This window comes from Macaca mulatta, chromosome 2 (assembly GCF_049350105.2).
Source record: "Macaca mulatta isolate MMU2019108-1 chromosome 2, T2T-MMU8v2.0, whole genome shotgun sequence".
Taxonomy (NCBI): Eukaryota; Metazoa; Chordata; class Mammalia; order Primates; family Cercopithecidae; genus Macaca; species Macaca mulatta.
Genome location: NC_133407.1, coordinates 201656533 through 202809965, shown reverse-complemented (window position 1 = coordinate 202809965; position 1153433 = coordinate 201656533). Strand labels below are relative to the sequence as shown.

Here is a 1153433-nt window from a genome sequence, read left to right as displayed (position 1 = left end):
GCACATTTCACAAGGCCATACTGAATAAATTTAACGGTAGGTTTTGTTTTCTGTTGTTCCCAGCAAATAATTGACACCCCTTTAATTAAGTTTAGCTTCATTGACTAGCAAGGTGCATTATGTTTCCTTTACAAGACATTTTACCTGATTTCAGGGTCAACAATGTCATATAGATATTAGACAGGGTTTGTTTTTACATGTTTATTGATTCTACATGATGTTGTTGTTTTGTTTCATTTTGTTTTCCAAGATTCATTTTATTGAAGGTGGCAGAATTATCCTAATGTCATTGGCTCTTGTCATTGAAAAGAGAAGAGCTCTATACAATTTTAGTTTTTTCTAATAATCGTATTATATAATCAGTTTGGTTCCACTATCTATACGTTAATTTTGTTTCCCAGTGCAGGCTGGTAAAGATATATTTTATTATGCTGAATTGTTGCAACTCAACACAAACCATTTATAAGAGTAAACAATTATCACTGAAATGAGAACAATTTAGTGGTCTTGCATGATTAGTGTCCTACATAAATTCTTTATGACACCGAACTGAAAGATGATGTTATGAATGTATAATGGGAAGTTAACAGAATATGTCACCTTTTGATTTGTTTCTGAGGAGACAGGCCTTGCAATCAGTGATTTTCCAATGGCCAGAAACCTATAAAACTACCATATTTGTTCCTTGTAAATTAAAATTTAGAAGCCACAATGATGTATGTTGTTAGACCAGCTGGGAGAAAAATGCCTGGAAAAGGAAATTGCTTTATATATTTTTTCTGATAAATTTCAGCTCTATGTGTGTGTGTGGAATTTTATTTTTCTATTTCATGTCATCATTACTTTGGAAAGTTTAACAGCAAAATTTATAAACTTTCTCTTTTGTTATTGTTTACATTTTGGAGAAAAAAAGGCTTGAAAAAATGGTATAATGCATGTAATCCTCACAAAAGCCAGACTGATAAAAATACGTAAGAGTTAAATAATTATACAAATGTCTGTTTTCTTAAATGGGACCAAAGAATAGACTATAAAATCTATCATTAATATTTTTAAAAAATCAGACATGCAAGGGATCTTATGGATTATCTTAATTTTTATCTGAAGATGAGGCCATTGAAATTTTTCAAGTACAAGAAATACTTTAAGATGATACAGTCCATTAGTGGCAATGTCAGGAGTAGTATCTGAGCATATTTAATTCCATTTCATATTGCAAACTTTCTAATTTATTCTTTTCCATATGCTGCTCCTCAGTGACCCAAACCAGGCCTTCTTCACATTATTTGGCTTGATTAACTCATTAAATCAACACAAGTTTGTGAATGCCTACTATATGCCAGATACTACCTTTCTAGGCATTAAGAGAAAATAAATAAGCAAACGAGATTAAAAAAAAAATACGCGCCAACATTTATATTCAAGAATTTGGGGAGGAGATTTTATTTAAAAATAAGGAAAACATATAGCACATTACATAATGATAAATGTTATGTTATGTAGAAAATAAAGCAGAAAAGAGAATACCAGGTGAGTATTAGTTTTAGATAAGATGGTCAGGAAAGGATTCATAAAAACTTTTACCAAAGACAGACAGCACGAGAGCCACAGAGCTATCTTGTGGAAAATCATGTCAGACAAAAGGAATGGCAAGTCTTCTAGTGCTAAGGCCAGAGTGTGCCTGTTAGATTTGGGGAATACCCTGTCTAGCCGTAAGGAAGAAGCAGGAAAGAGGGTAGAGGTGAAATGGGGGTGTAGGGTGCAGAATGTGAAAGCCTCATAGCTCACCATAAGGACCTTAGCTCTTACTTTGAATAATAATATGAAATTTTATTTCTTCATTCTTAACTCATACAACACATATTTAGTGACTGTCTACTGAGTGCAGGCCCTGATTGTTCAAATCATTGGAAATAGGTTAGCAAACTCAAGGCCTCATTTTTACTGCAAAATTAAAGAGAAAGTTTTGAGCAGAGGAGTGACGTAACATTCCTACCTTTAGTGGGGGCCCTGTGCCTGAGGTTCAGCATGAGATGTATAGAGAGGCAAGAGCTGGTGGAGGCCACATTTACGAACAATTACAATAACCCAGGAAAGATGACAGTGGCTTGGACAAGGTGGGTAGAACTGAAGGTAGTAGCAAGCGGTTAGATAATGAATATTTTGAATATATATAATAGACCCTCCTGATGATTAAATGTGGTGTCGGAGAGAAACAGGGATCAAGGATGTCTCCAAGTGGTTTGCCTGAACAACTGGGAGGAATTAGTTGACAACTGAGTTGAACAAGCTGCAGGAAGAGATTAGATAGGAAAGATAGAGAGTTCAGAACTGGACTTGTTACATGTAAGACACCTATTGGACATCCAACTGGAAAAATCAAGCAGATAGTTGGACTTATAAATTCTGGAGTTCAAGAGACAGATTAGGCTGCATATGTAGATTTCTCATTAGCATATAGATGGTATTTAAATCTATGAGATCAGATGTGATCACCAAGGGAAGGAGGAGAGAAAACATAAGAGTTCCTAGGACTGAAGCCTAGGGTACTTCTACTTGTACAGATTACAGAAATGAGAAGAAACAACTGGAGATACTGAGATGCAGCAGTTAGAGGCAGAGGCACAACAAAAAGTGCAGTATCCTGAAAGCTAAATGGAAAAAGTTTTTCAAGGAAAGGTCCACAGTCTCTTATTCCCAACAGGCCAAGTAGGAAGAGGTGGGAGAATTAACAGTGAATTTACAGCATGAAGGTCATTGGTGACCTTGATAAGAACAGTTTCTGTAGTGTGGTGGTGGGAAAAACCGTGTCTGAAATGGATTCAAGAGAGAATGAGAAAGGTAAAATTGTTGACAGCTCTTTTGAAAGAAAGCATGTCATTGCCCTGAATGTATTCCAGGTAGGATTGGAGTATTTGGGTCCCCTGCCTGCTGCTGTGGTTAAGTGAGAGGCAATGACGGTATTCCTCTTCTCAACTTCTCTTTCTAAAAAAAAGATAACAATAATAATGATGCCAATAATAATAATGTACACAGATCTAAACTCCACTGAGAGAGGTCTGCACTGTGACATATAATGAAATAAAAATGAGATGGCTTTTGTTTCTAAAATGTGTGAATTATTGTGGAAATGTGTATTCAATGAGATGATGTTTGTTATTCTTATTTATAATTAAAATTATTTTCTTTTCTATACAATTAGTCAACTTCCCATTAATACTACTAATGGAAAGAAAAAGCTTGATCTTGATAATTTAAGATATCAATGGGTTTCTAGAGTAAAGCATGTTGTCTGTCTTTCAGTTAAATCCATCAGTTCAAATCTTATTCCCCTTCTCCCTCTTCTATTTTCCCCTGCAGCATCTTAACACAGGGAAGACTTACTTAATACCATGGTGCTAAGATATGTGGAGGTGGCTTATTTCCATAATTTTCAGATTATTGCTAGTATCCACTATTGGTGTAACTGGTCCATGATCCCTGCTTTTGTCTTTCTGTGTCATATCTGCTCACTTCCTCTCTCCTCTCCTGGTCCGAGGATCTTCTGTTCTGTGTCCTTTTAGCACTTTGGCAGACACTCTATCATCTAGGTTTCCCACATGCCACCTTCTGGCCACAGATAAACTGGAAACACCATTCCAGGGCCCTCTTTATGCCTCAAGAGGCCTGCACCTGTGTATCTACCTTACTTTGGTCATCATGACTACCGCTTATCCAGAGTGCACACAGGGCTACGTGTCAGTGCCGATGGCAATTCTATAAAGATGTAGGATTTCTTACGAAGTAATTTTCCCCTGGACTCCCAGCTGGAAAAAAGAACAGAAGCTACACATAATTTTGGATTCTCCTGATTTGTCTCATTTTAAGTTCTCACTCAGACTTCCCTGCCTTGATGTAGGCCTTGGAATTGGAAGACATTGACTTTATTACCAGGCAGACAGGCAGCAGCCCAATCCCAGCAGTGTTCCTCTGAACTGCTCCTGCATCTCCAGCTCAGAGTAGAAAACTATTTTCTCTCTCTTGTGTGATGACAACATCCTACATCATGCCATACCTTCTTCCCTAGTTCTCTATCATAATTTATTCTTTGGTTGACCTCTGTACAGACGGAACATCCGAAAACCCCCTTTCGTCTCAGTAACTTAGCTCCTTCTTCCCTAGTTCTCTGTCATAATTTATTCTTTGGTTGACCTCTGTAGAGATTGAATGTCCAGAACCCCCTCTTGTCTCAGTACGTCTTGCAAGTGAAAGTGATCCTCAGATTGGAAACATGCAAAGCCCTATTTTAATCAATTAAGCTCACTTTGACTTCTTTTCTTCTATGCTCCTTCCACCCTGCCTCCAATGAAATGTATGCACAAACTTTAGAAGGTTGAGAGTTTGGGAAAATTAAAACTTGGGGGAATAAAATACACGGCAGATACTATTTCAAAAAAGATTATCCTGCAACATCAGTAAAGACAGTAACAAGACTGGTTTCTGGTGTTATTGTAAAATACCCTCAACTTCCCTGTTGGCCTTCATTTCCCTTTGTGAGTGCTGCCAGCCTCCTCTGTCAGAAAAGTCTCTACTTCCCACGCTTGTGTCCCCAACATATATGCTCTACTCCTTCACTGCAGAAGCTCATAACTTCAGTTATGCTAAGATATAAAAATTACTGATGCATAACGTTTGGCCTCTCAATAGATTTTGAGGTTTTTGAAACAACGTCATAAAAATTCTACTCAAAATAAAGTGGGACATATATTTTTTTTTGTCCGACCTCAGAGAAAAAGAATGAAGGTATATATCAAGAACTTCCTAAGTTGAGACATTATAAAAGTAATGAAAGAATCTACTGTGAATGAATTAAAGTTCACTTTAATGAAAACTATTATTTTCACCATTAATTCATTGAACCAAATGCATATACACCATGGTACAGATATTTTAGCATGAGCTTCTAATAACAGCATACTTCACTTTCTTTAACTAAGAAGCTGGTGACAAGCCTTTACTCTGGTTTGAACTTCTCTTCTTTTCGGTTCAATGATATCTTTTGATATCCCCTGCCTTCTAATCTCATTCAAAGCCAAATTCTTCAGAGGATATAAATATTTAAATTATTACGTCTTCTCCAATATATTTTTTAATTGACTAACTTATGATTTTATTTTTAAATATGACAAAACTTACATCATGAAAAAGGTAAAACAACTGCCCCATAGCCTTTCTGATCTTCTCCCTCTCTTTCCATTTTTGTTTTATTTGTACAGTTTCCTTGTTTTGGTTCCCTAAGCACATGTTTATTCTTTCCTCTTGGTGATTCAACAGTAATCCAGTGAAGTTTTTGTATAGTATATCAAGGCTTCTGGTGCTATTTGTTGAAAAAGCAACACTATTTTCTTAATTTTTGAATATGCCTTGAGTTTAGTTTTAAGAATAAACATTAAACCTACCATTTACTGAATGTATTTTACGCACCAGGACTATGCAGAACGTTTTACCCTCATATTTAATTCTTCCCCAACTCCCAAAACAGGTTTGTCATAATACCCATTTTGCAGATGAGAAAATGAAGATTAAATAAGTACTCTGCCCAAAGTGACATGTCTGATAAGAGTTTGGGCAGAAGTTAAACCCGTTTCTTTTCAACACTAGAACCTGCGCTCTTAGTAAATAGAAGGTACACCGTTTCCTCTTACGCCCTGCCTCTCCTGGCCTCACTTAATCAGGACATGACTTTGTCTACAAGAGTGTCCTATTCCACAACCTTCCTCCTCCCAACTAGACCTTTCATTCTGTTCTCCTTTTCTTCTCTGCAGTAAGCTTCTCCATGTGATAGCTGAATGCTGAATTCATAATCTCCACTTCTGGTGAAAAGAGTGACAATTTGATTTCTGAATTAGTGAAAAACTGAAAGCATAAAACTCTGACCTTTCCGGAGTAGTTATGACTGATTTCCCTGGCAGCCTGAGAAACATCCAGTCTCTAACTTCACATGCCTTTGGAGGATGTTCTAGTCATCTGACCGTTGTCATCAGAGTGTCATCAAGTCCTTTCTTTCAAATGTTATGGTTGTACATGTTTTAAACTGTCCTTTCATATGATCAAAATAATAAGAATTTGTCATTAAATGTTCAGTAATATGTTAACTTTTCAAGAATGATATAGGCAGTTTGCCTTATAAGTATAATGTACAATTTTGACCTTGCCACTTTATATTCTCTGTCAGCGGTGACAGGTGATTTTCCTCACCTCAAGTTAGGCAACTGTTCTAGCAACTTGCAGTGATTTTTGTGACATGACTGACATGTGAAAAGTGATATATCCCTTTCATTAAAAGATGCATGTTCTAAGCAAGGAAGCCCCTGTGCTCCCATAAAACCATAGCAAAAAAGAAAACACTTCTACATTGATAATTCTGAGAAAGAAAGCCTAGAAAGCCCATTCTCATGCTATCCCGATAAACATCATTATAAACTTTGAGAAGAGTAGGGTCATGTCTTATATCAGTTCCTCAAAATAATGATTAAGTTGAAGCGCTTTTTAAAATACAACATATATTTGATAAACTAAGAAGCTATTGAAAATTTTGATACTAGAAAGAAAGAAAGAAAATAATCCATCCTATTTATCTGGATGATATTTAGTTACTTTCATCTTGTTTTATATTAACTAATGTTTTGAAGAAATATTCAAAATCTCCTAAAAGAGGATTTCATCAGAGGGGAGGCTATTAAATAATGAATTTCCAGGCTTTTAGAATTTATGCATGCCTTTAAATAAAACAACTTTTTCGAGTCATAAATCTCTTTAGCCCATGTGTATGCCACAGCATTTAGGCATGGGTCTAGAGAAATGCCAGCGTGTTGGGATGTGAGGATTAAACACAATGCCTGTCAGACACTGAGTTCAAAAGGGTGTTTTGTTTTTCTTCTTTTTTATTTCTGTGAGGACAACTTCCCCGCTCAGCATATCTGCGCCATTTGGAATAATAGGAGTGTTTTAAAATAGGACTCAAATTAATTATTTGTTGTTCTTAAAAAGTACTTTTCTTTTGGGAAACTGCACAGTTATTTAAACCCGGGAGGAAAACGTGCTCATGTGAAGGCACACATCATATGAGTGTTTTATTTTAAACCGGAAAGATTATAAAAATAGAATATATCCTCCAGACATAAGCATAATGGAAACAAAGCATGGAAAAGGGAAAGTCAAGCTTGTCACATGAGTCCGTACAGAAGACCACCTAAACAGGCTTTGTGTAGCAACAAGGCTGTTTGTTCACTTGGGTGCAAGTCCGAACAGAGCGTCAGCAAAGGGAGATAGGAGAGGGGCAGCTGTAGAGAGGTGGGTGGGCCATGGAAAGTTACAGGTAAAGGTGGTTATCTGTTGTCAGCAGGTGGGGGTCACATGGTGGAGAGATCATGAGACTCGTCATCCTGGAGAAGGATATCACAGGGTCCACTGATCAGTTAGGACAGGGCGGGAACAGTCCTCGTGGTGGAGCGTCATAAGGTGGATATTGAGTGGGGTCTGATGGGAAAGAACATTTTCTTCAGACGCTGACTGATTTGGGAAAGGTCTGGTAGAGATAAAGGTACATGAACCCATACTATGTCCTCTTTTGTCGGTTAAGTCATCACCTAAAAGTTTTGGACAAGTTTGGGTTAATCAGTTAAGGCAGGAACTGGGGTTTCACTTTTGTTGTGTGTTTCTTTTTTTTTTTTTTTTTTTTTTTTTGGCTGCTCCAGATTTCTTGGCTCCTGCAGGCCATCTGGACGTATATGTGCAGGTCACAGGGGTTATAATGGATGACTGGCTCAGAGGCCTGACAAAACTCACACACACACACGCACCCCATATTCATACACATGTGGGCAAGTATATGTGTGCAGAAAATGAAAAAATAAAGATTCTGTTTTAACTACATACAAACTCAAAGAAGAACAAGTTCCCTCTATTTATTTTTCCCTCTCCCTTCTGTTTTCTATGTAGGCAATTCCCAGTGTCCAGCAGGATTATAACTTCTACAAAGAAGTTGTCTTTAAAATTTTTGATCCAGACTTATCTTTTTCTTTTCTGAATTAACATTAACCACCTGTGTCACTGAGTTAGGATATTAATCATATACATCTTGAGAGCAGGCATGTGTTTACATCACGTACCATCGTTTACCTGCTGTTGCTATCTTCTAAAGTAGTACGTGCATAAAACTTCTCACCCCTGGGAGTATCAGCTCCTTGGTGTGAAAACCAATATATATTTTTTTCTTTTTCAAATTTATTTTAGAATTGGGTACATGTGCAGGATTGCTACAGAGGTAAATTGTGTGAAGCTGAGATTTGATGTATAAATAAACCCATCACCGTGTTATTGAGCATAGTACCCAATAGGTAGTTTTTCAGACCTTGCCTCCATCCCTCTCTTCCCTCTCTAGTGATCCAGAGTATCTTTTTCCCCATATTTCTTTATGTCCATGTGTACCCAGTGTTTAATTCCCAGTTATAAGTGACGTCATGCAGTATTTGGAAAACCAATCATTTTACATTTTAATATTGGTAATATATCTAGTGGAATGCTAGTGTGCTGTCCTATTTACAATAGCGAAGACTTGGAACCAACCCAAATGCTCAACAATGATAGACTGGATAAGAAAATGGGGCACACATACACCATGGAATACTATGCAGCCATAAAAAAGAATGAGGGACATGGATGAAGCTGGAAACCATCATCCTCAGCAAACTAACACAGGAACAGAAAGTCAAACACTGCATGTTCTCAATAAGTGGGAGCTGAACAATGAGAACATGTGGACACAGGGAGAGGAACATCACACACTGGGGCCTGTCGGAGGTGGGAGGAAAGGGGAGGGAGAGCATTAGGACAAATAGCTAATGCATGTGAGGCTTAAAACCTAGATGAGAGGTTGATGGGTGCAGCAAACCACCATGGCACATGTGTACATATGTAACAAACCAGCACGTTCAGCACATGTATCCCAAAACTTTAAGTAAAATTAAAAAAAAAAAAAAAAAGAATGCTAATGTGCTGCCACTAAAGATTCTGCATTGTGTTTCATTCATGGATAGTAGGCCACAAAATTCAAGAATGAACAAATCAAATGGCATCTTCACATATTTTCTCCTTGAGATAAAAATGTTTGAGTTGTATTATCCATCCTGTTTAAGTAGCAAAGTATAAAGCTTAAATATTTAAACCATTGGAAAAATCTACAATAACTCGGTTTTGTTCCATCTTCAAAAATGTGAAATAAAGGCATTCTACTAGAAATAGTCTGTGGAAAAAAAAAAAAGTCTAAATATAAAGACAGACTAGTAGGTCAGACAGAAACAGGATTTGCCTATTCCCATTCTTCTTTATTGAGGCTTTTCTCCTTTCTAATGTCAGAAAGCTGAAAGCGTTAAAATTTAACCAACAAAAATGTCCTGACAGAGTTTCCGTAGTCGAGCCAATGATCCAGAAGATGATAAGAGAATACTGCTTTTCCGGGTGAGAAAAGAGGACACTTGGTCTAATATATTCATGCAAATGTCCAACTCTAATGAAATGCATTACGAAAACTTGAGTATACCTGGGGAGATCTGTACCCAGTTTTTGGATCCTACTGGAGAGCAGCTAACTTTGCATTTTAGCCAAGATTGTTAACACAGCTATTTCCATTTTAAAGGACACTTTAAGAATGCAGCATAACCTTTAAGGGTACTTACTTGCCTAAAAAGGCATTCCTGTAACACAGAGTTGAGTATGCATGAGGAACCAAAAAAAAAAAAAAAAAAAGGTTTGTTGGAAGAGACAAAACTCCAGTGAAATGTCAGGGACCTGAAAGGAGGAGAAGAATATGAATTGGAAAAGGCCAAGGGAAATGGCTTGCAGACGTAGTGACTACAAGGGATAAATAATGAGAGCTTTGGTAACTGGAGTGAAATTGTGCTTTGTAAATGTGTGAGAAATGGAATTAGATGGATTGGACAGTGCTGGATTAAATAGAGAAGTTTGAACTTAATGCAATAGGTAGAAGAGAATCATGTTATTTTTGTGAACCTAGTAGTGGTGTGGTCTGACGGACGGACACTATTACCTCCCTTTGCTCATTGAAAAATATTCAACTATTTTTTGCTGCTAACTGCTTCCATTGCAGAAATACTAGGACATACAAATAAGCAAAACTGACAAAACTAAAAACCCCATATACTTACTATCCAGAGACTGAACAAGTGTTAACTTTCAGAATACAAGCTTCATACATAAAACTTCTGGTCAAGTAGACATGAAGTTGGAAGCTCAAAGGCAGTCCATGCAGTGAACACTATTCTTCCCCTGTCATTTGCCTTATTCTCTTTGAATTTGAAATTCACAAACAAAGGACCATTGGCTCTGACATAAGAAAGAGAAAAAAAGAAAAGTTTGTTATTAATATTTTTAATTTGACTTTTATTTATTTTTATTTTTATTTATTTATTTTTTTTGACAAAGAGTCTCGCTCTGTCACCCAGGCTGGAGTGCAGTGGTGAGGTCTTAGCTCACCACAACCTCTGTCTCCCAGGTTCAAGTGATTCTCCTACCTCAGCCTCCTGAGTATCTGGGATTACAGGCACGCACCACCACGCCTGACTAAATTTTGTATTTTTAGTAGAAACGGGATTTCGCCACATTGGCCCAGCTGGTCTTGACCTCCTGACCTCAAGTGATCTGCTCGCCTCGGCCTCCCAAAATGCTGGGATTACAGGCATGAGCCACTGCACGAAGCCAATTCGACTTTTCGTTTCGTTTAAATAATTATCAATTAAATGTTAGTCCTCCTCCTGGCACTTGTAATAATTGATCGCTTGATATTCCTTCAACATATAATTATGGAGTAACTACTTCTTATTAGGCTTAATAAACAAAACAGCCTCTCTTCAAAGAGGTTAACATCTAATACTCTTTACATTGGTTTCTCTTTGGTATCTTTGTCAAACGTGTGGAAATTTATGACACAGCTATGCTTTATCCGGCTCAGATTAAAATGACAAACATTTTCAAATCTTGATTACCATGCCAGTTTTATTCTCAGTATCAAATTTCTCACATACTTAAGATGCATTAATTTTTTTTAGTCACTGAAGAGGTGTTTATTTCTTCATTGTTATTTCATCTGTGTGTGCCATCTGCTAGTCCGTACCAGTCAGGTCCTGTTATAGGGGCCAGGGATGTAAAGACAAGTGAGAACTGGCATAGGAGAGCCCACAGCCTTCAGATGCAAAGAAAGAAGAGTAAATTGGGTGTCTTGTCAGACCCCACGGATGACGTGGCGCACGAAGGGAGGAGGTGCTTCCCTGGAGGAGGTCATTTCAGACCTGGTGTAAGCAGTTGGGAAGGTATTAAGAGGCTGACATAGTTTGGACTGGAAACTAGGCGTTCTACCTCTTTTTTTATGTTACCTCGGTTTTGCTTTTCATTTTGTCTGTCACACCGTTCCTACCTTGTTCATTTTCACAACTTTGTTCAAAACAGCCTCCAGGCTTCTTGAGCCATTTAACATAAATATATATTTAATATAATATTATTAAATAATAATTTAAGACAGTATATATTAACACCATCTCAGGGGATTACTTTGCCACCTCCTTCTTAAGAAAATAAAGACTACCAGACATGAAGTTTCTTGATTTCTTTCATCTCAGCATTTACCTTCACCAAATGCTTCTTTCCTTCTTGCCTCCTCACTACCACTAAATTGTCCACTTAAGTGCCATATTTCATCTCCATCATCTTCTCAAAGACTTCAGTGATCCTTTTTTTTTCTCTCTTGTAGTTTAGACTCTTTTCCTCTACCCTCATTTTCTTTTTGATCTACAATCATGTCAAGTCTACAAACATGTTTAGGTGCCTTCTATATTTTTTTAAAAAGTGAAGTAAATTTGTCATTGACTGCTGGGCCAAAGATCCGGAATGTCTTATAGGGTCCAGTGATGCAGGAATGTATAATAGTGATCAGCACTTATTTCTAGTGATATATAGGAATATGGTGAGCCTTTCTGTGCTGGTTTTCCTTTCTCTCACCCCACCCCATTCTACAGTATTCCTCTGAGCTCCAACCCGTAAAGATAGTAAGTCCAGGCCTTGGCTTCCCTTGCCTGGCAGATTGGTCACTTTACATCAGGTATTGAGGTTGGTCATAGGAAAGCTGTATCTACTCATTGTATCTTTCTATCTTAGTTATGGATATTTTTGCACTGCTGTTTACTGACTGAGTAGAAATTCTAAGGAAAAGTAACCTAAGGCTAAGTTCACGTCTTCATTTTCTCTTATTGTAAGCCTGGACAAACTTTCATGGACTAGATCTGTTCACCTTCTTTCTATGTCTCTTCAAGATGCTTCCTCTCTCTCTCCTTTCCTTTCACTTCACAAGATCTTGAAAGGAATGGTCCACACTTACTGCACCCACTTACTCAACTTCTCTTTACTCCTCTGTCCGATAATATCTTCCTCTTCCCCAACCACTCTACTGATAATGTACTTGCCAAGATGTTTAAAGACTTTCATATTGCCAAATTAAATGCCATTTTCAGTTCTAACTATACTTGACTTCCTTACAGCATTTAGTGCTGTTGACATCTATTCCTTTCCTAGAATCAGTTTATCTCAATATTCCTATGACATTCTCATTCTCCTGTGCTGTCTTCTCTTTTTGTCCTTCCCTCTGAAACCGTGGTGTTTCTCAGGACTTCATGTTTGTTCTGATTAACTTCTTACTTCATGTTCTAATTGAATGGTATTATCCATATTTTCCACAGCTGATAAATCACAAATCAAAATCTGCGTTCTGAATTTTCTTAGTAGTATTGTATTTTTAACTCTGTACTAGATACACTCATCTAATTGTTCACAGTGACTGTTATGGACTGAACGGTATTCTCCCCAAATTTATATGTAGAAGTGTTAACCCACAATGTGACTGTATTTGAAGATATTCCCGTTAAAGGAGCAATTAAGGTTAAGTGAGGTCATAGGATGGGACTCTAATCCAATAAGCCTGGTGTCCTTATAAGAAAGGAAGAGACACCCAGGAACAACATAGACAGAGAAAAGTCCATGTAAGGACACAGCAGGAAGCTATTGAGCCTCACCATTCATCCCAAACAAACAAAAATCAGAAACCTTAGAATCATCTCTTTTCCTTGTTCCTGCATCTCACAGAAAGGAAGATGTAGCAGTTTGGTAAAGAGTACGGGCTCAGCGACAAACAGCCTGTATTTCAATTTTAGGATTGCCGTTTGCTAGCTCTATAACTGTGGCAAATTATTTCACCTTCATATCTCATCTGTGACCACGGTTTTGATGAAAATGTCTATTTCATAGGGTTGTTAGGAAGAATAGAATGCTTCTATTCTCAAAGAGTATGCGTTTACTAATGTTAACTTTTATAATCACCAGCATCATTGTTAAATATTGCCACATCTTCTCAGTTACAGCTGCAATGTCTTTAAATCCAGACCATCTTTTTTTTGAAATCCCTGTTGTCACTCCCAAGCACTCCTCACAACTCACCTCGGGTATCCCTCAGATCTCTTCTTTCTAGCCGCTTCTTCCTATAAAATATTTTATGCTCCTCAGTCGATCTTCAGGGGGAAAATATGCTAGAATAATCCTTGGTGAAAAATCTGAATACACGCTCTCCATTTTCTTCTAACACTCCTCCTACTGCGTATGAGGGAAAAATCCACATTTCTTAACATATTAGACACTATTTAAAAAAATCTCATTCCCACAGTAGCCTTTCACCCATCTATAGATGCAATTCCACTTTGCCAAAACTGAGCTCATCTTGTTGAGAATATGCTCAGTTTCTTCATGTCCTAAAGAGTCAGTAGCTGTTTACCAACATCCTTCCTACTTTTCTTCCCCTGGAAAATTATAATTCATCCTTCAAAATTCTCTTAAATAAGTTCTTACTAACAGATGTTTATAAGACCCTAATGTCTATGATATTTAAAGATTACTTTCACCCCATGTTGATCCATCTATATTTAATCTTTCAAGAATGAAAATATAGATGTATTTTGAAAGTCAAAAATAATTAACATGGTCATTTATTTATATTAAAATAAACCTATTTTGACTAGAGTTTTATAGTATCATCTAAGTTTAATGTGTTGTTTAAAAATTTCCTCCAGCCATTTCTCTTTTTGGCTTTTAAAATTCAAGTGTATTCCATTTTTCTGCATATATCCCTACATTTATACAGACCAAATTATGCTTTTATGTAGTTTTAAAATACCCATATTCGTAGACTAGTTCTGTCCACATAGTTGTTGACTTTAGTAAGCTGTGAAGAAGGACACAGACTGTGGAGTCAAACTTCCTAGATTCAAATTTCAGGTTGACCACTTAACAGTGGGGTCACTACAGGCAAATAATTCAATTTCCTGTGCCTCTGTTTCCTCAGTAGTAACCTCACAATGTCATGATGCCCATTAAATTAGTCAAAGGATGTAAAACTCTTAGAAGAGTGATTGATAAATAGTAGTAACTCAATAACCATGGGGTACTTAGTTTAAAAGCCTTTACTGCTCCCCTTTTGTTGACTCAAGCAGTTTCTTCTTTTCTAGTTCAGACTCCTATCCACAATTGCACAAGTCCATGAACAAGCGATTCCCTCCATCTTATCCCACACATTGAGTAGATGTTGATGTCCAGGGGCTAAACTTACACAGAAGATACAATCAAACAAACTGGATTTTTGTTTACTCCACACTATGGCAAATAATAACATTGATTGAACTTATCCATCTGCTATTTCTATTCAATATTGCCATCAGAAGAGTACATGGCAGAGAGACCCAAGTTAAGTGGATACTTCGATTTTTCTCTAGGGTCCTAGGCCTCGTAAAATCATTAAGCAATACGAGCACAGTTTATATTCCGAAATGCATGTGATTCATTGAGAAGTAAAGTGAAATTAAGGGTCTATTTTTATCTATGTAGGACAATCAAGTCCTGAATTAGATGTAATTATAGAAATTCTTAACACTGCGTACCTACTGTCGGTTAAGTCATCACCTAAAAGTTTTGAACAGAAGAGTTTTTCATGTTTCTGTCAAAGTGATATATATTTCCCTTTGAATATGTGGAAGTTTTCTTAAGATAAGGCTTTTAAGTAATTACTGGTGATACTGAGATGATTCTCCTTGAGCCTTAAGAATTATGGACTCTGTCTTCAATAGCCCTCCTGTTAATGATTCTAACATTGTTAATTTTTTATGTTCTAATCATGTTCAGTTACAGTCTTAACTTTGATTCTCATGAAATATGTTCCTAAAAAATATCTTTCTATCATCATAAACTGAAATTCATAATGGAAAATTATTTCAATTATCCAAGGTTATGCTGATCTTTTTCTTGGGCATATTTTGTATTTTCTTAATTTATCTTATACTTTGTCAAAAAGTACGGTTTTATTCTAAATTTTTTTCTTTCAAATTAATGCTGAATTCTATCTACTAACATATTAATAGTAATATCTGTGCGTATACTTAATTAGTTGTCTTCCAGCTTAAATATTTTATATAAAGGCAATATTCAATTTATTATGAAAGCAGTATCTTCCCATGTTCTGAAAGGGATTTAAGGTGACTTAAAATGATTATACTAGAGGGGAGTATGTTTGTTGTTACTTTTTGTTCCTGACTTTTCACAAGAATTAAGTGACAATGGCTAAGTTTCCATTCACGGTTTTATTATAAAGATAATAACATTGTGGCCTAATTGGGTATATATAGAAGTTCTATGGTAAAATCATTCCAAATTCTCAAGTAGGCATATTTTTAAAGAGTGGTCCATCTGCAAAGCTATAAACAGTAGAAATCCAAAATATTTCTCTCTTCCATCAGAAATCTACAGTTATTGGATATTAATTAGCATTTGGCAAATTTAACTACCTATAATTCTACAAATGGCATTGAAAGAAAAATACTTGTATTGTTTCCTGTCACAAAGCAAATCAAATTCTTCACTGTTCACTAATTATTTTTAGCAATTTCACCTGTGTAGAAGGTAAAAGGGCTGCCCAAAGATGCCGATGTCTTAATCCTTAGAACCTGTGAATATATTAGATTGCATGGCAAAGAGAAATTAAGATTATAAATGGAACTAAGGTTGCTAATCAGCTGACCTTAAATTAGGGAGAGTAGCTTGAGTTGTCCAGGTGATCCTGATGTAATCACAGTGATCCTTAGGGAAGAAGAGGAAGAAGGGAGCCAGAGAAATGGCAATGTGACGAAGATTACATCTGTTGTTGCTAGCTTTGAAAATAGACTCCAGAATTGTAAGATAACACATTTGTGTTGTTTTAAGCTCCTCAATTTATGGTAATTTATTACAGTAGCCATAGGAAATTAATATGCTACCCACCTCTACATGACCACTATCTTTAGTGTTTCACAGTAAATTATTTTTTGTTTCTACTACAAGGAAGTCTAACACTGGAATTTTTGGGTTTTTTTTTGAAGTTTAACACTTGATTTTTACTCTACACAAAATTTCACATTGCTGTCTTGATGACTTTGCTGTATTGACCTAATCCAAATTCAAACTACGGAAAAGGTAAGGTTTCTACCCCAAGAGCTTGTCCCTTGGGCCAAGCGATGCTTAGATTCACAGTTTTGAAAATTAGCTACCCCATATTTAAGCAATCCAGTTTAGGAGCAAAACTTAATTACTTAATTACTCTAGAGAGTCTTCAAAGTTCAATGCGCAAAAGCAGTTAGGCTAATTTCCAGAAATCAAAAATGTTCCCTTTTCATTTATTTGATACAGTCCAACTAGTATAACTTGATTTCTGATTTCATATTTTATTAAAGTACACCGAAACTGTATTAAAAATAAAGATTATTTTAATAGCAAATTCCATAATTTACTTTTACTAAAATTAAATGGTCTTCCTTTTTCACATTTTGCAAAGTCTGACAGCATATTTATTTTTTCCTTATGTATATGCTTTCAAATAAACCTTGTTCAATTTAAAGCACTGTTTTAATTCACTGGTGCCATGATAAAACATGTGACTTTTCCCTAAAACCTGTGTATTTTCATTTGTATAACACCAAATGTTTTACAAAACACAGCTTTTTTAAACTAATTGATTTATGTCTGGGTGGGTAAAGTTGATTTTTATGTTCTGCTGATGATAGAAAATATCTGTGGAAAAAAGAAAGCATTAAACTCATACTGAAATTTCAAGTTATAGAAGTAAAATTATTATTATATTGTGTTTTTAAACTGAAGATTATTCAACACATTCCTCTACTTGAACTATGCTGGGTTATAGAAGGTCAATAATCAATAAAGTAGCTGCTTATCTGTGATACTTCTAATTACCTCTATGCTAGCACTGAGGCTGTGGTTTTACCAATGCATATTTTAAAAATTTGCTAACAGGATCTTGTTATCACCCTAATTTTTGGTGTGGAGTTTTATTAGAAAATCACGTTACTCATCTGACTGCCGCAACAACAGCATTATCTCTAGGGTACTGTTTTTTATATCAAGGTTAATTTAAAGTGATTAGCATAAGCCCTCCAGATGTTGCTATGGGGATAAGAACTGCACATCTTCTATGATGGACATCATATGATTGCTGTTACAGTCCTGGTGAGATTGGATTATTTGTTTTAATGTCATGTGAAACAAGTCACATGATAAAGATCAGTATCTTTTTAATAGCATGCCATATTCCTAAATCAATCACCTTTTCACTGCTACAGAATGGTGCATATATAAAACTCACGACTTTATTATTGGCTAAGGTAAATTCATCATGATGTTTGGATGTTCAGAATATTTCTTTTAATTGGCATTGATTCTTCTGCCTCTCAGGAGGAAAGACACAGTGGTTAAAAGGAGAGTGCCTATTCACATTCAATTCACTCAACAAACAGTCACTGAGAGCTTACTATGGGTCTGGCATTTTCCGTATGCTGACAACAAAATGAAATTTTGTATAAATATTTGCTTTGCTTTGTTTTTCCCAGTTGAATTTGGACACACATAAATTCCAGCCCTGGAAATAGTGTAAAATGTGAGGATTGCGAGGCAGAGCTCAGGGGTTGGAATACAGAACCCACTGGCACCCTGTCTTTGAGAATGGGTAAGAGAGGGACACCACTGAAGAACAGATATGACACATGAGAATCCCACATGGTCACAAACAGGAGTGGTGAAGAGTGGGCATTCTGAGAGAAGAGACTGAGAAATAAATATTGAAGTCTTGAGAAATAAATATGGAAAGAAATTCCATCACTTACCACTTTTATTTCTGGGAACTGGAGGGAGGATTTTTTTTTTTAATTGAGGGGAGAAGTCAAGGAGAAAGCAGTAAAGCTGAAGAGTAAATGGGAGAAGTAACAGTTATTTCTCCACCATAGCCAAGATTTTTGTGTCTACTAACATCAAGAAATAGAAGTCAGGTGACAGAGGGACACTAATGACAATGGAAAGATGAACAAAGTCTTTAAACAAGAGAGCATTCAATTACCAGAAAAGTGTATGACTGTGGAAAGAGTTCGTAAACACTGCCCCACTCCACCTCCACCATGGATTATAGTGAAGATTGAGTAGTCAAATCCACAGTTTGTGCAATTCAGTTTCCTAATGCCCGGAGACACTAGTAACAATTTAGGGTTGTATCTAATTATTATTGTAGAGATAGAGTATCACACTAATAAGTTTTCAAAATTCTCTAAAAAAGTGTTAAGATGTTTATGACACTGATCACAAATATATCTCACAATATTTGGGGTTGGGGTGTGATAAGAAATTTTTTATGGGAATTTGATAATTAGAACATTCATAATGCTGAATTATCTCTAAACACCATTTTTTTTTATTTTTAAATTTTAAAAATTGTCATGAAAGGCAAATTTTCTCCAACTCAAATTTCATATAAATATACTGAGTTCTTGCAACATGAATATGAACTCTTTTCCCCAAAGTCTTTTATCAGAATCCCCATCATTTCCTGTAATTTGGCCCCAAAGAGCAGATCACAGTGGCTGTGGTGTAAAACGTTACCTCCTCTTTAGATAAAATTATTAGGAAAGTGTTGCAATTGCCTCTACTGAGATTTTTCCTGAGTCAGTGCCCAGTGTGACAGCAGGGAGGAAACCATTAACTTTCCTCTGAGAAGATTCTGTTTGATGATAGAATTTTTAAATTAAAGTACTTAGTGATTGTAATCAAGTTGATATTTCAATGTAACAAGTAGAGCAGAAAATATGCCTGTACCTGAGAATATTCCATCAATATACACTTTCCGATAGTTTATCCTATTTCCTGGTCGTCAACCTTGGCAAGTGACCATCAATAACGTAGGGAAGCATCTTAGGGATAGCGGATTCACTTTCTCCAGAAGCAGCCGATTTCATTTGTGAAAAGATTCATCTGTTAGAAAATTCCTCCTTAGGTTTGATTGGGGTTTGCCACCTTAAAACTTTCACTGGCTAGTCCAAGTTGTGGTCTGTTTATATGGAAGTTTTCACATATCTGAGAACTTGGCCAAATCCTGCCATCATCTCAAGCTTCCTATGTGTAAAAGTAAACTCATTCCTCTTACTGTAAAGATGATTTGCCCTTTCTTCTTTCTCTCTTTTTATAGTGTTGGAGTGTTCTCTCTTGTCAGGCAGCTGACAATCTAACTGAATTTTTTCAGCGTTAAATATAAGTAATAAGCGTATGACTGTTACTACAAGGTTCTTCATGTAGCCTCAGTGGATTGTTTTGTTGTTGCTTTTTGTTGTTTTACATTTTTTATATTTCACCATGTGTCTTCACCACAGTAATTGACAGGTGCTTATCATCTGTCTCCTTCATAAAATCACCACTTCTAGCTAACTTGTAAAATCACCACTTCTTGCTAACTCGTATTCCTGTGTCACATGTTTAATGTACATAATATTTTAAGAATTCATCCATGGTGTAGGGAAAAAGAAAAGCAAAAATATGTGATAATACCTTCTAAATATTTCCAGTTATCATGTGATCAATAAAAGTACAGTCAGCCCTCTGTATCCATAAGTTCCACATCCATGAATTCAACCAATATTTCATAGAAAATATATTTTTTAATTGTGATGGAAGCAGCTGCTTGTCTGAAGTGGCCACTGCAAAGACACCAGCTGTAGCTGGGAAGGCGTGGCTGGGATTGTGTGCTCTGCAGGACCAGGAGGGTCCAGGAAGGGGCAGGAGCTCTGACCCCTTCCAAGTTGGTGGGGTGGGAGCCCCTCACTCCCAGGCACAGCGGTAGCCGCCCAGCCACAGCTCCAGACCCAGGCATCTCTGCGCTCTCGGGGGCCTGGGAAGTTCCTGCCCCCACAGGCTCAGAAGTGCCTGCTCCCAATCTCTGGCCTCTGCCCGCACCCAGTGCTAGCTGGTGTGGAGTGAGGTTGTGGCCAAGCTCGGGCACTGGCACGACCTGGCTGGGTATGTGCACACTCGGGATGGCACTGACATGCCACCCTCTGCTGCCTCGGCCTTCTTCAGACTTTGGTCACTGATGAGCATGGGCGGGAGCCTAGGGGGAGCTGAGGGCAGCTTAGTGCAGGCCTGCAGGCAACCCCCAGCATGAACAGCCTGGCTGCTGTGGATGGCATGTTGACGGCAGGAGGCAGACAGGTTCCTGGGTGGAAAGGGGTGGGTTCCTAGTGAAACTCCACTTTCTAGCCAGGGACAGCTCGAAGCCTCGGGGGTGAGCTGCCAGATCCAGGTGGAGTTGGTGGCCCAGAGGGAGAACTTATGGTGCTTTTTCCAGTCCCACCCATGGCCAACCATGGATGCACCAATCAGCATGCACCTCTCCCTTCCGAGCCCATAAAAACCCCAGACCCAGCCAGACTCACACAGAAGTTGGGACTACCAGCTGCAGGAAGGAGCTGCCCATTTTGAGTCTCCTCAACTCGTCAGGACAACCTGCCTGATGGAACAGAAGGGAGCCACCCACTACAGGTCTCCTCTCCTCTGAGAGCTGAACACCCATCAGGACAACCTGCTTGATGGAACAGAAGGAGCCACCCACTACAGGTGTCCTCTCCTCTGAGAGCTGAACACCCATCAGGACAACCTGCTTGTGGAAAGGACCCACCCACTTCAGGTCACCTGAGAGTTGTTCTCTTGCTCAATGAAGTTCCTTTCCATCTTGCTCACCCTCCAGTTGTCCACGTACCTCATTCATCCTGGACACAGGACAAGAACTCAGGACCCACCTAATGGCAGGACTGAAAAAGCTGTAACACAAACGGGGCTGAAACACATCCCTGACCCTGCTCACCACGTTGTGGGCAATAAGAAGGATAAAATGAGGAGCTGTGGCCCTTCAGGGAGTCCAGACCTAGAGGATCCCTGAACCAGGGCTGTGACACTCTCTTTGGGGCTTTGCAGTTCCTGGCATCTCTAAACTTACAGGCACCACTGTGTTCCCCTTGTCCCGATGTGGGTGCCCACAGCGGAAGCTGCCTGTGGTGCATCTGATCCAACTGCATTCTTGCATGAAGCCAGTACCTGTGCCGGCACCTGGAGCTGCCCGCTGTGCCACAGCAGCCAGTATGCCTGGCTGTGCGCAGCGTCAGACCCCGTGCTTGCTCACCCACACATCCCTCACTGCTCCACGAATGGCTCGTCCTTGGCGAGTGTTGGATCTGGGCTGGTAGTGTGAGCCAAGTGCAGCCTGCAGGGCTGAGTGGGTGGAATGAGCCCAGCAGGTGCAAGCAATACTCGAGCAGAAGGTGCTGCCAGCCACAGAAGTTTCTGGCTGGCATGGCAAAACCCCACGGATCCTGTGACAATTGCATCTTTTTCTTACCAGTATTTCTTAAACAACAGTATAACAACTATTTACATAGCATTTCCATTGTATTAGATATTATAAGTAACCTGGAGATTATTTAAAGTATACAGGAGGATACACATAGTTTATATGCAAAATACTAGACCATTTTATATCAGCAACTTAAGCATCCCAGAATTTTAGTATCTGCCAGGGGCCCTGGAACCAATCCCCCACAGACACTGAGGGACAACCATAACTGATGAAGAGAAATCCAGATTCAAAGACACTTAGCTAGAATTCACTAGGTAAAACATTTATTCTGGCCCTTAAACTAGCACTATGATACACCTGGAGTAATTAACATAGGAGTATTCATCTGAGAAGAAGTAACCAGCCTCTCTCCTTTACATATTATTAATCCACAACTTTCTTTTTCACATAATTAATATGCCAGCTTTCTTTTCATATAATTAATCCACAACTAGTTGTGAAATGACCCCTTTCTGCTTCATGTCATGATATTCAAAAAACAATAAACCTTTCACAGACTGAGGAAGGGAAAGCATTTGAACAAACAATTATAATGCAGTGTGGAAACTATGGCAAAGTCTATTGTGAACCCATGTAGAATGTATAATCTATATTTTAGTGGACCCCAGAGAAGATGACATCTCAGTTTAACCTGAAGGATGAGACAGAGCATGGACCTTTCCAAGCACTGAAAGTAGTTCCACTGGATTCCATTTAGTTGGTTACATAACTAAGAGTTTTAGTAATGGGAGCATGAGGGATTAGTTTGGAAACAGATCATGACAGGTCTTGTAAAATACATTAAATAACTGAACTTTATTTTAAGAGCAATAGGAGGCCATCAAAGGCTATTAGTAAGAGAAAACTTGATTTGAGAAAGATCATTCCAGACGCCCTGAATAGCAAGTTTGGTGAATGGATGAGTAGGCGAGTGGTGGGGTAGATGGCTGATGAATTCAACAGGAGAGATAGGATGTGAAAATGAGCAAGAAGGACATGGTGTCAACTCCAGATCTTGAGAGAAAGCTGAGATTAAAATATAGATTTGGGTCATCAACATGTAAACATATATGAAGGACTGGGATTGGAAACAATCTTTCAGGCATTGTAATTAGAGTGAGAAAAGGGTCAAAACTGCATTGAGAAGGAGCAACATTTTATGGATGGGCAGAGGAAGACAAGGAAGGAGCAGACAGTGTGGCAGAAGAGATATCTAATAGTGCGGAATCAGGGAAGCTAAGAGAAGATGACTGTCAAGGAGACGATAAATCAGTGTCACATGCTATCCTGATTTTAATAACAATTTTAAACAAATTAGTAGTTTTAATGACCAGAAGGTCATTGTGAACTTAGAGTTTCAGTGGAGTGTTATGATCTGAGCAAGATATTTCTGACTAAAGAAACACTAGATATTAGGCTCTACTTTTTACTAATTAGTGGTCTGATATTATCCAGGATTCTTGAAACCTTAAATTTTGTTACACTTTTGTGAAATGAAAATGTTAAAATCACTCATCAGTATGGATCCTGAAACATTTAAAATTATCAAAACAAATCTGTGATCTTCAGATTTATTTGTACAGAATTAGTCTGTACATTTCTTTCTTTAAGAGCTTTCTGTTTCAATGTAAATGTGAGGGTATTTATCATGTTCATAATGATAGATTAGATGGGGGTGTTATAGTAAATCTCTCTGAACTTTTTGAACACAGTAGAAGTTCTATTTTCTGCTCATAAGCAATGAAATTCTGTATCAGCCCACCATATATGAAAATGCTTGCTAATTCTCATTATTATCATGGGTGTGGAAAACAGGCAGTGGAGTAGCAGAGGCAATTAAGCCTTCATTCTCCGTGCAAGAACTTGGGTATATTTAGCAAAACTTGAAATATGCATACCAGGAGACCCAGAAAATTTACTGTAAAGAATTAGAAAAACATGAACACTCACATTTTATTTTAGCATGGTTTATAATCACACACACGAAAATGAAATTACCCTAGATATCCACACAGAGAGGCTAGCTAAACAATTTTTGGTAGATTCATATGACAACATATTTTATAACTTGTTTAAAAGACTGAGTTACATCTATGCACATAATGTGGAGAGATATTCGAAGAAACAGGGAACTTGCCAAAGACCCTGAACAGTCTTTTCTTAAGAAAAATAAATTCTATACACATATCACAGCACATGTCAGGGGAGCACGTAACAGTAACTGTCCAGGGGTAGATATGAGGACATGAAGTGCAGTAGGAACTTTTTCTTTTTGGGTTTTTTATTTTTTTTTTGGTTGTTTACCCTTTTTTCTTTAACATGAATATATGTTATTTTGCAATAACAGAAATAAAGACAGAAACAAAAGATATGTATTTCCTAACATATGCTTTTACTTAAACACTTTAATAATGTCTTCCCACTCCCTGCTCCATGTCCCACTTTGTTGCCCTACATTGCAGTTGTGTGTCTGAAGGCAAACAGTCCTGTGTAAACTGCTTAGATTGTTTTCTCATCTCCCTTTGCTGTACTGTGTGCCCCACTTTTCTTAAGCTCCATCATCCAGTGTTCACCTGAAATAGGATCGACAACCATGTAGGGAAACTTCTTTTATGTAATGATAGACTTTGAGTATTTAATTGATTGAATTTTATTTTAAAAGGAGCAGGGCCTGATGTTACGGACATCTTCTTATAAAAAGGCACGTTTCTCAGCCGCTGCTCCGAATGGTTCAGCTGCTTTCACAAGTTACAATCCTATAGTGGGAGAATCAGGGGAAAATCACATTACCGAAAAAGGCATGTGTCTGGCACGTTCCCAAGGCACGAGTATTTATGGCATGATGAACTGTGAATTTGATGTTGATGCTTGCACAACACACGCATGTGGTTAAAATCTAATTTTGTCACCAGCAAAAAAAGAACTATATTTAAAAGTGTAAAATGGTTGTTTTATAGAAAATCTTTACCCCAAATGAAAAATAAATAAATTAAGGTCAGTACTATTAATTCTCTGTGAAATGGAGTAAGCTCAGTCGAAGTGATACAGAAATCCCCAGTCTATCCTATGCAAACAATTTTCAGGAGAGGAAAACAGGATAGGATAACAATTGCCTGGAACTTTCCCAGAGCATTTTTTAATAATAATGTCCAGGGATCATAAATTATCCAAAGTAAGAACATGGAAAAGATTTATGAAGAGGTACCCAGGAGCATGTCAAAAAGAAAAGGAGGAGGAGGAGGAGGAGGAGGAGGAGGAGGAGGAGGAGGAGGAGAAAAAACAGATCCCTCTCATCTTGAGTTGAAAATGGTCAGAAACAAGAACACAACATATGAAGTATGCTTAATGCCAATTGGGATAAAACCTCAAGTACTTTGTAGAGGGGTAACATGAGAAGATTAAAATGTATTAAGATGGCTCTTTAAGTTTCCCGTGACTTAAGTTGAAATATGGAGTTCTCTAAGGTTTACATTGCCTTTTTTAAACCTAAGATACTAATAATTTTCTAAACGTAAGTACTATATCAATTTGATAAAAATAATGAGTAATTAGTTAAGATGTTCTCAAACAAAGGGTAGTTTAATGCCCAAAAGAAAAACTCCGTCCAGACGTTGTGTCTCACTCCTATAATCCCAGCACTTTGGGAGGCTGAGGCAGGAGGATCACCTGAGGTCAGGAGTATGAGACCAGCCTGGCCAACATGGTGAAACCTCCTCTCTACTGAAAACAAAAAATACAAAAAAATGTAGCCAGCTCTGGTGGTGGGCATCTGTAATCTCAGCTCCTTGACAGGCTGAGGCAGGAGAATGACTTGATCACTGGAACTCAGAGGCGGAGGTTGCAGTGAGCCACCATCATGCCATTGCACTCCAGCCTGTGCAACAAAGCCAGATTCCATCTCCAAAAAATAAAACATAAAAAGAAAGGAAGAAAGTGAGAAAGAAAGAAAGAAAAAAGAAAAACTCCATAGGTTGTAGTCCTCAGAAGATATCAGTATATCCTATTAAGAATTTGCACTAAATTTCTAAGCTATATATATGTATTAATGAAGAAATCCAATCTTCCATATGTTTTCTACCATAGGCATGAAGACAGTGGAGGGAAGGAAAATATGTTTCCTAGTAGCTCTGAAGCCTCAGAAGGGAAAGGGGGTGATGTATTTTACAAAGACAATAATACCCAATCAAAGTAAAAAAAATACTAAATATGTTGCTCTGCATAAATGGGTGGAGGCTGTACTTTTAAGGGAGGAAAGGCAAAATATATGTGATTTGGTTTTATAGATTCAGTGAATATATCAGTATTGTGACAATTGATACATATGCATATTATAAGTGTCAGTAAAAAGAATGGGTGGTATTTGATTTGAAGTTTAATTATGTAAGTAAACATTTCTAATTGGATTTTTTGTGAATTTCTTCATTTCTATGCTTGATATTATTATCTCATGTGACAAAAATATGTGTTCGTGTTTTCAAAAGCCTTAGTTCTCAAAAGAAATTAATTCAGACAGTGACGTTGGTACTTGTAGAATATGTGTGTATATTATCGATCTATATTATAATGGAATGTGTTATTGAACCAATAATGGAATGTGTTATTGAACCAATTCAAGTTATTATGCATTTTTAAGATTTTTATCAAAGCAAATAATAACACGTAAAAAATAAGTCGTACAACAGCCAGACCTAAGAGACCCAATGCACCTCCCAGGAAAATCCACTTTTTCACCTTTTCGATATTTGTTCTCTCATAGTCATCTCCATCATTCTAAAGAATAAGCTATGCGTTTATTACTTAGTTTATCACATTTAGACTACTTTTTGGACTAAAGATGAACATTTAGCTTATTTACAATTATGCATATTATTTGCCACCCAGTTTTAGATAGTTACCTTAATACCTTTAGCTTTTTCACTATTTGATAGCTTTAAATAATACACCAGTGACGCTAAATTTGCTTCCTCTTAAATTTTAGCTGTGTGTCTGAAACTGCTCACTCTATAAGATGTTGCTATTAGCATTCTATCATTCCACATATCTCACAATTTCTCCCCCTCTTTCCTACTTTTGTAGTATATTCTTGTTTTTATATTGTCAAGGTTGATAATATTTTATGGTTTACCGTGGACATAATTAAGCTTTCAGTGTTTGACCTAAAGATTGCATCCAAAAATTGAAATCTACCAAAAATCCTCTAGGGAGTTATAAGCAATTGAATGTTATATTTGCAGAGCAAATTAATATGGTAAGGTTTTGTTTCATTCTCGATGAGCTCAATACCATAATCTCCATACCACTCAAAGGATCCTAACATAAAGATCAAATGAATTATCTTTCCTATATACCATTAGTTAGTTAAATTGTGCCTCAGTTGGTTTAGCTGTTATCTGGAAACTGATGTCCTTGGGAGAGATTTTATTTGTAAATTTATAAAGGGTACTTTTTTTTTCTACTTTAAGAAGTTTATCTCTACTTTTGCTTCTAAACAGGTTATGTTCCAATTAAATGAAATTCGTGGAATTCCTTTGATTCGTTTCTTGTAGTACACTGACTTCTTGTTCTAATTTGAATTGATAGTATTCTAGACTTAGAACTCAGTTACCCTTCTGTCACTTGAAAAATCTTTTTTTACTGAGTTCCTGGCTTCGTTCTACAATTTTATATCCTGTGCCTTCCTCATTCTTACTTTTCAGCTTCATTTGCTGGAATTACTCTTAAAAAAACTACTTGTTTACCTGGGTTAAATATAACAATGGAGCTTCTATGTTTCAAAATAGTTATGTGGATAATGGGGAGTCATTCAACTATTTTGAACCAATTTCTGTTAGAGTTGATCACAATTACTACAAAAACACCAAAAAGTGAAGCAGCATGTCCTGTATTGTTGTTTAAGATAATATATTCAAGACAAACCCAGCTAGGAATATCAACTCCATTGTGATAGTTGCCTTTCAGGCTAAAATTGATCAATGATAAACTCTTTGGCAAGTGGAATTCGTATTCTCATGTGAACTGAAAATGATAAATAGTTAATAGCTTTCCCAGGGTCTTCTCTTCTGACACTTTCCAATGATTTCATCACAGTTTCAGAATAAAAGAACATAATTTATTCCAAAAGGCACGAAAATATTCAAGTACTATTCAGATAATTTTCTTAAGTTCGAAAAAATATATTTGGCCTGTGCTATGAGAGAGAAAATGTCATTATGAAGTTATAAGCTATTCAAGCTATGGCAATCCCAATTTTAAAATATTTTATAATGGTATAATCGCATGCTGAACTATCAAGATAATGAAGCCTCTACCTTTAAAACAGTTTCTCACAAGTACGTGAGTCTTTTTTCCGTCTTCTGAAAAATGTACATTTACACAAAATAACCAAAGTTATATTTATAATCTTGAATTTATACTTTGATTTTCCTCAGGGATTTTTTAGATGTTGTACGGAATGGGTTGCATGTTTCCCAACTGTACTAGGGCTGATGCAAACAAGTGTTTCACTAGTTTAGACAAACAATAACTCTAAGATGACTGAAGACATATTAAAACACTTGAAACATTGAACAATCATTAGTGTTACATAGATATAGGTGTACTGGTTAATAGAATAAATCAGTTTGTTTGAAAGAAACAACCTCTGGAGACATTTCTGCCAATAATGTTAAGAGTCTGCTTAAACATTTAACAGAGATGCGCTCACTTCAACAAACATTTATTTTGGTATTCGGCATCTCTGATATCCCAGACTCTAGACTGTTAGCAAAACATATAAAATGTACAAACCTAGGTCTCTATTTTTAAAGACCACATATCCAGGGTGACATCCAGAATCCTCATTTCTCTACACAGCACACAAAACAGATGGTATTTACATACAGGGCAATTCTATAGACATATGCAATTCTAAACTCTTCCTCTCCTCCCACCCATTAATACAAGGCACAGGCACATAAAGATACCAGACATTTTTGCTCCGTTTTGCTCCCTGGTGTGTGAATTTTTGTACGTCAATAAACAATGGTCACATTGTGATAGGGATAACAATAAATCTATGAATCTCTTGCAATGATGCAATATATTAGGGGAAGATAGATTTGGGTTCAATATAGGGAATATTCTTATGACTGAGACTTTATAAAAATGAATTATCTTTTGTTCAGACATGATTTAGATCGTGCATTGCAACACAGTGGTGCACGGTGATCAACTGGCATGGGTGTACTGGGGGGAAAATTTCAACCAATATTTGAAAACTTGTTTTAACCAATCAACCAGTTGGTTTCAAAAACTGATACGGTTGGCTTTTCACAAATAATTTATAAACTTTTTGAAGATGAGTCAACATTTGGCTGTAAGAGCGCTTACTTCTTACTATACTCTTCCCAAGTCTTTGGCCAAAAGCAGTGGGATGCTGGTAAGGGAAGGATGAGCAATGTAAGTAGATACTATAGTATTTCCTCCTATTCGAGGCCCAGTGACATGGGGCACCAGTGCATCTTTGGCTCCTGAGATTTGCTTCTAAGAAGAAACATAAACTAGTGGAACAGGTGATAAAATATGGATAAGCAACTACGGCTTTACTACTTACACTGTCCTGACATTTTAATGCAGTACTTTTTATATATAATTTTAAACTTCATTGTCTCTTTATTTTCATGGCACAAATTCTTCCCCAAGTCATCTCCAGACTTGTATTGCTATTACCATGAGGAATGCTCTCATTGCAAGAGCGCCTGGGAATGGACTCTGTGCAGTTTCCCAAAACTCTAATTCTGCACTTTAAAATCCTTAGAGCAATGCAGTGCAGCCCATAGTTTGGCTTGGTTTCTTTTTACTTCTTTATAAGAACTACATAACCCTTTCTGTATATATTAATTTGCTTCTCTTTTACTTTTATCCAAGTTAAAATAGATATCTTTCCTACATGTTTCTCTGAATTTCCCATCTGCTTGATATTGTCCCCCCAATACACCCACGCCATGTGATCACGATGCACCACTGTGTGGCAATGCATGATCTAAATTACTACGTCTGGACACAAGATAATTTATTTTTATAAAGTAGCAGTCGTAAGAATATTCCTTATATGCAACACAAATCTGTCTTCCACAAATATGTTGCATCAGACCCAGTTTTAAAGTCTCAGGTGATACATGTTTACATGATTAGGCTTCAACTACAATTTGAAAAGGAGCTATCATAGATGATCTTAATTCTGTTTCTAAATTCCACAAAACCATGTTTTGAGGCATTAAATGGGATGTAAGCAGCTCAGCACAATGTCTGACACAACAGAAGTCCCCAGTAATAGCAGCTAATTATTATCATGATCATTAGTATTTATTATTGTCATCATCACCATCATCACTGCTGATATGACTACTAGTACTAGGACTCTGATTACATCTGATTTCACAAAAAGAAAAGAAAGAAAAGAAAAGAAAAGAAAAGAAAAGGAAAGAAAAGAAAAGAAAAAGCAAAGAAAAGAAAGAAAAGAAAAGAAAAGAAAACTCACACTATTGACTCCCAGTAAGTTTATAGTCAGGAGGAACCCTTTTTCCCCCACATATGTAACTGCTTTATTCTAAGGCTTTTCTTCAAATAAAAATGCCTTCCATCGCAGTCAGCTTATTAACATTTTATTTTAAAAATCTATCAAACCAATTTTGTCCCATGCACCAAACCAACTGATTGACTGACCCTAAATGGAATTACTTATTTGACATTATGGGGGTATCATGAGGGTATCATGAGCTTGACTATCTCATTTTATCCCTCCTTTATATATAAGAAGTAAGATATAGATATAGATATATATAGATATGAATATATCTGTGTGTGTATATTTATACAAGCGCAACAGTCAAGCTATAATGGTGATAGTCAAGCTCTCTCTCTATATAGACACACACAAATATATTCACCATTATAGCTCACTGTTTCCATGGAATATCCTGAAAAAAATATGTACATATGATGTCCACATAGGCAGCATGTTCTAACCTTAACTAGATAATGTATATTCTTAAAAAGATTATTTTTAGCATGTCTGCACATCACTAACAAAAATAATTGGTTCAATCCTAAAGTAAGTTAATGTATTCAATGAGAAATTAAATTTACTTAAAGAAAGGACGAGGGGAGGAAGCAGTCAAACTTATTCAGCTTGCCTTAGAAACATAAAATTAGAGAATACTAACAATGCAGATAATATTTTTCCTTAAGCTGTTATCATCTCAAGTTTATATAACTTTTAGGAAATATGTCATATCAACAAACATTAAGCAAACCCCTTTCTTTTCTGCCTTAATAGGATCAACCAGAACTGAAAATGCTGCAACTTTCTTGCCATAAATAACTCATTGTGTTAAGTGCCTATTATATGCAAAACAAGTAATATTTAAAGAAATATATCTGATGAGTTGGCATCAAAAGGCAAAGATAGACTAAGGAAGCATTTGTGTGCTGAGCAAGTGGTAGACACAGGAAGTACTCAGGCTCAGAGGATAAAAGCATTCTGGTGTGACTGAGATAAGGCAAACATTCAGTGAGTAAGCAAAACATGATTTACATTCAAAATTTCCTGCCTACTCTTTAACTGTTATTTTTATTACTCTTTGATGCAGTCCTTTTTATCCAAGAAAGACGCTTGTTCTTACACTCCCTCTCATAATGACATAAGTCTTTTCTCCATGCTATTCATCCACTTGAATATCTGCATAAGCCAGTCCTCACTTGCCTTCATTCTGCCAGACCTTCTTCATAATTCAGGACAACACGCATCCTTTTCAGGAAACTTCATATGGAAGTCTGCTGGCACTTTCCTCTTGTACCTCAGGGAGAAGACAACATCTGCCCCTGTCATTTACTTCTCAGTTTACTGGTGTGCCTTGTTCACCTCTCGAGCCTATGGTGTGCCTTATTCATCTCTGGAGCATCTGGCTCTCTGGGAATCTAGTCCCGGAGCAAAGCCTCTGACCAGCCTGTTTTGGTAAAGGCAGCCGGACACATTTCCAGCTCTGGATTCACCACTCCTTGGCTCTGCTTGGATGAGATATTTAACGTCTCTGAGACATAGTTTCTCCATCTATAAAATGAGCATAATTTAATCATTATTGTAGGATTCCCAGAAAAATTAAAATAACAGGCACAAAGTACTTCCTGTAATACCTGGATTGTAGCAGATAGTAACAGCCAAAAGTACTATGATGAGAATGAATGAACACACTCTCAGATGTTAGTCATATATATATTAGGACCATTTTTGTTTTTCAAACTTCCTACTGATATATGTATCTTAGAAGATCTTTCTCTCTCCCTCTCTCTGTCTCTCTCTCTCTCTCAGCCTTTTACATTCTCTTCATTGTGTCTGTTATCAAGATAAGCATAGTGTAGACTCTCTTTGGTCAGCTCCTTCTTCATTCCCAGCGGTCCCTTTTCATTCAAATGCTCTTCTACTCTTACAAAACCACCACTGGAGAATGAAAGTTGCCATCCGCCAATGATTCTAATTAAATGGATTTCTTTTGTCTTACAGACTATAGTTTCTGCCATTCATTTTATCCAGTATATTACAACCGAAATAACATTTTGTCATGTCTTTCTTTATACTATTCATTAAGAATGAGGTCTGTGACTAAAATATATTCTTCTAATTTCACCTTTATTCTTTTTCTGTGATGACATACAATACAAACTGTCAATTCAATGAATATATATTGTTAATGGAAAACCTAATTTGCCCTGTGAGCAGCTTTCTCGTGTGCTCTCTCCCTTCCTTCCTTCCTTCCTTCCTTCCTTCCTTCCTTCCTTCCTTCCTTCCTTCCTTCCTTCCTCCCTTCCTTCCTTCCTCCCTTCCTTCTTCCCTTCCTTCCTTCCTTCCTTCCTCCCTCCTTCCCTTCCTTCCTTCCTCCCTCCTTCCCTTCCTTCCTTCCTTCCTCCCTCCCTTCTTCCCTTCCTTCCTTCCTTCCTCCCTCCTTCCCTTCCTTCCTTCCTCCCTCCTTCCCTTCCTTCCTTCCTCCCTCCTTCCCTTCCTTCCTTCCTTCCTTCCTTCCTCCCTCCCTTCCTTCCTCTCTCCCTCCTTCCCTTCCCTTCCTTCCTTCCTTCCTTCCTTCCTTCTTTCCTTCCTCTCTCTCTCTCTCTCTCTCTCTCTCTTTCCTTCTTTCTTTCTTCTCCCTTCCTCATCTATCTGTTTACTTTTCTGTTCAGATTTGAGCCAACGGTTTCTTGGGCAGATGATGTTGAGGGAAGGAGTGATAAAAAGTTGGGATGATCTCTGAAAGTTTGCCTATCCTTTCTCAAACTGAAGGATTTTTTTATGATGCTGTTCTGAATACCTTGAAAAATTGGGGAAGATGCAATGAGTCAATTAACAAATTGTCTTAATTTCTCTACTAAATCTACAAAATGGACATTTAGGCTTTGTCATCACGCGCTCTGCACATCATTTCTTATTTAAGTGTGGTTTTAATAGAGTAAATCTGTTTTAATAGAGCCGATTAATATATTAATGGATTGTATGAAGGCAGTAACTATGATAATTTTGAGAGGACTAACTTACCACTCCTTTTCCATGTTAAGCAACTCAAAACACCTGTTTCATTGCTGCTTGTTGAGAATCTTTTAAATGTTTCTCTTAATTTGTTCATAAGGACTAGCTTTTTAAAATCATTATTATTCTTGTCCCTTTATGAAAAGTGCTTATTGAATGCTAAATTATATTATGATGGGTTAACTTTGATATGGGAAAATAATTAGTTTGAATTCCCAGACCTTTGTTATTTGCTTCTTACTCATCAATTGTTTATCTGATATTATAGATGTTGATAGTAAAAGAAGTTTGTCATGTGCCTGCATCAATTACCATAGTACTCAAATATGTTGACTGCAGATTAACTTAAACATTTGAACACAGCTAATGTCCCTAAGAGACAGTATTATCAATTTTTCCACATGACATAATATATGTTATCATAATAAGAAAGTAAATGTTCAGTGTCTACACAATTACTTTACCTTAAGCAATTTTTTAAAACTTAAGTTTAAAAAATAATAATAAACAGTATTAGTGTAGTTACAGATTTTGAAGTCCAGGTCATAAACAAGCAGTTCTTTGTTTTTAAAATTCAAATAAGATCTAAAAGTACGCTCTTGCCTGAAATCCCAGCCCTTTGAGAGGCCGAGGTGGGTGGATCACTTCAGGTCAGGAGTTCGAGACCAGCCTGGCCAAAGTGGTGAAACCCCATCTCTACTAAAAATACAAAAATTAACCAGGCGTGGTGGCAGGTGTCTGTAATCCCAGCTACTTGGGAGGCTGAGGCACAAGAATCGCGTGAACCTGGGAGGCGGAGGTTGCAGTGAGCTGAGATAGTGCCTATGCACTCCAGTCTGGGCGACAGAGCGAGACTCCATCTCAAAAAATAAAATAAAATGAATAGAAGTGTGCTAGCATCTGAATATTATGCTCCTTACAGTTTCCAAAAAATTTTTTTTAACTTAGAAAAACTGGTGTTTAGTTTGTATTGAAGAAGTATCTTAAATGCTTTTATGAGCCTAAGAGAAATCATATACACTAATAAATAAAGAGCCTCTTATTTGCCAAGTGCAGTTGGGACCCACTTACACGTATTTGATTAGAGTAATTCACTGGCCCTCTCTTAGTCTGCAATGGCCCTGTTGTAACATGGGATAATTTAACAAGGAAGACAAGCACAAGTCCATCAAAAGAAGTTTGCCCTCACATTTTTATTCAAATTGTATTACGTGATCCACATGTCAGAGCGCAAGGAGTTAACGGCTCAGATTTGGAGCACAGGTTAATCTTTTCAGGCTCTGTGATGCCGTGACCTTTTCAAGTGTAGCAAAATGGAAACTTCCTGGCCTGAAACGACTAATTCATCTTCCAAGTACACACAGGTGGGGACAGGCCAGGTTTAGATTTCATAGTTCACATTTTTCTAGTGAAAGTTGTCGTTTTTACTGTGACTCTATGTAAACCAAATCAAGAATAAATTATAAAACAGTTAAAAATGCAGGAAATTGATAAGCTGTTTATCTTCACCAGGTAAATTTACTGGTTTAAGGATGTTCTTGTCTTTTTCTCTCTTTTAAAATGGTAATACACGCCTTGTGTGGTATTTTGTCTTTTACTCAGACGTTTAATATTTGCTTTATAACATCCTTTATATTCACTTTGTAAAAAGTGTCATATATGTAGAATGACCATATAGTATACCTGATTGGGAGATTTTGAAGATGAAAAAGGAGGGAGGCTGGTATAAAAAAGTTTTCAGACCATGGTGTAAATCATGACCGTCCCAGGCAAGCTAAGACACCTCCTTCCCCTTTTCTTATAACAAGCAGCCATCTGCAGCTAAAGTGATCTTGGAATGGCTCAGATGGGTAAAGGTAGCTCTACCCTTTACTACCGTCTATTTATCTCCTTCATTCTAATGAGATTTCAATGCCTTAAGCTGTCTCAGAGGACTACAGATAAAAAATCCACAGTGATTCCTAATCTATTAACATATATTCAACTCATTTAATTTGATTTCTTTATTGCTTTTCTATTTTTTGGAATAATTTTACCTCAATAGAAATAGCATAATGTGAAAATATTTCACATTACTCAAAACTCTGTGTCTAGTCACTGACATACGACAGCCACAGAATGTTGAACAGTTTCATAAACATTTATCCACAGTGAGGATAGTAACTCTAAAATTCCACAATTCTTGGATTCCAGTTTTATGGCATCAAGTTTAGTAAAAGTGTCTGCGGTACCTATCTGCACTGTAGTTAAAGCACAAAATGTTTCCATTTTTCTTCCTTCTGGTGGTCACAAACAAAATGAAACTCGTGGATTTGCATTTAAAATTTTCATGCATTGTAAATTTAAAATGAGATACAACCACCATCTCATCTCCTGGGCCTTTACCTATAATTACAATTTATATCTGAGCTGGTTAAGGGTTGACCACCCTGTGTAATGTAACTCACTCAATGAAAGGAGGAAGTTGTTACTTTCATTTTCACTTACTTGTTTCTGATACATAGATAATGAAAGATGTTCCATGGGATGGATAACTACTGCTGGCCCATATTTAGGTGTCCTTTACAGTCTCCAGAAGTTGTTAGTCAAATACACTGGCACAGGAGAGCTCACTGTAATCTCAGGTCACAGTGAAATGAACGGCCATGTCAGCTTCCATAGCACACTCGTCCTCGCAGCCAGCGTGTGTTGCCTGGTACTCTGCCATTACCGCCTGGCACTGATCACTGAGCTCCTTGGAACTTCGGGAGAAATCAAAATCTCTTCTCCAGAACACATGGCTTCCTGTGTTCACCAGAGCCTTATCGCCTACGTGTAGACTGTGTGTGAAGGCAGGCTCAAGAGTACTTTCAGAACAGCAGATACTGTGGAGGGTTGGGTACCAAGGGACCTTCTAAAGCAGCGTGCCAAAGAGGTCTGACATGCTACAGTTTGCTCGAGAATATTCTTAATCATGTCTGCAGGGAATACCTGTTATTTGCTCAATGTTGAAGTTGAATAAACAGAGGGTTTCTAAAATTGGAATCACCTGGGCTATAAAGAGAGTCCATGTAGAGAGGCAGCGGGAGGCACACCCCAGAGGCCTTATGGTATTCCTAGTACATCATTCAGTTTCACACCAGGGAATTCCTCAGGCTTCTCTGTCCCTCAGGCCTGAAATACTGTCTGGAATCCCTACTTTCTGTTTTCTATTGCTCAAAACACTGTATCTTGAGAAACTCTCAAGTCAGCCTAATCAGAAGTAGAAATCCAATAAAGAATCTAGATTAGTTTGTAAAATGCATATGCTCTTCGCTAAGAGTAATTCTAGCATAAAATAAAAGATGTGCTACAGCAAAAGAGTAACACAAATGGCTTTACTTGTAACAAGTCCTTTTAGTCATTAATGTTTACAACTTACAGCCTAATAGCATTCCAAAAATCATTGCCATAGAGTGAGGGACAGAAAGATGGAGAGGAAGAGAAGTGGGAAGAAAGAAGAAAGGAAAAAGAGAGGAAGAAAGACAGAGACAAATAAGTAAAAGGAAAGGAAGAAAAGAGAAGAAATCTGCATAACTTCAGTATCCTCATCAGACGAAACAACAGCCCAACACTGCAGGCATCTCTCAAAATATTTCACTGTGGCACACTGAGATTCCGCCACAGGAACTAAGTCTCAGAGGCAGTAAAACTCAGCCACCTTAAAATAAATTTATTAAACCATTTATATATTTATCCATGGGAAAGAAAAAGTCTAAATCAGCTACCTTTAGGAGAATATATTAAACTAATTAGTTTTAACACCAGCACAGCAGGGAAAACCAAAATAAAGCTGTGATGAGCAAATAAGCAAACCCCACAGTGGGGAAAGAAGACGCGCGACAAGGAAAAGACAAAAGCAGTCTATCATTTTAAAAAAGAAGAGAAGTAGCAATAACCTTGCAAGAAACTGCCAATCTTATATTTCCTGAAAATTGCACGATTGTGTATTCAGGAGAAAATATTTATTCAACATGTTGGTTTATTTACAAGCATTCTATTTTGTGTTTGTGATTTTTGACATCATATTCATACATTTCGTGTAATAGGCCATTCTTTTCGATGCCGTTTCATACCCTGCTAATGCTACATGTATCTTATTTTGGAAATGTAAATATCTTGGCTACTTGTGTAATATCTTAGGTATCATTATGAAAGTAGCTCAACATTTTTTCCCCCTTTACTTAGTAATTGAAACTCTAAATTTCAGGATTGCATTCAGAGCTGACACTGAAAATATCCAGGAAGGAAATGGTTTCTTACTGCTACACAGGAAAAAAAGAAAATGTTCACATTAGGCTATATTTATGCTATACCAAACACTGACATAGATAGATAGATAGATAGATAGATAGCTAGATAGATAGATAGATAGATAGATAGTTATTTTTTTTCCCCCAGACAGGGTCTTGCTCTGTCGCCCAGGGCACATACCACCATGCTCAGCTAATGTTTGTATTTTTAGTAGAGACGGGATTTCACCATGTTGCCCAGGATGGTCTCAAACTCCTGGACTCAAGTGATCCACCAGCCTCAGCCTACCAAAGTGTTGGGATTGCAGGCATGAGCCACTGCACGCTGCCTACATAAATATAAAAACACTTGAACAATAGAGGTGCCTGCATAGTATTCAAATACTAGTACAATTTCTTGCTAAAATCTGAACTGGTCACTTTCACCGACATCTATTTTTATTTTCGCTGGTATTCTTATGTGTCATTTTCAGGAATAAGAAATAATCCACATTGCTTTTCTTAAAGAAGGTTTTTATTTCATTAAGAGAAATTCTGGTAGTATTTGTGTCATCTCACCTATTACAGTCATCATTAGAGCAAAATCAAGAGTGTTTTAAAAATCTGTGAGACACATTGTACCTTATTTATTCATTCATCAGCCCCTTTTCGAAATTTAATCTGAATCATTTTCTCTTTGATTTGTCACCTCTCATCTAATAGATTTTACTGTATTTTACAATATACAGACCCATAGCATTCTATGTTCTACTAAATGATGTAAATATACTTTAGAATTGATAGGCAAAATCTGCAACTAAATCTGCAACTAAATAAATGTCACAAAAAACTAGTCCCTATGAGTAACAAGAATTCAAAGTGCTTCCACATAATGCTGTTTTAATATTTAGATAATTTAGATATCCATTATCCAATCACTTGACATAGATGAAATCTTTGTATGTACTATGGGCCTTTAGATGGGTTATCGCATGGATCTTCTCTGCACGATAGACACCCATTTGTATTTTCTAACATCATAAATTCAACATGATCGTGAAGACTGAAGACAGTTTGGAGACAGGTGCAAAGCCACAATCCCCATCTAAAACTGTTGGGCCAACGGTGTTTCAGTTCAGAAGTTTTCTGGGTCTAGAACGATAATGGGATGCATAGACTAGATGTTACCGAACATCCATGTGGGCATCTGGACAAGCACCAGGTAATAAAGAAAAGTTCCTGTTCAGCAAAATAATGAGTGTTTATAGAAATATAAAATATAATTACACATCTTCATATCAATTGAGATAAAGGCTTGCTGCTGACTTAGTTTGAGTCAGACCAGGTTTTGCCACAAAGAGAATTATATGGGAAAAACATACCAGATTTCAGAGGCTTTAGGACTGTGGAATTATAAACAATGATTTATGCACATATACTGGTTTTAATATACGGAGGTAAAAGGGAGGTGTTTGTTGATACTTGTGACGCAGTAATATTTTAAGAAAATGGACCTCTGTTAAGTTGTAGAATCCTCAGAATGGGCCTCGTGATATATGAGTCACTATATGTAGGTAACATACTCACCTCAAAAGCAGAGCCATCCTTGAGAACCCAGCTCCATTCCCAAGTCCTTTCCACCCACACGATGGCCACCCCGTTCTGCTGAGGACACTTTCACTTGGTCGCATTTCTCTTATGCTTGTTAGAGGACCCAGAACAGCACTGGGATTCCAATAAGCAGCCGGGCGCGGTGGCTCACACCTGTAATCCCAGCACTTTGAGAGGCCGAGGCCGGAAGATTGCTTGAACTCAGGAGTTCAAGACCAGCCTGGGCAACACAGCGAGACGTCGTCGCTATTAAAATTAAAAATAATTATAATAATTAGTTGGGCACAGTGGTGCATGCCTGTAGTCCTAGCTACTTAGGAGGCTGAGGTGGAGGATTGCTTGAGCCCAGGAGATCGAGGCTGCAGTGAGCTCGATCGTGTCTCTGCACTCAAGCCTGGGCAACAAAGCGAAACCCTGTCCCCAAAAATAAAAAATAAAGATTCTAATAAGCACTCAGTAAATATCAACTGTTGGTCAACTACCTACAGCCATTGGGTAGTTCTGGACTCCAACGGAGCTATTGCTTTTTTCCAGTCCAGTTTTGACTAGATCCACAGGGTAAGTAAGCCAGGTTTAGAACAATAAGGTTTATGGTGACTTAATAATCTGTTTTCACAAACTGCTAATGTACCTGTGGCATACATAAAACAGAGAGGATAAATCATAGAAATAACTTTGTCTAGACACATTTAAGTAAATTTATACATAAACTTATTGGGATATAAAAAATAACCCTTGTACATCTAGAGCACTTTAAAATAACTCAATTATCAAATAGCAAAACTGAGCAAAACATATTAACCATATAAAGAACTTTTAAAAGCACACAAGCTTTTAAAATAAAATCAATGTGTTGACTTAAAACAAAACTTTTTAAGGAATTTTTACTTAGAATTCCTATTTGCTAAGCTTTTTTTAGAGCTCCCTCTACTGTTCAAACATGAATATGCTCACTGACATTTACTAAGGAAGGTCATCTGGTTTAGAAACAGAGACTGCTAAAGATTCACATTAATAACCTGTGCAAGAATAGTCAAAAATGTGAATTTTCCGCTCTTTTTACTTGAAGTCGTCTATCTGGTTTTATAGCCCTTCTCCTCAAATAAGAAAGTAAATATCTCTGTTGTACACTTTATGGATGCATAAATGTTGTTTTCAGAATTCTGCCTCTCTCCCCACTTAACCAGTAAATCTCTGCTACTTTTCTTACCATTTCATGTATGACAAAACTGTATCATACAGAATATAAGAAAAAATGTTCTAAAACTTACGTAATGGAGATTAAAGAAGTCTTAAAATGTCATGTGCTTCATGACTCCAGAAGATGAGAGGTCATATCTGCACAGGTGATACAAAATTATATGAGGTCTTTTTATCTCCAGCATGTATAAAGACTTACAGCTCCTGTGTGAGTTAAATAAATGTTAAATATTATGCAGTATTATTGAAAAGAAACCAGGAAATACAAATACAGCATTAAATTCACAAAAGAAAACATTCTCAAAGCCGTATTTGTATGTGTAGGTCATGTTAGTGGTTAGGAGATAAGATTCTAGCAGAATACATGTAGTGAGTGGTAATGTTTCATTTTATTGTGACAATGTGTACATTTCAGATTGTTCTTTGTTTAAAATAATATACAGAATTTTTCCAACTGTGATTAAATCACAAGCAATAAAATATAGGAAGCCATAAAATATCTTTTCAATAAAATTACCAGAGTAACTATGAGACCTAGAGGTTTTTATGCCAAGCTACTGAGAAACAAAACAGTAGTTAACTTCATGAGATAGAATTATCAAGGTGTAAAACTCCAATTAAGATAATGGTAGACTTTATTCATTTAATAAATCAAGAGACAAAGAACAATATAGTTCATAGGAGTTAGGTAACAACCTACAGTAGTTACATATTTCTCTGATGAGTCCCAAACTCATGTTTAACATTACATAATTAATTAGCCAGGAAGTACTAAGCCTGTTTAAGTCAAATTATATTATTAGTTTGTAGAAATAGAAGGTAATTTCTAGCTGATTTCTCCATTTTATGTACAGGGGAAAAAAAGTCACATTTTAGAAGGCTGATTTTTTAAAAGCATCTTCTGTATTGCATGGCATATTTAAGATGTACAGAAATGAAAATAATGGAAGTAAATTACTAAAGACAGACCATTATAAAAGTGTTGAATTTTGAGGTGAGAGGATCACTTGAGCCCAAGAGCTCAGGTTCAGCCTGGATATCACTGATGTATTCTAAAGATTTTGGAAAGCCTAGCTATGCAACTATATCCTCTAAAATGTAGTCATGTAAATGTTATAACACCTTAAGAATTGATATTACACCTGAAGTATCTGATAGAAATGCTTTCTATAAATACTATGTGGCACTTACTATGTGTCAAAGACTGCCATAAACACTGTAAGTACAATTTTTTTGAATCCTTTTAACAGGGCAGGACTATCACTAACCCCATTGTAGAGATAACAAAACTGAAGCACAGACAGGTTTTTAGAAATCTGAGATCCTGAGCAGCTAGTAACTAGGGAAGCCGGTATTTAAACCTGTGCATCTAGCTTCAGACTCGGTATCTTTGCACCATCGTCATCATCTCTCTCGAGTCGTGCCTGGCGAAGGGTGGTTGGATTTTTCTTCCTTTTTTGTTTTCGTCTTTGTTTTTTAATGAAATCGTGGGGTTGGAACTGGATCAGTCTGAACCACGAAGTGAGTCCTGGCGCTCACTGGAGGAAGCTAAGAATTGTATTCTCCATCACCGACATTTTAGTCAAAATGCCATTTACTTGAACAGTGTGCTCAGACAATGCATAAACAGGTTAATCTGATTTCTAAAAGCCTTAAGGAGTCCTTACTTCCCACCTATAGATATTCTTATGTCAAAATGAATACGTCAAAAAGTATGTAAGTCTCTGAGAATGATTGTGAAACTTGGGGCATACGTGTAGATATACGTCTTTCAGGAGGACTCCATCACTTTATTCTGAGTCACAGACTGATGGATGCTCAAAAACGTTAAACACGAGGCAAATTCATCTCCATCCACACTTACCTATTTCCATAGATTCTGTCCATCACGGTCTCGGGACACACTGGACTGGGTTGTTCCATAAACATGCTGTGCAATCGTGGAATGCTATGTCCCCAGCTCCTGTCCCAGGACTTTTGCTATTGACACCATAAACTTCTCTTCCTTCTTTTGCTTTTTGAGGTATTAGCCTCTTCATGTGTGTAGTAGGAATCCAGACAAAAAAATGTTGGTTTTTGTTGGGCTCATTTTGTAAGGATTGAATTAATTTTAATTAGTTTAGCACTTCCACGTTGCCTGGGACAGGTTCAGTGTCAACTCGCCCTTGCTTTTGTGTAGTGAAAAGGCTATGGATTTGAGGTCAAATAGATCTCGATTAGGATTGCAGTTCTTTTTTGTATCAGCCATGTGATTTGGGCAATTTCGCTGGTATCTCTAAGACTCAGTTTCCTCTACAAAAACTGGGATTGATAATAGCTACTTAACAGTGTGGTTTTAATAAATCAATTTTAAAATTATCTGAAAGTGCCCCTTTGAAGTTCAATCAGAGCATTATCAAACTAACCCACTTAAGAGTCAGCTGGTGCTCTAAGGAATTGCAACTTTGTTTGATTTACTATTTACTATCGATTAGAACCATACTGTAAAGTTTCACGTTAATTTTGTGAAGATTGACAAATAACAAATGTTTTCTGTCCCGCAGAAAAAATAGTTTTCAATTTTTTTTTTTTTTTTTTTTTTTTGCTTGTAGGATGTCAACCAATCTTATATCTAATTTTGTAACATGATTCCAGAGTTTTATTTTTCTCCACTGACTCTATATTAGGCAGCCTATTATTTTTTTTGAACCAACACTATCATCCTGCTAGTTCCCTTAACAATTTGTAGTTTTAAAATCTTTGATGAGGGCTCATCATATCTACTTCTAACTTTGCACAGTTTCATAGGAGCAGTGGGTACATGCAGAAGAAGCATTTGGCTGCCTCATTCCATGGGCAGTTTTTGGAATGATCCACCACGTAGGGAAACTCTGGCTCTCTTCACTGCATGAAATGTTCTTTAGTAATGCTTCCTCCTATTATCCCAACCATCCTCTTTGGCCTAGTTTAAATGCTTTCTCCTTCAGGAAGTCTTACTAATTCCACAAATCAGAAGTGACTGCCCTCTGAGTTCCCATAGCATTTTCTTTGTCATTGAAATTAATCATGGTTATTTGTGTGTGTGTCTTAATTCCCCTGATGAACTAGAGTGTATTTGAGAGCAGAGATGTTATCTCGTTCATCATTTAATACACACTATTTTCTGTCCTGTGCTTTTCCTTAGCATACATAGAATAATAAATGTCTGTTTATTAGAATTAAGCATGAAAAACTATGAAATAAATCAATTAAACTCTGATTAAAAAGTCAAAATAATTCAGTTTTGTGTGAATGACTATAACAAAATCAGGTAAATAATCACCAGTATATATAGAAAGTAGAAAAGTACAGAGGTATTTCATTAGATAACCACATATATTTATAAAGCTCTCATTATTTATAGTTAAAATAATTAGAAAAATATCATAAAATGTAAATCCATTCTGGAGATCATTCTCTTTATGTATCATACAACTTTGAATCACATAAAAACTTTCAATGATGTTAGTGGGAGTAGGTTTCTATACCTAAAACAGTATTCCCTTTATAGCTTTAAGTTTTAGAAAAATATAAAGAAAACCTTTTAATATTGATTGCCAAGAACAAATTTATCACCACTGACAGTGTAATATGTGGTAAATCACATCTCTTATGCACATGAGTTTTTCTGCCTGTAAAATGAGAGCATACCCCCTTCCTATCATAGAGAAACATTATGAATGTGAGCTAGGCTAAATCTCCTTGAGCTTCAAGGAGAATGAATTATATACACCTGTGTAATAGAACAGGGCTTCGCAAACTTTAATGTGTATACACGTCACTGGGGAATCTTGTTACTGTGCAGATTCTGATTTAATATCTCTAGATGGAGCCTAAGATTCTGTGTGATATCATAAGCTCCCAGGTGCTGCCATTGCTGCTGGTCCACGGACTGTCATTGGAGGAACAAAATTAGAAAACCTATTTAAAAACTGTCCTTCCTCTTTGAATGTTCATTTCCTTCTATCTAGCCTTTCAAAATTTGCCCTTATCATTCTATAAACTTGTTAAAAAAGTGAAAAGACATTTTTCTATTTCTTGGTCAGTGAAACTGAGAGAAAACAGAAAAATGTTTGTTTCAGATATTAGCCCCCTTCCTGATTTTGGAAAGCATCCTAAAAAAATAAGTATTTTTTAAGAGATAGGGTTTTGCTAAGTTACACAGGCTGGACTTGAATTCCTGAGCTCAAGAAATCCTTCTGCCTCAAAAACTCAACATTTTTACAATACCTTGATACTTCCCATTCTTTCCATTTCTGTACGGTTTTAATATGCAGTGCAATATGGAAGATCATTTAAAAATGGAAAAATTTTGGAGGTAAACTCTAATATTTTCTTCTCACCTAATACTATAAAATATGTCTTTATATTACTAATATTTATAGTTAGTATATAATGTTTCATGAGAACCCAAAATTATGTACAGAATTTTCATAATATTAAAACAACTGTAATTTCATGGTACACTATAATCACCATGCTAATTATACAGTTTTTGAAAATGTTCAAACTGGTTAGCAAGGAATTATAAAATGGCATTTTACTTGTCATGGGAAAATATTTTTGCCTCTTTGAAGGTAGAAGCATGAGACAATAAATTTGAGAGACCTTCCCCCTTTTGGGCCAAAAAATACAAGCTGTTCTCTATAGAAAGACAAGCAATTCATTCTTTATCTTTGTTTCCAAAGGTTAAAGAAATATTTCTTTTCTGTTCATACCTATAACTTGTCCAAACCAAATGCTAATATGCTAGGGGCAGTTCTTTTAAAATTCATATTTTAACCTGCAAAATGTCAATCATATAACAATCTCCACAATAAGCCCCTCAGTAAAAGAGCTAAATAAATTTGATTTATTTGAGTTTTTAGATTTGTGGGGAGAGAGAGAGAGAGAGAGAGAGGATTTTAATGACTACCTCTCATTTTGCCTAGAATATGCTATCATTTTTTTAGAGTAAGGTGCTCTCAAGTTATTAGTGCAAGGAGTAGAAGATTTTATAATACATTAAAGTAAATTTAAAACTTGGAAGAATTTCAGCATAAAGTGGATTTTTCATAAACATATATTTAGGGAATCTGATTGGAATTTCACCATTGAGAAGATTCCGTAAGTGTGTTAATCATACAGTCATTCTAATTCCATCTGTGGCGTATGTTTAATTAACTGAAGGAATTATTATATTGTAAAAGCACCTGCCATGAGAAGCATCATGGTTCATGTTAACTTTTATTGAATCACTTACCAAACACAAATACAACGTGCCAGTAGTAATGTAATAACATGCAGTGGGCACATCATATACTGATATGAGCCCTTCTGAGGAGCAACGGACTGCAAAAGTGTCAGCATGCCTCACTTCACTCAGGTGCCTCTTTACGTGGAGGACTGACTGATGGATGATATAATACTCTCACTACCGGCAATTCTTGAATGCAAGAGTCTTGAGACTGTGACCCTATATAAGCTTTAAATCCAATCAGTGTGTTCTGTTTTAATCTAATTTTCTAGCTCTGCAAAGCGTTCCATGTTGTCAGTAGGCCACATATCACTGGTGTACTCTTGGTATAATCACAAATCAGGTGGCCTACATTTTGCTGAGGTTTAAAGAGCTTCCAAAAGCAGATTGAGAACATACGTTTATTTTTTAAATCTCATTTTTTAAAAAAGTATTCATAACACTTTACCTTTTATGTTTTGTTTCTCTATTATTTTTACAGTTTAAATCATTTTCAAATTCATTCATTAGTTTAGTGTTTATATTTAAATTGACTATGTACTTACTCTATACTATAGACTATGCTAAGATACTAGTTACATAATGAGGAGTAAGATGGACACTAGATCATGTTATCAGCTGGCTCACAATCCAGGGGTTCTTACAGACAAACAATGAGGCAAATACAACAGGGTGCCATAAAAAGCAGGAACTCGGAACTGGAGGGTGCTATTGAACCAGGACCCTTGGAAGAAGGCTGGTGTTAGAGGCTTTTCGGAAAGAGAGGCTTCTCAGTGGTAACTTGAATAGAATAATCAGGCTTAGCTAGAGGAGGAGACAGCAATGGGCACGAATGGTCATTCTGAGCAGAGGAAGCACAGGTGTAGTGAAGCACAAGCAAGGAAGACAGAGTTTCCAAGGAGAGAGGACCCCGGTGAGACGCAAGGCAGTAAGCAGTTAGAACTATCCTAGAAGCAATCGGGACACATAGAAGGAAGCTTTAGATATGACAGATGATCAGGTTTGAGTTTTAGTTTATTTAGTTTATTATCAACTCACTGGTCGCACGATGGAGGATAACTTGACAGAAGGTCTATAACCACACGGGGGATGATCTGGTGGCTTGGCCGAAGCTATAATCCGTAATCAAAAATAGACAAAACCGACCCAGGGCAAAGTTAGAATTTCCCAAATCCATTTATTTATTTTCTAGACCGTTTTCTTTTCTCTCTAGATGCATTTTCCCTCCCAGTGAAAACATTTCCCATTTTTCACCTACCCAAAGTTTCCTGATGCCTTTCCCATTATAAGCAAATTCCGCTATCTCACTATCTCCCACTCTCTGTCCTTCCACCCACCGCTCTTCCTCTCCCTCCCTCCTTCCCCTTTTTACACACTTACATGTGAGTGTGTGCACACACACACAGAGAGATCCAAGCACACAGTATTAGAGTCTGATAAATCATTTGCACTTACCAAATTTGACATCTTCATGTTAAAATTTTAACTCCACTCTGCCTTTGGGTTTTAATATTCATCTTTGAAACCGTGGATGAAATCCTCTTAGACAGCTGCAGCGTTAGCAGGATATCCACTTCGGGTCCTGGAATTAGCCCTAGAATGAGACATGGTATTTTTTTTTTACCGACTTTTATCTTGGTTCACAGGGGTATCTAGAATAGCCAATTAGATGACATTAGTCCTATTTGATTCGATCTAAATTTCTAATTTAGAAAAAATACCTAGGTAGGTCTATAGTTAAAATATTTAGGAGGGATTAGAGATCGAAGTCCTAAATTAAGTTTTGAAATAGCTTGTATGGTCTCTGGCAAGACACTCTTGCTTTATCTATAAAGATGTTAGATGGGAGAGACGGTTTTACAGAAGAAAAAGGGAACACTGAGTTTGTCTCTGATTAATAAGCTTTCTCTTATTCTCTGTCTCTTCCAAAAATGAAACCGAATTTTGAGAATTTGTCCATTCTGCCACCGGGTTTTAACATTCGTTCATATTAAGGCGGGACTTTTGGAAGCAGGAGAAACTCCTTTCTTAATGATGTTCAAGCACATCTGGCAGTCTTTGGTTGACTGCAGTGGGGCAAGTGAACAATTTGAGAACATTTAAAAAGAGGAAAGATTGTTCAATGTTCCATTTCCTGGAAGAAATGGGGATAAGTGGGCTGCGGTTCTATGATCAAACAATTATAATGGTCCTTACCAGGGAAGGGGCTGCCTTGGCAGGCAGTTTCTCACAGAAAAGTGGTCTAGTAATTTGTTCTTATTTCCTGTAGAAAATATTTTATTTTTTAGGTCTGATCTAGTTCCTTAATATTTCTAGTTTGTTGCTCATTTCTTTGAATCTGCCAAATATTCCTTCTTTCTTCACTTTTATTTCCCATGATTGAATATTATCATTTTTTGAATGGCTACTTTCCAAATTTCCATTGACTGTTTATTGCAAGTTCTTTCTATTATCCCTTTCTGTACTTCATTATTATCTGAATGATAACATCATAGCATATGGAGGAAAGGAAATTAAAATATCAAGAATCTCTGAATCCTTGTCTTTAGAATTTAGACAATAGCTGATTATGCTGGTCACATGTCCGTCTATTCTAATACTTTCAAAGAATCTACTTTTTGGGAATCTAATCTTCAATATAAATTCTGAGTTAGAATTTTTGGGATCATGTTACACATATAGAAAATGAGAGTATTGGCCGGGCGCGGTGGCTCATGCCTGTAATCCCAGCACTTTGGGAGGCTGAGGCGGGCAGATCACCTGAGGTCAGGAGTTCGAGACCAGCCTGGCCAACGTGGTGAAACCCCATCTCTACTAAAAATACAAAAATTAGACTGGTTTGATGGTGGGTGCCTGTAATCCCAGCTATTTGGGAGGCTAAGGCAGGAGAATCACTTGAATCTGGGAGGCGGAGGTTGCAGTGAGCCGAGATCGCGCCACTGCACTCCATCCTGGGCAACAGGAGTGAAACTCTGTCTCAAAAAAAAAAAAAAAAAAGAAAGAAAGAAAGAAAAGAAAAAAGAAAATGAGAGTATTATTTTTATTCTCTGTAATCTAACAATTCTTTGATAATTATTCTTCAGTAATTATTCAGACTAAATCAGGAATTGGCACTTCCACATTTCTAGGGACACTACACCTTGTAAATTGTAAGTGGTTTGCCTTGGAAGAAAGGATGAAAGGAGAGGAAAAGGGAAGAAGAGGAAAGAGGAAATAAAACATGACTTCTTTGTATTTATCTCAGGAAGACTAAAAGCAGTCTGTTAATATTCTTTATAACAGAAACATTGGGGCAGATCTCTCCTGGCAGGATTTTTTTTTTTTTTTTTTTTTTTTTTTTTTGGAGTCTTCACACACAATCAGAGCAGAGCATAATTATTAGAGAACAAATCTCTTGTACATAACACACCTTGATATGTTACTACATGGTATCTTTTTTAAATATAAAAACTACATATCTCATTTTTTAGGGAATAAAGTAATGCCTTGGGGAAGATTGCCCCAAAAATCTATCAGCAAATAAAAAAGATGCTTTTCTTTTTTTTATTTTCTTTATGCTCCATACCCATCTCCATAATGAATTGGGAGACAGAATTATTTTGTGGTTCTGTAAGCAATGACCTTACACAGCTTTACCTCGGAAACGAATAAACTTTGCTGACATGGGACAAATTCTCAAAATTGTACTCTATTTTTGTACATGTTATTGTTTACACCATCCTAGCAGAAACCGTCCAAATCAAAGAGCCAAGCATACTGTCTTTAATTAACGTTGCTGAGTTGTTAGCAAATCCAAAAGCACTTTATACATGCTTCAATGACACCTGAAATGTAGCCAATGACACCACAACATGAGTAAGTGCTTGTATTTAATCAAATTAGAAGCACTTTAACACTTTCTATTTTTTTATTTTATTTTTAAATTTTTTTCTTATACTTTAAATTCTAGGGTACATGTGCACAATGTGCAGGTTTGTTACATATGTATACATGTTCCATGTTGGTGTGCTGCACCCATTAACTTGTCATTTATATTAGGTATATCTCCTAATGCTATCCCTCCCCCCTCTCCCCATCCCACGACAGGCCCCAGTGTGTGACGTTCCCCTTCCTGTGTCCATTGTTAATTCCCACGTATGAGTGAGAACATACAGTGGTTAGTTTTCTGTTCTTGTGATAGTTTGCTGAGAATGATGGTTTCCAGCTGCATCTATGTCCCTACAAAGGACATGAACTCATCCTTTTTTATGGCTGCATAGTATTCCATGGTGGATATGTGCCACATTTTCTTAATCCAGTCTGTTGTTGATGGACATTTGGGTTGGTTCCAAGTCTTTGCTATTGTGAATAGTGTAGTAACAAACATATGTGTGCGTGTGTCTTTATAGCAGCATGATCTATAATCCTTTGGGTATATACTCAGTAATGGGATGGCTGGGTCAAATGGTATTTCTAGTTCTAGATCCTTGAGGAATCACCACACTGTCTTCCACAATGGTTGAACTAGTTTACAGTCCCACCAACAGTGTAAAAGTGTTCCTATTTCTTCACATCCTCTCCAGCACCTGTTGTTTCCTGACTTTTTAATGATTGCCATTCTAACTGGTGTGAGATGGTATCTCATTGTGGTTTTGATTTGCATTTCTCTGATGGCCAGTGATGACGAGCATTTTTTTCATGTGTCTGTTGGCTGCATAAATGTCGTCTTTTGAGAAGTGTCTGTTCATATCCTTCGCCCAATTTTTGATGGGGTTGTTTTTTTTTTTCTTGTAAATTTGTCTGAGTTCTTTGTAGATTCTGGGTATTAGCCCTTTGTCAGATGAGTAGATTGCAAAAATTTTCTCCCATTCTGTAGGTTGCCTGTTCACTCTGATGGTAGTTTCTCTTGCTGTGCAGAAGCTCTTTAGTTTAATTAGATCCCATTTGTCAATTTTGGCTTTTGTTGCCGTTGCTTTTGGTGTTTTAGACATGAAGTCCTTGCTTATGCCTATGTCCTGAATGGTATTGCCTAGGTTTTCTTCTAGGGTTTTTATGTTTTAGGTCTAACATTTAAGTCTCTAATCCATCTTGAATTAATTTTCAAATAAGTTGTAAGGAAGGGATCCAGTTTCAGCTTTCTACATATGGCTAGCCAGTTTTCCCAGCACCGTTTATCAAATAGGGAATCCTTTCCCCGTTTCTTGTTTTTGTCAGGTTTGTCAAAGATCACATGGTTGTAGATGTGTGGTGTTATTTCTGAGGTCTCTGTTCTGTTCCATTGGTCTATATCTCTTTCTAGGGGAAATGGGGAAGACATTTGAATTGAGGATTTCGATTTCTCTGTATTTCGATTTAGAAGTAAAAAGCACTAGTATTTATTTGGGTAATCTTAAACCTTATCATAATCTCTATATAAAGGATTACGCCATTATTAATATCTGAAGAATCATTGACAAATGGTGAGATAAGAAATAAGTCCTGTCTCATTAAGACACTTCAAAAGCCAACAAAGAACAGGTCTTTTGTCTAATAATGTCCAGTCCCTCCACAGATATTTTACGCTGCTTTTCTCCTGCCTTCCTTCCCATGCACTTCAACTGTTGTTTCCATTCTGTTTTAACTTTCAAATTTCCTTCTTTACTCCTCTAATACAAAACTAGTGTTTTTCCAATTAATAAGAGCAGAGAAAAGAGTCCAGTTGTTTAAAAACTGACTGTCATTTACCGGCTTGGGAACTTAGACAGGTTCACCTGTCTGTGCCCCAATTTCTTTGTCTGTAAAACTAAACCAGTAATAAAAATATTGTAGGGTCACCATGAGTGTTAAAGAAATCTTCATGGGTGAACATCTGGGCCAATGCCTGGCACACTTGAACATTAGCTGTTGTCATTTTTATTACTATTGACTCCTTCTCAATCAGCATTCAAATATGTGCTGAAGTATATATCATTAGATTAAACCATAGTTCCACGTTACTCTCGTGTCTTGGGTCTCTACTCATTTTCTCAGTCAAGCTTCCCAATAAAATTGTCCACACAGGCTGGCTTCACCTCTCACCCCCAATTCATTTCTTCATATCCTCCAACTCTCTCCCTGCTCCCAAGGCTACTCTACTGAAACTGTTCTTTTTAGTTCATTTGTAACCTTTTGCTGTCATGCCAATTGACTCTTCAATCATCATCCCTCTTGATCTCTCAGCAGCTTTTCACATAGTTGGTGTTCTGTCTCTTGGCCTCCACAGAGCCTCATTCTTGCTCCCACCTGCTACTTCTCCATCTCCCTTGTCTTCCTTGATGGTTCTTTATTCCCTTTTCATAGTGTTGTCTTACCCCAGCAATCTCACGAGTCCCATCACTTCAGCTATCCACCATAGCAGATGACATGGCTTTTTTCTCTTCTTTCAAGCTACAGGCCACTATATTCAACAGCCTCCATGGCATCTGTAACTAGACACCTAAAGGAATTTCATACTTAATATTTAAGCCTAAACTAGTAATCCTTTCCCCCAAACCTACAATCTCTCCAGCCTTCTTCATTTTATGAAATGGCCACTTCATACACAGAGCGGCTGAAAACAACTTCACCCTTTTACTACTCTTGCCCATGCAAAATCCACCGTGCTAGTCAGGTGATTTTCTCTATAATACATCTCTTGAAAAATCATACCAAGTCTCTCTAGCACTATTCTTCCCATCTTACTTCGATCATTTTGGATTTCTTCCTGGACCACTAACTTTGCTCCCTATATTCTCTTTTATATTCTGCTACTAACTCCCTCTGATCCTTCCTCCACAAACAGCCATCTTTTAAAAATAGAAATTGGATCATATTACCATCCTGTGCAAAATCCTTTCATTGGCTTCTTGCTGGAACCGTAATAAATAAAAGATAGCATCTTTACTACAGAATTTTCTGTCCCGAGTCAAATTCGTGTATTTCTAGTACACTTTTTGAATTCATTCTATTTTATTTTTTTTTGCATCTTATGATTTATTTTACAGTTTGGAGCTATGTTTATTTATGCTTTTATTTTTTATTTACTCTTTCTCTTCTTAAACTGTAAGTACCATGAAGTCACAGAATGTTATTTACTAAATCTGTAATGCTACTGGTTCAATAAATATTTATCAAGGAAATGAGTAAATGATTGACGGAAACTTCCACAACTAATTCTACAGAAAAAAAAAAAAAAAAAAAAAAACCACATATCAACTATGCTATACTGCAAATATTACCTGAGAAAGAGTGAGATTTTATCTTAATTATTTCAAAAATCTTAACTTAATCTCTTGGTTCATATGTTTGAGGGGAAATTTCATGTGTAATGTGTTTACCTGTTAAGACCAGATGGAGGTCAGCTGGAGCCATATGCATTAAATTTGGAAGCTGACAAAATAGGGCATGAGTTTTTATTGCCCCTTTCAAAAAAGGTATGACTTTGGTTGAGTTAAAAAAAAAAAAGAAAAGAAAAAAGAAAAAAAGAAAGAAAAAACAAAAAACTTTGAGTCTGTTCTCTCAGATAGAAAATACCACCTGCCTTAATCAGCCAGTATGAAGATGAAATTATTTATGGCCTAAACATGTCAGTCGACATTCAAATACCAACCTGATTCCCCTTTTCAGACACAGTCTGTTCCCTGGCAGCAAGTACTTTGATTTAGCTGTCATCCTCACACTCTTTGCTAGAGGCCACCTAAAGAGGTCCCCAACACAAGGAAGAGAGTAACAGAGCAGCTGGTGGCTTGAGTATCCACTCATTTCTGCCTGTACTCTGCTCCAGATTTAGGATATTAGTAGGAAACTTCTCTTGGGGGCTGTTATATCATTTTTGTTGTATTTGAGTTTGGTTTTTGAGCATTGAGTATATGTTTATTTGAGTTTTCTTATCAAAGTCATTATTCATTATTATATTGTTAATTTGATTAATTTTTTATTTGCTAGAGCCCGGTCCCTCTTTCTTAGATTCTCTCCCCCAATCGCTAACCCCAACTCCTGGTTGTTTTTTTTTTTCTTGGTCTGACAGTATCTTCAGTTCTCCGTTGATTTTTGCCACTTGATCTTATGGCCTACTACGTGATCATACCATTTAACCAAATGGCTAAGCTTCGTTAGCTAAGGTAATTCATTTTAAATATCTTACTCTACTTTGCGAAGACACTGCTGTAAAAACATGATATTCAGGACCTCAGCAGTAAGAAAAAATTTGGGAGAAAATTAAATTATTTTTCCCTCCTATTGGCCAACAACCACCCTTTTAACCCCCAAGAGTAAATATGTCATTATCCGAAAAATAAAGGCCCTTTATTTTAAAATACCAAGAGTTGTTCAACGTTTTAAATCTAGGTCCAGTTTGAAAAACAAGAATTAATGTACCACCAATTTGTTTGATAATGTGTTTCTAGATACTGCTTGTCTATAACAAAGATGATAAGAAGTGACCTTTTTTTCCATAGCAGTAACCACAAATGCTTAAAAGTTCTGAAAGATAAAAAAAATTGGAGACCTTGTGCTAGTTTTATATTTCTGGAAGTTCAATAGATAAAGCATCATGAATCCTTTTCTGAGACTAGAACAGTATCAACAGCAGAACAGTAGTTCTGATGATCTAGTTCAAAAGCCGAGAAGTCATTTGCCTGATGATTGTGGTTGATTAGATAAAGCTTTCAAAACATGTAGGTCATAAGAAAAATAACAAATGAGGCACTTGACAATGTTGTGTTTGGAGGTACTGCTCTCGGGTCCTCACGGGGCTCAGAAATTTACAGTATAATATAAATGCATAAGGTAGCAAAAACAAACATATATAAGGAAATACAGATTTGAGTGCTGATTTGTATAGTATAAGTTTGTATTTAAGTGAAGTAAAAGCTTGTGATAGGTAGAGCTTAGCAAAGATTGTCTTACCCAGGATACTTTTAATTTTTTTTTTTTTTTTTTTTTGAGACGGAGTCTGGCTCTGTCGCCCGGGCTGGAGTGCAGTGGCCGGATCTCAGCTCACTGCAAGCTCCGCCCCCCGGGTTCCCGCCATTCTCCTGCCTCAGCCTCCCGAGGAGCTGGGACCACAGGCGCCGCCACCTCGCCCGGCTCATTTTTGTATTTTTAGTAGAGACGGGGTTTCACCGTGTTCGCCAGGATGGTCTCCATCTCCTGACCTCGTGATCCGCCCGTCTCGGCCTCCCAAAGTGCTGGGATTACAGGCTTCAGCCACCGCGCCCGGCCTACTTTTAATTTTTTAAGAGTATAAGAAATGGTTTGGTGAAAAGTCAAAGGGGAGAAGGAGCACACATTATGGCATGCAAAATGGATATTCAGAAAAAGAGGAAGGAAGGTTTAGCGAAATACAGAAGTAGCCTGAATGAAGGAGGGAATTACCAGAGCACCCTGACCAACATGGCGAGACTTTGTCTCTAAAAATAGTAAAAAATTCAGCTAGGTGTGGTAGCACATGCCTGTGATCCCAGCTACTCGGGAGACTGAGGTTGGAGGATTGCTTGAGCCCAGGAGGCCAAAGCTGCACTGAGCTATGATCATGACACTGCACTCTAGTCTGAGTGACAGAGCAGATCCTGACTCAAAAAATTAGTCATGGGAGCCATGGCGGTAATGGAGAAGAAAAGATCCTGTTCAGGCAGGCTAAATACAACTAACTCATCGTTTTAAATTTAAGGAGTTGAATCTTAATTCATGCACAATACAAAGTCATTATAGACACTTCATCAGATTAACTGAAAGAGGAGAAAGAAAAGATTGGTTTAAAATAGATTAACTTTACAAAGTTTCATGGTATTTGCAATAATTTTCAAGATGTATCAGGACATTTGTCTCTAATTTTATCATGAATTTGTGTCTAAGTCACATTAAAATTTTTACAGTGATTGAGGCATGAGATGAGTATGGCCTGAAGTAGGCTGGTGGAACTGAATTGAGTCACTGTGAAGAAGACACAAAACTTGGTGATTGATGGGACATGAAGAGGGTCAAAAGTGACTCCCAGGCTTCTGCCCAAAGTGAAAAGGAAAATGGTGATGCCATTGACCTGTCCTGAAAACTAATTAGTCTGATTTTATTCTTAACATTAAATTAAGTCAGTTGGAGTTCCTTAAAGAGAGAAATTATTGGTATCATAAATCCAAAACTGCTCATCTCCTTTAAAAATGATTATTCTTTAGTTACTCCATAAGACTGACCCTTCAAATCAGGCATCAGATTTTGTGGTTGATTTATAGTAATGACATTTAAATGCCAGATGTTTAGTCTGCTAGTAATATTTATGAAAGGATGTATATTCAGGAATAGAAAACTCTACTAGGTTGCACAGGAGAATTCAGTTTTTCAAAAATACTGTTTCTCTTTGTGAAACAGAAAATTGTCATGCAATGTATTTTTTAATTGAAATAGTCATAACTGTACACATGCATTATGATGTTACTTGTAGTAAATTTTAAAAATCTTTCTCCCTCAAATAAAGTGTAAACAAATCTAAAACAAATAGAAAAATTAAAGAAAAGCAAATATACCAGAACAGTTTACTGGAGTTAATTTGATTCAGTTAAGTGTATAAAAATAAATTTAAGACAATTCCTTTCAAGTTATATGTGAGATATTTCAATTCGTATATTTATGGTTTTCTGCTTGCAATCATAGTGGTGGTGGTCATTATGGTTAGAGTCACATTTAAAGGAGCAGCAATGGTGGTAGATGGATTAGCTGGGAGACAGTGTGTTCAGAATCTCAGTAAGCCACTTCAGCTAACACAAATGTTGACTAGCAACTTTTCCTAACGTGAACCTATTGTGAGATTTGGTAGCCTGTGCATTGCTCTAATATGACAGCTCTATTTTTATTTACTTTTTTGCTACATAGAACAAGTAGTTCCTAAAATGTCAAAAAGAGTCACAACCAACTACTATAAAATGTTTCCTTGGTGTTTGTTTCAAAAAAAAAAAAAAAGGCAAAAAAGAAAAAACAAACAAAGAAAAACACCTGACTTGCCTGCTGGAGTACGGAACCGAGCTTCAGGCCAAAACCAAGTTTTGGTCCCCAGAGTGCCAGGAAGCAAAACATGAATACCTTATGCAGTGTTCCGTTGTAAATATCACATGGATTTGAGACTCCCCTGAGGATAGAGGCTGTAAAGTTTTAACTATGTGTTTCCAGAGTTTGTCTCAGCATCTGACTCATGAGTGGTGCTTAATAAATATTCGGTGGAATAAATGAATTAGCAAATGAGAACAGCGCTTAGTTGCAGTAGAACAGGAAGAAAAAAAAAATGTTGAGATGAAATTCTTCCCCATAGCTCTGATATATGACATAAATAGACACATTCACACACACTCAGGCAAACACTTTCTGGAACATTCTGCATTGCTGTTCTTAGAATTTAAATACCAAATACAGTGACTCCTTCTTGGGTGTCAAACTACCTGACTTCTCACAGAATTTTAACATGTTAACTCTTCATTTTCTTGGACTCTCTCTTTTTGGATTTTCCGCAACTGAATTCTTTGCCAGTTTTCCTTCCTCTCAATACTTTCTCTGCTCTTCACTGTCTCTTCTATAACCGCTCCCCAAATGTTGATTTCCTCAGTATTTTCTACTGAGTCTATTTGCCCCATCTTTCTGTGTTTCTACCCAGTATATTTATTTATTGTCATGGTTTCAATTCCTGCTATGTGCAAAATCAATGCCTTTAGCCCTAAATCTACTATAACCCATATGCCTTTATTTCTAACTGAACAGTGGGTCTGAATTCTATTCCAAACCTAATTTCAGATATATTTGACTGAGTCATGCTTTTTCTCTATTATCATCACAATCCAATTATGAATTCAGCTAAAATCTTAGGGGTTATTTTTAAGTGGTTTCCTGTTTTGTCTTCTTTATGTAAAAACCACCTGAACCCTTTTCTTCATCTGGGATAGCTCTTGAATTTCCCAAGGCCACCTTCTTCAAACTCTCCTCCTTGCTTCCATTTCAGCAGCCTTTCGATGCACCTGTTTACTCAAACCTTTGCCTACCCTGGCTTCCTCTCACTCTAATCTTTACTGTCCGTCACTCCCAGAAAACACATCATATCACCCCCTTCCATAAAATCTTCAGAGGATACACTTTTGTGAGCAGGAAATAGTACCAATGTAACATTGCATATAAGATGCCTTTTAATCTCACTGCAATCTATTTTGCTAAAAAATCTTCTGCCAATCCTGTTATGAGTTGAATTGTTCTCCCCTTCCCTCCAAAATCATACATTGAAGTCTCAACTCCTAGTACTTCAGAATGTGACCTCACTGGTAGACAGGATCTTTACAGAGTCAATTTCATTAAAATGAGGTTATTACGCTGGGTCCCTGATCCAGTATGACTAGTGTCCTTATATAAGTGGGAACCTTGGACATAGAAACACTCATAAAGGGAAGAAAATGTGAAAAGACAAGGGGAAAACACAGCCATCCCCAGCCAAAAAAAGGAGGCTTGGAGAAGATCCTTCCCTCACAGCCCTCAGAAGGGACCAACCCAGCTGACATCTTGATCTGGAACTTGTAGCCTCCAGAACTGGGAGACAGTAAATATCTCACAGCCGTGGAGTCTGTGGGACTTTGTTATGGCAGTCCTTGAAAACCAAGATAACTCCCAATGTTACCACTGCCGTACACATAGGTACATAGTATCCACCACCTGGCTTTAATAATAATGTGCTCTGTGTGTAGGAGCGACTTTCTCCTCTACCATTTGCATGGCACCTCAGGGGAAATCCAAGCTCTCTTCCTGCAGTATTTATCCTCACGATCCTCAGAGCCTTGTGTTAAATTCACTGGTAAACATACCTCACGTTGTATCATATGAATAAAAATACTTCATCATAAGGCCTTTTTCTCATTCAACAGCAGTTCATTCATCACCTTGTGAGAGCCCTTTCAGAACCTGCCAACTAGCAAAGAAAACAATAACAACAAAACAATAATGAAAATAATAGCGCTCGCTAACTATCACGTAGTGCCTATTATGTGCCGGGCAGGGTTCCAAGCACAGAGAGCACCACTGGCCTTGCTGTCTTTCTTTTCATGGATTTAGGCAATTTTTCCTCTGAGTAATGATGAAAAAATCATAAAACTGGAAATTAAGGGACTTTATTTCACTATGATGTGTTTATTCCCTTTTTTGAAAAAAAAATTAATACAATTATATACTTCAGGCATTTTGTAAATTTTGATTATAGATTTCAATGCCACATTAACCTGAAAAATATTGATTTCATTCATGTTGGCTCACTAAAAATTTTCCTAGACAGTTCATCACAATGTGAGGTTTTCTTCTAATCCTGTGGTTCTCAAACTTAAGCCAGAAACAGAATCACCTAGAGTGGTTGTTAAAGCACCGATTTCTGCGTCTCACCCCAGAGTTCTGATGCAATAGGTCTGGGGTGGGGTTGAATTTGTATTTCTGGAAAGATCCCAAATGATGACTAGGCTGCTGATTTAGGACCCACATTTTGAGAACAACTGATATAATCCATGATATTCAACTAAAAATCCTCATACCTAACAAAATTAACCAAAACATGTTGTTATTAACAAGGAGAGGGAAGACAAGCGGGTATATGACTGATTAAAAATAATCAACTAGTTGGTACCTTTGGAAAAACCACGTGGGTAATTTGTTAGTGGTGATGTCCACATGAGTTTATTTTTATTCCAAGTGTGTTTGGTAGAATTTGTCATCAGTTGGGAAAATGCCTATGTCTGTATGTATATGAGTATACAGTACATTATATACATGTATATATCACAAAATAAATTCGCAAAAGCAATCTGATCGTAAATTTGAGGCTCTAATGGAGAATTCTTTTTTATCATTATTATTATGGAGAAAAAGCATACTTACATTAAGTTGTACTCCGTTAACAGAGGCATATGATTTTCTCAAAATTTTGTTACTCTCTGAGGCTCCCCCTAGTGTCCTTAACAGGATATGGACGTAATATAGATAAACTTGGATTTTACACATTCAATAGTGAATTAGAGGTATATTGAAAGGAGCATAGTGCCGCTTTAAAACAGTCTTTACAAAACACCAGTATTTTTTTTAAGTTTTCAGGATAATAACAAAATGAGGGTGGTGCTTAGATTTAAAATTAATCATCTGCTGCAAAAGTGCACAGCTGAAGAATCATAACTATGTTTATAGCAATAGGTACATTTAAATGGTCATTGAGAAGTTTTCATGTAGGTTGTATTTTACAGATGATGTGTTTGAGCCATAATTAGACATTTAATTTACAAGACTATTTTCAAGTGCTTCAATATTTAAACAGATATGACACCTCATGCTGGAATTATCTTTCAAGAATTAGATCCATACATTTGTGGGTGGGTTTTCAGAAATTAGTTCTAGTTCTCAGTCTTTAAGTGTCTTCTATCTAGACCAGTGTCATCCAATAGAAATGTAACGTAACACACATATATAACCTGAAATAGTTTTGTAGCCATATTTAAAATGAGTTCAAAAAAATTAATAAAATAATTTACTTAACTTAGTATTTTGAAAGTTTTCAAATTATGATATGAATTTCACACTTATAGCACTTCTTAATCTGCCATTCCTCAATTCAAGTGCCCAGTGATGACATGTGGCTAGTAGCTACTATATTGGACAGCACAGTATTAGATCATGTGAGTTATTATTTCCTCTTGGGTGTTGGATTGAAAGAAAAATTGCAAGCACTTGTCATGGACTATGAGGTTTTACTTTAAGCTAAAGTACACTAATTTAAAAAGGAGTACTGTTCACAGATGCAAAGACATGATCCCAGGTTGTAGTGACTTTGCCACACTGATAGTGTCTCGAGAGAGCAGCCAGGAAAATCAACTCAGAAGCTGATGCTCAGATGGTCAGGGAACATGCAAATTGACAAACCTCACCTTGTGACTTCAAAAGTCTTTGAGTTTGCTTTATACCTTTGTAGAGCTAGAAATATGCTTCTTTTTAAATTGTTGAGCCCAGACACATGATACAATTGCTCCTTCATGTGCCGCCAAACAAAGAAGGGTGGTAGATAGCCTTCTGTCTGCTTTTCTTGTTATTATGCCCATTGCCTTTCTAAAATGGCTTTCCTTGAGCCCTAACACCCATTTCAAAATAACTATGTGAAACCATATTCTTTATTTCTTTATGCTTTTATTGCTTTTTCTCCACTTAATGTGATCTTCATGAGATTAGGGGCTTTTCCTTTTCCTTTCCTATTTACTGGTGTATCGATAATACCTGTGCTCCCACACGGTAGGTACCTGTATTAGTCCGTTCTCATGCTCCTATAAAGAACTGCCTAAGACTAGGTAATTTATAAAGAAAAGAGGCTTAATTGGCTCACAGTTCCACGGGGGAGGGAAGGCCTCAGGAAACTTACAATTGTGGGGGAGGGGGAAGCAAATGCACCTTCCTCACATGGCAGCAGGATGGAGAAGAATGAGTGCCCAGTGAAGGGGGAAGTCCCTTATAAAACCATCAGACTCCTGAGAACTAACTCACTATCACCAGAACAGAAGGAGGGAAACCACCCCCAGGATTCAATTCTCTCCACCTGGTCCCTCCCACAACACGTGGGGATTATGGGAACCACAATTCAAGATGAGATTTGGGTGGGGACACAGCCAAACTATATTAGTGCCCAAATGAATAAATGAATTAACTTTTTAAAAACCTGAATGAGTTCTTTCTACATCAGAAAATATTTTTCTCTAAGTCATGCCTTTAAAACACAGTCTTTATTTTACACTGTCTTTACTCATTCTCCCTTTCTATCTTTCTTCAGCCAATGTGTGGTGGACAGACTGTAGGGCACACACTCTGTGCTCTGTGTATGATCATCCCTTCTCTACCCACTTCTCCTGGGCAATTCCACCTAATTCATTTTTTAGCCAGCTTAGTTACTGAATGGAGATGCCTGACTTTATTTACTTCACAGAGTTGTTGGAATGATTACTTATTGTATGTTATATTTATAAAATTAACAGGGTGAGTGTGTTTAAAATCGTGCATGAATATGGGGTAAAGAAGACTTTTCATCCTTTAAAGATCACCCATCTGGAAGATCAAACCCATATCCAGATTACATTGTCTTTCTCTTCTCAAGATCCTATTAACTTTCAATCTATGTCACTCATTTGGAAACTTCACTGTAGATGAGTTTATAGCAGTATGTGACTGTGTCATGTATTGTTATCATTACCAACCTGGCAGAAAATCCCTGATGGACGTAATTCAAAGACAGGATGAAGAGAAGAATCTATTAAATTCCCACTGAATGGATTTGTTTCTGCATTTAAAATAGCCCTCTAGCTTGTTCAGTGTGATTCAGAATTTTAATGTTCACATTAGTATACTTGTTAAAGACTTCTAGAGGATGGATTAAGCAATAATAATTTTCATAGCTGATTATATATTTATTTAAAAATTTAAAATATGTATACAGCATCTCTGTTGAAAAGCATTTCAAAAAGAATATAATAATTAACAAGAAATTGCTTAATCTGGATCATTCTGATGATATTCCTTAAGAAGCATATATTGGAAAATGTTACAAATAGTGTTATTTAATATAAACATGTCTTATGTAGAGGCCTTTAACATGATAGATACATATCACATCAAGTACCTGTATAAAGTGAGACATATAACTTACTTTTGAGTTGAAGATATTCTTTGACATTTTGTAAGTATTAATTTAATTGCCTAAAATTGCTAATAGCATATGTTTAATGTCCCCTAATTTGAAAGCCAATTTTATTTTATCCAAGTGAATATATAGTATCTTAGAATATAAAAGCTAATTGTTGTCTTTGTGATCATTTAGTTTCAAATATATCAGCATAAACCGAATAAAACTGACAGACGTTGGAGTTTCAAGTTACCCGAACACAGTTTCTAATATTTAGGGAAATAAATGTTCTCAAAACAGTAACATACTCTCTTGTGAACAGGTAGTTCAAGACTAGTTTGGAAATCTTGATTTGAACACCTTGTAAACACTAATAATGTATTGCACATTTGAAATTTGCTAAGACAGTGGATCTTAGGTAGTCTCAACACAAAGGTAACTATGTAAGGTAATGGACATGTTAAATAATTTATCCATGGAAATCTTTCACAATATATATGCATATCAAGACATCGCTCTGTATACCTTCAATATATACAAAGTTTATCTGGTCAATTATGCCTATATGAAGCTGAAAAAGTGAAAAATATAAGAAATAGACACTTGTTCTAAATACTTTGGAGCATTGTGGTGCACAAGTAGAGACACACATAGCAATCTATTATAAACAATGTTCTCTAAACACTCCTCAGATGCGAAAAGAGCCTGATATTAAAATGAAAGCTTTCATCATTTAGCTAGGTATTTAGGGCTATACTACAATGTTACCTAATTTTTGAGCCATTTTTTTCTCAACTGTTTAGTTACAATAATCTTCAAAAATATTGTATTCATGTGATGCTCTTCAATATTAAATCCAAATCTATGTTAAATCCAAAAGCCAACCAGCAAAACCTGACCACCCAGAACTATAGTCCAAAAACTGAATCATATGATTTCATACCAATCACAATGACAACCCACATCTACAAGTTGCTTTAAAAATGTAGTTATGATATATTTAAAACTAAATTTAATTTGGCTGATGAATTTCTGATCCTCCACCCTTAGGCACACAGCAGGATCTCAGGAGAGTAACAATCAAATGTATGTTCTGGATAATGAAAAAAATATGTAGGCTTAAACTAATATTATACACTTATGTGTTCTAAAATACTATGGATATTTAAAAGAACTGAATAAAAGTATATGTAATAGACTCTCACGTATTTTATATATATGGCAACTTTTAGCCAGTTTGTGCCACTAAGCTTAATAGAAATAACCAAAATTTTAAAGAGTATATTTTTACTCAAACTTTAGATAAAAGTCAAAAACAAAGTTGTCAGACAAATGTATGCTAATATTATTTTAACAAGTAATTTAACTCTGTCTCCCAACCATACTGATGCAAAATCCTGAATCCTTAACACTCTTTGTTGATATTAAATGCTGACATCTAGTATAGGTGCAGATTTTGACAAGACTAATAATACTATTTATACGTATAATTATTTAAATTACCCATACTGCCTCAGTTTAATTGTGTTCATGAAATTGGCATGCATAATTTATGACATCAATGCTGTCAACCATCAATCTACATTTTAGACAGCAACACATCAACTGACTGACAAAGTAAAATGTTTGAGTTGATTTAGAAGAGAACCTCAATTTTTGAAGGTGGAAGTTTGTAGCATGTTATATACCCAAGGGATATACATTTTTGGTGTTGTTTGTAAGAATCGTCTCAAGACATTTTCAGAAAGATCACAAATACAAGATTAGTTTTTAGATAATAATCTAAGGAAAAAAACCCATAGATAAGGAGTGTGTATATATATATATATATATGTTGGTCATTCACTACTTTAGAAGTTTTGTGTAGTTTATTGACACTTTCTCAAAACAATATTTTTAAATACGTAAAATAAATCATCTTCAGGCACAAATTATACTTAAATATAGCTTATTAAATTATTACTAAGTGCTTAAGTATGTGCTATTATGTACCTGCATTTTATTATCAACTGCAGTGGTGGCTGAATAACTAACAAAATTTCAAAATGATAATGATAAATGATATGTCACATATATGCAAAAATTTTAATATATAGTCAATCTTTAAGTAACACGGGGTTTGGGGTTGCCTACTCCCCACTTCTGTGTAGTTAAAAAATCCATGTATGACTTTTGACTCCCCCAAAACTTAACTACTAATAGCCTACTGATGACTGGAAGTCTGACTGATAATATAAACAGTGAATTAGCACAGATTTTGTATGGTAAATGTGTTATATATTGGATTCTTACAATAAGGTAAGCTAGAGAAAAGAAATTGTTATTAAGAAAATCATAAGAAAGAGAAAATATATTTACTATTCATTAAGGGGAAGTGGATCATCATAAAGGACTTCATCCTCCCTTGAGTAGGCTGAGGAGGAGGAGAAAAGGAAGGATTGGTCTTGCTGTCTCAACAGAGGCAGGTGAAAATCCAAGCATACACCGGCCTATGTAGTTCAAACATGCATTGTTTAAGTGTAGACTGTATTAAAAAAGATCAGTGATGTCTAAGCCATAGATACTTCTAATATTTCTGTAGTTTGTTGTCTATTTTTATAGAAGTTAGTGGAAATAAAGATAAATATTTTCCCTGTTCAGTAATACAAACCTCCCGAATTCTACCTTCAAAATCCTCAGGTGTTATAAACTCAGGTTACAAACTCCCGCCAATAGCAAACCTTGTATTTTGTCTTTATTTTCTTTGAGAACCAAGCTATGAATTTATTTATTTCAGAAATAAGAAGCAAATCATTGTGCATTTTGTCAGCATATACCACGTAAAATAATTGGGGACATTTTCTCTGACTAAACATTGCAGAAAAATGTTTATGAACTGTATATTTCAATGTGATTTTTCTTTTAATTTTATTTTTACTGTTTTAGTGATACACATTGGGGCTCTCTGTGTGAAAGTGCTCTGGAAATTGAAACTGTTTTGGAATTCATGACATTAATCAAAATGCCAGGCCATGTAATATGAGGATTTAGCTATTCAAATCCTACTACACAGAGCTTGGTTCACTGTGATATTGGGGCTATTTTTCATTTATACATGGAGAATAACAGTAATGAGTTAAGAGCTTAGGAAATGTGTAAATACTTTTTACGGAAAGATGTCACATTTTTAGAAACTATTTTCAAACTAAATGAGAAAATTTCTGTAAAAAAAAAAAAGCTGAGCTAAAACTGTGAAAGTACCTGTATACTTTAAATAACTTTCCTATTGTTACTTCTCCTAGATTAAATTAAAATGTGCTATGCAAGATGGAAGAGAAAATACGTCCTCCAGACACTGAATGTGATTTTACATGTACCAGTTTGGGGTTGTTTTCCCTGCACAGATAATTTATACTTTTTACCCAGTTCCCCTGGGGCTCAAGAGAGCACATTTCTAAAGAAAGCAACTTTGATCTGACCAAGACCTGCTCTTGCTAACAAACTAACCTAGACAGATGCTCAAAAACAATGTCAAAATACATTAAAATATTTCATTCATACATATTTGCTACGCTGTTCATACTGAAGATTTGTTAAAGGCAGTCTTAACATGATTTTAGAGACCAAATGTAATTCTCAGATAATAACTCTGAGCTATCAAGATGAACATTACATCAAATATGTTATCAAAATACCAACATATATTCCTCCAGCCATGCAAACCTTCTATATTAGTTTCTTGTCACTGGGTAACAAATTACTACCAAATTAGTGGCTTAAAATAGCACCCAATTAGAATCTCACAACTATGTAGGCCAGAAGTCCTAGTGTAAATTTATGGGACTTTCTATTCCAAGTTTCTACTCGGAGTGTTCAAACCATCAGACATTTATTCTGAATACTCTGGGGAAGAATTCACTTCCAAAATCATGCAGGTAATTTCCAGAACTCATTCCTGTGGGTCTAGGGCTGAGATCGTATTATCTTCATGGTCCTTAGCCAGGACAAAAAAAGATGTTGACATTCTTACTAATTCCCTCAATAAATATTTATTCAATAGTGCCTTATGATAGTCATTATGCCTAGCACTGTAAATGCAGTAACAAACACAGACCAGGCACTGTTTGAAAAAGCCTAGCTTACAGATACATCATAATCACAAATAATTATAAGTAATAAACTAAACTAACAAAGCAGCTGACCATATTTCAACATATTTTTATTGTGAAACTACCATGTACCACTCACTGTGCATCATGCTGAATACACACATGAATAATACAGTTCCTAAATTGCTAGCAGATAGAACTGTGGCTGTTTTCCAGCAGCTCATCACCAAAGTGAACAATATCCTTTATTTTGTGTGTGTGACATTAAGAACACTCTAATCCCAGCTTTCTTTCTAGAGTTGTTGGGTTTAATTACTGCTAGATCATCAAGATTGGCTAATGACCTGGAGAAAGATGTAGAAATATTCCAAGCATACCTAAAAAATGAGACCATCAGTTCAGATCTGAGAGCACTTCTGAAATAGCTGCATTTAAGCTGCCAGAATCTTGATGGCATCTGCAAGAAATTGGAAGATGATTCTTACATACTAAATAATCTGATCAGATAACTGAATGTACGGTTAATCACTTTAAAATGAATGAGCAGAGCATGCAAATTAGTATGGCAAGAGCTAATGATCAACACACTAGCTTATTAATGGTTTTCAGAAATTAAGTGTTTTCATCATGATTTTTCAGAATTAAAACACTTATTTAGATATTTTGATGAATGAATGTACTTTATCATCTGCTATTTTTTCAGAAACACTAGTAAAAATGTAGATAATGTTTAGAGAAGTAAACATGAATTAGGAACTTCAAAGCAGAGTTGAGTTCCTCTCTTCTTTAATTGTTCTTGTATTTATAGCAGCTTCATGTTTATTTTTTATATTTTTGAAGATATTTTACTAGATACTTTATATTTGGAAGCAGGTATATAGCGGCAGCTATTATAATTTTTTAAATGTATAAAATAAGAGAAATAGATCTCAGTGATGAAACTTCTTCACCTTTCATTAAAAACATAATTATTTGGAAAGAAAAGTATGGAAAGAGCTGGAATAATATAAATATTGTTGTAAAGTAACATATTATCATAAAAGAAAGTATGTTGTAAACATTTTATCAGAAATCTTACAGTAAAGCAGTTGAATAGTTTAATTTTATTGAATCCTTTAAGTTTAGAGTAGCTGGAATATCTAACATCCATTGCAATATACATGAGAACATTGAGTTCTGGTTTCTGGGAAGAATGAGCCAATATAATAACAGGCTGTTTTCTAAAGTTGCAGAGCTAGTTGAGAGCAGGATCAGATCAAAATTTGGTTTCTCTCTATTCCTAACCTAACCTCATGCTTTGTTTTCAGTCTCATAAAAATATGAATTTGAGACAAATCACAGCAAATGCTTTAGGACTGGTGGTGCAATTACAACACATCATTTAGATTTAAGTTATCATCGTCTGGGTTATCAAAAGGAAGAAGAAAGAAGAAAGAAGGGAAGAAACTAATACTGATGAAGTAACCAATAGGTGCTTGGCCCTGTTCTTAAGTCTCTATAAACTGCATTGGAATTACTCTCATATTTAATATAATTCCTAAAGATCCTTATCCAAAATACTATTATCCATCATTCCCCTGTTCACTTTCTATTTCCTTACTTTTATTTTTGTTACTTTGTCTATCTGGGTGATTTTTTTCTAACATGCCTCCATTAGAATGTAAATTCCATGAAGGAAGAATGGTGTTTGGTATAGAGTTGGAGCTAAATAAGTGAGTGCATAAATGTATTTTATTTAATTGCCAAATAAATGATTTTCCCAAATTTACTTTGAGGTCAATATTGTAAACTTGTTTTTACAACCGAAAAACCAGAGAACTGAGTTATTTGTGTGGCATTACAGCTAAAAAGTGACCAACCTATTTTTCAATGGAAAAATAATACAGAATACTGGCAATAATAAAGCTGTGGACTAAATTTGTTCCCTGCAAAACTAACGTATTGAAGCCCCAAATCCCCATTATTACGGTATTTGGATGTGGAGCCTTGGGAGGTAATTAAGTCATGGGGGTGGAGCCCTCATGAATGAGATTAGTGCCCTGATAAGATGAGACTGGAGAAAAATGAGGATACAATGAGAAAACAGCCCTTTTGCAAACCAGAAAGAGTGTCCATACCAGATACTGGATTTATGGGCACATTGATCTTGGAATACCCAGCTTCTAGAACTCACCAATTTTTGTTGTTTAAGTCATAATATCTGTGGTATTCTGTTATAGCAACCCAAACAGACTAAGACAGAATGCAGCTTATGTGGAGAAAATCAGTAAATATATTTCTATAAATATATATATATATATACACACAGAACACATTCTGGGGGACAATAAAAACTAGGAAAGCATTTAGAATGTGATGTATGCATATAAAATAGAAATTATATATTATGTATTTTATTACATGTTATTTTGTGTAAGTATAACATTTTCACAAAAAAATATTTGAGTTTTGTGATTTATAAAATGATAGATTCCATTTCTAGATTTACATTCATACTTGTGTGACACTAAGAATGATAAAAAACAGACTGTTCAAGGACAACATGCAAAAAAAAGCATAAAATTATATTTTGTTAATAAAAGTTCCCCCAAATGAATAAAGCATGAACATGATCTGTAAAAAATTACAGATTATATATGAATGATATGCATATTAAGTGAAATCAAATTCATGTAGTGCACAGAAAGGCCAAGGCCACTGATGTATGGTTCCCTGAAAAATTTTTTCTGCCTTCTTATGAACATAAGAATTCCAAACAGGAATCAAAGTAGAATGATTTTGCAGGTCTGGGACATTATTAGCATAAAAGAACCCAAAGAAACACAGCACACAGATAGTTTTGTAAACCACATCCTCCGAGTTTGGACAATCCACTTGAAATTCGGTCAGTCAGTACCAATCACGTCTTCAAACACCCCTGAGCCACATAATCTATTTATCTCTGAATATTTAACACATCAAACCACACCGGCACTGTGTTCTGTAATTATTAACATTCTGGCTCGTGGTGGAACAGACACAAAGCTTGCCTTCAGAGCGAAAACATAAGATCCGGCAATTTATGTTTATTTCTTGAAAGAAAGCCCTGTTGTAAGGAGTGTTCATAGAGAGAAGGCAACTATAAACCTGAGAATAAGTACCAAAAAGCTTCTTGCATTTATTTTGAATTGCTGTCTTTCAGAAGTGTTGAGTTTTGGCCGGGCGCGGTGGCTCACGCCTGTAATCCCAGCACTGTGGGAGGCCGAGACAGGCGGATCACTAGGTCAGGAGATCGAGACCATCCTGGCGAACACGGTGAAACCCCGTCTCTACTAAAAATACAAAAATGAGCCGGGCGTGGTGGCGGCGCCTGTGGTCCCAGCTCCTCGGGAGGCTGAGGCAGGAGAATGGCGGGAACCCGGGGGCGGAGCTTGCAGGGAGCCAAGATGGCGCCGCTCACTCCAGCCTGGGCGACAGAGCCAGACTCCGTCTCAAAAAAAAAAAAAAAAAAAAAAGAATTATTGAGTTTTAATTTCTTTATGGGGTGTCCCATGATCAATAACCTCAGGGAAACATATATTGAAATGGGACAATGCTTACAGTATTATTGTGTCAATACAACCAATGGCACCGGTATCACCATAAGTGATAAGAGAGATAATATGTTAAATAATATAGACTATGAAGAGCAGCACATGTAGAAATTAGGAAAGACACTTGAGAATCCAGTGAGATGTGCTTTGAGCAGTGAAAAGAACGGAAGACCGGCAGCAGATAGAACCCTCTCTGACATTTACCAGCTAGAGAAGTGTGGGATGAATCTGAACCCTCTGAGCCCTAGTTCCCTCATTTGTTAAATGTAGGTGACAATCACAAGCTAAGAAAACACAGATAGCCTTCAAAACAAATTTTTGCCTCACTCCCATTGGCACTTGACTGAAGTATTAGGCCATCAACAGCAGGTAGTCAGAATATCACATTCTGCCTTTAATTGCAGAGTTTTGGTGTCTCTTAGCCCTCCTGGATTAAGTGCTCTACTTTCATAAAAGAGATACAATCTGCCAACCCATTCACCCTGATGGCCCATTAAAGGTGGTATAGGAGACACTGATTTTAACAGCTATCATTATAATGCCAAATACTGTATAACAGCAAATCTCTGTTTGTGGCTTGATAGACATGTCATTTAAAAAATAATTGTTCTAAACAAAAATATAACAAAAGTGTTTAAAGCACTCTGTCAACTTGGTAGTGATGTTATCTATACTGTCATATCAGTGAGATAAAAATATTTATACTAAAACTTATATCAAATCATCTTAGCCCAACAATTGATGCTGAAGTAATTGGACATCCACAGTAAAATTTTTTAAAAATAAATCCAACATAAAACTCTATCTTTTATAAACAGTGAGTCAAATGTCAAATGGGTAAGAATTTAAATGAAAACTGTAAAACTATTAAATTTTTAGGAAAAATAAATTGTAATAATCTGGCATTAGGCAAAGGGTTCTTTAAAATTGAAACAAAAAGAACAATTCATAAAAGAAAACATTAATAAATGGACCACATCAAAATTTAAACTTTTATTCTGTAAAAACCATGTGAAGAGGAGAAAAGAAAAGCCAAAGGTTGAGAGAAAATATTTGCAAACACATATCTGACAAAGGACTAATATTGATGGTATACAAAAAAAACCTCTTAAAACTCAATAGTAAAACAAACTAAAAAACAAAAAATGGGCAAAAAGTATGAGCAGACATTTCATGGAAGAGGATACATAAATGAAAAATAAGTAACCACAATGAGGTATCACTACACACCTATCATAACAGCTAAAATAAAAAACAGATAACGCTAAATGTTCTTGTGGACATAGAGAAACTGAATCACACACATATTGCGGTTGAGAATGTAAAAATGCTACATTTTCTGATCCCTCCCTCCTCCCACCCTCCCCGCTTAAGTAGGCCCCAGTGTCTGTTGTTCCCTTCCTTGTGTTCATGTGTTTTCATCATTTAGCTCCCACTTATAAGTGAGAATGTGTGGTATTTGGTTTTCACTTCCTGCATTAGTTTGTTGAGGATTATGGACTCCATCTCCATCCATGTCCCTGCTAAGGACATGAGCTTGTTCTTTATTATGACTTCATAGTATTCTATGGTATATATGTACCACATTTTTTAATCTCAGAAAGATAAAAAGCATCAATTGTTGGGCTAAGATGATTTGATATAAGTTTTAGTATAAATATTTTTATCACACTGATATGACAGTATAGATAACATCACTACCAAGTTGACAGAGGGCTTTAAACACTTTTGTTATATTTTTACAATAACTTGCACATGAATATTTACAGCTTTTTTCATAATAACCCCAAACTAGAAACAGCTTTGATGTTTTTCAGTGGGTGAATGATGGAACAACGGCTGTCCATACCTACCGAGAAATACTATTAAGCCATAAAAAGGAACAGATTATTGATAGATGCAATAACTTGAATGAATATTCCGGAAATTATATTGAGTGAAGAAAAAAAAAAGCCAAGCCCAAAAGGTTACATACTGCAAAATTCCATTTATATAACATTCTAAATGACAAATTTTTAGAAATGGAGAACAGAATAGTGGTTGCCAGTGCTTAGGGATGGGAATGGAGGGAAGAGGAAAGTGGTTTTTTTGTTTGTTTTGTTTTGTTTTTAATAAAAGGAGAATTCAAGAGACTTTTGGGGAACTGGAACTATATAATGTGGTAGTGAATATGCATGTGATAAAATTCTGTAGAACTAAATACACACACATGCACACACGAATTAATGCAAGTAAAATGGGAAATCCTAATCAGATGGATGAATTGTATTAATGTCAATATTCTGGTTGTGATTTTGTACTATGGTTTTATAAAATGTTACCACTGAGGGAATGGGCAAAGGGGTACACATCAGCTCTCTGTATTAGTTCTTAAAAGTCCTTATGAATCTATAATTATCTCAGTAAAAATTTCAATTAAGTGTGTCAATCACTTGACAATATTTTTTAAAGTAAATGGTGAAGCTTTGTTTGTTTGTATTGATAGGCTGTTTATATAAAATTGAAGGGACTCAAACATATCCAGATGGGGAAAAAGCTGAGGGGTGAAAAAAATATAAATTATCATATCTAAAATAATATGGCAATGTAAGAATACAGGGATTAATTTTCAATTCTTAAAGCTATTTTCGTCAGTTAGTACTCCATCTTTGTGATGAAGCAACAGTTAGTAAGAAAGTATGTAATAACCTTGTTTGGAACACAGCACATAGAAAAACATATCTATTTCCATTATTCTATAATCGAATGTCATTGAACACTTCAAAGACAGCAGAAAGTAACTTCATCTTTAATTACTTTCTACATGTAAGGCCTACCCATTTCATGTATATAAATTAAAACAAAAATTAAAAAAAAAAAAAAAACTTTTGTTTTAGGTTCAGGGTTACATGTGCAGGTTTGTGATAGAGGTAAACTCATGTCACAGGGCATTGGTGTACAGATTATTTCATTACCCATGTACTAAGCCTAGTACCCAATGGATATTTGTTTCTGATTCTCTCCCTCTTCCCACCCTGCCCTGTTAAGTAGGCCCCAGTAGTAACACAAAGTTCCTCCCTTTGTGTTCGTGTGTTCTCATCATTTAGCTCCCACTGAAAAGTGAAAACATGCAGTATTTGGTTTTCTGTTTCTGTATCAGTTTGCTAAGGATAATGGCCTCTAGCTCCATTCATGTCCCTGCAAAGGACATAATCTTGTTCTTTTTTATGGCTGCATAGTATTCCATAGTACATATGTACCACATTTTCTTTTATGTTGATTCCATGTCTTTGTTATTGTGAATAGTCTTGCAATGAACATATGCATATATGTGGCTTTATGATAGAATGACTTACATTCCTTTGGGTATATACCCAATAATGGTATTTCTGGTTCAAATGTTATTTCTATCTTTAGGTTTTTGAGGAATCACCACACCATCTTCCTCAATGGTTGAACCAATTTACACTCCCACCAACAGTGTATAAGCATTCCTTTTGCTTTACAAACTCTCCAGCATCTGTTATTTTTTTTATTTATTTATTTTTTTTTTTTTACTTTTCAGTAATAGCCATTCTGACTGGTGTGAGATGGTATCTCATTTTGGTTTTGATTTGTGTTTCTCTAGTGATCAGTGATGTTGAGCTTTTTTTCATATGCTTTTGGCCACAAGTATGTCTTCTTTTGAAAAGTGTCTGTTAATCTTCTTTGCCCACTTTTTAATTTTTTTTGTTTTTATCTTGCAAATTTAAGTTCCTTATAGATGCTAAATATTAGACCTTTGTCATATGCATAGTTCTCAAATGGTTTCTCCCATTCTGTAGATTTTCTGTTTATTCTGTTGATAGTTTCCTTTGCTCTGCAGACGAACTTTCGTTTAATTAGATTCAATTTGTTGATTTTTGCTTTTGTTGCAATTGCTTTTGGCATCTTCATCATGAAATATTTGCCCATTCCTATGTCCAGAATGGTATTGCCTAGGTTGTCTTCCAGAGGATTTATGGTTTTGCGTTTTACATTTAAGAATTTAACCTATCTTGAATTAATTTTTATATATGGTGTAAGGAAGGGGCCCCATTTCAATCTTCTGCATATGGCTAGCCAGTTATCCCAGCACCATTTACTAAACTGGGAGTCCTTTCCCCAGTGCTTGAATAACAGATTTTTTTAAACCTTCCACATTAAGAATTTGAAAATGATTTACCAAAATATTGTAAGTCTCTGTATTAGTTCATTTTCATGCTGCTGATAAAGACATGCAGGAGACTGGGTAACTTATGGAAAAAAGAGGTTTAATTTGACTCATAGTTCTATGTGGCTCAGAAGGCCTCAAAATCATGGCAGAAGGTGAAAGGCCCGTCTTGCGTCACAGCAGGCAAGAGAGAGAATAAGAACCAATTGAAGTGGGTTTCCCCTATTCAAACCATCGGATCCTGTGAGACTCATTCACTATCATGAGAACAGCACAGGAAAGATCCACCCCCAAAATTCAATCACTTCCCACTGGATTCCTCCCACGACATGTGGGAATTGTGGGAGTTACAATTCAAGATGAAATTTGGGTGGGGACACAGCCAAACCATATCATTCAGACCCTGGTCCCTTCCTAATCTCATGTCCTCACATTTCAAAACCAATCATGCCTTCCCACCAGTCCCCCAAAGCCTTAACTCGTTTCAGCATTAACTCAAAAATCCACAGTCCAAAGTCTCATCTGAAACAAGGCAAGTTCCTTCTACCTATGAGCCTGTAAAATCAAAAGCAAGTTAGTTACTTCCTAGATACAATGGAGTTATAGGCATTGGATAAATACAGCCATTGCAAATGGGAGACATTGGCTACAACAAACGAGCTACAGGCCCCATGCAAGTTTGAAATCCAGCAGGGCAGTCAAACCTTAAAGCTCCATAATGATCTCCTTTGACTCCATGTCTCATATCCAGGTCATGCTGATGCAAGAGGTGGGTTCCCATGGTCTGGGGCAGCTTTGCCCCTGTGACTTTGCGGGGTATAGCCCCAATCCTGGCTGCTTTCACAGGCTGGTGTTGAGTGCCTTCAGCTTTATAGGTGCATGGTGCAAGCTCTAAGTGAATCCACCATTCTGGGGTCTGGAGGACAATGGTCCTCTTCTCACAGGTCCATTAAGTGGTGCCCTAGTAGGGACCCTGTGTGGGGGTCCAACCCCATGTTTCCCTTCAGTACTACCCTAGCAGAGGTTCTCCATGAGGGTTCCACCCTTGCAGCAAACTTCTGCCTGGGCATCCAGGCATTTCCATACAATTTTTGAAATCTAGGTGGAGGTTCCCAAACCTCAATTCTTGACTTCTGTGCACCTGCAGGCTCAACACCACATGGAAGCTTCCAAGGCTTGGGGTTTCCACCCACTAAATCAACAGCCCGAGCTGTACCTTGATCCCTTTTAGTCACAGTTGGAGTGGCTGGGACACACAGCAACAAGTCCCTAGACTGCACACAGCATGGGAACCCCAGGCCTGGCCAAGGAAACTATTTTCTCCTAGGCCTCCAAGCCTGTGATGGGAGGGGTTGCTGTGAAGACCTCTGCCATGCACTGGAGACATTTTCCCCATCTTCCTGGGGATTCACATTCCCATTCCGCTCCTCATTACTTAAGAAAATTTCTGCAGCCAGCATGAATTTCCCCTTAGAAAATGGGTTTTTCTTTTCTATCACATTGCCAGGGTACAAATTTTCTGAACTTTTATGTTCTGCTTCCCTTATAAATCTGAATGCCTTTAAAGCACCCAAGTCATCTGTTGAATGCTTTGCTGCTTAGAAATTTCTTCCACCAGTACCCTAAATCATCTCTCTCAATTTCAAAGTTCCACAGATCTCTGGGTCAGGGGCAAAATACCACCAGTCTCTTTGATAAAACATAACAAGAGTCACCTTTGCTCCAGTTTCCAGCAGGTTCCTCATCTCCATCTGAGACTACTTCAGCCTGGACTTTATTGTTCATATCACTATCAGGCTTTTGGCCAAAGCCATTCAACAAGTCTCTAGGAAGTTCCAAGCCTTCACACATTTTTCTGTTTTCTTCTGAGACCTCCAAGTCTCTAGGAACTTTCAAACTTTCCTACATTTTCCTGTCTTCTTCTAAGCCCTCCAAACTGTTCCAACCTCTGCCTGTTACCCAGTTCCAAAGTCGCTTCCACATTTTTGGGTGTCTTTTCGGCAGCACCACACTCTACTGGTACCAATTTAGTGTATTAGTTCGTTTTCATGCTGCTGATAAAGACATACCCAAGACTGGGTAATTTATAAAAGAAGAGGTTTAATTCAACTCACAGTTCCACGTGGTGGAGGAGGCCTCACAATCATGGTGGAAGGTGAAAGGCCCATCTTACATCACAGCAGGCAAGAGAGAGAATGCAAATCAAGTGACATGGGTTCCCCTTATCAAACCATCAAATCTCATGAGACTCATTCACTTTCATGAGAAAGGCACAGGAAAGACACATCCCCATAATCACCTCCCACTGGGTTCCTCCCATGACACCTGGGAGTTACAATTCAAGACGAGATTTGGGTGGGGATAAAGCCGAACCATATCGGGCTCATTGTATAATCTCTATTGTTTTCCAAAATGAGAACATTTGTCTGGTATTACATTAAAGAGACATTTTCCTCATACTTCTAATCTTCTATTTCATCTCTAATGTGCTCTCAAAGTACTTTAAATACTTCCAAGGTAAATACTTCGCAAATTGTCTGAAAATCATTCTGTGTTAAAAAATATAAGAGTAGAGGCCGGACGCGGTGACTCAGGCCTGTAATCCCAGCACTTTCGGAGGCCAAGGCGGGCGGATCACGAGGTCAGGAGATGGAGACCAACCTGGCTAACATGGTGAAACCCCGTCTCCACAAAAACTACAAAAAAATTAGCCAGGCGTGGTGGCGGCGCCTGTGGTCCCAGCTCCTCGGGAGGCTGAGGCAGGAGAATGGCGGGAACCCCGGGGGCGGAGCTTGCAGTGAGCCAGGATGGCCCTGCTCACTCCAGCCTGGGCCACAGAGCCAGACTCCATCTCAAAAAATATATATATATATAAAATATATTATATAGAATATGTTTATTATATATAATATATTATATATCTACTCACATATATAATGATATATAATATATATTATATATATTATATATATGAATAGAAATATAGACATTCCTTCTTTTTGATTCGAATATTCGCCCAATTCTTAAAGAATTAGAAATACAATTAAGCAAAAAAAAAATAGACCAATAAATCCCTATTAAATTTCCAAAATAAGAATTACATTGAACTCGATGTTTTTACTCTTATGAATGAAAAGATGGGGTTTCTAAAAAAAAGATTGCTTGAAGTTTTTTTTCCAAAATAAAACACTAGAAGTGTGTTTATATACCTTGGCTATGGGTGCTGCATATACATGCTCTTGGTCTGGCTTTTTGAATGAATTCAGTTATTCCATCTGGAATGCTATAAGCTTCATAACATGTGTGCTTCTCTACTTGTCTAGAATTCCATGTCTAGAAAGGAATAAGAGTCCCTGTCAGTAACACTCTGGTATAAGTGGTCACTGGGACACTTAGCAATCAGTTTGTTTTTATTTTTCTAAACGTGAATTTGCTTGATAGTTTCCTGTCAAAATTAAATATACATATAAATTAAAGGGGCATATGCAGCATGTCTTACAAATTGCACTGAAAGTCTTAGTGCAGGTAATAATTAACAGTTGTTTACAGAAAGAAAAAAGAATTTAAACTGGTCTTAGATATCAATGATAGTCTGTCAGCAGTAAAATAAAATTGATTGTGTAAAAGCCATGGCTTAATGCTACATTGATTCTATAAGTAGATACTAAGTTCTGTGGGTTATCTTATCTACTTGAATACCTTACTATATCCTAATGGTGACATTACTAAATAAACAGTTCATTGCTGTGAATGTTAAACAGCATGAACAAGATAGGGCAGATAGAAATTGCTGTGTGTCTACAGCACAAATAAAGAACATTTTAAATAATCCCAGAGATATGTAGTTTTTGGACGTAAGAAGCAGTATGTAGATAATTGTGTATTCGAAGTAACATAACTCAGCTAGTAACTCTTTTTATTAAATATTATCCTTTAATGTTCAATTAATAAATCATAACCTTAAGACAGCCGAGTGGTGAGCTTCTGTGTGAATATCTTTAGATATCAGTTCTTCTCAGAATAAGACATCATAAATTTAATTTTATATGAAAATCACCTTTTTTACCTCATTTCTTAACTAGAGTAAAACAGCAATACTCAATGAAATTTTTATTTTGCAAATTTAGTAGATGTGACCCTATTGGCCTAACTTATTTTGCTTAATTATATTTTCTAATTTAATTTATGTGGAACATTTTAATAGAAATATTTAATAATTAAATCTGGACCAACCTACTCTAGTTAATTGCTATTGTAGTTATGCTACTCAAATGCCAGGAAGTTTTCATACTTTGCATGGGAGTATGTCGTATAGAAATGTTGATTTTGTGTGTGTATTTTACCACAGAGAGTTTGCAATTAGTACAACAATGTATAGTTAGAGATTTCACCTGCTTGCCAAGAAGGTAGACAGTTACATTTTGGAAAGCCTTGACCAAGAAGCTCAACTTTATCTCTAGAAAAAGTATAAGTAATCACATAGACAGCTTTTACATTTATACAGCAAAGGCTGAACAGGAGGCGCCAGCACAGGTTAAGGAAAAGCAAACTATGTCAAACTGAAAGGCTATGTCAACTTGCCAAGGCTGGAAAATCAGTGTAATTTCATGTATATGTTAGTGCATTTGAACTGCTGCAAGACGTTCTACAAATTACACTGCAAGCTTACAAAATCTTGGAAAAATATAAACTGTTTAAAAACTGTTGGAAAAATATAAACTGATTAAAATGTTTTTATGCATTTATAACTTGTTGAATGATTATGCTAAACATTTCCATTAGTGGAGATAGTCTTTCTAAAATAGTTATATACCAAGGTATAAAATTGCTTTATTTTTATCCTCTTCAGTATTTTTATTAAAATTTCAGATAAGACATTAAAGACATAGATCAAATATGTAGATGAAGTCAAACTCTTAGAGCACAACTCTCAAATCAAAGTTGGAATTTAAACCCAGGTTTACATGTTTTTATAGCTTCTCCAACTGTATTTTTTAAAAAAAAGGTAATTGGAATCACCCATCAAAATCAAGATGAAATTGAGCTAGAAAACATTTAAACAAGTTCATGTAAGTGTCAAAAACTAACAATTGTTCATGTGAAAAACCCTAGAATTTCTAGTTACATAAAAGTTGTACATGGTCTAACAGTGTAATCTGGATGTTCTAATAGGCAGAATTTTTCCATAGGAGAGTTGGGTAGGCAGATCAGAGTATCATACACAAAGGGAAGGACTGGAGTAATAAATTGCTTAGAGGAGGGAACTGGGGATAATAGATTTGTAAATCACAGAAACAGCTGAGGAAATTAGGGATATTTAACATGGGGAATTAAAGAATAACTAGCATATCTGCTAGTTATGCTCAAGTATTTAAGGACTATCATATTTATGTATAGATAGATTTTTCTCCCCCCTTGTTTGATAGGTGCAGCCTGGGAGAAAATACATTTTGGAAGACTTACTTTACTTCACTACAGAGAACCTTACTTAATTAGGACTGTCCGGCAGTAGAATGGAGGTTTTGTATAAGTAACATCATTGTCTTTCAAGGATGCAGTAGACAGGATCCTGTTATTTGGAGGAAAGCCAGGCTAGATATCTTCTAAGATTCTTTACAACACAACCATTTAACCACTAGGATGTATTGTATACATGCTCTATAAATTTTGTGCCTTGTGGTAAATTGTAGATTTTCTGGAAAAGAAGGAAGGCCATTCTACTGGAGAAATAAAAGTGTTTCTTAATTTAAACAAAAAAATGAGGGTAATCATTTTTCCTCTGGCTTAGCACAAACTGCTTCTTTGCACTGTATTACCTAATTTTGCCATAAATCTGTGGAACTACCAATCCCCTGCCTCAGTGTAGATTGTAGATTGGTTTTCAGAAACTAGAATCCAAACAGTGAACACACTGTAATATCATCACAAACACTATGATCAAACCAGAACAAAACACTCCAAAGATTAATGGAGGACCATTTTTATGGTGTATATTTTCTCCATGATATTTGCTGTAAAACATCCAAAATTCCACTGAAAGTCTCTAAGCCCTGTGGAATAGAAATAGATTGATATCATCTTCAGCCTCTTGATAAAAGAAGGGCAACCTAAATGTAATTATTATTTTATAAGTCTCTAGAGAACAGAGAGATGTGTCTCAAATGGCACATTATCTAAAATAAAGTCAGAAATACCTTGGGGAAAGCAATAGTGGTTCCTTTTACTATTACAGTAATATTAACTTACTCTGTTGGGTTTTTTTGTCTTCAGCTCTGTGTCTTAATGTTTTTCTTTCTTTACTTGTGTGTGTGTATGTGTGTGTGTATATATATATATATATACACACACACACATATACATATTTTAGTTTGTAAAAGAAAAAAATAGAGACAGACAAAGGGGAAACCAGAGGATTAATGCTTAATTTCTGATTTCATAATAATATCTCCTACTTTGAGGAGAGGTCCTATTCTGTTATACTGAACTATTTTATATATTATAAAATAAATTTATATTTATTTTCAATAAGAATCATTAGAATGTGTATTTTGACTTCTTATATATGCTCAATATAAATATATTTTTCATGATTTTACATATGAAGCTAAATATGGAATGAATATTTCATCATTTCAGTATGATTACAAATAAAGTAAACCAATGATAATTTAGAATTTGCTACAAGTTTATGCTCCATTTTATTTTTAAAAATATTTTAAAGACGGGATCTTGTTATGCTGCCCAGCCTGGAGTGCCATGGCTATTCACACATGTGATCATAATGCACTGTGGACCTGAACTCCTGGACATGAGCAATCCTCTTGCCTCAGCCTTCTGAGTAGCTGGGGCTACAGGCAAACACCACCATGCCAAGTTTCCATTTTATTTTTAATAGAACCTCTTTATTGATATTTTACATTCAAAAGAAATATTTCTTGGACATTTTTCTCAATATTTTGATTAGTGTGCTGTGGCAAATACCTTGTCTTACAAAGTTAAAAACAGTATTTTATGCTAAAATAGTTACTTGTTTATAAAGTTTTATTCTATAATTGTACTAAAATAGTAATATTTAGTACTAGTATTTGAAATTGAAATATACTTTCATAGATGTGCATTATTGCTTCAAAGGAGGCATAACTCACTAAAAATTCTAATTTACATTTTGCACATTCAGTAAATGACTGGATATTCTATGTGACTTTAAGTTCTATCTCCTACATTAGAAAAAAATTCTTGTGTTCTTTTTTTTTTTTTTTTTTTTTTGGAGATGGAGTCTCGCTCTGTGGCCCAGGCTGGAGTGAGCGGCGCCATCTTGGTTCACTGCAAGCTCCGCTCCCTGGGTTCCCGCCATTCTCCTGCCTCAGCCTCCCGAGGAGCTGGGACCACAGGCGCCGCCACCACGCCCGGCTCATTTTTGTATTTTTAGTAGAGACCGGGTTTCACCGTGTTAGCCAGGATGGTCTGGATCTCCTGACCTCGTGATCCGCCGGCCTCAGCCTCCCAAAGTGCTGGGATTACAGGCGTGAGCCACCGCGCCCGGCTGAAAATTCTTGTTTTTGACATTCACTGAACTTATTTGCTAGAATTGGTAAAAGACATCACCTATCAACCCAGAAAATATTTGAAGTCATCTTGACATCTCCTTCTCTCTCATCATGTAGAAAACATTTTTGAGGAACCAATACTGATGCTATCCACTCAAAAATCTTTCAAACCCATTCTCTTCTTTCCACCCACACTGTATAGCTAAGACCTGACCTTCAACACTTCTTGCTAAGATTATAAACCTATCTTCCTAACTGGTTTTCTTGCTTCCAGGTATTTCTACTCCATCAAATTGCTTATGGATTCATAGAGCTGTTAACATGTTTTTCTTTACAGAGAAAAAAAAAACCAAACCAACAAAAAAATTATCTGCTTACAAATCCTCCATAAAGTTTTACAATCTTATGGATAAAATTTAAACTTTGTAATATGTTATTAAATCCATTTCATAAGCCAATTTCTGTGTACTTCCTCAACCTCTTGTTCTGTCAGTTTGCCATACAGATGTTATATGCCCAGCATATAAAGCTGCCATTGGTATCATCCTCTCTCACCCTTCTTGGGCAGTGATGCTTTGAAGTGCATCTTCTTGAAGTGCCATCCCATTCTGTCAGCCTTAGTATACCTTCAGTGGGGAGAGAAGGATGGGATTGTGGAGGAACGAGTCTTGGCAAAGACCTTCAAATTGAACGTGGAAGGAAGGACAAATTTAAAACAAGGTATGGAGGTATGTCATCTCTTTAGCCTCATGTTTTTCCATACACTCTTGCCCCATTTTTTGCTCACCCACTCCTAAGCCGCTTACATCCGAACCAATGGTTCTCAACTAGGATGGTTTGGACAATCACTTTGTTGATTGTTTCCTTTGCTGTGCAGAAGATTTTTAACTTGATGTGATCCCATTCATCTATTTTTGCTTTGCTTTCCTGTACTTGTGGGACATTATTCAAGAAATCTTTGCCCAGACCAACGTCCTGGAGAGTTTTCCCAATGTTTTCTTTAGAATTTTTAGAGTTTGAGATCTTAAACTCAAGTCTTTAATTTTGATTTTATTTTCCTATATAGTGAGACATAGGGTCTTATTTCTTCTGTATATGGATATCCAGTTTTTCCAGCACCTTTTTTTTTTTTTTAATTTTGATATTATTTGGGATACAGGTAGTTTTTAGTGATTAGTGCACCCATCAACTGAGCAGTGTACACTGTATCCAATATGTAGTCTTTTTTCCCTCACCTCCTCCCAATCTTCCCCAGAGTCTCCAAGTCCACTGTATCATTCTTATGACTTGCATTCTCATAGCTTAGCTCTCCCTTATAAGTGAGAACATACAATAATTGATTTTTTGTTTCTTAACTATAAGTAATGCTACTTCACTTAGAAAAATGGCCTCCAGTTCCATCCAAGTTTACAGCACCATTTACTGAAGAGACTGTTCTTTCTCCAGTGTGTGTTCTTGGCGCCTTTGTTGAAAACAAGTTCACCGTAGGTGTGTGGACTTGTTTCTGGGTTTTCTATTCTGTTTCATTTGTCTATATGTCTGTTTTTATACTAGTTCCATGCTGTTTTGGTTACTATACCTTTGTAGTATAATTTGAAGTTAGATAGTGTGATTACTCCAGTTTTGTTATTTTACTCAGGACAGGTTTGGCTATTCTTGGTCTTTTGTGGTTTCATATAAATTACAGGATTGTTTTTCCTTTCAGTTAATTTCATCAATGTTTCATAGTTTTCATTGTAGAGTTCTTTCACTTACTTTATTAATTTAATTCATAGGTATTTAATTTTATTTGCCATTATTATAAATGGAATTGCTCTGATTTTTTTTTTTTTTTCAGATTGCTCACTATTGGCATATAGACATGCCACTGATTTTTTAAGTTGATTTTGTATCCTGCAACTTTACTGAATTTGTTTATTAGTTTGGATAGGTTTTTGGTGGACTCTTTGAGTTTTTCCCATTATAAGATCCTATCATCTGAAAACAAATATAGTTTGACTTTTGCCTTTACAATTTGGATGCCCTTTATTTCTTTGTCTTCACTGATTTCTGTAGCTAGGACTTCCAATACTAGGTTGAATAACAGTGTTGAAAATGGACATGCTTGTCTTTTTCCAGATCTTGAAGAAAAGTTTTAATTTATTTCTCATTCAGTATGATACTAGCTGTGGGTCCGTCACATGTGGTTTTTATTGTGTTGATGTATGCTCCTTCTATACTCAGATTTTTTAGGGTTTTGAAATTAGGGCTTAGAGATGTTGGATTTTATATAATGCTTTTCAGCATCAATTGAAATGATTCTGGGTTTTTGTCCTTCATTCTGTTTATATGACATATCCATATCACATTGATTGACTTGTGTATGTTGAGCCATCCTTGCATCCCAGGAATAAATCCTGCTTGGTCTTGATGATTTTTTTTTAACGTGTTGTTAAATTCGGTTTAATAGTATTTGATTGAGGATTTTTGCATCGATGTTCATCGGGAATATTGGTCTATAGTTTTACTGATGTGTTTTTGTCTGGTTTTGGTATCAAGATAACACTAGCCTTGAACTGGTGATGCTGCAGGATTCCCTGCAGTTGCTGCCACCTCTGCCCAGGCCTCACTCGGGGCCCCCCCGGTTCACTCAACCGGGCAGGCCTCACTTGGCTCACGTCTCCCACCCAGATCCTGCAGCCTCAGTAGCTCCGCGCTCAGCCCACAGCTGGACCAGCCCGGGGCCTGCAGCTTCCACCTTGAGCGCCAGCGTCTGGTTGAGGGGAAGGCAGTGGCACCCTAAATCCCGGAGATGCCAGCAACTGTGGGGCACCAAGGGGTGTTATAGCTCTTGCTCGGAGAGTCCCAAGGTCTGAGCCCGCAAGAGATGCTGCATCTCTTCACTCCCACAGTTTGGCCCTTTCTCCTGCAGTCCGGTGAGCAGGAGCATCTCACAGCTCTTTTCATTCTCACTGCGTGCCACTTGGCAGGTTCCCAGTTAGTGTCCCAAGACCAAGAGGAATAAGGTGCATGGACACTGGAGAGTGAATAAGGCAGACAGTAATTTTCTTGAGTGACAGAAGGAAAGCTCTCAGCTGTGAGAAGGGACCCAAGGGTGGGTAGCCGATCCTGTGGCTGAGTCTGGGGTTATTCTGGGCTTAGGATGGGGGGAGTCTGTGCTGACTGGTTCATGGGTGGGCATGGAAAAACCACCGTTCGATTGGTTAAAAGGCATCATCCACAAGGAACCAGTCAAGAGGGAGAGGGTAGGATGGGGTTACAAGTTGTCACGTGGATTGTGCACTCCATCCAGAACTGGCAGGTCAGTTTTCAGGCTTTAAACTGTCTTTTGCTTGAAGGTCAGATTTTACCGAGGACCCATCCCTGTCTGCCTAGGAATTTGTCTGTCTCCTGTCCCTATCAGTAATACTGGCCTCATACATACTGAATAGCTTTAGTATGATTTGTATTTTTTTCTTGAAATGTTTGGTAAAATTTAGCAGGGAAACCATTGGGTCCTGGACTTTTCTTTGCTGGCAGGTTTTTTATTATAGCTTCAATCTCATTACTTGTTACTGGTCTGTTCAGGTTTTGGATTTCTTTGTAGTTCAATTTAGGTAGGATGTATGTGTCCACGGACTTACCCATTTCTTCCAGGTTTTCTGATTTATTGGCATATAGCTGCTCATAGCAGCCTCCAAAGACCCTTTGAATTTCTGTAGTGTCAGTTGTAATGGAACTACGTTTTTTGAGGTGTTTATAGCTATAAACTTTCTCTTGGTACTACTTTTGCATATCCCATAGTTGTTGGTATATTGTGTTTCCATTTTCACTTGCTTCAAAAAATTTTCTAATTTCATTCTTCATTTCTTATTGGCCCATTGGTCATTCAGAAGCATTGTTTAATTTCCATATTTGTGTAGTTTACAAAGTTTCTCTAATCACTGATTTCTAGTTTTATTCCATTGTGGTCAAAGAAGATACTTGATATGTATGATTTCAATAGTTTTGAATTTTGTAAGACATGTTTTGTGGCCTATCAAGCAATCTATCCTTGAGAATGTTCTCTGTGCTGAAGAGAAGAATGTGTATTCTGTAGCTGTTGGATGAAATGTTCTGTAAATATCCATCGGGTCCATTTGGGCCATAGTGCAGATTAAATCTGATGCTTCTTTGTTGATTTTCTATCTGGATAATCTGTCGAATGCTGAGAGTGGGGTGTTGAAGTCTCCAGCTATTACTGTATTGGATTCTATCACTCTCTTTAGCTGTAATATTATTGGCTTTACAACATTCTCAGCTAACACAGGAGCAGAAAACCAAACACCGCATGTTCTCACTCATAAGTAGGAGTTGAACAGTGAGAACACATGAACATGGGGAGGGGAACATCACACACTGGGCCCTGTTGGGGGTGGGAGACAAGGGGAGGGAGAGCATTAGGACAAATACCCAACGCATGCAGGGCTTAAAACCTGGATGACAGGTTGACAGGTGCAGCAAACCACCATGGCACATGCATACCTATGTAACAAGCCGGCATGTTCTGCACATGTATCCCAGAACTTAAAGTAAAAATTTAAAAAAATAATAATAATAATACTGGCTTTATATATCTGGATGCTTCTGTGTTGGATGAATATATATTCACAACTGTTATATCCTCTTGCCTAATTGACCTCTTTATCATTATATAATGATCTCCTTTGTCTCTTTTTGTAGTTTTTGTTTTGAAATCTTTTTTTTTTCTGAAATAACTATAGCTACTTCTGCTCTTTTTTGATTTCCATTCATATGGAATACCTTTTGCTATCCCTTTATTTTCAGTCTATATGTGTCTTTATAGGTGAAGTGCATATCTTGTAGGCAAGAGATGATTCAATCTTGTTCTTTTGTTCACTTTGTTTTCCTTTTTGTTTTAATTCATTCAGCCACTCTGTGTCTTTTGAGTCTAGAATTTAGTCCATAGATATTCATTATTGATAAATAAGGACTTACTCCTGACATTTTTTATTGGTTTACTGGTTATTTTGTGGTGTTCTCTGTCTTCTTGTTATCATTCCTGTCTTCCTTTCAGTGAAGATGATTTTCTCTGTTGGTATGTTTTATTTTCTTGCTTTTTATTTTTTGTGTGTCCGCTGTTATATGTTTTTTGAGTTAAGATTACTATGCATGCAAATGCTTTTTGTGTGTCTAAATCTCTCTCTCTCTCTTATTTCTCTCTCTCAATGTTTATTTAGCTAAATACTAGTAATTCTGATTATCTCAGTTTAAATAAAACTCTTATAAGGAAGCCTATTCTGATCCTTTTCTGTCGGCATTAAATGTCTTTTGTAATGCACACCGATAGCCCATAGCACACTCCTCCTCTTTTAGTTACATATATTATCCATATTCATTTAATTGTAAATACCTGTTTTCATAGCCAGAGAGCAAGTTCCCCAAGTGCAGAGAGAAGATGGTAAATGCTCGTCGTTATCGCACATGCCTAGAGTACTGCCTGTCTCCCAGTTAGAGTACAATATGTATTTGTGGAAAGGAGAGGGGCATGAGTTAAAGATAAAGTTGTCTCCCAGTTAGAGTACAATATGTATTTGTGGAAAGGAGAGGGGCATGAGTTAAAGATAAAGTTGTCTCCCAGATAAAGTACAATATGTATTTGTAGAAAGGAGAGGGGCATGAGTTAAAGATAAAGTGACTAATTTATGCCACCTATCAATCAAGTTCATCTCTTTAAAGGATTTTCTTAGCTTAAGTAGTAGATGTGCTTTATGCAAATTGAAAGGTGAAAATAAGCATCTTAAATCTCACTTTCAGCCATTAGTTACATTAAGAACTTGGATTCATGTCTGTACTAAAAATACATCTAATTGATTTTTTTTTTTTTGGAAAAAAGACAGGATAATATGGGTTTATTGGTTTATTTCCAGTACCCTTATACATTTTTTTCCTGGGTGTATGCATGTGTATGCAGGCATGCAATGACTAAGCATATAGAATTGTTTGTGAAATTCTGGCCATTTCTCTAATACTGAATTTATTTCACCTTATACTAAGGTGTGGGCAGATGATCATAGATTGTCTTAAAGACACCACAACAAATTCTTCTTACTATAATGTAGAGGCAAAGACAAACTCAGAAGCATGAACTATGCATATCAGCCTGAGTTCAAGAAGCTTACATATAACCAATACATTTTTAAATCATAAGTGATAAAATTATAAGCTTTCTCTCCCTTCATGTCATAATAGATCTAAATCCCTGTATCTCAGACTACCCACCTTGTCCTAAAAAATGTGAGCAGTAGAAATAATATCAAATCGAGCACTGGAAAGGCCTTTTCACATGATTTAGGATGCTAATGAAAGTGTTTTTAGATAAGAAACAAAATGAGAGAACTTGTTAGTACCTCTCATAATACTTGTTATCATTAACATTTACTCATACCAGCTCTTGGCTTGCACTACATAGAAGCAAACCATTGTTCCCTGTGAGAGATAGATATTTTTTTAATTTTTATGAAACACAGGCACAGAAATCAAATTATCATGTTTGCCCACTCTTTCTGCACTGGAAGTTAGGCATATTTATTAGCTATAACACAGCATTTCAAGCTGGCATTTGGATCATTTCAATAACTAATGTTTGTTTTATCAACAATGGTTTAATTTGACATGCTGCATAATGCATGTGCAATAACAGTGCCATGTTTGATGGATAAATGCCTAGGGAAAAAAATTCAAATTGGCTAATAAATAAAATTGAATTTCAAGACTCCATTTATTTTAAGGAAACTTGTCATGGGTTATTAACTGTACTAAATAATGGCTTGTTTATGTTGGTGCATAAATAATTTGAAACAAATCGGGGTGACATAGGAACTATCATACTTCACTTACTGGTAAATGTAAGTGAAGACGAGATTCCTTCACTCCTAATTACCAGAGCTGGTATTTTTCAGAAATGATTTCTACTTGTTGACAAGATTATGACCAAAACTTACCCAAGCTTTCATACTTTTAATATAAATCTATTATTTCGACATTCAGAATTTCTACCAATAGGGAATTAAACTGAAATTCTGACTCTAGATCAATGGTGTTTTGATCTCACTACATACTAAAATTAAGTGGGACAGTTTAATATGTTAGTATATGCTGATGTTTTGGTTCTCATTCTGGAGATTCTAAATCAATTGGTGTAGATGGTTTATTTATTGCTGTTCTTTTTTATTATTTTGTTTTTGAAAGTCAGTTGTATTGTTTGCTTGACTTTTTAACCCACAAGCAATTATAAATAGAAAGCCAGGATTGAGAATTTCTGCTCTAACACAGTGTTCTGGTCACTACTGCACATTAATTCATGAAATTCACTTGGGTCATTGAGATCAAATTGTTTAATAATAATCATCATCCCCTTCAATAAAGAGTTTTCTGAGCAAGCCTTTTTAGTACTATGCAGTTCTGGTTCTAAGGGGATTACCAAGATAGTATTTGTTCTAAAGAAGTTTATATCTAGAAACACAAGTGATACTATTGAAAGAAAAATAAGGTAATTGCCCCAAGTGAAATGCAAACAGTTTATGACAGCGTATCTAGACATAAGGAAGGGCCAAAAAATAATTTTTGGAGTATGTGGAATTCAATCCGCCTCTCCAATAAATATGATTACATACTTTAACCTTGTTAATGCCTTTATACTTCATAATCTCTCCACAATTCAGTTAAGCAAACCAAGTATTTTTACTTTATTAATAATAAAAACAATAATCCTATGTGTGCATTCTGGTTTGCAGTGTGCAAACAGGTTTAGGTATGTCATCACTTTTGAGCCTCACAACATATGGGTATGCAATTCAGTATTCCTATTTTGGGATGAGGAGTCAGAGGCTCAGAATGTACATGGATTATCCAATTTACAAAGCCGGCAAGTGCCAGAGTTGAGTATAAGATGAATTCTCCTGAGTCCTACATAGTTCAGACCTTTTTTTGCATCCCGATTGAAAGTTGAGAAGTTGCTGAGCTTGGGCTAGATTCCAGGTCTCTTAAACTGAATTCTCTCTTAGGATATGCTCTGCCACACAAACACTGAATGTTACATATTTCCAGGAACTATAGCTCAATGCCTTTTCCGAAAAATAACTTTTCAAAAGGTAATTGGAAATTGATACTCTGGTGTATTTTTTAAAGCACAATACTAGCAAATTCACTACCTTACTGCTTTTATCCAAATCTAACTTTCCTTATTTCTTTGTATAAACTGTGAAATCATACTTAATACCTAGATCTTGGAAAATTTTAAAACCTGAGTTAATGTAGAAACTATAAAAGCTCAAGAGAGAGAGAAGTCATCGAGTGTTAGCTTTTGATATCTGCTTTCTGATAGTTCAGTTCTGTCCAACGGGCAGGAATACCTTGTGTGATTTATCAGGGGCCACGTGTGGTTGCTCTGTAGCTCTTCCTTCTGTGGCCTCCATGATGCGTTGTTAGCATTTTTTTCTGAGATTTCCACTCAGATTTCCACTCCCCAGTTTTTTCCACTCAGATTTCCAGTCTCCAGTTTTTTCCACTCAGATTTCTACTCTCTAGTTTTTTTTTTCACTCAGATTTCCACTCTCCAGTTCAAAGATTTCCTAGAAGGACTCCCAGAACTCAGAAAAGCTGTTATACTGAGAGTTATGGTTTATTTCTGCTAAAAGATGGAGGTTAGAAAGCAAAGGCAACTAATTAGAGTGGAGTTGAGAGCTTCCTGTTGTCCTCTCCCAGAGGAGTCATGTGAACTGTGCTTACTCCTCCAAACAAAGATATGTAATAATATGTAAGATGTATTACCAGCCAAGGAAGCTCTTCTAAGCCTTGAATTTAGAGAGGATTTTGTTTGTTTTAGAGACAGGCTCTTGCTATGTTGCCTAGCCTTGAGTGCAGTGAATAGTGGCTCTTCACAGGCACAATCATAGTGCACTACAGCTCAAAGTCCTGCGCCCAAGTGATACTCCTGCCTTAGCCTCTCTAGTAGCTGAGACTACAAGCATTTGCTACTGTGTCTAAGTCTAGAGTTCTTACTGTGGGTCAGTCACATAGGCATGGATGGCCTAGGTCACTGACCTTAGCTACTCAGTCTGCGGTCTCCAACCCTATTCCCAAGAATCAAACCTACACACTGTGGCCCAGGGCATTGTATATACATATATCCAATATTTAATCTTCAGATATAGTCACTATAAGTCACGTTGTTAGGATGAACTAACTAGCATGGTCCAAAGCCCCAGGTATGAAAAGATACTCTTATCAAGCAGGATATTCTAAGAGCTTAGAGATCATCTCCTCACAACCTGAAAAGGGCCCATTCTTTCTTTGAATGTGCAGGGTTTGACTAACCCAGTCTAGTAAGTTAACCCTTTACCATATATATATAATGATTATGACTTGTGATTTGTCTTGAACGGGGAGCCCCTGGATTAAAGTTTACTTTCCATTTGCGACTCATTGTTTTATGGTATGAAACTTTATAATCTAAACAAAGAACCTTCCTGAAGGTAAGGATTACATCTGTTTGGGTTTTGTATTTTTCTATAGATTGGTTTCATTGTTGTTACTGTTACAATGATATTAAGAGAGAGTTCAGTGTATCTCATATGATATCTTTAATCTTCATTTATTTTTCATTCAATAATTAGTAGAATTTGGCAATGGAAAAGGATAACTGTGAAGACAGTTACTTCATGGACCAGTTGAGGAAGTTAGCTTTTTTGGTGTGTTCAGCCCTTCTTCTATTCCATTTGGTGAATGATTAAAGACCCCTAGACCACCTGTATCAGTCTGTTTTCACGCTGCTATGAAGAAATACCCAAGACTGTGCAATTTATGAAGAAAAGAGATTTAACTGATTGACAGTTCTGCATGACTGGGGAAGCCTCAGGAAATTTTTAGTCATGGAGGAAGGCAGTTCACAGGGAGGCAGGAGAGAGAATGAGAGCTTAGCAAAGGAGAAAATGCCCCTTATAAAACCACCATCCCACGATTAAATTGCCCCTCACTGGGTCACTCCCACAACATGTGGGAATTATGGGAGCTACAATTCAAGATGAGATTTGGGTGGGGGCACAGCCACACCATATCACCACCTAACTTGCAAGAAGTGTGGCAAAATGACCCTCAAAGACAACTTCAAAGGCTTCCTAGAAGGATGATTATACTTTGTCTCCGATCATAGTAAGGACTCACAAACCAGTGTCAGGCAGGACTAGCTTCTTTCGACCCTGTTTGACTTCCATTCAGCGTGACCTAGCAATACTAATATCTGTCTCTGGAATTTTTTGGAAGAATTAGTGAGGTCATAAATGTAAAAGTATTACCCCATGCGTGGCATATTGTAAATGCTCATTACATAGCAACTGCTATTATTTTTACCATTACTATTGATTATAATAAAACCTAGTAACTTATAGGTAGTTTTCACAAATACTGTTTTATTAATTGAAGTATTATGATACTTTTCCACACAAAGGAAATTAACACTAAAAAATTCAGGACATAGGAACTTGGAGAGAGAGATATATATATATTTATATTTGTATACATATAATCTCATACATATATCAATTATATATATATTATTATTTCATCTCTCCTTATGCTATAATATATAAGCAGCTGCTGACATTTTTGACATCTTTGAACACTTTAGTCTGTGACTCTTCAAACTACCTGATAATTCCTTGAACATAATGCTCCAAAGGGGGAAAGATAGTGTTTAGCTTTCCCATATGTGTATTATTTTAAAATATTAGAGCATTTCTCTTGTGTATTAGTTCCTGGCACCAAATATACCTAATACACAAATGTATAATATTACATTTGATCAAAATTGACAGATCCTGATAAAAGTAAATACATGGATGCTTTCACTAGATAGATTTTCCAGTGTAAATAATGTTTCAAAATAGCATTCACTTTTAATTTTACTATGTTACTATATTATTTGAATAGATTGATAGGAGAGCCTATAAGGAAAACTAGTGTGTTCACCCCCAGGAGTAATTCCGCACAGTGATTCCCTTAACATCTGTTCCACTAAAAAGAAATCATTTTTAAGCGCCACTTGGAGAGCAAGTAATCTTAAACCTCTGAGCCTTTAAGTTAAAAGAGAGAGTGAGAGAAAAAGGAAAGAAAAAAAAATAGTCCCTAGTCTTCCAAATTATCTCTGTGTCTCCTAATGAATTGCCATGGGGCAATTTCTTTTCTTATGGTATGGTGAATTTTAAAAAAGATATCGAGTTTATGTTTCTTCTTCATTTTATTCACATTCTGTTCTCCAGTTTGATAGAGCCACTATTTGAGGTCATTCATGAGCACTACAATATTTGGAGTATTCTTCTCCATAGAGTAAGGACATTAAAGTTATTGTCTAACTTCAGCGTATTATCATTACAAAGTAGCACACACCATTAGAGACAGACTCAGTGAAGGACATTATCATTATGTATTAGCACACATCATTAGACAGGAGTTTCAACTGCAGAACTTACTGAGGAGGATAGATTCGTAACATCACAGCCCTCCTGGGTAATATAACTCAAAATTGTTAAATCATTCAGCTGAGGTGAGCTTGGAACCCATGATTGGCACCTAACATCACTTTGAGCTTTCAGTGGCTATTTACTTTGTAAGAAACGGTTCTTTTTCCTGATTTGGAAGAAAGTCTTAAGGAAGCACCCAAGGAATTTTATCTTAATTCAATCCAGGTAAAACTCATTGCAAATAAAATAATAATAAAAATAATTATAATAATTAACATTGATGCTTGGCTTAAGGCTTGGAAATATAACACATATGTCCAGATGAGGAAATTGAACATTTAAATATTTTTGAACATAAGAATATAACCAAAAGGTAGAGGGAAGTATAAATGTTGCTCAGTGAACTTATCTAAATGAAACAAAAGAAATAACACCATGTTCTCTTTTAAAATCTTAGCATTAAGTAATGTCAAAGTGATGTTTCTTTGTCCCACCAAATGTCAAGGTTATTTGTATATGATATGACTAAATGCCATTTCTCCATGAGGATTTTCTTAATATGCTGTTTATTCTCATGAAACATTAATGTACTCTATGAATATTTGCCTATGAAAAGGAAAAGCTACAAATTTTACAGTTCTCAGATGAAGATAAATCTTGAATGAGTTTAACTTGCATCATTTGCATTTTCTATGGATAACGAAAAATCATTTGTAAATAAAAGGTTTATCATGGAGCAAAAAAAATGGTATATTTGAGGATGTAACTTTAATCTAAACCACATTCTAGGAGTTAGTAGTTGTTGCGTTTTGCATGACTGAGAATATTTTAGCTGCTAATTCAGCAAAGAAGTATAAAATTAAGGGTAAATCTGATAAAATGCATCAATTAATTACCCAAAACTAATTTTTAATGTGTTTAATATTTATTTTAAAACTGCTCAGCCACCAATAGATATAAAGTTATGAAATAAAACAAATAGTTTATATGTATATATTTGTATAGATATTTCTATACATTATGACCAGTGGCAAAAATTTATAGGTTCTTAAGTAGCTTGTAAATACTAAAGCTTAGGGACCAGTTCCAATTCTATATTATACGGAGAAAATAACAAAACACTGGTCTTGTTTTGCTACTAACAGTCAAAATAAAATATTCTCTAATTATTAGAGTAGTATGCATGTGCTACCGAGGCAATTGCTAACTCTAAATGGTTTTACATTTTGTTTTTAATTTTAGATGTATAAAGAAATATCCCAATCATTAGAAACATCATGTATAAGAATGAACAGGAGAAAGCCACTTATATGCTCGGCTGACTTTGTTGCAATTTTCAGCCCTTGAAAGTTCACTGAGAGGGGAAGGGGACATACAAAAGGTTTTAATACTCATTTCACCAGAAGTAAACCCCCTAAACACATACACATACCTTTTTTAGTTTATGTGTTTTTTTTTTTTAGGCAAGGAGATCATTTCAGCTGACCTTTTATTCTTTGTTAAATGGTTATATGTGTTACAGATTTGTATGGCATGTCATTTTATTGCTTTACTTATAGTACCTTGTGCGATTTTACTGTTTGTAAATAAGTATTGCTGTGTGTACAGGTATCCTTTTCAGCAGATAGAAGATTCTTACACGCTTTGGTCTGTTCAGATCTCAGAAGACTATACATTCAGTGCATAATTGCATTCTGCTTTGCATTATGTGCTGAAAATGGTTTTACCCAAATCTCTGCAGATACCACATCTTAAAAGGCTGGTAAAACCAAGAATGGTGCATAGCTCTGATGATTCCAAGTCCTTTGAACATCTTTACGACCTATTAAGAACTAATAGATATTGAATTCAAATCCTAACTTCACCATCTCCCAAGTGTGAAAACTTGGACAAATTCTTAACTTTTCTGAGCCCTAAGTTCCTCATCTGTAAATGAAAATAAAATAGCACCCAGTTCGTGTTACTGTGAGGTTTAAATGAGTTAATATTTGTAAACCACTTAGAAAATAGTTCCTGAAAAACAGGTACCATGTAAGTACTTGTTACTGCTATTAGTTTTAACTCAAGGAGAGATTTTAAAAATAAAATTATTTTAAATCTAGTTTATGAAATTCAACTGTACATAAAGACAGACTCCACGGTACGGCAGTAATGCATAATAAAATGCCAAACAAAAATGCTAATTATGATGAAATGCTTGTCAAATGATTAACTCTACAAATATCCCAGTGACACCATTGTAAGCTGTGTGGTTCATACATGCTTTCTTGTTTGGGTTTCACCTTTCCCACTCCTTGTTTATTATACCACTTATTCAAAACCATCCCTTAGTCTCCTTAAGACCCTATACTGACCTTGTATCCTTCTTTGTGAATAATATCTATTCTTGAGGCTCATGTGTGTGATCCCAACACTTTGGGAGGCTGAGGCAGGAGGATTGATTGGGCTCCAGAGTTTGCAACTAGCATGGACAACATAGTGAGACCTCATATTCACTTGAAAAAAAAAAAAAAACCATAGCCAGGTGTAGTGGCACACACCTGTAGTCTCAGCTACTTGGGAGGCTAAGGTGGGAGGATTGCTTGAGCCCAGGAGTTCAAGGATAGCGTGAGCCATGATCATGCCACTGACCTCCAGCTGAGAAAAAGAGCAAGACTCTGTCTCAAAAATGAAAAACTCATTCTATTTTATTGTTCTATTTAACAATCCCATCCCCTATCACCCATCACTTTATCTACAACAGGAGTCATTCAAAAAACTCAAAAGCCAGATAGTTCAAAATGCAAGATTCTTCATTGTCTGGTCCAAGTCTGTCTTTCCAGTTTCAATCCCCATCATTTCCTTAATGCCCCCTCTGCCCCAGTCATTGACCACCAGGATCTCCCCACATGTGCTGTTCTCTTTTCAAACCTCTGAGAACTTGCACATATTGTTTCTTTGCCTACAATCTCTCTCTTATCCACTTGTCAAGCTCCTATGTATACTTTATTACTTGGCTTACACTGTGATTTCTATTCCCAAAAGAGTGCCAAGAAACTACATATGTTCCAGGCACCTGTCGATAAAGAAAATCCTACCACTGAATCCAAGTCAGGCGCTGAGGTCCTGATATCCAGTGACAGGCTTCTCTGATGTGAGAGCCTTCCTCCACTGTGTATTTCTGCCATGCTCCACAGATCTTGCAATCTTACCCTTTCTCTCTCACTCCTCTGGTACTATCTGCTCTCTTCACTCAAGAATCAGTGAAGCATCAATGTATGTACTGTCTGAAATCCTCCAGGCATAAAAGTGAGCTGCGGCTTTTTCTACTGTGCCCCTGTACACTTGCAACTAATAATGAAACTTTAGGCTTAAATACTTTTTCAATATGTACATTGACTAGAGCATTCTTACACACATTTGGAGTGTACTGAGGGACACAAAATGCTAGAGAAACACTACAGAAACAACTTTTTTCCAGGTAGGTAAGAACAGAAGAGAGATCGTGCCAATGTGCTCGGGTTTATTTTTGTCTGCTGAGGCGTTGGTGCACTAAATGGGTTTCTGAGGTTTAATGAGTCTCATTGGTTCTAATTAGAGTAACCTTGGTAGAAATAGATATTATTACTCTGAAAATCATGGCTAAATTGCTGTTAAATAATTTGCATTCTATTACATGCTTTATGTGCTAATACAGACAGAAGCATCCAGATCCAAGTCCTTAAGTATGTACTAATGCATACCAGCAATTTTAGCCTCATGTAATAAGGATTTAAAACGTGTCTGACACATTGTATCCAATCTACACTCTAAAGTATCTTTCCAAGTAATTAGATATGTCATGCACTGCAGCCTTAAACAGGCACAATTTTGTCTATACTTCCAGAACCTAGATTATTCTGAAATCTTTAACAATATAAGGTTAGATACCATTTGCACTGAGTACCCACTAGATGCCAACTCCTTTAAAGTGCATTTTTACTTTCATTATCTCAACTTTGTAATGTAGGCATCATTATTCCCATTTTACAGAAGATAAAATTGAAGCAAAGTCAAGTTTAGGGGATTTTCAAGGTTGTATAGTACAAGTGGGTGACAAAATTTTTGCTCTTTCAATGATAATGAGGCCTCTGACATTTTCCTTTCTCATAAGACTACAATTAGTGTAGCTTATATATTTTATCAGTCAACAACTATCTTTTGAGCATTTGTACACCCCGGACTGTGTAACGGACTGTTGGTTTTATACAGAATAATAAGAATACTCTTTCCTTTCTCCATTAAAAAAAAAAAGGTGATTATATTCTCACTTGAAAAAGATTATGAATACTTGAATATAATTGTGTAAGAATTAACTGCTAATGTATTAATTTCAACCATTACACTATTTTATAAGTTTTTATTTCACATGCCATAAATTGTAACAAAGAATTTACGATATAGGAATTTCTTACATTTACCACACATTTTTAAATTTAGTCTTAGGGTCAAGAACAGAAAGCGACTAGTAAGTGGCAGCTTGTTTTCTCAACTTAGTCCCTTCCAGGTCAAACTTACGTTTGGGTGAATCTGATTGGTAGCCTCAAGTCACAAGACTATGTTAGGTTCTCTCTTTTATATTAATTCGTAATTCTTGAAATTTCCCACCAAGAAATGGTATTTCTCATTGCCCAGAAAGCATCACAAATGTACCTTAGAATGTCTTTATAGAGGCCGGGTGCGGTGGCTCAGCCTGTAATCCCAGCACTTTGGGAGGCCGAGCTGGTCAGATCACAAGGTCAGGAGATCGAGACCATCCTTAACACGGTGAAACCCCATCTCTACTAAAAATACAAAAACGAGCCGGGCGAGGTGGCGGCGCCTGTGGTCCCAGCTCCTCAGGAGGCTGAGGCAGGAGAATGGCGGGAACCCGGGGGGCGGAGCTTGCAGGGAGCCAAGATGGCGCCGCTCACTCCAGCCTGGGCCACAGAGCCAGACTCCGTCTCAAAAAAAAAAAAAAACAAAAAAAATGCAGGCCACGTGCAGTGGCTCACGCCTGTAATCCCAGCACTTTGGGAGGCCGAGGCAGGTGGATCACAAGGTCAAGAAATCTAGAGTATTCTGGCCAACATGGTGAAACCGCGTCTCTACTAAAAATACAAAAATTACCTCGGCGTGGTGGCGGCGCCTGTGGTCCCAGCTCCTCGGGAGGCTGAGGCAGGAGAATGGCGGGAACCCGGGGGGCGGAGCTTGCAGGGAGCCAAGATGGCACCGCTCACCCCCCTGGGCGACAGAGCGAGCCTCCCTCTCAGAAAAGAAAAATGTCTTTATAGAAAACTACGACATCTGAAAAATGAATTTTGAAAAATACTTCTCTACTAGTCCAGCCACCAAGATGAATAACTAAATAGTAAGCATTATAAATTGTAATATTTGGGGGTTTAGCCATGCAATTCTAAATCATCTCTAATGCTATAGCTTCTAATCACAAGTTTCCATTTATCTTTTCCCATCATAAGCCATTTAATGCAGTTGCCGTAATCCATCTCCTTGCTTCATTTTTTCTAGTAAAATAACAGAACTTAGATCTATCAATTTTATATACCAATTTGTCCCCATGATGCCAAAAAGCTGGATGTAAAATACTGATTAATAAAATTCCCTTTTGGCCGGGCGCGGTGGCTCAAGCCTGTAATCCCAGCACTTTGGGAGGCCGAGACGGGCGGATCACGAGGTCAGGAGATCGAGACCATCCTGGCTAACACGGTGAAACCCCGTCTCTACTAAAAAATACAAAAAAACTAGCCGGGCGAGGTGGCGGGCGCCTGTAGTCCCAGCTACTCGGGAGGCTGAGGCAGGAGAATGGTCTAAACCCGGGAGGCGGAGCTTGCAGTGAGCTGAGATCCGGCCACTGCACCCCAGCCTGGGCGACAGAGCGAGACTCTGTCTCAAAAAAATAAAATAAAATAAAATAAAATAAAATAAAATAAAATTCCCTTTTATATAGCGGAATTTAATCTTTATCCAAAGAAATCATAAAGCTCTCAAGCCAGCTTGTGTGTGGAAACCACGGCTATTTTCATTTTCTACTTATCATGTTTATATTAGCTTCCTTTTAAGAAACCTGTATTGTAAAACATATAACTAAAGACTACATGAAATGTATTCAACAACTTACTCAATATTGTGTGAGTTTCTATTCTAGGCACCAGAGTTACTGCAGTAAACAACACAGCCAGATGTCACTTTTTGTGGAGCTTACATGTACTATGGGGGCCAAAAATTAAGCAAATAATCAACGAAAATGCATTTTGAATCAGATGGTATTAAGTGCAGCAGGAAAAAAAAATGTCAAGAAGTTTGGAAAATGCAGGGAGAGGGAGAAGCTTTAAGTAGGATGGTTAGAGAAGGCTAAAAAAAAAAAGAAGTAAAGGAGGAAGTTACATGGATCTATGAGAAAAAGTTGTTCCTGGCAGAGCAAAAGCTCCAAAACTTCAATATGCTTGACATGTTTGAGGGACAGCAAGGAAATCAGTACAGCTGGCAAATAAATAAAAGGCATTATTAGCAGGAAGTGCGATGTTGTGGGGAAAAAGGGAGTTGGATCATACAGGACTTTGTAAGTCAATATAAAACCTTTGGTTCTTACTCAGGGAAATGGGAATCCACTGGAAGATTTTGAACAGATAAAAATGTGATTTTTTTTTTCCCCACAAGGATTCTATTGCCTTTGGTGTGTTAAAAAGAGTGAGGGGGAAGGGCAAAGGTCAAAGTAGGCAACTGACCCAGTGAAATGATCCAGGTGAAAGTTAGATTATTGCATAACCCAGGGTGGGAGTAGCAAAGATAGTGAGAAGTACTTAGCATCATCTTGTATTTTCAGATTGTGTCAACATAGTTTGGATGATAAATCTAATAGATTCAGAAGCAGAAGACTTTAAGAATAAGATAATTCCAAAGTTTTTGTTTTAGCAACTGAAAGAATGGGGTCACCATTTATTGAAATGGAAAACACATAAAACAGTTTTGAGGGAGAAGATCAGGAGTCAGTGTTTTAGATGTTAAGATCAATGTTCCCACTATGTGAACATGTAAGTAGAAAGTTGTATATATAAATCTGGACTTCTGGGGAGTGGTCCGTGGTAGAGATATAAACTGGGAAGTTTCCAGTATAGCAAACATATCTAGAGGCTGAGCCTGGAGAAGACAATACGTAGAAAGGACACATAGCAAAACAGAGATGAGTTCAGGTTGATGGAAAATAAAGTAGGGCCTGCCCAAATGAGATTGCTGAGAAGGGATCAAAAAAGTACCAACAAAATGAGGAGAGATAAGGAAGTATTTTGTGGAAGGAGTCCAATGTTGCTGCTAAGTCCATGACATGATACATAGCATGTATAGTTTAAATAATAACAGTGATAACAACAATAAAGCCAACATCTCTATCCATTATCAGCTTAGGAAACAGTGTATTCTCTTTCTTAACTTATTGTCACTTAGATTCTTTTTATTTTATTTATTTATTTATTTATTTATTTATTTATTTATTTATTTTTGAGACGGAGTCTTGCTGTGTCGCCCAGGCTGGAGTGCAGTGGTGCGATCTCGGCTCACTGCAACCTCCACCTCCCGAGTTCACACCATTCTCTTGCCTCAGCCTCCCGAGTAGCTGGGACTACAGGCACCTGCCACCATGCCCGGCTAATTTTTTGTATTTTTAGTAGAGACGGAGTTTCACCATGTTAGCCAGGATGGTCTTGATCTCCTGACCTAGTGATCTGCCGACCTCCACCTCCCAAAGTGCTGGGATTACAGGCGTGGGCCTCCACGCCCAGCCCTGTCATTTAGATGCTTAAGGGACAATCTAATATGCCTCTATTCAAGGAGATGAAAAAGCTAGAATAACTTGTAGAGGTAGTGGATATATTTCTTGATGTGAGAGTTACCCATTATATCAATGCAAAATATTTCTCATATTTTCCAAGTTTAACATGCATAGATAAGCACAATTTGGTTGTTACTTCCTTCACCTTACTTAGTTTGCATTCTTCTTTCGAATTAATGGACTCTCTTACAGGGCTTAATTTTACTCTCTCTACACTGTAACCTAACCCTCCTACATTGGAGCTTCAGTCATTGAAGTATGAAATTTTCATTTGAGCTTTGTAGTTCACCTCAAAGAGCAAATCTAAATGGATTGTATCTAAGAGTTCCAGAGAGAGCCAGAGCATCCCACATATTCATGCTGTAAGGGATAAAGATAACTGTTTAGCTGTGCCCCCAGATAGGCATATTATTCATGTATGGAAGCAACTGGCTTTAGCATGCAGCTGATGGCTGCTAAGGAATGTCTCACATCGACTGTCATATCCCAGCAGTGCAAATTTACAAGAAGATGAAACAACTCTCTAATCCCTTAAACTGTTAATACGTAGTTAAGAATCCTTGTCCATAACTAATAAAATTTACATGTACTAAGCTTCAATTTCTTTGAAAGTCTGTTTTATTTGATTTTTCAGAAAGTGATAAGGAAAATATTAAAGTGTAACAGACACTGAGAGGATGTGTTTGGAAGGGAAGAGGAATGTAACAGGAGTTCAATGTATAAATGAAGTTCATCTTCAGAATGCTCACTTGTTTGCCTGTATTAATTATTTCTGCAGTGGGAGTGTAGCAAATGATGTTTCTGAACGTGAAATTAATGCTTGTGTGGTTTAAGGGAATTTTTTTCTTGTTTAATATTCTTTTCCTATATATGTGAATTTTGACCATAATCCTAAAACTAAGTCTAGAAACAAATGAATACCCAAAAATGGCAGGAATAGTTGATGACTATAAATTAGTTACTTTGAATATATTATAACAAGAGTAGTTTTAAGTCCTTCGGCTAAGGAAAAAAGGTACTATATATTAGGTGACTTAAGTCATAAAAAAGTAAAGCTTTTGGTTTGAGTTATCAAGCCAAAATGATTTCTAAGCTTCAAATGGATCTAAGCAGAATAAATGTGCCTCCTACGTGATTTTATTCTCTAGAGATATCGTTTGTCCTTTTTCAGTTCCCACTTAATATTTGTCAACTGCTAAGATAAAAACAACGTGTGTTTTTTTCTTTTCTTTTCTTTCTTTTCTTTTCTTTTCTTTTTTTTTTTTAATTGAGACAGTATCTCACTCTGCCACACAGGCTGGAGTGCAGTGGCACAATTGCAGCTTACCGCAACCCCAAACTCCTGGACTCTAGTGGCCCTCACACCACAGCCTCCAGTGGTTCTAGGACTACAGTCACACGTTATCCACTAATTTCTAGTTTTTTTTTTTTTAATAGGTGGGGTCTTGCTATGTTGTCCAGGCTTGTCCTGAGCTCCAGGCCTCAAAGAATCACCTTGAGCTCCCAAAGTGCTGAGATTAAAGGTGTGAAAATTCAAATTTCAAAAAGCAAATCCAGTCTTACCTACTATCTCATTTCATGCCTCTCTGAAAAGGAAACTTTTTTTCCTCACTGGTCTAAAAACTTGTATCTAATTTTGTCTGATACGCTTCTCTTTAAACAACTGTGAAAATCTAGTCAAAAATGATTATTTTCTTTCAGATGAAATGTATTTATTTTGTGACTCACATCTATCAATTCTGCTAGTTTTCTTTGTGCTGTTGTTTGTCTGTTTCAGTTTTCCAATTTGTAATCTCACAGAATTTCCTATAGAAATAAAAGAAGGCAATATATAGTTAAGAGTTTTTGAAATGTAGTCAATTATGAATCTAACAAACATGATGTAAGTTTTCCAAGTAGAAGTCTATATTCTAGAAGTTGTACATTGGTACCCATCATTCCAAGTATGTCGAAGGTATACAAAGTCAACATAATATAGAGTCACTTCTGTAGAACTGGTGACGTTGCAATTGTAGCAGTTGCATTGACTATACCATCTCTCACCCAGATTCCCTTGAAACCAACATCACACATTTGGAAAAGAGCTGAAACTGAGAGAAAGTAGCTAGATTCTCAAACCTAGTGTATCTGGTTGTGCTCAATGACACGAATGGTTCAAAAAAAATCACTTGGATGTAAGGAGGGTGAGAGTAAATCCACTCAAAATCCACACTGTTTTTGTTCAAAGCAACCAAAACATAGTAACAGTTTTCTTTATTATGTACAACTATTTTTTTTCCAATTGCATTAGTCAGGGTTCTCTAGAGGGTCAGAAGTAATAGATAGATGTATACATAAAGGAGAGTTTCTTAAGGAGTGTTGATTCACATGATCACAAGATGAGGTCCCACAACAGGCCCTCTGCAAGCTGAGGAGTAAAGAAGCCAGTGCAAGACCCAAAGCTGAAGAGCTTGGAGTCCAATATTTGTGGGCAGGTGGCATCCTGCGTGGGAGAAAGATGCAGGCCAAAAGACTAAACCAATCTAGTCTTCCCATGTTCTTCACCTGCTTTTACTCTGGCCACGCTGGCAGTTGATTAGATGATGCTCACCTAGATTGAGGGTGCGTCTGCCTTTCCCCTCTACTGATTCAAATGTTAATCCCCTTTAACAACATCCTCACAGACACACCCAGAAACAATCATTTGCACCCTTCTATCCGATCAAATTGACACTCAATATTAACCATCACACCAGTCTTTAGTAAATTTTGGATAGGTACATCTTTAGAGAATAAATGTATTATCATCAAACTTGCTTATAGTAATATAATCTAAGTGAAAACAGCACATTGCTATCTATGCAAGTACATCTTCAACACCCCTTTCCAAACAACTTACCATACTTTTCTGAAAATTCTGGGGGTTGCCAGTGCCATGATAACATGCCTGCTGTGCCTTCATTTTGTGTTTTCCTCATCTTTCTCCATCTCTTTTGACAGATATAATCAGGTGAGTAGCTGTTTTTTGCTGCTGCCTCCCCACTTGGCTGACTTCGCTTTGCATTCTTCTTCTAGTACAGCAGCTCCTCAAATAATGTCATTTTGTTGTAATGTTGATGGGAGAAAATATTGACTACTGGCATGTTCTCCCTATGTCTGCGTGGGTTTCCTTCCACATCACAAAGATGTGCATGTTAGGCTGACTGGCGTATCTACTTTGTTCAGGTCTGCGTGAGTGTGGGTGTACCTGAGCATGCCCTGCAGTGGGGTGGTGTCCTGTCCAGGGTTGGTTCCTGCCCTGAGCTTATGCACCGAGATGGCTTTGGCCACTCAGGAACTTGAACTGGAATAAGCGAGTAAATAATTGTGCTACTTGTATTTGTTAATCTCTCTTAAACATATATATAGCTCACATTCATTTCAATGTTTAATATTAGACATGTTTTGGTCTTTATTTAGAAGTTTGTGAAATTTATGTGATCAGAAGTATGCTGCATGAACTTAACTCCTGTTTATATCAATTACCATATGGTAAAAATTGGTTTCCTTATACATTGTTTCACTTAAGGTAGAAATTTCTAAGAACCTGTGGATGATGTTAGGTGAAAACTTACTGTATCATGTAGAGATTTTAAGCTAAACCATCTGAGTGGTGAATGGAGAAATTGACAAAAATTAAAAAGTTTGAGGTGCTGGTTAAAAATGACTCCAGGTATGTAAGATCAATATCTTTTAAAAAATAAATGTTTTTTTAAACACAGATAATCTGAAGATAGAATATCTGCAGCTAAATCTACCTCTCTGTTATGTATTTCTTAAACCGTGGTTATCCTAAAACTGAATCCTAAAATTAAATTCAATAACTTTGTACATCGAGAGATGCAGAGAAGGGACAAATGGGAAACTTACAAATCTAGAACACATTTCTCTTCGATGTCTAAATTCACATACTAAATTTAAAGTCCAAAAGTAACCATCCGGAGTGTATGTGTGTTGGGGTGAAGGTATGAGATTTTAGCTGTATCTTTCAGCAAAGAGTTAGTGGTATCTATTATGACTTTAATATCTAAACTTCTTTTATTTCCAGAATTATTGGAAAAGAAGGTAAAATAATAAATATAATTGAGAAAAATGCAGGCGATAGTACATTTTATGATAGTTAAGGGAAATATTAAATCTAATTTTAATTTTATTCAATGGAAAAACACTAATATTAAAATGAATGTCTTTCGGAAGCCAAGTTATAGAACAGTAGTTTATGTAACAATGCTCAGTGTAGGTTAGAAACAATCTTGCTATATTTTAGGAAACAAAATCTTGTCATCTTTTGTTGGCATTAAAATGCAGGAGCCTCTGGTAAAGATTCCCTTGCTTGGACAATAATGAAAAGGTTCCCATTCTCTAGTTTATGGGTAGAAAAAAAAGTAAGTATTTTGCAGCCCAAGGGCATAGGGCATGGCACAATAAGCACACAGCATTTGAGATGGATCAAAGAGGGTATTATTCAAGTTCTGAATCTGGGGATAAAAAGAAAAAGAAAAGCAGAAAATATGCCTCCATTGTAAACATAAGATCATAAGCCGGGATCCTTATGAAATCAGGACTGGTTTGGAAAGGCAGATTTTAAAAAGAAAATGGAAAAATCCTTTCGCATAGATTTAGAGCATGGTCAGGGTGTCAGATGTCTCTTCTCAATGGCAACTGGCTATAGGGCATTGAAAAAACCACAATTATTGCTAAACCTGGCTTCTTGGTCAGTTAATTAGCAATCCTACCTCCCTAGTCCAAAGAGGAGGAGTAAATAAGTAACTTTAAGTATTGGCAGATGACCACTTTATGTTCTTTCTACTTCTGCGCTTGTGTTTGCTGTGTAAAGATGATGAGAAATAACTGTTAGCCAACCAGCCAGCCAAGAAAGAAAGAATGTTCATTCTCTCTACACTACCAAGGAGGTTTAGATTACAATAATAAGGCATTACTTGAGCAAATACCAACTTATATCATTATCTGGAAAGAGTTTAGCAAGCTACTGAATAAAAATCTGTTTCTTCATGTATTCAGTCATTCATTTATTTGACACATCCTAATAGTGAGTTGATGTGAGACTCTGATATTGTACCCCCTTTCTCTGCACGAGGAGTTGAAATCATTCAGCAGGCTTAGCAAAGAAACGTAAAGTAGGACTATGAGTTATAAACATGAATTGTCACTAGCTTGCAAGGTAACATTGGAGAAGTCACTTAATTTCAGTAGAATCCTATAATGTCCTCATCTGTAAGTGAGACTAGGCGTAAGTTTTCATTGAGCACTTGGCAAATAGACCTTGGGAAGGAAATGATAGATTCAGTTCCTTTGTCACAGCTGAGCTGTCACACATCCTTGCTTGCTTCTGTGCATTAGCCTGTTTAAGTACATCAAGGAAGTGCCTCAAGCCTTACCTGTTAATGCATTTATCTGGCATTAGGGGCTACCTGAGTGTAATGAATGGTGTCTAAAGAAGGCCGCCTCATTGTGAGATAAGGTAGAGCACAATTCTTACCAAATGTCATAGAATTAAAGTCATAACGTTTGTAAAACAATAGGAAATCGTTAAAGAAATGAAAATTAGAAGCTGGAAATGATAAACCAAGAAAAGATTCATACCATCACATTAAGAATATCGTTATCAATACGGGATCTAGATCATTTGAGTCATTTTAACTTACATAGTATGCTAACTAGACATAAAATCACAAGGGTACATTTCTCAGTTAACGAATTTCAAAAACATAAGTAATTATGTACGAACAAGTCATCCAATACATCCTATACATTTGGATGTCTAATGTTTTGTAAGGAAAACATAACCAACACATGTGAATGACCCATCTCCTCATATGTTATGCTAAATCACTAGAGGAGCCATTGCTGTCACAATAACAATACAATGAAAAATGTGTTAATCAAATATCTAGTTAAATAGATTGTGGAAAATACATTTTTTATTCAGCTTGCTGAAAGGACAAAGAAAATTGCATTATAGCATTGCGCCTTTCAGATGAATATTACTTGTTTAGCCCACAGGGAAAGATGCCACAACATGTTTACAGGATTATTGTAATTCTAATTAAACCCATACTTCCAAAGTAAGAATTGCAATGGGAATATAGCTTGAAATTAGTAAGAGGAGAATTTTTAAATGTGTCAATACCAGGGACTTCTTTTAATAGTATTTATTGTATCAAAATGTAAAAGAAAGATGATCTTTAAAACAGCTGTTTTGAGCTCTAAGAATCACAGCAATAAAAACAAATATTTTCTTATTTATTTATTACCCTCCCCCTGCACATGAAATCAGCCAAGCAAGTACTTGAGAGCCATAACGGGTAGCTGCAGAAGATCTCCCGTTTTTTATGAATTTATTGTGAGTTAAGGCCAAAAGAGACACTTTTAGTTTGGGGTAAAAAGTGGAGGGGAAATGAGTGGAAAATGAATGAAAGCAAAATGTCTGTTGGAAAGATCTCATCCACATTCTCATCATTCACAAAAAGAAAAAGACGCGAAGGAGAAAGAAGATGAGAAAAGTCAGCACTCCTAGAGTTTTGAAAGAGTCTTTGTTGGAAACACCAACCAAATAAGCAAACTCTGACCTGGGAACGCGACCTAGTTGAATTCACTAGACCCGAGAAATGGTTTTCCAAAGCACTTTCTCCCTATCTTCCATGAAATGTAAGGAAATAGTCTAGGCCAGGCATGTCCTAAATGCTTGATGTGAATTAATCTGCACAACAATTCTATGAGTTAGATACAATTGTTATCCCCACTTTACAGATGAGGAATTAAGGTAGGGAATGCTTACATAATTTAATCAAGAACAACCAGCTAATAAGTAGCAGAGCTGGGATTTGCACTGGGTGCCCACAGCCTCAGCTTTTATCTAGTATGCTACACTGATCCCCCAGCAAGCATTACTGACTGAGAGTCAACTCATAACTGCTTGCCTACAATTGATGCATTTGTGTGCAACATTGACCTTGCAAAATCATTTTTAAATGCGTCATTAATTTAAAAGATAATGTAATGGAAAGAATACTGTATTCATTTGCTAACACCACAATTTTGCTAATCACAAAATACCACAGATTGGATGGCTTAAACAACAGAAATTTATTTTCTCACAGTTCTGCAAGCTAGAGGAACAAGAAATCAAGGTTGAATTTCTTTCACAGCTTTTCTCCTTGGCTTGCAGATAGCTGCCTTCTCATTGTGTCCTCACGTGGTCTTTCTTCTGAGCTCCTGCATCCCTAGTTTCAATTTTGTGGGTCTAAATTTCCTCTGCTTAAAAGGACGTCAGGCCAGGCACAGTGGCTCATGCCTGTAATCCCAGCACTCTGGGAAGCCGAGGCAGGCAGATCACTTGAGGTCAGGAGTTCCAGACCATCCTGGCCAACATGGTAAAACCCTGTCTCTACTAAAAATACAAAAATTAGCCAGGTGTGGTGGCATGTTCCTGTAATCCCAGCTACTCAGAAGACTGAGGCAGGAGAATCGCTTGAACCTAGGAGGCAGGGGTTGCAGTGAGCTGAGATCCTGCCACTGCACTCCAGCCTGGGCAACAAAGCAAGACTTGGTCTCAAAAATAAAAAAAGGACATCAGTCAGATTGAATTAGGGCCCACTCTAATGGCCTCAATTTTGATTAATCACGTCTTCATAGGCTCTGTCTCCAAATACAGTCACATTTAGAAGTGCTAGGAGTTAGAGCTTCAACAAAAGAATTTGCAAGGCACACACTTCATCCAATAACATAGGAGTCCCCAACCCAGAGCACCAGACCAGTACCAGTAAGTGGCCTGTTAGAACCTGGCCACGCAGCAGGTGAGCAGCAGGCCCACAAGCGTTACTCCAGAGCTCTGCCCCCTGTCAGATCGGTGGCGGCATTAGATTCTCAGAGGAGTGTGAACCCTATTGTGAACTGCACATGCAAGGGATCTAGGTTGCGCGCTCCTTAAAAGAATATAACGTCTGATGGTCGGATGATCTGAGGTGGAACAGTTCCATCCTGAAACCATCTGCTCCAAACCCACTGTGGAAAAACTGTCTTCCATGAAACCAGTCCCTTGCGCCAAAATGTTGGGGATCGCTGCTATAACAAATAATAATATCAGTGTTGTTATTGGAGTTCTTATCCGGGTTTTGCTGCTGTGTGATTTAGACTGAGTCATTTCCTTTCTTTCGAAGGGCACCTGCTCCCTAACACTGATGCTGTCTGGCTCTTGACTGAGTTTATATCTTCAGCTTCCCTAATTCTGTGAATCATGCTGTCATCTTCGTGTGTACATACACATAGATAAGGCTTTTTTGCCTAAGGTAGCTAGAGATTTTGTTGCATAAAACTCACAACTTCTAATTAGAACGCTGACTTTTGTTCATAGCTTTGCTGGGCTTTTGATATACTCTGGTTTATCCAGTCTGTAAAATGGAGTAAATAATGCTTATGTCATAGCAATGCCGGGAGAACTGAATGAGATATTGTATGTGAATGGCTGGGTGCAATGTTTGAAAAGAGGGAGGTACTTTGCAAATGTCCATTTTCTGTTTCTCACTCCCCAGCTCTTCCAGCTTTCATGCGTACTCTTTCATTGCCTTTGAACTTCCCCTCTATTTCAGCATTTATCTCACGTACTCTTGGCCAAGCATCATAAAAGCTACTTTCCATCTTCTCTATGATAGAGATTTTCAAAACTTCCGATGCGAGTGCAGACATTTCTTCACGAGCTCAAAAACAAGGGGATTCATGATTCAACTTGGCTTTCAAAAATGTTCAAATTTTAGAATTTAACAGAATTGTTTGTTGTATTCAACATTTTCCTGGAACACTGACTTTGGCTTAGAAAACTTCTTCAGAACTGAGCAGGAGAGGCAAGGCTCTGGGGCTGCTCTGGACCACACAAAGTTGGACAATTAGCAGAGCATTAGCCCAGCCTATTAGCCTGACTGCTGACAACCAATGACAACTGTGAGCTTTATGTTTTTATGTTGATGATTTATGTTGATTCAGGTTACATTTGAGACTTAATTATCTACTTAATCATTTGGACATATTTCATAAAATAATAGTCACATGATACTATTTTATCATAAAAAATAATGATTATACATAATTTTATGTATTTATTTCCATCACTTATCCTCATTCTCTCCTACTAAAAGTTAAAAATATTGCATAAATCCCAAAGGAGTAATGACATTGAGACAAGAAAAATTTATGGGTGTTATTTCCAGATATAGAGGAGGCAATGTAGGTTGAATCTCTTTGGCTTAAAAGCAAGTGATAAGAATCTGTTGCTTATGTCATGTGCTGGTGAGTAATATTGGCATCTGCCTGTCATCTTTAGTCTGTAAACTACCTTTAGATGAAGTTGCAGTTAGTGATAATTGGACAATGTTAATTATCCAAGCCCCAAGCCCCCCAAATTAAAGGACGTTGATTCAAGAGAAGCTCACGGAACCATAGCTGAGGCAGTTTTTCAAGAAAGGTGGTTTCCAGCGTCACTCAGAGCAGCATCATCATGAATTGTGAGTGCCCAGTGCTGACTCCCAGCAATGGTCCAAATTTACCGGATTCCAGAAACCCAGATTCAAAGACACACAGGGTGCAAGTCTTTGGAAGCAACACTTAGGCAGAATTTGGAGCAAAACTCTAGATAAGGCTCTTATCCAAGTTAGAACGGATTCCTATAGGCGGCTTGTCCAAAGCCATAGTAGGACCCGACCACGGCTCCCAGGCCGTTAGAGGTGACTTCAGAGTGGTGCTCATAGTGCGTCGTTTATAGATCGCAGGAACTGTAACAAAGGCAAGAGACTCAGGTTGCTTCTAGGTAGGGTGACAATAGATGATTTAAGACCTTCAGAAGTCCCAGAAAGCAGTAGTATTGATATCAGCCAGGGTGAGGGGAAGGAAGACAAAGTGGGTAGAACAGAGTGATGGCAGGCCAACCATGGCGGGAAACTGTGGTGGTGAATTCAAGGAGAGTGAGCCCTGGTGATTTCCAGGGGAGCTTTGGGACTGAGTGAGCAGCAGGGAATGGATAGGATGCCTTCTCAAGAGTGTGAAATAAATGGGGAGCCTTAGGGCGTACATGGTTAGTTTAACATCTCCAGCCCAACTTTGGAGCCAGTCAGGAGGACGATACAGCAGTGTTCACAATGTTCACAACAGCAGCAGTGGCCCACGGAGGAGCCCTGTGTGTCTACAACCTAACAGGCAACCAGCAGGAGAGTCTTCAGCAAGAGACAGGCCCTGGAGATTTTGAGGTTCACCAGGAGCTTCAAATTTGAGCTGACCTGGACTTCGGAAGGAGGCTAGATGGAAACTTAGGTACTTATATTTTCTGAAGACGGGACCCTTTCAAAGACTTCAAAGACCTGCATTTCTTTCTTTATAGAGTTCTAGAAATAAAACAATGAAAAAAAAATACTTGGGGGAAAACACCTACTTATCCCCCACCAAGGGACTGGGACAGGAGGGGTTGTGTGTACGTATGGCAGGGGAGCCAACTGAGTGTGGAGGCTGGTTTTTTACATTAAATTTCACAATTTCAGTATCGTTTTTCCCACATGCATGATTTTTAATTTGAAAAAATAACACTGCCCTTCCAGGCACATACACTGTTTTATATAACTCAGTGAAAGGTGAGCTTTTGAAATACTAGAGAAAAGCCATTAAGTAATAGAAGATATTTGGTTATTATAGAAACTATATTATGCGATAGCAAGTTTTCAAAAAGCTTTTTATATTATACCATCAGACTAATCTAGGAAAGTCTAACCTTTTGTCCTCATAAAAGCAGTGCTGCCAAAATTCATATAAGACACGATTTGTGATGCAGCAGGTGTACATAGAACCTAAAATAACAGGGTTTCTTGAAATACTATTGAGTCTCTGGATAGTATTATGGAGATATGCATATTAATTGTAAAAAATTTAAGTCAGATGAATAGAACTGACTTAATTTGCATTTTCTTATAGTATTAAGTGGCATAAAATCATAAGGTTCCTTTTTGTTTAAAAAATTGCCATTTTTTAAGTGTTTGGAAGCATGAAGATACTGTCATGTACTTGATCCAGTCTTAAATTTTCAACTTTGTTCAAATGAATCCTACCTAAATAACCATCTGACATTTTTATCCAGTTCTAGGAAGCCCTCACATGAATGCATTTGAATGCTTTTGTGACTGTGTGAAATGAATCACTGATGATTCATGAGACAGTCCTATCATTAGCCTTGATAAGATGGTAATTTGATTATCTGATAGTCCTGTTGCTCATTCCATTTTTTGAACATGAATATTTAAAATATTGGAAGGGCAAAATAATTCCAAAGAAAGAATTGGTCAATAATTCAAAATAATACATTACTCACAATTCCTGTTAACTCTAGCTCCAGAATATCAAATTAGGCTTTTTAAAAAAAAATTTTAACATGGAAAAGTCACAAAAATATTTGTTGAATAAAAATATTTAAATTAGATTTGTGTCAATTTTATCTTCAACTATCAGCTCAGGTACATGAATTTAGAATGTTTATTTTTTTGAAAATTTTAAATTATTTGGTAAAAGTGGTTTCAGTCTATGTTTCCAGAAACAGCATAGCATGTTTAGAATCATCCATAATCGGTATAATGTTGCTATTTTTTAAAACTTCAAAATCATAACGATGAAGTTCTGTAGCTTATCAGTAGCCTTTTCTGTCCACTATCATCTGTCAACAGGTATTAGGCTGGTCTTTACTCTGAGTACGTTAAGAAAATAATAGAATGAATTATGATTGGTTCAGATCATTTCTGTATTTCAGCTTTTGGATATGGCAAACATACTGGTTTCTTTTCTTTAGACTTGAAAGTAGACGATAATTCACAGTTTTCGCGCTCACAGTCACGACCTGCTTGCCAAGCACCGGGGCGAGATCCGGGATGTGCTGCCTCAGGTCCCTCCGTTTCTTTGCCTTCATTTTGAAGCGTTTGGCACTTCTGTTCCCAAGACTCCAACCACACAGATACTCTGCTTGAACTGGCACAAAGCCCGAAGCTCTAGTTTATCTCACACTGCTTGTCAAACAAAGGTGTTCCACTGTAAATAAAAGTAGTGTGTATGTGTCTATACATGTGTGTATGTATACATGTGTATATGTGTCTATACGTGTGTGTGTATCCATGTGTGTATGTGTCTATCCATGTGTGTATGTATACATATGTATATGTGTCTATACATGTGTGTATGTATACATGTGTATATGTGTCTAAAGGTGTGTGTGTATCCATGTGTATATGTGTCTATACATGTGTGTATGTATACATGTGTACATGTGTCTGTACACGTGTGTGTATCCATATGTGTATGTGTCTATACATGTGTGTATGTATACATGTGTGTATGTGTCTATACATGTGTGTATCCATGTGTATATGTATCTGTGTGTGTGTATCCATGTGTATATGTATCTATATGTGTGTGTATCCATGTGTATATGTATCTATATGTGTGTGTGTATCCATGTGTATATGTATCTATACCTGTGTGTATCCATATGTATATGTATCTATACATGTATACATACATATTTACATATATGGACGTGAATATGTATATGTGTGTTTATATGTAATATACACAGGTATATATGTATGTGTGTATGTGTATCTATATGACATGTATATATGTGTGTATGTGTATGTATATGTACGTATATATACCTGTATGTTTGTATGTGTATGTATGTAAATGTATATACACATATATACATACATACACAAATACATATATAAACATATATGTGTATATATAGGTGTACTTACACACACACACACACCCAGACTGAGAAAACAAATTAGTACTATGAAATGAGGAGCAGTTTCTCATCAAATAGTTATTGTTCACAAAATGTCTATACCGTCATTTCTACTTTCCCTCACACACCTTTAAAAAGGACATACTATTTGTTCAATTTTAAGGAGGAAACAAGGTTCAAGAAGAATCGTGCAGAGGTGGGTGGAGGGAGAGAATGAGTAGTGAAGACATGATTCCTCTCACATGAATTCACCAGTACAGGATGCCGTTCTGCTGACACTCGAACAGAAACCACAGGGCGAAGGGTAACTTTGTCCACTAGCACACCACATAAATTGTACCAAAGGGAAAATTTCCCCACACATTTAAAAGCTTCTAGTAGGTCAGTTTGTAAGAAAAATAACACCAACTAACGCCTAATATAGTGAAGAGCTAATGTAACTTTGAATAAGTGTTTGTTGACTGGATACTATAAAGCTAAAGACTAAAATAACTATGCATAAATGCTGTACTCTAGAAAGAAAATCTACTTTTTACGGGGTTATCATTTAGCAAGTCTGTAGCTACTTTATGTTTAGCATTTTTTAACTGCATTGTACTTTCTGTAGCTAGACTTGAACAAATAAGTGACTACATACTATATGATGAGAGTCATATTTTTCGCTCAGAGATGTTACATACAAAAGGAAAAGGAGACAACTAGGATGAACTTTGTGGTGCTGGATTAGAATCAGAGCTATCAGTTTAATTTTTAATACGTAAACAGATAGACATCAAAATAAGTATCAGGGCCGGGTACGCAGTGGCTCACGCCTGTAATTCCAGCACTTTGGGAGGCCGAGGGGAGCGGATTGCCTGAGGTTAGGAGTTCGAGATCAGCCTGACCGACATAGTGAAACCTCGTCTCTACTAAAATTACAAAAATTAGCCAGGCGTGGTGGCAGCGCCTGTAATCCCAGCTACTCGGGAGGCTGAGGCAGGAGAATTGCTGGAACCCGGGAGGCGGAAGTTGCAGTGAGCCAGGACAGGGCCTTGACACTCCATTCAGCTTGGGCAACAAGAGCAAAACTCCGTCAAATAAATAAATAAATAAATAAATAAATAAATAAATAAATAAATATCAATGTGTGTGTGTGTGTGTGTGTGTGGCCGGTGGATGTGTTGGCTGAGAGAACACAAAAGCAACTAGACCCAGTAGCAGTGAACATACCCAATACCCAGATCTTGGTGTCTACACACTATTCTTTAATAAAAGGAACCAGGGCTTCTTGGAGAAGTGGTTAATTCTAGAGTTAGAGCTGGCAAATAGAGTAAGCCGGAAACATAATGGCAGAAATAAGGACGCTCTCAAAAAAGAATCAAGATAAGTTAAAAGGACAGAAGAGCCAACCTAGAGGAGTGCACAATGGCCAAAGCCAAGATCAGGTGAATGGCAAAATAAATACTACTACTGGACTATGCCCATAGAATAAAATATCCATGAGTCTAACGTAAACTAAAAACTGAATAAATATGTAAAGGCAGAATAACTAACTCTTCCTTATAAAAATGTTCTAATCAATAAATATAGAAGAACTGAAGAAAATTCAAAATCACCATTGGACAGAAACCACAGTAACTATTCCAGGCAAAATACACTGATCAATGATAAAATCAGTAGCCTACAGTCTGAAGAGAAACAGGATACAGGCATAGTTTTGACATACCACTGCAAGATAAGTATCCATTACAAGGTGAATAATATTAGCATTACAGGGATGAAATCTAGCAGGCATCAGCTTAGCCATATAATCAAGATTAAGATCGCCAGTTAAGCTTGAAATAGCAATCTCATGTACCCTTTGATATGACGCATACAGAACGACAAAATATTATCAACAATACACAAACTCAATATAATCATCAGAAAATATCATGTAAACCCAATGTAAGATAAAACCAAATTAATATTTCATCCTTGGAATAACTGACCACCTTTTTTCAAAAGTACATAGATCATGAAGGACAAGAAAGGACTGAGGAATTGTCTTAAGTTGGAGGGAGACTGAAGAGGCACAAGAACAGAAGCAATATACAATCCTGAATTCGTTCCTGGAATAGAAAAGAGACGTTTGGGAAAAAACAAAAACTGGTGAACTTCTAATAAAGCCTGTAGCTTACACAGAAGTGATATGGTAATTTTAACTTCTTGGTTTAGATAATTGTACTATGGTATGTATGTTTTTATGTATTTATTTAAAAGAGACAGGGTCCTCTCTATCACCCAGGCTGCAGTTCAGTGGCAAGATTATACCTCACTGCAGCTTTAAACTCCTGGACTTAGTTAGGCCATCCTCCCACTTCAGCCTCCTGAGCAGCCAGGACTATAGGCATGTACCACCATGCCTGGCTAATATTTTATTTTATTTTGTTTTATTTTATTATTTTATTTTATTTTATTTTATTATTTTATGAGATGAGGTCATCCAGGCTGGTCTGGAACTCTTGGGCTCAAGTTATCTTCCTGCCTCAGCCTCCCAAAGTGTTGGGAATACAGGCATGAGCCACTGCACTAGCCTGGTTAGTTAACGTTTTTAAAAGCTGACATAGGGTTAGGTGAATTCCACGTACTATTTTTGCCATTTTTCTATAAGTTTAAAATTATTTCCAAACTAAACATTAAAACAAATTGTTTTAGTCCTATGACAACACATAGTATCACTCCCTTTTGCCAGAGGAGAAAACTGAAAAATGGAGAGGTTAATACACTTGCCCAAGATTGCCAAGTTAGAACATTCCAGAGCCAGACAGTCTGGCTTCAGAGCTCAAGATCTTGACCACTGTGATTTGATGTGGTCTGAGGCTCAGCTAATTCAGAAATAGTTATACTTGCTCTTTTTTTTTTTTTTTTTTTTTTTTTGAGACAGAGACTCGCTCTGTGGCCCAGGCTGGAGCGCAGTGGCGCAATCTCAGCTCACTGCAACCTCTGCCTCCGGGGTTCAAGCCATTCTCCTGCCTCAGCCTCCTGAGTACCTGGGATTACAGGCATGTGCCACCACGCCCGGCTAATTTTGTATTTTTAGTAGAGACGGGGTTTCTGCTTGTCGGTCAGCCCGGTCTCGAACTCCCGACCTCAGGTGATCCGCCCGCCTCAGCCCCCAAAGTGCTGGGGTTACAGGCGTGAGCCACCGCGCCCGGCCCATACTTGCTCTCAATTCTGTTTTGACATGCTGGGTACTACAACATTACATAAAACATAACCATGAAAAAGAAGTGAATATTTTACAATCTTCAATGATATGTGATACAAGAAAACTTCATTCTCCTGCAGCGATTGTCCACCAAACACGTAAAACCATGAAATATTAAGTGAGATCTTACAAAATAACTGAATGAAAGTATTTGCATTCAAAAATGAAAATGCGTCCATAAGACTTTCATGCTTCATTACTAAAAAAATCATTAATAATAAAATATATAATGACAGACAGTTACTAATGCAATAAAGTTGCTAAAATGAGATGGAAAATTGCTAATAATGTATTTTATTACATTCAAAGAAGGCTTCAGGTGGCTGTGGTCTGGCTCTGAATTTGTTATAGATAATTAGTAGCTTAGGTCTCTCTGTATTAAAAGAGGTCCTTTTTATCATCGAAAATTGTTTTTAAAACTGGTAATTCTTTAGAGGAATGCAAGAAACTTAAAGCCTTCCCTCATATATAATCAGCAATCAGAAATAACTTAGTAAAATATATGTAATTGTTTTCTTCTGTTCAATGTATGTAATTATAAGGTTAAGTAGATTGTGTATAGCAATTCAGCCAAAAGACGCAATCTCTTAAAAATTAAAAACTAGATAAGTGTGAATTATGTGAATATACATTATGATAGTTAAAAAGTATGATTGAGATTTAAGTTAAATGAGAGAAGAATATCTCTGAGATTACAGTTTTTTAAACTAGAAATGCTGTTTTTGATGAAGATATGACATCCAAACAAGTAAAATTAGTGCTGATTAGACAGCATATATTTAATAAGTACATACTCTCCTGCAATAAATGCAATAAAACCTAAGACTGTTGAATATGTTAAAATATAAAAGCTTCATCTTACTTAATGTACATTGAAGTCAAATTAGGAAAAAGGAAGATATGCAAAAATATGTTTGTGTTATTATTTTGTGCTTTGTTATAGCTTAATACATACTTTATGTCTACCCGTTTCTGCTCTTAAAATATACTGTAGGAAAATGCTATCTGGATATTCTTTAAGCACTTTCCTGAAAAGGACTTGTAACAGAAGCCTTTCCATTTAATGGTTAAAAAAAAAGTAAATAGAATTTATGTCTGTCCTGGGCCCAATTAAACTTCCATTCAAACTTGTCCTGACTGGAAAATAAATTGCCTATGGATTCTCAACAAGGGGTTTGCACGCTTGGAGAAAAAAAAGAGTACATCTGTGGAGAACTATGATTTATGAAAGTATTGATTTCTTTGTTAAATAATGAATTAGATGTCCTACCACAATATTATTTATCAAACTTTTTTGTCATATAATTAAATTGTCACATAATGGATTGTACCCATATAGATTCATTAAATATTAAAAACTACATGTGACACTACTCACCTTATCTTTGGCTAACAACACATTTCCTCTACTCTTTTCTATTAAGGTCAATAAGGGCAGGCACGATCTTCACTATCAATGCTTATAGCCCTTGCTTACCAAGGCTGCAGTAGCCCTGAGCACATTCCCTCAGTTGCTGCAGGAAAACCCTGCAACGACTGAAACTATCCACATTTCAAAAGTAAGTGGCATTAAAAAAACGTTCATCCAATTCAAGACAACTCAACAAACCAGCATAAGGGGAAAAAAAACCTATAAACAAACAAAAATATGCTTAGACATATTAAAATTAGATTTGCATTTGACCAGTCTCACCCATGTCAGTCACTCCTGATTTTTCCCTGGAACCTCTGCCACAGCTCTGTCTTGCGCTGGGCCCTCTGGGTTCTTTTTTCAGTGTACCTCACCCTCCATATATTATAACTACAGCCACTCACAAAGCATCACCAGCTACATAAATATATTTCTGCCTTCTCCTGATCATGAATTCATATTCCCACTTGCACTGACCTTCCCGTAGGACTAACATGAAGTCTTCACCATAATTAACACTTTTGGTGGCCACATAATCCATCTTCACTCCCTCCCACCCTACAGATGTAATAGGTGCTTGTTTCTCTGCATTTGACATTCAAGTGCTGACATTGTTTTGGAACTGAATTCCTTGATCCCATTAACCACATCCACAGCTGTATAGGGTAGTTTTGTGTGGACTGGGAGATGCTGAGGCAGTTAATAATAATAAAAGCTTACATTAATTGTATGCTTACTATATGTCAGGCATTATGCTAAACTTTTTACATGCATTATCTTACTCAATCATTATGACAACCCTATGAAATGGGCACTCAGAATTTTCTTGTTCCATTTATGAGCAAACCGAAGATTAAAGAGGATTAGTCATATTTTAAGGGCACAATGCCAGGAAATTACAGCAAGAAATCAAAAATCAAATATGTCTGTTTTGGGAATCAATGTGTACAGGCTCTGTGCTCCATTGCTTCTCCATGAATAGGTGAAAAGAAAAACCAAGGACCACACGTAATTCTTATTCTGCAATCTTTGTAATGGGTTGGTAATTTATTTTAAAATCCAATAATTCTGTGGTCATGAATTATCTCTGCTGCTATTTTAAGATCTAAAATGCTTCTTTTTTTTTATTAAAGAATGAGGGGATTTCAAAAAGATTGTACTTCCCATAGTGCTTCTTTGGAGAATCCTATTCTAACCTTTTTTATTTCGGATGAATGGGAAACAGAAATAAAAATGTTTATCTCCGTAGGCTGTAGAATATATGAACTTAAGTGTCTTAGGCCCAGCTGAACTCGTTCTACCTAAAGAGCAGTACTTTTTTTCAGAGAACTGAGAGGATATCTAAAATCAGCAAAGCATTTTGGGAAGTTAAACATGAGTGAAACTCCGTCCTTCCCTTTCAGAATTTTTCCACTCTATATGAATATAAGTGTTACAAGGAAAGTAATATAGTGAACTCTTAGTCTAGACACAGAGAGAATAAGAGAGGGAGAAGGGAGGGAGAGGACTGTTATCTGAGGATTTCAGGACAGGCTTCATGGAAGAAGTAGTTTTAGAGAATCAGAAAAAGATGTTGACGAATGAGACCAACTAAAGGCATTCAAAAAATTTTTGGAGTAAATGAATGGGTAAAAGAATGAGAAAATTTGACTTCATAGATAAGGAAAGAGAAATTCAGGAGAGAAAAGAATTTAAAGTCAGAAACAAACAAACAAAAAGGCTTACAATTACTTTCAGCAATTACTACAGTATTTATTTTTTATTCCTTCCGGCATTTATTCACAAGTCATGTATTGTGTACAAGAAGCTGTCCATTGTATAGAGAAGAAAAGCAAAAAAAGACACTGTGTCCTGTTTGTGTTTACAGTGGTTTGATTTGAAGAGCATTCAAGGTTTAGGTATAAAAAAGGTGAATTGGGCTTGGGTTAGAGAGTCTGAAATGCTGGGTTAAGGGTTTGAGACTTGATTCCTAAGGTAATTGAGATTCTTTCACAACTTTAAGAAGAAGAATGAGATGATCAATTTAGAGGCAATTGGTGCTAAGTTTTATGTCAGGTTAAAGAGGAGTTATGAGACCAGGGTTTTCGTGGCTATGAAGATACCCTTGTAGTCCTGGGAAAGCCTGAGTTGCTGAGCTAGGAAGAAAGAGGCCAAGTGGAGAGAATTTCTTGTCTGTGGAAGAGTGACGGGAAAGCAAGCCAGTGCTGATGCAGAAAGAAGATGATGAAAAGAAGGTTAGAGTTTGCTTGTAGAAGTTTCAGATTTTCTGAGGATATGGAATAGATGGCCATTGGTTGGTATAGCTTGAGGCTAAAGCACAGTTGTGAAGTCTAACAATCCAGATAAGAATCTCAACACTTTCCACTTACAAGCTCCAGACCATAGAGCTACTTAATTTCTGTAAACCTTGTTCTCTCATTCATGAAATGTCAGTAATAAATATTATCAACCTCTTGGTAACAGTGCAAAGATTAAATATGAACATGCAATTAAAGTATTTAGCACAATTCCTAACACGGAGTAAATGCTGAAAAAATACTGAAAGTTTCCATGATATATATGTAGACACAGCAATAAGAGTTAAGTTGCTTTGTTGACTTCTTTACCTCCGCCAAGAAGCCACTCTGAAAGTTGTGGATGAGCCATAATGATGGTTTGTCTAAGTCAGGGTCCAAACAGGATGCAATAATCACAGCAATTATTTCAACAGAGAGATTTGAATATTTAAAAAACTGTTAACTAGATAGAGTTGTTGACTAGGTAACTGAAAAGACGTGATAGTACTCAGTTACTACAGAACTGGCAATTCAGTAAGTCATCACCACCCCCGTGGCTGGAGGAACAAAGGGAAGAGGCTGGCGTTATTAAGACTTAGAAGCCTGGAAACGTTAGAACTCAGACCTCAGAAAAGGGCACACGCTTGGCTAGGACTAGAGACTCTGACCTTGGAAAAGGGGAGGCCCCATGAGGCAGAGAACTCAGAGGAGGCGGCATTGTCTTGTTCTGGTGTTTCTTAGGTCAGAGTAGGGGTCCCGTGGAGTGGGACCCAGATCTCTGCGGTGGGTGAGCTACAAGTCCGGGCTCGTGTCTCTGAGCGGGGCTAAGACGTAGCTAGCGCTGCAAGTGCAGGGGGAAAACGCAACCTGGGTCCACTGCTGCTCCAACAAGACATCTCCGTGGCTCAAATGACGACGTTCCCAAGAATCCTAAAGACAAAGCCCTTCCTCCTCTGGCCTTTCCGTCGCCCTCTAGTGCCCCCTATCGGCAGAGCCTAAGAGACGGCGGAGGACAAAGCAGAAGTGGGGCCAGCCCAGCTGCAGTTCAAAGGTCACGAAGCCGGATATGGAAAGGGATGCCTGGGCTGAGAAACAATGGCTTATCAACTGCACAAAAGTAAAAGAAAAAAAAAAAATTGAAAATGGTTAAAATCTTTTAAAAATCCCAAACCCTACCTTCTCAACTAAACCCAGGAGTTAGGATGAATTCTAATTCATCAAAAATGGTGAAGCTGTGTATGATTGTGGACTTAATGGCTGTAATTTCTTTATTATTAATGCACTGGCAAGCGGACAGGATTTTGGTAATCAAGGGTGTCGGAGGTGAAGAGAATCGCCTGTCTGGGGAGGACATGAGGCCGACTGAAAAGGGAAGATACAGTAATTGTCAGAGAAAAAAAAAATGGGGGAAAGAAGATCTAGGTAAAAGTTAGTTGAAATATTTTTTCTGTGGGCTGTAAAGTAAATGTAGGGGAAAAACAAAACTCGAATGAGATTTCCAAACACAGCCTTGGGTTATAGCAAGGCCAGCCATAAAACATACGGTTAAAGTAGGGTTAGAAATATTAAAAACCTATCTAAATTTTTTTTAGTTCTCATATTATTTTTTAATTCTCATATTCTTGTTTTCAAATTCTCATATTATTGTGATAGCATGTTTTTGGGATATTAGTATACATTGTTGCTTATTTCTGTAACACATAGTAATGTATTAAAATAAATGACCCATTCTACTAAAAATAGTGGAAAACAAAATAAACATGCAATTCAAATTAGATGAGGAAAATTTTCAACCATTTGAAGCATTAAAAATAAATCTTTTGATGCTGTGAAAAAATAGAAATTTTCCTATGAGTCTATAAGCATATAAAAACTTTAAATATTTGAAGATGTTAAAAAGTAGGTATATTGAATACTTAAAATTGAATGACATGTAGAAAATTATTTTAAAGTTAAGAAGCCCAAAGAAAAACAAAAACAAAATGCAATGCATAATCTTTGATTCAATCTTGGATCAAAGAACATTGAAGGCTACTACAATGATTATTTAGGGGGGCCTGGAATGTAGGCTGTGTATTCAATAATAGCATTATATCGATTCTAAATATTCTGAGTATGAAAATTGTATTGTGATTATATAAGAAAATGCTGCCATATTTAGGGTTAACTGACCTGATGTTTTCAACATACTATTGAAAGTTTCAGAGAATAAGTAAATCATAAATAAATATATATATATGAGGTCAGATATTAATGATTGATGAAGGGTGTATGAGTATCCATTGTACTATTCTTGCAATTTCACTTTGGGTTTGAAATGTTTCAAAATTTAAAAATTAAAGAATAAACATCTTATAATAAGAGTAGTTGACGGCTTTTTTAAAAAACTGAAGTGCAACAATTCTCATTATAATTTAATTTGTTTATAAAATTCAAATGTTACGACATTAAAAAAATTTTTGTTTGTAAAATTAAAGTTTATATTCTCACAAATCTCATCTTAGTCACAAAATAAGGATGTTGGTGTACAAATATTGTATGCTGCCTGTAACTCAGATATTTTGTCATCATATGTGAGTTTAATGATGCAGTGCATTAGGAAATGGAATCTCTTTCAGATTTTGACTTGATTTCAGGTCCAGGATAGTAGGAAGGTGATGGGAATGATTAGTATTCTCAGAGGTATTTTTTTTTTAATCAGAAAATAACTTTGGAAGCAGAAAAATGTGGCTCAATTTCTACAAAACATTTTGGGGGAGCTTTGTTTCTTGGTTTTGTTTTCTTACAACTCAAACAATTCTCGTGTTTTAAATTGTTCTATTATATCATGAATTAGCCATGTTCAGAAACTATGTTTCTTTGGGCCAGTAGAGCACTATGCTATCCTACAGATTAGTACTTCACACACTGCTATTCCAGTGATTTCAGAATAAACTTAAGCTATTTAATCACCAAGAGAATTATGCTGTGGAAGAATACAGCTCTAGACATAACACTAGAGATTGTGTTGATTTAGGTGTTGTTGTTGTTTTTTAAAGAATCTCAGTGTCAATATTTCACATTCCTAAAGCAATTAACTGGTTTATAACTCAATTTAAAACTCACTCAATCTTTTCTAAAAGAATAAGTTAAAAATTGATTAGGTTTAAAAGGAGGTGAGAATTTTATCCAATAATCTTCACTGGTCATTGAAAAAAAAATTTTATATGGAGAGATGTTTAGAAATACAAGTTTAAAATAAAAGTTAGTTGAGAAATACTATTGTGTTGACTAATATTGAATCAATGAGCTATGCTTGAAAACTGTTTTTGAAACATTTACATTTAAAACAACAGTTGGATGTGAATAGGTATCAGGGTTAGAAGTCACATTTGTTCTATAGAAGAAAAAAGTGAAAAAGAAGAGAAAAGGCGCAACTCTTATAAAACCATATTAACTAACTTTAAAAATCCATTAATAGTAATATTATAGCATTGATGAGTAATTGAAACTACTTGTCAGAACATATATTGTTATTATTACCTTTTGGGAAGTTATTTAAATCATGAATATTCCTCTGAAGGAATGAAAAGTCTTTTAGGGAGCTCTCTTATATTTAACATGCCAACAAACATATTACCCACCATATTTCAACCTTCTTACCCATTCATTCCTTTCCAACATGACCTTATTCCCAGAGAAAGAAACATATTCAAGAAGAAGTTGAGGTAAAACTGAAACTAAAACAAAATAAACAAGCTAGGAATAAGGAGAAAAAAGGAACACGAAAGATAAAAAACTGACGCCAAAAAAACTCACTAAAAATAAGTGTTGGGTACACGGTATACTAATACAATGACAACCACCTGTTTGTCCCTCACCTTGTTTAAAGGTAGAACATTGCATCACCTTGGGGGGAGACAGACAGAGTGCCTTCCTTCTTTCCTTTCCCTTTTCTCAGAGCTAATTACTAGGCTATTTTCTGTGTAGCATTCTCTGGCTTTGCTTTATAGTTTTACCAAATAACTTTCTTAATTCTGAGTGCTAACCAGGAAGTTTGTTCCTTCTTTCTCTTTTTTTCATTGTTTTATTTTCTCTTTCTTTCTTTTCTGTTGTGAGGGAAAATGTTGCTATTCTTAGTGAAGTGATTCTAAGCTCTGTTTGCTTATAATTAACAGGTTGAAGTTCTTGACAGTTTTGCAACATGAAGGTACAAGCAGGTAGCAGTTATTTCCAAGCCATTGCATTTGGCTCACATAAATTCTATTTTTACCACAAACATTCGAAGCATGGGGCTGAGTGTGGTGGCTTCAAACTGTGTCGAAGCAGAATTCTGGAATAGAAATAATCCCTGAAATGCAAGCATTTTTCAAGCCCTAAAGATGCTCAGATACCACATAGGAAATAGCATAGCATGATCAACTGAAATACTATTGTTCAGGGAGTACTGAGATTATTTTGAATTTCAAGAAAATACAGGAAAGGATTAAACTTAAAGACGTTAATAGTAGCTAAAGTGTCGTCGAAACATGCACATTAACTTGATCATAAATTTAGCTGTTAAAAGACCTTGGTTAAACAAAGTTAATTTGTGGTCGTCTGTATATTTCCACCATTACAAAGTCTAAATCAATTTTATTAGTCAGAAGCCTTACTTTACTTGCAAAGAGTGAAAAACCGACCTCAAATGGCTTAAGTGGTCAAGGAAGAGGAGGGGTTGAAGTTTCCCATAATTGCCAGTTGAAAAGTATGATAATTTTCAGGCATGTATGCATTCAGGCACTCCAAACCTCAGGGGTCTGTCTCTGTCCATCTCTCAACTCAACTTCTCTGTCATATTTAGGGAGAATTCTTCCTCATGGTGGCCCGGATGGCTCCCAGAAGTTCCAGGGTTCTATCTCTAAGCGTCCGAAGGACAAGAGCTCTACTTTCTTGATAATTTTGTAAAAGGTCACGAAAAAGATCTCCCCGGGGGTTACACCCACCTTGAACCATTGTAGTCCCTGCGAGGTATTCCAAGCTTGGCCAGACCAGGCTCATGCCCTCCTCCTAGGAGACTGCAAATCTCACAAGTGCAAGGACTCTGTCTTGTATGTTTTTGTGAACTCAAAGTGTAGCATACATAAAAGTCACTTAATGTATATTTGCTGAGTGAATTGTCTTAATTTCGTTATCTTAATTTATACATGCATTAAATGAGAGAGATGACTAGCAGCTCAATGTATATGTAAGGGTGGCCCTCCAGCCCTACTGATGCACTATTATTGCTTATATTTGACATTAAAAAAAAAAAGAAGAAGAAGAAGAAAAATTGAAAAATTATGGGGAGAAAGTGAAAAATTACTTGAATAATAAAATGTGAAAACTAGTTACATTTTTAAAAATATGCCTTTAAAAATTATTTTATTCCTTCCATCTCCCCCTTTTAAAGGACTTGCCTTTCTGTCTGTGTGGCTTCTAGCTACGCTTGGACCTCATAGAAGTGTGTTGGTCCTTGTTCTTAGCTCTCAGCTTTTGCCCCCTCTTGCTCGAAAGTGTACCTCACTCTCTCAAACTATTGTTTGATCTCAAACAAGCACCTCCCCTTCCTTGCTAGGTACCTGCTTTTCTGGAGGAGATGGTTCTGCTACCTTTGTCTTACCAAATGGAGGATGCCGCTCCCTGCAGGATATCTTACAGAGCAGCAGCAAGAAAATTAACTGCAGCAGTGAAAAAATATGACTCTAAATGGGACTTCAAAGCAGCTTAATTTCCAACAAATTAGCCATTAGTGAAAGACTATGCTCTCATTAGGAGACCAAAGGCTAACTCAGAATTACTAGTCAGCCACGATTTTATCTTCCTCTGACCAATTTCAATCACTTCTATCAGAGATAGTAGCTGTACCCACAAATGAGGTGGATAATTAAAATTACAGTATGTACCATTATCTGAGGATTATTATGCACTAGGCATCTTGCTGGGTACTTTATGTGCATTGTTGAATTTCTGTGACAAGATGGTTAGTTGGTATTAACGATTCTACTTTATAGATGCAAAAGCTGTATTAGGATGTTGCACAACTTACTTGAGCTCACTCATTTTATAAGGGAAAAGCCGAGATTTGAATCCAGCCCTCTGGACACCACATCCTATCCTCTTTACCTTTGTGCTATACTATGTACCTTAAATTCAGATCCGTTGTTCATCTTGATCACATTTTTAATATTTGATACATACAAAAGAATATATTTCATGCGATTTAGCAGTTTTAGATATATATGACTAAATTTATATCTTTATAAGTCTTTATACTTCATGACTTTTTTTGCTTTTTGTATCCCAACTTTTGTGCAAACATTGAAACAGAGTAATGAAATCTCAGATAATCAGCTGTGTCAGCATCCTGGAAAATACAGCTGAAAGTCATGGTTTTGGTAGGAAAAAAACAAAGGAGCCCTAGGCATAAAGTTCTACTAGAAAATTCAATGATACTTGAAAAATAAAAAATAGTACCATTAGAAAAACAATGAAGGGTTATGGCTTTTTTAAAAATTCTAGCATTCTAGCATTGTGATTTCTATTCTTCAATATTTTTCTACATATGGGAGCTATAAGTAGTAGTTTTTTAACTATCATGTTGACTAAAATATATTCAAGATATTTGCCATTTATTACAAATTTTCTGAGGTTCCTTGAGAGAGTTAATTTCAGTATTCAACAGCCCTATAATGATACCATCTTGCTTTTTTGTTTGTTTTGTTTTATTTTACATATACCAAATTACACCAAACTTACTAACACACACATCCTACCCTCTTCCCTTAGGTCAACATCATTGTAGAAATATTGCTTCTCTGTCTTATGTATCAATTAATTCATTCATATAACCCATATTTTTCTTTTTTCAGTAATATGGTCATAGAAATTCTTACATGCTTATAATTAGATAGTAAACTTATATTCTCATTGCAAAGGTGAAGTAACTACCTTATTTTACTTTTGATATTTGTCTGCTGAATTTTCTAAAGCATACTGTTTATATGTATAATAAAACATATATAATATATATATGAACAGTACACATATATTCATGAGAATGATGCAAGTTTTGAAATGTCTAGTGAATTTTGCCATCTATTGTTTCTCAAATTATTAAAGACAAAGCCAAAGTAATGATTTACTATTTCAAATATTGTATTTCCTAAAATGAAATGGAGAGAAATGCTGATTCTTATATCTTACTCTACTGCTTTTTTTCTATTATACACACAGAGTTCATCAGTGAAACTGCAGGTTTTATAATTAAATATAAAAATTGAGGTGTTCACACAGATATGCTAATAACTCCATTAAACTTCTCCCTTTATATGTAAATTCGAGCCCAGATGTTGCATCATTTGCAAATCTTGCAATTAAAGCATTTTATAACTTCAGTTATGCAAAGTGGCGGCAGACTGGAAAATGGGTAAAATTGCTTGGCTAGGACATTACCATGGCAACACATTGACCTCCATTCAATTAGTTACCACTGAAGATTCAGCTATTAATTATAGTGGTCAAAAGTGGATATCATCTGGATCTCCTCTTACCTTTTTAATATGGACGTTTTTCACTCACCATAAGTCTTTGACGTTTACAGGCAAGGCTCCCAAACTGAAGTGTGAAAAGTGATACTGCTTAAGTACTGAGGGAAGTGAGGGTCAGGAAGGAAATCCCATTTATCAGCCATATTCAGGATAGTTCTTCAACTTTCTGTAATCTAAGCACTCTGTCGTGCAGGCTTCAAAGCGAATATTCATTACTGCTCATATTCCTCATTGAACCCCTTGAGTTATGTGTGTCAGCAATTACCTCTCACTTTAGAAAGCCATCATTAATTAGGGCCACAACCATCACCATGGGGCTTCTGAAATAGATAGATGCCCCATTTTAGGTTGAGTTTTATATTTTCCAGCAAAAAAGTTATTATTTTCTTGGCAGAGTATAAAAGAATTGTTGGCAGTTAATTACAGAGGTACTTTATAAATGATGAAAAAAATCTTTTGCATTTTTATTGCACACTTGAAGATAAGAATCTTGTATTCAGTGAAGGTAAAACATACTGTTATTATGGAACATGTTTTAATCAGTGCATCTGTAGTCCAAAATAATAAATGCTCTCAGACACACGAAAGCATGGTCACCAGACACCATAATCCATCAACACTATGCAGATCATGGCTTCTTCCTTCAACAGAGATTAACTGACCACCTACTATGTATGAGGCACCATTCAGTATGCTGGAGTTATAGGGATGTTCAAGGGTGACAAAGATCCCTGCTCACTTGGAAGGAGATAGAAAAACAATCAAATGAAAAGAAAATTAGATCATAAGAAGTGCTATGCCAAGAATTAAAACAAAGCTAGAGAATTACCAGATATCTATTTTGGGTAGTGTTAGCTCTAGTGCTAGTAGTGTAGATGAAAATAAGTAAACAAATTCAGAAAAATTTTACTGGATTATAATTTATATATATGTACACATACACATACATATATGTGTGTATATACATATGTGTGTGTACATATATATATATAAATTTAAAGTTCAAATAAAAAATAAAGATACCTTAATATTCACTTGATTTCACAACAGGCCCATGCATGAGAATGTTGGTCCTTTCTAATAAAGAAATTTCTTTGGTTAAAGTTGAAAAAGCGAGGTTACAATTTTTTAAATTTTGTGAGTCGTATGGCTGTGAACATTCCTGATGCATATGTGCAAGAATTTCTCCTATTAATATTTGCAGGGGTAGAATTGCTGATTTTTATCATAATAGTCAAAATTCTATGAAGAGCAAACTGAAGAGATAAATTCTCATCTGTTCTACCATAAAATATTATATAGCATTGAAAATGCATGAATTATGGCTAAACACAAACGAGATATAATATTAATACAAAGTTTAATGAAAAATAAGAACCTATAAAATTACATGCTAATATTCATAAAAACAAATTTTTAAAAAACAACTATTTGAAATATCCAAAAGGGTGTTTGTGTGTATGGATTTTTTCCATATATATATGTGGATTTCTTTTTTCCTTCAGGAAAAGGAATGACGGGGTAACATTCGAGATATTAGTTATCTTTGTTGGAGGAAGGAAGCAAAGGCATGGGTACGTGGGTGCAGAAAGAGAGCACAGAGGCTCATTTAAGTTCCTAGTTTTTGAGTTAGGATATGGATTCACTGTTATTCATTATATTATTAAAAATTAATGAAAAAAGAGAGAAAGAAGAAAAGAAAGAGAAAAAAGAGAGGGGCAGGTAGGCAGGCAGACAAGCAGGAAAGGGAGGAAGGAAGAAAGGGAGGGGGGGAAGGAGGAAGGCAGGCAGGCAGGCAGAAAGGAAGGAGGAGAGGTGAAGGGCGTCCAATCATCCCAAATGATTGGAATGCATCATAAACTAGAGATTATGACTGATCTAATGTATTTCAACACAAAGCTCTTAAAAATAAAAATACGTTTTTGTTGTATGACATTATATATGTACAACAGACTTATTTTAATAACAGAATAATTTCCTATAAATGTTTGGTTTAATGGTGGCATGTTATTGTTGCTTTGGATATTATAGATTCTGATGCAACTGTTTTAAATCATATTGATTTAATTATTAAATGACTCTTTCAATTCTTAACTCCATTTTAAATGTACTAAGCCAAAGCAGCCAAGAGCAAACGATAAAATCTAGAAAAACGTAAATAAGAAGTTGATCGTGATGGAGTTTTCCGAAGAAAGTCTTGTGACTGAAAGCTTGCTGCTTTGTGACCTCAGTGGCACATCCTGATGGTGGCCAAAACTTCACAGCAGCTGTCAGTAACTGAAAGTTCATTGTTTACGTTTCAATGTCCAAGTTAGTTAAAATTGGCGTGAAAATGGTTGATATTTTGTGTTCCCATCAAAACACTATTACATCCTTTGTTCCCTGTAATGCAATCAGTACCATTGGCGTTTACACTGCTAAATAACAATAATCATCTCATGAAAACACTACACATAGCACTATTAATCTTTTCTCTCAACAAGCACATTACCTGCACTTCTTTTGAAGGCATTGCTTGTAAAGATGAGTTAAAACTGGCCAGAAAAGAAAGCCGTGTCTCCAAAATTGACAAGTAGAAGCATGGGTAGGAGAAAATGACTGCTCGGAATCGAAAGAGCTGCCTACTCTATAGGCACTTGTAAGGCTCATTACCTTTTTTTTTTTTTTTTACATTTTTAGAGACCTCAAGAAACTGACTAAAACTACATCCTTAGTTATTTTTCCCACTGCAAACTTCAGACCTCTGAGACCTTATGGCAGCCTTGACCTTGCAGTCACTGTTCTTTCGCCTCAGGGCATTAGAAAATCAGTAAAGTCTGTAGTGGGAAGGATTATCATCTAAACCCCTTTTTACTTCATCATTTTAACCCATTGCTTGACTCTCATTTTATGCAAAATTAAAAGTTAGCAGCATTATGATTGCAACCCTGGGTCTTTAACTGGCTCTCTACATTGGAGAGGTACAATTCAAATGCTAATCAAGTCTGTAAGCATCTTGCTTGATTTTCCTTTTTCTCTTTAGATTTCTTATCTTGGATTCCTCTTTTTTTTTTCCTATACTTTTCTGCTGGCCACTTCTTTATGTCTTTCTTTTTGATTTTTTTCATAATTTTAAAAATACATTAAAAAAAAATTGGCCAGGTGTAGTCCTAACACTTTGGGAGGCCAAGACAGGATAATCACCCGAGCCCAAGAGTTTCAGACCAGCCTGGGAAACATGATGAAACCCTGCCTCTACCCACAAAATATGTATATATAAACATTAGCTGAGCATGGTGGCACGCACCTGAGTCCTAACTACTCCAGAAGCTGAGGTTGGAGGATCACTTGAGCCCAGGAGGTGGAGGCTGTGCTGAGCCATTATCATGCCACAGCACTCCAGCTTGGTGACAGAGTGAGATCCTGTCTGAATAAATAAATACATAATACATAAATAAATAAAATATGTTAAAATAATAAAAACTGTATTTTAAACTTATATATTATAGAATTACTTTAAAAAGTGCACATTTTCTATAATTCCAATACCCAGACATAGTTACTATTATCTCTTTTTTTGGCATGTGTTCTTCTAAATGCTTTTTTCTGTGTAAGTATTAACAGGTTACATTAGTCTTACATAAAATATGATTATACTTTTATTTCTTATGTTGAAACTTGCTTTTTTAAATTATACTTTAAGTTCTGGGATACGTGTGCAGAAGGTGCAGGTTTGTCACATACGTATACACGTGCCATGGTGGTTTGCTGCACCCATCAGCCAGTCATTTACATTAGGTATTTCTCTCAACGCTATCCCTTCCCTCGCCCCTCACCCCACGACAGGCCCCAGCATGTGATGTTCCCCTCCCTGTGTCCATGTGATCTCATTCTTCAACTCCCACTTAGGAGTGAGAACATGCGGTGTTTGGTTTTTCGTCCCTGTGGTAGTCTGCTGAGAATGATGGTTTCCAGCTCCATCCATGTCCCTGCAAAGGACACAAACTCATCCTTTTTATGGCTGCATAGTATTCCATGGTGTATATGTGCCACATTTTCTTTATCCAGTCTGTCATTGATGGGCGTTTGGGTGGGTTCCATGTCTTTGCTATTGTGAACAGTGCTGCAGTTGCCTTTTTAACTTAACGGTGTTTCTTGAGTCATATCTTTTCATGCTAGACTGTTTTATACAAACGTGTCTCATTCATTTAGCTGAATACTGCTCCATTGGATAGCTGTTAAGTTTCTTTTATTTAAGTTACCCTTTATTAATAGTTATTATGCTTTCATAAAGAGAGATACAATGATGGTATGAATTTCCTTAAGATACATTTCTACAGTGAGGCCTTCGTTCATAGGATATGTTTTTTAAAAACTTAGATTGAGGAGCCAGTTCAGGTTATTTTGGACATACCGATGTTTCAGCTCCCTTAGAAACATTTAAGGGAGGCATTAAATATAGGCTTGCACTTGAATATTCAATTCTGAAGTGCAGAGAAATAACCTAGGTTTGAGCTATACATTTCAGATAATCCATGCCATGATTTATTGTAATGCTATTATATTATATTATTATATTATTACTATTTGTCTTTGATGTCCAGGGGTTGGGGTAAGGTGAGGAATGTGTGTGACAAATGTGTGTGCATATTTATACATATACATATATAATGTTATAAATATATACATACATTATGTATACAATTCCTATGTAATATAAATAACATAGACATTCCATTACAGAGCTCCACATCTGTATTTATCCATCTACATGTAATATGACCTACAGTGGTCTATTGCTCTGTAAACTGTTGGCCTGTGAGAATTGGCTCACCCTGTACTGCAATCTCTCTCAGCTAATGGGCTGCGCCTTCTCCTTCTTCCATTTCCTGTGTGTCCTGGTACCCATAATGGCTCTCCAAGACAAAACCTAATAGATAGTTTAAAAGGAAGCTTACAACTTAGATCATAAATGCAAGTTTAAGAAAAAATAGAAAATTAATATTTTAAAGAATGGGCTGAAGAAACAAAGCTTGCTGTGATTAACAGAAGCACTTTGCCATTAAGGAGGCAAAGCAAATAAATAAATAAACAAATTTGCCACCACTGAGGGTTATTCAACAGTTGTATGAATGAGAGCTGGGAAGCACCACGGCCAGGGTATGTCCTGTCTTAGATGATTTGAAGGCGATGGAGGAGCCATTGTCGATATTCAGTGCTAAGAAAACTTTCCCCATAATAATGCTTTAAAGACCTTTTAGAAAACTGAGTAGCAAATAGTCCCCTTTCCAGACCTGCCTTGGTGAATTGAAGATTTAGGTGTCTTCCGGTATGGACTGGTAGACAAATGCTGGTTGGAGAAATTTGTTACTGGCCATTCATAAAATGAATACATAAATTGAGCATAATCATTCGTAAGAAAGGTTTATAGCCATTAGACAGAGTAATTTTATGCTTGTGAAATCAATAATAATTTTAAAATGTGCATTTTGTCTTTGGATTCACAATTTTGTTTTCTAGCAGTGTGTTTTCAGTGCACTTTACTGCATGTGAGTAAAATAACATCTGCAGGAGATTAGAAATGTTAAATATGGAATTAATGCATTTTCCACAGATAGTTTGAGAGGCACTGGAGATGACCCAGATGAAGAGTACAGTAGCTACAGTGAATTGAAAGATTAGTATAAAATCTAAAGTTCCCAAGTGAACACTTGGATTTCTCCAGACTGAAGACCACTAATCAGGCTCACTCTTCATCCTTGTATGTATGAAAGGATGTTACTGGTTATGTAACTGAGGAATGGGCTACGCCACGTCTACAGCCCCAGTGCTTTTCAAGGGCATGGTTATAATTGCTGCACCAAATAAAAGCACTAATTAGATGATTTAAAGCAAGACCTATAGAAGCTGTTATCCATTCAAATGTATTGTCAACACATCATTTTTATTTAGGTCTTTCTGGGGATCATGTAGAAATCGTTTCTAGGTTGTAGTTCATTCTAGAACATTGAGAGCTTAGTTGTTGCATTCTCCCTGAATAATACCAAGAGCCAACATTTTATGAGCTAATGATTTGGTGAATTTATTTATGTTAATCAAAGTTATTTTGACATTTCGACACTCAAAAAGAATCTACAGCTATTGAATGTTTGTGGACTTATTCACTTTACTTAGTTTTTTTCATTAACTAAAGTTCTCTCTACTGTACATAGTCTATATATCTATAGGTAGATAAATGAGGATATATTTTTTTCTTAAAATATTAAAATATGAAGAGGGTAATGGAGAATTTTACAAGATATTAGATACAGAATATTTCTCAATTAAAGTAATGAAAAATGAATAAATAGCCAGAGAAGCAACCACTTTTAAGTGAGTAGCTAGACTTTTTTAAACCATAAAAACCACATTATCCATATTATCCATTTTATTTACATGTTAATTGAATCTGTTTGGTCAGTGTCAAGTGACTAAGATCAACATCTCTAAAGACGTTTTATGCAGTTCCTGGAATTTCCTGGCTCTAAGTAGGCCAAACCAGAAAGGTCAAACAAGAAATTCTAAGTGACCAAACGCTCTAAAGTAGGAAAATGCAGGAATGAGTAGGCCACAATCATGAGACTGCGGAAAACAGAGTGTATGTGGTTGTAAACCTAAAGGTATCTGAGGTAAGTCTCTTGAGTTTAGAGGTTATTCTGTCAGGGTTAAGGACATACCCATGGCACAACCTCAGGAGGTCCTGAGAATGTGTACCCAAGATGGTCAGGTCACAGCTTGACTTCATACGTTTTACAGGGGCAGAGATGACAGCCAGACATCAATCAACACAGGTAAGGTATACATTGGTCAGTCTGGAAAGGTGGGATAGTGTGAGGGGGTTGGGAATCCAGGTCATAGGTGGACTCAAATATTTCCAAACTGGCAATTGGTTGAAAGAGTTGTTTTGTCCGAAGAGTTGAAGTCAGCAGAAAGAAATGCTGAGGGTTAGGATGAGGGGGATTGTGGACGCCAAGGTTCTTGTTACGCAGATGAAGCCTCCAGGCAGCTTCCGAGACAATAAATGCTAAAGGTCTTCTTATCGCCTTAAAAGGTGCTAGACTTTCCTGAAAAGACCTAATAAGGGAAGGAGTTGTCTACAGAATGTAAATTTTCCTCACAAGAAACAGCTTCGCAGGGTCATTTAAAAACATGTCAAAAAATATATTTTGGTGTAAAATACTTCAGTTTCTTTCAGGGCCTGTTATCTGTCATGTGATGCTATACTACAGTCAGCTTGGAATTTGGTATCTTGTTGCTACAAAGAGTCTGTTTTGTTAGTCTTAAGATGTTCATTTTAATGTTAACGCTGGTCAGTTACGCCTGAATTCCAAAGAGAGAAGGGTATAATCAGACATATTCAATGCCCCACTTCCCATCATGGCCTGAACTAGTTTTTAAGTTAACTTTGGAGGCTCTAGGCCAAAAGAAGGGGTCCATTCAGTTGGTTGGAGGTGGGGGCCTTGGAATTTTATTTTTTGTTTTCCATGTTCATGACATGACATTTGGAAAGCTCTATTCTGAGGCCAGAGTGGTTCTTCTGAGTCAACTGACCGTGTTACCGTAGGGCAACTTATTCTTTAAAAAAATTTTTTTTTCATTGTTGTGGGTACATAGTAGGTGTATATATTTATGGGGTACATAGGATACTTTGATACATGATTACTTTTTTTCTTCCCTTATTTTCCTCTAGTAAACCTTTATTAAACATCTAATTCTGGAGGCACTATGGATTCAAAAATAGCTAAGATATGTTTCTCACTCCTGAGGAACTCCGATTTTTTTTTTTAAGAGAATCAAAATAACCATTACAATCAAAGTGGAAGAATAGGGTAGTACTAATGGGAGTCAGGTGAGGAGCACCTACCTCAATTTCATAAGTTGCAGAATTTTTTTCAGTGAATGTAATATCTCATCTAGACTTAAGGTACATATTAGCAACATGGAAGGGTCAGGAGACAGAAGGAAGTGCACTGGATAGAAGGAGAGCTGTATCAGGAGCAGGGGACAGTCTGAGCAGAGTCGAGGAGTCCGGAAGGAAAACAGCAGGTACACTGTATTTAGCTGAATGGTGACATGTGAGGCAAGGAGTAAACTGATATGAGCACAGACAGGTCAGTGAGAAAGGACATGGAGTGTCCTTTACCTGATGCTGAAGAAATTGAACTCAGGTCTACAGATGAACTGGGAAATGCAGAAAAATCTGAGATGGATGAGTCAGGGTCAGACTTGGATTTTACATATAGCATCCTAACACCCACGGAGATTTTAGAGGAAGTAGGTCACAGAAAGTATAAAATAATGAAGATTTGAATCAAGAAAGTGTATCAGTGGCAAAGTGGAAAAGACCTTCTTGAGAAATATTAGGAAGAGATAAAATATTCTGGACGTGAGAGGTAAAGGAAAAGAAGAGATCAGGGATGTCTCCAAGTTTTTCTCTTGGGCAACCGGTTGAGTATTGGTTCCAACAGACAGGAGACATTCAGTTAGAGAAATCAGTTTAGGGTTGAAGAAGATGAGTTCATATTTAGGCAGGCTAAGTTTGTAGACCCTGTGTAATATCCACATGAACTGTGTGGCTCAGGAAAGATCTCTGGGCTGCAGAATACATTTTGCTGTTCTTATTGAAGAGGGAGCAGTAAAAGACAGAGAGGAGTGTGTATCACAGTCCTCAGCAGGTCTTTCCAGAGATTGTTTAGTGCTTCAATAGTCTTTCCTTCCCAGTTTTATTCTAACCAACAAATGTCTGTTGTGCTCCTGCCTTCACCTGGAGTAGCTAGGAATAATGACAGACAAGTGACTGATCATAACATATGGCTGAATAAAGATAGGAACAAATCTCCAGGGATGCAGAGAGAAATTAGTCATTCATTACGATGCTAATTGGAAGAAAGAATGAGGCCAGACTCCAAGTAGAAGTGAAATTTGAGCTGAGACTTGATGAATAGTTAGGACCTAATTGTGTAGAGAAAAGACGTTGCAGTTTGAGTAAAGAGGTAAGAGGTAGTCTAATCCCAGCTACTTGGGAGGCTGAGGCAGGAGATTCACTTGAACCCGGGAGGCGGAGGTTGCAGTGAGTCGAGATTGTGCCATTGCACTTCTGCCTGGACAACAAGTGAAACTCCATATGTCAGGGAAAAAAAAAAAAAAGGAAAAGGCATTTAGCTGGGACAGGCCTGGAACGGACAATTGTTGATGTAATAGTGAGCATGTGGAGAAAGAGAGAAAAAGGGTATAAAAAGGGAGAGTTGGGCAAATGATGGAGAAAGCATTTTAGTTCCAGGCAAAAGGGACCAGATTTTAGTTTAGAGGCTATTTCCCTATGGGGAAGTTTGTCAACACCGAGGACACAGCTAGAATTATGCTTTGTGGAAATTACACTGGAAACATTGTGTAAAAGGGGTTAAAAGGGATTGATAAAGATCACAGAAGCTGTTATGTCTATTCTAATTGTCTAATTAGAGAAGAGATTAAGGTCTGATGTTGGGTAGTGACCAGTGGAGATGGAATGGAGAGTAAAGGTGGGAGACTTGTTGAAAGAAGCTGTTGTAAGGGCTTAGACTAATTCAAGGTGAGGGAAGGAAAACTGAAGATTACTAGCATTGATACCAGGAAGAATCATGTGCCTACTTACTAACGGAGCTTGACAAAAGAGGAAATATCATTTAGAAGGAAGTATACCAAAATTACATTTAAACACAGTGAATTTGAAAATCTAAAGGGACATACATAGGAAACATCCAGAGGGCTTTGGAATTTGAGTATGGAGCTTGGAACAGAGGTTTAAAGTAGAGATAAATATGCACAACTTACACCTTTGTTATGTGTTTGGAAAACCCTTCAGGTCATTCAAAGAATTTTAAAAAGCTATGTGGGTTTCTACTGTAACCTCCACTGAAATAAAACTTTCTTAAGGGTGAAGAATGAGTCTTATTTTTCTTTAAACGTACCATTCTCATCTTCTCATGCATTGCTGGGTGCTGGACATCAGTAAACTCGATAAATATTTAGGTAGTTGAGTTGAATAGAATAAAGTGAAATATAATTAAAAGTGGTCAAAGCAAAATATTGAGGAAATTAAGTCATAACGTTTAAGGGACAATTGAAGAAGTCAGAGCTGATATTGGAGTGAAGTGGAGTCAGTCAAGGAGAACCAGGAAACAGTACTGGAAGGAATGGTGGTCAACAGTCAAACGCTACAGAGATGAATTGCGTGAGGACCAGTAAGAGGCAATGTGTGAGATTTGTGGTTGAGTTTGTCACAGGTGACATTTGATAGCACCATTTTTTTTTCCAATATTTTGAGATCCACCGAAGCTAGATCATGGCTGAGGAATGTTTGGAAGTTATATATAAACTACTCTCTTTTTCCCCTCAATGTTTTCCTTTTCTATTCTTAGCTTCCTGATTCTTCCTCTTCAGATTCTACATTCATACCTCTGTTTCTTCTTGTAGTCTCTGGCCTGCCTAAGTTGTAAGTCCTGATAACATCCAACTAACAAAAAATATTTCATATCTATTATTGGAATCCTCACACAGCGAAGGAGATATTATCATTCCATTTGAATAATTAATATTTCAAATGAAATTTAAATAAGTTAAATAACTTGCCCAAGTTTATATGGCCAGAAATTGAGTTAATATATGAATCATATCTGATGTCAAATGTTGCACCCACAGCTTCTGATATCTGTTTCCCTCTTGGCAATGCACTAAGCTAAAATTCCAAAGTCCTAGACCACAAGCACCTCCTAGATCCGTCCTCACTATACCCAGATTTCAACAGCACAGATGTTTAAGGCCAATGATGGAACAATACCAGTAAATACATTCTGCATACAAGATTTTCAAGGTTTAATGTTAGGAATTCTTAAATTCATATACAGCCCCTCCTAAGGAAGTGGCTCGCTTCCTTTGGTTCTTGACACTATCAATGACCAAGACTCTGAACTTAAAACATAAAATTATTCTTTTTCATATTATATCAGTTTATCATTTTAAACTCATCCTTATCCCTTTCCAAACTTTCCAAAACACTTAATATAGTGCTTTATAAATCTAACTACATTTCATTTATTAAAAACACTGTGTGATTGTATGTGTATGTATATATATAACATATATATATGCCTCTAAATATGTTCTCTATGTTAACAAACTGTCCATTTTGTTTCCCTTTCCTACAGCTGTAAATATAGCTATTGTAGATGTTTTTCAAACTGCTAAGAAATGAATAACTATTATGATTGCTACTCTACAAACCAGGATGTATAATATAAGTTGAAGCTCTCTGGGATAATTTTTCTTGTGCTTAGCATATAACAGCTACGATTTTTCAGTATACCAACTTACTTATTTCTTTAATTAGATTGTGAGCCGAAGTTCTCAATGATGACCAACGGTTAAGCAGGCAGTTTAACCATGTTAGGAGACATCAGTCCATCGTGACCCAGATGCTCTGCCTGATGACACTTATTTCAAGTATAACTTGCAAAACATTATCAGCATGACATAGTTTCATTTTTAATTTATATTGAACAGTAAAACAGTGAATTTGGGTTATCTGAGCAGATCGATGGTGTTTTTAAAATGCAGCTGGAGGTCTTGCTTTCAAGTCAAATGGAAACACCAACAACAGAATATTGTTAACTGATTCTGACCGTATATTTCTCAGGACTCAGTCTATAGGAAAGTGAAAAAAAAAATCCAGTCAAACAGATTATTTCACATCTAATATCTCATCCCACCATCAAAACCATCCTGGCTTTTAGGCTTATTTCAATTATTTTTCACTGAAAAAAAATGTAATCAAACCAGTTTATGTCCGATTTACATTATTATCAGCACATAAGCACCCTTTGGAAAATTAATTCTGTTATTGATTACATTTATTTTTAAATCTTGTTGATGTGTTAAAAAAATAACTAATAAAGATTTAGAAAACAGTTATCCTCAACAGTGACAGCATTTCATCAGGAGTTTACTGATTTCTTCTCTGATAATATTTCTATGACATATATATATTCTATGACATATATATATGACATATATAACATTTCAGAATGCATTTAACTCAGAGGAACAGGCTCATATTCCTTTGCATATGTTGGACAGGGGATCATTCACAAGATGTTTTATGGTGACAACCTACTTGTATTAAGAAACTGGCAAAGATGGTGAAAAATGTGTTTCTTAATAGCATAAAAACATCCCAGGGGAGTAGTTACAGGTTTGGGCAGTTCGATTTTAGAATCACACGAAGAAGACAGTTGTACCTCAGAGTGACTTTTGGGGCTGGTTATTGACAGATAACTGTGGAAACCCTAAGAGCTGATGGCAACCTGCCAATCTACTTAGAACACAATTTAACTAAAATATTTCATGCACCCAATATAAACAGGATTCCCAAATGCAGTCACCTGTCTTTTCCTGTTGTTGTGAAAGCAGCTATTGAAAGCAAAATGCAAATCAAATGACGTTTGCAAAAAATGTAGAGGCGGTTTAGGCTTTTTTGTTGGTTTCTGCACTCTTGCTTTCTATTCCTTTGCTTACTACCTATAAGCAGTAGTACTCAGAAAGACCACTATGTTATTTAGTAACAGACCTCAAACCAAAATTTAAAATAAGCAGGTTAATGATCAAATCAGAAAAAACAAAGTTAATTTGATAGATTGTAACTGAACATTAATGATTTGTGTATTGTAGAGAGATCAGGCACAAACTTTTTTGGTAAATATTGTTGTTCTTATTGTTTAGGGGTATTTTGAGCAGTGATCAGACTTTTTGGCTCATAAGTGCTCTAAACAATTTTAAACTATGTATTCCCCGTTCTTTGATATGTCAAAGAACTTTTTATTATATAATAAAAGATAGAAAATGTTACATAAAAATGAGATTACATAAATAAGATTACATAAAAATGACTATAATTATAACAAATATTCTACAGCATGATTTAATAAAAATAGGTTCTTATGCACTACTGAATAAAGCACAGCAAGTCTGAAAAAAACTATGTACAATTTTTATCCATAGATTTTGTTCAATGTATCTCAAAAACTTATAAGCCCGTGAAGCATTTTATTTAAATTTTAAAAAATGAGTTATCAGGAACTCTACTGCTGTGGCTGTTATGAATTTGAAAAATCCTCATAGAGACCAAAATCTTCTCCTTCTTTGCTCAGAACCAAACAATATTATTAGGCCATGTGGAAATTACAAACTCGGGCTGGAGTGCAGTGGCGCCATCATGGCTCACTGCAGCCTCCACCTCCTGGACTCAGGTGATCCTCCCACCTCAGCTTCTGGAGTAGCAGGGACTATGGGAATGTGCTACCATGCCCAGCTGTTAAACAAAAGAGAAAGAAAAAGTTGGAGGGTGAGAGAGAGAGAGAGAGAGAGAGAGAGAGAGAGAGACTGTCTATATTACTAAGGCTTGTCTCAAACTCCTGGGCTTAGGTGATCCCACCTCGGCCTCCCAAAGTGCTGGAAGTACAGGCTACACCCGACCCTTAAATACCATTAGAGGCCAGTCAGGTATCACGTCGGTGAAGTCCCAGGTGGAAGGGGGCTTGCTCAGTAAAACTTGTTAGATCTGGATAATTTATGTCCTACCCAAAGACATCTAACTTAAAAATCAAAAACCAAGACCCAGAGGTGGGCCAAGCAAAACTGCTGTACAACTTGGATTTAAGTAACTCCTTTAGTCACACCCAAAGTTTGAAATATGATTAATTTGATTTACCAAGGAGAATCTGCTAGGAAGACAGGGCATACATTTCAGAATTTTCCCACAATTAGGATGTGTTTTGCCTATTAAAACAAATTAAATTCAGACTAGGTTGGGGCTTCCAAACTCACAGAAAAAAAAAAATCAGTTAGCATCTAATATTGTATAATATAATATAAATAATATAAATCAGTTAATAATATAAATCAGTTAGCATCTAATATTGTAATAATGAGTAATAATGAGACTTGTTTGGTCACTGTCAAAACAGTGTCCATGTGAAGAGACCACAAAACAGGCTTTGTGTGAGCAATAAAGCTTTTTACTCACCTGGGTGCAGGTGGGCTGAGTCTGAAAAGAGAGTCAGCAAAGGGAGATGGGGTGGGGCCGTTTTATAGGATTTGGGTAGGTAAAGGAAAATTACAGTCAAAGGGGGGTTGTTCTCTGGCGGGCAGGGGTGGGGGTCACAAGGTGCTCAGAGGGGGAGCTTTTTGAGCCAGGATGAGCCAGGAAAAGGAATTTCACGAGGTAATGTCATCAGTTAAGGCAGGAACAGACCATTTTCACTTCTTTTGTGGTGGAATGTCACCAGTTAAGGCAGGAACCGGCCATCTGGATGTGTAGGTGTGTGCAGGTCACAGGGGATATGATGGCTAAGCTTTGGCTCAGAAGCCTGACATTCCTGTCTTTTTATATTAATAAGAAAAATAAAAGAAAATAGTGTTGAAGTGTTGGGGCGGCTAAAATTTTTGGGGGGTGGTATGGAGAGATAATGGGCGATGATTCTCAGTGCTGCTTCAAGCGGGATTGGGGCGGCGTGGGAACCTAGAGTGGGAGAGATTAAGCTGAAGGAAGATTTTGTGGTAAGAGGCGATATTGTGGGGTTGTTAGGAGGAGCATTTATCTTATAGAATTATTGGTGATGGCCTGGATGTGGTTTTGTATGAATCGAAAAACTAAATGGAAGACACAAGGTCCGAATAAGAGAAGGAGAAAAAAACAGGTAATAAAGGACTAAGAACTGGGAGGACCTAGGACATCCCATTAGAGAGAGCCTAAGGTAGTTCAGCGTAATTACTTGCTTGGCTGTTGAGTTTTTAGGCTCTAAGTTTTTGGGGTGCAGTTCAAGGTGGGCTGGTGTCTGGAATGAGACTGGGACCTAATAAAAAGGAGTGTCCACTGACGGGGGCTGGAACCTGCAGCATTCTGAGGACAGGCCTGAATTCTGAGAAGGGAAAGTGGTAAAAGTATTTTCTTGTCCTTTTTCAGCTGGTGACTGAGCTTGGTGAGGTGTGTTTTTGAACGACCACTAGTCCGTTCTACTTTTCCTGAAGATTGAGGATGGTAAAGGATATAAAGGTTTCACTGAATACTAAGAGCCTGAAAAACTGCTTGGGTGATTGACTAATAAAGGCCGGTCTGCTATTGGACTGTATAGAGGTGGGAGGGTCAAACCGAGGAACTGTCTGACAGAAGGGGAGAAATGACCACGGTGGTCTTCTCAGACCTGTGGGAAAGGCCTCTACCCATCCAGTGAAAGTGTCTACCTAGACCAAGAGGTATTTTAGTTTCCTGACTCGGGGCATGTGAGTAAAGTCAATTTGCCAGTCCTGGGTGGGAGTTAAACCTTGAGCTTGATGTGTAGGGAAGGGAGGGGGCCTGAGAAATTCCTAAGGAGTAGTAGAATAGCAGATGGAACACTGAGAAGTGATTTCCTTGAGGATAGATTTCCACGATGGAAAGGAAATGAGAAGTTCTAAGAGACGGGCTAGCGGCTTGTAACCTAGAGGGAAGAGGTTATGAAATGACGACAGAATAGAATGGGCCTGTGAGGCTGGAAGGAGATATTTTCCTTGGTTTAAGAACCAATTGCCTTGTGTGGGAAGGGATTGACAGGTGGAAGTTTCAGTGGGGGAGTAGGTGGAAGTGGCCGATGTGAAGGAGAAAAACTGACCGTGAGGGACAGAAGTTGGAACTCTAGAGGCTTTTTTAGCCACCCTATCAGCGTAACCATTGTCCTGAGCGCTGGGATCTGATTTGATGGCCCTTGCAGTGAACGACTCCAGCTTCCTTTGGAAGTAAAGCAGCTTTGAGAAGTGTTTTTATTAAAGAGGCAATTAATGTTGGAGGACCCTTGCGTAGTGAGGAAATCTCTTTCAGCCCATATAACAGCACGGTGGTGAAGAATATAGAAAGAATATTTAGAGTCAGTATAAATATTGACACATAGTCCTTTTGCAAGAGTCAGGACCTGAGTTAAGGCAACTAGTTCTGCTTGCAGAAAGGTCATGGAGGGCGGCAGAATGGTAGCCTCAGTGATAGATGTGGAAGATACTATTGCATAGCCTGCCTTTGCTGGTGAGTGGCGATCAGGCCTGGTGGAACTGCCATCAATAAACTAAATGTGATCAGGGTGAGGAACAGGGAAGAAGGAAATATGGGGAAATGCGGTGAATGTCAGGTGGATCAGAGAGACGCAGTCATGAGGGTCAGGTGTGGTATCTGGAATAACGTGGGAGGCCGGATTGAAGTCCGGGCCAGGAACAATGGTAATTGTGGGAGACTCAACAAAGAGTGAGTACAGCTGATGGAGTCTGGGAGCAGAAAGTATATGCGTCAGGTGGGAGGAAAAAATAGATTTTGGAAGTTATGAGAACTGTAGAGAGTGAGTTGAGCATAGTTTGTGATTTTGAGGGCCTCTAAAAGTATTAGGGTGGCAGCAGCCTCTGCACACATACATGAGGGCTAGTAGGCTAAAACAGTACAGTCAAGTTGTTTGGATAAAAAGGCTCCAGGGTGTGGTCCCGGCTCTTGTGTAAGAATTCCCACCGCAATAACCATGCCTAGGAAGGAAAGGAGTTGTTGTTTTGTAGAAGCAATTGGGGTTTGGGAGATTAGCTGGACATGATCACCAGGGAGAGCACGTGTGTTTTAATGAGAATTATGCCGAGATAGGTAACAGATGAGGAAGAAATTCGGGCTTGACTGAAGTAATGGGGGCTGTCCGTGAAGCCTTGTGGCCGTACAGCCCAGGTAATTTGCTGAGCCTGATGGGTGTCAGGGTCAGTCCAAGTGAAAGGGACGAGAGGCTGGGATGAAGGGTGCAAAGGAATAGTAAAGAAAGTATGGTTGAGATCCACAACAGAATAATGGGTTGTGAAGGGAGGTATTGAGGATAGGAGAGTATATGGGTTTGGCACTACAGGGTGGATAGACAATTTGGTTGATAAGGCACAGATCCTGAACTAACGTATAAGCCTTGTCTGGTTTTAGGACAGGTAAAATGGGGGAATTGTAAGGGGAGTTTACAGGCTTTAAAAGGCCATGCTGGCCGGGCGCGGTGGCTCAAGCCTGTAATCCCAGCACTTTGGGAGGCCGAGGCGGGTGGATCACGAGGTCAGGAGATCCAGACCATCCTGGCTAACACGGTGAAACCCCGTCTCTACTAAAAATACAAAAAACTAGCCGGGCGTGGTGGCGGCGCCTGTGGTCCCAGCTCCTCGGGAGGCTGAGGCGGGAGAATGGCGGGAACCCGGGGGGCGGAGCTTGCAGTGAGCCGAGGTCGCGCCACTCACTCCAGACTGGGAGACACAGCGAGACTCCGTCTCAAAAAAATAAAATAAAATAAAATAAAAGGCCATGCTGTAGCAGGTGAGTGATAACAAGCTTTAATCCTTTTAACGTGTGCTGTGGGATGGGCTATTGGCGTTGAGCGGGGTAAGGGTGACTAGGTTTTAATGAGATAGTAAGGGATGAATGATCAGTCACCAAGGAGGGAGTAGAGGTGTCCCATACTTGTGGGTTAAGGTGGGGAGATACAAGGGGAGGATGGGAAGGAGGCTTCGAACTGGGGAAAAGGCAGCAATGAGGTGCGGCTGTAGCCTAGGAATAGTCAGGGAAGCAGATAATTTAGTTAAAATGTCTCGGCCTAATAGGGGAACTGGGCAGGTGGGGATAACTAAAAAGGAGTGCTTAAAAGAGTATTGTCTAAGTTGGTACCAGAGTTGTGGAGTTTTAAGAGGTTTAGAAGCCTGGTCGTCAATAACCACAACAGTTATGTAGGCAGGGAAACCAGGCCCTTGAAAAGAAGGTAATGTGGAGTGGGCAGCCTCCATGTTGATTAAGAAGGGGACGGACTTACCTTCCATTGTGAGCGTTATCTAAAGCATCTGCGATGGTCTGTAGGCTTCCGAGGCAATCAGGCAGTGTCAGTCTTCAGCTGCTAAGCCCAGAAGGTCTGGAAAGGAGTCCGTCAGAGCCGTGGGCGAGAGTTCCAGGGGCTGTGGAAGTGGCTGCCAGGCGAGTTTTCAGTGGGGTCTTGCACAGATGGGACACGGCTTAGGAGGAACCCTGGGCTGCGGACATTCCTTGGCCCAGTGGTCAGATTTCCGGCACTTGTAGCAAACTCCTGGGGGAGATGGTCCTGGAGGAACGCCTGGCTGCTGTGGTTCAGGTATTTGAAAGTTCTTGTGCGCTGGAGATGTGGCTGGAGTTTCTCTCACAGTGGAGGCAAGGAATTGCGACTCGGAAATGCACTGCTACTTGGCTGCCTCTACTTTATTATTGTACACCTTGAAGGTGGGTTAATTAAGTCCTGTTGTGGGGTTTGAGGGCTGGAATTTAATTTTGGGGGTTTTATTTAATGTCGGGAGTGGATTGGGTAATAAAATGTATATGAGAATAAGATGGCCTTTTGAACTTTTAGGGTCTAGGACTGTAAAGCGTCTCAGGGTTGCTGCTAAATGAGCCATGAACTGGGCTGGGTTTTTTATATTTGATGAAAAAGAGCCTAAACGCTAACTGATTTGGGAGAGGCCCGATAAAGAAAAAGGAGCATTAACCTTGACTATGTCTTTAATTCTAGTCACCTTTTTAAGAGGAAATTGCGGGGCAGGTGGGGGAGGGCTAGTCGTGGAATGAAAGTGTAAGCCGGACTGGGTGTGAGGAGGGGAGGTGATAAAAGGATTATAGGGTTGGGGAGCAGAGGCTGAGGAAAAATTGGGACGTAGCTCAGCCTGGTGAGGATGGGAGAGGTCAGATGGGTCTGTAGAAAAGGAAGATTAGAAAGACTCAGCGACACTTGGGGTTGGGGCTGAGGGGACAGGAGGGAGGGAAAGAAGGAAGATTTGGGACGAGTTGCATTTGGAACAGAGACTAGGGAGGGACCGATGTGTAAAAGAATGCCTGGACGTCAGGCCCCTCAGACCATTTGCCCATTTTACAACAAGAATTATTTAGATCTTGTAGGATGGAAAAATCGAAAATGCCATTTTCTGGCTATTTGGAACTACTGTCGAGTTTGTATTGGGGTCAAGCGGCATTGTAGAAGGAAATAGGGCATTTAGGTTTTAGGTCAGGTGTGAGTTGAAGAGGCTTTAAGTTCTTGAGAACACAGGCTAAGGGAGGAGGAGGAGGAATGGAGGGTGGAAGGTTGCCCATAGCGAAGGAGGCAAGCCCAGAGAAAAGAGAGAGAGATGGAGAGAAGGGTTGAGGGGTGCTTGCCCCCCAGAAAAGTGGGAAAGGGGTCGGGATGCAGAGATAAGGGGTCGGGGAGTTCTTGTCCCCCAGAAAAGCAGAGAGAAGGGGTCGGGGGGGTTCTTGCCCCACAGAAAAGCAGAGAGAAGGGGTTGGGGGGTTCTTGCCCCCCCAGAAAAGCAGAGAAGGGGTTGGGGGGGTTCTTGCCCTCCCCCCCCAGAAAAGCGATACTTGCCACTAAGGGTGAAGGACCAAGACAGGCGTCCCTGCAGCGTGGTCAGACACCTCTGAAACGTGGGTGACTAATCAGGCAGGCATCCCCACATGATTAAACACCAAGGGAAGACTGTCTTCCCGAGTCCGTGACCGGTGCCGGAGTTTTGGGTCCACGGATGAAACACGTCTCCTTTGTCTCTACCAGAAAAGTAAAGGAACTGAAATTAAGAGAACGGAGAGATTGAAGTGTGGCGCCAAGATTGAAAGGAGAAAGAGGCTGAGGGATAGTGAGAGAGGTTGGAGAAGAGAGTGAAAACAGGCCGCTTACCGGATTTAAAAGTGGTGAGATGTTCCTTGGGCTGGTCGGTCTGAGGTCATAGGTGGATCTTTCTCACGGAGCAAAGAGCAGGAGGACAGGGGATTGACCTCCCAAGGGAGGTCCTCCGAGCCGAGTCACGGCACCCAAATGTCATGCACGTCTGTGTGAAGAGACCACCAGACAGGCTTTGTGTGAGCAATAAAGCTTTTTAATCACCTGGGTGCAGGTGGGCTGAGTCTGAAAAGAGAGTCAGTGAAGGGAGATAGGGGTGGGGCCGTTTTATAGCATTTGGGTAGGTAAAGGAAAATTACAGTCAAAGGGGGCTGTTCTCTGGTGGGCAGGGGTGGGGGGTCACAAGGTGCTCAGTGGGGGAGCTTTTGAGCCAGGATGAGCCAAGGAAAGGAATTTCACAAGGTAATGTCATCAGTTAAGGCAGGAACTGGCCATTTTCACTTCTTTTGCGGTGGAATGTCATCAGTTAAGGCAGGGACCAGCCGTCTGGATGTGTAGGTGTGTGCAGGTCACGGGGATATGATGGCTAAGCTTTGGCTCAGAGTCCTGAGAGTCATTTATAGTTTATTTCTGAGGAATTGAAAGTGTAATTTGAGAAATAGGAAAATAGAAAAGTTGACTGCAGTGGTTGGGGTGGTTTCATATTTCTTTGGAGGAAGAGGATGGCTAAGAGGGCAACTGGAAAATCTGCCATGAAAAATAGAACGTGAGGCATTTTATGAGGCAAACTTGACATGAGATGCCTTTTTTGTAGGACAGCGAGAGAGGGGCATACTTCTCTCAAGAAGATATTGTACTCTTAAGTTCAGGATTCCAGATCATGATGTTTAAACATAGGAAAACAGGCTCCTCTGACCCTAAGGAATGGGAAGTACTCTTTGCATCCCATATTATTGTCCTTTCTGTGTCTGAAGGGAATCCCACTCAGTCCTATCAAAACTGCTAAGAAATGGGGTGAAAACTGATGAAAAGAGAAGCCATTGCAGATGTTTCAGGGAAAATAAAATGCTTCTCGTAACACTGCTTCTACACAAATACATCTATGAAATATTTTTATGGGGAAAATAATTCCGTAAAAAAGGTAAAAACATATTTCTTTCCCTTAGCTTTGTAAAATAGTCTCCATTTTGGCAAAGAGACCATACAACAGAAGTCCTAGGTTAGGGTAATCTGTGTTTGGAGGCTAAGAAAAAGGGAATATGAAAGGAATGTGCAACCAGGAAGCCAGTGTAAAGGTTCTATGAGCCATGAGTACGGCCGGTTTTATTCTACTGCTATCTCACCTGCTCTGCCACACTGCCTGCCCCCTTGCTTTATAAGAGAAGCAATAAAAAGATAGATACGGAAGTAAAATGTTAGCATATTCTTTGGTTTCAGTAAACTGATGGGCCTCCACAGCCGGGGACCATGGTTCTCTCTGGGACAGAGATAGAAACAGTGTGGTGCATGCTAAATGCTGTTACATCTTAACTACTGTTAAGAGCTGAATTACCATTACTATTGCTGCTGGCAATATTTATTAATTTAATTAAAACTTTGTTTTCATCAATACATTAACCACTCAAGTTTTCTTCTCAGCACACATTTTTTTTATTATATCCTGTGGATTCTAATTTGAAGCCGAGCCTTTAATTAAGGGAGACTTACTTTCTTATACTACTCAATATATAATAATAATTTGTCAAATGTGCTTCTTACAATCATATTTTTCCTGTGATAAGGCATATACTAATTTGTATTGATGCAATTAAAGCTGAATATAATAACTGTCTTATATGACAAAATATTGAAGCTACATGGTTTATGAATTTTATATTCAATAACTCTCATTTGTTTGCATTTATGCAAAATACCTCGTATAATTTTTAGATAGATATAGAAACCTTAGGAAATGGTTATAAATTCTTTATAAAACTTGCATGCAAGTTAGTTTTAATTAATCTTTTCCTTTAAGGGTTCTATGTATCTTAGTTTTTATAAATAATATAAATTTATCTGGTTTTAATAAGTTTTATTTAAGAAAGAATGACATAAATCTTGTAGTTTTTTTTTTTTTAATAGTAGTTTCTGTCAGGTGTGTTTCTAGGCTAGTTTTGCCAGAAAAAGGTCAAACTATTTGGCCTCCATCATCCCATGGGTTTGTAAAGAATGAGGGATCACATAGCCTCGGTATGGCTGCCAGAAATGTCACCTTTATTTAATAGACTACATAAAAGTCAGTCAGCAAGCGTCAAAGCAGGGATTTTAACCTGAAGTCATCTGGCTGTATGCACTGTGCTTTCTACCCTCTGGTCAAATCTGCATTCTTAATTCATGCTGATACATCACCTGCTGTAAGCGTGAAAGGGTGACTCTGTCTTGCCCACCATTGTGTCACTAGAGCCTTCCGTGGTGTCACAATGAATAAATCTATTTTATAATAGAGAGTGCATGTATTTATAGTATTTAGAAAAATGGTTGTTTTACCCTTATATTAATTATAAACTATTAATTATAACATACATTTGTTATTAATATCATCCTACAACTACTGTATTCAGCCTCTAGAGATGATTTTATTATTATTTTTATGCTATTATTGTTTTTAAAAATTGGTCATTTTGTATACTTGACTTATGAACCCTTAAAATGAATGATTTATTTTAGATGAACTTACTTTAAAAAAAAAAAAAAAAAGTAAGAGCCAAGCAGTGGTAAGAGCTCTATCCCACATGCCACGAATAACGCACAGGACGTGTATCCTTCTCATCCTCGGACAGTTTACCATCCTGCTGGGGCAATTAGCAACAAATAAATGAAAACTTAACAGTACTTTAAAACAAAATGTCATAAGGCATTATGTGCTAACTGACATGTCTTTTCTGAGTAGTCACATAAAGCAGAAATAACTAATGGATAGATCTAATTGCGGTAAAATTTACCTAAGGTTACTCTATTACAAAGGTAACCTGAAAAATAAATGGAAGACATTATCTTAGACATATATTCACTTTGGGCTTTTTTTCCCCCTCTTGCCATGCAGGACATCTAAATAGCAGGTACTGTACTCGTGTATTTGGAGAATAATGCTGGCCTTCTCCCCTGTAGAGTGTAAAACCTAAACTGAAACTTACCTCTTTTTTAATACCGATGCATTAACCAAAATACATCCTGATTTGAAAAGCTATTAATTCTTGAGTGCGTTTTAACATTTACATTGTCATTTGAACAGCATGGCTCACACAATACTTCTCAGGAAATATAATTTCGAAGCATAAGTGTGAAAATTCTAGTCATTCTCATAGGTTGCTATTTTTTAATTTTAAAATCACATATAAAGTTTCCTTGCTTAGCAACAAAACATTGAGATATGGAGAAGAGATTCTAAAGTAATGCTAACAGTCATACAAGATTTATAAGAATATTAAAACATAAGTATATAAATATTTCATTTAGAAAATAGATATTTTTGAAAAAATAAAATAATCTGTAATCAGTACATAAACTTTTGTGTAGATATTTAAAAGCCTACCCATACATATTTGTATTTTAAAAATAATTTAAATTACTGCTATAATTTAAATAGCAGAGTAAATGCTATACTATTTTTTAATCTGGAAGCCTTAATTTAAGAACACTTCAGAAGTCTATTATGGTTTATTCAGAAACTGAGTTTACACAGTATTTTTTATGTAGCATGTACTGAAAGCAAGTAAATAAATTATGGTTTCTGCCCTGATGGAGTTCACAAAGATTTTATATAATTTGTGATTAAGATGGCCTATGAATAAGTGACCCTAAAAACATCAACAAAAAAAAGTTTGTTTTTATTTTTTTCAAATAAGTATCCACATGTAGAAATCTTAGTGCGGGCAAGCCAGCTGCTAGCTTTCTGTTTTGCCGTCACTACGTGGTGAACTTCTGTGTGGGCTAAGATAATTTCAGAACCCACATTTACACGTCAAGCAGAAAAACGAAGAGCAAGGACAAAGGGTGGATGCCAGCCGTATTTTAAGAAAGAGTCCCCAGAACTGCCACATAAAACTTCTATTTATGAACTTGGCCAGAACTTCATGTCCTAGTGACACTTAGCTACAAGTCATACTAGACAATATCTTTATTTTGGAAGAAAGTGTGCCCATTTGAATGAAAACAAAGTTCTATTTACTTTGGAAGAAACGGAAAACAGATTTTAAGGGATCTTACCATAGACAAGTAAACAAAAATACTAATAATACAATATGAAAAGCCCTATAATGTTGTACATATAAAGTATATGAGAAACATAAGTAAAAATAATCGAGTGTTTGTACATTTGAGGGAGGAAGACAGCATACAACATCAATAAATTTTATACCTAGATGCTGTAGGTTAGAGGTATGTAGGTGGAATTACTGAGTCAGGTGCAATGACCATCTTTGACTTTTCATACGTTTTGTTCTTCAGTCATCAAAAGAGTATGCCCATCTCCATGGCCATGAACAGTAAGCAGGTTATGCTAATTTCTTTACAACTTCACAGACATAGGGCGTTATATTTGATTGTTTAAAGCCAGCTACTTTTATGTGTAAAATGAAAAGTATTGCAAATTTATTGATACACATATCTTTGATTTTCAGCAGTTTTAAGCTTTTCTAACTTATTATATTTTCTTTTTTTTTTTTTTTTGAAAGGGAGTCTCGCTCCGTGGCCCAGGCCGGAGTGAGCGGCGCCATCTTGGCTCCCGCAAGCTCCGCCCCCGGGTTCCCGCCATTCTCCTGCCTCAGCCTCCCGAGGAGCTGGGACCACAGGCGCCGCCACCGCGCCCGGCTGGTTTTTGTATTTTTAGTAGAGACGGGGTTTCACCGTGTTAGCCAGGATGGTCTCGATCTCCTGACCTCGTGATCCGCCCGCCTCAGCCTCCCAAAGTGCTGGGATTACAGGCGTGAGCCACCGCGCCCGGCCTATATTTTCATTTAATGTTAATATTTATTATATTTGCCATGTGAGAATTTTAACATTATCTTGGATTCCAGTGTCTGTGCTCTTATTACTACACATGTGTCTGAAGTGACAAAAATGATAGTAAAAGTCTATGAAGCAGTAATGGTGGGGAAAAAATAGCAACTAATGCTTTCCGCGTTTTCCTAAATCCACTTCTCCTGGTAAACTCTTCCGCGCTTTCTCAAGGCCATTTACTAAAACAGTCATGCTTTAGTAACACTAAAACAGTAAACAGTTCATCTCCAGTATTCCCTTCTTTTATTAGTTAACCTCTATAGAAGATGGTTACAGTCCTCATCTCACCAATGAAGGTTTTCTTCAAGCTCTGCAATGACAAAGTCTTACGGACTCTGCTTATACCAGGGATTCTCATACTTCCCTGGGCATCGAAACCACAGAGAGCTGGCCTAGCCCCACCCTCAGAGTTTCCCGCGGGGTGGTGGTGGGATGGGGGCACTGAGAGTTCGCATTTTTAACTGGTTAGCAATACCCTAACAAGTTCATTTTCACGGAGTCTTGTGGGCATTTTACTGGCAAGCAAAGGCAGGTACAGAATTTAAATACGCTTCTATGCTTCAAGTTTCAGAGCCATTCATATGTTGTAAAATGTTGAAAACAATGTCTGATTCATAGCAAAGAGAAATCAAGAAATGTTAACTTTTAAAAATGCTCAAAACAGTTATCTGTCAGCCATCACTGGCCTCATTTTCAGATTTAAAAAAGTTCAGATTGTGGAGAAGAAGGCTTTTCTTTCATCATTATAAGTTTCTAGGACCAATAGGATCACTTTTTTTTAGCAACGTGAAAATGAAAATAGCCCCAAAATTCAAAGATTTGTTTATGCAAGTCAAGAATAAATAATAAGCTTCACACAATAATTTATTATAAGTAATTCCTTTGGTTTAATTTTTTCATTGGTAACGCATTCCCGTAATCACCAGAAAATCAATATAACCTATTTATTAGACTTATAGTCTTATAATGTGATCTATGTAATAGAACAGAATGGATGGATTGAAAATGTTTTAAATCTAATATAGAAAATTAGCTTGTTTTAGTGCTGTCTTTCATACATTCAGAATTGGAACTCCCCCACTGAACGTGGCTTTGAATATTAAATTGTTATTCATTTTATATATTCCAGCCAATCAGAAATTTCAATCAGAGATAACTCTTAAGTAATACTTAGTATTTTCTAGATATCTGCATTCCAACTGATACTCTGTAAACAAAAGGGGAAGGAGGGAGCTGGAGGGATACATCCAAAACTAAAGCCATTCCATTATCTTTCAAAAATCAAAATGAAATATTAAAATCCCAATACACAAAATATAGAGATATTTTGCCTTTCTTAAAATTGCAGAGCAACTCGTGAGATACTGATAATCTTGGAAGGGCACTGAACATGGCAGCATCCCCCAGGGGGAAAATGTGTAGTGCTGGGCACCAGGTCACGGCCAGAGCTCCCCATCCCGGTACCAAGCAGGCACCTCCCAAGTCTTCATCACTGGCTGTCATCCTTTATCTAAGGGGACCCAGCTGGACCCTGAGTTCCGATTGACAGCAGTCACTCAAGTCCTTTGGGATTTTACAAAGACAAAAAGTGAGAAAATTCTAATAGAGACTATGTTTTCTACCCTAGTCCACCTCCTAGTGTGTACACACACACGCACACACAGAAACCTGTAGAAAATGCAAATTAAATAGTATAAACAAACAGTGCTTCTCAAACTTGAATGTGTTTAAAAACCAGATTCTGACTTGGTCACACTGAGGTGGACCTGAGATTCTGTCTGCGTTTCCAACATGCTTCCAGGGGCTTCTTCAAGGTGGGCAACCACATAGTCGCCAGCAAGGCCTTCACACTTAGGCTTCGTCTTTGAGAAAGTGTGGCTATTTCTTTTAAATCAAACTCCACTATGTGGCGAAGTTTAAATTTCTGGTATACAATGAGTAGGGGAAAAAAACAAAAAAACAAAAAAAAAACTTCCGTATTGTTTAAAGCAAAGCATAGTAGCTCCTTTGGAGAGTGTCATAAAATATTGATTGTGTTTAATTTATGGAGAATGGAAGTAGGAGAGGGCTGAAAAGCAGACCATAGCCATAGACTGTTCTTCAGACTATAAGGGCACAGCATTGACTGTCTTTAGTAAACATCTCCGAATTAGTGGCGTGTCTCTCTGACTACAAAGTTCCAACATGCCTCTGCAAATGTCCCTGAGTTTCCTCCAGGGGACAACTTTCCTGAAGGATATGAGGAATTAGTAAAACCCCTTCCACTGGATCTTGCAAGGACGAGCTGAAAAAACAGTCTCTAAAACAAGCTGTCCTCCTTGCCATATTCCCAAGTAGAAATCAGAGAGTACTTGAAGCAATTTACATACTGCAGAACAAATCTTACTTTTTTCTGTAGTTTTTGCTCCCTTCGAGAACAATGATTTTCTTCCCGGGGGGGGAAAACAAAAAGAAAACACGTTTACAAACGCATATGGCATTTTATATATAACCATCAGGGAAGGGTTCATGAATGCTTTGAAGTCCAGCTCTCACAAGGACCTGCAAATTAACCCTACCTTACAATCCTCTATACATGAAGCCTACCTAGATTAGGGCTTAGAACTGACAGACTTTAACAGGACTTTTTATAGTGTGCCCTACAGGACTATGGATCAACCCCAGGGTTTATTTAGACCATATTCAACAAAAATTCTGAGAACAAAGGTTTTAAAAGATACAATATAGCTTTAAGGAAAAAAGACCTCCTTCTCTTCTAAGTCTCAGAATTTAAACACATTAAGAGGATTTTTTTTTCTTAATATTCCAAATGTACAAAAGTCTTGGGGGAGACATAAATTCATGTTTGTTTCTGCATTTATTGAAGGCAATTTTCCATGAGGCTGGTTGAAAGAGTTATGAGACCATGGGCGTATAGCTTTAAAGTATACTAAGATTTGTTTTTAGTTGTTTCAAAATTAATTATTTAAAATGTACCCTTGCCATTAAGTGGATACAGTAAATTTATTGACACATTATTATAATCAGAACATATGCTATGTTAAGTTTTTGAAAAGGGAAATTTAGAAAGCAGACGGGTAGGTTGTAATTACATTATTGAATAAAAAATAAAACAAGTGATATGGTTTGGCCATGTCCCCACCCAAAATCTCATCTTGAATTGTAATCCAAATTATAATCCCCACGTGTTGCTGGAGGGACCTCTTGGGAGGTGATTAGAGTATGGAGGCGGTTTCCCCACGCTGTTCTCGTGATAGTGATTTCTCATGAGGGCTGACGGTTCTACAAGGGGTTTTCCCCTGTTCACTTTGCACTTCTCCTTCCTGGCACTTTGCACTTCTCCTTCCTGGCACTTTGCACTTCTCCTTCCTTGCTTCACCGTCTGCTATGATTGTAAGTTTTCTGAGGCCCCCCTAGCCCTGCAGAATTGTGAGTCAATTAAACCTCTTTCCTTTACAAATTACCTCTTCTTGGGCAGTTCTTTATAGCAGCGTGAAAACGGACTAATACAACAAGGTATAAACAAAGTATATCTCGGCAGGTAAGATAGGATTATGGGTATGTGTGTGTATGTGATTTCCTTTTTGCGTGCACACGTTTGTTTTTCTAAAACGAACTGAAGCAGCCTCACAATCTTCAGATTTCAGCCTTCTCTTCAATACCCAAGTAGCAACAGCCTGATTTCCTTCCATGCCCCAAGTGTTCTGCTGGCCGTGGATATTTCTCTGAGGAAACACAAATGGAAACATGCTTGTACACTCAAAAGACTGCTAACATGTTGCATAAACACATTTCGGTTGTAGGGCTTTTTTTTTTTTTCTTTCCACCTCAGGTAACACCTGTTCCCCGTCCACTTCAAACTTCTTCGGTTCCTTTTTTTTTTATCATTTGAGGTTTCTTCTTTAGGTTCATGCCCATCACCTGAGGAAGGTACCACTCCACAGAGCCCCCTCCAGGCTTCCACACAATACAGATTAGTTTTAATGTATCATTTAATAAAACTCTAATGTTCTGAAATAGCAGAAAGACATTATAATGTTGAAAAGGAAATTTAAAACTGGTACTATATTCGAGTGCTACTAAAGTTACTAGGCATTTCTTTTTTCTTTCTAGGGTTTATCTTTCCAGTGCTTTTATAGGAGATATCACAACCTTCCTTAATGGAAGTATCACTAAGTACCCAAACAATGTACCCAGGGGAAATCTAGACTTCTCATCTTCTCTTGGATTCAGAAGAAGAAAAAGGAGGTAGGAGTTGGAGAAGGAGGAGGAGAACAAGAAGAGGGAGGAACGAGAGAAATCAGAGAAAAGGATGAGGAGGGGAAGCAGCAGCAAACAACTCCATTACACTTAGTCTAGGGCAGCGGCCCCAACCCAGGTGCACAAGAGAGGTTAAAATTACTGACCTACTCTAACCAAATAATTACATGTTCCCAGATGAGGCCTTAGACACAGGCATTCCTCTAAAACGTCCCACATGATTCTAAAGTGTTGCCAAGGCCCAAAACCATGGGTCTAGGTTCTGCCTCCAATTCAAGAAAAGAATCTGCAGAGAAACAATCATGTTTCCTCAGATCACTCTGCCCTCAGCAGTCACAGAAAGAGCAGTTCCAGGAGGCACATGACCCAGAGTGGGAGGTGGCAGAAAATCCATCACTTCCTTATAAAGTAATAGCTAGGGGTCACAATATTTTGCCTGCTCTGATTCTATATAGTACTTTTATACTAAGAAAGAAAAAAAAAGATTTTTTAATTTAAAATATATAGAAGCTTAAATTGTGTGAAACAATTTTGTGGTCACGCAATTATAAGTGACTATGAAACATATCCCATACAATAATCATATAAGACACTACTGCTAGCTTCTAGCATAGTCCCAGGGTTATGTCTCTGCTGACTTGCCTATGAATATTATATGTTCATGACTTTTATGACTAACCTATAGGGTCTATTTTCTCTCACAGAGAAAGAAAATATGCTTTTTTTTTTTTTTTTCTTTTGAGACGGAGTCTCATTTTCGCCCAGGCTGGAGTGCAGTGGCACAATCTCGGCTCTTCACGAGTTCAAGCAATTCTCCTGTCACAGCCTCCCGGGTAGTTGGGACTACAGGCACGTGCCACCACGCCCGGCTAATTTTTGTATTTTTAGTAGAGACAGGGTTTTACCATATCGGTCAGACTAGTCTCGAACTCCTGACCTCAGGTGATACACCCACCTCGGCCTCCCAAAATTTTGGGATTACAGGTGTGAGCCACCGCGCCTGGCTTTTTTTTTTTTTTTTTTTTTTTATTCAAAGTCTTGCTCTTGTCACCCAGGTTGGAGTGCAGTGGCACAATCTCAGCTCACTGCAAGCTCTGCCTCCTGGGTTCAAGTTATTCTCCTGGAGTAGCTGGGATTACAGGCACACACCACCACGCCTGGATAATTTTTGTACTTTTAGTAGAGACGGGGTTTCTCCACATTGGCCAGGCTGATCTCGAACTACTGACTTCAGGTGATCCGACTGCCTCGGCCTCCCAAGATACTGGAATTACAGACCTGAGCCAACACACCTGGCTGAAAATATACTTTTAATCGTAGAGTTTTTTCTTCTTCATGTATTCGTAGTCTATATAAATGTCAGATATCTGGTCTAGTTTATTCTGAGTTCTTTTTATAATGAACTTGGTGTTAACGGATTGGGATTTGAGCTGGTCCAAGGTAAGCTATTGTAGATAGAGTAGGGGCTTGGCAGATGGGGCACTGTGGAGATAACACTGATGGTCAGGTTCCGAAGTTCTGCATTAGCATTAACGTAATACAAGACAAGCAGGCTCTTAATGAACTCAGAGGTACTTGTCTTTTACGTTAAAACTTTTATTTATAGGATGTTATGATTTTTGTTTTTAAGATTATTCTTCATTTGGAAAATAGTTTGTGCATATGTAGATGAACAGATGAATATTTTAAGTATTGAACTTTTAGTGGATGTCATCAGTGCGGCGCTTAATTAAAAGAGGGGCTCTGGAGACAAGCACTTAGGTGGAAACTTTCTCAGCCACTAATATTGGTATGAAATTGAACAAGTGCTCAAGTTCTCTGTGCATTAGTTAGTTTCGTTAACCATAAAACAGGGATAATAAGAGACACGAAATGGAATAATTTATGAGTTTTAATGGGATTATTCATGAGAGCCCTTAAAACATACATATAGGATGTCCTCATTACTTATTTACTTGTATCACAAGTATGATTATTGTTGTCATATTTAGGCTAGCTCTAGTCACATGTCATGGAATTTATCATAACACCTCTACTCATTCAGTTACATGTACTCAATTTGACAGATGGGACAAATATGGCAACGGCCACCAGTGTTGTAAATGGTGATTCAGAACTGGAACAGAGCTTTTTGTGACTTCAAAAATTTTGGCTTTTCCTCTACATAATACTTTTAGCTTAATTTAATCTTTGTTTTCTTAAATAACACCCTGATTTTTGAATCATTTGAATGTTTCCATTTTGTTTCTAGGAACTGTTGTTGGTCAATTAACTTAAGAAATAAACACTCAAATTACCTGTGGCAGATAAAACCTTGCTAACATTTTATAGGTATTTATTTTATCTTATAAGATCTTATCTATTAATTAATGTTTATATTTTGTGTTTAGGAGTCAACTCTCCTTTAAAAAATTTCTAATCTGAGTTACACTGAACTATTTTTTTGTACTAAAATTGTAAGTTGCAGAGAAAGTTGTATGTTTACATATGTTTCTATGTAGTCATATAAATGTAAAACTATATAGGCATGCTTTATGCTGCCTGCTAAGTAATTCAGTGCTAAAATCTGTAAACCTAAATTTGGAACCTAAATTTGTAAGAAAATAGCTTTCTTTCTATGGAAACTTACCTTCCTCAGCTTGCTATTTGGATACTTTATTCTAGAAGCTGTTAACAAAAATAACACTGTTAGTCCACTTGGGGGGGTAGGAGTCATTGAAATCAAGTTAGAGATTTTGCTACGTTAGGTAGCATATAATTATGTAGTGAAATTCTTTGTGTCTTTTTATTCTAGCTTTTGCCTTGCAAAATTAGCTCTTCCACATAAGAAAGTTGCAGTAATTATTTTCTTAAAAATCTCTGAATGTGTACTAATCCGGGGATAGTTATCTTTATTCCTTCTTTGGCTTATTACAGATTTAAATTAAGCTGAGATTTCTTTACTGTTATTTTTCCAGAGCCACTGGGATTAGAGATGATGGATTTTGTGGTGCTCTGAGGGTAGTTAAGCTCTTGTCAACATAAGTATAAAATTATTGCTGTGTGCAGTTGGTATATTGCTGTGTGCAGGTAATTAAAGCTAAACATTGTGCAAAGAAAGATGACTAGAAATCTTAAATTCACAAAGAAATGTAACTTTGACAACTAAAACCTCAAATTCTTTACGTTAAACAAATCTATTAGACTTGAAATTTTATAGGAAACTTGGTGATACTTTCAATATCAACAAAAATGCTGACATTTATTTAGTTGTATAAAATGTATAACCCTTACCTCCTACACCCCAAGCACTGCCTGAATATTTTAGAACATTTTTTGTTCGTTTGCTTGTTTTCCTTTTAGTATTGAATGCTCTATATACTTCCTGACATGGATATATTAAAAAAAAAAGAACAAAACCAGATTTAATATGTTACCTCTTTCCTTTCTTTTCTTCTTAAACTGTCCATTTAAAATGTATTTATTTTTTAACTCCTAACATTGCTGATTTCATAATTTTAGAGTGATTAGGAATGTAGGTGTAGACAAATGCAGGAGAAGGTAGGTTGATGCCAAAAGCTAGCATGTTTGGTATCAACAGGTAATTTGGGTTGTTCCTAGCTTCTCCTTTCCATATTCCCACATAAAATAGCCTCAATATTTTGTGTGATAGGTTTTTTTCTATTCACCCCTTCAGTTTTAAAATTCTAAGGAGAAGATTAGGAATATTGTTGTTAAATATCACAAATTTTAAAAAATTATGATTACCTTATCACCATTCAGTACAGTAGAACTTATATTTTATTTTTATTTTTATTTTATATTTTTGAGACAGAGTCTCACTCTTATCACCCAGGCTAGAGTGCAGAGTGGCACAGTCTTGGCTAACTACAGCCTCTGCTTCCCTGGGTTCAAGTGATTGTCAGGCCTCAGCCTCCCAAGTAGCTGAGACCACAGGGACGAGCCACCACGCCCAGCTAAGTTTTCTACTTTTAGTAGCGACAGGGTTTCACCATGTTGCCCAGGCTGGTCTCGAACTCATGACCTCATGTGATCTGCCCACCTCAGCCTCCCAAAGTGCTGGGATTACAGGCATGAGCCACCACGCCCAGCAGATTTTATATTTTAAGTAAACAGTTCTATTATTATCTAAAACTCTGCCAGTGAGTATATGAATACCAGCAAAGACAATTAATCTAAAATCGAACTTTAATAAGAGGTTTCTATGATGTTGGAGCACAATGCAATGAAATGATTAGAGAAAGAGAACCCAGCACTATAAAGTTTCAAGTCTGTTGGTTGAGTACATGTGAGGGGAAAGCATAATCTGACCATGTTGATGAATTAAGAGAAGAGAAAAAGAGGCATGGAAATAATAATTTCTGTAGGCTTACCATACAGCAGCTAGTGCATTCTAAGCACTTTGCTTTCAACCACTTCAATCCTTTCAACAACCTTATGAAGTTCATAGTGTTATTATTTTACTCATTTTACAGATTTTTAAAAAATGAGGCTCAGAGAAGTTTCCAAACTTACCCAAAGTTAGTTAGCAAGTGATTGAGTCTGGCTTATAAGCTTATTTTGGGTGAGGTGATCAATGGAAGCGTTTTCCTCCAGAGTAAACATTTAAACTGCGACCTAAAGATGAAAGGGAACTAGCCACGTGAAGGGGTGTGGTGTGGAACAGCACCCAGGAGAGAATGACTTGTGCGAAGATCCTGGAGCGGACAAGAAAGTATGGAGATCTGAATATCAGAAAGAGAGTCAGTGTGGCTGGACAGGCATGAGCTTGTGAGTGAGAGAGGTATTAGGCTGGTGCAGAATAATTGCAGGTGAGATTTTGGCCATACTTTCAATGGCAAAAACAGCAATTACTGTTGCACCAACCTAATTCAGGAGATGTTAGAGAGATAGGCAAGGGCTAGATTATTGGAAATCTTGTATTCCATGGAAAATACCCTGGATTTCATTTGAAATATGGTCAGAAGCCATCAGACTAGGAGTCAACTGACTTGCCTGGCATGTAAAGAATACATTTACTAGAGATCATGTGTGTGCCTGCATTAGTGAAGATGGGAAGGCGATTTAGGAGACTACTGTTGTGTTCCAGATGTGAAGTAAGAGCCAGTAACAAAGAAAAAGGACACATTCAGGAAATATTTGTGTAGGTGGTATTCATGTGAGTTGCAGATGAATTTGAACTAGGGATGGCAGGGGGTGGAGGTGGGGAAGAGGAAAGCAAAAGGGAGAAATCAAGAATGACAATTTTGAACCCTGATATCAACTATGGACTCAGGGATTATGACTCACCAATGTAGCTGAATCTGTGCAGCGAATGGACCTCTCGGGTGCAGGATGTCAGTAGTGGAGGAGTCTGACATACTGGTGTGGAAGAAAATCGGTAGAAAGTCTATCCTTTCCACTAATTTTGCTGTGACCTTAAAACTGTTCTAAAAATAGTCAATTAAAAATTTCTCTTTTTTTGAGACGGAGTCTTGCTCTGTCGACCAGGCTGGAGTGCAGTAGCGCGATCTTGGCTCACTGTGACCTTCACCTCCCGGGTTCAAGCAATTCTCTGCCTCAGCCTCCTGAGTAGCTGGGATTACAGGCACCCACCACCATGCCCAGCTAATATTTGCATTTTTAGTAGAGACAGGGTCTCACCATCTTGGCCAGGCTGGTCTTGAACTCCTGACCTCACGATCCACCTGCCTCGACCTCCAAAGGTGCTGGGATTGAAGGTGTGAGCCACGGTGCCAGGCCCAAAAATTTCTTTAAAGTTGAAAAAGAATGACATACGTCAGCTTGAGTATCTTGCCAAAGGTGCTACCATTTGCTGAAATGTGGAAGGCTGAAGAGCTGTAACAGTAAAAGTCAAGCACTCCATTATTAACATGTTAGGTTGAAGATATCTGCAGGACATTCAGGAGTACATGTCAGCTAAGCAATTGTATAAGAGAACTGGCGCTCAGAAGAAAAGGTTAGATTGAGGGTCTACATTTGAGAACTGTTAGTATAAAAAAGAGATTTAAATGATACTTGATGAGATTAGCAAGACAGAACAATCAGAGAATCGGGGAAGGATCAGATGCGAGCCTTGCAGAACCCCTACATCATTAGATAAATGATCTAAACAAATATTTCATAAGAAATAGGTTAGGTCTCATGTATTTTACAAGGAAAAGGAGCAACAGAGTAATTGTGGCATCCAGAAGCATTTTTACGAATTTTAAACCAGAAAACATGATTACCAAGGACAATGATATTAAGGTAAAATAATATTTCTGTAATTTAATTACTTTGAAAATAACCTAAGACACTTACTGAGAAATTGAAACCAACCCATACTTGGTCAAAAACCATTTCAGTTTAATATTACGAATGACTGCTTGTTGTTTATAGCTTGCTGATTTTTTTAATAGATGGTAATCTGTTTAAAATTCCAGTTGCTTCGGTATAATATGATCCAGTGCAATATAGATTTGGATGATAAAATTCTTTTTATAATAACCCCCCCTAGGAAAAAAAAAAAAACCTGGTAAACACATGCATGTGTCATCTGTTGTCTATCAAGCATTAGGTTACAAGCTGTTTCTTCACATTCATTACCTTGTGGTTCTCCAGTTGATTACGAAAGTTTCATTTATATCTTCTATAATCTCATGTAACTAGGATTTCTGAGACATATTTGAAATAGCTTTTAAGCTCCTATATGCATTTGTTTAGACTTGAAATAAGAAAAAAATATTCAATTTAAGTGAACATTTCTAATGGTTGTGAAAGCCTTTTCACAAACTATCCCAGGATTTTATTTATTTCTTTAGCTACTTTGACTAAACGGAGAAGTTATAAAACAACAACCAAAAAAGGGCAATGCTGAATCGAGTTTTATTCTCGTTTGAAATTTAAATTGAAGTTTAAAACTTCTAATATCTAAATTTAAAAAAAGAAATAAAAGGTTTATATTTTTTTCTTTTTAAAAATAAATAAATTTTATTACATTTCACTTGTTTCAAGCAGTTAGATTCTAAAAAGACTTTGCAAATTTGGATTCCCTTTCAAGAGGCTGTTTGTAACTGAGATGCCAACTGGCGATGATTGAGAAGGGAGGTATACTCGGACATCATTAGATCTGGCTACAGAAAGAGAAGAGGCGTGTAGAGTTAGGAGAAGGAAACATGAGTCTATTGATTAAAAAAACAAACAAGCAACAAACAAACAAAACACCCATCATGTCATGGAATTTCATGCTGCGAAAGTGTCCAAACACCTTCTTCCTTTCTTCTCTCTTTTCTTTTGCTTCTCTGCATCTCCTCAATTGGAAGCTATATGGCCTCACTGGGTTCCAGAAAAGCTATAAGGTGAAAAAAGTGCCTGCAAGGACTTTTGACAAGAAAATAGTTTGAGTGTCTAACGCTGTGAGGGATCTATAGAAGAGATTTGTGAAATTCCATGTATATGGTGAGTTAATTCTATTTAAATCCCACAGGGAAAGAGTGGAGGATAGTAAAAGGAGAAAAAGGGCAATACTAAATTGATTTTAGTAATTAGTAAATTTTAGTGCCAAGAATAATTTGTCCATTACTTAATTCCTTATTTTCTTTGCAATTTGCTTTATTTCTATATTAATTTTACATTATAGTAAGAGTTTACATCAATGCATAAAAATTCTGTCATAAAGCATAGAACTGTATTCTACTTCCAAGAATATCATTGACTAAATCTGTACATACTTTATTGTACAACTGTGTACAAATAAAATAAAAACATGTTTTCTTAAAGCTGTGCCCTCACACTGGCAAAACGGATGGCGTCTATTTAAAAGAATTTTATCTTTCTGAGCTTTTGTCACTTTTAATCAGTGTTACATAAAGTTATCTTTCTTTATTCTTAGCCACGGTTTCAGGTGAAGAAAATTATTTGTATGTGTATTTATTTTAAATGGCACTTGATTAGAAGAGAATTAAAAACCCCAGGCAAAATTTTTGTATAGCATGTGAAATAAATTGTAACATTTGCACTACAAATGCAAAGTCTTTCCACCACCCAAGGAAAGGACAAAAAAAGTTTCCCCACCCCAGAAGGAAAAGTCTCTACATTGGACATTTTTTCAATAAAACTTGCACAGAACAATCAAAAGAGTTAATTGGTATAATCATAACTAGTTCTTGAAATCATAGACCACCCAGCCCTTTGTCCAGCCACCAAACTACTCACAGGTTGTTGTGGGTTGTGTGTGTGTCTGTGTGTGTTTTTTTTTTTTTTGCCAGTAATTTCAGCTTAATGAGTACCAAAAAGTATCTGGGACAAAGAAAGACAGTTGAGGTTTTGAAGCACAATGGGGACTCAAGAAAAAGAAACTGCTATGGGATGTCCTGTTCTTTAATTTTGACATTGCGCTTCAAATTATCATAAGATCATATTTTAAAGGTTTAAAGGTTAAACTGTTTTTATTAAATCACCAGAGTTTTAAATTATTGAAAAATTTCTTTCCGATAAAATCGTAGAAATGGTCAAAATATGAAAAGTAAGAACAAACATATTAATGATTCATATTTCTCGTTTTCAAATGGAGTTTCAACTCGTTGTTGACTTCTGATCACTTAATTATATTTTCCCCTTCTGCAGTTTTATTTTATGAATTCTGGGTTTTTCCCATTCTTTAAAAACACTTTCTAATTAAAGTTCTGGTACCCATTTTTGACCACAAAATTTGGGTAAATAAAATTTATTTAAAAAAATACCAAAGTAGACACTTTAAAATTTGGGTAAATAAAACTAGTCCTTTTTTAAAAAACAAAGTCACTTGAGTTTATCTTCAAAATAGAAGGTTCATACTAAGTTGGAACTTGTAACTGCAGCCTGAATGTTTTCTTTGCAATTAATCCTTAGACAAAGCAAATGAATATTAATGTGCATTGACAATGAATAATAATGGAGATATTGTTTTATTTAAATGATTTAGATACACATGACTCTTAATTAATTCATCTTCAAGTTTTGGCAGAGCGAATGCGACCTTTCTTGGCTTTGCTTAACTTTGAAAGGTGGAAACCGTGGCCTTGACGGAGTAAGCAGAAGGTTAATGAGAAACTGGGGCTCCAGTGAGTCATCCTCTTCGCTTCTCCCTGAAGCCTGTGTTTTCCTTTCCTTATCTCTCAAAGCATGTGATAGCGATCCAAGTGGAGGGGAAGGGGCCGTCTTTTGATCTTCAGTTTAGTGGAAAGACACAGTCATAAGCTATTTGCCATAATCAAAGGTTTTCTGGTTGAATCAGTCAGTGCAGAGAGGAAAAGGAGTTAGGTGCTTACAATGACTTTAAACCCCATTACTAGTGTGTACTTTTCCCATAAAATAATTTTTGATTGTGACATTTAGAGAACCCAAGTTTCGGTGTTAGTCTTCGAATTTCTAGTCTGTTCTATACATAAAGAAAAGTAATCTTTCTTGCCAAATCAATTTATTCAGATGAATTACTTAAAAGGAATCCATAAAAGAGTAAAATGTAACAGCTAAATTCTCCTACACCAAAAGTCCTAATATTCTCCCTGAATTCTCATACACCAACACTCCTAATATTCTCCCTGAATTCTCCTACACCAACACTCCTAATATTCTCCCTGAATTTTCATACACCAACACTCCTAATATTCTCCCTGAATTCTCCTACACCAACACTCCTAATATTCTCCCTGAATTCTCCTACACCAACACTCCTAATATTCTCCCTGAATTCTCCTACACCAACACTCCTAATATTCTCCCTGAATTCTCACACACCAACACTCCTAATATTCTCCTGCCCATGGGTCCTGCTGAGAATCTTCTATAAGCCATAGATTCTCTCCTTCCAAACAGCAAATAAATATACCAGATTTTTAAAATAGTTTGAGAGTCTATGTAATCCCCATAAAGTCCATGAGAAGACTTGCAAAACCCCAGTTGTTCTCGAAATCATGTTAGTATTTGAATACTAACTAAAAGAGAAACAGAAACATTCCCAGGCCAAAAAATATTTTACAGCCAGATACACTGGCTCATGCCTATAATTCCAGCTACTTGGGAGGCTGAGACAGGAGGATGGCTTGACTTTTGGGGTTCAAGACCAGCCTTGGCAAACAAGGCAAGAGACCCCCATCTCAGAAAAAGAAAAAAAAAAGTATTTTACAATAAATACTGTAATATAAAAGCTATAGCTATGTCATATCAACCAGTTTTTTCAGGAATCAGATAAACTCCCCAAGTGATCCTTCAGCAGAACACTGTCATCATTAATAAGTGCATACAAATGTGTAACTTCCAGTAGTATATTTTCCATTAAGTTTGGACTCAACTTTGTCTTTCAACTGGGTATCCCTAAGATCTATAGCTTAGTATAACAGTCCTGTTCCCAAAATTTTAGGGATAGCCTAAAACCGACCTGACAAGCATCCTAGTTATTCATATTAATCTGAAACCTTTTTTGTTTCCCTTTTAGTTTTGAATTCTTTGTAGATATAACTAAAGAGCAACTTCAGTATAAACAAATTCACAGTTTGTGAAATTTTTAGTCATAGATTTTACATGAAAATTTCACTTCCTAAAATATAATACAATCCTTGAAAAGAGAATATAAAATATTGCTTCTTATGAAGACAGTGAGAAATGTTTAACTTAATAAGCCAGAATGTTAGGAGTGGCTATTGCTGGAATAGGATAGCTTCCTCCTGCCAGGGGCCCTGTGCTTTCCTTTACCTTCCCTTTTCTGACATTCGTTGCATTCTAATACCTGACCCATTTCTGTTTTTCCCATTAGACTACATATTTCATGAGAAACACTGTGTTATTCTGTATTCAAAGCTTCCTGCTACATACTAGGCACTTTAATATGTCTTAAATTTATGCATATTGGGTTTGTCTCTTGTTTTCTATGTATCCTTTGACTTCTAAAATTTTCATGTATCTATTATTTATCATACATTTATTCATTTATAAGTTTAAATGTTGCAATACCTATTTACCGGTAAGTAAATTTACCTGTAACTATTTACCTTGCAGGTAAATAGGTATTGCAACATTTAAACTGTGCAATATTTCAGAGCCTGTATTATTGATCATAGCACAGAGATCAATAATACAGGCTCTGAAGCCAGGCTAACTGGGGTCAAATTCCTACTAGCCATGTGACATTGGACAAATACTTTAGTTTCTCTGTGCCTACATTTTCTCATATGTAAAATGGACAAAACATCATGTGAGAATTAAATGAGGTAATATATATAGAGAGAATATAGAGGAATATCTGGTACATAGTTCATATACAATAAACTTCATTATTTTCATTTGGCAGCCTCAGCATTAAAATAAGTATGAACATTCCCAGGGCCTTAAAGATGACAGTCACGTTATCAAAAAGAAAGATTTAAAAAAATACCAAAGTAGACACTTTAAAAAAAAACAACTCGAGAAACAAACAGGCTCAGGAAAACAGTCCTGTAGGCTTCAATAGCCCCTGGAGACATCATTATGTAACAGAACAGAACAACAATGTGTTCAGAATAAAACTGAGCCATTAAGAACACATTGAATTTTATTCATGGTGATCAGCTTCAAAAAGCAGGAAATGGTTAACACAAGTTTTGGCAACACAACCAACCTTTTTTATTTTTTCAAATTAGGGATTAGAAAAAAAGTTTTATTTTCTGAAAAAAATTACCATGAAATACCAAAAATGTCAAATCAATACCAGATAAATGAAGTGTCTCCATATTCTGTAGCCAGTATTAAGGGCAAAGGAGAGCCACATGTTCTTTAAACACTAAATCTCCTTAAATACCACAATTTTCAAAAGGGCATATTTAACTATGGGTTTGTAGATACTGGCTTATGCCACTTTGTATGAAGAAATTTTTAAATCTCTACTGAAAATATGAAATGTTAAAATGTTAAAATTATATTTTTCTCCTTATTAGCTTTTAAATACTTCAAAAATAAATTATAGGAGAATCACATCAATGACTGAAGATTGAATAGCTACACTGAAAAGTATTAATCATACTAAGGGAACATATTATGCAATATTTTATGGTGTATCTGCACTTTCACATTTATTATGCTGGTTGGCAAATCATCTATCATAGCATTTATTAAGGAAAAGGCAAGGCATGCGTCAGAAAACCACAAAATGATCATTGTGATAATTGTTCAGTTGTGTTCAATTATTGGTGATAATTTATTATGAATACAAACATGGTTAGGTGATTTTTTAAGATAGGGGTTTGATAAGTTACACAAGCTATGCAAAGTAGTTCAGATTTAAATCAGGAGATGATAAGAAATTAATAGACTATTTTTTAAAAAAGCAAATTGTGATGCTTCGTGTTTCAGAAAGTTCTGGATTATTTTCTCACCGAGAAAATTTAAACATTAACTATTTAGTCACTAAACATTAAAGTATGAAATAACTAAGCACTAGTGACAAAAAGGAAGGTAATGAAAGTCTTTTGTTGTGGGCTAGGGAGAGAAATTTTAGTGGCGTGTGTGTATGTGTGTGTGTGTAAGAAACCAAGAACAGCGCAATCCTAGTCCTTTGAAGTTATTTGTTAAATATTTATGAAAATAAAGCTGTCATTATTTTCCTATGAATGAGCTGTTTCACTCCTTGTAATCATCTTTCTCATTGATTATTTAACACTCCACAGCTTTATACCCAATTTGCAATTGTAACTCATTTCATATTCTCTCTCTTCAATCTCTCCCTCTCTTGGTCTCATCTTTCTTCTCCTTTTTTTAAAAACATGGTGTAAAAAAATGGGTCTATCTATGAACGATGTCTTTTTTGCCTGTTACTTGAGCATATAATCTCATAGGCATAGAAAAAACCACATCATTGCTTACCTTGGTTTTAAGTTGATAAGATATGCAATGATGTATTTCTAAAACAAGTTTTTAAAAAATTAAATGATTGAAAAATAATACATAATGTTAAATGTGTATACTTATTTCTAAAAGATTATTAAAATTGATTGTAATTGCTGTCTCATTAATAATTATACAGCTTTGAATTGCTATCTTCTAGTATCTTACTGACAAATTCAATTATGTTTCAGAAATATATAACATACTGTGTTTCATGTTTATTCATGCATTTTTAATATATTTTTTGATTCATTTACTAAACATTTACTTATTGCTTATTCTGTAACTGGCACTGGGCTAGCAAAGTTAATGAATCTTGTACTAGTGAAGCTTAATATTTATCAGAGAAATCACACAATTAAACAGACAATTACAACACAATGCATGGAGCACCAAGTAATTAAAATATAGCTCAGACTTCTCCAGTCCACTTTATTAACTCATTTGTAGGTTTTTTTTCCATCATCTCAACATTTATCTTTTCTTTGTGTTGGGAAAATTACAATAATTCTTTTCTAGCTACTTTGAAATATACAAGAAATTATGGTTCATAATAATTTCCTGTCTCCTACTTCTTCACACAAAGTTTTCCATCTCTCCCATCCCCCAAAAAAGAAAATGTAGGAAACCCAACTTAACGACTAGAAACCTTAATAAATAATGCTCATCTCCATCGCAGTGCTCCTTGGAGAAGAGCATGAGAGAGATTACGTAGACATCATACAGAAAGCTCTCCAGTAGCTCTCTATGGGTATTTCTCCATTTCTACACATTTTCCTCCTCCTAGCAGGTATTAAAATTCTCTTTTCCTCTTTCCTATCCAGTCTCCCCTCTCTCTGTGCGTAATCAGCTCTGTCTACCAAATTCTTTGTCCAATTTCTGACCTTTCTTTACCCTTTGCTTACATTTCCCAACATGTAACATAACCTTCCCTCGGCAATGTCGTCCTCCTTCCGTTTTACTCCCTCCTCCCTGAGGATTAACCTGGTCATCGAAATCAGTCACGCCCAAAATAAGTGAAATATAAGGTACCACAAGAATACATCGCAGGGCGCCTACATTTACCTAGACATTGAAAGACACCAAGAGAATACGTAGGAGTTGTCCCCAATCAGAATGTCTGGCCACAAGGAGGGTATGGAGACATTTTCTAATCAGAGGAAGCATCGTACAGAAATAACAGGGAAAGAGACTCGAATTGCCTGTGGACCGAGACTGCTAAGCAGACGCTCAGTCACGGAGTGTCTCTGGAGCCGTATGAAGGAGCTGGTCCTTGCTGTGACCTGAGTGTGTCCACCCATGTTTGTTTTAGAAACTTGATCACCAATGTTACCGTATTACGACAGGGGGCCTGGAAGAGGGGAATGAGTCATGAAAGCAGAGCCCTCATGGTTGGGATTAGCAGCCCCTTATAAAAGGGGTTGGGAAAGCAGCTTTACCCCTTTCATCATCTTGGAGGATACAATATCAAGGCAACATCTTGGAATCAGAGATCAGGCTTCACCAGACCCCAAACCTGCCTCCACATTGATCTTGAACTTCCCAGCCCCAGAACTGTATGAAATAAATTTCTGTTATTTATAAAATATCCAGTCTTAAGTATTTTATTACAGAAACACAGACTAAGACAGTCATCATATTTATATTTTGATATTTATTTATTATTGAATGAATTTTTATATTCCCTTCTAGATGAAAAGAGCCATACAGCAGAGCCCATGTCTGGCTTCTCGCTATTGTATCCCTAGTACCTTACTGGTTCCTGGAACCTAGAAGATATCGCTAGATATTATTTTACCAAATGGTGAATTAATAAGTGTATCTGCGAAGACAGGAAATTTATCCAATGTTGAGATTTTTCCAGGTAGGCATGTGCTATGCGTGTTCCTTCTAAAACACATGTTGAAATTTAATTGACACTGTAACAATGTTAACAGGTGGGTCCTCTGGAGCCTGGCATGCTGGCATGGGCCTGTAGTCGTAACTTTTCAAGAGGCTAAGTTGGGAGGATCACTTGAGCCCAGGAGTTTGAGACCAGACTGGACAACATAGCAAAGAGTTGTGTCAAAAAAAAAAAAAAAAAAAAAACAATAATTAACAAAAACTTTTAAGTGAGACTCTTAACAGGTGATTAGATCATAAGGCGTCTGCCCTCATGAATGGATTCATATCATTATCTTGGGAGAGGGTAAGTTATCAAGGGAATGGGCTCCTAATAAATAAGTTTGGCCCAATCTTTCCATCTGTTTCGTAAGCTCTCATGTGCCCTTCCACCATGTTACATCACAGCAAGAAGGCCCTCACAAGATGCAGTCCCACAATCTTGGACTTGCCAGCCTCCAGAACCATAAGCCAAATTAACTTCTACTGTTTATAATTTACCCAGGCTGTGCAATCTTGTTTTAGCAGCAGAAAATGGAGTAAGACAGTGTGAGATTAGGAAACGGGGGTTGTGATGAAGTAATTAATCATGAACTTTACATTGGAAAGGGATCAAAAATAGCTGGAGGCTAAAAAATGTTAAGTGGGCAAAAGGACTTGGAGCTATTAATGAGCTGGAAGAAATGATGATTGGGAATGGAAGTGACAGGGCTCGAGGAAAGAGGCTTTGATGAGAGAATGAATGTGAAAATAATAATTCAGATGTGAAGTAGTTCTGGATAATGTTGATGAAATCCAGGGCATGGACATAGGAGAGGATGGCCTAAAGTGAATGTTTTTGGAGATCAATGAACAGAGAGAACAGAGTGACTTGCAGGCTGAGAGCAGGATCTAGAGTGGAGGAGGCTGTGAGTCTCATACCAAAGAGGTGCCTCCATGGAAATGATAAGGCAACGAGAGGGAAGCATAGCAGAAAAATATGTGGAATAAGAAGGAAGCTGACCAACTTCCAAATCCGAGGTGTGTGAATTCTAGTGATGAACAATCACGAGTGGAGAAGATTTCAGAGAACTGATCACTTCAGAGAAGAGCCAAGTTACATTTTAGCCAAGAATAGGGTGAGGAACTTCAGAGAAGTAGTTGTGTGTGTAGGAGTTCGTTTAACCTTGTCCCAGGAGAAATAATTTGAAAGTTGGGAGAGATGAAGGAGGAGGAATTGGGAGAAGAATGGAGATGTAGGAGAATAGAGGAAAAGAAGGACTAGATGACTTTGGCACTCGCCAAAAATAACAAGGTTGGAGGAATTAGCTGACCGCTCCCATGATGACCAGGGCAGAGGGGCAGCAGGTGCTTTGGGTCATTCAGAATATGCTGCCGTGCTCCGGCCGCAGACATTCCCAAGGAAATTCTTTGGATTAGTATATGAGAAGTCTCTGGTCCCTTCACAAGGAAACAAATGTGGTTACAGTGGATTAACCCCAAAACTTAAAACCCAAGTATGAAACTTCCCCAGTGCTGGTTACAGGCCTAGTGCGTTTGTGCCAAGCATGGTGGGCAGAACCGCTGACTCCCAAGGCTTAGTCTGTAAATCCCAAAGACAGGATATGAGCAATTCAGCTTCTAAAGAGCATGTGTTCTATTCGTCACGAGCACCATTTCTAGCATTCGAGGCAGTTTTTTGGAACAATGAGATTTACAATATGTAAGGTCTGCTGAGATGATCCATTGACTGACTTTCAGGCATAAACTTACCTGTCAGGCGGACGTGACATCTCAGTAAGTTTGGCAATACCCTTTTCTTCTTACATTCAAGATGTTTGGGAAGCCACATTTTCCAAGGCAAAGCTTTAAAAATTTTCCCAAAGCTCTAAATTTTGAGTATAAACAGTGAATATTTCTAGAATGCATAATCCAAGTCACTTTGGGGAGTATTTATATATTTTTGTATGCATAATTCTCTTTGATAGAGAAATGTATTATTCAGGGCTCTCTGGAGAAACAGAATACGCTCATAAACACAGTATATAACCCTCTCTCTCTCTCTCTCTCTATATATATATATATAGTGTGTATCTATATATAGTGTGTATAGTGGACATACACACATCCCTATATATGTATGTGTATGTACACTATATGCACACTATATATATGTACATACACACTATATATATGTATTGTATGTATATATATACACACTGTATGTATTGTGTGTATATATACATACAATACATATATACACACTATATATATATGTATTGTGTATATATACATCCACATATAGATGGAATTCTTTGTGGAAACTTATTGTGGAAATTGGCTCACATCATGATTATGGAGGCTGAGAAGTCACACGATAGGCTATCTGCGAACTGGAGGACCAGGGAAGCCAGTGACATAGCTCAGTCCAGGTCTGAAGGCCTGAGAACAAGAGGAGTTGATCGTGTTTCTCTCAGTCTCTCAGCCTGAGGCCGAAGGCTTGAGAAACTTGGGGCCACTGGTGCAAGTTACACAGTCTGAAGGTCAAAGAACCTGTAGTTCTGGATGTCCAAGGGCAGGAGAAGATGAGTGTCCCAGCTCCAAAAGAGAGAAGTTATCTTGCCTTTTAAAATCTATCCAGGCCTTCAATCAATTGGGTGGTGCCCACCCCCATTGGATGAGGTTCCATCTTCCTTCCTTAGTTCATCGATTCAAGTGTCAGTCTCTTCTGGAAGCATCCTCACAGACACACTTAAAAATAATGCTTTACCAGCTGTCTGGCTAACACCGAAAACTAACCATCACAAGGAGGATTATGGAGAGCTCTCCACTTGCCTACATTTTCATAACCTAATGCCGTTTGTCTGGATATAAAACTTTCCAAAACATTTGGAGAGAAAGGCTTGCAGTGACAGCATGCAGTGGCTGGGCCTACTGCCTCACTCACATCAATCGTGCGCTGCTGCCTTCTTGCTATGCTTGCATACTACTGAACGTTAACATGATAAATTAAATGGGCGTTTTTCTTTATTCCAAATCAGTGCCAGAGATCAAAAAGCTGCTAAAAGTCCTTTCCACAAGAACGCCTCTCAGAAAATGATGAGTTATAGTTATTCTCGCCAAGAGATGCCTTCTGTTGTACTCTATCACTTCCTATGATCCAATAGCTTGAAACCGTGCCAAGCTAATTAGCTAGTTCAGTGACTGTTATATTAGGAGCCCAAATAAGCCAAAAGAGGTCATCCTCTTACTACTCAAGTGCAGCTTTATTAGTTTTCTCACCAATCAGAAAGCCACACACAGTCTTTCGACTAAACCCAATCTAATAGTTTCATGTAGACACTTCATCATGTTTTTTGTTTTTCAAGAACTGTTGCCATTTGTTTAAGTTAGGCACTTCATGGGAAAGTGTTCCTATCCTGTAAAAAAAAAAATATATCTTTTAACTATTTAATTTTGAAATGTACTTTTATCAACTCAGTAAACATAAATAAACGTCTAATATATGCAAAGTATATGGTGCTATGGGAAATAACCATTTTAGAAGCAGAGGAAATTATGTTTTCCTCCTTTCTTAATATGAGCATTGACGGTGTTACCCTTTCATAATTAGTGTTATGATTCCTTAGTTTTATCTTCTTTTATTAAAACTTATTTTTCACTTTGGGAGGCCAAGGCGGGCGGATCACCCAAGGTCAGGAGTTCAAGACCAGCCTGGCCAACATGGTGAAACCCCATTTCTACTAAAAATACAAAAGTTAGCCAGGCGTGGTGGCACATGCTTCTACTCCCAGCTGCTTGGGAGGCTGAGGCAGGAGAATCGCTTGAACCCGGGAAGTGGAGATTGCAGTGAGCCGAGATAGTGCCATGGCACTCCAGCCTGGGCGATGGAGTGAGGCTCCGTCTCCAAAAACAAACAAACAAAAACAAAAAACTTATTTTTTTAAATATGAGCAAGTCAAACATCATAGCAAGATCCTTAGCCCCGAGTTTTTGTTTTGGCACAGATAATAAACCCCTGAACCTCTGCAATAATGTTATTCATCACTTTGGAGATCCCAGGGTTTTGGCATCACTGGGAAGATGATGTACGGAGATCAGTGATGTTCAGCCCAGAGTTGAGAGAACCAGAGACTCAACTATTTTTCTATGCCTGTCAGGCAGATCTGTCAAATAAACACACTAAAATTGTTTGTTTCTTAGTAGGCCATCTTCATAAGTAACTATAACTACCTTTTAAATTCTCAGGCTTGTTTTTTTTAAGTTGAAAAATATTTTCACTCCCTCTTAAATGGGTGTACAGTTAATATTTACTGATAAAGAAGCTTTATAATGAGAAAAGGCTACTATAACAATGCCTTTGAAATAGTTTTTGTTTTATTATTAGTTTGTATTATTAATTCATTTTATATGACATGTTATAGCTACATATTAGTTGTCCTGTAAATATACTGATGGCAAACACTTGTGGTACTATTTACTATGTACCAAGTCCTATTCCAAAAACGTTAGATGTTTTAACTCATTTAGCTCTCATAACCATTCAGAGGGAGGTACCACTCATTCTCCCGTTTTGTAGACAAGGGAACAGAGGCTCAGAGAGGTTGTATAACTTGGGCAAGTCACATGGCTAGGAGACAGGATTAGAACCCAGGTAGTCTGGCTTCCATCCATACACCTAATCACTATAATACACTGCCTCTTAAATAAGATGTGGATATCGAGGCAGTAGTGCACATTTTATTTGATGATTTTTTAAAATGCCTTCATGCTTTCCATGAACTTACAACTTCTCGCTGCTTAGGTGCTCCACAGCCCAGTTTGGGAACTATACTTACATAATTTACTAAAGGGCGAACTGTAGTTTTTAAAATTTCTTCTCCCTGGTGGTCTCTCATCAAAGTGTTCTTGGCCAGTTTCAAACATATCTAATTCTGGTCCAGTTCCTGCCTCACAACTCAGCTATTAATGACTCGAGGCAGGAAAGCCGTAACGAGTCTAGCCTCCCCGAAATTGTCATGGAGACATTTTATCTAGATTCTTCCTTATTATACGAATTGTTAAATGGTAGTCAAGAGGCAGTATTGCCGCCTTTTCCTTTGTTTATCCCAGTTACCCCTAGACACTTTTTAAAAATAAATACAATTTTAAATGGATCTCTATTTTTTTTTTTTTTTTTGGCAGTTGCAAGATTTAATAGAGTGAAAACAGAGCTCCCATCCAAAGGGAGGGGACCCAAAGGGGGTGCCTTTGCTGGCTCGAATGCCTGGGTTTGCATCCCAATCATTTAATGAACCATTAGAAATCATTAAATCATCCGTTAATCCATTAACGGATTCATCGTAGCTACCCACCTTCTAGGAAAACTTAGATAAAAGCAAGCTTTTATATTCTATTTTTTCTTAGTTGAACTTGTCACTCTGTATTTCTCCTACGATAGGAAGTGACAGAATAACTTCGTGTTTGTGCATCTCGAGGGTACAGAGCTATGATATGGGTCTTCCAATTAAAGCAACGTTGCCTATTGCAGTTTACACCTATTGATATGTTAGCAGCTAATTCGAAAGCTTAGCTTGCCGATTTCCACTTTGCACTACAATTTGAATTGTCACAAGGGAGAAGGCACAATTCTTACTGCCTTTCTTCTGTTTTATGTTTTTCTACAGGGCTGCTACTCATAGTATATTTGGTTGTGTTAAATAATTTTCTCTGTTTGCATCTGGAAATCTCATTCTGCTTTTTCTTTTGTACAACAGTGGTGCTGGATGGGATATCGAGATAAAGTATTTTTACGTATACTTCGAGATATAGCTGGAATGTCATGAAGTCTATAAAGGGCTACATATTTATCAGACAGAATAAGTACAATGTAAGTCCACATTTGCCCATATGAATGTCACTGACACATTGTATTGCTCACATTGTCATAGCCAGATCTATCAAATGTGTTCAGATTCCTCAGAGAGCAGTATAACCGTAGAAGAGTACTATTATCATTTACTTTCATCGAACTATGTGGGCTCGCGAAGACTGTTTTTTCTTTAATGTATTTTTTTCTGATACTTATTCATTTAATCAAAACTATATGTGATCTATTTGTCCAGGTGTGGTCAAATGCTGAATAAAACATGTTTGAAACCCTCAAAAAATTTACATTATATTTGGGCACAGTGGCTGCCACCTGTAATTCCAGCACGTTGAGAGTCCAAGGCAGGAGAGCCGCTTGAGTCCAGGAATGCGAGAGCAGCCTGGGAAACATGGCAAAACCCTTTCTCTACAGAAATAAAAAAGAATTAGCCGGGCACGGTGCTGCATGCCTGTGGTCCCATCAACTCAGGAGGTGGAGGTGGGACAATCACTTGAGCCTGCGACGTCCAGCTGCAGTGAACCACACTTGTAACTCTGCACTCCAGCCTGGGCGACAGAGCGAAACCCCGTCTCAAAAACGAGCAAAAATTTACATTCCAGTGGAAAATGAAAATACTAAACAATTAAATGTATTAAATTGACCTGTATAAAATTGGTAAAATTCCACTCTAATTTGCCTAGAAAATGTCGTTTTCTATGATTCAGTCTGATATTGTGAGCCAAAATGAAACAACCATCACGATAGAAATACAAACCATCTCAAAAGAGCAAAGGAAAAAAAAATGAGGGAACCGTGAAAGTCTACAGAGAGCAGGTGGCATTTGAATAGTGTCTTAAAACATTTGGAAGAATGGGATACAGAATGGCTGTAGGAGCTCTTCTATTTTATTCACTGGTTGGGCTTTTTCCACCTGTACCGTGTTAGCCTGCGGTTTGGCACTGCAATATGCAGTCAGTTCTCTGAGCACGCCGGTGAGAATGGAGGCTGGAAAGCCCTGAAGCACTCCTGGGCGATGGGCTGAAAATAAAAATAAGCATTGCCCATTGACACAGTGTTTTATCGACAGGTTCCCTGGCAAAGTGTTAATGACTTACTGTGGCTCTGTTCAGAGGGATGATAAAAAGCAGAGTGAGGATAGTGACAGTGGTGTGTTGGTAAATGTTTAATAGCTGGTCTCTGGAAGGCGGTGGGGGAGCCCTCATTGTAGCTTTTGACAATTTTCAGGACCGATTTCAAGCTGCCAACCTGAGGGCTTGGGAGGCAGTGCTGGAGAGAGATGTGCACATTCAGCCCTCTGGAGCCCAGCCAGCGTGGGCAGACTCCAGCACACTGGAATAATAGGAGTGTTTCCTCAAAACAAAGTAACCATCGGAACCCTGGTCAGAAGTGGTGTGTTCAAGTGCTCTGTGTCATTACATTTGTATTAGAAACCTGGTCAGATTTATAACACTCTCAAGATCTATCTGGAACACTTGTGTGGAGACCACTCCAAATTATTTTTAACGGTGATAGAAAACTATCTTCCAGTATGCTACAGATTTTACATCCCCCTCCCACCAGAAATACAATGGGGAAGGGGCAGGTTATCAACCAGTGCATTTTAAAAAGAAATTGTTTATATTTTGTACTTGTAATAAAAATATAATTTACTCTAGGTTTTCATAATTATTTTGATGCCCAGTGCTTATCCATTTTAGAAAGTAAAGGTTATTTTTTAAAAGTATGTACCATTTTTCTCTTTTGTAAAAATTAAAGAAATAAGGTCCTTATGGACCTCTTTCTGATTTCTTACTTGATGCAAATGACAGAAATTTAAATACAAATATAATTGTAATTTAAATTCTCTAGGCGTTTATTTTCTAGTCTGTCAATGTAGCCACACTGAAAAGTATAAGGACTTCAGCAATTGTCAGTATCAGAGGTCAGCTTAACCTCAGAATATAGTGAGATCTTTTCAGACCTCTAAGCAAGAGCCACGGTACTTCTTTTGTCTGGCTACTGATCAGATCTGCTGTTTATCCAGGTCTTGTTGAATAAACAAAATTTGCATGAGAGGCTTTCGCCATCTGAAAAAAGTGCTTTATACTTCAGTTATCTTTTCTAGCGACTTAGTTTAAGGGAAGGGAATTTTCCCCACCATATCAGACTTCTCCAGGCAGGCCTTCATCTCATTAAGACTTTTTTCTCTTTTATTTGGACTTTCTGATATCCAGATTCCTTTTGGTCCCTATCAACACAGATGTGTGTGTCTGTACAAAAGATCCCCATATTGCTATGAAATCTCCCTCTAACCCATGCCTTTGTTTTAAATTGCTACCCAGACTCGGAGGCAATGTAATCTGAATAACATAGTTTTCTTCTGTGGCCCCATCTGCTCCATCTGCAAATGTTTAAATACACTTCCAGGTTTCTTTTAAACGCACATATCCTTTGACACAATGCACGACATTTTATAGCCCTGAACCACTGATGCCTTTTAAAAGCGAGTCTGTGCAAGGTTATGTTTATCATTTCCTAATGTGCTGCCTGTTCTCTGTAACTGTGCAGCTAACACTGACCTTCCTCCCCCTGTTTCCTCTTTAATTGTTTTATATCTAACTCTATGCTTGAAGATGTGCTGAGAGCTGCCATGGGTTTCTCTGTAACACTGTGGCTATTGCTGCTAAACCACTGTCTCCTGTTGAGGCACAGAGCATGCTCAATGCAACTTCTGGCCTCACGTTCCTTTTGGGTAAATCATACCTGTGGCGAATAAGAGAAAGAAAAATAGCAAAAAAAAAAAAAAAAAAAAAAAAAAAAAAAAAAAAAAAAAAAACCTGGGCCTCGGGCACTGCCTTGTTCTCAGGCTGGGTGCCCTATCAAGGTTTTCAACAACAAAACCTGTTCTTGGCAAATGGATGCCGCAATCCTCACACTCCTCCCCAACATCACTGTTCTTTGCCCAAGGTTTGTCCTCCCTCCTCTTCTTCTTCTTTCTGTCAGTTTACTTTTGTCCATTGTGCAATTGTCCTCTTCTTTAGCATCGTTTTCCTGGTTTTAATTGACAACTGTGACTCTATTCATCATTTTATAGTCTTACTTTATATTACTCAACTATACTTCCCAGAGCCCTCTTCTCAGAGCGACATTTCATAACTCCTCTTTCCCCCCTTTCTTCCTTCTCCCTTACTCTGACCACAAATGTTTTTCTTTTGTTTAAACTTCATGAAAATCACCCGCTGAAAAACTTTCCAGAGACACCAGTCTTTAACTCTGTACCCATCTGTTTTTTCTTCTAACACCAGGAGGCCTTTCTGAAGGCAAAGCTGGGCTCCAACAGTCTTGATGAGCTCCTTTTGAAAATATGACTGTATGCAGGGTGTCACTCATTTAGACTCTCATCTTTGCCTCATATCCACATTGGAAACTGCTTCCTTCGAAGACATTCTCGACCATCTTCTTCAATGAAGTGTGCCTTTGGAAACTGCCATGTAGTGAAGCCGCAAATCTATGTTCATAGCCCTTCTAATAGTTCAAAAGGAAACTCTCTCTCCTTAAGGAGGACTTTAAAAATAATTTTTTTTTTTGTTCGTAGAGTCCAATCTTGTCTCTGCCCAGTCAGTCTCACAATGTTAGACTGTGTTGTGTCTGTAATGATACATTTTCATTCATTCATTTCATTTCATTCATTTATTCATTATTTGCTCATTAAATGCCACTGTGTTGGACATTTCCATTTTAAAGAAGATTTAGTCATGATTCCTCTTAATGACTGTACACCAGCAATTATCATGCAGTGTATTAAAGCTGTGTTATAAGTTGCTAATGGGACCCGTAAGACAGATACCCAGTAGCCAGCTGGAAAAGCATGTGATCTAATTCAATGCGTGGCGTATTTAGGTCTTCCATGCACCAAAGAATAAAAAAGGCCCGCTTTGTGCAAAAGGAATACCATCGGAATGGCTAAAAATCATATTAATATGCTGATGCTTGCAAAGTTCTTTAGGTTTGCGATATTTGTTGAATAGATGAAGGAAACCTATTATTTTAATTGTTCCATTTAGTTTAAGAGCATAATCAAAAGTAATTTTGTCCTCTGCCTCATCCTGAGTATGCAACAAGCATTTGATTCTAGTATATGTCAGTATGTGAGTGGCTTTTCAAAGTTAAGTATATGAAATATTACAGTCAGATGTGTGTTTTGACTCCAGGTAAAAGGAGTCAAATGCAATTTAATTTGATTATTAGCATTGTGCTTTAGATGATTGGATGCTGCTTGATCAGAAGAGAGGAATTAAGTTGATTTGACAGCCCTCCAATTTTGCTTTTACTGTTATTGATTCATTGAATCCAGTCTCTTCTGTTCAAGGCTTGCTCTTGAAAAAGGCAATGATGGGCACATGTAGTCTAATCACATTTCATTGTCCATTTTCTGTGTGTAATGATAAATTTCACTACCCAAATCAATTCTGGCCCAATTTCCTTTAATAGAGTACAACCTAAAGAAGGCTGTTAGATTAAAAGCAATTTATTTTATAAGATATATTATTATAAAAGGAGAAAATGAATTACAGGCATTTTCTTTATAATTTTGGTTTAGATTTTATTTGAGGTATACCACCAATATATAATTACCTTGAGTAGTGTGTAGCAGCCTAAGAAAAAAAAAACAAAGGTCACTTTTATGTTTAAAGAAGTTGTTCAGAGAACTATATGTATTTAGAAATTCCACTCTTCGTTTTTTCAGACTTAAACAGGCTCAGAGTCATATGAACCAGAGTATGAAATGAAACTTTTTCTACACCAATATCTATATATTTTGTCAATTTATCATACACGTTGCTCCCTAAAATTTCACTAGCAAATAAATGAATATTTTTTCCAGAGTATATGACCATGTATTATATTTTATATATTTAAATGGAACTTATAATTAGCTCTTTAATTGTTTTATATCTTTATCCCTTTCCATTACCAAATTAGAAACATAATTGCTTACCAAAATGCACAGTGAATTGTTTTAGAGGGTTACTATTGTGCATGTTCCCAGAAGCCAGTTATGTTTGTAGGATGTGGAGGTTGTGATGAACTGAACCTAGACTGATGTATGCAATTAAAATCTTTCTAACCTATGTATCAAGAGAATTGTTTAAGCATTGAAGAGTTAATACTGGGAAATGAGTTTCATTTAATGCACGTAATTCCAGTGCTGTGAAAACACAGGGGGAAAAAAATCAATTGAGGTTCATATACAAAACAACAACCACAACAACACACACATTCAGAGAAGTTATTTATTTTGTTCTGATGTGTGTGTGTGTGAGACAGACAGAGACAGAGAGAAATAGAGTGAAAAAGAATTAGAAATGATTGAATCAAAGTGATTTATAAACCCTGAATCCAGCGTCTGATGTGTTGTGATGATAGATACTGAATCAGGATCAAAGTTTTGTCAAAAACAAAATGAATGTTATATAATAATAACAAAGATTTGAATCTATTCTAAGACGAGTTAGATGAAGAGTCAAGGGAAGCAATAAAGGGAGAAAGAGAAAGAAAAAGTGAGAAATGGGAGGAAGGAGGTAAAAAGAAAAGTCAGACTCCAAGAACTGCTAGATTAGAGAAGGTAGGATGAAAGTTTACATACCTGAGCCTCAGCATGTTACTACTATTGACGTGCTGATTAGCTAATTCAGTTCTTTACAGCTTTTACTTTTAAACCTTACTTTACTTCTAGAAAATACACTTAATCTTTTAGGCAGTTAACAGAGCACAGAGATGTTGAAGGTCATATGAAAATCAGCAGAAGGGTCAAACCTAGTCAGAAGTTCTCCTCAACCATATCTGCCCTCCAAATAATAGATAATGGACCACTACAGTGTTTGTGTTAAAATTCCTACAGTACATATCCAGACAAATTCAGTAAGACAAATACAGGTAGTTGTTGCTTTACATGGCAGTGCAATACTAAAAAAAGACCATGAAAGTTGAAATTGTGCAAAGAGATCTTAATAATCAATGGAGAAAATTCTGACTGCTCTATGACCTTTAAGGACCTTGGTCAAAACATTGCAATTTCTTACACTCTCTGTTATAAATGAAGAAGGATTTTTTAAAAAGCACTAAACACCAATATTTACTTAGTACCCTATCATTTATTTTGTTTTGTTTTGTTTTGTTTCTTATGCTTTAAGTTCTGGGACACCTGTGTAGAACGTGCAGGTTTGTTAGGTAGGTATATACGTGCCATGGTGGTTTGCTGCACCCATCAACCCAACATTGACATTAGGTATTTCTTCTAATGCTATCCCTCCCCTAGCCCCCCACCCTCGACAGGCCCTAGTGTGTGATGTTCCCCTCCCTGTGTCCATGTGTTCTCATTGTTCAGTTCCCACTTAGGAGTGAGAACATGCGGTGTTTGGTTTTCTGCTCCTGTGTTAGTTTACTGAGAATGTTGGTTTCCAGCTTCATCCATGTCTCTGAGAAGGACATGAACTCATTCTTTTTTATGGCTGCATAGTATTCCATGGTGTATATTTGCCACGTTTTCTTTATCTAGTCTATCATTGATGGGCGTTTGGATTGGTTCCAAGTCTCTGCTATTGTGAATAGTGCTGCAATAAACATACGTGTGCATGTGTCTTTATAGTAGAATGATTTATAATCCTTTGGCTATAAACTCAGTAATGGGATTGTTGGGTCAAATGGTATTTCTGGCTAGAAACGTTGAGAATTAAAATGTCATTGCTTATAAGAAAATTAATCAACAGTAGTTCAAATATTACTTCCTCTTTTTTTCTTTTTGTTATAGTTTATGATATGGAATGGGCATCTTTTCTATGTCGTTGTACATCATTATCCTCTTTTCTGAGTTTGGATCCACTTCTAACAGCTTATTCTTTTGTAAAGAAATGTCTCTGAGTTTTCCTGTGATGTCAAGTTTCGTAGCATCATTTCTTCCGGGACATCTTCTTCATTTGTGTCACAACCTCTTCCCTCATTTGTGTCAACAAGTTCGTTTTCACAAAGTTCCTCTGGATGTGTATCTAGAGTCTCTGAAAAGTGGGAGTGTGAACGTTCACACAGCAATTGCTTCCAAAACTCCATCTATGTTTAATATGAATTTCACTTCCAACATCATCACTTTTTGTTTCTTTACTGCATTTTGACTTTTGTTGATCAATTTCTTCTATCAATTATCCATTTGTGCAAAATGGCACGTGGCTTATCACTGGGCGACAAGGTGTCAACATAAATACCCAACTGCTGTCTATGTGTGGACTGAACGATGGATGTACAGTAACCAATCACCATAAATACCCGACTGCTGTCTCTGTATGAACTGAATGATGGATGTACAGTAACCAATCACAGACAGGCTTTGAAAGGGGTAACACGATGAATCATAGATCAATGTATCGGGACACAATAGTTACAGTAGAAAGTACCATATATCATGAGGCCTTCCTTTACTTCCTTTCCGTGCTTGGGTCCTAGGGATAAGGAACCCGCTACTGCAGATTGGACTCTGCACACTTAAAACTAGAATTGTGAAGGAGATAGCATGAGGTTTTCTTGAATCTTTTCAGACGGTCAGTTACACTGAGCACACATGCTTATTCTTGTGGAAAGGTGCCAAAAATTAAGGTCACAGCTGGCAGGGCTCTCTAGAAGACTCGAGACAGCAACTAGTTCAGCACAACCTTCCTATCCTGGCATAAAGCCTTATAATGAGGGTGCTGTTTTATTAATTAATTTATTTATTTATTTTGCATCTAAAAAGAGGAATGGTTCTCTTCGAAGGTCAGTAAATCAGTGCTCTGACCAGGGACCTGTGAACTTTCTCTGGGTAAAGTTAGAAAGTAAATATTTTAGCTATTTGTACAACAAATAGCCTCTACGGCAGCTGTTCAACTCTGCGCTCGCCGTGCAAACTCTGCCCTCGCCGTGCAAACTCTGCCCTCGCCGTGCAAAGCAGCCACAGACAATAAGTAAGCGAATACAATTTTAGTTACGCAAATATGGGAGACTGGATATGGTCTCCCCACCTCTGATTTCACTCATTATCTCTGTGTATGTTCTACTTTTAGCTCTGTGGTAAATGCCTTATAATTCTTCATATTGAAAAACAGGTGTCCCAGTTGCCTGAGTAATACAATATATCCCAGTTGCCTATAGTAATACAATGCACAGTAATACAATGTAGTTGATACAATTAACATTTTATAAACCCTAGTAGTCTATCATTAACAAGATTTTTAAAGGACAAAAATCATATACACAGTGCTAAATACATAAAGGGGTATGCATTTTTTTTTTTTCCTTTTTGTGGAGAACGGGGTCTCGCTGTATTACACAGGCAGGTCTCGAACTCCTGGGCTCAAGCTATCCTCCCGCCTCTGCCTCCCTGAGAACTGGGATTACAGGCGTGAGCCACCGCGCCCGGCCAGGGGTATGCGTGTCTTTAAAATCACTTTATTCTCTGATAGAGAGGATACATTCAAGAAAGAAGAGTGCATAAGCAGTATCCAATGATGCAACACTGTCCAGAAGATGACAAGTAAAAAAAGCCACTGGATTTGGCAATTAGGGAGTGATTGAGGACCTTCAAGAAAGCAGTTTCAATAGCATCACTGGGGCAGAAACTAAAATGCAAAATATTTAGGGCTGATAATAGTTCTTCTCATAAGAACCACAGGTTAATTTTAAATGCATTCAACCGAAAGATTATCTTTACTTAAACACACTTCCAGAATCACTTTAAAATACTTTAAATAAATGTATCACTAAAGTAGGTCTGCTTTCAGCATGCTTTCTTTCTCTATGTGCACAAAGTTATTGGTGAAATTTCCTATGCCACAGTCGAATGTAAAGCTGTGACCTGTGATCTCAAAATGACTTCCTGACAGTAATGATTAGAATGGCGGGTGATCAGCACAAATTTACTGAAATCTGTCTGTAGTAAAGTCAATGATTCTTTTTCCCAAAGAGAGAATCCAGTTATATATTTTTTTTAAAGAGACTTTCATTAACATTTTCTTAATCTATTTCATTTTCTAGTCACAGTGTAAACATATGTTAAACTTTTATAGTCATCCATAGAAGAAAGTGATAATAGTATTCACGTTTAATTATTTTGTCATAACAATTGGCATTTTAACTTGGAGTTTTAAAAAAGCACCTCAATAGAATAGAAAATAGTTACAAACTTTGATTTATACTGTGAAGAAACGTAAAATAGGATTTTCAACTTGAATATGGGAATATAAAAAATTATAAAGAAACATTAAAACATTGTTCATATTTTTATCTCGCTTGTAGTTCCTTTGTTCCAGTGAATACTTGCATTTTAAAAGTATTTGGTGGTGTTGAAGCCAATTTGATTACCTCATCTGGAAGGTACAGGCTTCCCATTTCTGCCACCCAAAATTCAAACGTGAAAATGTATCCTATTCTGACTTTTGAGGTGGGATAGGAATTATTATTTCTCCGTCTCTCTCTGCTCCTCCTGATCCCTCCCCCAGCCTCCTAACTCTCCATTTTAGCTCAATACTATAGAACGTCACATGGCTGATGGATTCCTGTTTTCTGAGTCTTCTAAAAAAAATTAGTATAAATTTAATATAAACTTCAGTTATAAACAAAGTGAATATAAACTTTGCCTTTCTGTGGGAAAAGAAATAATAGACTATAAAGATATATGATGGCAATTTTATTCTTATTTGGAAACATTGTAGAATATTTCCAAGATATTAAATTACACCTAAATATTTGTTATTTGTGTCCTTTTATTCTTTAATGATTAAGTGTTTGCAGCATATTGGAAATGTGAAAGTAACTTGTGACTCAAAAAGAAATAGATGACAGCTTCTACTATCTTTTAACACACATTTAAAGGGTGACGATTTTTTTCTAAAACATGGTAAACCAATGTGATAAGTTAATTATTAGAGGTAGGAACAGGTGTCTATGGGAGAATAGAGGATGAGGCCTAAATTTGTTCAGACAACTTTACAAATTTCTAAAGTGCCTTTGTGTGTATGTATATGCATATATATATTTATTCTAATGTGTGTATATGTTTGTATATATACATATATATTTTTTGTGTATTATATATAGTGTATGTATATGTATACATAGATTATATATTAATTTTAACTCCATTCAAAGCTATTTCTTTGCTCTAAAGCCATAAGACCATTACTCTTGCAGGATCCAACTTTTCCCCTCTGATTCCCTGGCATGCCACCAGTACCTAAAGAAACACCGCAGTAATCTACAAAAATAATATCCACTGTTTCCCTATTGCTAACAGACTAAAATGTTTGTACCTGAAAATAATACCTGATTCTTTTGGCCATTACTGGTTAAGTCCACTCTCTTCAGCTTGCCAAAGACAAGTGATGCTTTACATTACAACCAATTAATATTCTAAGATGCTTAGAAATGGACAAACCACTTGTTGCCTGTTTTGGTTGTTTCTGAATAGTTACTACCTGTGTGGAAAAATTCAAAGTGCTAAACAACAGTATCACTTCATGGCCTGGAACCACATGGAGCATGCCACAAGTTCCCAAGGGCGGTGACCCCTCACTCTACCAACAGGCACTACGAGAGATCTTCACACTCTACAGACCTCGGCTACTAACACTAAATACTAAGACCCATGGGATTTTCATCTTCTGTATTCATGCCTAGTACTTTGGTAAGATCCACACCAGACACACATACACACACACACATTAGAATATCTATCTATCTATCTATCTATCTATCTATCTATCTATCTATCTATCTATCTATCTATCATCTATCTATCTGTATTAACTTAAAAGCAAAGCTGAGGTTTCTGTATCAAGACAATTTCTCCAGACCACCTACCTCCAATCTGAGTCAGAGTGATGATGGCCAATTGGCTAAGCCTGTGTGTAGAAAGAGATTTGTATGCCACAGGAAAAGAACTCCAAAATTATGAATCTTGAAGTGTACATGGGAGCTGCTCTACAGCTGCCATCATCCCCGTTGAGAGGAAAAGAGAAGCTTTGTCTCTCAAATGTATCACAATTTGGAAATGTAAACTGGAATTTGGAATGTATGTGAATGTCTACAAGGTTCATTCCCCTTTGAAGCCAAAACACATAGCTCTGGGGAGATAGATCTTTATATCTCTGAAATTGCTACCTATTCAATTATGCTTTAACTTTCCAAGCATATCCTTTAACCCACTTTCCAGTTTTCTTTGCCTGGAATACCCTAGCATAGGGAAATATGAAAACATTTTCTCTATACTTTTACATGATTGAGGAAATGCTTTCTTGTAGGGATGACATTTGAGCCCAGAAGTTTGGATACCTGTGAATTTACCAAACAAAATGTAAACCTATTCCTGGCAGAGGAAACAGAAGCAGAATGATTTGGCAGTAGGAGAGAACATGGCAGAATTCACTTCAAGTGTTTAATAGCTGTTATTTCTGGGAAATGGAATGTGAGGATGAAGTGGAAGTTTAAGGATATCTTTTCAATTTTACTCTACTTGAGTTATCTGGATTATTTGCATAATAAACTTCAAGTAAAAACAGCAACAAAAACTACACAAAAAACAGTACACTGTCATCCAGGACACATATGTCACTGCATCAGGTATTAACTGCAGATGTAGCAGAAAAACAAAAAGCCAATTATAGATCATGAGAATTTATATGCCTTGCCCAGCAATTTGGACTATTCTGTGGGTAGAGATATCTCCCGAAAGTTTTCCAGAAAGGGAGTAATAGCGTTCAAATTTTAGAACCATTGCTGTGGCAGAACCAGAATGAATGGACGAAGATGAGGGGATTGGGAGCAAGGGGAGACATTTAGAGTTTCAGTGCCAGACTGACATCTTCAAACAAGAGTAGCAGGAATAGAGGGAAGGGAAGCACCCGAGAGAGATTAGGCAGAGCAAAGCAGCAGGCAGAGCTCACCGAGTGCTGGGACACGCGCACCGCTGGGAAGTGGGAGTCAGGAGAACTCCTTGGTGTCTCTTTTGGACAATTGGGTAGATGACGGTGCCATTTACTCAGAAGGTGAATACAGATATTTTGTTTTTGGTTTTGACTTGGAGAAGACAATGGATTTATTTTTCGTATCCTAAATCTGAGCTCTCCATGAAATGTCTTGATGAAGATATCCAATAGTACCATGAAAAGGTGGGCATTAACAAGTCATTAAAAATTAGATCTGCATCCTCCAAGGGAGACTCTAGAGAAGAAGAGGGAATAAATAGACATAAAAACACAGCCACCCGTCACACAGCATTTAAGATCTGAAGTTTTGTGGCTGTTGGCGTTGGTTTGGCAGCTCAGCAACGTCAGATTTCGTATCGCGATGATTTTTTGGGCTATGCCTTCGTACTTCTGCCACCTCGCTATTCTTGCAGATATCACAGCCACTTTCACTGCAGGAAGAAAGGGTAGGGATTTGTATCGGCCTTGTCTGTCTCCTTTCATCAGGAAAGCAAAAGCTGCTTCAGAATCTCCAGAAGATTTTCACTCATATCTTACCGGCCGGAACTGTGTCACATGTCAGCACATACCTGGGAATGGAGCTGGAAAAGCAAGGATTACCTGGACACATTATTGTGTGAACATAGTAAGGATTACGATGGCATAAGAAAGGGGTGAATGGTTGCTTAGTAGCAACTTCAGTGGCTGCACATGAGATTTTAAGCAGGAAAGTGAGTTCAGCAGTTGTATGCCATAGGGTTCACTATATCATCTGGATTTTCCAGAGCCAGGGTAATTGGTTTTCAGATTAAAATTAGTTTTCAGATTATCTCTTTAAAATAAAGTATATTTGCAAAAGTAAAATTATTAAATATTAAAAAATGTCAGTACTGAAAGAGACCTGCTATTAGAGGCCACACTGTCTCCTGCAATGTGGGACTGCCTCTCAGTTAGCCAACGAGAAGTAAACCCAGACCACTTCCTTCTGCCAACAGCTCTTCTGAGGACATGGGACAGCGAAGGCTGCAGATCTCAACACAACTTTAGAGGTAGGATTTTGAGGATAAGGAAAACAAAGAAAGAAAGGGGAAGGAGTGAGGGAGAGAGACACGTGGAGAGAGAGGACTCAGGAAAGTGGCTGAGGCCTGCCCCTCTTCCAAACACTTGTCCTATTCTTTTTTTTTTTTTTGATATGGAGTCTCACTCTGTCATGCCCAGGCTGGAGTGCAATGGCGCGATCTCAGCTCATTGCAACCTCTGCCTCCCTGTTTCAAGCAATTTTCCTGCCTCAGCCTCCTGAGTAGCTGGGACTACAGGCACATGCCACCTCGCCCGGCTAATTTTTGTATTTTTAGTAGAGATGGGGTCTCACCATGTTGGCCAGGATGGTCTCGATCTTTTGACCTTGTGATCCTCATGCCTTGGTCTCCCAAAGTGCTGGGATTACAGGTGTGAGCCACCGTGCCCGGCAAGTTCTATGCTTATATTCAGAAAAAGGCCAGACTCAGCTAAGTAAAAAATAAGAAGATATTATTTAAACTAGTAATATTTTGGGCCAATTTCCAAGTTAATTACTATCTGACCCTACTGAACACTGCCTTTTGGATTTGATTATAGAATGCCATGGAGTTATGGAGACAGAAGTCAGAATACAGCAGGTTGAGAAGTAACTCGTCAAGGTAGGGAACTGAGACTATTCTTTCTGGTCTGGGCTTGGTGGGAAAAGAAAGGTAGACAGAGAATAATAAGCTATTGAAGGATTACTTTTTTGTTTGTTTCTTTTCAAAATGTGAGCAACTTGATTGTATTTACAGACTTAGGGGAGCTTAGAGAAGTCGGTTAAAGATCTAACAGAAAAGATGCAATTAAAAGAGAAGAGAGCTGAACCCATCCTCAGACAGGATGATGCGATAGAAAATGAGAAAAACCAGACAAAATAAAGTAGTTCACTAGATGCTAGCACTTTTAGTTCATTTATCTGTCATTTATCAATAATCTTTTACATTCTGTTTCCTGATATTGGGCTTTCAAAATTACAGAAAATACAACGGTATTGGCCGAACCATACCAACTACGTTCGTTGTATTTCACAATTATGTGTCATTTAGAATTCCTGTCTTTAGGTGTATAACAAAAGAAAAGGTGATTAGGCTCACTAGCTGGAAATAGAAATTTTAAAATAATGAAATACCATCCACACATCTACATGAAGCACCTGTCAAATGGCAGGCACTGTGCAAGAACACCGAGCGTCCAACAGAGAGGGGAAGCCTCCTAAGTCGACCGTCCAGAACGGTGCACACTCAGGCAGCCACAGGGTGCTGGGCAAGAGTCAGTTTTCATCATGCACCATGCTGCGTCTCACTTACCTATCACAAAACCACTCTTTCTGGAATCTTCTTCTGCTTCACTCTTTGACCCCTTAGAAACTCCTACTGATTTTAACAGATTCAGTTTAAATGTCGCTTCTTCCTGGGGGCCACATTTTCTGAGTGCAAGCAATGCCAAGACCTTCCTCTTTTCTCCAGTTGAGTGCCTTGTTCGTGTCTCTCACACGGCATAATTCATTTGTCCTGATTATCCGTTAAGGTCTATGTTACCTCCGAGTAATGGCAGCTTCCAGCGTATAGGAATTTTCCTCAATTTACTTTTATAATAAGGGCTTACCAAACTTCTTGGGAAAAAAAGTAGGCCTGCATTAATACTGACTGATTGGCTATAAGAGTGAATAAAAAACTTCTGTTTTTGCCTCTCATACCCTGACAAATCTAACACATTTTAAAATTAGATTTATATATTAGTTCTTAAAAGATTTATTTGTGCCCTTGCGGAAGGCAAATCAATAGATAGAATCCTTACTTGAGCTAGATCAAGTGGGTCCTTGTGATTTCTCCGTGCTCTTTTACCAGGTGTGTTTTAGTGAAGAAAATTTATTTTATGTTTATCTTCTATAGTATTATGGCCTAGGACCTGATCCTGTATTTAAATAATGACCTCAATAGCTCTGCTTTTAGGCCCTGCGTGGTGGCTCACACCTGTAATCCCAGCACTTTCGGAGGCCAGGGTGGGCGGATCACCTGAGGTCAGGAATTCGAAACCAGCCTGGCCACCATGGTGAAAGCCCATCTCTACTAAAAAATACACAAATTAGCTGGGCGTGGTGGCATGTGCCTGTAATCCCAGGTACTTGGGAGGCTGAGTCCAGAGAATCGCTTGAACCCGGGAGGCAGAGGTTGCAGTGAGCTGAGATCATGCCACTGCACTCCAGCCTGGGCGGCACAGTGAGACTCTGTCTCAAATAATAATAATAATAATAATTTTAAAAATTTTAATTAAAAAAGCTCTGTTTAAATGAAGATATACATTTATAGGAGCAGCTGTAAAATCATTTTCACCAGCAAACTCTTTCTTTGTTCCTTTCTTTTCCAATTTTCTCTTCATTTCTTATATTAGAATGATTTTAGTAACCCTTTCCAATTTTTAAAGTAACTTTTTAAAATTAAACTTCTGTAATGGCAACTGTTTAAAAGAAATGAAAATTGAATTCTTATTCACAACATGTTTCTAAAACTTATTTTCTGAGTTTCAGAAGGAGTAAGGACATATCCAAAGCTCTGATATCTAAAATAATAAAACCAAATAAACTGTTCAATAAAGACACTCAATAAGTTAATTGTCTTTTAAAAACTGACGTTTTTCCAAAATTGCCTGATTTGGAGCTACTTTCTAACATCACATTTGTAAACATCGTATAGGATGAGTGCTCCAGATAACAGGTTTAGGAAAAGTGTTTTATCGCAATGCGAGAAGAAAATCTTCCAGGCAATTTTGGCTTCTTAGTTGAGAATTTCAAAATCTTTATGCCATTTTAAACTTGTTTATTTTAATGTTGCTTTGGATAATCAGATAAATTATTTAATTATGCTTCTTTGAATTAAGTCAAATAATTTCTTTCTAGTTTTAATCAGTGATTCCCATACAATGATTCCTTTATGCATTGTAAAAGGTTTTTGTTATCCTAAGATTTTTTCTCAGTTGCTTAAGCTGTGTCTTCCCCCACTGATGAATTTTCTATGTTCATATTAATAAAATATTTCCAAGGAACTGTATTGGATGTGGTTTAATATTCAAATGAGTGCCAAATGTGGTTTGGTCAGAAATGAATAATTCATGTCTAAAAACTTACTTTTGACCGACTAGCTCTCTCGGGATTAAGTACAGTGAGTATTAAACACAGTCTTTAGAAAAGCTGTTAAGTTTTTCTTGCATTAACTTGTTTGAACAAGAAAATTACCTCTTTACTTGTTTCTACTTCCAATCCCTTGGTAGGATTCAGTTAGGCATCTTTATTCCGCACTAACAACATGCTTTTAAGGGTACTTCTATTTTTAAGTAGGTTACTAAGTTCTCAGTCATAACTGTGAAGTACAGAGGAATTTCCATTCCATTGTAAGCCGTTATTACTGGCAGGTAACACACATGAAGAAAAAAACATGCTGGACTGCATTTAATTGGATGAAATCAGGGTAGTTTCTTAAGTAATAGGTTTAGAACTCTGCATTTTAAAAGTGAAAAAAAAATGGACTTCAGAAAATTATAGAAAACCGCATTCGAAAAAAACTGTACAGAAAACCGTAGTCAGTATGTTCAGAAATAGGGTGGCCTGCTTACAGGAATGAAGTCTTTTCATGCTTGTAGGTTTATGTTTGTTTTGTTTGATGGCATGAAACAATGATCTTGTGTAGAAATCTTCCGTATACTCCAAAATTAGGAGGAAGATTTTCCCATGTGCTGCGTATACCTTTTCCTTTCTAACAACTCGAAATAGCCTTGAATAGAAGCAGCTCCCTCCAGAAGTGAGCTGCTGGTGTCCACGGAGGGAACGAGCTGAGGTCTTTGCTCCAAGAGTTCATTTTTCTAAGGGTGTGAAAAAGTAGAAATTACCGCTCAGGCACGGAAGGATGGGTTCTGTGTTTAAAAGTATTATTATTTACAATTGGTTTGAACCCACTGAACAACAAGGAAGCTTTTGATAATAGCCAGGACTAAAGAGGAAGTTTAAACAAATTTCATTTTGACAAAGGAAATTGTGAGATCGACACATAGCAAAAGGAGTCAATCAGAAAATACATTTGTGGAGAATGTTGTGTATCCAGCTATGCTTCCCTTTCACAAGACAGAAATCTGAACAGAACGTAGCATGACAGTGCTAGATGGTGACCGGGGACCCCTGTAACTCAGAATTTGGAGAGCAGGCTTTGCTGCACTCAGCACGTTTCAGTTTTATGAAATTAACACCAGACTTAAGTAGGATAAAGATATGCATTAAAATAGTACACAAATCTATTGCCAATAGCACTGACTCTGGGAACTTTTAAATAAATAATTCCATTACAACAAATCAGTATCTGATATGAAATATAGAGACGGTTCTGCCAAAGAGTCTATTCACTGTTCAAGACAGTCTGTTTTTCTTTTTAGTGGCTACCAAGTGTGTATTGAGTAAAGAAACAAGAGGAGTAACTTCTCATCCTGTAAACCTAAATTTGCAACAGGTGACCCCAAGCTCATAAACATTATTTCTTTAATTTTGATACCAGCCTAGAAACATTTTAAGCTTTTGATCTATTCATTGTAAATTACGGGATACAATGCCACTTTGTATTTGCACAATGATTAGGGATAAAATAGGTTTTCCAAACTATAATTAGACACAAAGAGGTCTTTTTCCTCTTCCATCTAATAACTAATTAGAGCCCCAGACACATATTAATAAGTGTTCCCACAGGATCTTATTTTAATCTCTGGCAAACAACTTGCTCAAATTCTAAGGAAAAAAGTTAGTGATCTGCCAGATATTAATAGTTCATGTTATGCTTTTGCTACAAAGACCACCACCACCACCAACAGAACAAAGCAAAAACCCTGTATGACTATCATTAAAATACACATTCAACAAAGATGGACTCAGTTGGATACTTCAGCGTTGTGGGACAGAGAAAAATGAAAATCTTAAAGACGGGCCTTTTTCAGGTGCAGTCTAGCTCAGTAGTATAGACAGTATAGTACTTAACAGTTCTCAAAGCATTTCCTTTGGTTCCTATTGTATCACTTAAACCTACTAGCATTTGAACAAGAATCTTGGTCCATGGTCTGTAATGTGACGCGACGTGCGATTGCTAAATGTGTGTCATGTGGAACGCATCAGATGTTGTGTTGTGCATTGCAATAAACTACCAAAGGTCAGAGCCATGAGAACCAAAGAACCCAAAATCTGTAATTATTGGCATTTGTGGTAATTGTTCTAAGAACATTTACCCATTTTAATCCAATTTTCTTTCTGTATGGTGCTGAATGAAGAGGGTAATACTCACAGAGGCTTTCAAGCCACAGCCACTCTTTTATTCTCTCTTATAGGACAATAGAAACCAGATCTATGGCTTATCTCTATTATAAATCTTATTCAACATACAACAAAGGGGATATATATATTCACAATGCATTTTTATTAACTTGTGTCTTTAAAAGAGATTTCAGATTGGCTTTGGCTGCAAAATAATTATGTTGATTTTGATTGGAAGCTTTGTTCTGAGTTTATCAAAATGATTTTCGTATAGAGAGCTACTTTGTAAATAATACTAAACTGGCCAAATTTGTCAGACTTAAGTTATGAATTTTTTGGTATTACTTTATTCAGTTTTAACATAGTTTTGCATATGAGAGATGACCATAAATATATGCAGTTGATTTATTTTATTGGCATCTGTGTATTGTCAAAGTAGATATGTTAATGATGCGTTCATTCAGGCAACTTTCCATAGATACTGTTTTGGAGTCTCTATGAAATTGCCTTTAAAGCTACTTAAATAAATAAAACTGGCATCATTACTTGAGTGAACATTTGAGCTTAACCCCCCAAAAGAAGAAAAAACGTATCTCTTACGTTTACTCCCCCATCTTTTCCTTATTTTTTTTCTTTATTCTTCACAGGCAATAGATGTGGTTCTAAACACTATTTGGCTGTTAAAAAATCGCCACCCTTAGATATTCCACTCTGAGGTTATTTAAAAGAATATGCTGCAGATACTGAAGAAAATGGCCATTTAGATGAGTCTAGGTCGTCATAGATCTCAGGGAACAGATAGATGAGTCTAGATCGTCATAGATCTCAGAGAACAGATAGGACCTAACGTGCTAGAGCAGGGAAGAAAACGGATGGATGGAGAAATTCTCTCTCACGTACACTTCAGATCAGCAAATTGGCTGTTTACCTAGCAGCTTGAGCCTTCTCTATAGACCACTAATGATCATTAAAATGAAACAGCTGAGCTACCGTGTGAGTCTGTTTTCATTTCTGACTTCTGTGACTGAGCTCAGATGTGGTGTGGGCTTACATCTGCCCGTAGGCTGTCTTTGAGTGGCTCCATGGGATGGCCACTGGCAAGCTCTGCCCCACATTAACTGACTATAACAAATCCTTTTGAATAACTAACATCCTCCTGTTGTAAGTCATGTCTACTCTCATGAAAATACACTAACATCCCATCGTAGTTTATTGCAAGGCTGTTAGAGTGAAATAACTGCCACGTTTCTCTTAGTATTCATCCGTTTTCTGTGCACACTTTGGCTTAGAAAGTGGGTTTGAAGCACAACCATGTTGATGTGAAGGTGATATCTGGCATCGGTTTTGTAGCCGCGGAGAAGACTGGTTGGCAGATTGTTGCTGTATAATTACTCTGTTTTCATTCCTAACTGTATAAGTCTTTTACAAAGAATCTATTCATCATTTCTTCATGAAAGGTAGCTTGAAGAAAAGGCCCACTATGGCTGGGCGCGGTGGATCACATCTGTAATCCCAGCACTTTGGGAGGCCAAGGTGGGTGGATCACAAGGTCAGGAGTTCAAGACCAGCCTGGCCAACATGGTGAAACCCCATCTCTACTAAAAATACAAAAATTAGCTGGGCATGGTCGTGGGTACCTGTAATCCCAGCTACTCGGGGGGCTGAGGCAGAGAATTGCTTGAACCAGGGAGGTGGAGGTTGCAGTGAGCCGCGAGTGTGGCACTGCACTCCAGCCTGGGCGATAGAGTGAGTGAGACCCTGTCTCCAAAAAAAAAAAAAAAAAAAAAAAAAAAAAAAAAAAAAAAATCCCCACTATCAACCTAACAGAGTTGTGGAGAGTGTAAACATGAGTATTATGTATTTGCACCGTGGAGTATCAGCTGAGTTTGGTGCTTTAGGTAGGCGATCAACCGGAATATATCAGTTTTATTTTTGAAAAGGAAATATGAATAAAAGGTAAGAGTTTTGATATTCTTCTGTAAACCTATGAACTCACTCTAACATCGGTTTTAAAAAAGAATCTCTACAATTTGCAATCAAAGGAATCAAAAGCAAAGCCTCCTGATGTAAAGAGCCTTACTGGCTGTGTAAGATTTTCTTGGCCATAACCAAGATGTGCAGGTAACACAGAGGAGCACAAAACTATTTTTAAATCTCCCACCACAATGATTTCAAAATGGAAACTCATTACATATTATTTACTATTAAAAATTTCTTGCAGCTCCTATATGTATTTATTTCTGACCACTAATACTTAAATTTCAACTAAGTATCCCATTCATCAGATAAGATGCTTGTAATTCTGGCCTATTCATTTTGCCAGCATTGCATAACCTGCCCAAACTGGATGGTAGTCCATCATTCCCTAAAGAAGTGAGTGGATAAAGGATGTGTGTAAGTGTCTACCATAGCCAGGATGATCTCTGTAACAACCCACAACAGGTCTCTGCTAAAGGATTTTTGTGACATCCGTCTAATTGTCACAGAAGCACAGATGCAAGCTTAAGAGTCCTGTGAGAACAGCTATTGCTGCTATCCAGTTTAGCACCAGAAAACAGAGCAGATCGTGTAATGCTAGCACAAAATAATAAACCAGGATTCCTATCATTCCCACCGATGAATTTTACATTTAACATTATCTTCAACTTAAATCTAAGTAGTTAGGATAATCCAGAGTTTCATCAAATTCTGTTTCCATTGCCACTGCTATTTTGACACATCCTCAAAATAACTGTCTTCATCCTTTCTTAGTTGAAAGATAGACAGTGTTTTTCTCAGTTTTCATCTTGGAACAATTTACTAAAAGAAAACCTATGATGAGTGAGCTTAAAACTCTTAGCAACTTAGGCCTGAATGTCATTAAACTAAGAAAGCCTCTCTGTGATTGTAAATAGTCACAGGCATTCGTGATGTAGGTCTGAAGAGCTCTAATCTATTACAAAAACTTGCCCTCAGAGGCTTTGATTTGTGAGCAATGCTATTTTACGGGGAGAGGTATTGAGCCTTTACATTTACTGTTAGAGAAACGTAGGTTGAAATAATGTACCTGCAGTACAAAGGTCACATATTAAGGACTTTATTCACTTGAAAATTGAAAACCACTACCTAGAACATTTTACTTTTATTGAAAACATTTTACTGGCTGTTTCTGTGGACATGTGTCCTTTCAAATGACACAAAATACAGTATTCAACTCAATACAGACACATTCAACAAAGCACGAGCAAATTTTTCAAGCTTTGGTTCTTTTGGCTGTATTATGTTACCCATCATTCCTTTAACTTTTTAAAAATAAAACCACTTATGGCTTCCCTACATGTAGCACCAAGAAATTCTACTATGGCCTTATTTTGTTAATTTCAGAGATAGAAAATTGAAGTAAGTTTATTTTTATATAGGTTGCTAAGGTTTTGTTCGACCTAAATTATGTGTACATACAACAGAAACTGTGTACCTTACACATAACAGAAAGTACTAATTCACTGCTGACATAGATAAACTGACAGAAGAAGCCATTTATTTGAATGTGTAGCTTTGGTCACTTTTTCAGTTATGTAGACAGCATAACAATATTTATGTTGCCACACACAAACGAGAATTTTAAAGTGTTAGTTAAATAGAGTGTCTGCTTTTTTTTTTTTTTTTTTTTAAGACAGTCTGGCTTTGTCACCCAGGCTGGAGTGCAGTGGTACAATCATCTTGCCACTGCTTCGAACTCCTGGGCCCAAGTGATACCCCTCCCTGTCTCAGCCTCTTGTGTAGCTAAGACCACATGCACACGCTACCATACCCTCTAATCTTTTACTTTTTTTTCTTTTGTTAGAAGCAAGGTACTACTGTGTTGCCCAGGCCGCTCTTGAATTCCTGGGCTCAACTGATCCTCCTCTGTCAGCTTCCCAAAGTACTGGGATTAATGGTGTGAGCCGCTGTGCCTGACCCATATCTATTTTAATTTTAACTCATTTATTTATACAAATTTTAACTGACTTGATTGTATATTCTCCATTTCTAAAAATTTTTTATTTCATGCGAATTGATAATCACATATTATATTAATTTAATTTTAATTTAGAGAAAGGTTTTCACTCTCACCCAGGATGGTGTGCAGTGGGCACAATCACAGCTCACTGCTTCAATTCCTGGACTCAAGCGGTCCGCCTGCCTCATCCTCCTGAGTAGCTAGCACTACAGGCTCACACCACCACGCTGGCTGACACCTATATAATTTAAAGTAGAAAATCCACCTGAAATGTTTATCATGAATTCATTCTGAATTTTGTTGTTAACAATTTTTTGTAAGAAATTTCCAATAAGGTCGGGTGCAGTGGCTCACACTTGTAATCCTAGCACTTTGGGAGGCTGAGGCGGGTGGATCACCTGAGGTCAGGAGTTTGAGACCAGCCTGGCCAGCATGGTGAAACCCCGTCTCTACTAAAAATACAGAAATTAGCCGGGTGTGGTGGTGAGCACCTGTAATCCTGGCGACTCAGGAGGCTGAGGCACAAGAATGGCTTGAACCTGGGAGGCAGAAGTTGCAGTGAGCCAAGATTGTGCCACTGCACTGCAGCCTGGGTGACAGAGTGAGACTTTGTCTCAAAAAAAGAAAAGAAAAGAAAAAAAGAAACTTCCAATAAAATATGAGTATTTCTATAGAAAAATATGTGTTTGAAAATCACTTAGCTTCTTAACTGAGAACTTATCAAATATGGGGCTACATAAGAAAGTGGGACACTATTATGGACTAAATATTTGGGTCCTCCCAAATATTCTTAACGTTGAAATTCTAACACCCAGTGTGATGGAATCAGAAGATGGGCCTTTGATAGGAGATTCGGTAATAAGAGCAGATCCCTCATCAATGTTATTGGTGCCCTTTTAAAAGAGACTTCAAAGAGCTCCCTCGCTCCTTCAGCCATGTGAGGATACAGCAAGAAGAGGGTTGTCCATGAACCAGGAAGAAGGCCCTCAGCAGACACTAAATTTGCTCGCATCTTGATCTTGAATTTTCCAGCCTCCTGAAATGTGAGAAAAAGAAAAAACTCAATAGTGTACAAGCCACCCAGTCTGTGATATTGTATTAGAACAGCCTAAATGAACTGAGACATGACACTAAATTGGTTTTGTGGGTTGGTAGCATTAATACAAAGAAATAATGTTTGCCATTCATTGGATATCCATGTAGAAAAAGTCTGGAAGCCTTCATCCTCAGGAATATGAGAAATCTGGACTTTCAGAGGCATTTACTCTCTGAAAGGAACAACAACAGAAAAAACAGTAAAAAAAAAAAAAAAAAAAAAGATGGAGATAATTCTTACTCGGTATAGATGTACATACTTCCCAAGTTTGCCCTAGGCAGAAACAAAGCAAGGCAGCCTACTTACTTTTAACTTTTGTTTGTTAAAGAAGCTATAGACTAGGGTATTATAAAATTAAAATTCATATTTAGAGTCAAATTAGTCATCCAGGTAAAAGAATGAGGCTAAAAATAATTTTGCTTTCCAATTAAAATCAAGATTTAGGAGACTAGTGATTTGCGAACTCTCTTTTGCAAAGCCTGCCACTGAAATTAGGAAAGGTTAAAAGTATTTGAATTTATAATTCTAGTCATCAATAGCATTTTATTTGTCAACTAGATTTCTTAGCACAACAATCAAATTCTGATAATATGGCAATTAGTTACTAATTTATGTTTGTCCACCATGACACACAAAAATATCCCAAGTAGCGTATCAAAAAACTTTTTTAAAGCGCATGTATATGATTTGACAAAACCCAAGATTTTTCAAAATCTGGCATAAATTCTTAAACAGTTTGAGTTCCTCAAGGTGAGTCAAGGGGCTTGTTTACAATTAGCCAGGAGAGCTTACAGCTTCCATTTACCTGTGGTACAAATTATCACCTTTAATAAAAAATCTGGAATCTCAAGTTTATTGATGGATATCAAAAATCTACAATCTCTCAAGTATTTCAAAGGTAAAATTAAAAAGTTTTTACAAAGTTTCCTAACTTCTACATAAAACAGTTTTCTTAACTTTTGAATTATTCATATTTTATACATTACCTGGGCTTCTGTGATAAGAGAAATAAACACATTTTAATATGCTTTTCATCTGTTCCTTCCTATTAATTATAAAGTAGCATATTTCTGATGAGTCTTTGGCTCTTCCATTTCATTTCCTTCATAATATAATAGACGGAACTGTCATTGTGATACATTTGTAGTCAGAAATAGTTTTCAATTTATTAAGTTCCTTAACTATACTACATTCCTCTCTGAATCTGATTACTTCCTGCATTATTTACTCATTTATTTCATCTTCTTTTGACCAACCTGATTCTGTTGTGTGGCTTTTCATCTTTCATCTTCAAAGCTCGATTCTGGATCATATGTGACTGTCTAAAGTTAGTTGCTGGTATAAACTTCAAATGCAAAACTTTGGTTTAAAAAATTCCAGCTGAGGTTTATCATCCCTAAAAATGTACAGCTGTTTCTACCACACTATTGTTTTTATTGTCATGATCATAAGACTGAATGGAGAAGCAGGCTGTTTTCATTTCAATCATGGTAACAATGCAGGAAAATTAGGCTTTGATCTTTGGGAAGAAGATTTGGGACACCCAGTGCGTTACAATTGGCTTTAGAGATTTATTTTACAAGAAACTTGCATGTATGTATCAGAATGTGTTTCATATTCATTGCCAAGGGGTAGAGTTGAGGTAGGAAGTCATTCTGCTGTCAGCCATGAAGAAATCAGGTTTAAGGGATTTGAAAAGACTTAGGTGGCACTTGTATGACTGAATGAAATAGGTTTCCAGGTTACTGGTAATACCGCTGGAAATGTTTCCTAAAAACTGAAGGCAGGAAAGAGTGAACCAACTGTAAATTGGCACAGAGGGAATGAAGTAGGAGGAAATACTGTTGGGGGCCTTGTCATAGGGTTGACCACAGGTTTATCCTGGAGGGAGATCGTAGATGGAAAACTTTGTGTGTTTGCGTGTGTGTGCGTGTGTGTGTGTGTGTTTTGAGACGGAGTCTGGCTCTGTGGCCCAGGCTGGAGTGGGCGGCGCCATCTTGGCTCCCTGCAAGCTCCGCCCCCGGGTTCCCGCCATTCTCCTGCCTCAGCCTCCGGAGGAGCTGGGACCACAGGCGCCGCCACCACTCTCAGCTAATTTTTTGTATTTTTAGTAGAGACGGGGTTTCACCGTGTTAGCCAGGATGGTCTCGATCTCCTGACCTCGGGATCCGCCCACCTCGGCCTCCCAAAGTGCTGGGATCACAGGCCTGAGCCACCGGCCCGGCCAAAACTTTGTATTTTTTAAACAGCTTGATTGCAAGACAATTTCCCCATCATAAAGTCCACCAGCTTAAAGTATACAATGTATTGGGTTCTAGCACATTTACAGAATTATGCAACCATCATCGTCACCTAATTTTAGAATAGATCACCTAATGACACCTGGTGTTTATTAGCACTCACTGCCCGTTCTCTCTCCCTGCACCCTCCGCCGGCCCCGCGTCAGTCACTCATCTACGTTCTGCCGCCGCAGATGTGTCTATTCTGGACATTTTGTGTAAGTGGAAGCACACCATGTGTGATCTTTTGTGAATGGCTTCTTTCACTTGGAATATTTTTGAGGTTTATCCATATTGTAGCATGTATCAGTATTCATTGCTTTTTGTTACTGAATAGTGTTTCATTATATGACTATAAGCATTTCGGTTATCAATTTATCAGTTAATGGGCGTTGGATTGCTTCCAACTTTTGTCTACGATTAATAATGCTGTTATGAACATCAGACAAAATGCTTTTCAAATTTAAGGTAAATTTTTTGTTTATGTACATAATTTCTTGCAATTGAAATATGGAAAATAAAACTATAGATATGTTTTGTCAGAAAATAACACTGCTTCTAATTTTATACACTAAAATTGGAATATGATTACTTTTAAAGGTGAAAATATATAAATGTGTGTGTCAGTACATTAATCCTTGTGTTAAACAATTTTTCTATTTGAATGGAAAAGAGAAATTAACATTTTAGTTATCAGAATTATTCTTTTAAAAGTATGTATTACAATAACACATTCGTATCACAGCATTTTTGAAATAAAATATGCTATTAAGGTAAGTTTCTATCAACTGATTAAATGCCAAGTTCATATGTAAATAAGAAATAAATATTTTTAAAATGTATTGGGTTCCTTTTACATACATAGAAAATGTGGGAGGTAAAATATAAGTAATGCACCATCTTTGGGGGAGAAAAATTCATAAACATAAGTGACAGGACTATTTGTTCTCTTTAACTTTGGCTCTTCCTTGAAGACAATAATGTTCTGGGAAGGTCCTTGTGTAGAGGCAACACAGTTTCCTTATACTCTCCTCACCCAGGGGTGGAACTGGCATTCTCCCAGCCTCCTATTATCAGTCTAGGCCCCGCCCACCTACATTCTCACGCATCTGCATTCTCATGCCAAATTCTTTTTCTCCTTTTTGTCCATGTCTTCCAATGCTGGTAAGCCCCACAGCTACTTATTCTACTGTTTACTGACTGATTTCCCCATTCATCTCCATTCATTAAAGACTTTGATGACTGGTTGACACACTTTTTTATCTAAAGTCTTGCTTTCCTACTGCTATCGACAACGTTTATACAGATTATAATTCTAACCTTCTATAGCAGTTTCTCTAAGTGTGAGTTGTCTACTACCTGTATCCGAATCATCTGGGTTAAGGGGGCAAATTCATGAATACCGTACCAGACGTCTTATATCAGAATTCCTAAAAGTAAAATCAGCAAGTTCTGCATTTTCCACAAGCTCTCAAAACTATGTTTCAACACATTAAAGTTTGAGAATGGCTGTCTAGATTCTCTTGCTGATTGTACTCAGCAATCACATTCAGCATCTACACTGTCTAGTCACCCACTCCCATGCAAACACTGTGGTCAATTATTCTACCTCTGACATAATGAATTCCACTCTTGGCACATAAACTTTTATCTTTTAATTCCTATTAACTATATTCTCAGCTTTTGCCCTTAAATGTTCTAGCATTCTCCTGTCTTCATTTGCTTCTCCATCCAGCCCAAATCCCAATATCCAACACCGCAGTAGCTCCTCATCAGTACTCTAGATTTCCTTAAACCAAGATCATGCCGCTGCACTACAGCAGGGGCAACAGAGTGAAACTCTGTCGCAAAAAAAGCTTAAAAGCTCACTCATATTTTCAATTAAATATTCTCAGCAAACCACAATCTTATGTTAATCCAACTACCGTCTTGACTGCTATATCCAGCCGTCTCAGAACAGCTGGGAAATATTTCCACAAGTCTTCAGATTACTGACATTAACATATTTGTTACTCTCCATCTACACCATTTAATACACTGCTTGCCAGCTAGTCAGCTCTCTGCTCTATTCTCCCCAACAGCTAATTCGAAAATTCATGATGCCAAGAATTCCATTTCCCCAGCACTGTTTTCTTTCAGCAGATGATCTTGCTTCCTGTTTCATACCTGCAGACCCCGATATCCATTTGTTTACCGGATACAGCCTCTTGAATTTCCAGCAGCCACTTAAAATTAACTATCTCCATAGTAGGCTGAGTAATGGCCCCAAAGATATCAGATCCTAATCTCTGCAACCTGTAAATGTTACCTTAGATGGAAAAATGGTCTTTGCAGATGTGATTAGGTTAAGGATTTTGAGATAGGGAGATTATCTTTTATCATCCAGGTGGCCCTAAATTCAATCTTGAGTGTCCTTACGAGAGAGGCAGGGGAGGATTCCATAGGCACAGAAAAGAAGTCAATGTGAGCACAGAGGCAGAGGTTGGAGTGGTTTGGCTGTGAGTCAGGGAATTCCAGCAGCCGTCAGAAGCTGTAATAGAAGTGGCAAAAGCAACATGTTTTTCCCTAGAGTCTCTGCAGGGAGCACATCCCTGCTGGCAACGAGGTCAGCTCAGTACTACGCATTTCACACTCTGCCCTCCATAACTGTGAGAGAATACTTTTGTTGTTTTAAACCACCACGTTTGTGGTAATTTATTATAGCACCCAGAAGGAACTAAGGTAATGTCCAAGAATTTTTTTTTTTTCAAATTTTCTATTCTTTTTTAAGTAACAGGCACAAACTTCTCTAAACATTTTTAAATTTTCATCCCTAATATCTAACATGTCAAGTTCTGCTGATTCTATTTAATAAATCTCTCTCTCTAAATTATTCCTTCTTGTACAGACCCACTGCCATTGTCCTTGCACAAATGGCTTTTGATCTAGCCGTCTAGAATAGGCTCTGTGGCAAACTGACCTAAGTTCTTGTTATTTCAGAAATTATTACGTTCTTTTTGCAAATACTGGTGGCTTTCAGTGACTAGGGTTAGGAAGTGATTATCCTTGTCTCTAAAAATTTTCTCTGGTTTGCTATAGTGAAACATATGCTAGATCAAAATCTCCTATATGTACAGATGCTTATTAGTAACCAATAGCAAAGTTTCATTTCATACATGTTCCTGAAACTCAGCAGGCTTCTGTTTTTTTTCTGTAGGAACTCTATGGGAACCAGTCCTTGAGCCAATGTAGTGATATTTTGGCCTTTGGAGCAGCCAAAGTTCTAGTTGGATCAAAGACAGGTATTCTCTGTTAGGTGGGGAATGCAGGCCTCAATGGAATTCTACGCTGAGGGCACAACTGTGAAGGTAGCAAGCTCTTAACTATTCTTTTCCCCTGTGGTTTTCATAGAGGAGCAATGAGCCTTCGGAATATTTCTAGCTAAACAAATACTTGGAGTGTTCCCCATTTCTCCCATGAATATTAATGTCTAACATCCTTTAACTAAGCTAATTAGTGAAACTTCTGCTATAGATTAGGTCATATGCGAATTACCTATAAAGCTCTCTCTTAGATGTATGTTCCAGGCCGGGTCCCTTCAAATACTAAGAAATCATCCTTAGAGCATCCATGAAAGCTAACATCGCACACGCATACATCAATCTGTTTTTTCTTAGTTAATTAAAGTAAATTACTTCAGAGAAAATGTGCACAGACTCACTTCTCTTTGCTTTTTCTGTCTCTCCCTGCATATCCATTCCTATACTGTTTCCAGGCTGATCTTTTACAGAGTACCTGTCACTCATCTTCGAAGGCTCTCATACCTCCAGGGCGTGTGCTGATCTCTGTCTACCTGTTCAGTCTCTTTTTGTTCTCCGTATACTCCATTTTTTCAGAAATAGTTAATTATTAGCAGTTCTCAAAAAAAATTAGGCTTTTTTTTTTTTAGGTATATTATTAATACTTTGCCCTCCCCCAACTTTCTTACTGCAATTTTTTTCATTCTTTAGATTTGTGTTCAAAATATTGATCCTCTATGAAGTTGTCATGTTTTTCTGTGTCCCTTGGGCTCACCTTTCTCTTTGTCTTCATTTTTCTGAGTTTACAGCCTTATAATTTACTGATACTATTTTTCATGTCGAGTGAGATCTCTCCACCCCCACCAACTCTGTAAGATCCCAAGTGTGGTTCCTGCATCTGCTTCGTATCCAGGAGCCTCACTCCTACCATTTTTCTGAAAATTGACCTATTTCTTTCCTGAAATAATCCTTTCCTAAAGTTAACTCTCATGATGTCAGATGTTATTACAACTTGTATTTTCCCAAGCCTTGTTTATTTGTGCCTAATTAGTTCTTCATAAATATCTGATAAATATATAAAAGTGAAGGAATGAATTCCAGAGGCAGAGAACACTTTTTGTTCATTCAGAGGAAAAAGCGATCTCTTACAGCTACAAAACAGAGGCTTTTACAACTCTTAGGCCCTTTGTTTTCAGGAGTAGAAAAAGGGGTTCCTATGTGTTATTACAACGTGAATTATTTATGACCGACACATGTAAAACTGGAACTGATGTTCCCAATGATTGAGTCATTACATTCTTTGAGCATTTCTTTGGTCTGTGCTAATTCTTAATCCTGAAGTAATATCAAAATTGAATATTGATTTTCTTGACTGTTGCATATGTCATATTTTCACTGTCTCAAAAAATATAAAATGCCAGTATTTGTCACATAGAAAAAGCTGAGGAACCCCTCTTTCTCTTTTCATGATGTTGTAGCTGCTGGACTCTAAGAATAAAGTTATTGAAGTCAGAAGATCTGGGTTCCGGTCTTGAGGACACCACTTAGTTCTAAAATGATCTTAAGTAAGGAAATATAACAAACACAAAATGAGGAAAATAGAAAGGAAGACAGAAGCATCACAATGGAAATATTTAAACAGCACTGATTCCTGATTTGTAGCCCTACTTGCTGCCCTAAATTCATTTTATTCATTTTGATTTGGCCAATTTCTTTTGAGCAATGTGCTTTTATTTTCATTCATTCAACAAATATTGAGCCCTACTATGTATTAGACTCCAGTGTGCTACATCATAAAAAAGAATGAAATTCTGGTATTTCCAACAAGGTGGAGGGACCTGGAAGTCACTATGATATGTGAAATAAGCTGGGCACAGAAGGACAAATAACACATGTTCTCACTTCTATGCAGAAGCTAAAAGAGTTAATCTCAGGGAGGCAGAGAGTAGAAAGAAGCGGGCAGGACATGGATAGTAAAGAGAAAGTGGTTCATGGGCACAAATATACAGTTAGATAAAAGGAAAAAGTTCTAGTGTTTGACAGCATGGTAGGGTGACTATAGTTAACAACAATGTATGGTATATTTCAAAATGGCTGGAAGAGATGACCGAAATGTCCTAACACAAAGAAATGACAAATGCTTGAGGTGGTGGGTAACCTAAGTACCCTGATTTGATCGTTATCCATTGTATGCATGTATCAAAATATCACATATACTCCATAGATATGTACAAATATTTTGTATTAATATTTATAAATGAAAAAACATCAAAAAATGAAGGACAACCTACTACTGAAGACAGACATTACAACAAATATTCCTGATTGTTGGCATGTGCTCTTGCTATTAAAGATATAAAATGTCATCATACAGGTCTTTGCTATACCACAGACAAACAATTTTAGATACATATTCTTTCTGTGTGTGTGCCCCTTTGTTTTCCCCTACCAGTATAATTATTGGGTTGTGTTGTTGCACTAAAATTAGCATTCATCAAGTCATTTCATGTTTTGAAAAATAAGCAAGAGTTTAGTTCATGGTTAATTTAAAAACTGTGAAATAAGTTTATTATATTTTTTGAAAGTTGACCTATTTCTTTTTCCTAAACAATCTTTTTCTAAAGTTAACTCTTATAATATCAGATGTTATTGCAAATTGTATTTTGCCAAGCCTTGCTTATTTGTTTTAAAACATTAGTAAATCATTAAATTGCTATCTTTGTGTGTGAAAGCGCGTCTATTTTATTCAATCCCGTCAGTTCTATAAAGCAGTTTTCACTGAGAACCATGATGCTAAAAATTCATATATTTCAGTTACGTCCCCCTAGAGGCCAGTAATTATTGGAAAAACAGTTAACTGGTTTTATAGTCAACCATTGTCTAGAAGTTCATCCCTGCAACCTACAGTCCAGTCATCCTGGATTGCAGCTTACAATGTGAATACAAAGTAGAAATGGTAATTCAACAGTAGAATATGCTTATACAAAAATGTATTATTTACTGGTAAAAATGTGCCAGAAAGCATCTTGCTAAAAACATTTCCCCATTTATTTTTTAAAAAGTCATTTCAGTTTATAGAGTACCAGTAGTAAATGTATTGACCATGAGTTTTTTTTTTTTTTTCCCCTCTTCATTTATTCCTTTCTTCTCCTCCTCCTTCTCTGTTTCTGTCTCTGCCTATCTCTATTTTTGTTCTTTTTTGGTACTTAAAACATCTTATACTCACAGTAAATGTAGACTTCACTAGTGATTCAGTGATTATTTCTGTCCCAGTCATCAGCTTCAACCCTGATATACTAAAATCATAACATCCCTGTCAGAGATTTGCTTATTACTTTGTTCATTATCCAGAGTCATTTTCAGTTCCAATGTAACAGATTGAGCTCTATAGATGAATTGTGACTATAATACCAGAGTAACTGTCTTTTTAAACACAAATATGTAAAACAATTACCAAGATTTCCTAATTGTTTTCAAATGGAGCCAAATTCTAGGATAATAAAAATCATGCTCTGAAAACAATGTGAGAATACTCCCACCCCTTTTGCAATAATTCACCACCCTAATAGTTATAGATTATTAAAACAAGATCATTTTGCAAACCTGTGGCAGCTGAGGTTTAATATACCCATATTTTTATGACTCTCATAAGAATAAGCTATGACAAAATAAAACAATGAAAGGAATTAGAAGGTTTGGTATGCTTTAAGGCTTATTTTCAGTGACTGTATTTATATTTAAGCATTCTGAATATTCCATTTTTTCCTGCTGAGTACACATGTATTTCTTTTCTCTTCTTCTTCTTCTTTTTTTTTTTTTTCTTTTTCTTTTTGAGACAAAGTCTCATTCTGTTGCCCAGGTTGGAGCACAATGGTGCAATCTCGGCTCACTGCAGCCTCTGCGTCCCATGTTCAAGCCTCAGCCTCCTGAGTAGCTGGGATTACAGCCACGTGCCACCATGCCCGGCTAATTTTGTTTTTTGAGTAGAGACGAGGTTTCACCATGTTGGCCAGACTGGTCTGGAACTCCTGACCTCAGGTGATCCACTTGCTTCAGCTTCCCAAAGTGTTGGGATTACAGGCGTGAGCTACTGCTCCCAGCCTACACATGTATTTCTAAGACACTTCCATCAGTATAGTCTTGAGAGGTTGATAGCCTGGCATCTGATTTACTTTCTTAGTTTAGGAATATAAAACAAATATTTGAAAAGCATCAACTTTTGTCTTCACCATCTTTTAGTATTATCCTTTCTGATCACTCCCGTGTCAGCATCCTCTATTGTTTACTGTCCTTCACTCTCACACCTCCTATTTCACCTCCTATTCCCTACATGCTTTTCCATGCCCAGGAGACACACCACATTGTGCTCCTCAGTGATCCCTTAACTTTCATTAAAATAGCAAAGGAAATCTAAGATAATTCAAATTGTTTTATGAAAATATTTGTATGTCTATTTTAACCAATATGACAACATTATAATTCATATTTAGATTTTTCCATTTTAAATTGCCTTTATTTTTATGATTACTACACATTTTGGGTTCAGTGTTTCGTTTGACGAAAGATTTCCTGAATTCATAAATGCCAAGGGAAAGATGCTGGGTACCACAGAACTTCTCACTACTGTTGTAGGATTTTAAGAACTCCTGGGAAGCTGTTATGCATTTTTCCGGCAAATCCTATGAGCGTATCATTGTGACCATATCCTGCTTTTCGACTTCAAATTCTCAAATCTGGGACACAGAATGATTTTTTTTTCAAGTTCTTTCTCAATGGTAACTTAAAGGAATACAGTGTCAGTTAATATTACTCCTTTCTGTTGCCTGGCATTGAATGATCAGGTTGAAATAACTTTCCTATTGGACAGGATGGTGACTCTGTTACTATATTTGGATCCTGCTTTTTATGAGGCTTATAAATGCAGGAACATAGAAAGAACTCTGCAATTAAGTTTCACCTCTCTATTAACAAATCAAAGAGCTTGAACCAGACACCACGTTCTGGTACTCATACAATTCTCTCTAACACTTTGTGAACACAATTGCAAAGAGAGAAGAACAGATGATGTCTTAGGAATTCATGGGAACTCTATTTTGTGAAGAGAAGATGGGGTTATGTAAAAACTTCAGGGAAATATCGAACATGCCTGAAGTGTGAGACAAATTCATTAATGTGTTTAACAGATATTATTGATTATCTACTGTGAGCCAATATTGCAACAGAAATGAGGAAATGCAACAAATTTCCATGCAGCCAGGCATGATTTTTCATCTTTCAGAGCCCAGACTGCCAGTTATATCACCCAGGAATCTTGTGATTTTAAATGCCATAATGAAATTATGTGTCATTAGTAGAAACTGGAAGGAACAGTTTACTGTGACTTTGAAAATCAGAGAAAACTCTAACAAGAAAGTGACCCCCCAAAATCATTTTGGGAGTATGTGTAGTAGTTTTACAAGTAAAGAAGAGTGTTTGGTAGGAAAAAAAAAAAGAGTATGGGGAAGTTGTAGAAGACTGAAGGAGACTGGTGTGTATGTTGATGTGGCTGAAGTTGAAGCTGGAAAGATAAATTGAAGTACATTTTGAAATCTTCATATGACTTCATATGATGATGAGAACTTGGGATTTTATCCTGAAGCTTCTAGGGGAATTATTGGAGGTGTAACTAGGGGAGAACGGAGGTTAATTTTAGAAAGATAACTGTTCCTGATGGCAGGTGGTAGGGTAGCAGGCAGCGTGTGGGAAATGGGAACTGAGACTGACCAATAGGCTGGGAAATTTATCAATTCTTGATGAGCCTGCTCTCCTCCAGTTGATTTTTAAAATTTTTCAGTATAGCCACCCAGTTTTATTAAAATCTTTTGGCCCCTGAATAATGCTTGCTGCACAAAGGCACTTATTATTTGATGGTAGACAGAAGAGAGAAAGGAACACAAGCATTAATAAGTGATGACGCAGTCTGTGTGTGTAATGATGAGGACTGCCATGAAATGATTGTCATGGGATGGTCAGAAAACAGAGATTGGTAAAGGACTGGCAACATAATTTAGCAAATGGATTTTACTTCTGTACGTATGGCCAATAAATATCTTTTGCTTTTGTTCTAATATGCACTGGAGAATGTGAGCTTTATGATGAGTCCAATGCACTAAGCTGATTGTGCATAGCAGATCTTAATAGTTGTGTATTCTTCCTTATGGTGCTGAATGGCTCACTTCTGAGCATGCTGATGACATTGCAGTTAACGGGGTGGGAGGTGTTTCTCAGGTAACTAGAGGCATATTTTGACTCTATCTTCTAAGTTATACTTTCTGAAGAAATGCACAGAAAAGCAATTCTATGAGAAGAAGAGAGATTCGCTGGCTTGGGGGTGATCAGATACAAATCATCCATTTGAACATGAAGAAAATGTTCTGTGAATATTGGTTCTTCAGGCTATGTCCATGCCCAGAAAGAAGAAAAATAGAAAAATTCAAGTTTCCCTAGGTATCAACAGACTGTGTGTACAAACAAGGGAGGTTGCGTCAACTGAACAAATTCGAAAGTGCTAGTTCACACAGTTACCATTTCCCTACTGTCTCTCAGGGATATTCCTGTGAAACCCTAGAAATATATTGTACATGCTGTATGTCAAGTATTAGAAAACAAAATTGAGAAAGGACATTGTTCCCAGGCCAACTCACTAAAAGATTAATTCATTTATTTTGCTAAATGTACCAACTTATTGTTAGCAATGACGTCTACATCTTATATCGCACTGTTTGCCAAGCATGTTAGAGCAGTTTACATAAACTAAATCATTTTATCTTCACACTATTTTTATCACCATTTTGCAGATGAGGAAATAGAAGTTCAAAAAGATTAAATTAAAAGGCCCAAGCCCCTCAGCTAACAGGTAATTCCTGTTACAGTCTTTAAAATCTGTTCTCAGGAATTATCAATATCAGTAAATGAAAAAATAATGTTCCATGTGGGTATTTTTTTGGTTTATACTCATTTATGTTTGTCCACCATCTTAGTCAATTCAGGCTTCTATAAACAATTACCAATGGCTGGATGGCTTAAACAACATATATTATTTCTTATAGTTCTAGAGGCTGGGAAGTCCAAGATCAAGGTACTGGCAGAGCCAGTGTCTGCTGAGGACCTGTTTCATGGTTTGTAACTAGGCAACTTTTTGTTATATCTCTATGTGAAGGAAACCAGAAGAGCATCTGTCATTGTATCTTCACATGTAGGAGAGCACAGAGGGCATCTTTCCCACGTCTCTGCTGATGAGGGAACTAATCCCATTCATGAGGGCCCCATCCTCATAAGCTAACCAAAGCTCCATCTCCTGATACCATCAGATTTGGGGTTTGTATTTCAACATACAAACTTGGGGGGGGGATACAAATGTTTAGCCTATAATGCCCACATTTTAGAACCTTTAGAATTCTTCTACTAATTTATCAAGATGTATGTTAATATTTGGAAAAACATTATGTCCTCTGTAACAAAAATAAAATTTTTCTATTAAATAAGGTGGCCATATAATTCATCTTCCAAGTTGAAACACATTTGAGAGTAAAAGCGGACAGTATTAATGATTGCCCAATGACAAGGGGTATAAACTGAGATCCTACCAGGGAAACTGGGATGTGTGGTCTGCATATTATTAAACTGTTTACAGCTTTTGGTTAGTACTTTTACACATCATTATCACAGCTTTTAAATGCATAAACCCACAGCTCATAAATTTGGTAATTGTTTTTTTGGAAAGCTGATTCTTTGGAGAAACTACTTTCAGCAAATTTATTTTTCTTCTATGTTTTCTCCTAGCTCTTCACCTGAGCCAAGGTTAGACCTCCTTGGCTCAGGTCTAGTTCACAGTGCCCAGCTGGAAACCGTCCTCAAGTGGTTTTCCCGAAATACACGTTTCCAGCATGAACAATTCAGGAAAAGTTGTGCTACTTTGTCCCTCCTTTTCCCAGACTCTTCAATAACTACAATTGCCATTAACTAGGGACTAGCATTTGGCGGTTTTAAAAAGACACCGTAAAACTGCTGAATACAGAGCCACCTAAACTAAGATCAGCACCCCCAAAACTGTGAAAGTGCTTAGACCTTAACACAAGGTTTAAAATAAACTCTTGATTGGATTCATCTACTCCATTTTCTCTCTTCAATAAATAAGATGAATTTCAAGCAGCCAAAGCTATTTGACCTAAGTAGTAATGCAAATACAAATTCCTTGCTAGAATGCTTATGCATTGCTGGTAGGAATGTAAACTAGTTCCACCACTGTAGGAAGCAGTTTGGAGATTTCTAGAAGAACTTACAAGGGAGCTACCATTCCACTCAGCAATCCCATTACTATTAAGTATGTATACAAAGGAAAATAAACTCTTCTACCAAAAAGATATATGCATTCATATGTTCATCATAGTGCTATTCACAATAGCAAAGACACGGAATCAACCTAGGTGCTCATCAACAGCGGAATGGATTAAAAAGAATATGGTACGCGTGCCCCATGGAATACCACCAAGCCATACAAAAGAATGAAATCGTGTCCTTTGCAGAAACATGCATAGGTGCAGCCGTAGGCCATAATCTGAAGCAAATAAACTCAGAAATGGAAAATCAAATACTGCATGTTCTTACTTGTAAGTGGGAGCTAAACATTGTGTACTCATAGACATAAAAGATAGGAACAGTGGTCACTGAGGACTACTCAGAGGTGGAGGAAGTCAGAGGGGCATGGGTTAAAAATCTATTGGGGGCCAGGCACAGTGTCTCATGCCTGTAATCTCAGCACTTTGGGAGGCCGAGGCAGGCGGATCACTTGAATCCAGGAGTTCCTGACCAGCCTGGGCAACATGGTGAAACTGAAACCCAGTCTCTACTAAAAATACAAAAATTATCTGGCCACAGCCATAGTGGTGCAATGCCTGTAGTCCCAGCTACTAGGGAGGCTGAAGTGGGGGGATTGCTTGAGTCCAGGAGGCAGAGTGCAGCCCAGGGTGACGGAGGGAGATTCTGTCTCAAAAAAAAAAAAGGAAAGGGAAAATAAAAAAGAAAAACTACCTTTGAGTACTATGCTCACTCTCTTGGTGACAGGAACTGTACCCCAAACCTCAGCATCATTGCAATATACCCACGTAACAGACCTGTGCATACCCCTAATTTATCTTATAAATAAAAATAACTTTTTAAATTCTAAAATAAAAGTTGAAACTATTTTTTAAAATAATCCCCACAAACGTGTCAGTAGACACTGAATATTAAGTGGATACAATTTAGTATTGCCCTAGTTTGTGTGATTTGGGGGCATTTTCACAGCGGCAATGCTGAATGCTGTCAGTATTAAGGGAAACTGACATGTTAAGTGACTTCTTCAAGGAGACAAATTCACACACAAAAAACTGATTATCCATCAATCAGTTGCTTTTTTCACCAATAAATGTTTTGTTTGAAATGTGCTTTGGAGGATAAAAGTACACAGACTTTTAGAATTTCTGGAAGAGGATCTGTGGTAGGTAACATTTATAAATAGAAGTATAAATTTAAATGAAACCTGTCTCACCTTTTAATATAAACTGGACTTTGAAAACTCTTTTGAGGACATTACCCTTTAGACTCATTACCTAGAGGTATGATCTAATCTATTTCATTTTGAACCTGAAGGACATAATTTGTGTACTGAATCCATGAAAATTTTGGATAAAGCCTAACGTAAAATCATCACTACTTACTACTGTTCTCAGTAAGAGTTTAAAACTTACTGCTTAACCAAAGTACTTTTCTATATTGTCGACAGTAAATGGTCATCTAAAATATGTGAGGCAGAAAAGAATGGTAATATTTCATTGTTACAGCATACTCTATCCTGCTTTTATGTGCATTCCCTAGATGTGCATATATGAACTCTCTCTTAGGGGCAGGCTCTGAATAGTTATTGAGAATGGCAGAGAATTGAGCTTAGTATAGGTTTAAAAATGTGTTGTCAGAATCACATGTTTTTACATGCAATAATTATAACCATAGCTTCCAGATTAGAAACTAATATAGTGGTTTTTTCTCTTTGAAATATAATTCACTATTTCTAGATAAAACTTATGTATGAAGTTTTATAAAGTGTTATTCATGTTTGCATTATTTTATAGTAAGATATTTCTGTTATTTTTATCATGTAGAATAGGGTTTATTACACTGGCCTTTTCATTATTCACAAGTTTTTGTTTTTGTTTTTGTTTTTTTCTGGTATTTTCTGTTGTGGTGTTTGCTATAAACATTTCTCCATGCTCAAAATAATTGTTTCCTGATATTCGTTTGGAAATTATTTTCTGAGGATTGGAATCCAACAATAGGAAACAAACAATATGCAAACAAATAATTCAAAATTTTAAAGGGCAGATGAGATTCTTGGCCAGCTACAAAAGGCCTATTGAAGCTTTTGTAAATGCTGTAATAACCTAAAATGCTCATAAATATCGATAGTAGCAGACCTGAATCCAAGCTACCCCGAGCTCTGTTTTTCCTTAGCTGTATGCAATTCTATCTTGCAATAAATCTTTGTGTCTATGAGTTTCTCATTTCTCAGCATATGGATGGAGGGAAGAAGGGGAAACAACAACTTCAGCCGTACCTACTCTAGGGAAGTTGTTTAGTGAAGGGTTGGCAGTCAGGTAAACCATCCTGCAAAAGTCAAAACAGTCTATTTGACATTTAGTTCAAGATTTAAGCAGATCACTAACTAAGGCAATAATCCTGTGATAAAAATGTTATTTAAGAAATGCAGACTGGGAACAGTGTCTCACACCTGTAATCCCAGCACTTTGGGAGTCACAGGCAGGCGGATCACTTGGGCCCAGGAGTTCAAGACCAGCCTGGGCAACACGGGGAGACCCCACCTCTACCTAAAAATACAAAAATTAGCTGGGTGGGGTGGCATATGCCTGTAGTCCTAGCTACCTGGGAGGCTGGGGTGGGAGGATCACTTCAGCCCAGGAGGTCGAGGCTGCAGTGAATTAGCTCTGATCGCAACACTGCACTCCACCCTGGGTGACAGAGGGAGACCCTGACTCAAAAAAAAAAAAAAATAAAAAAAATAAAAAATAAAGAGAAGAAAGGCCTTTAACAAATATTTATTGCTTGCCTACTCTGGGACAAGCCACTTTTCTACACATAATAAAATAATGAAAAACAAGCTAGGTAAGGCCAGAGACTCATTAGGCTTATGTTCTGGGGCAGCCACATAGACAATAAATACATATTTAAAACAGTGGAATGTTGTTGAAAAGTTAAGATAGTTCACGGCTTCTCAACCTCAGCACTATTGACCTTTTGGGCCAAATAGTATTTTGTTGTGGGAAACTTTTCTGAGCACTGTAAGATATTGACTGGATTCCTGGCCTCAGTTTACTAGATGTCAGTTGTAGCACATCCCAAGTTTTGACAACCAAAAATGTCTCCAGACATTGCCACTTGTCCCTTGGAGGAGGGATACAAACGCCAATGAGTAAAGAGATGCCAATTCTGCCCCCAGTGAGAACCACTGAGCTACATGAAGAGAGAACACTGCTCTTCAAACATGGTAAGATGGAAGTCATTGATGACTTTGATAAACACAGTTTAAATTGGAGTGCTGAGAATATATGTTAGAATGATATGGCTGAGTGAAGGAGAAGCAAAGAAATGTAGAGAAGTGTTTTCTGTGAAGGGAAAGAAATAGTGCAAAATCTCATGAAAGATGTGGCACATGAAATGAGGCTTGTTTTATTATTTCTGTTTTCTCTTGATTCTTCTTTTCTTTTTAAAAATGATACTACTACAAAGTAGTTGGGTGAAATGTGATAGGGCAGGAAAAGTTGGTGTGGAATAGGGAGAATAAATGAACTAACTCAGCCTGCAGAAATGTAGTTGGGTGTGATTCAGACGTTAAGTGGTAGCGTTGACATTTGGTTAGACACTTCTTGCATTGTAACAGATCACACAGAAATGGTGGGTACAGATTCAGGTCAAAGTGTAGTTTGGTTGATGTATTTTCTTATTGAGATGGGTAGCAAGAGCATCACCTGGTAAAAGACAGGGTGGATTGTGAAATTAATAAAAGTAGAGTTTTACTTTCATGACTTGACTTAGAGTTTACTGTAAAAATATAAAGAGGTAGGATCCAGAAATTCCTTATGAAACCCTCTGACACAGATCTTGAAAGAATGGTTTAAATAAAGCATCCTCCTAATTCTAAGTTTTATTGCTATGGCATAATACACTTTATGTAGAACTAAATAAAATTCCAATGTTTAAGTTTTTTTCTAAAAATTTATTAGTTGTGCACTTGTAGCACATAAAAATATTATGGGTCTTCCATTTCAAAACTAAGAAAAATGGCATTTTTTATATATCTTTTTGCCTATGTAACACTGTATCCCAAACAATAGCAGTACCATAAGGAAAACTGTTTTTAAGGAACAACTTTATCATTAAATCAATATAGCCTCTGACTTGAAGTCAATTTGCTTAGAGTTGTATATGGCTTTATTGATTTGAATCATAAAAGATACAAAGGAGGATACACTTGTACAAGTTCAATAAGAAAAAAGGAGAAAAATGTCTTGTGAAAACCTCAGATGGTAACTCAGTGTGTTGATGAGTACAGAAATTTTAGAACAAAGTAGATTGTTTCCTTTTCTATCACAAACCTGGAAGAAATCTGTAGTCTGTCTGTTATGTTGTGTTTTACTGTCTTCTGACCTAGATATTCTGTGTGGAATGTATTGAGATGTATACTCTTGGCTCATTCTCTAGAAAGTAGTAAGTCACACCCCAGAGACCGGAACATAAATTGAGGAAATGTTCACTTTGACCTTTATTTTAAAAGCTTGACCAATGTGTTGAATTCTCCTGCCCAGATTCATCTTTAGTAGGTTTATTTTCTGACCTGGAAGAGTGAAGCATATTTACATGCATAAAAAGCTTTGACTTTGATGACTAATGGATGTTAATTACTATGACAGTGACATTTTATATCTTGCCTATATTTCTAGGTTACCTTTTATAGGAAAATCTTTTGAGAACTAAATTACCAGAGCTTTTAGAAAAACTAAAATATATTGCTTTCTAAAAATACAAAATTATTGCTAACATAAAGCTTACTATACATGATATGAGATTCCAAGATTTTTTCTTACATTTCTGTGAAATTTTCTTGTTTCACATTAATAATTCTGAAATTTTAAAAGCTAAGTAAATAGCTACATGGACAAAAATAGTTATTCTGTTTTGGGTGTTTATAAAATATTTGTTTAATAATTTACTTGCTTTATCTTATCCTGGTTATTTTAAGAAAGTACAGCCTTTTGAACTAGGAAACAGTTTTGAAAGATCAATGGCTTACTTCAGATAGTATTTTATAAAAGCAATGATGTTTACTATAATCCTTTCTAGCTGGTTCTCCTTAGTCTGTTATTCCCTGTAGGACATTTCTAATCTCATTGCTTTGGTGAGGACTTGGTTTATAGGCTAACACATTTACAGAAGCATCTGAAACATACTTAGGTCTTCACCGAAAATACCGTTGTTTATCCGTTTCCTGCTGTGTTTAGCTCAAATCCAGAGAAAAATTTCCAATTTTAAAAAATATAAAAAATTAAAATAAATTCAACATGTTCAGCTTGATGGTTAACTAATTAACAATAAATGAAAAGTAACTAGTGGAGCATCCAAAGTTTTAAATTTCATGTGCTCAGATTTTAAATATTTGTGTGCCTAATCGTTACTAAAGTAGCCAGATAAACCTTAAAAGTCTTTTAACATAAGTGAAGATGCCCTTGCCTGGAAATGTGGCTGATATTTACTACAGGTGAAAGAGTAGTTTGGTTGATGTATTTTCTTATTGAAGTGGATTGCAAGGTTAACACCTTGAAAAAGATGGTTGGTTGAGGAGGTAATAAAAACAGACTTTCACTTACATGACTTTACTTTGAGTTTATTGTATTAAAAATGAAAAGAATCCAGAAATTCTTTGTCAAGCTGAAGAATAATTATATTTTTACTTATTTATAAGAATATAAACTTTTTTCTATTTTTTCTTTAATTTTTTTATCCATAGCATGACTTCATAGTCATCAAAGATTAAATAACTGTATAATAAAAAGTAATTTCTGAAAAAAATATTTGTAATTTAAGAATTCTGGGCTATAATGGCATTGAGTTTCTCTTATTTATTTTTTTCTGAATGTCCAAGTTTTATTCTTTAGGGCACTGAGAGGTAAATGGCCTTCTTTTTATGCCCTAATATAGTATTATGAGGCCTATATAAGTTATGTCTGTAGTTATCTGAGTGGTGGATGATATATCAGGATTTGACATCATCCCACATAAGTGGTAGAGTTTTATTTTGATTCTATTCTCAGATCAGTCACCAGCTAATATATGAGTAAACAATTTCATTATATACGAAGATTTAAATACCTTCATAAGAGTAGATATAGGCTTATCTACTTAGATTTCCTGACAATGATCAATTAATGCTAAAATATATCAACAGAGATGCTACGTACAAAGATAAAGATATTCTACATATTTTACCTAAAGAAGACATTTTGCAGAACTCCCTATACCCTTAATTTTTTGGTATTTCTAAACAATGAAAGGCTAGACAATGCTTAAATCCCTGTCAGATATAAATCCTGCATTCTTTTTTGTTTTTGAGACGGAGTCTGGCTCTGTGGCCCAGGCTGGAGTGGGTGGCGCCATCTTGGCTCTCTGCAAGCTCCGCCCCCCGGGTTCCCGCCATTCTCCTGCATCAGCCTCCCGAGGAGCTGGGACCACAGGCGCCCACGACGCCCGGCTCATTTTTTTTTTTTTTTTTTTTTTTGTATTTTTTTAGTAGAGACAGAGTTTCACCGTGTTAGCCAAGATGGTCTCGATCTCCTGACCTCGTGATCCGCCTGCCTCGGCCCCCCAAAGTGCTGGGACTACAGGCCTGAGCCACGGCGCCCGGCAAATCTTGCGTTCTTATAATTTAGGCAAATACATGTTTGGTAGATAAAAGTGTCCTTTTCCCTTTGGATAAAAGGGTCATTTTTTATCTACTCCACTTGAAAATCCAGAGCCAGGAAAGTTGCCAGCATCCACACAATGGAAAAATAGCACTGAAAGGGAGATGTGAAGAAATACACTCAGAGCATTTTTCATATTCCATTTCATTCATAAAAGAGGTAAGGGCGTATTTCACCTCCTCGCCCCAAATGAAGATTTTTTTTTTTTTTAATGTGAACCTCTGTAGTACAATTTTAAGACTAATTTTTCACATAAGCCTTTGGAAATAGGTTAACTTTTTACAAGAACATCATGTCACATTAGTGTTATCTTGGTTTTAGTGTTATTCTATATATATATTTTTTGGCTAAATGACTTAAAACCAGCATTTTAAAATTTGCTTTGGTTCACAAAAAATATGGTTAGGAACATACACACACACCCACACACACACACACTCACACATACCAAAATCCTCATTCGTTGCTTAATGAAAAATTAACTGCTTAATTTAACCCTGTGATGGGACCCACGGGATAGATACTAATTAAACAAAATCATCTCTATGGCCAACAGTGTTATGATGAAACATTAGCAAATTACTATATACTTTCAATTGGCATGGTCTCTTAGAAAAGTCCTCCTGTTTTAGGTGAATATTTTCAGACAGGCTCTCTGACATCACAATATGGCGGCCTCCAGCAACTGAGGCACCATATCCCAGGTTATGAACAAGGCCGAAAGTATATTTTCCCTCAACCTTAGAATACAAGTCTTGGGCTTCACTGTGACTGGATGACTTAAGTCAAGTGCCAGTCTCTCAACCATTCACTTTGGCTAGGGGTAGGGATTTTGCTAATTGGTTTGACCCAAATGGGGACTTGAGCCCTGATAAGCCCAACCCTGGAACATAAAGACTCCCTAAGGTAATGGAGGCCTAGTGAAAATAATGGAATAAAAACTTAATGAAATCAAGGCCAAGTTATCTATGTTCACTATTTTGGTGATGGGTTCGCTAAAAGCTCAAACCTCAGCATGGCCTAATATTCCCAGTAACAAACCTGTATATGTACATCCTGAATCTGACATTTTTTTTAAAAAGGCACCATTACTCATAGATGGGAGAATCAACTGAATTGCTAAAATCTGAACAACTACAGCCATATTTTTAAGAGTTATCCAGTAACAAAAGAAATTATGTTTCTACTTTCTGCAGAGAATCATGTAAACATAAAATCAATAATGTAATGAAAAAATATATGAGGTGGTAAATAGAGAAGAATTGAGTTATATATTTAAATAAATATTACTTTCATTTCTCAGACTTTCATTCTTTCTCATTCTTCATTTTTTTCTCTTATACGATGCAAATTTAGCATTCATATTGCATGGAACATAACAGAAGCTCAATAAATTATAAATTATTTAACATAATTAATTAAAATGAGGGAGAAGGAAAACCAGGAGGCAAACCTGAGAAGGAAAAGAAAGAAAGAATGTTAAGAGGAAGATCTTAGTCAATGTTGTCAAAACTCTCGACAGTTCTAATGGAATGGGGACTGAAGAAAGATTACAGGGTTTTGTAATTAGGAAAATACTAATGACTCAAGCAGGGGAAATGGAAAGGAAATGTGTTGAACAACCACATGAACAAGTGTGTGTACACTTACAGATGACTTCACATACAACAATATGAAAACAACATCAGCAGATTAGGGAGGAAGACCTCATACCAGAGTACCACTAGTTTAGGAGTAAATGAAGTTAGGACATGAGAGTTCATTAGTTTTCTAGAGCTGCCATAACAAAGTATTACAGACTGGATGACTGTAACAATAGGATTTTATTTTTTTCATAGCTTTGGAGGCTGAAAGTTCAAGACCAAGGTATCAGCAGGGTAGGTTTCTTCTCCTCCTGTTACTTCTTTTTCCCCTTCTCCTCCTCCTCCTCCTTTTTCTTCTTCTTCTCTTTCTTCCTTCCCTCCTCCCTCCTCCTCCTCCTCCTCCTCCTCCTCCTCCTCCTCCTCCTCCTCCTCCTCCTCCTCCTCCTCCTCCTCCTCCTCCTCCTCCTCCTCCTCCTCCTTCTTCTTCTTCTTCTTCTTCTTCTTCTTCTTCTTCTTCTTCTTCTTCTTCTTCCTCTTCTTCTTCTTCTTCTTCTTCTTCCTCTTCTTCTTCTTTCTTTTCTTCTTCTTCCTCTTCCTCTTTCTTTTCTTCTGTCTCCCCTTCCTCCTCTCCTTCTTCTTCCTCTCCTTCTCCTTCTCCTCCTACTACTTCTTCTCTTTCTTCTTTTTCTTTTTGAGATAGGATCTCCTTATGCTACCCAGGCTGTAGTACAGTGGCACAAGCATAGCTCACTACAGTCTCCATCTCCTGGGCCCCTTATCCTCCCACCTCAGCCTCCTGGGTAGCTGGGACCACAGGCATGCACCACCATGACCGGCTAATTTTTTCAGTTTTTAGTAACAATGTGTTCTCGCTGTGTTGCCCAGGCTGGTCTCAAATTCCTGGACTCAAGCAATCCTTCCACCTCAGCAGCCTAAAGTGCTGGGATTACAGGGTTTATCCACCACACCTGGCAAGAATCGACCACTTTTGAGGCCTCCTTGGCTTGTAGATAGCCATCTTCTCCCAGTGTCTTCACAGGATCTTGAGTTTTAGCATAAACTTTTAAAAAATCTACTAAAAACTCAAATTTAAATAAATATTTTAAAAGGAAATAATTGGCTGTCCTCTTTTAAAAGTATAATATTTCAGCTTCAAAAGAATTTGTGCTATGAACAAAATGCATATGTTCCCTCTGTCCTAATCAAGTATTCAACTTTAAACATGATTTATTGTATACTTAATTTTAGCTTTTCCTGCCAGAAGACAAAGGATTCAGATCAATTACCTTTTCTAATTCTACAAATGTTCTGTAACATGGTCCCTTGCCTTTCAAATTACATTAAAAATAAAAAGTGCACATGACTTTTAAAAGATTTATCGTTCCTTAAGTATATTTGAGGATTAATCTTTTTGCTATTAATTTTATTTATTAACAAGTTAAAGTAAAGCTGCATTTTGAGGGGAAATAGGCATCTACTATACCAATATACCTCTATATCTATCTATTTATCTCTATCAACTGATTGATGGATCGATAGATCAATGTAGATATTTAAAAAGTGTAAAATAGTTACTGAAAACTTGAGTTACTATATTTCTTTCTCTATCTCCGGTTTCAGTGACTAATTTTACTCCAGGTTCTTTGATTGCAACACCTGGTGTGATTTTCAGTTCTGTAACTCTTTAGCTATTATATATGAGCTGTAAAAGGCACATTGCAATAAGATGAAAGACTAGAATTTCATTCTAGATAATCCTAGAATGATATGGTTTTGAATCATTTCAGTTTTTTCCTCCCAGGTTGAAGGTGAGAAAACCATTTGTCTGTGTCCTTTTCCTTCTGAGCTGTTAGAAAATAATTTCGCAATAAAAATCCAAGTGATCCCACCCAGTTCCACTTAGAATCTTGTCTCTGTTCCTGATTGTGACCCTTTTGTGTGTGCTGGAGCAACTTGATAAAGTGTATCATTTTACACTTCTATGATAATTCTTTATATGTCGGAGGACAGCTATCAAATTTTCTTTGAATCTCCTCCGTATTTTCTGCAGACTTCCTCACTATCTCTGAGTAACTCTCTTCTAAAAATACTCAAAATACTTTTTTTAAAAAATTATTTTTATTTTAAGTTCCTGGGTACATATGCAGGATGTTCAGGTTTGTTACACAGGTAAATGTGTGTCATGGTGGTTTGCTGCACAGAACAAACCATCACCTAGGTATTAAGCCCAGCATGCATTAGCTATTTTTCCTAATGCCCTCCCTCCCACCACTCCCTCCTCTGACAAGCCCCAGTGTGTGTTGTTCCTCTCCCTGTGTCCGTATGATCTTATTGTTCAGCTCCCACTAATGAGAACATGCAGCATTTGATTTTCTGATCCTGTGTTAGTTTGCTGAGGATAATGGCTTACAAGTCCATCCATGTCCCTGCAAATGACATGATCTTGTTCCTTTTATGGCTGCATAGTATTCCATGGTGTATATGTACCACATTTTCTTTATCCAGTCTGTCATTGATGGGCATTTGGGTTGATTTCATGTCTTTGCTATTGTGAATAGTGCTGCAATGAACATATGCATGCATGTATCTTTGTAATAAAAAAAATACTCAAATACATTATGTCAAGTCCTTCTTAAAATTTCTGGTTGTTTTTATTTAGAAATATATGTAAAAGCAAACAACATCTGTTTTGTTTAGTTGAACAACAAAGTGATTTGCAGAGCAGTGTAAGCAAAATTTCGTATGCTAACCATTGATGATTAAGGAAATTTATAACAATTTTCTTGTAAGTCTATTTTTTCTTAACATTGTTTAAGTGTAAAGGTATTTTTACTGACATATATACTTATCTACCATATAATTTTAACTGTATATTTTTAGCTTTATTTCTAAATAAACTGTATTTTTCATTTTAGAAATAAAATGAAAATATCTGACCAAAGAAAAAGGAGGAAATTAGCGTTAATATCATGACTTAGAGAAACTGATTTTGCACCTTGTCATGAATATGTGAATATGTGAATGAAACTGTATTTGAATGGCAGTTGAGTCTATTCAAAAATTAAAATATAGTTAAGAATTTTAAATTTAAAAATCACAGATTTTATTTCTTTTTTTAAATGATTGAGCTCTGCTGTTACAATTTTACTATTAATGAGCTAAAACATGACTAAATCCTAGTAAATTTTTAAGTGTTACAGAAAATATACATTTGGTCCTTGTCAGTATTCTGTATAAAAGATTTGTCTGTATGTATTTAAAAAAATAGTTGAATTCAAATAATTGGAATACTCAAACATATTTATATCTAGTTTTAATAAATTAAGCATGTGTTCTTCCTCTGAAATTAGTTTATGGGTTTAAATTTAACCAGTGTAAATTTCATTTACTATTTGAATTTTGGGGGGAAGAATGAAAAACATTCTATAGATTTAGGGATTTGGTTTGGAAACTCCATACCATATGATAACAGAAGAGAGTTAATGAACATAGTAAGATGAGCTAAACTCATCTACACAGGTTGCTAAGGGGACTAGTCCAAAAACATCTTGATTCTCCTATTCATGCCATTCATTATTTTTCAAACCAGGCTGTATCTTTCAATCCACATAAATTTAAGGTGGCAGCATTTTTACTATACATTGTTGTTAGTAAATTAACAGAAGGTTCTATCATTGAAGGTGAGGATATTGGGTTTTGTCCCCCTCTTCCTTTTAGTGGTTGATTGCTAATATGTATTAAATTATTATTTGTATAAAAATAAATCAAAATAATAGAGAAAAGTAATGATTAATATTATATGTTTGATGTTGATACAGTTATTACTAAGCCTAAAACTAAGATAAAAATCACAAAAAATGAATTGATTTGCCTTATATATAAAAATGCATATTGAAAGGTTAAAAACAACTGGTACTGTATATGTATGTATAATTCATAAAATATGCCTCATGTATAAAAAGTTTTAAGGGTTGATCAATAAAAATGTAAATGAAACATTAAAACATGGAACAACAACATAACATATTTGGATTAACGTAATTATTAATATGGAAGTGATTTAATTTAAATAGGACTTAAAAACAAAACAAGTATGTACATTTTTCACTTATCTAATTGGTGTTGTATTTTTAAGTAAATCACCCAGCACTAATAAGGTCATGAGAAATAATGCTGGTAGGGTCATAAACTGTTACAACATTTTAAAAGTATCATAAACATGAGAAGTGTTTAAATTGTACATATTCTTTAACCCAGCTATTCAAATTTTATAAATTTGTTTTAAGGAGACAATCACATGTATGCAAATATAAAACTATTAGGATATGCATTACATCGTGATTTATAATATTAAAAAGAAAAATTAAAGTTCAACCATATTATGGCTAAATGTATTTTGACTTATCTTTCTCACAATAAAATATTTATGATATGTTAAAAATAATGCTATAATGGTAGAATATTTAATGGCAAATATATTGGACTGTATTGCTAAATGAAAAGACAAGACGTAAAATGTATAGTATGATATATTTTTTGTAAAAATTATATAGAGAGAGATTCAAATACTGAAATACTATGCTAATAAATGTAATCTTTCAATGCTTAGATTATATATCATTCTATTTTTATTTTCTGAATAATCAAAAATTATGCATTATTTTTGTAATAATTTCTTTAGAAAGAAATAATTTTTCCAAATATATATGTATACCACTACAATACAATTGTACCATAAAGTCATCTCAACTCACAGTTTACTCAGATGAGACTCAAGGTAAGCATTCTTAAACTGTAGTTTGCATCCTGCTACAGGACATGAAATTATTATTTTTTTATTGGTAGATAAAATAGGAGAAAATAATTAAAAGATATGAGAGAGCTTTCCTTGCTGTTCCTGTTCTCACCTGCTCATGATCTAGGGAGTGAGTTAGCTACACCATATAAAGTTCTTATTTGAGTAGAATTTATCAAGAAAGAAGACAGAGGTGGGCCTTCCAGGAAGAAGCTACAATTTGAGCAAAGGCATGGAGTTCAAAATTTAAAAATGATAATGAAAGAATATATTTTATATCAATGGGTATACAAGTATCAATGGCAGGGCATAGGTCAAAATATGTGCCATGGAAAGATGTTTGTATTTTCTACTATGGACAATGATGTAGCATCAAAAATGTGTACTGAGACCGTGGGTGATTGGCAGTCTCTTGATAAGGGATAGGTAGGGTCAGGTTTAAGATGGCACGTCCCTGGGGACATGGCCAAGACAGTCCCTTGTGATACAGTTTTTCTCTAGATTAGTCTGGAAGTGTTTAAGGTTGAGAGGTGTTAGGTAAGGACTAAGGTTAAAGCAGTCTCAGTATTCATCCTTAAAGAATTAGAATCACATTACAGAAAATGTGATCCCCAAAGAGACCAGTCCCATAAGATCTTCACAGGTTTGCTGTGTTTCCTTTGGAGGTTCCGTGTTACTGAAGTGTTTGAGGAAAAGTGGCTTAGAGAAAATTAAACATGTTTCTTTATTAAAGGATGCATTAAAGAGTTGAATATGCTAATTTGCACTCTGGATCTTTAAGGGAATATGGTATGCAGCATTAAAAAAACCTTCTAAGGCTTTAGGGACATTTTCGTATTTTTGTTTCTAAGTAGCATATGATAGGATTGTGATTACACAGAACATCTTTTGCAAAATGCTTAGAATGCGAAAATTAGAAAATTCAATATTGCTCAATGAAGAATTCATACTAGGACCCAATAAAACAAATATATTAATGTTTGTCATTTGGATGTCAATTCAAAAGAGTTAAGTAAGACATTTCTGATATTTTTAAAGGTATATGTAGCACATACGTACACACAAATCATTTCAGTTGTTCCTTAAATGTCTTGTCAAAGACTTAAATAGACAGAGAAGCACTGTGCTGAAGTTAGGTGTAAAGCCATTTGGGAAGACATGTCAGAAAAAGAGAAGAAAATATAAGCACATAATTATTTCCATTTATTTTAAATTATTTTGTTATTATTCATCAATTACCTCCAAGAAAATGGCGATTGGAGCAAGAAAAAATAAAGTTCTAAAATATTTTAAATCAATTTTTGTTGATTTCCTCATTTCATTTATAGAGCCATAATTTTAAACTTATATAATGTTTTATTATTTTTAATATGCCTCTATTATACAGTTAGAAAATAATGATTCAATAATGTATGAATCCAATGAAGTTATACTTTTATTTCAGACTACAAATATACATCCACAATATGCTTCCTCAGTTTTTCTTTGTCAACAGACGAATTTTGTCAAAGGCTGATTTTGGCAAAATCTCTCTGTCAAGTGGAAGATTGAGCGTTTTCTGAAACAATTTCTTCAAAGGAAACAAAAAATGAGATTTAAGTATTTGATACTTCACATGCGATTTATAGCAAATATGGCAGGTCACATGCTGAAAAAGAGTTAAAAAAGAGACCATTGCTGTTTAAAAAGACATAGCTCTCCAATATTTTCTGTTCTCATATTTTAACTTTTTTCATTAAAATTTCCCCTGTCTCAATTATATGACAGTAACCAGTAGGGGCTGCTCTTAGCATTACAGGTTAAGTAATTTCCCTGGAGTTGACATTTTCAGTCCTACCTCTCAATATAACTGAAACAAATTAGCTTGATGAACATTTTATGGCAAAACTGTTGCCCTTTTCTTTGTCCAGTTAAATATTATTTTTAATTCCTTGCCTTTATGCTTTGTTTTTAAGCATCCAATATATAAAACCTATATAAATCAGTGAAAATAATACTACCTCCTAGTAATCTTTGTAAAAATTTTTATTGGTATAGATATAATAAAGGAAAGACAAATTAGAGACTATTCAAAAGATAAACTGCATGTCTAATAGAAATAGCAGGATGGAGAAAGAAAATCTACTTTCATTACTAGTTGTTATTTCAAACAGGAGCTGGCTTTCCTTTTGGGCAGTTCAGAATAATATACTAAGTAAAAATTAAAAAAAAAAAAAAGAAAATATTTTCTCTTTAGGCCATTAGAGAAATTAGAATATAAGACTGGTTCTGTCAAATAGCTTTTGAGGGTGTACTTCGAAAGACACGAACTGTTCTGCGTATTAGTATCTGGACAGAAGTGGCGTTATCTGTCAAAGGTTAACGGCAGCATATACATTATAGCTGCAACACTGAAGTGGTGGGACAGCATCACCCCTTCATAATTCCCAAATTGCACTGTGATTTCCCCAGTTTTGCTGCTCCTCTGTGTTTTATTTATGTTCTAGTGTGCCTGGAGAAGCTCCAAAGAGTTGAATAAATCACCTGCCTTATGATGTTTAAGTATTATAACTAAGAAAGTCTGATTACTTGTGATAATACTGCTTCTTTTATTATTTCCAATTAAGAAATATACTGCTAGCCAGATATTATTAGGACTATCCAAGTGCTTGAATCATGTTTTGGATAAGACATCCCTCTCAATAACTTGTGCATAGACACCTCAAGGTCATTGCTAATAACATATTTGAGATAGCTGAATTTGAGACTCATTATTAATTAGGAAGTTTGGTACTTTGTCATTACACATAGGGATTTAAGTATCAGCTTGTGGCACTATTGTGTGACAGGAGGGTTGGAAAATTCCAAATTAATTTAGGAATTTTAAAATCTAACGAAGAAAATATCAGGCCTAAATGTATTCAGTGTGAATTCTATACAACTAGTCACCTTTAAGTGAAAAAAGACACTACCTATTTAGGTATTCACATTAGATACATTTTGTCTTTAATAATCTACCTATACATTATAAACTTTTTCTCTACTCTTGTTAAATTCATCCATGCGGTAACTAAATAAGTTCTGTAATTAGTCCTCAATTTTGTTTATTAGAAATAATTTATTCATCTTTTTCTTTTGTACTCAGATTATTGATTAAATGAATTTTCCTATGAAATAAATTCTAATGCATATTAAAATCTATTTATTTTGGTGTGCAGTGTATATTCTGTCATTCACTGAACATTTACCAAACAGTTTTCATGAGACAAGTACTTTCCAGATTCTAGATGTGCTAGTTCAAATTAACTCATTCCATATCTTTGGATTATCAGATCTTGTAGTATCATAAAAACAATAAGTGCTAAGAGACATCGACCCCAGAGTAAGGAGGAGTAATCACGGTAACTGGGGGAGTTATAGCATAAATTAATTTCCAAACTGTATCCTGGGAAAGGTCATATATGAAGATTTTTGCTAGCAAGTTTAGGAGGAAGAAAGAGATACTTAAAGTGTAAAGTAGGGTTTTAAAACTAGCTAACCTTCAAGGCAATCCACCTGTTCCTGTCTTGATTCCACTCTCATCTCAACTTCTATAGTCCAAAGATTTTTGTTCTCATGGTGACACCTCCAACAAACTCAACTTCCTTGTTGTAATGGACAATATCTTTTTTCAATTTTGTACATAAAGCATTTGTAATAATAATTGCTGTAAAGTTGTCCTCAATCGGTAAATAATTAGTGAATTTGATTTTTGTTTTGTCCATGGGTTAATATTTGTACTTTATCTCTAAATTGTGTTTAGGAAATAGTTTTTCCTCTTTGAATTTGCCTTAGTTGGGTCTGCAGTCTCAAAGCTTGTAATATAAAAACTCCCTAATCCAACCATTGTATCCCTTCCTTTAGACACATGATCACCATCAGGAGATACTCCCCTGCTCACCTAATGGTATGAGAAGTAAAAAAGCTATTAAAAACCCTTGAGAATTTCTATAATTTTTAATACTCTATGTGTGATATCAATTTTTAATTAGCTTTGAGTATGTGGCAATTTTAATTCTTGTAATAATGTAATATTCACCTAGTAGTCTTAGGCTTTATATTATAAAAATATAAGTTGGATTTTCATGGTCTGTTGGCCAAGTTCAAGAAAAAACTCTTGACACAATCAAATATGTTACAGGGTTATTTTTACTCTTCGAATATGTTTCTGCCTACAAAATGTAAAGATTCCCAATTACCAATATGAGAAATAAGAGAAATCATGGAAAATAATTATAAACTTAATAAACCATTGTAGAATATTTACAAAACATTTTTACAGGAAATGAAATGTAGTAATGGATTGTTTTATAGTTTGGTCCTTTTCTGAAATTGGGAATTTTAAAAAGTGACCTAGAATAAAGTATGTCTATTCTTGTAACTCCAAACATTCCATTGCAGTGAGATTAACATGAATTTGGGGTGAAAAAGTAGTATATACTTTCAAATGACCAATGAAAATACAGTTTACCTTTCAATAGTCTTATGATTATGTTATGTAAAGAGATTTGGAAAATCAAAAGAAAAATATGCAGTAGACGTAGTTATTACAATTTCCAAATAGCTTCCATGAACCAGATGATCCATCAGAGTTAACATGGTTCTTTACTTTTAATTATCTATTTTTCTTAGTGTATTTTCTAACTGGATAGTGGCTGGGAATACTGCACCTAAGACCACATGCTATGTCAATCTGTTCCCAGGAGGCTTTAAAACCCGTTTTGATTGTAAGCAAGTCTGTCTACAGGAAGATATGGCCTGCCTTCCAGAGCCATAGGGCTTTGTGGAAGGAAGTAGGGATTCTTATGAAGTTCTTTAAATTGCAACAGCAGCATGTTATTTATAAACATCAAACACATTCAGATATGGAGGAAGACTGTGAAGGAATTATTATTATTATTATTATTTTTTTTTTGAGACAGAGTCTGGCTCTGTGGCCCAGGCTGGAGTGGGCGGCGCCATCTTGGCTCCCTGCAAGCTCCGCCCCCGGGTTCCCGCCATTCTCCTGCCTCAGCCTCCCGAGGAGCTGGGACCACAGGCGCCGCCACCGCGCCCGGCTAGTTTTTTTTTTTTTGTATTTTTAGTAGAGACGGGGTTTCACCGTGTTAGCCAGGATGGTCTCCATCTCCTGACCTCGTGATCCGCCCGTCTCGGCCTCCCAAAGTGCTGGGATTACAGGCGTGAGCCACCGCGCCCGGCCGGAATTATTATTGATAAATAAATAAGAGAGAGCTGGGCACATAAGCTGTTTGGCCCAATCCCATTGATGTCCAAAGGCCTAGGAGATTACAGTTGCTAACCCTTGGTTGCAATTCTTTATATATTTATAGCACTTTGGATTTTGCAGTCTGTTTAAGGTATTTATTTACCCGATTTTATGCATACACCAGCTTAGTAAGCAAGATAGATATTAATAGTTGTCTCAATTTTGCAGAGAAGAAAATGGAGATAGAGGTTACATATAATTTGGGTTTACATAAGAAGTAAATAGAACAGTCAGTCAGGACTACATTTCAGGTCTTACAGTTCTAATCTTAGTGTCCTTGGCCTCTTGGTCTGTAAAAGGCAATTACATGATGCCCAGAGGTACTGAACTTTTAGGCTGTACATCCAAACTAAAGAGAGGAACGCCTTAGGTGGAACAAAAAGAAGAGTATATGTCACTTAAGATCTTTCGTTGTGCTATGCCTCTTCCATGTTTGAGTTACAGGGGTTTTGTGTGGTCACTAAGGAAAGAAAGCAAGGGGAGGAGTTGATGCTTGAGAGGCGGGGTTGGTGGCCCTGACCTGACTTGGACTTCTGAGAAATACCACAATGTTAGGAATAATCAATTTTGATCTTACGACTGCAGCATCCCTAATAGATGAAGAGTGATTTGTTATTTTTTAAAGTCTATGTTGTTTCAAACCAGCTAGAACATTGCTTTGTTAATCAAATAAACTGTTACTTGTTTCTGAAACAGTGGGGGAGGGAAAATATAAACATAATAACTGATAATGTCATAATTACACAAATGAGTTTTTAATACTCCTCCAGAGAGACTGAGCCTTCTAAACCATAGAGAGAGTTCACTCAGAAGAGGTGAGGAGGAGGAAATTAGGTCTAAAACTTGAGTCACCAGCATCCCTAGGGAAATTTTCATCTCTTTAGTAAGGATTCAGGAACAATATTTTTCCTAAAAGGCACAATTTGTAAAAGTAAACAATAAGGTGACTTTAAGGGAGAACCAGAGCCTCTAGTAAAGTTCTGGGAGACCACAGTGTCTCCAGCATTTTGCATAATGTGTGGCACAGGTTAAATGTTCAATGGTTAATTATTAAAATCAAAATATATACTCTAATATTTCATTAAAGGCAGTTTAGCAGAGACAACTTAAGGCATAACTCGACACAAAAGCAAAAAAAAAATTAATTATCTGTTTAGAAACATCTAAAACGCATTGACAAGGAAAATGGAAAATAGGTAATAGAAAAAATACTACCCATTCCTGCAGCACTTTTTACATTTAATACCTTCCTTTGAAAGTCATTATCCCTCCTGCTGAACGAAGACTACTGGGAAAAGATCGGAAAGACTGGACGAGCCTCCTGCCTGCACTAAAACAGGAATTTTCTTCAGAGCCAAGGAAGCCGACCAGGAGGGTGAGGGATCTGGCTCCATGGAGCTTCATGCACAGGGTGTGAGGTCTGAAAAGTGTATTCTCAGGGTTTGTCCCTAACTACCTTCTCTCTCATTGATCTTTACAACTCTCTTCAAATAAGTGCCCTTGAAATCTCTAGTGCTTTAAAAGATCGGGCAATGTTTCTTCTGCTCCTTCGGAAATTTCCCAAGGAGCTGAACTTTTACCACCTGTTTTTTGAGGATTGCACCAACCCATCACCTTCTCATCAGCTGTAATGGTTATCCCACCTCTCTGTTGGGAAAATGAAACTTCTGTGATCAAAGCTGATATACAGACATATGGTTGATAGGAATCTTCACACAATAGACCATCATGTCTGCTGCTGGCAGATATTATTGTCCATTGGTGTTTATTTTCAACGTTAAAGAAATAAAGATCACACCAAGGAATTATAGTGGGAATGGCTTTGGTTGTATAAATACATGGTCTTTGTTTCTAATAAAAGAGAATGGTATGTATATGTATGAATGATAGATGTATACAACACTGCCCACCTCACATACATGGAATTTTGTCCTGAATTTTGCTGTGTGTCTGAAGGACAGTGTAGACATTGTTTTAAAATAGATGTCACGTCAACATAGTTTGGGATCTTTTGAGCTATCCTTTAAGGCAATTATTGACTAAACATATCGTAGCATGAAAATATATTTACTTTTTCCAATCTCCACCATGTTAGAACTGGAGCGAAACTTAAATGAAAAGTCAAATTTTCTCATCTTGCAAATAAAGAAAGTGAGGCACAGGTAGGTTGAGTGCTGAGGCCAAAGCTAATATAAAGAAAAATTATAACTGGAAGTCATCTTTAATTTCTAGTCTTATGCTTTTTCCTTCCACCCAGACCCGGTGCCTAAAATCGAATCAAGTGTACAACTCTTAGGTTTGGCTGCATAATTTAACTGTCAGAATTTAAACAATACAAACTCCAAATATTGTTTGACAACAATTTCAGTGTGTTCTTCCTTATAACACTACATCTCTTAAACCATTAATTATTATAATGATGCAGATTTTTTTAGGGTACCTAAACATTTTGGGGGTGAGAGACTTAAACATACATTAATATATATAGAAGGCTGGCGATATGACACAATGTCTAGCACATAGTTGGAACGCCGTAAAAGTGAGTCAAGTAAATACATTCTTTAACTTGATACAGAAACATGGAAAGGATCAAGTATTTGACCAAACATAAAAGGTAACTGGAATTTCAGGAATGTTTCTCTCCTGGGATTAAGAGTTTCTATAGGATGTTTTGTATTTGAGCTTGTATGTGTTACAAAATATCAGGGGGTATTAGAAAGTGACTAACTTGCCTAGGGGTTAAGAAACCTGGGTTCTAGTTGATCTTCTTGTGACTAGCCATGAAACTTCTGTTATTTGCTGTAACTTCCTAAGTTGTAAAATAAGACATTTGGAACCAGTAGGTTCCCAGGTGCTTTTCACAGCAGTGACCCCATGATTCACTTGACTTAGGCCCTCGTATTAGTTTACTCAGGCTGTCATAACCAAGTATCTCATTGTGGATTCAGAATTCTGGGACTCAGAATTTTCATCCATAAAATTGAACCAGAATGTCTCTTAAGGTCGTTCCAACTCTAACAAAAGGATGGAAGGAAATTGATGAATATGATTTCAAGGAAGTGGTGGGTGAAGCAAAAGAGCGGAGAAGTCACAAGGGAATAGAGACTAGAGGTAGCTGTCGTGGTGCTCATACCCAGCTATCAGTTCTCTCAAAGGTTTGGTGTAGGTAATATGATTCTAACAATAAAACATTATTGAAATCTGTAAGTTTCAGATGGACCTTTTAAAAATGTTTTAAACATTTACGAGAATACTAAAATACTAGACTCTTTCCAAATTACTGAAAATAGTATCATCTCTTTTTCCTATTGTAAAATAGTTTCTGAGGCAAATTTTAGACTCTGATTTTTTTAATGGGCACACCATGGCTGAAAATAAATATCTGGTTTTAAAAGAAAATGTGTTTTTAAAAATGAGTATAGCAAAATGGCAAGAACACTCCTGTAGCAAACCTCCTGAGTTTCCCGCTTCAAGAAGAGGCTGGTAGAAAACAGGTGTCACTAATCACCATGCAGTCTGGGATCTCCAGCTGGAGGTAGACATCCCCAACCAGCTGTTTTCTCCTCTGATTAAAAATTCCTTCATATTAAACTACTAACCTTTTGCTCTTATACACACACACATTTTATATTTTCTGTGCGCACGTTGCGGGGGCTTGGGGAAATGAATGGATTAGCAGTATCTTACCTCTGAGTCGGTAAGTTAATTAAAGAGTGTGTATATAAAATGGAATAATGAATTATTTAGCTGATAACAAACATGATATAAAATTCCATTTATTGAATAGTCAGTTCAATTTTATTAGTTTTAGAGTTATATAAATTATTTTTAACAGAATGCAAAAAATATTTCATATTTGCAGATTTATTTTTAATATGGTACATTCATTGTTCTGCAACCTTGTATCTTTTTTTATACTTTGTGGAATGTTTTAAGTATGTGATTGAAGAATGATGCAGTTTGATTAAGAAGGAAATTATGCAGCTTCTACATCAGGAACACATGAAAGCCTGCATGATCCCTGTGTTTTACCTCTTCTTTCTTTTCCAGCCTGGCACTGTCTCTAACCCTTTTAACAATGTGTCCTTTTTCAAAGGTAATTAATTACACCAGATCACTCTTAACTAGGGATCAATTTGGTAAATACAAATAGCAGTAGACAAACCCTTATTTGCATGCCTCTTCAAAAGGGAACAGTTGTATAAGCTATATACAATTACCTTGAAATCAAACCTTAGAGAAAAAAATAAGCCTTTCTGAGCAAGAGGATTCAGATTAGGCTCAGCTCTGTTTCTCTCATTTCTCCTTTCAATTTGATGAGCATTTATAACTCCTTGCATGCAGGATGACCATACATTCCAGTTTGCCTACAGGAGTCCCAGTTTAAGCGAGCTGCCTTGCCATCCTGTTGTGTGATTTTTCTTTTTCAGCCTCACAAGTGTCCTGGCTTGGAAAATATATTATATGGTTCTTTACCATATGGCATATAACCATTCCACAAATTGATTATCCCAGATAAGTGTAAAATAAGAATTTTTTTTGCCATTACTTGCCAATTTAATTATTATATACAGTCTTTTTTCTCTGATCTAGACTTTTGGTGTTATTTCTTCTTACCTAAACGAGTAATACTCTTGAGACTGGCAGAAAGGCAAAGTCCTGTGGTCTTCTGAAAATGCAAATGTTATTTGGTTAAAGTTGTGACTTTGTAAAATGCAATAAATAGTCAACATGTCTTGCTAGAACATCGAATTTAGAATATTGACTGGCTGAGTTTTGACCTTGAGAATATTTAACTTTTTAAGGCTCCATTTTCTTTTCTATAATGTGAGGATAAAAAGGTTTTTTGAAAATGTGTAAGAATTGAGGTATTGTATTTCAGGTACCCAGGTCAGTGTGTGATAGACAGCCAGTATAGAAAATATGCTAGTGATCATAAACATTTTTTATCTAATAAGATCATGAGACATTTATGGGAATCAATAGAGAAAAACAGTATCTTTTTCATTTTCAGAAGACATTCTCCAAACCAAGTAGAGTTCAACCTAAGTTGAACTTCATAATATGGAGGAGTCCTTCTTTGATTCTGAGGATAGTATTCATTCAGGCATTTAAAAATATGGATTTTTAAAGCATTTAGACAATTAGAACTAATGATGGAACAGAAATTCTAAAACCTCTTTTAAAGCTATTTTATGCAATTGCCTTTGTTTATGATGAATTTGAACAATTTTAGGATGAACAACATGTTGCAAGAATAATATTATACAGTGACTTAAAAATAAAGATTTTTGATTTGTCAACTAACAAATTTATGTAAAAAATACGATACAATGCACCTTTGTATAAATCAAATATTTATCCAATAAAATGAAGCAATAACATGTTCTTTAATTATTTCTGTTCTTTTCCACAATGAGAATCCACCTTTTTTTTTTTTTTTAAATCATGAGCGAACTGTTTTTGAGAAGCAAGTAACACTGAAAATATACTCAGTATTTACATGGACGATCAAAACTAACTGCAAACAACCATCTTTTGGTTGGATTATAAATTGTATCCTAATTTTGGAATTAAAAATGAGGTTCATGACAGAGGAACATTTTCTCAGTTTTTAATCAAAATATACACTTCACGTTCTTACCTATGATTCGAAAAAGTTGTTTATTCTTGGAACTTGAACATTCATAACAGCCTCTTATTGATGCTTATTATTTTAAAGAACACACTTGATTACAGAGGCTATACAGTGCTTAAATGGGCAAGTGTGTCGCACTGAGGAAAAGGAGCTGCAGAACATGGTTGCTGGTTCCCTGGGTTACCTATATTATGTTATGTTCATTTCTATTTCAATGATGACAAAGTGGAACATTTCCCCAACCCATTTCGTTCGTATTGTAAGGAGCATTGTTCATGATGCCTGCTTGAAATCCTTTGTGTTACAATTTACAATATAAATTGGCAAATTAAGCTAATAAAATTCAGTTTAATTAAAAGTTAATTCAAAAGTTAGTAGGCATTTCCATAGCAGCTAACTATCTTAGTCTTTGTTAAACAAAGGCAATAGCATGTAAAAATTATTTTCCTTAGAAGACAATTGAAAATACTATCTTTAATGCATGAACATTCTTAACATCAATCATGCACTAAAAGGTTTTGTCAGACCTGTTGATTTCAAGAGTTATTACAAAGTAGACAAGTTGAAAGCATTTGTCTAATGATGCCAACTACCCATTCCACCTACTTCTCCGGAATGTTGTGAGGCTCAAAGTGAAATAATGTATGCAAAATTAAATGATAAAGTGATATATGTAAAGTTTATTTACTCAATTAACATTGATATTGAATGGCTACCATGTGCCAGCCAATATCTCAGGCACTTAGTAGCCGACTACAACTACTTCTAGCTGTCCATTATTTATTTCAACTCTTCATATCAGATAAATATCTATATTTATATCTATTCACCTATCTATATTTCAGACTGAATTGTTAACATTAATTACTTATTCAATTCTCATTTTTAAAAATATTTTCCATCTTTTTTTTTTTTTAACACATTTCTTCCTCTTCAAGACTTGACTTATGTTCTTTCAATTAATTCATAAAAACCAACACAAAAGTCTCTACTACAGCTTTGAAAGCTAATCAGAACCTCATTGTGCATTCACACTTTGCTGATCTTAGTGGTCACAGGGATCACCGGGGTATCTGGCTACATTGTGGAATCTTATTCAGTGGGACCACAGATTCTGATTTTAGTGGTCATAGGGATCACCGGGGGATCTGGCTAAACTGTGGAATCTTATTCAGTGGGACCCCAGATTCTGATTAGTGGTCACAGGGATCACCGGGGGATCTGGCTAAACTGTGGAATCTTATTCAGTGGGACCCCAGATTCTGTATTTCTAACAAGCTCCAAACTGCTGCCATTGCTACTGCTTTGCCAACACAGTTTGAACTGCAAGGCTCTGTTGTATTGAGCCTGTGGATCAGAGCCGCGTTTGCTCTTGTTATATTATCGTCCTCCATCCCATTTATTTTTGACAGACAGTCTTCTTATAAATAATTAAATTCTTGAGATATAAACAAAATCCTGCATATTTATTCCAACTTTAACGTATCCCTTGGCTGGGAAATTTTAACAGCAAAGATTCTTCATTTTATACTTTATCTAGAAAACTCTCACATTAATTAGCCAACTCACATACAGTAAAATCAGAAGACCAGTTGATGCAAGTTTTGTGTGTTTTGTCCTTTGAGAATTAGAATGTAGAATCTAGTCTCCCTGTTGCTTTCTCTGTCTTGATTACTGTATGTAAATGCAAATACTGAATGACTGAAACATAACCCAGAACACGTCATGACTAAGTTAAATTAAGTCAACACCTGATTTCAATCCAATTTCATTTATGTTTCATGTAAGCATTGTATTGAGCATCCATAGTTTGTTTGAACATGCTTCCTTTCTGCTCCATATTCTATGGTAACTTTATGCAGTTTTGACTACTTTAAAATATTTTAATTATACTGTATTTATTGTTTGAAAATATTTGCACAGATTTTTTTGTAATACTAATGTTTACTTTCCAATTGTTTCATGAGTTACAGTATTAATATTAAATGATCATTTATACAAACTCTTGACCATGATTAAAACATCATTCGATTGCCTGACTTAATCTTCCAGGCTCATCTTTTACTACCACTTATATATCTTAGGCTATAGCTTTATCAAGTTTGATTCAGTATTTTTGTTCATGTTTCCTGCCTTCTCAAATGCTTTCAGAATGACATTGTCTTCTGTAAGGGAGAGGTCTGGCCCCCTGTCTATCAGAACTCCCTCCCAGATGGCTCTCTAACCTTGAACTTTTCCAACCACCTCTTTAACCTCCTATGCAGTAAAGTCTTTCCGCAGCCCACCCTATACATACTTCTGTTACAGCACACTTAGCAATACTATTTCCAACTCCATGCTTATATATTTTGCCTTTCTTGATAGACTTGCCGGCAAGTTTTTATTTTCTTTTTTAAATTTTCATATTTATAGATTTATGGGATACAAAAATGCAGATTTATCACATGCATATATTGTGCGGTGGTGAAGCCTGGGCTGTTACTGCACCCTTCACCCCAATAGTGAACATGGTGCCCAAAAGGCAATTTTTCAACCCTCATCCCTCCTCACCCCTCCCACCCTCTGCAGTCTCTAATGTCTATTGTTCTACTCTGTATGTCCATGTGTATGTCCATTTTCTTTAACAGTCGTAATCTCAGTATCTTGATTCAGGGTTTTCATACATCAGTGCTCAATTAAATTTTGTTGAATTTTTTTATTAAATAATAGGCAACTAAATTTTAAATATGAAATACATCTTTTTAATTTTTAAGTCAATTATAATTCCAGCATGAGAACCACATACCTGGCTGTCAAGGAAAACATGGGAAAACCTTTTAAGTTTCTTAGTAGAAGGGTCAGAATTTAGTGGGGTACCCCAGACTGAACCCAGAGTGTCGTGGTTTTTGAAGAGTTGCAAATTCTTTGATACTTCTACCATTGAGATGTGGGGTTTCTGTCTCCTCCCATTGAATCTGGGCAGGATCGTGAGTGCTTTGACCAATAAAGGATGATGGAAATGATGCTGAATGACTTCCAATGCTACTTCATAAAAGGTCCCATAGCTACCACCTGGTTCTCTTGGCACAGTCACTCTGGAGGAAGCCACATACAATGAGACCTTCCTGTTGGAGAGGCCATCTGTAAGTGCTCCACTTGAGAGCCCAGCTGAGCTCCCAGCCAAGAGCCAGTGTGCGCTGCCTGCCAGGTTAGAAAATCTTTGTGGATGTCCAGTTCAGCTAAAATTTCAGTTGGGTGCAGCCAGCATCAGCTGATGTCTGATTACTAGTGCGTGAGACATTCCAGATGCAAACTATTTAGCCGAGTTCTGCCCCGACTCCTGACCTACAAAATGGGAAGCAAAATAAAAGGATTGTTTTGAGGCACCCACTTTTGGAGTAATTTATTACATATCAGTCGTAACTGGAATCAACCCAGAGTCAGGATTAGGACTCAGATCCTAACTGTAGTTGCATGCTTCTAGGAAACCTACTCTTCCTTTTTAGATCTCAATTAATCATTTGGTAATTATTAACAGTAATAACTTACATTTTCAAAATACTTCTATCTACCTAGTCACATTTCTAAATTCACAAATAGAATAGCTGTCATTGTTATTGTGCCTGAAACCATGGTCTGAAGTCTCAGAATTAGGCTTCCACAACAGAAGTACTTGAACCCAAGACTTACTATGTATTCTGTGTAAGTCAACGAAACCTCCAACCTAAAAATCTGCATACACCCCTAAATCTGACCCACTTCACCTACAATGAGAATTATCTATTAAATTGATGATCTCTAAAATCTGATCTGGCTCTTTGATTTCCAGACCATATAATCCTTTGATAATGATAATTCCTTTCCATTTCAATCTATGGATGTAAAGGAGGAAGTAATAATGTAAACAAGGCCAGCTAGCAGCTTTTAAAAATGGAGTGTTGCTATAAAGTGTGAATAAGCAAATGGCAGAAAGGAAAGTTAAGCAATGACTTGCTTGATAAATGAAAAGACAAGCAATTATTCAGATGGGAACATCATATAAAATATGTGAGCAAGAGAAAGCAGTAACATTTTTCTGAATTGTTATTTTTATAATGAGAACCATAATGCTTAACACACATTTGCGTACTGTGGACAATGTGCCATCCCAAACCCCTGAGTTGTGAGGATTTTACTGGTACTCTCAATGGATCTTTTCCTTAACAACGAAGTGGGGGGTGGAGTGCTAATTTCTAAATAGACGAAGCTCTTATTGGCATAAATGGATAATGGAACAATAGCTAACGATTTACCATAAATCACTGTTAATATTTGCCATTGCTGTCTGGTGGGTAATTGAATACTCTGAGGACAGATATAGGACTATGGAACTGTAGACTGTGTATCTTGACTCCAATATTGACTTGCTGAATGACAATAGAAAAGCAAGTTAGCTTACACGGGTTGAGAAATGGAAGGATTTCTACAAGGTGAAAGAATAATTCACTTTACATTGTTTATAAAGTTTATAAGGAGATTAATACATTAATACATAGACAAAAAAGAAATACCCAAAAATGATAAATATAGGAAAACAGATTAACTGAATCTCACGCAGAAGTGCTTAAAAACACCTAAAATAGTTGCATCACTAGATTGCTTTCAGCTAACTTGTCTCCTTTGTATTAACCGTTCTCAATCAGCAGCTATGACAAAAGCCTTTTGGTATGTGATTGAAGTTCAGAATATACATGCACTAAGCATGCTATTTTCAATTATTGTCTAAGAATGGATGACTTTTACAATTTATTGCCTTTGTTGTTTAAAAGAACTAAAATATTTCACTTTTACATAAATATTTATAAAAGTTTGTAGATGAGAGGGGTTAGCCTGTCAGGGTTCATAAAATAATTAATAAGCAATTAATTTGTCTACTTATATCTCTTCTTGTTCCAAGAATGATTTAAAGGAGGCATCATGTACATTGTAATTTACAATATATGAATGGCATAAATAAGTAAAATATTGAACATTGTATTTAAGAAAATAGAAATGGAAAAAATTTTTCTTTCAATGATAAAGAATAAATATATTCTGTATCTTTTTCTCTTCCATGTACTACTTTGGACCATTTAGCCCAGAACAACCTCCATAAAGAAAAGTGCATACAAAAGTTGATTTTCAAGAGGATTTTTGTAGAGTGTAACACTGTACTCTTTTTTATTAAATTTTTTTTGCTTTATTTTTTAATTAATGTATCATATTGGCATATTGTATAGTGAGTACAGGATAAACACATTGCTTAGATATTTTAGCTCCCATTTCAATATGTGTATGAATCCATTTATATATGCAGAAAGCCATTGACATGCTCATATCATCAAAAACATAAATTTTAATTCTAAATCACGATTTTGTGGACATTAACTTTTGATGAATGTGGGATCTACTTTTTTGAAGTTTCATTGAAAATAAGGGAAAAGGAACAGCATTTTTTGGTAGTAAGTAAAGAATCATCTACTTAATTGACACATTACTATAATGTTACACTTGTCTTTAGCCAATTGGCACTGATACAATAGGCATTGATAACTTCTTATATAAACCCAGAAAGTCCTTTACAAAATATCAGTGTATGTTCTATGATAAAATATAAAAGAACATATTAATCAAATGTTTGAGAAGGTTTATGTGGTTTTTTAACTGTGGTAATTTAACCTTAGTCATTTAATACACCAATCTTCACTGTGACCCCTCAGAGTTCCTCAAACTTGTTTTACACAGTGCACACTTTTTTACAGACCTTTATGAGGTCAGTTTTCTGCTGAACACAATTTAGAATAATTTGCTCCAGGCCGCACTTTCTGATGTAAATAATCTCATCCTTCCATCCTGTTACTGACAAATGAATCCCATCACCTTTTCTCAAAGACTCCAGAGTTTTGCCATCTTGATTTCCTCTCATGATATATAATCAAGTTGAAACGAATTTTTAATCACTTCTTTGTTCTAGAAGTATTTATGAGATGAAAAGTAACCTGAAATTTTAGCATGTTTTGTTGGTAATTGGCAGAGAAACATATCAGAAAACTATATGCTGTATAGTAGATTGTAAAAATCACTTTCCATTTGAGATGAAAAGTGTTTTAAATAAAGAATAAACATTTAATATAATCAAAATGTAATATAACGCATAAGTATAATATGTAAAACCTTAGTTTAAATTAACAATTATCTTAAATTTTAGGGTAGTTAACAGAATCATATAATTCTAGGTAGTTTTAAAGTGTAATAACAGTTCATTGCCATTTTTAAAAAGGATTTCTTTGAAATGATTTCAGTGCACAGCAAAGCACAGATATACATAATTATTTTTTCATTGGCTAAACAAATCTATATATCTTGGTCAGATGAAGAAAGTTGTCTATTTAATGTCCCTTTATATACTTGAAGATTGTTGAACAAAAGTACAATCTTTTTTTATTATTATTATACTTTAAGTTCTAGGGTACAGGTGCACAACGTGCAGGTTTGTGCATCCTTTGTAGGGACATGGATGCAGCTGGAAACCATCATTCTCAGCAAACTATCACAAGAACAGAAAAGTACAACCTTTTTAATTTAAATCTTAAGCTTATTCCTTTTTAAAATTTCTGTGGATTAAATGGGAAAATACCAACAAAAACACACATAGATTAGAAACACATAATAGATTTTTTTCCCCAACGAAATACGATTTTTCATCCTCGGCCCTGTAGACTGCTACACGGCGACACGCAGCAACCATAAACGTTTCCTTGACTGGTCCAGTTGTTCTTTGTTTGGCAGATGCTCAAAGTATAGTAAGATCTGGCTACACTTGTTAAAATGTAAATGAAAAATGAATCTATATAGAACAACAGTTGTTAGTATTTAATACACATTCAGATTATTTGGGAATCTTGTTAAAATTCAGATTTGATTAAGTAGATCTAGAGTGGGGTCAGAGAGTCTGTATTTGTAAATCCCAGATGATGATGATGATGATGATGATGATGATACTCCAATGACCATGCTTTGGGTAGTGACAACAGGTCGGCTGTACAACTCAGGGCTCTATCAGTGATCTGCATTGACCTATTCTGTAAATATTATGTAGATTGTTTATTTGTAAATCACAATTCAGAGCAAAGGCCAAAATAACTATTGTCATAAGACAAAATATGAAACAAAAAGACAACGGTCATTTTATTTTAGTCAGCAATCATGTATGGTTATGCTTGTAATCTACTTTGAAATTTGCTTTGTATTCTTCAACATGTGGACTTCACAACGAGCCGTCCATCTAAAATTACTTCATTGTCTCTTGCCATGTAGTCCAGGCTCTGCTAAAATTCACCCCTGATGTTTCACTGTACAGACAGGGAAGTAAATTATTCTCCCCTACTGTCTATTGCAGGTACATGTTCTTTCATTCAAAGTTGTCTGCCTTTAAAACAGGCCTGCTTGATAACTTCTTCTCGCTCATCTCTTCCACGGTTTGGTTCAGTGTCCGGATACCCGTCATTGTGTTCTGTATTCCTGCAGTCTCTCTTAAATGACTATTTTCCGCTCTTGAATAATTACTGGAAGCTTCCAAGAAAAAATATTACCATTGCCAACATATATTTTTCACTTAGTGTCAACTATGTTTATCTATTCACAATTAATTTTAATACAATATTATTATCCAAGTATAGCAGGGCCTTTTTTAATGACCATCGTGTAATGTTTTAATTCACTGCTTCTGACTGAACATTATTCTGAAAAATAAATGTCAGGCATAATTTGATAACAAAATATTTGCAGATTTTGTGAAGTTGGTGGTTTTAAGTAGATATAACATTTGATTGGCTTAGGATTGTAAACTATGGTTAAATTATAACTCCACTTGTCTAGCTGTGCTCATAGTCTCTCTTCTCTGTCCTTTTTTCATCATAGTTTCTCACTGAAAATACTCACTTATTAAATAAACTGATGGAAAATACAACCACTCATCATAGTGGTGCCCTTTTTTTCTAGATGATCATAATTAATCAATTACAAATTTATGAGAGAGAAACACCTGGCACACTTCCATAAACAAATAGATTTCCTGTGGTTTTAAGAACAGCGGAGGGTATTTCAAAGGGTCAGGGTGATCTGTGAGTAAAGCTCTTTTCACAGTTTGACTTCCCCCACATGCCTGTTTCTCATAAATATGCACCTTACACCCAACATACATGTATGTAATTACTTATCAGCAAGCGCATGTTGCGAAGGCTACAGAGAAACAAGGAACGTAAAGGAGAGAGAGAAGAATTGAACTTAAAAACATATGCGTATTGAAAACATTGTCTTTTTAAAAATATATTTCTCAAAGGACCATAAGTCTAAACCAAAGAACATGAAAAGTGGAAGTTTTATGAGTAACAAAGATACAGCTCAGTGCCTCCAACTGAGGTGATTTTATCCTACAAGTTAGTGGCGGCCATCAGTGTTGGATCCAAGGCACTGATGAAGCAGGATGCTCCGATCCTTCCTTCAGCTGCTCTTCCAGACCTACTTTCTCACCTTTGACTACACTTTTGTGGAAGAATCTACCGGTATGTCTTCGCATTTGAGAGGGAAATATACTAAATTTATGATACTGAGATGTTTTCTAACTTTGCATATCTATATATTTTTACCTCACCTTCATTAAATGCAGTTTTCTTTTAAAAGCCAGGGTTCGTGACAGTTGCTACCCAATATTCAAAAGACTGTGCCGTTAAGTACGGTGGCTACTACCCGTATGTACAACTTGAGATGTGCTATTAGTTTGAAACATAACCAGATTTTCAGGACTGAGGACACAAAAAAAGAGTATAAAACATGCCACCGATGATTTTCTTACATTGATTACGTGCTGAAATGGTATTCTGACTACATTGGGATTACGCAAGACCTATTGTTAAAATTAATTTCACTTGTTCTTTTTTGTCCTTTTAAATACGGCTACTGGCAAACTTAAAATTACATCTGTGACTCACGTGATACCTATTTTGAACAGCACTACTATAAGGGTTTGATTTTTCTTCCTATGTTTTAAATTCTGTAATGAATAATATTATTTTCTCATTTTGATGTCTTTATTCCTAATCAGTCAGAATCTTAAAACAACTCCTCAAAAATCTGACCTAAAAAAACGGAAAAGAATGGTCTTTTGCCCCAAACCATATGTTTAAGTCAAACTTAAAGCTAATGTCTGTTCTTTTAAAGTATTTGAGTATCATAAACTGTTAAATTTAAGTAATTGAGTTTTCATGACTGGTGTTACACAGTAATCAATAATATTATGCAAAATAAAAATACGATTTTTATAAATATTTTAAAATTTGCTTTTAGTTTAAAACTCAGGGGAAAATACTATAAAAATCTAGACTAATGAGGAAACATCTACTGTTTTTGAAAGTTAAGGAATTTAACTACGTATTTCATAGCTTATGCATTTTCAATGGTTGATAAAATGCTTGGCATAACATACTGAGTACCAATTTTTACTTTCTCTTAAATTTTTTTAATGCTAATTTTAAAATTACAGTATGGAAATGTTGAAGGTACAAATATTATTGTTGCTACCAACATAATAATGCACGTACTAATCAAAATAGCATTCAGGTTTTTTCCAACATTATTTAGTAAACAACAGGAATCAGAACCTGGTAAGTCTGTGCTGAGTCTTTTCAGGGCTGTTGAGTGTTTGGGACGGGAAAAGAGCCCTACAGCACGTGGGCTTTGTTCGTAAAACAGTCCTGGTCATTTACAAAATACAGGACATCTAATTAATTAAATGTGAAGTTTGGATACTGCAAGGGACACACACTAAAAAAAAAAAAAGTCCTGGTCTATGATTTTAGATTATATTTTTAGTCCATGATTTCAGATTATATTTTTAAGGGTTTCTTGTATTTAACTTACAATATTGTTCTCCAGAATCATAGTGGTATCTCGGAGGTACTTTGCAGAAAAACAGGGTGCTTTCTCAATATTTTTTTAAAAATTAGTCACTAAATAATCATGAACAGTAAGAAGAAAAAATATATATATACAAATTTATATGTATATATATGCATCTATGTGTATTCATATGCACACACACACACATATATATATCTTTTAAAAACACCTACTAGGTAAAATTTTCCATGATTATTGCTCTTCTTTCCCTACCCCTGACATTATACCTTGGGTTTTTTATTCTTTTTTTTTTTTTAATTTGAAAATCCATGTCAAGAAATGGAACTGGATTTTTCTATACATTTGAATTTTTATTCAGATTTATTTTAAGTTTACTTTGTTATTACTGGATCCATTGAGCTAGCAAAGCAGTGAAGTGAGCATACGTGGCCACTGCACTGCAATTTACTGCCTTTTAAGGGGTGCTGTAATCATCATGTCATGGTCATTTGCCAGAGTGGACTATTACTAAATCATGTGGATGATTCGTACCAGCTCCAGAGGATTCAATCGTTTTTCATTTTCATTAGTGGGAATCTATGTCCTTCACAATCAATGATTTATATTTAAGTCAACAACTGAAACAAAGAAATTTGAATTAGAGCAGTAATGGAATGAGGGTGAAATTTTTCTGTGTGCACCTTCTGTTTCATCATAGTGTGTTAAAATCTTTGGCATAGATGGAAATTCTAAAGTACTATGATGACAGTCTTCAATTCTGATAAAAAGCATTATAAATAGTATAACCAATGGAAAGTTAAAGGCAAAACGAGATTTCAAAGAAAACACAAATGGTAAGAAGTCACACATGTACTTGAGAGGCGTGCATTGTTTCCATGTAAAGAGAAGTGCAATCTAATGAATGAATTGTCATAGTCAAAGCCTCTTAATCAATAATAAAATGCAGCATTTAGTCACAACAGGATTAAATCTGTCATGAAGATTTCTTTTGTTGTAAGGTGACTATTTTTTTCTTTAAAAAGTTTAAAGTCATATTAATGAACGGATATATTTATTCTGCTTTTTTTCATGAGAAATTGAATTGTGACTTCATGAAGGATTTTTTTTTTCTTGAAAACTTCTAAGACTGGTCAGTCATATTCGACAGATATGTTTTATTCTTTCCTCACATACATTAGCCTTGCTTTGTGCCTAATGACAAGAATTCCATATATATGTGTGTGTGTGTGTGTGTGTGTGTGTGTGTGTGTGTGTGTGTGTATACACCCTTTACCTTCCTTTCTGCCTGGGTCTTTACTGCTTCTTCTTTAACATATGTCATTCTTGAGTCATTATTTGGATCTCATTATTTGTGAAGAGCTTCAAAATTAAGGGTCTTAGTTTTTTACAATATTAATTTTTTTTTTTTTTTACTTTTGCAGCATAGTAAAACATCTGTGAAATAAACTTCAGTACATTCTCAAAGAGAGAGACTAATATATCTAATAAAACATACCTTACCAGAGGAAGTGAGAAAGAATCTTATATTCCTATATCATATATAGTTACATTTTTAGACCACTGAGATCAAATTTGGACCCTCTGATTAGATAGAGATATCTTACGAGCAATCAAAAAAAGAATGAGAAAAATCCTTGCATAATGGCCCTGGGAAGAATACAAAGAAACTGGATTTATCTTTTCTCTAAAAAAGTCAGTGGTGGGGACCATAATAACATGAGCCATAAATTACCATTTGAGGAACTGGAGCTGTGAAATTTGCTCCACTGGATATTTGTTATGGAAAGTATGGACAAATATTGACTTTTTTCCTAGACTGGTACAAACATGCTCCTTTTAAGAAGCAAGTGGATGATGATGTTGTTATTTCTGTGGGGCTTCAAGTCCTTGAATAATTGAGCAAGCAGTAAATATGTTCAGATGCTAAACCATAAACACAATTAAGATTCTCTCTTCTTTGAAATGAATGTACCTTCATCCAATGAGTATGTTAAATGAATTATACTGTAATTCTGGAATTCATGAGTTGATTGTGTATTTCTAATGTATTTTATGAATCATTAAAAATACCAAGCTAACTCTGAAACTCTAATTTGCAAGATATGATTCTCTGGTCCTGGCATAACAACAAATTTATTATATTTTCTGCATTTACATGCAAAAATGATTTTATAATCATAGAATATCAGACTTGGGGGAAGATCCCATCTGGTAACTTTCTTCTTATTTGATTGAAAGAAAGGTCATCTTTATAGAAATAATTTTGTAACTTAGTCTAATTCATAGTAAATCTTAGTTTAAATCTTTCTATTTTCTGGTGACTCATGTTGTTAAAAGGAAAAACCTGATGGAAAGCATGATTTGTATTAATTCCCTTAAATTAGTGAATGTTGCTCCTCAAACAGGCAAGCTATAAAACTGCCAGAGATCTTCAGTTGGTGAGGATAAGGGCAAGAAGGTGGAAGATCAAGACTAGAGACAAATAGGAAGCACCCTCTATCTAGTTTATGGGCTGTAATTATTGTCATTTGAAAGAAATCTATGTTTTTAAAAGGCAGTATTTTCTGTGGCTGTTTGAATTTTTTATTTTTTGCCTTCAATTAGAAATGGGAGAAGCTTGGAACTTAGAATATCCTCTTCTTTTTTCCTGAGAGGTAGTAATTGTAAACATTGTTTCATCTATTATGGGTCAAAGACTTTAAAAATAGTGGAAAATAGTTTGGATGCAAAGCTGGCACGAAGGCTCAAAATACACAAGAGAATGTGATTCATCCGAAGGAGTTTTGGGATTAATTGGATGTGCTTTGGTCTAGCTACATGATCGAGATTAAATTTATAAACAAATGCAATTGATATAAAAATGTATACAGTAAAGCTACAAAATGACCAAATAGTTTCTAAAAACTTATTTTTCTAAAATGAAGGACATATTTAAGTCTTATTATTTCTATTAGATTAAAAAATATATTTATCCATCTCTTTATATAGCTACACACGTAGTCCTAGTGGATACCTCACTGCTTAACCCCTGCCTACAGGAAAGTAGAAACGGTTTCATGGTTTTGACAGGTCTATTGTTCCGCATCTTCAAGTTATATAATTACCTGCTTATAAAGTCTGCAAGAAAGAAAAATTATTTATTTTAAAACTCTTCAAAAGTATTTCCTCTTAATTTGTATTATACAACATATAAATTATGAATAAACATTGAAGCTTTGAATTTTGAAGAAAATATTAGGTATTAAGTTTATTTGTAAGATATTTACATGATTGACAAAAAATTACTGGACAAAAATAAACTTTAGTTGAAATCTAAAAATTACTTTTGTCTACTTCATTCTTTTCCTGCTAAATCATGGAAACTTGCTGCCCTTAGCAATGAATAACTTGATTTTATCACAGTTGCACAAAAAGTACTAAATACAAAACTTATTAATGTCATAAGTTCGTTTCTTTAGAATCAATTCAATTTAATTCTATCCATAGCATTAACATCTCTTCAGAAGGAAATATCAATGAAAATTATTGATCTTTTGACAAAATCTATGTCATGGAGTACATGTTATTTAATTGTTCACTCTTATTAAATAAGCCTTCAAATTGTATTATGTAGCTTAGGAATTTAAACCTAAGTGATATCTAAAATCGGAATAAAATTTTTAGTTATTATTATAACATATGAAGTGGGAAGAAAGTATGTAGCACCTAAACACCAAAAAACAAGAATATAGTGTGTATTGCCTATTTATGAATTTAAAAGGATGCAATATCCATGTCTGTAAACCTACTCTTCCCTACTATCACAGCCCACAATATCACTGTCTTTTCTGTACTTTTGACCTCAGTTTCTGTATCATTCATGTAATTCAATTTAATACTTATCTAAACCCCTAGGTAACTTCTTTCTCTATTCAGAAGAGCATTATTATGCCTTAAAAGAACACACATTTGGAGATTCTAACCAAAGCAATGGACCATCTCCTCAGAGGTAAACATGCACATTAGCACACACACAGTCAACATTTTGAACTCTACAGAGTTAAAAACTATCTTAGTAACTTTTCATCATTAAAGCCATAATAATTCAAATAATACCTGATGCTGATAACTGATTGATTTTTTAAAATTCAATGGTGGTAAAAACATATGTGTGAAGCATTTGTTTGATGTTTTTGTTTTTTAAATTTCTTAAATGAGAACTAAAATTTATGTATTAGTGGTAAAAATTGTGTTTAGCTCATATAAATATTGTTTTGATCATTAAGCCAACTAAAAGGAAGATGGGTACACATCACAAAAATTTAAAGTAGACAAAGGAAATATTCTTGATACCCACTAGAAAAAGTCCTGGGTACGTCACGCCCTTTAAGGGCAGATGCAGATGCAGATATGCCATTACACTTTTTCATAGCTCAGTCCCCACGTGGATAAATGATCCATTGCTCCCCACAGTGATGATGATGCTTTCCACACAGCGAATACACAGTAAATATTATTTACTAACCAGAAGACACCATACAATGAATTATTAGTAGGTGGCATCTTTAATGGAGCACATGTAGCAGAGATGCACAACTCAAAGAGGCTAATACTAAATTTGGCTACTCCCAACATTTCCAGTGACCCTAGTTAAACTTTCATTTTCAATGGCAAATTTTAATAGTATCATAAAATTATAATATGAGGGGCAGATTCCTAATGCCTTTTGCCAGTTGCCTTTTCCCTGTGGATTTAAATATCTTGTTGATAGATTGCAAGGTAACAATTTTGCAGTTAACTCATGTTGGGAGTATCTTGTTAAAAGTGAGTAACGTATTCAGTGGTAGAGATCCACACTAGCATTCCTTTGGTTCTGCAATATAATCCTTAATGTGAAATGAAGTTTGATTGTTTTAACTACAAAACATAAAGGAACCTGCACTACATCAAGACCTTTAATGGAAACTAATGGAATTTTTGGCATAAAATAGTAGAATTAATTAGATCCAGCACTGCACACTGTTTAACTGCTAGCCTGCCATTGTACACTGATTTGAAGTCATACATACTTAACAAAAGACACGGGTTGATTGCACAAAGGAGTTGAACACTCTTTTCACATTTGCTGTGTAAGTTATTATCCACTGTGAAAAGATTATTGACTTTTTTAAAGGAGATATTATGGAGAGAAATGATTGCTACCAGGATGACTGGTAGAATTATGTATGAGATAAGTAATAACTCTAATTTCTCATCTGCTGAATAAATGGCTTTAATTTAAAAATACTAGTTAGTGCATATGAGATTTCTGCTGAATTGAGCAGAATTATCAACGCTGGCTTTGAAATGTAATGGACACTGAGAGCGAAGCCTAAAACAAAACCTTTTTTCTATTCCTTTGCGTTTCAATAGTTATTTGTCCTACATTGTTAGTGATGTTCCTTATATCTTATTACTTCCTAAAGTTTGATCTAAAACTTGCATGTGCTTTACTCTGGATTTATACTAATAGGCTATAGAAAACACCTGTGCCTCTGGTTCTTGTATAAGAAATTGATCATACTTATTGAGAGTTGATGACAGTTCAGTTAGTCTGGAGAAAAGATCAATTACATCTAGGTAATACTCAGTTAAAAGCCTAAAGGCTTCTTGTGTATTTTTTCTATAATATATTCTTCCCATTATTGTGGTTTTCTGTAACTGAGTACCTCAACTTTGCCTCATCATTATAAATATCTGAAAAGCTTGTTATAAAATAAGTTTCCACAGGCCATCTAATGGAGAATCACAATTCTAGGATGTGTGCATGTATTTCCCTACATATACCTACCTCCCTTGTACCCAGGCAGGCTTAAGACATGCAATGAGTTCTGGCCAATGGACCATGAGGAGAGGTGGTGTGTAGTGTCAGGATGTGACCATTAAGAAAGAAGTGGTAAGCCTCCCCTCCTTCATTCTTCTCTTGTTCTGTTGTAGAGACATTGGAGGCCATATGTCCCTGATTGTATGTGTATCAGATGGAGAAAAAGGGTCACTTCACATAAATGTGGTGGTCATTAATGCTATTACAATGTATAAATATTACAATGTATAGGCAATCTCTCTTTGTGCGTTCTGATATGCAGATTTCAGTTACCATGGTTTAATTCAATAAATAGCATAAGTCCTCCAATATCACAGTTCAATTCCCTTCACCATTTTCTGTGAGTAATTGCATAAAGAATGAACTCAGTGCTAGCTCTTTGATCCACAAATCAGTAATTAAATAATACATGTGCATCATGATCAGTGACCAGTTACTTCTACAAAAGCCTATCAAATTGTCACTGCATACATATTATTTAGTCCTCACACAATCAGCAACAGCATCACATGTGTTCGTGTTAACTCCTTATCTCCCAGTGGTAATCTGTGGCATTTGCAAAAATAGATAATCAGTAGAAAGAATTGGCCAACAAAAGATGAAAGTGCAGTAAATAAATGAAAACAGATAACACTGGAAGTGATCAATTAAATATAAATAGATGTACAGAAGAAATAATCTACTCCCATAATGTTGACACTGCTGCCATTCCGGAGACCCCAGATATGCAGCTAGACGACTTAGTAAAGGTGAACTTATCAACATAAATTAGGAAACTGTTGTGACAAAAAGGATGAAGATGTCCCAGAGGAAGTGCTGTGGCAAAATACTTGATATTAAAGAAATTCTCAGAGCTATTTCACGACATTGACAACATCAAGGATATAATGTTGGGAGCTGATCCAAACTTAGAAAGGACTGTGACAATTCACCAAGGCATGGCAAAGATGCTGGCTCCACGTCCTCAGTGATATGATAAGAAAACAAGCACTATTCAAACTAATCAAGTTCTTTTGTTTTTTTTCAGAGAAATTCACCTCTTCAAATCTCAATGTTTCTAATATTTTAAATTACAGGTTTTTAAATGAAAATCATTTTATATTTCATTTTACATCTATAGCCAACAATAAAAGAATGTTTAATGTTTTGACTAAAATTTGTTAAGGTCACAGAGATATAATTTTTTCTATTGATATTAAGATTGCTTTTCACGGTTTCAATTTGCAGTCATTTTTACATCCCTTACCTTAACATGCAAAATGAAGACTGCTTGTATTTGGTCAAGAATGGTTTGTTAACTGAATGAATAAATGGTAAAGTATCTGGTAGATAATTTTGATGGTAGTATCTTTGTGTACTTCTCAAATCATGTTATAGTCACCATCTACTCCAAGTTGAAGTTAGCATTTTATAAAAGATAAACATGACTCCACTTAACATTTGCCACTTTGTAATAGTTCTGTTCTAGTTATAAGGTCCTCCTTTCATGTCCTCATGGTTATCATGTATCTTGTCACCTCATGTTCTTCCCTATGTTTTTCTCTATCTCTCTCCACCTGCTTAATTCCTCCTTACCTTCAGATTTCAACTGAGGTCTCTTCCTCAATGAGCCTTCTGGATGTTTCTATGTCAACCCTCTCTTTTACAGCTCATACAGAATTTATTTATCTTTCGTTTACAACAGTTACTACAGTTACCATTTTTCACTTAGTAATTATTTTACTAATTTCTGTCTTAGCCACTCTAGGTTTCTTCATGGCAAGTTTCACGTCAAGTGCAAAGCACATGCTCACTAACCTCTTGTTAATTTTGGAAAGTGAATGAATATGGAGGCAATGTTGCCTTCTTTTCAAAATATTTTGGTTTTCTTTATTCTAAGTAACTGGTAATTCTAAGTAATGTACTTTTAGCTTGCAAAGGAATCTTATGAGTCACATTGTCCAAATATCTGAATTATTTCTATCCAATTAATGATTTTTTTTTTGGTTAGAACTGAGGAGTGCTTGTTTCTAATCAATATTTTTCTTATTAGCTTTTCTAATGGCTGAATTTAGATTATTGACTTCTAATTAAATATAGGGACACTTGAGGGGTATAAAATATTTCTATTTTATAGAAATATTTTAGAATAGAAATATTTTATACCCCAAAATATTTTATATTTCTATTTTATATGGAAATAGAAAATAGAAAAGTACCAAGAAAAATGCAGAAAGCACACAGAAAAGAGGTTGCACATAGAAAAGGCAAGAGATTAGTAATTATTTCTCTTAATTCTCAATATATTTGAAATTTTGCAAATTTCTTATTCATCCTTTAGACAGAAATTTTAACACATTTGAAATTTCACACATTTCTTATAACATTCATCCTTTAGAAAGAAATTTTCCCAATTTACTTTGGTAGAAAATAATATTTTGAGAGTTTAACTAATTTGTTCAGGGCTAGTAAGTGATTTATAAAGGATTTGAACTCAGGACTGTCTGACTTCATAATCTCTACCTCTCATCCAGGCTGAATCCTAAGAAAAGACACCAAAATGTTCAGTTTTATTCTGTGGTACCATGGAGGCACCATTTACTGAAGAGACTATCCTTTCCCCACTGTATATTCTCGTCAAAAATTAGCTGACCGTATATGCATGGCTTTATTTCTGGAATTTCTATTCTGTTCCATTGTTCTATGTATGTTTCTATGCCAGTACTATACTGTTTTAATTACTATAGCTTTGTAGTATTATTTGAAATCAGAAAGTGTAATGTTTTCAGCTTTGTTCTTTTTTTCCAAGATTGCTTTGGTTATTCAGGGTCTTTCCATAGGAATTATAGGATGGTTTTAATATTTCTGAGAAAAAAGTGCTATTATAATTTTTAAAGGCATTGCTTTGAATTTATAAATCACTAGGTATTATGAACATTTCAACAATATTAGTTCTTCCAATTCACAAATAAGAAATATTTTCCTATGTATTTGTGTCTTCTTCCATTTCTTTCATCAGTGTTTTATAGTTTTTCAAGAATAGCTCTCTTCTCTTACCTCCTTGGTTAAATGTATTCCTAAGTATATTATAAATGGGAATGTTTTCTTATTTGTTTTTTAGACAGTTTGTTGTCAGTGTATAAAAATGCAACTGAAACTGTATGTTGGGTTTGTATTCCAAAACTTTACAAAATTTATTAATTCTCATTTATTTTTTATGTAGTCTTTAGGGTTTTCTATATATACGATCAAGTTATATGCAAAAAGAGACAATTCTACTTCTTTCTTTCAAACTTGAATGTCTTTATTGTCTTCCCTTGACTAATTGCTCTGGCTAGAACTTCCAGTACTATGTTGTTTAGAAATGACAAGAGTGGGCATTCTTATCTTGTACATAATGTTAGAGAAATAGCTTCCCACTTTTTGACTTTTATTATGTTGTATTTACATTTTATCTTTATTATGTTGTACATATCTTCTATAACTAATATGTCAAGAGTTTTAATCATAAAAATGTGTTGAATTTTACCAAATGCTTTGTCTTCATTGGGATGATCATATGATTTTTATAATTTATTCTCTTCATGTAGTATATAACATTTATTGATTTGTATATGTTAAATTATCCTTATATTTCAAAGATAAATCCTACGTGATCATAGTGAATGATTCTTTTAATGTGCTGTTGAATTTGCTTTGCTAAGATTTGGTTAAGGATTTTTGCATCTGTGTACTTTTCTTCTAATGTTCTCCTGTGACTTTGGTATCAGGGTAATTCTGGCCTTATAAAATGAGTTTATAAATGTTTCTTCCTCTTCAAGTTTTTGGAAAGAGTTTGAGAAGAAATGGCATTAATTCTTTAATGTTTAGTAGCATTCATCCATGAAGCCATCTGATCATGGCTTGTTGTTGCTGTTGGGAGGTTTTTGATTACTGATTCAATCTACTTATATGTTATTGCTCTGTTCAGATTTTTTATATTATCATGATTAAGTCTTAGTAGATTGTAAGTTTTTAGGAATTAATTTCCCTTTTGATTTCTTCTTTAACCCATTGGTTGTTCAGAAGTATGTTGCTTAATTTTCACATATTTGTGAATTATCTGATTTTCTTCCTAGTATTGATTTCTAGTTTCATACCGTTATGGTAGAAAAGATATTGATATTTTAATCTTTCTAAATCAGTTAAGACTTCCTTTGTGACCTATCATCTGATCTACTCTGGAGAATTCTGTGTGAACATTCTATGTGGTAAATGTGTTTCCTACTGCTGTTTGGTTAAAAAAAACTTTTATATATGTCTATTAGGTGTATTTGATTTTTAGTGTTGTTTAAGTCTGTTTCCTTATTGATTTTGTTTCTAGATAATCCGTCCTTGTTAAAAGTGGTATATTGAAATCCCCTACTATTATTTTATTGCTATTTCCCTATTCAGTTCAGATAATATTTACTTTATATATCATGATGCTCCAATATTGAGTGCACATATATTTATAATGGTAATGTCCATTCGATACACTCATGACTTTGTTCTTTTGCAATAACTTTCTTTGTCTCATTTTACAGTTTTTGACTTAAAATCTACTTCATCTCATATATATATAAAACCAACTCTGCTCTGTTTCGGTTACAACTTGTGTAGAATATATTTTTTCATCCATTTACTTTTAGATGATATATGCTATGAAAGCTAGTGAGTCTTTTGTAGATCTTGGGTTTTTTTTTTTTTTATCATTTAGTCACTCTATATGTTTTGATTGAAAGATTTCATCCATTTGCATTTGAAGTAATTAGTAATTATTGATAGTTAAAGACTTACTCTTGCCATTTTGTTAGTTTTGGGGTTTTTCTTTTTTATGGTTTTGTGGTGGCTTTTATTCTCCCTCTCTTGCTGTCCTTCTTGGTGACTTGATAAAATTTTTACTTGTATGTTTTGATTTATTTTTATCTTTTATTTATCTAATACATGTTTTACCTTTGTGATTTCCATGAGACATAAAAACTTGATAGTTAAAACAATCTATTCAGCCTGATAACAACTTAATTTTTGTTACATATTGAAACTCTATATTTTCATTCCTGAACATACATTTTATGATATTGATGTAACAATTTACAGCTTTTTATATGGTGTGTGCATTACATAATTGCTGTAGCCATAACTATATTGAATACTTTTGCCTTTTCACTTTTAAGCTAGAGTTAAAATTAATTTGTGCAACATCATCACACTACTAGAGTATTCAGACTTTGACTATATTTTTCCCTTACCCATCATATGTTTTTATGTTGCTAATTAGCAACTCCTCATTTCATTTTTTGAAAATCAGGTCTAACAGTGATGAAATCTCACAATATTTGTTTGTCTGGAAATGTCCGTATCATGCTTTCATTTCTGAAGAATAGCCTTGCCAAGTATAGTATTTTTGTTTGTTTTTTTTTTTTTTTTCCCAGCACTTTCATTATGTCATCCAACATTCTCCTGCTCTGTAAGATTTGTGTTGAGAAATCCACTGATAGTCTTATGAAGATTCCCTTATATGTGATGAATTGCCTTTCTCTGGCTGCTTTCAAAATTCTCTTTGATTTTTGACAATGTTATTAGAATGTGTCTCGTTAAAAGCCTCTATGTTCAACATATTGGGGTTATTTGTGCTTCAACAATCTGGATGTTCATTTCAATATCTAGATTTGGGGTGCTTTCTGTCATTATTTCTTAAAATAAGTTTTCTGGTCCTTTGTCTTTCTCTGCTTCTTCTGGAACTTTTATAACTTGTACATTCGTTCACTTGATGGTGTTTCATACATATCATCAGACTTCTTTACTCTTTTTCATTCTTTTATCTTTTTATTCCACTAATTGGTCATTTCAAATTATCTGTCTTCGAGTTCACTGACTCTTTTTTCTACATAATTAAATATGCTGTTGTAGCTCTCTTTTGAAGTTTTCAGTCTGAACATTGTATTCTTCAGCTGAGCTTCTTTCAGATCATTATTTCAAATTTGTTTTCAGGAAATTCATAGATCTCCATTTCAGTGAGCTCAGTCACTGGAGCTTTATTTTATTTTATGACAATATTATATTACCTTGATTGCTCATGTTCCTTGAATCCTTGCATTACCTTCTTCACATTTAAAAAACAATTGCCTTCTCTAGTTGTTACTGACTGGCTAGAGGAGAGAAAGACTTTCAACAGTTAACCTGGCTAGAGAGATTCTGGAGGGCTTGTAGATCTTTACCATAAATACATCTGCTCCACTTCTCTTGTTTCTTCTTGCGGAGGATGTCTTGGGATTGTGTGTCTTCTTTTGATCCTGCAAAGCCAGGCTTGGTGCTGAGACCCTCTCATTTATTTTCCCTAGGACAGTGCCCTAATGAGTTTAGGCTTGCATGCCTTCTCCCAGTACAGCAGAGTTAAGCTGGTTGCTGAGATCCACACCTGTTATTAAGATCCACTCGATGTCCAAGAGAGCTCGTATGTGTCATCTAGGGAGATATATTGAGTACCATGCACGGAGATGCATAGGGTGCCAGCCACAGGATAGTATATGGGATGCTCGGGGCATTCCTTGATAGGTTAGGGAGGTACACAAAAGAGTCATCCTGCAGGTTCGTGGGAAGACTTCTATATGTAGTCCTCAAACCGGTTAGCAGGAATTGTGGCCAGCTGTTGAGATTCATGCTCTAGTTTCTGTTACTTTCTGACCTTTCTGTTCCTAGTTGTTACCAGATGATACAGCCATGTTGATTCCCTCCATGTCCTGGGTTGGGCAAGACAAACATGGGCCTTCTAGGTATTTCACTTTTTCCTCACTTTCCTCTGAATGAGAAATCTCTGTGACGCTGCTTATCTTACCTTCCTCAGTGTGTCCACTCTTGAATTTTTTGGACCACCAAATGCTGAAATCACTCAGTTGTACTTTGGGACCTCTTTAAAGTATTCTTATTTGTGGTTTGTTTCTATGGGGAAATGAGAGCTGGAACTTCCTATTTTGCCATTTTGCTGATGTCATTCCCACTTATCTTTTTTTCTTTATCCTCTCTATCCTTGGTGATATGGGCTTTAATACGTTGTAAAACTCTCGATTACTAAGATTACAGATCTTCCATTACTAAGATTAAAGTACTTCCATTACTTTCATCTCAACAGGAAACTTAAAGAAAGACAATTTTGAGTTTGGCATGGTATGGTATAACAAGTGTACTGTATTTTAATGGTTTGTATTCTGGGAGTTATCAGGACCTGAAAATCAATCAGCTGAAGCATTCATTGAACTCTTATAGGACTCTCTTGTTAAGGTGCTAGGAAAGCTTGGCCCAAGTCCATCTGAAAGCAGGTCTTCCTAAAGTATAGTGGTATACTAATAGCTCATCTAATAATATGTATTCACAGTGTAAGTATATTTTATTTATCACATCATATGTTTGGTGATTTTGTTGTAGTGCTATGGCAATGGACAGTTGGTGGCTTTTCTTTTTTAAAGAAAATTAATTTTAAATCAATATTTATTTCCTATTGCATATTGTTCTAGAAGTTTAAAGAACTTAGACCAAGAGTCACCTGAGAGAGAAAGAATGATGTTTTCATGGTCTGTTTATATATGACACTATCCATATTCATAATTTTCACTCCTCCGCCTTGTCACTGCCAGAAATGTCCAAGAGTGTCAACTAAGCCAGCCCTATTGACCTAGTTGCTTCATGTCAGCAAAAGTTAAATACAGATGTGTCACACTTTATCTAAAAAGATTGTTGGTCTTAATATTCAAATTAATTTGGATCTGCTACAATTGTTTCACAAATACTTAATATTTGTTCTAAGTTTTTACATTTATCAGAGTCAAGTACAGTGAGGATGTAGAGAACGGGAAAGCCATCCAATTGAAGGTCAAATCAGTAAGTCCTAATCAAGTTCTTGATATAATATTTACCTTTTTAACCTTGTGCATGTATATCAATATATATCGGAGTTGGAAAACCCAGATATCAAATGGATATAAGCTACTCTATTTATTTATAATTTTCTAGAGAACAAAATTTTCAAGGTTTTAATCGCCTGTATTCTCATACCTAATGTACATTTTCACAGTTTGTATTTCTGATCCCTTTAAACATAATGACTGAGAAATATTCTACCTTTATTTGATATAGGAGAATACTGAATTGTCTGATTAATAAACTTTTAAATGAGACCTGTATTAGTCTGTTCTCACACTGCTATAAAGATGTACCTGAGACTCGGTAATTTACATAGAAAAACGGAGGTTAATTAGCTTATGGTTCTGTGGGCTGTACAGGTCTGCTTCCGCATAGGTCTCAGGAAACTTACAGTGATGGCAGAAGGTGAAGGGGAAGCAAGCACATCTTACGAGGCAATAGCAGGAGAAAGAGAGAGAAGGGGGAGGTGCTGCACATTTTAAACAACGAGATCTTGTGAGAACTCTATCATGAGACAGCATTAGGGGGATGGTGCTAAACAACTGGAAACCACTCCCATGATTCAATTACCTCCCACCAGGCTCCACCTCCAACACTGCGGATTACAATAAAACATGAGATTTTGGTTGGGACACAGAACTAAACCGTATCAATGCCTTAGGTGAATGAGTAAGCAAATTTCTTTTGTCAAGGGCTGGATTGTAAAGATGTAGGTTTCGTGAGCTATAGGGTCTCTGTCACAAGTACTCCACTCTTTCGTTGTAGCAACAAAAGAGCTATATAAACTATGTAAATAATGAGATGTAGCAATATGCATTAGTCCATTCTCACACTGCTATAAAGAGCTACCTGATAAATTTCTAAAGAAAATAGGTTTAATTGACTCCTAGTTCACAGGCTACACAGGATGCATGGCTGGGGAGGCCAGGAAATTTACAATCATGGCAGAAGATCGAATGAGAAACAAGCACACCTTCATATGGTGGCAGGAGAGAGAGAGAGCTAAGAGGGAAGTGCTACATATAAAATTTTACTTATGGACACTAAAATCTGAATTTTTATAATTTTCACATGTCACAACATGTGAAATTTGAATTTTTTACGGTCATTAAATGTAAACACACCACACACACACACAGACATACACCCACACACACACGAGTTTGTTAGCTTGTGGCCCAAAGACAAATGGCTGACTAGATTTGGTCCATGGGTCATAGTTGTTCCTACCTTAGTATTCTTACTTATTTTCACTAGAGGGTAAGTTTTAAATTTGTTTCTGAAGCTACCAAAAATCTTATGCAGAAGGAGATACCACATAACCTACAAACGCTAAAGGGAATGTGACTTTCTGCAATATAATTGTAAAATTATCTTTTGTTATCTATAAGTTCTCTATATGTATTTTATTCAATATATATTCAAAAATAACAAATGACATACACATTTCACTCTCTTGGAAGTGACCAAGTTGTTAGCTCATCTATCAGCCATTAGTGATCAAGCTAGAGATTTGGCTAATATGTAAAATAAATATATTTTAAAAGGCCAAAATGTCAACAATTATCAAGGTATTTGGATCTATAGCAAGTACTAGGTTATAAGAACAATTAGTATATATTTTTTGTTTCTGCTGTTAGCAAAGTATTTTTACACATTATACATATCTTATTTGCTTTTACAACAACCCATCATGATATTAGTATTACCTATATACAGCAGAAACAGTACCTAAGCACACAGGCAGCAGCTCTCAATTGCAATAAAAATAAATCTAATGTTGAGAACAACTTAGAACAAACTTGAGTCCAAATAGAAGACAGAATTAAACGAACAAGACTCTTTTTGTCTTATCAACCTTCCCAGCATATTTCCAAAAGATTCCAAATCTATTGTTAATAGAGCAGAAGGGAAGGAATAAAAAAAGAGAAGTGTTGGGGAGAAAGGAGATCCTATTTGTTGAGTGCCTAGAATACACCAGGCAAATAATAATAATAATAAATAGACTTTGGACAAAATGTGTGAGAAGAGGAAACAATATTTTTAGCAGTCTAACTCTGCTTGACACAGCACATACTCTCCACTCTGCCTTCCTACCTTAAATGGTATTAAGTGCCATCTGTGCCTTACCTTCTTTGCCCTTACTATGCCAACTATAGTGTTTATGGTTCTTTTTATCTCTCTAAACTAAACTATTGTAACTATTAACCAAGTAAGAAAAACTGGGCCTCACAGAGGTTAATGTGTCTAAGTTTATAATCTAATAAAAAGAATCAAGGACAGGACTTGGACCACATCAGACTCAACTGTCTTTTAATGTAGATATTGCCTAATTTGTATGACTTTTATGATAAGAAATTAGACTGTGAAATTACTTTTTAGCAGATTGACAGGAAAGTTATTACTTTAAATTATATCCATTTCAGGCATGGCTTTATAATAACCATAGAAATGATATGGAATATCTATACAGTAGAAATTTATTATTATTCTTTATCTGAGCCTCTTAAAGAGAAGAATATCTATCATTGTGGATTCAAAGATGTCCACTAATATTTCCGTACTCGGGCCTTTGATATAGCACAGTTCAGTAAGTCTTTTTTCCTCTAGCAAGCTAGGGGATACTAAGAGAAAGTTTAACAGCGATAATCAAAAGAAACTGGGGGTTGAACACTGATCCTATTATAGCAAATGATTAGTTCAGGTGGACCTTTCTTGATGTCCAGTGACTGCTGGTAATCCTGAAATAATCAGGCAGCTGCTATATAGCAAGAAAATGTCAAGTCGAACACCTGGGTGTTAAACATTTATACATGCTTGTAGGCCACTTTTGATCTATCTGCCCAACATGCCAAATGTCAGTGGCTTCACATAGGTTAGGAGGAAGTCACCTCATTAGAACATAGCTAGAGTTTGCTTAGAGTCAAAAGGCACAAATAGCACCGTATCCTTTAGACGGAGGGTGGTTATTTTCCTGTGCACTGAACTTGCTAGTATTTTTGAGTAGCTCAGGTCCTCTATTGTCTATGTGTCTATAAACTACTCTCTTCTCTTTACAAAAGAACATAGCAATGGCTTGGTTTTTCCAAGCAGAACAATACAAATTACCGTTTAATGGCCTAGGATGCCATTATACGAAAGAGCAGCCTGCACTGGCAACTCCAAATTACACTTGGAGCTCTTCAAGCAGTTAATGACTGGTGGCTACACACTGTATACAGGGATAATCAGCAGCAGATAAGATGGCATCCTGGCTCTCAGGATGTTGTGCAGACAGAAGTATGTTGTCTGATTGCCTTCCTTAACCTTCAATTTAGTTCTGTTTCCCTTCCTATTGTACTGCAGATGCAGTAATTAGTTTGCAAAGAGCTTGGGGAAAATGGACTCACAAGCCAACTCATTTTCTTTTTTCAAAGAAGCTGCCCAAGTTCATAAACTGTAGTGAGAGCCTTACTCAAATCAATGTAGAGTTTATAAGTGAAAAAGGACAAAGAGCATAACACAAATTGAAACTGGATTTTTCCATCCAATTTAGAGGACAGCAAATTTGATTTAAGAAATACAATGTTAAGAAAAAGGAACGTCCTGTATTAAGTCAAGGGCTCACACACAAAAAGTAGCAAGTCCATGGGGAACCTTTTGATTCTACCATAGCTCCCGACATCATACATCTCTCCCAGTTCTATAATTTGGAAAGTGATTTTTAGAACACAGTCTATTTAGAATACAGTCTTAATTTGGCCACATAAAAACCATTTATCTCTATATTTTACATGATTATCATAAATAATGTGAAATTATTTTAAAGTTTAAACTATGATTGAATTTTTATTTTGGCAAGTAGTTATAAATTTTGGTTAAGAAAATAATTGTTGTACATGTTTGACTGGAATCAAGATGGGTCTTATACCACGGAATCAAACTTTCTACCCAGTCTGAAGATTAATTTATTCAATCAAAATTAAAGGTAGCTCCTAAAGAGACAGTTTCCTCTCCATCTCCTCAGTAACCTGGGGACATTCTTGGTAACTCGGATTTCCGAGTGTGGTAGAAACTTTTAGCCAAACTTGAGCTTTTAGGACAATTATAGGAACTTGCCACCAAGCCAAAGGAATTGATGGAGTTGCAGAGTACGTTTTCAGAAGCCTTAATGGTTCAGAACAATACAGTTTCAAACGTGACTGCAACGGCATTGCCCTTACAGTAGTGCTAATTGAACTACAGATGCTTCTCCACCTACAATGGATTTACAATCTGATAAACTCATTGTTAAGTTGAAAATATCATAAATCAAAAATGTATTTAATACACCTAACCTGCCGAACAGTGTAGCCTAACCTACTGAAACATGCTCAGAGCATCGTGTTACCTTACAGGCGGGCAAAATTATCTAACACAAAGCTTAGTTTTCAATAAAGTGTCTACTGTATTGCATGTCCCAAATTACACATATATCACTATTTTAAAAGAAAATAACAACATAGTAAACAGTCACTCAAATAATAGAAAGCAAAACCAAAAAATGTTTATTACTAAATTGGAGCTATGTCTTAACTATACCTTTAAAATAAATGAAGATATATGACATTGGTTAAAAGTACGGGCCCTTGTGACAAATAGATCTGGGTTCTTTTCAGCCCTGTCACTTATTACTTGTGTGATCTTAGACAAATTATATAAATTTCTTTATTTTCTTCTTTAGTTAAATGGGAATGATAATAGTAGCTTCTATGTAACAAAGTTGTTTTAGGATTACTTGAGATGAAGCAGGTAAAAGACAAAGAAAAGGTTCAGCAAATGTTCTCTTCTGTTGCCATCATCATAGTCTTCAAAAATCATTAAAATTATCTGAAGAACATAAGAGGAAAAGGCTGCATTTTCACTAGTGTGATGAAGAAAATCTTCCCAGAAGTGTACTTTGCAGAATAGTTTGAATGACTTGGAACGTCAGTTACAAGAAGGAATAAGTATAAGTAGAAAAGAACGTGGAAAAAGTTGAGGAGAACTCAAAATAAATAGATGGACAGATAAGCTGTCTTGACTTTACATGTGGTAGTGAGCCTCCAAGATGGCCCACAATTATCCCTGCCTCTTGCTATCCCCAGCCTTGTGTAATACTCTCTCATGTTGTACCAAAGGTAGTCTGTGTGATCAATAGGCTGTGGCAGAAGAGATGGGTTATCACTTCTGAAACTGGGTTTTATAAGATATTTCTGCTTTCATGTCTCTCTTTCTCTCTTTCTCTCTCTTTTCTCTCTCTCTCTCTTTTTCTCTTTTCTCTGTTTCTCACCCACCCACACACACACACATACACACACTCTCACACCAACTAAAGTCTCCTACCAATAGCCACAGGGGTGCTCTAATTAGGCTTCAGAGGCTGTAGCACTGGTTCTACAGCTTCATTGCTATCTCATGAGAGACGCTTAGCTGAACCACCCAACTAAGCTGCCCCCAAATTCCAGATCTTCAGAAAGTGAGATAATATCTGCTTTAAGCCATTAAATTTGGGGTGCAATCAGTTCTCTATAGCCATGGATTCTGCATCCATGATTCAACCAGCCATGGATTGGTTGAATAGTCACACACACACACACACACACACACACACACACGATACAGCAATAAAAAATAGTACAAACTTTAAAAATACAGTATAACAGCTATTTACATAACCTTTTACATTTTGTTAATTATCATAAGTAATCTAGAGGTAATTTAAAGTATATAGGAGGATGTGCAAAGGTTATATGCAATTACTTTGGCATTTGCCAACATTTTGGCTGTCACATTACCTATTTCATTGTGTCTAAAATATAATTCAAGCATTTGGAACTAGGAGACAATGTTGGTTTATTTAAAGACAAAAAGAAAAAACACTCTGGTAATGAGTAAGTTTTTCAACCAAAAAATGTTTTTAAGTTGTAGGATATGAATAGCTGAATTAGAGCTTGGTTCTAAAATGTGGCTCAATGATAAAATTAATTTAAATGCACAGCACTCTCATGTCATAAAGTTTTTGAAAGTGTTAAGAGTTCGTAACATAGACATATTTGAGAATGTATACTTAACTGTTTAAATTTTCTTATATTATATTGAATATTTCTATTTTGGGGACTTGAGCATCCCCAAATTTTGGTATCCTCGGGGGTCCTTGAACCAATCCCCTGCAGATACCAAGGGACAACTCTAATTTGTTTTGTGGGAGTAGAGGGTAGATAACTAATACTTTACAAGCTGTTATTTTAAAGTGAAAATAGATCTTCAGCACCTATTTTCCTTTATCACCTCCATTATCATTTTCTGGGGGTTCCTTTTAATTATAAATAAAGGTAATTCTACTTCTTAAGAATAGAAAAAAAATCAGGAATATTACATATAAAGTTTGAAAAAATTTTTTTTTGGAAAGTAGCTGTCACATTACCTATATCATTATGTCTAAAATACAATTCAAGCATTTGGAACAAGGAGACAATATTGGTTTACTTAAAGACAAAAAACAAACAAAAACAAAAAAATCCTCTGGTAAGAAATAAGTTTTTCAACGAAAACTTTTTTTTTTTAAGTTGTAGGATATGAATAGCTGAATTAGAGCTAGGTTCTAAAATGAGGCTCAATAATAAAATTAATTTAAATGCACAGCACTCTCATATGTCAAAGTTTTTGAAAGTGTTAAGAGTTTACAACATACATATATTTGAGAATGTATACTTAACTGTTTAAATTTTCTTAAATTATACTCTATTGAATATTTCTATTTTCACAGCAATATTTCAGACTTTTAAATGTATAAAGGTAATATAATAAGTATAAAAATAGAAACAAAAATGCAGTTCCATCTTTCTAGTTCTCTAATTTCAGATGTTTTTGTATTTGTATCACAAATTTTCCCATATATAGAAAAATCACACTTCTGTAAGCCTGTATTTATAATATCGACACTAGTTTTTTAAATTAAAAAAAGTTAGGATATAAGTAGCCCATAGAAGGCAATTTTTAAAACTCTTTGAAAATATGAACTTAACAAATATCTATTATTAATATTTTGTTCATTATCCTAGAAGCCTCTTTATTATCTCACCCTGATCATTTATAAGTGGGAATACAACATGCCAAAACCTAAGATCCACATTGCTAACAGGGAGAACCCGAACAGCATTAGCTTTGGTCACACGGTCACTCTCTAGGTACCAGGTTTGTTGAAGAGGAAATGGAAAACAATTGAGAACATCTTGATACAATTCTTACCATGACTTCAGAGAGAGTAGAATGAGCTGATCTCAAGTGAAAGGATTCCAGGAAGTGGAAAACGTAGTGGGTACCAAACACAGGAAGCATTCTGCAGGAGTAAAACCATAATAGGGGATTCTTAATGAGTGCTCCTTTCTACCACATCACTCTCCTTTTTCCGTATCACCTATTTTGACTCCGTTCCCTCACCTCTTATTCTCTCCAATCTGCCTTTTACTCTTACAAATTCACAGAAACATTCCAAGAAAGATGTAGTGTTCTAATTCTGTCCAGAGATTTTATTATACTGTAACATTTTGGTTTCAAATCTTTATCCTATTTGATTTTTTTGAAGAGTTTGAGATCATTATCCATCTATTTTTTGCCTTCTTGAAAGTCTTTTTATTGACTTCCAGGATGTTCCTCGCTTCTGGTTCCACCTTTCCCTGGAACAGGACTCCTCTTTTGGTTCTAATGCCTTGAATCTTGAAATCTTTTAATGATGTTTAAACAGTGAAAAGTTTCAAATAAAATTTTTTATTAAAATTTGAAACGTGCAGAATTCATACCAGTACAGCTTGAAAACTTGAATAAATGAGGAAAAAATTATGGAAACAATTTGAAGAACTTTAATGGGAACATATTTTGCCTTATATATTTACATTCTGGAAATTTTCAATGTCACATTTAACATTAATAACTGATCCTAAATAAGCTATTCAGGGTAGGTTAAAGTCATATTTTTTAAACTAAAGTTTATTCTAAATATAGACACACTGGCATTTATCCCTTGTTAATGATCTTCCAGCTAACCTAACAAGTGGAAATAATAAAGGTTATTAAACATTCATAGGATTCCTAATTTCAATAAGTTCTATAAATATACTATACATGAAGGTAATATATCAAGGGTTTTGAAATTTGGGATAAAGCTGTATAGGTTATTTTCATTAAAATGGTTTTCTGTATCTGAACAATCTATGTTATTCATTTCTCTATATCATGTTCTGATTGTGTTTTAAGTCATTTTTTGTTCTTACAGCCATCGAATTCATTAAAATTTATTACAGCTTTATTAAATACAGGTAGCAATATAAAATATACCCAGACTAAATCATTTGTGACAGTTCTGGTGTCGATCTATTTAAAATAAGGTAATGCCCTTGTGCCTCGTGCTAACTTAGTAGACCTTCATGAAAGTACTTTCACAAGCGTTTCTATTCTGTCTAATTAATCAATGTTGATAAACCTCATCATTTTTTCTAAGACACAATTTTCTTATTTGTAAAATGGAAGTAATGACTACCTCACATAATTGTTTGTATTTTTTTAGTAGTCTGATACAAATATGCAGGCATACCTCAGAGATATTGCAGGTTCAGGTCCAGACCACCACTAGAAGCAAGTTGCAATAAAGCAAATGACAATAATTTGTTGCTTTCTCAGTGTGTATAAAATTTACGTTATACTATACTGTAGACAATTAAGTATGCAATACCATTATATCTAAAAATGTTAATACCTTAATAAAAATAATTTGTAGCTGAAAAATGCTAATTATCATACGAGACTTCAGCAAGTCATAGTCTTTTCACTGGTTGAAGGTCTTTCCTTGAAATTGATGGCTGCTGACATCAGGGTAGTGGTTGAAGGTTAAGGGAGCTGTGGCAATTTCTTAATATTAGGCCCAGTGAAGCTTGCTGCATCAATTGACTCTTCCTTTCACAAAATAATTTTCTGTAGCATGCAATGCTGATTAATAATAGCATTTTACCCACTGTAGAACTTCTTTCAGAATTAGTTAAGACTCAAACCCTGCCACTATTTTATCAACTAATTTTATGTAGTATTCTAAATCCTTTATCATTTTAACAGTGTTCACAGCATCTTCACCAGAAGTAGATGCCATCTCAAGAACACTCTCTTTGCTCATCCATAAGAAACAACTTCTCATTCATTAAAATTATGTAATGAGATTGCAGCACTTCAGTCACATTTTCAGGCACCACTTCCAACTCTAGTTCTCTTGCTATTTCCATGATATATGCAGTTACTTCCTCCACTGCAGTCTTAAACCTCTCAAACTCATCCATAAGGATTGGAATCAACTTTTTTCAACCTCACATTAATGTTGGTATTTTGACTTCCACTCATGAGTCACAAATATTCTTAAGGGCATCTAGAAAGTTGAATCCTTTTCAGAAGCTTTTCAATGTACTTTGTCCAGATACATCATTAAAATCACCATCTATGGCAGTTGTAGACTTACTGAATGTATTTCTTAAATGATAATACTTCCAAGTTATACTACACTTTGATCCATGGGTTGCAGAATGGGTATTGTGTTGACAGGCATGAAAACAGCATTAATTTTTTTATAAATCTCCATCAGAACTCTTGGGTGACTAGGTGTACTATCAATGAGCAACAAGGTTTTGAAAGGAATCTTCTTTCTGAGCAGTAGGTCTCAACAGTGAGCTTAAAATATTCAGTAAACTATGCTGTTTGTAGAGCACAGGCAGAGCAGATTTAGCATAATTCTCAAGAGCCCTAGGATTTTCAAAATTGTCAGTGAGCATTGGCTTCAATTTCAAATCACCAGGGCATCAGCTGCTAACAAGAGAGTCAACCTGTCCATCGAAGCCAGGTATTAACTTCTTTCTAGCTATGAGAGTCTTAGATGGTATCTTCTTCCAGTAGAAGGCTACCTAATCTACACTGAAAAATATGTTGTTTAGCATAACCACTTTCATCAATTATCTTTGTCAGATCTGAAATCAAAACATCTACAACATACATACAAAAATATAAAGCAAGAAATTAAAGTATACCACCAGAGAAAATCACTGTCACAGGAAGGAAAAAAAGGAAGGAAGAAAAGAAGGAAGAAAGAAAAAAGACCCAAAGGAAGGAAGGAAGGAAGGAGCCACAAAAACAATCAGAAAACTAATAAAATGACAATAGTAAGTTATTACTTATCAATAAAAACATTAACTATAAATGGACTACAATATCCAATCAAAAGACACACAGTGGCTGAATGGTTAAAAAACAAGACCCAACAATCTGTTGCCTATAAAAACACACTTTACCTGTAGAGACAAATCTAGACTCTAAATAAAGAGATGGAAAAAGATATTCCATGCAAATGAAAACCAAAGAAGAGCAGATATGTCTACGCTTGTATCATACAAAATAGATTTCAAGGTAAAAACTATAAAAGGAATCAAGCAAAGTCATTATATAATTATAAGGGGATAAATTCAGGAAGAGGATATAACAAGTGTAAATATATATGCATCCAACACTGGAGCACCCAGATATATAAAGCAAATATCTTCAGAGCTGAAGAGAGAGATAGATGTCAATACAATAATAGCTGGAGACTTCAGCATTCTACTTTCAGAACTGGATGATGACAGATCATCCAGCTACAAATTCAACACAGAAACATTGGATCTAACCTGCACTATAGATCAAATGGACCTAATAGATGTGTACAGAACACTTCATCCAATGGCTGCAAAATATACATTCTTCTCCTCAGCACATGGATCATTCTCAAGAACAGATCTTATGTTAGGCCACAAAACAAGTCTTACAAAATCAGAAAAACATGATATCAAATCAAGATTCTTCTCTGATCACAATGGAATAAAATTGGAAATCAATAACATGAAGAAACTACAAATATGTGGAAATTAAACAATATCCTCTTGAATGACTAGTGGGTCAATGAAGAAATTAAGAAAAAAATTTAAAAATTTCCTGACACAAATGAAATGGAAACATAACATACCAAAACCTATGGCATACAGCAAAAGCAGTACTAAGAGGAAAATTTAGAGCAATAAGCACCTACACAAAAAAGTAGAAAACCTTCAAATAAACAACCTAACATCTAAAGGAACTAGAAAAGCAAGAGCAAATCATACCCAAATACTAGAAGAAAAGAAAAAAAAAAAAAAAAAGATCAGAGTAGAAAAAAATAAAAACAAAAAACACAATATGAAGCAAAACAAAAAAAAAAGTGACTTTTGAAAAGACAAAAGCAACAAGCTTTTAGCTAGACTAAATAAGAAAAAAAGAAAGAAGACTCAAAAAAATAGAAATCAGAGATGAAAAGGGAGACATTAAAATTGATAATTCAGAAATTAAAAGGATCATTAGAGACTACTATGAGAAACTATATGGCAAAAAATAAATAAATAAAACCTAAAAGAAATGGATAAATTCCTAGACACATACAATCTACCAAGATTCAACCATGAAGAAATGTAAAACCAAAACCTGAATCAACCAATAACAAATAACAATCAAAGCCATAATAAAAAGTCTCCCAGCAAAGAAAACTCAGGACTCTATGGTTTAAATGTTGAATTCTACCAAGTATTTAAATAAGTATTAACACCAATCCTACCCAAACTATTCCAAAAAGTAGAATAGCAGGAAATTTTTCCAAATTCATTATACAAGGTCAATATTACCTTGATACCAAAAACAAAGACACGAAAGAGAGAGAGAGAGAGAGAGAGAGAGAGAGAGAAAGAAAGAAAGAAAGAAAGAAAGAAAGAAAGAAAGAAAGAGAAAGAAAGAAAGAAAGGAAAGAGAGAAAGAAAGAAAGAGAAACAAAGGAAAAGAAGAAGGAAGGGAAGGGAGGGGAGGGGAGGGGAAGGGAAGGGGAGGGAAGGAAGGAAGGAAGGGGGGAGGGAGGGAGGGAGGGAGGAAGGAAGGAAAGAAAATAAATTAAAGACCAATATTTATGTTGAGCATTTATGCAAAAATCCTCAACAAAATACAGCAAACTGAATTCAACAACACACTAAAAAGATCATTCAGCATGATCAATAGGGATTCATCCCAGTGGTGCAAGGATAGTTCAACATTTGCAAGTCAGTCAATGTAATACATCATTTGAACTGAATGAAGAGCAAAAACCATATGATCCTTTCAATTGATGCTGAAAAAGCTTTGATAAAATTTAGTATCTCTTCATGATAAAAGCCCTCAAAAAACTGGATATAAGGCTAGACGCCATGACTCATGCCTGTAATCCCAACACTTTGGGATAAAAAGGTGGGTGATCACATGAGCCCAGGAGTTTTCCAACAGCCTGGGCAGCATGGCAAACCCTGCCTCTATTTGAAAAATACAAAAAGTAGCTAGGCATGTTGGTGCACATCTGCAGTCCCAGCTGCTCAGCAGGCTGAGGTGGGAGAATTGCTTGAAACTGGGAAGTTGAGACTTCAGGGAGTCATGATCATGCCACTACACTCCAGCCTGGGTGACAGAGTGACACCTTGTCTAAACAACAACAACAACAAAACTAAACTTTGGGAGGCTGAGGCGGGTAGATCACAAGGTCAGGAGATGGAGACCATCCTGACTAACACGGTGAAACCCCGTCTCTATGAAAAATACAAAAAATTAGCTGGGCACCGTGGCGGGCACCTGTAGTCCCAGCTACTAGGGAGGCTGAGGCAGGAGAATGGCATGAACCCAGGAGGCGGAGCTTGCAGTGAGCCAAAATCGCGCCACTGCACTCCAGCCTGGGCGACAGAGCAAGACTTCACCTAAAAAAAAAATAAAAGCAAAAAACAAACAAACAAAAAATATATACTACAGACTCATAGCTGATATCCTACTGAATGGGAAAAAACTGAAAGCCTTTCCTCTAAGAACTTGAACAAGGCAAGGATGCCTACTCTCACCACTGTTATTCAAATAGTACTGCACGTTCTAGCTAAAGCAATTCAACGAGGGAAAGAAAATGCATCCAAACTGCAAAGGAAAATGTCTAATTATCTTTGTTTGCAGTTGATATGTTCTTATATTTGAAAAAACCTGAAGACTTCACAAAAAGTATTAGAACTGACAAAAAAAAAAAGGTAAAGTGGCAGGATACAAAATTAACATACAAAAATCAGTAACATTTTTATATGTTGACAGGGAATAATCTGAAAAAGAAATCAAGAAAGTAATCCCATTTACAATAGCTACAAAGAAAACAAAATACCTAGGAATAAAGCCAAAGAAATAAAAGATCTCTACAATGAAAAGTATAAAATATTGAGGCAAGAAATAGAAATGTTCACAAAAATGAAAGGATTTTCCATAACCATAGATTGGAAAAATCAATATTGTTAAAATGTTCATACTACCAAAACTATCTACAGATTCAATACAATCTTTATCAAAATACCAAAATGCCAATCTTTACATTCTTCACAGAAACAGAAATAACAATCCCAAAATGTACATGAAACCATAAAGGACCCAGAATAGCCAAAGCTGTCTTGAGCAAAAAGAACAAAACTGGAGAAATCACATTACTTGACTTCAAATTATACTACAGAGCTATAGTAACCAAACCTGCATGGTACCAGCATAAAAACAGACACAAAGACCAATGAAACAGAATAGAGATCCCAGAAATAAATCCATACATCTAAAGTGAACTCATTTTTGACAAAAGTGTCAAGAACATACATTGGAGAAAGGACAGTTTATGCAATAAATGGTGCTGGAAATGTAGATATCCATACGCAGAAGAATGAACCTAGATGTCCATCTCTTGCCATATACAAAAATCTAATCAAAATGAATTAAAGATTTAAATTTAAATCTCAAACTGTAAAACTACTAAAGGGAAACATTAGGAAAACTCTTCAGGACAATGGCCTAGGCAAAGATTTCTTGAGCAATACCCCACAAGCTCAGACAATGAAGGCAAAAATGGACAAATGGGATCACATCAAGTTAAATATCTTCTGCACAACAAAGGAAACAATAAACAAAGTGAATAGACAACCCAGAGAATGGGAGAAAATATCTGGAAACTATCCATCTGACAAGGAATTAATAACTAGAATATATAAGGAGCTCAAACAACTCTAGAGAAAAAAAATATCTAATAATCTGATTGAAAAATGGGCAAAGGATCTGAATAGTCAGTTCTCAAAAGAAGACATACAAATGGCAAACACATGTAGAAAAAGGTGCTCAACATTATTGATCATCAGAGAAATGCAAATTAAAACTACAGTGAGCTACCATCTCGCCCCAGCTAAAAAGGCTTATATCCAAAAGACAGGCAATAACGAATGCTGGTGGGGATGTGGAGAAAGGGTAGCTCTCATACACTCTTGTCAGGCATGTAAATTAGTATAGCCACGGTGGAGAACAGTATGGGGGTTCCTCAAATATTTAAAAATAGAACTACTATGTGATCCATAATCCCACTGCTAGGTATACACCCCGCAAAAAGGAAATCAGTATATTGAAGAGATATCTGAACTCCCATATTTATTGTAGCACTATTCATAATAGCCACAATTTGGAATAAACCGAAGTGTACATCAACAGACAAATGAGTAAAAGAAAACATGGTACATATACACAATGGAGTGCTATTCAGCCATCAAATGGACTGAGATTTGCAACAACATGTATAAAAATGGAGGACATTATTAAGTGAAATAAACCAGGCACAGAAAGACAAACTTTGCATGTTCTCACTCATAACTGTGGGAGCTAAAAATAAAAACAACTGAACTCATGCAGATAGAGAGTAGTATGATGGTTACCACAGGCTGGGAAGGGTAGTGTGGGGGTGGGAAAGAAATGAAGATGGTCAGTGGGTAAAAGCATATAGTTATATACAAAGAATAAGATCTGGTATTTGATAGCACAACAGGATGACTACAGTCAGTAATAATTTGTTGTATACTTTAGAATAACTGAAGGAGTACAATTGGATTATTCAAAACACAAGTAAATAATAAATGTTTGAGGTGATGGATGCCCCAGTTACCCTGATGTGATTATTAAACATTGTATGCCTGTATGCAGATATCTCAGGTACTCCATGAATATGTATATATGCTATGTATCCATAAAGTTTTTTTAAAGGAAAGAATATTGTGGCAGATCTTTTATCGAGACCAGCAAAACTTTCTCTGTATCAGCAATGATGCTGTTTCGCTTTCTTATCACTTGCGTGTTCACTGGAGTAGCACTTTTAATTTCCTTCAAGAACTTTCCCTTTGCATTCACAACTTTGCCGCTTGGTGCAAGAGATTTAGCTTTCAGCCTGTGTCACTGTTGGCGTGCCTTCTTGTAAAGTGAGCAAATGTGACTCTTTTTTTCACTTGAACCTTTAGAGTCCTTTGTAGGGTTATTAGTTAATTTATTTCAATATTGTTTTGTCTCAGGAAATAGGGAGATCTGAGGAGAGAGAAAAAAAGTACAACAGTAACATCAAAGACCACTGCTCACCAGCTCACCATAATAAACCAATACTAATAAACCTTTCAATATTGTGGGAATTATCAAAATGTGACGGAAAGGTACAAAGTGAGCACAAGCTGTTGGAACAATGGCACTGACAGGCTGGCTCCATGCAGGGCTGCCACTAACCATCAATTTATACAAAAAGCGCAATATCTGCAGAGTGCAACCAAGCGAAGCACAATAAAATGAGATGTTCCTGTGTTATAGGAAATGATTATTCTGAATAAATGGTACGTTGTCTTGAAAATCTATTAGTTTAATTTACCATTCACAGTACCTGGCCTTGCAGCATATTGGAGATAACCGGATCCTTAAAACCACTGTAAGATACCACCCTTCAGAGGCCGGGCGCGGTGGCTCAGGCCTGTAATCCCAGCACTTTGGGAGGCCGAGGCGGGCGGATCCCGAGGTCAGGAGATCGAGACCATCCTGGCTAACACGGTGAAACCCCGTCTCTACTAAAAACACAAAAAACTAGCCGGGCGTGGTGGCGGCACCTGTGGTCCCAGCTACTCGGGAGGCTGAGGCAGGAGAATGGCGGGAACCCGGGGGGCGGAGCTTGCAGGGAGCCAAGATGGCGCCGCTCACTCCAGCCTGGGCCACAGAGCGAGAGTCTGTCTCAGAAAAAAAAAAAAAGAAGAAATACCACCTTCAGAATAGTTTCTTTTGACTTCAAAATAATTGGGTTTGGCATGAGACAAATAACTTTAGTAATAACGCAGACACTGTTTATCTTACTTTAGCTTAATAAATATTTAGCCATATGCAACATGAGTGAAGCCCAAGGACAAATGATATTTGTGGCCAGTAGAGAAGCAGAACTCAAAGTCTATGGTTTATGGAAGGCTATCTAGATAGTTGTTTTCTTTATTGTCTGTGGAGAATAAACTTCAAGATCATGGATAAATACTTACAATTTAGAGATTTTTGATCTCATTACATTAATAGAAAAGAGGGCACAGAGTGTTTCGCTAAAAACAATTTTGATAAGACCTTGACAGACACAACTGACTCAATAGTAAATATTAGTCATATTTGTATAATTTGTCTCCTACTTCATAAGAGAGACCCATGGTAAAATGGAGTTGTTCATTATTCTGCTTATTTTTGAGGAATTCAGAGGAGGCCATTAGGTTTAATTTAATAATGAACTTGAACATACTTTCTGGAGCAAAGGAGATTTCTCCGGATAGCAAAATATTCCTTTTCTCTTTCATTCTGCCTCACCTAAAAAGGAGGAGGAGGAGGAGAAGAAGGAGGATACAGAAGAGGGAAGGAAGGAAGGAAGGAAGGAAGGAAGGAAGGAAGGAAGGAAGGGAGGGAGGGAGGGAGGGAGGGAGGAAGGAAGGGAGGGAGGAAAGGAGGGAGGGAGGAAAGGAGGGAGGGAGGGAGGGAGGGAGGGAGGGAGAAAGAAAGGAAAGTAGGAAAAGAGAAAAGGAGAGAGGGAAGAAGAAAACACGCACAGACATACACACATACAAACTTATCTTTCTATACTTTTCTCGAACTGTTTTATCAGTTTTATTCAGGATTACTCACTTGTTAATTTTTTGCATGTTTTCAAATAAATTATATATGTATGCAGGACCGTATCTTGTATTTATTGGTCTTTATACACTTGCCTCAAGTTGGACAACTAAAACAAATTTATTTAAGTGCTTTTAACAAAGTTCAGGAAGTTAGGATGTCTAGAGGAAATGCGACAAACAGAGAAGGTGGAATCACTTCTAGCTCAGTCATATAAGAGTATGATTCTTATTTTTGACGAATGACACATTAAAGGGAGCTAAGACAAGAAGCTATGGGAAAAATGATGTGTTCAGTTAAAATGCAGATTTTCTGTTCACACTTACATGGGTAGGCAAGCAGAGTGATGAACTAATATTTATGAGCTGCATTCGAGGCTTACGGAAATTTCATAGTCACTTTATTTATTCAGCAAATATTTACTGAGTTCCTATCTTGTGTGGGTGTAGAAGTGATCAAGAGTGATGGTCACATTCTCTTAGGGAGAGAATAAAAGTAAACAAATGAGAGAATGGTGAATGTCAAGGGGTTTGCTGGCTAAAAAGAGAGGACAACACAGCAGTGGGCCAGTGGGTTACCAGATAGGGAAGGGAACCTTCTCTGAGAGATAGTTTGAGCTTAGACAAGAATCTCAGAAGAGATCCATCTATGTGAAACCATGAAGGAAGGAATGTATTTTTGGTAGGGAGAATTACAAGTACGAAACCTTTAGGCAGAATTGAACATGGTACAGCTAGAAGGAGTGTGATTCCTATCAGTCGGTTTTCTAGCAACGATAGACATGCAAACTGAGAAACAATGTCATAAATAAGAGGATCTTTATACTAATAGTAGTAATGGGTAATAATTAGTGTGGACTTACTTTGTGCCACTGAGTCAAACTTTCTGCATAGACTGTATTCAAAGACAACAGTAGTATGATATTAAAGTTAAGGTTTTGAGAGCAGACAGCCCTTAACCCTGTTTCTTGCCAATTATTAGCTTCGCAAACACTAATAGATTTCCTAATATGTCTTCATCTTTTCTTCCCCTTGTTTAGACTGAGTATAATAATAGTGCCAACCTCCTATGACTGTTCTGAGAAACAAATAATAGCAGTTAACATTTATTGAATACTAACTATGGGCCAGTACGTTAACATGAATTCACTTAACCTGCCAGGTTAGTAAAGCTCATTAGGCCAGGGTCAGAACATATGCTCTTCATAATAAGCACACTATAAAGTATTACCTGAATTCTTTCTACGTGTTCATAAGTAAAGTAGTATAACGAAAAACTTTGCAGCATTATAAGACTAGATTTATTTCCATTAAAATCAATGATGTTAAATGTTGCATTATGATGCCCACCTTTTATGTGATAATCCCAAAATATCATGAGCATTTTGAGTGTCAGAAATGTGTTTTAAACATTTTCAATACTCCATATCATAGTGTCTAAAGCATAGTAGGCTCAGGGTAAATGTTTGTTAAATGAATAAGTAAACGTTAGAGTTTCTGTGGATAGAGTATTTAATTTTAACTGACTCCTTTTTCCTTTTCTTTTCTTGACTCTGTCAATATAAGCGCCTTTCCTTTGCACTTTCATTTTTGCTTTTTCTGCTCTACTTCACTTTAGATTATTTTTTCCAAGTACAAGTTCCACTTAATACTTCTACAACTGGGAACATCTCCTTTTCTTTTAAAGCTTTGGGTTTTACTCCTTCCCTTGAGTGCTTTCTTTCTATCATTTTGAATATAACCTGCCACCAAAACATCTTGAAAAGGAAACTAGGCATCTTTTATTTTGAGCATTGTTTTTATTTTGGTTTTTTGTTCTAAAAATATATGTTCTCCCCATATATATATATATATATATACACACACACACGTAGAAATATATATATTTCAACAAATGTATTTCATGGCTTTTGAGAAATTCATTTTATCCAATTTTAGTAGTAACATAGATCAGAAAAGCGATATAAAACTCTATTTTTTTGTTCATGAGCCTCTTAATTCTATTTGAATACTGTGTGTGTGTGTGTGTGTGTGTGTGTGTGTGTGAGAATTTAAGTGTATTCCAACCTACTGGCATTTATATATCAATAAGCAACCTTCACATCTTACAGATTGAACCTAAAAATTGGGCCTCATAGGTCAAACTTGGATCCTGCACATCTCCAAACAGCCGTCGGTGTCTTAAAGTCCCCCTCTGTATTTATTTCCTTTTGACAGACCAGAGAAAGAGCCCCGGTCCCTCCCTTGATGTGAAATCAATTTCCTTCTCTGTATTGAGGCTTGTTTCTCTTGTACTAAGATTACATCTAGTCTTCTTCCTCTAGTTGTCTGTGTTCTTAATGCATTACACGGTTCTGCTTGAAGGTCTGCTTTCCCTATATCTGGGTGATTTTAATTAGTCTTTTGAAGTTTCTTTTGAAATTCTTTTCTTTCCCTTTTGATTACGTACTGTCTACAATTCCCCTTATCTCAGCCTTTATGTTAAATTCTTTTCTATGTTATTGTTTCTTCTGGAAATTTAACTTCAGTTATCAGGGTGTTGGTCTGTTTATTTTCTGTGTGTGTGTGTGTGTGTGTTACTACACATATATATACACATACACACAAATACATTTTTCTCTTTTTGAAATTATTGTCCTGCTTCCTCTTGCACACCCAGTGGAACAGAAATACGTCCTGATTACTGCACTATGACTCAAAATGTCTAGATTGGTAAATAAATGTTCTCTGAACACTGAGATAGATTCTATGACAATGAAGCCTACAAAAGAAATATTTTAGCAAACTCATTCTGGTCAAGTTTTTAAGGAAGGTACATTGAAGTTTGTCTTAAGTGTTTGCCAAAAAAACATGAATAAAAAGGAAACATTTTGGAAATGGTCACATCAAAAGCAACTGCATCTTCTGAAATAAAGCACTTCAACTTCTCAGAGGTGCAATCCAAAATGATTGGCACACTCATTATTTAAAACTATGCAATAGAATTCCCAACAGCATTTAATGAGGAGGAGCTTCGGTCTACATTAGAGAAATCCGCAGTAGGTACCACCTCTACTACTGGAATAATAAGCTTTTGTTTTTCACTTACTTCTCTAAGTTGCACTATATAAATACAGATATATATATACACATATCAGAGCATTCTCCCTATTTCCCATGATTAACTTCTGCAAATGATGAGAACATGGATCACTTCGTTTGTAGTCTTCTTATCATATTTGTTACTCAAATTACGAGCTGCACAGTCTCACTTGGAATTGAATCTTGACTTGTGATTTGTGGACAAATTCTCATGATGGATTAATGAGAAATTAGATTTAAAAAATTATGATCAATATAGGATTGATTCTATATTGATTGATTCTATGTTGATGTAGAATCAACACTACATTTCTCTGCAACAAAAGTTGGGGAAGAAGACTTAAAATTCTGCTTACAATGGAAATAGACTTATTTATTTTAATTATTGCAATTTTAAAGGGTTAGTCTTATATATGGTATGTGTGAAATAGTTTTATATGCTGTCATTCAGAAAAAATTGTAGAATAATACATATGAATTCTATCAAATGGTTGTTTATGAAATTATTTCTTTTTCAATATGTCAGTAATGGAATACTTTATAACAACCTGAACCTGCAGATTTTGCTTGAAAATGCAGTTCAGGACCCTGCAACAAATTAGTTTCCAGCTTCAGCATTTTCAGTTCCTACTGTGTTCACCCCTGAAATTAACCTATACAAATATCCCTTTATAAATACTTATTTTCTATTTATGGCAGTTTTTAAGAACTCTTCATTTATTGGCAGACCAAGATGGAGAAGACCTCCTGCAGACATGTTCATTGTTAAGAACACCTGCTAGTGGATTTTATTAGCTACCCACTTCAAAACTTGTTAACTCATTAAAAATTAAATATTGCCTCATCATCTTTTAGGTTCTAACTATTTTAAACTCTGACATCAATTTATTAGAGAAGTAAACTGAGTTCTTTGTGTGTTTATAGTCTTTTGAATAACATTACCATGAAGAATGTTAATATCAGGTTGTATACTGTCAGTCCTCTTGTAAAGGAGTATGCATAATGTTTTTAAAGTCTCTGATATGGTTTAGAATAGTACAGTGAAAGGGCATCAGTTATATTATTCTAAAGAGATATTGACTGCTTTAAACAATATAATATATGAAAAATATTTAAATAAGTAAGCAGATAAATTATGATGAGGTTCTCATCACTGAAAACACTATTCCATAATTATTCATGCACAAAAACCTAGGACAATTAGTGCCTAAAGGATTTATTATTATTTTACAGGTCATCAAGTTACTTGACAAAAAAATATGTAGGCAGTTAAGCTACCAAAGTCAAAATATTGAAAGCTACTGTCCATAGAAAATCAATACAATGTTAAGAGAAAATATATTTGAAAGTATAATCTGAATTATAATAAAGACAGTGTATTTGAAGGAGACTTCAAAGGATATATTGAATATATAATGTTACTTAGAGTTATTGTACAAAAGTAAAATATCCAAGTTTTTTTTTCTATCCAAGGATATTTGTTGTGTTACTTAAGCTGCACTGGACTTACTCCAACAATGCACTTCAAATAACACAGGACCCCTGTCCTTAACTAAATTGAAGATATAAATTGAACAATAAGTTAACATATGAGATTGGATATAACTTTATAGGTTCAATAGTAAGTAAGTGATACTAACAAGGGCTATGAGTTTATTCAGCAAATATCTTTGAAGCACCTCCTCCCTCCTCCGTCCCAGGTATTATTCTAGGTGTTAGGAACACATTAGCGAATTAAACAAATATTTTTGTCTTCATGGACCTTACAAAGGAGAAGACAAAAAATAAGCAATGTAAATATAGAAAAGGTAAAATATATGGTATATTATTAGAGCAGGTCTTACTGACATTGTAGTAGAAAGAGATTACTGGGCTTTACAGAATTATCAGAATGATTAAAAAATGGATTGAATCATTCTAATAAGAATGGTTAAGAATGTCTAAGGGGCACAATGGAAAGTGGCTCACATGTGGGTGTTAGAATCATACCTGCAGAGAGCAGTAAATCGATGACTGTGATGAGAGACGTTTCTATTAGGAAAGAGCAAGTGATGAGATTGGATATGGAAGTTAAAGCACAAATAGCCAAGTATAGTCATTATATTTTCAGTGATTGGGAAATGAAAAAAATTCATGCAACATGTGTGCTAGGAAAACAAATATGGAAATGATGGTACCGGAAGGCAACTCTGTATTGGAAATACAGCACTAATCTTATCACAAACTCCAGGCAGGATCTTGGCTCTCCCAGTTATCACCTCCTGAGAGTAGACAGTCTACGCATCAGAATTACAGAATTGCTTGTTGAAAGTAAAATACTCATAATGAATTAACAAATAATGGAATATTTTATTAGTTTCCCATGGTACTTAATAAATTATCTATACTTAGTGGTTTAAAACAATATTCATTTATCATTGGACAGTTTCTGTGGGTCAGTAATCCAAGCAAGACATAGCTGGCCTTCTGCTCAGGATTTCACTAGGCTGAAATTTTATCAGAGACTTGACTTGGGAAAAGTCTTCTTCAAGCTCCCTCAGGTTGTTGGCAGAATTCATAGTATTATGGTTATAGGACTGAGATCATCCTCTTTCTGGCTGTTGGCTAGTGGATGGGGTCTCTGTTTTTAGAGGCTGCCTGACTTCCACTGTTAGGTGGTGCTCCCCAGTCTTCTCACACTGTGGCAGCTTGCTTCTTCAAACCAGTGAGGGAGAAAAGCCTCTCGCCTCTGTCTACAAAGACAGAGTCTTCTATAAAAAAGCACATTCAAAGATGTGATTATGACCTTTTAAATTTCCCTTGATTGGATCAAATCACCAGTTCCCCCTGGATGCAAGAGGAAGAGACAGCACAAAGGTGCAACTTTAGGAGTCAGAAAATATTGGTATCACCTTGGGGACTCCCCACCATGAATGGGAAACTGAGTTTGTTGGTCACTCTTAGAAAAGACACCTTCTAACCTTATTTGTGGCTCATTTTAATGATTGTATTTTTGCTTATCATATTTCTGATTTTTTAAAAAAATTAAAGGAGGCATTCTTTTTAAATTACCTTACATCATTTTTAGAACAGAGGGAGGGAGAGAGGAAAACATTTTAAACAAGGGAACTTTTTCAATTATGGAAAGATGAGAAAATTAGTGGCAGGATACAAAATTGACACTAGAGAACAGGACACTTTTTGATATGTCAGAGAGAAGGTAAAAAAAACCTAGAATATGGAAAATACAATGGAAATAGGAAGAAAAGGTTTTATTTGAGAGATATTATTATGCAAAAATCAAAATAAAATATGAATTGCCAATTTATTTTGACTGGTAAGATTTAGAGTTCAAAATATAGGGAAATATAATGAGTTCTTGAGCCTAGGACATTAGAAGAATGGGGATATATATCACAGAAACAGGAAAGTCATGAAGGAAAAAAAAAAAAAAGTATGGAGAAAATGACCAGTGTTAATCGTCAAATCACACCATATTGGAGAGTAGAGAAATGTACAAAGTTCCTGCAAATATCCATGTCTTAAAAACAAGGCAACCAATGTCTGAAGCAATTCAGCAACACGGAGGAAGGTCACACAATCAGTCAGAGGCACACCCAGTACCCCAACCCAAACTTTTTGATTATTTGTAGCATCAAATGACTTTTTTTTTGGACCACAGTTACTTTTCAATATTGAAGTCTGGGTGAAAGGAGAATGTCTGATAGACATAAGTAATAAAGATATACAGATAAAATAGATGACATTTGGGAAGGTAGCTGCACTTGAGGAAAAGATTTAGGTGTCATTTGGATAGAAATAAAGCATTTATCAGATTCGATCTCTAAGAGAAGAGTAAAGAGAGGAAGGCACCAGCTAGGAGATAAACTTAGGCAGCATTCACATTTTGGAGGCAGGAGGAAAAAGGAACAGCTACTACACATACAATTTAAAGGAATTCAAGACTATTGAATATTATAATTTTGCTGAGTATTTAGCATGAAGGTTTTAGAAACAATATTTTATGCAATGCTACCCAAGAAATGGTGAAAAACTAACCTGAAAACAAAAAATTACATAATTTAGCTTTTAAAATTCCATTTGTAAGTGTAGTAAGAGACTAGCATTTGAAATTAAGAAAGGTATGAAGAAATAAAGCATTACTATTTGGAGAAGACAGATAATTCCTTCTAAGACTAAACTATTTAGTGACAGTATGTGAGATGAAGATAATTTGGTTGTTTATTAATAAGATGCAAGTTACTTGCCTAATGAACCATTTTAATCAGTGATCTATCAGTTAATCAGTGTTAATCAGCGTTTCATTACTAAATAAGGACTTCATGATGAGCTGGACAAACTCATAGTGTTGCATGACTAAGAAGCAGACATCAATGTTTTTCATAATGATTTTTATTATTGGGGTCTATAATATTCAAAGTTTTGGAAAAGACTGTCTTTAGGTTAGCAGAATACGGTGGCTTCATGAGAGAAGTCCAGCATTTGTGGTTGGGTGATTTTGAGATGCAGAGTCCTTGGTGAATGTGCAGCTCTTCCAAGAACAAGGACCTGGAGAAAATGTCGGTATTGTTAACTCTAAGTGAAAACACATAGTCTCAGATAAATTATTATTTCATGTTTGTTCATTTTTCATTTTCTTACCAGTAAAATAATATTGCTTTTGTCGTACCCTAAAAGGATGAAATTCTAGAATGTTGAGATAAAATCAAACAGGTCTTGGGAAGCAGTTGTTCAACTTTTCTCTTTGCTCATCAGATGATGTCTGTAACATTAGATTTGGTTTTAAATGTCGTGTTTTAAGTGTTGTGGACTCTACATCTCATCCAGACTCCTGGTGACCAACTCACCCATAACTACCAGTTTTGGTGAATCATCACCCTGTGGGCATTTTTAGCTCTAGGCCTTGTGTCCTCTGAGCTAGAAAACCAAAGCTCAATTTTTGTCACATCAGTAAAGGATTGGGAGACAGATTGTGCTGTAATTTCAAGACTTCATGCCAATATCTCATCTCCAGACTGCTTGTCTGGCTTTTTGCTTAATTACCTTTCTTTCCTTTTCCTTCCTTCCTTCCCTCCCTCCCTCCCTCCCTCCCTCCCTCCCTCCCTCCCTCCCTCCTTCCTTCCTTCCTTCCTTCCTTCCTTCCTTCCTTCCTTCCTTCCTTCCTTCCTTCCTTCCTTTCTGTTTCTCTTTCTTCTTTGTGCAATCTTGGCTCACTGTAACCTCCGCCTCCCGGGTTCAAGCAATTCTCCTGCCTTAGCCTCCCGAGTAGCTGGGACTATAGGCACGCGCCACCACGCCTAGTTAATTTTTGTATTTTTAGTACAGATGGGGTTTCACCATGTTGGCCAGCCAGGATGGTCTCGATCTCTGGACCTCAAGATCCACCTGCCTCAGCCTCCCAAAGTGCTAGGATTACAGGTATGAGCCACCGTGCCCAGTCTCATTTTTTTTGGTAAGGGAGCTGGATACAATTCCAAGTGATGTCCTTCCTAAACAGCTAAATTTATTTTATGTTAAATGATTTGTAGCATTGTTTCTTATATTGAAACAAATTGATATAGTACAGGCTAAAAATTTTAAAAATTATACAAATTTTAAAGATAAAAACTATCTGAAAAAAAATAACATGCTTGAAGTAGGCCATTTCATGCTCAAAGACCATGAGTATTTGAGCATGGCAGCCCTTAGTTATCCGAGAGATTTCTCAATCTGGAAAGGATTTTCGGGGGATTTGAGTGAAACAGAAGTTTCTGCCTTAATTTAAAAAAAGGAAACTTGAACGACAAAACACAGTAACAGAAAAGAATTGGACATCGATGGTATTCTTCTGCCTTTCTGGATGGCAATCAATTATTTATTTATTTTTTTATCTTTCGCTCAGAAAATATTCAATTGCACAGAGAAACAAAAAATACTAGTTATCAAATAAAAATACTTATAATTAAAATAACACAGTAGAGCTTTCTAAAATGTACTCATAAAGTATTAATAGATAGCCTGTCAACACTTTTTAAACATAAGAAATGCAACTGTGAACGATGTAGAACAAAATTAGTAACAGAAGAAACTTTCTCACAAGTGTTATTAATGGCATGATCAGAAATCCAATTAAATGTAATCTGTTTCCTACAATAAAAGTGTCCTGGCACAGAAATATAATTTTATTTATTTATTTATTTATTTTAGCAAATCTCATCCAGGACACGAATCAAAAAGACACTTGCTTAGGAGATTCCTCAAATAGCTAAATAAATAAATACATCTTATTGTTTGTACTGGCACACATACTGAGCAAGCTTTAGAACTTGGAAGAATATTAAAACAATTTCTATCAGAAATTCGAGTGAACATAACACACAGACTCTTTTAAGTACAGTCACAGCTCATTAAGAAAATTCTGCCTGCAGCACCTCTCTCCAAGTGTATTTACATATGCAAGACTAAAATAATTATATTTTAAGACATTTTCCATGTTTAAATGACATTACTTTTTTGAAACTTTAAGCTTCATTGATCTTTAGCCAAAGAACCCACAAAGTACTACAAATTCACTAATCTGTAGCTAATATAAACCTGAGACTTGGAACATTTTTATGAAGTTTTGGATTAGTTCCTTTCATCATCAGATAATTTTGTCTATAATTGTTTTCCCCATCACTTTTGTCAAAATTTACTTAAAACTTTGTTTTAAAACACTGTTTTGTAGAAACAAGAATAATTTTCTCTCTTGTTAAAATATGCTGCCTTTATGCTTTAAGAAAGCTTAAAAATGATAAGTGACAAATGATGTAGTCTCTAATTTATGCTTCTTGAGTGATAGGGGGTAACTATTCCCAAATTTATGAAATTCTGTGATATGCAAAAACACGTAAATATTCTAAATGATTCCTTACTCTACGTTAGAATAAAATAGCACAGCATCTATCTCTATTGTGTTCTATCTGGTAACTCGCAGGAGAAACTCACCTTGAAACATACATATATGGATTTTTTTCAGTCTCCCCATTTTTGGCATTTTCTGTGTTGGAAATAATTGAAGATGAAAAGGAGAAATGCTTTAAGTTCTTGATGAGAAAGCTATTTGTACTGGTTTTTAAACAGCGAACTGCAGCGTAAACATGTTTAAAAGATAAGTGAGAAACTGAGATTATTAATATAATATAAAGCTTTAATAATATAGCAATCTTTTCAATAAGTAACTTTTAAATGATCACATAATAGAAACTTGATCAAAGTATAAGAAAGCCATTCCAAAAGGAATACATATGCCTGAGAAACAAAAATAATATTCAATCTCATTATAATCTGAACATGCAAACATAAAATGACATCATAGTTTTCAAAACTAGATGGGCAAATTAAAAACAAAGTCTCCGTCTGGTTAGTGTGTAAGATAATGAGCGTTCCCAAGCAATGCTGATGAGAGTGAAAACACATTTAAATAAAAATACTCCGACGGTTTTGACTGTGGGCACTGCGAAGGCTAGATGGATGTGGTCATGGAGTAACTTAGGAATATTCTAGTTTTGTGTCCAGAGATGGTGCAGAGAAAGTATGGCAGAGGTAAGTGGATGAGGTTTAACTGAAACTAGGAGTTACAACTATCCCTTTTCTCTTTTCCACATCTTTTTTGTCTCCACTTTCCAAAAGGAACATAAACCTTAGCAGCTATCACTGTAAAGCATGCCAATCTATTCCATTTATTGGAAACATCAATATCTGTGATGAGTTAAAATGAACCCCTATGGCTAATAGGAAGCATCTAAATGTGGTTTGTGCAAAATTCTATTAGTTAAATTAGTCAGAACCATACAATACATAAAAGGATCAGTTTTTTTTTTTTTTTGTCATTCATCAATGAAATATTTATCACGCAAAACCTACAGTCAACATGCCTTGATATATTTTAGAAAAAAAACCCTATTGAGACATAAGTCTGTAAACCGTGTCATGTAAGAAATATAAAGAAGAAACTTTAAACAATTCATTCGGTAGCTGTCTTCACAATACATTTATTTTACATTGTGCCAAAAAGAATAAGTAGAAATAAAATGCAAGGATAATTTCTGGAAAACATATAAGTACCTTGTAATAAAGGAATTCACTATTTTCTCCTCCAGGCCAGCATGTATAGGGGGTGGGAAGGGAATTTATTTACAAAGAATCTACTAGTACCGAGGATTCCGATAAGAAACCAGCAATTCGTGCATCCAAGGAGCTTATAGTCAGGCTTTCTCTTCAGTTATGAAGTTGAAACATGAATTGTTAGTAGAGTGGCTCTGAAATTAGAAGTTGTGGGCAGAAAATAAAAAAGGGCTACATGTTAAATTCTGCCCATGTAATAGCCAAGCACCGATCCTATTGCCTGAGAATAAATGAGAAGAATTTTGGTGCCGAAAAAATTTAGTATCTAAATTTTTGTAAAGGATCTAGCTGGAATTCTTAATATGAAATGTGTTAACAGACAACAAAGAATAAGACAACAAATATCAAATTTTCTCTGGTAGGAAAGCAGATAACTTGAAAATCATCGTCACATCTCTGTGGAATTTCGGTAAGTTATGGTACAGAGTCTTTGAGTCCAATCAGCTGAGCTATTTTCAACTTAAATGTGCACAAATACGTAAATGTTTGAAAACCTTCTCCCAGGCAATAGCAAGAAACACTGTCCAGAAACACTGAAAAAGAAAATGTTAACAAAATCAACACCAAGAAACAACTTTGATTAAAAATGTTGTACCCAACTTAGGAGGGTTGTGTTTTGTATCAGTTCCTAAAATTAGTCACATAATACCACGTTCTTCTTTTTATCTTCTTTTTTTTTTTTTCTTTTTCTATTTTAGACGGAATCATTCTTTAAGGGCTAGAGAAAATGGCCTATCTTCTGGGTAGTTAAATTACATGTCAAACATTTCAGAGCTTAGAAAGCAGCTAATGAGAGTGTAATATTAAAACGTCAAACATGCACACACCATTTTCTTCCTCTTCCTGCCTCTGAAACCCTCTGGTAACAACTGTAATAATCTGTTTAGGCTTCGGTCCATTGTTCCCTTTCCTCACTCATATTTAGTAATTACTTTCTCCTCAAGGCTGCACTTTTCTAGAGAAAAGTAAATTTCCAAAGCAGTGTTCAGTTTTGAATTAAATTCTGCTTATATGACAGCAAAGACACATTAGGGGAGTGAATTCGACAGCTTGTAGCTTTTCTCATTTATTTCCAGCTCCACAAAGTGCCTTACAAAATATTCATGTATATTTTTCTGTGTTGAAGAAGGTTTTTTCTTAGAAAACTTTCTGACTGACTGCCTGCCTGTGGGTAACAGCAGAGAAAAAATTTAAATTGCGTGATATGTGTTATCCTCTTTGCTACTCAAACCGGGAATGAGAAGGGAAAGGAAAAGATTTGGGTGAGCAAGTGCTGAGTAATTGAAAACGAGGTCTCTAATGTAGTGACAAGATGTTAATGTTGGAAGGCCACATGTGGATTGGAAATGTTATTATCCGTGACACTTGGAAGAAGAATGCAATATGAAGTAATGTGTTTATAAAAACACATTCTTTCCAACTCTAGTTAATGTTCAAAGCGAATATACATGACAAGTTGTTAGTGCCATGCAGTATTCAATAGAACGAGTACAGAATTATCAACAAGAAATGCTCCACGAATAAGTATAATCATCAAGAGAGCCAAAGTGCGTGATTCAGAGTGTAGCAGTGGCCATAATTGCTTTGCTATTGTGTTTAAGTGCAAGGTCATTCTAACATATGAGATAGTTATGATATTAGTAACGCTTTTGATGTGATGTTTGTCACGCTCAAGTATGTGTGGCTTGCTCTAATGTCAACCATTAGCCTATTAAAAATAATTCAGAGCACTGTCTTCCACAATCATTGTGGGAGACAGTCTGGCGATTCATCAAGGATATAGAACTAGAAATACCATTTGACCCAGCAATCCCATTACTGGGTATATACCCAAAGGACTATAAATCATGCTGCCATAAAGACGCATGCACATGTATGTTTTTTGCGATACTATTCACAATAGCAAAGGCTTGGAACCAACCCAAATGCCCATCAATGTTAGACTGGATAAAGAAAATGTGGCACATATACACCATGGAATACTATGCTGCCATAAAAAAGAATGAGTTCTAGATATTAGCCCTTTGTCAGATGAGTAGATTGCAAAAATTTTCTCCCATTCTGTAGGTTGCCTGTTCACTCTGATGGTAGTTTCTTTTGCTGTGCAGAAGCTCTTTAGTTTAATGAGATCCCATTTGTCAATTTTGGCTTTTGCTGCCGTTGCTTTTGGTGTTTTAGACATGAAGTCTTTGCCCATGCCTATGTCCTGAATGGTACTACCTAGGTTTTCCTCTAGGATTTTTATGGTATTAGGTCTAACATTTAAGTCTCTAATCCATCTTGAATTAATTTTTGTATAAGGAGTAAGGAAAGGATCCAGTTTCAGCTTTCTACTTATGGCTAGGCAATTTTCCCAACACCATTTATTAAATAGGGAATCCTTTCCCCATTTCTTGTTTCTCTCAGGTTTGTCAAAGATCAGATGGCTGTAGATGTGTGGTATTATTTCTGAGGACTCTGTTCTGTTCCATTGGTCTATATCTCTGTTTTGGTACCAGTACCATGCTGTTTTGGTTACTGTAGCCTTGTAGTATAGTTTGAAGTCAGGTAGCGTGATGCCTCCGCTTTGTTCTTTTGACTTAGGATTGTCTTGGAGATGCGGGCTCTTTTTTGGTTCCATATGAACTTTAAACCTACAAAGAACTCAAACAAATTTACAAGAAAAAAACAAACAACCCCATCAAAAAGTGGGCAAAGGATATGAACAGACATTTCTCAAAAGAAGACATTCATACAGCCAACAGACACATGAAAAAATGCTCATCATCACTGGCCATCAGAGAAATGCAAATCAAAACCACAATGAGATACCATCTCACACCAGTTAGAATGGCGATCATTAAAAAGTCAGGAAACAACAGGTGCTGGAGAGGATGTGGAGAAATAGGAACACTTTTACACTGTTGGTGGGATTGTAAACTAGTTCAACCATTATGGAAAACAGTATGGCGATTCCTCAAGGATCTAGAACTAGATGTACCATACGACCCAGCCATCCCATTACTGGGTATATACCCAAAGGATTATAAATTATGCTGCTATAAAGACACATGCACACGTATGTTTATTGCAGCACTATTCACAATAGCAAAGACTTGGAATCAACCCAAATGTCCATCAGTGACAGATTGGATTAAGAAAATGTGGCACATATACACCATGGAATACTATGCAGCCATCAAAAAGGATGAGTTTGTGTCCTTTGTAGGGACATGGATGCAGCTGGAAACCATCATTCTTAGCAAACTATCACAAGAACAGAAAACCAAACACCGCATGTTCTCACTCATAGGTGGGAACTGGACAATGAGATCACTTGGACTCAGGAAGGGGAACATCACACACAGGGGCCTATCATGGGGAGGGGGGAGGGGGGAGGGATTGCATTGGGAGTTATACCTGATGTAAATGACGAGTTGATGGGTGCAGCACACCAACATGGCACAAGTATACATATGTAACAAACCTGCACGTTATGCACATGTACCCTACAACTTAAAGTATAATAATAATAAATAAATTTAAAAAAAAAAAAAAAAAGAATGAGTTCATGTCATTTGCAGGGACATGGATGAAGCTGGAAACCATCATTCTCAGCAAACTAATCCAGGAACAGAAAACCAAACACCACATGTTCTCACTCATAAGTGGGAGTTGAACAATAGGAACATATGGACACAGGGAGGGGAACATCACACACCGGGGCCTGTGGGGGGCTTTTGGGGGAAGGGGAGGGATAGCACTAGTAGAAATACCTAATGTAGGGTTGATGGGTGCAGCAAACTGCCATGGCACATATATACCTATGTAGCAAACCTGCACGTTCTGCGCATGTGTCCCATAACTTAAAGTATAATAAAAATTAACACAATAATAATTTGGAGCTATTTCCAACACTTGGAGTCTCTGTGCACATAAACAAAGAGTGGGATGCGATATTATCCATTTATTAAGCTGGTAAGTATTATTTGTGGTGTTGTAGTGTGTACTATAAAGTTAGGTATTTTTGTGTTTCTCAGAGCATCATTGGAATAATTGTATTTTTCATGGTAAAACAGAGCTATGACTGCAAACCAGAGGAAGACAGTTGGTAAAAAGTGATAATGAAACATGGTCCAATATTGATTATTTTAAAAATGTTTTGATTTCAATAGGTTTTTGGAGAAGAGGTGGTGTTTGGTTACATGAATAAGTTCTTTGGTGGTGATTTCTGAGATTTTGGTGCACCTATCACCCAAACAGTGTACACTGTACCCAGTGTGTAGTCTCCTATCCCTCAATCCTCTTACACCCTTGCCCCTGAGTCCCCAAAGTCCATTGTATTATCCTTATGCCTTTTCATCCTCACAGTTTAGCTCCCATTTATGAGTGAGAACATACAATATTTGGTTTTCTATTCCTGAATTGCCTCACTTAGAATAATGGTCTCTAATTCCATCCAGGTTGCTGCAGATGCCATTATTTCATTCCTTTTTTTTTTTTGGCTGAGCAGTATTTCATGGTACAGATATACCACAATTTCTTTATTCACTCGTTAATTGATGGGCATTTCAGGTGGCTCCATGGCTTTGCAATTGCGAATTATGCTGCTATAAACATGTGTGCAAGTATCCTTTTTGTAGCATGGCTTATTTTCCTCTGGGTAGATACCCAGTAGTGGGATTGTTGGATCAAGTGGTAGTTCTATTTTTAGTTATTTAAGGAATATCCACACTGTTTTCCATAGTGGTTGTACTAGTTTACATTTCTACCAGCGGTGTAAAAGTGTTTGCTTTTTACCACATCCACGCCAACATCTATGAGTTTTTTATTATGGCCATTCTTGCGGGAGTAAGGTGGTATCACATTGTGGTTTTGATTTGAATTTCTCTGATCATTAGTGATGTTGAGCATTTTTTCATATCTTTGTTGGTCATTTGCATATCTTGTTTTGAGAATTGTCTATTCCTGTCCTTATCCCACTTTTTGATGGGATTGTTTTATTTTCTTGATGTTTTGTTTGTTTGTTTGTTTGTTTTCTGTAGATTCTGGATAATTAGTCCTTTGTTGGATGTATCGACTGTGAAGATTTTTCTCTGACTGTGTGTTGTCTTTTTACTCTGCTGGTTGTTTCTGTTGCTGTGCAGAAGCTTTTTAGTTTAATTAAGTCCCATTTATTTATCTTTGTCTTTGTTGCATTTGCTTTTGAATTCTTGGTCATGAAGTCTTTGCCTAAGTCAGTATTTAAAAGGGTTTTTCTGATGTTGTCTTCTAAAATTTGTGTGGTTTTAGATCTTAGATTTAAATTCTGAGAATCTAGTTTCATTCTTCTACATGTGGCTGCCAATTATCCCAGCACTGTTTGTTGAATAGGGTGTCCTTTCCCCACTTCGTGTCTGTGTTTGCTTTGTTACAGATCAGTTGACTGTAAGTTTTTGGGTTGATTTCTGGGTTCTCTACTACATTCCATTGGCCCATGTGCTATTTTTATATCACTACCATGCTGTTTTGGTAACTATGGCCTTATAGTATGGTTTGAAGTCTGATAATGTGGTTCCTCCAGATTTGTTCTTTTTGCTTAGTCTTGCTTTGGCCATGTGGGCTCTGTTTTGTTTCAATGTGAATTGACTCTTCAAACTGTCTATCTTAGATTTTCTAAGATTTTTCTTAGATTTTCTCCCTCAGAACCCAGGATAATATGTGAAGACTTTCATTGATCTTAGGTATCTATTCATTCTTTTAACAAATATTTTTGACTTCCTGTTATGGGAAGGATACTGGAGATTTAGGGCACAATTAGATAAACACAGCCCAATACATAAACAAGTAAGAATGAATTACACAAAGTGGAGAGTGTTAGGAGCACGTAACAAGACACCTAACCTAATCATGGGTCAGAGAGGACGTCCCTGTCCAAACGATATTTAACTTGAGATCTGAAGAATGAGAAGAGTTAGCAAAGGGAAGAGGGGAGGGGGGTGTTAGGTAAATTAGGCCATGAACAAATCTGTTGTCTCCTTAGATACCTTCTAGACAAATATTGCCTCTCCAATCCCTTGTTAAGCTAAACCTTCTTATAAGCTACTGGGCTTTGTCTGAAAATTAGGCTGCTTGACTCTAAGGGGTAGCAGGACTCTGAGTGCTGTCCTCTAAAGGGGAATCGGAGGCTCTGGACACTTCCTTCCTTGTCTGAAGACACTGAAACATCTCTAAAAAGTGTAACTTAAGGAAGGAAATAGAGAGCATGGCGGTGATCTCTGGGTCAATTAGAAAGCAACAAACATGGCAGGCATTTGTTGTTGGAGAGAGCCTTGTATGTTGGGATTGTTGGGATTCTTTTTAAACCGCTAGGCTGGTCGATCAACCTCCGTAGTAGAGAAAATATTAATGTATATTAATTAACTGACCATTGGTTTTATGAAGCATCCCATTTACAAAAACAGTCAAAGGAAATAATTCAATATGCTTTGGGAAAAGAGATAGTTTATAGCATTCAGAACAAGATCAAACAAACAAGATCTGCTGTTGTAATGCAGCTGCAACTGGGACCTGTGTCGTGTGAGTCTATGTTGGGAGAATGAGGATAAATACTGGTTTGGGTTCAATAGAAGTTTTAAACAAGTCAATCTCTATTCTGTCTGTCTGATGACTCTATTTTTCTGTGTGTTCTAATCAAAGACATAATTCACTTTCACTCAAACAAAATGCTCCACCAAGTAAATCATGAGTGACAGCCTGACTTGAGTTCAATCCTGGTTCAATATTGCCCTGCTAACATGTCAGTTATTGAAAAGGGCCTGTTAATCGATTTGTTTCATGTACACATTTTGATTCACAGTGATTTGAAGCATCACAATTTCAAATACAATTATATTCTGTCTAAATCACCACCTCTGGCCTTCTCAGTCACCCACCCTTTCTTTCATTGCCATGCAGATGAACACGCATGTTTCTTACCATAAAGGAGGATACAATTTATAAAATTCTTCCTGGCATAACATTAGTTTCAATAGGAAATAACTTTCTACTTGAAGCAATATGAAAATTTTTTTTAAATATAGAGGAGTCCACTACATATACAGTGGTGAAAACCACTTTTGTTCTCCTATAAATTGCATTAGGTAATTTTAATATAACACCTAGTCTCACCTTGTTAAGATTTTATTTAATTTATAGCCATCCTGGTAGGGCCAATAAAGAGGAATGATAATGTTGTTGTATTTCAGTTTTCCTTTAAACATCAAAAAATGGAAAATTTTAGCCATGGCCGAAAAAATTACACAAAAGGATAGTAATGCTTTGTCTTGAATGAGTTTATATCAGGAAATTCCAGTGGGTAATAGATAAAATTCCCTGCACTAATGTACTTTTAAGTGGGTTTTTTGAAGTGGATTGAAGTACGAGACTCTGGAAATATGCAGTTATTGTTTACAGTATGTGGTAATGTATAGATGATTCTGTATCTGCCTCATTAGGAATCATTGCCACCAATAGTACTGTTGGAAATTATGCCATAATCATTCCAACTATTTAACAGTGTTGTTTTTAAATTTAGATTGTTTTTGACAATACACAGAGAATTTTCCAAGTTTTAAAAGCTGTAACAGAATATGTTGATGAAAATATATAAAGAGTAAATGATGTTTGACTTTAAAAAATCAACACTTGGAAGCTGGTGAAAATTTTAAGTTGAGCTCACGGAAATCAAACTGAAAGCATTCAATTGTTTATCTGAAGGTGTAATTGTGTTAACATATTCTATCATAATTTTTAACATTCAGGAAATAATCTCCTGTGTATTGTCAAAACAATCCAAAAAATAAACACTACCATATAATTAAACATAATGTGATTTCTATGTGCTAGTATTATTTTGTTTTGTTCTTGCATGTGGGACAGAATATATACACCTAGAATAAAAGTGACAGTGTGGTTTTAATGATTTAGTTAAGCACATGCCTTTTATCATTTCATCAAGCCTATGGATTTTATATTTCCTTTACATAGCTCAACAATGCAAATATTGGGTTTACAGATAAGAATTCAATTAGCATTTCAAAGAGGTCAAATTAATTCCCTCTCCGATGGTTGCTGTTATTTCAGGCTACAAAGTAAAACTCAATTCTGTAACAGAACAATTTTTCAAATCATACCTATAAATTTATTCAGAGAGAAACAGCATTGGCCCTTTTTAACTGAATAGTTTTTTAACTAAAATCTTGAATCTCTTTTTATATTTCAATTTTCTTTAAAAGATTGCTATGAGGGACTTTAAAGTTAATATTTGTGTACTTGGGACCTTGCCTGGCATATAACAAATGCCCCATAAACATAATAATAAATAATAAAATACAAAAATTAAAATGAGGCATTCTTTTCTTAGTATTGCTTGCATGATTCCAAAAATTATCACAAAATATCAGTAGCATCTCCAGGCAGAGGGACAATAGACATGTTCTGCTGTGAGTGCCATCAATAAAAACAGTAAAAAACTGACTATAAATTGGTCTGCTTTTTAACTATCACTGCTTTTCAATTATGACTTTTTAACAATGTCACTGGTAAAACAGTAGAGTCAACCTCTTCAACAGCCCTGTCTCCTCTGGTATGCCATTGCAAAAAGTACTAATAAAAAGATCAATATTTGTTTAATTCTTAAGTAATGAACCTCTAGTTTTATGTTTCCAATTTAGACATCCAATGCACTTATAAATAAATATTTGGTGGTTTGTATGAGATAAATACCAAAAAATCATTTTCCAGGCATATTTAAAGTCTTTGTGACTAGCATCAGAGTGCTATTTACCAATAAATTAGAATTAAAAACTCAAGATTAATTGAATTCCCACTGGGTGTTCTTTTGTAAAATAATATTTATTACTTATTTAATGTCTGCCTTTTCCATTAGACTGTAAGATCCATGAAGACAGGGCAATGCCTCCTTCATTTATTGATAAATTCCTGGTCCCTGGCACACAGTGCATATTGAGTACATTTTTCTTGAATGTCATGGTTAATTACTGATAAAGGTTAACCAAATTATTCCATAAATATAGACCTGCAATAAGCATAAACTTTAATTTTATTAATATGACAATGAAAGAACTTATGAGTTTCATTTTTAGTTTATATGCTATTGCCATATAGAATGTAAAATATAAATTAATCATAATAATATGTAACATTTGTTGAGAAGTTACTATTTCTAAACGATGTTCTATGTACTTTAAATGTCTAAATTCATTTACTCTTCATACTTATTATTCCCAACTTACAGAAAATAATTGAAAATAATTATCATGATGAATGGTCATTTTCATTGATGAGACTTTACAAATAATATAACAGGAGAACAGGACCACGTGTTATGCCAGGTACAAAGTGTGATAGATCACAGATTTAAAAAGAAAGTGAGAAGTGTGGCCACAAAGGGGAAAAGAAGGGCCCTTACACATTTTTGTGGATCCCTAAAGAAGTGAAGAAAGTTTCCGGTTCTTTTTACTTTTATTCTTCTGTACTTTTTTTATTTCTATATAATTCTTTTCTTTCCTCTAGTTTTCCTCCAAAGTGCAATGGTATCATTTCTCAGAACAAATACAGGAAAAACGAGGTATTTTTCTTCTTATCACTCTGCACTGATCCTATGAAACTATGAGAAATGGTGATTATAAGGAAAATTACAAACTACAAAACCTTGGGCAAGTTACCGATTTTCTCTGTGCCTGTCTTACCATTCCTTATCTGTAAACTGGGTAGAAAAATAAATGTATTATAAATATACCTTCATCCTTTGCAAATTATTATACTTAATGATGCTTAAATTTTCTCATCTTTGCTTAGTGGCAGCCTCTTCTGTTTGATTTCTTTTGACACCTAGCTAGTAATATTTGATGGATTCCTTGCTTTCTGATATGACAACAAGATCAAGCCTCATTTTCTAAATTTATTGACCCACACAATGAATCAACCATTTTTCCAAGGACACATGGTTCCTTTTCATGGGGAGAAGAATTCAAAACATCAAACTTTAAAAATATTTTCTTTGTTTAGGGAACCTCGTTAGAAAGTTACAAAGTTGCCTTATTTTCAAAGATTTTATAATTTGTTTCATACTATTCAAATTAAATACAAAGGATAAAATTATACAATAAATGCCTATCTAGGTGTTCAAGACACGAGGGATTTCACTCAGAAATTGATATTTGGCCTGTGCTCTGTTCAGAAAATAATTGCACTCATGGTTTACAAAGGTAGAGATTGTTTCAATCAGGCCTGTCAACAAAAGAATTATGAGTGAGATGAGCTCGCTCTCAAAGCATGGGAGGTATTAAAAATGGAAGCAATAGAAAGAGTAAAAACATTCCAGGCATAGAGAATAGCAAAGCCCAAGACCATGTTTTAAAGATTAAAAATAAATTTATTTAATTGGACAGACATTTGGATATGACACCAATGGAGTAGAAGGGGAGATAACAGAATAATATTTTAACATACATGAGCAGTTATAAGAGGATAATAACATCTAGGTTGGATGGAGGCATAAGAAAAAAGAATAACAGTGATTTTCCCTGATTAGCCGTTGTTTTAGGGTAAAACTAAGCTGTAATAATAAAGACACACAAAATGGCAGTAGCTTAAAACTGTAAAAGTTTGCTTATAAAACAGGTCTGAGGTGAGCAATCCCGGTTTGTATGACAGCTTTGTTCCTAGCAGTCCTTCAGGGTCCATGTTCCTTTCATGTTGCTGTGCCACCATCCTTTAGGGCAACATTGTCTCCTGCATGGTCAAAGCTGGGTCACCCCAGATCTGGGTTCCAGCCAGAAGGAGGAAGGGGATGTGTTGCAGGCACACACCTCTCAAGTTCCAGATCTGGGTTCCAGCCAGAAGGAGGAAGGGGATGTGTTGCAGGCACACACCTCTCAAGTCCCAGATCTGGGTTCCAGCCAGAAGGAGGAAGGGGAAGTGTTGGAGGCACACACCTCTCAAGTTCCAGAGAACGATGTGGCATGTGTCACTTCTATTTCTACTCCACTGGTAAGAATTGTTCTTGTGGCCTTACATAACTACAGGGGAGGCAGGTATAGACTAGCCAGGCACAGGCCTGGCTACAGTTCTGTTACTATCTCGAACTCCTGACCTCAAGTGATCCACCCACCTCAGCCTTCCAGAGTGCTGGGATTGCAGGTGGGAGACACAGTGCCTGGCCTCAATTCTGTTACTATCAAAGAGTAAAGAGGCAGATTTTAGTGAAGACTTAATAACTTCTGCCACACGAGTTTCTTTTCTTTCACATCTTCCTATTTCATGTGCTTTCATGCTTTTCTAAATGTTATTACTTTCAGCTACCCCTTATCTTTCTTTCATTTAAAATGTCTCATTACCTCTCCTATCTTGAACATTTTAACTGAGTTTATCAGTCAGAATCCAGTCAGGAGACAGAAGCCACACAAGTTGTTTGAATGTGGAAAGTTTAATATAATTATTAACTACTAACTAGATATTACATACTAAGGGGTAAAGAGAATTCCAAAGAATTCAGGAGTAGCAGGTGCCGAGACCAGCTCGGTCGGGGAGACCCTAACCCAGCGGTGCTAGAGGAATTAAAGACACACACACAGAAATATAGAGGTGTGAAGTGGGAAATCAGGGGTCTCACAGCCTTCAGAGCTGAGAGCCCCAAACAGAGATTTACCCACATATTTATTGACAGCAAGCCAGTCATTGGCACTGTTTCTAAAGATATTAAATTAACTAAAAATATCCCTTATGGGAAACGAAGGGATGGGCTGAATTACAGGAATAGGTTGGGCTAGTTAACTGCAGCAGGAGCCTGTTCTTAAGGCACAGATCGCTCACGCTATTGTTTGTGGCTTAAGAATGCCTTTAAGCGGTTTTCCTCTCTGGGCGGGCCAGGTGTTCCTTGGCCTCATTCCCTTAAACCCAGAACCTTCCAGCTTGGGCGTTAGGGCCATCATGGACATGTCACAGTGCTGCAGAGATTTTGTTTATGGCCAGTCTTGGAGCCAGTTTATGGCCAGATTTTGGGGGGCTTGCTCTCAACACGTCTCCCTTCTCTGATTTGCAAAATCGATAAGAGCAAGGGCAGCTTTGTCACGGTGAGCTGCTTCTCGCAGGAGTCGGTCCGCATCTGCAGACTATACAAAGACAGACAACACAGATTAAAAGCACCATCATCATTGAAGTCACAGAGCTTCCAAGTGTTTTTATCCATTGTAATGGGTTACTCGCTGCTAATTTGTCTGCAGCTCCTTTAAGCTCTCCAGTTCCTGGCATTAAGGTCAGGTGTGTCTGGGATGCTTTAAATATTTGTTCTTTTAATTTTTCTGTATCCAGAAACAAGTTTGTAGAGTGTCCTTCTAGATGCTTTTTTATTTTTTTTCCAAATTTTGATCTTACTAAGAGCATTTAATAGTTTCCACAAATCCTTATGTTCAGCTCCTAGAGCGGGCCATATCATTTGAGGTTGAGGTGCCACTATACCACCATGGCTCCCGATAATAGGATCTTTTGCCATACTTCTTATTATATCTACCATCTAACCATTTTGCTCAGATCAGCTGAACATAGTGTGACTATGTCACGCAGACTGAGAGGTGCAATTCAAGCTAAACATCCCCTTTGGGGACCAATTAATGATGCCATAGGACTCATTGTGCAGCACCTCTGCCTGTTCTGCAAAGCAATCTTCCTAAACAAGTACGTTCATTTCTTCTAACTGGATCCAATCCTGTTTACAAACAGTTTTTTGAGGGTGGTATGCTTCAATTATAGGAGCAGATTTATTATGGTAAATACTGAGATCAGAAAGCATGTGTGACTGTGTCATAGAGTGATTGCATCCAGGCATTATTACCAGCCCTTGTTGAAGGAATACTCATGGCAGTGGTGATACCTGCTATCATAGCTACCACCAAATTATTCATTGTGACTAGTTGTCCCGCTTTCCTCAGGTTTTCTTCCACCATCTGTGACAGCTTTTTGATCTGTCTCCAGGTGGGTGGCTGTGTTTGATGGGTGTTGCTTGTGACAGTTGGGGTCCTCCTCAGCGTCAGTCTCGACATGGCTGCAACTGGGGGGTCCTTGGGATCCTCCTGGAATCTTCCTCGGCATCTGGCTCACGATAAGGTTTCAGGTGTCTTGATGGTATCCAAATTGGCTGCTGATTTTGACCTGGAAAAATACAAGCATAACCTCTACTGCAAGTTATTATTTTACCTGTTTCCCAACTTTTTGTTATTGGATCTCACCCCCACATCAGTTGTTCTGTTTCTGTCTTTGCAGCTGGTTTCTGTAGATGCTGTTCAGCTGCTGATAACATCTGGCCTTAGGGCAGGCTCAAAACATTGAAAGTTAATAATGCTAGGTTCAGTTGTGTCTGTGGGGTTCCATATTCTCTATTTTTCCCTTTCTGCTTTTGCAACTGCTGGTTTAGGGAGAGATTCATTTATTCCACATAGGGAAAAATATAGCTAGAGCTTGGCTAGTATAGCCTGGGCATTATCTGTTTTAAAAGAAGCTGGAATGCCCATCACCGCGAGACACTGCTTAACACAGACAGAAGGCTCTCCTGATTGGCATGTAGCCCAAAGTGAGAAAAGGTGTCCACACATACATGTACACAAGCTAGTCTCCCAAACGAGGAAACATGTGTGACATCCATTTGCCAAAGAGAGTTAAGTTCCAGTCCTCGAGGATTAACTTCTCCTGTAAAAGATGAGGAATGCACCATTTGACAAGTTGGACATCGCTGGGTAATAGCTTTAGCTTTTTTCCAGGTAATGCTGTATCTGCGTTTGAGACCAGAGGCATTCACATCGGTTAAATTGTGAAAATGTCTAGCATTAGATATTGCAGTAGCAAGTAGGTGATCAGCCATTTCATTCCCTTCAGTCAAAGGTCCTGGAAGAGTTGTATGAGCCTTAATGTGAGTGATGTAAAAGGGTGCATTCTACTCCTCACTGCTGTTTGCAATTGGGTAAATAAAGTCATCAGTTGTTCATCTGTATGAAATTGTAACTGAGAATTTTCAATTAACTGTGTGGAGTGAACCACGTATGAAGAATCAGAAATCACATTAATAGGCATATCAAAAGCAGTCAATACCTCAATTACAGCTACAAGTTCCGCTTTTTGAGCTGAGGTATAGGGTGTCTGAAAAACTTTGCTTTTTGAGGTAGAATAAGAATCTTTACCATTACTAGACCCATCTGTAAAAACATTCTCAGCACCTTCAATTGGTTTAAATTTAGTTATTTTAGGGAGAATCCAATTGGTTGATTTCAAAAACGGAAACAGCTTCGTTTTAGGAAAATGAGTATCGAGAATACCCACAAAGTCAGCTAAATGGGTTTGCCAAGTATGACTATTTATAAAAGCTTGCTGTATTTGTGCCTTCGTGAGAGGGACGATATTTTTTCCAGGATCATATCCATGTAATTTAACAATCCGAGTTCTCCCAATCCCTATCATAGTAGCGATTTGATCTAAATAAGGAGTTAAAGTCCATGAATTAGTATGTGGAAGAAAAAGCCACTCTACTAAGTCCTGTTCTTGGACAATAACACCAGTAGGTGAATGCTGAGTTGAAAAAATTAGCAAATCTAGATTCTTCTCTGGATCTATTCTATTTATTTGAGCTTTATGGACTTGCTTCTCAATTCGTTGTAACTCTTCCTCGGCCTCCTCTCTTAATTGCCAAGGGCTAGTGCGACTAGGATTTCCTCTAAGGATAGAAAACAGATTACTCATGGCATAGGTAGGAATGCCTAGAGCAGGTCGTATCCAATTATGTCCCCTCATAATTTTGAAAATCATTTAATGTTTTTAGTTGATCCCTATGTATGGTTACTTTCTGTGGCACAATGGTAGTGTCATTTACTAAGGTCCCTAAGTAGGAGTAAAGAGGAGTAGTCTGAATTTTGTCAGGAGCTATAATTAAACCAGCAGGAGAAATTGAATTTTGCAAGTGATCATATATTTTTCCAGTGGGGGAAGCACAAGGTATATCATCCATATAGTGAATAATGTAACACTGTGAACATTTTTTACGAGTTGGTTCAATTGCTTGCCCCACATATGTTTGGCACATATTTGGACTATCTAACATGCCCTGTGGCAACAGTTTCCAATGATAATGCTTAGCAGGCTGCAGGTTGTTTACTGCAGGAAATGTAAATTGTAAATGCAAACTGTTCACAGTCTTGCTCAGCTAAGGGGATAGTAAAAAAACAGTCTTTTAAATCTATGACTATTAAAGGCCAATTTTTTGGAATTAGAGCAGGAGAAGGCAATCCTGGCTGCAATGCTCCCATGGGTTGTATAACTGAATTGAATTAGTTAACATTCTGATTTTTTCATTTACCTGATTTAACATTTACCTGATTTTTTTCTTAATTATGAAAACTGGAGAATTCCAAGGAGAAAATGTTGGAGCTATGTGTCCATTTTCTAATTGATCAGCAACTAATTTCTCTAAAGCCTCCAGTTTTACTTTACTTAGCGGCCATTGTTCTATCCAAATTGGCTTATCTGGTAACCATTTTAAAGGTATAGGTTCTGGAGGTTTAACAATGGCACCATCAAAAATTATTTCCTAATCTTTGGTGGGAACTTTGTTTTTCCGCTTGAAGCGGTTCTTTCAAACCTTGAAATTTTTTTTCTAGTCCCATACCAGGGACATACCCCATTTCATGCATCATATGTTGACTTTGAGGGTGATATAATTCTGCTGGAATTAGAACTTGTGCTCCCCGTTGTTGTAATAAATGTCTTCCCCATAAAGGTATAGGTACAGAAGTTATAATTGGTTGAATGGTCCCAGGTCGTCCATGGGACCCTTCACAATGCAAAATATACCTACTCTGATATACTTCAGGGGCTTGACCAACTCCAGCTATGTTAAATTGAGCCGGTTGAATTGGCCACGTGGACGGCCAGTGCAATAGAGAAATGACTGAAATGTCCGCTCCTGTATCTACCAAACCTTTAAATTTCTTTCCTTGAATAGTTATTTCACAGGTAGGACGTTTATCAGTAATTTGACTTACCCGATAAGCTACTTTGCCTTGTTTATTTGTGCTTCCAAATCCTCCCCTTCATTGAATTTCACTTTTTCCCATTCCCACATAAGGCACAATCAGGAGCTGTGCTATGTGCTCTCCTGGCTCTGCCTTCCAGGGAACAGAAGTAGATATAACAGTTCGAATTTCCCCATTGTAATCTGAATCAATGACTCCTGTATGTATTTGTACTCCTTTTAAATTTAAACTAGAACTTCCTAAAAGTAATCCTCTTGTCCCTGCTGGCAAGGGTCCACAGACTCCTGTTGGGACCTTTTGTGGGGGTTCCCCAGGCAGAAGGCTGACAGCTTTTGTGTAGCATAAATCTACTGTGGCACCACCGGCTGTGGCGGGGGACAGACATTGTACAGGGGTGAGGGAACGGCCTGAGCTGGAAATGTCTCGGTTTAGAATGGGACCCGGGATGGACCCCTCATTGCATTTCCTCAAATTGAGTTCCCATCTTTATCAAACTTAGAGTGACACTGATTAGTGCAATGTTTTACTTTTTTACATTTTGGACATATTTCAGGCTCAACGGTTTTCTTTTTTCCCCTATCTGGCGGCCTGACTTGCTGATTTTTTCTACGTTCTTTTTTAGTATGAAGAGCTTGTTTAAATTCTTTGAGTAATTTAAAAGGAAAAGTCTCAAATGTGGCTGCAATATTTCCCTGTCAATCTGGGGGGTGTATTCTAACAGGGAACTGCCAAGCCTCTAAATCACCCTCTTGTCTAGCTTGCTGAATTCCTGCCTGAATAGAACTAAGAGCCGTCACTCAAGGCGGGGCTCTGGGGCACCGGCTTTTCGCCCAGTGTCCTCCGGAAAAGAAAGATCTGGAGGATCTTTTTCTTCAAAATAATGAGGGCTCCTGATGTCCCCTAGTAATTTTGAAAGTCATTTAATATTTTTAGTTGATCCCTACGTATGGTTATTTTCTGTGGCACAATGGTAGTGTCATTTACTAAGGTCCCTAAGTAGGAGTAAGGAGTAGTAGTCTGAATTTTGTCAGGAGCTATAATTAAACCAGCATGAGAAATTGAATTTTGCGAGTGATCGTAACATTGGAGTCATATTTCTCCAGCTGTGCAATAAGCACAGCTCCTGATCGTGCCCTATGTGGGAATGGGAAAAAGGGTAGAGGGTAGAGATGAAACTCTCCTTCCTTTACCGCTTTAGCTTTAACTGGTAAATAAACCTGCTCTGTAACCTCTTCTGTTACTTCGCTATACTCTTGTTCCTCCTCATTATCAGTGTGAAAAAGTTCCAAGGTGAAAGGAACCAGACCCCACACCTGTCCCACTGTTACCCTGATGCTTCCGAGCTCCCCTTACTCACCACAGGGATTGCTTTAAGAGTACTCGGGTGTCCTCCAGCTAGTTTTCCATTCCAACCGTCACTCCGGGGACCCTCCGACCTGGATTTGAGCCCCCACAATGGACATCACTTGCCGAGACCAGCTCGGTTGGGGAGACCCTAACCCAGCGGTGCTAGAGGAATTAAAGACGGGCCAGGTGTTCCTTGCCTTCATTCCCCTAAACCCACAACCTTCCAGCGCGGGCATTAGGGCCATTATGAACATGTCACAGTGTTGCAGAGATTTTGTTTATGGCCAGTCTTGGGGCCAGTTTATGGCCAGATTTTGGGGGGCTTGCTCCCACCAAGCAGGTATAGAGAGCAGTTACTTCCTAGGTTGAGACACAGTCCCCAAGGAAGGAACCAACTTGGAAAAATTCCCACTTGCTGCCTCCTGCCCTATCCCCCATCACTGAGATTCAGACTTTGCTGGAGAGGCTGTAGCTGTGGCCTCCGGATGGTGTAGTTTGCTGAGATGATGCAGGGCAGTGCTCCCAAGCATGAAGTCACCTGCTGGTCCCAATAAAACCTACTGGGAAATTTCCAGCTTAGCAGCTCACGAAACTTACTAGGAAGCTTCTCTACTTCTCAGGGAGTGCTGGTAAACTTGTGGTAAGGTGAGTACAACTCAGCGTCTCCTCTCCAATGGCAGTCAGTCATGCCCTAGGAGTAATAATTATAAATCACACCAGAACCTGGAAAAGAATACCTTCCTCCTCTAATGCCCTGCCGCCATACCCTCTGCCAACAAAGTGTAACAATCTGCCAGCTGGCAAAGGAGATGTGTTTATGGGTCCAGCTTCAGTGTCATTAAGCAGGACAAGCAAGAGTGGATTTGAGGCTGAAAGGCAATAAATTGATGACTGGCTTGCTGGACATGTTGTGAAATATTTCTGTAATGTGCTTGCTGTTTTATCACAATAAGTTTCCTCATTTTAAAACTGAATGAGATGAAAAAAATATATAGTTTTTTCCCAATATAAATAAAAACTCCAAAAAATAATGTTGCTTTTAATTAATGGATAATATTCAATGTGCAAACTTTCCTTCATATTTTCCCTAAATTTTTAATAATCCTCAGCAAATTCCTCATCCTTACATAAAGTAACTACAAAGAAAAATGGTGTCAATTGGTTTTAAACAGACTCCAGTAACAGGAGTTTACCCTTTCATCATCTTAGCAAAAAAATGTGAAGATGCATTTTTTCCCCTATTTTCACACAAGGCAGTGTCTGTTTCGTAGGACTGCTTGTGACCATCTCCTCAATGACCCTGTCGTTACCAGTGTGAGTAGTGAGAGTACGAAAACCAAAGCTGTAGATGTGTTCCTGGAGCCATCTGGCTCCTTTGGAAGGTAATTTACTGACCTAAAAATACTCACATGCATATGGACGTCCCCCTCCCTTAACGTAACATATTCCTAAAACTGTTAACATTCGTTCCGTTGAGTTTACAAAAAAAGCATTTCTCTTGTGCATACTGTGCTTTTGTTAATATTCATATGTGGTATCTGAGAAAAAAAAGCAACTCACACATCTTAGGGAGCAGGAAAATCTGCTGATGAGATTTTTTTTTTTTTTTTTTCAAATCCAAAGTATTCTTTTAGGCACATTCAATCAGTGAGTTTGTGTTTTTTGTTTGTTTGTTTGTTTTTAAAGTGGCTGTAATAGTGTCACATTTTGAATTAGTAATTTAGAGTTTGATTCTAAACTAATTTTTGTATGCAGAGTTCTGAAAGGTAGATTTCCAATAGGCTGTGATCATCTTTGAAGTTTTGGCTGAGCGTAAACCTGTCAGCATTGGACATTTGAAATCTTCAAGCATGAGCATTGTAATTGCCATGTAGATAGGATAATCTAAGGCACACGCTAGGGCCTCATCCATCGTCATTCTGCTGTTTGGTTGGATACGAAGAAAGACGGTTTAAGGTTGTAGGTGCAATGCTGTCCATTGCTGCAGAGATGTGGTTGTAGGACTCATATCATCTCAGAATTACCCTCCATTAGTCAGTGGATGAGTTTATTTATTATTACATCGTAACACTTTTATGCTATGAAATGCTAATGGCAAGTGCGCAGGTAATGCCCATGCATACCAGCTGAAGGGTCATCAGGTAATGGTGAGCTTGGGAGGTACGGCCCCGTAACAAGTGCATGCTACATAAGGCTAGAGGTATGCAGGGCCTCCCATCCTGAGTGTTCGAGTATAAGCTGATTCCTGAATCTTAAGGCTAATGATATATGACACATTAAATACCTAGCACATCCCTGTATTCCAAAAATATGTTAGTTCTATAACAGTAAAATTGGTTTTAAAAGAAAACTATTGATTTTGTGCTCTTCTCCATAATTTTACCTGACTTATTCATACCCTAAATTATAAAAATGAGGCTTTTTTACATTTTTAGCTTGTCAAAGTGTTTTCAAATAGCCCAGAAGTAAGAGCAAAGTAGAGAAACAGCTGTCCCTTGTTATTTTGTTTCCTGAATACAAATAGTCTTAAATTGCTGTAAATGGAAAGGCTGGAATGAATTCAAACAGACTTTGTTTAAATACACTCAGGCTGATGTTTGTGTGTTGGGACATTTGGAGGAGGGCAGCACTAGAAAATACCACACATTAACTTGTCGCACGTGACGATATATGGTTATGGCTTCCCTTTTGTTTGTTAGGTAGAGTTGCATTGGTATCGTTCAGAAATTTTGTGGCAGTAAATCACAAGATTTGGACTAAGATAGCTGAACAGCACCATTAAATCCTGAGGCATTTAGTGTAATTTTCAGTCTGATGACTCTTCGGAAAACAAAAGCTCTTTTGGACTTAATGTAATTAACTGAGTTCAGGCAGATGTTTCAGATTTTTACACTACATCAAGAAAGAAATGAATGAATATATCTAATCTTTTCACTTTCCTTCTGACTTCTGAACACTTACTATTTGAAAAGTTAGTAATGGCCAGAAGTAGGTGATTTGTTTGTTTTCTCTCCATAACCCATTAGGTTTAAGATAATCTCGATTCTCAAGATGTTCTTAAATAGAGTTGTATCCAATAGCTTTATTAAATATTTGAGATGCTAAAAATTGTCTAACAAATGTCTTCCTTCTCGGGGGAAACAGCAGTACAGACAGATTAAGAAAGCTGACAACATTACAGGGTTCAAGTTTAATGACAGAGTCATAAATAAGTTCCTGGTCTTCAGACTTGCAGTTTGGTGTTTTTATCATAAAACCATTTTCACAATTCAGTTCAGGGATTTTCTCCAGCTAGTGTACAACTTCCTCCAAATTTCATTATTGCAATATTACATAATATTTCAGATTATTTTCCTGTTTGACTCACCCACAAACTCATTGCCCAGCACTTAGTGTAGGAGCTTGGGAAAAAAAAAAAAGTCATTATGTTCTGCCTTTTGAAGTTAAAACGGCTGTGATTTTACTACCTCACAGATTACTTTAAGATTGTAAAGTTACATAACCAATGAAGCAGAAAGGAAGTCAAAGACTGGGGACCATTAAGAAATCAGACTTATTTATTGAAGAAAATAATAATAAACTGTGAGTTAAGGGTCATAACATAAAGAGTTGTAAACAGAAGATAAGAATCCATTTTTCTTTATCCCCACTACCGATCTGGACGGGAAAATAAAATAAAATTATGTCATTAGACATGGTCACAGACTGTATTTAAGGCAACACCCTGCCTGCAAACTGGCGGACCTGAGTTCACGTCTTGGCCTTGCTTTGTGCCTTTGGATAAATTTGTGAAACTTTGTGAGTCACAGTTTCTATTTCACTGTGTGGTTATGAGGATTAAATTATATAAAGTCTCTACCTAGTACAAGAGTGGCATGTGGTAGGTGTTCAATAAATAATTCCTTTATAAACTTTATCTATATTTTAAGTATATATTAATTAAATTTTAATCAGTTAATTGATTTAATAATATTTAATTCACATTACTCGCCCAACTAAACACACCCACCCTTAAACAAATATATGTATTATATGTATAATTATTTTTTCACTTACTCTTAGCACAGACTTAATGCTCATTGTACAGTGTGGAAAGAGAATGAATACTCTGTAAAATTTATCAGAGCACCAAAATTATTAGAGCATAAGCCTAAGGTATACATTAGTGAAAGTTACCAGCCACACTTGAAAGTTCATTTATGAAGTCTTAGAGTCACTGTCCCATTATCAGGTAATAATTTTCTAGGCTCTTTTAAGCAATATAAAATATTCACTATCATCGTAAAAATCCATGTTCTGGGGACATCTTTTTTTCATGTAACTGACATAAAATATATCTAAGCATACCTGGTCCCTTGATATTTTTCTTACCCTTTGTGCCCTGTGTTGAGTCTGATCTTTCTTTGTAGGGTCCAAAACTTTCCAATCAACCTCACATAGCCATCTGTGTCAAAAGACAGACGTTTTTGTACCTCTTTTCACAGATAGAAAAAAAAAAAAAAAAGATCTTTCCCTTTGAAAACTATCTTTTCCTTTTGAGAACTCACACTCTTTGCACACCTCCTTCTTGCCTTCTGGTCTACATCCATGATTCTTTCCTTAAACTGCCCTTTACAGCTCAGCGTCTTCCCTCTCTCTTTCCTCTAAGACCACATCTGAGTAGTTCCTTTCCAATTAAAGACGCACCTTGAACTCCGCCTCCCCTAAGTCACCTGCTTTTTCTTCTTCAACCCCCCAAACTCACATAATCTATGCTCACAGTTTCTTCTTCCTCACCTTTAGTTGGCAACCTAATCTAATCTGCTTTTACCTCAACCTAGTCTTAAAAATGTCCTGTCAAAATGCTGTTAATTGCTAAGCCCAGTCATATCTTTTCATGTTTCATGTTAGTTGATCTCCTAGCAGCGTTGGATAACCTCTCTTTCTTCTTTCTAGAAAATCCTCCCAATGTAGATGACAGGTTGATGGGTGCAGCAAACCACCATGGCACGTGTATACCTATGTAACAAACCTGCACATTCCGCATATGTACCCCAGAACTGAAAGTGTAATTAAAACAAACAAACAAACAAACAAACAGAAAATACCCCCTTGCATTACACTTCCAGTATGTTTTCCTCATTCTTCTTCCTTATCTAACTCCATTCTAGGTTTCTTCTCAGACTCTTCTCCCACCATCATCCCTTAAATACTATCTCTTCTTTTCTTTTCTTTTCTTTTCTTTTCTTTTCTTTTCTTTTCTTTTCTTTTTTTCTTGAGACAGAGTTTCACTCTCGTTGCCCAGGCTGGAGTGCAATAGCACTATCTTGGCTCACTGCAACCTCTGCCTCCCAGATTCAAGCGATTCTCCTGCCTCAACCTCCCAAGTAGCTGGGATTACAGGCATGCACCACCATGCCCAGCTAATTTTGTATTTTTTGGTAGAGATGGGGTTCTGCCATGTTGGCCAGGTTGGTTTCGAATCTCTGACCTCAGGTGATCCACCTGCCTCAGCCTCCCCAAGTGCTGGAATTACAGGGGTGAGCCACCGTGCCCAGCCTAGATGCGATGCTTTTTAAGGCACCATCTTCAGCTGTCTTCTGTCTGTCTAAACTCTGTTTCGAAACAACCTCCAATCATTCTCATCTTCATGTGTATTGAGGAATTCTAACAGATAATCTTTTCTCCTGTTCCGGCCTGTCTCCTGAAATCCCAGCCTAGATTTTACAATGGTTTCCAGAACACTTACAACTCAACTGTCCCCTCATGCATGCTCTTCTTTCCTTATTGGCCTTGATTATTAGAAAAAAGTATCTGTGTGTTCAGAACCTCAGCCATTGGAACAGACTTTTCTCCTCATTCCACAATGGCTGGCCTCCAGGTACTGTGGTATTACCTTAGAAATGTCTGCTACCCGTGTTTTCTGTACTCCATTTTAACAGATATTGTTAAATATTCCTTTGCGTAAAGTTTTCCACTTTCTAGTTTTTCTTTTTGCTTTCCAGTACAGCTCATAATTTCAACAAAATACTCTTTGCAATGCATATATCTAATATCATCCCCTACTCAAAAACATTTGACTCTTAACTGTTTGCATAAAAAAAGATATTATTTTTAGTGTTTTCCACAATCAGGATTTTATCAAATGTCACATCCTCCAGGTAGTTCAAGTACTTTGAAGAATTTTCTCTCCTCTATGACTTTCCCCATGTTGTTTTATTTCTCCATGTATATATTCTACTTATACTTCAAAAACACTAATCAGAAGTCACCTAGGGGCTGGGCATGGTGGCTCACGCTTGTAATCCCAGCACCTCGGGAGGCTGAGGCAGGAGAATCGCTTGAGACCCAGAGTTTGAGACGACCCTAGAGAACAAAGCAAGACCTCATTTCTAAAAAAACCTTTCTTTTAATTAGCAGGGTATGGTGGTATGTGCCTATAGTCCCAGCGAATCAGGAGGCTAAAGTGGGAGGAAAGTTCGAGCCCAGAAGGTGTAGGCTCTAGAGCTGTGTTCATGCCGCTGCACTCCAGCCTGGCTGCACAGTGAGACCCTGTTGTTAAAAAAAAAATTAATTAATAATAATAACAAATCTACTTGGCACATCACAATTAGAATGACAGCCATTATCTTACATTTGTTCTTTTTCTCAGCATTTATCACAGTTTGCCTAGTTCTTCTTCAATGGATTTTTGAGTCCAAGTACCACATACTCTATGCAAAATAACAGCCAGAGATACATTGTACATCTAGAAGCATCCTGAGTCAAAAATATCCTGATGAGTTAATACGAGTTTTTGGGATTTTTGTTTTGTTTTGTTTTTCTAATCATAAGCTTTCTCTCCTTCTATTTAGGTATGTAATAAAATGAGTATTTTCAAATCAAAAATATGCAATTTTGTAATATGGTAAGTCCCATTATCTACTTAAAGAACCTTGAAAACACATTTACTGATTTGGTAAATCTCAAAGGCAGCCTTAGCACATAAACAATATGAATTATTGTGAAAAATCTGCTAGCCTATCTAAAGATGGGAATTTGTATAGGGTTATATTTTGAGGCATAAAATTACTTAAAGTGTGTCTTCTACAGAGAGAAACAAATGAGGCCATATTTTTCAGTTCCATTAAAATGATCTATAATAATAAATGTATCAGCTTTTCCTAATGACTCAACTCGTTATAGGAGACTAGTGCAGTCATTTGTGACTGGTTTCATATTTATACATTTGTATTATCTATTTTCTATCTTTTAATGTCTTCTCATAGTATTTTTCTAAAATAGCAAAACTAAGACAAACTATTGTTAGGATGCTTTGAGTTGTATACTTAATAGAAATCCCAACATAAATTATTTTAAACATTGTAGGATATTCATTAGATCACATACCTAAAAACACAGAGATTCTTATTGGTACAATTAGCTGAACTTTGTGCTGAGTGGGTCAACCTGGAACCAGCTTTGTGGCTGGGAAAACTATGTCCTGACTGGCTTAGGCTAGGCACACTGGAATTTACCAGAATAGAAAAGAGTCTTTACTTCTTTCATCCAGTTAAAGCAGTTTATGAAATTTAGGGGGAAGGGCAAAATCAATCCCTTCCAAATTACATGATTGCTGTAAGTAGGGCAGGGTAAAATGGATAAAATGAATGTTGGGAAGACAAGTACAATAACTACCAATAAGATTAATTAATAACTTTGACTTCATTTAATGCTTTCACTCTGAAATTTTCTACATAAGAATGTGAAGAAATTTAACACAAATCAATGAATTAATTAAACTGCTTCCATGTTATATCCAAAGAAAGTAAAAACTTATTGAACTAATTTTCAATTTTATGCGTCTCTAAATAAGCATAGAATTTCAGAACTGTTGGATATTATGCCAGACTATTTCCTGCTCTCTGTTAAAATCAATATGAAATTATAGCACACTTATGAATTGCAAAGATTACAGAATTTATATAAGCCTTGGTCTTTGCCCTCAAGAAATTAACAACTTTGGTTGTGGAGACACATACCAACCAAACACATAAAACAATTGAGGAATGACAACATTTAATGCATCATAAACTGCAATCGAGGATAGAATCATGATATAAGATAAACGCTCCCTCGAGAAGGGGAACTTTCATTGTTGACCAGAGTTAATGGAGGTAGCCTTCTAGAAACAGGTGGGCATTGGGATGACCTCTGAAGGGTGGTATAATTTCGATAAGTAGAAAAAGATAGGAAATACATTCAAGGTCAAGAAAACAAGACAAGCAAGTACAAATAGTTTTAGAAGGCACGTACTGGTTGCATGCAAGGAGCTCTGAGAGCTGGGGAGAAGTAAGTGACAAAGAACAGGGAAGATGGCCTCTTTGCAGAAATAAGTTGTTGTTCAGGACTGATGTTACAGAGCATTTTATAGTTAAGTTAGGATCAAATTATACCTAAAATTCCAGCATGTGGGCATGTTTTAGAAGTATATAAATTGAGCATGCTTTATCAGAGGGAAAACGTGATCAAAGCAGTAGTCTTTTTAAAACTAATCTGTCTGAGACTCATACAAGTCCAGGCACAGTGAAAACAAAGAGATAGGTTAAGGTTCAATTTTAGGGGGAAAAATTGCATATATATATATATATATATATATATATATATAACATCCAGTGTGATAGGAAAGAGTGAATACAAGAGCCTTGACCAAAATCAGTTTCGAGGTCAAGAAGTGCAAATATGGGATTAGGATCTTTTAACTCTTACAAAATTTGGGACTTTGAACAAGTAATTTTACCTCTTGAGATTTCAGTTCCCTCATTTATAAAATAAAGGAGGGGGTTTCAAATGTCCCTTAGGCCTGGATATATAGTCTGCAGACAGTAAAGACTGTCAAAATTGTTTTACTCGTTTTCAGGTTTTTCTTAGTTTGAAACATGTGGCAAACATTGGTGGCATCACGTGTAGCTCCCAAAATTGACTAGTATGTAGCAATATATGATTACCACAAGGTGTCAGATATTTCAGCAAAAGTGTAGCATTTTGAGAGAGATAAAAGTTGGTGGGATAGGATGCTCTCTCTGAGAATTTTCAAGAAATAAATTATTTAGAAGACAAAATGATATGAGGAAACAGAGTGAAGTCAATAATTTTCACTTAGATCTTGATTGGAGTTGTAAGAATACTTCTGAGAGAGATATTCACTAAACTTAGACATGCTGGTGGGAATGTATCAAATATGAACTAACGTAGAATGTTGTTATCTGTATCCCACAAGTGTGCCTAAATACTGTCTCTCAAACATTCTTTTTATGTCCTCTTTTTCTCACTTTCCCGTCCTGTTCTATCCTCTCGTACCTTCCCCTCTCATCTCTTTCATCTTCCTTCCTCCCTTTAAACTTGCAAGTGCACACACAGACACAGTCATTCTCAAGTACACATAAAAGTTTCAAATCCACTTCTTTCAATCAGTTAAAATTAATTGAAATGCTTACTATGTTTTTGCACTGGGTGATTTGAGTTTTGGAAGATAATGACATCCCTCAGACTTTTTTCCTTCCTTCCTCCCTCCCTCCCTCTCTCCCTTCCTTCTTTCCTTCCTTCCTTCCTTCTTTCCTTCTTCCCTCCCTCCCTCCCTCCCTCCCTCCCTCCCTTCCTTCCTTCCCTCCCTCCCTCCCTCCCTCCCTCCCTCCCTCCTTCCTTCCTTCCTTCCTTCCTTCCTTCCTTCCTTCCTTCCTTCCTTCCTTCCTTCCTTCTTAAGACAAGGTCTTACTGTGTCACCCAAGCTGGAGTACAGTGGGACAATCATAGCTCCTGGGCTCAAGGGATCCTCCTGCCTCAGCTTCCCAAGTAGCTGGAACTACGGGTACACACTACCATGCCCTGCTAATTGCTTATTAATTTACTTATTTATTTTTGAGATGGGGCACTCTGTTGCTCAGGCTGGAGTGCAGGGGCACCATCTTGGATCACTGGCTCACTGCAACCTCCTCCTCCTAGATTTAAGCAATTCTCATGCCTCAGCCTCACAAGTAGCTGACATTACAGGCACATACCACCGTGCCTGGCTAAGGCTAATTTTTATATTTTTTGTAGAGACGGGCTTCAACATGTTGGCCAGGCTGGTCTCAAACTCTTGACCTCAAGTGATCTGCCTACCTCCCAAAGTACTGGAATTACAGGCATGAGCCATTGCATCTGGCCTAATTTTTAAATTTTTTTGTAGAAACATTGTCTTGCTCGTTGATCGGGCTGGTCTCTAACCCCTGGCCTCAAATGATTCTCCAGCACGTCTATATAGATATAGACATGTAATCATTTCATTGGCCAAAGCATTCCATTCTTTAAATTCTTGAGGCAACCCAATTGTTAAACATATATAACATATTGTTTACAGCATTTACAGTTCTGTTTACAGAGTTCTTGTGGACCAAAGAGTGGAAAATAACTTTAAACATCTGTTAGAAAAATTCAGCTAAGTCTATGCTTTCATGATTTTACACAAGCAAAAGGAATTATATCTTATAAATATTAAGAAAAATTTTTAAACAATTGTGAACATAGAATGAAAACTTTTTAGGATAAATACTCAACAAGCATATTATTAAGTTGATCACAAAAAAATGTCACATTCCCTTGCTAGTAAACTGTCCATATAATATATCTCTTCTGATCTTTAAAACTGACTCAGAACAATAAATATTGGTAATTTTTATCATGAAAAATCTAAGACTTGAAAAGTTGCTTTTTAATATGGAAATATTGGTAACCCTTAGAAGTTTTTAAAGTTACATTTTACATGACACATACAGTGTGTTATTTTTTAAATAAAGGGTAAACTTTGTGAATATATATGCACACATATGTGCAAACACAATAATACATTATAAATCATAGGCAAAGACTAATAGATATATACATACACAATCACAAACAATTTTTAATTGTTACAAAGGGATCTTTGATATGTATGTTAAGGTTGATAAGAACCACTTTGAGTCTTAATTGTACTTTCTCCAGGTACCAAATAATTTGCATTTTACATATTAGTTTTCATTTATTCTAACCTATATTCAGTTCAGGGTTTTTCACATTATCAGTATTTTGTCAAGTGCATTGACATAGTTTTCTAACATGGATCTCCAACTTTGTGGTTCCTACTTTTATTCATTTAAACTGGTTTCTGAAAATTCATGGTTCCTAGAGAATAAATTACGTTTCATCTGGATTTTGCATTCTAAAAGCCAAGACCATATATAAAGCACATATGAGATTTAACTTTTCAACTGTGAGTTCTTTTGAAACAGCATGATTAGACACTTTGGATTCTTGAATTTGGTACCAATGGGACTAAGCCGCTGAGAGCCGCTGAGAGATTTGGAACTAGGTCTGCCCCATCTGATAGATGGGTTGTAAGAACAATCTCTGTTGTATACTATATTTTAATGATACCATATGAGGATTTGTTTTAAATTATGACTTCTATTTGATTACTGTTTATTTGAATAGAGGCTTAGTCATTCAGAATATTTTTTACAAACTAATTTGAAGCTGTTATTAATATATTATTATAAGCATATGAATGAACTATGGAGCTGTGCTTTAGTTCTACCTGGTCTACTACTTGATGATTACTACTTCCTTAATGTAGGACGTTCCTATCAATTGAAAAAATATTTGTGGAATTTTCCCACATGTCAGATATTAAATTTATTCACAATGACTTGTTCAATTAAAAACAAATAAAATCACCACCTATTTTTTTAACATGCTTAATTTTATTTCTGAGTGAACTCTTCTTAACTATTTTGATCATTACTTTTACAGTATGTGTTAATGTTTTTTTTTTTTTAGATTCTTGAATTTTAAAAAAAGACTTTGGAGGGCAGGGAAAATATGGAATTTGTTTTCAGTAGCTTCATTTTTTAAAGCTCTTTGCTTCTATATTCCATATGCACTTTTACTTGATCCACATACTTTCTAATTTCCTTTAGAGAGTACAAATACTTTCTAATTTCTCTTTTGATTTTTATTTGACCTATAGGTTTTTTAGAAGTATCTTATTTAATTTTCAAATATTTGGGGATGTTCCGGATATCTTTCTTTCATTGGTTTTTATTTTAATGCCATTATTGTCAGAAAAAATATTTAGTAAGTCCTCTATTTTAAATTTACTTAGATTTGCTTTATAACCCAGAATACGTTCTATTGCGATAAACATTCCTTATACACTTGGATTCTTCTGCTGTTGAACGGAGTGTTCTGCAAATATCAGTTAGGTCAATTTGGTTGATGATGTTACTTGCATCTTATATATCCTTATGGATTTTCTGTCAATATGCTCTATCAGTTACTGTTTATAAGGAGTGTTAAAATACCTGACTAAAATTGTGAAATTACATATTATATTATATATTATGTTATATGAGAAAATGTCCTTTACCCATGTCATGAATTACCAAGTTAATATCATCATCTACATATATTTGGTTTGGATAGTGCACTTTTATTACAGCGTTTTCCTATAGATTCCCATGCTTTCATTTACAGTTGAAGCAATTTGATAGAACCAAGGGCAAGTGAATTTAAGAAGGTGGACCCTATTTTAACACTAAATATTTCGATTGATAGCACAAACACTTTAGTTTTATAAAATATTTAAAGCATTACATAATACACATACTAAAAACCATCCACTAATATGCTAACTGGCTTCAAATTAATCATTAAGGAATTTATACGAAAATGCAGCAATAAGAATCAACTACCTAAATAGATATTTAATTCATGTAAATTAAAATATTTATATGGAAAGCATTGAGGTTTTTAAAATACTTCCTATCCCTTGAAGGGTTAAACCATTTAACATGGTGTTCTAATCATTTTACATAGTTTTTTTTTTTTTTTTTTTACCTTTTTATGTTTAAAAAAAACCCAAACATATAGAAAGTTTGCAGTAGTGCAATTAGCTCACATACAACCTTCTCTTGGATTCACAGTGTGACATTTTACTATGTTTGTTTTGGCATCCTCTATTTATATATATTATTAATATAATTGTGGTGGTGTTGACTCATTTGTTGCTTGCAAAGAGCAAATCTTCCCTACTCTAAATAATTCAAGTTTTATCTCTTAAGAACAAGTACAATCTTGTTCATAACCACAGTATAGTTATGAAATTCAGGATATGTAATATTTGTGCCATACTATCTAACATACAGTTCATATCTACATTTTGCTAATTGTCCTGATAATACCTCTTATGTCATTTGTTTTCATTTATGATCCACTGGAAGATAAAATTGAATTTAGTTGTCTTTTTTCTTAGTGTTGTTTAATTTGGAGCATTTTCCCAACCTTTATGAGAAATCTTCTTAAAGCTAAAGAGGCAATACTCTTTCATCTAATGAAATGTTTCATTATGCTAGACAATAGTCAAGAAATATCCTAGCAGCCATGAAGAAGAGTGATCTCGTGTCTTTTACGGGAACATGGATGGAGCCGGCGGCTATTATCCCGCCAAACTAACAAGGAACAGAAAACCGAATACCACATGTTCTCACTTCTAAGTGGAAGCTAAATGATGAGAACTTAGGAACATAAAGAAGAAAACAACAGACACTGGGGTTTACTTAAGAGTGGACGGTGGGAGGAGGGAAAGGAGCAGAAAAGGTAACTATTGGGTATTGGCCTTAATTCCTGGGTGATGGAATAATCTGTATAACAAACCCCCAGATATGAGTTTACCTGTGTAACAAACCTTCACATGTACCCCAGAACCTAAAATAAAGGCTTTAAAAAAAGAAATATTTTAGCAGAAATTCACTTTTTGGGTTTGGCACGAAAATGCCACATATTTTTTTCAAATTACAAACAAGTCTAGCACTGAGGTAGTCTGAAAAGGAAAAGTTCTAGTAGGGGTCATTTAGAGTATTTGACCTTGAATCTGCCCTCATGTCTTATGAGCAGTTGGTCCTTTCAACTCTCAAAATTACATCAAGTGGCCACATAAACTAAGCTATTACGTAGTTATTGGACCTAGCAACATTAAATCGCTGTATTTTTTAAAAATTGTCTTTGCTTATCTCCATTCATAAATTACAAATGACCTTATGGCATTATGTTATTCACCGTGAGGGCTCTGAAAGCAGAATTCTTATTTTCAACTCCTACTCTACCCTTGGGGAATACTGAATAGGCTCTTCAAACTCATTAATTTCAGTTTCTTCATCGGTAAAATATGGTGGATAAACATGGTATCTTCCAAGAGGAATGCTGGGAGAATTCAATGAGTACATGACCTCCAATCCACATGACATTTGTAGACAATGACTCCCACTTTGTATTAGCTATTATCTGTTTATAAAACCACTGAACTGAAGTCATTTTTTAAAGATTTGAACATTCTGCTTTACTATGATAAAAAGTCACCACTTACACAATCTAGATGTTCTTTAAAATAAAGCCCTTCACATTTACAAAGGCAAATGATATCATTAAAATTTAGAAATGGCAGAGCAAACAAAAGTAGTAACTCAAATTATTACTTTCTAGAATAGAAAAAGAATAAAACGCCAAAGCAATAATTTTCCAAAAGCAAGAAGGAATTGAATCTTGAGCCACAAAATGCAAATTAAATGATAAAGATATTTTATGGGACAATAATAATCACTGTTGACATTCAGTGAAATAAAAGCCTTGGACACAGATACGATAGAGTTTAAAGTCTAGTTGGTGAAATAAGGCAAGTAGGAAAAGATAACTAACAAGTTATTGAGTTCATGAGGCTGAGGAACCTTATTTCACTTAACGTAGTATCCTCTGGTTCCATCCATGTTGTCCTTCATTCTGTTGATGTGATGTATCACGTTGATTGATTTGCATATGTTGAACCATCCTTGCATCCCAGACATGAATCCCATTCAATCATGATAAATGATCTTGTTAGTGTATTGTTGAATTCAGTATGCTAGTATTTTGTTGAGGATTATTGTATAAATGCTTATCAGAGATATTGGCCTGTAGTTTTCTTCTTGTTTTGACATGTTTTGTCTGGTTATAGTATCAGGGTGATACTGGCATTGTATAATGAGTTCAGGAAAATTATTTCCTCTTCTATTTTTCAAAATAGTTTGATTAGGATTTGTATTAGCTCTTCTTTAAATGTTTGGTAGAATTTAGTGGTGAAGCCAATCGGTCTTGTGCTTTTCTTTGCTGGAAGATATTTCATTATGGCTTTGATCTCATTACCTGTTATTGGTCTATTCAGGTTTTTTATTTCTTCATGGATCAATCTGGGTAGATTATATGTATCTTGGACTTCATCCATTTCTTTTTAGATTTTCCAATTTATTGGCATATAGTTGCTCACAGGTGCCTCTACTGATCCTTTAAATTCCTGCTGTGTTGGTTGTAAAGTCCTCTATTTCATCTCTGATTTTATTTGAGTCTTCTCTCTTTTTTCTTATTTTATTTAGTTTGCCTAAAGGTTGGTCAATTTTGTTTATTTTTTCAAATTTTGTTTATCTTTTCAAAACCCATTTTTTTGTGTTGTTTATCTTTTGTATTTTTTTATTTCAATTTAATTTATTTCTGCTCTGATCTGTTTTATTTCTTTTTTTCTGATTTTGGGTTTTGTTGCTCTTGCTTTTCTAGATCTTTAAGATACATCATTAGAAAGGAGCTGATATTCTATAGGCAATTGTTCTCATCAAAAATTATGAAGTAAGAATATGTTATCATGCAGTTTCTCAATTGAAAATAACCAAAATTCTTTGATTAAACTTTTGCTAAAATGAACAACAGAAAATATTGTAATTTTAGCCAAAGCTCAAAGAATCAATGGGAAGTCAGGAGAAAAAAAAATACAGGATTTGGGGTGGAAATTGTGGGACAACACTCATAGTAAAACTGCTCTAGCTGGGACCCTCCCTTTGTTTGAAAACCCTCCAACTAAGAAAACAACCTCCAACTATTTCCTTCTGTTTTTATGATGCTCCAAGATTCTAGGTCTCTGAGGGGAACATCTGATGGTCCAACTATAAGCCAGATGTCCCCTTCCTATCTCTATCTGAGTGGTTAGTAGAAGGTTCTGATCTCTCCTGCTATTGTACTATCGTAGATTTCCACCGTCGAAAGACTAAACACAAGGAAGCAGAGATAATTCTCCAAACAGAAATAGGAATGTGGCTAAGAAAAGAGGTCTCCAACATGCTAAAAACAATAATTTAGATAACTAAAATCTTGTAGCACTATGCAAGCGCCATTGGATTAGAAAGATCCCAGATAGAAACAGTTATAGCCTTGTAGCAGCCCAGATATGTGGTGCTAACATTATGGACTTAAGGGTATATGTGGCCACAGAATCACTAACAGCTTCTGACTTCCATACATAGATTTCTAGCTCTCCACGTTCAACTGAACAGAATTCCTCTGTATTTGTCAGTGTCCTTAATATTTGGTCTTTATAATTTATAGATGCCAATACCACAAACATAAAGGGGGAAGAAAGATAGAAAATGTAGAATACTCAGTTGTAGAAGAAACGTGTGGTAAACTGGCCAATGTTGAGTAGTTTGTTTGGATGAGGGCTGGCAAATTGCCCCCCCCCTTTTTTTGTTCCTGTGGAAGAACTTTAGCAATCCCGAAATCCTTATTCCTTTTACTGTACATGTTATAAATCTAATTTCATTAGTTTTAAAACTGCTAATAAAACATAAATGGTTAACTTTATTAAGGCACTGCTATTACTAGCATAGAACAGAGAGGACCACTGGTGTTTTGTTCATGCCACCTAATTCAACAAATATGAGAAAAGAGAGGAAGATTTATTAGCCAGTTCTAAATCCTCAAGCAGGAAGGACGTCTTTTCTACATAAATCTAAAAATATTCTCTTAAAGAGAATAAAAGCACTATTTAGTGCAAGTTTGCGTCTGGCAGCTAGCGGAAGCAGAGGTTGGCCATTTGCTGCAGCTGATGCCGATCAGACTCCAAGCGCAGCGTGTACCAGCTGAAGTCTGTCAACAGGGAGCCCAGCATAAGGGCAACCTGATAGTCAAAACAGGATAAAACCACAGTCTAAACAAGATGACATGAGCATTTGTGCAATTAACAGCATCAGCAAGAGGAAAGTTGTGTTTGGAACGTTCCGCTAGAAATCCATAAAAGGCAGGATGCTTATTTTACCACAATCACGTTATATGTGGCTAAATAGAACCAATGACACGATGGAAAACACTGCAAAGACAATAGAGAAGGATCAAGGGAAAGCTGATGACAAAGTCGTAAGACTGAAAACATTATTACGGCTGTTGCTGTTGTAAGCAGAGCACACCCCAAATCCAATATGCGCTTACATTCTCATTCATGACTGCAGTCAGGGTATTGGCTGCCAACTTTGAGCCAGGCATTGTGCTGACTTTTCAATAATTATTATTTGGTTGAATTTTTAAAACAAGTGTTCCTGGTCCATGTTGTTAGTCCTATGTTACAGATGACAAAGACACTGGGAACAGTTTTGAGTGCCACTGTAGTGGAAAGACCAGGAACTGTGATTTTAGACAAAGCTAAACTGGACTACCTGTTCTGCTGCTTATAAACCCTAGAGACTTTAGGTAAACAACATACATTTCCTGGATTTGATTGTTCTTATATGAAGTATAAGTTTCAGACATGTATGATTTAATGCGATTAGTTGTTGCTTTTCACACAATGCTTGACATGAAGTAGGTATTTTATAAATGCTAGAACCAATATTGTTATGCTATTATGAGTTAAATTGTGAAAGGTGGTTTATAAAAATTTTTTTATTTATGTAATTTTCACAGCAGCTCAGATTATTAAGAGTACTAATATTTTAATATAGAAATTTTAGGTTACTAACCAGGGGCAGACACAATGCTGAGGACTTTCCATACATTATGGAATTCATTATTATATTCATTTCATTATCCCAGCTTGACATGAATGAGTTATTATTCCTGCTTTTCTATTCAAGAAGCAGAGGCTCATGGCAGTTTTGATCACACAAGTAGTAATTTTATTACAAGGCTTCTCATTTTCAAATCTAATGATCATGCCACTGTTTCAATCTTTTCACTGATTTTAAAATAACAAGAACAAATATCATTGTTTGGTAATAATCTACAAAGCAAATGGTGAGTCAGTCTTTATCCCATTTCCACTTGAGCTTTATACAAGTACCTTATAACTGTGTTTATTTTTAAATGCTGTCAGTCACAGCATTGGCTCACAATTTTGTCCTGAATGATATTTTGTTATATAATTTATATTATTACTTAATATAATATAAATATATTATTTTGTTATATAATTTATATTATTTCTTAATATAATATAAATATATTATAACATATTTATTTGCTAAATGTAATATCATAACACATGAAAATAAATAAATATATGTGTGTGTGTGTATATATATATATTTTATATATATATATATCTCTCTCTCTCTCTGATGCTGATCAAAATCTGCTTCCGGAAGAAGATTTGAGAGGGATCATATGACTCAAAATAAAATATTAGTGCATCTATATAGTGCATTCCATTGTTGGTATAGTAAATATTTTATGAGTATTAATGAGAAATTTAAAGAATTACTATCTGTTGACAGGAATACAGGGCGCTGGCCTGTGTGGCCGGTGCCATTTTCCTGAGCTCAGTTTTCCTTGGCTACTTATAGAAGACATAACCATAAATCCTGCTACATTACATTATCTTCTTACTGAGTTATTTAGATTTGCATGAGTTTTACCTCAAAACTTTACTAGTACTTTCAAGATTTGGTGGAATATCCCTTCTCAGTGTCTTCTAGGACCTTGTTGCTACTCAGAGAGGGAGAATGGATATCACCTGATGACTGAACGGAAATGCGGAATCTGGGGTCGCTTACCGGAACTGCAGAATTCAATTCTGCATTTTTACAAGATCCCCAGGGGGTTTGTCTGTACATTATGTTTTGTAACTGTTATTCTAAAAACTACCAGGTTTAAACCTATGATTTTGCTGGACACAACTCTCACGTCTCATGAAGATAAAAGAAGATTTAGGTTACCCTGATCTTCTTGTAGCAAGAGGAGCTAAATTGCAAGCAGAAAAGTTTAAAAAGCTGATATCCTTTTAGGTGCAGAAAATAAGGTGAGATTTTTAAATTGTATCATTATTAAATATTTGAGTTCTAAATTTAATGTGTTTAGATTATTTTAGTGAACTAAGTGATGTACATCTCCCTAGAAGCATTCTGGTTCTTTGTTGCTAAGGGACGTTGGCATCGGTTTCTTTTATGATTGTTTGTTTCCCCAACACTTACATATTTGAATAAATAGCATGTTTATTTGGGGTTAAAATGCTTCATGCAGCATCATTTGCAATTGAGTAAATATGAGTTTGTTTGGATGCAACGGCCACAAATAATAGACTAGTCTATTGGAAATAAAATATGGTTTTCCAATCTTCCTGAACAGATTTCACATTACCAAGCAATCTCAATATAAATTCTCCTGGATCAGTGAGAATTTCGTGCCAGCAAATTAGAATATATAGAAAGATCTATGTATGTAGTAAGCCACATATGCAAATTAAACTACTTCATCAGGAGAAATGGTTTCTCACTTCAAGGCTGTAGGTTTCAGATCCTGGAGCAGTGAGTGAAAACCATGAATAGTATTTCAAGAAAAACGCTTAAATTATCTATTGTAACATTGTGTACTTGAGCCTCTACATTTACTTCAGTGATTGTTCTCTCCAAGCCTCACTTATACACTGGCCCCATCAAAGCTTAATTCCATAAATGTTGTGTTCAAAATCCAATTTAAGGGTTCTCTTTAAATATATTTTATAATTTCAAAGTTGTGTGTGTCCAGGAGAGCAGAAGTAGCCATAGATTTATATAGGATTCTATTTTGCTACGATAGCAGTCAATCTGGAGGTTTGCCTTTTCTGTTCCTCCTTGTACCTAAGACTGAAGGAAGAATAAAAACCTAGGTCTTTATAAAATTGCAGAATAAAGATGCACTTACTGCATTTGAAAAATCAACAAAGTAGTAGTGACTTCAGATGAGTAAAAACGAAGAATGAGGGCTGTTGTATAGCAAATTTTAAAATAATTTTAAAAAGAATCTACTAAGCCAGGAAGGTCCTCTGAGAGATTTTTTTAGATAATACTCTAAACTATATTTAGCCTGGGCCTTTTCTGCATATTCTGTCTGATCAAAATGCAATTGTAGTCATCATTTTGAAATGTAAAAGAATCAAAGATTTTACAACCTACTAGAATCTAATAACCTTGGCCTTAAACAAAAGTTACATCTCCAAATACCGTGGTTAAAAAGGATAACTTTTAGAAAGCAATTTTTAAATACTTCCCATTTGTATTTTAGAAATTGTCTCATCAATTTTTGGTTAAGAAATAAAAAAAATTCAGATGCAATTTAATATCTTCTAATAGAGAATGTTATCTAAGACGTTTAAATTGTCAATCCTTCACAAATTCTGAAAGGAGAATAAAATACCTGTAATTTGAGAGACTGTTCTTACCTTTCTAAAAAATATTTTCAACAACCATCATTAGTATAGTGATCTAAAATTCACTATATATTTTCATATAAACAATCCCAGTTATTTGTATTTAATCGAACTGGGGATCTCTATCTTTCCAATGTGACAGAGATATAGGAGGACTTATCCCAAGATCTCGATGTTGCAAAGCATGCAACGTGTATTCAGTTTCAGGTCTCCCGTTCCAAATCTTGGTCTCCACCACCATACTGTCCTCTCCTAATTCAAGTTACTACGTCTCTTGCTCCCTTTAAGCCTGCCAGTATGTTGTGTATCCATAATTGATTTTTTCACCTCTTTCTCTGCAGTGCTTTATACTTTCTTCAACCGTGCTTAAGCATAGACAACATTTCTCTACTTTCATACTTTCTTTTTTAAAAAATCAACACGGTAACCTTCATTTATCCCTCTTGAATTTCATCATCATTCTGACAGCTTGTGAAAGTTCCTAAGGTTATGTTAGATTCTCATTCTTTTCCTCTGAAGTTCTGGAGATGTCATTCTCCGCAACTTATCTGCAAAATTAATGATCATGTTCCCAATTCAATCATCAAAGTCACTGATTAAAATGCTCAACAATGGGTCTGGAACCAATCGCTGTGGAACATTACTTATGTCACCTGAACTTGGCAATGGCCCATCAAATACAACTCATTCAATAATACTGTAGCTCTGTGCTTTAACCTAATGGCAGCTGAAACAAGACAATGTATCCCAACTTATTGATGACAGTTGGCATGCGGTACAGAACCCAAACCTTTATGAAATAAAACTGTATTGGACATATTACTTTTTCCTTGATTTGTCATTTCTGTCATTCTATCATAGATGCAATTGATCATAAAGGATGTATATTCCTTATTGGTAATTAACAAAGTAGTTATTCCTCTGTACTGGTAATTAACAGAGTAGTTATTAATCTTCTCTGCACATAAACTGTCTTGAAAGAAATGCTTTACATAGATTATTTGTAGCTTGTTGCAATGAATATGAAATTTGGCCCAAATTTTACTTTGCAAGTATCTCTACCATTTGTACTAATTGAATTAAATTCATAATGTGCATATGACAAACACGTCAACATATTTAAGAAACCTAAAAACCTGAAAGATGAATAGATTTTTTGTTTTCTTACTTTTGTATCTCTGAATTACTATTTGAAGAATCAATACTTCGAATTACTATCAATGCGGATTGGTACATTGTTATTCTAATTACTCAATAACATTGTCTGGGCTAGAAGTAGTTTTTAGAAGACTTTTCTTCTTTCATTTTAACCTATTTACTGGCTCTTCAGAGATTAAATAAGCTAAAATAACCTACATGCTTACACTCACAAACTACTTATGGTTTCTTATTTTTTTTCCAATCATTTTAACTGAGAGGTTAAAAGTTGTATACATTTTCACTTATCAGCAAAGCAGCCGACTAAGGTAGTCAATCTATATTATACTCTCAGTGATCATCATAGGCTGCTTTATGGCCAATACTGATCTGCTTCTATAATTCAGTTCAGAGTCTGGCTAACCTTGTGATTCACATCTTTCCTGGAACTTAATTAGATAATTGAACAACAATCAACTTATTCACTCTCAGTGGCCCCTCAAGAAGGAAATGTCAATAATAATTCTCCTTTACAGAAGCAAATTTAGGCTTGATTTAAAACCATTGGTCTACTTTGTTAAACGTGTGAAACACCCAGTGCCTACTTGGTTATTTTGCTACTGTCCAAGAGTTTTTTTTTTTTTTTTCTTTTCTCATGTATCAACCTTTTGATTAGAAGGTGAGGTGACATAGAACATACACTGTTCCTGTTAGGTTTTCAGAAGTGGGAAAAAAGTGAACATTTTAAAAAATCAATTTAAACACTATTCATCATGGTTTGAAGGGCATGACACAGTGCTGATCTTAGACCAGCTTTGAGGATGGGTTTATCAGGCCAGCTGGAAATAGTTTACCTTGTCTCTAGGTTATTTTTCTCATGTTGCTCCTTATGGAACTACACGTTATCAGCACCCAGGAATTATGAAGCTAAGTGAAATGTACAAGAGATTAATGGATAAATCAGAGTGGCAGACTATTGAGAGAAAACTGGTAAGAACACCACATATTGTATTTGGAGATTGATCCTTTTCTCTGTAGAAAAATCATGCTTACAATAAAAAAATTTTGTAAGAAACCTACTAGTGAACATAAAGAAGGAAGCCAGAAATTTAGATAATCTAAAAAGTCGTTGTCAGCTAGGAGAGCTATAGACCGTTCCCAGTGCACCTGGATAACCTCGACTTGGCATTGCTGAAAGGTGGCATTCTCTTTTCTCAGTATATTTTTCTTGCTATCTTCTTTTGATGACTTCTTTTAAGAAAAGATAATAAAATTATCTGTCCAGCTTGTGAAAAGCTTTTTCTAATACATGGTAAAATTATGGTGTAATAATAAAATTTTTTATTTCTTAGCAAGAATTTTAATTTATTCTGACATTATATCCTTTTTGGGTTTTTTTCTTATTGTTTCAGTATTAAATATTTCTTTACTAATGGCATTAAGAAGAGATGACAAGATATATTTATAAGTATTTTGTTGATAAAATAAAAATTAAAAACCTTTGGGTGATCCTGGAATTAAAGAAAAAAATGTTTAATTGCAGTACAAATCTCAGTCTGGAAACTATCAGGTTATGTCATTACTTTCTCATGCTGTAGAACCAGTCATCGTGTAGGAAAAAACACCTCATCTATCTCTTTAATCCCTTTTTGTTCTAAGAACAATTGATTCATCTGATTCATCTTTTTTGTTCCAGAAACGATTGAGTCACCTAATTTTGACATATTGCATAGGTGAAGTACTTCTCCAAATAAATCTTATGTTGAATTGATTACTTATGAGTTCTGGGATGCCTCATAGCCTTGGCTATTCAGTGGTATACTGGCAAAAGATATTGCTAAATATCTAACATCAGGTAGGGGGTTGGCCAACTTGACTTGTAGCATTGTATCATGATTTTTTGATTTCAATACTCCTAGTATGATGGACTTAAGCCACCAGCACTGTCTCTTCCCTTAGTTAGCAAGAGATGTGCACATGCGGCCAAGCAAGCAGAGCTGATACGAGTTTCAGAAACCCACGGCTACCTCTGGATCTCTCTCTATAGGTTTATCTTAGTCTGTTTCAGCTGCTCTAACAAAATACCATCAAATGGACAGTTTATAAATAACATAAAATACTGCTCACAGCTCTGGAGGCTGGATAAGATCAAGATGTGGCAGACCCTGTGTCTTGTGAGGACCCATGTCCTGATGTCACCTTCTTGCTGTGTCTTCACATGGGGAGAGAGAGAAGGCGGGTCTCCAAGGCCTTTTTATATGGGCACTGATCCCATTTATGAGGGCTCCACTCTCACGGTCTGTTCATTCCCCAAAGGTCGTACCGCCCTAATAGGCTAACATTGGTGGTTAAAGTTCAACATACGAATGTTGGGGGAGACACAAATATTCGGTCCAGAGCACAATTATAGTTTTTATTAGAAGCGTGCTATGTACTTAAGAAAAATTCACGTTTGGTAACAAGGGATTAATAAGGGACTTAAAAGATTGAAAAGAATTCAATACAAATAAAATAAACAAAAGTTATAAAAAGTTTTTTAATTGTTACATCAAATAACATTTTTGCCCAAGTTTCACCCCATCTGTTTCCTAACTGACTCTGAACTGAGCGCAGTAGAATTTTGACAAAGATATTTACTGTTTTACTATGTTCTAGTGAGTAAAATTATAATACAACGTAGATAGTGAATATGCTCTGCAGACACGAATTTCCCAGCAGGAACGTAACTTGGAAACCTGTTCTAGAGTTAAGGAAAAAGCTTTTCTTGGGCATCACGTCTAATACACTTAGTGAATATTCAGTAAATATATTGTGGATTGTGAAAGCGTGTATCTTAGAATCTCATATTTGGAAAAAGTTTGGGAGAGAAATGTTATAGTTTCCTTTGCAGAGCTACGTGTTATCCTAAACTCTGACTCCCTTTCATGACCCCATTTGAACTGCATGCTTCAGAGCACTACTAATTTTGCAGCTAACTTTAAGTACATAGATGCCTAAGAGAAACAAAAGTCTTTAGACTCCTATCCTCAGATTTCAAAACCAAAAATGATTCCAACATAAGCTGTCACCCAAATTATAAATACTAACACATTAAATTATAAATGTTAATTTTAAAATATTGTAATATATACATCATTTTTAAAGAATACTTGTAAAAATCTATTTCTGCTTTGACATGGCATAATTATGGTAACAAACAGTTCATCAGCATAATATTATAGTGAGAGTGATGAATTAATGTATGAACATTATTAGAAGCAGGTAGAGGACACTCTGTTTATTGGTAAGAGTTGTAGGAATAGTATAATACAAAAATATTATGTTTTTCCTTAGTCTGCCATCTTGACAAGATTATGGCAATAATTTAGAAATCACTTATTGTGTGCTAGCTCCTAGGATACAAGAATATATAAAGCTATTTCTAGGCCAGGTGTTGTGGCTCATGCCTGTAATCCCAGCACTTTGGGAGGCCAAGGTGGATGGATCACTTGAGGTCAGGAGTTCAAGACTATCCTGGCCAACATGGTGAAATCCCATCTCTACTAAAAATACAAAAATTAGCCAGATGTGGTGGCACAGGCCTGTAGTTCCAGCTACTCAGGAGGCTGAGGCAGGAGAATCACTTGAACCTGAGAGACAGAGGTTGCAGTGAGTCAATATCATGCCACGGCACTCCAGCCTGGTAACAGAAAAAAAAGTTTTCTCTATCTTCGCAAGTTCTTAGTGCATTAAGATTTTATGACTAAAAAAAATTAAAATAGCTACACTTAATCTTCTCTCTTAGATTATGTAACTTTCTTCCATTATGTATATTCAATAAAACAAATATTAATTAAGCGATGACTATAGCTTAACCCTGTGCTGAGTACTTAGAACAGAAGCGAGGGATGCTGCATCAGTATCCTGTGACCTTACCTCGTCCTTGGCCTCTGCTGACTCTTCTGCCAGGGAGCTTTGACTGACGGAAGCGGATAAATAAATACTCCAGCTCTCTCACTTGAAATGTTCTCCCAGTCTTCCGAACTGAGGTATCTCTGAAGTATGCATTTGAAACTGTATCTAAGAATTTTCCTCACGGGAATAAATTCTAGCGCCCACAGTACTGGGCTCAGTGACTCTCTTTATTGCTCCCTAGTCTTTCCTGTATAATTCTCCTACCAATGATCTCCACACTTCCCAAATATACCAACCGTATTTGAACCCTGGCCTCAGGATCTGCTTTCAAGCAGTGACAAACCAAGGCACTAGAATAGGCTTTTAATTTCAAGAAGAGAATAGCAAGCAGAAATCAGGGGAAAAGTCTTGAGAACTGCCCATTAAATTTTAGGATATTATGGCAAAAGTACTTTCCTGCAAATCAAGGCACCTAAGCTCTGGTCCTTCTTTCTTTACAAAGTGTCTCTGCAAAAGAACACTTGTTTTCCCTGAACAGTTTCTTATTTGTAAAACAAGAGATTCATCTCCAGAGTCCCTTCCAAAGCTAACTTAATAATTCTAAGGTTATAAATGCCTAGAACATTTGCTTCCATAAGTGAATTGTAATAATTTCCAAAATGAAAGTTTGGGTATAGTAGATATTTCTTAAGAACCTGAGAATTTTTTTGCATGTAACTCATTAATTTATTCCAGAAAATTGGCTAAATATCTGGTCTGCATACAGCACTGTAGATCTACCTTGTCCAATAGGTAGCCAACTAGCCCCACGTAGCTAATTTGAATTTTAATCAATTAAAATCAAATAAAGTTAAAAATGCAATTGTTTAACCTCACTGCCACATTTCAAGTGCTCCATAACCACATGTATCTAATGGCTGTATTGGATAGAACAATCAGAACATATTCCCATCATTGCAGAAAACGCTATAGGATAGCACTGCTCTGGATGATGTTAAATACTAAATCAGACAACTTGCCTTTAAGAGACAACACCTAAATATTTCAGTAGAATATTAACATGTGCTTGAATATAGTTAATATTAAGTGAGTATTTCAACAGTATGCATTAAAGTCATTGAGATGTAAATTTTCAGTGAAGACTTCCTGGTCGATAGGGAATCTGAGGGTTAGAAGAATAGACTGTTACAGGCATCATAAGACAGGAATAGAGGCGGGTCAGGGTAGATAGGGAATCTGAGGGTTAGAAGAATAGGCTGTTACAGGCATCATAAGACAGGAATAGAGGCGGGTCAGGGAAGTTGTTTGCAGAACATTAATTAGACTTAATAGAAGGAGAGAAGAAAATCTACAGAGTAAAAGCATAAAAAAGACAGTCACCCATGGTTTACAGAATCCCTTAGAAAACCTGAGTTATGATCTCCAGCTATTACAATCAAATGAGTCGGTAAAATCATTATTGATAATGAGCAAGGACCCCCTTTGTCCCTGCAGCGCGACACACTGAGAAACCTTGTTTAATTGTCAGTGGCCTTCTTCCCTTTGAAAACTGGAGAAAAGCATTTTTGTGAATGTTCTGCCATCCAGCATACTTGTTACAGATTATTCTTCCGCATCATACCTTCTGAGTGTGGACTTCAGAGCTTTGCATATTTGCTTCTATGAATTAAAGGGAGAGTATGTTTGTTCCCCAGATATTAAATAAAGTACTGAATCGAAGACCCTGAGTAATTTAAACCCTAATTCCTGACCTCTTCATAGCAGAGGCTCTGCAGCGACTTCCATCTACCAAGGATCTCAGCATGTTCTAGCTGTGTAGTAATTCTGTTGATTTGCCTGAGAGTAATTCTGTTGATTTGCCTGAGATCATGATGTCACCTCAAGGGTAATGGACGCTTGAGGGTTGTTTGAATATTTAATTTGTCAGAAGAGGTCAGAGGAAAGAGATGCTATGCTACTTTTCAAGTATTTTACGAGAGAAAATTAGAAGCTCAAACAAGCCCTTAAAAATAACTGATGGAAAGTTCCAAATATAATACCCCCAATCTGAAATAACGGCAATATTGTGTTAAGAGTAACATATTTATGGGGTGATTAAATATATTTCATTATTTTGTAGTTATTACAAAACTTACATTTGTAAATACATCTTTCATGCATTCTGCCTATTTGCTTGGCAGTTGGTGGTACATTCACTATTATTTTAAAACAGCGTCACGATAGTTGTAAATATAATACTAAAAAGTCTATATCTGCATACATAAAAGCATTATCAGGTGTGCCTTAGGAAAATATACATAATTGCTTTTAAACAACTTAGTTAATAAGGGATTGTGTACATTCAAAAAGATAATATGTTAGTGACTACGCTTTAAGAGGATACTGTTCACGTTGGATTGGATGTATATTGTGATTTACATTTTAAAATAGTATCAGACCTCCTCATCTGAAAGTAGCATCAAGTAATTTTTTTATAAAGCACATACGTTCCATATTGTTACTATTTAACTCTTGGACTATAATAGACGTTTCTTCATATTTCGTTTCTTATTTCCCCATAGCTAAGTTTTCTTTTGAAATTTCCGGTAATGATGAAAATGCTGCCATGATACAAACTAAGAACTAGTTGGTAAGATTGCCGCTTGGGACTCTGAAGGTATTACTTTTCTGAGAGTTACTCAGCCTTATAAAGTAATCGCAAAGTTCAATCTAACACTTGGATTTATTTTTAAAATCTTGTTCTAAGTAATGACTGGAGTATTTCTGCGTACATGGTTTGAGGTGGAGAATGAGCAATACTTAGTTTCTACATTTGTCATTATGTGCTACCATAAAGGAACCATGGCTGGGATCCATGGATAGCCTTAGAGTGTGTGATAAGTAAGTTTCCTAAATTTATTGCCAATTTGTAGGTGTTTGCATGTATGCACTTTCGGGTGGAGATAACCTGCTATGTTTATCAAATACAAAAAGTGTGGCATTGGCCTGCAATTTTAAAATACAGATGAAGTGTAGGCAATTTGATAAAACCTCCAAATAATCAAAGACCACCAGAAGAACAGTCTCTAACTGTGTCTAGTGCCTCAACATTTCAATCTTTAAATATTGTCATTTGTTCTCTCTCTGTATAAACTCAGATTTTCATAATGTGGAATGCCTTTGGAACTGAATTATTTGTGATTAAAATTTTATTTTTTGTGTTTATTATCTGGTAGCTTCACATGATACAATACCTATAAAAATGCAAAACAATTTAGAAAAAAGAGTGTGCTGTGTTTTCACCCCAGGACCCTAACAGAAGAAATCATTGCTTTGAGTCTCTTTGCATTCTTCTGGAAAAATACATAGATAAATGGACAGCCAAAAGCATAAACTTTCTCTCTCTCTCTCTCTCTCTCTCTCTCTCTCTCTCGCTCTGTCTGCCTCTCTCTCTCTCTCATATCAAAATTATAGCATGTTATACCTAAAATTTTGTGCCTTGCTTTTTAAATTTAAAAATATACCTTAAAAATCAGCCCTCATAAGTACATTTAGAAATACTTCATTCTTTTAACATCTACAAGTAGTCCAGTGTATGGATGAACCATGATTTATATAACCTGTCCCCTATTAATAGAAATTTAAATTGCTTTCAGTAATGTGTTGTTATAAAGTATGATGCAATGAATACATTGCGTACACATTGCAAGGTGAACTTGAATAGATTCGATTCCAAAAGTGGAATTACTGGTTTAAATGGTACCAGCATATTTAATATCCATAGATGTTAGCAAATTATCTTGCACAGACAACAGCAATTTACACTTCCACCAACAATGAATGAATGTGATTGTGCAAACTTTTGAGAACTCAGCATTTACTTTGGTTTTTCAATAAAACCCAGTGGGTTGGGGATATATTCGATGAATCTTTTAGTTTAACTTGTTAGAATATTTGAGAAACAGTAACTTATGACTTCTTGTTTCAGATTTCTGAAAATTTCTTCAAATGCCTCATTTTGTAGAAAATGCGATACCAAATATTTAGTTAAAATATTTTGGTTGCTGAGTATAATGACAGCTCAAATTTTTATTGGCCTAACAGTTCTATTACTATATTGATCAATTAGTTAGCATAGAAATGTTTATTGTTAAATATATATTTATTTAAATCACAAACTAAAAGAGAAAAAAAGTTTCTACACCTACTTAAAAGAATAGTTAAAAGATAATAATCATTGTTGGAGCCTAGAAGGTAAGCCAAAAAATATCTGAACCAAAAGAACCAAATTGTGTATGAGAGAATAATCAAATATTCAATGAGTAGTTTTATTGCTTCTGTGAGTCCTTTCCTTGTCTATAAATAAAATTGCTGAACTTCTCCAGGAAATTTTATGTTTTTGTAGCATTCCAACCCTGGTAGTAATCAGGAGGCACTAAAAATGCTCGTGAAAACCGTATTCCACAAATTAAGTAAAATTCACACATGGCTAAATAACTAACCTAACAGCCTAGGCAAGCATTTTATATGGTTTCCCATTACTAAGCCTTCAAAACAAACTGATTGAAGTAGTTTGTTATCATCCATTTAAATTATAACCTCAAATTTAATCAAAATCTTTTCTTTAGGGCAAAATAGTCCACTGTGTGTGGATGTTTCTGTAATTGATGTTCAAGGAGTAGGGCAGACATTTTACATATCACCTAGACTGTTAATGAATATCTTTACACATGGCTTTGCCACAACAAGGTGACGGATGTTTGATGTCTGTCCTCCATAAACTATAGGAGGGGGTGCTGCTAGTGGATACTGAGTTCAAATTTCAGACCTTTGCAATCTGCGTGTATAAAACAAATGTTTTCACAATATATAAGAAATAGTTATCTTTTGATAAGATTGCATAATTTCAAGATCAGCACCCATCTGGTGTATAGATTTTTTTCTTTTAGCTTATGTTAATGGCTTTATTTGGCAACTTAATGTTTTCCTTTTTCCTTCTAACAGCAGGTGAAAGAATTCATAAATCTGCCATGAACATTTGCCAATGAATATTCATATCTGAGATGTCTGATTGCAGCAGTTTGACATTTTTATTTAATTTCCATCAAGAATAAGAAATGCTTTGTTTCTTAATTCATAATGCATTCTAATTGGTTTCTGCACATTATACCACTGCTTAAGTTATTGTAATTGTCAGTATCAAACAACTAATTTATAAAATAAGAATATTCGGTAAGAGCCAGAAAAAAAATATGACTAAGAATTAATCTCACAAACTCATTGAAAACAGTATATCTTTGTTTTTATTGCACAATTTGTGAAAGGCATTGCCCACACTGAGCATTTCCATTCCCTATGCCGAATATATGGAACTGGCTCTATGGTATGTGCTGGTATCCCCTGTTGGATGAGCTAATCAGGTCTCTGTTGGCTGTTGGCACAGAAACCCCATGAGCAGATAACATAAGCTTGATGGGATATATTTTCAGCATATCATGGTTATATGAACAAGAAGATATAATTGGTTCAACTGGAGTCAACACAGGCTTAGTGCAATTTTAGTGAATATTTGAGACTGTCAAAAGTCAAAGGAGTCACAGCAGCAGAAATAATTTTGCATAAATTACAACCTGCCTTTAGATCGATCCTTTACCACCTCCTTCTTTGTTAAATAAATGTTATTGTGTATATTTACATATGTATACAGCATGATGTTTTAAGACACATATATGGTAAAATGATCACTACAGTGGAACAAATGGACATACCCATCATCTCACACAGTTACCCATTCCCTCCAGTCCTGCCTGGGGCAAGAGCAGCTATAATCTACTCATTTAGCAAAAATTCCCAATGCAATACATTATTATTCACTATAGTCTTCAGGTCGTACATTTGGTCTTTGGCCTTCTTCATCTACGCTGCCCCTACACTTTCTTCAATTACGTATATGTAAGAATCTTCCAGAAAGCTTACAAAAATACAGATTCCTGGGCAGCATCCCCAGAGGACCTCATTCCATGTATCGGGGTTGGGGCCCAATAATTTTCATTTCCAACAAGTTCTCAGGTGATGATGATGGTGCTTTACCACACTATATTTAGGTAATGTATAATATATACATAGGCTTGTGTAATATATACAAAAATCTAGATAAAGATACAGCTCAGCAAATCATAAACAAGCCTGTATTGGCAGACGGATTGCAAGAATTATACTGTGGGGAGAGGCTGGGGTTTAGAACAACATATGCATTTAATAATCCAACACAGCAAGTACTTTCTCTAATTCTAGTTCTAAATATTGTGCTTGCATATGGCATGTATTATATGCAAGGAGTTAAAACCTAAACATGAATGTATGTTTTTTAATCCTCTTATGAAAAAGAATCTGCATTCCCCAGTTCCTTTTTGTAATTGAAATGCTAAGTGTAATGTAACAGTAAATTAATGCATTTCTGTTTTTAATTACCTATAAATAACATACTGAAGAAAAATATCTAACAGATTAGAAGACAAAATTGTGGAAATTAGAGGACACTTTCCTAGCCTATTATTGAACTCAACGCATTTACTTTTAGTCACAATTTGTGACATACCGATTTGTGTGTTTTTTCAAAGTGGGCACACACTTTCTTCACTGCCCAAAACAATTTTGACGGCCCGTTGGGTTTCAGCACTGACCGTGAACACGTTTTTGCTGTGATGGTGATGGTGGTGGTTCTTTTTAAGAAGTCAAAGCTTCCTAACTTGTTTTCTCTGCTTTACACGCATCCCCTTCCAAGCATATTCAACTGTGCTGCCAGGCATCTTTCTAAGACACTAATATGATCGTGCAACTCATTATCTTAATTAAAATATTTTAACAGCTTCTCGCGGCTTTGAGCATAAAACGAGCATTTCTTAGCCTTCCTCTCAAGGTCATAATTTGACCCCAGACTACCTCTTTAGCTTTATAGCTGGGCCTTTTACTCCAGCTGTAAAAAACAAGTTAGGGTTCCTTGAAAATGCCATGCATTCTCAAGTTCCTGATTCCCTCGTCCTAAAATATCTTTATTCCTATCTTCCCCAGTTAATTCGTTTTTACCCTTCAAGACTCTCCTCATTCTTGCACTTCTCTTGGAAAATTTTCCTTGTGGCTCCCATTCCCTAGATCCCCATATACCTCTGGTACACTTCTAGCATAGCACTCGCTAATGCTGTTCACTGCCTCCCGGTAAGTTGCAAGATCCCCAGGACAGGACGGGAGGACGGGCCATTATTATTTATGTTTATCACAGTGCCAACATATAACAGACACTCAGTAAATAGCTTTTTGTTTTGTTTTGTTTTTTGTTTTTTGAGGTAGAGTCTTGCTCCGTCACCCAGGCTGGAGTGATCTTGGCTCACTGCAACCTCCACCTCCCAGGTTCAAGCAATGCTCGTGCCTCAGCCTCCCAAGTAGCTGGGACTACGAGGCACCTGCCACCACACCTGTCTAATTTTTTGTATTTTTAGTAGAACCAGAATTTATTCCTGTTGCCCAGGATGATCTCAAACTCCTGAGCTCAGGCGATCTGCCCACCTCGGCTTCTCAAAGGGCTAGGATTACAAGCGTGAGCCACCACACCCGGTCAGTAAATAGCTTTTAAACAATTAATTTACTAACCATGTCATGAGTAATAAGAAGTAAGACTCGATATCTAAAGCCAAATAGTAAAGGGCCTGCCCAGTCAGACAGAGAAGTTTGATTTTTCACCTGTTAATAGAGAACTGTTGTGGTGTTTTGAATGTGAAAATGACACAATGCAAACATTTAGGAAATGATTTAGGAAACCCAAGACAATGTATTGAAGCTGTCAGCACTACAGGTCAGGTGCAGGGTAAGGAAGACCCACATTTGTGTGGAACCAATGTTGGCAGAGCAGTGAGAGAGATGCTGAACCCAGGGTTTGATGATTACAAAATATCTGTCCTGGAAGATAAAAACCAGGATGGCAGTGATGTTGGACATAGAGTGATGCGAAGTAGAGATGTTTGTTACACGGAAGATGGCAGGATTCTTTTTTTGATTGTTCAGATAGAGGAAAATGGAAAGTAAAGAAAATCTGTAAGTATTTAAATATAAGAGTCCACCCTGTAAATGAGGTTCTGGGATCCAAATTTTGAATATGGGCATCACTTGCATAAACATGAGAGCTGATTTCATGAGTGCTGAACATCCATTTTGTCAGAGGGAGAGCAAAAGGAGAAGTCAAGGGTGAAAGTGACAGAGAATAAAAAGGAAATGATATGCTGTCAAAAATAGACATGACTGTCAAGAGAGGAATAGTCAATTTTATCAATGCAAGGACTGTTCAAATTTTTCATATATTTGATGCAATTATTTTTAGTCACAAATTTTACATATTCTGAAATTTTAGACACATGTGAAAGTAAAATGTCTTTGTGAACAGCTCACACAGGATGGCTTGGAGATGGGGGTGCTAAAGGTTTTCTATGGTTCTGCTCCGGGCTTACTTGCAGGTAACCCAGTCCGTTTGGAGCATGAGCACCAGGGCCCCCTGATGGTTCTAGCCCAGTCCGTTTGGAGCATGAGCACCAGGGCCCCCTGATGGTTCTAGCCCAGTCCGTTTGGAGCATGAGCACCAGGGCCCCCTGATGGTTCTAGCCCAGTCCGTTTGGAGCATGAGCACCAGGGCCCCCTGATGGTTCTAGCCCAGTCCGTTTGGAGCATGAGCACCAGGGCCCCCTGATGGTTCTAGCCCAGTCCGTTTGGAGCATGAGCACCAGGGCCCCCTGATGGTTCTAGCCCAGTCCGTTTGGAGCATGAGCACCAGGGCCCCCTGATGGTTCTAGCCCAGTCCGTTTGGAGCATGAGCACCAGGGCCCCCTGATGGTTCTAGCCCAGTCCGTTTGGAGCATGAGCACCAGGGCCCCCTGATGGTTCTAGCCCAGTCCGTTTGGAGCATGAGCACCAGGGCCCCCTGATGGTTCTAGCCCAGTCCGTTTGGAGCATGAGCACCAGGGCCCCCTGATGGTTCTAGGCTCTCCAGAACTCAACTTCTTCCCCACGTCTCTGTCTCCTCCCCTTCCCTAATACCTCTGGCTTTCCCTTTCTGTTGTTGCGTCTTCCTTCCTGCCTCTCCCATGACATTACATCTCTCAGCACAGCCCCACCATGGGGGACCCTGAGGATGTGGTGAGACCACATGGGGAAAGCAGAAAGGTTCCCATAACTGGACTGAAACTTCCTCAGCCACAACCTCCTGCAGCTCCTTTTCCCACCCAGCTGGTGGTGGCCACACCTCTTCTTGCTGTTCTGCTGGCTGGTATATGGTAGTTAACCATTCTCTCTCTGGCAGAGTCATGTTCCTCTAGGCCACTTCCTTTGCTCTTGATGCTGTCTTGCTGTTTAAAATTAAAGATGACTCATTGGAACACGAAGGGAACCAGATGTGACATCTGTGGCAGGTCCACCTCTCAGCGCCACTGAGATATTTAGACCCGAGTGTTGTTCATCACTTCTTGTTGCTGGCATTATCTTCAATTGCACATGATATTTGATGATTTCCACAATAATTACCTATCTTTGTGTAATCATTTGTATTATAAAATGGTTTCATGTACATCATTTCGTTCAATTCTTAAACAAGTCATTGATCTAAGGACAATTATTCTCATTTTGCGAAGGAGGTGACAGGGTGGCTGAGTGATTTATCCAAAAGGATGTTGGGTAGATGTGGCAGAGCTGACCAGCGCCTGATGCTATTCCCGCTATACCCCCGACGGCTTTCCGTTTATTCATGTTTCCTCTAGTAATGATAAATTCGTGGAGCATATTCTTTCCTCAATGGCCTTTTTATTTCAACTTTTGACCAGAAAAAAATGTTTTAGTAGGGCATTTTACAAATAAGAAAATTGAGATATCAAAATTCTAAAACAGATGAGTTCCCTCAGCTAATTTGTAACAGAGCTAATAGTAGAAGCCAGGCTTCGTGATAATTATCTCCAAACTATTTTTAAACCAGATGTTCTCCTTTGGGTTCTTTTCGTTTGTTTGTTTTTAATTGTTTGAGTCTCAGAAAATACTTGAGTGCATTGTTTTCAGGTTTTCTTTATTTTGCACTAACTTCTACTAAAATGTAAGGACATTTACCATCCTCTGCTTCAGGCTAATCCTGCCACATGACCTATCCTTGTCATTGTCTGCCAACCTTCCTTGCAACCTAACCCATGTGTTTTCCATTTTCCTCCTACATTTTGTAACAGTCCATCTACTGACCTCTTTACTACATAGAATCAAACTTAAGTCTCCAGGATTTAACAACAAACAAAAACTCATTTGTCCCTGGATGCTTCTCGTAATCTCTTGCCTTTTCTTCACGGATAAACAATGTGCCTTTTCTCACCATTTTTGATTCTCCCTTCACTTTTAAAAAACTGCACTTATTGTGTGTGTGTGTAGGTGTGTGTGTGCGTGTGTGTAGGTGTGTGTGTGCGTGTGTGTAGGTGTGTGTGTGCGTGTGTGTAGGTGTGTGTAGGTGTGTATAGGTGTGTGTGTAGGGGTGCGTGTGTAGGTGTGTGTGTAGGGGTGCGTGTGTAGGTGTGTGTGTAGGTGTGCGTGTGTAGGTGTGTGTGTAGGTGTGTGTGTAGGTGTGTGTGTAGGTGTGCGTGTGTAGGTGTGTGTGTAGGGGTGTGTGTAGGGGTGTGTGTAGGTGTGCATGTGTGTGTAGGGGTGTGTGTGTAGCTGTGTGTATGTGTAGGTGTGTGTGTAGGTGTGCGTGTGTAGGTGTGTGTGTAGGGGTGTGTGTAGGGGTGCATGTGTGTGTGTAGGGGTGTGTGTGTAGCTGTGTGTATGTGTAGGTGTGTGTGTAGGTGTGCGTGTGTAGGTGTGTGTGTAGGGATGTGTGTGTAGGTGTGTGTGTAGGGGTGTGTGTAGGGGTGTGTGTGTAGGTGTGCATGTGTGTGTAGGGGTGTGTGTGTAGCTGTGTGTATGTGTAGGTGTGTGTGTAGGTGTGCGTGTGTAGGTGTGTGTGTAGGGATGTGTGTGTAGGTGTGTGTGTAGGGTGTGTACGTGTTTGTGTAGGTGTGTGTGTAGGGGTGTGTGTGTGTGTAGGTGTGTGTGTAGGGATGTGTGTGTACGTGTGCGTGTGTGTAGGGGTGTGTGTGTAGGTGTGTGTGTGTAGGGATGTGTGTGTAGGTGTGTGTGTGTGTAGGGTGTGTGTAGGTGTGTGTGTGTAGGTGTGTGTGTGTGTAGGGTGTGTGTGTAGGTGTGTGTGTGTAGGGTGTGTGTGTAGGGTGTGTGTGTGTAGGGTGTGTGTAGGTGTGTGTGTGTAGGTGTGTGTGTGTGTGTAGGGTGTGTGTAGGTGTATGTGTAGGTGTATGTGTGTGTGTAGGGTGTGTGTGTGTAGGTGTGTGTGTGTGTAGGGTGTGTGTGTAGGTGTGTGTGTGTAGGGTGTGTGTGTAGGGTGTGTGTGTGTAGGGTGTGTGTAGGTGTGTGTGTGTGTGTAGGTGTGTGTGTGTGTAGGGTGTGTGTGTGTAGGGTGTGTGTGTGTAGGTGTGTGTGTGTGTAGGGTGTGTGTGTAGGTGTGTGTGTGTAGGGTGTGTGTGTAGGGTGTGTGTGTGTAGGGTGTGTGTAGGTGTGTGTGTGTAGGGTGTGTGTGTGTAGGGTGTGTGTGTGTGTAGGGTTGTGTGTGTGTAGGTGTGTGTTTGATGAAAGGAAAGCATGAGCTTTCTCTTCAGCCTGTTCAGACCATCCTTATCAAACTTTAGCCCATTCCACTAAGACGACTCTCAGCAAGCTCACCGGTGACCTCCAAAATTTCAATCCAGTCAATTCCATCAAGCCCTCTTCCCATAACATCTCTGCAACCTCAGTAATAGCCAATAACGCCACCACTTTGAAATTCTGTCCCTTTCTCTAACATGACACTATTCTGAGTTTCTTCAAAAGCCTTGAACTCCTCCATTTATCTTGAGGAAGTTGAGTATAAGAGGGAAGGGCAAGGGCACGGGAACTCATGTTGGGCAAATTGTTTAACTTCTGTGCCTATTTCCTTTAAAATGAAAACAATAGCGGTGCCTACCTGGTAAGTCCTAAGTTACTAAGTCTAAGGTATTATCTTACTGGGTTGTTTTGAGGATTAGAGGTGTAAACATATACAAAGCACTTATGACAATGCCTAACACATAGCAATTCTTAGTAAATTATTCTAATGCTACTATTTTTGCTGCTGCAACCACTGCTATTACTCCTGTTCCTCCCACTCCTCCTCTCTTCTTTTACCCACAATCTGGAAATGGGTGCTTCCTAGAGTTCTGTTCTTTGCTCTTATCTCCTCTGAGTTCCCTCCAGGCCATCACGTCTACTGTCAAGTTTTCAAATCACCACATATATTTTTATATTTCTCAAATCTTCATTTCCAACCCCTCACTTGAATTCTAGAGTGGTATATATAACCACCTACTGAACAACTCTTCTTTGACATCAGGCTGGTGTCCTAAAGTCAAAGTTTATGAATCTAACATCAATAGCTTTCCTCAAAACATGATTTTTAATTCATGTCTTATTAAGGTTGGCGACTTCCCATTCAGTAATCATCCAAGACGGTAGCCACAGCCTGCTTTTCCCGGCTTTTATTTTTAATTGACTGCTGTGTCGTAAGAAGGATGTTTTGCTGCAAGTGACAGACACCGCAAGTCAAATGGCTTAACACGATCGTTTATTTTATTTTATATATTCTCAGAGGCTCTTGCAGTCCTCTGCTCTTCTTTTCTGAAATGGAGCCCTCAAGAACAAAGAGAACGCCAATCATCTCTTCTGTAAGTTCTGGTAGTAGTTCAAAAGTTCAAAGGAACAGTGGAAGGAAAGAAAGAAGGAAGGAAAGATGGAAGGGAGGGAGAGACATGCCCTCTCTCTTCAAGGTAGAAAGGACTCCCTAAAGCTTCTACACAATATACTTTCTCTTACTTCTTATTACCCAGAAAGTACTTACATGGTTACATGTAACTGCAGTGAAGGCTGGAAAATAACTTCATTCTGGATGACTTTATCCTTATCTATAAATTGTAGGTGGAGAAAAGATTTTCCTTACCCCTGTGAGGGTTCCTGGCTAGGTCTACAAGGCCAACTAACAGACACATTAACATGAGAAAAGCTCTCAGATTTTCAAAAGCATGGTTTATGTCACACAGGAGCTTTCTTAAGGAAATAAGAATCCAAAGAAAGGGTTAAATTTGTGAGATTTTATGCGAGGTTTAATGAAGAAGTAGGCAGTCTTGAAGAAATAGGACTGGACAAAGGGGATATGATCTAATGATAATAAACTGAAGGACACCTGCCAAAGCCTGTGTGTTCAGATTCTACTCTGTGTCCCGGTGTCTTCAGAGGTAAGGAGGTTCCTTTTCTTCAAGTATAGGAGGCGCTTCTCAAAGGAAGGTCTTACGACTTGCCTCCAGGGAGAGGGTTGGGGAATGTGAGACTGACCTTCTTTTTCTGCTTTTTTCTCAAATGCCAAGATGTCATATTTTGGGGTAGTATGTCCTGAACCCTTTCAAAATCAATATAGATAAAAACAATGATATTTTAGGGGATTTAATTAGTGGTCTCTAGTGTCTATTATCTGGTCAATTACAGATTTAACAACTTCACATCTCTTTTCTCTCTCCATTGCCTTTACAACTGCCTGAGTTTAATGTATCATCATCCCAGAAAGCAAATGCAAAGAAATTTGGTCTCAGCATTGCTGATAAAGTCAGCTTTCCAGACACACACTTAATCATTAACTTATCAGCTAAAAATCCTTCCTTAAATCTTTCATGCTGTAACTTCTACATTTCTTGTTATAAAAGGCAAAAATTGCCATCTGCAATACAGAGTGAACCTCCTTACATAACCTTACCTCCCAAGAGTCTGTGACTTGTCTTCCAGCCACACGAAATTCTTTGCAATTTCTGGAAGTTGTTGATTTATTTGTTCCTGTGTGTTTGTACATGCTGTGTCTGCGTAAAATATTATCTCACTCCATAAATCTGTTGAGTATCTACATGTCCTTCAATATTCAGATAAGATGGTACTCTCCTGTTAAGTTGTTGTTTGTTGATTTTTAAAAAATCAGATTGTTGGGAAGTCAAGGCTACAGTGAGATGTGATTACATCACTGCACTCCAGCCTGGATGACAGAGTGAGACCCTGTCTCAAAAAAAAAAAAAAAAAACCAAAAAACCAAAATCAGTTCTATTGCACCTTCCTACTCTCCTAGAACATTGTAACTTATATACATAATCGATTCTAGTGCAGTATTTATTTTGTTGTCTTGTAAGTAAAATTTGATTTATCTGTCTTCTCTCTTAGACTGTGAATTCCATGGGAATGTGTGGGGCATCTGTTTATCTTAGTACTGATATGCCAAAATAGTAGATTCTCAATAAATGTTTACTGAATTGCTTGCCATATGAAATTAAATATATAACATGTATATTAATTATTATGAGAATGCATAACTATAAAGACAATAACTACTCCCTACCAGTTACTGCCTCAAGCAATAAAAATGAGAAAATTTATCTCAATCTAAATTTAAAGCATGTAATTTAAACTTTTTCCTAAATGATTGCCTTTTGTTGAAGCTTAATACAGATTTTTGTTCTTTAAATAAAAGACAATCCTGATGAGACAAAAGGAATTCCACTGTCATGAAATATAAACTTTTCTAATAAATACAGGGTGTAGCATTTCCAGGTGAGTGAGCATTTCCTAGGAGCTCCGTGTAGTTCTCTGGTAGAGTAATCGACTACATATCGTTCTACTGAACTGAACAAGGTCCTTCTCCAGAACTGGTTCTCTCATTTCATAGGATCTGGGCCACAGATTTTAAAAATCACAAATGATTAATATATATCTGGGAACTTGATCACTCACAGTGTATTTTTATTTGATGGTTCTCCTGTGAGTTTACAAATCTATTGTTTTTACACGATTGAGAATATTTTGCTTGGTTTATATTTTCAGTAAAGTATTTCTCACTATATGCAAGAAAGTAGATTGAATAATTTCTCACTTCAATTCATCTTGCTCTGGAATATTAGTTAAGCTACCAATCTTCCTTCGCTTTATCTTGATGAATAGAAAAATTATTCCACTGACATCACAGAACTAATCATGAGAATCCCATCGTTTCTGCATTTCATATCCCATGTTCGTTTTTTTCTCATCCATTATGTCTCTAGGGTAGAATTGCCAGAAACTCAAGTTGACATCATAGCATTTCTTACTCCCAGCATGTGCCTTTATTTTGACATTCATCAAAAATTCTGTCACCATATGTCTGTAGGTACATAAAGGTCTTTAGGTATGAGCATCAATTTGCCATAAATAAAGAAAAAGCAGTTTAGCTATCCCATGATAGCAATTTATGTTTAAATTAGACATCTGCAGGCATAAAAATAATGTTTTGTTGTCTAACAATTAGATTATCAGAAGGTATGTATATATGGGCATATAAACAACTAAAATCAATAATGATCTCAACTTTAGACAAACTATTTTCCATCTAAGTTGTAAAAGCTCCCTAAGAATAGATTTGAACTAAAATAATCTAAAATGGCTAATGACAAAATGTGGGACTAGTCATTGCAGTTTTTTGAAGGTCAAGGCAAATTTTAATAATGCACAATATAATACTTGCCTAACAGATTTAGCATAGCTAAATTGAAAGCTCTGTCAGCATGGCAGAAAATCGGAATTTAAATTATTGAGCAATGACACTGTCATTAAACATGTCCAGCCTCAAGTTCATTTTCCCTAGAGACATCTCACAGAACATTCTAGTTCTATGCTGTGTATTTCTTTTCTTTCTAAAAAAAAAGCCAAAAATCTATGCGACCATGTAATCCACACCATTGCTTCTCAAATTATCATTGGTGAAGCATTATGTTTTTGTTTGTTATTTCACTTTTCATTTGCATTCTGTTGTGGCCCGGTACTTTTGTAAAATACAAAAAGAATGAATTACTAGAAAAATAAAATGAAAAGACCAAGTTACACAGATTTAAATGACCAATTCTTAACATCATTATTAGATTCAAGTGCATCAAATAACTGTCCTATCGCTATCAAGGCTTGCTGTCAAGTTCTGTATTTAATGCTCTGCACACTGGTAACAAGCAGTTTGTGGACTAGCACTGGTCCACGGACCACACTTTGAGTAGTACTGCTTTACATCATCACTAGTGCAGAAGACATTCGGGTGTATCCACACTGTGAGTCACGCTAATATGTTCTACCACAGTCTAGATTGACTTAGAAGTATGGATCACCAAGTTCATAACCAGATTTGTTACACTGACCTCACCATTTATTCCAGATTACCAAATGAAGGTCATTGATATAAATGTCACCAATATTTGTCAGCCTGATCCATTGTAGTGAAACACAATTTTGTTTAATTACAGGTATTGAATGAAATTTTCAAAGCTGTAAGGAATATCCTGCTCTGCCCACCAAAATTATCTTAAAAGGAGCTGATAAAATCAATTTCTTGTACAAATGCTATATTACATTTTGAATTAAGAGGCATTTTATTCCTGAAGGTAGAATTTTAGGATCAATTATAGCTACCTTGTGTTTTAGTAGGTACTTCAGCATGATTATATTAATTTAGACATAAAAATCGAGCTACTTCTGCAGGAGTTTAAGTATGAGAGAGCTTTTCAATAGGCTCCTTATTTTAAGCCTTACCAACCAAATTACAGTGTAATTGCTTTTATTTGATCTTTTCCTATCTAAAAACTGCCTTGAGGGTGCATGTTTCAGTCCATTTAATTTTATCAAAGAAAGAGAAGTTCATGAGTTTTTTCAAAGAACTTCCAAAGTGGGAAAGAATATTCTATGTATTTTTACAACTCCGTATGGACAAGTAACTTAAACTGCTTTAACAAAAAAGGAAAAAAAAGAACAGAATATGTACCTGTCCAATAAAATTATTTAACTTCATATTTTTAAGGTAAACATAATCTTTGGAAGAACGCTATTTGTGTTTGCCATGGTTCTGTTATTATCAATCACATAAAATGTTTACATTAATCCTTCATCTACTTGTTAAAATGTTATTTTGTATTTATTTTTCCTCTAGGTTTATTTCATCATCATCATTATTTTAAAATATTTTTATTGAGAAACTTTAACTGTATACCAAATAGTTGGTTTTGTTAATTTACATTAAACTAAAATTAATCCATTTGGGAACTAATAATGATAAATTCAGCACTCTCCAAGACTCCAGACCTTGAGGAATACTCATGACTGTCTCTTTGTGAGTTAATCTGTCTCATCTGTATTACTTCTATACACTTAATTCTCAAAAAGTTTGAAATCCCAAATCAGCATACCAACTCTTTTTCTATAAAACTGGTAGTTTATTTTATTATTTTCTTTTTAGCAAACAAGAAACAAATGAAAAACGAGGATGACTGTTGATACATAATCAGGTTGAATAAGAGAAGAGTAGGATAATTTGCATAATCCACACTCGCTGTAAGTAGAAACACCTGCACATCTCAACCGCTACCTCCCAGTCCCCTGGGATTTTCTCAAGGGCCTCATCTTACTCATTTAATGAACTATATGTTAATTGTTCAGCCATTTCTAGTGACAGAGTGAAGCCACTAAGTGACTTAGAACACACAGTGAACCATCTTACAACCTAACAGTAGCTACATTTTCACTCAAAAGCATGACCACAACTTATTTTTAAGCGAGGAAAAGGGGATGACATTGGTTCATTTCAACAGACATTTATTAAGTGTTTACATGCTGGGAGAGTATTAACACTAGCCTAGATTACTGTTATTTTTTAAGACAGGAGGAAATAACATATAATGGACTATCGGCTTGAACTTTGTTCTCCAGGAAGTCTTGTTCAGTGAAAAACTTGTCATTTGGGCTGTCATAAAGCATTCATTTATTATTTTAGTAAGGGATATAGGTTAATGGGCACTTATACATTTTATGCCAGTCTCAGTCTAGGGCTATTGAGGAATGTACACTCAGGGATCATTTTCAAGATGAAACCATTTTATAAAATGTTTATGTATGTTGTAGGATGTAGTGCTTTAATTTTACTTGTTTTGCCTTTTTTTTTTTTTTTTTTAATTCCCAGAGTTTGGATTTAAGAAAAACATAGTCCATAGAAATGTAAACCTTAAAAGGCCACTATTACTAAAGCTCAATTTGGGGACACTTTTCTTTAACACTGCTCAACACGAGAGAAATGCAACCACGATGAACTTGCCCAGATTCTTTTAATAGAAAATGTTGGCATCAATTTCCAATGGAATGCATTTGCAGTGTCATTCTTGCACTTAAACTGTTTCAAATTAGAAAGATTTTTCTAAAAATAAAAGAAATATTTCTTTGGGACAAAGCGCTCGTTGATTCTCTCCTCGAAAACCATTGCATTTTGTTGGAGAAATTGAGCTCATTGCATGAGCCTTGGGAAAGGGAAAGGGAAAAGTGCTTTCAATAAGAGAGAACATGGTTTTCTTTGTGGAGTTTTCGATGTGGCAGCAGGGTTACCAGTAATACTTGAGGCAAATGATCAAAATATCAGGTATGCATTTCATGCCAAGGATTGTTTGTTACACCCTCCCAAGATGAATGCTTTCTCATGGCACCAAGGACTTAGTATTATTGGATCCCCTTCCCTCCCCTGGAGATACAAAATAATTTTCTTCATCGTAAATCATCAGACAACATTCATTTGGCTCCATTTTAGGAGTATCTTTTGCATATGATAGTACACATTTTTATAGGCAATGGGCATCTATTTTCAGGCATAGTAAATACATACATATTTCAATTTTGTAAGTTACAATTCATTTCCTTTACCCAACCTGGATATTTCTCAGCAACCTCCCTAATTTCTGATTTTTTGTTTTCTTCCAAAAAGACCTATAGTTCTTCTTGAATTTCAGGTGACAAACATATAATCTATCTACCCAGTGACTATGCTCTTTTAAATAATTTTTTTTCTTTCTCTCAAATTCCACTTCTTTCTTTTCATAGTGTATTTGTGTTGATTCATTGCTCCTGAATGAACAAGAATTGACCACAAATTCTCTCTTTGGGGATAGAGCTCTCACTATCAAAACACACTTGTTACATTCATTAATACATTAAAATTTAGACAAATACTTATTTTTAGACAATAAATCACAACGTTCTATATTTAAAATAATACAAATTGCATGGGTAATGCAATCTTATCAAACTGGATCTAAGTTACCGCTGTTGCTAGAATAACTAAGTCGAATATATGTATCTCAGCTAAAAATCTCAATAAGGAATATGAGTATCACATTATGTTTTACAACAATAAGTGGATTAACAATAACAAAAGAGGAATGAAGGGAAAGTATCCAGTCTTTAAATGTCATATTGTGCTTATGAAACATCTAAAATCACTCAATTATTTTTAAACATAGAGTTAATAGGAACTCAAAAAAAAAAAAGCATATATCAGATGAATAACATGTATTGTGCTAATGTGTATTTTTTCTCTTTGATGTATCACCAAATAATATTAGGAGCAGTTATCTGTATCGGTAATATTATGATTGCATGAACATTTTAAACTGCAACCAGAATACCTTTGTTCAGAATAGATAACTAGATATGCCTCCCCCACCAAAAAAGGAGTCAAGAAAATGAGATAATAACACTTATTAAACATCATTCTGTGCATGTTTTTTTTTCTATTCCTAGGTGCTCCACATTTCTTAACTCATTTAATCCTCACCAAACCCTAAGAACTAGACACAATTATGCTTTTTCTATAAATGAAGAAACTGAGGCACAGATTGCTCAGGGACCTTGCTGAAGGTGACATAAGTTGTAGAATTTAGGATTTGAAACTAAGTAGTCCTAACAATTGGGTACACTACCTCTCAGTGCGGATGTAGATCTGCAAACTTGCATTGCTAAGAACTTAACATATTTTTGCAACAAATGGGCATGTATATTTGTTGAATATTGTATGTGCCTAGTAGAAATTGATTTTTTTATTTATTTATTTTATTTATTTATTTTTTTGAGACGGAGTCTCGCTCTGTGGCCCAGGCCAGAGTGAGCGGCGCCATCTTGGCTCACTGCAAGCTCCGCCCCCCGGGTTCCCGCCATTCTCCTGCCTCAGCCTCCCGAGGAGCTGGGACCACAGGCGCCGCCTCCACGCCTGGCTAGTTTTTGTGTTTTTAGTAGAGACGGGGTTTCACCGTGTTAGCCAGGATGGTCTCGATCTCTTGACCTAATGATCCGCCTGCCTCGGCCTCCCAAAGTGCTGGGGTTACAGGCCTGAGCCACCACGCCTGGCTGATCTTTTTTTAGTATTGGAAATTTCTCACCATTGAAATTGGGAATATCAAGATTTTAAAATCCTTGAACATAATGTATTCCATTTCCTGCATTTATATTGAAAAACGTAGAGTCTCTTCATAATCAAAATTGCCACTTGTTTGGTCTATTTATGTCTTTAGACCATACACTGAGAGCAAAGACATGCAGTAAGGTTTTGGAGAATTGTTTCAGTTTGGATGGTTCGAGTTCAGAGGGGTCCTTTAACAATTTTTATTCTCATCCTCCCACTCAGTCTTCATGCCCAATGCCAAATAGTTATGACACACCTAAGACTTCCTCCCAATTAACTTATCATACTCTCAAAGGAATAAAATACCCCAAATCACATAATCCACCCAATTTCCTAGGACCTGTTGCATTAGAGTGAAACTGGAGAAACTGACCAGCTGGAGAGACATGGTATAAAGGCTTCCAACATCCCTAAGCAGTATGGATTTCCACTAGAATTTGCAAATTTTTGCAACTTTGGCAGTGCTGTGAGTCGAACAGATGTTTGAGTTGTAATACTCCCAGAGACAAACTACTATGTGGCTTGTGCAAATAAATGATTGACCTCTTTGGCTATATCTCCAAGAAACTTGCAGTTATTTACAAACCTGGCTTTCATCAGAATCACTTGGGGGCATTATTTAAAATCATAAATTCACACTCCAGCTCTAGAGCCTACTACAGTAAATATTATATGGGCCTCTGGAATCTCTACTTTTATAAGTTTCCCCAATTTTTTCTGTTTAGCCAACATACAGACTATTATACAAAAACATGTGTTCAGATGATCTTCCAGTTTTGTAGTAAGCCCATTTCCATGAGATGTGTGAGGATTATCTCTGGCTATGGATCCAGAGGATCGCTCTGCTAGATTTCAGTTTCTCACTAGACTATGAACACCTAGAGAACATGTTCATGCAAATGGTTACCCAGAGTCCAGGAGAGAGCATGACATTTGGGAAAAATTTAATAAATCTTCAGCTTCGTTGTGATCCAGTTTCCTTCCCCTACATCTATTCATATTCTCCAATTACCTACCTTTCTGATTGAAGTTCCTTTTTATTTTCTTTTTTGGTGAAGTGGTAAATTTATGTTGGCAAGTAAACAACGAAACATTAAAAAAAACTCTGCCAATTGCTTCCTTGCCTACCCACATTGAGAAACAACTTTGGTTTATAAAATATATTTAATTAGTTTTCATTTTATTAAGAGTGGGAATTATGAAATGATCTCAGGGAATTTTGCTAGAGTAGAAACAAAATACATAGACATTTTTATATAACAGATTTACACCATCAAGCCATTTAGCTCTCTGCCAATAGAGACAACCAACAACAATGATGGCATGAAACTTACTCAATAGTTCTTGGACTTGAAATGATATATAACTTAGTGACTATATTTTGGTTTTGTATCATGCAGTGATTTGCTCTTGTCAGGCGCAAGGAATGTTTTCTTAAATGATTTCATCATCACTTGCTATTTCAAATTCCCTAAATAACCATATATTTTAGTTTTTAACACCTCTGCACTTTGTGAAGATTTGTCTAAGTGAATCCAGAAGTTTGTCTTTGAAAAATACCTCCTTAGCTAAACTTCCAATCAACCACTGAGTCACTTAAGGACATTATTAGTAGAATTTATAAAGATAAAACACATTTTTTCAGGGAAATTAACTAAATTGATTGGAGCCATGACACATGTCTATGATTGTTACCTATTATCTGGAGATTTGTGACTGTGAATGGCAGTCAGCTTGTTTCATGGAGACCCACTGGCTGGCTAGCTTGACAACAGCAGATCTGAAAGAGTCTTGTAGTCACCAGCTCTTGCTTACATTCGAGCTAGGCTGACCATGGATGTAATTAGCCTTGAATGGCTGTGGCTGCAGATGGCCGTAGGGATGCAAACCTGGCGGAAATAATGACAAGGCTGCAACTCAGCAGTAAGTCTTCGTATTCTTTTAAATCTTCTTTCGTTATTCTTTTTTCATGAAAGCTCTAAACTTGGAAAATTATAACACCTGGAGATTTGTCATAAATGTCACTGAAATGTTAATCAAGGCACCCACCAAGGATAACAACTTTGGATTTTATTTTATTCTACAAAGATGATCTCTCTTAAATTTTAGGCACACCCCAAAATAGTTATTATCCATTGAACAATAAACTGTGCCCAATGAAAGTATTCCTGTGAATTTCTTTTTCTGATTTATCTTGATGACCAGAAGCCAAAGTATTCTTGGTAGAAACACTAAAAATATGACTAAAATAAATGTTTGTATCATGACCTGAAAAGTTAATTATTAAACCAAATCAGTCTTGCTTTAGAAAAATATCAAAAATACAGAAAACATAATGAAACCACAAATTACCCATAACCCTAACACTCAGAAATGTTTTTTGTTGTTTCTTTGTAATTATATTTTTATACATTTAAAATCTTTTTTTCCATATTAGGCTTTGGAAGTTGAGGAGCTCTATATATTAGAAAGAGATATATAAAGTGCTCAAGAAATATATTATTTAAATTCTCATAATTTCAGATATTTTATTGCATTCCAAAAAGAGTATAGAATTGTAGACTTCTTTGTTAGCCTGTGAAACTTAAAATCAATAAAGCCACAAACTGTATAAGCTTTGGTGAGAAAGAAACTCTGTGGCATCAAGATAACTTTTTCTGTTTTCTATAAATTTTAAATATGAATGAAGTGCATTTTTAACATGATTCGTCTAAGGTTTTGAATTACATATATTTCTGCTTCTGTAAAATAGATATATTTATTATTAAGACTTTCTACATCCTTTATTTTGTTGCTTTCTTTGGCATCTGCCAAGTATTTTATATTTATGTAAACCAGAGTCATCAATGTGGCTAGTGAGGAAAAAAAAATCACATTATTTCAAAGTGAGCAGTAGCAACATGAAGATCTTAAATGTACTTAGATACCGGCAATTTTAAAAATGTTACTTAAAAGTGGCGTCCTGTTCAAAAAATTCAGATGATATATTGATATTTTAAATATATTTTACAAAAATACAAAACAAGTCTTATAATTCTAACTCTTACCTGACTAAAAAATAGCCAGGAACTTCTTATTCTTCAGAAGAATAATGTTAAACCAAGATTACTTTTAGTGCACATTAAACATTACAAAGGTTAATAAATGTCACATTACAATGGATCTGTCAATATTTAAGCCTCTTCTAAGGCAAAGTTCATGTGCTCTAGGGCAAGGGAAAAAGCTTCATAAATATTTTAATTATTTCAGAACCGGAAAAAAGGGTGCATTGAAAGACTTGTAAACCATAATAATTATTTTATTTTTAAATATAGCATCCAGAATCCACACACATTCCTAAGAACATTCAGCATTTGAGAAACTCCTTCTACTATCAGCAAACAAAATATTTTGTTTAAATTTACAACATCTTATATAAAACATTCTTTAAATTATGGAATGAAATAAATAATTTGCTTTCCAGAAACTTGTGGCATTTCTCACTTACACAGATGGGTCTTGTACTGCCAGTTGCATTTCTTAAGGAAATTAGTGGTGGTGGTGGTAGTAGTAGCAGCAGCAGCAGCAGTAGTAGTAGTAGCAGTAGTAGTAGTAGTAGTAGTAGTAGTAGTAGTAGTAGTAGTAGTGTAGTATGAAATGAGGGTCTTACTATTTTGCCCAGGATGGTCTCAAACTCCAGGGCTCAAAGGATTCTCTTGCTTCAGCCTCCCAAGTAGCTGGGATTACAGGCCCTCTCTACCCTGCCCAGCAAACAATAGTAGCATCAACACAACTTTGCACTGAAAGCTCTCATGAAATTTGCTCATTTGACAGAAGAGCAGCTGATGCTTGATGCTTAGAAAAGAGGTTCTCTTTCTGTTCCTTATTACCTATAGCCAGAGGCATAGTGTGTATTCTGAAGTTTACCACCCAGAAAGACAAGGCCTTGGTGTCCTCCGAGTTTGATTATTGACCCTTGTGGCCTTGAAATAGAAAATGGCACTAGCCAAGATAAGTAGAATGGAGAAAGAACCAAACAGAAGCATAACAGAAGTAGGCTAAAGAATGTAAATTTCCTCCAGTTCCCCAAGTTAAGAGGGAGCAGGTTAGTGGGCCAGCCACAGTTGATTGACGAAAGAGATAAGTCACCCTGGGAATTTGAGGAAAGGAATTTAAGTGCCATTAGGTTAAACAAAGGCTTTAGCTTAAACACTTTATGTAAAAGTTGGTTGTTTGTTTTCAGACCAATAAAAAAAAAAAAAAAAAGTAGCTTTGACTTCCAAGATCCATTAACTTTGTTTTTGTCAGCCCATACTTCATCTCACCCATTAAGAATCTTCCAAAGTCAAACAGGGGACAAGTTTTTCATCTTCAAGCTGCCTCAGGTTTCTTGACTCTTTTTCCCTTTCAATTCATTATCCATTATTGCCCAAAAATTTCCCTGAGAAAATCTCAGGGTGCTCTTGTTTTCTTCTTAACCTACAGAAGAGATTCCAGGGGTTGAGCTGACATGGTTTTGTTTTAAATTACAAAGTGTCAAAATGACAGGATACTTAGATTCTGATTCTCCAGCCAGCAGAGGGGCCGTGATGCCTGCACTTCTACCACAGCTCGGCACAGAAGTTCGTATCAAAGACTCAAGGGTGAGGAGGAAATGATTGTCAGTCGAAAGAGCATTTTAAACGTACCTATAGTTCCTTAAATTAAGCAACTAAAATTAAATTCAAATATAGAAGATGAAATGAAAAGCCTTAAAGGGGCATGGAATTAGTAAAGAAAATTTGAGACATGATCATTTAATTTCTTCACAGTTGATGCAAAAAGAGGGTGCCTGACCCAGACAGGCCAAGTGACTTCCTCAGGTGACACAGTTAATCAGTGACAGAGCCTAGACAGGAACGCAGACCACCTGACCCAGTGGGAACACATGGTTGAGATATGACATATGTAACAGAATTCATTCTGTCTGTGATTTTATGGTTCAATGTTTTAACATGAGAACCTTTTCCTTGCCATTATGGTTTGCAGGTGTCCCCTCCAAAACTGATGTGTTGAATGAAACTAATGGCCAAAAGAGGTGGGGCCTTGAAGAAGTGATGAGGCCATGATGGCTCCTCCCTCATAAATGGGATTAAGGCCCTTATAAAAGAGGCTTGGGCCGGGCGCGGTGGCTCAGCCTGTAATCCCAGCACTTTGGGAGGCCGAGGCGGGTAGATCACGAGGTCAGGAGATCGAGACCATCCCGGCTAACACGCTGAAACCCCGTCTCTACTAAAAACACAAAAAATGAGCCGGGCGAGGTGGCGGCGCCTGTGGTCCCAGCTCCTCGGGAGGCTGAGGCAGGAGAATGGCGGGAACCCGGGGGCAGAGCTTGCAGGGAGCCAAGATGGCGCCGCTCACTCCAGCCTGGGCCACAGAGCCAGACTCCGTCTCAAAAAAAAAAAAAAAAAAAAAAAAATGCAGGCCGGGTGCAGTGGCTCACGCCTGTAATCCCAGCACTTTGGGAGCCCGAGGCAGCTGGATCACAAGGTCAAGAAATCTAGAGTATTCTGGCCAACATGGTGAAACCCCGTCTCTACTAAAAATACAAAAATTACCTCAGCGTGGTGGCAGCACCTGTGGTCCCAGCTCCTCGGGAGGCTGAGGCAGGAGAATGGCGGGAACCCGGGGGGCGGAGCTTGCAGGGAGCCAAGATGGCGCCGCTCACTCCAGCCTGGGCCACGGAGCCAGACTCCGTCTCAAAAAATAAAAAAAAAAAAGAGGCTTCATGCAGTGTTCAACCCTCTTCACCCCTTCCATCCCTTCTGCCACGTGAGGATATAGCATTCCCCACTTCAGGAGGATGCAGCAACTGGGCACCAGTCTTGGAGACAGCAGCGCTCACCAGAAAACCAAATGTGCCAGTGCCTTGATCTTGGGCTTCCCAGCCCCAGAACTGTGAGAAATACGTTTCTGTTCTTTGTCAATTACCAGTCTGAGGTGTTTTGCTATAGCAGCACAAAGGGACTAAGACAATTGCTGTGCATAGTGTATTAGATTCCTATGGCTGCTATAACAAATTGTCACCAACTTAGTGTTTTAAGACAATATAATTTATCATCTGAGAGTTCTGGAGGTCAGAAGTACCAAATGGGCTTTATGGTGTCAACAAAGTGGCATTCCTCTTGGAGATCCTGAGGGGATCTATAACTTGCCTTTTCCAGCCTCCAGAGGTCACCTGCTTCCTTTGGCTGATGGCCACTTTACTCTGACCTCTATCATACTTCCTTTTTGGATGCAGACCCTTTTGCCTCCATCTTTTTTTTTTTTTTTTTGATACAGAGTCTCACTCTGTTAACTGGACTGGAATGCAGTGGTGCCATCTCTGCTCAGTGCAACCTCCGCTTCCCAGATTCAAGTGATTCTCCACCTCCACCTCCCAAGTAGCTGGGATTACAGGCGCGTGCTACCACATCTGGCTAATTTTTATCTTTTTAGTAGAGATGGGTTACCACCATGTTGACCAGGCTGGTCTTGAACTCCTGACCTTAGGTGATCTGCCTGCTTTGGCCTCCTAAAGTGCCAGAATTACAGGCGTCAGCTACCACACCTAGCCTTGCCTCCTTATAAAGACCCTATGATTACACTGGGCCCACAAGAAATTACAGCATAATCCCCCCATCTCAAGATTTTTAACTTAATCATATATGCAAAGTCCTTTTGTCATGCCAAGGTGACATAGTCACAACCGTGGGGGATTAGGCTACGGACATCTTTTGGGTACCATTATTGTGTACACTATACCTAGTATTGAACCAAACACCAAACTGGACGTAAGAAGCGTGAATTTGAGAAGAATCTCTTTCTCCATGGTTTTGCTGTTCAAGTATTAACTTATCACAGGAAAGCATTTTGACCATGTTATTGCAGACACTAAGAGTAATGGAAGTTTTATGAAAATATGCTCAGTTACCAAGTGTACCTGTTCCAATTATTAGACACATAAGAGGTCATATATAACTCTTCTTTGTAGTTGCTTTGACTTATATAAAGAGTATCTTAAGGGTGGGCATGGTGGCTCATGCCTGTAATCCCAGCACTTCATGAGGCTGAGGCAGACAGATCACCTGAGGTCATCAGTTTAAAACCAGCCTGGCTAACATGATAAAACCCGGTCTCTACTAAAAATACAAAAATTAGCCAGGCATGGTGGTGCATACCTTTAATCCCAACTACTTGGGAGGCTGAGGCAGGAGAATCACTTGAACCTGGGAGGCAGAGGCTGCAGTGAGCCGAGATCATGCCACTGCACTCCAGCCTGGACAACAGAATGAGACTCTGCCTCAAAAAAAAAAAAAAAGAAAAAAAAAAGAGTATCTTAAAGGCTTATTGTGAGAATTTATATAGAAATACAAGGTTTATATACTATTGCAATAACTAATGCACAAGTGTTTAACAAAATAAGACCCTATCCAGAATAATTGCATGCAAGAAGAAAAATTCACAAAAATTTGCTATTTCACTGCAATTAGAAAGTGTTAGTACTTTCATTAAGAACTATTGTTCTGCCATAATCAAAGTACAGAGATTTGCTTTCTGATATTCTAGAATGATAATGAATTCCTGGAGGATACTATCATTTTTAAGACACTCAAATTTAGAAAAAATATATATACATACACATATATATTTTACAAGTCCTAGGTAAAAGGATATTTTACATTTTCCATAAGAGTAAAGAAAAAAAATTTTCCAAGATTAAAAGTACACAAATGCTTCGTACATGAACATGTCATATAAAATAGTATCATTTTATTAATGTTTGAAAGTTAAGGCTTCTAACAGCAGTAACACTAAAGAAATGTCATTATAACATTTCTCTGCACGGACCAGTTTTTAATATTAGCTTAAGGTTTTTCCTAGAAGTACTCTGGTTCTGGTCAAAAGATGATGATCTTAATCATACGCAAACAGTACACACCTAAGTGTGTTTTCTTTCAGAATATGATGCTGTTAGGCCAAAATCCAAGCCTAATTAATTTAGTATTCTGTGCTCTAAGGTTGCGGAATTTTTGGAATACTGAGCTGCCAAAGGAGGATAAAAACAAATGTTTTAGAACTATGAGTTTAGGGGAGGGAGGTTTATGAGAAACATGATAAATAGAAACCCAGTAGTTGATACACAAGTCTTAAGGGGCTTTTTACTTCTAGTATGTAGTAAATGATGACATGTTTGTTTTGGTTTTGACCACTCTGTTCTACTTTGTATCTTTGAAAGTTCTATGGCACATAGTAGATAGTCTATATATATGACCTGCTATCGTATAAATAACCTGCTGTCTGAGTTGGCTCCAGCTGCCATAGCAGATTACCATAGACTGGGTGGCTTAAACAGCAATGTGTTTGCTCACAGTGCTGGAGGCTGGAAGCTCAACATCAGGGTGCCAGAATGGTTGAGTTGTGGTTAGGGCTCTCTGGCTTGCACACAGTTACCTTCCTGCTGTTTGTTCACTTGGCCTTCCCAAGTGCAGAGAGAGAGAGGAAGAAGAAAAAGGAAAGGAGGAAAGGAGAGGGCAAGGGGGGGAAGAAGGGAGAGAAGGAAGGAGACATGGAGATTTCATCTTTCTCTCTTCCTCTTCTTATAGGGCCACCAGACCTATCGGATTAGGGCCTCACCCATATGACCTTCCAACCTTTAATTACCTTCTAAAAGCCCTATCTCCACATGCGGTGGTATTAGGGGTTAGAACTTGAACGTATGAATTTGGTGTCGGAGTACAATTCAGTCCATAGCATTCCACCCTATGATGCACTGAGCAATTTGAGTTAAAAAAAAGTTTCCTTAATGCATGACGTCTTCAAAAAAAACCTTATAAAAAATGGATAGAGAAGTGAGTGGAAGAAATGTTTTAGCTCTGGCTGATCATCGTTAACGTATTTTTAATACTTGGGGTGTCTTTTTGGAAAGACTCCTAAGCAGCTGATGTTAAATGAAATAAAGATGCCCAAAAAAACGACACAGGGACCTTTATCTGTTCTTCCTTCCTTATCAATACTTCTTTCACTAACATTTATTATTTTGGTTCTAATAGAATGTAACTGCCTTAAAATAAAAAGAATTCAGAATTCTTTTGAACATTTCCCACATAAATAAGTATAAAATAAATGAACTATGATCTCATCATTGTTTTATATTCAAAAACATCCAGAACATTGCCACAGTGTCACACTGGATAAGAAACTCTGACCTAAGACCAACATGAAAATTGTGTGCCCAGATTACCAAGTACATCTGTGCCAACTAGCCCTGTTTTCTTTTCTTGTTTGTTCAATAGGGAGAACACGGTTTTTATGGTTGGAGGAAGAAGTAGCCTAGTTGTTCATTCAGCACAGCAATGGTGTTTATTCCGACACCCAGAGACACCTTACACATTAGAGCTGTAAGCGAAACAAGGCTAGTGGCTTACAAGATAACCATCAAAAATCCTAAACAGCATTTTCATAATGCAAAACAAACAGGGTTAATATTCATTTTAATCTCTTGATGATCTGTTTCATGCTCCACTTTCCTTCTCAGGTATTGACAGAAAGAAATAATACGGCTAAAGTTTCTAATATTAAAAAAGAAAAATAATTAACATATTCAACTTGACTAATAGAAATATGTAGAGGGAATGATTTAATAATGTTCTTAAATTTGAAGTTAATTCATTTTAAATGTAAATTTCAAGCAGAGAAACCCAGATGATTTATTCAGCAAAAAGATCCATCAGGTGATTTTCCTAATTCTACTTTTATGTCAACTTTCATTGCTGTACTGAGTTTTCATGTCATATTTAATTGACCCTTTTGTATTGAAAGCACAGTCAAAGGAAATGTGAAGGGGAGAAGAGAAAAATCATGTATTCACTTTCAGATAAGTATGTTCAGCAGTTCTCAAACTTTAATGTGCATTTGGATCACCTGAGAAACTGGTTAATGTAGATTTTCCAGCTCAGGGTGTGGGGGGTGTGTCGAAGAATCCGCATTTCTAACAAGCTCCTGGAAGAGGTACATGAATTATCATCTCCATTATCAAGGTGCTAGAGAATAGGTGATGGTGGGAAAAACCTAAGCAATCCCAAGAAATGAGCTCTCTTCCTCTGAAAACATAATATGAAGAAGAAAATTCGATTCAAATTTACACATCAATCTACCAACATAACTATAAAGTAAAACTGCCAACAAGCAGAATACATCTGAAGAGGCCTCTGTGGTTATTTCAAGTCCAGAAGATCAAAGCAAACACACACCATCAAGAAGCTAGGGATACAGTCATAGAGCAAATCTGCTATAGGTTGTATCCAGAGTCCTTAGTCATGATGACTGTATGATAATAATCCTGAACTAATATATATTGTGCCAGTACTGTCTACAATGTTTATTCGTAGTCAGCTTGGATTATAGTTATCTGAAATGAAAACCATTGTGTTCCAAACTGTTTATTATCTGTCCTGATGAACAAAAGATGATAAGAAGGTAAAAGCAAAAATATATTGGGAATGTAAGAAGACGTCTTTCATATTTGACTGAGTAAATTTTGCTGTAGGATATAAATGCATTGGGTTTCTGATGCAAATTATTCATTATAAGACGAAGAAAAATAATAGAAGTAGTTCTCAGAGTCATGATTTAGGGCTTGGGTTTTACATGTTTTCCAAGGGCCTTTATGATTATACATAATTCATGAATCCTTATTTCTGTAATGTTTGAAATGTTTCCCCTCGAAGTGTTTTTTAATGATTAGGTCACATGGCCAGAACAGTCCTTTAATGTCCTTTAATGTCTCCCTTTTTCCCGGTTTATCATTTTTCCATTTTGCCTAGGAATACATTAGCCTTTGCTACATACCCTCAAAACATCTACTTTCATAATCAGCTTGGAACTGAAAATGAACAGTGGGACCTAATTGAATATTATGTGTTTAAGATGGCTAAACCAGAAAAAATTTTGAAACAAGAAATGCATATACATACATTTAAAATAAAGATTAAAAGATGATCAGCACCAATAAAGAAATGTATGCCGGCTGAACACATTTCAGTGTGTAGGCAAAAGTATTTATTGAATATAAAAAAGCATGCTGTCCTGAAATGGTGTAAATGTTTCTATATGAAGACCAAAGTGGTTTCACACTTTAAATATAAAACATTTTCATGTATAACTAGTTCATTAGACATGTTAGTATGATTTTTAACTTAAAAATTTGAATTTTTTGGAGGCCTTTTTAAAACTTCCAGGAATGTAGACATGATTTTAATGGTGGTGGTCTTTGTGTTGCCTGTAGCAAAACACAACTTATGTTCTCATATGTGATCCCTAACAGCCCCAAATGGTGTAATAGTCATTTGATAAATGGAGTAAAACATTCATTCTTGATTACACTAGTGGAAGATATTTATGAGTACGGTGAATTTAAAAGAATATGCCACAGAGCAAACTGATAGGCATTGTAAGCATTCTTAAAAGTTTGGACTTTGTGATACTTTATTAACACAGACTATTTTAAGATAGGAATTTGGAATGAATCTTATTTTGTTTATTATTCAGCCTTTTCTCTCCTGGGAGAGTTTTCCTATATTAATTGCTTCTGTGCTCAGATGCTTCTAATTATTAACCTGCAGGTGTCTCTAATCACTGTTTCTTCCAGCCGAGTTTTGTTCGAGGGCCATTAGCTGTGATGCTTAATTACAATACACTGTACCTAGTTTTGGGTACTGTTTGATCTTTCAGATAGCTTCCCAGACCCAGAAAATAGTCACCGGCAATCATTTTCTACAATTAACCACAGTGCCCTGTATCTCTTTCTCTATTATTAAATTGGATCAGAGTGTGGAGAATTAAACAAGAGCTAATCCTTAAAACTCAAGACACTAATCTCTGACACATCTAATGATACTTGTTCTCTAGGATATTAAAATCAAAGAATGTAAATGTATTTCTATGTCTTAGAGTCTGAAATCTAAAGTATATATAAAGATGTTTAGAGTGACTGAATTTGAAAGTGTGCAGGGCCCTTAGAAATACACTGTTTCTTGCATTTTAAACTTAGAAAAAGTATGGCTGCAATAGACTTAACCTAAATGAGACTTTTGTTTTTCTGGACTTCATCTGCTACATTGCATTGTTGGACTACTCACTTTCTAATGCCATTTTCAAACATTTAAAAAATACAAACTCTTGGAATAATTAGAATAATATCAACATAAGGACATATTTCTGCTGCAAATTTATTCTTGGAATACAAAATATGTCTTTTAGAATAAATTACATGTTGCATAAGAATCAACATGCAAATAAAGAAGTTCATAGGTCAACAGTTTTCTCCTACTCAAAATGCTTATTTAGATCTCTGAATATGTCTTTTGACCCAGACGTGGCATCTAAATGGGGCCCTGTGATTATGGCCTTGATATGGCAGAATGTGCAGAGGCCAGGCCTGATGCTGGGATCAAACCTCATTCCGTCTGGCGGCTTCCAGGCCTGCCCTTGTAATTATTGTTTGGCTGAACTCAGCAGGATCACCAGGGTATTCGTTGGGTGGTAGATTGGTTTTGTGTGTGTATGTCTGGGTGATATTTGTTTCGTTTTGTTTTGATTTGGCGGTTGTAGGTTTGGGTTAGTTGTTGCTGTGGTTGTTAGTTAAAATCCATGTTTCAACATGTGAAATCCAATGTTTCCACAGTACAGATTCTCGCAGAGGTGAAACAAGTATCTGGCAATCTCTTAGTGTCACATTCAAAATCAGAATTATTTCACGTGTCCCACAGCTGAGTTTATCTTTCTCGGTTTCACCTATTAACATTAAGTTCACATTTAGCACATTTGAACGTGTAATGTCATCACTCCTCTCTCAGGAGTAAGCCACTCCCCCATCCCAGCCGTATATTACAAATACTGTCAGGGTATCAAAATAGCTTTTTAAAACGCTTTTTTTTTTAAGTAAAAATAGCATTCGTGTCTTTAGCACTTTCAGCGTGTATTACCTGTATTTCTTAGCATACTAAACAAAAAATACCCCCAAGTAACAAAAAATAAAATTAGCAAAACATACAGTTATAATGTAAATTTACAGTAAGGTTATGTGATTTAAAAATCTATCAAAATCTTACTGGGAAAATGTTACTTATATTTATTTTTCACATTTATTATTGTATTTGTTCATTGTTAAATTTTTCTTACCATCCACGAAATTTATTCTTGTACATTTGTACTAGGAAACTAAAATTTTATTATACTGGAAACTCAACTCTTGCATAGAAGCTTTAAGCTACTCCATCTCTGAATGATAATTTTGAAGGTGAATAACTCTTAAACATGACATTTCAAATGGGTTTGGATTCACAGTCTCCATAATTTGTTTCCATTATCAGTTTGTTTTGTGTATGTTAGCATCACTTGTATCTGTAAAAGGATGTTAACCTGGAGTTCTGCCTACAGGAAGGAGAATGGCCTCTTTTGCTTACATGATCCCAAACAAAAATACCATCATCACCCATGAGATAACCTATTTTAGAGTTGCTCTGATTTTATAAAGCATTTATCTGACATGTTATAACTATTTATCAGGAAATTTAATTACTAAAAAATCCCCACATGTATTATGCACTCTATGTACATACACATAAGATATAAATGGCTGAACTAAAATCCTCCTTGGAAAATTCTTGTATATTCTTTTGAAAGTCCACAACATAAAAGTCTACTTTAAGAGCCTGAAAAAGTAGACTTTTACATCATAAGCATGTAAAAAAATCTTTAAATCTCATTGAAACATATTCTTAATTATTTAACACTCCTATCATGTTCAAATGTTGTGATTAATAGAAATGATCCTAAACTTTGTAGTCATTAGCAAAGCCCTATAATATGCTAAAAAAAACAATCTACAGACTTGTTATCTGGGTTCTTTATTCTAATCTTTCTGAATAATGAGGTGACTTCGGTATATTAATGATGTCATTTTCTGGTTTTTCTCCTCAACAGAAGCATATGATGGAAACCATTTATCTCAAACCAATTTAGTATCACACTGTGGAAGACAGCAAATGGAGGAAGTCTTGTACTGTGATTTATTTCATGCTGTATGATCTAAGGTTGCTAACTATTCATTTACTTTATCTGGTGTCCGATACAAGACTGCCTAATTAAATTTTGGTATCTAAGGCATAGCTACTGTCAATGCAATGGTTTCCTAAAATTGGTAAAACGATTAACTGCAGAATTTGTGCTGGAACTTGTTGTTCAACAATATTATCTTTCAATATATCATGACAGAGTTTTGCTTAAGAGAGTCTTCAATTTAATTATTCAAGTTGAAGCTATATTCATGCTATGGTGTGATGCAGTGAACAGAATTCAATTCTAGAAGTAGACTCCAGCTGGTTTCAATAACCATTTATATTTTGTTCTTTGTTATATATAGCATATTCATAATAATTAATAAACATGTATCAGTCCTCTGGATGAGCACACTAGGGGGTGTAATGATCTCGTCTTGCTTAGAATAAGCATAAGTATTATTACGAATCATCTAAGTAGCATATCTTCATTTGCTTTTTTGATAGATGAAAAGCATCTTAATAAGAATTAAGTTTAAATTTGGCATAATTCTGTTTTATAATGTCACAGTTACAAATACAAAATAAGTAGAAATCATCCTTATTTTCAGTTAATGAAATTTAATGGAATAGCATATATTTTGAGAAGATCATATAAATTGTTAATATTTTATGTGGAAGTATGCATAAGAATTGTCATTTCTGTCCAAACCTTTATTAAAGATCTATTATTCTCTAAGGTGCACCACACATCAGAGATACAAAGATAAATAAGAGACAGTCCCTGTTCTCATAAAACTCACTTTCTAGTTGGGGAAATGGTACTGTAGAGAAGCAAATGCATTACTGTTACGGCTGCAGAGAAACCTTGCACAGAGGCCAGCTGGTATGTCACATCGGAATTCACCAGGCAAACGTCCCCTAGGACTCTAACCACCTTTGGCTCAGTTCTCAGCTTTGCAATCTAGCAACAGAGTTGTTAGCAACTAAAAGATCAAATCAAGGAAACAAATTTTTATTTAGTAAATTACTAGAAGCCTAGAGCTGTTTCAATATTTTATGTTACTTTTCCTAATACTTTCCTATTAGATTATATTTTAATCTTTTTAATTAAATTTTATTAATTTTGATGTTAATGCATTGGAATTTTTAATTCTGATGTTAATGCTTGTCTAAGAGGAGACAATATTATATCCAAATAGGAGAGAGCTGTGAGGGATGCCGCACTTTCACATCTCCCCAAATAGAAATGATAAATATAAATCTCCTGCCAGTAACTTAAAGAGGGTGAAATGAAGACACAGAGAAGAGATGGTTAATCTTTTTGAGAAGGTCTGGGTCAGGAAAGTTGAATCACATACCTGATTCGACTCAATTAAATAAACAATGGATGCAAATCAGCTGAAAAGGTCAAAAGCAAAAATGATAGAAGGGAAGTCTGAATGATTTAAGGCTTTCTTGAGACTTGAGCCACGAGAAAAATACTGACTAGCCAATACCTACAGGATTTTATGTAGGTTTATATAAGCAAGCCATATATATGTAACAGTGTTCCAAGATGGTGATTATTTTCGAGGGTAATTTTACTGTCCTCAAGTTTTTCCTTACAAAGTGACTAGAAGCATAAATTTGAATAAAATTCAATTATGCAATACAGTATAATCTTTATAGAGAAAAGTTGACTTTTGAATTAAACTTTGAGGATATGTGCAATTTTGTCCGATGCAAAATGCAAAAGCCACGTCAGGTTGACAGAAATCATGTTTATCAAACAAACATCAAAAGGATTGATCTGGTTTTATAAGATTTCAAATATCAAGCTGTACAAAAATAGGCTGTTATACATTTCATCATAACTTATTAATGATAGAATTAAGTGAGCCCATGATTCCTACTCAAACTATTCCAGGAGGTTGTATTAGCTAAAAATGTTCACACACATGTACATACATTGCCCATAAATAACCCATCACAAAAGTAGAGTTCAAATGAGAGCATGAATGCAAACCACCCTTGAGTGCTAAAATCAGAAAAGGCAAAATGAAGTGGTTGGTACTTAGGAACTAGATCAGATACCTCTTAGTGCTGTCTAAGAACCTCTCAGCAGGATCTCTCCCTGGGGCCCTTGAATGCTTATCTCATTCCAGATCTGGCAAGCACTGATTTTGAATGATTACGTCTTTCTTCATGCTCACATGGCACATTTTTCCTGCCTCCTTCATGTTTTCCTCTTGTTCCTGAGACAAGAGGTGCAATTGGGACACATCAGGGCTGCCTTATGTGCAACCTGAAAGTGAGTATTGGTCAGGTGAGGAGCGGGGGAGGGCAGGTTCATGGCCTATGAAGCAAACCTGTCACAATGGAAATGGGAAATGACCGATGAATTATTTTTTTTATTTTTTATTTATTTATTTATTTATTTATTTATTTTTGAGACGGAGTCTGGCTCTGTGGCCCAGGCTGGAGTGAGCGGCGCCATCTTGGCTCCCTGCAAGCTCCGCCCCCCGGGTTCCCGCCATTCTCCTGCCTCAGCCTCCCGAGGAGCTGGGACCACAGGCGCCGCCACCACGCCCGGCTAGTTCTTTGTATTTTTAGTAGAGACGGGGTTTCACCGGGTTAGCCAGGATGGTCTCCATCTCTTGACCTCGTGATCCGCCCGCCTCGGCCTCCCAAAGTGCTGGGATTACAGGCCTGAGCCACCGCGCCCGGCTGAATTATTTTTTCCTTCCCCCAAGATAGACTGAGATACGGTAGTTCGTGCCGCCTTTTGAAGACGCTAACGTTGTGCTTGATGCAGAGCTGGCAGTTTGGTAATGCACCTCCATGGTTTTGCTCTCCCTCTGTCTCTTTACTCTGGTTCTGACTTCCTTGGGAGAGCACCTCCTAATAAAGAATTAGCACATAACCTGTTTCTTGAGATTCTACACCTTTTATAGCTAGGAGAATAACCAATTCCAAAACAAAAAAAAAAGTGATAGACCCTTTGGATTACAGATAACTTCGTTAAAGCTTTGCAAAAGCAAGGACACACAGTTCTTCAAAACTGTTTCTGTGGAGATTTAAGGAGTAAATGTGTGCAGACTTCAGCCTTTTAACTTAAAAAAAAAACAAACAAAAACGCTTTCTGGTTGCAAACACAATAAAGATCAGTAAGCCCAGCTTCTGAGTTACGGTTCGTGGTCTGGAACCTGGAGCCAAGTCCTCTGACTGCTTCAGAAGGAGGGAATGTCGGTTTTCCTTCTTTGCACGTCCGGCAGATGCTGTTTACGGACGGGTGGAAGATCAGCAAAACTTTCTCAGGGAAAGCATAATGTAATTAAAACTTGAAAAGCGAATAGCAGTTGGCAAGGGAAAGGGAAGTGAGGAATTTGGGAGTAATACTAACAGGATGACTAGAAATCAGGAGGGCACAGTTACATTCACAGAACTGCATTCAGTATGGTCAGGTCCTAAAGTGATGGGTGAGGGTGTGGTGAGCGATGAGACTAGAGAGGAAGGAGAAGACTAAGTCTGAGCTGTTTGATATGGTGGCCACTAGCCACATGTGGCAACTTAAATGTCAGTCCACTATAATTAAACATTTCAATCTTTGGGCACATTAGCCACATTCAAAGTGCTCAGTAGCCCCATGTGGCTAGTAGCCACTACCTTGGACACAGCAGAAACATCATAGAAAGTTTTCATTGGGCATAACTTAGATAGGTTTCTAAAGGTGTTCTAAGGTTTTCTTATGCAACAACCACTTATATTTATTGACAGATTTAAAGCAGTGTGTTTCTTTCAAAAGTATCAGTTTAAAAGGAAAGATAGGCCTTTTTGTGTTTTATTTTATTTTGTTATTTGCGTTTTGATTACTAGTGAGATTGCTCTGCCTTCGCTTCAGGAAGCATTTTTTTTTTTTTTTTTTTGGAATGACGTGATGAGAAAAGCGCTGAACTAGATTCTAGTCCCAAAATTAGCCATGTCATTTTAGGCAAATCACCTGATTTTATTGATTCTCTGTTTTCTCAACTGTTAAGGGCATTAAACTCCTGTGCCCACTTGTTCTAACTCCTAGGTAGTAAATAATGTAAAATAAATAATAAAATAAAGCAAAAACAAAGGGAAAGAGGTTAAATCCTTTTTCAGAGGATCATTAACTGAGTTGTAAGGTGCAGTGGCGGGTGCATAAAGGAGGTTGTGTGCTGGCTGACAAGGGGTTGTAATGTGGGTAAGGGCAGGAGCGGGCTGGTCTTTACCCACTGCCATCCCTATCCTCTTATTAAATAGAGATTCCTGGTATTGCTGTTATGAAAAATGTCCTGCTAAATGCAGTTCTCTCAAAAATATTTTCTGAGATTCTCTGACAACCAAATCTGGATCCCAGCTCCAATATTCACCTGCAATTACATTATAGGTGAAATCAAGTGTGCACTTGCTATGGTATACATTTATTTTTCAAACCTCAGGAAGCCATACTGAGCACTAATCTCAGGCCAAGAGTCTTCTTATATCCCCACTCTTGATTTTTGTACTCATAAGGTTGTATCCAGAGAGAGGTTTGAGGAATAATTTATTACCTGAGGATTAAAGCGAACCCTGAGCTTGGGAGTCCTAATATGTAACCATCTCTAAACTTCTGCAACTGTAGATTTTTAATCATCTAATTTTAGGGAATTCAAAATATTTTTCTGACTTTACCTACATTCAAATTAAGTTAGAATAACACTGATAATGGATAGTACAATCCAAACAGAAATATTTTAAATGAATCTAGTTAAGTATTGAGCCAGGCACAGTGGCTCACACCTGTAATCCCAGCACTTTGGGAGGCTGGGATGGGTGGATGACTTGAGGCTGGGAGTTGGTGACCAGCCTGGCTAATGTGGTGAAACCCCATCTCCACCAAAAATATCAAAATTAGCCAGGTTTAGTGGTACACGCCTGTAATCACAGCTACTCAGGAGGCTGAGGCATGAGAATTGCTGGAACCTGGAATACAGAGGCTGCAGTGAGCCGAAATCATGCCACTGCACTCCAGCCTGGGTGACAGAACCAGACTGTGCTCCAAACAAACAAACAAAAATCTAGTTACGTATTGATGGTGAACACCAGCAGGCCCAGGCTTACTACTTATTTTTCCAACTTGCTTAATATAAATAAGAATCGATTTATTCTTGCCCATATTGTACCCATAATGGGCATGAAAATCAAATAAAATAAATATGAATAGGAATTAAAGTTTTATAACAATTTCAATCACATCAGTATGTGTACTCCATCAGAATTACCACTGAGGCAATATATAGGAAGAATTGTGTTATCTAGGTTGTGTTTACATATGACATCCTAGTCTTTACCATTGATGAATCACCATCTATACATCACTCTTTAAAAATGCCTCGGATTATCTCAGGCCACTGGAAGACTTTCGGCTCCAAGTTTTAATCAGTACTAGCAAGAGTTAAGGAAGCTGATTTATTGGCTCCGTTTCTAGTGTGAATGTTCACGCGTAGGTAATGTTTAAATCCTCTAATCTCTGTGCGACCTCTCTGGGTTGTGTTTCCTCCAGAAAATATTATCTGGTAAGGAATAATGACCTTTAACACTAAAGCCAATTTTTCCTGGAGCTTGTAATCTCTCTCAAAAGCTGACAGATTGTTTGGTCAGAATGTTGGGCAAGTTCTTCATCATTTTTATTCATTCTTCACATGATGGACACACCGCAGTGGCTCCTGTGTTGGAGCCAGGCCTACACAACTTCCTGTGAGCTTCTCCAAATGGTAGCTGTGCTGCCAGGTCTTGCCTGATGGCAGTTGTTGAGAATCGGATTCATATTTACAGTGACAGAGAGAAACCCTTCACCTCGCCAAACGGATCACTGAGATGAGACTGACTCCCTGGCTTCGTGTAGGCACAAAGGCTGGTTTCTAAGTCTTGGCGTTTTATTCTCAAAGTAGCTCATAAAAAAGAGATTCAAAGTATAGGCATTATTTTTACAAGAATATTATCAGGGGAATCCCCACCCCTGATATTCAACGTGGGTTCTTTTCTATTTCCCTAAGTGTCTTGGCTGGTCTGAGAAATAAAGGGAAAGAGCACAAGAAATTTTAAAGCTGGGTGTCCGGGGGAGACATCACACGTCGGCAGGATCCGTGATGCTCCCTGAGCTGTAAAACCAGCAAGTTTTTATTAGCGATTTTCAAAAGGGGAAGGAGTGCAGGAATAGGGTGTGGGTCACAGAGATCACAGGCTTCACAAGGTAATAAAATATCACAAAGCCAGTGGAGGCAGGGCGAGATCACAGGACCACAGGACAGGGCAAAATTAAAATTGGTAATGAGTTTTGGGCACGCATTGTCATTGATTGATAACACCTTATCAGGAGACAGGGTTTGAGAATAGACAACCGGTCTGACCGAAATTTATTAGGCAGGAATTTCCTCATCCTAGTAAGCCTGGGAGCACTACAGGAGACCAGGGCTTATTTCATCCCTTTGGCTTCAACCTTAAAAGGCGGTCACCTTAAGGGGCCGGCTATAGACCTACCCTCAGGGCGCATTCTCTTTCTCAGGGATGTTCCTTGCTGAGAAAAAAAGAATTCAGCGATATTTCTCCTATTTGCTTTTGAAAGAAGAGAAATATGGCTCTTTTCCCTCTGGCTCACTGGCAATCAGAGTCCAAGGCCGTCTCCCTTGTCCCCTGAATATTGCTGTTATCCTGTTCCTTTGTCAAGGTGTCCAGTTTTCATATTGTTCAAACACACATGCTCTACAAACAATTTGTGCAGTTAACGCAATCATCACAGGGTCCTAAGGTGGCTACATCCGCCTCAGTTTACGAAGATGACGGGATTAAGAGATGAAAGTAAGGACAGGTATGGGAAATCACAAGGGAATTGACTGGGGAAGTGATAAGTGTCCATGAAATCTTCACAATTTATGTTCAGAGATTGCAGTAAAGACAGGTGTAAGAAATTACAAAAGTATTAATTTGGGGAACTAATAAATGTCCATGAAATCTTCACAATTTATGTTCTTCTGCTGTGGCTTCAGACGGTCCCTCCGTTTGGGGTCCCTGACTTCCCGCAACAAATATTTGTAACTTGTTAAGGTATAAAATCTTGTAAGAAATGGGTGTCAAGAAATGTCTGAAGAAAATTTACCTGGGATATTAGCAAAATCACAGATTAGAGATGATTCCTGTTTTAGGAATTAAGGGAAATAAAATGATAAAATAACCAAAAGAACACGCTGATAAACATGGTAAAGACTTTTAATATTTAAAGTTAGTATTTCAACACATGCAAATAAATTCAATAGCTCCATTTAATAGTGATAACATTGTAATATTAATACGGTCATGTAACAAATATTTACTGAATATATACTGTGTGCCCGGCAGTGTTCCAGGTTCTGCAAAAAAAGATGGAAGAAAACCATTAAAATCGCCTGTGTGGATTACACTTTGCTAGGGAGGATAGTAACAGATGTTTATGTAAAATATAATAGCTATTACATAGTGATAATTTTATAAGATAATGGGAATAGAGAGTGCTTGGGGAAAGACTGGTTGGGTTGTATTTGTTTTTTGTTTTTTTCCTCAATTTTAGAGTGGTCAGGAAGATTCTCTAGAAAAAGATGACATTTAAGCAAAGGGATGAAAGAGGTGACATATTATAACAAGCTTAGTGCAGAGTTCTCAGAGTGGAGGAAATGGGCTATGCAAGGGGCCTGAGAGAGAAGTGAGAGAAGTGAGAGCAATGTAGAGAAGGGAAGCAACTTTGAACCAAGTAGTAAAGGGCCGTTTGTGCCATTGTAAGCACTTTGCTTTTACTCTGCATGTAATGAGAAGTCGTTTCAGGATTCTGAGCCAGACACTATCATCATCTGTTTGGTATTTTCACACATCATTCTGGTTTGGAACAGACTTTGGACTGGAAATATGATGGTGGGTTATGGAGCTATTATCAAGTGCCAGGCATTAAACTAAGAAATTTACATATCATATGCCATTTAATTCTAACAGTACGATAAATGTAGATATTATGATTAGCCTTCATTTACTGAGAATAGGAAATTGAGGCTAAGAAGAATGAAATCAACAAACATCTTTAGTAAATTACACAGTGAAGATTAGAGCCCAGTTCATCTGTTTCAAGCATCTGCATCATTCACGAGTATACTTCATTACCTAAGACCAGGTGAAAACCACCACTAAGCATAAGTCGTTTCAAAGTGGCAATATCAAGAGTGTTCTCCCTCTACCCCAAATATCTCTTCTCAATAGCTGTCTGTCCCAGAATAGCCATAGCCATTTCCAATTTTCTTAGGATGACTTCTTGTGTGTGTGTGTGTGTGTGTGTGTGCGCGTGTGTGTGTGTGCAGTATTAGTAGATTAGATAGGTAAATAGATATTGCTATGGTTAATTAAATAATTTTTCTACCATATTTTATCTATCACATATTACTTTTTCTATATTGAGTTTGTAACTTTGCCACTTACTGGATACTCCAACTAGTAACAATACTTTAATACATTTTTATTAAATATTTTGTGTTATCTTAGCAGACACTGTCTTTAAATAATGACAATTTTGTGGCTGCCTTTCTACTGTTTGCTGCTCTTATTTCTTCTTCTTGCCTGTCGCTCTGAATATGTTGGTGGTAGTAGGTATCCTTATCTCATTTCTCACCTTAGTGGTAATTTTTCTAATATATCACCATTAAGAATGATGTTTGTTGAAGGTTTCTGGTATATGTTATTTGTGAAATCAAGACAAATATTTCTTTTCTGAGCTTGCTAAGCAATTTTAAAGTTAGGATTGGGTTTTGAATGTTGTCAAATGCTTTTTCAGCTTCAAAATCTCATGATTTATTGTTTTGCTTTTTGTTCATTAATATAATTGATGGGATTTAATATATGTAGTTCTTAATATCTAACTATCTTTATATTTCTCATGATTGATTTTTAAATATTTCTATATTTTACTTACCAGTATTTTGTTTAGAAGTTTGCAAATATGCTCATAATTTAGATTGAACAATAGTTTTTTCTTTGTGCTAATATTATCCAGTTTGGATATTAAGAATATGCTATTTTATAGAACAAATTGGATGAATTTCTATATTTTTCTAGGCTGTTGAACAATTTAAATAACTTACATTTTTTTTATATTTATTTATTTATTTATTTATTTATTTATTTATTTATTTTTTGAGAAGGAGTCTCTCTTTGTCACCCAGGCTGGAGTGCAGTGGCACGATCTCGGCTCACTGCAAGCTCTGCCTCCCGGGTTCACACCATTCTCCTGTCTCAGCCTCCCAAGTAGCTGGGACTACAGGTGCCCACCACCAGACCCTGCTAATTTTTTTGTATTTTTAGTAGAGAAGGAGTTTCACTGTGTTAGCCAGGATGGTCTCGATCTCCTGACCTCGTGATCCGCCCACCTTGGCCTCCCAAAGTGCTGGGATTACAGGCGTGAGCCACCTCACCTGGCCAATAACTTTAAAATTATTATTTTTGATTTTTAATAAAAATCTATGCAAAACCATCAGATCCTAATATCTCTTAGGAGATTTACGATTACTTTTCCAGCATTGTTTATGGTCATGGATCTATTGGTTTTTCCATCTTTTCCTGAGTTGATGTGGACATTGAAATTCGAGTATTATGACAGGTGTGGTGTTGGAGGGAAAGAGAGAGTGTTCAAGCGAGCTCCAGTTGACAATATTTCAAGACACAAAAGGGAACGACAGAAAGTCCAATGGATAACAAAAACAAGAACTGTAAGTAGGTGATTGAATCTAATGGTCTAAGCTTCAGATAACTAACATGAATTTAAGGAGGATGGAGAAATAATTGTTTGGATCTTCCTGAAAAGGAGGAGACCGTCTAAATTGCCTTGAGCTCAAGGAAGACAGTTATAGGAGAAAAAATTTTCTCCACCTAAGAGGGTATCAGTGGAAGTAGTAGCCTAAATAGAAATAGCAATTTTAGTTTTGTGACATTTAGAGAAGAAAGTAACTACCCTGGAGAATTTTGGTGTAAAGCGGTGCGAGTTCCAGAAAGTGCAGAGGAAGGGCCTGGGGGTCAGAAGAGGTGGCAGATTAGACCAATTGAGCAAATGTGCACACAGTGGTGAAAACCTCTGTGTAGGAGGTGACCTGGGAGTTCAACTTCTCGTGGGAATAGAGGTGACAGGAATATGGGACGTTGATGGGATTAGACCTAAAGGATTTTCAGGAAAACGGTGGCAATAACACTGCAAATACTGGCATATTTTTTAAAGAATGGGACGATAAGAAGTGTCTTGCAGGAGCATGCAGAATTCTGTTTCCCTCACTGGTTCCGTCTCCCAGGGACTGTATGGAGGTCACACAAGGGAGGTGTGCCAATTGCACACAGAACTGCCTAGGCAGCTTCGCCAGGAACGTTTATGACTCTGTCTTAAATCTCTGATTTTGATATCCACAAATAGGATAGCATCATAGTGTTGGACTCTTTGACACCAGTTTCGACCTCTCATCTACTCAGCCCATAGCCATTACCATAATCTCAAAATCAAGCGTTCCACTCTTAGACATTATTTCCCACCTTCAGCCCATCCAGTGCCCAGATGCCAACAACAATTCCAACTCTTTTGGATTTCCAATTTATGGAAACTTCCCCGCTATTTTCAGGTCTCTTTTTGCCTGACTGATTTCCCTGGTCCAACATAATGATCACTCCCTCAAATATAACCTCCTGTACTTTGTCCTGTCTCTCTCATCTTCGCTACATATCTACCAAAAATACAACTCTGGTTAAATTTTTCGTCTATTCTTCACCTGATAGTTGGAGAAAATCCCACTACCAAACTTCCTTGATTCTTCTTAGATTCATAACCAGTGATCTCCAATAGAAACAGGAACTCTTTCACTTCTCTAGCCAATTCACTTTCTCTCTTCCCAAGATGAATATTTCACACCTTCTCTATCCTCCTGTAACCTGTAAGATTTCCTTTCCAGTTCTTTCTCCAAGTTGATTATTTTGCTTGTTAATTCATTGCGGACATACAAGCAACCAAGCACAGTTCTCATCGGTTCGACATCTCTCCAGCCTACCTTCTTCTCTACTTGCTGATGTGTCCAACCTCCTGCCTCAAAAGATAAACAGCTATTCTGTTTTTTGCCTAAAACCATCTCCTCCAATTGGAACCCTGGATTCCATTCCATAGCCTAGAATAATTGCTACCTTTATCAATTAATGAAAAATGTTGGCTGTCTCTTCAAAATATATGATAAGCATTATCCTGTGAGTTATTTTTGCAATGTTATCATCATCTCTTCCCCTTTGGGCCACACACACACACACACACACACACACGCATTCAAATTCAGAACTATTCAATAAGATGACAGCAAGAATGAGGGATAAAACAAGAAAAAAAACAAATTTAGAACTTTTCAAGTGAACACACACACACGCACACGCAGTACATTGTAAGAAAAATGCAGAACCGGACCAGCTGAATTCACTTAACTCATTTTTAGATCATTAGGGAAGAGCTGGATGGCTAGGAATAAGCTTGGTGATGAAAAAGATGACTGCTTCAAAATCAAAATAATGTCCAATTGAACACAGTGATTATTTCCTTCTGAAATAATTTCAATTAGTTCATTTTTATTTTCTCTTTTTTATTGATCTGTAACATATTACATAGATATGGGTTACATGTGATATTTTCATGCATAAAATGTGTAATGATCAAGTCTGGGTGTTTAAGGTATCCATGAATTTGAATATCTATAATTTTTATGTGTTAGGAACAATTCAAGTCCTCTCTTCTAATTACTTTGAAATACACGATACATTATTGTTGAGTATAATTACTCTGCTGTGGAATGATGGAACTTATAGCTTTTATCTAACACTATGTTTATACCCATTAACCTCCCATTCTTTATACCCTCCTCCCACCGACCCACCCTTCTCAGCCTCTAGCATCCATCATTCTGCTCTTTACCTGTATAAGATCATCTTTTTAGCTCCCACATATGAGTGAGAACATATGATATTTGTCTTTTATTTTTATAAACAAGAAGTGAATAATTATCCCTGATATAAGAAGCCTGTAAATTGATAACTGATTTTGCCTAACTTATATGGAAAAGTTTGCTCTCTCAACAGTAGAGATTAATAAAGAATTCCCTTGAGTAGCGATACACTGTTTTGAAGTCTTGGTCTGTACTTTGTTATTTAGATAGTACTGCTCATTATCTGTGGGAGGGAAAAAAATCTTTTTTCCTGCTTCAGTAAACCTATTACCACTACTTGCATTCCAACTTGTTATTTCAATGCATTTTGGATTCCATTAGGTTTTTTGCATATGATTTTGTATATATTTTGGCATTTTAAAATGTCATCCCTGTGGATCAAAATATGATAACTGAATTGTCAATCATGTTGGTATTGCTGTAGATCAGATTATTGTTGCCTTCTAAAACAGATATGACCTGTTTAAGTCTTAGAAGTCTTTGATTTAGTATGTTTTACTCTCTTAAATTGTTATGTCAAAATATGTAAGAATGACATTGTGTTGATACATTTTTGTAGGTAAAACAATTTCTAATTGTGATTATGTAATTTTCTTTCCATTAAGGCATGAAGCACAGTGTCTTTGAAAAACAACCTGCTGAGTGCGCTTTGCCTGTCATTGGTAGTATTGTCATATCAAAACGATATCTGACAATGAAGTATTTTATGACCTGTGCTGAAGCAGTCAGTAAGTTATCATAGTTCTCATTTCAGTAGTTGTAGGCATCTCAATTGCTTCCTAAGTAAAAGTTTTTCCGGCCAATTTTAATCTTGCTCAGAAACATGAAAATGTATTTCCTGTGTATATGATGGACAAAGTTCCTGGAGAAAACATGTTTACTCACTTTTTTTCTGAATCATGTGATGGTTTTGACTTAATTCCACTGTATTAACTCAAAGAAATCCAATTTTTCAATTCAACCAGAAACAAATGGAATTGTACTTGTATGGAAAAACCAAGATTATTTTCTTTTAAGTAACATAGTTTGGGTTTTTTCCTTTCAGAAAATATATTAGAGAATTGTCTCTATTAACTCTTTTAACATTGTGCATGTCAGTAATAATTAAAACCTTAAAATCAAAAAGTAAATTTTTAACTTCGAATTGAGATATTCCAGACTGGAAGGATTAGTTTCTCCTCTTTTTCTTTCTCTGTTTCCTTCTTTTCATCCTCTTTTATCTTCCTCTTCTTTCTGACATTCTCTTGTTGAAGTATCGGGGTGATCAGTTTTCTCTAATGTATTTACTCTAAATCATTTAGCTTTAAAAGGAAAGCATATAAATGTATCAAACAACTCCCTCCGGCAAAATGAGTGTGTACTGACTGGTAGTATGCAAAATACCTACTGACATTTTCCCTACTTGAAATACGCTGTATCCAAATCATTATAAATTTTTAAATAAATAAAATTTGTGATAGTTCACACAGAGGCCAGAACATTGTATGTTTGCTGTCATAAATAAATATTATATTTATAATTATTAAAATTAAATTATATATTCATTATTCTTTATCATAGCATATTTGTAGCACAGTGCTTTATAATTTCTTTAGTGATTATTGTGTGAAGTCTATATGATTAGAACCACGTACCATTCATATAAGAATAGTGTTTTAAAAATAGCTTTGTAAACAGTAGTAGACACCTTCAGAAAAGGAAATCTCACTTTCCTTTGGACTCGTAACTAGCAAAGCTAAGTTCTTGGAGGTGTGCAATATTTAAGTTCTTGGAGGTGTGCAATATTTAAGTTCTTGGAGGTGTGCAATGTTTAAGTTCTTGGAGGTGTGCAATATTTAAGTTCTTGGAGGTGTGCAATGTTTAAGTTCTTGGAGGTGTGCAATATTTAAGTTCTTGGAGGTGTGCAATGTTTAAGTAAGTTCTTGGAGGTGTGCAATATTTAAGTTCTTGGAGGTGTGCAATGTTTAAGTTCTTGGAGGTATGCAATGTTTAAGTTATTGGAGGTGTGCAATATTTAAGTTCTTGGAGGTGTGCAATGTTTAAATTCTTGGAGGTGTGCAATATTTAAGTTCTTGGAGGTGTGCAATGTTTAAGTTCTTGGAGGTGTGCAATATTTAAGTTCTTGGAGGTGTGCAATATTTAAGTTCTTGGAGGTGTGCAATGTTTAAGTAAGTTCTTGGAGGTATGCAATGTTTAAGTAAGTTCTTGGAGGTGTGCAATGTTTAAGTAAGTTCTTGGAGGTGTGCAATATTTAAGTTCTTGGAGGTGTGCAATGTTTAAGTTCTTGGAGGTGTGCAATATTTAAGTTCTTGGAGGTGTGCAATATTTAAGTTCTTGGAGGTGTGCAATGTTGAACTGAAACAGCTAAAATAACTGGGAACGTGATGATAAGACAGAAAAGCTTTCCTGTTCCTTGTAGGAAGGGTTTTCATTCACTCTAATTAGGTGATTCTTTTCTAATTTAGAATAAGACATTTTTTAGGAAATTTCCTTTTGGCAGCTCTAATTCTCCCAAGATTGTCCTTTGTATTTCTCACGCTGGCAGAACTGCACTGCTTGCGTATTTGATCTTTTCCCTTGGAAAGTAATAGGACCCTTCCCTTTCGCTCCCTGGACAGCCTGACTTGCCTTCTAATCCATCACAAGTGCATGTGAGAGGCCTCTGGAGTCCTGACCCAGCCCGGGAGCTCAGTGCTTTGCTTGCAGTGTTCCTGCCAATTTGGCATATTTGAGAGTTCAGTGTCTCCTTCGCCTCTGGCAGAAAGAAAAGCCCACTCCTGACCTTTCACCTACGTATGAGCCTATTATTATCTATTATTCGTGTACATATTATATATACTATCAATATCTGAGAATGAGAGCAAACAGTTCTATTTAGAGAATTCTAATATGTCTTTTAATGTTAACTCAGTTCTTAGGCATAAGGAATTAAACCACTGTAACTACCTGCAAAACTGAACACATTATCTTTTCATTCAAAATAGTAAAAGTAGCCTCAGTCTTTGAGCTCTTCATTTGATGATCTTGACTTTTTTAACTTTAGAACTTTTTCTTTATTGGAGTTGTGAGGATGTCTTGACTGATTAAATCCTGCATTTAATGCAAAGAATATACAAATATTAGCAAGACAAATAATAATAAATTGGGATATATTTTATTTCAAATAAATGCTGTTGGGTGAATATGTGATACAGATGATCATGCACCTTCACATATTTAAATGCTATTATCCTCAATTCTTAAATCAGAATGTCTGGTTCAGTTAATAAAGTTAGTATTAGAATCTTACCACGTACAAGAGCTAAAATTAAAATGCTAAAATTATGACCTTATGTAACTCACTTGATATAATTTTCTTAGTCTGACAATATTGGTGACTGGGAGTTTATCATATCCTCACTAGATAAGAACTATTGCCATTACAATTTTTCTAATAATTGAGCCCATTGATTTTGATAATGAATACTTGAGGACAGTTAGGAGAATTTTTAAACTTTTAGGAAATTTCTCAGTACTTTAAAAATAGCATTTTTAAGCCCCAAATTTCAAAATATGCAGGAATTAAATCTTGCCACTCTCTCTGTGAATACTGTATCACTGATGGGAGGCAGTGGAGAGCTAATTCACATTTAGGGCTTATTCCACTGTGTGGACAGTTGTCAGCACTGTATGTGGTAACTAAGCACTCTACCTCTAGAGTCCTTTCAAATATTTTACTCATAGAAGGGTCTAAGAATACGGACCAAGGGTCCAATATAGGAGCACTGAGTTTGCCTATTGTACATAAAACTATGTCAAGCAGTTTTCATTTTCACTTCACATTTATGATGGATCTATCAGTAGTTGAAACAGGATTGAAATTTAGATTCGCATTTAAAATGCTAATTATATTCTTGTGGAACTGCATAACAACATCAGGAAACAGCTGCTTTCACCAAAAAATGCTGGCTTTAACTTATATTAAAGAGAGTTTCAGCAGTTTTGTAAAACTTTGGAACACCCAAGTGCATTTTGGGGATAATTTTTATGAGGCCTGGAAATTCTATCCATGAAAATGTGTAAGACACAGGAGGCTCATCTTGAAAAAGGCAAAACAGAGGGTAAGATATTGACATCAATACCAAACACATTGAAAAATCACATTTTGCTCTGATGCAGATGTTCATATAAAGTGCAGACACCATAAGTCAACCTACATGACATGATTCTAAAGTGACAAGCACTAGGAGAAAAAAAGTACCTCAGTTAAAACTAGAGGGTCCTAAAGATCGAATTGGCCTCATCAATGTACATCTTTCCTTTAGTGAATGTATGTTCTGTTTACTTTATTAAAACTGAAATTTATCCAGGACAGAGTGGCCCCCAATTTTTTTTTGAAATTTTTTAGAGCTGGGTATCAAATATGCAGTTTATATGTTATTGAGTAAATTGATGAATAATTACATGGAAACTTTCCTTCATTTGGCTGTCCAATGTATATATCCAATATTGATAGCATGTTGTTATATATTTATGTACAGTTAATTGAACAATTAATGATCAACAACAAAATCTATTCATAACTGATTTGTTGTTTGTACAATTTTCCAGTGTAGTTGTTATACCTTTGTTGTTAGTTTACCTGGTTTTCTAAAGTATATTTTCATGTCAACACATTCCTGATGGTAAGATTGCTACTTGGTCACTAAGGGGTCTGAGTGGAAATGTGAGCATCGTTTCTCATAAGGGACGTTCTCCTCCATGGAACTGACAATAGCAGATGTTACATCTTGATGATTCCTTTGGTGTACTTTATTATTTAATTGAAATTATTAAATTTCATCAGATAAAACACTTCCATAAAGGTTTATTTTATGTATTAAAGGCTTTATTTATAAAGTGCTATTTTACATTTTGAATTGCCTTTATAATCGTAGTACAGATTTAACACAATTCAATAGCATAAGACATCCCAAAATTAAGACGAACAGTGGCAACAGGTGTGATTCAATAAATCCATCTAAAATGAGGATTAATTTATCATTTTAAAAGACTTATTCCTAAGATGACACATATAATTTATAAATAATATGTATAAGTAGCAAAAACTTTAATACACATACACATGAAATCTAATTCATAATATCTACATCTAATTGTGGTGTTTGTAAAGCACATTTTTAATAACAAGGGGCTACATGCTAAGATCCTGTCTTTGGTATTCATAATCTCACATCGTAATTTCACAAATGACCATGAACAATTCTCAATGTGAAGTTCAGACAAAAAATTATGAGTCAACCAACCCCCATAAATTCATTTTTAAGAGGAATTTTACTTCGTCTTCATCGGTTCAGTGATTCTCCTTACATTTGTTTGAGAACAGCAAGCTTTCCTTCAGCAGTATGGTGGTGTGAAGAATCATTATTACATTAACTAAATTGTTTCTGTATATTCAGGGTCATCTCAAGTTCTTAAATAATATAAATATTTGTTAAAAATATATGTCTCATTATATGCAGCATGGAAAGAAAAAGAGTACTTCTATCTGGTATTTATTCTATTTCCATTACGTGCAAACACTTCAGATCAGGGACTGTGGACATTCAAGAACACAGTCCCTTCCTTTATGTGACAGTGAAGAAGGATGGGTCTCATAAACATCCTAACACATAAAGGAAGGGTAATTGAACACCCATTCCATGTGTTTCCAAAATCACCGGCACCGGATGTAGAATGTACACAACAATTCTTCTACTTTCTCCAAATGGAAAATCTCTTTTTTTATAGCCAATCTTGTATAGTACTATAAATAAAACCAGATTTATTTTTCAAGGGAATAGGGGGAAGTTTTGATAGAGCTCTTGATCAGGGATTTAAAATCCTGTTCAAAATTTTTTTTCAACTGTTATCTACGAGAACAAAAATAATTAGGGTGCTTAAAAAATTAAAAATCCATTTCCTATGTCAAATATATTCAAGTTCATGTATGTGGCGATGGTTATTAAGTAAATGAACGAAAGAGCAGAGTATAACAATATAACAGAGGTAAAAAATATCTTTGGATTTAAATATGCCTCTTGCTTAGGGTCTGAAAGTTCTCTCTTAGATGGACTTATGTCTTGTCTTCCAAACACTTGAACATGATTTTACTTTGTAGCACTAACATTTTCAAGTTATGCTTTTTATTCAATTTCTTCAATAGCCATTTTCTTTTCATAGAAAGGACAATGCTTTAATTTATAAAGATATGGTCTTGTCATCTACTTAACAAGGATATGTGCTATTTTTCATTTATTAATCAAACATTTATTGACTACCTCTTGAGTGTCTGACATTATTTAAGGTGAACAACTTGGAGAAAGCCCTGCCCTCATCAAGGTTTCATTCTCTTCGCTCCTGTGAGGTGTGATTAATTTCATGGGTCTTGTACCTTTCTTTCAAGTCACAGAACCAAAATCATTGAGAATCAGATGAGTCTTAACCATATGTTATGATGCTCATAAGTATATGTTTTGTCCTCATTCGTATATATTTTTTAACCATAGGGAATTCCTTGAGCGCAATATTAAAGGGGAGTAATGTTTTTATCACCTGCTGTATTAGTCGGTTTTCACACTGCTGATCAAGACATACCTGAGACTGGACAATTTACAAACTACTGATGTTTATTAAACTTACAATTCCACATGGCTGGGGAGGCCTCACAATCATGGTGGAAGGCAAGGAGGAGCAAGTCACATTTTAAGTGGATGGCAGCAGGCAAAGAGAGAGCTTGTGCAGGGCAACTCCTGTTTTTAAAACCAGCAGATTTCATGAGCCTCGTTCACTATTACAAGAACGGCACGGGAAAGATGCGCCCCCATCATTCAATCATCTCCCACCAGGTCCCTCCCAGAACATGTGGGAATTGTGGGAACTACAAGATGAGATTTGGGTGGGGACATAGAGCCAAACCATATCACCCTCTGGCACAGAGTGGAGGTGGCCTCTCTCCCAAAGCTTGCCTTAAGTGAGACTCTAAGCTCAGGTTGGTTGGAGAAGACTTTTCCTTGACACTTCACTAGAAAGTTTATCATTTCAGATGGTGTCATGATGTGATAAGTTGCCCGATGAGGAAGTTGGGCCAAATCAACAAAAGTATTTTCGGTGTGAATAAATCCTGGATTGTCATGCTTTTCTCAAGACTCTAGAAGATTATTTTCCCCATAGCCCTTGAAAAGGATAAGAAACAATGTTGGTTATTGGAAAACTGCCCTAAGGAAAGCAGCCTGCCAGTTAAGGCTGGAATTCGGGACCAATGCTGCCAGACTGTATCTAAAAACATTAAAACACATTACAAGAGAAGCTGCTGTTGATTATTAAGAAATAAACATTCCTGTGGTTCATTTGAAGGCAAATCTGTAAGAGTCAGCAGAGGATTCATGTGACCACATCTGAAGCCTGGAATTTCCAAGTTCCTGTACGCAATGAGAAACTGAGTGCCACAGCAATGCAGATGAAGAAAAGATGGTGTTGAACTGTTTCCTTTCCATCTGGTGTTTTACAGCAACTCTGCTCACAGTTACTCTTAAAGGAAAATAGAACGAAGAAAAATAAATTCACAATCTTGTGTTGTTTCGGCTGAATAATCTAAGCCAAATTATTGCTTGGGAATAAATTAAATATTGTATAACACGGAGTCCAAACATAAACAAAAGACATTGGAGGGAGATCTCTCACTTAATGAGACCCGAGCTAATTTAATTTGCCCACGAACAGCAGCATAACTATACCAGTGCCAAGTGTGAAGGTTAGTGTGGATCCTGTCATTTTCCCCTGACTAACCTGTATCAAATTGCAACACTCCCAGTATTCTCTGTCACTTTTCCTAATTTATTTTATCTATAGAATATACGCCCACATAAAATATTACATATTTAACTTTTAATTTTTATTTTTCCCCTCTGGCATTGGAATATAAGCTTTCAGGCAAGAATTTTGAAATATTTTATACCCTTTTCAATCCCTGGCTCATAATGGGCACTCGACATATATCTATTAAAGAAATAGAAAAATAATTTTCTTTCTTTAAAGATGATGCAGAAGGCCAAGCACGGTGTCTCATGCCTGTAGTCCCAGCACTTTGGGAAGGTCGGGAGTTCGAGACCAGCCTGGCCAACATGGTGTAATCCCATCTCTACTGAAAATACAAAATTAGTTGGGCATGGTGGCTTATGCCTGTAATCCCAGCTACTTGGAAGGCTGAGGCAGGAGAATTGCTTGAAACTGGGAGGCAGAGGTTGCAGTGAGCCGAGATCGCACCATTGTACTCCAGCCTGGGCAACAAGAGTGAAATTTCATATCAAAAAATAAAAATACAGAAGTAGATAATATATAATATAAAATATTTATTCCAAATACATTCTGGGTATTGAAAGACACTTTTAAGTCAAGAAGAAGTTTGTTAATTAATTCATCTTTTTGTCTTTTTACCCAGATGCTTAAGAACAATGAATATTTTCTTGTTGAAGCACTTTTTGATCCAATTAAATTTCTTAAAAACCACATTCATATATGCAACTAACATATATGCATACATTTGATCAAAGATAAGATTTTAGTACAGATTTTTATTTTTCTTCTTATTTAATTTGGTTCAGTCCTAATTTTTTTTCTTCCTGCTCCTTCCTACCTCCCGCAATACACACCTGAGGATACCCATGTTGAAAACCCAATATGTGTCCTTCCATATTTTTTCCTGCATTCATGAATCCTCTTTTTTAAACATGTTTTATATAATTTTTTACTGTTTTGTAAAAATGAATAAATATTAAGTAGACTTTTGGTATGTTGTTTTTCTCACTCAACAATAACATGAACATTTATTTTGATCTAGATTAAATTCACTCTTATTTAAAAGCTACATGATACTATATACAATGGAGGTACCATAACATTATTGCTGGACATTTCTTTATACCTACTTTTTACTTCAATACCCATAATGTAATAAATGGCTTTGTTTGCATTATTCAGCATTTTATACTAGTGGTCTTATTTTTAGCATATATAAAAGCTATAACACTGCATTATCTGTTCATATGCACTACTCTATTTATTTGGCAATGCTATGTAAGTTTATTAGTTGTTTTGATATCTGGTAAGAGTGCACTCTTACTATTCTACTTTTTATTAACTTTTCAAGCTATATTAGGCATTTTATGCAAATTTTAAGATAATTTCATAAAATTCTAGAAAATATCAGGCGTACTTTAATGTGATTTTAATTAAATTTGTACATTTATTTTGAAAATTATCTCAAAACATACTTTGCTTTTCAATTGTCTGGACCTTTTAATAATTTCAAATAAGATTCGACAGTATTCTTTAGCTAGATTCTACAACCTGTTAGATTAATTCCATAGCTTTTAACATTTTCCCTGTTGCAAATTTTATTTTTCATTGCTTATTGCTAGAGTAACGCTACTGATTGTCTTGTATTCACATTTTACTTGACCACTACCAAATTCTGATTAATTGTAGATTTTTATAAAAGTTGATTTGGTATTGTAAGCACGTAATCATATCCTAAGAAGACTGGTTTATATTGTCCTTTCTGTTGCTGTTTTAAAAATATCTTATTTCATTAATAACACCAAAACTATGTTATATAATCATCATTATCATCATCATAGGCATTCTCATTGAGCTCTTGTTTTAATTGATATGTTTTTAGTGTTTCATTACTTGGATAATATTTTCTGTTGAGTTTTGATAGATTTTATCTTATTTATATAGATTTTCACTATTCTTGCTTTACAAAATATATTTATTAACAACAGCAGTTCAATTTTATATGATTTTCTTAACATGTTTTAATATTATAGTACAGTTTTCGTATTGATTAATATAATGCCTTATGGAGAAAAAATGCCTGATATTGAACTAACTTTGCATTCTCAGAATAAACCCTGAGTGGTTTTACTATTTTATATTTTAAATTTTTTCATCTTTATCAAAAGCAATGTTTCTCTTAACCTGTTTTTAGTACCATCTTGATCACATTATAAGTTATATTGGTTTGACAAAATTATTAAGAGCCTTTTTTTTCTGCCTATATCCTTCTTCGATCCTGAAATGCCCCAACTTTACCCCTCTATTACACAGTTTTCCACTCTCTCTTCAGTGGCTGTATTCTGCTGGAAGTCAATTGTACTTGACAATTGTCTCTCTGACCGTCAATTGCATAGGTTTGTTTTCATTGATGATTCAGTGAAACTCGGGTATGGTTTTTGGAGTATCTTTCAGTGGTCCTGCAATTGAAGGAAATAAAGTTGTTCTCCATCCCCCACACCATCCCAATATTGGTAGTTTATAAATAAGGAGACTTTTCACTCCTTCCTCTCACAAACTCCTCCCCTTCAATCTCCTAGATTTGCCAATCTCCAAGGGCAAATAGGCATAGCCCAATTCAGTTCATTCTTTACTTTGAGGGAACGAGGGAAACCAAATCATTTACATGGGATTGCTATTGATTATTCTTGTGGAACAATAGGCATAGAATTCCCCAATAGCCATTTGCTTCTTCTTTTCATTTCTGCCCTTGTTCTCCCATTACTTTCTCTCCTTCAAATATTTTTCTAGAAACTGAAACATGGTCTGAATTTACATGCATCCTGTTGCTCAATGCAGCCACTTGACATAAGAGGCAAAAGGGCTTGTATTTGGGAAGAAAAGAAAAAGATAAAGAAATCTGTATTCATTTTATGTGGCCAGAGTTTTCTCCACTATTTCACTTCGGACAGTCTCTGTTACCTTCACAAAAAAAGTACATGTAAAACTTAAGGCTAATTTTTTTTTTGTTAATCATCTCATCAAATTTATCAATCTCCCCCTAAATACATAATAATTTATATGGAGAAAAAGCACGTACTTTTGATTATTCATTTTAACTATCTTTAAGGATTTATTTGTAAATAATTTGCTGAAAAACAAAGAGCTGTGTTTACTGTACCCTTAATGATGTATGCCTATTTCTGCTAGGGTAATAGCAGAAATAGCTACCACAGACATGATTTAATCATGAAATTGCTCTTCATACAGAAACTACAACATGTGTGTTTATAGAAAAGGCTGTTCTTCAGATTGTCTTTCAGTACATTTTCTGATGGTAATGTTGCCAAATATAGCAACTACATTTATTGCTAAGCTGACAAAACCTACTGAACCAAATATAATTGAAGATTTTACTTTCATAATAATATACTAGGGCTTAATATCTATTTAAAGGAATGATTATTTAAAAGAACACATGCTTTTATTTCAGATGCAGTACCAGTTTCATCTCTCTTCAGTGAGAGAAGTAAGCAATTCCACTTCTTTCTTACCGCCCCCACCTGCTGGCAAATGAGACTGACAGTGCTCCATCCCCCGGCTCAGAGGGTCTGGGATTTCGGAACTGGCTCCTGTAGCCCAGTTAATCTAAGGAGATATCTTAGTTTGGTCCTGAATCCCAACTCTGCCTAATATTCTGTCTGCGTTTTCTCCACAAATGTGAGTCTTTCCCAAGCAAAGAACATCATGTGTTTTGTATTCTCAAAGCATAAGGCTCTTATTTGCCTCTCTGATACCACCAACTTTTATTTCTGATTCACATTTTTCTTGCCCACGACTAAGTCTGGTAGAGGTACCCTTTAATACTTCTTCTTTTCTCCAAACTGCATAGTTGTTTGACAGTTATGAAAGTACTATTCTATAAGTAATGAAAAGTAAAGTTTTTTGTTTGTTTGTTTGTTTTTAAAAAACATACAGGCTACCTCCAAACTTTTTCCTTCTTTCTGGTTTTTAAACATGAGTATTACTGGAAGAATGACTACGTTTCAGAGTTTCACTTGATTTCAAGCTCTCTTAAATATTACTCGGAAGGATATGGGTTAGAAAATGAGTGGGAATATACGGAGAGATTGATGTTTTATCCCAGCCACTATTTAGGAGATAACTGAGGAAGAGTCACCATTTGCCTCTCTGCTCTTTAGTTCCTCTACCACAGGTCCTATTTGTCAGAAAGGGGAGGCATTATCATTGGGATGAAATTAAGATGGTGAAAAACAAAAGGACAAGGCAGTCATATAGAGGGGTACACAAGAGAAAGAAAGTTGGAAACTATCAAGGGAGACTCACATAGAGTTACGATCTGACGTATGATCACAAATCTGAAGGGTTATGATCTGACCGTTGAGAATTTATATTTTTTTAACATTTACATTTTCAAGTATCAGAATTTCTCGAGGATACTATGGTTTGTTCCCATTAGTCCAAATAATAAAATCTCATCTTATTTGAAAAACACAGAAGAGCTAACGACAAGCTGGATGTGACCCAAACCCACATTTCAGACCTCTCCTTCAGTCCCTTCTCACTGTCCTGGCCTTTCTGGGGATTACCTAATTTCAAACAATATCCCTTATCCTTTCCACCAGGGTACTGCCATTGCTGAAAAATCATAACTCATATGTAAAAACCCAGGATATACTGAGAATCTTTCGTTGTAGTTTTTCTCAACATAAATTACTATGACTGTCCTACATGTTTCTTATTTCTGCTCTTCATTCAGCCATCATTTATGAGTGCAGAGTTACCAGAATATTATCCTTTCAAGACTTTGATGTAAATATTTGTCAGAATCAGTGCAGTAAAATCTGTTACCCATGTTTCCCAAATTTAGTTCCTGGAGTTAACTCAACTTTTCATCTCTTAATAGCTTTATTTTTCTCATCAGGGGATAGTTTTGAAGACAAGTTTAAGAACTGATAGCTCTCAATAAAATCTTTCATTTGTTTTTCTTCTGCATGGCTTGCGTTTGTTACAGCAGCCATACAGAAAATGAAATGCTTCTCTCCAATTTGGCAAGTCTATGGACAATTGATTATTGTGGTCCACAGGTAATTATCAAAAGACTTTATAAAATCTACTAATAATTCTAATGCCAAAAACTGACATTTATAATTCCCTTTGACCTTGAAATATATAGAAAATTATTACTTAACACCAGAAATAAACTTTTTCTTTTAATAATATATTTGTACAAAAGTATATAATTTGATGTAAGTATTTATGTATGTTTTATAACCAAGTACATATAAGTTATATTACCTATATATAAATTCAATGCAATATATGTAGATGTTGGTCATATTACATATATTTCACATAAAGAACTTTAATAAAATATGATATTAGGGCAACAATGATTTGCAAATAATTTCTTGATTCATTAGGTTATTTAGCTACACAGACACACTGTACATAGCTGACAATTTATTGGGTTTGTCTGATAATAATAATTATTATTTAGTAAAGGGTACTTGGCACATAGTACGTAATATATATACGTATAGATGCTGATTCATTTGATCTGAAGAATAACACTATAATTGATGCTGCTGTTGTTACCCTGTTTACACAAGATGAAACTATGGCACAGAGAAGTTAAATAACCTGCTCAGGACACAGAAAGTAAATGGCATTGTTGGAATTAGACCTTAGGCAGTCTGAACTCCAAAATCTGTTTTCTTAACCACGCTGCTACACAGTCTCTATTATTATAATGTCTTAAATGTCCACACCTTTTCTCCACTATGTTATAGATTTTAGTTTACCCTTTTTCATCTCTATATTGGTATCGCTCAGTTTGACCACAAGTATATTAAATGACTCATTTTGAATTCATGTTTGGTTAAGATCCATTTATACTTCAGAATAAATTTAGACTTTATGAAAAAGGTTATTCGGTTACTCGTCTATAGGAGAGAGCCAACAGGTTTTCTTCCTCCTGCTAGAATGCAAGCTTCAAAGAGGACAGCGTTTGTTCTATTTGTTTGTTTGTCTGTTTTGTTAATTACTCTATCCCCAAGTGTCTATAATATTACCTGCATCATAGTTGAATACACGGATGGATGGATGGATGGATGGATGAGCAAGTGAAGGCAGAGGGTGGCAGAGAAGAAAGAAAAAGAACCTGGGTCCCCAGAAAAGTCATTTAGGCATTACAGCAACCACGTTACTCCCTCCTTTTTGGGTTCCTTGTTATGTGAAATAATCAATGTCCTTATTTTTTTTAACATGCTAATTTTTAAGTTAATTGGATGCCTTTCCTACATGAAGACGATAGTCTCCCTCAGTAAAGCAAACATTTCAGATTATTACAGTAGAATGAGATTGGATTGCTGTATTTTTTATTTCTCTCATCTTTTGTTCCACCTCTTTCTTTCTCTCTCTTCTTGTATCCAATAGCAGATATATTTAACCAAGCTTGTTGGAGTAACAGATACAGTCTGCCCATGGATAAACAGTAGGGACAAAATAAAACTTCTTTATTTCCCTAAGATTAATTTAGTAGTTTGATAATATTTTGAGGGGGTGCCCACTGTGTGTTGGGGAGTCTATTAGATCCTCAAGCTGGTATGAGAAGCAGAAATGTATATAATTCCTACTGTAATGGAGAAATCTAATGGGAAACAATCATTAATAAAAGGCTAAAGGAAATGACCCTCATGGATATTCATGGCCTTTCTGCTGTGTGTGAGTGTGTGTGAGTGTGTGTGTGTGTGTGTGTGTGTGTGTGTTTGAGACGGAGTCTTGCTCTGTGGCCCAGGTTGGAGTGCACTGGCATGATCTCAGGTCACTATAACCTCCACCTCCCGGGTTCAAGCAATTCTCCTGCCTCAGGCTCCAGAGTAGCTGGGATTACAGGCACCCACCACTATGCCTGGCTAATTTTTCTATTTTTAGTAGAAACGGGTTTTCACCATGGTGGCCAGGCTGGTCTCAAACTCCTGACCTCAAGTGATCTGCCCACATCGGCCTCCCAAAGTGCTGGGATTACAGGCGGCATGAGCCATCACACCCAGACTGCCTCTCTGTTTTAATACCATGTTACAAATAAGTCAAAAGTCAAAGAAAAATTGTCAACCACCAAATTAAGGGGGGAAAAAAAAAACTATGCAAACATTTATTTGTAAAATTAATTCCTTTCTGTCCTTTGGATGAAGTTTAGTATTTATGGAAAAGAATCAGCACTAGAAATTTAATATGTTGCTGCAACTTGGCAGCACAAACATTTTGGTACTGTTCCAACTTAATTCTTGACTAAAATAAAATGTAGTTCACCTACAAAGCAGCGTTCTCAGCACAGACCCAGATATAGCAGTCATTGATGTGACACCATCTAGTAGGAAAAAAACTAGGTGACTGGTTTGACTAACTGTCAGAGTAGAAAGATTCTCAACACGACAGTCCTACCAAGTTTGTCAACACAACTTCACACTGTCTTTTCTTGCAGCCCTTACACTCAAAACTTCACATCAAGCGATTTACTTAGATAATCCTTTTATAAACAACTGCTACTCAGGAGGCACAGAGAAATCACTACCAGAGGTGAAAGGCTACTTTCGGAAATAAAGACCAGAAAAATCACAAACACAAGTGAAACCTATAACTAAGAAAGTTTTTACTTAGGAGCATTGGTTATTCTACTCTTTCATATATACTTACATATGAGAAGCCCGTTTACTAGGCGGGTTGATTAGAATCACATCTTTCAAAGTAGCCAGTGTTGAAATGAAGGATTTGGTATATAATATGAAGATAATTGAATCATTCCTTCAGTTGGATAAAACTAAAATAATGTGCAACCTTTTTCATTCTTAAAGCAATTTGTAGTTTAGGTGCAGTGGTTCATGCTTGTAATTCCAGCACTTTGGGAGACTGAGCGGGGAGAATTGCTTAAGGCCAGGGGTTAGAGACCAGCCCGGGTAATCATTTCTACAAAAAATATATACATATTTTAAAATTAGCTGGGCTTAGTGTCACATACAGCTTGTTGTCCCAACTATTCTGGAGGCTAAGGCAGGAGGATTGCTTTGAGCCCAGGGTTTGAGGTTGCAGTGAGCTGTGATCAAATCACGGTACTCCAGCCTGAGTGACAGGTCTACTTTGACTGAAAAACTTTTGAGACATTGACCTTGTATAGTGATTGATTCAAACAGATAGAAATAAACCAAAATAGGATTGTCACTCATTAAAACACACACTTGCCTCTGCATGTGCTCTCGAAGACACACACAGTGTCAACAATATGCTAGGACGAGAGAAAAAAGGTCAATAGAATTTAACCTCAACTGACACAGAGGAGGGGGTTCTGAGGGGATAAAAGATGACATAATGGGTACAGTGTTCACTGTTCATGTGGTGAGTCCCCTGAAATCTCAGAACTCACCACTATAGAACTCATTCATGTAACCAAAAACCCCCACCAGAAATTGAAACAAAGAAAAAATAGTTTTTTTCAAAAAGAATTTAACCTCAGTTACACCTCCTCTCATTTCAGTGTCTGAAACTATTCAGTAATTCTTTGTGGGTTGTTTTTTAAATTGACATTTTAACTTAGATCTTCTAAAACCCTTTCAATACTTGTGTCTTATTCAACATTAGAGTCTCATAATTCTAGGTTGTTAAACTCAAAAGTTAAGACACATTTTATTTCATGTAAAACTTTCAGTTAATCTTTTCAAGAGACTAGCAGCCATGATTTGAGGGGAAAAATCTATTTTTACATTTCTTCTCCTTGTCATAAAATATACTTGGGAGACAGAACAACGTGAAGAAAGAAGTGCTGGACTTGGAATTAGAAAATAAGGGTTCCAGATTTCCTTCTCAAGAGCTTTGTAAATTTAAACAAATTTCTTAACATCTTTGAGATTTCATTTTTTCCCACTATTTTTGTGAAGATCTAAAATCATCATGGAATCATGTTTAGAATGACATAAAACTGGCATGTAACTACTGCTACTATTACTGGTGAAATATAGGTAGGCCTAGGTCAAAGTGGTTAGTACAAGATTTCCTCATTTTAGCCACTTATTGGCTTTCCTAGAGAAGCATTATTTCAGTGCCCTACTGAAGGTGTTTTGTTTGGGACGCTGTTCAAAAAATCTTTGGAATTTATTAAGTCATTAACTACTACAAAAACTTTTACTGCATATAAAAAAAAGAATACATCTTCAACAACTTGTAGAAGAGTCTTTTGATTTTGATAAACGTGAGGCCATTCAAATTCTTCGTTTTTTTATACGCTTATGAAATGATGAGAAAGCAGTACAAATTTGGTTTGAATGGGCTATGGAAAGGGGCACTTTTAGAAATCATATACACTGTCACTGTGTAAATAATGTTTACACTAAGTGAATATATATGATGAAGCATTAATCATTAAAATATTTTTCATGTATTTATATCATGTATTTATTTCAAAAAGAGATTTTGGGGGATAAGTCCTTTTTTTGTTTCATTTGAATACATTAAGTACTCTACTTAAATACTCTCCACAAAATTGTACCCTAAATGATTCTGAGAAAATACATAATTTTAATAGTGTATGTGTTGGCGTGCATTTGGAAAGGTTCTATAATCTACCATCTGCACTTCTGAGATAAACAAGTAGAGGAATTCATTTAGTAACTAAGCAGGAACTTATTTTAAGAAATGAAAAAGTGTGGTACTTGGTGGCAATTTCATTTTCAGGATGAAAAACAGTTGTGGCACACAACAGACTCCTTTCCAAGGAAATGAAAATGACTGTCAACAAGTAGTATTGTATTTGTCGCTAAGCACAAGTCTTATTGATCTGACACAACCTTTCCTTTTTATCTCATAATGATTTATTTGAGTTTCTGTGGAATCTAATGCCAGTTTGTACTTGCAAGGAAAATTGGAAAACCTTTTCCCCTTAAAATCAGGGGGAAAACATGGCAGTGCCTTTCAAATTTAAACCAGAATACAAGGAAGTTACTGTTGGGTGTATTCAAGGAATAAGAAATGGGTTAGAACTGAGCCAGGCAAACCTAGTAATGATCAAGTGATGAAGAAACGATTATCAAGGCTACAAAAAATAGGCTAGATGAGGACAACTTTGATGTACCCAATCATGTCACTTAATAAAGTGTGTCAGCAGTTCCTATAATTAGAAAAGCACCTTGGCTAAAAATTACATTTCTCCCACGTCCTCAAATACATGCTATTACTATCTCCAAATTTGAAAGACTTTTTAAATTCTCAAAATTCATAAATTATTTAAATACAAATTATTTTTGATTGGCAATGTATAAAAGGTAGAGATCAAAAAGTTCTATAAGATTTCCAAAATGGCAACATAACAACAACAAAACACAACATTCAGCTGGGAGTGGTGGCACGTGCCTGTAATCCCAGCACTTTGGGAGGCCTAGGCAGGCAAATATGATGTGAGCCCAGGAGGTCAAGGCTGCAGTGAGCTGTAATCATATCACTGCACTCCAGAAGGGTAACAGAGCTGGACCCCATCTCAAAAAAACTAAGAATTAAAATATTTCAATTAATCCCCACTAGGATTTTTTAAGTAGAGGTAAAGTTTATCACGTAAATTTTCAGATATTAAAACCAAAGACCAATTCTAAAAACCTAATAAATAAGATATTGAACACTAGACATAGGATCCAATTTTCTTATGCTGATTCAGTCTAGTTTTGTGATCCTGAGCAAATTAATTCTCTGTATTTCTTCTCTGTAATAGGAAATACTGAATTAGATGCTCCCCAAAATCCCTTAAATTACTAGGGAGTTCATGAAATAGCAGCTCCTATTGTCAAATCACAAATGAAAATTTTTTAGTTCTAGTGATACAATAAGGCTTTATGTTCAGAAATAAGATACAAATAGATTTTTTTTAAATTATATTGATTTTCTTTCTTAATTAATGCTTCTCTTTCTTGTATTTTTTTGCAATAATAAAGATCACAGGGATAGCCCAGCATAAATTGTTTAAGAATAACCATCAAGGATCATAAGTTGTTTAAAAGGCTAAAATTTCATTTGGTAAATAAAATATTTTACAACCCTATCAACTTTATCAGTATGCAATAATCAGTAGCCAATTAATTTCTTAGATGTTCTTACAATTTTTAATCGATAACAGCTAATTGCTCTGTTTTCCAATTAATGGCTCTCCAATGAATGACCTAAATAAAACTTCAGAAAGAAAGAGGAGTGAACATTATCATACCAGAAACAATTTCATAATTGTTTCAAAAGAGAATAATTTATAGATAAAATTTCCGTTTCCCTAAACTTGATGTTAATTAGGCAGTGTGTATTCAACTTTAGGCAAAGAAAACTTAAACAAAAAGTATTTGGTTTTTGTCTGAACTGGGAGAAGGGAACTATTAATGATGAATTACTATGTTCACTTTTTACTCTGATATTTGAAATAAAGAAGTACAATGATACAATCCAGAACCTAGTAAGCTAAGATTACATTCTTTGTACAGAGGGAGTTCAAAAAAAAAAAAAAGTCTTACATGTCCAAAGAGCACACAGATAACTTCTGAGTAACTCAAGCATAAACAGGAAAGAAATTTGATAGCAAACCTTGGTGGAGGTCCAGATTGAGTCTAATTACTGCCACTCCTTGTGAAAAATTTTGAATTAATAAGGTGGGAGGACAAAGGAAAAGACGAAGCATGATGAGCCTTCCGACTTTAAAATCTGAAACCTTGACCCTCTTTCAAAATGTGCCCCTCCCCATAAAACTGCCCGAGTTGATAGATGAATGAGCATTTCAAGGGGTGGGAGAGGTCCGTAGGAGATGGTTCTCTGGTTATTTCACCTGTGTTGAAGACCATCATTATGGAAGGAGTCATGCTCTCCCCACTTGTGAAAGCCTGCAAGGCATTCTAAGGGCAGAGCATTCAATGACTCCCTGGTGCTAATTTAAATGAAAAATTATCTGGATCTGTTATTTAGTATCAACCAGTTACATAGTTCTACCTGTATTATGTGTGTTTATTTTTGTGAGAATATTTATTTAATGTTATTTCTATGTATCATTCTTACTACAATAAAATTGAGAAAGTTGTGATTCTACATCTAAGGGCAATTTTTTTGTATTACAAATCGAGTTAAAACCTAAGATTTTTCTTAAGATAAATTAAATCTGGTGAATAAATAAATTAATGCATTGTAGATGTCTGACAGTTTATTCTGTCTAAAAAACACATGGCAGTTACTACAGTTCAGCCACTTTTGGGCGACTACAAGACCATTCCAACTTCTTTTTAGTGAATAATACTCCTGTAGGTTAGTAAATGTGAATAATACTACTTTGGATTAGTAAATGTAAAACAAATTGGAATTCAGTTGGGTTAGCAATGCACTTTTGCAAATTAAAATAATAGCTTAAAAAGGAGATTTTATACCAAAGCATTTTGTATTGGGAGTTACTAACAATTACTTTTAAATGTGTATATTCATGGGAATTTTAAAAATGTATCCTCAGTTGCATGGAGAGGGCATTTATTCCTCACAGATTAAACACATTGCACATATCTACCAAGGTTATCAGCATTACATAGATTTCCCTGCTAAGTGCCTTTTGAATTTACCACCAAAAGTAAAAGCCCTTTCAAGTTCACTAAACTTTTAGAATTAAAATACAATCTCAGAATTTCCCTGCTCAAATATGCATTAGAGAGTAGCAGAGAAAGAGGAAATGTTAGTCTCATTTTTGTAATAGCATGTATTTTGCACGTTGTTTCTTTTTTTTAATTTCATGAATAACTGCTACCTAGATCTACTACTACATCACAAGTGTTGACTTTTCTGAAGAGCCACTGGAAAAATAATTCTTGGATCTTGTTGCCAAGAAAATCTGTGTCATTTCTCAGTAGCTTATAAGCTTCTAACTTAATTTTTGGTCAATTGCTGGGAGGCTGAGTGCAGTTATTGGGACAACTTTATACAACATTGGAGTGCCTTGTCATATACATATCAACACACAGATGTTACTTTTGACTACACCAAGATGAAGGAAAATAGAGACAATATTGTTTGCATTTTAGTGAACTTCTTCAATTTGGTTATAAAACAAGCTAACAGGAGCACATGTTGGAGGAAGGGAAAACAGAGTAAGAATTTCGAAAGATGAAAACCAGGACAGGGTGTTCTAAGAAGTCAAGAACAGCATCCATTCTTACTGACAAGAATGTGTTTTGTACACATTGTGTTTTACCATTGCCACATTGAGGTGACTATAAAGGAAGAATGAAACCTAATTCACCTTAAATGTCAATATAATTTTTTCAGAGAAACTTCCTCTGCCCCTCTTTAAAATACCAATTTGTAGTTTAAATACCAATTTGTTAGTGTGACACCTTCTTCTTTGTAACATTTTCATCACATTCATCACAGTTTGCTGCCTTATTTTTGTTTATTTCTTGTTCTTCTCCCCTGCCAGACTGTAAGCTCCATGACAGCTGGGAATATGGCTGTTTTATTTACCACTCTATTCCCAGTGCTTAGCCATGTCTAGCAAATAATTCACTGTGAAATATGTGTGTCAAATACATGAATGATGTGTCTTCTGTGGACTAAGAAACCCACCATAAAAGGATAAAATATGAAATGACTTTAGCCTTAGTACTGTTACGAACAAGAGCTTAAAGAGTGAAAAGCTGGCCAGGTGCAATGGCTCACACCTGTAATCCCAGCACTTTGGGAGGCCAAGGCGGGTGGATCACCTGAGGTCAGGAGTTCGAGACCAGCCTGGCCAACATGGTGAAACCCCATCTCCACTAAAATTATAAAAATTAGCTGGGTGTGCTGGGTGTGGTGGTGAGTACCTGTAACCCCAGCTACTCGGGAGGCTAAGGCAGGAGACTCACTTGAACCTAGGAGGTGGAGGTTGCAGTGAGCCAAGATCACGTCACTGCACTCCAGCCTGGATAACAGAGTAAAACTCTCTCTCAAAAACAAGAGTGAAAAGCATGACTTTCATGAGGCAGCTCTGTGACTTCCATATCCTTTCTTGCTTAGAGTAAGGATCCTGTCTAAGTAAGTTTGGGCTGCTACAACAGAAATATCATAACCCAGGAGGCCTAAATAGTAAGCATTTATTACTCACAGTCCTGGACCAAGCAACCAGCAAATCCAGTGTGTGGTGAGGGCCCACTTCCTGGTTTGCAGTCAGCTTTCTTCTTGCTGTATCCTCCTATAGTGCAGAACGGAGACAGGAGGCAAGCTCTCTTTTTTTTTTTTTTTTTTTTTTTTTTGAGACGGAGTCTTGCTCTGTAGCCCAGGCGGGAGTGCAGTGGCCGGATCTCAGCTCACTGCAAGCTCTGCCTCCCGGGTTCCCGCCATTCTCCTGCCTCAGCCTCCCGAGTAGCTGGGACTGCAGGCGCCGCCACCTCGCCCGGCTAGTTTTTTGTATTTTTTTAGTAGAGACGGGGTTTCACCGTGTTAGCCAGGATGGTCTCGATCTCCTGACCTCGTGATTCGCCCGCCTCGGCCTCCCAAAGTGCTGGGATTACAGGCGTGAGCCACCGCGCCCGGCCAGGAGGCAAGCTCTCACGCCTCTTTATGTTCATACTGATTCCCAGCCACACGGGCTCCGCCCCCATGACCTAATCACCTCCCAAAGGCCTCACCTCCTGATACCATCACATGGAGGGTGAGGGTTTCAACATATAAACCTGCGGGCTGGGGGACACAGTCCAAACCAGAGACATCAGGTTACAAAATGTTGCAGAAGATAGCTCTTCTTAATAAAGATGGGGTTGCTATAATATGCTGCTCTTTTACTTGACATTTGGACATGAACTACATGAATATCTGTACTTGAATGAGATTTATTTACGCAGCCATCATTAACATTGGTTACGAAAGCCTGAGTGAAGAAAATGAAATTGCTAGAAAACGCAAATAAAAGAGACTTTATAGACAGATATATACTTTTTTTGGAGACAGGGTCTTGCTCTCTCCCCAAGGTTGGAGTGTAGTGGTGCCATCTCGGCTCACTGCAGCCTTGTCCTCCCAGGCTCAAGCAATCCTCCCACTTCAGCCTCCCAAACAGTTGCGACTACAGGCCCATGGCACCATGCCCCACTAATTTTTTTATTTTTATTTTTCATAGAGACACGGTCATATTTTGTTACTGAAATCTTCTGAGCTGAAGCCATCCTCCCACCTAGGCCTCCCAAAGTGCTGGGATTCCAGACGAGAGCCACCACACTGGGCCTGATTTTATTCTAAAATACATATGAGATAGTATCAAGATTGATGTTTATATATGAATTACTGCAATTAATAAAAAGAGTAAAATCATCTAACGCCATAACATTTCCTCCTAAAGTTATTCAAAAAGAAAAAGAATAAATCCAAAGAAATTACTTAAATTCAAAAAGAGTGTGAGAACAAGAGCCCGAGCCTCCCTCACTGTTATCATGGGACACTACGCACAGTTGCGTTTTTTTGTTTTTTTGTTTTTTTTGCCCCATTTTTAGGGGTTTATAACATGCACAACACGTCCATTTGAGGAAACTTCTAGTTGAATTTCTACTTGAATTTTCTAGTTGAAACTTCTAGTTGAATTTTCTAATCAATTGTCAGCCCAACTTCTCCCTGAAAAAACACACTGACCAAAAAAGCAGACAGACGTAGCTTAAAAAGGAGACTTTAAATGTTAGTGTCTCTTAAAGGCAGGCATTGATAATGATAAGCGACAAACCAAGGCTGGGCCCATGGACAGGGTGGTATCTGTACTCGGGGGGCAGAACGCTGCTGCTTGGCACCAGTGCAGTAATGACTCTACTTCATTTTTATGTTCAACGTATGGTAATCAAGCCTCCCATTAAAGTAAAGAAGGAAGTCTGGTAGTCTGTTGCTTATTATGCACTAGGATCATTGCTATGTGCTTTTTCAGTAAGAGTGGTTTCTTTCCGGTCTAGAATTATACTTTTCCAAGGAAACTCTTACCTTGAGAGGATTCAGAAATTGCAATACCTGCAGGCAACACTTAACATGGACATACAAAAAAACGAGGTTCTTCCTGACAAGAAAAAAGATTGATAAGTGTATGCTGAGAAAATCATGAAAACATTAGGAAACCCAAGAAAACTATTCAGTGGAATCAGCGCTATGCAAATGAATATCAACATTTGCATATTTCCTTTTCCTGCTTCACGCATTAAGAGGCCCCAGGTGGTGCTGAAAGAAGGGCGCAGTTTGTTTTTGGATTCTGTAACAATCTGCGTCTTTTGCTCATTCACCAGCTGTGTCAAATATGGCCAAAAATGGTTGGTAGGACCTTCTCATTGAGGGAAAATAAAAGTTCTTTTTAAAACCTGGCATCTGACGTTCATATATGTGATTGGATAATATCTGGTGAGCTAAAAAAAAATAAAATAAAATAACCGTGGCTAAGATCTTAAGCTCAGAGTCTTATTCTTAAAAAAAACATGATTTCTTAACTCTCTGGAAAATGTGAGCAGGTGTAAAGACAGTTATATAACCAAGGAGAGCCAGAGCATGAGGAAAAGAGAGAAAAGATCAGATGAAGTAAATAGAACTTATATTTTCTAGATATTAAGAAGAACAGAAATAAAAAATCCCTATTAACCTATTTATTTTAGTTAAGAAAATTAAACATACAAGGCAGCGATACGAGATGGGTACATAATATGTTGGACCCCATGCAAAATGAAAGCATGGATCCCCTCGTTCCAAAAGCAGGAAAGAAAAAGTACAGTTAAAAGTAATAAAATATGAACTATATTGGTTTAAGATATTTGATAGGGTTTGGCTGTATGTCTCCACTCAAATCTTTGAATTCTACTAATCCCCATGTGTCAAGTGTGGGACCAGGTAGAGGTCATCAGATCACAGGGGTGGTTTCTCCCATGCAGTCCTCGTGATAGTGAGTGAGTTCTCACGAGATCCTATGATTTTATAAGCCTCTGGCATTTCCCGTTTGCACTTATTCTCTCTCCTGTGGCCCTGTGAAGAGGGGCCTTCTGCCATGATTGTAAGTTTCCTGAGGCCTCCCTAGCTCTGCAGAACTGAGTCAATTAAACCTCTTTTCTCTATAAATTACCAAGTCGCAGGTATTTCTTCATAGCAGTGTGAGAACAGACTAATACAATATTTTATTGTGTATATAATATAATAGGGGTTACACTTCAGTAGTAAACTGTCAACTTGCAAAAAATATTTTAGTGTCATCATTTTATATAATATAGTAATGCTTTGTTGATATGATTTCTTGATTGATGATGAGATTTTTTGGGTTCATTTGCCTATGCATTTATTTATTAAATCATTAAATGTATACTTTCAACACTTCATCTTCAGTCAGCACAATTGAGAGTGAGCAAGTGGTATTTCCAGTTCTAAATCTTTGAATGTCTTCCACAATGGTTGAACTAATTTACATTCCCACCAATAGAGTAAAAGCATTCCTATTTCTCCACAACCTCGCCAGCACTGGTTGTTTCTTGACTTTTTAATAATCACCATTCTGACTGGCATGAGGTGGTATCTCATTGTGGTTTTGATTTGCATTTCTCTAATGATCAGTGATGTTGAGCTTTTTTACATATGCTTGTGTTGGCCACACATATGTCTTTTTTTTTTTAGAAGGGTCTATTTATATCCTTTATCCACTTTTAATGGGCTATTTGTTTCTTGTAAATTTACTTGAGTTCTTTGTAAATTCCGGATATTAGACCTTTGTCAGATGGCATAATGCCTAGGTAATGGGTTGATAGGTACAGCAAACCACCATGGCACACATTTACCTATGTAACAAACCTGCACATTCTGCACATGTACCCTGGAACTTGAAAAAATTAAATAAATAAATAAATAAATAGAAACTGATGTCAGTCACTCCTGGCAAATGTTTGATAGCAAACAATTTTTGGTAGTTTTCCATTTAAGAGTATCATTCTTATGATACAATTGTTCTGAAACTTTTAAGAACATTTATAGGCCATGGCAATGTTAAGATAAATTTCTGATAAATTATTTCAAAATATAAGGGTTAGCACACATAGAGCTGAACATCCTTATAGGCAAATTTTTCTAGAAAGATTTATCTCTTCATATAAACCAATTTCATGTTAGTCTAAATTTAATTTTGTATGTGAATGTAACTAATACTATCTTCATGTTTCCTATGACATTTCCTGTAACTTGTGGGACGTTATACAAGAAAACAATCATGACTTCATGATTGGTATATAATTCAAAGCACTTGTTCAGGCATTCTATCATGTATTTTTAATTGTAAGGAAAAACAATATTAAAATTGTCTTCTTGCTTAATGATTGATTCATCTAAAATAATATTCTTTTTTATTGACACATAGACCTTTACATTTAATTTTTACTTTTAAACCTGTGGCTACTTGCTTTGCAAACTTGCAGCAGTGATCAAAACCAGAAATCCTAAACTCTTTGAATACTTTTGATAACTCCCTGATATGCTTTATTGTAGTATCATGTGTAACCTTTTATTTTGTAATAATTTACTGACAAAGCTTACTGCTTGAGCAATTACCTTTTCAAAATATTGATTTAAGCAGAATAAAAAGCTTCCCACTTACCTATTTACTTCACTCAAGGAAATCAGATGTAATAGATTTTTATCAAGGATGGCAAAATAATTTGGAAAGCCTAGTGCAAAATAAAAATATAGTGTCCCTTGTTTAAAAAGCAGAAAAAAATGTGCAATAATCCAAATTCAGTAAATCAAGGTAACTTTTGCCAATAAATGTATCACTTGGCTTTCCGTTATTTTGTTTTTTCTGTGACTTAATATTTTCTTTTTTCCTTTTTTTTTTTTTTTTGAGAGGAGAAAACCAACTTAACCTAAAGTCTCAATATTGAAAGAGAAAATAAATGATACAATATTAATTAGAAAGTGACAAAAAGGAATAAAAACTTACTTTTATTAGCTTATTCATAAAACAGTCTCTAAAGCAGACAGTTGGGGCAACAATAAATTTGCTGCCATCATTTATGTTAAATTTCAACTAGAAGGAAAATGTGGGTTAACTATTTGACACTTAGGGGTCCTCAGAAACAGCGAAGTTTTTATTGTATACACAAGTGGAGGCACAAAAGTTCACCTTTTCCTGGTCTCAATTTGAAATGTTAGTTTTTGGTTTCTTCTATGAAGCAGAAAATCCTAAGTTCATGATATACAGTAACCTACAAAGCTATTAATTTGGTGCTGTGTATATTGCACCAAGCTAATGCTTTTTAAACTTGAATTAGTATCTTAAGTACATAATCTTTCAAAGTTGTATCTTGCTTAAAAACATTATATATGAAAGCAACATGCCCTTTGGCACTAATGTGAATTCAGTTTGTGAAGTTTACATATTGCATATGGTCAACATCAGTGTCAATTAATTGAACTGCTTAGGTTCAAACCTTTGACAAGAAGATGCAAAGTGATACAAAATATATTTTCAAGCCAATACTTAAGCTTTGATTACAAAAGTCAGACAAATTTAAATAGAATGAGTTTTTTTTTTTTTAACTCACAACTTATAATGAAAGCAAAAACACAGCAATGGTTTTCATAAAGCCTCATTAAAAACTGTGATTCTTGGCAAGCATGTCTATTACGACGCTAAACTATAAAATCTATATGTTCAGAGGGCAAACAGTATTCTCTTTGTTGAGCCAGAGAACGGAGGTTGGGGGGAAACTATTTCAAGCTACAGTAATAAATTTTTAGTGAGTCTTTTCAAGTATCTTGCCAAAACATCAGACAGGTTTAGGAGAATGCTTGGCTGCAAATTGACCCATAGTAAATTGATTGATGTCATCACTTGAATGTATGCCTTCTATCATCAGTGATTTAGGATGGATTACAGTTTGATATGTGTTGTCCCCATCAGTAATTTCTCTTGTGAATTTTGTTTAATTATACAAAGTAAATGGAAATAAAGGTAAATGGGAAATTCCATTATAAGGTACCTAATTTTTGGCCAGGCATGGTGGCTCACACCTGTAATCCCAGAACTTTGGGAGGAAGAGGTGGGCGGATCGCTTGAGGTCAGGAGTTCAATACTAGCCCGGCCAACATGGTGAAATCCCATCTCCACTAAAAATACAAAAATTAGCTGGGTGTGGTGACGCACACTTGTAATCCCAGCTACTCGGGAGGTTGAGGCAGGAGAATCGCTTGAACCTGGGAGGCAGAGGTTGCAGTGTGCTGGGACTGTGCCATTGCACTCCAGCCTGGGCGACAGGGCAAGTCTCTGTACCTAATTTTTTGCTAGGTCCAACCGGAAATATTTGCAATGCTATTTTTAAAAGCATAGAGTGTGTGGCACCATTCTTGGCACTTGAGATACTTCAGTGAACAAAGGCAGACCGCAAATGAATCTTGAGATAGTCATATTTCTGCCATAGTTCTAAAATATGAGGGTTTTAACAGAATTTTTAGACTCATATCTCACTTTCTAGGATTATGTGAGCTTGCATAATTATCCAGCATTTTTGTCTTAAAATGCATTGAGATGTGAAAATATCAGAAGAATCATAACATCTCATGATTTTTTATAAAGCAGAATGGAATAAGGTGTGAGATGCCTTTCTATGAACAGATAAAAGTACAAATAGTATTGAGTCACAAAAAAAACTGTCAATCATTTCTGAATGCCTAATGTACAAGTTATGATGATGGTACCTGGGACGTACAAAGGAGAATGAGACATAGTTCTGAAGTCAGGTAATTCAAAATCTACCCTTCAGCCAACCAAGGCTTTGAGAACATGAGGAGGAAATAATGGTGGCGTTAGGTAGCGTCCTGATATAACCAGTAAAACTGAAGCCCAGTCCAAAGCATTTCACAGAAAGAGCTTCCCAGTTTTGTTCCTTAAGCAGAAGGGTGAAGAGGTGGCATAATTTTGAAATGGGAACCTCCGTACTTCTGAAGGAAGGACAGTGTACCAGGAAGGCCTCTCTCAGAAGGAAAAGCAAAGACCCATTTTATCGACCGAGGCTGCTTGGAATAGGAAAGTATCCAGTTGTCTCAGCATCTCACAGAGGTTGGGAGGCGAAAGCTGTAAATCACTCCTCATCACTTCTCCCAGTCGCTGGACTGGCTCTGGGCCAGGAGCCTTCCAGAGTCCCAAGACTCATTGTAAAGGCCTCACGCTCCCCACAGAGCTTCTGGTGCCCTTAGAAGCCAGGTACGGTTCAAGTCTGTGTATTGGGGTGTTGTTATTTCATTTAGTCACTGATACAGGCTGTCCAACTTTCCTGACACGGTTCAAAAGTAACATGGTTTCAATCTTCTCAGGATCAGGAATTCATTTTTTTATCCCCTGTCAAGAGAACTCAGTGAAATACAGTTTTGTTTCCCGAAGAACACAGCAACAGTGGGGACGTTAACATTTATTTCTGTTTCAAGCTGTCACACAGTTGCTTCTGGCATGAAGGGCAGAGTATATGGGCTCCTGCCTTGTGGTGTCCCCAGGATTTACATCTTCGTCCAGGTATAAAGAAGTTGCTATGGCAGAGACAAAGCTTAACTTACTCAAACTATCACAAATATGAATCATCGCTGGAGGCTCAAGAACAGCTCCCACCATCCTGCTTCTGAACACCATTATCATCCTTTCCGAAAAGAGAGGACAACGTTCCCTCATAATGTTCTGCTTCGGAAAGCTGATCTCTTTCTGTGTTTTAAATTTCACTATGATTTGCTCTAGAAGGATGTACATGTATGTAAACAGACATTTATTAAAACTATGAGTATAGTGTAGCTAAAATGGCAGGTGGGTGTGAATGTGTGCATGATTGTTATTTAGCAAAATAGAGTCTCTATTTCATCAAATAGCTGCATCGAAACTCAGTGAACTGAAGGATATGACCATACCAAGAAAAGGAAAATGCTAATGACTCTAGCCCCTTTTTGGTTTTCAATCAGAATTCTTCTGGCTCATTGGCCAAGCTCATTGGCCAGGAATAAGAGAAAAGAGCAAGTAACTACTGGTAATGGTTCTGTTCTGCAAAGCATCATTGGTGAATCAGAAAGATTAATTGCAGAAACACTGTGTCCTGTCTACAACTGTGCTGACAGCCTGAAACTGAGCAGTTGTGCTACTGAATCACACTGAAAGTGTTTCTGGCAGCTTAGCCTTTCTTTCTGTGCTTCTTCCAAGTTCAGATCTAAAAGATGAATGAAAAAATACTGTAGCAGGAACTAAATAATGTGAACATGAGTGTGTGTTACCTGGAAGTGGTCCATTTCTTCTTAACTCATGGTTCAGAAACTAAACATGAGGTAAATTGGAATCCACAGAATATCAAATATCATAACTGTATTTGTGAAACCATTTATTATCATCTCTCACATTTTATCACTTTTTTCCACTTCTCCATAAATAAAGTATTGAAGAATTTGAGCAAAATATGTAGACCATCAAGTTATAATTTCATCTAAACAGGTTTTTATCACATCAACTACAATAGACCTATATCTATTCTTGTCCCATAATTGTTTACCTTGTTTTATTATATAATTATTTATGTACTGGTATGATCTGAATGTTTCTTCGAATTTTATCGTTTAATATCCTAACTTCCAGTGGGATGGTGTTGGGAGGCTGGGCCTCTGGAAGCTGGTGAGCACACAGGAGCAGCGTTCTCATGAATGAGATTATTATTTTTATTTTTATTTATTTTTATAAATGCTCTTAGAGGCCCAAGAAAGCTGCTTTCCCTCTTTAACTCTGTGAGGACACAGCAAGAAGTTACCGTCTGTGAACCAGGAAGCAGATCCTTCACAGGCAATGAATCTGCCAGTGCCTCGATCTTAGGCTTCCCATCCCTGGAACTGTGAAAATAAACATTTATTGTCTGTAAAGCTACCTACATTACGGCATTTTGTTTTAGCAGCCGGAACAGACTAAGACATGCTCCTATGTTTTTACTATATTTCCGGCTACCTAAGCCAGAAGCCATATTCAATTTTTTTTTTGGATCTCCCAATGCATACATATCACAGTGCTTTGCAAAAACTCACTGAATCAGAGGCAGGCATTTGTGTAGTTCTACTCATGGATTTTGGATTAAGAATGCCATAAATTGGAATTCCAGAGTCACCACCTGATTGGTATGTCCCTTCTGACACTTGAACTCTCAGAATTTTCATGTTTTTAAATCTGTGAAATGATAACTCATATTTCAGAATTATTAAAATGATAAAGTGAGTTGACATACGTGAAATGTAAAATATAGTGACTCACATTTTTAAAAATCTGGTTTGCTGTTCTAAACCTCAATAAAATAAATATTTGTTGGATAGATAAATAAATAAATGAAGATCTATGAAGACTTACAGGTTCTGATTTGTTTTTGGGATACTTCATATATTTGCCTAGTAATGGCCTGTTGTAGATATTAAGTCTTTGGAAAATATTTTTCCAAAATTTACATTTGAACTCAAGTTAAATTACAAATATTTTTTGAAGCCAGTTTTACTAAAATATCGAGATATTAGCTGTCTTCCGTATCAAAATTTTAATTATACCAAAATATTAAAATTAGCTCACAAGTATTTCTAGAATAAAAAATACTTAAACAACATAGCAGAAGTATCTATAATTGACTAAAAAGGGTAGAATATTGTTTTGATATTTGCAATGCACTTTTCGTATTCACATATGCTCTTAAGTGCACGATGCATAGACGGGAACACAGATGGGGTCAGGGGAACCGGGAGTGCTGCTTACACCATAACAAGTCCGACCCCAGAAAACCAGCCACTGAGGAAAGAGAGCTACAAATTCCAACAATCTGGTGACTGAAACAGCTGTCATCTGACCATAGTAGGTTCATTCACTTACTCAGAAAATATTGACTGAGCGCCTACTATGTTCCAGACACTCACATGGATCAGCCAGTTCAGAAAGAGCCTATAATCCTCTGGACAAAGAAAAGATTAAATTGTGCTTCCAAGATGAGTCAGTGGAATGATGACAGGGACAGGGCTGTCTTGTGATTGTCTGTAAAACTGCCATGCTGCCAACTGGTTCTGAGGCAGAATCTATCTTTTGATTTCCATCTCAGTCTAATATGATGACTTTAACTCGTATCTGGGAATTTTGGGGTTTTCTTATTTGATGCAAACTTCTTTGCCCTCCTTAGAGTCCTAAAGTTGCTGACTTGCAGAGCCTGCCTCACTGTATCTAAATGATATGGAACTCAGAGCCAATATGCCGCATTTCTTGCACTCCTGTTTTGAAATTCCTTTGGTTGTACTAAAATTTTATCTTTTTGTTAAGCATGGAGGTATTTCAGCAAATAATTTTACATAAAAGGGTGATGGCATTTTAATGGTTTACAAAGAATCAGAGAAAACCAATTCCGGGAACTAATTATAGAAATGTCTCTTTCAGGGTCTTTCACTGGAAGGAAGGTGCCATACCTGAGTTATCTGTGAATCCCTTTAGTTCTTTTAGAGATTTTTATCTTTGCATTGATTGTGCTTCAGAAAAGTCATCAGGAAAATGTATTGGAATTTTTCGTGCAAGTATATTTTCTCCTGTGGCCTCACTGTATGTTTTATAAAGTTTGTTTTCTCTTACATCCATGAGCAATTCACTTCACTAATGTGATTGTCCATTTGACAAATTTACCAGATTGACTGACTGATTGACAACACTAGGTAGTAAGTAGGGACACAGAGAATCTAGGTAGGTTCTTAAAGAGAAGGGGCTAAATCCTCTAATTCAAATTTTAAAAAGTTTGATTAGTTTAAAATTGTCAGTAGTGTGAATGAAGCCGCAGATCTACAGAGAGAGCTAAGTAACTGATAAGTAATCTTATCCCAAATAATCAATTGTTGAGGACAATCTAGTTCAAAAAAACATTATTGTAACCTATTTGCTAACTCAGCTCATTTAAAAACTGAAGAAGAGGAATCTCTTTTTTGTTTTTGTTTTTTTTTTCTTCAAGCATTCAAAGCCTAGCAGCAAATAATGGTGGAAAAAAATTGTTTGTTACCCTAAATTTACTCTTACAAAATTTCCTGTTGCCAGCCCCACCTTAGACTAAATCTCTGTGGAACACATGAGATTATTGAGAATGCAGCAGTATTTCAGAGGGAATTGCTGAGCTTTGGGCTGTTATTTATAATTTTTTTCTTGTTCCACTCATATGATATAGAACAGTGATTTGCACCTAACAGATGGTCAACTAATTTTCATTGGATTCAAATGAATAGAACTGTAAGTATCCACAGAACTAACATCATGAAATACATTCCCATAATGTTTGTTGAATAAAAAATTACCACCCCCACCACCAGAAAAAAAGCAAAAGGATAAGAAATCCTTGGCCCAAACCCTTGCCCAAATGTTTGGGGATTCTTCCAAACTTCTACGGACATTTTAAGAAAATTTCCACACAACAAAAGCTCTGTAGTTGTCCTCCAATTTTTCACTATTCCAAAGAGCATAGCAATGGAAACCCTTATACATAAATCCTTGACATTTCTGATTATTTCTTAATACTAGAATTGGGGTTACTAGAACAAAGTCTATAAATATTTTTTAAGGTTCTTGCAACATATTGTCAAGGAAAGAAATACCATTTTATATCAACAATGCATAAGAATTATTTTCATTGAAACCTTTTCATCTTGGCCAAGAAATAAAGTCTAGCTTATATTTTTAAATATATGCTTCTTTAAAAAATACAGGAAAATGTAGAAGCAAATATATCAAAAATTTACAATGGTTATTAGGTTGTGAAATTAAATGAACTTTGTATTTTCTATCTTTGAGTCCTCAATGGCAACAAACTCACTATAGTGAGTGCATGGTCATTCAGTAACATGAATAACAAAATTAAAAGGAAAAATGTTGTGAGTGATGGTGAGAAAGATGAAGTGGTTATGGAGGGAAAGGATGGCATATATAAAAAGTTTGTTCCCTTTGAAGTTAAAAAAATAGAATGAAAAGAAAAAATTATATTTTACCCAAGAGCATTTCATATTTTCACAGTGGTAGGCAGAATGGCCCCTAAGATTTTCATGTTCTAATCCTCAGAGTCTGTAAGTCAGGCTACATGGCAAAGAGCAACTAAGGTTACAAATAAAATTAAAGTTAGTTGCTTATCAACTGACTTTAAAATAAAAGTAGGAGGCCGGGCGCGGTGGCTCAGGCCTGTAATCCCGGCACTTTGGGAGGCCGAGACGGGCGGATCACGAGGTCAGGAGATGGAGACCATCCCGGCTAACACGGTGAAACCCCGTCTCTACTAAAAATACAAAAAACCAGCCGGGCGTGGTGGCGGCGCCTGTGGTCCCAGCTCCTCGGGAGGCTGAGGCAGGAGAATGGCGGGAACCCGGGGGGCGGAGCTTGCAGGGAGCCAAGATGGCGCCGCTCACTCCAGCCTGGGCCACAGAGCCAGACTCCATCTCAAAAAAAATAAATAAATAAAAATAAAAATAAATAAAAGTAGGAGAGGGAAACAGAATACAGAAAGGGAGATGACAATGGAAAAAGACTGGTCAGAGATAGGTAACATCGTTGGCTTTGAAGACAGACAGAGCCGTGAGCCACAAAATGCGAGTGGACTCTAGAAGTCAGAACCAGCGAGGGAACAGATTCCCCCCAGAGCTTCCAGAAAGGAAACAGCCCTACCTACCCATACCTTGATTTTAGCATGGTACTATCTGTGTCAGGCTTCGGAGCTGCAGAGCTGGATTATGTATATGCATATGGATATGTATACACACACACACACACAATTGTGTTGTCTGTAAGCTACTAAGTTTATGGGTTTTTTTTTTTTGCAGAAGTAAAACTAACACACTCAAATAACAGCCTTCCAATTCCTGCCCAAAGCATTTTAATATTATCAGATGTTCTCATTCAAGATTCTCAGCCAATGTCTATGGGTGATTTCTCTGCCCATTTATTCAGTTCCTCCCATATGGTCCGACTCCATCCTTTTAAATTTCACGGGGTCTCAACAATTCGACCAACTCACACTTGCTCACTAGGCTTCCGAGAAAGCTCCTGGTTTTCTTCCTCTCCCTCAACCACTTCTTCACAGTTTTGTTTGTCTCTCCTCAACTCCACGAATTCTCCAGGAGAGCCCTGAGACTTTCTGTCTTTTCATTGTTTCTCATCACCCTGCTTAACTCATCTCATCTAATGGTTTTAAATATAATTTATATCCTGATGAATCTCCAATCTCTGGCCAGACATCTTTCTCATTCTTCCCCTCAACTGCCCACGGCTTGTTCAATACTCACAGATGCAGACATCTCCAACAGAAAACACCCCAACCTGGGCCGGGCACGGTGGCTCACACTTGTAATCCCAGCACTTTGGGAGGCCAAGGCAGGTGGATCACCCGAGGTCAGGAGTTCGAGACCAGCCTGGCCAACATGGTAAAACCCCATCTGTACTAAAAATACAAAAATTAGCCAGGTGTGGTGGCGCCTATAGTCCCAGCTACTCGGGAGGCTGAAGGAAAATACCCAAAACAGAGCTACTGAGTTCCGACTCGTCCCCCATCTCAGTACGGAGAAGCCCTATCCTTCTGGTTGCTCAGGTCAGAAATCTTGGAGACATTTTCTACTCCTCTTTGTCTTATGCCCAATACCTGTTCTGTCCACAAATCCTTTGACGCTATCTTCAAAGTATATCCAGACTGCAACACTTCTCACAACACTCACTACTATCAACCTTATTTAAGCCACAGTTATCTCTCTCCTGGGTCATTGTAATAGATTTCCAGTTGTTCTCCTTGCTTCCACTGTCGCCCCCACCCTCCTCAAAACAGCAGACAAAATGACCCGTTCAAAACGTAAGGCAGAACACGAAGCACTGCTCAGAAGACTCCAGTGTCTGTGGACCTCCGAGAAAAAGCTAAGGCCCGTTTGGTGGTTTCCATTCACCTTACCTTTCTGACTTTATCTTTTACTGTTCTTCTCTCACGCCCTCTACACTGGCTATTTACTATTCTTTATACGTGTCACACTTGCTTTCATCTTCTTGTGTATTACTTTGTCAAATACTCCTTTTTTTCTTTGAGACAGACTCTTGCTCTGTCACCCAGGCTGTAGTGCAGTGTCATGATCTTGGCTCACTACAATCTCTTCCTTTTAGGTTCAAGCTATTCTCGTGACACAGCCTCCCCTGGTAGTGGGACTACAGGCACGTGCCACCATGCCGGACTGATTTTTGTATTTTTAGTATAAACGCTATGTTGGCCAGGCTGGTCTCGAACTCCTGACCTCAAGTGATCTGCCCACCTCAGCCTCCCAAAGTGCTAGGATTACAGGAGTGAACCACCATGTGCGGCCTACTTTGTCAAACACCCTTCACCACTCTGTGCACAGCTTCTCCCTCCACTCCCTCAGACCTATCCTCAAATGTCACCAGTGAAGTCTTACCTGACTGTGCTGTATAAAATGACCACTGTCCCCCAAACCTTTCCTATGCATTTTCCCTACTTATTTTTTTTAATCACTGTCTAATCCTATTCAGTTTGCTTAATTCTCAAGCTTATAGTCTGCATTAGGCAGGGTTCTCCTGAGAAACAGAACCAAGAGTATATAGAGAGATATATACAAATAGATTTATTATGGAAGGTGGGTTTACGTGATCCAGGAGGCTAAGAAACCCCACAGTCTGCCTCCTGCAAGCTGGAGAAATGGGAAAGCTGGTAACACAGTTCCAGTCAAATTCCGAAGGTCTGAGAATCAGGAAGTCCAGTGTCAGAGGCAAGAGAAAATGCTGGCCCTGCCGAATCAGACAGCAAATTCACCTTTCTGTCACCTTTTTGTTATGTTCAGGCCCTCAGTGGATTGGAAAGTTCCCACCCACACTGGTAAGAGCAATCTTCTTTACTCAGTCTTCCAACTCCAACGTTAATCTCTTCCAGAAACACTCTCACAGCCACATCCGAAAACAGCATTTACAAACTTCTGGGCATCCCTTAGCCCAGTCAAGCTAATGTATTCAAGGAAGCATTGCATAGTCTTTTTTTTTCCTGCTAGAATGAAAGCTCTGTGAGTGTTGGGAATTTCATCTCTCTTTTCACTGCTGTATCATGAATGAATGAATCAGAGCAAAGGCAAGGACTGTATAAAGGAACAAAGAGAAGGAAAGCTTTCTGTTACTATGTTAAAATACTGGCACATTTCTAGTTTTGCCATCAGTACTTGGGCCTTTGTTTTGTTTAAAGTGAAAATTATGAAAAAAAATTAAAAGTCATTGATAATTATTAGGATAAAAGGTTTTCTTAAAAAAATCTTTAACTTTAAGCCAATTAAATAAGCAGAACCAAATCAATTTGTATTTTTATACTTAGAAATATATGCCACATTGTTAGTTTACCACAATTCAGAAAGCAAAGCAGTGAAAGCTCTCCGTTCTTATTAGATTTCCAGTCAACACACATTTTCTGTAGGTCAAGCCTATGCCTCTTTTCCACCCAAGAAAACACAGACTTTTCATTCATTTATGATCTTACATATTTAATTATTTATGCTACCTTTTTAAACTATTATACCACTATGACTGTGTGCTTTATAAGACACACGTACACACACACACGCACACACATACACACACACACACACAAAAACACACATGCACACACACACACACACGCACACACACATACACGCACACACATACACACACATACACACACATACACACACAAATACACAAACACACGCACACACACACATATACACACGCACACACATACACACACACGCACACACATACACACACATATACATACATACACACATACACACACACACACAAACGTATATATGAGCATTTAGTGTTAAGCTTACTCTTTTATCAAGGTCATCAGCAATACTTTTAAGTATCTCTGTCAGTCTAGTATTATATTTACAGGGATGTTATACAGTTTATTTTTATTATTTTTTTAAAATTTGAGACAGAGTCTCACTATGTCACTCAGGCTGCAGTGCAGTGGCGCGATCTCAGCTCACTGCAAACTTTGCCTCCCGGATTCAAGCGATTCTCCTGCCTCAGCCCCCGGGAAGCTGGGATTACAGGTGCCTGTCACCACGCCCGGCTAATTTTTGTATTTTTCGTAGAGCTGGGGTTTCACCATGTTGGGCAGGCTGGTCTCGACCTCCTGACCTCAGGTAATCTACCTTCCTCGGCCTCCCAAAGTGCTGGGATTACAGGCGTGAGCCACCGCGCCCGGTCAAATATTTTAAAGTTCATAGATACACCCAAGGCTCCCTTGAGAAACGTCCTCCAAAGACGGTGGTTTAATGGCGGTAATGATTCTAAATATCAAGCCATTTTTTCACCTTTTCTTAGGACTTCTAAGCATAGACTACCAAAAAAATGGCAAATAAAAAGTGAGAAGTCTAGTAGCATTCTTGCTTTGAATGAGTATTCTACTAGAAAACATGAAAAAGAATATGAAATTTTTACAATAAGTGAAAAATAAAAGTCGGAAAACTATTTTATTCATTTATTTATATATGGTTTAATAACAATCTCAGCCTCTTCAAACTAATTTAAAAAAGAACATTTATTCCATATCATGAGAAAATTGTGCAAAATAAATATAAATAACATCATATTACCACAAAAAGGAAATGATACTATCTTTCCTGATTGAACGCATATGTTTAGAAACACACACGCACGTGTCACAGATCTAGGCTGCAGCTGTAATCCTCAGTGGTTTATGTAATGCCTCCTCTTTTCATATGCCATGACTAGTTTTCCCTTTTCTTTCGGACTCCAAAGAATCTTCTGGCCAGAAAAAAGACCCCTTACTCCTGACTGTGGCACAAAAGTACATCCAGGTAAAACATCAGTGCAAAAGAAGCAAGACCTTTATTTAAATCATGATGTTATTTTTGCTTAAGAGAACCACCTACATAAAAATCTCTACATTTTAAAAGTCAGTACTTATATATTGTATTACGAGGAAGACATGGGAAAAAATACCCTTTCACGTGTTCACTACCAACATGAAATTCAGACCTAAGCATAGTCCTGAAAGCAGCTTTCCAAGGTCTTCGAGTTCTGAATATTATCTACTCTCAGAGTTCACAGAAAATGGGCGCTCCGATATAATGAACCCCCACCCCCGCCCCCCTCCGAGAAGTCTATTATCCTTGTTGTTCAAGCCTGGATTGAGAGATCCTGAGCAGACATATTTTGTAATTGTTTCAAGGAACACTTTGCTTGTTAGGATGAGGATATTCTTTTTAAATTTCTGGAATGGAAACCAGGTTTGAGGAAGTGGACAGGAAGTGAAACATAAAATAAAATTTATGCAAATAAAAAACTTTAAATACTCAAGAAAGATTTTGTAGTATTAGCGTAACCAGCAAGTATGTTATAATCCTTTCCCAAGTCTCATTGGTTTTTTTCATATTCCATATACAATATTGCCAAAAATATGTTAATCTAAAATGGAGCATATTTAGTTCCACTGAACTCATTTTCTGTAATTTACTACCGTAGTGATTATACTAGTTATCCTACCATGCCAGATACAGAATTGTGTTCCTCTAAGTGAACTATATCTAACGACTTCAGCAAATTTTGGGAACTCGCTTATTTGTCTTTTGGGAAACAATCTAGTAGGGAAATTTTTAAAACTTCATGACATTATCTATGTAATTTGCTGATGTCAGTTGTTCTAATGATGACTATTGGTGTCAAAACTGAAAATGACACATACCATTCAAAACAAAATATTGTTTTTAACTGTAATTTTTAATCACTCGAATTTATTGATGGATGTTTGTGATCTTGGCCTCATTTTCATTAAATTTCAGAAGTCTGCATTACAGCTATGATTTCACAATTGGCTAAAAAGCCTTTCCTCCTCTAAGTTTGGATTGTTGGACTCATACATTATGTATATATTTTAATGAACCACATAGCCAAGGGATGACACTTTAAATTGATGAGGGTTATATATTCATATGTAGAACAAATTAGTTTAGGGACAAATGAAGAATAGATGTGCAGTTGAGCTAACATGAACCGTTACAATTATAGTGATTATTATAACTGCACTCTAATACTTTCCAGACATCAGCTATCATTATATGTGTCTCTATCATAAAGACACAATTCTGTCTCTTCTAAAAATATTTCATTATAGGAATATTGTTTACATAAAACTAGTTTAGATGCTGCCAGTATTTCCATGTTGAACCACTGTTTTTAGGAATTTAATATTCAGTAGCATAAAATTTGCTTTAAGGCATATCTAGGATTGCAGTTCAGCTCTTTAAAAGCGTTTGCTGTACTGTGTTCTAGAAGCTCTGTTTTGAGAAAGACGACTGGACATGTGACGGCTTCACTGATAGCTGACACAAATTGCTTTCTCATTGCCTTGCTGCCATATTCCTGGCAAGTGACTTGTGTGTGACATGAGATCGAAAATAGAAAAAAAAAAAGATTAAACCACTTTTTAGCTACAAAACAAATTTTTATAAGCCTTTAAGGCTTCAAATCAGAAAATGTTTCTTTCAAAATGTGATGATTATCTCTTACCTTTTATGAAATGTTGATTCCAACATACTTTACAGATTTTTGTGGAATGTATGATTTACTTAAATAAAAATAATAGCTACAAGAATAAAATGTTAATTGGTGTCCTATTGACAAAGGACTCAATTAAAAATAAAAAAAACAACAACTTTGGCCGGGCGCGGTGGCTCACACCTATAATCCCAGCACTTTGTGAGGCCGAGACGGCCGGATCACAAGGTCAAGAGATCCAGACCATCCTGGGCAACATTGTGAAACCTCCTACCAAAAATACAAAAATTAGCTGGACATGGTGGTGCACGCCAACAGTCCCAGCTACTCGGGAGGCTAGGGCAGGAGAATCACTTGAACCCGGGAGGCGGAGCTTGCAGTGAGCTGAGATACCTTCACTGCACTCCACCCTGGGCGACTGAGCGAGACTCCGTCTCAAAAACAAAAACAAAGAAAACCTTCATTTTAGAAGTAACAGGATTGCTAAGTATTACTTCACTAGTTAGCTTTTCCAAAATGCCAAAATCTATAGGAATTATCAGCATAGTCAATTTTTCACAAACAAAATAAAAATTTAAGCCCTTTGGGCTCTTAATGTGACTTTTAAACTGTTTTTACTTTATTTTGAAATAATTTCAGACTTCCCAATTTTTGTTTTGAGACAATCTCACTCCTGTTGCCCAGGCTGGAGTTCAGTGGTCTGATAACTGCTTACTGCAGCCTCCACTCCCAGGCTCAGGTGATCCTCCCACCTCAGCCTCCGGAGGAACTAGGACTGTAGCCACACACCACCACACCCGGTTAATGTTTTGTAATTTTAGTAGAGACAGTGTTTCTCCATGTTGCCCAGGCTGGTCTCAAACTCCTGGACACAAGCTATCCACCCACCTCTGCCTCCCTAATTGCTGGGATTAATGACATGAGCCACCACACCTAGCCTAGACTTACAAAATTTTTTCCAAAAGAAAATAGTACCCACAGCTTTCGTATTGCCCTTTGCCCACTCTCCCTTAACGTTTACCTAATTACTTACGATTACAATGTCACAATACTGTTAACAAACCTACAGACCTAATTTAAGTTTTGTCAATCGTCCTGCTAATACATGCTTTCTAGTCCAGAATCCATCCAGTGTCTATTGCATTTAGATCTCACGTCTTCTAATCTAGGACAGTTCCTCAGTCTTTCTTTGTCTTTCAGGACCTAGTTGCTTTTGGAGAACTGATGGTGTTTGTTCATTCAGGCTACTATCACAGAATACAATAGACTGGGTAGTTGTGTATGTAAACAACAAACATTTATTTCTCACAGTTCTAGAGGCTGAGAAGTCCAAGACCAATGTGCCAGCAGATTGGGTGTCTGGTGACTACCACTTTCGGATTCTTAGACGGTGCCTTCTGGCTGTGTGCTGACGTAGTGAAAGTGTAAAACAGCTCTCTGAGGCCTTTTATAAGGGCACTGACCCCACTTCAGGGATCGCAGGTGGCCATATTTTGGCTGTGTCTTCACCTGGTAGAAAAGGGAGACGGAGCTCCCTCGCGCCTTTTTTCATGTGAGCACTGATCCCATTCATGAAGGCTCTCTGCTCTCAAGACCTGTCACCGCACAAAGGTCCTACTTCCAAATACCATCCCACTGGGGATTAGGCTTCAACACAAGAATTTAGGTGGGGAGGGGACACCAACATAAATGGTGTTGGCCAATCATTTTGTTGAGTATTTCTCAATCTGAATCGGTCTGAAATTTTCTCATGAAGACACTGAGGTAACGTATTATTAGCAAGAATACCACAAAAGTGATTTTGTGTCCTTCTTATCGTATACTATTAAGATACATATTATGTTCATATGGAAAGAAAGAAAAAAGTAGAAACTATAGACATAAAAAACGTTAAGTAGCTTTATGTCTTCATTTAAAAAAAATAGACGTATTTGCCAGGACAGAGATCAAAGCTTGGGATTCATAGATAGATATGTAGTAGCTTTCCAATAATGTGAAGATCTATATCCAAAAAGGTAATTTTTCATATGTCTCCTCTAATCATGGTTTATTTATTATATATAAAATATCCAGAATGCCTCCAATTACATGCAAACTTTGAAAGATGTTAATTCCAAGTGAAACTGAAAATAATTTTAAATGTGTAAGGATTTTGTATGTAGCAACTTCAAGACAGGAAATGAAAATGTAACAGTGGACAGTGTTGCTCCTCCAAGTCAGGGAAGGTGTGACCTGTGGGATTTATGAGGTATTAAAAGAAAGGAGTGATAAATTAATTCTTTGTGGGAGCCAACACATTACAATTACCACCAACCATGTTAACATTAGTAGGTTTTCTTTATAAATACACATGTCTATTATGTATACATGTTTCCAGTTATGTAATTTGGATCATTCTTATAACATTGGTTGAGAAAATGGTTGTAAGAATTCATTTTATTCACAACAGCAGTGGATATTTTTAGACTACAGAGTAATTGCATTTAGAGTCTTTAACTCAATTTTACTTCATTACATTCTGCCTTTAACCTTAGTTCCTTTTTTTTAAATTGAAACACCTAGTTAAATATATACACTCTTATGAAGACATTTGTTTCTGAACTGGTGGTGGGAAACAATCCAAGAAAATTACTTAAGATGCCACAGAGTATTAAAGTGAAGACTAGCATCTAAATTAACTAGCACATTTGACGTAGTGTTCATTGACTCTACAAACTGGTACTCGTTACAGACCTGCCCCTCCTTATCCTCCACCTGCTCACATCAATTCAGTCTCCATTTTCTTTTTTTTTTTTTTTTTTTTTGTTGAGACAGAGTCTTGCTTTGTTGCCCAGCCTGGAGTGCAGTGGCCGGATCTCAGCTCACTGCAAGCTCCGCCCCCCGGGTTCCCGCCATTCTCCTGCCTCAGCCTCCCGAGGAGCTGGGACCACAGGCGCCGCCACCTCGCCCAGCTAGGTTTTTGTATTTTTAGTAGAGACGGGGTTTCACCGTGTTAGCCGGGATGGTCTCCATCTCCTGACCTCGTGATCCGCCCGTCTCGGCCTCCCAAAGTGCTGGGATTACAGGCTTGAGCCACCGCGCCCGGCCCTCAGTCTCCATTTTCTTGCTTGTACTTAGTAAACACCAAAAGTAAAGGTGGCTAGAGATGAGCTACTTTTGTCACATTTGATCTTTGTAACGAAGTAAAACTTAGTGGCATCTAAAATATATGGCTGTCCATAGAAGGGCTAGGTAATTTTACCATTATATAATGATAAATATCTGATTCAAATGTCTACCTTACATGTGCCAGATCTGTGGCACACTATGCTACCTTTCAAATGTTATGAGAAAAGCTTTACAAAATCGAGAAAATAACTTCAGGGTTTTTTTTTTTAATCTGACGCCATAAAAATTTACTGGAATAATATCAAGATACATCCTTCTAGTTATTTACCCATGTATTTTTATCACGGGTACAATTGGAGTCTATTATAATTTTGTGTTTTGTTATTTGTTTTCACTTAAGTATATTCTTTTTCTTATGTAGTTTATTACTCTGATTAGAAAAACAAGGCATGCATTTTAAAATAAAAAAAGTCAATAAAATAAAATAGTAATCTATAATCACATCTACCAAACAAAACTACCTTTGCATGTGTGACATTGGGTCAGTGCAAAAATAATTGTGATTTTTGGCTATTTGCACTAATTTACATCAAACTGAATATAAAACTGTACATTTTAACCCCAGCATTTTTAGACTTTGTTTCAATCAATGCATATCCGTGCAATAAATTTGGAATATTCAACTTTGTGAATGTGATAGTATTTATTTATACTGAATTCAGTTCTTCAAAGTTATGCATAAAACTGGATGGCCATCATTATACATACAGTGTTACCGTACCCTTACCTACCCATACATTACCTACCCATACATATTGGGAAATATTCACTTAGAACCGTATCTTGTTCTGTTTGGAATATTAACAAATCCAAACTAGGATTCAAGTAAAATATCAGCATGGTACTAGGTGCAGTTAGTGTAAGAATACAGGAAATATTGTGGAACTCATAGGTGGGAATTATGGATGGACCTCACAGAACAAGCACCTGGCAGTGATCAATAAAACATTTCTTTCTATAAGGCTGCATTCTTTGGGAGGCCGAGGTGGGCGGATCATGAGGTCAAGAGATCAAGCCGCCGTGGTGAAACCTGTCTCTACTAAAATTACAAAATGTAGCTGGGTGAGGTGGTGCCACCTGCAGTCCCAGCTACTCGGGAGGCTGAGGCAGGAGAATCGCTTGAACCCGGGAGGCAGAGGTTGCGGTGAGCCGAGACTGTGCCACGGCACTCCAGCCTGGAGACAGAGCAAGATTCTGTCCCCCCAACACCAAAAGGCTGAGTATTGTCCCTCATCTCTGTATGTCTCTACTCCTATACCGGCCTCCTTCCCTCTTTATCTGATTCCTCTACTTGTTACTTTAGAGTAGAGCCCTACAAAAACCACCAACCTACATTCCGCTTCCCTCTGGTGATCTGCTCTCTCTCTCTCTCTCTCTCTCTGAGCTTTTCCAATTCTCGAAATTGGTAGAAGGCCAGCTCATATGAGTAAGACCACATGTATCACAGGTGGCTAGCCAGCTCCTCCTCTGGCTCTTGTTCAGAAAGGTTGGATCTATGTTGCTCAATTAATGGTCATCTCTGCACAAAAAAGCAGCCCCAGCCAGACGTGGTGGCTCATGTGAGCCTGTAATCCCGGCACTTTGAGAGGCCGAGGCGGGTGGATCACCTGAGGTCAGGAGTTTGAGACCAGTCTGACTAACATGGTGAAACCCCATCTCTACTAAAAACAATACAAAAAATTAGCCAGGCATGGTGGTGTGTGCCTGTAATCCCAGCTACTCAGGAGGCTGAGGCAGGAGAATCGCTTGAACCCGGGAGGTGGAGGTTGCAGTTAGCCGAGATCATGCCATTGCACTCCAGCCTGGGCAACATGAGGGAAACTCAGTCTACAAAAAAAAAAAAAAAAAAAGGTTGCCCCACCCTGTTTTTCTGGTCTCTCTGAATAGAAAGCAACGTACAGAACAGATTCAGCCAACAGAGAGGTGGGTAAGGCAGAAAATAGAAAGATAGTATCTGTTATAGAATTGCTATAATGATTTACAGCTGCGTCACTCTGAGTTAGATATGTTATAATAAAAATGAAGAAGAGAAAGGAATTGCTCCATACTTCGCATTAATAAGGTTTCAAAATATGTTTACTTTTCCACTCACTTTTCTTGAGGTTATTTAGCTATTTCTTGATAAATCTTCATGGTAACATATGTGAAAGCAGGCAGGTTTATTCTGTGATTTGGTAGAATGAATTATCAAAATTCTGATTTTTAACATTGGTAAAACTTCTGATGAGTGAAACATTCTGACAAATGAAGAATTAATACCAGTGATGAGGTATAAGACTTCCTTCTTGTGAAATTTTCTTTTTCCCTCCAAAATGTAAAGGCCTGTGAACAAAAAGCAGAGGTTTAAATTCCCTCTTTGGAGCCGGGCGCAGTGGCTCACACTTGTAATCCCAGCACTTTGGGAGGCTGAGGCGGGCAGATCACCTGAGGCCAGGAGTTTGAAACCAGCCTGGCCAACATGGTGAAACCTCGTATCTACTAAGAAATGCACAAAAAGTTAGCCAGGCGTGGTGATGCATGCCTGTAATCTCAGCTTCTTGGGAAGCTGAGGCAAGAGAACTGCTTGAACTGGGGAGACGGAGGTTGCAGTGAGCTGAGATCGTGCTACTGCACTCACCACGGAGCGAGACTCCATCTAAAAAAGTAAACAAGTAAATAAACAAAGAAATAAATAAATACATCCCCATTCTCTTACCTTTATGCGTAACAAGTTGAACCACAGCTAGTTCCGCAGTCCCCTGAATCTGTTACCAGAACTGTCTTTTGAACTTGTGTAAATTTCTGGATTGGTTTCTGTCTCAGTATTTAATTTGGAGGAAGAAAGATGGCAGAGGAGGGACAAAGCAACAGGATATTTTTAAGCTGCCAAATGTTCGAACTATAGACTTTTAAGTGTTTTTGATTTAGCACAATGTAGGACTGAATGGATTTTATCATGCGGATCTCATTGTTATTCTCAAATATTTTTACACTAGGGCCAACAATGAATTGGCCAATAGCTACTTTTGTTCTCGATAAAACAAAAAATCCATTTATCTGCCTGTTTCATTGAAATTACTGGATGTTTTACCAAAAGTGCTTTTTAAAATTGTATTCATTTAAAAATACCCTTTCCTTGTCTTTCACACTGACTCTAATTCATCCCCAGATTACTACAATAGGCATCCATTGGCAGAGTTCCATCATCTCTGATTTGAAAGAAGATTGAATACCCTCAGTAACATTCCTGCAAAATAACTGATCTCACTAACTCAGTTCGGCTTCCTTTCGTACACTCTCCTTTCCAATGGCTTTATTGCACAATGTATATATTCATCAAAACATCCTATTGTATCCCATAAGTATGTACAATTATTATGTGCCAATAATAAATTTAAAACGAAATTCATCTGCGGGCTGATGATACCCAAGTTTTCGTGTTCACCTAAACCTTTTCTGAATTTCAAGTCTGTATATCCAACTGCTTGCTTGACTTTAGCATTTGAATTTTTCAAAGGCACCTCCAATGTAATGTATTTAAATTGAAATCTTGATACTCCTGCCAAATATTTTCCATCTTTAACCTTTAGTCTGTTACTTCTCAGCAAACGATAACTTCACCCATTCTTTCCCCCAAAGTCTAAAGCTTAGGAGTTATCTTCAAAACACCCCTCACCACCATCACTAAATCCTGTCAATTCACCCTCCAAATTATGTTTCAAATGACTGCATTTTTCTTGACCGATTCTGTCATCTCCTGATTTCAAGACGACCTTCTCTTTCACTGGAATTACTCCTGTAGCTGTTTACTTGGCCTCCTTGCTTCTGCGCTTGTCCACTTTTACTATTGTATTTTCACAACCAATACAGGGGGAATTTTAAATATAAATTTGTTCGTTCATCCCTGCATTTTAAATCATTTCAAATGTTTTGTTATTATTATATATTAAATGTTTAGAGTGTACACCACTATAATACAAATTCTTCACCTAGACTCACATGGCCCTTCACCCTCAGACCCCTGCCTGCCTCCCTAGAACAATATTTTGCAACTTTCTCCCCAACTCTCAAGGCTTCAGCTACACTGGGCTCTTTTGAAGTCTTCGTTCTGCCAGATTATTTTAAAACCGAGTCATCATGCATGTGGATGCATGACGTACAGTTATTATGTACCAATCTCCATAGGCTCCATCTCTTACGCAGCTAACTTTTGAATTGTGTTATAGTCTGTATAATCGATACGGTAATGCCTTATACCCGTAACTTTCCCCTTCAAAACACTTATCTCTTTGGGATGATTGTGTCTCCGACCCTCACTTGTCTGCAGTTTTTAGAAGAATGTTGCTAGAGGACCAGACCTTAGTCACCGCTGTAGTTACTGGAACATAATCTAAGGACTGATGCATAATAATTTTCTAGTAAATTTATTTTGACTGACCAGAGAAACTTAAAAATACATGTTGTTAAGTAATAAGATTGTATCTGATTAAGAAAGTTTTATTATTTTAGCCTATAAACCACAAGTGATTAGTAAATAAGTATTAAATGAATGATACTTAAAATTATATAAAAGAAACAGTGTGACTTACCTATAATAAACGTTAAAGTCTTCCAGAAAGATCCTGCTACCTGTTTTATTTCCAAAAGTTACAGCAAGTGTTGTGATATGAAATTCACACATGTGAAGAATTATTTAGATTATTATATAGAAAATTTATAGTTATTTAGAAATGGGAGATTTAAACTGTTCAGTAGTTTGCACTTTAAACTTAGTCCTGTTGAAACTCATTGATTTGTTTTCCTTTTCGTCTTTCAATCCAGCAGCTCCAAGTTTGACATTTTTATCACCCCAGTGGAAGGCCTGGTTTTCATTCGCAAAGCACACCTCACTTTTACAAGTGAAACATCCTGGACTAAGTAGAACATGCAAATCTGACAACCAGGCTCCTGTATTGTTCTGACTCCATATTTCCATAAACCTGGTTTTCTCTCAGAATACATTGTGTTGTGTAAATAAAGCTTGTCTGCTGAGCTTGCTTAAAATTTTTTGCATGGGAAGCACCACTGATGTTTGACGTGTTGGCCTCACTTATCAACATGCTGATGACAGCTCTCGTGGAAAAGCAGAAGCTCATGTATGCCTGGGGATGCTTTTCCACAGTCTTAGGTTGGCTACACACACTTATATCCTTGACTCTAGAGAAAAGGCAGAACAGAAACCCCTCACTGTAGCTTAGAGAAGTGCTGGCCTCAGGAAGACCAGAAGTCTAACTTTAATTCTAATTCCAACTACTATTGCCTCTTTGACATTGAATACTTCCCTTATTTCTCCATTTCAGTTTCCTTGACTGTGAAATATGGCGTTGGTCTGGGTGGACTCAGATCTCTTTCAAGTCTCACTTTCTATTACTCTCATTTTCCATCTCCTAACTGAAAACAACAATAATATATTGGATGCTATGTTATACTTTATTAACTTATGTTGAGCACCAAACTGTGGCTAGAGGTCATACTCCTGTTCATTTAGACTTGTAAGATTAATGCCTTTATCATTATTATTTTTAACTTATCAAAAATATTGTGTAGAGAAATAGACTTTAGAACAATGTTTCTCCTTCAGTATTCACCTAATGTCATGTGAGTACTTCAGCTAAGTATGGAGAGGTAGGAAATCTTTTAATATGTTCATCACAAAATAAGTTCTCAAATTAATTTTTGCATTTCTTCAGTGGGTTGACTTTGAGTTGGTCCTTTCTAGGAAATCAGTATCATTGCTTGTTGAAAGAGCTACCTCAGAGGACTGGCATTTGTGCTGAGGAATTCCCTTCCATGAGCCTCTGACCCCTTTTATCTTGAGTTGTTACATACCACTCCTTGCTATCTGTTAGTAGCTGTGTTCGCAGACCTGGCTAGAAAAATTAAAAAGAAACAAAACTCTTCGTGTTTATTATTAAAGTTGTCATTCATCTGTAATTGTTCTTCTGGTATTTCAACCTGCCTTTAATGATCCTAAACTTCCCAGAGGAAAGTTTTGAATTAGATCTTTAAAGAAGGCAGAAAAACACATGTTTCTGTAAAACATATTGGAAAGAATCACTTAATACGATAGCGTCTTTGTAAATGAAGTTACCAAACTAGAAAATAGTGACTATATTTTATAAGTGGATTTTGCACAACAAATTTTGTTAACCAAAACATGTATTCACAGTTAAGTATGGTACTATCACCAGAGGGAAAAACAGAAAAGCTGCTGTTTGTATCAGCATTTTTTTTTCTACTGGTTCCTTGAAAAGTTAAAATTGTTTAACCAATATTTAGGTTACTTTTCTTTCTTTCGCCATTACAATACACTTTGTCTTACTGTGTGCCAAATATTGTTTGCTGATAGGTATACTGTGTCATTTAATCTTCAAAGGAACCTGGAGAACAGGAAAGTATAGCCTCTACTTTACAAACAAGGACGAAACTGAAGCTATGGTAATGTGGCTAATAAATTACACAATGATTCAAGCTGGGCTTATTTATCTAATTCAAAGTTGTTAATTTTTCTCTTTAAAATGTAGCTTGGACTAATTAAAGAGAAACTTTGGTTAATTTATAGCAAGTTAAAATAGTTATGTTTAAACACTTAGTCTTAAAGTTTCAATACATCAACAATTTAACTGTTAAATACTTTTTCCAATTAAAAGGTCTGTTTATGTTAAACTTCTGATTGCATTATTGTGAATAATAACTCCTACAATGAGTCACTGAAAAAAAAATACTTTTTAAAATACTATGTATACATACTACAGTCCTATACTCACAAGTTATCCCAACTTTTTCAAGTCCAAATAAAAAAGATTACACTTAAAACAAAATTAAATAGTACATTGTATTTGTTTTAATCAACAAAGACAAATATTTGGTATTTTAAAAATAAACTGTTCTCAAACCTTTCCCTCCACACTCCCAAGAATAAATATAAAACAATTTTCTTGGCTTTACAAAAAAAAAATTAAATTGCAGTTTTATAAATCCACAGATATTGTAATTTCAAGTTAAATCCTGGAAAATTGTAGCCATCAATTGAAAACATGTTATAAGACACTGAAAAAGGAAAGGGAAAGTATAAAATTTAGTTACATAGTTGTTTTTGTTATTTTCTTCCCTACATTGCTTTCAAAACCAGCTAATGGTCTTAATGTTTTTGAATGGCCATGCATAAAGTTTAGATATTTATGTAAAAGGAGAGATTATTTTCTAATGGTTGACTATGTAGAGCAAATTCCTGAAATCAGAATTGTCAAAATTGGAACAACTGATATGCGCATTGTAAGGTAAGATGGACAGATTAAAGATGGCCACATACTCTTTAACCTTCCTGCCAGCAGGTCCTAAGGCCCCTCCCCTTGAATCTGAGAGGTGCTGTGATGACTTCTAACAGCAGACTGTGGTAGAAGAGATGACAGAAGTGGCAGAAGTGCCAGTTTAGGGTCCTAGGTCTTAAGAAAACCAAAGTATTTTGCACATAATAAGCATTTAATGAATGTTAATTATTAATTTCATTATTGATGTCGCTCTCACTATAACATGAAAAAAAAGAAACAAACATCCAACTTGCCAGCTTTCTAATTCTTCTTAGGAAGTCAGGGTTGGAGCCTAGGACATTCCACTGAAATTTAGGGCATTTGTTAGGCTATGAATACATGCTTGGAGTGATTGAGTTTCTTCGTTCAGTGGATTTATAGTTTTTATCAAATTTTGAAAAATTATAGCCAGTTTTCTTTGCATATGCTTTCTTCCCCACCCTAAACACACCTCTTTTTTTGAGAAGCTTTAATGACCGGTGTATCAGGGTGTATCAGTCCGTTTGAAGTTGTGCCACCGCTCACTGATACAATTAGTCATTTAATACTCTTTCCTTCTGTGTTGCATTTTGAATAAATTTTAATTGCCATGTCCTCAAGGTCACTAATCATTTTTCAGCAATTTCTTATTGGCCATTATTGCCATCTCACACATTAGACGTTTTTCCTCTAGAAGTTCAATTTGATCTTCTTGTTTATATCTGTCATGTCTATATTGAGCATCTTCTATCTTTCCTCTGGCTTTTGAACATATTGAATATAGTTATTATAACTGCTTTAGTATCTTCATATCCTAAGTCTATTATCTGTATTATTTCTGGGTTGCTTTTGATTGGTCGATTTTTTGGAACTCATTATGGACTGTATTTTTCTGCTTTTGTTGCATGCCTTGTAATAGATTATTGAATACGCCAAATTTTACCTTTTTTAGCTGCAGGATATTTTTGTATTCCTCTAAGTATTCTTGAGCTGTGTTCTGAGAAACGGTTCCTTAGAAATAACTTGATACTTTTTGGTCCTGCTTTTAAACTTTGTTCGTCAGAACTAGAACACTGTTTAATGTACGGCAACTTTTTGCCTGAGTAAAACAAAATTCTTCTGAGTGGTCTTCAGAAGATGCCTTGAATTTTGAGGTTTTACACACTGACCGGCCACATCAATAGCTATTCCCAGTCTTGTCTGATCTCCAAAGAGTATTTTTCCTTTAATCCATTTAGGTGGTTCTTTGTCCAGTGGTGGGGATTTTCTCACACACGTATACTGATTACCACTCAGTTGATTACTTGAAAAAGACCCTCTGCAGAGCTCCCAGATTCTTTCTCTGTTTTTTTGTTGTTGTTTGTTGTTGTTTTGTTTTGTTTTTTTGAGATGGAGTCTTGCTCTGTCACCCAGGCTGGAGTGCAGTGATGCCACCTCGGCTCACTACAACCTCCGCCTCCCGGGTTCAAGCGATTCTCTGGCATCCGGAGTAGCTGGGATTACAGGAGCCCACCACTGTGTCCGGCTAATTTTTGTATTTTTAGTAGGGATGAGGTTTCCCCATGTTGGCCAGGCTGGTCTCAAACTCCTAACCTCAGGTGATCTGCCCACCTCGACCTCCGAAAATGTTGGGATTACAGGCGTGAGCCACCGCACCCAGCCTGGAATACATTCCTGAGAACGTTTTTCACTAACCTCCCCAAACTCCTGGCTCAATTTCCTCAATTTATGGAGAGTTGAATTAATTATGCGTTGCACCCGAATTACACTCGCTGTTTTGTAAGCTGCAGATTCTCTCCAGGCTGTAAACTGGGAACAAACAAAGGGCTAATTTGGTTTTATTTTTTTCCCATGTCCCAGGAACTTTTGTCTTTCTTTCCCTGATGTCCAATGTCTTGAAAATCATTGTGTATATTTAGTCTACTGTTTTAATTGTTGCGGGTGGGGGAGAATATCTAGTCACTGTTACTCCACCTTGGCCTGAGACGGAATTCGAAAATGTATTCTTATCACTCAAAATCACATATGATAAATATTTCCATATCTTTTGCATGTACATTCATGTACTTAACTCCTTTTCCACAAATTTGGGAAAAATGAGGTTTACATGAGAATAATAGCCCCAGAAATAGTATCTATGAAAAATAAATATAATGTATTTAACCCATCTATTTAGTACATTAATTCTTTCTGTAAGAACACATTCAAACTAAATAAGATACCTCTAGAGACCAGAATATTATTTTTTCTGAAAGAATCCCATTCTTGTTTAGAACAGTCTTGTTGGAACAAAGGTTTTCCTTTACATTGCAGCAAAATCTGTCCTTCATTGTTCCTTGATTTACCATCAAGTGAAATTTAGAATAAAATATAAATGTTTCAGTACATGTCATCATTTCAAATATTTAAGAGAGATTTTTTCCTCCAAAGCATTTTTTCTTAGTTAGCAATTTCAAATTCCTGCAATCAGACATATGACTAGTTTTTTTGTTCTATCACCATTCTCATCTAAACATATTACTGTTACTTCAAGTTCTGATACGATTTTGTTGTTATTGCTGCTGTTGTTCTATTGATATGTTTAACCTCCCAAGATTAGAAATTACTGTTTGTTTCATATTCAATATTGGCTTTTATTTTCCCACGTTTTTCCATTTCTGCGCTCACCATTACTTACTGCATCTCAGAATCTGAATAGGATACTTTTCCTTTGTTTTTGAAGTATTTTCTTTAGAATTTCTTTCAGTGAGAGTCTAAGGATGGTTAACTCTCTCAGCTTTAGGTTATCTGAAAACCCCTTTATTCATCCCACATCCTGGAATGATAATTTAGGCATAGAAAATTTTAAGTAGACTTCTAGCTTTATTATTCATGTTGAAAAGTAAAGAAAATAAAATTTTCACTCTTGGCAGAAAAGCTATCTTTTCTCTCTTGCAATTATGATGCTCTGCAGTTTGACTTTGATGTCTTTAGGTATGAATTTGTTTTTAGTTTTCTTGTTTGACATTCATTTTGTTTCCTGAATCCAAAGTCATTACTTTTATCAATTAAATTTTTCTAATACTATCTTCCTTCTTCTTCACTATTTTTCCTAGTATTATAATAAAATATATGCTGAACCATTTTCCCTTCTTTTATTTTAACCATTCATATTTTAATATAGTTTATTATCTTTCTGTGCTACATGGTGAGTAATTCTTTTAAATCTTCTAAATTATGACTTTTCTTTTTAGTTGTAGTTAATCTGATGTTCCACCCTCCATTGAGGCTATAATTATATTTTAAATTTTGTTTTGTTTCATTTTGTTTTGAGATGGCGTATCATCCTGTCACCCAGGCTGGAGTGCAGTGGTACGATCTTGGCTCCCTGCAACTTCTGCCTCCCAGGTTCAAGCGATTCTCCTGCGTCAGCCTCCCACGTAGTTGGGATTACAGGTGCCTGCCACCACACCCAGCTAATATATATATACAGTATTTTTAGTAGAGATGGGATTTCACCGTGTTGTCCAAGCTGGTCTTGAACTCCTGACCTCAGGTGATCCACCTGGCTCAGCCTCCCAAAGTTCTGGGATTACGGTCATGAGCCACCGTGCCCGGCCATAATTTAAAGTTTCATGTCTATATCTTTTCTATGTTTTGAGGCGATATTTCCCTACTTAATTTTTTCTTCTTGTATTCCCCTAAATATTATAAATGTGCTTAGTTTATAATAAAAGTCACATAATTCCAATATCTGAAGTCTTGAAGGGCTAACTCTGCTTTGTGTTGTATGTAGCTCTCCCACTGCCTTTATGTTGTGTGTAGCTCTTACACTACCTTTTGTTTCTCTCCTGTGTTTCTCAATTTTGTTTTAAATTTGTCAGAATCCTGCAAGGCCTAGGAATGAGTTTTTCCAGAATATTCATTTTCTTCTAGCTCCACCCAGTCCCCAACCCATGCTAACAATGTCAACAACTTTAGATTTATTTATCGTCTTGACTTATCCTGACTGAAGCAGGGAAGGTAAATTTGAACTCTAAACTGCATAGAGGATAGGAGTGTAACTATAAAATCTCAAATAGCCTTTTTTAAAAATGTGCAGAGTTTAGGCCAAGTCTGACAGGCTTCTCACCTATTTCCCGCTGTTCTTAGGTGGGCTCTGCTTCTGTCGCACTTTTTTACTAAGGGTCCTGATTTTAATGGAACCCGCTTGTTTACCTCATGGTATTTAAGATCTGCCCCTTGCTCCCAAGATGTTTGTTAAAACAGGACACAAGCCAGGCACAGTGGCGCAGCCTGTGCTCCCAGCTATTTGGGATGCTGAGGAGGGAGTATCATTGCTTGAGCACAGACCCAGGAGTTCAAGTCCAGCCTGGGCAACATTCAAGAGATGTATTTAATCTATTTAATACTTAATTCTTTCTGTAAGAACATATACAGGCAGTCGTTCAACCTACCTAAGATACATCTCATAAACCATTTCATTATGATTAGCTGAACCTGTTCTCTCTCTGCATAAAATTAGAGTGAGACATGCATTTTCAGCCTTCCTCTTTGTGTGATGAGGTCTCCAACGTCCCTCAGAATGTTTTGGTGAGCATCTTTTCTGTATCCTGGGATGCACTTCACAGAGGCTAGAGAATTGAATGAATTAATACTGATAGGTGGTCTCTTTAACATTTCCTAACACTGGGAGGATTAACATTTTTTATCAATATTTGTTCTACAGTGTTCAGTTTAAAGAGTGTGATATTTGTCACAGGTAAAGAAAATAGTAATCAGGGAATTCTTCATCCTTTCCAAAAGTAGAATCCTTTGCCTCCTACTCAAAAAGTTTCTTCTTTCTCTCACAGAATACGATTAATCTTTATGTTACTTTGTCATTTTGTAAGCCTCAGTTCGGATGGAGTGACACATTTATACATCAAACTCTCATTTTCTAGGACAGTCATTCTTATTCTGAAGCCATTTGTGATAACATTATTATTTATTTCCAGTCAATTATATATTTTATAAAATATGGTAAGGTAAATTATTAGAAAATAATGGCAAGCTGGGAAATCACAGCCATTTCAATTGCCACGAAGGTTCCTAAACAGTCTCAGTTCCTGTGCTCATTATGGCACCAGTTCATGGATCACACTTGGAGTAAAAACGGCAGGATATGCAGCTGTCTGACTACATCCTCCCTGCTGATAACCAGCTCTGGAGTATGCTTTCTTTGCATTGCCACTTTTTGCTTGTTTGCTTTGAGACAGGTTCTCACTCTGTTGCCCAGGCTGGAGTGCAGTTGTGCAGTCACAGTTCACTGCTGCCTGGATCGCACAGGCTCAAGTGATCCTCCTACCTCAGTCTCCCGAGCACCTGGGACTACCGGTGCACACCACCACACCGGGCTTAATTTCTGTATTTTTTGTAGAGAAATGGTTTTGCCATGTTTCCCAGGCTGGTCTGGAACTCCTGGGGTCAAGCAATTCTCCCTCCTTGGCCTCCTAAAGTGCTGGAATTATAGGCATGAGCCCCTGCCCCTGGCCCTCATTGTCACTTTCTTAAGAATATGTCTTTACTTTGAATATAGATTCATTTTGTCACTTCTTTCATAATATGACTTTCACCAAGGTAATGAAGGTCTAGAGAATTTATTGGCTTTGTAAGTATTCAGAAATCTCAAGCCACTGTTAACACTGTGCTTGGCCTCCATTCTCTATTGTGATCTGCAGCCTATTTCTCTCCCCATTTTAAGAACTAGTGTTTACTCCTAAAACTTGTGTTCTCTTTCCAACACATTTGTCCTCTCTTTTCTATGAGTGAGCAAACACTCTGGTTATAACATCTTCTATCTAACGGATCCCTGTTTCTTTTAAAAAGCTTGCACAGCTCAGTCATCCCATTCCAATATTTAGCTTCATTCAACACTATCTTGATGTATTTGAAATTATATTTACTTCCCTATATTATATACACCACCCTGTGGTAAAGGTCAGTGTAACAAAAGTGAACTCAAAGTTATGGTGTATGTGTGTGTTTGTTTATAGATTTCCATAGAGTTGAAAGATAAAAAAAGAAATACATTTTTAACTTCTTTCTCAACTTTTTAAAGTGTTTTTTATTTTTCATATTCTCATGCTTGCTTTCCCCCTTTGAAGAGCAAGCATGTAATACGTGTGTTGTATTCTTTTTTCTTCCTTAATCAATGTTTTTCTTGATAAAGACAGGTATCCTCTTAAAAAACATGTTCTACCTCGCCATGAGATTTGAGCTACTCCTAGACTGATACATAGCATGCTCCAAAAATTCTCCCCCCTCTTACCATTCACAAAGCCAACTGCTATATTTTCAGAGCCTTTTCTTGTTTCTAACATCCCAACAGTACATATACAGCCATTGATACTATGAAACTCCCGAGGTCTCCAATTATCTTACCATGTTTTCAGGGAGAGCCCTTCCCCAGCTTTGTGTTTCAAGATGTAAAATGTACTTTTTATCACACACAGTCCGTGACTACATACCTTTAGTCAATTTTATCCTGTGGTTTATTTTGCAAGCAATGGGTCCTTTTGAATCAGCGTCAGTCAGTAGCATGTGAGACTGATGACTTTCAGCCTCCCATCCCATAATAGATATATTCTCTGGAAACACAGCCTGTGTTCTGACCGTGTCTGCTGGTATTTTTTAAATCATCTGGTATATTAGATGGTTGCCAATGGACAAAAATAATTTCTGAATTAGGGTGTGGCAAAGCAACTCCTGCATTGTAAGCTATTTTTATATACAATGTGTGCAATAAACTTTTGCACAGTCATGCAATTATCATATATTGCACATATTTTCATCTATCTAGTTAGTATATCTGTATGTATATATATATTTATGTATGAAATATTCAGCAGTTATATTTTTAATACTAGATAATGATACAATTTGTACACTATGTTTGTTTTTCTCCCTCCAGCATGTTCAGCAGGGAGAATTTTAATTGAACTGAATTTTCAGATTCTATTTTAATCGTACACACGTCAATTTTTGTATTTAATGACTAAAATTTACACACATTACATAAACCTATGCCAAGTGGTAGTTCGTAATTCTGGCATTTTCATGTAGTCAAACATCAGAGAATTTTGACAGTTTTCATCACAAAGCCTTTAGAAAACTTTTCCATCCTGTACCATTCTGACAAAAATCGTGACAATGTACTAATGCTGATATTTTAACAATTTCTAGATAGAAAATTAATGCTAATGTTGTCCAGTCTTTTGAAAGTTGATTTTGATTTAGAATCTCCTCATCTTTGAAAAAAAGCCATCTTACTAGTTTGTGAGGTTGACTTTGCTAACCTCAGTGTCTGCTGCTAGTGAACACCACCCATCTTGAAGGTCGCCCACACAAAGAAAACTTCTGGTAAGTGTGCATTTTAGTTTAAAATAAAAAAGACATGGTACTTGAAATTAGGAAAGCCTTATGTAATCTATTCGATTACAATAGGTGACACATGCATATGAAGAGCTTAGTCTGTTTAGTGATATCAGGAAAAGGGCAGAGTATGCCAGTACTATCAAAGTATACTTAGGAGTCTTTAGGGAGGAACAGCACTTGAGGGCATTGAACCCAAACTTAATTTTATCCTGAAAGATCAGACCTACAAATCTGCAAATCTATTCTGTATACTCGAGGACCCCAACGTGTTGCTGATACTCATGTAATTCAGCATACTTCCAATCCAAGCTAGAATTCCCCGATAGAATGTTGACTTTTACTTTGGAGATCATCTTTGGCAGCAGGATGATCCTTTCAGTCTATATTTCTGGTTAAGCAAGTAGAAGATATACCAAGCATCACTTTGTATTATGTTTGGCAGGGAATACCATTAGCTGTGAAGAAAGACAGTCCTTAGAAGCAAGCGCGCGCACACACACGCCCTTCTCTCACAACTTAATCTAAAGGTTCACTTTAAAGACCATATGTTCCTTTTTAAATGTGTGTGTGTGTGTGTGTGTGTCTGTGTGTGCCCGCACAGGTGCATGTGGCACCGTTTTACTTTTGAAGGCTGGCAGCCTCTGTTCCACCAGAGTAAGTCTCTACTCAAATGTTATTTTGCTAGAGGGAATTTTAAAATCCTGTATAGCTGTAGCCTTAACCTTGACTGTCTTTCATTCTCAAATATCTATGCAGTTACATGTGCTGAGTGACTTACAACGAAATGAGAGAATATTCAGTGACTTGACATTTACAAGTCCCAGATGATTCGTTTATTTATTCACCAGAGTAAATATTTAGGCAGCAGAATTAAATTGGAAAATGTTTATCAAGTTTCTTTCTTTCGATATATAAAACATAAACCCAGAGGCCTAAGCATGGGGAAGTGTACCTAGCAATGTACCCTACAGAAAAGGGCACATTTCGATGTCCCAGTAGGTTTTCTTTACCCACTAGTTTGTTTTGAAAACTTCTGCCAATACTTTAGGATAGAGTTATTGAAATAACACCTAATAAACCATAACTTACATGTAACTACACTTTATTCATCATTTTATGTAATCTTACAAGGCAAGCAGTTCTCTGAATATATTTTCTCACTCTATTTCAGTCCAAGGATCTAGTCTAGCGGCCTCACCTGAATGGCATATATTTCTCTCGTTGCTTCTAACACTATGTCTGTCTATGTTTGCACACTTGGGAACCGATTAGTTCAAAAACTCTCTGACCGTAACCTGAAGAGAAACTTTAAAATGATGTCTCAGCATAGAAGCATGATGAAAATAAACACAGGCATGTTACTCTTGCTTATAACAACATTATATGAATAAGCTAACTAAAGAATGCCATCTAAAAAAATAAAGTTTCCCATGGTTTTCAGAATGATTGTATTGTCATGAAAAAAGAACAAAAAGTATGCAAATGACCTTTAAAATCCAAGAAGGTGGTGCTATCACATCATCATGATGAATAAAATCATTACAAACTTAGCCTTGGCAACAAAGTCAGAAAGTAAATAATCAAAATTTCCATGTACACATAAAAATTATATACAGAACATCCTTTTAATCCTTTTAAGCGCACAACACAATAGAATGAATTCCATTCACAGTGTTGCTCAAGCACCACCAATGTATCCAAATGTTTCCTTCACCCCACATTTCATAATGGGCAGAAATTTCACCCATTAGGTAGTGACTCCCTTCCTCCACCAGCTGAACCCTCTGCTAACCTCTAATCTACCTTCTGTCTTTAGGAATTTGACTATTCTAGATATTTCATATAAGTGGAATCATACAATAGTTGCCATTTTGTGTCTGGATTGTTTCACTTAGAATAATGTTTTCAAGATTTATCCATATCATAGCATGCATCAGAACTTCATCTCTTTACTTGGCAGAATAATATTCGATTCTAGGCAAACACCCCATGTAGTTTATCCACTCCTGGCTTGAGTTGTTTCTGCCTGTTGGCTACTGTGAATAATGCTGCAAGAAATGTGCGTACAAATACCTGCTCGAGTCCCTCTTTTCAGGTCTTTTGGGTGTTTATCTAGGAGTGGAATGACTGGGTCATCTAATAATTCTATGTTGACCTTTTGGAAGGGAACCACTAAATTGTTCTCCACAGGAACTAAACCATTTTACATTCTCACGGGGGTTCCAGGGTTTCCACATCCTGGCCAAAAGCTGTCATTTTCTGTGTTCTTTACTATAGCCATCATAATAGCTGTGAAGTGTTACGCATTGTGGTTTTGATTTGCCTTTCCCTGATCATTAATGATATTAAACATTTTTTTATATTCTTACTGGCCAACATTCAGGAATATTCGATACACTAAAATATGACAATTATTTTCTGATGCCCTTATGTAACTGCAGTAAGAAATTTTTTAAGTCAGCCTGAAATATTAGAATACAAACAGATTTAGAAAATACACTAACTTCGCAAAAATTAGCCAGGCATGGTTGTAGGTGCCTATAATCCCAGTTCAGGAGGCTGAAGCAGGAGAATCCCTTGAACCCGGGAGACAGAGGCAGGGTTGCAGTGAGACTCCGTCTCAAAAAAACAAAACAAAACAAAACAAAAAAACAAAAAGAAAAGGAAAGAAAGAAACTAACTTCCATCTTAAATACATTTTAAAATGTTTCTTACTCAGTGGAATGTGGCCTTAACCTACAAATGATATACATTTCCACCAAGAATTTTGGATACATCCTTGAACAACAACAAAAAACTCCCTTCTCAACATTGTCTCCACTTTATGCCCTCCAGACTTAAATGTTCAGTAACAGTGATAATCATGAAAATCACAGAAATTTTATTTGTGAACTGCTTCTTCCCTCCAGATATTAATACACTCCTTGAGATCAAAAGTAATTGTAGGCATTAAATATGCATTAGATATTTATTTTACTACTGAGATTTAAATTGCCTTTACATTAAAATATGTTAATAAGTTAATCTGTTGCATCAGTGTTGCACAAATATTGGTATTTTCCCTGAGGAACCTTACAAATCCGTGGGATTACAGTTAGAAGGAAGGACATGGCAGTGAGAGAGAGATGAAGACAGATGTGCACCTGCTATGCTCTAGGCCACTGGTTCCCAAACTTGCCTCATAAATATCGTGTAGAACATTTGTTAAAAATACAAATCCCAGGGCCCAGCCTCAGAACCACTAAATCAACATCCTAGAGGAACACCAACACGTTTGCATTTTTAGCAAGCACAGCAGAAGATTCTTATGATTCGTTTGGGAGACTGAGGAAGGTTATGAGGTGCTTGTCTAAACTAAGCTAATAACTAACATGCATATAATTCCTATGTCACTGATTTGAAAACCAAGGCTCTGAAAGATTATTGTGCCATGAAAAATAGATTCTTGGCCTTTGTTTCAAATCTTACGTTTAGGCACGTCTGTGTTTAATACCTAAGTTCAAATACACCGTTTCCTTGTAAAATGTAGATATTACTGTGAAGTATTAAAATATTTGTCTGTTGCTGTGTTCTTTTCATTTGTTTCTAGTACTAAAATAATAATTTATTTCCACTAGATAAATGGCTGAATCGTTTATCTGTACTGTGGTTTTGATTTGTTTATTATATCTCATTTGCTTCCAATAGTCTCTTGTTCAACGAAGAAAAGTCAATTTAATTCTGTTACATATTCTTTTTCTGTGACTGTCACTGCCTGTTTTGCCACAGTTCTATGAACATTATGTTTCCAATTTTAAAGGTAATTAAACAGTAGAGTACACATTTTACTAGGACTTGGAATATTTCCTTAGTATTCAGATTGACACTATCTTAATAGTTTTCTCAACGACTTCACACTCAGTAGTATTAATAGCTAATGTATGCAGATATCTACCGTCTGTGATAGAATCAATTATTTTGGTTACAAAAGTAATACAATTAGGCCGGGTGCGGTGGCTCAAGCCTGTAATCCCAGCACTTTGGGAGGCCGAGGAGGGCAGATTATGAGGTCAGGAGATGGAGACCATCCTGACCAACATAGTGAAATCCCGTCTCTACTAAAAATACAAAAATTAGCCTGGTGTGGTGGCACGTGCCTGTAATCCCAGCTATTCAGGAGGCTGAGGCAGGAGAATTGCTTGAACTCGGGAGGCGGAGGTTGCAGTGAGCTGAGACTGCACCACTGCACTCCAGCCTGGGTGACAGAACAAGACTCCATCTCAAAAAAAAAAAAAAAAAAAAAAAAAAAGTGATAAAATTTAACTTTAGATGAATTTGAAATGAGCCCGAGGATGCTGTGTTCGTGACCACAGACGAGATGGACGTGGGGACTCTGCGTGGAAGTTCTCTGAGGGGTACTGAAACCCAAATGAAAGAGTTGCTTCCTCTTTTAATTTCTCCTCCCTTTCTACTTTCTGTCTTCCTTCCTGTGAACCTTCCTTCAAATGTCTAATTATGGGTGAAATGTGGCTCTTTCAAATATGAAAAGACAAAAGAATAACTATTACTTTCTCTACTTCTAAAGTGAAATAAATATTCCAGACTCAGAGCTGCCTTGTCTCAGTGCTGCGACCTTTGCAAGCTCAGGTCTGGAGAGTCACTTCACTTAATTCACCTGCTCAGCATTCTCAGCCTTCTCATCTGCTCAGAGGTGGCCCGAGAATTACGGTCTGTTTTCTAAGCATTTACCTCCCCATATTTAAACAAATCTAAATTTCCAGAGGGGAAAAAATGAAATCAAAACAAAACAGCCCCTGTTCAGAACACAGTGTGTGATTTTTATCTGTCTGCTCTTCCTCTCCTCAGCTCATGCTTAGGCATCAAATTGCACTGAAGGTACACATTTAAAATCCCCATTGCGATGAGGTGGCTTTGCTGCAGTAACTCGCTCTGCAGTGCTTTTGCACTAGTCTCCTGTCACTAGCTTGTGCACTTACTTTGCTTGTGAAGTCCCAACAGTCTCAGAGTTTTAAGATGTGCATATTTTACTACAACTTTCTGAAGTTGCATTTTATCACAACCTTTCCAGGAGGCAATTGCCACTCTCTGGCTTATGCACTGAGAATGCTTTTTAAAGCTATGTATTCCATTTAGATCCAGTTAGCATTATAACACAGTGGTCAGGTTGTGCCCACATGGTCACTTGATGAAGTTTAAATATAAAGTCAATGCAAGAGGCAAACAAAACAAAACAAAACAAAACATCCTTTTTGTCCATCATGTATTCACATGTGTTTTCCAGAAATAGCTGTGGAGAAGATGCTTCCATTTTTGCTACCTTTTCAATTATTGACATAATTGACATGCTCCCTTTCTTTAATACAAATTTCTCCCCACCACTTCTCCTAAGTCAGATTTTACAGTTATCTCCATAGCAACATTCACAGCTAATAGGAAGATACATCTTCTGAATGGCGGGCAATACAACGTTAACTGTTAGAACGCAACATTTTTCATGTTGGAAACATCTGGAATTCGCAGCCAGCCAAGATGTATAAAAATATCTGTGGCTCCTTAATGGTCACCCAAGGCTGAGCTTGCTTGCTTTATTAGAATTCATTTACAAACAACTCTTAGGAACCAGCTATGTAGCATAATAAAACTAAGCGTTATTTCAGCATCAAAAAAAAAAAAACACAGAGTTTAATTTACAAGTGAAGTTGCTTATAACGGTTCAAATCGTCCTTTGTGGAAAGAGTTTATGGTAGATTTGGGCCATATTACCAACCTATTACTAGTGCACTAATACCTCTATTTACTGGCTGATTATATCCTCTGGCAAAATTCGGAACTGTCTACTACTTTGGCGCAAACTAATCAGTTTTCAAAATTAGTTATTGATCTCAGACCCAGTGTAGAGGACCAATTTAGTGGCTGGTTCATTGAGTACTGAAGTAGCACCATTTGTGAGAGTAGCAGAGGAATCAGAGCAAATAAGTGTTCAAAGACACTCCTCAAAGGTGGTTTTCTATTGCAGGGAATTTACAAATACACGTTTTCAAGCATGCTAAGTCTCCCTCATTACAGATTAATGACACGAGTACATCCCAGCCGGTCACATGAACTTACGCTTTTTTTGTATATACATTTGTTACTCATATCCTAGATTTAACTAAGCAGTAAGTTGGAAATCATAAAGAACCTTAAGGAAAATATGTCCCTCTGTTTCTTCAAACTCAATTCTTCATTTGAGTTTATTTGAAGTTGACTAAAGGGAGTTGTTAGCTTGTAAGAATAAAGTCATTATTCACTCTTTCGCAGATGACAAAATATGACAGAAAAAGTAAACCAGAAATTGAATTCAAAATACTCTGGTGCCTAAATTTCACTTCACATTTCTCATAATTTATCCATCTTTTTTTTTTATCTTACTGATTTTTATACATTTTTCTTGAAAATAATGTCTTAATGGCTTGTGTTCTATGTGTGGTTTCAAAAACTGTCAGGAAGAATTGAGATTTGACATATTTTCTGAGTATCTCAGAAAAACAAAATTAAACATGAAAATTAGTCAAAAATTGTTTTTGACATTTCTCATCAATTTGACACTCTTAGGGAAAAGAAACCTTAGAGATTAAAATGCAAAATCCTCACACAAAGCCCCAAATAAGATTTGCATAGATTTAGCTATAGTTATTTTTAAACATAAACCCCACATAGGCATGATAAGAATTGACAACCACATAGTGACCAGAGCTCAATATTCAGAAGAAAGTCAGAAGTGCTATAACTAAAATATCTTTTTATATTTCTTATTGCTATGGTTTGTTGATTATTTTCTAATGATCTTCTCTTTCAACAGTGCACTGGTTATTTTTTTTCCTTCTCTCAGGCCCTTTAAAAATGTATGTGCATATATCTGTATCTGTATATAAAGCATGTAAATTAACCTTCAATAATTACTTTAATTTAAAATGTAATTAAAATGTCCACATTATGTTTCATTTCTAAAGTCTCTAGTTCCAAAAGGCAAGATTATTGTAAGTAAGAAAAGAAAAAAAAGACATTTTTATATATACTTGGAGGTGAAACCTCACAGCAAACTGAAGTCAACCTTATTTAATGTTCTTGTGAATTTAGAATGTGTGAAAAGCCCTCTAAGGTGTAAAAGTGACACACACTCCATTGGTTTATGCATAGTCACACAGTTCCATAACGTAAGAAATTTACTTATTTTCTTTATAATTCTATTTAATGCCCCCAAATAAACCACTGTAACATTATTTGCTCTGTAAAAATATGAAATAATAGCATAATTGTGGGAGCAAGGAAAGGTAACAAAGAATACGGTATTAAATATAGACTTATTCAGACCTCCATATTACTAAAATCAAAACTCCTCCTACATGATAAAATGTAAATCACTTAACAAACAAATAGTGGTTTCTCTGAGATAGCCATTTGTGTATCCAGTGGTATTTTGCATGTCAACTCTTTTATATAAGCACAGTTAATAAGTGTCGGAACATTCAGTACAATTTCAATTTGGGCCAAAGTTGGGGCTCATTTTCAATCAGATAATTTGATAATTTTTGAAGGGAAGTAGTTTTTTAACCATGCAAACCATCAGAACCTGCCATAGATTTGTTGAAAGACAGACCCTGCTCAATCAGAATGTCCATGGATGGTTCAGACCATTTACATTTGTTATGCTAATGTGCCACAGAGGAAAAAAATACTCGCTTAGATTTCTTAGCACCTCAAAGGAAAATGTAAAAAAAAAAAAAAAAAAAAAAAAAATTCCAATATGTAATAGGTAAAATGTTATGCCCATCACAATTTTTCATTGTTTTCAGAGAGGGTTCACAGAACTGTTTGTCACACCTACTACTTTTCATGGATCTAAGATATCACTATCTAAGCCTGTCAACCATAAACTTACAAATTAACAAAGCATGATCATGTGTTTCTCCCCACATTAACCTAGAAGATCAATATTATAATTGTTCCCAGTTTGTTTCAGAGTGGTTGAGTGGAAGTGAACACACAGTGGAAAGAACATGAGCTATAGATCACACAGACCTGAGTTTGAATCCAGCTTCACCACATTCTAGTTACATGGCTTGGGTTATTACACTTTCAGAGCCTCAGGTTTCTCATGTAAAAAAAAAACAAAACAAATGATTCCCTCCTGCTAAGCTTAAGATGTATGTAACTCAAGTTTCCACAGTCCTCACAAGGCAATCAGTACAAATATAAAATTAATTTTATGTAACCTACAGGTCCTTTTTTAAATTGGTATTAATGAAATTCAGTTCATGCTATATTTTTCTGAGTTGTATAGATGTGACATTTCAGCGATTAATTCTTTGTCAACACAACTCGATTTAAAATGTGAAATGCACCTGGTGAGATGGCTCACACCTGTGATCCCAACACTCAGGAGGCCAAGGCAAGCAGACCACTTGAGGCCAGGATTTCAAGGCTAGAGTCCTCAACATAGCAATACCTTCACTCTACAAAAACCTTTAAAAGATTGCCAGGCACGATGGCTCACACCTGTAATCTCAGCACTTTGGGAGTCAAAGGCGGGTGAATTACCTGAGGTCAGGAGTTCAAGACCAGACTAGCCAACATGCCAAAACCCAGTCTCTACTAGAAATACAAAAATTAGCTAGGTGTGGTGGCAGGTACTTGTAATCCAAGCTACTTGGGAGACTGAGGCAGGAGAATCGCTTGAACCCAGGAGGTGGAGGTTGCAGTGAGCTGAGATCATACCATTGCACTCCAGCCTGGGCAACAAAGTGAGATTCCAAAAAAACAAAACAAAACAACAACAACAACAACAACACAAAATGCCAGGCACGGTGGCCCATGCCTGTAATCCCAGCACTTTGGAAGGCCGAGGAGGGCAGATCACCTGAGGTCAGGAGTTTGAGACCAGCCTGACCAACATGGAGAAAGCTCGTTTCTACTACAAATACAAAATTAGCTGGGCGTGGTGGCACATGCCTGTAATCCCAGTTACTTGCAAGGCTGAGGCAGGAGAATCACTTGAACCTGGGAGGAGGAGGTTGCGTTGAGCCAAGATTGTGCCATTGCACTCCAACCTGGGCAACAAAAGTGAAACTCAGTCTCAAAAAAAAGCTAGCTAGGAATGGTGACATGCACTTGTGGTACCAATTATTCAGGAGACTGAGGCAGGAGGATCACTCGAGGCCAAGAGTTCGAGATTGCAGTGACTATGATCATGCCACTGCATCCCAGCCTGGGTGACAGAGCAAGACCTTGTCTTAAAAATCAATCAATCAATAATTTTTTAAAGTAAAATGCATTCTCTAGTCCTATTGCTGTCCACAGTCTCTGACTTCTGCTTGGTTCAATCCATTCTACTTTGTTTAGTCTCCTCAACAAGTGTGTCATTAAAGTTAAAAATGAGTTTTTAAAATGATTTACTTTTTAATCTAGTAGGAATTATTGTTACACACCTAGTTCCTAGTGTCGTGTCTAACAGAGTAACTCTAAATAAAGAAAGGGAATAAAAGGAGGGAAAAATTGGTTTAAAACATTAAACTCTGGAAATTGGGGTTAAAACACAATGTTCTGGTCCCTTTAATACAGATTATTTCTGTGTATTATCTAAAATGTATATTCTCAGCTAAGTGATCGTCAATTATGTAATTATATGACCATGGTAATTAGGATCAATTCTCTTCATTTATATATTTTGTCTTCAAAATATTTCGCTTTAATCACTTTCAAATTTCTAACTAGCCATTTTAAAGAGTTCTGACAGAAAATAAATACAGAAATAATTTTAAATGAAAATCCTAGAAAGCATGCAGAACTGCAATTGTGCACTTTAAAGTGATACTTACACCATGTGGGGAAATGGGCACTAATAAAGTTCCATGATTTTACAGAGTGATTCTAAAGAAAGAAGTAAAGTTTTATGCAACATATGCTTCTTCTCTAGAACTGTTTCCATTCAGATATTTCACAGAAAATTTGGTAAATTCTGTCATTTGACTTTTTATCTCTGTTCCCATATTAGCACTGTGTAAACTTTTATAGTCAGTAAAGCAGTGATTTTATAACAAAAGACAGTGATAAAATTGTCCAAGTAGCTTTTCTTCTACCTATATTTGTTTACCTTTGTTTATCCAAGTAGCCCATGTAAGGGAAGCCTGTAAACCAAAAAGACCTAAATTATTAGAGTGCTACAAAATTTACAAAGATATATGTAGATTTTAAACTAAAGTTGAATGGTAAACTAAAGTTTTGAGCTGAAAGTCTATGAGGAACTGCAAAAAAAGAAAAGAAAAGAAAGCCAAAAGGGGTTTAGTATCTGTCCCAGTTGTTTTTTTCTGTTCCTGTCTCCAGGACCAAATGAACTCAAGGCTAATTACAGAGACAAAAGACTGGTCACTTCTCTCAGAGTGAAAAGAAAAGAACAGAAAATGTGATTTAAAGCTCAACTCTAAGCATGAATAACAGATTAGAGAATGTGCCGTAGAGGAACTCATTAAACAGTGAAGTATGCCATTTTGGAAGGTTCTGAATATTCTTTGAAAATTTTGAGAATCCAAGTTTTTTTCTCATATGTGTGATTATTAAGGGGAAAAATGTGGATAGTACTGGGGTTGGAATCACATTGGTTTTAATTCATATTAAGGTTTAAAGGATGAGTCTAATTACTTGATCACCTTTTGGATATCATTTAGCTCTTACTATACTCCTTTTGTTTTTGTTTTGTTTTGTTTTTTGAGAAGGAGTTTTACTCTTGTTGCCTAAGCTAGAGTGCAATGGCGTGATCTCAGCACACTGCAACCTCCGCCTCCCGGTTCCAGTGATTTTCCTGCCTCAGCCTCCAGAGTAGCTGGGATTACAGGCGCACACCACCACACCTGGCTAATTTTTTGTATTTTTCAGTAGAGACGGGGCTTCACCATGTTGGCCAGGCTGACCTCAGGTGATCCTGACCTCAGGTGATCCGCCCTCCTCAGCCTCCAATATGCTCCTAGTATATCATTTGCATTGCCTAGGTTGTTAGCGAAGTAAAATAATAAAGTCTGATTCAACAACTGATATAGGTCATTCTGTCTCTTCGATTTGTTATTCCTGACTTTACATTCCTAGTATTTATTCTACACTATAATAGCACAGGTTCTAGTATTCCCAAAGGTTTTTGGTGCTCTAGGCAGAGCTACACTGGTTACCACCTAAAGTCATGAGCAGCAAGTGGTCCAGACTTACTACTTTTAGTAATTCATAGTCTGTATAATAAACTAGAAATCAACTAGTTATTAGCTTGCCTCTTACATGACTGAAAAACATTTTCATGAACAATTTTGTAATTAACTAGCATAAGGATGCCACATCTAAACACTTTTGTTTATTCAACTGGATTTTAAACTCCTTTTTTTTTGGTATCTTCAAAAGTGCTTCTCTTGCTGAACACAACTCAAGTGTTACAAGTAGATGTAAGAGTAGGTGGACATCTATCTTCCATGTGTCAGCAAAGGCTTGAGCTGACAATGTCCTTAGATAAGAATGGTAGAAGAGAAAGGGAAAGGTGAATCTGCTGCTAATTAGGCTAAAGCCACTCATCTTCTGCATGATAGCTGGAGGTCTCCCTCAGACTCACTGCCAGGCAAACCCAGATATCACAACTTGGATATCAATGCTGTGGACAGAGAGGAGCTGTGCTTTGGCCAGCTGACCTCTGGAACTGAAATAGGAATGTGGATGTGTAAAGCTACACTCAGGAAATTGGTAGTCTCCACCTTTCTGACTCTTCCTGCCTTAGCATGTTAGTCGGTTCCATAAATATCTGCAAATGCTTCAGCTCTTATTCCCCAATTGATGCATACATAGCTGCCCCTGACTAAACAGCAGAACCAGTTCCCTACTGAAGGGAAATTGCATGTACCTATACGTGTGCCAGACCAAAGACTGGAGCATTGGAAGGGGGATATGCTTCAGAATTCAAATCTTTGTTTCTACACTTAATACATATGCAATGTTAGGCAAGTAAATTAACTTCTCTGTATTCTCATTCTCATATAACTATAAAAGGTAAAAAAAAAAAATCTTCAGTAAATTGTTATAAGGATTAGAGATGTCTGTAGAGAAACTTCCACAATGGTACTATTCAAAAGGTATTTGCTATACCATTATTTATTGTGTTTGTGTATATACATATATTTCTTTAATATTAATATTATTTTTGTGGACGCCAGGAAAGAACCACCCATATCTATAAGTTTTCTATGTTTGATTTATATTTTTATGATTTTTAGCTATGCATATTTTCTATTTGACTCATAAAAAGGACTTAAAGTGCAGACACTGATGGTTTATTCACACAAAGCTATAAATGATACATATATAATATTTATTGAGCCCCTAACATATTTCAGGCACTGTGCTCAGAGATTTACCTGTGTTATTTCAATTTTTCCACTTTACTATGAGAAACCGAGTCATAATGTAGGTAAATACAATTACCCAAAATCATAAGCTAGTAAATGGCAGAGCCAGAGTTTAATATCAAGTATGTTTCAAATCTCTCTACTATAATGGCTCTCCCTCTGTGTAATATTGGAGTCTTAATCATCAGAGTAAAGATGCAGAGAAATGAGGATATGAACAAATGTATAACTGATTAATGGGATGATAGAAGGGGAGGAGACTGTGCTTTCATAATAAGAGCATAGTCACATGAGAGTGGGGTCAAGTCCTAAGTTTTCTCCTGCCAGCTGTATGACTTCAAGCTAGTTCTGCCACCTCCCTGCAATCACTGGTATCCTCACCTATGAAATGAAGCTAATAATAGAACTTGCCTCTTGGGATGCTTGTGAGGATAAAACAGGATAAAATGCCTGCTATACCATAAGCATTCAAATAATATTCAGTGTGTTTACAATGGGTTCAGGAAGAGGAGGTTAATATATAGTAGAAAGATGTCACTTACATCTTACCGTTCTGCTTGAGACATCTCGTTAACAAGGCTCTGCTGGAAGTGCAGGGTACCCACAGCAGCCAACATTCTTTAATACGGCCAGCAATGAGGAAATGTTACATTAAATCTGCAATTTATTAAGCTTCTATCACAGGCCAGAGAGTTTGCTGCACATATTGTATACAGTCCCTCAAATCTCACATCAAACTTGTCAGGTGCTACTCATCAACCCATTTTACAGAAGCATATACACATGAATGGAAAGGTAAGGTAGCACATCCAGAATTACACATGTACAATTAGTACACTGGCACACCTGATGTTGAGTACTTTGAAGATTGTCTAACTCTAAAATGTGCCTTTTTTTTTTACTTTGGGACAGAATCTCACTCTGTCACCCAGTTGGTTCACTACAACCTCCATCCTCCAAATTCAAGGCTTCCAAGTAGCTGGGATTACAGACGTGCGCCACCACGCCCAGCTGGTTTTTGTATTTTTAGTAGAGATGGAGTTTCCATCATGTTGCCCAGGCTGGTCTCAAACTCCTGGTCTCAAATGATCTGCCTGCCTCCACCTCCCAAAGTGCTAGGATTACAGGCATGAGCCACCGCACCTGGCCAGCTCTTTTTTTCTCTTTTTAAAAAACAAAAAACAATATTATGCTCTGTCACCCAGGCTGGAGTGCAGTGGCAAGACAATAGCTCACTGCAGCCTTGAACTTCTTTTCTTTTTTTTTTTTTTTTTTTTTTTTTTTTTTTTTGAGACGGAGTCTCGCTCTGTCCCCAGGCTGGAGTGCAGTGGCCGGATCTCAGCTCACTGGAAACTCCGCCTCCCGGGTTTAGGCCATTCTCCTGCCTCAGCCTCCCGAATAGCTGGGACTACAGGCGCCCGCCACCTCGCCCGGCTAATTTTTTGTATTTTTTAGTAGAGACGGGGTTTCACCGTGTTAGCCAGGATGGTCTCGATCTCCTGACCTCGTGATCCACCCATCTCAGCCTCCCAAAGTGCTAGGATTACAGGCTTGAGCCACCGCGCCCGGCCGCCTTGAACTTCTAAACTCAAGTGATCCTCCCATCTCAGCCTCCTGAATAGCTGGGACTACAGGCACTCACCATCACACTCAGCTAATTTTTTTGTATTTTTTTTAATTTTGGTTTTGGAGATGGAGGGTCTTTCTATGTTGCCCAGGTTACTCTTGCACTCCTGGCCTCAAGTGATTCTCCTGCCTCAGCAACCAAAAGTGTTAGGTTTATAGGCCTGAGCCTCACCTAGCCTAAAATGCACATTTTTTACGATACTTTCTTCCCTCTTGCTAAGATTGCTTATTTCCATTTTAGACACTGGATCTCAAGAGTCTTACATTGTTGGTGAGGTTAGGGATATGGCCAAGGTTCTTCCATTTCTTGACTTTGGAAGGCTTACATTTTGTGTGTTTTTGTTTTGTTTGCTTGTGTGTGTGTGTGTATATATATATATATATATTTTTTTTTTTTTTTGATATTTGGGGTGAATGAGAAGGTGCCCAAGAGAACCTGAATATCTAAGTTTCTCATTGCACTCAAACACCAAATATAAATTAGGAAATATTTCCAGATCCAAAAATAATTGAGAGGGAATCTATCCATTGGAAATTAATACAAGATAAATCTCTCTAGAACGTATATGAGGCATATTGTTTTATAGATTAGTCTTGCAGCTATATCTTATGTTTATGAAATTTCTAATATCACTTTATGTAACTGTGTCCCAGAAACCATCTACAACTTTTTAATTTAATCTTAACATATATTAATATGTAGTTAATATATGTAACATATATTAGAATTGTGTGGAGCTCTCATAATGATCTAATCAATCTAATAAAAAAATCTAATCTCCTTTTAGGAAATTTACATTAATACAACATGCATATAATCAATAGTTACGTTATTGTTTATCTTATTTTGTAAGTCTTGTAAATATATGAAATTCAAATAAAATAGCAATTATTCTAGTTAAATGCCAATGATTAAGTCAATGGTTTAAACTTTATATGTTTCCTAGGTGTCCCACAATTTGTTATTTCTTGTTCTACTAGCTTCTGTGAAGGTTAAATCTTGAATATTTTAATTTTTAAATTTGAGGCTGGTAGGCTATTATATGCATGTTTTCATCAGGTTTGTATTGTTTGCCAGAAAACCATCATAAATATTATAATTTCATCAATGATTGATGGATATTTTCAGCTAAATATGTGACGTTCTCTGTTGTTATGTAGGTTATACTTTTTTCAACAGAGTTTACATTTTGGGATGTTCCTTCAGACATTTACGTTTTTCAAGAGTTGATATTTCCAATTTAATCACTTTTTAAAAGTTAATTTAGTGACAGCTCCATAACCAGATAATTAGTCTTCATTTTAGTCTACCCAGCATGAATAGCTTTTCATTACTTTATGTTTCCATCTAGGTAATGTGCGTCTTGATACTACTGCACATGGAAACATACATTTATTAATAAAGACTTGGAGTAAGTGAAATACATTTCCTTAACTGTTTGTAAGTTGCAGCTATCAACTGCTTCAATGAGCTTTGAAAATAAGTGAAAGTAGCAGAATTCAATAGAGTGGCTAGAAAATTTCACCTTACCTATTGCAGATTTTAGAATCAATACAGTAAATGTGTTAATATAAAAAAATCTTAAAAGATTCCTTATGGAAAATAATGAAGCTTTAAAATTTACTGACTAATTGAAATACCAGGCCCCTTTTGTGTGACTATGGCTTCTCTCATTATACTAAATCAGAAATTGAACTGGACTGCAAGGCACAGAGAACGTCTTTGAGAGACTGATCTTTGTTGCAAGAGACTCTTTAAGCTGCATTATATTGTTCCTAAGCCTAATTTTATTATTTCTAGGGAATCTGATGTCCTCTGTCGCTAAGTACCAAAAAGCCACAAAACCCAAGAAACAGTGCATTTGCTGAATCATATATCAAACTGAGAAGAGATTTGTGAAAAATAATTCTTTTGAAGAATATATTCAGCCTCAATTGTATATCCTCGGCTGGCCACATGCTGGTTTTCTCTCTTGATTTCTACCCCTTTAACTTTCCCTTTATGTCTTCCTCCCAGTTTTAAAAAGAGCATTCCAGCCTCTGATAATGACTTACAAGCTTTATTATAAATTATTGGCGCTTTGGAGGTATAACAAAGAGGACGATTTTTCTTAAGCTGTGATAAAACCAATCATATCAGAAGAGCTCTGGGTGTGTTTGTGTGTATGTGCGTCTATGTTCACTAGTTCTAGAATGTTTATAAAGCAGACAAGTTTTCTTTGAAAATTGTTATATTATTAATTTTTAAGAATGTAATTGCAGTAAGTGGCATCAGAGTACCTTGCAAATCTCTGCAAAGGGACAAGATAAAGCCACCATGGTTCAAAAGTTCAGAACGCAAAGCTTCAAAGTGTGAGCTGGGAAGAAAGGAAATTCCTCTGGGATCACTATCATTTTCTTACATTCCCACCAATGCTTTGCTGGTTTGTTCTGAAGAACCATTCTCACAGACCCCTCATTACAATTTCTGCTGTGACTGGCCACAGTTACTTGAAACTTGTGTTAAAAGACAAGCTATTTATCCACATTGTCATTTTGCTTTTCTGTGGCCAGGGGATTAATCGTTTCTCAAGGGCCTACCTCTACCATTTCCTTTACTTTCGGGAAAGGAGATTTTAAGTAAATACCACTGTATAACCACAGCTTATTCTTCAAATAGAAATGTAATATATCATTTAAAGAAAGAAAATTACCGGGAGATAATTTTAGCCAGAATTCACTTATTTAGTGCATATTTGAGAGGTGACCTCACTTCATGGCCAAATCAAGTCTAAAAGTACCCTTCTGAATACATGAAAAACTAATGTCTTCATACAAGTGAGCCTTGTGGGCTGGCTGGGTGACAAGCATTTGTTGCCTTCCATTTTCACCAGCTGAATTCTACAAGCTGGAGAAGGGCTAAATGGAAAGTGACAGAAGTATCTTTCCAGGAAACAAAATTGGTTAGGATACATGAGGACTGATGCCTGGTTCAGGCAAGAATCAACGGAATGAATTCCGTATTAGCATTTTAAATGGCTCAGGTAAAATGATAAATAAGCCAATAGCATCTCACCAAAATATACGCATGTAAAAATGAATATTTAGGGCCAGATAATTTTCAAAGAATGAATTCATTATATATTAACACTCACGTAATTGCTTTAGAGTGATTTAATTTTTTAATTAGTTTCTTCTATTAGCTGCATAAAGTCACTTATGTCATCCTGTTACTATTCATGGTAAATTTATGAAATACATGTTATTTTCATCTTATGAGCAAGAAAAATTGAGTTGGATAAGAACTAAGGAGCTTTGATTAATATTACATATTTTGTTTATGTTCCAGAATTCAAGTTCATATCTGTCTTATTCTTCATCCATACTTTTCCCATTACACTATGAAGTTCTTCCTTTGACATCCATAAATTAATGTATATTCACTTATTTGTATATAATCACATATAGCAATAAACTATGCTAGAAAAATTGCATTTGAGAAATATGTTATAAAGAATGACAAAAGCCCATTTTTATTCCAAACATAATATACTATAATTAATTGCCCACCATTTTCTCTGGGATATCCCTACCTCTAAAACTATAACTGAAATGTGTTACTTCCATTAATACAGAGAGATGATTGTAATAGGAATACAAATTCTTCTACATAATAAAAATAAACTAAACATTTGTATTTTTTCTAAATATATAGAATTTGCCAAGGGTTCAACTGCCTAACACCTGTATAAACTACTTATATACCCAGATTTATTATCAATTTGTGTATGGATGGATTAATGTATGTTAGATTGTATATGTCAGATGATGCATTAAAACATGAAGAATAAACATATGTATTTGGCAGAAATAGACATCTCCACTGTTTCTATAAAAAAAAATAAATAGAAAGGCTACACATGTAAACATACTAATTTGTCTTTAGTTGTCAAAAGAGTATTTCATCAAGTGTGTGTTGATTGCTTTAGACTTATGGGCACAACAGTTCAGAGAGCTCAAATGAAAACCATAACATTTACATTTTTGCATGTGCTTTACAATTCAAAAGAATGCTATTAATATCTTAAAGGCAAATTACTGAGCAAAACTAAGAGATGCTGGATTCAGTTAAGAACCTATTAACTTGATTCAACTCAACAAATGGTTCTATACTAGACCCTTGGCTAAGTCAGGAAGTGTGTGGCAAAGGGAATCCCATGGCAGGCAGTGCAGAGGTGAGCAGGATCTAACCTGGAGATAATTTAAATTAAATTTAATTAAATCACAAGGATAGTTAATCTGTTCTCATAATATCCTTACCAAATTTTATTTTGATATCATATCTAACTGGAAGCTCTGGCAAATTCACTGTTTTGCATCTGGTACTTAAGTTTCTCAAATAACCATATTAAAGATGCTATTTTTCTTTTTTCAGTCTTTAGCTCAAGTCCTTTGAGAATTACATCTAACATCTTAACAAATTCTTTAAAGGAAATTGTAGGAACTCTCTTTTTTACTCAATGAGCTGTAAAACAAAAACATGATGAGCTTCCAGAGTCCCTTAAAAAAAAAAAAAAATCATATCTGCTTGATGAGATTCTACTCCTGAAAAGGATTTTGTGTTTGGAACTGGGCCACATTTCCCTACCTGCCATTCAAAAAGAATGTTTATTTGGATTGATTTCCTTTTGGGGAATTTGTTGTTAGTTGAAAATATATATTTTTTTTAATTTCTTCAATAACCTGGAAAGTACTTTGGTTTGTTATTTCCTACTGACTCCTATCTAAGTTTTTTTGAATGCGGAGAAAGGTGTTGATTATATTTTATTGCTAGTAAGAAGCATGGCTAGGCTGGTGCTCTTTGTACCCATTGGTGAACATATGTGCATTTATTTATATACATAAATGCACATAAATGCATATATTATATACATAAATACAAGTGATGGCTTTTTCACATTAAGGATGAATCTGGTTATGTGTGGTAGCTCAGACTTGTAATCCCAGTGCTTTTGGGAAGCCAAGGTGGAGGATTGCTCGAACCTAGGTGCTTGAGACAAACCTGAGGAACATAGCAACAGTCTGTCTTTACAAAAAATAAAACAAAATTAACCAGGCCTACTGGTGCACACCTGTAGTCCCAGCTACTCTGGAGGCTGAGGTAGGAGGAACGCTTTAGCCTGGGAGGTAAAGGATACAATGAGCTATGATCCTGCCATTGCACTCCAGTCTGGGCAACAGAGTGAGATCATGTCTCAAATAAATAAATAAATAAATTAATTAATTAAAATTAAAATACAAAAAGGATGAATCACTTAGAAAATAGCATTATCAACTGCTAACAGGTCCATAGTTTTGTTTTTGTTTTACACTTTTTCTTTTCTGAAGATTTTGTAAAGAGCTATTAAGTGTGAGTATATATCAAAGCTGTGTTTGTATTTCACAAGTTAACAGCACAAATATCCAGCTAAAGAACCTTGGCCTGTGGACCTGAGGGGTCTTTGTAAACAGAGGCCCCTGCAGGAAGATAAGCTGAGACCCAAATTCAGCTGCTTCAAAGACTAACATTTGCATCTCCTCAAGCTTTGGCTTCCTTTCCTCCTTTATTTTTTATTTTTATTTTATTGTGAGACGCAGTCTCGCTTTGTCGACCAGGCTGGAGTGAGCGGCGCCATCTTGGCTTCCTGCAAGCTCCGCCCCCCGGGTTCCCGCCATTCTCCTGCCTCCGCCTCCCGAGGAGCTGGGACCACAGGCGCCGCCACCACGCCCGGCTAGTTCTTTGTATTTTTAGTAGAGACGGGGTTTCACCGTGTTAGCCAGGATGGTCTCCATCTCCTGACCTCGTGATCCACCCGTCTCGGCCTCCGAAAGTGCTGGGATTACAGGCTTGAGCCACTGCGCCCGGCTAGTTTTTTGTATTTTTAGTAGAGACGGGGTTTCGCCGTGTTAGCCAGGATGGTCTCGATCTTCTGACCTCGTGATCCACCCGCCTCGGCCTCCCAAAGTGCTGGGATTACAGGCGTGAGCCACCGCGCCCGGCCTCCTCCTTTATTTATATTTAATTTGTGCCTAGTCTTTGCCCAGACCTGGTGGCAAACCCTTAGGCCAAGTTCTAGCAACTCAATGGGCAACATGCTTCAGTAGTCCACTGAAAATTATCACTTTACCTATTTCTTATTTCAGGTTATTATATATAAAATTTTTGCCTTACATCTTACCCTGAGAGAGTATAAGAAGTATAAGAAAATGCTTTGATAAAGGAAATCATTATAAAGTTCAAGTTATAACATTATATTAATAAGAATACCATAGAAAGAATAATTATAATATTCATATCATTATTATTGTTAAATGAAATGAATAATATAATCAACCACTACTGTAATGGAAAGAAAAATCCAACATCTTATACCTTATTATCAATAGCATTGTCTTCATGTATGAAGGGCACCATATTTCAGCATGTCATAGATAATTAACACCTTATCTACTAACTACACACACAAGAGACATGGCATGACTTTTTCTGAACATTAGATTTCTAATTTCAGTGTAATAATGAACATTTACTAAGCTCTGACTATGTATGAGATCTTGTGCTAGGGAAGAAAATGATAATAATAGATGAATTAGACATTTTTGCCACCCCATTCCATCCCAAAGGGCTCACAGTCTAGTTCAAACACAATAGACAATATCACCTTGTAATGGGGCTTTGACTGCATTTGATAAGCTGCATCTCTGAGTAGATGGGGACACGGGTGGGGATGGGTGATAAACTCAAGAAAAAAGAGTATGCCAAAATGATGAAGTTACAATGAGTTATGGCAGTGCAAGAGGTTTTGAGTCTCTCTTGACTGAGTAACATTTTTTCCTTTTTAATTTTGGTGGTTCTGTTAACAAATCACAGGATTTACATTTCTAGAAGAGTCTTGCAAACAGATTAGTCTTTTCTCATTCATATAGCAAAAAAAATTATCTTTTATTTGAAGGACAACAAATTATGACAATCTTGAAAATAGGAAAATTCTAATAAAGCACCTTGATAAACATTACATCTGAAAACATAAAAATTCTAATAAACAGCCTTGATACATAGTACATTTGCATGCAAATATTCTGAAGCTATTTTGTTAGCCTTTTAATCCCCCCTTTTTTATTATTTTTCTTTTCTTTTTAAAACTTGATACTCTATTATTTAGACAAAGAAAAAATGTTTGGTGAATAGCTGGCCAGAAACCGTCATAATCTCAGTAAGTCCCATAAATTAAGTAATTGAATCTTCACAAAATATGCATTATTTCTCATCTGAGTTTACAGATGAGGAAAGCAACTTGGCCAAGGTCAGTTACCTAGCAAGGTGATTACCTAGCTTGAAGGACCGCAACCCAAGTGTTCTGGTTACTATGTTCATGTTTCGCTAAGGCTTTGTAATTTATGTACTTATGTATTCTTTTCTGACACAGCCTCTTACAGTGTTTAAGGAACCTCTCTGATATTGCATTTGCTTTTGCTGACCTTCATCGTAGACTTAAGTGTCTAAATACCTACAAAATTTGTTGCTTGAAATGTGCCTTTTTACTTAGTCTTTGGAACCATCTATTCTTAGAAATGTTTTTGGCCTCTCTTCCCCAGCGATTGGTAGCCCTTAGAGGGCTTTGTGGGATAGTAATGGTTTATTTCAGTTGGCTAAATCATACCATTCAAAAGTAGTAAACAGCTTAAAGGCAGCTAAGACATGACCTCATTTTCCCGTCTTTCATAATAGCCCGTCCTCACTCTGTACAAGGATTCCTTTTGAATTAAAAAAATATATATATGATGATAATAATACACTCTATGAAATAATAAGAAGATACTAGGAATGCAGACATGCTTTAATATGAATTTGTATCTTATGTTACATGTAAATACGTGTAAAAAACAGTAATATTTATAACATGGAAAATACATTGTGCTTTAGTTGATGTCATTGCTTATTGTGTATTTGTGTTCTTGGATCTTTGAAACAATTCTCAAGTGATCCTCCTACATAGAAGGCTTCAGACCACATCTTAGAAATGAGTGCTGGGTGCGGTGGCTCACATCTGTAATCCCAGCACTTTCGGAGGCCGAGGCGGGCAGATTACCTGAGGTCAGGAGTTCGAGACCAGCCTGGCCAACATGGCAAATCCCCATCTCTGCGAAAAAATACAAAAATTAGCCAGGCATGGTGGGAGGCGCCTGTAATCCCAGCTACTTGGAAGGCTGAGGCAGGAGAATTGCTTGAACCCAGGAGGTGAAGGTTGCAGTGAGCCGAGATTGCACCATTGCACTCCAGCCCGGGCGACAGAGCGAGACTGCATCTTAAGTAATTTAGATCACTGTTACTTGATCCCTTTTTAGCATCTTTGTGTCCATTTAACATTCCAAAAAATGTCAACGGTGATTTTAAAGTTGCTTCTTCTGTTTTCCCCAAGCTTTCTTTTCCTAATTAACTTTTGAAGGAAACTATAATTCTTCCTCTGAGAAACATGTGTCTTCTAATTTTTATTATTTTAAAATTCTGTCCTTTAATTTTAACCACAGTCAATTTATGACTATAACTGTCAAAACACAAATCTTTTTTGACATCCCAGCACAGATTTTAATTGCCAGTGTTCTTAGCATTTAAAAAAAAGTTTCCAAACTTTGTTTCTCCAAAACTCTTCTTACAGACATGCTGTAAATTATATACATATATTGATTATTCATATGAAGGCACGATTTAGCCTGAAGGCATGACACAGATATAACCAGATCTCAAATATGCAAGATTAATGACCATGGAATAGACATTCCTAAAGTGGGCAGATAATTGGACGTACAGAGTCTCATCTGCCACTGAATTTAAACTCAAAATAAAGTCAATGTTGTCCAATGTCCCCTGTTTTGTTGGTGTTTTGGTTAGAGAATAAAAACTGGCAATATGTCGTAAATATCTGAACTGAAAACTCACTTCAGAGAATCTGAAAGATAGAGGTAGAAACTAAAAAATGAAACTAGGCAATTTTACAGATAACATTCAGAACAGATGCTGTTTTCCAGGTAAATGAAACATGGAACAATATGGAACTAGAGGATTATCTACATTATTTTGGACACAATACCCCATAGTTAGGTCATTGTTATTTTACAACTCTATGAAATAACCTTTTCAAACTGAATAACATTTTCACGTAAGCCCACAGATGCTCATTGTCATCAACATAATTTTTATTTGCTTTAATCACTTAAATGGGAAATGTGAAGTTGTTTTCAAACCATATTTGAATGGCACCACAATGACCAGCATTTTCTGTTTAATCTTTAGGTTGCATTTTTAGTATGTCCACTGAAAACATTACAGAAGGGCTGGTAAGTAGCCTCATGTGCGACTGCACTGGTGACATTTTATAACAATTAGTAATCTTGTCTACACAAGGAAGCCCTCCAGCCCAAAGCAGGACACATAATGGTTCTCTTTATATTGATTTCCATTGAGTCACATTGTGCTTTACTACCTTGCAAACTGTTTAAATGAATGATTAGTCTGAAAACATAGTTAATGTTTTAGAATAGTTAAGACATGAAAACAAACCAAACACATTCTTCTTATTTTGCATTGTAAATCTCATTGCTAAGAGGAATTTTGTATCAGGCAATGCGAACTATATGGTCATCTTGAAACCAGGTGAAAAGTGATTACTGACTTCATACGATATTGCTGAAAACCAAAGCCTAACAAATTATTAAACCTGAATTTAAATTCTGTGTTCACTTTAATCATATATGATTCACATTCACATCAGCATTTGCTGTTGAGAAATACAATGTCTTTTCTAGACTTTGGTTTATATTTTGATGCTTTCATTTACTATTCACGTTGGAAATGACATCCTATGTAAATGCTTTCGTGCAAATTTGAAATTGAAGCTAGGTACCAGAAAGGAAAGCAAGAAGTACATGAATTAATAAAAGTTAAACTATCCCAGTTAATCTCCTACAAAGAAGCCCTGTGTGGCTCAATAATGTTGGCAGCTCATGGTATAAACGTGATGTTTCCTCACCAGTTTCAAGTAACTGCCCATTATGAATTGCATTATAACAAACATTTCAAGTGAAAGCTTTACAGGGAGGAACGTGATTCAATATGTAACAGTGAACACTTGCTGTGATTTCTGAAAATCCTAATGGAACCGGTGAGAGGGTGAACGGTCAGCAGTTTTTGAAACATCTTTAAAAAGTTATAAATAAATTGGGGGCAAGTAGGTTTTTCCATTATAGGTGCATGGAAATTGAAAAATACTTTTATTTATGTAAAACAATACTAACCTGGATGCCGGTGCAAAGAAAAGCTTTGTAAGGGATTATAAGGTACAGAATAACTTAGCTGAGTATTTAGAAATTTGAAATGGGGCCGGGCGGGGTGGCTCACGCCTGTAATCCCAGCACTGTGGGAGGCCGAGGCGGGCGGATCACGAGGTCAGGAGATGGAGACCATCCTGGCTAACACGGTGAAACCCCGTCTCTACTAAAAATACAAAAAACGAGCCGGGCGAGGTGGCGGCGCCTGTGGTCCCAGCTCCTCGGGAGGCTGAGGCAGGAGAATGGCGGGAACCCGGGGGGCGGAGCTTGCAGGGAGCCAAGATGGCGCCGCTCACTCCAGCCTGGGCCACAGAGCCAGACTCCGTCTCAAGAAAAAAAAAAAAAAGAAAAGAAATTTGAAACGGTACTCACTTGGAGAAAGCTTTGGTTCACTGCAGAAGTCAAGCAACCAACCTTATGAATTTTGATTCAGTATTATACTTCTAATAAGAGGTAAGCTATAACATTACTATATTTCAGCAAAAACGTTGGACAATACTCCTGCATTGCTGAGAACTGCAGTTACATGGAGCTGTATCTGCCGTGCTTTGTTTTGATGTGACGCATTTGATAGTCACACAGAACTAGGATCTAATTTAGTATTTTCGTGAAGATACTGTCTTGGGAAAGATGGGAAAATAAATTGTTTAATTTCAGATAATAGTAATATCTCCTCATGAGAGAATGAGTATCTGTACAATAATGAATCAGTTTAACATGGACCTATTTATACTTTGAAGTAATCCTTACAGATTCTTAGCTGATATTCTAAAATGCATGAATTTCTGTGCATTCATGCAAAACTCAAGATTCCAAACTCAGCATTCTTCTGTTTGCATATGACCTTACAAGTTAGCATTATATATGTCCCTGACAATATTCTTGGTGATTCCTATAGTTATTTTATAAACTATGTTAAAAATTAAGGACACTTAGTAAAGCAATTGAAAATGCAAAGCTGAATAAAGCAGAGAACCTACTTCAAGGTGCTGAGAGTACATGTTCAAGGTTGTGATTTACACTTATATTTCACATGGTAGGCCTATTTATCTCAAGCAACAACTAATTGAAATATATTAAAGGTCACTTTATGCATCAGTCTTATAGTCTCAGAATGAAAATATTCATATTATTGAAAATAAAGCACTCTTTTCTGTATTTTCCTGTTGAAATACATATTGCCTCCTTTATTTATGCAGAAGAAAGAATATCAAGACTGCTCTTAATGACCTGAGATGTTTAGGAATATATTTGAGTGTCTTATATCAATGAATAAATGCAGTGGATTCTTCTAAATAGCTCAGTTCAGCTCTCTTTTGCCAGATGAGAGCTATATTGCTCAGAAAATCAAAATGAATAACCAGAAAAATCAATATTTTTTGGACTTCAAAATGAAAGCAGTATTATAGAGGACATTCTCCAGGCTCTGAAAAACCAAGTTGTCTATGTCTCAGAGAAATAAAATAGGTAACAGATACTTAACTCAGTTTTGAGAAGAGAAATTGCAACCTTATAATAAATAGTGGAAATAAAGTATGGGTTCACCCTGCTGCTGTTCCACACACAAATACACTAAATGCACATATATGAATAAAATTGCCCAAGCAAAGGCACAGAAGATATTTCAGACTTATGAGGGCTCCGTTTGCCTGGTTTCTTGTTTTAGTTTATTTATTTATTTATTTATTTATTTATTTATTTAGTTTGGTGTAAGTATGAGTACAAGTACAGTTTTAGAGTTTTGTTTTATTTTGTTTATTTTAAAAAACCTCTGTTTTGTTTTTTATTAAAACAAACAAACAAACAAAAAACAACTCTGTTCTTTGCCCTGTTTTGCCCTGTTGCTGAGGCTGGAGTGCAATGGCACAATCACTGCTCACTGCAGCCTGAACATCTTGAGCTCAAATGATCCCCCCGCCTCAGCTTCCCAAGCAGCTGGGACTAAAGGTGTGCAGCACCACACCTGGATATTTTTTGTGTTTTTTTGTTGAAGTGGGGTTTCGTCATGTTGCCCAGGTTGGTCTGGAACTCCTGGGCTCCAGTGATCTTCCTGCCTCAGCCTCTCAAAGTGCTGGAATTACAGGTGTGAGCCACCACATTTGGCCCAAGTGTAGTTTTTTTTTTTTCTTAAATATATTGTATAGTGGTGAAGTCTGGGCTTTTAGTGTAACCATCATGGGAATAATGTACATTGTACCTGTTAAGTAATTTCTCATCCCTCGGCTCCCTTCCACCCTCCCACTCTTCCAGTCTCCAATGTCTATTATTTCACATTGTATGTCCATGTGTCCATTTAGCTCCCACCTATAAGTGAGTACATGTAGTATTTGACATTTTGTTTCTGAGTTGTTTTACCTAAAATAATGGCCTCCAGTTCCATTCATGTTGCTTCAAAAGACATGATTTCATTTTTCTTTATTGCTGAATAGTATTCGTGTGTGTGTGTTTGTGTGTGTGTGTGCAGGTGTATGTTTGATATAATGATTTTTTTTCCTTTGGGTAGATACCCAGTAGTGGGGTAGTGGGATTACTGGATTAAATGATAGTTAGTTTTTGTGCAGAGAAAAGTAACTTCCTCCAATTACTTTTCTTACACACCCACACACACACACACTTATTTTAAGATCTTAGTTTCCCTATGCATTTTGTATTTACTCCATGTTTTCTTTTATTCAGTGTAAACTCACTGTGTAACAATTTGAGAAGATTCCTGGAAACAAAGTCTGGGAATTTTATAAAGTCCAGAACTAAAGAGGACTTTCTGTTCCAAGACCTGATATAGAGACTTGGTTTTTTTTAAAAAAAAAAAAAGGCCTTGCTGGGCCGGGCGCGGTGGCTCAAGCCTGTAATCCCAGCACTTTGGGAGGCCGAGACGGGCGGATCACAAGGTCAGGAGATCGAGACCACAGTGAAACCCCGTCTCTACTAAAAATACAAAAAATGAGCCGGGCGCGGTGGCGGCGCCTGTGGTCCCAGCTACTCGGGAGGCTGAGGCAGGAGAATGGCGGGAACCCGGGGGGCGGAGCTTGCAGGGAGCCAAGATGGCGCCGCTCACTCCAGCCTGGGCAACAGCGTGAGACTCCGTCTCAAAAAAAAAAAAAAAAAAAAAAAAAAAAAAAAAAAGCCTTGCTGAATTGTCTGCTGAGCTTATAAAGGAAGAAATATTTTGCAGTATTTGGTGATGATACTAGAAGCATGCACATCGGGTCCCATACTCCAGGAAATAACTTACTTTGATTCATGAGAAGGTGGTGAAGCTTAGTAAAAATGGCACATGAAACTCTGCAAATGGAGGACTATCTTACTCCATTGGCCATTCTTGGCTGCTTTTGGTTTATTAAAGTTGCTGTGTGTAATGTGAAGGCGAAGTTTGTCGCAAAACATTTCCTTGGCCATTGGTGGTTAAACCACGATGGGCCTGAGTAGTCAAAAGGTAGAAATAGCACTGCCCGTACTCTAGCTATGTGGGCTCCCTAAATCTTTAGAAATCGTTCAAGATGGTGACGTAGGAAGCACCAGCTACTGTATGGCATCAGGGCTGTACCAGACAGAGGGCAGCTGGAAGACGAACTGTTCCATCTTCCCATTTAATTTGCTAGACCAGACTGTGGCCCCAGGTATAGTGAAATAAATTACGCTAGGAAATTCTGAATAGCATACCACAGATTATATAAATGGCGTAACATCGATAACAAAATTAGTTTTAATGTAAGTAAAATAAAGTATCTTTTCTCCTAATATGTTGACAACTTGAACTATGCATTTTGGAAAGTGGGTTTAACTTTATCATTAAAGTACTTCCTTGGTAATCTTTTCTTGCTTTTTTTTTTTGGTAACAGCTTTTGTTGAGATATAATTCACATGCCAAAAAACTTACCTACTAACGTGTATACAAATCAATGTTTTTAAAATTATATTTGCTATGCAAAATTTACTACAATCGTAGACCATTTTTATTGTATCAAGAAAGCCCTTCACCTCCATCCCTAATCCTCTCTCCCTCCCCAGCCTTAGGGAACTGATAATCTACATTTTCTACATATAAATGTGCCTTTTCTGGACATTTTATGTAAATCAATTCATATAATATGTTGTCCTTTGTCACTGGATTCATTCACTTAGCATAATGTTTTCAAGAATCATGCATTCTGGTGCATGTATCAGTACTTTATTCCTTTTCATTGCCTAATAATGTTCCATTGTAGGGAAATAACATGTTTTGTTTGTCTATGCACCAATTGATGGACATGTAGGTTGTTTCCACATTTAGACTATTATGAACAGTGCTGCTATAAACATTTATGTGCAAGATTTTGTGTAAACGTAGACTTTTATTTCTCTCGTGTATATACCTGAAGTGGATTGCTGGGGCATTTGTTAACTATATGTTTTAATCTTTTGAAGAATTGCCAGACAATTTTCCAAAGTGCTATACCATTTCACATGGCTATGAGCAATCAGCATTGCATGGAGGATTCCAATTTCTACATATCCTCCACAGCACTTTTTTATCACAGCCATCATAGTGGTTGTGAAGTTATATCTCATTGTGAATTTCAGTTTTCATTTCTCTGATGGCTATAACTTTGAACAACTTTCCATGTGTTTATTGTTCATATATATACCTTTGGAGGTATATCTCTTCTGATTGGGTGATTTTGTTTTTATTGTTGAGTTAAAATATGTCTTCGTGTATTTTAGCTATAAGTTATCAGATTTGCAATAATTTTGTCATATTGTGTGGGCTGTATTTTTACTCTCTTCACAATATCTTTATTTGTCCATTATTGCATCGCTATAAAGAAATACCTGAGACTGGATAATTTATAAAGAAAAGAGGTTTAATTAGCTCAGTATTCTGTGGGCTTTACAGGAAGCATGCTGCTGACATCAGTTTGGCTTCTGGTGAAGCCTCTATGAGCTTACAATCATGGTGACAGGTGAACGGGGAACAGGGACAACACATGGCAAAAACAGGGGCAAGAGAGAGAGCGAGAGAGTGGGTGGGAAGGTGCCACACAGTTTTAAATGACCAGCTCTCCCAAGAACTAACTCACTATCTTAAAGGCAGCACCAAGCCATGAGGGATCCACCCCCATCATTCAGAAACCTCCCAGCAGGTGCCATCTCCAGCATTGGGGATTACATTTCAACATGAGATTTGGGCAGGGATAAATATCCAGACAATATCAGTATTCTTTGAACTAAAAAAAGCTTTTTAATTTTGGTGAAGTCCAATGTATCTACTTTTTGGTGCTGCTGTGTTTGCCTTTGGTTTTGTGTCTACGAAACTACCATCAAATTCAAGATCATTAAGATATACCCCTATGTTTTCTTCTAAGGGTTTTATATTCTTACATTTCAGCCTTTTAACTATTTTGACTTAGTTTTTTATATGGTATGAGTTAAGGTTCCAATTTTGTTCTCTTATATCTACCTTACATCTTACATCTTATATCAGTTGTCTCAGAATGATTTTTTTGAAAAGACAATTCTTTTCTAATCAAAGAATATTGCACCATTGTTGAAAATCAATTGACTGTGATGTAGGGTTTATGCCTGGACTCTCAATTATGTTCCATTGATCTGCAATTTTATCCTAATGCCATTTCCACACTGTCTTGATTAGCGTACCTTTATAGTAAATTTTGAAATTGGGAAGTGTGAGGTCTCCTGCTTTGTTCTTGTTTTTCAAGATTGTTTTGGCTATTCTGGATCTCATGCATTTTCATGTGAATTTTAAGATTTACTTGACAGTTTAGCTAAAGAAGTACATTTTATATGATGACATATTACACTGTGAAATAAAATAAAATGCAAAAATTATGGGGCAAGGTTGTAACTTGATAATTTATACCTATTTATTTTGTGGCTGTGTGAAATATCTCAAATATAATTTTTAAATATGACTTCTATATAAAATTAAAATACAGTAGAAATTGTATTGAAAACGATGTTTTATATTAGGTGCATCAATGAATGAATGTGTTTTTGTTTCATTTCACCACGTTTCATTAGTAGAATTTCTAGCAATCAGTGCCCATTAGACTTATTTTTATTTATGGGAATTAATAATCCATACATGTACAACAAAAATTCAGGATCAATAATTCTTAATTAATTACAGAAAACTGAGCACAGCTATTTATTCCAACTTGGTATTTAATTATAAAGTGTAGGCCAGGCGTGGTGGCTCATGCCTGTAATCCCAGCACTTTGGGAAGCTGAGGCGGGCAGATCATGAGGTCAGGAGTTTGAGACCAGCCTGACCAACATGGTGAAACCTCAACTCCACTAAAAATAAAAAAATTAGCCAGGCATGTGTCACGCACCTGTAATCCCACCTACTCAGGAGGCTGAGGCAGGAGAATTGTTTGAACCCAGGAGGTGGAGGTTGCAGTGAGCTGAGATTGTGCCACTGCACTCCAGCCTGGGCAAAAGAGCAAGACTCCGTCTCAAAAAAAAAATTGTAAAGTGTACATATTTAATATTTAGAAAAGAAAGTAAGCATTACTAGTTCAACAATTGACAAATTTTTTTCAAAGATTTGAAAGGCATGTGTTGCTTTCTTAACAGACAATATATGATTCAGTAAGTACATTTCTCTAAAGTAAATAAAGGTATAAAGTGAGCTCCAAGGGTAAATTTACATATTAATAGAATTAATCCATCTATTTAGTTAAAAATGTCTGTATTGATTTCGTTCACACTCTTTTTTCCACCAAATATTGGAATATGAATTTATATTGGAAGAAATATCTAAAGAACCTACAAGGACAAGAATACTGTTTGTTTGGTTAAATAGATTTGATCAGTTCTTATTTCAAGATCGAAAAAAAAACTTACAAAGTACTTATTCTATGATAGACAATAGAGTGATTTTACATACAAATAATCACATTTAACTCACTCTGTGCCGATAATATATGTCCTCCCACTTTTACAATGAGGAAACTGAATTCTTACAAGTTCTAGTGGCTTGACCCAAATCAGCTAAATAACTGGTAAAGCTGGTGTATTAGTCTTTCCTCAGGCTGCTATGGAGAAATACCCAAGACTGGGTAATTTATAAAGGAAGAGGTTGAATTGACTCGCAGTTCTGCGTGGCTAGGGAGACCTCTTAACAATCATGGCAGAATGCAAAGGAGAAGCAGGCACCTTCTTCACAGGGCAGAAGGATGGGGTGAATACCAGCAGGGGCAATGCCAGAGGCTTAGAAAACCATCAGATCTCAGGAGACTCACTCACCATCACAAGAACAGCATGGGGAAACTGCCCCCAAGATCCAATTACCTCCACCTGGTCCAGCCCTTTCTCATGGGATTCTGGGGATTACAAATCAAAAATGAGATTTTGGGTGGTGACACAGCCAAACCATACCAGCTGGGACTGACACTTGGGTCAGAAGACTGCAAGCCTGGTGTTCTTTACGCTTACCATCTGGTCTCTCTGTTCACTAAATTTCTTTCTCTAGCTTTTTCAGCTCTTTACTTATTGTAGCTAAGCCTTTTTCTAAGACCCAATAGAACAGGACATCAAACCTTTTTGGCACAGAAAGTTCCAGAGTTTAGAAAAGATACAAAAGAAACAAAATTAGACCCCTGACCTTCACTAAGCCTATTGTTCTCCAACAGCGCGACCACAGGGGTATCTACACTCTATCATACGGGTAAGTAGGATCTGGTTCCAGGGGAGATAGAAGTAGTTCTCAAAATCCAGAGGAAGTTTAAACCCTTTTACTTTTGGTTTGCCATCCTAGGAAAGTTTGAAAAATACATGGAAACATGGGAAACCCTGGATCTAAAACTAACAATGATATTCATAAAATATAAAAAGGAGGATAAAAGTCTGACTCACATAAGTAGATTATAAGGGAATCGAATGGTATTAGAAAATTTTTTTTAAAAATTGAGAGTATAGTAATAGAATAGTAGAATAAATGGACAAAAAATTTGAACAAACATTTTACATTACTACAATCTGATACATTTATTTGACATAATTACATATACTTTTATTATAAATTTTTCAATGACACACAAAAATATATAGCATATATAGGTTGAAAGTATTTTACTGCGATAAAACCTGAATATCTTTAATACAATTTAGCCCAAACTAAAATAATGTATTCACAATTATTGTCAATATAGAATTGATATGAGTAATGTAGTAATAATGTTGCTATTAATCAATATAGAATGATGTGAAATATCTTAGTTTATGTAGAAATGTACCTTTTCTAATGTTCTCATTTCTTTTCTCTTTAAAATTTGACCTCTTGCATAGTCTAGTACACTGAATTTATTAGATCAATAATTTTAACTTGTATTTAATAATCATAATTAGTCTTAATTTTATTAAACATTAAAGTTAGCTAAAATATATGGTATACTGAATAACTTTAAAATATGTGTTTTAGGAAAATATTGGCTATGAAATTTATAAAATGAAGATAATCTATTTTTGCATTAAAAAATGGAGAAGTTCATTTCTCTCTAGGGGGACATAATCAATTTTAACATTATTGTTAACAATGGTTAATGTTCTTCAAAATTATTCCATTGCATATGCAACTTTAACTCAACAGGTGGGATATAATTCAAGCAACAGTGAAGGAACAGAGTGGACCTCTTGGCTAGATATAGTTTCAACAATAACATATAAGATGCCAGTATTTCCTGAGGATTAATGATCAACTGGAAGAGCTTGTGGTCCTGGGACCATTAACTCCATGTGGTCATTAATTTTGTTGGAAATGTCTTACAAGGACATTTGTGACAATTACTTCCCCTTAATACAATTTTTGGGCAAGATTTTTAAGCAACCTTTTTATTTTTGAGAATGCTGTTTTCTTACCCACTGACTATAAATCAAATCAATAACTATGATAACCATTTAAAGCAGATTTATATTTTTGAAACTTCGTATGTTATGTGTATTTTGGCACTGTTTCATTTCTTATAACATCACAATAGAAAAGCTGCACTGTTTCTTAATTAATCAAATGGTTCCAAGTACTAAAAGGCAAAATACCTATTTATATGGCTTGCCATACAGTACACATTGGTCGATACAATTTAAAAAAGTCTAAGTTACAGAATGTAGAATTTTATCTTTAGGGCTGTTTACTATAGGTTAAACTTCTCAGAAGTTACCTCTGCTTTAAAAATTTTTGTTACTGGTTTTAAGATGTAGGTCAAATTCATAGTGACGTTCTAGAATCTTCTTTTGTTTGGACTCTATAAAACATGAGTTTTACCAAAAACATACATTTTTAGGTAAACACAGGTAACTGTGCCTTAATTTCCTGTTACTCATTGACAGAATGCCCAGGAAAGTATTAATGTTTTATTATAAATTAAAGTTCTCGATTTTCAGGCGGGAAAAATATATTATTTTATAATTATCACAAAAGAACTTAAGGATATTACAATTATTTTAAAAACAGATTCTATTTTTGAAATATTATAAAATTAACGTGTATATGTACAAAAATAGTAATTACTGCCACCACTAGGAAAATGGAAATATAATTCATATATAATCACCACTAGAAAAATATGAAATAAAGTATAGAATTATGCTTGGTTATGGTATTTGTATTATAATATGGAACTGACTATGCTGTTAGCAAATTTTATATTACATGTGTATACATAATTAACCTTCATCTTTAATTGATATATATTATTAAAATCCATAGGGAATATAATAAGTAAACCCCTAGGCTGAGACAAGACACAGCAAACATCTAAGAAGACCATGCCACATTAAGGCGCAGTGAATTCCACACTAACTAAAATGAACGTGACATTATAAAACACGGATGTCACGTCTTATTGACAATAAAAGTGCCAAAAGCATGCATATTAGATTAGAGCTCAGCTAATTGGAGGATGTGGGATGTTTGAAGTACAGTAATAGAAGCAGGCGCTAATCTCTGTCATGATACGCCATGTCACCACTACTTGAAATTCCATTGGGCAATATTAATTCAAGCAGAGGTCTGAGCTCCTAATAAATGAGGCAAATTGAGTCAATTACTAATTTCATGCTTTTATGATTTGGGGTTTAGCTAGATAATATCTGCAATTTAATACACTGCCCTCTAGAGATCTTGGCCGTTGACAAAGAACATGCTTTCACAGACCTATTTGCAGTCCTCGTTTTGTTTAAGTTCCACGCTGCCATGTCGTGGGGGAGGGGATCACAGACCACAGTGTTATTTTCTTTCTTAATGCTCTATGTGCGACTTCCCTTTGATTGAAATCTTCATCCGGGTTTAGAGCTGAATTCCTTGCCTTCTAGCAGTATTCACGTGGCCCTATTTCTCTTTTGGGAACAGTAGTCACAAAATATAACTCAAAACCTATATACCAATATATTTTACTGGGATATTGCAAAGGACTTTATGCCATCAAGAATTCATGCACTTCTAAAAAATTAGCCTGATTGTCCACGTTTTTAAAAAGCCAGCTTAAAAAAAAGCCAGTGATATTTTATGTTCAAATCAGTCATTTTAAATTCCTTTCTTTAATACCCCATTTCAAAGCGACACATCAGTTCTCATAGATTTTTGTACCACCACTGATTACCACTTTAATTTGTGTATAAATAAGCATTTTCTTGGGAATAGTTTAAAGTTCCTCAAATAATTAACTTCATTTTGTTTACAAGAATTTTTTTTTTGCATGGCAACCACCTAAAAATGAAGTGTATTATTAATATTTTTAAAGTTTAACTCTGTCACATAAAGATAATGTCAAATTTAAAATTAAGTGATATTAAAATAGTCTATAAAGATCATTTGTCATGATATATGCTTTTATTTTGGAAAATTATGCATTTCTTACGGTTAAAATACATGTATATAAGCTAACTTTATTTGGTAATTACGAGACAAAATAAAATATTATGCAACCAATTTACTGATATGAGCATTACCCCATTGTTCATCTTATATCCTGTTAGAAAAGTAGATTTTTTAAATAATCAGTTGATGTACTCATTTTTATTGACCCTTAAAGGTAAGACTATAGCTGTTTTTTTCCAGTTCCACCAAGGGCCAAATAAAAATATGCTGTAAATCATGTTTTCCCAGCTGTGGTTAACCTGATTAGAAAGAGGTCAGTAGGGGAATGGATGGTTGCCAAAAACCCTCTTTGGTCAGGTCTCCACCACCAAAGTGAAGTAGTAAATTAAGAATTGAACAATTAGGTGAATAAGTCAGGCTAAAAAGCACTTTCCAATGAGCTCTATCAATAATTTACGTAACTTGTGTTGTGGGAGTTTGGGCTATAATCAAGGTCAGAAATCTAGAAGAGAGTACTCTTATTTTCTCCATTTGTCAGTCCTTCCCTTGGTCTATCCTCAGGTCATTTCCTTACCTTTTCTTTACCTTTCTCTGAGTTATTTTGATAAGTATCTTTATTTCCACTTCAATTTGCTGGTGTTGGTCTGACTTTTAATACCACTGTTATTCCCAGCAGATTAATTTTCTTTGTTTCCGTAGAACTGAGACATTCATGCCTCTGATCCTTTGCTCTGAAAACAAAGCCTAAAACCATTTCCTTTCTGAACTGCAAGTTTGTGCTATGAGAGGTTAAGATCAAGAAGTGAATAGATATTAGCAAAATCAAGTATCAAACTACAGAAGTGGTTACCTCAGCCCTGCCCTGATGCTGCACATTTAAAGACCTACTCCAAAGACAAGCTTCAAATTTTCCCAATGTGCTATTTAGAAAACTAATGTATACAATAAAATATTATGCCATAAATCACGGTTTGCAGAAGAAACTTTAGTCCTGTATTTTCATATGTGTTATCTCCCTAAACAGCTTCTTAACATGAGAATTAAACACTTGCTGAATATCAATAATTCTGCATTCTTATCTATACTGATCAATAGAATTGGTAGTTTAGTAATAGGGGAAGAAAGTCATTTCACATGAAATTGTTAAAATATTAGAAAGGTAAGTTTCGTAGAGTAGACAGTAACAGGAAATATTTATGGGGAATGTAATATAAATTTGTCATCTGTAAGCACTTTGCGTGGGATATCATAGCCACTTACAGATTAGGAAAGTGAGGCACAGAGAAGTTACATAAGCTAATGAATGAAACAGCAGACAAGGAATACATTCTGAATCTGTGCAGGCTGATTCTGCTCTTAATCACCCTATTATGGTCTAATGAGCATAAACAATACATAATATCATAATAAAAATACATAATTTTCATTTCCCATTAGAGTCTCTATAAGTAGTTTGGGGTGTTTTTTTAAACTTGATCCACCTTTTAAGCAACATATGTGCTGAAATATTTGTAGCTCACCGCCATGTTTTTAGGATGACATTTGGAAAAAAAAAAAAAAGATAATAGATTATTATGCCAGAGCAACAAAATTTAATTTAAATCATGATACTGTGTTTGGAGAAGGTTTTCTGCTGTGTGCTCTAATTTTTCACTCTGTGACATTTCCCTATTGCAGTAAGACGGGGTATTTATTGTAAGAAAACTGATACAACATGAGAGAAATCTGGCAGGATATTTGGGACAAAGCAGTTCAACAAGTTATAATGACAGGTGAAAAACAATTTTCTTACAGCGTTTGTGTGTGTGTGTGTGTGTGTCCACAGGCACATACGCGTGCGGACATGCATGAACAGGGGCATGTTTGTGTTTCTTTCACACCTAAAAGATTGATTATTCACTTTTGTTGCTCCTGAATCCTCTTCTCAGCATTAAACCTAGGGCTTTAAATTAACGAAGGCCTTAAATTTATGTTTTAGACCTTGAGATCTAATAGATCTCAGAATGGTAAGACAATTATTTTCCTTTCAAACTCCAGTAACTTGTATTATGAAACCTATTGAAAAATTATTTTTGCTACTCTCCCCTACTCTTTTAAAGAGTAAAATAAAATGAAAAACTGTAATTCAGAATTTTACGGTAGTTATTACAAACTCAACGGGATTCATCACGATGTGTTTTCTTCATCTCTTTCAAAATTGCTGTTCTGAAAACCTCAGCTTTTCTTCTCTGGTCTTTCTTCAACTTAACCAGGTAGCTTTCCTGCCTACCTATTTCCAGTTAGAACATACGGGCACAGCTATGTATTACATACGCAAAATCATTAATAACAAAAACAAAGCTTATAAAATTACGAAGTTTTCTATTATTTAAACTTTTTCATGACTGTAACCATTTAGGAAATCAACATATTAAAGTTAATAAATACTAGCTCTACCTAATGTTGACAGTTTTTTTTTAACTTGATATTTAGAATACAATTTGATGCTATTAACACTACCAAGTAACAGCCATTGAAACGGTTACAGTAGGTTGTCAGACATGAGCAGAGCAGGAGAGGGCTCCCTCTGGGGGAGGAATTCCTCCCTCTCATGTTAACACACCAGGAATGTTAGATGACCATCAGGTGATGATCAGGCAGTTGTTAACTGTCGCTCTAAAATCGTAATTGGTTGCAGCCAGTGCTAGGGAAAGGCAAGGCTGTCTCCCCATACATAGAAAAAACCTGAAACTGGTGATCAGCAGCTTCCTGATAAGATCTCAGGAGCTGGGTGAATGGGCTCAAGCATGTATATGAAGAGGCAAAATGGTGAGTTTAACGGGTATGTCACCTTCTAGGGACATTCAGCTGGTAAGGGAAGAACATCTCAAGTGAGCGTGCATACGGCTCCAGTAAACACACTGCGCACACTCACCTCCCAAGTGCACGCAGGCCACTGCACGTGCAGGCAGCCCACCCCAACGGAAGAATTGGGGGAGAAGGGTAGCAAGACCCCAGAAGCGTGCCAACCTGTAAAACCCAAGGCAGAAGGTCAAACTGGTCACTTGTCTTTCAAGCCGCCCATGTTGCCCTCTTCCAAGTATACTTAATTGTCTTCATTCTGGCTCTAAAGCTTTTCAATAAGCTTTCAGTACAGCTCAAAACTTGGCCTGGTCTCTTCTGCCTTATGCTCCTCGGTGGACTTCTCTCTTCCGAGGAGGCGAGAATTGAGGTTGCTGCAGGCAGGTATGCAGACATTTACGGATTCACCACTGGTTAAAAAAAAGTACGGTTATCTTTACCTACGGGTGATGATGGCTAAAGAGTTCGTTCAAACTATTGTGTAATATGCTGTATTGCAACATTCTGAATTGCTCAGTTATACGTAATTAACCTAAATGCAATATCATCACACACTATGCATTGTTTTCTGGCTTTCACTTTCTGGGTGTGGTCTGGAGTCATCAACACCAGTTACGACGAAAGGTTGCTCGACGAAAGGTTGCTCGTATTTCTACAACCACTATCAGCAAAGATCTCTGTGCTGGTTCAAGGGAGTTGTATAAGTCATGGTTCCACAACGCTGCTTTGTTTTGTTTTGCTTTTTATCATGGGATATGTTAAGTTTTGAGGACTTTCATTGTTTTGAAGAGATAATAAATTGATAATTCAAGGAAAAAGTATTCTTTTACCATAGAAAATCTAAATAAAGCCCTAATGTTAGATTAACATATTATGCTTTTGGTGTATTATGCATAGCATGAATATCCTGACATTTATTGATTTGCAATAAGAAACCAAGTGAATACATTGTTAGTGCGAGTAGAAGGGCTTCAACTATCAGAGAAAATAGAGTGTGGCAGAGTTCAAAAAGCTCTGCATTTGTGTTTTGCATTCCAGTAAGGCTATTGACCCCTGCTTGGAGGACATACATCCTGAAATACAGGGTTATTTGAAAAGCCTTTAATCACATAGTCACTCTGGTGTACATATGGAACACTATAGAAACGTAAAGGAGTTGCCCCTTATACATTTCTATGACCAAATAGAACTTCTAGTTCTTCAATGTGGATGCTTGTTTGTGTTCTGAGTGTGACATGTATGCCACCTAGAACATAGACCTCGTTCCGAGAAAATTTATTATCTGATAGTATAAGCATACCACATTGTTAGAAATAGATTCCTTTCTGACAGAGTTACCAAAGAACTATTTGTTGTACGCTAAAAGTAAGTCAGAACAGGGCAGATAAGCTGGAGAAACAGTGTGTTTTCAGTCTTAGGATATTTATCTCCAAATACCCTTTCATTTCCTATCAACCGTTCTATAGAAGCTATCTATAGCCATGTGTTACTATACATATATATTTTTAATTTAGCATTTGTAAAAATAAAATATGTATGCATATTTAAAGCTCTACTCTTCTAAATGACAGTTACACACCAGTTACCATTACTGAAATGCATCTCTGAAGAAGACTTAATGCCACCCTGGTAAAAATAGCAGTGGGTTACTGAAGATCACACATTCTGAGTTCTCACTCCGTAATTTGGTGAGGAAAAAAATCATGTGCTTGGACCAATTTTTCATGGGAGAGAACTATATGAAATGTTGGCATAATGTCAAATTTTTCCTAAAAATAACAATTTTTTTTTTTTTTTTTTTGTATATGAAGGGCCTGATGTCCCTGTTGCTGAACAGAAATCTATCTTCCCCTGCCAGAGGTAGCATCTGAGTCACAAGAAATGGTATAGCTTGAGGTCTAGTCGTTCAGTTTTGGAGACTCATTTTCTACCACTGTCATTCTAAAAAATAAAAAGTCAAAGTTTTACTTTAAAAATTTTTTTTGAGACAGAGCCTCACTCTGTCATCCAGGCTGCAGTGCAGTGGCACAATCTTGGCTCACTGCAGCCTCCACCTGCTGGGTTCAAGTGATTCTCCTGCCTAGCCTTCTGAGTAGCTGGGATTACAGGTGCCCACCATCACACCTGCACAATTTTTGTGTTTTTAGTAGAGATCATGTTTCAACATGTTTGCCAGGCTGATCTCAAACTCCTGACCTCAAGTGATCCACCTGCCTTAGCCTCCCAAAGTGCTGGGATTACAGGCATGAGCCACCGTGCCCAGCCTAAAAACTCGAAAGTTTTTAAGCTAGAAGAAAAAAGTTTCAAGAAAAATAAAAGCATCCTTGATTTCAAAGCTTCTGACTTACAGTCAATCTCCTATTGATCAATTTTTGTCCTATATTCTAAGAAGAGTTACTAACAATATTTGAATCTATTATTGTTTAAAAAATTGTCATGCACGTCTGTGTGGAGACCACCAAACAGGCTTTGTGTGATCAATAAAGCTTTTTACTCACCTGGGTGCAGGCGGGCTGAGTCTGAAAAGAGAGTCAGTGAAGGGAGATGGGTGGGGCCGTTTTATAGCATTTGGGTAGGTAAAGGAAAATTACAGTCAAATTACAGTTGTTCTCTGGCAGGCAGGGGTAGGGGGTCACAAGGTGCTCAGTGGGGGAGCTTTTGAGCCAGGATGAGTCAAGAAAAGGAATTTCACAAGGTAATGTCATCAGTTAAGGCAGGAACCGGCCATCTGGATGTGTATGTGCAGGTCACAGGGATATGATGGCTAAGCTTTGGCTCAGAGGCCTGACATTCCTGTCTTTTTATATTAAGAAGACAAATAAAACAAAACAGTGTTGAAGCGTTGGGGCGGCTAAAATTTTGGGGGGTGGTATGGAGAGATAATGGGTGATGATTCTCAGGGCTGCTTCAAGCGGGATTGGGGCGGCGTGGGAACCTAGAGTGGGAGAGATTAGGCTGAAGGAAGATTTTGTGGTAAGAGGCGATATTGTGGGGTTGTTAGGAGGAGCATTTGTTGTATAGAATTATTGGTGATGGCCTGGATGTGGTTTTGTATGAATCGAAAAACTAAACGGAAGACACAAGGTCCGAATAAGGAGAAAAAAACAGGTATTAAAGGACTAAGAACTGGGAGGACCTAGGACATCCTATTAGAGAGAGCCTAAGGTGGTTCAGCGTAATTACTTGCTTGGCTGTTGAGTTTTTAGGCTCTAAGTTTTTGGGGTGCAGTTCAAGGTGGGCTGGTGTCTGGAATGAGACTGGGACCTAATAAAAAGGAGTGTCCACTGACGGGGGCTGGAACCTGCAGCATTCTGAGGACAGGCCTGAATTCTGAGAAGGGAAAGTGGTAAAAGTATTGTCTAGTCCTTTTTCAGCTGGTGACTGAGCTTGGTGAGGTGTGTTTTTGAACGACCATTAGTCCGTTCTACTTTTCCTGAAGACTGAGGACGGTAAAGGATATAAAGGTTTCACTGAATACCAAGAGCCTGAAAAACTGCTTGGGTGATTGACTAATAAAGGCTGGTCTGCTATTAGACTGTATAGAGGTGGGAGGGTCAAACCGAGGAACTATGTCTGACAGAAGGGGAGAAATGACCACGGTGGTCTTCTCAGACCTGTGGGAAAGGCCTCTACCCATCCAGTGAAAGTGTCTACCTAGACCAAGAGGTATTTTAGTTTCCTGACTCGGGGCATGTGAGTAAAGTCAATTTGCCAGTCCTGGGTGGGGGTTAAACCTTGAGCTTGATGTGTAGGGAAGGGAGGGGGCCTGAGAAATTCTCAAGGAGTAGTAGAATAGCAGATGGAACACTGAGAAGTGATTTCCTTGAGGATAGATTTCCACGATGGAAAGGAAATGAGAGGTTCTAAGAGGTGGGCTAGCAGCTTATAACTTACATGCAAGAGGTTATGAAATGACGACAGAATAGAAAGGGCCTGTGAGGCTGGAAGGAGATATTTTCCTTGGTCTAAGAACCATTTGCCTTGTGTGGAAAGAGATTGACAGGTGGAAGTTTCAGTGGGGGAGTAGGTGAAAGTGGCCGATGTGAAGGAGAAAAACTGACCGTGAGGGACAGAAGTTGGACCTCTAGCTGCTTTTTTAGCTAACTTATCAGCATAAGCAGTGTCCTGAGCGATGGGATCTGATGCCTTTTGATGGCCCTTGCAGTGAACGACTCCAGCTTCCGTTGGAAGTAAAGCGTCTTTGAGAAGCATTTTTCTTAAAGAGGCATGAATGATGGAGGACCCTTGCGTAGTGAGGAAATCTCTTTCAGCCCATATAACAGCACGGTGGTGAAGAATATGGAAGGCGTATTTACAGTCAGTATAAATATTGACACGTAGTCCTTTTGCAAGAGTGAGGGCCTGAGTTAAGGCAACTAGTTCGGCTTGCGGAGAGGTCATGGAGGGCTGCAGAATGGTAGCCTCAGTGATAGATGTGGAAGATACTATTGCATAGCCTGCCTTTGCTGGTGAGTGGCGATCAGGCCTGGTGGAACTGCCATCAATAAACTAAATGTGATCAGGGTGAGGAACAGGGAAGAAGGAAATATGGGGAAATGGGGTGAATGTCAGGTGGATCAGAGAGATACAGTCATGAGGGTCAGGTGTGGTATCTGGAATAACGTGGGAGGCCTGATTGAAGTCCGGGCCAGGAACAATGGTAATTGTGGGAGACTCAACAAAGAGTGAGTACAGCTGATGGAGTCTGGGAGCAGAAAGTATATGCGTCAGGTGGGAGGAAAAAATAGATTTTGGAAGTTATGAGAACTGTAGAGAGTGAGTTGAGCATAGTTTGTGATTTTGAGGGCCTCTAAAATTATTAGGGTGGCAGCGGCTGCCGCAGCCAGACATGAGGGCTAGTAGGCTAAAACAGTACAGTCAAGTTGTTTGGATAAAAAGGCTACAGAGCGCAGTCCTGGCTCTTGTGTAAGAATTCCCACCGCAATAACCATGCCTAGGAAGGAAAGGAGTTGTTGTTTTGTAGAAGGGATTGGGGTTTGGAAGATTAGCTGGACACGATCACCAGGGAGAGCACGTGTGTTTTTATGAGAATTATGCCGAGATAGGTAACAGATGAGGAAGAAATTTGGGCTTGACTGAAGTAATGGGGGCTGTCCGTGAAGCCTTGTGGCCGTACAGCCCAGGTAATTTGCTGAGCCTGATGGGTGTCAGGGTCAGTCCAAGTGAAAGCGAAGAGAGGCTGGGATGAAGGGTGTAAAGGAATAGTAAAGAAAGTATGTTTGAGATCCACAACAGAATAATGGGTTGTGGAGGGAGGTATTGAGGATAGGAGAGTGTATGGCTTTGGCACCACAGGGTGGATAGACAAGACAATTTGGTTGATAAGGCACAGATCCTGAACTAACTTGCAAGCCTTGTCTGGTTTTAGGACAGGTAAAATGGGGGATTGTAAGGGGAGTTTACAGGCTTTAAAAGGCCATGCTGTAGCAGGCGGGTGATAACAGGCTTTAATCCTTTTAACGTGTGCTGTGGGATGGGATATTGGCGATGAGCGGGGTAAGGGTGATTAGGTTTTAATGGGATAGTAAGGGTTGCATGATCATCGCCAAGGAGGGAGTAGAGGTGTCCCATACTTGTGGGTTAAGGTGGGGAGATACAAGGGGAGGATGTGAAGGAGGCTTTGAACTGAGGAAAAGGCAGCAATGAGGTGTGGCTGTAGCCTAGGAATAGTCAGGGAAGCGGATGATTTAGTTAAAATATCTCGGCCTAATAAGGGAGCTGGGCAGGTGGGGATAACTAAAAAGGAGTGCTTAAAAGAGTATTGTCTAAGTTGGCACCAGAGTTGTGGAGTTTTAAGAGGTTTAGAAGCCTGGTCGTCAATAACCACAACAGTTATGTAGGCAGGGAAACCAGGCCCTTGAAAAGAAGGTAATGTGGAGTGGGCAGCCTCCATGTTGATTAAGAAGGGGACGGACTTACCTTCCATTGTGAGCGTTATCTAAAGCATCTGCGATGGTCTGTAGGCTTCCGAGGCAATCAGGCAGTGTCAGTCTTCAGCTGCTAAGCCGAGAAGGTCTGGAAAGGAGTCCGTCAGAGCCGTGGGCGAGAGTTCCAGGGGCTGTGGAAGTGGCTGCCGGGCGAGTTGAAGAGTCCGATTTTCAGTGGGGTCTTGCACAGATGGGACACGGCTTAGGAGGAACCCTGGGCTGCGGACATTCCTTGGCCCAGTGGTCAGATTTCCAGCACTTGTAGCAAACTCCTGGGGGAGACAGTCCTGGAGGAACACCTGGCTGCTGTGGTTCAGGTATTTGAAAGTTCTTGTGCGCTAGAGATGTGGCTGGGGTTTCTCTCACAGTGGAGGCAAGGAATTGCGACTCGGAAATACACTGCTACTTGGCTGCCTCTACTTTATTATTGTACACCTTGAAGGCGGGTTAATTAAGTCCTGTTGTGGGGTTTGAGGGCTGGAATTTAATTTTGGGGGTTTTATTTAATGTCGGGAGTGGATTGGGTAATAAAATGTATATGAGAATAAGATGGCCTTTAGACCTTTTGGGATCTAGGACTGTAAAGTGTCTCCGGGTTGCTGCTAAATGAGCCATGAACTGGGCTGGGTTTTTCATATTTGATGAAAAAGAGCCTAAACGCTAACTGATTTGGGAGAGGTCGGATAAAGAAAAAGGAGCATGAACCTTGACTATGTCTTTAGCTCTGGTCACCTTTTTAAGAGGAAATTGCGGGGCAGGTGGGGGAGGGCTAGTCGTGGAATGAAAGTGTAAGCCGGACTGGGTGTGAGGAGGGGAGGTGATAAAAGGATTATAGGGTTGGGGAGCAGAGGCTGAGGAAAAATTGAGACGTAGCTCAGCCTGGTGAGGATGGGAGAGGTCAGATGGGTCTGTAGAAAAGGAAGATTAGACTCAGCAACGCTTGGGGTTGGGACTGAGGGGACAGGCAGGAGGGAAGGAAGATTTGGGACGAGTCGCATTTGCAACAGAGACTAGGGAGGGACCGATGTGTAAAAGAATGCCTGGACGTCAGGCCCCTCAGACCATTTGCCCATTTTACAACAAGAATTGTTTAGATCTTGTAGGATGGAAAAATCGAAAATGCCATTTTCTGGGTATTTGGAACCACTGTCGAGTTTGTACTGGGGTCAAGCGGCATTGTAGAAGGAAATAGGGCATTTAGGTTTTAGGTCAGGTGTGAGTTGAAGAGGCTTTAAGTTCTTGAGAACACAGGCTAAGGGAGGAGGAGGAGGAATGGAGGGTGGAAGGTGCCCATAGCGAAGGAGGCAAGCCCAGAGAAAAGAGAGAGAAAAGCAGAGAAGGGGTCGGGGGGTTCTTGCCCTCCAGTAAAGTGGGAAAGGGGTCAAGAGGTTCTTGCCCCTCAGAAAAGCAGAGAAAGGGTAGAGACAGGGAGAAAAGGTGTCGGGGGTACTCGTCCTTCAGAAAAGCAGAGAAGGGGTCGGGGGGTTCTTGCCCCCCAGGAAAGCAGAGAAGGGGTAGAGACAGGGAGAAAGGGGGTCAGGGGTTCTTGCCCTCCCCCCTAGAAAAGCGGCACTTGCCGCTAAGGGTGAAGGACCAAGGCAGGTGTCCCCCTGTGCTCAGACACCTCTGAAACGTGGGTGACTAATCAGGCAGGCATCCCCACATGATTAAACGCCAAGGGAAGACTGTCTTCCCGAGTCCGTGACCCATGCCGGAGTTTTGGGTCCACGGATAAAGCACGTCTCCTTTGTCTCTACCAGAAAAGTAAAGGAACTGAAATTAAGAGAACGGAGAGATTAGAGTGTGGCGCCAAGATTGAAAGGAGAAAGAGGCTGAGGGATAGTGAGAGAGGTTGGAGAAGAGAGTGAAAACAGGCCGCTTACCAGGTTTAAAATTGGTGAGATGTTCCTTGGGCTGGTTGGTCTGAGGACCCGAGGTCATAGGTGGATCTTTCTCACGGAGCGAAGAGCAGGAGGACAGGGGATTGATCTCCCAAGGGAGGTCCTCCGAGCCGAGTCACGGCACCCAAATGTCACGCACGTCTGTGTGAAGAGACCACCAGACAGGCTTTGTGTGAGCAATAAAGCTTTTTAATCACCTGGGTGCAGGTGGGCTGAGTCTGAAAAGAGAGTCAGTGAAGGGAGATAGGGGTGGGGCCATTTTATAGGATTTGGGTAGGTAAAGGAAAATTACAGTCAAAGGGGGCTGTTCTCTGGCCGGCAGGGGTTGGGGGTCACAAGGTGCTCAGTGGGGGAGCTTTTGAGCCAGGATGAGCCAGGAAAAGGAATTTCACAAGGTAGTGTCATCAGTTAAGGCAGGAACAGACCATTTTCACTTCTTTTGTGGTGGAATGTCACCAGTTAAGGCAGGAACTGGCCATCTGGCTGTGTACGTGCAGGTCACAGGGGATATGATGGCTTAGCTTTGGCTCAGAGGCCTGACAAAAATAATAAAATGTAAAACATCACTCTTAGCAACTCCTGTCTTAAAAAGTGAAAGAATAAAGAATTTGTGAAATTCAAATATATCTTAGAGGAAACGATCCCCAAAGTCACATACAAATTATTCAAAATACTTCTTTGCTTGTTCTCGGTCACTATCCCCAAAATGGCTTCACTCGTACCATAATTTTTTGATATTTATTTGATATAGTGCTTGAAATTCTTCCAACTAAAGATTGGTTTGTTTAATGACCTCCTTTAAAAAAACAAATGCAGATATCTCCCTTAAATCTTGTTAAAAGGCTTTCAGTCACTCATACATAAGTGTGAATTGGTGTGAATTGGTTTAGTTAGCATGTTTCCCTCCTAATGGCTCTATTCAACCAAGAAGAAGAAAAGGCAAGTTACAGACCACACTTTGATGGGAAGGGGTCCTGAGACTTCTTTGGTTCCTAAAATAAGAGAGTAAATATGAGAAAACATGAGACCCATGGGAGCAATGTGTTTTCAGTCTTAGGATATTTATCTCCAAATGCCCTTGCATTTCCTGTCAACCATTCTATAGAAGCTATCTATATCCATGTATTACTATATTTTTTTAAATTTAGCTTTCTTAAAAAAAAATTGTACGAATATTTAAAGCTCTACTTTTCTAAATGGCAACTACACATCAGTTACCATTACTGAAATGCATCTCTGAAGAAGACTTAATGCCACCCTGGTAAAAATAGCAGTGGGTTACTGAAGATCACACCTTCTGAGTTCTCACTCCGTAATTTGGTGAGAGAAAAAAAGATGTGCTTTTTTTGTTTTTTTTTTTTTTTTTTTTGGTTTGTTTGTTTCTTTGTTTGTTTTAAAGCTGGTAAATGACTGCACAAGGCTATCTACATATATTGTTAAATGTTGGCATTGAACAACCCCGTTCGAGAAAAGGAGAAAATATCTTTTTCTTGCTGTGCTGTGTGTCCATCAACAATCAAAACTAGGAATTTAGACTTGTTCCATTAGTAATATACGTTAGCTACGTTAATGACCAAATAGGACTTTGTGTACTGGCTTGCGAACTTAATTATTTCTAATGCTGTTTCTGTGGGAAAGCACATGTTGAGTCCTCACATATAAACTTTAAACTTTTTTACTGTGTTGGGACAGTTGGAAACTGCTTTTATTGGTTACTCTTTTCTTTTCTAATTATAAGTGATTGACTCTAAAATGATTGCAGTGAGCAAACAGAATAACAACAGTGTAATAATAATAAAACATTTGTCTTCTAATTTTCTCTGAAATCCTAATCAGAAGAATGGTTAATGACTGATTCAAGATAGCAAGCAAGAAATTCTTTTTTTTTTTTTTTTGCAAATCTTTACTCAAGGCATATTATGCTCTAGATAGTGTGCAAAGTTCTATAGACACAATGCTTAAAAATAGGTGAGCTAGATACGTGTTCTTGGAGAAATTAGAGTTTTATGAAATTATATCTTGAGTTCTCCTGGAAAAACTTACGTTAATATTTTGGGCTCACCCTCCCATAAACCACAGAAATGTGCTAGAATATTCTGCATTTCACCAACAACTAAATGAAATGTTATAAGAAGCAATATAATAAAAACATATCAAAGTTGCAAGAACCTAATGTTAATATTGTTACTTTTTTCATTAATTTGGAATTAGGAATAATTTGAGTGTAGATTTACTTTTTTTTTCTTTTTTATTAACTTTAAGTTCTAGGATACATGTGTACAATGTGCAGGTTTGATACATAGGTATACATGTGCCATGCTGGTGTGCTCCACCCATCAACTCGCCATTTACATTAGGTATTTCTCCTAATGCTATCCCTCCCCCAGCCCTCACCCCCCTACAGGCCCCAGTGTGTGATGTTCCCTGCCCTGTGTCCAAGTGTTCTCATTGTTCTGTTCCCATCTATGAGTGAGAACATGTGGTGTTTGGTTTTCTGTCTTTGTGATAGTTTGCTGAGAATGATGTTTTCCAGCTTCATCCATGTCCCTGCAAAGGATGTGAACTCATCCTTTTTTATGGCTGCATAGTATTCCATGGTGTATATGTGCCACATTTTCTTAATCCAGTCTATCATTGATGGACATTTGGGTTGGTTCCAAGTCTTTGCTATTGTGAATAGTGCCGCGATAAACATACGCGTGCATGTGTCTTTATATTAGTATGATTTATAATCCTTTGGGTATGTACCCAGCAATGGGATCACTGGGTCAAATGATATTTCTAGTTCTAGATCCTTGAGGAATCACCACACTGTCTTCCACAATGGTTGAACTAGTTTACAGTCCCACCAACAGTGTAAAAGTTACTATTTCTCCGAATCCTCTCCAGCACCTGTTGTTTCCTGACTTTTTAGTGATCGCCATTCTAACTGGCGTGAGATGATATCTCATTGTGGTTTTGACTTGCATTTTTCTGATGACCAGTAAATTTACTTTTACACTAGAAGTAAATGATCAAAAGAAAAAGTCAAAATGATAATGCACTCACAGCAATCTTAGAAGGAGGCTCCATAAGTTATGTCTGGCCACCATCTGAATTGTTATATGCACTTGAAAATCAACTTTTTGAAAATAATTTGCTATGAGCCATTGTTAATTCAAACTGATCTTCTGTTCAAGTCAAGTACATTCTTACCGAGTATTTTCATTCTAAACTGTGGTGGATTTTGAAAGAGAGTTTAACAAAGTAAACTAGTCTTTCCTTAATTTATTCTACTAATTGTGCAAAATTATTCTATTTTGGTGGCTTCTGGGTCTGATGTTACTGCCTGATTAAAGCATTGCCAACTGTGTCCCCCATCAATATTAACTGAAACGTGATATGATGCAATCTAATGTGTGTCTGCCAGTGTGTCCGCCCGCCTGGTATTACAGATCTGCGTATTGTCTTCTTGTGAACATGTTAATGAGATGAGTAAAAAGAAGTATTAAGACATAATTAGTGTGTGCTAGATATTTAATTTGTATACATTTTTCTGCTTTTTCTGAGGTAAATTATTTCAGTATTTAAAATCCCATAGTTATATGCTACTCTGTATTTTACAGGAAGTTTTGTTTTAGGTAGTATTAAGTAGAAATAATTGTTACTGTTTTAAGTATGCATGGAAAACACAAATTACAACATTTTAATCTATATTGCTCGCTTTAATCGATACTTTTTATATATGTGACAACACGTGTTAAAGCATTTTAAGCTGATCCGATAGTAGATGGATATTTGATCTGATAGTAGATGGATAATGTTATACCTTACAATGAATTTCTATTTCTCCTATTATTGTATTTCTCCTGTTGGGTGATAGTGCTTATTGAACAGTATATGTGAAGTCAGTTGTAGGGTCTAATGTTCTTTTACATTTTTATCAGTGAGTCTACTCACTAATTGACAGTATGATTCTTCCAGATGATGCTAAATTAGAAGAGTTCCCTAATATCTTAAAACACATGGAGAAAGTCTGAAATGGTTTTCAAAGATTAGAGTTTTGTGAAAACAATGTAATTATTGTGTGACAAGTGAAAAGAAATACCAATAGTGTAAAAAGAAAAAGATACCAGGTCAAGAGAGACACAAGAGAGAAGATTGTATAAGTTGAGCTTCTGAGGTCTCAGTTTTGCATGATGTATCCTCACTGGGCAAGTACTGACAACACGACTTAGTGGCTTAAAACAGTAAGGACTTTATTTTGCTTATGAAGCTGTGGATCTGCGATTTGGTTGTTCTGATCTCGGCGGGGCTTGCTCTCTTATTGCAGCAGTTGCCATGTCAGCTGGGAAATGGCCCGAAATGACCTCAGAGGGAGGGCTTATCTCAGTCCCATATGCTTTGCCATCATCTAGGAGACTAGCCAGGGCTCATTCACATTTTGGTGCAGGACTTCCACAGGGAGCACAAAAGAACGTAAATGCTCTTGAATCATGGGCTCGGAACACTTCAGCGCCACTGGCACTGTATTCTACTGGCCAAAGCAAGCCACAGGACCAGCACAGAATCCAGGGCGGAGAGATTCTATCTCTTCATGGGAGATTCTGCAATGGGTTGTGGTCAGTTTTACAACCTGAAACAGAAAATAGTTATTATACTGGCCTACATATTAGGGAGCATTGATTGTTGCTTGTTTTTGGAGGACAAATTGATGGATACTTGCATTCATCTATTATGACAGATAACGGAGATAAGGATATATCACAGATACTAAAGATGAGACGAACATCGAAAGGAAAATAAAAGCTCGATTGTATAAAGCATTAACTCGAGAAAGAGAGAAGTTGAAAGTATTTTCAAGAAATCTGGACCAAAAATTTAAAGACAAAGGTGCTAGTCTCAGGTAATATGTATAATGTTTAACATACAGACTTTATAGAATTTTAAGAAACTTTTACATACATTTAATCCTTACATGAGAAAAATAACATACATTAATACTCATACTAGTAAGACAAATGTTATAACTCACAATTTATAACTGTGGAAACTGAGGCTCACAGCATACCATGTGTAATAGTTACTTTAAACATCATGGTATTTCCTTTTAGGGAAAAAGTTATACAGGTAATTGAGCACAAAAACCCATCACATCTTGATATTCTCAAGTGAGTGCACAACTAGCCTATGACTAATTTTCACGCCTGGGGGAGTTTGGTGATTAATGAAGCCTATGTGCTGGCAATTCTCTGGAAAGGTTGAATTCAGTCCACCTTCTCACACACACTGCAGACAGGCCTGCCAAGTGTATTGAGGGTGTAAGCCTGATCACAGGAAACATTTTTATTTGCTTAGTAAAACATTTTTTAATGGATCTTAATATTCATATCTATTTGTTGAAGTGGACCCAGCAAGGCTTCAACTTATAAGTATTTAACTATAGCTCAAATTAATATTTATATTCAAAATCAGTGAAACTGCATTAATGTTCGTACTGGCTTTCTCCCAGATTAGTCCAAATCCACAGGTCTTCTGTGTTTTGCATTCAGGCTTTCTTCTTGGAGGATGATGTGCTTACAGAATACATTTTCCATTACCTACTGAGAGAAGTTTTCCTTTTTTTGTTTTTAACTGTAAAATGAGTAATGATCTTGAACACCTATTAATAAGTAAATAGACTGTGGAATGAACTCTTGTTTCTTTACTCAGACTCGGGGTTGGTACTGTCACCTACAGCCTGGGTGGTTTTGAATCTGACCACAAGTAAGAGAGGGCACTCAAGGTTATTACAAAATAAAGACAATAACCCCCTTGTAGATAACTGGGTTACCTATAAATCCCTTACTCTAGATAACAGTTTCCTTTACCTTGAAGAGAAAAATGTCCAACATGCCTGCTGTTATTTACACTTTTTTTTTTTTTTGAGCCTATGTCTTTACAACAGAACAGAGTCAAATGCTTTTGGCGTAGGACTCCTTGTTAAAATAACATTACACAGTTTAGAAATGTCAATCGTGTTTTATCCCCTTGAGAAACGGTATTCCAGCTAATGGTATTCATTCTAGTCATAATTACAGAAATTTCAGTTCTTGACTAAATACAGAAAAGACCCACAGTTTAGCAAGAAATGTGTGTCAAGACTGATAACATGCATGAGGAAGGAGCCCTTGGGATTTGTATAAAATCCATTTTTCAAGAGTTGTCTGCTTTCTGCCACTGTTAAGACCCCTAATGCAGGCCTTATTCCACTGTGCTGATTTTCATCTTTGTAAGTAGGTACTTTCCAGTTTAGTACGGAAACATATAAACCTTTGTGTTCTTTGTCTGTTTCATGTGTTGCTTTTCTTAATGATTGGTAAAGTTGAAGATATGGATAAATGTTCGTTGCTTTTGTATCCTCCTGCAACTGGCACAATACATGACATACAGCAGGTGCTCACCACATGCTTCCTGGTAAATTTCTGGCTCTCTAAACCCTTCTACTCCCAACATTTCCAGAGTTATTTTATTCCTCCTTTATATGACACTTCAACCTGAGTCTAGATGGCTTGAATAATGTCCAATGAGAAAAGGAAAAAAGAACCAGGTTTTGATTTTGGCCAAAAATACTCCCCAGGACCTTTAAGAACCTTCCCCTTAGAAACAGACCAATGAGGAAGTTATTTTGCCACGTGCTGGGGTCAGATGCACATGGATCTATAAACCCGAGTGATTCCATTATATCTGCACATACACCTGGTAGGTCAGTGAAGGTCTCTGGGTCCTAGAAGAATCATTAAAACAGCAAATATTAATGCTAAGCACCCAATAGATCCACACCCTGCCTCCAGCACTTCCCCTTTGCCAGCCTATTAGTCTGGATGCTTCTCCCTCAGTTTATCTTCTTATTCAAGGTCCACCATCTCCTGTTAAGTTCCAGCTAGTCTAAGCATTTGCTACTTATTTCAGGCAGAGTGGTTATTCCTTCTTCTGAACTCTTTCAATATTTATGTATACAAACACCCATTAGGAACTTATTTATAGGTAGCTGGCATTTTCATAACGTTTTTTTCTAAGCACGGCTTCTTCAAATGTCTTAAAAATCCCTGGAGACAGAGATTGTGTCTTATATGACTTTTTATTCAAGTTCCTAAGACAGAGCTTTGAATCTAGCAAATAATAGGTAAATATTTTTAATGAGAATACCTATGGAAGAAAGTTATTTTGAATATAAGAAAGTGGAATGGGGGTAGAAATGCATATATAAAGTGATAGCAAAATAAATCAATAAAAATACCTTTCATATCTAAAGTGCTTTTTAGTTTAAAAGTGTGTTCATAGATGTTACCTCATTTGTTACATACATTTGTAAAATCTGAATAATAAAATGCTTTAGATACAGAGGTGATTTCCAAAATGTGACATGACATGCTATGAGTCTTAACACATCCAGTTTAGCACCATATATTTAAGAGCCATGGTGAAGTTTTTCAAGTTTACCCAACATAGTTTGTGTACCTGCTAAATTTCCAGATATGAGCACCAACTCTAAAACGGTGAATGTTGGTTTCACCTAAGAACAAAGAAGCAACAGTATAGTTCCACTTCTTTCTTCCTCTAAAATTATGTTGCATAAATGAAATCTGATACCATACTTTGAGCAAAATAGGGCAGGAGCAGAGCTGTTACTTTAAAGCAGAGTCATTTTCAAGGAGAAATCCAAATTGGAATGTCAGCTAATGCCAGTAGTATCAGAGTTTTGGCTACAAAACCATCAGTTTAAAGACTTATTAACAGTTCATAAAACATGTGGCATTCTTCTGGTTCTTGTCCCTGGTCAACATATGCTCTAAATTTACAACAGACTGAAGCACCATTTCATCGGTATTAAAAATAGTTGTGAGTATCACAATAGAAATATCACAGATCCCAGCAGACATATGATGCTTATTCGAAGAACAGCAGATCTTTTCAGATATGGTCAGTGATAGACAACTCTGCCAACACATGAACGGGGGGTGTTGAGAAGGGATTCTGAAGGGGGATTTTTGAGGTTTTTCTAAATGGTGAAAATTGTAACTTCTCCATTTCGTAAACATCATCCTGTTTCATGTCCATGATTCTTCTAGAGCAGAATTCCAAATGGGCTAATGGTGCCAAGATTCTCTATGTGTGGGCAGAGTCTTCCTCATAATATCAAACTCAGACAGTAATGACATCATGAACATCCTTCTAATCCTTAATCAGCTAACAATTCTAGAACCATATATGAAGTTGTTCTTTTCTTTGGGCTCCAAAAAGCTTTCTGCTTAATATATTCTGTTGCACACGTGTGTGACTATCTGCTTAGAATGTGAGCGGATCAATGGGAAGGATCCCACCTTCTTTTTTGTGTTTCCTCACTATGCCCTAATTTTCACAAGGCACCTAGCAAAATAGCCCAAATCAGGAATTAATGAGTAATTTTTAAATAAAAGCATTTTTATGTTTACTATATTATTGGAGACAGTATGGTAATATACTTGTAGAAATGTGTGTGAATCTTGTATTACTAATTATCATGCATGAATTTATCTTTTAAAATAAATTTAAACTTTCAGTCACATTAACATATATAGTACTAAATTTATGAGTGTTGTAATTAATAATTTATTTGTCCCTTGATTATCTCTTTCATGTTCTAGAAATGACCCTTATAGCCTATATTATGGGACTTGATGACAAATTAATTGTAAATTTATTAACGTTATTAGTATATACCTTAACCTATATACCAAATAAAATATTTCTTTCTCTGAAAATTTATAATACTTACATATATTCAAAATTTAACCAGTAAGGATGACTCTGGCTATATTTAAGGGTGTGACTTGTATTGATAATACATTATTTTGTATTAAAATATGTATCATATTTTATCATGATCTATTTTATAATCACAGATAATTTGAAGTTATAAAATTAATACTTTAGTAAAGTAGCCTAAAAGTATTAAAAAATCCAGTTACTATTAGAATAAAAACATATTCATGATTCTACTTATAGTTTAGTATTAAAAAGGGACATCTTTAGTTCCTAAGAAGATCTAATACACAAATATAATAATTCATTTAAGCTTTGAAGTTTCTAGTCTTGTCTAAACACTGGCAAATAATTTCAAGTTGGCTTTTAGTCTTCAATGATATCTTTTTGTCTCAGTCTCTAAATCCCACCCATAGATAATTATTAATTTAGTTGTGGTTTATGTTGTTACCATTTTATGTTTTTCTTTTTGATCTGGCACACCCATGAAAGTCAGAGAAATAGTACAATAATATTTACTTAGTCTATGTTCAGAATACATATTAAAGAAAGAGGCAAATACCTACTCGAACATTCATGTATAATGACAACATCAAAGTATTCTGATGACTGACCATATGTCTAGAAATACACTGTAATTAAGGTAGATCAGAAATATCTCTAAGATTCTTTTATAGTTTAACCACAAGGAAAAATAAAAGGAGAAAGCAAGCTATCTCTTGAGTGTTTTGACTATATTATTCTCTAGTTTTTATTTCTATACAGTTTCTAATATTTTTCTATATACAGTTGTGAATATAGTTGATGCATAATAAATATTCTTTGTTATGTAGCACCTTTGTAGTTCCTTAAATTACTTGGAAGCAATAACCTTCATGAAAGAAGAATCAGCACATTACTTTACAGTTCTGAAAGCATACTGATCCCTCGATAATTACTGTCCCTATAGCTGGAGGAAATATGGGAGCAAGACACCTCCGTATCCAGGAAGAATTCAGAATAGGCAATAAGGTAGGAAGCTTCTTTCAGAGGAACACTTTAGTGATATTACCTAGCTCATAGTGCTGTGAGGCTAAATAGGATATTACATAGAAACTAGTTTGAAAAGGATGTTGTGCATACTCAATGTTCAACACAAGAACAATTATGATCACCATTAGTCTTTGTTTTTTTCCCATGCCTTTCTTCACAGCCACTTCTCTACTCAGTTTAGACTGACTGCAGGGTAGACTTTCCAGACGTGGAGGGTGTTTCTTTGTTTGTTGAAACAGAGTCTCGCTCTGCCACCCAGGCTGGAGTGCAATGGCACGATATTGGCTCACTGCAACCTCCACCTCCCGGACTCAAGCAATTCTCCTACCTCAGCCTCCCATTACAGGCGCCGCCACCATGCCTGGCTAAGTTTTGTATTTTTAGTAGAGACAGGGTTTTGCCATGTTGGCCAGGCTGGTCTCGAACTCCCGACCTCAGTTGATCCACCTGCCTCAACCAAGTTCTGAGATTACTGGTGTGAACCACCGCGCCCGGCCGACGTGGAGGTTCTTTAATCAGACTCAGCGAATCTTTTCTGGAAAGGCTGTGAGATGCATGTCTTCTCTCTCTGCCTGGGACTTACCTAGTTGGATGCTCTAATAGAGGCATTTGTTATGAATGTGGCGGTCTCAGAATATATAATCAAACTCAAAACACTTTTTTTGTTTGTTTGTTTGTTTTTGTTTTTTTGAGACAGAGTCTTGCTCTGTGGCCCAGGCTGGAGTGCAGTGGCCGGATCTCAGCTCACTGCAAGCTCCGCCCCCCAGGTTTACCCCATTCTCCTGCCTCAGCCTCCCGAGTGGCTGGGACCACAGGCGCCCACTACCTCGCCCGGCTAATTTTTTGTATTTTTTTTTTAGTAGAGACGGGGTTTCACCGTGTTAGCCAGGCTGGTCTCGATCTCCTGACCTCGTGATCCGCCCGTCTCGGCCTCCCAAAGTCCTGGGATTACAGGCTTGAGCCACCGCGCACGGCCTAAAACACGTTTTTATACAAAGATGTGTGCCACTTCTTTGATTTTGTTTCAGTTGATAAATCAGTTTTTAAAAACTTTGAAAATATTAAAGTCTTATCTGAATCAAAGATAATTTTTAGTGCATTTCTAATAAAGGTCTTTATCGTAAACTCTGGGCACATCCATAACAGAACTATTTTGTTATCGTGTTAAACTTTTTAGAAATCTCAGGATTTAATGACTATTGACATTCATTAAATCTTCATAGCTCTTTTGGTTGCTTCTCAAATATAGGGATAGGCTTTGTGACTTGTAATCGGGCCAATGGTATGAAAAGAAGAGAGGTATAAAGAAAATCCATAGGCAACAATGGCCTCAGCTCTTAGTTCTTTGTTGCTTGCTGGCAACTAGTTGAGTAATAGTTCAGGATTGAAAGTAGGAGAGACTGCAATTGAAGACATGCTACTCCCACATTTCACTCCCTGTGAAAATAGAAACCCTGTTAGCTCGGTCACTTGCCTGAAGCTATACAACGTCCATGGTATTTCTAACTTCTCCAGGAAAGCGATCTAAACCAAATGTCTAAATTCCCTTGAAAGCTGCTTACCATCAAAGTTCCCGTTCATGCTTTTGGAACCGAAATGATTGTTGAGAGATGTGTAGCAGAGTCAGAAGAAAGCCCCACTGACAGTGCAGGCTTTCCGTAAAATGATTTGGTGCTGATATTTGTTTTCTCAAATATTTTTCAGACAGTTTTCTAAAATAATGTCATGATGATGACATAAACCATTCTTTCTATGAAGTTAGACTCCATCTACCTTAGCAGCTTTACCGGGCTTCTCATGCATTCCCGTCTTACACATTTCAGACGCAGGATTCCCCAGAAATACCACACCTCGCCTAGGTGTCCAAGGAAGAGAGTGTGGCCATGGGTTCTGAGTTTCTGTTTCTGATTGGGCTAGTAAAGTCCTCTTCTCATCCCCCTTCTACGCTTATCACTAGAAACAGAAACTAAAAACCATGGCTTCAGGCTGCTAACAGCCTAAACCAAAACAAAACAGAACGAAACAACAACAACAAAATAAAACAGGTTGGACAGGCTTGGCAGGCTTTCCCCTTTACCTATGCTTTTCTTCCCACTGCTCAAAGCTTGTCAAACCTCTCCCCATTCGAATGGCACCACCACTGGAAAGCTGTTCCTAACTCCGTGGCTGCTGCCTTTCTGTGGTGTGCCAGGTGCTGTATTTTAAGTATCTGAAAACACAGTTTGCCTCCAACCACCTTGGGGGTTTTTTGCCCTGGTCTTTACATTTGTAATGACAAGCACCAAGCACAGTTTTTGGAACAGATTTCATCCCATTATCTTACTAATTGCCAATAATGCACCATTTGTTTGGCATATAATTCCTTATGTTTGTTGTTCAATATATTTTATAAAGTAAAATGGACATATGCTGTAGAGACAGATTATCGTTCAGTTCTAATGAACTAATTTCATTTATGCTTCAAAATGGGCTTTATGTTTTGATAATGAGAAAAGAAGTTTTGTTGAAAGTGGTGGTGTACATACAAATCTTCTTTGAGAACTAATCAATTTTGTCCTTTATGGAGTAAAGGGAACAAAATGAGAATGATGTAAATTACAGTAGAACGCTGTAGGGGAACAAGACTAGTAATGAATGATTTTGGCCAGTTGATGCTGATTCTGCCATGGTAGTGGATTATTTATGATTTCTGAGGAAACCTGACCAAGAATGTGAATTTGGTTTCTAAAGCTGCCCTAGCCTCAAAGTTACAAAGAAGATTATGCTGCAAAGAAGGATACAGTGTTCTAGTCAGAATTATGTTTACACCAGAACTTGACACTATTCACAAATATTCTGTCTCTTTGTCCTTCAAAGAATGTATTGGTTTTCTGAATGGTTGCTTTTTAATGAGTCAACTGTTAGACTAAATGCTTTCTGGGAAAACTAGTTTAATAATAACCTTCTAGTATAAATTATATAAAATCAAGTTAGTCTATTTGAGCTTTAGACATATTTGCTTATAGACTTTTCTTCAGATTCTTTTAGCTACCAGTTAATCTTTACCACATAAAGGGTAAAGACAATCACTTTGATAGTCATTCACACATCAGTAGTGAAAGTAGTCTTTCCTGCCTGTTATGTTTGTTTTTTTGTTTGTTTGTTTGTTTGTTTTTGAGACAGAGTCTGGCTCTGTGGCCCAGGCTGGAGTGAGCGGCGCCATCTTGGCTCACTGCAAGCTCCGCCCCCCGGGTTCCCGCCATTCTCCTGCCTCAGCCTCCCGAGGAGCTGGGACCACAGGCGCCGCCACCTCGCCCGGCTCATTTTTGTATTTTTAGTAGAGACGAGGTTTCACCGTGTTAGCCAGGATGGTCTCCATCTCCTGACCTCGTGATCCGCCTGCCTCGGTCCTGCCTGTTATGTTTGTTAAGGAGTCACTATATCTTTAAGACTCAGGCATTATCCAACCAGGACCACATATGTGATTAATAGGAATATAGAAATCAAAAATAGACACATATAATGTATATACTGGCCAAATGTTGATAATAAAATTTTAATATTAGAGTGTGTACGTGTGTGTGTGTGTGTGTGTTCAAGAAAGCTGTCTGATTTGTAAATCCCCTTGGAAAGTTCTGATGTACATGGAGGTTTGGGGGAAACTAAAGGAAAGATAATAGAAGTAAGAGAAAAACCATAGCAAATTAAGACTTTTCAAAAGTTACTTTAGAAATACATCTGGGGAAATGACAAGAGGAACAAGAAGAAGGTCATGGAGGGAAATGGGAAAGAAAGAAACAGACTTAGATTAATAAAACTGCTTGATAGGAATGGTAAAATAGTCTATGGAATGATGTCTAGGAATATACTTTGTAAATGACAAAGCACTCTTGAAATATTTATTATCATTACTCTACACTGGGAGAAATAATGGAATTTAGAGAAATGACTTTGAAGGTCTGAATCCAAGGCCTAAGAGAATAAAAATATGAAAGAGAAATAAAGAAGTTTAAAGTAATATCATAAAACTGATATAATGACAAGGCATAAGTGATAAAAAATAGGAAAGAAAATTATAAAAATCAAAAGTTAAATATTACTCAATATATCAGGAAGTATAAGATATTTATTAGTTTAAAGTTAAAAAAGATAATATACCTTTCTTAGGAAGAATGAGGAAAATATATGGTGGTTAAGTAAAAGGTTAAAAATAATTTGTACCTTAAATCTATTAAAACTTTAAAGCCATAGTCAGAAGCAAGATAAGAGTGAATTCATTCCAGATACAAACAAAGAAGTCACACATTCTTTAACCAACATAGAAGACTCTTAGGAGAGGAAAGAATACACAGACAATGCCCAGGAAAACCAGGTGAATAGAAGTGAGAATTGCTTTCTTCCAACCGGCATCAAAGCCTGGGATAAGAAAATAAACACCACCTCAAATCCTTTATTAAAAGCTTTGATTTATAACTGTTCATATTTTATATAATCATCTTAATGCAGTAATTAAAATGTAGGGGACAGTAATTATGAATTCATCTCAAACGACAGATACATGCATTTTTTTCAGGTTTTGCTTTTATTATGTACCTTTTTCCTATTTCTTCCCACCAAATCTTCACTGTATAAGATACTAAAAATATGAACATCCATCCTCATACTACACATTATTCCAACCAACATTTCTCAGAGATTGCCACCTGGGTCTATATATTTAGAGATCTTCCTCCTGCCCATTTTTTTCTGCATTTCTTTGAAAACACACATACACTTATTTACACAGTTTACTTTTTAAACAAAGTGAGACTTTTACTATAGACGATAGTCTGCAACGTGGTTTTCTTAAAGGGATTTTTGTATCTTCAAAATATTTTCATGGCAGTAAATAGCATAGCATCCTATACTATGCATATATGATAGTTTATCCATTTCTGCACCTGTTAATTTTAAACTTGATTGTTTTCTATTACTGAAAAGAATCCTGAAGCATCTTTGTGCAAACATCTTTGAGCACCTGTGAGATACATTTCTATAAGATATGTTCCTACAAGGGAAATCCTTGGGTCTGAGTATGAACGCTTTTAAAAATAATTTTAATTAAAGTCACTCTCCAAAAGGACTTTATTATTTTACAGTATAATGTTCAAATTTACTTGCCAAAGAATGATGTACAATATTGTTATTTTAAATGACTTTCAACACTGCATAATTTAATCCGATTTGATATATACTATTATCAGAATATATGGTTATTGTGAAAATTACATATTTTTAAATTTTTAATGTCACAGCTCATTATTTCCCATCAAGAAACTTTAGATACTATCAGAAAGCTCAAGTCCAAGTTTCTGATGCTTCATGCATACTATATTAAAATTATGAAATCATTATGTTCTAAGAATATTACTCTCTGAATTGTTCCACAGAAAAAAAAAAGTTTGGTTTCTTGACCTTGAAATTTAAAACAAACCAACCCCATTCAAATTAAATTAAATGTGGTCTGTGTAATTGGTGCTACAAAAAAAAAATCAACTGAGACTATAACTATTATAGAAAAGTGAGAACGGTATCTTCTCATTTAAGAACAAGTATTAAGAAATGTTGTTTTTTTCTAAGTGAATTTATTTGTAGCATCCACATATGATTACTTTCATTGCTTCCTGTATGTGTAGGACTGACTCATATTCCAGAGCGATAATAGGTAAAGGTGGTAAAATGTACACAGCTTGTAATCAATCATAGGTGAGATGAGGGAGAAATATACGTCAATACTAACTCCAGGTTTGTTTCCTTTGTGGGTGGGGGAGTGGTGATCTTATTGCTTGAGGAACATTTAAGAAGGAGAAAGAATAGATTGCTTTGGACTTTACTTCATGTCTGAGAAGATGATGCAGCATATACGTAGATAACACACAGGGTAGCTGAAAACACACACCTCAAAGATCGGGGTTAGAGATGTAGAACTGGAAAACATCTGTCAAGATATGAAAATTAGAACAGCCTGGACTGTTACCACAGTTTTATAACCTGCTTTCTGCTTCTCCTCCTGAAGGAAGAGTAATCAATTTAGAAAACACAAAACTAAACTAAAATTAGATCACAACTCTGCGCTTAACATTCTCCAAAGACATCTCCACATTTATGATAAAAGTCCCCCTCTTTATATATGCCCCATGATTCCACATGTGACCAGGCTGTCTTTCATTCCAACCTCAGCGCCGATCAGTCTCCCAAATTACGGGCTCCTTTTCGGCCCTTTGTTTTCTCTTTTTTTATTTTTTCGAGACGTTGTCTCGCTCTGTGGCCCAGGCCGGAGTGAGTGGCGCCATCTTGGCTCCCTGCAAGCTCCGCCCCCCGGGTTCCCGCCATTCTCCTGCCTCAGCCTCCCGAGGAGCTGGGACCACAGGCGCCGCCACCGCGCCCGGCTCATTTTTGTATTTTTAGTAGAGACGGGGTTTCACCGTGTTAGCCAGGATGGTCTCCATCTCCTGACCTCGTGATCCGCCCTTTGTTTTATTGCCCGAGCACATCAGTCCTGCCCCAGTTTCAGGACCTTTACCCTTGCTGTTCCTTCTTCCTCAGATGGTCCCATGGCTGGCTCCTCTCAGTTCTTGTTTTTCTCCCTGAGGCTCTTAACTAAAACAACGCTGGAATCCATGCCCCAGTCAGTCTCTATCCTCTGATTTACTTAATGTTCTTCATAGTCCTATAGAACCTGAAGGTCTTTTTCTTTCTGCCCTCCCTCCCTCCCTTTCTTCTCCTTCCTTCCTGTTTCCCTCTCCCTCTCTGTATTCCTTTTCCTTCCTTCTCTCTTTCCTTCCTTTCTTTCATTTGTTCGTTCTTTCTGTCAGTATATCTTCTTTCTTTCTCTTTCTTCTTTCCCTCCCTCCCTTCCTTCCTTCCTTCCCTCCCTCCCTCCCTCCCTCCCTCCCTCCCTCCCTCCCTCCCTCCTTTCTTCCTTCCTTCCTTCCTTCCTTCCTTCCTTCCTTCCTTCCTTCCTTCCTTCCTTTCCCTGTTTATATACAGAAAGTAAGCCCAATGAATGGAGGAATAGAGTGTGTTTTGTTTGCTATTATATCTTTAGTGCCTAGTTCAGGGTCTGACCTATAGTAGGCCTTCAATAAATATGTCGAATGAATAAATGTCAAATTTTCACATGCAAATTAAAATAAGTATGCATATTAGTAATGTCAAAAGGCATGTTTCTGTGTTGAGTATCTTCAACTCATTCCTCAAAATCCGTCTCCAAACGCTTCACCCTGCTAAGTGCCCTGGAGAAACGGGTCCATTTGGACAGCATCAATAGCTTGGTTCTGCTTGGCTTTGGCCAATGTTAACCATTTACAAGTGATTATAGGGTAAGGGCAGGGTGACCTCGGGAGCGTTTCCCAACCAAATTGCTCCTAGTTGGCTGCAGCCCTGTAACCCTCTGCAAAATGCCTCAGACCTATCAGATGAACATCTCTCTACAGCTACCTTTTTCAGGCCTGAGTGGTAAGAATTTGTCTTTCTGACAAGCTCAAGGATAGTTTTCCTTAAACTTTGCGTAAAGTTTTGTTAATTGCCCCTTTTTTAAGCTCTACTCAAAATATCATTATTATGTGCCATTTCCTGATGAGACCTTTATTTTGAAATTGTAAAAGATTTTTCATCCAGGTTTCAAAATCAATGATGAATTGATTCCTCATTTGGTGTCATGATATAACAAGAAAAGAGATATGAGGAGCACCCAACTTAAAGCAAATTTATGTAGGTTTGAAATTTTTTGGAAGGTATTGTTCTCTTTCTCTAATCTAAAAATGAGTGTGTGTGTATATACATATACACACACACATACACGTTGAAAAAATATATATATTTTCAACTAATAAATATATTCTATATATATATTCAATATATATATTCATTTGAATATATTTATTTATATGTCCAAATAGTCACTAAGTAAAGCAAATTACCTGAGTCAAGCAACTTAGGCAATTTGTCCACTAGAAGACTCTGGTCATATATATATGACTGTTTGAAGGGCAATGAATACATGAAATGTTTGTTCCATAATATATCTGTATTCATTGTAATATAAATAAATAAATAAGATATAATAAATTTGATACTTTGGGAATGTGTGCAGTTTATACTGTGGTTTTCTGTACTCTTGGCTCCGCTACTGCATACCCTAGAATAACCTGTGGTCCATTTTGAGATATATGACTTTGGAGAAGACAAGCACCAAATAATGGAAATGTACAAGTTTGTCTTTGGATCTTACCTCTTTTGTTTACTTTCTGTTTCAAGGCTTCATGAAACTTTCAGCGTAAGATTAATTCCCCTGATAAAAACAAAAGTTCATGCTCATAAATTACAAAAGTTAAATGATTCAATGACACCATCAAACTAATTTGAATAACATATGTGAATTTAATCTCCTGGAAATAGTATGTATGCTTTGTTGTGACTTTAAGAGTCACTTGATGATGAGAATATCAGCTACATGGATAGATAAAAAATAAGATAACCACTGGGTGAGTTACATGGATGGATAGAAAAATAAGATTGCCACTGGGTGAGAAGATTTTATTGCCAAAATTTGCCTACTGAAATCTTGTAAATCAGTGATTCCCAACTTTGGCTGATTGTCAGAATTGCCCAATACACCTTTAAAAATCCTGCTTGTCAGACCTTGGCACAGAACTACTGAATTCAAATGTCTAGGATTTAGCCTGATAATTTTTATTTCAGCCACCCCAGATTATCCTGGTGATCAACTGTTGTGAATTACCTTTGGTGGCATCTTACTAAACTCAGTCCAATTGTATTTTCCCAAATCTGTAGATTTTTATTAATTTATTTTGCATTCCCAGATTTGTTACCAACTACATTTCACTGTACGGTTTCCATTTCTTCAACAGCACCACTTTTTGAGAGGAGGAAGTGTTTTAATTTTGATCTTGATTTATTTGTGGGGGAGGAAGTGTTTCTAAGTATGAATTAGAAAATACGGTTGACTCAGGATGTATTCATTTAAGAGAAAGAAATATAAATTTCTACAAAATCCTTTTAGCTTTAAGCATTAGCCAATATTAGTGTCTTAATGTAATTTGCAATCACAAGGCATCATATCCTTAATCTAATAAGAATTGAAATATTTTTGAAAGAGAGTAGAAAAATAATGATAAGATAAATTAAATTATACGTGCACCTTAATTTATAAGATAGTTGTGTTTCTGAGAGATTGGCTGTTTAGGTAATTTCTATTAACTAAATTATATTTTCCCATTGAGTTGGGTTTATAATTGAAAAGGCATGATTTTGGAGTGAAAGACAAAGGAGAATGTGGTTTTGAGGCAAAAAATAAGGCAAACATAACTTTGATGTAAAATTATTTTAAAACTCATATATTAAATTTAAATTATCAATGTTGATAAAATAATACCTAAATACATAAAAATATGGTGCAACCCAATTCCTAAGCCTTTAAGGCTCTGACCCACAATCAAAGGAAATGAATCCTGTATGTAGAAACAGCCTAGATAATGCGCATCATTGCTTCCCTCCATTGGTGTAATGTGGTACGTCTATATCCCTAGTAAGAATTGCCTTTTTAAAAAAAAAAATTCCTAAGCTTATAACAAACTCTAATTCTTACTGATGCCTCAGTTGTTTTTGTTTACTGTGAGTATGCAAAACTATTGTGATTGAGGAGGGGTGGTTAGAAACAGTGTTTGTAAATGCTAGATTTATTTTCTGCACCTTCAGTAACCTAGAGCAGTTTGTATCAGTTAATGTGCATTTAGTATTTTCATACACTTTAGTTTCTGCGTGTTAATTTCCTATTAGTGAGGCCTGTACAAATACTTTCAAAATCATTACAGTTGTGTGAAATCTCATTTTCTTCATTTTTGAGCCTGAATTTTAGAGGGTGTAAACATATAGTCAACAGACTCTAAACTTTACATGCACTGAACTTTATTTAAAGGCTGCCAAATTGTCCCTGTCTCTTCTACATTTGCCACACTACCACCTAATGGATTACTATTTCATTTGACATTCCTCTCTCACAGGCAACTTAGGTAATTTGTCCACTGGAAGACCCTGGTAAAACTCTAAAAGCTCACAACAACAGGCAGTGGAATTCAGTCCATCCCCAGCCAGGGCTGTGCTTGAATAGAGATCTGAAGAGATACTCACAAGGTGAACTGTGTAACTGTGTGTGACTCCAAAGTGAGCTGCAGCCATGGAATGCCGATCCCAGCAGTTTTCACACTCACTTCCTAAGATGCAAGACCCCTGAGAACATGTCATCAGATTGGAAGTCCTCACCATCAGTCTCCTGCAACTCTATTTAAACTGTAAGAGCTGTCTCCTGAATTAAAATGCAAGGTATTGTATTAGAAAAGACCTGGTTCTGTGAAGGGAATGAACAATCAGGAGTAATTGGAGACTGAGGGTGGTCAGAGGACCACCTAAGTTTTACTCTATTATCAGAGGAAAGCAAAGGAGAGCCAGTTGATGGTGGCCATTTGCAAGAGAGAGAGAGAAAAAGAAAGCCGGCTTAAATGAACAATCAGAGCTTCATTTAACATCTGCCCTGCTGGTTTTTAGGCTTTTGTTGAGTAGGGGATCTTTTACTCTATTAATTATGTTTTTATTAAATGTATCATGTTTCTATTCTTTAAAAATCATAGATTAAAATTATAACTATCTAATGAATTCTAATGAACTTAGGTTTGAAGACAGATGTTCCTTTCTAAATAGTATTGTTCCTACATCTAAAAGTTCAACTTGTAAAGAAAAAAGTATGCATTTAAGAACAAAAAAAGGGAACATTTCTAGCCAGTGTTTCAGGAAAAATCTTGTCATTTCCCTCCAATGCAGCTCTTCATAAAAGCTCTAAGGAAATAGTGTTTAAAATCAATTAACCAAAAAGGCCAAAATCAATTTAACAAGAGTTAGCTAATGTTTTACTAAAGCAAACTCTCTTTCCTTTAAACATGATTAATATCATTTAAGGGTTGTTATTAGCGGTGTCGCTTCTAAAAAGTGTGACCAATTTGTAATGAAAGAGCCTTTGTGTACACGTATGGGATTTATGGGAGGCACAGAAATTTAATGTGGTATTAGTGATTACATCTTTTCCTTGCCTTTGATATTTTAAGAGAACACTCCATTTTTACTCTGTCTCCTTGGAATGTCTCCTAAAAGGTCACTGAAGGATCAAGAAATATTTAACCTATAACCATCCACGATTATAACAGCTCTATGCAAATTAGATTCTAGGATGACATTTAACAATGTTGGCATTGGGTAGCATCATAAAAATCCATGCATTTTAGAGTTAGAAGGGGCTAAACTATATGGGCCAATATTCTTCAAACATTTTAACAGCTTATTTCTCATACAAACCCAATATATACAAATGCTACAACTGAAAAGAAGGGTTATTCAAGTTGGACCTATTGCTGGGTTCTCCAACATCACAGTTACCTGCCCCAGCCCAGGCCCACAATTTGAAGAACAAACAACCGTCTCCCATCTTAACACAGTAGAAATCTCAAACATAATGTGTTTAAATCACATGTCTACATTAGCACAGCATATCCCTACATTTGAAATATGCTATTAATGCCATAATCTTTTGTTTTTCCTTCTCACTATCCGTGTTCTAATATGTTATTTTGTATGATTGAGTTTCAGAGTTTTGCACTTAATTAGTTTTGACAGGTCATGGTGCCACTGTAAATCAGATCCATACATAAATCTATGTCTCTCCATTAAAGAACAAAAACAAAAATGCTCCACTGTTCATTGCAAATACCATATTTTCCCAATCTTCGTATGCATATAAGATTCCCAGCCACCAAAATCTATATATATTTATCATTGTAAATCTAGCTTTTGGTAACACCAATGTTAGTAGCAATAGTTACCAGTTCAGTCAGGCAAGTTAGGTTGAATCATACAAAATGCCAGTATTTGAACTCTTTAATCTACAAAAACAGTTTCATGTGGTTTAACCTAACGCAATTTCTAATCCTTTCAATAGCTTTGTAATGTAACCATTATCACTATTTTGTAAGTGGGAAACCTGCAGTTCACACAAGAGCTTTGCCCAAGGCCACACTGCCAGGAGTGTTAGGGGGATTTGGAAGTAAACATCACCAAAATCTCATGCCTTTTCTCTTGTACCATGCTGCACTAAAAGCTCTGATCATTTGAATATACAATAAGAGCAATTTTGTTCAAAGCATAACTTAGTTCTACATGTATGTGAAAGTGGGAAACATACATCTCAGAATATATTTCTTTATGAAGTAAGCCTCATATATTGTAATCATATTTACTAAAATTATCATCAGATATCAGCTGAATAGGTTATCTGAAATTTTTCTGCCACCTCCAAAGGCTTCAACATCAGCTGACACTCTTACTTAATACACTATAGCTCATATGCACAATAATCTTACTGTATGTCCTTATCAACCAGAAGATCTTTATTTTGTCTAGAATTTTGAACTGAAATAAAAACATATTAAGCCAAAACATAACAAAAGAAGTCTATTAGAATGTAAGAATGTTGCCTTGGCATTTGTATCTAATTTTATAAACTGCTAGGTGGAAAAATAATCAGTCTTTGGGTCTGTGACCTTCCGTATTTTAAATTCAAAGGAAATGAGTTAAAAACAAAACAACCACAACAAAAAACCTTCTTCTGTAAAAGAAAGACAAAGTAAATAGATAAGGGAAGTGACACTGATTTGTCAAAAGATTATTTAACCTTATCAGAGATAGCTCAGATGACTAACAGGACCCAAGAAATTAAATGTATATTAGTAGATTGCACATGGTTTTCTTCCACTATTATCCTTGAGCATTAGTTCATGAAAAGTACACCAGAATTGCTTGAGATAATTTGAGAAAATTTTAGTCTTTTATTACATCTCTCCTTATCACAAGAAAAGACTTCTAGGGTTCTTATGTAAATAATTTCTTTTATAAAGGGCAAAATTAAAAATAAGACACATCAGTTAGAAACACAGACTCATGAAAGTTTTCATAGTATTTACTATTTTTGTAGTTTACTGTTAATGCTGACTTCACCTAATTTTTTTAAAGTAATTTTTCTATTTTTTTTTTTCTTGACCTGCACCCTTATTTGTAATGAAAAATACTTGGGGCATAAGGTTGCATCATTTAATATTTTGTTTTTGCTTTTTATTTATGTTAACTCATTTATGCCTCAGGTTGCAATTTTTTGAATTTTTGCAATAAGACCTTGGCAATGATCTTGAGCAGTAGGATGTAAATAACTCCTACATGCTTAGCGTTCCAGTAAAGGAACACTAGGCATGAGTTGGGTAATAGAATGTTGAAAGCCTACCACAAATCTCGTGGTATTGCCTGCATATAAAAAGCTTAGTAAACATGATGTATTTAGTACGAAAAAAAAAGTTGTTCTTTATGAATTCAGAAACTATATATATGATGTTTATATATATATACACACACACACACATATATATATGAGACAGGATCTCACTCTGTTGCCCAGGCTGGAGTGCAGTGGTGCAATCTCAGCTCACCACAACCCCTGCCTCCAAGAATCAAGCAATTCTCCTGTCTCAGCCTCCCAAGTAGCTGGGATTACAGGCGCGCTTTTGTATTTTTTGGTAGAGATGGGGTTTCACCATGTTGGCCAGACTATTCTTGAACTCCTGACTTCAAGTGATCTGCCCACTTCAGCCTCCCACAGTGTTGGGATTACAGGCATGAGCCACTGTGCCTGTGTATTGTAACTGTGCCCAGTTAACAATATTCTAAATATATCCTATTTCTAAATGTACACACTCAATATGTTTCAAAGAGGCATTTTAAAAGAATTCTGTGTTGATAATGAGGTACTTAGGTTTCCTTTCTTACTGTTTACTACAAGGTTATATCCTCTTAGCAGAGTGTTTGAATTCCTTGAACTCTAAAGATACTAAAATATGTGACATACAACAGGTTATTAAAATTATTTTACATCACTACATATTTTTATCCAGTCATAATATGTCTCAACTATTGTTATAAGGTTTTGGAGCCCATTTGACCTTTTATTGTTTTTGTTTTATTTGGTTTACTTTCTAGTACTTTCATGAAAGAAAAAAAAAAACTATTTGCAAAAATGTTAATTCCCAAGCCAGTCACAAAAAGACAAATATTGTGTGATTCCACTACATGAGATTCCTAGAGTAGTAAAATTTACAGAGACTGAAACCAGAATGGTGGTTGCCAGAGGCTAAAGAGAGGGAAGATACAAATACAAATTACTAGGAGTAAGGGCAATCTGGCTGCATTGCCAGTCAATTGATTACCAGAGTTAATTTTACTGCTCTGAATTACCAAGAAAACACAGCCCTCCCTGTCCCCGATCCAAGTACATCCCCTCTCAGGTTGGTATGGGGCAAGAAGGGCATCCTTCCAAATTAGAGCATCTTTCTTCTATGAAGGATTTAGCATGGTTCTCTGGAACATCAAAGAGGTTAAGATAAATTTCAAATAAGTTATCTTAGTCCCCATGGGCTTATATAACAAAATACCATAAACTGGGTAACTTATAGACAACAGAAATGTATTTCTTATAGCTCTGGAGGCTGGAAAGTCCAAATTCAACGGACAGGCAGATTCAGTGCTTGTTGAGTGCCGTTTTCTGGTTCATAAATGCCACTTTCCAGTGTGTCTTCCATAGTGGAAGGGGCAAAGCAGCTCTATGTGGCCTCTTTTCTAAGGACACTAATCCCATTCATGAGACTTCCACCCTCGGGACATCACCATCCCCCAAAAACCCTACTGACTGATAACATCACATTGGGAATTAGGATTTCAACATATGAATTTTAGGGAGACACAAACATGCAAACCATAGCACAACTGCCCAGAAATAAGTATAAAGGATGAAGAAGAGCTCTCTGGGGCCAAATGACATAAGAAAATTCTTCATGAGCAGATGGGCATTGAATGGAATGAAAGGGAGAAGGTACATACAAGGAATATGTGGGGGATTCCGTGAAGGGAAATGTCCCACTGGTGAAACCAGTGTCAGGAAAACTCAAATTCCCAGATCCTTGATTTTCAGGATTGTATCACTTTTAGTTTAAATAATTTTTGGTGACCCTTTCCTCTGCAAGTATTCTAACTAAGAAATTTGAAACCATTTGTTTCTAAAATTCTGTGAAAAGCTTTTTAAAAAGAAGGCTAAAGAAACAGATTGGTTTCTATAAAATGGTGGTTCAACATTGCCTCTTGAAGTTAAAACTTTGGATCCTAGATTCAGATATGTTTGAATTTGAACCACAAGTCTCATTTCTCCCTGGTTGATTTGCTTATCGGACTAATCATGGGAACCTGGTAGTGAAGTTCCAAAGGATCCTCATGAAGTTTAATTGAGACACTGGATACAATATGCTTAGCAGAGCACATATAGAGCCCAACCATTTATTCTAGTCATTATAATTTCTGATATATATTTTAAAACCATTAAGAGAAGACATGCTTTTTTAAAACAGAACAAGAATTATTATTTAATAAATGAAAACTGAATAGATTTTGGGAAAATACTTTAGAAGTTCACCTCACCCTATACTAAAATAGAATATACATCCTGATTTTACAGTTAAATGTAAAAATAAAGCCACAGACAAAGCAGTAAAAACTCAGCACTGAATAATTTATCAAATATTTGGAAGGAGAGAACTTTCTATATATAAAAGCGTTAGAAAATAGAAGTCCTTATTCACAGCTGGTGAGAGTGTAAATATTTTGTTTTTCTCAGAAACATTTTTGCAATGCATGTTAAAAAGCCTTAAAAATGTTCATGCTCTTTGAGTCAGTAAATAGGTCTATTTAAGCAAATACTTAAATACTAATGAAGCCATAAAAAAATTGCACAATGACTCTTAGAAACAAATGTTCATGCCAGTATTGTTAATATAAGGAAACAAAGAATAATGCTTGGAAGTGACCAAAATGTCCAACAATAAGGAGTAAATGTGGTCTATCCATATTATCTAATATCAACAACCAAATAAAATTGCATTTACCAGTTTAATAACATGAGAAATTTTTATTTTTCAGCATTAAGTGGAAAAAGGCAGGATACAAAATCATAGAGTGAGTTTGCAGCTGTAAAGCATTATGCAGAGAAAATGGGAAGACATTAAAATAATGTGTTTATTTCTTGAATAGTAAGATATAGTTTATATACATTGTTTTCTTTTTAATTTTTGGCACTTAAATATTTTCCATAACAAACAGTGGGAAAAGATACTAAACAAAAATAGTTTAGGAGCTCAGAAAATCATACTCTCACCAGGTGTGGTGACTCATGCCTGAAATCCAGACACTTTGGTAGGCTAAGGTGGAAGGGTTGCTTGAGCTCAGGAGTTTAAGACTAGTCTGGAAAACATAGTAAGACCTCATCTCTAGGAAATGTATATTTTTAAAAATTATCTGGGTGTGGTGACATATACGTGGGTCCTGGGAGGCTGAGGCGTGAGGAATACATGAGCCTGGGAGGTCAAGGCTGCAGTGGGCTGTAACCACACCATGGCACTATAGCCTGGGTGACAAAGCAAGACTGTCTCGAAAGAAAGAGAGAAAGAAAGAAAGAGAGAAAGAGAGAAAGAAAGAAAAGAAAGAGAAGAAGGGAAGGAAGGGAAGAAAGGGAAGGAAGGAAAGAAAGAAAGAAAAAGAAAGAAGGAAGGAAGGAAGGAAAGAGAAAGAAAAGAATACCCCAAAGTGTGGTGCTGTGGCGTGCTGAGTACTTTGAACTAAGGGATATTGGAATGCCTTCAGAAACAGTCTTTCCCTGACCTTCTCCTGCCCTCTCGTCTCTTGCCCCTCTTTCATTTCCAAGGCAAGACATAGAAACTAGAATTCCTGTTCCAAAGTCATAGAAACCAGAATCCCTCTCCCTGAAAGACAAGCATAAAACTTAGAAATACGACTCTGACCTTCCCCTTCCTATCTGTGTGAGAGCTGGCCATAAAACATTATCTGATCTACCTTGTCTGAAAGGAAGTCATAAGAACCTTATTCCAGAATAAGTCCTGCCCTATACCCAAGAGGACGGATACTCAACAGGAAGGCAAGTAAAATCCGAACAAATGTGTCTTGCTGTGTGGTGTGGTTTCAACGTCCCTTCCAAAATTCATGTTCAAATTTAGTTGCTGTAGTAACGATACTCAGAAGGTGACACCTTCGAGAGGTTCCTAGATCACGATGGCCCTGCCCTGTGAATGGATTGATGCTGTTATTGTGGGAGCAGATTAGTTACCACGGAAGTGGGTTTCCAATAAATCAAATGAATTTGGCACCCTTCCCCGCTCTGTCTTGGGCACTTGCTTGTCTTCTGCCTTCCACTGTCAGAGGACTAAGCAAGAAGGTCTTCACTAGATGAAGCCCCTTGATCTTGGACTTCCCAGCCTCCAGAATTATGAGAAATACATTTATTTAAAAACTACCCAGAGGCCAGGTGCAGTGGCTCACACCTGTAATCCCAACACTTTAGGAGGCAGAAGTGGGAGGATTGCTTGAACTCAGGAGTTCAAGACCAGCTGGGCAAAATAGTGAGACCTCATCTCTTAAAAATGAACAGGAAAGGCATGGTGGCTTATGCCTGTAATCCCAGCACTTTGGGAAGCTGAGACGGGCAGATCACTTGAGGTCAGGGGTTTGAGACCAGCCTGGCCAACATGGCAAAATCCCATCTCTATTAAAAGTACAAAAATTAGCTGGGTGTGGTGACAAGCGCCTGTAATCCCAGCTACTCAGGAGGCTGAGGTAGGATAATCGCTTGAACCCAGGAGGCAGAGGTTGCAGTGAGCCGAGATTGTGCCACTGCACTCGAGCTTGGGTGACAGAGTGAGCCTCTGTCTCAAAACAAGCAAACAAACAAGTGAACAAATTACTGTTTGTAAACTGTTATTAGGGGTTACACATAAACAAAATCAAACAAAAACCCAAACTGTTGTAGTGTTCCATTTAGCAACAGAAAATATATTAAGACACTGGCTTTCCCCACCTCAGTTTATTCCTATTAGATCATATGCTTTCTGTCCAATCAGAATTCTGTAAGGCCATCCATTCTTCATCAAACCTAAACATAAAAATGGACAATTTTCCCTAGGTCTTTGAGTCTTCATTTTGGAAGGGTTCCATGTCACATAAAACTTTGATTAAACAAATTTTTATGCTTTTCCCTTGTTAACGTGTCTTTTTCATAGGAGTGTCAGCATTGACCCTCATGATGGGTGAGGGAAGATATCACACATTTCTGTTCCTAAGATGACAAGATAATTAGTATTTTTTTAATTGCAGTAAAATATATGTAACATAAAATTTACCATTTTAACCATTTTTAAGTTTCCAGTTCAATGGCATTAAGAATATTCACATTATTGTGTAGCTACCACCACCATCCACCTCCAGAATGGTTTTCATCTTCTGAAACTGAAACCCTGTATCTATTAAACAATAATTCCCATTCTTCCATCTCCTTAGCCTCTGGCAACCACCATTCTAGTTTCAGCCTCTATAAATTTGACTACTCTAGGAATCTCACATATACAATTGACATGGTTTGTCTGTGTCCCTACCCAAATCGCAACTTGAACTGTGTCTCCCAGAATTCCCACTGTTGTGGGAGGGACCCAGGGGGAGGTAATTGAATCATGGGGGCCGGTCTTTCCCGTGCTATTCTCATGCTCATGAAGAGTCTCACGAGACCTGATAGATGTATTAGGGGTTGCTACTTTTGCTTCTTCCTCCTTTTTCTCTTGCTGCCACCATGTAAGTAGTGCCTTTCTCCTCCCACCATGATTGTGAGGCCTCCCCAGTCGTGTGAAACTGTAAGTTCAATTAAACATTTTTTTTCTTCCTAGTCTTGGGTATGTTTTTATCAGCAGCATGAAAATGAACTGATACAACAATGTTTGTCCTTTTGTGACTGGCTCATGAATTAACTTTTTTGCAAACCATTTTTTTCTTTCATGAAAGTGCTAGAAAGTAAACCAAATGAAATAAAATCATAAAAGGTCAAGCGGGCTCCAATAGCTTATAACAGTAGTTGAGACATATTATGATTGGACAAAAATATGTAATGATGTAAAATAATTTTAATAACCTTTTGTAGGTCACATATTTTAGTACTTTTAGAGTTCAAAGAATTGAAACACTCTGCTAAAAGGATATAGCCTTGTAGTGAAAAGTAAGAAAAGAAACCTTAGTAGCTCCTTATCGACACAGAATTCTTTTAAAATGCCTCTTTCAAGCATAAAACTAGACAGAAAAAGTTAAAACCTGCCTATACTAACGAAATTCTCATGCCAAAGTCCAGACCTCTCATTTTAACAAGTCTGTTAGCCTACTATATCTACAGCCAAAGCAGTTTTTAAAAATGTTCTGATTATAATTAAATCACAACATAAATATAAAATGGCATAATAAAAGATCCCTATCTATATATTTGAAAATTCAGAATATCTACAGTATGCCTGATAGTTATAAATAGCAGCCTTAATTTCAGTGCTTCAAGTATAAAAATGTGGTATTAGTATCACATTTTCTTCAGGTCTGATAATTCATATTTTTTGTCGATCATGTATGACAAACACATGTGAAGAAAGTCAGTTCTACATAGAAGAAGCAGACACCGAGATAGATTTACTTAGCTGTCCTAAGTTCTTAGCATTGCCCCCACAGTGTGGCATCACTGATTGCCTGATTTAAGTTAGGTAGAGACGTGTGTGAACATTTCAGCATAGAACAGGATTGCTTCAAAACTGTTTAGAGGGAATCAGTTGGAAGAGGACACGGGATGGGTAAGTTGAAGTGTCAGGGACATTAGGTGGAACATTCTCAGTTGTCATGTTTATTGTTCTGAATATTAGCTTCAGTGCAGAAACGAGTCTAACACTGAGCTAACCCGTGTCAGAAACGAAGCAGTAAAGTGGAGAGCTTGGGACACTGATGGACAGGAATCAGCAAAACAGGGTGTCATCTCAGCTACAAAGAGAAATTGTGTATTCCATGAACATAAGCATGTACAACGCTATGATCTGGTGTTTAGGGAGATTGGTGTGCTTAATGTTAAAACTAACGTTAGGGACTTGTGGACTCTCCATATACTGAGGGAATAACACACTCGGGAGACCCGACTCCACACTAAAAGAACTAACTAGAGTTGGAGATTTGGAGACTCTGTACGTACACCTTGTTCTGGATTCTACTTTGCATAATAATAAACCAAATGAAGAGAGAAAAGAAATGTTAATTTTGCTTTTATCACGTGAATCTCAGTATGACCATTTTGGAGCATTTTCGAATGTTAACTATTGTTCCAAACATCTGTGTTGTTTTTTGAACTGTGGAGTTAATTCCATGTTGGAGGGGGAAAAGACATGTTTTGGAATATACAAATACACAAGTATTAGTGAAATGACCATTAGCCTGACCTTTTTCTGTTTTGTCTTTCCCTCTTTAAAAAAAAAAAAAAAGAAGAAGAAGGAGGTCTGTTCTTTGGCAGTAAATTAATTTAGCGTGCCTTCTTTAAAAAGGCAGGAGAGGGCCGGGCGCGGTGGCTCAAGCCTGTAATCCCAGCACTTTGGGAGGCCGAGACAGGCGGATCACGAGGTCAGGAGATCGAGACCATCCTGGTTAACACGGTGAAACCCCGTCTCTACTAAAAAAATACAAAAAAAAAAAACTAGCTGGGCGAGGTGGCGGGCGCCTGTAGTCCCAGCTCCTCGGGAGGCTGAGGCAGGAGAATGGCGTGAACCCGGGAGGCGGAGCTTGCAGTGAGCTGAGATCAGGCCACTGCACTCCAGCCTGGGTGACAGCGCCAGACTCCGTCTCAAAAAAAAAAAAAAAAAAAAAAAAAAAAAAAAAAAAAAAAGGCAGGAGAGAAGGAGATAGGGTGGCTAGCTCCTCCCTTTAAAATGTGTGGTGGTGAATTCTAAAATGTGTGGTGGTGAATCTTCTAACAGAAAATGTTTAACCATAATAAAAAACGTTATTTCTTTCAATTTTTATTATTAGGCATTTAAGGCCAATTAATGTCCTTTGCATTTGATCTCTTAGTTATTATTTTGAAGTTGTCTTTACTAATATGCTTAAGCCTGCTATCAGCTCATAAGACTCTTCCAAAATGGTTTCTATTAGCGTTCTGTTAAACATTTTGAGCCTAGAAAACAAAATAGAATAGACTATGTACCAAGTGACATCAATAATTAATTTTGTGGAAGCTTTCCAGTTCCCTTGGTGTAACAAATCCAAATATAAATTTATTGCTAAGGGCAAAACTAATGTCCTGCAGTGACTTGGAAATTTGGTTAAGATGATAACTAACAAAAGTTTCTAAAAGAATAGACAAATTGCTCCCAAATGAACATAAAGGGGGATGACATAAGGTTAGACAAAAGATTCATGATTTAAGCGAATTGCTTTTGAAATGCAAACAACCTCAAAGAATCTTTACAGCTCTCTTAGGGAAAATCTCCTGGGTGGTATCATTTGTGCTCGGAGGTCTTCGAAGGGGCTGGTAGGGTGCTAATGGAAAGCCTTACTGCTGTGGCATTTGGGGAATTACACGTACAAATCCCTGGAGCACTTACTGCAGATACCCACATAAATCACTGCATCATTCCTTGAGAGGTATTTTTCTTATTGCTGCTTTTAGCTGGATGTTTTACACCATTTTGTTTCTTAAGAGGTACCTGATAAGAAAACAGCCTCAACACTATCAACAGACAGACACAATTAATTCGGCTACGAGCACCTCAATGTTTCAATTTATGTATGTATTTTAGAAATTGCCTGTACTACGATTGCCACCACCATCATCGACAGTTAAAATTAAATGTTTATAGTAAGAAGATACTCAAAAGACAGAAAAGTTTATAGGTGCATATGCTTGGTGTTAAGTCAGTCTCTGCTTCTCTGCTTGTTTTAATCATGAGATCCTACTGTAATTTCCTTCAATACTACAGGTTTTTAGTAATTGAACTCCAACTCCGTGGAATCCTTGTAGACCCGTTAATATCTAGGGATGAATTTTGACCTTTATGATACATGTATCTGTATCATTAAAAGCTGTGTTATATTAAGGATACTAGTGTGTTCTTTGAATAGAAATAGAGGATTGTGATATTAGAATAAGGCAGGTACCTTATTTATATGAAATGTAGTAGATGAACTAGCTACCAATAGCAACCACAACTCTCTAGTCATCACCGGCCCCAGAGAACAGCTGCTAACACTGGGACAGCAGTTTCACATAAATACAAGCATAATGGATTAGACCAGATGTGTCAATGCAAGACTACCAAAATCATCACCATTTTTTATCACGGCTTTCAAAGTAACTTTATTTCACAGAATCTGAAACCTGAACCCATGATTCTTTATCTTCTGCAAAGGGCTCAGACTCAATTATTGATACAAGAGGTGAAATCCTTGGAAATATCTTGTAGCTGAGCAAAATAAGTAATAGAATGTTCTGGGGAGGCCTAGGCTTTAGAAGTCACTATTTCAACTCTGTCATTTTACAGATAAAGGAACTAAAGTTCAGAAAAGCAAAGTATCTTTATGAGACAGATGCTATATTCATATTATATCCTGGCATGTAACAGCACTCAATAAAAATGTGTTAAGCGAATTGAATGAATTATCATTTTCCCCTCGATTTTATTTATTCTGACCACCGTAACTTCTCATACCTAGAAGACCAATCTGCAAATAGGTACAGGCATTTTGACTAAGATAATATATTTCAGTGTTTTTCATTGGTATAAAAAGCTGCTGTTATTAAAGCAACAGGTTTTTAGAAGGGAGGTTAATGGATTTTTAACTACAAGAATAGAGTTGTACTGCAACTTATCAAACATTCAGATAAAAAACTAAATTACATCAGCAGTGAAAAGTCATGTAGCTTGAGCATCAATTCTAATTTAAAAGCATTTCTGGAGACAAGGCAAAATATAATTCTGTTCCTCAGTTGAAGCACTACTATTTTGAGGAAAGTTAATGTAGAAGCCTGACAAACAATAATGTTAATAATCCCCTCATAAGTCTTTCTGATGACAATAGTGATGACAACATCGTATTACAAAAAGAAATTTCAGCCTGAGCAAAGGAGGTAGGAAGAATCCACCCGAAACTCTAATGCAGTTAGGCCTCTATTCTCAGGCTGATGGCCCAAACACTCGTGAAGTGACATTGGCACAGACCTGCCATTGCGTGTGTAAGAGAGGCTGATACTTGGGTTGCTAACCTACTTCCAAAGTTCATCTGGAGGCACACGCAGAAATTATCGGTAAACATTCGAGAGAGCATATATAGCATCAAAAGTCAATTGGACAATAAATGTTAAACCAAATTCTGAGGAGTAAATTACTACCCGGCAATTGCTAAGTTGCTTTATTTAACTCTTTTGATATTAAATGATGGGAACTGTTTAAAAGAACCGTCGCTACATTTATGTCAGTATGGTACTTTTTGAACTACAGTAGTTAGCAGAGTCCTCCGAGCACTGAAAGGTAGCTGTCGGGTCATGGACGGTCCAATTCAGAACTCTAGTAAGGTGCTAGTCCAGCACCTGTACTGCTCTCAGATACACACATCGTGTTTAATTAAGAGTGTGCGTGTGTGCCGGGGGAGGGAGGACTCACAGCTAAGCTGGCTGGAAAGTTCCCTGGTGTGAACTAATGAGGCCACATTGCATTGTGTCATACAGGACAAAAGCGAAGTGGGCAGAAAGAAATTAGAAAGATTACTCAATAAAAGCTACAAAGCAAAATTTAGAAGCCCAATGACTGTTAAATCACATGGCTTTCTTTGTTTCAGCAAAACTAAGCCCGTGGAATATTCCTCTGTACTTCCTCAGTCTCCTGCTTTTCTGTCTTCCCAGCCTGTTTATCTTTTATTCTGTTTCATTTCCTTACCCCTCTTCGTAACCCACGATGGCAAATCAACAAGGAATTGCTCATTAAATCCCCTTCTTCAGCAATCGCCAACGTTTATCTCAGGTTAAAACTGTTCTTCACATGCTCCCTGTTGTCAGAAAACAATGATTAATATTCAGTGAGTCCACATAGTATGTAGTGGAAATAAAAGGGACCTTGAAGTGAATCAGGTCCAATGCTCTTGTTTATTTCTGTACTCTTCTGCCGAAGTCACTTCATTTCTCAGAGCCTCAATTTTCTTCATTCATAATGGAGGTCTTTTACTCCATCTCTGATCTGTTTGAGGTCCTCCAAAAACTTAACAAAACTATCTGACATCTAGACTGGGCATGGTGGCTCATGCCTGTAATCCCAGCACTTTGGGAGACTGAGGTGGGCCGATCACCTGAGGTAAGGAGTTCAAGACCAGCCTGACCAACATGGGGAAACCCTGTCTCTACTGAAAAAATACAAAAAACTAGCTGGGCATGGTGGCGTGTGCCTGTAATCCCAGCTTCTCGGGAGCATGGGGCAGGAGAGTCACTTGAACCTGGGAGATAGAGGTTACAGTGAGCCAAGATTGCACCACTGCACTCCAGCCTGGGTGACAGAGCAAGACTCCGTCTCAAAAAAAAAAAAAAAAAGTCTGCCATCTCGTTTCCTTTTTTCCTGGTGCTATGCACAGAGGACTTTGCACTTTCCTCCAATTTTGATTCCATGTTGCCATACATACAGCTGAATATCTGTGAAATGTTTTCTTCCTTTTAAAAATCTTCTAATGTCTACCTTCTCTGTACCTATTATTGTGTGTGTGTGACTATAAGAAAACCACTGTATTCTTCTTTCTTTCCTTCCAATCCCTGTTCACACTAACTAAGGTTTTGGTACAACAAAGGGCACTGAGTATGCACATTATAATTGATCAGCATATCTACTTATGAATTTGGTCTGAGATTTTTGTCTGGATTTCATATATGTTTCTCTGTATAAATATTGCTAGTGATACATTTCAATCTTTATTATGGATGTTTTTTAGACTGAAAGTAAGAGACTGATTGGACTATATTCCTTCAACTTGACTTAAGAGGCCCAACATCTTTATTTGTGTATGTGGGCTGTGTGGTGTGTGTGTGTGTGTGTGTATTTATCAGTACTTATTAATGATTATGAAGACTGTCTGGCTTCTGTCAGGTCTAATGTACATATGAAAAAGTTCCCAAAATAGATCATATGTTAGGTAATTTGGGAAGCTTTTAAGATTGGAGAGAATTTTCTTTTTTATTTGTTTAATTGAATGTAGAAGAAAAATGATGAGGGAAATGGGGTAGTGACATAGAAATTGAAATCTGGCTAATTCTTATATTTTAAAACAGGAAAGCTGTGAAAAGATGAGAGTTAAGCCTAAGATGACATTAAATAAATTAACAGAGGAAACGACTTAAGTCTTCTATTGGCTGCGATAGGCAATTGTGTAAATCTGGTTCTGTGATAACTTTTACTACATTTTTCAAGAGGCGTTTTATAATTAACATGAATAAAGCCAGGACTGAATATTTTTATTCAACATTTTCACATACAGACTATAGTTATTTCATATTTCTTCTAACATGCTCATGGTATAGAATTACTTTTAAATTTTGATATCCTTATTATACAAAGAAAAATGTGCTAAAATGTATACAATTAAATTATAATCAGTAACCACTGGCCATTGCAATAACTATTAACAAAACACAATATCTAAATTACTAAAGATGTTTTGGTTAAATTGATACACATTGTTTAAAGACTAATTTATGAATAAGGTGTCTTTATTGATTTAAATAGGCCTCCTATCCTTGAACTATATAAGGAAAAGATGATCTTAAAAACACCATTAAGTTCTGATCTAAAATAGATTTTTTAAGTAAACTTTATACATTTAAATTTTCTTTGTATTTAGATATACATGTATGTATTTGTGTGTGTGTACATATATAACACCCTTTTCACTTAAACAGGATTAAAATGCATATTACCATTTTCCAAGAATTCTACTCATTTATCATTAATTCACTTGGCTTTTGGTATGTAGAAAGTTATTTTCCCATTTTGAATTCATCAGAACAGGTAATAGCTATATTCATTTCCTAGGATTGCCATAACAAAGTAATACAAATTTAGTGGCTTAAAACAAGAGGACATTTATTCGCACAGTTATGAAGACTAGACCTCCAGAGTCAAGGTGTTGTCCAGGCCATGCTCTTGAGGAAGGCTCTAGAGAAAAATTTGTTCTTGTTGCATCTGGTGGCCTGATACTCCCCAGCTGGTGGCAATATACTAACTCTTCCATAATCTTTCTGTCGCTTATGTATCTCTGTCCAAATTTCCCTCTTTTGAGAAGGACACGAATCATTGGATTAGGGCTCATTCTAATCCAGTATGAACTCATCTTCACTGGATTATATCGGCGAAACCTATTTTGAAATAACATCCCATTCAGAGATTCGAGATGGACATTCATTAGGAGGACCCTATTCAACCCAGAGCAGAAGCACATAGTGGTCAGTCATTTTGCTTTAGCCTGCAATACCCGTGTTGCCACCACGAATTTACACTATTTCCTCCAAAAGCAAAGCAGTCTGCAAGAGTTGGATAAGCATGATAGTAGGTAGAGCTGGTAACGAATATGTCCAGCTTTCTGCCACCCTTGAAGGTGGGACTTGTGTTTTAGTTTGGTAGTGAACACATAAGAAATCGTGTTATTCGTTCCAGCCAATTTCACAACCATATTCTGCCTTTTCATTTGTTTGGAAAATGAGGGCTTCAGCAGCCTGGGTCCTGGAATGAGCATGATGTGGAGGAGTTCCCGGCTGATTCCCAATATGACAAGAAATCGCCCTTTTTGTCTGAGATCTTAGAATAGTCTGTATTTGTAGAATATTCATTCTCAATGGGGATGATGGGAAGATGGGTCTTGGGGCAAAAAAACACACTTTTCTCTTTACATATAAAAAACTTTATATAATTACTTGTATATACAGTGCATAAGCATATACATGTTTATTACATAATGTATACAAATGATATATAATGACTATTATATATTAAATGTATTTAATATATTTAAATCTATTATAAATATATTCATTTGTATATTTAACAATATATTATATATATTAAATTATTAATATATGCATACATTAAATTATTAAATTATAATGTATATCACATTAATATAAACTAATAATTATATATTAATTTATATATGCTTAATATATAATACATTAAATTTAATGTAATGATTATAATACATTATAATTATACATAATAAATGTATATTAAATATGGAGTTTATATGTTATATTGAAATTCCATGGGGAGATATTAGGCAGAAATGTATAAAAATGCTCCTGTGTTACTCCATTTAGGCCGTTATAACATGATACTGTAAACTGAGTGGATTATAAACAACAGCGATTTATTTGTCACCATTCTGGAAGCTGGGAAGTTCAAGATCAAGGCACTAGCAGATTCCGTGTCTGGTGAGGGCTCTCTTTCTGGCTCATGAGTGGTACCTTTTCACAGTGTCTTCACATGGTGGAAGAGTCTGTTTCTCCAAGGTTTCTTTTATAAGGACACTAATCCCAGTTATGAGGAATCTGCCCTCATCACCCAATTACCTCCCCAAGGCCCTACCTTCTAATACTATCACACTGGGGGTTAAGATGACAACACGAGAATTTTGAAGCCAGTGGGAGGGAGTGCAAAAACATTCAGACCATAGCAGTTTCTTAGAGAAGTGACAATGAAAAAAATGTTGAGAAATCACTGCTGGCGAATACATGAGCCTATCCTGGGTGATTCTGTAGGCTTTGTTGATACTGCATATGAGTTCCAGCTACAGACTATGACACTTTCAAAGTTACATCATCAATTTGAGCTTTCATTAACTACTGTGAATTATGAGGCTAAACCACCTTCATATGCTTCATGAGAATTTAATAAGACAATTAATTTAAAAGGTGTATTGCAGTGCTTGTCATATAGTAATTGTTTTAAAAATTGGGGTATTATTATTCTTTAATTTTAATAATATTAACCACAGTTTAATGTCCTGTGAAGAAATACATTGCAACATAAAGTTTAAACGAATATTTAAACTTTAGGCAACATTCAAAGTAGCTGATTATATTTGTCAGCACAGGTGAAGTCCTAAAACAAAGAATTCCAAACTTTGATAATTTGACACATTACAAGGCATCTACTGCTCAATTCACAGTCCAAAGCATACAGCAGAGAGTGAGATGGTCTGAGTCTGCTTACACACTCATCCTGAAATTCGTGTGTTTTATCTGATGGCTCAGTGTTTTCTATTTGGCCATCCAAAAAGTGAGGGAACAGCCAGAGCACCAAGGGGTATGGTGTAGACGGGACCTTAGAGGGCAAATCTAGAAGGGTCTGCATTCCATTGGCCAGAACTCAATCACATGATCCAACACAACTGCAAGGAAGGCTGGGGAATTCTGTGTGGAGGAAAGGAGGGAGAGGATTCTTAGATAACAATCAGCATTGTCTCTGTCATGATGGAGGATTATTAGTACACTCCAATGACCCTAAGTATTATAAACAATTAAAATGTACACTGGGCCAAGTTCTTTAAATGCAACATCCAACTACCTTGTGAATAGGCACTATTGTTATCTTTGTTTTATAGTTAAGGTAACTGTAAAGATTGCACTGCGAGTACCAAAATTAGAATGCAGATAGGTACTCAACATCCAATTTCAGAGCGCTATCTCAGTATTCTCTATCGTGTCCTTGTTTAGGAAGCCATTCATTATCCCTTCTCTTTGCAGAGATAATTGAGTGGAAATGCTACTTCAGTGTTAAATTAGAGAAGACTAATATTTTCCTGATGACAAGTGAATGGTTTACTTAAGAATACTGTGAAATCTCCTATGAAAATCTTTAACATTAAACAGGTTTTCATCTCTTTTTTGATAGTTTAAACATGACTCAGAATGAGGGCTGGTAACCAGACTACCAGAACTCCTATAAATGTACCTCTAGCTTTGTGATGAAATGTGTTTTTAATGTGTTTGGTAGAGAAGCGAGAAATAAAATAATAGGTTAAGTTACCACCTGGACCTAAGCCAGTTAGAGAGACAAGCTAAAACAACAACAGCAACAACAACAATAAGGAAACAAAATAACCTCATGCTTATCATGCCACATAATTTTCATTGACGTTGTCTATACTAGCCATACCTGAAAGTCTAACATTTGCTCAAAGGCTGAAGAAAAAGATTACAGATGAGTAATCTTAGAAAAATGAAAAATTACGATAAAAATTTGATGAAAATTTTTCAAATTGCTAAAAACCAAAAATTAATTTGGATGACAAATCTGTTATATTAGATAAAGTGTAAATTTATTTACATTTTATATCTCTGATAACTATAAGAAACTAGCCATTGAAACTTTTTTTAAAATTATGCAAAACTAAAAGCAAGTCAGTGACCTGAGGGGGTTCTATAAAATTTGTATCTAGTTGTCAAAAACTGCAGTAGCATTTTTCAATATTAACTATCTGGTCCTTTGGATCCTTTAAATTTGTATTAGTATATAATGAAAAAGCCAAAATTGTTCAGATAAAAAAAAAATCACTTACTGCTATCATCTTTTTTGCTAAGTGAAAGACAAAGCAGTAGAAACTGCTTGAGAGAGTGATGTCTCACTCAAATTGAAATATTATGATATGAAGTATGTGTCATATTATGGCATTATTTGCAAATTTATAAACTTGGGTCATGGAGATTTTTTTCATTTATTTCATTTTATCACTTATGTATGACAATGTGTATTTCCATCTCTAATTTGAGCAAAATTATATTACTTATATTCCTGGCTGGTATTGTATCTAACAACTTAAGAAGTTAGTATTCTTTGTAAAACAAAAACAAAACCAAAAACCAAAAACAAAACAAAACAAAACTTTAGGTATTCCACAAGTAGTCAGAATTTGTTTTATCAGGCAGAAATAAAATAAACTGGATATTGGAAGAAAATCAAAATCTGCTCCCAAACAGATTAGTTCTTCTACATGATAAAACCATAGACAGTTCAATTAGATTACATGTAGCCTTGGATTAATTCCATGATATTATTGCAAGGGAGAATAAGCAATTTTTTTCTAATTTGAAGTATCCATTATGAAACATGCCTAAAAGAGATTCAGTGAGCATACAACTGTAAAAATCCATGGGTATCTACAGGACCCATGAGTGTCACTGGCCTTTTCCTAAATCCTTACAATCTCTTCTTTTTATGAACAACAAAAAATTCTGTTTTGGATTTAAAATAAATTTTCCTATTAGGATTACAGCTATGTGTTGCTAAAATTTAATTATACAAATTCCAGATTGGAGCAGATGGACTTGGAATCATTTGGCAAAGAATCAAAGGGATTTTCTTGGGTTCATGAAAGTGTGGTGTAAAATTAGCAGAAAGTGTATTATTTTATGTCATTGAAGTTAAGCTATATACTAAAATAATAACTTAATATGAGTAAAAAGAAATGATAAAATAACGGGCAGGAAAAAATATCCTTGCACACACATTAACTCTAGCCTGTTATGGTTAGTGACTGAAGTTGCACTTTCAAATAATAAGTGGTTTTGTGAGGCTGACAATTCTGCTCATTTTGTAAAACCATTAGCCTAGTACAGATGAGAGGTTATCATCTTTACTACCAAAGATCTACTTTTTAACTTTAGGTTTTGCAATTTACTAAGATGGGGCTGAGGGGGTAATGGACCATCTTGAACTGACACTATGAAGGTAAATAAAATCTCATCCGTGACCTCTAAGAAACCTCTAAGTGACTTTTAAAATTCAAAATTTTAAGGTATACATACTTACTTGGCTCTCAATGTTACATACCACTTAATGTAATATTTTGTTTATTCAATAGTTATGTTAATTTGGAAGTATCACCGAACTCTTCAATCAAGATAAATAATGATTTTCCAAATAGATTTTGGACTCTAAAGGAAGAAAGATTTTCTTTCTTGAAATTACGTGATTTTATTCTGCAGAGAAAACTCTTTTAAATGAACTATTACTATATTTTGGTCAACTTAAATTCCAGATTAATAACTCCATGTAATAGACCAAAAATACTATTCATAAATAGCTCCAGAGACAGACTTATATAGAGACAAGGATTGTTGACCACTTCAAATAAATCGAATCAAATCAGATACTTAGAACATATTTCAGAAGAACAATATTCATTTTATCTTGGCTCCCTCAAATCCTTTCTGGAACAAGGTCAAGTGTAATAAAGCAAAAATCATGTAGGGACAAATGAGCCATCTCTCTAAGATCAGAATTTTTAATGCTTCACTTACTTTAGTTGTCCTGTGTCCTTTTGTAGATAATAACCCATACGTGTCATTTAATGTGATGTTTCTGTATAGTGTAATAAGATAATCTTATATAGAAAAATTCAAGCTGAGCAATGGCTTTAAAGAGGTTCTTAAATTTTGAAGAAAAATTGATCACATATTTCTGTATATTTTGGTACACTGGGGGTTTCTGAAATTGATCAGAGTAATGTATTACAGTGTTACACTATTTATGCAATGTGGTGGATGTCTTAAATCAACTTAAGTTCTTGAGAACGTAGATTTTTGGTTCAGGTCTGAATTCAAAGGAAGATTGTGCCTTTTATTAACTTGGGTTGATTATCTAATCTTCATTTTTCTCATCTGTACAATGGGAATAATGTCTACCAGACAAGCCTCTTGTAGGAATTTAACAATATGATGAATTTTAAAAAAACTAGAATTCCCTGACATGTGGTCGGTGCTCACCACATGGCAGTATATGCTAAAATTACTATCATGGATCAAACCTTTGATTTTTCTGTATATGCTGCCTTACAATTATAACAAGAACGTGTTGAAAAGAGTAAAAAAGTGGATTAGGGTTTTTAGCACATCCTTGGGGAATCTGGTATGAAAAAGAAATATTTAATATGTTACACTGTGCAGATTTCCTTCATATGGTTATTTTATATTTCTCCTGGAGTAACAACTCAGAAGTTCAATCACAAAGAAGGCCATTGGATAACCTTACCCAAATTAGGGATAATGACAGTCTCTTACAATCTTTAGATGTATTAAAATATATAGGCACATTTTGAATATATAATACCATTCCAGGTTTTACATAAAAGAAGCCTAGATTTCCATGTATATTTATCTATTCAGCTGTTGTTTGGAAAAGAAAAAACAATTTATATTTAGAAAGACATTGAAGGCAGATCCCCCATTTGATTTTTCTGTATCTTAAACTCTTGGGTTTGGTGGTCATGGAGCTTCATTGTTCTAAGCCACTGTTGTTTCTTTTTGGCTTAAGGAAAACCTTATTTTATTTATTTATTTATTTATTTTTAGCTAAAGCACTGCTAAAATTTAATTTCCAACTTCTACTAGAAGCTTCAGATTTTAAAGACTTTCCTTTAATTAAACATTTGGAGTGAGAAATCCATTTTTTATATAGGCAGTGCTCACTAAAAGTGTCAAGTATAATTGAAATATGCACATTTTTCTAGTATAGATCTTATATATCTCAGAGGGTAGTGCCTTTGTTCTTTCCCAATTAATGTTGTCCATAACAAATTTCTGATGGTGACTCGTTACTGTTGCTAATTTAGTGTGAGACGTTTGGTCATAATCCTAAACCATCATTTGGGATGAAATTCTTATAAAATAATGTTTTTTTAGTCACATTTCATATCAAATGAGACACTGACAAAGCTTTCTTTTAAAAAATCAGTTACAAACTTGACTGCAAGAAAAGCAGAAAACATGGATTCCAAAATGTTTTGGTAAAGGCATTATTCCATAAGGTAGCTAGTGTATGGCAAGCAACAACAACAAAAAACATTTAAAAAATGGCACCAGTCTAAAATCATTGGTTTGCTTTGTCACTTTTAGTAGGTAGTTATGAATGCAAAATGTTGATGCCCAGTACAAAATGCCAATATAACCAAACGGATTTCCCTCATACAAAGCTCTTCTCTGTATGATGTAGTTTGTCATACCCTACGCAAGGATAACTTTTTGTGAGTAAGGCAACATTTTCTGCCCTAGAGGACAATGGCAACTGTGGTAGGTTGATTTCCCCCAATCTATCCCTTCTGTTTCCCACACACACTCTTTCTGCCTCTGAGTGATTTTATAGGTTACTTAAGGAAAGGCATTTACAGATGGTGAGTCTATCAAGTATAAAATAGAATCTATATTTTGCCTGATAAATAAATAGTCATGAGAAAACACTTCTAGTTGAAATCCTCCAATGTATTCCTTTCTGTGAACCATCTTAAAATTAAAGGTCTTATAAGTCTAGATGATGTGTGAATTCCTGCATTATTAGGAAGGCTCTATTTTCAGAATATCTTAAAAATTTCACCCGCATAAGGAAATTTGCCCGAGATAAGCTGGTGGTGTATATTATTTGGAGACATGAGCTAGACATTGTAATCTTGAACTGGGTAAACCAAGCCCAAGTGTTTAAAATGAAAGTTTTCAAGAATTTTAATTACTTTCCTGTTCCAGAGATAAAAGAGATGTTAATAGTGCACTTTTGGATTTTTCTAAACCACAGTATTATCCGATTTATTGGACCTTTGGGGTGGTGGGGAGTGAACAAGTTTCTCCTTAATAGTTAAGCCTTTTTTCATGGGGTGCTGAAACAATAGCACATTCAGAATTATTACCGTGAGAATTCAAGTGATTCAACTTTAACAACCGAATGCACTTTTTTTCTTCACAAGTAAATACTGTAGATTAAAAGTGTGCTGAAATTACTCTTAATGCTTTAGCAAGAAGAGTGGTTGTTTCATTCTTTGGCAAGACTCTTTCATTACCGTAATTTTCAAGCGTGCTGAGGTGTCCTAATGTCTCTTCTAATTGCTTGAATGTCGCTGACCTTTTTTTAAAACTACACACAGCGCCCATAATATGCAAGGGAGGCCTAAATTAAGTAGCAGCACCAAAATGCATCCACCAAACAAAGGCTCCTCCTCAAGGGGCCCCTTACGGAGAGAATCTTTCCCGATATTTTCCAGTAGGGGGAACTAGAGACTCACCATCAGCATTTAGCTCGGCTCAGGGACCCGCGTGCGTTCCTCTAAGCCGCCTTCTAATCATCTGAACAGGCATCAAACAGCTACCAGCCAGCCTGTGATCACACGTGGGCCCGGCCACACCGGGGCACCGCCGACGCTGGCATCCCTGTGATCTCACGCGACCTTCCTTAATCATCCCCGGTCCTGAATGGCATCACTTGGTAGCCTTGGCCTTAACGTTCAGGGTTTCGTCGTCTTTGGGCTGAAATTCGGCTTCTTTTGGAGCTTCCATGAGCTCAGCTGGGTTTTCAGCTTCCACACCCAGAGCCTGCGTTTTCCGAATGTCCTTCTGGAGGTGCGGTCTCTGGAGGGGAGAGACTTCGGGACCCCCGCCCCAGGCTCTGGGATCCCCGCTCCCCTGCTTTGCACCTTCTGCGGAACTCCCTCGCGCTGCGCGATCGCGCATCAAACTCATCTTCGAGGGGTCACAAGGCAACTGAGTAACCCAAGGGGGGTGCCACCCCTTCCTCCCCCTCCGCCCCTTGGGGATGCCGCAGGGGGCCGTAGATCTTGGCTAAAATGAGCCGCCGGAGGTTACTGATTTCTGCCCCCCTCCCTTTTCCCCCTTGTGCTTTTTAACCGTATAGGAAGCATCTATCCACCACCTTCCAGTCCAAAAGGTCTTATATTGCGTTTCCTTCCCTTGCCTTCCTCCTCCTCGGCTTCTCACGTGGCTCAAAGGTGAAGAGTGTGTGTGATTTTGACGGGTAATGAGGCTGCGCCCCGGGTCCCGGAGGGTGAGCTCCTTCAAGACCGCGCCGCAGCTCCGGAGACGGAGCGATGAATAATTAGGCCGGGCTTCCGTGAAATCGCTCACCGAGAAAATTACCTGCCCATTAAACGGGACGCGGCGAGGAGCAGGCGCTGGAGCCCACCTCTGCCCTCCCGAGGCGGGAAGGAGGGGCACGCGGGGCGCGGAGAAGGGGACGGAGTGGACCCGGGCCTCGGCGCTGGGCAGCCGGCCGGGCCCCCGCATTGGTCCGTCTCGGTCCGCCGGGACTCTCCGGTCTCCGGGACCCTCCGGCTCCCCAGCGGGCAGGCGCCCCCGCGTGGGCGGGCGGGCGGCGGAGTCTGCGGGCGGCGGACGGGGTCTGGAGGTGGAGGCTCCGCGCCCCCGCCGCCCCCGCCCCTCCCCGGGGCAGACTCCGAGCCGCGTTCGTTCCTCCCCGCCCCTCCCGCCTCCTCGCCTTCCCTCCTCCGAGTGCTTCCACCCGCGGCAGCTGCCGGAGGAGGCGGACGCTCCGGGCCGGGCTGCCGGAGCAGCGGCGGGGACCGGATCGCGGGGACCGGCGGCTGCACCGGGCGAGCGGCTGGACCGCCCTGGCGCTGGGCTGAGCGCTGCCTGTCTCCGCCGCTCCCGGGCTGGGCTCACACGCCCGGCTCTGCCCGCGCCCGCAGCCGCCGGGTGCACCTCGCTCAGCGGCGGCCCCGCGGGGTGGCTGCAGCCTCAGCCTCCGCCTCCGCCCCCGCCCGGCCCCTCCCTCCCTCGCTGGCTGCTTCCCTCGCTCGCTCCCTCCCCGCCTCCTCCCGCAGCCCCACCACGTAGGAGTTCGGATTCTCCACCCGAATCGTCCTGATTTCCCTTTGCCTCTCTTTTGGAAACGAGAGAGGTGGAGGGAGGCCACCAGGCTGCAAAGGAGAGAGAGGCCCGCCAAGTCTGCCCGCCTGCAAAGTGTTGCTTTGACACATCCTCATTATGGAAGTTAAGTAAAAATATATACATATTAAAAAATAACTCCGGACGTGGATTGCTACGGAGAAGGAAACCGGGGGAAAGAAAACCAGTAGGCAGGCCCATGGTTTTTCGGCAGCGTGCTGGCAAGTTTGTGGAACACTTTCTAGGAATTAGGTCTTTTCCTCCCCCTTCATCATCTTGACTTCTGAAGAAAGAACTTGGCTTTGGCTTGCAGTGGAGCCTAAGGAGAGAGGGTTAGACACACTTGAATCATCCCTCTGGCTGGGCTGCATTTGCGGGAATTTAGGAAGCCAGAGTGTTGGAAATACAGCAGCCTTCGAAGTGCCCTCTGTTAATTTGGATGGATCTAAACGTGCCCCGTTCAAGACCTTTCCACCGGCCCCTTCTGATCTTGCGATTTGCTCTTCTTGACTTTAATTAGTATCTAGGAAAGTCTAAAGTTTGGACCTACCTCTTTTTTTGATACTTATTTTTGTACTTTTGCTCTCTGGGATTGGTTTCTTAAACAATCTGGATCCTTTTTAATATGTCAAAATGAGTCTGCTGATGTTTACACAACTAATGCTCTGTGGATTTTTATATGTTCGGGTTGATGGTAAGTTAAAAATGCTTTTATCTTTTTTTTTTGCGCCCCAATCCCCCAAAACCATTTCTTTTAGAATTTGATGTGGGTTATAGATGAAATGACAGTATGTCTGTTTGTCCGTTTTGGCCAGGCACGGGCTCCTTGGGGGCAGAGGTTTTCTTTAAGTCTTTTGTTTCTAAACTGCTGCAAGTGGAACATGTTGGTAGTCACCTATTGTTGTTCTTGTTGTTGTAATTTACTTAATTAATTAAGGAGTTGGGTAATAAATGATGCTTTCCCAGTTTTCTTAGAAAAAGAAATATTACAGTACATCTCCTGAAAGAGCCTAATACTATTGTGCCTGCTCTCTGTTTGATGTTTGCTCTTGTGTCTGAACTTTGGCTTAGACATTCAAGTGAAGAAATACAGTCACAGACACTCTAAGGAAGGTTCAATGGGTTAGGAATTGGAGACTGAGATCAGTGTGTATCACCTGTGTTCCGGTGAATGCTCTCCTGGCGTTAAATCAGAAGGAAGAATTTAGATCCTAGGGAGAAAACTGTCAAAAGTAAGACTGGGCGAGGCTCCACGAACGAGGAAGCATCAGCTATGGGCTGGCCACAGGAGTGGGACACTTAGCTCAGTCCGCAGTGGCAAACACAACGGGGGCCTTAAACAGGTGCTGTAGGTGTCTCCCTCTAGGTTGAGTCAGTCTGTCAAGCCCACAGCATTCTGCCTCTGATTCCCTTGTCTTTTGTTCCGATTTGGTTTACTGGGATATTTTCACAGGATGTCAATTTCTTGTGCGACTATTGCAAAATCCTTTTTTGTGGCTCTTTTGAATGAATAGTGGAAATAATCGTTAACATGCTTTTTGGTTTGTATTCAAAAGAAAAAGTTCAAAGAATATTTGCTGTTAACCTTCTAGAGGGTTTAATTTTTATATCGATGGAAATAATTGGTATAGAGGAATACTAGATTTTTTTTTTTCCTAACTGGATTGCAGTACTTTAGGTTTTTAATTACTTACTGTACTTGTAAAGAACCTAAAGTGTATTAGTCCAACTGTTCAAGCCATCACAATAGCTTGATGCCACATAAACTTTCCTCCAGCATTTGCATTGTGGATGAATTCATTATTTGGGACACTGCCTATTTTTGCCCATCTGTGGTAGCTAACTTTGTTCCTGGCAGCTAACTGCTGCGTAGAGCCCAATGTATTGGACTCAAAAAGGAAGGCTTTCTATAAACATGAGGCAATACAGATGAGTTTACCTACTGTCAAGTGGCTGTTTTCAATCATGGACTACATGAGTACCTTTGCCCCCCAGCGATAGTAGGGGAGGGATGCATGTGTGTGCACTGCTTCTCTCTTTTCCCAGTCTAAGCCGTAGACGTTCAGGGTTTAATTATTGTGAATTATACTATGGCAACATCTGTAATCATTTTTCATGTATTTTCAGTACATTAAAATACATGTACATTACCATAACAAAATAGGTTTACCTGTTTGTCCCAGGTGTGTTTGATTTTCATGATAAGAAGACTTTGGTATAACTTTTTAAAGAATATGTCCTCATAAATCATGAATTTACATATCTCCATAACAGAAATGCATGTATAAACTATACATTAGACTACAGAATTATCATCAAGGGTTTTTTTATATATGTATTTTTAAATCAGTGTGTTGCTAGGAGGAATACAATTAAATTGCTCAGTGGAAGTGACAGAGGAAATCAAAAGAGCTTGGTGTTACAGAATGTAATTAATATACCAGGGTGTTTGGAGATATATGAAACAAATGCAATTAACCAGCTTGCTGGAACAGCAGTAGCAAGTCATCATTTCTGTCTGCTTTCCCTCCCTCCCTCCTTTCATTTCTCCCTCCCTCCTTTCTCTTTTATTCCTCTCTCCCTTCTTTCCTTCCTTCTCTCCTTCCTTCTCTCCCACACCACCCTTCTCCTGCCCCCAAAGACAACCTAGAACCTTTGTTCTGATTTAACATTATAGGATAAGGGGGCAGTTTCTGTCTGGGCCACAGTTATGCAGCAGAATTCATAGTAATGTAGTGAAAAATGCCAAAATTGAGAAATTGAGACTGAAAAGGCAGTGTTAAATTTTTTGTATGTGAAACTAGTTTTGTATTTAGCATCTGCTGTGTCAATAGCAAAGGAAACCCTGGACACTCTTACTAAATTAGTATGTAAATCATACGTTTGACATTGGATTGCCTTTGGATACTTCAGAATGACAGTTTCTCCATGGGGATGGTTGAAAATTGGGGATGTGGACAACACTGCCCTCTAGGCTGTTTCAACACTTTGAGACTCAGTGTTCACGTACATAGTGAAGAGGTTGGTTTGTAGGATCTCTCAGCTTTGTCTCTCTTCCAGGATTCTATGATTTCTATTCACTTATTCTTCTTAGAGGTGTGTGCTTATACTCCACATGAATTTCAAATGTAGAGAAGCTTGTACCATTTCAAAGATATACTGACCCTCCTTATGCTAGACACAGATATTAATTTTATTCAGTGACAAATGATACATAGATTTGCATTGATATTTGCTTGGTGGGTTATTTGTATGTGCATTTTTATAGTATATGAAAAATATTAGAGTTTTGCCACCTCATAGAAGCTATGTGCTAATATTGTTTATAATTTTTCGCAGTATCGTGTCCCTGTAGCAATCCATAGAGAACAAATATTAAGTTGGTTGAGAACTGTAGATAAACTTTTCTATTTGGGATGTAAATAATGGTTTTCTTATTGATGCAGATTAATCACATCTAGACTTTTCTGTATGATCATATAGGAGAATGTATGTTAAGGTTAGCCTTTATTTTCCAGCTTTTCTTTATTTTTGAATAAGAATAGGGTTTTGCAGTCATTCATGGGGAATTAATATGAACTATGGCAAGACTTTTAACTTACATCTATATCCCATATATTGTATCAATCTGATAATTTTATAATACTTGTGGAAAGGTGTTTTAAAATGAGAATTTTTTTTCATCTTTACCCTTTATTCTTAAGTGAAAGTGGCCTACATGATATTAGGGGAGATAAATATAATAAAGATAATGTATGTGCATAATGCAGATGTGTAATCTCATAGAGGTTTATACATGTTGCTAAAGTGCTTTTTTTCAGTAATGGGCTTATTATCATAGCCATATGTAGTCTATTTCAGAACGTAAATTGTGTGCAAGTCACCTGGAATGTGTTCTCGAAGCTATGCCGTGATGCCACTTGGATTGGCTTTGTTTGAATAACCTTTGATGCTATGCAACATGTGGGCCATAAACCAAAAGGATTTCTTAGAACATTAAGCAAGAATATCGTTAAAAAAAAAAAAAAAAAGTAATGATGATATAAAAAGAGCAGTTCTGGCCATCTCACCACTGAGCAGCTTGTATAAAATAGCATGTTTGACAATCAAAATATAGGCATGTAAGCACATTGTATAAATTGGGATACATATATAGCAACGAAGGGAGCTGACGTAGGTGGGATATGTGTGTGTGCCTAGTAATATCTGCTGAAATAGTTCCGGCGGTCTCCAGGAGGTACATTTACTTCCCATGTGCAATTTGTTTTCGAAGAGTATCAGAAAAAAAGATTATCATCTTATTTACTATTTCTCCGTTTCCTCCTTTTTTCCCTCCTTCTCCTCTCCTTCTCCTCTCCTTCTCTTTCTTCTTCTCATTCATCGTTTCTTTCCTTATCTTCTTATTCTCTTCCTCTTTTTTTCTTTTTTGGATCTAATGAAAGGAATTAGAGAAACATTTGAAGAGTGAAGAAGATACGTGAGGGTGTTTCTTGAGTGATAATTTAGAAAATCTGTATTTAAAGGAAAAATGAGAATAATATTTTACCTTTAGGTATATCCAACTGGGGTTTTGACTTTCTCACTTTTCCCCCACAATACTATATATAACTTTATGCAGAATGCATTGCATAGATCCTATCATTTTCTAGTTTAGATAAGTAAAAGTTTTCAGATCTGAGTTTAAGCAAACAGTGATTTATAAAGTGCCATTTTACAGATTTATTTCTAAAGAAAAGTGTTGCTGTGTTTCTTACAATGTCTCCAGGTATAGATCTGTCAACCTAAATCAATACATCGGCGTGGATACTGCTTTTCTTCTTCTTTTGAAAAAATACTATATAAAGAATGAAGGAATGATTATAAACTCTTTTTTAAAAATAAATACTCATCAACTCTATTAATGTTTTAGCAGTGTGTTATACAATGATAGAAGCATAATATAGCAACTAGGGTAGCATGCTTACCCAAAATACCTGACTCAAAACAGTGTGGGAGTAATGGAGGCCTCCATCCTTAATGTTTTCTCTGCCATTTGCAGCTACTCCTTAGGATCTTTCATCTATCACATGAGTTTTAAATACATGTTTGGTTTGATAATTCTAAAATTGCCGTAATCATTGCATGAGGGATATAAGATCCATAAGCACATAACTTGGCCGTTTCATATTCTGTTGTATCTCCAGTGCTTGCATCAGTGCTTGACATACTCACCTGACTACTTGACGGCTTTGCTTCATGTCCAATGAGAATACACAAAACTCAAGGCTAAGACAGAATCTTCTCTTTCTAGCCATTCCCATCGCAGTAAATGGCTTCCACCAGTCACGGACTTTTTCGTGACCCCCAATGAGGAACCATTCTTCACTTGTTCTCACAACTTGTATTCAACTTTTTCTCAGAATTGTACAACCGTCACTACAATCTAACTTTAAAATGTTTTTAATTACCCAAGAAAGAAACTACGTACCTTGTTCCACCATCTCTCTACCAACCACAAGAAACCACCCCTTTACTTCTATCTCTATGGATTTGTCTTTTCTGTACACTTTATATAAATGCAATCATACAATATATGATGTTATTTTGTGACTAGCTTCTTTCCTTTAGCATAATGTTTTCGAGGGTCATCCATGTCATAGCATGTATCAGTACCTCTTTCCTTTTTATTGCCAAATAATATTCCATATCATTTATCCTTTGGTTTACTAGTTGATGAACATTTAAGCTGTTTCTGTGTTTGGCTATTATAGATATTGCTGCTTTTAACATCCATGTACTAACTTGCATGGGAACATATGTCTTCATTTAATCTGGGGTGGAAATGCTGGGTCGTATGTTTAGTCTGTGTTTCACCTTTTGAGGTGAGCGAGACTATCTTCCAAAGCAACTGTGCTACTTTATATTCCCATTAGCAATGTATGAGGTACATATTTTCTTTTCATTGATCATGGAAGGAAAGAGTTGAAGGGCCTTATGAGTTGGATATGATGTTTTGAAGTGAAACCATTTTATATTATAATACTCTGTCTCAAATCCCCAGTAGTCCTGATTTCTAATCCCTTCAGTGATTGTTGTCTTCTAAGTCTTCCTCAGTTGCCACGTAAAATTTTACGAAGATAGTACTTCAGTTGAACTTGTCACTTTTAGCAGAGATCTCAGCAGTACTAAATATAAATCATAGAATGATAGCATCTCGGAGCTATTATAAATATTTGCAGCTATACAGCACAATTGTCTTATTGGTTGGGCACATGCAGAACTGAAGCTTAGAGATTTTATGTGTCTTGTCACAGATCCCACTGCTGCTTAGTGGTAGAGCAGAAACTAGACTCCAGGGGTGCTGCATCTCTGTACCATGCTTCTGCCTATGAGAGCCTGTTTCTGGATTCTCAGCCCTGGAACTCCTTAACAGGAATTCCAGGCTCTTGTTACTGAAAATGACCAGCTATTTTCTGAAGAGTCCACGAGAAAATTAGCTTGAATATGTTTAGGTTATTCATTTGATTCAACACATGCATATTGACAACGTAACTTGCTTGGCTCTGTGAAGAACATACTGACCTGTTACAATGTTCCCACATTCAAGGAAATCATGACTTAGTCGGGAAGGTACTAAATGTTCAAGTGACTAGAACAAAAAGTAGCGTTTGATAAGAAGTTTGAAGGTGTACACAGTATAGCCTTGGGAACTCGGATAAGGAATAGGTGATTTCCAGCTGGTATAATCTGGGAAGGGTCAACACCAAAAGGGTCTCTTAACCTGGGCCTTAGAGGAACAGTGGGATTTCGGTGGGCAAAAGGATTGGAAATTGAATTCCAGGAAAAGAAGTAACCAGAAAAATGGCATGAAGATGACAAAGGGGTGCTAAGGAAAAGGCAAGAAGTTTAGATTGATTGCAACATAGTTTGCCTGTAGGGAAGAAGGATAAGATGGTTGTTGAAAGACTACTGAGCAAACACTACTGAATGAATATGAACAAGTAATTTAACCTTTTTATGCCTCAGTGCCCTTATCTGTAAAATAGGCATGGTAATAATGTATATCTCATACAGTTATAATGAGAAATAAAATATTTTTAAAAATATAACGATATATAGGCTGGGTGCGGTGGCTCATGCCTGTAATCTCAACACTTTGGGAGGCCAAGGTGGGTGGATCACCTGAGGTCAGGAGTTCAAGACCAGCCTGGCCAACATGAGGAAACCCCTCTCTTTACAAATTTTGTAAAAAAATACAAAAATTGGCCAGGCATGGTGGTGGGTGCCTGTAATCCCAGCTACTCGGGAGGCTGAGACAGGAGAATCATTTGAATTCAGGAGGCGGAGGTTGCAGTGAGCCAAAATTGCGCCATTACACTCCAGCCTGGGCAACGAGCAAAACTCTGTCTCAAAAAATACGTATAGCAATATATACAAATAAATATATATACACAAAATAAAGATGTGTATAAAGATATATATGATGCCGTGAACGGTGACTGGTACTTTATAAGTGCCACTTAAACGTAACTTATTGTTATTATTAGGAGTATTTTTATTAGATTATTATTCCCTGCCTAGTATGAACAAGAAAAATAACTAGAAGAGAACTTTGCTATCAGACTAATTATGGACTACAGTTGGGGTGCATGTTAGGACAATTTTAATAAGATTTTTCAGCCGTGAGTCTTCCGGTGACTGATTAGACTTTTTGTTGACACTTAAGGGGACTTATCGGTGGACTCACCTACACACCTGTGACAAATGTGCTGTGACATGAGTCTTCCCGTTATATCATAAGCTGATTACAAAACAAACATGATTCCCAAGTGAATGGTGCTATGAATGAAGAGAGTCAACAAGAGAGGAATCATACAAATGGCAATTTGTTGGCAAGTAGACCATGCTTGTAGAAGCCTGCATTTTGGTTCATGTTGACTGATTTACATTTCATCCTGGATAATTTTTACCTGGTGCTTTGATATAATGTACCATGGAGATAAATCTTGTGTAAGACAAACTAAATAAACTCTTCTGGAACAGAAGACCTAAGTAAAAATTAACGTTTGGTATCCGCTCACTAATTCTTTTTCTAGATAGCCCACTTAGCTTTTCTTCATTTAATATAAGACATTGAATCTAATAACTTTTTATAATTATCCATTAATTACTTGTGCGCAATGAGTAGTTATGTATATCAGAAAGGATAGGCTGAATAAAACAGTATCATTACTATTGTGGAAGTGACATACCTTTGGTGACCAGAAGCTCTGGACTGCACTGTTAGCTTCCCTAGTAGATTGTTAATTGTATATCCTTAGAACCTTACCAAAAATGATTTCATATGACTGTATAATTTCCAAGGTCTCCATCAACCTTAGGTTCTATTACTCCAAGTACTTCTGTTTAATGTTCTAACATCTATTGTTATATTTGAGAACCTTTAAAGAAGAAATTTTAGCCTGGGCTCGGCACGGTGGCTCACACCTGTAATCCCAGCACTTTGGGAGGCTGAGGCTGAAGGATCGCTTGAGCCTAGGTGTTTGAGACCAGCCTGGGCAACATAATGAAACCTGTCTCTACAAAAAAGAAAAAAATTAGCTGGGCATGGTGGTGTCCACCTGTGGCCTCAGATACTTGGGAGGCTGAGATGAAGGATTCCTTGAGCCCAGGAGGTTGAGGCCGCAGTGAGCCATGATCACAGCACAGCCCTTCAGCCTGGGTGACATAGGCCCCATCTCCACACACACATTCACATGAATTTAGCCTTGTAAAGAATTATCCAAAACCATAAACATCCATCTTTAAAAACAATAACAATCTATTGTCTAATATGCATGTAGCATATCTGTATTTTGTCGTGGGTTCAATGATATGGCTATGGATATTCACGACAGCCAAAATTCACTAGTCTTATGATCCACATCCACTCTCATTCATTAATGACCGGTGGGACTTAGGCTTTCCTTATCAATAAATGGAATTTTAAAAATTTAATTCTAAGCGGACAATCGTCTTAGGTCAGTGTGCTTAGTTAATGACCCTGTACCTAGAGCCATATGCAACATGGGAGTTTCAGCTCAGGAGAGGGGGTTAACAGCCACTTTTTAATTTCTGTTGTAAGGATTGATGAGGGATCCCTTTCCCTAGAGTTTGGTTCCAAGCCTTTTGGAAATGAGCTGGAGAACATGGAATAAAACTCAGCTATCCCACTGTAAGGCTTTTCAAGTTTAAATAAGGAACACCCAGTTGAAACCAGACTGGAATTTAAGGGATTTGCCCAAAACCTCTGCAACACTTATAACCAATTAAAATGTTCATAAGTATGATTCAAAAAGGGAGAACTTTTGACTTTCCAAAAAACTTGAGTTAAGTGTTATTCATTATAAAGGAAAGTTTATAAGTTTTTATAAATCAGGGTTAGAGTCATAAAGTTTTGTAATACGTGTATTTCCAAACACTAGCAAATGCTAGAATGTGATTAAACTTATTTAGATATATCCGATGATTATAGAATATAGTTTTCAGGGTTAGAGTAAATTAAGGGAAATTTAGAATGAATCTAGCAACAGGCACTCTTGTGTTTTATCTCTCTATTATAAAGTAAATTTTAATGCATTGCCAAATAACAGTACAGTTATTGAAAACCAAGCTTATTATTGTTCCATTAAATTAGAGATGACATTTCACCTTCCTCATCTTAGGTATATAACTGCTTGTGTATTCTAAATACTTTGAATACCAGCAACAGCAAACTATTACCCAAAGGCCAATTGTTTTAGTGCCCCTTATCCCTATCTCTATCATGAGTTAGAGTCGAAACTGAGTAGGAGAAATGCAACCTTTTAAAAATAAAATGCCATTTCTGTTTTTTTACTACTCTAATAAACTTGCTTTCATTAAAGAAAAGAAAAGAAAATGCCAGGTACAACATTCTCAGTGTTTGTTTTTGTGTGTTTTTTTGTTTTTTTTTCTTTCCCCCATGCAAAATTGAGTATGAAGAGTTAGAACATTTAGTGTGGTGGTCTCAAAACATTTTTTTTTTTGCATTGCAATTGTTTTCACATAATTTCAAGAGTTAAACAATAATAATGAAAAAAATGTTTCAGGCCATACAGCGCAGCTCATGCCTGTAATCTCAGTACTTTGGGAGACTGGGAGGATCTCTTGAGCCCATGAATTTGAGATAAGCCTGGGCAACATGGTGAAACCCTATCTCGGCAAAAAAAAAAAAAAAAAAAGAAAAAGAAAAAGAAAAAAAAATTAGTCGGACACAGTGGTGCTCACCTACAGGAGTCCCAGCTACTTGGGAGGCTGAGGTAGAAGGATAGCTTGTGTCTGGGACTCAAGGCTGCAGTGAGCTGTGAGTACACCACTGCATTCCAGCCAGGGTGACAGAGGGAGACCCTGTCTCAAAAAAAAAAAAAAAAAAAAAAAAAATCATCAGTGGGCATATGAGCCCTCCACTCACAAATCAAGTTGTCATTCAGTTGAGGTTTGAGGCCTCCTTGTCTGCCCAAAACCAGATTTAACTGGGTTATTCCTCACTGGCTATCATAAAACATGTAAGTAATTTCGTAGCTAAGTATGTTTTTAAGAGTTTCAGTCCCGCCTTTGTGATTTGAAAGCCTGAATAATGTCAACTTTTAATACAAAAATGAAAGAAAAAAGAATTAGAAAAATATGTACAACATGTGGGTACAGATTTTGGGCAAATACAGCTCTTACCCCCTTGCCTCCCACCTCCCTATACACATGGCAATAAGATGTGAATGAACTGAGTTGTTTGGTGCCTGCACTCTGCTCACAATCCAACGGCCAACTTTCATTTTCAGAACCCTTTCCAGGCTGTGCATTCTCATTGCACTTTCCTGTTGAACTGCAGCACCTGGGATGTTCATCACCTGGGTCTTATGAAACTCTCCAGATTTTTGAGGCTCTCAGTAAATGTGTCTCATCATGATAAATTTAAATTCCAAATTTATTCAACATTTCTTTTCAGAAAGCAGTTTCTATCTTTTGAAGCAGTGGCTAAACATGACATGCAAATAAAATGACCAGGAAATTGCTTGTATTGTTTATCTCTATCAGGATTCAATTCTAAGCCTTCCAAACGTGGGTCTCTATAGGAGGTGATGCCTAATCTTTGCATTTGAAATGGTCTAGGAGGTGCAAGGATATACCTGGGAGGGGCGATCTCCATAAGGGGAGGGGACGAAAGAGTGTGTTGGAAAAGTGAAAAACTGAACATTTGAATGAAGTGGGTTGGATTAGCATTTGACACTCAACTATATAGCGAGCGGACACGCTGATATTTAGTTCTACGGATTGTTAACATTCACATAAAACAGAATTATTTAGCATTTACTGAATCCTTTTTGATAATCAATTTGGGATCAAATGCAAAAGAACACGTGTTTGCTTTGTATGACCCCAGATTCTTCCGTTTTCTCTTTGAGCAGATGACACGCCTGCTTTGCTGACTGATACTGGTTGCTAGGAGAAGTGCACTGGTTTAGTCCCTTCTTATCCAGCAGCAAAACTAAAGAGTGTATTGAGTAAGAGAAAGAGGCAGAACACAGTACAGGCCATGAATCATGACTTGTCTCCAATATGTCCCCTTTGCTCCCATTTTTTTCCCCTTTAAAAACTTTTGTTTTTACCAATGATGCTTTCTTTCAGCCATTATCTATAATCCTTTTGGAGCCTGAGGGGATGAAGGTTGCTAAAGAGAGGCTGTGCTGCTGAGAGTCCACTCAGAGCAATAATAAAAGCCTTGAGAGTTATTCACGGGGCCACATTAGTGAGAATGCTCTACTCAGTGAATAGCATCAGTCAGCTGCCTTTGAGATCGGGTGATTAATACCTTCTGTTTTGAAGGGGGGAAAAGGCAGACAAGAAAGGTCTTCATACTACTTTGGCTATTTTGCAAATTAGATCTTACATATTGTCAAAGCTTTTGACAAAGAAATTGCTAAAATGTCAATACCTGCAAGGGTCTTTTTTAAAAGCTAGTTTTTCATGAAACTGTTAATTGTGGCTACTGTCAAATAAAATTGAAACGGTCATAATATCCCAAATGAACACTGAAAAAAATCAGTTAGCCATTCTTATATTCTGGCAGTGTTTATGATGACATCAAACTAAGAGCGTGATGTCAATGATCATATTCAGAATGTTATCTAGGCAGACCTATGTGACAACAGCCAAACAGCATTTTTGTTTGTTTGATAAAAGAACTAATTGCAATACTCTTGAGAGTTGATAGAAGCAGCTAATGAGAAAGTGTTAAGGGTGGCAGGTGTTGGTTTTCCATAAGCACTTGGATAGAAGGGACAGTCTGTGAATTACGAAGAAGTTGTTACTTATATATGTGTGCCTGTATGTTTATGTCTATAGGCTTATTCAGCATTAGGGATTAAAAATGATATTATTATAATCCTCATTATGTCTCCTTTTATCTTTCGATTTTATTATGTACATGGCACAGTTCAAATAAAATTGCTCAAGGTTTATTAAACTTGTCAACCATCTGAGTTGCATAGATAGAAAAGCTTCTGGTTTTGCTGGCCTGAGTGGGGCAGCTAGAAAATCCAAGGTGATGCTTTGCCATGCTGTTTTTCAGCATGATTCCAACACTAAACCGGCTGTTAATATTTAGACAGTAAATAAAGCCATGTCTTTGTTTTTAAAAAATCATTCTATTATTCATTACATTTTAAACTTATTTTTTATATAACAGCTTAGTCTGCTCCTTCTATATGTACTCATGCTCATTCAAAACCCTTTACTTTTGTCTGAATATGAGAACAAACAACAATTTAAAGACTCTGTGTGATGCTTCCTGTAACCTGTTTTCACTGTCTGGAAGTGAAATGTCTTGTTAAGAGCGGGTAATACCCAAAGGCAATCAGAGATAAAAATGTAACGATTTGGTGGGTGATGTCTAGAGATCAGCTTTAAGTGAGGTCTGATTTAACATCTTTATTAGTGATTTAAAAGGGAAATGATCAAGAAATTACAAACCTCAACGTTGGAATACCATCAGAATCTCCCCTCCCTGTCCCTGAAACCACATATAATGATACACGAAAATTTAGGCAGCAGAAAATATTAGTGGAGTAAAAACTAATGCTTTATTTGGTATATAAATGTAAACTAATTCTTCAGGGAAATAATCAGAAATCTAGAAATCTAACTAGAGGGAGAAGCCAGCAAAGCAATAACACTGAAAGGGCCCTGGGGATGAGTACAGGAGTGGGGGCAAGGAGAGAATGTGATTTAGATTAGGAGTGTTATATCCCAGTTTAAAGGTCATGCGATTATAGTGCCCATTTAGGGAGTATTGCATCACTGACTAGGGAGATTCTCTTTCGATGAATGTGGCTTAAAAGCAATTGAAATACTTCTTTCATTTTGTACTTCATTGCCAGAACATGAGAGAGATTTTGGCAGAATAGAAACAAGGGTTAGTACAAAGAGAGATTCTTCAGGAAGATGCTCGTCTACCTAACACTAGAGAAGGATTTTCCGTTGAAAAGTTCAAATGGTTCCTTTTTAGAGTGAATACAGCATCTTCAAAACCAAGACCAAATTCGCAAAGCCTTCTGAGAGAAATTTCTACCATCTGTCAGTATACAGCACAGCCCATGTTTGTGTTTTAGTTCATTTTATATGTACTGTATTACACATATTAGGGCTTAATTAAGGTGGGGTGAATTAACTTGTTCTTTAATAGACAACTTGTATGCAGAAACCCATACAACGTATGCCATCCCACCCCAGATACATTCAAGAGTAGTATTTTCTGTGGAAGTCAAGGGTCTTCCCTCCAGTAGAAGAAAGTGTTGTCTGGAGTAGGGAAGCATAGACAATGACTCTTCAGACGAAGTGTGTTGCCTTTACCGTGTTCCTGGTTACTAAGGATACCAGGTCTGATGATAAAGACCTAGAGAAGGTTGCACAAGTGAGATTCTCTGCTTGCTGCACAATTATATGTTGGTTCCTTTTCCCTAGTCCTCAGACAGAAATTGCCGGGTTTTTTTCCTCCTGATCAAGAGAGTGATAGAAATAGAATGGAGTCAGCATCTCAGTAAAACAGAAGTAAAAACAAGTTAAGATGGGCAGTGAGAGGTAATGGAGGCCAATTCCTAGGGCTTCTAATTGGTTTTATTTTGTCAATTTTACATTACCATCAATGTTGCGGGGCTACCTCATAGCCAGCATTTGAAAGCAGATGGGCATCATGCTATAATATCACTGTAGCCAGTGACTGAGAGGAGCCTGAACTCTACAAAGTCTCGTGTGTGTGTGTGTGTGTGTGTGTGTGTGTGTGTAAAACTTGGTTAATGTGTAATTCATCAGTAATGAGATTAGAGCCCTCATAATAAAGTCCCTATGTGTTAATTGTGGAATTATGGTACAACAATAAGTAGAGAAGCATTCATTCTTCTTAAAAAAAAAATACCAGATACAAAATCTATTCATTTGGAACTCACCCTTCTATGGTTTTTATTCACAACTTTTACACTTTTACAGTTAATTTTTAAAAGATTTTCTTTTATTCAACTTCCACTGCATGTTTCCACTTGCATCAAACCCTTCTGCATCCAGTATTCATTTTGTAACAAAGGGCATATAAATATTATAAGGAATGGTCTTTATATTAGGGGTGTCTATATAAAATCCATTCTACTGGTTTTGTGATTAGGCCAGTAAATTGCATACTGTATTGATAAAAGGGTTTTCATTGTCATAATAATCTGTGAACTCAGTGGGGACTACTTTGCTGGAAAGGCACGTATAAATGACTAGAACTATACAAAATCTCATGAGGAATTTATCATAGAAATATAGGTGCTGCAAAAGAAAACAAGGTAGACTCATTCTCCTTTTTCCTTTGATTTTCTAACACGTCATCCTGTCACAGGATTTTTGCATACCTTCAGTATGATTCCATGTGAAGGTTATAAAGAGTTAGAGAAAAATATACATTTGGAAGACTCATTTAAGTATAATATATCCACATATAAATTTACGTGAATTGGACTGAATTATAACTTGTGTGATATAAATGTAACAAAACTATATTTTTGGACCCTGAGGAACTAATCAAAGCCAGAGGCTAACTTTATTACACCCATTCCTGATTGGTTTATTACTGTAAATTTATATAACTACTAGATGATTTCTTACTTTTTCACTTCTAATTTTAAGTTTTAAAAGTAAAATTAAGTTAACCAAAAGAATGTTTATAAGGTGAACTTTGGCCAATTGGTGATTGTCATAAAACGAAACTTTTTAAGTACTTGTGAAATGCATTAAATTGAAAAGATAAATAGAGAAGTTGAACTGTCCTTACAAATGACTACACAATACCAGTAATGTCTTTTGAGAGAGGATTTAGGACATAGTGTGTAGGTATTTATCCCACACAAAGAAAAAAATTTCCTTCCGTGGGAAAACATTAGATCATAGGAAGGCCTGAAATATCTGAGTTGCAGCTTTGTGAAACCACACTCAGTCTAAACAAGTTACAACAAGATAAAGTCCTCACAATACGAGGAAGGGATGATGACTACAAAGATCCACCACTGTGTTTCCCAGCTTTTTTCTCTAATGTCGCTAAGACTTTCTTTGATGAAGTCATCCTTTCTTGATCCATTTGTGTAGAAACTTGTCCCCCCACCGCCGTTTGTTAAGGGAGGCAGTAGTTAGCAAACTTGGTAGAGTTTATAAAGACTTAATATTGTTTGATGAGATTCACTAGGATTAGACAACAAATTAAAGACAAAAATGACATATGTTAGTAAATGAAAGATCCTACTGCTTATTATTACTCTCTTAATTCATGCAGTGTTTTTTACTTATAAGAAGACACCATACTGTATAACATTCCATTTGAGATTGTTATCTTGGCAACCTCTTACTTCTTTGAAATTGTGTGGGCAATTCAAAAAAATTAAAGACGGTAATATAGGGAACTGAGCATTTAGAAAAAAAATTTTGTATTTGGTGTAAATGTCATAGTTTTAAATCCACAGATAACTCAAAACTGAGACACAAGACATACAATATTTTGGCAATTTGTGTTAAGGCTGTAACTTTTTTTCAAGTGTATTACTGCTTAATATTTCTAACATGAAACCTAAGGTGCTTGAATGGAGGCCATGTCATAATCCAGGGAAGATGTTTTATAAACCAAGTAATTGACATGTACATCTATGTAATATATACATATACACAGATGCATATATACATGTCACACATATACACACATATGTCTATGCATGCGTACACACATATAATTTTGTAAAAAAACGACCGAGTTCATAGAAATACCATTTGACCCAGCGATCCCATTACTGGGTATATACCCAGAGGATTATAAATCATGCTGCTATAAAAACACATGCACACGTATGTTTACTGCAGCACTATTCACAATAGCAGACTTGGAACCAACCCAAATGTCCATCAGTGATAGACTGGATTAAGAAAATGTGGCACATATACACCATGGAATACTATGCAGCCGTAAAAAAAGCATGAGTTCATGTCCTTTGTAGAGACATGGATGCAGCTGGAAACCATCATTCTGAGCAAACAATCGCAAGGACAGAAAACTGAACACTGCATGTTCTCACTCATAGGTGGGAATTGAACAATGAGAACACTTGGACACAGGAAGGGGAACATCACACACTGGGGCCTGTCGTGGGGTGTGGGGGGGGGGAGAGAGAGCATTGGGAGATATACCTAATGTAAATGACGAGTTAATGGGTGCAGCACACCAACATGGCACATGTACACATATGTAACAAACCTGCACATTGTGCACATGTACCCTAGAACATAAAGTATATAAAAAGAAAAAAGACCAAGTTCAAAGGCTTTGGCATGTTTTTTAGTTATTGCATTTTAACATGGAAGCTATACTTTTTAAATTCCAGAGGATTTTTTTTTTTTTTTTGAGATGGAGTCTTACTCTATCGCCCAGGCTGGAGTACAGTGGCACGATCTTGGCTCACTGCAAGCTCCACCTCCTGGGTTCAAGTGATTCTCCTGCCTCAGCCTCCTGAGTAGCTGGGACTACAGGCACCCGCCACCACGCCCGGCTAATTTTTTGTATTTTTAGTAGAGACGGGGTTTCACCGTGTTAGCCAGGATGGTCTCCATCTACTGACCTCGTGATCTACCCACCTCGACCTCCCAAAGTGCTGGGATTACAGGCGTGAGCCACCGCACCCTGGCAAGATATTTTTAAAAATATGTGGCTGACGGGTTGATAGGTGCATCAAACCACCATGGCACATGTATACCTATGTAACAAACCTGAACGTTCTGCACATGTATCCCAGAACTTAAAGTAAAATAAATATATGCGGCTGGATTTTGATTGAACTTTAATGTTATTTGGGGTGTATGTGTTTTTCTTTTTTTTCATTAAAAAGGAGAATACTCACATGTTTTCCTAATTGTTATTAAGAAAATTCTTAGATTATTGGGATAAGAAAGGTCTTCAAAGTCTTTCTCTAAGCTTCCAAGTATCACCTGAATAAAATAGGTGACTAGAAAACTTCGAGCTTAGATATTTTTTGCTTGATATCACCTAGTTTTATTCAGTTGCCTTGAGACAAAGCATGGATATTGAAAAGTGTAATACTCTAATGTTTAGTTACCTGGAAGGTTCCAGCTAAATATAAGGAATATTCACAAGAGCCTGCTATTGTAATTTTAAATAAAAGATTATTGTGTGCCATCTGGCATAACTTGTGCACCTCTTCTGTAACTTTCCAGCTCTTTTCAGGGTTAATAAAGATGTCAAGTGATATTTTCAGTATGCTTCAAAAAATAATTGAAAAAAATGCATCTATGAAATATATCACTAATGTATAGTTGCTTTTATTATTATTTATTTATTTATTTTTGAGATAGGGTCTCACTCCTGTTGCCCAGGCTGGAGTATAGTGGTGCAATCTTGGCTCAATGCAGCCTTGACTTCCTGGGCTCAGGTGGTCCTCCCACTTCAGCTTGGGTAGTTGGGATTACAGGCCTGCACCACCACACTTGGCTAATTTTTTTTTGAATTTTTGTAGAGATGGAGTTTCACTATGTTGCCCAGGCTGTTCTTGAACTCCTGGGCTCAAGCGATCCACCCACCTCGACCTCCCTAAGTGCTGGGTGAGCCACCACACCTGGCCTTAGTTAGTTGCTTTTTAAATGCATGTTGTTTTACTATTTCCAAGTTTTTGATTGTTATTGTTAATTAGTGAGATGGTAGCACACAATCACATTTATGTATTAATTCATTAGAATATATTTACTGAGCATCTGCAATGTGCTGAATACTCGTAAAAGTGTGGTGAGTTTTTATTTTTGTGAGAAAGACAGATAAATAATCATGCTGAATATGTTTATACCTGTGATTGAATTTTTAGGTATTATGAAAGAAAAATATAGGTTCTCATAAGCAGATTATAAAATCTATGAAATTTATATTTTTGTGCCTGGAAATCTCCCTGGGGAAGTAACAATTATGTTGAGGACTGGAGATAGCTGTGTGAAGAGTGAGATCTGAAAAGAGAATTCTAGGTAGAAGGAAACTCCCAAAGGGGACAGGGATTGGAGAACGTGTCACCATTGAAAGCCTGGAAGGAAATCAAGTGGCTGATAAAGGTGTCAGCAATGAGAGGTGGAAGAAGGCTGGGCTGGATGGCACAGATTATGTAGGTAATGTTAAAAGAACAGTGTATTTGAACATTTGAGGGTTGGTGATTTGGAGTAGCACTAGCCTATAAGGGGTCACATTTCACTGAGAAGGGCAAGAGGGAAATCTTTCATAAAGCGTTTGCATAAGCAAGACAAAGAAAACAATTTTGGTTACAGTGGAAAGCCCCTGTTTAAAGGTTAGTTGGTGGTTTCTGATTGGTACAGTTTCTAGTTTCAATTTACTGTTGATACTGGGCTTTGATTTATTGATGTGGGAATTTAAATTGCCAGAGACACCCCAGTCTAATCGCTTCCCAATCACAATTAAAACAATTGTCTCCTTTTGATCAGCCTCTCATTTATGAGAGATTGACCACAGTTTGGGCGTAAGCATCACTGTTTGTCACTGTCTTGGCTGGGCTGTCTTTATCTCAGTGTAAAACTCAGAAGTCATGACATCAGGCTCACTGAAGAAAGGTTCTTATTGTTGCTCATCTCATTTTGGTTGCTGTAATCACAGTGAGACCATCTGGCTGCACTCATACATTTGAGACCCTTCGGAGTGCGTACTACACCAGGGGGATTACAGCAGTGACCACACTGGGGGGATTACAGCGGTGACCACACCGGGGGGATTACAGCGGTGACCACACCGGGGGGATTACATCGGTGACCACACCGGGGGGATTACAGCGGTGACCACACCGGGGGGATTACAGCGGTGACCACACCGGGGGGATTACAGCGGTGACCACACCGGGGGGATTACAGCGGTGACCACACCGGGGGGATTACAGCGGTGACCACACCGGGGGGATTACAGCGGTGACCACACCGGGGGGATTACAGCGGTGACCACACCGGGGGGATTACAGCGGTGACCACACCGGGGGGATTACAGCGGTGACCACACCGGGGGGATTACAGCGGTGACCACACCGGGGGGATTACAGCGGTGACCACACCGGGGGGATTACAGCGGTGACCACACCGGGGGGATTACAGCGGTGACCACACCGGGGGGATTACAGCGGTGACCACACCGGGGGGATTACAGCGGTGACCACACCGGGGGGATTACAGCGGTCACCACACCGGGGGGATTACAGCGGTGACCACACCGGGGGGATTACAGCGGTCACCACACCGGGGGATTACAGCGGTGACCACACCGGGGGGATTACAGCGGTGACCACACCGGGGGGATTACAGCGGTGACCACACCGGGGGGATTACAGCGGTGACCACACCGGGGGGATTACAGCGGTCACCACACCGGGGGAATTACAGCGGTCACCACACCGGGGGGATTACAGCGGTCACCACACCGGGGGGATTACAGCGGTGACCACACCGGGGGGATTACAGCGGTGACCACACCGGGGGGATTACAGCGGTGACCACACCGGGGGGATTACAGCAGTCACCACACCGGGGGATTACAGCGGTCACCACACTGGGGGAATTACAGCGGTCACCACACTGGGGGATTACAGCGGTCACCACACCGGGGGAATTACAGCGGTGACCACCAGGGAGAATACAGCGGTGACTATCAGGAGAATAATACCAAGAGGCTGGAGGATGCTCCTCAGCCAAGTTCATCACAAATCCAACCAACTAGTATTTCTATGTAAACAAAAGAAAAGTAAGGAACAATGGCTAGAGCAAACTATAAATTCTGTCTCTGAGTCCAGAGGGTAATTAGTCAAGACTTCTAGATTTGAGGTCAAATGTTTTCCCGGTTTGCAGTTTGAGTGTCCTTGGTTATAGCATTGGGTGTTTTGGTGAATTCCTGCAGTCATGCACACGTCAGGAATGAGGGTTGTCCTCTGAAATTATACCAGGCTACCCATTCCAAATCATGGCATTTCAGAAACAGAGGAGTTCTTGTTCTTAGTGATCCCAAGTTGGAAAAATGGGAGAAAATTGAATTGGGGAAACCTAGAAGAACTCAGCGTCTAGTCCATTCTGCAGGTGGAAAACAACCTCGAGAACAATGAACAGAGCTACTTTTATTTCGTTGATATCTACCTAATTCACTTGTTCTTAACACTTGTGCTTAGATTGCTCATGAAAAATTTCATGAGACACTAAACAAAGCTAGCCATTGAAGGAGTTCAAGAAATGTCACCCCCAAGCTATTCCACTTCGGTATATTGATCACTTTGAGCTAAAGGAACTTAAAAAAAAGCAAATGCAGCGAGAAGCTTTCCCTAGACCCCCTTCCTGTTTGCCAAATCAGATCCACCAGAGCAGCTCAACTGGCATCAGTCACTACCCTACCCCATCATCTTATTTCATTTGTGTTTACAGGTCAGGCAAATACCAGAATTATCACAGAAGCAAAGAAACTGAAAAGCTAAACATTATTCTTCTCTCTCTGTCTTTTTCTAACTTCTATAACTAACATGCACCAAGCAATTCGTGTTTACTACGTATTTTACTCTTTGGTTGGATTTATGGACTTAAACATCTAGCAGAGATAATACAAACCCATCTGACCAGCAACCCAGGAAAATCTAACAAATTATTATTATTATTATTATTTTCAGACGGAGTCTGGCTCTGTGGCCCAGGCTGGAGTGAGCGGCGCCATCTTGGCTCCCTGCAAGCTCCGCCCCCCGGGTTCCCGCCATTCTCCTGCCTCAGCCTCCCGAGGAGCTGGGACCACAGGCGCTGCCACCTCGCCCGGCTAGTTCTTTGTATTTTTAGTAGAGACGGGGTGTCACCGTGTTAGCCAGGATGGTCTCCATCTCCTGACCTCGTGATCCGCCCGCCTCGGCCTCCCAAAGTGCTGGGATTACAGGCTGAGCCACCGCGCCTGGTCAATTTTTTTTTTTTTTTTTTTTTAAGAGACAGGGTCTTGCGCTGTCACCAAGGCTGGAAGACAGTGGTGCCATCATAGCTCAATGCTGCCTGGACTCCTGGGTTCAAGGGATTCTTCTGCCTCTGGCTCCTGAGTAGCTGGGATTACAGGTGCAGGACATTGCCAGCCCTTTTTTTAAAAAAATTTTATAAATTTGTTTAGTAATATCATCCAAATATATAACACACACATAACATCCATATGTTCATACAGAGACATGCCTGTGCATATGGACAGAAGCAGATAAACTGTTGATTTAAGAGTCACTTTTTAGGAGAAGTCTGAAGATCAGTCTAAGTTGTTAGTTGCCCAGGAGTGCTATAATTGTGAGGTCATTAATTTGGAAGCCCTTTGTTTCTTATCTTGTTCTAAGGTTCTTTACAAATGTTCAGCTAACCTAGCTAAACCTATAGCTTATTTCCTTGCCTTTTTTTTCTTTTTTTAACTTTTTTTTTCTAAGTCTGCTAATAACACCTGGGGAGAATCTTTTTACAAAAAGGGCAGCAAGGTTAGGTTGGGTTGCCTGGAATGCCATAAGAAAAACAAAAGCTCTACGTGGTTTTTGAAATCAGTAACAGATTCATCTTTCTTCTGTCTGTAGGTCTGGTTGATTGACCGGTCAGTGTGAGTGGGGAAACAATTTAGGAATGGCTTTCAGGAGATTGTTTTTAGTTTTTTGAGCTTTTTCTGGCACATATGTGGACCAAATGGGGACCCATCACCATGGATTGTGTCCTCACGATGGTACCATTCTGACGCTTGCATTCATTTTTGAGCTTCTCTTGGTCCTGTCAACATGTGTTTAACTGGATTACTGAGTTCGGGGTGGAACCAATTAGCATATAGGGTGGACAAAGCATTTTCTATGCAGGATAGGAATACCGTTTATTATTCCTCCGAGCTCAAGACTTTGAGCAAGGAATAACAGTGGTTATAAAGCAGATGTGGTTGATCTGACATCCTTTTGTGAGCACTGATCTGGTTCTTTCTTTTTTTTTCCCTTTGAGGTGAGCAGGTAAACAAGTGAAAACATCAGTAGATTCAGAGTAGGCAAACGACAATAGAAAGAAACAGACAGGTTAGAAGTCTCTACATGCCAGTCAAAACTGCATCTCATGTTTTGAGGTGTTGGGGATCCCTTTTTATGTATGTGTCCTATAGATGAGCAATTTTATTTGGGTTAAAATTTTCCCTTGTGGCCACCAAAATTCTAAATTATTTTTGTTAAGATTCACCCATTTCTCTAAAAACCACAGGTTCCAAGGTGGAGTCTTACAGAATGCAGTCCGGTGTCTATTAAGACTTCCAAACCTAGTTCAGATTTTTTAAAAAATGCTCAAATAAACTCAGAGAACAGGACCCAAGTTGTGGAACTCGTGTATCCAAGAGGACTTAGTGGTGATGACCTCCAAATGTATAGGAAGAAGGAGTGAGCAGAAGGGCCACAGCTGGGTACTTATTCCTGTTTACTTAATTTCTCCCAGAGGTCATTATTGTGCGGTAGTCTTTAGGTCCCACTTCTGACACCAAAGCTTATGAAAAAACAACCTCAGCATATTTAACTTTTTAAAAGTTTATCTGGGCATCCAGTGGCCCACAAATTGGAGTTGTACCACACTACAAGGTACTTAGCACTCCACTGGGAGGAGCTTCTATAAAGTGTTTACAGAAGCAAGACACAAAAAATGTGAGTTTTGATTGATTTAAGTGGAAAGTTCTTACTGAGAGGTTACTTGGTGATTTCTGATTGGTGCAGTTTTAAGTTTCAGTTTGCTATTTACATTGTGCTTTAGATATTGTGCTATTTACATTGTGTATATGTATGAGTTTAAAGTGCCAGAGCTAATCTAGTCTAATGGCCTCCCAGTTAACTTTTTTTTAATAATAAAGATTCTGAATTTTATCCCAAGGATAATAAAAATACATTAGAGGAATGTCATTCTCCTATGGGAATTTACAGGCAGCTAAGGCCTACTGGTGTATCTGAATACTGTAGAGCATCATCAATTTTTAGCTCAGAAGTAAACTAGTGGACTATTAAACATATAGGGTGGGAATTGAAAACATGAGGGTGGGAGCAGGATCTAGAAGTGGACAGCTTGGGTTGAGTTCAGAATAAGGTTTCACCAAGGGCCATGCCCAGCTGCCACCTCCAACCAATTTCATAAATAGCTGGGAGAGGAGTGTACATGTCTGTTTTCTAAAAGCTCTCTCATGTAATTCTTGATGTGCATCTAGATTTGATAACGTGAAGATGGTAAGGAATAAAATAGGAGGAGGTTGCAGAAGAACTGGAAATCAGTAAGACTGGAGCAAAGTATGTGAAAAGGAGGGTGTGTTTAGAGAGACATTAGGAGTTTCACCAGAAAACTACAACAGTTTCAAGTATGTGCTGCAAGACAGGGAAGCTGATGGAAGTTTGACAGATCTCCTGACCTCTTCAGTTCCCATAATCATGTAACTCTTTCTTCCTTTCTGCTGGATTATAACTTACTTGAATTGTAGTAATTTACATATGTGCTTTATGACTCACACTTATGTTAGGCTACTTCATGTGAAGAGCTGTTTGCTCTTAACTTGATATTGTTTGTAGTCTGTAGTAAAGCCACATATACACAAAGCAGTGTTTAATAAATATTCATTGAATTCAGTCAAGATGGCCCATTTAATTTAGCTTTGCTTTCTCCCTGCCTATTCTGGACTCAGCCAAAACTACTGATTTCCATTGGTTTTGCTGAATTCATCAATAGAGTGTGCAAATTAAAAATTACTCTATTTATCTCCTGAACATACACAATTTATATATTAAAAGTTTGATTGGGCAATTGCCTATCTATCCTTGTAAGCTTAAAAGCTATTTCTTGCCGGGCGTGGTGGCTCACGCCTGTAATCCCAGCACTTTGGGAGGCCGAGGCGGGCGGATCACAAGGTCAGGAGATCGAGACCATGGTGAAACCCCGTCTCTACTAAAAATACAAAAAATTAGCCGGGCGCGGTGGCGGGCGCCTGTAGTCCCAGCTACTCGGGAGACTGAGGCAGGAGAATGGCGTGAACCCGGGAGGCAGAGCTTGCAGTGAGCCAAGATCGCGCCACTGCACTCCAGCCTGGGTGACAGAGCGAGACTCCGTCTCAAAAAAAAAAAAAAAAAAAAAAAGCTATTTCTCATATAAGAACATTCATAATAAACACTTTGTGTTGTATTGTACTTGTTAGTTCACATACCTAGATGAAGGGCAAATCTGTTTTTTTCATGCTATCTTTAAAGCCTGTAGAAAAATTATATGCTTGTGTTGGTATTGTTAAGCTGTAATGTCATAAAAGGTAAATGCTTGTGTTCGTCGTTTTCACTTAATTATGCTTTTTGTTATAAACATTTGATTTTATTTTTAAAATTAACTTGAAAATGTATTATATTGTTTATTCCTTTCAAAGAAAGAAAAGTAAGGTCTAAATGTTAGTTTATAAAAGTTTTTAAGACAAAATTCAAGCAAAGGAAAAAAATAAGGGGTGAAATATATTTTTATACAAATTGCAATTTTATATTACCAATATTTAAACAAAATTAATACTTGGATATGTCTTTTTTTTTTGAGACAGAGTCTCACTCTGTCACCCAGGCTGGAGTACAGGGGCACAGTCTTGGCTCACTGCAACCTCCACCTGCCAGGTTCAAGCGATTCTCCAGCCTCAGCCTCCCAAGTAGCTGGGATTACAGGCATGCACCACCACACCCAGCTAATTTTTGTATTTTTGGTAGAGACAGGATTTTTCCATGTTGGCCAGGCTGGTCTTGAACTCCTGACTCAAATGATCTACCCCCTTGGCCTCCCACAGTGCTGGGATTACAAGTGTGAGCCAACATACCCAGCCTGTAATAACATATTTCATTTCAGAATAAAAAGTGTACTAGTTTTGAAGAGCTAAAAAGTTTGGGACAGATAGATCATTGAAGCAGAAACCAATCTATTTAATAATGATTTGTGCTTCCTTACTCAAATATTTTTATTTTCTTCGAAGGGAAAAGGAAGAATGAATTATTTTCTGTGACAAGATATTTGCAATAATGATACTCTGATATTCTCAGGTCTCATTTTTTCATGAGGTTGATGGCCACCAAGGAATATGGAGGTCTTGATAGCCTTAATGCTCAGCTGAAAGCAAAAATGGGTGGCTGGAAACCGATCAGAATTGCGTGACTTTCCAGATTTGGAAAGGATGGATGCTCACAACATATTTTTATTCAATGATTCTAATGTAAACTGGATCTCGCTTAATCAAGGGCACTAAGTAAATCATCTAGAAAAAATACATTAGCAAGAACTGCATATAAAATACTAATAATCACAATAATGTTTAGTAATATTATCACAGTCTTTCCCCAAGGAGCCTCGAGCACTTGGCAATTGTTTCATTAATTCTCAGAAGCTCCCTGGGAAAGAGTAGAGCAATAAATCACATATTGAAGAGATGTTTTAAATAACAGAGTCAGTTGGATTTTTCATAAATATAGGTTGGTCAATAAAAGTTGGAATCCAGTTTTATGGAAATAAATTTTGTCTTTTTCTTAACAAGTAATGAATGACCAACAAAAACTTTGTTCAAAATTAATTGTGAAAAATCTCATTGTTTCTCTTTGTATTTTCATCTAAACCCAATTGCCTGTCATTCTTGTGACCTATTTTCAAAATTCCATTAAAGTCAGCAAGTAACAAGGTTTTTAGCAATCTTTAGTCAGATGTCATTTGACTATTGGTGATCAAGATTGAGAGTACCTTAAATGAGAAGTTTCAATCAATGGCCATCATCCATGCTATTGATTAAATATTTTGTTACCTTAGTAATGGCCCAAATATAAACATTTCTTAAAACTGGTTAATTTTAAGGAGCAATTAAAATAGTAAAATAATGTTATTGTTTGCATTAGTAATTAGAAAATTATTGAAATATGAAGTCAAATATATGTTTATATTTGAAAATACTGCCTCATGCTATTATGGGATATACAAATGACCTTACCACTCTGAGGTCAGAGTTCAAATTAAGCTTCAGTCCTAAGTAAATTGAGATGGATGGTTTGGTCTTTGTCCCTAGTGTACAATAGTCCATATCGCAAAATCACGATACATCTGTTTTTGCAAAATTGGCATAATTGGCATTCTCCTAGGACTTTGCTGGCATCGAAGCTGAAGCTATTTCTTATTACAAAGGAAAATGCTTTTCTAGGTCATGTTTTTTTTAAAAAAAGTATATGAAAATAGCTCAGAACATGTCTGTTCACTTGTGACAACAGTGAATTATGTCTCATAATCAATTTGGTGATTGATAACAGCACAGAAACAATCTAGTATGTTTATTAAGATGGGTGTGATTATGGGAAATGGCAAGATAAACAGATGGAATGATTTTGAAGAGGCCACTTCCTTGTCTTAGTAGTAGTTTTATAAGTACCTTCATTCAATTATATTGAGAAAAATCAAGATTGCCTTTACATTCCAGTTAACTGAATTATTCATTTATGTCAAAACCTTTAAAATTTAAATGCATAATTATATTAGATGCCAAAAGACATTGGTAATAATAACTCTTGACAACATTAACTGCAGTTGGAAAAAAACTGTCTTGAAAGTCAACTCTTTGTTCTATACTTCCCTGTGTTATCAATTAGAAAAAGTTTGTTAGCCAGCAATCTCTATGTGAAAAAGGTATTTCTATATGATATTTCCCAGAAATCATACAACAATGTGCATACAATCAAAGGACTAACATTGGGGAAATAAGTTAACGTATAGGGGTATATATGTTAAAGTTAAAAAGGATAGTACTTTATATAGTTAATCTGTATTTCTTAGAGGAAGTGATTGTTTTTATTTTTGTTTTTAAACAGTTTTTGATAGTACAACCAGGCAATCTAAAGAATTTGTAGGGAATGATTGTTTAGTGTTGTGTATTGGGAGATTAGAGTAAGACACAGTACAGTTAATTATCCCTCTGTTTTCTCCAAAGAAAAGAAACATACAAATCTTTGGTATCCTTGCATTACTTTAAAGAATTAACACCCTTGTTTAGTTTGCAAATGTTTAACTCTTCATTTGCTTTTAGTTTAAATATTTTAAGAAAGAGATCCTCTCCCCCTCACCCTTCCACCCTAGCAACACACACAGGCACACACACACACACAGAGCAAAACAATAACACAAAACAGCTTGCCTTTGTTGCTAGGCCATAGCACTTTTTCCAAGGATTTCAAAAACCATCTGTACTTGATTTTCAGTGACTGCATAAGTTGTAGTATTGGGTTTATCAAAGCTTCCCTTCGCAAACCATCCTGACTGAAGCCACAGTCCCTCCAAACATGTAATAATTTATAGTGAGTAGAATGTTAAGGTAATTTATACTGAGTGAGCACTAGTCTTCCATCAGCTGAAAACTCAACACTCAGTTTTGCTTATTTCCAAACTTTGTATTTACTTTTTACTCCTTGCCCCTGATATTTTCATTAACATCTTTATTGAACAAAAGTTAAGTCAGCAGACGACCGTGAGTACAGAAAAGGCAGCGTTTTATCCCCGTCTACCGAATTAGAAAGAACTGATGTATGTGTCATATATGTGTCTCTAAAATAAGCTGCGCTGGAATTGGGTGTGCATAACAGACTGAAAAGACTGGGGAAAATATCACAGGATTTTTGTGAGAATAACATTAACCAAGGTAACATGTGGAAATACCTAACATCATGCTGGATATAGATTCAGTGCTGAATTGTTTTTTCTTTTCATGAATTCTTTAATGAAAGTCATATGTTTTCTACTGATATATTGTCTTCAGCCTCAGTGGACCTTAGAAACAGTAGATGCAGACCTTCAGAAAATAGATGAGAAAACCATGTCTGATGTTAAAATAAGAGAGTCATCAGAGGAATGTGCCCTATATGTCCTGTTTTCTTTCAAAGCTACAGGTTATCCCAATGTTAAAGAGCATGCCAAAGATGTTTCAGAACTTTTTTCTTTTTTATTTTATTGATGAGTACTTTAAAGTCATAATGACTAGTTTTTTCTAGAGTATACCTGTTTAAGACATAAACAATTCTAAATCATGTCTAAATCTTTGCTTTATTTGTGTTTCTCTTTGTGTTATTACTTTATTCTTGGTACACTTTTAGTTCTCAAAATACTTAGAAGTGTATATTTGTAAAATTTTCCAAAAATGCGCCATTAGTCTTCTGTCATTGTTTTCATAAAGTTGCAACTAAAGGGAAGAGGCTGCCCTTGATTTTGGAGTGCTACTTCTCTGTCACCACTGAGAGGGCACAGGCTTTTGGACTAATATTTATATCAAGGATGTAAGCCTTAATTGACATAAGAAAATATATTTTTGTGATGAAAGAAAGCTTTAATTCTTATGTGTTTGAAAGGAAATAAAACTAAGACATCTTTGGCCTAGAACTTTCCTTCTGTTGTGCCATGATTTCTCAGGGGAAGTGATAGAGGCCATTGTATTTTGACTCTTTTAAAGAAGAATGAACTAACCACCCTATTAAGAATATAATCTTTGTTTAGATGAACATTGCACGTAAAGCACAATCTTTTTTTCCATTGCTGGTTTCTAAAACCTCTTACCAAACAGTCACTTAACAGGCAAGTTCAATACTCACCCCAAAGTACAATATCAATATATCTTAAAAATATAATTCAAACACATTATTCATTTGTGAGAAAGAATGAATGGCATCAAAACAGCATGAGGGAAGGCAGAATTGGAAGTAGAATATGTGAATAAAGTAATGCTTTTGTGAACATTATATTCAACATAATTTCACAGTATAATGCCCAGCCCACTTCCACAGCTACTGTGTTTCTAGGCTTCATCAAATAGAACATACTATCTAAAATAGAGGTGGGCACAGTGCAGCCTCTGGACCAAATTCAGCCTGCTGCTTGGTTTTGGTGACCCGTAAACTATAATTTTTTTTTTTACATTTTTACATAGTATAAATCAGGAGTAGAATGCTATTTCGTGACTCATAAAATTTCTATTCAGTTGAATTTTCCTCTTCACTAATAAAGTTTTATTTCAACATGGCCATGCTCAATTGTGTAAGCACAATCTATGGCTACCTTCTTGCTACCAAGGCAGAACTGAGTAGCTGTGACAGATGCTGTGTGGCTCATAAAGCCTAAAATATTTACTGTCTTGCTCTTGAAGAAAGAGTGTGCTGATCTCTAATTTAAACTATAAGGGCACTACATGTGCTTAATGTGTGCACTTAGGCCATACGCAAAAATGCTAAATTTTAAGAGAGAGAGAGAGACCACTGGAATTAAGTGGGGGAGTTCACTTAAGAGAAGGAAGAGGTCTGAATGTGTTTAAGACAAATAAAAATATGAAAAATAGTTGAAAGAATGAGGATGGTTTGTTGGCAAAGAAGTTGACTGAAATCATTATATTCTTCAAATACTCGTCACCATGTGGGAGAATGATTAGTCATATTTAATACAAAAGGGCAAAGTTGGAGTTAAGATCAATAGGTGGAAATTTTACTGAAATATATATTGATTAAATGAAGAAAATAAATATACTAATAACATTCTACTTTGACGGAATATCTTTTTTCTTGTAAGTCAGTGACTTCTAGTACTTCATTCATTCATGCATAGACTACTTGAACATTTTGTTGACACATCTGGTGGTGGTTAGACTGAATAACGTTCTTATGCTTTAATTAATTCAGTAAATATGTATTCAGCACCTCCTTTGTGCAAAACACTCTTTTAGGCACTGGGATTAGAGTGGTGAGCAGCACAGACCAAGCTCCTGCTCTTCTTGCACTGTTTTGCTAGAGTCCTTGAGGAGGAGAGACAATATGCAAGCAAGAAATCAAGGTGTTGGCAGGGCCACACTTTCTCTGAAGGCTCTGAGGAAGAGCCCTGATATGGGTTGAATTGTGTCCCTCCAAAAACATTTGTTAAAATCATAACCCCTGGTACCTCAGAATGTGACCTTATTTGGAAATAGGGTCTTTACAGAGAGAGTAAAATTTTTAAAAGGTCATTATCGTGGGGCCAAATTCAATATGACTGGTGTCCTTATAAAAAGGGAGAATTGGGATACAGAGACACAAAGAGAATCTATATGAAGATGATGCAGAGATTGGAATAATGGATTTCTAAGCCAAGGAATGCCACAGATTGCCAGCAAACCCCCAGAAGCTGGGAGGAGTGGATGCAAGAGATTCTGTCTCCTGGTCAATAGAAGGAAACAACTCTGTCAACATCTTGGATTTGGACTTGTAGCCTCCAGAAGTGTGAAACAATAAAATTTTGTTGTTTAAGCCACGTTCCTACGACAACCCTAGGAAACTGATGCATTTTCCTTGCCTCTTCCAGCTTCTCGTGGCTTAGGTGTTCATTGGTTTGTGGCAGTATAACTCCATCTCTGTCTTCACATGGACTTCTCCACTGTGTGTGTGTGTGTGTGTGTGTGTGTGTGTGTGTGTGTGTGTGTCTTTTTCTATCTAATGACATTTTCATTGGACTTAGAACCCATGATAATTCAGTATGGTCTCATCTCCATCCTTCCCTTAATTATAGCTGGAAGAATAAGGTCATATGATGGGGTTATGGATGGACATGGATTTTGCAGGAGGACTCACTGTTCAACCTACTGTAACTGTTATGCCAAGAAAGTTGTCAGCAAAGGGGGCAGGAGTGATATCAAATGAAGGTAAAGGAGGCATGGAATGGGATAGATAGGGTATTGTAGATCCCAGTTAGCAGTCTGGATTTTGTTCTAAAAATAAAGATAATTTCTTGGCAGGTTTTAAACTGAGAAGTAGCACAACTTGATTTACATTTCAAAGAGGTATCCCAGGCTATTGCGTAGAGGATGGACTGTGATGGGGAAAGAGTAGAAACAAGGGCAAGCTTTGTGGGTCCTCGTGAGAAGGAGTGAGAGGTGCTCAGTACAAATAAGAAACAGGCCAGGTTTGGAAGACTTGTTGATGGATTCGACATGCACCAGGATGTAACGAGTGGTGTCTTACAGACTGGGGAAAAGTCATAAGTGGCTTCTTTATTCATTTTTGTTTACTCATATATTTATACTAGTACCAGCAGACTAAGTCTTTCAGAAGCCGCAGAAGGTTATGCTGTGAAAAGGAAGTCCCATCTGACCCTTTCTCCCAGTCTCTTTACTTGAAGAACAGCTACTATTAGCCATTTTATCTATATCCTTCTGAGGAAATATTTTACATAGAACATTCTCTTTCTAAGAAGGAATATACCTTCTCCTAAAGTAGGGCTATTCTTCTTCCATAATATCCAATAAATGAACATGTTTCCAGGCCAGGAAAACTTACATTTTAGAAACACCTGCTCATTCAGTAAAAATATGTCAGTAAAGTCTAAAATAGCATTGAATTAAAATGAAACTGGTAGTTTTATGATACATGTCCTTTATGATTGTTGGATAATGAGTACTTGTAAAGTTAGCTAAGACTTCACAGCCTACGCTCTATGACTAGAAAATAAGAACACCTTCTTCCCCATTCGCAAAACTCATAAATGAAAAATGAAGTGGATTTTGCCTTCCATTGTTTCTCCCCTCGCTCCTTTGAGATGAGTGATGGTGTTTCGGGAAGCATGGCTATTAGGCAGCTTGCCTGAGGGTCATGGAGCCTATTTCACAGAATCCATTTGAGGGGAAGGCTGGGGTGGGTGGTGTGTGTAGATGCTCTTTTCTGCCAGCCACTGCTGTCTTTGATGTTTCAGGGTCTTTCTAGGCCATTTAAAACGTGATTAGGAAACCATCAGCTTCCTATGGCAAAGGGATTGAACATAATCAAGTTTCCTTACTTCCATGAGGCTGAGCTCTGTCCTGTGGAGTCTACCTTCCAAATCAATAACAAATCTATTCACCACTCTCATTCCTCACAAGTAAGTCATCTTCTATCTGGGTTACTGCGAGAGTCTCCTAGTTGTTGTCAGGAGTTTCTCCTGAATTTCCTTAGAATAGCCAAGGGTGGTTTTTGAAAATGAACCAGATCCTGTTAGCCTTCTGATGTGTTCAAAACATCTTAATTGTTTCTATTGCACTTATGGTGTGATTGTAATAATTAACATAGCCTTATACATTTCTGCATAGTTTTGACTCTAACTACTTACTTTTCAACTATTCCAATACTGTTTCTCTTATTCTATACTCTAGCTACACTGACATTATTTTAGTCTCTATAACAGGCGTCCCCAACCCCTGGGCCCTGGACCAGCACCGCTTGTGACTTGTTAGGAACTGGGCCACGCAGCAGGATGTGAGCGGTGGGCGAGAGAGTGAAACTTCCTCTGTATTGACAGCCTCTCGCCATCGTTCCCATTACCACCTGAGCTATGTCTCGCATCGTTCACATTACCACCTGAGCTCCGTCTCACATCGTTCGCATTACCACCTGAGCTATGTCTCGCATCGGTCACATTACCACCTGAGCTCCGTCTCGCATTGTTCGCATTACCACCTGAGCTATGTCTCGCATCATTCACATTACCACCTGAGCTCCGTCTCGCATCGTTCGCATTACCACCTGAGCTATGTCTCACATCGTTCACATTACCACCTGAGCTCCGTCTCGCATCGTTCGCATTACCACCTGAGCTATGTCTCACATCGTTCACATTACCACCTGAGCTCCGTCTCGCATCGTTCGCATTACCACCTGAGCTATGTCTTGCCATCGTTCGCATTACCACCTGAGCTATGTCTTGCCATCGTTCGCATTACCACCTGAGCTCCGTCTCGCCATCGGTCGCATTACCACCTGAGCTATGTCTCGCATCGTTCACATTACCACCTGAGCTATGTCTCGCCATCGTTCCCATTACCACCTGAGCTGTGTCTCGCATCGTTCACATTACCACCTGAGCTGTGTCTCGCATCGTTCACATTACCACCTGAGCTCCGTCTCGCATCGTTCGCATTACCACCTGAGCTATGTCTCGCATCGTTCCCATTACCACCTGAGCTCCGTCTCGCATCGTTCGCATTACCACCTGAGCTATGTCTCGCATCGGTCGCATTACCACCTGAGCTATGTCTCGCATCGTTCACATTACCACCTGAGCTCCGTCTCGCCATTGTTCGCATTACCACCTGAGCTATGTCTCGCATCGTTCGCATTACCACCTGAGCTATGTCTCGCATCGTTCGCATTACCACCTGAGCTCCGTCTCGCCATTGTTCGCATTACCACCTGAGCTATGTCTCGCATCGTTCACATTACCACCTGAGCTATGTCTCGCATCGTTCGCATTACCACCTGAGCTCCGTCTCGCTATCGTTCGCATTACCACCTGAGCTCCGTCTCGCCATTGTTCACATTACCACCTGAGCTATGTCTCGCATCGTTCACATTACCACCTGAGCTATGTCTCGCATCGGTCGCATTACCACCTGAGCTATGTCTCGCATCGTTCACATTACCACCTGAGCTATGTCTCGCATCGTTCGCATTACCACCTGAGCTATGTCTCGCATCGTTCGCATTACCACCTGAGCTATGTCTTGCCATCGGTCACATTACCACCTGAGCTCCGTCTCGCATCGGTCGCATTACCACCTGAGCTATGTCTCGCATCGTTCCCATTACCACCTGAGCTCCGTCTCGCCATCGGTCGCATTACCACCTGAGCTCCGTCTCGCATCGTTCCCATTACCACCTGAGCTATGTCTCGCATCGTTCCCATTACCACCTGAGCTCCGTCTCGCATCGTTCGCATTACCACCTGAGCTATGTCTCGCATCGTTCCCATTACCACCTGAGCTATGTCTCGCTATCGGTCGCATTACCACCTGAGCTATGTCTCGCTATCGGTCGCATTACCACCTGAGCTCCGTCTCGCATCGGTCGCATTACCACCTGAGCTATGTCTCGCATCGTTCCCATTACCACCTGAGCTATGTCTCGCTATCGGTCGCATTACCACCTGAGCTATGTCTCGCTATCGGTCGCATTACCACCTGAGCTATGTCTCGCTATCGGTCGCATTACCACCTGAGCTCCGTCTCGCATCGTTCGCATTACCACCTGAGCTATGTCTCGCATCGTTCCCATTACCACCTGAGCTATGTCTCGCTATCGGTCGCATTACCACCTGAGCTATGTCTCGCCATCGGTCGCATTACCACCTGAGCTCCGTCTCGCATCGGTCGCATTACCACCTGAGCTATGTCTCGCATCGTTCCCATTACCACCTGAGCTCCGTCTCGCCATCGGTCGCATTACCACCTGAGCTCCGTCTCGCATCGTTCCCATTACCACCTGAGCTATGTCTCGCATCGTTCCCATTACCACCTGAGCTCCGTCTCGCATCGTTCGCATTACCACCTGAGCTATGTCTCGCATCGTTCCCATTACCACCTGAGCTATGTCTCGCTATCGGTCGCATTACCACCTGAGCTATGTCTCGCTATCGGTCGCATTACCACCTGAGCTTCGTCTCGCATCGTTCGCATTACCACCTGAGCTATGTCTCACATCGTTCGCATTACCACCTGAGCTATGTCTCGCTATCGGTCGCATTACCACCTGAGCTATGTCTCGCATCGTTCGCATTACCACCTGAGCTATGTCTCGCTATCGGTCGCATTACCACCTGAGCTATGTCTCGCATCGTTCGCATTACCACCTGAGCTATGTATGTCTCGCTATCGTTCGCATTACCACCTGAGCTATGTCTCGCCATCAGTCGCATTACCACCTGAGCTATGTCTCGCATTGTTCGCATTACCACCTGAGCTATGTCTCGTGTCAGATCAGCAGTGGCATTAGGTTCTCATAGGAGCGAGAACCCTGTTGTGAACTGCACATGCGAGGGCTCTAGGTTGCGAGCTGCCTCTGAGAACCTGATGCCTGGTGATCTGTCACTGTCTCCCATCACCCCCAGATGGGACTGTCAACTTACAGGAAAACAAGCTCAAAGCTGTCACTGATTCTGCATTATGGTGAGTCGTATGCTATTTCATCATATAGTACAATGCAATAATAATACAAATAAAGTGCACAATAAATGTAATGCTCTTGGATCATCCCCAAACCATCCCCCATCCCCCACACTAGTCCATGGAAAAAGTGTCACCTGAAAAACCAGTTTCAGGTGCCAAAAGGTTGGGGACATCTGATCTAGAACAGACTAAGGCCTTTTGCATTTAAAGCCTACTTACACTGGACACTCTGCCAGGAATGTCCCTTTCTTACCATAGCTAACTCCATTTATCTTTCAGGACCATGCTTAAAGAAGCCTTTCACCGAATAATCAAATTAGGTTATTCCTGTTATATACCCCTCGATTGCATTTATCATAATTTCGAAACATATACCCAACATATACCCGGATAGTAACCTCCTTCAGTCTCTGTTTTGTTTGCAAGTATATACCCAGTGCTGAGCACGTAGTAAGTGTGCAACATATATATTTGAATGAATATATTTTCTGTTTCATATGTAGTAGAGAGTGTAAACTTCATCATCCTTGGTTTGCGTGCTTTGTGGTTGTGTCTTATATTCTGTTTTTCTTTAAGTTCCAGATTGCATATACATTTACTGACTATAAACATACCAAAATAAAGTTCATTTTATATTTCAGAAGAACGATTAGGCCATCATCATTTTGTTCAATGCAATGAATGGCAGAAGTCAGAAAGGAAATTATTTTTACAAACATGAGCAGAAAATAAATCCGCTAGGCCTTATGATGTTTATAACATTGTAGCTTTTGAATAGTTTTATAGTTAGGTATTGAGGGAAAGGCTTAATAGATATGAAAAAAATTGCCCTTTAAAAATTACAGCAGACAAGTATTTAATCCAGAGAGGGCTAATACATTGCTCAAGGGAGAGGCGTTGTAATTATTTTTAATCGCTCCCATTAAAAATAGTCTTTAGCAGGTTGGATGCATTTCACTCAGTGTTCGGAACACCAGGTTAACGTCGGTTATTTTTCTAATGTTTACTTTGTCCTGTGAAATGAGCAGAGTGAGCAGAACACATTTTTATTTGCTAAGAGAAGAAAGCATACTGTTTCTGAAATCACCTGTAGGGCGAAGCAAATAAGAGAGGAAATAGTCTCCGTAATTGTTTAAAATTCATTGAAGATTGCTTTTCCGTACAAAAGAGGGGAAAAGGTTGTGAGAACCACATTCCAGAAAACAGAGATCAATGGGACAATATGATTAATTTGAAGTTCAAGTAAGGAAGGTCTCTCATTTGTCACCCAGTGCCAATTTGCAGTAAACCTAAGCGTTTCATCAGAGGGTTGCTGCAAACCACTTTAAAGCAATCTGCTTTCCTGGAACTGGAACCTAGGGCCTTCCTGAGTCCTCCTTGCGCGGACAGACTTGCTGTAATTCATCTTCGCTGCTTTTCTGTCAACATGAATAGTAAGTGATTTCCTCCCTAGTGCATTATGAAGTTGTCTTATTTAATGTTAGTTTCTGGGGACTGCACAGCTTGACCCTCACACGGAAGGTGACCAGATAGAATTGTCCTGTGGGCATGGTGCAATTCTCTACCCTTAAATTATGCAGAGTCGTGAAGCTTTATGCCTAGTTGGTGATTATGACCTGAAAACATACGCAAAGAAAGGGATAAGTGAAGTTTGTTAACTAGATCAGATGTTTTAACTTATTTAAAATGAGCTATTTTGATAAACGTTTTGGTTAAAATTGTTTAATAGAAATGTGAAAGTGTTTTACATCATCAGGGAACATCCTGTATGTACAAATGAAGACATTTTCAGTAATCAGATGATGTTGATAATTTATTTTTTATCACTAACACTGTGACTATTTATGAATTAGAAATGAAAATTTGAATTTAGATTTAGCATACATCCTCGAGTGTGTCCTGATTGTTTTCACAAATGTTAGCGGGTGAGGTAATGGCATTTTATGTTTCCACACCCACAGGTCTACCTTTAAAGTGTCTCTGGAAGTGTTAACTTACAGCCCCTCATCTTCCTTCTCTCTAAGGTTCTGTTTTAAAATATGTCGCCTTCTGCCTGTGCTATGACTCCAGGACATAAAAGAAGTAGTTAGGAACAGATGAGTTTGGATGTGTCGTGTTTCCGTGCACACTAGTGCACTTAGTTACATTCCTGAGAGGCTCTTTGTATTTATCTCTTATATTTTGAACGAATCAAGGCACAGTCTTTTCTAACACATTAGGGAATCTATTAGTTCAGCTAGTTTGCTGACAGATGTTTCCTTTAGAGTGGAAGAAGAACCAATACAGCTAGTTCAATTTAAAAAGAAGTTATGTCCTGGGTGAATTCATGACTTTCTCTTTTCTTTCCCATTTTTACAATAACCCTCCTCAGAGAAAGCTTCACCTTTATTGTTTGATTTCCTCTTCCTGTGATGTATATTCCTCACTGGAATATTCAGTATAAATAAATAAGTGACGAATGAATGAATGCATGCAGTCCTTTGAAGAAATATCGTTCTTTTAGCACAACATAAAAGTCCTTAAGGGCAGAATGAGATGACAGTGAGGCAACCTTTTCTTCTAAAACTTCGAGTATTTAAAGTGCTACGTGTTGGATGTTGCCTTGTTTTTGTTTGCATAGTCTTGAAAAGAAAGACTTAAAGATGCAAGCTTCATATTTTAACTGTTTTCAACTAAATGCTTTTGTTACATTTGTCATATTACTTAAAATTTTACAGCTGGAAAGTTGTATACATTAAAACCCGGCTTTTAGAAAATGAGCAATAAATCAAAAAGGTGAAGTCACTTTGTGTCTAGTTATTAAAATGTATGCACACATATACATAAAGTGCATCTCTTTATATATCAGCATTATAATTTATATGTTGACATTCTATATTAGCATTATAGAACAACCGCCCAGGTTTTTTGGGACTCATGTCTTTCCGACTAAGTTCACGTGAGAATATTTTTTATTGCTGTACCTGTATCTAAAAGTATATTGTGTGGAGTGATGTACAGAAATAGGGATAATTCAGATGAAAATATGGACGAATTTCAGTCATTAAAGCAACTGGGGACATCAGTGAGATTTTAATTTGAGAGTAATGTGTTCCCCCTCTCACTGAGGCTAGACACTATCTGTTGAGATTATTTGAGATCCCTGTTCTCAGATATATCAAAGACTTGAAGCGGGGTAGGGAAGAGGTGCTCCTAGGTAATCACTGTGGCAGGGTTGGGCTTTTTTGTATGTTTCCTCTACTCAATAAACTCCTGATGAGAATAATTAACAGAAAAAGTAACTTTTTTTGCATTTCAATGTTGATATATACAACAAAATATGCTCTTTTTTTTTTTTTTTATAGAAGGAATGGTTCAAATGCATACTACTATTTCTTTCTTTCTTTTTCCTTTTTTTTTTTCCCCTGAGGTGGAGTCTTTCTCTTGTCACCTAGGCTGGAGTGCAGCGGTGCCATCTCTGCTCACTGCAAGCTCCGCCTCCCGGGCTCAAGTGATTCCCCTGCCTCAGCCTCCTGAGTAACTGGGATTACAGGTGCCCACCACCACGCCCGGCTAATTTTTGTATTTTTAGTAGAGATGGGGTTTCACCATGTTGGCCAGGGTGGTTTCAAACTCCTGACCTCAAATGATCCACCCGCCTCGGGCTCCCAAAGTGCTGGGATTACAGGTGTGAGCCAGCACACCCGGCTTACATATTACTATTTCTTATGACATCCTAGTGGGACTTCAAGTTACTCTTCTTCGCTGAGGTAAGGAAATATTGGGGAAAAAAAGAAAAAAAAAAAAGGAAAAACACAAAGGAGATATCAATAGTTTAAAACATTGAAAAGCTTGGGCACATTTTATTGTCTTATAGTTTTATTTAGAAAGACTTAGTGTCTTTCTATAATTTATTTTTAACTTATAAAACATAAATTCTGTATGTTCTCCTATACCGATGGTCATTGTCCATTTTAATGTGCTATCTTATGGTTTATGCTTTGTTCTAGGAAGACTCTTTAACATTTTAGGGATTTAATTAGACTGGCTCTTAAATTATAGCACCTAATTCAAATATTTAAAACTACTTTGGGGAAGGAAGATATTTTAGCAAACATGGTACTAAAGCATCTAACAGCAGTTTATGGTTTTTTCTTTTTTCTTTTTTAAGTGATATTCTAAAATGCAAATAAAATAAGTAAAATGAGAGGAAAATAAATTTTTTTGTTAGTTATTTTCATAATAAATAAATTTTCCTCTCATTTTTAGCTGTCTCACCAACCACCTATAAATTATTTCAAAATCAAATTATATGGAATCTTTACAGATGATTGCCTTAAAACTTAAATAAAACTGTTCAAATAAAGATTAGTTATAATTTCTAATAGAAATAATGTAGCACTTTGCATTATAAATAACTAAGTCAAAACAAATGGATAAATCTATATAAACTTTAATAATTTGCCCTAATTAAAGCTACAAGCTTGGCCTTACAGATAATTTTGACTTTTGCGTATGTCATTTTTTAAAAAATAAGTCAAAATTATGGGCTTTCAGTTTTGCCTTATGGATATCAGCAAACTGATACTGATTAGTGCAGATTTTGTACAGACTAGTTAGAGCTGCAGAAGCTAAAGTTTGTAAGGAAGGGATTAGATAAAGGGAACCTTCAAAGGTGATACTGAAACAGTTCACTTCAACAAACTGGTACTCCGTACTAATAAATGTGCTGTCTCCTGAGCTAAATCTTGGGCAAAAAACCACAATGATGACATATAGCACATGTGAAATATATATTCTTGCCTTTTGAAAAACAGAGCACAACAACTTTCGATTATGTTTTGAAAGCCTTGAGTACTGTGGATAATGACAGTTTCTTGTGCATCTATACAAGCTTTTAAATTCTCGAATTCCTTATCTGTAAACAGAGATCACCACACAAAGCTTGTGGTGAGAATGAAATAAAATAATCTTGGTAAAGCACTGGTGTCTAAAAATTCAGTAAATTATAGCCGTATTGATAATTTTTGTTATTGGATATTATTATAGTATAATTGAAAGTGAATTAAACATATACATATACCAGGGTACTATGCTGGACATCAGAAGTACTAAGTTAAATATTGCAGAAGAAACAAGATCTTTATAAATAATTGGAATTCTAGGACAACAATGGATCAGCTACTTCTTGAGTTATTGTATACAAGTGACCAGCAAGCCTTATCAATTCTAGCTTCAGTTAAAGTGGGCGATTGCTGGGGTGGGTCTTGGTACTGAGGCATAAAAGGTTGGAGAAACAATCAGCTGGGACTGTGGTAAAATGGAAGCTGGGGCCTTGGTCCATCATCAGCTGGACTTTCCAGTCTTGTGGTCTTGTCTAGATTTTCAACGGTTTTGTTTTTCAGAGTAGCATCTAGTCTGCTTGACTATTCATATACACACACATGTATGTTCTTATCCATCAAGGTCTGCTCTTTGCTATAACAGATGTGGAATAGATAGGGGTCTTTGAGTGTACTGGTGGCTCAGCTGCGTAGATAATCATTCCTGGATATTCTAGAATCTCTGCCAGCTTCTCTCTGCTTTCTCCTTGAGGCCAGGATTAGGAAAGTGGGCTTTTAACCAATACTTTTACAATTTTAAGTCAATTTTGTGAGCCTTGTTGGCACTCAAGTCCACCCCCAGCACACTGTCTGGTGTCTAGTATACAGTAGCTTTGTTTCAGTAATTAATGACATTATTGATATCAGTGAAGTCACTGTTTTCATATGAGAGCCAATCAAAACTAGTTTATTGACTACAATTGTATTTCCACGCATATGGATACACCTCAATGCAACACCTTACATAATTATATTATTACAACTTGATTTGCCTTTGTTATTGAAAAGAAAAATATCATTGAGAAAATACACACTGCTTTTTAGCTACTGAGCAGTTTATAAACATCCAGATTAAAAACATATTTGAAAACTTACAATGTAAACAAAATGCTCTTAGCTTATATGTTTTAGCTGACACATGTTTTCCCGGGATATTTTGTCCCAAGCCCTCAAGTATGCTACATAGATGAATTCATTTTCTTCTCATAACAGGGGGTAGGAGATATTATCGTCACCATTTTACACCAAGGTTTGGGAGTTAGCAATTTGCCCACATTGCACAACCCCTGAGTCTGGTTCTCAAATTTCAGTCCAGAGTTCATGTTCTTCAATGGCCCTGCCATTGATATATATTGATATGGTGCTTTGACATTAAAAAAGTGCAGTTTACATGTCTGATCTCATTTCATCCTTAACATAGTATGTAGCAGCAGATAGAATTTTCAATCCACTTTACAGATGAAACAACTGAGTCTCAGAGAGACAAAGTGTTCTAGTAGCAAATGTGAAATGGAGTGGGCCCAAAAGTATTTGGTTTTATTCATTGAGTGGTGTGTGTCACTGGCTGTCTTAGGGCTGAAATAGAAATGGATCAGTGCCTCCTACCACCCCACAACTCACCAGTGCTACCAGTTTCCCACAGCCCTTTGATTTCTGCAGCTGGGTTTCTCTGGTTATTTTGAACGCTCAGTGACCCAGCCGCTTGTCATTTATATCTTACTGTTGTCAGAATTGTAGAAACAGATTCTACATTTAATTTCTTTCTTTCTTTCTTTCTCTTTCTTTCTTCCTTCTTTCCTTCTTTCCTTCCTTCCTTCCTTCCTTCCTTCCTTCCTTCCTTCCTTCCTTCCTTCCTTCCTTCCTTCCTTCTTTCCTCTCCTCCCTTCCCTTCCCTTCCCTTCCCTTCCCTCCCCTTCCTTTCCTTCCTTTCCTTCCTTCCTTCCTTTCTTTCTCTTTCTTCCTTCCTTCCTTTCCTTTCCTTTCCTTTCCTTTCCTTTCCTTTCCTTTCCTTTCCTTTCCTTTCCTTTCCTTCCTTTCCTTTCCTTTCCTTTCCTTTCCTTTCCTTTCCTTTCCTTTCCTTTCCTTTCCTTTCCTTTCCTTTCCTTTCCTTTCCTTTCCTTTCCTTTCCTTTCCTTTCCTTTCCTTTCCTTTCCTTTCCTTTCCTTTCCTTTCCTTTCCTTTCCTTTCCTTTCCTTTCCTTTCCTTTCCTTTCCTTTCCTTTCCTTTCCTTTCCTTTCCTTTCCTTTCCTTTCCTTTCCTTTCCTTCCTTTCCTTCCTTTCCTTCCTTTCCTTCCTTCCTTCCTTCCTTCCTTCCTTCCTTCCTTCCTTCCTTCCTTCCTTCCTTTCTTTCTCTTTCTTTCTTTCTTTCTCTCTCTCTCTTTCTTTCTTTCTTTCTTTCTCTCTTTCTCTTTCTCTCTTTCTCTCTTTTGAGACAGAGTCTCTCTGTCACGCAGGCTGGGGTGCAGTGGCGGGATCTTGGCTCACTGCAACCTCTGCCTCCTGAGTTCCAGGACTTCTCCTGCCTCAGCCTCCTGAGTAGCTGGGATTACAGGTGCACACCCATCATGCCCGGCTAGTTTTTGTATTTTTGGTAGAGATGAAGTTTCACCTTGTTGGCCAGGCTGGTCTCGAACTCCTGACCTCAGGTGATCCACCCACCTTGGCCTCCCAAAGTGCTGGGATTACAGGCGTGAGCCGCCACACTCAGCCTCTATATTTAATTATTTAGTTCAACTATTAATACTTTCTGTTATGCTTTATGAAGGAACTTTGATGTTTCTGTTTCATAATGTTAATGAGACTGACTTTACAGGTATCCTTCATTCCAAGATAGACTATGTTCTAGATTTAATGATTTTCTTGGCTGGCCTTCAAGGTTTTCCCTAACAACAAAGGTCTTCCTGAGGCCAATTCATCATGTAGCTACATTGAATACCTGAATATTTCTACTTGATGATGACTTCGAATTTGAAAAAAAAAACCACAAAATTTTTAAGTATAATCAAGATCTACTATATAAGAAGTATGGCCATAAGTTAATGAAAGCAACCTCATAAGTCTCATGTGAAAGAAGTTTACCATAGTGTTTGCCTTTATATGCTCTTAGTCCCTTCTTTATTAATTTATTTTTGCTAATTACTGTGTCCTCATAATGATGTTTATTCCACAGGTAGTGCTGTCTAGTTTGCTTATAGGGGACTGTTGAATCTGTGACCTTAATTGTGGGTCACAGTGGAACTCCTATGAAAGTGGATGTCAGTGCTAGCTAGGGCTGTGTTGTTTATATCACATAGGCTCGAGTGAATAAATTAGCACATGGTTCTGAAATTCAGAAGCTGATTTTAAGAACATATTGATGAACCAAAGCTGGATCTCAATAGGACTTTGTGGTTATTAGACAAACTCTTTTAATTCTGTAGAGTACAGAGGGCAGCCTATTCCACCGTACAGTGTTAAATAATATTCTGGCTCTGTGTTTGTTAACTCAAACAAAAGATAGATCGAATTGTAAAGCTCACTTGACAAATGGGCACATTTTGCTTTCTTCCTGTATTTTTCTTCTCTTGGCTTTTGTGTCCTGTGTTTTTTCCCAAGCAGTGTTATGCAAATGAACCAATTAATGGTAGATGAAGTGGTCTTCCTACCTCGCTGTGTTTGTAACTAGAAGGACAACACTGTAAGTCACGTACCTATTCAGTGGGTTCTACAGGCCCCTGCGAGGGTCTGATTAGCTTGACTGTGGAAGACAATCGCAGAGGCATCTGCTGGGTTAATTTTGAGAGAAAATTTACCAGATGGAGGCTGAAGATTTAAGTGATTAGAAGGTAGTAGATTGGAATACAAATTGGATTAAAAGAAATTAGATTGATATAAATCGAATTGAGTCACAACAGTTTGTGTTGTTCGTACCAAGGGCCAGTGGATTATGGGAGAAGCAGATGCTCCAATGAGATAGGAATTAATGTGGCTTTGACAGTCCATCTGCGAAGGTCTGAATATCGAGTACATCCCTAATCTCTCTCTCCATTTATCAATGCCATAATGTTAATTAGTACTTCATTCATTAAGTTACTTACAGGAGGAAAAAAAGCTCACCCCTATCCCCTCTCTGCTTGAGAATTTGTTATTCTGCCAAGAACTGGAAAGCTCTCTTGAGCGGAGCTAGCTACAGTTGACTGTAAGGGTAGACCTGTGCCCTTTCCCTCACGCACACAACTGCCTTTGGTATGAATGCAGAAAGCTGCAAAACATTTGCTCGTGTATTTCTCTTCATAAATATATAGTTATTTGGAGGCTTACATTAATGCTGAAGCATCGTTCCACTAAAGAGTGGGCATATTAATCGGATTATATAATTATGTGTATTTTACGTTATGGTTTTTATAAGGTATTCACCGGAGTTGCGTGTTTTGTTTAATGGCTCAAATATTTGACATTAATGTTGAGTGGTATTTTGAGGGGAAAAATGAGAAAAATTTTGTTCTCTTGATTGTGTGTGTTTATACTCATGTGCATGTGTGTTGTGTGTTTGATATCTACGGTCTAGTTTGTTAGGTTATGGAAAATTACAGGTTACTGACACTATCATATATTTTGATATACAGCGTTTGGCTCTGATTGTTAAAGAAAAAAAGTTAAATGAAATAAAATGAAAATAAACACATCATTGTAAATGCTGGTACTTATATTGGGAATTTGATTGTTTACAATCCAAGGGGCATTGCCACAAGAGTCTCATTATTACTTCATTGGCCACAGCAGTGAAATTCGGCAGAAGGCAGTTCTGTCTTGGATGCCATCCAAAGGAACTGAGCTAGTGGAGATCCAAAGGTGACCTCACCTCTAAGGCGGCTTGAGAGTGTGCACTCTAAGGACAGCCATGAAGAAATGCCCCTGTGTGTTAATAACAATCAGGCAAATACAGCTTCTCTTCTGGAGACGAACGTGATGAGCTGGGCAAAAATGGAACATCAAATCCTGTGATGCAAGAAGCATATCATGAAAGGTTGTGCCAAGTCATTCAGAAATAATCGTGATACAGGCAAATGTGGGCTGCCTGCCAGTGTGTGAGCACGAAGAATTTCTATTTTGGTTATGTTGAAGGGAGGCAGTGGCTTGTGCAAAAGTGTGTTAAGTATTGTAACATTCTTAGCTTATTGCAGAAAATTCTATGAGCAATGAGCTCTTCAGGCAGTGTGCTTAATGTGGGAATACTATATAGCTATAAATGGAGATATGGATACAGACACAGATGGCTGTTCCTTATTCAGGCTGACCTGGAATTCTCCTGCATCCTCCCCAGACTCTAGTGCTTGGGTGGTTTTTGTAATCACTCATAATATTGGCTAAAGAATCTGATGCTTTAAAATTCCTCGTATCTTCACTTCAGAAGTAGAAATATCCTGCCCTCCGGGAACCAGGACTGAAACTGAGGTCTGATGCATCCAGATTCTATGCACACCAACTGCAGAGGCCCTATATTTAAAAACAATGCGTAGCTGATGTTTCTAATTGTATACAAACTGATGTAACTTGGTCATAATAAGAGACTGTTTTAAGCTATATTCCAACAAAATTTAAAAAGGAGAGGGAAAAACGCTCACAGATTAGCCTGCAAAGTATAAAGTATAAAGCTGAATTACTTCTTGTAGTAAAGAAATATTACTAAAATTTGTTATTGCTATTGTGATGGTGATTAAATGCCACCTAAAAATAATGTAGTATTCAGCGGTCACTGCTTGTTCACGTCTTGACACTTCAGTTTTCAGTCTAATCGTCAGTTGTCTAATTGGTGGTGGTTGTCTTCATTAAGAAACATCAGTACATCAAGGTGGTGCTGACTGAGCCTGGCAAAGTCATAGATTGTGCTCTTATCCCTGCCTGTGTTTCTGTGACTGATCATTGGGTATTTAATACCTTTTTTACCCCCTGTGAGGATAATTAAAGAAATTAGTTGGTTGTAAACTAATGATAACAGAGATACAACTTCCCGATTTTCTGATTCTCGATGGACTTTAGCCTGTTGATATATTTCTCCTGTGAAATATATCAGCAGATATATTAATTAACATATATATATACACATATATATTCAATTTCTTTCAGTGTTTAGGTGCATTTGATTCAAATGCTACATAGTAACATATATGTATATATACACACGTAGTGTATTGTATGTACACTCTAGTACGTACAAATGTACTCGTGACAAGTGAATGTATATGCATGCTGCTACACTTAAAACATTTTTTGTTTTGGCTAATCTTACAAGGAATGTCCAGAGATTGAATTGAGGACCCTATTTAATAGGAAATTCTTTAAAAATTTTACACAGTATTTAAATGTACTCACACCAAATGGAAAAAAAATCAGCCAGATTATATCAATGCCTCCATCATCATTGCGGGATTCATATCTGAACAGTTGGCCCATGGACCTGATTTCAACATGGGCAGTTTAGATAAATATGTCAGGCACAAGCTACCTCGACGAAATAGAGAACTCTGCATCTCATTTTTCCCCCTGCAGTCCGTGTAGTTTTTCAAATGTTCAGTGAACTCAGGAAATGAGAAACACAGCCAAGTTCTAGTGTAAAGTGACGTTCTGGCACCTTTGACCGCCAATCCGCGCCACAAAGACCCCGTGGCAGCCTGAGTAAATTCCATCCAAATAAGTGCCGAGCCCCAGCTTGGAGGTTCGGAGTTTTATGCTTCATCGTAAGACTCATGAGGCAACTTGAATAATTCTGGATGCCTAAGATGGACTTAGGGAGGTCCAGTTTATAAGTCAATTTGATGAATAAGTAGATCTTCTGGCCAAGGGAGTATGAAAATTTAGGAAACCCCATAAAAGTTTGAGATTTGCCTGGCCAACCTACTTTGTGTTTGTTTAAAGAAAAGCAATGACTAACTGTTCCAAAATCTGTATGCGTTTTTTCTAGGAATGGAGTGGCGAGGAAAGGGGAAGAACATACCTGGAGGGGAGAAGCGATGGGGCATTTAGAATAATGATAGTGTGAAATTATGTCGAGAGACAGATGGCGACTGTGGAACTGAGAGGCAGTCAGTTCCAGACACAAACCTGGAGAAAGAAGGAAGAATCCACAGAAATGTGTGCCTAAGTGGTTATGATAGAAATGGAAGAGTTAAACCCCACAGCTGGGATTCTGAGCATTAGGGACCTGAAGAAAGATGGAGTTGCTGTCAGGAAGGAGAGATGGTGAAGTGTGGGACAAGGAGAGAGGTGAGGGCTTCATTCTGAGATAGAGGGACCTTGAGGTGATGACTGAGTGTTCAGGTGGGCACCGAACAAAGCCTAGAGCTCTCCTTGGCTGGAGATACTAAACTCCTCTTTGGCTATTGTTGTCATAGAGAGAATTCCTGAACACTGTGAGAGGGAATGAGTTCTCTATGGAATGAGTGAATTATCTCCATTGAAGAGAAGACACCTAAGGCACACATACCTTGGGAGGTGTTAACTATTGAGTCAAATTACTAGACAATTCAAACTTCTAGTTCACTAGTTTACATAAAACTCAAATATATTTTTCTGCTATTTAAAATGGAAATTCATAACAAAAGTAACCAGTAATAATATTCTTTTTTTTTTAAAAAAATTCAACAGCCGTGAGCGCGTCACTAAAAAACTAAAATTCAGTTATTATTGCCTCATCTGAAAGTGGGAAAGGATTAGGCAAACATCATTATAGTCTTTTAAAATTTGTATACTTTTCATTTTCTTCCAGATTTTCAGTTGCTGGTTGTTTATAAAATCCAACTGATCAGAGTTTGATATATTGAATATTTGATGGTAAGGGCAACTTCCTACATTTTAAAAATAGCACCCTGTTCGAAGCTATCGTTATTCTTGTGTTTCACAAACCTTATCGCTTTACATTTTTATACCTCTGCCTGTCAGCATTTTTCTTTCCTTTTAGCATAATCCAGAATAATTCTGTGTTCCACTCTTGTGCTTTGTGACAAGAAAGCACCGCATTTTGAGAGTGGCTGGATGGAGGTTAATTCCATGTCCACATGGTAATAACCTGGGGACGCCCGGGGATGATCACTTTCATTTGATCCCTCCTCTGATAAGGCTTCAAAGCAAATAGGCTGAGTGGAAAACAACATTATTCCATAACTTTTCTAGAAGCTGCAGATGTTTTTTGAGAGACTCACGGAATTGAGACTCATATATTTTAGTGAAACATAATTCAAGCAGAAAAAGATCGTTTAAAAACGTTTATAGCACTCACATTTGCTGCTTTTCTCCATTCAGCAGAAAAAGAAGCTCTTTTTTTTTTCTCTATGCACACACAGAATCTTTTAACTGAAAACTACACTCGGTATTTGTGTTGCAGCAGTGATGTTATCTGCTGGTCATTTTGCTGTGAAACAGAAGACCTCTCCTGAAAGGAAATTTAAAGTTTTATTAAATCACTCACTAAAAAGGCATCAATAGATATCATAAATAGACACAAGTGAAGAGAAAGTAGATCCCCACATGAAAAGTATCCTGATCATTAAAGTAACTTATATTCTTTATCTACTAAAATAACTCAAATTTGCAAAATTCTTAAATGTATGTAAAACCCACTGTGCATAGCCTTACTGCAGTTGTCACCTCAAAATTGTTACGATTTCCCAAATAAAACTGGAGAAAATATTGTTATTAAAGATGTAAATTTATATTTATTTATTATTTTAATGCAGCAAAATACAAACTCCGAAATTTTCTATAGGATTCTGCAATTTTGTAATCAGGACTTATTCCAAATTTTAGAGCTATTTGCAACTGATAGAACATAGCCCCCTTTTCAAGCTATTTTATGTCACATATCTAAGGTGTTTTTGGTGGAGTAAACACTTAACAATTTAGGTGTATATCCTCCAAATACCCCTAAAGAAATATGATGCTGTCACTTCTGTTCAGTTTGGTCAACTGTGAAAATCCATTCATTCTGAGTATGGTACAAAGACAAAGCCATAAACCTGAGTTGTATTTAGATACTTTCATAATCCTCCTTTGTTCCCAAGATACAAACTTCAGGAAAGAATTCCAAAAGCCATTGTACACTATAAAGTAAATCAACTCGATTATGGCCATTTCCACCATCCAAGAGGAAATCCTTCTTTTCATCTTTGGGATCACTATAGTCACTTTTGACTTGGGCCTTTTATTTAAAGATACACAATTTCATAAAGGTGTCATTTAGAAATTTCTAGGAAAAGTATATTGCTTTAAAAGGATGAGAATGATTTTGTTTTGACCATCTCTTGAAACTACTGGTAAAAGTCAGTTTCGGATAATATTCGGATAATATTCCCATTCCTGCCATGTCACTTAAGTCATGTTATTGTGCCCTCAATAAAGTTTATTTAATATCCCTTAATTCTCTCTAAACTTATAGTGGAAAAGCAACCAAAAAAAAAAAAAAAAAAAAAAAAAAGATGCTTCCTATGCATTAATCATGGAGTCATTCCAAGATTTTTATAATGAAAAATAAAGTATTGGTATATATTTCAGTAAAATAGTTTAGAGGGACACAGAGTTACTAGACATCAATATTTGCTTTAAAAAGGCCATATCTTATAGAATTGTGGTTCATTGTTTTTAAGGGGGTTACAGACTTCTTTGAGTATAGAGATAGAGGTTATACTAACAAAAGAGTTATACATTATAATAATGCTTGCACTAGTAGGGAACAGTTAATGAGTGCTTGCTGTGTACTCAGCCCATGGAAAAATCGCATTCAATCTTCTCAACAATGTTATTTGGCTGATACTGCTATGTTTTATAGATAGGGAAAAGAAACAAGATGCAGAGAAGGTAAGACATTTGCCTGGGTTCATTCACGCTTCTTTTCAGCATTGGAACAAGAGAAATTTCAAGTCAGTCCTCCTACTGACATCTGATTTATATTAACTACCAAAAATATTCTTTATTGTTTCTTAAAAAGGAACATGCACATATCTGCACAAAATTTCACATCCAGTGCCTGCAGTGCCATCCCTTATCTCCATTCCACATAAACCAGTCCGTGGTTTATAAATCATATTTTTAAAATAATGGAGGAATGCAATGAGATTTGCATCTTAGGCCAAATTCTGTAGTAGATGAATATTGATTAGAAATAAACAAGCCTAAAATCAGTCATTGTGTGCATCCGTTGGACATGATGCAACTAATGCATTTGGCTGATGAAAGCTATAATTTTTTGGGTCGTGATTTAGCCATTATTCCTTTAAGAAACTATTGGATTGTAATCTATTTTCCATCTGTCTTTTAAAAATCCTTTATATACTTATGTAGCAAAAGAAGTTTGTCTGAAATTTCAAGTAGGATCATTGAATCTCAATTTAACTTTATTATGAAATATTTTGGGGTACAGGAAAGTTTATCAAGAGTTCCAGACAAATGTATTAACTAAGTATTTAACAAAGCTTAGCACACACATGTGTAAAATGTCATTGCTGGTGGGAATGGTGTTTTTTAGACATTGACACTGGGTCCTTTGGCATCTTCAGTTCCTAAGATTAATGCTACTGCCACAGAATTTTCAGAATATAGAAATAGAAGGAAATATAATAGAACGCCAAAGTGATGCCACTCTGTTCAGAGTTTGGTTAAGTAGAATCCCCTTTTCTGGAGACCAACCCATAGTCTTCATTAAATAAATGCCAGTGGTTTTTAGAAAATTAAACATTATCAGACAATTTAATGAGTTTTGAGATTGTTTCATTGCATCACCTTTTGTAAAGCCAAATGTAATTTCAAACCACATCCAAATATTATAAATATGATAATAGGAAGCCAGACTTTAAAGCTATCTTCCTGGAATAGGGATTGTTTTTGTCATTGTAACGTGAATTTGCATAAGCCATGAAAACCTCCGATTGGGCAGTAAATCACACTTTAAAGAATACCTTCAACCATGTAAGATGTAGCAAATTGATTTGAAAGAGTATTGGATGAATATCCAGGTTAATACATTGGCTCCTCGCTGAATTGTTGGAAATGAATTTATAAAGTAGAAGAGTAATTTGTTATTTCTCAGGAGGAAAATCACCCCTAACAGTTTTCTAGAAACTTTCAGATTAGGGGTTTCAAAATTTATCTTCAATATTATATATGCATGTGTATATATATACACACACACACATATACACACGTGTATATATGTACATTTTAAAAAAATGTACCTTGTGTTCATAAATTTAAATTGCTACTCATTATGCTTTCTTTTAGATATGTCTGTTAAGATACCATTAATGTGACAGCCATAAAGAGTGTGATCATGCTACGGAACAATGAGACTGTAGCAATTTACTCTTCCACTGACCTCCATTTGGGGATAAATAGTACAAAAAACCAGTTTAGGTAATTGCTTAAGGTGATATAACTAACCGTATATTGGTCCAGATAAAAAGCCAAACCAAAAACAACTGAAATCTCGTGCTTGGGATTTTCTAATAATATTTTAGACTTCCAAAATTTGGGTAAGAAGAAGAGGTGATAGAGAAGAAAACGTCATCCTGAAAACAGAGCTTGGACCCACAGCTAAGACAACTATACCCTTCTAGTTTCAGTTTTGGGAAAGAAACTTCAGTTCTTTAGTACTCTATTTTTCCTCCTCATCTATAAAATAAGGGTGTGTAAAAGGACCTCTGATAGCTTAATCTCCTGTTTTCTGGATCTGGAAAGCGAGCACAGAGATGTTGCAGGGGTGCTATTTTGTACAACTGGAAACTTTCAGAATCAAGACTGCCTGTTGAGTTTGGCAAACCTCTTTTATCCTTGTCAATTCCCTTTCACACTATAAGCCCTGTAGTTTTAGGACACTGAAAAGTTATTTTGAAATTTTCTAAAAAATAAGTAGTATTTCCAGGTCCCAATTTTGATTTTGTTTAAAATTTAGACTTATTAACATAGCACTGCTGTGCTTCCAGAAGGAATAATATAATCTTAAAAGTTTATTTAGACCAATGGCAAATTAGGAAATCTCCTGAGAGAGTTTTAGTAAAGTTCAAGTGGATAAAATGGCCTTCATGTTTTCCAAACATTGACCTTCTCACTATATCCTATCACATCACTGGACCTCTAGGAAAAAAAAAAAAGTTATCTCATAATACTTTTCTATTCCCTCCTCCTTCATAAGCAAAGTAAGCTGAAATTTAATCATCATGAAGAATTCAAGGATGGAAAAGTTGTTATGGACAGACTTGATGGATTGATGGAGTGATTCATTAACTCCATTTCATTGCAGATTACCTTAGCTCACTAATCAATGTACATAGCATTTGCAGTGGCACTGAGTTATGTTTCTTTCAGTGAGGGAAATTTTGAATTGGATATATTTTTGACTAAGGATAAATAGTAACAACTCTAATTCTTTGGAAATCTAGTGTAAAGCTATCAGCCTGGCCCAGCTAAAATATATCAAGCAATAAGACATTAATGTAAATCATCCTCAGCAAAGAAAAACTATTATCAATGGGATTATAGAGTTTCGTGGGCTAAATTTTGGAAGTAAAATTTGGAGTTGGAGTATTTGTCATGTTTTGCAGGAGGAGAAAAAATATCACACTGAATTCTTACGACCCATCCTGGTGATCCATATATATGATTCTTCTAAACCACCCTTTTTCCCTTTTTTTTTTTTTTTTTTTTTTTTTTGAGACGGAGTCTCCCTCTGTGGCCCAGGCCGGAGTGAGCGGCGCCATCTTGGCTCCCTGCAAGCTCCGCCCCCGGGTTCCCGCCATTCTCCTGCCTCAGCCTCCCGAGGAGCTGGGACCACAGGCGCCGCCACCTCGCCCGGCTCATTTTTGTATTTTTAGTAGAGACGGGGTGTCACCGTGTTAGCCAGGATGGTCTCGATCTCCTGAACTCGTGATCCGCCCGCCTCGGCCTCCCAAAGTGCTGGGATTACAGGCCTGAGCCACCGTGCCCGGCCTAAACCACTCTTTGTAGCACTGATGTCCGATCTACCTGTTACAAATGAGGCGTGAATGCGAACTGATCAGTAACCTGTGTTCTTTATTTGTACCACCCTGCCTCCTTCCTACTGTGATGTCAGGCAGCCTTCACCTTTTCATGTAGTGCTTCTGTGTCTCTCGTATCAGCAGGTGGCTCTGATCACATTCAGAACTGAAGTAATCCTGGAGAATCTTCCTAGGTTAGTTTTATTTACATCATTTTGGGGAACAATATTTTGTTAAAATAGACATAGTTATGGCTAGAACATACTGTGACATACATTTTTAAGAGAGAAAAATGAACACTGAATAGAAATTTTGCTGGAGGAAGTATATTTCACACCCTGTCCCTAATTTGCTGAGAACTTCTGCCCTCAGAAAAATTTAGAACAGTTTGAAATACATTGCTTGACTTGCGGAGGGGCTAATAGTTGACAAGGCTATCCAGTTTGTAAAAGAAAAATAAAACTTGGTTCAAGGAAATACTATACTCCAACTCAATGAGGCAGAAGTATTTACTTTGCAACTCGTGAAATGAAATCAACAAGTATTCTAGAGGCATTTTCCTCCTTTGTTATACTATGTGATTGAAATCTCTTCCTGAAAACAAATGTTCTCTGGCGCTCACTGCAAATGAGCAGTTACTGACTAAAGAAAACTAAACTATATTGATGAGTTATAATTTATACTTCACCTTCAAAAATTTGAAGTGCTAATATACCACTCAACTTTTAAAATATCAAATATTTCATCAAAAATCATTACAAAATCATTGTTTGAGAGTCTCTGAGAAGCAGAAATAATCCATTATGCAAATTAAGCTGCTTAGAACATTATTCACAGATGCATGTGCATCTGGCTGGCTCACTTGATGACGCTGTGGAACGCTACATCTAGCCAGGTCTGAGGGCGTGATCTTCCCGTGAGCATGGAAAAGATGCAGCGTCTTGGAATCTTTCACTGGTAATTTCTGATGCACCGCGTTCACTCTGGAGACTAAGAATCTGGTGCCGGGTCAGGTGGCTCATGCCTGTAATCTCAGCACTTCCGGAGGCCAAAGCAGGAGGCTCGCTTGAGGCCAGGAGTTCGAGACCAGCCTGGCCAATATGACGAAAACCCATCTCTACTAATAATACAAAAAATTAGCCAGGTGTGGTGGTGCGTGCCTGTAGTCCCAGCTGCACGGGAGTGTAAGGCACGAGAATTGCTTCAACCTGGGAGGCGGAGTTTGCAGTGAGACAAGATCGTGCCACTGCCCTTCCGCCTGAGCGACAGAGCAAGTCTCTGTTAAAAAAAAAAAAAAAAAAAAAAAAAAAAAAAAAAAAAAAAAAAAAAAAATCTGTATTTTAAATAAATATCAAATATCTTAGTGCTCACTTTGACAACACATATACCAAAATTGAAGCAATACAGAGAAGATTAGCATGCCCTGGGCCAGGATGACATGCAAATTCATGAAGCATTAGAAAAAAAAAAAAAAACCCAGATGATTCTGATGCAGGCAGTCCGAGAATCAGGCTTTGAAGAACAAGGAAAATGTTATCTACTGAAATTATGACTAGCAACATTCATGTGATGCATTTTATTGAAATCAGCTTTAGCCGGGCACGGTGGCTCACACCTGTAATCCCAGCACTTTGGGAGGCCAAGGTAGGTGAATCACAAGGTCAGGAGTTCGAGACCAGCCTGGCCAACATGGTGAAACCCCGTCTTTACTAAAAATTCAGAAAAATTAGCTGGGCATGGTGGTGGGCACCTGTAATCCCAGCTACTTGGGAGACTGAGGCAGGAGAATCGCTTGAACCTGGGAGGTGGAGGTTGCAGTGAGCCAAGATTGTGCCACTGCACTCCAGCCCGGGTGACAGTGCGAGACTCTGCCTGAAAAAAAAAAAAGAAAAATAAAAAATCAGCTTTAAAAGAGGGCTTTGGAATTAGCCTAGGTGCCATGTCCATTCTTTACTTGGTCCTCCATTCGTTTCTAAAGAAGCCTGGCACATTTTGGATTAAAGGTCATGAGTTCTAATTCTGCTTCTCCTATCTATTCAATTATGGACAATTTACATGACAATTTCACAACTTATTTTCTTGGACAGTAAAAATAAACATTTGGATGTTCATCTTTAGGACCTCTGACCAATTTTAATTATCATTATAAAAGAAAGAGGGAATATATATATATGTATCTATATATACACACACATACATATATATACATTTACACAGAGATAATTGAATAAATTATTTTAATTAAAACTTGACTGATTGCCCAATTAATAATTGAGATATAAAAAGATGCCAGACATGATATCAGCCACAAGCAAAATTAGAATTGTAGATAGTTATTTTCATACATCGCTTAGCATATCTGTTCAAATAGGAGTGTTGAATAATTTCTCATTATATGGGCAATATTAACGTTGCTGTCAAACTAATTTTCATTTGAAATCTGTAGAAGAGATATTTATACATTTATAAATTTATTTTTAAAATAAATCTAAATTAAAAATGAACTTTGTAATGGAAAATGATAATCAGGTACTCTTGAGCACGGTGGGCAAAAACCTTAGTAAATATTTTAAGCTTCACAGGCTATATACGTTTTCTTTGTTACCTCTTCCTCCTCCTCATCCCCCTTCTCTTCCCTTTCCTCCTCCTCCTCTTTTAAAAGCATCGTTAGCTCAGAGCCATACAAAAACTGGTGTGCGCAGTGCTTATCAAACGGTATTGTGCATACAAATACCTAATGAAGACAGGGGAATCTTGGTAAAATGCAGATTCAGATCTGAGATATGCGGGTTGGGGCCTGAGATCCTCGATTTCGAATGTGCCTTAAGATCATGCTTCTGTTGCTAGTCGAGGGGCTCACACTTCAGATTCCTGAAATGTTGAGGTTGAGCTGCTTCATGGCACTTCATGTGACAAACAACCCCCATTCCCCCTTACTGTTCTGTTCTCAGTCCCCAGTGAGTTTTGCTGACAACTCAGCTTTGGTTTTTGACCAAATAATGGAGTTGTTTTAGCCGATAACACGGAATACCCAGTAGTTTAGTGCTCCTTGGTAATCTTAAAGGCCCACCCTCTTTGGGAATGTGATGAAAGCTACACCCCCCACCCCACACCACCACTGCTGCCTCCCCTTTACACAATATTACTCGTTTCCACAGTTTTAAAGAATCGGAAGACTTAGGCATTGAGTCCATCTTAAAGACCCACTGCTATTGTTATGTAATGCCTGAATTTAAGACCACTGCTATTGTTACGTAATGTCTGAATTTAAGACCACTGCTATTGTTATGTAATGTCTGAATTTAAGACCACTGCTATTGTTATGTAATGTCTGAATTTAAGACCACTGCTATTGTTATGTAATGTCTGAATTTAAGACCGCTGCTATTGTTATGTAATGTCTGAATTTAAGACCACTGCTATTGTTATGTAATGTCTGAATTTAAGAAAGCTCCGAATGAATCCCCATATTTTTAATAACATCGTAAAACTTAGATTGTAGCTGTATTTTTGCATATCTATGTCTGTCTTTCTAATCTATTTTTCTCTCTATCTCTCTAATCTACCTATCTGGCTGGCAAGACTGTTACAGTTCACTTTATGTCCTAATGCTCTACTGCAGGCCTGATGATTTCATTATAACCTAAAATTATAAATGAAGAAAATAACGTTAACTGTTGTTAGGAGTGAGGACAAATTGTTACACACCTTTTATTAAACGTGTTCACAGTGCTCTTTTATCTATCAATTTTTAAAAATTGCTTGAGATATTCATATTCCACAAAATTCACCCAACGTGTATAATAATCTTTATTATATTCACAGAATAATGTAACCATCACCATAATTAATTTTAGAATATGTTCATCATCCCTAAAGAAATCCCACCCCCATTGGCAGCACTTTCCCAGGCCACCTTCATTCCCCACTTCCATACCCCAGCCCTAGGCAAGCATTAATCTGCATTTTACGTCCATGGATTTCCTACTGTGGACATTTCATATGAATGGAATCGTACAATATATGGTCCATTGCAACTAGCTTCTTTCACTTATTTTTTCAAAGTTCATCTATGTTGCAGCATGTATTATTAATACTTCATGTTTAAGGCTGAATAATATTCCATTATATGGATATGGCACATTTTATTTATTCATCATGGACATTTATTTTGTTGATTCATTCTTTGTTATCCATTCAGTTGGTAGACTTTTGGGTTGTTTCTACTTTTCTGGCTATTGTGAATAATATTGCTATGAATATTCATGAGTGAGTTTTGTGTGGATGTATGGTTTCATTTTGGGGTGATATATATCTAGGAGTGAAATTGCTGGGTCATATGGTAACTACATGTTTGACATTTTGAGGAACTTCCAGATTGTTTTCCAAAGTGACTGTACGATTTAAATTCACACCAGCAATGGATGAGGTTTTCAGTTTTTCCACACCCTTGACAATACTTGTTATTTTACATTGCTTTGATTAGATACGTCCTAGTGGGTGTGAAGTGTGTTTCACTGTAGTTTTGTTTTGCATTTATCTAATAGCTAATGATGTTGAATATCTCTTTATGTGGTTATCACTATTTGTCTAACTTCTTTGACAAATTTGTCTACTTATTCTAATCCTTTGCCTATATTAAAATTTGATTATTTATATTTTTATTGAGCTATGAGTTCTTTATATGTTCTAGACGTAAATCCATTGTTAGGTATATGATTTGTATATTTTTTTCTGATTCTCTGGGTAGTATTCTTTCAAGCACAAGTATTTAAAAATTTTATAACGTCCAGTTTATCTCTTTTTTCTTCTGTTGCTTGTGCTTTTGGTATCATATCCAAGAAGCCATCACTTAACTCAGAATCATAAAAACTTGCCTCTATAATTTCTTGTAATCATTTCATAGTTTTTATATTTAGGTTGTAGATGTTCTTTGATGTTTTTATAAAAGTAGGAGTAAAACTATTAGATGAGTATCCTGACATGACAGCACTGTAATCTCTAGGTAACATAGTTTACATATATTGTAATGATAAATGAGTAAAATGCTTTGTGTGCTCATTGGACATACTGGATTTTAAATCTTATTGCTAAATAGCTTAACTATTTTGTCACTTTTTCTTTTATAAATCAATTATTTTATATTTTATTTAATAAGTATTAGTGTATTTCAGGTCTTATTCAGCCCATATCCAGGCCTACTGCCTAATAAGTTAGGGAACAAGTTGATATACTAAATAGCACCCTAGTAGCATGGATGATTTACTTGCTTACTTTTAATAGTAGAACAGTTTTTGCAGTAGGGAGAATGTAGGTCACCGTGCATAGGGAGATTAAAGGAGAACAAAGAGGCTATCTAAAGAGATGATTGTAACCTACTATATGCCTGTTACATGAAAAGTGACATAAAACTCTTGATGTATTTTAGGATCAGAGTCTATGGCTATGTATCCAGACATTTACATTGAGAATATGTTTCTGATTTGCAAGCTACTTATATTCAGCCACTCATATTTAAAAACTTTGAAGTCTTTCTTGAGTATGAATTTAAAAATTCCTTGTTACTTTTATATTCTGTAAATTCCTCATTGCTTTAAGACCCGGTACTCATGCTCTATAACCTTTATTATTGTGATGTATACTACAATTACCTATCTATATGCTTTGGATCTCTTCAGTTTTGTAAAAAAAATTTCTGACCTGTAGACCATAAATTACTCTTTTGCTTTAGATATCTAACACTTGTAATGTATACATTCTTTTTTGGTCTAATGTGATTAAAAAAAATAGTCAGCAACTTTTGATAGTTAATCCTCTTCAAAAAAAAAAGTTTATTTAAGACTGAATTAAATTCCCTTTAATACATTAAAATATGTATTTTCAATTGATATTGAGCATGAACTGAGGTAACATTGAGAAGTAAATATTACTGCTATCTGTTGAAGAGAAATGTGCTCATATTAGGTGATTGGTTGGAAAGTCTTACATAAGAGCAAATTTTTAAGAAGTGCTTATCTATATAATCATTATGTCCCCATATATGGTGATTCCTCTCAGCATCTCCTTTTTATTTACCTGGAGCAGCTAGTAGAACATTTTCATGAATAATGGTAATTGACACCATATAAATGACAAATATCAACAGATCCTTCTCTTCCTATTTCTTTTCTTTTCTCCTTTTTTTTTCTTTTTTTGACAGAATTTTACTCTTGTCGCTCAGGCTGGATTGTGGTGGCGCTATCTTGGCTCACTGCAACGTCTGCTTCCTGGGTTCAAGCGATTCTCCTGCCTCAGCTTCCCGAGTAGCTGGGATTATAGGCGTCCACCACCATGCCCAGCTAAGTTTTTACATTTTTAGTAGAGATGAGGTTTCGCCATGTTGGGCAGGCTGTTCTCAAACTCCTGACCTCAGGTGATCTACCCACCTCGGCCGCCCAAAATGCTGGGATTGCAGGTGTGAGCCACCGTGCCCGGCCTCTCTTCTGATTTCTTACACCCCTTATGGCCCCACTTGTATTGCATTCACCGGGAAGTCACTGGTACAATCTCTCTTTCGTTGTACTGTGTATGGTGATATACCAAATTCTGTCAAGCATTTCGATAGGGTGTATTTTTCCTTCTTTTCCACCTAAACCATCATTTCCCAAGGTCAGGTTCTTTTTATTTTTCTCTTGAACTATTTAAGTAAATTGCAGCTGTCTTCATGTCTCCATTGCTATCCCTTATTGATAATGCAGACTAAAACTATCTTTCAGTTATACAGATAGTCATGTCACTGCTCCCTTAAGAATCTGGGAGCCATGTAAAATAACATCCCACTCTCCTGAGCACGGTACAAAGCCCATTGTCTCAGGCTCCAAGGCTGCCTCAAACCTTTTCCTGCCATATCAGCTTCCTTCCTGATTATGAAACGTACCATGCACATAACTCTCATTTCTTTGTCTTTTTGCTGATGGTATCTCTTGACATGATGCTTTTTTCTTTTAGTTGTAATTTTTCATTCTTTACAGCTCCATCTAAATATAATTTTTTTGGGGGAAGAGATCTCTTATTATGCCTAATTTAGGGTTAACTTTTAATTTTTTTTCTTTCTGCCTATAGTGCATTTCTTATATACCTCTATGCAGCATATTACATTTTAACATACAGATTTATACTTGAGCTCTTCAGTCAAACACACCTGAGTTCAAAAGCCTGCCTCTACTGCAGCTTCATCTACATTTCTGGGCAACTGACATCATTTACTAAGCTTTTGCCTCATCTGTTAAATGCAGATAATATTTGTACATAATTTGCAGGTCTCTTTTTGCGTTAGTCTGATAACACATTGGCAGCACATTATCTATGTGTGTCTTCTAGGTGCTTGCTTATGTGACTTTCTTCCTCAGTATATAACAAGCAATCTGAGGACGGGAAATTAGTGTTACTCATCTTAGTACCCATGCTGATCCCAGAAGAACAAGAAAGTCTCTTGTCCTCTTTTACTTCTGCTTGTCATGATTCATGGAACACATTGAACCTAAGTCCTTTGAGTTAACATATTAATTTATTGGTAAATTGCCCCATTCTACAAAGGAGTTGAGATGACTTCTGAGATGCATACACAAAACGAAACATAAAATACTATTCAATTGAATAACTGAAGAGTTTAATTTCACCATCAGGAACCTCAGTGAAACGGAAGGTTGAGATAAGGCAATGTTAAAGCTTGCCTTTATTCTGTCCTGTTTTGCAGGATCGCGTCTTCGCCAGGAAGACTTCCCCCCGCGGATTGTGGAGCACCCTTCTGATGTCATCGTCTCCAAGGGAGAGCCCACGACTCTCAACTGTAAGGCGGAGGGCCGGCCAACGCCCACCATTGAGTGGTACAAGGATGGGGAGCGAGTGGAGACTGACAAGGACGATCCCCGGTCCCACAGGATGCTTCTGCCCAGCGGATCCTTATTCTTCTTGCGCATCGTGCATGGGCGCAGAAGTAAACCTGATGAAGGAAGCTACGTCTGTGTTGCAAGGAACTATCTTGGTGAAGCAGTGAGTCGAAATGCATCTCTGGAAGTGGCATGTAAGTGAACATAGTGAACCTCATATGCACATTTACTTTTACTTATTTCAAGTAAGTTTCGATGTGTTCCCATAGATGCTAAAACCTAAAGAATCAATCAACACATTGCATGATTTTACTTGGTCTTCTTCAAAGAAGTCTGGTCAAGATAATATCAAGCCAGGGTGTTGTAGTCAATTTGTTTATGTGAAATCAAGATGGCCAATATGTTATTATAAGAAAACACAGAGGCAATGAGGCTGTTCATACTTAAGATTTGAATTATTAATGAAAGACATAATCAGGTATTAAAATTGGCTATGTTAAAATGAAAAGTTGATGTGTAGCATGACACCAAATACAAGGCATATTCAATATCGTACCTATGTCTGTTATCAATTTATATATAAGTAATTATTGATAAACACACCCTGCCACACACATATAAATATATACATTAACTTCGAAATCCAACTTTTATCAGCAACATTAAAAAGAGCCTATTCTTTTATTCTGTAGCTTATACCTACTCTTCCAATTCAGGAATTATTACCCTAGGTGTGGCTAGGAGAATACCCCAACAATAACAGCAATTATACTTTATTTATTTACTTATTCACTTAACGCTCATCGGAGAGGAGATCTGCTGTCTGCGCGAACAGAATGTTCATATATGGGAGGGTTCTCACTTCTACTCAATCTTGGTAATCAAAATAGCTAAGGACTTGCCTTACTGTTGCTGTTTTTATATATTTATTTCCTCATCAAATAGCGCAAATAGCAGTGGTAAATCAAGATATCAATGTTTTCCATCGGTTTAAACACTGCCTCCGTAACTTCATGGATGATTTTCTAGACAAAATTAAAAATAGGGTAGTGTTTTTTTTTTCCTAATTTGTAACTGAGGGTTTGGGGTTATAATGTAAACAATACCATAAAAGTTTGACATTAAGTTATCTGTTTTGAGGAAAGATTTTATCTAGAATAAACTGCGAATAAGATGCCAACAATTCCTGTAATCTCAGCACTTTGGGAGGCCAAGGTGCGGGAATCACATCAGGAGATGGAGACCATCCTGGCTAACACGGTGAAACCCCGTCTCTACTAAAAATACAAAAAACCAGCCGGGCGCGGTGGCGGCGCCTGTGGTCCCAGCTCCTCGGGAGGCTGAGGCAGGAGAATGGCGGGAACCCGGGGGGCGGAGCTTGCAGGGAGCCAAGATGGCGCCGCTCACTCCAGCCTGGGCCGCAGAGCGAGACTCCATCTCAAAAAAAAAAAAGAAGGCAACAATTATGCCTTAAAATCTTTGCACTCTTCAGCTTCCTTGTTGTCATGTACATCTTCAAAGATAAGAGAATTGGGAGATTTCAGGATGCTGGAGTCTTATGTATATAGCTATATATATTTTATCCTAAATAATAGCTCATGGACTCATGTCTTTCTTTTGGTAAACAAAATTGTACTTTTTTTTTTTTTTTTTTTTGAGACAGAGTCCCCCGCTGTCACCCAGGCTGGAGTGCAATGGCGTGACCTCGGCTCACTGCAACCTCTGCCTCGCGGGCTTAAGCAATTCTTCTGTCTCAGCCTCCCAAGTAGCTGGGATCACAGGCACCGCGCCCAGCTAAGTTTTGTATTTTTAGTAGAGACAGGGTTTCACCGTGCTGCCCAGGCTGGTCTTGAACTCCTGACCTCAGGTGATCCACTTGCCTACAGTTTCTTATACAATTATTCCAATGATGTTTTTCGTTCTCAGCCATCTATGTCTGATTTATAGTTTCTGCTAAGAAACCTGGAACCCACAGATTCTGGAAATGTTTAACTCCAATAGGAAAAGACTAGGAGAATCCTAAGACCCATATTTTTTATTTTTTTTTGAAGTGCCTTGAGATACGAGCATTAGGACTTTAGCTAACAGTGGGATTTTGTACTGGCCACCAAATAGTTTTATTTTTATAAAATAATACTTCAAAAAGCCCTTAAATGCAGTTTAATGAAATTTGAAATACACACACACAAATTCAAGAATGCAAATATCCATACCTGTTCCATTTTTATTTTGAAATATCTAATTTTGGAAACTTTTCAAACATATTGAAATACTTCAATACCAAATTTTACTGATTTTTACTCCAACAGACCCTTTTATGGTGAATATGATTGGCATTATTCTCCCATTTTCAAGATAAAGAAAATGATGCCCCAGAAGTTTAGGTGACCAAGATTCAGACAATAAATTAATGGGGTTGCTAGACCAGGACCTGAATCTTCTAATTTTTATTTTTAGGGAATTGTGTTGTATTTGAAGAAACACTCTAAATGAAATCTGTTCTTTTTTAAATACATAAAAATTAAGAAATTTTAATTTTTCAGAATTTAAAAAATTTTATCTACTCTGCAGCAAATAACCTGTTTAAATTCTTAACCAAATTTTACTTTTCAAAATTAAAGTATATAAAATTGACCAGTCATTTTATTGTCTCATCTAAAAGAATTGCTTTCTTTTGTAATTGCATCATTAATAATGAATCAAACTGTTTTAGTGGGAATATTTTAAACCATGATTTGTGTGTGTGTGTAATGTGACAGTAATTTTTTTTTATTTTGAGATAAGTGAGCTTTAAGAAATGCTTGAATTACTCATGACCTAGAGAGGAAAACAAGAAGGCTTGCAAATTGGATTAGGTAGTGAATAAAATTCCTTTTTCTAATGCCATGTCAACAGTTCATTCCATTTGAGGCATCACAAGGTCAAATAATATTAATTTATATGTTGCTCATCTCTTTCCATTAGCTCATCAGTCTTCTATCTTTCCTTATGTATTTCATAAAACATATTAATATGGAAATTTGGGTCAAAGCATTGTGATTTTTCAGTACCTATTGGTAACTAATGTGTATTTTTATAAAATGACAGAGGAACAGCAGTAGAGGAACAACTCCAGATTATGTTAAATTGGCCTTCATATTTTAGAAAACTCAACATAAATACTCATTGTGGTACATTCACTTAGTTTATTAATGGAAGGCAGATATCCACTGACAGAGGTGTTAAGGAATAGCAATGAAGACGCATTCCAATGTGTTCTCAAAGAGCTCACATTCTAGTTGGGATGACAAACATGTAAATAAAGAATTACTATACTAAATAGACAAACAATAAAGCCTTTATAAAGACATGTAAAAAATACTATGCAAATCCGGAGGGAAGATATGTAATTCTTTCTAGATAGGTAAGTTTAAGAAATGATTCTAAGAGGATACATTATTTTAGCTGTGATTTAAGGTCATGTAAGAATGTCCCAGGTGGAAATTGAAGTGAAAGACCATTCTGGTAGAAAGAATGGAAGCTTAAATGAACACTGCGTATTTGGAGAACTGCCAGGTGTCTGGATATGAGGTTGGGGTCAGAGTAAATTGGAAAGGTAGGCATATGCTGAATCAAAATCTAAGCTATTTTGTTATGAGAATGGAGAATCTTTGAAAGAGAATTGAAGATTGCATTAAAGGTATGATGATTGAAGTCAGAGAGGCGTTAAGTAACTCAAATAATTCAGAAAAGAGTTGATGCTAGATTCTGAACTGAACATAGCAGTGAAGATTGGAAGAAACAGTGGGAAACATATTTAGGAATTAAAACTCTGTGACATTGTGATCATTTTGGAGGAGTAGGGGATGATTACTAGATTTGTTTTATTTTGTTTTGTTTTTTGGCTGAGTGACTGGCTATATGGTGCTACCATTCATAGAGGTGGAGGGTAGGTAGGGGAGAACTAACTTTAGGGAACAGAACAGTATGGTAAACTTCAGCTGTATTGTTTGACATACCAAGGAAACAGTAAGCTTAAAATATCTCAAGTTTCATTAAAGAAACAGCTTCTCGAGTTGAGGGGAGAGGTCTTTCCAAGATAGGTGTGGAAGCCACGAAGGTATATAGAAGTGGATGTGATTGCCAGGCAGCCTGTGTTCAGGGCGCAGTTAATAAGAGCTGAGTCCAATCTCAGTGCTCAGAACAGCAATATTTAGTGGTGGTCAAGGCAAGAAATGCTCATGCAAAAGGGTCAGGCTGAGTAGAAGTATCAGAGTGATAGAATATAGGCAGTGAAGTGGCAAGAATAACCAAGGAATACTTTAAAAAATACTGAAAGTGTGGCCAAGTGTGATGGTTCACACCTGTAATCCCGGCACTTTGGGTGGCCGAGGTGGGTGGATCACTTGAGGCCAGGAGTTTGAGGCCAGCCTGGCCAACATAGTGAAACCCTGACTCTACTAAAAATACAAAACTTAGCCAAGTGTGGTGGTGAGTGCCTGTAATCCCAACTACTCAGGAGGCTGAGGTGGGAGGATCGCTTGAACCTGGGAGGCAGAGGTGGCAGTGAGCTGGGATTGTACTACTTCTCTCCAGACTGGGTGACAGAGCGAGACTCTCTCTCAAGCAAACAAGCAAACAAACAAACCACAAGAGTACTAAAAGTGGTTACACAATGCAAATCCCAAATGATGGTCAAATAAACAGTACCTGTGGGCTCTAGTGATGGGGACAGAGCACAACAGCTGAAGAGTGAGTAGTGGTGGGATGGAAGTAGCACATGCTGCCAGTTCTTTCCTAGAATGTAGTTCTGAATGGAGCATGGAGAATTAGAGCAGGGTACGTCAACCTCTGCATTTCTGACATTTGGGATCAAAATTTATTCAGTGTGTGTGTTTGGGGTGGGGGGTGGGTCATGCTCTGCATTGTAAGATGTTTAGACATACACCTCTGGCATTTGTTCACGAGATGCCAGTGGGATCCTCCCTAACCCTGTTGAGACAAACAGTGTGTCTCCAGATATTGGAAATATTCCCAGGTGGGAAAGTCAGTTGAGGACCACTGACCTAGATGTACCTAAGTAGTCAAGAGCATATTAATATGTAGGACATAAACATGTGACAACTTTTTTTATAAAATGATTATTGATAAAAAAATATGGATTTTTTTTTTTTTTACTATTTTTGCTTCACATTAGTTGTCATTTTTAATTTCAAAAATGTTGGATTCTACTATGATATGAAATGTGGAATTTTATTGATAACCATCTGTCTTGACTGGTTTTTTGGAAGTCAGCCAGTTCTTTACCATATTGTATTCATTTTGATGTTTGTTTGTTTTCCTTTAATACATGCTTCAGCTTTATGTTCTGGAACAACACAGCAGAGGGAAAAAAATTCAGGACCAATCATTGCAATGGAATCACCTCAAATTTGCTTTTACTTTTTTCTTAGTTTGCAAAAAAAAAAAAGCTATCCAGAAAGTGTTTTTTGAGTCACTTGACCTCAAGAGTAATCTCTAGGCAAAAATTGTTTTTTAAATAGTTGATAATGGTTGTAGAGTTGATAAGAAAGAGGCCTGGTACTCAAAAAGCTAATACGTAGTTTTCCAGTGGGACCACCAAGACAGCCATGGTGTAGCTGGTACAGATAGAGTTTCAGTTCTGAACCCTTGTGCTCCCTGTTTATGGAGCAGAAGGAGCACAGGGGGTCCTCACAGAGATTGTAGCTGCCTGTGATGCAGCCTGAGTCAGTGGCAGCCTCTAGAGATGGCAGCTGTAGCCCCAGGTGGCAAATATATGACAGCAGCTTGATCTATCGACCAGGGTAAGAGGGGGTTCTGGCCTAAATGAAAATTCATGAAAAATTGATGAAGTCCCCAGATTATTTTTTCCGTTTCCTTTTCTCAGCACTGTGCCAGTGCGGAGAGTGGAGATTAAATGAGGTGCTGAACACTTTAGTGGCAAGGAGGTTGTGGTTCAAAGGTCAGGGGTCACATAGAAACCGATCTTTTTTTTTCTTTTTTCTTACTGCTAAAGCAAAACACAGGAAACTTTTCAGATTAGCTGTGATTTACCTTTGCTTTGATAAATAAAATGACGACATGCTCAAAAGTTGGCTTTTGATGCAGTTACAAGAGAACAGATGTGATTCATAATTCAAACGTGGAACTGGAAATAGATTGAATTCCATGACTTGAGGATGATTTTTTTTCTTTCTCTTTATTTGTTGTCTTCTGTATCAAGGCTCATGCTGTATGAAAGTCATTTAGGGAAGAAAAAGGTCTTGCATTATTTATAGGTCACGGATTGCAGGAATAGCAAAGCTGTGGAACAAACATAATGCTCCTGTTTGCTTTACATCAAAAATTAAATCGATGGTTTATCTGTATAAAGAAGAGAGGTTACAGAAGTAGACTGACTTTAGTATGAGAGGACACAGGTGGCATTAAAAATGAAGACAACGTAAATAGCTTCCTTAATATCCTCAAGTTAATAAATATGTAAATTTTTGTTTTTTATTTTATTTTGGCTGTCAATGAATCTTATCTAGGCAAAATACCTTTATACATCATAAAGACACAAGATAAATTAAATTGCAAAAAGACCAATCCATAGAGAGCTTTTCAAAAAAATGCTTAATTGAGATATATTTAACATACCATATCATTTACTCTTTTAATATATACAAATCGGTGTTTTTGGCATATTCACAGGGTTGTGCAATGAACACTATAATCAAATTTAGAACATTTTCATCAGTCCTACAATGAACTCTATACCCATTAGCACTCAGTTCCCATTCCTACACCCTCTCACCCCAGCCCTAAGTAAAAGCTAATCTAATGTCTAGAGCTATACATTTTCCCAATATATTGTCTTGTGTGACTATAATAGCATCTTTTCCTTAGCATTAATGTTTTCAAGGATCGTGTTTGTTGTAGCATGTATCAGTACTTTATTTTTTATTATTGCTGAATAATATTTCATGTTATCAACATACCACTTTTTATTTATCCATTCATCATATGATAGACATTTACGTTACTCCCACTTTTTATCTACTATGATCAACGCTGCTATGGAAATTTTTGTACACATTTTTGTGTGCACATATGGTTTCGTTTGGGTATTCTCTTAAGTTTACGCCTAAGAGTAGGACTGTGGAGTTATATGGTAACTCTGTTTAACTTTTTGAGGAATTTATATGTAATTATTATTAAGTGTAGATTCAATGATATTTATTGGTGCATTGAAGTAACTGTATCCAACTCCCCTCTCAGTATGAAACACAGTCATAAAACATTTCTAGCATTTAATAAATATTATTGTATGGCTGTTACGTTAGATTTTCTGTGTCGTATTTCCATAATTTCAGGTAAGATTCAACTATTTAAAAATATAGAACGAGGCCGGGCGCGGTGGCTCACGCCTGTAATCCCAGCACTTTGGGAGGCCGAGAGGGGCGGATCACGAGGTCAGGAGATCGAGACCATCCTGGCTAACACAATGAAACCCCGTCTCCACTAAAAATACAAAAAAAATTAGCCGGGCGTGGTGGCGGCGCCTGTGGTCCCAGCTACTCGGGAGGCTGAGGCAGGAGAATGGCGGGAACCCGGGAGGCGGAGCTTGCAGTGAGCTGAGATCCGGCCACTGCACTCCAGCCTGGGCGACAGAGCGAGACTCCGCCTCAAAAAAAAAAAAAAAAAATATATATATATATATATATATATATAGAACGATTAACCATATGGAAACAGCGGATGGCCACAAAGTTCCTAATAAATCCTTATGTAACTTCTACTAGACTGTTTTCACTTTGCTCCCAATTAAGTTGGAAAATCTTGCTATTTGAATCTTCATTTTCTGTTCTGTTTGTGTTTGTTCTAAAAACTGGCAATTTGTCTTCTCAGAAGCTGACATTACCTTTCCTGAGAATAACTGACAGTACTTTTCTCATTATCGGGTTACTTTCTCTTCCAAATATACTGAGGTTTTTTTCTTTTACTTGTCAGGTTCAGACTAAGAAATTAGTGAATGATTATACTAGAAGTCTAAGAGTGGGAAAACAAAGAACTATTATTCTGTATCTTTCTTAAAACAAATAAGCATACAAACAAACATATCAACTTAAATTCAAACTCCATGGCAATGAGTTGGACTGGAACTATATTTACAGGTGTGGACCAAAAAGAATATAGGAGCAACTTTTTTTTTGTTGTTGTAATTTTCTCCATTTGCATTTCTACAAATGTCAGGTGAGATTTCAGATATTTTTGGTGGTGATGGTGGGTGGTAGGGGAGGATACTTAACTGAAAACCGCTCCCTAGCTCAAGGTAGTTCACAGAATAATCTGAGTGTGTTATTTGGGCTGTTTTGTGAGTGTGCCTTTTAATTTTGTCATACTCCATCAATACTTTCAAGTGCAGTCTCTCCTTTGATCTTCCCAAGTGAAGGTGTGAAATTGCTACACCTGGGGAACATGTTTGAATTTGTGATCTGTTTAAGTATGTACAATGCTGTATTTTGATACGAGGTTTCTTTCTGTTGATTGAATTAACTGTATTCAGACTCTCTCTCAACAAGTCTCAAGTTGCCATTCACTGACAATTAGCCTGAATTAACTCTGACTCCAGGGAAAGCATATAAATGAAGTGAAGTCATTGTGTCCTCTACTTTTCAAAAGTTTATTCCCATAAACAGTATAATTCTGAGTATGATCCTGAGGTCTTCAGTCATATAGATCCTATCCATCAAATGAAAAGGAAACATATTCATAGTGATACTAAGAGTTAAGGAGACAAAATATGTTGAGGTCTGCTCTGGTTTTCAAACCCAGAAACTCTTTTTATATAAAGTTAAGAAAAATAATTTAGGGTTTTGAATTTATTTGTTGTTGTAATTTTTTTTTTTTTTTTTGGGATGGAGTCTCACTCAGTCACCCAGACTGGAGTGCAGTGGTGCGATCTCAGTTTACTGCAGCCTCTGCCTCCCAGGTTCAAGCGATTCTTCTACCACAGTCTCCCAAGTAGCTGAGACTACAGGCAGGTGCCACCACACCTGGCTAATTTTTGTATTTTTAATAGAGATGGGATTTTGCCATGTTACCCAGGCTGGTCTTGAACTCTTGGCCTCAAGCAATCCTCCCGCATTGGCCTCCCAAAGTGCTGGGATTACAGGTGTGAGCCACTGCGCCCGGCCTCTTACTACAAATTTTTAATTAAATTTCAACTGGTGTGTAGATGCAAGTTGATTTTACTGAAAATGTATGTAGGTTGGCATTATGCTTAGGAATTACAATTTCGTGCAGTAGCTCATACACTTTTCTCCCAGAATTTGTGTTTCGGCGGAATGCAGATTTCCAATTTCCCCTGTTTAGATTGTATTTGTTTCTGATAATTATAATGTGCATCTTTTAATTCTGAAACACCCCCAACAAGGTTTCTATAATTACTTAAGGCAAGTTACACTTGTTTTAAGCATGAGTCAGTATATATGATAAGGTCTTTACAGAAGTATAGAAGTAAAAACAATAGGTGAAGTTTTGTTTAACTCTGAACGTTTTTTCTTTATAGATGTTTATACATTTTATATAAACTTTATAGATTCTTTATACATTCTTTATAGATGTTTCCGACAGTCTATGATTTAACTGCTGAGGGATGAGGTTCGATAGTATTAAGATATTCTCTCCACTATATACCATTAGCATTAGTTTTTCCTCTCAGGAGATTTTCAAAAGCAATTCGCAACCACCCATTTCTGAATTAAAAATACTTATACATTTTTGTCAATTAGACATTCATCCACTTTTTGTCAATGTCTCCCAAGAAATACTCTATGAAAGCATTACTGAGCCCCAGGTTGGGATGGTTCTGTAAGCTGTTTGAGGTTTTCTAGCACAGTCCTCCTTTGTCTACTAAGACATTAGTAGTTTAATATCTCTGGGTGTCTTAGTCTGTTCAAGCTACTACAAGAAAATACCAGAAATTGGGTAGCTTTTCAGGAAAATAAATTTATTTCTCATCGTTCCGGAGCCTGTAAGCCTGAGCTGAGAGAGCCAGCATTGTTGGGTTTTGTGAGGCCCCACCTCCCGGTTCATAGATGGTGTCCTCACAAGGTGAAAAGGCACTCATCCCATTTAGAAGAGCGCTGTCTCATGACCTAATCATCTTCCAAAGGCTCCACCTTCAGTGACATCACCGTGAGGGATGATATTTCAACATACGAATTTTGGGGGGATAGAAACATTCTGACCACAGCTCTGGCCCTTGGCGAGAATCCAGGCAAGGGTTGTAAGAGAGGCAGGTGTTTGGACGCAGTGACAGACGGGGCCTGGAAATTGAGCTTAAATTAATGCCCAAGTACAGAAAAGGCTCTTCTCTATCACCTCTATTGGCAGCGCCACACATTAGTCGGTTCCTCATCTGAGAAGTTAACCAACTGAGAATTCAAAATAATTTTTAAAAACCAACAAAAATATGCCGACAAGAAATATTACAAATCATATGGTATAGTGTCTATTTGCATAGCATTTACACAGTGTTAGGTAGTATAAGTGATTAAGAGATTTAATATATACAGGAAGAGGCGCATCGCTACATGCAAATACTGTGTCATTTTATGAAACGGACTTGAGCATTCAGTGGTCTTGGTATCTGCAGGGGTCTTAGGACCAGTCTTCTCTGGATACCAAGGGACGAATGTACCCCTTTCTGAGAGTCAGGCCATTTGCTAGTTAATGCAAGTATAAAGGCAGTCATCACATTTTTTGTGTGATTATCTAACATTTAAGTCTGAACCAAGATTTTGGAATAAACATCACAGTGTCTATATATGGAAATAAAATGTAACTATTTTTTCCATGACATGAGGTGTATTTGATATAAACTATTTTATATAAATTTGCCTGCCTCATTTTCTTTCTTCTTGCTTTCTTTGCTTATTCAAACTGAACAAGTACATTATACATATAAACATATATGTATATATGTGTGTGCATATAAACGTACATATATTTTTTTCCTTAACATGAGGTATATTTGATATAAATCATTTTATATAAATTCACCTGCCTCTTTTTCCTTCTTCTTGCTTTCTTTGCTTATTCATATTGAATGAGTATATTATACATATATGTGTGTATCTGTGTTTATATATATACATATATACACACATGCATACGTATATATATTTGTATATATGATATGATATTAGAGATGTGATCCCACTCACTGTGTTGCCAAGGCTGGTCTGGAACTCCTGGCCTTGTGTGACCCTCCTACCTTGGCCTCATGAAGCGCTAGGATTACAGGTATGTGCTATCAGGGCCAGAGAATATTTTCTCTTAAATCAGTTTTTAAATGTCTTTATTGGGTTTCCTAATCGTTAAGATTAAAATGGGGTTCAAGAGCACCTCAGTGGTGCTGGGCTGTATATGAGGAGTCTGAGTCGCCTCATCAGGTGACGGTGAACATTCCACCGTAGTGATGTAGGGTGGGGGCCTTCAGACAGGGCAGACTGCAGGAGTGAGGAGCGGCCACAAGTTGCTTCTAGGTGAATCTGAATGAAAGATGGACTTAGAAAACTGGAAAGAAGTATCAAAGCAAAACCCTGAGGTTGTGCTTGGCCAGATTTCAAGCGCAAATAATACATTAGCTTAATTGGGGAGTGGATGTAGGGTAGTAGAGGGAGATAATTTAAATAGCTGGTAGAAATTAGTAATGACTAAACGAATTGACGAGCTTTCATGTTATCCTAGAACCCAAGGGAGCCCCATTTGATGTGAGCTTGTTATTTGGAAGTGAGGTTTGTGAAGGGAGCCTACGAGTGTGGAGGGAGGAGATCTACTATACATAGTTCAGGTATAGTAGGATGAGGGTTAAGTGGATTAATTAAGTTGAGAATAGGAAAAGAGGAGATAAAATGTTAAAAAAATGTGGATAGGAATTTAAAAAATGAATCTGTAGTTCAAGGGAAGATTTAAATTTAGTTTGCTAGAGTTTTGTACAGTACCTTCTACTGATCGGTACTCACCTAGGTGTTACAGATACTTAGAACAAGCTTTGTTTAATAGGTATAGAGTTTCAGTTGGCAAGATGAAAACATTCTAGAGATCTATTGTGCAACAATGTGAATATACCTAACGCTACTGAACCGTACACTTAAAAATGACTAAGATGGTGTATTTTATGTTATGTGGTTTTTTTGCCACAACTAAAACATGAAAATATTAACAAAACAAATAAACCACCACCACAACAAAAACCAAGGCATGGCTCTTGCCATCAGAGAACATTCAATAGGACGGCCTCGAATGTGGTAAGTGTGAGAGTGAGGGAGGAGGAACTGCTGTGCTGTGAAATATAGGGGAGAAGTAGGCCAACTCTGCAAGAGAATGTGAAACAGGTGAAATGATTTCGCTAGGGAGAAAATAATTAATAATCTCTGGTGCTTGCTAAGGGCCAGGCTTATTTCTGTGTTTCACACTTATGGCTTATTCAATTCTCAAAACAACTCTAAAATTTGGGTACTATTATTTTCTCTCTCTTGTATTTGAGGTACACAGAAAGGAGAGTTGGGATTCGAACTCTGGCGGCCTGGCTCTCAAGCCTGCTTTCTTAATTACTATGCTAAGCATTCTCATTGATTTACTTGAACAAGCAAACAAAATCATTTGACACTTAAAAGGGTCATTAGCATTTTCTTAGGTATTTTACCCAGAAACAGTTATTCAATTGTATAAATACAATGATGACCCCTGGAATAGGTGAAGTCAAAGAGCAGCATTTTGGTGCTACAATTCTGTGATTCATGGGATATTACGGAAAGAAACAACAGAGAGAGTAATCTTTTCTATTTTTTTATTTAGTTACATATTGACATTTGAGAGCTCATTAGTTTATTCAAGTAATTTGATTTTCTCTCTACAGTTCCTAGTTGTCAAATATTAGTATCAAGAAAATCCATCACTTTCAGTTCTTATTGACATGTTTGCAGGCCAAAGCAGCTTGGAGATTAAGAATCCAATTTATAAGACAAGTCATCTATCATTTAATATCCAAAGATAACTTGACTAAGTTTTATAGAAAAAGAAATATGATAATAGCAATGATATCTTACTACTTTAGGATAATTTCTGGAGTTTTTTGAGTCGTTAACATATTTATATGCATTATTTCATTGCTATATGTATTTGTAGACATTTGCTGACTTCAATAGTTTCTAAGTTCAATATATGGTATTAACATTGGTCTATTTGACTTTCAAATTACTCTTTTATATTTATATATATATATACATATATATATATGAATCAAAGGAGGAAGTATAGCCTTTTCAACTAATGATGCTGGTGGAATTAAATATCCATAGACAAAAATAAAAAACAGAACCCTGACTTAAACCTTACGAATTATGCAAAAATTAATCTGAAATGGATCATACATACAGTTAAATGTAAGGCATAAGACTATATATATATAAATGTAAATATAAGTATATACACACACACATACACACATATATATATATATATATAGAGAGAGAGAGAGAGAGAGAGAGAGAGGGGGTTTCACTCTGTCACTCAGGCTGGAGTGCAGTGGTGTGATCACAGCTCACTGCAGCCTTGACTTCCCAGACTGAGTGATCCTTCTGCCTCATCCTTCCCAGTAGCTTGTACTACAGGCATGCGTCACTAAGCCCAGCCAATTTTTGTACTTTTCGTGGAGATGGGGTTGTGCCCTCTTGCCCAGGCTGGTCTCAAACTTCTGAGCTCAAGCTGTCCAACTGCCTTGGTCTCCCACAGTGCTGGAACTACAGGTGTGAGCCATTGCGCCTGACTTAAAACTATAAAATGTTTAGAAAATAACGAAGGAGAAAATCCTTTGTGTCTAGAATTTGGTGAAGAGTAAAACATTAACCAAAAGATAAAATTAATAAATTTGACTTTATTAAAATTAAAACTTTAATTCTCTTAAAGATCTTGTTTATGGAAAAAAAAAAGACAAGCTACATACAGGGAGAACCACATATCTGAAAAAAGCGTATCTAGAATTTATAAAGACATATCAAAATTCAACATTAAATAAAACTAATAATCAAGCTGATGTCTTTTTTATTTTAAAATAAGTATGTATACACAGGAAGTATGTCTACTACTAGAGATACTAGTAGTATCTCTCTTAGTTCCCATGAATCTATACTTATTACAAAATAAAGTATTAAAATTACTTGTCAAGCTATCTTAAGTAGACATTAATAATATACATAAAAATGAATTTGAAACTGAATAGTTCTTTGGAAAGCTTTTGAATGTTTGTTTTTTCTTAAACATTGATGAATTCATATTTTTAAGTGTCCATGATCTGTTAAGAATCTTACTCAAATTCATGTATTTACTGTTTTAAATTTATAAATTTAACTTGTGATACATTCTATATACAGTTTCGTGCATTTATCTTCATATCTTTGATTTTTGTTCCATCATAGTTTTTTAGTTTAAGGATAGATTTTATTTCACTTTCTTTGTTAGGGGAAGGGAAAGAAAAGAGGGGGCTGGTTATTCATGGCAGTTTGGCAAGAATGCCCAAAACATGAATAGAGTGCATTATGTAGCTGGCACGAAGTCCCTACTTTAGGTTAATAAAGAGATGCAATTTATCTTGATTCGTTGCTGCTAAAATTATGCATGGATTATTGTTAATATTTCTACGTACCTTTTTAAATTCACCATTATAACTGAAATGTCACTAAAGGAGAAAGATTGGCCGGGCGCGGTGGCTCGCGCCTGTCATCCCAGCACTTTGGGAGGCCGAGGTGGGCGGGTCCCCTGAGCCAGGCGTTCAGGACCAGCGCGGGCAGCCCGGTCAAACCCATCTCTACGAAACAATACGGTAATTGGCCGGTGCAGGGCACAGCTGCGGCGCCCGCTGGCGGGGAGGAGCCCGGGGAGGGGGGCGGGGAGGAGCCCGGGGGGTGGAGGTTGCCAGGAGCCGAGGTCACCGCATCCCAGCCTCGGTGACAGAGCGAGACGAGACGCGGTCTCGGAAAAAAAGGAGAAAGATCAAGGAATTTTTTGGCGCGGGCGGGAGGGCCGGAGTCTCGCCTTGTGGCCCAGGCTGGAGTGACGTGGTGCGGCCTCGGCTCCTGCAGCCTCCGCCTCCCAGGCTCGAGCGCGGCTCCGGCCTCAGCCTCGGGAGGAGCTGGGACCGCAGGCGCCGCCACACGCCCGGCTGGTGTTGGTGTTTTCAGTAGAGACGGGGCTTCGCCGGGTGAGCCAGGCTGGTCTCGAACTCCTGATGTCGGCTGGCCCGCCCGCCTCGGCCTCCCAAAGTGCTGGGATTCCGGGCGGGAGCCACCGCGCCCTGCCGAGAAAGATCAGGGATTTCAGACTGTCACAAGAAGGAAAAGCTGAAGGAATCGGAGTTACTGATCCAGGAGCATTAAAGGCATCAGTAGATCCTATCGTTCCTACCCAGCACGTGAAGAACTATTATGCCAAAGAGAGAATACATGTATATTCTATCTAACCTTAAGAGAGAAAAGGGTCAGTGGACAAAAGCTGCAGCTTTTGCCTCAGTGGACCGTACGGTGATTATGCCATATGTGTTTTTTTTCCTGGGATCTTAAAGAACTGTGGGCAAGCCAAAACAGCAACATGTTGTGGTCAGAAATAAAACTAAAAAGTTGCATAAAATATGTTTTGGTTTAGCTTTGCTTACATTTTTCCTCAAAGGAAAACTGAATCTCCAGGATAATGAAACAAGGTAACAAGACAGTTCTGACGCACTTTCAGTTGCAAAATAATTCTCAGCACTTTTCTGTACACAAGGAATTCGATAACGTAGAAATAATTTTCTTAAATTCAGCGTTATCACACTGTTTTGAAAAGTCCTTGAAAAAATCCCATTTGTGCATACATCTTACCCATCTTATTTCAAAATCCATTGAGATTGTAAGCAATTAAATCAATTGCTTTTTGTAGACCAAACCCTCATTTATAACATGTAATTCCCCAGGACCCGCATGTCCAGATTCAAGAACAGCTTGATAGAAAGACTGATTTATTTTTATTTTCTTCCTGGGTCTGCTTTGAATAGTCTTAAAAGAAGGAGGAAAATGCTGTGTTTAATATTCATATAGGATTTTCTAATAAAAGCAGCTTCTCTCAAAAACCTGTTAAGAAGGACTACCTATAAAGGAGTCAACTTGTGATATCCTTCCTAAGTATTTATTTGGTTCTTGGGGATTGATGGATAAGCTGATAGAGTCTAATCTTCAAATGTGTATGTCATTAATAGAGATGTAAGAATCTCAATTTGCTTTGTCTTTTCCTTTCCTGACACATTATAAGGAAAAGCTTTACTAATGAAGTACCCAATGGTAATAACCCATTATATGCTAGAATCTCTCTTTCTATCAGATGACATGCAAATGAACTGTTCTATTTCTGTGGAGAAAGAGAGACAAGGAGTGGTCTAGTTAATCATACTTGAGGACTGCCATAGTTGTCTTCTGGGAAATATTCTCATGATTCATTCTTATTTAAGGGTCCTCACCCTATGCATAAGAAAATCTCCCATTCATTCCATTTGGGTTTGACGTTAATTATAGGGGCATTAATGGACACTTTCTCATAAGAAATGAATGTAGGATTAAATCAGAAAATAATAAAGCAACCTTTAGATGAATCAGGTCATGATAGAACTATATACGGAGAAGCTGGGAGGTTGGAGGAACTTGAGAGGTCATCAGTCCCTTTGTTGTTTAGATCTAGAAACTGAGTCCTGGAGAAGTGAAATGACTTAACTGAAGTCCCAGCTGATGAGAGGCAGGCGTGAGATGACAAACAAAGTAGCCTCTTGCATCAGGCAGCAATGTAGAGAAAAGATAGTTCTGGGAATTTAAGAGACCATGTTCTGACCATTTTCTGCTATTAACTACTCCTGTGATTTTGGGCAAACCTTTTACCTTCTCTGGGTCTGTTTTCTTAAATCTAAGGTGAGACTGGACTAAGCATTTGCCCTCTGGAAAGGGGGAATCTACGGGAGCTCCTGGAGGAGATTAGTGTGTGATTATTATTCCAACTAAGTTCATTGGAAAAAAGATCTGTTCTGCAGTTTGACTAAATTACTTTACTTACGTGTGTGGTATTTTTATATTTTATTAAAGTACTAAAACTAATAAAATGTTTGTTATTAGTTTATTAGTTTATTAAATGATCTAACGTATCATTTATATTTTGTTTTCAAAATTGAAGACACCAGCCTTGGATATCATATAAATTTAGTAGCACTTTTCAGCTAACCTTTTCCCTAAGCAATGAAAAGACGTTTTTCTTATTCTGGAAAATATTTTACTTTATTTTTATAGCATTTCTTTATGGGTCCTATAGTTGACAACAAGTAATTAATAATATTGCTGGTAAAATGAGGCATTTCCTTAATCTTACATGTCTTGAGAAATTAGCTGTTCATGTATCCATGTCTACACAGTCCTCGTTCACCTTGTGACCACGTAATTAAGTCATTCTTCTTTTCCAATCAGCCATTCAGGTGTAAGGCAAATGTTTTTTTGAAAGATTATGCACACCTTGTAGAACAGTACTTCTGGTCCCTTTGGGTTTAAAGTATACAAGTATAGATTCCTAGTATATCAACTCTATTATTTTGTTTCTTTAAAAGAGAATTTTTAAAAAAATAAGCAAAGAAGTTTTTTTTTTTTGTTTTTACTCATATATTTGACTTACACCTTGTGTATAAAATGTTTTGTTAGGTAAAATGTATTTTATCTATTTACAAAAATATTTTCCCCCAAATAGCATAATTCTATAAGTAGCAGTCATATATTAGACCAACATCCCATTTGTCCTCTTTTTGAACCCATGTTATCTGAACTACTGTAAAGATCTTTTTCCTGTGTTTTTATTTTATTTACCTATTTTTAAAAAAAGTTATTTATTGTGTGTTATTATTTTCCTGGTTATATGTAATATCTTTCCATCTTAGATATGTTGGAAACTACAGAAAAGTTTGTTAAAATTACCGACAGAAATAAATACCACTTCTTCCATTGTGTTTTAATTTCATTTCTGTCAACTGTATGACTTGAATAGAAAATCTGTGAAATGAATTTAGTTTTAGCACTTTAATAAAATATAAAAATACTACACATGTAAGTAATTTAGTCAAATTGCAGAACTTTTTTTTTTATTTTTCAAAGAATATTTAGGAAGCTTAAATAATAGCTTGTACATGTACTCAGAAAACAGGAGTCATCTAAATTGCAAACTTGTTTAATAAGTTCTTCCATATATGAGCATTGTGTCATCTTCGAAGTTTTCATACAATTGGCACAGTGCTAAATATTTTATAACATGTCTGTAAAATAAGTTAAACTATTCTTCTGCCACAAAAAATTGTTTTTCGGCTTTCTAACTGTTGTGATATCTTTGTGAATACTAGCCTTTTCTCTATAAACCAAGTAACAAATACAATAAGCCTCACATTTTACATGGTAAAGATAAGCAGAGTCATCACTACTCCATGAACTAACCAGACTTTTACGGTGCCTTTAGAAATGTGCATCTGTTGTTTCGCTTTTGGGAGTTTAAAGGTAGTTCATTCTGCATTTAAAGATACTGTTTATTTCAATACGTAGATGCATTTGAAACTGGAAAGAAAATTTAGCATACTTTTGTATTCGTCTGTAATATCAGTCCAAGAAAAAACATGGTTTATCTTCTCCAACTAGTCTTTCTTTACCTATCCCAGTGTCCTCAGTTGGAGTGACCTTTGGAGTGGCTGGTGTCTTGAGTGATGTCGTTAATGAGATCTAGCGACATCATGACCCTGACCCCTTCATGGCCCTGACTCCTCTCATCCATCTTCTTAACCCCACAAGGCTGCAAGTCAGTGTGTAGAATCAGGATTAAACAAGTGTGAATAAACAAGTTCAAGAGTTTTCTGTCAGGGCTGCCAGTGCATGGCATAGCAAAGTAAGACATAGAGAACGTGCTACCTAAACGCTCTTTGTGCACCTCCACGAATCCTGTTGGAGAAATCGCTACTGTTTGTGGTCAGTGTCGTGCGTCTAATCTCCTCAGTTCGCTCCATTCCTGGACAGCGATGGCAGTCGGCCTTTATAATCACATAGCTGTTGGCACATTCAATGAAAGCATGGCCGATCTATCACTTCCCCAATGTCACACATTACTAAAGCTTTTATCTCATTAACTGTGATTAATGTTTGTATGGCATGGGCTTGTCATGTAACTGTTCATATTCAGCCATGTGAATCCCTTAGTTTACTTGATGACTGAAGGGCATTTCTTGTTTCAGAAGAGAACTTTATCTTAGGGGCTGAGAAGCCTTGTTTTCAAGCCACCATTGGCTTGAGAACTGTGTGATGTAGCTCTTCCTTGGCTCCTCAATTACTGTCCTTCAGAGTGTTACTTGCCATTCAGCTTGGACACATAGCAAAAAATACAAGAAATGTAGTAGAACTTTAAGGAAGTATTTACCTGTAATTCTTTCATTTAAACATTGCTTTCCTTATATGATTTCCAATTGAGTCTGTGTTCCCAAAGTTAGATGGAAAGGGGTAGAGATAATGGATGCAGGTATTTTCTCGCCTGTGGCTATGGTTCTTGTCTTTATCTGCACTATGCTTGACAAGTCTTTCCCCTTAGCCCAGGGCAGCATTTGATAAGTTGACCAGTCAGTGATTAAACATATTTATTTAGTTCAGTGGGTCAGAGCTATTGCGACAGAAAATTACTGATGGATTATCAATTTCAGCACCTCTGACATCTGGCCTCAGTGTAGTCCATCATCTGAGGCCTCATAACACATTTCCTTCGACAATAACATGCTCAGCTACCTGTGTGATCACAGAGCCGAATAACGGAAAGATTCTGTGCGGATTTAATAAGACAAAAGTTTCAGAAATTAGAAGAGTTCTGCACCTGTACTTGAGACTCTAAAAGCACCCAGTGGTTTACACACAAGGCTGGAATAAGAACTGAGTTGCACTGTAAATATGCTTTGTTGATTTTGGTGATATGTTTATAATATTTTTACACTTACATTTTTGGATTTGATGAAATAGTTACTTGGAATTATTTTGGAAACAGTGTTGCATATAAAAATATTGCTTGTTTCAAAATATTCTATTTAACAATTTTAAGGCATTAAAATAATGGTTTTAAATGTTTGGTCTATTACAGTGATAAAGTGACCAAAATAAAACCCCAACTCAAATACCTATGATACTAATTCTTTTAAATTATAAACAAGATGTGAAATAAGATTTGCAAAATTTTTGTGTTTATTGTTATTGCTGAATGCTTATTCCAAGTGAGTTCTAGTAATAAAGAATAACAACCTTATTGCAAATGCTAATCTAACACAGAAATATATGCTCTTCCTCTGTCCATTTTACTAAAATGTATTTCAATATAATTTTATTCATATGTGTATTTCAAAGTTCCACGTAAATTTAAGAATACTCTTGTGATTCATTTTTCAAATGATTCAGGTTAGCAGTTTGTTTTATGGTAAGTTTATGTCTTTTAAAAACTGGTTATATTTGTTGAGAAATTAATAGATTTTGGCAGATAATACATTGTAACTTTTATTTTGGCTTTCTTCTCATTTGTAAATCTTTCATGTGATTATCCCTAAAGCTTTATACTCCATGCATTTAATGGCCTACTTTATGATGAGCCTACATTTAATATTTATGTGTGCTGTCATAAAAATATTTGTGAAGCTAAAAATGATTATTAATCTTCATATGATACATTTTCACACATTCTCTTGATTACTAAACTGATAAGAACTTTGAAATGTTATCTTTGTTCACAAAATAAGGATTGAGCCCTTTGACATTACAGTTTACATTTATTCACTAATACACCAGTGCTATGTGCCATGAAATTGATAGGCCCTTTGGAATGTCCAGCTTTTTACAATGTAATATATCATGGCAATATTACAGGTCATTGTGGGCCATTATTTATTGTCAAAGACTTCCTGATTTGTCTTAAAATTAAATGAGGTTTCTTCTGTAGTTCTGTGGAAACCTTTAGTAGTTGACTATGGTATTTAACCCATCTCTCCTTTGACATCTCAGAGTTGGCTTGGAACATGTTGGGATGAATTCTAGTCACAGGATATACTCTGTAATATAGATTGGGCTGAAAAAACTGCTCTGGATGTTCAAAGAAGACACAATTTAAAAAATGAGAGAGATCAGATTAGAATTTGAGTTTGATTTGGAAACTCTTGAGCAGTTGTAGGGAAGCCATTGTAACGTTTTTCCTTAAAGATCAATCCTTCTAACAATTAGAACACTAAACATTTATTGGTTTTAAATTCTTAAATGTGATGCCCAGCCCTTGTGCTTCTTCAGATGTATTACACTGTGATTTTAAAATTGGAGATGCTCCCTATGTGTGCTCGAGTTTGATTGATGCCCAAGTTTCCTTTGGATTTTACTCTACGCCATTGACTTCTCTCTGAAATGACATGTATTTTTTCATTTGCCATTTCTCACGATATAAACTATACATGGCTTGTCAGGAGCAGGTCAACAGATATTTTTATGTAAAGCAAGCATGCAGTAATAGAAAAGTTACATACAGTCACGCATTGCTTAACAACAGGGATGTGTTTTGAGAAATGAGACATTAGGCGGTTTTGACGTTGTGTGAACATCATATCCTGAACTTACACAAACCTAGATGGTATAGTCTTCTGTACACCTTGACTATAAGGTGTAGCCTATTGTTTCTAGGCTATAAACCTGTACAACATGTTAGTGTACTGAATACTGCAGGCAATTTGATATGATTTGGCTCTGTGTCCCCACGCAAATCTCATGTCGAGGAAGGGCCCTGGTGGGAGCTGATTGGATCATGGGGGAGGTTTCCTTTATGCTGTTCTCATGAATGATAGTGAGTGAGTTCTCATGAGATCTGATCCTTTAAAAGTGTTTAGCACTTCTCCCTTGCTCTCTCTTCTCTGCCGCCTTGTGAAGAAGGTGCTTGCTTCTCTTTCACCTTCTGCCATGATCGTAAGTTTCCTGAGGCTTCCCCAGCCATGCAGAACAGTAAGTCAATTAAACCTCTTTTCTTTGTAAATTACCTAGTCTCAGGTAGTTCTTTATAGCAGTGTGAAAGCAGTCAAGATTGTAATACTATCATAAGTTTTTGTGTACCTAAACATGTCTAAACGCAGAAAAGTTACAATAAAAATACAGTATTATAACCTTATGGGACCATAGTCATATGTGTAGCCTGTTGTTGTTTGAAACATCATTACATGGTGTATGACTGTTTATTATTTTAGCACAAAGATTACATAGATCAAACATGTAGCATGAATATTTGTTCTTCCATCAAAATGAATCAACTTAGAAGAAAATATTTATGAATGTAACTTGATATGCGTCAAAGTTTCTTTAGATAAGGAAGCACGGATGTAAAATCTCTGGATGCTTTCACATAGAAACGGATCTTATCTGTTACCCTACAGGGAAACTGAGAAATTAAGCAAAGTAACGTACATGAAAGTACTTCACAAACTATAAAGAGCTGTAATAATGCAAAGTATTTTAATGCTGTGTGAGTTTTTGGCACAGACCAAGAAAGAAAGAAAATACATAGCTATCTAATTTTAGAGGCTTGGACTGGCAGTCTAAGAATTGCGGTTTTATGGAATTTGCATTGCCATGTAATGATTTTTCATGTGAGCACATTAACATTGTCCAGTTTCATATAGTAAAATGTAATTCAGAAAGACGCTAAGAACCATAATTTTAAAATACTGCCTTCCTTCTAATGTCCTTGTCATTCAAATGTCCTTGAAAGCGTTTGAATCAGTAATTTTGAATGACTTTTATGATAGAATGTTTAATAAACCCGATTAAGCATTAATTATTTTCTTCTCTTACAATATTGGATTAGTGTTTTGAGTCATCAACAACTTTGATTTCTATGCTGAAATTCCATTTTGTTAGCATCATGATGACCCATAATGATTGCAAGTGGGCTGAGTCATAATTATTTTAACTTGTAATAGACATTGGCACTTATTCCATTGTGTCCGGCATGAACATTTCTCCTATGGGCAAGGTATTTTGGAAAGATATGGCAAAGAACAAAGTCAGCGATGTTGATATAGCAATCTAATAACTTTACTTTGATGACCTAAAAAGATTTAGGCATTGGGAGAATCTGGAAAATTATGAAGCTTCTAAAATGTGTCCTGATGAGGTTCAAAGGAAATCGCATTTTTCTCTTGCTCTGGATTGATTCATACTATAATTTACCTCTCATAAAACTGATAATATGCTAATATTAAGTTAATAGTTGTAAGTTGATAGTAAAATTTTAAATGTGAAGTAGCTGCACGAAATATGGAAGAAAAGAATTTTCCTTTATTCTGTGAATTTAAGATTAGCCTGACATCATTATGCTAATTTTAACAATTACAAAGATAGAATTCATTGGCATAGCCGGAATTACAGTGATAGGAGTTGGCTTTGAAGAAAAATCAACTTTGCCACCTATTGCCTTGTCTGTATTCAGAATAGTATACATTTTAGCTAAGTTTGAAAGCAGACTTAAATAAAAACCAAAAATGAAAAGATAAGAAAAAGCAATTGAGCAGCTTTTTACTGAGGGGAACAGGCAACTTAAACACACATTGGTATGTTGAAATTGATTTATATGTAGCCAGTTTTGTTTGACATACTCCTTACCCTTAGAAACCTAAAATAATTTCTTATTAGTCAGTGTTATGGGCAAATTAATGGAGAAAAGAAAGCAGGTGTTTTATTCTTATTGTTGTTATTATTTTTGAGACAGAGTCTCACTTTGTCACCCAAGCTGGAGTACAGTGGCGTGATCTGGGCTCACTGCAACCTCTGCCTCCCAGGTTCAAGTGATTCTCCTGTCTCAGCCTCCCAAGCAGCTGGGATTACAGGTGTCTGCCACCATGCCAGGCTAAGTTTTGTATTTTTAGTAGAGACAGGGTATCACCATGGTGGCCAATCTGGTTTTGAACTCCTGACCTGAGGTGATCTACCCACTTTGGCCTCCCAAAGTGCTGTGATTAAAGGCGTGAGCCACCGAGCCCATCCGTAGTAGTATTATGTTGACTCGAATACAGGCTCAGGTTTTGATATTCTTTTAAAATTCTTTCATATTCTGTCAGTATAATCATTTTAACTAATATCAGTTTCTCTATGAATTCATATAAGTCTTCATTGGTTGAAAATGAGTGAGGAATGAGATATTCTGATTTTAAAGTTTTCTGTTTAATGATACCTATTAAATTTTTAATTGGCTTCTACTGGAATAGGGAAATACAATTGGATTTTGCATCCAGCGATCTTACTGACCTCTCTTGGGTTCTCTGTGAAATAATTATTTTATCTGCAAATAATGAAAATTTCTCCTATTTGAATAAAAGTCTTATTTACTTAAATTAAATAATAAATTAATAAATATCTTCTGCTTAACTAGTTAAGCCAGATTTGTTTTGTTTAAACCACCATGCTCTGTTGAAATTTTTCTTGAAGGTATTGTTTTATATAATATATGAGTGTTGGAATTGCTTGAATGATTAAGATCTCATCAGGGTAATAATTTTAAGTGTCAGTTTTCTTTATATTATAGGATTATGAATATACTATGATACTCCACAGTGTAACATTCAGTTTTCATCCACATAAATTGAGCTCTAATTTTGTTCTGGAAATTTTTCATACACATTTCATCTTCATTGCAGGCCACTGATATTTAGAATATTATTGCTATTTTTCTTTTTGAGGAAATTTAATGGCAGGGTAGATTTTTTAAAACTTGCCCAAAACCTAACAGCTAGCCAGAGGGGATTTTTGAATTTTCATGTGTTAGTTCAATGACCTGGATTTTTTTTCCACTTATCACAATATCTAGAATGTTTAATGTAAGGAAGAATTCTTAGGATTGATCTCTTTGTGAATATAAAGTGCAACCAGGCTTTCTGATTATGGGAGTTCAGGATCTTGATTTATTGAGCTGTAACTCTCTTGTTCTACACAAAATAGATAACTATTTATAAACACTGAAAGGTGTATGTGTGTGTTTATGTCTAAAGAGAGAGGAAGGCAGTATTAAATATTAATCTGCTCCCCAACTCTAAAAATGTAGACTCTTTGATTTGTGGTCACAAGCATATTTTCTTGTTTGATTTCAAATTTCAGACTAGTGTCCCTTGCCCCTTAGGCTGCAGATGTAAATTGGTGGTCATCCATGCAGATGTGTAAATGAGTAAGTGTTTCCCCGGCAAAGAGTTGAGGTTATAATTTAGCCCTCATTGCCCCTCGGCTTTTGTGTGAATTAAAATAGTTAATATTGCAAAATCTTCATTAACTTCCATATTCAGAGCATATGTAGAAATCCACAAAGTGAGCTAATTTAAAATCAGATTACTATTACACTCATAGTAAACTCATAGAGAATGATCACTTAAAAGGCTTAAGTCCAGTCAAACACCTTTTTTTAAAGTGATGACAACATAAAAAATGAACCAGTGATGCCTCACCTTCTCAGATCTGTTCACACGTGGTGTTGTGGTAATATTGTGAGCACTGAAGTATTAAAACAGTTTTGTCTTGTGTTCTTTCATTCTGACAGGCCAGTGACATAATGTCGACAAGCCATCTCTGATAGATTCAAAATTAAAAGCGAATACACTGCCTCTTTTTCCTAGTTCACACTAACGGCGTTTGAGTCAACGTGCTAATTTCACTGCTTCCAACACACAGTCCTCCCTAAGTCTGGGAATAGCTTGTGAGGGGCTTTTTTTATTTTCAGGCTGCAAAGAACTGTTTGATCAAAGCCATATTACTTTGTTCTTAAAGGAGAAGAATGGAGAGGAATCAGCAATCAAAGCAAAGACAAGTTTAGGATCTGAACTCTGAAAAGCAGTTTGCCAATAAATATATTAACCCTGTATACATGATTTAATATTTTCACAACAACATTAATCAGTTGATTTTCATAAACATACATGGACTGGGAGCATTAAGAATAGTAAAGGAAGAAATTGAAAATGCTCTGTGAATTGATTTTTAGTCCTATGCCATATTAGACAGTCCCATAAAGGAAGATAATAAGTTATATGTAAATGGAACCAGACCTTATCGCCCTGGCAAATTTTTGTTTGTTTGTTTTTGTTTTTTCTGCAGCTATTTTCAGGAAATCAAAAGTTTTGCTTCTCTGGCTATATAATTCAAGACGATTCATTAAATTATTGCTTTTACAAAGATGCAAAACTTTGAGGAGTTAGAAAATAATTGAGGTTGATTATTAGAGCACTTTGGAAGTATTGTGTTCACTGAGTTATTTAATCAGTGAAATCGTTACTAGAGCTTTCTGTGAGTTTACCTTGTTTTGGTGTGTATCAAGGTATAGACCTTGCTTTTTGACTGCTTGCACGCTAATTGGAAAAATTAGACTTACACATATGAAACTGGGTAACAATTCTAGACAGTGGATGAGAAAATGATAAATGTAGGTGGAGGACAGCAGCTTTCATATATGTGTGTGTATATATATGTGTGTATATATCTACATGCAATGGTGTGTAAAACATACGTGTGTACGACATTTGAAAAAATGTTTTCTTTCAATAAAATCCTACTGGAAATTCCAGTGCCCAGCATCCAGATGGGTTAAAAGCAGATATTTTCTGGACACTTCAAAGTTCAAAAGATTGAAAACTATTTTTGTAGGACCAGTGAGGCTTGAGCTGAGTGAAAGATATGGGTTAGAGGAGGTGATGAAGCCTTCTTTCTTGGGGAGATGTATTTTGAATGGAATAAAATTTGAAAAATTGGAAGAGAGGAAAATGGAGCATATCAGAAGGAAAGAACATGATGAAAGTAGACATTTCGAGCCGGGAAAGAGTAGCGTTTTTGGACTGTGAGAAGACCAATGTGGTAGGAGTAGAGTTTATACCACTGATTTATGAGGAGCCTGGGTTAGGGGAAGCCATGCTAACAGGAGCCACAAATGCCAGGCCTAGATTTTTCGAAGACTATCCAGGAGTCAGTAGTGTGTATATTCAGGAACCTTTGAAAATGGACATGACACAATAGGATATCACATACGTTACATAAATGTGGAGTTGTAGGAATGGGTTACTGGGCGAAATATAATCAGGGTAGGAGAAACCAGAGGGGTCTGTTGTATTCTTGCATGCACTTTCGGTAAAAGGTATACTGGCTTCAGCAATAGTAGTGCAGTTACCTTCATTTTAGTGATAAACTGGGTATACATCTTGTTTAGGCAACATTTTTAGTTCCAATTAAAAGTAATAAATGAATTATACATTATAATTTCTTACAGTTTCCAAGGACTTACGCTCTCTTTCTCCCTCCCTTCTTCCCTTTACCTTTTCTCTCTTCTTACTTTCTATCTTCTCCCTTACTTTCTTTTTCCCCCTTTCTTTCCTGTTCTCTCTTCCTTTCCTCTTTCTGTATCTCTTCCTACTATTTCTCTATCCTGGGCTTTTACTCATTATAAATGCTTAACTCTAATAATATAGGATTATATCCTCATGTTCCAGTAACGTCAGAGTTCAAATGGGGAGAATGCAGGCAATTTTAAGATATATAATTTAAATAATGACAGGTCCCTACTTTTGCTCGTTTTCCAGGTAGTTTTTAGATACAACCTTTATTTGCTATGAAACCTGGAACTATACTAAAATTTTGGCCAGATATTCACAGTTAGTGGAAAAACCATCTTAACTCTAATAGTTGTGGTCTGTCTGCACCATGCCAATCACAGTCACATGAGTACGTCTGGATTTCTATTTCTACGGGTGCTGTTTATGTAAACCAGGTCATTATAGTGAAGGAATAGCTTTGCCTTTGAAGCATAAACCGCTACAAATTTCAACCTGTCCCGGACTTGTATCATCTGTAGGTGTTTATTTTGTTAGTTACTTTGCATTTCATTCAGATACGGCACTATTGCTTTAGTATTCTAAGATTAATTCTGCTGAATTTGGGAGTCTAGGTCTCTATCATTTGTTTCACTGATAGGCGCACAATATTCTTTCTTCTTAACAATGAAAAGATTGAGCAGTGAAAGAAGACAAACGCTGACCAAGCTACACCTCGGTATTTATGTCAGCGTGCCTGATCAAAGGTGTGATCTGAGTGAATCTAAACTTTTCAGCATGAGGAAATATGAAAAAAAGTGTTTTAGATATAGAAAAAGTTTGCCTCACCATAATTATAATGCTTTTTCAATATATGTATTTACCAGTTGTTTAGTATATAATAAAGTTGTTATGAAGTTTTCCTGAAGTATAAGTTAACAGCCAATTTTAGAGTGCAATTTTTAGTAAGTCATATCACAAAATAAACTATATAGAATTGTCATAAAAATATGGCTATGTTTAGTTCACTTCTACTTCTGAAGTACTGTTAGTTGTTTCACTTATGTAATTAAAGGAAAACATGTTTGCAGAGTCTAGAGCCTACAAATTCAAAACTGGTTATTATCATTTATTCATCTCCCAGCGATTGCACACATTTGACCCTAAATGACAAAGTAAATGAAAGCCCTTTTTCAAAGTAATACAATCAGTTCAAAAAATATTGTGCTAATAAAGTTATACATTCTAATTGAAAGATTGATGGCAATCCATTTAGTTGTTACTAGGTTATTTGTGACAGACAGATGCAGAGTAACCTCATTACAGTCAGAATTGTGATGACTTGTAGCTGAGGAGAGGAATAAAGCTTTAAACCATTGTCACAGTCCATTTCCAAAATGTATTCAGAAGATGATTTAAAAGATAATATATGACCATTAAATATAAGTTTGAATTGGTTACCTAGGAGTGTTATTATAGAAGCAATGAAGTAATCATCTGTTTGATCCATAATTGGCCTACTTAAAATTCACAAATCAGATTTACAGATTCCAATTTGTGTAAGAGAAAAACAGTGCCAAATAACAGATTAAAAAGATTATCCCTTGTGGGTTGGTATTTTTAGTTGTTTTCTTCTTGATCATTAAATATATATTGGCTTATTTTAGACATTTCTGTCCACAATCGCTAGTTCATGATACATTATTCTGCAGTATTCATTTGTACCTTGTCCAGTAGTTTAAAATCAGGCTTTCAGCATTAGTACTCAAGAGAACTCTATCAACATTTTGAAGTTATGTAGTTGACAAAAAGAAGGAATATGGATGGGGATATATATATATATATACTTTCCTTTGAAAGATGGAGAAGTCTTTGTGGGATATATTTCATGTATATTTGATTTTGAAACTTCTTTTTTTCTTGAGGAATAACAATGTAGAAGTGTTGACCTACAGAAAGCTCTGCCTGCTCCTCATAGTCTTCCTGCTGCAATATTTGCATATGTCTCTAAAATTTCTTCTGTTTAGGAGCACCTTTTTTGTTTTAAATGTGATAATCCGGTCTGATGCTTGGCACGTAACACTCATTTTATTTTCGTCACTTCTCATTTGTGGTGCAATCTCACACACAGTTGTCCTTGCTTCTCTCCTGTCTCAGCAGTTGCACTTTCTCTTACTCTTCTACATACTGAACTTTTTCTTGTGCTTCTCACTATCACCACCATATCTTTTATTATAGATATCTTTCACCAGGAATCTTTTTATTATAGATTATTTTTCACCATGAATTCTAAAATTCTCTTCCATTGACAAAAGTACTTTTTGCAAGAAGACTATTTACAAACTTGAATGAAGGCTAAATCTATTGTTCTTAAAGTAGATTTCTCACAAGAAGATTTTAATGGTGTGGGTAAGTCAATTAAATATCTATTGGGTATTTCTTATCTGCTACTAAACTTAGAAAGGTGTTCTTTCTAAGGTAGTGTGTCTACATAAAGTTGACATTTTGTCTTTCCTAATCAGGAAAATTAAGGCCCCATTCCCTTGTAGGCTGTATTATCAGTGAAGGCTAAAGTTTTGACTTGTCCAAGCAGATGAATTAAAAAGTATGTAATAATAGAGTCTTAACCAACAGAACACCAGTCAGTTGAGAGGTTGCGTGTTGAGGTGAAAGACCAAGGACTGAAGTGGGAATGAAGGACCTTCCATTCAATCCTAGTTATAGATCGTTTACCAAAAATTACTTATTAGCTATGTAAGGCCTCAGGCAAATTATTTGGTGTCTGAGTCACAGTTTTTAGCCTATAACATTAACCGGCTTTGATGGTTCTAAACTTATAAGAGTATGGTGATACTTATATTTTATAATTAAACATGATTTATTCATTTATGATTCATTAATATGGAAAATTTCAAAAATTGTACTTACTTTTCATTTATTTAAGCAAATGATTATGGGAGGCCTTCTAGATGTCAGGTGCACATTCAGGTGTTAGGGCTATGTCAGTGAATAAGCTAGATAAAGGCTGTGGCCTCCTAGAGCTTATTGTCTCAGTACTTACCTTTTCAGTATAGAAACTTGAAACATATATTAATGTAAACACAGTAGTCCTTTACTCATTGCTTTCTGGGGGCGCTACCGTCTCATTAGTCATTTAATAGACCTCGTGGTTATCAGACAAAAAAAAATGGTATATACTGTACAGTATAAGCTTTGGTACTATCCCTGGTTTCAGATATCCAGTGGGGGTTTTTGAATGTATCCCTCATGGATAACAAGGGACTACTGTATACAAAAATAAAACTACTCAAAATGTCACTATTAACAATATGTGGAGGACTAGTTTTTTGCACTTTTTTGTGTGTACTGTGTTTTGCAATTTTTTTTTCCAGATTGCTGGTGTAGTCCATCAGTTTTGCTTAGTTGTATGAATTTCATAGATATTTTCCCGTGTTATGTGTTTCTTCACCATGATATTTAATGGTGGACCTTTCATCCCATGTTTCATACTAATTTTCTTAATTCTTTGTCATTGGATATTTGGGATGTTTCTAGTTTTTCAGGGTTGCATGTGGATATATGAACTATGAAGAACATACTGTGATACAAATCCTTTTGCTCATCCTTGATTATTTCCTTTGAATAAATTCATAGAGTAGAATTACCCGTCAGTGAGTATACATATAAATTTAAACTTCCATCAAAAATGTCTAAAAATTCAGACTTATTTCTTTTCCTTCTATATTTTCCTTTGCTAATATGATAGGTGAAAATATTATTACATAATAATTTTACTTTTTATTTCTAGTGAGGCTAAAAGCTGTCGTGTGAGTGTTGGCTTAATCTTTCTCTTTTTGTGAACTGCCTGCTCTACAATATGACCAAATATGCTCTAAAATATGTTTAAGTGTTTTCCCCTTTTGGAGAGCTCTTTTTAGAAAATTTTACAATTATCTTTTTTTCTACTTATTATTTCTTTATTTTTAGTAATAATTATTAATAATTGCTAATTATATGCCTTTATTTTTCAATTTTATTAAGGTATATATTTATGGTGTACAGTGGGATGTTTTGATATATGTACACATTGTACAATGACTAAATCAAGCTATTAGGTTGGGGCAAAAGTAATTGTGGTTTTGGACCATGAATTTTAAATCATTATAACTAGGCTCAAACACATCTTTATTAATCAAAATAGGAACCATTATAACAACACATTTTTGCCAACGAGAAATAAGTTTGTTTTCTCCTGTAGCATAAAAATCTGTGATTTGAGATTCGACGAATTCTTGGAAAGCATTTTCTGCATTCTGCTGGTTGTGGAAGCGTTTTGCCCTGCCAAAAGTTGTCAAGATGCTTGGAAAGTGATAGTTGGTTGGTGAGAGGTCAGGTGAATATGGCAGATGAGGCAAAACTCTGTAGCCCAATTTGTTCAACTTTTGAAGTGTTGGTTGTGCAACGTGCGGTCGGGCGTTGCTCTGGAGAAGAACTGGGCCCTTTCTGTTGACCACTGCCAGCTGCAGGCATTGCAGTTTTTGGTGCATCTCATCGATTGGCTGAGCACACTTCCCAGATGTAATGGTTTTGCCGGGATTCAGAAAGCTGTTGTAGTTCAGACCGGCAGCAGACCACCAAACAGTGACCATGACCCTTTTTTGGTGCAAGTTTGGCTTTGAGAAGTGCTTTGGAGCTGCTTCTGGGTCCCAGCACTGAGCTGGTTGTCAGCCGTTGTCACATAAAACCCACTTTTCTTTTTTTTTTTTTTTTTTGAGACGGAGTCTCGCTCTGCCACCCAGGCTGGAGTGCAGTGGCCGGATCTCAGCTCACTGCAAGCTCCGCCTCCGGGGTTCACGCCATTCTCCTGCCTCAGCCTCCCGAGTAGCTGGGACTACAGGCGCCCGCCACCTCGCCCGGCTAGTTTTTTGTAGTTTTTAGTAGAGACGGGGTTTCACCGTGTCAGCCAGGATGGTCTCGATCTCCTGACCTCGTGATCCGCCCGTCTCGGCCTCCCAAAGTGCTGGGATTACAGGTTTGAGCCACCGCGCCCGGCCAAAACCCACTTTTCATTGCACATCACAATCAGATTGAGAAATGACTTCTTGTTGCTTAGAATAAGAGAAGACAACACTTCAAATCGATGATTTTTTTTTATTTTCGCTCAGCTCTTGAGGCAACCACCGTGGGAGCTCTTTTACCGATTTGCTTCAACTGCCCAACAACCATAGAATGGGACACTGAGTTCTTCAGCAACTTTTCATGTAGCTGGAAGAGGATCAGCTTCCATGACTCCTCTCAGCTGGTCGCTGTCAACTTCCGACGGCCGGCCACTCCACTCCTCATCTTCAAGGCGCTCGTCTCCTTTGCAAAGCTTCCTGCATCACCACTGCACTGTACTTGTTAGCAGCTGCTGGGCCAAATGCATTGCTGTTGCTGAGAATTGTCTCTGCGTCTTTATGACACATTTTGAACTCGAATAAGAAAGTCGCTTGAATTTGTTTTTTGTCTAACTTCATTTCCATAATCTAAAATAAATATAGTATAAACAGCAAGTAATAAGTAATTAGCAAAAAAAAAATAAAGTGAGAAATGTGCATTAAAATTATATATAATAGGCCGGGCGCGGTGGCTGAAGCCTGTAATCTCAGCAGTTTGGGAGGCCGAGGCGGGCGGATCACGAGGTCAGGAGATGGAGACCATCCTGGCTAACACGGCGAAACCCCGTCTCTACTAAAAATACAAAAACCGAGCCGGGCGAGGTGGCGGCGCCTGTGGTCCCAGCTCCTCGGGAGGCTGAGGCAGGAGAATGGCGGGAACCCGGGGACGGAGCTTGCAGTGAGCCAAGATGGCGCCGCTCACTCCAGTCTGGGCCACGGAGCCAGACTCCGTCTCAAAAAAAAAAAAAAAAAAAAATGCAGGCCGGGTGCAGTGGCTCACGCCTGTAATCCCAGCACTTTGGGAGGCCGAGGCAGGTGGATCACAAGGTCAAGAAATCTAGAGTATTCTGGCCAACATGGTGAAACCGCGTCTCTACTAAAAATACAAAAATTACCTCGGCGTGGTGGCGGCGCCTGTGGTCCCAGCTCCTCGGGAGGCTGAGGCAGGAGAATGGCGGGAACCCGGGGGGCGGAGCTTGCAGGGAGCCAAGATGGCGCCGCTCACTCCAGCCTGGGCCACAGAGCGACACTCCGTCTCAAAAACAAAACAAAACAAAAAAAAAAATTATATATAAAATAACCACATTTATGATTTTATTCCAATACCAAACGGCAAATTTTAAGAATACAAAAACCGCAATTATGTTTGCATCAAGCTAATAATTAACACAGGCATCACCTCACACACGTATCTTGTTTAATGGTGAAAATATTTAAGATCTTAGCCATTTTCAAGTACATACATTATTATTAACTACAGTCACCATGCTTTATGGAGTTTTTATTGTTATGTACTTCAATGCTTGGTATATATGTACACATGATCCTCTTTTCATGCACCTCTGTGTGTGTGCATAAGGTTTTTCATTTTCTATATAGAAAAACTTCAAAGTAATCTCCATGATTTTATAGTGATTACTTTAAAATTGAAACATATATGACTTTCCATAATTTATTTATTAATGATTTTGATATACTGACAGTATTGTTAGCATACGTTATGTTGTGCAAACTTCTTTTGTTTACTAGTTATGGAAGTGAAATTTTTTTATTTCTCCTGTTTTTTCTTAATTAGAGTATTAGAATTTCTTATGCTTTTTCCTGTTATATATATTATTGGATAAGTTTGGGACACTGCCAGCCAAAAGTGAAAATGGCATTAATGGGACTGAGATGTACAGATTCAGCATATTCTTTATGTGGGCATCATTTCTACCTTTCTAATTCTAATGGCTTGGTGGAACCTTAGGCCTACACTGGATCTTTGGTTAAAAGATGCTCCCCTCCACACATACACACAAACCCTTCCCTCTGAGGTATGCTGAAGGCATTTAAATTTTCTGCCTTAGTATTCATATTTTAGAGCAGGCAACCAAAAAAGCTATGTATAGGCAGGTTCTTTTAGCCTTCAGTATCTTGCTGTTTTGTTGTGTTCTAAGGGCATTAAATGCTTCTAGATGAGTCTTATTCTCTCCAGATTTACTCAAATCTAGCATGTTTTTCATACAGATTACCTGGCTATATTCAGGTGCCATGTAAGTTTAAGATAGCTGCATAAGTAAAGACTGCTAAGCAAAAAAACAAAACAAAACAAAACAAAACCAAAACAAAATAAAACATCAATAGTAAAAGGAGATTTGAAGTCCTTAGGAGATATTAAACCTGCCAATAACATAAGGGGAAATATATAACCTTCAAGAATCCATAAATATGAAAAGTACGTTGTTGATAAGCTCTAAACTCAATGAGGGTAGGAACTATGTATTTCTTTAAATTAAAAAACTCTTTAACATGTATTAAAGTGTCTAGGATAGTTACTAATGCTCCATAAATTGTGTTGAATGAGGATAGCATAGTCTCCATTCTCTTTTTATAATTTACTTTTGAGATTAGAGAATTTAGGAAATATTCTTTTGTTTATGAGATTTGATAATTTAATTTTTAAAATAATTAAATTAATTGGAAGAAAATTACAATTTTCTGGTAAAGTGTTTATATATGTTTGTGGGTAGCTTTGTTGTTTTAAAAGAGTAATATTCTAAAATAGTGTCATTAAAATAGGGAAAATACATTATTAAATTATAAAGTGAATTTATTTGAAATCAGTCATTTAAAATATATTTAAATTGGATTAATTTGAGTACATGTTTTCCTTTAGGATAGGACCTAATATATTGCCATGGCTCACTCTTAAAATTATGAGAATTAAAAGAAGCTTATTATAATCTTTACCCACGAAATGCATATGATTTATTACAGGGTTGTGATTTTTATCCAACACTCTTGTACTGAATGATGATGTTTAATAATATTGTAATACTGTATGTCAGAAGATTTATTGTAGTTTTAATTTCTCTGAGCCAAGAGACAGAGTACTTGGATGCGTTTTGGTGGTTATTGACTGATAAGCAATACAATGACCCTACATAGACTTCACTGGTAAATGTTTCTCCAACTCTCTCTGATTAATATGTGTTTTTTTGGTGTAATATGTCAACTTTATCAGATTTAAATTTATCATTAAACTAGCTGGTAGTTTCAGCTCATGGAAAGGCTATTTTGTCTGAGCTATCATATTTAAAAAAATATTGTATACCACAAGGAAGGTCCTTATGAAAAAAAGTCATTATTGATTACTGTTTGATCAACCAAAAATGTCTCTATAACATTAAATGAAATAGATGAGCTGTAGAACTGTAGACTTTGAAACTTTCAACTCTTGCTAAGAGATGAGCAGAAGTTTCCATTCACTAGAGTCAGTAAATCTCTTTTGGCCACTGATTTTTTTTTTTTTTTAAGTATAAGAGTCTTTATTCTGTAGAGTGTGAAAATGACTACAATAGTGAGGCACTGGAAAAATGAAGATTACTAAAGATGGAAAATAATTCTTGTAAACCATGCTTGGTAAGTTTACAGTATTTTTGGGTTTAATTCAGCAAACACGTTTTGAACATCTTCTCCATGTTAGGCAGTGTGCTAGGTTGAAGGTTTACAGAAATGAATGTATCTTAAGAGAGAGATGAGTGGAGAGGAGATGTTTATGGTTTCTCCATATGAAATAGTCAAGCATAGAAGCTGCTGTATAAATGCTCCACATACAGTAACTAGAATAGGAGCATCTAAATAACTTCTAACTTCCTGCTTCTTGTAATCTTCAATACATCTCTGTGCTTATTTATTTATATGGCAAAATGCATAATAGGACATTGTGTGGCAATTATGGTTTATAAGTACAATGTCAGAGTTTTTTGGGGGTCATTGGGAGCAAAAAGCTATTAGAAAGAGAGTTGAAAGGCAAACACATATTATGGAATAAAAATTTTCCATTTTTTTGTCAGATAATATTTTGAGAGGGTAGTGATGAGGCGAGGCCACCAGGGAGGAAGAGAATCAAACATATATGTGATTTTCAAGGTAGCAAAAGACTCTGGAACCCATATTGTCCCATTTCTATGAATTGCATCATTCCCTTTGTTAAAATCACTGAACTAACAATAAGATTTCACTCAGGGAAATCAAATAACAACTATGTTAAGAACTTTGAAACCATCAAAAGAAATCTTGATATTATATTTATGAAATATCTGAAATCTATGTATGAAACAAATTATGATTAGGAAAGGAATTATGTGGATGTAAAGAACTGTGTATTTTGCAAAAGACAAAGAAAGATCAATTTAGTACTCTGCTCTATTAAAACACATTCCGTCCTGGGATTCCTTTAGTTTTTATGTTTATTCCTAATGAAAATTCACCCTGTAATGTTGCTTGGTATTGTAAAATAACATTTTTACTAAGAAAATTGGACATATTTGGTAGTACACAGGGATAATTTCTAAAATACAACTATAAGTATTTACAAAATATAGTAACTTTTAGTATCCTGCCATATTTGTTTGTCATATATGTTGGGAGAGATGTCATTTTCTTATCTCTTTATTTTACTCAGAAGGAAATAAACCTGATGATGCTCATATATTTTCAAAATTCCAAGCCAAATTGTTCAGAAAAACAGGTGAAAACAACTGAAGTTTATTCTATTTCCCAAAGTTGTATCATAGAAACATAAAAACCACCTGACCAACATGGAGAAACCCCATCTCCACTAAAAATACAAAATTAGCTGGGCATGGTGCTGGGCGCCTATAGTCCCAGCTACTTGAGAGGCTGAGGCAGGAGAATCTCTTGAACCTGGGAGGTGGAGGTTGCCGCGAGGTGAGATCGCACCATTGCACTCCAGCCTGGGCAACAAGCGTGAAACTCCGGCTCAAAAAAAAAAAAAAAAAAAAAAAAAAAAAGAAAAGAAAAGAAACATAAAAACAAGGATAGGTGATCCTTGTGAGAAAATGCTTAAAAGTTATTTCCACAGAGTCTTCTGCACTTTTTCTCCATGATAGGTAACCTTTTAAAAACCAAGAGAATTAAAAAATACACCACATTTGACTTTTTATTTTTGTAGTACTGATTTCGGTCACAGCATTCTTGAAAAATTTAAAAACACATTTGCGACTTTTAACCTACTAATCTATTCTTCTAAGACAGCATAACAAGAATACCTTGGTTTCAGGTATCTGGGATTATGGTACCACAACCAGGAAGGAGAAACTGAAGGATAAAGGTTAACTTATGATTGGGTTTTCTCAAGAAGGTTCCAGTATTGGCACAGACATAGGCTATATCTACACCCTTTTCAATTATAAACCAACAGCTCTGCAGAGAGCATATCGTGAATGTTCGCATCTTTACCTGTCAACACTTCTGAAACCCTTTCAGCACCCTGTGTCTCAGTCTATTCTCGGTCAAAGCATGACCTGCTCACTAAAGCTTTCGTAAGATAATAATTTAATAAGAAACTCCCAGGCAGAAGACAAAGGAGAAGATTGTGAAGGAGGCCACTGCTAATTTCCCTCCCTACATAATCAGATCAGCACAGCTATCCAGCCAGGACTCATAACCCTTAATAAGTCACTCTACTCGATTAAGAGAAATGGATTTTCCTCTGCTGTGGATCATAGTGATTATGATAAATATGGAATCTGCCGTTCACTGTGCTCCCCCGCCCACCCCCCATTCGCTGCCCGTGTCCATTTGTTTGCAGGACGGCAGGTAAACGAGCTAGAGAGATGACGCCGTGTCATTAACTGCAGTTGGTATCAGTCCTTTGACAGCTGTGGAATTGAGTGGTTCCGTAGGATCAGCCTGGAAGCCCGTCATAAGATGCTTGTGCAGCAATTACACCTCCTGACAACTCCACCAGCAGCCTTCAACATGCAAAACTCCTGGGTTGTGATTTTTAATTGGAAATATGGAAAGAAAACAGATAGGTGGGAATGACTGTGGTTTTAACTCTAGTTTTAGGATATGAAGAGTGATGTATAGAGGCCAAAGGGCAACATGCTACCTTCACTAGATTCTAACTGGATCCTAAAGTTATTTGGAGTCTGTGGTGGGTATGTCTTATTTTGATCTCTGTCATCAAATCTAGATTTCCAGAGAAATCAATCTCTTTTCAATTTAATTAAATTATTATTATTATTATTATTATTTGAGACAGGGTTTCTCTCTGTCACCCAGGTTGGAGTGCAGTGATGTGATCTCTGCTCGCTGTCATCTTGACCTCCCAGGCTCAGGTGATTCTCCCACCTCAGCCTCCTGAGTAGCTGGGATTACAGGCGTGCGCCACCACACCTGGCTAATTTTTTTGTATTTTTAGTAGAGAAGGGGTTTTGCTACGTTGCCCAGGCTGCTGTTGACCTCCTGGAATCTAGCAATCTGCCTGCCTTGACCTCCCAGAGTGTGGGATTTACAGGCGTGAACCACCACGCCTAGCCACAATATCTTAATACGTTAATGTTGACTGTAGAAATGTTTCTGCCCTTTCTTCTCACTTACCTGAAGAATCTTGAAGGAGTTGGTTTTATTTTGAATCATTTTCCATCACTGTACATCATTCAATGGTGCTTGATATTTTAACATCAGTAAATAAACAAACAAAGCAGGAAAGTAATATATTCTGTCAGAGCAGAATTATTCTAACTGCTTAAAGTTTTCATATAAACTTTCCATGTAGCATGTTGAATGTTTGTTTCTATAATTAAAAATACCTAAGATTATTGACTGGATATCTAAAAGGGATTTTATATAGCACAGTACATAGAGTAGCAATAATAAAGGTGTGTTTTTTTTTACTGGTTTTTGCCTTTGTGAATATTTTGGGTTTGGGACATGGTTGTACATATTTCCTGTTTCTATATTCTACACGTAATGTGGATTACAGAATGACAAATTATAGAAAGACCTGAAATATTATTCTTAACTAAGGAGGCAGTAGAGTAATTAAGGAGACATTGAAAAGAGACTTCAGAATTCTTTTCATAAAATAATAGATTTCTTTCTCTTGCTTAAGGTTTTTCTTTGGCCTAAGTCTGACTTAGATTTTTATAAATTAGCTTCATCATTAAATACCAATGTACTATTTTTTAATGGTATACTAAATTGTTGCTCCATTTGTGACTATATTCTAATTATATTAGGGAAAATTAATCTTGTTAATTCATATCTTTTTTTATATATGAATGAAAAAGGGCATACATTATGCTTTTTTTATTTTTATTTTTTAGAAATAGGGTTTTGCTCTGTCACACAGGCTGCATTGAAGTAGTGCAATCATAGCTCACTACAGCCTCAAACTTTTGGGAAGTAATCCTCCAACCTCAGCCTCCCCAGTAGTTGGGACTACAAGCATGTGCCACTGTACCCAATTAAGTTTTTTTTTTTTTTTCCCCGAGACCGAGTCTTACCCTGTCACCAGGCTGGAGTGCAGTGGTATGGTCTTGGCTCGCTGCCACCTCCACCTCCCTGGTTCAAGGGATTCTCCTGCCTCAGCCTCCGGAGTAGCTGGGACTACAGGCGCGCACCACCATGCCCAGCTAATTTTTGTGTTTTTAGTAGAGACAGGATTTCACCATGTTGGCTAGGATGATCTCGATCTCCTGACCTTGTGATCCGCCTGCCTTGGCCTCCCGAAGTGCTGGGATTACAGGCCTGAGCCACTGCGCCCAGCCACACCCAGTTAATTTTTTAAATTATTTTTTGTAGAGACAGGGTGTTGCTATGCTACCCAGGCTAGTCTTAAACTCCTAGCCTCAAGCAGTCCTCCCACTTTGGAATCCCAGAGTGCTGGGACTGCAGGAGTGAGCCTCTGCATCCAGCCTCTTTTCTAATTTTAAAGATGAACTGGAGAGTTTCACTGTATTCTCATTACTCTTATTGAAGAGTCTAATCTCCTTTAAAGTAACTTTAGTGTTGCTACTTCTTAGCTTTTCTCAAGAAAAGAAAGCCATCACAGTGGAATTTAATGATTTTTTAATCTATTTTTAATTATATTTTATTATTATTATTATTATTATTATTTTTTTTTTTGAGACAGGGTTTTGCTCTTGTTGTCCAGGCTGGAGTGCAGTGGCACGATCTCGGCTCACTGCAACCTGCGCCTCCCAGGTTCAAGTGATTCCCCTGCCTCAGCCTCCCGAATAGCTGGGATTACAGGCATGCGCCACCACGCCCGGCTAATTTTGTATTTTCAGTAGAGACGGGGTTTCTCCATGTTGGTCAGGCTGGTCTCGAACTCCTGACCTCAGGTGATCTGCCCGCCTCAGCCTCCCAAAGTGCTGCGATTACAGGTGTGAGCCAGGACGCCCGGCCGTATATATAACATCTTAAACACATTTAATTTTTCTTTAATTTGCATTTAACTTTTTGTCCCTTGAGAAATAACAAACAAAATGATGATAAAAGTTGTGAAAACTCTGGCTCTACCCCCACTGATTCTGAGGGACATTCTCCTGTTATCAAGGGGATTCTAATTGTACAGTCTGTTGAGCGCAGACAAGTCTGTGCTTGAGAGAAACTCTCCAAATGGCTGCCTGCCTGTAAGAGACAGCAAGGAAATGCAAGGGAGGAGACACATTTTGTTCAGTTCTATCTGCGTAAGCCGGAAACTTTATGTATAGAAATACAGCCAAATATATTCATAATCATCTCTTAGAGCTTGGCCATCCCAGTATCTTCAGTTCTGTGACCTAGACAAGGAAGGTCATTGGTGCAGCCCTTCCAAGCAAACACAGTTAAATTTAAGAGAATTTTTTTTTTTTTTTTTTTTTGCAATATGCCAGACACAGTGGTAAACGTGTCATATGAAGATCGCCCTGACATTCGTTTGAATCTGACCAAGTACCAGGAACTTTCCTTCGTATTATCCAAAGCATTTCTCTTGCAATTCACTCTTTCTTAGCTTTTATAATAAGAGTCGATTATTTGAAAGTATGGTCCAATTATCCTTACCAGCACTATAAGCAATTTTCGTTTCTCACTAGTTTTCATTTGCTTTTCATTTTTTGCAATGAAACCCATCACAAGCTATTGACCTACTACTATTTTAAGTTTAATTGACCTACTACAATTATTGTCTATTTTATTTGTGATTATATTTTGTGAAAATACAATTAATTGCTCATATTATCAGTGATAGTACAATGTATCATAATTCCTACCACACATTGTTAATTTACCAAACTACTTAAATCTGATTTATGGATTTTTTTTCTCAATAGTAGTTTAGATGCCATCGTACTTTCAAGATGTTGAGAGAATCATGAACAGAGAAGTTCCTTTCAAATGAAAAATGCAATTGTCACAGAATCTCTAATGTATCCAGGTTAGAATATTCAAAAATATATATTCTTATTAGAGAGACATCATGGGATGTGATAAGCAGGAAAGAGAGACACTGATTGTGAATAGATAAAAGGATTCACATATGTCTAAAAGCTTTTAAATAAAATATGCAGAGTGAGTTTTTAAAACTTTTTTCCTCTTTATCCCTTGTTTAACGTTTCGTTTTAGTTCTAAGTCAATCGTACAACTAATAACAGATATGAAAAGACTTGGGATAATTGTCTCTGTGTTCTTTGTGCCATAATTTAAAGTGGCCAGAAGCAAGCAAGTGGAATAAACAGGACAATTGCAGAGTTTATGGAGGATTAGGCCAATTGCAGGCTTCCACACTTAGGGAGGAGAAAACATCCTCATGAATATGAGATTGGAAGTGTCTAGCTGTGAGAAAGGAAAAAAAACAAAAAACAAACAAACAAACAAAAACCCACGTGTGGCTCTGGCTCTGTGTTGTAAAGTACGAGGGTCTCTGTGCTAGACCATGACTTAGCAACTGAGCTGTTTTTAAAAGTATTTATGTTATAAGAATTTATTATATAATTATACTCTATTGAAGCTAAAATAGGAGTAATCTGGCCAGTTCTAATCACTGAATCTATAGGACAATTTGAGTCGAGATGAAACAAAAACAGCAGTAGAGGAAAATGTTAAGAGTGTAAAGTTAATGTTACTGACAGTTGATCTGATGATGCTTAAGACTGTGGAGTTGGAGACAAGCTGCTTCCCACTTCCCGATATAAAAAAATTGAAAAATTTTATTTTATATAAATTTCTGATGTTGAAAACCTTGTATTATACCCCCCAAATCTGAACGTTTTAACAAAAGGGAAGATCTCCTTCCATGTGCTTTATTCCATGAATACACTCCATTCATATTTGAATATTATGAAATTTTAAATTCAATAGTGGATTGTACTTGGAACAGTTCATCAAGCCAGCCATTTACCTAGGGTGTTTTAATACTAAGCAGCCTTGCAGCCGTTTTCAGAGCCTACTAATAAAAATATGATTTACTGCCTAAAGTTTCTTTTTGAATCCTGCATTACTTGTCTGATTTGGAAGTGTGGTATATAACACAGATAGGAAACCAGATCAAAGTGAACAGTTCATAGCTGTGAAGATCAGTGCACGCTCACGGCAGAACAATTTTCAGAGTATGTTGGTATTATTACCATTTTGCACTTTCCAATAAAACGTTTTGTTCATGTAGGCTGTATCTTCTGCATTCAGGCTTTAAAATGACCTTTCATCCCCACTTTCTCTGAAGTTGGACAGCAGCCGCAGTAGCAGCTGCCTCTTTAGTCACTTTGCTTCCCCTCATTTTGATAATTATGAGCAAAGGTCAATCATTTTCCCATCAAGGCAAATCCTGACAACCCCACATGTCAGAGCCTAAGTTATAGATGACATGCTTGTCAACACCAAAACTCAGAGAGTATATCTTTACCTCCTCATGACCAGCTGAAAGTCAAAACCCTACTGCAAACCAGAGGCAGGAGGGGATGAGGGAAGGGTGGCTGTTTGCCCTGACTTTGTCAACTGCAGACGTAGTTCCAGGGAGATTTTTGTAATTTTAAACTCTATAAATGAACAATTACATTCCACTTGATAAACATGAACTGTGAGCATCCTGATTGAATGCAAATGCTTCTGTTAGCAGCATGACCTTGTAGTGCCTTAGACGGAGAGACTTTAGTTTTATTGTGGCGATTGTTCTTAAACCTAGCTGAGTTTTTTAGATTAAGATGAAATGTTTTAAAGCTGGGAGGGTGGGCAAATAATGATCTTTTAAAATAATACCTAGATTCTGGGTGAACTAAAAGCCTGGCTAGGACCATTATAAGAATACAGACCCTCAATTCAGTTCAGTAAACACTGAAGGGATAAGGAGGATACATTTTATTTATATTATGAAATTTGATATTAAATTTGCACTGCTCAGATTACATCAGATATTGATTTACATTCAATTGCATAATACCTCCCAGTATCCCTAGAATCATCATTCAAAGAAATATGCATTATTGAGGATGGTGGTAACTGGGTGCTAAAAGCCTAGGTCAAGCAAATCACAGAACCATCTGCAATGGAGAGTTTGTGCTCCAGGGGTCCTAGGGTATTTGAATTTCTGACCATCTATCAACGTATTACCTACATGTACCTTCAATACTCCCAACACTTTGTCCTCCCAGAATATGATGTGAGGTTAAAATTTAGCTCAGGGTCCCAATTTAATACCTACTTATGGCATCCCTTTCTTTATATAATCAAAAATTTCTGTAAAATTCTTTGGATAATTTTATTACAAATACTTTTTAAGGGCTTTCTGTTGCAAAGAAACATGTAATAACTCTTCTTTTTCTTGTTAGAACAATAATAAATCCTCCTATACAGTAAATCATTACCTCCTCACTTCTCACTTTTTTAAATCGAAATTTTTATTTACTGCATTCTATGAGTGTCAGATAGTGAGTTACTTACAAGTATGCTGTGATAAATTGATAATAGGACGGTCATTCTCAGGATGAAATAAAACATTACTTTCCAAGAAAGTTATGACCCAGTGTGATAATTTAGGATTACAAAGAAAGTGTATGAAGTATTTCCTGAAATGAGCAATGTAATGTGATCTTACAGCAAGTAATATTTATCCCAGATTCTTGAGAATTAAAGTCTGCATAGAAATGGAATGAGTTGTGAGTCTGATTCTGTGTTCTAACTGAGCAGTACTTATTATTTCCTTTATATGCGAAGTTGGAACGTACATATGAAGCCCGTATAGTAGGCTTATAACAGATGTACTTATTTTATAAACAGCCATATCCTTGGACATATATCTCTTCAGGCAGAAAGACCTACTATTGGTCACACTCCTAAAGACCATTGCTTTGCTTGTCTTCTGCTCTGGTCCGTTGCCTTGATGCCTACATTCCAGTTGTTCACCTTCCGTGATTCCCAGAAGAAGGGAGCCAAAAGCTGGCAAATGCACAGGTGTTTTGTCACCTTTCTTACATTCTACCCCCTCTCAGTTATTCATTATGGTAATGGCACTTTGTGATGTGCAATTTCTGGATTTATGACCCATTCTTGATAAGCGGGAATCCGGACTGCATGTGCATCTTTGATAAGGTTCTAATTGGATAGCGGTGACCTTTCTGGATGTAATTCTGGGAGGAAGATTAAAAAGCAGTCCAGAAAGTGACAGGTTTGGGACAATAACGTATGAATTCGGCTCTGCTGGCAGGCACGAGATGTAAGCTGTGATAAATTAGAGGCAAACCAAACAAGCTTACTGAATGATTTTTCATTTCTGCTACATCCTTGGGTAAAAGTCTATTGTAGGAATTGCACTAATACTACTGTATTCCTCTAGCCATGTGTTAAGACTACTTGTTTACTAATTGCAGAAACTGGCAAATTCTTCCGTTAAGGTAGTTTTACAGTAACCAAAGGCTGCATACTCAATAGGGGCTCCATTTTGCATACTTGTGCTGTCTCATACATTGAACAGTCAGTGAGCATTTGGAAGAGAGTCATCTAAACTCATAAAAACCTCTCTCTGTGTCTCTCTCTCTCTTTCCTTCCACCCCCTTTCTCATATTCATATGAAAAGCTATTAGAAATTTCCATACATACACCCAAATCCTGAGGACACCTTTTCCAAATTAAGAGATTTAAAGATGGATTCTAAAAGAGAATCCATTTAACAAGGTAACTTGTTAATACACTGTCATTAATATTCTTCCGTATTTGATAAAGTCTTAAACTCTTAACATATTTTTCATGTTGAATATATAGCGGAAATACACTTGTGTAGATACTTATGTTTATTACATATTTAAAAGACAAGAACACATACACTGACGTGCAAGCACATGAACCCCTTCAGAGAAAGACAAAGATTTGTTTTCCTCCGAAGTGATACTTCTGAGGAGTGCTAATATTTAATAACCTAATCTTAAGGACATTACTATAATAAAGGCTAAAAAGCAGTTTTGTCAGGTGGCTTTGTAAATGTGTCTTCTTTGCTATTGGAGCCTGTTGCTTATACACACATGGAATACAAAATAAATTGTCCATGTAGCAGGCAAATCAATACGTGGGTGTCCCTACCAGGATTAATCATGGGAGGAGTTCCGTCACCACTCGCACATGGGTGCTTTCAGGGTGCACAGGGCCTATTACTTTTGCATCTGCCTTTAGAGAGAATCCTCTAGAGCTTGCTACAAGGGGAGGAGGAGGCAGCTACCTCTTCTGAGGGCCTGAGGTAGGTCAGACACCAGGCTAGGCATGTGCACGTAGAGTTCTGTTCCAGCCTCAGTGCAACGCAGGAACCTGTCGCTAGAAGTCCTGTTTTTACAAGTGAAAAGACAAGTATGTCTCCCTACCACTTCCTCAGCACAAAGTCTGGCACCCAGCAGTCACTCTGTCAATGGGAAACAAAATGAATAAGGGCGGGAGAAATGAAGTAACTCACCTAAGGCTGTACTAATTGAAAGCCCAGCAAATCCAGATTTGAGTCGGACTCTGTGTGTCTTAACACAAGCAAACAAGCCAATACACAAAAAGCAAACTGCCAGCTGCAGTACCTTATGACAGTTTTGCAACTTACCTGCCAGACACCATTTTGTTAGACAACAGCTTTTTTTTTTTTTTTTGAAACAGAGTTTCGTTCTTGTTGCCCAGGCTGGAGTGAGCGGCGCCATCTTGGCTCACCGCAAGCTCCGCCCCCAGGTTCCCGCCATTCTCCTGCCTCAGCCTCCCGAGGAGCTGGGACCGCAGGTGCCGCCACCACGCCCGGCTCGTTTTTTGTATTTTTATAGTAGAGACGGGGTTTCTCCTTATTGGTCAGGCTGGTCTCGAACTCCCGACCTCAGGTGATCCTCCTGCCCCAACCTCCCAAAGTGCTGGGACGACAGACATGAGCCACCGCGCCTGGACTTCTTTTTTTTTTTTTTTTTTTTTTTTTGAGACGGAGTCTCGCTCTGTGGCCCAGGCCCGAGTGAGCGGCGCCATCTTGGCTCCCTGCAAGCTCCGCCCCCGGGTTCCCGCCATTCTCCTGCCTCAGCCTCCCGAGGAGCTGGGACCACAGGCGCCGCCACCACGTCCGGCTAGTTTTTTGTAGTTTTAGTAGAGACGGGGTTTCACCGTGTTAGCCGGGATGGTCTCCATCTCCTGACCTCGTGATCCTCCCGCCTCGGCCTCACAAAGTGCTGGGATTACAGGCCTGAGCCACCGCGCCCGGCCCCACAGCTTTTTTGAAGTATAATTCGTGTACCACACAACTGATCCATGTAAAGTGTCAGACATCACTTTAATATTTATATTTTATACTTATTATTAAATCAGTATATATAAAATCATAATGCGTCTTCTTTTAGCTGTGTTTAATCCTTACGGACTGAAGACCTGTTCATTTTTAACCTAGAGAAAGTAGAGTCAAGAGTATTTTTTTCACTTGAAATCAGTAGTGCCTATTTTTGCTAAATTTTTTGATTCCTAATTATTGCTATTCTTCCAGCATTTCTCTGACATCCATCATTTCTTGCCCATTTTTTTTCATATTTTTTACTATATCAGTGCCTTCGTATTTTTACCATACTGGTGTGTCAGGCACTGGGACTATTCTTAGAAGCACTAGACTAGAGGTTTGGCTACTCTATTCCGCTCTGTAAACTTACTGACAATTTAATTGTCCTGAAACATTTACTTTCTCCATGACACGTGCTATTCTTGAAATAATTATATCAGGTAAAATTAAAAAGAAAGGCCTTCAATGACTGTCAGTGTCCTGCGTGATCCGATCTTACCTTGTTTAGAAAACCTTTCCCTTCGTAATTCCTATCCAAGAAATGCCTTTTCTACACAGACCAGCCACTTACTGTCTCACTTACAGTAATGTTTATTTCTAACTTTGTGGCTTATCTGACTTGTTTAACCAGTTAATTGTCCCTTTTACTTCCCTAATAAATATGACCCAGGATGAGAATTAAATAGTATTTCCTTTATCAAGTCTTACTCTCCCACACATTCTCCTAATACCTTTGCCTGCCTTGAAATCCTACTGGGCTTGCAATTTGTCCCCCATATTTAACTCTTGGCAGACAGTGGTCCCATATTTTTTTCCTCATGAGTATTTCATATGTGGACATCTTGACTCTCTAACAATTTTAAATTTCTTGAGAATCTGTTCCATGCCTGATTTCTCCCCCAGCAGCTTTCTACCCTCTTTGCAGTATGTTCTTCTTAAAATAATATGTTTTGGTTTGTCTCAACTATATATAAAATGCACATGCATATGTATATAGTTTTGTTTGAAAAGAGATTTACAATTTATTTAAACTTTGTAAACTTCAAATAAAATATTGAAGCAACTACATTAACTCACATTTGAAAGGACTCTACTGATGAAAAATATGACAAGTATATGGCACTGGGATTCTAATGTAAAGTTAATCACTAAGTTTTAGAAATTAAGCTGACTGGGAGAAGGAGGTGTAGATAAGTAGACTTTTCATGAATTCCAAGGTACATGCTTTTGTGATAAATATAATTTCGTTTTCCATCAGGCCTCAAACACCAGATAGTTGTGGGCCTTGTGAAATATTTTTTTATTAATGCCTTGCCAAGTGGAACATGATGATAAAAATGGACAGTTGCTACTTCTCTCATCATTTTTTGTCTTATTTTAATCTCTCTAAAGGTAAAAACATATATTATGATAGGAAGTTGTGAGTGGCCCTGGGACATTTTTTTTTGTCATTTGCTTTTAAATGTTAATATTGTATATAATGAAGGTACTTAGATTCAAATTGAAATGAATAAAGTTAATTGGCTTTATACCTGGCTTACAGTTTGGAGTCTCTATGATAGATACGTGGAGAGTGACTAGTGTACTTTAGCTGCATGTGCATGGGCTGAATGGATAATATGAAGATTACATTTTTATGGGAGTCTGACAAAGGAGTTCTAAGTAAAAGTGGCCTGTGAGCCTTAAAAAAGTATTAAAATAAAATAAGATGAAAATTGATTTCTGAGAAACATGTTTGAAGTTTGAACCTTCTGGCTGTAACAATTATGGTTAACAAAAAATGTATATTTATATTTTCAAGGATATTACTGTAATTCCTTGTAGCTAATGCTCTGAAAGAACTGCCGTGTTTTAAGTCATGTCTTTCAGCTTTTTGTTGTTGTTGTTGTTGTTGTTGTTTTTATGACACGAAGTTCTAAATAACTTTATACAATTAACAGAGACATTATTTTTAAATGTTAACTAGGCTAGGTTAATACTGTTTAGGATTTTATGTTTTTTAACATATTCCCACATACTCTAAAAATTAAACAAACTATAGAACTATGATGGATCTAGTGAGGTAGCACTTTTCTTGGTTTAATGTCATTTTTTTTTTTTAACCTCCATCACACATCAACTGAATGAGATAATTGATGGAAAGACTTGAAATAAGTGTGGCATAAACACATCAGTGTATGTGTTGCTAGAAAAGATCTTTTTCTGTCACAGTAAATGCCATGGTAAAATTCTTATTTTCTAATTAATATTCTCTCGTGTTAACAATCTAACAGCATGCTTATTCATTTGTTCTTAAGTCCAGTGTGACATTATTGCTGTTTGTTCATTGAACATTGGCTGTGGTCTGAGACACTTGGTATCTTGAGTTTCTGAGTTGATACTGTCATGCTCTTAACCTGCCTCAGGTGGTGATTAGAAAGCACAGTTACAGCCGCTGCTCAAGTCATCTGAAAATTTCCTTCCTGCTACTTAAATGTTACAGGGTAGAGGCCATTAGTTCTTCTACAAGCTACAAACTCCCAGCCTGCTGCCATGTCATGAAGCCAGAGAAATCAAAAAGCCACCTGCTGACCCTCCCTATTGTCTGGGCTTGTCGTCTTCTATCAGTAGTGTGCCACAATCAGCGAGATACACATGTACCTTCTGCCTGCTCAGGCTTTGGCGGCCCCCTGCACCCTGCACCTGTTTGCTTATACATGAGCTGTGCGTGTTTGAATTTAAATCGACACAGGAGGGTGGAGCGAGGGAGGAAGGGCGATGCCTCTGTCAGCCACGGTTCATTACGACGGAGGAGCCAAACCCAGCGCACGGGGAAACAAGGAGGCCTGATAACATGGTAGTGGGGGACAAAAGATGAGTTTTCTCTGCGGGAACCATTTTTCCCCCTTTTAAAGTTGAATGGGGTGGGTGATTATTAAGACAAGGTTAATAATCATTTTGATTATCGTATCTATCAATAGATGATATCTGTAATTACATAGAGAATTATAAATCAGATGATGAATTGTTACCTGGGTCTTTTCCAAAGTTACCTTTGCTTGATATCTTCCAAAGATGGCATTGCAAAAAATTGTCTAATTTATCAAAGAAACAACACAAAATTCAGGCATGCATACATGTGTAGCAAGGCCAAGATTTGGACGGGCATGGTGGCTCACGATTGTAATCCCAGCACTTTGGGAGGCCGAGACCGACAGATCACCTGAGGTGAGGAGTTTGAGACCAGCTTGGCCAACATAGTAAAACCCCGTCTCTACTAAAAACATAACAAATTAGTTGGGTGTGGTGACACATGCCTGTAGTCCCAGCTACTCGAGAGGCTGAGGCACGAGAATCACCTGAACCCAGGAGGCAGAAGTTGCGGTGAGCCAAAATTGCGCCACTGCCCTCCAAACTGGGTGACAGAGGGAGACTCTGTCTCAAAAAACAAAAAACCAAACAAAACAAGAAAAACGGCCAAGATTTAGTAAATGTATACACTGGGGACTCATATCTGGGATATATGCAATATGCACCTGTTTATGGTAGAAATTTTTTTACCTAACAAGAAACAATACAATCATCTTTCTTTTTCAACTTGCTTACTAAATCATAATCTTCTTAGGCTTAGCGAATGCTCATTTAGTAGTTGTGGCATCCTGCATCTGGGCTTCTAGGCTTTGAATTCGAAAATCTGAGACGGGTTGCTGCCTTTGGTATTTATTAGTTCCATGACCTTCGGTGATTTCTTTAATCTGCCTGAGGCTCAGTATCTTCATCCACAAAAAGGGAGCACTGGTGTCCACTTGAGAGGGCCGCAAAGGGTGGAAATTTAATGACATAATAATTGTGAGTGTTCCTTTCAAACTGTGATATGTTATATAAACATCAGATAGTGTTACTATTAACACTGATGTCATATCAGATTAACCATGGTCTCCAAAAGATTCAATACTCATAGTTTCATTACTAAATAAACTTTTAAACTAAAACCAAAATACTTTCAAAAATAAATTGTGTTAATTATTACCACCATAATACTGAAAGTTTTATGGAAATATTTCCTGCGTAAAGCACACTGTTGTATGTTAAAATGTTTTCCTGGTGTACTTTCTTACTATGTGTAACTTAAAAACTAATTCTAGACTATCAAGATAGAATTTTATTATAAAATTACTGCTTAATATGACACCTTCTTCTAATTTTATTGTGCCAAGATTTTGTGCAAAAGTTGCACAGGCAGACAGTTACATTTTTTTTTCCTTTGGGTTTTCAATATGTACTCTAACAAAGGAAAGATGAAAGAACTGAGGGAGAAGATCTGGCATTTATACACACACACTCCCTCCCACACACATAGCCACTCTTAAAAGTTATAAAGGATCTGTTGAATTTGGGGGATACCTTGAAGAACTTCAAGCTGTCACCATTTCACTACCCCATGTGGTTTGAGCAAATGAGCAGCCTTGAACTTTTACGCAGAGATGCAAGGCCTGGGCAGAAGGCAGTGCATCTGCAGGTCCTTGCATGACTAATTTCCTGTCAGCAAGTGATTTTATTATCATTTAAATAAGAACGTATAATAATAGCTGTAAACTTGGCAGATGGCTGAATTGGTAAATTTTAAAGGAGATAGGTTTAAAATACTTCTGTGCTTCCTCCTTCAGTGCCTTCCCCGACTCCTTAAGCCCCGTGGCAATCAACTATTTTGGTTACCACTTTTGATTTAACCACTGTGTTCGTTCCTGTCGATTAAAGGGACTTTAGTAACAGGATACTGGGATGGCTGTTTAAGCAGAGGACACACCGTGTTTCACTGCTTCTTATTTACATTGGGCATGGGGGAAGTCCAATTATTGGTAGGTATTTCCCTTTCCTTCTAATAATTTCTGCATGAATTTTCTTTTCTTTGTCTCTTCACTCAACACTTGAGAGGAAAGGAGAAGTACCTGAAGTTCTTAGTTCATATTTCTCATGTAAAGTTAAAATAATGCATAAAAAGAACTATTGTGTATTCAGTTCTCATGTTCCCTTTCCTTAGTCAACACAGCCTTATCAATACAGCAGTAAGTGTGGACAGTCTGAAGCACAGGAGAGATCACTAATACTGCAGCCAATTTTCTTTCCTAAAAAGTACAGGCACAAAAATAATTCATATCACATGAGGTCTTACAAATATTGAACACCATTATGTCAAGCAAATGCTGCTAAATATAAAACAAAATATTGATTCTATTACATAATATAGTTATGGTTAACAAAATAAATCTAATAGGGAATTTTAAACTACCGATTTAGCTTAATTAAAAGGTACAATTTCCTCAATCCTGATTAAATAACAGTAAAAGCATAGACTGAATCCACTCCCTCTGAGATTTTTAAAAGAATGTTTGAGAAAGCTTAATGTTGGAGTTATAATTACACAACAGTAATCTGTTTATTCCTTTGACTTAAGATATTAAGATCACTACTAACCAAAGTTCATTAATTGAAAGCTTGGAGACAAAGTACCTTTTTATTTCAGACAGAGTCTTGCACTGTCACCTGGGCTGGAGTGCAGTGGCATGATCTCGGCTCACTGCAACCTCTGCCCCCTGGGTTCAAGCAATTCTCCTGCCTCAGCCTCCTGAGTAGCTGGGGCTACAGGCGCACGCCACCACGCCTGGCTAATTTTTTGTATTTTTAGTAGAGACAGGGTTTCACCATGTTGGCCAGGTTGGTCTTGAACTCCTGACCTCGTGATTTGCTCGCCTCGGCTTCCTAAAGTGCTGGGATTACAGGGGTGAGCCACCGCACCCGGCCCAAAGTAAATTTTAATGCTATCTGGCAAACATATGTGTGAAGATAGTAGTATTTAATGTAGACTAGCAATGCTAGCTTGGGGAATTAGTATTTATGCACGGCCTTACTAAGCTTTCTTAGCAGGTATCTCCGTGCTTAGAAAAGTCAACTTGCAACCCGTGTGTAAGACAACACACTTGTCACGAGTTCAGTACTTGTCAAGTGGGTTGTATATTCTCAGAGGTCAATAGTGGCTTATAGGAGATTTAGATGTGTCTCTTGGCACTAATCAGCTGCAAACATCACTCTCATCCAACTCACAGCTTGAACTTCCTTACCTACCAATATCTGTGTTGGCTGCCTGAAAAGCAAACTGTTGAGCAACATATTTAAGAATAGATTATTGACTTGGTTCCATTCAGTCTTGTCCCAGATGTGATCTCTATTAAACATTTTGGTGATTAGGCCTTATTCCTATTTTGCTTTTTTTGTTTTTCTGCTTTTGTGATTCCACTGTCAATTAGTGTTGTGGTTCTCATTTCCTTTTTCTCTAAAATCTGCAAATTTATTTGTTAATATACTGTACTTAGAGTACTGTTTAGGCAGGATTACAACTAATTTGTGAACTAACAGGAAAATCGATGAAAAAAGAAAGACCAAAAGAAAATGCTTCCTTGGGAAAATGTCACAATTGGGTGATTATTTTATTTGTTCCTGATTTTTTCCTTTTCTGCAGATACATGATTGTGTAATTGTTTCAGTTATATGAAACAGAAATTAGATGTGGAGGAAAACTCTAAATGGGGAACTCGAATGTTCTTTTAAAGTGAAGAATTTAACAAAAACACTCAAAACTCCCCTGCTGGGCTCAAGCAGGTTGAAATTAATTCAAGACGGCAGATAAAATTTTTAACCAGGCCAAGTGGAGATGACGGATGTGACAGCTCTCGGTTAAAATGTCTTTTAGTGGTGAATGCGTGCGTATTAGTCAAGGATGTGACATAACTGTCCCGGGTGAGAGAAGATGAACCAATGACCATTTGCATTGAGAACAAAAGAAAAATTCTTTATAGTACAATGTAAAGAAAGACAGGTAACTTGAGGTTTCATATTTATTTGGTTGTGTTTGAGAATATTTTTGGGAATCTTTTTACCTCAAGAAAACCTCTGAAAGTTAACACAAACATATTTTTTTAAGCAGTGATTCTTTTCTTTCTTCTCTACATATCAGAAAATAAATGTTGAGCCAAACACCTGTGCCCAGGAAAGTCAGGTAAACTTTTTTGTTCCTCCTGCGAAGAACAACAGAAAAGTATCTATAGATGGTCATACTTCAAAAGTTGTGCAAAACAAGCCTTACTAACCGAAAACTCAGTTTCAAATTTGACTATGTGAATAAAATATTGGAACGAGAATCCCTTTTTTTGTTACAGGAACACTGGCTCCCTACTTTTCCTCTTTCTGATAATAAGACAATTTGGTTGTGTATTATAAAGCAAAGCAAATAAAACAAAAATGGACGTGATTCTATGGCAGAATGTTATAGGGAAGGGAAATTATTTGGAAACTATAATTGGCAGGATTTGACCATGTGAAAGTCAAGTTTAATTAACTTTAAGAACAGATGCTTTCAAGACATAGCAGTTACCAGTTAGAGCTACAAGTATAATTGAGTTTTATAGTTTGGGTTTATTTTTCCAATTAAAATCAAATTGCATTATCATAATTTTGTTATTAGAATATGTAACACTCAGGCTTAAAAAGGGTACTCAAATGTAGAACTAGATCTTGTCCTCTTTTGATCAAAAGAAAAGAATGGACAAGGATGTATTTTAGTCTCAAGATTAAATGCAATTTCCACTTTAGAAGGTAGTTGTTACTTCCTTTAATAATGTATCCTCCCCAAAATGGTATATGAGAACATAAAAATTTACTGCAACATTAGAGCCAAAAATAGAATACAAATATTTGTATACAAATATTCAGTGATGCTAAGTGGATTCAGAAAATGCTACCAAAATAAAATAATTATTTATCTAGGTCTTCAGTGATGAATAGGAATCCCTTACTTAAGGGAGATTAAGTTTATGTAAGGCAAGGTAAATGGAGAAGTAAGTTTTTCTCTTGTATTTTGGCCTTTTCTTGTGTCTCTTTTCTGGAGTTATCAAGGTTTCTCTCATTCAATGCTTTGTGCATCTTCTCTGTGAATCTGCAGTGTAATTCTATGTGGACAGACAGCTCTCTGTGAACATACTTTTTGACAGACTACAACTTTGATTTGCTGTTCAGGCTTTGACTATATTCACATTATGGCTTAAGTATTTTATTTCATAGTCATTACCAAGTGCGCAACACATTTTTAAATCAGAGAAAAATACATTTTATTTACTCTCCATGCCCAGCTCAACAAAAAATGGTATTTTCTTCTATGTCTTGCATTAAAAATTGCATTTGCAAGTGGCATATTTAGATGATGCTGAAGAAATTAAACAATATCAATTGTACCTTTTCACAGTGTGTACATGTAAAATTTGTCAGTGCGTACATGAAAATACTCTTGGTTTTCTTGGAATTGCTTCCATTTAAATTCTATCCTTTTGGTTTTTTTCAGTCCAATGCCTTTGCAAATTTCCAGTTTACACTTTCTACTACTATAACTTTAGTACAGTCCTCAGTTTTACTACATTACTTGAAAACATGCATTTTATACAATCTCCTGCTCTTTTGCTTTTGATTTTCTGGGCATATGCCTGTTACCCATTGTACTCATTCAGTAGAGTACATTTATGCTGCAACTAGAGGATACCTGTTCACAGCTGTAGATTATTCAGAATCTTCGTGATACTGATAATATCTTCTTATTTACAGTTTGCTGGTATACTGAGAAAATGCGGTGGAATGGCTTTAACAGAAGTACAATGTAAGCCACATAAATAATTTAAAATTTTCTAGGTTCCGTATTACAAAAAGAAAACAAAACAGTTAAAATTAATTTAATATTATATTTAGCCTAGTACCCCAAATTTTATATCAATATGCAATCAGTAAAACATATTATTAATGAAATATTTTAATTCTTTTTTATTTCACTGAGTCTTTGAAATCCAGTGCCTACTTAATACTTGCAGCACATTTAATTCTAACTAGCCATATTTTGGTGATTAATAGTCACCGCTGACTGTGGCCACCGTATTGGATAGTGCCACTCTAAGACCTTGGTATTCAAAGTGTCCCATAAAGAAAACAGCATCCACATCACCTGTGAGTATGTTCGTTGTATAAAATCTCAGGCCCCATGCTAGGCCTACTGGATCCAAATCTTCCTTTTAACAAGATCCCAAAATTACTGGATGCACTTACAGAATGAACATCACTGCATCTCTAGTTTCCCAAATGTATAGAAAATTGGTGTTAATATTACTTCCTATGCCATAGATTCTTTTGCATACAGCTTTATTGAGCTAAAATTCATATTCCATATAACTCACCCTTTTAACATGTAAAGCTCAATGTATTTTAGTGTATTCACAATTGTGCAACTGCTTCAGTGATCTAACTTGATAATATTTCTCTCACCCCAGAAGAAAAACTTCTACCCACAAGCAACACTCAGCACTTGCTTCTGTGCCCAGTGACCGACAACCACTAATCTACTTAATGTATGGAACTGCCAATTCTGGACCTTTTATATAAATGGAATTATTTAAGATGTGGTCTTTTGGTCTGTCTTGTTTCACGTAGTATAAGTACATTGATCTGTAGTCTTCATTTCTTTTGATGTCTTTGTCTAGTTTTATTAAATGAGTTGAAAAATGCTTCTTCTTCTTCCAGTTTTTGGAAGAGTTTGTAAAGAATTTGTGTTAAATCTCCTTTAAACATTTGGTAGACTTTTCCAATGATGCTGCCTGGGGCCAGGGATTTTCTTTGCAGGAAGTTGTTTTGGTTATGAATTCAGTATCTTTACTGGTTACATGTCTATTCTGATTCTTTATTTTTTCTTGTTTCATGTTTGATGGATTGTATCTTTCTTAGAATATGTTCCGTGAATGAAATATGACCATTCAGTGAACTGAAAAAGGCAAACCCTTTTCCTTCACCATTTTCCCGTGTATTTTGTGGTCGAGATCATTCTTTGTAGTTCCCATTGTGACGGTACCACAACCAAAATGAGCCTTGAGAAGTACGTAATTTCTAAAATTTAATTTATCTTTATGAATTTTCAACCATTGGTGAATAGAGAAAGATATTTTATTTTGCCACAGTTGACTTCCTAGTCCCTGATAGCAAAAATGAGAGAAAGCCAGACTGGAAAAAGTTGTCTCCTTACTAAAATAATGAAAGAAGTAGCCCCCACTCCTTCCTTCGAAATAATGATCTACAACAACACACAGAAGGTCAGAGCTACACTGTCATGGTATAAACGACATCTAAGTTAAATCCATATATCCTGTCTTGGATGAAACTTGATATGATTCCATCCAACCCTCCATCTAATAATGATCCTTTGACATTTCTATTTTATAATCGGGTGATAGCCCTTTAATTTTCTTGAATGTTTACTACAACAAAACAATCACCTCTGATAAACCAATCTATTCTATTATTAGATAAGTCTAAAATTTAGGAGAATCTTTCTTATTTGAAGTAGAAGACGATCTCCTTTCTATACACGTTTAGTTTTGGCTCTGTCAATATGAGCAGCATAGAACAAGCTTACTTCATCTGCTACTTCACAGCCCTTCAGATATCAGAAAGAGCATTTTCTTCTTAGTGGACTGGTAACAGAACTATAATGGGATCAAACTGAAAAAAAAAATTATGAGAACATAATCTACACTAATAATAATCCCTTAAAGAACTTCCACTTGAAAAAATACATGTAATTTAATGTATCTCCTATCCATTTCTAAACATGGGTTTTTCTTTCTTAGTGTGAAGTTTAAAAATCATCAATAATAAATATGTACAGAGGAAAAAAACAGGCAATGAGGTATGTTCAGCAAAAATCAAAGTGTTGAGTTTAAAATGGCTTGTTTTTAGATGCTGGTGAGGCTGTGAAGAAAAGGGAATGGTTTACATCCTTGGTGGGGATGTGAATTAGTTCCACCACTATGGAAAGTAGTTTGGAGGTTTCGGAGGTTTTTCAAATGACTTAAAACAGAACTACCATTTAAACCAACAATCCCATTTCTGGGTATATATCCAAAAGAAAACAAATCGTCCACCCAAAAGACACATGCACTGGCAAGTTCATCACAACAGTATTCACAATAGCAAAGACGTGGAATCAACCAAGGTGACTATCAGCAGTGGACTGGATAAAGAAAATGTGGTGCATGGATGCCATGAAATCCTATGAAGCCATAAAAAGAAGAAAATCTATCTTCTGCAGCGACATGGATGCAGCTGGAGGCTGTTATCTTAAGTGGATCATGGGAGGAACAGAAAACCAAATACTCCTTGTTCTCATTTATAAGTGAGAGCTAAACATTGGGTACTCAAGTACATAAAGATGGCAACAGTTGAAACCCCGACTAATAGACGGGGGAGAGAAAAAGTGAGGGAAGGGTTGAGAAGCTACCTATTGGGTATTATACTCAGTACCTGAGTGATGGAATTAGTTGTACCGCAAACCTAAGCATTACACAATGTACCCAGTTAACAAATCTGCACATATACTCCCAGAAACTAAAGGAAATGTTCAAAAATAAATATTCATTTTTAAATTTGGAAAGATAAATAAAATGGCTTGTCTTTGAGGCAATGAAATTACTGGACATATGATCAGTGCTCAGTAAACTTTAGATGACTGTGGTATATAAGAAGGCAGAATAATGGTCCTCAATGATGTCTGAGTCCTGATCCCTGAATATATCTGTGCATCTATCAGAGTCATAGCAAGGGGGAATTAACTTAGCTGATAGAATTAAAGTTGCTCACCATCTGACTTTAACAGAGAGAGATTATCTTGAATCATCCAGGTGGGTTCAGTGTAATCAAGAGAGTCCCTGAAACAGAAAGAGTGGAGGGGTCGGAGTCGTCTGCTATGAGAAGGACTTCATTTGCTCCAGCTGGTTTCAAAGATGGAAGAAAGTGCCTGCCAACCAGGAAATACAAGTCACCTTTAGAACCTGGAAAAGGCGAGGGAACGGATAGTCCCGTAGAACCTTCAGAAACCCCGTAAACAACATAATCTTAGCCGGGTAAGACTCATGCAGACTTCTGTAGGTTTCCATGATAAATGTGTTGTTTAAGCTGGTATATTGTAGCAATTTGTTATAACAGCAACAGAAAACAAATACACATGATAGTTATTTAACAGAAAAGTAACACACCTACTCCAATCTGGATTCAGGTCTAATGAATCTCTGAAACTCTACTGAAACCGTTCTTTTGAAAGTCACCAGTTATCTCCATATTGTGAAATTCTGCACATTTTCAGTCTTCATTTTATCTCTCAAAAGCACTTCACGTTGTTAACTATTCCCCCTTTTCCTCCTTAAAATACTTGCTATCTTTGCCTTCCATGGTCTATCACTTCCCTGCTTTCTTTTGACCTTCCTGACATCTTTCTCAGTCCCTTTTCCAGCTCATTCCAATCCACCTCAATTGAACCTTTTAGAACCTTCTCCTCTTCTTGCTCTGGAACTCTCGTCTGTGGTCATTGCTTCTATTGACGCTCCTTCTGGAGAGCATGCAAGTTTCCATCTTCCTCTGGGGCTCACTTCTGAGTTGTACCCAGATCACCCATTGCCTACTTGAATTGCTTTTTATTTGTTTTAAAAGTTCTTCATCTCAACATCATCCAAACTGAACTTACAATTTTCCTGTTCACTGGGCACCATTCTCCTCCTCCTTTCATATCCAAGGCACTACTATGAACTGCCAATGTTACTATTTCAGTGATTTCTCCAAATGATGTTCTTCATTCCCACTGCACGTGTATCACCCTAGTCTAGCTGTTGTAACCTGGACTGCTGCACGGCCCACCTGCCTCCATTCTGCACTGTGTCCGTTCTGTTTTCCGCAGTCTGGCCAGAGTCGTTTAGCGTTGGTCTCACCATGTTACAACTGCATCAAACACTGTTGAATGGTTTCTTTTGCCTTTAAGATCAAGGCAGGCCTCCTAAAAGTGTACGCACTATTTCACTTTGCTGAAACCTTCCAGTAGTTCTAGTAGCAAGTGAAGTAACCTCTCAATAATACCATTTTTAGCACAGTTTTTTAGTCTCATTTTTTAAACTATAGACCACAAATATTAGAAATCATGACATTGAAAAGAGAAAATATACAATATGGAACAAAGATTTCCCAGCTTTTTTTCCCTAGTGTTCTTCTTTGGTATTGCTATAAATTTTGTGTCTTTCTGTACTGGTTGAGAAGGGTTGAGATCGGGTAGAAAATGCATGGCAATTGTAGTCAGGTTTGATTTTTCTTTAGATCGTGTTAAGCAGTGTAAGATTGTATATTTATGCATATGAATCATTTTGTATTTTTTTGTAATTAAATTGATGTCAATCCCAATTTTATTGAACCCCAAATATCAGCTGGCTCTGCAGTCACTACAGAACTGTTGTTACTGTATGTATGTACATACATTACATACATACATACATAACTGTTGTTAATGTAATAATGCATGACATTGGAAAACCATTATTATTTAAACCAATTGTCATACATATTAGTTATTTGAAATTCAGTGGGAGGAACATTTTCCTGTCTATTGCAGGTTGCTGTGAGAAATGATAAATTTTCTTTCAAGGATTTCAGTTGTGCTTGTGAAATAAATTCTTAACATTTTTAAGCTCCTATAATATTGCAGACAGTTTACTTTAGTAAAATAGTAAATAAAATAGTACTTCATTTGATTTTAACAAATTTGTGCTGCTGATTAGTACTTCTTAATATATTTATTAGAATATATAAAAATATTTGTTAGAATATTCATTAGAATGTATAAAAAATTAGAAGAATTAAGCTAATTAGTGAGTAAAAAGATAAGAATTCAAATAGAGTTCTTCTGTTTCTAGTGCTTATATTATTTTTTTCTATATCAGTCATTCCCAAAGTTTGGTCCCCACACCAGCAACAACAATATCACCTGGGAACTTGTTAGAAATACAAATTCTTGGACCACCACCCCAAATGTACTTAATCAGAAACTTTGGGATGAAGCCCGTAATTGGTGTTGACTCTACAGGTGATGTCAATGATGAGTCTGATCCACGTTAAATAGGCTGTTGATACACACTAAATGTAGAAAACCATATTGTTACACCACTGATTATATGTCTGTAGATGTGACGTGCCCCTATCTTTCTTATTATTATTCTTTGACTCACTAATTTTTGCTGCTAAAGCAGAACCAGGAAATAATTCAATTCCAACTTACTAAGAGATTCCATACTTAACAATGAGTATTCCTAAGTATATTAAGGTTAGCATATAATTAAAGGTTAAAATAGCTAAAAATCAATTGAATGTTTTCACTGTAAACTCTATTTAGCTTCAATGTCTTGTGCTAAAAGTCTTATTTTACTTCATTATGGCAGCTTAATGATTCTCCAATTCCCAGGTTGAATTTCCAAGGAAAGAAACTTATAACAAGTTTATGCTTGAAAAATTCTTTTGCTTTCTGTGTGGGAGTGGAGCAGTTCTTTACACATCTTCCTTACTGTCACTGAAAAAGACAAGGTAACTGTAGGCTGTTGAAGTCCATGGGGTGAGGACTTGTTAGCAATTAGTAACATGTGAAGCAACTGTCTTTTCCCTATTTTTTGGTATGCTGATCGTAAATTGATTTGACTATTCTTGCTTTACTTTCTTGTAGGCTGAAGGGAGCTATTGCTTATGAGGAAATACATTGTGTTCTAAAGCCAATTTTAAATCAGATTTTGAGACACAGTTTGTTTCTACATTAGAGATTTTCTATATTTTATTCTGGAGGGCAACAATTGCCACTTAGATATGACATTTCAGCGCATATATATTTCTGAATTTCTCAGGGGAGTTGTGGGAGATAAACAATAATAGTACACAGCAAAAGTCCTGACATATAGCCCTGATTGTCCCTGCTTTTAGCCTAGATGTTCATATTTCGGTTGTTTGATTTAATGAATAGGAAGGGAAACATAAGAATTACAACCGAAAATTCTCATATGAAATGAATCGAATCTCATTCAAGTTGTCTAGTCCCTAAACACAGTTAGTAAAAGTATACTCTAGAGCTGTTATCTTGCATACTGAGCCGAGGAGTGAAAAAGGTTAACTGTGAAAAGTTTGAAGGCTATTTAAGTTGACAATGTGCAACGCATGAATTGGACACCAGCCAGGACCCAGTAAACCCCCTGTGCCAACATTCAGTAGAACTCGTTGATAACCAAAAGTGGTTAGTAGAACCACTGTCTCAATGAGCACATTGGTCAATACAGGCTTCATGGGAATGGCCCCTGCTATTAATGTTTGAAGAGTATGACTTGCCCTTAAATAGCTATGATTTAGAGAACTACCCACTCAAGTCACTAATGTAGTTCAGTGTGTGAAAAACAGACGGCAAACCGTGTGAGGTAAGTTAATATACGTAATTGGGGATACTGCAGGAAGGAGACAGTTGAATTCTTTGGAGGAAAAGTGGTTTACAAATTGAATACATTAAAAATGAGTATTATTACTGGTTTACTCATCACATAAAGCACAGGGCCAGGGGATAAATGCCGCTCTCACTCTTGCAACTCAAGCGACGTTTTTCGTATCTTAGATAATAAATACTTGCAGTAGGTTTAGCTTATAACTAAAAGTGTGTGCTAAGAGACTCCCCCAGAAGAGTTTGTCTTCCGACATGCTGCATTGCCCTGGGGTTGGTGGCAGCTTAATAAAATATGTGAGTGTTCAGTGTGGAGCTGTTAAGTTATTTATTCCACTTCTGATACTGCATGCATGAACTGCCACTGTTTGATGAATCACTGAAGAGAATGGGAACTGACAAACAACTCTTCCTTTAGCGGTTGGTCACACTGACAGCATCAATAGAAAAACACATCATGGGTTCTAAAATGCCACATTTTCACCATTTACCCTGAATAAGACATGAAGCTCTTTAAGGAAAGCAGTAGTACGTTATCATTAGGGCCAGCTGACAGAGAGGCGAGTGTGCTTTGAACTCTCTCAAGTCATCATTCTTAATTTCTTCTCTTCTTAGATGGAAGGCCCACCCACATGGGCTCTGAGCAAGGCAGGGACTATTGTACCTTTTAAAATCTCATTGATAGATTGGTTTCATCAACACCCATCCTGGCTCCTGCCCATCGGGAGAAGCTCCTGTTCTCATTAGGGTCCTGTAATGTCTGCAGCTAACATTGTTCTCATGCAAATAGAATGACACAGAAGATCAGTGCCATGAAAATTCAATTTCCCCCGACCATCATTACCCTTTTTCTTTTAGTTATTCCCACTCCAATCTGCAGGAGGTAATGTGTGCAATCTGCTGGTACTGTGCAAGTTGATTACTACATTTTAGTAATGAATTTCCTAGCTATTGCACTAGGGGGTGTTTTAGCAGGTTCCCTGGTCTACCTAGTGTAGACTTGGCAGCAGTCCTTGTGGTCCTTACCCAGCTCTTCCATAGCGGGTTTCCGTAAGTAGTGGATGCCTGGTCAATAGAACTTGTATTCAATACTGTTCATTCTTTAGTCATCAGTGGCACTTGTGAAAGTAGTGATTTGTTTAATGTTGTCTGAAAGATAAAAATAAAATATATCTCTCCCTGTCCAAATCGAAGGATTAAAACCTCCATCAAAAGAAATATAATAATTTTTGTCTTTAGTCTATGGTCAAACTTGGTAATTTAATAAGGATGTAAAATTCAGGGTAGCTCATATAAACATATTGAAATTATAAGAGTGTATACGTTAAATAAAAATTCTGTTTTAGAAAGAACTATGGAGAAGTCCTGCTTGGGCTCAGCTGAAAACTAAGATAATTACCAAAATATATTTCAAATTCCTATACTTAATACTATCCTTTATCTTTGAAGTGTCTTCAACAATGGGATTACATATGTAAACATTATATTGTCAATGGTTTATTATGTTTTAGAAATTCTTTGTTTCTTCTGAAATTATCCCCTTGCCTCTTCATTAGTCTGGGAGTTAGCTGTAAGAAAAAATAAAGGGAGAGAGAATGAAGAAAAAATATATAGATTCACCAGGCATTACAGATTTGTATGTACGCCCCTGTTCACCACAAACACAAAACATGAATTATAATTTTTCTGGTGATTTTTAACCTACTAATAATAATTGTAAAGGGCAACTATACAAGGCATAATTTTCAATGTAATTTTTACAAAACTTATTTATTTCACAAATAAATAGATATAATCTTTCCCAGTGAATAAAATACGTATGGTAGCATTTTATGTACAAAAGTGACTAAAAGAATTCAGAGTTTTAAACATTTGTTTGAAAGAAAGAATGATAATTATTTTTATAAAGATTTTCTTGGAAAATACTTTCTTCTTACACATGGTGATATATTTGTAGAGAAACTGTGTTTATGCAATTCCATTCACATGATCTTGAGATATTTTCATTGGATTGATTCACTGGCTGAATTAGACATTTTTAAATTACCGAGATGTACCCACTTAATAATACATCCTTATAAGTCAGAGATGCTGATATAATGAAAAAAGGAGTCATTTCTTTACCTGAATTATTCCATTCTATAAAGTGATATATGTAATGCATTTCAGTAACTGTGGCGAAACCATTTAGACTATCTATGAGATGCGCCATGTAGTTTAGATGTAAGCAGTTGCCAACATGTGGTACAGAAAGTCATATTTGAACTACAGGTTTAGTACCGCTACTTTAAGATAGATACTGAGCATGTAATTACTGCAGTCTTGGCATGTAATTACCCTGGAGTTACAGTTTATATTGACCTCCAGAAATACTGAGACTGTAATTTTAAAGTAAAACGTAGAACTTGAGTGTAAAATTGTATGTTGCTTTTGAACTGCTTGCATTGTGAGTTTGTTCTCCTGAAGAATGACTTATTACTATGATAATTATCCCAATTTCCTATGGAATCAGAATATGTAAAGTGTTATTAAAGCATCCTTTCTGACTGAGTGGTTAACTGGTTACACAGATAGGTAAAAGAAGGAGGACTCCAGTGGGCTGAAAGAAGCTGCTAATTACAAAAGCTCCCTCCCTGTAAGCTTCACGGCCTGCACTTCTCAGAGAGATCGAATCAATGGAGCACGACTGCCTAGGGCATCTGGGTCCCGGGGGTGTTAGTTGTTTGCTTAGGTGTTGAGAAAAACACATTATGACCGTAATAATAATTATGTATTTGGAATTGGATTTTTGCATCTGTAACACAAAGTTCCATCTTGCATAAAATGCAACCTCAGCGCCATTTTATGCTTAATTTGCATATGAAGCAGTATGGGACTATTCAAATATAGGCTTCATTTGCCTGCGTACCACCAGTGTTAATTTAGTATAATATTAAATGTTTCCGGTGACCACTCTTCAAACAATGTTTGCACTCTTTGTTAAGGACAAATGTGTGTGCACGCTCTTAGACGATATTAAATCTAAGGTTAAAATATTTTAAATTATTTTCAGTAGTGTGTCACTTTTAAATACTTTTGCATAACATGAAGAGAGTAAAGCTGAGCTTTATTTAGATAGTGATTCCATAGCAATTGGTTTTTTGTATTCTGAAATATTTTATATTCTGAAATATAGCCCAGAGATATTTTATTTTTGGCTTATTATAAGAAATCACATTTCAAATACACAACTTCAAATACACATTTCAAATACACAATTCAGTTTGAAAATCAGTAAGTTAGCTTTATTTATTCCCAGGTGTTTTCTGAAAATAGATTTTGTTTTCCTTAGCCTTTCTTAAGGCAAGAAGCAGTCATTCAATTTCCCTTATTCTTTTCTCCCTCCTCCTCCTTTCTCCTTTCTTATCCTTTTTTTTCTGTTGTCATGTTTTTTTTTTTTTTTTTTTTTTACTAAAACACGTAGTTTTTCTTCTGTACAAAAACATTGCATATAATTTTCAAATTAATAACTTCATCCAAATTATCTACAAAGTCATGGTTTGACCGTAATGTACGAACAATATTTCTCTAGTGCCAATTCAGCTGTACCAGTAATGCGTTAAAAAATCATCTTTTTCTAAAGAAACTATAGATATAATTCATCTCTTCTTGAATTCAATTTGTAAAAATTTGAGAGTTAACTTACCATATTTTAACTTGGGACATTTGCAAACCTTCTTATGTCATAGCTTCTCAGAATTAAAAAAAAATAGGGCATATGGCAGAAAACCCATACTCTGTGAAGCACGGTAGCGCAAGAGAAAAAATAAAAAAGCTTAAGAACAAATATTATGTCCATACACTAATGATGACATGGTGTATATTTGTACTATATTTTTTATTTTCACCATTTAATTTGAAATTCTTGGATGCTTTAAATACATAATTCTGAATGGTGATAGATATTAAAATAATATTTAGCTTCACAAGTATTGACCTTACACGTTTAGATGTCCTCCAGACAAAGAATGAACGTGAAAGTATTGTGCTAGAAAAACAGTTACCATTGTCTTCTATGTTGAATTAAAATAGCTTTCAGGCAGATAAACAACTGTTTCCATACGTAAGATCCAAGAAATACCATTTTATGGATGCCAAGTTCAGCGTCTTAATGAGTTCTGGAAACTTACATAATGGAAACAGTACACACCTGCCTCTGTGTCACTCTCTCCCTGATTAAAAGTGATATCGCTAAGGACATGAACAATCTCCCTCTTTTACGAATCAAATAACATATGCTTTATAAGTGGTATGCATTTCTTTTTTCCTCGAATAAGGCTACAAATGGGTTTAAAGCATTGAGGCCTGTGTTAGGGAGATGAGCACTAGAGGTCTGAGACATTCAGAATCCTGCAGTTTAGCATTTAGGAGTATTGCTTTCTTTCTTTCTTTCTTTTTTTTTTTTTTTTTTTGAGATGGAGTCTTGCTCTGTCACCCAGGCTGGAGTTTAGTGGCACAATCTCGGCTTACTGCAACCTTGGCCTCCCGGGTTCAAACAATTGCCCTGACTCAGCCTCCTGAGTAGCTGGGATCACAAGCGTGTGCCACCATGCCCAGCTAATTTTTTTTTTTTTTGTATTTTTAGTAAAGACAGGGTTTCACCATGTTGGCCAGGCTGGTCTTGAACTCCTGACCTCAGGTGATCCTCCTGCCTCTTCCTCCCAGAGTACTGGATTACAGGTGTGAGCCACTGTACCTGGCCAGGAGTATTACTTTTGAGTTTTCAATAAAGGCGGTGTTACAGATTTTGCTTCATTTGAATTCTATGCAACTTGTAGTTCTGATATCAAAGATGTCTATCAGTTTTTAAAATGTATATAATTAAAGAATTCCTCTTGCCATCTAAACATGCATCAAAAATAATCTATACATAGATTTTACGAAAGTTATTTTACATTACATAAATCATTTAGAAATTTCTATTCATTCATGTAAGGCAGAGGCGTAGCTGATTCTGATGGTAGTCCTGCTACTCATTCAACTGCTAACTTACAGAGAGTCCAATAACCCAGTGACATACATTGTGTTGTAAATCATTCATTTCACAATGCTGTGTATTTTTAAACTCTAATCACAGAGGTCAACTATAATTGCTGGCATCAATTTAGGGTCCTCCTGCTCTTTTCTTTCATAATGCTCCAGTGTTGTATGCTACAGTATTTATAATAATTTGAAATTATATCTGTATGTTCATGTGTTTGATGTCTGTTTTCTCAACTTGACTGACAATTCTATTTGTTTTGTTCACCAACTTACACCTAATATTTGGACATGGTCTAGGACACATACTAAGAGCTCAAGAAAAGTGCAGTGAATACTCATGGTTTATAATCTTTGAACTAAATATCTTACTGTTACTTTTTAAAAAAATATCTATATTTTAAACTTATTTCTGGCATAGTCAAAAATGGTTTCTCTCAAAGGATGGATGTATAGCTAGGCAGACATAGATACAGATAAAATTGATATATTCATATGCACATAGAGTTCTGTTCTTAAGTTGTAATTATGCTTGAATCAACTAGACATTTCATCAACTCTCCACTGCATAGAAACAGTCTGATTAGAGAGGATCCATTCTAATACAGAAACATACATAGATGTGTAGAGATGCTACATGAATGTTGATACTCTGGTTGTGATATTGTACTATAGGTTTGCAAGATGTAACCATTGGTGGAAACTAGGTAAAGGGTGCAGTTTATCTTTGTATTGTTTCTTGTAGCTGGGTACGAATCTACAATTATCTCAAAATAAAAAATAAAAAAGTGGTATGTGGCATTTGTGTAAAAACTGAACCAGATGTAGAAAATGAGATGTAAAACAACTCTTTTTATTATTACTTTAGCATTAGTGACATTCCATATTTATCATTTGCACATTTAAATAGTAGGGCCAGGCTGGCATAAAGCCTTTCTTAGAAAAAAAATCAGTGATAATTTGTTGATATATTCATTAGTTGTCCACATTCCCTAACTCCTATATTTTTGCAAATTTTTAATTGAAGTATAGCATATGTACAGAAAAGTAACAAGAAGGCTTACGTATCTAGCTGGATTAAGTTTTGCGAACTGAACACATCTGTATCACCAGCACCCAGGTTGTGAAGTAGACCATGAAAAGCACCACAGAAGCCCTCTCATGCGCCATCTCAGTCTTTACCAAGAGAACCTAGCTTCTGACTTTCTTATCCCTAACTTTTCTATTTTTAAAAACTTCAGTATATAGAAATTTCACAGAGTAGTGTAAATAGTAGCAAACATTACCCATCACCTAGATGCAATACTTGTTACTATTTTGCTGCAGTCTGTCTCTTCCTCTGTATGTACAACACATGCCATTTGAGCGTGTTATTTCCAGATGGTGATGCTTTACCCGTAAGCACTCCAGCATGTGTCTCCAGCCTGGGTAAAACCCACTCTCTACTAAAAATACAAAAATTAGCCAGATGTGTTGGCATGTGCCTGTGATCCTAGCTGCTTGGGTGGCTGAGGCATAAGAATAGTTTGAACCCAGTAGGCAGAGGTTGTAGTAAGCCAAGATGGTGCCACTGCACTCCAGCTTGGGCAACAGAAAGAAACTCTGTCTCAAAATAAAATAAATAAAATAAAATAAACAGTCTTCTACGTAATCACAGCATTTTTACACTCAAGAAATTTAATACTGATATAATCTTATTATTTAATAAAAATTTCATATCCAGATATCCCCAATTGATTCTATTGTATCTATCATAATTTTTTTTGACACAAGGGATTATGCATGGCCTTTGGTCCGATATCTATCTCTGTTTTTCCTTTTCTCTTGTTCTATCTTTTAGTTTGAAAACTTGCCAGTCTTTTAAAAAATATTTAATGACACCGAAATGGTTTTCGTTTGTTTGTTTTGAGGCGGAGTCTGGCTCTGCGGCCCAGGCTGGAGTGAGCGGCGCCATCTTGGCTCCCTGCAAGCTCCGCCCCCCGGGTTCCCGCCATTCTCCTGCCTCCGCCTCCCGAGGAGCTGGGACCACAGGCGCCGCCACCACACCCGGCTCATTTTTGTATTTTTAGTAGAGACGGGGTTTCACCGTGTTAGCCAGGACGGTCTCCATCTCCTGACCTCGTGATCCGCCCGTCTTGGCCTCCCAAAGGGCTGGGATTACAGGCGTGAGCCACCGCCAGCGGCCTACACAGAAGGTTTTAAGCAGGCCAGGCCACTTGTTTCATAGATAGATGCCTCATCCATATTTATGTCTCAGAAAAAGTTACAAATGTTAACTCATTGCTATTTATGACATGTTTCTTTATTATTTCTTGCACTTACGTGGCTCAGCATCTGGCCCATATGAAGTACCAAATGGTGATAAGTTCATTATACTCACAGTTTAAAAACTTGTCTACCAGCTCTGTGACAAACTGCACCAATTTGAGTAAGGCTATTACCCTTTTAGACCTAAATATCTCATCTTTGAGTAAATTGGATTATCTTCCATTGATAAAATTGTGTTATTTATTTAAACATTATATTTGACCGTGTTACCATATTTGAAGTTAGTATTACTACCATGGAATGGAAAATTACATAAATATTTCATCATCTAGTGTTTTGGATAGAGTAGCAACTAATGGTCCAATCTTATGAATGGTTATCAAATAATTTCAGAGCATTCTGTGTAGAATCTATAGTATAAAAATGCTTTGCAATTGTTCTAATTTAGACTTCTAAGTTGTTGAAATATCTCTTGAAGACCTAGGTGGCCTCACTGCTGGGTATACTCTCTTTATTCACTTTATCTGTTGTATCCTTTATAGCTGACTTGGGAACTTTTCTTTTTTTCCTTGAGTTCACAGCATAAGAGAGGCTACTGGAGTGGCAGTTAAACCCGTATGTGTATAATTTTGCCCTGTGTTTCATTTCACAAATACATAAGTGTTTTTCTGTCTTCTTCAAAACACTGAATTTTCTGCATGATATTTAGGACTTAAGTTATGGTAGTTTAGAAAAAAAATTTAAAAAACATTTTCTCTTGTGGTGTACATTAATACTGTTACAAAGGTTAATACATATTTTTTAATATGCTGTATTAGCCCCCGAGTCTTCTCACTTAACAATTTTGACAAGGTTTATGGATGTTCCCCTGACACTTCCATCAGTTATTGGACAACTGGACTTTCTTTTTCTAATTGTCTTCCAAAAAACGGGACATGATGTTTCTCTGCCGCATTAACTTTATTGTCTCCTCTAAAACGTAACAGGCAAAAATCTGAGCTTGTAAATGAGAGACTTGTCTTCATCTTGATCAGAGAAATGAAATTTGTAATTTAAATGAGAAAAAATAATGAACTTAATGCATACCTTGAAAGAAGTGTTGTAATGTGCCAATTTGGTACTCATAAGGTTGATTCTACACATCCCCATTAAGGTATTGATTGTGTCCATGTAGTAAAGCTGAGGGTGCCGTGAACTCCCCAGTGGCTTGGCATTTCATCATTACAATCAGCCTTCCAAGCACTTGACTTAACATACCTCCAGCCCCCAAACACATGACAAAGTCAGTGGCAGAATGGCTCTTCAAGTAGTCTGGCTCTTAACCTTAATGTTAGCCTTGGTCTTATGAAATCTTGTTATTAAGAAAACTTCATGGCTATATACAGTTAAAAATAATGTCACTATGAAATCCCTACTTTTAACGAGTTATCTGGCCTCCATAGGGAGTATTTGCCTACTCACATTTGTCAAGTTATTCCCTTTAAAACTAGCAGGAAGAACAGGAAATAAGTCTGATTTGAAATTTTGATCTTCCTTTTCTCATTTTCTTTACCCCAGATACCCAGAAAACGGAGCTAGCTACATTTCTTGCACTTACTGTCACAGTTACATGTTTACATTCTATTATATTGTAATTATTTTTTACCTGTCTTGTCATTAGAATGTTACACTTGGCCGGGCGCGGTGGCTCAAGCCTGTAATCCCAGCACTTTGGGAGGCCGAGACGGGCGGATCACGAGGTCAGGAGATCGAGACCATCCTGGCTAACACGGTGAAACCCCGTCTCTACTAAAAAATACGAAAAACTAGCCGGGCGAGGTGGCGGCGCCTGTGGTCCCAGCTCCTCGGGAGGCTGAGGCAGGAGAATGGCGGGAACCCGGGGGGCGGAGCTTGCAGGGAGCCAAGATGGCGCCGCTCACTCCAGCCTGGGCCGCAGAGCCAGACTCCGTCTCAAAAAAAAAAAAAAAAAAAAAGAATGTTACACTTATAGAGCAGATACCATTCCAGTTTTAATTTTTTGCCCTGACTCCTAGTAAGTACGTGACAGGGAACTTAAACCAAAAGTCTGCTGAGTCCGGGATGTTTTAATGATCGAATGGACATGTTGGTCCAGTTTGCTTTCACAGAGGGTTCCCTCTGCTTTCTACCAAATGTGAATTGCTCGCACGTGGTTTTGAAGAACTCCAGTCTACCTCAGGGAAGGACCGCATGTAGTACCAGCGTCGGCACACTTGGCAGCCTTTACCCTCTCTCATCTGTGGGATTGTTTTGTCCTGGGTTTAGGACAGCTAAGTGTCTGTAAAAAGATCATTTTTGTCATTAAGGAGCAACAGGAAATGGAGACAACAGTGACTCCATTTCCAGTGTCCAAAGAAGAAGACTTAAGCACAAAACAAGGACTTTCCCTCTCCATTTGTTTAATATAATGCTCTGATTGCATCCACACATATGCAAATGAAAGCATTCAAGTTCCAGCTCCTAAAGATATTGAAATAGGTGTCTGTGTTCTTATTTTCTGAGTGAATTTATGAACAAGTCAATAGGCTGTTACAGACAATGTGATTATTTAACATTGTGTTAAAAACTTCACTTGGAAATGTGGGTTCTCTCTTAATGTTTATAATTGGCTATCTTAGATATCTATGATTAAAATAGCCCTGTTTGAATTTTTGTCATCAGATTTGTCAAGTTTTAGTAAGCATGTGTCATTATCTACCAGGCCCCCTCTAAATTAAAATAAAAAGAGATAATCAGAATACTGACTTGCCAAGTTGTTTGTGAATCACACTTACTAGGTACCAGATTTGTAGTTAAACTCCTCCCAGAATGTTTCCATTATTGTTATAAAAACTTCACATGCTAAATATGACCCAAGCATATACTGTTAAAAGTTTCAGACTATTGTTTCTGAAAATTACTTTGCTCCCTGCACATCAAACCTACTCACCTGTTTCATTTGAGTGAAAACTTTTCTGTGTGTGGCTGAGCAGTTAGACTGGAAACCTGCTTTAGGTAAGGACTGCCTTGATATTTGCAATTTTTCCCGTTTTTTTCTTTTTTTTTCTTTTTTTATTTTTTCAATTTAATGATAAAGGTCACTCTTAAGAAGGTAGTTCATGAGTTCAGAGTGTTCCCTAGGGTTAGGGATTATAATGGAAACAGACACAGTTCCCCACCAAGGGGGCAGGAGTTGAGCATGAGCCTCCCTGCTGTGGTCGTCCTGGGGTCTCTGGGGGGTGGGATGGCATCTGACAGTGATGGGCTTTTCTTGACAGTTTCCTTTCTTTGTACCTAACTCTGGTCCATAAATAGAGCAGCACATCATGCTCCCAGACTGACACCAGGGAAGCTTCATAAATCAGCAAGTGAGTGTTCCGGCATGATCCTTTGGCCACTGCCTTCCCTCCAGAGCTGACACCTGTCACCTTTTAAAGAGTGTACCTTCTCTGTCACTGTAGCTGATTCCCGTCTTTTCTTTATTCATTCTCATATGCTGCCTAGGTGTTGGTATCTGGGTGGCTGCCCATATATTATTAAATCATTACCAGTATGGCCTAAGTAGGTTTTTAATTATGCCTAAAAACTTGATATTTCCAGATAGTTATTGGGTATACAACTAAACATAATACAAGATGCATTTTATTTTGAAAAGAACATACATATGTGTTTAACAGATCTAATTATATGTATTTATAATCAACAATAGAATATTGCATTTAGGTGGCTTATAAATAATACCTTAAAGCACTTAAAATGATACGAATTCTTAAGAATCTTTGAAAATCTGGGAGTTAAGGAAAGCGCTTTGAATATCCTCAGACTGTAACCTTTTCCAATAAGTCAGTAAGCATTGGTGATTTGTTAATATTGTAAAATATGTATCTTCGCTGTGGTACACGTCACTTTATTGGAAAAACAAATGTGACTCAACTCAACTGTTATCTGGTCCTATTTTGTCCTAATTATGGTTTCTATTTAAATGGCATTATAGAATCCCTTAGCTTTTAAAGAGGGGCAGTAGAAAAGATCCGTGAAACTTTAGCAAGTCTGTAATCTACGTGAGCAGAAATTTCCCCCTCTGAAACGTCTACATATTAATGACATGAACAATAAAATAATCGACCCATGTTGGGGATTTCTCTACCTCCCCCAAATGAATGTTGAAAATTTTATTTTGAATTCTATTAAAGTGAATAATGACCACAAGGTGTTTGTAATTGGGGGGATATTAAGTGCAAATACAAGCAGAGGGTGCTTAAAAAGGACAGAAAAAGTCTGTTTCTTATTGATTGGCCTGTGGTGGGATAAATGTGTGGCTTCTGTCCTTAATGGAAGCTGATTGTTCAGGGATGTGCCAGTGAGACTGGTCGATTCTTGAGCTGTTGTTTACTGGGAAGGACAATATCAATTTTCTAGAGGGATGATTGGTGGGATGTCAAGCTGTCACCCTTTTCTCCTCGTCACTGACAGACAGCCCACTGACAATTACCAGTGATGGGACATTGCCTGCATTGGCATATACACTAGAGGATATAACCGGCAAACAAAAAGAGAGGAAAGCACTCGTGGAAAAAAGATATAATCAGCAGTTGTCAGGACTGGTTACATATATGATGTCTGAATAACGGGGCCAAAACACATTAGCTTTACCACTGGGGTAACATGCAGCCTGCTTCATCCTGCTTAGAAAACTGATCTTAGAAATTTTGGGGAGTATAGGAGATAACATTAGTTGTTGGCATTATTTCTGCTTGGCAACTAATATAAGAAAAAAATTATTTTACTTATTTTTTCTAATTAAAATAAACTTTGGGGAATTCAAATGGACTTGAAAGTAGATATTTGTATGCTTTACAGAAATAGTTATATTTGCAATATGTTTCTTCATGAGTTAAGATAACTTTTTTATTTTTATTTTTTATTTTTTGAGACGGAGTCTTGCTCTTTGGTCCCGGCTGGAGTGAGCGGCGCCATCTTGGCTCCCTGCAAGCTCCGCCCCCGGGTTCCCGCCATTCTCCTGCCTCAGCCTCCCGAGGAGCTGGGACCACAAGCGCCGCCACCACGCCCGGCTCGGTTTTTGTATTTTTAGTAGAGACGGGGTTTCACCGTGTTAGCCAGGATGGTCTCCATCTCCTGACCTCGTGATCCGCCCACCTCGGCCTCCCAAAGTGCTGGGATTACAGGGAGTTAAGGTAACTTTTATGTCTTTTCTTGCCAGGCTTCTGTCATTGGCAAAAGTCCAAATGGACACTAATAAGTCGCGTTGTACAGGTATCAGAATGAGAGACTAAGTTCCATAATTTGGCCAGAGAAGCATCATTTAAGTGGTGGAGTATGTTCTATGCTGGGCAGGTAGTACATAGACATATCCACCAGATTTTCTATAAATACTCTTCTGTCAATCTCACGCAGTCTATTTCTTTCTGTTCCATTGCTTCAGAATTTCAAATAAGTTTAAAGAAAAAGATCGGCACTTCCAAAGCCTACCTCAATGTATAGAGAAACTAATACCTAAAGCAGACTACCTGGAATAAAAGAGATGTCAAGTAGCTGTATTTATTTCTCAGCAAGAGACTATTCTTTGTGTTAATTTACAAATGTAACTTATCTAATTAATCATGTTTCGGCTAATCACCTCTTAGTCTCAATGTATTCTGCTGGAAATTTACTGTTTGGTAAAATTCACAATAAGTATAGTTTTATACAGTCAAATTTACATATTTTTGCTCTGTAGGAATTAGACATCTCTTTCCACCCAGGATTTTCTTAACATCAAAATGAAAACGCCTTCATTTGCTCAGATAAAAAGATTTTTGTCAGTTTCCCACCAAAAGTGTGCACTGGGAATACCTCGTAAGCTTATACTCAAATGCCTAATGAGGATGACTTGTTTCAGAATTGGTCACTGTAGAGATGAAAATAATTGGCTATCTAATGTTGGTTATCTCCTATCTGTGTGGACTTACATCCTATCCATGACTTACATCAGATGTATTTCCTTTTTGTGATAATTATTTTTTTAAATGTCATTTGTGATTTTTAAAAAAATATGTATTACAGAATTTGGCAAACATTATAAAGTGCAAATAACGGTATGAAAATCACACATTACTCTACCATTCAGAGGAGTGCATTGTTAACATTTTAGTATTTTTTCCTTTTGGCTTTTGTTTGAAGATTTTAACTGTTTACATTTGTGTATGTTCTATTGAGTGTTTTCAGTGATGCCGTTTTTCATCTTGAATAAATATATAGACAAGTTGTGTGATTTTAGTAGTGTCTTTTTATTTTAAATAAGTAGGTTTTAATAGTGCCGAGTGATTACATATGGAGGTTATTTCTGGTTGGCCTTATAAGATGCCATACAAAAGTTATTATTAATTTCCTTCCTTAAACCAAGGGCTAATTGATTTTCCATTGCACTCATTAAAAATAGATACTTAGCTTTTCAGAAGATTGTCTCAGAAACCCAAGGCAGGGCCCAGGCCCTCTGGGATGCCATCAACTGACCATTCCATCCGTCCTAGAATAGTGACCCTCCTACTTGTCAGAACTGAAGTATTTATCCCATTTCCCAGCAGATAAACATTTGCAAGGCAAATAATAAATTAGCCATTAATCAGAAGAATGTTTGCATTTGATGAACTCTGAATGGAGTAGAGATGTCAGGTAGATAGACAAGGTAAATCAACATGGCAGAATCAATCACAAGGAAGGGCTAGCCATAATTTAGAAAGCATTGACCCTAATATTAAACGACTTTGGAAGGTAAGAACATTTTGTACAGGAAGAAAACTATTGAGAAAAAGGTGTGAGTCGATTTTAATAATAGATAGCAATTAAGTTTTAAATATTTAAGGCTTCAGCCTAATGATAGACATTTGGAAGTTTGATTTGAAAAAAGAGACACTGTCAAATATTTATTTTTAAAGGCCCATGTGTTCAAATAATTTTTTCATTCCCAGGAGTGCTCTCATGAAATGTACCCACTTTATTATTTTTTTTCAAATAAACAATTTAGCAAGTATATTGTTTTAAAAGCAAGAAGTGACCTTGTTACGTTGGTGTTCTTTGATTCCTAATTGTGTTTGCCCCTTTATGTGTATGGTGCAAAGACTTTCAGTTGGAGAGTCTAAAAGTCCCATGTGTTGAGCTTTGCTTGGCCATTTAATAATCATGTGATCCTGGGTAAGAAACTTAACCTTTTATGACCCGCAATTTCCTAATTTGTAAACAGGTCTTGGCACCGTTCATTTTTTTAAATAGAAGACCTATGTATGTTGTATAAATTTATTCTAAGGCATTATTCATATTTTAAAATTCTGAAAAAAATCAGTTATTGTTACATATCTTGTTTTCATGTCTAATCAGTTAGTGCATATCTTGTTTCTGAATATGTTATATATCTAAAGGGATTAAAAGGCTCAGTGGTTATAAAAACAATATTATCTCTCCTAATTCTCATGAGGTTAGAAACTACAACCTTTGTTTTCTTAGAATTGACCATCAGGGAAATTGCTTCTGACTCCAAACACCTACCATCTGGCATATCCTATCTTCTCATTATAATATGTGATGCCTAAATTTGTGATGCATCCTGGATTTTCCACATGTGTGTTTTTCATTTATTGACCCCAAAGTAGAAGAAAGAATGGAAGTAAATGGAATAACCATAATTCTCAGCATTGCTTTCCTAGCTCTTCATTTCTCACTCACTTTCTTCCCATGAGTACAATTCTATCCCCCAGTTAGGTTGTGTAGACGAGGTATCTGATTAAGTAATGACACCTTTTAACCAAAACATTAACTGGGTCATGGGTATCCCTTCCCCATAGCTTTGCTTGACTAAGAAAATTCTAGAAATCAGAAATTTTAACTGAGTACATGTAATGTTGATTAACATTGCCTGAAGCATAGAGTACGATTAAAATGTTTTGAAATTTTAGAATATATACATTACTCAGGCAAAAGAAGAGGAGTTTTCTTTATACATTCTAGAAACAATTATATTAGCCCCTATTAATAAGCATCAGGTGAAAAACACTGGGCATTTTTTTCAACTGGGTGTTCATGCTACTTGCTGTGGAGTTTTTAGAAAATTTATTTCTAGTTAATACCTCTTATGCCCATACCATCTTTGTCTTTCTCTTAGCAGATAACTTTAACCTAAATTTTCTGAAGAAATAGGAAGTTATTGTATGTGAATTATTTATTGTTTACCTCAAAATTTCTCCAAATATTCATCATTTTTTATTTCTGTTCTGATCCTCATGTCTGTGACTAACGAACCTATCTGCTTATGTTTATGATTTTCATTTACTCCAGCCGAAACCTATCAAATAGCTACTCTTTCAGTCTCATTCTTTATTAATTCTTCCTTATAATATAAGCATACCCAGTTCTCCTCCATATCTAAATATAGCATAGATAAAAAACAAATTCTGTAAGATTTTGTGAAGAAAAGGAATTATGTTTAGTTTTGGATTTCAAAAAGGCTTCGTAAAAGAAATGGTATTTAAAAATATCCTGAAACACTAATATTTTAAAGCCTGTTTTAACATAAATACTACTTACTGTCATCATAAGTTGTTTTTTTTTAAGTTGTTCACTTTTAATACCTAAGGCTACACTAAGTCACATAATATTCCTAACAGTTTCAATTTATAACTCATATTTTTCATGACAACCCTGTCAGGTAAGTTTTATTACTATTCTCATTCTGCAGATGTGCAGACTGAGTCAAAGAGAGATTAAACAACTTACCTAGAGACTATGTATTTAGTAGTAATTGTTAGAACCAGAGTTTGTATCTAGGTGGCTCCAGGTTCTGTGCTTGGCCACTATTCTTATTGCTTCTCCACATAGTACTTGCATATATGATTAACCATAAAGCTGTTGGCTTTATAAGTCTTGAAAATCCATTTTCAGAATTAGTCTGGTTTTTTTTTTTTTTTTGAGGGGGGGTTATAGAGCATCAATAGGGAAATAGCACGACATAGGAACAGAAATATAGACTGGAATGATAATGTAGAGGTCCTTGAATTCTAGACTGAAGAATTCTGACTTAATTTAATTGGCACACAATGAGGAATCACCCAAAGGTCTGAATATGAAGTGACAGTGTTGGAGCTACATGTTAGCACCAGTGGACAGACTGAGGCAGGAACTGTGTGAAATGGGTGATCATTTAGAAGCTATTGCAACCATGTGGGTGAGAAGCTGTGAAGCCTACATCAGGAAGGTGACTGGAAAGGAGATACGTTTGTGAGAATGGTTTAGGTCACATTTACGGGATTGGGCAAGCTGGGATAGTCGTGGATCAAGGCAAGCGGGGAGACAGGTGACTCCAAGATTTTAAATCATAACTTAGAAGATAAGGAGCCGCTATCTGAAAACTGAGCAAATCAGCCTGAATATTTATTAATAATTTGAGAAATACCTGCCCTGGTACATGTTGACTTTGATATACTAATGGAAATTAATGGAAATAATGTTTTGGAAATGTCATTCTATAAGTAGGGAAAAAATCAGAGAAATAAATACAATTTTGGAAGTATCTTGCCAAAGGAAGCTGAAACCATTTGAGTAGATGGAATCATGAGAGAATGAAGTATGGAAGTTGAGGTGGAGAAAGCCTGAAAAATTGGTCTGCGGTAGGACCTCCATTTAATCAGCAAGTAGGAACAGAAAGAAGGAGCTGGGTAAGGAGAGCTCCAAAAGATGGAGGGAAAACTAGAATAAGGAAGAATCATAAACAATAAAAGGAAAGGGAATTCTAAGAAACAACAGAGGATCAAAATTCATTTACTTCAGAGCTAATTGAGAAAAAAAGGTGTTTAATTCATCCAAAATCTCTAAAGAAAACCTTCTGTTGGCCATTATTACAGATAACCTTTAGCAATGATAAATGTAAAGTAACCACTTACATATGAATGAGTCAATGAAAATACCTGGACGGACTTTTCCCTTTCAGTGCATTCAGGGTCTGTGTGGAGGAATTAATGCTTTCAGAATATTTGTTATAAACACACCATCTCTAGAGAGAATTTTAGGGTTTCTATTGATTTTTTGATTAGATGTTCCCATATGTTTAAAATTATACTGGAAGTCAATAGATAAATGTGACTTGGTATCCAATATTTACCTATACATGGCATTCTAGAAGAATATTTACCTCTACACGGCATTCTAGAAAAATATTTACCTCTACATGGCATTCTAGAAGCATAAATCATTAGAAAGATCACAGCATACTTTGTTCCATTTTATGAATTTATTCTTACTTATCTCTGCTGCCAAAAACTTGTGGATCTCACTAGAACCACACATGCTTAAACTTAAAAAACAAAAAGATTTTAATTAGTGAAATCCAAAATTTACATTTTACAGTTTTTAGGAATAAACTGCATTATGTTAAAACTATATCACTGGTTTGCTTGCTAGATCAGAATAAATTTTGATCCAGAAGTCTGTGACCTCTTATTTGGTTGAAGGTTTATTTACTACATAAAAAACTTACAAGTTCAATACTGAGACTGACCAAAGCCAGGAAACAAAAACATAAATTTGATATGGTCTGTTTGTAGAAAAGACAATAAAAATGTGAAGTACTTATTTACAAAGTGTGTCTTTAAATTTTTCTTTAAAGAATCTGTAGGTAATTTGTATTGTGGATTCATTAAGTTTTGGGCTAGAAAAATGGAAAAAACACAAAAATAGAAAAAAGAGATTTCTAAAAGGTTATTGTTACCACTGGTTACTTGTAAACCTATAGTTCACTTTGTACTAAAAACTTTGGATGTGTCTCATTGGTTAGAATTTTAAAATATAAAAATGCAACAAATTTTTTTTTGGTTTTGCATTTTAACAAAATTTCAAGTCCAAAATCTCTGAAGATGTTTTTTTCTCATTGAACAAGACAAGTAGGAAACATACTCTTAATGTCAATGGTTCTGAGTGCCTCTCTGCTTTAAATACATAATAATAGTTTATTGTTTCATGTCACCTTATTATTGGTAGTACAGTCATTCCTCAGTATCTGGGGGAGATTGCTTCCAGGACCTCCAGGGGATATCAAAATCGATGGATGCTCAAGTCTCATCTTTTTAAAAAAAGACTTTAAAAGTACTGTTTGCATATAATCTATGTGCATCCTCCTTCATACTTTAAATTATTTCTAAATCATTTATAATATCTAATGTAATATAACTGCTATGTAACTAGTTGTTATACTATATTTTTTATTTGTATTACCTTTTATTGTTTTATTGTTATTCTTAATTTTTTTCCCAAATATTTTCATCTGAGCTTGATTGAATCCACAGATGGGTGCCTGTGGATATGGAGAGCCATCTGTAGTTTACAGTCTAGGTTTCAGTTTTTCTAGTTAAATATATAAGTTGAAAATTATATTTTTAATAAATAAACAAAAAGAGAGCAAGGCCATATACTTTACAAAGACCACGAATAATTTGTCAAGTAGATCTTTTTCCCCCTTCATGTTTTCCAGTAAGTCAACACAAATCTCTCTTCCATTTGTAAATAAGTGCACGTATGTGGTAAAGAAATATTATGCCTCCCATTCATACTTCTGCAACTCCTTCATTTTCTATTTCCTTCATTCAGCTAATATTTTTCTGAATATCTATGTGCCTAGAAGTGTTTAGGTTTCTACAAACAGACCTTGGATGAAGGTTTATTTACTACATAAAAAACTTACAAGTCTCAATACTGAGACTGACCAAAGCCAGGAAACAAAAACATAAATTTGATATGGTCTGTTTGTAGAAACCTAAAATACACTAAATACATCAAAATGAACTCTCTTGGAACCATTAGCAGATTCCCAAGTTACCTGCAATCATATCAGTTCGAAGGGAGAGCAGTAGACAATAAAGACAAAGCCCTGTCTCTATTGAACTTCCATGGAAAGAGCTCGATTGAAGACAAATCTATAAACAACATAAAATTTAAGATTAAGTAGAGAGTAAAGACAGCATCACAGAAGATAAGGGGATAGAACATGCTGTTGAGGTATGGGCTCGCTACAAGGTAGGATAGATGAAGACAATGGAAAAAAGCAATGTATTGCATACTGTTTCCCTGCCATGTAATCCAGATTTATCTTACCCCTCCATTGATGGTTTTGTCCTGTAGATCTGAAGTTTCCAATGCACAAAGATACAATGGCAGAAGACCTCAAATCTCTGCCATTTAGAACTTTTCGTTGATGCCTAGCTGGTTGGTTTGGATTCTTAAAGGGAAAAAGTGCTCTTTCAATGTGTTTGCTCTCAACTCAGGCTCAGCAGCAGGGATCTCAAATCTCCAACACTGGCTCACCAAACATATATGCTCGCAGAGAGCCAGCAAAGAGAAAATTCAGAAAATTTTTTAAAATCTTAGGCACTAATAACACTTTGAATAGTGTCGTGTTAGTTTTTTGAAATAAATTTTGTATCCTCCACAGTGTGTATATAATTATATATTGCCAGGTGCATATTTTAAAAAACAATTTACATAGGGTATATTTGACTCAGGTTGTATTTAAATATTCTCTGAATATACTTCCAAAGACATTCTTATTTTTAGTGCTTTACAGAAGTATTTTGAAAATAGGAAGGCGACTGTTAGTAAGAGCAAATTCAATTTGAGTTAGGTTTGTTAAGAAATACTTATGCTGTTCTCTTGAGTGTTAGTGTTGTTTAGGCACTAGTCTTATTCAAGGCAGTTGAATATTGATATGATTGCAGATAACTTGGGAATCTGCTAATGGTTCCAAGAGAGTTCATTTTGATGTATTTAGTGTATTTTAGGTAGGTAGGATGTACTAACATATCATAATATGTGGTACTTACTATATATATTCCTCTTATTTACAGCTAGCTACAAAATATTCCTTAGAAACACTGAAAATGAAAGGCTATTTTTTTTAAACTCTTTTTCTAATAAAAATTCAAGAGCTTTAATATTTAGTGACTGCCTTTAGGTTTAGTTTGTCAGTGCCCTTCACACACTTAATAATAGGCTTCAAAACTCCCGGTCACTTGCTAATAACTCTTCACTTCTCGGGAGATTGAATTGCTATAGGCTAGTTTTCTTAATAAGCCTGCAAAAAAAAAAAAAAAAAAAAGTCAAATTGAAGACTCATTACATGTTTCCTTTTCAGCTATTTTTTATACATTGCCATGCAAATATATTTCATTTTTCATATAGTTCATGAATGTGCATGAATACATACATATGCATTTAACAAGAATTTTGTTTTGAAAAAAATACCGTGGTATATGAGAAAAGTTGTAATATTTTAAATGAAGATATTTGTACCAGAGAAATAGCTAATCAAATGTAAGAGGCGAGAAAAGAAAAGGCCACACATTAAAGTTGTGCATCAAGATTAAAAAAATTAATAGCATTAAAAGCAGTTAGTTAACATTCTTTTTTTTTTTTTTTTTTGCTATCTATGTCCAGTCTCATTTTAAACCTTGAATGTAACATACAGTATTTAATCTCCTACAAAATTATAATTATCTTCCACCAAAACACAAATGAGTAAACAAACAAAACAGAAACAAGACTGGCCATTATGAAGGAATTAAATGTGACTACAAGAAGAGATTTTAAACAACTGCTGGAAAGGGCTTAAATTGTCTCTTAAAAGTTGCAGTTCTGGATGTACTCTGTTAAGGCGATAGTTTCATGAACAGGAGCCCATTTGTAATTAGATAAGGAAAACTGACAGCAGCAGTGGAGTTAGTGGCTCCCGTGGAATGACAGGTATCGACTGAACCCTGGGCTGTGTTTGAGGTGGTGAGGGAGTCGATAAAAGCATCAGGGCTTGTTTGGAGTAACACTGCCAGCAATGCTTTAATTTGCCGCCTGGAAAAGAGCCACAGACATTCTTCCCCCATGTTTAGTGTTGATGAGATCTAACACTTACATTTAATCTTCTGTTTACCACTAAAAACACTTGTAAGTGGGATATGGCACCACAAAGAGGAAATAGAACAGGGAAGCATATTTTGTATGAATTCTATGTTGCAGCCCAAGTCTAGAAAAAAAACACCTCATTTGAATCATTGAATGAAGTGTGGAAGGAAAAGTTTAACAACAATAAAAAATCAGTTTAGAACAAATGTTTTAACTGATATTGAAGAAGAGATAGGGAGTAGGAAATGTTTCTAAACTACCTTTCAAATTACATATATATACTTTTTTTTTTTTTTTGAGACAGAGTCTCACTCTGTCACCCAGGCTGGAGTGCAGCGGCGTGATCTCGGCTCACTGCAACCTCCGCCTCCTGGGTTCAAGCGATTCTCCTGCCTCAGTCTCCCAAGTAGCTGGGACTACACGAATTCTTCATATATTTTTTTATATAGCATATTGGTTTAATGAAAAAAAAGAATGTAAATGGAAATGCTGTGATGTTCATAGACATATTTGGGATGTATTATCTCTACATAATTTAAAGATTCCATTTTGTATTCTGTTTAAAAGCAAATATATTCTTATTAAATACTTCCCAGATATTTTTGAAATGTCTTACATAAATATGTATATAAAATTATATGATAAAATATTAATGTATAGTTTTGTAGGTGGTATACACTTTGACACATAATATCTACCCATAAAAATCCACAAAAGCACCCAGATTTTAATACTGACCATTAGAGAACACAAGCAAAATGATTTTTGAAAAAGAGTTACTTCTGGACCAGATCCAACCTAGCTGCATTTAACTTGCTGTCAAAATTCAACAGACACCGTTATAAAATTTGCACCTACTTATTATTACAAATTCAAATAATCCCCTAACTGTGACCTTCAGTGCCTAATTAAATAAGGGTAGCATTTAAAAATACTAGATTACTTCAATCTTACTTAGTTCCCAGTGCTTAATGCTTCCCACCTGTTGTAACACAGAAACTGCGCAAGGTAGACTGCAATGCCTTTGGTTGTGCCAGGAAATTTCAGAAGCTTAGGATTTTGTAGTGAATCCACGCTAAACTCCTGCTAGGCTCAATTAGATGACCTCCTGAGATGATCTGACGTGTTGTGGAGATAATTACTGTACCAGGGATGAGACACCACCCGTGCTTCCAGGGGAATCTCATTGCGGAGGCTCTTTCCCTATTCCACATATAGTCCAAAGCTGAGTGTGTCTCTGGAAAATGAATTCACCCGTGACTGAGAATACAGGTCTGAATTTATTAAAATAGGACTTGCTGTGCTGAAAAAATTTTATTTTGGTATATAATTTTAAGCGTGGAAAATTAAACAAAATCAAGAGATAAGTATAATAGCTAGTACTGTCTCACACATGCCTAGGATCCCTTAAATGTGTAAAATGTATTCCGCTTTCTAAAGTCTCTGCGGAAATTAAAGAGCAAAGGAATTAGGACTTAACCAAATAAAATGTTTAGCTTGAAAATGCATTAGTGAATACCATAACTAAAAGAAAAATGATGCTCAATATGCTTGCTTTTAGTGTTTTTCAGAATGTATCAATCATGTTGGATCACATTATTTTAGTACATGTAAATTTTCAAATATTTAATTATGGTGAAAATATTTTAAAATGCAAAGTCACATATCAATTACTTAACACATTTCTGTGTCAAGTCCAATAAACTTGATTCAGTCAGCCATTACATAAGTAGGGACAACTATTAACATCTCTCTTACTGGTGCAGTGATTGATTTTAGTCAGGATAACCTTGAGTACTTCATGTTTCACAAAATCAGCATAATTTTAGCTATACGTATCCTACTGTTATGAAAGTTTTTACTCACCTTTTGATATTTTGTAGATGGTTATTTCTTTGTATACAGTTGTGTCATGCATAGAGCTTTATTTTATTTCTTTGGAAAGAAAGATATAATTTATATTTGTCAGCTTTCGTAACCATGATTAACAAGACTAATTGAGATTAAAGTACTGCCTATCAAAAAATTTCCAACAGTTGGGACTGAATATTTGGGCAATTCATATGATTGTATATTTATGGTGGTGGAAAAAGCCAAATAATTCAGAATTTACTTGTTCATTCAACAAATAATGCTTGAGAACTGTACTTGGGGTTAAGCTGGGACAACAAAAGTATGCACAAGTCCCTTTCTTAAAGGACCCCTTGTTTAGGAGGAGAGAAAAACATGTAAATAAATGACTGTAGAGTACAGTGCGATCAGTGCGGTAATAGAGGTGTGTACAAGCTTGAACAGTTATTCTGAAGGAGGGAGCAATTAATTCTGTCTGAGATGGGACAGGGGAAGGATTGAATTCGAGCCCATTCTTTGAATAATACATGAAAGAGCACTAGTCCATCCTCCTAAATTGAGTAGTTTAGCCAAAGAGAGCTGCCAACCTATCGATCAACTGATGAGAAGACAGAGCTTAGACCTCGCAGGCCTAAATGAATAGTGAGCTGACACAAGCAGGTATCGGTGCCATTTGTAGCTTTATCCCTGAAACTACAATGAGTTGGTGCTCTCAACAATCTCTCCATCGAGATTCGGTGTTCCCACAGCTGGAGAAAGTTTCTAAAAAGGTGTTAGTAAAGAATGTCAAGAGATACCGATAACTAGATGGATAAATCACATTATATGAGACCTCCTGAATGCAAGAACTTTTCATAAAATACCAGTCACCAAATCTCTTTGAATGAAAATGTTATTTAAGCATTTCTGTATGTTTGGTAAGGTATTCTCCCTCTCTTAGGGAATAGAAGGAATAAACAAAATGAAACAAACAAACAAAAAACCTTTACTTGATTTTGTTCTCTGCCTCAGGTCATTATAATCTACCCAATTAGACTCCAGACTGTTTCTGTAATTTCATACTCTGTGATTCACTGATGCCAGCTCCTGTTTTATCGCTAACCCATTAAGCTTTCTCAAAAATAAAACAAAAAGCAAAAAATTGTATTGTCCTAGCCTCCAAAGCTGAAACGTTCTTTCCTTTGTCTTCTCCCCCATAAGCTTTAAAAATTTCAGGAAATCTAGAGTTCCACATTCTCCAGTGTTGCTATAGGGATTACTTTCTCAGCTGGACACAGCCCAGGTGGTATATAATACTTGTGGGCTGAGTTATTTCCTCACAAACTTTGAATGTTAAAATTCTAAACCCTCATGTCTCAGAATGTAACTGGATTTGGAGATAGGGTCTTTAGAGAAGTAATTAAGCAAAAATGAGGTCATCAGGGTGGTCCCTAGTCTAATGTGACGGGCGCCCTCATAAGCAGAAGAAATTAGAACACAAACACGCACAGTGGAGAGACCACATAAGGTGATAGGAAGAAGATGGCCATCAAGGACAGAGGCCTTAGAAAGAACCAACCCTGCTGACTCCTTGATCTTGAACTTCTAGGATCCAGAATTGTGAGACAATCTCTTTCTTTTGTGTCGGCCACCCAGAATGTGGTATTTTGTTATGGCATCCTCAGCCAACTACTACAATAGTGATGACACGTATTGTTTGTGTATTTCATCAGTTCATTAACATTGATATTTTGTTCCAACTGGAGTTTCTTAATCACCTCTTGTGAAAGTCGTACAGATCACTGGTCACAGAGTAAGCACCAATACATTGCTGTTGAACTGATTAACTTTCTTGTCATGTTTTCAAATGATGTGCCACAATTCCTAAGTTGATTTGCACTCTGCTGCTTATCACATGAGCACCCAGTGCCAAGTTTTCTGCTGTCTTTAACCACCGTGTATAAAAATTAGGTTGCATATGAAGCTTCCTATCCTTTCCCTTCTGATCTTGGACATCATTAGATCCCATGAAACTACAACAGAACCTCCAGGATAAAAATATTTATAGCTCTGCTCACTGAATGAAGAGGAGCATGTTTATAAGATGGTTTTAATGAATGAAGGCTCTGGAGATTTTCTTACTGCTGGACAACATAATCTGAATCTCCAGAGCTGGTTTTCACTCATTACAAAGTGTATGCATTTTCTCCTTATAAATCTTGCATCAGCTTTATTTTTAAATTCTGAGATATGTGAAATACTGGGTTTTTAAAATAAAAAATGCAAAGCTAGAAATACAATCATTCATTTACCAAAATATTTTGAAGCAGCTATGTGTGAAGCACTGTGGGAGATAGAAGGATGAATTAGAAGTGGACTTTGCCCATTAATAACCTTACATTATAATAAAGGGAATATTATGTGCAAATAAGGAATTACGAGTGAGTGGAAAAATATATGATCCAGAAGTGATGCAAAGAGAATGTTAAGAGTTCAAAGGATCACTTCTGTTTATGGGAACCAAATAATGACTTATAGAAAGTTGGTGATTGATTTTAGCAGGCCTTAAAAAGAGGGTGGAGTTTAGGTTTGTACATCAGAGAGATAGAAGAGAGGAAATTTCAAACTGATGGGAAAATGTGAGCAAAAGGTAAGAAAATATATGTATTCCCTTTATCTGAATTGAATGAAAACATTGAAATAAGTTTGCTTAACATTAGGTAATCCTTCAATGTTAACTTAAAGAAATTATTTTATAGGAGGTAAAAATACATCTCCTGTTTCTGAATATGGGTTTCGCATGAAAATGTGCTGTGCCTTTTATATATACGATGAATTGTGAAGAAAAGCTTTGGATAATATTTCAGAATCTATAATTGGGCAAGTAAGACCGCGATGATATAATGCTTATTTTTACATCCTCAGATTCTAGCATTATATGTGGCATGTAGTAGCTTACAGAACTTCTTGGTGAAGTCGTTGTACTTACAGCTTGAAATAGGTAAGTAGCCACAGAAATAAAGTCTAATGCATGGAGCAGATATTTGAAAACAGATTCAGCAACATTGGACAAGTCTTTGGGTTCAGGACTGCCATAAACAGAGCTGTCAAATATGATTTTAAGGCTTGAAGCTGGGTTGAGAGGTAGAATGATAGTTCCATCAAAAATGAGGACAGGAGTAAGTTTATTGAAAGAGAATGACTTCATTTGGTGATCTGCTGCTGGAAATATAGGATAGTGAATAGGCATCTTCGATTCAGATATAGATAAAGTGGAAGAATTATTGTTTGGAATGGTTGTGAAAGACAGATTACTGAAGGGGAAAGTATAGAGAGTCAAAGGTGATGCTGAAGAGCAGGTGTTTCTAGTGAATGAATATTTTTGAAGGAGAGAAGAAATGGAAGCATAGAAGGAAATGAGGCAGTAGTCAGACAAGTAGAAGGTACATCAAAATGTCAGTAACAAAACCACAATGTGATACCACCTTACTCCTGCAAGAATGGCCATAATCCAAAAATCAAAAAAACTAGATGTTGGCGTGTATGCAGTGAACAGGGAACACTTCTACACTGCTGGTGGGAATGTAAACTAGTATACGCACTATGGAAAACAGTGTGGAGAGTCCTTAAAGAACTAAAAGTAGAACCACCATTTGATCCATGATCTCACTGCTGGGTATCTACCCAGAAGAAAAGAAGTAATACGAAAAACATACTTGCACGCACATGTGTATAGCAGCACAATTCACAATTACAAAAAGGTGCAACCAACGCAAATGCCCATCAATCAACGAGTGAATGAACACACTGTGGTGTATATATATGATGGAATACTACTCAGCCATAGAAAGGAATGAATTAATAGCATTCGCAGCAACCTGGATGATACTGGAGATTATCATTCAAAGTGAAGTAACTCAGGACCGGAAAACCAAACATCATATGTTCTCACTCATAAGTGGTAGCTAAGCTGTGAGGATGCAAAGGCATAAGAATGACACAATGGACTTTGGGAACTTAGGGGGAAAGGATGGAAAGGGGGTGAAGGATAAAAGACTACAAATTGAGTGCAGTGTATACTGCATGGGTGATGTGTGCACCAAAATCTCACAATCACCACTAAATAACTTGCTCATGTAACCAAACACCATCTCTTCCACAAAAAACTATGGAAATATGTTTTTTAAACTAAGTGAGTATCATAGAAATAGGAGGTTAGAAGTAGACAAAAATGTTTAATATCATGGGGAGATTAAAATAAAGTTAAGGGGGAAAAGCCTTTGATTTTGAAGACCAGAAGCTTTACTGGTGATCTTGTAGAGAGCAAATTCTATAGATTAATAACTTTAGATTCTAACTGGTAACAGAGTAAAAAATAAATGAGAGATTATTAACGGAGTAGGAGGTGATAGTTTACAGGATCAGCAAGATGAGAAGAAAAGCCCTTTGGAATCAAGGGAGAGCATGCAGGTGAGGCTGAGGAATTGAAGTAACAACAGAAAGCTAGTCAGTGAAGCAGAGGTTTAGTCAAATGCAAAAGAGATTATACAGAGCACAGAGGGCAGTCTAGGACTTTTACAAAACTAGGGATGTTGATTTTTTCCCCATATTGAGAGAATTGCTTTTAATAGTCATCTCCTTAAATGTGTTAACAATCCTTCAAGGCTGATATTAGTAATTTCATTTTAGACATCAAAACTGAGATTTTTTTTTTTGAGAGTAAGTCATGTGATTCCGATGATACAACACGGCTTTAAAACCTGCAGCCTTTCTATTATTACCATGTTGTTTTTTAATGTTTGCCCTGACTGATTAGCTAATTTTAAAAATGCTTTAACTTCCTTTGATTAGGCAATGTTATTTACAGATTGAACTGGCTTGCTGAATTGTTACATGTTATGTAATGTAATATGAACCATGTCAATGTCAGCTGATTGTAACTCACACTTGTGGTATTCAAGAGGCAGGAAGTAAAAGCTGTAAGTTTTCTGTAATCATTGTCACAAATGTAATCACAGCTATTGTTTCTTCTGTAAGATTCTCATTGAAGTAAATGAAAACGAAGACAACAGTAAGACTGATCCTTCATTGTAAAAAGCAAAAACAGGAAAGCAGTATCAGGATTAAATAAGACATCTATGTTAAAATATTTCTTCGGCCGGGCCGGTGGCTCACGCCTGTAATCCCAGCACTTTGGGAGACCGAGACGGGCGGATCGCGAGGTCAAGAGATCAAGACCATCCCGGCGAACACGGTGAAACCCCGTCTCTACTAAAAATACAAAAAACGAGCCGGGCGCGGTGGCGGCGCCTGTGGTCCCAGCTCCTCGGGAGGCTGAGGCAGGAGAATGGCGGGAACCCGGGGGCGGAGCTTGCAGTGAACCAAGATGGCGCCGCTCACTCCGGCCTGGGCCGCAGAGCGAGACTCCGTCTCAAAAACAAAAAAAGAAAAAAAAAAAATTCTTCTATGAAGTGGATAGGTTAGAAGAATATGAATTATTATTAGATCCTCTTAAGCTAACTTATCTGTCTAGATTAACTTGAAACTGCCCATTCAGCAAAGTGCAAGCTCCTAATAACACTTTCAGGTTAAAATGAAATATGCGTAAGATTTGGTTTTGCCATTCTTAGGCATCCAGAAGTTCTGATTGGTACCCAAAAGGCCCAACCTCCAAACTGTACCAAAACTTTGAATACAGTTCAAAATAAATACACTTAAAATTAGCAAAATCTCTGTCAAAACAGTAAAATGTCCTTATATTTATGATGGTTGCTTTTTATCTCTATAGTTGTTTTTGGTCTTGTTTTTACAGGCAGGTGAATATAATGACTTGTTGCACTTACAAACTACTTCAGTCCTACTGCAGAATCTGTGGATCATCCTTACAGTCACTGCCTCATGAGCAATTCTACATGTTAGTATTTTTTAAAATGACTTTAGGCAATCTCTTCAATTTTATTTATTTTGTCACTTGGAATCTCTCTTCATATTAAATTGTAGAAAAAGCAGCTCTGTAATTATTTTCAGTCCCCATAAGTTCAGTCTTGTCAAGAATAAAAAAGTGTATTATGTTTGAAATGAATATATAGAATTATAATTGGTATATTTGTATTTTCTTTCATCATAGACCATTGAAATAAGTAGCAGAAAATGACTTTGCTTTTTTACTTTAAAACCTAGTAAGGGATGAAAGTTGGTAGGTAATAAAACATATTAAATGTAATCAAGAATATTGACTGTCCAAATGTATGCTATAAACAAAATTATTTCCAATCTCTTTATTACCATAAAATATTAGAATAGTATTTTCAAAGAGGGTGAATGAGTAAGACCATAATTTTTATAACAGTAAATGTAAGAAGTCCTAGATCTATTATGTCTTGCTTACATATCAATTGTCTTTGATATTATGTGGATTCTTCCTTTGAATTATCAGTGTTAGTAAAAAAAAAGAAAGAGACAGAGAAAGATTGAAAATGAAGTAGGCTTATTTACTTATATATTATTTGCTCTGAAGGGTAAATGCTAACTAAATGGACTTACAAACATGGAAAAATTAATGTATATGATATTTTTTTCAACCAAAAGATTAAAGAATATGAAAGAGAAACACTAATATTAGTCAAAACAGAGCTACCTTTACCCTAGAGAGTTATTAAAGTCTAGATGTGTTTTATATGCAAAATGGCCTGTCCGGATTATGGAAAAAAATTCTGACACCTGCTTCTCATCAGTGCCCCAGAAACAAAGGTGAAGAAATGGGTTTCTGAGCATGGGACTGCATTGCTTACTGGGTTTGTGTTAAAAGTACATGTGCTTTTATGTGGCAGTTTCATACTTATGTATGAGTCTTTCATTAGTTTAAGGCAGAAAAAGTGCCAATAAAAGTAAATGTCTAGTGCTGAAACAAAATACACCCTTTTCAGGATAAAACTGGCAACAAGCATTTTATTATGTTGTAAGAGAACATTTTTTGCCATTTTCTCATATCCTATTACATCTCGCTACATTCTATGTTCATCAAAAAGTTAAAAATCACTACTTCTGAAATTATGAAAATCTGCCACAAGAATATTTGACTAACATATTTTTAGAGTTATAGTCTTACACAGGGCCAGATAGCAGACTAGAATAAAAGGGATTCTTTCAATATATTTTTAAACAATGCATGGTAGGAAATGATAACATTTCTAGTTCAAGATCAAATATTTAAAACTTGAAGTCAGATTACTTATGTAATCTTGTGTGTGTGTGTGTGTGAGAGAGAGAGAGAGACTTGGCTTTCTGATTCAAAATACAGAACTTTTTCTTACATAAAATACGTGTTTAAGTAGACAAACTGGGTCAGACACTATTTAAAAATGACTAAGATTATTAAACAATGACACAGATAATCACAGTGATTTGGCCTCCTAATGAAACTTGTGAGAATTTTATATTTGTGATGTAACAAATTTTGTAAATGATTATTGTACTACTTTGTTTTGGTTTGAAATTTTAAACTCTTACAACTAGATATGATAGGGTTAAAACATGGAACATCTTGAAGATTATATGGAAACTGAAGAAGTTTCAGGTTTGCTGAAACAAGAACACTGAAGATAAGATTTGTAACACACCCTCTTAGAAATGACCATGGAAAGATGATAAATGATATTTACCTCATACGTCATGATAACTGTTTTTTAAAGAAGATATCTGTGCCCTCTTTTATCAGGGGGATGGAAAAATGCATCACTTACAAGCACTCAATCACCATGACATAAAGAAATAGCAAACCTTGAACATGTCAAAACAGTGCCTGTTCAATCTACTTCTGTTTCTTGAACACTGAGTTTATTCTCAATATTGTATCCCCAAGACAAGTGGTCTTTAAAATATGATGTTTACTTTCTGGTGAGACTTTTGTAAAACATGTTAGTGGGTATATGAGTATACATAGTATATAACAATTTAATAAGAAATATATTTTACAGGCAAAAATGATTTCGAAAGAACAGCAATATGTCTGTAGTTGTATCTTTACTTAAGTGTTAATATTTATTGAATGCTTTCTATATGCCAGATGCTTTGCTAAGAGTTCATGACTCCCATTTTACAGATAAGAAAACTGAGGGATAAAGAGATTAAGTAAGGAGTTCAAGGTTTCCCAGATGTAGTTATACCTTAAGTATAATTTACCACATTATTTGAATTTTCTGATACTAAATTCAATTGGCTTAGGTTACTGGTGTTAGCACTCTTGTCCATGATCTTTATAAAGTATACACTTTTCATCTCCATGAAAAAGAGGAAGTAGTTTGGGTTGATTTAACATTGACTTTGAAATGACGGATTTGTTCTTCTGTAGTAATATAATATTTTTCTGGGGGAAAATTTGGCCCTTGTTTTTAAAGAATGCATGAAATTTCTGCAAAGATCCTATCTACGTTAAACATGGATTGTATTCCAAACACTTATAAAAGACTAGTGTACAAGTAAAATTGGATAGTTATCTTAAACTTACTAGAAAATTCTAGTTGTTTTCAGAAAAAGTCTCGTTTTGTAGTCATTTGCAACTTTTTCAGAGTTGCATTATCTGTGTGTGAAATATAAACATGAATTCTGGCCTCTATTCTTAACTGTTGCACCAGATGCTTCTCAAAACAAATGATATTGTCTCTGAGTGTTCTATAAACAAATTCCAACCTGAATGCCTGCTTTTAGCATCCCTCCCAATTTATCAGATAAATATGAACTCTATTTTCTTTTCAGACAAAACCTATCTACTGTAACTTTTTTTAAAGAGAAAACAGTGAAATGTAGCATAATCTGTGAAAAACACGCAGGATCTTGGCAGGCAGAGTCTAGCAAGGAAGTCTTGTGTTTTGGCTGAACATACTCTGGACTTTTATCTTGGCTAAAGCTTTTTTTAAAAGAACATGCCTTAAAATAATTTGTTTCTGCTGCTCTATGCTAGATTTTGAAGAGTTTTATTTAGTCCTTAGTCTCCTGGTCTATGAGGAATGTGAAGTCTGTATACAAAACCATTATACTGATGAAACTTTAAGGAACTTCTAAGATGGTAGTAAATTTGTGTTCTTTATATAAATTATAGAGTGATGTACAAGACTGCTTAGGTCACCTTTTTTAAAGGTGAATGGCCCTGCTGGCAAGAAACATAAATATGAACCTCAGAAAAAAAATGCGTCACAGAAGTCCATTTTTTTATAGGTGCTCCTGGAAATATTTCAAATGTTGTAAGCAAAAAATCAAACCACACAACTTCAGGAAGATAAAAACGAATGAACAACCCTGCTTTTTGACTATAGACTCTCATTAAATGCTAAATAAACACATTATACATGCGTGGGATATTTGTCTAAGTTCTTATGGTCAGTTAATAGTAATAGAATACACTGTAATACTAGCTACATGTATTAATGACTTACTGGGTGACAGACATTTTGCTTCGAGTATATTATTTCATTTAATCCTGAAATAACCCTAATCGGTAATGTAAGTTTACCATGAAAACAGATTAATGTGAGCACCTTAATTTTTTGACCTGTTGTGCCACTGGTTAGTCCAGTGGAGAGCCATAAATTGAGCAGAGAGTCTTAATTGTTCAGGGACTCTGTGATAGGACTAAATAGCCAGGAGGGATTTCACTAGATCATTCAACTCTTTAAAATTGTGACCTAAGACAGATAGGAACCATGATCTCTAGGGATAAGAAGCTAATACATTAAACTTGTATACCACCTTGCTTATGGCATTTACCATTTTGCCCTTGTATTCCATTTTATCTAATAAAATTCAAGGAGTTTTTTAAACGTAGATATTGCTGAAAGTTTCATCTAACTCGGCAAAGGCTACAATTTATGATTTAGTTGTTAATTAGACTTAAAGAACAAAGCTAATGCTGTTCCATTTAGTGAGAAAGGTCTCTGAGGACCTGAGAACTGACCAATATTGGTTCTCCTGCTGGGAAAACACTATGCGTAAACAAGTCCCCAGGGCTCCATTACTGGGCCTTTTAGACAAACACAAAATGCATCTTAGTTTATTTGAAAATCCTTACAATGAAGCTTTATTGCATATCTATAAATTTTTCACGTTGACATGTCAAAGACTTGTAAAAGTATACTGGCGAGAGAACGATAAACATTATAAATACCACTTTCGTTTAAATGTAAGATGATTGTAGATAGTATACAGCGTGGTCATAAAAGGAATGCAATTCTGTGTGGGGAAGCGATTGTGGGAATGAGTAGTAATGTCTAAACGGGATGGCAAACTCTTTACTGAGAAAGTAAGCAATGCAACATTATTTAGCGAAGTTGGATATGCAATTTTTGAAGATTAGGAGACAAGATAGGTCATTTTATTTGGTGATCTTATTAAAAGACAGTTCAAAAATAAATTTTAAATGTCAATATATTCTCACTGATGTTATTCTATCTTTGCAAGTATTTTTAGTGTTCTGTCTTATGTGCATGTTTTAATATGCTGAGCATGCTTTTTTATTTTAAAAAAAGGGAAAGTACATTTTCCTAAGATTTTAAAATGTAATTCCTCTATTTCATAAAGTCTGTGGGTCACACTCCTACAGATTTCTCTACTTTGCTGTATTTTTTATACGTATTTCTTAGGAATGATTCTTACAGAATAAGTTTAACTTTAAATGTTGACTGTAGCTATTCAAGTTTGGTCATCATTGAAATCTTAGTATTTCTATTTATCTACCAACTAATTTGAACCACTGGGTGAATATTCTTAGTTATAATTATTTCAAGTATTTTCTACTGGTCATGCAGATATCAAATGTGGTGCTCTAAACTCAGTTATTTCTCATTAAATTTGGAAAATATTTTCCTTTTTATGAACGAATACAATTCCTTTTCTTTTTTTTTTTGGACAGAGTCTCACCTAGGCTGGAGTGCAGTGCTGTAATCTTGGCTCACTGCAACCTCTGCCTCCTGGGTTCAAGCAATTCTGGTGTCTCAGCCCCTCAAGTAGCTGGGACTACAGGACTGTGCCACCTCATCTGGCTAATTTTTGTATTTTTGTATTTTTAGTAGAGATGGGGTTTCACCATGCTGGCCAGGCTGGTCTCAAACTCCTGGCCTCAATTGATCCACCTGCCTCCATCTCCCAAAGTGCTGGGATTACAGGCATGAGCCACCGTGCCCGGCCCACATTTCCATTTTTAATATATACTGTGCTTTACAAATATTACAATATGTTTTAAAATACGTTCACAGAAGCACCTGGTCTGTGAATGGCATGCCAACATTTAAAAAATAAGCATTCTTTGAATATATATTTAGTTTTTAATGTGGTAGGAAAATCAAAGCCAGAGGGAGTAGAAACAAAATTTGTGATTTTCTAAATACTTCTTGGCTGCAGGGAAGAAACCACGTCCCAGGCAAAGTCCTACCTAATTCGATGAGAAAATTACATGGAAGAGATTCTTCTTGGCATGAGGACCCACCAAGATGGTCAACAGAGAATTAAAAAAAAAAAAAAAAATTAGAGACAAGGGCTTGTTCTGTTGTCCAGACCAGGTTGTAGTGCAGTGACTCTATCATAGCTTACTGCAGCTTTGAACACCTGGGCTCAAGCGATCTTCCCTCCTCAGCCTCCTGAGTAGCCGGGAATACAAGAGTTCACCACCATGCCCAGATAAGTTTTTTTTATTTTTTTGTAAAGACAGGGTCTTGCTATGTTGCCTAGGCTGGTCTCAGGCTTCTAACCTCAAGTGATTCCAACAGATAACTTTTGATGAATGTGAGAACCTTTGTAATCTTCTGTGTACTTACATTAACCAAGTAATTTTATAGACAAATTTCCTTCTTTTTGCTAATTGGGCCATGACCTTGGAGTAGCAAAGGGTGAGGATAGGTCATGACCTAATCAGCACGGGGAAATAAAATTATATCATCACTCTGGTTTGAGCATTTACACCATAGGGAATTGTTCTTTGAACAAGTTCTTGTTCTGACTGATGCAAAACCCCTGATATTTATTAAAATTTGTACACATTTTTCCAGTTTCCATAAACCTGGAGAAAAAAGAATAAAGTGAAGCCTACCCCCTCCTTTTTGAAGTTCTGCATACTAAGTATAGTGGTACTAGGAATTATTTATTTGACAAATACGTATTCATCTGTTTTTTAATGTGAAAAATCAGGAAACTATATTTTTTCAGATATTTAGATTAATTTTCTATTCCATTTTGTTTTTCCCACACAACTGTCAAAAGCAAATAAAAGCAAAGTAACATGTTGTGTGAGATGACAGTTGATGACAAACACCAACGGGCATGAATACTGATTCAAATGTTATGTTTTTATTATTTCACATCCAACTCAGAAACATTTTTATAATAAGCTAGTTCTTATAGTTACAGTTGAGAGTAGGATCAGTGGCAGCTTAATCCAATCAATCAATTTACAGCCTTGCTCCAGATTTCTCTGGGGGCGTCTCTCCACTGAAGCTCTCTTCTTGTCATTGGCCCCATTCCTGCTAATTAAGGCTTAGCTGTCCTGTGGTCCCTTGACCTACTGTTTTTTACGTAAGTTCACTTATGCCAAACATAACATGGCTATTAGTTACCTTTAGAAACTCCTTTCTTTGGTTATTACTTAATCTTACTTCCATACTTTCTGGTTACTTCAGACTCCTTCTTATATTAAAATCTGATGACATATAATAGATTTGTATTTAAGATTTCTTTTACTGACTGCAGAATATTGAGTTAATTTATTCAACTCAACAAGTTGAATTCATTACTGGGAATTCATTAATTGACATACGTATATTCATTGGGTAAATCTTGTTTACAAATCTCTTTTTACCAATTTGAAAAAGAATTCCAAAATTTTCTGGAATCAGTGTTAGGTTAACTATAATTATTACTTTATACTATTTTTGACTTGTATTCTTTAAAACTTTTCCTGAAATGATTGATTTTTGGCCATTAGGACAAAATAGAAAATGTAAAATTGCATTATTGGGTTATTAGAAATATGGCATTGGATGAAGGAATAGTTATAGTATAAAGCTTGATTTGTAATATTTTATTTCTATCACAAATGCATTTTTATACTAATCATTGTAATTTCTTGGAAATTAAACATTAGGCGGCTCTTGGAAGAAGGAATTTCATAATGTAGGGGCAATGTAATTAGGATTTTGCATGTTGGCAATGGCAGTAAAATCTATCAATATCTTCCCTTTTATAAATCTCAACCCATGAGGGAAGTGTGGTGTTGCTTCCTTTCAGTGCCTAACCACCCTTCAAATAAGTTTTCCCCTAGTTTTATTAAATTCAGATAAATAGGAAGCTATACAGAGTACAAATCTAATATTCTTTTTCCCTGCTAAATTTGCCATATAAGCAGTTTGTCATTGCATTTTTTTATATTATATCTGACTTGTTTACAAAACGTAAAACAATTTATTATCTTAATGTTTACATGTCCAATACTTTGGTGAAATGTAGAAGTACAGGAAGTCAATCAATGAAATATTAAGCAGTTATAAGTACAGAATGATGTAAACATTTTTCAAAGGAAATTTTATTTAAGTTATGTTTATATAGCTTTTTCTCTTTCAAATGAAGATAAATGCACTGATGCAGTTCAAGAAAAAAAATCTAAACCGACAGTAAAATTGCAAATGAAATTAAGGAAAAAGGAACAGATAACACAAAATAATGTTAAAGATTCTATTATTTTTAACAATTGGACATTTAAAGTTCTTGGAGGTACAGTTCACAGCAAACATTTTAAATCTGTCATATCTATATTCATAAAACATTCTAGGCTTGCATTATAAGAAAACTTTTTAGAATGAAATATAAGCAATTTTAGACTTCCAGACATAGCTTATAATAATTGCCTGTACTTGCTTGCAAAATTATGTTTCAAGAAGAAACACACTTGTTATAGAAGTGCTGAAATGTATAGAACCTAAATCTGTCAAGTTACCTGTCTTTCGGGTCCCTCTCCCCACCCACCAGGCCTCATTATATTATCCTGAAAAGAACACTATCTCTTTAAGGCTAAGAAAGTATTGTGCTGATGAGCCAGGGGCTGCCCACCAATTGGCAGACCCATTGGGTGATAAATGTCCAAGGACCTCTAGGCTGACGACACATTTTTCATCATTAATCCAGCCTATTGTAACCAGGGCCACTCACATTGATTCGGACTAGGAGGCATCATCTGCTGTTAAGAGGGTGATGACTCGCTGAAAATGCAGGCCTGAAACTAATCAAATATATTTAGAGCCTTCCCTGGCAACTTGCTGGGAGAGCAGCAGTAGACAGCTAATAGGGGAGCCCCCCACAGGTAGTGCGGTGCTCAGCATGCTTTGTATGGGAATGTGAGAAATCCATTTGGAAGCCTGTTGTGTAATTCCAGCTATTATACATTGTAGTACAAATGTGTGTGGGGATTAGTCCAATACTATGGTACTTGAATGTTGCATTAAAAATATAGTTGGGAAATACCCTGCTTTTTTTTTTTTTTCTTTACCTGGAACTCAATTACAAAGAACAGAATTCTCAAACCCAGATTTCTTTGGAATTGCTAAATTATTTTTGTGTTTTTGAAAGTTTGAAACAGATGGTTTGAGACATATGCTTAATATTTATTTTACTGAAGTTGCAAAATTTGATGAGGAGGGGATCTTTTTTCCCTTTGGAGAACTCAACAAATAGTTACATTTTGCTCTTTTATACTTTTTAAAATATAATTAATATGTATTTGACCAGAGTATACTTAAATACATTGTGGCAGTTCAAGGGCATATGTACATGTTATTTATTGATTTTTCTTGTTAATCCCTGCATATATATTCATTTTACATAAATCTTTATTATTTTAATTTGCATTGATAAAAAATGGCTTAAGTTAAGCAGTAGCTGGTGATGCAAACTTGTTTGCCTTAGGCAAATGTAGAACAATATGTTCTTTATTTTCTGCTTACAACTGATTAAGCAAAATCAGGTGCAAGTAGGAAATAAATTTAACTGATTAGACTTGTTCAATGGAAAATTTTACTTATATATTGAGCCTAATATACATATATAATAAAATCAAAAAAGACAGGGCAAAATATGAGAACAATTTGGCTTAATTTAAAAAAAAAGGAGTCCTAGTGAAATTCCTTTTGATAAAGAAGAAGGTAGAGAGAGAGAGAAAAAAAAAAAAGAAGAAAAGGAAAAAGTAAAATAAATAATGCAGACCCTCCAATTGTTCATGCAGTCCTAATGTTCTACACGGGAAACCACTGACTGTCTTCTCAAATATTTTATGGAATCATGAAAGAATATCTCAGCTGGGAGGGAAGGCCTCCGTGTGATTTCTCTTGAAGAAAGTCTTCAATCCCATTTTGAAATCTCAATTCCTCCAAGTTCCAAAGCTGAAATTTCACACCTTTCATATGTGCACGTTTTAATGAGGATTTTATATATATACTTAGTTATCAACTGCTTCGAGTGTTGGATGAACTTAGGTGGAAAGCTTTATTAATGAGCAATAGACGGCTCACTGAATCTACCTTACTTTGGTAGTGTCCTTATTATTAAATCCATTATATCCATTTTAGAGCCACGAAGCACAACACAATAAATGCTACTTTTAAAAAATTTCAAAAATTAAATTGGTACCACCCCCTCATCAGTCATATAAAAGTTTTCCAAAAAGAATATTTATGTTGTGTTACATGCAGGCTGAGGGTCCCATTGACAATTCTTTTGTCTGGCATGAAGACGATGCTCCTAGTCTACATGCAGACCAGGCGTTCTTTCCATTGCAAAACCTTATCAGAAGGGCTATAGTTCAGCTCCTTTCTTAGTCACCACATGACCTTGAACAATGAAAATGAAAACAGTCACAATGAGAATGTTCTTAAAAGGAGAACTACATGAAAGCCACTTTATTGTCTAAGGTGGTATATTGGTGTGTCAGTTACCAGTGACTGGAGGGCTGATATTGTTAAGCACTTTGTGTCTGAATAGCATACCAACTGGCAAGCAAGGGTTATCACGGGCACTGTAGACCAGGCACACCTTTTGCCCACCAAGACCTCAGATTCCAGGCAATCAACAACTACACAGTAGCAAAAGTCTTTTGACTGAAATCGTTATATATAATTTGAATGCAGTTATCAAATTTGCTACCTCTGTCATTACTCCTGTTCTTTCTAGTTATCATTTATGAAGCTCCTACTAGGTGTTCATCATTATCACTTACCTAACTAGGTAAGCTATATGACTTCATTATTCTTATCACAACTTTGTAGGGTAAGATAGTATTAACCTCATTATGCCCAGTATGGAAAACCAATGCTACAGAGATTTTATGTTACATGCTCAAGGTCACATTGCTCATAAAATTCTATTCAAAACCTGGAATTGAACCCAGAACTTTCTAGATTTTGTGCTCTTTCTACAACTTCACATTCTTTTTCTTTTTAGTGAGTCAATACCTGACCATTTCACCACTAAGAAGTTTTATAAATATTATAGGATAATGTTAGCGGAAAATCTTTCCAGAAAGCAGCAAACTCCATTGCAGATATTTGTGCTTAACTTGGAGCTTGAGCACATAATGACAATTACGTTTAAATTTTCTTATTTTTTAAGTTATATTTATGATGTTACTCTTTGTGCCTCTAAATTGATTTAATAACAAGACCTCTGAACTTTGAAGACCAAGAAACATGATAAAAGTATTTTAGAAACTCGTATTTTTTATATCTGAAGATATAATCTCAATTTTTCATATTTAAGTTTTATGTAAAAGTATTTTGGTCTGTTTCCTTTCACTTGTATGTGACATTGGAAGAGTGTATTTAGTTCTGCATGTGTTAGCATGTGCATATTGAGCTGAACTTGTGCATGTTCATTGTATTTGTTGCCTAAAATTTATATAATAGCTGGATCTTGATTTTTGAAGTCACTGGTATTATTTCCATGAGGGGAAAAAACACAAAAAACTAGACCTGTGTGCTAAAATCTGCAGTAAGAAACAATGGGATATAACTACCAACAACCAGCTTCCTAAATGTTTATCTTTAGATTTTTGCCTTGATCTTCAAGGACAAAACAAATTATGGGTGGCCTAATGGGTTTTACTAACTTAAAAATTGTACATTTAGATTACTCACAAATTCCTAGAATTAAAACAAATTATATATACCAGCTATTTGGAGCTAATTGAGGAGTGTGTATGGTTCTCAATCTACATTTTTAATTAAAGCAATAGCTTTAATTCCTGCATGCCTAGATAGGTATGCACATTTTAGAAGTCAAAGAAAGCGTCAAGAATAGTATCAACAATCAGAGCGAAGCCACCCAACTGTGAAATCACTGGGCATTGAGCTTTTTCTGAGTTTTTACCATATGTGTTGATAGCATTTGGCTACACAAAATGTTGATCATTTTGACTATACAAAATGCTATCAACACATTTTCTGCAGTGTACAACACTTCTACCTCATGCCACTTTATTCTAATTTGCTTTATCTGATTACATCCACATTTTAGAGTAATAGAGAAATGCTGAGTGGTTTGAAGAAAGTCAAATTAATGATACTTCTGGAGGGGTGATATAGTAATAACTACCAATGCTTTTAGTATACATCTGTCATCTTTATCATTAAAACTTAGGGAATGACGTGGGAGGGGGCTGTTCTGAAATATAGTTATTTCTGTCCTTATAACTTCATCATTTGCTTTAATAATTATTATTCATAGGTAATTTGGTTTTCCTTAGCATGAGTAATGGAATCTAAGAAATCTAAGACAGCCCTCAACTTAGTACTTGACTCCCCCACTTCATTCTTTTCCATCTTCCTCTCTTCTGTCTTTCTCCATTCCCTTCCTTCCTTCTTCCTCACATTCTTCTTCTCTTTCTTTCTTCCTTTATTTCCTTCATTCATCAGATATTTATTTATTTTTATTTATTTTTATTTTTATTTTTATTTTTTTTTGAGACGGAGTCTCGCTCTGTCGCCCAGGCTGGAGTGCAGTGGCCTGATCTCAGCTCACTGCAAGCTCCGCCTCCCGGGTTCACGCCATTCTCCTGCCTCAGCCTCCCGAGTAGCTGGGACCACAGGCGCCCGCCAGCTCGCCCGGCTAGTTTTTTGTATTTTTTAGTAGAGACGGGGTTTCACTGTGTTAGCCAGGATGGTCTCGATCTCCTGACCTTGTGATCCACCCGTCTCGGCCTCCCAAAGTGCTGGGATTACAGGCTTGAGCCACCGCGCCCGGCCCTCATCAGATATTTATTATAGTGCCTATTAAGTGCCTCCCTGGATAATGGTAGCAGCTTCATAAAATGAAATTTTTCACCTTGTCAAGATCATATGACCAAGTTTAAGGCAAAGGCCTTAGGACAGAAAATACTCATCCAGGACAGTTTCTAGCAGAGCTGTGGTTCAGAACTTTTCCAGCAGAGATGCCCTTATCCACACTGTATTTTAGCATGTAGGAAAACAATCTCAGCCACTCACAGGAATGTAGCTGGATTGGTTGGCAGCGGAGAGCTTTCAATATCAAGTCATGGTGTAAAGTCAGTTGGGATTTGAAGGGAGGTATGTCTCCCTATCATGACGTTTTGTTTTATGTCCAGCAAATCAATAAAACAAGTAATTTATTTTTCTAGTTCCAAATATGCTTAAAGAATAAAAGCACTGCACAGAAATGTGGTACCCTAGTTGTGTGAAGGATTTACGTGATTTATAAAATATTTTTTGCTAGAAGGTCACTTTACCCACACTTCTGATTGTGTTGACTAACAGAATTAAGTAATCTTTGATGCAACTATGTCGTGGGAGTGATTGATCACACTCAGTTCTTGGGGGTGGGGTACTGTTTACAGCATATTGAGAATTTGCAAATAATCTCAGGTTAAGCATCTGTTTTTTTCTTAGACTGCTTACTGTGTAAAAATAAATCAGGTTTTATATCTCTTTGGGAAGGAAAACCTGAATAAGGAAGACTGATGTGTAACCGAGTTATCGGAAGCCAATGATGGTGCTGAAATTTAAAAATGTCAGTTTTAAAGTGTTTGAATATAGTTTCTTTGTAAAAGTTACTGAATCAGACTTGTGTTTTTCAAGAAACCAAATGCCAATTTATTATTCCCATAGATTTCATTTTTTCGTCCCTTACTACTTCATATTTTTATTGAAAGAGGCTTCGAGTCTTCTCCTTATAAGACATTTTGATGATGATTGTGTTGATAGTGGCAGCTGAAACTGCCACTGTCAGAATTGATTTACCAGTATTTTCTCATTCAGTTTTTGCTGCAACTCTATGAGACAGGAACTGTATTCATACCTATTTTGCAGATGAGCAGACTAAAGTACAAGTGAATTATGAGTGTTTTCAAGGCCACCCAACTTCCAAAACCTACGCCCTTAACTATGATGCAAGTTGCCTCTGCGTGGAAAAAGTAACTTAAATAAAAGTATGATCTCTCTTTTGGCCATTATCTCTTTTAGGATAAAATATGGTCCACAATTTGGCCTGGCCGTAACCTCATGAACACAGTGTGCAGAAGAGATCGCTGTGCGTTATAGTAGAAAGGAAATAAGAATGATTCACTCTCTTGGTTATGTAAAATATACTGGGGTCTATTTTGAGAGAGAGCTCCCAGCCTAACCTGGTTTAATTCTTCAGGATCCTAGGAGAAACTAGAGATGTAGGTACAGCAACCAAACACGACTCCATCTTTACCCCTGAACCTGCTTCCTCAACATCAATAGTAATTCCCTGACCTTAACATTGCATTCAGTGCATGCAACTCAAATGTACTACTTTTATTTTTTATTTTATTTTATTTTATTTTTTGAGACGGAGTCTGGCTCTGTGGCCCAGGCTGGAGTGAGCGGCGCCATCTTGGCTCCCTGCAAGCTCCGCCCCCGGGTTCCCGCCATTCTCCTGCCTCAGCCTCCCGAGGAGCTGGGACCACAGGCGCCGCCACCACGCCCGGCTCGTTTTTTGTAATTTTAGTAGAGACGGGGTTTCACCGGGTTAGCCAGGATGGTCTCGATCTCCTGACCTCGTGATCCGCCCCTCGGCCTCCCAAAGTGCTGGGATTACCGGCGTGAGCCACTGCGCCCGGCCTATTTTATTTTTTTGAGACGGAGTCTTGCTCTGTGGCCCAGGCTGGAGTGAGCGGCGCCATCTTGGCTCCCTGCAAGCTCCGCCCCCGGGTTCCCGCCATTCTCCTGCCTCAGCCTCCCCAGTAGCTGGGACCACAGGCGCCGCCACCGCGCCCGGCTAATTTTTGCATTTTTAGTAGAGATGGGTTTTTGCCACGTTGGCCAGACTGGTCTCGAACTCCTGGCCTCGTGATCCACCTGCCTTGGCCTCCCATGGTGCTGGGATTACCGGGTGAGCCACCGCGCCCACACCTTTTTTACTGTAAGACTCCAGTCTTACGGTATTAAAGGACCACCTAGCCAAGTATGACTTCTTCTAAATTGATTACGCCTGCAAAGACCCTGTTACGAATGTGGCCACATTTATAGGTACTGGGATTTAGACTTTCAGTGCATCTTTTTGAGGAACACTGTCTCATTCATAAAGAAGAGAATATATATTTTAAAAATTTTTATATTCTTTTTGGAATAAGAACATTTTAATGTTGGCCTTTTTTTTTTTTTGCATGAAATTAACGTAGCAGTACTCTCAGAAAATAATTATTTGGCATTTTTAATTTTTTGATGGACATTCTAAATATGTTGCAATATTCTTGAATTGATACAGAATTCAAGAATTCTGTATTCCACTGATGAAACCATTCAAGAATTCAAGAATCCACTGATGAAAGAAGAAAAAACAGACAAACAGCTCAAGCCAAGGCTATTCATTACGTGGGACCAGCTCGTTAATAGTACACAGTGTTTTGTCTGCTTTCATCAATGGATTGGTGATTTCAGGGACACTGCCTTTACATCATAAACATTGTGTACCCATAAACTACAAATAAAGAATATAGTTTAAACAATTGTGTGCAAATATGGGCATAATATTAATTTAATTGATTTATTTGGCAACACAAACTATAAAGAATATAAAGACTTTATGTTTTGTTTTTCTCACTTACTATTTATCTGCTTCTCCAATCATCTCTCTTATAAGAGATCTAAAATTTAGGAGGAGTTTGGGATATGGGAGCATTTAACTGGACAATTTCTTCTTTTTCTGTTTTAGTTGGAATCATTATAAAATAAGATAAACTTTATATGATCCCAAAAATCCATTCAGTCAGTCACATTTTTCGTAGTAAGCGTCAATTTAAACCAACTCTTCTATATGACATAAGTCAGAATGATGGTTTTGATTTGAATTATATATTTAGATACTTAAATGAAATGCCTATCATTAACTTATGATTTTTGCTAATGCGTCTATCTTTTGTTCACATTAGCCATCATTTTATCTTTTTTTTTTTTTTTTTTTTTTTTTTGAGACGGAGTCTCGCTCTGTCACCCAGGCTGGAGTACAGTGGCCAGATCTCAGCTCACTGCAAGCTCCGCCTCGCGGGTTTACGCCATTCTCCGGCCTCAGCCTCCCGAGTAGCTGGGACTACAGGCGCCCGCCACCTCGCCCGGCTAGTTTTTTGTATTTCTTAATAGAGACGGGGTTTCACCGTGTTAGCCAGGATGGTCTCGATCTCCTGACCTCGTGATCCGCCCGTCTCGGCCTCCCAAAGTGCTGGGATTACAGGCTTGAGCCACCGCGCCCGGCCCATTTTATCTTTAAGATATGCCTAGGAATGCACATAAGTGGAGTCACAACATCGTTTTGAGATAACGATAAAGGTTAAAAATGAGACCGTAATTCATTTTTAACATATTTGCATGTTGTGGCTGTACAAAATCCAGAACTGTTTTCACTGTCCAATGGGGATGATGTGCAGCTCCCAAAATGGAAACAGAGGTAACGTTCCAGTGATCATCAAAGGACAGTCGTAAGCTTTTAGTGTGCAGCAGTTTTCACAGTATCCTCAGTGAATGTGAGGCGATTGCAGATTCACTGCATCTGAGTTTAAACCTCTAACTACTTTGAGTGAAGTCTATTAATGATATGCCTCACATGCAGCTGACATTTTAAGATCCTGGCTGCTTTTCAAAAAGTGTGGGCACTAAAGATGTCTTCTTACTCTTGAGAATTGATTTCATACACAACAGGAGCTTGTGATGGATTTGCTCCCACTGTGGGAATTGTCCGTGAATACCCGAGGGCAGGAATTGGCTCAGATAAAGAATCTATCATGAGTGCTCTCCTGTAAAGAGTAAGATTTGCGCGTTAGAACTAGCTGATGCTGAGTTTAATTCCTAGTCTCTTTTGTGATTCTAAACCATTTGACAAGCCTCTGCCTAGTGAGCAGACTGATCAGGAAATTCATTCATTTCATGACTTTGTCTACTCATTTATAGCCCTTCAAAAAGTGTCTTACCTGGAACTCAAAGCTCCCTAAGAATTTTAAAGTTATGAATATGTATTTTTCATCTATGAAACTACATTTTGCTTTGGATAAAATATCTAGCATTTGGGGAGAATTTCATATTAGTGTGATTGATCAGGCTGTATGTTACATAGATACATCAAAAATTGCTTTTGTGATAAACTTATATTTTCTTTTGTTTTAAAGGACATGGGGATTGAATTGCAACCAATAGATACAGTTACACAAGCCAGAGTGGCCAATAGCATTTTGATACTTGATAACAAACAGTTCTAGAATTGTCAGTGTGTTTTCATTGACTCCTGTTCTGTTAAAACTTAGCTCCTGAAGATCCGTTAGACTGGACAAAATATACCCATTTGAATGGGCAGAACTAATAGGCAGATACTATTATTAAAAAGCCATAAATGAGCAGTCAGTCTCGTAGGTATTTGAAGATAGACTGTAGATTATGGTCTTATGACTTATGACACAATTACTGGGTTGTTTGTGTAACTTGAAATTTGGGTTTTAAGAAAACCATACTTTCTTATTTCTTGAGGAGAAGAAAGAAAACTGATATGGTTGGTCATAGTAGGTACTGAGAAAAATGACAGAAGTTCAGAGAGAAAGGCAGGTCTGGATGACATTGGGCTGTGTAGGTTAAAATAAGGTACTTGGACTTCATTTTATCTGCAAAAAGAAGCCACTGGACTGCTTTAATAACTTGATATACTTCATATATTTTTGAGAGATCGTTACGGTTGATGTATTACAAAAAATTCTACTTCATTTCTGAAGATTTATAAAATGATTTCCAGGAACAGATCTCACATGTGATTCTTTGAAAAGCAGGCATGTTCTTCTAAAGTAAAGTTTTGTACAGATATTCATCTGTTATCTATGAACAACTTTATTCCAGAATTATCTGGTAATGTTAATTTCATACAGCCAGTATGAACAATAATGAAGAAAATGGAGCTTAGTTATTTTGTTTCATTATCTATGAATCTAAGACAAAATAAATTATAAAAAATAACTGTTTATTTGCCTTAGATAATCAAAAAACATTCTCTGTTATCAAAATATTTATATTTATATTAAAAAGTTTAATGGGTTAGTGTCCCATAAAAACATCTTAACTGAAGGCAAAATTGCATAATAGTATTTTACTTTTGCAATGCCATCTAATTTTCAATAGGTTCAAGGTAAAAAAAGCAATAAAATGGAAATAGCAATAAACATAATTCATTAGGCACACACTCCACTTTGTGAGATGATGCAATGAATATCATTAGACAGTCCATTTCTTTCCTGGTTGGTCGTTTGATGGCAGAACCGGTGGGCTCATTATTACATGGGTATGCCATATTGACAATTGAGGCAAATTAATACAGTGGAAAGAACACTGCTTTGAGATTTAGGAAGCCTTGATCAGCCTATTCAACTAGAGCTGGACAAAAGCCATGTTTGTGGAGTTAGTTTCCTAATCTACAAAGTTAGATGATTGAAGCAGATAGTAGATCCAAAATGCTGGCCCGAGGATGAATGTCAGGCTGGCCTTATCAGAATTATTTGGGTAACTTTTAAATACAATTGATTCCCAGAGTCTTCACTCAGAAAGTTACTTACCATGTCCAGAGCGGGGCTCAGGGACAGAGTTGTAAAAATCACCCAGGTGATTCTGATGTGTAACCATCTTTTAAAACAGATGCAGTGTGTGACCCCTAAAGATCTTTCTTTTTAAAAGAAAAAAAAACTTTGAATTCTGTGTTTCTCTAAGCTGTTTCCAAGAATCTTTATATTATAAATTAGGCTACATTACATTTGTGGATTTGGTACTAAAGCTCAAGATTTTTTTTTTTTTTTTTTTTTGCCTTGGAAGTAAGCTTATGCTTTTTCTATAGTTAGCCGCATCCTGCGCAGACATTTTTACAAATATCTCGATTTTCCTCCTTCATTGTGGAAAACGGCCTTAAAATTTGCATGCATTTTAGCCTAGCCATTTTCTTCTAGTAATTATTCCTAAATTATGTTCAAAAATGTATGCATAATTAATGTTCTTCAACATATTTTGTAATAGTAATTAATTTAAAACATCACAAATACCTACAAACAAGACACAGGTTAAAAGAATTTTATGATAATAATATAATATTGTTAAAAATTGTCAAATAACAATACAATATACTCTATGGGATTTGAAATGTCTGTTCCAGAACTGTATTTATTGACATAAAAAGTATTCTCCATATATTGCTCGGTAAAGAAACCTCAAATGGTATTCCCCCATGTTTCTAAAGAAAAGATGAAAAATAAAATCTCACAAATCATTTTTTAAACAACCTAATGAAAAGCAATTTAATATTAAGTTATTTCTATCTCTAAAGAGATGGAATTACAAAATATTATTTTGTTTTTATTTAGACTGCCATATTTTTTTCAAAATATATATTCATTGCTTATATTACTGTATTAAAAAAAATCACTCTTAGCAAGTGTGTCAGATAGATTAGGGAGACCAGGGCATAAAGCCACTTTTATTCTTCTCAGCCTAAAAATGTAAAGATCCATTTCAAGATACCATGTAATTGATGTTAGAGCTTCAAGGGACAGGACAGAGCTTGTCAAGGGAAGATTAGAGTAGTAAAGCTGACACTCGTACATGCAAGGCCCTTGATCTATTTCCTTCCTTCCTTCCTTCCTTCCTTCCTTCCTTCCTTCCTTCCTTCCTTCCTTCCTTCCTTCCTTTTCTTTTCTTTTCTTTTCTTTTCTTTTCTTTCTCCCTTGATCTTTCTTTCTTTCTCCCTTGATCTTTCTTTTTCTTTCTTCCTTTCTTTCCTTTCCTTCCTTTCCTTTCTTTCCTTCCCTTCCTTCCTTCCTTTCTTTCTTCCTTTCTTTCTTCCTTTCTTTCTTCCTTTCTTTTCTCCTTCCTTCCTTTTTCTTTTCTTTCTCCCTTGATTTTTCTTTCTCCCTTGATCTTCTTTCTTTCTTCCTTTCTTCCTTTCTTTCCTTTCCTTCCTTTCCTTCCTTTCCTTCCCTTCCTTCCCTTTCTTCCCTTCCTTCCTTCCTTCCTTCCTTTTCTTTTCTTTTCTTTCTCCCTTGATCTTCTTTCTTTCTTCCTTCCTTTCTTCCTTTCTTTCCTTTCCTTCCTTTCCTTCCCTTCCTTCCCTTCCTTCCCTCCCTCCCTCCCTCCCTTCCTTTCTTCCTTTCTTTTCTCCTTCCTTCCTTCCTTCCTTCCTTCCTTCCTTCCTTCCTTCCTTCCTTCCTTCCTTCCTTCCTTCCTTCCTTCCTTCCTTCTTCCCTCCCCTCCCCTCCCCTTCCCTTCCCTTCCCTTCCTTTCCCTTTCCTTTTTTTGGAGTCTCACTCTGTTGCCCAGGCTGGAGTGCAGTGGCAAGATCTCAGCTCACTGCAACCTCTGCCTCCTGTCTTCAAGCAATTCTCTGGTCTCAGCCTCCCAAGGGGCTGAGACCACAGGTGCACATCACCACGCCTGTCTACTTTCTGTATTTTTAGTAGAGATGGGGTTTCACCATGTTGGCTAGGTTAGTCTCAAACTTGTGACCTCAGGTGATCCACCTGCCTCGGCCTCCCAAAGTGCTGGGATTACAGGCGTGAGCCACCATGCCCGGCCAATTTTACTACTGTCAGCTTGAAAATAAGCATACTTAATGTCAGCATGGACCTGATTTAACCATGTATCACTTGGCTGGTGAAAAAGCATGGTGATGTGTTTTTTGCTCCTGGTCATCTTCTGTCAATAATTCTTTATTTTGCCCTAGTTTCATGTTGTAATTAATGGAAATATGCTTGAAGAGCTCAAAATGAAATGCTTAATTATATTCAGCTGCAATTATAGTGATTAATTGATCCAAACTTATTAGCATGACACCTAAAAGAAACCAGTTATAAAAAATTGTAGGAGGCAGTACTTTGAGTATGACACTCACGTGAGCTAGCAATCTAGATTAATTCTATTTTATTAAATTGACTAAGTTTTACAGCTTTTGGAATTGATATTGGAAACCCAGGGTCTAGACTAAACTGTTATTTTATAAACAAGGACAAAAGAACTCAAAAAAGTAAATGAAATATTACAGGCAGGAGTAGTTCTCCCAAAAGGAGATTATCTCATTGTTTCCAAATTATTTATATATTTCCCAGTTTGGATACATTGTCAGCTCCTGATTATCCATGCCAAAGATAGCTTTAAATCTCAAAAAAGAGATTTTATCAAATCTATATGCATTTCCCAAATCCCAAGAAAATTGTGAGTCATACTTTAGAGTATAGACATCCTGTTTCAGTTAACGCTTTGTAGGGTCTGATCATGCATGGATGTGTTCAATCCCCTTGCTCTGGGTGCTTTCACTGGACAGAGTATTAAAAAGCAAGTTCTTCAAACTCTGTACTTCCGCCATGCCTGCCCACCTCATTTCTTTAATATGCTAACCTCCGTCACACAATAATGTGTTTTCTACATTTCTGCCTGTCATTTTCTCTATCCTTAGGCTTTTCTTGTTTAACTCCTACCATCTTTCATAGCTCAGCTGAAATTATACTTTCTTCTTTTTTTTTTTTTTTTTGAAATGGTGTCTCACTCTGTAACCCAAGCTGGAGTGCAGTGGTGTGATCTTGGCTCACTGCAACCTCCACCTCCCAGGTTCAAGCAATTCTCTGCCTCAGCCTCTCAAGTAGCTGGGATTACAGGCACCTGCCACCACACCCAGCTAATTAATTTTTGTATTTTTAGTAGAGACGAGGTTTTACCATCTTGGCCAGGCTGGTTTTGAACTCCTGACCTTGTGACCCACCCGCCTTGGCCTTCCAAAGTGCTGGGATTACAGGAGTGAGCCCCTGTGCCCGGCCTGAAATTATACTTTCTTGTAGAGGAAGTATAATTCGGTTATCATATCACCCTCTTCTTTTCTGTTATAAGTATTCCGCAGTTTGTAGTGATACATTTATTCGTGACTGTCTAATGCGTCTGACTTTTCCTTTAGAAGTGCTACAATATCAAGAGCTGTACATTTTCACTTGACACTCTACACCCAGAATCCAACACAGAACATGCGCATTGAAAGTATTTCATTAAATGTTCGTGAATGAGTGGAGTTTTCATCTTTCTAATATCTTTAGCAGTATGTTTGATCGATTTTTGTTTGTTTTTTTGTTTGCTGAGACGGAGTCGTGCTCTTGTCGCCCAGGCTGGAGTACAGTGGTGTGATCTCTGCTCACTGCAACCTTTGCCTTCTGGGTTCAAGTGATTCTCATGCCTCAGCCTCCTGAGTAGCTGGGATTACAGGTGCCTATCAACATGCCCCGCTAATTTTTGTGTTTTTAGTAGAGATGGGGGTTTCACCATGTTGGCAAGGCTGGTCTTGAACTTCAGACCTCAAGTCATCTGCCCGCCTCAGCCTCACAGAGTGCTGAGATTACAGACAGGTGTGAGCCACCATGCTTGGCTTCAACTTCTTTTTAGATACTTTTCATCTCTAAATTATTGTTTATTTATTGCTCCTTTTCATCTCTCTTGGTAGTTCTCCTTCTTTTGCAATTTGGTTAAATGATTATAACCAAACTCATTGAGCTTTATTTTACACATAAAATTTTGAGAGAATCATCTGGACAATATAAGTGTGTGTGTGTGTGTGTGTGTGTGTGTGTGTGTGTGTGTGTATCACCTGAGTGCTTTCTTTTGGGGGTAAAGTATTTGACTGAGACACTAAAGATTTGAGTTGTTGCTCTGCGTTTTACTACTGACTGTGCGCCTTAAGGAAGTCATTTAGCTCCTGTTAACATCAGTTTGCTGATTTGTAAAATGGCTAAACAGTAGTACTCGCCCTCTACAAGTCACAGAGCCATTGTGAAGATCGAATTACATATGACATTCAAAAACGCTTTGCAAATGTTAGACCTTTACTAATTTCAGTCCATATCAAAATTCCACATTGTGTAGAACATTTGTAGATCTTTGAAATTACATAATCTTAAAAATATTTGTGAAATACAGTAGAGATGTAGATCTGAATTTCTTTAAGACAAAGTTCTTTAGTGATATGGAAACAATGACATATCCAATCAGAAGCATAGATGACAACAGAAAATGTTCAGAACATGGCTTCAGAAAACATACTAATAGTTTTTGTTTTGTTTTGTTTTGAGATGGAGTCTTACTCTGTCGCCCAGGCTGGAGTGCAGTGGTGTGATCTCGGCTCACTGCAACCTCAGCCTCTTGGGTTCAAGTGATTCTCCTGCCTCAGCCTCTTGAGTAGCTGAAACTACAGGCATGTGCCACCATGCCTGGCTAATTTTTGTATTTTTTAGTAGAGATGGGGTTTCACCATATTGGCCAGGCTGGTCTCAAACTCCTGACCTTGTGATCTGACCACCTCAGCCTCCCAAAGTACTGGGATTACAGGCATGAGCCACTGTGCCTGGCCGAGAAAACATACTATAGCTTTTCACAGACAAATTGGCCATTTCTCCATACACAAAAATTACATTTTAACTGCAAATGAAAATATAGACATATTAAGAGTATGTAAAAAGTTGATTATTAATTTAAAATTAATCATTTTAACTCAATGCTTTACATATATTAAAAAGTGTTCATTTATATATGTCATTTTTTATAAGAATAAAATATTTAAATATTATAATCTCTAGTATTTTAATATAGTTCAATTAGATTCCTTGTGGAAATTATAAATGATTCTCTAAAAAAATAAAGTCATTATTCTGTCAAGATGATTAAATGGACATTTTTTCCTAATCTTCTAGTTGAACCATTGAATCTTCCAGTGATGTACTTAAAATCATGTAAGTTATAAATAAACTTTCATAGTAGGTGTAACTAACTTCATCTGACTCATGAAGAGAGATTAGTATCTCTTTTATTATTTAGACGTTAATGAACTTTCTGTCCTACCCAGTAAAGTTACCCATTCATCTTTTTGAAAAAAAGATGAATTATTGTTGAATTTGCCTCCTAAGTATTGCTATGTTGTATAATAGTAGAAATAATAGTAGAGAAATAGTAGAAACTGCACTTTTTCTATTACAAAAAAATAGAGAATATAGATTGGAAAATCTGAATGAAGTCAAAGTTAGCATTGAGTGTTAAATACCATTTTCAGTATCCTTTATGTATGTAATGGTAAAGCTTTCCAATGCACTTTGGATTACGTGAGCTACATATTTTTGGCAAGGAAAACATCGGTTATATGAACGCTGCAGACCCACAGAGGCCTGGTGCTCAGCTGCGTCTTTCCACGGCTGTAGTGGTTCATACCTCTGCTGCACTCGTTCTTGACTTGGCACCCTCTGCCAGTGCTGTGTGAGCTGCCCAGTTCCTTGCTGTCCTTATATGGTTTTGTAAGCTGAAATTTCACCATTTAGACCAAATAAATAGAAGGTGTTGCTTACTCTTTTAAATGAGTTGTACAGCAGAAATACAACTTCAACCAGTTTAAGCTAAAAAGGGGCTTTTGTTTTAAAGCTAGTAAGGGTGACATTGATCCAATGCAAAAGAAGGAAGCAGAGGCTAATATTGGGATTCAGACTCACTCCAGTCTTTCGTGTATCTCTTATCTACACCCCCCACCAGTATTTGTTGTCTCCCCTGTTCTGTTTCTCTTTTTGTCTCTCCCTAGATTGATCTTCTTATAACCGTGAATCTTACATAGTGTTCCCCAAATAAAAATAACTCAATGACTAGTCTATGTCAAGAGCCCATCCATTCACCAGTTCACCAGGATGTGTAAAAACTGGGCTGTTTGGAAAAGATCTATAAAGTAAGAATTCCCAAAAGAAGGGGATTTTTGTGAAGATGCACAATAGTTGTCCAAAAAATATGACCATATATTTGTTTTAAAAAATTAATAGCCCAATGGACTTTTCCCTCCTCTCCTCTCCTCCCCTCCCCTCTCGTGTCTTCCCCTCCCCTCCCCTGCCCTCCCCTCCCCTCCCCTTCCTTCCCCTCCTCTTTTGACAGAGTCTTGCTCTGTCACCAGGCTGTACTACAGTGGTGTGATCTCGGCTCACTACAACCTCCACCTCCCAGGTTCAAGCCATTCTCTTACCTCAGCCTCCAGAGTAGCTGGGACTATAGGCACCCACCACCATGCCCAGTTAATTTTTGTATTTTTAGTAGAGATGGAGGTTTCACCATGTTGCCAGGATGGTCTCGATCTCTTGACCTTGTGATCCGCCCACCTAAGCCTCCCAAAGTGCTGGGATTACAGGTGTGAGCCACCACGCCTGGCCCAATGGACTCACTATCTTATTTTACCCTGCTGCCCAAAAGCACTAGGTGGAAAAGAGACGTTACATTTATTTTTGTAAGTTGAGATGTAGATCATATCCAAAACCTGCTATAGAAATATACTAAGTTGTCAATATGAATAATTAGGTACAGAGAATTGTACCTGCTAAAAACCTTTTAATCTCACTGATTTGGTGTGTGTTGTTTCCCCAGTGGGTTACATGTTACCAATAACCTGTCAGAAGAATTTGAATATCGCAGAGGATTTGCAAAGTAATAAGGAGATGAAAGACTTTTTCAGAAGACTTTTTTAAAAATGGAAACTTATTTTTAAATATAGAGGAATGTAAGAACTTGCAAGTAAGAGTGAATTGGTTTGCAAAGTAGATTCTGTTTTCCCTTCATGTGATCTTTATTGGTTTATATTCTCTTCAGATTTTCTTCATGTCATTTGGAAACAACTGCTGTTCAAAAACTGTATCTTCATATGCAAGCGTTTACTATAAAACTTTTCTTTAATCTGTGTTTAAAGCATTTCTTTTTCACTCTAACGTTTTTTCTTTATTTTAAGCTAGTGATGAGACAGAATGGTGATATGTCCATTTGCTTCATTTGATATGCACATTTGTTCTATGGGAAAATGTGGTCTACTCCTAATTTCATTTTCGTTTCCTAAATAAGAAGACCCATTAAAAAGCAGACATCTGGTGTACAAAGCACTTAAAACTGTAGCTCCCAAGGAGTGCTTTCTTCCCTCTTTAAATATGCATGGACTGTTGTTTTGGTAATCCACTTCACCCTGTCAAAATAGAATCAAATAGAATGTATGTGTGACCTCTTCCCCTTCTATCCTGGGAAAATGAGTTTCAAGATCATTGAGGTGTACAGTATTCCGAAGCCTTCACTTTCCGTTTTATTCACCCTGAAAGCTCTTACAGTTACAGAAGCTGAAAATTTAGCTGAATCTACTTTAATAATAGCTATACTGTTTTAGTTATAAAGAATGACTCTATGAACTTTAAGCATTTGAACCATAAAGAATGAATATAAACTTTTAAAAAAATAGGCTTTGAAAGGAGTCTAAGAATATCTGTACCTTCATTAATTTTTTTTTTATAACAGATAGGGCTCAAGGTTTTTAATATAGTTACCTCAAAAATTCTATGTGCAAAATAGTTATGTTTAATGGATATTGAAACTAAATATGGTTAACTTATTTTCCTAGGAGAACAACTAAAACAGGCGCACTAAACATTTTTCTTTTTCAACTGATGTACATTTAATGTCAGTTTGCTTCCTTGAAATTTAGGCCCACATTCCCCAAGATTGAGTCCTGTAGAATATTAACTTTCCATATCCACCCACTCTGTTCCATGCAAAAGGATTACATGGTCAAATGGCACATACCTTGCTTTCTCCTATAGATTCATAATTGAAATTTGGATATTATACTTTCTACCAATGCTTTTAGTAAATATATCTGTGCAACCTTGGTTCACCCATTTGCCTAAGTATATTTAACACCTAAACGTTAAAGAAAAATCACGTTTGAAAACTGTGACCTAGATTATGTTTATATGCAGATTATATCAGACAATAGTACAAAACTTTATTAAGACAAGAGAAGTATCTCATTTTTTTCTTCCTTCTAGTTTGGATTGTTTATTTTAATATAATTATATCAGTCTGATTTGGTTAGCTTGGAGTTTTATTTTGTTATTGTTCTATAAGTAGCTGCATTATCCATAACAGTTCATATATATCTTATTTGTGTATGTCATCCTCAATGCTGTTCAAATATTTTAAGGGAGAGAAATGGATGCTTTTGCTTTTAGAATCTATTTACAAGTTTTACGCTTCTGAATTTCGGTAAATGAGTCTGTGCCACTTCTACATTTTAAGATATTTTGTTGTAATTAGAGTACTTCTAACCAATGATCATAAAAGTAGTAGTCTATTAATTTTAAATCATATTTTCTAACATTATCTATTAATGTGTTTTTGACAAATGTGATGCCTATGAGAAGACAGCTTCTTCACTAGAGGAAAGTAAAAGGAGCTTTTGAACCCTGACCCAAATCTCTGAATTTATCTACCATGTTGTTCCAGTCGAAAGGCATTGAACATAGTTTTTCACAAGTCACAAATGTTTGAATATCAGAGCTGAAAGACTGCCTAAGTAAAATACAGTACTTATAGGATGCTTGGGGAAAAGATATCTGGTAAATTTAAAATTATGCCAATGATATTCTTTGCTTATCCATTTGCAACAAAATCCTTATCGGCCTTAGAAGACGCACATAATAAAGTACAGAGAACAACATTTGCTTATTCTTTAAACTTATGGTCTTGTAACGCTTCAATGCTATCACTGTGGTTACTAACGATCATTGTATTTATTGTATATTTGAGTTAAATCTATATTAATCCTAGGGCTTATCGTAAAATTGTGTGTGTTTCTTTTTTTGTTTGTTTGATTTATTTGGAAGGGTTGTTTTTTGTTTTTGTTTTGTTTTAGAACTAAACTCCTCAAATAACTTTATTTACTAGCTTTAGGTATCTTTCTCCTAAAACAACAGAAAGAGTCATGGTCAGGGGATGGGCAGAAGAATCTTGATAGTTTGAATTTCAGAGCTACACAGATCATAGATAAGATATACTTTATGTTATCAGACATTTATTTTTCCCTAGATAAGACCGCTGATAGTGGACTATAAGACTGATGAATAATATTTGATTAGTCAAGTTTCCATCAAATATAGGAAAAGTTTTAAATTGTAGCTATAGGTTTAACATAAATAGCCAAATTTATCATTATATGATTTTTTACTTTTATTATGAAAATTCTCAAACATAGAGTATTAGAAAAAAGTAGCATAATGGTTGATACATAATCATGAGCTAGATTTAATCATAAGTAATATTTTCCCACAATTTTTATCTATCCCTCCTGTTCTTTACTGTGAAGTACATCAAAGCATTCAGTTCACTGCTAGATACTTCATTATTCACGAAATATATACAGACCTCTTCTCACAAAATTAATAAAATTTATTGTAAGCACTTTATTTTTTAAATGGGAGATAAAACATAATTGGAATTACTGTGCTCATGTTGTTTCATTGTATTGAAAGCAAAAATTGATTTTTTTAAGGATATTTCTTCCCATTTTGCTTTTATTAATAGATTCTAATTCAGTCAACTTTGCATAATATAGAGTGATGAAAAAGCCCCTTTTTATTCCTTCTGACAGCTTTTGGATTCCATTGCTCATCTTCAACAATATGCTGGAATTATTGTGTGAATTCTTGTTATTTTTTTCTTCCTGTTCTTCAAAGTACAATTTCTTGAATGTACTTTGTACTTGCAGCCATGCATTATCAGGCAACCTATTTTATAAATTCTATAATAAATAAGCGTCTCTGTAGGTCATTTTTGATTAACCTGATTTAAAATAAAATGATTTACTAAAGATACAGACAGGGAATACTGTGCGTTTCTAAATCAATTACATGCATATTCACTGTCAAACAATTGCATGCAATAGTGTATTAAATGCACTTAATAGTGTAAAAAATGACTCACTGCAATTGAATTAACACTTAAAAGCTTATAATAATGTTTTAAAGCCATAGACATTTAAGTAAAATTCATTTTAATCCAGAAATAGAATTTCTATATGTGACTTCATGCTATGGAGATTTTATCACAGGAAGATGTTCAAGATGTTTAATTTAGGACAGCATATCTTGTAAGTTCAGATTTTAAGGAGGAGCATTTTAATTAGAATGGTATCATGGGACTCATTTAAGCGTACAATGTTACACATCAGTATTTTCCTTATAATCTGGAATATTACTGGAATGAAAATTTGGAGATGCAGTTTTACTTTTCCAGCATATGCAAGAAATCATACAAGATGAACCCATTTTTATTTTGGGAATGTTATACCCACAACACATTGAAATGTGTTTTAAGTTAGACAAACAACAAACAAGTTTTGACCAAGAAAATTAGAAAATTAAGGTTTTCTTAGAAAACAAACAAAATTACAGCAAGAAATTACTCTCCTAGTGAAATAAGATGACCCTATATGGACTGTTGTATGTGAATATTTATGTCTTTATTTTTTTCAGTTTCACATATATTATTTAGTGAACACAAGAATACAGTTTTAGTTTTCATTTGATGGCAGTTTTCCTCACTCTCCACTTCTTCACCAACTCCTCCTATTTTCTTCCCCTTTTTTCTGCTATTCCCCTGCTCTTCATCATACCTACATGGCTTAGAGTTGCTGGTAGATTTTGGTGCCCATGCTAAAATGTGAACAGAAGGAGCAATGTAAAGAACAGAAGCTCAGTGTAAAGATGAGCTGAAGTAAATCTTGAATACCTGCTATTTTGACTTATATCATCTCAATTGACAAAGTCAAGATTGCAGACGGTCCTTGACTTATGATGGGGTTATGTTCTATTAAACTCAAGGTACGTTGGAAATATTATAAGTCAAAAAGGCATTTAATAGCCCTAACCTACCCAGCATCATAGCTTAGTCTATCTCACACATGCTCAGAACACTTCCATCAGCCTGCAGTTGGGCAAAATCACCTCACACAAAGCCTACAATAAGGTGCTAAATATCTCATATAATTCACCAAACACTGTCCTTGAAAGTGAAAACCGGAATGGTTGTGTGGTACTCAGATACAGTTGCTCCTGAATATGCATTACTTTTGCACCATTGTGAAGTCAAAAAGTCATAAGTTGGTGACTGTACCCCGTTAAAAAATAGCGGTTGCTGACCAAGTTGATTTTTCTTTAACAGCTTCAATTGTGATGTCAAAGTAAATGTAACTTTTTTCAGCAAATTGTTGTCCTTGAATACAATAAAAAAGTTCCATCTTAAAAGCATTTTTTTAGTGAAAAGAATTTTAGGCTTATAATTTTCTTGTAACAGTGGAAAATATAGTCTCTGAATTTCTTTTTTTTTTTTTGTAGTGTACAAAGGTACCTTTTCTTCATAGTTGTTTTAACTACCTCAAAATGTAAGTTAAAAAATAAAAGCAAGAAACATGGGCTAAAAATGATATTGCAGGTGGTCATAAACCACAGGTAAAACGTATGTCTTTAAAATATTCACATAAGACTGAGACATATCATTATACAACTTTTCCATTTTGCCTTTTACCTCCAATTCCATTTAGAACAATTAAGAAAAATACCTTCAAATATATTATTTTTATGACATAAGTGAATTTGAACAAGATATTTCAAAAGGCAAATATTGAAAAAACTCTACTGCAAAACATTTTGACTCCTAAAATAGGATTGTGATAAAATAATTAAAATTTGATTTTTTAATGCAATTGAAGAAACACCCAGCACAGCCCATTTCTAAGGAAAGAACAAATTAAGGATAACATAAAACAAAGTTGACTTGTTGTAAAGTTGATCTTTCACTTTTAAAACGACACCCAATGATTCGGCCAGAGACACTGTCTACATGTAAAAACTTGTTTGTATGTGATGGTTTTGACTGACAGGTTGGATCAAGTTGAGGTGGGGAAATGGGGTGGACAAAGGAGAGGAAACATGTTATTCACTCAAGTCAATCAAATAACCTGATTGTTCTTTCAACTGCCTTACTCTGTCATTGGCTGTCAAGTCAGTCAAAATAGTGAAACTAGTTTTCGCATGTATGCAGAGATTTATTTTATGAGTGCTACTATCTCACCCTTGTAAACACAGACATAACAAACATTTAAGTCCACATGTTGAAAATTATACGTAAATGTTGCAGATGTTTATGGGTGCAGAGGTATGTAGAAGAGAAACCATGCTGAACTTACAGCCAACACTGTAATTTCCTAATATTTGACTTCCTATTTGACAGAGACTGATATAATTGGTCAAGCATACACCAAGATGCTCCTTTACAGAAACATGCAGCAATATTTTCCTGTATTATGGTATCCAAACTGGTGATAGTTACAGGAATTTTATTTTTATTTTTGTTTACTTTTTTGAGACAGAGTTTTGCTCTATCACCCAGGCTGGAGTGCAGTGGCATGATCACAGCCTAATGCAGCCTTGAACTCCTGGGCTCAAGGGATCCTCCCACCTCAGCCTCTGGAGTAGCTGGGACTACGGGCAAACACCAACACACCCAGCTGATTTTTCTATTTATTACAGGAATGTTACAGAGAGTTTGCATTAAATAGCTCAGAAAACAGATACTGTATTACATACACACACACACCCTTTTTTTAAATTTCAAAAATTACTTTGCCCACTTTTTGATGGGGTTTTTTTTTTTTTTTCCCCCTCATAAATTTGTTTCAGTTCCTTGTTGAACAACGAGAACATATGGGCAGAGGAAGGGGAACATCACACACTGGGGCCTGTCTCAGGGTTGGGGCAAGGGGAGGGAGAGCATTAGGAGAAATTCCTGATGTAGATGACGGGTTGATGGGTGCAGCAAACAACCATGACACATGTGTACCTATGTAACAAACCTGCACGTTCTGCACATGTACCCTAGAACTTAAGTATAATAATAAAAAAATACTTGCAAGATTAAAAAGAAAATGTTAGCAAAATCCAGAAACACTAAACCGAGTCAATAAGAAGACCCAATTATGTCTGATCTCTTGAAGTTACTCTGTTGAAATGCTCAAGTCCAGATTAACCTCATCAATTTAAAAGGATTAGCTTAATTCATTTAAACTTATAAATAGTTGAACTACTCGTTTTTAGGTCTCATGCAATTTACCTATGTGACTCAACATCAAATCTGTCTGCTAAGTTCATTTGGCATGTTTTGTCACTAAGATATCTGCAAAACCAATGAAATCAACCTCTTAGAAGCTTTTTTCACATTTAAGAACTGCTTTTAATTTCTAAGCCTTCGCCATGGTGTCTGTCATGTATTTCTCACAAATGACAGCTACTGATATGGTGGCAGCTATTGGTTGTTGGGAGGGAGATGGGATTCAGTGTTATATAGCTATGTATGGTTTTGAGATTATTTTATGTACATTACCTAATTCTCTCTTTAGAAACATCCCAAGAGTATTATTACTACTATTACTATACTCCCCGGAGTAGTATTAATACTCTATTAGTATAACAATGTACTATAATGCTAATATTATTATTCTACTATTGAACATATAAATCAGTGGAGGCTTAAGGACATTAAAAGAATGGACCACGTTGTATTGGGTGCGGTGGCTCATGCCTTGTAGTCCCAGCATTTTGGGAGGCCAAGGCAGGTGGATCACCTGAGGATAAAATTATTTTATTCTACTAAAAATTAAAAAAAAAAAAAGCCAGGCGTGGTGGTGGGCTCCTGTAATTCCAGCTACTTGGGAGGCTGAGGCAGGAGGATCGCTTGAACCTGGGAGGTGGAGGTTACAGTGAGCTGAGATTGTGCCACTGCACCCCAGCCCAGGCAACAGAGTAAGACTCTTGTCTCAAAAAAAAAAAAAAAAAAAAAAGAGAATGGACCAAACTGGACCAGCTCATGGCAACAGAATAGGCAGGGGAGGCCAGTGCCTGCTGCGGTCGGGGCACCACCATTCTCTCCTTGTGCTGCCAATGTTGCTTCCTTCTAGGTGATGTTTATTTCAACCCGTTGAAATCAAGAGGTTATTATTTTTCCTAACAATTTATTATTGAGATTCCCTTCATGAAGAAAGATCAAGTTTTTACTTCAAAGGGACTGTAAAATGATAAAAATTGTTTAACCATCCATGTCTTAGGCTTAATGGTGAAAGTATAAGTTAAAGTAAACTATTATTTTATCTGGTGAATGAAAAGCTTGAGCTTTGTTAAATGATTTTCCCTTGGTTTTGGGAAGTATATCTCTTAACTGTGTCCAAGAACTCTAGGGCTGTTACTTGAATCACCCATGCTAGACATAGCTTTTTTTTTTTGAGACAGAATCTATCACCCAGGCTGGAGTGCAGTGGCATAAGCTCATCTCGCCGCAGCCTGGATCTCCTATACTCAAGCGATCCTCCCACCGCAGCCTCCCAAGAAGCTGGGACTAAAGGCATGCACCACCACACCTGGCTAATTTTGTTTACTTTTTGTAGAGACAGGATCTCCCTGTGTTGCCCAGATTGATCTCTAACTCCAGAGCTCAAGGGATCCTCCTCCCTTGGCCTCCTGAATTGCTGGGATTACAGACATGAACCACCACGCCTGGCCTCCATAGCTCTTCTTAAAATACAAGAGCAATAACAATAATATAAACAGAAGTTATTCTACAAATGTAATATTAACCTAGATTTATTTGAAGGTGAAAGTGAATGCAATTGGGTGTGCCAAGGGCAATGTGGGAAAAACAATTAATTTATTTTTGTTGGAATTGGACATATGTATTCACACCAAATGGAAGCATTTTTAGGGCATACACATTTTATATTAGTTTACTTTTCTATTCGAATCATTCAAGCAAATCTCAAAAAAAAGTTTGTATCTGAAAATTGTTTTTTGTTTCAAATTTCTTTAATGAAAATACTGTAAGGTTGGCTTCTACATTAAATACACAGAAACTAAAGTTACTAGAAAGCACAGGTTAGTTACTAAATTGAGAAAAACATTGAACACTTGATGGGAAGGAATTATGCAAACAAGATCCTGGTTTTCCTAAAATTAGACTTTTTTAATGCAAAATTATTATTTTACTATCTTTTTATGAAAATAATTAACTTACCCTTTAGTGTATCTAGATTTTGATTTTATGCATTATTTTTAGCATGTTTCTAAATAGGAAAATTAATTTTTAATTTTCATAGGCAAATTAATTTTTAGTTAATGAAAGAAAATAATTTGTGTGATTGAACATGTGCTTGGAAGGTTAGTAAAAAGAAAAATGTTGCTTTATTTAGAATTGGGATCTACTTTCTCACTAGTTAAGAATCCTTCTAGGCCTGGTGTGGTAGCTCACACTTGTAATTCCAGCACTTTGGGAGGCCGAGGTGGGCGGATCATTTGAGTCCAGGAGTTCGAGACCAGCCTGACCCATGGTGAAACCTAGTTTCTACAAAAAATATAAAAATTAACCAGTTGCGGTCGCGGCGCCGGTAACTCCAGCTCCTCTGGAGGCTGAGGCACAAGAATCGCTTGAACTAAGGAGGCGGAGGCTGCAGTGAGCTGAGATTGTGGCACTGCACTCCAGCCTGGGCCACAGTGAGTGAGCCTCCGTCCAAAAAAAAAAAAAGACACTAAGGTAAAAGAAAAGCCTCAAATTCTCTTAAAAAGTGGGGAAGGATACACACTCAGGACCCCCGATGAGGTCCCCTTATCCTTTTTTGGGTGCTTTAATTATATGCCTTACTTCATTCTTTGAGTTTTTAAAACCTCACCTCCTACTTTACTAAGAAAACAGAGGCGACATGCCGGAATCTTTTTTCACCTGTAAGTTCTTCATACATTATATTATTATTTTTTTCCTTAAAATCTCAGGACAGACTGGACTCTACTGTGTTCCCCGCCTAAAATCCCGAATTGGTGTTTCTGTTTCTCATCCTGTTGGCCTTCTCTGGAGTGTTGTTTTGTCGTTTGTGACTTTTCTAACTCTGTTTGTTTCTCTCCACGACGTCTTCGTCTCCACTCACAATGTTTGATCAGCAAAGAGTAGATTATTCCAGTCTTTTAAGAATCTAGTCTCTATCCTTGAGGCTCTACTGAAATCACTCTCTCCAACATCTTTCATTGTTTTACCCAGTCCTTGTTTTCTGTAGCTTTCAAATTATTGACTATCCTGTCATCTTTGGATATTTTTCTTTCTTTGAATTCAGTAATATTATGCACTCTAGGTGCTCTTCCTATCATCACCTTTGCTGTATTGTTTCTTCTTGCCAAAATTCCATTTCTTTTCATAACTATTTATTACATACCTGCTATGAGTCGGGTACTTTTAGTGAAACTGGGGATACAAAAGTGACTAAGAAAATGTCCTGCTATTATAAAGTTGCATGCTGGTGAAAGAGAAATGAAATCAATTAGAGAACATAAATGATAGAATTTAAGTTGGTGGTGAAATTCTATGGGAAATTATTATAAATCAATGGAGTAAGTGGCCAGGGAGAGCTATTTAGCTGGCATGGCCAGGAATTTCCTTTCTTGGTGAGTGGCATTTAAATGGAGACCCTTTTGGTCTCTCTTAGAGGCTGTTCTATAAAGTCCTGGGTAGAGAAACGAGTGGAAGAAACAGAACCAGTGGAAAGAGCGAGAGACAAGAATGGTGAATCTGATAAAAATGGGTTCTTCGATTTGTAGGAGAATGGTTTGAGAAAATGGGAAATGCAAAGGTGGAGACAATGAGTTAACTATTTCTAACAGCAGGCTCTGATATGCCTGAGATGTGAGACATTAAAAATGGGGATATTATGACACATGTGTGTGCTCCATGGAATTACCCCAGATTGAGGGAGACACTGCCTGTGCAGAAAGGGATGGTAGCCGTTGGAGTAAACGCCAGCATTGTTGGTGCTCTTGGATTTTTACTGGTGGTTTTTGCCAATAATGTGATGGTGATGGTCTAATTTGTACTTTGGTAAGTTATATATGTGTCTATGTCTTTCGGTAGATTAAAATTAAAATATTTCTTATTCTTCTTTGTCCTGGCCGTGATTGCCTTTTCTAACATCTAGTGCAATGCTCAAAAGTGTCTGCAGATTTTTGTTGCCTCATCATTTTCAAAATGTTTCTGGGTTTAAGCCTAAAATGATATATCATTTCATTTAATGTAAACAATGGCCTTTAAATTACCAATACCAGTTGCATCTGATGCATATTGAAGAGCTTTGAATTTAAGTTATCGTGTATGAGACGAGTGCTTAACGATATAAGCAGGTGGAGTACATTTACTCTACTGATATGGAAAAACTAAAGGGGAGAAATGTCCACAACAGAGTCGTATAAGAGTTTTTAACCTAACCTCCTGGCCAATTTTCAGCTCTGCATAGCTCGTCTGATTGATTGTTGTCCCATCAACTCATGTGTTTGAAAATTCAAAGTCAGTAATACCATCAACAATTCAGTAATATCAATAAGCCGAAGCCTGGCTGTATTATTTTGGGAATATGATTAAACTAGTGTAAAATAAATAATCCTTGCCCCCCACCACCTTTTTTTTTTTTGTCTTCAGCAGTCCTGTGGTTTACAGGTAGCACATCTGAAGCTGTTATGCATTGGCAAAGCCAGTGTGGATTACAAGAATACACTATCAGGCCCTGGTGACAGGAGACAAAAGCAACATCTGCTTCCTAGGCTTTCTGTGCTACAGAAGAGAAGCCCTGCCCATCACTATGTGTAAAATCACTGTAGTATCCAGTGCCTGGAATACTCATATTAGTATCTAGAAGCTAGTGGGGATTTAACTGTATTTCACATTTCAGTATAATACTAGTATAATGCTTTTATATCAGTATCCCATGTTAACTGTATATGCACTTCATTATTTCAATAATAATTTGAAACCAAGTCTTATGTGTTTATGTAAATTTTTATATTTTACATTCATATACTGATATTTATATGAAATTTAGAAAAGAAAATGTGAGCAATTAATTCTTGTTAATTACCTTCTGTCTGGTTTTCTCTCAAGAAAATAATAGTTAAATGAATTGAAATTTATTTGCTTCTACTGTCACATAAAAGACAAAATATCCACTAGTGAATCCACGCAGCATACAAATATATATGTTAATATTTGCACAACTTAAAAACAGGCATACTGTATCTGTGTTTCTGTTTTCTTAAAATAAACACATTGGGATTTATAAATGTTCCTGAAGAAATGCCTTGTATTTCCAGCCAAATTAGTTCTGAGTTTGGCATTTGCTCTTTGCAGCCTAACCAGGGAGTGGACCGTGAGTTTTCCTGGAGCTTTGGGAGTTTGGGTTTTTGCCTTTGGAAATTAAATATGTAATATTGCTTTGTCTGGGCTGGCTTAGGACAGGATCCTCCCTTCATTCCAGGGCAACGTCAAAATTCATAGAAGAGCAACAGCTCATATGGTCTATTGAAATCAAATCTGATTCTTCCCCTCCCACCTCCCACGCCTGCCCTTGGGACTGTGACATCATTACCATCTCAAGAACCCCTAGGGTTGTTTTTCCTGTTAAAATGAAGTGAGATTAGGGTTCTAGGAGAGAGCAGTCAAATATTTGAGCACTAATCATGCCTGGATGTCTTTTATTACTTTTCAGGCAGTGGAATTCTTTTGGCTTCAAGAATTACACCACAGTCGTTTAATGTAAATGTGGACAGAAAAGAATACAATTAGGTGAATCACACAGACAATCTGCTTTTTTTACAGCAATCCTTGAAATGAAAGATGCATATATTAGAAGGTTATCTGGCATATGAAAGGGACATTTATCCCCCAAGGAGAGAAGGAAACTACTTAAATAAGGTTTTATTAATATTTTTCAATTAAATGTTGCACTTTCTTTATCCTTTTTCCTTTTGTAATTTTCATGTTGACCTATGTAAGTGCTTTGTTCATGTAGCAGTCACTCTTTCTTGGGAAGTCATCAGATGGAGCAAGTTTATTGAAAAAGAAACAGAATTAAAAATTCAATGACAAAAATTCAAATAGTGTCTGTTTAGAGCTTATCTTCTTAATGTTAGGGCTTTCAAGGTTATTGGTTGGGGACTTTTGGGATTGTTTTTAATGCTCATGTGGGTGATGCCAGTATCAAAGGAAGCAATGGCGCTACTTTAATTCCAAGGGTTTTTGATGATTGCATCATGTTTAAGCATTGTGGAGATAGATATATATATATAATTGTAGCATACAAAAGTGATTCATTTTTGTGATTGAATTGTTTAAATTAGAAAAGACAGAATAGCACAGTCATACAAAATGAAAGGTGCTTTCTTTATATATTCTCCCAAAATATGATTAATGGAAAAACAATGACTTTTTATTGTATTTTGGTAAATTTTGTAATCTATGGTGATAAACAATATTCAATAACCTTTATTAAAATGTACATTTGGGAGAATATCATACATACAATTATGACTAATCATGAAAGACAGAACAGCCTTCAATGCTATTGTTTTTAAATCTATAAAATTAAGAAATGCTACCTGACCTGCAAGATTTCATCCAGCTCTAAAATCTTATGCATTCTATAATATGGGAGGAAAATATTTTAATGATGTCAACAGAACTTACCTAAACATAAAATGTGAATGTGAACCTATTATACCTTTATACATTCCTTTTTAATGAATTACTCAAAGTTGTGATATTATATATCAGCAAAATAAATTCAACAAAATAATAAATTGAACATTAAAGAGAAAGTCTCAGAGATTTTAGAATACTTATTTAAAAATATTTCTACCATGCTTTCAGCCAAAAATGAAATGTAATTCAAAAGCATCCACTGGAAAAATTAAACTTCTTTCTGCCAGAATAATCTAGTATTAGCATTTCATGCCTTTTTAAAAATAGATTTTATTTTTTAAATCAGTTTGAAGTTTACACTGAAATTGAGACGGTATAGAGATTTCCCATATACTCCTTCCCCTAGACATACATAGGCCCCCTCACTATCAACATCCCACACTAACGTGGTACATTTGTTACAATTGATGGACTTACATTGACACATCATTTTCACCCAAAGTTCACAGTTGATGTTAGGGTGTTGACCGAAAGAGTCAAATTCTGTAAAATATTTGAAGAGATTTATTCTGAGCCAAATATGAGTGACCAATGACCTGGGACACAGCCCTCAGGAGACCCTGGGAACATGTGTCCAAGGTGGTCAGGACACAGTCTAGTTTTATACATTTTAGGGAAACATGAGACATTAATCAAATACCTATAAGATATACATTGGCAGTTCTGTCTGGAAAGTCGGGGCAACTTAAACATTTGGTGGTGTCATTGTTTAGTATTTTGCCCAGTCTAATAGATGTGCAGTGGTATCTCGTTGTTTTAATTTGCATTTACCTGATGACATATGATGTGAAACATCTTTTCATATGCTTACTTGCCATGTACACATCTTCTTTGGTAAGATGTCTCTGAAAGTCTCTGACACAATTTCTAATCAGATTTTTATTTTTATTGTTGAGATTCTAGGGTTGTTTATATACTTGCATAACAGTCCTTTATCAAGTATGGCTTTTACAAATATTTTCTCTCAGCCTGTGTTTGTCTATTCATTCTCTAGACAGCATCTTTGATGTGGCATATCGTTTTTATTTTAATGAAGTCCATTTTATCAATTATTTATGTCCTGGATTATGCCTTTAATGTCATATCTAAAAAGTCATTGACAAATCCAGATTCATCTAGATTTTTCTCTTATGCCATTTTCTAGAAGTTTTATAGTTTTATGTTTTACATTTAGGTCTGTAATTCATTTTGAGGTAACTTTTCTGAAGGATATCTGGTGTTAGCATTCCATGCCTTTTTGATACCATTTACCCCTGAAAATAAAGTCTACATCATTATTATTATTTTCCATGTTGCCAATTTGATTGAGAACTCTTATGGTTTAAAATTTTCTCAATAGTTTTCTATTAAAATAGATTTGAATGACAAAATATTTCTATGCAGAACATTTACATTTCTAAATATTTGTTTTAATATAACTTCAACTATATTTTAAATCTAATTTTCTTTTTTAGAAACAGATTTCATTTAGTAGGCTAAAGCTACTTTCCTAATACTATGGTAACATTTAATTTTTTTATAAATATAATTTGTATGAGTTTGGGCCTTTTTAGGCAAACAGACCACCTTGGTCCTCAACACACACTTTCTCCCAGTGTATATTCAGTATCCGCTGTGTACATGGTATCACAGTGACATAGATGTTTACACTGGAGCAATTCTGTTTTCTCCTCTGCTTGCAGAGAGAGGAGGTGGCTGACATCTTGAGCAATTTCATTCATTTCCTTGTGTCTCTAAAAATGCACAATCATCCCTTGGTTCCAGGACCGCCCCCCACCCCGACCCCCCATCCCAAGAATACCAAAATCTGCAGATGCTCAAGTCCTGCAGTCAGCCCTGTGAAATCCACAGACACAAAAATCAGTCCCCCATGTCCTCGGGTTCCTCATCCCTCGAATACTGTATTTTTGACCCGCTGTTAGCTGAATACAATGATGTGGAACCCATGGATATGGAGAGCCAACTGTATAGTTATTTGATTAAATTTATACTTCTTTACTGCCTTTCAGAAAAGTTGACATTTCTGCTGGAAAGAAGCTGCTAATCTTTACCCTGATAGAACAGAGAAAATGAGAGTTGAATGGACACGTTTGGGGAAACTGTACAATCAAACTTTATAAAGCAGCCCAAGTGTCACATGAAATTGAAAACATGCAACCAAAATGAACACCAGACTCCAGTAATTCTAAATTTTAGCTGCAAGTTTATTCACAACTTACTTTTTGATATTTTTTTCTGATGATTAGCTGAAAGGTCAGGGATGACTGGCAGGTACAACAGTTCAAATAGAAGTATTTCACAAACTGCCTCTAAGCCTCTCTTGATAAACAGTTTTGATGAATTAGAAAATAAAGTGTTTTATTTTATATAGAAATCTCTGTACTTTTACATATTTGATCATTTATGTATCCAGTGACACATTGTAGACATATACATTCACTGAACTTAGTACTGGTTGCCAAGATAGTAATAGCAAAATCTCAAAGGCTGCATGATAGGAATTATTCAAATAGTTCTATATACTGATGAATCAAGGTTCAAATATACAACACCCTCTAGTCTGATGAACGTAGAAACACTTGTGGAAATTATACTTTATTTTGAATGGTCACAAATAATCTTATCTTTTTATTTGTAAGGTTGACTCACACTATAAACTCCACAAATAGAAAAGTAAAATAATTATAATAAGTAGCCAAATTTTAAGTTTTCTTGTTTCATTCAAATTCAGTTTGTGCTCCTTAATGATAACACTATTGTCAATAAAACTTTACACTTGAAGTGACTTTCCACAGTTCTCCTGTCGGATAAGAATGGTACTGATAAATAAAAAACAACATGTACTATCCATTTTACTTTCATAGACTAGAGATAAATCATTATGAACCCCAACTGGCAGAGGAGAAAATTCGGGTGCAGACAAGTTAAGTCAGGTGGCAGAATCACACAGGAAATAAATAGTGGCTATGCTCGTATAAAAACATCAATCTTCTGACCTCTAATTCAGGGCTTTTCCAGCACTGTGGTATGATTAATCAATACCAGGAAGCAAACTAAGTATCAAGAAAACATCATCCATTTGTATCAGTCTTTCCTTTATGTGGTTGGAATCTAAAATACCAAGTGCATAAAGGAATCAAAAGTTGGAAGCTTTGACTATTCGTGAATAATCTTTTCTGTATTATTAAGAGGTTTGATGATAAACACAGACATTTACTAGGCCCAAATTGTGAAAAACTTTGTAGACATTTTGCTAATATGTGGGAAATAAGCTCTTTCTTTTAGCAACTTACTTTGATTTTCTTTTATTTTTATGCTGCTAAGAAAGCACTCAGATACATGCTGAAATATGTACTGCCGTATGGATTGCAGTTGGCAGGGACTATTAGTGTTGAAGATTCACACATTTCAAGTAAGATTGGATACATTTATATTTGTGTCAGGAAAAAAATAATAGAATTTAAGAATTTAAAATGTAACCAAAAGGCAGAATCATGGCTTTTGGCTGAAGAGATTAGCAGCATTCTTCTCTGTTCCCTTTTTTTTTCTGAAGCTTAGTTTTCTAGCTAAGTTTTGGCAAACAAAATTCTTTTCTGTGGTATGTATTCTATTTTAAAATCTTCCACTGAAAAGAAAATGATATAAATAAAGCAACTTAAATCAAGTCTAAGGTATAGTAAGGTATTTAAGAAAGAAGCAAACATTCTCTAGATGTTGTTATCCAAAATACATTCTCTTTTGGAGTTTACTGAAATAATTTCTTCAGTGTGTGGGAATTTCCTTTGCATCCAGCTTTACTATAGAGATGACATCACACCAACAGTGACACGACTTGTTTACAAGAGGGTGGTATAAACAGCAAATGTTCTTCCTTAAAACAGATTTCTTGTTGAACTTCAACAGAAAAAAGAGCGTAAATGTAGAAGGAAGAGCAGGAAATAGTCTTTAACATGTAGGGTAAAATCTAAGGTCAAAGAGAGAACAGCTGATGATTTCTTTATGTGTTTGCTACTTTTTTTTTTATTAGGAAGTCTACTTCCTTATTTTCCATAGCTAATAAAGAGTCTTCAAGTTATACACTGTCTTTATATTAATATATAATGGCCTATTGTACTATGTCTTAATAGTTTCATATCTACTCTGGTTTGCATGAATTAAATAAGAGCGGTAACGTCAGAAGAGAGAGAGAGAGTGAATATGTGTGTGTGTGTTTCTGTGTCTGTGAGAAAGAGAGAGAAAAGAGACAATGAAAATGAAAATAAATATCTTCTCCAACCTATCTTAGCCAACTTTCTGATCTAGGATGTTATGACAGTCACTCACTGCAGGAATTTTAGTTACAGCAAAGCGTCATCCATCTTTTTCAACTGTGTTAACTTTACTTTCCCACAAGTAATAATAGTTTGCAGAACACATCTCAGATTGTACCTGACCATATTGCAAAATAATAATTTGCTTCTTCTGTGAGAATCATTATTTAAGACTAAATAAAACTAGGTGTAAATAAAATAAGTTAAATTCAGCCCTTTGAATAATCATTTAGATCATGACTGCTAACTGTACTCTAGTACCGACTAAAGACCTACATGCTTATTTTTCTCAGAACGTGAGAAATCTTTGGAGCAACTATTTGAACACCCTGATCTGGAGGGAGGAGTCCTTACCAGGCACTTTCTGGAGCTGGGTGTGGAGGGTAGTTCAGTTTCCACACATTAGCCCATAAGAGAAAACCATCTGGGTAAAATAGGGTGACTATTCTGGACACAGTCATGGCCTTGCTACTATAGTCCCCTCCATTTTTCTTGGGAGATGCATTGGTGCTTTGCAAAGCTGTGCAGTCATCGAAGGTGCCCAGCACTGGTTTTCGTCATTAAAATACTTGAGCTTGAAACCCAGCACTGTCAATTTAGTGAGTGCGGCCTTACACAAGATATCTAATTTCTCTAAGCTTCAGTTTTATGATCTATGACACAGGTTTGTAATCCCTCCTTTATAGGAATGTTTAATATTAAATAATGTATTAAAAGCACTTTGGATACTATGAATCTCAAGGCAAATGCCATTTTATGTGGTATGGGGCATTTTACTGAAAACTTGAACCCTACACTCCAAAACTCCTTGTAGACAAGGACCATATTAAAATTCTGTTGTGTTTTTCATAGTATAAGATGTACACATTGTGGGATCTCAAAACTGGATTGCTTCTTGGTATTAAGTATCCAAATTGCTCAGAGCCATAGTAGGAAAACAATGGAGAAACAGTAGTGACTGTATCATTATAATATACGTAAGTGCTCATGTTACTTTGCTTAACATTTATTGAATTCCTGATACATAAAAGACCTCAGGCTAAATTTTGTCAATTACATAAAAGTACATTTTCCTCAATAAAGGCAAGTTACTGGAATAATCATGTTTCTAGTGGGGGAAATTAACATATAGGCTTTATAAACAAATGAATTAAGTGCTAAATAGATGAACAAGACACATACTGTAAGAGATCAGAAGGAGAAATTGTAGGGGAAGACAGTAGTTATCAGGAAAACATGGTAAAAATACAACTGTTGGACTTAGGAAGGATTTCAATAGCTTAACAGACAAAAATATAGGAAAACGTATAGCACGCACAAAGTCAAAGTTAGGGATCCGTAAATATCATCGAGTGTGTAATGAACTGTTAGTAGTTGGATGGAGGATGCTGAAATAGAGAGTGAGAGGTCTTTCATATATTTTCTTTTCCTACCCTTGGTTCCAGATATTGATAGAGATGTTTTATCCCAACCTAAAGCCAAGTGCGGTGGCTCACGGCTGTAATCCCAGCACTTTGGGAGGCCGAGGTGGGAGGATCACAAGGTCAGGAGATCAAGACCATCCTGGCCAACATGGTGAAACCCCATCTCTACTAAAATACAGAAAATTAGCCAGATGTGATGGTGTGCACCTGTAGCCCCAGCTACTCGGGAGGTTGAGGCAGGGGAATCGCTTGAACCCAGGAGGCGGAGCTTGCAGTGAGCCGAGATTGTACCACTGCACTCCAGCCTGGGCAACAGAGCCAGACTTGGTCTCAAAGAAAAAAAAAAGAAAGAAAAGAAAATCCCAACTTAAGTATATGTGAACAAATGAACAGCTAATTTTTATCAAAAAAGCAAAGGTCTTTGAACTAATTTTATTCAGATTTTGCTCACAAATATTATATTTCCATTTTGATTTAAAATGATAAGGATGATGGTTAAAAATAAAATGAACCAAGTTTTATGCATGTTGCATTTTAACAAGTTGGGTGTCTCATTGGAATGCACTGCCTTCTTGTTCCACATTTATTTTTGGAATTTAATAAGGCGCCTGTCATATCTGCCTCAAGGCTAAAAAACATCATGGGGGAGAAATCCAAAGTACTGTCATGTTTGAGTGACATGGAGCCAATTTTATTTTATTTCCTTTTCATGGGGGGTGGCTCAAATTAGCCAGGCTCACTTCTGAAAATGCATTGCTATATCGTCTGTTCTAAAGGCCTTGTGCTGGTTAACTGGTAATGACATTGCCCAGTGACATTTGTTAGGGAGATCTGACTCAGAACACCAGTGGAGGATTTTCATTAAAAAATTAATTCTGTGCATTTTACTGCAAAGCTCATTCTCATGATAGATTCTGGTAGCGTGCCACATATCTGCAGAAGCGGGTCTCATTACCTGAGAAACTCTGGAAGGTAATAACTTCTTTATTTCTTCTTCGCGCTCCCAGAGCACATAATTAACGTACTGACTCATTTAGCTCAACTCTCCGAAGGATGAAGCTGTGTGGGCACAAGGGAGACTCAGAGAAACTACGGCAAACAAGTATGGTTTCTGATTCTCCTTCAGTGAGGGGGCCGGGCCGGTGGCTCAGGCCTGGAATCCCAGCACTTCCGGAGGCCGAGGCGGGCGGATCACGAGGTCAGGAGATGGAGACCATCCTGTGAATGGTGAAACCCCATCTCTACTAAAAGTACGGGAAAAAAAAAAAAAAAAAAAAAAAAAAATATATATATATATAAAAATAAAAGCCGGGCATGGTGGCGGCGCCTGTGGTCCCAGCTCCTCGGGAGGCTGAGGCAGGAGAATGGCGGGAACCCGGGGGGCGGAGCTTGCAGGGAGCCAAGATGGCACCGCTCACTCCAGCCGGGGCCACAGAGCAAGACTCCGTCTCAAAAAAAAAAAAAATGCAGGCCGGGTGCAGCGGCTCACGCCTGTAATCCCAGCACTTTGGGAGGCCGAGGCAGGTGGATCACAAGGTCAAGAAATCTAGAGTATTCTGGCCAACATGGTGAAACCCCGTCTCTACTAAAAATACAAAAATTACCTCCACGTGGTGGCGGCGCCTGTGGTCCCAGCTCCTCGGGAGGCTGAGGCAGGAGAATGGCGGGAACCCGGGGGGCGGAGCTTGCAGGGAGCCAAGATGGCGCCGCTCACTCCAGCCTGCGCCACAGAGTGAGACTCTGTCTCAAATAAACAAGAAAAGCAAAAAATAGAGTGAGGGAAAAACTCTGCCATTTTCTGTTTCTTTCTTCTTAGTTGATGTTTAGTACAATGTGATTATGTTAAGGAAAACATAATATGTTAGGATTACAATGGAACCATCATATTTTTAGGAAGTTTAAGTGAGACTTGGGATAGATGTCACAGAATGATGTTGCCATGGCTGAGTTAGTCACAGAATTAGAAATCACAGTAAGCTGAAGGATGTCTGAGGCATAAAAATAAATCATGTACCGTGTAATGGGTGTGTTATTGTAATAACTAAGATAAGCGTTTCAAATGTTTTACTGATTAAATCAGAATTAAGGCTTGTGTTTTTAAGTACTGACTATCAGGAAGTAGATTAAATAATGTGAACTTAAAACGTGTAAACATAGAATTTTTTATGTTAAAACTATATAGTGTAGACAAAATCAGTAATTTGTAGCTAGAAAGCTATTTCTACCTTCATTATTTGAAACTTCCTGCCTCATGGGTAAATGGAAAAGGAATAGTAAATCTAAGCAACTTTTTCATGAGTTTATTCCTTCTTAGGCACAAAGAGAAATCTGTGATCTCTTCCCTGTATCCTAGAAGACCTCTGCGACAGGAGCGAGAATTGGATTTGGCTACAAACTACTGAGAGTGTGTGTGTGTGTGTGTGTGTTTTGCATGTTGGCTAAGTATGGGGCAAGGGAACCATTGTAGGAAAATTTAATCCTGAGATTTTGTGACTACACTCGCTTTAAACCCAAATATGTGGGTTGGATCAATCCTTGCTTGTATATGGAAGATCACTTAGTGGTAAGGCCAGGTCTAAACCATTAGGTATTGAGCCACCATGGAACAAATAAAGATGAAATATGAGATTGCAAAATGAGCCCTGTCCCATGTTAAAAGTGCTTCACAGTTCAGCATTCTCCAAGAAATGTGAATCAGAAAAAGTCAATTGCATTTTGAAGTGTTGGCACGTAGCATTTTATTTTCCTTTGTTATGGAATTCCAAAACTATACTGTACAGATTTCCTAATACATTCTGAAAGCTATCAAGCAAGCAATGTAATACTTTTTTTTTTTGTGGACAATGATTTTAATTAAATAAATGCCATTTCTTGGAGAGAATGTACCTCTTGATTATAGCTGGACTTCATCTTATTTTACACAAGCTATCTCTTGGGGGCGTAAATTTCCAGTCAAGGAAACAGCAAAATTTATTGGCTATTTGATTTACATGTTTATTGGACTCTCCAAACGCTTTACTATTTAACTGGTCATTGAAAGTAGAAGAGGGGTGGGGTGGATTATATTCAATTTAATGAAAGATTTAGGTAAATTCTTTTGAAGGAAAAAATATGGGTCAACTTTTAAAATATTTCACTTTTAGTAAACAATTGTATTTATTATTTTAGTGGCTATCTACCAAGAGCTGAATCATTCTGTACAGACTGAATTCTTTAGTTCATGTCTCAAGTTTAAGTTTTTCATGCTTAGAAGTGCTTTAAGTTAAATGTATCAATAATGATACTGCTGTGGAATTGTGTCATACTATTCCCAGGAGCAGCCCAGAATAGCTCCCAAGTTTGGAGCCTAATTTTTATTCCTGGAGGTGGTGAGAGTAGGTTGTCATGGAGCTAGTGGAGAAATCAGCAGACTCTATTTATGTTGTAAGGGAGAGGATACAGTCTTTATTCTGTAACATTTGAGAATGAGGCTGTGCTGCAGGGACATTAGTCTGAGTGCTTTAAAAAAAGAGAGTGTACTCTACACATGGAGGCTCAATAAAGTTTGTTGACAGTGCTGAGAGTGATTCCATATTCACATCCCAAATATAAGGCCAGTTGCCATCCTTCAATTATTCTCTCACAAAGACAGTGGCTCCTGCTCTCTTCAGTAAGAGTAATTATACCACTTATAGAATATTTCCTTTACTACCAGGAATTCTGAGAATTAGAATCATCTTCCTTGATGGAAAGGCACTAGACTGACAATTTCGCAAATGCACGCGCTCTCTCTTTTTCCTTTAGGGTTTCATTCTTGTGGACCATTTCCCTTAGTATCTCAAAGCGTCTGACTGACTGGATTTGAATCCCAGATCTGCTACTTACTTACTAATCCTTTGAAACTAAGCAAGTAAAAGAATGTTATTAAATTCATCATACTGATAGGAACAGGATGCAGGCAGATTCTGGCAGAAGCCAGCGGGTCTCCGGCGAGGGCCCCACCCTCAAGCTGAAAAGCCTAGAACCATGGCCAAAAGTGAGAACTTGAATCCCTGTGTTCCTGCTCGAATGCTGCAGTCCCACTCCACCCCCATCCTGTGCCTAGGAAAACCCCAGAGCTCAGCCAGCAGAGAGCAGCCGCTGAATGTCAGAGACCAGGATGGATGTTGGAGAGAAGTGGTTGTAGCTTCCAAGGGGATCTTCCTCTGTCCCCAAAAGGGTCCTGTCATCCTCCGTCGGGGCTGCAGGGGCCGCGGGCACCCCCGGAGGCTGTCGCGGGGCCCACGTGGAGGTGCGCCCACCCCAGCCCCTGCACCCGCTCACCTGCGCCCCCGTCCTGTGAGGAGTGGAAGTGAGGCCAAGCGGGTGGAGTCCGCCCCGCCAGCGCCAAAGCAGCCGGCTCGGCCTCCCTGTGGCTCAGGGCCCGCCCCGAAGCGGGCAGGGAAATATCCGCTTCAATGCCACTTTCTCATTTTATTTTATTTTATTTTATTTTTTGAAAGAAGAATTAGTAAAATAAGTTTGGAGGTCACTTGAACATAAATATGTTGGAACATGAGTCCACTCATAAATGTGAAAGTTATTACTTTATTTTATTTTTTAAGACAGGAGTGCCAGTCTGTGACCCAGGCTGGAACGCGGTGGTGCGATCTCCGCTCACTGCAACCTCCGCCGCCCGGGATCACGCGATTCTCCTGCCTCAGCCTCCCCAGTAGCTGGGATTACAGGCGCCGCCACCACACCCGGCTAATGTTTTTGTATTTTTCGTAGAGACGGGGTTTCACCACGTTGGCCAGGCTGGTCTCAAACTCCTGACCTCAGGTGATCCACCCGCCTCTGCCTCCCAAAGTGCTGAGATTACAGGCGTGAGCCACCGCGCCTGCCCACATTTTTATTTTAATTTGGGTTTTTGTCTCAGTGAGAACTGGAAAAAAACAAAAAAAAACAGAAAAACCTCTGCTGAATTACCTGTAAACCATCTTATGATAAAATACTCTGTTGTGTCTTCTGTGTATGTGTTTTTTTAGAATTGCTTTAGTTTCAGATAATATTCTGTAGAATTTGTAATCTAGAGAGAAATAATCAAATATTCATACATATATGAAGCATTAATGAAAAATTTCAAAAACTCGAAAACATCATGGCATGCGGTAAGAACAAAGTTGTAGGAATTTGCATAGAAAAAGGCAGCTGGACTTAACATAGTATGTCATGGCACCTTTCAAAGGTCCTTAGCTATAGCAGTCAGCCCTGTCTTCATATTGCAAGCGATACTGAGTTTCAACCGAACATTCCCATCCATCACATTAAAATGAGATATTGACTCAAATTTTAGAAGTTACATCCTTTTTTTTAATATTTAAAAATGTTATAGTTGCCCAAGGACATAAACATACAAAACTTAAACCTAGTTTTATATTTGCTAACTTACATTTATACTTAAGTAATGTAAAATAAATATCAGTCAGAAATCAGAAGGAGTTTTTTTTTTTAAAAAAATTGTCTTACACTAATCAAATTTGAATGTAGCTACTACATTTTATTATTATTATATATAGGATCCTTATCCATAAATACAGAAAACTAAGACCTGACTATAAAGTTACTGTGTTAGATTTAATGTTTTTTTTTTTTTCCTGATTTTCCATATGTATAAAAGTGTTACTTGAAGAACTCTGCATTTAAGGAAGCATCCAAAGTAAATTTTTTCTATATAAACACAGAAAAACTGTATTGTAGCATACTAGTAATGCACAAGGAGAAAGTCAAATTATAGAATTAAAATATTGCTAGTATATAAAAAATGCCATAAGATTATTTTAAAACCTCCTATCTAGCTTGCTTCAACTATAATTCAGAATAACATATTAATTTTATATCTAGAAAGGCCCAGAACTGAATTCTGTCTCAGCTTTTGATTGATTTCGTTTTCATTTCTTGGTCAAGTTATTTAATATTGGTGAATTTTAGCTCTCTTCATCTGTAAAGTGGCAACCCTAAGGCTACCTTGGAAGATCATTTCGAGGATGCTGTGTGGTATTGTCAAAGACTCCTGGTCTATGCTATTCCATATTGGGCCTCCAACAGATGTTTAGCCTTTTCCCATTGTCTCCATAATTTCATAAATGGAAATAATGCCTTCTCCCCTTCCCCTTTAATATCTAGTCTCCTTCACACCTTCTCCTGGTGGCAAGACATTGCTAGGTTCCATATATCCAGCCAGTCAAAGTCTGTGTGTGCCATGACTGAGTTGTACACGTAAAATAGCAGCTGAGGCAGACACGGTCTTCCCCCCCCCCCCCCCCCCCCCGGAATCACACATCAATATGTTAACTGACTGTCTTAGTCTCTTTTGTTTTGCTAAAGCAGAATTCCTGAGACTAACTACTTTACAATGAACAGAAATTGACTTGGCTTGCAGTACTGGAGTTTGGATGGAGGAGATGCATCTGGTGTTGGCCTTCTTGCTGCAGCATTCCATGGCAAAACGGTGGGAGGGCAAAAGAGCTCACGTGAGAGATGGAGGGTAAGGGGACTGAACTCATCTTTTTATCAGGAACTGACTCCCACTATAACTAACTCAGTCCCGTAATCATAGCATTAATCCATTCATGAGGGCAGAGTCTTCATGACTTAATCACTTCTGAAAGATCCTGCTTCCCAACACTTGTAGTGGGGATTAGGTTTCTATAACATAAACTTTGGGGGTGACATTCAAACATTTCACCCCTGGCTCTCCAGGGTTGCGGTCTCATGTCTCCAACTTTCTCAGGCTGGAGTTGCAGTCTAGTGGCCCTACAGTTCCAGGGGCTGAGGGGCTGCTCTACTCCCAAGGCTTCGCTAGGCATTGTGCTAGTGGGGAATCTCTGTGATGGCCCCACCCCTGTAGCAAGTCTCTGTCTGGGCCCCCAGGCTGTCTGATACATCCTTGGAAATCTTAGTGGAGATTGGCCATTAGCCCCACAGCTCTTCCATTTTAGGGATCTGCGGGTTTAATATTACGTGGACTTCGCCAAGGTTTACAGCTCGTACCTCCTAGAGCCATGGGTCAAGACACACACACCCGGACTCACCTGAATTACAAGTGTGGTGACCACAGGGTGCTGCTGTGGAATTCAGGGAGCAGAGTTCCAGAGCACTGCAGGGCAGTGAATGCTGAGGTCTTGCAGGCACCTCTCTCAACACCTTGCTCTCAAGGTCCTAGCTTGCTTAGAAGATCTCGGAAATGCCTTTATGGTCATTATCTCTTTATCTTGATGAATAGAACCTGGCTTTCTTCTGTCCATGTTAATTACTTTAGGAAAGGGTTGCTTAGCCACACCCTTAGTGATATGGATTTGTTGTGTCCTGACCCAAATCTCGTCTTGAATTGTAGCTCCCATAATTGTTGCTAGGAGGGACCCAGTGGGAGGTGATTGAATCCTGGGGACGGTTCCCCCATACTGTTCTTGTGGTAGTGAGTAAGTCTCACGAGATCTGATGGTTTTATAAGGGGTTTCCAGTTTCGCTTGAGACTCTCTGTCTGCCACCATGTAAGATGTGCCTTTCACCTTCTACCCTGACTGTGAGGCCTCTGCCCAGCTGTGTGGAACTGAGTCCATTAAACTTTTTCTTTATGAATTACCCAGTTTCAGGTATGTCTTTATCAGTAACTTGAAAATGGACTGACAGAATTTTTTATTACTTACATGGCCAGCCTGCAAAATTTCAAAATCTATCCATTTTGCTTTCCTTTTAATTATAAATTTTATCTTTAAATTATTTTATCTTTCCTAATGTTAGTGTAAGCACCCAAAAGAAGCCATGTAGCAGTTTGAACACTGTGGTACTTAGATATTTCCTCAGCAGATATCCTAGTGCATTGCTCGTAAGTTTTGCCTTTGTCTTAGGACATGAACATTATTCTGTCACATTTTTGCAACTGTATAATAAGAATTGCCTTCACTCCATTCTCCACACTTCGTTCCTCATTTTTGTCTGAGATCTCATCAGAATGACCTTGAATATTCGTATTTCCAGCAACATTCTGATCATAACCACTTAAGTAATCCCTAAGAAAATTTAGGCTCTCCCTATATCTCTTGTCCTCTTCTGAGAAGAGACCACTCTTTTTAAAAAAACAAACCAACAAAAACAATTACTGACTCAGAGCAACAAGATTATTCATAAATCAATTCATTTGTTTTAAATGACACTTGATGCATTTGAAAGATCATTTTATATCTCATTATTACATTAGAAATAGGGCCGGGCGCAGTGGCTCACACCTGTAATCCCAGCACTTTGGGAGGCTGAAGCAGGCGGATCACGAGGTCAGGAGATCGAGGCCATCCTGGCTAACACGGTGAAACCCCATCTCTACTAAAATTACAAAAAACTAGCCGGGCGCGGTGGCGGCGCCTGTGGTCCCAGCTCCTCCGGAGGCTGAAGCAGGAGAATGGTGGGAACCCGGGAGGAGGAGCTTGCAGTGAGCAGAGATCACACCACTGTGCTACAGACTGGGTAACAGAGGGAGACTCTGCCTCAAAAAAAAAAAAAAAAAAAAAAATTGAAATAAACAGAAAGTTTTAATAAATGAATTCCAACCTGTTTAGAAAGGGTAAATTACTCTATTTGATAAAAGAATATTAAATTAATTTGTATGGCTACCTGTACTAATTTCAAATTATGTTGTTTTGGAAAAAAATATGGATGTCCCAAAGTTAACATTACAGATATTTGTGGAGCATTTTAAGATCTAAGTGAAAGAGAACTAGGAAGTGTTCTAAGTAAATTCCTGAGACATCACAGGATAGGGGTTCTCAGCTAGCACGTCTGTGTTCCCTCAGATGGCTGTCAGACACTCATATCTGATTCTGTAAAAAGTGGATTATCTCTGAAGTCATGGTTTCACCGTGCAAATTTTGATTTTAATGAGAATATTTAAAAGATAATTGTGGTTCCTAGGAGACTTTTTAAAAAATGGATTTAGAAATTAGCTGTAGAAGTTCATAGAAGCCAAGCAAGTATTTCTATGAGCTGAATTCTGTATTTCAATATGCTTGTGTGGAAGGGGTATGTAAAGTCAGATCAACCGGAGAAAAATGACTTCTCAAGGGGTTATTCGCATAAAGACCTATGTAAAATAAACTGCGAAGTTTAATATTCACTGAAAAGCTCGATTCCAAAAATAGTATTACATTTTGTCTTTTTAAAAAAATTAAATCTGGTATTCTTAAGCTATTATGAGGTAATCTGTCCCAATGTGAAACAGCGTCTTCCCTAGCGGGGAGGAATCCAAATCTATCTGGGCAATGGAAATCATACGATTCGAGTGATGGGCTTGGATGAGTTTAAAATCATGAAGATCACAATTACTTTCTTTTTTGTCAATGAAAAATACCAGTGTGTGTCATCAGAGAGGCAATGGCATATTCTTGTATTCTAAATATTTGGGTTATTTCCATAAAAAGGCTGCGGTTTTCACAGAGACAGATGTGGATCCTGAACTCTAGTACCAGATAATATTTGTACCACTAGACATTGTGGTAAATAAATGACTTAAAACTACGAATATAAACTGATATTATTTAAAAACCTCTAATCTGTAATATTTGAAATATTTTGTTCAAAATAATAAAGAAAAGGGTGTGTCTTGGACATAATTTTCTTTTGCTGTTCTGCTTTTACGCTTTGAGCACTGTGAGGAGATTTTGGCAAAGTAGATTGCGTTTGATTCATTTGAAAAGTTAATGAAAATATTTCTTTGTTTTTTTCTTTAAAGATATATAGCCCAAGCAACTTAGCGAGACCCTATCTCTACAAAAAAATAAATGAGCCAGATATGGTGGTGCACCTGTAGTCTTAGCTACTCTCTGAGGTGTGGCGATGACTTGAGCCCAGGAGTATTTAAAGCCTGCAGTGAACTATTATTGCCACTCCACTACAGCTGGGGTGACAGAGACCCTGTCTCAAAAAAAGGAAAAAATAGTTTTCTGCTCTTCTAGTGAATAGTGATTTCTACATCACGTCAATGTATTCATTTTTTAATTGAATCAGTACAAAGCCTAATTTGTCTAATGCAGTAGATATTTTCCAGAGAGTAAGCAGAGGAAGTAGCTTTACAATATATTAAGCAATTAAAATACTTTTTTTTTTTTTTTTTGGCTTTTTGGGAGAATGATGATTTTGGCCCCCTCTCCTATGGTTGGAACTTAACATCTGAAAACTGAAGTACAAAACATTCTTTTTTAGGATCTTACATGATGTTGAATTTGAATACCTTTCGGAACTGTTAGAGAGGAGGAGAAAATTGTTCCACTTTTTAAAGTTTGGTTTTATTATAAGTTGTTTTTATTCTTAATAATCTTTAGTTTGTTGTCAAACAAGATTGAGAAGTTAAAGCAGTTCTGATATCACATTTGTTAAAGGCCCACTCTGTTCTAGGTACTAATTTCACTTACTTTTATTTAACCGTTATTTCCATATTGAACCATCATTTTCTCTTGACATAAGGGGAAACTGAGAGTCAAAGGGGTTAAGTGTCTTGCTCCAAGTCACCCATCAAAAAGTGGCAGAATAAGAACAAGGTCAGATCTTCTGTAACAAGGTCTAATGACTTTTCCATTAAACTTCAATTGCCAGTTTTGTATGTAATAGGGGCAGGTTACTCTATATCTTTTCTTAGAGGGAAACATATTCCGAAATGTAAAGTTTAAACTGTACTGTTAAACGGGGAGAACCAGAGAAGGTGAGACTTTCCACTAAGATTCCAAAGATCTAGGAAAGTAAATTTTAGATTAACACTGGGGAGATTGGACTTTCTTTTGATAAAAAACAGAGAAATGTGAGATTACCCAGTGAAATATGAACTCAGAGGAACAAAAATCTATCTGGAGGTTTTGAAATCAAATGAAGTTACCAGAGTCCAAAATGTTGAGCAAGCCTTTCTTAAAGGCACCTGTAAATGTAAAGAAAAAAGTTGGTAAAGTGCAAATTAGAAGAATTCATAAAATCAGCATGCTATAAAATGTGTGATGTTTTAAAACCAATTCAACTATGAGTAGATGTCATGTAGGCAGTGAGTACGGTGAAGCCCATTCTTTGGAGTTCCTGACCATGTGACCACAAATCTCCACTGCCACCTTGTGGTGGTTTGTATATTTCAGAGACACGCTCCGTGAAGAAAATTAACCTCTGAAGTGCTGAGGGGTAAAATAACAGGAGTCTGAGGGTAACAACCTCCCGCTTTCTGAACTCAGGAACCAGACAGATTTGGGGAACACAGGATCCCTCTTCTGGAGTTACTATCCAAATTCCTACCACAGCAATGTAGGAGATACCATAGATTGGGAGAGCAGGGCTGTTACACAGACCTCAACAGGGTGAAAACCTTGAGCAAGAGGGGAACTGAATTTTCTTTCAGATTCTGTTGCGTTCATGGTGGGTGGGGGAAGATATTCTATTTTTATGAGGATCCTAAATATCCAATGCAGTTTTCATCTAGAAAAAAAATTTTAATCTATTCTGTATAAAGCAATGAGGTAACAGTCTCGTCAAAGGAAATCCTGTGGGTATGTGAGAATGGAAGGCTTCCAGTCACTTCTTTACATTTAATTGCATCCATAAATGTGACCAATGGTGTTTCTGTCTGGAGCTTAAGGGGTTACTTCCAATTATAAACCAGTTGTGTTTTCAACTCTGAGCATGACATCAAGAAATGTGTTTGATTCCAAAATGATCAATTACCGAAGCCTGTGATAGCGAATGTGCCTGTAAAGTCATTAACCAAATGAAGCCACCTAATTGTCAACAGTTCAACAGAATTTTGTCTTTAGGTTATTTGGTTTTAGGTGTCAGTGGTTTTCCTGTTTTAATTTCACCAGCAAAAGTGGGATTAATAGATCAAAATAGTATTATAGCAGATGACAATGGATGACAACCAAAGACAAATCTAAAATTATTCTGATTTATCATTCTATAAGTGTAATAAAACATCAGTACTTAAGTGTAGTTATCGTTTATTTTATTTTTTATAATGCTCAAAAATATTTATAACGTATCTGTGCTAAAAACAAGTCTCTACCAATTGCATAATTATGTAATTTGAGCAAATTATTTAACCTCTTCCCTTTGATGCACGATGAAGATAACATCATTAAGAATAAATGGGCAATAAAAGTAACTCATGTGACATTCTCAATAACTGTGTGTGTGTATGTGTGCATGTGAAAACTATAAACAGAAAAAATTATTTTATTCAGCAGAAACATCTTGACACCTTATATCTTATTAAACCTGCAAGTTAAATAAGAGGAGGCTTAAGCAGTAGTACAAAAAACTATTACAGAGTGCTTTATTTGTGGAGAATATTGATGGAGAAAGGAGGAAGGAGGAAAAGCCTACTCCCAAGAGAGCCTTCTGTGAAGAGCAGAGTATGAAACCAAGGCTCTCAAGGAACACCAAAACAAACAAACTCTGGCAGCGTCTGGATAAGCCAGCCATCTTTATCTCAGTAATTTTTATTGTGTACCCAGTGATTTCTCAGGCAATTTTTAGAGCCTTTTGGAAAGTGGTCTCCAAATTATGCCCTAATACAACACTGCTAATGAAAGCCCTCATAGAATTGCAACTCATTAGCTCTCACTTTTTTTTGCTAATCCACAAATTCTATCCTACGTGCTGGACACCTGGTGGTGCACCCCCCACCCCCGTATCTCAGCAGAGATGTAATTGCCAAGGCCTGGAGCGAGGTTTCATATTACCTAGACGTGTGGCTTATGCAAGCTCTTCCATGAGACTGTCTGTTGTCAATAATTAAGAGCTATCAAAACACTTGGCTAATTTACACTTGATAATCTGAAATGAGGGCCCCTGTGATCACCAGCTTCTGTCTTATTATTTAAATACACATAGTGCAAAAAAAGCAGAATGAGGCCAAAGCAAGCCATATCAGGGAAAAGAACAGCTTTCCAGCAAGCAGGATATAGCCCAGCCGTTGTAAGCAAGTACAGCACAAGGCCGAGCACACACGGCCCAGTGAATGCTTTTTGTGGCTGAGAAGCTTCACAGAGCAGGTGGGATTGTAGAGGTTCTTTTGAATACTGAGATGAGGGGACCTGGCAAAGTTTAATTGGCAAGCTGTTGTAGTCAAATGCAGAGACCATGAAAATGGGCATGCATTATGGACATGAGTAGGGAGCTAGCACAGTATTTCAAAAAGAATGATTGCTAGAAATAATAGGAAATAACTATGTAGGAACAGAAAAGAAATAAAAACGTTAATTTTTAGGAAGTGCAAATAGTAAAAATAGAGAAGGGCAGTGCAGTCCGTGTGTAAACAGTGAAAAACCCTCTGCACAGTTGTGCTTGGGTTTTCAGCAACATTAGCTTAGCGTAGGAACGACTGCCTAACTAATCTCATTATTTGTTCAGAATTCAGGGCATTTCTGACTTTCTAATTCCAGCTTACAAGATAAGAGATCACAGGTGTAATTGAAGATGTTGTTACCAGTATTTTTGGTTCGTATTATGGGTTAAGTTCAGCAATACATACTGAGAAAAAATAATGTGTAATAACAAGGAACAATGTTATAAAAACCTTTTGATAATAATATGTTGAGATACGTCATTTTAACCTGTCTGATAAGGAAAGTGCTTTGTTATAATGCCATTTAAACTTTTTTTTTGGCTAAAATGTCTTGAGTAGAATCTGGGGAAAAATAACTTACATTAAACTCTGCTATACTGGAAGTGTATGACAAAGAGTATTGATTTTATAATCTGTTGGGGAGACAAATTCCCTTGTGAATAAAAATACAGTAGGCTGTAAAGTTTGAAATAAGGTGTCAACATGTCAGAGTAAGGGCAACATGCCATGAAAAATGTGTATATGAGATTTGAAAGGTACATGTAGTTCAAATTCACTTGTATAAAGTTCAAGTGAAAGTGTAGCTGGAAATTTTAGGTCAACACTCAAGTTAAAAGCAAGATTACTGCTGGTGTAAGTTATAACCAAAATAATGAGACAATAGACCAAATAAGCTGTGAGAGAGGGAAATATGAGTGCTTTAAAAGTTTAAGTCTATGTCCTACTTTTTAGCTAGTTGTATATTCATCCCCAATTGTTTTTAAGTTTAGAAATTGAGAAATTATACTCATTTTTGTCAGAAGACTAGATAGTTTTTAAAGTCCAGGTAAGATTAGCTGGGCATGGTGGTGCACGCCTGTAATCCCAGCTGCTCAGGACGCTGAGGAACGAGAATCGTTTGAACCCAGGAGGTTGCGACTGCAGTGAGCCGAGATCGCGCCATTGCACTCCAGCCTGGGTGACAAAGGGAGACTTTGTCTTAAAAAAAAAAAAAGAAAGTCCAATGAAGAATTTCATGCCTTTCACCACTTCCCTTTGCTGATCCTCTTCTTTTAAATCCTACCTCATCTTCAAAGTCTAGCACGAAGGCCTCCTTAATGACCTTCTAGCTGTGAGTAAGCTAAATCTCTCTTCCTAACTTCCAAAATACCATTCTTTGGGAATTTATCTGTGCACATGAATTTATGTACCTGTCTAATCTCCCCAGTCAGGTTGTCTTGAGGACAGAATTTCATTTAATTCGTGGATGCTCTGCAAGGAGTTTCCTTACGTACAAATCCTTCTTGACTGGATGATGCTGGAGTCTCTCTCTGCTTCTTTCTGTATTCTCCCACTTTACATCCCAGCTCTGCCGAACAGTTGACTGAGCTCTGCCCGTCGGTTCTCTTTTCCTGGATTGTCCTTTCCCGGCACGTCTCCTCGGCTAATTTCTTCTAAGTCTTCAGTTTGCATTTAAGATCTCGCTTCCTGATACTCTCCTCATATTCACATCTAATTTAACGACTCTTCGCTCTGTTCTCAGAAAATTACCTTCTGCTATTAAAGTTAGCATTTCACACACCTATTATTGCCTGTTTTCTTGTCTGTCTCCTTGAACAGAATTTCTTCTCTCTCTGGGATGAGAATCATAAGATTCATGGTCAGTGTTAAAAAATATTAGGAAGGCATATAAGAATTAGCATTCATAGAATGTAAGCACCATGGAAGTTGCAAATTTGTTTTGCGTGTCTGTATGTCTCTGGTGCTTGGAACCATGCCTGGCCCACAGTATATCTTCAATAAAATAGTTGTTGAATGAATCAATAAATAAAGGAATGAAAATATTATGTATTTTAAAAAGAAAACAATTGGTTACTAAGAAGTTGTATTATAAATAATGATTACAGCTGAATGAAAGTACTAAAAATTTAAATGATGACACAATGATAAATGAGAGTAAATAGAACTTAGTATTTGGAAGTAAAATAAAGAGCAGGAACAAAAAAAGGATGATTGCTTACTAGCGGCTGTTCTTAGACAAATAAACCCTTATTCTCTGGAAGTTTACCTTAGCATTTCAGCAGCTGACAATAATAAAAGGAGTAAGAGGTATGAAAAATTACATGTCATTTTACAATCACTTCCGTGCTTTGTCTGTTTGCTGCATTGTGATGGTTCAGATGGTTCCATTTGACCCCAACCTCTAGCTGTTCCAACCTCAGAACCAATATTTATTGCCACATATGGGCTGCGCATGGCAGCTGCAAAATCCAGATGCCAAGCTTTGGAATGTATTTTTACGGCGGCACCATCTGGGGCTCTGGCCAGCCTTCTTTATTGTCTCTTGAATGTTTACACTAATAGCTTTGCTGGGCTGTGGCACTACCTGTGGGACACGCTGAGGGTCAGGTCGTTTATGAGCTCATCTTGTCATTCTAGTTAGAATTTCCCTTTACATGTCTCTCACATGCTATCAACTTATTCCTTTTAATGTATCTACAATGCCTGAGGAAAGCCATAAAACAGGTGGTCATCGAGACTAGGAAAGAAAAGGACTGTTTTCACAGTGGTGGGTCCATGCTATTCATGGGTTCTCAACAGCTCATTTGTGAGTTTTGGGGGAAATCAGAATACTTTTTCAATTTATTGAATGTTATTTTGCTTATGTATCATTGTAAGAGAAGATATACATTATTATAGCTCTTAACCCAACTTACTGGAGTAGCGTCTTGATCTCTAAGGGAGGTGATAATACTCCACAGCACAAATGAACAGTATTTTAGTTCTTAGGGAAACTTTTAAAAATAGTTTATTTTCAGCCATCAATGAGCTGACTCATTTGAAGATTCACTTGCAACTTAGGATGGATAAAATGACTATTCGTGATCCTTAGAACCATGATTTAGGAAATTCCTCAAAGGTGATTCAAGTAGATTCACGGTTTTGAATTGTGAGAAACCCATCATTCTAAAGGAATGAATGAAACACAAAGATTCAGATCAAGTAATAATCTAGTGTATCATATCCAGAGAAGATAGTCGGCTCTGAGAGTTTAACTGATAAAGGAATGAATGAAACACAAAGATTCAGATCGAGTAATGATTTAGTGTATCATATCCAGAGAAGATAGTCGGCTCTGAGAGTTTAACTGACTTATCCAAGGTCACACAAGCCGTAGATTCAGAGTCAAAGTGAAGATGAAGTTTGTCCCACGATTTGATGACAGTAGGACTTGTCAGGAGAGTCAGTCCTGGTAATTGAGTCCCTGAAATGATGAAATGACCTAAATGATTGTGCAACGTTCCTATTTACTTTCACGGCCCTGACACTGTTCTGCCCCAGTGGGTAACCTCACCTTTCGGGGGTGGCTTTGGGGGTAGAGGCTGTGGAGCAGAACTGCAGTCAGACAAGGAACATGAAGGAAACTGCGTTTGTTTGACCTCCTTGAAACCTCCTCCTGGTAGCTGGGCTTCCTGGGATTGTCACAGAGAGGCTGCCAACTCAGAAGCAGTGACAAAATTAGGCACTCCCAGGCTCACGGTTCCTAATCAATCAGCCTGTCATGTATCTGAGGAGATATTTCAGGGTGAAGAGAGCGTATGAGAAAGCAATTTCCTTGGACTTCGGCCTCTGAATTCTATGTCTGGGGTAGAAATGAGGTGCTTAGTGTTAAATAAAGCCGAGCAGGGAGACAGTGAGGTGAGTCTCATGCATGCCTGGACCCAAATGGCAAATGTGTGCTTGGGGAAGCCACAGGAGGCTCCCAGAAGCAGCCGGAAGGTTCTGCAGCCACTTAAGAAAACAGCCACAATTAGGTCCAAGGGAAGGGTGATACTCTCTCCAAAGACACTCTAAATAGGAAAGCGCTGTTAAAGCTTTTCTGTAGGCTGAGGATAGACCTTTTAAAATGATATTTAGTTTCGGGAAAAAAGAAGACATATTGCTATAATGTGTTGTCAGTTCTCTAAGGAAATGACATAAAAAGGAGATTTTATTGTGGCTTAATCCTTTGTTCTGGAGAACCTGTGCTTTTATATACAGTATATATTTTAATGAAAACCATGACAAGATCACTATTCATAAATCAGCAGTGAAATGCTAAGAGACATATATGCTTACAGCTGCATGCATGTGTGTAGGAGGTCAGGGGGTGCATGTATTTTTTCAGATGGGTTCATTACCACAATTGGAAGCAAATCAGTACAACTATGACAAAACCCCCTTGCGTTGTTGCCAAAGGATTTCTGATTTCATCTTTTTTTTTTTTTGTAAGACAGGGTCTTGCTGTCACTCAGGCTGGAGTTCAGTGGCATATCATACCTGACTGCAGCCTCAAACCCCTGGGCTCAAGCAATCTTCCCACCTTGGCCTCCCAAAACGTTGGGATTACAGGCATGAGCCACCACACCTGGCTTGATTTCGTTCTTTGTGTGAATGAGATAGGAGAAAGCTTTTAGCACTCTGAAATATCCTTAAATTGATTGATGTATTCTCAAACTCTGAAAAATAGTGGCTTAAAGTTGCCTGCCGCATAGTTTTTGCCACTTCAAAGTTGTACATTCCATTCCTGGTTGGAAAATAAATACTTCACAAAACTATTATAGTTGGACACAAATATATCAACAACTCCATCATTTCATACAATAGCTGGAGGATATCTTTGAGATGAAGGTCAAGCAAACATTCGCAAGTAAAGCCATAGGTTATATGTGGTGGATAATGTCCAGTGATTGGAAACACATCAGAGGAGCTACTACTTCGTCCTTGTTTGGAAATCTGTTTTGCAGATTGAAAAATGACAACGTTGTGATGCATAAATTACTAGAGACTTACACGGAATAAAGAAAGTAAGTAGTAAGTTAAATGATCAATTGGAACCCAGTTTTTATTGCATGAAGGACTCACAAGTGGGTACTTGTGCTGATAGGTGTACTGAGACTTGTGTATTCACAATGAGAAAGCGTAAGTGTCTTTGGATGGGCCTTAGCTGTACATCCTCGTAAGTAATATATTACAACTGAAGAAATCCCTGAGGTACTTCTGGCAGGGCCCCAGCTTCAAGTTGAGCCTGAAGCAGACAGTAAGCTTACAACGCTTGTGCCTGAGTGCACACACACACTCGCCCTTCAAAAATACATGCCAACAAAAGCTTCCTGGAAAAAATAATTTTAAAAAGTCCCTGAAAGCTACTTGGAAAGTCATACATATGTTAACTTTGGTCATTTAGCGTCATAAATTGAAGTTGGAATATCAGAAAATAGGCAGATCTGACCATCCCGCATTCCCCAGCGTTGACAGTAAGTCTGAGACAGCAGATGAGGTTGGATGCCAGTGATGGTGACAATGGTGATGAATGTGATGAATGTGATGATGAAGGTGGCAGCTAACCTTTATTGAGTTTTGCTGTGAACTAAATGCCACTCTAAATACTTTAATTCATAAAATTCTCACAACAGTTTACTGTATGTCTGAGAACACTGAGACACAGTGCTTAGATTGTCTGAGTAACACGGTAGCTAAATGCAAGATTCTGTTTTCTGTGTTGTAGTGAAATACCATCGAGCTCAGTGGAACAAGTTGCAGAATAATTTGTAGAATCATTAGGTCAATGAGGGAATTTGAAATTCTGAACTATGGTGGTAGAAAAAAAAGGCCCATTTCAAATAGACATGACTTCAGAGAGGCAAAGCTAAATTTTAAGCCATTTACTTGCCAGTTTTTATTTTTATTTTAGTATTTTTAAGTTTTATTTTAAGTTCAGGGTAAATGTACAGGTTTGTTCCATAGGTAAACTTGTGTCATGGGAGTTTGTGGTACATATTATTTCATCACCCAGATATGAGGCCTGGTACCCATTAGTTATTTTTCCTGATCCTCTTCTTCCTCCCACCAGCCACTCCCTGATAGGCCCCAGTGTGTGTTATTCCACTCTGTGTGTCCATGTGTCCGCATCATTTAGCTCCCACTTATGAGTGAGAACATGTGCTATTTGGTTTTCTGTGCCTGTGTTAGTTGCTAATGATAATAGCCTCCAGCTCTATCCATGTCCCTGCAAGGGATATAATATCGTTCTTTGATGGCTGCATAGTGTTCCATGGTGTATACGCACCCCATTTTCTCTCTCTCGTCTACCACTGATGGGCGTTAGGTTGATTCCATGTCTTCGCTGTTGTGAATCGGGTTGCAGTGAACATGAGTGCATGTGTCTTTATAATAGAATCACTTATATTCATTTGGATCTATACCAGTAATGGGATTGCTGGTAAAATGTTATATCTGTTTTTAAAGTTAGAATTTGTTTACTATGAACCACTCAAAATACTTTAATTTGCGCATGCGTGCATGCGCACACACACACACACACACACACACACACACACACACACACCATTACTTAGATAATCTAAGCATTGTGTCTTGGTATTCTCAGATGTAAAATAAACTATTGTGAGAATTTAATGAATTAAAGTATTTAGAGTGGCATTTGGTTCATAGCAAAACTCAATAAAGTTTAGCTGTCACCTTCATCATCACATTCATCATTTTTATCACCATCATCATCACCATGATCGTTATCAACCTCATCTGCCAGTTTTTAACCCCACTGCCATAGGTGCCACTCCAAATACTTTAATTTGATTTTTAAATTCAGTGCTTGTAACAAATGGAAAAAAAAAACAGCCATGATTTTCTTCTAAAAGATTTTTAAACAAAAATTATATAAGTAGTTATAAAAACAGAAGACTGTTCATAGATCTTGATCTAGGTATAAACTTAAAAAGATCCAGAAAAATTTCACTTCTCAGCTTTGTTAGTCTTATTTATTTAACAATCCCTGACTTTGTTCATTGTTTGCGAAATCTATCTCGGCTTCCTTTATTTCACACCAAACTGGTTTTGTGCAATTGCCATTTCACATGAACATCTGGATTTTTTTTTCTCTTGTGCTTGTGTACATTTGGAGAAAGATAGTAATTTTCATCCAAATTTATTCTACTTTCCTCAGGTTTATTCTCAGCCATCAGAGGAATGTTAACTGTACATGTTCATAATGATTTTTTAAATTCTAAAAAAGATCTATGTCTGCTAGGAAGAGAAATATCCTTTAATTTGTCAACGTGATCCTTCTAGAGGAGTCAGTAGTATTTTTTTTTTTTTTGGTATGATCTTCCTTCACCATTCACAGACTTCTAGAATCACAGCTTTATATGCTGGTTAATTCTACCATATAGATGCATATATAGTAAGATGGAGGCATTTCTCTCAAGTTCCTTTAACACTCTCTGTTTCTTTGATGTTTTTCTTAGTCATTGCTGCACTTCTGACAAGTCTAGAGAGTTGTCTTTTTGTTTATTGTCAAATAGATGAAGAGTATAGTTAAGATATTATATTTCAACAATTTAAAAAACTATAATGCAGTCTGTAACTTTAGGTGTATCACTTTAGAAAAATCTCTTTATTCTTGTTCCTTTAGAAATACCTTGAACAATTACAAACTCTTCTGGATTGATGATTGCCCATTTTGCTACTTAAACACTAAATTTGGTCACTTAAACTGATGGAATTGGAATATGGTATCATTAGATATCTATTGCAACTCAGAAACCAATTTCTTCTAATGTGCTCCTCCAAGGGCTTCATTTATATTGTCTGATTCATCCTTACATCCCCATGACATAAAAGAAGGGCAGGCATCATGTTATCCCCATTTGCCAATTGAGGAATCTGCGAGCAGAAAACAGAGGCACTGGCCTCTAGTTACACACTGTGTCAGAGGCAGGAGTAGGCAAAGATACTACTTTTGTTCACTGCCAATCCACCCTTCATTAGTCACTAGCCTCCTTATTTCTTAAGGTGTAGGCCATTAGACGATTGATCTTGTCGGGAAAATAACATCTGTTTTAAAACTCGATGCCTTTTACAAGTTTATATGCCTTGATATAATTTTAATAGGTGCATCATTGCCTGCTTTTCTTTATGAGAGATGATATAAATGTGAAAAAATACACTTGCAGAAATGAAATGAAAATAATAAATAAAGCCCTCTTCCATTTCCATTATTCTAAGTCATGCTGCTTGAGACTTCAATCTCAATATGATGTTAATAGAACCATTAGATATGATTCATACCATACATAAGACATTTCTATTGACAATTTCATCTTGACCAAGGGTCAATGGATCCATTACAATGCAAATCTTACTATATACTTTCCATCTAAATCAAAAGAATTTGGTCTTGTGTCCACTCTAATATGTTTCATGAAGTAGAATCTAATCTCAGACATGAAGTACACATCTGTTTCTCATACTAAATCATGCCTGTTCCTATTTGCTCTCAATTTAAAAAATAATTAATTATGTTTTACATCAATAGACTACTCTGGGGTATTTAAAGAAATGCCTAGGGTTTATGAGAATCCAAGTTTGCCCCTTTAATACATACCAACCTGTAAGGAAAATTCATTCGTGGACGTGAGTCTCTTAATTTTGGGGGGTGCATATATAGCTATTCTACATATTTGGTAAGATACACAGAATCAGGACATATTCCGAAAGATTACCTAACTCAGTCTTGTAAAGTACAGGAATGAACTGAGGTTTCAATCAGTGTTTCAGATAAGCAGAAGAATGTCTCATTAGGCACAGGATTTTTTTTAAACTTTCGCTTTTCCCCACACTATTTCTACTTTTTTTTTTCTTCATCTCTTATTCCCTCACTTTTGGGCATCTTTCAGAATCCTCCTCTATTCAGTATTCTAGGTAGCTTATGAATTGTAATCTAACCTTGATATGGACAATCATTGAGCCCATTTCTGGCCACCTTTAAGTTTCAGGGCTGTCCTGATCTCCTGTTCTCTCTTCCCTTTCCTTGTCTGTATTATTTTTCTTCTTGAGCTGAGCTGCTGCTTCTCTCTATTTGTGCACCACAACAGAAGGTGCTTCCTGCTACAGATGAGGTTAAAGGCGCTAAGGAGGAGCTGAACAAGACCCTACGCAAAGGCCTTTTCTCCCCTAGGTTCCATGACACTGCATCTGTACTCTGGTCTCACCACACTCCTCCATCTTCCTTTCTTCTTTCTTGGAAAGTTGGTGATGAACTTTGAACCAGGAAGGGGTTCTGTATAAATCCCTGATCTACTAATCCTCGCTGTGTGATCTTGGGCAAATCCTTTAATCTTGCCTAGTCCTCAGTTTTGTCATCCATAAAATATTGATAATAATTATCCACATCAGAAGACTGTTGTGAGAATGAAATTAAGTGATTTATGTAAGGGTCATAATGCCCATCTCAAAGTAGGTATTCAAGCATGTTGTTGCCTTACTCCCTCTTTACTCTCTCTTTTTATTTTTTCCAATTTCTCTCCAAAATATTTGATTGTGTAAAACAAAAAAGATTGATTCTTTTCAAGCTTACCACTATCCAATTACATAGCTACAAACTGATGAGGTTTTCCAGTATTTATTCCTTTCAAAGCGATTTACTTCTTGTGGGTTATCAATAGCTAAACATATTTTTTCCTCTTTCAGTTATGAAAGACATTCTCAGACTTGCAAAGCTTTAATTTTTTGTTCAAGACATTGAAATATAAAAGTTCGGGGATTATTCAATGATGTTAACTACTGAATGTACACAGAAAAGATCTTAGTTGCAATCTAGTTTGTGTGCCTGTTCAAACATGCCCAGGACTCCCAAGTTCAAAGGTTCTCTCTACACGTAAGTGGTAGTCAAAAGTATGAGTCGTTTTATTGCTGGCAGCCTTAATTTATAAATGGAAAACATCTAAAGCTGCAAAGTACAATAGTCCAGAAACTTTTCCTTAGCAATCCAGTTCTTGGACATCACAGGGAAACTCAGCAGAAAGAAATGGTAAGTTAATTGTTGAAATGTTTCACATTCCCAGGTTCAGTTTCTTAGAGGTATTTGCGCCTGCCTCACCTGCACCTCTGTTACTGTCTACGACATGCTCCACCACCCTGGAAAAGACAAATGTCTATTTGAAAGGAGAAGGGTGTTTATTAGCGGGTAGGCCTGATTATGGGAGGCGATTCTAGTGTGGAAAAGATGGGTTGGAGTATGGGGCATCTGTGAAGAAAAATAAATAAAACAGTTTATTTTTAGTGGGACTGATCCCTCTTGCTCATGCATTAGTGCTTGGCTACAGGAGAGTAGTAATTTATTGATGCAGATGGCTATGTAAAGTGCATGCAATTTGTGAGGGGGCTTGACCCTTGACTGATGGGCCATATGTTGTAAAGCCCTGGGGGCGTCATTTGCCTCCCTCTCTTCCTCTCTCTGTCTCTGTACCTAGGGTCCTTGTTCAATCACCACATATTGAATATAGACTTACTAACTCCCCCAATAAATCTCCAACTAATGGCTCACTAAGGCCATAACTTAACCCTTTCTACACAACAGAACACATTATTTTGCATCATGATCACACTCGGTGAAATAAAAGATAAATATTATATGACCTGCCTAGAACAGAAAGCAAATTGTTGTAAAATGCCATTCCCTGCTGGGTATTCACTGCATTTGGATGTAGTAGGGTTGCTTTGAGCTTGCTGAATTATATCGTTCTATTCTGCTGTGTTATAATTACAGCTTAGTGTTATAACATAATTCTTAAATACTGTTAATACACCACATGAGAGAAACATTTAATGTTTTTTAATTAGCTTCTTTTGTCTGAGTCTTCTTTTTTTCCTAGTAAAATATGGAACATATGCTCAATAAAAAAATGCATGTATTTTTATTCTCATATAGAGGCAAGTTTTTAGAAAATATATTAGGGCATTTGTATGGAATGACAGAAAAAACGTACGGCGTATGTTTTAAATACTTACTGTGCTCTGAATTTTCTACAGGACCCATTCCAGCAGAAAGACTTAATGAAACTATTCATTCACAGCTGCAGCACTGGAATTTCCTTATAATGTGGGCTGTCGGAGTCCTAAATGCCACCTGAAAAAGGGTCTAGGACACCAAGACTAGAAAAAAGTCATTTCTGCCGATACATTAACTTCATTTTTTCCCATCCAACAGTAAAACGGAGTAAATGGAACTATTCAGTGATGAGCACACCAGCAGTCTCTGTAATACTCGGGAAACCCGCCAGTTGCCTGATGCTTATTCCCAGCCCTTGGATAAGGGAGCAGAACGTGTCTTCCTTGGAATCTTGAGACAACATCACTGCAAGCAAGAAGCAGACATCTATTGCTAATCTAGAGTCTCAAGTTGAATTTTCGTATCTACTCCTTTTCCCCTTTCTGGCCACAGCTCTTGGTAGGTTTAGCAACAATTTAGAGAGCCTGGTAGAATGTAGGAAGACCACAGGTTTCGCCAGTGCGTAGCCCATCTATAGAAACGGTAGCCAGAGCTGAGTATCTCTAGCTATATTGTATGTTTGTAATAATTAGCTTCCCATAAAACAATTTGTCTTCTAGATAGCTTGCTACTACAGTGTTCACAGCTTGTGTGTGATAGGTTTTTTATAATATCGCTGAGCATCTTATATAAATTAAGTAGGAATATAATGTTTGATTGCTACCAGATCTGGTTTCATATCCTGTGTTGGTATAAAAAATAGGTTTTGTAATTTTTTTTCTCCTAATTAATGAATAATTTCCTTACACTATAGTGAAAATCCAGGTCTCTGAACCAATTAAAAGAAAGATGAAATTTCATGTACACATACGCTGTGTTAAAATGTTCGTTTATGAGTGACTAGTCTTATCAACATGGGTAACTGATGTAGAAAAAAATATTCAAATATACAGGAAAGAAGGCATTGTCTTCTGTCCTAAACCCAGCCGACTTAACACATGCAATGCAGGCAGAAAGGAAATCAGCATAAATAAACCATGCATTCCCAATTGAATCTCAATAATTTAAACATAAATCCTTTAGGCTTTGATACCTTTTCTCCACATGGGCTTTTCTTTTGGATTTGGCGCTCCTGGCATCATGTAGAATTCATCTGCGAGCCACAGGTAAATACAGTTTCCATAACCCTTTGATAAACAGTCCGCTTTGAGGTTATGTTCCATAATTTAAGAAATTCCAACGAAAACATGGTTGGTAAGGAGTTTTACAAGATGTGTGTGTGTATCAATATATTTGCCTATAACAAGGAACCAACATTTTAAAGCATAAATTACCAACTTTCCTACATACACCATGCACAAGGGAGGGACATCTATAATACATGTATTTCTGAGACGGACAACAAGCAAGGATGAATTGCTAATATTCTGCTTACCATGTATTGGAAAAGTCTCCACGGTTTTCAGGAAATGTGGTGAGAAAAACTTTTCTCTGTTCTGATGTATTTTCTCTCTAATTATAATTTGGCATCTAGAATTTGTTATTTCTTTTAAAAATAAACTAAACTGCATAGCAAACTATATTGATTTTAGTTTTCAAAAGCCCTCTAATTAAAATAGCAACTTAACAGCAAATGGCCATGAAGTATTTCAAAATAAAAAATGATGATGTAAATTGAACGTGTCAACTGAAGTTGGTACAAATGAAGATGAAGAAAATAGTTACCTTCATTTATTCTATGTTTCATATCGTGCCTTTTCCCAGTTCTTCAGTTAGTTAATGTAGCTATAATGAGTTTGTACTCCTTAGAAGCAGCCAACAGACTAAGCTTTTCTTTAAGAACATTCTAAATGACTCAAATCAATACCATTTCCTAAATGAAAACTTTCTTGGCTCAGATTTAAAAGACCTATGGCTGTTGGCTTGTTCTTTATGCTAGCCCAACAAAATGCCAAGTAATCTTGCAAGTAAGACTCTGCCACATTCTGATATCAACGTTGTCAATGAGAAAACTGAATATATTCTTCTCTGTGTATATACATTCAGAAACATTGAATTATAATTTGCCTCTTAAAGTCATATAATTACCTGGTATTACATTGAGTTATTATTGAACATATTCATTAAAATGCCTCAGTATTGAACTCAATGGTTCAAACTATTTGCGTAACCCAAAACCCTTAATCATTGACATTTGAAGATGGCTGTTGTCTTTTTTAACTAATAGAACAAAATTTATTTTTAGTACAAAAATTTCAAGAAGATATATGAATAACTACTTAGGATTGAAATGTCATGTTAAATACTAAAGGAAAGTTGGAATTTGTTTTGGTTTTTAAAATGGTTTCTGGCCAGGCACAGTGGCTCACACCTGTAATCCCAGCACTTTGGGAGGCCGAGGCGGGCGGATCACAAGCTCAGGAGTTCGAGACCATCCTGGCCAACATGGTGAAACCTCGTCTCTACTAAAAATACAAAAAGTAGCCTGGCGTGGTGGCGGCGCCTGTGGTCCCAGCTACTCAGGAGGCTGAGGCAGGAGAATCACTTGAACGTGGAAGGCGGAGGTTGCAGTGAGCCACGTTCGTGCCACTGCACTTCAGCCTGGGCGAGAGAGCGAGACTCCGTTTCAATAAATGGTTTCTATGTCATTGTTGAAAGTGATAATGATTTTTATGTACATGATTATATGAGAAATAACATTTTATCAATGCACATGTAGGGTACATTTTTATATTTTTTATTTATCAGGAATTCCACATTTTTTGTGCAAACACTGTATGTTATTATTTTTATCTTCTATGTAATATATAATAAATCAACAAACATTTATCGAACACCTACTCTGTGCTAGGTGTTAGAATGATAACATTGAATAATATTATCTCCTCTGCCTTGAAGAACTTTCAGTGTAAGCTACCATAATATTTGCCTGAGGATTTTTCATGTTTTTCTAACAGTTTATAAAATTCCTATATTTGGAGGCTCTCCAGAAACAGAGGGAAAGGGACTAGTAAAATTATAGTTGAAAGGTACGGTGTATTTTGGGGGACAAACATTTGTGTCACTGTATTTGTTTTATATGATATTTTTAAGCATGGCCCCATTCCCCTGACAGAAGTGAATTTGCCAAGCATTAGCCTGGGGTATTTAGAAGTAACAGCTGAAGGATTAAGGAAACATCAGCACTGAGTGTGAGGAAGTCAAGCGTGGTTAGAACCTCCACCGTGTGCTATTCTTAGCCATTCGTTCGCTACAAAATCATATCAGTAGTGTTCAGTGACATTTGTAACTGTCCCTGTACAAAAGATAATAAAGTAGAAGAAAATAAAATCAGAAGTGAAACAGTTCAAGTACTACTAAGACGTACCCTGGCGTTTGTTGGTTTTGGGTGCCCTAAATGACATATTAACAGAGAACTGCCTTGTAGTGAAATGAGATGCCCCCACGGGCCCTAACTTTACCTTCATCCTGTTGTTTCATCATTTCAAGGATCTTTCCTTATGGTTAACCCCTTTTCATCTTCCGAACAAGTTCTTACAGCCAGAGGGTTTGAAAACGTGCTATTTTTAGCATGCTTCTGAGTGGTGGATAGTGGTTGGGAATTTCTTTGCCTGCTGCATGAATACTCTTCCCTGCAGAGTGTAGAAAGAAGCACTTAATTTGGAGCTTTTCATTTTGGTTAGTAAAACTGCAAACATAGCACAGGTGGCTATAATTTTATACCGTGTGAGTAAAATTATTATTTTTCTTTCCTTGTCAACCTTCTTGTTTGATCATCTGAAACCCACAAGATGGGGAATTACAGAAACTGATCTTTTAAATTGATGAACTAATTTAAGATACTCTTTGAAAAGGAACCCAAACTTGCTATGTAATCTGTATTAGACCGTTCTCACACTGCTATAAAGAAATACCTGAGATTGGGTAATTTATAAAGAAAAGAGGTTTAACTGTCTCATCATTCCACAAACTGTAGAGGCAGGATGGCTGGGGAGGCCTCGGGAAACTTACAGTCATGGCAGAAGGCGAAGGGGAAGCAGACATGTCTTACGTGGCAGGAGCAGGAGGAAGAGAAGGGCGGGGGGGGAGGGTGTCACACACTTTTAACCAACCAGATTTCCTGAGGACTCGCTCACCTTCACATGAACAGTAAGGGGGAGATACGCCCCATGATCCAGTCACCTCCCACCAGGCCTCACCTCAAACACTGGGGTTACAGTTTGACATGGGATTTGAGTGGGAGCACAAATCCAAACCATATCACGGCAAAATGTAAAATTGTTAGGGATGGGGAAAGATTTATAAATGTAGGGTCCAAGTTAATGTAAAAGTGATCGCATTGTCTACCAGGGACTGTTATTGGGCCTGCACCTTTATCACAGCGGGTCATAGTTTCATTATTGTGATTATACCGTAGTTCTGTAAAAACCTTTACCAGTGATTTTAGATATAAGATGTTGCTATTTGTCAATTTTTAGGTTGTAATCTCATCTCGTATGTTAGAAAGTATCCTTATTTTGTAAAAAAATCTATCTATCTATATATATTTAGATTAATCTTCTATTAAGGATCAGATATTCATGTTCAAACATTAGATTTCCCTGATAATCCACTTTTTAGATAATTTCAGCTTTTATTTTCGGTTGAGGGGGCACACATTACAGGTTTGTTACAGGGGTTTATTGCATGACAATGAAGTTTGGGTATGAATGATCCCATTATCCAGGTGGCGAGCATAGTACCCAATATGTAGTTTGTCAGCCTGTTTCCCTTCCTTTTTCCCCGCTCTAGTAGTCCCCACTGACCACTGTTCTTATTTTTGTTTCCATGTGTACACAATATTTAGCTTCCACTTATAAGAAAATGTGGTACATACACACTATGGGATATATGCAGCTGTACCAAAAGAACAAAATGCATATATGCAGCAACAAGAATGCAGCTGGAGGCCATTAACCTAAGCAAATTGACGCAGGAACAGAAAACTAAACATTGCATGTTCTCACTTAGAAGGTATCTTTGAATGGTGTTGTCAGACAGACTCAAGCATGGATCCTTGCTGAGGTACCAGAATCTTGACTGGTTATGATTCAAAAACAACTGAAGAGTATTCATGGATCTGAGTCTTACATACAAAACAATGAAAGAAATCTGGCAATTTTATTTAGCTGGTACTGAAGTTTAGATGATGTGTTGCATGAAATTATAGCAAGTAATACAATTTCCTTTGGCTAGTTGGTCATTCTCTTTCTCTTTATGGTTTCTGTTCTTGTACAGATTTCTAACTAGTGATATAGAACAATAACTTGGATGACTTAAAAACATTATGCTAAATAAAAGGAGACAGACTCAAATGACTATATGCTTAATGGTTTGCTTTATATAAACTTTTTGAAGAGGTAAAACTGGATTGTTGGAAAGTAGATCAGTGCTTTGCAGGGGCCAGGGTTGGGGAGGGAATTGACTGCAAAGACCAGAGGAGGGAACTTTTTGGTGTGGTGGCCGTGGTCTGCATCACCATTGTGTCATGAATGTCAAGACTCATCTAACCTTTTCTAAAATTTATTAATTTTTGTCTGAAAATTATATCCAAAAAAAGATGTTAGAATTTCACTTTGGTGTGAATATAACCTAGACAAGTTGATATTTTTTCCTGTTTTTTTTTTCCCCATAAGTTAAAGCTATACTGAGTGTATTAATGAAGTTATTAATAAAATCATTTATAACCCTAATATATTCCTAGTTCTATATAAGCCGACTTTACCTGTAGTTACTATGTATTTGAAGAGAGTCCATTGAAATATAAATTATAAACCAAAACTAAACACTTTTTTCGCAAGAAACATTCATCACACAGGTGCATATAAAATACATGCATTTTACATCCGAATTTGCATATAAAGTTGTAGGAAAATTAGAAAGCATATGGTCTTTTCTTCTTTTTCATTGTCTAAAAGCACTAAAGCCAAATAACTTGGCATGATTCTTCTAGTTTTACTCCTTTTAAATAGCTTTATTGTCAGGCAGATGGGGAGTGCTACTCACTTATTAAAATTACACTTGTATATATCGTTAGAATGTTTTATATTTATTCATGAATATAAAATTTTTAGAATTGTCATTTAAAACAAAAAAAAACCTGTTGTAGAGTTGAGTAACAACTGTATTTATCACTTTGAAACCACTTTGAAATATATTGCAGCATGGATGGTTGCCTAATTAATATTTCTGAGATTCAGGTTCTTTTTAATGGTGTTTTTGATGCTCTCCATCTTAGAAAGCAAAAGATAATCATAGACTAGAGATTGAATTACATGGAGAGAATGAACTTTAAGATGTGGCATCTATTCCAAGTTGTATTAGGAAAATATATATGAGAAAACATTATCACATACTTTGTAATAAGTACTTTTCCCCCCTCTGTGAAGAGTTTAAAAATCAGTATTTACAATGGATAGTTTTCAAGTGTGATTTTGTGGGTTAATAATCTGAGCCAAAGAGATGTAACATAGTCCGTGAACACCAGATAGTTAAAATATTCTTCTACTTTAGAGGTTTTTTTTAAGACTGATTTAAAATTAAAAGATGGAGAGCTCTTTATTCATCACTATTTGGTGCTACAAATTTGAAGAAGTATAAGATAACATTCTTTTGGGTACTTAATGAATATTTTTCAATTAAATATCTGAATTACTAATACATCTCTTAGATTCATATTGCAGCTAGAGAAATAACTACAATCATGTCCCGAAGAACATTTGAAAATGTAGAATTTCTTATTTGACACATGAGAATATATATTACATAATTCATCAATGAAGATAGGTAAATGCATAGATACATACCCAATTTGTTTTGAAGACAAAACTTTTAGACAGTTTTGAGGAGGTACTATGTGATAAGGCAAATGTTATAAAACTGAAGTCAAAACTAAACTGTCTGTCATTCAAAACTATCATATGTCAAAACTTGTTTAGGTAGAACTTTAACAGAACTTCACCATCTTATAATGTCATATCCCTGATAAACTTGAGTGTATGCAGAGAATCTGCCAAAATTTAATGAGCACATGTCTGAACAACCATTACTTTGTGGCTAAAGATATTTCTTTCCAATTTCTGTCCCCAGTATGGTTACTCTGCCTTTCTAATTTATCCTTGTAATATGTGCAACAAGTGAAGAAATAGGAAGCTTGGGGGAAAATAACTGGTATCCACATGCAGGTATCTCCTGGGTTTTTCTACATTACCTCTTCTTTATCCCTCTTTATTCCTGTTTTGCCAAATAACATCTCTTTCTCCTCATAGCTGCAGTATTCAAATTGTGTTTTTTTTAACACGTGTATCAAATGGATAAAATTTAATAGTTTTAATTGCCAAACAAAGTTGGTGTAAGAGTTTCTCCAGGAACACAGTTTGGTGTGCAATATGATACCAAATATATCCTAAAAATTATTTTCTCTTAATTTAGTTATAGATGAAATGCCAGATGTGGCTTTGCAAGGGTGATTAAAATCACCTTAGTTCCTTGGAATCTTTACCTTTGCCCACATAAAGCTATTAAAGGAAACTGGAACCCGCTTTTTCACAATGATGACATCCAATTGTTTTCCCTTATATATAGTGCTATGAAAGTATTCTATGAGTTTGGCAAACATATCTTTGCAATGTGTATGTGTTATGTAGCTTGGATGTATTTCAAAATCTGTAGAGAGGCTGCAAAATTTATAACCATACTATAGAAAAGTTAGGTGTACTCCCTTCGACTCCCCTTCACATTTTCATTGTATCCATGCTTTCCTATGCATGTTCCTCTAAGATAAGAGTTAATAAGTTGTAAAAACAAAAAATAAAACAAAAGAAAAAATATCTCTGATACCTTAGCATAGTATTTCTGAACCACTTTCCATTACTGCCCCTTAAAGGAGTCTTTTCAACAATTTTTCCTAATTGCTATTCCCTTAAAATATTACTACTACAGATAAATATGTCTCTACTATATTTATAGTTTAATACATAAAATGCTTGATTTTTGGCTCATTCCCCTGAATCTATTTTTGCCCCCTTAAGGTTAGCATTGCCTCCCTTGAGCATGCATGCTGTGGCAGTATTCGATTGTCCACTGTAGTTAGGATGCATTGTCATGTGCTGTTCTGTATCTTCCCTCGTTTGACTTCCCCTTGGAAATGCTTTAATAATTATGGTATTCCAAGGAATAGCCACGGTGGCACTCACTTTTGGTTCCAGCTTCTCGGGAGGCTTAGGCAGGAGGATCACTTGGGCTGAGGAGTTCAAGACCAGCCTGGGCAACTGGAGTCTGTTCTCACATTGCTAATAAAGACGTGCCCAAGATTGGGTAATATAAAGGAAAAGGTTTAATGGACTCACAGTTCCACATGGCTGGGGAGACCTCACAATCATGGCAGAAGTCGAATGAGGAGCAGAGTCTCATTTTACCTGGCGGCAGGCAAGAGAGCTTGTGCAGGGGAACTTGTATTTCTAAAACCATCAGATCTCATAAGACGTATTTACTACCACAAGAACAGTACGGGGAAAACTGCCCTTGTGATTCAGTTATCTCCACCTGGCCCTGCCCTTGACTGACGGGGATTATTACAATTCAAGGTGAGATTTGGGTGTGGACACAGTCAAACCATAGCAGCAGCATAGTGAAAATCGTGTCTTTTAAAAAGAAAAGAAGAGAGAGAAATAAATGTACTTTTCTCTCTTTCTTTCTTTCTTTTCTTTCTTTCTTCTCTTTCTTTCTTTCTTTCTTTCTTTCTTTCTTTCTTTCTTTCTTTCTTTCTTTCTTTCGAGTTCATTGCATTTTTTTCTTCAACTATTATTTTAAGTTCAGGTGTCCATCTGCAGGGTGTGCAGGTTTGTTACATAGGTAAATGTGTGCCATGGTGGTTTGCTGCACAGATCCACCCATCACCTGAGTATTAAGCCCAGCAGTCATTAGCTGTTCTTCCAGATGATGTCACTCCTGCCGCCCTCCCAACTATAGGCCCCAGTGTGTGTTGTTTCCCCTCTATGTTTCCATGTGTTCTCATCGTTCAGCCCTCACTTATAAGTGAGAACGTGCGGTGTTTGGTTTTCTGTTCATGTGTTAGTTTGCTGAGGATAATGACTTCCAGCTCCATTTATGTCCCTGCAAAGGACATGATCTTGTACCCTTTTTATGGCTGCATAATATTCCATGGTATATATGTACCATATTTTCTTTATCTGGTCTGCCACTGATGGACATTTGGGTTGATTCCATGTCTTTGCTGTTGTGAATAGTGCTGCAATGAGCATGCACGTGCATGTGTCTTTTTAATAGAATGATTTGTACTCCTTTGGGTATATACCCAGTGATGGGATCGCTGGGTCAAATGGGATTGTCTTTCTGGTTCTAGATCCTTGAGGAATCGCCACACCATCTTCCACAATGCTGGAAATAATTTACATTTACATTCCCACCAACAGTGTATAAACATTTCTTTTTCTCTGCAAACTCACCAGCATCTGTTGTTTCTTAACTTTTTAATAATCACCATTCTGAGTGGCATGAGATAGTATCTCATTGCATTTTGATTTGCAAGGAAATGCAGTTTTCTTTGTCTGTTTCAGAAAGAGCACAGAAGATGGGAAAAGATGAGAATGAGCCAGCCCCCTCCTCTCTAAAGAGAGAACTCATATTTTGGTTCCTATAGGTGACCTTCTTAGAATTAATATTTATGCCATGAATGAGAAGCCATGTAAATCTCCTTAAAAAGCCATGCTAAAGGATTAAGGCTGTTTGCCGTTATCACCTCCAGTAGCCCTCACAGACTTCCACTACGTTAATGATAAGTGATATGTGTATCCTCCGTTCAGCCTCTACTCTGGCCTTCCTGAGAACACTGTAACTCTTATCTTTCCAAACCCTGTAAATAGATGCATATTTAGGGGTTATGTCCTGGACTATGGTACACTGTTGCCAGAAAAGAAATATAACACAAAACCACATATACCAACTTTATGAATTAGGCTAATTTATGCAAGATGATGATATGTGAATGATTATAAATTATGAGTTATTATTACATATAGTAAATGCTTATTAGAATCCGTGTACAGTGTTATAAACTTTCCATAGACTTCCTAATTTATATCCTCACAATAAACCTATAGATACTTTTATTATTTTTACTTTATATATAAGAAAAATAATATCCAAAGTGCATTTTAAATACTGGTTTAAATAGCTAATTTTATTGGATGGTTATAATGAGAGAAGAGATTATAAAAATCAGAGTTGACTAATTTTAGCTTCACTTTTTTATGGTGCCTTTCTATCTTCCCAGTGGTGGAGATAATAGCAATAAGAACAAAAATAAAATAGGCACCAGGATGAAAACAGGCAAACAAAAATATGACTTACATTCAAACTCAGACTCTAAAATTGGCTGTTTTGAAACTAACAATTGTTCTAATCATAATCATGGTAACAGCTGGCATTAGTGAACTACTTACTAAATCATCTTCACCTTCACAGCAGCACTTTTATTTTACTGAAGAGGAGACAAAGGTCAGAGATGCTAATCATATTCCTTAGATTCTAGACCTCAATATTTTATCAGTGATAGTCTTGATTATTTGTTGCAAGAGGGTAATTAAATGGCATTCTAAGAAAACTGACAATGTCTCTTTTTTTCACATAAACAATTATCACAATATAAAATGAGTAGAACGTGCTGTTTATTTTTTTAAACGCCTAAATTTTTAGAATGGTATATATTTTCTGAATATAATTGCCCATGACAATAAATTTTTTTAACTCTTTTGAGTTTAATACAATGTACCTTTTCTTTTGAAAATTTTCAGTAACTTAATGACGGCATTGCTTATATGGAAAACAGTATGCAAATGACTCACAGTGAAGTCTCTGAGCTTAGTTAAGCTTGAGAAAAAGTTTGTAATTAACAAATTAGCATTTGAAAAAGACATTTGAATATGCAGAGTAGAAAATTCTACTTAACTTGTGGGGTGTGTTCATAATGATTATTTCAGATTCATGCATATGCATCTTTTAACATGCAAATATTTAAAACCTTAGTGGACTAGTCCAGATCTGGCTCATTTCTGTTGTTGTGGTGGTTGTTATTCTAGTTAAATGTTGAAAATTATAAGTAAGGCATCATGAATATACATACTAACATATGGAGTTCTCTTTACTTCTCTTTGATATAGTATCTTTTTAATTATTAAAGACACAATATTAAATACTTTCTATTTATTATTACTTCACTGTGGATAAAAATAACATTAAGAAAAAACAATCTTGGTATTTGACTTTTCCTACCAAGGTGTATACTGTGTACTAGAATGCTATAATCAGTACTTCATTTACCTTTATGTTCAATTGTGCTATTAGAAATTGGAGTTTGATGTCACACACACACACACAGACATTATTAACAAAAAGTGGCAAGAATACCTTGTGATTACTTTTAAAACTGTCTTATATAATATATTGGCTTCATTGTAAAGTATATTTTCTTAACAACTTTTTATGTAGGGCATACCCCTCCTCTGTTTAAAAAACTCTACTAGTTCTTGATTAATTGTCAGATATGATCTCAGACCCTTAGGTCAGCATTCAGGGCTGTTCTCCAGTACAAAGCACCCTTCTCGCCTACTGCTCTTCACATGCTCCATTCTAATCTGGCCTCGATTCTCATTCTTATGCTTTCTATAAATGCGTGATCACTAAACCACCTAAATGTTTAGATGACCACTCTTCTGTCATTATACCTCACCCACCTTACTTAGGCTACATGGTATTTTCCCTTGATGAATTTCTACAGTATTTATAGTTGAACTATTATGTTCCCTACAAAATGGTTATATGGAAAGTTATAGCTAATTTAAATCTAGGGTTGATAAATATGTGAATTCCTTGCCTTTCTAGATAGAGAAATTATGTCTTCTCTTGGTTTGGCCAACCTCCTAAAATCCAATGGGCCACCGAGGACAGAAGATTGGCTTGAGCCGGCTACAGAGAGGATGGGCATCTCTTTCTAATGAACTCGTAATTCATGCCCCATCCTGTAGCCAAAGGGGATTGATAGACCTACAGACACAAAAACATGAGGAAACAGTTTTTTTCCACACTAGTTTGTTCATAACACGACACTGGAAAATAAGGTCATTACGTGGTCTCACGATACCCCTGCCAACCTATGACTTGATGTATTTTAGGTTCTTTCACTTTGCTTTACGTGTTTGTTGTGACTCTTGGACAATATCTGATGTTTAACTTTGCCTTCCGAAAATGGCCATGGTTCAACTTCCTTTCAGCGTTCCTGCCTTTTTTTCAGTTTTTGATAGTTTCCCTTGTCCTAGGCACTCATGTGGACACTGGTGACACAAAACCAATCAAAATCTACATTGGAAAAGCAAGGTAATTAAGAATTAAAATCAGTAAGTTCCTGACACTAGCTCCAAGGACTAGACAGGGGACACCTGAAGAGAGTGGAATATAGTTGTTGGGAAGTATTCCAGGCACAAGGAACAGAATATACAAGGGCATTAAATACTCAGTGTCTCTGAGGACGTCAAGTGGAATACAAAACTAGCTGGATTATCAGATATCAGAAAGGCCTTCCGAGCCACGCTTACACTTTCCAATATACTAGAAAAAACAGTCATTCAAAGGTTATATAATCAATCCTAGCTGAAGAGACTTGCAATTGTTCGTTTTCCTGTAAACGTGTGGACAGTGGATGAATCCCATATTTTTACTCTGAAGCTTGAGTTGTCCAGATTAGATTTGCTGTTTACATTAGTTTTATTTCCTGACCAGTTTTCAATCCTTCTTTCTTTTGTTACCTCCCAGACACTGACTTTTTAAAAAAATATGTTTTTACAAAAACAAAAGGACAGAAGGTTTTCTTAGACAGTTTTAGTGCACATCTTTTCTGACTTCAATAAAGTTTCCAGTTAGACAATAATTTTACTGTCTCTATATGAAGACTTTACTTTGCATTAAATATAAGAAAAAATGTAAGAAGGAAAAATATAAGAAAAAAACCACTAGAAATAGCTTTAGAAATACGTATATTTGTACATTCATCCCTCAGTATCTGTGGGGAATTTGTTCCAGGATCTCCTATGGATGCTCAAGTCTCTGATATAAAATAACATATTATTTGCATATCACCTATGTGCATTCTTCTATATACTTTAAATCAGACATCCCCAACATTTTAGGCAGCAGGGACTGGTTGTGTGGAAGATGATTTTTCCATGGATGGTGCAGGGGAAGGATGGTTTCAGGAGGAAACTGCTTCACCTCAGTCATCAGGTGTTCAAGCAGTAGAGTCTCATAAGGACACGCAACCTAGATCCCTCGCGTACGCAGTTCACAATAGGGTAAGCACTTCGATGAGAATCGAATGCCGCTGCTGATCGGACAGGAGGCGGAGCTCGGCGGTAGTGCTCGCTGCCTCCTGCTGTGCAGCCACAGACCAGTATGGGTCCCTGGCCCTGGGGTTGTGGACCCCTGCTTGAAATCATCTCCGGATTACTTTTAATATTTACTGCAATGTAAAGGCCATGTAAATAGTTATGAATACTGTATTGCTTAGGGAATTGTGACAAGGAAAAAATGTCTATACATGTTCAGTGTAGACATAATCAACCTTTTTTTTTCTAAATACTTTTGATGCAGTTTATGGAGGAGTGATTTAATTTTGCAAGCTCTTAAAATTAACTGTTGGGATTCATCATTATTTTCAGGGTTTTTCTCCTCCTTTTATGACTGAATTTATTTTTTTAAATAACTGAATTACTGCATAAAATATAATTATTTTTATAACTTATAAGGATGTATAGACTGTAATTAGGCTGTTGTATGATAGCTGACTGGTATTGCTGATGAAATTTTACTAAGTGACCAGAATAACAAAATTTATTACACAGGTTACTTCCTTTAGAGGTTCTACTTTTGGTCTTCAATATCTAACATGCTTTCTTTATTATTAATTATTATTAATATAAATATAAAATAGATCTTAATGGTAGGGACATATTTCTCTCTGTAAAGTAGAAGGACAAATTTTGTATGAAAGATTGAAGAGAAATAAATATAATATTCCCAAATCTATCCACAACCATTCATACCTTGTAACATGTAAGTTTACTGTTAAATGGATGCATTTTTGATGTACTTAGCAAAACATTATTTCTGCACAAAGTCATAAATTAAACAAACTCTAATACATTTTACTATAAGCATAATTTGACATGAGTCCTTGTTAGCCTCAAAGCATAATACAATAATCAGAAAAATTGGGGGTCTAATCAATTAATTTGAAAATCTGCAATGAGATTATTATTTATCTAGAGTGAACGCTTTACTAGCATACAAATAAGTTTTTTATAAATGAAAAATAGAATAAACATCTAATTATTGGAACTTCTCCATTAAATAACTAATGTTGGTGTTAAAAGGTTTCTGCTTTTTTTTTTTAAAAAAAAAAAAAAACAGTTGCTGATATAAACTTGAGAATTTAAATGTCAATTATGGCAAATTAAAATATTTTCTGTACAACTTTGTTATTTTTTAAAAACATTATTAATGTAACAGCTACTACATCTTACTATTTTCGTCCATTCTGCAAATCATTGGTAAGTCTATTTAGTCTACATCTAGAACATCTAGAAAAATATGTATAATATATGAATCTAAAAGGGACATGAAAATGCATGAAAATATCTAATTGTGTGTACTGCTAAGCTAGAGAATTAAAGATGAGACCCCCTTCACCATTCAGCCGAGCGTGAAGGAGTCAAAGAGACTCAAAACTTCATTAATGCTCTCACACAACGTTGCAGGCCACCTGCACTCGAAAGAATTTACATTGGAGCAGATGGATTGCTGAATGCAATATCAAAGAATTTCAGAATGTTTGTTTTAAAAATAAACTGGATTCGAAGGCAGGCACCAGCAAAGCATACAATTTACAAAGATGACAGAGCTTTTCTTATTAAAACTTCTAAAACATATAAGTAAAGGCACATTTTTATCTCTGAAATAAGAGTAGACATTCCAACTACTCTTTAAAATGATCAAAGTTACATATTTAAGTATATAAATGAAATATAGTCATGCCTTATATGAGACTTCTGAACCTACCTAACTGGTTTCCTTTAGTAACTCCTAGATCAGTGAAATCTAGCTTTTTCCCAGTGTAAGTTTGCACATCTCTCTGATTATTCAGTCTTTGGAATAAGATGGTCCATATGGAAAAAGAGATGTTTTAAGAAGTTGAAGAGTAACTTTTTGCAGAAACTCACTTCCCTTGTCATTTGACTCTGACTTGAGTTCCGCCCTATGATCGGTAGGTCCCACCGGCAATGCACTGAGAGCATCCACTGTGGAGTCGCTAGTTCGGATGAATCCAAGCTCATCTAAATGCATCTTGCATCAGATTAGGCTTTACTTTTGGAACATATTTTAATTGTTGTATTTTACAGAAGTTTCTATAGCTTTACCGACAAATTAAATTTTACTTGGAATTTGCATCACAACATTTTCATTCTGTAAATATTGATGTATCAAGGGTCAGAAAACAACAACAGCTAGAGGGCTGAATCTGACCTTGTCCCTGATTTTGGAAATAAGATTTTATTTTAGCACAATCATACCCATTCAATTACTTATTGTCTGGGGCTGCTTTTGTGCTCCAACAACAGAGCTGATAGTCACAAAAGACAGTATGGCGTACAAAGCGCTAAGTAAGATGCTTACTTCATAGGAGAAGTTTACCAACCCTGAGGTGCTAGCACATTTTATAACCTTGGGTAAGTTTTCTCAAGCTCTCTGGGCATTAGGTTCCTCATCTGTAATATAAAGACACTGATGTCCCTACATGTGGTAATAATAATGGTACCCAGCCATGATGATGAGATGGGATAATATAAGCTGTTAGGAAAAGGCCTCGTTCATAATAGGTCTGATACAAATGTCACCCAACACCAGCATCACTGTCATTTTCTCAGGAATAATGCTAGGTCATGGAGACTGAGAAGAGGGTTTCAAACTACATTATTGTAGTCTGTTCATCTCCACTAGTCAAACTCTAAAGTAGATAGTGTGGTTTTGTATTATGATCATAGAATCTGAAGGTGGAAGCCCTGGGTATGAACGACAATTTGCCTTCTTCCTTGCTGTTTAATAAGACCTTCAGTGAGTAATGTAAACACTCTAATCCTCTCTTTCTTATCTGTAAAATTATAATAATATTAATAATAATATCATCCCCCAATAGCCTGTATATTGTAAAGGGCCAATTAAATTAGAAATATGAAGTAGGGTAACTTGTAGGGTTGCAATGCAAATCAAAGGTTTTAATGCCTAATTAACCTTACCTCACTTCCATGCTTTGAACTTTGGGGTAATGAATATGTGTAATTATTTAGCTAAGAGGGCTCAAGATTAACGCTTTTGTGTCAGGTGTTGCCACGCACATCAACATGGATGATCTTACAGGCTAATGAGGGAAAGAAGCCCGAAGCCGAAGGCCGCATCATCCCCTTTATATAAAGTTCTACGCCTAGAGAATTAATCTTTGGTGATAGAAAAGAAAATCGGTTACCTTTCAGGGTGTGTGGAGGGGGCACAGGGCATTAACGTAGGAGGCAGGTGGTGTTACAGATCTTCATGTGGGTGTAGGTTACAGGGCTGGGTTCACTTTCTACAGCTCCATTGGCCAGAACACTGATGATTTGTACACTTCACCATAGGTGTAAAATGCTTACAAGAAGAGTGAAAGATTAAAAAGAAAAAGAGAAAATGAAAGAAAACAACAAAAGCGTTAAGTCCATCCACTGATCCTGTTTTCAGAGCCATAAAAAAAAAACTGTCTGCTATACAATCTGTTCACCTCATTCTCTCACTTACACCAATCTTTCTTTCCACAGCGCCATAAAATCTACCTACATACATGTAAGAAAATGGGACTCTCCTTTAGCCAGCCTTGTCTCCTATACCACCTTGAATACATGTTTGACAGAAATGACTTTTTGTTTTTCTCTTTATACAAATCGTATGATCTCCACTTTTACCTGAAGCCTTTTTTAAACTGAAGTATTATGACCTTACTGAGACTCATAGATCACATTCACTCTCCATCTTACATCATTGTGCTGCTCTTCAAAGTTCTGTTTGAATTTTATTTTATATCACTCCTTTTCCTAAACTATGTACATGTTCATGAAGACAAGGCAAACAAACAAAGAACAAACAGAATACCCACAGGTCTTAATAAAGAGATAGCTTTAAGTAGCAAGAAAATATAGTTTAGAAAATGTTATTTATTTTTAAAAATATAATGCCCTATATAATACAAAACCAAAAAGCATAACAGCTATGAGGGGAAAATCAAGTCTCTATTTTACCCTAACCTTTAGGAAACCCATTCCCTTCTCAGAGGTAACAAATGTTGCTGGGGTTTTTTTCGTGCATATTTTCATTATATCTGTGAATAATCTGTGCATATGCATATGGCGGTGTGTTTTACAAAAATGGAAGCTTGTTATAGACGTTACCTTATACCCTGTTTCCATAAGTGAATCATGTATCTTGAATGTCTTCCATGTCAATAAATAGTGAATTTAAAATACCCTAAAAAGTAATGGAAGCCTAGAAACACAAAATTATGGAGCAATTTTTTTGTTTGTTTGTTTGTTTGAGCTTGAGTCTCGTTCTATGGCCCAGGCTGGAGTGCATTGGTATGATCTCTGCTTACTGCCACCTCAGCCTCCCAGGTTCAAGCAACTCTTTTGCCTCAGCCTTCCGAGTAGCTGGGATTACTGGCACCTGCCACCAGGCCCAGCTGATTTTTTTATTTTTAGTAGAGCTGGGGTTTCACCATGTTGGCCAGGCTGGTCTCGAATTCCTGACCTCAGGTGATCCGACCGCCTTGGCCTCCCAAAGTGCTGGGATTACTGGTGTGAGCCACCACACTAGGCCTATGGAGCAATTTTTAAAAATAACTTTGCAATATTATAAATTGTCTTCTTTCCATCATCCATGTGGATTATTCCTTATAACCATTTCTGTCAGTTTGAGGGGCTTCTTGTTTTATCTGTTTGTTAAACCATATGCTGAAACTGTTTTCTGCTGTGTCCGTGAGCCTTCCCTTACCCTTCACAGAACTATACTGAATAAATATTTAGTCTATTACTCTTGAAGTCTACACTGAAAAATACGTGAAACATTACTACTTTTTCTTATTTGTTTGTGGCATTCTGGCCACGAGTTTGTATAAATTATATTTCAGAACTTTGAACTTTGCCAGATGTTGAGTAATATGCTGCTAGGATGTAAGTACAAATGGTTTCACTCTTGACTCCTTTGTTCAAGTGAAAGACAACTTGGAATTCTAAACAGATTAGAAATAGAGGTTGCCATTCGTTTGAGCTCTCTTAGAAAAGGCGGCTCTTTTTGACAAATCCCTCTGCTTATTAGACAAAGTGCAAGAAGCATTACATCTGGAGTTCATAAGCCATTGTTTTATGGAATTGATCCATCATACAATCCCTTATGCTCTTGAAATAAACCCACGAGAATTTAAGTAAGATGCTATATGCACACTTACTAACACATTCACCCAGACACACACACCCCCTTCTATGCACACGTGCTACCATTAGAGCCTTGTGCCCTTGCAAAAAATCTTATAGAGTAGAATTGCAACATGCTTTTTAAATTGACAGTTTTTTTTTTTTAACATCATTTATCTTTCAAAAGACTTCTGAATTCAGCTACAGGAATTATTCTTATTCCTTGAAACCTATAACCCCCTATTTTTTGTACTCAAAATGTTTTGTGATACAACATTTTTTTTTCCATTAAAAAGAACAAAAGTAAAACTGCAATTATTTTTGAAACACATCATCCCCAGATACTTCTGAATTTATTTTCCTTCCTCAAATCTTGAAGCACATATTATTTCTTTCACATCTTTAGACCGTTAAAACCCAATTGTTCATTCTGTGAGAAGAAAACTTAAGGAAATATTCAGCAAGTAGCTCTCATGTGGGAGATGGAGTTTTAGAGGATTTTAGGTGTTTGAGAAGAGTTTCTCATAGATTCTGTTGCTTTCAGAATTCCTCAGGATGCCATTCTAAAGGATGACTGCAGTTCAGATCACTGAAGTGCTTTGATGTCTTATTTTTTCTTTTGCAGATTGTACTCCACATGTTCAGAAGGCCTTTCCCTAGAGTATAATTTAATGTAATTGACAGTCATTGTTCCTCGAAAGTTTGAATTAAATTAACGTGAGCATGAATGAAACTGGTAAAATAACCACGTACAGATTTCATTTTATTTTCCTTTAGGATCAGTGACAATATTATGTATAGAATTGGCAGTTGGCTATTAGATCTTCATTGAATCACCCCAAATTTGATTAAAAGTAGATATTTCAGTATACAGTAATTTAGGTTCATGAAAAACTCTTAGGTTTCTCATTTAGTTATTGGGTTTATTGAGGAACAGGGTATTTTATGTGTGTAATGATGAATTTCATTCTTTCTCTTTTTACACTAAGATCAAACACAGACTGCAAAACTGACCAAGCATGAAATTGTTTTTAGAAATTGCGGGAGCTAGTTTCGATGGCAGGAATCAGAGGAACCGTTGTTAGTGAAAATGTGTGTGGAAAGGATGATGGCAGTGGGTAGGAGAGAATCACGGTGGGGAGGTGTTCGCAGAGGGCCAAAACATTAGGCTGACAAAACTTCTCTGTTGAGTAGTTTACGTGTTAAGCCAGCACGCTTAAAAGCGTACACGTTTTTGGGTAAAAAAGTCCTCATTGTTCTGACTGTTTTTCTGGACATGTAGATGGAAAGGAGACTCAAATCTTCGTATGGATTTTGTGTCTTATGGTAACTGCCACTGCGAAGCAATTAGCCTTCATGATGGCTGTGCTTATGCAATCCTAATTAACATGCCTGTTGTGCTGTTTTCCTCATTCGACCATGTGACAGCCCACAGGTCTGACACCCTCTGTGAACCAACAGCTGAGGACATTTCCAACATGGCAGATTTTTTTTTTTTTTACAAAATATACCCAAACAAAAATGCAATCACACTTTTCCTGAACAACTGCATTAACAGAATGTGTTACAGCGGATCTACAATTAGAGGATTGCATTCATTTGTACTGGGGAAAAAAATAAAGGAGACTAGACCCTACTCAAGCATATGGATACAAATTGATTATACCTGGGTCCAGAATTTCAAAGTGTGATAACACTGTATTATATTATCACGGAGAATATAATTTACCAGTACAATCACATCTAGTAAAATTATCATTAAAGGTTAGAAGCAAAGTGGTCAATATATTTACAGCACCACTTGAGACCTCTATATTGACTGACTAATTTAGTAAATTTGTATGTGTTATGACTTTAAGAGTCTGGGCGTTGGTGACTTTTGTTTCCGTGTGTTTGTTTCTGTTGTGAGTGGGACTGGGATACTATGATTAACAAAATCATATACAGGCACTTGATATATGGATTGTACAGTCTAGTGGGTGAAGTTGGGTGAAGTTTATTTATAGGCTCTACAAATAAATGTAAAATTAGAACTGATGTGATTGGAGGTGCTTGATACTCTGAGATTGTTAATAGAAGTTTTTAGCCAGATTGTAAATTGAGGTAAGTTTCCTTGGAAGTGACAACTGAGAACGACATAAAGTAAAATTGACAGTTAAACAGGTAAGCTGAGGCTAGAGCACCAAGTCGCACACTGCTGCACATTGGACTTGCCTTAGAAGTTTGCTTTTTGTTTGTCTTTTTTTTTTTTTTCCCCTAAATTGCTGATACCTGAGTCCTATGTCTAGAAAGTCTAATTTAATTGTTCAGGGAATTGCCTGGACATTGAGACCTTTAAAATATCCCCAGATGATTTTTGATGCACAGCAAAGTTTGAGAACAATTGATCAGAATATTCTAGGCAGATGGAAAAGGCCTTGTGGTAAGACGAAGCATGGCAAAACCTTAATGAGGCTGAAAGGTCAGTTGCTGCTCCTGCAGGACAAAGAGAGGAGGGAGCTGGGGAGAGAGACGAGTGCAACATGAGACTGAAGAGCTGGTCGAGAAGAGGATTGTAGGCCATTATACCTGTTTGGTGCTTTGCTGAATAGCAGCGAGAAGCCATTCAGGTCTTCCAGTGGACATGTTTTTCCACCACCTCTGTTTGTTTGTTTGTTTGTTTTCCTGTGGAAAACATGGAAGTGTTGACTTTGCTTTTCTTACATATTTTGACTTATTCGTATGTATGGACCTTTAAATGGACAGGATGTTTTGAAATTAAGTTGTTCATGGAGAAACTAAAATATTTTCCTTTTTTTTTTTAGCCTGGATTTATCACAAAGTTAGAAAATGTATTAAAAAATCCAAGATAGTCCATAGTCATTAGATCCGTCTTCAACTCTCGGTCTCCCAGTCACCACAGGTGGATCTGAGAGGAGCTGTACTCCAGTGGGCTTTCAACTTCGGCTGCATGTGGCAGTCACTTAGGGACATTTTTACAAATACTGACGTTCAGGCTCAAGTTAGTCAATTTAGGAGTGATAGTTAAGCATAATTTTTGAGTTTCCTTAGGTGGTTCTAACATTTAGCCGGAGATAATAACAACTCACCTTCTGGATAAATCTTTTTGGATTTAATTAAATTTGGGCATATTGATCTTAGAAATGAACTAGAGTCTCTTGATTTTTGAAATTGAGGGGGAGTTAAAATGAACACCTCGAGGTATTTGCTTAAGTGCACTCCCTTCACAGAACAGAGATGTGTCCTTTACAGGCAGATCCAGTTACAGGAAGCTCCTGAAATGCTGGGTGATAGAATGAGGAAACTTTGCCTCCTCTGGAAGTTTGCCATTGACGACATCAGATTTCCCATGTTTGTTTTCAAAAGTCAGTCTCTAGGATCTAACTTTAAAGATATGTACCTCTAACACTTGGGTCTGATTATTTCCCCACAGTTGTGTCAAGTCCACACAGTTGTATAAATGCTTCTGCTTTTGTAGATGCCAGTTAACACTCAGAGGTTTTACATTTAAGGGAAGAAGAAATTGACAAACAAAGGAAGTAAGGGACGTTTATATGGAATAGAAAGGGAAGGAAACAGACCTGGAACATGGGTAGAAAGGAGGAAAACAGACTTTCTCCGGGATAGAAGGCCCATTGACATGAGGAGGCTAATGGAGGTCAGAAAGAGTAAGAAGAGTCGTTGGACACGGGCCGAGAAGGTTCAATACCAGGTCGCAGCTGAATGAGCCCATCAGTGGATGGGCTACCTAAGCAGGCAGGGCATTGTGCTTGTGGGTTATTCTGCAAAGTCTCCTCAGCCAACAATGAGTGTCATTGGATCCATCAAAGGATTTAGTGAAAATGAAGCTTTTTGGGTGAAGAATTCCAAGGAGATTCTGAAGGTTGTGACACAGATGAAGAAAAATTCTCAGCATGAATTGAATAATATTCACATGAAGTCTGAAAGTTAAAACTTAGAATAAGTACTGAAACCACACCAACTAGCACCAGGAAACACAGAGGGCCATTTACTAATAACTCCTAAGAGTTCAAGCATAGAAAATGATTTTCTAAAAGATGATGCCTTTCACCTCCATGAAATTCCGTAGCTGGAAAGGAACTCCATTCCCAACCCTTCATTTAACAAATGAGGAAATTGAAGTGAAATATTTGCCAAGCTAAGAGATTCTTGAGAGCGATGCCTAGAGTCCAGACTCTCTCACTCATGAGGCTTTTGTGTTCTTAGTCTATCATGCTGCTTTCAGACCAGAGCAAAATATGAGACTGAACTGAAGTGGGGGAAGGTTTCCTTCAGTCACGGGAAACCACCGTTAAGGGTTATTTGATGCTGGGAAAGTACACTGCTGGAATAGCTGCACTGTAACAATCATAGCTGACTAACAGCAAGTTATCCTCAGCAGAGCCGTGAACAGAAAACTTTCATTGGGATTCAGGAGATAAGTTTAAATTATTCTCTGTTGCAGACAAACTTGTTATTCATTCCTTCATTGGTCTGTGCCTCTTGTGTGCAAGGGAGTGTGCTTGGCACTATAGAATAGATAAGGCAATAGACCCTGCCCTGAAAGTGTTTATAGTCAGTATGGAAGATTAGATATATGTGTACAGAATTATAATAAAACAATGATTGACAAAAATGTTGTGAGATCTGGAACAAATCAGTAGCCAGGACATTTCTGAAGATGGAGGGACTATTTTCATCTACTAGGGCAAATAGAATTGCCGGAGTCAAGAATATTTCATGAAAAAGGTAGAATTTAAATTAGATATTGAATGACAAGTAGGATGTACATAATGAGGAACAGGAAAAAAGCATTTTAGAAAGAGGGAAAAAGAGAAGCATGCATTAACAAAGTTAGTGCTTTTTAACCAGATGTGAAATGTTTTTAAAAATATAAGTTGAGACGGCAAGTTGGAATTAGATTATAAAGTATTAGTGTACGTATGTTCAAATTAACACTTAAATGGGGGACAGGTGAATGGAATAGATAGGTGTGGTATCAGGATGTGTTTTGGGAAAAGCAACTTAAGAGAGAGTGAAGAGTAGTCTGGAGATAAGAAAGACTGAAAGCCTAGAGATATATTAGTTTGTTCTCATGCTGCTATGAAGAAATACCTGAGACTGGGTAACTTATAAAGGAAAGAGTAAGTTTAATTGACTCACAGTCGAACGGGGCTGGAGAGGCTTCAGGAAACTTACAATCATGATGGAAGGGGACGCAAACACGTCCTTCTTCACATGGCAGCAGGAAGGAAAATGCCGAGCAAAGGGGAAAAAGCCCCTTATAAAATCATCAGATTCCCGGAGAACTCACTCTCTATCATGAGAACAGCATGGGGGTAACTGCCCCCATGATTCAATTACCTCCCACTGGCTCTCTTCCATGATATGTGGGGATTACGGGAACTGTCATTCAAGATGAGATTTGGGTGGAGGACACAGCCAAACCATATCAGGAGACTTCTTAGATTATGATTGCAAAATCTCAGGTCAGACTAATTGAAAATAGGAATCAGAGGAACAACCATAATAATACAGATTATAACAGAGAGGGACGATATAGCAGAGAGTGGCAGGCAATAAGAGAATGGAAATGGAGACCTCAAGTTGGTTTCAAAGATTCTAAGTCTGGGTAACAGGAGGGAAGACAGAGTCATGAAAATAAATATGGAATGCAAATATTTCCGTAACACTCATCATACTCTCATAGTTGGGAAAAAATACCTCATTCTTTCTCCCAAAAATATTTAAATCTGCCAGACATATTATATATTGTATATGTACAACATGTCCATAAATGCAAATTTTGTAACTTTAATGACTTTTGCAGGTTAGCATAGATTTAGAGCAAAAGATAAACTGACATAGAATTACATAAATTATGCAGTAGGGAAATCAATTTTTTTTTTACTGCTCTTACTCAAACTTGAGACTCTACCTAGAGTTTTATCATTTGCTATGCTGCCTCACATATTCCAAAAATTATTCTAAGAAAGAGTTATTTAGAGAGCTGATTTAGTTTATAGAGCAGCTACTCAGAATTGAAAATAATCAACAGTACCTTAAGATTCAGGCTCTAACTGGGTATTTAGGCAGGGACCCAAAGAGATAGTTACTCCTATAACTCAACTTGGTAAAATGTACAGAGCATGAATGTAGCAGCCCAACCCATCTGTTCTTTTTTTCTAATTTTGAAAAGGTTATTTTTATATCTGTCTTTGGAATTTTTAGTTCTCGCTCTGCTATGCTACAAAAATACTGATGCTAACAGGCTAAATTAAAAAAAAATAAATTGTTGATAAGAGGAAGAGGAAATTGCGGGATATAAACCTAGCCATTTTCCCATTTAGGCGGTATTTCCTTACTTTTTAAATAAACTCTATGACCTTTTACTTTCTCTCTATCTCCTCTCTGCATCAGTTTTCTTATTAAAGTCTCAACATTTCTTATAATGGATGTCTCTAGAATTTCTTTACAGGAGACATTTAGGGGCAGCTACCTAAAATAGGAGAGTTGGGGGGCTTACTTTAAACCTAAACTGAAATAATAGACATGTTATTTATTTATTAGACAGAGTCTCACTCTGTCACCCAGGCTGGAGTGCAGTGGCATGATCTCGCCCACTAACATCCACCGCTTGGGGTCAATCAATTCTCCTGCCTCAGGAGATTTGTAGCTGGGATTACAGACATGCACCACTATGCCCAGCTAACTTTTGTATTTTAAGTAGAGACAGGGTTTCACCATGTTGGCCAGGCTGGTCTCGAACTCCTGACCTCAGTTGATCCACCCACCTTGGCCTCCCAAAGTGCTGGGATTACAGGCATGAACCACTGTGTCTGGCCTAATAGACATATTTTTAAATTGAAAATATATATTACTGATTTAAAAAAATAAAGATTTCTAAGGTGATTTTATTCATGCTTTACATAAGATTTTTAAAGAGTACAATTTCCTAATATTATTACTAATATTATTATCAGAATAATTATTCTGGGGGAGACTAGGGTTAAAACAATTCCCACCATAGCTGATAATATAATGAATTGCATTGACTAAGTGTAATTTATGAAGCGATAGGCAGTGGAGGCTCCTAACTACTTATATGAAGACTCCAATCACTTCTGAAATTGCATATGATGTATTGCTCCAAAAGTATAGAATAATATAAATATACAGCAATCTATATATTTATTCAATTATCAATTCATTCACTTGTCAAATATTTAAAATGTTCCTATCATACATATAGGTGTGGATATCTAAATTCACACATGAGCAAAGCACGATTAAGTTGCCTATGCCATTCATTTGAAAAGTTAGGCATAAACACTCAACTGAAAAATCCCTTTTTCTAGTCCTCTTTGTTCTCATCATAGTTAAAATGATACCTTCTTTTTACTTTAGAAGCTAACATTTAAATGTTGTAACTCTTTTACTAAATTCAGGCTGTAGTGGTTAAATGTATCACTCTGGGGTTAAACTCCCCAATTTTATTACATACTTGCTGTGTGTCCTCAGATAAATTGCTTGACCTTGCTGAGCTTCAATTTCCTTTTTTTTTTTTTTTTTCCTTTTTTAAATTCTTTCTTTCTTTTTTAAGAAACAGGGTCTTACTCTGTCACTCAGACTGGAGTGCAGTGGCACAGTCATGGCTCACTGCAGCCTTGACCTCCTGGGCTCAAGCAATCCTTCCACCTCAGCTTTCCAAGTAGCTGGAACTACTGGTGTGCATCACCACACCTGACTCAGTAAAGAACTTTTTTTTTTTTTTCCCATAGAAACAGCATCTAGCCATGTTGCCCAGGCTGGTCTCAAACTACTGGCCTTAAATGATCCTCCTGTCTTGGCCTCCCAAAGTTCTAGAATTACAGGTGTGAGCCACCAAACCTGACCTGAGTCTGTTTTCTCAATAATAATAATAAAAAAAGATATTAATAGTACCTATCTCATAGGGTGGTTGTAAAGATTGAACTAATTAATACATGTAAACTACTTAGAACAGTGTCTTGTTTGTGGTGCACCCTTAATACAAGTTTAGTATTCTTCTGACTAAAGCCTTATTTCTCTTCATTAGGCCTTCTACATGCTTCCCTTCCTCGTCTCCCATAATCACCCCTGAACAATTGTGGGTCATACTAGCTCAGCAAATGAAATCATTAAACTAATAATTGCACCCGTGTGTATTTCTGTATAATTGATATACATTCTTCGCTAGAAATTCAAAAAGGTTATGCTGATGTGGACACCAAATCTAAGTGATAATGCCAGATTTCCAGATCTCTTATTTAGCATGTTCCAGCTCACTCGATTAGTATGAGAGGTTTTAAAGTCAACTGTAATTTCAGGTATCTATTGGAAAATACATTAAGTATCCTCTAAATGATAAAAAGATAGAAGAATGCATGAATATAGTTGAAATATAGACTTGGAAGGCAGCAACAGCAGCTGACTATGACCTTTTTATTGAGAAAGTGACCCAGAAAATGGCCAAGGAAATTTCATCATTTATTTCCCACTTCTGAACCAAAGTCTCAGATGCTTTTAAATCCCCATAGGATAAAGTTGGCTTTAGGTTGTATATAAAATACAAATTGAGTAAGGGAATATTTTATCTTTACTGCTCAGATGTTTTATCAGCTTTGAATGGAAAAACACACTAATATATCTTTCCTTGATAGGTGCACATCAGCTTTAATTATAATCAGTCCTTCCGTAGATGGAATTCATGGGACTTAATGTGCTATCAAATGCAAAGATAGATCTTTTTGCTAATTCTCTGAAATTACACTTTGTTTCTGGGCATGTGGGTATAACAGTTCCTCCATGCCATGTTCTTTCTATATTGCTACAAAGCACCATAGATTCAATTGTAGGCATGGGGTACCATATTAATTTGGAAGTTTGAATTTCTAGAATATTTTCTGTTTAAGTACAGATCACACAGAGTGGATACTCCCTAGTTAAGTTGTTGAATGGTTGAAAAAGGACAAGATAAATGAAGCTGTTTGATAAACTATGGAAGACAAAAATAACCTGCCTATAAATTTGATTTGGGGGCTAAGGTAGGTTTGTTTTGGTATCACATTTATTCCTGTGTGAAATATAAGTATTCTGTGTTTATAAGAGAGGGAAAATGTATACATTTATTTGAACAACTAATATTAATAGCATCTACTATGTGGACTTATGAAATAATCTATATTTATTGCATTCACAATGCTTTTATTTGAGTAGGGAATAACGATAAGGCAATTAAAATATAGGGGTATGTTATAACTGAGTTTGTAAACTTTGACCATATTTTGTACATAATGGGTGGTGATGGTTGCGTTAATTAATTCGATTGTATTATTACACAATGTGTGTGTATACATAAAAATAAAATCATCATATTGTACATCTTTAATATATTCAATCTTTATCTGACAATGAAATATTATATTTTATATATATGTGCACATGCTAGGGATAAGCAGAACTTTATCTGGGGACATTGAAGGTAGCTCTTTAGGATTATTAAACATTTTGAGAAAAATCACATTTCAACTTCACCTTTGTAAGAAGTGGTACTGGGCTTCCTTTGCAAATGAAATGCGGTGTGACAGAAAATAGACTCGTGTAGCCCTCTTTAGTGGGATAGCTTTCTTTCTCAACATCAACTAACACATCTCCTAGGTGTCCTTAAAGTTTCAACCTATAAATATTCTACCTCATTAAGCATAAGGACCAGCCATGGACATATGCCGCTAGTGTCCACTTTCCTTCAGAGATTTAGGGTGATGAGAAGATAAAGGGTCTGCTTACCAGATGGAGCTTGTCAGATTAGCAATTGGAGCAGAGTAAATATCGCTGTCATATTGTTGGTTTGAAGCACAAAGAACCCCTTTTGTATAACGCATGTGCATATTTAATAGTTTAAAACAAAAAAAGCTCAGCAGAAGGTTGGCTGGTGGTTGAACCTCTAGCAGAGTGGCCATTGCCTGAAGGCATGTTTCTGCTTTCCTCATAATAGGGAACATTAGCAACCAGTGGCTTGAGAAAGGCAGAGTCAAATCAGTCTCTTGGGGCCCAGTCGGCCACGTGAAGTGAGAGCCGTTAGACACAGCAATGCGATTACTGCTACAGAAAAGGTCTGCCACATATATTACTGCATAGGCTTTTCAGGGCTGCCAGCTCACTCAGCTTACAAATGTCAAACATGATTTAAAAGGTTATTATACTATCAAGAGGGAAGGAGAATGATTTTCCATCACTGAAATTTCTATTTCATTCTGTGGCACATACTGCATCTCACGAAGGCCAATATTGCTAAATAACCTGCTTTTATCTTTAATAAGTGTTTTATGGACCTTAAATTGGAAGAACCATTTCCACTTTATTTGTATTAGAAAATGTGATCTTTTCTGGTCGAATAACAGCATGATAGATATAGTGTGTGTATCAATGTATTGTGCTGAGCAGATTGTTCTTGGAGGGGAGTAAATTTGCTTGTGATGTGTCAGTTCGGGAGAGCATACGTAGGTAAGCTGCGGTGTTGATAAATGCGTTTTTAAGTCTGCAGTATTTTATGCTAAAAATGATCAGGTGCAGTTCTCTGTACTGCATTACTTATTTCTCTTCGGGCTTTATTGTGACTGGTATTTAAAAGAACCTACTTTCAACCCCTTTGACCCCTTTGGGAATATTTATTTGCTGAATAAGGACTCTATTTGTTGGCCTCAGTGAGTTAATTTAGGTACAATTATATTTGAAGAGTTGCTCAATAAAAGCAGAAGGCTATTTTACTTTTATTTTAGGGAGATTTTTACTCTTGTTTTGTAACATTTGAAAAATAAATAATCTTCAAGTGTGGCTGTTAAAATGTACAATAAACACCTTATTGTCAATGTGGAATTTTTAAACATTGCCTTTGCAGTCATAAAAGAGGGCAAAACAAGGGATTTCAACTGCCCTTTTGGTAGCATTCTTCACTCTATTTCCCAGCAAATCACTCTGATTGCTTTTTCTGAGTGTGAGACTATAAAACTGAAGGTTGCCTACATCTCCAGGTCCCAGAATGTGTCATGCACAGCAATACATCAGCACTCTAAGCTGACACATTTGGGGATGGTGTTCTCAGGTGGGATGTAAAAAGGACAGAAGGATACAGTCTATGGTGTTGAGATATTGTCTGTCCCCCCTTTATCTGAGACTCTGAAGCATTAAATTAAAATCTGTGAATTTGCCCATGTTCACATGGGCATTGTCAAAATTAAATTAAAGCTTATGGAAGGAAGCCTTCTCAGCCTGAAGAGTAGCACCTTTCCTCCAAGTTCTGCACCAATTTTGTCATTTTCCAAAGTGCAAGTCACAAAAAAAGGAAAAGAAAACAAACTAAAAAAATCTTTGAATTTTGAAAAATAATCAGACTTCTTTCATGGGACAATAGCACTAAAAATTTAAATTTATTCAACGTTCTCCAGATGGAGTATGAAATGCGCTTTCTAACATTTGAACAAGAGTGAACCTGAATATCTACATAAGGATTAATATGTATGTCTGTCTATGCCCTTTTATTCTTTTGAAGATATTCTGTAATATATACTGATTTCAGGTAGTTTCTTTATTGTTATATAGACAAAAAAAACAAATCTAGAGATACAAAAATATTTTCAGTTTAGGAAATAATTAGAACATTCTATTTTTTCCTCTTCTTTTAAAAAGTAACAATAGAAAGAAAACTCACTTAAATATTGAATGATAATAAATGTTTTATCTTAGTTTTGAAATTTGATCAAATAATAAATTTATTATAATGTATTCATATATTCAGTAACCAATGACGTATTTATGTAAGTCTTGAATGTTTAAATAATCTTGTTTAAAAATTTTGAAACATTATTTTTTCTAATTGGATAAAAACTCCCTTTTACAAATCTCTCACATGGTTTCTTTTAATTGAAAACTCTTTTTTCAATTACATGTGAAATACAATTCTATTAATAAACTATGAATTCATATACACCTTTTTAAAGCATTCAGTTATTTGGGCAAAGCAATGCAAATATATAAACTCAAAAATATAAACTATGATGGTTAATTTGATGAAATATATCTCACATTAAATTGTAAAATGCAACAAAAGTGTTTCTTCTATAGCAAAATCTTAGCTTCTGTTAAAATAAACACGTATTTTTAAAAATCCTGCGTGACCCTTTCTTAAAGAGGTAAGTTCACTAATAGACCAGTTAACTATTTTCTAGAAACCAAATTGAATTTTGAAATAAAATCATTGTCTAAAAAGATGGAGACATATACCACATAACGTAAAACTTACGTCAGTTCATATTTGGGAGAAAGTTATCTTTCTGCTATGATTCTACAATAAAAAAGTTCATTTATATCTCACAGCTTAGTAAATCAGAGGAATGTGTAATCTTAGAACTTTTGTTTTTAATCACCCTAACATTTTTTTCTAGAATTCTTAAATTGAAAATTAAATGTCATGCTAATAGTGTTTTGCTTCCTTTAGAAACAAAAGCATTGTTTGCAAAAGGCATTATCTTTGCATCTGACAATATACAATTTCATTTTTCATTCTAGTTATCTTCAAACAATTTAATAATGCATTCTTGCCACCTCTTTCCCAATGCCAAATAGATACCTTGTCACCTTAAAATATTTCACAGAACAATTGCAGCCTTTAACATGTAGAACATAGCTCTCTGAAAAACAGGGTACTTTCTAGTACTTGTGATCTATAAACTTCATTGGATAGGAAATCAAGTGACTCATGCATGCATCCTGGCCTCGTTAATTTATGTTGATGGGTGGTATGAAAAAGATAAGGAGATGCCAAACTGGTGAGTTGTCTGTGACCAAAAAGAATTATTTATTTTGTTGGAACCATGTAACCTAACACTAATATTACTTTTATATAGTATTGGAAAATTACACATTAGATAACATTTTCTAGAAATTAAGCTAGTTATTTTAAAGTAGAGTTTACCGTCTTGGCTAAGGGATTGCAAACACAAAAGCATGCAGGGGTGAAGTGGATAAAGTCAAAGTGCATAGCTGCAGTGAACTGAACAATCCAAAATATCACCAAAAACATGTTTCTTTAAACAGTCTACTGGCAACCTTACCCATGGCTCCCATTGCTGGCTTCTTCCCGAAGGCCTGCCATTCTTTATACTACTTATCAGGCTTTTCAAAAAAGCAGGGGTGGGGGCAAGGTGCGGTAGCTCACACCTGTAATCCCAGCACTTTGGGAGGCTGAGACTAGTGGATCACTTGAGGTCAGGAGTTCAATACCAGCCTGGCCAACATAGCAAAACACCATCTGTACTGAAAATAGAAAAATTAGTTGAGCGTGGTGGTGGGCGCCTGTAATCCCAGCTACTCAGGAGGCTAAGGTGGGAGAATCATTTGAACCCACGAGGTGGTGGTTGCAGTGAGCTAAGATCACACCAGCTACTCATACTCTGGAGGCTAAGGCAGGAGAATCGCTGGAACCCACAAAGCGGTGGTTGCAGTGAGCTGAGATCGCACCACTGCACTCCAGCCTGAGCAACAGAGTGAAACTCGTCTCAAAAAAATTTTAAAAAAGTAGGAGTGGGGGATATTTTTGTCAAATCTAGGAAATGTGAAATTTCTTCTAGAAACAACCTGAATTATATTAAAAATATTGACAATATATGAGTTGGGTAGATGAGTTTTTATCTTGATGAAAGGAGATATTTCCTTTTTTTTTTTTTTAACTAAATTGCTTTTATACAAAGTTTACAAATTAAATCTGCATATAAGGAGAGTTAAATTTAAATATTAATTTTAAGATTTTTGGAAAATGTGGCAATCGTTCTTTTCATGTGAGAGATAACAAGTCTAAGCCAGATATTTAGTCTTGTTCTGTGCAGGCAGGAAGATCTCATCTGGATTCCCTGGGCTTCTTGGCATTCTGACTCACAATATCTTCATCAGTTTTCTAGTGATACATGAATAAAAGAGTAATAAAAGATAAACCAAGGGCATAGTCAGGAGTTCAGGGGAGCCTAGGCATTAGTCCACGTGGGAGAAAGAACGCAGACTTCCTGAGTGGCCTAGGACTCTGAATGTTGTGTCAGTGACGCTGGATAGATCCAAATAGACTCATAGAAGAGGCCCTGGGAGGAAAAACTGGAGGATGGATGCGGGATACTAGACATAAATACTAAAATATATGTTGAAAAATTTAAATAGTACCATTTCTGAGCATTCTTGTGGTTCCATAACTTTATAGAGCTATGACATATACTAGAGTCATCACCACTTATCACCTTCAGTGAAACGAGTGGGGCCGGGGAATTTCATAGCTTTCCAAAATCTAAAATGCATATATTTATGCACAGAATTTGTAGGTTACTTGAACATACTGTATTTCTCTCAGATTCTAACTAATTCTTAGAGAATGGTATTTCTCTCAGATTCTGACTTGTACTCAGAGAAGTTAAATAACTGACTATATAGATGTACATACAGAAAATGGTTGATCTGGGATTTAATCCAAGGTCAAGATTAAGACCTGACCAAGATTCAGTCTTGATCCAAAACTTTTAGTCCAATATTTTCTCCACCATAAATGAAGAGTTTAAATGAACACTGGATTCGAATTCCGACTCTACTAATTCTGACTCTACTAATGATGGGCATAGGTACCCATATTATGGGGCTGAGATTCGGCTATTTATTTTGTTTGTTTTATTTCGTTTTGTTTAAATCCCAGGTAATTTCAATTTATAGCTAGGACTGAGAACCACTGGTTTAAAATCTAAGAAAACATAATTTATTTTCCTTTACTTTCATATATATTCTAATAAATGTCAGTTGTTATTAAGTCTTACATTTATATACTCACAATACATAAATATGTAAATACACAATTCACAGAAATATGTTTATGTGCTTAATTATCCATCTCAAAAGCAGATTTAGGGGAAATGCAGCATGTGATACCAATTCGAAGAAAAAATGGGAAGTAATCTTTTGTAGTTGGTTCTACCTAGATTCTGGTTTTTCCATCTGGAGGGACTGAAAAGAGCTTCTATCCATTGATTAGCTGTAATGTGCCTTCATGCTTATGGAGAGATTTCTTCATTCAGAGTCTCCTGGAAGAAGCCACTGAGTGATAATGAAAGTCTCATAATTAGGATTGCCAAGTTTAGTACATAAAAATACTTGTATTAAATGTGCTTGTCTGGCAACACTACTCCTAAGAGCTTGGCTCTCAGATTCATCTCTGGTCCCGTGTTTTTAGCTCTCTTCCCAGATGAATGATGGCAGCTGCCATGTCTGCAAAAGGCAAAATATCATCTTTCTTTTCTTCAGAGACACTGACCTAGCTGAAATGTTTCTCTGGACAATCCAAGAGGAATCAGACATTTACATCAGCAAGAACCACATTTGTGTCTGTGATACTGTTGAACGGTCCATAGGGAGATGACTGATTTTTAAAGCAGTGGTACTTGTAAAACAGCAACAGTAAGGCTTAAAACAAATTAATGCCAAAAGTGATTTCCTTCATTTCTTAATGTAAAATCTTCCTGCATGTAATTCATAGTAACTGAAAATGGAAAGCAAGCGGTAGTTAGACAGTAGCTCTTTCTTCCATTAAAAAGGTTTAAAGGCTTCAAGTTTGTTTTCTATGTACTGTCTGACATGGCCTTGCAGATATTCTTCATTCAAAGTTATATCCCCTCCTAGGGTTTCAGTGACTGAAAGAGGAAAATTTCCTCTTATTTTAAATTTCCTTTAATGGATCACAAATCAAATTTTATGTACACATAAACTCAAATTAAGAGCCTGTTTATTGCGAAATTGTCTTTAAAAAGCTAACTCTAACATTAATACAATTTAGTCCCTATTTGTAGTCTGATGGTATCTAAAAAAAGTTTTGGATAAAAGTAAATCTCTACACCTTCAAATTGAATGTTGCAGCCAATTGAGAACCTATGAGAAATTAAATTGAGAAAGATGTTTTTGAAGACCCATTTCAGGAGAAATGAATTCCTGTGTCTTGAGAACCCTAAAGCAGATAAGAAAGCAAGGCAATGGATCTAATTCTATTTGGAGTCTAAAATTCCTGCAATTGAGGATATATAAGAAAAGATTTATCTTGTGTCTATTTGTCTTGAAGTTCAGTTGAAATCTGGTTCTAGAGAAAAAGAAAGATATTAATTTCCAGAGAGAGCAATTGTGTCTTTCAGAAAAATTGTGCATTTCTTCCCAGTTGAGATGTCTCAAAATTAAATGGTATTGTGCAAAGCTTCATTATCTTGTTTCTCTTAAGAATCAAGCCCTGTTTTTCAGAACAGTTATCCAATATCCTAATAGATGAAACATAATTTAGAACAACCCTATAAGACCAAGATTTGCCAATACAATGTCATTTAAATATAGAATTACTATTTAATATAGAATTCAGTGTGGAGAGTAATGATGAACTGTAAGTGAAAAAAAAATAAAAGAACTCCATAATGGATTAGGTCTTTTTGTCATGAGTGAAGAGGCTAATGTAATATAAGCACTCATGAGTAATCAGATGTCTTCTGATGAGTGAATTGAAATGTCATAGCAGAAGTAATCCACTATACATTTTATTATGAATTTTTGTGGGCAGATTTAAATTTATTTTCTGACTCATTTAATTTATGTAATCAAAACAATATCTAAGATGCATGGAAAAATCAATTTTGGTAATAAGAGATTTACCCCAATATATGTATTCATTTCTAATGTTTTCTTTTTCTCATTAGTTGACTGGGTTATAATTTGTGCTTGTCATTCTTTATAGCTTTGTTTCTGGTTTTTGCTAAAGGCCACAAAACTTCATACATCAGGTATTTCCAACAATACTGTGCTATTGTATGTGCACTAGAAATATCCTGGTGCTTTTGGTAGCTCCAATCAGATATGTCTTATATATGATTTGTCAGATTCCACAGATAAACTGTATTTTTGCAAAACTAGATTTTAAAAGATTTAGTCAATTAGAAAATATATGTGGCTATTTAATTGGCTTCTACTGTTTTGCTCTTAACTCATCTAAGATCTAATGCTAAGACCATCATATCATCATGATCTTTGGTGAGAATATAATTGCTGAAAATGTTTTGAAACCACTGGGTCAGTGATTAAGAACAAAAAGGATTCAGTGTGAAATCAAAGTTCCCATACAGCAGTCGTGATTTACAGGAAATGGGGATTTAACTGGGTTCACTTGAAAAGTACTGAATCTTAACTTCTCAGGATTCTTGTGGTATGTTAGTAGGATATGCTTTAATGTGGATCACTAATCTCTTTCTCATAATCATTTGTTTCTAGTACACACCTATCTCATTCTTTCATCTTTTAATACATCACTCAAAACAAATGACTCAGGGCTGGGTGCAGTGGGTCACGCCTGTAATCCCAACACTTTGAGAGGCCGAGGTGGTCAGATCACTTGAGGTCAGGAGTTGAAGACCAGACAGACTAACATGGTGAAATCCCGTCTCTACTAAAAGCATAAAGATAGCTGGATGTGGTGTTGCCTGCCTGTAATCCCAGCTACTGGGGAGGCTGAGGGAGGAGAATTGCTTGAACCTGGGAGGCAGAGGTTGCAGTGAGCTGAGATCACCCCACTGCACTCCAGCCTGGGTGACAGAGCAAGACTACGTCTCAAAAAAGAAAAACACAAATGATTCAGAAAATTTTAAAACTTGTTAAGTTTTTATCCTTCTGGAGCATATATATGTGACAGCCCGTTCAATTCCAGATGTTTTTCAGCTTATTTTTGTATCTAACACCTGATACTTCATAAATAAAAACAGGTAGAAGTTTTGTTTACTGAGTATTTTTGTGATTACATATCTAGATAACTTTCAAAATGACCAGTCAGTGGTTTTAAGTATGTTTTGATCTCCATCTTGTATCATATCATTCATGTATTGTTGGCAAGTGATGAGTTTTACCTGTATTAGTTGGCAGCATTTTATGAAGCCAGTTTTATAAGTGCCTTTAAAGAAATAGAAAATCTCCCATGGCTGTCTCTAAGCAAGGACACAAGAGAAGGTGAATGAGGGTGTTTTAATGTTTATTTTTTGTCTTACCTTTCAATTCACACACAAACCAATATGGAAGTAGTAATATCTAATGTAGAAAATAGAAACCTATATATTTTTAAAGATTTTTGAGTGAGTGTGACTAGACAAGTCAGATAATTTATCGTTTTCATTCTTAGGCCATAAAGATCCCTCTGGCAAATTGAAGAGTTTAATGACTACATATTTTCTTAAACTTTAACTGTCTTAAGTGAAGGGTACACATAGTTTGCACTATTGGTGAGTGAAAATGTCTAACATGAGCGAAGAGAAAACAGTCCTCCTCTACCATGAGAGTGAACAGAGACATACATGTCAGAATTCAAGATGGCAGCTACTCCTGGAAATTATGCAACACACACATTTTAAAAATTCAGAAATCTTAATTATCACCAAATCTAACAAAGCTATGACCTTTATTTACCTTTTCTGTTGACTTTTAGACTCATGGTTAATTTCGTAGCTGACAATACAAAGCTTATCTTCATTTCTTAAAATTTCTAATTGGAACCTAGCAGCTGCATCCATAAAAGAAAATGCTTCTTGTAGCCTACTCCACTTTCCATCAGACAAAGATGAAAGGGACAAGAGAAAGCCGAAGTGTCCATTTGTTATTTCAAGTACCAATTTTTATTTTATCACTCAGGATGGGTAAGGGATGCTGTGTTAACAAACAGTCCCCAAATTTCAGTGGTTTTTCCATTTAATTTTTTAATTGATACATAACAATTGTACATATTCGTGAGGTATATAATAATGTTTTGATACATATAATATGCAATAATTAGGGTAATTAGCATAGCTATCATTTCAAACATGAATCATTTCTTTGTGTTGGGAGTATTCTGTATGGTCCTTCTAACTATCTGAAATTATATAGTGTATTATTGTTGACTATAGTCATCCCATGGTGGTATAGAATACTAGAACTTATTCCTCATATCTAGCTGTAATTCTGTATTTTTTCACAAATCTCTTCCTATCCCTACCTTCCCCAACCATTCCCAGTCTCTAGATCAGTGTTTTTTTGTTTTATTTTGTTTTGTGTTTTTTTGTTTGTTTGTTTTTGAGACAGAGTCTCGCTCTTGTCGCCCAGGCTGGAGTGCAATGTTGCAATGTTGGCTCTCCACAACCTCTGCCTCCTGGGTTCAAGCAATTCTCCTGCCTCAGCCTCCCGAGTAGCTGGGATTACAGGTGTGCACCACCACGCCTGGCTGATTTTGGATTTTTGGTAGAGATGGGGTTTCTCCACATTGGTCATGCTGGTCTCAAACTCCTGACCTCAGGTGATCTGCCTGCCTCGGCCTCCCAAAGTGCTGGGATTACAGTGTGAGCCACCGTGCCCAGGAAGGATCACTGTTTTTAAAAGCAAACTTTTTTTTAAAAAGGTCTAAGGTCTATCAGTCCTTGGGCTACATGCCTATTTCAGTTTGGCCGGGGCCTTGCTCTGGCATAAGTGTTGACTTTCCTTCAGTATCCAGGGTGAAGGAATGTTGACACCCTGGTGATAGTGGCTGAGAGAAAGGAGAGTTCTGGAAGCTTTTGTATCAACATAAATCCCTCAGCCCATAGTAATGCATGCCATATTCTGTTATAACTCATAGGTTACAAGTCACATACCACACACAACCACAAAGAAGTCAGAAGGCAATCTAGCCATGTTTCTGGAGGGAGGGGCCCACCACAAACATTCCGCAAGCACTGAAAATGATTATCCATATACCACCTGCAAATTGAAAACCCCAACTTAGATTCCATTGCTACCCATCTTACTTATTCTACATGCTGACTTGACTCCATATTTTAGTTACTGACTTTTTAAAGAATTGCATCTAGCATTTGGCCTTCTTCTTTAAGCAGAGTTCTCTTCTACATGTTACTGATGTGTTTTTGTTTTAAGGTGTTTTATCTTAAGTCAAAACCAACACTAGTGACTATGTCATTAGTTACTAAGCCTAATAATTATAACATTGATTCAACAGGATTAAAATTTATGCATGAGATTCTGCTATCAGGTTGTTCAGGGAGATGTTCTGTGACTCCAAGACTTAACAGTTTCTGTGTCTTGCATGTCATTTTACAAATATACCAGAGAATAGACTGCGAATCATAGAATTCTAATATCACAGGGTTGACAGGGAAGTGTTAGAAAATATATCATCTATTTCTTGTATTTTGACAAGATTGTACACAAGGCATTATATATCAAGCCATTGAGGGTGGGAGAGCAGAGAGAGAAAATTATTTCCCCAAATTGTTTCATTCAGTTCATCATAGAGCAAGGTTATCCCATATAACTGCTGTAGGGAATGTGGGTAGGGTTTGTCTTGTGAAAAACAAACTTATTTTTGTTTTGTATTTATCTCATTAGCAAAATTAGTATTGTTTAAGTTTATGAATATTCTGAATAATAAAAACAATGAAAATAAAACAATGTGGTATAGGGAGAAGAAAGCTGGATCACATTACTGTGATTCCGGAAGTGCCTTAATGTCTTCAAAGCCTCAGTTTCCTTCTGTGTACAATGGAGGAAACAAAAATCAACTTTTTGCAAACTAATAATATGAACTTGGAACTACACAAAGGTCTTATTTGCAGAATAGTCTTAGAATAGCGACATAAGTAGAAGCATGGTAAGTATAACTATATATAAACAAGCACACAATTTTAAATGGAAATTAAATTTCATTATTTAGACCACATTGATTTTTATCAGATCAATCTACTCTCACATATTTGAGTTACAAGGTCTGAGGGTGAATGGCGTTGTGTGATGAATTCCAACAAGTCTGGGCTTTACTTAATCAAATTTTACAGTGTTGGACCAAACAGTAAATGCTTGTGAAGTTGATTCGTTCGTCTCTCAACTTTGAGATGCTTAATCAAATAAAATCATAAAATTTAAAAGCTAGAAGTGACTTTGAATTCATATCCTCTAATCCCTTCACTCACATTTTTTTTAAAACTGTGCTGTTATCAGTTAGGAATTTTATTCAACTGCTAGTAAAAGATTTTTGAAAGTTAATGCTGTATACAAATTATGAATATATACCTCCAATGTTTTGGCAAGTTTCTCGGCCTTCCCAATGTAACTGGCTACATGGATGGCAAGGTTTGCACAGCATCTTATGTATGGAATAATAAGAATGACATTCAACGAAGAAAGCTGATTTAAAAAAGAAAGAAAAGAATGATAAAAGGCAAAAGGGTAAGAGGCTGATGAGTTTGTTTCATTTTAAAAAGAGCCAGGGTTTTTTGCTTGTAACTTATTGCCCAGCATTTTTTTTTTTTGAGGTTTCAATACTTTATTCAAGTTTCTGTAAGTGATGTTAATTACAGCATTTGAAGGGATCTAATTCCACACAAAATGGAAGACTCTAGAATGTACCCATTAAACTGTTAAAAAACAAATTGATGAGAATACAAAAGAAGTCCAATTTAGCTTCTGACTGTTGTCACCATGTGATTACAATCACACAGACTCTTCCAAGCTTATAGCTGGAGCTCCTAGAAGCTATTTCTTACTCTGGTGCAAGGGCAAAAAAAACACAACACAGTAAGGAATAAGTCCTGAATTACTGGCTTCATCACATCCACCTTCTCCACCCCAAAATGGCAAAAAAGAAACAGTGACCACAGCCTGCAGACCATTTGGTGTAAAAGAGGTGACCACGATGAACTGGGGTGGGAACAGGTCATGAAGATCTGTCTAAAAAGTCTCATTCAGGTGAGTTTGTACACACTGTCAAGCAGCGAGTCTCTCTTCAATTAGGGTTACGAAACCAAGGTTCAATTCTCAGGAAATCATAATTTAATTCATTTACTCACTATGAATTTACAAAGTGCCTACATATTATCACCTACCACTTGAAGGCATTTCTAGATAAAAAAGAAACCTGGCATCTCAAAGGGGCTATCGAGTTCCCCCCAAGTCTACCACTGAAAGTACTTTTTTTGGAAATGGCGTTTCTTCTGTCCCTCTGAAAGGGTAATATCCTAAAGCTGAATCATCTTTAACCTGGCGGTCTAATATGTGTAGAAATACTTGCATCCCAGACATACAACATTAAAAGATACACTAAATTCTGAAGGTAGCTATGCTGCAAAATAGTTTTAAATTAAACACTTGTACAGTATCCGTTTATGCTTGAAATTTCAGTCCTGAACCAAGCTCGTGGCCACCAGCATTGACGTTCTTGCCATCCAGGACAGCTGACAGTGTCAGTTTGATACCTGGCTTTAGGGTCTGAGTGTATCCTAAACCTATCAGGCTGGAGTTGTTCACTTTAGTCCAGAAGCAGGCATGAGGGTCAATCTGATACTTGCCTGTAACTCTGAAGCACGTTGTTACTGTTCTCTGCTGTCCAGACGAGAGGGACAGCAGTCTCCAACTTCTTGTTCACCTTCTGGGAAATGGAGCCACCAAACTCTGTCTGTCCCCTCATTCACATTAGTGTGAAGCTGGAATTCATCAGTCTTGGAGCCAACCGCAACGTTGCTCTGGGTCACTCAGGAAGGACTTTGCAGTCTCAAAATTCATCTGGTAGCCGGCCAGCCAGGCCTGTAACCCGGCAACCCAGCACCGGCGCACCCCGGATGGAAGGCCCGGCCACGTGGAAATGCACGTCACAGCCCCGATCAATGTGCTCCCACTTGTACCCTGTCTTGATTTTAGCATTTTCCCCAGGGTTAGGGGAGAAGGATGAATGGAAGGTCAGCCTCAGTCCACCGGCACGCTGGCCGTCCACGGTCATCTCGGTGCCTCGTGTATTGTCGGGGTTCCATTTCTCCGTGGGCCTCCAGCCGCACTCATCCATCTGTACTTGGGTTCCAGACCGCCCGTCACTTTGGTGATCTCAGTGTTGGCTGAGCCTGAGCCTGTGAACTCCACTCAGATTTCGTTTTCAAATCAAGCTTTGTTAAGCCAGTCCACAGCCCTTGGTGAAGACATCCCAAGATCCGCCTATGTGGGGGGCACAGCCATCTTCCGCTGCAAGGCGGTGGCGGGGGCTGCGCGGTGCCGGGCTGGGGGCCCTGGGGGGTTCGGCGGGGTTCGGCGGGGGTTCGGCGGGGTTCGGCGGGGTTCGGCGGGGCTCGTCGGGGTTCGGCGGGGTTCGGCGGGGTTCGGCGGGGTTCGGGCGGGGGCCCGATTCGGCGGAGGCTGCTCGGGGGCCGGGGCGCGGAGACAGGAAGTTGTCCAACATTTTCATACAAGGCCTCACATTGTGAAGAAGGTGGGGGGATGTAATTCATTTTACTTTATTTTTTTTTGAGGCAGGGTCTGGCTCTGTCGCCCAGGCTGGAGTATAGCGGCATAGTCTCCGCTCACTGCAAGCTCCGCCTCCCGAGTTCAAGCCGTGATGGTGCCTCAGCTTCCGGAGCAGCTGGAATCGCGTGCACCGCCATTTTGTAGTTTAGTAGAGATGGGGTTCGCCATGTTGGCCCGGCTGGTCTGGAACTGCTGGCCTCGGGTGATTCGCCACCTCAGCCTCCCGAAGCGCTGGGATTGCAGGCCTGAGCCACCACGCGCAGCCGGTGATGTAGTTTTATGACTGGTCACCTTATGTATTCTTCCAATACTCTAGTTCCATGAATAAAACATAGAATAATACAGATACTGCATTAGGAACATCTGCTGCAGGGGCCCGTTTGACCATTATGGATGACGTTATGAATACAAATATTTATATTATTTATGTTTGCCATTATGTCTGTTCTGGAATATTAGCAAACCAGAATCCTAATTAGCAAGAGACTATATAAATTGAAATCATGCATTTTAAAGTAAAACAAGTTGATTCAAACTAGGACTCACCACTTGCACAAACTACTTAGCACAAATTACTTAAACCTGGATGTTCTCATCTATGAAATAAGGACTTTATAAGGTCAAGTACTAAATTAGATAATATATGTAAAGTGAAATGCCTAAATACAATGCCTAGGATGTAGTAATTGCCCTGTAAGTTGTAAGTGCTACCGTGAACCAGCCAATGATCTCTACTACATATTATGATTGAGAAATTAAAGATGGTTGACATTTTATATAAATCAATGTCAAGGTAATATTATTTATGAAATTATTGTACTTAAGGTCATCAGGATTGCTTTCGTGCATTTGAGACTCTTAGATGACAATAGTTCTAATCCATCTTCTATCAAAGTCTATATTTCTCCATTTAAATCTGGCAGATCCGTCTTCTAGAGACATGGCCAAGTCAATGATTATGATTAGTCTGTGCTCCTTACCCAATAATATAATACCTGGAAAGTAATTATGTTTCTATTTTTCATTTTAATCTGCTCTTGCCATATTGACAATATGGGCAATGGCCAAGTCCATTATGAGCTTAATTGCTTATGTGCCAGGTGTTAGGAAGTTCATTCTTTGAATCTAACGAAAGTAAAAGATAAAGTCACAGAATTCTGGTTCATTTTATGCATACATTATTCTAACTCTGGATAAATAATTAACCGTTCTTTTATATCCTGTATTGTTTAATGTCTCCCTTGCCCAGAAATAAGGATTTTTATTAGAGTGACTTCAGTCACTGATGAGGCATACATACAGAAGTCTCCTGTTAAGTAAGACTAGAATTTGTCTTTGGGCCTTTTTAACGTTTCTGCAAACTGATAACCCAATTGCTCATGCTGATTGACAGAACAACATTGAATATCTAAGTAGTCTAGGCCTTTGTTCGTTAGAATTTGTCCTTTTGAGGTCCGTTGACTGGAAAGTTTGTACTACGATTGAGTGTGCTACAAGTAAGACAGCTTCAATTGAAGCCTCTGAAGAGGAAAGGAAAATAACAAAGAAAACTCTTTTGTATCTTTTCCCTTTATCAATAATGCTTGGAATGGACAGTGGTGGTGAAGGACAATATAGAATATGCCTTTTTTTCCATGTAAAACTTCAATATGAAATTATTCAAATGAATCTCTGACTATGTCATAATGTCTGCATTCTGCAGGTATGTTTGAAACAGATTTTAATGGATGTTGAGTGGCTTCCATTCACCCACTTATGTTTGAAAACACACTTAGAGACTCTGTTGAGAAGGTTGCTTATGCTATTGCTCCTCCTTTTCTGTTGCTGTTCAGTCTGCCCCCAAGTGGTAGAGAGCCTAAGAACCCAAAAAGATAGCAACGTGGTCAATCCATGACTTACGACTGCAATTGTATGCCTGATTGATTTTTGTTGGTATACAACAGCTGAGCAATTTGAAATTTGTCACATGGAATATGAATTCACCTGTTCAAATCATGGCAGTATAATAATTCTTGAAATTGCAACTGTATATTTTAATTCAATACACCAAGTAAAGAAATTTCAAGACATAAAGCCACCATTCATGAAATAGATTTCTAAAGGCTTATGTGGGGATCATTTTCTTTCTCTTACCCCCTTGTTTTAAAACTCCTCTCCCCACCGTGGCCTTATACTGGAAGACATTTTTACTCTTGATTTCTAGCAATTGCTGGCTGGTATTGTTGAGTTTTAATGTTTCAGTGTGATTCAGAACTCTGACCATTTTCAAGTTCTTAGGAGCCCTCTCGTCTCATTTTTAAACATGGCCTTTGGGGAATGACAGTGATTGTGACAGATGGTAAAGGAATAAGATTGCACTTTGGCGCTGCTTCTGTCTTTGCCTGTTGATCTTTTCTCACTTTCTCAAGGCAAATTATAGATTTCCTTTTGCCTCTAGAGGGACGCAAATTGCAGTTGCCAGTTATATGGTTCTTTGTTTCTCTTTCTAGCTCTTAGGAAAAAAAAGGACTCTTATTTAATTAAACATTGTCATTACATTTATTGTTGATGAAGGGTACTGATTTGTATGTTGGCCAAATATCTGACCAGACAACGGAGAGGACTTGTTGAACTACAGGCAAAAAAAAAAAAAAAAAGAAAGAAAAAAGGAAAAAAAACTTTTATTGCGTTTGAAGGTAGCTTCCCTCTAGTGGCAAAACCTGGTACTTCACTTGTAGATTACAAGCAATTTTTAAAAAATCTTTCTTTTTATTATCTCTTTTTAAAACATTATCTGATATGTATAATTTATATATCACACATTTTAATGAATGTGGCTTGCAACTAAAATCGAGGTTCCTAAAAAGTTTAGAAATCTTTTTTTAGTTATTAAATTCATAATTTTAGGTATGCAAAGTAGGCAAGGTGCTTTACTGTTCATTTTGTTCTTCGGTAATCCCATACATACAACACACAATTCCAAATGAAAGGATTCTAGTTGACTAACAAGATAGTTAATAAAGGGGTTCTAGATTTTTTTCATAATTTATCAAAGGAATATGAAGGAATTTTAAAAGTATCACATAAATTTGGGTGGTGGGCATATTGCTTGCTGTACTTCTCTGTATATTAGGAATATTTTAGGCTGGGCACGGTGGCTCATACCTGTAAACCCAGCACTTTGAGCAGCCAAGGCGGGAGGATCACTTGAACCCAGGAATTCAAGATCTGCCTGGGCAACATAGGGAGACCCCATCTCCAAAAAAAAAAAAAAAATTAAGAAATTAGCCAAGCGTGGTAGCATACCTGTGGTTCCAGCTGCTTAGGCATCTGAGATAGGAAGATCACTTGAGCCCAGGAGTTCGAGGTTGCAGTGAGCTGTGATTATGCCACTGCACTCCAGCCTGGGTGACAGAGAGACCGAGACCCTGTCTCACAAAAAGAAAGAAAGAAAAAGGAAAAGTTTTATACTGGAAAAATTTTAGAGAGAGGTGATAGACTCACTAGATAGTTAAAATTTAAGTATTAGAATTTAAAGGGCAATAGAGATCAAGTGTTATAGTTTTAACTTGAACTTATTTGTTCACATTCATGTAACCACTAGGAAAGGATTTAAGCAATGCCAAGAATGTGCTATAATTTAGACAATGTGCAGGAAATACAAGGACAACTAAGACAGGCAAGAGGCAAGTGAACAGAGAACTGAGCAAAGAGATGAGTGCTACTAGAAATATGTATAACAAACTAAGGGAGCATACCAAGGACAGAGTGGTCCTTTGTTTGAGATGGACGAAAGGACAGTTAAGTACAGAAGATAGGTGTAAATGATCAAATGTTTGGGCACAGTGCACGGGTATTTTCCATGCAGATAGCACCATGGGAAGTGGTTCTGAGCAATCAGGAGATAACAGGGCTTCAAGTGTGGAAGACTTAAATGGAGAGAGCTGAGAGAGACTTGTTGTTAATAACTTTGCTAGAGCAAGTCCTAAGCAGGCGCTGTTTTATACCATAATACATAATCAAATGAGAGAAGACAAGGTTTGCATCCCCAGGCTCCACACATGACTATGAATAATCTTATAAATAATAGATTCATTCACAAAACACAAGATAGTCTAGAATAACCGAATGAAATGATGTTTTTGTGCTTCTTTGACTTCTGACCAAACACAATGTTCCTTGGAAGGAATTATGTTTGACACTATATTGTATGAGTGGAAAGAGATCTGTAATGAAGAGGGGCTCAAATTTGAGTATCACTGAGAAAATTTGCTTCAACAGAGGTCTGGTGATGGGAGAATTAAGCATAATCAAAAGCTCTAGTTGCATTCTGAAGTCAATTGGAAGTTGTCAGTCCTAATTGGGAGTGGTGTTTGTCTAACACAATGCTTAAGACATTTTTTGATGGCAAAATTTCACAATATAAAGGAACATGACACAAGGTCAGAAGAAATGTAACAAATTGATGACCAAGACCTAGGCAAACTGTAACTAAGGAAATGGGATGTCAGGAGAGAAATTGAAACTTGTTTAGATCATATCCATACTTGGTTGGATGGGCTGTATTTTATAGATATTTTCATTCTTGAATATTTTAGTTTCTAAGACCTTAATTATGAAATAAGAACATAGGTATAATATATATGTCATATATAACATATATATTACAGTTATAAAGAAAAGTGTATGTAATTACTTGTATCAAATAGTGTTTTATCCCACTCTCTCCATGCCCATAAACATATTTCCCACACTGGCTCTCACCCATGTTCACTCCCAGCTTTACATATTCAAGGACTATGACCTTCATGCCCCAAACACATTAACCCTTCTTTGGCAATACTCACCTGCTATTGACTTTTCATACTTGCTCTCCTGAGTTGAGCCTTAATTGTATCTTATGACAGTTATCTCAAGACCCTGATATCAGGTATAAGATGAGATCACGTTTGTAATCTAATGCTAATAGAATAGCACATTTGCATTTTGACCCGTTCTTTCTTCCAAAATTAACCAAGAAAAATAGCTTTTCTGTAGAACATAAGCTATTTGAGAAAATGTGTGTCAAATGACTTCATCATCATTTAATCACACCAAGTACATGCCTTTGGACTCTATTTGTGTATAGAGCTAAACCACTATTTGATAAATGTTTGCAATACTGATAACAAATTTCTTAGATAATTGGGCAATGTTATTCTTGTCTATTAAAGAGAAAACTCCTGAAAATGTTTACAAAGCCCATTGCTTCATCACACACAAACACACACACACAAACACACCACACACACACACACACACACACACAATTTTCAAGCTTTGAAAGGCTCATGCATAAGACAAAGGGTATTTTCAGTAGGCTTGGAAATCACTTGGCATTTTTGAGATTTGCCAAACAGCTTGAGATATTTAAAAATATTTTTGTTCAATCAAATTCCAAACATCTTTTTCCAAGAACTTTTTTTAGGTCAATTTTTATAACCATGTGTAATTTCAAGAAAATTTAACCCATATGTTTGTTTCTGTGAGTATATATTCAGATTGATTTATAACACAGATGTATTTCTCTTAACACTGGTGTATGAAGAAGGCGAGAGGGTCTCCCAATTTGCTGCTTGGGACACTCCACAGCGAGACTTTAGATTAATGATCACAGACTATAACCCAGTTCTAATCTTAACACAGTCTCCATGATAAAAGTCACAGGGGACTGACTCTAAGTGTCAGCAAAAGATCCGATCCAGGTACTGCAGTCTGTTGATGAATGTATGTTCCTAGCATGGACTCAAAAGATGGAACTCCGATTATGACTGTACAGCACTGTGAGATTGAAGCCGTTACTCCGATTATGACTGTACAGCACTGTGAGATTGAAGCCGTTAAGCGCTGCTAAAGGTCTTCAACTGTAATGAAAAACTGCATCTGTGCGTAATGATACTTACTGGCAAAATAGGACTGTGACCTGCCAACATATTCCATTATTTTTTGTAGCATCGAGTATAAAAGTAGACCTGTTGTCCTGTTGTAGGGAAAGTAGAAACACAAGTCAAAATACTACCATACTTTACAGGGATAGCAAAAATGAAGTTTTAAGCTAGCGTGTGTTTCCTGTAAGTAAGTCTTAAAATTAAATGGAAGTAGAAAAACTCTAATGAGAACCTCAGATTCAGCCAATGTGCCACCTTAGAAGTAAGTGATACTCTCTCCATGGTCAGGATGCTGTAAGTAGGAATGGATAATAACAGGATGTCAGAGTAAGTGCCAAGTGGAAGGAAATTAAAGTATAATTATGATGTAAGGGGGCAGACATAGGTAATTTAAAAAACAAGAATATTTTAGAAATAAGAAATGATTCATAAGTATTTCTTGTGAATGCAAACCAAAAGTCAGATATCACATTCATAATGACGTCTGACTCTATCCAAATACTCACAGCATTTTCAGGGAAAAAAACATACTATCTGATCCTGAATGTTGTGTCTACAGAGGAAAGAAAATGAACCTGTTTACTAGAGGGAGAAATTCCAGTGACTGAAGAAGTCAAACAACTTTTTGAACTCTGAGAGTCACCTTAGCTGTTCTGCTTCAGGGTTTTGGCAACATAACAACATCTTTATGAATGTTACCTTATAGAATGTTAGTTATACCAGAGCAGACGCAACTGGGGATTTGACAATTCTGCCACACTTTGACTGGACTGACATTTCCTTAGCAGTAACAAGCTGCTACTGTCTGGTGCCATGGGGGCCCTGGGCTTGATTTAGGAGCACTGACATTGACTGCTTGTTATTTCATATCTTAGAGCTGTCAGGAGGCAACTGATGTCAGCATAAAATTATTTGATAGCTCTGCATCTTGGGCAAAATGTGAATCTATCGATGTTATAAAATAGCCATCAAATTCTTGGAATTAGGGGGTGGAGATAATTGAGAAAGAAAACTCACCTGGTTTATTGTTATATAATCTTTTGTTTAAAACTTGGTTCACGTATACATGAACTGTAACTATTAGGCACATACTGGTTGTATGCATTAAATTACATTCTCATCTAATTCTAACAACAGTTTCAGAGGATAAATAGTATCATGCAAACAATCTGGTTCCAAGATCCGTGCTTTCACCTTGAGTCACATGGTTTTTCCCACGGAATTGAAGATCCTAGAGTAATAGAATTCTTTCCTGGAAAAACCGATGATTTTTTTCTTTAGTTTTAATTTCAGAAAACAGTTGTTCATTTTATTGAGGGAAAATAGCAATTAGCGCCTAGTATGATCTGATAAATACTCACTGAATGAAAATTGGAACTTTTTATCATCCTCATAGCTTTTCTGGAGTAACCATGTAACCAATGGAATGATTCTAGTCATAAATGGAGTTGGTCAATGACTAATTCTCTCATTACATTACTCACTTTAACACATTATTTGAGAACATTTGGAAAATTTGAGGAGTAGTGAGTAAATGTGCGGAATTTTGTGATTAATAATCTCAGTAATAAAGACTATTAGAAGCTCAGAAGCTCTCACAAAATAAGCAAGAAATACCAAATTTATGAATTGTAGCCCAGTTTACCATTCTGTTGATCAAATCACTTATTTTTAAACATAGTGATCTTCTTCAAATGTAGCCATTTCTAAAGAATGCATTTGCTTCTTTCTCAAAATCACCTGCTAACCCCCAAATCATTTTCATTTATAATATTTTGTATATCCATTGATCTTGTTTTGTGGTGTTTAAAAGTATAACCTTTTAATGTTTTTTGTTTAACTTGAACAATGACAGATCACAATTTAATTTCTAGAATGTGTCTTTGTATGCGAATGTGTTTCTTTTTTTCAAACAAATCACACAGATCTAGGGGATGTGATTCTCTAATTTGAGCTCGGTATATACCAGTTGAAAGCATTTAGTTGTGATTAAAACAGATTGAAGGAGATAATCCCTCTGAGAAAGCAGCTTCAAATAGCTTAGCAGTGCTTCTTCAGGGATAAGAACTAACACAACACAAGCTAATTCCTGCAAAGTCTCCCTGGTGGTGCTGTAGACGTACCTTTCTTTCGTTGTTTTTCTTCCTTATTGCATTCTATTTGAATTCCTCTTGAATATGAATTCTGATTTAATAATAGTTTACTCATTTTGTTTTCCAAGAACCAACATTTACCCTTTTTTGTTAACTGATACAGGGAGATACACTTCATATAATATTAATAAATGAAGAGTGTGCAGGCAGTTCTCAATTTGTAATTGAATGATGTAAAAGTTCATAGGTAAGTCATAGACAATTTAGAAGTCAGGATAGAATTTATCATGGAAATGCTGTTCTATAAAATTTGATTTCTTTGTTAACCCTTCAAAGCCTATTTAACTCATAATGTAGCTGAATATACCTGATGTAACTAGTACAAGTACTGTATATCAGCAGTTCTGTGAGAATACTTCTAACCAATGTTCTGGATTCCATATTGGGAAGAAACACTGCCCTTTCCTTGGGAATGTCTTCAAATTTATTTCATTCACAGTGTATGTCATTTCTAGGATCAGAGAAACTGACAGGTCTGTATCTCTGGGGGTAGTGTGCTAGAGATAGGAGAAAGAGAAAGAACTAGATAAGTAATAAGTTGTAGAGTGAGATTTTCTTCATTTTCCTATCCTCTTGGATATGCTGTAACTCCATTTTACAATTTAAGACCATGCTCTTGAAAACAGGACCCGTTATTGGAGAAGGGACGAGTAAAGTGCATATATGGACCCCAACTATCAAACGCTAAGAAAGAAAAGAAAATAGGAAGGAAATGCCCAATGACAAAAGGCAAAGAAGTTATCACTCCTTCAGCTAAGCCCGACGGAAGCAGAAGTGGAACAGATCTCGTGTTCCTGGATATTAGACACATATGGAGCTCTGACATTTCAGAAACTCTGTTGACCCTTAACTATTTGTATTTTAAAAAGCTGAAGATTTAATGGCCGGGTGTGGTGGCTCACGCATGTAATCCCAGCACTTTGGGAGGCCGAGGTGGGTCGATCACCTGAGGTCAGGAGTCTGAGACTAGCCTGGACAACAATGGCAAAACCCCGTCTCTACTAAAAATACAAAAAAATAGCCAGGCGTGGTGATGCACACCTGTAATTCCAGCTACTTGGGAGGCTGAGGCATGAGAATCGCTTGAACCTGGGAGATGGAGACAGAGGCAGAGGTTGCAGTGAGTAGAGATCACACCGCTGCCGTCCAGCCCGGGTGACAGATGAGACCCTATCTCAAAAAAAAACAAAGAACATTAGAAATGTTCCTGCTTTACTCACCCCCTTCTTCTCCTTCCCCACTTGCCCCACACCCCTCTGTCCCCGTCACTTCCTCTTCCCTCCCAAAATTGCTTGAAGGATTTTCCTTTCTGCTGTACCCATGATACAGTGATGGTGAGGCACACACAGTGTATTACTGTAAGTCCCTGTTGAGTTGAGTAATTAACCAAATGCTACCACAGAGTTTATTAATAAAGTTTAGGCCAAATTGTGAAGGGAACTATATTTTAAGACACAGAACACAGTTTGCTATGTAAAGTTTTGTAAGCTGGAGCAACAACGCACAAACTAACATTCTATGGAGAGTTCCTAGCAAGCCAGAATTGACTACCAGCATCTAACCTATCCTAAAGTTTTAATTTAGCTTTTATATACAGATCACCTGCCAGCACTTCATCATTTTTGTGTATGCTCTTTGCTGTGCTATTATGTGGTGGTTGATCTCTGTTTGATTTATAGTAATGATGATGGCCTAGCATTAACAATGGCATATGTTAAAAATGTAAGGGACCATCTCAGCAATAAAAGAGAGAGAGATAGTGCAGAACCTTTTAACATTGCATTGCCCCTGTTAATGTTTCACAACACTTTATACTCTGAAAAATAAAAAATAAAAAAAGGAAGTGGCATAAAAATAGCGTGTAAAGTGTTATTCCCACATGCTGTTCTTGGTCTCTGGCATGCCTGTTATCCCCACATTCTCCAAAAATGACAAGAATGCATCCCATCTGATACATCCTGTGAAAAATTTAAGAGCATATTTGAAAACACAAAATACTGTTTTCATAAACTGCTGAAATCTGTGATAGTTTGGCAGTAATCACAGGAACAATGCTGGAACACAACTTTTAATTTTTTCTTTTCCTTGCATTCTCTTGTCAAATGCACTGAACTTCCCTGTTCTGTATTGCTTTCTGATATCTTGATCCAAGTCTCCCTAAAACACACATGTTAATGCCTAAACACAGTTGAACACTTGGCTTTTCCCCATTAATTAATAGTCCAGTGTTGATATTGATGTAGTCTTTTGTGGATAAAAAGAAACAATCTGAAGCTAATTTAACATGGAGTAAATTAGTAACACAGCTTTTAAGAAAAAGAGGAATCATGGAATGGACAAAACCAGATGTAAGATCTTCTAGACGGATACATGTGGCTACAATTCTATCAAGGCAAGAACTGGCAGAACTGGAAACTTCTTTTCTATTTTTATTCTCCTGTAACTCCCTCAGAATTTAAGAGTCACTCCTTGTCTCCATGGCAAAACATAACAAATGCTGTTTGTTCCAGTGTTTAGGTTAATGACATAACGTGCTAACCCTTGGTTACACAGAATAACCTTCACATTGAGAGTGATCCTGCACCATTTCTGAAACATAAGCATCATGCCTGGCAGCTTTTTGTCAATAAGCATATGAAAAAGAAATTCCAAAAGAAAGAGTGCAGTGTAGTGATACTGTAGTGACTTCTTCAGCCAGTTTTTTTTTTTTTTTTTTTTTTTTTTTTGCTGGAGAATTAATTCTCCTTAATTCTGATTCTCTACTGCCCTATGCCTCACATTGGGTCTAACTTCCCACAATGCTGAGATGTGCATTCATCCAATTTGTACAGTCAATCTAAGGATTCAAGCAGACTACATCATTCGTTGGAATACACTGACTGTACTGACCAGATTATAACCTGTCTCTACTTCTGGGGCTATGTGAGGGAGGCACAAGGATAGAAACAATGGTAAATACCTATGTATACTTACTGTATTTGAAGCGTGTTATCTCATTTAGCTGTCACAGTCCCGAGCTGGGAGTTATAAAGGAAGCATTCTTGGAGATGATGGAAGCTCAGTAAAGCCAACAAACATGAACTTCAGCATTAGACAAACTCAAACTAAGTAATAGTTCTACTTTTCTTTTTTTTTTCTTTTTTAATATAAGTTAAAGCATTTGCTCCTCCACTCTACCCTAAAGTGCAAATGTAATATATATTACAGGGTATGACTTGTCCCTGATTTGGTGTCCATACAAATTCTGTGTCAGAGAATGACCTAGAACTTGGTATGCTTTATGTTTAACCATCATTCAATATGTTATGAAAGTTTTTTTTATACTCATGGCTGGGCATGGTGGCTCATCCCTGTAATCCCAGCACTTTGGGAGGCCGAAGCAGGTGGATTACTTGAGGCCAGGAATTTGAGACCAGCCTGGCCAACATGGCAAACCCTTATTTCTACTAAAAATACAAAAATTAGACTGGCGTGGTGGCACATGCTAGTAATCTTAGCTACTCAGGAGGCTGAGGCAGGAGGATTGCTTGAATCTGGGAGGTTTAGGTTGCTGTGAGCTAAGATCACACAACTGCATTCCAGCCTGGACAACAGAGCACTTTATTTAATCTTTATTTTCTCCAAAAAGAAAATAAAGATTATATTTATACTTGAATAGCAGTCAATTATAAATGAGCTGAGAGGGTGAAGTAAAGAAGCCTGTGTACGGAGCTTGCAGTGAGCTGAGATCCGGCCCCTGCACTCCAGCCTGGGCGGCAGAGCGAGACTCCGTCTCAAAAAAAAAAAAAAAAAAAAGAAGCCTGTGTAGACGAATGAACAGAGACAGACTCTTGTGATGTGTGTTTAAAGGATTATTGGAAGGTCATTTCAGAGTGGACAACTCAAGAAAGAAAACTTTGGTGGGAGGTTTTACAAGGTCTTCAAAGCAGGCAAAGAAATGTAGGTTTTAATCTGACCACATTATATGCATTTTGCTTATTTGTCATTGAAGTATATTACTAAATACTGTCTTATCCTATTTCAGTAGTGATCTTTGTTTATATGGTAAAGTAATAATTTTTTAAGGGTTAGCAATTCTAGGTTCCACCAGGAAACAGTCAAGTGAAATTGTTTCTCAGTATTTGATTGACTTGATTCATTCATTTTCAAAGAAAAGGTAAATCATACAGCATTCTGTATGATGTAGACTGTGCCACTGAGAGTGAAAAAGTTACCTTTGTTTTCCATCATTTGAGAATGTGCTGTTGAATTTGAGAAAAGAGGCCTGGGTCATTAACAATACACATTCTCCAATCTAGACTTCAAAATGTCAATAGATGTTTAGGGTATGACAGAAAAATATTAAGTCCATTAATATGATAATTACAGTGTTTCTTGCTTCCTTGTACCCTGCACTGATTACTACATATACAGGACTCAAAATATAAACTTTATGTGTACTGAACGTGCCAGTGTCTATGTCTGAATTCATAAATGCCATCTTAGGAGCCAGGCAATTTCTGTTTACTGCCTAGTGCCTTAGGGAGACTGTTTAATGAGGAGATGTGAAGGCTTTTACAGTTTATTGTTGATGACATTTTGAGGACACTTGCAGTGGGGTAGACTGAAAAACAATAAAGCTGGGTATTTTCTTGGATGTGGTTTATAAGCCCCAGAGTGTTGTATCAGATTTTATCAGTAATCAAATTTCTACTTGATAGCAAAAACAAAAACAAAACCTTTTTAGAAACTTAATTTCATACATTGAAGGCAAAGAAAAAAATACTTGCAAATCTGATATCTGAATTTTCTTAAGATTCAAAGAATTTCAATTTTTCTAGTTATTTAGTTGAAATAAAGGTTACTACCACTGTTTTTATAAGCTTAAAATGCCTATTTATTTATTTTGAGATGGAGTCTCCCTCTGTCACCCAGGCTGGAGTACAGTGGCGCGATCTCTGCTCACTGCAACCTCCATCTCCCAGGTTCAAGCGATTCTCCTGCCTCAGCCTCCCGAGTAGCTGGGATTACAGGCACATACCACCATGCCCAGCTAATTTTTGTAGTTTTAGTAGAGACAGGGTTTCACCATGTTGGTCAGGCTGGTCTCCTAACCCCAGGTAATCCACCCACCTCGGCCTCCCAAAGTGTGGACTTACAGGCGTGAGCCACCATGCCCGGACCGAAATGCCTATTTCTTAGGTTAGATATGGTAGTGTTATAACTGTTGATATCCTTTGTAGTCTGTACTTAAAAACTCTGAAATGGCTTGAGGCAGTTCTACAGCAAAAATTCGATATGTATGTCTATTCAGATAACGATTCTTATATTGTGTATTATATTAATATACGTAATGTATTTTCATGTCTATTGCCTAATACTTTCAAAATGAAAAAGAAATTGAACAATATATTTTTCTCTCGACTTTGTTTTCATTGGAACCTTTGTGAGCAACTTGTACTTACTAAAATTATAAGACTGTGGCACAACCCTGTGGTGAAATGTGAGCCATCGGGGTCTGTCCAGGTGGGCCAGTGTTGGTGTGTCTTCATGAATGGATCTGGTTCTCAGCTCTGTAGGTACCTTTTACAGAGGTAATGTTATGGAGTGTGTGGTTAAAAGCTCTGAAAATGCGCTTTGTAGACTTCAATCCAACCCCATCAATTTCTTAGTGTGTATAGTTATGTAACTCATAGGTATGTAGTTACGTAATCTCAGTATGTTACATAACTTAGTGTGACACAGTTACATAAGTTATGCACATAACATAGCACAAATAACTACATAAGCTACATACTTGACCTAACATACATAACTGTTATGTACATAAGGTATATTTAGTACATAAAAGTTACATAATTGAAATATTTGTGTAATTAGGCATTAACTCCAAAAGATGTGGTACATATTTGTACCTGCTTGGGTTATCATCATAATAAAAACAGATAATGTTTGTAAATACTTCAGCTTTAATATATAGCACAAAATTAATAACCAGTATTAGTTGTTGTTGTTAATATTAATGTTAGTACTGCATAATCATCTGAAAAGCACTTGCTCAATACCAGGGTTAAAAACAGAGAGCTAGAGCGACTTATTACAAGTTTACCCACGTGAATTTGTTTTTACCAGAAAACCTGAATGCCCTTCCTGACTTTAAGCAGGAAATGTGTCTGTGATGATTTGCCCTTCTGGAACCATTTCTGGTTGGGGTTAAGTGAAATCTACTAAATTTTGTATCCTGGGTTTCTCTTCTCTGTACTTTGTGCAGATACTCCTCTCTTCCTAAAAAGAATTATTTGACAAGATACAATGCATATGATTATGGTTATTCTAGCTTAAACCAGTTTACTATAATAGATTTAGTTGAAACTTGATTATATTCTGGCGTTAGTCATTTTATTAACCATGAAGAGGTTATAGCTTTAGATGTGTTGATTCAACCATGCATTCTTAAGATGCTGTCGCAGACACCTTAATTAAACCTGGATGTTCCTAAATTTCCTGAGACATTAGTTTCACCATATTTCTAATGTTACTCTTAGAAGGGAAGCTTTCTGCTTCCATGTAGTTGAAATGGTAAAGAATCCTAGATTTTAGTTTTATTAGATTGATTAGAACAGAATGCAAGTATAGAAGTTTTTAAGTGAAAAAATCCATGTGAGTAAAAATGTATGCCTGTATTTTTGTTATAAACCAGTGATTTAAATTTTAATGCATATGTTTATGAAGAGAAGTATGTTTGTTATTATAATAAACAATAAAAAGCCATTGCTCACGTGACTTGTGAAGGCAAACCTGGCAATGCCTTTTGTCTCATATGTCTGCAGCCTGCCATCACATATGCCTAAATTTTTATGAATGGGTGTCCACTATATTGTTATAACCATCTGCAATCAAATGTGTTATGCAAAACAAAGACTCAGTTGGTATAACTAATTGTTTGCATCAATTATGAAAATCATCACATTATGTTATTTAGAGTAATTATTTATAGCTTAGGTTGGGATGGACACTTTTCAGGAGCAAAATGTGTACTTTGTTTCTATTTTTTCTGAAATAGGCACAGAAAGAGTATTAATCCAGCATTAAAAAGGGCGAAGCAACAAGCTTCCCTGATTGGAGTGTCGTTCCCAAGCATTTTACTGATAAATTCATTCAGATTGAGTAAGCTCTTTAAGCCCTTCCTTCCTTCCTTCCTTCCTTCCTTCCTTCCTTCCTTCCTTCCTTCCTTCCTCCCTCCCTCCCTCCCTCCCTCCCTCCCTCCCTCCCTTCTTTTTTATTTTTTTCTAGTTAAAGTCATACTCTAACACCTATTCTCCTGCCCACAACTATACGTTTCGGTAAATGTTCTTAAAACTAACAGGTACTTCTCTCCTAATGCCTAAATGAACTCAACCACCATGGAGAAGTGATAGTTTTGGTTGGTAGATAAAAAGTGATCATTTCGGCACTGTATTAAGCTATACATGGATTAGGTAGTAGCCCAAGAAACAATAGGGTGGCCAGAGACTTTGAGGGAACAAAGTTGTGTGAATCTGCCTTGGGCACTCTGACCTGTATGGAGCTGGATATCATCTTCAGTGACGTCTCCGGCCTGCCTGTCCCGGACTGCCTGTGCTTGACTTCAGGCACTCATTTTCTCTCCTCTTATAATCCAATCCATTAAATGTCTGCTATAGTTTTTCTGGCCTGAAGAGAAATTTTGTTTGTTTGCTTGTTTGTTTTGGCCTGGTTCCAGGCCAGGGTAAGATAAAGCATACACTGCTTTTCTTCATTCCTACATCACATACATGCTTCTCTTCAACCTTCTCTTTTTCACTCTTTGACATACACAGGCACTTCTAAAGCTCTGCGATATCCCTCACCGTATAACAAACTTCCTGGCAGAAGCAGAGGCAATAGCTCTCTGGTAGTGCTTGGGGGAGTGACAGATACTTTCAAGACTGACAGAAAAAAGAAAACACAAGCTCTTTTTCAGGAACTCTGTGTGTGTGTGTGTGTGTGTGTGTGTGTATAGAGAGAGAGAGTCTTAGTGAGACACAAACCTGCCGCTAAGGTAGCAATTATTAGGTCTTATAATTGAGATTTACTTGTGGACCTGAAAACTCTGCTCAGTCCATAAGAGAATTCCCTGTATTCCCTGTATAGTAGGAGAAAGACACTTATCTATTGTAAGGTTATCTGTACCATTCCATTTGACATTTTTAAGTCTATAGCAGTAGGCGAGAAAGGTGGACCTTTGCAAAGATACTGATAGCCCAAACTAAAAGAAGTTAAAACTTGAAGTGGTAATTTAGTGTTCTCTTCAAAGGTTGTTTAAGTACACGCATTATTAATATACACTTAGTTTATGCTTCTGACATAGCAGATCAGACTTTATACCTGGAGACATTGTAAAGACAAACGTCAAGGTTGGGCATGATGACTCACCCCTGTAATCCTAGCACTTTGGGAGATCCTTTGAGGACAGGAGTCCAAGACTAGCCTGGCCAACATGGTGAAACCTTGTCTCTACTAAAAATACAGAAATTAGCCAGGCATGGTGATGCATACTTGTAATCCCAGCTACTCGGGAGTCTGAGACACGAGAAACGCTTGAACCCGGGAGGTAGAGTTTGCAATGAACTAACATCACATCACTGCACTCCAGCTGGGGTGACAGAGGGAAACTCTATCTCAAAAAACAAACAAACAAAAAAAGCAGAGGTCAAAAATTTTTATGCGTTCATCCATACCCATAGCTGTACCTATATTCTTTAACTTATTATAAAACAAACATGATAGTATTTCGTTTGCCAAAACGTAAATATTTTCCACTTCTATTCACTCACCTAGGCTGCCTTCTTTACTATAGACCCCAGGCCCATTCATAATTGACCCATCCCCTACTTGGGTCTGCATATGATCATAAATAGCAGCTCTCACTACTGAGTCATTATTAAACAGGAAGCATATCACTACTGAGTCGTCATTAAACAGGAGGCATATCACTACTGAGTCATTATTAAACAGGAGTTTTATCACGCTGAGTCATTATTAAATAGGAGTTTTATCACTGCTGAGTCATTACTAAACAGGAAGCATATCACTACTGAGTCATTATTAAACAGAAGGCATATCACTGCTGAGTCATTATTAAACAGGAGTTTTATCACTGCCGAGTCATTATTAAACAGGAAGCATATCACTACTGAGTCATTATTAAACAGAAGGCATATCACTGCTGAGTCATTATTAAACAGGAGGCATATCACTACTGAGTCATTATTAAACAGGAAGCATATCACTACTGAGTCGTCATTAAACAGGAGGCATATCACTACTGAGTCATTAAACAGGAGTTTTATCACTGCTGAGTCATTATTAAATAGGAGTTTTATCACTGCTGAGTCATTACTAAACAGGAAGCATATCACTACTGAGTCATTATTAAACAGAAGGCATATCACTGCTGAGTCATTAAACAGGAGTTTTATCACTGCTGAGTCATTATTAAACAGGAAGCATATCACTGCTGAGTCATTATTAAACAGGAAGCATATCACTACTGAGTCATTATTAAACAGGAGGCATATCACTGCTGAGTCATTATTAAACAGGAGGCATATCACTACTGAGTCATTATTAAACAGGAGTTTTATCACTGCTGAGTCATTATTAAACAGGAAGCATATCACTGCTGAGTCATTATTAAACAGGAGTTTTATCACTGCTGAGTCATTAAACAGGAGGCATATCACTGCTGAGTCATTATTAAACAGGAAGCATATCACTACTGAGTCATTATTAAACAGGAGTTTTATCACTGCTGAGTCATTATTAAACAGGAGGCATATCACTACTGAGTCATTAAACAGGAGGCATATCATTGCGGAGTCATTATTAAACAGGAGGCATATCACTGCTGAGTCATTATTAAACAGGAAGCATATCACTACTGAGTCATCATTAAACAGGAAGCATATCACTACTGAGTCATCATTAAACAGGAAGCATATCACTGCTGAGTCATTATTAAACAGGAGGCATATCACTGCTGAGTTGTCATGAAACAGGAAGCATATCACTGCTGAGTCGTCATTAAACAGGAAGCATATCACTGCTGAGTCGTCATTAAACAGGAGGCATATCACTGCTGAGTCATTAAACAGGAAGCATATCACTGCTGAGTCATCATTAAACAGGAAGCATATCACTGCTGAGTCATTACTAAACAGGAAGCATATCACTGGTGAGTCATTAAACAGGAAGCATATCACTACTGAGTCATTATTAAACAGGAAGCATATCACTACTGAGTCATTAAACAGGAAGCATATCATTACTGAGTCATTATTAAACAGGAAGCATATCACTACTGAGTCATTATAACAGGAAGCATATCACTGCTGAGTCATTACTAAACAGGAAGCATATCACTGCTGAGTCATTAAACAGGAAGCATATCACTACTGAGTCATTATTAAACAGGAAGCATATCACTACTGAGTCGTTATTAAACAGGAAGCATATGAAGTGTTAGGTTACTCTCTGATTCACAGTAGCCATCAAGAAAAAGGAGGAAACATAGAAAATAATTTATAGTGATTGATTGGCAACTGAGCCTAACTGTATGTTAGATAAGGCAACTTTTATTTTAAAGAGCTGACACTATGTTAGAAGAGAGAGATATCCACCAAAGATAAGCAATGCAACATTGTTCACTGCTAACTGAGTCAGTTAATGATGCCTTAATGGTTTGATGGGGAGAAAAACTCAGAAATTAAATGTTGAAATTGTGATAATCGAGGTATATGCAAGGTACTGTAAGACAAAAGAGAAGCTTTGTAAGCAGCCTTCTGAGAGTAGAATGGGCTATAAAGCTGAGTGATTCCAGGATCTCTGAGAAAGTCAAGAATGGCCTCTTAGTGATGGCTTTGGAGATAGGATAATCAATGGGCAGAAATATGCCTGGTGAAGAAAAAGGAGATAAACAAAGAGTTCCACTTGCACAAATGCAGTTTTCAAAGGGTCCCTTTGGACTTTGTAGGCGAGCAAAGAGCCAGGCTTTCAGGTGCATGGTGTACAGAGTATCGCATTATGGAAGGCGAGACTAAATAGTTAGACAGAAGGTAGAGTGAAAAGGACCTCTTCAGGTTCGGCAAAAGATTGTAACATTTATCCAACAAGCGACACAAAGTCAAGACGGACCTGTTTGTCTCCTAGTCTTCTTTGTATCTCCCTCTCCTTCCCTTTGGAACTTCCTTATTTCTTTTTTCTGTTCATCTTCCTTTTTTCTCCTCCTCCTCCTGCTCCTCGTCTTCTTCCTTTTAACCCATCTCTTTCTCGTCTTCCTCTTTTTTTCCTTTTGCTTATAAATGAAGGATGATGCTTTCAATAGTGGTGTGGTGGATGGACTAGGATTAGGAAAGATGATTAGCATGTTGAATAATTAGAACTTTTAGTAATACGTTATGAGGGAACTAATGAGGCTTTCCATAAGAAAGTAGCTGATAAAAGCAGATAGTGGGCATTTCCCCTACAACCTCATATGGCAAAGACAGGAAGGATCTCTGGTTCCCCTCCCTAAGCCTGGTGTATCACACCAAGGCCTGGCACCAAACAGGCAGACTGTGAAATTTTATTGTTTGCAAACAAACAAACAAACAAAAACTTGTGAATAATGGATAGTTTCTATTTTGTGATTCTGAATGAATTGGTGATGCCTTTCCCAAGGCCAAAAACAAAGCATGTGTAAAATAGTGAGGAAAAAAGGAATAGACAAGTTCCACTTTTGTTTTGCTAAATGCGGTATGTCTCTAGGATAAAATAATGTCTGTATTCAACAAATACTTGGAAATAAATACAAGTTCTAGACTAAGGGAAAGAAGGAAAAACCATCTACAAGAGCTGAAGTTTCATTGTAATTTTTATGGGACAGATAATGTAAAGGGTTGGTTTTATGTTAGGAAGAAATTAATTGTTCACTTTTTGAATGAACATCAGCCATTTCTAGCTGTTAGAAAGTCAACTCATATTTCTAAAGAGGCACTGTCACAAAGATATATTTGGAAGCCTTCAAATGTCTTTTGGTTCTTTTAAAATTAGCATTTTGCTTTTTCCATTCATAAAGCAGCCACTTATCAGAAAGTAATCTTTCTTCTTTGGAAAGAAAACCTTTGCCCTAAGGAAAATGGCATCTCTTCCTCAAGATTAGCCCCCAAAACATTAAACTTGGAATAAAGCAGCCAATTCTGTTCATGGTTATGACCAGAAAAAGAAAATGGAGAGTTTATTTTCTTAAAGTCTGTTCAAGTTTAAAAATTTGTGTTTGATCCCTCAAAATTCATTTCATGTTGAATGTTACCTGAACTTAAGTTGAGTTCACAATATTTTTCAAAAACTACTATAACAGCAAAACATTTATTTTGATATAAAAGTATGTTTCTTGTATTGTTGCTTTATTTTATTTGAACCTAATAGTTAACTCACAAATTGCATATCTTGCCCAAAAATAAGCTATTGCTTTTAGGCCAAATAAAACATTAAATGAGAACACTACGAAGCTAATTGATTCTGGGATTACGTAAACATCCCCTGATCTTAGTATTAAATTCATTTCTTTTAGGAATACATTGCAAAAATTAGGGTAAAAAGGTTTTGAATTACCTTCCAGTATGAAATGGTAAGGTCTTTTAAATGTATGGATAATCAGTAAAATGATTTTATTAGTCATGTTTCTGCTTCCTTGGCGGAAAAAATTCCAACTTGGCTCCACAAACCAGCATAACCAAATTTGTTATAGTAAATAATAAATCTGCAAGTATTGGTTGATGTTTAATTTCAGCATCCTTGAAACATTCCATGGAACTTTCATATTTACAATAAACAGCTACCATGAGTAATAATATGCTTGGGTAAAACAAAGAAAATGTGGTTCTTTCTTTCCAATTATAAAGCAAAGTTTTAGAAAACAGACATCGGAGAAGGGGTACCACAGATCTATTTTTAATATGCAATACAAGTTAGAGCTCATGTTTTATTTTGGTCCAGGATTAAGAAAAAAAAATTTTGTTTGGAGATAGTATTTTACTTCAGCATTTCCACGTTGGGTCTTTTCTATTTCTCATTGTTTGTGATGCTTTTAAATCAAGTGCACTTTGTTTTATAGCTAACATCTGCTCCCCCCTTGTTCTGGTCAGAATTTCAACATGTGGTTGCTCTGAGATTGTTCATGAGATCTCAGACAGGATCACCATGACCTTACCTGAGAGTGGTCAAAAGAGGAGCAGTTGAGTGTTGTGAAGATGGAGCTCATGTTTATCTGACAAATGACCTTAAAGATAAAATGTGGAAAGCCAAACTCACTAGTGTGGTCGATGCAGAGCAATAAGACAATGTTGTGGCAATTATTTTTAAATAACTTATTAAATTTTAAAATGAAAAGATTTTTTTAAGGGCAGACATAGGTCTTTAAGGAACCAGAGTGCAGTTATTGAATGAAAATATTAATGTGAATATATTTTTCAAGTATGTTTCAAATTGTTAGCATCTGCCATCACAAATATTCAATGTTTTTAAAAATACTAATATATTTAGTTATAGGTCAAGAAAATTACTAGGATTAGGTATTTGCTACTAGCAAAACAATGCCATTTTCCCTAGGTATTGCTTTTTCTATTGAGTGAATTATTGAAATAATTGTTTGAGTTTATATTTTACTCATAGTTGAGGCTAGGATAGTAAAGCCAATGAACTGATAGAGTTGATTTGTTTTTTAATTGCAGATCTAATAGAAACAGCTCTAGAGGTGAATCCCTGATAACATCTCAAAGTGGTTGCTTAATTTTCCATATTACAGGAGTATTCTGATAGAAAGAATAACAAACAGAGCTGCTTTCAGATAAGGAACATTTTATTTAAATTATTTTCTTTTTAGTTTATTTCTAATATATTTACCTTATTTTGGAGGAGACGAGGACATTAAGAAAGCTTTTCTTTATTTTTTGGCAAATGATAAAAAAACTTAACACTATTTTTTAATCTCATATATATACACACACACATCTATATATATTCCATATGGAATATATATATACACATATATATGTGTATATATGGAATTCCATATGGTTGAAATAGCCACTTTGAGGATTAGAGTTAGAAGTTATCTGCAGTTAGCCTGGCATATGTTGACTGTAATTAAATGAGTAAAGAGAATTTGAATGTACAGATAATTTTGACCAAAGAAGATGCCAAACTGGCCAGGTAATAAAGAAAAGTGTGGTGAGCTTGAAAGTTCCAAATATTTTTCACCATCTTCTTCATGTAGGAACATGTTTTAAGACTTGAATTTCAGCTTTCTCAAAAATATTTGAAATACGGTTGATGTGCGGAATAGGAAATTTTGATGAAACTTGCATCTGTGGACAACATCAGTGTCCCTAAAAATGCAAGAAATGATCTTCGTCAGTATAGCCTTAAAATAATCCATTTAATGAAAGAAAAGTTGTTTTTTGGTTTTCTCAATTTTTGGGTAGCCTTTTAAAATCTGTATCATTTTCAGATTTGCAAAATGCCATTATTATCATGGCCTTTTCATAGAACTAAAGCATATATCTTTAGAGAAGGGAATGATGACCTTCTCATGAATTAGTGGCTTTAGGCATCATAATATATATTTTTAAAAAAAGAGTTGGAGTGGCTAGCAAAAAACATGCAAACATTTTATAGGGCTTTTTTCCCCTTTCCACTTCAATGCATTTATTTGAAAACTGCTTATTTGCCTGAATTTGCCCTGCTGGCAAAATTTTTATACCAGATAGCTACTTTTTATTGTTGATGCACATCATGAATAACAGCTTTATTTGATGGCAAATGAGATGCCCCAAGTCGCAAGCTTTCCATAAACATATGTGAATTGTTCAATTTCCTTCTCATTGTATAATTTCCACCCTGGCCCTTTGCCTGCTGATACTCAGATAAAGATTTCATTCAAGTAATTTTCAAAACTCTTATGTTCTTTGCTATCATAAGTGGTAAGATTGCTCAATTCGTATTAGCTATAATACAAGTGCTGCACAGGTTTTTATCAGATTTTTCTAAAATCATTTCTTTGTCATGAATGGTAACGAGAATAATAAAATAATGCCTCCAGTTGGTTTTCCAAACACTGGTGGTTTATTAGCAATGGAATTAGTAATATGAACGTGAAAAGTCACTTTTCTAAAGAACATATCTTAATGAATTATTTTGTTTCCTTTTCTTTCATGTCTCCTCACATGGACTTGAAAATTGTGATTGCTGAATGATTCCAAATAACTTGGGCCTTTGTTTCTAAAATAGGTAAGTGATTCTGATTTTTTGGTATTAGTAGGCATCCATGGTTGTATTTTAAAATAAATATTCAATGCCAATTTGCACTGTTGAATTTTCTGGCAAAATAGGGCAAAAATTGAACATAAGACAAATCATCATTTTCAGAAATATACTTCACATCTTTTGCATTAGTTGGCATAGGAAACAGACCAAATCTGATGTGTACCTCTTCATAGGAGCCATATGTTCAAAATCATTTAAGTCCTTTTTTGATGACTAGCTTTTATTTTTTAAAGCAGCTTGGTCATATTTTGCCCATCGAGTTCTAGGTCACACTAGACGAGTTACTAATCATAATACTGTATGACTTACCCAGGTATAAGAGTGCATTTCACATGGCAGCCAGTAATGGCTCAATACATAATAATTAGCTAATAGTTTTCCTGATCTCAAAGATACTAGGCTGAACAAAAGTTTACCTTTAGATTCTGTGGTATTGTCACTTGTAGAGCTCGGATCAACAGACTAGTCTATGGGCCAAATCTGACCAACTAGGAGTTAAGAATATTCTTTACATTTTTTAATGGTTGAAAAAAAAATCAAAAGAAAAATAATATTTCATAATGTGTGGAAATAATGTGAAATTCAAATTTGGGTGTTCAAAAGTATTGTTGGAACATAGCTATGCTTATCACTTTACATATTGTCTATTGCCGTTTTTCATACCACAATTATATGGCCCATGAATCCTAAAATGTTTACATTCTGGTCCTTAACAGAACAAGTTTGCTGACTCCATTGTTTGAGTACCAGCATGTAAGAGGTTAATTCCCCGAACCTCTTACTTTGGAGATACTATTAGAGCAGAGGTGAAATCATTCTATATCTGACCTTTTCTTTAGTCACAAGGGAATCTACCATATCTAAAATGACCAGGTCAGAACAAATGGAGGAGCAAATCTTGACTGTAGATTTCAATTTTCCCGAAATAGTCTTTTACATAGTTAAATTTCTCATACTTTTTAAGCCCTACAACATTCAACCCATTAAGTCTAATTTATTTTACTGCCAGCAAGTCTTTGAGCTTGCCCACAGGGATTCAAAGTCCCATAGTTGATGGGAACTGGGGAAGTGACATTTCGTGGCTAGTGAAGCAGCAACATGTTGTATAATGAAAAGTAATATCCTCGAACTTTTAAATAGTTCTCAAGGCTTTGTTTCACCAAAGAGAATACTGATATTCTGTAGACACTGCCTCTTCTGAATTACATTTGACGGTGTTGGAAAAGTTTAATATTCACCACTGTAATCTAGCTTAGCATCTGAAACAACACAAGTAAGTACAGTTGTGCTTTGTGGAATCGATTTTGCAGAATTTTTCAGAGGCCATGTGGAACATGAGTGGTTATATGCATATTCTAATTAAAAAAACCTCTAAAAATAATTATAAATATATTGTAGTTCTTTTCATGTTGGTATTTATCAGAAATAGATGCATTTGTAGTTTGAGAAAGAAAAGAGAACAAAGAAAGCATATTCTTGGAATATTGCAAGAGAAAGCAATGTAGAAATTGCTGGATATTAAGAATATGCATTATCTTCTAGGTTTAGGCCACTGGGAAATAAAGCTTCTGTACATGTGTTTGAAGTATAATGACAGGCACAAAGAAAAAGGCAAACATACCATAGATATTCTAGTATGGTACAATTATACAATATGTATTCTAACCCTTTTCATGAAAATTTGACATTACTGCACCTCAGATAGAAGCAGCAGGAATCACCAGGGAAAGAACAGCTGGATGCTTTATTAGGTTTTATGTTGTACATAAGGAGACCATGTTTTCCATTGTCAGTGTGTAAAAGAAAATGAAAGCTCTGGGCATCATTAAAGTCTCGAAAGCGTAAGATGTGTCAGCTCCATTCTCTCAACACCTGGATTGAAAGTGCAGTGTGAGGTCACCGTAAAACAAAACCAGACTGTCTTCTCTGGTTGGAATTGCAAGAGCTCAGTTTTAAAAATAAAATAATCCATAATTGTTGCAGAGAGAATTCTTCCTTTATAACTAGACAGTTGCATGTATGAACATAAACGTATGTGTCTACCTGAAGATATTTTCCATAAACTGCACCTGAATATCTCTTTCCTGCACCTTGAGGGGTGTTAGGAGGCTTCCTGGAGTCAGAGAGCTAGAAGATTCCCCATTTGCTGGCACTATGGTATTGTGCTTTTGATGAACATTTCTCCCTGGCTTTTCATTTGCCTCCTTTTGTGGAACCATTTTTGATGGCACCCCCCACCCAACACACATATTATATTCTCACTGGGGTGGCCATTGTGTCCCTTGTTGCAAGTACGCTTATGTTGGAGACCATTTTACCTTATACCTTTGTGTATTCCACAAAGCTTATCACTGTGTTCCTCTTTTATTATTCTTATTATTATTTTTGAGACGGAGTCTCGCTCTGCGGCCCAGGCTGGAGTGAGCGGGGCCATCTTGGCTCACTGCAAGCTCCGCCCCCCGGGTTCCCGCCATTCTCCTGCCTCAGCCTCCCGAGGAGCTGAGACCACAGGCGCCGCCACCACGCCCGGCTAGTTTTTGTATTTTTAGTAGAGACGGGGTTTCATCATGTTGGTCAGGCTGTCTTGAACTCACAGCCTCAGGTGGTCCTCCCACCTCAGCCTCCCAAAGCCCTGGGATTACAGGCGTGAGCCACCGGCCCGGCCCACTGTGTTCCCCTTCTTGTGGTTGCCTGTAAAGTGCTGCATTAGTGGCTCAGGCTAGTGTAACAGAATCCCATAGACTGGATGGGGTAAGCCGTGGAGATTTATTTTCTCACCGTCCTGGAGGCCGCATGTCTGAGACTGAGCTACAGGCAGGGTCAGGTTCTGGAAGGGTCTGTCTTCCTGGCTTGCAGATGGTTCCTTTTCTCTCCGTCTTCACACAGCAGAGGAGATAGATGGAGAGGGAGAGGGAGAGAGACCTTTCTTATAAGACCACAATCTTATTGTTTAGCCTTAATTATTGCCTAAATAGCCTATAGTCACACTGAGGGTTAGGGCTTTAACATATAAATTTTGAGAGAATATAGTTCAGTCCAGAGCAAGTAGCTTTGACAGAAATTGAGTTACGTAAGCAGAAGAGAAGACTGAATTTTTTCTCTCACGTGAAGATGTAAGAGCTCTTTGCCTATAGGCTTTGGCCACTTCTGTTTTCTCCAAGAGTTGCTCATATTAAATCTAGTAAATAATACAATACAAATGTGTTTCAAATGTTAAAGGATGTCCTATGTTCTGATGCTAATCTCTTATCATCTTAAAAAACATACAAGAAATTTGCTATTGATTTTATCAGTCACTCATGAATGCACTTATTTATGTATTTAACATTGATAAGTTGCCTAACCATATGCAGGAGGGATACAGACGAAGGGGTTAAGATCTAAAGAAGGTCCTGACAGGCCGGACGCGGTGGCTCAGGCCTGTAATCCCAGCACTTTGGGAGGCCAAGGTGGGCGGATCACGAGGTCAGGAGATGGAGACCATCCTGGCTAACACGGTGAAACCCCGTCTCTACTAAAAATACAAAAATTAGCCGGGCGTGGTGGCGGCGCCTGTGGTCCCAGCTCCTCGGGAGGCTGAGGCAGGAGAATGGCCGGAACCCGGGGGGCGGAGCTTGCAGGGAGCCAAGATGGCACCGCTCACTCCAGCCTGGGCCACAGAGCCAGACTCCGTCTCAAAAAAAAAAAAAGAAAAAAAGAAAAAAAGAAAGAATGTCCTGACAATATTGTACCCTTTAGGAACTCCTAGTTGGCAAGAAAGACAGTCTCAGAGCAATATGTCAAGTGCTTAATATAATTTGCTCTTGAAATAAATAGTGCCCACAATCTTTTGTAAATTAGAGACTTTTCAGTGATGATAGCTCTGATCATGAGACTGAGTTTGACAGTTGAAGAAATAAAGGGAGTAAATGAACACTAGGCAAAAAGAATGGCAAGTACAAAGCAAACACATGGGTGGATGAGAGAGCGTTACCGCAGTCTGCAAACCATTTATGCTGAACAAAATGAAGAAAATGCAATGCTCTTAAATTTTGTTTGTTTGTTTTTTTGTTGAGCTTCTACTATGTGTCAGGTTCCAGGTTATATGAGTCAGCATAGAGTGGTAAACAAGAATAAGCTCCCTGTTCTTAAGTCAATTTTCAAAGGTGAGGAGATAATTAATAAATGATTAGTAAATAAGTGATCAAGAGCTGTAAACGCAAAGAAGAATATAAACATGACCTTGATATAGCAGGATGGGCTACAGTGAGCCTCCTTTTGTAGTCAGAGAGGTCCTCCTCAGAAGATGATGAGAAGGAGATGTTTGATGTAAAATTGGAATGGCAAAAAAGAGTCAGCCATGTGAAGATCCAGGTATACAGAACAGCTTCTTTCATTTATCACTTTTTTTCTTAAAATATATGACATATTAACCTTGCTTTAAAATATGCAAGAGGAAAAGTGGGAGGATGCAATGGACTGAACATTTGTGTCTTGCAAAATTCATGTGTTAAAATCCTAATCCCCAAGGTGATGCTGTTAGGAGCTAGAGCCTTTGGCAGGGTGATTAGGCCGTGAGGGCAGAGCCCTCATGAATGGGATTAGTGTCCTTATACAAGAGGCTGAAGAAAACTCTCTAGTCCCTTCTACCAGGTGAGGGCACAGCAGAAAGATGCCATCTGTGAGCCAAACGGTGGGCTCTAGACATACTCCAAATTTTCCAGTGACTTGATTTGGATTTCCCAGCCTCCAGAAGGTATAAGAGATGAATTTCTGTTGTTTATAATCTAGCCAGTATCGAGCGTTTTTTGTTATAGCAGCCTAAATGGACTAAAATAGAAGATAAAAAATAGATCAGTAAGTGAGATGGGGCAGTGGGAGAGCAGTAAGAAATTGAATGGTTGTTAAAGATAGGTGATGAGTACTTAGGAATCTGTGAGAATTTTCTCTCATTTTGTGTACCTTTGAAAATATGAATATTAAAAGTGTTTCTTTTTTTGGTCTCAAATGGTTTCTCTACTAACATACTGTTTCTTCTTGATATATTCCTTATTTATTAAACTAATATAAAGAACAGTATGATAAACAATTCTTGAAAGGAATTGCATTCCTTATCTATTTCAGCATGACAAATTACCCCAAAGATTACAGGCTTAAAGCAACAATAAGCATTTATTAGCCCTCACAGTTTATGTGGGTCAATAATTTGTGGTTTTAGCTTGGGAAGCACCCTCAAACAAAACATAAAAACTCTTAGGAGATTTGAGTTAAGATGTCAGCCAAAACTACAGTTATCTAAACTGGCTTGACTAGGTGAAGGATTTGCATCAAACGTGGTTGGCTCAGAATTGACTAGTTGATGATGTTGGTTGGTGGCAGCAGGCCTTAGCTCCTCCCTGCTGGGTCTCCCCACAGGGTTGCTTGTATGTCCTTAAAATATGGTGTCTCACTTTTTCTGAAGCAATCCAGGAGAAGGTAGAAACGTGACAGACTTGGAAATCACATGCCCTTACCATGCACGGTTGTATTGGTCATCGACGTCAGCCCCATTCAAGGTGAGAGGGGTCTACATGAGGACGTGAATACCAGGAGATGGAGATAATTGGTGGACGTATTGAAGGCTAGCTGCCACTGGGATAAACTGTATGTTTGGCATTTAAACAAATAATTCTTGACATCACGCTCACGGAATGGATGCCCCCCAAAATAAATCCCTCATTAATTTGTTGTTTTCAACTCATAACTCACACAATTGTCTTTAAACCTCTGTATCCATATTTAGTTTGTAGGGTACACACTTACATAATGATGGCTTTCTTCTGATCAGGCACTTAAATTAGCAGTATTTAATGGAATAATGATATTAAATAACTTTGTAAATCAAAAGGTGAAAATATATGCCTAGAATAAATTGTCAAGACTTTGTCCAGTATAATGGGTGGTGATTATTTTCCAGTATACTCTTCAATTTATTACTGTAATAATCTTTTAAACCCATTAACAGTCAGTTTGCTCTGTGATATTAAAATGTTAGACACATTATTTGCCTGTTAATGTAGGTTAAATGTTAATTATGCTGTTGTATGGTGGCTAAGATGGCACATCCAGAAATTACACATATTATTGGTTGGTTCTTTGGCCGTCATACACTAATGTGCTTCATTATTATTGTGCTAATTTTAGTCATTTTAGTACAAACCACATCATACTCTGTGTTTCTGAAACAGAACTACCTGTGATAGATTGCTTGCAACCAGACATTAGGCACTTTGGCTCCGTTGTTTAGGAGTAGTTTCCATGACTAAACAACGAGTGGTTCTGTAACTCTCAAACTTGTATTTAGTATATTCAGAATGAATTGTTTAGTATATTTTAAACATTTGTAGATCAAAGTGTAATCCCTTTTAAAACAAATGTAAGTCATGATTTTTAAGCTAAATGTACATTTAAACTTCATGAGTGTAGTGATTACAAATACAGCTATGATTATTCCTCCAATTGTACTAATAATAGAATGCCATATCAACCTCTTTCCTCGGTCCAGTTTCATTACTCCTCATTCTACTCTTACAACTATTTTTAAATAATACTTAGCAGTATTTTGAGAAATAGGGTTTGTTTTAGTAACCTGTCACTGTGTAACCTGCTGTCACAAACTTAGTGGCTTAAAACCACACTCATTTATTATTTTACATTTCTGTAGGTAAGAAGTTTAGGCTTAGCTGCCTTTCTGCAGTAGGTTCACATCCCTGGAATCCAGGCATTGGCCTTTCTGGAGATTCTACGGATGAATCTGCTTTTTAGCTCATCCAGGTTGTTGGAGGAATTCAGTGTTTTGCAGTTGCAGGACGGAGATTCCTGTCTTCTTGGTAGCTGTGGGCTGGGATTCATTCTAACCTTCTAGAGGCTGCCTGCATTCCTCGTTGGATAGCCCCCTTCCTCCATTTTCAAAGCCAGCAAAAGGATCAAGTCCTCTTCAATCTTAGGATCTCTCTTAATCCCTTTCTCCTTTGTCCCTTATCCCTTCTGGCAGAGAAGTTTCTCCCTTCTTAAGGGCCCATGTTATTAGATTGGGCCTACCTGTATAATTCAAGAAAATCTTCTCATTTTAAGATCAGTTGGTAAGTAACCTTAATTCCAACTGCAGAGTCCCTCCAAGCAGTACCTGAGGGAGTAACTGTGGGAAAGGAATCTCCTAGGGATATCTTTGGAATTCTGCTCTCCACAGTGTTGTTGTTTGATTACAGACTTAGAATAACGTTATTGAGAGAGCCCATTCAGGAAAAGTTACATATAAGTTTAGCTCTCAGTGACGCAAGGAATCATAGAAAGATAGGGAGAGAAAACCAGAAAAAGACCATGCTAATTGCAAGTACACCATAAAGCTGTAAGGTTCATATTTGATTGATTCAAAGGTGCATAAAGCAAAACAGATACCACTACAAACCAAAACAATAGGAACGTAAATATCTTGTATTCCAGACCTTAAATATTATAAGTATGTATGAATAAATAAGCAGACATCATGATTTGCCCTTCCATGTTCTGAAAACATTGTTGTAGCAGTTTTCCCTCTTTCCTTCCCTCTTACTGAATCATGCCCGTCAGCACAGGACTGTAGTGTTTATTTCTGTCCAGTGTGTCCTAGCTCCCGTTCTCTCTCCCTACCTATATTTACTGCTATAATTTGTATTTTCTTCTTAATCCCCTGTAAAATTCAGCTCTTTTCCCCAAAACATTCTACGCAAACTGCCCTTATGACCGATGGTGACTTTCACATTACTAATTATGATGGCCTTGTTAGAGTATTTATCTAAATAGACCCCAAATTAGGATTTGAGGCAGATGATCACACTGTCATCATTGATATACTTTCTTCTCTAGGCTTCCAGAACAATCAGCCTTGCATTGTTTTTCTCCTGTCTGCCTGGAAGCTCCTTCTCTCATATATGTGTTAGTTGTGCCTTCTTGCCCAAATCCTTTTCTTTAGAGGGTTCCAGATCAGGGTTTTTAGACCTCATTTTCCATCTTAAAGTACTTTCTAGGTGATCTCATCAGTTCTCATGGATTTCACTACCGTCTCTAACTTTACTCCTAAGATTTCTACTTTTCTTCCTAAAACCTGCTCCACCCATACTTTTCTATTCAATTAAGCCCGGGATCTTTGATTTTATACACCTTTCTTTCTCTGATCCCTTTCCTGTGGTGAGAAAAGCTGTTACCAGAAGGGGTCCTGATCCAGACTCCAAGAGAGGGTTCTTGGATCTTGAACAAGAACGAATTCAGGGAGAGTCCATAGAGTGAAGTGAAAGCCAGTTTATTAAGAAAGTGAAGGCTTTTAAAGAATGGCTACTCCACAGACAGGGCAGCCCAAAGTCTGCTGGTTGCCCGTTTTTATGGTTATTTCTTGATTATATGCTAAACAAGGGGTGGATTATTCATCCTCCCCTTTTTAGACCATACAGGGTAACTTCCTGATGTTGCCGTGGCATTTGTAAATCGTCATGGCACTGGTGGGAGTATAACAGTGAGAACCATCAGAGGTCACTCTCATCACCATCTTGGTTTTGGTGGGTTTGGACTGGCTTCTTTGCTGCAAGCTGTTCTATCCGCACGGTCTTTATGACGTTGTGCCGACCTCCTATCTCATCCTGTGACTTAGAATGACTAACGGTACGGGAATACAGCCCAGTAAGTTTCAGCCTTATTGTACCCGGCTCCTGTTCAAGATGGAGTTGTTCTGGTTCACATGCCTCTGACAAAGCTGTTTGTTCTATCTTCGGAATATATCCAGATTACGTTCATTTCCTTTGCCACTGCCTAAAGTCAAGCAAGCACTATCTTTCAGCTGAATTATGGTAAACCCGTCCTAACACGTCTCCCTGGTCCGGCCCTTGCCTTCAGATACCAGTGCCCACCACATCTCTGACTTAGTCTCTCCCCAGGGTGAGTCCTCATTATCTTCCTTGCTTTTTCTTGCAGATGCACCACCTGTTGACTCTGCTTCATTATCTTTCCAACAGATATTCATTTGTCCAGCTCCCTCACTTTCTTCACTTCCTCTCCCAAGAAGCTTCTCCTCGGAGAGGCCTTTCTTTTCACCCCTCTTTACATTGCAATCCCTCGTCCACACCTGAGGTTTTGTATTTCCCTTTCCTGCCTTGCTGCTTCTACTCACTTACCTAACATCAGCCTAGCCTCTAAATTCTGTGTGAGAAGGTATTTTTGTCTGCATTTTTCTCACTGTCAATGCTAGATGAGAACCTCAAATATAATAGGTGGTCAATAAATACTTAATGCTGAGAAAAAAGGAATAAAGCGTGAAAGTACATTGATAAATGGTATGTTTTGGTGCTGGCTATAAAACTTTGAGGTAGATAGTACAGGTATTATTTTCTTTATTTTCCAAATGAAGGCAATTATATATCTTGCCCAAGGTCACAAAACTACTTAAGTATCAAAGATTAAACCAAAACTCAATTCTCTTGACTCCTAACCTGGTTTCCATCCCACTACAATAGGTGCTAAAAATATAGTGTTGTCTGTCCTTGGGAGCTACAGTACAGCATCCCTCAAGAACCTGGAAATAAAGAAATAAGATTGCCTTCTGAGAGTTACACTATGAAATCGACATGTAATGAATCACTTACCTTAAAGAGCTAGAATTGCTTTTAAACCAAAGGGACCATTACTGATTAAATGGTTTAACATTTCTAAAGAAAGAACATTTTAATAAAGAAAAAGCAGACATAGAGGCACTTCAAAAGGATCCTCCGAAGTGAAGTTGGACAAATGAATCCGAGGGGCTGGAGTCTAAGCCAGTGAACTGTGAGAATCCCAGAACTTCTTGGGTTCATGGATACATCAGACTCTGGTAGCTAATGACAGTAAACATTTGATTCATCTGACCAACTCACTTCTTTTCAGAGAGGCCTTTCTTTGTCACCCCACTTTATATTGCAATCATGATCACAAAACAACTTTATGATTAATAATTTTCCATGCAGCTCTGCCTTCTTACAGAAGAAAAATCCCATGTAATATGTACTTCCAGCAGTCTGGTCACAATGTTAGTTATTTCTTATTGAAAATTGGTTGATCTTCTGATTGCAATCTGGCTTTTGTAAGGCTTACTTTTGGAAGAGGAGACATCCTGATTTCACTGACACCTGTATTCTGGTCCCTGACATTGTACATTAAAAAATATATATATATGTGTGTATATATTTTTTATATACATATATATACGTATATACACACACCTATGTATATATGTGTGCAGTGTCTCACGTGTGTAATCTCAGCACTTTGGGAGACTGAGCCAGGAGAATTGCTTGAGCCCAGGAGTTCAAGACCAGCCTGGGCAACATAGCAATTAACCCAGGTAATTTTGGGAGGCTGAGGTAGGAGGATTGCTTGAGCCCAGGAGGTTGAGGCTGCAGTGAGCTGTGATAGTGTCCCTGCACTCCAGCTTGGGTAACAAAATGGGACTCTGTCTTTAAGTAAATATACACTGAATTGTGATTTTATGTATCGATCTCTCTTACTTGGTTATTGAATGTGAGTCTCTTCTGCACCTCCCTCACTTCCACTGAATATGGAGATGTTCTTAACATTTCAGTGTGAAACAAAATCAACCACACGAGAACTTCCTAGCATCATTCTGTACTCGAAGTGCCGCACAAGAGCAGGCTCTGAAGGAGGCTCCTAAATTAGGAAAGAAAGACAGACTTTTTTTTTTTAAATAGAGTCTTAACAGAAAGTGTCAGGTGAAATTCAGCATTTTGGGAATAGTGGGTCAAGGATAATTCTGGGTTTCCATAGAAGGAAGGAATTGCTCTTGCAGATAAGCCGCCATTGTTTTGGCAAGTTAGATTTGTATCAAGAGGCAATGGGAAGGGCACTTGTGGTTAAGGTCACTTGCAAGTGGGAGCCCAGAGGAACAGCTACACGGAACTGGACCCAAGAGAGGCCCAGAAGGGCAGCCTCAGTCTTTTTGTGTCTCTCAACACAAGCAAATTAGGTTTGTAAGTCAGCCAGCGAGCGAGTCAAACACACACTTGGTAGCTTTCTGGTTTATCAAGCACAGTTGGTCACAAATGGTTTTTAATGTTTATATGTATGCATTTATATATGTTATGCTTTAGTGGTTTCTCCCTTTTAAAGTGTTGACTGATAGTTAACAAAGCACTCAGGGAAAATATTTTATTTCTAGCAAGAAAGCTTCCTTCCTTCTTATTTGTTTGTTTTACTCCTGACTTGTCTTTTTAAATTATTTCACCTTGGAAGATAAATCTTAGGGAGGTTTATTGTGACAACTTCAAAATTCTGTTGTACTCTAGTCAGATCTCGAATAAATAATTAATTTTAGGGAACAAAAAAGAGCAACATAAACATATCAAAACATACTGGCATTGTGATGGCATAAGAACACCTGAATTTAAGTCTGAGAGTTAAAAATTCCTCTTTAACATCAAGATATCACTCAGTTACCACAGAAATGAAAAATGAGCCATTGAAGGTGGATAGGCAATGAGTGGCATGACTTTTATGTTGGGCAGGAAAGAAATTATGATGGCAGGTGAAGAGATTGATCATGAGAATGAGAAAGTGTAGCTCCAAGCCCAGGAACTGGGATCGGCAAAAATGAAGGAGAAAATTGAGATAAAGAGTTCCTTGGTTGAGAATCACGAGGTGCCTCACTACAGTCACCAGCTATATTTCCCCTTGACAAAGTGGCCGAGTCATCTGTGTTGAAATACGAGGAGGTCCCTCCTTAGAAATCAGGAAGGTCTCATTTATCAACAAGTAGAATGGAGGATCACTGTCATAATTAACCACATTCTCTAATCAGCCTAAAGTTGTTGAGAGTGAATCAGGAAGGACTTGTTATATTAACGTTCTAAGTGGAGAGAGCACGACAGTATAATCCTGGGTCTCCAACAATAAGAGTCACAGGTATCAGTATTTTTCTCTAGCGTTCTAGAGGAGCTTATTTTAAACTCGGTGCAAGGCACTTCAGAAATGCGTAATGAATGATTTATGCTCTCTCTTTTTTTTTCCTGAAAAAAAAAAAAAATCAAAAAAGGCCTAGGATTTGAACATGTAGATAGGAGTGACTATAGAAGTGTTGTCAAACCTCTTGACTCCAGGAGTAATGACAAGGGCTTCTTTACAATTCGTGCATCATTCTATTTCGTCAAAGATATTCTCATGTGGGTGGTCTGACTTCGTGTGTCTATACACAGCAACATCAGCCCAGAGAGAGACATGAGTTTTTACATGAAACAGAGATATATTTGTTTCCCATAGTCTAAAGTCAATGACATCCTGACAGGAGAAATTGCAAGGCCATGAAGTGCTTTTCTTGTTCATTTGGTAAACCATGAAGAAATTAGAACGTGATTTTTTTTTTCCCCAATAGAAGAAAACTATAACACAGAATGAATAGTCTCAAAAAAGTTCAAAACTTTTGCTTTTTAAAAAATGGTCATATTATTGTCCTCATCTTAGTTTTTTGCCTTCACCTTAATTTTTGGAGGGTTCAACCTTAGCAACATCAAAGTCATCAACTGAAAATTCACCAGTGGGCATGAAGTCGTCCTATTGAGTTGATCTTCTGTTAATTCACCGTAGACCCTGGATGTGGGAAGTTTCTTCTCTTTGGGACAAGATGGCTAGAGAGAGAGTTCAGGAAAATGCAGATGGCGAGTTTTTGTTGATTTAAACAGGTCATTTCACATGTCCATCACATAATCCTTTTAAATAAAGTAGTTTGTCGCAATAGACTTATTAATCTTGTTGGTCACGTGCTACCTGTGTTTGATTGAATCTCAGTGCTTACAACTTATCCACAGAAGTATTTTCAGAATGTTCTTTTAAATTCTATGATGAAGGAATAAATTCTTACTGGCTTACACTTTTTCATAGGTTATAATCAGTGTTAATATTTATTTTTTAAAATGTTACTTTTACAACCCCCCTTTATGAACCTGGTGCTCCAATGAATATTGTAACTTTGTAGTCGCTCCTCTAAGACATTTTCGAAGCTGTACATTGAACAGATGATACATTTCTGCAATGTGGGCCACCCAAACATTTGGGGTGCTGTCAGTAGTGTAAAAGATTTGAGCAATTACTGTCACTTGTAACAAGGTGAATTCTAGCACAGTCCCTTGTTTTAGGTAAAACATCCTTGGAAGACACTGTATTTCTTGACATGATCGAGGACCAAGAAGAGCTTTGGTCAAATCTGTCTTTTTTTGTTTGAATCAAGATAGGGAGTTCTGAAACAAAAATGTTCAAAGGATAAACGTACTTGGTATCTAATTATTCAGCATGCCTCAAAATAGCAAAATAGTTCTTCCATACCTAGGGAACCTTTTTTTTTTTTTTTTTGAGATGGAGTCTCGCTCTGTCACCCAGGTTGGAGTACAGTGGCACGATCTTGGCTCACTGCAACCTCCGCCTCCCAGGTTCAGGCAATTCTCCTGCCTCAGCCTCCCTAGTAGGTGGGACTACAGGCATGCACCACCATGCCTGGCTAATTTTTGTACTTTTAGGAGAGATGGGGTTTCACCATGTTGACCAGGCTGGTCTCAAACTCCTGACCTCAAGTGATCTGCCCTCCTTGGCCTCCCAAAGTGCTGGGATTATCGGTGTGAGCCACAGCACCTGGCTGGGAACCTTTTTTTTGTTTTTTAATTAGTAATTATTAATACTGCTCAGAACATACAATGGAAAATTTTGATGTAGATATTCTGAAATCTCTTCTTGGGCTAAACTCTAAGAATAGAAAATGTGTAAATGAATTACATTAATCACCGCCTCTTCCCACCACTGCTCCTGCAACTCCATACCCTGAATTGTTTTTACTAATTGTACTTTGAAATTATGCCCTTGGGCCACATTGAGGATCATTAGAAAAAAACAGGTCTGAGAAACTCATCACTTTATTTACTGTAAGATGTTGTTTGAGGATGTTGTTCTCTGCATTGCCCTTTGGGCACCTTTTGAGACCCCAGAAGAAATAGATCAAAGGACAATGCCAGGAATACTCTTCTGTTTCCTGAGCAAGGAGTTGTTGGTCTCATGGACACTGAGAATCACAATTTTTTTTTTTCTTTTCCAGTTTACACTGGAGTCTAAATACAGAGCAAGCTAGGGCACATCTCTGCCCTTAGTACAGAATATTGCGGAATGTTTTCTCCTGGTCCCATCGCAGGTTTCATTTTATTGTTCCTTTGTTAATTTTTCTTTGCCTCGATGCGCTTGTTGACTTAATTTTATTTTGTGGAGTGAATTTGCATCTAAAGTCTGGAAAAAGAGTATAAAGAACCAAATTGCCTTTAAAATGTGAGTGAGACCTGGCACCTCTGGGAAGCCAAAGGCCTAGTCTTAGACGAAGAATTTGGGGAAAGATTGTCAATTGAAATGTCCGTATTTTCATGAAGCCTCTCAGTGTGGAAGTTTGGTAGAATTAAGGTGTTATCTGAATCAGAATCACTGAAAACAACACCCGAGCGTAGGTATGTTTTTGAATTATAACCTGTATAATTAAAAGATGGCATTTCTGGCATAGAAAAGAGCAAGTCCAAATGCCCTGAGAAGGGAAGAAGCTTGGCATGGTTTGGGAAGAGCAAAAAGTCAACCAGGGCTGGGACAGAATGAGTGAAACGGAAAGGTTTGGGAGATAAAGCTGAGAAGTAGGCAGGCCAGATGTCAGGCAGAGCCCTACAAACTATAATAAGATGTTACATCCCACTTCAAACACGCTAGAAATACCGAAGGTTTCTTTGTTAAGTTTATTGAAGTAGAATTGACATACCGTAAAATTTCCTGTGTTTAGTGTATCGTTCTGTGGGTTTTGATAAGCACATGGAGCCAGGTAAGCATCTCTACAACCAAAACCAGAACATTTCTCTCACTCCAAAGAGTTCTATCACATACCTTTGTGATCACCCTTCCTCCCATCCCCGTACCCTAGGCCTATGGCTCTGCTTTCTGTTGTGTAGTTTTGCCTTTTCCAGAATATCTGACAAATTAAATCATACAGTCTATAGCCCTCTGAGTCTGGCTTTTTGCACTTAGCAAAATGCATTTGCTGTTCATTCATGCTAGTGTGTGTACACCAAAAGTTTTGAGTGGGGGAATGATACAAACTGCTTTGTGTTGTATAGAAATAACTCCTTTGCTGTGGTAACTGTGGGATTGGGGTTAAGAGGTGATTGTAGCAGGTGAGATTAAGGGAGAGGATGGGTCACAGCAGGAAGGTGTTGAGATGGGGATTTGGGAAATATGGTGAAGGGTCATCTATCGTGAGTGCTGGTGATACAGATACGAGTAGCAAAGAAAATTTTCTACTTGGGAAAAAAATAATTTCAAAACATTAAATATTAAAAAACAATGAAAGTACTGAAAGAATTCATAGGAAAGTATAATATAATTTTAGATTGAAGAAAAACTTCTTCAGCAAAACAAAACATAACAAAATGTGGGGGAAAATTCACAATATGAACAAGTTAAATTTGCATAAGGTGAAAGACACCATAATCAAAACTGTAAAACTAGTGTCAGCCAGGGAGAAACATTAATAGCATATATAACCCAGTATTGATATACACGCTATTTAATGAGCAGCTAGCAATCTCTGAGACAGATAATCCAAAAGAGAAGTGGGCAAAGTGAAGAAGACAATTAACTGAAGAAATATAGATGTCCAATATACATATAAAAAGATGCTTATTCTCATTACATTTTGATTCAGCAATTCCACATCTGGGAATCTATTCTATGGTAATACTTATGTATGTGGGCATAGATTGTTTTGCATCTATAGGGAAATAAATATGTAAATGTTGGTGCATTGGCATAATAAAACATTCTGCAACCATTAAGAAGAATGAGCTAGATCTGTATTAAAAGAATGAGCTAGATCTCAGTTAAAAGAATGCGCTAGATCACGGAAAGTTCTATGTTAAATGAAAAAGTTACAAAACAATTTGTTTAGCATGATTCTACTGATAGCTAAATAAAACCACTTTTGTGACTATGTGTGCATGAGAGAGAGAGACAGGGAGAATGGAAGAGAGAGAAAGAAGGGGAAGGAGAGACAGAAAGAGAGAGTGAGAGAGACTAAATTCAAAGAAAAACAACTGTATGCACGTCAAATGGCCAACAGGTTAGTAGCAGTTCATATTCACAGAGGATCTTAGAATTGGGTTGGGTATGTAGAGGAAAAGAAATAAATTTTTCTTACCCATCCCTGGGTTCATGACTGAGGCCGCTATAACAAAAGACAGATTAATAGAAAAACTTGCACATTTATTTAACATAAGTTTTACATGATACGAGACCTTTTGAAATGAAAACACAATTTATATATTGTTTTGGGGAAATACCCATTAGTTAAAAATATGCAAGGAATGAAACCATACAGTCTCAGGAAAGTGGTTAATTCAGGGGGAAATGGCAAAGTTGGGCTTTGTTTCTATAATTTTTGACTATTAAAAAATATAAAGTATATATGACACGATATTTAAAGTTTGGTGAATCTGGATGATTGAAATATGTGGACATATTACTTTCTATTTCCTGATGGTTTGAAGTTTTTGTTCTTAAAAATACAGAGAATATTTTGCTTAGATGATGACTAAAGAAGACATTATGGGGTCACATGAGGGAATATATTAAATATTGCCTAAAATAGGGGAAGGAAGAAGTGTTTAGTTTGGAGCAGGGTGCTACCATTGTGACCTTTCTTGACTTACTATAATACGAACAGTAACGTGCATCTATTGAGAAGTTACTGTGTACCAGACACTTTGCAAAAGCCTTACCTGTACTTTATCATGTAATCCTCACAACAGCCCTTAGAGGGCGCCAGGGTTTGAGTCACCCAAAGTTCACGTGATGGAAACTTAATCTCCAGTGCAACAGTGTTGAGAGGGAGGACCTTTATGAGATGCTTTTCATTTCCCTACCAAGAAGCTCTGCCCTCTGAATGGATTAATACTGTTATTGCAGGCGTGGGTTCCTTGGCTTCCTTACCTCAGGGGAGTTAAGTTCCTGGTCAAAGGATGAGTTCAGTTGGCCCCTTTCCCTCTCTCCCTCTGTCGTGAGTACTCTCTCTCCCTGGCATGCCTTCCACCATGTTACGATGCAGCAAGAAGGTCCACAACGGATGCCGCCCTTCAGTCCTGGACTTTCCAGCTGCCAGAACTGTAAGACGTAAATTTCTGATTTTTATACATTACCTAGTCTCGGGTATTCTATTATAGCAACACAAAACAGGCTAAGACAGCCTGTATCGCAGATGTAGAACGTGGACATAGATTGGTTTAGAATCTTATTCAGGGTCACCCAGCAGTCAAGTGACAGAACCAAGATTTTAGCCAAAGCCTTCTGACTCCCTTCAAAGCTTGTGACTCCAAACTTCCATGTTCTGTAATAAATAGCATTTTTCTGTTGAGAAAGGAAATGTGGAGGAGACTGGTGCTAGCCTTAAATCAGATGGGTTATTAGGAAATAAAGTAGGGAAATGGAAAGTAAAGTTTAAGGAATAGAAGAAAAGAGGTCTGGGCTAAAAACTACCTTTCCCTACGAAAATAAAATAACCAGAGAATTAAACCTTGAAAGATCCGTAAGGGTTGGTGTAAAATGCTTGTCTTTTCACTTTTGAACTGGTAGTTCAAGCATAAGAAAGAAACACTATCTTCTCAGGAAGATCCTGTTTAAACTGTGTTGCTCGTTGGAAATGCTAAAGGGTACACAGGTGTATTTGTTTGCAAGGGCTGTTGTACAAATACTAAAAACTGGGTATTTGGTTACAACCAACACTGAGTTTTTGTTGTAAACTGTCATAAATTGTCAGAATAATTCTGGCAATTCTGGAGTCTAGAAATTTGAAATCAAAATGTCAGCAGGGCCATGTTCTCTCGGAGACTCTGGGTAGATTCTTTCCATGCCTTTTCCTAGCTTCTGGTGGTGGCTGTCAATTCTTGTCCCTCAACTGGCCGGGGTTAGAACTCCAGTTCCTTCCTCTGTTCTCTCATTCTTTGTTTCTTCCCATTGTCTTTGTGTAACAACACTGTTTAGATTAGATTGAGTGCACCTTACTCCCATGTGACATCATCATAACAAATTTTATCTGCAACAAACTCACTTCCAACTAAGGTCAAATTCTGAGCTACTGAGAATGAGGACTTCAGCGTATCTTTCTGTGGGACACAATTCAACCCATAACAACAGGAAAACACAATAAGGCAATCATAAGTTTTATGTTTCATTCTTGAACTTGGTAGATATTGAGCATTTAAAATAAGTTGAAATATGTTAAATGTATAAATATGTGTATATATCCACGTGTATCTACACACGCAATGTTTTATTTCTAAATAGTATATCATTTAAGTGTTTAGCCAGTTTTATTATGTACTGAGATTTTATATCTAGATAATGATGTCTTTAGAAAGAGATTTTTAAATATCACCCCAATAAAGAAACCAGCGGAAGAAAACTGTATGACCTTTCCTCCAATTCCTTACTGAGAAGAGCATATAGTATTCAAGTCGAAGAAGTCGTTGAATAAATGACCTTTTGGTCAGGTGAATTGTTAGAGCAGGCCTGCAAGATGAGCACAATCATTGCAGGACAGTCTGTTGCTGAGTGTGCTTTGTGTTCTTTTTCATTTAGTTGTTCTGTTTGGTTTTCCTTTGTTTTCTTTTCTGAATGAAAGCCTTAATGGAAACAAAATTGTTTCATGTGAAATGATTAGCGCTGTTTCTCACCCTGACTTCCTGTCCCGACTTGAATAGAAAGCAGTGCATGAGTATCTAAATAGGAATCAAATGTTCTTTGACAAAGATGCAAAAGGAACAAGAAAACAACTGGATTGTATTCGTTTCTCAGGGACACGTTCACTGAACTGCAAAAGCCGAAGCACCTGGGAAAATCTGCCTAGGCAGGCAGGGATGTGAGCAGTAATGGAAAATGCATCTCTGTGTCGGCTTAGAGGGCTGGGAACCATTATAGACTGTGGCTGGAGTGTGATCAAGTAAGATTCAAAAGAGAGAGATTATTTCAGAACCATATAGCATAAAACGAAAATGCAGATAACAGATAAATGTGTGTGTCTGTCCTTTTAGGCAGAAAGCATCTGTTTTGAAAAAACATTTACCTGTGCTGATTTGAAGATTTCAATATGTGCCTTTCCAGAGTATTTGCAATTATCATTGTCTAGTGAGCCTTCAAAAATGAAGGCTTGCTGAAGAACAGCATTACCTGGAGTTTGAGTGTGTTGTGGGTTGGGTCATCCACCAACGCAGATAGTGTGGAGAGGGCATCTATAGACCACTAAGTACAAGAAAACATCTGAAATGCCACCTTTTTTATTCAACCCTTTGGTTTGTTTGTTTGAAACGAGGTCTCGCCCTTTCACCCAGGTTGGAGTGCAGTGGCTTGATAACAGCTCAGTGCAGTCTCAAACTCCTGGGCTCAAGTGATCCTCTCACCCCAGCCTCCCAAGTAGCTGGGACTACAGGCACATGCCACCACACTCACCTAATGTTTGTATTGTTTATTTTCCGTAGAGACTGGGTCTTACTCTCTTGCTCAGGCTGATGTTTAACTCCTGGGCTCAAGTGATCTACCAAAGTGATCCAGCCTTCCAAAGTGCCAGGATTTCAGGCATGAGCTGCTGTGCCCAACCTCAGCACTTTAATCAAAGAAATAGTAAGCTGCATAGATGCCAAGCATAGAAACTGAAGCACTAAATCTCCGCTGTGTTTCAGCATTACTAGCGATGAAATCCCCTAAGTTTATTGAGCACTTAAAATAATACCCTAGTATCCAAGGGCCTGCCCGACTCTATTAGTCACCACATGCAGGAAGCAGAGTGTCAGGGCGGGGGAGTGCTTAAATATTCTATTTGCAAATGCACTAAGTTGCAACGGTTAGAATGTAATGAAACCCTGCCAAATTTAGAAGCCCAGGAAGGATTCATTCTACCCCTAAGAAACTTACTTTGTATAAATAACAAATTCAGTGATTACAAATTTTGAATTTTTGTTTGAGATGGAGGGTGGAGAGGAAAGGTGGGAGTAGGTAAAAATAAATCCATATAGGTAATTAAAGTCGATGAACTTTGTCAGTATCTAGTATCATAAAATGCTATAACTGTCACCTTGGGCTTATACAGATAATGACAACTATCTGTGTTTTATCAATAAATTTCCTTTTGTTGGTTTTAGTACAAGCCTTATACAAGCACTGAAAATGCTAAGACTAATTTTTTTTTCCAGTTACAAACAAAACTGTAACATGCGATTTGCAATTAGCTTTAATTTCAAACTAAACATATTTTAAGAAGCAAAGTAGTTTTTATGCGTACGAAGTTTCAAGATTCCTTTCCTCTCTGACTTTTTAAGCAAACTGCTGTGTCTGGGCCCCACTTCCACGTTTTCGCAACTTAATTCTTAGCACTTTCATCTGATCACAGTCTGTAGTTTGGGGAAGCATCCAAAGGTTTTCTTAGGGACTTGAGGTAGGTGCTAAAATATTTTTGTTTACATTTTTTTTTTTCCGGCTACATTAGTTTCTTGTTGGTAGTGAATGATTTTTCTTAATTTGGTGATTTTCTTATTAAGATTATGACTTTTTAAATTGCATAGACAAAAATTATTAGTTTAAAATTCCATATCCCTTCATTTCTATCAGGCATATCTACTGGTAATTTTACCAGTGTTTATGCTCATGCCCAGTTAGTATTTAAATTAGCAAATTAAATGTACTTTTCATAAAGTGCCTTTTTAAAATAAGGTTGCCAGATTAAATGCAGTTTGCCCAGTTAAATTTGAAGTTTAGATAAACAACAAATAGTTTTGTTCCAGTTAAATTTGAATTTCAGATAACAGCAAATAGTTTTGTTTTCAGACATAATTCTTCACATAGTAAGTACCTATACAAAAAAAGTATTTGTTACTCATCTGAAATCCAAATTTCACTATTTTTTCTTTGTTATTTATTTGTATATTTATTTTATTTTTGTCTGGAAATCCTACTATAAAGAAGCATAGGAAAATTTATTGGTTAAAAAAATGTTGTATATCAAGCTATCTGTCTTAGTTGGTTCAGGCTGCTATAAGAAAGATCTTAGGCTGAGTAATTTAGATACAATCTATTTCTCACAGGTCTGGGTGCTGGGACCTCCAAGATCAAGGTGCCAGCAGATTCAGTGTCCGGTGAGGGTCTCTGCTTCAAAGTTGGCACCTTCTATATTTCCTCACGTAGTGGAAAGGAGGGTCAAGCTGCCCTGGGCCTCCTTTATAAGGTTGCAATTCCATTTATGAGGGTGGAGTGCTTCTGACATAAACGCCCTTGGCCCTGACCTCTTAGTACTGTAGCACTGGGGATTAAGTTTCCAACTGGAATTTTGGAGGGACATGAACATTCAGACTGTAGGATTATCTCTAAAAATGTGTGTAATTGACTCAATTACATTTCAGTGATTAGAGAAGGAGGGGTAAATCCCAATTTAAGATCTTGTTAACTTTGATTCATTAATTCATTTTACAAATGTTCACCAAATGCCTAAAATGTCAGGTCCTAAGGGATGAACAAATTTAATTCCTGCCTTAATGATATTTATAACTTAATGGAGAAGAACATTAACCAAATATTCTCAGAAATACGTGGTGAACTGTAATAAATACAATAATGGGGAAGGATAACATTCATAGATATAGGGGAATGTGTTGGAGAGGGAAAGTCAGGCAAGATTTCCCTGAATGAGTGAAATTTGAATTGTTAAAAAGAATCAGTCAGTGATACTTGTTAAAGCACAGTGAGGCAGACTTTAGTCAGGTCTATTGCAATAGACATAAGGACCACGAACATGGGATTTTGCACTGGGGAGATAAGTTGACGAAAACTCCAAATATAGCATGCACTGCACAAGTGTGAATTTATAGCCAAGAAGTAGAGTGGGGCTCAGTGCATGGAAAATTGCTGAGAGGAAGCATCTGGAGTAAGAAAGATTCAGGCTAAACCAACCTAACAAGAATCTTGCTGAAGACAGAACAGGGTGATGAGATATCATCTGAGGGATGGTGGAGGATGAAGAACCTGCTCAGATGTTGAGAGTGATCAGATATCTGTGGTGGAGGATTCTTGCTAAACTGACTTAGGAGGATTCTTGCTAAAACTGGATTTTATAAGGAAGTACACAGGAGAGCTTAGGAGAAGGAGGCTGACTGAATTTTGGTTAAGCAAAGGATAATTGTCAGAACTAAAACCAAAGCCCCAGTAGGACTAAATTAGGCAAAGAACAGTGTATCAGTCTGTTCTCACACTGCTAATAAAGACATACCCAAGACTGGGTAATTTATAAAGGAAAGAAGATTAATTGACTCCCAGTTCACACGGCTGGGGAGGCCTCACAGTCATGGTGGGAGGCAAATAAGGAGCAAAGTCACATCTTACATGGTGGCAGGCAAGGCGGTGCATTGAGAGGAACTCCCTTTTATAAACCCATCAGATCTTGTGAGACCTATTCATTATCAGGAGACCAGCACAGGAAAAACCTGCCTCTGTGATTCAATTACCTCCCACCAGGTCCCTCCCACAACGTGTGGGAATTATGGGAGCTACAATTCAAGGTGAGATTTGGGTGGGGACACAGCGAAACCATTTCAAACAGGTAGAGGAAAGCAAGTGAATTTATGTGTAGATGAGGCATCAGAAACAAATGAAAGTATGTGTCAGGTTGAACCCAGTGAGCATAGAAAGTGTTACTAAAAATTCTGCAAAGGAAGTCTGTAACCAGATTAAGCGTGACTCAGCAAGCCCTTTCCATTTTGATGCTAAAACACAATGGAAGGATCTACCAAGGTTTTAAAAGACTAATAAGATTTGCATTTGAAAGATGAATCTAGCTGCTCAAAAGCCAGAAGATTGTGGTTGAAGTCACCATTTATAAACCGTTTCCTGGTGGCCTGTATATTCTTGCAGCAAAAAGAAAATGAGAGCTCAGTGTGTATCAGATATTGGCAAACTGCTTCTATAAGGGGCTGGATAGTAAGTGTTTCAGGATTTCAGGCCGTACTATCTCTGTTGCAAGTTAATAAGAAAAGGGTATAACAAATGAATCAAAGATTTACGTGACAATAGAGCCTTCAGAAATGAAGACCTAAAGATGCAGGGAAAGCTATTTGTTTTTCTGCTAGGGCTAGTGTAGAATGGACAGCCGTATAGAAATGTGACTGCACAAGAGGATATGATTTCATGATAATAGACTGAGGGTGTGGCAAACCCAGCCAGGCCTGTCCAGAGACTTCTTGGTCTGTCTGTGTGGTATTTCTTCTTCCCTGGACTAAGGCACGGCCCCACTGGAATGAGGGTCTTCAAGGAAGAAGGGGGAAGGGAGGGAGTAACCTTTCTGAGTTTTGTGACTTGCTGTGGGAAGAGAGCGATTCAAGTTTCTATGACCTGCCTTGGAGAAGACGAATTTTATTTCCTATGAACTCACTATGGGGGAGAAAGGGGAGCAGGAGACAGGGGGCCTGGGAGAAGGGCAGAGAGAGGCTTAGATCTGAGGCCTTCTAATTTCCTTTAGTTCAAAGTCCTCGGGATGCCAAAGCATTGTATTTTGGGGTTTTCTCTTCTGAGCCACAACAAACTAAAAAAATGAAAATCATTTTATATTAGTACAAGTTATATGAGGCAATTGAAGCCAGCAGGGGCTGACATCTTCTATAATGCTTAATTGCTGAAGTGCTTCCAGTGCTGCTCAATTCTGGGTAGATCTTAAATTGTCTTCACTTTTCTTCCCTGCTATATAAATCTTATTTTCTGATACGTTTGTTTATCTACTGGTGGTTCTCAGCTCTGCTCCCTATCATCACTTGTTGAACTATATTCTCCATGATTTTTAGTATTATCTAGTCTGATGCCTCCTGGGCAGTGTTTATGACATCACAAAGGAGTCACTTGTTAGCCTTGGGGCACCAGGGCAGAGTCTGCTGAGGCTTTGGATGGGCTGGCTACAGCGATCATACATAGCTAAGAGTGGCCTCTTTCATTTTTCTTGGCAGTATGAGTGTATTACTATTTTCTCTCTGTGCCTTGACTTGGAAACACTTGGAAAACCCTGATCAACTGTAAGAGAGAGAGGCAGTAGCAGGCATAGCAGAGGTTCTCTGGTTAAGGAAGTAGATATTGAAAAGAGAACCATTTTGGGGTCAGAACACTGGTTCTCATATGCCAGCTGACATAACCTTGGGCAAATAGTTTCTCTAAGCTCAATTGACTAATTTGTAAAAGAGAATAATAATAGTTGAACATAAGAAGTAACTGTTATGCTTTTTTTGAGAATATTTAATTAGATAATACTTTTAACTTCTAGTATGGTGGTGAGAGGAAAGCTTTCTCTTTCTCGCTTTAGGTGTGTGTGATGGGAGAGGAGGATGTGAATTAATTGACAGCAGATAGATTAACAAGAGAAAAGTTTTGATTCATATGCATGTGGGAAGCAGGAGTACTCAGAAGTCAGTAAACCTGCTGAATAGCCAAGGATAAGCTGTATACCTAGTTAATGTCAGGAGTTGGAGACCAGCCTGGCCAACATGGTGAAACCCCATCTCCACTAAAAACACAAAAGTTAGCTAGGTGTGGTGGTGCATGCCTGTAATCCTAGCTACTCAGGAGGCTGAGGCAGGAGAATTGCTTGAACCCGGGAGGAGGAGGTTGCAGTGAGCTGAGATTGCACCATTGCACTCCAGCCTGCTGGGTGACAGTGAGACTCCATCTCAGGAAAAAAAAAAAAAAGAAAGAAAGAAAAAGAAAAAGAAGAGATTCTAAGAGTTCAGTGGGAAAGTATGGAAGGTTCTACTGTTGTTTGTTTGTTTGTTTGTTTTCATCCTGATGCTAACGCAGTTTTCTTCTTGGCTGAAAGCTCCACTGAAGGAGGGTTTGTGGCAGCGGGATTTGTACATCCTTGTGTTAAGGGTCTGTCTTCTCCCCAGCAGGAAACCCCCTCAGAGGGGAGGTAGTGAGAGCTATTTTTTGTGAGGCTCTGCTTGAATTTAGATAAGAATTTTTTTTTCTTCTTGCTACAGTTAGTTCAGATGTTTTCAGTTTAAAGTAATACTTAAACCAGTCTGGTGGGTTATTGGTCCCTTCAGTAGCAATAGTATACCTTGTCTAAGTCACTGGTCTATTCCTACAACTAGACTCGAAAGAATTGTCTTCCCTTAGAAAGATCCATCGCTTTGTGTAACACTCACTTTGTGTACCACCAGTTAAGTTCAGCAGAGGACTTAGGTGTAGAATGGTATTTCAGATTTCTTGGCAAACCATTCACATGGCCAGGAACAAAGTGCATCATGAATTGTGAATCACTTTCACGATTTTGTGGTGGTAAGAGGATGCTCTCATGATATAGCCCACAGTGAACTAAAATGCATGACATAACTTATTCTAACCAACCCGATGAAATGGAGATGTGAATGGAAGCTCTGGGCAAAATATTACATGATGTATTTCATTGAAGAGGAGAAAAAAGTATTGACCAGCAAAATTTTAAATATCTGAAATCTGAGGTTGTGGTAAGGACTAGAAAAATTATTTTGATTGCAGAAAATTTTTTTTCTCCATTTCTTTTTAAAGAACAGTTCAACATAAAATAGCAGATACTGTAGGAATCAGTCCAAATGATTATATTCTGCTATTGTTATAACAACTGAAATGAGAATACAACCAAAGTGATTTTTTTTCTGTTGAGTTTGTAAAAAGAAGTAGGTGTTATATTAAATTCACTCATCCACCCATGGATCTTTAGAAAAAAATAGTTTGAAAAAATATCAAGTCTTCTAGAAAATGAGACTAATCTGGTCTGCGTATTTCTGGTCAGATGCATCCTCTCTACTGTAGACAATGCTCGTGTCTACTCAAAATCCGTATGTTGAAACCCAATCCTCAATTTGATGGTATTAGGAGGTGGGATTTTGGGAAATGATTATGTCATAAGAGTGAGGCTCTTATGAATGGAATCAGTGCCCTCAGAAAGGAGGCCCCAGAGAGATTCTCTGAGCCATCGCCGTATGAGGACTCTGTGAGAAGATGGCCATCTAGGAACCAGAAAGCAGGGCCCCTCCAGACACCAAATCTGCCTGCACATTGATCTTGGATTTGCTAGCCTCTCAAAATGTGAAAAATAAATGTCCAGGGTTTATAAGTGTCTTAGTCCGTTTGTGTTGCTATAAAGGTATCCCTGAGACTGAGTAATGTATGAAGACAAAAACTTGATTTGACTCACAGTTCTGAAGGCTGTACAAGAAGCTTGATGCCAACATCTTCTTCTGATGAGGGCCGCAGTGTACTTCCATTTATGGCAGAAGGAGCCAGTGTAGAGGTCACATGGCCAGAGAGGAAGTCAGAGAGAGAGAGAGAGAGAGAGAGAGAGAGAGAGAGAGAGAGAGGCCAGACCCTTTTTAACTCCTAGTTCTTTCGGGAATTAATCGTGAGAACTCTCACAGCACCCCCCACGCCCACAGTCCCCTGGAATTAATCTATGCACGAAGGGTCCACCTCCATGATCCAAACCCCTCCCATTAAGCCCCACCTAAAACACTGGGGATCAGATTTCAACAGGAGATTTGCAGAGGACATCCAAACTGTAGCAATACATTGCACTGTAAGTTGTATTGTGTTACGATACACAAATCTCAAACAGATTTAGACACTCACTTTGAAACCCTTTGCCTGAACCTTCTGTATCATACTCCTGCTGCCCACTGTTGATGCTGTACACATACCACTCATTGGAACTGCAAGACCACCAGGTTACTGTATGATCATATTTCTGTGTGAATATATACATTACAAACCTGCAAGCAAGAGATAGGTACATAACTCTTATTGAAATTATGATTAAGCCAAGTGAAAAGGTGATAGTCCTAACTGTCCTTTTTCTAAGGAAATGGCTACAGTTTTGCTTTCTGTCTGTTGACTGGGCGAGTGTCCTTGGGGCAAGGCATTTCTTCCCTCTCCCCTTCCCAACCCCCGACCCAGGAGTTAATGGTGGGTTTCTAGTGCACACTCTGAGAATCATCTCCCACTTTGGAAATGATGATAACTCAGAAAGGATCATAACTGGGCTCTTGATAGTTTTCAAAGATAAGTAATAAAAAGAAGACATCCAACATGAAAAATTAAAGGTATTATGAAGATGCCAAGAGATATATTCTTTATTTTACTGTAGAATTACCAGAAGGAGATGAAGAGTTCCAGCCTTTAAGAACAGGCAACAGTAATTTTCTGTGGTTCTGTGGGACACGCTATGCTTAGCAATGAAAGTGTGTAATAAACTCTCTGGATGAAATATTACCGCCAGCTTCCAGAACTTTATTCTGTTTACCCTCTCCGTGGGATTCTGCTTTAATGTTAACTCTTAGAATGCTAAGATTTGCCAGTGTCTGACACTTCCAGTTCATCAGTTGTGGTTCTTTATGTGAATATTTGACTAGAGAGCTTCGGAATGTTATAACATTCTGTAATGGAAAGGGAAAATTAGTTTTTGGATGATAGTTTAGTTTTATGAAAAACTAATTTTTCTTCCATCTAAGAATATTAACCTATGAAATTATAAGAGACAAAAGGTATGTTTTTTACAAATAGTGAAGTGTTTCTAGTGTCATCTGCCTTGTCTGAATTTTCGCGTCATGTAAACATTTCCTTAGAGCATTTGTGATTCACAAAACAGTGTTTGTCTGTAAACAGGTTGTGGTTATAAGTTTTTCAAGGGCTTAATTTATAATTCTCTCCAGCACCTTGATTCTTTATGCTTTGTCTGTATTAAATTTCCATCATCTTTTTCCTTTTCTCTTATTGAAATTATTTGGGGGTCAAAACATTATTTTTTGTCATTTTAATAAAGAAAATCGAAGCTATGCATCCAAGAGCACATATGAAATCATGAATATGCATTTACATGTGCAAATGTATGTATAATACACTTAATATGTGCCTATATCGTTGAAAAACTTTGTTAATAACAGGCTTTGGGAATCATGTCTGTGACATGAAGTTGAAACAAGATGAAAAAACTTGAGCACCAAATTTGCTCATTGGTGGTTAGCAACTGTGTGGAATTTCAAGGATTATTTCCTCATTAGCTGATACTGCTCTAGATGTACTATATTTAATGTTACAATTTGCTGAATATACTAATGTTAAAAAAAGAATACAATTAAAATATTAGTTAATATGCCCACTTGAGGTGCAAGCACATTTTATATGTGTCTCCACATAATTCCTTGTTTTTGTGTGCATTTTAATGGTTTATTTATATCTTATGTTCTGTATCTTTTGTGATATTCTCAATACATTTAGCTACTTAAATTTGAAATGTGAAAATTATTATTTCCTTCCTAAATTGATCTTAATTATGATAGAAAATTTTTAGTGCTTACTATAAATGTCAAAGTTGGGTGTTTATCTTTTATTTGACAAAATTCATATATATGAGTACATGCATAGTATAACCTTTAGTCACTGAACACCCATAAAGTCACCTTACTTGAGTTAATTAATTCAAAAATAAGGCATTCACTACTTACAGGGGTGTTAAAATGTTATCTTGCAGTGGAGTTGCAAACTCTCACTGCAAATCCCTTAAACATTGGCAAATTACAGTTTCACATATAAGAGGTAGAACTAGTATCCTGTGCATTCAAGAAAAGCCAGTTAGAGCAGTGTGGTCTAAGGTGTGGCCAAAGCTGTCCTGGGACTAGAGTGAAGCAGGTGAAGTGCCTGGGATGTGCTTCACACTCTTCAGTCTCACAAGTGCCCATCCTGTTCTTGAACAACCCTGAAAGTTGGTCAAGTGAGGTGCCTTGAGGGCAAAATTTAATGAAGGCCTCGCTCTCAGGACCATGCATCTGTTTCCTGAATTTCATACTTGCTACACAATTGTCTAGGTCCTGGACTGTGGCAGGGTTCACAAAATGTATACAGGGTGTCCCACCTGTGTCACTGAGCTGCAGCCAGAGGCAGTGTATGCATGCAGAAATGAATGAAAGTCTCTTGGAAACTAAGCGATAGTCTTGTATAACGTTGAGTGATGCTGCAGGTATGTGGATGTAAGCCATAACTGAGCACTTCTAAGGCAAGTTGCATACTTACCTGAAAGTGCGGACCCTTTTTTGGTAGCTGCATATTTGTAATTGTGGGATCCCATAGAACCATGCTCACTTGTGAGAAATAAGGGGATAATTTGTGCTCCCAAGTAAAGTTTTTTGGACTCTTGATGTTGATTCCCTGCAAGAGGATACTGGAACTTGCATTGGAGGCTAATTTAGGATTCTATGGGTAGACTTAAGCCAAAGACAATATGAAATTGTCCAAATGATTTAGGGTTTTCTTTGTCCCAAGAGTTACATTCTTGAAAGGAGTTATTCACTGGCCTATATGTGAATGAAAATATGGGCATCTATAGTTAATGTATTGGGCTTTAGTGTTAGGAGACAGTGATATTTGAAAAGTCTTCCACACATAGTGAAACCATTAGTAATCAAGATCTAATGAATAAACTCAGCCATCTGCAGAGCCTCCTAAAACACAGTGTTTAAATCTATTGTAGATGCAACAAGAGTGATGCAAGTCAGATTCAGAAGACCAGGCTGTTTTCCAGAAAGCTGTAATGCTCTCAAATGTATTGTAATGTTTCTGAAATAATGGTTGGATTGTTGTAACAAAAACGTGTGGTGTGAAAAAGTCACAAAAAGGGGAACCAACATTTAAAATTGCTAGTGCATATCCCGGAACTGGTATGGGTTGTGGTTCTCGATCTAGATCATTGCTTTGCTCTCCTTAGATATAAGTTTTAGCCTTTGTATATAAAAGGTGATAGTCATACTACATTGCTCGAAACTGAATTCAAATTTTGGCACATCTCACTTTACACTGGAGTCTCCTTAGTAGCATACATGAGCCTGATCATCTCTCAGAATACTGATGAATAAAATTCCTGTATGTGCTAGAATGAGGGCTCTGATTTTGACTTGGTGTTCAAGCCCCTTCTTCGTTGCTACTCTCTCTCATTCTGTTCCTGTTGCCGCAGCTGTTTGCTGCCTCCTTCTTCTCTGGGCTCGCGGCAGCTTGGTACCTGGCAGGCTGAGTGGATTGGGGTGTCCAGTGGGCTCGCTCCAGTTAGATCCTGTGGAATTCTGTGCTTTAGAGGAGGGATCGGCAGACCACGGCCACGTATCGGGTCTGGCCACTGCCATTTTTGGTATGGCCCGTGAGCTTAGGATGGTTTTTCCAGTTTTAAATGACTGAATCAAACTTTAAGGAAGAATAATATTGTAGGACCCATGAAACGTGATGAAAGTCAGGTGTCAATGTCCATAAATAAGGTTTTATTGGGACACAGCCACACTCACTTATTTTTTGTACTACCACAGTGGAGGTGAGCAGAGACAGAGTTGACAACAAGAGAACACAGTCCCCACAAAGCCTAAAATATTTACTCTGTAGAGTTTTCCAGATCTCTGCCCTAGATGGTCCAGGGAAATGCGCTGGAAGTTTCCAGGAAAGCTCTGACGTCTCTGAAGTTGTCGTGCAGTTCAGTCGTCGGGCTGGAAAGGTGTGTTGTGGAAGTGCATCCTGGGAAAAGAGCAGATATGAGCTGCAGTTGTCGTGCAGTTCAGTCGTCGGGCTGGAAAGGTGTGTTGTGGAAGTGCATCCTGGGAAAAGAGCAGATATGAGCTGCAGTTGTCGTGCAGTTCAGTCGTCGGGCTGGAAAGGTGTGTTGTGGAAGTGCATCCTGGGAAAAGAGCAGATATGAGCTGCAGTTGTCGTGCAGTTCGGTCGTCAAGGGCTGGAAAGGTGTGTTGTGGAAGTGCATCCTGGGAAAAGAGCAGATATGAGCTGCAGTTGTCGTGCAGTTCAGTCGTCGGGCTGGAAAGGTGTGTTGTGGAAGTGCATCCTGGGAAAAGAGCAGATATGAGCTGCAGTTGTCGTGCAGTTCAGTCATCAAGGGCTGGAAAGGTGTGTTGTGGAAGTGCATCCTGGGAAAAGAGCAGATATGAGCTGCAGTTGTCGTGCAGTTCAGTCGTCAAGGGCTGGAAAGGTGTGTTGTGGAAGTGCATCCTGGGAAAAGAGCAGATATGAGCTGCAGTTGTCGTGCAGTTCAGTCGTCGGGCTGGAAAGGTGTGTTGTGGAAGTGCATCCTGGGAAAAGAGCAGATATGAGGAGGAAAGCAAAGGGAATAAAGGTGGTGATATTATTATTTTTTTTCTGGTTTATGTTGACAATCTTGAAACTGAATCAAGATTCGAACTTCTAAAATCAGATTCCTGTAACAGTTCTTAAAAACGTTTTGTGTTCCAGGGATAAACTTGACGATTTCGTGTGTATGATTCTGATTTATGAGCAAACAGGAACACCAGCCCATTCACAAAAGTCGTCTCAAAACCTAATTACGGACTTTTCTGAATGAATGATTGACTGTTTCGATTAGAGTGTCTCCCCTACAAGTAGTGCTTTTTATAGGGTAAATTTAAAATCTCTACATTCAAAGTCTTTATTCTCTTTCTATGTTTCTTCTCTCTTCTCCCTTCTCCTGCCTCCCTTCTCCCTTTATATCTCCATCCACACTAGGTGTGAAACACTGGACAAGTTACTTAAGTTCTCATCTACTCTCATTATAAATAAGAACTTACATACTAGGGCCTTACTTACATACAAGGACTATTTTAGAAACATTAAATAAGAGATCTGCAGTCCTCAGCATATACATAACATGAGTGACACAGGCAAATTTTGATTCTTATAATGTGAGTTTTCTTGTGAAATTAAGATCAAAGTGATTCAGAAGTGCTACATTAATAAGGAAAAAAATAGAAGTTCAAAATACATTTACTATTCTATAGCTACATAACACTCTATTCTTGTGAAAGTTTAAGAATGACCAGGTAAGTATTTCGGTTATCAAACCTAATATATGCTGGGCCATTTGGGTCATGATTTTTATCCTGGACCATGTATGTGTTACCATTAAACATTTTCGTTCATCATTTACTAGCTAACAGCTAAACAAAACTAGTTGTTTAATGCAAAATCACCAAATTGCTGCAGTAGTCACTTGTAATAATTAACAGAATATTATGCTGCCAATAATTACAGGTGATTAATATTTTCTGGTCAGTTTCCATTCCAGGATTTGAGTTATGTGGATAACTGGAACAGTCTACCTTTTATGAGTGGCAAAATCTTAATCCACATTGTGAGTTCTGTATTGTTCTTCTGTGAATATCTAAAGCTAAAGAAAGAATTTAGAGAGTATAAACTACATTGAAGGAGATTTTAAAAAGGGGGAGAAAGGGAAAGAGGAGGAAGGAGGGAGAGAGTGAAGACATGAGAGTGTAAAGGCAGGGGAAAGGAGGGAGGGGGCAAGAAAAGAAAAAGGGAAAAGCATTATTAAAAAGTGCCCGGTTTAGGCATAGTCAATTCCTACATCAGGAAGAGGGTATTATACAGAAAAGTGATGCACAAGTCAATATCGTCTCTATTTTGAGGGCTACTAAAAGAATCCTTAAGCTTCTTTCCATTTCTGACTTTGATGTTAAGACTCCTCTTCAAATATTGTATTTTCACTATATTCTATGCCATTTATAGTTTTCAGGAGAGAAGGAAATAAATGATGAGGTCCCATACTGAAGCTGAAAATTTTTAATCTCTTGGACAACAGATAATCATGTCACTGTGCATAAAACATAACGATCAGTAGTAAATGTATAAAACCGAGTTGCTTAAAGTCATAGAATAATTACTTCTACCAACTTTGTAAGAAAGAGTATACTGTTTTTACATAAAATGTAAATTAAATTGAAATATTATCTGTGTTAAATGGAAATATACAATTCTCTCTCAGAACGGGGAATCAGTCGAGCCTTAGAGGAGGATCTTCCATGTTGCGCGTAGTTTGGGTGAAAACTATTATCATTGGATTTGCATTAAATGAAGTTCCTTCCTCTTAAGATAGGATGATTGGCAGGGATTAAGGCTTTATTACTAAAAGATTTCTAAGCCAGGCTTCTCTTTTTCATGAATAATACCTACCTCCTTATTTATTAATGGTATTTTTGACAGCTGACAGTTCAGGAAGTATATGTGCTTCTGTATTAACTATTAAAGTTCTCTGTTTACGTATAGGTGGAGATGGCTTATACATTTTCCACTTGACCAGGTATGTTAAAATCTTGAGGAAAAATTTGTTATAATAAAATGATAATTAAAGCAAGACATGTGGAAGTATTAGAGGGAAATATCCAGAGATTATCAAGCCATATTTAGTCACACCTTTTCTGGTGGTATTCCATTTCTGTGATTTTAAGAAATATATCAATGATGAGTCAACTAGATACAAATGTTAGTACTTCTGGAGTTCATTTTGGCCTTGTTGAAGTTAAATAGTTCTATGGAAATGTACATCTGTCTGTCTATCTAATTTGCTTAGTTTTACTTCTATAAAACAAGACTTTACCTTTATTTTTCCATTTATTAATATCATATTTCCATGATAGGGCTTCCTAGCATGTAAAGAAATCACCCTCCTCAAAAACAGTAGTGTTAATATCAACATTGCCAGTGAGTACAAAGGACATCCTGCCAAGTGAATAACTTGTCTCCAGAAAAGCTGCCTCCTGGTGGAAAGGGGAACTGAGCAAAACCTATGTTTTGATTGTGTGTATCAGATAGATTATAGCTGCCAGCAGTCCCCTCTCTCGGGAGGAAATGCACAGGATGGGTTTATCCAGAGGAAGGAAAAAGGGTCATCTCCCCTGCCTTGCTCTTGTCTGAGCCTGTACCTGGCATTTTCATTCACTCCCACAGGGGTGATTATAGAGCAGCCTCAACACCAAAGCGGGCTTAAAAAAAAAAAAAAAAAAAAGGTTGGCCGGGCATGAAGGCTCATGCCTGTAATCCTAGCACTCTGGGAGGCCGGGCATGAAGGCTCAGGCCTGTAATCCCAGCACTCTGGGAGGCCGGGCATGAAGGCTCAGGCCTGTAATCCTAGCACTCTGGGAGGCCGGGCATGAAGGCTCAGGCCTGTAATCCTAGCACTCTGGGAGGCCGGGCATGAAGGCTCAGGCCTGTAATCCTAGCACTCTGGGAGGCCGGGCATGAAGGCTCAGGCCTGTAATCCTAGCACTCTGGGAGGCCGGGCATGAAGGCTCAGGCCTGTAATCCTAGCACTCTGGGAGGCCGGGCATGAAGGCTCAGGCCTGTAATCCTAGCACTCTGGGAGGCCGGGCATGAAGGCTCAGGCCTGTAATCCTAGCACTCTGGGAGGCCGGGCATGAAGGCTCAGGCCTGTAATCCTAGCACTCTGGGAGGCCGGGCATGAAGGCTCAGGCCTGTAATCCTAGCACTCTGGGAGGCCGGGCATGAAGGCTCAGGCCTGTAATCCTAGCACTCTGGGAGGCCGGGCATGAAGGCTCAGGCCTGTAATCCTAGCACTCTGGGAGGCACAGGCGGGAGAATCACCTGAGGTCAGGTGTTCAAGACCAGCCTGGACATGGTGAAACCCCGTCACTACTAAAAATAAAAAAAATAGCTGGGTGTGATGGCACATGCCTGTAATCCCAGCTACTCAGGAAGCTGAGGCAGGGGAACTGCTGGAACCTGGGAGGCAGAGGTTGCAGTGAGCTGAGATCATGCCATTGCACTCTAGCCCAGGCCGGCAACAGCAAGACTCTGTCAAAAAAAAAAAAAAAAAAGATTGGACTAAAGGAAAAACCAAAACACAACCTGAATACAGTCTTCAAAATTATTAGGCCAGTTATGCCTCCTCTTAGTTTTTTGGTGTTTTCAACAAAAATATCCTAAACCATGAAATCTGGGTTTGAGTCAGGAATGAAATAATAAGTTGAAGTGACTAGGCTAAGTTCAGTGAAGGAAAGGAATTGAGAGATTTTTCTTAGGAAATAGACAACTGTTGACAATAAATAGTTATTAAAAATATATCTCACTGCAGTGTCAGCCATTTATTTATTTTTAATTAAGGATCTGTTGACCCTTTTGGCCTTAAATAATTGTGTTAAATAGAAAATATTGCCGTTTAAACTTCTGTGTAGGTTACTGTTAACTATAATTCAGGAATATGCTTCCTTAAAGTTTTTGTAAGTTTATTTTCTGGATCATTTCTCAATGGCCTGATTCTTAGTTTGGTCTAAGTGCTATTTTCTGTTGCTTTTATAGAGTTTACCCTGTTGGTTTAAAATATACTTTGCTGCCAATTTACTAAGATAGTAGCTGAGATAGTACTGACTAAATTACTCTTAGTTGCTTGTATCCTAATTATAGAATCCTTTACTAATCCAAAAGTAGTTCAGCAAAAATACTTGACTCAGTAAATTCTTATTTTAATCCTTGTATTTCACTATAAAAAGACATTTTAAAATATTTCGTTGAAACAGCCTTTGCTTTCAGTACAATAAGATATATGAATGGTGCTGGGCATGCTGGCTCATGCCTGTAATCCCAGTGCTTTGGAAGGCTGAGGTGAGAGGATTGCTTGAGGCCAGGAGTTTGAGGTCAGCCTGGGAAGCACAGCAAGACCCTGTCTCTACAAAAAGTTTTTGAAAAATGAGCCAGGTATGGTTACATCTGCCTATAGCCCTAGCTACTCAGGAAGCTGAGGTGGGAGGATCGTTTGAGGCCAGGAGTTCAGGGTTCCAGTGAGCTATGATTGTGCCACTGCACCCCAGCCTGGGCAACAGAGCAAGACCTTGTCTCTAAAAAAGATATATAAATGGAATTAAAATGTTTTCTTGGAGCCTCTTGTCATTGATTTAGAAAGTCTATTTAACCTCTGTTCAGTTCCCAATGACAATAGGTTGTTTTTCTTTTCTCATTTATTTTTTCTGTCATATCATGCAGCTGTCACAGAAATAAGGCAGAACACTAAATAGGTGAACTTTTTAAATTCTAAGATTGTAATTCTATACTGAACAGAACTTCACTTTTAGTGCTTTCCAAATGATGGTGCCTATTTGATTTCCTTTAAATTTTTCTCTTTACACATGACGATTTCACTTATGTTGACTAGTAATCTTTGGTTTAACCCTTCCACACTTTTTAAGTCTAAAGTTTAACCCTCTAGACTTTTTTTTACTATGAAACTATCTAGGCCGGGCGCGGTGGCTCACGCCTGTAATCCCAGCACTTTGGGAGGCCGAGGCGGGCGGATCACAAGGTCAGGAGATCGAGACCACGGTGAAACCCCGTCTCTACTAAAAATACAAAAAATTAGCCGGGCGCGGTTGTGGGCGCCTGTAGTCCCAGCTACTCGGGAGGCTGAGGCAGGAGAATGGCGTGAACCCGAGAGGCGGAGCTTGCAGTGAGCCGAGATCGCGCCACTGCACTCCAGCCTGGGCCACAGAGCGAGACTCCGTCTCAAAAAAAAAAAAAAAAAAAAAAAGAAACTATCTAAACTAGAAACATATTAGGGTTCAAGTTAAGATAAGATAATGAAGAGTCATCTGGTATTAATGGGAAACAGGAGTATGTAAAACATGAGGTTCTCAACTGCTTTCTTCCTTTCATTCTGGAACAAACATTGATGTGTGAGATATTCCCATGCATTTGCGAAACTTGGCATAGACCGTAGTGCAGCCCTACCCCTTTCCCACAACTGTGCACTGCTCACACTTTCTCACCCCTCAGCACACACAGAAGAAATAGTGCTGAGGTGCTTAGTAGTAGTTAAGAGTGACATCACCGACGATTGCAGTACTACATTTTAGCCAGAAAAGTCTAAGGTAGGCCTAGGAAGCCCATTCAGACCAAGAGATCCCTTTCTCAAGTAGGTCATGTTTGTCCCTTGAGTTTCTACGGCTCTTTGGCATCCATTGTGAGGGAGATGAATACAGTCCAGAAAATATTCATAAGAAATAGCTACTGATGGCAGATCCCGTTTTCCATACAGTTGTACTACAGAAGGATAAGAATAGCTACTGATAGCAGATCCCATTTTCCATACAGTTGTACTACAAAAGGCAAAGGCAAATGAACATTACAATAGGCATTATTATTATTATTTTTTTTTTTGAGACAGAGTCTCACTCTGTCACCCAGGCTGGAGTACACCAGCACAATGTTTGCTCACTGCAACCTCCACCTCCCAGGTTCAAGCAATTCTCCTGCCTCAGCCTCCTGAGTAGCTGGTATTACAGGCCTGTGCCACTACGCCTGGCTACTTTTTTTGTATTTTTAGTAGAGACAGGGTTTCACCATGCGGGCCAAGCTGGTCTCGAACTCCTGACCTCAAGTGATCCACCTGCCTCAGCCTCCCAAAGTGCTGGGATTACAGACATGAGCCACCGCACCCAGCTTAACTTTCATTTTTTTGAAGTTTATGTCCACAAGCTAAAATTCCTCTTGATTTTGCATTACAGTTAAAATATCACAAAGCATCATTGAAGAAGTTTAGGTCCTCAGTTCCTAAAGTCCCTTATAAAGTCACTTTCCCAGAAAGCCTTTCCCTTTTCTCCCTAGGCTGGTTGCATTTCCTTCTTGGTACATGCTTAGAAAGTCCAGCATTTAACACGCCTTGATCTTGCTGAATGTTAATTACCTGCATATTTTAAGAATCTCTTACCCCTGCATCCTCCATTAGACCACAAGTCCATTGACAGTGTGTACTCAGCGCTAACAGAGGGCTGGGCTCAAGTTGTAAAACGTGTGACTTTGGATATCATAATATCCAATGACCATCCACTTGCCAATTCTAACCTTTCTATTATTCAATTGGTATAATTCTGCCTAGCAGGAGTATTTTAATTTAAATGCCATCATTTTCTGAAAATAATCATACTACATCTATGAGAAAGTGTCACCTAAAATTATTTCCTCACTCTCATTAAGTAGAAATTCCTAGGCCAGGTTTATCTATTTGTAAACCTAGTAAGTTTAGCTTTAAGAGTTCTTGTTTACTAAAATCAATTATGTGGTGATTTATGAGTTTGACCAAAAGCTGATTTCCCTACTTTATTTTAGAAATTTATATCTTCAGTCTATATTGTTTTTATATTTGGATAGAAAATAAATTTATCTTATTCAAAAACATAAAATTTAAAAGTATAAAAGAATGAAATTCAAAATTCAAATATAAAAGAATAAGCAGTAAAAATTATCTTGTTCCCCTAGCCCATCCATTGCTCTTTCCAATGGCAACTGATGTCGTAGTTTCTTGGTTATTCCTCCTAAAATAGGTTGTGAAATATACCAACAAGTTCATATACTGTGTAAAAGGCACATTAATTTATTCCCTTTGAAGAACAGTATCGATATACTGTACACATTTTTGTCCTTGAAATTTTTATGTAACATATTACAGTGATCTTTATCCATACCAGAGAACATCCTCGTTCACTTTTATAACTAGATAAGCATTCTGTTACATTTTGTATACAAGCTGAGTTTTGCTCGTTGTGTTTCATCTACGGGATACAAATCCAGCAGGAATTTACACACAAGTCAAAAATGTCCCCAAGACCATATGAAAGATATGAGACCTCTATCCTTGGCAGGACCGACTGTCCATTGTACCATGTTGTTAAAGTGACTGAAGGTTATTGACTTACTGTAATAGGAGTTAGATATCTGATTTAGTTGAGTATATCCATTTCAAAAGGAAAACCCAGGACTTTTGGTATTTAATCCTTTTGTGAACTTTACCTTAACCCTTTCCCATTATATTGGACATAAACAATACTTAATATCAGTGACTAATGGTAGCAGTTCTTCAGCCTGGCGGCAAAACAGAGCAGTCCAGAACTAATCAGCAAGATACAATCAGATAGATGCCAGAGGTGAGGGATAATTTTTATTTTCTCTGTTCTGAGTCTCTGGAGTTTCCTCTTTGCAGTAATTTAGGTCATGTCTACATTTACTGGATGAAAGATTTATCTGTTGAATTCTTTAAATGGTGGCACCAACTAAATCTAGTTCTTTGCAACAGACTTTAGAAAGATTAATATGTTCTATGCTTTTTTAAAAAGGTAGTATAGATAAGACTTGCCCTTCTTATTTGAAGTTAGAATGAAAGTAATATTTTTGAAAATTACCATTGTCTTATTGCAACTCAATGGGTAAGTATTGTTCTCCCTAACTTGAAGGTTCAGCTAATATTTTGTTGAGAACTTGCACTTTGCCAGGTACTATTTTCAGAGCCTTACCTGTATTAACTCTTGGATTTCCTATAAGATAGGTGATGATGTTATCCCCATTTTATAGAATGGGGAACTGAGAAGCAGATAACTTAAGGGCTTGCTCAAGAAAACAGCGGAACTAGGATATTGTAAAGCCAGAATTAGAAACAAATAAACAACAACAAATAGGACATTTGGCTCCAGTGTCATTACTTTTTATGGCTAAATTTATGCAACCTCTCAGAGGAAACTCTAGTTCCAAAAGCTCAAAGTCAAGAACCTGAAAAGTGGCAAAGCCAGAATTTGAACCCAAATCTGACATCAAAATCACACTATATAAATAGATATGGATAAATATAGGTATTGATATATAAATATCAGTAAATATATTTGAAATAGGCTGTGTGGTTTTGAAGTGGGTGAATTTTCTCTTAGCCATCTCTGAACCAGTGTTAGATTTCTTGAAGTGTTTTATGATTCCATGCCATGGTTAACGATGCAATTACTTCTGCATAGATGCCTGAAAAAAATCTTTACTTAGGATCCGTTCAATTCGTGTTTGTTTGGTCAGGTCTTCCCCGGCCATGCTTTCTCCAACCCGGCATGCATAACAAGTCAAGATTATCAATCTCTCCTTGATGTCACTGCTGTATCTTCTTTTTTTTCTCCCTTTTTTTTTTCTTTTTTGAGATGGAGTTTCGCTCTTGTTGCCCAGGCTGGAGTGCAATGGCCTGATCTCAGCCCGCTGTAACCTCTGTCTCCTGGGTTCAAGCGATTCTCCTGTGTCAGCCTCTCAAGTGGCTGGATTACAGGCGCCGCCACCACGCCCAGCTAACTTCTGTATTTTTAGTAGAGACGGGGTTTTACCGTGTTGGTCAGGCTTGTCTTGAACTCCTAACCTCGTGATCCACCTGCCTCAGCCTCCCAAAGTGTTGGGATTACAGACATGAGCCCCCATGCCTGGCCACTTCTGTATCTTTTTACGTAACTTAGTTAAGGTACTTACCAACACATGCATGCCTTTTGTTAATCTGTGATACCTTTAAATAAAGTATGGTGACTTAATTTTGTATCCAAAGCATGTTGCGTGCTGTCTGACTCCTGGTACGCACTCAATTAAAAAATGTAGCAAGTCTCTGTGAACGTGTTCTGGTTTGAAGGATGCCTGATTAAAAAAAAAAAAATTAAAAGTCATGACTCTGATACCATGCTACATTTGTCTAACTTAATACGTCAGTAGCTATAATGAATTTGAGTTCTATAACTTGAAGAAATGTGATATTGTTTGATAAAGTAAAATACAGAATAAAATCTTTGTACGTCCTTTGTTCAGATGAACATTTTAAAAGTAATAAGTGACGTTTATCCCTCGTCCCCGTGTGTGAATCAGCTGTTATATCTCTAAACTCTGGTACTCTGAAATATCTCTTCCTGACCTGTTACTTCACTTCAATACACTCCTTCCCTCCTGCAGCACTTGCTGTTGGCTTCATCAGGATCTCTCCCTGTTCCATCCGCATGCCCTTTCCTAGCCTTGGCGCTCCCACTCATCCTCTCAATGACAGCCAGCTCAGACTCCGTTCACCTTTCTAGGTCCCCCGAGAGAGTCTCAATCCTGTGTCAGCTCAGTTGTTAGCATTCACCCTCCACCTCTCGGCTCACTGCATACAGGCTGAGCATCTGTCTTTTCATCCCCAGGGAGAAGCAGAGTTATGTGGATTGCCCTAAAACACTCAGGAAGGACTTAAAGGATAGTCACTTCTAAAGCACTCTTTCTGTTCCAGCCCTTTTGCCTTGTGCCTCTGTGTGGTAGAGAAGTGAGTCTGCTAATATTAAATGTGTGAAGCAAGGAACATTCATCAAAGTAGATGCCATCAGTGAGCCACCTGAAGCGGGATTTTATTTGTCTTGTACTCAGCAGCAAAGCAGAATATCTTGTTTTTTTTGGAAGAAATCAAAATAATACAAATTTTACTTAGGAAGATGAAACACATTAGCATGTCTAATCTGTTCCTTCTTGATGATCTATCCTCCTGGAAGTATGACAGTGTTGACCTAGATGTATTGAGTTCATAGAACACAAGCCTATTATCGTTCTTCTCTGTCATATGGAAAGAGGAGAACCGAGAGATTGAGATAAAAGTTAAAAGACAGAGGACCCAAGTGTAACATCATGTTAAAACATTTTTGAAACTATGCAACAAGAAATAACTATCAAAAGAATGACAATCAATGAGTCACAGTTAAAAAAAAAAAGACAAGGGGATTTTTTAGAATTCAAAAATTAATAGAATTGGTAGTGCTTTATTTTCTTATACAACATTTATTTAATGATACATAAAAGTTCTTTGGCTAAAGTGCACCTTCTTTTTTCCCTCCCTTCCTCCCTCCCTCCCTCCCTTCCCTCCATCGTCACAGGAGTGAGTGTTACAGAGATTATCTCAATGGTTAATCTGTATAAAGATGAATATTTCCTGTATTTCTCTCCACTGATTAGCACTGTCTCAAATGGCAGATGTTTTAAACCCTGATCTTTTGATGCACTTCCTGCAGCCCCACCCCACTCCCAAACTCAAAGAGAGTAAAATGACAGTGTTCCTTTCTCTTTCTCCCCTTGAAACTGGCAAATCCCCACCACTACCCTTGCCATCCCACCCACCACCATTTATTTCTAAAGCAGGCATTTAGAATAATCAAGACAGCATTCTGGCCAGGCGCAGTGGCTCACGCCTGTAATCCCAGAACTTTTGGAGGACGAGGCGGGCAGATCACCTGAGGTCAGGAGTTCGAGACCATCCTGGCTAACACGGTGAAACCCCGTCTCTACTAAAAATACAAAAAATTAGCTGGACGTGGTGGCACCTGCCTGTAGTCCCAGCTACTCTGGAGGCTGAGGCAGGAGAATTGCTTGAACCTGGGAGGCGGAGGTTGCAGTGAACCAAGATCGCACCACTGCACTCCAGCCTGGACGACAGAGCAAGACTCTGTCTCAAAAAAAAAAAAAAAAAAAAAAAAAAAAAAGATAGCATTCTTACACTTTCTGTTGCCATAGAATCTATAGAAGGTCTAAAGTATCTAGGATGCCCTGTTAGTCCACAAAGCCATGATCAGATTTCCAGTCTCTTGAGTCCCTAGCTTAGATCTTCAGAGGCACAATGCAAGACAGTTTTTAACAGAGAAAATGTGCATGAAGGGCCTTTTAAATTATAGCTTCTAAACTTTCAGTATCCTTTCAATGATTTCGTACTCTATTTTTGCATCTTCCTGACATTTGCAGTTCCCTTGAAGCATATATTACAGTACACACACTACCCATGGTTAAAGAATCACAAGTTTAGATATTTGTGAATGTTTCAGCTGTGAAGAAGAAAAATGACTTTAGGCAAGGGTACTTGTGAACATCATCATTGAAAATCTCAGACAATTCCATTTGCATATATCCACATATGTGAGCACTTGGTTGATTCTTCCCCTTTACTTTTGCTACTATTTTGTTTTGCTTTAGATCTTCCTTTCTCTTCACTTATTTTTGAACCAGAGTACATTTACCTTGGACATTTTCTGATGTTTATGGGGGGTAAGGGTCTACATGAAACTTGATGCCAATTGACATGAAATCTATTTTTCTGAAGAGAAATTTGAGGTATCTAGGAGAATGCATTTTCAATCCTTTCCCACGATTAACGTGTATTAAATGCCCAAGCTAAGTTTGTCCTTGATGTTTGCAGAGAACCTAAAATCTCTGGAGGAATCAGATATTTCAGGGTCATACCAACAAATGAACACATGAAAATGAAGGTTACTCAGAAACAAGCTTTTTTAAGTGAAGGCATAAATGACAAGAGCTGCTCATTGAGGAAAATGTTCTATACCATAAGAGCAAACATGGAAATGGATATAAAAATAAATTAAAATTTAAAATTACACTTTGTGTTTAAGAATTGAGAAAATTTGATAGACCCTTTAAAAAACACCATTAGAATGAAAACATTCTAAATTATCTCTCTGAAATAGTTCAAACATGCCCTTTAAAAAAAAAGTCTTTTTTTAGATGTTTTAAGTAATTCTCTTTTACTTTTTTTAAAAATTAAAAAAAAAATTTCAATAGCTTTTGGGATACAAGTCGTTTTTGGTTACATGGTTGAATTGCGTAGCGGTGAGTCCTGAGATTTTAGAGCACCTGTCACCTGGGTAGTGTACATTGAACCCAATATGTAGATTTTCTCCTTCACCCCCCTTCCCAGCCTCTTTCTTCTGAGTCTCCAAAGTCCGTTTTACCACTCCACTCTGTCTGCCTTTGCATCCCCATAGCTTACCTCCCACTTACAAGTGAGAACATACAGAATTTGGTTTTTTATTCCTGAGTTACTTCACTTCGAAGAATGGCCTCCGGCTCCATCCATTTGCTGTAAAGACATTGTTTTGTTCTTTCTTATGGCTGAATAGTATTCCATGGTGCACACATACCACCTTTATTCCGTGGTGCACACATACCACCTTTATTCCGTGGTGCACACATACCACCTTTATTCCGTGGTGCACACATACCACCTTTATTCCGTGGTGCACACAGACCACCTTTATTCCGTGGTGCACACACACCACCTTTATTCCGTGGTGCACACAGACCACCTTTATTCCGTGGTGCACACACACCACCTTTATTCCGTGGTGCACACACACCACCTTTATTCCGTGGTGCACACACACCACCTTTTCTATTCCGTGGTGCACACACACCACCTTTATTCCATGATGCACACATACCACCTTTTCTATTCCGTGGTGCACACATACCACCTTTATTCCACAGTGCATACACACCACCTTTATTCCACGGTGCATACATACCACCTTTTCTATTCCATGGTGCATACATACCACCTTTATTCCACGGTGCATACACACCACCTTTATTCCACGGTGCATACATACCACCTTTATTCCACGGTGCATACACACCACCTTTATTCCACGGTGCATACATACCACCTTTATTCCACGGTGCATACACACCACCTTTATTCCACGGTGCATACATACCACCTTTATTCCACAGTGCACACATACCACCTTTATTCCACGGTGCATACATACCACCTTTATTCCACGGTGCATACATACCACCTTTTCTATTCCATGGTGCATACATACCACCTTTATTCCACGGTGCATACATACCACCTTTATTCCACGGTGCATACATACCACCTTTATTCCACGGTGCATACATACCACCTTTTCTATTCCACGGTGCATACATACCACCTTTTCTATTCCACGGTGCACACATACCACCTTTATTCCACGGTGCATACATACCACCTTTATTCCACGGTGCATACATACCACCTTTATTCCACGGTGCATACATACCACCTTTTCTACTCCATGGTGCACACACACCACCGTTATTCCACGGTGCACACATACCACCGTTATTCCACGGTGCACACATACCACCGTTATTCCACGGTGCACACATACCACCTTTATTCCACGGTGCACACATACCACCTTTATTCCACGGTGCACACATACCACCTTTATTCCACGGTGCACACATACCACCTTTATTCCACGGTGCACACATACCACCTTTATTCCATGGTGCACACATACCACCTTTATTCCAGGGTGCACACGTATCAACTTTTCTTTATCCACTCATTAGTCAATAGGCATTTAGGTAGCTTCCATATCTTTGGATCTGCGAATTGTGCTGCAATATACGTATGCGTGCAGGTGTCAAAAAAGATCTATTTGTAATATTTCATTCCTAGTTGCCGACATGCCAACAAAATACCTTTTCTTTTATGACAGAGGACTTAAAATTGATGCTGAATTTTTGTTTTTCTTGTGTTACTTTTTACAAGTGTCTGCAAGTTTCTTGCTGCTAGGAAGCATAAAATAGACAACTATTTGCATATGCATTTAAAATGACTTTTGAATTATATCTTATTTTCATTAATAAACTTCAGCTACTTCACTGGAAATAATTTTATTGCCACCTTGTATATAGTTGATAAGAAAAGAGACTCTGGAACCTCTTATTAGCATCTTTCCTTAGACACATAATTTAACCCCAATTTTCTCAGCTGTAAAATGAAAATAATAATTGTGTTTTAACTCAAAAGCCAAAGTTTAGACATATACTGTACTCTAATATGCATGATGCTCAATAATAAAATAGCTATTATTATTATTTTGCTGTAGAGGAAGATATATAAGCAGTTAAGTAACATTAAAATTTGGAAACAAGTTTTCCATATTTTCTTTTTATTAATTAAAATATTTATTTTCCTATTTTATTATTTTATATATTTTATGCTTTTATGGTCATTGCTTGAATGGAAGTTTAAGGTTCAAACCTGCAATAAGTAGAGCCAGTTTTAATTATTTATGCTGCTGATACTGCACTAGTCTTTTTTTATTAAGTTAAATTACGTCTCAGTGTGTGTCCCTGTCTAAATGCTTCAAAGTCACTCGGTTCACTCTCTCCCATCGCACTAACCAATTGTTAATTCATGTTAATCTTTCATCACTTTTTTCAAGACTCGCCACTTTTCTTCACCATTCAACCATGATTTTAATTCAGGCCTTTCTTACCACTTCCCTGTATTACAAACTTCAGTTGTGTCTTTGTGACCTGTCTGTCTCTAGCTTCAAGCCATTTTTAATATTATAGTTATAAGAAACAAACTAATGATTTCCTTCATTGGGGTCGGGTGTGGCAGTTCATGCTGGTCACCCCACACTTTAGGAGGCTGCAGTAGAAGGGTTGCTGTCACCCAGGAGTTCACGACCAGCCCAGGCAACACAGCAAGACCTTTCTACCAAAAATTTTAAAAATTAGCTGGGCATGGTGGCACACATCTGTAGTTCCAGCTACTCCAGAGGCTAAGACCAGAGGATCACTTAATCCCAGGAGTTTCAGGCATCACTGCACTCCAGCCTGGGCAACAAAGTGAGACCCTGTCTCTTAAAAAATAAAAAATAAAAAATTCTTCAGTGATGGCCCGAGTTTCTGTCTATGCTATTCAATGTTACTTATGTCCATGGTCTACTTACTGACTGCGTTCCATACCAGTTTGTCTTCTGAAACTTCACTGCCCAGCCATACTGACCTGGCCATACTGAACCTTTTATTTCTACCATTTTTAGCCTCTGCTGCTGCTTCATGTTGATGCTGGTATCCAGGCAGATTCCTCTTTGTTCTCCCTCTATGGGTTTGTTTGTTTGTTTGTTTGTTTTTCTCTGCCCGCCTAGTTCCTCCTGTTTCTCTCTTGGAGCCTCATGCCTTTATCATTTCTTCCAGAAAGGCTTGTCTTACCCCATCAGAAACCCTGCAGTTTACACCCAGGCTCGGTTAATCTGAAACCTGTGCTCAGGCAGCTTCCACTCTTCCCCTAGTACAGTAGTTCTTACTGTGGTCCCTGGACCAGAAGCATCAACACCACCTGGGATTTTATTAGAAATGCAAATTATTGATTACCATCCCAGACCTACTAAATCAGACAGTCTCAAGGGAAGCCTGTGTTGTTACATAACTTCAGGTGGTTCTAGTGAACACTCAAGTTTGAGAACCATTGCCCTGGTAAAATCAGTCATTCATGAATCAGTGTTTTGAATTATTTTAAAAATCATTGAAATGATAATATAAAAGTTAAACATAGGCCCATTCTTATATTAAGAGATATATTTTATCAACAATTTTGAGATTGCCATTTTACATTGTTGTAATACATCTTCAGATTGTTTTAATTAATTCTTATTAAGTCCTCATTTTTTCTTTTTGTTTATTAACAAATGAAAATTATATATATTTATGATGCACTAAAGTCTTCCTCACTGTATTTTATGTTCATCCGCATTGAACTTCAAGGCCTATTACTGGGACAACTCAAAGTTTAGTTGAAATTAACTATTTTTTTGATTTGTTTAAGTCTCTAAAGGTAGATGTATTGATTTTGACCTGACAGCTATTACCTTAGGATTCTACGCTTTGCCATGGAGGAAAAGAGGTTGACTAAGTGCCTGCTTTGAGATACTTAAGATTTAACATTTTTCCTTTTCCTCTGCTTCGTCCATACTTCCTTTCAACAGAAGAAATTTTTCATCCTTTACGTAATTTTTAATATTTCATAGATGTTTATCACTTTAGTTTTCATAAACTTGCAAAGGTGAGCTCAAATAAATGGCTTCAAAAGTAGGACGTTAACTGTATGCGTTTAAGGGGGAAGAGATTATAGTTAGGATACTCAACTAAATGAGTTCTATCAAATATTGGAGAAGTATTTTATAAAGAATTTACTAATTGAGAAATGTAAAATATGCCACCCTGAAAATTTTCAGATGTAGTATAGTGTAAAATATGTTTGCAATAAACCAAAAAAGGGTGGTTAGTTTTTCATATACCCTCTTTAAATATTTGGTCATGACAAATCTATGTGATGTTTGGATGGAGATTAGTACTTAGTTATTTCCCAGAGTGCTAAAATCTAAATGTATGCCAACCGAATGTCTTTAAATCAGATGTTTATTACCTAAAACTGAAATGTATTAACTAACCTCTCCCAGATGCTCTGATTAAGCTTGGTCCTCAATGGCTGATGTGCATCGACTTACACTAAAGTTATTAACCTAAGAATCTTCCCAGCAAGTCCATCTCTTTCCTGATATTGCAATCTGTGAAGCTTGAACAAATGTTGTTTTTCTTCAGTGTTATTTATCTAAAAAGGAAGTCCAGGAGTAGAAAGGATTCCTGATACTCATTTCTCAGTTGGATAAACCAGTCCTCTCTGAACAAGGAAATAAATACCTCTCTTCAACTTTTAGAAGCAATTGAATGACAGCCTTTTAGTTGCCTATAACTGAGAAGATTGTATGTAACTTAAAGACACAAATTGTAGCTTACTAGTGTATATGGCCCTCTACCCAGTACTTCGCCTGAAATATAAGTGATACTCAATGAATGTCATTTTAACACATAAGATAAATTAATGAGCAGATGTAGACCTTTTAAAAACTTATATGACATTTTTATGCTCCTTATAAAGTCACAAAGTATATATAAATAAGATGTAATTAGAATGTGTATTAATGAGAATTTAAAATATTGTGATGTACAAAATGACTGCAGACTTTATTTACAGACGAGATACTATAAATTCCCTTTCCCCATTGTTACCTCTAAACACTTCCATGATTTCAAACCTGTTGAGTTCATCGAGTTGTTAATTCTTGGAGGCAGTGCTTTCTCTGCAAAACAGAAACGCTCTGGTTCTGTGGTGTACAATAAACTTCAGATATGAAGGGTTTTTGTTTGTTTGTTTTGGTTTGGTGTTCTTTTAGATGGAGTCTCTCTGTCGCCCAGGCTGGAGTGCAGTGGCATGATCTTGGCTCATTGCAACCTCCACCTCCCGAGTTCAAACAATTCTCCTGCCTCAGCCTCCCGAGTAGCTGGGATTACTGGTGCGCACCACCACACCCAGCTAATTGTTTGTATTTTTGGTAGAGATGAGGTTTCATTATGTTGGCCAGGATGGTCTTGAACTCCTGACCTGCCCTTGTGATCTGCCCACCTTGGCCTCCCAAAGTGCTGGGATTACAAGCGTGAGCCACCGCGCCTGGCCAAGATATGGAGTTTATTGGCTTGTTTTTAAACATTTATTACAGAATAATGTGAGTAATTTTAGTCAGTATGTGCTGTTGTTTTAAATTCAAAATTATTATCATTTAAAATCTTTTCAATATCCCATTGTAATGTTACCCAGGTGACATTTTAGTGTGGCAGTGCGCAGATCTAGAACATTTATCTGAAGATAAATAACTTTGAAACGGAGTTTAACCATGATTCAAAGCTAGGAAAAAGCCCAAACATTCATCCTGATGTATCTGAGGAAGTCCCTCCTCTAGAAACCTTTTACACCTATTCCTATGGAAAACTTAGCTTGAATTAGACAAGTTTTTCATTCTGCGAGGTCTTTGGGATGAATTCCTCAAGTGAAATGGACACCTCCACTGATAGCCCTCTCAGTCATGTGAAGTTCTGGCCGCACAGTAAGATGTTGTATGTTTTCCTGCCTTAAGTGAAGACACTTTGTTGCAGAGTTTAGGTAACTTACTGAAAACCCTCAGAAAAGTGAGTGACAGAGCCTGCAACACACTTATCCTAATACTCAATCCAGGAATGTTCCTATCACATCACTTCTAATCCTAACTCTAAAAGTGAAATCTAACAATAGCAACCACAACAACAAAGAGAAACAAACACGTGAAATATTGTCATGGAAGGTGAATTTGTAATTACATTTATATTTTATTATTCTAATAATAACTAATGCATATTGAGTACTTCCTAATAAAGGTAAAATCCAGGTAATATACTTAACACAGTACACACTCCACTGTGCTAAGTATTTTACCTGCATTTTATTACTTTATCTTTACAGGAACCCTCAGAAGTGCTTAATACTGTCTTCATTTTACAAGTGATAAAAATAGGACTTTAAAAAGTTCAATAACTTTCCTAGCTATTAGATGTCCTAACTAGATCTGACTTCAGAGCTTGTTCTTATAACCCATCTATGATTCCAATTTACGATATCTTCAGGACTAAAGTAAACAATAGCTACTGTTTAACACTTTAAAAAAAGATACCAGTGGAACACTTAATTTTCTAAAGCACACAGAGAATTTTCTGTTATAGCATGTTAGGTGTAGAATGTAATACATTTAACTATAGTTCAGACTATGAAAATTAAACTATAGAAACCTTGTAGCAGCATTTCTTTGAGTGTTACATCAGCTACATTTCAGTAACATTTGAGGATTACAAGATACTTTATTAAAATATGTTTTTCTAACTGTTAAAACTCAGAGTTAATTTTTTCAGCCAGATAAATTTTTTTTTTTTTTTTTTTTTTTTTTTAATGGAGCCTTGCTCTGTCACCCAGGCTGAAGTGCAATGGTGTTATCTCGGCTCACTGCAATCTCCGCCTCCCAGGTTCAAGTGATTCTCCTGCCACAGCCTCCAGAATAACTGGGATTACAGGCGCCCACCACCACACTAGGCTAATTTTTGTATTTTTAGTAGAGACAAGGTTTCACCAGGTTGGCCAGGCTGGTCTCTAACCTCTGACCTCAGATGACCCACCTGCCTTGGTCTTCCAAAGTGCGGGGATTATAGGCGTGAGCCACTGCGCCCAGTCGGTAATATTTTTGTATAAATTAGTTCTGCTTGATCAAACAGGAAAAGCTCAAAGGTCAGATTTGGAAGTATTTCTAACTTATTTATGAAAATGAGAGGAAAAGAATGCTCCTGTCTGGATGAAGGCTTTTGAAGCAGCTCACATTCTCAACCTGGGATGTTAGAGAGCAGTCTTCGCCGGGGTCCCATTCATGAAAAATCTTGGAAGCAGGTAGAGATTTCTCATAGCTGTGGTGCCGCCCGTTTTTACACCAAATATCAGTGTTTCTGGAACTGTCATGGCCCTGGTGGGTGTGTGATTTAGAACGCTAATGAGCGTTGGCAGGCCACCATAGCTCCTGCTGTAATCCTCGCACTTTGGGAGGCTGAGGCAGGAAGATTGCTTGAGGCCAGGAGTTTAAGAACAACCTGGCCAATGTAGCGAAACCCTGCCTCTTTAAAAAAAAAAAAGAGAGAGAAAAGAAAAAAAGAACGTCTAATGAAGTCCTAGGAGAAACCTAGGTCAAATCAAGCACCATATTGGGTCCAGCTGGTCTTAGCTCATTTGACCCGTATCCTGGCTTTTCAGGGTCTTATCAGTCCCCAGCTTCTACAGCTATTTTACGTATCTTTTTGCTTGTCATGTGAAACTGCTGCCTGAAATTTTCTTATCTCCTGCGATCACCCTGTATTATTTCTGTCTCAAAAGGAAAATAAAACTTGAGACCCCAATTCACTCTACCAAAAGAAAAAAAAATAAGCTGAAAGCCGAGTCATGCCAGAAGCTGCCTTTGCTTTTGTTCCTAAGCAGATAGCTACAGGCAGAAGGTTAAATATCCCCACAGGTAGTTACTCTATGTTCATCTTATCTTATGTACAGTGCCAATTTACTGAGCTCCAGAAAAATACGTAATTGACTATTGCCCTAGCTGCTGCTTTTCTCCTGCACCTTGTAGATTCAGTCATGTGGCCATACCTTTCTTTGTTCACCTCCAGCCTGCTTTTCCCCTTCAAATATCGAAGCCGTCTAAATCATCCTTAGAGAAAGGCTCAGACTTGTCTTTTGGGCATTGTCCTTAACCTTGGCAAAATAAACTTCCAAATTGATTAAGAAAAAAGAAACAACAACAACAAAAAACGAGTTTTGCTTGTCCCACCATTTACCCTTGCCAAGTGGTGATATATTTATAGCAAATTTAGTTATAATCTCTTAATATCTATAAGCAATCCAAACTCCATTCTCATACATTCACATACACACACACACACACACGCACTTTTTTTGTAATGGTACTATTTTGCTAAAATGTAAAAGGATGCAGGGTCATCTTTTCAATTTATATTCACCAAATGAAATTTTTTTTTTGGCACCAGGCATGGTGGCTCATGCCTATAGTTCCAATTACTCAGGAGGCTGGGGGTGGAGAATTGCTTGAGCCCAAGGAGGTCGAGGCTGCAGTGAGCCATGATCATATCATTGCATTCTAGTCTAGGCAACAGAGTGAAACCTTGTCTATAAAAGCAAACGAACAAACAAATGAAAAACTGTTTTGGGATCTTCCCTTTTGTTCTCCCTCCTTCTCTTCCTTCCCCTCCTCTTTATTTCTCTACTTTCTTCTTTTTTAAAATTTGTTTTTGGCGTTTCTCAAATTATCTTAAAAATTAAAGGCATTCTTATTGTAATTTTCTTATGTTTTTAATTTTTATTTCTGTGTTGTATATATTTAAGGTGATACAACATATTTTTATGACTTCTCTCACAATTAAGATGAAGTTCCAGTTTGTGCTAGGAAGGAATGATGTGTTTTAAGTATTTTATCATGAATCTTCAATTTGTGGCCTTTTACTACTATGGTAAATTGACTGTAAATTAGAAAGGAACCTTAATACACCAATAAAATCTATAAAAAATTGTCTGAAAGAGCCATGTTCTCTAAAGACAATTTGTAAATAGAGACAAGATATAGCATTTTAATATATAGAATGTAAAGCAAATTCAGAGTTTACCTCAGAGGGGTTTTTCTGATGTATTTATTTATTTATCTATTTTGTTGTTGTTGTTGAGACAGAATTTCACTCTTATTGCCCAGGCCGGAGTGCAATAGCACAATCTCGGCTTACCGCAACCTCCACTTCCTGGGTTCAAACCATTCTCCTGCCTCAGCCTCCCAAGTAGCTGGGACTACAGGCACCCGCCACCACGCCCAGCTAATTTTGTATTTTTAGTAGGTACGGGGTTTCACTATGTTGGTCATGCTGGTCTCAAACTCTGGACCTCAGGTGATCCAACCACTTTGGCCTCCCAAAGTGCTGGGATTATAGGCGTGAGCCACCGCGCCAGGCCTTATTTATTGTTTTAACCCTCTGTCTTCCTCCATAGATGTATGGTGATGATAGAGTGCCCACTTGCTGCATGGGCCTATGTACATTTAAACAATTTAAACTTTTTTAGAAATCCAGTTCCTCATTTTTGCTAGCCGCATTTTAACTGTTCAGTAGCCTCATGTGGGCTCGTGGCTACTTTATTAGGCAACACAGACGTAAAAGATTTCCACGATCACGCAGTGTTCTACTGGACAGAGCCACACAATGTAGTTTGACATTTAACCAGGAACGTCAGCAGTATGCAGAACTGTGCGGGTTCAAGCCAGTGTTGTTGAAGTGTCAACTGTATTTATATTTTATATTTATACATTTCACACATTTATATTTACTTTATCTTCTTTCCTTTTTTTCTTCTTCCCTTTTTCCTTCCTCGGTTCTTTCCTTCATGTCTTTTCTTCATGTTTTTCTCCCTTTTTTCTTTTTAATTTCTTTTTAATTTCTCTTTTTGACCTAATTCATTCACTTTTTTTTAAAAAAAAGAACTATTTCAGCAGGATCAGGACATTGGCTCGCGCACTCTGTGTGCATTTGGGAGCGTGTCTGTTTTCTCAGCCCGCCTGGTAAGGATGCTGACTCCAGGTGAGGGCACAGAACACAGATGAGCTCCTCCAGTGTATGGAAGCCTGGGCTATACTTGATCACGTCAAACACATCCACTAGGAAGGAATACGAAGGAGATTCTAAGATTGTGATTTCACCTGTAAGTGTGTTTAAACAACAGTAACCTATGTCCAGAAGAGGGGAAACGGATTTTCCAAATACCAGCGTGGGGCCTGGGCCATTATGGGGGAGGGGATCAGTGAGATGAGGGTGGTGGCATCCACGTCCTTAAGGCCAGTCCTCCCGCCCCTTCTTCCACATTAACCATGCAGCTTAGATTGCAACCCGGATTCCCATTTTACCCGACCACGGGTAACCTGTCAATTGATTACTCTCCTCCTGGAAGATCTAAAGTTGTTGTATAAGAAAAAGTTCCAGTCAAGTCCTCTGGTGTTTTTCTTGATGTGTGGCATCTTAGGTGGTGTGGCTGTGCCCCCCCGCCCATCTCATCTTGAATTGTAGCTCCCACAGTCCCCACCTGTCATGGGAGGGACCCAGTGTAGGTAATGGAATCACGGGATGGGTCTTTCCCGTGTTGTTCCCATGAGAGTGAGTAAGTCTGATGAGATCTGATGGGTTTATAAAGGGAAGTTTCCCTGCACAGTCTCTCTCGTCTGCCCCCATAGAAGGTGTCTCTTGCTCTTCTGCCATGATTGTGAGGCCTCCCCAGCCCTATGGAGCTGTGGGTCCATTAAACCTCTTTCCTTTCTAAATTACTCAGTCTCTGGTACGTCTTTATTAGTAGTGTGATAACAGACTAATAAAGCAACTGTAATCAAAATGCAACATGAAAAAAATGAACACTGTGTTTTTAAATAGCATGTGTGCCACTTCCATTTTAAAAACATTCAGTAACGGAGATTGTCCCTTATTCCTGTAAGCGCCGCACTCATTATACACAGTGTCTGAAGTGTTAATAGTTCTTATTGGAATCATTGCCCTCCTGAGTTCCCAACATCCCGACAATTCGGGGCATCTCCCCAGTGTCCATCTCTCTTTCAGCTTGCAGGTAGGCTAATGAAAGGTCCCTCCCTTCCCTGTGCTTTCTGGATGTGTTTCAGGCCCTTTGGATTTCAGACCTGCCTTCATTTTAGACATTCTCCTGAGTGCTGAATGCCACAGTTTGAAGTTCACCGCATCCCCCTCAAAAGGCATTAATTCCATTCCCAGATTCTTTGTCTCTGTTGGACACCAAGGGTCTATGATTTTGGAGCAGAATATTTTATTATGTTAATGTATTTACAGTGCCAAGTATTGTACAGATTTAGAAAGGAAGAAGACAAAACACTTTCCTAGCAAATTGCTTATAACCTGCAGTATTCAAAGTCAAGTTTTCATCAGAAACCTCTGAAATTTGCATCACATGATAATTTTTAAGTATCAAAACAAAAAGCTTTAAAAAAAATCTTTTTTTGAGACAGGGTCTCACTCTGTAGCCCAGGCTGGAGTATAGTGGCACAATCAGGGCTCACTGCAGCCTCAACCTCCCCACGTCAAGCTATCCTCCCAACTCAGCCCCCAAGTAGCTTGGACTACAGGTGCACGCCTGTAGTCTACCTGTAGTCCAGGAAAGGACGTCTTACATGGCGGCAGGCAAGAGAGAACTTGTGTAGGGGAACTCCCCTTTATAAAAACCATCAAACATGGCTTTATATCATGGCAAAGACCTGCCCCCATAATTCTATTAACTCCCACTGGGTCTCTCTCATGACACCTGGAAATTAAGGGAGCTACAATTCAAAATGAGATTTGGGTGGGGATACAGCCAAACCATGTAAGATGCTATACCTCACAAAAAACACCAGCTAATTTTTTGTTGGAATTTTAGTAGAGACGAGGCCTCGTTATGTTTCCCAGGCTGGTCTTGAACTCCTGATCTCACATGATCCTCCCAGCTCGGCCTTTCCAAAGTGCTGGGATTATAGGCATGAGCTACCATTCCTGGTCAAAAGCATTCTTTTTTCTAAGGTGATGTACCTTAGATGGTTTGGATCATCTGTTTTACTTTCTAACATCTATTTTCCATATGCTTTCTAATTCCTTGAGACTTAATATTTTAAAATCTTAATTTTAGCAAGGCCATGCATAACAGATTTTTATCTGCGGAAGAAACTGCACTGTGAAATAAGACCTGTCAAAGCAACAATATTTAAGGTCAACTTTGATGTCAAATTGAAGGCTGGCATTTTAGTTTAGAAGTATATTCATCTATTCTTTGACTTCGTAAATTATATTTAGACTATTAGTAGCTACGATAATGAAATTACTGTGGATTGTAAAAAGAAGGTATTGCTACTGTGGTCTACCAGGTATCCTTAATAGACTTAGGTTTTAAATTGCTAAAATTCAACCTATTTGACTCTGTCAGAAGAGCTTTAATGTTCTTCATTTGTGCAAACTTTGTTTCTGTCACCCTTGACAAATCCTAATAGGGATTAATTTAGTTATGGGTGACAGGATAAGCTGCAACAGCAACCCTGCATTCTGTCATGGATCCAGACTAGCTGTGCTTTTCTTGCTGCAGGCAGAAAGTTTGCTGAATCTACAATGGACACAACAATGCCTGCCTCTCGTTTCCATCTCTTACTTGTTCTTGTTTAACATAACCTCGTTCTTGTGTTGCCCAATTTAAAATTATATATTGTGGAGGTATTTGCAATTGCAGTAATAAATATGTGTTCTACACATTTTTAATCACTTGCCAGTCTGCATTAGCCTTTTAATTATTAATAAAGTGAAATCCATTGATTTCCTCCAGTTGTTCGAACATGAGTCTGACCTAATCCTGCCTCAGGCTTGAGGGGTTCTGAGATGAACAGCAAATCCTTGAGCTAAACATTAATTTTGTGGGATTTAAGCATAGTACTATTTTTTTATTCCTAACGGAGGCTACTTCTTTGTCTTTTTTCTTCTGAATTTGCAGAAGTATTATGAACTTTGGTCTCTTCCATGTTATACATACAAAGCAAATCTTGAACAAAACAAGTTTGTGATGCCACTAAAATTTGACCTTTCTTATTATTTTGTGCTGAAATTAGAGGTTTTACCATTGCTGCTCATAAAATGGTAGGTTCAGAAGACTGTAATCATATTTTAAGTTTCAGTTGAGCACCAGTTATTAGTATATCATTTTTGTCTGTCTGTGTTAGGAAGGGCTCTGTTTTCATAGTTACATTTTAAACCATATTTAAGAATAAATTTGGATTTATTGAAAATTTTCTTATGAAATCTAATTTTCTATTTGTTTATTGACATAATATCAATTAACATATTTTTATTGTCTGCCTATAGAAATTGATTAATATATCAATTTCTCTTCTCAATGTCCTTTTACCTGTAAAGGTGTGGTAAGCAGGATGAAAGATTGCTTTTGAATGGAAATTTATATTTGGTCTTATTTACCTATTTTCTTTGGAAAAACACAGTTTAGAGCTTTAGCAACTGGTGAACAGCATTAACTAAAACTTTTGGAAGTGTAAATGCTCTATCTCGTATATGCTAAAATTTTGTTTTTCAAGGACAGAAGAAAAATTACCTATGATAACAGTACCACAAAATGACTAGCACACAGTAAGTTACTTATATATGTGTGAATGAATTAACTATTATATTTTATATATAGTTAATTATATAGTATAATTATAATATATAGCAATATATAATGTATTTATATTGAACATCAAACAATGTTTAATTATAACAACTACTGTGCAAAGACAACTTCACATAGTTCGGGACATTCATATTTATATAAAGTTTATTAAAGTTATTACATTCTGTACAGACTGATCCCCGTCATCTATTATTATTCAACAGTCATTATTTACTATTCATATACTGCTGTTGAATATTTAACTCAATCAGTGTGGTTGTTTCTTACAACTAAATCTGGAGTTCTATTCTTAAAAAAAGATTACAGAATATTGTATATATGTTAATTTATTAAAATATAAACTAGACTTTAAAGAGTTAATTGTAATATGTACAATTGGAAGCTGGGAAATGGAAGAGTACAGGTGCTTATTTGACCAAACAGTGGCCACAGATTTTGTTTTTATGTGTGCAGCCTCTCCTTCTAGAGTGAACCCTCATAACTGCTTTTAATCCCAAATCTCAGGGAATTTGTTTCCAACACCATAATAGTCTTTCAAAAGCAACGGTGATGATAGGAACTTCAAAGAAGCAAGCATCTGTACTTTAAGAAGGGCCAATGGACGCTAGCATCCATCTTCCATAAAAAGCAATTGTGCTTTTCCCTGCTGCCACTTAGAAGAGCGTCCTTGGGGACCTTGTTAGATGCTTTCATGTGAAGACCATTTGACCCACTTCTGATTAGTGTGCAGGTTTTCATGGCAGTGGCTTCTGGGAGGGAGATGCCGTTGGCTGGTCGCCTCCCTGTTCTTGAAGTGAAAAGAAAGCTCTCAGTGGAATATATTAAGGATAATAAAGGGAAGAAAAAATTCCAGTTAAAAGACTGGTGAAGTATTGAACTACTATTAAAAAAAACTAATGAAAACATATTTCTATACTGACTGTTAAGAAGAAAGCAGAGCCAGTATCCCAGTTCCTTGTTTTGTGCTCAGATGAGTTTTGCTTCTTAATTTCTTTTTCTTGCAATCTTTCAGAAATATATAGTTTGAGAACGCAAAGAAAAATGACTTTAGCTCATTTCACCTTGAGTTTGTCAGTTTTCCTTTACCTGAATAATGATGTCTACATTTAGAATAACACTAAACAAAAGTCTTTATAAGTAACAGTAAAGATAACCATGAATGCCTGCATTGTTAATGCTGTAATAATTGTCATCATAGCTTTTTTAGCCTTATATATCTTACCTATCTTCACTCCACCAAATTCACCGTTTCATATGATATTCATATCAGCAATGGTGTTGGTATCAAGATATCAACAAGCTTCTAACCATACTACATTTTTTTAACTTTAATGCCAATTCTTCACTAATAACCATTATTCAATATAGAATTATTTTAAGATCCTGCTTGCCTAAATAGGCCCAGTATTTCTCCATTTCTCCTATTAACAGAGTATTTACATTCATAGACTCAAACTATGAAGGAAATAATTTCCTAAGTAGTTTCTCTTGCTATTTTAATTTTATTTGTATAGATGCATACGGGAAGAGTTCAGAGCATAATGCAGTATTTGCTATTTTCTACCCTCCCTTCTCCATGTAGGATTGCCACAGTCAAATTTCCTATTATGATAGATTGATTCTAATGTAGTAGATTTTGCAAACACTGTGTTCAAGCACTCTTATTTTTAATTTCTCCGGCTTTATCCCTTTAAAAACCACAGCTGTTACTAAGATAACAAAAATTATGTTGAATAACTGCTTACTTTTCCACTTTCCCGGAGGGGTGGGGGAACAGCAGGTAGCATAGCCTCATCCCCAAAACAGATGTTACTTTATTAAAAATTCAGTGTTTTGGAGGGAGTAGAAGGAGATTTATGCTTTGGGAGAGCAGTGAAATTAGGAGTAAGAATATGATATGGACCAATTCAGCTTTTAAATTCAAGCTTTGCGTGTATTTTATTGATAGCATTTGAATTGAATTGTATTTTAGATGTGTTTGGATTAATCGAATGCCCAAGGTCCAGCCTGATACTAAGTAATTGCTATCATAATTAGTCAACTCGACAAGTTTTTCTAGACTCTTCATATAAAATTGCACTGGATAAGTTCTGTGGTAGATCTAAATGTAATCATGTATGATACAATTCTTTTATGAGAGTTTAACTGATAATAACACTTTACTAAATTATTTAGCTTTGAAAGTCTTTTTGTTTTGTTAGAATTCAGAGCTCCCCCCCCCCTTTTTTTAAGTTAATTCTGGAAGCATGCTGAAAATGTCAACTGCTAGTCATTCTGCAATAACTTAATCTTTTTGATATCCAAATAACCAATAAAATTATATATCTTCAAATCTAGGAAATATTTTTAAAATTATATCCAAGAAACTTAAAAAAAGAAAAGCACTAGCCATTCTCAGTTGCATCCATCCATCCCTGAGTTAAAATTCTGAAGGTTATTGTCTCACCTCCTATTTGGACCTGCTTTCTAGGTTACTGTTTGTTTCTATATCCTAGATTAAGATAAATTATGATGATACACATATTTCCAATGCCATTGAAACAAAGAATTTATAATCTGTAGAAAAACTAGAAATGTGAGTCAAAATTTCAAAACTGGGCAGTCTATAATACACTTCAAATAAATTTATTTCTTTCTGTATTTTTCAGTTGTTTTTTCTTTGAAATAATCAAATTATTAAAAGTCTTCTAATCACCTTACAATCACGATGTAGAGATAAAAGTGTGATTACGTGAAACACTCTGATCTTCACAATTATTGTGAACTTAAGCTGTAATACTCCTGTAGTTACTGTGACCATCAGCAACTAACTGAGGACAGTTATGCAGAATCATTGAATCTTAGTTATAGTACTTAAACACTTGCGATTTTTTGCAGGTGTTGGTATCTATTAAGTTTTTTGTTGCTACAATGCTAAATATCTTCTAGGCATAATCATGATATTAGACCCTGTCAGGGTTAGATTGCTGTTATTAAATGTCTCAGTCATGAAAGCCTGTCATCTGCCAATGAGGATGAAGAGTTCAAATCTTGCAATTAGTCAGCAAAAGTACATTCAGTTGTTTTTCTTAATCTTGTCAATTTCATGTCATATCATTAGGTAAACCAAGAAAAGGAAGACACTTATGTGGTCAGCTTATTCCATGATACTATGAACCCATAAGTAGAAAAATTATTGTTTTTTATTTGTGAGGGGAATAGAAACTTCATCCTTTGAGGTCCCTAGTAAAAGTGAATGCATTCAGAAAACTACGACACATTTAGATTAAATATAAATATATGTTAAAATTTTCAGATGACAGATACTTAAAGGATGTTTAAAGGTGTCACATCTAAATTTCAGGAAACTGTGTCAGTATTACACATATCTTTAAATTATCCAGTTTTTCCAAGCAAATATTCAGTGTTATTGTAGAAATAAGTCAGGTTTCTGGGGAAAAAATTGCTCTCTCACCCAAAAGAAAGTCTATCTTTTCATATTTGGGAACTGTAGGTACTAAAAGTCTTTGTCAGCGAGACTGATCATGGCTTGTTCATTTGTTGCACCCTACCAAAAAAAGACGTTCTGTGAAATCAAACTACATCAAAACTTTCACAGTGGAAACTTCCTTCACGAATGCATTTAAACCAACCATACCTGACAGCCATAATCAGAGGTGTTTGTTTCTATAGTGAAGTAGAAACGCATCCTCTAGAACAATCCCATCTTCATGAGTCCCATCATAACACCTGCTCTTACCTAGAAGGCTCTGTCTTCTGGTTGGCAGCCCAAGTTGGAGATGAAGCCTTGTAAGTGTGAATGCAATTAGTTTACTTTCACTAAAGGATCCTGAGTAAGAAACCTTTTTGTGCACCCCTGTGTATTTACTAGCAACATCATTTGGCAATAATGTATGTCTTTCTTTTGGCAAATGTGTATGTGTATATTATCTACCTGTAAATAGGTGCCTATAAGTGTTCAATATTATTCATAAAATGTTCATTGCAACAAATTGGTGTTTATAAATTGTATTTATATTTTAATAGTTTTCTGAAGAATTTCAATTTACTTAATGCAAACTATATAATTTTTGTTTTGTAAAATTTCTGAAATGTTCTTCCCGGCTTTGTATTGAGTTCTGAATATGTCTGCAAAACCCTTTATTTATTAAATATTAGTAATTCATGCTATTTTAAAAAAATTAGGAACAACAAAGAAAGGGAAGAGACATAAAAATAGATAAATTTTAAACCACTATTTATCCTAGTACTCAAATGAAATGTCTTTACCATTTAGATGTATTGTTTTCTAAACATGATGAATAATAGAGAACATTAGAATGTATGTATTGTATTTCATATGTATTGTATTTCATATACAAATGAAATACACTAATATTCACTTCAATGATGAGATAGCAAGGATCATTTTAAAGCCAATTATATGAACTTCTGGATTTAACTGAGCTTTAGACCTCTAAGTCCTTTGTACACTCTTTTGATGCAGGAAAACCAAAAGAGAGGATTTCAGGGAACATGCGGGAGGGAGGGAGGGAGTTAGTTTGGAATGCTTGGTGGAGAGAAGGGAGTGTTCGAACTGATGAGGTTGGTTGTGGGAAGCATGATGCCAAGCTGAGGAGTTTCTTCTTTATTTTAACTTTGCCAGTGATATTGTTTTGTTCTTGAAATTCTGAAAGAGAGATACAATCACAGAGAAAAAGAGAGACTGAATCTAGTAGAATTCTCATTGTATATTTTGTGCCATGTAAAGTTATCTACATGGAAAAAAAATCATTTCCTTTTGTAAAGGGCTTTCTCTTGCTCAGGTTTACTGAAAACATGGATTTTTACTAGGCTTATTTTTTCTTTGTATTTTAATTTATTTTTTTAGAGACAGAGTCTCACTCTCCTTTCCCGGCTGGAGTGTAATGGCGTGATCATGGCTCACTGCAACCTAGATTTCCTGGGCTCAAGTGATCCTTCCACCTTATCCTCCCTAGTTGCTGGGACTACAGGCATACATCACCTCCCCTAACTAATTTTGTTGTTGTTGTTGTTGTTGTTGTTTTTGTAGCGAATGGGGTTTCACCATGTTGTCCAGGCTGATCTCGAACTCTTGGGCCAAAATATCCACCTGCCTTGACCTCCCAAAGTGCTAGGACTATAGGCGTGAGCCACCATGCCTGCCCATTACTTGTTATCTTTTTAACTTAATTAAAGCCAAGTCTTGTAAAATAGCCCGGAGTTAACAAAAGTTTTTTTTTTTTTTTTTAATTCTAAAAGTGATACAATTCAAGTTCCTGTTTCGGAAATTAGCAAAATTAGTTATTGTCTTTCAGCAGTTCGTTCCTTACACAAGCCTTTGAGAATTTATTTGAAAAGATAAATCAAATAGCCAAGTTTGACTTTTTAAAAATATATTTTCCTTCTTTCAGTTCTCATTAGATGTAGATTTTGAGAAAATAGTTGGGGCAGTGAATGATTCTAGAAAGGCACTTAAAACAGTTAACTACTAAAATAGCCTATTTAAATGCTTTGAGTGAATGATACAGAGAGCTAAGTTTATTTTTGGCATATTAATTCCCTTCATATCTAGAGCTCTCCAGAAAAGCTCTGCAGATAGAATGCCCAATGCACGCATTCCTTTGTGACAAGTAGTCAGGATATATTTTATGGAAGTTTCCTAGTAATCTTTTCTTCTTTTAACAATACTTGGCTTAGTAAATCAATATTTTTGTTTGAGTTTCTTTTTAAATCACAATTCAGAACAGCTTCAGACACTGAATCAAGATGTGAAATCCATGTTCTGTGGCACAAATTTCAAATTGTGTTTTAAAGCCTCAATCTAAGCAAATCCTAAATCCCTATTTTATTTTTTTGAGGATGGAACTGTACCTTAATGACCATAACGTGTGGTTATACCATATGTCTAGAAGTAAATTGATTTAATTGGCCATGACAAGCACTTCTATAGTACTGTATGGTAATAAATAAATACAGAGTTCATGCACTCTCCTTAGGGTTAAAATACACATGCTGCCTGTGTATGGATGCAGATCTATGCATAACTATTCCTAGCTAGCAAGCAAGCTATCTCTATCTTTTAAAAACGTTTACACCTGGCCGGGCGCAGGGGCTCAGGCCTGTAACCCCAGCACTTTGGGAGGCCGAGGGGCGGATCCCAAGGTCAGGAGATGGAGACCATCCTGGCTAACACGGTGAAACCCCGTCTCTACTAAAAATACAAAAAACGAGCCGGGCGAGGTGGCGCCGCCTGTGGTCCCAGCTCCTCGGGAGGCTGAGGCAGGAGAATGGCGGGAACCCGGGGGCGGAGCTTGCAGGGAGCCAAGATGGCGCCGCTCACTCCAGCCTGGGCCACAGAGCCAGACTCCGTCTCAAAAAAAAAGAAAAAATGCAGGCCGGGTGCAGGGGATCATGGATCACGCCTGTAATCCCAGCACTTTGGGAGGCCGAGGCAGGTGGATCACAACGTCAAGAAATCTAGAGTATTCTGGCCAACATGGTGAAACCCCGTGTCTACTAAAAATACAAAAATTACCTCAGCGTGGTGGCGGCGCCTGTGGTCCCAGCTCCTCGGGAGGCTGAGGCAGGAGAATGGCGGGAACCCGGGGGCGGAGCTTGCAGGGAGCCAAGATGGCGTAAACTTATTACTCCCGGAAAACTGAGGCCCCAGAAACCCCGCGTAACCGGCCTAACTCACGTAGCTCTGGGAGTCATGGTGATTACACTGAAACCCATCAGCCTGACACTATGATGCAGGTTGAAATCTATTGCCTTGGGTTAGGTCAGTCTGCCCAGAGAGAGATTTTGCTGTGAGTGGTGAGTGGTTTGTATAGGAAAAGACAGATGGAAGAGGGTTTGTGTGGCCAGACAGGAGAGAGGAAATGGATGAGGAGGCAGAGAAAATGATGAAACTAGTAATGAAAGCGTTGACATTGATTAAATTCCACTTCTTAGAATTGTCACTGATTAACCATGTAGCTTAGCATTTTATTTAAAAATTTTCCTTATTTCTGGTCCAGGATGCCAGGCATCCAAGAATTTAGACTTTAAAAATGATAGGGTTAACTCAACAGGAAATGGATAGGTTGTGAATTATCTGACTTGGTGAATTCTAATCAGAGAAACAGAACTATTACAATGTTTCAGTAACTTTTAGGGCATCTTCAATAATTAGTGGTTAATATTTCTGAATGGCACTGGTTTCTTTTCTGTAGGCTTTATCAACTACTGAGAATGTGCAATCAACTGTGGATTCTTCTGGAGTCTTTTGGGGGCCTTTTAAAGTAAATCAGACATTGGAGCACACAGTTCTAAGAAGCAGCCAGTAAATGCACTTTAGACATTAAACATTATCCAACACGTTCGGTTCGTTTAAGTGTCCAAATATACAAGTAATTGTTTTAACATATTTAATTTGCATATTTGTTTTAACTGAGAAATTGTGTTCAACTTTTTCTTCTGAGTAACATTTCTTTGATTGTTTTTATGATTGCCTTGCAGTGGTTCAAGAACCACTTTTATATTGGTTAGTATGAGGCTAATTATGCATTCACGAGTGAGCTCAATGCAGATGTAGTTAAATCTCACGACTACCCCATGACTTCACTTCAGAGATGAGGAAAACTGAGGTAGAGCTTGGTTAAGTGAGTTGTCAAAATGCTATACCTAGTGAGTGGCAAAGTTTAATTACAATTCAAATTTTTTCTACTACAAAATTGATCGTGTTAATCCCTATGCCTTACTCTGTTTGAAGTAAGTTTGAACATATGTATACAATTTTTGTGTTCTTTTCTACCTTTCCTGGGAGGGTTCTTGCAAGAATAAAAACATAGGGTTGTGTGGGATTTTTCAGATTGTTTCCACAATTCTTGGTTATTTCCTCCATAGAAGCCAAGAACATAGAAGATACGAAAGCGTTGTAGAAAGAAGTAAATCTGTCGAGAAATTTCATGCCTTTTTTTAGATTACTCCTTAATCAGTCCCTGCAGTTTACTGAAAAATCCTGCTCTGGGTAGACTGATTACGAGCTTATATTTTATTTTATTTCTGCTGGTCATGTACTACTGCAGAGTTGTTTGTAAAACAACAACAACAACAATCAAAGAGGGGATTTCAATCCTTAAAAGGATTTTGTTTATCTTTCTAGAATTCATGCAGTGTTACAAGTCTTTTCATGAATCCAAGTCTCTTCTTTACAGCTAGATTTTAAACTTTTTCAAGGCAGGGACAGTGTATTTTTATATTGATTTTCATATGTGCTAGATGCAACCCAGAATTTGATGAAATACTTCTTGAGTCAGATTTTGCACTGTGCTTCTTTTTGAAGACCGTCCTGCCTCTTTAAGCGGGGAGATACAGAAGTGAACCTACTGGGCTTGTACAAAGGGTGTGCACTTGAAAACTTGGTGGCCTTTAGAAAGCATTGAGATGTTGGACTTAGAACAACAAGGGACATATTCTGTGAAATTGTTACAGTAGCGAGCTAGTCAGACATGACAGAGCAGGAGAGCACCCTCCCGGCAACACACACAAGAAGAATGTCAGGCAACCATCCAGTGATGGTCAGGTGTTTGTGTAAATCACCATCAGGTGATGGTCAGGTGCTTCATGACCAATAAGAATTGGTCATGTACCCAGTAATGGGATGGCTGTGTCAAATGGTATTTCTGGTTCTAGATCCTTGAGGAATCCCCCCACTGTCATCCACAATGTTGAACTAATTTACACTCCTGCCAACAGGGTAAAAGCATTCCTATTTCTCCACATCCTCTCCAGCATCTGTATATACCTAAAGGATTATAAACCATTCTACTATAAAGACACATGCACACATGTGTTTCTTACACTATTCACAATAGTAAAGACTTGCAACCAACCCAAATGCCCATCAATGATAGACTGGATAAAGAAAATGTTGCACATATACACCATGGAATACTATGCAGCCATAAAAAAGGATGAGTTCATGTCCTTTGCAGGGACATGGATGAACCTGGAAACCATCATTCTCAGCAAACACAGGAACAGAAAACCAGAAATCAAACATCTCATGTTCTCACTCATAAGTGGGAGTTGAACAATGAGAACACATGGACACAGGGAAGGGATCATCACACATTGCGGCCTGTCAGGGATGGGGGGCTAGGGGAAGGAGAGCATTAGGAGAAATACCTAATATAGGTAATGTGATGGGCTGATGGGTGCAGCAAACCACCATGGCACATATATACCTATGTAACAAACCTGCACGTTCTGCACATGTATCCCAGAACTTAAAGTATAATAAAAAAATTAAAAATAAAATAAATAATAATTGGTCACAGCTAGCGTCAGGCAAAGGCAATCTCCCAGTAAACAGAAGCACCTGAAACCGGTGATCAGAAGCTTCTGAATATCTCAGGAGTTGGGTGAATAGGTTCAACCATGCACATTAGAAGGCACAATGGTCGAGTTTAACTGGTATATGACCTTCTAGGGACATTTGACTGTTAACGGAAGAACGCCTCAAGTGAGCATGTGTACAACCCCAGTCAGCACACTGCACACGCTCCCCTCCCAGGTGCTAGTGGGCCACTGTGCATGAGGGCAGCCCACCAGAGGGAAGAATCAGGGGAGAAAGGATGCAGGGCCCCCATATGCTGGCCTACAGAATCCCAAGTTAAAAGGTCAGACCACACAGTTGATCGCTCAAGTCGCCCACTTGGCCGTCTTCCAAGTGTCCTTTACTTCCTTTCATTCCTGCTCCAAAGGTTTCTAGTAAACTTTTACTCCTGCTCTAAAGCTTCCCTCAGACTCTCCTTCTGCCTGTGCCCCTCAGTTGAATTCCTGTTTCTGAGGAGACGAGAATTGAGGTTGCTGCAGACCCGTGCAGGTGCATTCCACCACCAGGAACAGAATTAGTAAGCAATGATAGACCAAACATTTCTCAATTAATTAGTTAATTATAACTGACAAAATTATATATTTGTGGTGTACAACATGCTTTAAAATATATATATATACATGTGGAGTGGCTAAACCAAGCTAGTTAACATGTGTGTTGTCTCACATATGTTTCATTTCTTTGTGGTGAGATCACTTAAAATCTACTTTCAGCAATTTTCAAGTGTACAATACATTAACAGTGGTCACTACATCGTACAACCCATCTATTGAACTTATTCTTCTGTTAGGTAAAATTTTGAATCCTCTGACCAACATTTCCCTAATTCCTCTCATACCCCCAGCTTCTGTTAACCACCGTTCTCCTCTGCATCAGATTCCACGTATAAGTGAGATCACACAGCATTTGTCTTTCTGAGTCTGGTTTATTTCCCTTAACCTAACGGTCTCCAGATTCATCCATGCTGTCATGAATGACAGGATTTCCTTCTTTTTTTGAAGTCTGAATAGTATTTCAGTGTGTGTGTGTGTTTCTTCTATCCCTTCATTTATTAACACTTAGGTTGATTCTTTATGTTGGTTATTGTGAATACTGCTGCAATGAACATTAGAGCACAGATATCTCTTTGGTGTAGTGATTTTTATTTCCTTTTAAATACATACCCAGTAGCGGGACTGTTGGATCATGCGGTACATTTCTATGTACCAAACATTTCCGTGGAGTAATAAATCAAGATGAAAAACGTGGAGTTTGAATTGGACCAATGGAGAGAGTTTTTCTTAAGCCGGCACTTTGTTCTCAGGCCTGGGTTGCTTGGGGTAGGTCAGTGTTCCAAATTGGCGCTAGGCTCAGAAGTGGTTGGTTTTCAAGTTGGCATTTGCTGAAATAAAACACTAGACTAGCGTCCAATTAAAGGTACACAAATGCCATAGTTCTTTTTTATTGTGAGGAAGGAATTGGGGAATAATAATTCCTTGTAATACTGAAGCTGCAAAAATGTTATTTGGCAGCCTCTCTATATAATATCGTGACTCGTGGATTCTGGTTTTAAAATAAGCATGGGGCATGGAGACGTTACTGAAATAGAGCGAAGCCTTATGGAATACAGTCTCTCATGTGTAAGTTTATGTACATAGCCCCTGTATATAAACATTAAGTGTGTGTGTATTTGTAAGATGTAAGGAGGCAAAATCCACTCTTCGTTGTGTTTGTCTGAGACAGATAATTTCACGATTACATTTCTTCTTCTGTGTCACTTGCAGTATTTCTTCGAACAGTTGTTGGACAACAAGCGCAGACATTTTAAGAGCCTACAGATGTCATAATTAAGCTTAGTAATCAGTCTAGAAATAAACACAAATAAAAAAGGATCATAAAGGTCAGCAATATGGCAAGGCATAAACGTGGAATTCTAGAACTTGCTTTTATTATGAAAAGATGTATTTTGCAGTTAAAAACCTGTCATTCTTTGCATATGTTCAACTGAAATATGAAAGAAGGAAAATTCTCTCCAAATGATTAAGGTAACATTTTACAGGGGACATATGGATATTCTTAGAATTTGATGGGGGTAGGGGACCTTTCCTGGAATCAATTATAGGAAATTTGGCAAAATTGAAGTAAAATATTCATTTGCTTTGCTTGTTATAGTTACGTTTGTTATAAGCTTTTTAAAAATCCAAAATAATAAAATGAGAGTAATTTAAATCAATGGGAATTAAATGTGTTCAAATAATAGCATGACAAAAAAGACATTGGAACTGATTTTGAATAGTATATTTCAATATGTGCTGAGTAAAGTTCTAGGTCTGATGTCTTCTCTTGGCTGAAATTTTCTAATACCCTCCCCAACTGATGTTGTTTCTCCCATGTCTTATGTTCCTTGCAGGTTGTACACATACATGCACTTCCCTGAAACCAAAAATCACAGAATTGTTTGTTTACCTACCTACCCCACGAGACTATGAGTTTCTTGGAAGCAGTGATCTCTTATAAAACACCTTTGGGTCTGCAGTTATTTTTAACACATCATGAACTTCCTATTTAATGTATAGTATTGCTAGCTCAGGGCTGAGAGAAGACAATAAAAGATGAATAAGAACTTATAACTAAATGAACAAATAAATAAGTGAATGAATATGATAGTGTATGAATGTTGCACTGATATTTACTTATTTTGACTTGATACATTTCATTGTAAACAGTAAAAATGTAGAGAATATTCTTCTTCATAAGAATAAATGGTATTTTAGAGCTTTCTTTGTAAAATATATGTAATTTATTTAAATATTACAAATGTATTTGATTCACCAAAAAATTAAAAATATACTACCATTCACATCTTCATATTCTAATTCTGATTAAGTTTTAAATAGCAGTTGTGTCTTTGAAGTGAATGTGTTGTTTGTTCTGCCCTAAATATAACTTAACATTGCAGGTAGAATTCTAGTGTTTGGAAATGCTGAGAAGTCAGAATTGCAATTACTCAGTGTAGGATAAATATTAGCTATAAATATAATTATGTATAAATATAATGAATATAAATATTAGTTATAAAAAGTATAAGACTCTTCCAACTCGTAATGTTTCTAAGTCTACTAAAAAATTAAAGAGTTTTAATAGCTTAGGAGTTGGTAGGGTAAAAGGAAAAACCACAAACAATGATGTTGGAATGCAAGAAATATAATTCGATAGCGCAGAGGTGAGCAAAAAGGTTTGTTGGGCCAAATTCAGCAAAATTCAATGCAGAAAATACTTACTGTCTGGCCCATTAAAGAAAATGTTTGCTGATCCCTCTATGTCATGAAAAGATAAACTTGAATTTGATTTGTATGGCAAAAAGTAGAGGTATGAAGTAAAATGTATAGTCCATTTTCACACTGCCAGAAAGATACTACCTGAGACTGTACAGTTTGTAAGAAAGGAGGTTTAATTGACTCACAGTTCCACAGGGCTGTGGAGGCCTCAGGAAACTTACAGTCATGGCAGAAGGTGAAGGCAAAGCAAGGCACAGCCTTTACACGGCGGCAGGCAAGAGAGGAAGCGAAGGGGAAGTGCTTCCCTGAGAACTCACTCACTGACATCATGAGACGAGCATGGGGAAACCGCCCCCATAATTCAGTCGCCTCCCAGCAGGTTCCTTCCCCGATATATGGGATTACAATTCGAGATGAGATTTGAGTGGGGACAGAGTCAAACCATATCATAGGGATTTCTTCAGAATATTAGTGTTGTGATGTACTTATTTTTACCTTTTAAATAAAAAGTAGGGTGAAAATGTCAGAGTCAGAAATTAATGGATCAATGTTTTTCTTTGTACCTATCCAAGTTTGAGATAATAAATATAAATGCTTTATCAACATGGCCTTATTAATACTTTATATTCAATGCAAAAGGAATGCTGACTGGAAAATAATCTCTATTACTAATACTTACTACTTGGATGCTAAGCCTAGTTCTGTCCTTGTTTTATTTTTTTCCCAGATATTAAAATATATTTGCCTGTAAGTTGAAAAGTAAAATATGACTGCAGGCGGCTCATTTGGTTTTCACATATTTTGCAAGTTCTAGGCTATGGTGCCCCTTTTTGTTCCCATTTCATGCTTTCCCATTTTTTGGAGACAAGTTACAATTTCTAACTATGTTTGCTCTTTGAATTATTTTATGCTTCTTTGTAGCAATGCGAGGCTTTGGAAGAAAATGTGCAGAACATAACTTTCTCAAAGTTGACATTTTAAATATAATACATTTGATCTTGCATTTCAAGTTCAGGTTGCACTAATGAGACTTCTTTATGAGCAAAGACAGGAGCAAGGCTTTAATGTTTTGAATAGCTATAACTCTTTTTATATGTAGATATGGGGTCTTGCTATGTTGCCCAGGCTGGTCTTGAACTCCTGGGCTCAAGCAAACCTCCTTCCTTGGCCTCCCAAAGTGCTGGAATTACAAGAGTGAACTACCTAGGCAAGAATTCTTTTATGTCTGTGGATATAGATCTATGCTAAGTGACAAAGGAATGGACAGTATTCACGTTGCCTCATGCTTTCAAAGAATAATGTATGGTGCAGGGACATCTAGAAAACGGGCTTTTGGTGGATTAAAAGAAAGTTATGAGTGGGTTGGCCAAATAATTTCTAAAAAACATCAACTCTAGAGTAGTTTTCTCTAAGTATTTTGGAATCGTTTCTTTAGATATTTATATGACCTTATAAACAAATATCATAAAATTATGGTTCCGATTTACTGACACATTGCCTTGCTGGAAATGTGGTTTCATGCCAAGAACAAACATGAAAAATGTAGCAAAGCTAATTACAGTACAACGTGTGTCCATCATTTGATCTTTTGGAGGAGTTAAGGGAAATTCAAAAGAAAAATTATCATGTGCAAATAAAGAGAGCTTAGCTGTCTTGCCTACTGGCCCAAGGTCTCCATCATTCCTGCAGCGTTTACTTTGTGTATCAGGAGTTAATTAAGGTGAAACGTGAGGAAATTAGGGCTAATCCTCGAGCCTCTGCTGGCCTGTTGTCTCCAAGGCTATTGCCCAAACCAAACTGTGTTCGCAGTTTTAAAAAATAATGCTTGTGTTTATTTTAGACATTATTCTTAATTTTTAAAGTTGTTCTTATTCGTTTTAAATAGGACTTTCCATGGAAAAAGTGTAAAGAATGATCTAACTTTAGTTTTGATTTAAAAAGTAAAATAAGACTCATTAATACATAGGTGGTCACTCACAGAATTACAAGTTTCCGTTTGTTTACTTTACATGTTACTAACAGATTTAATAAAATTCGTATTAATATAAATCTTTAGCTTTGATTATGCTGGAAAGGTACATGCCCTTCCCAAGAAAATTATATTTCTTATACAGATTTCTCAATATATTATGCATTTGTATGTGTATCATAGTAATTGGAGGGAGGATTGGAAAAAACAAAACAAAACAAAAACAAAAAACAAACAAAAACCTTCCATGAACTGCATTGAGGTATTTTATCTTTGAGGAACATTCTAACCTTTAGAATTCACTAAATAGATCTGCTAAGTAGTGACTGATTTATTCTCCTTATAATAAATACATCTCTGGTATCAAATACATTTAATCCCACACTAAATTGTTTGTGCGTGTGTGTGTGTGTCATTTATATTTTCACTTTTTCAATGAAAGTAAAGAATAAGAAGGTTGTCTATCCTTGTTGTTTATCTAAGTTGAAATAAAAGTGTGTGCTCCTTTATTACTCTAGTCTTATAATTTATCAATCGTACTAGAATCTGTACTCTTGCCAAAAGACATTTCATTAAGGTGTTAAGACTTTAGAACTGACACTCCCTCCCATAGTAATTAAATAGCAAATTGCAGGTAAGCAGTCATGACATTTATGAAAGGGGGAACTTGTAGGGGTAAAATCTCTTTTGTTGTATTTTATAATATACTATCAGGACTGGGGCTAATAAATCTATTATTATAAGTTTGATTTGGGGGGTGTTTGTTTTCCCAATTGCTATCAAAATTTAACTTTTATTTCACCTATATTGATTTCTTCTGTTCCATCTTGTTACTTATTTATCTATTTTGTTATTTTTTTAGAGACAGGGTTTCAATCTGTGGCACAGACTGGAGTACGGTGGCATGATGATAGCTGACTGCAGCCTCCCTTAATCTCCTGGGATCAAGGGATCTTCCTGCCTCAGCCCCTAACATAACTGGGGCTGCAGGCACACACCATTGCGGCTGGCTAATCTTTTAATTTTTTAATTTTTTTGTAGAGGCAGGTTCTTGCTTTGTTGCCCAGGCTAGTCTCGAACTCATGGCTTCTAGTGATCCTCTGGCCTCATCCTCCCAAAGTGCTGGAATTACAGTTGTAAGCCATCATACCTGTAATCCGTCTTTTATGTGTACTTTTAAAAGAATTCTTTATGCTAGCATCTTGAAATATATATTTTTTATATATATATATGTATATATAATCTTTTACAGAGGTTAAAATTATTTTTTTGCAGAGTAAACCAGGTAAACCAGTAAAGATTACAGAACAATTATATTGCAACAAGTTGCTAATTCATAGTTTCTGTTTGAGACTCTAGAGCAGTTAATATTTACATTGTTAGATGTGTGGCCAAATCATAAACTTTTATTTAGTAGGCAATTTCATAACCTCGAAATGTCTGAATCTTACTCTTTTTGTATTGAGGGAAAAAAATGATAATTTTAATTCTATAGGCTTTAAAACTAAAGCAAACTCTAGGTAGCATGGCTTGGCTTATTTAGTGAATTTAATGTTGATGCTTTAAAAATGGAAGTGGGGCTTTTCTCCTGCGAAATTGCCAAGAGAGCATTTGCACCATGGCATTTAAGAATATTTCAGATGAGATTTTCTATTGATCCCAGTTGCGGGGATGAGTGCCCCGAGGGAATAAGTGAGCCGCCTTTATGAGGCTCCCTGTCATCAAGGATTTAGCTGTTTCATTTACAGATTCCTGTAAATGTTCACCAGATTCATGACCAGCAATTTTCACTGGAGAAGGACTGGACCGTGGATAAGCAAATGACTCTTTGTCATTAATGGTTTCAAGTAGTATTAAAAATGTTCCGGCAGCTCCATTGATTTTGATGAAGCCATGGAGCCCAACTGCAATGTGTATCTAGCTCATATTTCCAATTATAAGGCCAAGGGAAGAATCAAAGTGACTAATATGTAACGTACACACGTATGCACATACCCTAATTTTGATTACATAGCTTTTCCTGTATAGGGATTTAACTTGAAGTCTACAGATGTTCACATTTAGCACAGCACAATAAAAATACAAGTAAAACAGAACTACTTTTTATGTAATTAAATTTATATCTGCTAATGTTCACTTCCTTAATTGGGTTATCTCCTAAGCGATCAGTAAATTGCTTGCAATGACTAATTTGCATGCCTCCTTAGACACTGTAGCTGGCTGATGATTTTAAAAGTATAAGTACCTACTAGTGTACCAAAATTCATTTTGAATTAACAGTAAATAAATAGATGTTCAAAAATTCTTGAGACATGACAGATAAATGAGTGGCTACATCTCTCTGTGGAATTTTCTATGTATCAAAACTTTTTTAGTTCATGTGTTACTGTTTAAATGACCTCCCATTAATGTAAGCCTTTCATTTATAAACATATTATTAGTAATAGTTTTTAAATTTCACTTAGAGATGTGTTAGAAAAATCTATAGCTACTTTTCTTGGTCTGTATTGCTTCTAGTATGGGCTGACTCACAGAGATGCTGCAAAGTATTCCATAATTTGCAATTTCCTCTCCTCCTCCTCCTCCGTCTTCTCCTTCTCCTTCTTCTTTCCTCCTCCTCCTCCTCCCTCTTCTTTTTCTTCCTCCTCCTCCTCCCTCTTCTTCTTTTTCTTCCTCCTCCTCTTCCCCCTCTTCCTCTTCCCTCTCCCCCACTTCTTCTCCTCCTTCTTCTTCTCACTGTGTCACCCCAGTCTGGAGTGCAGTGGTGTGATCAGAGCTCGCTGCAATCTTAAACTCCTGGGCTCAAAGGATCCTCCTGCCTCAACCTCCTGAGTAGCTGGGACCATAGGTATGCGCCACCACTCCCAGCTCTTTTTAAAAACATTTTGCAGAGATGAGGTCTTGCTATTTTGCCCAGCTGGTCTAAAACTCCTGGACTCAGACCATCCTCCTCCCACCTCAGCTTCCCCAAAATGCTGGGATTACAGGCATGAGCCACCAAAAGCAGCTCGTAATTTGTAATCTCTTATAAGCACAGAGCATAAATAAAAATGGCATCATTTTTAGGTTCTCCTAACTCTTCTGGCCCATTCTTCACTGTCTGCCCAGGAACAAAGTCCTGCTCTTGATTCCATGATTATCCAAGTAATTCTAAAGGTCTTCTCATACATGCCTGGTGAGGGCATAAATTAATAAAACCTTTATTGAGGACAACTTAGCAATATTTATAAAAATTAAAAATGCCTGGAGCCTTCAACCCAGCAATTCCACTGCTGTAAATCTATATTTCAGATAAATTTGTGTATGTGAAAAATGGCATTATATGTGTCAACTTTTGCTTTAAGGCATTGTTTTAAATCATGAAAAATTTCAACCTAAGAAGGATGAAGTCAACAGGAGACTTCCTAAATAAGTTATGGTACAGCTCGCTTTGAGCCATAATTAAAGAATGAGGACGTCCTTCATGCCTTGCTACAGTAAAGTTACCAAGACACTTTATTAAGCAAGAAGAATAAAGGTGGTCAACTGAACTTCCCCATCTTAAACAATTTGTGTAAAAATGGAGAAATGAATATATATGCATATACATGTATATTTATGCATATTAGCTTATATGTGTGTAAACTACCTGGAAGGACGGACATAAAAGAAATTAATCATACTGGCTATTTATGGGGAGGAGAACTGGACAAAGCTAAAGGAGACAGGTACGAGCATGGCATTTTTCTGTAACGACTTTAAAAAATGTTTTTCTATCATGAAAACATTTAAAATATTCTCATCTTTTATTGTTTCCTTCCCAACCTGATATCCCATGTTCAAATGTTCGAATTGCATTTTTCCTCTTCCCCTCTTTTAAATCTCCATTTTAGCGCTGTCACTTTTAGTTGGCTATTAGAAAAACAACCTAAATTCATATTAATGTGTAGGTGACTCATAGTCTCAGACCTTCCAGGCATGTTTTCTATTTAGAAGAGCAGAGTTATTAACTTGCATGGAATTCTAACTCGTCAAATACCAGGCGGTTCTAAAAGTACTTTCCAGGCAGGGCCCGCATAATCATTTGATTCAAGTGAGGACAGCAAGCCAAAGACATCTGTATGTTCTTTAATCTTCATCCCTGACAAAAGGACGAAGCAGTCACTGCCACTCACACCAAAATTCTACCCAGACATGGATCCCCAGAGGGCTTCCAAGGAAGCTGCATGCTGGAAAACTCCAAGCACAGACTTGCAGCTGCGGAGCTCTAAGCCACTATATCTTAAGTGTGGTTATCACACATGTGGCAAAAGACATATAACACATGGTATATGCTTCATGACGGAATGTTTGTTAAAAAGAAAGGCTCTAGAGCCACTCTGTCCTCAAGATCTACTGAAGGCACTGTCTAAAAGAGCCCTGGTTTGAGCACTGCTGTCTGTCACTAATTCGCTTGATCTGCTACTTTTCTGATTTCAGTAACTGGTGAGAGGGGATCTCAGTCAGAAAGTACTTGTTCCTGGAACACCCAAGCCCTGGGCAATCTCTCAGCCGCCAAGCCCAGTGTTCTCTGAGCTAAAAGATCTGAAAGTCTTTGCAAAGACCTTACAGACCCATCCTGCCAAGACTGATCCCAAAAATGCTTTCCTAATCCATTTCCTGAGGCTCTCCGCTCACTAGGGCCCAACCCCACATTTCCTGTTTTATATGGATAGTTATCCTCTGCCCTGGGGCACTGGGCTAGTCAATGTGTTCCTTTCCTACCCTAGCTAATGTCTTTTGACATTTGGGGATGAGTCAGTGCTACAGATTCTTTAAACTCTATTCATTTATTTAAAAAATATACTTAATGAGAGCTGGGCACAGTAGCTCATGCCTGTAATCCCAGCGCTTTGGGAGCCTGAGGCAGGAGGAGAGCTTGAGTCCAGCCAGCCTGGGCAATATAGCACAACCCCTATCTCTACAATAGAAATAAAAATAGTAAAAATATCTAGTGAGTACAGACTTTGAGACCAGTACTGTTCTGGGCCCTGGGAATTCTGAAAGGAACAAAGACACCCAAATCAGTCCTTTTGGGAAGTAAATATATAATAGACAATAAACAAGGCAAATAAAGAAAACATAATTATTTTAGGATAAAACTCTGAGGTTTGGGGGTAAAAATTAAGAAAGGAATAAAAAACAACCAGATATGTAGGAATGGGGAGTGGGGACAGAAAATGTTCTAGAAAGAAGAAAGAGCAAGTGCAAAGGCTTAAAATTAGGAAAAGTGAGGAGTTCAATGTGAATAGAGTGGCCTGGGTGGGATAAATCCTGCAAATTTGAATGAGGTGAACTGTGAGCGGTGAGCAGGGGCCAGGTCATGGAGTCTCTTTGGGAACTCTGGCTTTGATGCGAAGTGAGACAGGAATCCATGGAAAGGTTTGTTGTTTTGTTTTGAAGAAGAAGAATGAACATGATCTGACTTACTGAAATGACCTTGATGTTTAGTTGAGAGTTTCCCACATAGTGACAAGACCTGAAATAGAGAGCTCAGTTACAGTAATGTAGGTGAGAGTTAACCAGGTGGAATCAGTGAAGAAGTTAAGAAGTAATTAGAACATGGTGTATTTTCAAATCAAAACCATGAGGATTCCAAGGAAGAACAAGAGTCAAGGATGACTCCGCTTTTTTGGCCTAACTGGAAGAACAGAAGTGCCACTTACTAAGACGGAAAGACTGGCGAGAGATGCAAATGTTACGGGCAAGTAAAATGTAACAGGTCAATCTGACAACTAAAAATGGAGCTGTAGTGTAGGCAGTTGGATGCATGAGTCCAAGGAAGCGATATGGCTTTGACATATAAATTTAGAATCTTTGTATACATGTAGTAATTTAAGTCCTGAGATTTGATAAGTCTACAGATGGAGTCTGTGGAGGCAGAAGAGATCCCAAGATTCCAAGACTGAGCTTTGAATCAGTTCATTTTTAAAGATTAAGAAGATGAAGAGGACCTAGCAAAGGAGACTGAGAAAATAAATAAATAAATAAATAAACAAACAAATAAATAAATAAACCTTAGCTAGTAGGCAGAAAACCACATGAATGTCTTATCCCATAGGCCAAATGAACTAAATATTTAAAGATAGAATGCCCAACTGGTCTAATGCTACTTAAGGTCACAGAAGACAAGTAACAAGAACTGAGCATTGGAAACAGCAACATGGAGATTATGGGTCACCTTTATAAAAGCAATTTTCCTGGAGTGGTGCAAGGAAAGTCTTTATTGCAGGAGGTTAAACAAAGAACGAGAGAGGAGACTGTAGAGATAGCAGGTAATGACGCTACGCTAGTGTCCTGCAGTACAGGGAAGAAGGAAAATGAGGAATATATGGAGAGAAATGTGGATATAGCAGGTTTTGTTTTTCAAACAGGATAAGGAAAAGCATGTCTATATGCTTGTGGGAATCATCTAGTTAAGTTAGAAAAATTAATGATACAACAGAGGGGGGAAATTGCTGAAGCAAAGCACTTGAGCAGACAAAACAAGACGGGAGCTCAGCACAAGTGTAGAAGTTACTGTAATGTAGGCACATAGATAGATTATCATTATTATGAGAGAAGGGAGATAATGGGTGAAGGAGGTAGATAATCCCAGATATTGGATCTTTGTACTGTGCAGTTCATGATGCATTCATTATTTCACATTAATGTTTGGAAAATAAGTGGGAACACTGGCATACATTGTTTGCTAGAGAAACAATGAATTATGCTGAAAGAGAACAGATTTCCAAACAGTGTTGTTGGAATCTTAATCCATTGCATATGACCCCTGTTAGAGTCAATTTGTATAAATAGAGAATTCCTTTTCCAGTTTTGTTTAATTAAACAATGAAGTATTGAGTGCTCATCAAGATTTTTAAGACTCCACCTCTGCCTTCAAGGAGCTGCCCATCTGGTGGAAGGAGCCTTAAGGTATTTTGAGGACTGCTCACTCCACCCCTGATCTGACATCAGCAAAGAATAGCTAACATTAGGGACATCCAGGAATATTCAGGACATATGTTTGCCATTACTGTAATTAGTGTCAGATGTTTGTAAGTGCGGAACTCGGGAAATAAACAGTGCTATAGGAGAATAGAAGAGCAAATACTCAACTTTGGGAGTTATAGAAAAGCAATGTTAAGGCATTGAAAATTACTGGAATAAAAGAAGAGACATGAGTTAAGCCTGGACAAGTAGATTAGGGTCGTATTGAATGAATAATTGTTCTAAGTGGTGTGAATATTTTTCTATAAACATCAGTGGTGATATTAAGTATGTCTGTGTTTTGGAGAGAAATGTGGTAGCTGTATGGCGCAGAGGCTGGCCAAAAGTGGAGGTGGAAAACCATTGTGTGTCCTCTGCAATAGTCCTGGCAAAATGTAATAAGGAAGTGACAATGACACAGGATGCTTTCAGTGCCACTTCACCAGCCAGAAATCTCTGTGGCCAGTGGTGCCCCTGCCCAGGTTTCACTCGGCTCTGGGCTTGCCGCTGGGTTCATTCCACCCACTCATCCCAGCAGGCTGCACTCAGCTTACACTACCAGCCCAGGGTATGCACAGGTCTCTGCACTCAGCCCATGGCTGAGCCGGGTGCGCCATGGGTGGTTTTTGCTATGGGCACCAGCATCTAGATGAGGGGAACTCGGCGGCACCCGAAAGCTCAGAGATGCCAGTAACCACAGAGACCTAGGGGCTTTATGGCTCTTGCCCAGGGAGTCCCCAGGTTTGAGCCCCCAAGAAATGTTACATCATTTCTGAAGCCCACAGGGCAGCAAACGGGGGCATATTACAGCTCATTCATGTTACAGCTTGTTCGTTCCTGCTGCCCATCGCTCAGCGAATGGGAGCATGTGTTGCCCAGAAACTTTTTCTCCCACATTGCTTGGTGAGCAGTAACTGTAATGTGTTATAGCTCTTTCTGTGTTCTTGTTCCCCAACAAAGAAGAATGAGATTACACGGACACTGGAGAGGGAACAAGGCAGGGAAGAATTTTATTGAGCGAGAGTAAAGTTCTTGACAATGAGAGGGGAACCCAAGTTGGTGGCCCTCTGTGTGAGGGAGAGGGCCTGAAAGTGGGTAGCCCAATGTGTGCTTGAGTCTGGGGATTTTATGGGCTCAGAATGAGGGAGTGCATACTGATTGGTCCATGGGTGGGCCTGGAAAAAGCACCATTCAGTTGACTACAGGCATTGAGGAAGTTCGCACTCTAGTGGTGGACTCTCCTCAGAACTGGAAGTTCAGTTTTCAGACTTTAAGCTGTCTTTGGCTTGAGGTTGGATTTCACTTGGGACCTGTCCCTTTCTGCCTAGAAATTTATCTGCCTTGGCCTGGAGCGATGGCTCATGCCTGTAATCCCAGCACTTTGGGAGGCTGAGGTGGGTGGATCACGAGGTCAGGAGTTTGAGACCAGCCTGGCCAAGATGGTGAAACACCGTCACTACTAAAAATACAAAAATCAGCTGGGTGCAATGGCAGGTGCCTGTAATCTCACTACTCAGGAGGCTGAGGCAGGAGAATCACTTGAAACCAGGAGGTGGATGTTGCAATGAGCCAAGATCATGCCACTGCACTCTAGCCAGGGTGACAGAGCAAGACTCTGTCTCAAATAATAATAATAATAATAATAATAATAATAATAATAATAATTTATCTGACTCCTGCTGCTATCAACAAGGGCGATAGATGTTGAAAGGAGGGAGTACATCCCATTAAGTTTTTAAGCAGGACTTTGACACGTATTTGGAAAAATAAGAGAAAAAAATCACTGACTATGAGGTTGCTGTTTGGGGTAAAAGTTACATTTTTGATTTCATTTGTCAAGATGTAGGTTGCTAAGGATGAGACAATTTTGGTCAGAAAGCGAGCAAACCTAATGAGTTCATGAGGTACCTGTTGAATATAGGTAATTTGAAGCTACTCTAAAGTCTAGGATTTGTTTCTTTGACATGTTTCCGGTCTTTTAATGAACAATGACTTTATCATCTGAACTCAACAAAAGAAAAATCAGGAAAACTAGCAATATTTAGGTGCAATTTCATGTGAAGGACATTGACTGCTAAAGGACAAATTCATTACATACCTAGCAAAATCAAGGGTTTCTGTTATTTTAATGCAGGGTAGCAGGGTAACCACATTTTTTTTTTTCACCTTAAAGTAATTTTTGTATGTTACAAGATGGGCCAGACACACTTTATTTCCTTTTCTTGTTATATATTCACAGGCAATCAATCCTTTGATAAAGAAAAAACAAAAGCTTAGAAGGATGGTTGGGAGGACGTGATTAAGTAATATAGCATAAAGGAAAGGATTAATTTACTTGAAGATATCCTTTTCTTTCATATGTGCCCAGTGGAAAATGATATAGTTCTAAGATTTCCAAGAACTTCAATAAAATATACATAATAAATGCATCAAGCTTCTTATTGCATTGTCTAAGTCATTAATTACACACCAAGACCATTTAATGTCAGAATAGAATGCTTAGTTGACCAATTCTCAAAGACTCCATTGATTTGTACCACTTTAGTCTATGGATTCAATATATTGTAAAAACCTTAAAAATTAGTAAACTTATTTTTTAACAAACTAAAGAACATATGAAATGCTATGATGTTTTCTTCTGTTTTCTCATTGCAATGTCATAGTGTTTTGTACTCAGAAATGCTATCAATGACACATAGATTATCATATGAATGCATTATCATTTTTTATTGTGAGATTATGCATACTTAATACAATGCTTTTTTTCTGGAAATTTAAACCTAAATTTAATATATAAGCATGGCAAATATATTAATTCCTTTATTATTAATGTATTTAAAATTTTCTCATTTTATGTATTTTTTCAAAGTTTTATTTTTCAAGTTCTTATATTTTTCTTAGGTGAATGACTTTTTATTGACTAAAGTCTCTTTGACAGCAGATAAAAAGAGGAACGAATGAATGAATATACAAACTGAACTAATAAATAAGCCTTGTTGCTACCTCAAGTGATTTCTTTAAAAAAAAAATCTTGCTTTGAACAACATTAGTAGCCCACTGAAAGTAACATCCTTATGTTTTTTTTACCTACAGAAAAGTATGTGAAAAAGTCACAGCAGCCTTTTTGGTGCTTCTTCTTTTTCTTCAAATTGATATCAGCTGTGTTTAGCATGGATGGGTACTGCGCTTGAGCAAAAGTTTTCTTGGTATTTCTAAATCAGCTTCTCCTCATTTTTTAGAGGATGTTCTTATCGTCATATTAGAGTCTGCAACGTATTAGATGCATCCATTTTCCAAATCAAGTGTACATTTTTATTGTGGCTATAAATGGTAATTTTTTAAATTGTAAGTTTTTAAAATTAATCATTTCTTGATTTACCAAAAATATAAAATGGACTCAATTTGCTGGATTTTATAATTTATGATTTGTTCTTTTACTTTCATTTATATTTTCTCATTTTCTTTCTTTTTCCCTTGGAGATTCACTATCTCAAATATTGTTTAACACCAAATCTCTTTAGGAGCCACAAAGAAAAGTATTGTGATTCATACATCCGTATGACAGGCAGCTTACGCAAATCTCCATTTTACTAGGAGTTCTGAGATGTAGAAAGTAAAGGCCCACCTGCCTTTTCCAAGAACTAGTAATATGATGGAGAGAGACATTTAAAGCACAGAACAAGAGAGAATACAATATTTACTGTTGTAGAATTTTTAAAAACTATAAACTATGGGAGCACCTAGAAAACTTTGTTAAGGAATTTAGAAAGCCTCATTAAAGTTGGCACTTCTCATACACCACAGATGATGAAGAAAGACCTACTCATATGTGCAAAAGGGACGGCTGCAATCAAGGAAGGAATAATGGTTTGTTTCCTAGAGCTACCATTAACAATTAGCATAAATTGGGTGGCTTACACAAATGTATTCCTTCTTCATTCAAGAGGCCAGAAGTCAGAAATCAAGGTTTGGTTCTTTCTGGAGACTCTGAGGGAGTAACTGTCCCAGGCCTACTCTTGAAAAATAATAGTTTCTCACTATTTATTGTTTCAATTTATTTTAGAAGCAGAGAGACAGATACTATAAAGGCCCAAGGCAACATAAACTCATATGTCTGGTTTTAGTAATGTCCTGTCATAGAAAATGTTCAATCACACTTTGTCAGCTTACAGAGATACACTGACCTATCTAATAGAATAATAATAAATGTTATTAGCAATAACTATCATATATTGAACATAGTTAAGCGTTTCACTTGTATATCTCATTTAATCATCACCTTAATGGTAATACTAGCATGCTCTTGGTAGAGATAAGAAAACTGAAGTCTAAAGAGAGTTATCTATAAACATTTGCTTGTGATAAGCAGAGTAATAATAAAACAAATTGAACATGAGGACATATATTACTTGAAAACTGAAGAAGGAAGGAGAGGTGGTTCATGTGCATAAATATTAAATGGCAGTGTAGTGACAGAGGAAATGGAACTCTGTGTGGTGTGATCAACTTAATTTTTAGCACTTTCTGCTGCTGCCTTCTGCAGCGAAACTCATTACACAATATAAACATATTATGTGCTACTTACTCTGACAGTAAATGTTAAGGCTATAGTACACGTGACTTTTAAGCCTTGCATTTGAAGATTGAAAGCTTTATCTCACAAAGTAGAGTTTAGTATAAACGGCCTTTATAAATAAATGGATATTTGTTAAAAAAGAACAAAACTGAAGAACTTCTCAAAAATGAATTTATTTCTAAGCTAGAAAATCCTGATGTTTTTGAGGTGCTTCACCAGGGTGATATTTTTCAAGTATGATCACCATATTGTATTCCTGAAAATGGGTGTCATAGGAATAGGTAAAAGTTAAGATTACTCTGCTCAACACCATGCCTTCTGAATCGAAGTTTCAGGAAACAAGGGTGAGGCAATTTGCACTATTCGTGAGCATCCAGGATAATTGTTTAATACCAAATACCTGAGAACATTGGTATAGGTTTAATGTGAGTATTCATAACATTCCCCCCAACACTAAAAACAATTCTTTAATTTTTAACTTTAAAAAATGACTTCAGTAAGATGGAAGAGATGGTGATAAAATGAAAGGGTGGTCTCAGTCTACAGTGGTTCCATGAATTTTCATTTCAAAGGAGTTATCTTAAGTAAATAATATAACTATTTTATTTAAGGTAACTATTTTACAGATTACTTTTTTGTTAATCAAATAAATATGTTTGGAAAAGCCATGATCTATTTGCAAATTCTTTTCTAAAAAGCCTAAATGTGTATATGCATATGGTATATATGGTCGTGTATTATAAAATACAATGAAATAAAATAAGGTAGATATTGGTCTTTCTCTTGCTGGTCAGAAGAAAGCCTTCCCATTTCAAGGGACTGGCTCTACCAACCGGCCAAATTTCCTGGGCACACATCCTTCTGGGAGTTCCTGGGCACACATCCTTCTGGGAGTGGTTGCTCTCTTTACTTTCCATTTAGCAGCTGTACAGTTGGGAAATGTCCAACAGAATGAAAGCCACCTGCTCCTCTAATGATTTCAGCCAGCCAGACAGGATTGAAGGTTTACCAAATGTGTTGTCTGTCACTCTGACTCTGCTCGAAAAGTAAATCAAACTGGTCAGATATTCATATAGAAAATATGTGTGATTCGTGAACTCCTGGAGTGCTCGAAGCTCCTTTCAGGCCACCAGACTCTGCTGATTTGGAGATGCCTTTTTAAAGTGAAGAATGGAAGTGATTTGGAGAGATAAATTTGGATAATGAGGCATTCTAGAATATTTCCGTTATCAAATGCTATATCATTGCATGCTATAAAATGAGTAGATTTATGCACATGTTCTCCCCACATTGACAGTTTGCTTTTAGTATGCGCTTATATGTTCCCAATCTGACTAATTAAATGTCAAATTCCTATAACAATTTCCAACTCACCCCTTCTCCCAGCTCAGTCTCTCTGTATTCCCTGAAAATTGTCTACAAGAAAGTATACTGTGGAAGGGAAAACCATCACATTAGAAGTGGAAGTCGGCCTCCACCATCTCTGGTGGTTTGCGCATGCTCTTTAATCCTTCTGAGCCTTCTGAGCTCAGATTACAAACTCCTTCTGAGTAGAATTGTTTTATACAGTAGATTTGTTGGGAAATGTCACAGGACATTTGTTTTCCTGTATAAATGTTTAGTATTATCTGTTTTTTAATGTCATTTTGATTTTTTTTGTTTTATATGATTATCCCATTAATATTTACATCATGACAAATATCCAGAGAAGTTTCGTTTTATATATTTTGTTTTACTACCGTCTGATCGTGGATAGCATTTTTTTTCTATTGCCGTCTTCAACCTTATGTTGTCAATATTAGTTAACAGAGGATGATGCAGCTTCAGTATAAATTTGTATGTGTGAGAATATTCCTGTAATCACAGAGGATTAATGCTTCCTAGGAATTAGTTCATATAACACCATAGAAATAAGTAGAGAAAAAACCCCACAAACTTTTGTTGAACAATTTCAGGAAAATTCTTTTTGGGTGCACTTTTTTGTTGGATCACAGAGCTTTAGTCATCTAAAGCATTGAACTAGTGAGCACCCTCAATGAGCATAATAGTGTTAAAAACTCCAGAAACATGTCCATTGTAGTAGATTCTTTGAAAGGGAAGATGATAAGTAGATAGAAATAGAAAAGTAAAAATGGGTAAATAACATTTAACAGTAATCCATTGGTTGTCTTGTTTTCAGGAGGCATGGTAGAAATTTTATTATAATGAACAAATAAATTATATCCACCTGAAATAATTTTAAGTTTAAAAAACAAGATCTGCTGTCTAAAAATGTTATTTCCTTTTATACATTAAGATGTTACTAATTTAGGCTCCTCTAATTTAGAGTTCCTCAACATTTATTCAAATGAATTAGAAATAATATTGTTAAAAATTGGATTCATGTGCTGATTTGTATTCCTGCATTTAATGGGCACTTTGCTTTATACTCTTCTGGCAATTTTGAATGCTGAGGCAGCACCTAGAAAACGCCAACATCGGCAGATTAGCCCAAAAGTCAAGAAGCCATTTACCTAATTGCAGTGTCAGTCTAACTGCACAAGCATCTTACTCGGTTTTATGGAACTGCACCTGAAGGCGGAATCAAGTTGGTGTAGAATAAGATAGGGCATTAGTGGTTCCTTTTGACATTTTATATCTTTCATTTCCCTCCTGTGCTCACTGTATCTTCTGGTGTCCAGAGAATCTTGCCTAGAAGTAGACATGAAGGCTAAGAAGGCATTTATAGCTAATATGTACTTTTCTACGCCTCCCTAGCATTACTTCATGGTTATCTTTGCGTCCCAGACTGCTCCTAGTACAAATTGTTGCAGATGGTGGGCATTTGAGACACCATTTTTAAAAAATGTCTTTGACGTGTCCTCCTGAGATATGACTCTGCAATCAATCTGTTCCTAAACTACTGTTTCATAAATTAGAATCAGCTCAATGATACTGAACCACAGATTTATTCAAATACAACTGCATTTCAGGCATGGATTTACAAATGATTATCCTAATATTTTCCTGCAAAACATAGCTAATGTGTTCTTTACATTTATTTGACCTCCCCTGGTTGGATTGTTCTATCTTTATTGCTTCAGCATGCAACATTGCCTGGACACTCGCAGTGATTTGCGCGTAGTTTTTATGGATGTGTCAGCCTATGATTATATAATTATATGACTTTTTATAAAAGCATAGAAGGCACAGAAAATAATGTGCCCTCATTTTATGAATACTCAAGTACCCTTTAAATAAAACACTTTACTCACTTTTAGAGACGATATGCCACTGGAAAGCAATCATTTGGTCTTTTATGTAAATTACTATTTTTCATTATTTACCAATTCCCTTATGGCCCATATGTAGTGTAACTATATTTTGTATGGCAGTCACAGTTGTACAATCTAGAAGTTAAGTGATTAATAAAGGAAATTTCCTGGGATCAGATGCAGTATAAAGTTGTGCTAATATAAATAACTTTTTTTTCCCCCACATTACTCATTAGACCAAAAGCATCAAAATATATTTTATGTAAATGAGGACCTTACATTTTCCACCAGCTTATGAAGCAACATCTTACTGTTTAGTTTCTAATATGCTTTTCAGGTAAATTTCTTTAAAAGACTAAATGAATTACTATGTCATGTTAATTGCATATTTGTTGTATAGCTGGTATGTTCAATTCAATGGCATTCTTTTATAAGAAGTGGACCTTTCCTGCCATGAGCTTTCAAAGTATTTGCAGAACTTCCATGAATGTGAAATACAGAAGGACAAATACTGATAAGTAAACATTTAAAATAAGCAATTGTTAAGGTTATACTAGGTTGAAATGTATGAAATTGCCAGTTTTCAACCGTTTTGACCAAATATAACCTCATACAATTGTATTATAATTTTACATAATATCTTATTCTTCCTCAATTCTGTGCCTTTGTCCTTACTGGTTTTTCTGCCTAGAATGTCCCTCCCCACGTTTTTCTGACGGGAACACTTACTTTTCATCTGTACCATCTCACCTGGAACACTATATGTGCCCAGCATTTTTGCTGATATTCACAAGAAGACTTAAGCACTGCACTACTGATTATACAGATTTTACATTTAAAATAATTCAATGTGTGGACATTTTATCATATGTGATTCCATAAACCCCTAACTCCACCCTGGTGCTTCCTAAAACAGAATTCTCCCAGGGTAGCGTTATGACTTACTGTGTCCTTCCGGGTAGATGTCATAGCGTGTTTGTGTCTATAGAGCTTATTAACATGATTGGCATATAGCAGGAGCTAAATTCAGTGCTGACTGAATGAATATGGTATTACATTAATGATTCAGTAACATTTTTTTCTTTGAACTGGGAAAAATCTTGGAGAGTTTCTACTTTCCCCTTATTTTATAAATGAGAATATTGATGCTCAGAAGAATAGCTTGATATTGCTGTTTAACAGTGGAGTTAAAGCTGATATAGCACAAGCAAAATACTAAAAATCATCTAAAATAATATATGTGACAATTTGCACAGATATTAAACCAGAGAAATAGTAACTCTGGGATAACTCTAGACAATGACAACCAGAGAAGGTTTTGTGAAGAACTGGGATTTAAAGTGAATTTTAAAGGACGGGTAGAATTTGGACAGGCAGAGGCAATGGGAGAATGTGAGTAGGGATGGTATCAGCAAAACACTGAGAGGACAAAGCCTAAAATGTGCTTAGAAGCATGAGCAAACAGAATGGTAAATGAATCAGTGATTGTTCTGATGTCTTTACAAAGCATATGCTTTTACCCAGGGGATATATACTTGTTGGCTTCCTTATTTTGATATAAGATACAATATATGTGAAATTCTAGAGATTACGTCTTTGAGATTGAAAAATGAGCAATAATTTGTAAAAGTGTTCTATATTACAAGTTAGAATAGGATTAAAAATTAAATATAATCCAAACCTTGAAACTTGGCTTATACAGAATTATATTTCTAATTTACTAAAGCAACTAGGCTTCCACAATTGGTAATGTAAAGGTTCTTTTCTTCCTCGTTTGTTTTATCCCCATGAAATTGTTTCCATCAACTTGAGAAAATACTGAGGAGGTTTCTTAGATACAGAGTTTGGTTCTTTTTTGTATATGAACACACATGCCCATGTATGTGTGTGAGTCATAAGGAGAAGGGTTAAAGGGGGAGTTGGAGGGGACAAACATCCCCTTGTCAATGTAGTTTAGGGTTTTCAGTTCCCTCCATGAACCTTGCCTTTGCACAGTTATGACATCTACAGGTAATAATAGATGGTTTTCTTTCTGTATTTGGTGTTGGCTCTGAAATCTTCCTCAGAAAAGGCAACACAGGTATCCCCTCCTGATTAATGTGAATTGGAATAAAAGATATAAATACCATAGTTAGAGAGAGACACATATATATGACATAGTATTTGAGTGAGATAAACTCTTACCCATGGCTAATATTTGAGTTTTGAGTGAAAGGCAAATTGGTAAATATTTTATCTATTGAATTATTTTTAAATCACTTAAGAATCATCTATTGAGTTCTCATTATGTGCCCAGCAGTGTGCTAGTTGTCAGGGATGCAATGGCCAAAAAAAAAAAAAAAAAAAAAAAGGAAGACTTGAATAGTCTTTGCTCTTATGTAGCTTTGAATTAGTAAGGAGATATATAACAATTACAGAACAAATATACACATTGCAAATTGCTGGAAGTATGTTAAGAAAAGCAAACAGATGATGTGGTAAAATGTAATCTATTCAAATTTGAGTAAAATTAAAATACATAGCTTGAGATGGCGTCCTGCTTTGGAGGTGGCCAGAGATGTTCTTTCTAAGGGGATGATGCATAAACTTAGAGCCAAGGTGAAAGATGAGGTCACCCATACTCCGTAAAAGACAGGGACAAAGTGCTACGCAGGGAGGTGGAACTGTATACGCAGTGGTACTGCAGTGAGAGGGACTGGAAAGGAGTGGGGGTGAAGACTGGGTGTGAGGAGGATGGGGTGATCAGGAGCAGTCGGGTCATGCAAAGATGTGGAGACCATGCTAACGACCTCAATATGATTTTTTTTTTTTTTTTTTTTTTTGACGGAGTCTCTCTCCGTCACCCAGACTGGAGTGCAGTGGCGCCATCTCAACTCACTGCATCCTTCACCTCCTGGGTTCACGCAGTTCTGCTGCCTCAGCCTCTCGAGTAGCTTGATTTACAGGCATTCGACACCACGCCCAGCTGATTTTTGTATTTTAGTAGAGATGGGGTTTTACCATATTGGCAAGGCTGGTCTCAAACTCCTGATCTCAAATGATCTGCCTGCCTCAGCCTCCCAAAGTGCTGGGATTACAGGAGTGAGCCACAGCGTCCAGCCCCTGAATATGATTCATAGTATGATTAGAAACCATGAAATAATTTAAAGCCAGGGAGTGCCTTACCCAGTTCATATTTTCCAGAGATTCCTGGGATTACTGTATTGAGGTTGGATTGGGAGGGAGAAAAAACAAAGCAGGAATGTCATGGTAAAGGTCATTCAGCTGTCCAGACAAAAAATAATGGTGGATTTGGCTAGGGTAATGGCAGTAGAAATGGAGCAAAGTGAGCACATTCTAGAAATACTTGGGACATTGAGCTGTAAGGGCTCCAAGTGCCAGCTTTGTGATGTGTGGGAAAGACCGATCAAGGAGAATTTAGGGGTTTCTAACTTGAACAACAGGATGGATAAAGGATCCATGAACAGAGATGGGGCCCATTGTGATGGGCAGGTTTTGGGGGTGAAGAAGGTGAGTTCCACTTTGTATTCTCAGTTGGAGCTACCTGATTGTCATGAAGGTTAAGATAAGTGTTCAGAAATCAGGGGTGAGATTACGGTAACAGATAAAGATTTGAATGATGAGAATATATAGATAATTGAAGGTATAGAAATTCTTTTTCTTGATCATAAGGGGGGAAGCCCTATTTGAATGTGGTATGTATAATGTAAATACATACACACACACACGTGTGTGTGTGTGTGTGTGTGCGCGCGCATAAAACCTAAGGAGTAAAAAGAGTAACTGATATCATTTGGGAAGGATGGAAGGAAGAAAGGGAGGGAGGGAGGGAGGGAGGGAGGGAGGGAGAAAGAAAGGAAGGAAGGAAGGAAGGATCTTCTTGATTGAAGAAACCGATGTTCAATTCAACCTTACACATTGAAATCATTTACTAATTTGCTTTAATTTCCCTCCACAAAGCTGTATATGAATGTAAAAAGAAAATGATTAAAAATACGAATAAGATTAACTCAGCTTCCAAAGTTCATATAGGGTACGAATTTGCATTGAAAATCTGATGAAAGTGTTTGAACTCTATGTTCTCTCCCAAGAGTCATACTCCTTTTAAGATTTGCTAACAGTGAACTTCATATTTTAATTTAACATTGAGCTAAAACCTCTAAAAGTGACATTTCTACATGGAAGATGTGCCAGATTCCTGGAGAAGGCGTATGGAATGTGTGGGATATGGGCGACCTGTTTGTAGGTGTCTGGAGGCACTGGGACAGGGAAGAGGTTAACATGAAAACCTCTGGATTCAGGATTAGATAGAGTGACTACCCTTGCCACTGATCCTGAAGTTGTATCTGACAGAAGCCTTGTCAGACCGCAGAACGCTTGCTACTGAAAACAAAGGGCCAAATTAATAATTGCTAATCTATATTTTGTTTATGATGTGCTAGTCAGTGTTGTAAGCACTTGATATATTATTTCATTTAATCATGACAATACTCTTAAAATGGGTGCAGTTGTTATCTCTGTTTTATAACTGAAGACATTGAAGTGAGCTTAAATAATTTGCAGAAGTTCATGTATCTCGTAAGTGGTAAACCTAGGATTTGAACTCCTGTGCACACAAAGCACGTCTTGCAATTGTTATTTGTTGTTTGGGATGATGAGTTGAGGGGACAAGAGATTTCAATCCAAAGGAAAGAAAGGTTGTGTTCCTGGACGTTAGTTGATTTCCTGGGGTGAATGGCCTTCTGCCTCCCACTAGCCAGGGAAAAAGAAGGAAAATAACAGCAAGTCGTTAATTCATAAAACATAATTTTCCCAAGTGCAAGGTCTGCAGTTTCTGCACCTGGTACGTTGCTGACTCATCTCACCTGAATCATTTAGTCAGCTTCATTGTGTTTGCAAAGACTGCTAATTATCTTACTAGAATAATTTAAACTATCAATAAAGAATGCAATAAATCATTAAAGATGTGGTTAATAGGGAGAAATAATTTTGACTCTTCAGCTTGCATTGATCCTTGATATAAAAAGATAAATTTTATATTCCGTTTTTAACCTTCCAGGCAACCATTAGCCATTTCTTTTCACAGAGTTGAGCTGAGCTGGTTTTTCATTAAAAATGTGGCATTTATCTTACTGAATTCTTACTGTGATATCTCATTCCAGGAACAAAAATATATTCTGACTTACCAAGAAAGCACAACAAGACAAATGTTACATTTTTAATAAAAGTCATTGTAAACAAAGCCTTGAAATACTTTCAGTTTTGGTGCTATTTTTGAAATTTTTATGCTTTTTAATCTACCCAAGTATACATACTCCTTATTCCTATTAATTTAGAAAATTGATCTCTTTTCCCCTTAAAATTATAGGAAGTATGTGATTTTATTTGTTACTGAAATTAATGAGGTTACACTGTCAAAATTATTTGTCCTGTAATACATAAAATGGAAATATTTTATGTTTGAGGCATTCACAGCAAAACTTAAGTAACATTTTATTGTTATTGTTCCTTTGGATGCTTGTAGAATTGTGCTTATTTTTAATAGCTTTTATTTAATTTTTATGTTTTTGCTATGGCTGGGAAAAGTTGTATAATAAGAAATACTTGTATTAGTAGTCATTTTGATCTACCGCACGCCAATATTATACTAGATAATGTACGTATCCATGACATCAAAAAGTTTTAGTGTGAACATCTTCAAAATAACTGTGTGAGAAAAATGCATTTTCTGTCAAAACTCATAGAGTTTGAGTTTTGAAAAGTTTATTGAAGAGAAAGTCAGAACTACACTACAGAATTTTGATTTATTTTTGATTAAAACCAAATGAATACTTAGTGCTAATGTAAAGTTATATCAGCTAAACAATTATTGTATATACAATTTTTTTATTTCCATAATCTGATAACTTTAGAAACTTGACAAAAAAGAGTAAATTTCAGAGTCACATCCTATCATGAAACAAATCAGCTATTTATATCCAAAGTATGCATTTAAAAGTATTCCTGGTTACTCTTGAATGTGGACGTGTGTAAGCTCACAAATTCAATCTCTGTATTACATTTTATTTCTCCACTTACTGATCCTGGTAATAGGCCAGGAGCTACATTTTATTACCATCCCATAAGTGCACCCGACTTGCTTTACCAGACTATGACACATATTTTTAAGCCATTATTATAGTCCCCACTGGTACCCAACAGGTCAGAAAACACAGGTTCAAAATGAAGACAAGTACAATGGTATTTCTCCCTTTCCTCAGACCTGATTGGAAATTCTCCCTTTATGCAATCAACTAATCATCAGAATCCTATTTTGCTGGTCTCTAAGGGGAATCTCAGGCAGTATAGAGAGCAAAGGACTTCGCAGTTTTGTTCTGTCCATGGGTCTTTGGGTTGTAAGTGATAGAAAACAGTTCAAAATTGCTCATGTAAAAAGCAGGTTTTTTTTTTTTTCAAAAATGCATTCATTATTTCATTATGTTCAAATACTGAAAAGGAAGTTCATGAGAATCAGACCTAGAAAGTTGAAAAACACGGTTGTGATCTTCCCTGAAGAAGGCAGAGATCAGTCTGCACCCCTTTCTCTCTGCATGTTGATACTTTTTGTCTTACTTGTGGTTTGAAATGGACCCACACAAATCACACCTCATGGTGTCTTGCTGCGGTGCCCACTAGTGGCTGTATCTCAAGGGAGAGAATCTGGATCACCCGGTACAGCCCAAGAGTGGGAGCCCCAGGCCACTCTGCTGTGACCATGAGGTTCGATCAGGTGAGGCTTAGTTCACTGGACAGTGATCGGCATGTTTCATATAGTCCTATCCCTGGAAACGTGGCATAGACACTGAATGATAGCTGGAAACCCAAGCCAGGAGTGATTACCGGGTTGCAGTCCATCTGTGGAGAAGGGAGGACTTCAGCTGGCTCTTGGAGGATGAGGGAAATTCTGACAGGGAGCGGTATGAGTAAAGGCTCAAATAAAGACTGGATCCTTTCTAAATGGTGGCCGGAAGGGTGGGGGGAGCTGGAGGTCTACGTGAAGAAGTTGTGGAAGCTTGGAAAGGAAGGCTGTGTGGAAAGCCTTAGATAATAAAATTTTTGCTTTGACATCCTTTGAAGTTTCGTTGTTGATACTGCTTATGTGTGTATTTGTGTGTTTTAGCAAGGAGTGGCTATTGGTCAGAGGTGTGCTGGTAAATGTTTAATAACCAGCTCTCCAAACTAAAAATGTGTGTACATATTAATGCATTAAACATTTTATTGATAGGATATTGGACACACAATTTACAAATAGTAATAAAATATGTGGCTAAGTCTGAATGTTTGTTTTCCCTCAAAATTCTTATATGGGAATCCTCAACCACAAGATGATGATGTTAGATTAGGAAGTGGGCTTTTTAGATGATTAGGGACCCTATAAAGGAGGCCCCAGAGAGCTGCCTTGCTCCTTCCACCACAGGAGGGCACCATCTCGGGGGACCATGCCTTCACCAGACACTGCTGCCAACTCAATCTCAGACTTCCTAACTCCAGAACTGTAAGAAATAAATTTCTGTTATTAACAAATTGCCCAGTGTAAGGTATTTTGTTATAGCAACCCGAGCAAACTAAGATATGTGTAACACCCTTTATTGTACATTTCATATGGCAAGTTGATTATCTCAAAACTGCCACTGATTTTTGCTAAACTTTTGTGCCCGTATCTCATCTGCATTTGCAGTCTAGCCATGGTTTACCAAATCAAATTGCTTCCCAATCTGCTTATTCTTTTCCCAGTAAGTTTATTGTCATTAAATTTTATATGGGATCTGCTGTAACTATTTCTCATCCTGATATTAATTACATTCTTTAAACTGGAAACTTTGGCTTTAGAATCAATTAGAAATGTATATAATCCAACAACGGACTCACAAAATAACTGAGCATTTAGCAATTGGCTCTTGAGATTCAGCTTGAGCTGGTTTCAGCGAACAGCTACTTAATATCTGAGAGGTGATGATACCCTCAATTACAATCCTCAAAACAATCAATGGGATTTGATTAGATATGGGAGTATGGTGAAGACAAAGACGATTTCAAGAATGTATCCTTTGACAAAGGGGTTATGATCATCTACTATGGAGAAAGAATATAGGAATCCATTCATTCAACAAATATTTATGAAGGAGCAAATACTAATGAGGAAAAGCTCAACATTTCATATGCTGTACAGGATAGTTTTCTAATTAATTGTTCAAGTCACCCACAGTTCAAAAATAGATATAAGTAATTATTGATTTCTATTAAATTAAGCCTCTCTTTTCAGCTTTTAGTGATGACCCTACTTGCACATTAGGCCTGAAATGACATGGTCGCTGGACTCTGAGCCCTCCCACAGCAGAATCTGCCTTCTTTTTGTCCTGTGTTCCCAGCATCTAGCTCGATGTTTGGCTCATACTGCTCAATAAATGTGGGTTGAGTTAAGGAACAAAGAATCTATAATTGGCTCCCTAAAAGAGAAAGGCTCGTCAGTGATGAGAAGGGGCAGACTGGTTGACTTCAACCACTTTCTAGAGAAAGTGTTGACAGCATTAAATCTAGGGAGGCTATTTTTTATTCTTTTCAAATCCCAGGAAAGTCTATCAGTCTATAAGGAAGTCTACAAGAAAGATTCAGTAACATACGTATGTTGCTTGACACTGATGTTTCTCTGTCTCCAGGGTGAAAATTCCAGGAATCATTGTTTGTAGGGACATCCTTGAATTCCAAATCCTGGAATTAAGCTAAAGATTTGTGACTTATGTTGGATATTAATGTAACTCTAAATATTTAGCAAATCCAGGCTGAGCAATTTTCTCTGCAGCATGCAATGTGCATACTATATGCCTCTAACTTTTTAGCAATTTGAAATAAAATCTTTAGGATTTGTTCTGACATTTTCACTTTGTTAATAAACATAGTAAGAATAAGGACAAAGAGAGGATTATAAAAGTCATTTGTATAGTCAAGCTAAAACAGTGGCATTTACAGAAATTTATAGGAAATGTAAGGAATGACATTTTATATACAGGCTTATTTTTCCTTTAATCCTATATTAATCCTATATTAATAATTTGTTAATAATAAAGTGAATTCAGTATGGGTAATACAGGGTACCCTCTGTGAGTTGACTGTGTTTACAAAATTCATTTCTAAACTATTGTTTGCAATGGGGTATATAGTGGTTCATGGAAGCAATATTAAATACAGTTTTTAGTTACCTCCACACCAGTCTACAAAATCTGATTTAGCAAAGCATCTGAAGTCTATGAAGGGACTGACGATATTACAGACCAGGCTGTGGGGAAGCTATTGTCCCTGGGCCAATTCTGGTTTACCCCCTGATTTAATAAATAATGTTTTATTGGTACACAGCTGTGCTTATTTATTGGCATATTGTCTATGGCTGCCTTGGGGCCACAATGACAAGACTGAGTAGTTGCCACACAGACCTTTTGGTCCACAAAGCCAACTTTTCAGAGGGAGTATTTGCCTATCCCTGAATGGCCTTTAATGACCACAAGGAAGGGTGACCTGTGAAGTGTATTCAGAGTTTTGACTGTAGAGATCAATCAGGAATTCATGTTACCCTAGTCAATCCGTATGCTGGTTTATTGTATCTCATAGCATCCTCTTGTGTTTTCCCGTCCCTCAAGACAGTGGTACAACTTCATGTGGCAGGAATTAATTCTCGAGGTCTGAAGAGAGGACTCTCACAGGACATAGTCTAAGAGACATAAAAGGATGGGATTGGATTGTTTCTTTCGGTGTTTCACGTTCACTGCAGAGGTGAGGATATGGCTTTATTTGACGACACTGCCTTATATTGAGGACTGGTGATGAAGTCAGTTGCTTGCTTCCTTCCTTCTTGCTACCCTGTCCCCATAACTAGTCTGTCTGCATCTCAGCCCCTGATCAGGATGGGTCTTAGGATGAGACACCTTGCAGACATGAGTTGATATTTAAAAGGTTTAGTCTTGGTCAGGAGCCAATAGAGCAAGCAAAAGAGAAATAGAGTGAGGCAAGGTGAGCATGGGTTCCCAGACTACTCCTGCATTTCAGATAATTTATTAGCTAGGAGAATTAACCATAAAGTAGGTGCTGCTCACCCTTCCTAAGCTGTTCTATGTTGTGTTCTGTTATTTCAATGTTATGCTGTCACTATCACTCCTAGATGACACCTACCTAACGTTTATCAGGGACCACGCAGGGTGCTGGATGCCCTGCGCTCTAAGGAGTTTCCTTCTTCTCTGGAAACTTGTTTTTTATTTTATTTTATTTTTTTGATGTAATTCTCCTTCATCTAATCTTTAAACAACTGAGTTTCTCTAGACTTAGTTGTGAGTTCTCTTAATCTCTCATTCTGTATTTTCTCCCTAGACAATCACATGGACATCACAGCTTCAAGTGCCTTTCCTAAACAGATAACTATCAAATTTATAACTCTCTCCTGGACCGGATTTCTGAGCTTCAGATCAGGATACCCAACGACCTACTTGGAAACATTTCCTCTTGGCTCGCTCATGGTCTTTTGATCTGACTCTTCAGTCAGAGGCTGTCTTAGTAAATACATCCACTGTCCGTGAAACTTCTAAACCCAGTAATTCTTGTGTCAGCTTTGTCCCTTCCTTTTCCCTTATTCCCTGGATCAAATCACCCAGTCCAGTATGCATTTTCTTCTAAATATAATTGGAAGTCTTTCTACTGTTTTTTTTATTCATACTGCCATCATTCTACTCAAAGCAGCTGCATTTCTCCCTCGGAGTAGGACACAGATTGTTAGCCAGTGCACCTAAAGCTACTCTTCACGCTAATCATGTGGCTCTTCTATTTGAAACTTTTTCCTGACCTCCTTTTACTTTCTGGAAAAAGTCCAATAGCATTAATGTTACCTACAAGACCCTGCATTGTCTCTTCACAGCTCTCTTCTTGGCCTTTTTCTACTTCCTCCTGCGTGTTCTTCTTCTTGCCTTTGAATACATTGCTTCCTTATCCTTAACCTATATAACCCCTGAATATCTTTCTCAGCGGAACTTACATCATATCCTTAATACTAATTTTTTAAGAATGATCAGACTAGGTGAGGGCCCCCCAAATTTCCCATCTGCAACTGTATTCACAATTGTAATTAAGTGAACAACTATGTAATTGTGTAAAATCTGTCAGCCTCACCAGAATGGAATCTCTAGGAAGACAAGAGCTATATAATTCTGTTTAAGACTGTGTTTCCATCTCCTAACACAAGTTTATCATACTGAAAGAATTATTGTGCTGACTGAATGAATGAATGAGCTCATTTCACACTCGCATACTTATTAGATATTTATTATTGTCACCATTTATGAGAACAAGGTAAAACTAAGCTTCTAATTTAGGCTATCAGACCCTCAGACCATGTACTAGGATATACTGCAAAGAAGGTTTGGGGCTTATTTGCTCTCCTGGTTCCTCATTACCATGCATAATGAAAAGTTGATGAGGTCTAGCTACTGGATCCTAGGTAAGGAAGAACAAATCAATATGTAACAGTATTTTTGGTGTTAAGGGTCAAATTGAATAAATCATGTACCTTATTACCCTTACATTTAGAAAATGGCTTCACTGGATGCCCTTTTAAGATCACTTATTGTATTACTATTTTAATGCACTCACATATAAAATGAAGAAACAGCCAAATAATGAATACTTGATCTCCAAATCATGAAATCAATTTTAATATGCTTAGAAGATTTAATATTTTCTTAGGACAATGAGATTGATGAAGTCCTGTTAATGAATATATTGATGAAATTGAAGGAAAATGGGCTCAAAAGTCTTTTGTCATCAGTGAGATGAACCCTATCATACAAACTAAGAAGTAGGTAAAAAAGAAGGCATTAAAGCCATTGCATATGCATAAAAGTTCATTCTAAACATTTTTTATTAATAAAAATAATTTTTGATATAGATAATAAGGCTAATTTTCTCTTGAAATTTATATAACACTAATACAAGTATTTTAAGTATCTTATTCTGACTCTATGAATCTGTTTATTTTCTTCCCAAATCAGAGATTGTAGACTCAAAAAGAAAAACCACCTCCTTTTTGCAGTACATGGATGGAAAGTATTTTATTTCATATCATATTTTATTAAGAAACTTATCTATTATGAAAAACTCTTTTTAAGCCAAATAAGTACTAAGAAATGTGAAAAGTAGCTGTCGTTTTAAGAGATGTTAAATTTCTTTTAAAAACATTCATTTTCTGGAAGAAGTTTTGAATACAGGTTTAACAGTTTCAAATTTTTTTTCTGTCTAAATTCTACCTTTCAAACTGTGTTCCCATGTTAACTAGCCTGAAGACAGATACTAATTGTACCCCAATTTGTAATGCATCAGTTTAACACTATTGATCTGCTAAAAAATGAAAGCAAACTAAGCAAGAGCCAGTCTCACTACCAAAGGAATGATATATTGATTCCATCTGACAATGCTTTGTCTACAGATCAATGTGTATGTGCAGCATAGACCAGTTAAAAATGAAACAGGATGGACAAAGGTCATGAAAGAAACAGGGTATCCAAGATTATTGGAGACCAGGAAGTGAACATATCTTAAAGTACATCTGATAGTCGTTCATTTATAAAGGAATTCTGTAGGTTTACTGTGCAAAAAACCAATCATAATGTAAATATTTTATGACTACAATGTCATATCTTGGTCCTAGGAGTCTCTTTGAAGAAATTAAGACACACTTCTTGATCAAGAATGACAAAGTCATTCTAAATCAAGACAAAATCATTCTTGATTAAGAAGTGAGTCTTAGGGTAAAAAAGAAAGACATGATATGGATTCAGTCCTGCTATCCTTGGTTATAAAGAGATGACTATGTATGATATGTAATACATTTGATTCTTAGGTTCTCTAATTCATGTTTTATATTCCTGCAGATTTATTTTTTTACATTTCAGATTTTGAAAATCTGGGCTGATGAGAGATTGAGAGATGGAAGAAATATTTTCTGGCAAAATTACAAAGTAGTAATTAATCAGATTGTGAGATTTCCTCCCTGTGGAATAAAGTTTAATATACTGTAGTGAAATATATACATATGCAATACATTATCTGTTTGTATTCTTCATCACTGTATTATAGAATCACAAATATGTTCTAGAACCAGAGCTGGCTAATGTCATCGTATAGTTATGGAAAAATAGCCTACCACACATTTCTTTTTTTCTTTTTTATTCCTCTACACATTTTATTTTCTTGGGCTTGTTACATTTTAAGAGCAAAAGTAAGTGTCAGCCTGTACCAACATTGCTACTTTAAGAATAAAAATACTCTGTTTTCTGAATTATCCAAGTTAGCATGTCTGTGGGGATTTTTGAAGATTCTAGTATAGTCAGATGTGGCCTTGTGAGTTGATGGAAAAATAACATAGAAACTAATTTATGTGTAGAGATACTGGATTTCAGAATAGTAATAATATCTGGAAATCACATATTAGAAAGTCAGAACTAGTTCCAAAAATATATATTTTGGGATTTCCTTATTTAGATGCTATTTATGTTTTTAAAACCAATTTGAAGTCTATTCAAATAGGAATAAGGAAAGAAACTATTATAGCCTGTATGCAGAGGAAATATCTGTCAACCCAAAAGTTTAGTAGCTATGCAGTAAACCATAATGTGTAATCAGGCTTTGCTTATGCAACTTATTTTATTATTAAGAAGTGTGAATATTCTATAATAGCAATCTTTGGACAACCATATATACATGATTTTCTACTTTTGCATGTCTTCTGATTCAGGCCTGCATTAAAACATGACAAATGTAGTTCATGCAAGAAAATGTGTTTCTGAATACCTTGTATAATCCACATCTTCTGTTATTCATAATCCCTGACAAAGGATGACAGATTTTTGCTTTTAACCACTGAAGTGGAACCACCCAGTGGCAACAGAGTAAACCCAGTTCACCGTTCACTTGGCCCGCCAGCATGTAGATTCTTTGAATATTTGAGAAGTTATTAATTTTCAAATTCGTGATTTCTAAAAGTTTGTTTATAATATGAGGATATAGTTCTTACACTATTTTAAATAAGCTCAAAATGTTACTGTATTATATTGTCTTTCATCTTGTAAAACTTGTGCTCAAGTACTGAAATTTAATGTGTCTAGGGTTATATATTTAAGATTTTAAATTATGTTCTAAGATTTAAGTTGTGGATTTAAATAGAAATAGTGACTATTATTACATTATAGATAATACATAATATTAATTAACAATTTATTTTTATGATAGCAAACTTTACTGCCTATTAAAACATCTAATCTTAGTTTATTTGTTTCTTATACTTATATTAAAAATATTTGCATAGAACTGTAACATGTTTAACCTTTCTAAGTAAAATGGGACTAGAAAAGCTCCTTTATTTATTATATTATTCATCATAATCTTACAGATAAGTGAGAGAATTTGACATTGTTTTCACAATCTAGCATACAAAATGGCTTAGTTTTCTTTAAATCAAAAGAAACTTTCTGTCAAAAATGTCCCCAATAAAATATGACAGCCTTCTGTGAATACACCCTGTCCTCTGCCCAATCAATTCCTTAATATCCAGATGCAAGAACTTCCTATCAGTCAGTATCCCAGACACTACAGTGTGCAAAGCTAGGATAATAAATAAAGTGTAGCAGTATGTGTAATAAAAATCTATGCCTTAAAGCAATTTAAAACATTTTTAATAATTAGTTTACCATACATATGATTAATAGGAGATTTGTACTGTCTTATAATAATACTTCCCCCTTCTCTTTGGTGTATGCTCAGTTTCAGATACAAACTTTTCAACCTACACAGCCTTGGTTGGATTGGAAAATGTGCTCTCTCTCTCTCTCTCTCTGCCTCTAGATAGATGATAGGTAGGTAGGTAGGTAGATAGATAGATAGATAGATAGATAGATAGATAGATAGATAGATAGATAGATAATGATAGGTAGATAGATGATAGGTAGATAGATAATAGATAGATAGATAGATAGATAGATAGATAGATAATAGATAGGTAGATAGATGATAGGTAGATAGATGATAGATAGGTAGGTAGATAGATGATAGATAGACAGACAGATAGATAGATAGATAGATAGATAGATAGATAGATAGATAGATAGATAGATAGATAGATAGAGTTGACCTCTGAGAGAAATAAGCAAATGGCAACAGCAACAAGACATCCAAAGAGGACTAGCAATTGTCCAAATGACTTCCCACTTAGACTGATTTCTGAGCATTTCAAGCCTGAAACTGAGTTTTACCAGATAATAAATCTGTATATATTTTATATATATAGAAAGAGAGTGAGCATATCTAACCTACAAGAGAGAGCAGGTTTGCCAGAATACTTCAGACTGTTTAGGCTGAAAAGTGTATCTGAAAAGGAGTATGTATTGAAGAGAAGAGGATACACACACATACACACATATATGTGTATATATATTATGTATATTACATATTAGATTATATTAATATCAATAGTTATGTTTATAATATATATAAATCAAGCGTATTAAATATGTGCTTACTAGTCATTTAAATTGTAACCATTTAAAAATGTTGGCTCACCAGCTCTACAAAAACAAGCAACAGGCAGATTTGACCCATAGGATGTTGTTTTCGGATCCCTGCGCTAAACTGTAGGGAAAGTATATGCAAAAGAAGAGAGCTTTCTTTTGTGGATGATATGTTACTATATAACTATCATATAATACTAAATAACTCATATTGGCTTTGTAAGAAAAAGTGAAGTAGTTTTTTGAGGTAGTTTTACATAGAGAGCTATTAAATCTGTAGTGTTCTATGTGGTCAAAGTCATTTTAACTAAAAGAAATCTCACTAGTTAAAGGGAAAGTCAAAATAATAACCATTATGATGGGGGAGAACAAAAATTGCAAAATACAAAAGGACAACATATTGTCCTTTTACATTCAAACCATTTTAAATTCTTACCATTATTACCATCAGCTTTAACAGCTAATTTTCTAAATGTTAATGAAATAGACTAGAACCTTCTATTTACTATTATCCATTGTCCCTTAAATTAATAGCAAAAAGTGAGTAATATCTTGTAAGTCATTAAGAAGCAATTAATATCTTAATATTTCCAGAACCTGGACTCATCACTTCATTGAAACAGTCGTCTGCTTTATCAGCTTTGCTCAGGATTTGAACATGATGATCAAGGAAATATATTTAAAAAGGAGGACTATGTCATTTGTAAAATGAAGATATCTGATGATTTTTCCATTGCAATGTATCTGTATTTTACCAAGCTACATGGCTTTGTGGCCTCTTATTATATGAATTAGAAATTATGATACCCAAATTAGTTCTGAAAAAGATGGACTGCATTTTTCTCTTCCCTTATTCTCTAGCATTTGCTGAAATAAATACTTATGTTGTTCAGGGCAGAATAGACCAAGATCCACCAAAAGAATACCTTATTAAGTATCAAGGGTTCCTTGCATTAATGCATTTCAAGAGAAGATGCATGCTAACCATTATTATTCAGGAGTACAAGCCAACCTACTAAGGCAAGGATGTCAGTCAACTTTGAAGTCCTATGTCCGTCAACATTTCCTTTTTCCTAGGATCCCCAATTTTCCTCTCGTTTTCCTTGCTTTCTTTCTTCTGTGTTCTTCTTTTCTAGATAAACATTTTATCTGAACATTTTACATTCTAACATGTTTTAGCTCTCTTCCAGACACTTCATACATATCATACCTCATCTCTTAAGTAGTTTTTAATTAAGTTAAACACATTTTGGCCTGGTACTGGTCCAGGAGGCAGCTGGAAAATATTTATTGAATAAATGATGTAGCAAAATAATATGCAAATAAAAAAATAGAGTTTTTACTTAATATGTAGGTTTAAATACAGAAGATAGTTATTACATAGATGTTCAGTGTGAGAAGCAGAATATAAATGTAGCTGAAACAGAAGTTGTTTTCATTTTTGTCAGCCTACTATGTGCTTAGAGTAACAATAAAAGATAGTTCAATAAAATGACCATTATTAATCCAATTTTTACTTTGTCTTTACATATGATACATTTTTTACACCGTTTTGGTCAATCAAAACCCTAGCTTTGCATATTGATTGCTATCATGTACTTATTGAATCCAGACTTTGTCCCTGTAATTGCTTTCTTAAGCTATTTTGCATCCTTTTTTTTTTTTTTTGTATTGAGTGGCAAAACTCATTAATAACTTGGGAATGTTTGATCTAAATAAAACTTAAATTACCAGTGTCACATATTGGCTTTTTTTCCAAATACATGTAAAGATTTTGCATTTATAGTAGTTAAAAAGTCCTTTTATAACGAGCTGTGCATATGGTTTTAGTAGTTAAAATATGCACTGAGTAAGTATCTTAGTCCATATGTTTGGGTCATGACATGATAGATGGAATTATTCTATTAGAAGCAAAATGAAGAATAACAATGTAAATTCACTGGGTTTATAGGAAACATTTGATAGGTTTTCATGTTCTTTTTGAACAAAATGTTTTTAAATTCTTCTAAATCTCAAGACCTATGTGAAAGCTCAATTTATTCCTCTTTATTATTCTTACTGAGAAAGAAGGAAAGTCTCAGCCCAGTGTACAATCTTTGAAATTGTTCAATTTTTGCTACATTCCTCTTCCATTTTCACCATTGTGAATTGACCTGGTTGTGGAAGCTCCATCTCCAGGAATATTTGAGGGTTGGGGGTGATGAGGATGGGAGGAGAGGATATGTCACTATGCACCCAGATTTAGAAAAACTCCCAATTCTCTGCCTTCTTTTCTCCCATGCCTCCCCATTTTCTCTTTTCTTGCCCTAAGTCTGTTTACAGTTATTCATAAAGAATCCATATTCTATTCTTTCTGCCAAAGATTTCATGCTGATTGTGGAAAGACAACGTCCAATGAGATACAAGTGAGGAGAGTCTTGTTCTACATGTCATTCTCTCCCTGTGGACCTTTCCTCCTTCACTGGGGCTTGTGCCCCTGCACCATTCATTGCCCGACTGGCTTTACAACAGAGCAGCCCCTTTTCATTTCTGCTTAGTTCTAGCATGGTGTGCCTTATTTTAATCCAAGAAACATGCTTGATGATTGCCACGTAAAGCATTGAATGTTTCCAAAATAGAGACAGGAATGTGTAGGTGCTGACACTAGATCAGAGTGGGTTGAGATATTACTGTTTCATTTAAAATGTAAGTGTGCAACTGTATATATGTATATCTATACACACATATACATATGCTGTATATTAAAATATTCATAAATTAATACACAAGAAAAATAAGATAACAATTGTCAAGTAAAAAACCCCAACACTTTAACTTTGTTATAAAACGTTACTTAAAAATCATGTTGCAAGGATCAAAAATACAAGATATGAAGAAAATATGTCTTCATGTCTAAATTTAAACATAAAAAAGTATAAAATGAGCATAAGAAATCAGTATTCTGAAGGACGGCTGTGACAGAGGCCTTTGGGATCAGACTGAAGAAAAGTGATCACCCAGAGTTATCAGTTACAAGATCAATGTCTTTAGTCAGGGTTTTCAAAGTGACATTTTACCTCTTGTAGAAAAAAACCTGCTAGTTTCTAAACTTTAAAATTCAATTTTTGTGAATTAGCTTAAAATATTAGAAGAATGTGACTGTGAGCGATTCTCTTCAGAAAATCAAAGAAAACACAAATTTAGAATGGTCATTTTTTTGCTGATGCTTATCAACATTTTATGGAGGAATGAAAGTTTTAAAACATTTTACATTTAAGATTTTTTTTTTTTAGGTTTACACACAACACATTTTAGACTTGCTTCCTAAGTATTAGTTAAAATGGAACAATAATATAAAATTTACCGCAGGCGCGGTGGCTCAGGCCTGTAATCCCAGCACTTTGGGAGGCCGAGGCGGGCGGATCACGAGGTCAGAAGATCGAGACCATCCTGGCTAACACGGTGAAACCCCGTCTCTACTAAAAATACAAAAAACTAGCCGGGCGCGGTGGCGGCGCCTGTGGTCCCAGCTCCTCGGGAGGCTGAGGCAGGAGAATGGCGGGAACCCGGGGGGCGGAGCTTGCAGGGAGCCAAGATGGCGCCGCTCACTCCAGCCTGGGCGGCAGAGCCAGACTCCGTCTCAAAAATAAATAAATAAATAAATATTTAAAAAATTGCAGCCATGTGTTTGTTGCATGATGCTATTTCCATTCAAAAAGAGAGTATGGCCATTCTGTAAAACTATCCTGTTGTGTAGGAGATAGGGCTGTAATTTTCAAACTTTTCTCAACCAAATAAAACCTTTTCTTCATGGCAGAACTGTATCATAGAAAACATAATTAAATAGTATTTAAAGAGATGCTATGACTATAAATGTCTAAGGATGAGCATTTAAAACTTATACATATCAAACAGTCTACAATACACGGCACAACATCGTGGTGCTGTGACCTGTTGTATCAGTCGGTAGCAGTGAAATGACTATGGCATTAGGATGTGCACTGAACCCACATAACAGATGACCCTAAGTATGGAGTGAACCTACCAGAGTTCACATGTGTAGCATTCTCATTTGTACCATGTTCCAAGTCAGCCAGGGCAAATTTGAAACGCTAAATCAGAATCTTCTCTTCCAAGATCTATTGTGATGTAGTGTGTGACTTTCCTGTATAAAGTTTCTGAAATGGTTTTGTAAGCCTTACAGTGCTATATAGATATTAGTAATAATAAACACTTGAATTTTACATCAGTGCTCAGGAAGACTGGAGCCTAACCTCTGCATGAAATCAGTTAAATTGCTTGCACATATGGTGGTTCTCATATGATGGGATTGGAATATAATGTGTCTGAGTGCATTGTTAGTTTTTGTTATAAAAATAGTTGAAAAACAAATTTAAAATGAAATTCAAATCAAATATTGTTGCCATTCATAGAGACTTCAGCGAAATACTAGGATTTGATTGGATACAGTGGAAAGAACAATGAATGTAAAATCAAAGTCTTATTATAATTTTGCTTATAAATAATTGCTTTTAATAATACTTGTACAGCCCTGAACTACTTATAGAACCATTTTACACATTATGCTCAATAATCTTCAAATAATTCTCACACAATGAGGATAAGATGGTTATTATTATCTTTTTTTTTTTTCCCAAAGAGGAAATAGACTGAGAAGAAAAATAATTCAGCTTGACATGGATTTTTTGTCTCACTTAAAATCTTAAATTTCCAATGTGGCAACATCATTTACATATAGTGCCCAATAAAATAGTCTAAGTGCCACTCATTGCCAAATCTAAGTAGTGCAGTTCTAGTATATTTTATAACTACTAAGCTATTTTTAGTAGTACCATGAAACATTATGTCAGAATAATATTTAAGAATAAATGTGTGTGCTTTTGGAGTTCTTATTTTAGAGGTAGACAATTCTACTAAAATTGCATTTTATAAAATAATAGAAGAAATTGAGAAAAATACTATAAGTTTTTCTTTTTATCTTTAACATTTTTACCTACATATTAACATAAATAATTTCTAATTTAACATCTTAATCTTTTCTCATGTTAGTAAAAAGACATTAGATCCTCTAACTTCATTTGGAGAGTTCTTGTCTCTTCCCCACGCAAGTTGTAGCTATGTAGCCAGCAGGGAGACATAGCATTAAGACAGCCAACTTGGACGAAAGGAGAGATAAAGGGAATGTCAGACTTACCTAGCCCAGAGCCCCACCCCCCGCTCCTACCAAATCTAAATTTTTTTCTTGATTCTCATGTCATTCTTTCCAACTTCACCATCTCCTAAAACAATCTGCATAAAGCATGTTAGGCTTCATACTTTACAAATTAAGCAGATAATGTCCCTAATTAGTCTCACTTCTTCTCTTCCTGATTATCTCCCCATTTGTTTCTTACTATCTTTGTCCATGCCTTCATTTTTGATTTCAGATCTTCTTTTCTATTTATTCAACATTTCCCTCTAAGTTTCCATATGAAGTAAATTCAAGGATACTATGGAGTAGAATTTTAATATTAAGATTTTCTATTACTACACATGTATTTGCATAAATAAATGTAGGTTTATGTCTTTATGTATTTTATTAAAAAGACTAACCTCCTATTTAATATAGAGGATGAAGCTTTAAGGGAATATAAACTTTTTATGGTGCCTGATATATTTGAATATATAATTATATGCTTACTCTGATTAGGTGGATATGTGTGTATCCTTCAAATTTTAATGGAAACATTAACTTTTGTATACATTAACTTGTGTCTCTGAATACATTAACTTCTGTCGCCATGTAAACATCCTCAATAACTCCGTTCAATGACATATCAGTTTCTGTCTGTTGGTGGTTTTTAGTTTGCCCTTTGACAGATAATTTTTTCTAAGTTCAGGTAATTGAAACTAACATTTTGCCACCATGAGAAGTTTTAAAGAGGAAAAAGAGGTTAAAATACTCATTGGAATTATTGATTTAACAGCATTGACATCTCTACATAAAGCAAATTGCTGCTTGATACTGAAGGTGCTCAGTGAATGAAGTATAAAATCCTATGTGGGAAAAAAGGCAGAAATCACTGAAAAGAACATGTCTGTTTGTCCCAGACTTTGGGAATTTGGAAAGACCTTTATTTAAGCCATACAATGTATAGAGAAGGACACAGATTTCATATTTGAATAGTTAGGATCTCCAGTTAGGAGTTGTCAGCAGACGTGCAGAATTGTCACCTATGTTTGCAATGTCAGGAGGCATGCTTACCAATTGCTGTGACGAAGTCTGGATGGGACATGGGTCTACGGTGCATTCCAGTTCCAGTACCCATGCTGATTTGGGGCTCTCATTCTTGAAATGGCATATTGCCCTTTTTTGGCAAAGAAAATCAGCAAGTGATTGATGTACCACATCAGTTTGGTGACATCGCCTGCCATATTGTTGACACATTTTTTGTCTTCTGCAGCTACAGCCTTTTTAGGGACTTAGATAATTCGGTGTCTTAGGAAGATGATGACATGAGAGCAAAAAGATGGGCGTCTGGCTCACAGCATCATTAGGCACTCTATGCTACTCATGAAAGATACATTTACAAATTAATGCCTTTTTTAATTTAAGGAAAAATATGAAATTAAAATTAAGCCTATTTTAGGACTTCTTACAACCAGTTGAACGAGTGTAACATTTCAATAATTGTCACTTACCTCAAAATCAATAGGATATAAATTAGAACAAACAGAAAACTTACTTGGTGTAGTATGGGTAGGTAACTCCTCATAAAATACTTCCCTACTTCACTCTCCCAATGATTATATATGCTTATTTATACTCTCACCCTTAAATATCCATAAAAAATAATTATATATGGCACCTAATAGTGACTTTCAACCAAAACTTCTAATAGGAAAAATAAAAAAGTTGACTCTTGAAATTATAAATAATATTATTAAAAAAGGTTAGCGATTTCAAGGTTTTCCACAAAGTAAAGAAAACAAGTGAACAATTTAAATATAAATATAGCCTTAACTTGATAACTATGGAAACTAGAATTTTCATGATAGTTTCTCAATAAAAACATGTATGTATTTTTGTCTAATTAATTGTGCTGGCATATAAAGGTAACAGTTGCTTTTAAACAATTAAAAGGGTTTTGTTTTTTTTTTTTTTTGCTAATTTTAATATAGCAAGGATAGCTTTTTGTCATATAAACCACAGGAATTCCACTTTGAAACTGTCTAATATACTGTACAGGTGAAATAATTACTAAGGATGACACGTAGTCATTGGGACTGTAACTCCAATTACCCTGAGGCATTGACTCATTTAGACTTATGCCTTTATTCATCAGGTTTGTGAGATAAGCTTTTCTGTAGAAATAAATTCAGAGTAGCTTTCCTAGAATTCAAGGAGTCTACAACTCTCCTCTCTAGAGGACCAGTAAGAAATCATTGAATTATTTGCTAATTGTGAGCAAAATTTGTATTGATTTTTCTCTGTCTCTCTAGCCGATGTTAATAGCATCATACTTCAGGTCACTAAATACTTTTCAGCGCCATCTAATTGTCAAAGATTCACTTACTAAGACAAAATTGTAGACATCAAAGCTATATACACACACATAAACACAAAGAAAATGATGACACAGGCAGTTTATATGTTCTTTCTTACTTCTCTTTCTCATATGATAATGTTTGCAATGTATATTTCATAATTTGAAACCAATAACAATTTGAAAGGATATTAAGACTACTATACCACTCAGCTCCAGTCATGCTTGATTTAACTGCTGGGCAAGTATTAATTTCTCATTGCACCCAAGTGCAGCTAACACAAAAGGAGTACATCAAAATAGGTACATATCCATATTTTTTTCATCATGTTGTCATATCTCTTAAGGATATAAGGAGCATATCTTTTGTTTTCCTATTAAAATAACTTTATATATGTAAAAATATACACTGCATATTTTTCTTACAGTGCTTCAACACTATATATGGTTTCTACTACAATAAAGCCATTCCCACATATTATAATTTCTACAATATATTAGCAGAGTGTTTTTAATTAAATATGCACGTCAGTTCCCCACACCGATACACAAAACTATTGCTCAATAAATGTGACTAAATTTAGTGAAATGTAGTGGTGGAAAGTACAGAAAAAAAAATCCTTTGGATGCTCACAATAGGATTTTACATGGGAAAAGCTATTTCTCTCATGGCCTCTAAATAGTTGTTAAAATCAATGTACCTCATCTTTGACATCTGTTTGAGCAGAATGAATCCATTTTACATCCCCAAATCACTTTCACTGTGAAAGAATGCAGTAAATGAAGCAAAATAGTTTGGGGAAATGAGAAAATGTAAATAAGCCAATCAGATGCTATTTAATTTCCTGGATAGCCAGAAGTTTTCTCAAGGAAAAGTGAGATCAGAGTTTGATAAAAAGAAAATCTACCTATAACTCATTGCTATCTGAGGGAAGTTCTTTCAAGTATATTGAGATTTTAATTGATACTACACCTTGTTTTATAGCAACAGCCAATACTAATAAGTTACTTAGCACTTTTGCTTGATAGTCCATAAATATCTGTTCTGTATACATAGGAGCAGTCCTCATTAATATTTTGGATGCAACTTACTATAGTAAGAAACAGTATTCTGAATGTCAAGTGTTGGAATATTCAATACTTTGGCTTTTTTTTTTGCTGTTTATTAATAGTGATGAGGTTCTTCTTCACTAATGCTTTTGGATTATTAATTCCTGTTAAATTCTGAGAACACTAAATTAAAATAAATTAAAATAGACTGTTAAAAATTAAACTTTTTCTGTACTAAGGCTTAGTATAAAAGGCTTGTGATTAGTACTACTCTGCCACAAGATGCTAATGTGCTCAAGGAATATCTCTGGAAATAGGTTCACAAGATGGACCATTAAAATTATGGAATAAATTTGACATCACACACTGCTTGAGATGGAATTCATTTTTTATATTGATACAAGTTCTGCAGGAGCATCAGCGATAGTATCCCTTTGAACTAATTAGTGTCTTCTTTTAAATTCAGAGTAGGAAATCTCTTCTGCTGGTTCCAAAGTCAACGTTGACTAATTAAGAAGTTCTAGTGCACAACACAGTCAAGGTAGAAAGAATCCGTATATTGTAAACCTTCATGTTTGGTTGTCTTGTTTTAATTGTATTTTGTTTCTATCCTTGAGAGATTGTAAGAGATGATGAAAAGTAGGTGCAATATTGAGCTAGTAAAGGTCATATGTGTGAGAAAAACTTGGTTGAATATAAACTCTTGCTCATTGTACATACAGATTATAAAGTGTCACAGTAAAATTTCCAAGCTATGGTGGGCAGAGCATATGTAAAGATGAGTAACAGTAATTTCTTCCGTCCCTATACCTACACTTCTTGCGATGTGATATTGCTCATTTTCCTACTGAGAGGAGGAGCCCATTTCTTTCCTGCTTGAATCTGGGCTAGTCTTGTGAATTGCTTTGACAAAAGTAATGCAGTGGCATCGATGGGCTGAGCCTACACCTCATGGGGCCTTGCTGATTCCACATTTGACTTCCTGGAACACTGATGTCCCCATGTGAAAGAGTCTGGCCTATGACTTTTGAAGTTGAGATTACTATGAGGGGAGAGTAGCCCAGCTGCACAGCTATATAGCTGCCCCAGTGACCACAAACAGCACCAACTACCTACAAATGTAACTGAGGCCACCTTTGGCCATTCAGCTTCAGTAAAGACCCCTTGATGACTGTAGATGAATGAGTGTCACCAAACAAGATCAAGAGAAGAACCATTCAGCAAAGTCAATCCTAATCTCTGACCCACACAAGTGTGAGCCAATGAAATAATTGTTGTAAGCCATTAAATTGGCTTTGTTAAGCCACTGAGTTTTGAGGTTAGCAAGGCAGCCAGAGTTAACTAATGCATACATCTTTTATGATGCGAAAGGACAGGTATTAGTCTGCGTACATTTCACTGCCTGGCACAGAGTATTTATTAAGGAAAAATTATTGAATCAAAATGAAATGAAGTAAGTAGAAAACTTTATTTCAAGAGACTGGCAGCTTCACGGGGGAACTGGGCAAAGGAACCACATCACTTATTGAACTTTTGCCTGCAAGAGTCACCTCCAGCCTCTTGCTGAGCTCTGGGCTTGAGACCAACATTAAGCTTTTCCTCATAAAATCACGTATAAGAACCAAGTTAAAAACATTTGTGCACAACTCTATGTGGAAAAAAAATATGAGAAAGTGTGAATAAATTTAACTTATCTATTTCATTTGGTGTGATTGTATTGGTTTATTTAAAGTAGAAAATTACAGATATTTAGAGATATGTAAAAATTGTTTATAAAATCTTAGCTCTTTAAGTTTTGTAGAACTACTTTGAAAAGAAAGGTAAACATTTCTAAGAATACTGGGTATTCAATTAAATATGCTAATTGCTTACATGAAAACGTGTAATAATCACAAAACATGGAATTAGTTCTTTAAAATTAACATTATTAAATATTCTATAACTGAATATTAATTAAGATTTACCAAAGAAAACTTGAGCTTGAAGTCCATGGTATGAAATAAGCACTTTACTGACTAAAGCAAATGGTTATTCAGATCATAACAACAAGATAGTAATGAGAAGAATGAAAAGGTCTATATTTTTCATTTCCGTTTTTGAATTTTTAAATATGCATATGGGGTGTGTGAATTTTAGGTTGTTAGATATGCAGTCAGATTGGCAAATACATTTTTAGGGATGAGAAGGGATAATAAATGTGCTGTAAGTCCATACATCTTGAACAAAATATGCATTAATTTTAATCACAGAGAGGACACTTGTGGTTGAGTTTCATTCAAAAAAGAGAAGAAAGAAATCTGCATCTTTCATTAAAATCTCCATCTAGCCATGTTTCCATTAGAGTTCACTGAAAAATGACTCATAAAACCAACAATTTTATGCATCAGGTGACAGGTTTTGACAGAAGCAGCACTGCAGTTTTGGCGATATGCTACATTTTGAATGCTTAAACTGTGTGATTAGGTGTGCTTTATATGACTTCCACGTGCTTAGCTAGCAAAATCTGAGTTTATTTATACAAAATTATTCAAGTGAAAAAACTGGTGTCTCTCACAGTGAGCAAAGTCAGATCTCGAAAGGGGCCACGAGGGATTGGCTAGCGTTTTATCACCAAGTGCGCCCAGCTCTGTTAAAAACAAGCCACAGACCCTCTTGCAAAGCACAATGGTCTTTTTATTTTTTAACTGACCACAAAGTAAAAATAATAAATCTGTCATCTGCCTGCCAATAGAAAATAAAATAATTTTCTATTTCAGCTCTGGGAAAATAAAAATCTATGTGTCTCCTGTAAACACAGAAAAAAAAAAGAATGTTGTAAAGTAATAACATGTATGCCAGAAGCTTTTGTTTGTCTATATGAGAAATAGCTGGTTGCTAATTTTTAGATACTCTCTAGACAGTTTTCTCTGGGCATATTTTAGAATAACTGCATTTTTGAGTCAGCTGGTTTTATTTAAAATTGAGAATTCAGTTGTTAGAGTATTCAAACCTGCTTTTTTTACGTTGATGTTAAATGAGACACTCTATTCCTTGTTGTTAACATGAAATGTTGATCATGCAGCTTCAACTAATGTAAACCATTTTCTAATACGGGAAGTGAAAAGAATGTATATTTTAGAGAAAAAGGGCCCTGGATTTCCATCTCTAAACTTAATGACCTTCAGAAAATCACTTTCTGAAACTCAGAAATGTAAATCTACTGATAATTCTTGAAATAATTACATCTAGAGTACATCTAGAGATGGTACTTGAAAAGTGAACTAGAGATAATAACCCCTTGAAAGTGATGTGAGTTTTACAGATTATTAGCCAGTGTGGTGCCTGCTGAATAATAGATACCCAAGAATGGTAATTATTACTATTAGTGCTGGTATATTTAATAGATTTCTATTTGTATTACTTGGATCTCATCAGTTAATATGAAAAAGTTTTAAATATTATTTATGGCTACTTATACATGAGATTTCTACTTTGTCAATATCAAAATGGCAGAATAAGTACAGCAAACTTAAAGGCTTTAGTTTTTAGAAAGACTAACAATTTCCTTGTGATATTCATAAGTTGAGGCAAGGTAAAGGTAAAGATAGTGGAAGGAAAATGTCTTTGTTAGATACTATATATGCAGAATTATACTTTGAGATAAGTGATGGCATTCAAGCGGGATAATTAGAGAACTAAATTTTGGCCTTTAAAATTCAGAGTGTAGTGAAATTTCTGAAAGAATTACACATTTCATTGAATACACATTTGAAATTCTACAAAGTCAAAAAGCATGTTCCAAACACCCTAGTTTTCTTGTACGTTTTGTTACATTCATCTGTCAGTTTCAGTAGCTGTATTCATTAAGCTTTCATGATACCACTTTTCAAAAATCTAAATGCATTTGAGATTCACTCTCAAAGGGAATCAGAACAGATGCTATGTAAGTGGATTCCTACAAATTTTTATTTCCCAGTTATATCAAAATTTCTTCAACAGCTTAAAATCCAGTGTAAGCAAGTTTCACTAAGCAGCATTTGTAATTTCCAATTCTTTCCACTTAATTTGTTTGAATTTTAATGTTTAAAAAATCATCCCTATCCTTATAAAAACCACATTTTTAATTGATTTATGCTGAAAGGATCCTCTAAACCTAAAAGAAATAAAATTCCTCCTCCCACTATAAAATTATTATGATTTTAGAGTATTTTTCTTTGAATTCCTATGTTTTTCACTATTTAGATCACTACCTTTTGGCTTAATGTCCTCATGACAAGAAGGTAATGATATTTCAGTGAAGGTCCATAGGGTCCAGGAATGTTTTGGCTCCACATTGCATCCCAATGCTAGCTAGCTCAGTGCTTGCCCAAAGTGTGATTTTATTTAATATACATTAAGTGAATAAATGAGAAGATAATTACAAGATCTCACTCTTTGAAACTGGACTATTCCATCATTGCCAGCCAATATGTGCAAAGTCTAGTTCCTCTTCATCTCTCCCCTCTCCTGCCCTTTGTTTCTCCCTTCTACTCTTTCTCTCTTTCTTCCCTTCTTTCTTCTTCCTACCTTCCATCTTTCCCCCCAGACAAAAATGAATACCTCATTGAATTGTATTTTAAACGAGAAATAATTTTGAAAGTTGGTTCATAGGCAAAAATAATGTAAAAATGATCCTTGAAAGTCCTTCACATCATTTGCAAAGTATCATACTCATTCCTCATAAGCAGAAGAGTGAGATGTTCACACTTCACGTAGAAAACAGGACTACAAAGATTTCCAAACTTTATGTCTTAGGAATACTGTTTGGAATTGACTGAATTGTGGAAATACTATCTTTTTCTCCCTCTCTCTCCTTCTGAGTATATATAGTTAAAATCAGATAAGCTAACCATGTTTATGTCAACCTTTATAGTGAATACTAAAAGCATGCTTGTAAGTTTCACAGACACTCATTCCAATCCCCCAGATACCCTTTTGCTATCACTGGAAGTAGACACCAGTTATACATTCAGGTGGCTCAATACTCTCATTTGCAAAATGGCAATATAATAATATGTAATTTTGCGGTTCTTTTAAGGTTAAAAAAGAAAATGCCTACGAAGTCTTTAAACAGTACTCAGTTTACAGCAAGTGCTCAACAAATAATAGCTGCTATTATTACCAGATCCTGCTTACAGGAGACAAGATTAGTATTAAATGGATTAATTTCTTGAATGTGATATTTTGTGTCCTAAAACCAAAACATGTTTTTTTAATATAAAAACCAAAAATTAATTATAGAAATCAATGGGAAAATCAATCCCAGTTGCAGAAACAGGTTTGAATATCAAAAGCACACATACAAGCCAAAGTGAATTAAATTGTAATGTTTTTTGCAATTTTCATTTTTCCTGTTGATCCTTAAAATGGGTATTTCTCAGGGTTCCCGCCTCCTTGAGTAATGTATTCTAATCTCATGTCTTCAGTTACTACATGGCTGACGTTTCCCCAAAGTATGTCTATGGCCTAGGTATCACACTTCGGTATAGCCAAGTCTACTCAACATTGCCACTTAAAAATCTTACCAACACTTTATTCTATTTTTTTAGTTATCTAAACCTGTTTACTGTCTTCTCTATTAAACTACTATGAAATTTTGGAAGAAATACTCATAAAAGAAAATAAAAATATGATATCTTCTCCATCAATGGTCTTCTGTGTCATTTTTCATTCAACATTTATTGAGCAACTTTCTCATCACTACATTTGACTTTGAGGCAAAGAGTTAAAGAGAACATGGTATCTCTCCAAATGCCCATCAACTTGGATTGATTCCTATTAGCTACAATTTTAAAGGCTTTTTTTTTTTTTTTTTACTTCAATCTCAATTTCTAGTCATACCCACTAACTGGAACTTAATTTCACATTCACTTGCTATTCCTGCTTGTTTCCATTGTTGTTTTATTTATGTTATAGGATATAAGGATTAAAAAGGAATTGTAGATAATCTACTCTGATTTCCTCAATTTACAGATTGCTACTGGAACTTCATATAACTTGAGACTTTTTCCTTTGTCAAGCAGCTATAATAAAGAATCTGTTAGAATCTGTTTGATAGGAAAAAAGCATGTAAAATTTAGTTAATATTCCTGATTACTTCTGAGAAGTATTAAATTTTTTCTCTTTTTTAGTCCTAGTTTTTGTTAGATTCTTAGATTCTTTTTGTTTTGTTTTGTTTTAGCATTTTAAAAATGTATTCACTAAGAAGTGGAATTGATTCATATTGAGCAGGACAGGCATCCAAAAAGATTATGTTACTGGAAATTATTATTATACATACGCATTACCATTTATGAGTGAAAAAAAAAACCTGATGTGAAAGTTATTTGGTGATTAATAACAGTGATTATGAGTTTCAGCTTACAATTTGTGTGAGCAAAAAATGTAACTTTATTTTCCTATATCTTAAATTCATTTTTTTCTTTCTTTTTTTTTTGTTATTATACTTTAAGTTCAATCCTCATTTCCCATTAATGATTGGACCAGGCACCCTCATTAGACATTTTAAAAACTAGAACTTGTATATAGCCTTCTTCAAGATTAGCATCTTCCTCAAAGTCTTCTTACTCTGGGCCCTTGTTTTGTTTTGTTTTTAATACTTGCCCCTTTATGGTACAAATATTTGCTAGCTTATTTCTCTTCTTTTTAAATATGGTCTGGGACACTGATATTTTAATTGTTACTGTTGTTTACCAATATAAACATGATTCTGTGTTTGAGAAAAAGATAAGCATTCAATTTGGTTATTGGGTTTTGCATTTTCTGGTATATTGCCTTGGTAAATTTGCAGAGTCGTTAGTTGGCCTCATCAATTTCTACATGTTTCCACTGTCGTAGTCACATAGATCATGCACTTATGCTAAATCCCCATCTCCTTTCCAATTGAAACTCTCTTGATTGCACACTAGATTTTATATTAAGCAACCCTTTCATTTAATCATTCTTATACATTTGAGGCAGAAAGTTGGAAATATTTGTATTCATCTCCTGCAGAATGATGTTTGCGCTGTGACGTCGCTCTAACTCTGTACTGGCATCATTTGTACAGAAAATTATTATTAATCCATAGTGCATCTGAACTGTAATGCTTCACGGTTTGGCATTTTGAAAGGTGTTTCCTTTGAATATTTTTTTCACATCTAGTTCATAAGAAGCCATCATGCACTCTTAAAAATTTCTAGGATGATGATTATTTTTCATTCTAACCAATTTTACTTAATTGTGTCTATTCTATTTTTCATTTTATGTATGTTATTTGTTTATATACATTCATTTGTGGTAGAGGTTGGCATAATGCTAAGATCTTTTGTTAGGATACCACATGAATTATCATAGTTTGATGATCATGGTTGAGTTAGCTTTTTCTTTTTTTTTTTTGAATTGACTTTTTAAAATTATACTTTAAGTTCTAGGGTACATGTGCACAACGTACAGGTTTGTTACATATGTATACATGTGCCACGTTGGTGTGCTGCACCCATTAACTCATCATTTACATTAGGTATATCTCCTAATGCTATCCCTCCCCTCTCCCCCCTCCCCACAATAGGGCCCAGTGTGTGATGTTCCCCTTCCTGTGTCCAAGTGTTCTCATTGTTCAATTCCCACCTATGAGTGAGAACATGTGGTGTTTGGTTTTCTGTTCTTGCGATAGTTTGCTAAGAATGATGGTTTCCAGCTGCATCCATGTACCTACAAAGGACACCAACTCATCCTTTTTTATGGCTGCATAGTATTCCATGGTGTATATGTGCCACACTTTCTTAATCCAATCTGTCATTGATGGACATTTGGGTTGGTTCCAAGTCTTTGCTATTGTGAATAGTGCTGCAATAAACATACGTGTGCATGTGTCTTTATAGCAGTATGATTTATAATCCTTTGGGTATATGCCCAGTAATGGGATGGCTGGATCAAATGGTATTTCTAGTTCTAGATCCCTGAGGAATCACCACACTGTTTTCCACAATGGTTGAACTAGTTTACAGTCCCACCAACAGTGTAAAAGTGTTCCTATTTCTCCACATCCTCTCCAGTACTTGTTGTTTCCTGACTTTTTAATGATCACCATTCTAACTGGTGTGAGATGGTATCTTATGAGTTAGCTTTTGCTTATAGTGAACACAATCCCACAACCAGGCTGTGCCTGTAATTTAGTCTACCTTTTCCTGGGTATATAAAAGTGGCTTAAACTAGGAGATGGCAAGAAAAAATGGATTAGTACTTTGTTGTTGCTGACATAAAGTAGATGTTAATAGTCACTAGCTTATAACTTCAAAAGGTAAAATTATTACAGGAGAACAAATGGAACAATGAAACTCTAATGTTGACCCCCAAAACAATAAATTTAACTGCTTTTACAATAAATAGAATTCCTAGTATAAGTAGCAAGTCTTGCATGTTGTTTGATTAATGAAAGAACATGTTTTCATACCTTTGAGAAGAGAATACTGAATCACTGATGGAAACTTGAAAAAAGTGTTTCAGCTGCTACAATCATTTATGAAAAACTTTTAGGTTACACTAATGAAAAGAATGTATAGAAACAAATATTGGAAAATTATGACACTAAAAATACAATCGCTGACTTTTGAATATAGTTAATTAGGGGAAAACAGAAGTCTGAAATTAAGGAAAAGCCAAAATTGTTATACTCTTTTTTTTTTTCTTTTTTTTTTTTTTGAGATGGAGTCTTGCTCTGTCACCAGGCTGGAATGCAGTGGCATGATCTCAACTCACCGCAACCTCCAACTCCCTGGTTTAAGCTATTCTCCCACCTCAGCCGCCCGAGTAGCTGGGATTACAGGCACATACCACCATGCCCAGCTAATTTTTGTATTTTTCGTAGAGATGGGGTTTCACCATGTTGGCCAGGATGGTCTCAATCTCCTGACCTCGTGATCCGTCTGCCTCGGCCTTGGAAATTGCCGGGCTTACAGGAGTGAGCCACCGCTCCCAGGCTTACACTCTATTTTTAGATGTTTGAGGCAATGACTAATATGCATTTTTATTCATTCATTAATAAATATCAAGTGCCATCATCCTATATATCATCTCATTTGCAAAGCAGTTTTCACATATGCTTCTCTTTATAGTAATGTCCTTTGAGGGTTGATGGCAACTAAGGAGCTTTGTCAATTAAATATTCCTAAATGTGGAAGGAATCTGCAAAGTAAATGCAAACGTTTATTTCCCTTTCTCTTATTAAAAATGAATTATCAAGGCCCGGCATGTCTTCTTGTAGTAGAGCAATGGAGGAATTATTCAGAAAGTACTATCAGTGCTCATATGTCACCTTGAATTCTGAGCATCCTATTTAGCACTCTAGTATGAAAATATGCCATACTATCATAGCACATTCTATAGAAAACCATGCATAAATAGAATACAACATAAATAGAATAGTGAAAAGCAATAATGTTGAAAGCTGTATCATTTTTTAACTTACAAAGTGAACTTTTTTATCAGTTGAAACAGCAAGCAAATAAAATTAGCCATTGAAGATTCAAAACTAAGAGTCAACCGGAGTTGCTGTCTAATTATTTATGTTTTGTTGGAGATATAAGAAATCTCAAAGCTTGGCCCTGCTTCAAAGGAAAGAATGTTGGCTAGGTAGGATAGAGGTGGGGGTAGTCGTGGAACTGTTAAGGAAACATTTATGTGAAAATACACTTACGATGTTTTAATAAAAGCTAAAGGATATACAGTGTGCTGGATTTTGTGTGCAAAACTTTCATTTTGTTCCAGTTAAATACTGAGTTCTAATGTACAGAAGTGAGAAATTTAGTGGCAAATCCAAAAAGAAAAGAAAAGAAAACAAACAGACTTGTCTTCATTCGGAAGTACCAAGGCAACCATCCAAGTGGTAGAAGATCTTCGGCACCATATGTGCTGTTCTTCCTACGGGGATGACATTTTAAACTTAACTGAAATGACTGGGAGTATTTGAATTCTGCCAGATTCTTTTCACTTCATCTCAACATGGGATGACTCTTCTCAGTAGAATGTATTCTTGGAAGAATCCACACTTCCTGCAAAAAGGAGGCTTATCATGGCCAGTGTCCTTTCATGTAATGCAGTTCACATCACTGAACACAACTCAGGGTCACAGCTCAAGGTCAAAATGTAGATATGGCAATGTGAGGCATATCTGAGGGTCTGCATCTGGGCACCAATTTCCCTGTCTCCCCATTACACATCTTCTTTCTGTCTCAAGGGTACCAAAGGATTATGTGTTGCTTTTAAACCTTGCTATTTGCTCCCACACTGAATAGAGATTACAGTCCCCCTCCAGCCCTTTAAAAGTCCAACACACCAAGCTTTGCCATGTGTGAGCAATCTACAGGCACTATTAGCCCCGCGTGAGTAGCTCTTGATAACACTCTCTAGGAAGTCAATTAAAGATGTCAGGAGGTGGGCTGGACTGCTTTTCTTTTACTAACAGGCATTCAGAGAGTGGAAGATGGAACTGTCAGAAACAGGTGATTTTGGGTTGTCAAGAAACTAAGGCTCCTGATTTGTTTTGTCTTTCCCCCTCATTATTTCAACTTTTTTCTTTTTGTGATCTCTTTTAGGTTTTAGCCAGCAATAGCTATATAATACGGAGGGCAAAGCACCTAGTGTAATAAATGACAATAGCATTTGCTTAGTGTAAGTTTAAAATATAAAGAGAGATAAAGTCTTAGAAATTTGAGCATAGTGAGAATTTGTATTAAGGAGTTACTTTTTGTGTTAAAATGCCTGTATATAAATACAGGTTAAATGGCTGTTCACTAAGAACTGGTCATAAAATTTGATCGGTATTATATTAGAGTAATTCTCTGCGCTTGCTTCCCATACAACAGGGATCACTTTCTTTTGCTACAAATCTTGACCCTTTTATGTGCTTTCACTGAGAAAGACTATCCAAAGAAGTAAATGACTAGACTTTATTCTAAATTAATATGAAGCAAAGTGTCACAACTATTTATCTAAGCTAATGAATGTAAGTGTTTAAACCAGATTATTCTGTCATCCTAAGTATTATTTCGTTCAGTCAAAATAGTATTTGTTAAATATTATATTAATTTACCATTTGTTAAATTAATGTAATAATAGAGAAATAAACATTTGATTGTGTTTGAGCTACAACCTAGTTATACATTTATATACTAATCAGGAGAATTATCACTGTGGGCAAATATATACTTTATAAGAGACTGTGTATAACTTTAAATATCTCTATTTGATTATTCAAAACCATTATAATGCCAGGTGTGTGCTAAATGTCAAAAAACTCTTTCAGTTAATCCTTATTGCCACCTTAGATAAGAGGCGCCATTATCCCCATTTCACAGATGAAGAAGCAAAACGTTAGAGAGGGTAAATAACTTGCTCCAAATGGCGTAGCTGTGAAGCAACAATACCAGGACTCAAACCACAGGCTTTCAGTCACCAGAACATGTGGTTATAACCTCCAGGGAGCAGAGAATAGCTGAAGACGCAAGATTCTGTTGGTGCAAGTGCAGAAAATATAACCTATAAGAACTATGTGACTCTGAGAAGTAAACTGTCTCCAAGATGGTAACATACAGTTCTGAATGTTTCAATAACAGTGAGTGAGGAGAGAGAAAAGATTGAGGCTGACGAGAAAGTTTGTGTTTGCTGGAAGAAGAGGCTGGCTTAAATTTTTCTTAAAAAGTGAAAACCAATCCTGAGGGTTTCCGCATAGCCATTAGGAAAAGCTGCCCTAGTTCCTCACACAGGAATGTAACACTGATCAGCAATTCGCTCACCATCACCCTTTGTTCTCCAGTTTTTTAATGAAAAAAAGGCAACTGTACAGAATCAAGCTCATATTAGGGATTTATTCAAAGAAGCCAGTGTCATCATGAATTTTGAAGTAAAAATGGATTTAGCCTAATGTTCAAAATCACCATCTCACAGCATGGCGTAATAACTGATTACAATGAAGACCTTAGTTACTAAGCTAAATTATTTTTAGTATACTTCGATTATTAGGTTAAGAAATTGTAAAATATGCCTGTTACATCTGATTTCATCACAATATTTTAAAAGTATAAGATCTAGAATTTAAAAATGATCTATTTTCAAATCCTGGCCACTTTTGTTAACTAGATGAACTTGACATCTTGGAACCTCTGTCTTTTCATTTATAAACCTGCCAACCTTAAAGGGTCATTGTGAGTATTCAATTGACCTTATAACCATTTAATAGACACTGTTTTATTCCACCCCACTAGACAACTGCAGTATTTTAAAATAAACATTCAGAACATCATTATGGTTATGGATGTGATAAGAAGTGATACAAGCTTCAGACTTTTTTTCTGACCATTTGAATACATGAAATTTAGGAGTTAGTGTTTACCTTTGAAAATAAGAAACTACTAGCGTTTCACAGATCATTCAATGAGTATTACATTCCTTACTAAAACAAGAGATAAGCAACTACCTATATATTGAGTAAACTCAACAATTAGACCAATATAAGGAACTTTCTACTAAAGATGCACGTTTAATAATTAACTATATCCAGTTTAATAATGACAAGAATTGAAATTCATTATTCATCTGTTTATTCAATAAACACTTATTGTGCCCCTACTGTGTGCTAAGGATACCATTCTAGACTCTGGAAATACAACAGCAAGCAAAATGAACTTGGTTCCTGCCTTCATGGAGCTAGCTTACATTGTATTAAAAGCAGATGGATACTGAACACAAACAAGAATAATTTTACACAGTACTATGTGACATTCAGGGGAGAAAACAGAGGAATATGATATGTGTGATCTTGCTGCTTCTTTAGTTTGGGTAGTCCTAACAGGGAAAGTGAAGAAGTGATATGTAAACTGAGATTTGACTAAAAGAAGAGGAGAGGCGTAGGAAGTCATGGGGAGAATAACAGTTCACAGGCCAACTAAATAATGTAGAAACAAGACCCAAGGAAGTAACTGGCCCTGCTAGAAGAAGAAAAAGGCCAGCATGGCTGGGAAAGAAGGGAGCAGAAGAGGTAGATACTATGAGATGAGAGGTCATATCTCTTGAGCCTTGTAGGCCAGGATAAGAATTTGCATGTTTTTCTAAATGTCATGGGGGTGGTGTGTGTGTGGGGGGGCGGGGGGGTGTCCATTGGAGAATTTTATGTAAAAAGATGCCAAGGTTTATTTTGATAATTTTAAAGAGGTTCCTCTGTCTGCTGCAGGAAGAATTGACTGTAGGATGGACAGGAGTAAGAGTAAGATTGTTCAGTTGGCTGCTGTATACTCTGAGAGATGTTGGTGGCTCAGACAAAATGACAGGAGTGGAAGTGAAGAAAATTGGGTGGATTCTGAATAAGTTGCAGTCATTGGACGTTACTAATGGTCGGGATGGTGTGAGTGTGTTCATGGGTGACAGAAAGGGAGGAGCAATAATAATTCCTTGAGCAATTCATAGCAGATGCCACCATGTACAAAGACAGTGAAGACTGAAGAAATAAAGACTTGTATGGCAGAAATCATGAATTCCGTTTTGGTAATGCTGAGTTACTCTTAGACGTTCAAGGCACTGTCTAGCAGGCAGGTGGATACGAGGCTGCAGTTCCAGGGTAGCTCAGGCTGGAGGCATGTATTTTGGGACCATCAGCATGGAGGCAGAACCAGCAGGGGTTCACTCGGAAGAATGTGTGGCTGGGACACTCCATTTTGAGTACTATTTTCTAAGGGCAGGAAGTCTTTGGCAAAGTAGATGGATGAGTAATGGCTAGTTGGAAGGAAATTAGGAAAAGTATTCCAGAAGACAAGGTAAAAAGCACACATTTAAATTAGATACATTTTAATGCAATGCTTTCAAGGTAATGATTTCATTATGCAGGAATTGAGGGGGGAATTTAAAAAATGTAGGAATTTTCCACATATTAACCCTTAGCAAATATATATCTAGCACTTGTTGTAGATAAGGTACAATGGGAGAGAAACATGGAGTTTTTATATCTGCATTGGAGAGAATAGCTAATAGCTAATTTCCCATTTTTTTCCATGGCCATCTGACTCTTCAGTCTTATAAGGTATTGATATATTATGTAGTAAAGGAAATTAATCACAATATTTTATTAAGCCGTCCACTGTTGTATGGAAGTCTTATTTGACCAAATATTTTAAATATTGAAAAGAAAATGATGGCTATATTAGTATACTTTTGTATCATTTTAAATGATTTTCAATTGCTAATAACCACCATCTCTCATATGACTTTTTTTTATAATTGAAAAAACAACAACAACTGGGACTCTGTGTTTAAAAAAAAAATATGTTTTTAGAACATGCAATTTAATTATTGGTCTGCTTAATATTTGAGATTTATCGAAAATATAGAGTGAACCTTTTTTATGCAAATTTATTCAGTTCTAAAAATAACTAAATGATAATAAAACATTCTTTTTTTCTTTACATCATCTACAGTAATGAAGCTGTTACCTCTCAGTGTGCATTTTAATGAATTTTAACTAACATTTTAATGAGCCAACATTATTATAGACCCAAGGATTAGACAAAATTGAATTTACCGGTATTGAGAAAAGTTCACCAAAAGTTAATTATACTGTTTAAAGATGGAATATAATATATTTTATGATAAACCATCAAGTATCATCCTATATGAAAAATCGTGCTAATGGTTAAATAACATTATATTTATGCTGTACATAGATATATTCTTCATCACACTTTAAAAAATTAACGATATTTTTGTTTTTCTATATTCAATCTACATGACATATAAAAGGCATAGCATATCAAAGAAAACAAATTAATATTCTTATAATATTAGATTTTTCAAAAAATATTTTTTAAAGAAATCTCTATGAAGAATTGTTATAAGTTTTTATTTTTTTAAAGGAGGAATGATTTATAATTTTCTTGATTTACTTTTTTTGTTTTTTCTGAGACAGAATCTTGCTCTGTTGCCAGGCTGGAGTGCAGCAGCACTATCCTGGCTCACTGCAATCCCCTCCTCCTGGGTTCAAGCCATTCTCCTGCACCAGCCTCCCGAGTATCTAGGATTACAGGCCCGTGCCACCACACCCAGATAATTTTTGTATTTTTAGTAGAGACGGGGTTTCACCATATTGGCCGGGATGGTCTCCGTCTACTGATCTCAGATGATCTGCCGGCCTTGGCCTCCCAAAGTGCTGGGATTACAGGTGTGAGGCACCATACCTGGCCTGATTTATTTACGTGAAATAGATTTATAAACTCACAACTTGTAATTTGAGAGAGAAAAATAACTTTTCATAAAATTGATAATTTTGGGTAATAATTGATATTTTGGCTTCTATAGAAGATGTATTAACAACTATAAGCCACTCTCAAGTAAACCACAGTTAGTAACACTTGTTCCTTCCTTTAGAACCTCCTCACTCTTCATTCAGTATTCTATTGAGGCACTGAAGGGACTTAAGTCTCAAATCAAAAGGTTGTCATCGAATTTGTCTTTATGTCTCTTGTGCCTAGTTCATAGTAGTTAATGTTAAATGAAAAGAAAGGTCTTTCTCAATAGTAAAGTTTGTGAATTCTTAGTCTATCTTTGAAAAAAACTCCTTAGTTGAATTGTATATTTTGATCAGGCTTAAGTTAAGGGCATGCTTACCAGCATCCTACAGATATTTTATTGACATTTACATTTCAAAGCACCTAATTGTAGAAAATTGCCATTTGTGTCACTGAATGACTCTTCTAAGAAACTACGTTTCTGTACTCTCTTCGCAACTCTTTGTGTTAAATCCAGCTGGGAAAGATAGTATGATTTGAAAACACTCTCCGTCAACATACTTGTTCTTTATGCATTGAGTTTATACATTGGTAAACATACGTATTAATAAGTAATTAACACATTTACAGGGTTTTAAAGAAGTATAAAGTAGATGCAGGAAGTCTTCCTCCCTTATTCTGTATATTCCAGTATTTTTTTTCCTGCAAATGCATTTGTTATTATTAGTTTCCTGTGTGTTCTTTCAGAGATTGTTTTATGTGCATGCAAGCACATTCCAGCGTATTTCTTTTCCTTTTCTAATTAATTAAAGCATCCAATGCATATTTCAAACCCAGCTCTGAAACTCGCTGCTCCAAAAAGACTTACTTAGGAAAACAGTTTCCTCCATTTTACCTTATGGAATTTTAAGTGTACTTGTCCCCAGTGATTCATACTTTTATTTTTCAGTTGGTGGTTTTTGAGTTAGGCATGGTAACTTTCCTAGATCTCTGTAGTACTGTGAGTGGAACATCTTTCACTGAACTGTCTTGTGCTCCTAAAGTGTGCCATGTGGAGACGGTAACAAAACATGGAGCACATACTTGAGTGTAAAAAGTGGACGATTGAAAAATAAAACTCCTCTGTGACCTCACAGAGGTAGTCTCAACAACTAGAGCTGGTTGAAAAGTGAAAAACAAATATCGAAGTTTGTTATCAATTTAACAGAGCAAAATTAAACGTCCTATTAAAATCAACTTTTAAAAATGAACTAGGTAAAACTTACTGGGCAAAATGTATACTTTTTGATTGGGAAGAACCGTGGATATTAGTAATGTATAACATAAAATAGTACCTCTAAATATGTTTGCTTTTAGAATTATATATAAATTCCTACTCCTTTAATACTTATTCATAGCGATGATCACTTTTAGCAATTGCAAAGTAATTGATTGACCCCTAAGACATTAAGGTCTGAAAAATTTTATATATGGGACAGGGTTATTGAAGATTATTATTATTGTTGTTGTTGTTATTACTTTTCTTGAAACAGAGTCGCACTCTGTTGCCCAGGCTGGAGTGCAGTGGTGCAATCATGGTTCACTGCAGCCTTGACCACCTGGGCTCAAGCAATCCTCCCACCTCAGCCTCCAAAGTAGCTGTGACTACAGGCGCACACCACTACGTCTGGCTAATTTTTGTATTTTTGGTGGAGGTGGGATTTCACCATGTTGCCCCAAATGGTCTTGAACTCCTGAGCTCGAACCCCCATCTCATGGCCTGTCAAAGTGCTGGGATTATAGGCGTGAGCCACCATGCCTGACCTCTTGAAGATCATTAACTATTGGACAGTCAAAGGAATTAAAAATTGACAGCCATGAAACTCATTTAAGATCAGATTCAAAAGTAAGATTCACAGTCTTTCTTGTTTACTACACTACATCGAATTCCTAATGACAGTAATTCTTTTAGGAACGACTTCCTTTACTTTTCATTGTACTTTACAAAGATCACTTGTGTAGGCTTCATAACAAACCAAAGACAAAGGCTGTTTTAAAACCTTCATTTCACAGATGAAAAAAGCTGAAGCTAAAATGGCTGAAGGACCTGTAATAATTTAATAATAAAAGTGGATACTCATCTGGATAATAAAAGTAACAGAACGGAGACAACGCAGGCCGTGTGACTGGGCCCGTTATCTTTCCCACAGTGCTGTGCTGCCTTCCTGCCAAATAGTAGCAGCTCCACAAACACGTGTTAAATGGGAGTTCCAGGTCCCTAAGAGGAACTGGCATATGGTGGAGGAGATTTAGAGTGCGTTCCAGAAATAGAGAACAAACTGTGTCTAGGCCCTAAAAGAGAAAAGAGCGTATTACGCTTCAGGACCTGAAGAAAGGCCTGAGGAAGTGCGGGTTGAGGGTTTTGATTGAGGGGACAAAGAAGAGGCTGTAGAGATTATTTTAGAGAATAGACCACATCGAGTTACAGGGGGAGGAAGGGAACTATTCAGCCTGAATTTCCTGGAACTGGCCTGGAATAATTATTAATAGTACTTCCTTTGGATTTCAAAGGTGTTCGTTTGGAAGGTGAAAAAGAAAGTTACCCAATTCTTAGATTATGCTGAAGATTTTTTTTAAATTTCAGAATGAATGAATGAATGCATTTCCTCCTTTACTACTTGGGATATTAGAAGGAAAATGAAAAGTCTTTTAGTCCATATTTCATACCTGTCGCTTTTATCAACTGAGAGCAGCTTCAGTGATTGGCTCTCCAGTGATATATTGAAGCCATTTGTCGTAAGGCCCTCGCCCTCTAAAGCAAAGGCCTTTCCTTTAAGTAAATATGGGGAAAATATGTCAAGGGCAGTATTAAACATGTGCATTAGAAATTACTCAATCTGTATATAACATTTGATTATTTACTAGCCAGTAATTTACTTCAAAAATTATCCCATTTGCCAACTTCAGATTTTGTTGTTGTTGTTGTTGCTGACATTTTAGACAACTTGACCTACATTCACAATAGCCATAATTTGTTCATCAAGAGTACCAAGAAAACAAGATTCTAATTTTACTGTTTGTAGGCAGTTTTTAGAGGGAGTAAGGTTAATATGGTGTGTGAAAAAAGCCAAAAAGAGGTTAAGGCAGTTTGTGAATTTTAGTAATATGGCATAATAAATTGCCTTGATTAGGTCAAAATAATGGAGGTTTAGTAGACTTTCTGGTAAATCTTATTTATCAAGTTTGGTATCATCCCAGGGAGAGAAACTAAAACCATCTCATGCAGCTAAGTAAGTAGTAACTACAATGTAGAGAGCTGCTTCCTCTCCACCCAGACAGGGAATGGCTATGATTGTTTTTTATCTCCAGGCATTCTGAGAGCGAAAGTGTAGTAAGTCCTCAGGCTAGGAGAAACAGGGTAGCTCAGGGAATAGATACAGAGCTAGAGACTCAGAAGGCAGTGCTAGTTATTTTCTTATTGTTGAGCACATACTCTATGGATGGCCAAGGTGGCTCCAGTGTGTATCAGAGGAAAAGAAGGATTTCATTGAAAACTCTACTTAAGAAGGCTTCTTTCCAGTTTCACCTAAGATGTGAAAGTTTGATTAAAGCATCCATGTATTTTAAAATATTTAAATACTTTTGGGTAAAACACATATTATTAATTCTCTTCGTGAGAACTCAGTATTACTTATACCTTAAAAAGATACTCAGTATTTGTTGTTTGATATCATTTTGTCTTTAGGAATATAAGAAATTGTGCTTTTCATAAGTAAACAAAGATCTTCAAGCACATTGTTCTCCAATCACTGTCAGTGGTGTAATATGAATTTTCTGAGGTAATTTAAATTTGGTATTTGGGACATTTGCATTTATAAAAAGTACTTGGATATGCTCCTTGCTTCCTCTTCTGCTGAACTGTCAGAAGATGGCGATGCTTTTGGAGATTTATGGTAGATGGGTAATGAGATTGCTGAATGTTAACTACTGTATTCGGAATTCATTTAGTAGCAAAAGAAAAGAAGGTTACTGGGTTTGGGATAGAGTAGAGAAGTGATAGAGCTATTTTTAATCAGCGAATTTAAAAATCAATATGATACATTCTGAATTAGGATACATTTCAAGCCTCTTGTCATGTAGCAATCAAGTAGAACATTTCCTGAAGAATATAGGATGCCAAATTGGATCTAATTCAGTAAAATTCGTGATGGTGTAATGCCCATATTTTGTGATGTGGACATATCAAATTTTAATATTGGAAGACTAAGACCAAAAAATCCACAAGCATGTGGAATATGTTTTTTAAATGTAAAATTCTAATATAATCTATGCAGTTAGGCTTTGGTTATGTACCAGTGCAAAAGAGGAACATACACCGTGTACTCTCAAACTGCTCATTTTTAAGTTTATGGATTATGATGTGATCCACGTGAACCCCCTATCTAGGACCTCCAACGGTTGTGGTTACAAAATGTGTTGTTAAAATAGCTAAAACGATGGAAAGGGTGAAATTGGCAGAATCAAGTTGTGAGCCCATATATATAATTATATTTCTACTCTATTCAGAGATGTGTTGAGTTTCAGGTAGAGGCGAAAAAAAGATAAAGCAACAGTAGTGTTGAAGTAACTGGCAAAGAAGGTTGACCTTGACCTTCTTTTCCTTTCAACCCTCATTTCATCAGCAGGGGTGAGATTACTTTGAGACCCTGCCAATAGGTAATAAATAACACATAAATTCCAGGACACCCTTGCACTGTAGGGTGCCCTAATGTGTAATAATCCTTAGACTATTGAGTTTATAACTCATGACATCTGGCAGTTACTTGGCATTGTAATTCATGTTGATCACGCACATCGGAATACATGACGGTAGAGAAATATCGGAGCAATAACACGTTGATACCAGGAGAGGCTGGAATGACAAAAGATGCTGCTGAAGCTCTGTACCTCTGTGAACTGTGCGGTGGAATGCTGTGAAAGCTAATATCTTCAGATAAGGACTGACAAGGTGGGAGGAGAGCAGCGATCTGTTGGGATCCAGAATAATGCAGCACATTAATAGGTACTGGATAACACTCTTTATTTCCTTTGTTCAAATGGACAACTATAGCTATAAGTCAGTAATGAATCTTGAAATTTGGATTTAAATACATACTTAGATATATTTTAAGTGTACGTGTAAACAAATGTATTGAATTCAAGTTTTGTATAAATATATATGAATGAGATTTAATACTTTAGTTTTTGTTTTCTTTGGTCTAATGGTAAGGTAAGGGCTAAATGAGGAGGGGATGCAGAGAGTTGAAGAAAAATGAGAAGCAGCAGGAAAACAAGGTAGGCGTTCTACAGAGCACCCGTAACGCGCTGACCCGGTGCCTAGCAGCCTACGTACTCTGTCTGAAGACATGAGCTAGGCCCATGGGACCTGAACCAGACTGAAAAGCTTGACGCAGACAGATGGTTATTTGTAATCATCCTGTAAATGTAAATTCTTTAAAGCTGGTGGGCTTGCTGGCTCTATCATCTCTCTGTCTCTCTATCTCGCTATCTATCCCCAAACCCAGATCTAAGAAAAGTAGGAGGCCGCATTATAAGCTTGAAACAATCTGGTGTTTCCCCTTGTTATCATCTTAAAAAACACTAATTAAAAACAATAAGCTAGGCTGTGTAGTTCTTCATTTTGAATTGACTGTATTATATCTTCTTATGCCCAAAGTTACAAGCATTGCTTCGAACAAGCCAAGACAGTTGTGTCCGAACGGGGCAGTGCTGAAAGGCAGTTGCTCGTGGAGCAGAGCAGAGCGTTTTGGGAGCATGGTGAGGTGGCTTTTGTTCTGCAGCTGAGGAAGGCGTTGCCTTGCACATGTTTAGGTTAGTACTAGCATTGCTAGAAACCATCCTCCTCACATGCTATGTTTGGACACAATCTCTAACTTGATCTGGTTTCTTTGAGCTTTCTGTGATTTTGGAGGCAGCAATGCCATGTGAATGATTCTGTGGGCGATGGCTCTTTAAGGGAGAAAAAAGAGGAACTGATTAAACATTAATTAGCTTCAATCCACAGCTTCCTCATAAGCTAATGGGTAGGCTCTGCAGATCCCTGTCAAATATCACATGCTAGGCTTTGCCAAAAATAGGACTTCCAAGTGTTGAAGGCATGCCAACTGCTGGCTTTTTAACTGCAAACCAAAGGAAATGATTGCCAGAGACAGGCCTAGAGTCTGCCGTGGTCAGATGTCACCAGTTTGCAGTGCCACATGTGATCCAAGAGTTTATGAATGATCTCAACACTTGGTCCCCAAGGAGAACATATGCATTACAGAGGTTATGGATACAAATTACAGAGAGCGCAATGTTTCCATGCAATTTCTAAGAATCCTTCAGCAAGTTCTAAACATTAATGGAAAACATTAAGGAAGACTTGGCACTCTTCGCAGGACTTCAAATTATCTTGTGGGTGAGGACAGAACACGGCTAAAAAAAGGATTCAAGAGTAAAGACTTGGCTAAGAAACTCGAGGCTGGCCATTCCTCCTGGGTGAATTATGCGTGTGTTTGTGTGTTTTATTCCCCGCAGAATACTAGACTTCACAAAATGCTGTGACTTGAAAATGAACAAGTCACAGGGCATTCTTGTTTATTCAACATGCTCCAGTTCATACCGCCGGTTTCTCTGGATCGTTTGCTCAGTGAATGTGCCCCTACACAGCCTCTCACTGGAGGTGGGGTGAGAGCTTCTCGTGTTGGTGTTGTCAGCGTGCTACAGGGTGCCGGAGTGTCAGCCTGCACAGCGGCCCCCGGATGTCTCCCCACTGAGCTCTTTCTCTCCCATTCCCCTTCTGTGCAGAAGAAACCACTTATGACTTCTGCCCACAGGTTCAGATGTTATTGTCTATTTAACTGGTGGCTAGCCCATCCTGACCGCATTTCGTTCAATGGTACCAAATGTGATAGAGTAGTCCCTTGTGAATGACAATCTTTATTCAGTTGTTTCGTCATCAAAACTTCGGAAAAATACAAGATTATTATGCCGTGTCAGTGGGGAGCTTCTGGTTGAAAAGGGAAACTTACACTGGCTTAAATATAAAAGGAAGCATATCTAGAAAGTCCAGAGCTAGCACGCTGTTCAGAATTAGTTTGTCCAGCCATGTCCTTAAAAACCCAGATTTTTTTTACACTCCGTTCATAGTTCCAGTTTCATCCTGAGGCTCGAGCTCCCCTTGGGTTCAAAGCATGGCTGCCACCTACAGCCTCGTAGTCCGGGAAGAGACAGGGCGCCTCCTTCACGTGCAGAGTGGAAGTTCCGAGCTGCTTGCTGGCTGGGGTTACATCCAGTCATTCCCTGTGGTAACTGGTGGTGGTGGTGGTGGCCGTGGTGTTGGTAGGGCTGGGGGAATAATCTGTGCTAGTTTTATGAGTGGCCATCACTTTTTTTTCCTCTTAATCCATTGTAATAATTTACTATGATATACTGTAATTTGTGCTACCGGTTTTTCTGGCTGACATAAATCTGTTTTATTCTTTGAGTCGTTGATTTCTGACCTTCTTGAACTGTCTGGCTTTCATTTTACAGATACATGAGCATGTAGGTAGGCAAGCCAAGGATTCTATTTCTCAATTCCAAACGATTCAAACTGTTCTTCATAAATGACATTTTAAAATCAAATTAAAACCTTGTGGTCTATTTTATGTAATAAAAAAAGGCTGCAATACACATCTCAAAGAAGAGCACATCAATTCAACCAACCAATCAACAATATTTGGTTAACTTTTCTGATACCCTTCAACTTGAGAGCTCTTTGGAGGGTTACCCAGTCCAGTTAAGTAGATAAGGAAAGACTTCAGGTGAGTGAGTCCGAAGCTGACGCGGAATGAAGAGTATGTACTCCAGAAAGACACAGGCGAAAGTAAGAGAACAAAGGGACAGCAAGGAGTGACTTTCAGGCAGAAAGCCCATCATATGCCAACGTCCAATGATATTAGGTGTTCCTTCATATCCCTAGGGCGTGGAGGTTACAGAAATGTCCCTGATGAGCCTGGAGACATATGCAGGGACCTGATTCCAAACAACATTTGAAATCATATTAAGGAGAGAATTGTATCTTGAGAGCCATTAAAAAGTGTTAAAAAGGGAATTGACATGATCACATTTGCATTTTAGCTAACTCATAATAGCTACAATGGAAAGTCTAAAGGAGAAATCAGAGAAAAAGGTCAAATAGGATATTCTTACAGCAATTCATGGAATAGATAAGGACATTCTGAACTAGGGCAGTGGAGAGAGGATAAATAGACCCAGATGATATTGCAAATCAGTGCAGCATAATGACTGTGTAAATTCTAGTGTCAGACACACTGGGTTCAAACCCTGTACTTACCTAACACAATAGATGAGTCTCCAATGACCTATTCTATATCCATAACACAGTCATTGGCACATAGTATGTACTCACTAAATTTTGGCTATTATCATAGAACAAGTTATTTTAAAAATATATTAAAAGTGTCATTATATGTGCCTGTTAATTTTTAAAAGCAAGTTTAAAAAATTCTTACTGAAAATCGGCACATAATTATATATATTATATGTACGGATAAGTAAAGGCTCCTGAGTATCCTTCTATGTATCATAATTTACTGAAGCTGTATTCGCAAACTAAAATGTATGTCCTATAAGGACCTGCTTGAGACTAGAGGTCAGTCTTCTACTGAGAAGTCTGGATGTCATTGTGCCACGTAGCCCCAGCAGTTCCGACACATACACAGAGACAAAACCTGCCTGCAAGAAACCCTTGTGTTCAGTGTCGTTTGGGTTGCCTGTGGTTTTCAACTGCTGTTGGCCATACCTTTCATTCCAATTTTTTCTTAGATTATCTTTCGCACAATATTTAGTTGGTTGTAGATAGTATTCTTTAGTCAGTGATGTGTGCCAATTCTTTTATCAGTAACATTTTAGGCTTTACCCTTCTAATAACTTCTTTGGGGTCATGTGCACATTGTGGTTTAGAAATATATCTTTCAGAAGTCCATTAATTATACAGTCTCACCTCATTGTCATTACTAATTTGTTTTAGTAAACTAAGATGGAAATGACTATGTAGTGATTTGCCTAGACCGAGGTTAAAAAAAATTTCTAAGAACTATTGATTTAAGACAAAACAGACAGGGTTTGGGATGGGAAAGAATATAGGATTATAAGGAAGCAGGAGTCAAAGATATAAGCTCTAAAATCACAGCTGGACATAAAACTTTTTAAAGGCACTCTATTAGTTACCTATTGCTTCATAACAAATTGCTACAAAATTCAGTGGTGATTTGAGTCCTCAAGGGTGTTTGGACTGAGGGCCTTGGTTTCTTGCCAGCCGTTGGTGACTTCAGATCCTTGCCAAACGGGCCTCTCCATTCTGCAACATGGCACCCTGCATGATCAGAGGAAGTATATGAAAGAGAGTAAGACAGGAATTCAGAGTTTCCCTCTGAAGATTCAATAACTTAGTCTGCTGAAATACACTGACAATAGACATATTAACACAAGAAAAAGGCTACATATTTACTACGCACACATGTGCATAGAAGCCACACAAAATATGAGACTGAAAGAAAGGTCAAATACTTGAAGCTTAATTATTCTCTTCACAGAGGAGAAAGAAGTGGGAGATACAGGCAATTTTAGAAGAATAAGTGATTTTTTGAGGAGATGAATGGGTCTGAAGAACAAAGGGTGGCCTGGGACAAAGTTTCCCTGGGCTCTGGGTGCAGTGTCGACTCTGGTCTTTCCTCCTGCAGTATGCACCAGTTTCCCCTGGTTAATGAGATGTCTGAGAAAGGAATTCAAATAATTGAATATCTTCTGGAGGACAGGATCTTTAGGTAGACAGGGGATCGTTAGAGAAAGCCCTTTCTTCTATTTGCTATTCACTGGGTGCTCTTAGTTTAAAGTCTAAAGTGGCATATTTTGGGGTGTCATTTTCTAAGCCCCAATGAGAGAGAGAGAGAGAGAGAAAGAGAGAGAGAGAGCGCTAAAACATGCAAGTCACAATCGTTTATAACCTGATCTTGGAAGTGGCATCCTGTCACTTTGTAACATTCTGTTCATCAAAGGTAAATCACTAGGTCTAGTTCATGCTCAAGGGGAGGGGATATACAAAGGGAATAAATAACAGAAGGGAGTGACCATTGGAGAACAGAGCAAGGGCCTACTGCAGGCACTTGTCATTCATGACATTCTTCTTAATATATTTGTTAACCAATTCATAGGAGTGTGTTGAGCACATTACAACGTTCAATACAATCTCTATGTCATAGATGTGAACTATATTGTATCAAGTACTCTAGTAATTTAGAATGTTCCAATTTTCCAAAATAATTTCCTAAGTCATCCTGCCTCCCAATGTAAAAAACAGGCAAATATAATTCAGGTTATATTATGATTAGCTAAGTGAACTATTTATATATGTTTTCCAGCTCACATATGGAAATGAATATTTGGGTTCTAGCCATTTACATATCCCCCCCACCCCACTCCACAGAGATTTGAAACCTGTATTCTATCTTAGATCTGCAAGCAAGTTCTATATTAAAATGTACCTACTGTATCCTTTTTCTTTTTAAATGAAATTTTAAAAATTGTATTTTTATTTGACAAGCAATCGTATGTCTTATATATTTACTGGGTACAATGTACACCTGTTAGAAAAGCTATTGTCTGAAAGATGAAAGATAAATATTGGTGAGGGTGTTGAGAAAAGCAGACCCTTGTATAGTTTGTTGGGGCTCAGAAACTGATACCCTGAAATATGTCACTAAAGCAGTGTCTGGGGTTCGAATATCTGAGGTTCGTTGCCTCATGCCAAGGAAATCAAGGACAGGGACACACAGGGAGTGAGTTTAAGAACAGAAGTTTAACAGGCAAAGGACAAACGCTTCCTTGTGCAGAGGGAGGGTTCCGAGCACACCTCCCAGTTGGCGACCAGAGGCGGCTGGTTTTACAGATGAGCTTGAGGACACGATGTCTGATTCCCACAGGGTTTGAAGGATACGGTGGGGCAGGTGTGTCATTTACATAGTGTGTGAAGAAGTTGGCCACCCCACCGTAACCTTTATTATGCGGGTGAGTTCTCTACCTGGCTGGCACCATGTTGCCTGCTCCTTTACTGCACCTGTGGTGACAAAAAAAAAAAAAAAAAAAGCGGAAGGCGGAGCCTCGGTGTTGAGCAGACTTGGCTTCCAGGTATCCCTTTGTGTTGGCTGCCAGCACTCACCGTGCAAGCTTCTGGCTTGCCTCTCTATGTCTGCAGCTCGGTTTTACAGGCTGCCCTTCGTTAGAAATTATTTAGGGCTGTTTTTTGTTGAAAGGGAGGCCTCGCTGAGGACTGGTTTGCCCTCACTACCTGCCTACGTAATTTCTAGCTCCTATAGCAGCACTTGGACATGCTGAACTGAAGAGGAAGCCTCAAGATCTCTCTGACCTTCCTCCTCCAAACCCCGTGTCTCAGTCCTCTGTGTCTCAAAGCACAGGATGAAGCTGTTCTCCAGAGTTTCTTACCTGCCTAAAGTCCGCACCTACCAGAGAAGAAAACCACTGCCTCTGGCCCTTCCCTGAATGCTCATGAGCTCCAACGATATTGCAGGAAGGAAGACTGAAGTCGGACAGCAAACCTGGGCAAACTTTCCTCAAAACCAAGGTCCCTTTGTGAGCTGAAAAGACTCTGTCCCAGGCTGTTGTATGTTCTTTAAGCTTATTGAATCCGCCTAAAAATTATCCATACTTCCTCATCTCTCTTTCCCCTGAGAAACAGAGTATATAACATTGGTGTACCGTAGTGATACTAGACAATTACTCTGTGATTCTCCTCAGGGCACGCTAATACATTATATACCTTTTCTCCAAGTAATCTGCTTTTTGTGAGTTGATTTTTCAGTGAAGCATCAGAGGGCAAAGGGGAGGCTTTCCCTTAGCCCCTACGACTTGCTATAAATGTAAATTAACGCAGCCATTATGGAAACAGTATATTGTTTTTCTTCGAAACGTAACGTACTGCTACCCTCTCATCGGATTTCTTTCTCTTCATCATATGTAAAGACTTTATGGAGAATTAGGGTAACACACACAGTGGTATGTGCTCTTCTTTTGACATACTTGTCAAGCCACACTTGACAATATAGTTTTCAGTTCTTTCTAGGGTAGAGGATTTAGGGGGAATACACACACACACACACACACACGCACACACACATTTACAATTTGAAATTGCTTTGCTATTTTCTACATTTACAAGACCATTTCAGTTCTCTTCATCCAACACATGGGAATACTTCACCGTGACTAACACTTTCTTGTCTTTATCGGCTCAGATAAAGAGCACAGGGCAAAACCCAAGGCAGAAATTAATAATTAGCACAAAAATGGGAAGCGAGAGATGTTATTTTACTTTTGTTACATTTATGAATGTACATACCGACCCCAGAAACATATAAACAAATATCAGAATATACATATCTTCCTTCAAAATTTGAGAAGAGTAAAAATGATTTTATTCCTTTTTCTAAAAATAAGTTCTAGGCTTGCTGTGCTGGAACCTGCTGAAAAGCATGTTGTTCACCTGAAAGAGAGAGAAGAAGCGATATCCTGAAGACGTAGGGTAAAATAAATGATATCACCAAACACAAACGGATATACTGAGTGCTATACAAACCCCAAAGAGCGTATTACAAGTTGAAGAGGGCACGGTATCAATTATATCATTATCTCACCCTACTCTCTGGCTGAATAGTCTGAAAGCCTAAAATTACAGTTGATGTTAGATTTCTTGGCTTCATTTGCAAATTGGAGTCATTTTCCCCCTTTTTGTTGAATGCCATAAACACATGTTTTATTGTTAAAGAGTAGCAGTCCTTTTAGTTTGTTATGATGTTTTTCTTCTTTTTGTCCCTCATGTCAAAGGGCCTTTAAAAAAAAATGGATTGTAGCAAATTGGTGTAACATTGTATTTCTGAATGATTTGCAATGGTCTTAAGTACCATTTGTGCTTAGGCTTTTTGGCATACCATTTTTTAGGAGACCAGATCTGGAGAAGGCCCTTCAACTGGCCAGATGTGCCATTTTGGAACAGATCGAGGGCCTGCCAAAACACCATTTGTTGCCAGTACCGGATATTGTAGGGGTGCTCATCACCCTGTTACCATATTTTTGCACTTCTTAACGTTGCATACATAGGCAGCTGTTCTGTATTTAGAATATAAATGAGTCACCAGCTTGCTCTCCCTGGAGGATTTACCTGCAGGAGGGAACCACAGTGTTAACCCCTTCTCATCGGTTGCATGAATGTCACATTTAAATGCACGCTTTCCTCAGCCCATTCAGAAGCAAATCCTTATGCATGCAAATCACACCTTTCTTGCCAGTTAGACAAGGGGGCCAAAAATATGCAGTTCGCAGTGCTAAAATGGAACACATTTCTTTAGCAGTGAAAGCAGTAAATTAATCAGCTTATAAACTGAGAGTGAACAATTTGTGCTGAATTATTTCTTACTGCTCCTTCCATAAGAGCAGGTTCTCTAATCTCATAAAGGGCCGTGACTTCATTAAGATGGAAAACCGTGTTAAAGGATGTGTTGCAAGAGACGAGAAAAGAAAAACCCTGGAAGTCACTGAGTTGTCTCTCTGGAGCTCTTTAAGGACAGGGAGTTTTATTTATTTGGAGAATGACAATTAACCTACAGACTTGGCACAACAAAGAAGCAGAGTGCTGAAGTGGGTCTCATTATAGGACACGGAAGGCAGTTGGTTTGACCTCATCCCCACTCGCAGCACGTGATTTCCATACCAGGCTACCACAAGCTGCCTAATGTTGATTTCAAACAGCTTGATGTGTGCGTGTGTCTGTGTGTGTGTGTGTGCATGCGTGTGTGTGTGTAGGTTCATTTTACCTCGAGGTACTTTGGAACCAAACTTGTCAGTGTTGGATGTCCAAGCACAGAAACAGTGAAGCCGGTCAGGAAAAGCCGAGGCACTTGTAGTATGTGGTACATTTGCTGATCTCAACTACTTTTTTGAATGTTTACCCTAAAATTGACGTAGCTCTGATTTACCACATAAACGCAGTCCTCTAGGGCTGAGCCATCTCTCCAGGCTTTTCATCTTGTCAGGAGCAGAGAAGCGCGAGTAGATAGATAGGTGACATTTGGAGAGGCAGGCATGCCAGATTTTCGGTGGTTACAGCGGAGGCCCAACCTGCTGTTCTCCTTAATGAAAGGAAGGAAATTTCAGACAGGCAAAACTGCTATAAGGGATATCTCTGCCCTGAATGTCACGCTGCCCAGATGTCACTCGGCAGGTGGAGTTGCAGAGAGAATGAAAATGTAGCCCTGCGTACGTGGGTGCTAGTGCGCTGCAAGGGTGAACCATGAGTCTGTCTCTGAAGTGTAATGAAAACAGTGTGGATCTTGTCTATGTTCATGTCATGAGAAAGGACTTCCGCAAAGAATTCTCACCCCACTTTCCCTCACAGACCATTAGGCTTGCAGGCTCACAAACCACGAGCGTATATATATATATATTTACACACACACACACACACACACACACACGAGTTTCTGTGTAGAAAATAGAATCATACTAATGAAGCGTTCTGCACCTTGCTTTTTTAATCAATCACACAACTGTACATGAATATTTCTCATTTTTTTGACTTATTTCATTTTTAAAATTGAATTTTTGACCAAAGGTGCACGATCATTTAGTCAGCCATTCTCCTGTTGATGATCATTTATGTTGGCTCTAGAATATTTTAAGGCGGATGTCGCTATGTTCTTAGTAAAAATCCAGGCAATTTTTACTAGAACAAGGTAAACAAGACTTGAAGTGACTTGTACAACAGAAAGCTTTAGTTACCGTCGCTGAGTTTTCTTTTCCTGTAATTATGTTTCCTCAGTGTTACGAGATGACTTCCGACAAAACCCCACAGATGTTGTAGTGGCAGCTGGAGAGCCTGCAATCCTGGAGTGCCAGCCTCCCCGGGGACACCCAGAACCCACCATCTACTGGAAAAAAGACAAAGTTCGAATTGATGACAAGGAAGAAAGAATAAGCGTGAGTTAAATTAAAATCGTGGCCCAGAGAGATTGAATTTTCAGTCTCAAAATACAAAATAGATGTATTTTATCCTTTAACTTATTATTAATATAATTGTTTTTGAATGTTAATTACAATTTATACTGCCTTGAAAAGATTTAAAAACATTTGGATGAGACTATAAGAGACAAAAATTATGTAAATCCAGAGTACATGAAATATTAATTGCACCAATCTGAATTGTATCTTTACCCTGCAATATTTGGCTTTTTTTTTTTTTTTTTTTGAAACGGAGTCTTGCTCTGTCGCCCAGGCCAGAGTGCAGTGGTGCGATCTCCCTCACCCCAACCTCTGCCTCCTGGTTTCAAGTGATTCTCTTGCCTCAGCTTCCCAAGTAGCTGGGACTACAGGCGGGCACCTCCACGCCCAGCTAATTTTTGTGATTTTTGTGTAGACGGAGTTTCACCATGTTGGCCTGGATGGTCTCCATCTCATGACCTCATGATCCACCCACCTCAGCCTCCCAACGTGCAGGGATTACAGGTGTGAGCCACCGTGCCCGGCGGATGTTATAGCTCTTTTATAAAAGCTCCAGAAGCTTCTGTTAGCCATGCAGTACATGAGTGTTAAACTATAAATGATAGCCATAAGCCACATTAACTACATCTAATTTTGCACCATTTTCAAAAATTATAAGTGAAAATAATTTAAGGTGATGAATATCTCAAATGCTGTTTCCAGTTTTTCCAATTAAATAATATTTATAACAGTAAAATTTTATACATGAATTGATTTAAAAGCAGATTGAATAGATATGAAATAAAATTGAAATCAAAATAGCTGACTGATTCTGCATGTTAGCTCATGCGGAAAAATAACTGTTTTCAAAGGAAATTTATAATCAGATTCATCAGTTGATTAATATTCAAAATGAAACACACAGAAACAGGGGAATGGCATGTCATCGTTTTATTTCTTCAGAGGATCCATGCAATATTCATATGTGAAGTTTTTAAGTGAGAACCAACCCACAGAAATAGTATATAATTGCTTAACTTTCTGATATTATTCAGTAGTAAAATTTTTATATTCAGTACAACTCAGAGTGAATATATTTAATTTAAGATAATTTCTCATTTGGCTGAATAAATGTGCCATTTTAATAAAAAATCTATAAAGTATTGATATTATATTAATATATATATAGTCTATATATATATATATATAATTTTTGTGTGTGTGTGAGATGGAGTCTCGCTCTGTTGCCCAGGCTGGAGTGCAGTGGTGCGATCCCGGCTCACTGCAAGCTCTGCCTCCCGGGTTCATGCCATTCTCCTGCCTCAGCCTCCCGAGTAGCTGGGACTACAGGTGCTGCCACCACACCCGGCTAATTTTTTGTATTTTTTAGTAGAGATGGGGTTTCACCATATTAACCAGGATGGTCTCAATCTCCTGACCTCATGATCTGCCCACCTTGGCCTCCCAGAGTGCTGGGATTACAGGCGTGAGCCACCGCACCCGGCCAATGTGCACAGTGTGATTACAACATAAAACAGAACCAGATAGGCTGTGGAAGAGATAACAATGTATATTCATGTGTTTCTGGTATAGAGGAAAAGAGAATTTTTCCCTTCACCCTTCAAAGATTTAAGTCTTTTAGTCCGCTGAAATAAACTGGCAATAGACAGTTTAATGGAAGGAGAAGCATAGAAAAATATTTATATGTAAGTGCAGGGGAATCATACAAAGTATAAAACTCAAAGAAGGGATAGATGGTTGAAGCTTAATTACCCTCTTCATAGGATGAGGGAAGTGGGGATAGTAGGCAGTTTCAGAGGAAGATTAAATGATCCTCATAGAAGATGAATGGGCCCAACAAATAGACAATAGCCTGAGACAAAGTTCCTCTGACCTCTGGGAGAGGTGGTAACAAGTTCTGGGAAGGTGAGGGGCAGAACTGCACTGCAAACAAAGGTTTTCTTATTACGTAGATAAAGTCTCTCAGATGACAACCCCAAGAAGAATAGTTGAACAGTCTGTCCAGTAGGCATGGTAATGACCTTTAGTTTCTTCTTTGGTAATTAATCTTTACAGGTTAATGAGATTTCAGACAGGGGATTTAGGGCAATTGTGTTTCTTTTGGAAGACCTTTTCGCAGTCAGATAAGGGAACTTTAGCAAGCTCCCCTCTCTATTCTTGGGGCAAAGGAGGGGACAGAAACAAAGGAATGTCAGAGAGACATTGATGTTAAGGAAGTTTCTGAGGACTTACGATTTCCTTTAATTCAAAGTGCTCAGAAAGCCAAAGCACCACATTTTGGGGTATCATTTTCTGAGACCCAACACTAGTCTGACTGTTAACACTGTGAGATTGACATTACCAAAGAGAATTTTGTTCTCAGTGGGCTTGCTTGGGTACCAAGTTTATGAAAATGTACTCCCGATGATGGAGTAAAATCAGCCAATGTTTAAGGATTGGTAGTTTATATTTATAGCATTTAGCTCTTGCCTATTTAAAGGAGTGCTGGCAGCTGAATAATCCAGGATGACCTTCCTCACAAGTCGGGCAATTGGTTGACTCTCAGCTGGATATCTTGGTTCCCCTCCTTATGATCTCTAATTTTCCAGCAGGCTAGTTCAGTAGGTTCCCATGTTGGTCTCAGGGTTCCAACTCGGCAAGAGAAGGCAAGACACAATGAACAAGAACCTTTCTTCCAGGGAAATATGTGCTTTAGTTCCGTTGGTCAAATCAAGTCGTGTTACCTAGCTCTCAGCCTCAAGGGGGAGGAGAAATGACCTTCGTAGCCATTTTTATAAGCTCTCATTTTATTCTATTCTATTCTCAATTCTCAGACAGAATTGAGAACAGGTTAATGGTCTTCTCCGCCTATGTAAAAAAAAAAGTTGAAAATTCCTTTCTATAGCATGACAAGTTGTAAATCTTGAAACATCTCTGATAAGAGCCAACCTACATGAGTTGTGTTTGCCTGTGAAATTAAAAAATAATGGAGAAAACCAACATGTTCTTATCTTGTATTTCTTCAAGAACACTCAATCCTTGTAAAGCTAATATTGAATTAAATGAATACCAAAAAAAAAAAAATGGAAAAGAAACTGAGTTATACATTTACTGAAAGCCTAACTCTGCTTTAATGTTCTCTTTAGCAAATACATATTTTAATATTATTGCATTTGTTTTTATCAGCCAATAAATGCTTCTCATTTAAGAAATCTTGAAGGGGAACCTATTAGATGCTAATGATTTATACCAATACATATTACCATTTTATAAATTGTGTTTGTTTTTATCCAACCTGCCATTTTCATCAAGAATTATCTCTTCAATACAAGTAATATGAGACAAAGATGATTAATACTAACAGTTGAAATGTGAATTCTAGGGAGACAAAGATTTTTACCATTTGATTTACTACTGTCTTTTAAGAGTCCAGAATACTGCATATATATATATATATATATTCAGAAAGTATGTATACACACACACATATATATACTTTCTGAATCCCTCTGATTCAGATGGATTTTATTAGATTATTTAAAATGAATATCAGTGTTTCTGATGACAAATGACAATAGCAACTTATTCACATGAATTTCAGTGTGAAGACTAACTACTGGGATTTAGTGGGGTCAGTCACAAGACTCAAAATAGGATGAGGAAAGAGAGGACAGCTGCCTTAAAAAATATTTTCTATGAAGAAAGTATGGAAACTTATATTGAGGGTGAATTTAAGAAAAGAAAGCATACCTACAAATGCCAAAATAATGGGAGAGATTTTTCCTGTGGGAAACAAATATGCTTAAATACTCAAAACTATTTATTAATGACCTTTTATTTTCTGTTCTGTTCCTTTTTCTTTCCCTTCTCTTTTCTTTTTGTTTGATTGTAACAGATCCGTGGTGGAAAACTGATGATCTCCAATACCAGGAAAAGTGATGCAGGGATGTATACTTGTGTTGGTACCAACATGGTGGGAGAAAGGGACAGTGACCCAGCAGAGCTGACTGTCTTTGGTAAAACTTTCTTCTAAATTATAATTTTTTTATTTTTATCAATTTTTCTTTGCTTTTAAGTATTACTAACATTAAAACCTGGGCCATATAAGGACAGTTACTCATGACTTTTGGTAAGCAGTGACAAATTAGAATTATCTTGTTTTCTGGCTTTCCAATAAAAGCTTTGATGTAAAGAAAAAATTATTTGAAGCTTCAGTTACCTTACATTATTCATATATTTGTTAGATTTTGGAGTTCATCAAAAGGTGAAAATATGTTCTTTCTCGAAGCCTATTTGAGATATTACATCTATCTAAAGTTTATCACTCATTCCACTCTCATGCATTTATCACGTAGCTATTATGTGCAAGACACAGGGTAAGGATTTTTAAAAATTAGAGAGTATAGTACAAAAAAACTTGTTTTCCCAGTTTTTAGAAATTCCAACTGAAGTATTTATAATTTCAACTATTGATAAAAATACTATGTATGCACACATATAAATTCAAAATTACAAAAAGGACCCCTAAAATGAGATATTTTGTTATGATATTCCTGTTCCTTCAACTTTAAGAACCAAGGCTCTCCTTAGCTGGATAAATGCAATTAATAGGTTAAAAACTGATTAGAACCATATCACATAAATGGTGGATAAAGTATAAGAAAGGAGAAAACTGGGGACAAAGATGGTCAAGGAAACAAATGTAAGGAAAATACTACAAGGCAACTGTGGAAGATTGAAAGAGAGATAAAATGACAAAAAAAAATGGAGAAAACAGATATGCTAAATATACTAAAAAATTAAACACTCTTTTAGAATACACGGAAGTTCTATTCAAACCTCTGTATAGACACACATTTATAGACACACACATGCACACACATACGTGTACATATATGTATGTATGTATATGTACATGTATATATATACAATCTTCATTACACATTTTACTATTGCAGATATTAGGTGATATTTTAAGAGCAAAAATATCATTGTGATGTGTAAATTATTTTTCAGTACCAGTAAAATAATCCTCTACTTCTGTGCATGATATAAAATCCCTATTTGTGGTCATTACTCAGGACACACCCAAGTGTGGCACCAAAGCCCTGCATAGGTCCCTAAAGAAACTTCTTTTGCTAGTTTGGGAGATGCCATCCCATGGTGTAATGGGAGTGCCACTATAGAAAGAACTGTATCAAGATGTCTGCGATTTTTCAAGTGTTAAGATTGTGCTTTATGCATGTGTACCAGAATGCAGACCTCTCCTTTCAATCATTCTGAGCACCGGGTAATCTCTGGTAACACTCCCTGCGGCTACTAAGCAGCTTGAAGTCCCAAATGACAAAGCTAGGAGAAATCCCATAATTCGTTAAAGGAATTGAATAGAAAAACTAAAATTGTTCAAAGTGTGCATGTAGATTTCTATCCTGCAGAGCTCAGACAAGTGTGAGTTTGCCCCTTCCTTTCATGCAGTCCTCTGTAAGAGTCTCAAGATGTGCTCCATTCTGTAATGAATAAAATACAGTTTTGCCTGGGAAGATATGATATTAGTGGTCACTGAACGTTAGCATTGAAAGCCCACAAGTACAGCTCTTCTATTTAAAGAAACACTCATTTCTGTTTTTCTGTAACTACCACAAACTCTGGAATAGAAAAAAAAAAAAAAAGCTGTATTACTACAGCATAGACTGCCTTCAGAAGGAAATTGAAAGAGTTTAATGTCATTACTGAAGCAATTAGACTTACCACTAATGAGATATCCTCATGAAATATTTACTGTACCTTCCCTAAAGAAATGATGAGAACTACTGGGGATTCCTAAACATGTCAAGAGTTATGTGAGAACTTCTAAATTATTTCGAAAATAGCTATCATCCAAAGAGATTGAATTTGTCTAGAGGCAGTTCCCCTGGCAGAATTGATTTAGGAAACTGAGAAATGTTTATTAGATGGTGTAAGCTAGTCAGAACTGACCTGAGGGGTGATAAGTACAAGATTAAGTTGAGGGAAAAACTAACTTTCCATTATTGGTAAGAAAACAACATCCAAATCCAAAAGAAAAACAACAACAAAGAAAGTGATGGTCCAAATCAAGGATGTGACAAGTATTGCCCGAGAAACCCCTTCTGTATCTTTGCTCCTTATTCTTAGAGAATGTAAAAGAAACAGTGTACTTATTAATAGAGAGATCTTTATTTTACGCTGGTACTCCTACATCTAATACACATTTTCCAATAAAACTCTTTATATTTTAGCATTGTTGCATATTATCAGTTTTGACCTAATGTTTACATAAGTAAAATTGATTATACTTCATACAATTTTATTTTCATGAAGCAGCAATTTCACTTTTAAAGGTCTGGCTACTATAACCATTCTGTAGCTACAGAAGGTTTTTAAATGTCCTTTGCAATTCAATCTTTACCTTAAGATATGTTATACAGAACAAGTAACATTTTGTTGTTCAAAAAAATAAGTATATGTGTAAGTAAAGTAACATTTAATTGTTCAAGAAATGTAATTCACTTGTAAATGCCAAGAAAAACAGTGAAAGGATTAAAGTTTTTTTTCCAATATAATAGCTATCTACTTTCCGAGACATACTGCTAGGAAAAGGAATTTCTCAATTCTTCAAGTATTTTGATTCTAGTGGGCTTGGACTTTGAAGTTTTATAGTTTAATATTTCAACATTATATATTTTAAATGTGCCATTTGGTCATATCAAAGATATGATCAGTGTGACCTAATTTTAAAAAGTTACTGTGCCATTCTCCACAAATCACGTATTGTGGTTGATCTTCTAATATTTTTTGGCCATGAAATAACATCCTAATTAACTGGGCATTATCAAATCTAAAAATTAGAAGTAGGTATCATAGTCTACAATAGCACTCACATCTATGGCCTAATCTATACACCTTCCTGAAGAATAGCCCCTGGAAGTTTACATATGTTAAGCTCTAAAGATCCCGGATGGCAAAGAGAGCTGAAGTAAATAATTCAGTTTCTAATTATGAGTAGATATCAGAGAACTGCTATCCAAAATTCGACTGGTTTTTAAAAATGACATGTGGATTTCAAAATGATTTTTAGGTGTTTATCAATGCAATACATGAAAACTTATTTTATGTGTAACATTTGTAAAACATAATAAATATTACAAAACTTAGAATGAAATACAGGAATCTCTTGCCCCAACACACACACACACACACACACACACACACACACACACACACACATACACACACACACACACTGTCTCGCCCACACACACACATTTCTCATCATTTTACATTCTGTTTTATCTAGTTCTTCTGGGATTTGTTTCCGTATTTCTGAATATGTGCTTAACCTACTATTTATCATTGTATCAATGTCATATATTGTTTGACTTCCTATTATGGAAGATGACGATTTGGCCCACTTATATCTCCTTCCCCACCTTCTCACCTCCACTTTTCCTTCTTTTTCTCTTTTTAGTATATGAACTTCAGAAATATTGGTTATATTAATATTCAGAATTTGAGTTACTATAGTCATGTAAATATTATTGACTGTGAGTTGAATGTTATAGTATTATGACCGTATTTCTTTTCGGGTACTCTTTTGGTTCTTCTTTGAATTAATAATAAACCCATTTTCCCATTTACTTATGCTTGTCTATACCTGTCATGAATTCTTGAAATCTCTAACAGGAACTATAAAATCTTCTATAATCTATTTTTTTAGACTTTAGCTATTAAGTCCCCTTCACTACAGCCTTCCCTGAGGCTGCCTGATCTGACTTGGTTAGCTATTCCTTAGGTCTACCCCATAAACCTGATTCTGATTTTGTCTTCCTCATCTGTAATGTTGGATCTTCTGTTTTCTGCATGCTGTGTTTGTTTCTTGGTGAACCCCTCTTTTCAGAAGGGGGGTTCTCAACTTCTTTCTGCTTGGCTGAAGCTTGGAGCACATTCCAACCAAAACTCCTTTACTCTATCCAAACCTTAGAGTTCTAGTTTAGAATTATACTTTAGTTAGGGAATTTGACTTAAATAATATTTTTGCTTAGAATATTAAAGTTGTGACTCTAATAATCATTTAGCTTCTCATGATGCTCTTGAGAAATCTGTGATTCTGATTCCTGTATCTTTGTATGTGATCAGTTTTCTTTCTTTCTTTTTTTTTTTTTTTTTCTTTCCAAATGTTTGGTACTCTCTTTACCCCAGTGTTCTGAAATGGTTCAATACATTACCTTAGTTTGACACTCTTCTATCTTCCTCTCTATATAGGTGATAAGCAATCTCAATCTGAAAACTCTCAACTAAAACAATTCAATGAAATTTTTAATTTTAAATTTAATGAAAATTTTAATTTTTAATTTTAAATTTTTCTTTGTCAAACATGTTTTCATTAATTAGATTTTAAACCTCCTTAGTTTTTCTTTTCTCTAATTCCTCCTTACTTATAGCATCCTGTTCCTTTGTAGCAGAGAGTATTGTTTTTGTAATTTGTATTTTATTTTATTTTTTCCCCAACTTTTACTAAGTTTCCGGGTACATGTGCAGGATGCGTAGGTTTGTTACCTAGGTAAACTTGTGCCATAGTGGTTTTTGCTGCACAGATTAACCTATCACCTAGGTATTAGGTCCCGCATCCATTAGCTGTTCTTCCTGATACTCTCCCTCACCATGCCCCTTTGTCAGGCTCCAGTGTGTTGTTACCCCGATGTGTTCATATATTACCATTGTTCAGCTTCCAATTATAAGTAAGAACATGTGTTGTTTGGTTTTGTTTCTGCAGTAGTTTGCTAAGGATAATGGCATCCACCTCCTTCCGCGTCTCTGCAAAGGACATGATCTGATTCCTTTTTCTGACTGCATAGTATTCCATGGTGTATTTGTACCACATTTTCTTTATTCAGTCTATGATGGGCATTTGGGTTGATTCCATGTCTTTGCTATTGTGAATAGTGCTGCAATGAACATACATGTGCATGTATCTTTATAATAGAATGATTTATATTTCTTTGGGTATATACCCAGTAATAGATTGCTGGGTCAAATGGTATTTCTGTTTCTAGATCCTAAAGGAATCACCACACTGTCTTCCACAACAGTTGGACTAATTTACATTTCCACCAACTGTGTAAAAGCGTTCCTATTTCTCTGCAGCCTCACCAGCATCTGTTGTTACTTGACTTTTTAATAATTGCCATTCTGACTGGCATGAGATGGTATCTCATTGTGGTTTTGATTTGCATTTCTCTAATAATCAGTGATGTTGAACTTTTTTTCATCTTTGTTGGCCACACAAATGTCTTCTTTTGAGAAGTTTCTGTTCATGTCCTTTGCCCACTTTTTAATGGGGGTTGTTTTTTTTTCTTGTAAAGTTGTTAAAGTTCCTTGTACATCTGGATATTAGGCCTTTGTCAGATGCATAGATTGCAAATATTTTCTCCCATTCTGTAGAATGTCTCTTCACTCTGATGATAGTTTCTTTTGCTGTAGCTCAGAATTTTAGTAACCCTTTTTTTAAAGTAAAATTATCTTGTGATGCTTCTCTGCCTTTATTTCCTCTTAGCTTCTCTTCCCCACCATCCCCCACCACTAAGGCTAAATACTACATTGTTCTTTGTCTTTTCACTGGAAGCTTTTTTCAAATGGCACATGATCTATTTTTGTTAATTCATATTTAATTGTTATTCTTCAAAAAGATTACTGGAAACTCTGTGCCAACTGATTATTTTCACCATACGATGTTCAGATTGAGAACTAACCATTCTGGGGAGGATAAGGACAGAGACTGGGGCTGTGATGCTGGTTTTCAGTCTTTGAGAGACAATAGTTGATAACCTGAGAGTAGTTGAGATATTCAGAGATAATGCTATGAGAGAAGATCCTTAGGACCCACACTTTAAGAAATATCTGTATTTTATTAATAGCATGTGGTATTAATTTAAGTATTAAGAACATGAGGTGTTATTACGATTGTTGTTGGCAATATAATCCTTTCTTGAGTATATTTATTGAGCATCTACTATGTCCCATGCCCTGTTTACGTGCTTAAATACTAATGGTGGAATGAACAGACAGAGTCCGGGCTCTCACCTAGACTCTTATGTCATGTTATCAGCAATAACATGAAACTTTGCCTCTAATAGGTGGTGAGAGAGGCATTTTTTTTTCCTCTGAGAACATTTATCTATATTTGTCTTTGCTTCATAGGATGATTTTTCTCAGGCAAGTAAAGTTCTAGCCAAAAAGAAACTAATACAGTCAGGATTTATTTAATCACATTCAGACAGCCGGATCGTTATCATTCAGTCTTTTTCTGGAAGGGCATGATAATTCATATTCCATGACTATCAAACCCACCCTCACCTCATACATGCCCAGTTAAATAAAAGGAGACCTACCAGGGCCATCTGACTTCCAATTTAATTGACACTACAGGGTGGCAGGTCTTTCTGGCTGAGCTGAAGTCAAGATAAGGTTTACAAGCAGTGGTTAACTCCAATGTCCTTTTATTACATAGCTTTGGTCTTACAGGACTTAAAGAACTCTACCTGTGTAATTATTGCCATAACACTAGTTTTATAATGTTAAGCAAAGTTTATTTTTAAAATTTTATGGTCATTTGAGAAATAGCTGTTATAACACAGTCACTGACAATTTTAAAGCCATTTTCGATGACTGAATACAGTTAAAAAGAGAAATTTGTTTGCTGGGCACTTAATTTTTTTCATGTAACTAAGGACCTTAAGAGATACTATGCAACCACATTTCAGATTTATGGTATTTTGTGTTAAATTGTATATTTGCTTTCTGATTATTTTTGACATAACTACAACAAGACTTGGCATTTGACTTTATTATAGCTGCATATAAAGTTGGATTTTTCCAAAATGCCAATTTGAAACTAAATTGACAAGACTGACTACTTGAGGGCTGTACTTTACAGAAACAACTGGCAAACAACACCACTGTCCCAAGAGAGATTAATCTTGTAAGCAAGTTATGCAGGTGATTCAAATCCTGTTAATGTCACATAAAAAATGTTAATTGCATTGGCAAAGACATTGCCTCTGATCACTCCGCAGTTATATAATTAGAGATCAGCCCATTCGGAGAGGCTCTGATCTAATTGATAAGCAGTCAGCAAACGACCCTTGAGATTTCTTCCCCGTTTTTCAATATGTGGTCAGACATAAGGTAGTAACACGAAGAAATCAGTGACCTTGTTTTGACACGTTTTAAAATTAAGTTTGCTTGTTATTCAATGGTTTAAGATTTTCATGCATATTTATTTTAATTGGATGGGGCTCTAATTGTCCAAACTCTATGGAGTATTAATAGGTATTGAGTGTGATCACTTATCAATGCATTGGATGGTTCTGGAGCATTAATAGGTATTGAGTGTGATCACTTATCAATGCATTGGATGGTTCTGTTATCAACTTACTTTCTAATCCTTCGAGCTTTTCATTTTTTTGGAGATGATTTTGAGTCAAAAGGGGAGACTCAAGTCACTTCCTTGTAATTTTTAAAATTTCTGTCTGAAAGGGGCTTGGTTTTGTGTTTGGTTATTGTAACAATTGCCACTGCAAATGCAAATCATTTGAAATACACTTTTGGCCTGTACAGCTTCTTCAGTCTTCATATTTATGTTTCTGATTCTTGGATTTTCTGGAAATAAAGTTGGTTAAGAAAAGTGGAAAATAGTTCTTACAAAAAATTTCTTCCACTTAAATAAATGTTAAGCAGACCTACAGTTTTTAACATAATGTTTTCTGTGGGTAATTATGAAAATTGCAAAGCAGAAGGTGAGTTTAGTATAATTAAGAGAAAACAATTGGAATAATGAATAATACAATTTAGAGATAATTGTTAGAAAGGGTGCTATGGACATTCTCAGAATAATACTTTAAAATATGTGACCAAGCTCCAGTATCTCAGGAATTTCCCATGTCACATTGTTGGGCAGCACATCCTAATACCCAGGTATAAAACCCATGTGGCTGTGTCATGTACATGCAGGTGACTTTCATCTCACTTCTTCTTTGCCTTTGTTTTGTTTTGTTTTGTTTTTCTATCCATCGAATTACATTTTTTCACCATGAGCCAATGTCAGACTTCCAAAAATTGTATACCACATATGCTCCTGTGGTTATCCAGTTGCTAAGCAACTGGACTCTGCTTGAGGGTAGCAGGGAAGAGAGAAGGTTCATTGTGAAGTTCTGTACCCCTGCTGAGTTCATTTGAACAGCAGCAGGGATCCTGTATCTTGATTCTTCTTGAAATTATAAATCAAGTGCTTCCACGTGTCTCTATATAAAACAATGAGGCTTAGAACAAGTACAATGACCAAAAAAACCCTTAAGGATCCTGATGGTCTCCCCTTGAGGAAAGGACAGCTTAGTTTGTGACATTTCTGATGTAACTTTGGCCATTTGGATTAATTATATGTTGTGATTTTGTGACTGTTAGCAAGTTAAGGAAAGCATACACAAAGTTTTTCTGAAAATATAAGTAAGTATTTTAATGGAACTGGTCTCACATAGTGTTTTTCAATTTATTTTATACCCAGCATAATGTCATGAAAACTTTTCATATTAGATAGGTAGTTTTAATATTGCAATGACTTAACAGTTTTTCAGTGTATAAGTTTGCCGAAATTTATCCTAAAATCTCACGTTTTCCAATATTGTCAGTTTTGCTGCAATGATCCTATGGACTTCTTATTTTTGTTGCAATTATCAGTTATCGAAGTCACTGTTCTGCATTGTTATATTTTGCAGAGTGTCTGCAAGTAATGGTTGTTTTGGTTCTTCTTCAGTGCTCACACTTCCTTTTTCTTACTGATTTTTCATGTTGGCATGCCCATCTTCTTCTGGACTTCAATGGGCATAACTTTTGTATCTTACTTTTAAGAGAATTTTCACATTTAATTTATGACAAAATATCTTCATCACGTTTAAAAAGTCTTTTTGATTCCTTCATTATTTAGATGTTTTTTAATCCAATAGCTATATCTACAGATTTGATCATATGTATTGTTATTTCCCTTCCTATTATATAAGTAACCTCCTTTATCTCATTGAAAATTTGACTTCAAGTAATAGAAATCTGCCTAACAATGGCTTAGGCATAAGAGGTTCATTTTTCTCATCCTCACCATTTCTATGATGAAAAGAGCTTAAACACACAAACTCACACACACATGCACACACTCACACACACTCCATGTTTTACCTGCCATTCTGTTTCAGTTTGCTAAATGAAAAGTTGAGACACTTTCTAGAGTTTCCTTTTCACTCTATGTGTCTGACTGATCCCCCAGTTTTGATCTCTCTTTTCTGTCCCCTTTTCCACATCCTATGAACCATTGTGTCAGTTTAAGCTGAAATAATTTCTTACAACAACACTTTGACTTAATTCATGACTTTGTTTCTCTTCTACTTTATCTTTCACAGACATGCCAACAAGCCCTTTTTCATATGCTAATTCAAAATGTTGCTTACTTGCTTAAAGTCCTTCAGTAGCTCTCTATCAACCTCAGGGCAGAGCTCACAGTCCTTGAGTGGTGAACAAGGCCTTCATGGTCTTACCACTCACTCTCTGGCTAGCTTTGTCTCTCACCACTTTCCCCAATGAAACTAAGCTGCTCACTATTCACCAGCTTGACCACTTAGTCAAAGTCTCTAGGAGTGGTTGTATTAGCATGTGCTGAATGAGTGAGTGGATGAGAGAAAGACTTCTCTAGCTTGTTCATTCCAGTGTCGGGATGTAGTATGATACTCCTGCTAAAATCAGAGGGAACAGGAAGGGTCTCCTCTTGATGAATCATTTTTCAATCTTGAGTAATATCAATAGTGTCTCAAATCTCTTTAACATTGGGTTGATGTAGTTTTTGGATGAACTGGATAAATAGCTGCACCTGATAGCACAGAAAAAGTCAATCCCGCTTCCTATGCTAATTATTTATTTTTTACTGTTAACATTTGGGACCCTCGTAAGGATATATTAATCCTATTGCCTATTTAACTACCAGAAATGATAGCTCAATACCAACTATTCCAGCCCCGAAATAGCTGTTTTGGGTACATAGGGTCCAGAGTTGGAAAAAAATCACACTAAATTATTTTATCTGACATGCAGGTTTGTTCTGTTGTCTGTGGGGCACAATTTGGTGCTAATTTATTCAGAGTGTCTAAAATCTTTAGATGCAACCATGTTTTTCTTTCGTTTTTATGGATTGCTTGTCAATTCTGCATTTACAAAATTTTTCATGATAAAATTCTATTTGCCTTGTTTTATGGCTTGGGATTTTTGAGTCTCAGACTACAGATACTCAAGCATACGCAGAAAATTCTGATCCCTACTGTCAAATTCTCTGCAGAGATACAACTATCTTCCTTCTAAATGCCAATGATAGTTGGTTTTATTGCAATAAAATATTTATCTTGCAACTCACACATCTGTTTTATAAATATGGATCTTGATTTAGTCAATAAAATAAAATACTCTTATTTTATACTCTTAAAATCTATTATTTGAAGTAATTTATTTTCTTTGAAGGTTTCCTGCCAAATACATTTTAGTTTTTGTGGCACTGTGTACAAAATTTTAAATTAGAAGGTTTGAAACTCAAGTCTTAGGTGGCTAAATGTGTCCAGATGGCCAGATGAATCGTGTCAACTTCCTATGAATCTCATCTTTCTTTTCCTTGGCTTAGTTCTTGTTCTACCTCAGTAAGTAGCAATATTGAATTTGTTTGTGATTTTTAGATATGGGCTAATAAAATTTAAATGAAAATTTTTCCAGTCTCAGGCCATTATCCAAAAGGAAAGAAACCGGACAAGGAATGCCAGTGTTTAGCAACACATCAAACTGCTTTTTGTTTTATATCCTCAGAAGCTAAGCATCTTATGGACAGGAAAAGACTTTTATGGATAAGGACTTATTTTTCTCTAGCTTTATGTCAGAGAGTGCTAGAATACAATTTAACAGTGCCAAATACAGATTAATAAAAGAAGAGAGGATGAAAACAGTAAAACAGACTACCGAAGAAATAAAAAACATAAAATTAAGTAAAATAAAAATGGATAAATATCTCAAACACTTAAGAGAAGACCATTGGAGAAAACCTCAAAAAATTGATAAATAAATAGTTTGCAACATTTAATAATGGCAGTCTCTGTATTTAAGAAAAAAAAATCAGGCAGACAGCTTTCCATATATGAAGTTAAAATAGTATGGGAATATTAAGTCCTTATCAAATCATAGCCTAAGTGGGAAAATTTAGGTTATATATATGTGCGAAAGTACACATTTTTAAATTTTCTCTAGCGTTCTTGAGGAATATTAATATTTGGTTTTTAAAATATTTTTATTCCTTTCAACTTTTCGTTTTCCCACATTGAGCCCTGATAATAGATTACTGTGATCATTTTTAATCTCTTTTTCCTGTAGAATTCAGTGTTCTGATTTTTTATGATAGGATACACCTGATTTAGCTCAGGGATTCAGTGAAAAATCAATTTAATATTTTTTCCAAAGGTTGTATCATCTTAAGTGCAAACTGTAGCTATTCCTTTGTTCCAAAATACTGTATTTTATTGAATGCTGTTGGACTCACAAGGCCACAGAGTTAGGTACCTGTGTACCAACAGTAAATTAGGTTTCCTTTGCTTATCTCATAATGTAATTAAAGCACATATAATAGTTTATCTCATTTTACCATTCTTTCTTTTTTTTTTTTTCAAGAACGACCCACATTTCTCAGGAGGCCAATTAACCAGGTGGTACTGGAGGAAGAAGCTGTAGAATTTCGTTGTCAAGTCCAAGGAGATCCTCAACCAACTGTGAGGTGGAAAAAGGATGATGCAGACTTGCCAAGAGGAAGGTAAGACCATCATATGGATGGACTATTGCTAGATAACCAATGAATAATTAAGAAAGAAAAGGACAGCTACAGTGCCACCACCATATACTCCTACGTCTTGGGGTATTTTCACTCATGTGATTTTTACATATGCAAGCCACATATTTACTGTTTATATATTAAAGTCCTCCAGGCTTTCAATGTCACTCTTTCAGTGAGTATCTACATCAATGCTTGATTCTTCATTCCACCTCTTATCCCTGGATACCAGGGATTCCTGGGTGCCTTCTTTCCCCGGACCCTTTGGGAATACTATTCCATTCCCGCAGAATGCCCCCTGCATGCCTCCATCAATGACTGCCCTGTTCCCATGTTTCACCCACTCTGGATACCATTTGTCACCTCTACGGCCCAAAGCATAACCAACAAAAGACTACTGCATGTGGCTGACTAAGTCCTGGAGTAAAGGAAAGGTCAGCACAACACTGAACTGGTAGCAAGTAGTTGGCATTATTTTTCACACAGGGGATTTCTAACACAGGGACCTCCTGTCACTTTCTTTCTTGCCATCTCTTCATGGAGACCTTCTCTTCCATCTCTTTCTTATTGTTCTTATCACAAAGCCCTCAAACCCAAGCTCTCAAGCTCTCATCTTATTCAAAAATGCTTTTCATCTTATATGAAAATAGTTTTAACTTGTTGTTATATAAATTTCCCTAAGACCTTGCCATTTAGAATCAAATCAGTAATTCAACTGGTTTGTTGTTGTTGTTGTTGTTGTTGTTTTAACACAAGTAATTTTATCTTTAAGATTTGTTATGGCTTCCTGCTAGTTCTGCCTACTGACATTATAACCATCATACATTCTCCAATTATTGCCTGCATAAAATTGTACAGGCCGTGTTTTACTGGTTCTTGTTTTTTACAACAAATTTTTGGCCAGGCACAGTGGCTCATGCCTGTAATCCCAGCACTTTGGGAGGTCAAGGCAGGTTGATCACCTCAGGTCAGTAGGTCAAGATCAGCCTGACCAACATGGTGAAACCTTGTCTCTATTAATAATACAAAAAATTAGCCATGTGTGGTGGCGCACACCTGTAATCCCAGTTACTCGGGAGGCTGAGTCTGGAGGATCACTTGAACCCCGGAGGTGGTGGTTGCAGTGAGCCAAGATCCTGCCACTGTACTCCAGCCTGGGTGACAGAGTGAGACTCTGTCTCATAAAGAAAAAAAAAAAAAAGAAAAACTTTGTTTCATTCAACTGACTGGCATTAACCAGGCTTCTACAGAAGCTATATACCTTTTATGTGCTTTCACTGCTGTCAGTACTTTCCTAAATGTAAACATTCATTTCAAAATTTCAATTTTATAAATCCCAAGATATGATAAGATACTTTATTTCAAAAGGCACGTCACTCATGGATTGAATGCACCAACCATTTATAACAGTTACTGAGAGGTTCTTTGCAATCTATGGGAATAAAACAAGTGAAAACATTAATTCAGTTAGTTTTTCGGCCTATGTAGTAGGGAAAGTCATTACTGTGTTTCTTTTATCATTTTAATGCCAGACATCTATCTTTAAAGGAATGGTATTATTAGAAGATGTTTGTAAATGTGAGGCTTTTTGTGCCATCTCATTGGAGAAGCAGGTTAGAAAACAGGGAGAGTTTACACTATTGAACTGTTACTGTCCATCCTCTACACATAGTCAACAACTTGCTTCAAATTTGAGAGCACATAATGAATAATTTTAAAATGTTAATGTAAGGTGAAGAGATTAATTCTATAGTAAAATTTATCCTAGTGTAAACAAAGGTTTATTTTTTAAAACTGGGAGTATATGGCCTTGTCCATTGTAACTTCAAAAACCTTCAGTTTTGGCATAATTTTGATTTATAGGAAAGTAACAAAGTAACAGAGAGTTTCCATATACACTACACCCAGTTTTCCTTATTGTTAATATCTTACACGACTATAAAACATTTGTCACAACTAATGAGCAAACCTTGATACGTAATAATTAAGTAAAGTGTGTACATTATTTGGATCTCCCAGGTTTTCATCATTGTCCTCTTTCTACTCCAAGTCCTGTTCAGGTAATTATTGAGTTGGGTGCCACAGACTTCTGCATTTGTTCTCATGTCTCTCTGGTGTCTTGTGGCTTGTTACAGGTTCTTAGTGTTTCCTAGTTTTGTGAGCTTAACAACCTTGCAGGGAAGTACTGGCCAGGTGCGCTATCGAATGTCCCCCAAACGTGGATTAGTCTGGTGTTTTCTTCTATTAGAATGGGTTCATAGGTTTTTTTTTTTTTTTAAATGCCATAGAAATGAAATGCTCTTCTTATCACATTGTATCGGGGGTACATTATATCCGTATAACAGCACTGGTGACCCTGTTAATTTTCAAACATTGAGCAAGAGCTCGTTGAAAAAAGTATTAAAAATAGAGAATTGTAAGTGTGCGTTGCATTTTAACATGTCTATGTTTCTGAATTAAGGTAAAATAAAAATGAATTGAGCCTAGTTTGATTATTTTCAGTTTAATGTAGGTGTTGGTCATAAACCTGACAACTTAAGCTGCTACACTGTTCTCTAAATCTTGCCAAATTCATTTGCTTCAAAGTACAAATGATACATATAAATCAAACAACAGCATTCAGGTTACATTTTCAGAAGGTATGATATCAAGGCCACTAAACAACAAGGTTGAAAGCATGAGAAATCTTAGTTTCATTAACTTCCTTTAAAACATTTTCATAGCTTTGGCCTCTTTATTCTTTTTACTGGCATATTATTGTAGTACTTTGTGTAACCAGTTAAATATTTTTAAAATCTTAGGCAAATGGAAGTGCTGTGTAAGCTTTAAATTGTTTTGTTAGAGAGGCTTAAAGCAAGGATAAGTGTAATATAGAAACTGAGGTCAATATTTTCATCATGAAAGAAGCATGTACTTTTTCTTGAATTCCCAGTCTTTAAGTGATATTTCAGAGGAGTTTATTCGTTCCTCGATTTGTATGTATTAGCATAAGCCTCACTTATGCATAATGAGAGGGAAAGACACTTCTTTCCTTGGTGAGGAATAACAGTAATAACTTTTAGCCAACCATAGACTAAATCAACAACATTGATTCTATTACATTATTTAGGTCTCAGACTAGGGAGATGGCCATTGTTCTTGTATAAGCAATTGGTGTGGTGGATGACATTTCTTTGGCTTAACACTTAATGAAATTTGAATAAGGTTTGTGTAGTGGTTCATGCTTAACACATTTATAGGAAGGCTTTGTAGGACAGCTGCATAGCCTGTAATTACTATGTAAGTAATATGTGACTATTTTTCTTTTGGAGACAAGAAAAGCTTTTCAATTCAAGTTTAAATTTATGAAATGCTGTAAGAGCTATTAAAATCTTCAACACAGAAGAAGATATCTGTGCCAACCTTTCAGTAACCAGAGATGAATTAAGGGAGTATTTTTTTCCCCTTGCCTTGAAAATATTTTTTAAGTAGTACTGATATGCCTCTTTCTTTTATTTAGTCTTAAACTCCTGACCTTTCTCAGTAACTACCTTTAATGAAATTACAACAGACTCAGTGAGTTGTATTAAAACATTTTCTGAAAAGATGAATGTTTCAGTGAGGTAGGAAGCATAGCAAGTCTAACAATAACCCTTATGCTCAACTAGGGAAAGTTATTTATGTGGACATTTTCCATGTGACCAAGGGAAAAAACGGGAAGGAGTCTACATTATACACATTAGTGCCAAACTGTTAATTCCTTGCAGAGACTTCTGAAGATATGACCATTTCACAATTGAATATTTCAGGAAGCATACTGATTCTGTAGCAAGTACCAATACTGTTTTCTAGAAGGTTTCAATACATATATATTAGGGACAAAAATTTCATACACTAATGTGAAAATAAAGTGAGTAGGGGGAACAAGCAAGTGAAAGGCATTTTATAGTTTATAAAAATTATGATTTTTAAAGCACATTTTAAAAGCATAATTTAAATAGTAGAAGATGCACTTTTGGGTTTACCTACATTTAGTGAGTGCCTACTACATTTATAATGCTCATTGCAAGTTTGAAAAAGTAAGAAACAAGGTAACTTAACTGTTATTAGTTCTTTACTTTTTGTTTTATATTAGTGAGATTGGATGATGTGGGAAAGTATTTACATTCTGAATACAGTAAAGAAAGTAAACTGGAGCAGCTCTAGTTATATTCTTGGGTACTGTCTGTCTTTTGAGGGCAAATATCCAACATTTTGCTTATTAGTACTCTCTTGATTAAGTGCCTTCAATACACCTTTTCACAAAGTGTTTTAGGTGATAGAAGTTGCCAGTATTTTTAATAAATGAGGTGAGGTTCCACCTCATGCCATGTTCCATCATAACATAAGTTTATTGTGTATTTTTGTTATATAAATATATTTATGTGCTGAAAGTCTGTAAAAAAGTATAAAATGAAGAAACATTACCATAACACAAGTAACATGACATAAAGAAACAATATAATAAAATTGTAACCAAAGATATAAAAATAAATTGAAATATGACAACACTGCAGTGTTCTGTTCAATTTAATATTGAGATTTTTAAAAAAATCCCTCTTGGAACTTGGATAAGAGTTAGTGTGATTAATCTGATTGTGAATTCTTATCTATACATGTCAGCAGACTTTGTATTTCATTTCATTATTAGCAGCCTTTAAAGAACTGTAAACAGGAGATTTAATATCTCTCATCAATCATGTAATTTTCAGCATATTGCCATTAGCTCCATTTTCTTTTTTTATTTCTTTTTTATTTTCTAAACTAACTCTAAAGTGACACTAAGTTCCTCAATAACAACTTCTGTCTTCCACAATAGAGAAAGGAATGTTCAAAATCGCTTGTCAGAAGAAAAAGGAAATAAAATATGCCATTTACATTCTTATGTATGCCTGCAAATTCTAAATTTAGTTGATGGCTTGCACATAGTGGATATAATTAATGAATATTTCATAAAACAGGAAAGGGAGTAGAGAATAAGAGTTTCAAGATACGTAGAGCAAAATTCTATCAATTTTCCTTAACCCACTGACAAAATTTCCTTTTCTAAAGTGCAAGTCTATTTTAAGAGAGGATTTTCAGAGTTTTTAGTTCCATGAAATGTGAGATTTGCATAAACACATGATTCTTTAAGAAAAGAAACTGAATGGAACTACTTACAATTCCTTTTTTCTTTTTTGGATGCATTTTTATACAAAGTGTCCTTCTTAGCCCCAGCAAATGTGTTTAGATTAATTGTTTGGAAGCTCTATTGTTTACAGCACGTGCTTCTGGGACACAGGGATGCTGAACAGGTGCTTAACTACCCTGTGGAGGTGATTGGCCTTCTTCACATATAGTGTATGCATCCAAGACATGCAATAATTTGGGCTCCTGATAATAACCACACTGATTAGGTTGGCTGGTAAAGACTGGGCAAGTGAAATGGTCTTAGCAAAAGAGGGAAAATCTAAGAATAGGAGAAAAGCAATGTGTACGAAATATTGTAAATGACATCTAAAAAATGGACCGGTTCCTAAAAGTCAGAAATGTAAAGAAAAGTGTAAACGAAAAAATCTTTCTTTTTTATGCTATGCAGATGTCTTAGTCACGTCTGTCTGAAAACAGTTAGAAACTGCATGGGCAATGACTGTGGGACGTTTTAATACAAATTACAATAGCATAAACATATTTAGGCCATTGCCAAGGGGTTTTGGACTTCAGGCCTTGTTCTGCTACTGTTTGACCATTTAGTTTATTTACACTCCCATTTTCTGGAAATGATATTTGACAAATTTCTCTACTGCAAACTAGGAATGTGATCTTGAAGCAGCTATTTAAACTCTGTGTTTTATATCCTGAAAATATGGACCAGCAATGTGGTAGGTCTGACAATTAACCTGTATTTTGACTCATTTTAGAGGGTGAGGAATTATGCCACACATTCTAACTCAAAGGGCTATGAAAATGATACAACCTTTTCAAAGCACTGTAAACATTGTACAGTGGATGCACATACATGGTGCCTCAGTTTTACAAATCCACCTGATTGGTGGCATTTATTAATTATAACTACAGGGAAAAAATAATGCTGAAAAATATGAAATATATAATTTGTATATAATGACACATTCTCCTATCTTTGGCCATATGATTTCCATAGAAACATATACAATATTATTTTTAAATAGATATCACTTACGCTTTTTTTTGTTTGTTTGACGGAGTCTCACTCTGTCTCCCAGGCTGGAGTGCAGTGGCACATTTTCGGTTCACTGCAACCTCTGCCTCCTGGGTTCAAGCAATTCTTCTGCCTCAGCCTCCCGAGTAGACGGGACTACAGGTGCACGCTGCCACACTCAGCTAATTTTTGTATTTTTAGTACAGACGGGGTTTCACCATGTTGGCCAGGCCGGTCTGGAACTTCTGACCTCGTGATCTACCCGCCTTGGCCTCCCAAAGTGCTGGGATTACAGGTGTGAGCCACCGTGTCTGGCCTGCTTTTAAATTATATAGATTCATTTATAAATGTTGCTAGTGACTTTGCCAAGTCTGAAAGTTGCCATGCATTTTCCACCTGTCGTAAGCTATCCATTCTCCCAGTACTGTGTGCCAGCAGCAGTGCAATCAGTCACCTGGGTTGAGACCTTCACATTTCACACATACTGTTTTGTTTCTCTGTGAGTAATAAGCATAAAACCATTACTATAAAAAGATTGTTTAATGTTTAAAGCAAGTATTTAGGGAGGACTTACCATGTGCCTTGCAATGCAATAAATGCTTTTTAAAATGCTTTAAAAATTCCATTATTTTAAAGAATAGTGTTATAGCATAATATTACTCCTATTTGAGGGTTATGGAAACAGAAGCTTAAACAAGTTAGGTTTTTAAGGCCACACATTAATAAGCATTAGGGCCAGACTGGACTTAGAATCTGTCTAGCATGAAATCTCTATTTTAAATGAGAGGGCATGATAATTATATGATTATTAATTATTTAAGGATTTGAGCCACCTATTAATTTTATATTTTAGATATGAACTTAGATAATTGGTTAGAAATACTGTATTATGAATAACTATATAAACATACTATACAGCAATAGAGTTAAGCTAATTTTTATACCGACTTCGTAAGCCACACATAAAATGTCTTGACATTATAAAAATTTAAACTTTCTGAACAGTTCAAGTTTACCTTCTTGGAAACTGAACATAATAGATTTTGTTTTTACAAACAGGATTAATTGACAACTTTCAGAGAGATGACAGAATGGTAGTTTTCCTGTGTTTTCATCAACTAGGTGCTAATAGTTGCTGTTAACACAAAACTAATTGCCACCTAGGGTGGGGAGTGCACGTTGCCTCGTCCTGTGACCACACTGGCCCATCTGTTAAGAATCTCAGCTTAGGAACAATGCTGGAACTGGCATCCCATTTGGGTTCTGGCCAGCGGTCAACTAACAAGCTGGGACACACTTGGAAGATGAAATGCCTTGAAGTCAGAGATGCTCTGCTGTCCATTAACTGACAGCTCTTGTATGTGGGCAGAGCCAAGACCAGGTGCCCGTATGCAGAACGAAAGGATCTGTCTGCGTGCCACCTGTCACTGACATGTGCGTCATGTCCAAAACACGAGCCACAGTAGGTGTGCTTCTTCTATCAAAGTGTGGTTGTTGGAGCATTCAGTCAGGCTGAGGTATTACCTTAAACCAAACTGTAGGACAAGCCAGAGGCTTACCATAAGATACCTCTCATAGCATGCCATATCACACAGGTGGATGGAGATGTACCATTAGAGACACTCTCCCCTGTACCTAGGTTCTCATGTTAACTCTAAACAAACGGTTAAAAAAAAAAAAAAAAAAAAAAAGTTGTTTAATTATATTAACACAAGCACTTGTGTGCATAAGACAATTTGTGGTTAGAATCATGCAAATAAATTTTAATCACCCCAGGGGTTATTCTAAAAATATATTTCTAACTGATTTTTGTTATTAGTCTTAATAAGTTGAATTGTAAAGTGAGGCTGAAAGGTAAAATAGAATTTAAGAGGTCAGTGTTCTTATCCCAGCTCTGCCATAATTCATCACGTTATTTTAAGCAATTCATGTAACATGTCTGAGTACCAGAGTCCATATCTGCAAACTATGTTGGATTGAATGGTTTCGGTGCTGTCCTCAAATTCTGAAATTGTATGGTTCTATGGCAACCACTCAAAGCAATTAGAGAAGCATGGTAATTTTTTTTTTCAATAGAAGAAAAAAAAAAGAAACCAGAAAATGGAAATAAATGGACCTAAAGAAGAAAATTAATATTACCTATATATCTATTATCCAATGACAACCACATTTTATGTATAGAATGCATCTTGTAAACGTATTTATATTTTAGGCATATTTTTCATTCAAAATGGTCCTTGACCCTGAATGCTTACTTAGGCTTTTATTTTTTAAAAGTCAAAATTGATTCAAAATAGCTGTTTCTGACTGCATTTTCCTTTCCCATAAATATAATAGTAATAAATGATATTTACATAATGCTTGCTCTATACCAGAAATACTCTAAGCATTTTATAATAGTGCTCTTTTATCTTTAGAAAATGCTGTGATGTAAACATTATTATACTATAATATAAATATGAAAACTGATATGCAGAGACGGTAAATATGCCAACGTCACTCACCAAGTAAGGGACCTAGAATGTCTGGCTTCAAAGTCCACACTTTTGGCTTCTACCTAGTGGTGCTGAATGGGAACAACTTTTCTTCATTTTTTATTTGGGATTGAAGATAAGGAAAAGACAGCCTAGCATATGCTTGCCTAGAAGTAGAATTTTTATCATATAGTTAGAAGTAGAATTTTTATCATATAGTCACAGAATACATCCATATAGTAAAGCACATTAAAGTTTTGAAAATTTTTATTATAAGGGCACTTATTTCCCATAATATACGTTTATTATGTCAAATAAATAAGTTTATGTCTTTTCCTTCAAAATCATTATTTTATACTACTTATTGACACAAAATTTAAAACAAATCTATTTTTTCTCATGGAATATTTTAACTTATATTCTTTCCTTCTCAACACTATATTGGGTAAGAAAAGATAATTTCACTGGAAACATATTAGAAGTTAAAGAAGTGCTTGCTGGAGTCAAATAGTATGAGTAGACTATGATTGGCCCTCTCCATCCATGGGTGCTAAATCTGTAGATGTAACCAATTCTGATTTTAAAAAATTAAAAAAAAACAATAAAAATAATACAAATAAAAATACAGTATAATAATTTGCATAGCATTTATATTAGATTCGATATGATAATCTACGATGATTGAAAGTTGCAGGAGGATGTACATAGGGTATACACAAATACCACATTATTTTATATAAAGGATTTAAATGTCCTCAGATGTTGGTATCTTCAGGGTTGTGGGGATGGCAGTCCTGGAACTAACCCCCAGTGGATACTGAGGGAGGACTATGTATACATCTAGAATGATGAACTCTGGTAGAGTATTGCTAGTTTAATTCATCTTTCACATTCACTGCCTGACATAGTTCTCAGACCAAATTTAAGTGTACTAAAATATGGTGAGTATCGTCAGGAATAACAATTCTATATTTTAAAATAAATAATGGAACTGGATTGCTTGTAACTCGAAGGATAAATTCTTGAGGGGAAGGATAGATACCCCATCCTCTACGATGTGCTTATTTCACACTGCATGTCTGTATCAGATCATCTCATGTTCTCTACCATGTACCCACAAAAAAATTTTAAATATAAATTTAAAATATAATAATATAACTGACCAGGCGCGGTGGCTCACGCCTGTAATCCCAGCACTTTGGGAGGCTGAGGCGGGCGGATCACGGGGTCAGGAGATGGAGACCATCCCGGCTAACACGGTGAAACCCCGTCTCTACTAAAAACACAAAAAATGAGCCGGGCGCGGTGGCGGCGCCTGTGGTCCCAGCTCCTCGGGAGGCTGAGGCAGGAGAATGGCGGGAACCCGGGGGGCGGAGCTTGCAGGGAGCCAAGATGGCGCCGCTCACTCCAGCCTGGGCCACAAAGCGAGACTCTGTCTCAAAAAATAAATAAATAAATAAACAAATAAATAAAATAACAATAATAATAAAACTATTTGGAGGAAATTAAAACAGTTTTTTAAAAAATAAATCAGTAGGTAGTAAGAGTATGATTTTTGCTAATTTCCTGGTAATGTTTGAATATCAACAGTTCCATGGATGGTTATGAGTTAGCAGGTAGGACTGAATTCTAGGCTATATATTTTCTACCCAATAAATTTTTCTTTCATTTTTTTAAAAGCTATATAATGATCCCTCAGGAAAAGTTGTTATTTGATACAATTATTTTAATTAACCGGTATGAATTAAAAGAGAAGGGGTAAAAACAGAATAATTTCTGAGACCCAGTATTACAATTACATGAACAGAGAATATATCTTTGTTAGTGTGAGAAGGAGATATAATTGCCAAAGATAAGGGATGGCAAGACAAATAATTTCAATAATTTCATAGTATTTCAGGGTATACCCTAATCCACTTCAGTAAAGTCATTTTTTGGGGGATTTCTGTTTTAGTTGTTACGTAGTGTAACTCATTGGTGCTTTGTTTTAAAGGCCATATTTGGAGGTGGGAGGTTAGCCCTAGGGCACAGTGAATCCTTGCCAAGAAATTAGAAGTCTCTATGAGAAGTGATTCATCTTATAGATCTATGGGATAACATCATAATTAGATCTCAGTATAAAAATTCTGCCAGTTATTCTTATGCACATGATGTTAAAATTAGAAAAGGTATTGTAATACCATTCAACTCATTCATCAGTATAGACATTTGAAACCTTTATAAAGACGATCTGGTTGGGTATGCAATATTATCGCAATTATTTAAATAAATGTCAGTTGTGACAAAAATATGTCCTATGTCTGACACATGGTACTCACCAGTTAAGACATTCAGTGCAGTGGTTCTCAAAAAAAGATTGTGTTCAATTAAAGCCATGAACATTCCAACCACTAACTCACATTTTCTAACGGTTTGTCCAAATATTTACCACCACAAACAACAGAAACAAAAAAGTCAAAGAGACCTGTTATCTTTATTTGAGAGATTATTTAAAAATGAGAAAGAAAATGTTTTTATCTTTGTTATGAAAATAATTTATAGTAAGACAAATATATAGTTGATTTTCTCAAACATAAACCCCAAATCTCCAATGTAGACTCATCAAATATTATATATCAAGAATTATTTAAAAAATAATCTCATCCATTGAATATTCTGTGTTGATTTTTCAAGAAATAAAAAAAAGATGAGATTGTTCTCAAGGATTTTAGTAGGGAGTGTGAGATATGCATAACATTATTAAATAAGGTGAACTATATAAAAACTATGATATTTGAGGCTCTTTATGGCTTCAGAAAATAAAAGATAGTCTATTCCTGTATGAAACTAGAGATAGGTCTGAAAGGGAAAATTGAATTTTCATAAGTGGAGCTGCAACGGCTATTTCAAAAGAAGGAAGCAGGATGAAAAAGCTTTGGAAAGCGTAAGCCAACAATTAGTGATTCGGTTTGCCTGGAACATAGAGGAGTGGCACTTAGGCCACAAAGGTTAGTTGAGGTTCTATTATGAAAGCCTTTAATTTCAAGTGAAGTGTTTGTATGGAATACATCATAAGATGGGGATTAATTGAAGTACATTGAATAGAAATGTATCTTTGTGTCTACCTTTAGAAAATCGATTCTTTTATGTAGACTAGCTTAGAACAGAGAAAGTTTGGAAGTAGGCACACCTGGTAGGAAGCTGTTTGAAATATAGTTTAGGGAATATATTGAGGTATTGCCTGTGAGTTACACAAATATGAACATTAATACATGTGGTAATACAAGAAAATCTTTTTTTTTTTCAACTGGAAAATAATTGTATGTCAGAGTTATTGGAAAGAGATTAAAAGTAATGCTGAGGTTTATAACTTGGGTGCCTGGTCAAAAGGTGTTGTGTTCAATAAATACAGAAGTCAAAATGTATTATCTCATCATTTTTAATAATGTAATAGTGTTTTCTGTCACTGAATCCAAGGTAGCATTGATTGTGAGGTTTAACAGTACTTTTTCTTCCAGTTAAGGAGAGGAAAAATAATCAAATCAACTGTGATATACCGTCTATGATAAGATGATTCTTAATTTTGGAGGTGTTAAAATATAAAAAATGTGCATCTTAAAACATATTAAATATGGGAGTAATAGCTCATATTTACAAGTGCTTTCCTTAGAAATAGCTCATTTAATCTTTCCAATTTTCTTATGAAACAGGCACTTTTATTGTTATTTGATAAATGAAGAATCTGAGGGGCAAATTTAAATGATAGAGATTTGAATACAAATACAAATCCAAGGACCATTTTCTTGACTACTAGATACAGTAATTCATTTCTAATAAAACATATTCAAAAATAATAACAGAAACTAATTTTATTTCAAGGGCCCACTGGCTTTCTGCTTAGTGGCTACACAATATTTTTAATTAATGCTTCCAACAGCCTTGAAGTATGAATTCCTTCTTTAAACAGAGGAGAAAACTGAAGGTTAGAGACAGTGAAAAACATGCTGCAGGTCACAGGAAACAGGGTAACAAAACTGGATTCCAACCTCAGCTCTCTGTAATATTAAAAGCCTGTGCTCATATCTTATGTTGGACCCGGGACCCTCTTCACTCCGTGTGTTAGTCTATGGCTGGTAACATTTTGTTTTGTATATTCTATATAACTTTCTAACTTGAAAAACTCATACAGACTCCGAAGTTCAGTAAACAGAAAATAAAGTGATTCTTCTGCTCAAAATATACTGTGTGGTGTCCCCAGTGTCTCCATTGTGCACACTTGGAACAATTTTCTAAGAGAAAATAGTGCTTAGATATATCATTATTATAATTATTTCTTTATCTCTCCAACTCCCTTTGCCTTATTTATCTTCAATTCTAAATATCCAGTCCTATGACTGACACATGGTACTCACGAGTTAGGCCTTTAGTGCAGTGATTCTTAACTAGGGACAAATTTGCTTTCCCCATTCCCTGATAGACGTTTGGCAATGTCTGGAGACATTTTTGATTGCCACATTTTGGAGACTGGGTGCTACTGGCATCTAGTGGGTAGACACCAAGAATGTGGCTGAACATCTGACTATGCCCCAGACAACTCCCACAGTAAAGAAGAAAGAATCTGACCCAAAATGCTGATTGTTGAGGTTAAGAAACACTGATTTCACGGAAAAAATCAGTCTGGGCATTGCCCAGTTAGTTATTTTATGTAATTTTTTTTTTGTTTTTAATGTTAGGGCAAAAATAATAGAATATAATTCACTGAAGTAGACTTCAAATATAATAACCTTTTTTTGTTGCCTTAGATATGATGGTTATGCAAAATGGGATAAATGAATAATATCATCATTTGGTTTGATGTAGGCATGTCATCATTGAACACAAGAAGAGGACCTGTTGGTTTTCTAGTGATTTGAGATGAATGGATATTTCCACCTTTTCTAGAATATATAAGGCAGATAATTTTTCTTTATATTCCTTGCAAATATTTGCTGAATTGACGAAACTAGTGAAGAATATCTTAATTAGAGAAATGTTCAAACCTCATTTTCAAATAGACCTACAAACCCACAAGTTATGCGAAACATTTAATGATCAGAAGTGTTCCTACGAGGTTGTATGAAATTCGTGAATTATTCCAGAAACACGTTTCAAGAGGAAGTTTCTCTTGGCCAAAGAAAAAAGAAGAAGAAGAGAGCCTTTTGAATCTTCCACAGCATCCCGGACTGACCATCCCTCTGATAATGTAGTCACTTCCCCAGCTAGTTCTCAGTTTGAACATTGAGGAAGGAGACTTCTTAGCATTTGTCCAACAAAGACAGCAAGGCCGCCAAATAGATGGCACTTTCGGAAATGCATTTTCCCAATTTTACCGTGGATGGGCTGTCTCTTATCACAGCATTTCTTATTGCACAGAGAAGACTGCGAGAATGGGCTCTGCCTATCTAAAAACTTTGAGTCTGGTCTGTGAGCACTGTGGATTCTTGTGGATGTGATCCCTGAAGTCCTTTCCTAAAAGGACTTAAAGTTTAGGATAATTTCTACCCAAACACACAGCTATGAGATATATCTACTTTTCCAAATCTGATAATGCAATTTCTAATCCTATTGTAAAACCAGTTTTGAAAGTATTTAATCCAGTAAAACAATTATTTCTAAATGAAAGGATAACTTAACTTGCTTCCACAACTTTATTGGTTCCAATAAGAACAAATGTTCTTCTTGGTTGATCTTCTTGGTTGTAATATATTTCTATTTTTAACAGTAAATTTCCAAGTTCTACTTAGTTAAGAACTTACTGAAAATAATACCTGCAATATTTTTAAAATATTTAAAATTAATAAATTCAGGAAGCTGCACCAGATTTTATTTTAAAAATCTATGAAAAGTTAGTGGAAAATTTGTCAAAAGAGTGTTGCATATTAATAAGGATAATGAAAATAATGAAATACTCCTTTCTGATCATGATAAACCAAAGAAACAAGAAATTCTTTCCCTATAATCTAATCTCTATAATGCTATGGATTCGATCTTAAATGAATGTAGAAAGAAGAAGTACATGATTTCAAAAAGCACATATATATCTTGTTCTCAGAACTGCAGGGAACTTTAATGATTATTCTGATTTTCACTAAATTGAAAGTTCCAGCCATCTCTATATGTCTTTCTCAAAATTTTGCCAACAGGTCTCTATATTTGAATCTCTAGTCTTTAAATATGTATTTATATAGTATATATAATTTTTAAATACACAGTAAAATCGTGAAAATTTTATATATTACAAAAATTTATATATAACATATATTGTACAATGTTATAAGCTATACAGTAAAAGTTACATGTTATATATAAATGTATATATTCAAAGTTTAGAGATTTATACATATTTTTAAGATAGTATAAGACAAATATATACATATTAAATATATAAGTATATTTAAATCTCTAAATGTTTAGGAGTTCTCAATTTAGTGAAAACCAGAACAGCTATAGTTGATATTAAAGTTCCCTGCATTTTTGGGAACAGTAACGTAATTGTCAGTGATAGGTCAATGCACTTTCTGCAGCTGTTCATAGTGTAATGACAAAAAATAATAACTACAATGTCAGTGATTTAAAAATATTCTAAGTAAATTCTAAAATTATGGCAAGTTCTTTCATGTTAATATTTGGTATAAATGAAGGGTTTATCAATAATGGAATACATTTGTAATTTTTATCATATGCCTTTTAACATAAACTTAATTTTTATCTTAAAATATTTTTTAAAAACTTAATTTTTATCTTAAAATATTTTTAAAAAACAACTTTTAGACCTTGCTCTTTTTTTACTGCTGAAGATCAAACTTCGGTTTCTTCATGTAGGCAACAGGGGTGCATGTGTGAAGGGAGAAAATGAATTTTTTTCTCAACCCTCATAAGTTGTAGTTGGGATAGACTCCTTCAACAAAATACAGATTAACAAGAGGAAACAGGTTTATTAATGAGTGTAGTGTACGTCAAAATGAGAGAGAGCTAACTCAAAGCAGTGGTTTACGAGTCTGGTTTCCATATTATCTTCAACAAAAAACATCAATTTTAGAAAAGTGACAAGACAAAGTAGTCCTAGGCTTCAGAGGCAGGAGAATAGGAAAGAGTAGTTTGCTCCCAGATTCTTCTGGTGCCATCTCTAAGCTGATAAAGGTTGCAAGGGAGAAATTACAGTCTGTCTACAGGTGGGAAGATAGGAAGGAGGGTAGAAAGACCTTTTGTATATGTAAATTTCTGTCCTGTCTTCAGCAAACACAAAGGAAAAGCAACAAGTTCCCCTGCATCTTGTCTTTGCCCAGCTTAACAATCCTTCATGCATTAGGGTATGGTTTATTTCATAAGGTTTTCAGGTTAAATAATAGAACAAAGACAGGTGTGAGCAAGGATATTCTCTTTAACTTATATCTACCTTGAGCTATAACTTACAACTATAACTTATAACTATCTTGAACTAGGTTCGAGGGTGGCTCCTGGGTCCTGTGAAAAACTGTGTTAATTGTGTTAATATTCAGAATTGGAAGGCATTGGACATGAGAGAATATTTGAAGTGGAAAATGATGAATAGAAGATATAACTTGAACAAACTCAGACAGAGTTCAAAGTTCAGTAAACAGAAAATGAAGTGATTCTTCTGCTCAAAATATACTGTGGTGTCCCCAGTGTCTCCTTTGTGCACACTTGGCATTTTGTCATGAGCAATGTTTGATGCCAATGAAAGAACATAACCTTCCTCTTCCTGCATGTGTACAGCCTTCATTTATTCCCTCTGAACAAATTTGTCATGACTGCCTACTAGGTTCAAGTAACTGTACTACTTGTATTCTGAGGATACAACTGTTAATAAAAGTGACAGGGCCATGCTTTTATGGAGATTGAAATCTAGAGGTGTAAGTAGATATTAAGTTAATCCTGTGTCAGCATAAGCAGAAGTAGGTGGACTAATGGGAGAGAGAGATGGGAGGTATGGAGAGTGGACCAGATGTGAAGGCTCAGCATATGCAGGGATGCAAGAGACAGCTCGAGAATTCTGGGGTATAGTTGAATGCTCGAGTGCAAGAGGGGCCTGGCGAAGTGGCCAGAGACCGATGAGGATGTCACATATAGACTGAGTTCAGAAGTTTGAATTACTCCCTGAGCCCTCCAGAGAGCCAGTCAAGGGTGAATTGAAGTTTTTTTTAGTCTACTGTATATATATAAAGAAGACGGTAAACTGTTGTATTAATATAAAATTGGGGTTTTGCCAAGCAAATGCAACATTAAAGCAATGGCACAAGATAATTGAAGATATAGACAAGCAACTTATGGACCATGACATCTAAGCAGGGTAGAGAAAGTAACGAAGATTGAGAGAGGGTTGAGAGAGAGACATGGAGGAAGAGGTTCAGTCTGTGAACCGATTAAGTGAGGAAGACACAACCAAGGTTATGGCAGGATCAGACATTTGAACCTCAAATTTCAAAGGCAAAGCCATTCCAAAGGCCAGAGAGGACAATGGCCCAAAAGAGATAGAGACAATAATATCACTGGAAGTGGTGATAAGAATGAAGTGAGGTCAGCTATGGAAAATGTTAGATGACATTTATTGAGGATTTACTATGTGCCTTGTGCAAATCTCAAAACTCTGAATGTATTGAATCACTTAGCTCTTACCACAGCCCTGTGAGGTAAGGCCTATTAATTATCATCTTAAGGAAGAAGAAATTCTAAATATTTCATTTCAAAACTGGATGACATGAGACTCAATGAAGCTGAATTTTGTTTTGGTTTGCTGTATTTTATTTGCATGAGAGAGAATAAGTATCTCATTCAAGTAATATTTATTGAGTAATTACTCTGTGCAGACACGGAGTCATTGCTTGGAATGGTTGGCGGTGTGGTCTTCATTTTCCCTCTTCCTCTGCGTTTCCTCCAGAAGGCAAACCCTCAGGAAAGAGCCAGATTTGCATTAAGGCATGGAGGAGAAATACCTGAGAAAGACAGATGAAAAGGACATTTCACAAATCAGGAAACAGGTAGTTTAGAAAGCACAGTGAAAAATCCTTGTGGAGATGGCCACAAAAATTTTGTGAGGGGTTATATTAGAGGAGATGAAACTCACTTCAGAGGAAATGAAAAACAAGAGAATAAGATGACAGGAGAAGATGGAAACTTGGGTGATGAACACAAACAACAGGCTGGGAACTTTACGGCTGGCCACAAATTTGCCAAGAGAATTAATCCCTGGAGTCTCCCATGTTTGCCATAGGAATGGAAGATGGGAGAGACAGGCACTCAGAAGACAGCCACAGGCTCCACTGGTTAAAACTTAGAAGGAGTTCTGGTTTAGGGTAAGCAGGATGCTTGGACCTCTGAAAGAGCCCAGCTGAAGTTTGGTTTCATTGCCCACACTCCAGAGAGAGGCTCTCATTCCAAGGTGGTCAGTACCCAAATTCCTTGGCATCGGTTCAAGTCCTAGTCTTTTTGGCCTAGTTACCTTATGAGCGGAAATCTGCACTTCATTAAATCAACGATTGTCCAATTGTGGTAAACATCTTTTTTATTTGTTTGTCTTTGCTTAGTTTTTTAGTTGGAAAATGTCTTGCTCTCTCAGCTGTGTGAAAGGAAGATTAGCATAGGGATTTTGCATTGATGGGTCAGGCAGACGAGAGAGCCAGTGGTCACTGGAGGATGAAGGTAAGCAGGGGTAGAGTATGGGAAGTCAAGAGAGGCTAAAATATTGTTTGGCTTGGTTAATTAAGACAAGATGAGGAGGCCACCATATTTCAAGTTTCATTTTGGTTTTCTGTCAAGGTCTTCAGAACAGAACAGCAAGCACACTTGAATAACCTTGCATCTTACTAGTTCCCTGCGAGTGTAACCTCCCAGGGTTTTTTATTTCTTTTATTTTTACAATAATGCTGTGAAAATTTTCATTTTCTTAAAAGGATATCTGTCTCTCATACTTCTCTAAGATGCCCTGCCCAGAAATTGCTTGCAACCTCATCCCTGAGAAAATTGGCAAATATTCACTTCACCCAAACTGTAAACATTAGCCTGCATTATATTGTAGACAAAAAGAAAAGTGTGACCTATGGTTGTCTACAGATTAAAAACAAAGACTCAGTCTGTACCAACCAAATAATGGCTTATTGTGTTCATTTTGAGGTCTCAGGCCTCAAAGGTGATTTAAGAGCTCGCCTTTAGAATACACCTTAAATATTAAAGATTAAGAAAGCATCATATGGAATTAGATTGCCAATAAGTGCTTATGTGATTCTTAATAACAGTTTCAAGTGTTGCCTATGCAAAGATATTACTTGAAAAATTGTGAATGGAGATATCATTTTAGAAAAATTGAGCAACATTTCCTATTTTCAGCTCTCAACATTGAAAGAGGTAGAAGATTTAACTTTCTGCAGGAAAGTTTATAGTCCATAGACGTGTGCCTTGAGTAACCTTGGGAGTTACTAAAATGCATGTTTTAATGTAATTGAATAACACTGTCAGCAAGTTCTAGATGGACGGATCTCCATGTCCATAGCATGGCACAGGGGAACTGATTAGTGGGTATGTATAAAAAATCAGTACAGGGTTCCACAAGATGAATAAATGATTTTATCCTAAAAATTCTTCTGTTGAAAGTCAGACAATACACTACGTGACATTTTCATAGAAAGCTCCGTAGTGAAATTGTCTTGACTTGTGGAACTATGGAATGCCTATAGTTATAGACCTTTACTTTCTGAAAGAGTCTGAAAGGTATAGGTTGACCTTCCACTATTTGAATTGAGTGGAAGTGTTTCGAAAATTGAAACCAAACTTTTCAGGTCTCCTTCAAGGGAAAGAAACATTTACTCATATAGACATTAAATGTTTCCTGGTTCAATTCATAGTTTTTACTATTGGCCAACTTAACGATTAACACAGCAGATGCATAATAAAATTTTAAGTGCTAATTCAAAACACTTGTTCTAGAATTGGAGCCAGAAATCTTATAAGAAGAAGTAGTAGGTGATTTCGAAAACTAAGCATGTTGAGAAAATAAATTTCCTTCCATGAAAAACAAAGGTGCTTTTGAGATGAGAATGGCCAGTCAGGAAGTTTTATAGAGTCCTCACATAACTCAAGCAAGGTGATGAGATACACAGGCTTGAGCTAAGCATGATAAAATGCCAGTTTGTAATAAAAATTTTAATTTATATTTCTTAATTTGTTTTCTCCTCCTAAATTCTATGGTCATTGTGGAAGGCTTGGGAATCCCTAAATTGTCTGAATTATATTCTTAACAGCTAGAAAATCATGAGAAGTTCCTACCCTTGAGGCTTAATGTGCACCAAGAATTGCAAAGTATGAGTAATGAATAAAATGTGGTTATAAAGTTTTGCCAGTTTTCAATTCCTGTTTGATATTTTAAAAGTAAATTTAGCTGTATAGGAAATCTTTCCACTAGGTATGAAAGCAGGTATGTTTATGAAGAAAAAATAACATAGATTCTTTTATGTAAATTTGGAAGTGGTTTTAGAGTATAGTATTTTGTTTTGTAAAACATACTTAATATTTCTCTTTTGAAGCACTTTTAAGATTATTCTTCAAATATAAGATCACACACAAACAGAATTATGCATGCAAACTGTGGGTTTTAAGTATTAAAATAAATTTACTTTGTTTTGTTTATTCAGCTGAACAGATGGTAATGATTTTGACACAATACAGTTTTCGTTTTCTTTTTTTCCTCCTTGGGAAAAAAAAAACAAAACACAAAAACACAGAGCTTCTTCTCCACTTTGTCACAGCTGGTTACCAATCAATCTCAGTTCACGGTACAGTGATGATAGCACATGTTGTCCAGGGGCCAAATCTGATTGGGTTGCATTTTTCAGCAGTGTTTCATATCAGAAAAAATAAGGTATCTCTATGGTGGGGACTGTCAGCACACGACTGTACAACTCTCATTAATCAAACTTGGCAACACTGATTGCATTTATTTAAGTCAAAGACTGCCAGATTTCAAAATGGAAATCACCAAATTTCTATTTGAATTTCCTCATCAGTAATGTTTTGTCATCTGTTTCTTTTTTTCTTGGTTTTAATTACAGCCAATGATACCTTCTACATTGACACTGATCATTACATATGATCAACCGCCCGTGTTGATCATATATAATATAATATTATACCATGTTACGAAGTAGCCGTTTCATACCAAAATAAACTCTACTTCTTGAAAATTTATTCTAGACTGTTTAAAGAAGGCTAAATGCTTGGGAGGCCGAGACGGGCGGATCACGAGGTCAGGAGATGGAGACCATCCTGGCTAACCCGGTGAAACCCCGTCTCTACTAAAAATACAAAAAACTAGCCGGGCGTGGCGGCGGCGCCTGTGGTCCCGGCTCCTCGGGAGGCTGAGGCAGGAGAATGGCGGGAACCCGGGGGGCGGAGCTTGCAGGGAGCCAAGATGGCGCCACTCACTCCAGCCTGGGCCACAGAGCCAGACTCCGTCTCAAAGAAAAAGAAAAGAAAAGAAAAAGAAGGCTAAATGCAATAAAAAGCAAAATACAAATACCTTTGATTGTTTAATAAGAGAATAATGTTAAAGGATATATACATCAGGAAAAACATTTATGAACCTCCTGGTGTTACAGTTGGTTTTAGAGGAATATTGAGAAAAAATAGTGATAGTTTCTGGAGGTTTTGAAACTGAACACAGTTCAAATACCTACTTTCCCAATGCAAATGCACACAGAGCAATAAACACACACATCCAATAGAAAATGCATGCTGCTGTTTCTTAGAAAAATAAATGTACTTATAAAGAGTTCCAGTCATTTTATAACTTGAGATAGCAATGTCAGCATTTTATGTAAAATTGTATTTGGAAACAGGCAGTTTCTCTAAGTTATTTACTGCTGTGCAATTATATGCAAAGCCCTGTTGTACACTATAAAGATATCTTTAAATGTAAGGAGATGTTATTTGTAACTTATCATATCACTCTGTCAATATTTGCTTTCAAGGGAGAAATGCATGTTTTCCCAATTTTCCAATGTAATGGTTACAATGAGATTACTATTAAATATGGACCAATGTATCTAGAAAGAAATCTAAGAAATAAAGCCACATTTATTAGACCTGGGAAAATCCTTGAAACCTGGTAGTTTTAGGGAGCACGTTATAGACTTAGGGAAACTGTGACCCATTAGGGAAAGCAGAGGCTGGTAGTAGATAGTCACAAGAGTTTTTTCCCCAACTCTAACTGCCTCTGTCTGTGACTTTGGGAAAGAGACTTTGTCACGTTTTGCTTCAGATTGCCTACATGTGAAATTAGTAATGAACCAACTATTTGCATTCTAGATTTTGAAGTCAGTCAGACATAATTTCTTTAAAAGTAGTGTTTATATTTCTCAAGCTTTTGCAGATAGGAGTTAATCTGATCACAATTACAGGCCTATCCTTTCTGTGACATAAGACACTTCTTAATGTAAATATTCATAGGTATCAGAATTTGATTGAGTCTTCCGGGATTTTTGTAGGTACTGTCAGACTACCGACTGGCATAGTGGATTGGTGATGTTGGGAGGAACAGTAGTGTCTTTATGGTGTACAGTTGTATTAGGTTTGTTGAGTCAGCAGTGTGACGAAGCAGAAAGAGCTTGTACTTTGGAGTAAGACAGATCTTGATTTGAAAATTCAAATTTGTAGGTTAAAAATGTCCACTTTTTAAATTATGTCAATTGTTTAAATAATTTTAAAATATTGCTAGGCCAACACACACACACACACACACACACACACACACACACACACCCCTACAAATTTATGCAATCCAAGGTAAACTTCAGTACCCAGACCATGAGACCTGAATTCTAATAACAACAGCCATTAAAAGCTTAACTGTGATGTTAACTGTTTATTCTTTGAACATATTAAGAAAAAATTCTAAGAAGCAGCTACTCTTTTGGTAGTATATCTCCTGTTTACTTTAATTTCCTTGTATGGATTCATACATCAGGATTTTGAAAAATTGAGTGCTTATATTGTCCCTTGGTGAAAAGCTGGGTAAAAATCTTTGTAATACAGTTGATGAAGATTGCGCCAGGGGACTTAGATTCCAATACGGTCTAAACCTTTGCTACCGATGAATTCCAGGGCACTGGATAACAAAGAACTATTTTTCTAATATTAATATTAGGACATTAGACTAGGCTCAACAATTTTGAAATTCTGTACTATGTCTCAGAATGTATGATCTGTTAGTGTCTTGAAATGACCAATTTCCATGTATTTTCTTATTATTGCATAATAAAAGAGTATTTTTATCTATTATCCTAGAGGTACTTTATTTAGGCTCCATATGTTCTCCCTTAATAATATTGGACTAGCTGAATATTTTCATGTTCACTCATTCGTATCCTCATGGTTTTCAAGACTTTAACAAAGTTCTTTGCAATTATTATTTTTACACATGCCATAATTCCTTTCTTAAGAAACGAGGAATAAAATTGAACATAATATCCCAATTTGTGCTATGCCAGATTTTATAAATGTCTAAGAACAGCTATATGGTTTGCTTTCAAGTTGAATTTTATCTATGTACATTTTCTAATTTTTAAAATGGGGAAAATAATAGCTTCCCAACTTACCTACCAGAATTGTTATGAGGATAAATGAAAGAGTATATTTGAGAATACTATGCAAATATATTTTTACTGTTATATTTTATTTTCATAAGATGTGTGACTTGAAACTGCTCTGCCAAAATAATGAGCTTATATATTTGAAAGCATGGAACAAAACACAAAGCTTACATTGTTTTCTCTCAGTCTTCACATTTGTTTTATACATTCTGCTAAAATTATTTCATTTATTTTGGTGGAGAAAGAGAAATTATTTACTTATTCATTTTACTAATTTACAGAGAGTAATTTATTAATGATAATATGTAAACCAAATGTGTAGATTGCCACTCAAATTGCCAAGTTATCTCCATATAGCTAGTAGCATTAATGTATTAAATATTCCAAGTTCTTACATTTTCAGTATCACATCAATATGAATTTAACTTATATTTCAGAGCTAATTGCTGATATATAAACACAACATTACTATGCTTCTTGATACAATATCTTGTTATATTTCAAATTAGTTAATCTTTCAGTACGTCATATAATCGTTGCACTGGTAACCATGCCATAAAGGAAGCAGAAAAGAATTTCAAGCATTGGTTGGTGCATCATCATTTTTTCAATAAGCATTCATTGAACACCTCCAGTATCTCAGGCACTGTTTGATTATACTTGGGGTATATAGTTTAAAACAAGAGAGAACCAATCCTCATTCCCATGGAACATACATGCTGTTGGAAATAAAGAAGACAAGAAATAAGGAAACAAATGATGTGGTGAAGATATGTACTTTGAAGAAAATAAAATGTATTAAAAAGTGACAAAGTAAATATGAAAGCAAAGAATAAAAAGAAAGTAATTTTTAAAAAGTAACTGGATTGGTGGATAGTAACTAGATTTCTTAGGCAGGAAAGACATGTGTAAGGGAATGATATTTGGGACATCCTGAAAGTCAAAAAGGGTCATCCATGGAAAACGTAAAGGAAGAACATTCCGTGAATTTGCAAAAGGACTACAAAGACACAGTAGAACTGGCTTCTTACATTGAACAAGTAAAAGAAAAGCCATGTGACTGGAACAGAGTGAACATGAAGTTTGAGAGCTAGGCAAGGACCAGATTATCTAAAGCTTTAAACACCATAAATAAATAGGTTTTATTCTGAGCGACCGAATGAGAAGCCATTGGCTAGCTTCGAACAGTTCAGTGACATAATCAGATTTATGATTATCAATCAGTAGATCTGTACTGATGCTCTTAATTCCCTTTGAAGCCTTGACATAAAATAACTGCTGTTACAGTCGTCCCTTCTGATTGGCAGTTTTGTACTTTCTCTTTGTGGCTTCAGTTACCCTTGGTCAACTGTGGTTCAAAAATATTGAATGAAAATGTCCAGAAATAAACAATTCATCAGATGTAAACTGCACAGCATTCTGAGTAACACGATGAAAGCTTGGACTGTCCTGCTTCATTCCACCAAGACACAAATCATCCCTTTGTCCAGCATATCCACGCTATGCACACTACCTACCAGTTAGTCACTTAGGAGCCCTCTTGGTTATCAGATTGACTGTCTCGTGTAGTGTATTTGTAGTTCAGTACCATCTGTGGTTTCAGGCATCTACTAGGAGTCATGGAACATATTCCATCTGAATAAAGGGGGATTATTGTACAGTATATGGTTGCTGTTGTTAGGAAGAGTTGACCTGAAGATGAGATAATTCATAAGAGACCCAAAATTGAAAAAGCTCTCTTGTAGGAGAGAGAGTATACTTTTCTGTTTGGCACAAGGAGTAGTACTGTTAGTAGTAACTTTGGGAAGAAATGTTTTATGTTATCATACATAGAAGATCTTCTAATAGACATGTTTGAAGATAGAATAGACCACTTGTCATAGGAACAAGCTGGACGACTGATTGGTTGCATGTTGCAGATAGGATTCAAGTGTTGATGGACGGTTGCAGAAAGTGAACTTTTAAAGGTTTCATTTAGCCTAGCGAGTCAATCCTTTTATATATATTCAAAGTATTCTGATATAAATACATCATATAAATTGCTGATAATATTTGCAGTCTTTCCTCAGGCAAAGATTCAGTGAGAAATGAGAATTTAAAAGATTGTGAGCATTTCAATAACTAAGTACTCAAAGCCTGTTTGTTTTTAAATTACAACATCCCAGTGTGATGGGACATAGCAAGATATGCATTGTAGCTTTTACTTTTAATTGGAGAAAGACAAGACACGGCCCCAGAAAATGTGTGTTAGCTGGAGAGAGCCTCGGAGATAGTTCTGATCTACCCCAATGTGGAGTCAGACATCATTTCACTAGGCTCTGAATCCTATCATGTCATGTATCCCCAAATTTGGATGCAATGCATAGATGTGTCATCAGCATGTCTTGAATAAAATAATGGAATGTTTATTATAATCTTTTCAAACGTCAGTGATCATCAAGGGAAATGAAAAGATGGCAATGTTGAAGAGCATCTACTAATTCCTGCGAACTATGCTGGGCACTGTGATATGCAAGACCGTTAAAAACTATTACCCAAAACTTCTTTTTACTCCAACACATCCCTGTCTCACTGGAAATGGATTTAGTTACCTTCCGTACTTACACGTTTTCTAACAAACCTGGGCCATGTCACCAGACTATTGGCCTTGGCCACAGTTTTACAATCTATATCTGAAAACCTGTTCTATAGGTAGGAAAAAAATAGATTTGCTGTTTGATTTTAATGGCACAGTCTCTTTGAAAGGTCATCTCTTTTATTAGTTGTTAAGACTAATTCATTTTATTCTTCCCAAGTAATAGTTAATGTTAACTTTTCACAAGGAAGGTAATATGCAATCACAGAATGCACAATTACTTGTATCCCCGATCAACGTACCATTAATTAAAAAACAAACAAACAAAATCTCATTCCTATTCTTGTTTCCACCTTCCTTTAAAATGATAAAAAACATCTCAGGAAGTCAGATTTCAGGCTAAGTTTGGGTTCAAATATTATGTATTTTGTAATTTTTAAATAAACACTTAATTTTTTTTAAAATTTCAACCTTTATTTTAGATTTGGAGGTACATGTACAGGTTTGTTACGTGGGTATATTGTGTGACAGTGAGGTTTGGGGTACAAATTGTGCCATCACCCAGGAAGAGAGCATACTACCCAGCGGATAGTTTTCCAGCCCTTGACCCCTCCGTCTCTCTTTCCTCTAGGAGTCCCCGGTGTCTATTCTTCCGTCTTTATATCCATGTGTACCCAATTTTCAGCTTCCACTTAGAAGTGAGAACACGATTTCCTTCTTTTTTATGACTGTGTAGTATTCCATGGTATATATGCACCACATTTTCCTTATTCAGTCCACTGTTGATGGGCACCAAGGTTGATTCCGTATCTTTGCTCTTATGAATAGTGCTGCAATAAATATGCAAGTGCTTGTGGGGTTTTTTTGGTGAAACTATTTATTTTCTTTTGGGTATGTACACGATAATTGGATTACTGAGTCAAATGGTAGTTCTGTTTCAAGTTGTTTGAGAAATCTCCAAACTGCTTTCCCCAGTGTCTGAACTAATTTACATTCTCACCAGCAGTGTGTAAGCATTCTCTTTTTTCCACAGCATCATCAGCATGTGCTATTTTTTGACTTTTTAATAGTAGCCATTCTGACTGGTGTGAGATAGTATCTCATTGTGGTTTTGATTTGCAGTTTTCTGGTGATTAGAATAAACACATTTTTTTTTTTAACTAAAGCAGAAAGCAGGAGATAACTTTTACATTTTATTTAGTTTCCATGTTGTCTTCTCTGTAATGAATGTCTCTAAAGTGAAGTAAAATTTTGTCATACGCTATAACTAAATATTTGCTGAATATGAAATTATTTTTCTGTGCACATTACATAGTTATATGTCTTACTGTGTTAAGTTAGCATTTTAAAATTAAACTATTACTTGCAGAGAAGTACACATAGAATGAGAAAGTGACACATTCAGAGTCAGGGTTTTAATTCTGGGTTTTCTATTTATTAATAACATGACTTTGAGGAGGTCATTTTATTTGCCTAGGTGTCAGTTTTCTTATCTATAAAATGACAATTTCTAATTCAGAAAAAGGTTTTGAGGATACTCTGTACAATGTGTGCAATCATTTTTTTTAAACTGAGGTAACATACAATTTTTTTTCAATGACAAATCAGAAATAATGTACAATGTAGATATCTTTTATTGACTTGGAATCATGGCTTCACATATGTATTGATCCAGAGAAAACTTTTTAGACCATTAAGTTTATCTCCCCTCTTTTAGCTCTTGAAAAAGCTCAGCTATAGGACAATGTAGAGACTTCTGAAAGTCACACAACAAGAATAAATAGCTTAAACAGTAGTCAAGAATTCAATTTTTTAGATGAATTGGAAATGTCTGCAAAATACAGTGTTTAAATGTTTCTATCTTACAGCTAAGCATGTCATGCAGTACATAGGCTAACTGTAGAAACGATTATTTTTATTAGACATTAAATACGTCACCAGTAACTTTTCTGAAGCCATTATCAAAATAATTGTTTTTCTCACATTTTTGCTGGCAAAGTTAAGCAGAAAGTGTTTATCTGTATTATACTCTTTTATGCATTTTAGCCTAGGATTGCTCTTGACTATAAATACATGGGTAAAGTCATTGGAGTCTTGAAGCCATTCACAGTTGGCCTTTATATCAGCAGGAAACAAGATATTTATCATGTATTCACCACTAGTGTTTCTTGAGCACCTAGTAGGTGGAATAATAGCGAACATGTATTGTGCTTTTTGTGTGCCTGTGTTAAGTACTTTATATGTCATTTAAAGCTCACACTCACTCCATGAAATAGATGTTATCTTTAGCACTTATTTTGCTAATGAGGAAATAGAGACCCAGAAAATGTAAGTACACTGTCAACCCTTGCAAGCATATGAAGAAGCCAAGTCCATGAGTACAACTCTGGCTGTTTTGCTCCTGAGCCTGTGCTCTTAACCATTTGATTATGCTACTGGATATTAAAAACTCTATATTTGGAGTATGGATATTGCAGTGAGTGAAGCAGACAAGATCTCTGCCTTCATCAAAATAGATAACAATACAAAATGTAACTAAGTGCAGACTTATTGCCGCAGCAGTAAGTTTTCAAAAAGGGAGGAATTAGATTTTTATAGTATGGTAATGGATGGCTTCACAATGAAGGGAGTGGATAAGAAAGTAGTGGATAAGCTATTTCCCTAACCACTTATGACATATTTAATAAGCAGAATTTTAAGGCAAAGCACGCAGACAGAAAAGTAACCATGAGAATTAAAGGATGGAAGAGTAAGGGTAGTTAAGTTTAGTTGGCATGATTGGTATATAGACAGTGCTTTTTGTCATGCCAAGGTCTATAAATTAGGACTATATTAATTCATGCCTTAGCCTCTAATAAAGTTAAGCTGGGTTATTCTTCTAGCTAAAGCTAGAAGTAGAAGACATCTGGTTATGGTCGTTTTAAATGCAAGCCTAGAATGTTTGTGTTTGTCCTGAAAACAATAGGAAATCACAGCTAGTTTTGAGCAGACAGGACCAATTAAAATGATATTTTGGAAACATGGATCTGACTGTGGTATATATGAGGAAGAGAAGCAAGGTGGCCAACCAGAAACTATTGCAAAATGTGTGTTTGAAATAAAAACCACTGGTAAATATCAGGAGGAAATGTCACATGTGAAAAAAATGATAGCTGGATTATTTAGTTTGTGTAATTATAATTTCTTAGAATTAAATAAGAATATATTCTCATGCAAGTACTCCCAAATTTTTGGTGTTATGTTTTCTGACCCACTTTGTTGGTCTGCTTCATTAATGAAGTGGAGGTAAAACCATAAATGCACGTGAACAAGCTGAATATGTGCATTTCCAAAAATCACTCCAAGGCATGCTGATGTTTCAGGTGTTAATATTCCTTATTTAAAAATTGATTACGCACCCTTAATTCTTTTACCTAATGCCTATTTTGTCGATTTGCCAACAAATAAGAGAAAAATTTTGTTCTTTAACATATTTCAGCTCTCTAATATCCAAGGTGCCTAAAAATAAATTGTATTATTGAACACAGTGTGACTAACAAACTAGTGAAATATAACTCACCAAGAAACTGAGATTGTGTCTATCTTCTTTAGTAGTCAAGAGCTACCACATAAAGGTCAAAGTGCTAATTATGCCTTTGATAGTTGTGCAGTGGAAAGAATTGTCTACGTATGTGAAGTATAGGTAACTGACAAGCAGCTGAAGATCAGATATGAAATTGATTTTATTAGCAATACCTTTAATCTAAGTAATTGCACTTTATGGCTGATTTGTGTGTGTATGTATTTGTGTTTAGGTAACATACAGTTTAAAAAGAAAAAGGAAGATGATTACTTCATGTTATTATCCATATAGCGAATACTATTTAATAAAACCAGTTCATATTCTACACAGGTATGACATCAAAGATGATTACACACTAAGAATTAAAAAGACCATGAGTACAGATGAAGGCACCTATATGTGCATTGCTGAGAATCGGGTTGGAAAAATGGAAGCCTCTGCTACGCTCACCGTCCGAGGTAAGAGATTTAAGATGTCAAAGATAATTGAACCAGGACACTAGTATTTGGTTAAATTGGTAAGTGAACTTACAATCAAAATAGTGAATTATGCTGTTTTGTTGTACCAAAATGCCTAGATTTTGTGTCCTCTCTGTCATTAATTGAAATAAAATTATTTTCATTATTTGGTTCCACGTAATGGTAACTTAAAAGTATTAATTCTTATTTAGTAAATTGCTTATATGGTTTAAAGTTAATAGTTTATATGGCTTAAAAGTAAATCTTAAAAACAGAAAAGATCTATACCACTCTTTCCATTTCCATTGCTTTCAGCTACTGACTGCTTTTAAATGTCATCAGTTTCGAAGGTCCTCTCATGTTTTCTGTTTACTAGTTTGTCACTTTGTCACTTTGTACTAGTAGCATACTGTTTTGAAGTTCTTTTTAATGTCGGCATTCAAAACAGCAATCTGAAAAAACTAACAATGCTTCCAAAGGTGAAAATGAATACAGAGGCACTCTCCAGACTTGAGATAATCTGATTTAGAGACTGATTTGTGAAGTTCAGTGGCCTTAAATAATTGAAATAGTCAGTGCTGCTCTAGTAATAACTTTCACCTTCTGAGTGTCATGCACTTCCTCAGCCATGGAATAATGTTCACTTATAGACTCACTGGAGTTGCTTGTAAGTGAAAGAAAGCATTGCTTAACTTTACAGTGTACTAGAATAAATTAACTGTCTTTTCAGTGGAACTTGTTGATCACGGGAGGTAAATTATATAGTCCAAGGTACCAAGTAGTACCAAGTGGACACTTAACACTTACTCTTGAAATAGACATTACCCATGGAATCATTCACACTCAGAGAAAATCAAACAAAGATAGGCGAGCATATCCTTTCTCCCCCTACTAACTGTGCCTCCTTCTCTCATCCTTCGTGGTAAAGCGATTGGCTGCATGCTTTCTTCCGAGTCTCAGTTACATCTCACCCCACTTAGTCATACCTCAGACCCTCGTGCACCTTTGCTCCCAGAAGGTTTCAGAAGGTTAGGAGAAAGGTTTGGAGAAGCTGGAAGTTGCAGGAAAGGTATCAGGGATCCTCAGGTTAGTTTTTTGTGTGGTAAGAATAAGGGTTTTTGCCAGATTTATGATTTAGGCTTCAAATCATGAAAAACTCAGTTACCTCCAGGTTGTTATGAGGGGACAGGCACTTTGCACACCTGGAAAAATGTTGGTGCTTTTCATGCTGCTCAATTGCTCCATCCTTATTTCACCTAATCCATTTTTTTTCCTCTAGACATTCTAGTGTGAATTTAGATACAAAACATATTAGACAAAATTGACAGCTAGTTGCATAAAAACATTTTCACTCTTCATTACTTCACAGGTCATAAAGGACTATGATCATATATGAATTGAATATATAGATATATATATATGGATTATGTAGGATAAAAATCTGATAACCTTTGTAAGGCAATGAACACACTTGATTTAACCCACACTCTACGTGGATGACTTCATACGTTTGTCGTATGTTTGCTGGGCAGCTTATTGCAAAAACAATTCACTAGACCAAAGTATCCCCAAAGTTTTCTTTTCCTTTTTTTTTCTAAAGTAAATGGAAAACCATAATAAACAACCAGCCAATAAACGTCCCACTGGAAAACTATTTGCTGACTAAACGAATGGTGAGAAAACGTGAGGAGTTGTTTGTTGGTAGAAGCGACAGGGCTGCTTCTATGCTGGAATGCTTGGGCGAGTGAGACTTGAAGTGGTCTGTTTGCCTTAAGACCTTTCCCAGCTAATTGTTTTCATAATTTGCTGAAAGTTTCAGGCTTAACATTTCATTTAACAAAGCATGCTCCTTAGGTGGGGATGTCTGAAGCTAACTTACCAAACTAATAGAAAACATTGTTTTTTTTCAATAGGGTTTATTTTTTTTAAATCAGCAAACCTTAAATGGCCTCTCCCCTAATCTATATCCTGTAGATGGATTAGAGTGTTTATTCTTTGTGGTAGGTATTTATCACCTCTCTAAGACTGAAACCTCAAAAACTGTGTTTAAAAAGATCTCCTTAACACAATATAATATAGAGTAAAATACTGTTTAAAAACATTTATTTTACCATTAGGAAAAGCATTTGGGTTTTCTCATGCTAAGAGATTAACAGGAAAAAAAAGACAACACTGTTATCTATGACTTATTTTTTTTCTTTGCTAATTTTTCTATGCACATAAATGAAATGTGCAGCCTTTCTTTGGATTGTTTTATTAGAACAGGGTCAACTGACCCAAGAGGCCATGTCCATTTTCATCCATTTAATGCAGAGACACAGTTTAGTTTAATTTGCTGATTTTGAAAACATCCACCTGCTGGTTTTTTTTCTGGATAAAATGTTGCTAATGTAACAAGGACAAAAAAATATATTGTGATGTTTCTGCTAAAACTTTATCGTAACATTCACATTAGCCAGTTGGGGAAAATGTAAGGGAGTTAATTGTCAAAATTTGAAACAGATCTACTCAGTTGTTTCCCATTTCAAAAATATGGTTAAAAAAAAACTATAAAGTGAGGCTGAACATCAAGAAGCTCCCTTTGCTGACTTGGCAAATGTAAAATTAGGAAGAAATGAAGCCAGTCAACAACAGACCTCCTTGATTAGACTTTTCATTCTAATCAAATAATTTATTACTAATAAAACTTTTTAAATGGCTTAAAAATGACAACACAAACTGCATATTTGCAAGCACATTTTCCCCATTTTAAAATTTTTAAATTTGCTTTGCATAAAGATCTCATTGGAAAAATAATACTGTTTCTAGAGCAATAAAGCCTTAATGTTTTGGAATTATTCTATCCTAAAATAAGACAGACATATATTTTATTCATTTAAAACATGATTTCTCACCACAGTTTCTTTTTTTTTTTCTTTTGTTAATATCCTACACTCAAAACGCCTTTTCATTTCTAAAGGAAACATTATGTTTGAAATTCAGCTTGAGATGGCAAGCTGAAAAGTGCAAATTCAAAGATGAAGAACAAAAGTTCTTTTTCTACTGGACATTTTGCCAATGCAAAATTAAGAGAAACTTCATCTGTTAGAATAAGCCACAACTTCACATTGTTAGTCTGTTATCTCTTTTTGATAGTTGATCTTGTATTCTGCTCCCCACTCCCCTGCAAAAAGAAAGAAATTATGGTACACTGGGTAACTTACTCCTCTTTTCCTCTAGCTATAGCAAACACGCCATATATGTTAGGACACATTAGGGTTCCACTACACCAGGCTTTTCATACCACTGCTACAATTGCCTTACTGCCTGTTGTCTGAATCTTTCCTGCTTTAATTGTGAACAATATTGTGAGACCATGGCTGTCATAGAGACAACTACGTTTTATGTTTATGGATTGCACAGAGCTGGTATTATGATGTATCCGTTAAGTGAATATGTGTAAATACGTGTTCAGTGGTGGTTCCTATCTTGCCCAGAGAGCCATCATCAACACAAAACCATTGAGACGTTCCAGAGTCACATTACATATGCGCTAGAACTGTATCTACTGAGATATGGGCGAACCACTGTTGAAAAAATTCTGTTTTTAATATCAGATTTCATGAAATTTCCTATACTACTCAGCATATTGTTTCTTCATTTGGATAACGGGATCACGTGTTTTACAATATTTGTCTATTGCTTTTGCATAAAATGGTTTACCATCTAAACTCATAGAGTGTTATTCTTTTTAAGGAAAGGATTATGAAGCCCATGTGTATCTCTTACAATGTCTTTGCATTAATAACAGGGGCAGCCTATTACCACTGATTTTAGTGATTGAAAGTTATGGTATAATAAAAAAATGATAATTTGTTGAAGCAGCAGTTTGAAAGCCGTTCTCAGTGTGAACAAGAATCAACTTGTCAGTCATTGTTCCCTGCCCTCTGCCAAAAGAAGGAAAAAGCTTAACAGTAGTTACGGAGCTACTGAGTTGAAATCTCTAAGGATGTTCCAACCTATTTGTTATATTTTCATCCACCCTGTCCATGGATGAAAAGTGATGTGATCTTAACTTATTACTGACTGAAAAGCAGCGTCAGGGGCTTTTCTGCAGTCCTTGTAATGGTTCTGACTAACCATGCTTAAAATCCAATTGCTATTTAAATCAGACAGCGAGGGCTTCTTTTATTGACATGACATTTGCTAGTCTGTGACTTGAATAGTGATATTCATCAGGTTTTTAACTTTGGGGTAACACAAGGCTGTTTAACTCAAGATCTTTGAAATAATAACTATAGTAAGTGATGATAAGACTTTACCGAAAATATCTCTCAAATTGCTTATAGTCAGTCCTCGGAGTCAAAGTAATTATTTTCCTAGAATTATATTTATAACGCTCAATTTTATCAGACCCAGACATCTTGGTCATACTTGAATTGTGAGAATAGAAATCACTCTATTGTCCATACTTAAATGTAACATTACACATCATGCATTCTGATAATTTTTCTTTCTTTTTTTTAATTTCTTTTTTATGTTCTCACCACACCATTGTAATGTCTACAGCTCGCCCTGTTGGTAAGTAGCCATCCTTCTATCCACTAAGCATGGCTTTGCACAGTGCTTCATAACTCATGCGTAGTAAGATTTGACAGAGTGGAATATATTTATTTTACCCGTGTTAAAATAGTACTTGAGACTGTCTGCTCTAAAAGTTTCTCCTGTTTTTCTTTTAATCACATTGATAAACAATTTTGTAGTGACTTTTGCTACGTAGAACTAAGTAGGTAACAATTTTTATGTAAGAGAATAAATGAATGATTTATGTTTATGGACTGCTAGCTTTTCTTATAGGAGAAAAATATATTGTATTAGGATACAATAAGAAAGCATCACTATCCTTTTTTGTATGTATAAAATAATCAATTATTAGTTATGTTTGATGTTAAGATAAAAAGTTATGATTAAATTAAAAAGTTCTACGACTTTACACATTTCTTTTAAGTTACGCAGAGTCCCAGTATTTTAGGGATATTTTTAACTGCTGCATATGTATTGCCTGCATGCCTATTTAAACAAAATTAAGTAAAATGCTTTAAGTACATGCTTACCCTAAGTGGGGGAGGGACAGTGGAACTGTGTTCTTTGGCATGAAAAGTTAGTGTTTGTGGTTTTAATATATCTTATTTTTCATTTGGCTTTGTGAAATTAAAGTAAGTTAACAGCTTGCTTTTGCAGATATTTAAGTGGTAATTATTTGTAAACATTTGGAAGATAAAATATTTCAATCATTGACTTAATAAGCTTTCTGCGTCTCTTTTAAGCTTTAGTTTAATCCACCAATAACTATGTTTAAATAAATTTTGGTAATTGTAAATGAATTGTACATGTAAATGAATAGATGGATGCATAAACGGATGGATGAAAAAGTGAACAAATTTAGTACACTGCTTCTTCAATATACCAAAAGATGCTTTAATAACAACTTATTCAATTTTGAGGGCTTTATAAATTGTCCATCTAGCTTCAAAAGCTTTCTTAATGTGCTGGCTTGACATTATTGACACTTGATAGATATGTTGGTTCAGACTCACACATTTTTCCCCCTTTGGTTGAAACAGTCATGGACTTTATTGTTAGACAGTATGTTTTCACATCGTCAGCAAACACAGTAAATATACTTTGGTTTCCCAATCTGACTTTCTGATCTGGTGTTTCTGAGCAATACTCCCTTTTGATTAGTAATTTAATATCCCTTATCCTCAGTGACGTCCTCCATAAAATGGAGAGAATAATACTGACTTATCAAAGCTGTTGCCGGGAGGGGACTGAGTTTATGATTTATTTTATACGTAAAAGGCATTTTGTCTGCCAATGTTGGTAGCTATCGTATGCCTAGTTTCTGAGACATTACTTCACATTTTAATATTTTTGAAATAAAGCTATGGCTCACAATTAATTGAATCATAAGCTGTGGGATGTTTTTTGAAACAACGAGGAAATCAGTTGTGGTTTGTATAACTGAAGTTTGAAAATTGAAGGATATATTGTAATCGTTTTTAAGCCTTATTTTCTTGTATTTGTAAGGATTCCTATTAATGGTAATTTTATGTGTCTTTTGAATTACATACAAAATTAAGAAAAGAATGAGAAAGAATAAGATGATGCAGCAATAGACAAAGAAAGAGCTGATGGTAGACTACATGACCACTCTGTCAGATTTCTTTTTCTCAACATGTGTGAGCTAGTTTTCAGGTTCAGAAATTCACTCATTTATGTGTCAAATAAGAAAGCACGTTATTACATAAAGTAAAATAAAATAAGTGGGAACATTTATATATAAATTATATATAACAATGTTATAGATTATATATATAATAAAATGTATTAAGTGGAAAGATTGAGAATGATCTGACCCCTTTTCAGATGACTATGGAATACACAAACTTTGCAACCTTATTTAGAAGTTTTTTAAAGATATTAAGCACTGCAGTATTTATAGGAGATATGAAAATAGATGAATGATTGACAACATTTCTCAATAGAAAGGATGACAGTAGGTATTTGAAAATACAGGTTGGTTTTGCATTGGCAGCAGTTGTACTTATAAGCTCATGACTTTTCAAATGAAAAGGAACAGTCACATTTAAATTGCAGATCTTTATACACAGAAACCTTATGCCAATATACCATGACCACTTGATTTATATTATCTCACAAATTTTCAGAACATAGAATAAATAGTATATTAATAATTTCCAATATATTTAAAATCTGTAAACATAGGAAAAAGTACATTGATTTCAAAATGTGATATGCACAGAGTATTGAGACGTATCTGTCATCTGCAAGATGTTTCAAAAGTTATTTCCATTTTTTATTCCTGTTTGAAATGATTTCTTAAATCCCCATTGGACTGGAACTAAAGAATAGCTTCTTGACACATTGTACTTTATTCTGGGGAAGTCTGTCATTTCATAAATCTATCTCAAATGACTTATGACAATGTTCAGAAATATAAAGAACTATACTTTAAACTTGACAACTACTATTAATTTTAAAAACTGAGTGTTCGATATGTTTTAATTGGATTACCAAAAAAGAGACATAATAAGGCAATTAACCTCATTTTTTTGTATCTACTTCTTACATCAATTTTAATTCAAGAACATAGATATCTGAACATTTATTGTATGATCAGAAAGTATAAGTCAAGTAAAATAATGATGACATATTAAAATTGTAGAAAAACTACATTATTATTTATATTTGTTAATGCACTAAAAAGCATGTTTTTCAACTTTGAAGCTCTTAGCAATAGCATAAAGGGTACTCTGCAAGGTAGAGACCAGAGAAAGGGGAGAAAAACCAGCTTTTAGTTCCAATATAAATTAGGTGAAGAAATATTACCAAGTATATAACATTTAGAGAAAATTCCCAGCATAGTTTGTGTCTAGAGTTTTTGAATGAAAATTAGAAATCGTTGCGGATTCTGGAATACTTAGAGATTCAGGAACCATCACTACATTACTCACTGGATGAAACCTTTGATGGTCTGTGTAGAAAGCCCCCGTTAGAAATAATTACAAACCCCCAAACTGAGAATTTTGTCTAAATGGATGACTCTTATGCAATGCATTTGCGTTAAAGAATTTGCAACTCTATACAATCGCAGTTGGAATAAACTCCTCTGGCCTGTATTTAGAGTTTTCCTCTAGGTGAACTTAGAGGACGCCCCAGTGTGGGAGGTATTACTGAAGGCAGACATTCACATACTTGCCAATTGAGGAAAGCGTTTTATGGATTTCACTTGTGCATCTGCAACGTCACCAATGGGTCCAAACGAGCTCTTTAATCTAATGTTCATATTTGCCGGCTGCCACAAAATCTGGGCAACTATCACTTTAATAATTAAAACTCCGCAAGCCCTTTCTGTGGTTTTGACGTTTTACTATTCCAAAGGCATTCTTTATACGAAAAGAAAAGTACATCGTAGGACGTAGTTAACTATGAATGCTGAAATATTCATTTGTTTATTTGGAAAACTCTTCTGATGAGGAAACTGACAGAAGAAAATGGTCTAAATAGGGATAAATATCTTGCTTCCTATACCCATCTGTCTTATTTTTTTATTGGAAGCCTCTCCCGAGCTTAAAAATAAAAAAGAACATCTATTTTGGAGATGGGCAACACATTTTTTCCTAGCAGCAACTCAAAACATGATGAGTAATTTGGAAAGGAACTGTCAAATCTACCAGCTGCCTTGCTTAGGAAGCTGTCCTGCCCCGTTTGGTAACGTGTGTACCATATGCTGGATGCTGATTGCCTGGAGGATGAAACTGAAAGCCAAGTACTTCACGTGAAACTTGTTTAAAATAGCAAAAACAAACTGACAATACACAACTTGATGGAAACTTCTAAGTATTTTCTAACTTAGTGACCCGAAAGCGTGTTTCCTTTTGATGGAAAAATGGAATTGGCCACACAAGAATTTAGAAGTAATAAGAAGTACGCATGTTTTTTGGCAAAATTCACCATTTAAAAATTATTTTTTAAAAGCAGCAGCCACTACTCTAGACAGAGATCTATAGGGACATTTTTTTTTTTTTAATATTTCAACGGCTTAACCACAGTAATTAAATATGCCATTTTAGAAAGTTCCATTTTATGAGTTGAAGCAAAGTTTTGTTAAAGCATGTTTGAAAGCAGTTTATTCTGAGACCACCAAGAAGTCAAAAAAAAAAAAAAGGTTTGTGATTGGAAAATTCATTCAAGATGAACTGTAAATCTGACGTTACTTAAAGAATAATGTAACAGATATTTTGATGCCCCCATCTCCCATCCCAACTTGAAATTTGGAAAATATAATGTGCTGTACATAATTTGATATTGGAACTATCACAGTTTTTTTTAAATCAGAAAACCTAAAAGGTATTATGTATGAACCTTTTCATGTTTGGATGCACTTTTTGCAAAAGATGTTCTAAGTGTACCTTGAAAGGAGACCTAGACTTTTATTTCTTGCATCCCTTTTCTTTGGACAAGCTGTTACCCCATGACCTGAGGTAATCATCTCCCGCCTGAGAGCTCTTAATGTTTCCTGCACCTGGCGCTAATTAGCTACTTTATGCAGAGTCTCATTTAATTATTATTAAGCATCACGCTTTCCATTGCTCCATATGTTTTGATTAAATGGTAGGTTTAAAAAACACATTCTGTTTTATCTTCTATATTCCAACTGAGTTTCCATGATGTGAAACGTTTAAAATATCTTAAGCTAATGTTCATTTCTAAAGTGAAACACAAGCGTGGATTACTTCTCAGGCTGAGCTGGTTCTAGCCTTGTGTACGTGACAATGTCTGTCCACTGAACAGGAGGAGAGGCCAGGTATTAAATTACTCTCACACTTCTTTTTTTTTTTTTTTTCTCCTTTCAGAACTTGGTAAAAATGTTCTATTGTCTTGGTATTGAATGGTATTATAGTGAAGTCTGAAACTCACAAAAAATATAATTTTTTCTTGGCTGGGATGTTCTTTTACCATATGAATATACATGCAGTCCCTTCTTTCAAGTAACTTTGCTTAGTTATGTCTTGGTTATGATCGTCCTGTATGTAATATTTCTAGGACACAACGAGCCACTTAAATCTGCCACATCTATGCTTTAATTTGCTTTACTTCAATAACCTTTTCTTCTGTTTTATCTTTGATTTTTTTTTTCTGTTTTACTTTCTCATTTCTTCAAATACGTTGGTTATATTGGCTTTCCTTAGTCTCAATTTCACATTTATCAACTTCTCGATAATAATTTCAGTCATTTTTATTTAATATTGTATATTTCTCAATGACAGTATACCACGTCTCCAACTTTTAAAATTGCAATCATTATGTATTTCTTATTTCTAAAATATAATCTAATTTTTTTGTTCTTTGTTGTTTTCTTGTTAAGCTCTAATATGAAATTCTTCATCTTGTCTTTTAGCCTTTGTACCCCTTTTTTAGTTTTTAAAAGAGAGATTTCATTGTATATAATTTCATTTAGACTATGCCTGCCTAAGTATTTATTTTTATTGTTTCTGCATTTCTTTGAGTAATTTTTGGAAGACACAGGTTCTTTATCTCTTTTTAATTAATTACATTCCTTTTCTGTCATGAATGAAATAAGTACTTAGTTAATATACAAGTTTGTGTTAAATTTTGTTTTGCATAGTTCTGTTTTGGTTACTGTCTGATTATTCATTTTCTAGTTAGCTCTGAAGACTAGAGTTTGCATATTTGGAGAAGAGAAAATGTGAAATAGCGGGGTAATTCAATAACCCCTATTTGGAATGTTGTTTTTCATATCTTACTAAAAACATACTATTTTCTTCTCAGTATTATACTAGGCCTGGTGATACAGAATCACCCTTTTTAAGTTATGAACTGTGTGCATTTTCCTATAGAACTCTCTCCTCATCTTCCTTTATACTCTCTGCTTCATCATAAGGATGGTTTTCAGGTGTGTCAGTTTTCTATTGCTGCATAAAAATGACCACACATCGAGCAGTTTAAAACCATGTCATTCTATAGGTCCAAAATGCAGGCAGTCGCAACAGGGTTTTCTCCTCACGGTCTCACAGACCCAAATCAAGATATTGGCCAGGTGGCGCTCTCCTCTGGAGACTCTCCAGAAGAATCCACTTCAAAGTTCCTTGTGGTGTTTGTCAGAATCTGGTCCTTTGTGGTTGTAGGACTGAAGTTCTCACTTCCTTGGCTGTTAGACAGGGTGACTCACTGTTTTGAGTGACTGCTCTTCAGCTTTCGCACATCGCTGCCGCCAGTCTCCACAGCCAGCGGGGGTACCCTGAATTCTTCATGTGCTTGCTTTGTAGCTCTCTGAGGCCTCTTTCTGATATCAGCTAGAGAAAATTTCCTGATTTAAAGATCCAGAGTATTAAGTAAGGCCCAGCTGATGAATCAGCCCATTCTAAGGCCAACTGATTAGTAACCTTAAGTATATCTCTAAATATTTTTTGTAACTTAATATAATCATGAAAGTATTTCCAGGAAGGGCCTGCCTGAGGTCGTGGGGCCTCAGAATTCTGCCAACTACAGTAGGCTTTTTTTTTCTTTCTTCCTTTCAATACTTCTTCCTCTGCCTTCTGAATGTTAGCTTATTTTCTACAGTTATGTCTCATATTTCCCATGTCTCACTCTACTTTAAGTGTTATTTTTCCCATAAAAGGATCATGCGATGGGCTCTCACAATGATGTTAGATAATTTTTGTGCAACTGGTGTTGATAAAGGATTAAGGCTAGTTAGGTTGGTGTCCAGTTAGGTTGGTGTCCAGTTAGGTTGGTGTCCAGTTAGGTTGGTGTCCAGTTAGGTTGTTGGTGTCCAGTTAGGTTGGTGTCCAGTTAGGTTGGTGTCCAGTTAGGTTGGTGTCCAGTTAGGTTGTTGGTGTCCAGTTAGGTTGTTGGTGTCCAGTTAGGTTGGTGTCCAGTTAGGTTGGTGTCCAGTTAGGTTGGTGTCCAGTGTGCTTCCTCAGTTTTCTTCAGACTTTACTGTACTTGGCAGGGGCACTTCATAATTCGTGGTTTAGGGGCTCTGGTGGTTTTTCCTTATTATTCATGTCTTTGGTTGTGCTCAATACAGGAAAGTGAAGTAATATAAGCCTTTCCTCAATTATCTTAACCTAAACACCAAAAGTTTGAATAATCATCATTTTTGGAGTCTCTTCAAATAAAAATAAAATAAATATGAAGTATTTTTATTTAGTACTTAAAATTAAAGTACCATAAATATTAAATATCAGGATAATATAAATACTCAGGTCCAAAACAGTATTATGAGATTAGTATTAAGAGGTTTCACTGGCTGTGTCCGGAAAAAATCACATGAACATTTGAATTACGTATTTGAAGAAAGTCAGACTTTTCATAAGTTGCTGCACTTTGTAGACAGAGATGTCATGAGACATATACTGTAAAATAGATCTAAGGACATGTGCTGCACCTAAATACGCATGTATTTGAATGGCTACACTACTTACTTAAACATATTAAATGTCACTCAAGGCAATAGTACACAATTAGATTTATTAAAAATATATAAACTAGCAAACTGTATTACATTTTGATTTAAAATATATCTGAATGCCTTTTAAAATCTCACTTATGGCAAGTATTGCTTTCCAGATATACTGAGGACATTATTTTCATTTCCCCGACAAAACTATCAGCTCTTTGTCAGTAAATACATTGTTATATTTATCCTTCTGCTGCCTCTAGGTCTAGCATCACACGTGTGGTGGGGGCACACAAATGTTGGTGCAGTTAATTGATACACGCAAATGCATACATAGGTAATATTTGCCTAGAAAATGTTTATGCAAGCAGCTTTAAATAGTGCTATAAAAAGATTAAGCAACATTAATGGTAACAGGCCAATCACATATTCCCCATTCTGCTGGTAGGAGATAAAATACAACAAAAAGAAGGCACTAATGAGCTAGGATGGTGACTTACTAAGCGTGTAATTAATGTTATTAAGAAACATTGCAGTTGCATATTAAAATTCCGTTAACTAAGCATCCCTTCAGCATCAGTACATTTGTTCCTTGGTTTCAAGTTTTTCTTTTTTTTTTTCTGATTGGCATCTTCATGCAATCTTTTTCTAAAAAATGAGATAATGGGATGTGATCAGCCCTCGTGGTTTAGCTGGAGTGCTGACATGACAGTTCTGGCAAGTTGACAGGTTAAGTGAGTGAAAATGGATGTCTTGTCTCACCATTTACTTGAAGAGCCATTTTAAGCTATAGTTTCTCTCTCTTTACTCCCACACTTACAACCCCTTCTATCCCAGATGTAAGAAGTCAAGTTTTCCCAATTTAGGAATTTAAGATCTTGAAAGAAGTTTTTCACCACTTTAGTCTTCTGCTGGTCAAAAATGAGATCATTTCTTTACAAACAATGAGTTAATTTCTCTAATAATGAATTAGTTTTTCAGTTAATAGCACTTTTTATTGCCTATAATGTGTATACACCTATGTATATTTAAAAGTTCTGTGAAACTTGCATGGTGAATCTCATAATGATTTCCATAGTTACATGACTTCCTATACCTACCTATAATTAAGGAAATCTATTTTCATAATCTGAAATATAATAAAGTTTAAAATTACCTGCACATGTGCCCACCTTATTTACAGTGTGAGTAAACTATTACTGTTGATTGCAATGTAGAAATATTTAATATGATTCTAGGATTAGAATGAACTTGCTAAACCCAGTAAAGACCATTTAGATGAAAAAATACATGGTTCCACTCCCACAATCCCTCAGTTTAATTTCTGTCTGGTAAACTTGAACGATGAGCGAGTTCACGGTCGAATTATATTCTTTGCCCGAGGCCTTCAAATACCTAAGCTGACTAAAGGAGCACACCCATCTAGATTGCCTCAGGCACAAAGAAGCCAGGTGAGGGGAATGGTGCCTTGGGGCACTATGAGAAACTTCTGTCTCTAACATACTGCCTGTGTTTTCCCCTCGGGAGAAACACTCTCCCACCCTCCCTTCCTTTCCAACTTAATCTAAAGGAACAAATCAAATTTGTTTCTTTCTCTCTTTCCCCCCCTCTTTTCTTCTTTTCTCACTCCTTCTTTTCTTCTCCCACTCTCCCTCCATCTCTTTCCTCTTTTTCTTCCTCTCTCTCTTTCTATGGTTTTTCCATCTGTAGAAGGCCAACTGAGTCAAGTTACTATTTTGCTTAGTATGTATGTATTACAACCTTCATTGTATTGTAACATGTCACAACACAATTGTAACACGTGTTGTAACATGCTTGATTATTTCCATGAATGTCTCTTCTGGTAGGAGGTGACTTCCAGAGGACAGAGATCTTGGTACCCTCTGACACAAAATAAAACCACTAATGTTATTTTAAAAATAATTGAATAGTATTATGAATTGAATTGCCATGTAACATCTGAATTCATTTTTGTAGAAATTTATTACTGTGGTAGGTTCCAGCAATGTTTTGCCTTCAAAAACAAAAATATAAGTGTTAAGGCACTGACCCAAGTATAAAATGGCTATGTGCTTGTAGCTGTTCATTATAACACTGTTTTTATGTGCCTGCTTATGAGATCTAAAAATGTAAGACATCTTGAACTGAGTTAACTCTTTTCAGAAGCATTCTTTCCATTCTAGAATGATTATTTCATTATTTCAAAATCAATATTTCATTTTGATATTTACATTGTGCCATTTCAGGCAGGAGCACATTATATGTGACTCTAAATGAAAGAAAATGGTTTGAACCACTTTCACAAAACATATACATATTTTGGGGGTGTATGTATATTACACTTACCAAAATAAATTCAGTGTTATTGGCCCTCCTTGGAATTGTTTTTACAGTTGCAACACATGGCAATTCAGAAGGCCACTTATGTTATTTTGTAGTCATACTATGTAATTATTGGCTGACTTCACTGCCTTTTCAAGTAATCAGATTTTGAATAATTGAGGGTTTTTGTGGGGGAGGAGGTTCTGATATTATATGAACCCTCCAAAATGAATCTCACAATCAACAAATTCCAAGACTGTTTCCAAACTGTAAAGAGTAATAGCTGCATAATGGTAACATGTTTTACTCATACAAGGAATGAATGTAATTTGTATGTATATGTGAGACCTCTCCTGGGTGTCGAGTAGAATATAAAGTCTAAATTGATGAAGAATCTAAGGATATGATTCATGGTACTCATTCTATTCTCTTTATTTATTTTTTCGTATTTATGAGAGCAGTAAATCATTTAGTGCTTTTCCTTTTCATTTTGACATTGAAGAAGCACATATACATATATATGATTATTGTTGAAAGAAAAGGTATTGCATTAGTCTGTTCTCATGATGCTAATAAGGACATACCCAAGACTGGGTAATGTATAAGGAAAAGAGGTTTAATCGACTCATAGCTCTACATGGCTGGGGAGGCCTCATCATCATGGTGCAAGAGCAAGGCACGTCTTAAATGGCGGCAGCAAGAGAGTCCTTTGTGGGGGAACTCCCCTTTATAAAACCATCAGATCTGCTGAGACTTACTCAGTATCACAAGAACTGCAGGGTAAAGACCCAGTTCAAGGATTCAATTACCTCCCACGGGGTCCCTCCCATGACATGTGGGAATTGTGGGAGGTACAATTCAAGATGAGATTTGGGTGTGGACACAACCAAACCATATCAGGTATAGACATTGGTATTTTACTGTGGAATAAGGATTTTTATTATTAGCTACAAGTAAGTAGCTGGTGGCAAAGAATGTGTATCACTCATCTAAAGGATTTATTGCCATGGACCCAATAAAAAACAAAACAAGATAGTTAATTAGAAAGGTAGGTAATTTAGCAATTTGATCCTTTGCTTTTTTTTTTTTTTTTTTGAGACGGAGTCTTGCTCTGCGGCCCAGGCTGGAGTGAGCGGCGCCATCTTGGCTCCCTGCAAGCTCCACCCCCCGGGTTCCCGCCATTCTCCTGCCTCAGCCTCCCGAGGAGCTGGGACCACAGGCGCCGCCACCGCGCCCGGCTAGTTTTTTGTATTTTTAGTAGAGACGGGGTTTCACCGTGTTCGCCAGGATGGTCTCCATCTCCTGACCTGGTGATCCGCCCGCCTCGGCCTCCCACAGTGCTGGGATTACAGACGTGAGCCACCGCGCCCGACCATTTACATTTCTTGGAAATAGTGACAAATGAGTAAAGTGTGATTAGTCTTTATAAAAGTGATTATTTTCAATCCTATATTTCTAATTTATATTTTCTATTATAAATACATTGCTTCCTCTGAGATGAATTATGTGTTAATACGCTTCAAATCAAACATTTCCATGGCAGTGTGTGTGCATTTCCAATATTACTAACAGAAAATCTTTGGAAATCAAATGAAATATTACAGAGTAAAAATTAAATAAAGTTAAATAAGTTGAAGAAACAATCATGTATAAATTAGAACCCAACCTGAGTTGAGTAAACATTTATCTCTTATTACTGGTCTATACTGCATTGCAAAGAAACGATTTCTCACTATCTGTTTCTTGTTGGTGGAGGCAAGCCTATGAACTAATTTTTGCAGAAACTTTTTTTTTTTCTTCTTCTTTTTAGAGACGGAGACTTGCTCTGTCGCCCAGGCTGGAGCGCAGTGGCGCAATAGTCTCAGCTCACTGCAAGCTGCACCTCCCAGCAGTTCTCCTGCCTCAGCCTCCTGAGTAGTTGGGATTACAGGCGCACCCTGCCATGCCCAGCTAATTTCTTTTGTATTTTAGTAGAGACGGGGTTTCACCGTGTTGCCCAGGCTGGTCTCAAACTCCTGAGCTCAGGCAGTCCACCCGCCTCGGCCTCCCAGAGTGCTAGGATTACAGGCGTGAGCCACCGCGCGCGGCCTTTTGCAGGAGCTTTTAAAACCCAGTGTTACACAATGCCTTTATTTGTCTGTAGTGCTTTTGTTAGTCTGGAATGTTGACTACTCATTTATAGTCCTGGGTCGTAAATTTCCAACGTGGTGTAGCTGCACTCTCTACAAAAGGGCATATCAGAATCGGTTAGATTTGTATTCAGGTAACATATTTGAAACAACATATATCAGAATCGATTAGTTTTTGTTTCAAATCACCTATATATTTTTTTCAAACACCATATTTACTACTGCAATAGTAAGTCACTGTCACTGGTGGGTATGTGTCTAGGTATAATGCAATAGGTATGATAATATAGGTATATTATTCCTTAGGTATAATGAAATGGAAAAAATATTGAGTATTTGCTTTAGATCAAGGATTCTATTCTTTTTAAAATGTACTATTCCCAGGCATTCAGTTAGTGTTCACTGTTTTGGGCTTTTCTAGGTGAAATAAGTACGCCATTTATATGCTAAATAGTAGACCGCACCCCATACCAGTAAAAACTTCAAACTGGACTGAGGAAGTCTGACACAGAGGCTAGGGAGAAATAGAGAAACAAGGCAATGCAAGCAAGAACAAGTACCTTAAATTGGAAAGAACACAAGACAAGCACAAGGTCAGAGATTGTTCAGGTTAATCATTGTTGACAATGAGGACCAAAGGATAAATGACATCAGGGTGGGTTAACCACAAGACCAAGCAAATGCCAGTGATTGAAAGGAGAGACTGCTGTGCTGAAATGCTGGAGCTAGTTTGAGGACAAATGAGTGTCAGGATTGGAAAATCTTAGATCAGCTGATGGAAGCCAAAATGCTACACTGAGGAGAATAATTTGCAAGCATTGCTATGATAAGAATTGTAGGTTTTCACTGTGATGAAATGAAAAGCACGATAGGTTTATGAATAAAGAGTGACTTGAAGAAAGTGTACTTAAGAACGGTTATACTTCTAGGTAGTATAGAAAGAGAAAGACAATGGGTTTTATGCTACCCTAATGATAAAAACAATTATTCAGGGAAAACATAATGTTATTATTTTTCAAATCTTTATAGCGTATTGGAAATTATGGCATTAAAATTCTATCATTCTTCTTGGTGTTAGATATGACACATTTTTAGTTAATCAGATCTTGGTTCAAAGGGAACCAAATTAATCTGGCATCTCAGTGTTTAAGAGTTCCTCCTGTGGCATTGGAATAAACCAGAAATCAAACCTGTCCTCCAATCTAATTTAACTTTCAGAAAGCTGTGTTTCTTGCATGTTCTCACTTATAAGTGGAAGCTGAACAATGTGAACACATAGGCACAGGGAGGGGAACAATACACACTGGGGCCAGTCGGGGACAGTGGGGGCACACGGCGGGAGGGAGAGCATCCAGAAGAATAGCGAATGCATGCTGTGGTGAACACCTAGGTGAGGGGTTGATAGGTGCAGCAGTTCATCGTGGCACACATCTACCTATGTAACAAACCTGCACATCCTGCACACACACAGCGGAACTTCAAAATTATAAAATAAAATAATAAAGCTGCGTTACTTATGCCCTTCATAAGATTCAGTTTACTAGTTTTACTTCATTATGATAGTAGTTGAAACATAAGGCTTTTCAAATATTAATTGAGATAATGCCTGTGGAAGGGTTAACACAAACTCTGGCACATAATAAGCACTCAATTAATGTTAATTATTGCCATTCTATTAAATGGGTTGTGACTAAGTGAAATTTTAACTCAAGCAAATGATGGAAGAGAATGCTTCTTAAATATGCTTATAGAATATGTTAGTATTTAACAAGCAAATATATGAAATAGCAAAAACAATTCTACTTGAGTTTGTCAAAAAATTCAAAATGGCTATTATAGAATTAAAAGTTTATTCATCAGGCATAAAATTATATCCAAAGAAAAAGAGTGGCTGAGCATGCCTGTATTCACCCTGTGCCACATATGAATGGACCTAGCTGTTGCGTGACTCTCTCCGTGCTAATGCCTGCCACAGGAAGTCGTATTTTCCTGTTGAAACCACTCTGAACATGATGTGATTAACCTTGAGTCCCCCATCCCCTCATCTCAAAGCCCACCTCATGCCCAGCCTGTGCTTGCTACTCATGTTCAGCTATCTGATTTCCATATCACCCACTCGCACTCACTGGCAGGCATTAACATAACAGAACTGTAGTGTGACTTTGATTGAGGCCAGCTTGGGCTGAATGCAGTATCAAAGCATAATTTAGCAGAAATCAAATCTAATTTACTGTGCATTGTATATAAATTCTCAAAACACAGTTTCAAGTGAACTGTCCCAGACCTCTAATCTTAATTGACCTTTTTATATTTGGGTCTACTTCTCTGGAAATCACACAACATACTTTTCTTACAGAGCTATTGTTTTGTAACTTGCAAGTGTTGATTAAACACTAAATTGTGCCATTCTGTTGGCTTCATCTCATTTCTAGTTATAGCTGAAGCAATAAGGTATAATCACTTGACAGATTAAGCAAGTAGGATATTACATCGTAGTTACAAAAGATTTTTCCAATGCTTTCAGGTTTTAGACATAATATAAATACATATTTTATAGTCTTCTCTCTTAGAGACATATAGGAGAATTGCCATTTTTATAACAGGCATATTCTTCTGGAGTTTATAACTCAATCTCTTTAATTCACATTGGGTTTAAACGTGTGTTTGGAATTGTCATCTTGAGGACCTAGTAGTGTTTTTTTTTTCTTTTTTTATACTTAATGGGAGTCATTATAGAAAATCTATTTTATGTATAGCACACTTAGTGCTATTGTGCTGTGTTGATAAAATGCCACCTCTGTCTACTCCCTCCCATTGGTGCCATCAGCCAAATACTGTGTTTCCAGACCATTCTCACTGCCACCTGGCAGAGACGCTGAAACTGTGCAGGGTTATTAGAAGAATTGTTGATGCAGTTTTTCATTTAAAACCTCAAAAATAAATTCCTTCAGCTGATATCCCTTCACAGAAGATTGCAATATAGATCTTGGGCAGGCAGAGAGTCTACAAAAGTGAAAGTAATTGATGCCATTTGTTTCTTTGGTCCACCTTCAGGTGATAATAGGAAAGGATGTGTATTTTCACAGACTTGAATACTCTTCAAAGTTTTTGCTTTGATAAATGTTTCCATATTTTCCATTTTTTTAAATTAAACAATGATTAGATGATTTTAGTTCCAGCAAGATCAATGTGGCATAAGTTCTGGTGACAATAGTCTATTGGATGCATTTGAAATACAACACATTACAACTTGGAGTAAATGTACAATATAAATAAACATCACATGAAAATATATTTTGTAGGATAAATAACAGATGCTGACAGTTTTCTGTTAGTGGTCTTTAAAATAATCCAGTATTGGGTAAAAGTTCCAGAAATTATAATTTCCTGGCCTTTTTAGATTATACTATCAGTGGCAAATATTATGTCATGATTTTGCAGAATTTCTTTGTCCTTTAAAAGCCCTGATGAAATGGTATCTTCGGTGCTACTATAAATAAAAATTCTCAACTGGATTTTCTGCCCCAACTTGTGAAGATTTCCCAGCTCTTTGTCTTTGCTCTTTCTCTAATCCTCATCTACATTGCTTCTAAAGCACCCTTTCCAAAATATAAATCTGATTGTATCTTTCTTACAAAAATGTCTTTGAACAGATCTTTATGGTTTTCAGGACGAAATGTCACACCCGTTTAGCAGGAATCATCTGGTCCTATCTATATCACCTCTGTGACCTAGATTTCTTTTATTCTCAGAATCCTTTACAAGCTCCTAAAAATCCAGTTCAGTGGGTCTCTGCCTTATATGCTGCTTCTCTTTGTCCCAAGTGACCTTACCACTCTTCACCTAGTCAACTCTTACTTGTCCTCCAAAGTACAGCTCTAATGTGGCCATGCCCTAGCACTTTTTCTCTTTTTTTTTTCTCACAACATGGCCTGATTGGTTCTGTTCCACTCTCTCTCCCCTGGTGCCCTCTGCATTTTTTTCTGTTTTCACTGAAAAAATTACATTTTGCCGTTTTTGTGTATTTGTTTATGTATTTACTTGTAAGTCTCTGCCACAGGGCAAGAACAATTTTATTTGGCTTCCCATCTCCTGTAGCAACCAGAATGTATCATCATTTTTAGTCAGTCAATATATTTTGTGTGACTAAATGGATGAATTATGTCTTTTCAGAAAAGTGGATGCATAGATGTGGTCATTTGTCAGTCCTTATTTTGAGGACTATATTTTAGCAGCTGTGTTAAAATTGTAGTATCTAGATGCCAAAAGAATTTTGCAAAATCACTCATCCACAAAAAAATTTTTCAAAAGTTTGAAAATTAAATTCATGGAAGTCTGTACTTCTAAAGGACACCTGGTAATTTTACTGATAGAGATTGGTAATTTCACTGGATAGATGAAGAATAATATACTTGAAACTATAAAACACATAAATATATGTTTATATTTCATTGATTTCATTTGATGATTTCAATCATGTTTATTCTCAGTTAATAAATTTAAAAAATTTATAAAGAAGGACTGTATAGAGTATCCAAGACGCTAAGGTTTTACTAACAACTTTTGTGAGATAATTTAAATTCTTTCTGGCCCAAAGCAGTACAAATTAACTAATAAGCTAAATAGGTGATTTTTACTCAAGTCTTTTAAATGACTGATTTTGACTCAACTGAGTTTTGAATTTTTAATAATTTTAGATACATGCTAAATTATTCAGCACTTCTCACTTAGCAAATGTCCATGTTGACACTCTTATTTTTCTTTATAGAATTACAAAGAGATACTCAACTTTTTCATAACAAATATAATTTTTCTACAATATTGCAGATGACAGAAACAAACCTTAAATGTTTTTTTGGTACAAATACCTGGTGGTTTCACATTTCTACTGAAAAAAATGGTCACTGCAGTGTTTTAAGAGTTTTCTGTAAGGTAATTTTGTAACATTGATTTAAACTATCATTTCTATTAGAAAACATGGAAAAAAAATCAATGTATCTGCTGATTCAGGAGAATTGCGTAGAAATAACAAGAAGATTGTAAGAAGCAACTAATCTCCTGAAAATACAAGGCAACACATACCATGCTCTGTTCAAACAGATTCATAAATCTGGGTTTTCCATACTGCTAGAATGAGTCTTCTGTTATCTATAGTTATAGAAGAAAATTTCTCTTAGTAGATTTATCCCATCTGTCCCTGGGGTATGTGTTAGATGTGTTGAACTAGGAGGCAGTATAATAGAACACCAAAAAATAAGTCAATACAAATCCCAGTGAATTGTTTGGAAAAATGCTGCTGCTTTTTCCACGCTAGCGTTCTTGTAAGGCTGAGGAATTGGTTTCACGTTTGGGGCTGCTCTACATTCACCCTCTTCTTGGACCTGCACTTCTTTTCTCCTGAAGCACTGAAATGATTTCAAGTGACAGTTTTTACCAGATGTCACTTATGGTTAGAGGGTTTTAAAGTACCACTAGGTTATAAAAATTAGAGTTGATTTTAAAGTGTTTTCTGTCTCCGTTTTCTAGCCTAAGCAGCTAGTTTAAGTGGAAATAGATTATTACAAAAGTCATGGAATAAGCACAGTGTTTTCTGTTCAACAAAAATGGGTTTTGGTAGGGAGATGCCCTTGTGAAAACTTCCAGTTATACTGTCTTTCCCTTTATTCTCTCAAGATCATTAGACCACCATTTAAATCTGAACTTTCTTAGGATTTTTACCCCCATCCCTTTCTTTTATTTTCTGTTGGAGTTACTTATGTCTTCGTCTCATTAGCTTCACCTGTACCATTTTAATAGCCTCCCAGTTAGACTCCTTGTTTTACGGACTAAGTGCCTTCCTCTCCAATCCATGCTACATTCATTAGAGGGTTAAAGCAGCCAAAAATTATCTTTTGCATCTGTCACTTTTCAGCTTAGAAAAAATCAGAATAAAATCCTCAGGTTGACTTCTTAAACCCTCCTTTGTAGCCAAAAGTGTTTACATAACTTGGACCCTCCATCCTGCCAAATTACACACTGTATCCTACGGTTGTTCTCGCTTCTTGTACTTTGCTCCATAATCTCCTTGTTTGGCATGTGTTCATTTTTCCGTTTACCTCAAAGCTACCATAATGCCCATTTTCTACACAGAGCTTTCTGTAGGTTTTACAACACCAAGGGATTTCTTTCTCCTAAGTTTTATTATATTTATTATATATACAATAACTTAAATTCTCCTCTGCTGTGCTCTGAGATCACCTCTATCATTGCACTTCCCACAGTCTTAGATAAGTGTTGATTTAATTTTGTTTTGGTTTTCATCATTGTCATTGTGTTTTTCCTTTCCATTAGACTATAAGCTCCTTGATGGCTTCAGGATAAAAGCTTCTCATCTCTGTATCTTGAGTGCCCAGTAGGGGAACATAGTAATTACTGGACTAATCTTTATCTATCTATATGAAATAAATTAGATTGAGTCAACCATTCAGTACATTTATTTATATTGCTTATTACCCTTGTATGTAATTCCCATCTCTTCAATTCTTCAATGTCTTTAATCTTTCAACTCTTGAATTCTAGATATAAGCACTTTAAGAATAGGGGTCATATTTTATACCTTCTGGTATCCCTGTGCCTTATATAATTCTTGCAGTTACTATAAAAACAGCCAGTGCTTGTCAATAAATTGACTTTAGAGGAAGGAGATGGTTGAGTAAGAGTGATTCTTTTTTTATCTTTATTTATTTAAAAAACAGAACCAGCTTGAGGATCCATATTTTTCCTTAAAAGTGTTAAAATCATTAAAAAAATCTAACTTTCTATGCAAGGATATATAGGCCAAAGGATTACAATGTACAACATTTAAAAATACGTCTGCTAAAAATTTTGCTTCTTTCCTCACATTTGATTGAATATAATGTCTTTCTTTTTTGTGTTTTGAGAAATGTGTAAAAGTAAATAATAGACTGTAGTCGCTCCCTGGCACTGAACAAGCAACATAGTACCGTATTTTCTCCCTGATGTATTTTTCTTTGTCGGTGGTTGATATTTACACACTTTCTTTTCTTTTCAATTATAGCTCCCCCACAGTTTGTGGTTCGGCCAAGAGATCAGATTGTGGCTCAAGGCCGGACGGTGACATTTCCCTGTGAAACGAAAGGAAACCCACAGCCAGCTGTTTTCTGGCAGAAAGAAGGCAGCCAGGTGAGCGTGAGGCTTCGCTGCGCTTCTGACATCTCGGAACTTCTGCTGTCTCTGCTGCTCCTGAAACCTGCCTTGCTTCTCTTGTTCTCAATGTTTGAATTCATTTTATTTCTGAAAAAGAGAGTGGTGAATGTAAAACTAAGTGGGAGTCAGATGTTCTAGTAATAGCATTCTTTATTTTCTAGTATTAATCTTTTCAAAATTCTGTCTCTTACACACAACAGCAATGAAGCAATATAACAAAATTATCGTTAAAAGTCACACCAAAACCTCTGTAGCGATTTAAAATCTGTTAAGGTGAAGCTAATTTTGTTTTCTTGTATTGAGTTACGTGGTATGATAGAGTCTCTGTGACATGGAAAACAGTCAGAAATATGTTTTTTAATTGACCCAGAATTTAATTTCAATCCTCTCTGTTAAATACACAGCATAAATGACTTTTCTTATCCTTAATTAAAGCATGCTTCCATTTAAGAGTAGGATAAATCTTTTCCTTCTGCGTTCCTCCTGGACTCATCCGTAGTGTGGTTAGACAGGAAATAATACGTAGTACCCTAGAAGGAACCCATACCTTGTCTTTGTTCTGCCCTGGTTTGTCCTCTGCAGGGCCCTCTCTGGGCAACATGGCCTCTCAGAGTCTCTATGAAAAGTCAACTGGATATACTAGTTTTCTCATTTAGAACTTGGTCCAAACTTGGACAACTGCTTAGCTTCTAGGTTCGTAGGCAATGAGTAAAATTTCCAGCTAAAACTAGATCAAAAATTGTGTTGTTTGCAAAATAATGTGTCCATGCATTCCCATGGGACCTGGAGATATTTTCATTCTAAACTTTCTAGAAACATGCACTACTAGGCATATTCTGAGGAAGAGACCTCCTGGTGGTCTTCCTCACCACATTCTGTTATTACTACACGTTCCAGAAGAATTTCCTTGGGAATAATGGAAATCATTATTAAACGTCTCTGGAAATATAAAACCTTGGCCAGAGATGGGAAATACAAGTTGCATTAGAGGACTCTGTTGATTAAACTTACATACATTTATCTGCAACATACATGTGTGCAAGGAAGCCTTTAGAAGTTCTGTTCAGCCGTTATCTCTAACTGTTGTGGGTTTCTATAAATTCCTGTGCCAGCTCATAGTGGGCAGTTCTAACAGCTCAGTCTGGATGGATGAATGGCATTTTATTCCTCACTCAGCTCTCCTTGTTGGAGTCATTCCTCTTGTGACTTGTGGAATATAAGTGTAGTGATGGGAATGTAAGGAAAGGTGATGGCCATTGCCGTATCCAACATCAGAACTGTTCCACGTCTTAACTCTCAAATCTTCTTTATAATTTAGTAATTATAAAATAGGTTTCCACACATAGAGTTCTTTGACTGTTTGCTTTAAAATTCAGATGTTAGTGTCTCAGACTCTAAAGTAAGTGTCAGGCAGCATGACAATTAAACATATATACACACACACATAGACACACACACATATACACACACACACCACACACATACACACATACCACACACATACACATACACACACACACACATATACACACATCACACACATACACATAGACACACATGCACACACATAGACACACAGAGACACATACATACACATAGACACACACCACACACATACACATACATACACACACACACACACACACAAAGGAGAAAATTCGAAATCCAGTTTGCTCCTTATAAATTGTACAACTTTTGTAGTGCTATTTAAATGTACTGAAACTCATTTTCTTAATGTAAAATACAAGGCTAATACATTTTACTTCACACAAAGTTTAAATGAATAAGTCGTTTTATATATAAAATTGCTTTACACATTATGAAGGTTAAGCAAAATGTTATGTCACTGATAATAAATATAATGATGTAAAGCAATTTGATCATTGCATACTTACACTTTAAACCCATGTATTGAGTGAAATCTCATTATAATGTGTCTTGTTATTATATAGCTAAGACTATATCATGTGTAAATCACATTCCCTAAAGTAGCGCCAAGTTGAATTACAAGGTAGTGCATAAAATGTGTATTGGCCTTGTAGCTTAATAAGCATAGGGTATTTAAATATGCTACATCTTTTTTAATGGTTTCAAAATAAATAACAATTAAATAGCACTTAAGTATTCCTTTTTCTGTATTTGACAAAGCGGCATATAATTCCAGAGATATCAATGTTAAAGATTACACAAAATCTTATGTCTTGTTTTCTTTCCCTCACCTATCTTTCTCCCATCAGAGAGACAGAGGTACAGATAGAGAGGGATGGGGTGGGAGAGCGAGAAGGAGAGAGAAAAAAAAAATACTGTGAATGAGAACAACAGAGAAGTGCTTCAGCAAATTATAAATTCTCAAATCATGAATTGGGATATTGGGAAAAAATAAATCGGTCTTACTGTTTTCAGTATCCAGTTTTTATAGTGATCTATGACCATCCATCAATAGAAACAGTTAAAAGCCTGAACTTAATGGTCCATATTTCTCAATATGTGCTGATAATGCCAATTAGCTCTAATAGGATACCCAGGCAATCTCCAAGGTGGGAAGAGCTGTGAAGTTCCTGGTTTTTGCTTGTAATCCATTTTCTTTTGCCTATGTCATGCAAGCAGAGAATAAAAATGATGGGTTAACCTTCATATAATGCCATTTTCCATGTCAACGAATCATTTAGAAGGTGGACTGATGGTACATTGTAGAAGAAGAGATCCCATAGAGAATAAAGCCCATCTCATATATTAGTGCTATGTAAATTAGTATTCTAATGGCTAATTGTAGGGAAGTGTGCACTTTGAGTTATTGTATCATTTTCAAGTGACTTCAGAATTTAGACTCTCTCTTTCAGTTTGTTTATTTTGGTAATACATTTGGAATCTACAGTAGAATCAGCTGATTCTCAAATCGTGTTTCTATGCGTGAAAATGTCTAGCCTTATATAGTAGCACACATTTTATAAGAGGTCAACAGCATATTGAAATTACATTCTTGATATGCTAGCAAACATCACTCCTTTTAGAAGGAGTTTAATAACATGGTAATGTTTATGTAAAGTGGGCTTATAGTGTCACACTTGAATCTAATAAAGTGGACATCCATCATGTTGCAATAAAGAGAAGAGCTTCTAATTAAAATAGGACATCGTTTGCAGGATTAAAGTCATTTAGCATAATTGAAAAGTGTTAATACCCTATTTTATCCTCTTCCATTGGTATTACTTCAAGGGTAAAAACATTTTAAGGTGAAAACGTGTCCTGTGCCTTTAATTGAATGTTATTACCTCTTGATTGCAACGTATTGAAACTGTTTAATTACAAACCTGGAAAATTAATTACTATATGGAGAAACAGATCCCAGAGGGTTATAATGTCCTTTTTTGTAAGTAAATACAACATAAAAATTGATATCTTCTTATTTATAATCCAACTTGGAAACAAGCCCCAATGTAATTTATTATACTCAAATGTTTTTCTTAATTGAACAACAGTAAAGCAACATAGTTCATCCAAATTAATGTTACTCCTCTCATAGATGAACTTTTACAATTTGTAATGAAGCTATATGTATATATGAGATATAGAATAATTTTGTTTTAAAAAGAAAGTAATATGAAATTGTTTAAGGTAATACACTTTTAGAAACATTCTACATTTTCTTTTTATCTTCAGTAATTTGCTTAATCTTGCTTAAACTGTAGTATTTGTTTATAGCCCCATTCAAAGGTGCAAAAACTGTATAGCAGAAGTACAGTCAGCTCTCTGTCATGCACTTTTGAACAACTTTGGGAGAAATTCAGTTGAGTGCATCAAGGATTCAGAATGATCGACAGCAGTCATACTTTGCATTCTTCAGAGCTGTGCACTTCGTACCACCCATCCCCAGTCCATGTTATCGGCCAGATCTTCAGGAGGCCTTAGCAATTGAGTCAGATAAGAATTGTTTTGCCCATTTTCCAGATAAAGAAACAAGTTTCAAAGATATTAACTAACTAGCAGAATATCAGGATGAGATAAAGATCCCATTCTTTAAAAACACAGATGACTTTTCTTTCAACGAGAAAATATTGACTTCTTAGAGGATGTTATTTCACCATGATTTGGAAAAACTTGATCAGTGAAACGCACTGTGTGGCATTTAAACATTTCTGTACCATATAGTTTTTAATCTATGTATTTTCTTTTTCCCACTTTATTCCCTAATTGTCGTAGCTTTTATTCACATAATTTTTTAAGTGGAAAATGAATATTGATGAGACTGTGCTTGCTTCCACAGAACCTACTTTTCCCAAACCAACCCCAGCAGCCCAACAGTAGATGCTCAGTGTCACCAACTGGAGACCTCACAATCACCAACATTCAACGTTCCGACGCGGGTTACTACATCTGCCAGGCTTTAACTGTGGCAGGAAGCATTTTAGCAAAAGCTCAGCTGGAGGTTACTGATGGTGCGATATCTTTATTAGATTTGTCTTACGAAAACACGGATTTTTATTTCTAGACACACGTTAATCATGTGGAGTTTGCTGATTTGTAAAATCATTACTATGTGTGCTTATCTTTTAAGTTTGAATCCAGGTCACATTTTTTAGTAGTTTCTAATTCTCCCTGATTGAATACCGCTCATTTTCCCCAAAGAAGAACTTCAGAGATAATTTACTTAATTCTTTAAAATAGAATAGTGCATTATTTTAAATAAATCTTATCACACTCACTGCATATTGAAATGTAATCTGTATATTTTTGTTGAGTCTTAGGCTGACATGATTGGTTCTACTAGACATTAATGATTTTATTTCACTCTAGGAGGAGGTGATACCACCTTTAATATTATCAGAGATGAGTTTTTAGTTAGCTAATCACATTAGGACATGCCTATGATTTTAATTATGCATTCAGCAAGTTAACTACCTACCTTTCAAAGTGCTGAAGAATGCTAAAATTATTATTTTTATTTGCACATATGCACTTTGAATCTTAACTGAGGCACCTACATTCATAGTGAAAGTTGAAAAGGATGAAGGGCTCTGCATAATCTGATTTTTTCCCAGCAGCTTCTTTGGCACAATTGACAGCTAGCAAATTTGAGATATTTCATGGACCTCTGAGTGTGAATTTAATCCCTATTCTTTGATGTCTTAAATTGAAAATTCTTTCTTACTCTCCTTTATTTGTGAGGATTTTTAGTTTTGTTTTCTCCCCAATGCTGGCTTCTGAGATGTAAGTTTGGTCTGCGGCCTCTCTTGATCCTCTTCTTTCTCTGCTGGTGAAATTTGATGTGCTTTTATACAATTTAAATTTACATGTAGATTAAAAGGTCACTTAAAATTAATAGAAAGGCAGTATTTTTAAATATCTGTTCATGGTATGGCCTGATTCAGTGACATGTCAGGAATGGGAATAAATAGAACAGACAAACATTGGCTGCAGGGACATTGAGTCGTTAGTGGCTGCACCTGCTGATGCTGCAGAGATTTACTGCCATGGAACTGAAAGGAGAAGTCAGGTTCAAGGATAGCAGTGATGAGAAATTCTTCCTTAGATGGGCAAGCTCTTTGATTCTTTGTACCTCCATATTTTTTTAAAAGAATAAAGGATAATTATTAATGATTTTAAAAATCTTATGTTTTCACCTGTCAACAAAAATGTTCAGATACATACACTTGAAAAATAAGATATTCTGACCAAAGGCTACATTTTATTCTATATTCCTAAGAACACTCCAAACATAATGCTTAAGATACCAGCTATAATTTAGCTACTTATAATATTTTATAGAAGATTGACTGCCAAATGTTTCTAAATGAAGAAATTATTACGGAAAAGGCAAACCATATTTGTAGGAAGCAAAGGTGATGAACTAGAAGAGCCAGTTGATGTGACTGATATGGTTCATAAAACAGTGAATATTCAGAATTACGTCTGATACAATAAATGGAAAACCTTTGAGACCTTATACTAGCTCATGATATCTTACAAAACAGTAGTTTTTCTAGCTTTCCTTCTGTGGTCAAAAATAAGTGATGACCAATTTTAAATCTTCTGCCAACTGAGATTGCTCTAAACATTTTGTTACAACTGGCTTGAATATTAATTCCTATATTGATTTTTACTTGAGTAAGCAATTACAAAGTCAAGATCCTTTTGCAGAAACATTGATTGCAAGTTACAATGCTGTTGATTTTGACAGTAAAGAAATGAAACTATAAGAACTAAATATGTACACACATGTTATCAATGAATCTGTCTCTAAATATGAAATTGCCACATTGATGCCTTAAGCTTCTATTCATAGTTTTGATTTTTCATATAGGTTAATGATTTAATAATATCTGAGCCACTATTTTCATTTTGACCACACTTATTTTGATATATTTCAGGGAATTGTAGAGCCATTTGAAATTCCATGGTAGAATGAAAACGTATGTCATGTTCAGAAAAACAAGTGATTACAGGCATACCTTCCTTTATTGTACTTTGCAGATACCATGGTTTTTACAAATTGAAGGTTCATGGCAACCCTGGGTCAAGCAAGTCTATTGGTGGCATTTTACTAACATCACGTGCTCACTTTGGGTCTCTGTGTCACATTTTGGTAATTCTCACACTATTTCAAACAATTTCATTATTATTGCATCTGTTATGGTGGCCTGTGATCTGTGATCCTTGATACTACTATAATTTTTGGGGGTATCACAAAGTGCACCCATATAAGATGGCAAACTTTATTGATATATGTGTGTGCTCTGACTTCTTTACCCACTGGCCAGTCCCCTGTCGTTCTCTCTCTCTCCCTGAGCCTCCCTATTCCTTGAGACACAACAGTATTGGAATTAGGCCAGTCAGTATCTCTACAGTGGCCTCCAGGTGTTCAAGTGAAAAGTCGCATGTCTCGGACTTTAAATTAAAAGCTACAAAGGCTTAAGTTTAGTGAGGAAGACATGTCAAAAACTGAGATAGGGCAAAAGCTGGGCCTCTTGTGCTAAACAGTTAGCAAAGTTAGGCATACAAAGGAAAAGTTTTTGAAGGAAAGTAAAAGTGCTACTCCAGTGGACACAAAAACTGACAGGAAAGTCAAACAGCCTATTGCTGATATGAAGAAAGTTTGAGAGTCCGGATAGATCAGTGAGTCACAGCATTCCCTTAAGCCAAAGCCTAATCCAGAGCAAAGCCCTAACTATCTTCAGTTCCTTGAAGACTGAGAGAGGGGAAGAAGCTGTAGAAGAAAAATTTGAAGCTAGCAGGGGTTGGTTGATGAGATTTAAGGAAAAACACCAAGGTAAAGCATCAAGGGCTACTATAGAAGCTTCATCAAGTTATCCAGAAGTTCATTCATTAAAGTGGCTATACTAAACAGATTTTCAATGTAGACAAAGCAGCCATATATTGAAAGAAGACGTCATCTAGGACTTTCATAGCTGAAGAAAAGAAGTCAATGCCTGGCTTTAAATGACAGGCTAACTCTCTTGTAAGTAACTAATGCAGCTGGTGACTTTAGGTTGGAACTGATGCTCGTTTACTATTTCAAAAATTCTATGACCCTTAAAATTATTCCAAATCTACTCTGCCTGTGCTCTATAAATGGAAAAACAAAGCCTGAATGACAGCACACCTTTTTACAGCATGGTTTACTGAAATATTTTAAGTACAATGTTGAGATCTACTCTTCAGGAAAAAAAATATTCCTTTCAAAATACTATTTCTCATCCACGATGTACTTGTCACCCAAGAGCTCTGATAGAGATGTACAAAGAGATTAATGTTTTTATACCTGTTAACACAACATCTATTCATCAGCCCATGGATCAAGGAATAATTTCAACTTTCAAGTCTTATTTAAGAAATATATTTTCTAAGGCTGTAGCTGCCACAGACAGTAATTCAACTGAAGGATCTGGGCAGGGTTAATTAAAAACCTTCTGGAAAGGATTTACCATTATACTCTCCATTAAGAACATTTATGATTTACGGGAGGAGGCCAAAGCATCAACATTATCAGGAGTTTAGAAAGTTGGATAACTTTGAGGGGTTCAAGACTTCAGTGGAGGAAGTGACTGCACATGTGGTGGAAATAGCAAAAGATCTAGAATTAGAAGTGGAGCCTGAAGATGTGGCTAAATTGCTGCAGTCACATGATACACATTGAACAAATGAAGATCTGTTTCTTATGGGTGACGAAAGAATGTGATGACACTTTGAACAAATAAAGAACTGCTTCTTATGGGTGACCAAAGAAAGCAATGACTTGAGAGGGAATCTACTTCTGTTCAAGATTGTTGAAGTGACAACAAAGGACTCAAAGTTTCACATAAACTTCATTGATAAAGCATCATCAGAGTTTGAGAGGATTGTCTCCAATTTTGAAAGACATTTTACTGTAGATAAAATGCTGTAACACAGCATTGCATGCTACTGAAAAATATTTCATGAAAGGAGTAGTGAATCAATATGGTAAACTTTATTGTCTTATTTTAAGAAATTGGCACAGGTACCCCAGCCTTCGGCAACCACCACCTTGGTCAGTTAGCAACCATCAACACTGAAGCAAGATCCTCCATCACCAAAAAGATGACCACTCTAGGCTCAAATAATCATTAGCATTTTTTAGCAATAAAGTATTTTTAAGATACTAACTTTTTGTTAGACATAGTATTATTCTACACGTAATAGACTCCAGAATAATGTAAACATAACTTTTATATGCACTGGGAAACAAAATTTGTGTGGCCTTCGTTATTGCAATATTTGCTTTATTGTTGTGGTCTAGAACCAAACATACAATACCTCTGAGATATGCCTGTATTCCATTTATAGCAAATGTATCTGTTATCACAGTTAGACTCATTTTATGAAAATATTTATAATTCAAGCATTCATAAAAGATGAAATTGCTAATGATGCTGAATAGTGCTATGTTGAGCAAAAACTTTACCGATCGTAGATTAAGCTAATAAGTTTGAATATACTTGAGTTTCAATATATTTCTTTAAAAGACTTCTGCATTAATTCACTGGCATTGTTCTTTATTTCTTCTTTTCTTTTGCTCTATCTTTTTCTCTCCGCGAATTATGAAATTGTAATCAGCACTCCGTGAATAGAGCCAATAGAAACTAAAAAGACTGGGAGATAAGATGTATTTATATCTTGTACTGACAATAAGTGTCACATCCTGATCTTATGTGAATGGTTATTGAGTATTTATAATGCATAGTGAGAGAAAACCATGGAGTTGTTCACAGATCACTGGGATCCCTAAATGTTCATTTAACCCTTGACCTTAGTGTCATGGAAACCCGTGGTCATCTTTCACCCATAGCATCCTTGAAACTGAAAATTATGTCTGGCCAGGAGATTTTCAATTACTTTATCGATCAGATTCATTCAAAAAGTGATGAGCTACTCATTTGAGCAATAAAAAAAAGAAAGAAAAAAACTAATTAGATGACCTTTGGCTGCATCTGATGATTTCAGGGATATGACAATAAAAGCAGGTTGTAAGAAGTTACCTGAATTCTGCATAGGTACTTAATTTGAAAAAAAATCATTTAAAAATGAATTAGTATGCTTTACCCTGGTAATACAGACTCACTTTCTCACTGCATTAAAACATTACTAATAATGTTTTGTTCATTGGCTTTCTCTTTTTGACCCATAAAAATAAGTCCCATGAAACTTCTAGTTTGAATTTCTATTTGCCTAATTACGACAAGTGTGCCAGAATTATTATAATATTCTACTTCAGTATTTTCTTAAAATGTTTTATTTAGTATTAAAAGTAAGAATTTGATGGAAAAAAGCAGTGGAACAAATGATTCTAATTTTTGTTTGTGAACAATACACAATTTTTATTGTTTTTCTTAGGTTTTATCATTGATAAAGTAGGTTTAGGTTGACAAGAATCTGCAATGTCTTGATACGAAGGAGCACTGTATTATAAATTCTAGCCTCAATTAAATCTGGTTGGCTTTCTCATGATAGGTTCTGAACAGGCTGCTTAACTTTAATGTTTTGTTTTCCAAAACTATGAACTCTAGTAAATATGATGCAAGTAAATTGGAAAGACAGTAATTTTAAACTGGCATTTATAAAAGCTGGTGGGCAAAGGAAATTTGAGCATTAAGCAAAGTGTTTTCAATTGTATACATTGTAATACAAGTTGACTTTTTTGAGAAAAAACACTGTTTATCTTCACAGTTGCTTAGAAATACTTTTTCTTTTTTGTGGAAGTCTTTTTTTGTATATATGTTTTTATATACTGCATGTATTTTATATGTTACATATAACCATACACAATTTGGATAATTAACCAAAGCCTGTGCTGTCTATGCTGAAGTTTATAGAACTTTCTCTTTAGAAAGACTTCCTTGGACCTGGACATATCCTTTTGATTATACGGTGATCTTCTAATGAATTCTAAATGAAATCTTAACTCCAATCAGCTCTGTATTTTTCTTAACCATGTAAACAATACTGTACATTTTGATGTCCTTCTTAAATAATCATTAAATACTTCTAAAAGCACTGAAATGCTGCTACAAAACAGTATTTCATAAACAAAAAGCAATACTAAACTAAACATTTAGAAATTATGGAAAATTTACCCAAATGAACACGACAATTGATATATAAGTAAACACTGATTTTGCGCAAGCACTGTTTTTGTCATGTGATAAATATAATCTAGACTACTTTTCTTTGATCAGTTATAAGTACTAATTGAATCAAATCATCCAAATGATATGACCTTAATTTGGTGACCTAATGTCACAATTTTGGAAGTAAATTATTTATAATCTAATATTTTAACATCAACAGAAATATTTCAGCCTATATAAATACAGCACACAACTGGTGCCATGAGGGTAAAATTATTTATTATGAAAAATGCAAAAGTGAAAATTGACTGTACTCATATGAGACTTCACACACTTTCTTACATATGCATATGAGATAAAATGAACATTTCATAGGTGACTGACTACCATAAGCTATTCATATTTTAATTTTAATTTTAATATGACTAAGCCTTTTTATACAATTAGGTCTTTATAAAATGTCAGAATTTATCTCAATGCCATTTTAACTCTAGGTAATACAGAGGAAGCTATTGACAATAAATAGTCTGGCCTTAGTATAGCATATTTGTATGTATGTATAGATGATAGATATATGATAGATTTAGAATATACATCACTAAGAATATGCATATTACTTCGAATAAGTTGTAAGTAATATATATTGTGTTGGGGCTTAAACCTTACTTTCAATGTCAATATATCAAGCCTACTGGACTGTACTGGTGTTAAAATACCCTGAAAAGAGCCTTATTCTTTAGTTTTGACAGATAGACCCCCACCTATAATTCTACAAGGCCCAGCCAACCAAACACTGGCAGTGGATGGCACAGCATTACTGAAATGTAAAGCCACTGGCGATCCTCTTCCTGTAATTAGCTGGTTAAAGGAGGGATTTACTTTTCTGAGTAGAGATCCAAGAGCAACAATTCAAGAGCAAGGCACACTGCAGATTAAGAATTTGCGGGTAAGTAATATTGGACTTGTCCTTGAATTATCATCTACACATACGTACTGCTCTACGGAAAAATTGTGTAGTGAACTTAAAATCTTACATCCTAGTATAATTGCTGTACATTTAAAGACAGCTAATGTTATTACTCATTTTTAAAACCATGGATTGAAATCAGAGGAAAGGTCACAGTTTCTGTGTGACTCACACACTCATAACACAATCTCGAAACTTTTATTCCTGCATCCCATTCCGTATGTATACAGCCAATAAATCTAGAGATCTTAAACACATAACATTATTACGAGTAGTAGGATATTGGAAATGACAAAAAATGACAAACACTTCTGATTTACTTTCATTAGCAAAAGAAATTGTAAGGAAATGTAGATAAAGTGCCTTGGCCAAAGAATTCAGTACAAGAAAAACAAAGAGATGAGACCGAGTACATAAAAGGCAAGTTTGCCTCGTTAGTGGAGAACCTTAGATTTTGGGTGTCATTTCCATTTAAACCCATGGAAAGCACCAGGCATTGGTGGTTTTTCACTGACGTTTACCTGATTAAAAAATGAGCATTTCTGGCAACTTCACAAGTCAGTCCTGCTGCAGGAGCAACTCACAATAAAATGTCTACGTCTGAATATTGTATCAGTTATCTAGTATTATGTAACAATATTAACAAAAATATACTGGCTTAAAGCAACACATTTGTTACACACAGTTTCTGGGAGTTAGGAGCCTGGGTGTGACTTAGCTGCAGTTTTTGCTTCCGGGTCTCACAAGGCTCCAGTTAGGTGTCATTTAGAGCTGCCGTCTCATCTGAAGATTGACACAGGATGGATTTGCTTCCAATAAACATTATTCTTGGTAGCATCCCGTTCCTTGTGGCTACTGGACTAAAACCTCACCTTCTCAATGGCCGTTGGCAGGAGGTCGCCTTTAGTCCCTTGCCATCTGGATCTGCCCCATATGACTACTTGCTTCCTCCAAGTCAGCAAGGAAGAGAGTCTCCTAGTCAGATGGCACCACAGTCCTGTGTACCAAATCACAAACATGACATACTGACACTTTGGCAATATTATATTGGCCAGAAGGGAACCAACAGGTCCCACTTACACTCCAGGTGAGGGATTACACAAGATACAAATACCAGAAGGATGCTATCATGGAGGGCACCTGTCCTCTATCAGTACATTCGACTCGTTCACCCAGGTATTGTAGGTCCCTTCCTCCTACCTGCCATGTAGCAAGTGCTCTGCTAAAGCTGGAGAGTACATTTTAGGAATCACAGATTGGGGATGAGACCCAGAACTAAGGTAGATGATGTAATAGTGCGTGAAGAAAACTTCAGTGGAGGAGCAATCTGTAGAATCTTGGGTCCAGGTAGAAATTAAGAGCCAAGATGAAGAAAAACGAAACAAAACCATATTTTAGAATTTTTCCATTCTGGAGCTAAAAAGGAAGGCAAAACTTTTTAACTACACACATTTCCAAATGATCACAATTTGGCATATTCTTCTTTTATGATGGGAATATATTTACAATTATATGTTTATCTGATTATCACTATATAATACAGATGTATATCACAAAAAAAGTGACTATTTTTGCTACATGCACACACATGCACACATAAGTTTTTACTTATATATATAAAATATTTATCTTTAATTTTTGAGATACAGGCATTAATTATTGCTTTAAGCAGAAAAAATGCTGCCAAGTTGAGTTTTAAAAAGTAAATTAATACAGATATTTTGAGCCTGTCTTTTTATTGATTGTAAATTAATTGTTAACCTTCTTTGAATAAAATGGAAGTTATTAAAAAATTAATGCCAACTCTCTTTGTGTAAACACTTTAACCTCTATCTCTGGGCTAAAGGCAGACTTGGGCCATAGAGGTTAATGCATTTTCACTGTATCACTGAATTAGAGGGTATGCTTGAGTAGTCAAGATTTCTAGTAGTGTTTGAAAGAAGCAATTAAAGGTGGGTGCTTGATGATGTCAAACAAACTTTGAGCCCTCTGACAGGCTTCTGAGTAGTCTCTCTGAGATGCCAGCTCCTGGGGGCTTGTCTGCAGTCAAGTGCACAAGGAGAAAAGTAGATGATGGAATTTGCCTGCACATTAATCTCATTTTAAAGCAATTTATTAAGGGTAAAAGGACAGGGTGGAAAAGAGGAGAAGCACCCCTGACCAGAAAACACATTATTTAAAATTAAAGGAAAAAATTAAAGGAATAAAATGTGGTGATGATGGTAATACCAAGAGTGAATTTTAGCAATGATATTTAGGTTTTTGAGGAACCCCAAAATGAAAACATTGTTCTTTTCCAGTAATATGACTGTCCTTAAAGGGAGAGACAAATGGGCTTTCAAGTAGTTCACTCATACAGTCAAGAGAGTTTCTGTAGGCTGTATTCCTTTGTGTCTCACTATTTTTTTTTTTCAGTACTTAATGCAAGGGAGAAAAATAACATGATGAATACTGTGTTCTCCTAAGCCAGCTAATTGGTAACTGAATCTTTATCTTTTGAGAAGTAGAATATTCCAGCACTCATTAAAACATACCTACCACAGCTAATGTCATCCTTGTATCTCCACACAATGACAAGGAGATGCAGTTAAGAAGCATTACCTACATACTTTTCTTTTAGCATTTGCAAGTAATAACAAGTGCTACATTTTAGTTCAACAGCTATAATAAAATGCAAATTCTTTTACTCTTTCACAGACCATATTCAAATGAACATCCCATTAAAATCCAACCTCAGCTCATTATATTTAGTTTGTGAGTGATGCTTCTTAAATGCAAAGATTTCTAATGACTGTAATGTGTGCACAGCCACATTTGAAAGAATGGTTCTTTCTACAATGGCTATCCCCATCATCCCTCTGTGTAATGGAAGACAGTTGTACAGAGATAATATGGCAAAGAATGTCATGCCAGAGCAATTTGAAACTTAAGTTAAAATACATAATGGCATTTAAAATCAATTAAGATAGTGAAATGGCAGTAACATCCAGGCACTAATGATTTACCTGAGAATCAATCGAGAAAGCTTGAGTCATCAATATACTTACAGTTTGAACCCAGCAGATATAATATTCCATGAGCGACTATATTTCATCAACAATTAGACTCATGTTCATCACAGGATATTAATTCTGCATCTTCTGCCTTGTCTTACTTTGGTTGGTCATCAGTTTCTCTTCCCAGTGTGACTTTTCCTTTACCTCTTAATTGATGAGAATGAATGTTGTTTGCAGTATAAGCCACAAGGCTTGATCACAGAGAAGTTTTGAGTTGCCTCTTTTATTGATCTTGGGACTTTATTCAAAATATAATCAAAGAATCTTCTGCTTTTTGCATTTGTAAAAGAGAACTCTTGATTACATTATCAACTTTTTCTGAAGGTCTTTTGCTGCTCTTTTGTGAATAACAAAACCATTTAAAGTGATTGATGAAATGGCAAATTTTAATTGTGATCAAAAGAAGAGTTATGAATTAGGATATTTTATGGTCCCTTTCAGCTGGAAATTGCAGTCACTCCATAGCCATTTTTTTTGTTTCAAATGATACTTTATTCTATTCATTGTTTCACTACTGTGATTTACATATAAGTGAATACTGAAGTTTTTAAATAAAGAAGTTTACTTTAAAAACATTTCTTTTTCTGGCCGGGCATGGTGACTCACAGCTGTAATCCCAGCACTTTGGGATGCTGAGGCAGCCGGATGACCTGAGGTCAGGAATTCGAGACCAGCTTAACCAACATGGAGAAACCCTGTCTCTACTAAAAATACAATGTTAGCCGGGCATGGTGGCACAGGCCTATAATCCCAGCTACTTGGGAGGCTGAGGCAGGAGAATTGCTTGAACATAGGAGGCAGAGGTTGAAGTGAGCTGAGATCGTGCCATTGCACTCCAGCCTGGCCAACAAGAGCAAAACTCCGCCTTGGGGGAAAAAAAAATTCTTTTTCTTTTTCATTTTTTTCCATGTCTTTCAAAAGAAAGAAAGTGTGATCCCTTATTGTCCTATTGCTTATATACTTGGGTACATTTTATTCATTGAAACATAGTTTATTTGAGACAGAACAGTTTTGCATTACTGCTTCTTTGGAATTTTATAAGATTCTGAATGAGTTCTGTTCTGAGTCGTTCCTAAACAACGTAGATGTAGCAGAGCCCCACCATAAAACGGAATTAAGAGGTAAGAGTATTACCATGGAGGAAGAAAAGAGAGGGGCAAATAGTTTATCAGAAAAATTAACATTGAGGTCCATAAATATATTTTAGAAGCCCTTTGGATCAATGTTATGAATAACATTATATGAGTTTATTTCAGTATTTTATGTATACATATGATGGACTCTAATGCATAATTTAGACAGCAGAATGATACGTCTAATTTGAAGAATTTAAACATTGCCTGGTTGTCACTGAGTAATTATTCTACAGATTGATTGAAACCATTCTGTCCCTTCTCTGCACACTAGATTTCTGATACTGGCACTTACACTTGTGTGGCTACAAGTTCAAGTGGAGAGACTTCCTGGAGTGCAGTGCTGGACGTGACAGGTGAGGACTTTGTGAATTGGGAGAAAGCTTGAGTCCTTTTAGGGATAGCTCAGTATCAAATAATAAGTTAAGGGGAAATCAAAGGGTTTAATTCACTGAATGTAAATTTAAGTCTTTACATTCAATGCCGTTTTTTAATTCATGCATGAGTTTGCACATACCATTGCATTTGTGGAATTTAACACACTTGTCCTTGATAACCTTGTTATTTTATTTCCTCTGAAGTGTAAGGAATTCTAATGGTCATGTGTAAAAGTACAGCTAACTGTTATTAACATGTAGGAGAAGCAAATATTCACTTACATGCTTCCGATTCATGGAGATGAATTTCTCACTGTCTACGTCAAGTCCTTTAGTAGACTGCTTCCTGCTTTTAGGCAGTATTGTCAACTTATGCAATCAGGAATGAAGTTTTTTCTGTCTGTCCTCTATAGAATCTGGAGCAACAATCAGTAAAAATTATGATTTAAATGACCTGCCAGGGCCACCATCCAAACCTCAGGTCACTGATGTTACTAAGAACAGTGTCACCTTGTCCTGGCAACCAGGTACCCCTGGAACCCTTCCAGCAAGTGCATATATCATTGAGGCTTTCAGGTATGGGACAATTCCTTTTTTCTCCGTTGGGTTTTGCTTTAGCTCCTGTATTCTAAACTGTCACCTGAACTATTCTGCTGTTTTATTAAAGACATGTCCAGTCAGTGCATTTTAAGAACTGATCTCTCTGACTTTATTTAAGAACAGAGTTTTTTTTTAGTTTACAACTTAATTATAAGATTTAAATATGCATTACTCATGCCTAGGTCTACAGGGATCCAGTTCATAACATAATCACTTAGCTCCTTTCTTTAGCCAGACCATTGTAGGGATTTGAGGTGAGAATTTAAGCATCAGAACTGGGTAGAAAATAATATAATTAGGCATAGGCACAGGCACTTTTTAAAGTTATGCGATATTTATTGAAGCAGGGGACTCTGGCATTTTTATTCCTAATGACTAGAGCAGAACTTAAAATAATCCCGTGTTTTTATACCATATATTACATACATGTATTAGATATGCCTGAGAGAAAATTAAAAACAATAATTAAGAAATTTATTCCATGTGCTTGTTGTTGCTTAATGGAAAAGATGTTTCCATGTGTTATCTGAAATAATTGTTGCCAATTTAAAGATTTAAATGTAAATTAGCAAATATCATTATAAAATTGTCTTATGAGAATTTGATAAAATGCTTACACAAATGGTAAAATGTGCTTTCATATTACCTTTCAAATGTGCGTCTATGTGACATTATAAATTTTAATGGATAACCACTGTTTTTTTTAAACATTAGGACAAATGATCACTTTCTTTTAAGGCTTCTCTAATCATTATTTAAGGTAATGCTAGGTACTTAATTTTCAAATTTCAAAATACTATGTTTCTATAATTCTTATGCTTGGATAGTTAAGGATATCAGAAAAATAAACTGACCACCCTGAAAATTACATTTTCCCCTTCTTCTGAGCAAAAGTGGCATTTGACCTTAGGCAAACTGTTCTAAAATGGCATCCATCTGTGGCCGGCTGTAAAAGGGTCCTCACACACAAATTCAGAGATATTTCACCATTCTGAGATGAGAAATCACAATACTGTGTAATGTACAATTTTATTAAAAATGTAACCAAGGGAAAATATTCATTACATGCTTCCTTTCTTCTTTTACAGATATGTAGTTTTAGAAGGCTCTATTATAATATTGCATGTGGAATTGATGCAAAAGAAAACACACCTTGTAACAGGAAAATGTATTGGCATAATTTACTCTGTAGTCCATTTATTCTTTCTACAGGTTAATTCTTTTCAAGGTATATATATATATACATTTACGAGGACCATACTTATTGTATAAACTTGATGTTGTGATCTTGGCCTCTGTTCCTTTTACAGGTATTCATTTAGTGGGCTGCTGTGCATTAGCAAAGGGCTGTCACATCTCCTGGGCTGAGTTTAATTTTGTTGTGCATGGCACTTTCGTTAGGTGGGCTCGGCTTTGTTGTGGAATAAATTGAAATCATCCAAATGTTTCATTTATTGGGCTGAACACTTCAAGTGTTGTGTGTGTGTGTGTTTAATTTTCAGCCATTAACTTTGTCATTGATACCCAACTCCATTTCCAATATTCAAATGACTGTTCTTTAAATGAAATTTCTGTTCGTGTTTCAGCCAATCAGTGAGCAATAGCTGGCAGACCGTGGCAAACCATGTAAAGACCACCCTCTATACTGTAAGAGGACTGCGGCCCAATACAATCTACTTATTCATGGTCAGAGCGATCAACCCCCAAGGCCTCAGTGACCCAAGTCCCATGTCAGATCCTGTGCGCACACAAGGTACTTTCAATAGCTGTCAGCACTGCTGGTTCTAGGCAGAAACATCAGGTATTTAAGAACAAGGGGATTAGGCCGGGCGCGGTGGCTCAAGCCTGTAATCCCAGCACTTTGGGAGGCCGAGACGGGCGGATCACGAGGTCAGGAGATGGAGACCATCCTGGCTAACACGGTGAAACCCCGTCTCTACTAAAAAATACAAAAAACTAGCCGGGCGAGGTGGCGGCGCCTGTGGTCCCAGCTACTCGGGAGGCTGAGGCGGGAGAATGGCGTGAACCCGGGAGGCGGAGCTTGCAGTGAGCTGAGATCCGGCCACTGCACTCCAGCCGGGGCGACAGAGCGAGACTCCGTCTCAAAAAAAAAAAAAAAAAAAAAAAAAAAAAAAAAGAACAAGGGGATTGATGAGGAAATGTAAATGTGCCTGCATTGCTTTGTACGATGACTCACTAGGCTTTATCCAGGGAAGGAGACGGTAGCTTGCTGTTTACCTTGCTGAGATGTGTTCTCTTTCTGGAGTTTTCAGGTTTATTCAGCAAAAAATAAAATAATTGGGTACATCTACATAGAATGAACTCACTAACTTAGAGCTTCACTATATTTCAAAGGGAGGAAAATGTTTCTCCTTCTTTAAAATTAATTATACAATAAGAAAAAAGTGGTCTTTAATGAATAGATGCCCAAATAGAGGTATAGAAATTATTTCCTATTGTTTCGGAATTCTGTTTTTCTAGTGCGGTGGTTCTCAGAGTATGGTTCCTGGATAAGCAGCATTTGCATAGCCTAGAACTGTTAGAAACAGGCATTTTCAGGCTCAAATTCAAATGCTCTGAAGTGGGGGCTCAGCGTTTGTTTTAACAAACCCTCCTTGTGATGCTGATGTATAAGTTTTACATCTACATTTACATTTTACATCTACATTTACTGCTATAATGAATTTCATTAAATCAGATGTTTAAAGGAGCAATTTATTACAGAAAGCAGGAAATCAAGTTTTCTTTCTAAAGAACTCAGTTCTTTTGGCTATAATGTAAAATACACACAGAATATTAAAATATAATTTCAAAATGGAAGATTTCATAATTTTATCCATATTACCTGTCTCTTCAAACTGAGAAGTCACTGGAGTCTGAGGTTTAATACACAATGCTACATTATAGTTTCCCTTCTGATAAGTAGGTGAAAGAAATTAATAAAATAGAAATGGTGATTTTATTATTTGTTATAACCTACTTCCCACAGGGTTATTCAGAAAGGGTTAATTATTTCTTATTTGTAAAAGACTTTGAACAAGATATAATTCAAAGTAGTATTTTTATGCAATGAAAAGCACCATACAGCCATAAAATATTATTATAATTACAATGTAGTTCAGTGATAGTAACTAGCATGCTATTATAAGAGCGAAGGGCGCCTTAAAGGAATCCAGTGAAATAAAGTCACCACGTGACTTTGTAACGTTGCTGACATGATGACAGTCAAGGGAGGAGGGAACGCCGTTTGCTATTGTTCTCTAAGCAGTAATGTGATTAATTTTCCATGATGATAAAGGGCCTGTAGGTAAAGAACCTGTCTCTTGAGAAAGAAAAAGCACAACAAGGAATTTGAAAATCTGAAATTTGAACCTAGTTGTATTTTAACTTCCTTAAATCTGGTTGCTTTTTACGGTGTTTGAATTAAGTGTGTAAATTTTATTATTGAACTTAAAATGGAAGATGTGTACAATTCTAAGTCAAGAAATTGTAGTACCGTGATCATTTATGCCTTTGTGGATAGAAATAGTTTTTGTGTGTAGCCAGTGAAAGGCAGAGAGAGATCAGAATAGGAAGATATTTGGTGTGATTGTATCTGGCAAACCTTTTTGATCATTCGATAACTATGCTAGTCACTAAATCTTGACTCATAAAATAGCTCCCAGTGAAAAGGTCAAGAAAGATTAATGAAAAGTTGTTTGTGGTCTGGTTTGTTCCAATGGAAAGAATATATAGAGTGAAAGACTTATGTGCTCTTAACAAATATTTAACAGGAAAACTCATGTTTTGTGTCTGAAGGTCAGGATTATTTTTGGATACCATACTTTCAGCAGCTTTGCAATCTGCAAAGCACTTCTTTTTCAAAGAACACTTTGCTTTGTGAGCTCTTATTTTTCAAAGGTATTAAATAACAGAGAATCTAGAAATCTTTTATTTCATTAAAGTACAAATACTTGCATTATCAACATCAAAACAGAACATACATATATAGGCATAGATTAATATTATTCACATAAAGGGACTTTTTCCCAAATTAAGCAAATCTTCATTTTACTGTTTATGTTAAAAGTGAAAAAAAAAAAAAGTAGAACTGGAAAAACATTACCGAAGTATTATTCTCAGTTACTTGTGGCCCAATTGAAGTTAGTGCACCCAATTTAAGTAATAGCTGAGAAATTTTCTTAAAAATACTTTTGCAAGAGTGCTGCATGCATTGTAGCCTGAGATAATAAGAAAAAACAAGATTAAGAAAATAAATACCTTTAAATTGGACTTCCTTTCTTAAATGCAGTAGTTGGAGAAAAACAATTACAACATTGTGTACCAGTTTAAAAAGTTAATTTGAGTATGTGTAAAATTCAGTGTTTAATATCAATTTGATGGACTTAGCTGCCTATAATTTATCCTTTTTTCTTAATGGACCCAGAATATAAACTATTGTATGGAGAAATAGAATAATACTCGGGAGACTGTTGAATAAGGTGGCATAACAGTATGTGACTGAGGGTGTAATATTTTAAACAACACTTTTTTCTTCCCTTCACCCCACCACTATTCCTGAAAATGGCTACATGACCTCATGTCGGGTATTAGAGTACTGCTCAAAATGTATTGCTTTAGAACATGTTATCAGTATTATAACTATTTCTGTCAAACGTATCTTTGCAAATTTGAGGAGCTGCTTCCCCTCTTCCCCCAACTCTGTTTACCTTTAATGACAGAATTCACTTTCCTGGTCCGCTGTTACTTCTCCATCCATGCTCCCAGACTGAAGTAGGTCAAGAAGAAAACACAACCTGCAAATTGGGACAAGGGATTAACAGGTTCCTTCGCTTCAGTTTTTAGATATATTCCAATTTACAAATCCAGAAAATCATTCAATACAGCAACATCTATACAAAGCTGATCTTTCTAGAGATCTTTCTAGACATCTGTAGAGAAGTCTTACAGCACATACTTTATCCTTTAGTAAGAAAATAAACGACCTTATTCAACAGTGTGTCTGCATTTGAATGGGGATGAGGGATTATAAATACTCTTTTATTAATATATTTTTAGTAAAGATCAATATCATCTCTCATTATGTCCTACCACAGTGGTATATTTATATATATAGGCTTAAATGCTTTTTGTCACAAAAAGAGTTTTAGTTTTGTTTCCCTGTAATTAGTTCTAAAGATATGATGTTGATGTACATGAAATAAATTGTAATTTTAATGTGCATTTTTAAAAATTGGGAATGATTATCTTATCCAACTGCAGATATCAGCCCACCAGCACAAGGAGTGGACCACAGGCAAGTGCAGAAAGAACTAGGAGATGTCCTTGTCCGTCTTCATAATCCAGTTGTACTGACTCCCACCACTGTTCAGGTCACATGGACGGTAAGTTTTCAAAGGCAATATTAATAGTAATCACTTCTCTTTAGGGAAAGCAAAACATGGAAAATGCAAATTAACAAAAAGTGATCATAAAAATTCTCACCATTTAAAATCAAGGTATAATCAATGACAGTAAAGAAAATCAACAAACTAAAAAGTTACTAGAATAAACATAGTTAAGAATACATCGATTATTATATAAACGTGGCATATTCTGTCTTCTGAATTTTCATACAGCTTTCTTGCAATATAATTAACATACCATAAAGTGAACAACTTCATGATTTTTAGTGTAGAGTTTTAAAATTATCACCAAAATCTAATTTTAGAACATTTCATCATCCCCAAATGAAATCCTGTGCCTGTTAGCATTGATTCTCTCATTTCCTCTACCGTAGCCCTGTGTGACACTAGTCTACTCTATGTTTTTGCAGATTTGCCTGTGCTGGACCTTTCATATGAATAGAATTGTGCAATATATGGTCTTTTGTGTCTAACTTCTTTCACTCTGCCTAATGTTACTGAGGTTCATCCATTTTTGTAGCATGTATCAGGACTTCGTTTCTTGTTGTTATCAAATAGTATTCCATTTTATCTACTTCACATTCTGTTTATGCCTTCATCAATTGATGGATGTTCCGGTTGTTTATTATGAATAATGCTGCCATGAACATTTGAGTACAAGTCTTTGTATGGACACGTGTTTTCATTTATCTTCGTATAAACCTACAAATTGTTCAGTAATATTGGTAACTTTCCATTTAATATTTTGATGAACTGCTGAGATGCTTTCCAAAGTGGCTATAGCATTTTCTATTCTCACAAGCAATGTTTCAATGTTCCAGATTCTCCCAAATCCTTGCCATTTTTTTCTCACATCCTTGCCAACACTTATTATTATCTGCCATTTGGATTATACCCATTCTAGTGGGTATGTAGTGGTATATAATTGTGGTTTTGATTTGCATTTCTTTCATGACTAATCATGTTCATCTTTTCATGTGCTAATAGAACTTTGTTTTTAAAGAAATGTCTGTTGAAACTCTTTGTCCATTTTTGGGCAAAGAGTTTATCTTCTCACAGACTTACAAGTGTTTATATATTCTATTTTGTTTGTCTTCTTATTATAGACTTATAAGTGTTTATATATTCTAGATACAAATGCCTTATCGGATATGTAATTTGCAAACATTTTCTCCCAGTTTGATTACTGTAGCCCTGTTGTGTAGTTTAAAGTTCAGTGGCATGGTGCCTCCTTCTTCCTTCTTTTTTGCTTTCGATTGCCTTAGCTATTCAGGCTTTTGTTGTTGTCGTTCCATATTGTTGCTCCTTAAAGCAAACTATATGATCAGTCAAATTCTTGGTTTATGAGTACAAAATTGGGTTATATATATATTTAAAAATAAGACTAAGTTTATAATGTTTTAAGAGTAATTATGGTTATTTAGGATTACACTTTCTTATTCCAGTTTTGATATAATTTTGCATAGATTTATTCTATTTTTTGCATGTATTGGTTTCTATTCTTGTGTTCCCATGAAGGGAACACAATTACCTTATCATTTTTCCAGTGGCACAGTAGGGGGTATTTCTGCCATGCCTTTTTTATCTTTCAGTACCCTTGAGTAGATACCAAACTAACAAAGCCAAAGTAACTCTGTATTTTTCATAGCGTATTTTTCCTCATTCTCATATGAAAAAAAGTCTCTGTTCTGTTGAAAGTTATAAGGGGGATTCTTTTAAGCTGTATCTAAATGTGGGGATTCTTTGGGTAAGAATCAACGTCATTATGTTTATGAAGTTAATCACTTTAAGTCACTGAATTTGAAGAGTAAATAGCATTAGATCAAAATTGCAGGACAGTAGACTGGGAGTTCTTCCAGGAGGGGGACATTGTCCATCCATCCCTGTACCCCAGGAAGGTATCATTGCTAGTTTGCACATCTGTCCCCATCATGGGCTGTAACTTCTGTGAGGCTACAGTCAATTTCTTCCATTTCTGTTTTTTCAGAGCAGAGTGTCTATTGTGAAGTACTCTTTTAATAACTGTTTGTTGAATGATCAAATCAGTTGTTTTCATACATTTTACACTTTTTTTAATAAAAGAAAGAATGCAGTTAATATCACTGCATATTGTTCTCCATGACTTTGTAGTTGCACTTGCCATAAGTATGCATTTGAAAGAGGTAAATTAAGTGAAATGAAGTCAGACTGGGGTGTGCCCAGAATTACACAAGAATTACTTGTGTAATTCTCTTACACAAGTCAGAGAATTTGTGTAACTCTTTTATTGATGTAATATTTTCAATTTACTAAACGCATGTTATTTAAATTATCAAAATATTAGCATTTGCTTTACAGAAGTGTTGGGGTTGAAGGGAGAAATAATTCCCCACCATGTGATTAGGTTTTGGGCCAGCTGAGAAAGTTTCCCAGTGGTTGGCAGGATTAATAATCAAAGGCCCAAGACGTAACTACTGGAGAGCCCATTCGCTGCCCCCACCCTCACCAGGCTAACCTTGAAGCAACAATAGTTAGCAACAGCTACTTTCTAAAACGGCTGCTTTTAGAATGCATGTAGGCAAAAATGGTAAGAAACCTGCTGTTCCACAAAGAAAAATAGCAATAAGTCACTTACTGAAAAATGATTATTCTCGTTTTATGTTTTGTCTTTGTTTTCTTTAAGGACAAAAAGAATTACATACTCTTTGCCCATTAAGCATTATTCCACAGAGATTGAAAAGAGTGCTTTGACAAACTAGAATTTCAGAAGTCTGCTAAAACCAGATCAGACCCTTAGCAGCTAAACCCATCAAAGAAAATTCACTGAATTTTTGCTTCCTATCGAGTTGTTATGTTGTTTTGTTTTGTGAATGGAAAAGGTAAATATGAAGCATCACACGTAAACAGTTTAACTAAAATGCTGACTTTAGGGCCACATATGAGCCCTCTTCTCTTTTAGCCTGTTGCTTCCTTAACAGTTATGTTTTTTCATTGTGCATCTCTAAAGCCAGCAAAATGCTTTCACTTATATCAGTCATTTGATTCTTTCCGTGCCCTTGAGATATGGGTATCATGTGAGCAAATTAAGTAAACTGAGGCTCAGAAAGTTTAAGAGGTTGAAGTATAATTCAAATTGAGACCTAGGACTGGAAGTCTGAAGTTTTTGTAATCATTTTACTTTTTCCTTAAGGCAACTCTTTTTTTTTTATTCCTGTTTCAGAAAATACTAATTTTTTTAAATTATATAAACCCATGAATCTGTGGTCAGACTCTGATTGTAATCAACCCTAAAAGAAAATCCTCCTTCTTATAATCAGAATGTTAATAAAACTTACAACAAACATATGGCCTAACTTGAAAATGACCACCTGTCAAAATGAGCTCCAAAATTTAGTGGGGTAGAACACACATCCAGTAAAAATCTCACCTATTTTTTTTAAAGTAAATGTTCAACATTTTCATTTCTGCTTCCACCTGTAACAACAAATTTCCTCCTGAAAAAAAAAAAAAAATGCATTGCCACTGCACACAATCAAGTTAAACTATTTAACTATTAAGAAGCCCCATACTATATACTGGCTGAAGATAGTGTACACTGAAGTAAGCAAAACAATGTTTTGTAGTAAACATTAGCTTCATAAAGTCCCTAAAACACTTAATTAATGAAAACCAAACATGGATAAAACCAATTTACCCTGATTTACAGACTCCCTTCATCTGGAAACAGCTGCTTAATGTTCTTCTTAAAAATACAGCTTGCTTCTTTTAGTATTAACAAGCTATTATTGTGAGTTATGTCTTTCTTTCAGTATATAAATTCACTTAAAGCAAATGCAGAGAAGTTTATAAAATGCAGGTTTAATGTTGTTTTAACATATACTGCAAGGGTTTTTCTGAACACTGACAGTTTTGATGAAAGTCATCTCTCTTTGACTGTCATAAATTTAACTTTTCACCTCTTGGTTGCCTTATTTCATAGCGTCAGAAAAACTCCTGCTTTTCAAAAAATGTGTCCAATGGTAGAAACATAAACTGGTAGCATGAATGAGGACCTGCCAATCACCAGCTTCCATGTTACACCTGGGCTCAATTTTTTTTGATCTAACCTCATACAAGTGTAGCACTAACTCCAGAAAGTCTTTGAGGGTAAGACAGCTGTCAGGCGGGTGAAGGAATTCATACTTGTTGAGACGTATCTGGGAAACTGGAATTAGCCACACACAGAAATACACGCACACTCACACACACACACAAACAGACTCACTTACTTAATTTAGGGAGTTCTCTCGTTTGGACATTCTAAATATTTCCTTTTGTTCCACTGTGTTTTTATTGAGGCTCTGCATTTTTAACTTTCTAAAGCCAATATTCTTAGCTAATATTCATTTGCTGCCCTCGATTAAAAATAAATAAAACAATACTGCAACTAAAGAAGAGATGTTAGTAGTTAATACATGAAAGAATATGCTTTGTTTATAACCTGCTGACAAATCTCAACATTTCAACGAATGTTGAAACAAATTTCAAATGCTGAACAAATTTCAAATTTCTTGGATAAAGAAATTTGTTTACAGCTGAAATTAATAACCATCTTCATTATCCTCTTTTTTATTTCCTCTTTCTCTACAAACTTCCTGAAATGAGGTTATTCCATTCTTTTCCATTAATCTTTACACTTTATTTGACATGAAGTATGTCAAATTAAAGCTTCTTAGACTATAGCTATTAAACTATGATAAAGGATATTAGTTGGAACATGCTATCATAGTTTGTGTTTAAATCAAGTGTTTCTAAAAACATGACAAAGCATTCAAAGATGTTTAATTTTTAAAAATAATTTTTAAAATCCATGGTTGTTTTCTCCTTGGAAATGAAACAACCATAAAACCCTGGTAAATATTTTAAAATAAATGTATACAGAAAAGAATATATTTAATTTTTTAATCTTGCATTTATATATATTTGATTTTTAAGTGATTATCAATAGCAAACAAAAACACTTTTTAAAAGTTCTATTTGGTATGAGTTTAATCTTAGATTGTTATTTAAGATAGCTTCTTACTGTACCTTAAAAAAATGAATATATCAAAAAAGTTGTCAAATTGTGTCAAGAATGGGACAATTGAAGAGTCAGAAGTTGGTAATTCGTAGAAGTTTTTCATTTACTACTTGGTAATGGGTGTAAGTGTTCATATGCTTTTAAAACAAATGCTGTAGCTCTACAACTTCAATCTCTGTTTTATGCTTTTTCCAGCCACAGGGATTTTATCCATGATGTCCTCACATTTGTTTTCCTGGGTAAATCCTGCTCTTCTTGCCTATCTGAGCACTTAGGAGCTCTTCATGGAAGCTTTGTCTCCCCAACTCAGGCACCTTTCTCTCCACTGTAGGCTTTCTTAGCAGCTGGCACCTCTGATTCTTAACACTTGTTTATGCTTTTTTTTTTAATGATTGTAACTTGACCATGGTTTAGTCATTATTAGACCACTCCTACTCTCCCCCTGGACTCCATCTTCTCACCTCAGCTCATGAGGGCAGGGACTGACTCTATTTTCATTGTGCATTTTATCCCCAGAGCTCAGCAGAATTTCTGGCACCTATGAGTACGAACCCGAAATATGTGTTTTGAGTGAGTGACGATGTTAGGGAATAGACACAGGATAGAATGGAAATCCCTGACAAAGGGCATATTACATATAAAGCCACATGAAAGGGAATTGTTGGATGCAGAAGAAGGGTAAGCCGAGGAGACCACATAAAGCTATAGAGAAATCAGCACATAAAGCTAGAGATATCGGCAGATCTGGCCTTTGAGAGGCCTTGTGCTCATCCAAGGAATCTGAATTGATTAGGTAGGTATCTTAGGTACTGTGCGGTATTCTAAACAGGAGAGAGAGTTCTTCCAGTCTTCATTTTGGAAATAATCTTGGGAGCAATCTGAACTCTGACAGGATAGGAGTTCTTAGAAGGGAAGCAGAGAGATTAGCTAGAAAGTCACAACATGACTAAGATGAGGACAGAAATAGGGACAACTGAAAAGAGGACAAATTCACTGTGATGTCTAAAATACGTTCCTTTAGTTTCAAATGCCCTTTACCATGTGTTTCAGGTTGATCGCCAACCCCAGTTTATCCAAGGCTACCGAGTGATGTATCGTCAGACTTCAGGTCTGCAGGCGACATCTTCATGGCAGAATTTAGATGCCAAAGTCCCAACTGAACGAAGTGCTGTCTTAGTCAACCTGAAAAAGGGGGTGACTTATGAAATTAAAGTACGGCCATATTTTAATGAGTTCCAAGGAATGGATAGTGAATCTAAAACGGTTCGTACTACTGAAGAAGGTCAGTATTCAGATTTCGAATATAAATCAAACTTATATCATGATGAAACTAATTTCTGTTACAGTACCTATTTATTATCTTCCTTAGAAGAATGGAAAGATATCATCTAAGAGTAAATTGAGGAAGTGTCATTTTCTCCTTTTATTCTGAGAAGTCTGTAGACTCTGACAAGCAGAAAAAAAGGGCACTAATGTAATTTGAATTTTTCTTAAGTAACCATTTGCACCAAATCCATGTTTTTCAGTTCACTTGAATTGGATTATTAAATATTCCCCTATATTTTGTGTAGATTTGGTTCATTTGGAGTGTTGAGAAACGGAAATTTGAGAACACAGGCTGTTCATTCTGACTACTGTTTTTGTTATAGTTAATTGTGGCATTGTCTTTTATTAGCCACTTTCTCCTGTGGGCAGTTCCCTCTTTCTCCCCATTTCGGACCTTTTCTTACCTGAAGGAATGTTAAAGTCGATCTACGATGAACATGAGCTTGCTGTAGGTTTCCACCAGTTCATTTAGTGGTATCTCTTTCACTAAACAAGAGGCTTATAATAAATGTTGTCATCAAAGTTAAAAAAAAATAAAAAGGAGATGCCAAATGAAATACATCCCTCCACTCTGCTTTTGTATCAATTTTGTGCTCACAACTCTTGTAGAAAGCCCTTTCTCTAAACATATTTAGAAGCCTTAAGAAAATGTATATAGGTTGCCCATGTTAACATCTATATGCTTGACCAAGGAGCTCTTAAATTACACATTTCGTATACAACACAGCAAGAATGTCATCTTCCCATTGTTTTGCAGTGTGATACACTGGCAGGGGCAAAAATGCATATTTAAAAAGGAATTATTAATCTATTTTTAGGATATGTTGAAAAGTTACCAGTAATTATAATAGTATCTTTTCTCCTTGCTAACATGTTTAAAAATAATAATCATTATCATCATATCTTTATTCATCATTAAATTTCACTCTGTGTTGCAAATTGGTAGTATTAATGAGTGGAGCGGGTAACCTTAACACAGAATGCTCTGTTTGAAGCCTGTTTCCAAAATCAATTTCACTGCAGTTAGACTTTTCCTCTGGATTAGACATTTGTCACTGTTGGGTATACATTCATCTCCAATTTCTGTGGCTGTGTGACGGTAACAAATGGAACTCAGCCGGGCTGTGTCTGGGAACGATGAGTGGCGATTTGGGTTCTTTCACATCTGTAGAAAGAAGCTGAGTCCTGGAATAATTGACCTGTCAGGAAGCAGGCACGTTGTTCTTGCCAAGACAGCAGCAAGGAGAATGAGAAACCCATTCTGAAAGTCTTATTTTTCAATGCAGTCTACTTAATAACTACAAGGCTCATAGACAAGTGGTTGGATTTATGTCATCGTACCATATTTTGGAGCAATATTGTCACAAAGAGGAATAGAAAAGAACAGTATTGTGTTAACATGTTTCTGTGTGTGTCCTATATCTCGATGCAAATATGGCTATACTTAAGTGAAGTATGTCATGACATATTTACAAAACATGGGATATCTGCTGTCAGGCTTTTAAAATACGTTTTAGGATATTTAGGATAGTTTCAAAAAAGTAAACAGTGTAAAGCTATGCAAGCATTGATTATTCTATATAAGCCATTAATACCACAAAATTATTTGGTATTTTAAACTGTCAAGAAGTATGTTATGTAATACTATAATTTTAACTACTCCTACCTTTGGTTTTAATTCAGAGACTCACTGAGAATAGATGAATTTTTCCACAAAGTTATTACTTCTTAGTTCTCAGACACTTTAAATGAGAGATGCGGCAGTCTAAAATCAGGAAGAGCTTCCCTCTTGCCTTTTCTCAGGATGGTTGTAGTTAGTTATAGGAGAAACTATAAAGGCAGAGAATTAATGTAGGAAATCAAAATCTTCCCATTTCACATTTGACCCAGCATGAACTGTGTTCATTTTATCATCAGAGTCCCTTCCCATCCGTATAAAACAAATTTTCAATCTTAACTTACAGGTCAATTGATAGCAGTCAATTATTTTTCCCTGTATGGGAAGAAAAAGAAGTTTTTTTCTGGTTGATGGCATTTATAGCTATGTTTCTGTTTTTATTTAGTAAGCACAAACTAAAAGCATACCAAAAAAGCTGTCAATAATGCCACCATTCAGAAATAACACATGATAAATACTGGAATATGTCTTCTCAGAATAATTTTGGTTAGAAGAAGTTGTGGTTGTTTTTAGGAAGACAGCCTGTTAGAGTAGAGTTGTAAAATCAGACATACACAGGCTCAAATTCTGACTTGCTGTTTGACTTTCCTAAGTCTCTTACAGTAACCTTCTGTTTCCTCATCTGTAAAACCGAGATAACGGTTGTTTCTACCTCCTGAGGTTAATGCGAGAGTTAAACCTGACACTTAGCTCTTTGCGGGGTGTATAGAAAACACATATTAGAACGTTAGCTGTTAAATTTATTATTGAGAGCATATTACAAAAGCTGTTGCGTTTGCTTTAAATCTAGATATTGTATTTAAAGAATATTTCTCAAAAAAAACTGTCACTGTTGAACAGTGTGTGCATTCAGAACTCCTGGAAGCCAGAGCCTCCTGCATCTGGTCTTTCTATTCATTTTCTGGAAGTAGCACTAACGCGCACCAAGGCTTACAGTTTGCATTTATTCTAATTACTTCCTCTACAGCCCCAAGTGCCCCTCCACAGTCTGTCACTGTACTGACAGTTGGAAGCTACAATAGCACAAGTATTAGTGTTTCCTGGGATCCTCCTCCTCCAGATCACCAGAATGGAATTCTCCAAGAATACAAGGTAGGACCCGGGTGAAGAAGGACAGCCCTTGTATAAAGGTTCCCAGAGAAATCTCAGTGTCTCACGAATGAGGAACATCTCTAAAGGTTCTCTTACTCAGTTTAAGTGTAAAGTTTTTATCTATATTTCTGTGTGACAGATAATGAAACAAATGCATAGGTATTAGAACCTGAGTTCCAGGTCACAGATCACACAAATCCAACTGAACAATTAAACCACACCAGTGAAATGGTTTTCTGTATGGTGTGATTCTACAACCTCAAGGATTTAAAGAGATGGGGCAGAGAGTAGGTGGTGAAGCCCAGAAAATGGGTTTTATCTTTGTTATTAGAATTCTGCATAAGAGGCTGTAAGGCGGCTGTTTTTTAAACCACGTTCTCAGAAAAATAGAGGCTTCAGAGTTAAAGAGGTGGAGTGGGTTGTGGGTAGCACCAACCCTCACTCCAGATGCTACTTTTGTCTGTTGACTGAGGTTGTATAGAATATTTCACCTGAAAAAAAGCCACTGAAACAACACATTTTGCAAAATACTGACTTACAGAAAAAACAGTTGATTATCTCATTTTTCACCTGCTGAATTTTTGGCTGTTTAGAAACAATATATATCTATTGTTTCATTGCCATCATTTGGTGTTTAACGTAGTAAGTATGTCGAAGTTTTCAAAATAAGATTCCGTTTGTGTTGTGATTAGACCGCATGTGAATGAAAAACCCCTCATTAATCTTTGTAAAATTCAAAACTATAATTTATTAATAAATGATGTTGGTATCATCTATTAATGAATATTTCTAGATTCCTGAAAACAGCATATTCTGTACATCTAATACAATACAAAACTAGACACCCATTTCGCCTAAAAAATTCAGAGTTGGTATTTAATATTAAGCTGAAGAATTTTACTAAAAAGTTTGCAGATTAAATTTTATTTCTAAGAAAACATTAAGTTTTACATCGAATTTTATTAAAGATCAACTTGCTAAAGCAAATGAATGGACTAAATGTATACAGATTTATTTTAAAATGACATATCATGTTATAAGACACATGCTTAAGAAACATAAGAATAAATGCTTTTACAATACAATAATTATATAGGTTCTAAGATTTTATAAGCATTAGGACATGGTTTTAATAGAGTAACAAATTATCTACTCCATGTGAGCTTGAGTGTGTGTGTGTTTTAACGAGGTTAGGAATTTATTTTTGTACCATTTGGCACTAAATATCCTACATTTCCATGTAGTTAAATATTGTTACTTTTTTTTTACAACATGATGAATTTTTTTTTCATAAGTATACGTTCTCACTCTCTAGAGACTTGTCTTATTTTGGTTTCAAAGCGCATATGTAGGTAAGAGCTAAATATTCCTTCACTAAGAACACAGATATCATACATCAATAAAAGAAACACATGATTCACAAGAATTATTTTTTACTGAAAAAATTTGGGAACTTACCTGCTCCAAAACAAATCATATGTTTTCCTGCATATGTGTCTACATGTAGATTTTAAAATATTATATAATACGAACACAAATGTGGATACACAATGGATTTCTTTTCATAACACATTTTATAGGAACAATTTCCACATCCCAGAAGATGCCTTAAAATTTGATTCCTGCTTGAAATAAAAGCCTAACTTCCTTAACGTCAGTGTCGAGAGACTTGCCACCACTTTGTTCTCATGAATGTGTATGTGTGTGTAGATATGTGTTGATCAATATTAGATTTATTGCTGTCAGCGTAAATATTGGCTTTAATTTCATTTTAGTCAATACCTATAACTTAGGTCAATTAATCTTGTTAACTACTTCTGTGCAAGTTAATATTTTCTTAAATGAAATATAAATTACTTAGATGTCTACCTATATACCTTAGATATTGCAACTTATAATCACCATATTTTAGTGGATTTTATGCATAATAAATCTTGATAAATAAAGCAGAGGAAATTATGTGTTTTAAGCCACACGAAAATGGCATTTGCAACCAAAACCACACACCAGGGGTGTTAAAGAAGGCACTGTGCTTTCTTTTTTTTTTTTTTTTTTTTTTTTTTGAGACAGAGTCTCGCTCTGTCGCCCAGGCTGGAGTGCAGTGGCCGGATCTCAGCTCACTGCAAGCTCTGCCTCCCGGGTTTACGCCATTCTCCTGCCTCAGCCTCCCGAGTAGCTGGGACTACAGGCGCCTGCCACCTCGCCCGGCTAATTTTTTGTATTTTTTAGTAGAGACGGGGTTTCACTGTGTTAGCCAGGATGGTCCCGATCTCCCGACCTCATGATCCGCCCGTCTCAGCCTCCCAAAGTGCTGGGATTACAGGCTTGAGCCACCGCGCCCGGCCTTCTGTGCTTTCTAAATTACTCATTATGAGCTTTCAGTGCTGAGAATAAGATATAAATGAACATGGCATAGTTACAGCTTCCCTTATTGTCCTTCTTTTAATACAGGTGCACGTGCACACAAACACACTTACATGCACACTTATAAATAAACTGCAGAGGTTGGGCTTTAGAAGATGTCATTTACAAAACTTCTGTAAGCCTAGAAGATAGATAGGTTACAATTACAAAATATTTAATCAGTTATAGCAGTCTTGTTACCAGAAACGATAATATTATGTCCCTATGTTATTCACTTTGTTATTCACTTTCCATTTCTGTAGATCTGGTGTCTGGGAAATGAAACACGATTCCATATCAACAAAACTGTGGATGCAGCCATTCGGTCTGTAATAATCGGTGGATTGTTCCCAGGTATTCAATACCGGGTAGAGGTTGCAGCTAGTACCAGTGCAGGGGTTGGAGTAAAAAGTGAGCCGCAGCCAATAATCATCGGTGAGTATCAAACGATGTGGTCTGTGCTTTAGAATCAGTCAGCTGACAAGGTGGATGATGATTTTGCATCAACATACTAATAGTGAATATGCACTTAAGAATGTTAGGGTACATATATCACGTTGACAAATGGATTAACTGACTAGGGTTTCTTACAAAAATAGTTGGTGCAGTTGATCATGCTCTTAAAAGTCCCAGATCCTTTTTTAAATGCAATATTTAGGAGTTTAAATGCTGAAAGGTAGTTTAAAAATTATTTTTAATCAACTGCCTCATTAGCAATTTTGATGCCATTGAAATATAATAAAAATGAGATAGTTACTGAAGAGAGAGCATCATGTTTCAAATCTGTATGCTTCCTCTTAGCCAGAGAAATGTCAAAAATTAACAAGAAACAGTCCTGAAGAAACTTTATAATCTAAATATACCATCCCAAAGAAGAAATCATATTAAATCTAATATCATCATTGCATGAAAATTTTCCCTATTATCATAGATTATGTTTGCCTGTTCTTGAGATGTATATAAATGGAATCATACAGAACGTGATTTTTTTTTAATATGGTTTCTTTCACTAAGGATAATGGTTTGAGATTCATCCACGTATATATTATTCAGTTCACGTTTTATGGCTGAGCAGTATTCAGTCGTATGAAGATGCCATATTTTGTTTATCTGCTTTTCACCTGAGAGAATGAATGTTATTGTGTAAATGTGTGTGTCCTTCTGGAGAAATACCTAGGAGTCTAATTTCTGGGTGAAAGACTTGTCTTGTTTGACTTTATAAGAAACTGCTAAACAATATTCAAGTTGTGTAATTTCATACTCCCACCAGCAAGGAAAATGACTTCCAGTTGCTCTACATTGTCACCAGCATTTGAGGTTTCCAGTTTTTGTGGTTTTAGCCATTCTAGTTGGGATAACCTGTGATTTTGGCTTGAATTTTCTTTTATGACTAATAATGTCGAGAAACTTTACATGTGCTTATTGGCCATCCACATAGTTTCTTCTGTGAATTGACCACATATTTGCTTTTTAAAAATTGGATGGTCTCTTGTTACTGATTAGTAAGAGTTATTTACGCATTCTGGATACAAGTTCTTTTCCATGTATTTGTGTAACAAATATTTTTTCCCAGTCCATGACTTCCCTATTCATTTTCTTAATAATGTCATTTGATGAACAGAAGTATTACATTTTAATGAAGTACAATTTATCATTTTTTCTTTGATATTTGGTGCTTCCTAAGAAATTGTGGCTTACCTCTAGATACTGAGGATATTTTCCTCTAGAAGCTTTATAATTGTAGCTTTTATGCGGAAGTCTATAATTCATCTGAGGGTAACTGCAATGTGGTTAAAGGAATGAGGCTGATTTATTTCCATGTTGTGTACTCATCATTTATTAAAAAGACTTTCCTTTCCACCAGTTAATCATATATACGTGGATGCATTCCTGAATTCCCTATGGGATTCAGTTTGATTATATGTCTATCCATATGCCAAACCACACTGCCTTGGTTACTGTAGTTCATAGTAAGCCTTGAAATCAGGTAATGTGAATACTCCATCATTTTCTCCTGCAAAATTATTTTGTTTATTATAGGTCTTCTGCTTTTCCATATACTTTTCAAATCAGCTTGTTGAAATCTCTAAAACTTGTGTTGGAATGGTGAGTGAAAGTGCAGTGAATAAATCCATCAAAATGCATAGAGTAAATATTTTAATAATGACTCTCTTTCCAGGAATGTGATATATGTTTCCATTATTTAAGTGTTCTTTACTTTGGTCCAATATTTTACACTTTTTAGTGTGTCAACACATTTCTTGAGCATTTGATTTTGTGTGTGTGTGTTTTGTTTTGTTGTTATTTTTGAGAAAATGTTTCTCTCTCTCATCTAGGCTGGAGTGCTTGAGTGCAGTGGCGCAATCTTGGCTCACTGCAGCCTCCCTCTCCCAGGTTGGAGTCCTCCTCCCACCTCAACCTCCTGAGCAGCTGAGGCTACAGGCATGCACCACCGCTTCTGGCTAATTTTTGTATTTTTAGTAGGGACAGGGTTTTGCTATTGTGGCCAGGCTGGTCTTATACTCCTGACTTCAAGCAATCCACCTGCCTTGGCCTCCCAAAGTGCTGGGATTACAGGCATGAGGTCCTGCCACTATACCTGGCCTATTTGATGTTTTTTACACTATTATAAATGGATTTTTAAAATTTATTTTTCCAATTCTTTTGTATTACACATAAATTTAATTTCTATATGGCCTTTGTGCTTTGTGACCTTACTACCTCACTTACTCATTTTAGTAGTTGTGAAATGTTTTCAAGTGTTTTCGGATAATCATGTTTTCTCTCTCTTCTTGTTTGTGTTAATGTGATGAATTCTATTGAATGACCCTTAAAGGTAAATCAACCTTGTAATCTTGGGATAAATCACAACTGGTCATGATATATTATCCATTTCATAGATGTGCTGAATTTACTAATATTTGGTGGCTCACGCCTGTAATCCTAGCCCTTTGAAGGGCCGAGCCTGGCTGATTACCTGAGCTCAGGAGTTGGAGACCAGCTGGGCAACATGGTGAAACCCCATCTCTACTAAATACAAAAGAAATTAGCCGGGTGTGGCCGTGGGCGCCTCTAGTCCCAGCTACTTGGGAGGCTGAGGCAGGAAAAGTGCTTGAACTCAAGAGGTAGAGGTTGCAGTGAGCGTACTCCAGCACACCAGCGTGGGTGACTGAGGGAGACTCCGTCTCTAGGAGAAAATAAAAAAAAAATTCAGTCCCCTCAGCTTCCATGAGTGCTTCAGTCTTTTCAACTCAGGGACGTCATTCAGCAATGTTCGGGTTACCCTTGGCTGCATCATAAAGTTATCTGGAGGTACAAAGCTGTGAAAATATTAAAGTTGTCCCTGTTTCTTTCCTTTCTGTCTGAGACCACAGTCCTATCCTTTTCTGTCACGTATTTTGCCTCATCTCCTACTTGTCTGTGATGGGAGTGCATATCCCAATACCTGTTACTTCTTCATGGAAGAAATGGAAGTGTCCAAGGAACTGGTCATTTCCTATGTTACACTTTCCTGTTCCATAATTTCTATTTGCTTCCTTTTACACTTTTCATTTCCCTTATTTGTTATGACCATATTAAGTCCATACACCTATTGTAATAGCTGCTTAAAGTTCTTTACTCCTTATTTCAACATCCATCTTATCTCATAGTCTACTTCTATTGATTATCTTTTCAGCTGACCTTAGGTTATATTTTTCTGGTTTGTTGTTTATTTACTTTCACATGCCTGGTAATTTTTTACTATATTGAACATTGCAGATGAAATAAAATTTTGTGATCTTATGAAGAGTGTTTGTGTTCTAGCAGGCACATACATTACTGTCTGGTCACCTTTAACCAGTGATGTCTTAGTTTTTACACTAGTTAGTATGAGACTTCTTAGGTTTTGCCCTTATTCTCAAGGCAATACCTCAGTAAAATATTTACTTTCAAGGCATGACCCTCTCCTGGGCTTCCGGTGAGAAGCCTTATATTTTTATCTGGTCTTCCTAACATGGTGAAATTCAAAATTAAGCATGGTTTTGCAGTGAACATGAGCTAAAACCTCTGCTTTCACCAGATCCTTACAATCTTCTCTTTGCAGGCACTGTTCAGGGTTCACCCTTGGATGTAAGGGGAGAGTATACACAAATGTGGGAGCCTCACTCTCCACTGTCTCCCTCTTTCACATGGTTCTCCCCTCAATTTTTAGTCACTCCAGCCTCCCTGAACTCCACCCAGAGACACCTCATATCAGTAAGATTGAGCTGATTCAGCTGAGGTACTGGCTACCTTACACTGTATGGATTGTGGCGCTCTCTCAGGGAAACAGAGCCTTGTCACTACAGATTTCCTCTGGTAAAGTGCCCTTCATTCAATAAATGCACCCCCTTCAGTTTTCCCTGCTTTTATTTGTTTGGCAGTGCCTTTAATAAAAATATATATATATATATTCCATGTGAGGTCTCGCCAGTTCATGAGTCCAGAGGCCAGAAAGTTCTAAAGTTCTGAGTCCCCAACCAGGGTCGCTTAGCACCTTGCCACAGAGGCTGCTGGCGAGTGCAGAGGCTGCTCCTGTGTGTGGTTTAGGTAAACTGGGAACGAGACGCTGACATGCTGCCCCCCAGAGGTCTGCATGCTCCGCTTCACATGCCGTTGACTCGAGTGTAGAGGCTGCTCCTGTGTGTGGTTTAGGTAAACTGGGAACGAGACGCTGACATGCTGCCCCCTAGAGGTCTGCATGCTCCGCTTCACATGCCGTTCACTCTCGAGTGTAGAGGCTGCTCCTGTGTGTGGTTTAGGTAAACTGGGAACGAGACACTGACATGCTGCCCCCTAGAGGTCTGCATGCTCCGCTTCACATGCCGTTGACTCTCGAGTGTAGAGGCTGCTCCTGTGTGTGGTTTAGGTAAACTGGGAACGAGACACTGACATGCTGCCCTCCAGAGGTCTGCATGCTCCGCTTCACATGCCGTTGACTCTCGAGTGCAGAGGCTGCTCCTGTGTGTGGTTTAGGTAAACTGGGAACGAGACACTGGCATGCTGCCCCCCAGAGGTCTGCATGCTCCGCTTCACATGCCGTTGACTCTCGAGTGTAGAGGCTGCTCCTGTGTGTGGTTTAGGTAAACTGGAAACGAGACACTGGCATGCTGCCCCCCAGAGGTCTGCATGCTCCGCTTCACATGCCGTTGACTCTCGAGTGTAGAGGCTGCTCCTGTGTGTGGTTTAGGTAAACTGGAAACGAGACACTGGCATGCTGCCCCCTAGATGTCTGCATGCTCCGCTTCACATGCCGTTCACTCTCAGAGTCTAAGACTTCCGGGCGGGGACCTTTGTCCAGCCTGCCCAGTAGAGTGAGGCTGCCTCTCCCACCAGGCCTTGGGATCCCATTTAGAAATGGTGTTCACTTCAGAAGTACTTTTTAACTGCTTAACTTTTGACTATTTTAAAGAGTTTGCTGAAAACTCCTGATAACACTTGCTACTACATACCATGTTTTAATTGCTTGTACAGTTAACCTTTAATTTTATTTAGTAAAATGTATCAAAGTAGGACTTTTTTGAATTGTAAATATGTGGTTTTGTTAAATAAAAGTCAATGTAAAATTGTTAAAAAAAATTCCTATAGTTTACATATTTTTAAAGTGTTTGTCCAGTGTTTGATATCAGCCATTCCCATTTTTTTCTATTTTCTAAAATGATACGTATAAAGCAGACTGCCAGCTTCTAGATGATTCTTTCTATTACAAATATGTATTGTATATGGACAGATTTAACATTCAGTCATAGTGTTAACATTTTTTAGATTCTCTAGGTATTCTTTCTTTTATATATTAAAAGTATTGTAGAGAAAAAGTTAAAAGTATTAACTTTTCTTTAAATTGGCTTCTTTCTTAATTAGTCATTCAGACTGAATTAATTCCTTAACCTGAGGGAAACCTACAATCTTGTCCTTCTGAGATTTTCTAAAGTAAATTGGAATAAGAAAGAAATACAGGTACACCCAAAAGGATTTAACATATGTGTGTGTGTATATGTGTGTGCATTCATTTATAGTGTTTAGAAATAAGCTCTTACTTTTTCACTTAAAAAGCTATATATATGCGTGTGTGTGTGTGTGTATATATGTGTGTGTGTATATATATGCTGTATACTGGCATATATATGCCGCAGAGACAGTACAAAATATCTATATCTGTATCTATATCTTTATGAAATGGATTGGCTGAATATAATTATTCTAAGTGAAAAATAAGTAAGATTGTCAAATAACTTATTTTCCTTTCATAGTTTTTTTTCTTATCTTTAGTAATAAATACCATTTTTAAAATTATACTTTATGTTCTAGGGTACATGTGTACAATGTGCAGGTTTGTTACATATGTATACATGTGCCATGTTGGTGTGCTGTGCCCATTAACTCATCTTTTATATTAGGTATATCTCCTAATGCTATCCCTTCCCCCTCCCCCCTCCCCATGATAGGCCCTGGTGTGTGATGTTCCCCTTCCTGTGTCCAAGTGTTCTCATTGTTCAGTTCCCACCTATGAGTGAGAACATGCGGTGTTTGGTTTTCTGTTCTTGCCATAGTTTGCTGAGAATGATGGTTTCCAGCTGCATCCATGTCCCTACAAAAGACATGAACTCATCCTTTTTTATGGCTGCATAGTATTCCATAGTGTATGTGTGCCACATTTTCTTAATCCAGTCTGTCACTGATGGACATTTGGGTTGGTTCCCAGTCTTTGCTATTGTGAATAGTGCTGCAATAAACATACGTGTACATGTGTCTTTATAGCAGCATGATTTATAATCCTTTGGGTATATACCCACTAATGGGATGGCTGGGTCAAATGATATTTCTAGTTCTAGATCCTTGAGGAATCGCCACACTGTCTTCCACAATGGTCGAATTAGTTTACAGTCCACCAACAGTGTAAAAGTGTTCCTATTTCTCCACATCCTCTCCAGCACCTGTTGTTTCCTGACTTTTTAATGATCGCCATTCTGACTGGTGTGAGATGGTATCTCATTGTGGTTTTGATATTCATTTCTCTGATGGCAAGTGATGATGAGCATTTTTTCATGTTTCTGTTGACTGCATAAATGTCTTTTGAGAAATGTCTGTTCATATCCTTTGCCCACTTTTTGATGGGGTTGTTTGGTTTTTTTTCTTGTAAATTTGTTTGAGTTCTTTGTAGATTCTGGATATTAACCCTTTGTCAGATGGGTAGATTGCAAAAATGTTCTCCCATTCTGTAGGTTGCCTGTTCACTCTGATGGTAGTTTCTTTTGCTGTGCAGAAGCTCTTTAGTTTAATTAGATCCCATTTATCAATTTTGGCTTTTGTTGCCGTTGCTTTTGGTGTTTTAGTCATGAAGTCCTTGCTCGTGCCTATGTTCTGAATGGTATTGCCTAGGTTTTCTTTTAGGGTTTTTACAGTTTTAGGTCTAACATTTAAGTCTCTAATCCATCTTGAATTAATTTTTGTATAAGGTGTAAGGAAGGCATCCAGTTTCAGCTTTCTACTTATGGCTAGCCAGTTTTCCCAGCACCATTTATTAAATAGGGAATCCTTTCCCCATTTCTTGTTTTTGCCAGGTTTGTCAAAGATCAGGTGGTTATAGATGTGTGGTGTTATTTCTGAGGGCTCTGTTCTGTTCCGTTGGTCTGTATCTCTATTTTGGTACCAGTACCATGCTGTAAATACCATTCTCAAGTAAAGCTTTCTTGACTCTTCTTCTTCCTAGTGACTATCTGCCAGATATTTGGGGGATTTATTTCCTTGTAGGGAAGTAAAAAATTACAAGCATACAGTATAACCAAGCTCATGTCATGACTATCACAGTTATGCACTGAACAACTGAACTGTAACTTAACATAATAAAGTTAATGATTATTTTAAATCAAATAGAAAATTTCACTTAATTTTCCTATCATTTATAAAAGTCTGAGTCTTCAGATGGGTAATGAGTACCTTTTAATTTGCTATTTAGCGTTTCATACGAGTGTTTTCAGATTTTTCTATGAGATAAAAGTAATCTAGAAAGTAATATTTCCATCTTTTATTCAAATAGTTAAAATATGCTATACTAAAAATGTAATTATAAAATATGATTATAGAAATTCTATTTTTTGTGTACACACACACACACACAAATCACAATTCAACCTAGAAAAGGCTATTTGTTCTTGAGAGATTTATTTCTTTTTAATATCTACATTTGTACTGAGAAGCCTTCTAACTGTTTCCTTAATTACTCCTGCGTATCTACCTTAACATCTTGTCTGATGCCCTTATCTACACAACTGTTATTCCTTGGTTGAAAAGTGATTTAGTGATGGCTAATCTTCTTTTCTGTTTCAATTTACACTTTCCCATTGTCTATTCAGAACTGGAAATGGCACTTGAAGTGACTCAAACTGTACCACATTTCCCCTTTGTTTTAATTAAATCATGTATTGGCATTTGATGTAATTTATGGTTGAGAACTTTAGATTTGTACTATGCCAGACCATGTATTGTTCCATCTATTCCTTCTCAGTTTAGCATTCCTTCCAGAAAGTTCCATTAAGGGACCATTAATTAAAACATTATAAAAATGTAAAACACTGCCTTACACTGGCTTAACATTGGTATTGTTCTTTTCTGTGCAGTTTCCTATGGTAAGATGACTTTTACATCAAAGTGTCCATAATTCTGTATCATTGCATTTACAGACACAAAAATACAATCAAATACATTCAGATATATATCCATTAAGCCATTTGTCATATAACCAATTTACATTGACTTAAGAATTTTAGTTATTTTGCTTAATAATATAGTTATTGCTTCTCTAATCATTTGGCTTTTCAAGCTTACATTACATAGTTGGTTATAATATGTGGAACAGCTGCAAACTTTCACGGTAATAGGTACAATCAAACCTGATGTGTCTAATTAGTTTTTAGTCCAACAAATTAGTTTTGTTCTTCATTACTCTCCAATGGGAGGAAGACATTATATTTCATTATATTTTTTGTCTGCAAGAACAATGGAGCGTTACAGGTCACACACATCCCTTGTCTATGCTCTAATTAGTCCAACTGACAACATTGTTTCAAAAATACCAGCAGCATAAAAAATAGCAATACACCTTGCGAAACATAAATATTGCAGCTTACTAAATATGATATATTGTGGACCGTTTACAAAAATGAAGGCCAAATTTTCTTTTCTCTGTTCAATAAGGTATATGTTTTCTTGCTGATAATTGCTAATAGTTAAGGAAATCACCAGATAGGTGTATGTCTCATATGGAAAATATGAGCTCATTTTAAATACAGTTTTGACTATGTTTACATGTATAATAATTAAAGGCAGACATAGTGGGAAAATGAGCCAGATTTACTACATAAGTGACGTTGGTATTTAAATCTGAAATTTAATCAAAAGACCTTTCAGGAATGGATTATGTGTAAGGAAATGCTAACAGCTATGATAAAAAAGCCTGTATTTTGAAAAGATTAACAAAATAAAATTTTATTTCTAATTCACAGCTCAGACCAATATGGATCAGCAGAATGGGAAATGGAGTTTCTACTCAATGTCATTATTCAGGGGTTTTGGATCTTTCAAACCATAGCTCTCCCATGTCTTAGAAGCTTAACATCCTCCAACAGATCCCCTGTTTCTGTCCAACCAATGAGGAAATAGAGTTTCAAGTCAAGGCAGTGTTAGGGATCAGGCCTGGAAGGTCATGTGCACATTTTGTTCCTAGTTACCACTGGCTAATGCTCAGTTGCTTTTTTGAACTCTACTGCAAAAGATGCTAGGAAATGTAGGCTAATTTTCTGCCTTGGAAGAAAGGAGGAGCAGTGAGGTAAACAAGGGAATTGAGATCTGCAGGATTCTCAAATCTAGAAAATTTATCACTCATGTCACTGAGGTTGACTGAGAAGTCCTTAAAGCAGCCCTTAAACTTACATGGGTCATAATTTTGAGTCAAAAACTACTGTCTTCGTATTAGCCTCCACTTCAATCCTCCCAAAAGACATGAAGTAGACAATACTGGTGCCAACCAACTGACACGGGCTCTGGAAGATTAAGCTTACTGCTTACTTGGCTAGTAAGTGGCAGAGTTGTTTCATCAAAATCATGACTTCAAAGACCATGATCTTTTTAATATATTACAGTGCTATAAGTAAAACAGGGAAAATCCCACACATTCCTTTGATGTCGTATGCTGAAATGTGCCATTTATATTTTGCTTACCACTTACCTTTTAAAAGTCTATGATTAGTCACTAATTAGGCATCACATTGACATTAGAAATCACTTAATTCCCAGTGTCTACATTTCTTAATCTGCTAAATAAGCCCATAAATCTTATGATTCCACAAGTTTAAGACCGATTTAAAATGCAGACTGAAATTTTCTTAATTATCTGAGGGGTCTAAATTTTCCAAACACAACTAGTTCTAGAATAATCTGAGTCCAGATTTAAATGTATTTCTCAGTGATGAAGACCTCAAAGTTAATTTTTAAGTTGTTCTTTAAATTTGCCTTTCAAATGGATTTTCAAATTAGTTTCAGATACTTTAAGGGAATATATGAGTTTCATCTTTTCATATTTTAATTATGCATGCTGATCTCTGTGAAAGCTGTTTACATAATTGTCATTGTTTTGTATAGTAGTTTTAATACTCTCCAGAAAATGAAAGGATATTTGCTCAAAATAAGCTCTTTGGTAGAATATTAAAGTTAACATTAAGTTACATGTTCTTGTGAATTACAAACAATTGAATATGGACAGTGCCTCAGCAGAAAGGCAATTTGCAAACACCTCATGTTAAAAGTTGTCATTGCTGTCTTAAAAATGAAAACTATATTTAAAAACACTGTATATAATTCAAGATAAGTTATTAATTCAACTCCTGGTACTATTTTTATAATTTATAAGGTGATAAATCAATATGTGGTTGTGAATCCGTCCATAGCAAACCACAACACAAGAGGTCAGTGTTCTTAATCACATTTTCAAACTCATGATTTGATTCTTCTTTTGAAAATTATCAACTATGCTTATCAATACTTGTCATAGGCTCAAAACAAGTATTTCCTGCCTTCAAATAATTTTTCTTCATTTTTGATGCATCATGTTTGTATTCCTGTGCTTATTTTTGTTTGAATATATACTAATACTATTGTTTTTTCCATAGGGAGACGTAATGAAGTTGTCATTACTGAAAACAATAACAGCATAACTGAGCAAATCACTGACGTGGTGAAGCAACCGGCCTTTATTGCTGGTATTGGTGGTGCCTGCTGGGTAATTTTGATGGGTTTTAGCATATGGTTGTATTGGAGAAGAAAGAAGAGGAAGGGACTCAGTAACTATGCTGGTAAGTGACTATTTCCAGCTAAGAAAATCTCTTAATCTGTAGGAATGTAATGAAATGAATGGAAGGAGCAGAAAGGAATAACAAATGAGTGATTTTGGCTTATTTTAGAAACCTGCACTGTAAAATGCAATTACACTCAACATGCTTTAATGCATTGCTCTTGACCATATCACTTTATAACCATGAGGCGAAGTCATTCTGCTTGTAGCTCCAGTGAAGCATAACAAGAGCACAGACTGATAAAAATGCTTAACTGTTTTTCTCAACTAGTTCTTTGAAATCATAAACTCATACACACACACACAGATACACACATACACACACACACAATGTGTTACATGCTATGAAGCCATGTTTGAGAAGTGGATTTATGCATGAGCATTACTTAAATGTTCAGGAAAGAAGAACATTTTGAAATATAGCTTTTAGTGTGTCAGGATGCAGATTACAATAGGAAATGTCCCTCGTGAAAAATACTGACAAGCAAAAATCTCACCAGAATTGATAAGACTGATGAGGCATGAATTAAGTGATTTACTGTTCACTTACATAGACTCTTATTACAATGCAAACAAGCAGTATTTTAAAAGAAAAGGAAAATGAAGAGAAAGAGAAAGAAGCTGAAGCAGAACAATAAAAAGAAGACCCTAGATGGTCTGCACATTCACAACAATGTTTTCTTCTTAGAATCCAGGACAGAGTTTCAAGGGTGTCCTATATCGTGGCCTTCAAAATATCTCCATGGTAGAGAGAGAAGAGAGAGGAGACACAAAATTGTAAAGTCAGTGATTGACAGAATTAACTCAATACTGAAGCGACGTTCGATTATAATTTTAAGTGCAGTTTATTTTAAATATTTTCTCCAATAACAATAAGAAATATCTCACAACATTTCACACTTTCTAGAATTCACAAGGGACCAATTTTAATTGGACATGATTTTACAAATATGTAAGAAGTTTTTGAGACATTGCATTCAATCTTCTATTTCTAATATTAACTTAGCTAGGAAGCATAAATGTCTTAGTAACTGATTTTGACAGAGGCGTCATTGGTTATTAAGCTTTTAAGATGCTGTGGGTTGTAGGTGCCTAAACTGCTGAGAATGTGGAAATAGTGCAAAATGCTGAGTATAGCACTGACTTGGTTGCCTTGCTTGTTATTTGATGCATTTATATGTTTATGATCATTTGATTATAGCATTGTAGCTTGTGTCTGTATCTTATGAAGATAAAATGTATTAGTTACTTGATAGAATACATTTCCAGGACCAGAGAAAGTAGTACAGCATATCTATTGACAAAAGGCTTCCATGTTTGGTGACATGCCATCATCCTGCCATTCTCATTTCTCATTGGTTGCTGCCTCTCTGCTTCCTCATAATTTGTCACCCAAGTGCTATATCACTTCAACAGTGAGGGATTCTTTGCAGAAAGGGGTGCTAGGCAGTAACTGCTGAGTGTCAAAGTCTGGAAAATTAGTGATACTTTAATGTGCCTTCTTGTTATGCAGTCCAGTTCTCTGCCTTCATCGCTGAAGGCATTGCCCATCACCTTTCTGTTTAATCAGCCGCCGTGTTATATTACATCTCTGTGATACACTTGTATAAATCATGTGAAATATAAGGAAGAACTGATTTAATTCATGGACTATTTGGTGTGTATCCCTTTGCTTGACGTTAGCAATGATAATAAAAAATTGACTATGCTGGTCAGTTCAGTGCAAAGTTCTAATATATTCACATTTGGAGTGTTGCATTTTTATCCTCCATATTTCTTCATTCACTCACTCCTTAGAAATAAAATATCTCTCATAGGTAGTAAGTTTATACTGTTAGTAAAATTACACCAGAGAGACTTTTCTTCTTTTTTTAACAGCAATTCTTTGCACAGCCTATGCACTTAATTTGAAAATAGATGTTGATCATTGAGCTTGACAAGAATAGTACATTTCCTATTACAATTTTTTATTGTTATTGATACTCATCTGCTTGTAGAAGAACTGCTAACTCAGAAGGTGCTGTGCCCTTCAGGTATTTTGGAATAAGGCCAAGCCAGAGAGAAGCCTTTCAGAAGTTTTATACTTAACTGATAGGTGGCTGACTCTGAAGATAACAGATTTTATGAAGCTCAGTAAATATAAACAATTTAATGTGAGTGAACAAATTATGTGAAATGCTAAACACTTCACACATACGTCTTAAAATCATCAGTGAAATATAAATTATTGGACAAAACCATCCAAGGCACTTAAAAGATTTGATGGATTTTTTATACTCTGATTATCTGGGCTGAGTTAGTGCTTATTAAAAAAGGATGAATCTACATTCATATTTGAGAAATAGCTCATCGGGAAAGGGAATGAGGCTTGGCTGCAACAGTAAAGTTTCCATTTGGAGTAGGAAAATGTGACCTACTAAAGACAGGTACTCTGAAAGCTTCCTCACTCAAAATGTCAATTTACCACAGTTATGTTTTCTCCTCTTCTACCCCAGTTGTAGCAGGCATGAGGTTAGGATTAATTCTGTGAGGTCATATTAGAGTTACTTTTTGTATGCTATAACCTTGCAAAATCTCTTTACCTTATATGTGTTGCAGAAATTGCAAGAAATTCAAAATGTTTTCAAAAACATTTTAGATTGTGGTGTCCGCAGAGCTTTTTGGAAACCTAAGCACTTATACTATTCAGTTAGTAGAAGCTAAAATATTCCGTGTGTAACTCCTTGAAAGTTCTTAATTTTTGGATACTAGCAGAGACTTCTGATTGAGAGTCACAGTTATTCCATAGGTATCTCTAATAAGCACAAAGTTACTACTCTGTGATTATCAAAATTGTGATGAGAACAAGATTGTCTGGCCACACCCAACCCTTCTTACAGCTTCAAGGCAAACACTTCTTCGAAATGAGAACCACCTCAAAATAGCTTTCAATTTTCTGTGGCGTTTTATTTGTATGTTCGTCTTTCTGCACACACACAAAACCCTGATCAGAACACCAGATATGATTTCCCTTTGAGGAGTTCTCATTGTTCATAGTTATTTGTAGTCTTCCCTAAACTTCATGATCTAAGAGAAGTTGTTCCTTTTGATCTACTTTTCAAAATAGAACCAGTTTTGCAGCATAAAGTAAAAAATGAAACTTGAAAAAGTGTTCCCTTTTTTTCTCTTCTTTAGAAACACAACTAAACAACCCATTAAGAGAAGAGTTTTTAAAAAATTCTGACAGAAATAATACAAAATGGACATTCAGATTTTGTACTAAATTATATATGAACCTTTTTAAGGTCATCAAATACTTACATAATGTAGTGTGAAGTTTTGCCTTGTGTCGTTAATATGCACAGATACAGAGATAAATGTCTTTACGGAATACTTTGACACCCTATTGGCAGTCTAGAATCATTTGAAAACCGTATTTTAATGGTGATGGGAACAGAAACAGAAAATAGATTGTCCCAAATGCTTAATATGAAATATTTTTAAATTTAAATTATTTTGCTCACGGCATTTAGTTTTCAATTGCCAGATATTGGCCATACATACTATAGTGTTCATGCCCTAACAAGTTTGCAAATTAACTTTAATGCGTTATGTGTATATATGTGTATATATATATATATCTTTTTTTTTTTCTTGAGACAGAGTCTCAGTCTGTCGTCCAGGCTGGAGTGCACTGGCATGATCTCAGCTCACTGCAACCTCCGCCCCCAGAGTTCAAGCAATTCTCCTACCTCAGCCTCTCGAATAGCTGGGATTACAGGCACTTGCCACCATGCCCGGCTAATTTTTGTATTCTTAGTAGAGACAGGGTTTCACTGTCTTGGCTAGGCTGGTCTTGAACTCCTGACCTCGTGATCCAACCCCTTGGGCCTCCCAAAGTGCTGGGATTACAGACGTAAGCCACCGCGCCCGGCCTCGTGATATATTTTTTATAAGGTTTTCAGTGTTCTATTATAATACTTTAAACTTTACATGTCCTGAAGAATTTGCCGCTGGTTCGTATATTAAAGTTAAGTACAACTCAATGTTTGTACCTCTGCTTCTGTTGTCCTCCTTTCCTCTAATATTATTTATTGCTCTGGCACTAACAGAAAGTTTGAATGGGACAAAAGAGCATCTAAATTAGGGAAAACAATTTAGCTTCTCACATATCTCTTAAACAGCACATTTTGAGGTGTAGCCCATGAGCATCTGCTTATTTGCATATTCACAATAATATTCACACCATTATCTTAACTCTCTTTTAACAGACTAAAACAATCACTTGATAGTCCATTAAGAAAAACCACAAACTAGAAAGTCACATCAGATGGAAGGCTAATTAGCTATACTGTTTTCACATTGCGTGTGTACTAATCAGGCATTTATTTAATATCTCCAGTGCTCAATTTTTTGCATTAATTATTTCAGATTAATTCTTTTTTGTTAAAAGCAGTTATTAAAGGGGCACAATGTGGGACAGATGCACTGCTGATTCCTGATTCCGCGCACTTCAGTGAGCCTTTCGCATTTGGATTCTTTCATCTTCTCTGAGCATGTGCCTATAGCCAGTGCTGAGCAGATGCAAAGGTTATGTCAGGATTGTTCTGCAATGCGTTTGAGATATTACATGTACAACTGATAAGGCAGAGTATATTTCAGGTACCAATAAGAACTTCCTGAGAGCCCTGATATGCTTTACTGTCCCATGAAGACTCTTGGAGTTTATAATCATATTACCTGATTCTGATATCATGAGAGATACTATTAGTAGATAACCTTAAAGGAGGGACTTCATTTGGAAATTCGTAAAATTTAAAGAGTCATCACCATATCTGATAGCCCAAACTTGAGAACAGAGGAGTTATGGAGAGTTACTCAAATTAAGAAGTATTCACTATGTGTATATATTAAGTGGCAATATACCCTCTATTTACTTACAAATATGAATCAACTAATTAAATTTCATTTATTTTCCCCTGTACTTACCACATTTAAAAAATCATAGTAAATATAGTCAATGCCTTCCAAAGACAGAGTTTACTGAGTGCACAGCAGTGAAAATGGTATTTTTTTCTCCTTCATCCCCAGTGATTGGTTTAGCCAATCCACGTTAATTTTGGTCAGAATTGCAGGTTCATTGCACTTTTGCAAGCTGTACACTTCTAAACTCCACATTTCTTTTTAAAAATAATTTTCTAGTTTGCCATAATGTAATGGCAAAATTTGATCCAAACTAATGTGAAGCTATTTGTAGACTTTATTCTACTAATAATGGATGTTCACATTCCACTGCAGAAAAACTAAATAACTTTGAATACAGTTTACTGTTTTAGAACCTCTTTGTAATATGCAAAGTATATTACCTTTCTCAATTCTGAATCATTTTGGAGTCCAAATACCTTTGGCTGCAGAGGTTTGGGCAATGGATGACAGACCTGAACTGATAATAACGTTCTTTGACCAGTCGTTAAAATCCACTTTCATGTTGTTGGCTTTGTAGACTTGAAACTATTGACTGGAGAGAGGAGATTCACTGGATTCACTGGCTGTAGCTCTGGTGGATGCTTACTGGTGTTGCTAATAAGTTCCATAGTTATATGGAGGATTCAACTTTTCTGATCACTACATACAATTAGGAATATATTCAGTATCAATTATTTGAAAAATTCATTTTTGTGAGCATGTTATTCTCTATTAATTATAGTTCACGTCTGTTGTAATTATCACTGTTTATGAGGGTCATCAAAGGATTTGTGATGGTGAAAAATCTGTAGTCAATAAGTTTCATTAGAAGGACATAACATGTTGGAACTTCCCTGCTTCAATTTCTATTATGAGTGTTTTGCCTTATGCCTTCTAATTAGGACACCTTTGTTTTAAAATTAAAAATCTTGATTTGATAAATTCACAATAATGTTACGATGATCTTGCAATATCACTATATATACTCATTATAACAGGTTTGACATTTAAATACGAATTGGTTCTTTAACTTAACCTTGGATTTGGCTTAAAGAATTTTGAAATGTCCTATTAAAATTGGAGCAAATGATGGCTTTGCCTTGGGGCCAAACCACTGTTACTCTCTGTACAATTATGTTAATTATATTTTGTTAAAATTCCCAGAGGCCTCAGCTCTAAACTAAGGGCCAATATGTAGTTGTTATGAATTGTAATTAATATTGACGACTTGTGCGTGCATGTCTTCCTTTTTTTTCTTTTTTTATAGTTACGTTTCAAAGAGGAGATGGAGGACTAATGACCAACGGAAGGTATGCTAAGGAGATGGCTTCATTAGTATTATTTTTTTAATCAGGACTGGGGAAACACTATAGTAAGAGGCTATTATTGTAATAAATGATCATTTAAAAGTCTGAGAATTCTGGGAGGAATTAAATGGCTTAGCACAAAGTTTAATGATCTATCTGTTGTGCACTTTAGAGGAATCAGGTCCAGATGTTTCATATCTCCCAGATGCCCCTGAAGAAATTAGTAGTAAATATCACATGGAATGTGTTCATTTGTTAGCAGGATGTTTATTGCATTAATTAGACATTAGCAAATGAAGTTGCTGTTGTTTAAGACTCCTTATTGGCTCTCACTAAATTGCTGTGAGTGAACAATTACACATAATCGATCACAAAGTAAATGATTCATGGATGATGAATAGGCTATAGATTGATAGGACTGGATTCCACAACTTTGGATACTCAATTGAAATTGATAAAAGCTGATAACAAACTCATATATCCTCATCTATTTTCCCTTTGCCAATATGGAGATTGTAATTAGGCCCTGGTAATAACTTCCAATCTCCCATGTAATCAATATTTTAGCAAAAAGAGATTAAGTCTAATGAGAGCTTGTGGATGTAGCAAGAAAGCAGTTGGGTCTTCTTATTGCAGTTTCCATAGAAACACATGTTTCTCTTAGGGATTGTACCAGAAGGGGTCTATCAAAAGAAAAGTGTAATGATTATAGATGTTCTATTTCCGTGTAAATATGCTAGTAATCTGGAAAGGAATCAGAATCCCATCTTTTATATTAAAGAAGGGAGTTCTTTATTAAATATGACGTGAAGGAAATTTTCCTCATAGACTATACTCACATGCTGGATCAGATCACAGTGTATCTTTCATTACCTTAAAAAAAACCCTTAATATGCCCTTGATGTTTTGCAGATAAGAACTTGGAAATGTGCTATTGATGGAGAGTATAAATACTGTTCATTAATTTCGCTAAGTTCCTTGTTCCTTGCCTCCAAGTCAAGCGTGAAGGGTCATAACAAGGGTTACAGCCTAGAGGGGACAGATACATAAGGGAGCTGCGGGAATTGAGGAAGGAATAGCCCAAAGTTTTAGAAATGGCTGACATAGAGAAGTCACTTTGAGCAGTTGTTCCCTTGAGGTGCCAATTTATCATCAAACCTTGTTTTGGGATCCTAGTATGTTATTGATTCCTACCAGTTTCAGGGCAGACACCTGAATTCATCTGGACATGGACAGAATCCCGGGCAAGGACTCCCTGTGTCCACTGTTAATCTATGTATAGCCTTAATGAATTGCTGGAGTTATTTAATTCTAGGGAGTCTACATATATTAATTTGAAGTCAATTAATATCTTCGATTTCTTAACCCTTTATATTGCATGAGATGGGTGTCAAAATCTTGCATTGAGCTCCATGCATTAATTTCCTTGTAATCTCTGTTTTAGCCGTCCAGGTCTTCTAAATGCTGGTGATCCCAGCTATCCATGGCTTGCTGATTCTTGGCCAGCCACAAGCTTGCCAGTAAATAATAGTAATAGTGGCCCAAATGATATTGGAAATTTTGGCCGTGGAGGTAAGTTATGTTTTATAAATAACGTTATTTGAGTTCTCTCTCTTTTTTTGACCTTCCTGGATTTTTTTTAAAGAGACATATCAGAGAATATTTACTCCCATAATTAAAGTTAATGAAACATATGCACCAACAGTGCTGTACATTTGCTAAATATTTTAATGTGAAACTATTTTGTCTTTATTACCTTGAGTAAAACCAAACTTTTAAGGAAGCTATTACTAACCAAGATGATAAATATTTATAATATATTTGTTTGCAGGATTACTAGTACAAGATTACTGAACTCAGAAACTGTTTTGCTAACTAGGGCTTATGGTTTTGGACTAGAGGTTTCCCTTCTCTTTCTCATTTAACATGTATTTATTGAGCATCTCCTGTGTACTTGGCACTATGGAAGACCGTAGAATCTAATATTGATATAAAAAAGATGGTCCTTGCCCTCATATAATATGTCATGTAAGAAATAGACAATTAAGTCAATATAACATCTTGAGAGAGAACTTTTCTGTAGTTCCACAATTAATAACTGGTATCCAAAAAAAAAAAAGACAAAAAAGTACTAGGTGGATGACATGCTAAAGCCTTCAAAATTTGGTGCCAGAGTCCTCTCCCTGTGGGTTTGTAAGGAGACAGAAGTAACCTTCTGTAAAAAACTACCACCTTCCCCTGCCTTCACCTTGTCATCCAGTCAATACGAGAGAGCTTGGTTGATGAGAGGAGTAGGGAGCTCTCTGATCTCAGTGTGGCTTGGCAGGTTCATGTGAGTTTTCCATTGGTGGAAGATTATACAGACATTAAATATACTTAAACTGCCTTGCCAGAACCCCACATGGAATGTCTACCAATTGGGAGGAAGAAAGCTCTATGAACAGAGTATTATTTAAGTTGATACCTGAAGCAAGCTTAAAAATGAGTCAAAAGTATGAAAAAAAAAACAGTGTGTAGAAAAGAAATTGCTCTATTTTAAGTTCCAGAAATAAAAGACATTGACCTACTTGAGAAATGCAAGAATTTCCTAATGACTTGAGTATAAAGTACGAGGAAGCAGAAATGGTAAGAAACACAGAAGGATAGCTAACAAAGGACCTTTTAAGTCACATAAAGAGTTTAGGCTTCGTTCAGAGGGTTATCACAAGCCGTTGATGGATTTTTAACAGGAGAATGCTGGGATCCAAGTACTGTTTTAAGTCATCCAGCCTGCTGCTGGATGAAGAATGGAGTAACAGTAGAAAATTGGAGTGATTAATTAGAATAGTGCTGTGATCCAAGTAAAGCTGTATGAATTCGCTGTAAGATTTCAGGACTTTTAGAATTAATGAAGGAGGCTCAGGGCTCTGTTAAATTTTTCTGAGTCCATTATAAGCCTCAATGGGTTGATTTCATATGCATGAGTATATAACCAGATTGACTGAGAACTGAGAAGAATAGTCATAGCATTTTCTCTTTAAGAATTGATTACTACTATGTTTGACTACATTTAAAATTGCATTTCAAATAATGAAGCTACTAATTATTGCATAACTCTGCATTCTGTCAGTACCAACTATGAGAAGGGGAATATATATATATATATATATATATATATATATATATATATATATTTAGCACAAAGTTTGGCATACCATCAATGACCAGGCATCAGTGGAGTGAGAGAATGGAAAGTAAGTTATATGACTCCTCAGCTTCGTCTTCCCTTTCTGTAAGCCAACACACCCCACTTAGGACTCTCATTTGCCCAGAGACTCCAGTAGTAGCTTCCTCCCCTAAGTGACCTGACTGTGGTCAACTGTAGGCTATCACTTTGCCATGGGTAGTTTCTGTGCCTGAGCACCTGCTCATCAGGAAACAAAAATGTCCCACCCCTGCTATGTAGACTGATTTTGTCAAAAGGAATTCTCTTCCCACAGCTTTTATCAATCAAGGAATAACTGCCTCTTTTACCGCTTGTATTTTTATTGAAATAATATGACATGCTACTGTTTTATCAAGAAGTAAATGCTTACAGATGGAGGAAATGAATTTTCAGTTTCCACAAGGCTAACTTGACATGTAAAATGTCTCAGTCAAATTTCACAAAAGGGTACACTTGGAGATATGCAAGGTTTTTCTTCCATTTTCACAATGTGAAATATCTCATAGATGAACAGCAAGGCCAAGACAACATTTTTTAGGGTTGACTGTGTCCCTTATCCATGTGAGAGTCATTTTAAGCATTTACTCTGTGCCAGAAATACTGTTAAAATTTTTTTTGTATATTTTAATTCATTTTACTTGCATAGTAATGTATGAAATAGATAATCATATTTCCATGTTAAGGGTCAATAAACTAAGATTCCTCAAGATAAATAATTTGACATCTGGTTGTAGAAAACTCTGCTTTCTGTTGTAAAGGTGGATTCACATGTATGACTATATAACCATATTCACTTAGAAGAATAAGGATGGATACTGACATTTCCCCTTTAAGAATGAAATGACAATACATGTTTGAATGTAATAAAAATAGTGCTTAGAATAATAAAGTTACTAATTATAGCATAAATCTACATTTTATCAAAGCAAACCATAAAAAATTTATTTAATCATTCAAGTCAGCAAGTGCTTACTCTCTTCAAAACACTGGGTGAGCAATTATGAAAATGCAGACATAAATCCCATATGCTCCTGTCTTCAAGTGACTTTATGATGCAGTGAAGGAGACAGTCATTCATACAGATCATTATATAAAACAAAAGGAAATAAATGTGAGTACAAGTATAACCAGGGTGCTGAAAAACTACAGAATGAATTACCAATTCCAAGTGGAGGAAGGCTTTGTATAACTCATAGGTTTCAAACACAAGTGTTAACAAGCCCTCGTCAGACAGTCTAAAACATTAAGGATTGGTAGGTGGGGACTGCAATAAATGGAAATGGAAAAAAGACCTGCTAAAGATGGCATCACCTATTTAGGTCTAGGCTTTTGGGAGGAAGGCCAGCCCAGAGTTCCAAATCATCTGATATTACAGGACTCTTCTTAACATCCAAATATTCATGTGCAATATTCCAATATTTCGATGTTAGAATATAATTCAGTTTATTTTTTGAAAATGTAGGGATGATCAAATCATATCTGAAGACAATATGCAGCCTAAAAATCAATACAGAAGCACTTAGACTTAAAGGCTGACTATAATTTTATCTAGCAGGGATAGGAGAGATTCAATTTCCAGAGCCATAGCATTAGTTGTATAGCAATATTATGTGGGATTAGATTCTTGGACCACTTTTCTTCATTGTTTAACATTTGAGCACACAGTCATTTGAAAAGCTTGCCATTGAAATGGCTTGCAATCCACATCTAAAGCTTTGAAGAACTTTAAATTCAAAGTGTGTGAAATTGGAGCCCACGTTGGGGAATCATGTATATTCACTTAATATTCATCAGTGAAGGACATGGTGGAAGCGGCAGAAACAAAAGTCTGAAAAATCACCCAGAGTGAAGGATCTATTTTCACCAATTTGGATATACTACATCTTAAAAGTTTTTGAGAAATAAAAATAATATTAACACTTGAGAATGCAATATGCTTAACATCAAATTTTGTAATTAGTACATAGCTCAAAGAAAGAAGGGCAAGAAAGTAGTTGTGAAGTTCTGAAATTCAAAAATAATGTTATTTGCTCATACAGCCTGGTGAAATATTATAAGTTTAAATACGTTTAACAATTTCTTATACACATTTAAGATACTTACTTCAATATGTTAAGTACATATCCACTCAATTGTAAAACAAGTTCCAAACTTCAAAACCTTCATAAAGATTTAAGTTATACAGTATAAAAAATACAGTATACATTTCTTTCTACAGTTGCTAGACAGTTTTTAGCTTAGGTGAAATTCAAAAGCAAAAGTAATATTTCTGTAAGAATTGTTATTTCAGGTACTATTGAGCATCAGCTAATCTAAAAGTGTTAAGATAGTTGAAAATGTCCTATAATGAAAGAATGAAGTGATTTCATGACCTCAAGTCCCATGAAATGAAGCTTTCAGAAGACAGTTTATTTTAAAATGTACTATATAATAATTAGATTCATTTTAACTCTACATGATTAAAAATAGTGTTATTTAGTGATTTCTATTTTAGATTCACTCGGTATCTTTCTTCCAAAAAGGGAAAATAGGAGCTCAGGAGAGAGGCGGCGGTTCTGAATTGTAAAGCATCATGTAAAAATAATTCAGCACACCAGAATGAAAAATGGACTGATTGATATTCAGTGTTGTTCCTGAAGTTTAATTTTACTCTAGCTGTATTACAACATGAAACAGTAATTCTCTAGTTCGGAGTTGATAGCATAAATTAAAGTCACCGATCACGGAGACTGCTTTTTCTATAGTTAAATTCTGCTATACTGTGAAAATGACTTATACATGAAAATTTTCCTTTGTTATTCAAGAAAAAAGAATGCATTCTCCATTTCTGGAGCAATGAAATCACACCAATAAGTGGCAAGTTATAACTTCAAAAAATGTACTTGATAGTCAGTGGGGTATAATTTTGGAAATGTTAGCATATATTCAGCCGTTGTCGTCCACGTCTCTTGGGATAAAGAGATGTTTTTCATCTGTGGGTTGTGGATTCGCTATCACTGCTACTGTAAAGTGCTAACGCTTTCCTTGGCTCTAACACAGAGTGAACAACTGAAAGCAGTCTTCAGTAGTGAAGTATGCCAACCGTCTCATTCATGGTTAAAGAAAATGGGGGGAAGGGTGTTTTAAGCAGTGAGACGTGAAGGGCGAGCAGTAGGCCTGCCTGTCACTGAGGCTGATAGCTTGGCGATGGTTGTACATCATCTACCCTTCAGTGGCTCATGAAGCCCATCTCAGCTGAAATGCAAACGTGCAGTGCGACACACTTATTTTTCATCTTCAATCCTGATTGTTTGGGCTTCCGGTGCCTCGTTAAATTGTTTCGTTTCCCTATGTTCACCTCACCACAGATGTGCTGCCACCAGTTCCAGGCCAAGGGGATAAAACAGCAACGATGCTCTCGGATGGAGCCATTTATAGCAGCATTGACTTCACTACCAAAACCACTTACAACAGTTCCAGCCAGATAACACAGGCCACCCCATATGCCACGACGCAGATCTTGCATTCCAACAGCATACATGAATTGGCTGTCGATCTGCCTGATCCACAGTGGAAAAGCTCAATTCAGCAAAAAACAGATCTGATGGGATTCGGTTATTCTCTACCTGATCAGAACAAAGGTAACAACGGTGAGTCAGGTTTTCGTTTCCTGAGGAGTTATTTTCATATCATTTGTGCATGACATAGAAAGTAGTATTTGTTGTTCGACTTAGTGATTCATTACCAGGTTTACCACCTAAACTAAAAAAAGATATTGGCATGTTTCCAGTAACTTGAATAATTCCTACCACCACCACCGCCACCACCACCACCACCACCACCACCACCTCCACCACCGCCACCTCCACAACACACCAGTGCCAATCGGTTTCATCTTTTAGCTCTTTTTCAACATAATGATCAACAATCCATCTCTACTTTCATTAGGACAGGGTAGACAAAACATTCCTCCACTCTCCCACATCTGCTTCTGAGTTGCTAACTGCATGTTCTGCATGGGCTTGTGCTGTGAACTAATCACATGATGCCACTATGACCTCTGCCCTTTAACCCTTAGCCTTACTTTACATTCCTGACTACCGATTGGCTGAGGGATTGTCTAATAGAATGCCACACAACCAGTCTCAGGATTTCAGCACCACCAGCTCTCACAACAGCTCAGAAAGGAGTGGCAGTCTCTCAGGTTGGTCTCATCACAGTAAGGAGAAATATTTGTTTGTCACCAGCATATGACCTGTGTTCCTAACAACCATGAAGATATACTGAATCACAGCTCACTGTCAGGCATTTATCTGTCAAATGACAACAGTTTATGCTAATGAAATCATGCCTTGGTGGGATAAAAGGGAAGAGAAAAATCACTGTCCCCTTTTATATACTAACTCTATGAGGATATATTTAAAGAAAAATTATGCCATTCTACTAAATACCATTCATTAAAGAACAGAGTAAAGAATTTTGTGATAAAAAGATCATACATGAAAGTCAATTCCATGTTATAGATACCAAAAGATGAATTGAACTAAAATGAAAATGATTTTGGAGTGCTTCATAATATTATTATATAAATGATGTTAACTCCTATTTTTAGACACGATTTCAAAATACCATAAAATAGGATTTGTTATCTATTGAATGGTATTCTGCTGCACTGTACGAGAAAGTTAATAGGGGAAATTAATATTTAATTTCCAAAAAATCATACAATCTTTGATATTGATAATTCTTTTATGGTATAAATTTTAATATGTATTTGAGATATATCAGATAAACTGACAATCTATAATGTCGGTATCATATAGCACAAATGGAAAGAAACACCTTTACTGGACAAAAATATATACCTATCGTAATGACTTATGTGTGAAATTTTCCTGGCCCAAAGATCCTTACCTGTAAAATGAGGAGGTTGTAGTAGACACACTCTAACTTTCAACCATGACATTTACATTGTATGGCTGATGACTTTGTGCATTTCTAATTTATTCCATGACCCCACTTGTCTAATTTGTTTGAATTAACTATATGCTATTTGTTTGTACTGAGATTTTTTTTATTTTTTTAATTACAGGTTATTTGTAAAAGACTATAGTGTTTTATGGCATGTCACAGGCTACCAGGCATCAAAGCCATAAAGAGTTAAACTTTTCACATCATTAGGGTAACATTTTCTAAATTACTTTTCCTCAGGAGATGGAACCCTTTCAGTCTGAAAATGTTAATGCTCCTTCTTCCCTTCAAAATGGGTCATTTGCTCTTCTTGCCTATTGGTAGAATTAGCTATATTATAGAATCCAGAAAATTTTAAACATCTGTTATGAATTTAAACGGGTTTGATAATATAGGAGAACTTTTGTAATGACCTTATGTGTCATTTAGACTGCCATTTATTCATAATAAGTCTCACAATTGTTCTGAATAATTAAAAAGTAATTTATCCTGGGCTTCCTTTTTATTTCATTAAAGATATGCAAAGTCACATGCAGTACGTAAAAATGAATCTATATACTATAATCCATGGATTACGTAAGACTTTTAAAAATCTTTCTTTCTTTAAGTATTCTATATGTGCTGATTGCTCCCACCAAGTTGTAAAAGTTGTCTTTTGAGTGATTGTAAGCAGAACACAATTCACAATAGTGCTTAGTGCTTTTTCAAATCCATTAATCTCCTGAGTGACATTTATATATATCTATGAATTATATTAACTACTTCATCTACATTTGAATGCAAAATTACTTAAATCGATGATAGAAAGCGTTCTTTAGTAGGTGAGAGTGAAGTGATTATTCTCTTTTTAGTTTAGCTCAATTGAGTTTAATATTAGGGTTTTGTCTTATGCTTATAATCACAGGTGTGTTTCCTAAGACTTAAATTTAAGATCAAACCACCCTGTGGAGAGCTAGTCAGATGGTATTATAAGATTTTCCTAATTTGTGCATAGCAATGTAAGCAATTTAAAATAATCACAGTGATAAAAGTGGACATTTCTGAATTATTTGAGTGAGCGTGTCACCCTCTTTGAAACACTTAATATTTATTCAATACATAAGTTCTGAGCACTTCCATTAAAAATCTAACCATTAAAAATATAAAATCACCAGCCTGGGCAACATGGTGAAACCCCATCTCTAAAAAAAATACAAAAATTAGTCAAGCATGGTGGCACTTGACTGTATTCCCAGGTACTTGACAGGCTGGGGTAGAAGGATGCTTGAGCCTGAGAGGTTGAGGCTGCAGTGGATGTGATTGCACCACTGCACTCCACCTGGGTGACACAGTGAAACCCTGTCTCAAGGGAAAAAAAGTGTATATATACATATATATTAATATATACACAAATCAAAGAATTTATATATGTAAGTCATTAAAATACACTCCCTTAAAAGATAATATAGGCAATTCCCACCTTAAAATGATTGAAGGTTCTTTGTTTGCAAGTAACAGCAACAGACTGTGGCTTACTTCACTCAAGGTTCAGATCTCAGAGAATGTATAAGTGGCTTTGGTTCTGTCGTCTGCTCTCCACCATGCTGTGAACCTACCACTGCTCACGGCTAAAAGAAGTCAGGTGTGTTGATTTGTAATCCTGCATGCACTGCCCATAATGAGAGAGCAGAAAGTTCCTCAAAAGAAGAGAAGGTGATTGTTGGATAGAAAGCCCTCACACGTCTTCTGTGAATCGCCCCTGTTTCCAAAACACATTTTTAAGTCTGTTTGGAAGAGTAGGTGATGAATGGCTTTCTTGAACTTTAGACAATGACTTCAGCAGAATTCAGGGCTCTAGAAGCAGTAATTTCCAGTAAAGAAAGCTGCTGCACTCTGAATTCTGATTTTTCTTTTACTGGGTGAATATGGACCACGTGACACTCAGAATGAACCTCAATTGCTTCATTGATAAAACGGAGATGCACGAACTTGTCTGTTTCTGTTACTCAGTTCTGGTGGTGACCACCTAACATTTCTGAAAGTACTATGGAAAACGAAAGGTGCTGTATATTTTTAAATAAATAAGGAATAAAGGAGGTGCAACTAGAGAGAAAGCTATGGAAGACAAGTAGCCCAATCTAGTCCCCTTTTAATCATTGAAATAGAGTTCTGATACTACAACAGAAGAAATGGTTCCTGTGTTGTAATTTTGCTGACTCATCAGGAAACAAAGGATTAAGGTTCATCTACCTTAAAGACAAACAATACAGATTTATATTCAAGCAAGTTTATTCTTATTCTGAGAGTCAGGCTGTTTGTGGGATACTCATGGGGCCTGGAGAAGTTGCGAATAAAGAAAGCTTTAGAAATAAGAGGAGCTGGGTTTGCTCTAAGATAGAGGATATGGGAAGGAAAGAACACAAATGAGTGGCATTTATTGAAAGTTCTGTCCATTCTGAGTAGTTGATACACATTGTCTCTTGTAATTCTCAAAGTCACTCAAAGAAGTAGTAACTCAATATCTGTTTTACATGTGCCAAAATGTAGGCAGTAACTATTGAGTAACTTATCCAGTAAGTGGGAAGCTGGTCTGTAAACCCAGATGCGAAACCTTATCCTCTAAGCAAAAGATATCTGCTCTCCTTCCTCTTAAAATCTTTTATTCTGCCAAACAAGTACAATAAAAGTCAAGGTGAAAGCAATTTGTGTGCAGGGATGTTCTTCGAAATGTGTGCGAAGGTGCACATGCTATGTGGAAAACATACACAATTTTATAACTGGCAATAAAGTATATATCTAGTTGAACAGTTTTATCACTTCCTGGTGCTCAAATATGTTCCTGTTAAATTACATAATATTCGATATGGCTGATGCACATGAGTAATTGGTAGAAGTAAGGAGACAAGTAGGCTTCTAGTGATACTATAATATATTGCTAAATAGCCCTGCTTCAAATGGTTTTTGCTCACAACTTGTGGTTCCAGAAAGATGAAGTCCAAAGGATCAGTAAGATTTTTGGCAGATATTGCTGTAGGCTGTGGTGGGAGTCACGGAAGTTATATAATGTCCCCTGAAACGTCCTTTGTTATTCTGCTCCAAGAAATACTCATTCCTCATCTAACTGTGGTCCACTTTTAAGGAAGAAGCTTTATCTACTTAATTTTTGAAGAGTAAAATCCATGGCACTGTCCAAATGATAAATTATATTTTTTATATTTCATTAAGCTCCATGTAATCCTAGATATGGCTCATATGCTGCCAACTTACTTTCTTCTCATGTTTTGCGCATGAATTCATTCGTAATGCAATGCTACTGAAACTGATTACTGTATTAATTTTTCTTCCTTTTTGGAATGTTATGTCATGTTATGCTTAAAATAGCTAAGAACTATTCACATATGCAAAAACAATTGTGCTGTTCATTAGTTAAAAAGTCTATAAAATGTATCTTTGGAAAGTATTTACAGGTATTTTCTCAATTGTAGCTGATTGATTTTTATCAGTTACTTTAGAGATAAAAATTGGTACCCTTCCTGGATTAATTAAATTGAATACATTCTAAGGGAAGAGTTTAGCCTAGATCCTTACACCTTGCATTTTCCACTGAGAGAGATTATGCAAAAGAGCATTATAAGTGTACTAAAATTTGACATTTAAAAGAATTTGTTATGGCCCATTATTTCCTCTAACAATGAAAATGTGAAAGCAGCAGATGTGAATCAATCAATAAGCATGCTTTTGATACAGCAGCCATGTTTTTGGTTTATTCGGCCCTGCTGTTAATGCACTGGGGAAAAAAAAAAAAAAAACAGTATCATTTTGAGTGATTTATAAAAATGTTTTTCTGATTATATCATTTCATTGTTTATAGCTTTTAACAACTCCAACATACTGATTCTGGTGTTTTGAAACATAAATACATCTTGGCGTCTGATGTATTCTATTTATTCTGCTATTTGGCATCTCTGAATAAATACGTTATTACTTTCAGGTGGGAAAGGTGGAAAAAAGAAGAAAAATAAAAACTCTTCTAAACCACAGAAAAACAATGGATCCACTTGGGCCAATGTCCCTCTACCTCCTCCCCCAGTACAGCCCCTTCCTGGTACAGAGCTGGAACACTATGCGGCAGAACAACAAGAAAATGGGTAAAGATATTTTATATACTAACAAAATGGCCAGGGCTCTCCTCTTGTCTCTGTTGTTCATTTTTGCCATCATCTTATGTTCTCTTACTGTTTCCTTTGCCCCCACCACCATGTTCACTGCATTTTCCCCTCTTTTACTGTTTGTGCTGTCTATATATTTTTAGCTGGTAAATACAAAACAGCACATATTGAGGACGGAGAATCCTTGGCCCTCAAGTGCCTTAGATTGTCTGCAATCATGATAATGCAGCCTCCATTTATAATATTGCTTGTTAGTTTGAAAGCAAGTACCCACAGCTCTGTGAACTAAAGAGCCACTCCTGAGAAGGGCTGAAAAGGGAATTAAAATAACCTTCTTCATCATCCCTTGCAGTTCTCTAATGACTTGATGTCTGGCCATAGCAGGGCGCCACTGTAGAGCTCCATCACAATGGGATAATTGTAGGGACCTGGCCAGTGGGTAGAACTTTAATCATCAGCTCTGATGGGAATTTAGGGGCCAGAACAATCATAGAGCCAATGCACACTCTGTAATGAAACCTTTTTAAGTTACAGCATTTTCTTCGAGGGCCTTTAAATGTGGTCAGTTTCCTTATTCTTTCCCAAATGTCTCACAAGAGTGGGTTTTCCTCTGTTAGTTTAAGCCTTAATTGATTTTAAATACAAAGACACTGATACTTTTTATCCTCTAAATCAAAAAAAAAAAAAAAACACTGGTCAAAAAATCATACTGTTTCCTTTTCCAGTTTAATAATTCTGAATGTTTTGTCTTTCTTATAATTCCCAGGTCACTGTTTATTTTGACTGGGCCTTTATGTAAGCTAAAAATATAGATAAAAGCAGTTTTTCTTTTTGCAAGATTTTTTTTTACTTAGAAATATTTAGACATTAAAATAAATCAATTCATTTCTATAATGGCTTTTTTTTTGTCTTGGTTTAAAAAATCTCATATACATGCTCATACATTTTTTCTTCATCCTCTTTTATTTGTACATAACTCTTGTCTTTGAGGTCTTCAGATTAATTTTTCTAACTAGAATTTTCTATGTCATAACATTAGCTTCCTTTAATGATATCATTTGCATTTTGGTAAATAAAATATATATACATATATGCTCTATATATGCAATGTATATATGTATACACACACACACAAATATTTTTTGTCTATGTCTTCCTCTCCCTCCAAAAGCCTTCATTTGTCTCTCTGAGATTGTAGCACTTATCATATATGCATATATTGTTAGTTTAATTCTTTTAAGTTCGCATTTGAAATGGGAAACTAAAAGCATATTCTGTGTCCTCTTTCTCTAACTTAAAAATAAAATTCTGTAGATGATCTTAATTTGTATTAATGTTATAAATGTGTCAGTGTCACATGAATCATAAACAAAGAAAAACCAAAGCTATATATTGCACAAGAAAAGATTATTACAGAACTTAGAAATCTGCATTTTAAAAGCTGAAGTCAGAGAATACAGAAATGGGGACTTGTAAAATGGGAAGAGAAAGTAGTGCTGTTAAGCTTTATATGCATAAAGTCTTGAACTCATATAACATGAAAACTATGGATAATTTGGAGGGTTTTTTTCCCATTGAGTCTACTAAATAATACATAGACTATAGTAATTTCTGTAAACCCCTGCAATAAAACTAATTAATTCAAAATCAATGCTAAACTTCTCACTTTATTTTATTATCTTGCAGTGGAATTGGAAATATTCATGAAATAATAGATGAAACAAATTTTTATGATTTAACACAAATTATTTTCAGTATAATTAAGATATAAAACACAAAATTGTTTCTACATATTTGGAAACTTTATTTTTATGTATATATATTTTTGAGTCACTTACCTTCAAGTTCTTGTTTGTCTTAAATACCTAGTATTTGCTTAAAAAAAAGTTATAATTCTTACTAAAAATAGTGGTTAGATCTTAGTAATATTGACAACAAAATTCAATTTCATTATTTTTTGAGTTCAGTTTTTAAAAGGCTAACACTTGAAAATTATTATTTAATTGTTTATAATAAAAACACATATTTAAAGTTAATATAAAAACAACAAATACAAATTAATAGATTTTGGCATGATTTTATCCATTTTTTGATGTATTCTTTATACTTTTATGTTTTCTAATTGGCGAACCATATGATACTGAAAAAGAAAGATTATTGAACACAGTACAGTATTCTACTGTTCATAATATTAAGTAATTCACAAAATAAGTCTTCAAAATTGATCTTCTAGAAAATTTTTCTGTAATTTAGAACCTTCGTAATTCGGGTTTAAGCTTTTCTTGATATACAAAGTATGAAAACTTCAGATACTTTTTTTGCTCCTGATAATTATTAGAGACCAGACACTAAACACTGTCTTGCTCCTGACACACACACATGCACACACACAAACACTCACAATTTTGTATGATAAGCACTAGCTGAGCAATGTGGAAGAACTAATAATTTCCCTACAGAAAGGGGCAATTATATATACCAGGGAAGCCTGAGGAAAGCTTGTAGAAGTAAAGTTTTGAGGTGAATCTAGAATCATTTATTCACGAATAATAGAAAAACATTTGGTGGCTGCTGGATGCCAGGCACGGAGCCAAAAATAAGGACAAAGATAACAAGAAAATGTCTGTCCAAAAGTGGTCTAGCGTTAGAATAGATTGTTAGTCAACAGCAATAACAAAATTGTACTATCGTTGTGATTTTCTGTGCGAATGGAGACAAATTTCCCTGGCGAAAGACCAAAAAAAGAAAAAAAAAAGACTATAAATATAATACAATGAAAGACGAGAAAACAGGAAATAGCAAATAGCCCCGTTAGTCTTCCTTCTGAATTCCTGCCCTCTTTTAGGGAAGGTTATTTGCCTGCGTGTTTTTGTTATTCCTAATGCTTGCTGCTCTATTGTAGTACTCCTCATGTTGCACTTCACTGCTGTCTGTGTCCTTTATCAATTTGTCACTGATGTATGAGGCTTGTTGAGTTTGAAAACTGCGTAGGGTAGGAGATAATCTAAGAAGATGTTTTGAAGCCAATTGTGAAGCTTTGTATGTCACATTGGAATTCTGATGTTTGAGTACAGATGATGGATTGGAGGATGTGAGGCTGGGGCAGGTAGATAAAGCATGGAATATCACAGTAGAATGGCTAATATCATGTAAATGATAGGGGAATAAAACAAAGCAATGGCAATGGGATGGAGGAAAGGTAAGTATTTAGGAGATATACCTAGCTAATGGTAATCATCACCTTGAAAATATTGTCTCTAGTTTTTTGTTACAATATTTAGTATTATTTCTAAAAAGCTTAGCTATCATCAGTTTTCATTCTAAGCCTTTCCCCACAATATCAAAATAAATATCAAAATAAAATAAAAAGTATCAGAATATCAAAAGTTACCAGCTACCCAAAGAAGAAAATTATTTGTTAATTCACTAATATAGCAACGAAGGCAATGCTTTATCCCTTCAATATTCTTCTCTCAGCTTGACAAAAATATGTCAAAATGTATTAATTCCTAACTATAAATACAGTGCATTTTATTATAGTCATATGATTCTAGGAAGAATTCAATGGTAATTAAATTGAAAAGTGGGGCTTTTCTTTGCTACTGCAATTGGAGATTGACAAGCTTCTGCCAGTGTTGAACTTTATTGTGTTTTTATTAGTAATTTGGTATTTGTGTCTGGCCTTTTACAGGTTCATTCACATGCAACATTGATTTGTTGTCATCTTTATCATTATTCACCAGGCAAGACAAATAATATGATGCCTCATAGTTCACTGACAATAAGTCAGAGAACAAAACCTTCTCCCAGAAAGGTTGATCAAAAGATCTTTGGTTTGGCATTAGCAGCATTTTCACAGTCTTTTTCAATGTTACTACAAGAAAAAGTTGAAATTCTATCACTCAAATAAGATGTGTATCTGTAAAATGTGAAGGAAACTAGATAAACAGAGCTACACTTCATAAAATTTATAGTGTCATCTGTTACTTTCTTAACCGTCTTCGGTAACTGCATGAAACCTAAGTATTTGTTGCTTGCAATGGATTAAGACATGAACACCGTAGAGATAACAGACCATTCTTCTCCTTCATGTGATACACTCCGTGCCCCAACTTTCCTTCATTTATTCTTTCAGGTTCTTTCAGTCTTTATCTCTTTTTCCATTTTTCCTCTTTTGGCACATGGTAAGTAGACGGATCTGTGGACACTTTTTAGCTTCGCTATCCCCGAAGGGGTAAAGAATTTGCTCCTTCCTGTTCTAAATTATCTTTACAAAAAAAAAAAAGACACAGAAAAATTGGTGACAATTGGCAGGGCGCGGTGGCTCAAGCCTGTAATCCCAGCACTTTGGGAGGCCGAGGCAGGCGGATCCCGAGGTCAGCAGATGGAGACCATCCTGGCTAACACGGTGAAACCCCGTCTCTACTAAAAATACAAAAATTACCTCAGCGTGGTGACAGCACCTGTGGTCCCAGCTCCTCGGGAGGCTGAGGCAGGAGAATGGCGGGAACCCGGGGGGCGGAGCTTGCAGGGAGCCAAGATGGCGCCGCTCACTCCAGCCTGGGCTACAGAGCCAGACTCCGTATCAAAAAAATAAAATAAAAAGTGATAGCATTAATTCTAGTTAATGACAATAGCTAATGAAATATGTTTTAGTTAATTAGTGCATTAAGCAATGTATCTGACTGATGTCAAAAACAATATTTATATAGTTAGGCTCTCCTTGGCCTGACATTATTTGATTAGTAAAAATGAATCGAGTGCACCAAATTATAACTTTTCTTATGTTTTCTTAGCACATGATGCATGTAACACACATTTCTTCTAATATATTCTCTGTGAATTTTTATTTCATGTGTTTATACCCATTAGATTTTCAAAAGTAAGGATATCTTACCACCTGTGGAGTTCAGAAAAATCTTAGGAAATTATAATAGACTATTTCCATTTGAAAAATTGAATATGTAAACATTTTGTTTCTTTTTTCCAAGGTATGATATCCTTGGCAACGAACAAGTGTAAGTAAGGAAAGTGCTCCTATTACTTTTTGGAAAAAAAAAAAAAAAAAGGACTCTTTTGTAGTAAGATTTACAAAGTAAATTTAATTATATCTGGTTATGAAGCAAGCACATTTCATATTGAAAATTGACAGTTCTCTTGATTAGCCTCCTCTTATGTATTTCTGTTTAACTTAATAATGTGGCTTAAGTCAGATAAATACATTATGAAAAAAACCCAAAGCATTCTAATTAGTGGAATGATTTGTGTGTTTTCAAATCAAATCACTACATACGCTTATGACTTGCTCTTTTTAAGGTGTTATATTAGATGTAACAAAACAAGAACAGTTCAATGTCATAACTGTAATGCACTTGAGGAAAAGGTATTATAAACGTGAAAAGTTAAATACTAAAATAAATTAGTCAACAGTTACAGAAACCAACACTGAAAATGACATAAGACTGTATACAATCAATTTTCAAAAAAATGTGCAAACATATTGTCAGTGCAAGTTCAGAAGAGTAATGTATGAGAGCTGGTTGGCCTCATCAAGGAAATCTTCATACAAGATATGGGATTTAGCCTGTGGCTTGAAGGATTTATAAGATTAAGATAGGTAAAATTGGAGGAGTACAGCTTATTGGAAATAAGTTTGTTCTTAAAAATAAATGCACCAGGATGAGAAAAAAGTACAAAGAAAGATGAAAACAAACTGATTTATTCAAGCAGGAGATTCTTGTTGTAAAAACTGTCTGAAAAGGTAGATTGAGGCTTAGACATAGTCAATGGTTGGAATAAAGCGAAGTAAATATTTTTATTCAGACCATTCTGTTGTTTTCATAGATGAATTTGTAAGTGGCAGGCAAGATTGATTAGAGGATGGGAAAAACTAAAAGCAGCAAATCCCACCAGGACAGTGAGTTACAATATTTTAAAGCAATAGGATCTTTTTCCATGTGAAATTTAATTGTGATCTCCAACATATAAAACAGATAAAAAAGGCATCAATTTTTTAGAGCAATATGTTTTTTCAATTCAGATTAGCACTGCTTACATAGTCAATTAAATGGGAATACAGTTTAAATGATGGTGTTTTCTAGTATAAAAATTGCTATTTGTGGCCGGGCATGGTGGCTCACGCCTGTAATCCCAGCACTTTGGGAGGCCGAGGTGGGCGGATCACAAGGTCAGGAGATCGAGACCATGGTGAAACCCCGTCTCTACTAAAAATAGAAAAAATTAGCCGGGCTCAGGGGCGGGCGCCTGTAGTCCCAGCTACTGGGGAGGCTGAGGCAGGAGAATGGCGTGAACCCGGGAGGCGGAGCTTGCAGTGAGCCGAGATTGCGCCACTGCACTCCAGCCTGGGCGACAGAGCGAGACTCCGTCTCAAAAAAAAAAAAAAAAAAAATTGCTATTTGTAACACACTAGTGTGTGTCTGTTGTTTATAATGTCTAATATTATAATAGATATTCAGGAGGAAATACTGCTATCAAACCACACAGGACTTCTGAAACAGGGTCTTGCAACTCATTTACTGCGTAGCCTCCTCAAGAGAAGAAAATGGCCATGGGAACGAAAATAAAGGAGTTAAAATGATAACTAGCTTTGAAGGAAGAATCTTTGGAATTTTGGAAAAAGAGTTTAGGGGTCTAAGGAAATTGAACATCCAAAGATACTATTATTCCCCCCAAAAAAACAAACAAACAAAAACCCTTTCTGTAACTATCTGTCACCCACAGGAAAATGTCAGACTCCTTGTAGGGGCTGACAAGGCCTTCAGTGACCAGCCTATCCCTAACTCTCTTGCTTCTTCCATGGCCAATTTTCTTCTTTCTTTGCCAGCTCTTGGCATTTAGGGAAGTATTTGAACTCTTCAAATTATTTTCTCTTCCTCTGGGCTTCCACACGTGTTGCTTAAAATATTCCTTTTACTGGTGGTCAACATAGCCCTGCCCCACTCCAAAACTAGTTTAGACCTCCTGCTTTCTGCTTTTGTAGCATCATTGATTATTTGTTTCATATCAGCTTTCCCCACTGAAGTGTATGCTCTGTGAAATAGATTTAGGACCCTGACACATAACTGTCCAAACAAATAAATTTATAGTTGTTTTTTAAATAAAGTTTATATTTACATCTCTTTTAGGCTCACAGCAAAATTGAGCAAAAGGTACAGATTTATCCCAGCCCCCACACATTGATAGCCTCCCTAGCTATCAACATTCTCCACCAGAGTGGGACATTTGTTACAAATGATGCACATACAGTGACACATCATCATCACCCAAAGTCCACAGTTTACATTAGGGTTCTCTCTGTGTTGCACGTTCTGTGGATTTGGACGAATGCAATACATGTGTCCACCGTTATTGTACAATACAGAGTGGTTTCACTGCCCTGAAATTCCTCTGTGCTCCGCCTATCCATGGCTTCCTCCCATCTAGCCTCTGGAAACTAGTCATCTTTTTCCTGTCTCCATAGTGTTGCCTTTTCCAGGGTGTCAAGTAGTTGGAATCGTATTGTGTGTACCTTTTTTAGACCTTTCACTTGGTGATATGCGTTCAAGTTTCTCCCATGTCTTTCTATGGCTTGACAGCACATTTCCTTTTAGCAACAAATAATACTTCATTGCGTGGATATACTGCAACTTATTTATCCATCTACCTACTGGAAGACATGTTGGTTGATTCCACATTTTGGCAATTATGAATAACACCAATATAAATATACAATTTCAAATTTTATGATAAATTCAGCTTTTAAACAGAATAAATGAAAAGGCTTTCAAGTGAAATATTCAAGAATCATCCAGACATTTATGAGTTACTGTTTGTAAGAAGGATCAAGACTACAGATGTAGATTTCTGATATTTACTAATACCACAGTTTCCCTAATGAATAGCTCCCATGTATGAGAAACTGTACTAGGTGCAAGAAGTAGCTGAGAATTACAGCTTTCTTGAATTTAAGAATCTCACAAAATAGTGGGAGAAAAGAGACACAGAAACAAATAATCTCAATATAATATGGGGAGTACCGCAACATAAGCATTATGGAATTGCAATTAATTCCATTTGGAGTAGGGAAGAGAAGACTTCACGAAACTGATGACATTTGAAGTGACTCTGGTTGAAGGAAGAGTAGGCACTTACAAGCAAGTGATTTGAGAACAGTCATAAACAGAGGCAGACTTTAGAAAAAAATAGAGTATATGGATGTTGAGGAAATAGTGCGAGATTAAGCTAGAAAGATGGGTTTATCAGATGAGGATGGGTTTTTTAGACCCACCTAATGAGTTTGAGAGGGTTTGTTTTTTTTTTTTTTTTTTTAATAATGCTAGTTATAATCACTGAATACTTTTAGGCTTAAGCATGATGTGAATGAAGATTTTAGAGACATAAATCTGTTGCATGTGGGTGAGAAAGGGTAGAAGAGAAGTTGATACCAGAAGAGTACGAGAAAGCTAATGAGCTAGTTTACAGCAGGAAACTGATGTGTGATTGTGGGAGTGGGGATTAAGTGTAGGAGAGTCACTAGATATTTAAGAGGTTGAATTTATAAGACCATTATATCCAATAATATTATTTATCTTTTCCTTGTCTGTGTTTAAAAGGATATTATAATCTATTTGATTTCTGAAAGTATTCGGACTACAGAGAATTGAAATAACAATGCTATTGATTTTGTCTCATGGTTAAAACTTTTTGGATTAATTTTCTATATTCGCAGACCACAGTCCCTAAAAAAATATGGTTTTAAATAATTGTTATATTTTACACTCAAAATTTTTTAAAAGGATAGATCGCATGCTAAACTTTTTTTACTACAATAGAAGTATCATTTTTATTTTATAGGGCAAGGTTCTGAACTCCCGTTTTATGTTTTACATTTGGATGACAAGATAAAGAACATTGGTTTTTACTGAGAAAATTAGGAGAATCAAAGAGATACTGAATGCATTTATATCATAGTCTTAATGACATATGGAATGAAAGGTTGTCAGATATCTAGAATAAGAATAAGTAAAATTCTCCAATACTTCTTAGATAATCAATCAGCTATATTGGCATGTAATGTTGGTGCACAAGTATGAACAGGCGAAGGAAGTAGTTAAATCTACGAGCACTAAATTCATTAATTGTCTTTAATTAGCAATTTGGTTTTTTCACATGAGTAAGTTTGTTGGGAGTTATTGCCTCTTGTAACTGTGGGGTAACAATTAGCTAATAAGGTCTTTTAAGAATAAATTAAGATATTGAGATAACAGATGTAATGACAATTAGAAGTTAAGATAACAGCCAGGTGATTTACTGTGGTGACACCAACAGCTTCAGGAAGAAATAAACCGCAAGAGCATTTCAGATACCATGTGGTTGCTACTTACTGCCAGTATAATTGCGTGCATGTATGTGTATGTGTATTTGTGTCAATGTGCATATTTTTCTCATTTAATTTCAGCTATGACAGTGATAGCTGGTGCCCACCATTGCCGGTACAAACTTACTTACATCAAGGTCTGGAAGATGAACTGGAAGAAGATGATGATAGGGTCCCAACACCTCCTGTCCGAGGCGTGGCTTCTTCTCCTGCTATCTCCTTTGGACAGCAGTCCACTGCAACTCTTACTCCATCCCCACGGGAAGAGATGCAACCCATGCTGCAGGCTCACCTGGATGAGTTGACAAGAGCCTATCAGTTTGATATAGCAAAACAAACATGGTAAATATCTTCATTAAGTCAAGAGACCCATACTTTCAACACATGGATTTTTTTAAAATAAATTCACAAGAGATTCTGATAGAACTACACAGCTAAGTTTAAAAGTGATTTTGTATAACTCCTTAATCATTTAGATAAATGTATTCACTGCAGAAATGTTAAATAATTTGGCCAAAACTAGAACTAGAACTGAAACTGGAACCGGAACAGGAGCTGGAACTAGAACTAGAACTAAAATTAGAACTAGAGCAAGAATTCAAATCTGCTGTATTTCAGGCTGAAGTGCTCTTGGCTACACCAGAATCTTCTCTAATTTATGGTTTATCTTCAGTTAGCATATCCTTGAACTCACATCCCATGATGTAATAAAAGACTCGTTTTAGATTCCTCAAAGTGCCTGTGATTAATTCTGTATGTGGTTGTCAATATGTAAATGTGAGCTTCTGCAAATCACATATGGTCAGTATTAGTTATTAAAAGACTCTCTTTACCTGGGTTAAATGCAACAGAAAAAAACAACAATATTAGTATCAGTAAATGCATGAAAAGCAGGAGTAATCAGATATTTCACATTTCTTTTTCTAATCAATCTATAAACTTCTATAAACTATAGGTGGCAATTTACCTAGGTATCCTGAGGAATTAACACAGATATATAAATGAGAGTAACTCTCACAATTTTATACAGGTTTTTTTGTTGTTGTTATTCAATCTTTCTATTTTAATCCTCAAAGGCAAGACTGTTACATCACTATTTTAAATCTCCATGTCATACTCCAATTTTCTTCTGTTGATTTACACTTTGTTCTTGAAGTCTGAGTAAATTTTTTAAACAGTATTTGTTTTGTTTTTTAAAAGAGTTCTAGCCTTGGGGATAAATAATGCTTATGCCCATTATTAATGAAGAATTTATTTTTAAAATACAGCTCACTGTGCATAGAAAGAGATACCAAAAGCAGGAGTATTACCTAAAGATCATGACAAACAGCCTCTTTTCTCCAGATAAGACAATCTGGAACATTTTCCAACAACTGTCAGATGCTTTCTCAAAGGTCAAAGACCACTTGCCGTTAAACGCTATTATTTTTCATCAATCTGCTTTTTATAAAACGTCACTGTGTAAGTTGAAGTCAGCTGCTTCCAGAGCCATAGAATCCCTTCATGTTAATTAATGAAGCAATGCAGTTTGGTTGTCTAAAGCACAGACTCAGGCTGAAGGGTTCTCAGATTTGCCTACATTTTAGAACCATTTGGATAACCTTAAAACATATTGGTACCTGGGCTCCACTCCAGAGAAACATTCTGACCGCCATGATCTGGAATTTGACTGCGACAGCCAAAGTCGGGACTACTGCTGTGCAGATGAACCCGTCTTACTGGCTGCATGACTTTGGGCAACTTACTCAACATTTACATGCTATAGTTTCCCCATGTGTAAAATGATGGTGATAATAGTAATTAGCTCATATAGGAAATTAGGGGGCAGTCCCCAAGACCACCTATATTTCTGATAGCAAGTATAAGTTTCAGGGGTCCCTAAGACCACCCTGAAGTTTGAGAATTTCCTATAGTAAGTCATGGAACTCACCAAAAGATTTTACACCCAAAGCTACAGTTTATTACAGTGAAAAGATATGCATTAAAATCAGCCAAAAGAAGAAATGCATGGGACATAGTCCAGGAAAATTCCCAAAGCAGAGCTTCCAGTTGTCCTCTCTCAGTGGGATCATAGACAGCGTTACTTTCCCAACAAAAAGCGTGACATTAAACACCAGGGAGAATTGCCAGCCAGGGATGGGCACACCTTCCCTGAGGTCCTGCGACTTCACTTTGGCTCTGTCACACAGACATTGTTGACTACCCACATGGCTGACCTCAGTTTCCAGCCCCTCCAGAGGCTGAGGTGATACCGTGCAACTCCAGGCCCCACCATAAATCATATTGCTGTGCTTTCTGGAGTAGCCTAAGGTCTCTAGGTAAACAGAGAGACTTTCATCAAGCAGGACATTCTAAGGGCTTAGAGATTACCTCCCAGGAGTAGAGGGCAAAGGCCTAATCTCTCTTGGGTCGAGCTTCAATTCTTCTGTTACATATCCTAATTTTTGTGAGAATGAAATGAGTATGAACTTATATACTACTGTACCTGGCTGTGTATTAGCTGTTGTTATTTAGAAAGGCCTGGGTTTTCACCCCTGAGTTCTTCACTGCTGTCTTCCCACACTTAGAAGACTGTACCACTTAGTAAGTGCTTGATAGATATTTGCTAAAAGAATGAACAAATTAGTTCATCTCCACCTGCTCCAAACACCCATAGAGGATACCCTGTTTCTTTTTCTGAGTGTGTTCCTACTCAACCAGCAATCTTTCAGAACGTCTTGGCTGACTCTACCTATGAGAGTTATGAGCCTGCATGTGCTTCTGGTTTGGAAATGACTCTCCATCCGGGTTGCACATCGACATCATAGGAGGACCGTTGAACAAATAATAATTCCCAGGCTCCACCTCCCAGGATCTGTTTCTATTGATTGATGACGTAAACAGCACAGTGCCTGTCACTGGAAGATATTTATGAATGGGTTATGTATCCTCTTCCTGTATTTCATTTTACCTCTTAATTTTGCTTAAATAGGAGTACATTTTTCATCCATCAAGGTATATTTGTTTTATCAAGAGGTGTCAACAGTGATGTAGGGACCAGAGTGTTGGTCTGATCCATGCTTTCCAGGACCAAAGTCCACACCCTTATAGGAGAATGAATCATATTGCCCTATAGCTTGTGGCTCATCTCTTGGCTGCCTCCCTTCCCAATTCATAAGCAGATTGGAGGCAACATTTATAGCAAGATGTGCTCATCTATCCTCAAGCTTTTCTGTAGTAATACTTAGGAAACTTGCTATTTCTTCTGATTTTTCAACTAGCAGGCTGTGATGAATGCCAGATACTAACTTGGGGCCTCAACTTCCTAATCTATTAAAGAATGAAGATTGGGGTCTGATGATATTGAGGTAACTTCCAGAAGTAGAAATTGTTTTAACATTGAAATATCAAGAATCCTGTTAACATTGAGGTTGGTTACAAGTTCAAGAAGCCATTTGGGAGAGGAATATTAAACAAATTCGGGAAGATTAAAATACTTTCCCCAAAGCATGCAAATGACAGAGAAAAATAGTCTAATGTCTTTCATTCACGAGCCAACACTAAAAATGCATAGTACTTTTTAATATCTCCCTTGAATAGGAGATATTAAATACCTTACCTTTTTTATGAAGGCAAAGAAAATACTATGTTAAAACATGTAGTACATTCACTTTTTAATGCTGGTAACAAATAACAATGAATTGATTTCATTTAGCATTTTATGGTTTTGAAGAAAATCTGGGTAGACGCAAAACAAATCAACTGGACCTTACTGCCCAGCTTCACATTTTGTTAGCTACCTGGTTTGAAACAAGTCACTTAAATTTGACCTTCACTTTAATAAATTCTGAAGAAGGTTGGGCCAAGCATGATAGCTCATGCCTGTAATCCCAGCACTTTGGGAGGCTGAGGCAGGATGCTTGCTTAAGCCCGGGAGTTTCAGACCAGCCTAGACAATATAGTCCCACTCTACAAAACATTTAAAAACTAGTTGGGCATGGTGAAGCGCACCTGTAATGCCAGCTACTTGGGAGGCTGAGGCAGGAGGATCACTTAAGCCTGGGAAGTCAGGGATGTAGTGAGCCATGATTGCATCTCCAGCCTGGGTGGCAGAACAAGACCCTGTCTCTCAAAATAAATAATGAATGAATGAATGAAGAAATAAATAAGAGTTGATAATGCATGATCTATTTATTTCATAAGGCTGAGATTAGAATTATTTATTCATTGCAGAAGGTTTATGTAATACACTAGTGTTCTAAACAGAGAGAATGCTTAGATGAATCGTTTATGCCTTTGAGGAGTTTAAGATTTTGGTGAGTGAGACAGATGCGTAAATAGCTACTAGAGCAGAAATCAGTTGTGCCTGCCCTAGACTGGGTTACAGTGAACGTGGAAATCGCCTTCCAGCCTTGATGTGAGAGGGATCGTGCGGGGAGGAAGCCTTCTAGGGTGGGGAATGTGTTCAGGGTTGGGAGGTAGGGAGTACTAGGTCCTCATGTGACATCTTTTCTTCATAAGGGCCAGCAGGCAGCATGGGTTACACAGACTGAGTAGAATTTTGACACTAAACTGGGAACAAAGGTATAGTATTTTTGGAGAAAAATGTCCACTTTAAATAGTTACTCATGGCGAATATTCCTAGTCCCCTCTAGATGACTTCTTTTCACAAAAATCCTGGGTCCGTATTTTTTTCCTCCATGTATTATCCCAAGAGAAGAGTTTAGTGGTCTATGTTTTTCTTGTTTGGTGAAGCTTATATTCATAGTCACTGTCTCTGCTGAAAGCATTACGAGCTCCAAAATTAGTTAATGGAAAGGAAGAAGACAATATGAGTCACTATAGCATGCATTTCATTAAAATTATGATTTTGTTGCATGTTAATGAGTTTCTTTTCTTTTGTAAATTTCATTTGAATTCTAGGCACATTCAAAGCAATAATCAACCTCCACAGCCTCCGGTTCCACCATTAGGTTATGTGTCCGGAGCCTTGATTTCTGATTTGGAAACAGATGTTCCAGATGATGATGCTGACGACGAAGAGGAAGCTTTAGAAATCCCCAGGCCCCTGAGAGCGCTGGACCAGACTCCTGGATCCAGTATGGACAATCTAGACAGCTCGGTGACAGGTAATGGAACCAATTTAATAGGAATAACGGACCTATTGGTAACGTTAAAATGCATCAAAAATCAACTACTTCCTTATTGTAAGATTTATTCCACTCCATCTATTTCTGTAACATTTCAAATATGTTAATATTGAATACAAAATTCAAAAAGGATTTGGAAATACTTTTGCTTTCCTGCAAAAATGATAAGAAAATTCATGAATTTTAAAGAGCTTTAAAGACATGAAAGAAAACTCAATTGTATCAAGGGCTTTCATGAGAAGTTCACTCTACTAGGAAACCAAGTCTATTACATGAAAACCTTGACTTTTAGAAATGATCTTTTTTATATATCTCAGGAACAACATATGAAGTGAATGCAATCTTAAAATGCTTCTTGATATTTCACTCTGTAAAATCATTCACTGATAGAAAGTAAGCAAGTCTCCTGAATAAGGCACTTTAAGGTTGCACAAGGTATTATTTTTAGAGTGAAGAAAATGTATAGCGAGATAAACCATATGTTTATGCATTTCACATTGCTGAATCTAGTAAATGCTTCTCTTCCAAGAAATGCAGTTATTTTTTCTGTGTACTTCTTTGGCTTCCTCTTGCCTTGTTCACCAAATGAAACGGTTCCATTGGAACTCTTCTATGATGATCCCAGGACTGAGGTATAACCTATTTTCAGGGATTTAAATGTACCAAATTTTTTTAAAAAAACTTTAAATCCTAATATGGCCACAATGAATATGGAGAAAACTAAAAATTCAGTCTTTCTATTCAAATAGATATACATTGTTGGAGCCACAAGAAAATGCCTCCTACATGACTGTGTAGACAGAGCTACTACAAACTGAAGTCGGGTCTCTGCATTTCACTGGGTCTTCTCAGAAGACCGCTCATATTTGTATTTACTGTGATGACATCTTTCATCCTAGGAGGTATTTTACCACAATCCCACTTAATTATGCCAACAGCTTCCAAACTTTCACAGAGTTTACACAATGTGTTAGAGTTCTGCAAACACTGATGGAAACTGGCTTACGACAGTGATAAAGCAGCATCAATGCCTATGATTTTCCTCTGCATTCCTCCCCGAATTACACAATGTGTGATGCACGAGCCCATTTTTCAGTTTTTCTTCTTACGTAGGGGCTGCTCTGCTTGCCAGCCTAATTAAGATTTAAGAGCTGCAGATACACTGCTGTGGTTTGAAATCCAGATACAACGGATGGTGACAGAGCACAAGTTAAAATCTTCAAATGCAGAGAGCGGACTTATTAGTGCACTATTATGTTAAACCCTTTGCCTGAGTTTCCAGCATAATCTCCTTCAGGGTAAAATTCTGCATATTTTTGCATATTTCACTGATGATACTGAACTCTTTTCCATTAGGAATGCAGTAACAAACTGCAATAATGATGAAAAAAAGTCAGCTATAATCTGTGTAGTTCTTTTATTAAATATTATAATGTCAAAGATGATAAATATGTCTATAAATCAGGAGAATGCCATTTTGCACTTTTACATGCTCACCTGTGACATGTTAGGCTACCTGATATTACTGCAGCTCAAGCAATCTGCATTTCTCCTGTAGCTAGTGTAATGTTCACTCCAAATGAAGCTTTTATTGCTAAGAAAAAAAGTCTGGTTTCCTCCTTGAATTCACTGCTTAATTACTGCCATATATAAAAACCTCAGGGTGTTTAGGTTTGTATTCCATGATGAGCTTATCCTATGAATAATACATCTCTTTAGTGAAAGAAGTTGTGCTCTACGCAAAAGTAGCCAAATACAAACCCACCCTTTTTTTTCTCCTTCTCTTCCACAATAACTTTGTGGAGACGGTGTGATCAAAGATTTAATTTGCTTTCTATGGTATGTGAGTGAGTGCTTATAAGTGTGTGTGTGAGAGAGAGTATGTGTTAGGTGTGTGAGTGTATTGGAATGTGGATGTGGGTGCTTGTGTAGGGAGTATGTGTAACAGAGTATGTTAGGTGTGTGAGTGTATTGGAATATGGATGTGGGTGCTTGTGTAGGGAGTCAGTATGTGTATAAATGTGTGAGAGTGTAGATGAGGCTGTAAGTGTGATAAAGTGTGTGCGCATGCGTGCATGCAGACATGTATGAGAATAGCCCTGAGGTGGATGTATATAGAGACTGAATATTAGAGAAATCAGCAGGCCAATGAATGTTGTTCTAACGTGCTTATGTTTTCCTCAGACTCTTAAGGCTAGTTTAATAGCACTGACTGAGGTGGGCAATAAAACAGGCATTATTTCTACGAGCTTTTTATGTTTTTTACATGGTAAGTGCCCATACAGTGGATGCGGATCATACCACCAGTTACTTTGGATTCTAAATATGTTTGTGGTGTAAATAAATTAGGCATTACCTCCCCCTGAAATTTTGTTAGTTATTTTCACTTTCTTGAAACTAATGACCGTTTTATTAAATAGATATCACAGTTACAGGAGGCAACATGGGTTACACAGTCCCTGACACTCTGAAGCCAATCAGAATATTGGGTTCCAGTCCCTGAAACTCTGAAGCCAATCAGAATGTTAGTTCAATAACACCCCTGGGATGGGCTAGTAAGCCCGTATGTGAAATTACTCAGGATTTTATTTGGATATATTGCACTTCACAGCTGCCATATTAGGGAATATATCAGCAGTTATTCAGGGACAGAAACCATTTTTTTGTAAAGAAATAAGCATGTTAACTGCAAAAGTTTTTATAGCAACTACTTTGTGAGGGAGTTCTTAAATTTTGAAATGATGGTCTATGAGGGGAGAAGGCTAAAAAAAGACGAAAGTAACAGCAGTTCCATATCCCATGATCTCGGTACTGGATAATAGGTATTTGCAGGTGTGCTGTTAATATTTCTTTCTTTCTACAACAAACACGTATTGAATGCCTATTACTTCTAATCACTTGGCTAAAAATTTAGATTCAATAATAATAATAGTAATAATAGGTAACACATATACAACCTTTACTAAGTCTCGCTCTGTGGCCCAGGCCGGAGTGAGCGGCGCCATCTTGGCTCCCTGCAAGCTCCGCCCCCCGGGTTCCCGCCATTCTCCTGCCTCAGCCTCCCGAGGAGCTGGGACCACAGGCGCCGCCACCACGCCCGGCTCATTTTTTGTATTTTTAGTAGAGACGGGGTTTCACCGGGTTAGCCAGGATGGTCTCGATCTCCTGACCTCATGATCCGCCCGCCTCGGCCTCCCAAAGTGCTGGGATCACAGGCCTAAGCCACCGCGCTCGGCCCATGCAAGGCGTCTTTCTCAGCAGTAGCCTGTGTTTCGTGTGGTCGCATGAGCTAAGAATGGTTTTTCACATTTTTGAAAGGGTTGTAGGAAAACAAGAAACAAACAAACAAACAAAAACTAAGAAGAATGTATGACGGGGACAGCAAAGCCTAAAATATTTAGTGTTTGTCATTTTACAGAAAAAGTTTGCCGATCCCTATTATAAAGTTTTAGTGTATGTTAATTCATTTAATCCTCACAACCCTACTAGCAGTATTATTTTCATTTACTAGACTAAAAAATTGAGTCACCGAGGGTTTTAAAGCCTTTTTCCAGGTTACCCACCTGATAAATGGAAGAAGAATGTTCAAAATCAGTCAGTCTTACTCTGAAGACAAATTATCGTGATCCCTGCTCTGGGAACACACACCTTTCTTCTGATCTGTGGCATAGGTTTATTTAAGAGGAAAATAATATGCTGGTTTGTTGCTTAATATGTGGAACTGAGTGTGTGTGTATATAAACACACATGAATAAATATGTATACAAGCACAACATATAATTTTCTCTCTAGAAACTTTAGTCCTTTTTCCTTACGCATTTAATCAAGATCAAGATATTAATTTTAGATGTGACTTTTGTGATTCATTTTTTTCACATTCAGTTCTATATTTATAGTGACCCATGCTACCGAAATTCAGCTCTAGCAGCACTTTTTGCAGTGAACCTCATTTTAATAATTTTCGTAATCTATGCTCATAATGCACACTCGTTTGATTGTAATAAAATACAACATGTTTATTTATTACAGCTCACTGGACGCTGTTTGCGCTAGAAAGTGAACATAAAGGCTTGTCTTCAGGAGTAAGCCTGTAATTTCCTCCTAAATGCCGAACCGTTGGGTAACGGTGGGGGGAGGGCTCCAGTACTTCTTTCGGTAACTTCCATGGTGGGAGTCAAGGGTAATTATTTCCCGAATTTAATGACACCACCAGGAAAAACAAGGCAGTAGGAGAGAGCGCAGGGGGAAAATGTCCTCAACGTGTAGCAAAGATTCTAACTGCCTCAGTGATCACAAAAAGGAAGACTGAGATTGTGTCCTGTTCAGTGAGACAAGTAGAAAGTTTCCTCGACTGCTGGACTCCACAGGAATCCCACAGCTGAAAGGAAGTCCTGGCTCTATGTTTTCTTTATTATTATTATTATTATTATTATTATACTTTAAGTTCTAGGGTACATGTGCATAACGTGCAGGTTTGTTACATATGTATACTTGTGCCATGTTGCTGTGCTGCACCCATGCTCTATGTTTTCTAGTTTATGTTTTTGGAGGTTTGTACTGGAACTCCCACAGCAGATCGATCTGGAAACGGTGAAACCTGGCGGCCTCGCCATCTGACTCAACCACACAGCTTTTAGAGCCTCGGCCACTGAAATATTTGACCTGAAACTTTGCTTTTCTACAAAACTTAAAGGAAAATAAGTTTAGTATTGAGGAAAATTTCAGGGATAATGCCACAATAATAAAATTAATTTCTTAGACTACTTCAACAGATTTGATGTCTTTAAAGAACAATTAAATATATATTTCAAAATTGAGCAGATAAAAAGGGGAAGGGGGACATTACACATGTAATTTTTATCTGAGTGAAACAAGGTATCAAGCATCATATGTCCTAATGAAGATATTTTTAATTGCTTATTTTGCTTTCCATATGTATGACACATTCCTTTTCTTTTTTTCTTTCTTTCTTTCTTTTGTTTGTTTGTTTATTTGTTTGAAATGGAGTCTCGCTCTGTCACCCAGGCTGGAGTGCAGTGGTGTAATCTCTGTTCACTGCAACCTCCGCCCCCCAGGTTCAAGAGATTCTCCCGCCTCAGCCTCCTGAGTAGCTGGAATTGCAGGCCCGGGCCACTACTTTGAGCTAATTTTCTTGTCTTTTTAGCAGAGACAGGGTTTCACCATGTTGGCCAAGCTGTTCTTAAACTCCTGACCTCAGGTGATCTTCCCACTTTAGCCTCCCAAAGTGCTGGGATTAGAGATGATTACACATTCCTTTCTCTCTGAGGCATGCAGGTAGAATCGTTGCATATTCAAAATGTTTGAGTGAAAGAAGAAGTTCTGCAGATTTGACATATTTTTCTACATGTAGGCAAAGGTCAATATTTGGATTAATTCATCTAAAGATGTTTGTAGCTGCAGCTTTTACTCAACAGGTAGACAAATAATATTGAATAGGAAAAGTTCATAGATTAAATATTGGTTGAAAAAAACAGGGGACGGCTAGTTTTTGTATCTCATAAAAATGGTAATGCAACAATTAGCAGGGTCATATTATGAAGCACAGACTTTACTCTAGCTTAATGGATCTAAGGATAAGCATTTATCAGCAAGGAAAGATTTAGCATAAAATGACATGTAAATGAATTGATGACTGATCATAAATTAATTTTAGTGCTGAAGATGTAATAGAGACACAGCAAGATGCCACTTTATCATGGTATTTTACTGCTCAGTAACATTCGAGCAACAACTTAATGTCCTATGTGCAGGACTACTTTAACAGCTTGAATACATTTGAGATATTTTTGTGGCCTTTCTGCAATTTAAATCAGGGAAATTTGGAAAGATTGAAAATGTAAACACAAATAAATCTGGCTCTCTGACATAAATTCATTTTTCATTAAACATTTAAATATGTATTGATTATGTTTGGGGTTAAAACATGTCAAATTGGTATGGAGTGCTTATAATTTGTAAGAAGCCTCTAGCCGAATTGGTTTTACCTGGTGTTCATTTTAATTTTCATGTTTATACTTATGTTTATGAAAGAAAAATCAGTTATCACAAAAGTGACTTACTTTTAAATTTGTGAATTCATGTTTTTATTTTTGTTCATTCATTATCTTTTACTTCTCTCTCTCTCTCTTTTTTTAGAGGGGTAATTGTTTACCTAGATCTTCAGCTCATTGTTCATGTTTAAATCTCAACATTTTTCCTTTTTTTAGAAAGGCCACTAAGAGGTAAAATCAGTGGATGTTCAATATATTTTAGCCATTTTACAGAAGGAATTTTAATATTTTATATACTATTTGATTTATGGAATGTGGCCAAATGTCTTTTAAAAATATTTACCATAGATATGCGCATTCCATACATCTTAACCAAACTGTAGAGGAAGGGATGTCGAAGATACCAGACAGAGAGGTGGAGAGATGAAAAGAAGGAGAGAAAATTTCTTTCTATGTTCCTTGCCCTCCGTTTTGAAGGCAAACACAACTACACTAACATGAGACACTTCTGTCTCTTCGGATTGGGTCATGAGATTTCCTGTTGCCTGATAATGGCCAAGTATCTGTGGTCACATATCTTGAATTCTGAAGTCATCTATCTTGTCTCTTTGCTCTTACAAGAAGTACAAAAGAAAGAATAGCTGATGTTCTTTCTGTATTTACCAATACTCACTTGAAGCCCTGTCTTCCATGTTACTCTCTCTTCCCAGAGGGAGACAAAAAGCAGCAGGGAAAACTTGTTGAATAATTGGGAGCTTTAAGGACATACAAGGAGCACTAAAGGCTGGGAGAGAGGCAGAGCAAAGACACAAACGCAGGAAGTAGACCGTTTGTTTAAAGTATCACAAGTGTGTGTGTGTGGAAATGCTCGGATGAAGGACTGGCAAGTTACCACAGGGAGATAAATGGGATTATTTGAGGCAGAAAGTTAGGCTGATTCTCTGCTAGGAGGTCTCACAGGATATAATTTCTTCAGTGCTACTACTGTAGTGTAGGATTTACTGATTTCACCTCTCAATAGGTACACAGTCAGTTTTATAGGTTCAGAGACCAAATGTGTCACTCTGCTAGATCCTCAGGCTGGAATTACAAGCAAGCGGACATAGACATGAAACCAAAGAAACTCAACTATTTTTAGGCTGGTTATAGTGGAAAAATAAAAATTTTAGAAAACAAATCACTGGGCCAAGTGCATTAAGATGGATAAACATGGATGGAAAATTTACACTCCAAAGAAACTAAGCTGCCACTTAATGTAAATTTTTATCTTAATTTAAATAAGATATTGCTAAATATCAATATTTAAGTGTATCAAAGCATAACCAATACACACATATATATCACATATCTATATACTATTTATCATTATATTCCTTATTTAATAAACTTTCTAAGAGTTCCTATGAGAAAATTCTTTCTATTGCTAAGAAGTTACACATCAAATAATGTCATACACAGAATTATAGAATAATGAAAAAGTTGAATGCATTTAATTCCATATGCCTACTGTTTATTGAATTTCTAATGTAAAATGTCCCTGAACAAAAAATATGAAAATAAATATGAAATAGTTCCTAACCTCCAGAATTCCATTGTCTAGGAGAGGAAACACATGTGCAGCAGACCATAATATATAGAGAGAACTGATAAGCAAGTTTATGTGTAGTGTTTGGAAACCAAAGGAGGTAGAGAGATGGATTCTCTCTATAATAAGATAGAATTAAGGTGATAACAGAAATGGCATTTAATTTAGACTTTAAAGTTTGTCAGTGGTTAATAGCGTTAGTGGCAATATCTCTGTCTAAAGAATGAAAGATGATGTTATGTAAATGAGCAAGGAGACACACAGGCTGTAAGAGAGTGAATGAGGACTAATACACAGCAGGTACATTAGTCTGGTTTCACACTACTATAACGATATTACCGGAGACTGGGTAATTTATAAACAAAAGAGGTTTAACTGACTCACAGTTCCGCATGGCTGGAGAGGCCTCAGGAAACTTACAATCATGGCAGAAGACAAAGGGGCATGTCTTACATGGTAGCAAGAGAGAGAGAGAGCGCAAGCAGGGGAAATGCCAGACACTTATCGAACAACCAGTTCTCATGAGAATCCCTCACTGTCGTGAGAACAGCCTGAGGGAAACCGCCCCCATGATCCATTCACCCCCACAAAGTCCCCCCCTTGACACAGGGGGATTACAATTCGAGATGAAATTTGGGTGTGGGTGCAGAGCCACATCATATCAGTAGGCTAGGCTAGATATTGAATAGTTGCAAATACTGAATTAGCAGTTTGGATATGGCATTGGCTAGCTGGGTAAGGCTTTAAACAGGAACACATGTATGTAAGTGCTTCACAAAGATAGTGCAGAAAGCAATGAGGAAGACAGAAGAGATGAGAATGAAATTAGGTAGGAGGAGTTTAGGAGTGAAATAAGGTGAAGATTAAAGAGACGTTTATTTGGACAGTAAGAGCCGGCATTTAGAAGTACAGAAAACAGCACAGGGAAGGGACTGGGAGTGAGCTTCCAAATGTTTTTAAACCATCCTCAGTTCCAGAGTTTCGTATTCTTTTGTGACCCCCTCACTGAATGTCTTTGGTTTTTTTTCGTACCTAGTACAGCATTATATTGCAAAGCCTGCTGCATCATTTCTTCTTTCATTTTGGATTGTTGGTCCTTGACTTGTGGTTATTAACCCAGAAATGATTCTCTCAGAAGAGGCTCAGTTGCTGGTGTTATCTCGGCTTCCTTGCAGTGGCCTGTGTCAAGGGAATTTGTCTGAAAAGTAAAAAGTGTATCTCTGTGCTTTTGGCAACCAGAATCAAAACTCTATCTTTCTTTGCTACACTTAACACCCTTTCAACTTCTCAGATCATTCTAACCAGTTCAGCTTCTGTTTTCTTGGTATTGAAAGCGCATGAATCCGTGTCATTGTATCCTGGCCCCTTGACCAAAATTACAAATACTGCATCAGGGCAACACTCCTAACTATTCTGTAGTTGCTTAAATATTAGAGAAAAAAAAAAATAAATAAATGGTCTATAGCATTTGACTTTCATCTCTTTTATGTAAATATGTATTTGATTTATTTCGAAATCTGAAATTAGTTTCTTACAAATACTTTTTGCTCCTCTTCTAACAAAAATAGGATAAGCAATACTTGGTAGTTTTTTGTGTCGTGAATTAATGGTATACCAACATGAATAAATCTTGTAATATTAATTGTATTAAGTAGGAGATTATGTTGTTTGTTTTTGTCTAAGAAAATATATAAAATTATAAATGACTTGCTAGAAAATCAAGAAAAAATGTTTCTTCACAACTTACAGCTCTTTAAACATAAAATTAAATTTATTTTCCTCTATTCCCATGTTGCATTTTGCAGAAAAAATTCATGTTAATGCCGATGATAGTCCTTATAAATGTTACTTTTTAACATAAATCTTAGTACTAAAGAGAAAACTGGAGTTCTTAAATAACTTAAAGGGCAAAGTAAGCAAAAATAGCATTTAAATTAATAGAACTTCTTTAAAATACATTTATCTTATGTTCTAAGTTCATTTGCTTTGATACTGTTTATATGTTTTTTGTTTGTGAATTTTTGTTGTTATTTGTAATTAAGTTTCTATTTTAAAATCTTGAAATAATTTTTGCCTTTTATGATATAGTATAGTTTCTATGCAGATTATCTTTGGAGTCTGCATTAAATTCAAAATATATTCACACTATTTCTTCAACTGAGTCTGTGGTGAGTTTAAGAACACTAAGTTTGTTTTACTGAAAGTGTTCATTTCTGAATTATAGTAGCTTAAAATGTACATCACAACTCTCTTTTAGAAAATGATTGTGTAATGGTTTAAACAGTGTAAGAGGTGAACAGTACAGCACGTGCTTTGCTTATGTGTTGCAAACAGATACAGATTTTAAATGAGCTTCTTTCTTCTGCACAAAAAATGTTTAAAATGTACCTGATACTTGTATTTGGCTAAAGAAATCATGATGAAACTTCAAGGAAGAAGCGAGGACAGCCTACTTGCTCGTTAGTATAGTGTGTACAGCAGATGAGATTTTCAATATCTACAACTCACTAGACCACTACATTTGTTTTTAGGTTCAATGGTAAATGGATGGGGCTCTGCATCTGATGAGGATCGTAACTTTTCTAGTCATAGATCTAGTGTAGGTAGCTCCTCCGATGGCTCTATCTTTGCCAGCGGCAGTTTTGCACAAGCACTGGTGGCAGCAGCAGATAAAGCTGGTTTTAGGCTGGATGGAACCAGCCTTACAAGAACAGGTTGGTAGACTCCAAGTCAACACTCTTTGCATGAGAGAATCTTGTTCTTGGACACTGACCTCTTTTCTCCTGTTCTTTCCCCTTAGTGAGTCTGACTGTAGGGCTTTCTTTAATGTGCATGAACACAATTTGGATGCTGCATTACCAAAACTCTCTTCTGATGCTAGTTTTGCAGAGCCAAGAAAAGACTCCGCCTCTTTCTATCTCTGATTTTCCTTTCTCTTCACGGCTTTGCTGATTAATTGGAATAGGCTTCCCTTTTATATTACAGCAAAGCAGCAACTAAGATTGCCATTAAATTTTCAATAACTCACACTTTGCAAAATCCTCACACAATTAATAATGTACCCAGTGATTAAATTTACTCAGCTTTTATCTCCATTACTTTCCTTTGCCTCATCTCTTTCTGCAAATGCATTTTCTGGGAAGGTTTCCTTAGCATGGGGTAAATGGGTCTAAGGCTGTTGGTCTTACCAGTTCAAATAGCTTATGGTCTTATTAATCGTTTGGCTAGTAAGATTTTAATACAATAATTTATTATTTGTCTTAAAGGATGCTAATTAAAGATACACCCCACTGCATTTGCAAGTTGAATAAAATAATGACTACATGTGTATTTCTCTTTAGGGTAATTTAATTTTGATTTCTGAGAGTGGTAAGTAATCATATAAAAGAACAATTTTATAATTTTTCAAGTGCTCCCCATTCCACAAAAAAGAATGTGGGATTAATAATAGATCAGTAATTTGTAAATATTTGAAACAAAGTAACTTAGGCATGATGCGTGCTTTTATATTTGTATGTATAATTCTTAACTATACATATAAGAATATTCTAATATATGAATTAAACTGAACTTCCTTGCAAAACAAACTAATAAAACATTAAGTATGTTTGCAAAATCTTAACTGTTATCAAATAGTAAAGAAAAATGATTTTTACCCTTCTCTAAACTCTCAGGTTATAAAAATGAGTCATGGAAGTTTTCTTGGAATTATACCACCAATATTTCTTTTGAACATACATTAGCTATCTTTAAATGAAATAAAAAATATCTTCTAAGCATTGCAGAGGTTTATTTTTCAAATAGCATCCAAACTACAATATGTTATAATAGAACTGTTATCTGAATTGTCTTGCATTGTAAGGAATAAGTCTGAAACTTTATGTTGCTTGAGTGCTTTTTGTGGCATTAGCTGTAAGCAGAGCAGTGAGAACGTGCAAGGAAACTAATACATTAGAAAGCATAAGTGCATTTCTTGCATGTATGCTAATAGCTAATAAAGCATTAAGTAATATCCTGTCACATCGACTTAAGAAAATGTAACTACATACAATAATGTTGTATGAAATGAAAAAAAAAAAAAAAAGAAAAAACATATATTCTGCAGTGGCTTCATGTAATGTTCTGTATACGCTAATTAGGTTGAGTTTTATAATTATATTGTTTGAATCTTCTATATCCTTACTTTGCTTTTTTTCTAGTAAAATTATTTTATTTAGTTGTAATATCCATCTCTAATTGTTTGAAATAAAAATTTCCATGATCTTACTTGAACTGTAAAAAAAAAAAAATTAAAAACATTAAAAAAAAAAAAAGAAAACATACACAGGAGAGTAAATACATGCACATAAACCAGGCCTCTGTTACTATAATAAACATGGTATTAAAATTGTAAGGTGTTGAAAATTTATTAGCTAACCTTTTCCCAGAATATATTTCCCTGTACACCTACTCTAAACCACAAGAAAAGGACACAGCACATATCACTTTTCAATGAGAACTTGGAAGCTGCTCAGATACAATAATATTCACCAGAAAATACCTATTGCATGCTGGATATACAAGGTGATTTTAACCTGCTGTCCTCTACACAGATGTTATTGAGTTTATGCCAAAAGAGATAGAAGTCATCGTGTGTGTGCATAAGTGGTAAGGTCAATTTAATATATGTGTCTGAGCAGACCTTTCATGTAAAATTTCAGATGTAATTACCATATGGCATTTTTCTGTGTTCAGAGAGATTTTGTAAGTTTCCAAGGATGAAATTTTATTAAACAAATAAAACAGTATATACTTCATAGATAGCTTCTTTAATTTTAAGAACTAAAAGCTGCATGAATTTGCATACATCTTTGAAAATATCACTAATATTGTCAAGGTTAAATAGAAGTATAATCATGCAATATTGAGTTTTGGATTGGTGAATCTGTTTTATGTTCATTTGTTTGATTTTTGGGGAGGGTCAGTGGGGGTGTTGTTAGCTTATTAAAAATTGAACAAAATACGTGCACCTAAGAATGTAGAAAATATATTTTTCTACAGAGATGCACCAATATTTGCTATCTTCAAGTGTTATTTCTAGGTAGATTTACAGGTTAGTCATAGAGCAGGAATACAGGACGGAATCAGCAGGCTATAATGACATTCTCTAGAACCCATTCCCTTTATTTTCATTTTAGGAAAAGCCTTTACCTCCTCTCAAAGACCTCGACCTACCAGCCCATTTTCTACTGACAGTAACACCAGTGCAGCCGTGAGTCAAAGTCAGAGGCCTCGGCCCACTAAGAAACACAAGGGAGGGCGGATGGACCAACAACCAGCATTGCCTCATCGAAGGGAAGGAATGACAGATGGTAGGTTTCTTTCCTTTTCCCTTGTTTTCTCACTGAAGAGATGTGCTCCATGCAGTCATTTACTTAGATTAACGTAGTCATGGTGGCTTAGCCATTGCCTCATTACATAACAAGACAAACCTGGCAATATGGTCTTGTTTAAATAAAACACCATTTTTAAAAACAATCTAGAATTATTTCTGTGTTATTAAGCCTCAAGAAATACATGCCATACAATTTTTTGAGGTTGATTTTTTTTTTTTTTTTTTTTTTTTTTGCCATTCTGGCATCTTTCATAAATGCTTTTTAGTGAGCATTTTACTTTAAGAGTAGGAAAGAAAACAGAAGCTGCATGTGCACTTATATTGTCAGAACTTTTATAATATTAAATTACAATAGCTTAGCTGGTGTTTCACTTTTGGAAAAAAAGACTTTTTGAAATGATATAGTAATTTTTTAGTCACAAATTTCAGAGCCAAAATCAGGCTACAGGTCATGTAGTTGAAGAGTGTCTTTGTCTGGGCTGCTATAAAAAACATAGAGTCATGCATTGTACGACAATGTTTCGGTCAATGACAGACTGCATGTGAGACAGTGGTGCCATAAGGTTAAAATGCTGTATTTATGCTCTACCTTTTTTGTTTAAATACACAAATATAACACCATTGTGTTATAACTGCCTGTAGCACTCAGTACAGAAACATGCTGCACAGATTTTTACCCCAGATCAATGGTATGTAGTCAGCTATCCCATCTAGGTTTGTGTAAATACACTGCATACCACTTGCATAACAACGAAATCACCTAACACCACATTTCTCAGAACTTATCTCCATCATTAGGTAACACGTGACTGTACCATAAGCTGGCAGATTCCGAACAACAGAAATTTTCTGCACAAATCTGGGGTGTGCAAAGTCCAAGATCAAGGCACCGGCAGATTGGGTGTCTGGTGAGGACCCACATTCTGGTTCACAGAGGGTGCCTTTTCATTGTGTGCTCACATAGTGGAAGGGACAAGGTTCTCTCTGGGTGTGTCTTATAGGTGCTCATCCCTTCAGGAGGACCCCACCCTCATTACCTAATCACCTGCCAAAGGCCCCACCTCCCAATATCATCACATTGGGGATTAGGATTTTAACGTATGAATTTTGGGGGTACACAAACATCCAGACTCTAGCAGAGGGTCTGCAAACTTCTTCTATTAAACTCTAGATAGTAAATATTTTTGGCTTTTGGGACATATGGTCTCTGTCACAAGTACTCAACACTGCCATTGTTGCATGACTGCAGCTATAAAAAAAGTAGAATAGGCCAGGCATGGTGGTTCACGCCTGTAATCCCAGCACTTTAGGAGGCTAAGGCGGGCAGATCACAAGGTCAGAAGATCAAGACCTTCCTGGTCAACGTGGTGAAACCTCCTCTCTACTAAAAGTACAAAAATTAGCTGGGCGTGGTGGTGCATGCCTGTAATCCCAGCTACTTGGGAGGTTGAGGCAGGAGAATCGCTTGAACCAGGAGGTCAGAGGTTGCAGTGAGTTGAGATCATGCCACTGCACTCCAGCCTGGGCAACAGAGCAAGACTCCTTCTAAAAAAGAAAAGAAAAGTAGAATAATGGATATGACTGACTTCCAACAAAACATCATTCACAAAATGGGCAGTGGCTGGATTCGGCCCATGGCCCATAGTTTGCTGATCTAGCTCAGTCTTTTTATTTATATATAGCATCCAATATTTGAATATTTGCTTAGACACTGTTAGTTTCAAGAAACACAATGTTACTGGAAGATATCCATGTTCAATAATGAGTATTTCATTAACTTTACAGAATATAGTCTATTTCCCATATTTTAAATTTAGTTCTTATATCTTTTAAAGAATGAATTAAAATATATATACTGAAGTTATAGTCTAAGGATATGTAACACATACTTAAAGTGTCTACTACAATGTCAGATTGAAAGGTAAATTTCTTTTTCCTTTTTAGCACTATACCCTATAAGCACACAAACATTATCCTAACATAGTTCAATTAAACACCAAAAGGATAAACTTTTAAAAACCGCACAATAGAACCATCTGGGAAGCTCTAAAATATATCCTAGATATTCAGATTTGATTATTCTGGGGTGAAACCCAGTTACAGATAATTTTAAAGCTCCACAGGAGAACCTGAAGTGTACCTGTCTTGGAGAAGCTATGACCGAGTCCTTAGCACATTTACACTTACCATTATAGGACAGAATGAAGCTTCGTTGAAAAAGAAGAAAAGCATTTGTTTTTTATTCATTTGGGGAAGGGAGTATCCAATCCTGCAGCCCTATTTGTGCTTTCTTTTGTCATCTTACAAAGGTAAGAGGACTTAAAAAGCCAAATAGATTTGTTCTACACGCTTTCCGGTTTACTTATCTTTCCTGCTTCCTTTGTTTTCAATGGAACATGAAGGTTTAGGGTACAATTGAGATTTTTGAGTCTCTGTAAATGGGTATCCTGTGGTGAGTAAAAATGTTCACCCCTGCCTTTCTGCCTTAGATGTTCCGAAAATTAGCTGAGCACTTAAAACTGTTTGTAGCGTTGATCTAATTCTTCGTAAATAAAAAAGGACTACTTTCACTGAATTGCTAGTTATAAATCTAATAGTTGATAATTTTGTATTTTTTTTCTGTTGTGAATACTGTGGAAAGAGAAAAATGTCTAGGTATAGAATTTTCTGTGGTTTTTCAGAAATGTTTGAAGATATTATTCAGAATATGTGGAAGATATAAAATATAAATCAACAAAATAGAGATTTTTTTTTTCCTGAAACACTTTTATTGCAAGCTTTTTAAGAATGTTTCCTTAAAGCAAGCTGCCTCCTAGTTTAAAATATGATCAATATATTGCTTATTTTTCTAAAAAATAAATAAGTTTCTAAAATTTCAAATTTGCCAGCATCTCAAAAAGGGGTTATGGATAATATATTATTAGAAAATGATACATTTTAGAAGTAGCGATATAGCAAAGGAAATTTCAGACCACATATCTCCCCAAGTGCGTAATCCAAAGCCATTTTAATTATAATGTGGTACAAAGACATTTATTTTGGATGGTGCTTTACAGGTTATCCTTAAGAACACTGTTATTTTGCAGCAAATGCATGTGTCATAGCATTTATATGGTATGGATCTACGTGTCAGAAATAATTTCATAACGTTTTATATAAAAATCAAGTTGTTCTTTTTGGGAAGGCTGATGCCTAGCAGCATTGAGTGTACAGACATTTTACAATAAACCTTTTGCATTAGAGATTTTACAATAGTGTTTGCTGTCTTCTAAGCAGTAATGTAAAGATGTAAGCCTTTTCAGCACCGGGAACCATCATTTTCTAGATCAGACCTTTATGGTTTCTGAGGGGAAGACAGAACATGAGTGGTTGTTGGGAGGTTGTAATGGCAAGTGGCATCGCTTCTCCTGTTTCATTGGCAACAGCTCTGCCACGTGGTGTCAAACTATACTGGGGTGAGAAAGCAGCTTTCCCTGTGCCCCATAAGAAAGATTATTAATGGCGGGAAATGTCAGTCTGTATCCCAAAGACTGAAAAATCCCACACACATCGTAAAGGGTGTTCCTTTCCCTTTTGTAAGTTTCTCCAAAGCAGGCATTCCTGAGCCCAAATCTTGTATTCCATTTGTCTTATAAATCAAAGAATACCCTTGGAAGCCAATATATTGACCAATGCTAAAAAAGGAAGATAGATCTGTTTACCCATCAACCTGTTTTTCCTAGATAATCTGTTTCCAGCCTATTCTCCCTTTCACCTAGCCTTTTTTTTTTTTTTTTTTTTTTTTTTTTTTTTTTTTTTTTTTGAGAGGGAGTTTTGCTCCTGTCATCCAGGCTGTAGTGCAATGGTGCGATCTCAGCTCACTGCAACTTCCACCTTCTGGGTTCAAGCGATTCTCCTGCCTCAGCCTCCTGAGTAGCTGGGATTACAGGCATGCACCACCACAACCAGCAAATTTTGTATTTTTGATAGAGACAGGGTTTTACCATGTTGGCCAGGCTAGTCTCGAACTTCTGACCTCAGGCTATCTGCCCACCTCCACCTCCCAAAGTGCCAGGATTATAGGCATGAGCCACCATGCCCGGCCCCTTTCCCCTAGTTCTTAATGTCTTGTTCAGAGAAGGGGCCCTTTCTCATCCCTGCCGCATACGAGCTTTGGCCTTTGAGCAAATTTACTTACTAGCGTTGGCCTTTGAGCAAATAAATTTACATATTTATTATTCACTCAAATACTTATTAAGCATATAACATATAATAGACGATGGGAGCCAAACAGACAAAAATCTCCTGCCTTTTTATATTTTAGTTAGGGAAGATAGATGAAGACCAACCTAAGTACATACATGAACATGTAAGTAAGATGGTGATAAATGTTATGGGGTAGAAACAAAGGGAAGGGAGTTGAGAAGTATAGGTGTAGGGAGGAAGTATTTTTAAGTAGAGTGATTGGGGAAGGCCTCACCAAGAAGGCAGCATTTGAGAAAAGACTGGAATAACATCAGCGAAAGAGTAATGCTGATATCTGAGGAAAGGTTATTCCAGGAAATGAGAATGGCAAGTGAAAGCCTGAGACTTATTTGATAAAAAGGAAAGGGAACAATATGACTGGAGCAGAGAGAGAAACAAGATAGAATACGAAGTCAGGCAAGCAAATGAAGGCTAGTGTTTGTCAGACCTTTAAGCTACCATAATGACATTAGCTCTTACTTCGAATGGTAAACCACTGGACGGGGTGTGTATGTATGTGCATGTGTGTATGCATGTGTGTGTGTTTAAAGCAGGGAAGTGACATGATCTTATTTATTTGTTTATTTTTTAAAAAGTAATTCTAGCTGCTGTGTTGAGATATACTAAATGAGGCAAAGTGGAGATTGTGGAAGCTACCAAAGTGGAGAAGAGATGATGGTGGTTCATGCCAAAGGAGAATCAATGACAATGTTAAGAAAGGTTGGATTTTGGAGGTAGAGCTAACGGGAGTTGTTATGAAATAAACGTAGGCCATAAAGAAAGGAAACCACATTACTCTGAAATGTTGGCTAACTTGTAGAATGTAACTGTGACCAACTGAGAGAAGAAACACTGCAGAGGAAGCATATTTTATATAGGATGATCTGGAGCTGAGTTTTGATACATGAAATTTGAGAAGCTTTCTAAACACCTAAGTGGAACTGTCCAGTGTAGATCTGGTTATATGAGTCTGGAGTGTATAGGAGAAAAGATCCAAGCTGGAGATTTTTTATTTCTTTTTGCCTTCATTTTCTTATCTAAAAATGGAAGGTAATAATGGCACCTATCTCATTGGACTGTTGTGTGCCTGAAAAGAGCTAATCCTCAGTAGGCCAGTAAGAGACTTTTTAGTGAATTGATTTGGTTGAAATGAATCAACATAGAAATGAGTAATAAATTTAATTTAAGTAAATGTATTTGATTACATACTTTTATTTTTCAAAAACCCATTCTTAATCCCATTTCTTTTTCCAATTAGTTTATTTCAATGTGCATGTAATGTCCTTTCTTCTTAAAATATACGAACCCCAAGGATATTTCTTATGAAGCTATATAATTTTTGGTTAAATTAAATAATAATCAGAATTTTAGCTGGCATAAGCAGATGCTGTTTTGGCCATTTTAAAAACGAAGCTGCTCTGATGGAGAATAAAAATCAATGACAAGATAAGTTATTTTGGAAGCAAATACAATCATTTCTGCTCACTGGCAGTCTAAGTTCAATAAATCAAATGAAATAATTTGCATTTATAATAACATATAGTGAAGGAAGTCAGTACTATCGAATATGAAGGAAACACCAAACTCATTGGATTATCCAACAAACAGATATCTCAATATTGGATTATTTCTTCATTTTGGAAAAATATTCCAAATGCAACTTTATCCTCCCAACCAGAGACCCTGTTCCCTTCAGTTATTAGCAATTCATAATTTAACATGAGGACACACGTAAGAACTGGCAATGCTGCTCCATCTTAGGAACTCAGAGGAGATGCTCCAGAGACCAACATTATCAGTTCAATGGAGAATAGTATCATTTTGCTCATAAAAGAGAGTATAAAGGTTCTTGAAGTCTTTGAAAGGAATGGCTTAGCTGACTGTTAAGGAAGCTATCTTTTGTCTACGAGAAATTTATACGTTTTCCTTCTAAATTTCACAAACAGAATGTTATTAGAAACAACAGAATACATTTACAAAAATGGCATCAGAAATAATTGACTATGTTATGTACAATGTCCTCTATTAATGAAATAAATGTGCATTTTATACGATATTTGGTCTTTATGAAAAAATAATATAATTACCAATATTCTAAGGATGAACAAAGAAGTTTACAATAACATGCAAGAAAAATGAGAAGAAAATGATCCAAATTGATGTTCAGAAGATTTCAAAATCTTCAGCAAAGTAATTTCAGAACTAATACATACTTAAAAGTGAAAGAAAGGACTATGATTTCACAATCGAAGACATACAAAATATAAAGCTATTATGATCTGAAGAGTTAATAAAAGAGAGATGAAAAGGGAGCTGATATTGGAACCTTAAATTTTTTCCTATCTGATATTTACTTTAAAGAGCTTTTCTGAAAAATTATCTCTTCTACTCTATCTCAAATTTCTGTGATGCATTGTCTTCTCTAGCACCATAAAACACATTCAATCTTTACTCTGAACATTGGTTATTACTTATTAAAATTAATACATTGGAAGATTATAATATATTAGTTGTAACTCATTAGCTAACTCATGAAACGAACAGCCAGAATTGGTTGTCAAGCAGAATGTTAATTGCATTTAATAAATGTTAGCTTAATGTTGTTAAATGTGCCACATACATGGGTAAAGGCGTCATATCGTTCTGAATTTCCCGAGGGGGACATTCCCTTTGGAGACCTTTTGTTCTTGGGGCCTTGTGCTAGCACAGCTTCTGGAATTTCTAGTGATCTTATTTTGTGTCATGGTATTTCTTGGGGAAGGAGGGTTGGACAGTGGATTGAACATAAACAGTGAACTGCCCTTTACACCTTGCATGATAGCCTCAATATGCAACTGAAAACACTTCCCACATTTAACTGTTGAGCAACACTAGTCAATTTTGTTTCAATGATGCGATGGCCGAAAGACAGCAGAGAGAGCAATAATATGAGCTTTGGAAATAAACAGTTGACTTTTATTTTCCCCAAATTTCTTTTGTATGGGTAATACCTGTATGAGGGCAAAGATTTTCTTCAACGTGAACTAAAACCTGTATTTTTCATTAAATTTTAGTCCATTCTAAACATTATTCAAAATTTTTAGATCTTCCACCACCACCAGATCCCCCGCCAGGTCAGGGTCTCAGGCAGCAGATAGGCTCGAGCCAGCAGGCTGGTAACGTGGAAAACTCAACAGAGAGAAAAGGAAGCTCTCTGGAGAGACAACACGCATCCGCCCTAGAAGACACAAAGAGCTCACTGGATGGTCCAACTAGAACCTCCCTAGAATGGCAGCGGCAAACCCAGGAACGGATAAGCTCCACAGAACGACAGGAAGAGACACGGAAAGCCCCACACAGACAAGGGGTCGGATCAGGTGTGTCCTGCACAGTCCCAAGAAAGTGTGGACTGTGACCATTTCTTTTCCTACCCGGTATTCTAGAAAGGGCAGTTGTTTAAGGGCATCTGAGAAACATTTGCCTTCGATCAGTAAAGGAATTTGGAATTCCTTGGCAGAGTTTTCCAGTACATGCCTTAAGGCTGATTCCAATGGGCAGTGTTCCTCAGTCAGCCTCTCCACAGGGCCTTTGATCTCCAGAGACTTGCAAGCTTCATCTAAACTGCTCAGTAGAAAATTTTATTTTTTGGCCTATTAATGTTTATATTGAATACTTTAAAGATCGCTAAATTTAATCGTTTGTGTCAGTTTAATCTCTGCCTTCAGCAAGTTTGTTCATTTTGACTGAAGTAACCAGTCATTCGAAAGGAGAACTCACATCAAATAGGTGAATTCATTAAAATTACAAAGTTGCAGAAAAATGCCCCATCACAGACCCTCAAGTTAGATAAGGTTATACTGGCGTGCACTTTCTCCAACTGTTAATCAGTTGATTGATTTAGTTGATTGTTAATGTGTCTATGGGAAGTGCTTTTTTATAAATCAAGCTTCCTGGAAATGTCACAGAAATAAATTTCATTGTTTGTAGTTGATTTTTTTGGGGGGGCGGGGGGTCGCGGGAGGTGGGGAGCCTATTTTATAAATGTATTTTCTGAGATATCGCTTCTCATGTCAGGATTCATTGAGTATTGAAACACACACATACACATACACACAGTCTTTGAAAAAATATATTTTCACGTATTCATTTGGACTTAAAGTGTTCTAGATAGGCCTCTCTCCATGCATTTTCTGTAACTCCATTTTGACACAACTTGATGCTCAAGTTTTTGGAAAATGTCATTGGTGCAAGGGCCAGTAGATGACAATTTTAATATCTAGGTTTAGTGGAACATTTAGAAAGTTTACACCATTCAGGCTGTGAGAGAAAAATCATGTGGTTCTTGTCATTAGAGACTATGTAAGGGGAGAAATAGTAAATTCAGTTGGCATTAATCATAGAATAATAGCCCATACATAGAAAGAAAGTGAAAAACAGAGGGGATGCGGTGTGGAGTGGGAGCAGTGAGAATAAAGAGGGAAAGAAAAAACAATTTTTGAACTATTAAGTGATTATTTGTAACATATGTCATGAGTTATTTGTAGAGAGAACAATCTGTAAAAAAAAAAAAAGCATATTATTTATTTAAATGTGTGAGTTTCTCTTTTTCTTTTAAGGAAATACATAGTCCTTTAAATATTGTATTTCTGTCTCAAAAAGCAACATAAATTTTAAAAGTTTATTTAATTAACTAATATATAGTTCTTTATTTAAATCGATTGAGAAAATGTTGCCATAATTTCAGCTGAAACAAAAACCCAGTTTCTTTAATCTTAATGGGAAAATTAAATTGGAGCCTCATTGAACTTTAGAAATTATTCTCAGATATGCTTTTGTTAAACAAACTGTAGTTCATTGTATTCAGCCCTCTTTTATAATGAATTTAAATTTTGCAAATAATATATAATATTGTGTATTTATCCCAAGATCTCTTTTCATTTAATTCTGCTTCAGTTCCTATTGTAGGAAATGTTGCTTGCACATAGAAATTTCTTTAATATCCGGTCCTGATTAAACTTCATAATTTTAATTTTACTAAAGAATGAAATGGTAAAGCAGGCCATTCACAGTGTAATATTTAAGAGGTTAGTTTGCCTCCATGTTGCTGTTCAACTTAGCCCTTGGGGTTTTTTTCTTTTTCAGAGGAGGCCTTGGTGCCCTATAGCAAACCCAGTTTCCCATCTCCAGGCGGCCACAGCTCATCAGGCACAGCTTCTTCTAAGGGATCCACTGGACCTAGGAAAGCTGAGGTGTTGAGAGCAGGCCACCAGCGCAATGCCAGCGACCTTCTTGACATAGGATACATGGGCTCCAACAGTCAAGGACAGTTTACAGGTGAATTATGTAAGTGCTGTAGGTCATTTAAAAGGCTATTGTGATTCAGAAAGAATCTTGAGTTGATAACATTGCCATATTAAACAAATTTCAGGTTAATAGAAAATTTGCTCTGCTACGAAAACAATCAATTGCAATTTTCAGCAAGTTTGGTCATGACTTAGGCCATGGCTGTATTTATTGCTGTCCGTTTTTATAAATGTTTCTGCTATTTTAAGTTTGATTTATGCTATAAAAATTGTTTTAAGTTAGTCGATTAGTCTTAATACTTGTAAGTGAAATTAAATATAGTGTATTTCTCATTTTCTTTGCCTTTTTAACTGAACACAATAAAGAAAGGGAGACACTGGTCTTTTGGTAGTTTTAAAGAAACTCCTAAGGAATTCTTCATTTTCAAGTTGCTCTTCATTTATTTTTTAAATTTGGGTAGCCACCCTTGAAGAGTTGATCTTTGATTATTAATTAATTTGTAATATTTTGACTACAATAACATTTTATAAATAAATTTCCATTTATGAATGAAAACTGGCACAGTTAGTATAATTAATTTTCTAAATGTAAAATACTAGGTAATAGGGAAAGTTAAGAACGTCACAGCAAAAAATGTTAAGCTCCTTGTGTTAATTTCCTCAGGAAAGTTACCAATACAGCTTTTCATTATCAGAAATATATTTGCTGGATATTTTTAACTGCCTCTTTGAATTCTGTTTAAAAGCATTGCTGAGAAAACAGCTCTGTTTCTAATATTCTCAACCCCTTAACTGGTTATTGGACATGAGAAAGTAATCTGTCTTCCTAATCTATTTCCTCATCAGAAAAATAGCATTACCATTATCTTCACGTCACAGATTGTTTGGAAGATTCCATGAGATAATGAAAAGAGAAATAATTTCAAGACTGTTAATTTCTTTATTGATCTCAGTTGTCATTGTTGTTGGCTATTGCCAATCTATGATTAAGATTTGTTTATAATTTTAATTTGATTCACAGCTACTTGAATTTTTCTTTACCTTTTTTTTGAAGTAATGACAGATGCACAAGAGTACCAAAATAGTTCTATTGGGTGTTTAAATTTCCCAATTCTGTAGTGTTTCTTTTCTTTTACTCGTTGATCATCTCCTTCAAGTAAAATTACTTAAGTTCACAAACTCATCTATCTGAATACCTTATTTTCATTGATTATCTGTTTGCTTTGCTTTTTGTTTTGCTGGTCAAAAAAGTAGAATGCTTAATTTACATTTTATTTCTATTTTTTTTCTCTTTCTTTAGAGTAACTGAGAGGAGACATACAAAGCTGCTCTGAAGGACCATCAGGTCCGAACTCATGGAAGTGATGACACTAAACAGTGCAATGAACAATTTCTTTATTTATGTACTATTAAAAGAACTGTAAATGCAATGTAAAGACACACAGCCACACATATCCCACAGATATTTTAATTGTGTTCTTCTCTTAAGTACACCACCCACCTTAATTCTTTCTTGTCAGGAGTATATAAAAAAGAAAGAAAACAAAACTCGCCCTACAGGAAGAAAAGGATTTTCCTCTGTATATAATTTCTTTTGTGCATTGCTATGCAAGCTCACTCTTTTTAGCTCTGTTCATATTATTGTCTGTTCTTATTGGTCTGTTGTACTATATGTGAATTAATAGGCTGTGGTGCCATATATTAACTTTTAATTGTGTAACTTTTATGTTTAAATTTTGCACTGCAATTTTATTTGGTGATAAGCACAAGTCTCTACTCCTCGTGACATGAAGAAAAAGACTGAATGTGAAGGGAGTTTCTGTACTGTAAGCTAGATTGGATAATGATGGTTGTAACAAATCATGTTAGATGGTTTTCAGTTGGGGTGTAGAAATAGGAAGATGCAAAGGAACAATGGTGTTGGCAAAGTCTTCTTTGAATATCAGGGACTGAGTCAATTAAAAATAGTAGAAAGGTGGCTTTTACTATTGACAAAAGCAGGGGTCAAAAAAAGTAGTTTGTCTTAAGACTGAATATGCATTAAAGTATGCAGGTAGCAAAGATGTAATAAATTTGCTTAAAAAAAGAAATTAAAGTTTTATTTAGAATCAATTTTGCCTGTCATTGTAATTGACCCATCTGAGAATTACAATAAGCAAGAGGAAATTAAGGTGTTTTGCAAGAGCTGTATTTATATTACAGTTTTTTAAAAACATTTTCTGAATTATCATAATTAAGCTCTCCAACTCATTAAGTCAGAATATAATATGAAGTTCCCCAAGGAAATGAACAAAATGAACTCTAGAATATCTAGCAAATAGTTAAAGAAGCAATTTATTATTAGGGCATACTCGGGCTGTTTCAAAATATAAACTCTATTGCAATATCTTATTTCATCTTTCTAATACATGTACAGTACACACTAGAGGATAGAGCTGCATCACTTAAATTCATGACTTAAAAAAAATACAGTCTATATACAATTTGTGTTTTATTTGATTAAGAAGTGAAGTTTATGCCACCCAGTGTATAGCCAAATTGTACGTGCTTAAAAAGCAGTGCTGAGAGTATGTTCAGTTCACAGTAAGTAGATTTATTGGAATAAATATTTTGTGGTACATCCTCAGAAATTGGCTTCCGACTAAAATACGTTTGACCCATTTTGAATAAGGGAATTGAAAAGAAAAGTTTAAAAGGAGAAAAAAAAATGCATGTTTATAAACTTTTTAAATAAAACCAGACCTTGTAAGTGGACATTAATAATTGTCCTGCCTCATTTGTTTTCATGACTTTGACAACAAGAAATTCCTGGACATTGGTCATGTATGCTCAGAATAAATGTGACTTTGAAATATGTGTTAGCTACTGTACATGTATAGTCAGTCAAGTAGAAGAGGACCTTCCTGAAATTCCCACTTGTGACATTTTCCCATGTGTTTCCTACGCAATCTTAAATTTTATTTCTGTCTATACTTTCTCAAATTTTTCCTATGATAAGTTCAGTTGTTGGTACTCTTCTAAAAATGTTCAACGTAATTAGGATCAGTTCTAAAATATGGGACCCTTCTGAGTGACAATTCGCACTCCATGCATTATTGGCTCAGTAACCAATTTATGTCATGTCGTTATAACAAAGGGATGACATGATTAAATATTTCCGTCTTTTTTATTCCCTGAGACTGCATCAGCACAGGCAAGTATAGAACGTAATGTTCTTCATGGGCCCCACCAGCTTTACGGTACCATGTAATTTATTTCTTCACTGAAGAGAAAAGGAATTCTGAGACACAGTTATTAAACCCTTTATCAACTTTCTACTATCAGTGCCTGAATTCTAATGCGGTGGGATTTCTCTGGGACAAAGAGACTGAGGAAGATGAAAAGTTTCTGCCAAGAGTGAATACATACTTATTCACAACTCTAGGATGTGAGGACTTTAAAGATCTCTTTATGCAGTTCCCTACTTAACCTCTTTCTATTTAAAGGCAAACAAATTTTGAAGAGGTTTTGTGTTCCCTCTTTGTGTTTCTCTATGACCCAGTTTAGTCTAAAACCTTAGTTCATTACATATAGAACACATAGCCTTTGATCCCTGGTAACTGGCAGGTGTAGGCGATTAATAAACCAAGGCTTCAAAGTGAAGTATGCATATGCAGATGACTTTTGGAATAATGTGGGCATAGCATCATACCTTCCTGATTGTCTTCAGCATCTAAAAATTAACTGTTACAGTTAAAATTCTGTCAGTGCAGACCTTGTGGTTACTTGGAATGTTCTTTTAGACTAGTCCATGTTGCCTATTACACCTAGTTTTAAACACATTGGGCAGTCACATTATGCACTCAAAATATCACCCGCAGGTAGATTGAGGGCAAGATGAAATGCTGTAGCTATACAAAGGAATTCAGAAACATTATTAGAAATCAAAAGCCTTTGTCAACTTGCTACATGTAAAAAGCTACTGATCAGTGTAGTCAGATGTCAACAGAAAAATACAAATACCTATGAGAGCCACAGCAGTTTTTCATTTCATAGCCGATTCAATGAATGTGATTAGAAATTCACTGAGCTCACTCTTACAGGTCCACACAGAGGCCTGCATAAGGACTGCAAAAGGAAATCTGGGTGGGAGAGAATGTAATCTGATCTTGCACTCATAGGCAATGCTGCTATGTAGTCATGCCCAACACAAGCACAGCTTCATTCGTAACAGGAAAAGTCTTCCTTGGGAAAATAGCTGTATTGGTGCCCAAACTCAGGTATGCCAATGTATGCAGGTGGAGTCGCCCTACCCCTCTTTCAGACATGTTCTGTGAGACTTTTAAAATAAGGTGGGATAGTACAGGGGCATGAAAAGAATTGATTCCCTCACAGGATTTGAATTCAGTTCAACGGAGAATGCAGAAAATTCAAAACCAACATACAAGGTATCACACAACCAAGAAAAGTAAAACCACTGCAAGTTTACTTGCTTTGAGTACAAAACAGATTTAATGGTGTTCTCTGTCATAGTTTAATGCTCTCAGTATTTAAAGATGTTTTCAACAGGATTTGAATTGCAAGTCTGTAATGTGCTTTGATGGAACACCACCCAATTTCTATTCAATAAATTTATGTAATTGTCCATTGACAATCTGATGATAACAGTACCATTGAACTCTAAACTGCGGTTTATCTTCGCTACTGGGAAGCAAGTGTGCATCCATATTAAAGATATGCAGAGACATAACGTTCACTAATTTGTTCATCTGCTTCTGTCTATTGTTTATGGAATTACATGGCAAGAACTGTTGTAAAGCAACATGTCTCTCCACATTATTTTAGCGGTGAAATTACTTCTGTTTTGCTTCTCTATAATGTGTACTTCAAATGAAACACCATCCTTTTTTTAAAAAACTGATGTTCAATTTACTAATTTTTTAAAAATCTCATAATTTCAAAAGCATTTGTTGTGATTTTAAAGTGTTGCAAGAAAAGGGATTTTGTGGCCGTGGGTAGACTTTTTATACTTTGTTTTATAGATGGATTTTTTTTTAACTGTAGTTTGTTTAAGTCACCAAGCAGTGTCCAAAATCTTAATGTGTTTCATTTGATGTTGTTAGATCAGAGAAGAAATTGGCATAAAATCGGTTAATAGTATTGTCAAAGAATTGTGTATTGTGTACTCACTGGGAAAAAATAAAATATATTCACATTTCAAATTTGTAGAAAAGCCATTTATGTAAAACAAACTTGTTTGTAGACATGCCAGAACAAGACCAGGTGCCACTTTTAGAACTCTGCATTAATATTTTGTGACTAAATGCATAATCTGTTTCTCACTCAGTTATGGTTTGAAGAGTGACAAATAGGAATTGGTGTTGACATGTAGAAGTGACTAACAGACACTGATGAAGAACATAGCAAGCATTTGAAATACAGACCCCATTCTATCAGCACTGCTACTTTCCCCATACCATGAAGATCTTTAGACAGATTTAAAACAAATATCTTATTTTTGAAAGTATAAGTAAAGCAGAAAATTGAGGGAAAATGAATTTTTCTCAATTACTTTAGAAGAGCTAATTATAAATTTCTTTTATTTTGGATGTTTTATGTTGGATATTGAAAAGTTATCTCAGGGACTGAGGAGAAAAGAAAAATGCCCCATTTTATTACATTTTATAAATATTTTATTTTTTTTCACCGCTAAGTACAACTATAGGCTCAATTTTTTTTTTCCAAAAATAAAGAGAGGCAATTTCTGTGTTCTTTAAAATAATAATACTAATGACAGGAAAAAGGAAAAAGATTATTGTTAAATCCTGAAATGCTCATTTAAAAATATTTTTAAAAATACAAGGTTTAGGACAACACATTTTAGAGTTTCATTTAATTTATTATTAATAAGGTGAAAAAATATTACTATAAAGACAAATGATGTTGCATTAATATAATACAGTAACAAAATATATATGATTAAAGATGAAGTATGTCAATATGATAAATGGTAGGACAATTATGAAACAACTGCTCCTTTATGGAATTTGTGTATAAAATGGAAAAAGTGTAAAATTATCAGAAAGGTTTATTAAAGTAATACACTACAATCTCTCGATTACTGGATATATTAGCTGGAGAAAAGATATATTAATGTTGCACAAAAGCATTTGAACAAGAAATTATACTTAATGTCCTCCGCTTTTTAAAATGTGATTTTATCTCTTCCACAGAGGAGAGAAGCAGAGTTCACACTAAACTTCATTTCATGGGAAAGATGGGAAATAAAACTGTACAATAATACAAAACTAAGTTTTAAAAGTTCAAAACAATACTCCAGTACAAAAGCTAGCAGGGAAGGGAAGAGAATCTGTTATTTCCAAAAGTTTGTAAAGATTCTTTTCACTTTGATAAATTTAATGCAGTCTCAGTTTTGACCTTCAACTTCTTAGGCACAGACAAAAAGTCTGACATGTAAGAGTGCTGCAAAGCTGTCAAGAATCCCAAAGACAGATGCAAGACAATTATCCAGCTGTGTGTTTAATATGAAAAACTAGGTGACTGGTCTTTGCATCTTCCAGTCAAAACATTTTCTCCTTGCGGTAGTTGAGCTATAAGAGAAAATAAACGAACACAAAAAAACCAGCTGGGCACTGTGGCTCACCCCTGTAATCTCAGCGCTTTGAGAGGATGAGATGGGTGAATCAAGCCCAGGAGTTTGAGATCAGCCTGGACAACATGGCAAAGCCCCGTCTCTACAAAAAAAAAAAAAAAAAAAAAATGCAAAAACTAGCCAGGCATGGTGGCACGCATCTGGAGTTCTACCTACCAGGGAGACTGAGGCAGAAGGATCACTTGAACCCGGGAGGTCCAGGTTGCAGTGAGCAGTAATTGTGCCACTGCACTTCAGCCTGGGTAACAGAGTGACACCTTGTCTCAAGTAAATAAATACATACATAGAAAAAGAAAAAAGAGAAATACATGTATATTTCCAAGATATCTGATTATTTATTACCAAAATATTATCAAGATTTATATACGCATGTATTGCAGATATCTTAGTAATCAAGGAAAGCTACCTTTTTGAGTCAAATAGAATGATCCTGTGGCTCATGTCAATATTCCTAACCAGAAATTTGCAGGCCACTGCAACTGTTCTTAAACCGTAGAACCATAGCATCCTTCACCTATAAAACACCTTGATGGATATAACCTCTGGGTCATAGACAATATTTTTTTGGACAAATTTTAGAAAATGTTTTTCTAGACAACACTTCTGAGTAATTTGTTTCTAACAAATCTGTGTTTTTGTTTTTTTATTCATTTACTTTGCAAGCAAACTTTGAGACACTGTGCTAAGAATTAAATATTCAGATAAGTAAAAACAGCAATAACCTTTGCCTTCATAAATAAATAATATATTCTGTTAATTCCTTCCCTGATTTCTTGCCTAGAAATTTTTCATGAATGTTTTGAAGCCAAGAGCCAAGAGCCAATAAGCAAGACCTTCAAATAGATTTCCAAGCAGTAAAATTGGTATTAGCTTCACTCAAACCCTCCATACCCATCATAAAATCTATGTTCTAGTCTTTCTCAAAAGTAGTCTACAGGATTTTAATGGTATTTTTTTAAACGATAATGACACTGAAGTTCCATAGTTGAATATATGAAGAAATTTCTTTACTACTTGAATCCTTTACAAATCTGTTCAAATCTTATATGACATAAAATCCTCTGTCCTGGAGCATCTTATGAAACAGGACTATGTAAAATCCACTTTGAAATATAGTCTCCTAGGAAGTATCATGCTTTATCCTGCCCCTAGACTCTCTATTAGTGGCCCCAAAGGCTTTGCATGCCATGTCTTACTGTGGTCTTTTAAAAATCAATATTAAGTCATGGGAAAGAATCATTCAAATTCTAGATGTACTGTGCAGATGATAAAAGAAATGTGAGAAATTCATTAATTAAATTATGTTTCCAAGCCTTATTTGAGATCAGTGCTCAGTCCTGCAGCAACAGGTATGATTGCATCGTGTTCTTTAGTTTTTCTACAATGCTTTTGTGTATTGTCAGCTCTTGAAATCATTAGGCTAAAACTAAAGCATGGGCCGGGCGTGGTGGCTCACGCCTGTAATCCCAGCACTTTGGGAGGCCGAGGCGGGCGGATCACGAGGTCAGGAGATCGAGACCATCCTGGCTAACACGGTGAAACCCCGTCTCCACTAAAAATACAAAAAACTAGCCGGGCGAGGTGGCGGCGCCTGTAGTCCCAGCTCCTCGGGAGGCTGAGGCAGGAGAATGGTCTGAACCCGGGAGGTGGAGCTTGCAGTGAGCCGAGCTCGTGCCTCTGTACTCCAGCCTGGGCCATAGAGCAAGACTCTGTCTCAAAAATAAATAAATAAATAAATAAATAAATAAATAAATAAATATAAAAATAAAGCATGGAAATATACCTACTATCTCCTCCCACCCCTAGCTACAGACCTTCAATCAGATTTCAAAAGTATAATATATTTTGAAATATTTCACAAAAGGATAATTTTTTAAAAGCTACTGTCTGATTATTAATAAGTTCTACCTGAAGTGGTACTTAAAATAGTAGTGAGTAACACGAAATGTAGGAAAAGGGGGCTTATAGTTTCTCATTAAGATAATACAGAGATAAGTACCAATGGAATTTGACATACAGCTAACTAGTAATGACGAAAATTCATATATTCAGAAATGGTTAAATATAGAAGTAAAAAGGGAAGATGAGGATAACCATTACATGAACTTTCACTGGCTATGAGGACAAAAGAAGTGAGAGAAGTTAAAGTGGGATGTGAGAAGTAAGAGTTTAAATTTACTTGATTAATTTTGAATGATGGTAGACTGATGCAATCAATAAATTAACATGTCCCAACATAGGTAATGTGAGAACAGTTACGGATGGGCAATGAATGGTTATTCTAATGAAAAAGAGGGAACAGACAAATGGTGGCAGTCTGAACAAAGGACACACTAGAATACTATGTATGCAACTTAAGAGAAGGAACTACAACATTCTCAATAACTGTGCAAGCATCTCTTGTGCAAATAACCACCCACCAAGAATTAAGACACTGTTTCTATCAATGTTGGTGATGCTATGTTTTTCTATCTTATACTGCTACTATACTAAAAATGTATAAAACAAATCCCATATACTTATGACAACAGAGTATACATTTAAAGAAATATGTGTGTTAAATGTCCATAGGAACAAATTCCCACTAAAATCATTTGAATAGTTACTATTTAAAAGTTGAAGCTCATGCACAAAGATATTTTAGATTTGTTCTAATATTCCAAGTAAAAAGAATTATAAAACTTAAAATGTAGTAAGTAGCCAAAAAATGTATTAGGAGATACACACATACATGCATACTCATGCACATATACAAATATAGAAATGTACATACGTAAAAATAATTTTCATTCATTAGAATCCATCCAAGATAGGATGGGGACTGAAAATACCCATATTTGCAAAGTATGGAAAAAGGGAAACCTAACAAGAACTATGGGGATTGAGACAAATATCATAGGCTGAATAATACTTCAAATAATCTCTATTTCTCCTAGGCAAATTACATGGGTGCATTTACATGTATACATATGTATACATACACTTGTGTACACATGCAGAGTCATCCTTCAAGATCCACAAAGGATTGGTTCCAGAATTCCTACCAAAATCAGTGGATGCACCTTAAATAAAACGCTGTAGCATTTGCATATAACCTACGAACATCCTCCTCTATACTTCAAATCATCTCTTCATTACTTACAGCATCTAACACAATGTAAATGCTATGTAAATTATTTTATACTACATTATAATTGGTATTATTTTTATTGTTGTATTTTTATTTTTTATTGCAGTTTGTTTTCAAATGTTTTCCATCTGTGGTTGGTTCCATCTGAGGATTTGGAACCTGTGAATATGGAGGCCTGACTATATATATTTTTATTATACACATCACATATATACATACATATGTGCATTTATGAAGAAATCGATATTTTGCTGTTAAAATGGCCAAATGTTCCTTTTAAATAGATGAACACATATTGTATACATAGTATTGTGGTTGGCACAATGCAGTTGGGGGCAACCAATTACATTTAATGTGATCATGTTATAAACTAGTTGGGGTGACATAAGGCATAGAGTGAATATTATTTTAGAAGTAGAAAGGGAAGAAAACCATATAAAATTTAAATTGTTGCAGAAATCAATTTTGGGAGACGACAAGTGGAAGAGAGCATTGAGGATTGGTGTGGTCAGGTGAAATGTCAGTGATAAAAGGAATTGACATTGGCCTTGAATGAGATTAATTAATAGAAAGAAAATTTAGAGGAGATGAAGCAGACACAATATAGTCTCTAGCCAACAGGGAACTGTAGTCTAATACAGGAACCAGTCATTTGAACCAACATTTGAATTCAGGAGTATCCAAGATATGATAAATAAGCAATATACCATTGCAGTAGGGTAAGGAAGGTGGACACCTCATTCAGACGTTAGGAGTCAAGCCAGGCATTACAGACTGACTAACACTGTAGAGAGTGTTTATTTCTTCCAAACAAAGAAGTTAAATGAAGGTTCAACTTTCCCTGTACAAAAGCACTGGTTCATAAGGCAGCACAGCACAATTAAACAGTCAATAGCACATGTGTTTAGAAAACAACAAGGAATACAATGAAGAAAAGGATGAATGGGGTAAAAAGAAGCAGACTAATAACACCTAGAGTGAATAAAGACCTGAAGGAATACAGGGAAAGAGAGTATTTTGTCCACTTTGCACGCTCCTGTTTTCATTCTGAGCAGATAAGGACATCTCATCCTCAAAGGGGATTTGTGCTTTTGGAAATGAGAACAGTCCATTCTAGCCTCAAATTCTACATATCCACGTTTGCCATGCATGCAGTAAGAGTCAAAATAAAGAACAATATAGAAGACTAAATCTGCTTAAAATAAATATCTGCCTAAAATAAATAGCACAATTATAATAGAGTGTGAAATATTTCCACTTACAAAGTACGCAGTTTCATGTAAACAACAGCAGGAAATACCAGACAAAACCAGAATGACACCAATTATGATGAGCATAATCACAAATGGGTCACAGTGACTTTCTACACACGTGTAATTGAATGCAGCGGAGCCAAACCAGACCCCAGGGCGCAAATGGGAACTGCATTAGGGAAAACTAAGAACAATACCCAGTGATGATAAATCCTGCAACAATAATCTGTCTGAGAACCAGCCGTATTCAAGGAGCACAAATGAATCTATATCCTGCAAAGAACAGATGAATGGAAACCAAGGTAACAGTGTGCAGTAAAACTTAGTAGGCAAAAATGGAATTCAAAGCATAACTTGGTCTTTCCAGCTTTCCTCTCACCTATTCTGCCTTCTACCAGGACCCTAGTGAATTGTTATCTACTATTAAAGATGAAGAACAGAAATCTTAAAAACATGAAAAATAATTAAAGCATAAGACAAAGTGTGGATAATTATGAAATGGCAAAATATAATTAATCATCTATTCCCTGCAAATGTCTCTTCTGAAATGACTCCATAGTTTTAAAAAATGCACAATAGGCCGGGCGCGGTGGCTCACGCCTGTAATCCCAGCGCTTTGGGAGGCCGAGGCGGGCGGATCACAAGTTCAGGAGATCGAGACCACGGTGAAACCCCGTCTCTACTAAAAATACAAAAAATTAGCCAGGCGAGGTGGCGGGCGCCTGTAGTCCCAGCTACTCGGGAGGCTGAGGCAGGAGAATGGCGTGAACCCGGGAGGCGGAGCTTGCAGTGAGCCGAGATCGCGCCACTGCACTCCAGCCTGGGCGACAGAGCGAGACTCCGTCTCAAAAAAAAAAAAAAAAAAAAAAAATGCACAATAACTTTAATTTTGTAACACCCATATGCTCTCATAGACATACACATACAAAGTGTGCACAAAAATCCTTGCTGACAAAATAAACTTGTTATGAGACTTAGGGGCAATACTCAGCATACACTTGAACATGGATGTGCACGATAAGTTCTCCAGGCATGAACTATACCTGCTCAACATTCTCTTTGACATATTTCTCTAGTTATAGCTTGTCATTAGGGATTTCAGGTTTTTCCTGTTTAAATTTAGTGCTATTAGAAGTATTTTTTTTCCCTTGAAGATATGTATTTTTATTTTTCGAACCTTTTGAGGCTCGAGAGAGCATTTCCAAATAAAGATTGCAGGGTATTTAAAAATATACAGCACTAAAACGCCATCTCTTATACTCTCTTTGCAATTGCCAGTTTCTGACAGAACACTGAATTGAGGGGTTGCTGAAATATTGAACTGATTTGAATATACTTACACCCACTGAATTATTTTAGCATATTAAGTTGAATGGCATTGCAACTTTTCTTGTTATATCATCTATTCCATTAGAGTAACACCCTATCTAAGAGCCCAAAGTCTAAACATATTGAATAAACTAATTAGTAGTAGAAACAGAATAGAGGGCATTGAAAACACGTGTAGAAACTACTAGGCATGCAGTTGTTGAACAGTAAGTTTTGGACTTAAACCCATGTAAGAGTAAAACATCTAAGCATCACTTTACTTTTTATGTCTAAATAAATATGAAATTGCCCTGAAGAGGCAAACATATTTGTTCTGTTAAAATCTCAAATAAACAGAAATTTATCAGAAGAGCCTCTATAGAAAAGCTGGGTAAGACAGTAGCACTATCTTCAACCACAGCTTTGCAAAAGTCTGAGGACTATTTTTCAAATAGACCATTTGGTAATGTAAATCTTTTTTAAAGGCTAAGAATTGTAGTCACAGTAAATACTATCTTATCCAAGGCAGTCTTGTTGGTGGTGTTAAAGCGTGAACAGTAGACCAATATTTTTTACTTGGAATGGTCAATCCACTTAAGCAACATATACTTAGGGAGTAGATTGAGTCAATATTTTCCTGGGAGAAAATACCTGGATCATCTTAAGCATTTATCAAATGCCTGAGTACTGTGTTTAATGAAAAAAATTGCCTTTAAGATAAAAATGGTTCCTGAATGTGCTCCCAGGAAAGACCTTATCTCTAAAGAAACTCAGCTTATGCCATGGACTATGTATTTCAATCTCTTGAGCCCACCAGAAGTCATCCAATACACTCTCAAAACAAACAAACAAACAAACAAAAAGCAGCTCATCAGTTGAAAGACTGAATCTAAGAGTCTCCATTCAGATGTTCATGATTGTGCACACTAGGTTTGGTACAGTGACTGCTCAACAACAATTCTCTGGAAGCAAGGCTGTACTCATTAACAATTATTCTGGTTTATGTTTACTATAATAAGAGAATATGCATCTATTTTTTCTAATAATTTGTCCAAATTGTTAAGGTTCATATTCAAAAAAGGTATAAATTTTAAAAATGTATACAATTTTCATTTAAAAATTGTCATTAGACTACTCCTTGTATATCAGTTAATACTTTGGATGCAAGAAATAATCTGCCCCAAAGATACAGGTTTAAAGCTATAGACTTAATAATACAAGCTGTCAGGGGTAAATATTTCCAGGGTGGTTGCAATGAATGAGTTCAAAACAAAATAAATGTAATTAGTTACGAAATAATGTTGCCCAAATTTTATTCACCTCTTTTGACTAATTTCTTCAAGACAAAGGTGTGGCATTGAATTTTAAAGCTATCTTCAATTTTTTCATAATTTAGAGATATTGAAATGCCTTAGCAAAAAATGTGTAACAGTGAGAGCATTATGACAGTGAAAGAGATCCAACTTAACTAACTCCACTTTGCCTTTAACCTCTAAACTGCCCTTTGGTCATGCCCAGGCATGGGCCACGTTAACTTTGGGAGAAATTTATTTTATAGTTTAAATGGTAATAGCCCTTCCCCAAACTAAACTGCCTTGTAAAGCTAATGAAACACCATGAGGTTTGGAGGATGAAAGAGGCCTGAATTCTGCTAAGATGTAGGCATAGTTAAATGATTAGCAGCCATTGTTCCAGAGGGGACAAGATTTGCAACTTCCCATTACTCCTGTAAATATTACTAATGTAGAACCTAAGATTGGGCTATTTAGATACTGTATTAGTCTGTTTTCACATTGCTAATAAAGACATACCCAAGACTGAGCAATTTACAAAAGAAAGTGGTTTATTGGACTTACAATTCCACATGACTAGGGAGGCCTCACTATTATAGTGGAAGGCAAGGAGGAGCAAGTCACATCTTAACATGAATGGCAGCAGGCAAAAAGAGAGCTTGTGCACAGAAACTCCCATTTTTAAAACCATAAGATCTTGTGTGACTCATTCACTCTCACGAGAACAGCATGGGGAAGACCTGCTCCCATGATTCACTTGTCTCCCACTGGGTCCCGCCCACAATATGTGGGAATTGTGGGAGCTACAAGATGAGATTTGGGTGAGGACACAGAGCCAAATCATATCAGGTGTCTTTTCAGGCTTTTGCATTTATGGACATTGGAGATTATTTTGGTGAAAGCTCAGACAGAAAAAGAGAAGAGTTGAAGAGAAAGCCTCCATTTTCATAGAGATACATAAATAATCATGAATAGAATGTTCATAGAAATATGGACATTAAGGGTCAGTCTGACAAGATCTCACACAGAAATGAGGAACAGATTATTGGAAACTGGAGGAAAGGTGATCCTTGTTATAAGATGACAAAGAAATTGTCTGAATTTTGTTCATGTTCTAGTCATTTAGAAATCTCTATCTATGAGGAGCCAAGCTGCTCCTTCAACACTCTGCTTAGAAATCTCCTCAGCCAAATGTTTAATTTCGTCACTCATATGTCCTACTATTCTATTCACAAAATGGTAGAACAATTGAGTGATGAAATTAAGTGTCTGGCTGAAGAGATTTCTAAGTAGTGTTGAAGAAGCAGTGTGGATCTCCCTTATGGCGTATAGCAAAATATGAGAGGAGAGATTAATTAAAGAAAAGATTGTTAAACAAGAAGGAACTAGAATTTGAAGAATTTGGAAACTTTTCAGCCTCTTCAAATTGCAAAAATGAAAAATTTATTCTGAAGTGAACACTAAGGGCGTTGCCTAACAACCATTTGATAAGGAAATCAACAATGGTTGAACCATGAATTTAACCAACTACTTGAGCAGAAGCCAGGATTCCACCAGCGGAAATACTGCCTGCTGCAATTAAAGGAAAGAGAAAAAAATAGGATAGAATGAAGGAAGGTTGAGAACATGATTATCCTTCAAGAAAATAAAAAATGACCCTGCAGGCATTTTAGAGATCATCAAGGTCACCACTCCCATCATAGACTAAGGGGAAGTCTGCTTTGTTCTTCATTTTAGTGGGCCAGGCAGCCACCATGAAAAGCCCCAGGGGCAGTGCTCTCCCCAAGATGGTATGAGCCGGGTCAGCCCACAAAGCAAAGGGGAAGGGCTGCTGAGGCTATGCTGCTGCCTCAGTGGCCCTGGAGAGCAGAACATCAAACAAAAAAGCAATGGCTCTCAAGCCCTAAGAGCTTTTGGAATTTGTCTGGCTAAGTTTTGGACTTGTTTTGGACCCATCACCCTTGTGTTCTTTCTGATTTCTCCCTTGTGAAATGGGATGACTGTCCTATCCCTGTCCCACCACCGTATGTTGGAAGCACCTAACTTGTATGCTTTCACAGCTTCACAGCTGAAGAGGAATTTTGCCTTAGGGCGAATTGTATCTCAGGTCTCACCCATTTAAATGTTATTTAGATGAGATATTGGGCTTTAGACTTCAGAGTTGACACTGGAATGAGTTAAGACTCTGGAGGCTGTGGGTTGAAATAAATGTATTTTACATGCAAAAAGAATGTGAATTTTAAGCTATGCACTAAATTATGTCTCCTCAAAATTCGTATGTCAAAGCCATAATGTTGCTGTATATTGAAATAGGAAGTTTAAAAGATAATGAAATTTAAATGACACCATTTGGGTAGGAGTCATAATTTGAAGGAATTAATGGCCTTACAGGAAAAGGAAGAGAAATAGATCTCTCTTTCTTCATGTGCAAGCACCTAGCAAATGCCATGTGACCAAAAAAAAAAGATAACCATAAAATGACCACTCTCTTTCTGACTTGTAGGGGTCAGTTACTGGTTGGTCATTTTCTGTCTAGCCCACTAAAACGAAGGACAAAGCAGACTTCCCCTGAACCTGCGATGGGAGTAGCAGTCCTGATGATCTTTAAAATGTCTGCACAGTAATTCTTTTATTTTCTTGAAAGATGATCATGTTTTCAACCTTCCTTCATTCCATTTCTGGCTTGCTTAGACAAGCCAAAAAGGGACTAGAATTTGAAGAATTTGGAAAATTCTGTTCCACTGGTCTATGTGTCTGTTCCTGTTCTTGTACCTTACCAGAAACTGACCCTGTTGGACCTTGATCTGAAACTTTTAGCTTCCAGAACTGAGAAAATACACTTTTGTTGTTTAAGACACCCAGTCTATGGAATTTTGTTATGGCAGCCCTAGCTGACTAGTACAAGTCTCATTTTAAAATTTTAGATACTAAGAAGAGAAAAGACAATTCTACTTCTTCATCTTAGTACAGTCTATCTAGATTTTGCCAATGAAAAAAAAATCTATTAGTTTAGCTCAGAAGCCTGGGTTTGAGGAACAGGGGAGAAGCAGGAATCAAATAATGCACTGCACTGGCATTATAATGCACTGCTACTCTCTCTTTTTCTTTAAGTCAGATAACAAATGGTGCTACTATAGGACTCTTGGTGAAGACTATTGTCATTATTCAAATAATTTGGCAGTAGCTTTTCTTCCCCCACCACCAGTTGCCAGGACAACTTGAGTATTGATTACTATCTTTTAGCTTCTGTTAGTTTTCTTAGCTGTCTCTTCTGAGTTTGCTGAAAAATGTTCATAAAGAGATAACGTATATGAGTGGGTGAGTGCACATGGACATAGGAAAGTGAGATGCTTTTTTACGTACACTAATCTTACCCATGATTGTTTATTTATTTTTTATAGTAACCAGTAGTCCTCTAGTTCTGTTTGGATCTTACAAATTCTCTGTAAGAAGCAGAGCTGGCCTCCACTGTAGGATTATCTATGGGCTTTTAAGGTACATGGTACCCCAAGATTGTCAGGCAGAGCAAAAATTATGTATAGAAATTGATAGCTCCTCTTTATGTCTTCAACTATAATGCCTAGATTTAGCTGCAAGAAAGACACATGTTTTCTTTTGTAAAGAAACAAGCCTATTCTTAATTTTCCAATTCTTATTAAAGAGTAATAAGTCTGGGTGTGGAAGACATAGAAACTTTCTCTAATTTTGACTCTACTACTAACTAGTTGGACAGCTTGGGACACTGTCCTTTAACTCATCTCAGCCTCATGGATTCATTAAATAAATATTAATCATGGACTCACTGCATGCCATATGTTGTGGAAGGCTATAGAAAGAAAAATAAAACAAAATAAAAACAACAACAACGAAAACCTAAATGCTCCATGTTTTAGAGGAACTTACGACCTTGTAAAATAAATAGATATAAAACAAATACATCAGGGTATCCCAGCTGGCATCAATCTGGGAATTGCAACCCGCCTGTATGTGAAATGTATGGTCAGTGACCACTACTCCCGGTGTCCAAAACATGTGGATTCTTTAGTAGTAAAGAAAAAGGACGAACAATTTGTGTTTGAGTCCCAAAGAAAACCGAAGACAGAGGAGAAACGTAAAGGAGGAGCTAGGCTGTATTGCCATTTTGGTTCCATAGGACCATAGGACTGGATTTGTGCTGCAGTCGGAAGAGACTAAAGTAGGCAATGATGTTTTCACTTGGAAGCAAAGTGCGATTTTGTCGCTTTGGTGCTTTGGCAGTTTTGGGCTGCACTAGGTTTCAATACCCAGATCGGGACAGCATTTCCCCAAAAGGAAAAAAGAAGAAACTTTTGTAGCAGGTAGAGCAGGCAGGCAAGATACTGATTAGAATCAACAGCCACTCCAGCAGATAGTGAAGTTGACCAGAAGAGACCGGAGGCTAAGACAGCCACTGTGGGAGGCAGAGTCTCATCCTTGTCCTGTGTAATGCCCAGTATATTTGAGAGATAGGTGGTTTGTTTCTCCAGGAACTGTGTTTATAAATGTGGTGAGAATTGAGGTAGCAAAAACGAATATTAATGCTAATACAACCTTAGAGTCTATGGAGCCCAAATGGGGACATGCAGGTTGTATACAAAATTATAATTAACATGTAATAAGTATCTGATGAATGTAGATACAAATGGCAATGAGGACACATAATAGTATAGAATTAACTCATGGAGAACCTAAGGAAGGATTCAGCAAGAAAGCTATGGTCGACCCTTCTCTTGAAAGTAGAATAAAATATTTCCAGATAGTGAAAGAGAAGACATTCATTTCAAAAGGGCCAGAATATTAAAAAATGTGAGTATAGAAAGATGGCCCCATGAGAAAAGTTAAAAAAACAAGAAAGAAAAGGATTAATCAATAGGGAGTGGAGATAGATTGTATCTAGTAGAATATATAGTCTTTGCATTGGCATGGGGAGAGCTCCAAAACGAAGCCCAAAAGTAGAGGTGTGACCTGATTTAAAGGTCTTTCTGGATATATTTATAAGGTTTTGTTTTTTGGTTCTCAAAACATGGAATACATTGACTTTTTTGTTTTTGTTTTTGTTTTGAAATGAAGTCTCACTCTGCTGCCCAGGCTGGTGTGCAGTGGTGCCACCTTGGCTCACTGCAACCTCCACCTCCAGAGCTCAAGCGATTCTCCTGGCTCAGCCTCCCAAGTAGCTGGGATTGCAAGCATGTGCCACCATGCCCAGCTAATTGTCTAATTTTGTGTGTGTGTGTGTGTGTGTGTGTGTGTGTGTGTGTGTGTTTAGTAGAAATGGGGTTTCACCATGTTGGCCAGGCTCTTCTCGAACTTGTGACCTTAAGTGAGCTACCTGCCTTGGTCTCCCAAAGTGCTGGGATCACAGACATGACCCACCACATCGGGTCCTCTATTTTAAGTTAAGCTTTTGTAAAATCCCTTGTTAATAATCCCTAACATTCTATAACATACCTTTATTTGACCTTTTGCAATTTTTAAGCATAGTAATAAACTTTCTGCTAGCTTCCCTGAAACTCAGTGAATCTAGAAGTTGCCTCCTTCCTCCTCCCCCTCCTCTCATCACAATCAATGCTGAGATTTTGGCCCTGTAAAGATGAATATAACAGAAAGCAACTACCACTTAAGGAAACGGTATCTGTGATATATTCAGCATCGAGGAGGCAGGATGGCATGAGCAAAAGACCCAGAGGCAGGAAATTGTGGCCAAGTCCTGTCACAGGTGAGCCATGTAGCCTCACATTACTCATTCTCTGGGCTCAGGTCATCAAGGATAAGTTAAAATAATGAATGGAACTAGTGAAATTCTAGAATTCCTTCTAGTTTTATGATTATTTGTTGATTTACTTCCTTCAGCTTTTTCAAGCATGAGGACACACTATAGCTGTATTTTCAAAGGACTGATAGAATAATATTTATTGGAGGAAAAACCAATGCAAAAAATCCCTTTTAAAAAATTAAGAGATAAATAGATCTGTAACTTAAATTTATACTCCTTATCAACTAACGATTTAGCCATAAAGAAACCTATTAAATAATACTCCCCTTAGTTTGAGGCCCTCTATTTCCATTAATTTAGTCTCTTTTATTCCACTGTCAAAAGTTTTTGAAGTTTTGGGCTTTGGGTATCTCTCTTGTTTCCATAAGAGGACATTTCTACTCATTAAGCTTAGAACTGCAGCCCTCATGTTCCTAGACAGTCCGAAATATCTTTAAATGTCTTTCAGGCATGACTGTGCTTATAAGAATGAGGAGGTTTTGTAACTGGGGTCAGGGAAATAATGACCTCTCTGCCATTTATCATCAATAGAGCCTTGACAATAGCCCATGTAGGCATGTGCTGGACACGGATGCCAAGTCAGGCTGCTCCACTAGCTTCCAGCCTTTGTTGTTGATTGCTTTTCTTGGACCATTTCCTTTATTTAATTTTGTCAAGTTCCTAAAGTTAAAGAAGATATTTGCTGCTGTTGCGGGTGAGATCAGCCCACTTGTCAAACAAAGTAGTTGTGAGATTTTGGAGGAAGCGTCTCAGTGCTGGGGACCAAACGCCACGATGTTCACTGATGGAGGAAATCTTTATTACTGGGAGTACAGAGCATGCTATTGTTACAGGAGCGCTGTGACATTTTTCTAACTGGATTGCATCTGCACTTTTAAAAGACTGACAACCAGAGTATCACTGGAGATAATAGGATCTGGGACTAGAAAGCCTTCATATTTTATTAGGGCTACACTGATCCATTTCTTTAAGTCACTGGAGTGTTATTTTACATTTCAGTGTCTGCATAACTGCATTGTCTTTGTTTCTCAGTTTCATTAAGAATTCCCCGGCATATCAAGGCTAGTGAATGTCAGTGAAGATAACTATCAACATGTAAAATACTTCCAGCTACAAGAATGTGTGGCTTGAAAACAATTAAATGAACAGGCCCTCCTGTAATAAGTGGGAGCAAAGGGAGGACAAATTAACTCCAACTACTCGGTGAAGATGTCAGATTTAATCTGAGTTTTGATTGTGTATAGACATAGACATTCACTGCAGATGGTCAAGAAACTGGAGTGAGTTCCAAGGAATTATAAGGGCTACATAAACCAAATGAGAGACTGACAACCTATATCGCAGAGAGCCTTTGTATCAACCAGCCTCAAGATTATTGAAGAACTTGGGAAAGGATATAATCTGAATTGGAACCATGAACATATCTTGCAATGAGAACTTAATTTAATAACGTGATTGGAACTCTATTTCAGTTGTCTATTGTTATACAACAAGCCACAGTAAACTTGCTGTTTTTTAGGCAACAGTTTATTATCTTTACTTGTCCTGTGAGTGGCACCTAAGATCATGGTCAGGTTGGCAGGGGCAGCTGGCTAAACATATCAGAGATCATCTTCAATCACAGGTTTATCATCTGCTGGAGACAGACAACGTTTAGGACCCCCCAGGCATTTTTTCACCTATGCTACCTCTTTACGTGCCAGCTGGGGCTTCCAAAGAACATGGTGGTGTCATGAAGCTCACTGTCCCTTGAGCAAGTGTCCACGAGACCAAAGTAGAACTATGGCGTTCTCATGACACAGCATCAGAAGTCGTGCAGTTTATGTCTGTCACGAACGATTTGTTACGAGTCACGGGGTCAGCCAAGATTCAAAAGAGAATTACACAAAGGCATGAAAACCGAGAGGCTTTGCACTTTGAGACCCGTCTTTACAGAACCACGACCAGAACCTTATTACCATGCTAGCTGAGGGAATGTGTGTAGTTTACCGTGAGCCAAGCACAGTGCTAAATACTTTTACATGGATTTTCTGTTTTGATATTTATAATAATCCAGTGAATTCGGTTTTGTTATTGCCTTTGTTTCGCAGAAAGAAATAATGGATTCAAGTATTTACTGCACGGCACTCCCGTGGCAGGCTGTGGTGACAGAACTCCAGGATGGCCTCCGTGATCTCTGCCCCGGGGCGTTATTCTCCCGCCTCTATGCTGTTTGACAAAGGATTTTGAAGATTTAACTAAGTTTTTAATCAGTTGACCTTAATATATGGAGCTTATTCAGGTGGGCCTAACCTAATCACACAAACTTTTAAAAGTAGATTTCTTTTTTCTAGCTAGTAGTGGAGGGAAAATCAGAGCTGTATAAGGCACACGAAGGATTCTAAGGTCCACTATTAACTTTGAAGATGGAGGAGTTGTGCAAAGCCTATCGAGCATTCTTAGGAGTTGTGAGTGACCACAGGTCGAGAGCCAACAAGGAAAGAAAGACTTCACTCCCGCAATCACAAAGAACTGTATTCTACCAACAGCCTGAATGAACTTCGAAGCAGGCGTATCTCCAGAGTCTCCAGACAAGAGCTCAGCCCAGCCTCCACTTTTAATTTGGCCTTCTGAGCCCCTGAGCGAAACAAACAACAAACAAACAAACAAACAAACAAAAAACTAGCTGAGTCCTCCTGTGCCCAGACTTCTGACCTACAGGACCATGAGCAGAGCATTATATCACAGAGCATCACAGAGCCATAAGTTATACTGTTTTAAGTCACCAAGTTTTGGTAATTTTTTACATAGAAATAGAAGACTACTTTGATATTTGTGGGACTTTTCTTGCTGTCATATCCTTGCTAGACCTCTATTTTAGTTTGTTTTTTTTGTAACAAAATACTTCAAACTGGGTGACTTGTAGGTAATATTTGATATGGTGTCTCACTCTGTCACCCAGGCTGGAGTGCAGTGGTGCAATCTCGGCTCACTGCAACCTCCGCCTCTCAGGTTCGAATTATTCTCCTGCCTCAGCCTCCAGAGTGGCTGGGACTACAGGTGTCTACCACCACGCCCGGCTAACTTTTGTATTTTTAGTAGAGATGGGATTTCGCCATGTGAGCCAGATTGGTCTCGAACTCCTGACCCCAGGTAATCCACCCACCTCAGCCTCCCAAAATGCTGGGATTACAGGCACAAGCCACCGCACCAGGCCAGAAATTTATTTTTTATGACTTCTGGAGGCTGAGAAGTTCAGCGTCAGTTGTCTGGTGAGGGCTGCATCCTCCAGGAGGAGGATCACTGTGTCCACACATGCTGAAAGGCAGAAAAACAGCAAGAAAAGCTCTTTGATAAGGGTCTTACTCCCATTTCTAAGGGAGGGACCATCCTGGCCTAATTACCTCTTAAAGGCCTTGCCGTTGGATTCCATCACATTGGCAGCACCCAAGTTTTCGTGGGACACAGTCAAACCGTACCAACATCCATTCTTTTCAAGTCTTACTTCCTCACACCTATATCCATTTTTTTTTTTTTTAATTCTTTCTAGTAAGTGCCTTTCACACAAATACTTATTTCAAAATCTGATTCTGGGAACTCCAGTCTAACTGAGTTGTTAACAGAGGTGGTCCTAGAAAACAGAAATGGAATTCTGGAGAGGGATCACTTACCAGCCAGATGGCAACACAAGGGCAATTTTTGGTGGACATTGGATTGATGGTACCTTCTGGTATAATACTGCTTTATGATTGCCAAGACCTTCCTCTGTGGTTAATTGGCATAAGATAAAGTTGGAAAAGGATGTATTGGATTATGCAGTATCTCTAAGCATTAAAGTAATATAGAGAAAATTGTTACTCTTATAATTGTGAAGGATTTTTTTTTTCTAAGTGTCACTAATGTGATAAAGTAAGAAAATGGTGGCCGGGCACGGTGGCTCATGTCTGTAATCCCAGCACTTTGGGAGGCTGAAGTGGGTGGATCACCTGAGGTCGAGAATTTGAGACCAGCCTAATCAACATGAAGAAACCCCATCTCTACTAAAAATACCAAAAAAAATTAACCGGGCGTGCTGGCACATGCCTGTAATCCCAGCTACTCAGGAGGCTGAGGCAGGAGAATCGCTTGAACCTGGGAGGCGGAGGTTGCGGTGAACCAAGATCGCACCACTGCCCTCCAGCCTGGGCAAAAAGAGTGAAACTCCATTTCAAAAAAAAAAAAGAAAAGAAAAATAAGAAAATGCCACACTGAGCTCAACCAGTTACCAATTCAAGGCATATTATGAAAGTGACAACAGTCCCCGGCAGCACAAGCAGAAACCGTCATCATCTGTGACCAGAGTGGGCCCTGCTGAGGGTCGGGCCTGGAAGTCAACGGTGAGTATAGCAGACCCACCACGAATGCTGAATTCACAGCCTTGGCAAGCTGAGGAGTGGCAGCCTGAAACCTCCCATGAAAATATTTGGGTGGATATGCTCGAATGCACTGGACCAGGGATTACCAGAGCCTTCTGTGTCTAAAGAAGTGGCCATTTTCTATGCTTAAAGATAACAAGACTCTAACAACACACGGAGGCATCCTTTTGCCTAAAGATGATGCGAAACCTCTTCTGAGGAGTATCCCTCCTAGCCAGGACCCAATAACTAGGGTCGAGTATTAGAATGGCCCTACTGGGAATTACTGACTCTGCTAAATGAGAGCAGGGATTATTGGAAACAGTAACCGCAGGACCTGGATAATATGCAGCACCAAGGCTGTGAATTCAGCATTCTTTGTAGTTCTGCTAGACTCGCCATTGACTTCCAGACCTCATCATCAGCATGGTCCACTCTCTGACTGCAGAACTAAGGGAACATGAGTAAGAGTGGACCAAGTGAGTTGTATATAAAGTTGGATTAAAAGAGTTGGATAAAATGGGGACTCATTCCCATGATCCAGATTTAATATCCTGGCAACTACTTGGTCTTAATACATTGTTGGGATGGCTCCTAGAAGGTTGGAAATAAATTAGCACCCGCATTAAATTAACAGGAGATGACAAAATGTATTTGGCAGAATGTTGAAGTAAAAACAAAAATGCTGAGAGAGGTGTACATAGAAGAGTGAATGTACTACATTAGACCAAACTACTTAACAAATAACTATGTTCGCCAGGAGGTCCCAGAGGATACTCCTCTACTAAGAAAAATACTTAGTGAACGAGAAACCAGCAAGAGAGATGCTCAGTAATGAGTGATGGCTACCCACTGGAGGCCAATATCGAGGACTGAAAATGCTGTTGTGAAACTGAACACCCTGTTGTTATGGGGATGACAGGATTACAGAATAACAGAGGCCAGGTGGCAGCATTGAACTATCAGACACAGATTTAACGTGTTCACTGCTATAGGTAGTAACTTTCGAATGGAAATAAGGGGGTTCTGGCCTACACGTATCTATAGTGGTGGCTAATACCCCATAGTATTTTTAAGAATCAGATAAATGGACAGCGAGCAAGGTATAGCTTAATGTGAATAATCAAAAAGAGTTGAATGTACATGGTCTCACGTTAACAACCCCAGTGGAAAATCATTATCCCACATCTAGATCTAGTTTTCAGAGCTGAGCTTGATTGAAGATACAGGGGCATTTGAGGAAGTTCCCTGCAATGCTACTGCAAGTGTAAACATCAACAATACAACTTATCCTTCTCCAGAAAGATCTGTGTACATTGGGGAAAGGGAAATATCCAGAATTTTTAAAAAGTTGTGGGTTATGGCATCCAAGCTATCATGATACCAATGGCCACAAATCCCATGTGGTTACTCATTTTAGTGGAAAGCCGGGCAATAAATGGAATTTGTTTCCAAAACCAGAAGAAAAACACTCAACTTGTGATCTTTCCCGGCCCCTGAATTACTAATTGGGGTCAATGTATTTACAGTCAGGGAAGACAGTACTATAAATACCAGTCTTGATCAGGGCTATTTTAACTCCCTGCTCTATGTTACAATACAGTCCAAGGGGTTCTTGATCATCTGGACATTTCTGTCACATCAGAGCCCTGCCCAGAAGGGGTCCTCAGAAAAGTGGTAATAAAAATTCTCCCAGGGGGCAGAGTTTGTGTAACACCTCTGGTCTTCTGCCTTACATGGAGAAAATAGTGGCCTACAGTAAGGACATACTAGACATCTGGTCAGTGGTAAATGGCTTGGCTGGTTGATCAGTGACTTGGAAAGAGCAAGATTGGAGAGAAAGCCAAGAGAAAAGACATATGATGGATGGATGCATAGGAGTGGCACAAACTGTACGGATCTTCATATTCCACATTATTGCCAGTCATAGGAAATGCACTTAACATAGGAGGCATTTAACAAGCAGGTGGACAGGATGAGTCATCTGGTATATGTCTGCCACCCTCTGTAGTCACTCATGCCAGTGTTTACATACTAGATCCACATATGAAGCAGCCATGACAAAAGAGATGCTGCCTATGCACAGATCCAAAAGCATGGTCTCAGTCTAGCGAGGTTGATACAGCTACTCTTGTTAAACATCCAACTCATCGGCAACAGAGATTGATGCTGGACCCTTGATATGTTCCCAGTTCTCAAGAGAATCAATCAGACACTTAGTGGCAAGTCGATTATGCCAGGCAACATCCACTCTCGAATGGGTGGTTATTTACAGATATTCTGGTATGTGTTTTCCTTTCCTGACCTTAATGTCTTGGTTAGTATTTAAGGGCTTATAGTATGTCTGGTTTATTTACTGGTGTTTCATCCTCCATATCACTTTTTCCAGACCAAAGAACACATTTTTCACTAAAGTGGGTGCACATTGAGGGTGTGCCCAAGGAATCACTGGCCCTAGTATTTTCTGGATCACTCAGAGCCTGCCTGCCTGATATAATGTAATAAGCAATCAAAGACATGGCTGAAGTTCCAACTTGTAGACAACATTTTGCTAGTTTGCAGAATTTCCTTTAGATATGGTATATAACTG

At 36.6% G+C, this 1153433-nt stretch overlaps 1 protein-coding gene, 1 long non-coding RNA gene, 1 other non-coding gene and 1 pseudogene across 7 annotated transcripts; 3 read left to right on the top strand and 1 right to left on the bottom strand.

Moving 5' to 3' along the window:
• Positions 1 to 529830: 529830 nt before the first annotated feature.
• ROBO2 (roundabout guidance receptor 2) lies at positions 529831 to 1132245 on the top strand. Of its 5 annotated transcripts, none has more exons than XM_077994324.1 (28): positions 529831 to 530912; positions 591344 to 591670; positions 956905 to 957062; positions 960958 to 961078; positions 972819 to 972957; positions 1002713 to 1002840; positions 1026338 to 1026462; positions 1030751 to 1030922; positions 1037810 to 1038015; positions 1042500 to 1042581; positions 1043016 to 1043178; positions 1044789 to 1044955; positions 1048465 to 1048586; positions 1054696 to 1054927; positions 1057617 to 1057741; positions 1060408 to 1060579; positions 1071328 to 1071510; positions 1077721 to 1077763; positions 1079205 to 1079332; positions 1084313 to 1084594; positions 1089886 to 1090042; positions 1099521 to 1099781; positions 1104342 to 1104547; positions 1114696 to 1114878; positions 1117342 to 1117515; positions 1124846 to 1125118; positions 1126884 to 1127084; positions 1128345 to 1132245. In XM_077994324.1, coding segments are annotated over exons 1-28 (4593 nt in total). In that variant the 5' UTR covers positions 529831 to 530851; the 3' UTR covers positions 1128347 to 1132245. The 5 variants fall into 5 exon arrangements, with proteins under 5 accessions (XP_077850450.1, XP_077850451.1, XP_077850452.1 ...); XM_077994325.1 differs by having other exon boundaries at positions 1126884 to 1127075; positions 1128345 to 1129804; XM_077994326.1 differs by lacking the exon at positions 1114696 to 1114878.
• LOC114676524 (U6 spliceosomal RNA) lies at positions 584972 to 585076 on the top strand. Its single transcript, XR_003727592.1, has one exon. It is a non-coding gene; the product is annotated as a U6 spliceosomal RNA (small nuclear RNA).
• LOC114676102 (uncharacterized) lies at positions 749696 to 751962 on the top strand. Its single transcript, XR_013414605.1, has 3 exons — positions 749696 to 749835; positions 751015 to 751254; positions 751879 to 751962. It is a non-coding gene; the product is annotated as an uncharacterized LOC114676102 (long non-coding RNA).
• LOC106995647 (non-selective voltage-gated ion channel VDAC1 pseudogene) lies at positions 791637 to 792479 on the bottom strand (annotated as a pseudogene).
• Positions 1132246 to 1153433: the final 21188 nt, after the last annotated feature.

What these genes read in the sequence shown, in the direction of transcription:
- ROBO2 (XM_077994324.1), top strand. Translation starts at nt 530,852, where the DNA reads ATGAGTCTGCTGATGTTTACACAACTAATGCTCTGTGGATTTTTATAT. An exon ending in ACAAGGAAGAAAGAATAAGC is followed by an intron (nt 957,063 to 960,957) that starts GTGAGTTAAATT and finishes TGATTGTAACAG; the next exon opens with ATCCGTGGTGGAAAACTGAT. An exon ending in GATATAGCAAAACAAACATG is followed by an intron (nt 1,099,782 to 1,104,341) that starts GTAAATATCTTC and finishes TTTGAATTCTAG; the next exon opens with GCACATTCAAAGCAATAATC.